The sequence below is a fragment of the Pseudopipra pipra genome, chromosome 1 (genome assembly GCF_036250125.1).
Source record: "Pseudopipra pipra isolate bDixPip1 chromosome 1, bDixPip1.hap1, whole genome shotgun sequence".
Classification (NCBI taxonomy): Eukaryota; Metazoa; Chordata; class Aves; order Passeriformes; family Pipridae; genus Pseudopipra; species Pseudopipra pipra.
Window position 1 is genome coordinate 89,814,077 of NC_087549.1, and position 1,153,433 is coordinate 90,967,509.

The 1,153,433-nt window shown below is 41.1% G+C and overlaps 13 protein-coding genes and 6 long non-coding RNA genes across 72 annotated transcripts in view; 7 read left to right on the forward strand and 12 right to left on the reverse strand.

Annotated features, from left to right (window-relative positions):
* Positions 1–54,167: 54,167 nt before the first annotated feature.
* LOC135418841 (uncharacterized) lies at positions 54,168–62,192 on the reverse strand. Its single transcript, XR_010432695.1, has 2 exons — positions 57,950–62,192; positions 54,168–55,028 (listed from the first exon to the last, which is right to left on the reverse strand). It is a non-coding gene; the product is annotated as an uncharacterized LOC135418841 (long non-coding RNA).
* A 6,942-nt stretch (positions 62,193–69,134) lies between these two features.
* Positions 69,135–101,141, reverse strand: LOC135418891 (uncharacterized). Its single transcript, XR_010432722.1, has 2 exons — positions 101,053–101,141; positions 69,135–71,378 (listed from the first exon to the last, which is right to left on the reverse strand). It is a non-coding gene; the product is annotated as an uncharacterized LOC135418891 (long non-coding RNA).
* PHACTR1 (phosphatase and actin regulator 1) lies at positions 85,261–391,936 on the forward strand. 9 transcript variants are annotated; one of them, XM_064664551.1, is made up of 16 exons: positions 85,261–85,593; positions 87,676–87,787; positions 99,026–99,172; positions 101,031–101,177; positions 266,869–267,033; positions 311,785–311,865; positions 319,384–319,569; positions 320,577–320,783; positions 331,331–331,661; positions 339,142–339,350; positions 340,685–340,841; positions 367,213–367,268; positions 372,206–372,267; positions 381,976–382,116; positions 385,129–385,205; positions 387,425–391,936. In XM_064664551.1, the coding sequence occupies exons 2-16, from the start codon at positions 87,727–87,729 to the stop codon at positions 387,438–387,440; spliced, it is 2,043 nt and encodes a 680-aa protein (XP_064520621.1). In that variant the 5' UTR covers positions 85,261–85,593; positions 87,676–87,726; the 3' UTR covers positions 387,441–391,936. The 9 variants fall into 9 exon arrangements, with proteins under 9 accessions (XP_064520621.1, XP_064520645.1, XP_064520662.1 ...); XM_064664575.1 differs by having other exon boundaries at positions 85,261–85,580; XM_064664556.1 differs by lacking the exon at positions 85,261–85,593 and adding an exon at positions 86,320–86,452.
* Positions 391,937–396,648: 4,712 nt separating this feature from the next.
* On the reverse strand, positions 396,649–416,888 carry TBC1D7 (TBC1 domain family member 7). 8 transcript variants are annotated; one of them, XM_064664683.1, is made up of 10 exons: positions 416,753–416,782; positions 415,377–415,428; positions 415,186–415,336; positions 414,617–414,737; positions 413,823–413,903; positions 410,326–410,558; positions 408,051–408,188; positions 406,206–406,351; positions 398,592–398,721; positions 396,649–397,747 (listed from the first exon to the last, which is right to left on the reverse strand). In XM_064664683.1, exons 4-10 carry the CDS (start codon positions 414,726–414,728, stop codon positions 397,661–397,663), a joined length of 927 nt encoding a protein of 308 aa, XP_064520753.1. In that variant the 5' UTR covers positions 414,729–414,737; positions 415,186–415,336; positions 415,377–415,428; positions 416,753–416,782; the 3' UTR covers positions 396,649–397,660. The 8 variants fall into 8 exon arrangements, with proteins under 8 accessions (XP_064520753.1, XP_064520725.1, XP_064520733.1 ...); XM_064664655.1 differs by lacking the exon at positions 415,377–415,428 and having other exon boundaries at positions 410,371–410,558; positions 415,186–415,339; positions 416,753–416,888; XM_064664663.1 differs by lacking the exon at positions 415,186–415,336 and having other exon boundaries at positions 416,753–416,881.
* Positions 416,889–428,084: 11,196 nt separating this feature from the next.
* On the reverse strand, positions 428,085–501,762 carry GFOD1 (Gfo/Idh/MocA-like oxidoreductase domain containing 1). Its single transcript, XM_064664711.1, has 2 exons — positions 501,187–501,762; positions 428,085–435,807 (listed from the first exon to the last, which is right to left on the reverse strand). Exons 1-2 carry the CDS (start codon positions 501,437–501,439, stop codon positions 434,888–434,890), a joined length of 1,173 nt encoding a protein of 390 aa, XP_064520781.1. The 5' UTR covers positions 501,440–501,762; the 3' UTR covers positions 428,085–434,887.
* A 27,838-nt stretch (positions 501,763–529,600) lies between these two features.
* Positions 529,601–535,355, reverse strand: LOC135418948 (transmembrane protein 14C-like). 2 transcript variants are annotated; one of them, XM_064664837.1, is made up of 5 exons: positions 535,287–535,355; positions 534,780–534,863; positions 532,362–532,457; positions 530,385–530,515; positions 529,601–530,198 (listed from the first exon to the last, which is right to left on the reverse strand). In XM_064664837.1, exons 2-5 carry the CDS (start codon positions 534,853–534,855, stop codon positions 530,145–530,147), a joined length of 357 nt encoding a protein of 118 aa, XP_064520907.1. In that variant the 5' UTR covers positions 534,856–534,863; positions 535,287–535,355; the 3' UTR covers positions 529,601–530,144. The 2 variants fall into 2 exon arrangements, with proteins under 2 accessions (XP_064520907.1, XP_064520915.1); XM_064664845.1 differs by lacking the exon at positions 535,287–535,355 and adding an exon at positions 535,057–535,156 and having other exon boundaries at positions 530,385–530,472; positions 532,356–532,457.
* Positions 535,356–535,750: 395 nt separating this feature from the next.
* On the forward strand, positions 535,751–539,077 carry LOC135418956 (uncharacterized). The gene is made up of 2 exons (XR_010432756.1): positions 535,751–536,547; positions 539,027–539,077. It is a non-coding gene; the product is annotated as an uncharacterized LOC135418956 (long non-coding RNA).
* PAK1IP1 (PAK1 interacting protein 1) lies at positions 538,224–547,362 on the reverse strand. The gene is made up of 10 exons (XM_064664776.1): positions 547,207–547,362; positions 545,625–545,787; positions 543,081–543,201; positions 542,908–542,982; positions 542,201–542,253; positions 541,592–541,737; positions 541,403–541,500; positions 540,587–540,686; positions 539,292–539,418; positions 538,224–538,736 (listed from the first exon to the last, which is right to left on the reverse strand). The coding sequence occupies exons 1-10, from the start codon at positions 547,267–547,269 to the stop codon at positions 538,576–538,578; spliced, it is 1,107 nt and encodes a 368-aa protein (XP_064520846.1). The 5' UTR covers positions 547,270–547,362; the 3' UTR covers positions 538,224–538,575.
* LOC135418932 (tRNA selenocysteine 1-associated protein 1-like) lies at positions 546,744–560,593 on the forward strand. Of its 5 annotated transcripts, none has more exons than XM_064664808.1 (10): positions 546,744–546,922; positions 548,431–548,600; positions 550,033–550,108; positions 551,117–551,193; positions 551,291–551,424; positions 551,987–552,118; positions 552,979–553,098; positions 555,263–555,458; positions 556,045–556,090; positions 556,888–560,593. In XM_064664808.1, exons 4-10 carry the CDS (start codon positions 551,164–551,166, stop codon positions 557,022–557,024), a joined length of 795 nt encoding a protein of 264 aa, XP_064520878.1. In that variant the 5' UTR covers positions 546,744–546,922; positions 548,431–548,600; positions 550,033–550,108; positions 551,117–551,163; the 3' UTR covers positions 557,025–560,593. The 5 variants fall into 5 exon arrangements, with proteins under 5 accessions (XP_064520878.1, XP_064520882.1, XP_064520894.1 ...); XM_064664812.1 differs by lacking the exon at positions 546,744–546,922 and adding an exon at positions 547,373–547,391; XM_064664800.1 differs by lacking the exon at positions 546,744–546,922 and adding an exon at positions 547,455–547,549.
* Positions 560,594–563,151: 2,558 nt separating this feature from the next.
* On the forward strand, positions 563,152–607,816 carry NUP153 (nucleoporin 153). 6 transcript variants are annotated; one of them, XM_064664742.1, is made up of 22 exons: positions 563,152–563,368; positions 580,761–580,977; positions 582,950–583,198; positions 584,414–584,553; positions 584,637–584,765; positions 586,553–586,669; positions 586,793–586,837; positions 586,935–586,988; positions 589,773–589,919; positions 590,675–590,727; positions 593,203–593,341; positions 594,940–595,077; positions 595,454–595,546; positions 595,777–595,864; positions 596,150–596,269; positions 597,882–598,496; positions 600,396–600,590; positions 601,020–601,859; positions 602,447–602,806; positions 604,454–604,726; positions 606,026–606,182; positions 606,650–607,816. In XM_064664742.1, the coding sequence occupies exons 1-22, from the start codon at positions 563,276–563,278 to the stop codon at positions 606,732–606,734; spliced, it is 4,347 nt and encodes a 1,448-aa protein (XP_064520812.1). In that variant the 5' UTR covers positions 563,152–563,275; the 3' UTR covers positions 606,735–607,816. The 6 variants fall into 6 exon arrangements, with proteins under 6 accessions (XP_064520812.1, XP_064520837.1, XP_064520795.1 ...); XM_064664767.1 differs by having other exon boundaries at positions 584,664–584,765; positions 595,774–595,864; XM_064664725.1 differs by having other exon boundaries at positions 563,153–563,368; positions 595,774–595,864.
* A 2,497-nt stretch (positions 607,817–610,313) lies between these two features.
* Positions 610,314–618,556, reverse strand: FAM8A1 (family with sequence similarity 8 member A1). The gene is made up of 5 exons (XM_064664788.1): positions 617,971–618,556; positions 614,484–614,604; positions 612,156–612,279; positions 611,794–611,933; positions 610,314–611,477 (listed from the first exon to the last, which is right to left on the reverse strand). The coding sequence occupies exons 1-5, from the start codon at positions 618,539–618,541 to the stop codon at positions 611,333–611,335; spliced, it is 1,101 nt and encodes a 366-aa protein (XP_064520858.1). The 5' UTR covers positions 618,542–618,556; the 3' UTR covers positions 610,314–611,332.
* Positions 618,557–626,204: 7,648 nt separating this feature from the next.
* On the reverse strand, positions 626,205–694,912 carry CAP2 (cyclase associated actin cytoskeleton regulatory protein 2). 2 transcript variants are annotated; one of them, XM_064665070.1, is made up of 14 exons: positions 694,796–694,884; positions 688,892–688,999; positions 682,963–683,087; positions 679,349–679,449; positions 662,290–662,367; positions 649,783–649,926; positions 649,472–649,557; positions 647,675–647,780; positions 634,607–634,799; positions 633,578–633,753; positions 632,322–632,445; positions 632,027–632,109; positions 629,305–629,445; positions 626,205–627,746 (listed from the first exon to the last, which is right to left on the reverse strand). In XM_064665070.1, the coding sequence occupies exons 3-14, from the start codon at positions 683,084–683,086 to the stop codon at positions 627,663–627,665; spliced, it is 1,440 nt and encodes a 479-aa protein (XP_064521140.1). In that variant the 5' UTR covers position 683,087; positions 688,892–688,999; positions 694,796–694,884; the 3' UTR covers positions 626,205–627,662. The 2 variants fall into 2 exon arrangements, with proteins under 2 accessions (XP_064521140.1, XP_064521130.1); XM_064665060.1 differs by lacking the exon at positions 688,892–688,999 and having other exon boundaries at positions 694,796–694,912.
* On the forward strand, positions 693,882–733,203 carry LOC135419057 (uncharacterized). Of its 2 annotated transcripts, XR_010432812.1 has the most exons (4): positions 693,882–694,416; positions 700,857–700,994; positions 730,660–730,746; positions 733,096–733,203. It is a non-coding gene; the product is annotated as an uncharacterized LOC135419057 (long non-coding RNA). The 2 variants fall into 2 exon arrangements; XR_010432811.1 differs by lacking the exon at positions 700,857–700,994 and having other exon boundaries at positions 693,894–694,416.
* LOC135419066 (uncharacterized) lies at positions 709,827–723,158 on the forward strand. Its single transcript, XR_010432814.1, has 2 exons — positions 709,827–713,649; positions 718,614–723,158. It is a non-coding gene; the product is annotated as an uncharacterized LOC135419066 (long non-coding RNA).
* On the reverse strand, positions 722,422–733,098 carry RBM24 (RNA binding motif protein 24). Its single transcript, XM_064665140.1, has 4 exons — positions 732,723–733,098; positions 732,071–732,194; positions 730,918–730,972; positions 722,422–724,536 (listed from the first exon to the last, which is right to left on the reverse strand). Exons 1-4 carry the CDS (start codon positions 732,888–732,890, stop codon positions 724,206–724,208), a joined length of 678 nt encoding a protein of 225 aa, XP_064521210.1. The 5' UTR covers positions 732,891–733,098; the 3' UTR covers positions 722,422–724,205.
* Positions 733,204–761,623: 28,420 nt separating the features above from the next.
* ATXN1 (ataxin 1) lies at positions 761,624–1,110,546 on the forward strand. Of its 22 annotated transcripts, XM_064664937.1 has the most exons (12): positions 761,624–761,708; positions 818,592–818,675; positions 826,944–827,046; positions 827,444–827,513; positions 867,152–867,278; positions 875,937–876,001; positions 883,380–883,509; positions 890,467–890,586; positions 946,140–946,261; positions 1,017,712–1,017,823; positions 1,092,521–1,094,561; positions 1,101,993–1,110,546. In XM_064664937.1, exons 11-12 carry the CDS (start codon positions 1,092,681–1,092,683, stop codon positions 1,102,521–1,102,523), a joined length of 2,412 nt encoding a protein of 803 aa, XP_064521007.1. In that variant the 5' UTR covers positions 761,624–761,708; positions 818,592–818,675; positions 826,944–827,046; positions 827,444–827,513; positions 867,152–867,278; positions 875,937–876,001; positions 883,380–883,509; positions 890,467–890,586; positions 946,140–946,261; positions 1,017,712–1,017,823; positions 1,092,521–1,092,680; the 3' UTR covers positions 1,102,524–1,110,546. The 22 variants fall into 22 exon arrangements, with proteins under 22 accessions (XP_064521007.1, XP_064521023.1, XP_064521038.1 ...); XM_064664953.1 differs by lacking the exon at positions 883,380–883,509; XM_064664968.1 differs by lacking the exons at positions 818,592–818,675; positions 826,944–827,046; positions 827,444–827,513 and having other exon boundaries at positions 761,630–761,708.
* Positions 762,630–774,198, reverse strand: STMND1 (stathmin domain containing 1). Its single transcript, XM_064673256.1, is given in 9 exon segments — positions 762,630–762,669; positions 762,671–762,773; positions 762,776–762,851; positions 762,853–762,906; positions 763,328–763,389; positions 763,392–763,437; positions 767,108–767,208; positions 767,211–767,342; positions 774,036–774,198. Coding segments are annotated over 9 exon segments (777 nt in total).
* On the reverse strand, positions 879,948–882,887 carry LOC135419076 (uncharacterized). The gene is made up of 2 exons (XR_010432817.1): positions 882,179–882,887; positions 879,948–881,900 (listed from the first exon to the last, which is right to left on the reverse strand). It is a non-coding gene; the product is annotated as an uncharacterized LOC135419076 (long non-coding RNA).
* Positions 1,110,547–1,110,733: 187 nt separating the features above from the next.
* GMPR (guanosine monophosphate reductase) overlaps positions 1,110,734–1,153,433 on the reverse strand; it is a 44,118-nt gene continuing 1,418 nt past the window's right edge. For 2 of the 6 annotated variants that reach the window (XM_064665093.1, XM_064665084.1), the window contains exons 2-9: positions 1,149,691–1,149,810; positions 1,148,986–1,149,069; positions 1,147,213–1,147,386; positions 1,138,467–1,138,548; positions 1,136,232–1,136,338; positions 1,130,990–1,131,032; positions 1,124,650–1,124,809; positions 1,110,734–1,115,718 (exon numbers count right to left, since the gene is read on the reverse strand). In XM_064665093.1, the coding sequence (XP_064521163.1) occupies positions 1,115,538–1,115,718; positions 1,124,650–1,124,809; positions 1,130,990–1,131,032; positions 1,136,232–1,136,338; positions 1,138,467–1,138,548; positions 1,147,213–1,147,386; positions 1,148,986–1,149,069; positions 1,149,691–1,149,810 (951 nt within the window). In that variant the 3' untranslated portion in view covers positions 1,110,734–1,115,537. Of the gene's footprint in view, positions 1,115,719–1,119,910; positions 1,119,954–1,123,632; positions 1,123,803–1,124,116; positions 1,124,345–1,124,649; positions 1,124,810–1,130,989; positions 1,131,033–1,136,231; positions 1,136,339–1,138,466; positions 1,138,549–1,147,212; positions 1,147,387–1,148,985; positions 1,149,070–1,149,690; positions 1,149,811–1,153,171; positions 1,153,208–1,153,433 lie in introns of those variants that run through there. The other 4 variants (XM_064665103.1, XR_010432796.1, XM_064665129.1 and 1 more) reach the window with 4 other exon arrangements.

Sequence of the window (1,153,433 nt, forward strand, 5' to 3'; positions counted from 1 at the left end):
TTGTGTCTGGAACTCAGAAAGGGGAAAAGCAGCCCATCTCAGGCAGAAGTTCTGCTAAATGAAGGATTTTAGATAAGTAATTTTTTTGAATGGAGGTCTGATGGGAAGAGCAAAATTTTCTTCTCTATAAGCATTTAAATTGTATATCACCAATACAAATATAGGGTTCATTTTCAGCCCCAGCATTATGTTGTTACCACACAAGCTACTCAACTGCGGCTTTTCTGAAATTACATTAAAAGCAAATGCTGCTTCCTTTAGAGTGTAAAGGCTGTGAAAATAATTTTCAGTTCTGTTCTCCTGTGTCTTTAGAGATTCAGAATTTAATTTCTCAAAGCGCCCAAGACAGTAGCCATCTTAGGAAGGTGTTTTCTTGGCTGGCCTAGAAATCAAATTATTGTAAAATAGCTGTTGAATATGGCACCAGGGCAGCTGCATGAGCTCCCCCCTTGCCCTCTGTTGCTGGCCCATGACATTGGCACAAGGAAGTGTGTAACTGTGCTTCCACCTCATTCAGTTCACATCCTCTGTTGTATTTTAAAGTCTTACATGACATCCAATATACAATCAGCAAGCCATAAGCTAGTGAAAGCAAGTGTCTGTTAATGTAGGCACAGATTTGTGGAGATTTATGATGTTATTTTGAAAGTCAATTGTAATAATGAAATATAAAATTATTCTTACATTTTCTACTATAAATGCTCTTTATTGCTGATAGGTGATGATATTTGAGGTAACATTTGCATACAAAATTATGCACCACTAAAATAAGATAACCCAGTATTATGATGCTATTTAATGTGCTTGTACAATATGATGATTCAGCTCCTGAACATTACTTTTCCTTAACCACTTATGTCTGTGTTTAAAAAAAAACCAATCGACAAAACACAGAAGCAAATTTTTTTTATTTGTCAATAAAACTATATGTTATCTGTCCTCCACAAAGCTTACATTTTAATTGACATTTCTTGTCTACAAGGACGTACTTTTCTACAACAAGGGCAGCATGCCATAAGCTACTTATGAAAGTCCTATCAGGACACAATTATGTTCATAATTTTATATATATATATTGAGATTAGAATACTGCTAAAAACATGCTATCCACTTCAGAAGTACGAGAAGAGACCTCTCTATCCTACTCCCAATTCTCCCAAGATGGCTTGCAATCCACAGAGACGAAGCCAGCAGGGAATAACTGAAGAAGGATGCAAGAGTTGGGAGATCAGTGTGGCTTTGAGAAAACAGTCAGGGTCTTGAATATAATTTATTGGGATCTATACAAAGAAATTATAGAATTATCCTATAGGTATTTTGTTCTTAAATTAGAGTAATGTAAGTGAAAAGGCAAACATTAGTTGCTGATTTGCTATCATCTCTTCCAGAAATGATGTCATTTTGACATAATTCTCTAAAAACCAGAAATAGCTTTATAGCTATTTGTATTCCTTTCTATAGAAAGAAGCTTTTTATAACTTCTTTCTTGAATTTTGTGTGTAGTAGTGGTGTATACTGTGCACAGTATATACACTAGACCCTGTAAAGATGGACTTTGTGTGCCACATTACAGATTTTTTTAGTAGTTTATTACCAAAGGTACCATCTCACATAAGTCTCTTTTTTCCACAGGGTTATTTGCAAGGATATTTGCAGTAGTAGGTTTTAGCATAAGATAGGCCAATACTTCAAGAAAAGCAAGGTGCTGCTGCACTTTAATGAAAGAGTCCAAACTCCACATGGAGAGGCCACAGAAATGCACTCCCCTCCATTTGTTATTTTGCTCCATTTTCCTCAGCAGCACCATCTCATACTTGTCCTTGCAGCACAGATGGGAATGACTCTATAAATCTCCACCTGGGGAATATCAAAACCTAGACAGAGCTGAAATATTGGTGACTCAGAGAGAGAGTGAGACATATGTAATATAAAATCAGGAAAATTAGTTCTGTTCTAGAATAGAGTATGCCAGTCCTCTTGCTTCTCCCTTGCCTTCCCCTGGGTCACCTGAAACCCATGTCAAGCATGGTTGCTCGCTTATTTCATACTCCTGGAATTTAAGTTCATGCATTGGAAAGTGAGAGTGGGTTTATGGAACCATGACTCATCCCAAGGCACAGAAGAAAACACTTTTACCAGCACTCTGGCCTCAGTCTAAGTCCATTTCTCAAGGGTGGTCTTGCAATCAGCAGCTTGGAGGAAAGACTTGGATCCCTGCTGCCAGACCCAGACAGGTGGACACTGACCCAACCAACCTCTTCTGGCAAAAAGCTCCATCCTGCAAGACCACTAAGACCTCAGCCTTGGTGCGGTAAATGGAGAGACAAAATCAAACACTACCCTTCCTAATGGCCTTTTGGATGCTGTCCTCAAGCATTAACAAAGGGCCCAAAACACTATCGGAGCAGGAGGCTACTCTGTGTCTGTTGCCAAACCAAATGTTCTTAGGAATCTGTTAAGATTTCTGGAAAGGATTATTCTCTTCACGGAAAGATCTTAACGCTTTGCAGAATGACTGTCAGGGAGGACACTGCTTTGATTTTCAGGTTTTTTGGCATTTCCTTCCTGTGTGCCTACCAGCATAGGGAGAAGGCAGATGGAGATGATCTGCTTAAATACCAGGTGCCACAAGACGAAAGAAAGAACTAGGGGGTAGGAAGCTTCACTCCTTCACTCCCTTTCAGCTGGGCTTTCTGTATGGCAGTGCACAAGTTAAATGAGCTGGGGAGAGCCAGTTGCTTGAGATTGCACAGTTGAGGAAGGGAAGCAAAACTGAAGCCCTGAGCCCAGCCTGCAGCTAGTGTTTTCCTCCTTATGTGCCAGCACTCAGCTTAGGAGCTGCTTAGTTGCATGGTTCAAGGCAAGAGTTATCTTTCGGTTGTGTGTTTGTACAGCACCTAACACAACGAAGCCCTTCTCCTTGACTGCAGCTTGGAGTCATTATCACAACACAAATAGTAAATAGTAATCAAGTTAAAGATAACACTGAATTAAACCAGAGCAATATGTCTATTGGAGGCCAAAAGGTACACAGTGCCAGTTCAGGCAACTGGCTCTCAAAACTGAAAGAGAACATTCCTCCACAGTAAAATAAACACTATTCTTTTTTTTCTTGAGCTAGATAAAGCATTGTGTGTTTCTGATAAATCCATATGGTTTGCTTGCTTACAGGGGAAAACATGAAGAACAACAATTCCCCAGATTTCTTCCTCAGAAGTTGCATTATCAATAAATGCCTGTGATATCAGTCTGGTTCTTTAGCCCACACATCCGGCCAGTATCTTAATTGCAATAACTTCACATCCCAAAAAGTCAATGCAGTGATATACAAGGGACCTGATTCCTACCCCTAACCTCTCAGAGCCCGGAAAGTCTTTCAGCATTCCTGCAAACTTACATAAGAGAGAAGGAGCAGATAACATTGTATGCTTGCAGTTAAACATGCAGGATGCTTGTGCCCTCTTGCAGAAAGGAGTGAAAGAATGGCCTGTTAGGAAGTTGTTCTGAATTAGAAAATGGCCTTACAACTCAAGAATTTGGAGTGCAAGACCAAGGACCCATGGGATTGTCTGACTTGTTTTTTCAAGTCTCCAAAATGACTTCATTGTACTTTTTTCTACAGTCTATGACAACCCAAAAACCTACTGAATAAACAGACAAAATACTGTTTGTGGTCTTTAACATACTGAGCTAGGCCTTAATGGCAGCATTATATGAATTGGACATAGGACAGACCTGACTTATTTTTAAGTGGGGAAGGAAATTCTCTTGTTTCCTTTTGTTTTATTTGCCTTCAGAATTCGAAACTACAGACTAGAATTAGGAAGCCAGGCAGGTCTGACTTCCATCCCTGGAAAGGTGGCAGATGGTACCACATACCGCTTGGGAAAGAGTCATCTGTGGGAAAGGGAACACCTCTCTCTGGGTCTCTAGGAGGGTGTTGGCAGCACAAGGGTGAAAGGAATCTTATCTGTGTAATTTTCAAAACATCCCAATTTTCAAAACATCTGTCTTTTACAAGACACCGCACTAAAGGCTACTGAAGAAACTAACTGGCCAGAGGATTACAGTCAGCAGTGGAGAGTCCCCAGGGGTGGGTGCTGTGTCTTTATCGGTAATGAAGAGAAGGGAATGAATGATAAAATGTGCAAGTTTGCAGATAATAGTAAGCATTTCTCCAAATGCAAATGCCATGCAAGGTTCAGAAAGACCATGTGAGTGTACAAAAAGGGGGCAGATGAGGTCCGGGTAGATAAATGAAATGTAATGCACCTTTGGAGGAATAGCCTAAACCATGCATTCCTGATGCTAAACTCCTGTAGTTCCAGTGCAGAAAAGAGACCTCGGCATCATCAGTGACAGCTCTTAGACATCATCTGCTCAGTGTGCAGTGGCATCCAGAAGAGCCAGCAAAACACTGGCCGTCACAAGGAAGGGTATGGATAATGAGGGAAAGAGTGTTATTTCCCTGCTACAGAAAGCTGATACCTGGAGAATGTTGTGGAGTTTTGCATCTCAAGGAGGATATAGCAGAGCTAGATAAGATCCAGAGAAGGGCAAGGAAAATAAGTTCAGATACCACTGATATAGCAGATCTATAATTCAAATGCTGAATGATAGCTTGTGAAGAGAGATTAAAAAGATGGGATTTCTTCAATCTGGAGAGAAGAAAAATGAACGGGATTAGAGAGGAGATGATGAAACCTTACAGAATCACAAACATGGTGACTGGGCAAAGGTAGAAGGGTTATTTACCAGTTTCCTTAATGCTGTGACTGGGGGGTGCTCAATGGAACTAGCAAGAAATCAGTTTAACGCAGATAAAAGAGCATAATTCTCTCACGTGAGTGGCAATGAAGTTCGGGATTTGCTGAACAGAAAGTTCCAGGCACACAGCTAAGGTTCAGAGAGAGATCAGACAAACTCAGTGACAGCAAATCCACAAGTGAAGGCCAAAGGAAACTGCCTCCTATCATCTCCAATACATTCGTTGTGGGTCTTGGAGGAGAACAAGCAGAAGAGACCACAAAAAGTGGCCAGGCCCATTTGCTGTCTTTGAACATATTTTTTATGGTTTGCTCCCTTTCTTCTTGTTCTTTTGCTTCCACTTAGTATTTAGTTGGCAAAAAGAGCTGCACAGCACTGTTTCTCTGTCAGCTTGCAGCTAGAATGGTTTCTTTGGGGGTTTAGTATGAAACAATTCAAAAATTCAAAAATTTTTATTGTTTTTCAGGAATAAGGGAGGCAGAAAGGCCTCATCAACATGCTGACACGCAGCAGCACAATTATATAATGGCCTTGTATCAAAGACTCTCTGTTTAGGAGCAATGGGAAAGAGTATTGCTGCACTTAAATCAGTTTTCTTCTAATTTACTTTTGCACATGTTAATACCATTGAATTTCATGAGTATACAAAAGAATGAAGAAGTGAGATGGCACTGTTGTACTTCAATTAGCAGTAAAAGTAGTTAATTACTACACAATTTAAGGACAGGCAATTGCTATTTGAGAAATTTTTGGAAGGGGTCAGGGTGAGGGTGATCTCACAGGTTTTTGCGAGCTAAGAGTCTAACGGTGCTTGAGTTTGGTAAGGACCAAATTGTCTTCTGGACCTAAAAGTTCACCTTGAACTTTTCTCTATGGCTGTAGCTTTGCTCTTTTCTTGTCATCCTTGAGAGTGTTATTATCACCCAGAGTGACTTCTGCATTCTGTGGCAGTCCTAAGATACTCTTCGGTTGTACCTTACAATGTAATTCCTCAATGTTTGCATGTTTCCTGTGAAAAGAAAGAGGGGCTGGGTTAAAATGCTCATTAGAGGCACAGAGGGAGGATACCTTGAGTGTTATTTCAGTGCAATGAAAAATGTATATCCAGCACTGATTGCTCTTTGTCTATTGCAAGTAAGTGAAAGTACTGCCGGCTTTAAAAGGCTGATCTTACCTACAGGACAACACTGTGGCTCACAAAGTCTCAGTCCACAGAAAGTGGTATCAGTGTGGTCAGATCTCATCCTGAAGTCAGAGTTTGATACTCAATTTCCAAGCAGAAAAAAATTTATTTGTTGTCTAAGCAAAGTAATTTTTACCATAGTGAAATATTGTTGTAGCAGAAGGAAGCAAGTTCTTGAACTTAAATATGCCAGAACTTTGCAATAATTTAGGTTTGATCTAAAGTTAATGTCGAGATATTCTTTCTAGTTACAGCATGTTGAAAATATATTGATGATCTCATATTTTATGTGACTTACTGTTGCTATTGTTAAGGGTTGGACTTGTTAGCACTGAGAGTTATGCAAGCCATAAAAAAAAAATTTAAAAACCAGAAAAATCCACCCAAAAAGCCACCACTTAAAAGATTGGGTTTTTTTTTTTGTTGCCCAAAATAATCCAACCCTTTGTCCAAAGCCATATGAGCAATGTATCTGGGCCATATATATAAATATGAGACAAAGTAGAAGATTAAACATGCTGACTATCAGGCCAGTTCTGAGTGTTTGTAGAAAATACAGGACAGGCAGATTTGTGAGCTTCGTTAAGTCTTTACACTTCTGAAATTCTACGCAATACTTCTAGTAGTTGTTAAGAAGGAATTTGCTTCTTCCTGGCAGTTACTCTGATCTACCAGGTGTGTGTGGTCTCTTCCCTTTCTGAGGTTGCCCTTTTGTTCTGACTTCTTTAGCCAAAAAAAAAATAAAAAGGCAGCTGGACAGCTTTAGTCTGTTAAATAGTCCACATTACTTACACAGCTACACTCCTCACTGACCCTTAACAGTTTAGTAGCTATGAGCTTTGAGAGGCTCAGTCTTAATCTTCTATCTTCAAAGGAGTCAGAGCTGCTGCAGAATGTGGCCTTTTGATTGTAGCTTTCCCTGAATTTTAGAAACCCACCTTTGTCAGCTGGTCACTTCCATTCTTTTATCTGGATGCCGACAACAGTAAAATTAACATAAATTGCATAGACCTGTCTAAGGGCTTTCATTGGTCCTTGATGTTTTGCTCTCCTCCTGGTATGAGCTCTCTCAAATAGCGTGTTAATAGCAGACTGCTATCAAAGAGACAAAATGCTCAGGATCCTTGGATGCGCAGCCCAGATTAAATATGCTGGCCCAGGAGTGCTCTGACTCAAAAGTATGTCTCTTGTATCCTTACTCTGACCTGAGAAAAGGTGTCACACAAAGTGATGTGAGGAAACTGTGTCTCAACATGTGGTTTCAGGGACTGTGTTTCTGTAATCTGCACAGATGTCAAGACTGGACCCAAAGGAAGTTCGTTATGTAGCCAAAACAGTAATTTTCAGCAAGACAAGGCTGTTGGGCTGGTGGCCTTTTTTTCCCAGGGATAGTACTGTTCTGCCATAGTTTCACACGAGTACCCATTTCTTACTCTCCTTGATTTCTTTGGATTGCTGTTCTCTGGGCTGTAAGTACTGAGAACACTGGACATGGTCATGAATCTGGACTGTTTCAAAGAACATGCACAATATTTAAGGATATTTAAGGATAGTGAATTTGACCCTTTTCTATGGTTCTGAGATGCACGTGAGTATCCCTGTGGCATACAGAGACCTTCATGCGTGCTGTAAAAGCTCAGTACCACAGAGAATATTTTTCTTCCTGGGCTTAAAATGTAAACTTCCTTTGGGCTTCCTTTGGAGGTTTTGTTGCTCTTTCCCACTTCTACTGAAAAGGGCAACTGCCACCAAGTGTGGGGTAAACACAAGAATGTTCACTCTATTCACTCTCTGGATAAGTGGCTAAGATGTCAGGTTACAAAAACTTTTTAAAATTTTAAATAACAAACAAACAAACAACAAACAAAGAAAAATAAGAAGAAGAAAAAAAAAGGGAAGAGGGAGAGTATCACATTGTAAATATAGTTTCCCCACTGTATCTAGGGTCCCAAAGTGTGGAACAAGGTGTAAACTATTTGTCATGCACTGCACTGGAATTGCGTATGGACATTACTGTGCTTTTGTCTACAGAAGCACCAGTGATGCACGTGAGCCTGCTGGCTTCCCTCAGGTGCTTGCACAAACACTGGTAGCTGTTGTTGAGGGAAGGCTTGCAGGATCAAGCTGTAAGGGCCTGTGTAGGGCTTCTGTACAGTCAAAACCCATGACTTTGTTGTGCGACATTCCTTCATATCCTGTCCTCTCGTCTTGACCTTTCTTCCGTGTTTTCCATGTGACTGACAGCCCTTAAAAACACAAAGCAACAGGATAGTGTCAGATGGTGGGAGGAAACTTTGTCATCAGTCTGGGATATCATTATTGAAACAGCTTCAAGTTATCAACAGCTTCAAGGGACAAAAATGCTGATATTTGTTTTTTGCCTTGCATACTATTCCCTATTCATTAATCCATTTCTGGACTCTTTGACCCACTTTCCTGCAATAATAGCTCTATGGAAAACCTAATATTTCTTATCCCCAGGTTGAATATTTTCAATTCTGCTTGCTGGCTAATCCTTCAAAGATGCTTCTGACTGTAATTAAACAAGACCTTTCCTTTCTAACAATTTGGAAACCATGTCCTCATCTTTTTTTTGACTGACTTTTATTCATTACTCATCACAGCTGCTAGAAGAACTAAAATGTAATTCTGGAGGAATTATTTGATTTTGCTGAAATCTTAGGGACTATAGGGGTGACATTGCATGAAATCCCTAGTCTCTGGGGTCATCACACTAATTGTCTGTATAAAACATCACCAAAAGCAGTTTGACTGCAGTAATTAGTGTTCCTAAGCCTGCCATTTATTTAATAATCACAGCGTTTTGTGAATACTCTTTAATTATATTCTCAGCAGCCTGGTCTCTTTAATTTTGCTTCTTCTAACTTGGTGCTACAAGAGCCACTCTTTTTAATAAGGTAATTAGTAGCCTCACTTTAGCATTGTATAAACTGATAGAGAGATTGCATTTGGTGGATGCCTGATTAAACTGCATATGTGGTAGAGAGAGAAATTAGGTCTGCATCTGACTCCTTCAATTCTATTTTGACAACTAGGGTAATCTTGCTTTTCGATTCTTTAAGTTCACCTGGGGTTTTCCCTAGTGCTTCCATATGGCACTAAGATAGAATATAACAAAATATCAGAACAAGAGGTTGGTAGGCAAACAAGAATTTCTTTTCCCCATCCCCCAAAGAGCCATGGCAGAATGCTAACTGATGACAAGTCTCTCCTTTAAGGGATGTTAGGAATTGAGCTGCCTTAAAATGTTGCCAAGATCATAGGGAGTAAGAAGTATTTGTGAGTCGACCTGATGTAGAAGAGAAACTAGCCTTAGGGGCACGGAGCAGTGGAGAGAACAGGTCATGCAGGAGCAGGGACCTTTACTATGTAATAAATGCAGTGGTTCATGTGAGTGTTATAATTGCAACAGCTATACTCATTGCTAGCTGGAGAACTACACTACAATTAATAAGCTTTGTGTACTTTGGAGATCAGAGAATACACCCATTTTAACCTGTGATTGACAACGTGAGCCATGGAGAGTCCTGTCCTGAGGCCTGTAACATGTGGTGCAGTTTCACAGTCACTGAGGTCCAGTCTGGGGCCAACACGCTCCTGCTTTACTCACTCCCTCCAGTGCCTCTCTGCACTTGTGTTTATGCTCCATTCCTTTCACTAGCGCTAGCGAATGTGAAGCCAATTTGAAAATACCAGAAGAAGTGTAGTTTTCTGTCTGCTCCACAGTGTTGAACGAGCTGGGATGACCTAGCCAGGGAATAAAAGGAGTCCCCTATGTTTGAGTGGGTGAACCACCTGATTACAGTCAGGATCATCTAAAGCATCTCTCCCGATGGTCCCATACGGCCCTGAATCAGAAATGTTGATGTTTGGAAACTCCCATCATAACTCCTTTATTTTGTACCTGGGATAAATTAGCTTTTTAGGAGCACAGTGATACCTTCAGTTATGTCACTAGAAGATCCTCCTCTTTGACAGAAAAGAGATTTTCCCCCACTTGTTGTATTGGATGCTGAAAATTATGGAGACATATACAACCTGCCCATCAGGTTCCAGCAGCTTGATACAAGGACAGGTGAGAGCATAGGCTTTCAAAAATAAAATGGCAATTACATACCTTGCCTTTCTGTGATAAAAGTCATGGTCTAAGTAACATTTATGATTTTTAAAACCTTTATGAGGGGCCCTTAGTGGTGACAGCAAGTGTTTCAATAACTACAGCATGCAGTGTCTTAAAAACAAGGCTCAGATTCCAATCACTGAGAGGCAACATACAAATGGCAGGGGCAAGGAAGGGAGAGAGTTAATTAGTAAGACATTATTTATATATTTGAAGACTAGAAGAAGGAAATAATATGGAAGTAACAATTTTATAAACAGATCTTTAGGTAAGAATCATTTACTATTTTTCCCTTTAAAAAATATAATGTGTTATCTCTACAGACTAAGGCACAAATGCATGAAATTGGCTGGCAAGGAACTGGCAAGTAGTAGGTCAGTTGTAAATCATCTAGTGAAAAGCAAAGTTAAGCCACAATAGGATATGCTGGAAAGGTGATGGTCCTTCTTGCAACAGTGAATTTTCAACTGTCCCCTTGTAAGCAGTTTTTTGGTTACACGTGAAATAGTCTAAATCCTACTGACACCAGTGAAAAAATTGGATTCTGATTTTTCTGTTATGCCACTGGGGGAAAAAGAAATCTTTCTTCTCCAAATGAAAAATCTTCTCACTGCTATTATTCCCAGCATCTGATATTTCTCTTGTTACGCAGTCTGTGTCAGGATCTTTAACTCTATTGTGACTGCAGCCTAGAAAGGATGCCTTAAACAGAGTAAGGCCCTGATTCCCCTTCAAGCTCATAAATTTGTGCAAGTATCAGGTATAAACTTGACCCGTACATTTTGTGATCTCATGTGAAGATGGTAAATGATGCTGAGAGCAAAGAGCACCTATAAAGGCCTAAAGGACTAACACAATGTCAATAGAGTGTGTAAATTTACTAGCCTTTAGTATTGACAAAATGTCAATTGCTAAATGGGAGCAGAAAACTATCCTTCCTAAATGGTGCATGGCAGCTGAAACTGTTGTAATGGTAGAAAAGCAGATTGGAAAGCCTTGGAGGAGTAGCTGAGTAGAGCACATGCGTACACTTGAACAGAGAGTGCATCAGCCAGAAACTCTTGGAAAAAGTTAGGCTAGGGAGTGATGACATGATGATAGCAGTATAAAGAAGTGAAAGGAAATTGCATGAAAGAAAGGAAGGGGGTTATCTGGATTATCTAGAAAGTGGCTGAACAGATTTTAGCTGAAAATTAAAAATGGAAAAAGAATCAGGCTAGACATAAGGAAAAAAATTCATAACCTTGGGCATGTTTAGAATAGACTGTCAAACTGTAGCAGAGGCAATGACATGGGTGGATGAGACTAGATAGGATAAGACAATAGCAAGAATAAAGTAAGGAAATAATCTTTTTTGTGCGGGCAACTGGAGTGGATGACCCAACTTGTGTTTTTCCAGGTCTGGCTTTCTATGTGTAGTTGAAGAGAGGCAGTAAATAAAGCTCGTGCACTCATCAGTGGTGGTTGGCTATGATAGCATACCATGATAAGTTTCCTGTGCCTCTGCCTGGTTTCATGGAGATGTGGATGTGAAGGAGGATCGCCAGCCCAACACTTGCCAGAGGTCAGGTTGCACAAGGCATCATGAAACAGAAAAGAGGTGAGCCATCAGCCATAGCTGTGGCTCTCAAATCTTCCAGGGTTTGGGATTTTCAAACTACAACTGGAATAGTTGTCTTGGATGCCTAAGTTACCTTGAACTGCCCAGGTCTGTTATTCACAGATTCATCATCCTTACACCAACTTCCTTATTTTTACGTCTGTTGCATATAAACAAATCCTTTCACCTCTCTCCATCTCCAGTGTGGTGACATGGACTGTGCACCTCAGCATATGTTATTAATGCAGTGTCTTCAGGCTAACTAGTATAATTTTAATACAAAAAAATCACATCTACACCCATTTCTGTTCTGTTTTACACTCCCTACGGTGGAATGAGAAAGAATAATATGAGAAAATGAAGGTTATGAGAAGTATGAATTTGCCATGCTTCTTTTTTGGTTTGCTCATGATGTCAGGGTTTGGGAATTTTTTATTTTTTCTTTTTCACTGAAGTATGCATTAATGTAATCTCAGTCTGCTTCAGAAGAAGGACACCAAAGGAAACTGTCCATTAGAAGACCTTTTGGCCCTTTCTGTTTTTTTCTGTGTGGGAATTTTTTTGTTTAATTTTGTAGTGATAGGCCAAACTTGGCTGAAATCAACCTTTAAAGAAAGTATCCCTAAATGTGCCTTCAGGTCTGTTCTCTCAGCCCAGACAGGAGCGGATCTTGAAATTCTCCTTCTTGCAAAGAAAGGGGTCTGCATTTTTAACCTAGCGAGTCACTTTTCCCATACTTGGCATTCAGTAAGCATTTGGAGAGTTGCAGTTACATGCCAGAGACATACCAAAAGGGAGAAAGGAAGATTTTGAAGTACTGCCAAATGCTGCTCATTGTTATACACCAAGGTGCTCCCTGCACACCCCTTGGGTGGTGACTATCAGTGTGCAAGTATTAGGGTGGTGATTACCTTGCATTTACATGCATGGGAAGTACTGGTCCTGTCCCCCTGTAAAGGCACTGATAGTTTTGTTTCTGATTGCTGCTCAAAAAGACATTGGATTTGGAGAAATTTTTCAGGACAGCAAAAAAAAAAAAAATAAAAAAAGAAAAAGGGGGCTGTCTGCAAACCCTGAGGAGGGAAGTTGAAAAGGTGGCAAATACGTCCTTAAAATCAGAAATTAAAAGAACTGAATGGCATGACACTGGGTCAAAAGCTGCTGGGTTTAGGTGATGGGGGAGGAAATGCTGCAGTCTTTGGTCAGGGGCCAGGGGCAGGGAAATATGTTTTGCAAATTCCTGGAAAATGGGAATTCCACAAAAATTTCAGAACTGAAACACATTGTCCAGGAAAATTTTAAACCTCCCTTGAACAGTGAGATCTGAACTCTTAAGATATCCAGAGGAGCCACAGTTCACAAGGCCTCTGGTCTTCTAGCTATGGCCAGCCCAGCAATGACCTGGCCTCTGCAGCCTTCAGCTTTCCAGTGCTATATCGGACACCCAGCAGGAAACACCTCTGGGACCCAGTCCTGTGTAGGCTTTATCAGAAATTTTTAAAACAGACCCATTTCCCAAAGACATTTTCACTTTGAATTGCCTTTTCCAATCTGTTTCACTGGAAAATTCCTAACATGCCCAAGCTCCTATCCAAAGACACTGGAGGAAACTAAAAGGTAGCAAGTTCAAAGCTGAAAAAGGAACTACTTTCCCCTGCGTGATACAACTCAACTATGAAACTCTTTCCTGCGGGCTGTCACTGAGGTCAGGAGTTTATCAAGATTCAGAAAGGGCTGGGAATGCATGCTGCTGATGAGCATATTTGTAATTCTATCATGTAATCCTACAAAAGTAGGTTTGGAGAGGGCTGATTAGAATGAGACCTTCATTGATACCTTGCGTTCTAACAGAAAGAAGTGTGATTGTGTAACATAAAGGTATATACTGCAAAGGCAGTTTCTTGTGGGTTTCCCATATACTCACCCAAAAAGTTTTGGTGGTGGTCATTACAACTATACTGTCTTACTGGAATCTCATCCTGATTTGATGGGAGAGGCTTAAATATTAAACTTCCATATTAAATGTTAACCCTCAGCTTTGATGCATTGAAGGTGTTAAATCTTGGAGTCTATCGCTTTGATGTTCTGGGTAGCTTTAGCTCCCATTAGAAATGCATAGAAAACAAGGACTGTGCTCTTCTTAGTGGTTTGGGCCCATTTTGTTGAGACAAAGGAGACAGGGAATGGTCAGCAAAGGTTTCTGCGGTGTCAAGTCTGCACAGGGAAATTGTGGATAAAATAGGTCCCAGGAAGGGAGAGGAGTGTGTAGGAGGAGTTGGATGTTTCAGAGATGACTCTTCAAATTCCTGAACTGCAAAGACATGGTCTGGGTTTATGCTGACAGGCATTGCTGCCTCACTTTTTTGCTGGATGGGTAATGTCTGCACTTCTAGCATAAAAAAAATCACCTTTGGGCATGATTCATTTAATCTAATTTTAGCTGCTTAAGACTAGGCCTAGTCATACAGAGTCCCTATATCCTCAACAGAGAGACCGAAACTTGACTATGGGGCAATTCATCCCTCTTGTCTCTGATAGCTGTCATAAAATGAGTTGAATCATCCCCAAAAGAGCTCATCCCTTTCCACTGACTGCAGTGGGAGCCCAGACACACCAGATCATACCAGTTGCCTAACCCTGAGACAGCTCATGTGAAGTGAGATAAATCTCCCTCCCTGGGTAGCTGTGCTCGTATCAGCAACAACAAAAGCACAAATAAACCCATATTTTATCAACAAAATAAATGGCATGTGTACCAGAGGGAGGAGGCTGCCTTCAGAAGTACATAGCTGAAGTCAGCAATGTCCTATAGCTGTATTCCTCTCCATTTCAGCTCTTAGACTTTTATCTGTACCTGTGAAGACCTTGTCTACTTCTCTCTTTAGAGAAGCAAGTAGCAGCAGACAGAGCATGCCCCAAAGTTTGCTTGCTTTTTTTCCTGCTTTATCTGTTAGTCCAACGAAAGAGATCAAATCTACCTATAAACTTTCCCTGCCTCCTATCCTCACACCATTGAGGCAGCTACAAAGGACTGTTACCTTGCTCCCAGATGATCTCGGGTGAAGAATGCATGCTGAGCCTGTAATGAGATAAACTTGTGGTTTTAACACAGGCACTTGTCTACTGGACCTTCAAGCCAGTAGGCCCGCTCCCATCTTGTAAAATTGGAACATGCTTAAGCACCTCATAGCAAATATCAATTTCATCTGAAATGACAGCTTGTGTGGCTTTTTCATTTAAAAGCTCAAGAGGTTATGTATCTGTGAAAGAAGCAATTTGTGTCCAAATAATTTTCCAGAACTCTGGAAGTTTCTCTGATAAGAAAATCATAGGAAGCAGAAATGAGTGACAACAAAAAAATCATGAGACAATGTCCATAGAATCATAGAAACAACCGGGTTGGAAAAGACCTCTGAGATCATAAAGTCCAACCCTTGATCCAACACTGCCGTGGTTACTAGACCATGGCACTAAGTCCCACATCCAGTCTCATCCTAAAAATCTCCAGGGACGGACAATCCACCACCTCCCTGCGAAGCCCATTCCAATGTCTGATTCCTCTCTCTGTAAAAAATTTCTTCCTAATATCCAACCTAAACCTCCCCTGGCAGAGCTTAAGACTGTGCCTTCTTGTCCTACTGCTGGTTGCCTGGGAGAAGAGACCGACGCCCACCTGGCTCATACAATGACTCTGTCGCTTAAAGCAAGAAAAAAAAAATCCCCACAAAAGCTCAGAGGAGAAGCACGCAGGGAATTCCTGTATTTCACAAATGCCTCATTTTGGGTGCGTATGTAACAACGTTTTCCATCCGGGACGCTTCTTACGCTTAGGTAAAAGCTCATTGTCCTTCTATGGAAATATACAGTAAGTTGTGCAAATATAGGGCACGAGGAGACATCTGTCTCCCACCAGCGAGGAATGTGGGTGTGAATCGTGTCAGGCTCCAGCCTGGCCCCTCTGGGGCGCTGCCCTTGCATGGCCTGAGAACAATAACCACCGGAACATGCTCAGAGACCTCCTTTGAGGAAGAAAAAAAGGAAAGAGGCGGAAAAATTAAATAAATTTCAGCACAGACTTTCATGTGCCAATGTTCAGTGCTATTTCTGGAGAACAATGACATGTGGGGATAGGGACACATGCGTGCAATATTTGCTCACCTGCTCTGGACATTTTTTGCATCAGACAGCTGATGCTAAGGCACAGAGATCGTGGTGGCTCAGGTGCCTCCCAAGGGCAAATAGTCCTCAGGTGAGCTGTGAGAGCCCCCCCTCTGATCTGTCCTTTGGTGAGGCATCCCTGTGCTGTGAGAAAATGGAGGGCTGGAAACACTGCATTTAGGGACCATGTGGTGGAGAGACTGAGAAATCAGTAGTGGCTGAAGCTGAATAATGTCTCAAAATAACTATATTCTTACTGCTCTCTCTCTGTTCTGCTAGCCCTCTCACTAAGCCTTCACACGTTCCAAAGCAATTAAGTGCTGTGGCTTGTTTTCTTGTTGTGTGTGGCGTGCACACATCCCACACACGTAGAGGTGCACATGTATTCCCCGCACTGTGTTTTGGAACAAACAGCTCCTGCGATAGCTTCTTGCATAACACCTTCTCCACACCGGCAATTTTTAAATCCAGACTGGATGTTTTATTAAAACATGGGCCTTCCTCATAAAAAAAACCCCAACAAATAATTCAGTGTCAGGCAGCCCTTGCAGAGAGACCACTGCACTAATCCACCCTTTGGCACCTGCAATGCATGAACCTGTGCTGTGTTCCACCTGGCACAGCTGCTGGGTACGGGCAATGTGCTCTGACAGCCAGGACTGCCAATTGCAGCTGTGGCAAGGAAACACCATCTGGTTTGATTGGTGGGGTCTTATCACAGCCAATAACAAGGAGGGAAACATAGGTAACCAGAACAGATCTGTTGGTGTCGGGGTTAGGCAATGACGCTTATCGTTATTTTAAGATGTGTTGCCTGTTGGGCCTCAAGGCACTGCTTGGTCATGGATGCAAATAGTGAGTTTGATATTTTCAGGCATTGGACACTTCCTGACTGCAGTGACTGCCGATGCTGCAGCTCTGGAAAAATCAGTGCAGTCATTTCGCTGTTGTTTTCTGGGAGATAACATTTGCCTGTGGGCACTCACGTCTGCAAACATTTGACTTTTGACAGATGTCTCTCAGCCACTACAAACAGATATTGCTCTACTTCTTTTACTCCAGTTTCCCCAGAAGCAAATGCAGTGGGAGTAAGCAAACTGATTTCCTTTAGCTCTGGGTCTGTTTGTCAGATCTCAGTAAACGCAGTGTGAGTAAAGCCATTTTCCAGTGCAGATTTTAACTACTAGTTCTTTATATGACCCAAAGCAAGCTAACATGGGAATGATTTTAAGGATTCTTTGTATACACTGTATTTAAAAAAACAAACAAACAAACCACAAATAAAGTAGAGCAAAGGTTGTTGTTAAGTGGCAAGTCTGAAAAATTATGTTTAAAGAAAGAAAAAATCATTGAGAAAATAGACTGGAATACAGGCAAAGCTGATGACTTGTTAGGTTACTTATAGCTGTTGTGCTGCTGTAAGCTGTTGTGCTGAGTAAGGAGTGACAGTTTATGAAATCTAGGATCGGCACATCCTCCTGCATGTTGAACCTCTGGCTGGTAGGTTGGTTTTGTGTGGGGAGTGGGGTAGGGGGGAATTGTTAGCTATGCCCAACACTGGTGTGCTTCACTCACCATGTCTGGAAACTGCTGCATAATGTAGAAATGAGCCAAAAACATTGCTCTCAGAGCATCAAGTCAGGTTACAAAGTCTGGGAACAGTACGTAGGAGGGATTTCTGGGGCACACCTTAAGTGCCAGCAACTGCTTTTCATATCAGGGACTACCTGAATCACCTTGGCAGAAGCAGAGCTCAGCTGTGGTGGAGTTTGTTTTAGTGGTTTGATTTTTTGTTGGGTTTTTTTTTTGGTTTGGTTTGGTTTTTTGTTGTGTTTTTCGTTTGTTTTTATTTTTTTTTTTTTGTTCCCCAACTGGAGGTTGAATTGCATGCCCAAAGATATCTTTGCAGGAAAAAAGATGAGATGGGCTACTCAGAAAGCACAAAGAAACAGTATTCAAAATTTTATCCCTTTAGAAGAAAAGTGGTCAGTTTCTGCCAGCTCCAGCTAGGAATCAGCTTTTTAATTTCTGGCTGCAATTCGGTTGTGGAAGTGGAGGAAGCAGGGGCTTAGTGGGGTCCCAGTAGCCAGTGGGGAGGTGATCTGCTTTAGCATCAGCACAGTTGTACTGAAAAAGTAGTTAGTCTCCATGGTTCTCCTATGGACTGCACCCTGCCTTCGTTCATTTTCCAGGTTTTGGAATTTGGTGTTTCATTTTACTCTGCTGGTTTTACCTGATGTCTGTCATTACCCGAGGCTCTGTCAGTCCTTCTTTTTCCAAACTCCTCAAACCATTAACTTGACAACCGCAGTGAGAGTTTTGGGAGAAAGAGTTAGGCAACAAAACATTGACCCCAGACCAGCATATTTATTTAACACTTGCTTTTGAGGGATGCAACCTGCTGACATCCTTCAAAGTGAGTGACTGCCTATCCCCCACGCTGGAAGCTGGGAATGAAGAAGTCGCCTTGCCTGGGGGAACACCCATGGCTCTGACTGACAGGCCTCCACATAGCAATTTATCTGCCAGCCAGCTTCGACAGCTGCACTGGAATTTGGGACAAACACATGGACACCTGCTCTTAGCAGGGATGGAGCGGTGGGGGTCCCATGTGGCTGGGTTATGAAAGCAGTGATCAGCCGTGGGAGCCAGCCACGGGAAGCCAGCAGCAGGCTGCCTAGCTTGAAAAACATGCAAAGTCCACCAGATCCTCACCAGTGGCTGGAGTTTAGCCTAGGCATGAAAAGGTAACCTCCAGCCAAATGCAAGCACAGCCCAGATGTAAAACAGCTATCATTGCCTGACTTCACCAATTAAACTGGGGCCATTCTCCTATTCATTTGATTGTTTGTTTATTTTGAGAGGGCGACTTCTTTGTTGTAGTCTGTAGCTGTAATTTGATTTGTCCTAGCTTTTCGTGTTCTGTTGAGACAAGCTGAGTGGAAATTCCAGTTACATGCTTTCATTTGTTCCCCCTTGGCATGCAGGTTACAGGAACAGGGCTGTGGGCCCATTGGCCTACGTGTCATTAATCTTCTGGGAACAATGAAAAGAGAGCATTTGAATGTGTCTTGGCTTTTCCGGCAGGCTCTTTCTGAAGGACTTCTCATTTATGTGGTGAGAATAACAAAACAAGAAAAAAAAAGGAGAAGAACAATAAAAGAAATCCTTCAGAGGAGAGTGCATGTGTCCCCCATCAGCCTCGCTGGATGGGGCTGCATGCCAATACTAGGAATGAAAGCCCATCATCACAGCAAGGGGCAGAGGAGAGGGCTCCCATTCAGGCATTCAGAACCTAAAAAGTTGAATAGATGTAGCTTTTGATGAAGAGTTCCTCTCCCTAAATTTTTCCTGAAGGCAAGGCAGAAGGCTAGTATCTGCAAACAGGTGGGTTGCAGCTCGTCATGGCTTTTGCTGGAGAACAAAAATTAACCTTAGTGGATGAGCGAAAAGCTGTGGAGTTTGTTTACCTGGAATTTAGTCTTTGACACAGTTTCTCACAACATTATCCTGGAGAAACTGGATGCTCATGGCTCGGATGGATGTAGTGTTTGCAGGGTAAGAAACTAAATGGATGGTAAAACTCAGAGATCCACGTGGATGGTGCCACATCCAGTTAGCAGCTAGTCACAAGCAGGGTTCCTCAGGTCTCAGTACTGGGGCCAGTCAGTCCTGTTTAATATCTTTAACAATGATCTGGACAAGCGGATTGAGGGCATCCTCAGTCTGTTCCCAGACGACATCAAGTTGGATGGGAGCACTGATCTGCTGCAGGGCAGGAAAATTCTACAGAGGGACCTGGACAGGCTGGATCAATGGGCCAAGGCCAGTGGTATGAGAATCAATAAGGTCACAACAACCCCCTGCAGCACTCAACTCTTGGGGCAGAGCAACTGGAAAGCTGCCCAGAGGAAAAGGACCTGAGGGTTCTGGTCAACAGTGGCTGAACATGAGCCAGCAGTGCGTCTGGGTAGCCAAGAAGGCCAGTGGCATCCTGGTCTATATCAACAATACTGTTGCCAGCAGGACCAGGGCAGTGATCATCCCCCAGACTCGGCACTTGGGCACCTCGAATCCTGTGTTCAGTTTTGGGCCCCTCACTACAAGAAAGATACTGAAGTGCTGGAGTATGTCCAAAGAAGGGCAACAGAACTGGTAAAGGGTCTGGAGCACTAATGTCATGAGGAGCAGCTGAGAGAGCTGAGGCTGTTTAGCCTGGAGAAAAGGAGGCTCATGGGGGACCTTATTGCTCTCTACAACTACCTGAAAGGAGGGTGTAGCAAAGTGGAGGTTCATCTCTTCTCCGAGCTAACAAGTGACAGAACAGGAAATGGCTTCAAGTTGCATCTGGAGAGGTTTAGATTAGATATTAGGAAAAATTACTTCACAGAAAGGATTGTCCAGCACTGGAACAGGCTGCCCAGGGAAGTGGTAGAGTCACCATCTCTGGAGATATTTAAAAGATATGTGGATGTTGCATTTGGGAACATAGTTTAGTGGTGGACTTAGTGCTAGGTTAATGATTGGACTCAATGAGGTCTTCTTCAATCTGACTGATTCTATGACTTTATAACTGTACATAGGATTTCCCTGTTCTCACTACCACTTACTTATCACACTTACCCAGTTACCTCTCCCATATGCTCTGTGGTGCAGGGTAGTGGTTTACTTAGTTACTGGACTGAATTCAAAGGGAGTCAACCAGGACAAGGCCTCTAGGACTAGGGATTCACCAGGGATTCATAGCTTCCCCACCTGAAGTATTGCTTCCCCACAAAACTGGGGTTTAAGGTGCTATGTGCCAGCTTTCCTCTGCAAGCATATGTATCTTAGCTCATCATTTAGCTAAGGATTTCCAGACTTTCTGGTAAGATAGGTGTCTGAGGAAACCTTGGGGTGTTGATTATAGGGCTGGGCGGGCAGCAAGAATTCCATTTTGCAAAGTATTTCAAGTTGTTGACACTTGTGTCAAAGTGCAATAAAACCAAGACTCTCCATTGTTTTTGCCAAAAATGAAACAAAAATAATAATATGGGGAAAGAAAGGGGAAAAAAATAGTACACAACTTAGACTTTACTTGAGAAGTGGTCTGTAATCTGGAAGAGGAAGATCACTCCTTCCACCAGCCCACTCACCACCCTGGGGTGTGCCTCCCTAGGCTAGAGGTCTTTTTCTGCACCCAAGAAAAAAATATGCTTTCTGTGTTCTTCATCAAAAGCAAACGAAAAACAATAGGTCCCTAAGGAAAGCTTTGGTTTTAATCTACTGCCTTTTCCAAGAAAACACCCCCTTCTTTTCTTAATCTCCCTTGCCATCTCCAGTTATAACATTCTTTTCGCCTGTTCTCCACCATGGAAAGAATCACAGTAGATCTGGAGCACTTGGAATTGCTTAACTTTTTCCAATAGGGGGAAAATTAATCAGAATTTCAAAGGTATGATAAGACTATTTTGGTGTTCAGCTTCTCTGTGAGCAATGTTGCCCCTGTGAATGTTAAATTCCTGCTAATTCTTCAGTTGATTAGTATTGAGCTCCCTACGAATGTCCTTACCTTTTCTGGAAAACTGATGTTCTCAGGCAAAAAGAGGAATGAGGGGAGAGAAGATGATTTACTGAGAAGAAGGAGAGGCAGTGTGAGAAAAATGGCCTCACATTCAGCTGGATGGGCCAGCTAGGAGGGACAAGTGACTGCATGTGGAAGAGCAGGTTTCTGCCCTGTAGGTCCTGCCCTGCCTCCATAGGCAAGTGCAGAAGGGCTCCCTTTGGGAGAAAGCCCCAGATGTCGTCAGCAGTTCTCTTCATTGCCCTGCCCAAGTGTTTCGGTTTATGAGACTAAACCAGCTATCTCAAACCTACCACCTCCTGCCCTCTTGATTTTTAGGCATAAAAAAGTGAACTCGCAGTGTTGCCCCATATCCATGTCCAGCTTTGGTTCACTTGTGTTTCTGCTCCAGGCTGCATGAGTCAGGGCAAGATGAGTCCTGAGACCCATCTGCAGAGACATGGCACGCAATTGTTCTCCATGTTGGGACTGGCAAATGCTGCTCACTGACATGACTGAAATTGGCCAAGAGACTTCATCTGACATCCTGGCGATTTTCTGGCCCTCTGTATGGACAAGCAGGGTTCATCAGGGTGATAATTTCAAGGTTTTCCCAAGGTTTTGGGGGAGACACAAAGTTAGCAAGTGGTCTAGAAGACAACCTTTAATGAGCTCGTGTATTGTAGTCTGGGTGCTCTGGGAGTGTATTTACTCTAGAATAAATAGTAAATATTACTGATAAGGAAATAATAACTAATATGTGCCAGAGATTTAATCGCATGTTATTGGAATTTTCATCAGTGAAACAATTAAAGGATTAGACCTTACAAACTGAAACTGCCTGACTGAATGGTACATAAGAAATTTTGTTCAGAGGGGAACTGCTGGGAAAATATCAATTTATGTGTCAGTAGGAAAGCTGGAAAACATAAGTATCTTTGAAATAAAAAATGAATTACTTGACAGAAATGTGTATTTTAAGAAAACAGTAATTCATATGCTCTGCACTTTTAAAATTAATGATGGGACTTTACCTTTATCAGAATTAAAACACTGCAGTTTCAAACAAAGAAATCTCATTAGTGAAGCTGCATATCTGAAAGTTCATTGTGAAAGGGCAACTGCTAAAAAGAAAAACTGAAGTATCTTTTAAAATCAGTTTGAAGTTTCTTAGAAAATTAACTCAAACCCAATATTTTAGTGTTATTGTTAAAATGTTCTCAAGGAAACTGGTAATTTTTGGTTCTATCAAGGAAAGAAAGTGAAGAGTCCCCAACTCATGGTCATCAAATCTTTTGCACTTGGAAAGGGAACCCTCTTTACCATAAATCTTTCCCTTCCCTTTCACCAGTTTCCCACTGAAAGAAGGAGAACCCACTGCCTTGCCCATCAAGGGGCTGGTGGCATCCACAATCATCTCCAGCCACAATAATTTAGAGCAGAAGCCTCTGATAGATCCGGCTCTGGAAGATACTTAGGAGCAATGAGTGTGGCTGAATTGAAAATCCATCCCAATCCACTACCTCCGTCTTATTTGTTGGGGTTTTCTGGGATTCAGCCAGACCCAGCTGAATCTTGTACTCTGTTGTAGCACCATATTCAAATCCTTCCACTGCCAGCTTTGCAGTGAGGGGTTGAAGCAAGGCTTCTGCTGGCAACACAAGCACCCAATTGCTTGACTTTCTGAGCTTCTCTTGGCGATTCTCTTCCCATCAAAATGTTAAGACAAAGATGACCATTTCTCAACCCATTCCACAAGCAGCCTCTGAAGAGCTAAAATTCACCTCCATAAGCAAAAGCATTTCTCACAGAATAGTGCAACCAGACTCAGGGTTTCCTTTTGTTCCTCCCTGCCTTCCTTTCATCCAACTCTAGTATTTCATCTTGCACTCAGATTGGAAAACTCTAGGCAGAACTCCTTCCTTTGTTGTATTTTTGCACACCTAGCAGAGAGTGGAAACACCTGAATCATGCCCAATATTCCTGGACAACACTGCATTACGTACACACACGCACACGTGCGCACACACAGACACACAGACACAGACACAGACACAGATACAGACACACACACACACACACAAAAACCAGCAACAGAAAGATGAGGATTTGCTGGTACTGGAGCTGTACTTGGCATCACCAACCTTCCCACGCAGTCACCAGCTGTGTGCTGATGAGTTCAGTCCCACATATGGGGAAGACGTTATTTAGCTTTGGGAAAGTCAATTAACACTTAGTATGTCTCAGCTCCTCAAAGATCTTATAATTGTCCTTTTTGAACTCTTTTGCCCTTCATGGTGGTGGAGGCCTCAGAGACAGGGCACAGGGAGGTTAAACACAGAGACATACTAGGAAGTAAGTGTAATGGTCCTGCTACTGTAAGACAAGAGATTTTCTAGCCATTGAAGGCTTAGGGGAGTGTGTGGGATGTCTGCATGTGTTATATATGTTTTTGAGTGAATTGTAAATACACTCTTATGTATATTTTGCATCCCTGATACTTTATTGATATAATTTATCTCATTGTTTCAGTGATTTGATGTTTCTCTTGTAGCTACAGCACATGAGGAAATAATTTTGTTTAGTAAGAAGGTTTCAAACAGAGAATCTTTTATTTCCTTAATATTATCAGAGGAGGACAGGATAGTTTGAAAGGAATGCAGCGGCTTGGAAACAGAAGAGTATGGTTTTTATTTTTTTGCATGTGTCAGTGTGCATATGGGAATAGTTGCTAGCAAGAATTTTTGGAATAAATTAACACCTACCAGAAATACCTTGGGCCTCAGACCAGCAAAGCAATTAAGCATGTGCTCAGGTTGGAACATTGCCTATTTTACAAGTCACTTATGTGCATAATGTTAAACAGAGGCTTAATTACTCTGCAAGATCATACAAAAGCAGAGCTGGAAAGGACCTCAAGAGATGACCTAGAGCAGCTCTGACAGCTGTTTCACTAGCAGTCCTCCAATGATAGGGTTTGTACAACCTCCTCGGGTAGCTTGTTCCAGCTCTCCTTCAAATGAGAAAGTTTTGGGTTTTATTTTGGGATTCTTCCTTTTTTTTTTCCCCCCAGGCTGCTAGCTCAAAACATCTTTGTGCAGAATAAAAAAACTCTCCTTAACACAGAGAACAACTAAGCTCTCTTATTCCTGTCCCTTGCATGCTGCAGGACTGACAGCATCTTCCCTTCTCTCTTATTCTCCCCCGACCCTGTTTCTGTACTGAACAAAGAGAGTTTCTCCAACCTTTGCTGGGATAATGTGTTTTTTACATCACATGTCATCCCCACTGCTCCTTTCTGAAATCACTAGGGCATTGATCTCATTTCAAGTGATGCTCCACCAGTGTCTTTATTTTTTCTCTTACTTTTTTTATACACACAGAGCAAGCTGTTTGCCTCATGTTTCACATCCAGCCCTCTTATTGATACACTTTGAAAAATAGATTCATCCTCTTTTCTATATGTACATTGAGCTTCTGGACCTCTGTATCCCCAAGGTCACTTGTTGGTGTGCTGTCACTTTTCTGCTCATTCAGTCTACTTTATTTGGCATTCAAAAACACCTCACTTTTGCTGGATTTCAAGCTGCAGATTTGAAACCTCTCCTCACTTTGAATCATTCTCTAGCTTTAGAGCTTGTGCTGTAAATACTGAGCTCATTGTGAGCCCCAGCCTCTAATGAATAATGTGAATAAAGCAGAGACTAGAATAAATGCATGAAGGACTTCCTTCAGTGTCATCCTGACCTGACAGTGGATGACTGATAACTGGTCTCCAAGTGCAGATTTTCACTCAGTAGCATGTTCAAGTGAATGTGATTTCACCAACCTCATATTTTCCTATTTTATTTCTCAAAATATTGTGAAGGAAAATGGCATCCTGCCTCTTACTTAATTACTAGGTCACTTACCAAGTAAATTGGTCTGACATGTCGTGTTGTTAAAAATAAAAAAAAAATCCAAAAACTCTGCTCTGGTTGATATTTGTTAATATATTGCTCTCTTGGGGTTATAACTTGGTTATTTAATTATTCATTCTATTATCTTTCCATTTATCAAAGTTAGGAAGATTAGTTTTGAATTCCCTGGCTCCTCCTTTTTCCTTTCTATACAGATAGGTCCTCTCTCTGCCATCTTCCAGCCCTCTGGGACATACCCTTTAAACCTTGAATTCTTGCAGATAATAGCTCAGTTTGCTCTAATTAGTCCCTTAATTACACTAGTGTAAATTTCATCAGGCCTCATGGACTGGAAAACATTTATCTTACCTAAAAATTGTTCAGGCAATTATTTTTTTTTTCTTTGGCATTTATATTTATCATTGGCTAAATCAATTTCACAGTTAACTTTTTTAGAAAGACTTGAACAGCTTTCTCTTTTTCAGCTATTATTTCTCCACTTCATTCAATAAGTAACTGGTTTTCCTGTGTTGTCCAGCTGCTCCTGGACATCTGGGAAGCCTTTCATACCCCTTGCTAGTTCCTGTTCATTTTGCATATACATGCTTTTGCTATTCCTCTATGTTCACTCATCAATACAAGTCCACGCTTCCACTTCTACATTAATTGTATGATCATGATAATATTCCAAAAGGTACTAGTGCTGTTCTGTTGCATTTCAGCTGTACTTGCTTTTTTCCTCTGCAATTCAGACTGCTCTGTAGCTGTGCAAATATAGGGTTGCACAGTTACTATTCTGTACTTCTTTCATCCAGAATTTCTTCCTGTGAGACTTGACTTACCATTTCTATGGTGCTGTTGAAGTTTGCTTTCCTGAAGTTTGTGTTTGTTTTGTGGTTTTTACTCTTTCCAAGAATGTGACCATTTTGTGACCATCATCATCCCCCTTGCCTTATATTTTAAAGCTTGCATTCAATTCCTGCCTGCTCAGTGGCACCAGGACTAAAGTATGTGCTCCTACCCCAGACAAGCACCCTTCTTTCTTGGAAACACAGTTGTTTTCTATAGTATTTGAAAAACATAGTGAACTATGTCCATCCCCCTTCGATTAATTACTCATCTAAAATTTCCCTATCATCAAGCCTTTACTTGCTTTGAGATTTGCAGTAACCTCTGCCTGGCTCTGTCTCTGCAGGTGCTGCCTTGTATGCCGAGGTCAGGCTCGGCGCTATTGGTTTCATTACGGGATGCAGGAGTCTGTAAATTAAACCTTTTATGGAGCAATTACCTCTGCAACATTTTGTTGATCAGGTACCTTCTAACGAAACAGGGTATTGCCCATGCTTTAGTTCCCAAATCTGGCAAAGACTGCAAAGCATTCAGGCGTCTGGTGATGGCCAGATGCCTGATGGTCAACCCATTACAGTTTTTTGTTTGTTAAATGTGTAATTACATGCACTTACGTGGATTTCTCTGTAAAAATATAATGCTTGGAACATTTGGCACTCCTGAATACACCAGGCAGGTACTGTCTTTGTGATGTCTGGAAACCTGACACCCCTAGAGAGACATTAAGTAAATCAGGGAGTCATTAATAATCTCATCCAGGGTATGAACCGATTATATCGCCAAGGGTCTACTTTCAGTTGCATTGTCTGTGGTAGTATTATGTTCAATGTTTTTTCTTTTCCCATATGCAAGGAAATGAAGAGGCAACTAAGGTGGAGGGGGGTGTGATCCTCCCTGATCTCTGCACCTCCTGCAAACCTGCTCTTGCATTGCACAGATGCTGCTGTGAGCATCTCCATGTTCTCAAAGGCATGTGGAACCTCAGGCAGAGGCTGTCCCCAAAGACAAACAGCGCTCCCATCGAGGGGGCAGGCACTCACTGTGCTCCCACCATCTTTGCTGGCTTAAGTCTGGGACCAACAGCAGTTTTACCAAGTAGCTATTCTTAAAGCACTTCTTTTTTGCATATGTTACTTGTTGGATCTTTTGAAGTGATGGCTGGCAATTCTGCCTTGTCCAGCCAAGGCTGCTGGCCCCATGCAAATCCTCAGAGTCTTGGATGGCTTTATCAGAAGTCTCCCCGCTCCTGTTTAACAAGTGCCATGGTTACGAGCACCACTAGACTGATGATATTCACATAAAGGAAACAATGCAGGGAAAACAGGATTTGCACGGCTCCGGCTGCACTGCCCCAAGAATTGCAGGAAGTGATTGTACTTTATGAAACCGTCTGTGCTCCACTAGATTGTCTATAGCTTTTAAGGTCAAGCCGTAGCACACCATGTTTGAAATGCCCTTTGTATAATGAGGACTGTTTATGAACCGTGGTACAGGCTGTATTGTTTACCCTGGGCTGTGGTTAAAAGGTGCTATATTTCAGCCTGTTTTGCAGGATGGCACAGGGAATCTATCATGGGCCTTTCTGGCATGGGCTTGGGCTGGGTTCAAAGGAAGAATGTCCATCATGTCATCTGAAGTATCCCCCAGCATGCAGAAAGTCACGCAGCACGCACGGCTGCCTGCCGCTATGCAAAGCCAACAAAAGAGCTGGGGGGAAATCAGGAGGGCCTGTCAGGGTCCTGGAGCGTTGCTCTGGGCACTTCCCACAGCAGCCCTTGAAGCAGCCAGAGGCACGAGCCATGCAATGGATGTCCTCAACCCAGAGAGAAGGACAGAGCAGTGATATAGGTCAGTCATGGCCCCTGCCAGCTAAGTAGGAAAGTTCTGGGAAGCACCCATAAATTCAGGGTCCATTCTCTGCTAATTACCTGTTCCTTTAAATTGCACAAGTACTAGCTGGTGCTGAGGCAGGTCCATGCAACAGGTTTGTGAACAATGTGTTTCTGCAAAGCGTGACTGGATTACAGGTGCTCATGTGCTATTTCTGGTGCTGTGGCTAGAGTTTAACAATATCAGGGTTAATAAGCAATCAAATTTGCATGGTTCAGACTTGCCCAAAAAAAGGGGGAGGTTTGCAGCTGATCTCTTAGTTTTTATTATGTTGAAGGCTTCAAACTAAAAACTTAGCTGCTAACCTGCTTTTGGGCAAGAACACAGCTTTTTATTCAAAAAAAAAAAAAAATTGCTTGTGCAACTTGCCAGTCCTCCAGAAAAGCTGTGTTTAAGATAAATTAGTGGTGCTTACATCTTGGAAGTGAAGAGGACCAGCCTGTGTGATCAGCTGCACTCCTGTTCTAAGGTGCGTAACAGGTTCAGGGGCTTTCTGTGTGGCCACAGTGAAAAGGTGGACATTTGAAAACCTCATAGGTAATTAGAGACTTGCGGAGGCCACAGTAGAGTCTGAAGGCTGAAAACTATCCTCCTTCAGACATCAGTTAGCCATCACACCAAATCACAGGTGGATAAATACAGGACAGAAGCCTAGAGGACTTGCTGGGACCTGTGACAGCTGACAGTATGCTATGCCTTAAATTCAGATTTAACTTCATCAATGTGGAGAGGTCTCTGAATCCAAATTGGACGTGTTCTTGAGAGGGAGGGAAGGAACATACAGGAGGTGTTGCAAGAGGAAGATGGGGAACATGACTGAAATCCTTCAAAGAACCATTTGATGTTGATGTTTTGCTGGCAGGAGCCTGGGGTGTGGGTGTACAGACTCCAGCAGCATTCCCTGTGGCAGGGCATTAAACCAGCCCCTGCAGCAGCTGATGAAAAGTCTCAGCATGCTGTTACCCTGGTTTACCCCCTCCTTCCCCCAGTCATGGTCAGGGGAAAGAATCTACCCCCTTTCCAAGATACAGCTGGGCCCTGGAGTAGGTAAATTCCTTGAACTGTTTTGTGTCCTAAACTAAGCAGTCTGCTCTTGGTCTTGTTAATTTTGATTTTTCTTCATCACAGAGGAAGATTTCCTGGCCTCAGAACAGGGGAAATACTTTGCTTAGGTAGGCAAAATCTCCTCTCTCCAAGCAGAGAGGAGTCAACCAGGCAGTCTGGGGTACAGTGTTGTTTTCTAATAATAAAGCTCAAGAAGAGGAGTCAAGGGAACATATAATTAACATTTGAATCAGATGCTGAGGGATGAAATGCTTGTCTTTGATAGACATCTTTCACATCCCCTCCTATTGCTCCTATGAGCACTCTCACTTGCTCATTTTATCCACCTGTTGAATCTTGACATGAAGCAAAACTTTGAGTCCAGAGTAGAAACTTGGTTTGGACAGAGTACTTGCACAGAAGTATGTTTGTAGGACTGCAACTGGGCCTCACTGTTATTGTAAGACCACTAATAGCTCCTGCCACTGAGAAAGATTAGTCAGAGGAAGGCACCTGTCCCAGGTACCACCAGTTCAGATACCAGTTTGGCAAAATCCTTTGGTGTGGGCAGTATTCCCTCAGCAGAGAAAGCCCTTGGCCTCTGCTGCTCACTTTGCACATGTCCTTCCATTCACCCTCTCCAAGATGTTCTTGTATTGGCCTTCATGTCCAGAAAAATTTATCTGGTTCTTTCCCCTCTGTCTTTATCCCAATTCTAGTACTTTGTGGCATGAAACTTTTAAGGACCCTCAGCAGCAGTCCATATACATTGAGAAGAAAGCGCCACAGATCTGGACACCGGTGGACTGTGATAATCCCTAAGTGCTGAGAGGTGGGAGCTTCTAAGAGGTCTAGAAATGGACACAAAAAGTTTGGGAAGGGGATTAAAGAGAGATGGCTCAGATTAAAAAAACCTGGAAACCAAAGATTCTTCTAAATATTAGTCACTTTTAAAAAATCTTGGCACACTTATATCCAGTGTGAGCAAGCATGAGGATCTGAGGTTATTTTTATTGTTTAACAGCTAGTTGTGGTTAAAGTGTTAGATGCTGTTTGGACACAGTACACCACACACTCTAGGGTATGTAAAGCAGAAAATGAAGAGGTGGACAAAGCAAATATTAAAAAAAAAAAAAACAAAGATAAAATGAAAAACATTAACTTTTCTGAGTTCATCATATGTCTAAGATTAGTAATGACTGGACTTTGCTGTATGAAGGACAAATGCTCAGCTCTGTGCTGGTAGAGCCCCATTCATACTAACCCACTGGCCATCTTTCGGCAGGCACTGAAGAGTTTTGACACCCTGGCATTGTTCATTACAGCAGCTCTCGGGTTTATCAGATACGATCACTTGCTCCATTTCCTATAGGTTTTCTTCCTGGAAAACTGGGAGCATGTACCCAGGAAGATGATGACTGCATTCCTAGAGCGAATACATGAAACTTCTGAGGTTGAGAAATGTTATTGAGCATGCTGAATATGCTGGTAACAAGGAGAATGACCTCCAGAAAGCAGCAGAGCAGCTGCCTTTATCTGAGACTTTGTTCTCAAGCGTTCTCTCTTTTTTTCATTTGATTGCTTTTGCATGTGTTTTAGGTCACACAGGCACATAGGACACACATATGCTAAAACATGGAACACTCCCACCCCAAGGGCAGAGTTCTGCCCCCTGCCCCCCTTTTTTTTTAGCCAAATGACAAGTTGGTTGTCTGGCTCAGATTTTGAATGAGAAATACTGAGGAGAAAGATCCAAAGTCATAGTCAACCAAAGGAGTAACCTAAACTTCTCATACAGGGGTAGCTTCTAAAATAACTGGAGCCTATCAGGGAAAAGACTACCGTGTCAGATGAGGAGAGCTGACTCAAGAGCATAGATATGTAATCCAATAAACTAGGAATTTGCATCTTAAGGGAGAAATACACTTAAAGACTAGTAATGAGTAAATGAGAAAATGATGAAAAACAACTAAGTATTAAAAACCACTTGTTTGTGGAAGACACGGAAAAACTGGGACTTCTAACTTCTGACCAAAATTCAACATCTCTATAGGGAAAAATACTTTCATCAGCCAGGAGACAGAGGTGATAAAGCTGGCAAGGAAGGGAGAAAAGGAGTAACAGGGTGTAGGACAGAGCCTGTGCAGATCATAAAGGAGTAGAGACCAGGTTGCATGGGGAGCTTCTACAAGACTTTCTGAAGTACCCATGAAAAGGGAGTAGAAAGGGAGTGGAGACAGTAAATGTTATTCTCATGATTAAAAGAAACATATTTTGTAGAGTAAATGTTATTCTCATGATTAAAAGAAACATATTTTGTAGAGTGTACAATAAAATAATCTGTCCCAGCATTCCGCAGCCAGGGTTTAAAAAATGCCTTCATTCTGTACAGGTGTTTGCAAACTGTGACAATAGGTGAAGACAGTGCTTGTATAATAAATCTTATGTCTCAAATTCAGGGACATAGTTGTGGATGCAGACTAGGGGCAAACAATCATGATAGGCATCATGGTTGCCTATCTGATTGTCTATTCATACACAGATCTGATCTTTTGCTCCATTCATCCCCTTTGTCCTGTTCACAAGGTGAGAAAATTTCAGGGCATACTCGTCATCGCACTTACCCATCACCATCTCCGGTATTCACTGTGGGGAAGCTACATCTGAAGATGTAGCTGTTGAGTAGATCTTGCCAGATCATCTGTACTTCCTACCAACCACCAGAGCATGGCCCTCTGGAGAACATAAAGTAAAAAAAACCAAACCCAACCTCAGAGCAACCTGACACAAATTACACAGGAAACTTTTGACCAGTTTGGCTCCCTGCTTATAACAACAGCTTTTAAGAACTCTGCTTTACTGGCAATCAAGACTAATTCCAAGGTCAGCAGATCATAATCCTTTATCAAACAATAAATATTTGCCTTCATAACCTCAGCACAGCTTGTGTGACTGAGGAAGGAAGTTAACTTCCACCAAAAGACTTTTGTTTGTTTGTTTGTTTATAACTAGCAGCTAACACTGGTACCAGAACCTACACAGACACTTAACTACAAGGCTCAGTTTTCTAGGGTAAAGCACTTTATTGCTGTCATGGATAGAACTGATTGCCTCTGAAAATCAGTCTGTGCTTATGAAACACTTATCTAATTCAAGAGCTTCACTCTTTCGAAGTTCTGGGTTTCTTTTCTTACAGTATTTAGAGTAATTCACACTATTCAATTTAAAAATGCAAAATTCAGAGTAGTATGTTTATGGTTTCAGTTTCTTGGCAAAAATTTCTTTTCTATTGCTTTTAAATTTTATTATCATTTCTTATTGTTAATTGTGTGATTTCAATCAACACATTAAACCTCTAGGGTGTTATGCAATCTCATTCTCACCAACACTGGCATTTCACAAATCTTCAGTGGTGTTGCCCTTATTTTAAATATTTTAAAAAATTTGAGATACTCTTTACTTATGTTCCGGCTTTCTGGCCTCTCGGGCGCATTCATGTGGTGCTTCCAAGCTTTTCCCTATATGTGTGCAGGCATCCTTTCTCTAAAAGGAAACTAAATAGTGCACAGTCCTAAGAGCCCAGAAGCTGGGCTTTTAATTAGGCCATGAACTATTTCCCAACTCACTGTTGAAGCTGGCAACATTACAGACAATCCAGATGAGATCAAATCAAGGTATAATTGAAAGAACATTCTGTAGAGTTGAGATATTTTTGCACTTAGACTGCTCTGCAAAGTTCCTGGGTCCTCAGCACAATGCTTAAAATAAATAAATAACTAGAAGAACAGTATTTTTAAAATTCAGCACGAGTGAAAGTGCTTTTCTCAGTCTTTTATGTGAAAAGTTTGCACAGCAGCCAAAAAGGAAAAAAAAACCCAAAACCAAACACCTGAAGAAAAACATAATCAAGCAAACAAATGGCTGCTAAAACAGGCATTTACCTAAGACTCCTGCAATTTGAAAGAAACCCATGGAAAGTTTTTTGTGTGCATTTTTAGTCAAAGTGTGTGGACAGCTTTAAATAAACATGAAAGGTTGAAATCCTCTGCCGTCACTATATATCCTTCTGGCTTAACAAGAAAATCCCTAAAGTATGTTTGTTGACAGACTAGTAACAATTGCAGAGTTTACACTGTTATTTACCACCAGTACCCTCTCCCCTTTTCTTTTCTTCCTTCTTTTCCCCTTGATGGGCTCAGAAGGTTTGACCATATGTATTTTATTTGCTCATTGATTCAGCTCAGCTCTTGTTTAATCCAGAACAACAAGAGTAAATGAAGCCAGAGTTTCTTTTTTATTATGATGACTCTTTTTTTTTTTTTCCAGGTACTGTTTGTTTGGAGATTAGGGGGGCCTGGGGAAAAGGAGCATTTGAAGCATGTCTCCTAGGACGCCTTATTAAAGGATGGTAGTTTCTTATCACTGCTCATCACACAGCTGTGGCCTCTTAATTCCTGTTGTTTCTCAATATGCATTCTTTAAGCATTTCCATGTTGACAGTGATATAATTTGTGGCATGCCCTCCCCCCTTTCCCTTTCTGTTTTCATCTTATCTGATTTTTTGTTGCAATATTATTTTTTGTTTGGGGTTTTTTCTCTGAACTTGCAGGGAGCTATTTTTAAGTTTCACAAAGTTTTAAAACGGAAGAGAAATAAAAATGAGGTCTGGGTGGAAGAATAAGCAGCAGATTTGGGGAATGCTGGCAGGCAAGAACAGTACGGACTCTGGCTGCTTTTCAAGGAGGACGGGCCTGGTCTTAAATGGCCACTTTTAAGACCAAAATGTGGTGCAATTGGCAGAGCAGTCCCAATATTCCTGAAAGCTGGAGGTGATGAGGTCACGTTAACTAACATATGAAGTGTAAAAAGCAGAGGCTCAGAGGGCAGGCAGCAGCAAGCAACTCCAGCACAGCAGGGTTCGGTGTTCCTTGGAAGGCAAAGCCTCATGGACAAAGGGTTGGTAAACTATGACAGAGAACAGGAGATGCATCAGGAGGGTTAACGAGCTCCCACTTGACACAAAACACAAAATTTCCTCTGGATGTGGCTAAGCCTGAGCTAGGTACTGGAGCAGCACACTCATTTAACTGGAAAGGGAGAATCTGAAGAAGTAGTAGTCATGGCTAATGCACATTGTTCTCATGGATTAGAGTGACCTTAGGATGTTCCCCGGTCTCCTTCGCCTGCATGCAAAATTGCCATTTTGATTAGCACACAAGGCTGAGAGATGAGCATTAGAGGTGCCTAGGCTAGTCATGGCAACTTTGAGTTAGGGAAAGGAAGCCACAGGAAGGACAGCAATACTACAAAACCTCTCAGAGCAAGGAGGAAGGACAGGACTGGGAGCTCTGGTAGCTGTTCACCCTTGGAGCTGGGGTCACACGCAATCCCTCAAGTTTCTCACCAGCACCACAGGGACCCTTTGGAGAATTCTGCAACATCATGGAAGGTTATTTTCCTTTTTTTTCAGTATCTGGGCATGGGTTTAGGAATAAGAAAAGCCTCACCCTGCCTATTTTTCAGCCTGTGTTCTCCCTCCACAGTTATATAGTACTCACCATGATGGTACAAACAGTGGGAGTAAGAAAATTAGAGAATGGGGATCACTAGGACTATAACAACTCACTGACAAATTAGTTACTGTTATCAAATTAGTGATTATAAAAAATAATAAAAATAATCCTCTCCTCACAAAATTACCTGATGTTCCTGCAAGCCAGCTCAATAACAATCTCTAATAGAGCCAATAAAGCTACTAAAGAAAGTACCTACAAAACATTTCAGACAAAATAAGGAAGAGTTTTCAATGGCCAAGACATTACAACACCATCTGAAATTCCCTAATGTGTCTGTCCTTAGAAGGTCAGGTGGAGAATTAATTGCACAACAGAAACAAACAGGCACACAGAGAAAGGGAGTGACTTGGTGCTTTAGCATTGTGTACTCACAGCGTGCCCATTTTCCTTGGCTTTGCCAATGTTTTCCTTCCTTCTAGGCATTGCTACTCAAAGTGTTCTCCTGACCACTGAGCAGAACTAGAGCAGTTGTTCCCTTCATAGTTTAGGTTTGCTTGTCTTACTGGAGTACGGAGTCTCAACTTTCCTTCTTGACCTTTGGTGAGATGCCTTCCCTCTTTCCTAAAGTTTACTGACTGAATTCTTTCTTTTTAACATCCCAGCATGACTCAACTATCACTGTAATAGGACTACTACAAACAGAAAGGATCCTGATAACCTGTGGGCCAGTCTGTGCATCTTGATGCTCAGGTTAATTTTGGTAATGCCTTTTAAGGGTAGCAAGGCAAGCTAAAGATCAGGCTGATGATTACTCTTACCCTGGGCCTTTGGTCTTGCTTTGACATATTTGCTCATGTCACTTGTTGAAGTGTCCTGCTGTTAGAGCCTGGGTTTGCACTGTGCAAACAGATCAGGGGCTGTAGTTGGATGACACAGGGATGGCACTAGAGGTGGGAAGAGGAAATTGCATCCCGTACATTGAGAAACCTGAGAGTGGCAACTCAAGTGTGTTTACTGGTACTCAGGTTAAAACACAACGTGCCTTTGTTCTGTGGAATTCTGTGTTGTTTTGTTTTAGGAGTTTGTGTCAGAATTTTCCGTCTGAAAACTGCAATACCTTCCCATTTCCTTGACTGTAAAAAACATACAAAACTATCAAGCTATTTTCCTCACTGTTTCTCTAGACTAATTTCTAAACCTGAGATTTCAGAGAAGTATACAACATTACCTTGGAAAGGGGAGCTAGGCAATCTTCTACAGCATCCCTTTGAAATGGCTATTTTTCTACACATTTCACAGAGTTTCTGGGTCTATTTTCAGTACTCCTCAGTGTTGGTTATTCAACAAGCAGCACTGAGGTTGCTCCTCACAGACTGTATTTCCCAGCCTTTTGTCATTCTTCTCGATCAGCTCTGCTCCCAGCTCACCTCATCTATCTCCCCCCTATAGCACAGCCTCCAGAACCAGAACCAATGTCCAAGCTGATGTCTCAGCAGCATTTGGTGGGGGTTAGGTTTGAGGGGAATAATATGAGTGCCATGAGAAGCTGGATCTGAGGAATTCCCTGGGAGGCTCTTACTGCCCCTTCCCCCCTTGGTACTGATGCTGTGGAGATGAGTCTTCCAGGCTTACTAAACATGCAGAGACTTAGGCATCAGGATACTTGCCTGTAAGACTGTGGCCAATCACTAGTACTCATAAAACGCCAACTAACCTCATAAGCATCTAGTTGGTTTGGGATTTTTTATGCCTGAGTTTTCATTGGGGAAGTCTGGTTTTTGTTCACATCCACCTGGGACTGACAACATAGGTCTCCTCCAAGCAGATCTTGCACCTCAGCCTTGCCAAGACTTGCAGAACAAGCACTGCCCTGTCTCATTTTACATGTTGAAAGGCTGTTTTCAGGTGTCCCCTCAGTTGTATCTTTTTTCTATATTTTTGGTCTTTTTCCTTCTATTTTTCAATCCTTATATTGTCCAGACATGCAGGCATAGTCAGATTCCTCTCTCTCAAAAGTACCTTTTAGACAAAAAGGAGGACAAAGCAGTGTAAAGGGTACTCAAACACACTGCCCCAGACGCAAGTTCAAGTTCTGTCCCTGCACAGTACTGGTTTCCCTACATGCCAACCGATATTTTAACCACCAGCTTGTTCAGTCCCTCACAGGCACCAGCCTCTTCAGTCAAGTCATGCGAGGATCAGCTTTTCTATGAATGTTTTAGAAAGCTGAAATCCAGGAGAAGGACTGTTGCTGCCAAGTCTGCTTAAAAAGAGATGTTTATGTCCTTGAGGGACAAAGCTGAGGCCACATATTTTTGGATGATTAAATGGCCTTGTTATCTTGCTGGCTTCAGGAAAGTCTGTTCTTAGGCACTCTGTTTTGAGTGGTGTTTTAGGGTAGTGCTGACTTTTTATGGCTTAGAGTCAAAATGAATGCCAAGAGGCTGGACCAGCAGTGAGTCCTAGATTGACCGGGCCAGGCTGGCTTGGGGCATGGCAGAGCTCACTGGAATATGCTGTGAAGGGGATATCATGGTGGTAGCCACAATCCATATTCCCACACTGCTAAATATCAAACCAGGAGGTACCAGGGTACCTGTGTGAGCCAAAGAACAGGTGCCAGTCATACCGTGTTGTGCAACTCCACAGTCACGGGGATGGGGTTGTGGGGTAGACTTGCCCATCACAGATGAAAAGTGTGAAAGTCATTTTTTTTCTAGACATTAAGGGAAGAAAGTTTCATAAGTTTGAGGATCAGAAAGCTGCACTATCCTTCTACATTCAAGCTGGTTGATCTGAGCTGATTCCATTCACTTCTAAAGTGCCCCAAACAACAGCAGTATTTTGTTAACTAATTGATCAGTACTGACTTCCCTTTTTCTGATGCATCAAGATGTGTATACTGAATTATAATTAGGTAATTTTATCTTTTGTTTTAATTTATTTGAGTTTGTTTATTTTATATGCTTCAATTTATTTTGCCAGGAGTGAGCCTTTGCCGTTGGAGCTAGCAAGGTGTGCAGTTTTTCTTGTTGAGCACAAACTTGGAAACCTAATCTTTGACCTGAATGTCCTTTCTTCTCAGCATAGCAACTTTGCTTACTGTTATTATTTACAGGTTTTATTTTCTTGCATATTAATCCCTAGCCGTGAATAGGGGGATTTTTTCCCAGGAACTCTTACTTTTCTGAACAAAGTTTGGCACTAAGCTGAAGTGCTGGTGCCCTCTAGTGAGGGACGCCGAATGTCAAGAAAAAAGTGCGTTTCAGCAGTTCGTTGCTGCTGTGACCATCGTCCTCTCGAGCTTGCAATCCCTTTTTACATTTTAATCAAGTTTGAAATATTAAGAAACAGGAGCCTGCACCTCTGCAATCCGAAGGACCACTGTCATTGAAGCAGAGCTAATAACTCAAGGTGTGTCATTTAGGAAACATAGCTGGGTGCATATTCTAAGTTTGCTTTACCTAAAAGCAAGCTGCTATATATTACTTGTATTTGTACTGTCACCTTGTTCCATATGCTCACCTATTGCCCCCCAGATACTCTTTCCCTGCCCTGTCTCACTGTGTGTGCAAACTTAGACAACATGCCTGTGCTTCCTCTTCCAGCAGCATCACCCCTTCCCAGCCTGTCCACTCTTCTCATCCATCAAGACTTTTAAGTACACTGAGGTCTGGATATGCACAGCCAGTCAGGCTTTGATCGTTCATACTATCCACCGTGATGTGGAGAGTGACAGGAAGGAGCACCGTGATACTTGGTATTTTTAACTGGACCGACTGGTTAATGGTGAATGGTCAACCAAGTCACGGTGTAATGTTTTTTCCATTTACTTTTTAGAAGAATGACACCTTTATGATCAGTACATCACAACTTTAAGCCTCTATGAGAAATCTACCTGCTAAGGACTGGATGTCTGCTTCATTTTCCTGAAGTTCTTCCTGGAGAATTTAAGGCGCTTATATTACATTAATTCAAATTAATAGCATGCACTATGAGCATTTATCTAGGAAAAAGCTGACTGCTTTTTCTCTAACTGAGGTTATTGTGGCCAGGGCCTAGAAGGATTTTGAGGAATTTGGCCCTCATGCTGCATCATGCAGTGGAAAGCCTAAAACATGCCAAAGAGCTTCACTGTCCTGCCAAACACAGGCAGGGAAACACTGATAGCAATAGGTTAGAGATGCAGTTTGCTGCAGTCTTGGCTGAAGGGTGGTGCTGTGGATAAGAGTGGTGCTGTGGATCCTGTGCATGGCACAGTTAGGTTCCCCAGAGGATTGCTGGTCCATTTGAGTGAGACGCTGGACAAGGGACCGAAGCTGTTCAACATCAAATTGGCTATTGGATATTGCTATTGGATAAGGTTATCACTAGACATCTCCTCTATCATCTGGACAAGTCATGTTTCCAGGTCACTCTGAGACTGGTAAAGCTGGTAGCGCAGTTCCCAGACCCTAGAAAATGAAAAAGTGCTGGAGAAATGAGAAGGGCCACATAGTTCATGGCATAACTACCTCCTAGTGACAGACTGTAGCCCATGAAGAAAGCGGCATTAGAGAGGCAGAGATTTGCTCCTGTGTTTCTTGTCTGTTTATATTTGTCACTTTCTAGTGCCTAAACACGTCAGACTCAATTTCGTGACAATATACAACTCTTATTCTTAAACACCCTGAAAAGATTCCTGGGATGACAAAAGTAACAAACATAATACAAATCTGCCTTCTGAATAAGAGCATGACCTATTTGTCTAAGAAAATACACAATTCCATCTATTCCGGATAATTATGTTATCTCTGTACTGTAATTACTGCAATGCCAGGATGTTTTTCTACACTGAGCTTGGCTGATGGTCATGTTTCCTTACTCACAGACACTGTTTGGATTTGACAGGGATTTCAAACTACAGCAAACCTAAATCAACCAGAGAGTTCTTAAGCGGTGACTGCTAAAGTGACATCCATGAAAAACAGCTGACAAAGTAAATGTATATAATGCATTTAACTAGCATGTTTTCTAGGATGCATTCAGGTTAACTGTGTGGTTGGGTTAAAAACTGCCTTCCATGAATATGGATCTCCCCAGCAAATTCAGTCATGATCCTCCCTGTCAAAACACAGGGGAAAGCAAGCAGAGACTGCAAGTGGAGGAAGAGAATTTTGGCAGAGCCTGGAAAAATTTCAAACCCAACACTAGGATCAGTGCAAAATCTCCAAGTCTGAGAATTACAAAATCACCTTTCATGCAGCAGTTGCAATGTTTTTCAAAAGGCAGTGCTTGGAGGCTATCTACCTACGCAGGTTCTTTCACAGGGAAAAGGTAGGATTTTGGACCCCTGTTAATCTGTGAAAAAGTGCAGTATATTCAGTTACATTCAGCTATATGCATGCTTGTTTGTGAGAAGCAATGAAAGCATTTTAGATATTTGAAAAAAGCAAGCCTATAAATAGCAGTACAATTCTGCTAGAGATGGGCAGAAACTCCAGCCCTTCATTTCAACATTTCATGCTTTGGGGCTCTTGAAATCCAAGTCTGACGTTTGCATCATTAAAATGTTTAGAGTCCACCTACACAAGATCGTAAAACATGTAATTTTCAGCAGACATTATTTAAGTCACATCTTCTCTCTCCCTGCTCCCCTACCTCTCCCCCTTTCTCCACACTTCTGATGTTAAATCCTATAGATTTTCACAGAAATTTCTTTTTATAGACTCTCTTTATTAGAGCACTATCCCTGCTAAACACTTCTATAAAATTCTCTATTAGACTGTAACCACCTACAGTCCCTGTGCTATCCTGTTAGATTTTCAAAGTTGATTTTATACAAGTTTCTCACTTAGTACATCTTAAATGTCAAATTATAACTTTAAGCCTGTGATAGTATAAATAGTAATTTCATCCCCTTCCTTCCAGCTTCTGGAGGAAATTTTTCCTTCCTTTTGCACACACAACCTCCACAAGCTGTCTGATGTTTCCTGTCATAGTTCACAGGGAAATTTGTCTTCTGAGAGATGCAAACCTTTTTAAAAACCAGCAATAAAAGGAGACTTCAGAAAGTTACTATTATATAAGGGAAGCCAAACTATTACATAAGGGAAAGAGTGCCATGGAAAGGGAGGAGTGCAAAGTGTTCTGCAAACTTAACTCCTCAAAGGCCTGACAAACCACTATATCTTTGAGAGCTTGTCTGCTTTTATAATAGTATCAGGTTGATTAAGAGTATCATCTCTGCCTGGAAACCTTCCTGCATTTGTTTACTCAGACCCTGGTGAGATACAGTGATGCTGCCACTGCAGCCATGACTCGTGTTATGACTGGAAGGTGTTATAGCTCTGTGGTGCTGTGGTGGTGAAGTCAATCTGAGCAGACAAGATTATGCATCCTCATATTTTTAAACAACAAGCCAGATCGATACCTGCCTCTATTCCTCTCTGTTCACACAGTCCTTTCCACTGTATGTGAGTGTGGTAACTTACAAAAACCCTTTTACAATCTGAAAGCATTGTCTAAGAGTCTTTCAACCAGGAGTCCTCCAGCTGCTCCGTCCCCCCCGGAACTGGATGTTCCACTTAGTCAAAACCAGCAGAAGCAGAACTCTTGGAGAACCATTCCGTTCCTGTGACATAGCCTTCTTATCTGTCTCCATGGGAGTAAGTAAAAGCACTATGCTGCAAAAGCCTACCTTAGTCACTGCTGCACTCTGACCCTGGTTTTTCTTGTTTGGCTTTTATGATGTATATATTTCACATGCAGTGTATATGCTAGATTTATAGATTGTATGTACAGAAAATGCAGAGTGAAAGAAGACTCCCTGTTCTGTTTCCAAAGATTCAGGCTAGAAAATCTTCCAGAATGTGAATCGCTGGAGATTTAACAGGCTGGATATGCTCTTGAATGAATTCTTCCCTAGTGTACTAACAGAAATATTCATTTAATGTTCAATGTTGTTGATGTGACCACAGAAGCATTCTTGTTACTACATGCAAAACACTGGGTTTATACTGCCCTCTTCTGTAGTGCCTTGAAAGTAAAAACATAATTAAGGCCAGAAATCAAGAAACTAAATCCTATTTAGTACTAAGGATCCTTCTATAGCATTTTTTCTCTCTGGGTCAGCTTTTCCTTCTGATTTTTACTTGTGAAAATATTTTCCTTAGACAGAACATAACATTCCATGTTACCTTTTTCCTTTTAAGTTGGCCTTTGCTAATAGCTCTTCAACAGAGTAGGTGTTACTTCTTAAAATACCACTGTTACGTAAAGCCTGATTGATATGAGCTAAGGTGGGCAGAAAAAAAGTTATCAAAGTCTGACTGTTTGAAAGACAAAATGTATTTTTGTTTAAAGCAGTGGGAGGGCATAATTACCTGCACTGAGGATAGGAAAGATTTGAGCTCACGTTGCTGACATGAAGGTCTGTAGAGAGCAGAACTCCCTCTTCATCTGCTCTCCTGCACACAGAGGTATCTACCATGCAGCACAAGGGATTTCTGAAATCCCATTACAGCCATAATGTATCAGCCCAACAACACCATGCTGTTTATCCAAAGACCATGAGCGGTCAGGGCCATTACACCACACCTATAAAGGTCTCTGGGTGTTTTGGCCTTGAAGGAGGGTACAGCATCTATCCAGTAGGGAAGGAGCAAGTCACTGTCTGGCTACTCTGTGCCCTGTTGTGCTCCCCCAACAGGGCCCCAAATTGTCCTGTCTGAGGAGTTGCCCCTGTGACTCTCATGCAATGGGGTCAGGCAAATCGGGTGAGGAGATCATGGATGTCTCCCAGCTCTGAAGTTGCTGAAGTGTAGGGTAAAACCAAAAAATGCTACAGTGAGGCCTCAACACCTAGAATTTATTTATGCTCAAGGCATGCTTCATGTCAAGGGAGCAGAGCGAGCTGGAAGGTTCATCTTGAATAAAGACAGGTGCAAATTTCTAGCATTTCTTTTTTAGGGGGTTTTGGTTGGATCTACCACTAAGTTTGAAGGGTAGCTCTTACAGCCCTTCCTTTAAATCCTTAAGCTAGCTATTTGCAACGTTTCATTCCTCCAAAAGCCTGGGAATCCTATTTTCTGCAGTGTCTCCACCAAGCTGTCATCCTTCCAGCAGCTCTACAGAGGTGGTTTGGTCCACAGAGGGCTCTGTTTTTAGGTCATCTGTCCTGTGATTAGGTCATTCCATGCAAGTTTCACTAAATTCAATCTATCAAGAAGCTGTTTTGCTCACTCAGTAAATTGTAGCAGAGCAGAAAGGACTTGCACATCTCAGCATATTGCAGCTCTGAGAAATATTGGAGCTGGTCTTCAGAGAAAGAAATCCAATAAAAGGGCCTCTTTGCTGAACAAGTTATTTTAAGACACATTTTCGCTTCTTAATGATCCTACAAGTACCAGCTTCCTGACCAATAATGAAAACTGCAGAAGCAATCCAATTTGCAGGGGCATTACTTTTTTTTTTGTAATTTTGCTTTATAATCAATATTCTCACACAGAAATAAAATAGTAATGATATTACAATACAGTTGTCATCACTGTTGATCTATATATCAAGTCTTTTAAAATAATTTGTCAAAGCATTTAGCTGGAGGAAGGGTACCTTTGAGCATTTCTTTAGTCTCTGGTACTCCAGTGGCTTTACTGCTACTAATATTTGTTCTGGTACTTTATTTCTGAGTTGAAAAGATGTGTAGCAATTTACCAGCAAAGTTTTTTTCTCGAGCATTAGCACATCTTTTGCTTCTCTCTTCTCTCTTGCAACGATCATCTTTCAAAAGTGTTACGAAAAACCGGAAAGTTCCATTAATGGTCTGCAATTATTTCCTTGATCTCCTCAGCTCTACTTTTAATGAATTCTTTAAAAAAAGAATCAGTATTAACAACCTGTTTTATACAGGGATTCCCTTGCTAATTGCTCATACACTGTCATCATATTTTTCAAGTTAAATTCAGGTTTCTCTACTGACATTCTCGTCACGTTTCCTAGAGAATGTAAATTCCCTTTCGGTCTACTCGGAAGCCAACAAAAATTCATTTAAAAACTAGAAGTTAGTTCTTCATTTAAAAACTAGAAGTTAGTTCAAGGGCAAAGTTCAGATCCAGGTACGAACTTTGTCATAGTCCAGGTCTGGTGCAGCTAGAAGTGGTGGAGGCTCATTACAATAGCTTTGGTGACAGAGACATTATACTGAGCGGATGCTGCTTGGGAACTGCAAGGCAGCTGCAACCAGACAGTCGGGATTTAACCAACGCTGAGGTGACAGGGAAGAGTCTTTGGTCTTTGTGGTCTACGGCCCACTTCTCTGTTCTGAGAGCTGGAGCTCTGCAGGCAATAAGGCTGAAGGGCTGGTAAGGACCCGCTGGTTACGTTCAAAGGGAGAATGTGGTCTCTCTTATGTCAGGGAGCCAATTTGCAAGCAAGGGAGCCTTCCCCAGTTCTTCCTCTCTCTCTCTCTGCAGAGCAAAGCCCCACTAAGCCAAACCCCCAATTAGGTGCAGCACTCCAGCAAATCCAAGGCATAAACAAGGTTTCACTGATATTGACCAACGCACAGTATTTTTCTCTCCTGGAAGCCAGAGCTCACTGAGAGCTCCCACTCTGTTTGCAGTGAAAGAAGGGCTTTCACAATAGAAAGGCTCAATAGAAGCAGTTGCTATGTGGGAGGATATTGAAAACAGTGATTGGCATCACACTTTCTTTCTTCTGTCTCCTCTATTGTTTGAACCCGGAGAATTGCAGGAACATGGCTGCTCCTGTGGCACAGCCTATTACCTTTTTCCCTTTCTCTTATTTCTCCACTTCAGTCACTAACATTTGAAGACTAACTTGAAGCAATCACATACCGATGGCAGAAGGGTTGCATTGCCCAGTCCTTTATGCTGTCACAAGCGTGTACCCACATTTTGGGCAGAAAACCTACAGCTGCATTGACCTCAGCCAGTGCCAAGGGTCATGTGCCTGCTCCACCTCAGGACAGGACAGAGGAAGTTGAGCTGTTCCTGCACTGGGAGCACATGGCTCACTGTGTGTGCCCTGTGGCTACCTGAGCACTGGGTGGAGTCCAAGCAACATCCCCAGCAGTGCCACTGCCAGGCCTCCTGGACTGATTCCAGCTGATTGTACAGATTTACTCCAATGTTTCCCTGCCTATAAAAGACAGTCAATGGGGTTGTGCTGGTACGGAGGGGAAGCAAACTTTGCTTTTTATTTGACTGGTACAGGATGAGTCCCCCATTTATTTTCTAGAGGAGCCAGTGACCATGACCCCTCTGTCATGGAGCTTAGGGCAAAGCCATGGGTATTGCTCTTAGAGGCTTCTCAGGATGAGACGTGTTCCTATTTTGTTCCACCATTGTGAAAACAGAATTAGAGTCCTTGTTAAAACCAAGCTGGCTTTGCTGGCACTTGCTGAAGATTTGTCTAAAACCTGGCAGTAGTCAAATCTGCTTACAGTGATAGCAAGAGAAAGTATGGCTGCAAAGCTGAGAGTCAAACAATTTCTCTTCTCTTTGACAAAGGAAGACTTGGGAATTTGTGTTCAACATCCTGTAGAGAATCACATTTTCTTGTGCCCTTGCAAGGGAAACAATTGCTAATGGATCTCGTGCTTCAGCAGCATCTCTCTCCCTGCTGTTTCCCAAGTGTGTAGGTAGAGCAGCAAGCCTGTGGAAACCTTTTGTCCTTTAGTAAATTGAAAGGAAACAACACTCAGAAAGATGAGAGCCAGAAAGTTATGAGAAAAGTACTATTAACCGCTGACTTCTGAAACCTTGAAGAATGAAATTGGATAATGAAAGCCATGGTAATGAAGGAGGCTGAAGGTATGATTTTCCTAGGCTGGGGAACTGCACTGGGCAGCAATAAACCTCTCAATGTATTTCTGCATGTCTGCGTGTATTTGGTGAAGTGAGAACGGCTTTGAAACATGTTCTGGGATTGTGCATTTTTCTTTGTTATAATTTGTTATAATTACTGCTACAGCAGTGCCTAGTAACTCTACTGAAGTATCAGGGTCTTATTGCAGAAGTCATTGTGTGAAGGAAGAATAAAAAAATAGAAGTAACTGTCCTAGGCATTTCATGCAGAAAAGAGTATGAAACAAGCACTCAGATTGGCACTATGTCAGGAAGTTTTAAAATACAGTGCTGTGAGAAATAAAATATGTGAAAACCAAAGGTCTCCTTTCATATATTTAACTAATAAAAAGAGTCGTGAGGAGATCCTAATCAAGGAGAAAGAATGAGAGGAAACATTAGACAGCGGCAAGGGAAAAGTCTGAGGATATTTTAAAAATACTTGAAGACATCTTTCAGAAGAAATAAGGCCAGTTTTACTGGGGGGAAAGATTCTAGTACTGAGCTCTCAAAATATTATTTTCACCTCCATTCCTCATATTCAAATATTTCTAGCAATCTGATGGTGGTGCTTCCATACCCTTTTCCTTCTACTTAATATCTAATGGTCACGGTACTGTCAGTCTTTTGCCCAGCTGTGTTTTCTAAGCACAGCATACAAATGATCTAGGGGACTTTACACTGAGTAGCAGGCTTCAGCTGTGTGGGATATTTCCTAATTTCTTTTTTTTTTAACCCGTGCTCTCAGTGGTTCACCGTCACTCCCCCCTCTGACTTATTTTTTCCATCTTACCAAAAGAACGTTCTGCTGTGAGCTGAAACCACATCATTCCTTTTAAAAGTCTGTAAAGCCTCCAGTCTCATAAAACTACACAGGGTTAATTAATGGACTTTACAGAAAGCAAGTGTCAGAGGAATGCTCTTCATCTTGACCATGAGTGACAGATGTTACTCAGTTCACAGCACAACATGAAAATCCATCCCTTGCAGACAAGGCTATGAGATAGAGGAGGTTGGTTCCAGTGACCAAATAACTGCTCAGGTGAAGCACAAGATTCACAGAAATCAAGCCTGGGAAAAGGTGAAGATTCAGTTGAGTGGTGCTATGTTCCTTTGGACAAGATATGGTACAAAGGGAGGAGACCTACCTGATATCTGGAAAACAGAATTATTCATGGTCACTTTTTCTCATACAAGAGAAGACTCAACAGTTATTCAACCCCTATATGTCTGCTCTCCAAGACTCATGATTTTTTTGTCTTAGCAAAATGACATGCCTGACAGGCTGCAGAAATCCTGCCCATCCATAGCCTAGCTCTAGCTCACTTCCCTTGTGCCCTTGGCAAGCTTACTGAATCATAATGCACAGGTCTCACTGTTTAATACAAATATTGCTGTCCTGTTCTCAGCCTAGTCAGCTTGGGTTGCAGCTCCTAGAAGGAGGGACAGTCCAAGGACATAGGTGGTGCTTTCAGTTCATATGGTTCACTGGCTTGTCTGATTTTAGTTCTTGGCAGCGAAGAACCCATGTCTGTGAAAAGTTATGCAGTCATGAAGGAATCCAACACCTCATAGCTGTAAAAAAGGCTGAACCCAAGAGTCAGGCAAAAGTTTTGTAGAGTGTATTGTGAAAGTGTCTCTCCTCACCCACCCCCACATCTGAGACAGAAGAGCTCAGACTGAGCCAGCAACGCCGCCATTCTCTAGCACTATAGAGAGATACCTCGAGCTATTTCACTGTGTCCCAAAATGGAAAAATACATATACACAGCTGACATCTAAACACTTACTGCCTCTGCATGCAGTGCATTCACCATAGTTCCATTCTGAACTAAACCTTCACTTTTTAAAAAGTTCATTATGTGGGTGACGATAAAAGCAGGGACAGCACAGCCTTATTCAACAGCATAAATGGGTTTCTCTGGCAACCATCATCAAGCTGCATTACATAGTAACTAAGTGTAGAAGCATCTATATTTAGGTTCTGGGTTTGTTATTGACCTATCTTTTTCAATGCAAAAAATTATCACGTATCTGTGCATCTAGATTGGGGGAAATCCACCCATCCACTGCTGGTGAGGTAGAGATGATGTCTTTGACATTTGAAACTGTCTGACTAACCTCATGCTCCTTCCCTTTTTATATTTGGGTTTTAGTGCATTTCCAGTTCTTCATAAATTTCTTATCCTACTCTAGACTTAATTTTTTTTTCCAGCTGCGTCTGCACTGGGCAGCAGACGCTGTCTGCCTGAAATGCAAGTGGGCAAGCAGAGATCACAGAATCACAGAATGGTTTGGAACCTTCAAGATCATCTTGTTCCACTCCCCATGCCATGGGCAGGGAGACCAGGTTGCTCAAAGCCCCATCCAACCCGGCCTTGAAGATGCAGTGTGCCACACTGGTCTTCCCAAACTGAGCAGTTTGGAGACTTCCACCATGGGGCCCTTCCAGGGCACAGTAAGCCTTAGAGAACCTGGAACTGTTTATTCTCTTCATAATCCATAGAGCCCAAGCACGCAAAGGCTGCCTCCTGATTCCCATTAAATGATCCTAAATGTCTCTGAGGTTTGGAGCCTGGCTTCTTCAGTGTCTGGAAACACTTCAAGCCAAAGAGTAAAGTCAGTTGAGTGTTTACTGAACATCCCCAGCACCACTGTAGGTGTTTAATGCATGGAGAAAGTGTAACAGGCCCAGCTATGATCTTGGTAGCTTGGACTCCACGAACCAGAGGGGATTTGTAACTACTATTTTCAAAATGTCCATGAAATCTGTGAGTGCAGATAGTTGCTAGACAGTGATAGGGATCACCTTGTCATGAGCAGCCTCCAACTGTCTTCAGTTTGAGCTCCCAAAACAGTGGCATCTAAAATCACAAGTCCTTTTTCTGAAGGTGTTGATCCTATATATATCTATATATCTACATCGATATACATATTCTATATATATCTATATATAATACCTTGACATCAGGAAGAGTAACATCCAAGGGAGTTAAAAGTAATTCTGAAGTATTCTGTAAGAAATTATTTATAAGGAACTTTTCTTGATGGTTTTGTTATTTTTAATTTTTAAATCTTTCCTTAGTATCACTTGATTTCTGTGGTCATCCTTTCTCCCGGCTTACCATGGAGAGATAATTACAGCAGGTAGTCTCAGAAAAGGAAAAATTAAACTAATTCCTACAAATCAGACTTAAAGAAAAAGATCTCACGTTTCCAGAAATTGAGAAGTAATCCACATGTGCTGTAGGACAATAACAAGGTTGTTTATACATATTTGGCAGGTGTATCTCAAATAATAGTGATAGTTTGACATCTAGAGATTAGCTCACAGACTCATTATCTTTTGAATGTGCTTAATGTTTTTAAAATTAATAGATCAGAGGTGTTACATAAGTTTTCTTCCAACAGACAGCCTATACGAGGTGCTCTCCATTTCCCAATATTATTTTTTTTCCATGATTTTTTTGGACAGATTTCTGGGGAAAATGGTAGTAATTTCACGAGCCACAAAACATGCTTTTGGCATAAATTGCTGCCACAATTTCTGTGCTTCCTTATTGCTTAAGCCAATAAAAATATTTTGTTCTAAATCCAAATGGTTATTTTAAATCCTAATTTATTTTGTACCTTCTTCTGGAAATCAAATTTAGAAAGAAATTACTGAGAGGTGGACTGAATGAGGGGACAATGGGTAGAAAATCCTCTGAACTGTCAGGCTCCAAAGGTAGTGATTATGAAGTCCAAATGGCAGCCACTTACTTGTAAAGCCCCTCAGAGATCCCTACCAGGGCCAGTATTGTTTAGTGTCTTTACTAAGGGACTGGATGAGCAGAATGAGTGTTCTCTCTGCAAATTTTCAGATGATGTCAAAGCAGGAAAGCAGGCAATACACTGGAGAGCACGCTGGAGAAATGGGCTAAAGTGAACCTCACGAAGTTCAACGATGTGAAGCACCAAGCCTTGCCCTGGTGAAAAAGAACACCATGCACAGGACAGGCTGAGGTCTGAAAGGAAAGCAGCTTTGCAGATAAGGCCTGGAGGTCCTGGTGAGTATCAAGTTGAATAGGAGCCAGCAATGCATCTTTGCAGCATCCCAGGCTGCATTAGCAGGAATGACAATGTGGTTATTTCCCTCTCCTCCACAACTATGAGACCACAGCTGTGGTGCTATATCCATTTTTTGCCTCTGCAGTACAAGAAAGAAGCTGACACTCTGGAGCCAGTCTAGCAGAGGGTCACCATGAGGCTGGAGCATGAGGAGAAGCTGAGAGATGGATATATTCAGCCAAAATGAGAAAAGGTGAGGGGATCTGCTGTCTGCAGACACTGAACAAGACCCTTCTTGTAACTGCATGCTGTAAGGGCAGGAGGCAACAGACATAAGGCAAAACATGGGAAATTTTGACTCAGTGTAAGGAAAATATTTTGTGACTGTGCAACTCTTCCTCTTTCCCCAGCCAGTCTGCTGGGAAAACAGTCCCTTCTACTAGGCACCAGCCAGCTGTAATAACACAAACTGTAAAATTTACTTACCAGCTATCTGTATTCAGAAAAAACAATAAAACTTCAGCACTGACCAGACAGTCATGACAAGGGTAAAATTTCCCCCCTGAGCCCTAAAGGGCCACCAGAATGGCATGAAATGTAATTTCTCTCTAATTACAAAGAGGAAGGACAAGAGCTCTTCATCCTACTGTAAAATGGTAGGATGATTTCAGAGGAAGACAGTGGCCTCCTCCAAATCTGTGTACTTTTCCTCCTTGGTGGGCTGGTCCAAAACCTCTATGATTATAGCTACATGTCCAGCCCACTGCAGCCACCAAAGGCTGAGTTCTCAAAGGAGGCAAGAGAAGTGCTTGACAAGACATGAGTTATTATTTTCTACTCTTTGTCCTGATAAAAATCGATGCTGATCTTCAGAGTTCTGTAGCCTTAAAGACAAAGTCAAGAGTAATTAGTAAATTTTTGGTTCCTTCAAGATGGCATTAACTAGATTGGAACCTTCTACCCCCAAAAAAATGCATGCAGGAAACTAAGGTTTTTGTTGGCTAAAAGTTTAAAATCAAAGTGAAAAAATCAGCCAGCTTTGTGTTTTCCAGTCTAGGACTAGGATGCATTACAAGTCTTTAGGGAACTGATGCTAGTGGGCAAGGGATTGCTGTGACTACTGCTTACAGCAGTGGGGGTTTGTAGCTTGTGAGAGACAAACAACTAAACAACTAGATGAAATATGTGGACTGTTGCTTACACAGCACCAACATCTTTATAAAAGAAACATATCTTTTTTAGGCTGTACATCAATTCTGCCACTGACTTCCAAGAATAAATAGTCACTCCCCTGCCTTGCTAACTTATCAGCCTGAGCATCAAGCTGTAGTTTTAACTCATTTAAAAATGCTGATTCCAAAAGTCTTATTAGTTTACCAAAACAAATACTGAAAAAGAGATTAAAAAAAGTTACATGTTTGCATTCTGTTTGAGAATATATGCTTCTGAGACTTGCCTCCATTTGGAGGGGGAAAAAAATATATCTCTCCTGAAGAAATACTCTCCAAAAGCAACCAGGTGAGGGCTAGCTAAAATATATTCTTACTTGAATTAAAACAGCCATCATATTTTTAAAAATAATGTGCACAATAAATTAAAGTGAAAATAAAAGACTTATACTTGATATTCTTCATATCATGCCACAAATATCCTGTGAGAGGCTTATACAAGGTTTTTAATTTGAGGGGTGAGGGGAAGGTGGGGAGTAATTCTGTGTAACATTGTAGCTTCTTTTTTGGTTTTTTCTTTACCTGAGATGGATGGGTGAACCTGGCAGTGGTGTAAAGAACTTAACTACATGTTTCCAATTATTACTGTCTCTTAATCAAAGTATGGAATTTTTATAGGTTTCTAATTAAGATCTAGTCAAGAAAAGTAAGGACATAGGAAATGCTAGTACTAGACTTAGCTATTTCAGCAGAGAAATCACTGGACCATTTTGCTGTAGCATCTTGCAGACCACTGGAGCAAGATCATTCAGCAATTACTACCACAGACATTGACTTGATAGGCTTAAGGTGTTAAGCCCTTTAATGCTCAGCTTACAGGGTAAATTTTTTGAGGAAATAGGGAGTAAAAGGAAGGGGTTTCCTTCTGAAGAAATTGTGGATTGATAGCAGGTAGATAGGAATTACTCAGAGCTTTGAGAAGAAAGCAAAGAAAAAATGCAGGGCACTTTTCTGGACCAAGCTGAACCCTCTCAACTGGTACATAATGCATTCCTGAGGGAGATTGCAGAAAGGTTTTATGCTATCTTGTAAAGACAGGTGTACAGAAGTGCCTGGAGGGGTTTTTTTCAGAGCCCAAATAACTTCTCTTATGTACTAAACTGCTGCTTTTGACAAGTTCCAAGTCCTTGAAAATGAAGTGAGAGTGATAAAACACAACCAGCACATGGTCACGACCCCAGTCACAGCCCCTGCTGCGGCGAGGCTGCAGCACATCGAGTCTCTCTGCCTGCTGCTTCACGCACAGCAGAGAGGAGCCAGAGACAGGTCAGCTTCACAGCTCCAACAGCCTTTGGAAAAACAGCCTGGTAAAAATCACGGCATTCCCATAGTATCCACTGCTTTCCCTGGTTAGAAAGGGCTGTAGTCTATGATTTTAATTAACTCATTAATAGTAAGGAATTAGTCATCTTTTATATTTGAGGCTGCCCTGCAGCCTGCTTGTCATCCTACACTGCTCCCAAGTAGTTTACCGTGGCTCTTCACTCTCTCCTCCCTTCCCTGGGGAAAGCGCAGTGATGAAGGCAATACCCTGGCATTACCCTAGGCACAGAGGGGAAGTTATGCTTGCTGTGCTTAATGGCTCTTACCAGGGCTGAGATGGACTGTGATTAGATTCACCTTGCACATAGATTGACTGTGAAAGGATTATTGGGTGCTGAGAAGCTGTTTTCCTCAATTCTTGCCACACCTCTAAACAAATACCATGTAGGATGAGGACTGCTCAACGGTCTATATGTAATGTACTAGCAGACAGTGTGCAAACTTTTTTTAAGTGGCTTGATACAGAGAAAACGCTCCTGTCTCTGTGCCCAGCTGCAACTGCTTTCCCCAGGACTTCTTCAACCTACGGGCTAATGCGGGTGTAGCTACCAGTGACCAGGAGTGGGCATCAGGAGACTGGAATACTGGGAAGGGCTGTGGGAGAGGGAGGGGAACTTGGAGAGGGTCCAAAGGCATGGGACAACAGGCTGGGCTTTTCCTCAATAGCATACCATCATGGTAGCGGTTGCTCTGGCTGTAGCTGCCTCTAGAGGGCTCATCGCCTTGCCAGAGAGGGAGCAGCCTTTGTTCTCGCCTCTGGAAAACACTTCAGGCGTCGCATTGTTTTTCAGTCTTCCTTTATTTTCATTCAAATCTCCAGTGGCTTGACCTCAAAAGCAGAGGGGCGGTGTGCGAGAGTTCCTGTACCCTCACTGGGTACAGAATGCACTGCCCATCAGGGAGACAATGGGGATTTGCTGTCTCTCCACCTCCTGCGCCATCATAGCCCCTTTTCATCCTTCAACTCTCCGTTTAAGGCCTTAAATGCTGCACTCCATTGCACTTAAACCGTGCCGAATATCTGCTCATACCAGCACTGCTGTTACAGAGCTGACATACATACGTGCTGTGGCTCTTTGTCCTTCTCCCTGAGATGGACTGACACAAAAGGATAGGAATCCAAAATCAGTGCCACAACCAGGTTTTGCATCTGAACAAAATTTCTGACCAGAAAAAGGGGAAGCCCAGACAGAATTTGTACTGATTAATCCCATGCTTTCTCATGGCTTCATCAGGTAGATGGACCTCTATTTCCAAACACATGCAAAGCTTTGAAAGATGTTAAAGAGTGGCTCACTTCTCCAGGATCAGTTGACAAGTACGTGCAGCACATTTTTGAAGCACCTTTTTTTTTTTTTTTTTTGTGGGCAGTAGTTATGCCTGCAAGGAAAATTGTGAATATGCAGTTTTAACGCTGTTAGCACTGTCTAGTCATTCTTCTGACCTTCCCTGTGAACTATATTGTATTTGTCAGTATTAGATTTCACCTGCAGTTGTGCTGCCCATTTTTTTAGCTTTATCCTACTGCAGGATAACCATTCAGGATTGCTTTGCAAAGCAAGCAACTTAAAATCTGAAGCCATTTATTCTGACTAGATATTATAAGCTTCAAAAACCTCTGGAGTTCATCTGCATTAGGTTTAGACTAGTCAAAATGATGAGATATCTCATTTGCTTTACATCAACTCCTTACATGGAGAATTCAGCCTTTATTCTTGCAGCTTTTGCCATCTGCCACCAAAGGCAAAGGGTCTTGTTGACAAGGTTAAAATGGGGACAAGCCATCAGTCCCCCAAAAGGCCACATGGTTTAGCAGTCATGCAGGAATCCTCAGCAAGTCCAGGCCATGAGTGTCAAATCTGTCTGATAGCACAAGGTTGCCAGCAAGTCCTTGCAGGGAACTGACCTTCTCCTTCCATGAGGAGGGATCTCCACCTGTCTTTCATCACAGTGTGTACATCCCTCTCCTTCAGTGATATCACTGGTTGGGCTCATTTTTCTCCCCTTGTTCTCCCCAGGGAATGGAAAGACCTTCTGGCAGGGAACCGTCCCTATGGTAAGGAATGAAGATGAAACCCTGCCTACTGAAGTTCAATCCTCTGGCATAAACCAGTGAACACTGTACACAATGACAGTATAATAAGTCTTTATTGAAGCAAGAGTGTGAGTCAAAGCAACAGGCAAAACACAAACACCAAGCATCAGAAAGGCAACAAACATTTGACTCGGCAGCGCTGTGTGCCAAATGCCCCAGCACACGACAGGAGACTGTCATGTTGTTGATGGTATTTTGTCATAATTATATGCAATTTGCTTACAATGTTGTTCAGCACAGATAAAATAATGATCAATCATTACTTGGCTTCTCACTGCGGAGTGATTGTCTCAGTCCTGAAACAGTCCTTTTAATCTGCATTCCTTAGTGCCTCCACATTGAGAGGGTGAATATTTGTATGGACATAAGCAACTGGACCGTATATTTCAGAGGGCACCAGATTGATTTCATGCATTCTGAAAGGACTTATTCTCTGGTGACTGCTCACAATTGCTTTGGTGCCCTTGACTGATATACTCTGTCTTGTGGCTCCATCCTTTGGGAAGCCAATTTGCATGTATATTGCCAATGATTATTCACTTATTTTTATTAGGGAATGTACATAGGACTCTTCTGAAAAGCTCTCCTATAGGTGCTACACGAACATTAGTCTTTGTGACAATTCTGCCACACAGGTTTTTCTGGAGCCTAAGAGGTGAACAAAATTGCTCTCGGCATTTTCAGCTACTGCATAGCTAAAAGGAAAATGATCCTTTCAGTAAACAGTGTTTTTTGTTTGCACAGAGCTCCTAGGCAGACACATCTCTTGAGGGAGAAGAAGGCAACATGATAAAGTCTTCATGAGCTAGAACACCTTCGTCCTCTGGGGCCATTTGGGATCAGTGTAGATATTTATCAGATAATCTGTGTCCTCTGCATCATTTCATCTCAGCATCTGTGGACACCATTGAATTGTCAGATATTTGCTGTGATTTCAGAACAGTGTGTTGACTGTCATTACTTGAAGAGCAAGCTCTAATCAGTCATGCTGAGTTTTCTTGTATAGATTTTAACTAATTAAAAAAATATACAAAATTGAAAGAACAGGGTTCTTTGGAGAAAAAGGGCCTGTTTTGGCTTCCACACACTATTTCCTAGGACAACTCACTGTAACTGCCTGGCACGAAGAAGGTACAAGGACAACTGAAGTCCTCCTGCTAAAACTCCTCTGCATGCTTTGTTCTCCATCACATCCTGCCCACAGGCTACAAGCAGTGATCGAGCCAGAGCATGGCTTTGTGTCTGTGATTTGAGGTCAGCTGGGACCCTGCAGAGTTTTTGCACCTTTTCAGTGGTGCACAGAGGACCAGAGGTGGGCTTCATCCTTCAGCTGCCCCAGAAGTTGTCTTCCTCTGTGCTGGAAGCCAAATTCAACAGAAAATAAGACAGAGAGCCTTGAACTGAGAAAGTGTATGCATCCCAGTCTGTGAAACCTGCTTAGCCAGCAGCCCATCAGCAGTCACTAAAGTTAAGTTTTACTCAAGCTAGGTGCTGTAGAATTCATTCCAGTATATGAAACCGCCTACCAGTTTGGCTTAGGGTTACCCAAACACCCCAGTGCTTATTCACAGTCACTTCCACTTTGACTTGCTTTAAGATTCAAACATTGTGACCACATCCCACAGCTTTCAATGGATTTGACTGCCCTTAGTCTTCTCACCTGGCTCAGGATGAAGTTTCTAATGAAGTCTTAGCAGAATTGGCCCATCCTGAACTGGTTTATTGTACAGCTGGCTATTTCATGTTAAAATGAATTATACAGCCATGAATATCATTCATGTGAGCATATTAAATAAAATAATTAAATAAAATAGTCAGATGTTTCCTCTATGTGTTTTTGTTTTTAAAATTAATTGAGCGTTTATCATTCTTTCCCCTTTGAATGACATCAGATAACTACTGTATAGCTCAAAAGAACTCCAGGTGGCAATGAGACTTGTGCTCTGTAATGTTCCCAGTTAGTGGTATGCTTTGAGACTATAACCACCAGCTAAGTTTTCATGGCTCTGTTTCATGATGGAAGACTTATGTACAGCAATTTATTTTGTTTCATACTCTTTATCATAAGAAGAATACATGAATCTATGTATGGACTGAAGTTTCCTATCAGTCGATGTGTACTGTCTTACCCCTTGCATTTCCACTTCTGGTCCAAAAGTTTGCAATTGTCTACAATACATCCCTTCTTTTTTATTAGCCTATCAAATCAAGAAGCAGAAGAGTGGCTTTCACAGAAATAGGACAGTTTACATGACTTCAGTATAATGTGAACTGCTTTAATAAAATACTACAGCAGTGATTGTATTCCTTCAGCCTGCATAATTCATTAGATCAGATTTTTAAGACCATATTAAAGTCACCCCTAAAACAGTGTTTTAGCTATTAAAATAGCAAAAAAACTTGTTCAAATCCCGTCCTTCCTAGGGCCCCACTTAATAAGTTCAATGTTATAGACTAACTAGATAAACCTGATTACTGTGAGTATAAATTCAAAAACCAAGTTAGTTGCCAAGTAGAATATAAACCACATTATTGGTACAGTTCATAAAATGGACAGCTTCCAGTAGTATACCAAAATCCTCTCCCCCCTTCTGGTGACTGAAATGTTAAAGCAGTAACAGTGAGCATTGGAGAGGTTCATTTCTGTCTCCACATTCATTCAGCATGCTGGAGCTAAGCTTTCTCTAGCAGGCCCAGTTCCGTTCTCCTGATGGAAATCATGTGTTTGGTGGAGAGAGGTTACTTCCTTCCACCTGAAAAAGGGGGTTGGGTAATTTCATCTCAGTAACTCAATGACACTAAGTTGGGATAAACACAAATTTACTGATTTTTTATAGAAATGTCTCAGCGTTAAACATATTCTATTGGTACCTAGGGTGACTGCAGCTAAAACTAGTTACACAGAGTTTTAGTGTGTTGATATGTATATACTATATATACAAAAATAAAACACATAGGCACACATTTAACTCTTAGATGCTCCTCTCTCAGATGTTCAGCTGCCATTTCTGTTGGATAAAAATGCTAGTAAATACTACATAGTAAGGAAACCAATATTCACCTGGAATTCTAGACATCATCCTAAAGCTTACGGATATGCTATATGCAGAATGCTAGGTAGTGTTCTGCTTACATCTTAGAAACCGAAGCTTTAATTTTTAATGTTGCAAAAATGCTCCCTATCACTGTGTTCCATATCTTTCAGCATATCAGCATTTCATAAGTGTTGCTAAAACAGTTACCCAAGATGCAGCTGAACATCTGGATCACTCTCTTTTTCCATTAGACTGAGTATCCAACATGGAAGGATTACATGTGCTCATCCCCCAAAATAACTGTTGAGATTGATGCTAAAAGGGGAGTGAAAGTTTCCTAAACACTTCAAACTTTTGCTTTGAATTTGTATAACAGGGCAGAATTTCCAATTGCTTCAGCCAGCGAGGCTGATGCTCCCTCCTAAAAGCTGCTGTGTGGATTGTCTTCAGAGGCCACCACTTTTCTTGCTGCCAAAACAAAGCACGAGCACTAGGACACAATTACTTCCACTTCAGGGAAGAAGTGTTTCACACAAGCTTTCTGCTTAGGACAAGATGAGTCACTGCTACTGTGTAAGCCCTACAGTGAGTCAATGATCCAATAATGGTTGGGTCAGAGGATCCAGATGACTTTAAAAAAATGCATAAAATCACTTAGATAAGGAAAAAAAAAAAGACAGAAAATGGACTGTGTGTATTTGTGTATTTGCACAAGTATACTTACAATAACACCATCATATACAAAAAAGTATGATCAAATGTATTTCACAGCTTCACTCACAGTTTAGCCTTAGCTCTGGATTTGAAAAGGTCTTGGAACCAGGCATTTCTTCTCCAAAAACATAGCTTGCCAAAAATATCTTCCCACTTTCCTTAGTTTTGCCATCCCTGAAAAAACAACCATGTGTCCAGTGCATACATATGTTACAAAAGAGTATGAGCACGATATAAACCACTCTCTTCCAAGTGTCAGACCTAAGACATCTCTATTTATGTATACAAAAGCTATCACAGACCACCTGCAAGGTATTTTTTTAGTTTCTCTAAGATTTCTAAATATTATTCAGGACTGACTTGATAAAATGTCTCTTTTCCACTGATTTTTGTTGCAAAGAGAAGCCAGCCATGTCAGAGGCAAAGCATTCTGCATACTGGGAAGACACATTCACATGTTCTGCGTGGTCCGGCCTGCCGGTGCCAGGTGGAGTGTCTTACCCATAGGAAGAAGACAAAAGTGAAGCAATGAAATCCATCAGGCTGAGGTGGCAGCCACATTTTGAAGATTTTTGTCTTTGTGTTTGATTTCCTGACTTTTCAGTACATTGTCTAATAGTAATAACTCTAGTTATTACTAGTGTGTAGTAATACCTGTGTGTAGAATAGTGTGTATTAGTAGAATTAATAGTGTGTAGAATACCTGTGATGCAGGAAAGAACAGGCTTCCTTGCACAGGGAACCTTTTCATAGCACTTTAATATTTCCATCACAAATTATTTGACTCAACACATCAAGACAGTTGACTTGGTCTTGGTAAATAATTTGACCCACAAACATGAATCAATGAAAAATGTCTGGTTTTCTCTGTATACTTTTACTCTGACCTCTTACACATATCAACAGGTGATAAACTATTTTACTCCTGTTTTCTCTTCAACAAATGTCCCTTTGAGCATCATTTTAGCTCTTTTAAAAGAAGTACTTGGAGTAGATACCCAAAAGTAATGTTCTCTATAACTATAAAAGCTTCATTACCTCAGGCTGGATTCACATCAGCATTTCAAAGGGGAGTCCCTTTTTCTTTTAAATGTTCTTCCAGTGTATCAACTTTTAAATCACTCTTAAAGGCTGGCTCTAAGTCAACAGCTTCATTTCCCAAATCAAGAAGCAGTATACTTCCTTGTGCTACTGTATGTGGGCAGTTAGCACAGGAAAGCCTTATATTTGAAAGAGTTTAGACAAAAATTCAGCAATAAATTGTCCCTGAATACCAAACATACACACGCACAGACAGAGGAAGAAAGCACTTTACAAATAATAGGATTGAAAGCAATAAACACTCAAAGCATTGGTGCCCATTTAAACGGACAGATGGAGCTGTTTGGGCCTATCAGGTCAATAATCCACAAACTAAGAAGGATTTATGTGATAGACCATAATGGCTTAAATCCACTTTAAAAAAGAGAGTTACAATAACTTCGAATAACACTCGGTATAGTCAGGTGCCTGATGAGGTAAATGAAGTTGAACCTTCTGGAATTAACACAGTTATTTAAAAATCAAATGTACTGGTGAAAGAATGGTTTTTTTAAATGCCTCTATTCTACTGATCTTCAAACTACCTAAGCTTTAATACCAGATGTCAAAACAGTGAGTCAGAGGTAGGCTGGCAGAGCAGCCTTTCCCTGGGGAGCAGTGCAGGGCCAAACCTCCCTTCTCTTTCCAACTTGAGAAAACCGAAAGTGCAGCCTTGGGATGTAATGGGCAAATGCTTGTTGCACACATTGCTTTTTCTTTCTTCCTTAGTTGACCTCTCAGCAATCCCTAACCTTTCAGAGGCTCGCACCTGCCATGAAGCAGGGTGACCCCAGCCTAAATGATGCTGCCCAGGTGATGATTTCCCAGAAGAGGCTATGGTCTGCACCAGGTCAGAGTGAATTGTCCCTAGCTAGTTTGTTACAGGAACAGGGTGGGTAGGGTTTCTGAACATTTTGCTGCTTCTGTTTGCTCATCAGTTCAGCAGCTTGATCCCTGGTTAAGCAAATAAATGTGTGACAGAGATTTCATGTGTTCTTTTCTGACCAACTGGGAGCAGAATTTCCTGGGTGCATCATGAAGTTGACTAAATGAGGCAGGTGTTTATTTTATTGCTACAACTGGGAGTGAGTATACAAACAGTAGCAAATATGAGTAAAAGCTCTTTTCCACCTTGCTGGGTAGTTGTCTGTTTCTGTATTGTCTTCTCTTCTACAGATCCTTTTCTATTTGCACATTCTTGACCGTGGCCTGCTTAGCTTTTCCTACTCCATCCCTCAAATTTAGTTTGTTCTCCAAACTATTTTTTTTTTCCTTCTAACTATCCAACATATTTGAAAACTTCTATACTGCGGTCACACCAACAGTAGTTTCTTTTTCTGGCCATGCAACAGCTTGGAAATATTTCATTATGACTGCATCTGTCAATATTGTTACAAGGCAGTAGAACAGCTTTTCACTAGCTGTAGAAGGTATGCCCTTCCAAGTTAACTGGAAGGGTATATTTAATGGTGTTTAAAAGCTAGGATAGGTTTGAGGAATACAAGCGACACCTCCTACAGAGGGGGATTTCCCCTCATGCAGAGTGGTGGGCGCATTATCCTGCACCCTTCTGGTCGTGCCAACTCATTTCAACTTTCAATCCAGAGAGCAAAGCTCAAAGTACTTCTCTTCCTCCTTCTGCCGAGGAAAGTCAGCTTAGTGATGTCTGAGGCACACAGTTACTCTGGATCCCATTGTGTCCCGCTGAAACTGATAAACAAATACAGAATAAACAAAGAAGCCCCAGGGAATGCTGTGAGCTGCTCAGCATATGTGCATGTTGCCCCTTCTTGAGTCAAGAGCTGTTCTGCAGGCAGCCCAGGAAAGCACATGGTTAAACACATTGATCTACAGTTTTCTCTTTGTTGCTTTCAAGAAGTTCAAAAGCCTTACACCCACCAGCAGCAGAAATTTGTGGGAGCTGAACAAAGGAAGGGTGCTAGGAGTTAACTTAACTGCTTGTGGTTGGTTCTGTGTGCTTGTTCCCCTGACGCGTGTATACATGTGTATGTATGAAATATAAGCAGCTTGAAATGTGTTTTTTTTTAATTGGAATCTGTTCTTTTTTTAATATATGTATATACAGAGGGATCCTAGTCTGTTCTGAAATATGTTTGAACTAGAGAAAAATGAAGAACTGGACTTCAATGTGAATTTGATTGCTTGTTCTATTTGTATACAGTAAGGCTGGAGGGGGAATAATGATAATTTAATTGGTCAGGTAAGGATGATATTCCTTTTATTAATGTTTGTTTTATTGTTTTTTATTCAGTCCTTGTTTCTGTGTCTTTTGATCAAAAAGTAATACCTGCTTAGGAAGACAGGAGAGGAAGAACCTTTCAGGTGTCCAAGAGAACTTATGTTATTTCCAAACACTGAAGCTTGGTAGATATTGCTTTATTATTTTCTCTCTCTGCTGAACAAAAGTTCAGCAACAGCATCTCTGAATGTATAAAACTTCTTCTCAATTTCTAACACATTGTCATTCTTTTTTCCATTAAGCAATAAAGAAAAATCCTATGTAGAAAAGACGAAGAAAATAAAGGTTTGGGGGTGTTTAGCAGTTCAGCATACCTGGCATTTGTAGTTATTCACTGGAGAACCTGAACAGGTATTTAACTTAGTCTCAGAATTAAGAGTATGTTTAAATATTCTTTTAAATTGGGTCAAGGATCACAGCTGAATGTGAAGAATGGTGTCATAGTTTTCTGACAGGCATAGGAAAAGAAAGAAGTAATTTTGATTTGAGTCGATGAATATTTAAACAGAGAATCACAGAATTAAGAAAAAGAGTCAGTTGTGGTAAAGAATTGTCTTGATTGCTCTGAAACGAAGTGATGTTTTCCATTTGAGGTTTCTGAATAATTTTAAAATACATTTTGAAAGTAATTTCAGATGGAAAATTGTTTTGTACTAGAAAAGCAAAATCACAGAATCACAAAATATTCTGAGTTGGAAGGGACCCACAAGGATCATTAAGTCCAACTCTTAAGCGAATGGCCCCTGTAATGATCAAACTCACAACCTTGGCACTATTAGCACCATGCTCTAACCAACTGAGCTACTTCAGGGACAAAATAGCATCACTATCAAAAATGTCACTTTTTTGCATGTTTGTCACACACCTCCAGCCCAATGACAGCTGGTTTTAAGAATAAACAGTTTGGTAAAATTGACCCAAATTCCAAAAACTATTACTGTAACTCTGTATAGAATCTTTCTCATTTGATGTTTTGTCCAGCTGTGGTCTTAATGCTGCAGAGAACATTAATAACACTTTACCTCTATAACCTACTGCCCTGTGGAATCCTTCAAATGTCAGGGTATATACTGGCTTAGAGAGGTTATCCTCAGCAAATGGATAACTTGTGAGTGAGCAGAGCAGCAAGACAGGCAGTGTCAGTGTCAGCAGTATCAGTCTGTGATGGTGGAGCAAGAAAATGTCTAACTGGAGCTATTTGTCATGTACTAACACGGTGATGAACACAGAAGTCTGGATAAGGCTGAAGGTCAATTTTCTGGTATGTACCAGGGGTCCATGTTCACTAACTGTGGGAGATTGAACATCACTACACGGGCAAAAGTATCTTATGATGAGGTCAGGTAGAAGAAGCAACAGCAGAAATATCAAGAGTTCTCAGGGATAATACTGACCCCATTGAACTGGCTGGGAACTTTGCCATATGATGTACTCCGCTGCCTTTCTCTTTGTTAGGGGACCCAGGGTACTTCTGGGTTTGTGTGTCAAAGTGTGCCTCCCAGTTGCATACCAAATAGGAACTTACCTGGGCACGTATTCCATTTTCTTCTTTGCCTCTGTTCACTCCCTTGTCCCGTGCACAGGCTGTTTCACATAGCAGCTCAGCTATGAGGGATCTCAAACCTCATTATATCCTACTAGGTCCCTGTCTGGATGACCAGGAGATTAAAATGTTATGACGTACCATAGCAGAATGTCCCCTCTCCGGTGGTTACAAGTGGATGCAACTGGAGGGACCACGAGTCCCTCCTTCCTGCCCTAGGCATGTTTCCCAGAGAGGTGTATTGGCAAATCTTCGACAATAACAGATCGACAGCAAAGAAATCATCTCCTGTTGATTATTTCACATTTCTGAATGCATTCAAAGTTTCCATATGTGAGGGGCAGATTATTTTAATCATGAAACTTTAAGCTGCTATTTATAACAACTAGAGCTAGCTACATCTGGTGCCTCTGAGCTCAGTCCCTTCATGCAAGGGGTAATGTCTTTACTTGCTGCAGAATATTATGATTTCCATACCCTCAGAGACAAGGGCAGTGATACCTTGTCATTCCTCAGATTGTGGGCACCTACAGATATATCCTGAGCATGCAAAGGTCTTAAAACACTATGAGCAGTAAGAGGAAAACAAGTAGGGAAAATTGACTTTGCATGTTTTACCTTACCAGAATATTTTTTTTTTCCCAAGGTGCCATGGTGACAGGGTGATACAAGTTCCCTTCCACAGTTAAAATTCTATGGCAATCCACTTGACATTTCAGCATATTGTTCAGGCCACAATATCCATATTGTGGATCCTTTGCATAGTTGTTTTAATCTCAGTCTCCAAACTGACCAAAAAAATTCTAGCAGCTTGGCTGAAGCCAGAAATAGGTTCTTCGCAGCTGAGAATTTGGGTTTTATTGAAAACTGACCCGAGTGTGTTTGTCAGTTGGTAGCTTCTACTTACCAAGTATTTTGGGCTTTGTCTGTGTCTTCTAATTAAATCAAACCAACATAATCATACAATCAACATAATAAAAACCAGGTCAGCATATACTATTCATAAATTATCACAAAGCATCTGTCGCATGCTTAATCTGCTTTTTAAAGTGGGGGGCTGACTTTGCTTAAGCCTGTGTCTTAAGCTACTGCTTTAGCCCCTGTTGTTTGACAGTGCATGAGTGGAGGGCAAGATTACTTATGCCTCTACTGTACAACATGCAGTGTAGAAGCAGCTGACTCATTATCAAACAGTATCTCTAAACAGTTGATTAAAGCTTTTAATGTTAGAACTGAAAAACTAGGATCCACGCTAGCAGCCCTTCACATTGAATAATATTTTTTTCTAAAATGGAGAGGGAACAGAACTGTTTATTTGTTTTGAGACGGGGGGAAGGTTACTTTGAGGTATGCAGAGAGTGTTAAATGAAAAAATAATTAAAGTTTTAAAGATAAAGCAGAGGTGGGGATTAAGGAATTGCCCACTCTTTGGTCTGCAATTGCCATGTAGCATTTCAGGGCATAGAATTCTGCATGTCACTGGACTCAGCACATCTCTCTCTATCTCTCAAAGTAAATCATAGAATTTCCCTCTTCACTTTGTCTGCTGCAAACATGGTAAAGATGAAATGCTGGAAAAAAAAGTGTGCTTTACTTTGCATGCACTGTGAAGGGGAGGAAGACATAGTAAAAACCAGGCGTCTGTTGACCTCTTGCCTCTGTACCTGTAGGAGCTCCCACAACCTTGGAGGTAGACAGCTGCAGAATATAGAACATCAGTGCTTTCTCCTCCTATGTAAAGTGAGGGAACAGAATAAAAAGTAAAGCTTTCACTCCATACTCAAAGTCACATGCAAACATGTGTGGCTCCTGAAACAGCTACAGGGAGAAGGTAATAAATGAGAAGGTTACTGTTGAAAAGAATACCTCCGGTAGTGCCTTTTGTTCTAAGCAGTCTAGCTCAGATCAATTAGACAGTAGAGAGTATTGCATTTCATTTAAGGAGCAGCATGATATCTACCTCAGTCAGGACTATACTGGTTGAGCCTTCATCACAAGCATCTGACCAGCACCATTAACAAGTAGCCAAGAAAACATCAGTTGGACCACACCAATTTGTCTTTTGCATACCTTCATGAGTATAAATGGAGAGTCAATTTTAATTAAGCGTGTCTTTTATGATCTGGTGTCCCAAAGAGTGTCTATCAAGTGGGCCTGTCCTTTCTGATGAATGGCAATATCACTTCCACTTGATATCACCTTCATCGTTCAGGCCTCATTCCCTTGAGGACATACATCACTGTTCTGCAATGAAACAGGATCAAGAAAATGTTACCAGAACTGGGAATTGCTATGTTAATTGTAATGCATCTTTCTACTCAAACAATGTTCTGTTTTAACAATGGAAAAAGCAGGCAACCAGCTTCCACAAGGGCTGTGACAATGGACCTGTCAGTCACCTCAAAATTTTTACTCTGATAAAAGTAAATGGGTTTGTTCAAATCTTCTAGGGACTTCTTTCACTGAAGTTGCATATATTTGCATAGTGATTCTCAGATAAGTGTGTGCCAATAGCCACTTCTGTGAACAGATGTTGACAGAAGTATCAACAGAAGAATCAGAGTTACGTGAACAAGTATGTCTCTCTGCATGCACAGAGAAATGTATAATCTAGTAGTATGCTAGAAATTTCGGTTAGTTCTGCCTTCCAACACGTCTATCAAGTCCCTGCATGCTAATCAGCCTTTGCAGAAGTATTGATGCTTCTCAGCAATATCAAGCAAGGATTTAGAATAAGAAAGGGAGAACCAGAAGAGTTGTGCTACAGTAATACTGGTAATAGAGACACTGTATGCATATTTTATGACATCTTATTTAAAAAAAAAAAAAGTAACATTCAATTTAAAATGGTGTATATGTCAAACAGTGTGGTGATGGAATATGTTCTTAGTCATTATCTTAACAATAATGTAGCAAATATTGAAATAATTACCTAAAACTTCAAACAGTTGGTATGGGCTGTTTTAATAATGGGTTTCAAGGAATCTATCTGGTTATCTAGATCTCCCTTGCATGTTGGTGTTATCAAGATAAGTCCTATGAAACAGGGACATTTAGTAAAGAGCTGTCGCAGCCCAGGATGATATAGTGGAAAAGAAAACAAGTTTTAAATTAAGTCTCAGCATTCTTTATGCATCAAAAAATACTTGTTATATAAAAAGTAGCAATAATCTACTTTGCTGATGACAGAAGCAAAGAGGACTTTAAAAATGGCAATATGTTTCCAGGTACTAATATATTTTTCAGGCCAAAATGAACTTATGCAGTATGTAGCCCAAAATCAGAGTCACGGAAACGAAATGAATTTAATTCTCTCTGGTTCTGTTCCTCCCCTGTTATTCCAAAACACATCAAGAGTGCTACTCCAGTAATAGATCCATTTCTATAACTAAATACAAAATCTGAGACACACAAACCACCGATCTTTTTTTCAGATTTCTATTGTGATTAACATGAACTCTATCTGCTTTTATTTTTATGTTCTCTTTGCTGTTTTCTTTCAGGTCATCCATGTCTAGCATTCTCTGAACTTTGTTTTTGTTTCATCAGAGCATGAGATACTGGAAATTTTGTTTCACCTTTTTTAATACTTGTTTTTGTTTTTGATTTGTGACCAAAAAAATCAAATTTTCTGTTACTAGAAGCAGTCTAGTAACACTTTCTTCTTCTTTTTAACATGTCAAATCATCTGAAACAGACCCTTGCTCATCTGTTTATTGCCAACAGAAAATGGGTGACTTAATGAGAGCATGCTAAAAAGGAAGCAGAAAGGCAAAAAGAAGAGGCAGGGTAAATTAGATACTCAATTCTTGAAGATTTGTGCTTTAAAAAGTCAGGTCCAGAAGTCCTGTCCTAAGGGTTAATTAACTATTCCAGATATATTGAGTTACCAGCAGAGGTAACCTTTTACTAATGGCTGTCAGGTATATTCTTCTTTTATTGCCAAAATGGGTTTTCATATGACACTGTGAATACTTGTCTGAAGTTTTGTCTCAGTTTGCCAGCCTTAGTATTTTGAGGCTAGGAAAGAAGGAGGCAAATACAGTCACACAAAATTCTCAGGTATAAAATCCCAGACTGTTTCTTTTTTCCCCTGTTACTAAAAATGGTAGGCCCATTTACAAATATGCTTGCTGTAGATGAACAACAAATTTCCCTACATGACATAGCTAAAGCTGAAAGGTAAAGTGAACTGCTACTTCATTAAAGTAGGTCTGCCCCTACTTCACTATGGGTCTGCCTAAAGAGGAGGATCAGCTCACAAGATTCACGTAGATAATTATGTATTTCTGAGAGCCTATATCTGAAAGGGCCTGTGAATTCCCTTGCAGCTCTACTAGCTTGGGAGCTCTCTTGCATTTTCTACTTACAGACACAAAAATTGGGCTAAAGGTCTTCCCTCTGGTTGTTTATTATGGGCATTTTTTATGATACAGGTACATTTTGTTGTCTCCAAATCTTACTAGAAGCCACACTTCATATGAAGTTAATCAACATAATTGTTTCACTGCGTGACTTTCTAATTCAGAAGATTTCAGCAGGAGTAATTTCTGTCACTCTTTATGCAGGAATTTCTCACAGGTTGAAATTTATCTTAGTGACTTTGAACTCTTTCACAGATGAAAGGTTCCCTTGACACTGCTGTGGAAATATAACTACTAACATTAAATTCCAGTCTGTGTTCTTTTTTAGCTACTTGGGGTTTCAACCTCCTTCCTTTATCTGAAAACAATAAAATTGAAATTAGCCATAGAGATTTTGAAAAATCCTCCTTTCAACATGATTGTTCATATTGGTGAATCTATTTTGCCACCATTTAGTGCAACACCTGAATATACCTTGAGAAACTTGATTTTCTTTAGTTCTCACTGTGGATTGCCCCCTCAGTAAGATGTTGACAGCTTTTGACAGCATTTATGAGCTTGTAGTTGTCACAACCACAAAAAAAATATTCAAGCTCTTGTAATTACATAGGTGCTACCTCATTATTTCCTAGGAATGTTATACCATGAATTGGCTTTTTTGTGAGATGCTCAGTGATGACTATGGCATAGGCTTAATGCAGAATCACAACAATTAAATTAGTGACCATCTCTGCTGCTGCCATTAGATTACTCAACCACAGTGATTCTGTTCTGTAATATAGTGCTTGTTCTACCAGGTTTTATTAGGACTGATTATCATACTCATCAACAAGTGCACTGATGGAGAGATATGCTAGGCTGATTAATCAAATCATAGCAAAACTTACTTGGACTGACAATGTAAGTTTTTATATCTCAAAGTTTATAGAGTTGCAACACCTTCCTTTGCCAGGACTCTTGTAAATATTCTGTATTTTATGCATCAGTCTGCATCATTACGGGCATTAAACTAACTTTATTTTTTGCATTTCATTTATGTGCACTGAGTACTGGTTCCATTTGTTTAGTCACTTTTCCAGTCTTTATAGCAGAGATCTGGGCCATAGAATTGTATCTAGCGGACTATTTATCTGACCCATCCACATACTAGATGAAGCAAGTTGCATTAAAATAAATGCTTGAGTCTCCATAATATAAGAAATAACTAGAAAGAAAACAAGACAGACTACAGAGGAAAACCTGTTTGAAGGAAACTGTGGGCCTTCTACCATAAACATAGTCCTGACTTTATCACGTATTTACGGAAAACACAATGACAGTAACTTACCTGTAGTTTTCTCCTCTGTTATTTCTGGTTACCATGTTTAGCAATTATGTTCTGATAAGAAGAGGACTAACAGTGAAGTATAACATTTTAACATTGCTGAAAATGTTAAAATAGGAAATGGTTACTTCGGACTACAGTGAGTGTGAGCTGGCTGATGTCAAGAAATGGTGGTTAGTAGATTCTACTAAAAATAAGTTGTGCGTAGTTATTCAGTATTTTTAACTGGTAAAAAAGCAGGGGTTTCAGAAGTCTGGTCTCTGGAACTATTTCACTGATGAACTTACTTGTCTTTATAATAAAAATAAAATCACTTTTTGGCAGGGTTCTCCATAACCAATTGACAAGTCTATTTAAGTCTGCTTCTCAAAGTTTTATTTTTGTATCCTATTTGTCCACAACTAATGAGCAGTGCAAAGTATCAGTTGCTAAAGTATGTGGTTTGAGTAGCACTGGACTCACTGGGCACTAATTACTAAAGTAGAAGTTAGTTCATAAAGCTTCAAGAAGCAACTAAAACTTGGGTTTCAGTGTTGCTAGAATCACTTCCAGGTGTTAGCCTATGAATCAGGTGAGGTATCATCACCGTCTCCTCAACTGTGTTTTAAAAAAAAAATATCCTTGGACCTTTACCAGATATTGTGCTTTATGGCAGTGAGAAAATAATAAGCCGATTAAAACTTTAATCTTTTATGCTCTATTTATTGGGCTTTTTCAACAGAGCACCTAAATGATCCATGTATGTTTGTAGGACTGTATATACACAGGAAAAAAGTGGCCCTGCCACAGAGCTGACAATTAAATGTAAGAGGCAAAAGGTGAAAATGAGAAAGCAGGAAACAATGACAGCATCACATAGGAATTGGTTCTTTTTTTTTTTTTGATTTGTTAAGACCACTGGTAAAGTAGGCATGTTATTATTTTCTTTCTTTTTTTTTTTTTTTTAATAAGAAAGCAAAAGAAAGCTGTGTGAAGATGGATAAACACCGTGACAATGAGCTAACTGAAGGGGCAGATTGGTGAAAGCAGAAAACTTCTTTGATTTGTTCTTACAAATCTTACAGTGCAATAATGGAAGAAGCTGTATGTTTGAAGGAAATAAACTAGTCAAGCATCTATTATTCTAAGCACCTAAATTCATCCTTGTTCTGCAGAAGAGTGGAAGTAGGTATGACTGAAGTATAGCCTTATACCTAAGTGAGTGCTGTAATGAATAAGAGTTCTGTTGAAATTTGTAAAGGTCTCATGAAATTACCACTCCATCCTATACATCCTCCTGCTCAAGCATGGAACTATTAAAGAATCCTCTATAACTAAAAGGAATAGCGTTTTGCCTATTACAATGCAAGAGTGCTTTAGACTAGGTAAATACTTCCTGGTTCTTAACATGATATTTAAGACTGTGATTCCCATTTCACACTTTATAATTTAGGTATTAATCTTTGACTCATCCTTGACATTCTCCTTTAACACCTACAAGTACTTTGGTGTACAGTACGTTTTGGAATTTAACAAAATTAGATATACTTCACTTTGCCAGAGAATGACTAGAGAAAAAGAGTATATTTTTCCTAAGTTGCTGGGTAAAAACCCACTTTTGCAGCTTTAGCAAGACCATGTGTGTCAGAGCAGCTATTTCACTGTTTCATAGGGGATCTAAATTTGATGAACAAACTGTGCAGACAGGAGAAACATTTTTAACCTATCACCTAAATTTGTTTTGCATACTCTTCTACATGTGTGTGCACCTCTGTGTATGTATTTTCTCCTTACTGAAGTTCTTTGTTACAAATATTTCAGATGGGAACACTTCTACTTTATTTCATGTATAAGCTCTCTGTATTTCAGGATCTCTCCTAATACTTCCTAACCTTATTCAGTGACCTATAAGACATAGATCAGACAGAGGACTATCTTGTTTCTAGTTTTCTTTTCCAAGTTCGATTGCGTATGTGCTAGTGGAAATCCATGAAATTTAAATGCTGTATAGAACATCAACAGCATCTGGTTTGGGAGCCAGAAACTGATGTTGGCTGCCTCCTAATCTCTCTCAGTGCCATTGCACTCACATTATAGCTGCCAATCCCTTCTCTAATGCAGAGGTGGATGTGTGGCAGAGATCAAGACTTCAAAGACATTGTCCTGCCTGTAATTGGGATTCCATTCTGTGTGCTGGAGCCAGAACAGCTATGTCCTGCGGGAAATAGCTCTCTGTGCTGTTTATGCCTCTTACCTTTAGCTTGATGGTTTTCGTTTGTTTGTTTTTTCCCCTAACCATCATCACAAGTTAGCATCCTGAATCTCATCTGGTTGGGCCTTTGTGCATGAAGGAGCAATAGAAACTGAAAAATTGCAAAAAGGATGAAATGTGAAAAAAATTAATCTCAGAAGAGCAGTGGCAATTGAAGGAAGTTTTGAGAAGGGGGTGAAATGACACATTGTGCTGGTTTAAAGGTAAACCAGCAGGGAAATGAACCCAATGCAAAAGAGATTATAAGTCAGAATAACAATTTAATAAAAATAATACAATAAATACAATTAAACTGACAAACAGTTGGTTTTAACCCACAAAACCCAGATGTATAACCCAGCACCGTAGGGCATGAACAGAGCGGTGTTCGTTGGGCCGCCCTCTCCCTGCTGAGCCCCATGTGGTCCCCCTGAGTCAAAAACGTAAAAGCAAAGGGAAAACTTGTTGGTGAGAGTGCTGGTTGCAGTCCAGTCGAGGGTGGTGATCGCAGTCCAGTTGGGAGTACTGTTGCAGTCTGGTCAAGAGTAGTGGTTGCAGTCTGGCTGAGAGTGGTAGTCGCAGTCCGGTCAAGAGTGGTGGTCTCAGAGCGGTGGTCTCAGTCTGGTTGAGAGTGGTGGTCACAGTCCAGTCCAAGTTCCGGTCTTTCTCTGTATCCCACGAGTGGTACAGAAGTCCTAAGACTCCAAGATTATATATCCTCAGGTTCAGGTAGGAACGCCCAGTACTTCCCTCAGGGCAGGGAGTTCCACAATGGGTGTGAGGACAGGAGCATCCTTCTATCTCACAGGCCTCTTAACACCCAGGTTATAGCCTGAGAGGTCAGGCATGCTCTGGGCAGCTGCTGTAAATGGTCTATTGTTAACAATTTCTGGGAAATGGCATGGAAGGCTATAGAATACACAGTTTTGGGTTACACCCACACAGTGATGAGCTGGTCCCAGCTGTTCTAATACACATGATCACCTAAGGAAGAAATATGGTATGGTTATCTTACTGAAATGTATGGAGCACTTGCGTATTGTGCCAGTGAGTTGAAACAATGGCAAGACACAGGAAGTCTGCCCTGGTGTCCCACTAATGGTAGTGGTCTGTCCTTTCCTCATGCTTTCTATTCCTCTGTTTTCTTCCATAGAGCAAGGAGGCTCTTCTCCCAGCACCTTTTGCTACTAATTGCAATGAGGAAATATTTAGATGGTAAATTCTTTCAGGTAGGGATTATTTCTTCATTGCCTGCTACAGTGGGACTTTTGAGTTATGACTACAGCCATTAGGGACTCAGAAAGGCAAATTACAACAAAGAATAGTAGTGGAATAGCACAAACTGTAAATTATTTATTTCCCGAAGATTGTTTAAAGCAGATGTACCAAGTACTTAGTGAAATCTCTCAGCAAAATCCAGATCTGCAAGGAATAGAACAAAATGCAGATCGGATGGAGCTGTCCCTTGTAATCACAGCAGAAGGAATCCATTCAGTTAATGACATCTAGGATATATGATTTTCTTGACCTCAGGTCATTACTGGGCTCCTTCACATAGTCAGCTCTAGGTTTAGGCAAGGCAGAGTTTCACAGTGAGGCAGACTGCTGGAGAGGAAGTGAGACTGTATAATGGCAGTGGTCACAGAGCTCTTTGACAGAGCTGTTTTGGTTGTTTGCTTTGCCAAGCAGTTACTGCCAGAGAGTTACAGTCCCTCCCAGAAGCAGCACTTCCTACCCCAGTCCCTCTAATTCCCCCAGTAGCAGCAGTGACACAAACCCAGCAGAAGACATGGGTGGCAGAAGACGACTTTGCGACTCCTGGGAGCAGCAGCATTTGCTGTTGCCTTGCAAGGGGGAAACTCAAGCCACTTTCTTTTTCACTTGCCAAGTTCTAGCTTTTAACCTGCTCAGAGTATTTATTAGCTAGTCCAATCTTAACAGATATTTCTGTGGTTACTCTTGAATAAATCAACTTTTTCTAGGGGGCAAAGGTGAATCTTTCTGCTGTGATAGCCTGTCCTCTCTGAGCCCTCCTGTCTTATCCCTTTGGAGTCAGCTGCTGAATCTTGGACTTACTATTGCTTCACTTGGTGAATATAACTTAAAGAGACAAATCCAAGTGATGATGACAGACACCATCAGAGAAAGAAGATGATAATGACTAGATGACAGGAATTTAATAGAAACATGTATGAGTAGTAAGAGTAAAGAAGTCATGGATGTGAAAATGGTAGGACACTTTATTGGCATAGTAATCACAATAGTGCTGTCCTGCACCCAGGGAGGAATAATCCCATTCACTAGTACAGGTAAAGGATTAATGATTGACCTGCTCAAAAGCAGCTCTGCAGAGAAAGACCTGGGAGGCCTGGTGGAAAACACAGTCCATGAGCCAGCAGTGTGCTCTTGAGGCTATGAAGACCAACGGTATCGTGGTATGCATTAGGAAGATTATAGCCAACAGGTGATCCTACCCATCTACTGCCCTTAGTGAGGCCATATCTGGAGTACTGTGCCCAGTTCTGGGTTCCCCAGGACAAGAAAGACATGGAACTCATGGATTGAGTCCAGTGGATGGCTATGAAGATGATTAGGGGACTGAAGCAGCTGTTCTATGAAGAAATGCTGAGAGAGATGGGTCTGTTTATCTGGGAGAAGAGATGAGTGAGGAGATCTTATCAATGCATACAAATATTTTAAGGACAGGTGTCAAGTGGATGGGGTCAGACTTTCTTCAGTGATGTGCAGTGACAGGACAAGGGGCAACAGGTATGACTGGAAACATGGGAAGTGTCACTTGAGTATGAGGAAAAATGTCTTGAAGGTGACAAAGCACTGGAACAGGCTGCCCAGACAGTCTGTGGAATCTCTTCCTCTGAAAATATTCAAAACCTGCCTGGACGCAATCCTGTGCAACCTGCTCTAGGCAAACCTGCTTTAGCAGGAAGGTTGGGCTAGATGGTTTCCAGAGGTCCTTTCCAACCCCAACCATTCTGTGATTCTGTGAGACAAGTAGGCCTTTTTTTAACCCATAATAGCAGTATCTGGCTTTGTCACAATTCTCCAGACAATTGGAGAGTCCAATGGATTATTACTTAGTGAAAAACCTTTGCAGAAGACAGACAGGGCTTGAAGAGCAGAATGCTTGAGAGGCTAGACAAATATTTATTTTGAGCATCTCAAATGTGTTTCTTCATTAAGGAGAAAATGGTCAAATGTGTTCTTAAAGGTTCTCACATATCAGAGTCTCGGGCTGGCTTTCTACTCACCCAGAGAGCACTATTATTCTCCCTTCGGCAGAGTAACTGAATACATTATTTCTACATGACACATTCTAGTTACACCATCTTGCTCAATTATTCATGATATGCACCAGAGGAAAAAAGAGGGAAAAAAAATACAATTTGCAGCAGCGCAACTGGGAGATTTTAAGAAAAGAAATTCTAATCCTAAGGGTCTTGTAATACTAGGAAGGCCTACCATGGAGGTTTTTCTGTCTTTCAAGGGAGGATTTAAGTTGTAGGTTAAAGAAACATCAGTGAAGAATGAGCCTGGCAAGGTTATTTTTGCCTTGGTGCGCAGCAATTAGAGAATTTCTCGAGGTCGCCTTCTGCCTTGTATTTCTGTGAATCTGTGCTTTTGTTGTTGTTTGCTGTCCATTTATTGATCTATCCCACTACGCTGTTCACCATTTAGACTGCAACTCTGCATTAAGTACTTCCTTCAAAGACTTTCTCCTTCTCCACTAATCTTTTTCCTGGAGAGCACGCTACATCTCTGTCTTATTAAACAGACACTGTTTAGGTATCCCAGGCCTCACTTCCTCAGACTTTTACAGTTTTTTCCAGCAAACTATATTTTCTCATAGGCTTCAGGCATTGGAAGGAAAATTACAGCCTAGAAATGAAAGTTCACATGACTAAAAAAATGTTAATGTCTCCCAATATGCACTATTCACATGGGGTCAAACAGAGGGCTTGCAGAAGATGGATGTAAAACACAGATTGATTTCAATAGTGCCAGAATTTGGCCAGAGAAACCTGTCATATAGAAAGACAGCTGCTATAGATACTGTTTAACTAGCCCCTTTCATAAGGATGCTTTAATTCCTTTATATACCTTATCCCATTTTCATGCTAAACCACATACAGAGCATTTTTACAAGGGCATGATAGGATAAGAGGCAAGGGCTTTTAATTTAGATTAGACGTTAGAAAAAAAGTCTTTACTGTGAGGGTGGTGAGGCACTGGAACAGTTTGTCCATAGAAGCTGTGGATGCCACATCCCTGGAAGTGTTCAAGGCCAGACTGGATGAGGCTGGATGGAGCACCTTGGTCTACTGGAAGGTGTCCCTGCCCATGGCAGGGGTTTAGGAACTAGACGATCTTTAAGGTTCCTTCTAACCCAAACCAGTCTATTTTTCTATGATTGATTCTCCCTTATTTCTACAGCCAAACAACTTGGTTTCATTTGTTATGACAGCCACTGAAGCCTCCCTGTGAGTTGCAGATGTTGAGCCCCTTTGGGCTTGCAGTGGGAAAAGGAGATTCTCATCAAGAGCTCATTTCTGCAGGCTCTTCCTAAAAGCAGTGAGGAATGAGAGGTGGGATTACTCTGAAGTATCCTCTGGGGTAACAGTTTTTTGTTGGCTGCTGACTTCATACAAAGCTCAGGGAGAATAGCTTCCCAGCTGAAATACCTCCTCAGGTGTGAGAACCTGGAGCAGAAGGTGTGGTGGCCCAATTCAAGCTCCACTTGTCTCCCTGGTCCAGTTCTGATAGGAAGTTTGTTGTTCAATGATTGTGTGGGAAGTTGTTAATGGAACTCTGTGACAAAGTGTGTTTCTTGAATGGTTTGCTGGCAGAAGCCCTTTTTATCCTAATACTAAAACATCTTGAATACCAAAACCTTGCCATAGTCAGTGAATTTCAATTTAGGACCTGTTTTAAAACAGAGATTGGTTTTATCTGCATGTGTTACATAGGTTGTACTCAACTGCTTATATTTCTGTACTTACACAAGTGAAAAACAAAAGCCAAGTAAGAAATACACGGAAAAAAACTCCATATCATAGGATTACAAAAAGCTGTTCAATAGCATGCCACAATATTCATTTCATACAGCAATTGTCTCCTCCTTTCTCTAGACTCTGTCCTACTCTTTCTGTCACATTGTTATTTCCACCTACCCATTACCTGTAGTTCCAGATACAATCATTCAAGGATGGACCTGGCAAAAGCATGGTCAATTCCTTTTAACTTTAGTTTTCTCAGTGGCTCCTTTGCTGGAAAAGTACCTGATTAGACCTTCATCTCATTGAACCATATTAGAAGGCTATAGGTATTTTTCAATGGTCTACGCCTGCTAAAGGGCTAGCAGAAGGAAGGTGAAAGAAAGATGATTTAGAGGAAGCAGCAAGCACTCTCTGGCTTCAGTCACAATCATATTGGTGTTGTGCCCATTTACCGCCTCCGCAGAAGCTTAGTTTCCTTTATACACTCTTTTTGAGGGAGCTGGGGTTGTTTAGCCTGCAGAAAAGGAAGCTTAGGGTAGACCTTACCACTCTCTACAACCACCTGAAATGTGGGGGTTGATCTCTTCTCCCTGGCAACCTGAGACAGAACAAGAGGAAATGGCCTCAAGCTTCACCAGGGGAGGTTCAGGTTGGACATGAGAAAGAATTTCTTCACTGAAAGGGTGGTTAAGCATTGAAATGGTCTGTAGAGGTAAGTGGTGGAGTCACCATCCCTGGAGGTGTTCCAGAAACAACTGGATGTGGCACTTAGTGCTATGGTTTAGTTGACACGGTGGTGTTTAGTCAAAGGTAGGACTGGATGATCTTGGAAGCCTTTTCCAACCTTAATGATTCTGTGATTCCAAAAGAAATACTGTATAAAACATTCATTATCATGGCTAGGCTTCGCGAATGAAGATTTGGGGGTATAAAACATTAAGTGAATTGGTATTTCTCCCTTTCTTTCCCATGCTGGGTATCTCGAAGTATCATAAAATTCTGCATAACAATGTTTTCTCCAAATCTACCATAAAGCTACTCAACCTAGTCTGTAGGTGATATCTGTCCTTGCCAGCTGGTAAACATTACAAGACCTCTTATTTGCAGAGCACCATACTCTAATAAAAAATAGAAGAACTCAGGCAATTAAACTCTTCTGTTTAATGAAGTGGACCACACTTCAAATCACTACTTGAGACACTTGAGAGACATTCTGAAAACCTGGAGTTTCTGTTATTGTTATAACAATGACAGAGGTGTTGTATTAGCACACAATAGCTCTCTTCTTATCTCATTTTATATATATATATGTATATATATATATACAGAAACATATATGTGAATCTATGTTTACATATTATAAAAATAGCTTTACATATTTCTTAAAATCTGGCCTACTTGAAACTGAGTTGCTTTTTGTGTATGTCTGACCACTTCAAAGGGGGTAACAGAAAGAAGAAGTTATTATCTAGTATTCTTGTATTTAATAATGATTTTACTGTATGGTGCTCAGTTCTGAAACAAGTATAGATAAAAGCTATAAGGAATAAAGAACAGCAAGGCAGATGATCTGGACAGCCAAATAATACCTGTGTGTTCTCTGTTACAGAAGGTTCATAACACAGAACTGTAAGCAATGGATATGTCTCTCCCTCCTGAAAAGGAGATTAAAGGAATCCATATTACTTTTATCTTTTCATTATTGTTATTTTAATATTTTAAGCCCCAAATTCAAGCTGACTTTAAGCAACTTCTAAAGCTATATGGGGCTGGGCAGAGGAAGGATTTTCAGAGACTGCTTCATAGCTTTTAAAGTTATTTCTATGACAGGGATTGCAGCCTGCAAAGATATTAAATACTGTCACCTTTTCTGGTTTGATAATCAGTGACTGATTTCTCCTCTTCCCCCTTCTTTTACAAAGACATTATAAGTTTTAATACCGGGTATTCCAAGACTACAAATATGACCATTCAGACAAGATATTTTTGGCCTTTGCTAATTTCCCCAATTGCTTTTTGAAAATCAATATTTTTTAATTGGTCACTTGAGCTTTTTTCAGTGACGTTGAACCTCTGATGCATGTCACTGAAGCATTTTCCAAACATTGTAGGCGTCATGCAGCAATTTTAGCATAAAAAGAAGAGTATAAGTAGAGATGGCGGGGGAGCAAATTACATTTTGTATATATAGTATTAAATGCTTCCATTAGTTGCCATAGGGATGGGCAGAAGTTGGTCTGAAATGACAGCTTTTCTGATGCTTGATGTGTTTAAAAAGAAAACACTGGGGGGAGGGGTTTTTATTGTTATTATTACCCTGGGATACTTTTATAGGGGAGGGGAAAATATTAAAGTCGTATTTCTCAAAAAAGATGCAGGGTGTCTACGTTAACAAACCAGGCATTACCTCTGAAGAGACACTGACCTCTACAAAACATGCATCTTTGTAGCTTCGGGGCTGTAATTCCACAGCTGCTCAGAGCTTCATTTCCCTTTTGTTGTGCAACACAGCAGCTATCACCACAACCTCTCCTCCTGAGCAGTGTCTGTAAATCTGCTGCACTAGTAACCCACGGAAAACCAGGTCTTGCAATTACTGCTGCACACACCCCAATTACAACAGAACTGGTAAAACCTGTTTGTCAGACCAGGCTTTTCGATTTGCTCACTTTAACATCCACTTGGCTCAAATATTGGAAATCAACAGAAAGCAAGCCCTGCTTTTATAGTTACCCAATGAGCTTCCACTTGATCATGTCAAAAAGCTAAGAGGAGCAAGTCAGTATCTCAGCATGTGAACTAAGCCTGTAGCCTTCAGATGTTAAAGCTGTCATTCATGGCAAGCCTGACTAGCAGTAGGATGCTGGCTGTGCCTTTGCCGGCATTCAGGTTCCTGGAAATTTTGTGTGGATGGTTATGTGTGTCATACAAGGGACACTTGCTGGTTTTGCTAACTGAAAAATATAAATGGTTCAGAAATTACTACTACACAATATGCAGATGAGAGTCAATAAGGAGGCTGAATGTAACAACCTTCAGTGTATCAGAAGGTAATCTGTAAGAGAAGGATCTACCTCGTAGGGAATGAAACTGAGGCGTTGTGCTTACTGAGTATAATCTAAATTCACTGGACTTTCGACTGATTTTTAGGGAGTTTTTAAACAAGCACCTGTAAAATTATTATTTTTCTTAATCTAACTTCTAGGCTGTGTCACAAGTACCTTTTTTCTTCATTTCCCCAAGGACAATGTTTTATTAAAATTACTCATCAGCCTGAGGGCCACTGAGGCCAAATATTTGAATGTTATTTTGTGAAGACTACCCATAGATCACCATGTCATTTGTCAGGGCAGTTATTTGCAGTCTACCTGTAGACACTGTTCTCTCAGTTCATGGGGATACACCTCACTTATATGGCTCTAGTGTCTCTAATAATTAGTGAAACTTGGGCAACAGAATAAATGCATAGTTGTTCTTCGCGATGGGGTTGGCTGAAAACAGGTGCAACCCGCATAAAACACTGGACCTGTCCTTGGCTGCTGGTTTTAGAAACCATTTCCAGTCTTCTGTTGAAACATCTGCTCTTCTGTCAAGCTGAAGAAACTGGAGGAGAGGATCTGCATTAGCTGTTCCGTAGCGGAGTGCAAATTTGGTGTTAGTCCTATGCATTCCTGCTGAAGGTGCAATGGTTTGCTCAAAGGCAAGAAGAAATTCTTTGAAGTCACGAACAACACGAAGTTTGAAGTAGTCTCCTGAGCCTGTAGTGTATAGTGAAGGAGGAGGAGGATGTGGGCAGAAAGGCATGTCTAAGGAGACAGGAGAACTTGTGTAGCTCCTATCATGCTACTGGAACATATAGCTGCAATACATATTCCTCTGTTAAGCCACACTCGGTACCAGGCAGAAGCAACTTGACAGCACTACAGTTTCACAGCCATTAAGAAAGAATTAGGTTTCTTCTGGCTTGTTATCTTGCTTGTCATTTTTGACCTTGCATAGACATGCATTATGTAGGATCAAATCCTTCAAAAAAGTATGGAGAACACAGCAGTATGTAGTTGCGTATACTTACACAATGAAGAAAAATACCCAACTTGTGCAGATAAAAAAGAATTTCATCCAAACTAAGTTAAAGGTACATGCAAACTTCAGAATAACTCTAATAGTGAGGTACAATAATATATGTCTGGGAATTCCCAAGGTATCTGGATGACTTTGTCAATTACATTCACCTGTTTCATTACAATTCCTATAAATGTTCCCATTGCAAAATATATGGTTCCTCAGTAGCTCCAGAGCAACACTGGGTTGGAAACATAAGACAAGTGGATGTTTCTTCCAAAGCTCTCATTGTTGATCAGTCATACCAGGGAAATTAATGTTAAAAACCTCAGGCCAAACCATAACAGAAATTGATGCAGTTTTTGGAACATAGCACAGTATGAAAACAGAAAAGAAGATTGGGAGCCCCCAACATAAGAAGGACACAGACTTGTTGGAGCAAGTCCAGAGCAGGCCCCAAAGATGCTGAAAGGGCTGGAGCACCTCCCCTGTGAAGACAGGCTGAGAAAGTTGGGTTGTTCAGCCTGGAGAAGAGAAGGTTCTGGGGAGACCTTATAACAGCCCTCCAGTACCTACAGGGGGCCTGCAAGAGGGATGGAGAGGGGCTTCTGACAAGGGCATGTAGTGATAGGACAAGAGGCAATGGCTTTTAACTTAAAGAGGGAAGGTTTAGATTAGGAAGAAATGCTTTACTATGAGGGTGGTGAGGCACTGAATCAGGTTCCCCAGAGAAGCTGTGGATGCCACATCCCTGGAAGTGTTTAGGGCCAGGTTGGATGGGGCTTCGAGCTGTCTGCTCTATGGGACAGGTGTCCCTACCCATGGCAGGAGGGTTGGAACTAGATGATCTTTAAGGTCCCTTCCAACCCAAACCATTATATGATTCTATGATTTTAATGTAAATTATTCAGAGACTGGCATTTGTATGTATTATTTATCTATGTACGAACAGTGCCCTATGAATATTAAAACAAATCATGTCATTGAGAACTACACCTTGTAGATTTATTAATAGTTATGTCTTTGCCTTATACAAAGTCAATTGGCAAGAAGTCATTTGATTTTGTTCTGGCTAGATTGCAAATCTTAGATTTTTATTGAATGTAATCATGTTTACTGTATTTATGTCCAGCTGTTCAGTTACTTTGGATTGTTTATCCCATTTAAACCACCAACCAACTGAAACCAGATTTATGAACGATCCCCTTCCAGCACAATTTCTCAAATGATATCAGGGGACATTAAACATACATTTGTTTTCAGTTTCCCTGTGCTGCTTTTCCCTTTCTTTCAATGAAGGTTAAGACTGACGTCATTAACACTTGTGTTAGTGCAAACTAAAGGCATTCCCTATTATGTGTTGGGCCAGGGATCCTGTCCTTTGCATGGGGAATAGCTCAAGCTTTGGTGACTGCTCAGTCCCAGGAGGGCACAGAGAATGGATGATTTTGTTGTCTGTCTTTGTTTCCAGCTGCCCATTTAGATCCTTTTAAAGTTCCTTTGCCAGAACTCCTAGAAAAGTGAGCAGGAAGTCCAAAGGGATGCCTCCACCTCCACAATTGCTGCATGCTCGTGGGGTAGTGGTGGAATGTTTATCCCAAAGATCCATTTTACTAGTTTCCTCCACTTTCCCTGCTACAGATAGCTTCTGTGTTTCTCTACTTACTTCCACCAAGTCACTCGTGGGACTGAATTAGGGAAATTTTCTTTTCTTCCATTTGTGTGTAGTTCGTTATAGAAAAAAATAATCTGGTCATGTAATTGAGGAAAATGACGAAGGTCTATTAATGCAGAAATATTTCTGCCTGTATAAGGACTGGAGGATTAGGTTTTAGCTTACGTGCACTCCCAAATTCTCTCTTCTCTGTTCTTCATATAATTATGACTTCAACCTTTCCTCCCTCAAATGAAGACATATCAAACTGCCACACGTCATCTTAGAACAGACTTTTACTATGCAGGATAGCTAACCTTTGTTCTCTATGACAACACTTTTAAGATTTTTTCAACTAGCAACTTCTTGAACTTCTTGTTCATGACACAGGATGCTGAAGCTGCCTCCTTTCAAGCTCATCTCTTCTGCGTTGGAATCTGTGCAGTTCTTGCTTTGGAGACAAATAACAAGAAGGTGACCATGATGCTACGAAAACACAAATCAAATCTTCCATTGATTTCAAGAGCCAGAGCTACCTTTATGTTCTCTTCAATGTTTCTGGATATTGATTTTTTTTTTGGCAGAAGTATTAAAAGTAAATACCATGGCACTGGAAAGATCTCTCCTACTGGACAGGTCTCTTAAAATTCCTTCTTAAAATTCTTTTGGTTTCAGCCTGAGGACCCCAAGATAGAGTTGAACAAAATTTGTAGAAACTTCTGAAAACATCAGTGTTAGTCTTTCTCTACTGTAAAGCGTCTGTAATTCTCATTTGAATATTTTTGTGTTTTATTTGTTGTGTGCATCATAATATCTATTTTGCCTTACAAATAAGAAATAGAGAACATATTTGTGTCTTAATTTTGCTAGCAATCCTCTCTTTTTAACATATCTAAGTACAAGACTAATAATTATAATTTTAAAAAACCGCATTCTTCACAGCTTAGGGGCTTAAACTTTTATATTCTTCCTTTATTCTGAATGTACCCCTCAGGAAACAACTCTGTAATAATCACCTTGCCTACACTTCTTCAGTCACACATTACATTCTCTCTCCCACTTTCTTTCAGGTTAATATTAGTGTTTGTCAGCAGCAGACTTTTTTTCCAAGGCTCTGAGTCATTACAGTAACAGTTATGTTCTCAATAGAGTTCAGGGTAGGAAAAAACCCCAACCCTATGCCTACATGTATCTGACTGTTAGAGAACCAGAAGGCTACTCACTCCTTCTAAATGCCAAGTGTTCAATTACTTTCCTCTTGAGATTTTTTTTTCAGTTGGTTTTCTTTTTTTAATTTGGGAAAAAGTCAAATGTGATGCAGTAGGTTACTAAAGCTCATGATGAGGAATTTTGGCTTCATATTTTTCCACAGTGTAACAGGTTTTTTCCAAGTATTCCTTTAGCAGAGGTTGGTTGGTATTCCAGTCTAGCTCACAAAGAGTTCAATCTCTCTCTAGTCCTATATAGGTATCTGTCTGTGTTATAAAACCACTGCACCCATTATCCCAAAGAGGGATTTGTGCTGATAAGAGGTCCGGTCAATAGCAGAGGTTTTGCAAGTTTGGCTTCAGGCCTTGACAGAACACAGGAAAGCATTCAGAGAGCTAGACAGTACAGTTTCTGGTTCTGACTACTGCCACCCTTCCCTTCCTGCCCCCTGAGGTGCTCTGCCATTCTTTGGAAACCAAGTCAGAGCACACATTGCAATGCACTGTGCATTGGCACAGGAGCACAGTGAGCCTCAAGCATATGTGAAGCCAGATCTGGGGATCATACTTAACTCAAAATAGATCTGTTTCACCTGCACATTTTTCTAGATGTGTAGGCTTTTCAACTGAACTGGAGGTAATCGATTTCCCTTTCTGTGGGTCATGTTTCTGGATTGTGGGTCAAATCTGAGCCCACACTACCATCCTGAAGACTTTCCAATCAGGCAGGCAAGGATTTCCCCTCATGGTGATGAATGCCACAGAAGCATATAAATATATAGGCACTGTTACCTTTCTTGTTGCTAAGTACTCCCTTGTCAGAGAGAGCTCTTAGCAGCTGTCAGAACTGCTGCACTGTAATTTAAAGTGAACTGTAAATCCCTGAGATGGATGAAGGTATCAAGATGGATGATCTTGCAATGGTCAGTAGAGAGGTTGCTGGTGATTTCGATGACTACATTTGCCAGTCACGGTGCAAGATGACAGTGCAGATTGAAAGGGTGATAGCAAAGGGAATCAGAAGGATACATCAAAGGCTAATGGACAGGTGCTATAAAATGTTGTCCAGCATGCAAGCTTGTATTTTTTTCAGTCTCCTCCTGAGCGGGAGATTCAGTGTCCTTAGGAAAAACAAAAAGTATTCCATATTGCACGTTAACAAGCAGGTACAATCCTTGGAGCAAGTGAGGTTCCTGTCTTCCATTTTTCCTTCTGCATCTCTGTGTTGCCAGCCTTTCTTCTTTTTTTCTGGTTTTCTGCTGAAAAAAATCAGCTGGGCTAAACAAGCAACTGGCCCCTGGTCCATAAGATAATGGATCCAATAATTATCAGAAGCCAGCTTGGAGGGACCTATTGTTCAGTAGTCACCATGGCAAATACAAGCTCTAAAAAATGCAAAGAGCAAGGTGCTAACAACGCTCCAAAATGCAAAGAAAGGAGTTTGCAGCGTTCTTGCTGTCTGATTTTCCTTTAAGTTGTGTTTAGGAATGAAAATGTTTGTCATATCTCTGAAAACAGGAACACATTTTGCATAAACCAGATCCACCACTAAGGTGGCACAGTGAGACACCTACTCAATCCAACCATACTTACTGTAATGCCAGTGCAGGAACAGCCATACCAGACTGTACCTGGAGTTCATATGGCTCACCCTTATCTTTGATACTGCCTGGGTGCTTTGAAGAAGAATATAAAAACTCTTCAGAGTGGGAAGCCATGAAGTAATGTGCTCACAGCGATTCTTACTTTCTAATCTTTTCCAAGAAAACTGTACTCAGATGGTTAATTTATCTTCTTGGGTTTCCTCTTAAAAGAAAAAAAAATCCTATGATATTTGATACAGAGTTTTCTGATATTGAACAGAAAATCTTATCTTTCAGAACCCATGGTTCTGAACACCTGTAACATTTGGTGGCAGTGGATTTCAGAGGGCATTTATATCTGATTTTTTGAGCAGAATATTTGCAAAAATGGGAAGACTAAGACTGATTGCTTCCTGATACTTGTTTTGCCAGAACTTCTGATTTTAAATTTATCAAAGGATCACTTTATCACTGCCTTCTTTAATTTCTGATTCACTTCCAAAATCAGGCTTTGGGGGACTACTCTAAGAACTTCTGGAAAAAGCAGGGTCCTGATCCTCTTGTGAGGGATGTCCATATAACTTAATAGCATGGCCCTTGTTAGCCATTCAATTCAGTTCATTCCAAACAATGTGCAGCTCCAGTAATGCTTAACTAGATGCACTGGAAGCCACCAAGAGATAGCTGTACTAATTTCAGTTTATTAGCCATCCAAGCTCCCTTTTAAATTCAGGAAAGGCAAATTATAATTGAAAAGATCTTGGTAGAAACATATTCTGCTTTCACGGTCTGTGGATATGCATGTTTAAGATATCATGCCATGACATTGTGCTATTTGATTTATTTTTTTTACTGATGCTTTGACTGAGTAGTTTGTTGCGATGTACTGCTAAATGAAGGAAAAATCAGAAACTGCATCAGACAACCACTCTGTATTTCATTTTAGAAAATAGCTGGCAATTATAATTACTCACCATGTTTCTGGCTCAGAATAAAAGTGCCATAGCACAAAAACCACACTGAACATTCATCGTGATTAGAAAATGCTCCATACCTTGGAGTGCAGTGGAGACATAAGAATAATTTTAAATGCAAATTAAATTGTGGGGGTAGCAAAGAGAACAGATAAAAGACAGTAAAACAAAGCCTTTCACTTTCCTCAAATTAGCAGGCTAATGTGGTATAAAAAAAAGCAGTTCTACTCAGATCTGTGCTAAGAGCTTTCATTTCATCATAATATAAGCAGATCCGTCACCTTTCTCTATTCAGTACTCTTGATTTCGAGGTTGAAGTGAAAATTAGAAGCTGTTCATTCTGGCTCACAGACTGGGTTGCATTTGCTTAGTCTTATTCCATGACAGTGGGATGGAAAGAGGTCAGTAACACTGGTAAGTACTTATCTTCTGCATACGATTTTATTTATTTATTTTTAAAACCTTTCACAGTGCTTTGGCTTTTTATCAATGTGCCTTTCCTGAAAAAAAACTACATTGTGTATTTTTTAAAAGGCTGTATGTTAAGCAAAAATGCAATGATTCCTTGAGAATGCTTATATCGAATGTTAGGGCTCCTTCAAGAATGAATGAATTACTTAAAGTATGAATTCTGTAACAGGAAAGGTTTCTCGATATTCTATATATTTCATAGCATCTCTGGAACATTTTGTATGTTGCTTTTTCTGCCTGCCTTGTCCAACAAGCAGTAGCAGATAAGAAATGAATCTATTCTCAAGATGTTATTTACATTATATTTATAGCAAAACAATCTCCTTACCTTTGTGGTAAATGGTGAAGAAAGTAGGTATTTTACTTACTGAAAGCAAATTATTAGACAAAACGCAATGTTACGGTTAATCATTATGAAACATTAAAAATATCTCAGAATATCAGATGCAACAAGGAAGATCAGAGTGAAAAACAAATTCTTAAGGAAACTTGATGTAGATTTTTTTTTTCTGTGGGAAAGTTTTTATCAAATCAAAACCAGGGGCTTAATTTTTCAGTATGAAGGGTGAGGGGGAGTGGGGGAGATGAACGTAGTGTCACCTCCTGTTGCTAAGTAACAACATCTCCTGGCCATTTTTATCTGATAAAGGAAGTCCAGTTGACGTTATGCATTATTCATCAGAGTTCCAATCAAACAATCAAAATTGTTTGCTTACACTGGGGACATTTAGTAAGATCAAAGAAACCCTCCTTGAAACTACTGGAGCTTACACCACTGCCAGGCAGCTCTTGATACTCTGCAGTAAGTATCGTTTCTGGTTTGGGAGTGCTACAGTAAAGTGAATTGCTCGGGAATTTAAAAGTTTTCTCATCAGGACAGACTTCCGAATTTTAGAAAGGACTGCATGTTGATCTATGAAAACTGAATCAAAGGAAAGAGGGAAAGCTTTGGAAACCTGGTTCCCTAATTTTTCCAGCGTAATTAAAGGAATTGCTTGAATCAAGAGTCAGACTCCCTGCTCCAAACCTTTCTGCTAAGTTTGCATGGAAAAGGACTAGAGGTATTTTTGTCTGTCTTTCTTAAAATAGACATTGTTCAGAGTTGTTTGTATGCTTATGATTATATGCCATGGTGAACTGAGATGTGGGTGAGAGAACTGGATTGTCTGTTTTCTGCAAATCCTGTTTTTTCTGTGACTTTTTCAGAGTATAATAAAATGCAGAAGGTAGCAATAAAGCTGGAAAAGGGTCACAATAATGTGCATCATTCCAGGAACTCTACCTGGCAAAGTTAGAGTGTACATCTTGGACAGCTGTAATCTAGGATTGTGTACATCTCGGACAGCTGTAATCTAGGATCTAGACAGATCTGATGTTCAGAAGAATGCAAAAAATATAAACCTTAGCTATGAAACGGTGCTACGGGTAGCCTACTGTTTCTTAATGACTGCTCCTAACACAACTTTTAGAACTGATGGTGGAACGTTCTGTTGCTGCCTTTGGTCAGCAAGAGGAGAGAGGAAAGGCAAGGTTGGCTTCTGGTCATTTAGGTGTAGTGAAATATCCATAATATTGTGTCTTTCTTTCTAGTGCAGTGTTTTGGCATAAGTGGCACAAATGCTATCTTTAATGTAGTCTGTTATAGCAGTGACTACTCAGAGATGCTGGGTGTGAATCTGGCTGAAAGAGGTCCCTGTCCCTTTTCTGATCTTCTTTTTAAGAGTAAATGTAACAGGCAGATGAATCCAAGTATATGTCTTAAGAAATAGAGACTGTGGCTAGAATACAGGTGATTGTACTAGAAAGCTAGGAATCTTGCTAATACTGCAGCAGGACTTCTGTTTTTGTCTTTAGAGAAGGATTTGAATCAAACATCCTAAAATAGAAAAGGATGCTTATGAAGTTCTATGAATAGTGACTTGAAAATACTTTGACCCTAATATGCCAAATGACTGCCTACACAATTCTTTCCACAAAGAAACTCACCAGCTTTTTTCTGTCTGACATCTCTGTAATCTTTCCTAGGAATCTGACTGATCATCCATGCTGGAGTATTGCACATAAAGTTCCTTCAAAATGGACTACTTTTTGGATGTCGAGTCTGCTCACAGACTGTTTTACAGTCAAGGAGCCCAAGGTAAGAAACTCTGGCACTGATTCAGAAAATGGCTATTTTAACTGTACAGTTAAATTGTATAGAGCCAGATAAGGGACAGTCACTGACCTACTTAAGTGCTGAGAGGGCACAGGGAAAGGCCTTCAAAACAGTTGGGGTTTTAAAGGGGTTACAAGAAGAGTAATGGTAGGGTTGATCTGCCTTATGAGAGGATAAGGAAAAGCTATGTGAGCTGTTGGGCGTACAGATGGAGCAAAAAGAACTGTGAAGACCCAGGCTCTGGTGTTGCAGCATCCAAATGGACAAGGCAGAGGGGAGAGCAATGGCACACAGCTTGCTGCATAAGCCTCTGGTGTCCTTCCCCTTCCTCCTTGCTTATCAGTGCTGTCAGGATCATAAGGTGCTGTTTTTCAGTGCTGCAGGAAAAACTGGTTTGGGAAAGCCCTGAGGCAGTCCCCCACACAGTGCAAACAGCAGGCTCTCACTGGTCTGCACCTGTCCCCTGCAAAATGCTGGCCCCCACAGAGCAGCAGCAGGGTGAGAGAGGGGAAGAGTAACCAAGCTTTGTTGCTTTAATGTAGCTGAGACTTGTTCACGACATAGATGATATTTTTGGTAAAGTCAGCTCACATTTTTCTCACCAGCGCTATTTTTGGAGAAAACTTGCAATTTCAGAGAGAAGGGGTTTTTTGTTCCTTAAACTTTAAACACCATATTAAATTGAAGAAGCCTATTGGACCCAAGTAGTTCTAACAACCATTTTTGGTTTTACATACTGCCTGTTCTCTGAAAATGGCATCCATCTTTCTTTCACCATTAATTTCATCAGTTGCTAATCAAATTCAAAGTCGAGCCAACAAAGTTTAGCCCTCCCTCTGGAGGCCATTCTCCCAGAGCAAGACCTAATCCATTCAGGAGGATGCCACCAACCCAGGATACATGAGGGTCAGTACCACCTTTAACCTTCGGCTCAGCTGAGATGCTGCTGCCTAACACGTACTGCATTGCCTAGCTGCTTCCCCAGTTGTTGTGACATGTTTTAATCTGTATGAGTTGCAGAAAACCTTTTTTATCACAGCACAGCCTCCTGCACTGAACAACAGAAACAAATACTAAGCACTTCAAATCAGGAGAAAAAATTGGCTGAGGGAAATGGCTCATTTTGATGCCTTTTTCTCCATCTAAAATGCAACAGACACCTGGGCATTGCTACAGAAGTAATATTGAAATCTTCAATGACCTCCTGTTGTCCCTTCCAACCCTAACCATTCTATGATATTTCTATGGGAACAAACCACTTCTATTCCACAGAACCTAAAATTCAGGAACCTACAACTTACTGCTTTACAAGCTATAGCAAATTATCAAAAGTTTCCCTGTGCACTGCAATGTACAGAGACAACTGTGGAAGAAGGAATATGTATTCATGCAATGAAAGTCTATTATAGTCATGTGCACAAGATGACTAGTAAGGATTGTGCAGGCAACCTTCACTGACTATACTTCCAAGCAGGCAAGGGAAAAAAACATTATCTTACCCAACTTGAAGAAATTATATTGCTGGCACATACAGAAATGCTTGTACTGATCAGTTAGGTGCATGACTATAATGTAACATTAGTATCTGGTTGATTCTTCATTTTAATGCAATTATTTTCCTTTTATTAAATGCAAAATGAGGGGAAAAAAATCCATTATGCAGAACTGTATTCCTTGATGCAAAAGTCATCAGCAGGGAGCTGACCTGTAGATCTGTCACATGGACTTCTATTCCTTGGCCAAAACAAACAAGAACCAGCACCAAAACTTGGAGATTTTTTTTGTCCCCCTGCTCCTGAATATTTTATGAAAGTCACCAATGACACACTTCCACCGTGCACCAGTGTCCCAAATCCTGATTATCTCCACAACTGGAAACAGTACATTGATAGAAAAGCCATGCTGCACTTATGCTCTGTCCCCTTCCATTTTTCACCCTTCTCTTTCCTCCTTTTACTGCATTTTCCTCAGCTCCTGTCCTTCACATCTGTTACCACACATGCTTGTGAGACCTCTTCCTTAAACTCTAGTAATGTCCCCTCTCTTCATCTCTCTGTGCTTGAGGTCAGCTGCTTTCCAACAACCTGGTTCCCTTCTAGGTGCCAGAAGGGAAATTGCTCTGAGCACAGAAGTGACGATGTTTCTGATCTACATTCTCAAATGCTGCAAGACAGCAGCCCTCTGGCAGGAGAGGTGCTTGAGGGGAAGAACGGATGAACAACCACTCTAGCAATAGGATGTGAGAGATGACATGTGGCCTGTGCAGAGAGAAGTTTCAGGAGGCCAAACAATAAGTCTCCAGAAGAATTCCATCATCAAGGTTTCCTGCAGCAAATACCTTTATTGCTATCCTTAGCCCCAAACTTCTTGATGGTAATATCCCCTTCCTCTCAATTATTTTACCCCCTGTACAGAACAAGGAACTCAATCCTATCGTGTGCATTGGTGCTGCCTCTACAGCTGTGGTAACTCCTGTCGTCCTTGTACCCTATGTGAAATTTTAAGGCTGTCTTCCAAAAAGCAGGCATTTCTCTATGAGATAATTGCACAATTTCTCCAAACATGGGCAAAAACAACATATTTCTTTCTTTATCCACCTTCTGAGAAACAGGCTAACTGCATTAGCTTTAACTTTCTGACACTTCCCGCCCCCCAACAAAAAAAATACACTGAATGTGAGGCACTCATCCACCATAAATAGCATAGCTCAAGTAGCTAGTATGGAACTGAATAAAAGGTCTGTAAGAAAGCGTTGTCATCAGATCTACCTAATGGGATCACAAGTAACTATTTGATGTTAATATAATAATATGATACCATTAGCAAATCACACTATCAAACACCATGTGTATATGCATTTAAACTGCATTACGACAGAATTGAGTGCAAGAAGACTACAGTATTCTGCCATTTAATTAAAAACAACATCAGAACATCTTCGTATGTACTATTATTACTTTACTTATATTATTAGTTATTGCATTCCAAAGTGCTCTGTTTACAAACTGTAGAATGGTGGTTCATGACCTACTTAACTCTTTCTGTGAAATTTGAAGATTTCTGCCTTTTAATTTTTCAGATCAAGAAAAAAACTCCAGTGTTTTCACATTAATGATATGACGATGTAACCAATAGCAGCTCTAAAGCACTCATTCGTATCTGTACCCACTCCTTGTGGATGGAAGAGAAAAGAAGGAATAGGACTGCAAAATGTTGGGAAGGAACTCAGAGAGCTATGATGGCATTGACAGCCAATGATATCAAATCCCACCTGACCTCAGGTCTTGTGTAGTTGAATGCAGGATACTCTGACCTCAGCAAACAGACTAAAACAGGGCTTTGTCCTCCAGCAACCAACCAACCCGTTCTCTATCCCTTGCTGCCTGCACTAACGCTCACACCTTGTCCCTACTCCTGAAGAAAGATGCAGAACTGCCTTTGGTGTTGTAGGGTAGGAGGAAAGAGGTGTTACCTTACCAGCTGCCACCTCTTCCATCCTTTCCTCTGAGGCAGCAGCCATCACCTCGCTTCGATGGGCTGAGCACAGAACAGAGAATGTTTGGCCATTCAGGCTGTATCTGCTCTTCCAACAGCTGTTCCCTGTTTCCTCCAAGGAAAGTGAAGCAGGAGGGATGGAAAAGTCACAAAAGCTGAATCTGACAGTAGGATTAGCTAGATTTAGAAAACTTGGTAAATGAAGCCAGCTGGCTCTAGGCTTTAAATACAAGCCAGAAATATCCTAAGCTCTGCAGCCCTCCCTAACTGTCTCTTCTGTAGCCGTATGTTGGAATATAGGAGCTGGTGGGGTGTCCCTGCCAAGTGTGTAATGCCTGGTGACGCATCTGCAAATCAGAAACAGGAAAGAAAGGACTGTGATCCCCTGGATCCAGCCCCTTGCCCTAGGAAAGCCTGAATCTGAAATCTAAGCATGAAGCCAGACTTTAATTTTCAGAAAAGCCTCCTCCCTTTGAAGCGTGTGGAAGATACTGGTTACTCTTGGCTGCAGATGTATTATAAATACAAATCTATCACAGCTTTCAGCTGCAGGGGCTGAAAGTATATAATGGGGCCTGGAATAGGATTTTCAGCTCACTTATCCTGTAGGCATCCTCAGTGAAGACATTTCCACCTAAGAGTTCTGACTAGTTTGGCATGTACCAGTGGAGAGAAACAATCATTTTAAGAGCAGGGTTCACTTTAGACATCTTCCTTGGTTTAATATAAATCTTGCCTCTCTACTGATTATGAAAGCCTAGATAGCAAACTTGAGTGAATGATGCCTGTGCTGATGGTATTTGTTTGCATTGAGGAATCACATGCTGACTGGCAAGATAGGACCTAATTCAGAAAAGGGAGTAACTTTCTCCAAACAGGTCAAGCTGTAATCCAAAGCTGTAAATGTGTAGATCACTTGGCTGCAGCGTACTTTGGGGAAACATCAGCTTTGATCTTGAAGTTCTACTTGAAAGTTATGCTTTGGGGCATGCAAAGAAAGACCTCATATTTGAAAGAGCTGAGCAGGCAGGCACTGAGGAACAGCAGAAGTGAGCTGGTCCATAAGGGAAAGTAAGCCCAAAGCCAGCAAAATAGGCAGAGGCAGCAGCCGTCACCTATGACAGGTAAAGCACCGCAGGGCATGAGCCGGGCAGGTTTGGTGACAGTCACCAGGTTCAGCCAAGAGTTCAGATTATCAGACAAGTTCATGGTGATGAGGCAGGTAGGAGACTAAGCGAGACAGAAAGTCAGCAGTCTGGATGTGGATCAGTGAGGAACGTAGCCAGCCACAGGCACACTTGCTTAGCAAATGGGCAATGGCCTCAGTGTAGGCGTATCTCCAATAGCGGGGAGGAAGCAGCTGCTGAGGATTCTTGCTGCTTTCTCAAAAACCTTTAAAGCTGGTCAGGGCTTCTCAAGTCGCTCACACAGCTATACCATGCCAGAGAGCCTGCCTTGAGCATAGCCAGCTAAACTGTGTGCAGGGATTGCACGCAGCACTCTAGCTGTTGGTACCTAGTTCTCACCTCGGTTTTTGAGGATTAAGAAAAGAGGAACCTCTCCCTCCCACTCTATATAAGGGGACTGAGCCCCTGGATGAACTATAAGAGAGCAGAACGACTTCTGCCCAGTACATTACAAGTGAAGACTTTAGGTGCTACCATAAAGGGAGAGTTGGCCATCGCAGACAGTGAGTAGCACTTTTCTGCAACCATGAGTCCGATGGAAGGGGTCCTAAGACTCATCCTCTCTCCTGGTGCCTGCAGCAAACCCACACAACAACCTGATGGGATGGGCTGGACATTGTGTTGTCAGGATGCCATTCTGGGTTGCAGGAGTCCACCTTTGCACCACAGTGAGACTCTCCGGTCCTTGCCTAGAGTCTGGGTTCAGCTGTCACGCGACTTCTGACTCAAGAAAAAATTGTTTCTAATTTCCTAGAGAGCTGTGCATCCACTTTTCCAGTCTTATATCCTTTTGCACTAGCAGGGCACACCAACTTAAAATTAACTGCATTAATTATTTTCAAGATGCTCCTACATAGCATGAAGTTGCTTGCCAGGCCATTTGGCAAGATACACTGTGCGTATTTAAAAAATTGAACAAACTCTCTTGAAGGCTTATCTTGAACAATCTTTTGTATCTATAAGTAGGTTAAAAATCCACTTACACGAGGTATGCTTCTACTGGTTGCAACATTTCTGCAATTTATTTGATGAATGTAAGGAGTGAATAAAAAATGTAAAGTATAAAAAAATACAGTACGTATGGCCAAGGGTAATAGATGCACAAGACTGTATAGACACATGGGGGATGATTGCTCAGAAGATTTCAGGAAATCATTTTTCTTGATCAGTTTTGCAGGTTTAATAAAATATTCCCAGGTATAGTTTTAATTTCACATTTTCTGGTCATTCTTTGTGTCCACGATATATTTATTTCACTGTGCTGCCTTGTTGCTCATTTATTTTAATTCAGACAGTGCTGATTTATTCTAGATGTTTGACTTTAATCACTGCTGACTCTTCAGTGCTACTTTCCTTTTGCTTTTACATATTACATTAAGTACAGTGTTTTATAAAAATATATTGCTGCAGTATCCCCAGATCCTAATCCAGAATGATTCCACTGCAGATGTTCCTCCATCCACCAAAATTTTATGATTAATCCATCCTATACATTAAGATATTTTCAAGGTTATGATATTTTCCAGGTCTTTTTTTATTTATGTGATGTCACTACTTCTTAGACTAATAGCTTCAGTATCAGAAGAATTAGTAACAGCAAATGTGCATTCCTGATAAAATTTCTCCCCCTTTAAATCCCATTAAGTAACTGATCAACATCAACCTTTTCCTCATCCTTTTTAAACTTTTTTAAGTCCCTTTTCCACTACCTATTCTGGCATATCTTCCTTACTGAGAATTTCCAAACACAATGGTAGAGGAACAAGCATGTTTTGTCTAAAATGCACAAAAAATGCCAGTGTGGTGGTTAGGCACATTGTGCACATTCCTACCCAAATATCACAAACCAGCAGAATGAGCACGTGACTAAATGTGGGTATCCTTTTGCATGGGTACCGTTGTTTGCAACCTTCAGGCCTGTTCTTGATATGATGTATCTAAGTACTTTCTTTCAGATTACTGATGCCCATCAAAAAAGATTTCAACAGCTTTTCTTTAGAGCCATGGAGAAATCCATATGCATGTGCTCCTGTGTTTATCTGGGAGACACAAGCCTATAAATCATTCTTCATAAATGACAATTTATGGTCTCTCCACATGTTCTGTCTCTGGCTCCCCTGCCAGTCATACCCAATTTTCCAAATCTAATCCTTCAAATGTTGTCCTTTTGTCTTGTTTTAAATGCAACCGATTAAGTGAACTGGCATGAAATCAGAGCAAAAAATTTTTTTCGTGGTAAACACCCAATTGGACCCATTTCCCAGTCTGTCTTTAAGGAAGAATATTCACAATCTAATATTTTATTTTTTTTTAGCTCACATGAGATATCATGTGCTAGATGCATCAAAATGTACCTGAACTCAAGTTTTTAAAGCTTCCTTTTAGCCAAAAATACATTTCTGCATGCATTATCTACATGTTACACCATGGTGAGCACTCTTAACAGAAGTGTGAAGGAGGAGAACTGAGTAAGAAGCTCATATGTTTCTCTGATGAAAAAAGTAGCAAGAAAGAAGAATCCTATTCAATCAGCAACAGCAGCACTGCAATTAAAATATTTTCATAGGTATTCTACGAAGTCGTTCAAAATTTGCCCTGAGAAATGAAACTTTCCTCAGGAAAGCCTTAAAGATTTCTGATGTAAAAAAGCATCCCCTTATGGCTATTTCAATGTCATTTGAAGTTGCTTATGATTATATGCATCAGAAACATACCCTTTCCAATGTATCTAGGTCTAGACATCTCCAAGAAGCAACATTTTAGCACTTTGCTTGTACTGAGACTAAAATCATCAAGTTTCAAAAGTTTTTGCCCTTTCGAGGTCAAAATCTACTATGCAAATAAGGGTTTCTATTGATCCTACTGATTAAAAAATGACAAGTGTACCTGTGTCACCAATGAGATATTTTAAAAACATTTTAAAAAAATCTGATTGATAAAAGTAGATGGAAAAATTAGATTAATATTTCTTGTTTTCTCCAATTAATTTTTAGGAAGATGCCATTTCACCTCTAAAATTTTTTAATTAAAAATATCCATCATTTTTCTAAATAACACTCTTAAAAAAATGAATAAATAACTCTTAAAAAGAAAAGCCAATATTATAACTCTTCAAAACATAAAGGTAGTTCTCGGCAAACAAAAATTAGTACTAATATTTTTATTAAAATCTGTGGGAAAGTATTTTAATGGAAAAAATGGAAGCCATCAAAAATTCTTTGCAAACAACCCCCCATGTTTTCAGTCATTTCGAACAGTGTTCAAAATTTGGACCACCTGCAGATTTAACCAAATATATTGAAGTTATATCTTCAAAATGTCTCTGAACATGCAACATAAAAATTTACATATTTTACATTCCCTTCTCCCAAACACATACTTGTGTTCTACTTCAGTAACATACAATATTTTGAGACAACAAATGGGAGATTATATACAGCAGTTCTAAGGTGTCATACAACGTACATTACAGCATTTATATTTTTAAGGTATTTTTCCCTCAAAAAGCAACTTTTTCACTTTCTAACAAATACCAGACAGGACACTGCCACGATGTGCCAGTTGTGGCATAACCCTATGAGGAATGATGCAAAGAGAATGAAAGAATTTAACAGAATGGCTGATTTGCCTTCTGTGTGCTGTTACAGTGGCTGCTTTAAATGAGGTTTTGGACACTGGTCTCAAATTCATTTGCAGTGTAAGTGGGCCTATTATTGTGTATTGTAATGTCACTCCATTGCTCCAAGACTTTCAAGAGGACACTTTCTAATTTTCCCAAAAAATTATCTCCTAAAAATGTGTCCCATAGACTGATCTGGTTTAAGGAGAACAGCTGAAGCAAGAGATACTGGTGGATTAGCTGTGATGAACCCTATGGTCTCATTGGGCAAACATCGACAGCTTTACTAAAAACTGTATGGCAAGTCATTCTCAAACTAAGGACTGCTATGGATTATGGTTAGGAAAGAGTGTGTATATTCATGGCAGGCATAAACATTCAGTGTTACTTTATCAATATCAGAATGTGATCAGCTGTACTTTCCAGTTCTGTGGCTCTGTAAGAATTGATCTTACGTTTTATTGCAAATCTTTTTTAATACTTATTAGCTTAGTCTGAAATTTTTTCAATATTTACCTAGAGTACCCAGTCATTCTTGAAAACTCCTTTTGGTAATATACACAAAGGGGAGATAATCACGGTTGTCAAAGTAATACATAATGATTACTCCAAGAAGCATTTTCTAGCATCCACCTACCTCCAGTGAAAATGAATACAAGCCAGATCCCAATATTTTGACCCAAAAGGGAAAAATGATTTATAAACAATTATATAGAAAAGCCTACCGTAACTCTCTGTTTATTATAAAAGTGTATGCAATTTGGTGCTGGGATTTTTTTTTCAAACAGATTCCTGTGCTGTGATCCTGTGCTAGCCCTGAAATGCATGGGAGCCCTTTCACTGACTTCAACTACAGCTAGATTACACTAGTTTTAAAAGACAAATCATTTACATCATTGCTTTATGAGATGATTTTTACAATGCTGACTTTGTATACAGATAAATCTTCCTGAAGTGTAAATCTGATGACACAAAATTTTCCGTAGCAGAAATTTTCCATTCTCTTTTATCTTCATTACTGTACTTCCCTATCATAAGGGAGTAACGGTTTACAGCCTAGTTGCAGTGTTTGCTTTAGCTTAATCTAAATAGTTGACCCCATTAAATCAATTTCAACTCTTGCCCTTTGTGTTTACTTCAAATGCAAATGCTAGGTTAGAAATGAGCAAAAACTTGAAAGAAACCTATTTCAAAATAGAAAACAAGTAAGTTAGACCAGAAATAACCACTGCCTTCAGCAGTGCAGATTTACTTGTTTAGTAAACTACATAATGCTGCAAATTGAAAAACAGAGTGTGACAGCTTCTGTTAACTCATAGTAATTATATGCTATCATACCTAACACCTAAGTCAGCTTTCAGGCATCTGAAGGCTTCTGATTGACAGGTTTTATTTGAAATTCTAAAAAACTTTTAAAAGAAGGAATCACAGTTAGTAGGTTGCAGAATATGCACTTAGTCACTATCAGTCATGCTCTCCAATCCCAGTGGGAAAATACAGTTCATTTTTAGTTATTTGAAATGTGGTGCTTTACAAAAGCCCCGAGATAAAGACTGTTATGCCAGATAATATCCAAGCAGCAAAAAGCATGCAGGGTTTAGGCTCCTAGGCTCATATAGGGTCCCCCATGAAAGTTTATGTAAATAGTCCTACACTAAGGGTACAGACGTTCTTTCCAGCTGAAATTCTCTTTCCAGTTATATATGAGGTGGAGGGGAAAGAAACGCACTGAGAAAGTACTTGTGCATGGTGCTCATGCTTTCAGTGATCAGCCAGATCCCATCTAGCATTTGTGATAGTCTTTATCTACTCAGAGAGGCAGTTGAGGTGGGTATATTTATAGAGGCTCTTCTGCTTGTGATTTGTAATTTATAGGCTCAGCGCCCAAAGCATTCAATAGCCACTCACAATTACATTCACATAAAAAACCCTACATTAAGGGGACATTATCAAGGCTGTAAGGTCCATTGCTAAATATTTGGGCAATGCCAAAATGAAGGTGGCCTCTGCAACATTAATTCAGTCTCCTAATACATACGTATTGTAGCATGGCTTCTAACTGCATGATGACACAGTAATTTTTTACTATCCTACCATTTGCTTCATCAGTACATGGAGTGGGCAGTGCTCACTTAATGAGCCAGTATTAAATATTTTGCTTTCTCCTCCTTCAATGCGTGGCCCCAAGCTATTTAAACCATGTTCAGAAGACAGAAATCTTAATTTCCTTATGAGCTTTTCATCGGTGCTCCACTGAAGTATATCAATACTTTACAATATTAATGGATTTATATCTTCTTGAAATTCCTACTGAAAGAAAAGAATGATTCTCCCTGATTCACAACTAAGAAAATAAGACATAAAGTGATCAAGAGCAAAAAGTAGCTCTTTATTTTGAGTGCCCAAGTCAAGACAAGAAGAAACTGAGTTTTAGAATAGTTGCTGTAGGCATCATGTCGTGTTCCAAGCACAGCTTCCACCGATTTTTGCAAATTAGGCAACCACTTAGATACTTCCACTACTTAGGCATCACAGCCTCAAAAACAGCATTCAGGAAAAGAGAGATTGCAGCTGTTGAGAAGTTGAGAAGCTGAGAAAAGAGTGATTTAAGCTGCAAAAGTAGGAACTTTGAAGGTGCAATCTGTGGCAGCAACAGAGCTATAACCTGTGCCTTTGGGGCACAGAAGACAGCAATCTTTTCTTGGCATTATTCAGTGCAGCCCTTAAATTCTGTAGTACGCGAGTCAAGGACCTGACAGCGAACTGCCTATTCTACTACCTGTTACAGATCCTCTGTTCCATTAAGTGATTTTCCTTCTCTTTTCTTTTCCTTTTTTTTTTCTTTTTCTCCCTCTTCTTCCCCCTTTTCATTTCTCCCTTCCCCTGACATTCTCCTCTTCATTTGTACTTTCTTACCAGCTCGTCGGGCAACTCTTCTCACTGTACCCACTCTGGTGACAGCAACCTCTGAGGATGACATAGACCGGAGACCCATCAGAAGACTCCGGTCTAAGAGTGACACCCCTTACTTGGAAGAAGCTAGGATCTGCTTCAACCTTGATAATGGTAAGACCACACCTTCCCCAAACATCATATGATGTTAATTAAAGACTTTTTTTTGAGATGCAGATGGACTAGATGGTATTTCCTCGTTCCCAAGTGATATGGTGGTTCAGCAGACATCCAAAGATGTCATGGGAGTCTAACTACAAGCACCTGCATATGTACGAACAGGGATTCTTTTCAAAATTCTCCTGCCAGTACTAACTAAATTTTTTCCCCTGTTTTAGCCACGGTAAGCCAGTGAGATCAGAGCAAAATAGAATATATCTTACCCACTTCAGGCACCCAGAAACATGAAAGTTCTTGTGAACATTTACGAAGGGATTAGAGCTAACAGCAGACTTAGCTAATATTACAACCATGGAAGAACACCCAGCATGCCCCAAAACCTCTATAGGATTAACTGGCAGAAGTGCAACAGAAAACTATTGGTTCTGCAGGAACAAGTAAGAGAGCTGTCCCTCAAAATTCAGACCAGCTAATGTTACTATTGCTGCCTTCAGAATTACTGAGGCCTGGTATTCTTTCCCTGGTCTTTTTTTCTCATTGAGGTTGACAAAACCAAAAGATTTTGGAAGTAATGACAACTTAGTGACTTTAAGCAGGCTGTTTTTTTTTTTTAATACTGAATTAAACAGGATAAACTATTACACTCCCATGCATGTATCAGGAAAAGGTTCTTCATCCAAAGGGTGGCTAGGCACTGGAACAGGCTCCCCAGGGAAGTGGTCATAGTACCAAGCCTGTCTGAGTTCAAGAAACATTTGGACAATGCTCTCAGGCACATGGTGTGACTCTTGGGGCGTCCTGCACAGGGCCAGGAGTTGCACTCTATGATCCTGATGGGTCCCTTCCAAATCAGCACATTCTGTAAGTATTTTAACTCTCTAGCTCTCAATTTATGTAGTCCTTTTGTGCTATCCCTGTATTTTATTTTGAAATAGCATTTTTAATTATTCACATTACACTAACATCTCAGCAGTCCCAACTGAAACTGGAGCCCTAATGTGGCAGGCAGCCTACAAACCACAGGGTAAGACCATCAACATAAAGAGCTGATTACTAAACAGAGAAACAGAGATGCCACAAAACGTTGCTCTCAGTGTGGAGATGGAGAACAGAGTCACTAATTTTTGCCTGTGGTCACATTTTTCTCAAAGACCTGCTGGAATATGAGTCCCAGGTTTTAAGGGATGGTCACTTTTAAACGCTGAGTTTGGGCTCCTCAGTCTCCTTGGCATTTTAAACTGCCAAGGCATGGTACACCATTCGGCTTTACATCATGGGGTTGCCCAAGGAAAGAGGGGAAGGAGATGAAAGGATGCACCGTTAGACATCGCACCAAGTCTTGAACCGGCTGTGCTCTGAGTTTTGGGATGCCCTAGGCTCGAAGAGAGCAATCCGGGTTGCCAGGCTCGCTGCGCGGTGGCACCTCGACCAGCCAGGCCCACTGGCGGAGTGTGGCACCTGCTTGGCGCGGGGGGGAGGGAACCACCTCCGCCGGGACCCTCCCCTGGGGGCGGGAAATCCCCTCCGCCGGGACCGTGCCCGGGGGCGGGGGGCAGGCAGGCAGGGTTGGGGACAGGGGTCACCGCTCCGTCCGCCTGGAGCGAAGGCGGGCGGGACACGGCGGGGGCAGCGGGCAGGGCCGCCGCGGCCGCTCCCGTCCGCAGATCCTTGACGGGTTTTCCCTGTCTCTCCCCCTCCCTCCCCGCGCTCCTTTCTCCCTTTCCCTCTCTCCCTCTCTCCTTCCCCGTCCTCCCCTCCCCCTCCCCGCGCCTCTCTCCCTCCTCCCCTCCCCTGTCTCCCCCTCCGCCCCCTCGTCGCCCGGCCGCCCCGCGCCGCCGCTCGCCCTCGCCAGCTCGCCGGGCCACGCTGCTCACCGTGCCCACATTAATGGCGGCATCTTCCGAGGAGGACATCGACCGCAGACCCATCCGCCGCGTCCGCTCCAAGAGCGACACCCCCTACCTCGCCGAGGCCCGCATCTCCTTCAACCTCGACACAGGTGAGAGGCGGCCCGGCCCGGCCAGCGGCGGGGGCAGCAGGGGGGGAAGGGGCCGCCCCCACCCTCCTCCCCCACCAGCGCCCACGGGCTCCCTGGGCTCTGCCTCCCGGCCCTGCCCAGGTGCCCGCGCCTTCGCACCTCGCCGGCCTCCCCCGGCCCTGCCCCGCTGGCCGGCTCCCCCTGCCCCGCGTCTCTCACCTGGGTGAGCCCGGTGCCGGCTGCCTTTCGCTGTTCAGCCCCTCGAAGCCTCCCCTCTCGCAGAGCGCCGCCCTCTCGCCCTGCAGAGCGTCGTGCCGCATCCCCACAAGGCTCCTGCTCTGCCCCTCCTCACCAGGTTCTTCTGGCGTCCCTCCTGGAGACGCTGACCTTGGCGTTTTACAGTTCTCTCCCTGTCTCACTCTTTGCTTTCTTCCTCTGGTGGGTTTGTGCCTCAAAAGTGCAAGGAAACTTGCACCTGCATTGTCCACTTTTTCTCAGTCTCCTGAGTTCCCCCGTTGTCTCAGGGTTGCCTTTTGTGACTCTCAATGGGTGTAGAACCTGATGCTTTCTACCAACACATCTCTAGCTCCCCACATTCACCTCCTCCTGCCTGTTATTGGGATGAACCTCCTGCAGTTCTCCAACTGACCTTCCCGTCCCCTTTCTCCACTGCTGCACCTTCCTCTGTGCCACCTCTTCCTCATGGCTCCCTTGAGATTTCAGCTGTCGCCTTCAGTTCATCCTGCACATGATGAAACTATCCTGTTTCTTTCCTACTAGGCCTGTGGTTTTCCCCTCCTTCCCTGACCTTTTCTTTCCTTATGGGCTCTGTCAACAGCAAACTACACCAGAGGTTACTTGCTTTCAAAAACAAAGAAAAAGAAAGTTCTTTCTTTAATTCTCTGCACCAAACACCAGAGTTCCCCTCTTTGGGAAGGGGGGAAGTGTGAGAAAGGATCTGTAGCTAGCAATACTGCAACCTCCCTCATGTCCCAGCAGTAGCACACAAAATGACCCAACTGTGTAACATTCTTTGATGCTGAGCCTGTCAGATCACTGCCTGCTGTAAAGGGAAAAGAGCTGCCTCAGAGTTGCTGCTTGCCATGCTGCGGTCTCCCCCATCCCTCCTCCCCTCTTTCAGCTGGCAGAAAGTTGGAGATAGCAGAGATGCGTTTTCTTCTCCATTTGGGTGTAGAACAGATTCCCCTCCCCTTCCTGTTATCCCTGCTGCAATTACACCCTTGGTAATGGCTGATATGCAGTTTGGTTTTATCATTGACCAAATGGTTGGTTACATTGTATGGCAGGTCGTTATTTCTCTCTGATCATGACTTTTAAAAATTACCAAACCATAGGTAAGTTGGGTGGCATTTCAGGGCACAGGCTGAAAGACCATGCCAGATGCCAGTTTTCAGCTCTGTAAAGAACTGGGAGTGAAAAGAGAAAGAGCATCACCATGCATAAGGCGTAAATAAAAAAAAGGCTGTGTATGATTATTTGACTGCTGAAATAACCCTGCGCTGACTTGTGTTCTCACAGGTAATGTTATGACATGTAGTTATAAATAGATAAACCAGTTAAGAGCAAGGCACCTTCAGATCACCTGGTGCCTCATATCTCTATGCTGAGCTAGACATGCTGTCTTTGCTACAAGTCCCAGAGCATGTGCAAGTCTCTAGGTACCTCTTTCCTGCAATCCACCAAAGAATTTGATAATTACACTTAGCTTCTTTCTGTTCCTCTCCTCCCCCTGGCTCTTTATAATTTGTGTCTTTACTTGCAAACCTGGGAATAGAATTCCTTAAAAAGAAATAATGAAAAGAAACAGTACTGGTATATCAAGAAATATAAATGAAAAATGTTTTAAGTAGTGCAAATGTGTGTTTTCATTAATTCATCTGGCAGTGAGTAGTTTGGAGCTCAAAAAAAAAAAAAAATTGCTTAGCAACCAGTATTGAGTGAGTGAGCCAAAAAGCAAGTGAAACGTGCCACTGATACCCACTTCATTTCTGAGCTGTTGGGTTTACGCTTCTGTTTGCTCAGAAAGCTCAAACTAAGAACTCTCCAGTCTGAGGAAAAAGCCATTAAAAAATGTGTTTAGCCCCTTTTGCTCGGATTTGATAATGCCGTGCGGCTCAGGGTTTCCTTTTGAATCTAATTGTTTGTGAGGTGCAGTGTTCTTGAATTTATTTTTTTAGCTCTATGCGTGGGGAAAAATACCACCCTGTTTCTAAACCGACCAGGTTTCCATTTGCAGTTTCGTTGCTGATGTCGTTGCTGCCGTGCCACGGAGGGTGCCAGGTCGCTCCCGGTGTCCCGGTGCCCTGCAGGCGGAGGGGCCGCCCGGGAGCCCGCGGGCGCTGTCCGCCGCCCCCGGTGCTGAAGCCGCTCCGCTGGGGGTGGAGGCAGCGTGTCCCGCCTTGCCTTGTTCTCCCTCGCAGTCCATGTGAGCACAGGGGTGTGTGTATTTCTTTGCCTGAGCAAGGGGAAGGCGGTAGGACGGAAGTAAAGCCGTTTCTTCAACCCACGGATGCAGTCGGAACTAAAGTGACGCTTGGGGCGCAGGAAAAAACCTCTTCCTTACATGCTTATCACTTGCTTTCCATTTGGTGCATTCCATATCTACAGCTGCTGCTCAACCACTGCTTACAGAGCTATTTTTCCTACAGCTGGTACAAGTCAAGCTGTGTTCCCCAGTCATTGTCTCCTGTGAGGACATGGTCAGAGCGTGGCTGTACACGCAGCTGCTTTGCTGTATTGGAAGTTAAAATCCACTTTTATTAATGAACCATAACCAGACGCAGTGAATACTGCTCTTCTCCACTCTTAATTACAACCACTAGTTAAGAACTATCAGGTTTTTATCTACTTCAACTGTAAGTCATAATTATACCATTAGTGCTGTTATCTGTATTGTTGAACAACTGAGAGATTGCATACACAGAGTCAATTACACAATTTGGGTATAGCACATATTTGGTCTGGGTTTTTAAAAAAACAGAATTCGTAAGTGATTAACAGTGCAGCTTCTACCCTGCCTTGTATTTTGATTATACCAACAATTCTGCTTTGTTTGATTTTTCTAAAACATTCCAGTTTATTATGTTTGTTTCTAATATTGATCAATTAACTCACAATTATTACCAAGCATGAGTTGACTAATGCTGTTCGATTAGTTTTTCCTGGTATGTTTTTTTTCTGCTGGTGTTCCCAGACTGATTAAAATACCAAGTTGTTTTCCAAACTCAGGGTTATTCTCCCTACTATTATACATATGCAAATCCTATTAATTTGAGTTATGTGCTTATATTAAGAGGATAAGTCTTCCCAAAGGATTCAAATTACCTCTTCTGAAAAAATTAATGTATCTACGTAGCATCGTAAAGCCATAGACCGGTATAAATTCTTTTTTGCATATTTGATACTAAATCAGTCTGCATACAGAAATTAATTTTTAATTTTCTGAACAACTTCCTACAGTGCAACGCTAGAGGAATGGGGAATGTGCTCTCACTTTCGGGTGGTTATCTTTTGTTTTCTTTATTGTGATTAGCAATCTGGCATTACTCCATCTCTTAACATCCATCTTTGGCTTTTCTTACATATCTTCTTAAAAGCAGTTTTCAGATTGTCTTTCTGACTTTCTGATTCAGGCATCTAAAAGGTAATCCAAAATTACTGCTGAACACTTGGGCCTCCATCTGTCCAATAGCGTAATCCCTTTCCTGGTCCTGTGCCAGCTGACAAGTTCAAGTGTTTTTTGTAGGTTTTGACCTATTACAGGTTTTGACTGATTTCTATTCATCCTCTTGCAAAACACTGTACTTTTAAAATGGCAATGCATGTTGGGTAGCTTTCAAGCTTGATAAATTGGCAAAGAATAGTTCCCAATAAGGAAATAGACCACTCAAAAACTCCCTAAATGTTCCAAAATGTGTGAGCTTTTCTTTTGCCTCCCCCTTCATGCAGCTGTTTGGGGAATCCCTGTCAGAATTTTTTTGATGTTTGTGTTAGGGGAGGAGGGACTATCACACTGAGTTGATCTGGTCAGGTTCTCTTTAGCCCTTCAAGTGTTAGTCATTATTGAAAGTATTTCTATATGTACGCAGATACTCTTACTCCTTCCTAGCCAAAAAAGATGAAGCTTTGTTACTGCAATCCTTTGCAAAGCTGATTCTAGCAGACTGGCCTCTTGTTAACTGGTGCAAGAAGTTGTCTTTGTCTCAGCTCCACAATCATTCGGGGAGGTCACCGAATGTCAACCTTTGTTTGAACAAGGGTGATTGTCTACTTATTTAACCTGGGAATGGAGACTCAGGGAGAAAGCAAGCCAATGCCTTGGAGAAGGTGTAAGCCCAGAATGACTGCAGAAGCTGTACCGAGGGGTCAGCAAAGAGGGGATGTTCCTTCAGAAATATATTTAGGTTCCATGCTGTGAAATGAGGGGAGAGGAGCTTTTGAATGTGAATAAATCCCTCCTACCCTGACTTAAAAGTGTGTACCAGTGGTGAACAGAAGCTAGAGGAGTGGCCAGCAGAGTGCAGGAGCTGGACTCTGCAGATAGAGGGGGGAGAGAGGTAGTGACAGATAGGACTCATTAGAGATAGTGCAGCCTGTGTTAGCTATGGAACCCAGCTGGCTCGCTTGGCCCTGAAGCGTAGCACAGAATTTTAGTGTACTGAAGTCACTCAGTAATCTCACTGAAGTGTCTGGATCCTCAAGTAATTTAAGTCATTTGTTGACTTCAGCCAGGGATCTAAGTCAGACTGTAGAAGTACACATCTCTGCTCCCCTTCAGTGATGAAAAATCTGTTTTATCTCTTTGTGGTATGGAGCCACATGTTCTCATGGAATGTGTTCTGGGAAAGAACTGAGTGGCTCTACATAATTTTGCCATGTGTACAGAAGAAAGGTCTAGAAAGGCAAGTGAACTTGGTACCATTTACTATTCTTAAGTGGTGATGAATAAATCACACTGAGGAGAGGAAAAAAATCTACATCAGCCTGTGTTAGTGCTGCTGCAAGCAGAATTAATTCACAGGGTGTAAAGAGGGAGGAGGATGCTGGCAGAAACTGCTGAATGGCTGAGGCAAATGTTCTTGAGCTGGGAAATGTTCATGGTCGGCTGTTTCTGTCATGCAGAGCTGGTGGGGGAAAGCCAGGACACAAAGGTTGACTGTTGGTTTTATATGCAGGAACTTTCCTGGTCTGAACAAGGCACAAAGTTGAAATCCAAAGCTTCTTACATTTTCACTGTCCTGGCACCTTCCACTCTGGGCCCTAGTGCTTCTTACAGCCGTCATGGTAGGCTGCCTTACTGTTACTGTTTGTATCGCTGTGTTTACTCCATCAGCTAGCTTTACACCTATGCAAAATACTTTTCAGAGAGTAAAATAATGTATAATTTTCCTTTCTAATGGAAAGATAACATTATTAGTGTATTAGCCTCATACATGTTGATTTGTTTGGAAGGATGTGATTTATTTTTCTGCAGTGATCAATGAGGACTTCTTGAACTTTCATATTGCCAGTGTAAAATAAGAATATTTATACGGCTCATGGAGGTGGGTAAATTGTAAATAGGTGAAAATAAAGTGAAATGACTTGACTGGATTTTCTGCAGGAAATCTCCATCACAATAATTATTAATTTTCTCCAAAACCCATCATTTGATTTAAAAGTCTGTTTTGAAGTTTCTGAGTTTGCCCCTGGTCATCCTTACATATGATTTAGTGCAGTAACCCAGTTAATTGTCTCTGCAGTCATTTGAAATGTTATCACATTTGGAGTTGTGTTGTTTCTTTCCTGTTTACCCAGTGTATGTGTGAATATATCCATAATAAAATACTCTGCATGGTTTCACGATATATGAATAAATGATCCCTAAAATTATATAAGAATTTCAACTACTTTGGATTTATGGACCTCAGAGATTAGAAATAATGTTAAAAGGGTAATCTGAAAGGCATATTTAAATTTTTTAAAATTCTTTCAAATTATGGTGGCTTTAAGATTTCAGGTAGAAAAGATTGGGCTCAGGAGAACAGGGAAGAGAAAAATATGCAGTCATTGGCCTTCTAATATGTGTAGGAGGTTTTATTTCTTTCTGGAGAAAGATTAGTAAAAATGCATGCATGGAAAATTTCCACTTTCTTGCTCTGCTCTAATCACTCCCTCAGATTATTGTCATGGAGATCCTGTCACACTTAGGAAGCCAAATCATGGGTTTTGGCAAAGCATGTTTAATGCCTTTATAAAAGGGCCTGAAGAACTGTCCTCCTTTGCCATCAAGCGTTACCTTACCAAACCTCGTGCCTGCACTTTAAGTGAGTGATGACTGTTAGTCTTAATGCTGCTTAATTTGGAGTACAGCTGGAGATCGGATGTGTGCCTGTCACTCATTTCCTGGCTGTTTTCCAGTCCTGGCAGCATGAGTATACACACCAGGAAAAATGAACATCCAAACTGAAAGCCACCCATCATGTGGCAGGGATAAGCCATTTGAGATAACCAGCCCTTCCCTGGGCTAAGTAAAGTGGCTGAAAGCACCTCTGTATCAACAGGGTAAACAGTGTGTTTTGAGAGAAGAGATCTTAACAGCAACTGAGGCTTTAACTCTTATACTTGACTTTGGAGATCTTTGATTTAAGACTATGACCTTCACTGAGAGCCAGACAGGTTATCCAAGTTCTTTTAAAGGGGAAAGATGCCCCTGCTTCACCAGCTGTCCTCCAAAACCAATTGTTTATGCAGCCCCTTTAGTTAACAAATATAACTGAAGGCAATTTGAAGGAAAAGCATAGTTAGTTAAAAAGATGGAACTGGCAAGAGAAAAATTATATAAGATCCATTTCTCTGAATGCTGAAAGTTTTGATGTTTTAACCATTCTAGTGGCACTGCACATATGCATCAACTTTCTGTGTAAGGGGGCAGCTGATGCCCGTGCAGTCAATGGCACCAACATTGCTGTAGAACAACTGTGTCAGGAGATAGAAGGAAGGAAGTTATCTCCTTGCTTTGGGATCAGAATATGCAGACCTGATGCCTCTTACAACTGCCTGCAGTATGTGTGATTTTAAGGCTGCTGTAGTGCTTTGTTGTTAACCTGGCTCTTCAAGAAAACTGATGCTGTGAAATTTGCCTGAGTAAGAAGTTATGTCTATGTTTGCATTTTGTTCAATGAGCTTGTTGGGTTAACACAGCCTAGTTTATTCCTGCAAGCTGGTACACTGAAAAATACTTTTATTTTTATTGTTTTATCAGGAACCATAGTTTTCTTCTTGGAACTAGATCCTTAAGGAAAATACATTTTTCCAAAACTTCAGATAAAATGTCAGAACTAGCAACCCAGTTCAGAATTGTTAGCTATAAAATTTAGTAAAAAGACAGACCTAATTCAAAGTAACAGGTATAATTAGCTTTAATTCTTAATTACTCTGAGTCAACTAATTGGTTTCATTGGGATTACTGACAGTAATACTCGGAGTTAGGCATGTAAGTGCCTTCAGAATCAGTCTTAAAGTTTGTAAGTTTTTGCAATATATGACAAAAGTCATTAGTGCAGAAAGAATGTCCTGGGCTGTCTGTTTTCAAATATAAAATGTCAGTGTTAATAAAATACAGTGTTATTAGTGGTTATTTCTTGTGTTTATACTTCAGACCATAGTATCAGTGTGAAATGTTACACTTCTGTAGCAAAATAAAACCTGTCTGCCTTCATGCTTTCTTGGTGATGAATATTCGTGACAATGTATCTCTTGTGGATAAGGTACAAAAAATGTCAGTTTTAACATTTTCATCATATTAATGTGATGTATTACATTGGTAATACAATTTGTTGATGTAGTCCACTAGAAATGTTTTCTTCTTTCAGAATACTGTTAGGGTAAAATTATTTATAATCATGCAATAACCATTTTTAATCATGCAATTCTGTTGCCTTCATTTAGAACGCATTGATGCTCTTGTTTTATATCGATATGCTGAGGCTACAGCTTGACCCTCAGTGTATGGCTGCCTTCCCTAGGTTTCATTGCAGAGCCAATGTTACTGAATATTTAAAAGAATAATTATTGCTTTACTGCAGACTTTATAATAATTTTCATATCTTGAAAATATAATCTATATAGTTCAATCTATATAAATGTGAATATGATGTTCAAAGAAGAATTTAATGAGTAACAAATTCAGCAAGAATATAGGGAGGCAGAATTGAAAAATTAAATGCCTATGTTTCTTGTGCACTCCAGATTCACTGTGGTTTCATTCTGATTATGAAGTACCTAAGATAGGGGGAGATTACGAGAGGTGTTTGCATATACTTGTGTTTTTATATACTATATGGACACATGCCATTTTAACTACGATGGATAATAACTGCAGTGCATATTTTAGTTAATCAAAAAATTCTTGCTATACATAATTTATGGTGCAATATCATTTTTACGATTGATGCTTACAGTACTTGGACAGACAGACATCTGGTTAATTGTTTATAAGCAAATTAAATACTTTATGTATTATTAAAATGAAATTTCATCAGGGCTAAATCTAATTCTTTGCTAGAATGTTGGAAAGTCTGTTAAGGTCTGACTCAAACTTGACGCCTCAAACTGGGGAAGACCTGTTTTGACTGTGGCACTTGCCTGCCTGTGTGTGCTTATTTGTGTTCTGTGGATAAAAGAGTAAGGAGCCTACTGACAGATTTGAGAACTGACTGGGGTGCATGCCCTTGGGAAAAATGTTCCTATTTTCTCTCAGTGGGTCAAGTGTTACAACAGTGTAAGCCATCAGAAACACTGTTAGGTTAAAAGAGTCTCTTTCAGGCTAGTCCCATTTTGCTACAGCTTTGCACTAAGTCTTAGGAATCTCTCTCAGAACAGAAAATATACCCCCAGTTAGGATGAAATGAGAAATTAAGAGTTATATTGCAATATTCCTTGAGAAAGAGATTACTCCCATCTGTAATGGTCCTTTGTTTTCATCGCTGAGATCACAATAGTACGGTTTTCATACATAACTTTTCCTTCTGCTTAATTCTCTGCTGTCTTGCACTAGGAAAGTGCTAGAAACAAATGCAGAGACCTTGACGTGGCTGTGCTTGATGCATGAGGCATCTATAACGTTTGGAAGAAAAGGGCTCTTCCCCATGCTCAGCCTCAGTTGCAGGAGCATATGTGCGTAAAGGTCATGTTGTGCAGTCTGCTGGTGAAGGGCTCTGTAGTTGACTATCTCTTATGTGCTCTCACCTTCTGCCTTCTGTGGGGTTTTGTTGTTGTTGGCATCTCTGTTTTCCTGTCACCCTTTCCATTCTCTGGTGTTTATCAGGGCTACAGCAATAGGCAGCAGCAATATGTTGGCCTGCAGTTCCTTGAAGTCTGCCCCTACTGTACTGGGAGAGTTGTCATACCAGCATTTGAAATTGCAAGTGGAAACTATGACTTTAAATGATCACCCTGCATCCTCAGGACCTCTAATAAAGAGCTAATAATCCACACAGTGCCTCCAGGAACCCATTTAAGGCAATCATTCCCCAAAGTGATCATCGCTCCTGCTCTCTGCCTAGAGAGTGCTCTTCTGGTTGTTGTGGATAAAGGTGGTTTATTGAAAATACTGAAGTGGAGAGTTAGGAATAAACTGCATTAAACTGCTAATGAGCAGTAATTGTTTATATTTAAAGCAATTTGGCATGTTCATCCATTCATGGACAATTTAATTTTGTCTTACCACTTTTTTTGTTCATCATTCCTTATGACTACACATCAAGGTTCTTTTTAGATTTCATTGGTGTGCTGAATGTTTTTACAAAAACCTCTAAAAGTGTGGTTTTTTCAAAAATTGGTTTTTTTAAAATTAATTTTTTTACATTTACTGACTGGGTTAAAATAGCCAAAAACAAATGAAAAGCAATTGATCATTTTAATTTTCTCTCTGTGGAAGCATGGCAAAATCTTGAAGCCTTTCAAAGCTAATAATAAAAAATTAACCAGGACTAACTTATTACATGTAAAATAATAGCCCATAATTATAAGGCAAGAAGAAATCAATAAGGCTCAATCTGTTTTTGAGTCTTATCTCAAGGCTTGGAAGAACAAACTGTTCTGTGAGATACATTTGATAAGATTGCTTCAAATAATATTTTACAGAACAAATGAGTTGATAAATTATATTTATTTAAAAAAAAAAAAAAACCACAAGATAAGCATCACTGAATAACCTTAGGGTCTAACCTTGTAAGCTTTCCCCTCTGCAAGCAGTGCATGTAACAACTCTGTCAGTGCTAAAGGAGACCCAAGGGGAGAGTGGCAAAAATGTTTGATTGGGAAGTATCATTACACGGATGGAACACAGCTTTTTCCTTACAGCCTTCGTGACGTAATAGTAGGAAGCCAGGAGAAAGAATCACCAAAATTAAGGCAACACAGGTTATGTGGTGTCATTAAAACATGGCAGGGCTTACTAAACTTAACTGCTCGCAGTTAATGCTCCCCTAAGTGCGGAAACATGATCTTAGCAGGTACCCACCTAAGTGGCTGTATATATATGTCTAGAGGTATGTGTCATCTCCCTGCCTGAGAAGCGTGCAGGGACCATCTGTTAACCAGCAGGATCTTAAAAGGCTTAAAGTGAGCAGCAGAGGGATCACTCTAGAAGATGTGCAACTTGTTCTTTCGATTATGCAAGTCAGTGGCAGGTAGACCAGTTGGGAGCAGTGATAAGTTCCTTCACGGTAGTTGTTTCAGGATGTGTTTCTTCTGTAACTTTTGGCAACAGTTACTAACATTTGCAGCCAGTTGTGATTTTAAATAGTGCCTCTTGTTGAGAGGGAGCAAAATCTGGGACCTGTTTGCTGAGATACATCCTGCTTTTAAACTTCTTTCTTCCCTCTGTTACTAAAATAGAACATTGTATCAGCTATGTATCACTGTGGTGAATAAGGAGCCAGTTAGCTTTCCTTAAAGTCACAACAGAAAGATTATTATCAGCAAGAGACAGAGGGATATCTTGAGAAAGTAACGTAGTGGCAATATTAGACAGTGAAATCCAGAGCTGTTTTAGCAAAATATTATTCAAAACATCTGACCTCCCATGTAGCTTTTTGTTACTACGGTAGAACACATTTGGTCTTTTAGGTTCACTTATGTGAAACTATGGGATTATGTTTATGTGTGCAATAGAGCTTTAGCGTACCACAGCCACTAGCGTACATCCAACTTCCCTTGTTGAATGGTACATTGGGTTTGCCTGTTTGCCTATGGGAACTGACTGTTTTATCCCTTTTAGAATTTTACACATGGATTTAAGGCAGAATTTTAAAGTGGATTAAGCAAGGAAATGTAGGTTGGATCCTGAAGAAGGTATTCTCAGTAGTTTAGACCAACTTTCATATTTTGATTTAGCTGGTTTGCTATCTTAGAAAAAGATCCAGGACTGTATATAAAGGAGCCCCTCATCTATTTGTTTTATTGGGTGGAAAGGGTAATAGTCCTGTTGTTCACAGTGTGACCTCTTAACTAATACATCATCCAAGGAACACAAGAAGATTTCCATTGTCCTTCCCCTGTCTTCAAATGTGCCCTAAGTCTCCAAGATAAGTGATCTCCAACAACCGTGTATGTCCTTTGCTTGAGGAGGAAGCTCAGAAGACATAGAAATGATATAGAAGGAAAGGATTAGAATGGTAGTGAAGAGGACCTGTATTGTGTCTTTCTTCAATCACTCTGGCCTTAACAAGTGAGCTTAATAATTGTATTTGCCAACAATTTTTCCTTTCCAAATTTTAAGAGAGATCAAAACATTTTCTGGAAAGAACTGGTATTTACAGAATAGTGGGGAGAATAGCTGAAGTGGTTTCAATCATTAAGATGTATTTCTTTCCCTGAAAAGAAGATTTTTGGACTGAAGAAAGATGTTCCGCTGTCCTAGAATTGAATGTACTGAGGTTTTTTTCTGCTTACTGGGATTTAGAGGACTGTATTTTGTAAATGCAGTATCTCACTTTGCTTCCCACAGAACATTACCAAACCAGATTCTATAAATGTCTATGCAAGTGTTTTATGTGAGCCAAAGATATTTTTTCTTGCTAGATCTTTTGCACCTTGCTGTACAACTGCACAGGTGTTTATGTGTATCCTTTAGAGTTTCTATTCTCATCCATAAATGAAAACCTAGAGTGCTAGTCTCTTTCTTCTGAAAAAGATCTCTGATGCTTTTCCCGTAGGTATCCCCTTCCTTAATTCTGTGCCATTCTGTGTGATAAGGGGACTGCTTTCTCTGAAGGACTTAGCCTACCTTCTGAAGTCTGCATCACAGTCATCTTTCTTTTGAGATTGGAGAACTGTGAAGAAATGAGTTATTTGTAACAGAGTTTCTCTGTACTGGTCTTCATACTGGCTAAAGAAGTGACTACAAAAGGCAATAAGGGTTCTTTTTCAACACTGTATGTACTGAGTCAACAGTACCCTGAAGCTACATTGGCCTCAGAGCAAAGGATTAAGCATACATCTAGTGCAGAGGACTTTTTTATGTCATTGTAATATCTCGTTCCTGCACTTACATAATTTATCCTGTGAGGATTACAATGATGTGTTTGCTTTTAGATGCACCTCACCTTTGAAACCTTTTCTGGTATCTTCAAAAATTCAGTAAAAGGGATGTCTTTGTAAATTCTTTCAGGCTTCTTTTTCTTCCCTGTCCCCCCCAGGAAAAGGATACAAAATATGAGCAGGTAAGTTTCCTTTTAATGAAGTTCTGTAATAGTTCACAGTGGCTTGGGAAAAAAAAACATTCAGAAAAATAGATCTGACTGATTTCCTGTTCATTTAAATAATGTGTCTATCCTACAGCCCTCTTATATAATACAATTTTTAGTCCCACATGGGTAAGGAGTAGTTATCTATAGCTCTGCTTACTTTTTACGCTTTATTATAATGAATCTCCCAAAACAACCCTTAAATGGTTGCAGGGTAATTAAGGTTCACTGGTACAATGGTAACTAGATTCTATATTTAGTTAGTTTCTCTGTAAAGTAGAATTGCTGCATCATATTTGAAATACTCTTCAATGATATTAATGAAGTCTGTCTTACAGGAACTTCAGTTGGATGATCAGTGTGGTTAGTATTTAAATTTTCTGCAAATCTAACTTCTATTACTCAGATAAACCAGCTTCTGATAGATCAACATTACAGCATCCTTATTCAGAGAAGTACATATTCTGTTACAGTTCTGTAATTAGCCATGGGAAAGAACTGCTACCTCATAAATGGCTTATTGTGACCGTGGAAGGACCCAGCTCAGGAAAGCACTGATGCATCAAGATTCATCATTAGCAAACATTAGAAGTGTGTTCCTGAATCAGTCTCTTAAGTTGCAAAGGAAAATCTGCTCTGTGGTAATCATCGTAGAATCTTAGAATGGTTTGGGTTGGAAGAGACCTTCAAATATCAGCTAGTTTAACCCCTCTGCAATGAGCAGAGGCATCTTCAACTAGGTCAGGTTGCTCAGAGCCTCATGCAATCTTACCTTGAATGTTTCCAGGGATAGTGCATCTACTACATCTCTGGGCAACCTGTTCCAGTGTTTCACCACACTCATTGTAAAGAATTTCTTCCTTATGTCTAGTCTAAATCAACCTTATTTTAATTTAAAACTGTTTCTCCTTGTCCTATCACAACATGCCCTGCTAAAATGTATGTACCCATCTTTGTAATAAGCCTCCTTTAAGTACTGAAAGGCCACAATAAGGTCTTCCCCAGAGCCTTCTCTTCTCCAAGCTGAAGAACCCCGACTCTCTCAGCCTTTCCTCATAGCAGAGGCATTCCATCCCTTTGACCATCTTTGTGGCCCTTCCCTGGACCTGCTCCAACAGGTCCCTGTCATTCCTGTGTTGAGGGCCCCAGAGCTGGACACATATTCCAGATGGAATCTCACCAGAGTGGAGTAGAGGGGCAGAATCACCTCCCTCAGCCTGGGGAGGGAGAGAGCTGGCCATGTTGCTGGTGGTGCAGTCCAGAAGGCTGTTGGCTTTCTGGGCTGTAAGTGCACATTGCCAGGTCATGTCCAGTTTTTCATCCACCTGTACCCCCAAGTCCTCCTGTATCCCCCAGCCTGTATTGATACTTGGGATTGCCCTGACCCAGGTCCAGCACCTTGCACTGGGCTTTGTTGAACTTCATGAAGTTCCCATGGGCCCACTTTTCAGGCTTGTCCGGGTCCCTAGTCATTTCAGCACCTTCTTGCTTTGTCTTTATGTTTCAGGAAACAGTAAACCAACACCAGTCTCTGTAAAAGTGTTGGTAGGATGTGGAGCAGATGATTCTCATACATTCCTCTTAGGACTTTTGCAGTGTCTTGGGAGGCACAACAAAGACCCTGAAGTGCTGGCACACCTCTTCAGAATGTTTTGTGATTCTACAAAGTATCATATTTAGAACCATGCTGTGTCCATGCATAGAAGTATGTAGGGAACAGACTTTGGAGAGAATGGGGAAGACTTCATCACATCAACTCAAATAGTGGTTCCTGCTGCTCTCACTCATTGCTGTTCTTTAGGGCCTCGTGCTTTCCCTGCTTGCACACTGAGTTACTGTTGGGTCAAATTAGGTTTGCTAGATCAGCCTCTTGGAAATCAAGGTCACGTATGTGTATGTCTGGCTTGTCTCAGTTTTGGGAGTGCAGGAATGTTCCCCAGGTCTCTCATCCCAGTATACTGTTGATTTTTGTATAGCCTCTTCCACCTGCCTTGAACTGCTGGCCCACACAGCCTCATGGCAGCTCTCAAGTTAGACAGGTTTATGGTTGCCAGATGTGTTGGGCTTCTTGTGGTTTCTGCGGTTTCTCTATGGGAAAGAACCATTTGCAGGTCTTTCCAGATCTGAAGCAACCCAGTATAAGCCTGTCTCTGGATACCTGTAAGTCTGCATACTTTTCTCTGCATTGAGAGAGCATCTTCACAGATGCATGGACAATCTGACACATCCAAGAAAAGTGTATATTTCTATCTAGAAAAAACTATATCCCAGGGAAAGCTACCCACCCCGGCCTTACTACTGTCCTCAGGATGCCTTCTGGGAAGTAATTTGCAGCTGACCTCATGGTGCATGCACCAAAAGGAGACTTTTTTGGTCTGATGAGAATGCTGATGTGCTATAAGCTTTGTTGTATTAGTACAACACTAATAGGTGCACTAACGAGGTGAAAAAAATCACTTTCTAGTGTTTCTAGTGTTTTTCATCCTAGAGGTGCTAGCAGATAAATATTGATTGACTATATTGAAATATTAGTAGACACTGGTGAATTAGATGGATCCTCAGTTGATATCGAGGGAGTGAATGAATTCTGAGGTCTTGTTCTGTGGCCCTGAGCTCTTGTTCTCTGTAGTGTTTAAGGGACAGTTGATTCAAGGGGTTGTTATTGTTACAGTTCTTTAATCGTTTCAGAACATATTGGTCATCCTCACTGAATGGTTAGCAAAATAATAGGCCAATGGAATCTCTCTGGGTCATGGAAACAGTTTCCTTTTTGGTCATTTGAAGTGCAGGGTGATTACTTCATTTCCTGATCCACATCTTTAAATATTTGGGTCTTTTGAATTTGTGGAAGGGAGCAAAAGAAACAGATGTAACAGCTAGCAGATGGGTCATTTCATTCGGCAAATGAAGAGCCTGGAAGCTTAAACCTGTACAGCAGTGAGAACAGGCTTTGGATTTTCCTAGACCAGGCTTACCAGTGAATGGTGGTAGTGATGGATTCTATTTTCGCCACTTCTGTATTTTTTAGAATAATGTGACCCACATGATGTCCAAAAATCAAAAAGCTCCTAGCAAGCAGCTTATTTGAAATAAGTGGAAAGGTGTGAATTGTTCTCCTGACAGGTGGTTGGTTGCTTCATTCTGGCCTTTGTACCCAATACTTAGAAACTCCATTGTAGCTTTCATGTGGCAGAAAGCTTACTTTGATGTGTGGCCTTTCAAAATCTTATGAAAGAGCCCAACCTACTCCCTAATTCAACAATGCCCTTCGCTGGGTGATCTCCATGTAGTTTTGTTAATTGCATGCTTTCATGGAAGCATCCTAATTTCTTGGGATTTTTGGCATGGCCTCTGTTGGTTTGTTTGGCTGAAATTGATAGAAAATGAGTGGAAATTATGACAGTCACACTTGTTCATTTAATTCTTGTCTGCTGGCTGCCATGGATCTACTGGGAAGTGGACTTCATGGGTAGAAGGACTTGGAGGGATGACGAAGGAATCTAGCACAAATGGTTTGTCACTGAAGGATTAAATAAAAAAGCTTAGCTGTGAAAAATGGACTATCTTCTCTCTTAAGCCTCTTCACTGTCAGAGACATATTTTCAAAGCTTCTAAGCTCCAAATATTAATGCACTTTCAAAACTATGTATATTATTAAAAAAAATAAATAGCAGAGGTCAGAATTCCAGCAGGTTTCCTTTAAAGTAATAATGACTGTCAGATTACACATTATCTGGCAGTTAATGGAGTAGCAGGGGGCCTAGTACTAGAATCTTAAATGCCAAGAAATGAAAAAGCCAAATGTTGTCACAAATACTCTGCACTCTGGAAAAAGATGAAGGTGAAACTGAAGTCTAAGCTTTGCCTTCATACTCAGGAACTCCTTTTTCACAGAGAGACTGCAGTTAGTGGAGAGATGTGAAGGATAAGGTAATATTCCATCTAAAGAAGTATGACAGATTCTAAACTTAAGTAATTATCAGTAATCAAGAAATCACAAGATTGCTTTTATTCTTTGTTTCTTTTTGTCTGCCCTTTAAATTTTTAAGGTACTCCTGTGCTCTGGTATTCATAGAACAAGTTAGCATCTAAAGACCCAGAACAGTAATGAAAAGAAGAAAAAAATAACCACCTGTAATCATCAGATTTGTAATTTACAGTTACCTTCATTTAATGCAATGTGAACACTTAAATAAAAAAAAATGCTTTTGGGGAGGAAAAGGATGAAAAAAAGGGAAGAAAACTCTCACCTAGAGCTGAGAACATACAGGTTTTTTGCTTGCTTTACTGCTGTTTTCATTAAAAAAAAAAGATAAAGGAGGAATTTTTGTATCAATACTGCACAAACTGTTTTGTTATGTGAATTATCACAAAACTGGTAATCCTCAAAATTTCATGCTTTATGCTGAGTCCAAAGGTAAGACACTCTCAGTAGCAGCTACTGGCTGGAGCAACCCTGTTTACTACACACTCGCTACAGTGAGACTTTACTACACACTCGCTACAGTGAGACTACACAGATGATAAGGGACTGCAGAACCAAACTCTGCCTTGAAACCCAGCTCTGATGTGCTGTTGTCCTGTCTTCAGGAAGATGGGAGGGAAAGGCACTCAGCAATGTGCCTCCCAGAGCAGAAGGCCACTGTTTCATCTTTCTGCTTCATGGGGTGAGAAGACCTGTTTTCCTGGCGTGGTCAGTCTGGATCCCACTGAGCAGTCATCTTTCTGCTGGGATTTGTGTCCAGCTAGGGTAGATGTCTAGCCCAAGGAGCATTAAAGTCATTTATGTGTCTCAGAGCCAGCAGTGCTCTACTCACATGTCAGGGAAGAAATCTGCCCTTCAGGGCTTCCCTGCTGGGATGCCATTCTCTGCTGCTGCCAATGTGGAGTTATCCCTTGAAGACACAAGAATATTTGTCCCTTAATATTTGTCTTAAAAGGACCAATGCTTCCTTTCTTGTTTAGATCTGTGTCAATGAGTAAGAACGCCTGTGAGCTAAGCTATTGTAAACCCAGTAAGAAGGACATGAAAATAATGCAAGCCCTCATGTTAAAATTATCAGCCTTTTTCTACCCTCTGCCTTGCTGATTTGTAGGTAAGATTCGTCAGTGGGTGAGGTGGTTGATGGATCTGTTTGGGCTTTTACTGGGTAATCTGGAATGGGGGAAAACAATGCATCAATTGTACTTGAAGCTGAAAGAGAATGAAGTTCATGCATTTTTCAGCCTGGTGTAAGTACTTTCCAGTGAATATCAGCGGTCCTTCTGAGCCCCATAGACTTTGGCATCAGCAGGATCCTGCTCTGGCTTTCTTCTGAGTGCAGTTCTTAAGCTGTCTCCATGGAGTTTTGTTTCTTGTTGGCAAGTAAAGTGACTGAAAATACAGTTAAGTGATCTTTATGAGCATCATTTAAATTCTCTGTATTGTATTTGAATACTGATCCCTGGCCAGCCCTGTGCAGCTCTTTCTAATTCCTAGTTCTCAGCTAGAGCATACATAGTTTCATGTTACTCTGCCACCTTTCAACTCCTTCATCTGGAGGCTAAGGAACAAAAGCTGAAGTGATGAAGACCCCAGACACATCCTTTCAGCTGCTGCTAGGCTGGAAGAGGTCAGTGTAACATGTTGATTCTCCTTACTGCAGAAATTAGTGACATTCTAGGAGAGCCCTAGTGTACATACATAGAGTTAAGTTTTTATGATTTAGTCAAGGGTAATCTGAAGTGAAGAGAGAGAAGATGGAGTTTCACCATCTCTCAGACCAGTACGGTTGCCAGTTAAGAGTGCTGCCTTTATCTATGGTTCAACAGCCTTGTGAATGAAATAGGAGTGTTTACCCTAAGGATAAGCTTAAAACATCCTTGAAGGGTTAGGGATATGCTGCATTCATTTGTAGGTGAAGTGCTGTTGGCTTTTGGGGTTTCCTTTGGTCTTGCTGATGTATGGTTCAGCTAAAACAAAAACATTGTGCTGTTTCCTATGTGTCTTTATTACTTGGTAAAGTATCATCTAACCATCCCTGTAGTTTATTAATTTCATGCTTTCTTTTGATGCTGCTTCATAAGATAGGTAATGTTGGATTCCACTCCATTGCCATGGGAAAGTGGTACTCGATCAGACAAAAGAAACACGGAAAGAATGTCTTAAAACTGGGATTTAATCTGCTGTTTTGCTGTACAAGTGTATCTTAAATATGTGAAAAAATATGCTCTCATTCATACATCCACCCACACCCCCAAATCCTTTCCAATTTATGACCCTATTCCTGAAATGGCATTTCTAGCCTTAATTGTAGCTTTTAAGAGAGACAGAGTTGTTGAGACATTGCCCCAGCTAGTCAGGGTTTCTACTGAAAAGCCTTTGCTAAATAAGAGTACATTTTAGCTTCATGCAGTGTTTCTACCCTGCATCACATCTGATGCTTGAGTCAACTGTGTGGAGGATTTTTTTGTTATTCTGGGGTTTCGTTTGTTATACTTACAGTACCATAGAGACATGAACTTTTAAGAAATTCTTTTTCTTTTTGAGGCCCAGATTCTGGGAATTAGTACTAAACCAAGTACCCTCTATTTCGTTATTTCACTTGTATAGACTTATTCAGACGTGGATATGTCTTCAATGGAAGAGAGTGTCATTTTGGAGAACTGTTCTGGAGATCAGAAGGGGAAACCTACTTCTCTTTACAAAACCTCTGTTTAGAAAAGAAATGCGTTCCTGTTACCAAATGCAAACAAGTTCAGTACCACCATCTGCTGTAGGTGTAGCAGATCCAGTATTAAGGAATGCCTGTGTGGCCATTCAATCAAATAAGATTAGTCATATATTTAGTGTAATTGGACATTTGTGGTAATGTGTATTGTTGATAATTCATACTGACAGTAAGCTCTGAAAATATCAACCTGAATGCTTTCTGACAAAACTTTCCATGTGGCAAAACACACATTTGCCTGTAGTTATTTAAATATTGTTGTGGTGTCCTTGTGTGACTTCCTGGAGCATAGTGCTGTTTTATAAGCTAGTGATCTAAAGAAAAAATAGATGCATCTCTTGTGAAATGAGTGTCGAATCCCTTACATATACTTACATTTCTTTATATAAGTATTTTGTAGTGCTTGTTGGACCTCCAAGGATGTCTTTGAATTCTTCCATTTATTTTTTTCTTAATCTGAAAGTGTATAGAATACAGCTGGTTTCCATGCATCTCTCACTTTTCTCCTTTCAGGTGTTTTTTAGAGTTGGGTTTTCAAGGTAGTTCCATCTATAGGTAATCTTGAGGTAGACAACAGAATCACAGAATTGTTAGGGCTGGAAGAGAGCTCTGGAGATCATCTAGTCCAACCTCCCCCCAAGGCAGGGTCACTTGTATCAGGTTACCCAGGAATGCATCCAGGTGGGTTTGGAATGTCTCCAGAGAGGAAGACTCCACAATGTCCCTGGGCAGCTGTTCCAGTGCTCTGCCACCCTCAGCATAAAGAAGTTCTTCCTCATGTTGAGGTGGAACTTTTTGTCGTTCAGTTTATGGCCATTGCTCCTTGTCCTGTCTCTGAGCACCACTGAAAAAAGTCTGGCACCATCCTCTTGGCACCCGCCTGTGAGATATTATATGCATTGATGAGGTCCCCCCTAAGTCCTCTCTTCTCCAGACTAAACAGGCCCAGCTCTTGCAGCCTCTCCTCATAAGAGAGATGCTCCACACCCCTAATCACATTTGTGGGCTTCCGCTGGATCCTCTCCAGTAGCTCCTTGTCTTTTTTCTACTGAGGGGCCCAGAACTAGATGTGGCACTCCAGATGTAGCCTCACCAGGGCCAAATAGAGGGTAATAGAGTTTGATAGAGGGGAAAGGAGATGATACCAACCAACATATAAAACAAAAAAATCCCACAACCACCAAAAAACCCCCCAAGAAATACTCACCACCCTTTCAATTCAAATTATTTCCATGTGGAAGCTCAAATATAAAGTGTTCAAATGCTGACTAGAGCTTACATTTTGCCTGATATTTAATTGCTACAAATCAGGTGTGCTTTATTTATACTTGAGTCTCTTCCTATCACATGGGTTCCCTCTTGCTTAAGAGAACACACTTAAATCTGTTCCTTTCTTTCTAAAACAATAAATTTTTAAACTATTTCATATACTATGCTGAAACTTTTAATTTAACCAGTTGGGTTTTTTTAAATCAAGATTTTATTTTCTGAACAAACCAAGGAGTTTGACTTGCATTTACAAGCAAATACAGCACACAGTTGCAATTTCAGTAGATTTCCAAGCATAAGCCAGAGGAGCAACCTGTGAACAAGATTTAATAGGATGGGCAGACATGCTCTGGGCAGAAAATTAGAACTGATTCACAAAAAGCTCCTATTTATTTATTTTTTTTATTTCCATAAGTTTGGATCTATCACCGTGTGCGTTCATGTGTTATCTGTCAGGAAGGACATTCTGGAATGGGGAAAAAGTCCCCAGGTATTGATTTACTCTAGTGCAAAAGTTAAATGAATTCTTTTTTAAATGGACAAATGTAAATAAAATAGTGTTCCTGATGTCTAAGGAAAAGATACAGCAATGGAAGCTAAAAAATAATGCTGAGGCTGCCTCCATGGTCAGCAGTGAGGTCACTTTTTCCCAAAATGTTCATTGGACTTCTTCTTGCAGAATCCCAGCCTTTGTGCAGAGAAACTCCTTAATCTTCTGTTGAAGTGGCAGGGATTTAGTGCTTTGGAAATGTACTTGATCAAGGAAATTTGCTTAGACAGTTAAAGCTGTTAAATCTCTTCAGTCAACTTGTGTTCTGCAGGCCTTGGGCAGCTCTGGATCCATCAAAACAAAATGCTTTGCGGTCCAATGTTATCAGTTTCTGGACAGGATCTCTTCTCCCTCAACCAAGTTTCTGAATTTCAGATATTTTGAAAGCTTCTCGGTGATGGAAGCGGCCACTCTTGCGATGTCTTTTTTCATTACGGTGTTACACAAGTACTTTGCTGCGTTCCATCACTGCGCATGAGACATCTGCTATTTTAGTTGACATGGAAAGCTCAAAATTGGCTAGCTTTAAAAATTATTTTTCTCTACTTGCAGAAAATTATCGTCTTTGAAGTTGGTTTCCCATACTGCTTCTAAATCTGGGAAAATACTGCTTTGCTCTTTCACAGCTTGATTAAAATTTATGAAAATTTTAGAGCTGTAAGACCTTCCAGAACTACATGGGGGGGGAAAGCAGAATGGGAAAAAGAACCCCAGAAAATAGCATGAGGCTGTAATGAAAAGCTTTTGACTTAGAGTGCCAAATGACTGAAAATGAATGCTGTTTGTGGTTTAAGATATACTCTGACTAAAAACTCGTATCTCATAAAAGCTGTTATTTGAGAGAGTACAATGGCTGTGGAACAGATCTTGCAGATTGTGGAAGGAAGCTTTCAGAAACATGATTGCCTTCTGTGGTCAGACACCATTTGTTTCAAGCATGGAGTCCATCTATTTCCTCATTTCGGCTGGAACTAGTGCTTGCCCAGAAAAACATCTAGTAAAAGAATAGGCCCCAACTGGTTTGCCACTTCAGTTTTCTGGACCAGCTAGGGAGGGCATAGATGTTTACAGCTTGGAGAGGAAAATCCTCAGCTTGGATTTAAATTGAATTGCCTTATTGTGGAACCACACCTAAAGCTACAACAAGGCCTATTTTCTCTTCAAGTTATCAGTTATTTGTTGTTAATGTACTTTCCTATATGAAGAAAAAGAGATAAGATTCTGCCTTTGGGGTAGGGTGGTGGTGTAGGGTGATTAAAACTAAATTAGTTGAACATAATACACTTTTACATTGGTGCAGCTAAAGGCAGAATCAGGCCTAGGATATGGACGAAGGACAGAAAATTAACTGCTGATTCCATAGCTATTGTTGACACCAGAAGTATTTAGAAATATTTATTCCTCTAATTTAACTAGGTCATATGCAGAATCATCTTCTCTTTGTCTGGCAGAATTGGAAGTAGGAGCTATATTAGGTATGTGTAGAAATTTAAATCTGTTGCAACATCACTGATTCTTTTTTCTTCCTGGCTGTGTTTTACCTGATTATTTGATGAGGACTGGGCAGTAGTAGCCAAATGTGTCCTTCTTGCAACAGTATTGTTTTGAAGAGAGTGAGTGTTAAATTACATTGTCATGGTAAGCCTTGCTGTGTAACTTTGTCAATTATTCCTGATCTATGTCTTATGTCTAATAATAGAAATATAACTGGTTTCAAATATTTGCTGTATGTTGTGGGTGTTACTTAGTGAGCGTCCTTCTTGTACTCTGCAAAAAGATCTCAAACTTACTCAAGAGTCTTCCATTTGTTTAAACCTGTGCTTGAGATTAAATTTCACACTTAAGTAAAGGATGCAGTAAGCAGTTGTAGTGTAGAAGCAGAAGAGAAATTGTTAAGTTTCTCATTGCTTTCTTAATGTACTTCCTCGAAGAAGGATGCAACATCTCTCACTTTCCTCGAATAGGTTATTGCCTTCTTTTTTTGGCTTTCATTGGTTGTGATGACTTGCTTATTATTAAACAGATGAAGGAAGAAGGCAAATGCCGTTGCCCGCTCTCCCTTCCTACCATTCAGGAAAGAGAATTAAGAACATAAAGATGGCTTCTCTGACATCTAATTTCAAAGAGTTGTCAGCATCAACAAAGTTCGTGTTTATGTGTAGTAACAAAGAATCATTGATCAGGAATAGGAAGAGCTTTGAAAGAGATCATTGTGTCCAACTCTCTGCTCATGTAGATTGTCTGAGCTTTGACCTGTGCATTCTCTCCCTGGTTCAAGAGCTTGAGCTCTTCTATAATTCAGAAGTGCTACTGGCAGCATTACATTGGATAAAGGTGTATGTTTTTCTTTGTTTGTATGCATTTGTTTTCCTAAACATATGTAAAAGCATGAATCATGTGGTGGGACACTGTTATTGCTGTACAAACATTGGTTGCCAAAACTGAAACAAGCTGTACTTGCAGCTTTTGTACATTTTTTGTACATCCATATCCTCACTCCAGAGAATTTTGCTACTTTTATCTACTGACTCTGTTCTAGTCAAACCAACAAAAGTCTTAAATGTAAGCTTAAAAGCTTGTCTGTACTTAAGTGTTTCAGTCAGCTGGGACCCAAGGAGTGCTCTTGCAACAGTCCTCACTTCAGTTAATTGTGGGTGTTCTGGCCTGTGAAAGCAACTTGGTTAACAATTTCAGCAGCACAGCAGGATTTCAACCATCATAGCAATTTCTCTTGCACAAGTACAAGTTAAAACAGTAACCATGCAATGGAAATCTGGAAAATCAGCTCTTAAAGCATTCAGCATTTCATTTGCTTGCTAAACTGTCACTTCCCTATGTTTTACAGTATCCATCCCCCCATAATTTTTGCTTCTGGGTATTCTTTATTGTAGCAATGTGCTGCTGAATGCATACTATTGCTTTTTTATTTTTTGTTATTACTTAAGGGATGGGTTTTCAAATTCACGGTTTTCAATGATAGGCATGAGTCTGAGACATAAAAGTTCTATTGACTTAGGTAGTATCAGCTAGGTCAATGATAAGTGCTTTAGAGAATCGTCAAAAGAAGGTGTAATAGGAACTATTTCTTAGTATATCAGAGTTATAGGTTAGAGGATTTAAAAAAAAAAATTCCAATTAGGTTTTTATAAAAGTAGTCTTTTTATTCATGTGCATTGGACTTGTATAATTAGCAAAGTTGACTTGATGTTGTTTAGAAAATGTGCTGCAGATGTGCTGTCCAGAATAGGAGTAATTGATCAGCCTAGCTCCTTTTCATGTGCTCCTAGTGCTTTTAAAAACTGTCTCTTGTGAGCATTGTTCTTCTGTTCCAGCCAAACAAGGTGCCTCCTGAAAACAGGTCACTTGCCTGAGTGAACTTTAAGGTTGTTCTGGTCTCTGTATCTATTCTCTGGCCTGCAAGGGTATTTACTTAGAAAACCTGTAGAAAAAAATATCATAGTATAAACTTTTCTAACTATTTAATAATTATTAACAAGACAGATGTTACTCAGCTTTCAGCTTCAGGAAGCGGAAGAGGAAGGGAGTTTGCTATTCTATCTTCCCATATGACTTGGCATGGAGAATTTAACTGGTATTGAAGCTTCAGTACTTAAAGGTGATGTAGGGCTTTTTGTGACTATCATGGTGTGGAAATTGAGCATAAGACCAAAGCTGGTGCTTGTGTGTGCAGAGGGGCCTCCAACAATGTTAGGTATCGCTTTCTCCTCTCTGTTGAGGGATGAAGTGATACAGGTGATTCTCCCCCTCTCCTCCACTCTTGTGAGACCCCACCTGGTGTACCCTGTCCAGATCTGGGGTCCTCAACAAAACAAGGACATGGACCTGTTGGAGTGAATCCAGAGGAGGACCATGAAGCTGATCAGAGGACTGCAGCACCTCTTCTATGACTGGCTGAGAGAGTTGAGGTTGTTCAGCCTGGAGAAGAGAGCGCTCTGGGGAGACCTTAGAGTAGCCTTCCAGTACCTAAAGGGGGCCTGCAGGAGGGCTGGAGAGGAACTTTTTTGCAAGGGTATGTAATGATAGGACAAGGGGGAATTGTAATGATAGGACAAGGGGGAACAGCTTTAAACTTATAGAGAGTGGGTTTAGATGCGATATAAGGAAGCAATTCTTTACTTTGGAGGTTGGTAATGCACTGGAACAGGTTGTCCAGAGAAGTGGTGGATACCCCATCCCTGGAAGTATTGAAGGCCAGGTTGGATAAGGCTTTGAGCAACCTGCCTTAGTGGAAGGTGTTCCTACCCATGGCAGGGGGGTTGGAACTGGATGATCTTCAAGGTTCCTTCCAACCCAAACAATTCTTAAAAAGAAAAAAAAAAATTAGGAAAGGATAAGATACATCCATTCATCCATTCCCTCTGCTCTTGGCAGAGTTCTCTGAACCCAGTTTGTCCAGATACTGCCAGTGAGGAGAGTAATGGCCTCTGACGAATATTGCACGAGGCAATATTCTGAAGTTTTAGAGCCACTGAAGCAGTCCAGTGAAGTAATAAGTGCTTTGCTAATGATATGGGAACTGCCAGTTTGAAAACTGCAGCTGTAAACTATCCCTCCTACTTCCACAACTCTGTCTTTTTCTTTCCCTGGGCCCATCTCTTCATTCTTACACATGCCCACAGGTATGTTCTAACAGAGGCATGCCAGTATTTGAAGGGGATAATGTCCCTCCAAGTCTGTTTTCAGGTCATAAAGCCAAACAAATGTCTGATAGCACGTTCTTCATTGCTCATACATGCAAATGCTAGCCTTGCATAATTGTCCATGTTGCACTTTTAAGACCATAGTGAAAACAACCATGAGAGGATTATGGGCAACTTTTGAAAGTTCTCACTGGATAATAAGGTTAACAGCTTAAAAATAGGAACCATTAGCTCCCCAGTCCCCAAACATCACCATCACTATTTAGATTTGAGCAGAAAGGAAAGCCTTTGAGAGAAAGGGAAAACTTAGGGTTACTGTGTTCTTATGACAATCTTAAGGTAAGGGAAGTATCCCTAGAAAGGACAAACTGTCCATTCAAATCAGTGCTTGTTGATTTTTGCATAGGAGACAAATCACAGGACCAAAGGCAAACACATTCTCCATCTACTGAAAGTCTCATCTTGCCACACTGTTTTTAAATATATCACAAAATATGCCCAGTAGTACTCAAATATAGTCTGTAGTGCCAGCTAACAGACCAAACCAAGTGATCCCTCAGTGTTTAATTTAAGTATTTGTGCATTTAGTTTTGAAATTTCAATAATCCTGAGTCAAACCATGAGATTGAAAAGCTGAAAATTATGATTTAGCGGGGACTCCCCAACTGGGGAGTGACACTGGCCATTTGTCAGGAGCTGAAAGACTCCTGCTGAGGAGCTGACAGCAGTTACTGATATCTTTGACAGCTAAGTACCACTTCTGAAGGCTATCTAATGCATTTGCATGATGTATTCTCCAGGCATTGTACACAGGGACAATGATCTACTTCTGTGTACTAAATAAGTTGTTCACAGAAATAGTTCAAGTGGGAAAGGCCCTCTGGAGATCATCTAACCTTGTTCAAAGGAGAGTTAACTACAGCAGGTTGCTCAGAGCTGTGTCCAGTTGGGTTTTGAATGTCTCTGTGGATAGGACTCCACAGGCTCTTGTGGATGTATATCGAGTGACCACAAAGATGCATGGCAGTAGGTTTCAGGGTACTAAAAGTACGTCCATCTCCTGAATGTTCATAGCTGCTCCTCCACCTAGTTCATTCACTGCTTGTTTCTGGGCAGCCACCTCGAGCCTGGCAGCTGGCTCCCCAAGCCAGCCCATCTGGGTGGATCTAAGCCCCCACTCCTGCCATTACACCAGGCATATGTACTTGTGCCTTCCTCATATGGAGGCAGAATGATGCCTGGCTCCACCTCTCAGCGTCTTTCTGCCTCTACTGATTAAAAAACCTCTCTGCCATTAGAGAAGGATTACTTAAGTTGCTTATTTTGGACTCAGATAGGAGTTTGTCACCAGAGACAAACCTTTGGTATGTGCTGAAATTTGGGAAGAGGCTACCATCTCCCTGACGTGAAAGCAAAGGAGCTTAGATGTCAGTTCCACATATTTACTTATTTCCCTCTTTTGCCCTGAAGATATCAAAAAAGGAGGCAGTAGGACTTGTCATAAGTGGAGTGCTCACAGTGCTCCTCTGCAATATTTAAAAGTGCCCCTGTAGAGCTTAGGTTGTTGTCAGTCTCTGAAAACTGATTGTAAGCATCAGCTTTATATCCCTTATGAAGACAATGAGAACTTTTCATGATAATATCTGCAGTACTTTGATAGAATCAGATGGAAATGTGGTTTTTTTTTTTTCTGTAAGCAGGTAGAGGATCTGTATTTTTTGTTATGTTAATAGAAATTACTTTTTTAAATTACATTTTTCTCAAAGTGAAGACATGTGAGCACTAAGAAGTGCTAAGAAGAGAAATGTAATGATGCAGAAGCCAGAAAATCATAGGGCTGCTGCTGGCTGTCACTCAGATGGTTTTGTGTGACTTAAAATTAAAGTGATGTATATCGAGTGGCAAGAGTGAGTCATCGGAATGAGGATGACTCAAGTTGTTGCTATGAATTCAGTGAGGAATGTTAAATAATGGGCTCCTACTGTGTCAGTGCTGCAAGTCTCTAGGTGACAAGAAAGGAGATTAAATATTAGCAGTAAAATGAAATTAAAGTTAAGATTAAATTAGGATACATTGGGAACAATAAAGCTTTTAGCAGTTGTCCAGTTTTACTGCCTTGGAACATCACCGAGGAATGTTACTAAATCTTCTCATGTAATGCTGTCAGTAAGGATAAGAGTAAGGAGAGTGATGTTTAATACAGTACTTCCGATTGTACTTAGTTGTTTATATAAATAATTTAACACTTTAAACATGAGCCTTTCTACAATGAAGACTTTTATGAATGGAGAATTAGTCTGGAACTCCGGGCATCCTGGGCGTGAAATGAGAGCTGCTCAGTGAAGCATCATGGTTCCTGCACCCAAAAATGATTTTATGTTTTAGGAGCTGAAGGTCTGAGCATTATCCATGGTACCATCATGCTTTCAAGTAACCACAGTTCAGAGCAAAAATATGGCTGAAAATCTACAAGCCTGTTGAGTTCTTGCAATGTTTTCTTTATCATGGACAGAGGAATCAGTTGTTTAAATAAAGGAAAGGTGAGGGCATGAAAGGGAAAAAAAATAGCCCTTCTGACTGAGCATTTTCAATAGAGTACCAGAAGGCAATTTGAGCTAGTGTATGAATGCAAAGCTGCAGAAAGCATTAGTGACCCAGAATGAAAAGAAAGTGAAATCCCAACCTACTCCAGCTTTTGTTGGTACTATCAGTCTAAAATAATAATCCCCACAAAATTACCTTTCTTGTGTTCTATTGACATTTCTGTACAGGTGAACAGGGTCTGTTCAGCAGTCAGCTGTATGGCAGGAAGGCTCTGGGTCCCTTAACATGGGATCAAGTGTCCTTTCATTCCTGGATTGTGTGAAACAGGATAAGGCAGAAAATGCACTCGTCTTCAGGATGGTGTTGATGTGTGACAGTCCTAAGGTCCTAAAGCTTCACAAATGTCTTCAAGTTGTAGCTATAATTTTATAACATATTTAACTTGAAGTGCAAATTTCAGCTATAGAAGAGGATATAAGAGGAGGATATCCTAGATGGAAAACAATTTTACTACTTTTCTAAAGTTATTGACTATTAAGTGATTACTCTCACTGATCTAAGAGCTGTTCAAGACCACAGTGTTAATACTGCTATGTAAACTGCCCTTTCAAGCTTATTTTTGCAGTTCGTGCATGTACAAATGTCTTTTTCTTCCAAAGAATAAGTGATTTCCTAGTATTCTTACCTAAGCCATTGCTGTGGTCCTTATGTCAAGTCCATTTTGCTTGTTTTCCTCCCAAACCTCCTGCCAACATAGAATCTCAGCTTCAAACAAGTCTTATGCACAGGTCAGGTAAAAATGTGGCTTCTCAAAGGAGAGCGAGGCACTGATCTTTAGGTAATGTCAGAGTCCTGGTGCCCACAGTGTTAGCACTGGCTTTCTTTGAAAAGGCCAAGAGTTTGAAGCTCTCATTTGGTTCTTTCTGATCTACTAAGTTCTTAGGGACAGTTCTAGATTTGTGTGTTACAGAGTTTCATGAAAAAGTTTATTGATGACTTTAATGTAAAGAATTTGACTGACTAGGCTAATGCAGTTTCTGAAATAGTATGCAAATTCTTCTGGAGAACAGGAGATTCAGCTTGAGCTGTGTCAGAAGAGTGTCTTATCTAGTCAGGTGTTCTTTTTTCACCTGCCTAGTAAAGGTTGAATGTTTGGGGGTTTTGTGGGTTTTTTTTAATCCTTCTGTTATGCACCTCTCTAACTGTGCATGGGAAGAGAGACATTTTACAGGTGTCTTTTAGCCTTTGCTCTAAAATGTCATCATGTCCTTTTGTTAAAATAATTAAGCCAGAGCAATGCTCTGTTGAAAATCCAAGACCCTTGTTGTTCTTACCAATGTTTTGGCTACTCCACTGAATGGTGTGCAAGCCAAAACTAGATGTTTCCCAACTACCTTTCAAGGCACTGAAGCTCCACTAAAGATATAACCTTATCACATAACAGGTAGCCTCATAAAGAGCTTCATGAAGAAATTGGCAATCGAAACACTTTAGAAACTTTTCAGCCTTGACTACTCCTACTCATTTGCTATTCTTAGCGCACTCTCTATTGCCGTCAAGAATCTAGCTCAAAGCTCTGAGATTCTTCTCACTTCATCAGTATCGTAAGATTCCTTTTTTGTGTCTTTATTTTTAGGCATACAGTTCCTGGCAATTAATGTGCAACCTCCTTTCCTGGGGAGAAGTGTATTTGTTAAGTACTGCGAAAGTAGACCGTGCTTTGCGGATGTTTGAGGGTAGAGAATGAACTCTCTCCCATTTCGTTCTTATTTTGCAGTGAGGGCAGATGTTGCTAGTGCAGCTGATTCTGCTTCAGTTCTTTCATTTGTATTATCCACACTCCTAAAATTCTGTCCCACACTTGCTTAAATGTTTTACTGGCCTGGAGCTTAGTCTGAAACAATGACTAGGAAGCCTGTTCTGAAGTAATGAAATATTCATCAATGAACATGTGAATAAACAGAGCAGATTGGAGAGTAAGAAACACGCTGTTTAAGGAAATGAACTTTGCTTATTTAATAAATGCTGTTTGTTTTTGTGTTATAATTTGTGATTATACTCATATAAGATACTCACACAGAGTGATTCTGCATAGGACAAAAAACGGGCTGCATATATGAGGATAAGATGAAAGAAGCCGAGAGTTGAACAAGGGAACCCCAAGGAACTTGATCCTGCCTGAATGAAAGAAGTGCTGCTGGCTGCCAAGTACCCTTTCCTTAAAATCCAGAGCAGAAGAGGGTACAATGACATTTATTATTGGTTATTATATGGACATTATTGAACAAGATATAAAGAGCTTGTGATTTGAATAGTAGCTACAGAATACCACAGACCTTGAAGAAGGAATCACTTAATATGCTTGTATTTTAGTTTTTGCAGCAGCAGAATATTTTTTGAACTCTTGAGAAGTAATAATGGTTACTCGGGAACACAAATCAGAGAGGAATTTTTGTATGGAGACAAATGGTGGCAGTTCAATGCATCATGTATGTCAAGGAGATGAATATTTCCAGAAGACATACAGTCTCTCCCTCTCTCTTTTTTCCTTCCTCCCTCCCACTAACGAATACTGGTATAACTATTATATATTAAAGAATCAGTTTATAAATATGTGCTGACCTTGTGCCTTTAAAGGTCCCTTCCAACTCAAACTATTCTGATTCAATGCCACTGGGATAGTGCAGAGAAGCAGCCAATCTTTGATTGCAATTGCTTAGTTAAAACTTTTACCTACAGAAAACACAATTTTGCTGTGCCAAGTCCCAGTTAGTGCATGTTTTGAAAGTATTTATGCTGATTCCCTCCCTGCAGTAGCAAAGCAGAGATTGCTAAAATGACTTCCAGATGGAGCGTGCATCCCCGATCATGCATGATACAAACAGACCAAGTCAGGGCAGTCCTGAGGCTGTGCTTGCTTGACTAAAGGGAGGAACAATCATCTTGGAACTCAAAGTGGAGGGAGAAAGCTAAGTGAGACTCACCTACTTTAATTGAAAAGTAAATAGGCAAGAACAGGAGCAGACTGTGGTGAGTAACTGAGAAGCTGTAGAACAAATTGTTGCTGTGGACTCGGTGGATCTTTCTGAGTTCCTTCCAACTCAGGATATTTTATGATACTATGAATTTTGAGGTTTTGCAAAGCATTGCACAGAAAACGCCAGGTACAAGTGTAACATCTGCTGTTGTTCTGACTATCTAAGTGTTTCCTCCTGGATTACTGTTTTACCTTCAAGTGTCAGTAAATATGATTAAAAATAGGAATGAGGAAATGTGGGTGTCATCCATCTGATGCTACAGAGTAAACACAGTCTGTGAAAATGAGATGACTGGTAGGACAATACCCCAGTTGATGATAAAAGGGTTCAGTCATGTGGGGAGCAGGGACCTTTCAACTGGATAACCACAGTCTGAGACTGTCAGTATGAAATGAGGGAAATGCAGGGGTAGAAGGGGAGGCATTCACCCTTCAGATTTATTCAACATACTGCTCTACTTTGGAGGGATAATTGAAAGTTTGGGATAAGTCTCTGTTCTTCTTAAAGTGGTATAAAGCTTAACTGAGGAGCCCTGTCTAGAGCTGTAGCCTGCATATTGCATGTAGGTCAGCTTGTCTGAAAAGCATCTTTGCATCTGTCTTTAGCTGATGTGCTGGGAAGCCATGCAGAAAAGCACAGACTGATTACAAAAATGCTAGAATTAAGCTGAGTGAAGAAAAGCCAGACTAACCTGCTGGAGTCCTTTGAAGATCTTACTACAAAGATACAGTGGGTGTCAATGTGCTTAGTGATTTGTCTCCAGCTGCTAAAATCAAAGCACTCAGTGCTTCAGTATAGAAACCAAATGATCACATCTGTACTCCATAAATATTTAGCATATCACCCACTAGATCATTCAGAACTCAAGCCTCTATGACTATAGCCAGGCATAAAAAACTATGGGTCAGCCTACTTTTTGTTGTTATTGCTATCATTATAATTATTATTATCATACTTTTAGTCTTTCCCACAGGAAATATGACTGTGATAGTTTACTTAAAAACACATCTGAGAGCCTTCCCCCTCGATATGTGACTCAACAAACATAGACTTCAGAGAATCAGGAATGCTTTTGTTGTCTGCTGCTACAGTCACCTGTGCTAGAAAATGTGAATGTAATTAAAATGAATATTCCAGTTGTGTTCTTCCCAGAAATTTTAATATACTTAAAATTACTGCATCTAATCCCACTGGACTGCTTATTATGCCTGGAAGAAATGAGGAAGTAACATACAGCATGTGTTTTATTTAAAATAAATAAAAAAACCAACCCAAATCAGAGTTGTTCAAAAACCCAGACCAATAAAAGGAGACTTTCTTTTTCGGTAGACCAGGGAAGTGACGGTATAATTCCTTGCTGGGGTGCCTCAGTTCCCACCAGAAGAAATTACCCGTAAGGTTGTTTCATTCCTTCGCTCGTTCAGTTTCTGACATCTCTCTTGTGGATTTCATGATGCAGTGTCCCTCAGGCAAAGTAATACCTTTTAGTCACCACCACCAAAGTGGCCTGTGTCTGATTTGGACACTCAGAGCTCAAAGGCTCCGTAGAGTGTTTCCACGTCACTGAACAAGCTGTTCATCTCTTCACAGAAGCTTGTCATTGAGAAACAGTCCAGCTAGATTATCAGTTTTAAAACTGAACAGTCTGCCTCTTTGCTCTGGGCTAGTCAGACATTCATAAGACACTGAGTTTTGTAAGTACGCTGAGAAAGCTGGAGGAGCTTTAATACAAGACGTGTGGCTTAAGTTGCATTTTGCCTGTGTACAAACACACACAAAAATGTCATATATTTGTGTGTAAAATGGCACCTTTCTTAGAAATTACATCTATCTGAGACATCAGGTGTGTGCAGGCCTGCACTTTAATGATCTAATAGTCAGAAACACACTGAATAGAAATATTTTCCCTGCTTTACTTGGCAGCAAGTAAAATAAGAGTGTGGAATAATTCAACTACCACCAGAAGGTGTAGTGCTGCCCCAGCAGTGTTATTTTTGGTTGACTGTAGCTGTGCGCTTGCTGGTTTTCCAAGTGCCACAGCAGCTGCTGACCTACCTGTGCTCCAGCCCTGCCTAAGCCAGAAGAGCTATTTTATGCAAAATTATTCTCTAATTAAGTTGCACAGTGGTAGAGCCAACACAAGCTGTATTGATAAGGGATGCCACTTTCCAGTAGGTACTAGAAGCTCAGCATGACATTAAGCAAATGGAATAACTGGCTCTTCACAGCCCAGTGCTCACTGTATCTGACCTTGCACTTGCTGTTTGTGGGCTAACAATACCCTGGCTGTACTATTAACAGGACTCTGATAGTGACCCCAGTTACAGTAGAGTTATGACCCAGCCATATTAAAAAGTGAGTTTTGATTCAAATGGTAGGCTGAGATGTACAATGATGTCTCGTAACCTCAAGCTGCTCTGCCATGGTGTTATTACCTGAAGAAACCTGAGGAGCTGGAGAGAAAATAAAGAAATAAGAAGTTTGTAGATATGTACATCCTGTTGCCTTCACTGTTACTAGTAGGTGTTATGCAATTTCCATTAGGAAAACATACTCTTTTGCTCCTAATCTTGACATTTACATGACTATTGCATGTAAATTGAAAGAACATTTTCTAAGAAGTTGTAAATGGAAAATGTATTAAATCTTCTGCTAAATGAAGTAAAAATTATATTAGAGACACAGATCATCCAACTGCAGAAACTATTCACCTTGAAGTGAAAGAGAGTGAAAGCCATTAATCTGGTAGCATTAGAAGACTTACGTTAATTATCTGGCCTGGTTACAAACCAAAATGTAATCAGATATGGTTGGTTGCTTGAGGTTGCTTTTGATATCAAAGATGAGGGATGGGGCGTTTTGGAAACGAGGAGTAATGAGGGGTTACTAAAGAAGGGGTAGGGAAGAGCTTTATCAGACTCAGTGCCTACATGACCATTGCTTGGCATTCTGTGCCCTGTGCTGCCAGCTGCTCTGCTGCAAACATATCCATTCCCAGCTGTTTCTGTGCACCTAGGAATCGTTATTTGTAATGCAAACTAAAAACTCTTGGAGTGTTTCTCTTGGGGAAAAAAGTAGTGAGACACTCACAGAAGATGAGGAAGTAGATCGAAAGATATTTATGCAAGTACAGAATATGTACTTGCAGACAAGTAATGGGTAACTTGGTGTTTTGCAGTGGAAGAAGGTGTAGTGATCATAAAGCTGCCATACAGCCATCCGTGGCTGTGGCAACTTCTCACACTGCTCCAACTAAGGATAGCATCCCACTGTGCTACATCAGAAGCAGAGGAATCTCCTACAACCATTGTTTCACATCCTCTGCCATTTGTTCAAGGATGGGATTAAGTAATATTTATTGTGTTTCATGGGGCTGGCACACAGGGTGTGGCTTTAGTCAGCCAGCATGGACATGGAGTTGGGACATTGCAATCTTCTCTTACATGTTTCACCTTGCCTGTTTACTTTTACCCATCCCTGGTGAGATACAGGGAGGGTAATAAATGTTCACAGATTTCCCATTCCTTTCTCATCCTATTGCCAGAATCTGAACATGAGAAGAGGTGGGGAATCCAACTCCTTCATAGGATTGCCCTGCTTTATACGGGAAATGGCCTGTGCTAACACAGTCCCAACTGTACTTTAAAGACTGACTTCTTTCTTTAAAGGCTCCAAGTCACAGCCTATCCATCATAGCTTTCTTGTAGGGAAGCAGAGATATTCATGAGCTCAGTGTTCTTGCCCAGAAAAATCCTTAGGTCTTGCTCATTCTCAAGGTTTCTCTTTTTTCCCCTTTACACTTGAAAGGAAGAGGGAGAAAGTGAGAGGGGATGTACCTGCAGCAGGTGCAGAGATTGAATCGAGATACTGTCTGTCATCATTTTGTTTAGGCTGCCAAATAAAATAATGATTGAAAATTAAGATTAAAATTGGATATATTCTTTCGTATCTAATGAAAATCAGTAATCTTGGCATAACATATGGTGCTGCATTCAACTCCTAGTGCCGTAGGAGTACTTTGCAGCTGACAGCGCATATGTCCATACAGTATGCTTCAGAATCCCCAAATTTAGATGTTTGATTGAATCAGTAATTTTTAAGCTCTAAATGTAAGCATATTCCTCGTCCCCCAAAAAGCATCTTGAAAAGTTAAGCATTTCCTAATGCTTTCGAATTATCTCCTGTGGTCATTGGGAGCAATCCTTGCTCTCATGCTTCCAGTATTCCTTTGCAAAAAAAAAGAAAAAAAACCCTCAAAAACATTACATTTCTGTTCAGGAGAACAAAAGTCTCCAGAGAATCTCAGGTGCCATCTCAGAGGTCAGGAAAGCCTATGGCTGCAAATACCAATATGGTTTTGAGAAAAAAGGGTGTTAATTATATGTACAGTGTGATACTGTGTGTGTCTTCCCTGACTGACATGGTAAAACTTTCAGGATCTCTAAGCTTTCCCTTTGCAGAGGATTTATTAATCCCATTTCCACGTTCGTTTCCATATTCACCATGCATTAACTCTTACTAATTCATCGAAGTGTGCAGAGAATTTTATTCTCCAAGAAGAAAGAATACAGAGTTCTCTCATTAAGGTCTTGCTTTTCTTGGATCCCTTCAGGGTAAAATGTCAGATATATTTTTCTTGTGGCATTGATTTTGTTTGTGTATCATTACCAGTAGCACTTGTAACAAAATTTTGATAAATTTGTATTCTGGCATTTGGATTCCAAAGCAGAAGACCTTGTGTACATCAATTAAAACTTATTAAAAAAAAAAAAAAGAAGTGATTTAATGAACACAGAAGTAACACCTCCTTAGTCTGAATCAGAAGCTGAGAATAGCATGCCTTTGCAAATTCATGTGCGTTAGCCCACTCTTCTTGAAGGCAAAATCTAATGAGTAATGGAGAAAAGAACTCTTCAGCATGAAGTCAAGCTTAGGGATGAGGTTTAATGACTTCTCAAGTAAGTTAGATACGGGAAAATATTTGAAGAAATATTTGGCTGCAAACATCTGCATCTTGAAACAGCCTGTATCAAGATACCTGACTGCAAATTTGAATGTATTTCAAAGGTACAACCTAGGTGCACTTTCCAACTTATGCATTTTGATACTTAAAAATGGAGTTTTTCTCTTTGGATATGCAATAAGACTGCAGGACGTTGGGATTCATTTGCTGTATTCATTTGCCTACACCCATCCTTTGCAGAGCTGTGGCACACAGGCTGTGTGCAGTTGTGTACCGGCATGTGAGATGATCCTCTTTCAACCTGTTTTATCCCTACTGAGGGCTTTTTTGCTCCCCTCACCCCGCCCTGTATATTTAACTCCCTTTACTTCCAGTCTCTCACTGTTAGCCATTTTCATTGTCCCTACATGTACCTAGCTTAAAATCCTCCACACCAGATCTGCAAGCCTTTCAGCAATGGTGCTTTTACTGAATTTTGTCAATTGGATCCTATCACAGCTCTTCTTCCTCAAAGAGGGATCCTGGGTGGTGACGGCCAAAGCACAGCTCGCAACTTTGGCTGCAGAGCTCATTGTTAATTCTCAATGTGCATCCACACCTATCCAAGCTTTTTCCATCACCTGTAGGACCAATGTGGTCATCCCCTGGGCTCTCATGTTTTCTGCCTTTGCTCTCAGAGCTCTCTAGTCATTCTTGTTCTAGTTATTCACACTAGTTGCACATCCAAAAAGAGATAAAAACATATTTTGGAAACTGTGTTTGCTTGATATTTCACAATTACAAAATATCTGTTCTTTTCTTAAAAGACCAAACAGACTATACAAATAGTTCTAATTATTTCAAGTAAATAACTTGAAGTATGTTATTGTATAAAATGTGAATTGATTATTGCCTTGAATAACCCAGACTTTCTGGAAATGAAAAAATTGCTTTCCAGCAGAGTTGTCTCTACATATATTAACTTTTTTTGAGAAAAAAATTATATATGTAAAACTGTATGAATCGCTACAAGTCAGAGAAGATTTTGGGAAACAGGGTTGAATCTGGAAAGGAACATGTAAAACACTGTCTTGAAAACAGGAGCCAGAACACTTTGATGGTATTCATGAACTCATTCATTCATTTTTCATGAGCAATGACAGAAGTGATGTTTTCTCAGTAAGAATGTTTGCAGAACTCCACTTCACTAGCAATTCTTCAGTAGTCTTTCCAATACAATAACAATTTATAATATAAATAAATCCTTAGATTTGCCATCTGATTTCATAAAAAGTTTCAGCAAGGGAGCAGAGAAAGACCACAAAAAACCAAATCACATAGGTAAGCAGCTTTTGGACAATTTATATGATGAAAGTTGTTTGCTCAGGATATTGGATAAACTTAAGTAAATTAGGATAAATCAGTGTAAAGTGAAAAAGTAGCCAGATACTTCTTGGCAATAGCTCCATGCTTTATTTCATGATGGGTTTATTTTTGGAGCTTAATATTTTCCTCTTCTGTTCCCTTACCTCCAAGAGTTAATGTTTTTGCTACCTGTGACAAAAATTACTTACTCTTTGTAGTGTGATGTTCTGAGAGAGCTGGCTGCTGTAATCTGTCTTCCTTTCAGCACTCATCTGCTCATCTTGGATTCTCATCCTGATCCACCGTATCAGGGTCTTAGTACAGTCCATCAACATATGGTGTATCATGAAGAAACAGTTTGTATTCCTGGTGCAATCTACAGCAAAGGTGATTAAATACTAAGTAAAGCTCAGATGATATTTAACAGTCAAAGTTTTTTTACCTTTTCCATGGCATTTTCTTGCCGGCTTTTAGGAGTGTGTGTATGTGCTGCCCTCTAGCAGGGCATCCTATCACACAGCTGCTGTTTCTGTCACTCAGAATTTCTAAAATACCTGTCCCCACTGCCTGTTTAGAAACACTGGCAGTCTCCACCTCTTCATTAGCATGGTGTTCTTTGATGGATGTTGCATATAGATAAGTAGTTGTGAGGAAATTTCCATGTTTTCTCTGGATGTCCTGACAATTATTTGTGCTGCCTTTTCTGAAGAGCTCAAGAGCTGCCGCAAGGGCTGTCCTTGTAGTGGAAGGTTGAGCTCTTTAAAAAAAAATAAATCAACCGCCTTTGGACACCAACATATCTCTGCTGGGACCAGTCCTTTACTACCCTGAGGTCTGCTACAAGTGTGGAAGGAATCATCTATAACATGAGAATTATCAAAAGGTAAATGATTGCTTGACCCAAACACCAGAACAGAAACACCAGCCTGGCTCTTCTCAGGGACTGAAGCATTCTCTGCATGTCTTAAATAATATTGGAGAAGTGAAACATCATGTGAATAACATTAAAAGTGCCAGAGAAATGATGCAATTGTCTCTATCAAGATTTAAGGATGATGTAATACAATTTTCATTAGGGAAAGGTTGGAGGCTCAAACACTGTCATTTTTTTCATATGGGAAGTTTTAATTTCATGCCAAATTTTAATTTATTTCTCCCTGGCATATGAAAAAAATGCTGTCTAATTACATCTAATTTTGATAGGGTACATCTTTGAAAATGAACCTTCACTTATGAAAACTTGTAATTTATGCCATTTATAATTACACAGATTGAAAACTTTGTTTAAAGTTGCATAAGGAGGAACCAATCACTAACTTTTTTTTCCTTTTTCTGAATTTGTATTAGATTTATAAGAGAGCTTTCAAGTGAAAGTGAAAAAAATCAGCCTCAAGTTGTTAGCAGTAGTACCCTCCCCATCTCCTTAACATTCTTTTCAGGCTTTCATAAAGATATGAAAGTAAATATTTCTATCCTTAGTTTTTTTGTTTGGTTGGTTTGGTTTTTGTAGAATGAGACCATCACCTATTTTCTTTGTTCGGTATCACACCGTGCAAATGGTACAGAGGTTTTGAAGAAAAAGAGGAAGAGGCAAGGATCATTCAGCCAAGAGGAGCCAAGTGACAGGTCACTCAGGCTTGTAGACAGGTGTAGGAGGACAGAATAACCCCCTTTTTTCTCTTAACTGCGTCTGCTCAGAGAGCGACTATCATCAGGTGCAGGGTACATAGCTAACACTGCAAGCCATCAAGTGAGTAGAGGATCCTCATGCTCCCTTCCTGGTACTACTTCTCTTCAGGGTGCCCCAGCTGGGCCTGTTGCTGTGGGTTTGGGCTTATCCCCCTATGATATTTAGGGAAGGGGAAGAGAGAGAGAGCACTTTAGTCTCTGCAGTTGCTATTCTCACATCTCTCAGCCTCTACAGAGACATAATGGCACACTAAGCCTTCAGAGGTACTGTAAAGCATAAGTGCAGTCTTTTGACAGACTATTTCTATTGCTGGCAGTTGTCTTCATTTATTCCTATTACTGTGTCAGTTACTTGGGAGTTTTTTTCCGTGTCTTAAAGTTTGGGGAATTTTTTCTTCTTTTTTTTTTTCCTTCCCTCTGATCTCACTTTATGTATGGAAAGGGAGGGTAAGGAGGCTGTTTACCAGGCAGGGCTTTTAGGATTTGCTACTGGGGGCCCTAACCAGGAGGGACAGTGTATTCCTGATGTCATTACCCTGCATGCACTTAGCAAGACTGGGGGGAAGCAAATGAGATAAGTGCTAACTCCTCATAAAACAAGCAAAACAAAATGGGAGTGCTGAATGCTGTGAAGGCATTGTGCTTGAGTAAGCCTTATTTGTTAGGAGAGAGGCTTAAAGGTGCATTTAGAGTGAGCTTTTAGGTAAATCACCCTGTGGCAGGACTTGGTAATGTTTTTCCAAGTATCCTTGAACATAATTAGGAAAACATTTTTTAATAATAGTATTGCTAAAATGAGTGTCTCCTGGATCAGCAAGAGTTGACAGATTCATCTTTGAACCTTCTTTCTCTTCTTCATCCTGAGTACCTTGCCACTACTTTGGAGCATGGGCAGAAGGACAACTGGCTCAACTCCTGAAGCAGTTCACAAGTTTCAAGTCCCACGATAAACTTGTATAGAGATTTAATTCAGAGTGAAATGGAAAGCATCTAGTCTTGGTCTACAAAAAGTTACAACAGCATGCTTCCAGATAAACTTTGAGGCCTTTAGTATGAAAGGCAAAAAGTTTTAGACTTCAACAATGTATAGGGGAAAGTTCACAAAGATAAAAGTGTAAAAATATGTATTAATAAAGCCATTTAGCACTGTGTAGGTATTGGAGCTCCTCTAATACCTTTGTAAATGGATGTTTCATACAATCTGCTTTGAAGAGGAGACCTCATACCTGAATCCTGGTGCATTGTATAGCTGAGTGGACAAGAATATTATTCCCACAGAGCTACTAACTGGCCTGGAGGCAGCCTAGGCAAAGCTGTGAGACGTGCAGGGGAAAGGGTTGGGGCCTCATGGTCTACATAGTCTCCTCTGCTGCAACTGTAAAAAACAGCAATACCTATGGGAACAATAAGAATGTGCATGAAATGGTAATTGGAATAATAATGTGAATAATTTGACACATTAATTTGATTACAGTAGCAACTGAATTCAGTGTAGATCTTTTTAGTTCCAGCAGTTTGTATCCAAGTCTAAATTTTAATGGGCAACTGTACTTAAACCCTAATATGATAAATGTTGCACAGTTCTTCCACTAATGTTAGAAAAGCTTAAATGTCCTTATCATGAAAACCGTTCTTGAACAATTCAAGGAACTTGAATTCTTGATAGCAGTGGTGCTTTGCTGTTGATTGAGATGCATGATTGTCAGTCACATAATAGCATTTTTGTGTGCCATTGCTATTGTTATGCAGAGACCTGACTGAGCTAAAGCTGAGATCAGCGGTCTCAGTTAAAATAACCAATTCTATGAATCTGGCATGAAGTGTTTTCCTGAAACACAATACATAATTAAACTTACTCTAAGATTTTAGTATGTCTGCATACCTTTTCCAAGATCATATTGTGATTTGACCACAATCCCTGTGAGTAGGGCAAAGGGAGGTGATTTTTACACTACAGTTTATTTCAGTGCTACTGCCTGAGATGATGCACAGCAAGAAGCAAATTGTCTTGCACTCAAGGTCATGTGTCAGAAGGATCCTTATGTGTGCTGCAGTGCAAGAGGAGATGTAGTTCTTCTGTCTCTGAAAATGCACCTTCTGGCAGGAAGACCCATCAGTGGTGGTGCTCTTGTTTCTTTTGCTGGAGGGGCCCCCCAGTGCCACATATAGTCAGAGTGGGAGAGAACTGTGAAGGTGTAGCATGTATGCGTGGGATACAGCCAAACAAGGGCCATGCAGAGGAACTGTCACACTCTGAGCAGAGAGCATGACATATTTTATGCTTGAAAAAGTTTGCGTCCCCTATTCTGTCTGGCATGTTAAAAAAGAAGGGAGAAAGAAAACAGTCTTCTGAGCTTGTCCCTGTGCTCCTGCCCAGGTAGCCAGTAAGGTGTGATGGCCTTCTGATTCTCCAGTAAAGTAAGAACAAGGCATCATTTAGCTCTGTAATTTCGCATTACAGCAATCAAATTAATACTTGGCTAAAAAGGAATAATTTTTATATTTGTAGTTTTCTGTCTTTCCTGGGAATCTCCTACAAATGTCTTCCAGTTCAGCCTAGTAATGTCACCTGCCTGTGGTCTTCAGGTAGGCATGTTTAGAAGGCAGAATTTAATATCTTAGAGCTGCTTTTCTTAATTTTTCTCCTTGTCAATGAATAGCATTGTTTTTCTTTATAGGGGAAGAAACAATAGGAATTAACATATTTTAGTTTGAGGAAGATTCTATGTTTTTTTCTGATATTTGGGGTCTTTCAGCATTTTTGTGAGCAGCTATTGCTTGGGGTTCATTCTCAGCCTGCCCAGGTGGGCTGTAATGAATGCTATGTTTAAATAAGAAAAGCTTTTCTCCCTAAATATCCCTTCTTTGGGAACATGTACTTTATGTTCAATTTTAGTTTGCTAGTTTAGTTGGTTTTTTTGCCAGTATGGATAACCAAAACATTGCTAAACTTAATGTGCAGTGGTGGAAAACTGCTCTGTAAGTCACCCACAGGGGAAGGACTGGCTTGAAATAGGGTTAGGGTTGTGTTATGTGTGTGCAAAAGTTGAGTCCTCTGCATGTCCACTTCTGAAAGCCTGTTGTTGCTCAACGAAAATAGCTTTTTTTGTTTGTTTTTAATGAGTAATAAACTTTCTTGTGCTTTAATTCCACCCCCCACAACTCTCCAACTCGTAAATATCCTTAAATGTGAAAAATCAGAACAGATTTATAAGCCTGTTTTCCAGCATTCAGTTATAGATGCTTTTGTATTAATACAACATCATTGCAAAAGCCCACACTGTAGTGCTCCCACAGCGGGTGTGGCCTGGGGCCAGAGGCTTTGCAGGCGAGAGCAAAGGGCTTGTTCTGTAGTTCAAAATATTTGCCATTAATATTTGCCATTAAACAACTGTTACAATTTTGAGCAAATAAACTTGAAATACCATATCAGCCTCTCTTTTACATTGTTTTTTGCTGCTACTTGATACTCCATAAACGAAACTGAAGTGCAGGTGTTATATACCAAGGAGCTTACCACTGATAACTGCACCCATGTTTCTTTACACTGAGACCTGAATGTGTTGGCCCACGTTTCAGACAGCTGTTGATGCTCTGCCTGGTTGTTCTTCTGCAGAAATGAGATCTATATGCAACTGAAATTTGACTGGAGTAGAGGGGACCTCCAGTTCTATGTGACTGTATAATCTGACTGGGAGCAAGCAGACTGTGTTTAGATTTTGTGATAAGCTGCAGATGCTCTGATAATATCAGAAATTGAATCAGATGCATTTTCCAGAGTGTTACTAATTCAAACATGCACATGTATTTTATTAAATCAGGAGAAAGCATGGCAAATTTAACTCCAAAAAGAGAAAGAAAAAAAAAAGCTGCCTGATTCTTAGATACCATTGTAAAAAGATGCCCTAGAAATTAGATACAGATACTGAATTTAATGTAATATGGTAGTTCGTAATATAATTACATAAGAATTGCTAGGGTTTGTTTTGTAAATGGAGCTATTGGGGAACTTTAAAAAAAAAAGTATTTGTCAGCATAAGATATAAAAGCAATTTCCTTTAAACTTGAAAAACAAGAAATCTCAGCACTGTGCATTCAGTCCACATAATAAATCACATCATATTGAATGCTTCAGATTTGAGAGGTGACATTGAGCACTGGAGACTTTCCAGGAATCAGCAGTAGCTAAATGGTGCAAATGGGCAAGATATCAGTCTTTTGTTTCTTGTCCAGTTTAAGGGTAGCCCCTTGGAAATAAAAAACAGGATTTCCCTGACCTGTGTTCAATCCAGTATTCATTTAAACACAAAGAAAACAGCGATATTTTTTTCAGTTAAACACCCCAAAAAGGAAAGAAAAATAGTCTCTGACAACTGTATTGCTCAAATTCTGCCAGTTTTAACTGTAGAAGGCCTGTTTTGAAGCCGTACAAATGTGAGGAAAAGCAATGAGCTCAGGGGATATGAGGGCACTGAGCCTGTGGTCTTTGAAGCACAAGGCTCTTACTGTTGTATTTCACCTTCTAACAGGTGCCACCTGTCCAGTTTGAATTTTGCACCTTTTATAAATTGATCAGTGTTTCCCGTTCCTTTCTCCAGTGCATGACTATGGTCCATGTAAAGCAGATGACTGCTTCTTCTTGGAGAAGCACAGGAGCAAGCTCTTACAACCACAGGAGAGGGTCTCAGAGCACTCTGCCAGTGTCAGGTGGAAGGCGTACATCAAGCCACACTTGATGGTGTTTTCATGTTTCCTTCAAAGGATAACCTCTTTTTGCTGGAGTGCTCTTTAAGTCACACAAAAAGGACGATATTTAAACCTGTTTAAAGGTTCCTGCGTGAATGTATCATCTTGTTTTAGAACAGACTGTGTCCTGTAAGTAGCAAGCATAGGCTAATCTGAAATATGTATATCTGAATTCAGCTGAGTATCCTTGCAGGATTTAGAACTAGTTTAATTCTACTGATATAAAATTGTACCATTTAATTCTTCCAATGTAATGTCTATACAGGTGTAAAATCACCCCCATAATTAGGCTATAAATTATCAGGTGTGCCAATGCTGGCGTAGATAACAAAGGCAGTTTTGAAACATATCTCCTTCTGGTCTCCATTCCTCATGAGTTGGCTGGTGTCATGTGGGAGCACTGGAAGCTCCAGAGTGGAGATTATTGAGAAGGCAGAGCCAGGCTCTGTGTGAAGGAGCACAGAGCCAGGACAACTGACAATGGTCTTGGACTGAAGCAAGGAAGGGCCTGATTTACCAAAGGGAAGAAAAAATAATAATAAAAATCACTCACCATGACTACAGTAAGGCCTGAACCAGGCTGTCCAGAAAAACTGTGCAGCCTCCATCACTGGTGTCTTTCAAGACCCAGTTGTACAAAGTCTGAGCACCCTGGTCTGTGTTCCTGAGTCCTGGGCTCATCTCAGATTAAACTAAACCAGAGGGTGTAGTCTAGGAGTAACTGACATACACTACCCATTGGGGGCTGTTCCTACTGGGGTCTTCAGAGGAGATTTGGAAGAGGCCATGGATGGAGTACAGGAGCATAGAAAGTATGTCTGGGTATGGAGAGCAGAACAGGAGAGAGTACTCACTTGTTTGTGAAAGGCAGACACTGAGATCACTTCTCAATGTACACTTCATGCCTGTGACACTACTTGGTTGCCAGAGTACATCGCTTTGCTAAACTGAACATTCGTTTTCAAACACAGATTAATAAAGCTCTTAAAACTGTTCCCTCATCACCTGCCTTCCCATGCCCATGTAATTATGTTGGGCATCTGTCTCCAAAATTAGAAAAGTCATCATCTTATATGATCTATCTTACTTGGAAACACTTGGGTATGCTGACTGCTTTCTCGGAAAGTAGTTCCTCACAACACAAGCAATTTACTCACGATTTAGCTGACCCTTCACTTCTGAGCCCCAATAGTAGTGTAATTTCTGTTTGTTTTCAGGAGCACATGCTGCAGCTGTCAGACTCCAGTGCCAGGTTTAGTCTGAATGGTTACAGGAAGAGCTGGTATGCACATTTCTGTGGTACAGACTTGTGTGGTGCTTGTTTCAGTGTTTCTGCATTGGTATCTTTTGTAGTCACATTAAGAAGATTCAGAGCGCAGAGCATCTTTACAAACCATGCTGACTCTGGCATCTGAGTGACATTTAGCACAAGTCACAGAAAAACTTCCAGTTATTATACTGAATGAGGTATCTCATCCGGTATTATCAGGCTTGTTCCCAGAATAATAGATACTTGAATTTCCAGTGGTGTGCTTCTTCCATTTTACTGACCAATAGTGTTCTTTGGTGGGGTTTTCCCCATAGTGTATCCACACTTCAGTATTTTCTGGAGCAAATAAATATTGAAAGCTAAATAAAATAATTACTGCTGTTTATGGAGGACCAGAATTAGATTTTACAACTACATTACAAATATTTTGAGAGGAACATGGTGGGATCTCTATTTTTCTCAAAATGGCTGCCCTATATACAAGGTTTCTAGTCCAAGAGACAGTTAACAAAATCTAGCTTTTAAGGTTCCCAAATTAAATTTAACAGGTACACATCATTACTTCTATGAAATGCTTTCAGATTGCCCTGATTACAAAATACTTCTTGTAATCAGATCAAGTTGAACAGGAAATCCCAAGTAAATGCAGTATCTCGTGAGTAATTGCTGTACAAATCCTTTAAATAAATTGTGAGCAATTTCTTATGCAGTGGCTTTAGATAATGTTATTAGGATGCTTAATTGACTTTTCTCTGTGTCAGGTTTAGCCATAATGATGAAATTTGAAGAGAAGTAAACATCTGAAATTGAGGTGGAGTACTTCATTTGCATTGAGGCATGAGTGACATTTTTCTTTTATGGATCTGTAAGCATTGATTAAAAATGAAAAAGAAAAAGCTTGGGGGAAAAAAAAAGCTGGAAGCAAAAATTTGAGGAATGTTTGGAAACACCTGTTTGGATATGTGGAGAAAAATATTCAGGGAATGGGGAGCATGTGCAAGAGGAGAGGATTATCTGTATATATGGAATTTATTTTTTTTTCACCTGCGTGGAGAAACTCGAGTGGCAAAACCAGACCTGAGATATGGAGATGAGCCTTCAAGCTGGTCCTGAGTGAGCAGTAATAAATTCATAGACTGTGGTCTCTGTCCTGGTGGGAAGTAGATACCATTATATGGTGAGGAGATTCTATTTTTTAAATTATTTTTCTTTTCCTCTGATAAAGCCTTTAAAAATTTTGACTTTGTCTCTGTGTGGCATAAGGAAATTTCATAGGTAGCTTCCACCCTACTTCCAAACATTTGTAGAACACAGGTTTGTTTCCTGCCAGGTTTTACCAAAGTGGCTTGAAGGTTTCTGTTGAGTTGGCTTTGGGTTGGAGGGGTAGAAGGATGGAGGGGATTGTGGGTTTTTTACTACACTCCAAGTTGAGTTCACTATGAGAATGCTTGATTGATAGGAAAGTCAACTCTTTTGGTTTGTGTTTAAGAGTTCTTGATGTAATGTCATTCTGCTTTCATTTGTCAAATTGATTTAGTTGTTGAATTTATATCTAATTCACCACTTCAATGTTTAGTTATGCAGACAAATTTGTATCAGTTATATATTTTGTTAACAAACTAGATTGCTTTGGTATAATACAGGAGTATTTGTCCAAAGATAAGGACAAAGACACAAGCCAGTACACATTGTTACAGCTATGCAAAGATGATGTACTTCTATGAAGTGAAAGTGAAATCAGTAATGTCATTCTGTAGTTTTTTAATGTCAGCATTAACGTATGTTCAAAGACTATCTTGATTTAAAACACTACGATATCCACATAAAAGGGACCCTCTTTGATTCAGCTATTGGTGTTCAGGGAGACAAAAGCTGTAGAATTTTGCAACCTCTTAACTGAATCAAGTCAGTTTAAAATAAACTTCAAATTACATGTTTTATTTCAATATCATTGCACTGTGAATCTTTCACATCATATTAATAAGCATTGCAACTTGTTCTACAAGATAGCACAGTAGTTATTTACATAAAGCAATAAGATGAAAAGATAAAACCAAGGGGCTTCTCTTACGTTTGCAGTTCTGTTTTAAATTATTTCCACTTTATAAAAAAAAGCAAAATACATGCTGGGAGTTGCTGTAAGTGGGGAAAAAAACTCTTTTAATATGCTACCCCTTCTCCCCTTGCTTCTCCCCCATTAAGACTATTGTTGATAAACTATTTGGAATATGCAAGAGTATTGCTGAGGAGCTGCAGTAGAGACAGATTTAATAATTAATGCACAGGAATTATTTATTTCCCTAATATATTTTAAAGCTTCATCATTTCAGCAATGATAAACAGTCTTGGTGCTGCTAGAGCTTTGAAAACACAAAGGAACATGAAAATAGTATCTGAGATTTGTTTTTCATTTGAGTATGTGGATTTAATATTTTTAAATGAAATACTAAAGCTTTTTCTATATATTCAATACCTATACATTGTTTTTTAGTGGTCATTTGATAGATTTCAGGAGAGATCTTACAGAAATAGTGATCAATGTGAGATTTTTCCTTCATCAGGAACTGGTTCCTTTCATTAAAAAAGAATCTGTTGGAAAATACTGTCCCTGATTTGGCATGCATTATTGTCTAGCTCATTATATATATATATGTATGTATTATTTCAAATGTCCATTAAATATTTATTTTTCACAATTAGTCAGTTATTCCAATGTTCATGTTCTGCTTTTGGTTTTCTCCTTCTGCAATGTAGTGTTTTTACTTGTCTTCATTTTGTTTTATTGATATGGGGCTGCTTTCATAAATTTCTTAGACTTATTTCTAATTCTAATCTCATTCTCTAAACTACTCGCAGCTCTTTCAATCCAAAGCAATCTACAAATTTCAGATGCCTTCTCCAATTCTGACATTAGAGTAACTGCTGAAAATATTGAATACACCCAAGCCCAGGAAACACTTCTCCCCAGGGAACCTACTTAAAACATGTTATTGGTTTATGCTACATGATTAGTAGATACTTATTTAGATGATGTTCTCAACAAATCGATCAATCCAATAGTGATTTAAGGGAACAGTGTCAAAAGGCTTAATGAAACGCAACACGATGTCACCTCTTCTGTTCCCATTCTTCTTTCATTCAGCCCTTCCCTCCAACTCATGAGGTCAAGAAGGAAATTAAATTGATTAGACTTAACCTTATTCTTGACAAATCTGTGACATTTGGGTGTTGGGATTAAGGAAGGTGGTATACAGATGTTTATTTAACAATTTAATATCATTCCAGACAATCAAGTTGACTTGCCTGGAACTGTGTTTCTTCCCCATGTTTTTGAAGACTAAACACTATTTGTTATTTACCCAGAAATGACCTTGCCGGTTTTTCCACATTTTTTCCAGCTTGTTCCTAAATAATATGGGGTAAATATTATCATCCTGTTGACGTGAATAAAACTAACTTAACTAAATATTTCTTGACCTTTTCTTTCTGTATTTTGACCTGTATTCCTCCTTCATTGTTCAAGGTAATTTAAGTACTTAGTTATAACTAACTTTTTTATGATTAGGAGGCTTTAAATACTTTAGGCTCTCCTTGCCCTTTGATTAATAGACCTGTTAATTAACTGAGATGATAGTCTTCCTCTTGTTCCTGGTGTACTTAGAGAATCTTCCTAGCTATAAGCTATTTTGTCTCTTTACCTTTCTGACTGTTTCTTTCCTTTATATGAGTGGCTAGCTATGTGGTGTTTACTCCATGTTTTCTATTAGTTACTTCTGGATTTTAAGTCTTTGAAGTGTCTTGTTGCTCCTTATTAGTGTTGTTGTTAGTTTGCTACAGCTTTTTAAAAAATGTATTTGTCCTTATTTTGTAATTATTTTCTTACTGATAAATACTGGAGCACCTGCTCAGGCTTTCTTTTAGGATGCTACCTGGTTTCTAGCTTTACAGACTTTACAGATTTTCCTCCTGGACAATGCATTAAAGGTAGGATGTGGTGGTGAACGACTACCAAAAAGACATGGACATACTGGAGAATGTCCAGTGAAGGGCCTTGCAAATGATTAAAGGACTAGAGCATCCATCCAGTGAGGAAAGGCTGGGAAAGCTCTCTCAAAACCTGAAAAAGAGGGCTCGGGGGGGTTTTAATCAGTGTATATAAATACCTGAATGGAGGGCGTAAAGAAGATGGAACCTGGCTGTTTTCAATGATGCCTGGTGACAGGACCAAAGGCAGTAGCACAAACTGAAACACAGGAAGTTTCCTCTGAACATCAGGAAACACTTTTTCTCTGTGCAGGTGACCAGAAGGGTTGTGGAGTCTCCATTCTTGGAGATATTCAAAACACTGCTGGACATGGTCCTAGGCAACCAGCTCTAGGTGGCCCTATTTGAGCAGGGGTGTTGGACCAGATGGCTTCCAGAGGTCTTTTATAACCTCAATCCTTCTGCAATTCAGTGGTGGCTTGATACGTCAAGATTGTGGCACATTCTTGTTCTCTTAGGGCTGCAACTGTCACTCACTTCTGAATACTTCTGAAGGGCTATGGTTTAGTATAATCCTTCAGGGATTAATATGCGATTAAACTACAGCAATTTTGGAGATTAACAGGCATATTTGGGGTAGAGATAGTATGATGGGGAGCACTGATACTGCCGTTGGAATGATTGTGTCTGGGTTTTCTTTCTTTAGCAAGTTTTGTTGTAGGACTTTAGGTGTTTTTTGGTTTTGGTTTTTGGTGGGTTTTATGTGTTCTTGTTTGTTCACTTTGGGGTTTTTAATTCTTTTAATATATTTTGAAAAATACCTGCATGGTTTGAGTCTAAACTCAGCAGATCTGGTCAGGCTTCTTTCAGGAACACAGGCTTAAAAGGACACTTTTGGTCATCAAATCCAACCACTATCATAGACATCACATCTAAGATCTCTCCTCATAAGCAGTCATCTTCCCTCTGTATCTCTTCAATTGGAGAGAGAGGTGGCAGGCAACTGTTTCATTGACAACTGTTAGCAACAAAAGCAGTGTTCCTGGCTTACTGTAACTTCAGTTATTTATAGAAGACTGAAATTAGTAATTTGGAGTGGCATTAAATGCGACTGTCATCAGCGAGAGTTTTTGTGTAGAGCTGTTCCAAGACCTATTTTCTCTCCTCTTTTGCTTGCTGTATGTGGCATCCCAATTATAATGACACTTTTTGCTGATGTCACTTCTAAGTGTAGTGTGCTGTCAAGTAAGTGTCCATCTCTCATCTCAGGAATCCTAGAATTCATTTGGTTTATCTTTTTTGGTCCATCCAATTGAGAGTCAATCAAAGCAACTTCATTCTAAATCCCAGAAAGCTCTTACGTGTCAGGACTTTAGACTAGCATTGCTCAGGGAACAGGTATTTTCTGTTTTCTGATAAGCAGGCAATAAGTTCACTTGGAAGGCTGACATTAGGCCAGTAGTTTCTTCCTTTGTAAGTCCATTTCAGCTGAACTGATTTTAAGGATGATGATACACTCTGGACATGGGGGTTTGTAGTAGCTTACATGACTTGTTGTGGTTTTCAAAGCACCACTCTATAGCGGTGGGGTTTTTATATTTTTATATGTTTTTTATAGTGCTGTTCATGTGTTTGTAGAAATGAAGCTCATGACTTCAAACAACTTGTATTTAATTCTCTCTTTAAACCTATGAATGTTCTCTCTTAGGCAATTCATGATGTTTTTGAAAACGCAGGCCATCATGATGAGGAAATGCCCTGTGGCATTCCAAGAATCTCCATGGTGTATTTACCATTATGTTAAGCTTGTTTTGGATGAAGCAGTGGATTGCTAGTTGGGCAATGACCAATGCTCACATGCCATCTACCTTTTCCGGATTGCACTGCAGTGCTTTGGGTCACCCAGTGAGAAGCTTTTTGTTGTGACCACAGTACATCTGTGCTCTTCTCCAAACTTTAAGATTCTCTTTGGTGTGAATACCAAAGCCCACACTTGCTGCCTTTTTTTTATTTGATCATTAGTTTTTGTCCTTCTGTATCCAGACCTTAAGGGGTTTATTTATTTATTTATTTTGTTCAAGGTGTGAAGGAGTTGTAAGGAGAGAGTGAGAAACATCTCCTTAACATGATATTAAGGTAACCTGTCATAAAACACAAGTTTAGGAAATGCAAATTATTCCTATTATAAAGTTGTTTGTCTACTATAATAGAAATGACTTAACTTTTCTTGATGAATTTTTAGCTTTCCTCATTTTATATGTAAAATCATTCAATACCCAGGGCAGAACATCCCCTGTACTGCAAAAAAGGTTGAAGTATTCCAATTGTGTGTATGCAAACTTAATTCAGTAGTTTATTTTTTAAATAAAGAAAATAATACATCTGCTGAGGGGAGGGAGAACCTGCATATGTCAAGCATTCCAATGAACAGACCCCTTAATAGACTTGGAAGACTACCTCTGCTATAGAGGAGAAAACTGAGGAAACGGTATTATTACTGCTCAACAGTAGCATAGTAGAAAGACTTTAGGATGAGTGGAGAAAGAGAGATAGCACAGGCTTGCACAGATTTTGCTCAACTTAATAACTTGAACAGTGCAAGTGTTTTTGTGCTCAATAATGCCTTTGTGCTGCTGTTGTATTTTTTGACCAAGATGTGCAAACATCTGTAACCACGGTTGGAGAACCACACCACAGGCCCCATCTTGCCACCTTCCCAGGGTGGGCAGTTCCCACTTTTGCCCTGAAACAGCAACTAGTTTTTTTCTCTTTCCTCTTCCTGTTGATGTTGTACCATGGTCCGGGGTTGGAATGGGATCATGACACCAATCAGGGTTCCTGGACAAGGTAGAAGGTATCCAGATATCACACTTTATTGAACAAGAACGCCGGCTTATATAAGGTCTGGAGGGAAGGTACCAGAAAGCTGGGTGGAGCATGGGACGAGCAGGTATAGGAACAAATCAGGAAATGAATTAGGGAAAGTAGGAGGGAAGATAGATAACTGAGACCAATGGTAACTAACTCCACACTGCAGCAAACTTGAACCAATTAGAGGAAGGAACATGAAAACAGGGGGTAAACAAGTCTAAACATGCCTAGGCAATAGAGGTATATGGGGTACATTGTCAGCTGCATGCATTAACAAATTTTAAATCATTTTAACACCTTCCATGGCAGTTCTGTGAAGTCTTCAGTTCCCATAGATTTGTCTCCACTTCTGAAATCTCTCCCAATCTGCTTTCTTGTCCTCCACAATGTTGCTGCTGAAGGACCTTTTTGCAGTCTGACACAGAGAGCAGGCAGACCCTGCTGGCTCCGTGGAGAGAAATAGGCATCTCATCTGCTGCATGGACAAGATCCAGGTTTCTGTAAGAGAGAGGTGAGGTATAAACTCCTCGCCTAGCATCAAGACAGAAGCATTTTCAGCTCAGCTGCACATGCTCCAAGGCACCTCAGAAAGGAGGAGGTGTTCAGCCATCCGAGTTGTGTTTCCTCCTTAGGCACAGTTGCCTGCTTCTGGGGCAAAGGCAATGGACTGGATGGAAGCAAGCTGCTGGCCAGATCTGGCTCCAGGCCTCCCACTGGACTGCACTAATACAGACTTGTTGGCTTATTTGAGAAGTAAATTTGCACATTTGAAGTTTGTGTGTTGTGTGCATGTGTGAGTGGCTTTATTTTCCACCGAGAGATATTTGTTGAGTTGCTTCTGCAGGTGGTTCCAAGTGTAGAACATATTAGCCCAGATAGGCACTTTAGGGACTATATTGCAGTGAAGTTTTAGGTCATCCTTCTTCCTCAGAAATAGCTTATTTTGGTTTTTAGACTGTATTTAAAGATTTTTCTTACTTTCAAAGTTTAACTGACAAGGTCTACAGCTCTAGTTATTGCATGGGTGAACAGCCCACGTCGCTTGCCACAGTAGGTGTTTTGGACCAACAGCATATCACATTAGCCTGAACTGCATGGTACTGCTTGAGGATTTATTGAAGAGTAAGCAAGCCTAAAACTTCACATTTCTCAGCCATCTATCCTGATAAGTTTACTCTCCCATTCCTTAGTAACTTTCAAACAAGTAATAGAATACTTCCAATTTTTAATCTATTTGTTAAGCTTCCTGTCAGCTGAAAACTGAGAGAAAATGTCTATTCTGAAGCAGATATTTTTTGAAAGGGCTTTAACATTTACGAGTTGATGATTCAAAAACCAATTGATTGATTGAATCATATATAATCATGTATACATATATAATCATGTATAATACATGTATACATATATAATCATGTATAATCCTACCTTGTCTCTCGTTGAGAAATTTTTATGCAACAGACAGTCATTAGTGTTTTCTCTCACATTGTGTATTTGCCAAATGATATTGTCTCTAATCTAGAGTGGCACTAAAATAAAATCTGCTCTTAAATGAGAGAATCCTCTATCAAAACTAATAGAAGAAATCCCTGCTTTAAGAAAAGGGTGGACTTCTCATCTAAATATTTAATGATAAAAATACCACTCTCTTAGCTTCAGTGGTGAGATAACTGAGGTCCAGAGAAGCAGCATGGCTTGCCAAGATGTCAGAGTGGGTTAATGGCGGGGCAAGAAGTAAACCCAAGTCTCTGACTCACAGCATGGCTATTTGATACTTTGAACCCTATTGTCTTGAGTGACTTCTTGGAGGCCATTGAGGAAGTATTTTGCAGAGCAAGAAATAGCTCCCATTTATGCATATTCTTAAGATCATTTCCTTAGGAGTGTTTTCTTATCCTCTCATATTCTACAGTCTCATTTGTTTTCCACTGGTTCTAACGAGCTTAATCTTTTCCTTAAATCATGTGCTTGACTGCTTTCCTGGCCAGCTAAGGTTTCTGACAACAGATTTTTTTTATTCCTTCTTTTCCTTCTTTACCTGAAAAAGTAATTGGAGTAAAAGTTGCCTTATTTTTCTCACTTAATGAAAGTGCAAACTGGTAGGACTCAAAGTTACTCTCTTAGGTCTATTAGCACAATTTGTGCAATGGAGGAGGGCTTCTTCAGGTTTGTAATGAAAGGTTTATTAAGCCTAAAGTTTGATATAGAGAACACACTGTCTTCATGAATCTAAATGGAAATATATGTATCCTCTATGGTGGAGTCTTAGCATTAAAAAAAAGCAAACACCCCCTCCCCCAAACAACCCCAAGTGTAGTTGTTTTTTACTTGACTCCTTTACAGTGTTCAGATTCTCATGTGTGATCAATATTAGCAGAATTGACTCTCTGTTCTGTGGTTTTTCAAGTTTATGGTGAGGGTAAAAACCATGTTTCATATGTCAAGTTTCCTGGTGTATCTATTAATATCCCCAGTCATTTACATTATACAAGTAAGGAGATGTTTAAAAAGTTACTTCTATGTTAGACACATCTATTTACACCCTCCTTGGCTCTGTAACAGAAAAAGCGTTATCCTGTTTCTCTGTGAGGTTATTCAAATTTAGTCTGTTATGAAAACAAGACAGCCACTAAGGTTTTCATGGTGAATAAATGTTTCATATAAAGGTATGAAAAATGTGCTTCATTGCTATTTGAGTTCTTAGTATTCCTGAAGCTTTATTATCCGTGTCTCTGTAATCTTCTGCTTTTAATTTAATAAAGTTGAAAAACTTAAATGCTCTAAGAGAAACTGTCCTTGTAAACAGACAGAGTTTGTAACAGTCAGCTTAATCCGGGGGGCTCAAGAACTTCCTCCTGTGTAAGGACGTCCTGCAACGTGTGGCTGTAGGAGGGTTAGCGCTGTTTGCATAGCGCCCTAGATAAAGCACCTAGATAAAGTTCTGGTTTGTGTTTGTAACAGCTGGACCGGAATGACAGGTTAAGTGTGTAAGCCCTATCATGAAAATTCCAAGCCTGGGCAAGAACAGCAAAAGTAGCTCTTTCCTTTGAAATGTGAAATACAAGTGGTCACTTGGAGTTTTACCTGTATTTCTACCCATGTGTATCACTTGTTCTAGGAAATTTCAGAGGGATAGAAGGGAATCTTTTGTATACTAAATTAATGCTTTCCAGTGACTTCTGTCTTGTATGAAGGAGAACCTAGACTTCTATTTTTTCAGGCACTTGAGGGAGCTTGCAAAGCTCTGACATTTGTCCAGTGACAGAGAGTTATTTAATCTGTTAAATGATAAATACGGTCACAAACAGAAGAGCTTTTGCTATTCACAAAGCTTCAAGAAAGGAAATTAAACAGCCGCAGGGAAGACACCCAATTAAAACTATCTGCCAGCTGTTCCTTTTTTCTAATTTAAAAATAGCTGTATTTAAAATGTAACAAGAAGAAATTTTGGGTCTGAGCACATACAGTCCAAGTGATTATTGGCCATGAGATTTTAGTGTATTTTATAACAGCATGTGGAAACTGCTTAACAGCTCCTTAATGGGCCAATATCTTGTTCTTATTCGTGTCTACAATGGTCTCAGTGTACTGTCTGTATTTTGTCATAGGTCTCTGTGCAAATAGCTTTCCCAGGTCTGAGACAGCCATAAAACACTGAGACTAGGTATATTCTCAAACAAAAGAATGAGGAATCAAGGAGTTTCTCTCTTTTAATTTGCTGTTTAGACCAAAACTCTTTACTGAATAAAGTAAAGAACAGGAGATGATTTTGCAGTGCAAATTATGAAAAAAAGAATGTGAGTGCCAAACTTTATGGTTTTGAAGTTCCATTTTCAGAACAGTAAAATGATTTGATAAATCAGAAGTACAAAACAGGGAGAAAGCACTGTAGTGAGTTCAAGCCCAGAAACAACCAATTTTGTGGAAAACCCTTCAGGGCCATGAAGAATTTAGGCTCACTTCCAGCAGGAACCCTGGAATCCAGCTGAAACACTGATGCTCAAGAGGATTTCTCTGCCACAGAGGAAACTTGCTCTTGCTCATCCCTCCTCTCTTTTGCCAGTCGTGACAAACTGACTCCTTGAGTGGCCTCTCTGACAGGTGGAAATCACTTAGGAAGGAAGAGGTTGAATTTTTAGTACACTTTTTCTTTTCCGAACTAAAAATCAGTTACGTTTCTAAAATACAATATTAATAACTCAAAATGATCAAGAAAAATATTAACATTAGCCAGTAACAGTTGTCTCTTACCACTTCTGGTAGCCATGGAAGTGTCTCCTATTAGTCTGGAGTCAGTACTACTTCTCTTCCCAGTGATGTTACTGGCTTGACCTGGATCTATAATGGATCCTGATACTGCTTTTCTTAATTTTACTAATTATCATTAAGAAAATGATATTTTAAAAAATTACTTCTTTTCTATTCAATGCCATCTTGGTGATTTATAAATGCCGCTTTTATTTTCTGAATATTTCCTGTGCTTTTGTATCCCTGTTACAGTTATGATGTTGAATTTCGGTTTTGTTACCCTATAGACTACAAACTTACATCCTACACTTAAAGTTCTTAAATAATACTTGAAAGAATTAGCTATATTGTATAAATCCTGCCCTCTCCCCTGATGGATCCCAGCTGATATCCTGGTCATATTAATGAGTCCCATTGCGGACTATATGTGACACCTGACTACTCTTCACACTAATATTTAACAGCTCTTTCCCTTTTTCAGTTAGGTATATCTTCTGCCTGCTCTATATTGCCACATTCTCAAATAATTGAGTGTCCCTTCTCAAGGTAATAAGAGATGGACTTACCTTGGTGCTTTTTTTTTTCATCGTTACTTCTTCAGAGCAAAATCACACTGTCCCATAATACCAAACCAAAAAAATCATTATTTGGGTTTTGACTTAACCTGAAAGTCAATGTTTGGATTTGATCTGTAAATAGCTTTGTTCAAGCAAGATGTGTATAATTGTTCCATTTAGAAAAAAATGCAAATAGTACAACGAATGAAAATTTTTCTCTCGTGTAACATTTGTGTCAATGCCATAGAATTGGCATTAATGTAAATAATTAGAAATGAACTTGTCTTGTGGGTTCTCAGTGCAGAAGATTACTTTTCTTAGATTAATACTTCTGTTGGAAAGGCTGAATATTCAAATTTCTGCATTTTTTTTTCAAAATCAGATGTCACTTTGTATAATAGAACTTCTGTGACAGGTATTTCTTAATAACATGTTTTTAGGTAACCACAATGAAACTGATACCTCTCTAAGTGCTATGTAATTTCAAGCTCTGTCATAAAACCAGTATATTTTAGAACTAAATCTAGGAATCTAAATACTGCAAGATTATCTTTCTTTTATTAATCCATAGCCATGTCTATTACAAACATGTTTTTATATTGAAATGTTATTTTCTCATTTTCCAAACACTACCAGTTTCTTTTTAAAAGCTATTTAGCACTAGCCTGCCTTTAAGGGCAGTAAAATAATACAATGTATAAATTGTTCTCACTATTTATCCAGGGCTTCTAAGCTTTCTTAAAAGAGCTGGGTTTTCCAGTCCAGTTAGAAGGTGTTATAGCCACTTGGGCATATAAAGTGAGTTATTGAAAAGCTGGTTGCCTGGATCAGGCCACATGTCACTGTGAGTGGAAGTCTTTCCCTCCTGGATGGGCTGTTCCAAGGCACCTAATCCCTCATGTGGAAACTGCAAATGCAAATCCAGCTCCAGACTTAAAGACGTTAAATTGAGAATTAATATCAGGGAAGAAAGGCTTTAAGGGGATTTTTTTCATTCATGCGAAATAAATCCTCTGTGGAATGGCTGATCCAGCTTGATACCCTTAGCAGAAGGGCTGTTGAACAAGCATGCTCGCTGCTGAGACATTTCTAAAGCTGTTTAATTTTATCACTAGGCTGCTGGAGTTAAAGGCCAGGAGACAACTGTTAACTGGTGCCTGTCTGAGTGTGAACATCATCGAGAATTATGTCCTGCCTGTAAAGATATGTCAGCTTACAGGTGAAAATAATTTTATCCTGAAGTATGATGGCGTGGGATTTGGTGACATTAATTTTTTTAATTCCTTCAGGACTGGGAAAGGAAGAAGGGTTGCTTTTTGGTGGCATCAGGGCACTGACAAGCAATCACTAGCGGGAACAATAGTTAGCACCTTTGCCATGCTTTTCAGCATTCAAGTACTTCATATGCATCAGTTAATGTTATTCACCTCTCTTGATTCAGCAGCCATTAATTTTCCTCCCTTTCTGAAATGGGAACAATTGCCGGATGTGATTGACGGTTTATTCAGAGCTAGAATTATCTGTACAAAGAGGGAGCTGTGGGTTGGGGTTACTTAACTAAACCTCTCCAATCGCGGCGGACTGAGTGGGTTGCTGGTGCCAAGGCGGCTCTCTGGCACCTGCATCCAGACGTGACAGCACTGCGGCAAAGGGACAGGCACAGGTTTATTTGTCGATGGTGGATGAAGAGAGATTTTAATGCTTTGCTTGGCTTTCAAAGTTCAAACAGAAATTAGCCCATGCAATTATATTTCAAGTAGGTAATATGGGGCTGGCCACATCTTTACATACTGAGTTCAATTCTGGTTATGAACTTATTTTGGATGTGGCACTCTTGAAGATAATTGTGGGCTTTAGCGGATTTAGCTGCTGTCTGGAGGCCAAGTGTGCATCCACCAATCTGTATGAGCAGGGAAAGGGGAGATTGCATTAGAATTGAAATGTCTGATGTTTGTTGTTAGTAAAAGTCTTGGAAAATTCAGGAGAGGGAAAACGTTTCTGTAGGGTTGTGCTGTTCTGATTTCTGTTGTTTAAACCATCCAGTACAGCTAAGTGCGGAACAGGAGTCCTTCTAACAAATGTGGGAAGTTCAGAACTGAATAAATCTTTTGCATTAAATTATATAAGTAGATAGCTGGTTGTTTGGTTGGGTTTGGGCTTGTTTTTTTTGGTGGGATGTTGTGGTTTTGTTTGTTTTCTTGGTCTTTTTTTAAGGTAAATAAATAAATTTACATTCACCTATACTGTTAAACCATCTTTTACCATTCAAACTAGTGAATTTTTAGAGTAATTTCTGTCCCTTCCCCTTCAGTAATTTCACTCTGTCCTTTTCTTTCATTTTTCCTTGTGGATCTTTTCCATAAAAGTACACGCAGGAAAAATTATAAACAGCGTGGCTAAAATGTTTCTTGGCAGCATTTTTCCCCCCGCAGTTTTGCAGGAGGCAGTATTTTTCTACTATGTCGTGAAAATTCAGGTCATCTAATTGATTACATCTCTTACACAGCTTGAATTCTGCTACATCAGCATGAAGAAGATGGTATAGCAGAGCATTTACTTGTGCATGCTCAAAGCTCCTAATAGAAACAGAAGTTAACTTGGGTTGACACAATTCTTTGCCACAATTCGTTGTAGTGAAAGTTTTTCTCCCTGAAAAACTCTTTTGTCCCTCTTGGCACAAAGATGGGACTTGGGTCTTGACTTTTATGGGTCCGGAGAGGAGAGAAGGAAATTCTTGCAGTATAAGAAAATATGTGCAGCATCTATGTAACTGTGCAAAATCGATTTTTGCTGTCAATATTTAATGCATAATTGGAAAGAAGTCTACCTCAGAGACTGGTTCCCAAGTGGGTAAACTGAATCAATGAAAACTAATCAGTTTATTCCAATAAGAAAATCAAGATATCTGTAGAAGCAGATGGAACATGCTTCCTGATATGGTGATAACTGATTCGTATTTCACACTTTACTTTCCCTTCACTTAATTTTTTCACTTAGTTCCATTCATTAAAAAGATTAGAAATCTATCTGAACCATGTAACTCCCTGAGTGGGATTACTAACCTAATTCTGTAAAAAGAAAATTTAGGTTCTCAGGAATATTCAGTTGCTAGCCAAAATCACAGTGACAGCTATGGTCACCCCAACAGTAATACTGTCATTTTCCTAGTTCACTTCTTTCTTGGCCTCCTTAAACCTGCTCAATAGTTTCCTGAAAAGCAAGCAGGTATGAGTGGAGTTCACTCTTTCAGGAATGTGCTGCACCTGTGTGTTTAATTTTACCTTCTAAAAATTTTACATTTAAACATATTCATCAGAAGGCTTTTTATCAAAAGATGCCCTGCATTTCACCATTTCCATCACTTTCCTTTTTGATACTAGTTTATATAATTGTGTGCTGCTTTCCTCTGTCCACTTAATTCAATTGATCTCTGTGCTTTATTTTGGAGCATTTTGGGATAAAGCCAATAAATACTGTGCCAATAAATTAGCCATGACACCTGTTAGTTTCAAACCTTTTATTGGCAGAAGTCCCTTGAAATTCAGGGAGGTAGGGATGAACTTGTTCCTTTCCGCTAGGTGCTTTCTTTTCCAATAAGATTTAACTGTACTAGGCCAAGATTTCTTCTCCCTGTGACCACTGAAGTCTGGGGTAAGTCCTGCCCAACTCCACCTGATATCCACTTTCCCTCTTGCAGCAGAACATCTGCTGACTTAGTGCTGCTTGCTCTGGCTTATTTCCAGTCTCTTTCTGTGTCCCTCTTAGGAACTGTCAGTCTGTGCCTGGCATCTGTCCCTTTTTCATTTGTGGAGTAGCAAAGCAAAATATGATTTTGTTTTTTTATTATTATTTCAACAGTGTCTGCCTTTTGTCATCAAATGGTCCTTACTGGGTTTTAAAGGCACTATTGTAGCCTTGAAATCATATAGTCACTTCTAAGGAAGGGAATATTTGCTTTACAGGTCCTAATACTCTTGAGTAAAATTCACCTACTGTGTAGCAATTGTACCTCTGGGCAGGAGTAATTGTTCTCACTGCAGGAAGTGTGCCCTCACTTTCAGCAGTTGTTCTTTATTGCTGTATCTGTTTGCAGTTCCTCTGATGGCTAGATGGGCATCTGAGCTTACAACTGCAAACCAGAAGTGGCTAACCAGTTAATACTTTCTAAGACAGAAGTCTGGCTTTGCCAAAAAGGTAACCTTGTGATCAGTCTAGATTTAGATTAGATAGGAAAAGCCTAGCAGGGAGGCCTCCTGCATTTCTTCCCATCATTACTTTGAACTCTTTGCTTAACTGGGTTTGACTTTGCACACATGGCTTCCTCTCACAATGCTTGAACCTTATCTTTTTTTACTCATGTTTTCTCGACTCTTCATCCTTTGAAGGTTGCCCATAACATATGACACAGTTGTGTGCTGGCTGGAATTTCTTTACATTGCCTGTTTGCAAAATTGAAAATTGACTTTGCTCTAGCACTTCTCTTTTCCAAAGCCAGGTTCTGGCACTGTACTGTTCCTCTACTCCTCCCTGAGGACTTTCTGCAGCCAAGCCCTCCCATCATTCTGTAGATGCTGAAAACATCAGTGTGCCTCTGATGTATGTTGCATGAATGCTCTTTGTGGTTCTGGTGGGCCTGTAGTGGAAGAAAGGAAATGTCACAGTGATGGTGAGGATGATCAGAGATAGGGAAATAATTTTGAGAAAAACTATGAGTTAGACTAGTAGTCTTTAGCCTGCAAAAGATACAGCTGAGAGGAGGATATAGAAGATGATGGGTGTGAGGGGAGGAGGCAATCAGTTGCCCAGCACCCTTTCCAATATGAGGGCTGGGAAGTCAAGGGAAGTTCAAGTGGTGCAGAATTAAAGCAAACAAAGGGAGATGGTTCTTCACACATTATGCTGTTAAGCTCTGAATTCCTCAATAGAGGATGTTGATGCTAAAAATATATGTGTTTTTAAAGACTAGAGATTTTCATGGAAAATCTACCAAAGGCTGTAACCACAGTAACATTTCTTTTTGGGTCAGTGTATTAGGGAGAGTTCATAGCATACTGAAGCTGAAAACCATAACACCATTGAAAGCTCAACAAAACTGATATTTATTACCAAGAGGTGGCCAACAAAACGAACAAACCCAAAAGAGAGGAAGGAGGAGAGAAACAAGCCCCCAGCACAACATCCCCAGTTACCCAGCTGTTACCCTTAAAGTTATCTTACCGACCTAGCATACCTATAATTACCCATAGCAGAAGCTGCATCCTTGGAGAGTCAGTAAGTTCACAAATTGGCAAGCGTCCCCGCCAAAAGGCAACATTGTCCTTGATGTGAAGCTTGCTAGCTTCCAAAAAAAGAGCTATCTGCTTTTATACAATTAACAGAGTGACCTCAACCTAGGCCTGTGTGGCCAGCACCGTCCAGCCAGAGGCCCTCAGTCCCACCCCCCGTTATGCAAGTAATATCTCTTCTGCGCACGCATGGCTTTCCCTACGCCTGCGTACTGCGCCCGGGGGGGGGTCTTTCTTAATTGAGTCGGTGGGTTTACTTCATCCTCTTCTTCCTCAATCTCTCCTTCAAGCGACTTTGAAAGGCGATTAGCCAATCATGGAACACCAATTAAATATATTTATACAAGATTCTCCCTTTCAAGGACGAAGTTCCCGTTTATCAGTGTTCATTTCTCATTACTTGGGAAAGAACAAAACTTTTACAGGTGGCTGGGCCAAACACAGACCGAAAGTATCAGCATAATTGAACCCTGATACAGTCAGGTAACCACTGAGCCTCTATGTATTCAAGTCTGGAAGAATAGACTGGGAAGGGATAATTTCTTTCTTACTCTTTTCTTGAGCTGTCGTGTAGGCCTCTATTTTTGTCTACTGACAAAACCAAGATACTGGTTGAGATTGCTTTTTGTCATTGGTATTGTCATTTTCATGTTCTTTAGCATCTCAGAAATATAAAAAAGAAGATAAGTGAGGCATCTGTCTACAGGATCATGGCAAATGCGCAGGTGGCGTAGTTAAGTTTATAGTATTAGTGTTTCAGTATTTAAAATAAAAATCCACTGGGTTGAGTGTTGTCCTGATAGACAGAAGCTGTGACACTGAAATCCTTACGACTGGCAAGGGGGCCAAGCCCAAATCTCGCAACAATCTTCCCACTTCTGTACTATGTGAAAGGTGGGCAGCACAACCTCCTTTTTATTTCTTTTAAGGGGTCAAATATTACAGTATTTGACTAGCTTGTTCAGCAAGAACCCACTAGATGGGACGCTTTGGTGGGAAGATGCTTATAATCAAGTGTCAGGTCAGTAAGTGTGGAGAACTGTGGTACGTCTGGGAGTGCAGTCCAACACATCAAAAGATTAAGGTTCAAAAACAAACACAAGTTGTTGTATAGTTTACCTGGCAGCTGAATCTACTCTCACTTTTTATTTTCTTCATATCATTCTATTAACATACTTAGTCCCCATCTATACTTAAATTGCATTTAGTTAAATTTTACCTACCTGTTAATTTCTCCTAACCCCATCTTACCTGTACCCTCGTACATATGTCATAAAATTGTTTTACCATAGTAGCAGTTTTGCAATGTTTGTAAAACTGGTTTGAAATCTGACAGAAAGGCTATAGATTTTTACTTACATTCAGAACACAATTTTTCAGTTAGTTCTATATGTTATGATATTATTTTTGAACATCATCCACTGTCCTGCTAGCCTAAGAGGTCAATATGAGCTACATATGGAGAAAAAAACCAAGAAAGAGTTGTCCCTTAAGACAAATCTGAACCATTGACTGTTAAAAATACTTTGATGTAGATGATATCCACTTAAAATCAATTTCAGATGATGGAAATAATGTTAACATGCTACCTGTCATTTTACAGTGTTCCTTATGACAAGTAAGAGAAACTGCTAGAGTTGTCTCAAATTATTATTTTATTGCTAACTATTTTACTGTTCATTAATAATCTGGGACTTCCTGCCATGAAGGAATACTTTAATTTTAGAAAATGTCAAAGGACTGAAATTTGAAGCAAATTCTTTTACAGGAGATGGCTTTCTACATGGCAGTTCACAAATGATACTATGGGGCAGTTTTTTAATATATATCATGGAAGTTATTCATTAATATCCTGGGAGATTGTTCTCAACGGTATTTAATTTCTTCAGTCAAATTCAGAGCGCTCTTTAAAAATGGTATTTGCTCCATAATATAGCTGAGGTTTTAAATATAGAATATGCATTTATGCACTTCATATGAATATGCTCTTCTGTGCCTTAACATTTAAAAACTGCAAGCATAGGAAAGGGTTGCAAAGGTCATTTACGTACAGTCTTGTCAGAATATACCTTACAACATGGTGTCAGTCTGGAATCCTGCCTCCACAAATTTCAGCTGGCACAGTTAAAAGGAGTCATTTGCCTACCACTGTCATAGGTGCTAAACAAATTGCAGCATGGTTGTGTTTGCTTCCATTTAAGCCTAGATAATAGGAAATGAGCTCTGCCTCAAAAAAAAAAAGAAATTTAAAAAATCAAAAATTGATTGTTATCATCTAAATGCCTTATGAAGCTTGTCGCTATACTAGGATTAAAACCAAGACTTATTGAATCCCTTTTTATTCCCTCCTTTGTGATGTCTCTAAAGCTGCCTGGTTTTGCAGAATCTCTGTTGCTGCACTGATACTGCTCTTTGTGTCTTTATAGACTGGTCCGTAGTTTCTGAAGTCAGCTACTTTCCAACAGCAAACAGTATGTTTTTAAACAGAAGTGGGCATTTAAATAAGATGGAAAATTTGTTGACTTATAACATAGTCTGAATTTATCAATTGAAAGGGCGAGAACAGCTTCTTTTGACATTAATGGCACAGATTATATTGCTTTAAGTAGAGCCTCCACTAGAGATGGTTAGTGAGGGGTTTTTTGTTTGTTTCATTTAATTGGAGCTGATCAGAAGACACCAATTCTCTTGTATGGCTATTGTAAGACTTAGGAATTTTACTTTTTTTCTGCAATGAGAAATCCATTTGAAGGATTCCTGCCTGTTTTGAAAATGTCTGTCAGTTTCCCTTCTTCCAAAAATTATCTGGAAAATTTGAACTATCCAATTTTAACAGTGCTGTATCTTCACTGTATGATCCAATGACAGAATCATTTCATCTATAGTTTCTGATGTTCTCTAGTCTATAATTCTAAAATACTTGCATGTGAAGAAAAGGAAATACACATCAGAAACAATGGAAAGAGTTGCAGTTTTGCTACTTGATTTTAGTACAACCCTGCTAAAGTGGGCACATTTTCCTTCTTTTCATGTGTATTTCATTAAATAACTCACTGACTTTAATTACTGTAATCCATTTCTGATAGACCGGGAGGTCTGAATGTAGTCTTTTTTTCTAAAAAAGAAATTCTTAAGATGAGTGCATAATTACTCTGGAAAATAAAGATGTACATCTGTAGAAAAGATGCAATGATGCAGCTGTGGTTTCATACTAAAATCTTGTAGATGTGGAATTGTTCTAAGATAAAAAATACAGACTCTATTGCAGAGAATTCTACTCAGGTGATTTCTTAAGTTCACTATCAGTATATCCTTCCCAATCATACTAAAGCTGAGAGCACAGATGTTTGTCCTAAAAGTGGGGGATTTTTATTCTTTTTACTGAGTGAAAGTGCATGAAGTGGAACTATTATGACAATGAATTTTGAATTCCTTTACTTCTGCAGTACTATCCAAAATAGATATATCTTTAATCACTGGAACCTAGCCTAAGCGTGTCATGGCAAATTGTAGCTTAGATATTTTGAGACATTAGTTGCAGGTATCATTCTGGAAATAATTGACCTCTTTTATACTGCTCTCTTATACCAAAATTTGCTGATACCCTCCTTTCTTTCTGCCTTGTAATGTTAAAATAAAAGCTAGAAGAGCAGAAGGTAAAAATTAATAGGTGTGTGTTGCTCAGTAAACAATTTTGTCCAAGTAAAAGACTTGTCCAAAGCCAAATAATCTTAGTTAGAAATATCTAGGAATCCGTGCAATGTCTCCTTAGAGTTGAACTAGTTCCAAACTGTATATTTGCAAAATGCCTGTAACTAATTTTCTGATTTCAAGCTCAAAAACAAACCAAGATGTAGCAGAAGAAATCAGTTAGCATGTTGACAAGAGTAGTAAACATACACCATACCTATTCAACTAGCCAGTGCTTAATTTGTCATTCTGTCAGAAGTTTCTCCAAGAGTTGTTTCTCCGGTGTAGATAGCCATATAACATGAGTAATTATTTGTGACATGTGCAGTCAAAATTTATGCCCACCTCTTTCCTATTTATTCTACATCTCTGTCCCATATTGATGGTCACAGCTAGAACATAAGAGGAGTTGAGGTTTCACTGGAGGAAATGGTTACACACTCATACAGTAGAACAGAGCTAATGCATCGTCTTTGCAGTGAATTTCATTCATAATCATTTTGTAATTTCATCCCATCAGTGCAATGAAAACAATAATTTTCCAATTTAGGGAATAACCCATAAACATTCAAAGCATCAAACAAGATGTTTCATGTGTTGCATTACTGTCTTCGCTCTTATAGATCAAAACCTTGTTCAGAGTTAAATTATGACATGGGAATGAGAGAAGATGCATATTCAGCGTAGAGCTGAGGATTAATGGTGTTTCAGCTAAACAATTCTACTTACCAAGAAAGTATTCTACACCTAAGAATATCATGTGAGGCTAATGGTTGCCTAGCATTGTTGAACACAGCTTTGTCTGAAACAGCAGAGGAATTGCAATAGCTGCAGTACTTTCTGAGCTTCAAACCAGGGCAGACTTCTTTTTTACCCATTACCTACTATGAGCAGAAGTGAGTATTATGCTTTCTCTTGGTTTTAGATGCCTATTCAGCAATAAGCTGACAACAAAGACAATTAACATACTGTCTTAGTTCCCTTGTTTGTTGACTGTCGTTGCAAAGAACTATCAGAGCCATGATGTCATGTCATCTTGAGTTGTGTACAGTGAAGGTGGGTACATTTTTTTAGATATTGAAAAGAAAATTGTTTCCTTTGCATTTAGGTTTTCATAATAATTATTGAAAATAATTATTTAAAGATGCTCTTTGTTTTAAATCATGCCAGCGTTGAAGTATGACCACCTCAAACGGAATATATTTCTGCTGTTTGTCTGGCCTGATATATATCAGAGCATATTCTGTCCATTCTTTGTGGCATTTAATTACAAACAAAACAAAAAAAGAAACACCTCAAAAAAAAAACACCAGACCAAACAGGCCTACTTGAACTTTTTGTCTGTGAAATCTAAAATCACAAGTGACAGAAAAACATCATAAAATATGAATTACAAAGTAACTCAAGAAGAATAAAGCATCTTCATACCTAGAATTACCTTCAAGTATCTGTCTTTATAAACAAATTAGTGGTATTTTTTTTTTTAAGCCTAAATTTTAAAGCCAGGATAATGGGGAATCCTGCCAGCATTTTCCATTTATGTTGTCTAAAGTAAATTTAAGAACTGTATCTAGTGGGCTGCTTTCTGGAAGTTCTGAGCTGTGCAACTCTCATCGGATGGGTCAAATGTAAAATTTCAGCCTTCTGTGCCATCCAAAACTTACTTTATTCAGAACTTGATTTGAAGAAACACATAGAATGTAGCTTGCAGATGCCAGTTATTGAGCACAGAAAACAGTCTAAGGATCTGCTACACAGTATTTAGAAATTACTGGCTCTGTTTCTCATACATCTGCTTTAATTATTATTATGAGGAGACCTTCAGAACCAAAGTTTGCATGTATATTCTCCCTGAAACTTAATATTATTTAAATGTCTTTCCAAATAGACCTATGATTAAACAAGCAATGAGATGCCAAATAAAGCAAATATTACTGTATAGACTTTGCTCAGTCATAGATTTACCTAGAAAGATATCCAATCTTTTAATTTTGCTTCCCTTTTCATTCCCCTGTATAGTTTTCTAGAAATTTTCCTGTAGTAATCAGAACTCAGTAAAATAAAATACTTGATCAAAAGATATGGTTTATTAGTGAGTTATGTTATTTTCAATTGAACAATTCTAACCTCAGTTAAGGCTTAGAGATGCAAAGTATCTGACAATAATGTAATATTGGAGCAGCAAGGCCTGTGTTTTAAATTAGTTCTGGTTAATGCTGCATTCACTAACTATTCCCGTCAACTTCCAGTTCCTCAGGGAAAGGAACCATACACCAAGTACAGGGCACAGCCCAAAAGCATTACATCAATCTGCAGCACTCCCATCAGAAATGGTGGATACAGAGACAAAGCCTGAAAACTGAAGAGAATTCAGATTCTGCACTTTTCTGCATAATTAGAACAAATTTTGCGTTCATATGTGCTTAATCTCATGAGTGCCATGTGCAGTCTTCCAAACCTTGGTCCTGCTTCCTGTGTTGCTTTCATGGCTTCTGTAATGTGGGCAAGGCGGTTGGTCTTGTTTGTATGGTCCTCATAGAACCTGGCCCAAAATAGCACAAGATTAAAGAACAGGCTCATCTGTTTTCTGTTTCAAAATATGTAATATCTACGCTTTTAGTGTTTATTTACACAGCTTTGTGATCTCAGACCAGGGCTCATTTGAGCTCTACTACTGTACAGGTACAGAACAGTTTAATGGGTGTAGCTGTTGTCTGCAAAAATTCCATTTCCTTTTAAACAACCCTTCTGCTGAATTTAGCTCCAGGTTGTTCCTCATCACTTACACTCAGCAGATGAGGAGCACTCCAAAACTGCACGGAAACTATTTATACAGAGGTGATGCACTGATTCAACTAGCTCACTTTAATGTAAGTTAATACAACTTTGCTGAGCCTTTAATTTCCCACTAAAAAAAAACCCCAAAACAACAAAAAACCCAAACAAATAAACAAAAAAACCCCAACACAACCAACCAAAAACCTCCCTACTTTGACAAACTGGATCCTTCTGGGATTTTGATAGCCAGGGCAGTAAGAGCCATTGAGTGCTGCCTTTGGGCGGGATAGAAACAAATTTATCTGGAATAAATCCAGATGTCAAGAGAATGCATGGTTTGCATTGATGTTTTGTTTGATAAAGGATCTGCCTTATCTCCCTATTCTTCTATTAGTAAGAAATCATTCTCTAATGTGAATGTATTTTTCTGCTTACATGGCTTAAGTAAGCTGGAATTCATTTCAGATAGCTTTGGCATTTATTGCCTTTTTTACATTAAAATATGCCCTGGTCATACTTGAAGAAATGGTTTTAAGCACTCTTGCTGCTTTTCTTTAGCGTATTTTTAGTTTTTGTGTCATTAGCATGCATGTGGGTCAAGTTTTAGACCATGGTTTCTGCCACCTGGGAATGCAGATCCAGCAGTCCAGCCAGGTCCTGAGTGAGGTATCACTTCTTGCACATGTGGAGTCAAATTTGGAGGCAAGTGATGCAAAGAAACTATTCCACCAGCCATCCCCCCATCCTGCTCCTCTTTCTGTATAACTCAAGTCCCTAGCAGGGGTTCTGCTGTTTCTCAGTTCTGCTAATTGCTTTTAGCAGAACTGTTTGGTTTTTTCCAGTCTCCACCACTGCATTTACTGACAAGTATTTCAGCACAGTCTGGCTGCTCAAAACAGAGTCCAAATATGCAAAGGATATTATCTTTGAAAACCTTCTTTCTATCAGCAAACCCATAGGGTCTTAGGTGAGCAGATGACTGGGGGTTTTTGTCAATATTCTGTCATGTGAATTCACTGCATGTGATGAAGGAAAATGGCAGCGTACACTCCACTTAGTTAAAATATCCAGATGCCCAGCATGCTGGCTCCATCTCTGTAAGAGAGTAATGTAATGACTGTCACAAGTAATAGAAGGTAAGAATGCTTTATCTGCTTCTGGTTAAAAAAAAAAATAAATTTAGAACATTATTAGAAATTACTTGAGGGTTGGGGAAAACTGGCAGGGAATAGTTAGTTGTGGAGAAGAAAAATAATCCCATTTTAATGTAGAAATAAGGTTATAAGTGGGCCCTAGAGTAGCACTGTCCATACAACTGGCTGCATAAGTTTTTGGGGTGAATGGGATCAACACAAAGCACCTAAAAGTCTCCTAGGCACGTGTAGTAAGCATGCTATCTGCATTTCAGTGGTTCTGCAGAAACTCATCTTAAGTGGTAAAAAAAAAAAAAGATAAAAAAACGAGGACACATCAGTCAGACCAAAAGAAGAAAACAGCATGACAGATTGGCTTAAATTTAATGAGTTATTGAGAAACTCCTGTGGTAGTTATCAGGGCTGCAAAATTGCTGAAATATAAATCCTATAGTGCTATTAATATTTCAGTCATTCTCACGGGGAACAGGTCCTTAGTTTTCAGTGGTGCACTGGTGAAATAGCAAAATCTATTAAACCCTCACTTTTGTCAAATCCTGCCAGAGAAAACCCAAAACATTGGAGAAATTGACCTCTTAAATTTATAGCAAAAACCAATCACAGGAAATTGGCCTCTTCAGTGACATACACATTAACTGTGTTATGAATCAAAGTCAGTTGTAGTTTCTTTTTGAAACATGAAGAATGCTGCTATAAAATTGTGCTTAGAAAAAAAAAATTAAGTTGTAAAGATTCCTCCCTATGGGAAAGTGGTGTTGAGGTGAATGTTTTGCTGAGACAGGTTTTACAAATTCTCACCAGGGCAGTAATGGATTGAAATGTACTCTTGAGGACTCTTTGGAGTTGTCCATACAATGCCATCAATTTTTAAAATAAATATTAGGAGTACTTCTTTCCCTGAGGTAGATAGACTTCACTTTCCTAGTTGTAGAGTGCTGGAGCATCCTTAGCAGAGGTTCCCTCCTTGAACTTCAGTCTTTGCAGAGTGGCTGTTTACCTTCAATGACTTTTGCTCAGGTACCACACATTGCAGTGGAAAATAGACCAGGAAACGAATCCTCTAGGTTTGTATGTACTGAGAATATCATAAAGTATGATGGCCTAAGCCACTTCTTACATTATGGTACTAATCCTAAAGGCTCAACACAATGAAAAAGCCGAAAGAAAGCAGTGCCAGGCTTCTCTTCCTCCCCAAAACCACGTATTTGTGCAGTACTTCACATGCCTGGTGCATAGTCAGCACCTTTGGGTGGGATTTTTGTATATTTCTCTCTATGTGGATATTTTGACTGCATAAACTAGGAAGAGCAAGAAGAGAGTTCAAGAGCTTTCTCATTATCATAAATCAGGTAGGCTATTTTTGAGACAGCCCATTAACACTCAGGATACCTGATTGTCTTTGTGCTGCAGTTTTTAGGCAAAGAAAGTTAATAGTAAATTTTTGTTTCCTGCTCTAAAAATACTTGGCAGTTACTGATGTCTCTCACCGATACAAACTCTATCATTCTTAAAATTTCTTTCTCTTTTTAGCTATGTGTCTTTCTCTACATTATTTTATCCCTGCACAGTTTATCCAAAACAAGAAATCCATAACTTAAGTAGATTTACCACCTCAGTGATGACTGGTTAAGGGTCTTCTATATGCTGGGGAAGAATGGGCTGGTTCTCCCCTTCAGGCTGTCGTGTACTGCAGGCAGGGGACCCGTGCTGCAACGACTGAAACATAACAAGCTTGTGGGGGTGAACCGTAAGAGCCAAGCATTCCTGCCTCCCAAAGCACCCGAGAAAAATGTAGGGAGGCTTTCTCATTGCTGAGAACAGCTGGAAAAGGCTCCTCTTCCCCTCAAACCAACAGCCAGGAAAATCAAAATCGGATAATGAAACCAGCATTGTTTTAGCTCAAATTGTTTTTACTCTAAAGCCTGTATAGTTTTTCCCCTTTCTTTCTTTAACACATTGTGTTTGCAGCCCCAGGAGTTACTCCTGATTTAATATTTCTGTAACAGGGGATAGGATGAAATCCTCGGGATCAAATATTTCTGTTAAATAGCCTAGCAAAGGTGCAGAGTTGTTGGTTCTGCTTATTAGGATTTGCATTTGTTTTGCAGCAGCTCAGGGGATAACAGGGGAAGGCCCAGGAGATCTAGATGCATAACAAAAGGACGGTTTGGATAGGATTCATGTCCCTTAACAAGGGGTATGTCCAAGGGAGATATCTAAATCTGAGCTAATCCTCTTAGGCCCCATTCACAGACAAAAGAACCAAAGTGACACTTCAAGGCCTTAGAGGAGCAATTCATTTTCCATATTATGATGCTTCCTTTAAGGGTAGATGAGCTACTGTCATCTTCCTCACTGACTTTAAAGGGAATTTAGAGCAACTACCTCAGATGTAGATGCTTATACTCTACAGTGCATTGCATAAATACATACAAAAGAATATTTTTTTTAATCTTGATAACTCTACTACTGTTGAGTTATTTGGGATTCATAGCACTTTAAGTGAGAGTACAGTGTGGTTTTCTAGCCAAATTCTTAGTTTAAGAATTCTCTGTCCTTACTGAATGTTCCAAGCCCCGTCCTAACCCGTGACTTGAACCCCTGCTCCTTCAGTGGTGTGACAACAGTGATAACAAAAAAAACCTCCAAAAATCTGACTAGCTTTATATGGAATATCTTCAGTGTTCTGGGGTTTGGACTTTTTTGAAACAGGCAAAACAGTATTTTTTTATAACACTTAGGAGACTACAGGATTAAACGGCTTTCTTTTTAAGTTCAAACTAGAGGCTTTCAAACATATCTCTTGGATTTTCTTAGCTCTTTGTTTTGAATCAAATGCTAACATTTCATTTTAAAAGTAAAAAAATAAAAAAATGTGGCTGTCAAGAGTTCAGGCTGCTAATGAAGTGCTTGATTAAAGTCTCATGTTATCTCAGTCTGACACCCACACAGCTGCATATGTCCCTCTGATGAAAAGATAGGCTAGCAGCCCTCAGCTGGATTCCCACCTTAAAGCCTTCAAAATGAGAAGAGAGGTTTTCTCATGCTTTTGCTTGTATTCTGGACTTTGGACTGTTTTTTCAGTGCTTGTAATGAGGAAAGACTTACTAGTCACTGTGTTTTTCTTCTGTTCTCCAGTGAATGCTTCCTATGTTGCATGCTTTAATTTAAGTAAAACGTGGATGTTAATTTGATATAATTTTTTAAAACAATTGTCTGTTTCGAGGTAGGAAATAAAATGCTATTTAATTGCAATCTTTAAAATATATTTCCAGAATAAAGTGTTGTTTTACTCTGATAGGTGCTAATACCCACATTTCAGATACTCCAGGAGGGGAACCTATGAAATATCATTGCAAATTCTTCTAAGTCAAAGCCTTCCTGAGTGAATGGGCAAGTGGTTTTAAGATCTCTAATGGTTGCTGCAGGGATGGAGCAAGATCCAGGTTCTGGATAGTCTTCCTGAATATCTGAAGGCATTCTTCTCATTTGATGAGTAGTTCACTAAAATTTGAGTAAATACACAGAGACAGCAAATGCTGAACACAGCCCTGTAGCTGTTTATATATGAAGAGATGATTTGCTGTGTGTAAATGGAGTGTGACAATTAAATGCATGCCGAACTGTGTGTGTTAGGGACAGATGTACATCAAAGATCACCTCTATTAGTTAGAAATTAGTGTACCTGTTTTTTCAAGTTTCACTTGCTTGTGCATTATGCTGGGTAAGGATTTGTTTTGGGATGTTCTACACATGTTTAGCCCAGTGTCCTAGTGAAGTGAGCAGATAATTATACTTGAAGGTGGATGAATATTGTTCCAATGTTTAATCATCTTTAAGCTAGGTGGATTAGCATAGAAGAGGTACTGCAATGATCTGGTACTCAGTACAGGTAGGTCCTTGCAGATGTGTGTGTACTGGGTATGTGCACAATGGTTTCTGGAGAACCTCTTCACTGTAGCCGCCTTAGTGCTTAAGATGTGGATTTATTCACATTATTATTGTATAGCATTGAAGTCAGACACTAAATAGCAATTATGCCTCCCATGCATCTCCTCCTCATGCTCTTTTTTCCACTTCATCAATACACTCAAGTAATGATATCTCAAGTAATCATTTCTTCAACATCTCCACCTGTTCAGCATGTCTAGATTCCATGTCTTGCATACAAAAATCTAGTGAGAGAATCTATTGCATTTTCATCTAAATTGCTTCATCTACCTTACTAAACGACAAGGTGCCTGCAAACCATAATTCACTGTAACGAAACTTCAGTTAAGTACAGTTCTTATAAGCAAACTACTGTCTTGGAGGACTATTTTAAACTGTCTGTTTATTCCTGTGAAAATCTGCTTGACCTTTACTTGGAGACAACCATAAGATCTGATGCAGGCAGGCAGAGTCCTGTGAGAAGTCGCACTCCTCAGAGCATCATCTGTGGTGAGCACTTAATTCACATCTTTTCCTCAGCAACAAATCAGTTGAATGTGCCAGACCAATCCAGAAATTTTGGGTGAATTTCTAGACATACGGAAATCAAAGGCTAAGTTTCTTCCACTAACTTCTGTAGGACCAGATTTTTATCCTTGCATGTTCTTGACAGAACACTTTTTTTAGGTACATGACAACAGTGACATTTAAACACCTGATCTTAAGATTTCCTTGTGAGTTCTTTAGCCCAACATTTTCCCCAGCCAAAAAAGCATGTCACAGAAGTTAATAAAATATTTAAAGAATAAATTACTGGAGCAACTTGTGAAGTAAGTTTCCAAGAGATTACGAATCCTAGTTCATAATCTGAGATGCTTCTGTTATTTCTGATTTTCTAATGGAAGACGATTAGCTTCTCTGGTTCTTGGCAGCACTGAGAAATCTCGAAGTGTCTGAATGAATAAATGATGGAGTAGTGCAGCATTACTCTATATTCATTACTCAACTGTAACTCAAAACCAGCTTGATTATTTATTTTCCTCTTTTCCTCAAGGAGGGGAGAATATGAAATTATTGATTATACCTTCAAAGTTACTAGTGGGTGAATGATCTTGTCTGATCAGAAGACTGTAAGGGGTTCTGAGATTCAGCTGTGTCATATCAGGCAAATATCTGGTTTTTCTGTGACTTTAACAAAACAAGGACTGCAACACATTCTACTATTTTTTCCACTATATTTTTTCTCCTGAAATTCATATGAAAGGAGAGCTGCAATTCTAAAGCAGTATTAAAACTGTCACTTGTCTTTGTTTACTTAAGCTATTATCAAACCCAGGATAATAGGAGAGGTCAATCAGAAAACTTCCAATTATAAGGTAGCCTTTGACTGTTCAGCTCAATGAGAATCTTATGTTAGTTTAAGGCACAATCTTTCAGCAGAATTGTTTCTTCTGTTGGCCTTTCCCTAGAAGTTGTTTATCAGTAGTAATCAGGGAAAGTAATTTTGTGACACATTGATATTTAAGTACACATTATCTGATGATTTCTCTTATCCAACAAGAAGAGTGTTGCTGCTGTCTAGTGTGAAACTGGCTGCATTGTGATCTGCTGAAGATGAAAGGTCAGATGCATCACTAGTTTAGACTGGCACAGCTATATTCATCCCAATCTGCACGAGCTGAATGTACTTCTGAAGTGACACTTCTTTCATCAAAATACACTCAAATAAGTTACTCTTAAATACTTTTCAATTATGAATACACAGAAAACAATAAACATTTCATGTTCTCCTGTAGTCTGTATTAGCCAACAGTAAAAGTAAGTGACTAGAATGACCCCGAACTGTGAATCCAAACAACAATAACGACAAAGGCAGAAGCATGAGTTGGCATTACTTGTTAGCTGATTGTCTCCTGAGGTGCTCTGGTCATGGGATGCTTTGGCGTAGAGTCCTTCTGATGCCAAGGGGGAATAGCTTATCCTGCAGGAACTTCTGTGACTGTAGTAAGCACAATATATGCCAGTCTAACAGCTTGCTTTATATGTTCATTAAATGTGCAGTTAGTGATTTACTAACAAGGCTTGATTTCCTCCTCCTCAGCATCCTCCCTCCATAAGCTTTGTAGATCACATCAGAAATCATTAGTTGCTGGCACAAAGGAGAATCAGTAGGGACAGACATAAAATCAGGAAACTTGGATCGTGCTAGTTTGGGAATTTTGATATTCTTCTGATGGCGTTTCAATGGAAAATTTAGGGATGAAGGAGATGCTGAAGATCCGTTTATTGCCACTAGTGTTGCTTTCTCCCCTTCCAACATTTTGCTGTTATGGGAAACAGTTAATTTCAGTGGTTTTATATAGTTCAAATAGACTTGCTCAGGGTGTTGTATTAACTTGATTTTGAAAGGTTGATTGACACCCTACTGAGAATAAAAGCCAGAATAAATGATATGAGTCTGTGGTGTAACCGGTTGAAATAGACTTTCAGAGTCCAGTTTCTGAGGAATTCTTCTGTTACTCAATCAAATGAGTTACCAAAGGAGAGCCCAGCTCTGATCCTAGTGATACAGGAGTGCTGGGCAGCCAGTCATGGGAGGAAAAGAACAGTTTGAGGAAATGAGGTCTGTGCTTGTACAAATTAGTATGCTTGCACTGAAGCAGACAGGCCTGTACTGATACCCATCAACATAAGAGGGCAAATGCATCCAAACCTATCAGGTGATTTTTACAGTGGCTTACTGCAAAGTATGTTTCCTCATCTGGTCAAAACACACTGGCACATCTCCCTGATAGCATGGAGGAGGCCCCCTCCAGATTAAAATGTATTATTTTGCAGAGCAGCTGAGGAAATAGATACTCTCTTGGAGACCTTTTGTCTCCTGGGCTGCTTATGACCAAATGTTTCACTCGCTTCTCCTAAGCACTGAAAAACCTCAGCCATTGGCCTCTATTTTAATATTCTGTCTGGATACTTTGTCACTTAGCGTTCAAGAAAATAGCTCATCTCACTTACATGTCCCTTTCTTCTTTCCACATCATATTACTTGACACCTGACTAACACCACTCTGAACTTTCTTCCTCACTTCTCTTCTCTGATTGAAAAAACTCCCACAGTGGAAGAAGAGTAATTTTTCTTTCTTTTTCTTCTTTTGAGTTAAAAATCTTTGTGACTATATTTATGCTTTCTTAGCTGTGTTCCCAGTTTGTCCAATGTTGCTGCCTGCAAGTGCATAGGCCACTGACTGCATCCCTGTTTGTGCCCAGTGATTAGAGCAGTCCCAAAATAGATTTCTTCATGCTGGTGCACGCAGACTGCTGGTTTGAAAAATTGGAGTTAACAGCACACATGGGAAAAGACAGTGGCACACTTGGCTCTATTTATGTGATCATGTGCAGACACTGTTCTAAATAATGGTGGTAATGAGACTAGGAGAAAAATAATGTTAATGACTGAAAATACAAGGCCAGTCCCTTGAGTCTTCCCCAGAGTAACACACTTTGTAAACACTCTCAGAGTGTCGGTCTCATTACTATACTGTCCCTTCAGAGAGGCAGCCTTACACCTCTTTGCTACAACACCAGTGGTCTATCATCATCGAGTCTTTATCTAGCAGGCATGCCAGTGTTTGCCTATTTTTTTTCAATAAATACTTTCCAGAGAGGAATTTACTACTATCTGTAATGGCGTGCAGGGGCTTGGTAGCTAATGGCTGGGTCACAGTCTCAAGTGAGATTTACATTCTCAGCTCCTGCTGAGCTCAGAGAGACCTGAGCACCAGCTACCTCTTTTGTTCTTGCAAATATTCCCTCTTGTTAAATTGTCTCCTCTTTATCCTTTTTGGTAGATTATAATTTTTACTGAATTTTCCTGCAGGCGATAGCAATTGAGCAGAGCAGGGAATAGGGACAGAATGGATCCAATGTTAATCATCACATGTGGTCCTACAGCAGAAAAAGGATGAAGTCAGGTTTTCTGCAGACTTCCTGTCACTGAAGTCTTTGCAGTTGAAGGAGGGCACAATATAAAGTGGAATCTTTCCTCACAGCTCTCCCACTCCTTGCACTCCCTCTGGCTGTGTCTATATCAGTAAGTTAAAAAGGATTTGTTTCTGAGCACTTGACCCCAATTGGAGGAATTCTCTTTTGTGTTTGTGACTGTGGCCAACAGAAGCTTTCCCAGACAACCTCTGAACCTTATTCAGGAGTCAGTGCAGTACAGGAATCATTCCCACGGGGCTATTCACTTGTGGATACCCCTTATAAGAATAAGGGAGCTGAAGAGAACAAATGAAGACTGTCCCATGCCCACTGTGACAGAGATGTGTCAGTGGTACCTGCGGAGGGTGGGCTGCTATCTTGCTCTGGGGAGCCCATTCATAGTGTCCCTGTACCAGAGTCAAAGCCTTGCTCACTTCACTGATGTTGCAGGAAGGGAAGGATTCTGGTTGGGTTAGGTGAGTTTCAGCCACTTGGGTCCACCTTGTCCAGTAGTACAGGTATGACAGCTGCTCGTAGTGATGCTTCAAGGCCCATCAAAAATTGGGGCCAAACAAATCATCCAAGTATTTTTTTCCTTCCCTCTAGAAGCACGAATGCTACTAAGATCGTTACACGGTGGCAGCTTTGGCCACCAGATTCTTTAGTTCCTGGGAACTTAAGGAGAAAGAAGCACATACAGAGTGTATCAAGTAAACTTCATTTCCTCAGGCCACTGATAAAACCAGCAAAGTTGATACTGCTGACTTATCTTTTAAAAACACCAACAACAGTTGCTGGTGAAAATGTGCTGACAACATTGTTTTTTTGTCTATAACTAATTAGTGCCTAAGAACTTTGTGTTATTTTTGACAGTCCACTGAAGTTCTTGAATTGATTCTTCTTGTAAATAGCTTCTAAACAAAAGGAATGTATTTACAGTCAGAGTTGATGGATTTGAAATCATGATTAAAATAGATTATTTAATCAGCCAGCAGAAATCCCTTACATAAGTCATTCAGTTTTGTTTTCTGTTTCATTTGTACTTGCAAGTTATTTTCCAGAAGCAGCATACATTCTTAGGGTACACATGACCATTCAAAACATGCTGATTTACAACATGATAAAGCTTTTGTACTAAAAGTCAGGGTTACTTTGCTAAACTGGCAAATGCACAATATATAATTGTCTACATACTTTAATTCCAAATGAATGCATACTAAGTATTCTTAACTTTCAGTATTTTTAATAGATGAGATTTACTGGAATTTTTTTGTGTTTTTTAACCTCTGTCTCATGTCAGGCAATCTTTGAATGTGAACTAATGAGTGCAATTGAGATTCATGGAAGCATTTTGAATTGGTTTTATTTTCTAAACTTAATAAAATGCATTTTGCTAGAGACAGAAAGTCCATTTAGCCTAGTCTCTTTTTAATACCACCTAATAGCTGATGCCTAGGAAAGAACACAATAATGAGGTAAGTATATAGTAATACTTCCCCAGTGCACTGTACTGGTCTCTGGAGATTTATAGCTTAGGGACTATATGAGCTAAATTAGCTTTTCTATGTTTAATAGCCCCTGATAGATACATTTCCCCCCCCTTTACATTTATTTTTCTGAATGCTTAATGAAGCTGGTAGGATTTTTAGCATGTCTTTCAATAGCATGCAGTTACACTGCTGAATAGTGTGCTGCATGAAAAAGGCTCCTTTTGCTGTTTTTATCCCATCACATGCTGATCTTATTGATTTAATTTTATTGATTTAATTTTATTTCTATTAGAAGAAACAGTGAACAGTTATTTCCTATTCACTTGGTGCAAGCTAATGAGGATTTTAGTCATCACACATTTCTCTAGATCCCGAAGAGTCCTGGTCTATTTAATTGATCATTATGTGCAATCTTCTCTGTGTCTTTGATTGTCTTTTTGTCTTTTTCTGTAGCTTTTCTGATTGTCCTGCATCTGTTAACATGTAGAGGGAACCAGTTTGGCCACTGTTCAAGATGGGAGTGTAGCATGCCTTCATACAGAAAGCAGTCTCCCTGGTTCTCTCTTCCTTGTTAAAGATAGCTTTATTTAATATTAGAGTGCTAGGAATTATTACAGTGCTTTACAGACAGAGGAGAGAAATAAGTTTGCCAAAATGGATTTTGTGTTCAAAGCTAACTGATCCATTCAAGAACACAACTATAGTTAGTGAATTGAACTAGCAGGTTTTGGTCATGCACTGCTTATATATTCAGAACTAAAAGTTCTAGAAAAGAAACTTCTGCTATGTTTTTTTTCATATGTTTTGGGTTTGTTTGGTTTTTTTAATTTCCTCAAATCCTAGTTGATTTTGTTCAAAGAAGAATGACTTAGCTTGGCATCTGTAAAGATGATTTTATTTGTGTCAAGGTTTTATTTGTCTCAGGATTTGTGTCAGGATGAACTTTTTTTCGCCTGATCTTTCTGGGAAACAAATGATGCCAAGTACCCTTGGAGAGAAGATACCGGGTAGTAAGAATCTTGCTATAAAATAAAATGGCACTTTCTTACTCCTGGTTTCTTATAGGCCTATTTGGACACATTTTTAATAAAGGTTAATAGTGTGACAATGTATTCTAGCTCAACCCTGATGAGTCTCTATAGTCTTTCTTAACAGAACATTGTTAATGTATCTTTATTAATTTAGCTCCTTTTAATGTATTCTTCAAACCATTACAATTTGATACACATCAGTATTCATAATGTCCCATGTCAGTATTTTTAACTTTTTTATTATTTTACAAAAGTCTTTATTGCCTGGACAATTTAAATATAACAGTAGACACGTGAAATGTTTTTTTTTCCTTAATATTCGACTTTACTAAAAAGAAAAAAAAAAGTGGAATAATGACATTTCCCTTGGCAATGAAGTTTGATTCATTTGTATTGCCATAAAATATTTTGCAGGGGCTCACAATACGTTCAGTCATCTTGTTTTCTTAAAATTTTTGGCTTAGCAATGCCATTAGTTTTGATAGGACTTTGGACTGACAGAGCTGTGGTAAATGTATGATCTGTCACTAACAGCACCTGATCTCTTGCATGCTGAGAAGTTCAGTTCTTATGAATCTGACACTTTCTGTTTGGATCCTTAAGGCTGCCTTTGCTCAAAGTGGTGCAATCAATGATGGTGTGATTGCCTCTACATCTAAGGAAACAAGAGTGCCAGCTATATTGCCTTTCAAGTTATTGCTGTGGTTAAGTAGTGATGGCCATGATAAAGCTATGGTAAAGATTTTGGTTTTTTGTACCATAACATTTCAATGATGCTTTTGTGTCATTAATAGCTGCCTAATGCTTAAGTGCCACCTAAGTCCTAGAAGTAATAGTTTATTTCAGTGAGACTGTGTAATTTACATTGTTTCTGGATTTTTTTCATTGTGAAGTGTTCCATCGTACACAGTTAACAAATCTCTGGTTTCTTAGGAATATGTCCATTCCTTTAAACACAACAATGAAAGTATGAATTTGCTACAGTCAGATGATAGAAAGCATAAAATCAATACTGAATTTTGACTATAAGCAAGTTGAGATTTTCACAGAGAGAAAATATTTTTATTAGATGAACAGAAATAATTGGAAGAAACAGGAAAGCTTTCAGGCCCACGAAGTCATTTCATCTCCTTTATCAATATGGGAACCTATTGTTCCATCCAGGAAGACATATTAAAAGCCATGTTACCAATAGGCATGTTTAAAATTAAAAACAAGTAATCAAGCAATCTTTTATGTTTTCTTAAAAAAATTTTAGTGATGCATTTCCTTTCCAAGGCAAAAACTTTGTAACGACGAATTTTTATCCCTGGACAAATTTGCACCATAGTGTATTTAACTAACAGTTTCTCTTTCAATGGTTGCCTGTCTTCCTATTTAGGCTGTATTGTGCATGTTAGCCTCAGCTGGGGATTTGAGCTTTGATTGTAACTGTGGAGTGAACTGGGATCTACATTTCCTCTGCTCTAGGTCACCCTGTGTAATGAGGGCATTTAGCTGGAGGGTGAATAGACAAGGGAAACAATGGAAAGTGACTTCACTAACCTATTCAATCAGGCTGCAAATAAATATCAAATATTTTACAGTTGTTTTCTTAAGAAATGTTAAAGAACATGCAGTGTTTTATATCCTGATGAAAAGAGTTTAAGGGCAAAGGCTGCCGATGCAAGATATAACGGATGAAATATGTGATTTTGTTTCAATCCTTTGCCATTCTGGTCTTTGTAATTACAACCCTGGGCATTGTGTAGAGAAGCTGCCGATTTTCAAAACAAGCTGGTGCATCTGTTTAAGCATATTAGAGAAACTTGGTATGGCATGAGAGCTGGGTATTATTAATAACATAGAGCTAGATATTATTAATAGTATGACTGTTTACAGTTGTCAAGAATGACTGGCAGGCAAAGGTACGTGACAAAAGCCATAAACACTTGCTTCCGAAATCTGTAGATACCTGTCTTGCTGGAGCATCTCAGACTTGTCAAACTTGCTATAATGAACCACATTTTAATGAACCACATTTCAAGACTACTCTGATGAAATAAGGGTCTGATCAATAAAGAGAGTAGGATGACTCCTATTGGTCCAAATAAATTTGTCTTATGGTATTGTACAGAACTGCCTGAAATGCAAATCTCTCTCCTTTCTATCTGTACTTCCTCCTTAGGTTTTTCCCATTCTTGTTCTCCCATAGCCTTGGGAGCATAATCAGCAGGATGCTAGAGAAAATTAATAACTCTTTAAGATTAGTTAGACTAGGTATCTGTGCTTCACCTTCCCACTCACACATTGAACACTGTTTCCCAAGCAGAGAGGACATTTCTGGCCACCTCGGGATCCTGTCCTACGATCATGATGTTGCTTTAGCCCGAGAGGTTAATCCATGCCTTACACAATATGGGAAATGAGCAGTGACGCACTCCATGCTATTCAGGGGGTCAGATTGATTCCAGCTGTTCCTCTGGGCTCAGAGGGAACGAATTCACCCGTTTGCTTGCATGTAAAGCCATCAGCTGTTGCATTGGGGTTGTCAGTGTATCTACACCTAGTCATTTCAGTGGTATTTTCTTCCCCTTACATCAGTCAAAGAACCACTGGCAGGTGCTGAAGAGACAGCCTGATCCTCTTGCCCACACAAAGGATGTCAGTAATTAACAAGCTTGTGCATTGAAAGTGAAAAGAAAAATGAGAGGGAAGGAACACATTCATTAACTACCTGAATGATCACTGTTGTCAGAAAGTTGAATGCTATGGATTTACAATTTTGGCTAGCACCTTCAAGGTTTTCAGAATAAAATGGTGATGCTAAATGAGAGAGACTGCCACAGGGTACAATTAAAGGGATGTAAAAGAGTTGTGTTAAGTTTGTGTGCACAGAATACAAAGGAGTTGTGATGCAGTAACAGGTCTAAGTGTCAATGTGGTTCTTTGCAGTAGGACTTCCCTTTCAGTGAAGTTTTTTAGGAAAAATCTGTAGTAGAAGTCTGGACTTGCTACTGTAGCTTTCATGTGCCATACTGCCAGGGAGAAATCACAGCCCTGACTTAGGTGTCTCTTCCATCTGCTCTGCATCAGGAGCTTCTTGGCACCTGAAAATGAGATGCAGTAAAGTTCTTGTTTTATTAAATCTTTCACATAATATGCTTAAAGGTTAGCTGCCTAAGGAGTGCTGTGGCTGCTGGGTGATCTGCTTGTTCTTCCATTTCTTCAACAAGTATCTAATGAGGCCATTGAAATGGAACAGTATCAACTGCAGTTCAGTAGTGCTATTGCAGAATAGTGTTTGTCCAAGACATCACGTGCTGTTATTTCCTACCCATATTTCTATCTGCTAAAAGTTCATTTGAAATGTTTCTTAATCATCCTTCCATTAAAGAAAAATATCAATTTGGCACTCTATACAACTTAAGTGATAGGTGCTTTCACTCCAGTTCGCAGACCATTATGAATGTGTTAACATGTTCCAGGTGACTTCACGCAGATCATGTCATTTGGATAGGAAAACTGTCAGTCTACTCATCTCAATGCAGCTCTATTAAATTTGGTATATAAAATCTGCATTTCCTGGTTTTTGTCCAGTTCAGTAGCGTTAACCCACAGGAGGCACTTGCAGGGGCCCACGGCAAATGGGCTTTGATTAAAGCTTGTTTTTTGCATATTCCTTTCACAAGAGTGTGTGAAGAAAAGGAGCCACCAGAGGTCTGAATCTAAGGATATGGGTTACCAGCTAGCAGCTTGTTGCCTACAAGAGGAAGGTTTAGTGAAATAATTGTGAGGTTATATTTCAATTCAGACTGCAATCTTTCTGAGTCTTTCATATAGTCTTAAAAACAATACCACAAAGATGTAATAAAATAAGAGTTAGGCCAGGAGATATGTACAACTTCCTACATCCTGGAAAAAACTACATCCATGGGTTTGTGGTTTTGGGTTTTTTCCCTCCCCAAGGCATGCATTTCTCATACATCCAAGGAGGAAAATTAGACCATTGAAAAACTCGAGAAAGTATGGGTGTAGCAGAACCAGACAAGTCGAGCAAATTGCAGACATAAAGAATTCACCTGAGAAACCCCATCACCAGCAGCTGATGGTGCTGCAGCTTAAGGCTTTCTCTCCCCTAACTCTGTTGTTGGCTACTGCGAACAGTAGTTGTTGTCATTTGTGCATGTGGCAGAAGGCCACTCGCAAAGTTAATTTATGGTCCCTTTCAACAGACCCATGTTAGCTCCTTACAGTTTTGTATTTTAATTATCACTCTTGCTAGTAGTTTTACCAGAGAAGTCAAACTAAGTGAACATGGACAGCAACTCTCCTCTTGGGAACATTTACTCATAAGACAGCTTATGACATTTTAGTCATAAGACAGCTTTAAATTTTGGGTTAAGATGTAAGCACAGGCTGGACAGATGTTTGCTTGTGAAAGATTTGGGGTATATAGCACACACTATTCTTGTGCATAGGTGTTGGATGTTTTATCATGACTCCTTAGGCTGTTGTGAACTGCACCAGATGTTGCATTAGTTACATTTCACTTTCCATATCTGTGTTCTGTGTGGTCTGTGTGCTGTGGCTAGTAGTGCAAAGTTCCTTTCCTGTTTGCCATATGATGACAAGCCCAGGCTTTCTACCAACCACTGTTAGGTGAAGTTCTCCAAGTACTTAATTTCTTCCCTTTCCTTTCAAGTTTCTGAGCTGGAGTGCAAATGCATGAACACGTCAAGAGAAAAAAAACCTATTTTTGCACTACTTCACACCTAAGTAAAACTAGGAAGAACTAGCAAATCTTTCTCTCATGCGCACACCCACATCCACGCTTTCCATTTCATCCCTGTGCGCACACTCCTTCTTCCTTCTTGCATAATGCTCTTGCACAGAGAAGAGTGGGTGGGCTGAAATAAACTGGCCTAAAGAGCTAATTCTTTCAAGATTTTACTTCTCCACTGCTTAATCACTCCACCATTGTCTGTACCACATTTGGTAATCATGTGTACACATCTGTCTTTTTCAAACTACTCTTTTCTGAATGGTTACATCCAATAACCAAGTCTTATCTGGTAAAGAATTGAAATAATCTTTCTATTGATCTGTTTTCTTTGTATTAGGAAGCCTTTCAAATTTCTCTTAAAACTGTTGAGGTTTGGAGATTATCTAGCTCTGGTTAGTATGTTTGTTCTCAGTCAATGCAGGCTTAGCAGCTACATTAAGTTTGGAATACAGCAAGGTAAGAGCTTTCTTTTACCTTATCAGAACTTTTCAGCACTCAGTAATATGGGCCTTTTTAAGACCATCAGCATAGGGCATGATTTCAGGGCTTAAATGCCTTGCTAGTACTTTTATCTCCTTGGTGCCATCGCAAGGAACTAGAGCAACGATGAAACATCAAACTAGTATTCTGTGTAACAGCTGCTTTTGTAGAACTTTAAGAATTTCTTCCTCAATGTTCCAGATCCATCTCCATCTAATCCACTGCTGGGCTGTGACCAGCATTGAGAGGTGTAAGGAGGTGCACAGAACACTTCAGGGTGTGTAATCAGAGGTTTATTCTTCTCACAATCAGTCTGTGAGTCTTTGAAAGAAACATCATCTCACTGTAGCCTCCTGCAGAGAAGCTGCTGCGTTCTTCCACTGTGTGCAAGTATCCATCATACTGATTGTCACAGCGGGAATTTGCTGCTTACCCTCAGCACGTTTTCCTGGCAATCTCAGGCACTTCTGTAAATGTAGGTATCCAGTTGTTAGAGAATGAAATCAACTCAACATATATTTGACTGTCAAGTCTTGTGCCGACCAAAGGAAAACATGAATGAGCAGTCTATGCATACATAAACAGCTTAGAAGGTAATATTTTCGCAGAACGCATAATTGTTAGACTTCTGTGGCCTCCTAGCTCTAAAAACACATTGGTAATGTTGCTGGGGTTTCCTTCTACTTGCTGCTATTTTCAGTCAGAAGTCTGTACGATACCTGTAACATCTCAGGTTTCACTTCATCTTCCTTATTATGCCCACTCTTTATCATTCCTGGGGACCTCAATCATTCTGTTCTGTAACTTACTAGCAAATACAGCGCAAATTTATGGATACTTGATTAAATAAAAACAGGAAATGTAGTGGGCTTGCACTGAGCCTTGACAAGCAAAATAGATGTGTTTCTTTCTAATAAGAAAATAAATATAGCCTGTACAGAAAAGTGTGGAAAGCTGTGGAACTTATCTTCTGTGTTAACAATGGAAAATGTTTTTATCAAAATCATTAATCATTTTTGAGTGAACATAGTGTGTGGAAAAGCTAGTGGCGTTTCAGCTCTGGAAATCAAAAGTCTCTCTCTCTCTGGGAAACAGGAACACCGACTTTGGCTGTTTTCCGAGGTGCTCAAATGAAGGATTTCCTGAAGTTAAAGGTTGATTCTCCCTGCTTCTTCTGAGTTTTAGCTTCCTACTGAAACTGCTACCAAATTATGATAATCAGCTTGTTGCGATGTTGTATTAGGGTTTTTGATCCATATGAAGAGAAAAGGAGTAGGAGAGGACTGGCATTTTTACAGCCATCAGGTATATAAGTGATTTAGATAAGTGTGTATTTGTATTTATAAATAAGGATGATGTGAAACCCAGAATTGAAATACTAGTAGAGTATATATAGGGAGTTCAAGATTACAGGCAAGGAAAGAAATACAAAAGCATAGTTAAAACGAATGTTGAAACCCACAACTACACAGTGACCGTGCTTCTGTGGTTTCAGAGCATTATCACCTTGCAAGATGATAGAATCTTATAAATTTTCCTGTTAAAATAATGTCTTTTCAACCATGGTATTTCTCAGTTTTATGTCTAACAAGATTATCAAGTGTCTTCTATGTGTGAAAAATTAAATTCTGAAGTTTAAAAGTGTAATGATTGGATCTTGTTTGTTTTCTTAGGAAGCCTGTATGGCAGAATGACTGTTCATGAGAGCTGGAACTGTGTAAAAATCAATCATATCTTGAAGTGTGAAACTCTGATATTTTTACCTCCCATGCCTGGCATTCAAAGCCCATTTGGTTTTCCTCCCTGCCAAGCCCTGCATGGTGATTGGCCTCACAGGAGCACTGGGACACTCTGGGTATAGGCATAAGCTTTTTGGACTTATGCACAAAGTCATTAGGATTTTTTTTGTCCTCTTTAAACATTACAGGTTTTTAGAAATGCCAGTTTATGGAAGAAGTTAAAGCACAGTGTGTGGTTTAAAGCTGGGACAATTGCAGAACTCTGTCTTACCAATTATCTTCTTTAATGACAACACTCATTTGTCCACCCTTCATGATGCAATAGTCATAGAAAGGGCTAAAAAGACAAAGTGTCCACTATTTTTTTCTGGATAATTGAATCAGAATTTTCCCCTAGTTGTTGTTTTGTTGTAGTCATTTTGGTTTTAAGTACATTTAATTAATTAGATCCCACAGAACATGTTTAGTCGTAGAAGTATATTCAGTGCAGACCAAATTGCAATAATCATGAAGAAATTCTGCAATGTTGACCAAAAAAACCCATCCTTAGAAAGGTATTTAAAAGGATTAAGTTGGCTCATGACAGGTGTAATGGCCTCTCATGGACCTGGGCAGCCTACCAGGCACTCATCGCAACAAATATGATGACAGGTCACCACGGTTTATGTCAAAAGATTAAAATTACTCAAACTTGTCTATCTCTTCTGATTAATTTTTTTCCCTCTATTATATTCTTCCCAGTCTGGAAACAGGGAACAAAACCGCAAATTTTACATGTAATTTAGTCAGTATACAGAGAGATTGCATTTTCTTGAAAGAAAAGAAAAAAGAGAAAAATTTGACTATTGAAAATAAATTCATTCCAGAGAATCATTTTTTACAGAGATGCACAGAAGGAATTTAATTATAAATTTCTTTGCCTGTATCATGATGAATATGACCCAAGAATACCTCTTCTATGGGGCTTTTAATTTTTACACCAATAAAATTCTGTTTTGTCTTCTCTCCTATCTTTGCTACTGCACCTTCATCCTTTAAAATGCTGTCTTGACCATCCACACTGTTTTCTTGTAACCAGGAAATGAAGCTGCTTTTCTAGATCAGGTTTCCAATGCTGCTAACTGTACTCTTTGGATCTTTTCTGCTCAGTATGTTATTTATCTCATTTTGGATCTACTTTTTATGTTCTATCAACTCATTGAACTCTCTCAGAACATTTTAATTCAGGTTTATAACATGTCCCCAGTAGCCACGGAAATGCAGTCTTGTGTATGGTCAGCACTTTCAACACAGAATAACCCAAAGAGCATCCAGTAAATGGGAATATGGATGCAGAGAGGAGGAATGGGCAAACACAGTGAACAGCATGATGGCTGTAATGGAAATGGTTTTGATATATTTTGTGTGAAGCTGCTTACGTTTAGTAGTCAGCTCCCCTGATTTGAAGAAGTGAGGAAAGGTGGGCAATGCAAGGAAGTGAAAGGAGAAGAACAAGGAGACAGGAGGGAAGGAGCCAGCACCCACCAGAGACAAGTGGGCTAACTCAGGAGAAGCACTTGCAATTTTCACCCTCCCTTCCTGGCTGCTTTTTCAACTGCGCTTCCCAAAGCTGCAGTCTGCAGCCAGACTCTCTCATCTCTCCCTGTCTTCTATCAAACGCCTCCACGTTTTCTCCTCTCTCCATTATGCATAGGAATTTGCCTTTCACAAAGCATTGCAAAACTATTGGTGCTCTTCTACCTCAGATTTCTCTCTCAAATGTAGCTTTTGCTTGGGGCCCACAAAATCCTTGCTGATTATCAGGCCTTTTTGGGTGGGCATGTGTGCACACATATTTGTACATTGAAGGAACAGGGTCTGTTCTTGGCATGAAATTTATAGTGTTTATTTTGGGTTGGTTATCTGCAATTGCTTTCTGTATCTGCATGTTGAACCTGAGCTTTACAGCTGTACTGTGAACACTTGTGTGCATGGACAGTGTTATAATGTGCCTCTGCAGTGTTCCTCAGAGAATCTTTCTAGGCAACAACATACTGTTGTGCCTCTAAGAGCTAAAAATTAATACATTTTTTGTCTCTAATAAAATAACTAAGATCTCCAATGCTTTCAGTGCAGTGTAGCTAATCCCTGTCTGCTGTGGATTGAGCTCATTGTTTATTCTCTGCAGAAGCAAATAATCCCTCATTTTCCTGTTTGTACTACACAGCTTTTTCTGTCTTCTCCTTATATTCTCTTCTATGTCTCCCATTTCACGCTTTGACTCTCTTTTCCCTCACTGCAGCCTTCTGGGTTTGAGGGAGAGATTTTTTTTTTTAGAGTAGTTGGAAAGTTTTTCTGAGATAAATCTGTTGTGCTTATCTTCATTTTAACTCTTCCATTCACACCAGCCCCCCTGTCTGCAGTTTCACAGGTCTCCCATCATCACCTTGGGACCCATTTTGGTGGTCCCTCTGTATAACTGATGCTATGGTGTCAGAGAGACTGTAGAGCTCTCTTCAGCCTGCAGTCATTAAATGGGGCTTTTCCATACCATCTCTTACATCCAGAGAAGGAGGATAACTGAATAATCTGCTCATCTCTCACTAGCAAGGCCTTTCAGATGTGTGTGTGTGTTGGATTTTGAAGGCTTTATATTAGAATTCCCCTGTGGTTTTATTTTCCTATCTATGAAAATCTCTTTCAAATCCCTCAATTGCTAATGAACATTATTTGCCATCATTCCGTGCTGTTTTCATCTTAACTAAATGCCTTCCTCATCATTAGTCCATATGTCTCTCCTTAATAATCATACCTGCATTATATGAAATCTTCCCATTAAATCACATTTTTTGCATTTGAAAGTTGATTCTTTAAATCTGTCCTCTCTGTCTGACAGATGTCACATTTTGCAAAAGTTAAGTAAACAAGTCCTCCCTACTTTTGACAAGAAGTAAGGAAAATCAGTGATTACTCAGAATTCCCCGATTCAGGCTCTGCTTTAATTTCATCACTATTGAATGGTGTTTGTTGTGCTTCTCAGGCTCATCTGCTCCATAGGGTTCTCTACTTTGCTTCTGCAATTACAGTGCAAGAATTGGAACCTTTTTTATAACTATAGGGTAGTATACAATGATAGGGGGTCAGTTATCTTGCTCACAGAGTACTCTCATGAAGTTTTTTTCAGAAACATCAGTAGCATGAAGAATTGACTAGATATCAGTCTTATTAACCCAAAATGTAGTTTAAGCCTTGACCAGCAAGCATGATTAGGCCAAACAAAATAGGGGCAAAATAAAAATGTTTGCGACAGAAAAAAGCATTTAATTTAGGAAGGCTTGTTTCAGATCACACGTGTTTATATGGCTTGACAGTGGAAGTTCCTAAAACATGTGGACAGTACATACTGCAAGCCTTTGTATGTGACTGAGTTCTCTATTCTTCATTAGTCCCACATTAAGCTGGATTTTCCCCATCTTGCAGTTTTATACCATGATAATTGTGATGTTTTCATGGGATGTGACCCAGTTTTTGGGAGAAGGGGCTAAATAATAACTACATCAATTAGACTGTGTTCTTAACCAAGTCAAATGGACCAGGAATTTCAGGTGATTGAGTCTATTCTTGATGCTTAAATCCTCCTCAGGTTGCTAATATTTAATAATGGCTTTGAGGACCGCTTTATTTTTATTTTGAATGCAACGTACAGCAGTTCTCAGTGTTGTTTTTTAACTGGGAAATAAAACCAGGTAAAACACTATTAAAATTGATAGATTCAGCATTGACTCTCCTGTATACAAATTCTATCTCTAGCTTCAGATACCCTCACAAAAGAAAAATATGAGTCCTTCCTGACACGAGGTCTTATACCAGGACTGAAATTGCAGCTCCAGGGATAGGCAGCCTATAAAGAAATAGACCCAGGGCACTAAGCTAAATATAATGAGCTATGACATCTGTATCTAATAAGTGCTCTGTATTTGTTCTATATTGGAAGAAATGGAAAGAAAGACAGTCAAGTCTAAATAATCAAGACTTGATTTATATTAATTTCTTTAGTACTCATGCAGTCACTGGGAGGTCACATCAAGCCACACTGTTCACCCTGTTACGGAGTTACAATAAATATTTCTAGGGGATTATGATAAATAAAAGGAGCATTAGCTTACGCTGCACAGGACTTTGATTTGCATATTTAAAAGTATACAGTACATCTTGATCAGATTAACTTTGTACTAAGTATTTTTCCATTAAGTGTTTTGTTTGGTTTTTTTTCTTGCAATGATCTGTCCTATGAAATTAAAGCTTTATTTCTAAGAATCAAAAATAAGAAACTACATTTGAAATTCTTGAAATTTGAAGATATTCACAGCTAAATGGAAACCTTCTAGCTCAGGCTCATTGCCCACCAAGTTAGATCTCAGTTTTGAAGTACTTTTAGTACCGAAAAGCTTATGTACTTTTATGTTGTTTGTAAAACCTGGACTACTGCATTTATGGTATCCAATATTCTGTCATTAACTACTTATAAAAACAAATAAATAAAAATCCACAAAAGTCTTGATGCTAATGTAATTTTATACATTGCACATATGCCTGGTTTGCTTGAAAAAGAGCTCATGTGCTTTTTTCCCCTAGTCTTTCAGTTCAGTAATGGCTCGATTTAACATCTTTTTCTTACACAACAGTATCCCTGTTGCCTGTTGCATGAGTGTGAGCTGGCCTCATCTCTCACAGAGAAACACAATTTCCGTGCAAAACGTGAGCTGTGCCCTGACAGGGAGATAAAACTGAATGCAAACAGACTTCTGAAGATTTTGATTCTCCGCAAAACTTGTAGATCAAATCCAGCATGATTTTCATAGTCCTGGATTTCAGACTCATCTTTTGGTTAAAAAAGGTTAAATTTGTCTTCTGCTTCCCTTCTCTCCTCCGCCCCCTTCTCCCTCTGTCGTCCCCCACCCCCGCCTCGCTTGTTGTCTGTATCAGCACCTGGCTCTTAAATGCAGTACATCAAACATCTTTTGAAGGGCTCAGAGATTAAAGATTGTAGGTTACAATTAGAACAGCTATAATGATGATCAGCTCTCAGTTCCTGCATAATGAATAGGAAAATGAGTTACAGAAGACTCAAAGCTTTAGCCAAGATTTTAAGATTGTGATTTGGGGTAAAAAAAAAAAAAAAAAAAAAAAAAAAAAAAAAGAGTAAAACAGCCTGTGGTATTATTTTTTGCACTCTGGAGATTCAGATGATTCAGGATCAGGCTTTCAGGTGCTTACTCAATGTGGAGCAGTTAAGAATTTTGCAGTTTATTGCCTGAGACACCTTCAAACTTAAAGCCTTGTGTCAAGGCATAGTTGTGTTTTCAAGTGACTGAAATGCATTAATTAGGCATTCTATTGGGGTCTAGGGTGAGGGGGAAAAGACATACTTTTCTTCACCTACGGTGAGTGATGGCTGATTCAGGCACGTCAAGTGAGGTGGTTATTGTGAAGTGTGATTGATGTGTCTTGGTTTGTGTGATTATCTGCACCTCTATGCAAAAAACATATATTTTTCTTTAAATAGCAAAGGAGAGCCTCACAATACGCATGATTTTAATCAAATGATTCATCTGTGTGAGCTTTTAAAGTAATTTTTCTGTCTGAAAAGGGAGCGCGCATTAGTGTTTTAGTGTCATATAGCAGACAAAAGACTCCTTTAGCAAGAACTTCAGTTGGTGGCAGTGCTATGGTGTACTTCTATCATAAGGAAGGCCATAAGACAAATAAGCCTACAAACAATTTGAGTGTAGCTCTGCACATGGGCAACAGTAGGTTGGTGTTTGCCAAAGTCTTGCAGAAGAGTCAGTGAGTCGGTGTGCCTGGCTGGAGGTGAGACAGCAGAAAGTGCTGAGGGAGGATTGAGGGCCAATTGTTCTGAGTTCAAAACTGATCCTCGAATCTGAGGCAAGACCCATCTGTAATAGAAGTAATAAGGGAGCTGTTGTCGTCTCTCACGAGTAAAAATGAGCACCCTTTGCTCTCTGAGATATAGTAGAGTGTATGTATCTAAGCCACCTGAGGGTTTGGTATCTGTTTTCCAATATTGGGACTCCTATTTCTTTTCTTTTTTAGGATTCACATACTTGGTTAGTGGCACCGTAAAATGGCACCTGCTTTCTGCCCTCAGGAACTAAAACTATTTCAGAGCATTCTGAATATGCTATTTCTTGTGCTGGTATCTATCTCAGCCCATGTATACTGGGGAAAAATGCAGACTGAGTATTTAATATGAGAAAGGATTGTCCTCCTTAATGACTGGCAGGCTATTTGCTCATTATGATTGTTTCCAGCTATAGCAAGAATGAAATTATGTGAGGAAATTATTTACCAACTCTGTTAGCATCCAGATCACCTGCCAGCTTAGAGAAGTGTTGAGGGTTACAATTCAGCAGTTCCGAACAGAAAAATTATGCAGGTCCAAAAGCAACTTTATCTGATCATTGTGCCACTCAGTTTCACCTACACTGAGGAAAACAATTCTCTGCATGGTTTCCAAAGCATATTCCAATTTTGGTCAGAGTTTTGATAAATGTAACTAGTTTATCGTGTATAGAGCTTTTTAAGCGTGAGCAGCAGGCTTCTTATGGGTCCCTGCTCTGGGTTGTGTCCAGCCTTGAATATTTATATGTGGTGAACCAGAATAATCTTGGACTTAGAAGGTGATTGTAAACATGTACCAGTCAAAGACACTCTTTATTATTGTGCAGGGAGAGTTTCCACTTTGTTTACTGCATCTCTATACTGCAGAAGGACTTGCCCAGTCCCCAAGAAGTTCCCTATTTCAGACCTTTCTCCATTACTGAGTCCACATTTCCATTCACACATCCTAGATCTTGTACATCTCAGTGATGGTTAGCAGGAATGGGAATGGATAAATGGTATACCTAGAAGGATATCTCTGAAAAGTAGTTTGGGCTCAGGCACAGAGTAGATCAGTATGTGGTTCTCCATCTGCAAAATCTTACAACTACATTGTTACTCTGTTTGAACACTCAAAACAGCTTAGGACTGCTTAATACTTTCCATACTTCTGCCCATTTATGCCCATATTATCTAGTCTGATAGCCCCAGTCTTCATTGCATATAATAAATATGAGTCAGCCTCACCTCTGAGCTGCATATAAAGAATACTATAGTAAAAAATAGAAATATTTTTCTTTCAGATTCAAGATACCACATTAGCACTTGTAATCACCAGGTGCTACAAAAGTAGGTCATGCCTAGGAAAGGCCTTGAAATCACTGCTTCTTAGTTCTTTGCTGCTGGCACTAAGCAGGATGGTAGGACCCACCATGCATAGTATGTGTCAGGCTCCCAACATGGAATTAGGATATGTGCAAGTATCATGGCTGGGCTTCGCGAACGAAGATTTGGGAAGGTTCTATCCACATTTGTTACAGGCACGCTGGTGGCTTATGAGGCCAATATGAGACAGACATATCCAATTGCAAAAGGCACAGCAGAAAGACTCCTTAGATGGTGTATTCTGCAATACACGGTTCTTTCTGCGTTGCTTTTTCTCCTCGAGGGTGATCCTGAGTGCATTCTCAAAGGAGACAGCTGCGTTATAGATGGTGTGTCTCCAGGCCTCCCGATTTGAGGCCAGAGTAGACCAGTTATGGTGATCAATATGGCCAAGGCTGAGATGTTGTTTCAGGGAGTCCTTGTATCTTTTCTTCGGGGCTCCTCTCATGCAGCAGCCAGTGGCAAGTTCACCATAAAGCAAGATCTTAGGGAGGCAGTGGTCCTTCATCCTTGAGACGTGCCCTGCCCAGCGCAGCTGTGTTCTCAGCAACATGACCTCTATAGTTGTGACTGCTGCTTGCTCTAGAACAGATGTGTTGGTCACAAAATCTGACCAGTGGATGTTTAAGATTGTACGGAGGCAGCGTTGATGGAAGTGTTCTAGGAGATGCAGGTGGTGGCAGTAAATGACCCATGATTCGGAACCATACAGGAGAGTAGAGAGCACAATGGCTCTGTAAACACTGATCTGGGTACTTTTCTTCAAGTGTTTATTACGCCATACTCTTTTGTGGAGTTTTCCAAAAGCACTATATGCCTTTGCTAACCTGTTGTCTATCTCTCTGTCAATCTTACCATATGAGGAGATGAGGCTGCCTAGGTAATTAAACTGCTGGACTGATTTGAGCTCTGATTGGCCAATGGTGATGTGGGGATGATGGGGGACTTCCTGAGGTGCAGGTTGATGGAGGACCTCTGTCTTCTTTAAGCTGACTTCCAGCCCAAAGAGCTCAGCAGCATCTGCAAAGCAGGATGTTAAACGCTGCAGGGCTGCTTCTGTGTGGGCAACATCAGCATAAAGCAGCTCCCAGACAAGGTGGTTTAAGGTCTTAGTGTGGGCCTTCAGTCGCCTGAGGTTGAATAGACTTCCATCAGTACGATATCGAATGTAGATACCGTCCTGATCATTGAGATCTGCCGTGGCCCTTTGGAGCATCATGCTGAAAAAGACTGTGAATAGGGTAGGAGCGAGAACGCAGCCTTGTTTCACATCATTCTTAATTAAAAAGGGCTCAGAAAGTGTGTTGCCATATCTGACATGTGCAAGTATAAACCTGATACTAAGGAACCACTTGCAGGGTATGTGATTTTAGGCATAGCCTGTACATCCTTGGAAAATCACTCCAATGCATTAAGGACCTGGGTCTGAATCCTTCTATACCTCAGTTTCCCCGCCTGTTCAGTGTGTGCACTAGCACCTCTTTCCTGTGTGTGAGGGAACCTCACTATTTAGATTGTGAAGTCCTTAGATCTTCACCTAAGAAGAAAATCTTATAATGATTCTGAAAGAACTACCCACAGCACTATGGGCTTTTCCTGCTCTAATATTAAGCTTTTATCTTGCACAAAAAGGTTAAAAAAAAGGGAAAACCTATTCCCCCTGCAGATCCTTTCTGTTTGCTAAAGGTGCATCAGCATCTGCAGCTCTGCGGGGTTGTGCACGGCAATAATCTTCATTGTGTTCAACTCCAGTTCTGTGCACAGCAACTTCTTGACTAATTACTTCTGAACTAGTTTGACATTTCTGTGTACAATTTAAAACATTCAGGAATAAGGAGATCTTTGCTTTTCTCGTCTACCAATTAATTATTTCAGGAATAATCATCCCCCAGAGCTGGGAGGAGAGAAACATAACCAATCACAGCTTACGGTGCTGTATCGGCCGAGAATCCAAGGCAAGAATCAAAGGCTGTGTTTTATTTCTCCCCAAATGAAATCCCACTGCGACATGTCAGTACAATATTTACTTTGTACTGATTGCATTCCAGGCTGCTGAGCAGAGAGCAAGGAGCTAAGAAATCCCCATGCTGATAATAACCCTTGCTTGTCAATTAGATGGCACTAGCAGTGTCTGCACGTCTGTCAGATTTTACTTTAATTTTTAAACTTCACTTCCATCTCGTGGTCAGGTCAGACATTGCATGCAAGAGGGATTGCTCACTGTCTTGGCAATTCTTAAGCCTCAATGTTTCAGGCCTTCTCACAAGGCAGCTTGTATCACGGTGCAACTGTATCTATTGTAAACGTGTTGTTTGGTTTGGTTTTTTCCATTTTTTTTTCTATGGGTGGCTCTGTGGGGCTTTTTTTAGCCAAAAGCTTGTCCCAGTATAGATACAGAGTCTTTCAGCAAAGCTGGTTTTTTGGTAGTTTTTGGTTGGTTGGTTGGTTGGTTTTGATTTTTTCAGATAAAGTGAGGCAGATCGTCCCACAGCAGAGGGAGGTTATTAACACACTAGACCAATAGTAGTGACTCTTTTCCACCCAAGCAGCATTCACACTCTTTCTTATTGACAACTCTAAGAGGAAAAAGTCCTGCTCTCTTCCTTTGCCATACCTTGGCTATTCATATTTGTAAGCTATTAATTTTTGTTATTGTAGCACTAATTTTTCCCAGATTAATGAGCCATGCAAGGGAAGCAGCACAAGTGAGCTGCCTTCAGAGAGAAGAAAGAGGAAGAGGGAGATGGATGCCTTTTGGCAGTAGAAAGACATTGTACTAGTTCAGCTATTAAGTGAGATCTCTATCATCATACCATATTTCCTTGGGTCACCACTGTCCAGTGTTTGTTTTCCTCCAGCACAGCTCTCCACTTCTTAGAAGCCAATCAGCCTTCTAAAGCTTCCTGCAGGCAGAGGGAAACTCACTTTCACTCGGGAATATTTATTCCTGTCCTTCAATATTTCATGAATATTAGCTATGGGTTAAGAAATAATGCAGGGGGAAAAAAGAGTTAAAAATTACATATATCTTGTGACTAGAGACCCTTCATTTTAAAGAACTATGTACATGGCAGCCATGTAAAGCTACAAAGTCATATATGTTTTCCATCAGCAGATGAGTTAGTGTCAATGAGAATCTAATTTCTGCTACCCTTCTGTTTGGATAAATGAAAAGTGTGCCTTTCCGTACAGTATGATGGTGTTGTTTAAAAAAACAATTTTATTTCTCACCAGAAGGCTTGATAATGTAGGAAGAGAAAGGATCAATTAGTTTCCTGATGCTTTAATGATCCAGAAAATGAAATTTAATCAGATCAACTTATCTTCTCCAAGGGCTCTGATCCTGCACCATTAAAATAAATAACAGTTTTATTATTAACTTAAAGACATGCCAGTTAAAACATAAATGCAAAAGAATGCCTTATGAAAGGTTATTAAAATTGTGGACAACTCACCAAAGGTCATTAATCAAGTCACAATTGTTAAACTTTTCTGTTTTGACTGTTTTCTTTCCTGGGAGATTGCGAGTCATGGCCCAGTAACTCAGTTTATATCCCAGAAAATAAACTCTCTTTAAGAAACAGTCAATGTGAAGATGTCTAAGAGGGGCTATACGGAACTTGAATTTATCTCTTCATTGCAGTCTGTGACTTTATCCTTCTTGTGTCATCTGTATGTGCTTTCTGCAGTACTTGTTCTGTGCTTTCACTTGTCATGGTTTTAAGTCCTTTTAGTCCTGTTTTATTGCAAATTTGAGGTGGTTGTCTCCCTTGTAAGAGGTATTTCTGAGAAAGGCAATGGAGTATTTGATTCATTCTTTGGATCTTTGTTACTGAAAGCCCAGCCTTTCTCTGTCAGTGTGGTAAAATGGACAAACTAAGAGGAAAGAATTTGAAATTACTTTCTGAAAATTATGATATGTAGTAGAGAGGCCACAAGTAATCACTTCATCAGTACTGTTCTGCACATCATTTTGTCATGGTATTTTTAACAATACATAAGGAAGAAAACACTGTTCAACATAATATGCTCAGCTTTTGAATTTGGTAGGGCTCCTTCACCTTAACTTATAAAAAGATTGCTCTAAAACTGAGCTCCAGTGCCCACATTATCGTTTAATTATCCTGAAATAACAGTTTTGTTACTAATTACATAATAACACCATCCACCCTTTACTGCAATTAAATTTGCAGTGCCTATTAGAAACTGTTGTCATAATAAGGGTAGTTTCCTTTATTTGCTTATGCTGAGTTGCAGAATCTATAATTATATGCATGGATCATCAATTTCAGACTTGTTTGTATAATTATAAGTAATTGAACATGAAAGCAATTTAGAAATATCAGACTATAAAGTACTCTGTCTATTGTGGAGTTGGAATAATCAGTAGATTAGAGGGATGATTATCAGTTAAGAAAGAGCTTCATAATTTCATAGTAATTTAAATATAAATAAAAAACCCCACTTCACAAATTCAGCAGCAGCTTGCCTTGCTTACAGTCAGGGATAGTCAGATTTTCAAAGTTATTCAGATATGGGCACATTCAGAATGATTTTGTATTGGTCTAGTGTGTTAATAAATTAGCACAGTAATTTCTGTCACTAGTATTTTTTGGACTGTGTTCATTGCTGTAAATACAGGCGTTATTAATAGCATTATTAAACTTATTGACAATGCATTTTATTGCTGAAAAAATGAGAGGCCTATTAAATATTAAGTAAGCATATGTAAATTTCTTAATATTCACTATGCTTAGAAAGAGCTTCTTAGTGATTGCAAACAAACTTGCTGAAAATCTGGGTGCAGGGGGAAACAACCATTTTTCAAAGGGGTATCACAAAAAATACAGATGCAAGAGAGTATATCCACTTAAATGGTCTCAGATCAGACCCCTGGTCTAGATTTTCTGTCTCACCAGAGAGCAAGTGCTCTGAACTTTGAGCCGGGCCAGAAGGGTTGGAGCCACAGGCTTAGCTGGGTGCATCAGAAACCTGTGATGGTGAATCTTGCTCCCCGTCAGGGGCTACCGTGCTGTAATCTCCAGGGTCCCACAGCTGCAAGCCATTGGTGCAAGCCTGGCTGCAGAAAGGAATTTTACCCAGGGCTGACTTCATCCTTCCCTGGCACTGAAGGCAGGAATGAAGGGAGAGGCAGTGTTCTCTTCTGAGCTGTGGGGGGCAGGCAGCAACTCTGCTGGTGCCACCCTGGGTGAGTTGTTTGAGTGTTCAGATGTTTCTATGCATTTCTTTAGAAGGATGCTTCTTGTCCCTCAGTGGTAGAGTGGTGATCAGCTCATTCCTCCTTGGCACCAGAGGAAAGAGACCTACCTGGACGCTCTGGGCCCAGAAGGGAAAATTAGCTCAACATTCAGGGACAGATCATCTCTTCTTTTTTCTCTTTACAGATATTTCTGTGGTTGCCAGTTGTGGTATTTGGGTATTTAAAATGCTTCCCCACCAAAGGGTAGTACTTGGAGTGCTGGTGCCTCTCTCCCTCATATTCAGTGAAGTCGGCTGGTTATTTTGGGGATCCCACAAATGTTTCTGATCACAGGAGACAAGTATTTGGGCCAGATTACAAAAATTTTTGGAAAAAGGATGGTTTCTGTAATTCCCACCTCCAAGGCATCGTAGCTGGAAATGAAGTACTTCATAGAATTTCTTTTTATTCTCTCCCAAAAGGAAACCATCCTCTATAAGCTTATGTCAGCTTTATTTTGCTTATGTTTTCTTTCTCTTATCTAAACATAAAAGCAATAAAGTTTAAAAGATAGGCAAATTTCCTTGGATCAGTAGCATTTTCTACCAACACTGAACTGAAAGTTGAAAGGAGCAAAGTGAGCCAAACTCAGCAAAACCCACAAAACATGGGCAAACATAGCACCACCTCCACAACACATGAAAGGAGATTTGCTTGCAGTGCGATCTATGGCTATTTTTTGTGTTGATGGTGAGATTTCAAGCCTAGATATGTTGTTGCCCAGCTCTGTGTGGTTTGGAAGTGCCACTGTGTGCCCGTGTGCCGCATGGATTTTGTAGCACTGACATCTGGTGGCAAGAGACAATATGAGCCCCAAGTGGCAGTCCGGCAAACAGAGCTGCAGCAGTCCGCACATGCTTCTCATCCCCAGAGTTTTCATGTATTTTCCAATAAATACAGCACTTTGTAAAATTAAATGACTGTGGAAGATTTGGATTGTCTTAATGCTGCCATAGGATAATGTTAAGTAATAATTAAAAGCTGATGATAATAAAAACCAAGTAGCAGCCATTAAGGGGTATTTAAAGTTGAGGGAATGGGGAAAAAAATGAAGATGAAAATGCAAATTCAAGATATTCCTTTAAATTTTGAGAAGAAATGTTTTGTATGGTCTAATAAAGTTATTCAACATTCACCAATACAAATTTTGAAAAGGCTGCAAGGGAGAATTCTCTTCTGCTCTCTCCTTCTTCTTGTTAGGATTCAAAAATATTAAGCAGTTTGTTGTCTTTCTTTCTTAACCATGTTTTTCCCCTCCTCTTTCCTGCAACTCTGCATCCAGTGAGTGTGTCAGGCTTGCAGCTGGCTGTTGTCAGAGCTTGGATGATTCCAAGAGCAGTGCCAAAACCAGGAGTTCAAACTCATGAGACATGCCCCCAAAGACACTATAACTTCTGGAGGTATTTTTAAATTACATTTGCAGTGCTTTCCATTTGCACTCTGGAGTTTGAGATATGAGCGATCACATATTCAGGACTGAGGCTTTGTTTTGTGTGCTTTCCTTTTAACCCCTCCTGGGAGAGTCACAGGAGGGCTGCAGCTTGGCTGCACTCAACATCTGTGGAAATGTAAGTCCGCACACACCCAAACCCTCTCCGTGTCTGTACCTCTGTGTTAAACCAGACCTTGTATCTTCTAAGAGACAGTCACATCACTCATGGCCCAAAATAGTAGTGACCCTTAATAGCATCCCACTTTTCTTGAGTATGCATTCAGATCTTTAGAGAAACTGTTCACAGGCTAATGTTTCATATTATTAGTCTCAATCAACAATAGCTTAAATTCTTTGTGAATTCACCATATTTTTATAAGGTAAAAGCTGTTTCCTGACAGGCAGTGCTTGTAATTCTTTGATATCTGCTAGGGGGCAATATATGTTAAATAATGTCATCCTTTTCTGTGTGATTAATGCCAAGACCTGTAACAGCAACACAGTGAGGAGGAAGCACCTAATGATTAAATAGAGAATTTCTGTGCTTTCGGGGGTTAAATAATAAATAACACTGAGATGGAAAGAAAGCAAAAGAACAGCAATGGCCAGAGATCCTGATTGTATTTGGATGAGAAGATGCTAGCTTATAGCTTCATGTAGACAAGTATTCCTTTGGTAGATATATGCACAGACAAGTGTTTAACTTCATCGTAGAAAGTGCAAAGAGTCCATACAGGTAAGTCACATTCTGCACAAATATAGTTTCCACACCACAGCCACTGCTGTGAACACTGATGTACTGCTGCTGCTTGGTGAAGTCTGGTGACTAGCTAAGGCTTTTGCAGAAATGTAGTCTCTTTGTACTGGATCTTGTAGTCATTTGAAGGCATAAAAATAATTCATTGTAAATGGTTCTAAGGATTTAAGCAGGACACCAGAAAATATCCATTATATGCAGGTAAAAAGATGTTTCCTGTTTATTGATAGAGCCATAGAGAGAAAGAGAATTTGTACTCAGATTTAACACAAATTGAAGATCAAAGAAATAAAAAAGATCACAATTCATAAACTCTATACACAGTAGAATGCAACAAATGCATTTTAGTTAGTGTACCTCTTTTCTGTGTTTATTAGCATCTTTGACCATTATACCAAGCCTATTCTCGTGTTTAGGTTATTGTAGCAGTTACAGTATGTCATATTGCCTTCCTACTCATGCTGAACTCCAGTGCATTTCACTTAAGAGAAACTCATAGATAAGAAATCTGTTTGAAGTTGTTAGATAGCATTGCTTTTATATTATTTGATTGTCTGTGAAATTCGGGAACACAGATTCACGTATTTGTTCTAGGACATGCCTACATGCTGGCAGATGGTTAGTAAACCCACCAGAAACATATATTTATGAGCAATAAACTGCATTTGCAAGAAAGAAAGAAATTCACCACAGAAATACTTCAAGAGCGAAATGGTAGAAATAATTCAGTTGCTTTTATTAAAAAACATTTATCACCTCTGTATCCTTTTGAAACTAAAATACAAGGGTGGGAGCAGTTGGAGTGTGAATTTTGTAAAACATAAAACTGACACAGACATAACCAAGTGAGTTCTTTTACTTACCCAAGTAGTCCGATTGAATTCTTTACAAGATACAGGCCCTGGGGAGTGTGATGAGTGGTTTAATTAGTTTTAAACCATCATATTTAATCAAGCACTGTGCATTTTTAAACTGCTACATTCATTCCACTTTTAGGAGAGCTGTTACAGAGCTTTTTATCATTACTAGTTTATGAGACTTTGGATCTCTATATTTAGTGTGAAGCAAATCTCTTTAATTGACATCACCATGCTGTAAAACTGAATGATTATCCTCAAAGTCAAACTGTTAACTTAGCTTACAAGAAGGAAGAGCTGTTAGACATTTCTAAGCTAAAATTTTAATTGGGATATCATTCATCTGCAAAGCAGCCAGAGTTCATTCTGTTTATCCCTATGATAAGATGCTCCAAAAGGTGTACATGAGAGGACAGTGGGACAAAAAAACCCTAAAAAATATACCCCTTACCAATTAATTTCATTTTGTTGAACAAATTTTTCAATCAGAGCTGCTATGGGACAACTGAAATGTTTGGTTTATGTTTTTATAATCTTCACTCATCAAGCAAGTATCAAAGCAAAATAGTGACATCTTAATCTCTCACTGTTTTACTAAATAAGGTTTCATCTATTTAAACGAAGAAAAAAGGAGGTTAAAGATTCTTGCTGTGTTGTGATTTTTGATTGAATACAAAGGAAGGTACATAAATTACATCTGTTTTGACTTTTCTGTATGGAAGTAGCATGCTTGCAAACAAGTCAATTTGCACCATATTCTTTGCTATGTCAAGCAGGATTGAGCTTTGCTGATGCTATAAAGCCAGTGGGGCAAAGTCGGATTCTTATTTGGACACAAGGACTCTGCTGGAAGGTCCCCACAAGATGCTAAGGGGATCTGGGTTGGGTTCTGTGTCCAAGATTTGACTGCAGCTGTGTGGGGAGAGGTAGCCCATTGCTCCTGCAGACCTGTTATCTTCCTTCATTAGGTGTGTACCTGTTCTTCAGCCCTCCTGTGCAGCTTTCTTGGGGCAGCTTTGAGTCCTGGAAATAAACTTTTATTGAAGTTATCTGGACATGTCACATCTCCTAGTGCCACTATTGCTTTCCATAGATTCAAGAAAATATACTGGATGTTTGAGGTCAATTTTGATATTCTTCTATGAAGCTGCATATTTTTTTAACAAGCATAGAGTTAATAATAAAAATCACTTAATCTGCCTTTTACACAAAAGTTTGTATAGTACTTTAGAATATGTTTGTCATCCTTCAGTCTTTATCAATTGCAGTGGTAATATTATTATAGAACATAGAAATTCTGGTAAATTGGAGCCTTGCCTTAAAATGTTTGCAATCTAAATAGAGAAGGTTGCCAAGGAGATGAAGGGGAGTGCTTGTTGAGGGAAAGGTGAAGTGACCCGCTCAAAGTCACCCAATTCATTTATAATAGAGCTGAAAATATGCTTCTAGGTGCCCTTGGAAATTAGGTGGAGTTTTTCTCACTGGTGACAGATTTAAGGTTTACTGTCTCACAGCCCTTCTGTCTAGTCTCAGGATTTACATCACAGTAAAATTTATAGTGATCATTCCTACCCCTGGAAGGACTTAAGTTTTCAGATCTGAAAACTGCAGCAGTCTTATACATTGGGAAATCTGTACTGGGTCACTTTTAGGTTCTTCTAAAATTGTATCAGTCAATTCTCTGCCTTGTACGTAATGTAGGATGAGTAATTTCCCCCAAAAAACCTCTTAAGCCATTTTGATTTTTCTGTATATGCGAAATACCCAATACATGATTTAGCCTGTGGGCAAAATGTTTTACTGACTTCAGTTGAAAGAAGTACCAAGTGAAAGCATGCCAGGTTCATGACCTCATGATTGACTAGGAAGAAACTCTCCAGCAAAATGTGCTTTTTTTCCTACCTGCGAATGCTGATTCATCAGGATTACAATGTTCTTTGGAAAGAAACCAAAACAGACAGGAATTACAATGTTCTTTGGACAGAATTCAAAACAGACAAGAAAACAAATGAACTTTTGCTGGAAATCTGTCTGGTTTTCTTTGCCTGGTTTCTCGGCATCCTGTGGTCTGCCTTTTAAAGGAGCTGAGAGGCGTGGAGCACTGGCAGTGCTGGTTCCCCAGCTCCTAGACAGGCACCTCCTCAGTTAGTAGTACCTCTTGCTCAGGGCGTGGGGTATCCTCTCAGGTTAGGGTAAGGCTGAAGAGCACATGGGATAGGGGTGGAACCCCTGGCCTGCCAAACTGGGGGAAGAGGGATGTCACTTTCCTTAAACATGTGTTTGTAGACAAGGAGATATAGATGTGTACAGAAAAATTTTGGCCCGTGATCTTTTTTTTTTTTCTGAATCACCTACATTCACTAATGCAAAACTCCTCTTCCTTTTTCTTTGCGGGGAATTGGTGTTGGGAAAATGAAATAGTGGGTTTTAGCTTCTGTGGCACAACAAAAAAATATATATGAAACCTCCACAAGTTGAAATTAGCTTCCTGTTCCCTTGCCTTCCTCCCCCTCCGCCCCCCAGGCTCTGCTCAGTCATGTATTTACACATTAGTAAGGGGAAGAGATGATTCTCCAACATTCCTCACTCAGATGCAATTCTGGTAAGTGCTGTCTGGGGGAAGACTTTCACTGTGGAAGATGCTCAGCAGTAGGAAGGTCTGGGAGTTGCCATCAACTACATAACAATGCAGACTTACAAAGAACCCAGTGTCTCTAGGATAGGGCCCAGATGTTTCATGCTAGCTGTAGAAGGAGGCTTTCCTGAAATACAGGCACTGTGGACTGCAGCTATAAAGCATTATGTCCTCATGAGCTTGTCTGAAGTCCTGACCAAAAGCCCACAGGCGATTGCTGAGACCAAGGCTACAGCTTACAGTGCTGTAGAGATTTCAAGATAAAAGAAATCAGGTTTCTACTGCTGTGAGCTTTCCATCCCCTACTATGGGGATACTTTAACTCCTTTCTAAACTGGACAATCCACCCTATGCTTCTTTGAGGCACAGTGCAGAACCTGAAACCTTTTTGATGTGGTTTTCTTTGTAGTCCCTTAATTTTATTTCTCTCTGAATGAAAAGGTAGAGGCATTTTTACTTCTTTTTTTTTCCTCCCCCAGATACTGTGGTATGATAATTTTCTCTTACAGTGTTTTGGCAAGCACCTTGGAATATGCGTCACTTCTGCTGTTAAAAAAAACCAACAAGTCTGTTTTATTAGAAACAAAGAGATCTTGTGGCAAGAAGAGGGGTACAGGAATTCATAAAGCTGATTTTTTGCTGCAAGGGAAGGGAGGTGACTCTTTGAGTTGACTTGTCTGCAGAAGCAATCTCATAGAGTACAGAGCTCTTGGTTCTCAGTAGTGAATGTATAGAAGAGGATGAAGGTTGGAAGCTGAGGCCATAAACTGATTCATGCTTTGCCAGAAGACCAAATAACTCACTACTCTTCTTTGAATTTTAAGTGTTCCTGAGGGCTTCTCTAAAAGATTTGAAAGCTCATTTATTTTCCTGTTGTGGCTGGATGTGTGAATGTGTGTCAAGGCTACCAGGCAAGATCCTTCTCTAAGAGAACACCTCCAAGGCCAAAGCCCTTGCTGTTACTGTTTTTTAAAACAGCAATTTGGTACATCAAAAATTCTTGTTTTATTTGATTTATCTGGTTCGTTTGTTGGTTGGTTTGGTTTGACTTCCCTCTTGCCCTTAATAATTGTGACTTCTTTCTTTCATCCCAAACTGGGATTTAACCTGGGAGGGTTGGTGCACAAGGAGGTTTGATCTGTTCTGTAGCAGATACTGGTTCATCGCACAGTTCTGCATTGTGTGAAAAACCCCTTCAGAGTAGAATCAAATCCTATGGAGATACCTGCAGGGAGGTTTCTACAGCATCTTCTTGCACCTCCTGTAGAGATCTGGCTTCTTTTCGTTGGCAGTTTAGGAATTGTTCCTATATGTTATCATTAAAATGGGATGTATTAGATGTCAGTTCTGCAGCTGAATTCAGCTGAGTGGCTTTTTTTTTTTTGTGTGAGTTGACTTTAAGTTTGGATTTTTTATTTGATTATTTGAATAAATTTAAGAAACAAAAAGCAAAAAGGCTGGTAACTGCCAGGATATAGAAGACAAGATAATCTCATTGCATTGCAAAGGTAGCTTTATGGACAAATTTATGAAGTCTGAGTATTGGTCAAGTTAGTCAGCTTTGACATATTCCAAAGTGGTGTGCTAATCATGAGAGGATCCTTGTTGTGATGAGCACAGGCCCACTGATGCTGGAGCAATAAATGCTTTTTGAAACAGTATTTCAAAAGAGTCTCAGCAGTAGGCTGTGGATTGTGCCCTATATGATTGTACATAGCAGATAAGGGAAGTTGGGTGGCTTTTAACACCCAAACAAGGGTCTGTGGAATCATAGGGTCATAGGATGGTTTGGGTTGGAAGTGACCTCCTTTAAACCTCCTCTAGTCCAACCCCTCTGCAATAAGCGGAGATATCTTCAACTAGATCAGGTTAGTCAGAGCTCCATCAAAACTGACCACAAAACCACAGAATCATTAGGATTGGAAGGGACCTCTGGAGATCATCTAGTCCAACTCCCTGGCAAGGCAGAGTGACCTAGAGCAGGTGACACAGGAATGTGTGCAGGTGAGTTTGGAATGTCTCCAGAGAAGGAAACTCCACAACCTCCCTGGGCAACCTATTCCAGTGCTGTGCCACTCTCACTGTAAACAAGTTCTTCCTCATGTTGAGGTGGAACTTCTTGTGTTTTAGTTTATGGCCATTAATCCTTATCCTGTCGCTGAGCACCACTGAAAAAAGTCTGGCACCATCCTCTCAGCACCTGCCTTTGAGATATTTATATGTATTGATATCCCCTCTCGGTCTTCTCTTCTCCAGACTAAATAGGCCCAGCTCCTGCAGTTTCTCCTCATAAGATGCTCCAGACCCCTAATCATCTTTGTAATTCCCTGTTGGATCCTCTCCAGCATCTCCTTGTCTTTATTTAAGACAATACTCCAGGTATGGCCTCACTAGACCCAAGTAGAGGGAGAGGATCACCTTCCTCAACTTGATGGCCACACTCTTCCCAATGCACGCCAGGATACCATTGGCCCTCCTGGCTTCAAGTGTGCCCTCCTGGCACACTGTGGGCTCATAGTCAACTTGTTATCCACCAAGACTCCCAGGCCCTTCTCTGCAGAGCTGCTCTCTAGTAGATCAGTCCCCAACCTCTACTGATACTTGGGATTATTCCTCCCCAGGTGCAGGACCCTACACTTGCCCTTGTTCAACTTCATTAGGTTTCTGTCTACCCAACTCTCCAACCTATCAAAGTCCCACTGAATGGCAGCACAGCCTTCAGGTTTATCAGCCACTCCTGCCAGTTTCTTATCGTCATCAAACTTGCTGAGGGTACATTCTATCCCTTTGTCTGGGTTGTTGATAAACAAGTTGAATAAAACTGGATCCAGTACAGATCCCTGGGGAACACCACTGACTACAGGCCTCTAACTGGATTCTACTCCACTGAGCTCTGCCATTCAGGCAATTCTCAATCCATGTCACTGTCCATTCATCTCACATTTCCTGAGCTTACCTACGAGAATGTTATGCAAGACAGCATCAAATGCCTTGCTGAATTCAAGGTACATAACATCCACTGCTCTCCTCATCAACCCATCCTGCTAAGTCATCATAGAAGACTATTGGATTGGTCAACCATGATTTCTCCTTGGTGAATCCATGCTGATTGCTTCCAATACCTTCTTTTCTTTTATGTGTTTGGTGATGACCTCCAGAATGATCTGTTTTATCACCTTTCCAGAGATGAATGACTGAATGGTAGTTTCCCAGGTTCTCCTCCTTGCTCTTTTTGGCTTTAAGGTAGAAAAGACCTCTAAGATCATTGAGTCTAATCGTTAACCTGACACTGCCAGGTTCACCACTAAACCATGTCTCCGAATGTTTCCAGGGATGGAGTATCAACAGCCTCTCAAGACAACCTATTTGAGTGTTTCATTAAAAAATTTTCTTATATCTAGTCTGAATCTACCCTTGTTTAGTTGAAGACCATCACTCATTGTCTTATCACTACAGGCCCTACCAAAAAGTCTGTCCCCATCTTCCTTTAGGTACTGGAGGGCTGCTATAGGGTCACCCCAGAGACTTCTCCGGGCTGAACAACCCTAGCTCTCTCAGCCTGTCTTCATAGGAAAGGTGTTCCAGCCCTCTGATCATCTTTAATGGCTCTCATCTGGCCTCACTCCAACAGGTCCGTCTTATTCTTGTGTTGAGGGCCCCAGAGGTAGATGCAGCCCCCCAGGTGGGGTCTCACCAGAGTGGAGTAGAGGGGCAGAATGACCTCCCTTGACCTGCTGGCCATGCTGCTTTTGATGCAGCCCAGGATATATTTGGCTTTCTGGACTGCAAGCACAAATTGCCAGCTATGCCCAGTATTTCCACCTGCACCCCCAAGTCCTTCTTTGCAGGGCTGCTCTCAATCCTTTCATCCCCCAGCCTGTATTGATCGCGGGACTTTGTGCAGCTTAAGAGTCTGTCTGCACATCTCAAAGGTGTACAGACCAAAGGAGAACGTGTTAGAGCAGGACAAAAGATATCTCATCTCCCATTAGTCAGTCCCAGACACAGTACTCTTGTGTCCTCGAGGTAGTCCACGAATACATGGGAGGAAGATATTTCTTTATAAAGTTGATACCTCCAGCATGAATTGCATCATCTACATTGCATTAATCTTAAGTGAGCTCTTGGTATTGTGACAGGTTTTTGTATTTACTGTGGAAAAAAATTGTGCAGGTTCTTTTGAAGCATACAAGTGTTGGATTTTTTTTTTAACTCTATGCAAGTACTGAGTCTGTGTGTTGAATAAGAGAAAGAAAGCATTTCTCTGAAAAAATAGAAAGCAGGGATGAATTAAAAATGCTGTAGTAAGAATTCAGTTTGAATCTTGATTCTAAAAGATCAAAATTTTCATTTTCTCCTCAGTAGTGGCAATTGCTAGTTCAGCCTCTTCCACCTATTGTCTCAAGGCTTACTCTCTTTTTTAACGTTTTTACATCTTCTTCACAACTCACAGCACACAGCTGGACAGGTTTTTTTCTAATGATTATTAGTCTTAATAGTTTTCTACTTCTTTGCTCATGCATACTTTATTATAAGTGGCAGTGTGATTATTCATTTCCTAGATGAGGCTTTCAGATGGCCTTTTGGTGGAATGATGAAAAGTATCTGCTTCATATTACACTGAATATACTGGAGATTACTTATGAGCATTTTATGAATATGTAAGATAGTTTAACCCAGTTTAAGAGGTACATACCCTGAAAATAGAAAGCAGTGTACCAGGAGAGAGATTGTGCTTGAAGGAGTTGAATCCAACTGAGCAAGATGGCTGCAAAGCCTGCAGGCTTATTTCAAAACACCACCTACATATGGATTTACAGGATCAGATGCAGGCTCTGAAACTAGTGTATTAGTCAAATCCACACCTCCTGAAGCTGGAGTTTGCATCCAGCCCTTTGGGTTTGTTTGTGACAACAGACTCAGTAAGTGCAGCGCTCAATTGTATTTCCACTGGTTATATCATTCCAAAGGCAGGACACTCCCATAGGCTGGCTTTCAAAAATCTCCCTTTTATATTGCTCAGATGTTTATTTTTGTCCAATTAATGATTGCCAGATTTTGGTAGCTTCTGTTCGTGAATTTGTTGAAAGGAATAAAAAATAATTGTTTGCATAAACATTTCTCATCAATAATCTAGATGTCCCTGGGTACTTTCCCTGTTTAAGAAGCTCAGAATGGTTGGGGTGAGGCATCTTCTGTGCATGTCTTCTGACAATCTTCTTAAATGTGTGGTCAGAAAAGATTATTCCTTTGGTCTCTTTCAGTTCTTAAAAAAAAACACAGAAGAATAGTAATTTCTAAGGCATTTTGCTGCTGCACCCATCTGATTCCAGCTTTGTGAAACACTGACCCTGTCAGTGCTCACAGTTCTTTATCAGGTTGCTCAGGCCACAGTTCACAAACAGTTCTCCCTGGGGCCATAAGATGTATGCAGGCACTGAATATTAAGGGTTTTCCTGGGTGCCCACAGAACTTAAAACTTTTGCTTGGAGCCTTACTTGTCTCTGCAGCTTCCTAAGCCTTCAGGATCAAGCTTTCTCTTGACACACGAGGCTGTGTGCTTTGCAGACGTGTTTTGTGCAGCTCTTCTACCAAATCTGGCCTGGAATAGAAGTTGCCCTGTATGCAATGAGGATGTGAGGAAAGACCCAGGCAACTACAGACCTGCTAGTCTAACCTCAGTTTATGGAATAGCTGTGGAAATTATTAAACTAGATACTATTGAAAGACATTTAAAGATGCAGTCAATATGGGTTCACAAAAGGAAAGTCCTGTTTCACTAATTTGATATCTTCCTACAATAAGGTCACCTGCCTAGCATGTGAAGGGAAGGTGGCAGATGTAGTTTTCTGGATTTTTGTAAGGCTTTTGATAGTTGTCCCTCACAGCATCCTTCTGGACAAGTTGTCCAACTGTGGGATGAGAGGGTACACAGTGGACTGGGTGAAGAACTGGCTGAACAGTAGGATTCAAAGGGTCGTGGTGAATGGGGTTACATCTGGCTGGTGACCGGTCACCAGCTCTGTTCCTCAGGGCTCAGTTCTAGGGCCAGTGTGGTTCAATATATCTGTCAGTGGTCTGCAGAGAGGAGTTGAATGCCCCATTATCAGGTTTGCTGATGATCTGAAATAGAGAGGTGCTGTTCACTCTGCTGAGGGACAAGAGGCCTTGCAGAGGGGCCTAGATAGATTGGAGCATTGGACAGTCATCAATGGGATGAAATTTAACAAGTCTAAATGCCGATCTGGCACCTTGTCTGGAGTATCGTGGGCACAAGTATGAACTGTGGGAGGAACGGCTGGAGAGCAGTCCTGCAGAAGGGGATCTGGGGGTGCTGGTCAGCAGTAGCTCAGTGTGAGCATTGTGTGCCCGGGCAGCCCAGAGGGCAAACCACATCCTGGGGTCCATCGAACATGGCACAACCAGTGGTCAGGAGAGGGGATTATCCCACTGCATTCAGCGTTAGTGCAGCCTCACCTTGAGCACTGTGGGCCCACAATTTAAGGATGTGAAGGTCTTTGAATGTGTCCAGAGGAGGGCAGCAAAGCTGGTTATAGGGGTGGAAGGCACCTCCTGTAAGGAGCAGCTGAGACTTTGGCCTTGTCTAGTTTGGAGAGCAGGTTGAAGGGTGACCTCAATTGATCTTTACAGCTTTCTGAGGAGGGGAAGAGAAGAGGAAGGTGCTGAGCTCTTTTCCCTGAGATTCAGTGATAGGATGTGTGGGAATGGTTCAAAGCTGTGCTAGGGGAGGTTTAGACTGGACATTAGGAAGCATTTCTTTGCAAGAGGGTGGTCAAACCCTGGAACAAGGCTTCCCAGAGAGGCAGACAATGCTCACAGCCTGTCAGTATTTAAGAGGTGTTTGGACTTTGCCCTTAATAACATCCTTTAACTTTTGGTCAACCCTGAAGTGGTCAGGCAGTTGGACTATACATGATTGTTGTAAGTTCCTTCCAAATAAAATAGTCTGTTCTATCACTAGGAATAGCATGAATTTCTATTCTATTTGAATTCAGGGGAGCTGTACTAAACAAAATGTGTGCCCTACTCCATATTGGCCATATCACTTTCTATTTTCATCTGTTCTCATTGCCTTCTGAAGTAGACCATTTTAATTGGTTTGGATTGCCACCATTCAAAAGCACGAGCACCTCTCTTCAGATGCTTTGTTTTACACTTGAACCCATTTAAAACCTTCCTTGTCTAACACACGGCAAGTTCTAAAAATACATATGCCTTGAAAGGATGCAAGAGATAGTCTATTTGTGAAAACCACCAGTACTGGTACTTAAGATGCTTCAGGTGAGCCCTTGGCATCCACCTCTGCGTTACTTTATCATGGTAGTCCTGCTTAGCCATTCTCTCTCTCTCTCACTGTCTTGACAGCCCAAAATTCAGTGGAACTACTTGCCAGCCTAGATGAGAAAATTTAACACAGGTTTTTGCATCGGCAGTTCCAGACGTTCAGTGAGATGAGAACAAATTAATTAGATTCACTGTTAGGGTAATGTGGATTTTCTTGAAATTCCTTTCATTACAAATAGCTTTAGGTAACCATCCCAGAGCTTTTTAAGAAATTTATTCACTGAAGATTCCATCCAAGTCAACAGATCTACAAAGGGTTAAATTTGACTCTCAGGTGCTGGCCAGAACTCCTAGCCAAGGTATGGAGATACTCATGGAGTAATGAATTCTCTTTGTGGCTTAAACTGCTTTTCTACCACTGCTTTTAGATTTGACCTTGAAGCCAGATCTCATCACATTTGCTTCTTCCTCGTGTTTTAAATGAATGCTGCTTACTCAGCCCTTGTGAGTGTACAGCCTATCTTTTTATAGCAGTCAACAGAGCTGTTGGTCAGATTTGATGCCCCTCTCTTAAGGGATACTGAGGACCAGCAATTTTCATTCTGTTTTTGTTATGGCTACAGCATCCAGATTGATTGGATGGGGGAGATCCGTACATTGTCAAGCCAAGCAAGCCTGACTGTATTTTTGATGTAGTACAGCTGTCTGTGTATTAAAAAGGATGTTATGCACATTTATGGCTGAACTATGTACTTATTCCTCACATAGATGCACAGTTATTTGGCTTCTCCCAGAATTATGTGGCCTTTCAATATAGAGAGAGCTACTGCCCTCCTCAGGGGGAAGAATTTGGTCTAAGCTTGCATTCTTAAGAACTACTGGAATATGTGAAAATGAAAGTAAATATTCTGAAAGTAAGGCTACTTGTGTAGAGGGTGTGTGCCATACAGAACTTACTCTTTGCTTGATCTGAAGCATGACACCCAAATGCCTTCTGTACAGTATCATGTCTCTAAGTGAAGAGCTGAAACAGAGTATTATGCAAGGCAGTGGAAAGTTCCATTTTGCATTCATTTATACTACCCATTGCATGAAGGTCTTTGCTAAACTACTTGTAGTGAAGTATTTTCTAATAGCCAAGTAGGAATGGGGCTGCAGTGTCATGGGTGCTGCACAGAGAACCAGAGAGAGCTCACCAAATCTGTTCCAGTCCATAGAACTGTAATAGGACTTCAATATGCTTTTTTTTTTTTTTAATTATGGGTTATTCATTAAGAAGAATTTAAGACATGGGTCTGGAAACATGTTAGCTGTCAATACTCCTCTGATTTTTAGCCTTAGCTTTCCCTTTGGCTTTAGCCAAGTAATTTTACTATCCTACCTCAGTGGGCCTATCTGTAAAAGAAGAGTTAGTAACCTATGAATTTCAAAGGAGTGTTGCAAGGATTAATCGGTTACTCCTTCTGTTGAATATTTTGGAAAATGAAAGATGCTAAGTAAGTATTACTATTGGTTCCAAAGCATTTTTGTTCTGTGAATTTTTCTAAAGTACAGCTTTTTTTAAAAAAAGCACATGCATTTAAGTCACTTGTGTGAAACACAACATAATATGAACTATGTTAGTAAATTGTTGCAAGTATTACAGACAAAAGACTGAATTCAGAAACTCCCTCAGTATCTTATAGTCCCCTGAATTGCCTCATTACTTAGCGATACTTACTCAAATTTAATCTGCAGTAAATCTCTCTGTCATTAAAATTCTGCTAGGCATTCACATTATTTCTAGGGATTTTGAAGTAGACAAGGTTTTGGATTTGTTGGGGTTGTTTTAGCGTGTTATACTGAGGAAAGGAAAAATAATTCAGTGGATCACAAAAACACAGCATTAAAAATAAGTCTGTCTAGCAAAACTAGAATAATATACTGCTGTCTATGTTTCTCATAGACATTCTGCTTGACACCAGATTGCTTTGTCCATTTTCCACTTTCATACGTCTTGAAATTTTTTACATTTTTGATGAAATGGGATTTTTTTCATATTTATCCCTACCATGCAAAAACGACAGTTGGTTTGGATTCAGTGTATTGAGTTCAGTGAATCTGGTGGAGATGCACCAAGGATTGATGGCTACACAGAATGTTCAGCCTTTCTGTGTGGAACACAGCACACAACTTCATTCCGTGCTGAGGTTTCTCATGGAATCCTACCTCCCCAAATCATGTGATCATGCCAGAATCACAACTGTTTCATGAGGTTTATTTTTAAAGCATAGAAAGTAAAAAATAGACCAACCACACATAGTAAATCAAAGAACAGTTGCACTCTTCTATATTTATTACTGTTTTTAAAACATTAAAATTTAAGATCTGGGGGCTGCACACAGTGAAAGTGGCAAGAGAAAACATCTGATTCTTCAGTAAATGTTGATCCCTTTAATGAGGGTATGCCTTGCATTTCTAAGCAGTTAGGATAAGAAACTAACCTGAGTCACAACCTAGATGAGGCTGGAAACTGAAAAATTCAACTGAGGGGAGAACTCTTTACTAGAGCAGACAAGCATAGGCCTTTTGAGATGAAACGGGGCAGTGCTGTGTGTCAGGCTACCAATGATGTTCATAAGATGACCGTCAGGTGTTGCTTTCCTAACTGTTCAGAGAGTAGTCAGTAGCATCAGTCCACTTGACTTGCTGCTTCTTGTTCACCTGGTGATTTATAGAGGGCAACTGTGGTAATAGATTTTGATGCAGATCCTCACTGTATGGATTTTACTCTTGATTTTAAGCTCCCCTTTTTCTCTTTATTGTAAAGGTTTCTGTTCCAAAGTAAGATAAAAATTTAAACAAGTACTGTATGTTTCCTCCAGAGGATAATAGTTTCAGAACAGTAATATCACAGAAATCAGTATATTCTCTCAGCTTTCTGCTTTAAGCCTTTTCATACATGCCAGTTTTCATTTAGATTAAAGTCCAACACCAAATCCATCCCATCAGCGAGTCCTCCCTGAGTTTGGGGACTCCCACACTAAAATAGTCAGCAACCCACTGTGGACTTCAACAACATTTTCTTTTTTCTGTTTTTATTCTGAATGTTAATTTCCTGTAGGTTTCCCTGCATGTGCTTTGCAGGGGATAAGTGGAATGGGTAAGGAAAGGGCAGCTTGCAGTACAGACAAGAGTGTCAGGGTGGTATCATACCCAAAGTGGAAAAACTTTCAGAGAGGAAAAAAGATGCAGCAATCCCAAGAGATAGCCAGGCCCTTGGTTCAATTGCTGTGTGCTAGGAGATCAGCCCACATTTATATCACTGTGACTACAGACATCACCAGCTCACAATAAGCAAAAAACTCACATAAATGGCAGGATCAGATACGCACGTTTCCCTCCAGTAGCACCTCTTTTTCCTGAGCTTATCTTCCTGTGCATGACTTCTGTGGTCACAGCTATCAGCCACCCCTCATCTCCCTCCTCAGTGGAGGACAGCAGTACATACTGATCGGGGAGACACTTTGGAAGGCTGAAAGATTTGTATTTGAAAGTTCTCCAGGCTGGATTGGATCATAAGGAAAGTTTCAGAGGGACATGTACAACAAATCAGAGGAGGGGCAAAGTGTTGAGGAGCTGCCATTCCCTCTGTGGGTCTGTGTGCCTCTGTTAGTGCCTCTTCGAGAAGATTCTCATCTTTAGCTGGCTCTTGGGTGCATTTTGGCAGCATCAGTAATAGCCTGACCATAAGGAGAATTACAAGCAAGAGCTGTGCTGTGCAGGAACTTGAATGCAGAGACAAGGCTGCTGGTAGCAATACATATTTGGTGTGGGGAATGGGGGAAGGGACATATTGGGAAAAGGGAACGAACAATTACATGAATTAATCTGAAAACCCAGTGAATTGGTAAAAATGAAACCGGCTACCTCATTACACAACTTAAATAGAAAGAAAACAAGTAATAAGCAAAGCTGTGATCAAGAAAGAAATATGTCAGGCAATTCATGAAAGAAGTTGTAACTCAGCTAGAAGCAGTCTATTAACTGAAGCAACAAAGCACATCTGTTCCTGAGGGTTTAGGGGACCCCAAGGAATATGCCTAACAAAATGTGGACAGGGAGGGCATGACAGCATCCACCAGAGATGGGGATCTTTTTATTGGGCCTCACTCACATCCTAACACCACGCCTGGCCACGGCATCCAACTCATAGTGGGAAAGTCTATTATTACACTCAGATGCACCACAGCAATGAAAAAAATGCTCTATATGTGCCCTTGGTCAGGTTGGATGAAGAACTGGCTTCTTGGGCTGGGTTTTAAATCAAGTGCAAACTCCATTGTTGATCCTACCATGACAAAGTCCAAGAGGTCTTTGTGCTACAGTTGCATTTATAAACAACACCATTCTAATTTTATTGCGTTCTGCACAATACTTTCCCAAGCATTATGATGGAGCTGATCCAGCTCAAAATCTCATATACAAATATTTTTGTCTAGACTTTATGGAACTCTGAAATGTTCTCCTTTTAACCTTGGAGAAGACTTGTATGGGACTTAAATCTGATCTTAAAAGTTTCAACTATTTTTGTACCATTGAAATTGTTGCCCCCCCAAATCTGATAAACTCATATTCATACATATCATCTTCTCCCAGTACCCTTTTCCTTCTTGAGGGTGTGTTGCAGCCTGTTTGCCTGCTTATTTCAAACTTCATGTACTGATGGGTTCCTCTCAAACTCAGGTGAGGTTTACACTACTCTACAACTCAGAGAGTTTTTCTGTGACAGCCCTGGGTGAGTGCAGACTGAGAGAGTTACAAGCCCCCACTTGCACAGAGATAGTAGTTCCTTGTCATCATTTGGTTTTATTTCTCTCCCCACCCCATGTGATTTCCAGATCAAAACCCTGACGAGCTTAGTGCAGTTTGAATCCTCTAATTGTGCTGCTGCAGCCATGTGACTGCCTGGCTGAGTAATTCCCTGCAGAAGGAGACAAACTGTATGTTACAAAGATCAATAAACAGTGTTTAAAATGTGAACGAGTTGCAGTAGTATATGATACCCATGCCAGTTTGCCTGAAATCTCCTTCTACTGCTGCAGCCCTGTGGAGGCTTGATTTACTGTAACAAGCTTAGTAATCTGCAGGGAAGCACATGGGTGAGGAGGGAAGGCTAGATGGACCTTTGGCTTGTTTCCTATCTCCTTCAACAACCTTCTGTTTCCAAAACTGGTTTCATCTGTCATTTGTCAGAGAAAATGGTTCCTCAGAACTCTCAGCAAGAAGGTAGGAATCCCTGCCTTGTGGAGGTAAGGAGCAGTCACCTTCCACACTGCCATGGAGCCCAAATCTGTTCTTGCTGTTCTGAAGTGGTGTAAGATAGAATGAGAAAGAAGAGAGCAGCTGGCATCAAATATGCGGGGATCTGCTGAAGACCTTCTTCATTTGTACGTAATGTATGGGAGGAGGGGAAGGGGCAGACAAAACACGATTGTTCCCTTTTTACAAAAAGCCTCGTGCTGTTTTCAGAACGGTTAATTGCATTGATTGTTCCAACCTCTGTATCTTTCTTTCATACGGGAGCTGGTTGTTGAATTGCAACTTGTTTTTCGGCTGGCTGACGGCAGAGAAGGGGCTGTCTGGCGCGACAAGGCTGGATGGGTGTGTGTAGAGCGTGTGTGTTTTCAGAGCACGACACTTAGGAAGGCTGTTGCTCAGTTGCCGAAAGCACAGCTGTTGCAGAGCGAGGGAGGGAGCCTGACAGCAACCCTGTAATCAGGTAGGCAAACATGCAAACCATATGCTTATTCCTGCCTAATTTTATTTCTCAAAGTGGAGGTATTATTAGCGGGTAGTGTCTGGGTTCACAAAGTCCTCTTTGCTGCTGGTGGCAGTGAGATGGGGTTGATGAGAGCAGCTGGATGTGTTTGCCCAGAAGCTGGTATCTATGAATGAGGAGATCAATAGCTGTGCTAAAAATCACTGAGCCATCTGGGATTTACAGATAGAGGATTGACTTGCAAATCCTACTGAAACTGAGATCTGCAGTAACTCCTGAATAACAGCACAAGCAATGGAGATGGTGTAGAAAGTTATCTAGAAGACCTGAAATGGCCTAGTGGTACTTTTGCCAGCCCTTGGTTGCAAAGAAGCTTAGGAAAGGGTGAGAAAATGCTGAGGTAAGGGGAAATTATGTTCTGCTGCTGTTTTGTTTTGTTTTTTTAACCCTATTGTTAACATGTGATTTTGAAGGTACTGCAAGATGATAGAAAATGCAGCTATATTTCAGCAGTACCTGGTGGCTACCAAAATCAGTCTCTACATCTGCATGCAAACAGGTCAGGCCTGTAAACAAGAGGGAGAGGGGGAGAACAAAGGTCAAGAGAGGAGAAAAGGCTTGTTCAGAAAGATGGGAGAGGATGCACTTGGAAATGGAATTTAGACTTTCAGTCAGTTTTATGCTTATTCTGTGCTCTGTGATTATGCAGAACTACAGAAGCTGTCTGGCTGCAGAGAGGAGCTGGGGACAAACCAAGATCTGAGACTAGAAAGAAAATATGCAGAAACAACCTTCTACTGTAGATGAAGGCGGCCATACATTCGTAGCAGAGACTGGTCATCTCTCTAGTACCTTTCAGTATGGAATCAGTCTTCCATTGATTAGCAGGGCTATTTGCCTGGCTTACTTTGCACAAAGAACCTGAAGTACCAGAAGTATCCTATGGGCTTCTGGTCAAGCTATTCTAAAACATTGCCAGGAATGGAGAGGTTGGTTGCTGGCACAGGATGCTGTAATTACAGACCTACATAGCAGGCAGGTAAATAGATAGGTGTTCATGGTATGGAGCAAAATGGATGTTCTGCTCTATGTACTTCTCCGCTGTCTTTCATCATGGTCATAAACAGATACTGAAACTTAGCTACCCATAATGATGCTAGACATCTAAGTAGGAAAATACTAACATTTTGAGACTACAAAGACTAAGCAACTTAACTGATGACGTAGAAGAAGTCTGGCAAGAACTGGAAATACAAACTGAATCCCCCAGCGTTTTATCCACTAACCCGTTCCAGTAAAGAAAAAAACCCCAGCTATTCTCTTTTTTTGTTTCTTTTTTTCCTGGCAGTGCATGACCTGACCTAATGTTAGCTTAGATGGTTGCACTGTAGTGTTTCTACTGTTTATTTTATTGTGTTGCTGCTGTAAACTTGCATCAGAGAGGGGAAGATTTTGGTGGTGGGTGCTGTCATCTCTCAACTATGTATAAGCCAGTTTGTAAAATGTGGTACGTATTTGTTAGTCCTCCGTAACACTACAATTGCTAATTGAGCTGCCTGTTCAGAGGTTTGTCATGTTAACAGTATTTGCCAAATCCTTTCCCTGAATTTATCTCTCAGCGGAGGTATCCACAGTGAAAAGGCTTCAGGTAAAACACTGAAAAGTAGAAGGCACCCTTCATATCTGTAGTTGTCACTGGCATCACACAACAGATGTAGTAGTGTGACTGAACTAGCTGTAACTTAACTCCACTGCCTTTGCTATGTGTTAGCAGAGCTACACTTACTTCACTGACCTTTCTAGGAAAGAGAGCTGGGCCTTTGTAAACTCATTTCTGTTATTGAGACTTCAACCCTGCTTGTTCTGCTCCCAAAATACAGACAAATGGTCAGCTGCAATTGAGAAGCAGTTGGTCTTGCCTTCACATGCAGCTACTGGAGAACATTTCCTCTTCTGTGACCTAAACCACTGAATGTCATCTCTCTGCAGGGCAATCTCCCCAGGTAGACACTTAGGGTATATTCATAATTTGTGTGATGTCATTGTTCAGTGATATTACAGGTGGCATCTCTGTAGTCAAATACATCCGCAGCTACCAAGGAAGCTCATTAGATAGTACTATAGGTAGATAACAGCATATCACTATAGTATCTTTCAAAGGTACTGAAGAAAAAATATAATTCAGCTGTCTTCTTACAAAATCTTTCTTCATGCTCCCCAGTCCAAGGAGATCAGAAGTTGAAACTTCTGTCAGCATAGTCACGCTTACTTCCATGTGTTACCTCCACTGAGGGCAGTAAGAGAGAGGGGTAGGAAAGCACAGACCTATTGATTTTCATAAGGGATGGTCAGTCTTACTGAAGATTGGACTGTTAATCTCTGAAGGAATCATCATGCTTTATTGGATAAACGAACTGCAAATGAGAACTGTTCCAAAACTGTATGTGATAGGTGACAGAGGAAGAAAATGGTCCAACACAATGTTTCATATGTTGATGAGAAGAAAAATTCTGGTTCAACAGTCAAGCTAGGATTTGATAAACCAAATTGAAAAACAATCTAGAACTTCGTTATCTTTGCCTTGATCTTCAAGCAGTAGGTGTGTGAGTCCAGATTCCTCAAACTTTCTAAGCCTACCACTCTCAGAGAGTGGAATAGAAGGTGTCTTCAGCGTTTTTAACAACCTGTCAAGCTAATAAAGGAGCAAATCTGTCTGTTTTAAAGTCTGTAGTTTAGTATTAACCTGAGAGGGTAAAACAAAAAAAAACCCCAAACAACAGACCAAACCAAGTACACAAAAAACCCCAAAGCAAAGCAAAAATAAACCAAAACCAAAACAAACACTAAAACAAACAACCAAACAAAAAAAACCCACCAAAACTGACCTGGAAAAATCTGTGCAAGGTTATATTTATGAAGTACACTGAGTAGAGGAAACACAAAATTCACTTACAGGTGAAGCGCAGAGCAAACTGTAGCTGTAGCTGTGACTTTGACCACCATTGCAGTATTTCTGCCTCTACATACTTCTTGTTTCACCCGGTCTTGGTCTGATAGAACCATGTAAAATCTCTTTAAGAAATGGCAAAATGTACTTGGGTTTTGTAGTTCTCTTAACCAGTTGTCAGATCCCCATAAGTTCATGATGTTGACAATTTAAGAGAATGCTGGGAACTGTTTTGAGTGCGGCTGTAGTGGAAAAAACTGTTCAGGAAGAGAGAGCATTTTTTTGAGAGGCAAGTGTAGTTTAATAGCTGTTTCCTCTCCCTCATGATAGATGCAAAGAACAAAAAAGGAAGCCCACACTATGGAATAAATAATATTCTTGCTTGAAAATAATTTTTGTCACACTGCGAGTTGTTTCAAAACAGGGAAATAGAAAAAAAATCTCATATAATTGTTCAGAATTTACTCAGTGCCAAAACAAATTGGAGCATTACTCTCAATTTTTCATGCTGCTTTTTGAAGTATAATTTTTTATGGATCTTGAATTTGAGTTAGACAATTTTTTTCCAAAATTATTTTCCAACTTACCAAAATTCTGTTTTGAATAAACCAGTGCTACTTAGCATCAGAAAATAATTTAAGTCAGAAGGGACTTTCAGGATCTTCGGTCACTCAGTTCAATGGTTTAACGTTAAAATGGTCCTCCATTCTGTAGCAGTTCAGCATAAAAGTAGGCAAGACTTAACTCTGGAAAATTTAGATTGCGAGCCTTTTTAGCTGAAGAAGAGATTTGGGAGATTCCGTGCAAAGAGGGACTTTATACAAAAACTTTGAGTTTCTGGGTTCGGGTATTTTTTTTAAACTTATGCGATGGGAAACTCAGTTTTGCTGAGCACTGCAAGGCCAGGCATTCCTAAAAAAAATTATGTATTTTATAAAACACTTCACCTTTTCTGGGTGTAACAGTAGTCTGGACTGCAAGCCATACTTTCCGTGGTGTGTTTTACCCTCAGGTCTGACTTTTCAACTGAGAATCCAACCCAAAATGTTTTGAAGCATGGAGCATTTGTCTTTTTCATTTTGTTAGTTTATATACACCTAGAAGTGTATTGGGAAAACACTTAAAAAGCAAAACCCCTTCAATATCCTGCTGGGAAATGATGATTGGAAGAAGACCTCAGTATGAATTTGATATCAAGTCAGAGCTTTTCAAAGAATGAAAGAGATGATCTTTTTTTGAAGTCAATGCAATTACACAGGGAATGAATCTGTCTCCCTTTGTACCTTTCCCACCTTTTGTTTAATGTGCTGCAATGAGCTAAAACTCGAAACATGTAGAGCACCATTTTCATTGATAGAAGTATCTACTGATTAATCAGGCTGCTGTACTTAACATTTAATCTTGCTTACTATAATTGACTGTTATGTCATGCTAGTGAGATTTCTTTCAGTTTTACTGCCTACATGCTGCAGATCCAGACAGTCAAGAATTTTGGTATTATTTTATGCTCACCTATGCCTTGCTGGCACTTTTTTTTTTTTTGGGGGGGGGGGAGTACCTAAGGAACAGTAGATTACTTCTCTGTTAAATATTTTGTCTATGTCTGAAACAAGTGAATAGGAAAGAAAAGTGTGTGTTTAAGGATATGAGGCTTCTGAGCCATCTAAATTTTAATTAAAAAAAACCCAACAAACAGAACCTGAAAATAGTGCTATATCTTTGTTAAATATCCAAAATAAAAAATTACTGAGAATAAGGATGGGGAGTAGAGTGGAGGAGGGTCACATTTTTAGGGAAGAAAGAAAATAAAGAAGAAATGGCTTTTCTCCTTTCATTTTTTCAACTCTAAGCAGTTACAGAGTAGAATGAAAAGATCTGAATGATGTAACGAGCCAAATGTACTTTCTCTGTTTCCCAATGGTGAAGCTAATCTACTCATTGGAGACCTGACCCAAATGAGACTTACATCTCCTGGGGAAAACTTCAGGTCTTGAAATGAGCACTGAAGGAAAGTTGGTGGGATCATTAGCATTGAGGGGCCAGTCCACTCTCTGCAAACTGTGACCATGTGACCACACATACTTTAAATTTACCTGTTCTGCTATAGTTTTTCATGAACATAGCGTAACTGCTTATACTGTATAAGGTGGTGAAGGGTCTAGAGAGTAGGTCATATGAGGAGCAGCTGAGGAAGCTGAGGTTGTTTATCCTGGAGAAAAGGAGGCTCAGGGGAGACCTTGTCACCCTCTACAACCACCTGAGAGGAGGTTGTAGCCAGGTGAGGGTCAGCCTCTTCTCCCAGGTGACAAGTGACAGGACAAGAGAACATTGTCTCAAGTTGTACTAGGGCAGGTTCAGGTTGGACACCATGAAGAATTTCTTCATTGAAAGGGTGGTTAAGCATGGGAGCGGACTGCCCAGGGAAGTGCTGGAGTCACCACCCCTGGAAGTGTTCAAGAAACAACTGGACATAACATAGTGATGTTCAGTCAAAGGTTGGACTCGATGATCTTGGAGGTCTTTTCCAGTCTTAATGGTTCTGTGATTCTATAGTCACCCCACAGCAAGAAAATGACATGGAGAGATTTCATAAGTACAGACACATTCGTGCTTAGGATGTGTAGTGAGTGTAGTTCTTTGAGGGGAGAGACAGGGCTTAGCATCTAGGTGACTATTATTTATTACTCCTATTTTTAAGTCACATCTCTAGTGAGAGTTGAACTCGATAGACTTATACTATCTTACATTAGCAATGTATTGAGCTAGTTAGTATCGTGTTCTGCATATTTATCTCAGTGGGAAAGAAGCTTTGTCCCATTCACAAGCCACGTAGCTCCGAGGCCTAAGCATGTAGTCATGAACAGCAGGAGTGACTAACCTCTGCTTAAGAAGCCTCCTTTAGGCCTGAGGTTTTCTCCCTTCTGCCAAAACAATAGGCCATCTGCAGAGATAAGTAAGTGCTGGCATCCTTATCAGTTATTTACAGATGCCTTAAATAGCAGAAGCTGGAGAGGCATTCAGTGTGGATGCCATGGTGCTGAACAGTATTTTGTTGGGATTTTTGTTTGAAGAAAAAGAAATTAAGAAAATGAAACCACCATCACTAATCTAGAGTGGGCACTAAGACATCTGGCCTTGGAGAGCTGGCCGGCTGAGGAGGGGGGGAGGAGCCATCTAATAAAAATCAAATTGGCAGTGCTAGCAGTAAAAGGGGCTGAACAGAGACATTTCTTGCAGGGACCAAACCAGTTTGAAGGAACTATGTTTTGAGTCTCTGCTGGCCTTCATTTTAGCCACCAAAGTTACTTACTAGGTCTGCAGACTGACCTGGACTGCTCTAAGGAGTGGACTGCAAATAAGAAGCAGAAAGGTCATGCTTGAATGGAGCACAGACTATGCTGTATGCCACTCTTTCCTAGTTAGATCGGGATTGTGTCCATCCATAGTGTAGGTTGCCCAGGAACTTGTTTTGTAGAAGTGATTAATTGGCAATCAGCCCTGCATGTGTTCATCCTTTTATTTCTGATGAGTAACTTCTCAGAAGAATAGCACTAGATTTTTTTACAGCCATTAAATCTCTTGTTTTCAGACTTTGAGACCTCTGAGTCATTTCGGAGTGGTTTTGACCTGTTTTGTACCTGAGCTTTCTTGCTTACAAGCTGTTTTTCCCTGAAGAAGTGCTGTTATAATTGCTGCGCTTGCAACCCCTCTTCTGTCACATGTGTTGACTCTGTGTCTCCAGGAGTCACACTCTGCTGAAACAGAGCTGTTTCTCTGCTCTCTGCTTGTAGAGTCCATGGTGTCATTTCAGAAGCTGTATTTAAAGATGGGATTAAAATCGGTGGTGTTTAGGCTTACAGTTTCCAAATAATTGTGCTTTTGTTTGTTTGCTAATATGGCCATCTGGACACATCTTGAAGGGGACTGCCTTTTAAAAATTCTGATTCCTTGCTTTTGAAAGTCTTAAGTGTACGTCAAGCTAGGCCCACATAGTCGCCAGTCATATTTGAAAACATGAACTTTGGATTGGCCTTTTTTATTTATTTTCTTTTTTAAATTATCTTTCTTTGAGACCTCAAGGGAGAGGCAAATTAATCATCGTCTAGTGACATTCTATTAGGGAAACAAAATTCTTTTTGAAGGCTCTATGCAGTTATTACAAGGAAACTTTCATTGTGTTATAACCTCAGAGATTAAATGTAATAAGGCAGTTAAAAACAATACCCATTTCAAGAATGCAACACAATATTAAGTTTGTGCTGTGAACTAGTTTGTGATATACTTTATTATCCTTAAAAGAGATGCAAATTATCTAGAATGGGGTACTGTGTCAGGTGTGTGTGTTTCTCAGGCAAACTTTTGGTATTACGTGAATGTCCGTGTTTGCATAAGAACATATGTATGGTGTCTTCCTTGTGCTCCCAGAATTTGTAAGGTGTAATTGGCAGAACAGTGGAGAAGATAACTCATTCCAACTAATGCTGGAAACTGAAACAGTAGCTCAGGGGAGTGAGATACAGTTTTGCTCTGAAGGTTGTCAAAGATGTAGTGAGTGTTTGAAGTGAGAGGACAGCTGGCTTGCTTTCATTTCATTCCCCCCAAGCATGTAGCAGCATACCTGATGGCAATCTCCAAAGGGGAGTGATGACATGCCTTTACTCAGCCTTATATGCAGGCTTGTCTTTTTTAGGGAGCCTGAGAGAATATATGTTCTCTGAGAAACACACTTGCTATTGGAGTACCAGAATAGGGTGCATTCCCTGCACCTGAATGAGGTGGCTCTTCCCTCAGTGAAGGCCCTTGCTTCTGGAAAAAGAGAGCCCAGAATGCATGTAAGCAGTTGCATTTTTATCAAAGCAGCAGTGGTTTTCTGACAACTGCAGGTTGACCCTTCTGCATGTGTCCCAGCAATGCAGATCTGTGTCACTTGTAATGAAATGCCCAGTTGTCAATGGAAGTTTCCTGTTGAAACTCAACAGGAATATTTTTGTTGGCTTTACTGGGTGGAATCTGGAAGTCTACAACCATTACGTGAAACTGAAATTGCATTCTGGAAGCATATAATTCAGTGCAGACCTGAGCACTCTTGAGATGATAATGAACTACAAAAGCTTGAGGTACTAGATTATGATGCCGGCTCTTATGCTAGGCATCAATTTATCAATTGCCTTGATGCAAATGAGTGTCCCATACCATGCTAAAATAGTGTTTGTACAGCAAATCAAAGCTAAACACTAGGATTTATAGATAGATAGATAAATCGTAGCTATGCTTAGTAGTGCTCCCCTCATTTTTCCCTGTTTCACAGGGACAGTGAAGTCATTAATCTTTGCTAGTAAGAAGCTTTTAAAAAAGACACAAAAAATCTAAGGAACGTATCACAATCAAGCATTCAAAGTTAAAAGTGGTTACTGACAGGAGTCCTATCTTATTTAAGCCACTTCAAATTGTGTCACCTAGAGTAAGAGAGCACTGGATGGCAGCTGCATTGTCAGATTGCATCTGCTGTACTGCTGAGTGTGCTTTTTGGGTACTTAGGTGAGATTCTGCATGCAGGAAAAGATGCACTTTGAGCCTGATTGTGGCTTCAGGTCTCATTTTGTGAGGAAAATGTTTACCAACAAAAGGGAAGCAGCCACTGGCCCGACAGGGAGGAGTGCTGCTGGGAAGTTTACTGGACTCAGGCATGCACTGCTTACCCGGGTATTCTTTCTGCTTGTCTTTTAAGTGAAAGCACTGCTCTACAGTTTCTAATGCACCCCACTACATTCCCTGTGAAATGCAATGGAAACTTACTGCTGTAATTAAGTCATTGATTGTTTAAAACAATTGCTAATTGTACATGATTGGAAAACTGGGAGGATCTCACTGTTACTAATGTGACTGGATAATTATAGATTTTTCTTTTTGTTTTTTTTTTTCCTGTTAAACACGTTTTCTTTGCAGGAGCTTTTATTTCAGGCTACATAACTTTCAGTTCCTGTGAATGGCAGATGCAGGCTAACAATCAGCCCCGGGGCAGCAAATGGGATGAAGATATTACAGACCTCAATAACTCAGCTCCCTTAGGGATACTCTAGACAAACAATGTGTAATGCACGGAGGCTACTGTAAACATGTAAAAAACCGAAGGTGTAGGCAATAGCAAAAAACGTCTCTATGCCACAGGAAACATCATCTTTGGGAGGCTTCTAAGTGCCAGAATATGGTTCAGTTGTTCTTTTTTAGAAAAGGAAAGAAATAAAGAAAAAATTAGCGTGGAAAGCCATCTCTGAGATGCTGCTTCTGCATCTTGGCATAAGAGCGTGTACACAGCCTGCCTCAACCCACGCACATTCGGCATTTTTCTTCAATGGGCAGCACATTTGCTAGCTTTTACCACAAATTCTGGGGAAGCTGGCAAATGCCAGCTCTTTCCTCTTTTGCTTCACATAGCTAGTTAACAGAATGTCTGCATGGCATGACATGTTGGCAGAGTGCTTATCTCAGATAAGATGTCATGCTCCATGCATCCTTGTGCAGCAGTACATGGGCTCTCTGTGGATATATCTCTTCTAAAGCAAATGCAGGTCCTAGGCGTAGGAGTAGTAGCATCTTGCAGACACTTCTTGCTAAGATATTGGGAGACTTTTTAGATGAGTGTGTCTACAAGGAGTGACTGAGCCACTATGGAAAGCAAGGTACTCTCTTCCGATGTGTCTTGCAACTCTACCTCAGACATTCAGTCAAATGGTGCAAAACATTGATGTATCTCAGTTCTTTATCCAAAGGATAAGTATTTTTGTCTGTAATTGGACAGGGACTCTTTCTGTGTCTTTGTTATAGTGACTAAACCTCGTATCTTTTCTGAGGCTTACGGATGCAATTACAAATACTATGGTACAATTATAAATAGTAGGATTTTCTTCTGGGTGCTCTCTGTGTTTGTTTATGCAGTTTAGCTACACTTTAGGTATTGTTGTATCTGGAGAGATCTTGCTGATTTAGTGATGCCCTAATAATCACCACTATAATGGGCTCATGCTACATAAGGACTGAATTCTGCTAGAATTACTATAACTGAGTAGTATATTTTCTCCACCCTGCGTCCATAACACAATATTGGTGTCTAAAGCAAGATATATAGGAGGCCTTCCTTTTCTGATATAAACTTCAGTCATTCTCTTTGAAGAAAACTTCCCATAGTGTTCCCAGAGAGGTTTTGAGTGTGGGGTTTTTTTCTTTGAAAATTACATCTGAAGTCATGGGTTCGCTTGTGTCATACTAAGCAATGCATAAGACATTTTACAGCAATATTTGCATGTATATGCATTCAGCTTAACATGGCTGGGGAGTTTAATTCCACATTAATCTGGGCATCATCTTTATAGTAGTTATTTCATAGCTTTATGGGGGAAGGTAAAGCTGCTTCCCACAGGACAAGGCCAAAGTGAAATTTCAGTGTATATACAGGAGGAGAGTTATCAAACAGAAGTTGGTCTAGAACTTTTGTTTTAGAAAAGGCCTCAAAGTATTGTGGTAAATAAAGGAAAACATTTCTGAGGCATGAAGGGTGCCCAGCTTGTTTTCTTTTCAGAGACATAGCCTCTTTTCTTTTCTGAGGCATAGCCTCGGAGACATAGATGTTCTCAAACCTTGAGGCTGAAAATGCAGCTGCATATCGGGCCTATTTGGCACAGGAAAAATATTATTTGGTTGCATTTTATCCATGAGATGAAGGGGGGGAAGGTGGGGGGGTTGGTGCATGGGTATGGGTGATTTGCTTGTGTAATATCCTATGACCAGAATCTGGTAGCATTATGTTTTTACTAAGAAAGTGTATTCTCTAAAGGTGCCAAATTTCACGTAGTCGAATATATATGTATAAAAGACAAAATCTGATATCAATTACTCCCTTTAAAAAGTCTAAGAAGCAATGAAGATTCATTTCCTTAGCTTAGATCTGTATCTAGCCTTAAATATTCCAAGTGTTTGTTTCAATCCATCTCTGAGAAGAAAAAGGCAGAGGAAGGTATGAATAAATTCTAAAACCTTCAGATCATATACCAACATTTAATTCTGTATTTGGATCAAAAATCAGTGCTAATGATCAGAAAATAAGATTTGAATGCTCTGCTCTGAGAAGCTATCCAGAGTAGAATGAGAGAAAATAATAATTTTAATTGTTATTGGGGAAAGTAGTGCAGGAAATGGTTTTGCAAAAAAACATTGATCAGGACTGTAATTAAATGGTATCTTAAAGAAATGAAGAGAAGCTCAGCATAGATTTAGTTTTTAAAGCAAGCTGGATTTAGAGTGCTCCAGATGTTTTGCTTAGAACAAGCTTCATTGACCTGGAATATCAAAGTGTGCCAGCGTACTCACTGGAGCATTGTTAATGCCTCTGGTTGGGTTTGTTTCAGAATCTTTGGTTTGCATTTCAGTGTATTTAATTTTGTGAGCACGGTGAACTACAGGCAATGATTAATCTACAGAGATTAAAATTATAAAGATATACCAAGCATCTAAACACAAAACTTTGCACTGTGTCTTCTCTCTATTCTGTTTTGGTTTTAACTAAGTCATCCCAAGTGTGTAGATCCATTGTTTCCTGGAAACTATTTTTGCAAGGCTTGCATTATCAAAAGTCTTTATCAGCACAACTGTGTTTGAAGAATATTTTCACATTTTTAAGAGGCCTGTGCCTTATCTGACCTGTCGTCCAGGCACCTTTTGTAGACAAGATATCAGCAGGTGATGCCTGAAACAATTGAAAAATTAACAAAACCCTCTGTAATCTTCATTAAAATGATAGCTAAACAATACCTTTTTTACTACCCGTCCTTCCAACAAGTAGAATATTGGAAGATATTAATTTACAGAATGTTGGCACACAGTTTTAGACCCTTAGGAATAAAAGATACTGATATTTTAGTGTCTCTTGTCTCAAAGACTGCCGTGCTTCTTGTCAACAGAGGCAAATGAGTCAGGCTTGCAGCACCTCTTGTGCCTGCTGACACATGGAAGAACTGCTTTAAACTTTACAAGTATCTATTATGCAGAGTCAAAGTGTGTTTTCTGAGTTGCTTCTGTGAAGCAGTTAAGTTCTGTGTTCTATATCTGAATGACCACACTCAATTTAAAAATGTGTGAACAAAAACAAAGGTCATGGACATTGTTCTTCATGCCTCAGGATCCTCAGGATCATGAGTCTTCCTTACTATTTTCCCAAAATAGTAAGGATCTCTTGATAATTGTCCCTGGATGATATGTCATTTTGTCAAATCTAACATCACCAGCTCTGAAATTGGACAGCTGTAAGACTTTGGATATTCAGGACTATGCATTGGAAATCTCAACGTTTGTAAAAGGGTCCCAATGTCACCATTACTATGCAGCAAAAATGCTATGTTACATGCTCGGAGTCAAATGAGTCAAGAGACAGATTTATTCAATCCACGGGCTTTTAACAAATGCAAGAAAACATCAAAAGAATAAGGCAAAAGAACACAGTAGTTTATGTGAGAGTAAAGAAGTTCCTCGACTGCTCTACCACCTCAGCTAGCTTCTAATTTTTTCTCTTGAATCAAGCTGCAATCCTTCCCCCTTCCTTTGTTGTCCAAAATGTCCACTTCTGTCTGTTCTGCTCAGAGAAGGCACAGGAAGAAATGAAGGAAAAGAGATCACCTCCTGTGCCATCCAAAGCTAGACTCCCTTTGTCTTTCCTTACAAAGCTGTGTTTCTTTCTTCCTAACCATGAAGACATTTCTTTCCACCTCCTCCCTCAGATGCTTTATTAACATTACTTGGTTGTACCTCAGTTAGCCTATTCCTGCCTTGGAGACATTCACAGCTCCTGAGTCCTAGTCCTAAACTCCACGCTTCAAACTTCATAAAATTGTAACTAATACAATTTAACTCTGGAACAACTGTCAAAATGTAAAATCTAATTATATGGACAGTGCAGCCTAGAATGGGGACCTGAAGACTGGTTAATCCCCCATCCACTGTCCTTCACACCATTGGTTTTGCGCCTTCTAAGTGCGTGAGGAAATTGATGTTTAAGAAGTTCGCAAAGTCCAGTTATTCACTGTGATTGTACTGCTGCAATATGGTCCCATTACACAGATTCAAAGTAGAACATGCAGCAGAGTAGCACTGGTTAATAGCGTGCTAGATGAAGCACACTTTATTCAGTGGTGCACAGAATTTTGAATCTGTGCTAGGTCAGTGACAATGACAAAGGACTGCATCAGTATAACCCCACTAACAGGTCAGGTCACTGCAGTTTCTCTGGGGTGTCTGTGTATTAGCTCCCTATCTCTTATCCTTGTTTTATTTCTTCTCCCAGGCTCAACTAAATTTCCTAGATTCCTTCTCTCCTCCAGCTTCCCTACCTCTTTTTGTCCCTTAATTAAGTTTCTTTCTCCACTACCTTTAACCTCTTCTCATGTACTTATATACTATTCCCAAAATGTAAAAAACAGAGGTTTCATAATCCTGAATTGCCAAAAATTTCTTGTAATAAAGATCTGAACTACAAATTGTGGCTTGCAAACACCAGTGGTCCTCTGACAGTAACCCAGTAGAAGAGGCAGTTGTCCATTATCTTTACACAATGTTGTTTATAGCTCCTGCCAGCGAGCCAAAAGCTGATGCCATTCCTTGGTACCAACTAACACGCCTTCTCCTTCTCACTAAGGGGATTTGTGAGAACAGAAGCAGACTCTTGAAAGATGCTGATGAACATGATGGCTAGTAAAGGGCACCTTATGTTCTTTGCTTCTTTATATAGACTGCAGTTTTGCCCAACAGGCACTGTGCAATTTCTAAATGCCCAGACAGGAAGAACTGGCTCATATTTGAACATAGATTCAAGTAAAGCTCCGGCACGTCATTTCTGTAAGACATTGGACAAACTAGACCATCTTTCTCTTTGTCATATTTAAATTATAATTTTGCAGTTCTATCTGCTTGAATTGTAATCTTTTTAAGGCTGGACTGTTTGAACAGTTCCTTGTTTAAAGCCCTGCCTCATGCAAGTTGAGGTGCTTATTACAGATTACTTATGAATAAGCCTTTGTCCCAAACAGCTTACAAGAGACCAAGCTCATTCCACACAACCTGATGAAATAAATCAAATGGCATTCACGTTCAGTTGGTACTGACTTGACCTGAATTCAACCTGTCTGATATGAAGATGAAAATCTTTCCATATCATTATAAAACGCCTTCAACCATTAATCATCTCTAATTGCTAACTTCATTATCCCCTAGCTAAGCAGCAAGCCAACTATTCATAATAGTTTTGTCATAAGCTGCTTTGTTCTCTACAACCCATATTCTTTGTTTTCTCATCTTCTTTCCTTTTAAGTCCTACTTTGGTCAGAAGAACAAAAGAAAGAGCAAAGCAAACACTTGTTCCCCATTAACAGTCCCTGCCTTTCCACTTGGAGGCCAAATTGGCCTCACAAAATTTCTGTTCCTCTCCCATGTGCAGCCGCAGCTAGTGCCCTGTTTTGTCAGGGCTGGTAGCCTTTCCATTTCCCCCTCAGCATGTTTCTGTGTAGACATCAACAGTGAAGCCTCAAGCAGGCAGAGCAGCTCTTTGTCATGTAATACATGTGTTTCCCAGGATAGTTGTCTTCTGGCAACCAGCATGTGGAGGTGACATTCCTTCAGATGGAGGTGGCTAGGAAGTGATGGAGGAACCTTTATCAGGAAAGGTTACAAGGCATAATTGCAAAATATGCATAGTTCTGGATTTCTTGAAAGGGCTAGAAAAATGGCAAAAGATGACCGGGGGGGTGGAAAAAGTAGTTTCTTGGTATGAAAGGCTTGTTTGCGGGTTACAGTGTATGAGATCTCTCAAGAAGGAAAGCTTCAGGTTCCAGGAGGAAGAAAGCCAAAAGGCTTCCCCGGAGAAAACTGAGAAGTTGTTTATATTCCCATGAGCAAAACTCACCACCTTTTTACCAAAGGGCTGTAGCATGGTCACATCCCACTCAGATAACTCCTCTGAGTGGCTGAAACCTGCTACCCTGACAAGCAAGCTTGGACACTTGCAGTTGCAGAGTGCAGAAGTACCCTCACACGCACACGCCTGTGAGCTAGTCTTTGGCCTTAGACTGCCTTTGATTGTTAGCTGAAAAGAGTACAAGTCAGAAGAAGATACTATTGATTGAATGTTTTAGAATCATAGAATAATTTAGGTCGGATGGAACCTCCAGAGCTCAAAGCAGGTCTAGTTAGATCACATTGCTTGGGGACTTACCCATTCCAGCCTTGAAAACCAACAGAGATGGAGATTTTATAACCTTCCTGGGAAACTTGGTCTTATGCTTGGCTGTAAGTAATCAGTAGTCTCACTTTAAGGCCTTAATCTGTTGTGGAAAGGGGAAAGTATCTTTTTATGCAAAAGTGCCTGCTTCAGTGCAAGCATCACAAGAGAATGTAAACTGTGTTCTTTTACAAATCTTCTTCCAGCATGATCTTTAAGTACTGTTTATGAACTCTAAGTTCTTAGTTGTTCATGGTGATGTAAGGAACATAGATATGTTTGACCTCTTAGTATACATTTTGTTGATATATTTCCAGCAATAACCCATAAAGTGATTGAAAGCTTCCATCTGCTGTTGGCCTCATGATGCACTTAGAGCTTTCCCAATGTTTTCAACCAACAAAGTCTTGAAGCTGGGATGCTTTCAGCTCAGAGGATTACTGTTCTAGAGAAAACATGAAGAAGATCATTAGGATAAAAAGTCTGTTAAAATGTCATAGTACATTGTATACTGCAGTCCTAAGCTCTGCTGAGGCCCCTTGGAATCTTTTTGTAATACAAAGTAATAAAAAAGGTCTGCAGTGGGTTTTACCACTATTTTGTTGCATGTCCTCCACTGTGAATGGAATGCGTATTGTACTGCATCCTTTCTAGTTCAGCCTTCAGTCACACATTCTTCTCTGGTTTAAACCTTTGAGAAAAGAAAAATCCAGCTCTTTATGCTACCTGTGTCCCCTGGAGACTTAGGTTTTGACAGGTAGGCATTATGGATCATGTAGGTGGAGCAGTTGAATCTTTAAAACCTCAAAAATTAGCAAATATTAAGAGTAAGTTTTTATTTCTTGTGAATAATTTATACACATGATGGCTAAGATTTTGAAGATTACTATAGGTATGTTGGTATACATTATGGCAATGCATCACTGAAAACGCTGAATTAGATTTTAGCTGTTAATATTCCCTCGTTTTATAAAAGGCCCTGAAAAATTACTAAAATCTAGCCTGGACCTTGAGGCATTACCAATGGGCAGGCGTTAAAGAGCTTGGCAAGGTTCCCATCATAATATGTTCCAGCAAAAACTGATTATACAGCTGTTTCTTCAGATCCTTTAGCACACCGCAGCTTCTTTGTGTTGAGCGCTATTCAAGGTTTTAAAGATGCAAACAATGCTTAATATGGCTTTTTGTCAGCAAGCTCTGTAGATGGTGCATGTATTGTCTGTTGGTGTTGTACAGACTAACCTGGTTATGTAAACTGTGGGAATGGTAGGCAAATGATGACGTGGGACTCATACAAAGCCAAACTTTTCCCTCCATACTTTGTGCTTCATACCAGTCCACAGTGAAAGTACAAGCAGTGACTAAGAGTCAGACTAAGAGTCTGATGATGAAAAATGGGACACAGTAGAGATAACAGGGGCTAATGAGAGGACAGTAAGAATCAGGTTTTTCTACTTTTTTTTTTTTCCTTGGAGAAAGTAAAAAGCTCCTCATGCAGATTTCTGTGCTGTTCAGAGGACCCTGTGTTTATGCTGAAGGAGGAAAGACTGAAAAAGAAGCTCATGATAATGTCAGAAGATTCTTGCTTCATTTCAGTTCTGCAAGCTGCTAGCTCACTAGGTGATATGTATAGAGACTGCATGCTATTCCTAGAGATTTGTGTTGTCTTAATTTCTAATTTGAGAAAAATGTGAGCACTTATTGAAGTGAGGTGATTGACAGTATGTGCTGCTGTCAGGCCCAGTGGAGGCAGATGCTTATGAAAGCTTCCCCCTACAGCTTTGCTAGCATATGTACCTTAATCATCCTTTGCAGCTGCCTTGGTACTCTTGTTTCCTGCACTGTTCATGTGTGATTACAAAGTGCTTTTCAGTGGTGGGGAGCCTCTGAAGGTTGAGAGGGTCTACTGTTTCAAAGGCAGCCTGAAAGTTTAAGTGTCTGTTCGCAGGTTTCCTCATCTTTTCTCCTTCCCTTTATCTTCTTTCTCTTCCTACTCAATGTTACTTCCCTTCGCCTCATGTTACCATTTGAATCTGTCTGCCTGCCTACTCATTTGTACCTCTGTTAGACCTCATGAACATTTAGCTTGCTCCTTCAGCTCAGCCTCTCATCATTCATCTGAGCTTGGTCAGGGTTTGACTTTAGTGGACTTGCTGTCTGGCTTTCCCCCCACATCCATCCTCCAAAGCCTTTTGCATTTTCTGACTTTCTCGCATTGCTTCAAACACAATGGTACTGAAAACCACGGGAATGGTAGTGAGCTGTAAAACTGAAATGAAAACTCGTCAGTTTTGTGTGGCTGTGACCCACTCGTGCACAAGAGACATGGCAAGTCCCAGGCCATTGACCTGGAAAGTTTGGGTAAGAGTCTATAATTGTGTTACTGCAAATGAGCTCTTTGGGGCCAAGTCTGTCAACCGTATTCTTCTTCATTTGCTGTTTCTTTTTTGTGTGTGAAAGTGTTCCCTAAATGAGTGTGCTTCATGCACCATCATACCCCTGACCTTCAAGTAAACTGTTCTGAAATACAAGCAACAGACTTAATATGAGTCATTTATAAAGGAAAAAAATCCAGTCATCCCTATTATGTGCTGATCGTAACTTTCTCTGCTGTAGGTTGGTGATCTCAGTATCCAGTAGAGAGTTTCTGAGATAATAACCATCTATTTAATTGCTTGGAAATAAATCTTTTGGTCTGCCTAGCAATTTCAAGCCACACTCTTACTTATTTTGAATGTATTACTTGAACAAAGATTCCTACAGTGTGATCCTTCTCCATAGTTTTGGCCTGAGAAGCAACAATAAAAGTAAGGATTAACAACAGGGAATGTTAGTCTGTATATTCTGAGGAAAGCCATGCTATTTGATATGATCAGGAATTAATTTGATTAGTTCTGTAGACAGAAGTGTGAGGGCAGTTTGTGCTGAGAGCAATGCTTGTGCAAGCTGATTGACTTCACTGTAATTGCCTGTGATGGCAAGTTCAGTTTGACCTATTTTCTTAAATTTTCCTTAAAGCCAGATGACTCAGACCTTTCTGGAGCCAGGGTAGACAGATCACTGTATATGGCTCAGTCCTTCAGTGCTGGTGATAGGGAATAGAAAGTCTTAAACTTATGGGATTTTGTGATATTCATGTCTATCCCGCACACTCTAAAAGGGATAGAGTTTCAGGATATCCCAAGTGGCAGGTCTAGAACGACTGAGGTTTTCTTGAGTGTTTCAAGTTAATCACCTAGGATTTCCAGGCACTAGCAATGACAAGTAGATTTTTTTCTCAGCATTGTTTCTTTTGTTCGCATCTTGAGACGTGCAATTTCTGAGAAAACAGCGAGAAAACCATAGTGGCATCCTGAAAGATGATGATCATGACCTGCTTTACTGAACTTTCTTTGCATGCAACAGTCTGCAGAAAAGGCTGTCCTAGGTTTATCACAGTAGAACCTTGATAGGTTCCATTCAGTTTCAGGTTTCTCTGTTGAATGTTGTAAATCCAGGACTTCTGCTGTATTTTCCTTGTTATTTTAAGTCAAACGTTTGGTTTTGTCCAAATTAAGGTTCTTGTTATTAAACAGTTGTAATGCACAGCTCTGGAATCCTCTTGTTGCCTTCTTTGCTTTGCTTTTCAAATGTAGTTTTACTTGGAGACAACAAAACACAAAACCATGAGTGCCTAGTTTCTGTATCTGTAGGAAACAGTATAAAACTAATCCATTATGTGGGAGCAGTTCTACCTGTTTGTCACCCAGAGGTGACCAGTACTTGACTTTATTTACTCTAGAGGCTTGGACTCCTCCTTTGAACCTTCCCTCTCCCTTTTTCATGTCTCAAAGCATTTTGGACAAGAATAAGTCATATTCAGTTTTTTCCTCCAGGGGCTTGTTGGGCTCACAGGTATGCACACAGGCACACTCTGCCTTCTCCCCTCAATAAGGCTTTTTTAGCAGGCTGTGGGGGAACAGAACCTTCTGCAGAATTATAGATGCAGCCTGATACCTGGCTGTGGGTTTGGTTTTGTGAGGCTTTTAAAAATATTTTTCTGCATCTATAAATAAGACAGCTCTGATTTTGATGAGAGGAAAGCAGAAGGTACAGAGCTGTTACTTTATTTATATGCAGTAAGAAAAAGGTATAGTGGGGCGGTGTGGGGTGTGAAAATCCAGTGTATATTGTACTTTATTCTCTCAGTGTCAAGCAGGGACTAACTAGCAAGGAAGATGCTGCAATATTGTGAGCCTTCCAAGTCACAAGCAAACACTATTGTGTTTTGGTATATGTTAAGATGTGCAGCCATCTGAATTACTAAATTGGCCAGGCAGAACTTAATTCAGATTCCTCCTCAGATTCAATCTTGTAATTGCACTGAGGTTTTTGGAATTGCTTTTTGTTAACTTCAAGATAGGAGCAATATCAAACTCTCAGTTTAGAACATGCAGAGGTGCTGCTGAGTCCCAGTTCATGTCTCAGCTCTATCCTGTGTGTATTGTCAAGGTAAAAATGGTGTAGGTTTCCATTCTTTTGGAAAGCCAGTTATGCAGGATGTACAAAGTCCTCCAAACAGATCATAAAACCGTAGGGCATGCCACATCAAAATTAGATACAAAAATTCAGAGTGGGTTTTCAAAGATGGGAGGTAACCACCTTCTTAGGACTGTAGTGACTGGTGGCTCTTGTGCTAGGACTTGCAGTAAGCTCTGCTTGAGCAAGAACTTCACCTATAATTTCAGCATAAAGATTGTCTCTTCCTTTCAGTGTCATCTAATGCTAATGGTTGCTTGCTCAGCTGTTTTACAAATCCAGACTCCACACTGGTTCATTGCTGATGCCCTTAGCTTCATCAGCCTTTGGGCATTAATTGCACATATATATTTGGGCGTTCAAATGGCAATGGCTCAGCAGCTTTCCATCTGTCCTGCTAGGTAGGATGACATCTTCCTTTTTATCCTTAGAAGGCCTTTGCCATTAGTAGTTCTTCACTCTTGCAGCAAACAGGTGTTTCTAAGCTTATGTGGTTTTTGTGTGTAACCTTTTCTGTTCATTTTCATCACACCATATGGCATCACATTGAAATAAAGCAGGGCTTCTCCTAAATAAGGAGAGAACTCCATCATAGCAAAAGCATGTGTAGAGGATGTGGAGAACCGTGCAGGTAGAGCAAGAATGAGACGTGTGATGCTTCAGAAGTGTTGCTGAATGTAGAAAAGCCAAGAAAGGGAATTTTATTTCCTTTCTTCTTCCTTCAGTTTGCCTTTGTTTGTGTGGCAGTCATCACCTGGCTCTCTTGGGCTTGTAACTGCAAGGAGTAGCTGGGATTGTTGCTTAAGAATATGTTTATAGCTGCAGAACTAAAATGGTCGTATTCTATTTTGGCCTGCAGGAGTCTCAGGCTGATTCTCCCTCCTCTTTGCGCTCTCAGTTTTGCTGATGTGCCATGTAGTAAGCAGAAATACTGTCAGCCTAGCACCCTGGAGCCCCTGCCATGGACTGGAGTCCTCCTGCTGCACTACTGCCTTGCAAATAGAAAATATTTGAGTATCTAGGTTTAAGTTGTGCCTTGCAACTAGAAAGATTCTCTACCTGGCAACAAATTACGTTGGCAAATGTCAGCTGTCCTGAAATGGCTTTAGGGGCATTTTTTTGATAGTGAATTAAAGATGCTACCAAAGGAGGTACTGTGTTAGTGGCTGATTCCTGTGTTGTAAATTGTACGTATTTTCCTTTTTACTCCAAGTTGACCAGTTTGTTTCAGTATGTGTAATACAACATCAATGTATGCATTAATCACCAGAGCAGCTGGCAATTAGTTAATTTATCTTTTATCTCTTTTTTTATTCTCACGGGGATGTGTAGTACAGTGGGCAGAGGAAATATGAAGAAAAGGAAAATATTTATAAAAAATTGCCAAGTACAGGGGCATCCCTGTAAAAACATCACTGCCTAAATAGACTGTAAAACATGAATCATGGTATTTTGGCTAGAAATACTAAACTGCTGAGAAGTGATGCTGCCTTGTTAGACTTGCATTTTTCTAGCATTTTCACATGGACAGTGCCATTCTGTTACCCACAGCTTCTTCAAGGGAACACTACAGCTCTCCAAGACATCATTTGATTAAAAGAAACAAGGATGAGAGGCTTCCGCATGGGTTTTGTTTTCCACCTATTTGTGCTGGAAGTAGGAGGGAGCCTGTCCTGCCCACACAGAAACCTCCGTGTTGTTCAGCTGAGGGCTGTAGGACAGACTTCAGGGGTGTCCCGACTGGCACTGGGCATTTGCACAGTGCCACAGCTTGTAGAAAGAAGAATAAATATTCTTTTCTTGTGGTGTGGAAAATGCAGCCAAAAGCTTGCCTGCTTTTTGAGGGCACAGTGTCCCAAAAGAGACTCTTAGCCAAGTGATCTGTGACATGGAGAGACGTGGTCCAGGGAAAAAAGGTGGTAAGACAGTGTCAGGCCTCAAAGATTTTGATGCAGGTATGACCCAATATCTCAGTAGTCTTCTGGTTAAAGGGGATGCTGATTTCACCTCTTCTTTATGGCACTCTCCTTAATGGCAAAGGCTGCAGGGGGGAGGCACTGAAGGCTTGGTTTCCCTAGCTTATAGAAGAAGCAAATGTGGGCTGGGAATAGAATGCAAGTTTGTTGATTCACTGTCAAATAACTGTTTGACATCCTGTTCATTGATTTTGTTGTCCACTGTGCAATAAAATTATGCCAAGGTTTGTAGCTGTGTATTGAGGCAGTGAAAGAGTTATTACACCTTTTTTTTTTTACTTATCTTTAAAAACAAGGCAAAACAAGTAATTTTCTACAGGAACACTGTAGTACCTTTGTTGTACATTATTTGTCCTGGAACTGATTAGCAGTGGCAGCTTTCACCATAATTACACAGATCATAATTAAACATATTTTTGTTTTATGAGCTGTGACAAATTCAGATTCTCTATAAGGCAGCTCTTAGGAATGAAGGCAATTTGCATGTTATAGCGAAGTGCATGTTACAAGAGACATACTAGCAGATGGCTTCAGGGCTTGTTTGCATTCAAAATACATGGCACCTGCAAGCAAAAATACACTGGGCTTTCTCCATAATAATTTGGGGTTCTTATCCACATGGAATCAGTGTTACTCGCTGGACCAGTTATTTAATTCCCAAATGTCCCCAAACATGTCAGAGCAACTGGGCTTCTGCAATCTCCTGGGATTTGCTTGCAAAAAATTCTGTCCGTTCACGTAGTATTTGGTGGTTCTTTCATAGAATGGAGTACATGTGAGGGTGGATTAAAACATAGGTGATAATCTTCCAGTTCCCTGAGAAAGGAGTTGCTCCTGTCCCTCCCTAAAAATTGTTTGGGGTGGGGCGATAATAACAGAGTCACTAAAAATGCAGTGTTTGAATACCAAGTCTATTGTCAAATCCAAGTTGAATTTTACAGTTTGAGAATAAAATGACTTGGAAGAGTAGAGATAAATACCATTGAAACAAAATGCAGTGAAACAAAACAGCTTGAGTTTAGAATGTGTGAACCATTTGGACTAAGCCTAATGGAATTTTTCCTCTTTCCCCTCTCATTTTGCTATAAACAGTAGATCTCTGTATTTGAAAGGTCTGTATTTCCCCTCCAAACACTTTCAGAGCACCTTGAAATATAATTTTATAAAATTTGTCTGAAAAACAGAAATGTCAACATCACTGTTCTTTAGCCAAGGAGCTGAGATATCAAGTTATTGTAAATAATTTGTCTGAGGTCACAGAGGGAGGCTGAAAAAGACTGATGGCCTGACCCAGATTTTCATATCCTAAGTCGTACCCAATTCCTGAACTACAAAACCATTTGCCTTACAGGACCAGCTCTGCTGGTCTTCAGCTCTGCTGAATGCATCACTCTAGTTTCCTTTCTTAAAACGGGTGAGACACAACACTCGAATACTGCCCTGAGACAACAGATATGATATTCCAGTTTTGAGTTCACCCTGCATTTCATTAACACTCATACTTCCCAAATTCAGGGAAGTTGACAAGCGAATGTGCTTTCCTCTCTTGACCCATTTCCATAATGCAGCAGTGCTGAGTACCAGTGACAGCTCTGAACTGTAGGCAAGTTCAGAAGGTGAATTATGGTCATATCTTCTGCTCACCTAATTATTTTCTGAATCACAACCAAACTGAAGGTGTTCTCAAAAGCAATGAATAAGCTAGAAGGAATTCCACTGCAAGTGTTTGAACTGCTGTGTGACTGGTGGGGCATCAAACTCTTCTCAGCCTTTGCTTTCCAAATGTGTAACATAACAAACAGTATCTCAGCATCATGCATTCGAAGGGATGGCTTCTCAGTGCATTAACTCATAACTACATGATGTGCACATTCGGGGAATTCACCTGCTTCTTCCTGAATAATTCTGCATTCCCTGTTCTCCTTCCACTTATATGAAATGGGTAAGAATTTTAGATGAGCAACACATGCAAACTCAAGTCCTTTGGGGCAATACATCACCTGAGGTGACCGACTCTTTTCGGCATAAACACATATACATAGCCCAGTGTGTAGGATGCTTGCGTGGCTTGGTGAACAGCATAATTCTGCTGAGACCATGCTTCAGCCCGTATTTCTATGAGATCTGATAGCACCTAGTCTGATTTGTGAACACTGCTGAGGAAAGTAAAGCCTTGCATTTTTTGCTGTATGTGACATCTCAAGGTTTCAACTCCCAGGAGCACCAGGTGAGAAGTCAGACCTGCATCAGAATGACGCAGAAGAAGTAGGTCAGCAGTTTCATTTCATGCATCTTCTGTGTGCCTCTGTGTGTGTGTGTGTGTGTGCAGGCGTGAACTTGAGAAAATGGAAAACTGTAGCACTGAATCCTTAAGTTTCTGCTCTGGCTTCTCTAGGCAAAAATCTCACTGACTGTTTCATGTGCAATTGAAGAGAATCAAGACTCTTTTGGCCTCTTGTTGCAGTAAAACATGTGGCAACAATATGTGGAAATGGTAAAGAATTGCAGAATGAGTGGATTTCTTCTCACAGCAAGCAAGAGCTTTGGCTAAAAATAAGGAGAATGGTGTTATTCTTTGCCATGTTTCGTCTGCCCCAATTGCACTCTCTCTGCTTAGTGCCTGCCAAACTGATAGCTTGCTGAAGATTTAAAGAAGCAGCACTCGCATTGCTGTAATAGCAGCCAGAATAGCTGAGGTTATCATCTCTTCTTCAGGCTTTCCTTCCCAAACCCTGCCAGAAGCAAGCATCCCACCTTTGCGCCCCTCGTTCTCTGTGTCACAGGCACTGTCCTGAGCTGCTGCTTTGGCCGGTTGGGCAGCTTGGGTTGCTAACTGTGCCATGAAAACAGCACATTTTGGGGGCAGCTGGGCAGCAAGGGATTGACAGCATGTCTGGCCAGGGATTATAATCCTTCTCAGGCTGGGGGAGTTTTGGAAGTGCACTGCCCAGGCTACCAGGAGCCGAGAACGATCGGGCTGTTCTCTGGAGCAGCTGCAATTTGAGCGGGAGCCAAGGGCGACAAAGAAGTTCATCCCCCAGATAAGCAGTCGAAAGGAAATCAAACTGCCAGTCAGGTCAGCCTTTTCCACTGAGGAGCAGTCCCGCTGCAGGGGGACCTGGGCTGAAGTCACTAGGCAATGCCAGCCACTGTCCAGTAAGCCCTGCACGGCCCAGGCCAGGAACCTTTTCTGTCTTTTATAAGAAGCAAAAGGGGAGAAAAGTCAAGAATAGAAAGCGGGTGGGGTCTGGTTTTGCTGGGGCACCTGAAGCAGAGTGGCCCCATACCCCCAGAGCCGCAGCTGCCTGCAGAGGCGCGGGGAGGAGGGTCTGCAGCCCGCAGTCAGCCTGCTGTCGGACAGTCCTTTGTGTGTAAAATATTAATTCATCGGGACAGGCTGCCGTGCCGACCCTCCAGGCCGAAGGATCGCGGCGCGCTGGCAGGGACGGCGGCGCTGGCAGAGCCTTGGCTGTGCCCGCCGTCCCGGAGGGCCGCGGCCGACGGGCGACGCGGGGCTCGGGGCTTGCGGGAACGGGGAAAGGCATGGGAGAAGCGGAGGGAGCGAGAGGGGGAGGCGAGGGGAGGCTCTGCCTCCTGTGTGTTCGCAGCCGGCATGGTATCCAAAGGTGTGCCAGGCTCCGCCGTGCCGCCAAACGCGTGTCCGGCGCCCGCGGCTTAGGGATAGGCTGGGAGCGGGCACACGCTGACCATCCTCCAGCCCAGCCCGGGGGATTGGTTAAGGATCGGGGTCGCGGAGGGCAGGCAGCAAGGCTCAGGCAGCGCTTCTGACTGCTCTGCCTCCCGCCTCCCCCCTCTCCCCCAGCCCTCCCCTTCATCCCCGTTGTGTGTGTGGCAGCTAAACACCGAGGCGAGCGGGAGCGGATGGCGGATTGCATGCACGCCAGGCAGCCTGGGATGCTGGCTCTTCCTTCTGCTGGCTGCAGGCAGGGCTCGGTCTCAGGCATGAGTGGAGAGAAACCTAAAAAGAAAGCTTTCTATCTAGTGAGGATGAAGCCACTGAAGGAGCCCACCAGCACCACTAACAACAATGTCTCGTTTGTGATACAGTACCACATAGGCAAGGAGATCAAACACATTTGCAGCAACTGCAGTCGCGGGGAGGAAGCCCGTGACGGTGAGTGCTGAGATGCTGTGGGTGTAGGACCGAGGCAGGGGAGCGCGTGTGCTTGCATGGGGGGTGCGCGGGCATGTGTGCGCTCCCGTCGGAGACGGGGATGCTCGGCTTGCTCCTCTACAGATCCCAGGGAAAGAGGAAAGGGAACGCGGGAGGAATGCACTGGGCACTGATTCAGGCTGTCGATCAGGGAGATGCCAAGAGGGACAGGTCCCTTCATTTGCCACAGAAGCTTTGTACTAACAGTTAAGGCAACAACTCTTTTTTTTTTCTTTCCCTTTTTCCCCCAGTTGTTCTAGAAATTGCTCTTTGTATTGATTGTGTTTTGTTCCCATTCCCATGAATTTTAGATCAGGGTTTTCTGCCTTGATATATCAACTTTTTTCTTATCGTGCTGCAATAGAGTTTGCTTGACTCAACTCAGTATCTGGAAGGACTGATTTACCTGGAATCTGACTAGTGTGATTTTCATGGTCCTGTCAAATGCATGGGGGAAATTGTATTTTTATTGGAATTAATATAGTGCTCTTCAGACAACTGTTCTCATCCCTTCCCCCTCTCCATTTGGGACTGAGCAAAACCTGCAGAGGGTATTCAGAGAGTGAAGGTATAATTGATCACAGGTGTTGCTACAGGTAAGTATATGCTTTTTATGTTTCTGGGAAGGCAGATATTTGAAGGCAACAATGAAAAATTCTTTGGATTTTGCCAAAGTCAGCAATTAGGAGAAGCTGAGAACTAAAAACAGCATTAAAGCATTCAGGAAAAAATAGCCTCACAGATGTTACCCCACATTCTTTTTCAATGTTGTATTACTTTGTTTTGCTTTGTGGATTTACATGTTACTTAGGACTGAAGGCACTCGACTTAGGACTCCCTATTAACAGATGTGGTAGACAGATCTCATTTTCTGAAGGTCAGGGAAAGGCTTTTTTTGGTGATAAATGTGAGTATGAAAGTGTTATTGTTTTCTGAGCTGAGGTTCTTAGTAGTCGTTGGCACTTCATTTTTCAGCTTTGTCATTGAGGCTGGTATTATTACTACTATTAATAATAATATTTTAATTAACCAAATCTGCTTTCATTTGCTCTATGCAAAAGAGCAAAATATTATTTGGGATCTCATGGTCCTTTGTCAACCACAGGTTTTCAGTTTAATGAAGTAACTGTGGTTTTGCTAGTGTCGCTTCAGAATTAGCATCCTGCTAGTGTGATTATAGTTTTCTTTGATTAAAAAGCAGCTAAAGCTGAATGGAATTGCTTTTGGTGGAGAGGGAGAAGATAGCCTGAGAACCCTGGAAACCCACAGTGGGTTAAGCACTCTTACTGCTTATGCCAATACAGCAGAGGGAAGAGTCTGATGAAGGCTATACAAAATGTTGAGTGTTTTCTTTCTTCTTATGTGCTGCTAGTGACAGCAAGCCTCACAGATATTAAATGAAGAGCTATATCCAGCAGTAGTAGTTACTTTGCAGCATTAGTGTGGTTTATTTATCCTTAAAAGCAAATGAAGCCATTTGTTAAAATGTGCTTTCATAGATTAATCAAAATGACCTAAAACTCGGTTGCATCAACATCTTTTGCTGAGGTTTTTTTGCAACCTTGTACTTGACATCTTAGCACAGTAAGAAAAGAACATGCTTTCCTCCCTTTTAAGGCATACATGTACACATGGATGCATATGAATGTATAACTCCAGTTACTTTTACCTCCTAGCAGACAAATAGGCATGTATTCAAGGAGTTTGCTTTTTTTCTATATTTCATTATTTAGCTTCAAGCTGCTAGGTACTCCAAGGGGAGGGTATGCCTCTTAACAGGAGATAATCTAGTAACCCTAGAGAAGCAAAGATTAGAGCAGAGAGGCTCCCAGCCAGCAGGCTTCCAGAGCATCTCATCGGTCCGTTTTCACCCCCTTCTTCTGTGGGGTAGGATTTCATTCCACCTCATGCAAATAACTTAAAAGATCATAATTTAAAAGGTATTTAATACCAGTACAGCCTTAATATTTTCTTTCCTACTAGCATGCACAGCTATGAGTTTCTTTCAGAAAGTAAAGGAACTGTAGTCCCAGCTGTGCTAGGTGGTCATGCTCAGTGGTTTGACTCTGTCACATTTTTCAGGACTAAAAGACACCAGTTTTTTCTCTGATGGATGAATACCTGTTCTGGACCTGTTGGGGCTTGAAGGGAAAGGATAATATAATGAACTAAAATTATGATGTGATGATAATATCCTCTGGAGAGATCAGGTAAAAATCTGTGAATAACTCAGATATGAAGAAACCTGTTGGGATCTCAAGATGTTTGTGCATCCTCACAGTTAGTGACCACTTAGTACTTTTTATAAGGGGAACCCACTGAACTTTGCAATGTGAACCCCCTCACCCTCCTATTCAAGCTATGTATGGTTTATATATGGTCTTGCAGGCCTAAAGCTGCACTAGTGTACCTAAAAGTCCTGTGTGAGTCCTGTGACCTGAACAACTATTTTATTTGTTGGAACTGTGTACAAAAACCAGGATTCAGTCCCTATAGCATAGGCAGATCAGTGGGATACATTGATTTAATGCTGAAATATCCTCCAAATCCAGTTATGAGTCCTGGATTCTAGTCATTGTCTTCCTCTGCATTTTCATTGTACTACTGCACTAGGAAAAGGAAAATTTATGCTGAAACATAGGGAAGTTCTTCAAAGACCACTAACCACTCTAGCAAAAATCATGACTAGGAGGATAGTAGAAGAGATAACCATGAAACTGAAGGAAAAGATGGAAGCAGGTGCTGCGTCATATATCTTGGGAGGGAGGTCATGTAATTTGGAGAGAAGTTGGTGAAAGAATTTGGAGATGCAGGTGGGCTCACTGAAGTAAGGGTAAAGGGAGTTGATGTGGATGCAGCATTTTGATGAGGTAAAAAATAAGAAGTGAGAAGCTCAAAGAGAAGCAGGAGGCTACAGTAATGAACACTGAAGTGGGAGATGCTTTAGCCATTGGACTTAAAGGAATGGATTTGTTTAATGCTAATTTAGTTAGAAAATAGAGATAGGGGTCTATAAAGCACCTATACTGAAAGTTTGGGTGACAGAATAACAGAAATGGTGTTGAAAATGGACTAGCGAAACTGTATGTGGGGGAAGAATGAGGTATGGCCAAGAGATATTCAGGACAGGATGCCATAGAGGCAATCAGACATGGTAGACTGAACCAAGAGAGAGAGGTCAAGCATAGAAAAAGATATGAGTCACCTCCAGGAATAAAAGAGCAATCAGGGCTGAGCTCTGAATGCTGCCAGAGGAGGGCTGTGAGGAAGATGTTGGGAGAATCAGGATGGTGAAGAGTTGAAAAAATTCTAAGGAAAAAACAGACAAGAATTGAGGAGACAACACAAGTGGAGGCACTTTGAAAGTTCCAGAAGCATGAAGGGGAATGAAAATACTTTCTGCTTGTGAACGTGGGGAAGTGATTGATAAGCTTGTAGAGCAAAAGGAGCTGGAACTACAAGAGATCAAAGTGCACTGGAATGCTAAACATTTCCTGGTATGTACAGAGCACTTCTCAGTGTGCTGATTTTGGTGGTCTCTGGGAGTGCTGTGACAGTGCTGGGTCATACCAGAGGACATGACTGATGAGCAAGAGAACAGTAGTTGGTGGAACAAGTGCAGGACAAAGAGATTTCGATGGGATTTTTCTAAGATGTTCATACACTGAAAATTTCTAATCTCAGTGTCCTGCTGAAGTCTGAGCCTTGATCTGGAACATGATTTAGACACATCTCTATTTTAGTGTGGCTAGAAAGAACTGTAGAGTCTTCAAAGACACCCAGAAATGACCTAACAGAAAGAGTGAGTGGAACAAATGAAGTGCAATACTTTAGATTTTTATGCAGAGAATCTGACAAGAAAACCTAAGTAGAAAGCAGTTACCTAAAAGTGTGTTGGAAGAGAGTGACTACACAGAGCAGAGCGATTTTTTTCACTGACAGACGAGGGTTATCAGCTCAAGCATTCTCTGCAGAGTATCTCTGGGCAACTTCAGACATGTCCATCTGTGTATTGCTCCATACCCAAGTTTCTTGTCTGTAAAATGGAGATAGTGGGATTTCCTTTCACCTACCTGCTGGTCTGTAAATAGACTATGAGTCCTTTGGTGGAGGGGGGGAGGAAAGTACTCTGTCTTGCCATTTGCATTCCTAGTGCCAAGGACTGTGAGGCTCCAGGTTTTTAGGGTCTTTAGGTGCAAGTGTAGTGGAAATACAAATAATATTAAGAATTAACATACCCAAAAGATTTCGTTCAGAGCTAAGACTCAGTCTGTTTATTATGTGTTCCTATACTTCAGGGTTTTGCTGTTTAGGCAGAAATTATTCTATGATCTTATATATGCCCGAAAATCAGCGTGGAGTGAGATACTGTTGCCGTAGGAATTCCAACACTTGTTTTTCTGCCACTGTGTTTCTTCTAGAGCTTCTAGATAAATATCTTTTCCAAATAGAAAGGGAGAGGGTTCTGTATGGGGGTTGTGCATGTGCGTACACGTCTGTTTGTGTGCATATGTGATTCCTACCTGGAATTAAAGACTGTTATTTCTTTCAACTGCAAACCTTGAGAACAATTACCTTAGCATCACTGAAGAGATTGTCTCTGAGGGTGTAAGCCCTGGAAGAGCTCTGTATAAAAATAAGTTTTACTTCACTTATGCTCACATTATTTCAAACAGGAACTGCTCTTCCATTACCATCTGTAGAGGGAGCACAGGATGTGGCTATGAGGCATTGCAGTCTTTTACAATTGTACCTGTCAAAAATACTAAAATATTTGGGAGTAAAAAAATTAGTCTACATAGAATGGATAAGTAGGCCAAAAAACAGTGTACCTGGTCCTGCTGTGAAGCGTGGGAAGCTGAAAAACATGTTTGAGGTTTCAACAGCTGATATAATTATGCGATGTGAGTCTTTAGTCTCTGAGGGATAGTTACCATAAAAAAAGAGGCAGGGAGGGTAAGGCATGGGCTTTCATTGTGATGTAAAATATGTCTCCTTTGCAGAGCAGGTCATAGAACAAAATTGGTTTGTTTTTGTCAGTTGAACTCTCTCATGGTTTATTTGGGTGAATACGATGCTATGCTGAAGTTGATGAGATCAAACAAAGATACTCCATGTCCCAACAGGCGGCCCGTTTTGCTTCCACCAGCATCACTTCCTGCTCCAAAAGATACAAACCCTTGGTGTTTTGCAGACTGAGAATAAATCACAGTTTCTAAGAGGAAAGTGTGATTTCTGCTCATGGTAACTTCCAGATGTTAAAATCCCAAGGCAGGCAGGACATGATCCTTTACCTTTCCTTTACCAGGGAGAGGGCAAAGTCCCAGTGCCCTGCTCTCGTCAGTGTGTCTTGCATGTTGGGGACTAACAGAAGCTTCTCAGTTACCTGTGATTTTGACCTGAGATCAGAGACTAACAGGGATGCTGTTAGTGCTGCTGTGGCTGGACATGGCCTGCAGGCATGGAGGACAGTGGAGAGGAAGAAAAGAGAAACAAAAGGGTCAATTTGGGCTAAATGAGGGAGATACCTCTGGCTTACATGCCAAGACTAGGAAATGCAAATGGCTGATCAGTGATATGTGAGGCTTTCCTTAAACACTAGCAATTATTTCAGTTGGCTAGTCTGCAGCAGAAGAAAAGAAAAGGGATGGGGAAAGAGAGGAGGGGACTTTTATGTCCCAAAATAAAGCTGAAGAAATATCACCAAGCCTGGGGCATGTCATTAACTGCTCACATGCATCTCTGTAGTGACTAACTCATATCCTGTTAAACTACCTGTAGCAAAAACTGCTGGCCACAAAATAAGACAATTGTGTACCATTCTGGATGACACCACACTGGCAATAGGAAGTTCACAGCCAGGTTTGCGTGGGCTGTCACCCAGCAAAGCTCCAGGCTTACTTTGAGGAGCCCTGGAAGATGTCTTGTCCAAAACTGCAATATAATTTTCATTATTGACAGAAACTGTAGAAAAAATACAAGTAGTAAGCAAGGTCTTCACTTTGGTAAATTAGATAGTATGGGGAGAAAAAGTGTACACAAGATTGGGTCAAGCTTATGCAAGAAGATGACTCAGTTCTTTGTTTTCCAGTGAAAACTTCTGTGTCCCTACCGAAGAAATGTAAGCCACCTTTTCTGGGAATTCTGTATATCTGTGTCATTGACTTGAGGAGCTTTAGGAATAAAACCGAAAAAAAAGATGGAATTGGTCATGATGGCTCAGTACCCTCTCATTTTTATTACACAGTGTTGACATGATGACACAGATAAGAGGACATCTCAATTCTTCGGGTCTTTAGAGAGCAGATGGCTTGCCTGTTTCAGTTCTGTCTCCTCTTATTGATTTCTCTCTTTTCCAATGCTGTAACTCCATTGTCAGTTTTTGATAGCATTTTATCATCCTGCTTTTTATTCTGAAAACCAAGTTTTAAGTCTTGAGACATGTAAGCCTCTTAAATGCAAAGATTGGGGCAACCAATGCAAGTTCCTTGCGGGAACTTCAGAAAAACGGATAAAATGCCTTCAAGTATGATGAAAGCGATACAGCGGTTTTTCTGTATTTGACAATGATCTGCTCTGAGTATTTGTTGCCATCTTGATTAGTATGCCTAGTTTTGCTTCTTCTGTACCAAGTTAGATACATCAGAAATATAATATAGAACTGTTCGATAAACCATAAAAGGCCACAAGTTTTCGATGTGTGAGGGGGGCAAGCAATTTGTAAAAAAGAGGCAATATGTGGATGGTGGTATAGATCACGGAGGGGCATGTTCTTGTCGCACTCTGCTACCACCAGAGCACTTCAAACTGTCTGATATCGACCTGGCTGAATAAGCTTGGCTTTCTGTGTCTTTTTTTTACATTCATCACCTGTATGTCCTATTCTATGCTTTGATACCTGCACCGGTAGGCAGTTGGTTTCCACTTCTGTGTTTTGTCTTTTACAAGTACCTCTCAGTTACTTAGAGATGTTTCTCTTAGAGGGTGATTTGCTCAGCTGGCTTCTTACATTTTTTTAAACTTGGGATTCTTTAGAAGAAAATGAGATAGATGGAAGTACTTCACTTTACAACCATTATTGGAGTTTTATTCATTGATGTTGTCACTGCCTGTCAGAGCTTAACATCAGAGAAATACTGGGTGTGTAGGGAAGAGATCAAAAGACTCAGTATTCTGCCATGTGATGTCCCTTTCTTCTCTTTTTTCTTCTCCTTTTCTTTTGTTTGTATGTTATGTCATTAAAAGCAGCAGAGTTCATTTATGGACTCCTTGACTGATGAGCAAAACCTATCCTTTGAGTATACCATTGTATTTATAACATTATCATTCATTGCTGCTCCCTCAGCAGAGGAGTAGGTTTTCTACATCAATTTTATATTGTAAGATTTTGTTTCTTGATCTATTTCAGTGACTGGTAGTAAATGTATAGCTATTCCTTTGTATGCCCTAAGATTGTCTTGTTTGTAATCTGCCCATACCAAATTTGGCTTCCTGTTGCTAACACCTTATTCAGACTGCAATTAGCCAGAATCTAATTTCTGGAGCACAGTATAAGTATATGCAGTACCATATTGCTAACGGTCTGCCAGGATGTCTAAGATTAATTGGATATATTTGTAGCCTGTTTAATGGATAACTCCAGGTCTCACGCGCCTTCCCAAATCCATTTGCCAAGCCCCAGCATCAGGGCACTGGTGTAACTGAGGGGGAGCGCCAGAGTGTAGAGTGGTTAAGCCAGCTTTGTCTGTGTGTTTCAGTAGCTTCCTTTGAAACTGAGCGGTACTGTGATGTTTGCCATTATCTAGATGAATGCAGCAAAGCTGCAGAGGGGTGAAGTTGGGACACACTTGGAGGCCCTGTTTTTCCTTTTTGACTTTGATTTGCACGCTTCTTGGAAAATAATGATGTTCTTGTCATCCCTATGAGGTGGAAAACTGTCCTCTTGCTGGTTTTTTGCTCTTGTGAAGTGACATGAATCTTCACTGGTCTGTTGCTTTTAGTCTCCTTGTCTCAGAAAGCATTAGGTGGAGAGGAGTAAGACGATGTTTGTTCATGTCACTGTCATCTCTCCCTGACTTTTCTGGCTTTGGGTCGAGCTTACTGAAGATAAGGCAAATCTAGCAGAGCCTTTGCCTTTGGATGAGACTCTTAAATTCAAAAGAAGATTAATTATTTCTGTTGCTCTGGAAAACAATGAGCACACAGTATAATTTAAATCAAAAATAAAATCTGTCATTGTAAAACCACCTGCTGTAGCTTCTTTGGAACTACTAGACGTAGCCTTCTGGCTTGGCAATGCACAGGCATTACCATGCCTAAAACATGCCCAAAATCACAGTGCCCATCAGCCATCATTAAGATGTGCTGTTGAGAGAGATCTCATGGACAAGCAGTGTTCCTCACCAAAGGAAAGCTCTGGATCCCAAGTGAGAAAAAACACAAATAAGAGATGACCAGACCTGACTGGCAGCCTCTGCATAGACAGTGGAAATTTTGAAAGTTTGAAAATATGATTCAGGAATAAAAGCTAGATATTTCCCCAGCCTTCCCCAATGCCCCTCCTTCCCATAAAATAAAATTGTGTCCAAAATGTCCAAAGAGAAGAGGAGGGCAGATTTCTGCATATTTATGATTTATAGTGTGCTAGTCAGGACACAGACTGGGGTGAGAGCCGTGCAGGCTCCAAGACCTTGGTTTGTGTCACTTGATTTGTGATTACTGTTGTACCCATTTCTTTGCCCCTAAATAGGAGAGGTATTCAGTCTCAGCGACTTACCGAATCTCTGAATTCCAAGGGGTGCAATTTAAGATGTGTAGGCTTTTGTACAGGGAGGGCCCAGTGTATCTGTTGATTTTGGAATCCTTTTGGAAAGGATACAAGATGTACTTCAAATCTTGTATTTCCTTCCTCCTGCCCTGAGCTATGCAGCCCCAGGCTAGGATGACAGGTTTAGTGCTGCAGTTCAGTAGACACCCTCCCCTATCAGTGCTTAAGCGAAGGATCTTGCCCTCTGTCATCTTTTGCATGACACTTTTCAGGCCATTAGTCTAATGGCTTTGTGCAATAGAAGTGCAGGGAATAAAACGAAAATGGATTGAATTATTTAATTTATCTTGGGAGATTTTGGTAGCAGAAAATGATTTTTATTTCACCTTGCCTCCTAAGAGAAGCTGATTATCTGTTTGAAAAAAACAGAGACTAATGGTATTTTAAATCTTTTGGAAGCACAGAAGTGTAATGCTAGTAATACTGAGAATATCAGGTCATTACAAGAAAGAAGTGTCTAAGTTTTGTTAGAAATTTTGATAACAATATTTTTTATCTTCAGCAGTAGGCTGAGGGGGGTTCAGCTGCAACACAACTAGTGTTGTCCTGAGTGTTAGTTTTCCTTTTAATACAGATTCAAGAATCAACAGATGGAAATGTTGGTAAGCAGACTTCTGTGCATTGGAGATGTTAAGATAAATAATTAAAATGCTAATTTACTGCATCGTGACAAATTAGCCAGGCCTGGAAATGTCACTGTGGTCTACTGCATCCATATATTAGCAAACTTCTCCAAAGTGTTGGTGATCCATATATTCACAACATCCACGCAGTCTGCAGACACGGTCCCTAATGTCAGCAGTCCATGTCATAAGGATTATGGCACCAGCTTTATCTCTCTTTACCCCATGCATGGGTGCAGCTGCTTTGACATTTCCAATATTCTGATACTATCTGACGCAGTATGTGTGCAGCTCCATTGTTATTTTTAACATGGAGACTCCATCAGCCTTGCTTTTGGTAAAGTAAGTAAATAAATAAAATAAATAGAAATGTTATTTCTTCTGTATCATCTGAAATTGAACTGATATAAGGAGTATGTTTGTCATGCTGCTATAGACCTTTGTAGAACCCTATCTTTCTCATTTTACTTTCCAAGCTTCTTAAAATGTCAACACTGATAAAAATTCAGATGCACGGGCTGAACAGTCAGCAGTGTAAGTACACAGACATGTGAAAGGATGAATGGATGGATGGACAGTGGAAGCTATTTGAACCAGAAGTGGAACCAGTATTAAAAGACCTCTTCCCTCTCGTCCCAGGCACCAGCCAAACAAGATGCTTTCCTTATGCTAGCACACTGGTTTTATTGGATAAATAGTTTTGAAATTTGGGTTCACCCTGAAGGGAAAGCCAAGTGCAGAGATTTGTGTGCCTGTTTGAATCTGAATTTTACCCTGTTGAGAAATAGAAGAGTGAGATGACTAAAGCTTTCATTAATATTCACAGCCTCAAAATTGTCTGCTGGTTTATGGCCATGAGGGTAAGAAGATGTCTTCTAGCAAACTGCCATGGCACTTAAGACAGAATTTGCTGCTTGCTCCAGCATCTGAATAGAGAAGAGCAATTTCTGACTGTCTGCTCTGCTCTCTATAGCTGACAAACCTGGGCTCCTCTAGCAGCCATTGAAGAGAATTAGACATGATATCTCAAGGGTAAAGTAAGGAGGGACTCGTTAGGCTCAGTTATGTAGCTTCCTTTCTTTCGAAGTCCACCCCCTAAGTCACATGTATAAACAAGATAGAATTCAGGAGGTGTTTTCTTTTCCCTTTCTTGTGTCTGTCATTAAAATAAGGACAGCATTTTGCCTGCATTGTTTGACTCTAGCTACTAATGTGGGTTTGGCTTTCTATGCATTTTTGTCATCGCAGTCAAATACCATTTTTGTTATGAACTCCATATGCTTATGCTGAGCATGGAAATCCATGAGCTTAAAAAAAAATTGGGAGATCCTGTAGTTCCAGTGAACTGATGCTCCTTTCTCTTATTCATCTCAAGTCGGCAGAACAGCCAGTTCACTAAACAGCAAGATAGGCATCAATTCACTAATACATTTTCTGGCATTGCACAGAGAGTCAAGAAGGGTGCTTTTTGGCAATATTTTTCTTTGGTATTGTTTTCATTTGTTTTTCTTTCTGGCCTTCTTTGGCCACTGGGTCATGTGAGAGAAATAATTTTTTAAAAATTGCAAACCTATATGAAGATGGGTTTTACTTTTAGAATTCAGCTGCTGGGAGCTAGTTGCAGCTATTCTCTGGGTTTAGTAAGCGAATGAAAGTGTTCTTCACCTGCTATGATTAATTTATTTCAGATTTTTGCATTATTATTGCATGTACATCAGGTTCCATTTCTATATGTTTGTGTATAAGTACCTGCAAGCATATACCTGTTTTCTTTCTTGTGTCCTCCCTTTGTAGCTAAATGCTTAGGAAATTTTTCATCCTGAACACTATCGCAAACTTTGTAAAGCTTGATGTACTCAGCCAGATGTTATGGTTCACATTAGTCTCTACTTAAACAGCATTTTTTTTGAATTCACAAGTCAAAGAGATTTTTGAACACTGGGTTTTGCATGGCAAAGGTTCTGGCTCAGTTGGAAGAGCATATGACATTTGACTTGACAGAAGGGGATCTGTGACACTTGGAGGATGTTGTGTGGATGCTTCTAAAAGAGAGCAGTACTTAAAATTGAGAACACTGTTCCCCATAGATTATATGGACAGAGTCAATTTATATTGTCAAAAAATGCTCAGAAAGTCTTATGTTGTAGTTGTTGTGGTTTGTTGGGGGTTTTGTTTGTTTGTTTTCTCTGCTTGGTAGCAGAATCTTGGTAACTTTGAAAGGAAACTTTCAGGATGTAAGCAAGTCAGATTTCATCGTTTTTTTGCTTTGTCCAGTGCCAGCAGTGAAGGGGTGAATCCTCCCCTTTGAGTATTCATCTCTGAAACTCAAGGCTCTACCATAAGGGCCAAAACACATATTTCACCACAGCTGAAGGTCTAAACTAACCATCATTTGAATAAACAAAATTCTCATTATAATGACAATCAGCAAAGACCATATGTAGCTACACTTAGGTACTTAAAGCAAAAGTATTTAGTACTTATTGTAAATTCCTGAACAGGGATACAGGCTGTCTCCTTTCAGAGTCCAATGAAACATATTTTTTTGCTAGGCTGTTACTGAGGGAGGTTTCTCAACTCATATTCATGCTCATTATCAATGTGCCATTTGGTATAATTACTCTTTTCCTCTTGGCCAACTTCCTTAAAGAACAGAAATAGAAGTTTCTTTTTCCCAAGAGAAGAAATAGAGTTTACAGGGGAATGGTTTGAACTTTCTAGCTCTTAAACGAAGGCACTTTGTTCCTTTTCTCGCAGCCATTAAAGTAATTAAATACTCAATTTTTTATCTTTGTGATGATAGTGGTGAGATGGTACCATTGTGTTTAGGAAGCTTAATGTTTGTAATGCCATTTTCTGAATAGGATTACTTTTAATAAGAGGGTATGCCTCTCTCAGGTTTCTGAAATATCTAAAAATGTGCCTTCTAAAGCTTACATTTGTAGTAAAATAAAGTAAAAAATTGGATATTCCTACTTATGAGAACTCAAAAAGATAGAGATAGAAATTGCTCAGTCCACGAAAAATCCCCCAAGAAATTAGAAGCATTTAAATATTTTTTCTAGGCTTTCTCAAAATAAACAGCTAGCCTTTTGCACTAGTGGTTTGTTTTTAAAAGGGTGGAGAACTTCCCCAGTTCCCAGTGAGGACTGGTAGAGCCAAGGTGCTCTTGAATGTGAGCAACTGTGTCTCTGTCCAAATGGCAATTAGGAAAATTATCACCCAGTAGCAGAAACATAGCAAAATGTGAGCAACAAACTTATGGGCTTCCATGGACTGGATCCTTTTCTTGGATTACTTCTATATTTTGCTGCTGAGTAGAATTTGCAGTACAGGCTGTTATAAGAGATAAATCCAACCATGAAAATGTAATCATTACCAGCTCCTTCAAGAAGACCCTTTCAATCACTAGCAAGTTGAAACAAGCACAGGAAAAAAATGTTATGCAGTTTCTTCTTCAGAATAAATTTAGGAGTTGGAGTTGGCAGTACATGGACTTCAGTTCTGATTTTTCTTGTTGAAGGGGTTGAAGACTTGCTGGGAGGAAGACAGATTCTCTGTTTTCCATAGCTTTGGCTTTCAGGAAGAACTTGACCCGTGATGGATGAGTCTTAACTCTAGTTGATGAGTTTGGGTCTGACTGAAGGACAAATCAGATTGCTTAACAACCCCTGTGTATGCATAGGTCCATCTAGGACCCCTGAGCCACAGTGCCTATTCCTGTCCACACGTATTGTGGTTTAACCCCAGCCAGCAACCAAGCCCCCCACAGCCGCTTGCTCACTCTTCCACAGTGGGATGAGGAGAGAGTTGGAAGAAGTAAAGTGAGAAAACTCGTGGGTTGAGATAAAGACAATTAAATAGGTAAAGCAAAAGCTGCATGCACAAGCAAAGCAAAATAAGGAATTCATTCACTACTTCCCATGGGCAAGCAGGTGTTCAGCCATCCTCAGAAAACGGAGCCCCATCATGCGTGACAGTGACCTGAAAAGACAAACGCCATCAAGTCCAAACATCTCCCCCTTCCTTCCTTTTCCCCCAGCTTTATGTGCTGGGCATGACAGCATGTGGTCCGGAACATCCCGTAGATCACTTGGGGTCAGCTGTCATAACTCTCTCCTCTTCCAGCTCCTTGTGTATCCCCAGTATCCTCGCTGGTGGAATGGTGTGAGGAGCAGAAAAGGCCTTGATGCTGAGTAAGCCCTGCTCAGCAGTAGCGAAAGCATCGCTCTGTGATCAACCCAGTTTACAGCGCAAGTCCAAATCATAGCTCCATGATGCCTACTGTGAAGAAAATTAATTCTATACCAGCCAAAACCAGCTCAACATGTATTTGAGGAGTTACTGGTGTTGCCAGTGGTTGGTGCCCACTTTTACAGTGATGGTCACAACCCCACTGCAACTGTTTTGCCTGGTAGCATTTCATTTGTTTCACATAATGTTAGAGCCTCCAATTGCAGTAGTCCTGTGGGTATGACTTCTGCCCAGCTTTCTCCTTTGAATTTTTTGGTGGTGTGAGATTTGATCTCCTTCTTTTAGGCTTGGCAAAATACCTTTTAAGGAGGTTATTTTTCTAATGTTCTGTGCTAGTGGACACATAACTGTGAGTAGAAATGTTGGTTCCATCTTACTGGTGGTTGTTTTCAGTCTCAGGAGCTGAATGAGCTGAATATGGGTTCATCCAGCTCCCAACATGTTTGCATTTAGAGGCTGCTCCCTTCCAGGCTCCATACAATGAATGGGCTGTGGCTTTCCAAGAGCCTGTTTCTGTAATGGTGACTTAGAAAAGTCCAGGTTTCTTCAGTAGATGAGTTTTTAGTGTGACAGTGTGATTACAGTATGAGGAGGATGCCTTGGAGTCAATGCCCTAGATGGGAAATTCTACTTGTATCTGACATTTACACCACAACATGAGGTGTTTATAGCAGTTCTTCACAGGCTGAAGCATGGATCCCTCTCACTGAGTGCCTGGCCAGCTCTGCTAATGGGTCTCCATATACCTATCTGTCCTCTCCTGCTTTTGCTTTCTGGAGGGAGACGATCTAGGAGACAGCACCTCACCTCTCTCCTCTCTCCCCTCATGCTTCAAACAGGAGATCCCCTACCAGAAGTGAAAGAAAGGGACAGTGAGAGGTAGTATCTTCACTCCCCTTTATTCTCCTTTGTACAGAACTGGACAGAATCGAGCTCTCAACAAATCACAGCTGTGAACAGCAGTTTCTTTCAATCCATGAGTAAAGCAGAAGAGGGTTTAGGTTATTTAACCAAGGGTAAAGCCCAGGAATAGTTTTGGGAGAAGGGTGTTTTTGCTGGCAGATGAGTGCCCTAATTATCACTAAAGCTTTCTTTCAGACCCAGTAGGTCTTGAATTCCTTAAAATAGCAGTTTTAGTAGGATAGATGTGCTCTTTCATCCATCATGGTATGAAGTGTGGTAGTGTTCCCAAGGAAAATGGGCTTGAGCCTTCTCAAGGGGAAGATGAAAGTGACCCCATGATTCTTCTTTTTGCGGAATAAGTTCTCTATCTGCTCTAATAGAAAAGTCCTTACATCTCATCTTACTTCCTCTGCTTTCTTAAAAGCGTAAACTGTGCATCTTCTCTCTGTTTGTCATTTAGGAAGGTTAAAATATCCCTTCTTTTCAAGCTGAAGTTTTTTGCTAGAGCAACTCCTGGTACTTGTGGAACTGTCTTCCTGTAGCCCCAAAAATACTGTGATACCGCTTTTGCTGGCCCTGTTTTTCTCTTGGTTGATTTTTGGATGTGTGTTACACTTGTAGTGACTTCTCTGAGTCCTGTTTTGGAGCTGCTGAGTCTCCAGATAGTGTGTGTGTGTTTGTGTGAACCCACAGGTCTGTCTCGACCACGACAGACCTGTGGGTTCTGCTCCAGTGTCTAGATGCACAATGGTGATGAGCTACAGTACTGTTTACTTGATTTAGCCTTGAATCTATATGTAGTAAATGTTTAAGAGATGGAAAATCTGGTGAGTTATAAGAGCAATAAGGGATACACGAAAGAGTTGATATCAACAAAATCTAACACTCCTTATTTTCTATAATTACAGCATTTATAGGAAGAGATTATGTAGCTATTGTTGACAAAACCTGATGAAGTGTTTTTGTTGCAAGTAAAAATCTTTTGGATTATCTTATAGTACAGAAAATAGTGTTTTGAGAGATTTCATATCAATAAAGATGTGTTTAGAGTGATGCATGTAGTGCAGTATAGTTTGCAGAGGTTAAAAAATGGCTTTCAGATTGCAATCAGCATGAATAATTAACGTTTTACGTCAAAATGTGGATAAGTCGAAAGCAGGGTCCTAAAGGGATTGGACTTCCTAAGCTATTCTTTGCACTTCTATTCCAACAAGAGAAATAAATAGACTGAGACAGAGAGATCTCAGCTGAGAGAAGAGCTGTGCCACAGTGTGATACTTGTTCTGAAACAGGCAAGTATAAAGGGTGAGAGACTTGGTTTATGGATACCATGCGAAGTGCTACACACCTGGGGAGCAGGAATAATTGGCAGGGGCTTGGAAAATATGAGTGCTGATTAGCATGCAAAGAAGAGCTACCGACAGCCTCTTCATGGCTCATAAACCCACTAAGCCAACTCAGTGCCACTGCAAATGCATACATCCAGTGGGAGCTGTTGTCAACCAATGAGGTAATCATCCTCGTTTGGCAAGACTGCATTTGGATTGCTGCGTGCTATGCCTTGTCTTTCACTGGAAAACAGACCTCTGAGAAGTAAGGAAAAGTTTAAACGGGCAATTCAAATAGTAAAGGCAGGGCTAATGAAAATTAATTCCAGGTACAAAGGGAAATTAAAGGGAAATAACTGAACAGAAGATAATAGAAGAGCAGAGAATAAACCATTTTCCTGAAAGAAAAACAAGGTGTTTTTTTAATTGAAAGTGTTTCCATTCAGGTAAAGAGTAGACATAACTGCTCAGCAATTAGTTGTTCAGGTTTCTTGTCATTTTGAAAAGACACATAATGCGTCTGCATGTTGTGTTGAACAAAGCTGCTAGAATAAGGTCCATGCTTTCCAAGTCTGAAATGAAGGGTATTTGGGATGCAGAGTTCAAAAGAAACCTTGCAACAGGAGTTTGTTGGAAACTAGTCTGCAGAATGGTTAGATGTTGATTGGCAATAAGGAGTATTCTGTTAGATTTGTTTTATTTATATAAAGTTTTTGTCATTAAATAAAATGGCACATTTAGTTAATTGCGTCTTTAGGGCCAAGATAATTTTCAGCCTGTTACTATAGATTTGTGCAAATATAACAGAAAGCACAAAGCAGCCGTTGGTGCTTCCTAGGAAGGATAAAAATCTAACTTTGTGAAGTAAACTGCCTATTAAGATAATAATGTGTCTGATTAAGAATAATAAGTGTTAAGGAAAGGTCTGAGAGAGAACTTAGTGTGATTACCAGTGAGGAAGGTAATACTGAAGATCACAGGTGGGATGGGTGGGCTTAAGCCTTCAGCAATGAAAATGCAGTAAGAGTGGGTTTTTTTCTAAAATGGGAGTTGAATGTACTATATATCAGCAACATTAATAGATGAAATGATTCCCAGTGGTGGGAATGAGAAAACTGGCTGTCGTTCTCCAGGGAAACTTAGTAAGTTATGTTGTCTTTGGGAGGGCCTGCTATGCTTTTTAAATATAAAAAGTAGGTGACCCCACATCTGATGTCCAGATGACTGGACATCTGAAAGATGTGGGAAAATCATAAGAACATATAGAACAGGCCCAAGATGGCCTGGTCTCTTTTTCCTTTATAGTGTGTTTCAAACATGTTTCTGAAATTTCTTTTATATTACTTGAATGCTTTTGCATTTGATTTGTGGTGGTTTTTTTCATTAAAACCCCAAGTCTTGCTTAAGCCCTATATGAAGTCTGTGTGAACTTCAAGAATATTAAGAACTAGAGCAACAATCTTGAGAGCTGTCTCATAGCCAAACAACCTGTGAAAAACTCTCAGGTTTAGTTTCCCCATTGCCAGTCCAGAATGACAGCTTGGACATAAGAAAGTGGGAGGGGGGGTGCATCACCCCCTTGCCTTAAGTTCATGTCCCAGTATTTCTCTGTGTCTCATCAAGATCTCTAAGATCCTGGAAAAAAATCGGAACAAGTTCTCAAAAGCACCAAGTATCAGCAGCAACCATGACCCATAAGCATCAGGTGGCCTCAAGATGAGATCTCAGCAGTGTGACTACAGGCACTAATGCACATGGCAGTTCCTTCTCCCAGTTCAGCAGACTAATCAGGCTGGGCCTGCTTTCCTCTTTGAAGGCAAAAAAAAAAAAGGCTTGGGTTACTTTCCATTCCTGCAAGTACCAGCTTTTTTGGGAACAGCAAAGGTGTGAAACCAGCCTACGGAGCCTGCTGTCAGCAGTGGGTGTCGCAGCCCACAGCCAGTCAATAGTCATTAGGAGCCAAAAAGGCAGAGAAACCCAGCCAACTCAAGCAAAAGATGCAGCAGCAAAGAAGAGCACAGAAATCTGGCATTTACTTCTTGCATCATGGTCTGCTTTTATTCTTGCTGTATTAAAACTGTCATGGTTTTATGCTAATGTGGTTTATTCCTAGCCAGTGATTATCATGCTTTGAATTAGCAGTGCTCTTAAGAGTATTTCTCATGAAAAAAAATCATGTCCTTCTGAGAAACGCGAATGAGAGGGGAAAAGAGCTCTTACTTGCGTTAGCTCGGAGCTGTCTGTGTGTGTTTGGAGAGGATGAAGGAGAAGGGCCACGTTCATGACTGATAGCAAGTACTGCAGGACTTCGAGGGCACAGATTTGTGTGAGGGACAATACTGAAATTCAGATAAGAGCAGTCAAAACATGGAAATGGTTTTACACTGCATTTGGCTTTCGATGAACCCACCCTTTGGGTAAATTCTTTTTGACTCCAGTGTTAGTTTTACCTGACTGCAAATCCATACTCATTTACCATAAGTGGGAAAAGCTTCCCTGGGGGTAGTGAGAGCTGAACTGGTGCGGGACAGAGGGGGTTGTATATTGGAAAAGGAGAGAATCTGTAAGGGATGTCAGTTCTCCGGGGAATGGCCTCAGCAGTACCAGTTAGGACCAGCTATCAAAGAGGAGTTGTTGCAGCTCTGAGATTTAGTAACTAAGGCACGTGGGTAGCACAAATCTTGGCTCAGTGATGGGGAAGAGGTGAGAGGGTGAGCAACGAGGAATTTCAATATGTTTCAGCTGTGGGTTTATTAGCAGGAAGCCTAACTGAGCAGCAGTAGTGCAGTTTGCTCAATGGGCCGCTTCCTGTATCCCCCAAGTAAGGCAGCAAAGACGATACCAGCTATTACTTTTGTCAGCATCTCTGAAAAATCACAGCAGTGGAACACAGTGGGATCTTACATGCTTTAACTAGAGGCATCTTAAAACTGGAGGAGGGAGAAAAGATGTGGTTCCTTTGGGTCTACACATAGAGGGCAGTGGTCTGTACCCCATGCTGGTCTTCAAAACCCAGAAGGTTCTAGTGAAATCAGAAAGCATAAGAAAATTTATGATTTCCTCTTCTTTTTACTCTCATGGCTTGTTCAGCATAACCAGGCAATTCCCAGCCTTAATGCAGCATGTCCCAGCCCCTGTACAGGACAGAGCCTTGTAATGGGTTCTTTGGATAAGAAGGTATTTCTCCAGGCAGTCTGGCACAAAGAGCTGGAACAGAATTAAATGCTTTGGCCGGATTATCTTTTATTCCCTCTGCTTTAAATTGGAAAAAGATGTTCTCAGAAATGTCTGTCTTCCTCTCCATTATCCCAAAGAATAGCAGTTTTTAACTGTTTCCACTGAAACAGCTGGGCTCTTTCCATCTTGCTGGCTAGCTTTTTTTAATCTAGAAAGTTACAGGCAGCTGTATCTAACATGATATTTTACAGGAAAAAGGATTGTGTTGTCAATGTTCAAAACAAACAAAAGAGCAATAACAAAATAACCAACCTTCTTACAAAAACCTGAGGGACTCGAATAGTATTTCAGTTGGAGTTCTGATAATGAAACCTCCTTTTGTTAGAAATGCATCTTTGACTGTTCCCACGAAAACCAACCTAAATTTGGCTCACTTAAAGTCTCAGAAAAATTTCCATTGAGATACGTAAGAATTTTCCAGCCAAAATCTCTGGTGATTCTGTCAGTGTCGAGTGGGTGTGCTCACCTCTTGAAAGCAGTGTTCTTGCTGATGTTCCTGAGCCCGTGCTCATGGCTGAGATTAATACTTAATATACTAGAGCTGAATAGAAACACTGGGCTGTTCTCTTCAGTGTGGGAGAGGTGACAATCTGTGTCCTGTCTTTATGAATCTGTGTGTGCAAACCACTAAAATCAGTTTTACTGGCAGTGTTGCATTACAACACAAGCCTGGGAAATGGTATCCCTTAAAAAAATCCAAAAAACAAATGCTAATAACTACTTTAAAAATCAAAAAAAACCCCAGCAACAACCCATACACAAAACCGCCTCCTATATGCTGACTGAATTAAACAGATGCTTTTTTTAGGGGGAGAGCATGCATCCTTCAGCTCAGGGCTGGGAGAGCTTATTGCATCCCTGACAGCTGTGGCACAGAGAGACTATTGATAGCTTCCCCCTGTTGGTGTTTTCTCTGTGGTCCTGGCTTACGTCTCTCTGTGCCTCTAATCACAGGGATGTTATTTCCCGAAACTATCAGCATAAATTTTTCCTTGCAACTGTGAGAGGAGAAAGGAGGTTGTAGCCAGGTGGGGATTGGTCTCTTCTCCCAGTTAACAAGTGACAGGACCAGAGGAAATGGCCTCAAGTGGCACCAGGGGAACTTTACATTGGATATTAGGACAAACATCTTCGTGAAAAGGGTTGTAAAGCATTGGAACAGGCTGCCAGGGAAGTGATGGAGTCACCATCTCTGGAGGGATTTAAAAGGTGTCTAGATGTGGCATGTGGGTGGACTTGGCAGTACTGGGTTAACGGTTGGACTCAACGATCTTAGAGGTCTTTTTCATCCTAAACAATTCTATGATTCTGTGAGTTTTTAGCACCCTTTCTCTCACTAGGAAGTTCCTAATGCAACCCCTTTTATAACCCAAGCTAATTTCAATGGACACAGTAATGATACCAAAGGGTCTTTACTTATCAGGGTCCTTGCTCATGATAAATATTAGTTGACAGAAATGGCTCTTTCCATTGCAAAAAAAACCCCAAACAAACAAACAACCTTGTAATTTTTTTTTAAGCAGTATTGCATCCTTTTGTTTGAGCTTTCTCTTCCTCAGTCTCTGTCACACTTCCCCAGGAATGGCTGATGGATGAACTGCCAGCTGTCTAGAGCAATGTAGAACAATTTGTTAAAGATTTGTAATAATCCATATTCCTGTTGAATCTAATTGTTAATACTGTTCTTTGCAGTAGATTAGGGATTCCACTGAAAGAAATGTAAAAATAATAAGGACTATGATTTTTTCCCTTTGTTACTGTCCTCTGTGACTATGGAAAACTTTAGCCATCTGTGTGGTTCTCTGATAATTTATTAAAGCAATTATTTAATTTTCCCCCTTTCATTTTCTTTTCTCTTTGTCTTGCTGAAACTACAGCTGAGGAAGTGGAAAGACTGGCTGCAATGCGTTCAGATTCTCTAGTACCTGGGACTCACACACCTCCGATCAGAAGAAGAAGCAAATTTGCCACTCTCGGGAGACTTTTTAAGCCATGGAAATGGAGGAAGAAGAAGAGCGAAAAATTTAAGCACACTTCAGCAGGTAATAGTTGCGTTGGGGTCGGTTTGTTAATCTGGAACTTCTTGCTCTACAAGACTAAAAATGTGTAATACAGCCTCAATTTATATATTTTTAAACTGTTGAAACTTGACTTGGAGAGATTTATCAGATTCTAAGAGAATTTTAACTTTGTTACAAACTATTTCTTTAAAAAACCCCCGAACAACACCTTGAGTGCACTACAATTAAAGCAGCAGCTCACCAAAGCTGTATATTCAGGTTCTGCTACTAGAGCTAGAGCATAACTCATAAGAAATCTTGTAACACTGATTTAGCCGATCATGAAGAAAGAAAATAGCAGTATGAAAAGATAATGCTAGTGGTCAATTTAACCACATTCAAACTCCTGTGGGTGCTAATAGAGGAGCGAGAAAAATACATGACAGAGAAGCTGACACTGTGTTGAGATACTTGCGTAACCAGAAATTATTTGTTCCATTGGCTAGGAAAGATATGCCACTTGTTTTCTGAGAGAAAGAAATCTCAATTCCTGCCACACCCTTCCTTTTGCCATCATTTTATGGCACTCCTTGTGCAAGACCCTTTTTAATAATAAAAAAATACAGAAAACTGCACAAACGTGGTTTTATACTGTAAAATGATCTAAGCAAGAATCCCAGATCTGGGCACTGGTGCACATTGTGGAAGCTTTGTAATCTATTTGGAAGGTTTCTTTTCTTCGTTCTTGCGCAATGACCAGTAATTACTACATGTGGTTTTGCAAGTCTTGAGCCTGGATTGTCTGTGAGAAAACATGATTTTTTTTCCTGATTTCTTATTGTTCTCACTAGGACTAGAAAGAAAGCACTAAGTATCTTGCTCCTTCAAGTGCCAGATGAAGCTTGAGTTACAGCCCAATTGCTTTGTGCCTGTGTATTGCACAGTGGAAGCTTTCAGGCAGGACTTGGCAGTACGTTCTGGCACCCCAAAGCCTGTACTCCTGAAAATGGGTCATAACTGGGCGAGAAGTCTCATTTAACTACGTGCGAATTCTTGCGTGAGGTTAAATGCAGAATAAGAGTTTTTAAGGTTTATATCCGAAGGTGTTCTTTACTGTGTACTGTTTAGGCTGCTTTCTGATTCATCAGCCAAAAACTCATGAACTGTAGTAGATGACTATATTACTCGTGAGTGATAATCGTATTTTTTGACTTGAGAGCTGAGAAGCTATTGTCACCAAAAATTACATGTTTCTGCAGAACAAAAGGCTTGTCTTTCATGTTCTGTCTCAATCATAACCGTAGTGCAGTGTAGCAGGATTTCCATGAAAACCGCATAGCTCTCAGGGGTATGTGGACACTGTGGTGACATTTACTTTGAATCTGGTTTCAGCATGCTGGGTTAGTTAGTTACAGCTGATAGAATAACCATGGCTGTTCAGGAGGTACTACGGGTTGCCAAAGCCTGCCTACTATTTATTTTTGTGGTTTATCCAGCTCCAGGAGGTGAGGCTGAGCTGTGGTTAGACTGATTAGTTTGAAGATGGATTGAATATGCCTATATAGTCTACTCTGGGCATCCCAAGAATTGTTGCGTACATTTACCCCATTACCAAAATATTTGGAAAGTACGTAGTGATTAAAACCCGAGTTAAAACATGAATTTTCTCTTCTCAGAGGAATAGTAAGCTTTACCAGACACGCCAGCGTATCTCCTCCCCTAGTAAGATGGACCTCAGTGTTTGAAAAACTAATTTAAAAGATGGATCTGCAGGAACATTTGTCAGTTGCAGTACTGGATTTGATCTTACTTGAATCCAAAACCTTTTTTTTTTTATTAGGAAAATTTCCATTTCTAGGAAGTTAACAGTATCCTGCAGCTGCTCTGCAAAATTGGTATTCCTGTCAGCTCCCCTGCTACTAACTGCAGCAAAATCGACAAGGATGTGAAATTTGCTGAGCACCCTGCAGAAGGCAGGGGTAGAGATTGACTTCTGGACTGTGCGAGAGCTGGGACCCCCCAGTTTCTGTCATCCCCAACCCTGGGGAACAGGAATCCACCAGCATCCCCCCAGCAATTAAGCAGCATTGGTTGAAACTTGGATATGTCATACAAAAGATTTTACACACACAAAACTAACATTTTTCTGTCAGCATTTCCATGACCTCTTGTCTAATTCCTCTGATATCACTGAGAAAATATATTTAATCTTTATAATAAATCAAAGGACAAGCTTGTGAGATGGCATAATGAGAGCCAGCATGAAACTTCATAATACAGGCTTATTTTCTTCTAGTGCACTGATAAATGTGACACTTGGAAAAAAAAATATTCCTATTAGTGTCCTACAGGCATGCACCCAAGCTTTACCACCTGCGTAGAACATCAGTAATTATCAAAAAATAATACTAATACAAATATTTTATTAGGCTCTTATTTGCTGCAACAATAGAGTCGATAATTTTTAATGCTGAAAGTGGTAAGGGACAAAACACATGGCCTTATCTGACAACTTCCTTTGAAATTAATGGGAGTTTTTCTCTGGGAGAGAACAGGAAGAAAGAGAGAGACAGGCTGATATTTAAGGTTGAAAGGTTGCCTTTTTCTTGGTATTTCCAAATGCTAACATTTTGTATCTATATCTTTATCAGACTAAAAGCTCTGATTATTTATTCAGAAATGAATGTTTTAAAATATAATTCAGCGGTCAATTGGCAAAAAAAACCCTTTAAGTTAATAGGAAAAGTTATTTTCTGACACTTGGTCATTGCATAAGGTGAGACAGAAAATACACAATTTGATCGATTGAGGACCTTAATGTTATGCTTATTATATATGGTTCCTTTCAGCACATCAATACTCCAAGTGTGATGTTTGAGTATAATAAGTCCCTCATCCTCCATCTTCATTATTGTATTGTCACTGACACTCAGAAGGTTAAAAGGATGCGTGTGTTTCATAGAATTTATATGTTTATAGGTTACGTCGGTTTTGATATCCCTGTAGTGACTATGCAGAAGGGTCCAAAGTCTGACATTGCCTTGGTGCTGACTTAGTCGTGAAGTTAAAAGTCACAGGTTTTGATGCAGACATCTGATGCTTTTGCCTTGCAGTTGGTCTGTCTGTGAGCATCATCATTAGGTATTTTGTAGAGCAGCCAGAGCAGGTAGAAAAGATTGCACTGTGGGGTGGTCTGTTGTTGCAGATGGTGAGCGCCAGATGAGCCTACATCTGGGGTTTGATCTGAGCGACCTCTTCTGCTGGAAGGTGGTGTGTTAAGGAGGTTGTAAAGGACATGCACTGTGAGTGACAGATGGGCCCAGCTGTGGACAGGCTCAATCTCAGAGCAAACGGGAAGGGAGATTACAGTCTGAGAGGGAAGCCAGCGTACCACAGCAGGAACAGAAACAAGTTAATTCTCACAGTAATTCTACTACTGGACAGAAGTTAAGGTCTCTGCAGCACAGAGTGTTTTTCACTGTCAGGATTGCAAATCATTTTATCACAGAAGGTCCCATTGAAAGTTCTTTGATGGATAAAGAAACTCCTACAGTACAATATAAACGTGTGAAGTGTGAAGTTCTATATACGCAGAGTTAGAAAAAGAAATCAAACTCAGCCACAGTTTTACTCATGCAGTCAAAAATATGGTCTATGTTTTTTTAACTCACCTGAAATTTCATCTTGCACAGAAAGTGTGGAAACCTTTATTTCCCTGGAGGGCTGAGGCCCCCTTGCCAAACTTCTAAATGGCAAGATTATAGGATGGTTTCTGATAAGGAGCAGTCTCACTTATGTTAGAAGAAGCCAGGAAGAAACAGAGAGAGGGGGTTTTTTTCAAGTACATTTCCATGGCTGGATGCAGCTGGGATGGCTCCAGCAGGCTCCATGAGGTTTTTAAAGCCACACTGAGCTCTCTGGGAATGAGCAAAGCAGATAGCAAGAGAGGAACCTTACTGTCTCCTCTGCCAGAGACCTTTGTCATTTTTTCTTTTAATACCTTGATCTTGTTCTGCTCACCTTGTTGTGAACTTGAAAAATATTCCTGGATGTGTTTTGCTGGAGTGCCATAGACACGCTGGTGAAATGTCATTTCCTGGCGATGTTTTGGAGAAGGAAGTGCTTCTGAAATAAAAAAGCTTGAGGGAAAATAAATTCCTCACTTACTTGAAATATGATCGTAGGTTTTTTTGTCACTGCTTCTATCAAAAGCCAACTGTTTGCAATCTTTCAGAAAAAATAAAGTATTTCAGCTGCTTGCAGGAGTTTGAATAGAGAAAAATGTCTTGTTTTGTCATTTCCCCTTTCTGGTGACCTTTATTTTAAAGAATTGGTGCATCCGTCTTCCCCCATCCTTGCTCACTGAATTGCAGTACTCTGGCAAAAAGGAGGAGGAAGCATTGTAGCTTGTACTTGAAGAAAACTGGTTGGAATGAGAAAGCAGGAGATGGTGAAAAATAAAGGGATGTGGAGAAAGTTCATCTGTAAGTACGAGAGGCAAGGCATTAATCTATGTTTGGGTAAGGTACATTGGCACCCTGTGTTATGAGCAAAGATAGACCTGTGTCAGAAGAAAGCTCCACAGCAGCTCTGTTGCCAAGTAAATGGTTGTCTGAGACAATCAGTAATACTAAAGAGAGAAAGGGGAATCTTTTGAATTCAACCCTTCCTCCTAGGTACTTTAAAACCTTTCATTTGTGTCGCAGATTCCCCTCCTATAAATACTTACAACTTGTTCCACAAGGCAGCGATCTCAGATCAGTCCTCTGGTGCCACAGCTCCCATCCCCAAAACCTATGGGTGAGCTAGTGAACCATGTCCTGTTCTGTGACCAAAGAAAGACATGACTCTTACTTCCTAGCCTCGTGCTTGGGGTGCTCTCCTGAGAATAGGGAAGACCTGTTCCTACCTAATTTAAAGTTTAATTTGCTTAATTGTAGAGGTTGGTGTCCTAGAACCTGTCTCAAGGTGTAGGACTGGGCAGTTGGAAGCAGTGAAGACTGGGGCTGAAGTAGACCCAGGATATCAAAAAAACCAAAAGGCAAACCAGGCATCATCAGTGGGGTTGGGAGACATTGGGTTGGGGGAGTAGGACTATCAGGGCAGATTCATGGGTTGATCAGCTGCCAAAGGGCCTTAAGACTCTTTTAATAGTTATACGTACAGGGGATGACAATCTTCTCTTGCTAGCAGTTAGTCTGTTAGACAGGAATGGCTGAGGTCTGTGTGCTGGATCTAAAGATTTAAGCCCAATAATATAGACAATGCCAAAAAAAAGGAGCATCTGAGTTTTTTTCAGTTTGCTTTTCAGGAAGGGTATAATATGCTCTTCCATTTGCTTTCACTCTCATTCAAGCCATTTGAAGATAATCGTGTACCAAAACAAAATCCACTCAGGCAACTTTTAGCTGCCTCACTCCCCTCACTCACTACATTAAAACAGACATTCATTTTGTGTTCAAATGCTATTTTTTTCCACTTGCTAAGTCTTGGTGCTTTGTTTTTTCCAACCAGAATTTTTTTAAAAAATGCTCTATAAAAAATCATATGTCAATGTGTTTATGTGAGTTAAGTTTCCCAGTCAGCAGAGGGATTGCTTAAATTGGAAACACTTACAGGCAAGGACTTTCAATGTTTTTGATGAATAAGAAGAAGAAAACAAAATGTGGTAAATCTGTTCAATTAGAAGAACTGCTATTCATAAACCATACCCAGATCATTTTATTCCTACTGCCTATTACTTCTAACTACAACAGGTAAATATTTTGAACTTTTCTTTCCAGAATATTCCAATCAGGAGAAATTCAATTATGTGTTGTCAGGGCTTCTCTTAAACCTTCTGCTTTGACAGTGACTGCCTCTTGTGTTTTCTCATGTAAAACTCTCAGGCAAAACTCTCAGGCTATTAAACTAGTCATGCTATTTTGGAAAGACCTCTGCCTGGGGAAACACAGGAGAAGCGCTGCCTGCAAACATGCCTGCCCTCACTTCCGCCTGTACTTCTGAGGAGATAGTCTATGGGTTGAGAGATTTTGGTTGGTTTTTCCAAGTACCAGGTTATTGAAATCTATCTGCAAAAGTCCTATTTTCAGTGAGAAAAGGGTGGTTTTGTTTGGATCGTTGGCTAACAAGGATAACCGTGTTTTAAAGCATTTTATGGTCCCGTTCTGTTCTTCTGAATTTTATTTAATATCTAATGAGATTCCATGTGAAAGGTATTAATATTTCAGTTATAATTCTTCTTATACTTTCAGACCAGACTGTCTCTAGGTTTAAGTATGGAGAACAGAACTGATTATGGGGTTTCTTCCTTCATACTCTTATTCTGATGACTTGGAAATGTAATTCTGAATCAGCTTTGAGAAAGAGAGTGGAGTCTCCCTTGCAGGCTGCCTGGGTCTGAAGTTACCCTGAAGCCTGGAAGACCCCAAAGTTTTTCACGTTCTCTTTCATGACAAAACCTGTTAATACTTCTGTGTTAAAACCCCAATGACCCTTTTGATGTGAGACAGTGAGCAGGTGATACAGACGCTGGTCCCAGCCAGGTATTTTTGCTGTGCTGAAGCAGCTCATAGAACATTAACACGTTGCCGAAAATCACTAATCATTTCCAAGATTTTAGGAGAACAGAGAAAAATGGCACTGGTGTAAAACTTAGTCCAAACTTGCAAAAAGGAGCTTTGGTTTTGTTAAAAACCAGCAGTACAACCACTTTTCAGAGTTAGTAAGGTTGTTCACAGTTTTCTGATTTTTTTGCAAGAAGTGCAAAATGTCATTCACTGAAGAAAAGTGCCATTTTGCAGGAACTTGGGCTGTTCACAAATGCACATTAAATGAAGCAAATATTTTTATCTGAAGGAAATTCCAAAAAATAAGTTTATTGTATTTCGGTGTTTTCTAGATGAATCTTAGAAGAGTTTTTATTCAAATCTAGATTTCTCTTTGAAATTTGAACTAGATATTATTAAGTATAGTTAAAAATTTTAATTTCAAATATAAAATGGCTCGATAGACAACAGAACATTTGTATTTTAGGCCTGCTGAAATATTACACTGCTTGCGTTCAAGGACTGAATGAAAATTAAAACCCATTTTCAGGTTGGGGTTTTTTGCGTTTTGGTCCAAAACTGCACACTTGATGTATTCTGAATTTTGGAAGTGAAAAAAAATATCCTAGGAGTGCACATAACTTTTCTTTGCATGCACTGACATTTTCTTAATGTCTTCTGAGAAACTGGCCAGAAAAATGTACCACAATTCATACAAAACTGTAGGCAACAGTTTTGCCATTCTGTAGAGGGAGCAAAACTGTCTGTCTGCCTACTGCTGTGGAACCAAAGATGCACAGAGATTCTTACAGTCAGTGGTTATTTTCAACTTCACAGTCAGATAAACAGCCCAAAGCTTAGGGTGGCAGAAGGCACTTCCTAGCAAGGGAAAGTGGTGGCAAAGAAAAATGTTTTCGTCTTTATAGCTGGAATCATAAATTATCAGTGTTTTGAGATTTGTCATTTTAAGGAGATTAAAAGAATTCAAATGCATTCGGAAGTTGCAGATCTGATTTGTACAAAGAAGGCAATGAAAGCAGTTGTCTATTTTTATTCTTAAATTGCCAACTGGAAGCTCCTAGTTCAAAAATGGGGGGTATAATCACTCTTCTGGGAGCATGTATTCTACTGTAGAGCAGTATTGTTGTGTCTTCCTGAGATCTGCTGCAGAACATTTCCAGTGTTTAAGAAGAGGGCTTTGCTTAGCTGGACTGAAAAATGCCTTTGGGGGTTGTTCCAGCCCTGTGCCAGCTGTAATGGAACGTGTGAAACGAGGCCTTTAAATGTGTCCCTTCTTACAGGAAAGGGATGTTTAATGAGGCTGTTTGGTTTTTATGCTAATTACATTTCCAGCTGCTGTGTGAAGATTATATGAGGCCACCCAAACTGTAATGCTGCAACATAATTCTAACAATGCATTCATGTTAAAATAATATAATAATACAGTTAATCTGTTAGAAAATGTAAAAATTTTGATGATTTAAAACAGATGCTGTTAATAGCATAAGCTTCTGCATGGTATATGGATTAGAGAACAACGTTCGTTGGAGATGTTTTAAGAACTGTTTTTAGCAACAGATCAGCAATAATGAAATATCTGGTTGTGAGAAGAGAGAACAAGTGTGTTTGGAAGAAGCTCATTCTTGTGTAAAAAGTTGTATAGCCTCAGCTGCTATTGCTGTGACTCATGAAGATAGTGTCTTCCTCAGACTGGGTCCTTACAGGTTATTTTAGGATGCTTTCGTTTAACAACAAAATGCACTGAAGCTGACTTATTTTTAGATTGCATGTGAAGGATGGAAATTAGTTAGTATTTCTCAGACTGTTGGCTTTTGTTCTTCCGATTTTCACTGCCCTTTTCAAAGGCACAGGAGAAAATAGCAGCGTTTCACAGTGACATGAAGCCATGAGGCAACTGATCTGTGATGAGAACAAAGACTGAGTGATAGTGGGCAGCTGTAGCACCAGGTTATCCTAGTGGCACGAAAAAGCTGCAGGTCCTTTCTGTTAGGGTGTTGGCTGGTCCCAGCATCCTGCTTTTAAGCAATTTGTAGAACCGTAGGATCGTTTACATTAGAAAAGACTTTTAATATTATCAAGTGTAACCATATTGTGGGTCATTTTGGTTATTCCACCAAAGCAACAGCCATTGAATAGAGACATACAAATTTGTCATGTTAGTAATATCTGTGGTGCACATGCAAGTCTTGAGACCCAGTGTAGTCCACTGGTGGCACCACAGAGACCCAGTGCTTCAGCTGGGGAAATTGCTCAGTTACTCCACTGGTTTCCCTGCACTTTGATCAGAGGTCAGGGTGGTCCTCTCCCTCTGAGAAAAATGGAGAGGAAAACCTCCTTTTAGATGCTGCTGCCACCAAATAGTTGCTGAAAGGGAAATTTGTTAGATGTCTTCATTCATAAGTGCTTTTGAGGAAGTTTTATTCCTGAAATACTGTTTTGTTCTCAGTGTTTCCCACAGGGGGGAAATGAAGCAGGAATCCCCAAGGCAAGCATGAAGGTACCTCAAATGAATCCTGCTGTGGCCTCTGACCCGTGTTGTGATTGGGAAATGGATTGTTACAGTAATGTGACCATGCAGCCCAATGAGTCTAATCTGATGGGATTTTTTATTCACAGTAGCTGCCCTTTATTTCCATGTCCATGAATTGCATTTAAAAGGCACATACAGCTAGATGTATAGGGTATTGGCAACTGAGATAAGAATTTCAGCTCCATGGGGATCTGAAACATGGATGGCAATCACCCAGACAAAACCATTAGCTTCATGAGCTCTTTCCAGGGATTCTGGGATATGCTGAGGAATAGTAAATAGTTGCTAGAAAGAGAAACTGAATTGCCCTGTGTACAGAGACGTAATAGGAAAAAACAGATTATGAATTGGAAAGCAAAGATAGCTTGATAAAGAACAGTTTCTTAGAAATCTTGGTCTAAGTCTCGTTTATTCTAGGGCTTGTTTATACATTGTAACTTGAATTATTTAAACCTTAAATATGAAGCAGATTAGTTATGATATCATAAACCCTTGAGTGGATGTTTATGAAGTTCATAAACTCACTCATTTTATTTTAACTCATTAAGGCAAACTCAGTTCTGAATTAAAGTGCCCACACAAGTGTTTAATGTGGCATTGGTGATCCTTCTTGAATTACTTAATTCAGATGGCTTTTCCTGAGCACCCGCGTAAGTAGATATGGGAGCTACTGTGCAGGAAAAGGTAGATCAGATAACTGCCTGAGCTGCCACAAGAGATGGGTTCTAGAGGCTCTGTTTGGTGAAAGCTGCACTTGGCTACTTGGACTGCCTGAGGAACTGGGTGGAAGGAAGTCCAAGGTGGTAATTAGAGCATTTATTGAAGAGAGAAAGCTGTTGTGCTCTCTTCCAGATTCTGGTGCTAACCCATCCCAGTCTTGTTGCAAAAAACACCTGTAGATTATTGGACTCCTAAGTATTTCAGGACCTAATTGCAATTTCACCAGGCCTTTTGATCTGTCCATGTGTGGGGTTTCTTCAGAACTGCAGCTCACCAAGTCAAGTATTTCAGAGAGAATCTTGGATTTCGGTAATAAAGAAGATTATTAAAACATAGAAGAAAGTCTTGAAAAACAAAAGCGTTGGGAAAAAATACACATCCTTGTTTAAAGTTAAACTCACGAGTGGAAGAAACTTATGGATTTTCTGAATATTCATAGTGTGCTTTATTGATACACTTTCAGATGAATGTTTCAGTTCTGTGGTATGGTCTGTATAAAGAAGTAGTTAAAAATAAAACTTATTTTCATTTCCGTTTCTTTGTATAAGCTGAAGACATAATACTATCTGTTGTTGACTGCATCTGAGTTGCTTATTATCTACAGGATATCTGATGCTTTTAGATAAAAGTAGTGGTGGAATAGATTCATGATGCTGACCATCACTCTCTATTTCTTTTTTCTTGCTGGAGTAGCAGGTGTATGTTTCTAGGTTGAAAAATGCAGTATCTTGGTGTCTTATTTTGCAGGTGAATATGTCCATGTAGATTTTTGAAGGATAGAGCTTAGTTCCTCTTAAAAAGATTTTAAGTTGGTAATTAACACTATTGGTCTTTTATATCCTCAGAGTTTTATATGCGCCTCTCCAAGTTAATCAGGCAATCACAAACAATTCTGTTTATCAAAACAGGCAGTAAAAGCCATCTTTTTGCTATGGTGAATTATACTTTTTCAACTTAACCAACAGTATTTTTTGCCCATTTTTAAAAGAAAAGTTATTGGGGAATTTATGTTTGCCACCAGCTACCACTTGAACCTGAAAACACCAACTGCTCACCTCCTTAATGTTTTGCAGGAAGCTTGTGATCTCCATGTGCTCTTCATTTATTCCTTAGTTAAAAGTAGCATGGGACCAACAGCTGTACTCTGAGGAAGGTCCAAAGAATGTCCAGGCATGTTTCTGCCTGAAGGCAATCACATACATTTGTGCTGAAAATGGTTGACAATGAATTTGATTTTCTTCCTGCTGTAGCTGATGAGCTCTCCCCTTGTCCTCACTGGGCACAGGGTGCCTGGCAGGCAGTTGCTGAATACCAAAAGCTCATATAGACTGGCCACAAAGGCTACTGCCAGCTACACAGTCTCCCTTCTGAGGTGCTTTGTTCCCAAAAGAAGACCATGGGACTAGGGGGGTGCTCAGCTCTTTGCAGTAATAAACAATAATTTATTGTTTAATAACGTTTCCAGAGTGTGCCCAAATACTCAAAACGCACCCTTGCAGCCTTTTATGGTTAAATTCTGTCTCAAGACACTTTGAAACCTATGAATTTTCTATCACTATCATGAAGAATCAGTACTGCATTTACACTTTCGTGCTGGCACTTCTGTTTTCAAAACTGTACATGTACTTCTAATAGACTATATGCTTTATGGACCTGATCAAAAGCCCCATAAAAATGATCATTTGATTCTCTCTGGTTTTTGTGGGCATGGAATCAAGTCTGTATTTAGTTATAGTAGCATTCCTCCCAATTTCATATCTAATAGGAAAATATGCTACAGGTAGATTAAACATCAATTAAAAAAAGATGTAATTGTCTGTGAGGGAAATATTCAGATGACATTTGGGCTACAGTTTACATGTGCCTGAGTGGTAGCATTTTTTATCACCAGCTAGTGGCTGTTCTGGTTTTAGACAGGGCAATGAGTTTGGAAGAGTGGCAACACACATGACATCCTTTTACAACCTCAGTGCTAACTCCAGAATGTCTGGAACATGTCTCATCAAATGTACTTCAAGGAGGTAGGGAAGGCAAGGATCAGGACAGGGAAATTCTGAGAAATTGCTTATGGAAATAATTTGGGGTTTTATGATTGGTGGAAAATCTTTGTGTGTCCTCACTCTTCCATTTGCTTTGAAAAGAGCCAGGTTGTGAATGCCACTCTCCAGGTATTTGTGGGGTTTGGATAAGACTCCTTGGAGAGATAGGGCACTTCTCTGCAGACAAACAAATGTAGAAATGTTGTGGGAAGATTATTACAGAAAATTCATGTATATTGATTTAAAAATTAAAATAATTAAATCAGTGACAGCTACTCTTAATTAGTAATAGATCTAAACTGACCCTACAGTCGGTCAGGAATCCACTGTTGATCTCCATAACATGGAACTGCTGTTGGCAGCACCAATGCAGGAGCTCTAGCACATGTACTCATCCTTTGTACTTACCAAGTCCATACTCTTATCTTTTATTTAGATGTGATGTTTACGCCCCAGAAAGCTTCCAGTTCGGAATGGCTACCTCTAAATATTGATGTTGACTTTTTGCATCTGAATCTGCAAAGGCATTGTGCTGAAATGAGAGGCCAGTGACGCTGTGGTATTTCTGGCAATAATGTGCAGACAACATTCCTGCAGGCTAAAATGCACTGCAAGAAGCTGACAAAACCAATCAAAATCCCTCCGTTTGTTAGTCTAGCAGATTAGTCCATTTTTTGATTTCACTGCAAGGGTTGTGAGACTGGCTTAACTCAGCTGCCCTCGTTTGAGTGACTGCGCTTAGATCAAGCCAAGTCTCAGCTGTGTCATTCATAATGTCGCACCTTCTGAATGCAGGCAGCTGAAGCATGAATTTCTGCCCCTGAATTAACAAAATTAATGCTTATTCACATTTTGGTCAGGACATTTTAGTTGGTATGCTTGCATCTGTTGAGAGAGAGTTAGGTGAGTTCTTCTTGCAGAGGGTTGTGAGTGAGCCCCCTGCCACTACCTCCCATCAGTCAGAAACAATTAACAGCATCCCATCTGTGATCCCATGTGCTGACACCTGAACACTGGTTTCCAGAGGACCGGAGCCCCTGCTGCTGGTGAAGACGTAGCTATTTTGCAATTTCTTCTTTGTCTTCTGGCACTGGTTCATTTGCTGAATTGAGCTGGCTCTGAGCTCTTCAGAATAGTCATGACATCTTTCTCCTCGGGTCCTGATCATCAAAATGACCACTGAGAGAAAGAAGTTGTACTTGACCAGGATCCTCAGAACGTATATGTGAAATTATATGCCCTGAGGGAGAGAGTGACTTTTATGTGTGATATCTGTTGTCTTGGCAACATGGTTTCATCCAGGAAATACTATGTATATTTGAGTGCCCTTGTTGCCCCACGCTGCAGTATGAGTTATATTCGTCTGTTTTCTTTCCTTGCATCCTTAGAAGACTATAAAACTGAACATTGCAAATACACAGGATAGAAAAGCCGCGGGGGAAGAGAGCTGAGACGCTCCCCTTCTGTGCTAATTGAAAATATGCGAAATCATAGTTCACTGCACAGATAAATGGGAGAAACAGAAGACAGGCTTTGAGGATTGCACTATCTAATAAACCCAGCAGTATCTGCAGAAGAGCAGGGCTTTCTCTTAGCCAGTGCCAGAGCAACCATGGTTCCAGTATGCATATTATGAATAAATTGGTGTGCATCCTTGGTCTGAAACTCCCTGTAGGTTAAGATGAACAAAGCAATAGCTATTTCAAGCACATGTGGCAAGGTATGGGCTAAGCAAAGTACTTCTGCTGCTGGTCTAATGATGCCTCTTGTGCTGCAGAGAAGCTGGATAAAAAGAGGGCTAATATTCAGGAGCCCTAGATCCATATTATAGTTGATTTGTAGCAAGTAGGGTAGAGTCTCCCTATTCATCTAACATCTGCTAGTTCTGTAGAACCTTTATGTATATATGCTCATGTCCTACTTTTTTTGCCTGGAATCTATACACGTGTTTGAGCTCACTACATTGCTTCCCTACAGCAGATGATGTAGGGCACTTTTTTGTCTTTTAAACTCAGTTGTAAATTCTCATCACCTTCAATGACAACAGGCCTGACCCTATATAAAAATGTACTGAAGGCAGGAGGCTTTTTACTGGATATCTAGGTCACTTTTGTTAGTGAGAAGACCATTTTAAGTAATGCTCTCAAGGAAAGAAGAACAGAAAAAATATCCATGCATTTATTAGAGGAGATAACTGTGAAACAAAATTATGTTGATGAATAACAAACAGGAAATTGTTTACAAAATGCTGATTTCTGGGTCATCATTTGCTTAATTTTTCCTGTTTTGTTTTGCTTGAATAATGTAAATGCATTGGTCCCATTAGTCTCCAGGATATCTTTAGTAATTTTCATTTGCTAGTTGCTCGTGCGAGCGTTTCCCAAAGTCTTTTGAAGTGGGACTACCCCTGTGTAAGAAGAGAGTCTCATGAGCCACCCTCTCATCCTGTTCCTGACTCCTTGGCATCCCCATGATAATTGAACCAACTGCTTATGTGGAAAAGTAATATGAGGAAACCACTGAGGCAATTTGAGTTGTCTCTTAATGAAATGTAACAGCTGGAAATCAGGAGGAGCATGATCACCATGGGACCAATCAGACCTCTGTGGAGAAGCAGCAACTGCTGGGTAAACCACAATCAGTATGTCTGTGATGAGAGCAGTGCTGTACTGAGTGGGTAGGTAATACTATGGCGGAATGCTTAAATCCAACCACCACTTTAATTAAATTTCACTAAGTATTAGGCTAGGAAATATAAATTAGGCAGTTGACAAGATTTTAAAAAATTGGAACTAATTCTGAGCTGACGTGAACACACTGACCTGTGCCTTCTTACCATTTGCCTGCGATCATTTTTGTGCCGTAGGATATCCTCTCCAGCCAATGGCCCACTGCATTTTACTAAAACCTGAGCTGCTTTCTATCTTTCAATGCTGTCTGCTTTGAGATTGCTCAGAGTGTACCTCTGGAGAATTTTGTTTCGTTTTTCCATATCATGGGAAAATCCTTAAGTCAGATGGCAGCTTCTTCGATACAATGCAAGCTGAGTCTCCAGTTCTTCCTGCCAGAGGTGTCCCAGATGTTGACAGTATCATATTCACTGCAGGAATTGACAGCAGAAGACAACCTTACCCATGGTAGGAACAGAGCATGCACAAGAGATTCACTACTCGCATTTCAGCCCTTTTGCATCAGGTAAAATGCCTACAGAAGTCCTGGGTCTGCCCAGAGAATAACTCCCACAGTGAAGAAACTGTAAGAGACAACCAGCAGGGCCTCATCCAAAGCTATGCTTGCCTTTGGGTATCTCAAGCAGGCATCTAGGCCAGATCCTTGGCTCACAGTATTTTCTCAGCTTGTCTTCTGTCCTGCAGCCCAGTGGGCAGGCAAGGAGAGGATAAACAAAGCACAGATTGCCTTAAAGTCATGCTAGCCACGGAGCAGTACTAGGCAAAGATTTCACTTCATTTTATTTTGCAGTGTGATCTTTCCCATTTTTTTTTAATTAGTTAGCACCAATGTCACCTGGATAACACAAAGCAGCAAATAGCAATTGACTTTTACTTACATAAGATCAAGTTGTACTTTGCTTTACATCTTTATTTCAAATATCTCAGGTCAAATTTTGCGTGTGGCTATGTCTAGGTATTTCCTATTAAATCCGTGAGGCTAGGTAACACTGGCATTGTAAATAAAAGCATAAATTTTGCCCCAAAGTGCATTGTTCTTCCAGTCTGTGTCTTTTAATTGTCAAACTGATTCCTAATTTGAAGTGAACCTGTGCTTAGTGCTTGAAGATAAAAAGTATGTGGCAGACAATATAAACGAGGAACAAAGAATCTAGATGGCAGGAAGAGAAACAAGCATGAATAGATGTGATTATTGTATACTTACACATACTTGCATGCATTCATTCTTACTTTCCTCTTTCTAGTTTTAAAAACTTAGTCAAAATCCATGAACTGATGATATGTAGCTCATAAATTATATTTTGGCAGCATGTGCTAGCTGTGGATTGATGTCAGCAACTGTTCTATGAGTTTAAGTGTATTAAGAAACATGTAAAGACTTAACTTAGGGAGTGAACCATCCAGAGCTGCTTATTCAAGTGTAATATATAGATAGAGATATACAGAGAGAGAACATAAATAAAAGTTACTGTGTAACTCAGTAAGCTGGAACAAGTTGGAGAGACATAAAATGGTATATGTTCTATTTCTTACTAACCATGTTTTATTTTAATTTGTTGGTTTTGCTATATAATTTAGAAACCATTCCCATGCTTGCCATTTGTAGAACATTTTTAGCCTTGGTTATGTAAACATATGCATATTTTATATTACTTTTGAATTGAATTTGTGGATTGAATGACCCTGAGTAGAAGTAAAAGCAAGGGAGCAGATGACAGTAGTAGGTTTCTGTTTTCAGCTTCTAGCTTTGAAATGGGACAATTTAGGGTCTTTTTTCTTATTTGATTAATGCTCCCCAAAAAAATATAGACAATGACAAGTCTCTAACAAGTAAAATGTTTTACTATATTTGCAGGGCTCTTAGTCTGGACCTATGTAAGAAGGTGCCTAATTCTTCCCATATCTTTATATTTCAGTATGTGACTCAGGAGGGATACTGTGTTTCCTCCAGATGTATATTAATGTGCACAGGCATATGCTCTTTCCTTCTGTCTAGGATTGTCAAAGTCCATCAAGAGTCTCAGATAAACAATTCCTATTGGAATTGGTTGCAACTGAAATGCTTAGTGGCTGGAAAGCTAAGGAGAAATTAAATTTTTCACCCTAATTCCTAGTATTTTGCACGTCTGCATGTTTTTCACATGTTCAGAGGAGCCCAGGATATTCTCAGGCATTTTTGAGTGTTACTGATTGAAGTGCCAGAACAATGGAGATGAGTTGGGTTGTTGAGTGACTTCAGACTTCCATGGGAACATTCAGGCAGGTGAAAATGCACAAACTGGATCTGACAGAATAGCTTGTCAGACTTGCACACGGTGCTGTAAGCTCAAGAAGGCTACATAACATGGAGTGGCATGGTAGAAATGGAGGAAATTCTTGGAAAACAGTCAGTATAAAAAAACAGGCACCATTTTCAGTGCTGCCAGCACCAATCTTTTAGAGAGACAGTAAAGAAACTCTCACACTGAATGATGGATTCCTGGGAAATGTAAATCCTGATAAATCTAGTTTAGTGCTCCTCAGATGTCTTGTTGATGTATTTGTGCTTACCTGTCCCACTTCTGCTGGCTACTATGTGCTGCTTACAGCAGTAGGTCAGTTTGAAGAGATTCTGTTTGTAGTGAAGTTGTGGCTATCTAAACCTGTTCCTGGTGATTCCAAGACAGAGGAATAAATTGACAGTCTGCCTTTGCCTCAGTAAGCATGAAGGTAGGATTTAAGGAGCTGCCAATCCTTTAGCAATTTTACTATTTGGACTGCCTTCCTGTTTGAGTATAGCAGGTCTTTAAAAATATGCCCCTAATTGTGGTTTTGTGGCATCAGTTTTTAGAGGTGTATATAATGTAGGTACAGTTAACTAGATCACTTCAGTGTTAATGAGGTGCTTTTGAAATTCTTGGAGAGCTTTACCTATGACAGTTCTCGTCAAAGCTATGTGTGCCAAGTGTACCCGTAATTCAGTCCAATGTATGAGGACGAAAATAGGTAAATTTGATGCTCCATCAAAAAATTCATAATGCTTATTCTAGGCCGGGTTTATCACAGTGCTAGCAAAACAATTTCAGGGTTTCAAACATTTTAACAGTAATCTTACAGTTGTCATGTTGTTTCCCTAACTCTGTTCTACTTAATTACAGGAGAGTAAGGTGGAAATACTGTCTTTGATTACATCTCCGTGCCCTGCTTGAAAATAAAAGGATTGCTCTGGTATACTGAGAGCAGTCTCTGACCGACAGTGGCAGTAATACCATCTGCTAATTAGACGATTTGGCAAAATAATTGCAATTTTCTACTTCAATTAGAAAAGTACTCAGTAGAATCCGTGATTATTCTTCAGTTTGGGGGATAGAAGGCTTGCATTAAGACAGGCAAATATCCGCTTATTAACAAAATAGGCTGGCACTAAAAAGACAAAAGCCACCATTCTTTAAAAAGAAAAATGCAACACTTCTCACCTGGACGACATGGTTCTCTCCACCTCGTTCTCTCTACCCATCTGTGTATCTGCACACCTCACAACTCTTGCCTGTTAGCTGTATTATTTTAATATTAGTCCACAGTATTCCACAGCACAGCAGCAATTGGGTTGTTTGAGAAAAGAACAAAACATATTATTGTAGCACTTTATGAGGAACAGCAGGAGATCACGAATCACTTAAGTTGCCCTGCCACAGAAAAATGATTATGTATTTATAAAGATTAATTTTTAATAATGCTGTTAGCTAAAAATGTGCCTAGATCCCATATTTGAGTACAAATATTCCTTGAACTCTGGTAAGGTTCACGTCTAAATTCACAGCAATGAAATATGTACAACATTTCAACTAGGTCTGGAATGTACAAAAAGGCTGAGTATTCAGTTACCATGAAGATTTCATACCTGATTGAATATTACTGGAAATTCTTGTGTTTGTGTTACAACTGTGGCTATCTTTCATTTACTTTGATGTATAGTCAGAATAATGCTGATATTGCAAAGAGAACTGCAGTTCTATTGTTCTCGTTAAGTGTGTAACTCATGACAGTGCAGAGGAGGTATTGAACAGACCAGAAAAACAAATACTCATAAATTCATACACTGAGCATTATCCATTTAGGCATATTTTCAGATAATAGCATTATAATCTGGGGACTGAAAACCCAGCAGCACTACCATGATTGCACTTTGTAATATCTTCATCTAAGCTTCTGGAGGCTGATGTGCATTTGCATATTAAAACTGCTCTGAATCTTGTGTGGAGAAACCTCCATAAAATTCAGAGCCAGGAAAACCAGCCCTGCGGAATTTGCCTTTCTCGAAGAATAAATTGATGGGGGGAAAAATGTGACAATCTGTGGACATTTCATCCCTCTTGCTTTTCACTTTCAAGTGTAAGTCCTCTGTGGGGACTTTTCATTAACGAAGTCTCTTGAGTTAGTTGGCTTTTCTCCATATAACTTCATGGTCTGGAATGGACAGCCTTGCTCAAATCACTGCTCTTTTCAGAGACTCCTGGTGGCAACTTGGACAAGCCATGTTCAGTAGCAGCTGTCCTGCACACAGCTGCTATGGTTGAAGCCATAAAGAAGGGTGTTAAGATGTTCTCTGTATACAGGTTAATCTTTTCCATATAATATTTTCATAGGTACAAAGTGTATACTGCATAATATTAGACATTTCTCAAAAGAGATACTTCAGAGCAAAGCTATTGGGAAATCTCAGAGACATAAATGGAACAAAGTTGGAGGGTGAGGAGAGAAACATTCTGCACTGAGGAAAAATTTTTTATCCAAAATTAGCAATGGGTTTGACATTATTTTGGTGTTACAAATGGCAATACTCCCCTGTATCTTTAAGTAATTTATAATGAACAAAAAGAGCACCTCATGTCATAGATTGCCCATCCCTTAGCATATTTTCCCAAAGAAGAACTATAGATATGTTACTTTAGCATTAAAATTTTGCATACCTAACTTTCATAAATATTAGTCTGGAAAAACATCTCTTCGTTTGATTTTTCATTAGTTTCAGTCAGGCATATCTGACTATTGGCATTTTCATAAACATTTGCACAGTCAAGTTTCAGTCACATGATTACCCATAAAAAGCAGTTTGCTGGCTGGATAATGTGTCCATAATTTTATATGAGAAGAGATGTTTGAAGCAAGATAAATGGACAGGATTTACCCAATCCTGTCACCAGAGCCTTAGCCTCATTGCATGCAGATCTGATTCTCACCTAATGTAATGCAGACCATTTGAAACAAAATGAAGTCTAAACTGTATATTACCAACGTAATTCATATCTCAGCCTCATTTTTGTAAAAACCCTTTTGCTAATGATCGTGTGACTGACCAGCATGTGGGTGATGGGACCAATCACAGCTGACTATACCAGGACAGACTCTCCAACATGCTCCGGGTGAACTTCTCCATAATTTACCTGAGTAGAGAATGAAGACAATAGTGGAAGGGGGAAGCTTGGTTGAGCTCTAGTCACACCAGTTCAAGGATGTTAGACTGCTTCAATAAGTTTATTAAAAAATAAGTGTGCATATTTGGTTTGCTCTGTTTGAATATATATGGGAAATATATAGGAAACATATGTAAATGGTAGAAATAACTTAACAGTGACAAGCGAGACTTTATAAATCACTGGAGATATTTTTATTTCCATTTTCCATATTCATTTTCTTTCGCAGGTTTTAGCTAGGCAGTACCTGATAAGTGTACAGCTTTCTGTGTTTAAGAAATGCTCAGCACAGAATATACCTCTTGAGAAACCATTCATCTTAACTGGATTTATTTCATGTCAGTGAAATTCAGCAAGGAAATCTCCCTCAGGTGGATACAGTAGTCATCAATATTGTTAGTTCAAAAGGGAGTGCAGGAGAGCAGTAGACAGAAGAGCAGTCAAAGCCAGTGTTGGGACCCTGCTAGTGGCAAACGGAGGGTGGTCAGGATGCCACAGGACACCACCTCTTATGTTGTCTGAGGGCTCTCCTTGCTCTTAAACTGGGCTCAGTTATTCTCACCCCTAAGTTAAAGGTGATGGTCTAAATTGTCCCAGGCTGGGCTCTGTCAGGAGGTGCTACCCACACTTACACAAAGCAGCAAGAGGGCTCTTTCAGCAGTCATTTCCCTCTCTTCCTGCAGGGTTTGCTACGCCAGAGGCTTTTTATCACAGTTACACAACTACTTAAGTTTGTAGCCGTTCATTTTTGGCATAAATTGTAGCAAGGGGTGGGACTTATTTCTGAATTTTTTCACCATTGTATTTTGAAGTTGATTAAAGTTGGAGTGATGACTAAGCAGCTGGGCTGGGCTCTGCTGCCAATCTGCTGTGCAGTGCGGGCTGCCTCTTCATTTCTGCAGATGTCCATGCATGCAGCCTGCTTGATGCAGGCAGCAGCTTGGCTGTATTGCTTATCAGTGGGGTATCATCCTGGGGCTGCATACTTACTGCTTCCTCTGTCATGTGCTGTATCTGGTTGGAGATCACCATGCCTCTCTGCAAAGCCAGGTCTTCATCCCTAGCATTCACCTTACCCTCTCTGACCTTTCAGGACGTTAAGTAAACCTTGCTCCTTAGCCTTGCTGCCCTGAACGTTAATGTAAGCCTTCACCCAGTGATTTCAACCTGCCCTAGGACTGAAAACAGCTGGGTTTTGACCTACTCTGTCAAAACTGCAAAACCTGGTCAGGGTCTGTTGGAGCTGGTTAAGGTCTGGTTAAGTTGCTTAGTCAGTGAGCAAGTCTTTGAGGGTCCAAGGTCCTCTCCATGATGGAATTAATATTGGTAAAGAAACTAGTTAGAGACAGCTGGGTGATAAAAAAATGTGGAGAACATGCATGTTAAATCAAAAGTTGTTTCTATTTGGTCCCATTTGTAACTAATTTAAATAGAGATTTTATTTTTTTAACTGAAAATTTATGTCGAAATATGAGTATAAAATGAGTTAAGACTAAAATATTTGGCATGATGATATTCGGTGTTTGAGGGCTAGACAGAAAGAGGGAAGAAGCATGCAGGCTCTGGGAACCTTGTCAGCAAAAACCTCAGTTAACATCTCCCAGCCTAGTTTTATTAGTAAGGCGTATGAAAGATCAAGCAGATTTTTCATAGCAGCCTAGTTACGCTATTTATCTAAGGAGTCTATTCTCTGTGGTTTAAGTAGCTTTAGTGCAATTAAATGCAGACAGACAGTTATCTATAACACACCTCTATCTTGTCGTATGCCTGCTAAGTCTTACAAAGAGAGGACTTTTATTTGCTGTGTTCCCATAAGAGCAAAATAAACTGACAAAGCATTCGCAGGTAGTCACAAAAGATAAATTAAAAACCGTGATCAAATAAAGCCCAGTGTTTGATATGTTCACCACATAAAATAGACTTGACTTTCAAATTCAGATTTTCAGACTCCATTCCTGACAAGAATTACACTTCAAATTCAATCCAGGCAATTGCCCGTCCCCTCCATCCTGAGGCTGCCAATGAGACATAGTCATAAAGAAGATGGCCAAGTCAAAGAGGAAAAGCACAAAAATAAATTGGAACTTGTTTTTTTGAAGTATTGATCTGAAATAGAGAAGTTATGTTTACTGTAGCTTGAGGCTTTCCTTTCTCTAAAAATAACATTAATATTATTGGCATTGCTTGTGACAGCAGGGACCAGAACACCTACAAGGATGTTACTTGTAGAAATACATGGTAAAAAAATAATGTTTTGAAATGCCTTACTTCTTCCACATTCCTTATCTGCCTGACTGGAGAACCAGGAAGGCACACGAATGATTTACTGTAGGCTTCTCACCAATTTCCATTGCTTTATTCATCACCTCTTCAGGAAATCCACAGCATGGCAGTGATGTGTGCTCTTCCTTAATGTAAAATGCAGGCATATTAGGATGAGAAATTGGTACACAAAAAGATAGGTTCATGTTAGTGAAACTAACCTGAGAAAGCTTTTTCTTCATTTCATACAGAACCTAGCTGGGCTTAAAAAATTACATTAAAAGCCTGTGCAAGCTTAGAGGTTTCCTGTGGAGCCTTTGTGTTAGCTTAGAGCAGAATACCATGTTGGGCAGCATCTTGTGCCAGCGAGTTAACTGCATATTGCCTCACCATTTCAAACTGGACCATCAATTTCCCTTTGGCTCTGGCTCTTTCTTGCTTTCTCCTCTTCATTTAGTCCTATGCATGTTTCCTCAGGTAGTTTCTCCCTCCCTTTCCTCCTTTGTCTACAAAAATGCCTGCAACCCTCCCCACTCCTATGCTGCAGAAGGCATTAAACCAGCAGGAGCAGGGGATCCAGCCCAGATCCGGGCATGCAGCTGGGTCATCCCTCTGTGCCTTGGAGGCACGTCCTGGATTGGTGTCTCTCACAGCTGAGCCCCCAGTACTCAGAAGTGTAGGCTAATAGGAGGATGATAATCTCCATGCGAGCTAAGTTTAGAGAGCAGGAAACTTGACTGCTTTAGGCGTGCTCTTAGCAGACAGTTTTTGCATTGCATCTATAGAGGGGCAAAGTGAATTCAAGAGGACAGTTGCATCGTCTTACAGCACTTTCACCCCCTTAAGGCCAGTAACTTTTGTATTTTGAATTCAAAGGGCTGGACACAGCCCCTGAAGCTACTTTTCTGGGCAGTAATGCACTCACCACAAGGGACAATAAAATTAGGCAAATAACCCCTCCTTACTCCCCGCTGCACCCCTCTTGAATATCTTCTATGATCCAAATTGGTTATCATTTACAGATTAATAACATGAAGCTTCCTCTGTGTACTTTTTTGGAACTCTTGTTCAGTTTATAAATAAAAAATTGGTATATTGGAAGAGAAATCATACATCTCCTGCTTCATTTCCCCTGGTACTATTCTGACCATGGTCTTAGATCATTGCAGGAGAAGAGCTAGTTCTTCCTGAGTGCCCTGAGGCATCTGTACGGGACTAAAGTGTTTCCCTGGCAGTTATAATAATTCTGTCACTCTTACCAAAATTGCTATTTCTGCAGCACCCCACAGGGAGAGTGTTGTGTTGAGAGCTAGGTTTGGATGAAATTCCATGACATTTTTCTTCACTTCCTAAAAATAAAACTGAAATGTATTTTCTCTGAAGTGCTGTGGTTTAGATTTTTTGAAAAAAGGTTTTTAAGCATTCGTATTTTGCAAGATGGTTTATCAGACAATGTTATAAGACTCTGTAGATAGTATTTTTCTGAAAATTAAGACCTTTTAAGTTGAACACTAGAACCAAGAAGCACAGGCTGCATGTTACATTGATGTATTTTAATGTACTGAAGACCACTGAAGTGGATTTGGTATTAAGTGGGATTTAACTGCAAGCACACAATGACAGCACTACAATAGAAAATATTAAAATGAGATTTCTCTGAGGGAATGCAGTTGTAGCTTATATATGGAAAACCACTAGCTAAAAATAAACCTTAAAAATAATTCTTAAATAGACCCGCAAGGACATTGTGTATATTTTTCTCTCATTAAAATTTTCTGTTGTCTAAAATTATCTTTAATTAGGATTGCATAACCTAACAATGAAACTGCTGAGGATTAGAACCAGCAGACACATTCAGCTCACGGCATTAATTAGATTAAACTCTTCATTGCCAGAAATAAGGGATGGAACATTAGACTTCTTTAACATTTAATCTGAAGAATGCTTAATAATTGTATTTAATATTATGAGGCAAAAGTTTGCAGGGAAAAAAAAGCAATCTGCCAACATCTTTTTTATGTAATGCTTTCTTAGCTGTTTGTCACATTTTAAAGACAGATTGTTTCAGGAAGACATACCAAGATAGGCGGGGAGGAGGTCTCACATGTAGGCACAGTATCATAAAAGTACAGATTGTCTCTAAAGTAGCTTTATCAGTAGCTACCTCCCTTTCATCCCCATTTAATCCTGTTTTCCTCAAGACCCGTGGAAAACATTTGAAAAAGAGTAAGTCTAGTAGCGTTTCTAGTAAATCCTCACATCCATGATCAGTCATCCCAATGGGTGGGATCACTAGTGCAATGTGCTTTATGTTGACATGTGTTCCTAATCAGTATATGGTTGCTAATAAGCAAATTTACTAGCCTTTTCAGGGCTGCAGAGTGCAAATTCCCAGTGGAAGCATTGGAGATTCAAAATTACATCTCCCCTGTCTCCCCTGCCAGGTATCAGGCCATCATGATCCAGTCAGTCAACACTGAGTCAACAGTATTTTACTGAGCTTTGTTGTTATCAGCACTTTTCATCTTCCAGCTACTTCTCTGAGACCCTCAAGGGTATGGGATGGAGCTTATCTCCACTTTCTTAGCAGCAGATTCCTGATGTGGGCCATGGAGAAGATTATTAGGGTTTATTTGCTTCGCCAAAGCAACCATGCAAGATTCAGTCACTTCTTTCCTCCCTGAGTCTCTACCGCAACAACGTCCTAGAGCAAAATCAGGTCTGTGACCTTCCTCCTGCAGGCAATGCATACATTGTTTCCTTCCTCCTACTCATAAAGCATAAATGTCTAGAGAAGAGGACACAGGTGGACAGATGTGCTAAAGCAGTCACCAGCTACCAGGGAAAAAGCAAAAGGAAATTCTTTGTAAAAAGGTAGTCTTAAATTTGCTGCTTAAAACAGGCTCAACCTGGCTGATAAAGTTTCAGGTTATTTTTGTTCTCTTAAGTACCCTTTCCCTGTTTTCCAAAGTTTAGTGCAGATATACACAGCTCAGTCCAGAAGATACATGCTATGTATTTAACTAAAAGATGCCATTTATAATTAAAATGTGAAACCAAGTTCCTGAGGCCTTAAACACCTCTGTCCCAGAGATGTTTTGCTAAGATTTTTGGGAAATGTTCTCTCTAGAATTTCAAACCATTCTGTTTTCCTGAATTCCTGTATTTCAACAGAAAAAGGGATTGCAACAGTTGTGTTGATGTGAATCGTGTGCCTCCACTCTATCAGGAAGGATAATAATAAAGTTATTCAAAATAGCATGGATTTTGAGTTGATAATAAGTTTCAAATATTTTTATGAATAGGTACTGCAGCTAATAATCAGCAAGTTCTGCTGTTTATAAGTGAACAGACTCATAGATGATGTCAGCTGAAAGCTGGGCTTAGTTATTTTTGACTTAGTGTACTTGGATCCTGGTCCAGTTGAACATGGTTATAATTCTTCAGTGAATTTCAGTTAACCACCCCAGTAATACCGCTACAGACAGGGAAATAATCAATACTTTCTTCACAGTGAAAGGAGGTTGCCTTTAAGGAGTTTGACCTTCTACCACTTAACAAAATGTCCTTGATGAACCAGAGTTCAGATGACTAAACCTGTCTAAAGGTTGTTCTGCTGGACTAATAAAATCTGTCACTATTTGGTTCCTTAAATTCAGTAGTAAATTACACTGTGGGAGTATTTGCCCTGAGCATTCATACTCAGACAGAGATACATGACATGGTCTTTCTAAATAAAAATGTTAGATGAAGGCAGTGTAATCTTAAAGGAAAGCAATTCATATTATCCCTTGTCTCATTTAAGCTGGGTTCTCCTAAGTGAACCTCTCATCACAAACATATCTGAGGGAATCACCATAATATGCATACTTATTTCCAAGCAGAAAGGTTAATATTTCTAATTAGAAAGAGGCTTGCTAAGGTATTTTTAAATCGACTGTCTTCGATGATAAGAGCTTCTTCGACATTTTAAACTTTTTATTTATTTATGTTGAAACCATTTCTTCCTCATTTAAATTCTATGGAGAAAGCAGAGTCATCACAAATGTTAGAGTCGATAGGAAAGATGATAGTTTTTAGCTAGCTGCAACAGAACTTATTAAGGTTAAAGGCTTATTTTCCTCCTCTAAATGAGTATTCATGTGAAAAACATCAAGTTTAAGGTTTTCCAGCAAGATTTGTGTTTTACTTGTACATTTAGAGATGGCATTTTTAATATTTTTAGAGTGATCCTGATATTTTTACTTATCAAAGTTGGATTAATTTCAAAAGAAACAGTACTTCCATTTCAAAAGAGTTACTCTTGCAAATCATAATTTTCCGGGATGTGTATGGAACTGGTTTTGTTGGAGATGTGGCTGCTATTGTTTTTCTAATTATTGGCCAACTTTATGGATACAACCAGCAAAGTGATCAGATAATGATGGCAACCACACAACCAGCACAAACAGTTCCTTCATCCACAGGAAATTATGGGAGTCACAACTAAAACTATCACCTGGGAGTAGTAGTAGAAATATGAGTTGTATTTCACACTTTCAAATGAATGGAATGCTTTGTGGGGGGCAAACATACTGCACAGTCATCCTGTTTCATATTACTACAAGAACTAAGGGGCAGAGAGCAGTGATGCTCCATCCTACAAGATCTGTGGGGCAGGAGGGCAATGGTGCTCCCTCCTCTGGCACTAGCTGCCCAAGGATCTGGGGGGAGCCTCATCTGCAGATCAAGCCCCAAACACAGATGTGGAGTTTGTCTTAGATTTCCAATAGGAATAGTACCAGAGAGAGAAGATGTTAAGACACTACTCTAATATTTGGGCTCTTTGATCTTCTTTGGCAGAAGCTGCTGTTGAAATGCAAATGATTTATTAATTACAGCACGGCACCTCACAGAGTAAAAGAATTGAGTTATGCTGTAATTTATGAGTCCAGTAAAACACCCTCATGAAACTCTACAAAAACTGGTGAATCTGGGAAAAAAATGAATACTCAAACGCAGATGTAGCAAAGCAATTAAGCAACTACTTTTATCAGCTGACAAAGCAATTGCCTCCCTACTTCTCCAGTCACACTCTGTCTGGTTATTGCATGTTTCCAGGGACTGAAGGAGAGGAAGAGAATGAAAGAATGAGAAAATAACATCTTCCTGACCAAAAAAAAAAAAAAAAAAAAATTGTCAAAGAGAGAAGAAACAATGATTCTTTTGGGGTGTGGTTGTCTCTCCTGTAAGAAGATCCTAGCTCCACTGAGATTTGATAATTTTGTTTGGATACAATCAGCCTTCAATCCAGACTCATCCCCTTGGCAGGTTCCGAAGCTTCAGGATTTTACAGTTTAAAGGAAGTATTTTATTGTATTCATAAAAACTGCCTTGAGAAAGTATTCTTCAGCGAAATGTTGAAAGAATTCTACTGTTTTTAAAAAACCACATCACTATTGTGATACTGTGGAAAACATCACCTTTCCATTCCAGGAAGCGTGGTTAAAAGTCTGCCAGTGCTGGTGGTATAAGAAAGGCTGGCCCTACACCATACCTTTGTGATTAATTATGTCAATATTTTTCATATTCTTTTTGCACCCCGTGTCTTTCTGCAAAATAAGCAGACTTCTGTTTCTCTTATAAAAAAGGTAGTCCACAGTCAATGAACACCCACTGATGCTGGTGCTCTTCACTCATTACTTCAAATAGTGCTGCAGTACATAGTTTCATGTGAATAGGAGGATACATTTAAAGGACTATAGCAGAGCACAAGGCAAAATAATGTTATTAGCAAAACTGACCAGAAGGAAAATTCCCATTTTTATGTATTTATCTATTCATATTTTCTAGAAAGCTGAACTCTTTCATATTTTTCTGCACACAAACTTTGGGAAAAGCTAAGAGAACTTTCTTGGATTATCAAGCTATTTACTTTGCAAACATGGTAAGCTGATGAATTCCATCAAGGGCAAACTCATAAATAATAAAAGATTTCACCAAAGAGGCTTCGCTCGTCTCTTTTCTCCATCAGAATTCATATACAGGTTTTATTTTAGAAAGCTCTTAAAAATATCTAAGCCAGATTTGGTCTTCTTTTCCCCCCGGCTTTTGGTATCTATTCTGTGCACTAGCCTTTGCACATCATGAAAGTTGCTGTAAAAAATACCTTTGCAGGTGCTGTGAGTGTACATGTCCAGTCCTAGAGCAGTTTCATTCAAGGCCAAGCCATATAGAAGAGAGGAGCATGGTCACCTACTTCATCACAGTGATATTATAATGCAGGGTCTGTACTTCTCTAAAAGGTTTTCCTTTTAGAAGGTTGGGTTCTTCATGTTTCTTTGTCCCTTATGGTTCATCCTTTCTAAGGAAACCAACAGAGCTCTGGGAAGTGTTAGTAATTGGCTACAGGATCCGCTATATTCTCTAAACTTACACTATGACTAAGGAAAGTCATTCTCCTAAGGATTATGTTTCAGAGGAAGGCAGGCTTTAACAACTACTTGCAGTCAATGAAGATAACTTAGAAATTTTCACAAATACAAGTACACTAACTTAGCCTTTGGATCAAGTTCCACCTTGTGCAATTATTTCAGCCTTCCCCTTTCATACTTTGCCTGTGCAATTTCAACTGATGATGGTTTTTTTGCACTCTCTCAAGAGTCGCTGTGCTGTGTTTGCTAGCACAGCACAATTATTGCTTCCCAGCCCTGTACTGGCTACACTTCAGGGGTGGCAGAGTCATCTGTTTATGTAGGCTCAGGATGTATTACTGTCTTACTGATGAAAGATGTAATACCAAAAGCAATTTTAATGTGTCGATTTTTTTTTAAAGTTTGATTTTGTTGTCGGAGCCGGTACCTAATGCTTAGGTTACTGTGATTGCTCTTCTTACAGCATGCCAGGCCAAAAGAAAAGGGTAGAGCAGAACACAATCAAAAAGTCACTTGAAAAAAAATTGCCTCTGCTTTATGAAGAATGCAGGAAATCAAATGCATCATAGATTTTTTTGTTCAACTCTGGTGTCTGATCTTTGGTAAAAGTGACCTTCAATGGGAAGAGGACTTCTGTTCCCAGTTTCTTACATTTACAAGGAAGGTGGAGGTTATTATACAGTTATATTTGCATTTTCTTATGCATATAAAAGATGCCAATTCTTATTTGCCCTGAAAGACAGTATCCTGAGTAGTTCAATTTATGTCCTCTCCAGAACAGAGTGGCAGAAAATGTTTACCAAAACTGCAAATTTTTTCTTCATAGCATCAATTAAACATGTAGGATTAACTCTTTGAGGAAAGAAAACAATTTTACAAAGTCTAGTTGCATTACACAACAAATGTAATTTCAATCTGTAAAAAGTTCATTAATAAAACCATATATAAACAAGCATTTTTTTGCTGATATTTCTGAGATTAAATGAAAACAGCAGTATGAAAATACTGATTACCTCTATCTCTTTTCAGGTCTTTTTATGTAACAAAAAAAAATCTAATAGGGTAAGCAACAGAAATTGATTTTTTTAAAAAAAAAGATATTCTTCTCCTTTATATTATTTTTTGAACTGTCAACTTACATTATTGTTTAGAGTAATTTAAGTAATGCAAATATATGGGCACTCTGCTGCACCAATTTACATCTCCAATGAGCACATGAACTCTAGTGAAATTTGATCTAAGATTTAAAAAGGTAATGAGATCAGGATTTGGTTCTGTGATTGTAGTAATTAGTTACTTAAGTTAGGCTTTTATTTTTACTCTTGAAAAAAAGTCAGAACTCACTATAATATGTTGAGATGGAGGGAAGCCAGCTGGCATGTCCATATCTATCCATTGATTAAATAAAGAGAGTGTCATTAAATAATTTTCTGCAAATATAAAATCATAATTATTTAATTATCCTCTGTTCTTTGCCAAGGCAGTAAGCCTTCTGAATATGTCTCATTCCACTCTGTATATAATACTAACTGACTATTTTCCTACAAAGATACGTGGGGATTTGAGCAACCTGGTCTGGTGGAAGATGTTCCTGCCCATGGCATGGGAGTTGGAACTACACGATCTTTAAGGCCCTTCCAACCCAAACCATTCTATGATTCTGTGACTAAGAGTCACACCTGCCTGACTCCTCCTTGGTGTCTAATAGACAAGGTAAAAAAGGCTATTTGAGCTCCAAAATATTCAAGACAATGCTAAGCAGATTTTAAGTCCTGCAGAGTTACACAAGAGATGCCTACACAAAGAGCGCACCCAGTAACTGCTCAGCGGTTTTCATACATTCATCTCCTCCACCATGTTTAGCCTGTGGCTTTTTCTCAGATACAGCCTTCAAAACCCTAATAATGTCATCTGAATCCCAGGGGGAAAAAAATTCTTTTTCTTGTTTTCTACTTTTCTCTGGATCTGTTGTTAAAATAGTAGTGGGAGTCTCATACTCAGAAACCAGGCTTAAACCTGGCTTGATTAAAATTTGCAATTATTGAGATTAAAGATATTTTCATTTACAAACATTATACGTATTCTGCTCAAAAGCTTATTTAATTGGACTTTTTATAAAACAGAGTGCACTGGATTTTGACTACCATGTTCAACAGGGCTGCTGAAAGGACAAGAGGGATCTGTGGTGTGATGCCTTTGGAGTGCATATGGCATGCCGCAGTGTCTCTGCAGTGCAAGAAACGGCTCAAACTTGAAAAGAAACATAACTTCAGTTGATTTCAGTTGGAGTAAAGTGGTGTGGTTTTGTTAGTATGCAAAGAAACATAAAACTAGCAGTGCAGCTTTTAAGGCTTTAACCCTTTTAGTACAAAAACAGTGGAACCCATTGGGTCATACTGTGTACAACAGCAGTTAGTGGTATCAGCATGATCCATCAGTGTGGCATGTCTCTGCATGCTCTAGCACTTTTAGTTCTTGTTAAATGGAAATGATGGACTAATATAGAATGGAGGTATCTGGAGCATATCTGGGCCAACCTCGATGAAAGCAGGGTTGTCTCTGGAGTTTCTGTAGGTTTCCCAGTCAGCTTTGAAGTATTTCAAGGGACAGAGATGAAGACTCTGGGAAACCGGTGGCTGATGAGAATTCCTCTCTGAACATCGGGGTGAGTCAGAATGGAGTGTGAGAGTTTACCTTCACAGGAACAATCCATTCCAGCCTCTTTGAACTGAGGTTTGGTTGCTCAATCAGTAAAAGTACATTGATATTCTGAGGCTCTACCATGCACAGGTCAGTCCACATAAATTATCTTTATCATCTTAATAAGGTGCCTGGATACTTGTTCAGTGTTCAAAAAGCTATCCAAATGATGGCATAGAAGTCTTGGGAGTATAATTCTGATACCAGTTACTCAGCCATGTTCAGAAAGGGTAAGAAATCTTGTTTTACAAAGAGCTGCTTCTCGTTTTCCTTTAATGCTTCTCACTTTCCCTTCACGTTTCAGAATGCAGCAACTTAGTGCTGAACAGCAATACATAAGAAAGTATTTAATTCAGTACTGAGCTCAGTCAACCTTAAAAAGTTTGTTTCTTCATAAAAGAATAATTTGGGAATTTTTTTTTTAAGGCAGGCAAATTGCTTCATGCTACTGAAGCAGAAAAGGCAAAGATTTAATAATGCTGTCATTTTGGAAGTGCACAGAGTGTCTCTATGAAGGCAGCATCATTACACACAGTTTTGCAGCTCTGAGGTGCAGATTGGACTGCCAGCCGGCCCTAGAGCAAAAGACAACATAATGCAAAGGACTTCTGTTGGAAAATAGTTGATCAGGAATTTTATTTTTGTCTACTTAGTCCTTTCTTCCTCCAGAAGAGGTTCATTGGTCTCCAGTGTAAGATGCAGTGTGATTCTTGTCTTTCAAAGAACTGTGTCAAAGGGATAATTCTAGCCACTTTTCATGCAGATACTTGAACACCTGTTTCTCCTTCATTTATCTGCCAAAGATTAGTTCAGTATAACACCTACTGATTTTATGGATTATTTCTATGGGGTTTTTTACCTCATAGTAATAAAGGTGAATACCACCAAAAGCTTTTCTATAGGCCTCAAGCAAAATTATATGTAACAAAATCATAAGATGTGTGGGTTGTATGATAATTTTGCTCTTACATTAAGCTAAATTTAAAATGCAATCATATGTAACTATCATGTTTCTTCACAGTGTATTCATTTGAAATGTACACCACCCCCATATTCTGTAAGCCTGCTCTTTACTGTGGCAAATTCAAATATCTTGTACTCAACTAGTTTCAAGGAACCTTGCTATATTTGCACATTATCAATGTCATCTTTTCCTGCTGGTAGTTCCTCATTTGCAATTATAATAACCCATGATATTTCAGCCATCTCCACAGCAACTAATTATGGTGGTAGAAATAGAGTGACATCTATTGCTATTATGCAACAGAAATAAATGATATTTCACAAAAACAGATCATCTAAATCTTATTGATGTAAAAAAAGACCAGGATAAAGTTGAAATAGAAGAATATTTAGGTAGAGTTAAAAATTGAATTGTTATTATTTCTTCATTTGTATCTGAACTATGAAGCTACATCATTAATATTTTAATTAATGCATTTATAACAATATAATGGCATTTTGATAATCTTGAGAAAAATATTTGAAGGTAGTGTCAACTTTCAGCACGCTTGTAATTGTCCATGGAGCAGTGAGTTGCAGCTGCTCTGTCGTTCTTTTGTGAAGCATTTGTCAAAATCTGCAGAACAACATGACTTTATTCTCTTTGTTCAAAAGCCATCTACAGTCAAGTCATTATCTGACAGTGGGCAGAATTTGAGATTTCAGGTCTGCATTCCACTGTCACTTCACGTACTACGTTGTCAGAAAGCAATCAATAATGATTAAGGTTTGTCCAACATCAAATACGGCACACACTCTTGTACTTCCTAGAACTGAGAGAAACAAAGTAAAATAAAAGAAGTCTTAGCATTCTCTGAAGTTAATGAGTGAAAAATCCTGAAGCCCATACTGAAAAAGGGTTCTAAGCCTGTATGCCACACTAGCTAGTAAGCTGCTTTTGCAACCAGCACTACACAGGCCATGAAACCTGAATACATTTTTGTAATTTTAGATGTCAGTATGTCTGTATTACTTAACAGGTCTGATTTAATCATGCAAGAAAAATTCCCTGACATGCATGGTAAGGAGATAAAATTCAAGTTCCTTTCAAAGGTAAATCAGATACCTTTGCACATTCCCTGACAATTAGATAATTAAATACTTTTGGGTGTTGGGATCGAGGGTGTTTTCTCCTGATTCATTAAACACATCCTTTAAAGATAAATATACTCAAGGACAGGCATAGTAGATCAAACAGAAGTCTGTGGTAGCCCAGTATGTTTTCTTGCAGTCAGTGGTTATGTTATATGCAAGAAGCAGGGTAAGTATCTATTTATCCAATTTCTAACTTAACAAATCAGATTGCAGCACTCAGAAATTCCTAAGTGAAGAGCTGCATCCAAATTAAGGAACCATGTGTGGATTCATCCTCCATCACTTTGTGGCATTAGAACCAAATTACACTTTTAGCCTTAATGGATATCTCTTGCAGTTAATTCCACAATGAAAAAGGACATTGTACACAAAAGCACCTTTTTGTATCATTTGCACCCTGATCATTTTGTTGGGTGCTCCTTATTTCTGTGTATTGTTAATGGCCCCAGATCTGGAGCAATGGGTGATGCCCACACTGCATGAGAGCAGGAGCTCACACTGCTGCCAAAGACCATCTCATGCATTCAAAAGGCAAAAGCCCTTACAGCATGAGTATCCACTCATCTCTGGATCTGGAAGAATGCAGGGACTGTGAGGATTCTTTGAAAGGCTATGCCAAGCTAAGAAAGCCCTGTCTGTTGCAGCTCCCACCAGAGGGTATATAGAATATGTGTACTGGTGTTGGCTATTCTGTTTTGTGCTTTGATTTTCCTTCAAGAAATGATCTGGTTCATGCAGAGTACAGCCTAGGTGGCAATTACTATGTATTTTTGTGAATATTCCAAATTTCTGTTTCCCTTTTTTACTGCTCCAAACATTAAGATGATATTTTCAGAGGATTCTGTGAAGAGTTTCCAAGCACTGTCTTCTGAATAGGAATTACTAATTTAGCTGTTAAGCATATAGAGTTAGGGCTATCTTTCCACAAATGTCTTTTTTGCTCTTATCAATGTTGAATTTTGTCACACATCATTTAATATCAAGATATCTTTTGTAGTTCTTTGCAGTTGGCCTTAGTTTTGACTGCAGTCAGCAAATTTTGTCAGCCTTTCTAGAATGTGTCTTTGTGAAGAAGACAACAGGTACTACATCCCTCTGCTTAGTTATGGAGCGTTCCTCTTTGATTTCTATATGTTATAGAATAACACTAGAGGATAATCACTCTTATATAATGCAATTTTAATTCTTCCACTGACCTTAACATAGGGGTTTTGGAATTCTGAAAATGCCAACATGGAACAAAACATCTTCAATCATTGACTTCTATGAACTTCCCACCTCAAACCCAGGATGATTCTTCTCTCATCTGTCTTTTATTCTAGGTCTCCTATTTATAGCTCTCTTCAATACAACTGTTCCTAGACTGGTGGTATGAAAACCAGGCTTACTGTTCTATAATTCCCAGTTGACTTTCAGACTCCTAAGAATAGCAACTTTCTATTTACCATCTCCCACTTTTCTATCCTATCTGGGTTATTTGTCACACTTACTAGTTCATCTTTGATTTCCTGGGAAACTCTGGGAAGAAAACTCTCTGGTCTTGGCAGTTTGCTGCTCTCTATTTTATTAATTTCTTTAAAAAGTTATCCAAGTGCCACTTCACTTAGAAAGATTACCACAGCTCCTTGTAAAGAAGAGTTTCACTCTGCTATTCTGCTGAAGCTCTTCAGCATTAGCACTGCTGTGAAAAATACTTGGTTTGTTTACCAGGGCCTTTTTCCTTCTGGGCCATTGCTTTTAACCTTAGATAATCTATGAATCTGCCCATTTTCTGTTTGGTTTTCTACACATTCGGCTATGAAGTTCTGAACAGTAGGGCCACTTACAATGGAATACTGAGATATGAGACTGCCGTTATACCTTTATTTTATACAATATTATCTAAATTTATAATTGTGATTACACTGTAAGAACTGTCCAGCCTATTACGTCTCTTTCATTTCACTGTCCTTCTTGCCTACTATTTTTCAAGTTTTCTTCTTATATCAGTACTGCAGTTCAAAACTGTTCCCATCTAAACGTGTTTAGTATCTTCATCTCTGTCTCCCCCTCCCAGACAAGCATCATAACACACAAAAACACACACAAAAAAGAGCACTAAAATAACATGTAATACTAAGTGTAAAAATGCCTTATTTTCTCAGATAACTGAAGCACTTGCTGGAGAGAAGCATAAAATCATTTCATCAGTGGTGGATTTTTTTTTTAAATACCTCCATTTAAAATAATGGAATAATTCATACTACAAGGCAGGATGGTGCATGCCAAAATCTCATGAAGCTGTTCTGCATTCATGTTACTGTAACTGAAATCACAGTCTGGTGTTTTTTGCAGTCTGTTGATTCCAGAGGACTGCCATGTATAGTGGAAAATTTCCCTCTGTTTGGGAAGGTTACCTTTTCACCCCAAAGAAGCAAAAAAGTCAGACTGAGACTCTAAATGTGTAAAACATGCTGAAATTGCATGTGGACATTTACTGTAGATTGGGCTGTTATCAGTTTCCAAGCCAGAAAGTAGATTGTGCTATTTGGGGAGATAAGACACTGGTGTTAAAGACACTTATTTTTTTCCAGCATCTTGTACCAACCAGCTAGTGCCATTGCACAAACTGCAAATATCATCCAGATATAATTGCTGGATGGTGTGACAGCTGCAATTCCAGAATCTTCTTATTTTGGAGGAAGTGTTTGTTTCTTTGTGATTCAGTCTTTCCTACAATCAAGTATTAAATGAATGATTTCCTGATTGGCTCCTAACAGAGGTCTGTGTTGAAAGGTTGATGCCAGTTCATTCCAATTACAAATGCATTTTTAATTTGTGTGTGCTTAGTCAAGGTTTTCTGGGTGTACAACAGTAATGACAGTTTCTGAGATGTATATTAAATATTCATAACATCTGTCTCAAAACAGTGCTAAGCCAACAGATTTAAGTAGGTATTTCTTAGTTGTGAGCTATGCTTTGTATCATTTATTTTCAAAAGGTATACATGTGAGCACAGATATACAACTCTCCATCATTTTTGTGTGTCAGTTTGGGAGGCTACAGTGTACTAATTATTCCAGTGTAAGTGGAAAATCATAATTTACTACAACATTGTAATGTGTGGATAATTTTTCAGTTGTCCCAAATCCCTATCTGGTGAAAAAGGAGCATCCAGCATACTAAGCTTTTTTCACTGTAGCCAGAATAGGTTTTTTTAGGGAGTAAAACACTGGATTTACACATCTGTCTGGCAGTGGGTACCAGGAAATATATGTTTGTAAAGTTACAACTGTAAGGTAAACTAAGGTGTAAAACTACACAGTAGGTGGCTGTTGCTGTAGAGAGACTTGTGCTACTTGTCTTACCGAGTGCAGCTCCCTTTTCTATAAGCTGGTGATCCTCCCAGCTGGCAAACAAGGGGACCAAATATTGTCCGGTAGCTTGGTTGTCATCTTCTGGTGGTCTGTCCAAGCATTCTTTCTCCCTCCTTATCATCAGTCTGCCACTGTTTGGTTTTATCTCAAAATTTCCCCCCCTTTTTCTGTCATAGGAAAGCTGACTCCTTCACCCTCAACAAGTTACACTGGAGAATCCAGTCTCCTGACATCTGCTAGACATCTTTATATAAACTGTGTTCTGTATTTTGCCGTCTGGATGTGTTGTCTGATGAAGAGCAAGTCCAAAAGCAGCAGCTTGCCTGGTTATTTATATCCCATGTGTAAACTCTATTATGGAGAGAACCCTCCAGAAAGTCGCAGGAGTCATTATCGTATTCTAGAGATGGCCACCATGGTTTTTGCTTTGAGAAAGGTCCCTTGAACTATTATGCTACAAAATATTTCAAATAAACATTTTTGCCATTACAGATAATGCTGCAGATCCCTACCATAGTATCATAGGTCTGGGTACCATCTTCTCAGGGTAAAGGAAACACCTTGTAGATATCTCACTCAGCTTGTCACTGCTTTTAGCATAGTTGTTGTCTGCTGTATGTACAGAAATCTGAGACTGCAAGGTGCCTAAAGCAGGTTGAGTCACTTGTAAAAAGCAGCCGTTCTTTGGGATGTACAACTGCTTCTCATGTTCCTACATATTTTTTTCAGATGGCATCACTCATCTTGTCTGGCTGCAAAGGCTTGATGAATAGAACCCATATTCTTACTGTTTCTTTGACACTACAATTTCTACAACTAACAACTCATGTTGTTATGCAGAAGCCTGTAGGAGAAACCATCATTCGTGAAAACGTAAATGGATCTCCTCTCGTAAGGACTGTGTCAGCTGCCTTTTGCTGGCACTTAGGACATGGCCTCATTGCAGTAAGAACTGTGGTGGTAATAGCTCAATTTATCTTTAATCTAGCTTTAGCTACTTTGGGTGCTGGTAGCAGTATGGACTTCAGCATAGGCTGTTCTAGCCTCCCAGGTTTCTTGCTTGGATGAAAACCTTCAAATAAGTCAGTACCACCCCCTCACTACCATTTTGATGCCTAAATTAGACAGTCTCAGAGTGTTCAGGGTATGACTTCCTACCCTGTAGTCTGTAATTGCAGAGCAAGTGTACCCTCAGATGTGCTATATTACCTTGTTGCAAATTTCTTTAGTTAAGCTACACAGCTTCATTTTTTATTAAGTTGTGGAAAGCGATACCTCTTAGTGTCTCAGCTTTACAGCTCTTGACCTAGTAACTACCTAGGAATTAATGAAAACGCTGTGTGGCAATTCAGGGAGAAAAACAGGAACGTATTTCTTCATTTTTTCAATATTCTGATCAGCTTTCTGAATATCTCCCCAACTTGCTGTACAGTACTTCTCAAGTGTGACTAGAGAAGCAATTACGTATAAAAGGTATGAAAATGCGAGTCTTTCCAAAATCCTATTGATAGATTATCACAGTTGCCTGACACAGTGGAGTTCTGTTTTGCTGTTTATTAGCTGGGCAGCTGAGGGTGGTAACATTTTTCTTAAGGTGTCTACAATCTTGTTTTCTTTTTAAATCCACTTTCTTTGTTTTCTTTTTCAAACACACACCTTTTGTTATATTTGCCAAGATTTCTTGTTTTATCTCCTGTTTTCATGTATTCATCTTCTGCCAGGCTCACTCTACTTGGCCTATGAAATCCATTATGTTGGATTTCTTTGGATCTAACTTGAAGTTTAGTTCTTTCCCTAGGAAGGCACCTTCTTTGATTGATTTTTTTTTCTTTAGCCCTTCTGTATGAAAAAAGATACAATCCATCTCTTCTTGGATTAGATTTCTGATTTCATTAGTTCAAAAAGAGCTAAGAATTATTATGGTAGAGTTGTTCAGATTTAATTTCTCTGCCTTTCCTTGCGTTTACCAAATTCTTGTTTGTATGCTGTGTTTCCGAGCCGTGTTAGTGTATTGTGATCTCACTTAGTGTGGTTTGCAGTATATTGATTAACTCCTGCAATTCTATGCTTACAGATTTGACTTTCCTCCCAGGTCTGTCCTCTGGGACTTTACATACAGTAATGATTAGTACAAGTCTAGAGTTTTCTAGGCTCATTTCAGCTTCTTTCCCAGTTTTACTTTCTTTCTCAATCAGTAAGGCAAAGATGATTGAATTTTTATCTGTAGTTACCAGGTGTGCCAACTGTCATACCTCCTAAACTCTTCTGGTTAGTAACTAGGAATTTTAGATTTGATCCTGCATTCTCAAAGGAATGTGTATATTTTTACTGTGTAATTTCAAAGGCTTGCCTGTTGCAGGATTTACCATGCTCCCAGTCCAGCACTTCTAACTGGAAAAGGACTGGTGTCTTGAGCTAATCTGAATTTGAATGGAAGCAAGATGCCCCAACATCATCTTCTCTGTGCTTTTACATAGTAGTAATCTAAAATAAATCCAGTTGTACTGGCAAGACTGGAAATAAAATTAATCGTTTGGTGGGGGGGGATAATTTAATTTTTGCCTCTTTTTCCTATTATTCTATTTGCCTTAATTATAGAGTAACAAATTTTAAGCCTAGAAAGGTCATTTCCTAGCCTAGAGTGTTGGGCCCAGGCCACAGAATAGGTGCTGTTAATGCTTTCCTAGTGATATATCAGGTGACAAGCCAAGTGATCTCAATTTGCTGTACCTCACTTTTCCACCTCTAGAATGATGATAGTGATTTGCTTAAAGAGTGTTTCGAGTTGCTCTTCAGTGTGGCATCAATGCTGGGGTTTCTTCCGGTTTTATTAGTTTTTCTTGTAGTTTTTTTTAATAATTAGTTTTCCAAATTATTCATGAACTGAAAGGGATTTATTTGGTTGGCTACTGTGGTGACACCTGACTTGAAGAGGTACGTGTAATACACTTTTTAAAATGAAGCTTAACTTTTAATACCAGCCCATCTTTCTCCTGATGTTCACTTATTTTGTCATCTCATAGAATGGGAGTGCTAGGCTAGAGAAATTTCATTGGCAGACTCACAGACAAAAAGAGGCTCCTAATCCTTTCTAGGCAGTAAACTGTCTGAATCAGATTTTGTAGATGATACTGCCAGAGGAAAAGCCAGGCTGATATTAGAGAGACTCAGAACTTCTACAAGAAATTTTAAATCTCAAAGATTGAGAAACCTGTTGGAATATTTTTATTTCCCTCAGGCTTCAAGAGACCTATGCATGTTTGAAGGCAAGCAAAATCCATATTTAATACCAAATTACTTAATACCAAATACCAGTTACTTCAACCAACCTATGTTTTGACACTGGTCAAACTCCAAGCTCACAGCAGCAGTGCTGGGTGTCATGCCACAGCTTTTAAAACATCCCAAAATTAATGGAACTCTGTGTGAGCTGACACATCTACGTTTTCATCAGCTGTCTGAGACTTTCATCTACAGCAGCGTTTCTTTTCTTAAAACTACTCTTGATTTCAGAAATGTAATCAACCTAATTTTTATGCATCTGCATCTCAGCTACTCACCCTTAGCTTCCTTTACAGTCAGTGAAGCCTAACAGTGCAGTTCAATCTTGCTTAGATGCTTATATTTGGCTAAGGTTAATCATGCCCAAGACTTGCTCTTAATATATAAGGAGGCCAACTCAGAGGCAGAAGCCCACACTGTTAAAATTTACATCAGATGAATCCTGCTCTATTTGATTGCCAAGAAAGTCTACATAGTTGGAAAAATTTCAAGATGATGTGACATGTTTTGATACATAATCTATCACATCTGAAAATCTCTCCTTTCTTATAAGTCTAAGGGAAATATTGATGGTTGTTTATCTAACCACTGTGCAAAGCAATTGATTTGCTTTTTTCTAATTATTCAGATCTGAATTATTAGCAAGGTAGATTCCTGTTGAACGCAAGTATAATGCATTAGAAAGCTTCTGCTCTAAGGTCCATCCTGTAACAACCTTTGCCTCCTAAAATAATCATGAAAATTATACTGGCCTTTGAAAGGAAGAATTCACAAAAAGCAGCCCCCAGTGCATTTTAAGACAAAGGCCAAGGGCAACCTCAGAAAAAAACAAGGTTAAGTTCCAACTGGTCAGCACGGACTGGGGTTTAGTTTCGGTTGTCACATGAGAAGGAAAAGGCAGAACTTGTTTATTTAGTTCTGCCCTTGGTTTAAGCAGCAACAGGGCAAGTTCTGCAAAGGAGACTGGTTTATTATTATCTTGAATAATAATATTTATTTCTTAATTTATCATTATGTCATACAGATGCAGGTCGAATACTTTATGTGACATGTTTTGGCCTTGGAGGGAAGGATGGGAGGGACAGAAAGGTTACATGTCCTGACTGCATAAATGCCTCTTTGGCTGGTTAATGGAGCAGCAGAAGCTCTTGGCATAGAGACAGCGGCGAGCTTCACCTTCTCAGCTGGAGGAGCAGCCCACAATCACTGCCATCACAGAGCACAGCAGCTTATTAAAGGAATAAAGACAAAACTGTACTTGATTTCCAGAATGGAGGGGCAGGAACTCCTCTCAACCCTGTCAAGGCTTTACTGATCTTAATGGGTCTGCCACAGAGAAAAACTCTGCTTGAACAGCAGAGGGGTTCTGCTCCTGAGGGACGAGTTCAAAACTAGCAGCTCAGAAACATTAATAAAAGCATTTCCCACTGTTTCTTCATCAAAGCTTAAAAGAAACAGCTACTGCAGAGTACACTGGCAACATCTGTACGCTTATACCATAAAATACATATAGGCTCATTGCTATAAACTAGTAACTGAGAGTTTCTTGGAGAGTGGATGAATTTGTTACGATAACTAGTTTCTGGCATAATTAGATCCCATAAAGAGGGCTTAATGCTTATTTCTAATCTCCTGAAAGGTTATACAAATGAAAAAAATGAGGTTAATCACCAAGAAAAATCACTAATGAAGTAATACATCTTTTGTTAAATATTAATTATATTGCATTTTTTCCCATCACAGAATTTACATGGTTCTCATGAATCAAGGATAAATTCTGAGGTTTTTATTTATCTGTTGCTGTGAATGGAACTCTTCTCAGTGGAGAATCACTGAATTTATTTTGTATCGGCTTTCTGCTTGAAAAGAAAATCCTTCATGAAAGAACTGGCAGTCTTTGCCAGAGAAATCCAGACTGAGTAAAGCATTTCGTTGTTCAGGCTGTTAGATACTAATGAGTTTTGCATCTAAGTGCTTGTATTTTTTTCCCATCTGATCCAGCGTTATCATAGCAGGTTATGCACTTAAACATACAACACTTGTTTGGGAGGAAGATTGTATTATAGAAAGGCAGCATGTCCTATAGTTTCAGTATAACATCTGTTATTATCATTCAGTGCTGCTCTTAGCCCAGCATGCCCTTCCTTTAAATATCTTATTAATTAAATTGGATTAGTAGGGAAAAAATTAATACTTTAAGTCCTGTACCTACTTAGAAAGGATTTAGAAACTGAAAAAATTGCTTTGTCTGAGCTTCAGCTGGAGGGTTGTGGGTTTTTTCATTCTTGAACACAAGCAGATTACAACTAAAAGGGAGTATCTGAAAAGCCTATGTATATATACAGTCTTCCAAATACATGTATTTTATCTTTGAAGTTCTGCTAAACTTTAAAAATAGTTTGCTACTTCAAGAAGTATTGGTCAATACTGCAGGGTCTTCCCCAGCAACTGTTTTGGAAGAGGTGCTTCTGCACTTCTTCAAAATATCCTGATAGCCCTTTTTAGCACTTAATTTCCCAAAAGCCTCAATTCTGGTCTGCAAAATTACTGTAATTTTTACTAGTACTATAATAATGTGGTGAGACCTCCCTGCCATGAAGTTGGTGGTAATGCTGCTACCTTGCATAGCCAGCTGTTGACAAGGCAGGAGGGTAAGACTGTGAACACAGGTGGGTGCCAATGAATTTGTGTGTAAAGGGTGGATCTATTACTTAGCTGTCTATGGTCAAGTATAGAAATAGCAGAATTTGCCCGTGTCTTTGTTCCATGGGCAGTGCTGCTTTCTATCTGAGAAACTGCTTCTTTGCTGATGATTCACCCAACTTGATTTCCCACTGAAGAGCAAGTTTGGACAGACTGGGTGCTGTTTGCTACTTACACTAACAGAAAATTACACTTTCTGAGACCTATTGAAAAAGTTGTTGGGTGCCACCAAGTTGCTCTTTAGATTCAGTCAGGGTCTTGACAACTTCTTGGTGGGAGAAAGCTCAGGAATCAGCTGTAGCCTGTTTTGGCTTTTTTTTGGATGGGCTGAGGGCAGCTATTCTTAAAGAGGAAGAGGAAAGAGCTTGAGGTGCTGTATCAGAACAAGGCCCCTTCTGCACAGGGAAAAGGCAGCTTGAGGAGCAGTCTGCAGGATGATTCCAAAGCCTGATTGTTGGATTTTTCTATTCAAAAGCATATTAGAAACTTAGAAGTCGGTGTTTCATTGAAAGTCAGTTGAGGTGCCTGAAGCACTTCTTCAAATGGGTCCTAGGCGCTCTGGAAAATGCTGTGGCAGTTATGTTAACAGCTTCTAAAATCAAACTGCACCATATGCTTGGCTAGTGGGTGTGGGGTCTTCTGCCTCAGCAAAAGGACCTGCCTTCAACTCTGATCCATGAGAAAGTTCAGAGGGAGTGTTTAGGGGAGACCAGGGTTTTTATTAGCTTCTGAGTGTGCCTACTGGTCTTCTTTGCCCTGAAGAATACGTGTTCAAAACTGATTTTAAAAATGGGAAAGCCTAAATTTATCCCATGTAGAAAAGCAAAGCAGAGCTGGCCTTGTTCATACCAAGTTCTAAGCCTCTGACAGCAAATAAGTTGCAATGAGCACAGTGTGTCAGTATAACCATAGCTAATTCACCAAAGTGTCCCTGTGGGAACAGTCAGCACACAGCAGTACCAGAAAAGGGTACACCCTCCTGTTTTCGGAAATAGGAGAGAGGATTTCCAAGCCTCTTTTGCTTTAATTCTGCCTTGGGCAGACTGGAGATGCTAAGTCCCAGTTCATTTGTGTGTGCATGCATCTGTGCTGGGTCTGATCGAGGAGCATATGGCAGAAGCAATTTGCCCTTGACTGTGCCTCTTTTTTGGCAGGCACAGGCTTGTTTCTCACAGAGCGGGTGCAGTCACAGCCTCTGCTGCACATCACTTCTTGAGCCCCTTGCTTGCTGGCTTTCAGGTCTTTGCCTGAGTGCGTGTCCTTTGTGGTGTTTTGGTTAATTGGACATTGTTTTAATTACTACTGAACTAAAGAAACATGTATTTTCTGTCTGTCGTTTTGCTGCCTCAGTGACCACAGTCTCCAAGCAGCCAATACAGAACTCAAGCTGTTCAGTTCTGGTGTAAATTGCAGTGGCTCTTTCGGATTTTCTGTCATTTACATCTCTTTAGGAAAAAACATCCCTCTAGGCAGGAGAAGGCTCTATTAAACAGCTTATGTTTTGCACTGCCCCACCTTGATCTGCTCTCACTGGAATTGGTGGCCAAGAAGCCTTGTCTTCTATCCTCTTTCATGATCTGGAGACAGTCCATGGCCACATTCTGTGGCCCCATCTTTCATTGGTGTGATATGTTGCCTTCTTTTTTACCTTTCACTCTGCAGCTTCTGCACTAATTTCCTTTTTCTCCCTTTGCTGTCTCTGATTCTCCACAGAAATGCTTGGGTCATATGTCAAAATCAAGCAATGGGAGTGGAGATGTCCTCAAATCAGCCAGTCTATAGCCATTTCTGTCAATAACAGCCTCACTACAGCGGCAGGCAGATTCTCTGGACTGCCAGTAGCCTTTGAGATGCTAAACTGCCATTGACTTGAAGAGGAAAAAGAACATTTTTTAAAATGCCTTAAAAGGCGTAGAGCCTTTTAAAACAATTATTTCCCTTCTTTTCTATTTATATTGACCCTTATTCTTTGCTTACAGCTTTGGAAAGAAAAATGTCCATGAGGCAAAGCAGAGAGGAGCTTATAAAACGAGGAGTGCTGAAAGAAATTTTTGATAAAGGTAAGTGTTCTTCCTTTCACAACATTAAATTGGCATCCCATATAGTTTTACAGCCAGACATTACATTATTATAACACTGGGAACTGGGAATGGAGTCCTGAATTGCAAGACTCTGCAGAAAAAGGTCTCCAAACACCTCTCTTGATTTTGCAATGGTCTAGCCCATTCTGTTGGATACATGTGATAGGTATTTAGCAAATAAAAATGAAAATTAATCAGAAATGTAAAGTAGTAGAAATAAAAGTCACAGCAACAGGCTCTAGTCATTCGCTGCAAAAGAGCAAAGCATCCAGACTGTGGAGAGATGAAGTGGGTCCATGCCTGCGTGTGTTACCATTGTCTGGTTGAGTCACTTCGGGATTAATTGTTGTGGAAAAGGGAAACATTGACAGGTTTTGGATCCTGACGAGCACAGAACAATGTACTTTCCCTTGAAATGGCTCAGAAGAGATAACAATTCCTTATTCAGGATAATTAATTTGTTGAGTTGGTAGTGTCTTATTTATGCAAAATGCCATTGTTTTACAAACATCATTGTTTTACACTGGTAATGCAATACATACTTGACATCTATTACGTGTCAGACTTTAACTGCAGCTTTTATTTGTTTTGCTGCTCCTCTTGTCAATAACTAAGGCAATTAATTCAGCAACTTATATAAAAACATGACAAAGTTGCCTCTTAATCTGAATAGAACTTATGTATATGCTTTAAAGCCTTATTAATTCAAAATCTAAGAGTCTTTAACAATACCAGTACAAAATCTATTAGAAGTTAATAGAAGTTATAAACTTTCACAGATATTAGAAACATGGTCTATTTTATAATTGGGAGTGTTTAAATCTGCTACCTACTTTTTAGTCTATCTTATAAGGAAATTAAAAATTACTAACCCAATCTTTTCAGTTTTTTAAGTGGGAAAAAATGCAAAACACTGCAAAACAAACAAAAAAATAGAGTGCTTTTCATTAAATTTTACAGGTTTTACCAGTTATGTATTGTGGATGCTTCTAATCCTTCAGATTTAACACTGTGCTGTCAGTACGATCCCGCTGGCCTAAAAATCATCCTAGGTGCAACTTCAGGGTAGAAGCAGCTCCTGGCAAAAGGTTTGCCCTTCTCACTGCTTTGTGTTGCCCATGTTTCAGAGTGTGACTCAGATCAAATCCACAGCCAGTGAGGCATGGTCCAGGCTGTCACACCATGTGACAGGGGAACAGCCCAGGGGAGGCCAGGGCTCAGCTCCCTATTCAATGCCTCAGCCAGCTCAGAAGGCAGCCTTAAATCACACCTGTGTCCAGGGTGTGACCTCCTTAATCCCTGCCTCACATCCCACATGTAGCTGCTTTCTGAACCATCCCTACATACACTTAAAGGTATCCCCAGGAAAAAGCTTTTCTGTGCAGCCTGACTCTGCCTTCTACATTGAAACTCAGAGAGATTCCCCTGCATTGCTACCAATGCACTACAGCTTTCTCTGTTGATCAAATAATGCTGTAGTTTGTGATCTTCTGTGTCATCTTGTGAGGCACAAACTAAGCTCTCTGGGGGTCATTGTCTGAAAGAAAGAAATTAATTCCTCTTTATAGTAATTTTTCACCTTTTCAAAACTGATATGAAACACGTGCCACTTCTTATTTCCAGTGCAAAAAGCAGGGACGTTGGACCTTTTCACTGTCAGGTGCCACTAAAAGGGAAACTACAATGCAAACCAGTTGGACTCCACAGTCAGTACCCTACTGACTATGGAGTTATTATTCCTGCTTGTTACAAACACAGGAAGCTAGGTATTAGTACCCCTCCCTGAAAGAAAGAGGTCAGGCAGAGAAGAAACCGGTAATACACAAGAATAGCAGCAGTGATCAGACAGCTTTTATGATACAAAGATATGAGCAGGGCAAGATGTATAGACCAAAAACATTATTTCCTTCAGTGGTGTAATAATCTGAGTAATTCTAATAAATGATGTCATATCTCACTGTGAACCTTAAGTGGAAGTAACATTTTCCTTGTAATTCCTACTAGATAATCTCTAATCCTTCAAGAAAACACAGCAGACTTTAAGCATTTCATTGCAGAAGGCGTTATTTGATTAGGGTAGCATACAGAGAGGCATCTTGCACAGACAATAGGTGTAGCCATAATGCTAAATCTCTTTGTCTCCTTTTCCTAAGCAGTGGACAAAGCAGACAGAAGCAGCCTCTGAGTAATTTTGGCTTTTTCTTTCTTAAAAAATCCATACAGATTAAAGTAAACTTAGTGTGGACAGAATGACCTAAGAACAAAAATTCCTGCTGTGTGCTTAGTGTTGGTTTTGTCATATCTTCTGTGTTGAAGAAAACCAGAATTAGCTAGTTTGTTTGCCTGCTGTTTAAAATGATGCTCTGACATGTTTGCTTCAGGATTTGCTGGTTTTCAAAGGAGTTTTTGTCATCCAGCAGGTGAAAGTTATCTGAGTGCAGTAAGTCATAGTATTCACACATGGGAGAGTCACTGCAGTCCAGCTGCTATATTTGAAAAACAAGAAATGCTGTTATCACTTCAGTGACCCCCACACTTAAACTAGTCAAGTGAAACTGCTCCAGACTGAACTGCGGGGAACTCTTTTCTTGCAAAGGGCCAGACTCATGACCAAATCAGTTTCTGTTATCTTCCATTTCCAGGGCTTTGTGACTTGAGTATTCTGAAAATGTAGGCAGAGGTTATAATTTTTTTCAAATACTCTGTACTTTTGGAAAATAGTAAGTTGAAGAAGTATCTGGTGAGACTCCTGCTGTTCTAATAGTTTGTGGTCAGGCAGTGCTGAGAGGTTAAAAATATCACTTCCACCTTCAACACAAAACACACATCAGCATTTAGAAGAACTCACATTTTTGCTGTACTGTTGCTCCTACACCTAGATATAAACACCTTTGATTTTCCCATGAAGGGGTAACCATCCCAAAAGCATCTGTCTTTAGGATTCCCCTCTGTTTCACAGTCCCCGTCAAAGAATTAAATCTACTTGTAGTATTTTGATACTTCTTCCTTTATCTGAACGTGGATGAGATTGCCTGCAGTGAGGAATTCCTGAACATGAGTGTGTATTTGTTTGCTCCAGAGGCAATGGTACAATGGTTTTTCAAGGAAGCATGGGCAGTCTTCATATTTTTATACTCTCTCTCTAATCAAAATGATGGATTTAGACTTAAATTTCAGGTAACCTATATCCTGACAAGATTTGGATGTATTGCACTTACGTGCTAAGGCATGTTTTGTGGCTGTATGTGAGGATAAGCTTGAAGAAGTGGCTTTGGTAATGCAGCAAGGAGGAACGATGGCAACCGCTTCAGTTGTGTTGCAGTGAAATTGAAAGGTTTTGAACTCCTCCAGAAGCAGCCTGTCTCAAACTCCATGAGATCCCAAAACATCAGGTCTGCTTAGAGACTGAAGTTGAGGAGGATCCCAGCCACTGGGCTAAGGTAGCCACCAATTCCAGGAAACAGCTCCAGGGACAGGTCTTGACCATGTGCAAGAACATTCAATTTTTCATCCCCTACGCATAGAGTTCATGGTAGAAAAGGACAATGAATTTTTCTCTACCCTTCCTAGCCTTTGCCATCAAGATTGCTTGCCTGGGCAGTCTTACTGGGGAGTAAGTACTGAAAGGGACAACCCAATTAAAAATACTCCCAGGATTTAAAACTCTCCATTTTGACTTCCATAGCCATTGGTCTGTAGAAGGAATGCACAAGCACAACACTTTTTAGATATGCAAGAAGTTCCACAGTCGAAGGTATTCAGAGTAAAAGACATAGTGAGAGGGTAAGCAGAGCTACAACATGAAAAACACAAAAGGACTGGTCTGTGTCAGTCAGCATAATGCTCTGTGGGCTGCCTCACACCAGGCAATTTTTTTAAAGTTCCTGAGAGTGGAAATAGCAGATGAGTTCAGGAGTACAAACCATGGTTAGGGGCCATACATTTTGAATACATCACCTATGCATCTCTGAGCCTTCACCCCATGCTGGTTTTTTCGCATGATAAGGTAAATTAAAGTGTCTGGGTAGAGTCCTTTGCATCAGAGTGTTTCCTCTGAGGTCCTGTTTCCTCAGTGATTTCAGGTGTGTAGAGTCTCCTGAGTAACAGAAGAGTAGCCTTCATGTGTTCCCATTGCTGCAGAGGTCAAGCTACTCTCTCATGGTCTTGTCCAGCTTCAACCCAGATTCAGCCGATGTTATCAAAGCTCATCCATTTAGAGGAAGTCATTCTCCACTAAGTAGCATCGGCCTCTGTGAAAATACACCAAAGGATTTAGCAAGTTTGAGAACAAAAGACTACATATGTTATCCCTGTGCAAAATTAACTTTAAACTCATAGCCGGTTTCTGAACATAATCGGTTCATCCATGTTTATATAATAATTGCATTACCATGATTCTTTTCATTTCTGTGTCATCTAACTGGAACAGCTTTAGTAGTTTAAAAATAATACATAATTTGTTTTTTATATCTGCTTGTCAAGAATGTCTCTGATCCAAGATTAATTCTAAGATACTCTTCATCTACAAATTATTTTATCCGCATCTTTGACCTGTTTGCTGTACTTGAGCAGCTCCCCATGTAGCTCTTCTTCAAGTGAGACCTGACTTAGGGTTTATATTTCAGTCATGATTCTGTGCCGTGTCTGATGATTTCATTCAAATCCAAGGACAAATTTTAGACTCTAAATAAAGACTAGAGATATTCAGAGGTAAGATTAAAAAAGGTTACTCTCTCAGTACAGAAAGCTGTCATGCTTATTATTATGACAAAAAGTAAAAGCCAAAATTTTACCTTATATTTTACTTTTTTGCGATCATAAATCCTCATGGATCATTTGAATGCTGTTTTCTTAAATCATGCTAATATACCTTGAGAAGCACGAAGTGCACTTAAGACAGTACGATCTCAAGATGCTCAGCATATTATGATAGGCATCTCACTTTGTGAAAAATATGTAGATATCCCTCCAAAAAACAAATGTTACTGGTTTCGTCATGCATATTTTTCTCTGCTCACAGTTACAGTTGAATTTAGTCTGAATTAATGCACTGAATTAATGAATATATTTCTGGACACAATCACTGCCTTTCATTCAAGAAGCAGTTGCTCTGCATAAGAAACAGTTACATTCTTTGATGAAACCAGGTAACTGACAGAACAGCAGCCCTTATCCCAAACACATGTAATCGTGTGTGTGTTTATAAAAGGGAGACAGAGCCAGTGCAGAATACATAGCATTACTACTCAGACAGCCAGGTCGAAAAACATTCAGCTTAAATACTGGCTGAACTGTTGTTTGATTTTTGCTGCCTAGGGAAATAAATGGGTTTGTATTGAATGACCACAGCAGTTAGAAAGGGGGCTGTGCTGCAAACGCTTGGCCAAAGCCTTCAGCTTTGATTCATGTTGCCACCTTTTAGCCAGCTCAGTAGATTGCTCTCAAAGCCATGGGTCAGGTTTCAGTCTAGTATGATGTGACTGTGTACCGCAGTAGCTCTCTGTGTCTTCAAAAAGCCTCCAACAAAACTAAGAAAGTCAAGACCTTGGTATTTATAATAATTCCAAAATAAACAGGAGACCATCTTCACTCACTATAGAGAAGCTTTAAATGGTGGAAGCATAATTCTGAATAGTTATCAGCTAATGTACTTTCAGACTTGTTGATTGCTGTGTCCTAACACCGAAATGAGACTTAACTTTTTTTTTCAGTATTGTTTTCCAAAGTGGTTTGCACTTTTTAGCCCTGTGAGGGTAAAACGTGCACTCACTTGAATGATGTACAGCTCCACATTGAGTAGTAATGTGGCTAATCAGAGGTGCCCAAAAATCAAAAACCAGATCCTGAAATCCTGAGTTTCCCTTTAAAAAGTAATTTAAATGCTTAGTAAAATTAGGCTCTGCTTATTTGCCTGCTGGGTTTTAGTATTACATGTCAAATTTTAGTTATATTTTCAGACTTCCATTCATAACCATAGGGGCTGAACACTTTCCTTTTTAAAACTGTAATTGAGATATCCATGTAGTCATAGCCTCCAGATACCATAGTGCTGTGCTTAACAAGTTCTGAGATAAAAATCATGCAGGTTGACACCATAGAGAGTTATCTGAATCCTTGCTTCTGTTCTTTATTATTTCTAATGTGAAGTGGTGTTTGATAGGAAAGAAAGTGCCAGCTTCTCTTGCAGAAATTTTGTTCAGATAGATGAGATATTATTTGTAACTATAAAAACAGGTTTTCTAAATGGAATCTGATATATCCCTGTACCAAGACATTATGTCAGGCAACTATAAAAGTTATTTTCTCCCTTACATAAACTGTGGTTATTTGTGTGTGAAATAGGGACATACTCCTGTGATTTTGCTTGTGTCCCTTATAGCATAAAAGTTGGTGTAAGGGAAGATAATAATTCTTGTTATTATTATTAAAATATTATAAATTAGATATATGTGAATATTAGTATTCTTTAAGAAAGCTTCATAGCTTCAGTTCCAGCCCACTCTCATTCCTGACTTCCCAGCTTCAACAGAGACAGAGGGAAAACAGATTTTTTGTCACTGGATGGAACTGCATGTTGAGGATGGTCAGGAACTAACCAGCTTAGACCACAGGTCATAACGACCATCCTAGGGTAAGCAAAAAATCAGCTGAGATATTTGACGGATCTTTCCCAAATCTTAATAACCCCTTAAGCAAGTGGAATGCTGTCAGACTTCTGTGAAACTGTTGTGGACAGAACATCTCAGACAGACATCTCCAAAAATTGCTCTGCACAAGTTGTATTTTGGAGATACAAGCCAAAGGCACCAGGTGCCTATCAAGTCGCTCTATCACCCCCCTCCTCAGCTGAGCAGGGGAGAGGAAACACAATAATAGGTCAAGAGAAGGACAGGGAGAGATCATTCACCGATTACCATCATGGGCAAAACAGACTCGACCTGGGGAAATTATTTAATTAATTGCCGATCAAATCGTAGTAGCATACCAAGAAATAAAACTATGGATCACTATGGGCTGCAGGCGGACATCCTGCCTCACCATGGTCTTCACCACAGGCTGCAGGGTAATATCTGTGCCTGAAGCATCTCCTTCCTCTTATTCTTCATAGACTTTGGTGTCTGCAGAGTTGTTCCTCTCAAGTAATCTCACTCCTCTCTCTGGATGGCTTTTTTCCCCCTTCTTAAATATGTTACCCCAGAGGTGCTACCACTGATGGGCTTGGCCTTGGCCAGTGGTGGGTCCATCTGGGAGCTGACTGGAGCTGGTTCCATCAGATATAGGGGAAAGTTTTGGCAGCTTCTCACAAAAGCCACCCCTGTAGCCCCCCTGCTACCAAAACCTTTCCATGCAAACCCAGTACATGTATACATACAAGACCTCAGTCCAGGTTCCTCATTTGAAGCAAGCTAGTGGAGATAGTGGATTTCATTTAAAAATATTTCTGCATCTTATTTATGGATCTTTTTTGTCATTCTGCTTTCTTCCAACTATGAACAGATGGGGAACTTTCCATACCAAATGAAGAAGGAGCTTTGGAGAATGGGCAGCCTCTGGGCTCCGGGCAAGTGCTGAGCTCCAGCCAGGTATCCCTGCCAGCCCTAACAGAACTGGAGTCAGTCCCAGCATCTGTGGAACCCTGCTCATACGAGGTGCTCCCAACCACAGAGATCATGGATGGGACAGGTAACATCTTCTTTACATTATCATGTAGACACTCTAAGCTATTTGAAAAAAGTTTTTGACTTTGGTGTTGAGCCCTGAGAATTCTTTGTCGAAGATGAAGGTCTTCTGATATAAAAGGTGACAACATAGAGATGTCACTGAGTGCTGCACAAGAAATTTTGACTGACTGGGCATAGAAGTAACCTCTACTTCTAAGCTGCTTTTGGAGTCAGACAAAGTTCCTGCACTTTGTGAACATGTAAGAGTAGATTTCCAACTCTCAGTCTACATCTCAGATGTGCCAATAAGCATTAGAGTGGAGAGCTGACAACATATTTGAACCCCGGGGTACGACATCGTGACCTGTAGCTGCCACGTGGTGTTGGGTGATGTTCACACCATGCATCTGTCAGTAACTAACACATCCAGTTGCCCTACCCTAGGTGAGTCTGGCTGCACTTCTTCCCCAGACCATGCAGAGAGACGGCAATGCTCTACATCAAGGTTAGCTCCTCTTTCTGCATCACTTTATGCTGCCAAGAGTTGTGGACAAAGGTCGAGTGAGAAAAAGTGAGCAGCAGAAGTAATTATCCATGATCTTGCACAGCTGTGCAGCCTCTTTGAAACAGAGTAGACCCTGTGAGGTGCTTTTACATTTACTGGATAAGTTTAGAGACCACCTGCTAACATATCTGGTCCTAAGCAAGCTGTGGTGACAGACTGTCAGAGATGTGACATTTTAAAGCTCAATTTGGGTTCAAGACGTGGGAATATATCCCAGCCTGACATAAGGGAGCTGGCTTCTCTCAGAGGTAATGGGAAATTTGGTTGTTGTGTAAATGTGTGTTACTCTTCCTCTTTCTTTCCTTCCTTCTTTCCTCCTTTCTATGTTATACAATGTTTGAGTGTAATCTATTAGTCATTCCTAATCTGCACTGCAGTGCTGCTTTTCTTGTCTTACATTGGCTGTATCCGCTGCTGCTTTGCTCGTAACGTTGTTGGGTCTATGATGTGGTTGTGTCCTCCAGTGTCTGAAGAGAGCCCCACATCCAATGAATCCGGCGTCCTCCTGTCCCAAGATCCTACAGCTAAGCCAGTCCTGCTACTTCCCCCCAAAAAATCTGCTGCTTTCCCTGGAGACCATGAGGACACCCCAGTGAAACAGTTGTCCCTCCTCAAACAGCCCCCTGCCCTGCCTCCTAAACCTATTGCCAGGATTGCCAGCCACTTAACTGGTAAGTAGGTATTCCTGGACCCTCAGCACCATTTCCCTTATAGGAAATACTGACATTATAGCAAGGTTCTCAATGTTCTTCCTCCTTCTGTAACACTGTTTGCATTTGTTTTTGTGTGTACTGGTAGTGTATGTGTTGTACCTAGGGCAGGGATCACGAAATCTTCAGAGTAAACCTTCATCAAGGTTGCTCCAGGGCACTTCCCCTCTCAGCTGTAATTACCTAAGATTGCTGTGGCATTTCCTAACCCTCCTCACTCCTATTCATCAAAATTTACCATCACCACTGAAATTTCAGGATGTGCTTTGATGGGAAAGGAAGTATCAAGAAAATATTAGGATATCTTTAAATGGCCTTAATGAGGAAAGGCACGGGAGTTGAGAGGAAAGGAAGAGTTTTGATTTCTCCTTTTGCCCTTTGTTGCTTGTACGCTCAACTGCTATATGGGCGGGTCCCCCTCCACACACCCTTTATCTTTCCATATCTTTGTCATTTACTTGTCCCCCTGATCCTGACACAGGAAGTTCTGTCCCATAACTTCTTGCCATTTTGCTTTACCTGCCTACACTGTCTGCCCAACTGCTCCCCCTTTCCACCCCTGCTCTGACTACTCCTCTCCCACTGGTGAGTCCAGCTCCAGTTCTCAATGACCAGGATTTTGTTGTCCTATGGGTTTATGCTGCAATTGATCTCTTACTGCTTGGAAACTAGCAACAGTAGACAACACAGGCTTCTTTTTGTGTTCCCCATGTTTTCACAAATGTCCAAGCTTTTTGAGATTCAAAGTTCTAGGTACATGTGGAAGGAAGACTGGTGGGTCTCCTCTCTCCACTCTCTCATTTAAACTGCTTAAGCAAAGATGTCTACATTTACACAGACTAAAGAAGGTTCCCTTAATACTTGCCTGCACCTTTTGAACAGTGTGCTCATAATTGCAGCTGCTGCACAGGAGGCAGCACCTCAGAATCCTGAGTCCAACACAAGGTGTGATGCATCTCTGTACTGGGGCAGCTACCAGTCTTGCCCTGGGTTGATCTTGTTTTATCGCTGCCCCAATATATTCAGGGCTGATGTGAGAAATGCTCAGCCCACATTAATACATTGTAGTTTGGGGTTTTTTCCTGAACAGTTAGTACCTGTTTTATTCAGGTTAATAGCTATATCAGGAAAGAGCTCATTATGAAAGAGGATGTTCTGGTTTTCTCTGACATCTCTATGTAGTCTCTTCATGTTTCTGTTTGGATGACCACACCTTTTTGTTCTGTATAGTTCTGTACATTTTATGTGAAACCTCTTTACTTTCTTGCCTGTCAAAATCTGTACATAATGATTAATATTTTGCCTTATACTACAAACTGAAAGGGCAGTCCTGCAGCCTGCAAAGCCAGGCAGTAGTATTAATGGCTTCACGTGAGGACAAAACCAGCTTCCTATGATTTCCCATAACACTCTGTCCCAGTTATAAGAAGGTGCTCAGAAATTAGGCCAACACGGAACAAATAAAAAAATAGGAATAGCATAGGAAAAAACTCAGGTACTAAATGTCCTTCATTCATAAGCCTTTCTTCTGTAAGCAAAAGCAAAAGAATCAAAGGATGAGAGCTTCTGGTGTAGTTTTTTTTATTTTCTGCAGCTGCAAATTTTGTGTGAAGTAGAATCAGGCTCAAACTATAAGTGAGTTGCTTGATGGTGATGACTTTCCAATGAAAGTGAAACAGAACTGTGAATTCTCTTAATTTGTGGTGTCTCATCCAGTCTTAAATAAAGTCTTGTATGGGCATATAGACAGTGTCTTGTGCATGCATATACAGAACCTTCAAGGAAAAGGAACAGAGATGCAAATTTAGTCATAGAGCCCTAATTTAATTGACAGTTATTCCTGGTGGAACTGAAACCCTCATTTATACCTTCCTTATAAATAAAAGTATTGAGCTTGTTCTTAAGGGTCCATTTACTTTGGTGGTCTAAAGGAGATACATGTTGCTCAGTGCCTTGTGTTCCCCACTGGAAATTATATTAGCCATTTACAATCTCTGGAAATGAGCAATCAATCCTAATGAAGCATCCTCATCAGTGAGAAGCAGAATTAATGCTATTCTTTTACTAATTACTCCAGAGACATCCTCAGCTTGTATGTGAGAAAACAAGCAAAATCTGGATTCTGGCATTCGAGGTGCAGATTCTTTTCTGTTCTTGTTGCATACATATTTTTCTACTGAAGAATTTGTGAAAAGGTTGAAGGACAAATTAAGACATCCTAAGCATGGCTAGTGCAGAGTGACAGTGGTTTAATGGTCTGGTAGGTCTGTTCAAGAAGAATGTGAGAGATGTGATCCTGTGAAGGGTTCAGGTACACAGTGAAAACACAGAAGCAACTCCACTTCTCTTTAAATATATAGATGTGTATGTGTACATAAGTGTATTTATTTCAGGAAAACATGCTTTATACAGGCCAATAAATTACTACAGGCATGGTCAGAAGTGGAAAAAAAAAAAGGAGAAATATTTTAAATAGAAATATTGAGGAAAGAAAAGTTTGCTTTGAGTCTGACCACCTCTTGCTGTGAACTTATCCCAAAGTTCTTCAATAAAGTCATGAAAACTGACTTGCAGAGTTTGACAAAGGGCTTAATACATGTTTTAGAAATTGAAAAGAAACATTCCTTACCTCTGAATGCATTTTGAACTGGCTCAAATATCTATCCACCTGTGCCAAGACAAAGATTGGCCTTTCAATTGATAATAAATGCACATAAAAGAGCAGGCCTAAATAAACACGTAAGAGCATGTTTAATCATGGGGAAAATGAAAAGAAAAAATCCCTTTTAAAGGTGAAAGGAAAAGAGATTTGCCTCTAGCAAATATAAATCACACAACCTTGGCATGCTTCTTCTCAAGGCTGAGGTACTGTGGGGATGGGACAATATAGAAACAGAGCCAGAGCCAAGAGCAGACTGCAGAGCAGCCACTGGGAGTGGTGCCACCACTGCTGCAGAAGATGCTCAGTGCTTTGCCTCACGCCATCTCCTGTGGTCGTGATGGTGCTGCCTCCACTGGGAATGACCCTGTCACAGCACAGGGTGTGGAAGTGCCCACACAGCCTTAGAAGATAGGCAACCCTAGGAGAAAAACATGAACCTTAACTGTTTTGATATTTGTTTCACTGCTCTGCATTTCCTGCTGGCCAGTCACCTCCCGGTGAGCCCTATACTGGTTTTTAGATATGATTATTATTATTATTAGACAATGTTCATGGACAGAATTTCTTTCGCTGGTTTATTTCTCCGATATCCACATGCAGAACCCAGGCATTTAGAACAACACTTACAGTTTCCTTTACTGAAAATGTAGGACAAGCTGAAATAATCACCTGGGACCAAATTTAATTGGGGTGCTGGGATAAGGTCCCAATATTATCGTAAAATCTTTAATGGCCAAAAGTGATAAGACTCGTCACGTCTGATTTGATAGACCCTGGTGATGTAAAGCTGCCTTTGATCTTGATTCATTAAGCTGTTGATGCTCACCAGCATAGATAATGTTTTCTGAAATTAGTTTTATTTTCCAACTGAGTTGCCAGTAACCCATAAAGTCCCCTAAAACTTCAGAAAACAAAATATATACCACTAACATGGAACCTCAGCAACATCTGAGTGTCTTTGAGCCCAAGTTTAGTCTAATATTTGGGTAAGGTGTAGCTTTGGTTGTATCTGGCGACTTTACTATTGCATTTAAGCTTTGAAAAGTCTTTTGCATTCTCTTGCTTTCTTCATTCAAGATTTTGAAGAGACACATTGCGCATTTTTAGTTCTGAGATTGTGCTTTCTAGTTATGTCTATGTAGAGTCAAAACTAATTCATAGTTAGAGGCAAACATTTAGCAGAGTAGGAAATATTAGGTCCTCAAAAGTTACTTTTGATAGTGCAGAGAAGCCAAGAATGAGGTTTGAGAACGTGAATGCTTGGGGTTCTGCTGCATTGCCACAACACAACTGGTTGTTAGTGACAACTTTATAAAAGTATTTGCAAATAAAATTTATCCTGTAAATACTCTCTGCAGTATCTTATAGCGCAATAGTCACGTGTGTCAGAAGACTCCTCTGTAAATGAGCCCTTGTAAATAATCTACAAGCTTCCTCCACTGTGGCGTTACCTCCAGCTGCCTGCTCTGACAGGCTATGTTCATAAAGAGAGGTTACAATTCTCTCACTGTGTGCTTGAAGGAGAAGGAACTGAGCAAAAGCAGCTCTCCTTCACCAGGTTCTCATGAGAAACTGGACTCTGATGCAGTTGCTCTCTCCATACTTCCTCTCTGTGCTGCTACCTGGAGTGGAGTACGTAGCACATACCAGCATCAGGAAACCTTCTCGTCTTTGAAACCCTCTTCAAGGCCTTGCACAGGAATTCACACAGAGCTATACTTTTCAACCCTTTAGGCTAAGCATGCCATGCTTTTGTTCTCCAAATTCAACTTGAACCCTGGATACATAAGTGATACAGAAGAACAGTAAAGAATTTCTGTCTCAAATCTTCTCTGAAGACATGCTGCAGATCTTGCTGTAGTCAGCAAGAGATGCATGGCAAATCTTTGAGAACAGTTTTTAACTTGTCCTTATGAATCTGCTCAAAAACTCATTGAAATAAGAAAAGTGACTCCCGCTGTTTAGACACAAGTGTTTACTGGGGAGAAGACCTGAAAAAGTAAAGCTGCTTGTCCAAATGCTGCCAGCAAATATCAGGGACATCACTCCATGTCCACTGTAGAGCTCCCTCAATAGGCCACACTGGTTTTTGCACTGGTTTTCTTTTCTTGCGTGTTGCTTTACAGAATTAATAATTTGGATGGAATTTAAAGAGTAACTCATTAGCGTTATGACAAATTGTATTACTTGTAGTTGTATATAGTCCAGCAAAGGTCACAGTATAAGGTCATTCAGCTGGGAAGGAACCTCAGCAGGTCTTTAATCCAACCTCCTGCTCAAAGCAGGGCCAGCTATGGGATCAGACCAGGTTGCTCAGGCTATGTCAAGCTGGATCTTGAAAACTCCAAAGGATGCCAGCTGCACAACCTATCTGAGCAAACCTGCTCCACTATTTGGCTCTTCTCGTGGTGGGGAAACATTTTCCTTATAATCCAGTCTTGAACCTCTTTTGTTTCACTTTTTGTCCACTGCGTCTCCTCCTCCCACCATGCACCACTGTGAAAAGTCTGGCTCCACTTTACTGATAACCTCCTCATAGGGACTGGAAAGCTGCTGGTAGGTGTTCCCCCTGCAAGCTGTCTTTTCTCCAAGCTGAGCAAGGCCCAGTCCCTCAGGTGCTCTAGCCCTCAACCATTGCAGTGGCCCTGTGCCCAGCTCATTTTGGGTTTTTGATATCTTTCCTGGGGCGTCCTAAGCTTGCAGAGTAGTCTAGATACAGTCTAAGGAGTGCTGAATAGAGGGAGAATAATCCTTTGATCTCCTGGCTGTGTTTCTACTTGTACCACCTAGGAGTCTTTTGCCTTTCCTTGCTCTCAGGGTACAATGCTGGCTTATATTTGGCAAGGAGTCAAGAAAGAGCTTTTGTGCCTCTGGCAGTATAGCAAACACAGCCAGCTCTGCCACAAGCCCAGGATTCTCAGGCATGTCCTCTTTCTCCATGCCGTAGTTGAGCTGGGGCAGAATTTGAAGATTTTAATGAGCTTTTCTACCAGCCCTGCTAGAGCACCATTTGCTGCCACACATCCAGAACTTCCTAGAACCTTGTCTGCAGCAGTTGTATCTGCAGCATGTGCCAACCAACTCTCCAGCCATCTTCAGTGACTAGAAGCATCTGACTCAGTGTGCTTGGTGTTCAGCTCAAGTGTACCACAAACACATCAGAAGAACCATACATGAGCACACCTGTACAACAAATAAACGTGTGTTTATCTATCTCCTGAAAACCCCAAAGGAAATGCAGCAACTGTAGCTGTTAGAAAAATGATCTGTGAGGAAGAGGTAAGAGCTGCTTGTCAAAGGTCTGATGTGTAGCAAATATTGTGACATCCACAACTATCTTTTAAGTAATTTATTGTCATCAAGAGTGGGGAAGTTGATGTCTATCATCTTTTTGATCAATTCTAGCATACAAGTTATTACACAGTGCTGAGTGGTCACAACCCCACTGGGAACCAACATCTTACAAAATTGCTCATTATTCTCTTGAGTATGGAGAACCTCAGCTGAAAGAGACTAATCAGACTTGCACATCTGGCTTCACACAATTTTCTTCTTTTCTGTTAAGAGTGCTTTGTTCAATGATTTAAGCCTCTGGTATTGTTCTGCTGAGAAGACACTTATCAAGATTCCTTGTTCATATTTTCCCTGTCCAGCTTCTTATTCATCTACAGATGACCATGGATATTCCATGCTGGAGACAATAACTGTTTCCACCCCTCACTTGTTCACTGATCTGTCCACATAGTAAAACTTGCAGTGCCAAAGTCTGCATTACTCATGTTGGTGAAGATACACTGTTACGTTTCCAAGGGAATGGATTGAACTCTCCTCCCATTGTGGTCATCCTCCTTTTAACCATTTTTTTAAAACAGATAGAATTCTCCTGAAGGTGAAGGGCAGACAAGTAGATTTAATGACTCTGGTTCATTTTCAAGGATCTGTTTTGGTATTAGGACCATATTCAGGCTCAAGAACCTGGGTGTAAAACAGTCTGAATAAAGACATTAAAAATAATGTACAGGATTTTTGTCAGGTGTCCAGTGGAGTCACTCAGCACTGATAACCACTGAAAACATGTTGATGTGAAGTATTTATTTAATTTTAAGTGGAAACCAAAGGTCCATACCTTTGTTATGAAGAGTGGAAACCAGAGTGTGCACATCTGATTCATGATGGAATGTGTGGCTACTTGGGATAATTAAGCTAGACTTGTTCTCCCATACAACTCCAGAGCTGCAGTGCCTGTGTCACAACTCTACTAAATGAATGATTGTGTGAGAAAATAAATTTTCATTATATTTTAGAAGGAAGAAGGAAGGATTTCTGTTTGGTTTATACTTGAACTATTTGACATGTCATGCTCACTCTCAACATAAAATATTGCTCTGATCTTCAAGATCAAAAAAGGCAGCAAACCCAGAATACTTTCAGTTATTCTTTTGTCAAAAGCAAGAGATGCCTGCAGTTGGGATCTTTTTGAATCCACCGTTAAGTATGACTGCCACAGAGTAATGGGGCGTCCAGGCACAGGCACTGTCAAATGAAGACTTTAATTGAGATACTGCAAAAAAGGATCTTAAACCAACCATCAAAGCTGCGTTTGTCAAAATGGAAGTGCAGATCTCAGTGTAGTCTTTGTAATTCAGTAAGAGCTCTAGAAGTAAAATTGCCTGAAGCACAAATATAAGAAGAAGTCCACTTTGTTACTACAAATCCCATAGGAACCTTATTCTCAGGGCTCTATACAATTTACTCTTTTATCTTTCTGTTAATTACATTTTATTGAAGAGGTGTGTTCTTTTATGCAGGATACCAAGAGGTAGTATATACAAAGAACATATATGTAAGAAGAGCTTTGTGTGCTTGAATAGAAAATCCTGAAAGTGTTTTCTTTGTACTGCTTTGGCAAATCCATGAGTTATATTTCAGCCTTGATGGAACCATCAGAAGAATTTTTGCCTGCAAGAGACAGCATGCCAAGTGGATTTGATATTACCTTGAAGGCAAAGACTTGGATTCTACTCTCTGTAACTCTCCCATTCTGCAATGTGGAAAGGCCACTTTTTCTCCATGCTTCTATGTCATGGTTTAACCCCAGCCAGCAGCCAAGCCCCACGCAGCTGCTTGCTCAGTCACCCACCAGTGGGATCAGGGAGAGAATCGGAAGGGTAAAAGCCAGAAAACTCATGGGTTGAGATAAAGATAGTTTAACAGCAAAAGCAAAAGCCATGCATGCAAGCAGAGTAAAACAAGGAATTCATTCACTGCTTCCCATAGGCAGGCAAGTTTTCAGCCATCTCCAGGAGAGCAAGGCCCCTGTCACATGTAACGGTTGCTTGGGAAGACAAACGTGATCACTCCAGACATTCAGCCTTCATCCTTCTTCTCCCCATTTTATGCACTGAGCATGTCATATGGAATATCCCTTTGGTCAGTTAGAGTCACTTGTCCTGCCTGTGTTTCCTCCTAACTTACCATGCAACCACAGTCTCCTTGCCAGCGTGGCAGTAAAGCAGAAAAACTCTGTGCCAAGACTGACCAGCAACAACAAAAAGGTCTCTGTATTATCAAGCCTGTGTTCAGCACAAATCCAAAATCCAGCCCTATCCATCCTAAGGTTAATTAAGAAAATTAACTCTACCCCAGCCAAAACCAGCACCGGGTATTTCATCTTTGCACTCCCTTTGACTCCTCTATGTTGTTAGCCTATAAACACTCTTGTTGCCATGGGATTTAGGTGCTGAAAAATCTCCCGGAGCAGTTAATTAGAGGTGAGATAAGAAAGGGTTTATTTCGCCAAGGCTAAAGATGTTACAAGACGTGCGCCTGTGCCCGAGAGGTTACATTTTTATAATACCCTCCATCCAATCCCAAATGTGTCCACCCTGTGGCCTTTACTCTGGTCCGCCCCGGGTCCACCCCCTGAAAATGGGTCTGGGGTGCATTTCGGGACCCCCTGTTCATCCCATCTTCATCTCCCTCAGAGCACAAAGGGTACATAGTTACCCAGTTTTTGACCGTGTTCTGTGGTTTAGGCCCTGATATGCTGTTCTGCTAACAATTTAGGCCTTGCCTTGACAAAAGACTAAACATTTCTACTGGATTCGGGAGTAGGATTGATATAGGGAGCATAGAATGGGGTAAGAGGGTTAAGGAATGTGTAAACAAGGGTGCTACAGAGAAAGGGATGTAAGGGAGGCTGCTTTTAGAGTCTACTTCCACTACTTATAAAACTTATAAGTCTTACAAATATTAGAAAAATAAAAAAACATTAGGGGCTTAAGGCATCACTCTGAAGAAAGGGAAAACTTACTCTCAATGTGTTGTTCCTAGTCCAGCAAAAACACTAGTATTAAGTGGATACTGTGGATGCAATGAAGCTGTGACTAGCACTAAAATAAATCAAAAGGTGTATCTGAACTTGGCTCTATGCATGGTCTTTTTCCACCTTATGATCCTCAATCATTTTCTAGAAGTGTTAGTGGTTGGAAGTCCTCCTATTCACCCTTGTGCACCCTGGCTATTAGATATGGATGGTAGTACAGGCAATATCCAGAATAGGGTGTGAAGGAGGAAAGAATAAAGGGGGCGAGGGCAAGGATAGTTAATACTAAGAAGAACCATCTGGAAAAGGACTTTTGAAATCTGATTGCACTGAAGAGGGTGATAACTTTTGGAACCTGGAGAGCAGCAGGCTTTCTTGGGTCAAAAGAAGATTCTGGCCCTGCAATTCATTGACCGTGTTACAGCAAGAAGAGTGGACTGAAGCAGCAAGAGACCAAAAATCATGCAAACTTTGCCCACAGAATTACATTGCAGAGCCAAATGTCTGCACTATTACAGGCTGGAAAGGGTCTGGTCTTGCTCCAAAGAGATAAACTTACAGTTGCAGCTCAAGGTGTATATATATGCTCTCTCCTTTGCTCTTAGCATGTGTTGTGAGCATTTCCCCCTCCCGTCTTGGCAACTACAAGCCCTCATGTTGCTTCTTTTCCCTTCTCAAAATATTTCACAATGCAACTCCAAAAATCTCCATCCTGCAGTTGAGTTCTGGAAGAGAGGTTTTTAGGTGGACCTCTCATTGATTTCTCAGGGAAGTCTTTGCCCGGCTGGTCAACTATGGGGTTTAGTGAACATGCCTAGACTTAAAAAGGTAAAATTCAGTGAATGAGTCCAGAGAAAAGTGCCTACCAAGTCTTCTGTAAAAAAAATACGAGTCCTAAAAATCTGCTGCCCTTTATATCTTTTTCCTCATATACCCTTCATTTTTCCAAACCTCTCTTGTTTAGTATTCGAACCTTATTTCTCACTTTCCCTGTAATGTAATTTTTAACACCAGATGTTTTGCACATTACAAAGCTGTAGGAAGCGTGACTTGTAGTAATTGCACTGCAATGCCTGAGAAGGATCATGAATCCCTGAGCTTTTCCTCTGTCAGTGACGGTGGTGAGTCATGCTGTAACTTCAGGCACCAAATTGCTCTCTCCCTGTTTGTGGGTCTGTTGAGTGGAAGATATGCTTACCTCGCAGGGCTATTTTGGAGGATTTGGGCTTTAAAGCGTCAAAGCGCGCCGCAAGCCTTGTTAAGCATTGCTTAACATGTTTGCTGAGGGGCGCGCACAGCCCTGGGATGTTTTTTGTGAGACTGAAGCACTGCAAAACAACAATATTTTTTCTGAAGACCACACTGAGTGTACGGTGTGCAGAGTCATCTGTTGCAACAGGGGAGGGGTGCACACTCCTGTGTTGACTAGCAACCTCAGTAGCTGCTCACCCAGGCTGATACTCTGATCTCCATCTTACTGACATGAAAATTAACACCAGGGCTCTCTTTCTTTTGTTTTAGATCCTGGCGCTCCTGTGAAACTGCCTTGTATGCCAGTTAAACTGTCACCTCCACTACCTCCAAAGAAAGTCATGATTTGCATGCCTTTAGGGGGGCCAGACCTCTCTCTCTCATCCTACTCCACGCAGAAGAGCTCCCAGCAGCCTTTGACCCAACAGCATCACACTGTCCTGCCATCCCAGTTAGCAGCTCACCAGCACCAGCTCCAGTACGGCAGCCACAGCCAGCACCTTCCTTCTGGGTCCAGCACGTTGCCCATTCACCCTTCAGGGTGCCGGATGATAGAGGAACTGAACAAAACGCTAGCCATGACCATGCACAGGCTAGAAAGGTAATGGATCAACTTTTAAAATTACACCTTGATGTGCACCGTTTTCTGCTAACCCTGGTATCTATATCATCACTTGAGTTACGTTCATAGTACTTGAATGAGGTGTATCCTCTGAGGTCTAACAACTTCAGGGCAGAGGCATTCCTGGAGAAAGAGAAACAGGGGAAGAGCCTTTCCAGGCTTGTTTGACAAGTTTGTGGCAAAAAGGAGATAAAGACCAAATTTCCTGAACCCCAATGTCCTGTTCAAGGAAGCAGATAATACAGTCAGTGCTGAAGTTTTAATAGGACATGCCTGGCTTCCAATATATACTATGGAGTGCATAACTGCGGAGCTCCAGTTGTGTGTAGGATTGCTATATGCAAGGAAAGGAAGTGGAAGATTCATAAAAGAGCAGTAATAATCCAATGTGCCACTCAAGCAGAGCACCTGATTAGTATTACCAATTAGCTCGAAACAATCTCTGTGGACTTCCTACAAGTCACTCAGAGGGGTTTTAATACAGTATTTAAATTATTTCAATTCATTTAAATTAAATTATATGTTTGATCTTAAAATAACCATTTAACCCATTCCACAGCAGCTACCTTCTTAGCCATTTGCATCTGAAGGAGAGTAGCGCATTTGATCAGCCCCCACTTTGGGGCTGTTTTTTTTTACTGTCACTTGTGAGTATCTCTGAATGCTGCTCCAAATAGTCTGACTAAGTGAAGCATGTTGTATAAATACAAGCCGTCCTCATAGACTGAAAGATCAGCAAGCTTTGGAAAATTTATTTCGTCTCATAGTGGAAAACTGAGGAAGTCCCAGAAGAGGAAAGGTAGTAAAAAAAAAATGACATGTTTTATTTAGTACCAAGGGCAGCTTTGTAGCCAGCTTGTTCTAGGAGCATCAGATCATCCTGCTCATACACAGGAAGATAAAATATTTGGTCTAAAAGGCAAAATGCTTAATTATTTACCCCAATACCTCTTTGTGATAATGTTACCTTCATTATATTGCATAGTTTAAAATAATTGGATTATTGAGGGCAAATTTTCCTTACTGCCTGAAAAGCTGTCAGGAGACCAGAGCCTGTCCCACACTGCCATCTTATTTCAGTACTGGAATAGTGATTACATCATGAGGTAAGGGGTGCAGGTTTAGTTTCTACAGCATGGGGGAATTCCCAGCTGGGGAAAAACTGCTGGGACTATAAAGGAGATTCCTATTCCCATCAGTAAAAGAACTGTAGAGGTAGAGTTAGAAAGAGCATCCACATTGCCTCTCCACACCATACCCAGTGACTACCCATTTACCTCTCGCATTGCCAGCGTGGCTAATCAGGTGCATCTGCATCTCCCCAAAGCTCAATGCACCAGGCACAGAGGGGTAGCTGTTGTATCCCAAAGGCTCCTTTGGGGCTACGCTGCCCAGGCCATCCCCCATTTAGGTTGGATATCTTACTGTCTGGCTCACACTGTGCACAGAAGGCACTTTGTTATCCTGAGCTCAGGGACATCTCTCAGAGTATGACTTCATTGTGGCATCTGTTGCCCCTCAGCAATGAATGCTCCAATTTCTAGTCATCCATCATGCTTATGTCTAAAAATACATTTAACTGATTTAAAGAAGGTGATGCTGTTTGTACATAACTATTAATTTGAAGCTGAAGCTCTGCTGCTTGTTAAAAACTGAATAAGGTAGGATTCATTTCCCAATGTGAAGCAATTGCCTTCCATTGCAGAAGAAAATAAGAAAAGGGTTATGGCACTGATATTTCATATTTAAAATTAATAGGAATCCTAGTTCATGGTATTGCAGGCAGTTGATTTTTCATAGCCTTTTTGTGTTGATGAACTGTTATTTCAATCATGGATTAATTTATTGAGTACTTCAGTTGTGCTCCTTGTCAAAACAAATCAATAACTTCTGCATTCAAAAGGGAGAAAATAGGGGATGACCGTTTCCTCTGCAAGACCAATTGTTCTTTTTATAGTACTTAGAGGTAAAAGTATTTCAAACAATATACATGTCTGTGGAGCTAACACTTGCTGTTAAATTCTTAAATTGCTTTTTCAAGACACATTGTGATCTAGGTAAATTTGCTACATTTTCTGCAATATTTGTGCAGATTTTTAAAATATATTTATTTAACTTGGGAGGGGATTATTTGTACCAAATGCCAATGTTTTCCACTATTTTTACAGTAGTTATTTTCCCTTAATTGTACAAAATCTGCATTAAACCCAAGAGAAATTACACTGCAATATTTATCATTGTACACTTCAGCCCAGAACTCTTGAGGACCTGTTAAAACTGCAAAGATCCTAGATCTACTTCCCTCTGTTTAAAATTTGGGAGTGTGCTAACATCTGTTGCATGCATAGGATATGCAATGACACCCTAGTTTCCTGTATGAACTTTACAGTTGCTTCCAAGATAACAATGTACTGGGTCACTGCTGTTGGGTCAATAATCTTGAGGAGATAAGAGAGCCTGTCAAGTCTCTGAGGCACCTTCTGGGGAATGCTAAGGTTCATTAGCAGCTATTTTTTTTTTTTTTTGCTAATCTCAGACATTATCTCAAAAGAATCCTACAATTTTACAGAATAATTGCCATGCTGCCAAAGCTCGTAATTTGGGGGATTATTTAGACTAGTGGTTTTTTTTTTAATAAGGAAGGATTATCTAGACAAGTACAGGTTTCTGCTTTAAATTTTTTCTTTTCCTTCAGGAATTTTTCCTTTTCTTCCTTGTGTCTAGTTTCTTTGGTCCTGCTGCAGTGAAAGCTCTTCAAGGCCATTTAAGCTCCATTGATACACACTGAATCCATAACCAGTTTGTGTCAAATCCACATTTTGCCCAGTAAACTTTTATTAGACCTCACAACTCTTCTCTCCACCAGATCTGTAAGTGTGGACAGGAACAAAGAATGAAAGGCTGAAATATCCCCTTCCTCTAGCAATCTGGATTTTTTCCTTACACAGATAAGGTCTCTATAATTCAGATAGTCTAACACTGATAGTTGAAATCACTACTTTGCCAATGAGCCACAAGCTTGCCAGAGAAAAATGAGCTCTCCCTCAGTAAGGGTCTGGAAGCCAGAAGTTATTTTGTTGTCTTTGACCTTGAGAAAACCACTGAGCCTCTCTACCTCTATTTTCCCCTCTGCAGGAGTGATTGCAGGTTACTGCCTCACCTAGATCTAGTGCATATTAATAAGTTAATGTCTTGAGGTACATTAAAAGCATGTAATAGCTATTCAAGTCCCAGTTGCTCTTATGACTTAAAATGGCAGTTAATTCCTGGAATTTTTTTTATTCAGTTTTATTACAGACATTATAGAACATTAAGTTCATTTGCACACTTAACACTTTTGATTGCAAACATTTTGTGGGACTCATAATGTCTATTCATAATCTATTCTCAGAAGGGCAATCTGTCCCTTGTCATAGTATGACTATTATGACATGTCATTTGTGCTACCAGTTTGTCTCTATTTTCCCTGATAAATTACCGGTTTTATTATAGATTAAGTTGAAGCAGAAAAATGTGTAATTTCCACATAACCTTTTTTCTGCAACCTCTGTTGCCAATTTGTGCCCTACTGCAAACGACTTTTCCCTTCAGCCCAAAGGGTACATGTCAAGCATTAGTAAAATCTAGATTTGGGCACTGTTTTTTACCATTTCAGAATGCATTTTAAGAGTTGGTGAAAATCTGATAAGCCCTGACACCAAAATATCCTCCTGACTGAAACGAACTTGAGAAGAAAGACTGTGCCCCAAAGCTGTGAGTCACAAACAGCGGCAAAGGAAGCTTTAGCAACTCTCTGGTGCCGCTGGAACGTGTCTTTAATTTTGACTTAGCGAGGCATTTCCTTGATCTGAAGTAGCCTTATTTTCTGCCTTGCCCTTATAGTTCTCAGTCTGTCTGGAAAGGTGGCAATTAATTTCAATTACTCTGTGGGCTCACGTACAGGAGCAGCTGAATCAAGGCCTCTTATTTGTTCAACATAGGTACTAAAGAACTGTTAAGTGGCAATATCTCACTCCGGGCTAGAATTGCCTATGTGGCAGAGCAGTGAAAAAGACAGTGTGTGAGACCAGTTCCTCTGGGACACCCAGCCCAGCTTCAGACTGTAGATTTACGAAATGAAATGCATTAGACATTACTGTCAGTGTCTTGTAAATATTATAAAACGTATTTGAGTCAGAAAGCATTTATCTTCCATAAAACTTGTCAAGAGAATTACCTCTTGTCTAAACTTCAGCATTGCCTAAGGATAGAAACACTTAATATTTATAACTCTGCCTTCTCTCTCTGTCTCTGACACACATGCCTGTAGTAGAAACATATATACAGTGGTTTAAAGTTTTTTCAGATTTTTGTTTTAACTGGTAAGTACAGAAAAGTGTACTGTGGATCTGAAAACATGCTGATAAGAATGTAACCCTTTATTCCAAAATCAAAGGGCTTGGGATAACAGATGAGAAGCATGGGGGTTTTTTCCACTAGATTTTACAGGAGGGATTTCACTTTTTTTCTTTTTGATTTTTTCTGTACCATGAGTCCCTCATAAGCTTCAAATGAGACTTTTCATTAAAATATTTTCCCATAAGAAATGTTGCAAGCTATAGTGATGTAACTTTTTTGCTGTTTTGATCATGTAAAGATGATGCAGCAATAATTGCAAGTGCTTGTACTAGTGAGCTATGAATTATTCAAATCCATGTGTTAAGATGCATTTATCGTCTTGAAACAAGTTCTTGCTTCACTGTAGCTTTGTTCTCTAATTTTGTTGCAAAACACAAAACTGATTTAAAAAGAGCTGTTTCAAACAATAGTGTGTTTTTTGGTGAATAATGCTGAAAAATTTTGTTGTGTAGACTACCTAACTATGTGAGAGCTTTGCTAATGATCCAGAGGAATTTATACACAATGGACATATCCACTGACCTTGATTTGTCTTTCTTAAGTATACTGCAGTACTGCATGTATTTCATAAGTGCTTTGCTTAGACAGCTGACTTAGCCAAAATGCCGTGGAAAAGGCTGATTTTAATCAAGAACAACACAAAACACCAGGAAAAATGAGGGGCTTAAAATAGAAAGTAGTATTATCAAGAAAGTGGATGATTCAGAAAAATGACAATGAGATGGGAAGCTGTCTATTTCTAGATCACTAGTTCAAATAAAGATCCTCTGTGGTAACTTGTAACTCTTGTTGCCATCTGATACTTGCTTGATAACCTAAACTGATGAATCACTGATATCTGTTACCCTATGTACTCACCCATAAGGAAGCATCTGTAACCTACATCCATCCTACACAGAACAGAAAAGAACCAAGTTGTCCTGGATGCTGACTACTTTTTGCTCCTTTCATTTGTACTTCCAGAAAGGGCTTAGTGAACTTGTACTTACTCTCTGTGTATGTACTGTTTTAGAATTAACTTGATAATCCAGTGGTTATGTGTTCACTGTTGGAAGTGGGGTTTTGGGGGTTTTTTAACAATGTTAATGGAATTCAACAGTATTATAATTTCTTTCTGAAATTTGATTTCCTGCCTTTCCTCATAAAAAGACTTATTCAAAAATTAGGTTACAGGGAAAACGGATTTAATGAAGTTCATAAGATTAAAATTCTTAAAGTTTTTCAATAAATTAAAAGTTAGCTGAAAGTTTTTAAATATTCTAGTGTGTTGATGTGTCATTTATGAGAATTCAGCTGATGAATTTTAAAACTACATCAGACTTTTGGGTCAAAGTCATTGAAGTTTAATACAAAAATTCACAAGCCAGTTATTCATGAATCTCTCTTACTTTGTGATACAAAACGTGGACTATCACTAAGAAAATGGATTTTCTCTTAAAGACATCCAGTAAAGCTCTGCATCGTATTGTTGGTTAGTCTGTAATAGTAAATGCTGGAATTAACAAAATTATTTCTTTGAAGCTGAATATGATAATAACAGCATGGAATGGTTTGCTCATAGGATCCAAAGCTTTTTCTTCCCCTTAATCCCTAATCATATTGTGGACTAGCATTATATCCCGAGATCTACATTTTTAGAAGTCTTTCTGTGATTTTATCTGGCAGCCATTTAAGAGTCCATGTTAACTTTAGGGCTGGAAAAAAGCAAAATGTTTCACTTGACTCAGTAGAAAATAATTTAAATCATTTCAAGATGCAGAATGGCTCTGGTATTCAGAGCAGGCTAAAATGTTCAAGGGAATTGAGGCTACTCGGTACTCGTTAAGGAGAGACCCAAATTTGTATGCCTCCAGGTCAACTTGGCCAGCACATCTGCTTTCACACCTATGTTCTTCTGGAAAGTAAAATGGGAGTTTGACATATAGAGGATGTCCAACAGGCAAATGTTCCCCGTTTTTCATATAGCTGTTGCCTCAGCTGGAAATTGAGAGGATGGTTTCTGCTGTCTCACAAATAAACCTAAGATGCCATAATTTTTGCCTGCCAGTCTCTCATTGTGATTTCACATTGGAAAAGCAACATGAGCTATTTAGATAAAAATTGGCTGGGAAACAGGGTTCTGTCTCTGACTTTTCCTTTCACCTTTTGTTTGACTTTGGTCTTCACCTCCTCATGTTCCTGTTTCCCTATTTGTATTGATATGTTCCTAGGTAAAGGGCTTTGAAATCAACACATAAACAGAGTAGGTGGTAACAGTACTGAACACAAGCCTTAATTTAGTGAACTGCAGAAAATAATCTATCACACTGTGACAAAAAAATATGTTAGCTCCTATTCTTATTGCTCTTCAGCACCTGGTTGGATAAGGAGCCCAGGCAGGAAAAGGGATATCATCATGGCAGAGCCCCCAATATATGTGTGCCATTAGCAAACAAACCTCCCAGGTTTTAGCTATTTCCCTGGTTACTCTCACCTGCTCCCAGACTCTCTTTTCTCCAAGCCCAGTTCCAAATGCTCAGCCCCCTGCACTTCAGAGAATTGTGCCCTTGCTTTCCCCTCAAGCCAACATCATCTTGCCTGAGGAGTTTTTCCTCTGTTTTCCATCATGTTTTCCCTCTGCCTTTCTACAATTATCCCCTACAGTGTGTATGTTTCCTTCTTCCCAGTCTTATTCCACCTTTTGCATTCAGGTGAGACACTGTCTCCTTACTGCCTGCACACCAGTGAAGAAGTCACACAGACACTGAGTTGAAGGCAAGCTTACCACCCTGAGTAGCTGGTCATGAAGTATTTGTTACAGATCTTTAATACTTCATCCTGGCTGCAAGTATTTCTGCCTGCATGCTGTCCTACCTCTCCCTAATAAGTGCCGTACCCTAAATCTAAGGTGTACTCAGTTTAAACCCATTAGATGTCTTGCTGGTCTTGAAGATCTTTCTGTTCTTGTTTCTTCTCAAAAAGGGATGAAAGACCACTACTTTCCTAAATACAGGGAGAGAAGTAACTGTCTTTCATTGAGCTGTTTCCTTTAGTTTATTTATTTGTTTTTCTTTCCCAACAGCTCTGGTTTACACACAGGTGACAGTGTTACAAAAACAGGACCTGGGGGCCTTCCAGACATGAGACAAGTGCCAACTGTTGTGATCGAATGCGATGACAATAAAGAAAATGTGCCTCATGAAACTGACTATGAAGATTCTTCTTGCCTCTATCCAAGACAGGAGGAGGAGGAAGAGGAAGATGAAGAGGAGGACAACTCATTATTTACAAGTAAGATTCATTCCATCTTTCCTTTCTCACTTATTTAATTTTCAGCCTGAACTTACAATGCACAAGGGAAACAAAAGGCCTGTGTACTCTCTTTCTTGACTGTGGCTTTTGCATCTCTCAGGGCTTGACTATGTGGAGATGTAATCCAAAATAACAAGGAGTATGAATTTATAGTGATTTCCCTAATCCACATGAATCCCTGTCTGGGTAGCTCTCAGACTAAATTCAAATGACTGGTATTGGCTTATATTAGTTCACATAGAAATTTTGGATTCACTTTCCCAAGTGTGCACGTACTTTGAAAGGGGTCACAATCAGAGGATTGGGCTCAAACAGAAGAGGTTAATTGATAGCCATATCACAATTACAGTCTGGGAAGGGACCTGTGGCCCCTTCCTGACCTCTCTAAGAAACCCCACCTCCTGACTCAGTGTGGCATCACAGGACTCTCCCATATTGTACTTTGCATACAATAACTATTTGTCATCCTACACATTGACCTGAAGTTTCAGGCCCTTGGATTTCTTTTTTTCTGAAAACTGGAAGCAGTACAATCAAACAACACCCTTTTTAAAACACACAAAGATTCTAATACAGGCATATTTCATCTTCTCAGGACCCTCCCTTACCCTGTAAGTGAAATTAAGCAGTGTTTGCTCCTAAACCTAAAAACAGAGCAGAACTGCACTATCTCACACTCTCCTGCCAAAGGCCAAAACCTCTCATGGGTTTGTCTCTCTCTGTCTGTTTGTGTCTGTCTTCCTTGCTCAAACTGCTTTGGACACAAGCCTCGGAAAGCAAGCTTGAGCCAGGAAACGCCACTTGTTTTCACAGTGTCTTTGTCACTGTCTGGGAAGCGGTGTCAGTTAATGTACATGAAGTTCTGTGCTGCTTCTGATTGACTTTTGGTTTCTTCTAGTGCTAGCTTAGAAGTTTTGATATTATATTGCAGGAGGCACTCAGATACCTCTCTCTTCTAACATGCTGTAACTCTGATGCCTGCCCAGAACCTGAGGTCAAATTATTCATTACATTATGTGGTTCAGAAACTGTGCTAGAGAAAGCTACAGAAGCAATACTTCTTCTCCACTTCCCTCTATGGAGCAATATATTAATTTCTTTTTCATGTATACCTACCAATTTCAGCTTTTCCTTATTATGATATGAACTGAGGTTAATTGAGCAGATGAAGTTAATGACATCTCTTTTCCCATAGTCCATCCCAGTGTAAATGAGAGCCTTGTATCCTCTCTTGGCTAGTACTTCTTTGCCAGATGCATGCTGTAATGAAATGATGACACCTCTTTTGGCAGAGCCTCTCATCTCTCCCACAGGCTCCCTGGCAAGGAAAATCTGCAGGAAGGACTCTTTAGCTATCAAACTAAGCAACAGGCCTTCTAAGCGAGAGCTGGAGGAAAAGAACATCCTTCCCATGCAGACTGATGAAGAGAGGCTCGAACTTAGGCAGCAGATTGGGACAAAGTTAACAAGGTAAGAGGCAAACATTTTTCTTAACTCTTGCTTTTGGAAATATGTGGTGGGATGCAGTTTTTATCCTTAGTCTTTAAACATTTGTGATCTGTCACAATATTCAAGAGGAAAAGCCATGAGGAGGAAAAAAAAGGCTGTAGACATGATTTCTGCTCCAATAAAACTTCCCTTATAACTCCCTAGTTCATTTTCCTGGCATATGCTATGAGAACTTTGATTATGTTAAGTATCAATATGAGCTGTGTGGATTTGGTCCTTTTTGGTGCATCACTGGGAAATATTCAGCTTTGATAACATTTTGGACTGTTGCTGCAGGTGCCATTTTATAAGCTATTAGTTTGGCCAATGGGCGGAGGTATAACTTTCACTTCTGACTGCATCTCCATGAGTAGCTGAGACTTTTCCTGGTCCAAAATACTTAAGTCCTTTAGTACTTGCCTTGTTGGGTCAGGTTGGACAGATTTACCCTGTCTAGACACTTTCTTATTCTTCATAGCAGTGTTATTCACCAGCTGTAATGGTTTTCCATATTGCATGGCATATAGAGGGGTGGCCATTAAATGTGGAAGATTTCTGAAAAAAATTAGTAAATTGAGGTCAGATAGAAATGTCTAAGAACCTCCTATGCTCTAGCCATGATTTCTGTAATCAATTTTAACACTGTTAAGCTGTAAGCTTGGTGGTATGTGGAGCTGGGGAATGCTGTTAGTGACCCTTGAGTGTGACTCTAAGAAAACCACAAGGACACGACTAGCCAGCTTTTGGGAATTTTCTTGTAGGTTTTGGTTTTTTAATTTTTAGGGTGGATAAGTAGGGAACACTGCTACCATGCTGTGGAGACAGGATGAATAGGAGCTCCTGGTAAATACCACTTTCAGCATTTTATTTACTTTTTTCCATGGCTTTACTCTTTTTCATTTATCACCTATTTGGAAAAAAAGTTACCACATCTTTCCAATCTCTCTTTGAAAGTCTTTGTGCTGGATCATGCTTAGCCTACTCCAAGACCTGTCTAATTTTTCAGTATTCTTGTTGAGGGGTCTCAGCAATCATGCCCAAAATATGTTAGATGGTACTACACTGTTGCTGGTAGTGTGATTTTTTGGTTCAGTCTTTATTCAGCCTACTACCTTGTTAGACTGTAGCTGCACGTGAAACTCTGGATCCCAAAGAACAGCGCAGGACAACAGTGTCTCAGTGTATATATGATTCATTTTGAACCCTTTTGAAGCATGCGAAGAGTTGAAATATTTATCTCTTAGCGTATCGCACTGCTTGACCTTGCAATGACATTGGACAGCATTTCCACTGTGTTGCCCATTTGCCTAAATTACCTAGGTCTCTCCAAAATTTTCCAGCTCTGGCTGATGAAGGAAAGTAGTGTCATTTACAAGTATTGATTCTGCACAACTTACTGTGCCCCAGGTCTTTTTCATTTTAAGTATTTTATTTCTCACCTCTCCAAAACCTGCTTTTTCCCCAGTTAAGAATGTTTCTTCAGCATACGCCTTTTTAACGAGGGAAGCTAATTTTGGCAATACCCAAACCCCTTCCTGCCTAAGACCCACATTCTCATAATGTTGTTTGTTTCCCCAATTGCAGCTCTGCTAATTCAGTCTGAGCTGTAATGCTTGATCTTGCCTTCTAATATTGCCCCTAGGACTTAGGGGCAATCACAAATAGTTCAAATAATTAAAATTGAGTATATATGAGTTAAAAAAACAGCTGAGCTGAATGAAACTGTTTCATTCCCACTTTTTCTAAGTGTAAAATCACTGAAACTAGTAGAATTTCACAAGCCTTAACTGGAATGGTACAGTTGCCATTTAATTGACCTTTTAATTACTAGTATTTACAACTTAGCATCTCATCCTTTTGAGCAGTTGAAAACAATGAAGTATGAGGACAGAACAATTCTGTTCATCTCTAATATGCAAAAAGCCATGGGCATTTCAGCAGCAAAAAGGGAGGTGCCTGTCTTAACCACTGCTTTGTATCTAAATGTAATGTATCCATGTGCACAGTTGAATATTACATTAAAATTGAATTTTTCATTTTGAACAGTATTTCTTTACTGTCCAGACTTCATTACTGAATCCGTCCTTTGCTGTTGCTTGGTAATTGTCACACAGTGATGCTCACACAGTGATGCAAATGCCAAGCAAAATTAAAGTAATGAAGCATTTATAGTCCTTAGAGAAGATGCTAGATGCAGACTATAATTGCAGCTGGCAATTTTGGATTTCAGAGGGATTTGTACTGTTCCACCAATAGTTCCCTAGAGTTTAAAATAGCCAGCCAATCAAATCACATATGCTACTTACAGAAGTAAAAAATGCAGAATAAAAACTTCAGCATATAGTTATTGTCTGTAATGGATCAATTAATTTTCACCAAGAGGCTGATTAGGATACTTCAGTATTTATGCATAATCCTCACAGTATTTAGTTTGGAAGAGCTCATTGGCTGCCACATTTGGCAGATCAGAATTTAGTACTATAAAGAGGATGTAATTTTTAAAGATGCTTATAGCCAAGCATATTGAGATTGGCCATTGACATACTGTGTGGGACCAAAATCACCCCAAGTGTAGTTCCTCCAGCCTTATTAGAGTCTCACTGGGAATCAGTTTGGCAGAGAACGGTCTGTTCAGATCCTGTTTAAAGGTAGCTTGGAACCTCTGAACCTCCTGTTAGTCCCAGGAAATTGTTATGACTCTATTATTGTATCCACCAACTGGAAGAGAGACTCCAGAGCAGATTTCACTGTGTTGCCTGTTTCCCATGCTGGGAGCATGGTGCCTTGACTTACACCAGACCAGCTGTAAGGTGAGGCTGCAGGGACTGTATCCTATAGCAGGATCTGGCCCATTACACACCTAAAGGTTAGCTTAACCATGAGATAAAGTCTTTGTGTCTATCATAGAAACACTTCATATGTTCACAAACCTTTGCTGGTTTGTATCCTATATCATGGCTCAGCACATGTAGACCCAAGCAAAAATGGAGCTTCTTGACCAAGGTGGGAAAATATGTCCTAGCAAAGGCAGGAGATCCAACATGATATGAATTCCAGCCACATGAATGGGCCACTGCACCATGAGCAGTCTTTAACAGTAATTATGGCAACTAGTTACAGCAACTAATTAGAAGGCCTCCTCCTCTAAACAAACTGTAACAGATTACTCCAAAATGTGATATGCACTATGAAGCAAGGAGCAAAAATAGTGAATTAAGATGCAGAACTTCCAGCTCATAGCCACATGTGACTTGGGGATATGAAATGGATGCTGGAGGTCATGTTCTTGTCTGCTAAAAACCTTTACAGCTCCATTAACTTCTACTTTGAAATGCAAACCTTCTGTGCTAAATAAATCTTTAAGTGAGTATCGGGTTTGGGGATTTTTTCAGGGGTGGTTTGGCTTTTTGGTTGGTTGGGTTGGGGTTTTTTTGCCTGTTCAGCTTCTCCCAAACTCCTCCTCCATTTTATCCCTCTGGTGCCTGCACAGCTTCACAGCTGCTCAAGAAGTGTGTATATGTGACTGTAAGACAGAAAGGAGAAAAACAGAGGTATGGAAGTTAACAGGGGTCTGGAAGGCAGAGGGAAAAGACAGTTATACCCCTTCTGCCAGTCTCTCTGGCTGTGAGGGACTTGCTGGGAAGCACGGGTCCCCTGGTTATGCAGGGGCCAGCAGGACCTGCGTTTAGCTTTCAGTGGCTATCAGTGTGAGAGGAATGGGGCATATCTGGGCTATGACTGTGACACTTGGAGGTTCTCCCAGGGTGATGATAAAGGCATTGCCTGCCAGGAACCCCCAGTGAGGAGGAGGGCCTGCATTGATGGCTGATGTACAGCAGAGCCACATGTCTCCCAGAGACTGCAGGACTGTCCCTGGTACTGAGACAGGTGCTTCAGTGCCAGTCCTGGCATTTCTGTTTCACCCAGGAATCACAGTGGTGGTCAAAAGAGACCACACAGACTTTCAATCAACATATTATTTAGTAAGCACAAGAGCTCTTTAGAAAAACACCAGACTTTGCTGAGGACTTTGCACTCCCTTAAATTCGAAAGACCTGATTTCTTTGTGTGTCTTTCACAAAGTCTCTCCCATACCCTGAGATAACATGTCTTTAGACTATGGCTGATATGCCATGTATCCTACAAGAGAGGCTTTCTAAAGCACTCAAGTCTTTTTGTGTCTTTTAACCCCCCAACTCTTGTGAAGATGCTCATTAGGAATTAGATACAGGAGTATTAAAGCTGAGATTTTGGTCCCCTGCTTTTCAAGAACACATGACAGTGTCTTTGTTTTCCATGAATTGTTTCCATCCTGTCTTTTCCTACCTGCTGGAATAGGATAATAATGCAAAAAAATCTGATAATCCAGTGGTTATGATCATATTGCTAATAAACAGTGTTAAGGAAACTTCTTGGTATGTACAGTATTATTACTGGTCAGCATCATGTCTGTCTCATTAGCATACTCCTACCCACCTTGGGGCAGAGGGCACGCTGACTGTAGGTCAGGAGTCAGAGGAGGCACATAAAAGCTGTCCACAGGCAAGCAGTGCTTGTCAAGGACTGCTACCCTTCACTGGCAGGTGCCACAGGCAGCCCAGTAAGATTTTGCAAGCCAGTAAGAGTTTGTGCTGTGCTGCTGCCAAAAGCTGTTAGTTGTAGGGATCATGTTTAACCCAAGGCCATGCCCAGTGTGAAAGCAAAGAGACATGAGATCCGGGAGCAGCCCTCTGCACGTTAACTAAATATAAAATGAGAAACAAATAAGGAAGAAAGTAACAAACTACCTATTGCCACCCTTGTGACTTTGAGGGGTGCTTTTTCTGTTATCAACTGAATCCTGTGAGTGTGTCACTATATATATTCCGCTGGCTTTAAATGTTCTGCTTGCCTTAAAGCAGTGAATCAGTGGCAAGCTCCTCTGTCAGATCTACAGTAGAGATCTGCATTGGTTTTTGTATAGCCCTAGATTTATTCACTACAATACAGAGTGCTCTCCTCGCACTAGCAAGTGGAAAATATTGATCTGAAGCAATATAAATAATGTATTGCAAGTATCATGAGACAATAGATCACAGAGACACTGTGTATGTGCATATGGCTGTAAATAAGCACACTTGAGATATGGACATGCACACCTGCTGGATGTGTTTATAGTCCCATTGATGCTTTGGAAATAGTACCAAGATGTCTGTGACTGAGAAATGTAGCATGAGAAGTCATAAAACTTTATGGAGTGGCAGGTTTGACAGATGATGGTCACCTACTACCTTGTTCAGAAAAGTAATCTGCTCTATGCATTCCCTGATCAATATTCAGCTGTACTGAAAAAAAAGCTGCTTAGAAACAGAAATCCTGTAATGAAATGAACTTGGTGAATTCCCACAAGCACCTTTTTTTTTTTTTTTAAATGTCATGAGGCTGCCTAAAAGGTTTTTGGACTTGTTCAGATCAGGTACTAGAAAGAATAAAAAAGAAGAGCAGAAAAATAGGACAGTTTGGGAAAAGGATTGCACCTTGAGCATCACCAAGAAGGTGACAGATATTACCAGTGCTGAGAAAGGGTCAGTCTCAGAGGCTTGCACAGTTGTTGGGATGCACAGCAGTTCTGAAGTCCGAAGTTCTGAATAGTCCAAAGTGATCATTTTTATTTACTAAAATTTAGGCTGTGAAGAGATTAAGCTTTTTGAAATGGTTAATTATTTAAACAGTGTTTCAGTTCTCTTAAGGGGAGGGTTTATTCAGCCAGAGGATGGCAGCATGATGGCCCCCGTTGAGTGTGGCTGAATCTCCTCGTGGCTGTTCCCTATCTGGTGCTGTGGAGGGCATTTTGTGCCCTCCCCATCTCCGAGTCATTTAGGGATAAAAAGAATGGGCAGACAGCAGGATTAGGCTTTATTCATAGACCTCATTTTGTTGGGTAACGTGAAATAATTTCTTCCTAATTACGTTTGACGTCTGCAATTCTCACACTTATTGTTAGCTTCCACTAATGAGAGAAAAGCAAGTGCCTAAAGCAAGAGCTCATCCCTGACGGCAGCACGCACATGTACGTGTGTGCCACTTGCCTCCTCACATGTCGAGTGCTGGGAATAAATCACACGGAAAATGGGATTGTGGTAAACAAGCTCATCTAAATCCTGGATTAGAGGGGACAATGCGACAGCACTAGATACATGAATGGGGGTGACCGAGAAAAGCTGCAAAGGGCTGAGACTAGGTTTTAACTGTGATGGTACCTAGGGAAAACCACATTTTTTCCCTTTTAGTTTAGCTTTATGAGGAAGCTCTTCATCTGTGGAAACCCCGAGGGAGCTATCTAAATTGCCCTTAGCATCTGGAGGAAGGCAGAAAAAGCAGGTGATTATTTATGGGTGACAAGCTGAAACTGAGCTATCACTACACATCTGGGCTCAACCACTGGGAATAAATACTCTGAGCAGAACTAGTCTGGGTTCTGCACATGGGTACAGATGGGAGATGGGCTCTTTCCTGTGATCTATGTCCTGGTGAGCTCTATTATGCAGAAAAGAAAAGTGGCTTTGTAGTTAAAGTATTCTGAGAAGTTGGCATCTTCCAGGAGCTTTCCAAACCTCAGGCAAGCCACTGAAAGAGACACATGCACACATATACATATTTAAGGTAGCTTGGGGGATCTCAAAATATACATATGTGTCTATGAACTTTGGAAAATTCCACTACTTGACCAACTGTCATAACAGCAAAGTTTGTGCGCTTTAGAATAAAAACACCCACATACCGAGCTCTCTTTAGACATCTAACTCTGTGTTTCAGTAGGACAAGTATCCTAATTTCTGAGCACAGTTTGCGCTTGTCTCTTTATATTAGGAATTTATATTTATTTCCATGGCTAACATCATCATTCATCACAGAAAAAGGCATGTCTAACATCATGAATGATGCTACTACTATTGTTTTGATAGTTGATAGTTGTTTTGCATTTCATAACTAGCGGCATGAGTTTGCTTCCTCTGAGTAATTTGTTGTGGCAAAAGGTCAATGGAGCAATCAAGGGAAAGGGGAGGTGACGGTGCCACTGCAAAACACATCACCTCTACATGCTTTCTCGTATGGGGAATGGTCAGTCTCCTTAACCTTTGCAGCTCCACCTTGGAATGGGATGAAACCCTGCCCCCATCAGCTTTGCTCAACCAGGACCAGGAGATGTTTTGTTATTTATGAAAGCAAAGCCTCACAGAGGCTTGGGCAGATGTGTCTCTCCATGTTAGAAGGTGGAGCTTCAAATGTAAAGAGACATTTCATTTATATTACTGTAAAGGGGGGGGAATGTTGTGCTGAGGGGGGGGATGATTTTAATGGCAGGCAACAGGCAGCAGGAAGCAACATTTGAGGGCAAGGTCTCCCCAGAGGCACCCATGTGACCACTGATGAAACAGAAAGTGTTTTCTCCATGTCAGAAGTTCATTTCAATAAGAGATGTCACCAGCCCAGAAAGGAATTTCTTATTCCTGGAGTCTGTCACTGCTCCCCGTTGCCTGCTCTCATGGAATCAGTTCAAGTCACGCCACACTGTCATTGCAGCATCTGTTTCTCCCATCCTTTCTGTACAGAAGTCAAGGCAGAATATATTATGGGGTCACAATTTCACCTTCAAGCTTCCTATACTCTTCAGCCCCCTGACACAGTCTGCATTTGAGGTCTAATTCAGGCTGTCAACACAGCTGAGATAAATATATTAAGTCTACCTTAATTTCCTTTGTAGTTTCAGTGAGGTGTGGTATCCTTCATTTTCTGCCCTAAATTGATTGCAATGTTGCTTTTAGTTGTCAAACTACTGTCAGCTTTTATCTAAGAGGAAGCCACACTTCTCTCCTCGGCAAAATAATTCACGATGATATAATGCAAGCTTGTGGCAGTAGCAAAATAATGTATTTTGGTAATAGAAATAGTCTTATGTCTCCAGTAAGCAAGAGGCCACATGGAGTCCGTGCAGTACTCCCTTTTGAGTAAAAGAATGGCATTAATAAAAACAGGTGAAACAAACACAAGCAAGGAAGTAGCTACTTCAAAATATTATATTCTGGCTTTAAAAGTGAAGGTGGTTTGTTGGTTTTGGTTTTTTATCTTGCTGGTTAATACTGACAATTTTAGGGCAGCTCCATAAAGAACTAGCTCATAAATTTCCACCTTGAAAGAAATCTAACTATAAATCTTCATATTTTCTGTCTGCTGATTGTGGGGAGTTAATCAAAAACACAACAGTTGCTTAGCTTGGATGACTTTGTAATTTCTGTAAAGGAAAAAAATCACATATCAGTACAGGTAAATAAAAGAAGCAAACTGGCAGGAATGAATTTCATTTTATAGGCTGATGATTGTAAAATGGAGAAATTGCTCTTTAAGCAAAATATTTAACCTCTCTCAGAAGTTACAGTTTGCACTTCCCCCCCCAGCCCCTTTAGTGTATTGTGGCCTATTTGGCAACACGTGCAGGAGATTTAATACAGGCAATCCTTGTAAAGCAGTCAAACACATAAACACAATTTTTTATCCTGACTCCAATCGGCTTTTAAATATATGGGTGCTCATATATGTGCACCGTGGCTATTACTGGGAGTAGAAACAGGACTGCTAGAGAAGTAAGTCTAACTTATGTGCATGGTCATCTGTCTATGTCCAGAAACCCAAGAGTTTCACATGCAGGCTATTGTATGTGAGTAAACAGAGATGACTTTTTGAAAAATAGCAAATAAGATTTAATGTTTTATAGATTTGTTTTATATGGGACTAAATGTCTTTTGGACAAATATACTTACCATTACACCCGGTACCATTATGTAAGGTTGGGATTTTGCATATTTTCTGTAAGACAGAGCATTAACACAAAGATCACTTACAGATGAATAAGGACTTTTTTTGCATACATACAGAAAAATTACAACCAGTCTTTTAGAGGCAAGTCTGGATGGGAATTATGCTCCCGTTTCAGTGCACTGAGATTCATAAGCACTGCACAGACCATATGTGGGAATTAACCAAAGTCCTTAGCCTCAGACCTGACTGTGTAAAATTAGCATTTGTGTTAATAACTTTAGTGAAGAGAACATGTTCTCCTCTGTGGTAGGCCACATCAATGTGTTTCCAAGTGTACAGCCTGTAATATTCATTGCTTACCTTTCTGATAATAAATAACTTTCAAACCAGCAAACTACAGGGAAAGCACATTAGCACCAAGATAAATTCAGTAACTTGCTTCTTCACTGACATCGCTGAATTCAGGAGGCAGCAACACTACTGGTTAATGAATAATTAATAAAACAAGCATTCAATGTATTGTATTTGCTAAATGAGCAAGCATCTCTAATGTCATCTATAATCAGCTTTATGCTAAAGAATATTGGAGTTTTTCAGCATGCTGGAAAAGTCTTCACAATTTCCTTTATTGCAGTAATCAAGATAGACATGGTCTTCCTGCCTCCCTGCAATCAGCTGGCTTTGATTTAAAAGGTAGCCTTGCAAGCAGGAGACCCTGATCTCAGACATCTGGGGCTACAGAGGTGCCAGCCTGCTTCTCCAGTGGGGAACAGGAATGGTTCCTGGACTGGGGTCTCTTCTCCTCTACAAGCTCGAGGACATCAGTTACCTGGTGGGAAGGCATACAGCAGCTTGGTTGCACCCAGGCCCTGCAGGGAGGAGTGGGCAGGGAGATCGTAGATTTGTATTGTCATAGAATGATTTGGGTTGGAGGGGACCTTAAAAGATCATCTGGTTTCAACCCCCGTGCCATGGGCAGCAACACCTTTCACTAGACCAGGCTGCTCAAAACCCCATTTAACCTGGCCCTGAACACTTCCAGGGATGGGATATCCACCACCTCACTGGCAACCTGTTCCAGTGTCTCACCACCTCCTCAGTAAAGAATTTCTTCCTAATATCTAATCTAAACCCACCTTCTGTTAGTTTAAAGCCATTCCCCCTTGTCCTATCACTACTTGCCCTTGTCAAAAGTCCCTTTCCATCTCTCTTGTTGGCTCTCTTAAGGTACTGGAAGGCTGCTGTATGTAAACTGTCAGTAAATGCTATCCTGGGGAGGCCCTCATAGAAGTTACAGGGAAAGGTCCCTACTCATCTGCCATGAAGGTCTCTTCATGGCCCAACAGCTTGCCCACCTCCAGCTAGGCAGGCAAGCAGCGTGGACAACAAGCTCCTTTGGCCTATTGGGCTGCGCTGGGAAGTTGGAGCACCTGATCCATGATCCCAGGCTTTTCTAGAGCATCCTCTGCTGCTCTGCAAGGGGGCAGCTTCTTCTGGGCAGCTTCCCTGCCCCGGGGAAGCTATAAAATCCAGGATTCAGTTATAAAAGAAAGAGGGCAAGCAGCCCCTCTGACTGGAACTGGATTGTTTGGAGTCAGGTTTACAGAGGCACTGCAGCTGCACATCACTCTTGAAGTGGGGAGCAACTTCTCTGATGGGAGTTTGGTGCCTTCTTGAATCTCCCTATCATGGGATTCTCCAGTTGATCCCAAAACCTCCCTGTACTCCTTTCAGGAAAAGGAGTGGGTGATGTTCCAGAGGTAGAACATCCCCTGAAACTCTTTCCTTTTTCCCGGTTACCAGCTGCATGTAAATGCCTGGTATCCTTCACCCTCAGGTTAGGCCAGGACCATTCGCCATTCCTTTGTTTGGGCAGACATAAATGATGAGATAGAGAGACCTGGGCAATTGCAAGCATCACAGAGCTATGTGATACTCCACCATTTCATCTTCCCCCTCAGAGTAGACTAGCAAAGAAAATCTAATACTCTGCTGCAGTCAAGAGCTGCCAAGATTTTGCATTGCACTGTTTAATACCAGCGAAGGGCTCCATCATGGTTTCTAATGTAACATGATAGATTAAAAAAGACTCAACAGCAGTGAAAAGATATGATATTTGTCTCTGAAACCCATCACATATGACACATTTTTGGGAGGTACTTTTATTTGCCCTTGTCTTGACTAATTCTTCTCTTCAGAGTCTTTATTCTGTCCTTTTTCATCCTGTATTTTGGTGGTGCCAGTATCCCCCCTCCACTCTACCTTGATTTGAGATACTGTGCAGCAGTATAAAGAGCAGATATAAAGACAGTGATGGGGAAATGCAGGGCATCAGTGAGGGAATAGCAGGCATGACAACTCACTTGTCTCAACATCTTCCCTGATTGCTGCACACTCGACTGCTTCAGATTTGATTTTCCCAGCTGCCCATCACTGTACCTTGCCTCACTCTCGGCTCTGTGCACTTGTCACTAAACAGGTCGTGTTTTAACAACTGGGGCATGTGTTAAAATCTTCCAGAGAACAATGCTCCCTCACTATTCAGCATAAAGGTATATCTGAAAGGATGAATTTGACCCAGCATTACTAAAAATTCAGTGCCATCCTTATTTTCTTTAATATTTCTTTAGTTGGTTGTGGCAACTGGGAGAAGTCCTCCCAGACAAGGAGGAAAGCAAATGTCACTCCTATGTTCAAGAAGGAGGAGTCGGGGAATTATAAGTCAGCCAACCTCACCTTGATCTTTGGGAAGGTGATGGAGCAGCTAATTCTAGAGGATTAGGTACGTAAAGGACAAAAAAGTCATAGTAGTAGTCAACATGGATTCACAAGGGGAAGTCATGCTTGATCAGTGTGAACTTCTACAATGAAATGACTGATCTGGTAGACGAGGGGGGAGCAGTAGATAATGTCTGTGTAATCTTCAGTGAGCCTTTCAACGTCGTCTCCCATAAGATTCCTCACTTGCCCAAGTATGGGCTGGATGGGTAAATGGATTGAAAACTCTGAATGGCTGGTCCCAGAGGCTGATGTTGAATGGCACAAAGTCTAGTTGGACTCCAGTAATTAGCAGTGTACCCCACGGGGTCAGTACTGGGTCCATTCCTCTTTAACATCATCTGAGTGATGGGCAGAGTGTATCTTCAGCAAACTTGCTGATGACACCAAGCTGGGAGGAGTGGGTGATGCACCAGAAGATTGTGCTGCCATCCAGAGGGACCTTGACAAGCTGGAAAAATGGGCTAACAGAAGTCTCATGAAGTTCAGCAAAGGCAAGTGCTAAGTCCTGCACCTAGAAGGGAACAACCCCATGAACCAGTGTATGCTGGAGGCCAACCAGCTGTAGAGCATCTTGAGAGAAAAGGATCTGGGGGTCCTGATGGACATGAGCCAGCAACTTGGCCTGGTGGGGGAAAAAACAGGGCTAATGGTATCCTGGTCTGCATTAGAAAATGTATTGCCAGCAGGTCAAGGGATGTAATCTTTTCCCTCTACTGGGCATGGGTGAGGCCACATCTGGAGTGCTGTGTCCACTTCTGGCTACTCTGTAGAAAAGAGATATGTGCATATGTGAGAAAGTCCAACGAAGGGCCTCTTCTATGGGGAAAGGCTGACAGAGCTGGGACTGTTGAGCCTAGATAAGAAAAGGCTCAGGGGATCTTATCAATGTGCATAAATACCTGAAGGAAGGGTACAAAAGGGACAGAGCCAGGCTCTCCTCAGGATCAGAGGCAACAGGCACAAACTGAAACACAGAAACATGATGTTTCCTGAACATCAGGAAACATTGTTCCCTGGGAGGGTGACCAAGCACTGCCACAGGTTGCCCAGGGAGGTTGTGGAGTTTCTCTCCTTGGACATATTCAAAAAGTCTTTTGTACATGGTCTTGGCTCTAGGTGGCCCTGCTTGAGCAGGGGGGTTGGACCAGATGACCTCCAGAGATCCCTGCCAACCTCCACCAGTCTGTGATAGCGCAAATTATCAAAAGAGCTGACAAAGTCAATATGTATTAGCTTTTTGAAGTGTATGACTGATTTTTTTTGTGTGTGTGCCTTTGGCACTGCAGAGAGGCCAAGTTCTGTCTCAGATTTCCCAGATCATGAACTCCCTTCACTCCCCCCAGTCTAAGGTGAATATTCTCATAAAGCTATTCTGATGCAATGTTTGACGAATGTCTCCTACTTTGGGTTATTGCACAATGGCTGTGCCAGCACAGACAATTTAGCCAGGTCACAAGCTTTGACAAATGCCTGTCTATGACATGTAGGCCATAAAAATCTCTAGCTTACTTCAGTCCCAAGAGAATATGGGATTAGCCCTTGAGACCAAACTCCTTCTATGGTACTCTATGGAAAAAATTACCAGGACTCAGTTTCTAAACAAGAACATCTCGCAGACATTCTGCATTCACATGGAAATCAACTCCAGACACCCAGCTTCCCTCAACATGCATTTCTCTCAGCCGTGCACCTCTGCATCGCCTCAGTCCACCTCTGCCTTAGCAAAAAACAAACCGGAGTCCCAGTTTCACTTCTGAGAGTTTTCAGTTTCCTTGCACCCTTGTATAGCTCTTTTCTCCCTTTCTAGCTATCTGAAGCAGAACCTTAAGATCTACCTTCAAAACTTTCTATCTGTGGGTGAATCCAGAAACAGCAATTTATTATTTTTTCTCAGTTTGGGGAATTGGGATCTTGGTCCTCTCACAAACATCCCAGACAACTTGCAGTGGTGCTGTCTGGTATCTATACAGCAGCAATGATCTCCAGTAGTGCATTGTACAGCAATTATTCTGATGGCTCTAAGGAAGAAAATGGGGTGGAAGCATGTATTTGATGCGCATTTTGCTAAAAACACTGCTTATTGGAGTTTGAAAAGCTGCCAGAGTGTAGCAGTTGTGAGACATTTTGCCCCCACCCCCCTTCCTTAGCAGCTGGAGTTCATTAGCTGGTCTCAGCAGAGCAAAGTTGTTATTAGCACCAGATAATTTCCAGTCATGAGAGTAGGCTTAACACCCAATAAACTATAAGGTACCGATGTAAATTCAGTATGCCTGTAAAGCAAAACACAAGTCGACATGTCTGTGGCCAGTGGGGGCTAGGAGGGACTGAAAGGGTGTATTCTTTTGCTTCAGCTCAGTGTGAATACATGAGAAATTAGTTTTAAACCAGAAATGAAGTTGAGCAGGCACTGTGTCTGTTTGCCCAGGCCATCCTAGCCAGCCTGTTTTACTACTAATCTGCAGCTTCTCATTGCAGTAGGTGCAGTTCCCAGTTTTATGAACACTTTGTACATCATCAATAAATGCTTAGAAGGGATTTTTGACAGGATGACTCTGCTGATTCTCTTTGCTGCCATTTTCTAAGCCCTGTATCCTTGCCATCATTGCAGCTGGATATGCAAAAAGCAAGTGTATGCCACAAAATCAGGGCACTGAATGCCCAGGACAGAGGTATTTCACAGTCTTGGCATTTGAGTGCCCTGCAGGGAAATCCAGGCTTCTCCTATGGTATGTCAGCAGCCATGAACAAAAATACTTTGCTCATCTTGAGAGCAAAGTATTTTAAATATTAATTCTCTTCAGCCTTTCTGTCTGAATGCCAGCTGCATCAACTATTCAGACCAGTAAGGAGCTCAAAAAAAAAGTCACCAGTGTAAGGCAGTGTTTCTTTAGGGGGGAAACAATTGCAAAAATATGGATTTTGATAGCACCTTCATGTGAAATGTCACAGGGAAGACATCTACAACACTTTCCAATGATGTTTAAGAAGTGAAGTGTCTGAAGTGTAAAGGAGAAATCATTCTTTAGTTCAACAGGGCCAGGAAGAGTTTTCTTTCCTGTTTTTTGTAAGGAAGATGGAAGATGACATCAAGCATTCCCTCCCCCGATGATGTAGTTCAACATCACCTCTAGTTAAGAAATAATATAATGAAAAGAATACTGATTTCACCCCAGCAACTAGAATGTGGTAATGAAGCAGGTTTTCACATTGGTAAAGTGTCAGGTGGAACTGTGGATTTGTTTGTGCAGGTACCTGGTGCCTAATAATAGTCGGAAAACTAAGAGTGGAGGAACTTCAGTAGTAGGTTAACTGAGCCCCCAAAACTTCAGGGAGAAAATGTAAAAAGCCGATGTCACACTGTGCAGAAGACAAAGAGAAAGGCTGCAGCCTGATCAGCATAGCACAGGGTTTGTATGTCCCCCTGGAAGTATTTTGTTTCATGAGGAGAGTTTTGTTTATTTTGAAGTTAAGAGTATTTGCCTGGAAATAGGATCTTTGTTACCTTGGAGGTTATTGATTCCTGCTGCTAATTTCCTATTTGGTGTGATAAGCCTCTTTGTAGCATTCCATTTGTTTTGCTGTGGAAATATATACAAAGCAACAAGGAAAAAAAAAAAAGATTAACACTTTATAGTCCAAATTTAGCCTACAGGTAATTATATGCATCTCAGTATCTTCAACTGAAGAAAAGGCAGATGGGACAAGAATTCTCCTGAATAAAAAATATTTTGTCGTGCTTTTAGGCCACTAGATTTCAGCCTAAAGGTGATGATATAACTGTGAGCAAATCATATCTAATATCTTGTCAAAATAACAAGTGTGCAGTTTCTTGAGGCGTAAGGGCTTTTTAATTTTAACCAGGGATTTTTTTTTTTTTTTTTTAGCTAGACACTTTTAGTATTTTCTGTGTCTGGTGCAGCATGTTTCCATTGATGTTCCATGAGATGCTAAGATTTCAAAAAAAACTATTTCTGAACTTTGTTAATGCATAGAGGCTCTGGCAATGAAGGTGTTAAATACACACTGGCTGGGAATTTATATGAGGAGCAAATCTCTGGACAGGGTGGTGAAACATGACATTCTCTATAAAGGTAAGAATATGCAGTCAGTGATGCACATACAAAAGAATCAACATTGTAAGACAAATACCTGGTATGATCAGCAGTTATAACAGATGCAGATGTGACCATTAAATGGCAAGGAATGAGCGAAGTATCTGCACTGAATCTTGCAACACTGGGGTAGAATTCTCCTTGTAACTCACCTCAGTAAATTTCTGCTGGTAATTACCATGGCAGTTACTGCAAGGGGAGTTGTGTTTACTGGAGTTGGTGGAATAAGGGATTTTTTGCATTTGGTACTCAAATGGAACAAAATAATTAACAAGTGGAGTAGGGAAAACTGAATAAAAATAGCAAGTAGAGGCATTAATTTTTTATTACACACTGAAAGCTAGAATTTCAGGTCAGAATTAAATATTGTCTAATCCATTTTTTAATGCTTTCCAAATATCCTTATTTTTAAGTAAAGTATGTCTAGTGAGTTGTTTTTTCAGCTGAAACTGCTCACTAAGTTTGACCTCACCTTGCAGATAGTTTCTGACCTTCTGGAACTCAATTTTCCAGCAATTTTAGTGCTTGTCACAAATGTTTCAGACAGTGCTAATTCTTAATCTTCAAGTGAAAATTTTAGGCACAGCCCTTTGCAGAAAGTCACTGCTATTTATCACCTGCCTTTCATGAAGTCTGGGGATCTGATATCCCACAGTCTGGGGGGTCTGAAATCCCTCTGGCACGAAATAGTTAAACACTCTTAAAGCTCTCATATTTGTTCACTTCCAGGAATTTTCCACTTTAGTAACAAGACAAAGTATGGGAACCATGCTATTCCCTATGCATCTTTTCTCTTAGAAAACAAACTGTCGTGGTTTTGAATTGCTAACACTGCCAACTTCTGTTATAAAAGCTTTTATTTGGAGTTCCTATATTGTGGCTGTTCCGAGTCACTGAGTATTTTAGCTTTTGATTCATTTCTCAGAAAGTGGATAAGTTGATTTTTTTTTTTACATTACCAATGTAAAGTGCCTATTTGGAGATGAATGTTATTTCTGCAGTATTGTTCGTTTGCCTTTCTTCATGCTGGCACTGGTAAAATGGTCTATAACAAAGTAACATGGTCAAGGGATATATGTAATACAGGCTGAGAGAGCTGGGATTGTTCATACTGGAGAAGCAAAGGCTCTGGGGAGTCCTTGTAGCAGCCTTCCAGTACCTTAAGAGGGCCTGCAAGGGAGATGAAGAGGGACTTTTGACAAGGGCAAATAGTGACAGGACAAGGGGGAATGGCTTCAAACTTGACAGAAGGTGGGTTTAGATTAGATATTAGGAAGAAATTCTTTGCTGAGGAGGTGGTGAGACACTGGAACAGGTTGCCCAGAGAAGTGGTGGATATCCCATCCCTGGAAGTGTTCAGGGCCAGGTTGAATGGGGTTTTGACCAGCCTGGTCTAGTGAAAGGTGTTGCTGCCCATGGCAGGGTGGTTGGAAGCAGATGATTTTTAAGGTCCCCTCCAACCCAAACCATTCAATGGTAATTCCTCTCTCTGTTCTTTGAGTGGTCTGTAGCAACAAAAGAGACTTTATCAAGCTGGCCATGTATGTGTTGAGATTGACATAAGCAAGCTGGTGAAGCACCCTGCCCAGGTCTCCTTCCCCGAAACCAACCACTTTTTGCATTTTAGATTGACATTTTCCACGATGGTCACAGATTATTTGGACTGCCAAGCAAAGTTGGTTTATTTGCTTTAAATGTCTCTGGCTTGATATTTTAGTACTACAGTTGTGTTAATGCATATATATCTGTATAAGAAAATAAGGTACTGCTTTTCTTTTCATTAAATAGATTGTATTCTGTCTGTGCTAGAAGTGTCAGCACTTCACCAGTCACCATGGTCCATATAAGCACCATGTAGTCACTGTGGTCCACAAAGACCCATCAGGAGGTTTGATCTTCATGCTAAATAAATATAGGGAAGATAGTTCTTCTATTATGTGCTTTAACTCTCAACCCTTCCCCAGAGCTAGCGATTGCTTCTCAGCATAGGTAACATTTAAGTTTGTGGCAGCAGATTTCTCAGAAGAGGATCTTTAGAGGAGAGTGGTTCTGGGAAAGATCACTGGGGCTTTGGAGGGTTGTAGGCGGTCTAGGGAGTGGGGCCATGCTCCCATTGTCATCCCTCAACCTCCCTTCGTGTCTTCTTCCCTGGTTGCACAGAACTTCTTTCTCCCTGAAGCATCATTTCCTCTCTCCATCCCAGGGCCACACCATATACACAGAGGAAGTAACTGCTTTATTCCAATATCAAACTAGGCTCAACCACAAAAACTTCCCTGAGCACCTGGAGTTGGAGCGAGCAAAATGCTAAGAGGGAAGAGACTCCTGTCTCTTGCTTGGAGATGGCTCTGCTTTTAAGAGTGTAACTTTTATGGTAAGAAGCACCTGGAAACTAGAGAAATGTCCCAGATTTGTTTAATCCAAGTTGCTAAAAACACCAGGGAGTGATGTCACAACTCCAGTCACAGCTGGCTTGGTTGGGTGACAGAGAGAGGAAGGGGTCTGGGCCCCTGCCTCAGGTCTGATGTTTGGCAGAACAGTCCATAGGGATGGTCCATGATGCCCTTCAGCAGCAGAAAACCAAGGACACCTTTTTAAATATATTGATGGCGATCTGGTCTCCTACAGATCTTCCGAATACAAGGTTACACCTTAAAACTGAGTTAGTGCAGAAGTTGGTAGAAGAAGCCTTCAAAAACTAGTGTTTGGAGAAAAAGAATGTTGTACTTAACCAGAAAAAAGTAAGTTAATATAAGGTGTAAGGCAAACAATGTTCCTAAGATTTAGCATCTAGATCTTTCCTTCAAAAATACATCTTTAAAGACTCATTGCTGGAAGTATGTTTGTTCACAGAGATAAAACTACATTACTATAGAGAGATTTTAAAACAAACCAGACACAATAATGCCTGTAGATAGCAAGCATATCTGTTCAGCTTAGATTGATTTTTGTGGTGCCATTTTATTCAAGTCATTTGTGGATTGACCTTGAACTGTGAATTATGATCCCTTTAGCTTTGTAAATTCAGCTTTTGATTCAATATTATTGCATTTGGAGAAGCAAGTGTCTTCTCACAATGCTGTATAGACAACAGAAGGACAATCGCTAACATTTTAGAACTTTTTTTTCCTTATTACAATGGGTCCTAACATCCATCTGTTTTTTCTGGCATGCTTTAGAATTTCAACCAGCATTTAGTACATTTTTCCCTCTGGATTTCTAGTACTCAAAAATATCCCATTTTTATTGTTCCAAAAATACATTCTTGAATTAGATACATAGTAAATTCCCTCTTCTAAAAAGGATTGTTCTTTGTTTCCTACTGCAGTTGTTGGATATTTTGCTCTTGGGACTAGGGATAAGAGATTTGAGAAGTAATGCTGCAAGGCTTATGTGGTGTAACTATCTCTATTCAACCTTTTTTTTTTTTAAATCCTTTAAACTAGCATGACCATATTTTATGTGAGCATCCAGCATTTGGCTGAGAGGTTTGATGTTAATAGAACAGTACAGTAATGAAACAGGGGAGGCTCCATTTTAAAGCTCGGGGTGTGAGACATGAACTTTATGATCTTGCAATGTTCCACATATCAGTAGGCATTTCGCAGTTAGTATTGCTTAAAAGGGGGCCAAAATCTGAATTTGTGTGTCTATCACTGCTTGGCATTATCTTTAGAAAAGAAATTAACTAATTCCTTGGGAAAATGCAGGCGTCTGCATTGTGATAGTGGTCTAATGAAAGATTGATGACTTGGATATGTCATTATTCACACTGTTTCTGCTCAGACTTATAGGGCTATCTAGTCATTCCTTTATTTCTTTTAATGAAATACAGAGCTCACGGTCCAAGATGATTCTGTTTTATTTTGGTATTTTAAAGAAATATATTCTGTATGTGACAGGCAAGATTTTGACTTCATGCAGACATAATGAATTGTCAAAATCTACATTTTGAATACGACTCTCTTTTCTCAGAAGACCTAATCTGAACAGATAGTTCTTTCTTGGGGAGCTTGTAACTTTCCCAGGAATAAGTCAAAACCATAATAAATCAATCCTTCAGTCAGCTGGAACAGAAAAGGTGGCATCATTTGAGTCATAACTCAAAAATGGACTCACGTGGGTTAAAGAATGGGAAAACTAATTGGTCAGTTTTAGGGTTTTAAACAAAGGGCCAGCTTGGTTATGTTTTTCACTATCCACAGATGCTTAAGCAAGCAGAAAATTTGCTGATTAGTTTTCCCAAAAATCCTCACTGCAATCTAGACTAATCAGAGCTTTAAAGTCTATATTGAAGCTGTTTCTCAACACAAAATCAAGTCTGGGATAAGCATAATTTTGGGGGGTAGTAAAAGACTGCTTAGAGCCTAAATTAAAGTCTGAATAATTTTAGTTGTAAATCTGATTTTCCTGTAGAGCCCAGCTGGAAACATGACTGCAGATGTGTTACGGGAACTGTAATTTGGTTGGCTCACATTCCAGACTGTTCTGTATTTCTTGCAGTGCACTAGTGCTGAGCAAAAACATTGCTTCTCTCCTTCAGGATAAGGGGCTGATGTAGCTATCCTGGATCAGACAGTCCGGTCCAGGGAACAAAATGGGATACCAAAGCAGAAGAAGTACCTTGCCAGTAAGGCACCATCAGAAGGTACTTAGATCTTCAACTGATACTTAGCAGTTTTTTAGATTTTCACCAAAAGCAAGTACTTCCTACCAAAACTGTCTACCTACTTCTCCTCTAAACTCTGCCTCAGTGGTGCTTCACCCATTTTCCCAGGGATGAACAGAGGTCTCTGCCCACTTTGGTCTGCTCTAGTCATTACCACAGGCTTCTTTATAACTGCAGAAGCACCACCATCTCCCAGGGGCTGAATATTTAAAGTCAACAGGGAAGTGGAGAGCAGTCATTACATGATTACTGAATCATGGCAAACATTCCTTATGGTTTTATTGCCCTAATTTCTCAGGAAAATGAGTTATAAATCATGTTATCATGACTGATACCAGGAGACTTGTCACACAGGAAAGAGAGCTTAAAGGAAGAGATATATTCTTCAGATTAGCAAACATCTTAATGGAGACTAGTACAGGAATTTTATTGGCGTGAAAGTCTTACACTCGCTTTTTTGGGTACGGATTTTCTATTTAATATGCCTTCAGTTCATTCATTCATTGATAAAACTGTGTTTAATCCCATTTTATAAATCCTGTTTAGGAGAATGATAGTTCTCTGTAGACTTTACAGTCTGGCTGGCAATATCTGGGCTGATACTTCAGAGAAAGTGAACCTCCAGGTTTACAATGATGTTTTGCTCATTGCGCAGTGATGTAAGAAAAAGAGGTAGGTAGTTCATTTCTACTTTCTGATAACAATTAACTGGCAGAAGCAAATACAAAATTTTCTTCTCCTCCATTTTTCTCTTTAAATATTCCATACTTCGCATGGGAGTGCAAAGAGCCCCTGCTAGCCTATACTTCATCAAAACTGCTTTGCTATCAGCATTATTATTGGGGAAGGCAAGGTAAATTAGACAACACTAAGACTCTTTACTCCAATTGAATTTTCCTCATGTTTAATTATACAGTTGATGTAAATCAGCGCAGTTCTACTGGGTTCAGTCATGCTCATTTATGCCAACTAAAGAGCAATGTGACAAGTAGTTCTTTGTAGCAGCTGGGATTCTCACATGCCCATCTCAGATTTACTCCTCTCTTATAGCAATCTCTAGGATAGTATGAGCCCAGTTGCAGCTGATTAAAAGAGATTTGCATCCAAAGAACAAATTCAGGAGTTGCTCAAGAGGTTATGCCTCGCTGTGCTCAGAAGTTATTTTTCATCAGGGTCACTTAAGTCATGAGGAACAGCTGTGGCATCATGGCTTGGCTCACAGATGTCTTGGGGATATTCTGCACACCTCACCATGCTGCTGCGTGCTCTGTTGTGACCACCGGTGACCTGTTTGCCCATCAGTCCTGTTCCTGGGTCATACACACCAGATGTCACCATTCAAGTGCAGGAGAGCTGCTAGGTTCTTCCTTTTGTATCTGCAAACACTCAGAGTTAATAAGCCTGGTAAGTATATAGGGAATCATTTTCCAGCAAGCCCAGTATTATATCCAGCCATTATACTTGCAGATGACCCCACACTAGGCTCTTAAATTTTCTTGTTCTCTGGGCAGAAGATTTGTTTTCTGGTACCCAGAAAACACACATCCAGAATTATCTTGTTCACAGGATATCAATGAGGTGGATGGCATTAACCAGCTCTTTCTTAGAGCTCATCCACAGGAAAACAAGAGATCGGGGAGAGAAAATCCATGACTTCTGGTAGGGAACAGCCTAGGCAGCCAGGAGCATCTTGCTTCAAAGGTGCTTCCAGACAAAAGGGCTGCAAAACTGTGACCTGAAGGCCTACAACTGGTTGGCTGCTGTCCTGAGAGCCCCCTGGGAATGGCCACAATGCAGAGCAGGGTAAGCGTCACTGAGTACTTCATTTAACTGTTTTGTAGTGCCCAGGGAAATGTACAGCCAGTTTTTCTTTAATTGCTCCTGCAGGACACTGCCACATGGACCAGAAACTTTTCATTCTGAGTTCTCAGTTTTCTGGCCAGGCTCCAAACAGTAGCATCCGTCAGTGAAAATGTTGCCTTCCTTTCCTCTTGCTCCCTGAAGAGATTACACCCCCATCAGCCAACATTTTAGGTCTACAGCAATTGATTTTGCAAAATCGTCCCTCCTGCCCCTAAACTCCTACTCATCCACCATAATATGAACAACCTAGCCCAGAGCAAATTCATAAGAACAAACAAACAAAAAAATAAAAACACCCAGCAAAATAAACCCCAACACACATTGTCCTTGTGAAGAGCTGCTCAGCTCCTCTTGTCTAGTACAGGGAGTGTGATGCATTTGATCATGCGGAGCATTAATTCAGAAAATTGGTTTGCTGTCAAGTTTGTAAATGTGAGCAAACTGTTTTATTTTTCACTGACAATCTCATTTGTATATTATTTTTTCAGTGAAAGCCTAGCAAGGCTTTCTTTATGTCACCATAAATCTTGGGAAGGTTTTCTTTGTAGTAAAACCTTTGTCAGTGTATTTGCAAAACAGTTGTTATCAATATTGCAAAAACATATAAAGTCTTAACCAGGCAATACATTGCAAAGCACAAATTGTAAAAAGCTTTCCTGTCCCTTTGAATGCCTGATGCAAATTGCAAAACTGCAGAAGTGGGCCAGTGGGGGTCAGGCATGTCCACACGAGATTTTGAATACAGAAAGTGCTGTTAAAGGTTACTTGTTAAGGCCTGTCTTGCCTGTTTCTTGGTTAGACCCCTGCACTCAGCTTGATGAAACAGCCAGAGTTACCTTTCTGATCAACAGCAGCACCGCCTCCCATTTGATTCTTAGTTTTCATGAGCAGATTCATTCTTTTCCAGGCAACCTTCATGGCACCAGGATCCTTCCTCACATTCCATTTTCTCCTCTTTATTCTGATTGTGCTGCTAATGAGACACTTTTTTTCTGACCTGTGGCCTCTTGACAGACTTGTGCAGCCCCTGTGATGTTAAATGAAAAAAGGCACAGCAGCGATTCAGCAATCAAACTGCTGAAATCAACCTCTGCAAGCTAGGTGGGCTTCATTAACAATTTTTTATTCTGGGCAGCACAGGAGGGAAGGCAGAAAAGGGAAGCTCTCACACCTGGTGTTTGCCAAGGTCAGAGCGGTGCACTGGAGATGGTGTACTGAAATTTGGTGTGAAATAAATATGTCTTTGCAGCCATAGTAATAAAGCAATAGCTGCCTACTTTCCTTAATTTAAGGTATCTGTAACAAATATCAAGATTTTCAAAGATTAACTGAGAAGTTAGCAGCAGTTCAGTATCTGGCAAACCTAGAAATTAAGAGGCAAAATAAGAACTAAAATGGCACTGTTCTGAAGAGCTGGTGGAATTGTTTGTAAAGCCCCAAGGTGGTTTAGGGGCAGAAGTCACTGTAACAGCATGAGAAGAAATCAAATTAAATGAGCAAGAGACCAAGAAAAGAGTTAATTGTGAGAGCTTGGAAGGGAAGGGCTGGAGAAGGGGTTGGGTTTGTTTGAGAAGCTTATCAAGGGGGGACTTAAAACAAGGGAATCAGGAGCAGGCTGTCGGACCACAAGGATGATGGAAATGAGGATGTAACAGCAGTTCATGGACATGAAAGCAGACACCAGTACTGGAGGCCAGGAACCTCCACAGCTTCTGTTTGTTACCTTGTTCATCCTCCAGCAGTGCTTCGCTGCTTGCACTGTAAGGACTAGTTATGATTTTGTTCCACTACAAGGGTACCTTATCTTTTCCTACTGCCTAAGTCTTGCTATTAAAAGTTCTTGGGATTATAAGAGCCCAAAAGTGATTGACAACCCATGAATGCAGATAGCTTCAGATCTCCAGAATTAATCTATCCAAACTGTCATGGCTTTTTCTGCTGTGTAAGTGCATCTCTTAAAAATGGAGGTCATCCTTTAGGCAGGACCACTCTGCAGCCTGAAAAGGGTGGATAATAGATTCTGTACAGTAATTCGACTATTGATGGAGAACGCAGGTATTCTTGGCTGGCTTTCACTAGGGGCCCTACCAGGCAGTGTGGGGAAGAATCCCATGATCTATAGGTCCTGAGCAGCACAGGAGTAGAGGGTGCTTATAACAACAAGTTATATAACAACAACTTGGAGGAAATCTCTGTCTGCTTGTGTGAAAGCCATGACACATTGGAATGAAAGCTTAGTTTAAATGCATCTACTGCATGGCAGGTACCCCACTAAACACGCGGAAGACTTGGTCCTTTTTGCAAATCACCTGTGTAGGTAGATAAAACTTCTGCCTTCTGTTAAAAACGTTCCAGTGTGAACTGTTCATGACAGAACTGTTAGCTGAGTCCTTCAATCCCTGTATTCTTGGAAAGAGGAGGACCTTTTTGGTAGCATTTTCTTCAGACCGATTTCTCTTTTTACCTGTTGTGCGATGTTTGTTTCTATAGAAGCCTCCCACACACTGGATAGCTGGAGTCCATCCCTTACATCCCTCCGAAATTTCAAAAGCATCAAGGTGCAGGGGATTAAAAACTTAACACAGTTCCTGCAGACACACATGCTGAGGATAAAAGTAGCAACTTTTTCTCTTTGGTTCTCATCTGCTGCTAGAAATAAAGTCGTTTTAATTGCTTCAAAGTCCTAAGGTGAAGTCTCCGATTAGCAGCAGCTACTGTATCTTAAAGATAGTAAAAGAGACAAAAGGTGGGAAAGAGACAAAACTCCTGACTTTGAATTCTGCACTGGAATAGGACCGTGTTCTACGGCTTTGTTTTTGTCGTGTAATGTGCTCCCAAAGGATGTATGGCTGGTATCACTTCTACTGGTTGAAATCTTCAGACTGTGTAAAATCAGCTGCCTGTGGCGCTTTTGCCTTCAAACAGCTGGTTTAGCGGATGGGTTCCTAACCACTGCTTGTGCTTCATTCAGCCCTGTGCAACCTGCAGGATGTGAAGGCAGGGATATTGAACTGGCACACGTGAGCTCGTGGCTCTGGAGAAGGTTGGGGATGTGTGTGCATCAGCAGCTCAGCCCCTGTGTTGTGAGGAGCCAATGTCAAATATCTCTCATCCAGCCTTGCAGAGACAGCTCCATTTCAGTGAGCTGCTGCGCCCTGGGTTGGAGGAAGCATTCGCTGCAGAAGATAAAGCCATGCAGCCAGCGTTCTTATCACGTTTCCTATCAGTACCCAGTAACTGACAGGGAAACTGATGGTCCAGCTGGCAGAGACCGGGGCCCTCAAGTTGGGAATGTCTCTGAATGAGCATGTCTGAAGGAAGAGGAGGCTCTGTACTGTCACTGACATCATTGACAAAAATCCCATTGACTCGGATAAGAGTATGAGGATGCCCAACAGTGCTGACTTCTGATGTCATCTCCCTGATTTACTTTGTTTTCCAAAGACCCTTTTGTGCTTGCTTTATATTCTGAATATTCAGATCATTCCTATGTACAGAGTCTGCATTTGTAATTAGATTGTGGGTTTAGTGACCTTATAATATACAGGTTGATTAGCAAGACACATTGATTCTTCAAAATAAGATTTAATAAAAGCCACAAGAGGAGGAGGCAGAGGAGGAGGGAAGTGAGTGCGCGGAGGAGGAGGAGGACTGCTATTGTTCTGCCCTCAGCACTGCCAAACCGTCCCTTGTTTTTTCTGTGGACTGTCTGTGTGTTGAAATGCTGTTTGAACAAATGGGGCACAGTCAGGAGGCTGGTGAGAGGGCAGCGAGAGGGTTAGCTGGATCTTAGCTAGAAAAACTTGCCTGAGTCAGGAAGCAGGCATGGAAGGAAGGAAATTAAGTGAAGACATCTGTGTGGCTTAGCTTTCAGCAGCTCTGCCTGGGGTAGGGGTGGGAGAGTCATGCCTAAGATGACATAACGTATTTTGTCTTTCGTGAGTTGAAAACAGAGGAAAATGCGAAAGCGAAGCATGGTCTGTGTCACGCATGGTTGGGGCATACCAACTACATAATGGAGCAGTGTCCGTGCTTTCTGCTCTGCCTTTCACGCCCCAAAATAACTCTTCAAGAAAGAGAACTGAGGAGAATGTGATATGGTCCAAAAACTGATCTTGGACTTTTTTCGCAGACGACTGAGCCAGAGGCCAACTGCTGAAGAATTGGAGCAGAGGAACATACTGAAACGTAAGTCCTGATTCTGCTGACGTTTAACCTGAAGCCAGCTAATTTGGGTTAGTTTTGATGTACATTTGGTGTTTTTTATAAACATTCAACTATTCTGTGTATGCATCATTAATAATAATTAAAAATAATAAAGGGCATCATAAATGCAAATAAGCATGGAAGTCTGTAAGAACATCTAGAGCCGCAGAAACAGTTCTTTAAAATCAGAATCAGTAAATCTGCAAGAATGAAAAACCTATGGGGAAAAAAGACCCAGATGCTGAACGATGTTCCAAACAGAGAGTCAGTCATCCCAAAAAGTCTATTTTACGTGGCACTTACATAGATGAGCATCCCACTGTAAGTTAGTAAGGGCATAGCTTGATTAGCTTTCCTAAAAATCTTCACAGCAATCTACACTAGCTGGAGCCTTTATTTAATTTAAAAAAGAATGCAGTGTGACTCAGGGTTATTTCCTGAAATGTTCTCCTGAAACTCTTCCTTTAAATCAGCCAAAAACTTGCTGGTAGATCCTCAACATGTAATATTTTAAAGGGACAAAATACCATTTAGAGACTCTGATCCAAGTTAGGTTAGTAGATATGTTGCCACCAGCTTCAAGGGAAGCTAGGCTGAGTCCAAATTTCATAGCCTCATGAATGAACAGGAAAAAAATGGCAGTTTCTTTACTCACATTGAAGTGGTTTGAATATTAAAAAACAAAAAAGTGTTCAACTAATTGTTGTTACTCTGGAAACAGAAAGCAAAATAAACAAGTTCTTGCCTTTTTAAGTTAGCAAATGCATAATTCCAGGAAAATTTTAAAAAATCAATGCAGAAAAAAAGTATTTCTTAATGATACTTTATACATAATGTCTCCTTCTCTTGTTCAAGTAACTGCATTGTATAGAATCATAAAAATGTGTTAGCAGAAGATTAATTCCCTGAAAATTAGCAGAATTCATTGATTAAATACTTCAAAAACAAATTCTTAGCAGATTAATGATAAATGATAGTGTTAATGCCCAGCATCTTTTTTTTTCTGTTCATGTTATGACATGTGGCAGACAAAGAGAATGTGGCACTGTTGATGCAAAGAGGAGAAAAGACTAAACAGCAGAGTGGTGTGGGCAACCTCGAGTCTGCCAGAAAAAGCCCTCTCTTATTAGCTGTGCTTGTGCTGTCTACCCCTAACTCCCATAACCTACTGCTGAAGGAAGTCAGGGGCAGAACCCAGGGAAATAGTTGGCACATCCAGATATGATTGTCTCACAGGCAGGTAGCAGAACAGCTGGAGGAGGGGGGACGTGCAACGTGACTGGTGCCAGGCTCAGGCGAGGAGGGACAGAGGCCAATTCTCCGGGCAGCTCATGTTGTCATCCTGGGACCTGTGAACAAACACGTGTCATGCACCACCTGGCACTGGTACGTGCCCAGTAAACGCTACCCTGGCACTAGTGAAGGTGGCTGGGGGGCGATGGGGGTCTTGGGCAGCTGCTTTGGCAGCAGTGTTTGAACCAGCGTCAGCAGAGAGGCCAACACTGGGTGCCTTGCAGACATTTCTAAGGGTCATGTTGCCAAGCACAGCAGTCACACAGTGCCCTGAAGATCTCTTACATTTCAGAGGAATTATCCTCTGAGCAGCATTAGTTTCTTTTTATAATTGAATAAAGGCTCTTAAATGACATGGATGTTTGAAAATACTACCCTGAATCCAGAATCATATTGTATTTCCTAAATGGAATTTTTGTAGTTTGATTCCTTAGCCCAGATCTGCCCCAAAACATGTGTGTCTTGGTAGACAAACAGCTTCCTAATTACAGGAAAGAGTAATGTGGTATTTCCAAGGCATTCCAATTTTTGGTGTACCACAGCAAGAAAGGAAAAAATTAAAATAGTTACATAATTTAAAAAAGGGAGCACAAACATGTTCTATCCTTAAACAAGTAAATATAAATAGTGTCTGGTTTGTACATCACTTTCTATCCTTCCTCTAGACTTCTGAGGAGAATTATAATAAATATAATGGAGCGTAGACAAAGAGAGACTTAGGAAGCGATAATAAAAAGAGTGTGAAGTCTCTGCATAAGCAGGTCAAGCAATTTGCAATAGCCCAGTTCAGAGCATGCACACACACACACAAAGGAAAACCTAGCAAGCTCTCAAGTAGACTAAATAGGATTTCCTCCGCAGTTAAAGCTGAAATCTCCCTGATTCAAGTGTCATGTCTGGTACCATGATGTTCCTATTACACGTGTAACTGCATTATTGCCCATCCTGATGGGAAGAAATGAGGCAAAATGTGGTTGGACAGCCAGTCTTAATACATGAATTGAACACTTCCTCCCTCTGTGCTGCTGCAATAATTATGAGTTATCCTTATCGAACTACTAGGGCAAAGCATCCATTGCACAGGTTTCACTACTTGCTGATGGCAACAGTAAGATTACAGCAGTCACAGCAAGGTAACAGAGAGCAGGGACAACTGGTTCTTCAGGAGTCCTTCACTGAAGTATACCTAATTCACTGACTCGTATTTAAGTCAAAGGCATGTAGTGAGAGAAGTCCAGGCCTGCAGGGTTAGTTTGAAGACTAAAGAACACTTTTTCCAGTTAATACTTGCTGTCCAAGTTTATGAGGAAGGATGTCTCAATCCCCTCCATGCACCATCCCTGTGCCACTTCGCAGATGGATACAAGTCCAGTTGTCAGCCCGGCACAGTCAGGGTTGCATAAATTTGTCACAGAAATGATGGTTGGGTAGACTCTGAGAGCCTCAGACTGTATTGGAGACATTTCACACTGGAACAGAAATCAGGCCTGGAAACTGTATACCTGCACCCACCCACCCTGACATACAGGTCTAGAGAAACACCATCTCCTGAACACATAAGATAAAATGAAGCATCAGTTTTATAGCTTCACAAGATTGGCATGACTTAACTTCAAAGTAGTAGCTAAAACAAAGTCACTTTCGAGTTTTGGAAAAGAATGTGTTCATAATTTCCAGCTTTTACCTAACCAATGTCTTCAGCCTGCCTGGCTGTCTCTGAAGGTGGGTGGCTGAGCTAAGAGTGAGGAGAAAAGAAAGACATCGGATGCCAGGGACAAAAGCAAAAGGCCATAACTAAGTTTTATCCTCTGCTGCTTGCAGTTCTACCTTGACTCTCTGTGGGCTCTATTTAGTGCTGTGTCTCTCTGGCTTAATCTTACATGGATTTATTAGTGGCCCTGTTTCTGAAAGTAGGCATTTGCAGGATCAACTCCTTCAAATTTGAGACACAAAGGGAAGAAAAATATTGCTAGAGGATCAATTGCTTGAAGTGAATCCAGCCCAGTAGGGACAGGCACCATTGAAAGAGGAAAATTACATTTATCAGTGTAGGTATTCTGGTGATCACTTAAAAAGCCATCTGTGACTCCCTGCTGACTTGTGTTCTTTTTACTCCAGTATCAGTTTCCTTCTTTCTGAAAATGTAAGCAGTATTTTTTGTAAAATGGTACTTAAAGATCAGAAGTGTAGTATGAAACATCATAACATTGAATGGCTCTTTGTCTACTTTGCTGGAGGTTTCCCAGTCCTGCTGAAGGCAGTGAGCAGTTGTCATAGACCCATCAGCCTGTCCTGAGCAGCAAGAAACCTGGCTTCCAGCCGAGCACTTCTCACCTGCTCAGAGGCCTCTGTGGTCTCTAAACTTGAGGACTCATTTCTGTGTGGGGAAAGCCCCAGTATTGTATGCATTGGTTTGAAGCATTGCATCCCCTCCACTGTGAGCAGACTTCTGTTAAGTTCAGAGCTCCATATATTATTTCTGGCTTGTTGCAGTTGGTTAGTGGGAGTGCTGACTGGTGCTCTCACAGCTGAAGAAGCTACAACTGGTGGTTTGTTACTGCCACTCTGCCAGAGGTGTCTGCTCTTTCCACAGGTTCAGCAGAGAGGAACTAATCTCCCCCTTGAGTTTAATTCAGTCCAGAGTTGAATAATTTACATCAAGGCACCTATCCTAAACTGGCCTTTGAGGTCCATAATCTCCCCTGCAGAGTTATTCCTGCCTGAACTAGTCCTGTCTGAGTGAAAAGCAGATCACGGCAGGGGCACAGAGTACTTACTGGAAAAACTGATGAGCTGTGTTTGCTCTTACCTGTTATGTGCTGGGATGAATGGAGTAAGGAACATTTCAGTCATCAATGAAGCAGTGGAAACAGATCCTAACTGGGATTTTAGTGACTTTTGGTAAAGTTCAATATAAAGACACGCATGACAGCCTGCTCCTAAGCTGAATAAGAGTTGGCGTATTCAAATGTTATTGTCCTCTTGAGGGAGAATAATTGAGGTGTGTCCTGGTAAGAACTTGTAGCATGGGATCTTTTGGCTTAATGTTGAAAGTGAATTGCCCTAGGATATGCTTTTATGCTCCAGTGTGGTGCTGTGAAGGCTCATGATGGAAGGACACGCTCTCCTTAACTCTGCTCAGGTCATGGGAAGTAACACAATTTGCCTGGCACCTCTATTCTCAAGTTTTTTTCTATTATCTCCAAAAAGTAGCTGCAAGAAATTATTCTGTGGATGGGAAAAAAAAGGATGTGTTTCTTTTCCAGCCATTGACCTTGCAGCCTTGCAGAATCCGACCATATCGTAGCTGAACCCCTTGAGGCTACCAGGCCTGTGGGCAGGGAGATAACATTTTCTGAAGAGCTGGCTCACTGCCCAGCCCTTCTAGAAAGTGACACACATGAAGAGGTGCCAACATAGGGAAAGGAAGGAAGCTGTAGCTGTTTTATGAAGCGTGTGAAGAAGCACAGTGGCTACAGATCGAGGACGTTCACCAGACCCAGAGGGATATACTGTGCATCAGAAAGGTCCTGAAACATTAATATACTGATGGAAAGGCTTATTTTGTTGCATACTGTGCATGCCTGATGAGTTCACAGTCTGAGATCCTTGTAAATCTTTTACAGCCCGGAATGAGCAAGAGGAGCAGGAGGAAAAACGAGAGATTAAGAGAAGATTAACACGTAAGGTGAGAAGCAACTTGGATCCTATTATGACACTACTGTAACTTTCTCCCTACTGCACAGTTGTTTACCTTTTTCCTTTTCCTCATCACCATTTTCAAAAGTAGAGTGTGAAAGAAGTCTTAAAAGAAATCTTTAAAAGAAATCAGCAGTGTTACAGGGTATAAGTCCACAGAAAGTGAAGGGAACCACTTTGCAGGCTATTGCTGGTAACATTTCAAACAGGACAAAAGAAGATCTAGTCTTCATCACTGAAGGAGCTTTGAATAGTGAAGGATAGAGAGACCAGCATTTACAAGGACCAATTCTCCTTGTAAATGTAATGGCTTCTGCAGACATTACAGAGAGCAAAGTTAAAACAATGCTGATTGCATTTTAAAATTCCATCCCAAAACCCCCCATAAACTGGGAACTAAACATTTTCTGGAAAGGGAGATTGTCAATTGAGGTATTTAAACTAAATAGAGACAAACATTTGCAAAATTGTTTTCTGCACTATACACTATCTTGTATTGGCAGGGAAGGACAAACAAAACACCATCATTTGGGTTTGGTTTTCCTACCATTTGAAAGTCATTTACTCTTCAAACTGAAGAAGTCATTTCAGATACACACATTCAGTTTCGCAGCTGGTGTAAATGTCAACAGATGCCCCAATTTACATGGTGAACAATCCATCCTGTTGTTGCAGATAAACTTTATTTTACCACTGACGTATTTCCTATCTCCAGAGGTGGAGAAAGCCCCCTAAAAACTCACATGCTTGTGAAGCAGCACCATTCCCTTCCTGTACAATTTTAGGTGGTTTAGTCTTTTTGACGTATGTGATCACAACTTTGATGGTATAAATAATAACAAGGAAAGGGCTCTAAATATGCATGGAAAGGTTACATTCAGAGAACTGGATTGCCTTCTTTCGTGGTTAAAAATCTCATGCCTTAGAGTTCAAGTAAATAGGCAGAATTATTGGTCACCGGTGGGGGGATACTGCTGTGTCTGCAGGAGCTAAGATTGCGGCCCAGAGAGCTGTAATATTATTTTTAAAACACTTAAATTCCTGACCACAATGACAGGGATGGTTTTGCATTCCCTCATAGCACAGCCTGAAAGAAAAGATCCTAACTGCATTGCAGATGTTTCGTGGGACGTAGGCTCTGCACAAAGGCTAGGAATACGGTTCTTATCAGGCTTTAAATTTCCCTGTACATTGAAGGGTGAACATCTGCAGGAATCCAATCCAAGGCTTGATGCCATTTGAGGAACTGCTGTAAAAGATAAAAACCAAAGCTACCCATACCCAATCTGCTGCCTAAGAACAGAGGGCTTGCTACCTGAGCTGGCATCATCACCATATGGTTCCCATCCTCCGCTACTTTGTAGAAAAGGTAGAAAGCACATGAACTGTCTGCTGCAGGCAGAAGCCACAGCCACATGCTCAACTAAAATGCCCAGGCTGCCACAGTATTGCAGCATTGTCCGCTCTCTGAAACCTCAGCAGTTTTCTGTAAGATTTCTTGCTTTGTCTTGTTTGCACTTCTAAGCAGAAACAACAGGAAGAGCAGCATCAGTTCAAGCCCCTGGCAGTCAGCCCTTTAATGTACATACCCCTGTTCCCAGTCACATTCGTTTTAGCCTTTTTTTTGGCCTCCTCCCTAGTAAAGATTTTTCTCCCCAACCTTTGTAAGGTTGGTAGCAACCTGACTTAGTATTGTTTGATTTGGATCATCTTTTTAAACCGTCGTAAATTGTTCTAGTGACACATGTAATTTTAATGAAAGAACCACAGGCCTGATCTAACAACAGATTTTGTTCTCACCTACCAAACCTACCATCATAAAAGCTCAGAAATCACTAGAGAAAATAAGTGAATAAACTGTGCAAGTGTTTTAGACAACAACTAGAAATGCCAACCACCTAGTGAATCCTGCAAAAATAGTTGTTATTCCCCAGCTGGATCTTTCATGAGCATGTCCCAGATGTGCCGTTGTGTTTACAGCAGAATGGCAGGCACGTTCTGTCGGTTTGTGCTGAAGTCTTATTACCAAAGGATTTTAAACCTCAGATCAAGCAGAAGTTTAATTGAGCACAGCAAGTCTGTTGCCCAGCAGCCCTTTCTGTTTGCACTGAGTTTTAAAGCACACACATACCCACAGGGTAAATTCAACATAAGCAAGGTGTGCCATGTTGCCTCTTTTGTATCTGTGTATAGTTGGTCATAAGAAGGGAAGGGGGTTCTGTAGGAGCCACTGATGCGACTTTTGACCTTGCAGGATAGAAATGCTACTGTCCTCAGTTTTTTTGGTGGCAACATTCCAACTCCAAGGAAACAATACGCTCCATCCATTAAAAAGCTGTTCTTAAAATTCCTTCAGCACTGACATTTTGTTAGAGTATTATGATGATAAGTTGTAACATGACATACTGTAATAAGTAAGATTACCTTGCTAGGTCTAGATGCCTTATTAAAGTCAGCAATAAATATCCAGCTGAATTCATCATGTGGACAGGCAATTTCTAAAGAAAAAAAAAGAATTAAAAAGAAATCAGGTGACCTATAGCAAGCTGCCCCTTTAAGCACTTTTCATCCTCTCAGACTCATCTAACTCCACATTAACTGGGGATGGGGAATAGCTACCATTCAAAGAACAAAATGGAGGCAAATGCTGCTGGGTAAGTTTCTCAGTAGTTTGTGTCCCTCCTGCCCGAGGAAGGAGAGGTGAAGCATATTTGCCTGTCACCTGAGATGCTTATGGCTGGGTTCTGCCATCCAACCACCCCTGTCCTCTCCCTCTCTGCACCTCAGGGCCCACTGAGCAGCTTCAGGCACAATGACTTGGAACATTTGAGTGGAAGGATATGTAGATTAGGAAGGTTTTTCTCTGAGCACTGGTCTTGACCCCAAGCTCATTCCACGAATATTAATGTGCAGAGGCCCTCTGGGAGAAGTGTCGCAGATGGGTCATGGCCACAGGGAATTCTGGGCCCCCAGGAATGTATCCTCTCTGAATTTGGCTGAGCTCCAAGGCAATTAACACAAGCCTGAATGCCCCTTGAGGACTTCCATTACAGAGAGAGAATCGTAGCCTGGATTACCAGAAGACATTACAAATCACTTGCAAAGAGGAATAAAACTCTTCCTACCTTCTCTTCCCTTAAATGGCATCATGCTGCCCAATCCCCAGAGCTGTTTACTGCTTCCTATCACCCCACTGCCAATAGCGTGTATTTCTCCGAGGTCTAGCTCCAAAATGAAATATCTCAGAGTTGTAATATCGACAAGCAAAGTGGTGAGGTGTGGCTGTTTCTTAAAATCCATACAATAATCTGAAATCTTTGCTCCCATTAAATTCCTGCCCTGATACAATTTAAACTATCTGTTCACTGTGCCTCACTGGGAAATGCTTTGCTTGGTTGAAGATCTTCAATCTTTTCCTTGACCTCCACCGGCTTGCATCAGCACAGGCTGTTGAAAATAATGAACTCTTGTGAGAAGTGGGACTCATCAGAGAGAGGTGAGAGGGAGGCAGGAGGGAGGGGAAAGGTCAGAGAAGAAAAAAAGGTTAGCAGCTAATTTGGATAAACTGCATCTGTAGTCAGAGGGAAAGGTCTTCGGGGCGTTTTAATCACATGCTGCTCCTATGTCTTTACCACAAAAAGTGGGGAGCAAAGGAGAGAGGGGGTTGTGTGTGCTGCTGCCTAGGGTCTGTAATTTTTCACCTTAGTTTCTTCCCTAAATAACAACCATAACATTTTAACGAGGCAACAGAGCAGGCAATGATGAAGTGCCAAGACAACAAGCTTCCTTGTGACCGAAGTGGAGCAAACTCAGCATTCTGCATTTGACTAAATCCCAAGACCAACCTGGCAATAGTACGTCCCTCTCCTCTTTACCTGGTGTCAGTGCTTGGGCTTGCTTCATTTCCCATGCCGAGGACAAAGGGATTTGTGTTAAACCTTCCCTTCCAAATTGCCTTAGTATCAAAGCTTGAAAAGTGTCCATTTGTATCTATAGGTGATACAGGATATACAGAGGAAAACTTGACTTCCTATGACAAGACATGAGAAGACTTGTCCTAATTTACTGCTTTTGCATTAGTACAAATCCATTCACTTCGTAAGGGATTTTTACCCTGGTTCACTGTGGTGGTTTGAGGCACCACAAAAATCCAAAATCCAATTTCCAGGCTTCTCCCACCCCTTCCCACAATTTATCTCAACACTAAGAGAAACTTTCAGGCAAGAGGCTTCTATAGGGGAAAGGGGAAGTATATATACATTTATTTTACACAAATAAATACTATACCAGCTAAAAGCAACTATATATATAATATTATACACTTCTATCGGTCCTTTTAAGCTTCTCCTTCAATTCAGTCCAGGAAAAGCCCTTCAGGTCTGATAGGTACCCAGTCTCTCTCTCATGGGAGTGTTCAGAGAACCTGAACAACCTCCAGCTGTTTGCTGAAGTCCTTTCTTCCTCATGAAGTCCAAGAAGATAGCTCTGAGTCCTTTCTCCTTGGTTCTGTGCCATCTCTGCTGTGTAATTCTCTCTCATACCTCGGTTCTGTGCTGCTGTAGTTCAGCTTATCACACATACACGTCTTGGAATCTTCATTCCTCATCCATGTTTTCGGCTGCCCTGTGTTTAAATCACTGCACGGATGTCCTCCGGGCCTGTCTCTGGTCCATCTCCAATTTCGCCTGGGGTTATCTCCCTGGCACCGGGCTGCGTTTAGCCCATCCACTTTGGCTTCAATGCCGAGCCTCCCCTCCACTTTACAGTGAGAGGGAAAGGAGAAGCCCCCTTCCACAGCCTAACTGCAAAAGGGGGGGGGGAGAAGAGGGCCTGGCTCCTCTCTCCCTCTTACCTTCAGGTGTCGTGAATCCCTTCCTTCACAACACACACACTCACTCCAATGCTGCCTCCAACCCTGGATTAGGTAGAGTTGTGGGGCCACACGGTCCCCCTTTCCCCCCGCAAGGGGGAAGAAGGAGGCCCTGCCACCCCTGGCCTTCTACACCCACACACAGCAGCAGGCAGACTGCCAACAATTTCCGCAGGTTGTGTATATATAATTTTTCACAGGAGCAAACAAAACAGGCAGTGATTTGCTCTCCAGGGGAGACTGCCCTGGCACCCAATCACCTCTCGGCCCCCGACTTCCAGTGGGGCAATTTGAAACTATGACATTCACACTCAAATAATGAGTCACTTGCGATAAAATAATCCTGCTCCCTCGGCTCACAAATCTTCACAAATAGGTAAATAGAAAAGTAAATGCCCAGTGGTGCACACAGAAAAAGTGCAGACACACACAATAAATCCCTTTGACGTTAACAGAAGTAAGTAAAAAAGGCTCCAGCTCAGTAAGAACCCTTTCTCCCTGCTTGGAGCACCACTGCCTTGTTCAGACAATTGCATCATGTCCTTGGCCATGTCCTTTTACTGTAAGTTTTGAATGTGCCTGTTAGAAGAGCTCATTCTCAGGTGTTGTTCAAGAAGGACTCTGTAGCACTAAGCAATTTTGACCCGAGAGATCACAGCACACAGGTCATAAAAATGAACTCCAAGGTGAGATCTCAGGCGAGCTGTGCCCTCAACGTGGACACAGATTGAACTGAAACCTACAGTGGGGCTGCTTAGAGTCTGTTCTGCAAAGCTGTTTCCCCAGCTGTTCAAGAGTTAAGGGACCTCTGGAAGCCCATACATACTGCAAGACCCTCGCACCTAGCAGCTCACAAGAAATCTCTGCAATGGCATGAGAGAGGCAGGAAAGTTTGTTAACCATTCAAATAATGTAACTTTAATTAATGGCTTTTAGGAAATCACTCAGTGTGGTTGTCCATCTCTTCAAATTTAGCATGATCAGATTGGCATTTTGGTTTAATGTACTGAATGTATTTTGTGTGCATGTCTTTATATATGGAAATATATGTAGATTTATGGCTACACATGAACTACGTGATATCAGCTATGGATTTCAGGACTCTTTCACAGCCAGAGCACTGGCACGAGAGTCAGGGCATCTTTTTTCCTGTTCATAGCTCTGCCCCAGGCCTCCTGGGTCACCTTGAGCCAGTTGCTTGGTCTCTGTGCTTTACTTGCTTTCCCCACTCTATGGAGATGGAGACACTGCTTACCACTCTGATAGGGTGTAGAACTACCTGAAATTGCACTGGCTGTAGGTTTCTGAAGCAAAGGCATAGCATCTAAAAATAATATGCAGCAATGGTTTTATGTCTTCAGATGAAGAAGCAGATTTTAGTCTGTCTTACATTCAGGTGTCACCTGAGAATGAAAAACGTACATTAACACCAGTTTCATAATGTCCTTATGCCCTTGACATTTTTTCACATCTATTTCACTGCACTGCTCTTCACACACACCGAAGTTTCCCAGTGAGTTTCAGTGCAGGTGATGCACCTGATTTGATTTTCTGCATTTGCAAATATGAGAACTTAGATATGTCTTACTTCATCACGTGACCCTTAACATTTAGTATTATTTCTTTGATTTTACCCACACTCAGTGTACAAAGGAAACCAGATTAGCTGTTTAGGAACCAGTGAGGCACTGAAGTAAATACCAACAATGAATTTACATTGCCAGCAGAAGCATCACCATCTCTGTGGCCCTTGATGCTCCTGCCTTCCTCACACCTCCTAGACAGCAGCCTGGCATGGCATGTTTCACTGTATCAGCAGCCACCTGCCTTCTCCTTTTTACAAACTTGGATTAGCACAAACCTGAGAGCCAGCTAATGTCAGGAGCTGACAGAAGCTGTGAAATAGAGTTGATAATTTTTGAAAGTCCTCTTCCAGCTTAGAAAGCTTGTAGGAATTCTCGCTTCCCTTGTAGCCATTTAGAAACACAGAGTTTAATTCACAGGATTTTGTATTTTGTTGGTGTTGTCATACTCTGTGCAGTAAGACATTTTGGTTTTGGTTTCTTTTTTAATTCCATTCCAATCTGAAGCAACATCTGGGCTATGTGCTAAGATGATAAAAGCTGAGAAGTGTACAGATAATATTAGTGATCCATCCTTAATTCATGCTGTTTTGGGAAAAGAAGCAGTTGATGCAAGTAAAGATGAAGTGTCACCCTTATCTTTGAAATTTTTGGGTGTAGTCATAATATTATTTCAGCATAAAGATTCCCTATTCCCATAGTCAGAGGTTAGATTTTCAATAACCGAAAGCAGATCTGTGCTGTTCTATCCGAATAATAATGTATTAGTGCTAACAAACCTGCAGCTCCTAGTAAGGGCTCTAGTAAGGGCTGCTAGAAAAACCTGCCAGTTCGAGACGACATTTAAGATGAGTTGTAGGACAGAGAGAACCCTCACTCAGCATAACTGTGATTATAATCCAAGTGTGGTATAGCACTTAGCTTTTCTTGGTTTTGTTTGCAGTGTGTATTTGGCTTGCAGGTGGCATAGGTGTAGGTATCAGAACTCGAGGCTGAAGAACCAATTCTAGTTAGAATTTCATTCTGTTAGAATGAAAAATAACATTTTTAAATCTAGATGTGCTTTGATCTACTTTATTGTGCCCTCTGGCTTTTCTGACACAGTACTCTAGTTCAGAGATATGTTTATCTTGTCTAAAAAAAGGCAAAAAAAGTTATGCCTGCTGTTTATACATTTTGATTTTTTTAAAAAGAAGTCCCCAAAACGTGTAGCCTGAGTTAAGAAGGGAATGTTTTTTGCTCACCTCATTGTGTACATGCTTTTCAGTGACCTGAGCATGGCTGGCCTGAGCATGGGTATAGGAAATAGGGCTTTTCTTGGGAAGCTTTTGAGTGAAAGAGGAGGAATCTTGTGTGGCAGCCACATGCAGAGCAGCTCGCCCCAGGAAACATCATGCTTCCCATAGAAGAAGATGGGTGTGAAAAACTGTTTAGTTTTAAGATCTTTGCAATATTCAGAAGTTTCAAAGTTGTTTTTCAAACCAGCAATGAGTTTTCCCCCACTATTAAGTGTCATAATTTATCCTAAAATGGCTTTGGAGACAACACATGAACTGCTGAGCTGTGACTTGACTGATGCCAGCTGTCCTAGACAAGGGCAACATGTAACAGAGTGTAGAGTTGTGCCCCTCTGCTAGAGTTGTTACACTCTCTTTCCCTGATTTCTCTGGTTTTTGTGTGTGCAAAATGGCTGGGCTGAAGCCAGGAAGGATAGAATTTCCATCCTCATTTCCATTCTCCTGAGCATCTCACAGACAGGGCATTAGTGCAGCTCTGCAGGCTCTCCACTTGAGATGTTTGAACCTGGTTTGTGGGTGCATGCTCAGGGCTGTTGTTGTAAGGAGAGCAGCCCACTGTCACCTGCCATCACAAGAGAAGAGGAAGACAACCATTCATGCCAAGAACAAACACACAGGCTCAAAGCCAGAAACAGGATGGGCCAGTGGAGCTTTCTTGCATTGGCACCCAGATGCTAGAGAAAGATGGGATTTTTCACCCTCCACTTAGTATCCTGGCTGTTTTGAATCTTAATTCTTCCTGGAAGATGAAATGCCGGGAACTGAGAGACTTAATTTGGGAGGAAGGTGGATTCAGGAACATAAATGATGTTGCAAAATAATCTCAAACATTTTATGAAATATTTAGACCTTTCGCTCTTCACAAGGGTGAAGTACTGCAAAACACACCTACTTCTAGTGAGTGGATAGGTACTTGTTATCAGGATATTATTTCTTCTGATGTATCCTGGTTATAAATGTTTCAGTCTAACAGTGAAACTTATTCAGTTAAGCTGCAGCCACATGCACATATCTGTGTAGCACCTTCTTCAGAAACGGTTCCGTAATTGCTTTTGACATTAAGCAGCATGCTGTGCATCCAAGGAGAATTGATCCCTGAAAGCTAATGCCTGTCCCTATCCATATAACTGGCTGTGCAATACATGGACTATGAGCATACTACTCTTCTACTCTTTCTAATTTGAGAGGAGTTTTGACTGTGGCTGCCTATTCTGCTGTAGAATTTGAAAGAAACGCTTTGGAATAATGAAGATGCTTTCCTGACATGATAGAATCCACCCTTGACTTTTCCCCCTCCCCCTTTTTTTTTTGCTTATAGCATGCAACATAAACTGTTAAAAGCCAAATATGCTGTGACACAAAATAGAGCAGTCAATAGTGAAAAGTTCAGTGAGCACTAGTCATCCTGCCTGCCTTTTCTAGAGGTAAACACAAATCTGCAGGATATCAGAATCATAAAGTAATTCGTTTGTCACCGTTTGCACATAATTCAGGGCAGGAGCCACTCCATGCCTTGCCCTGACTCTGGCTAGGCAGCACAGGACCACACACAGAGAGCAGCAGAAGGCTGGGGAGTGAACACCCTGTGCAGGTAAAGTTGCATTGTGGTCTTTGTCTCTTGCTGGGACATCATTGCACTAGGAGACTTTCTTGCATTACATCTTATTTCTGCCAGCGGTGATCAGCCTCAGCCAGGGATTGGAATCTCTAGCTGCAGCTGCTTCCCAAAGAACAGTGGACTGCTCTGGCAGCAAGATAGGATGATATTTACGGTGCTATAACAAGAGGGCAATTCTGTGAAAGGTTGATAAAACAAAAGTACTGGGAATGTGTGAACCCTCTTATTAACATAACGATGGTTGTAGTAAAATAAATCCCCAAGCAGCACTCTGCAGGGAAAAAGAGAAGTCCTGATGCCTTTTTCCACTCCTTCCTCAAACCTGCAGCTGAGTCAAAGGCCCACAGTAGAAGAGCTACGTGAGAGGAAGATCCTCATCCGCTTCAGTGACTACGTGGAAGTGGCAGATGCGCAGGACTACGACCGGAGGGCAGACAAACCCTGGACACGACTCACAGCCGCCGACAAAGTAAGTGGAGCAACTTTGGAAGAACCATGACCTGAATAGTCAGAGCAAGTAGCAGAAAGTGGCATCCCTCAGGTCCCACAGGTCCCATGGCTGTCAAGGAATAAACCTCCACCTGACTTCCCTTCCCAACACACCTGTGTTTTTTTCCCATTCACAAGGTTTGTTTGTTTGAATCATAACTCTTTGGTAAGAAGGTTTCTATATGCATGGAAACGAGGAGAGGGAAGGAATCCCAAGCCCTTTGAGAAAGGTCCTAATGACAGCCCTGATACGTTTTACGTTGATTTTGGTCTTAACGCTGCCAGCTGAGAGCTCCAGCAAGACCTAGCAGAGCAGTGTGACAGGAGCAGGTGCCAGAATTTCTGCACCAGGACAGGACAGAACAGATTAGATTTGGGTGTGAAAATGCCAGCAGGTCAGTTTGGCAAAGGTATCTCCGTCCCTCCAAAGCCAGGTAACTTCTCTCTGGTGTGTTACAATAGGGGCCTTTGCTTGGGATTTCTACCACGGAGTATTTTAAGCACTGAACTGAAATTGCATGAGAGCTGCAGATGAAGAAAAGGCACACATTTGATACTGATGGCATTGCCCTCTCAGCACCAGAGAGACTTCCACTAAATGGTGTCTCTGTTGTCAATATTGGTGGCGGAGAGGTTAAATTGATGGCAAATTATATCAATAACATTCTGAAGGTCTTAATGGTGCCTCAGGAAAAAGATTTAAATGTTCTATGGATGCTTTTAAGGACTCTGAGGCTGATCAGTGATTCCCATGCTTACAGTTGCTATGTGATGCCCTTGTAATTTTAAAGACTTTCAGGTGCCTGAATTCAAGCCTTGACTATTTCTTTGCAATGGAACTCACTCATGCAGCAATGGAGACTTATGATGTCCAATGTTTAGAGACTGAGCAGGCTTTCTGGCCATGCCACTCATCTATGGTGCTCTTAGTTTTATTCACAAAGAACAAGCTCTTATACTTGTATAATTGAGCCAAAAGATTTGTATAGTTTTGTGACCATTGGTCTCCTCCTTGACAGAGTGCTTTTTTCAATTAGCTGTGGATAATTTAATAAAGCATAAACTGATCTGAAAACATGAAAAACTTCCTCTGGACTGTCCACAGACCATAATATACTGGGTTAAATTAGCTTTTCCCATTTTATCTCACCATGTTTGACAAGATCTTAGTCAACTGACTTAGTTTTATTATCTTAATTGGTAAATGAGGAAGGGAATAAATCTCCCAACTGGATCTTTGATTATTTATGGATGACAAGCTGAAACTGAGGCTTGTCTGGGATGAAAGACATGGAGAAACTTCATCTGGGCATGGAGAAGATTTGGTTTCCAGAGAAGTTCTACCTCATCCTGTGTCTCTGAAAAGAACAAGCATGAAATACCACTATTAAGTGTAACCTGGTAAAAAGTTTAGTATTAAGGCAAAGTACTTTGACATCACTTTTTTTATAACGCATGTGCAAATTCAATAGTTAGAGCAAAGGGTTAAGTTCTCCAAATGAACCTTTTCTCAGCAAAGCATCATCAGATGAAGAGAGTTTGTCATGCTAATATTAATGCCCCTTATGGCATAAGGAAGCAAATAGATTGTTTTTTGGGGTTGGGTCCTGTGGGCAGTATTCTGATTTCTACCATTCAGATGATCTGCTCTTCCCCACCACTATGTCCACTGTTGGAAAAAATAGCCAGGCAAATTGAAATAAACTCTAAAATGCCTGACAAAGCCACACCATCCTATAAAAGATTATTTTCTTCCAGAGCTTTGATTCAATAGCCGTCTTCATTGGTCAGCACAGGCTAGATTTATTGCAAAAACAGATTTTAGCAATGGGCTTTTCTGTTTGTCAGAAAATCTTGCTCTGTGTGCTTGGTGGAGGGAATTGCCTTCAATCAGAGTTCATTTTTATCAGGTCTGACTCTTAGGGGAAGGAAAAGGGCACTTTTGCATCTCTCCAGTAGATGAGGGATGGAGGGGGAAACAGATCTCAGACCCCGTGGGAGTCAGCAGCCCCTGTGGCCTCCTTCACAGTCACTTCAGTTGCAGATTGGTCTGCTGAATGTAGGCCCTTGAGCTGCTGCATAGCCATCGCTCTGTCCTGATGGATGGAGGCAGAGCCTGACAGGCACTTCTAAGGGAAATAAAAACCCAAAGCTGTGCAGAAAGAGCACAAGGGGCCTTTTCTTTAGAAAAACACTTGCAAAATCTATCACTTAGGGCTTATCAAGGCAAAAGTAATTGGTGACTGGGTCAGTGGCTGTTGCAAAAGCCCTCTTATGGGCTCATGCTACTCATACTAGTTTAGATTTCCTTCACTGAGAAAAATTCCTGGCAGACACGAGTTTTCAGCATCCCACAGAAATGCAATGGCACACACCTTGCACCCATGGGAGAGTTTGGCCACAGGAACCACCTTGCATGTCCCTTCCAAACACTCACGGTGAAACCCAGTTATGAGCTACAAATATCACAGGTCTGTCAGAGGTCTTGACTTTGGGCTTGGGACTTGAGCCAGTTCTGCTGAGTGCCACCTCTTCCATGCAGCTGAGTTCCTCCAAATCACCCCCTCTGTTTTTTTATTCTTCAGTATCTCTCTTCCTGCCAGTGCCCCTGGTTTTCTTTTCCCTCATGGGCAAGCCACAGAGGGTGAATACCACCGCACCATGGCTATTTTTCTGCTGGATTAGTGCGTTGAATCGGTTTAACAAACGATACAGCTGGGTCAGAAGGGAGGAGGAGGGCAGAGGAGCACAGCCTTAGGCAATGTAGAGGGCAGGAAGCCAGGCATCCCTCTTTTCTTCCCAAGTGAGATCAGTCACTTTAGGGGAAACATTTATCTCTGTTACTTTTCATATTTTAAGTCTTTATGTTGGTCTTTCTCTCTCTGATAATGTTATCTATTTGCTTCACTTTTAATATACTGTTTTGAGAACAAAATGAACTTATTTTAATCTCTCTCATTTATACATTTATGAGTTTATTTGTCCTTTGCAGGCAGCCATTCGAAAAGAGCTTAATGAATTTAAAAGCTCTGAAATGGAAGTTCATGAATTAAGTAGGCATCTAACAAGGTAAGCTGAGATTAATTTTTTAAGACTATAAATGAATACTGTTGTTTTCAAAGAAACAACCAGCAACTGTTTCTCCAACACACACTGAACACACCATGAGGTCTAGACAACATTTAGAATTACAGGCTGTAAAAGAAACACACAGATGAATACATGCTACCCCATTATGTGGCATTATGCAGGCGCGTGCCGTCTGTTTAACAAAGTGTCACCTCCTTTTATTTGTGGAATCATCATGCTCTAGCTGTGTATCTGTTCTTCTGAGATCAAAAGTAAGTAGTGTTGGTGTCTGAAGCAGGACAAAGGACTCTTGTAGAGCACATAGGAAAGTATGAATGAGCACACACTAAACCCTGCTGAGTGTAGAGCTGTTCCACACCGCACACATCCCTCCCACAGATCTCTCAGTCCTGTCCATGTCCAGCCATAGGCAATGCAGTGGGGAAATATCAAGATCCACATTATAAGAGAAGCACTATTTGTTACACTTTTGGCTTTTTTTAGTTATAAAGGTAGAGAGTGAATGAAATATCCATGAGCCCAAACCAACCACCTTCCTCTCCGACAGGCTGGGGCTGAGGAACGCTGGGAGGACAGGGCACATGCCCCACACAGCCTGTGCTGAGTCTGCTCTGGCTTTGGTGCCAAAATGAGCCAACTCCTGGTATTTCAGCTTCAGTCAGGCCTTTGCAAATCAACCTTTCAGACTTTAAAGACAAGTGCTAGGTACTGCAGACAAGGGACAGTGAGATCTGGTGCAAAACCGGATCTGCCCTTGTATTAATGTGTTCATCAGCTCGGTGCTCATGAAAAATGCAGGCAATACTTTTAGGAAAAATACAGAAAAGCTTAAGGCAAAATTAATTTTGTATTAGGCGATTTTTAGGTGTATGAATTAATAATTATATTAAAATTCACCACATGTATTATGCATATATTCCCTAGCAGAAACTATTCCCCTTCTCCTTCCTAGCATGTGCTAGACTGGTTGCACTAAGGTCTGTAGTAATGGAGTGCTGCTAGAGACAAGCCAGCTGCTTCTGAGCCATGAGGTCTGGAAGAAGCTTTAGGGTGTACAATTGGCCTAGATCCATTGACCCCAGTGACTGAGCCTTTGAGGGACATTTGGCTCACTCCTCCAGGGGAGAGGTGACAAATGTAGAAAGGATGAAGGGGGTATTGCTACAAGGAGTCGAGCACCATTGAGAGCTCCATTGAATTCCATGAGGCCTTTAGCATCCCACAACATACAGACTTGGTTTAGTTTTCCAGAAGTATCTCCAGCTGCTTGGTTTTCACAGGCTTCTGGGCAATATTTTCTTTGTCTTACAGCGTTGGGCTGAGCAGTGACCCTTTAAGGTGACTCAGTTTGTATCTGAAAGCCACCAACTTGGACTCACTAAGTCTGGGCCAGGCATACACAAAGCTATAACTAATATAACAGAAATTGGAATAAAGGTTTGCCTGAAATTGAGTAGGACTTAGAGGTTAGACAAGTGGCTTTGGGAAATACACACTTGAAGGAAGCATGCTTAAACAAAAGAAAGTAATTCCCTTAAACAAACTTAGATAAATCAGCATTATAAAGTCATTAGCAAGGTAATGAGCTATTCATGTCATTAAGCAGTTGCATGAGCTGAGCATAGAATGTGTCACTTTACTAGTGGGACACATTAATTAATTCATAACAGAGTAAAAAATCAAAGCTTAAAAAAAATATATTTGCAGATCTGACAAACCCAGGCCTCCTGACATGCGGTGTCCCTGCAGAAAGGGTGGCCATTTTAGCTCCATTTGTCTCTTTAGCCTCCAACATTTATGAATAATTATACTTAAGCTGTATGTAAATTTTTCTGGCTGAAGAGCACAAGGTTTGTCTGAACCAGGCAATTTTTGTGGAATGGTCTGAAAGATAACTAGATGATCTGCAATCACCCACTCAGGAATCCCATAGGATGGACCCAAAGAGTATGAATGTCTTTGGTAGATTTTGGTGCAAACAGCTTATACCTATGAACTGTGAGTCTGGCAAGGACCAAGGAAGTGTGAGTGTCTGTTCTGGGTCCTCAATGCCAGCATAGCTGATGCCAGTGCTGCAAGAATCGAGCTGCCTAATGGTGTCACTGTAGCAATTAGTTTTCCTATATTTTTTATGTACAATAAACATGTGAGGATATTATCTTACTGTTTCTCTCTTTTTTTTTTCCCTTGGGTTTCAGGTTTCATAGACCGTAGCAGATCAATTCTACCTTACTACTATGCCATCTTCAAAACATAACTAAAAGGAACCATAAGTGCTGGTATTATTCACTTCCCTGTTACGTACAATGTAAATCTTCCGAACTGCCTTTTTAAAAAAAAAATAAATAAAAAGAGTAGAAAAAGAAATATAAAAAAAAAGGAAAATTGTATTTACATGTGATGAGTACTGCGGCATCATCAGACCTGCTGGTTCAAGCTTCAGTAACAGAAAATACCCCTGGTGGGAATCGTGCCAAGACTTGGCATCTATGTATAGGACTTTCCCGGCATGTGGATTTGCCATATATGTTCAGGCCCAGCTGGTGGTGCAACCATTTTGTCTTCAGGCAGCCCTCATCCTGACAAGCCTCTGTCATCAACTCCAGAGAGCCCTGAGATGGTGTTCAGGGAATCACTTGGCCTGGATGAAGTCTCCAAAAGATGAGCACTTATGGAGTTAAAGCACTTACACCAAACACTCCTTTCAGGCTGCGAGCACCTTATAAGAATGGTGAAGGAGCGAAACTACTCTATGGGCCAGCTCATCTGTGAATATCATCTGACTAGAAAGGCATTTCTTTCCCTGGAGAAGTTTATGTCCAGTCAGAAGACGTTGTTTGGCTTCCAAGCAGAAACAGGTATCACCTCTAAAGAACAGGACTCCCTGCTGAAGGCTGCTTCAGTCTCAGCAACTGTTTGTTTTTCATCTCTTTCAAGTATAATTTTCTAAACCCAGTTGTGAACCAATTGGCAGTAAGTGACAAGAATGTTGAGGACAAGCAAGCAAAAACCCATCTCTTCATGGTCACTGCATGGCATTCGCTCCTTTTGTAGTTTGTCTTTACACTCAGGCCTTGTGACTGAGTGAGAGCCAATGTGCACTCAGGCAGCAAGAAAGGCCAGGATTCCCCACCGGCTCTGCAGAGGGACACGTGACAGGAGGAACTGGGGGTTCGATGAGGGATAGCTATCCTCTCTGTATCAGGTGTTTCAAGAACTGATCCTAAACTCATTCTGAGCAAAGCATGACCGATTGTGTTACCTGGCCTAACAAAAGGAGTCTGGTGCATTCTTATGGATGGTGGGACTTGTTACCAGTACCCACAGCTGAGGCATAAGGACAGCAATTCAGAGGTTTCTGAATTTATTGGTTCTAATTTTGGTTTTAATTTATTTTTATTATAGTGGTTTAACACACAAACTGACCAAGTAAAGCTCAGAGAGCTGGTCACTCTGGGCCTGGTTTACTTGCCAACTTAAGCGTGTGCTCTACAGTAAGTAAGCATGCACACAGCCTCACTGCATTCAAGGATATGTTTGACAGGCTTAACTGAAGCTGAACACATTAAAGTGCTTTTCTGAACTTAGGCCATCACCTTCCAGAATCAAGTCCTTAACTAGTATAATGCCAGCAAGCTGGGGTAAACATTGTCAGGATTCCTTTCCAGCTCTTACATGAAACTATTATGCCATTGTTTTGGGACAGTGGCCCAAAGCACTGTAGCAACATTACTGTAAGAAGTTCCGGATTATTACTTCAGGACACCTTTTTTCTTCTGTAATAGCAATTTGCTTTGACAGTTTGAACCAAAAGGCCAAAGTTTTTTACTACAGTATTGTTATTTCTATTATTTTACTAATTTTTTCTTTCTCACTGTCTTCCACATATCTGTCCTCTCTTCTGTGCTCCCTGTCCACCTCCCCAGTGCCATGCTAACATTGCCCTTCACGGATCACGGGCTGAGAAGCCTCTTGCACATGAGCATTTAATGGCCAATGCAACACAGTGCCAACACTCCTGCCTCTTCTCAGGCCTTGTCTCATTCTTCTGGTTGCAGGAGTACAGCAATAGGACCTGTGTAGCCCATGGAGTGGTTCTAGCATCCAGGCTGCCCAACAACCCTGGCAGCAAGGCTAATGCACTCCATCTACGCTTAGTGGTGGTACTCAGTGCCTAGTGGTGGTACTCAATGCCTCACAGATTTGCTCTCTATCTGAGACAAGGGAAAGCTTTTCTTTTTCATCCATGGCCATCCTTGCAATGCTATGGATGATAAGCTATTAAATAAAAATTGGCTGTTGTAGGATAGAAGATCAAAGGAAAGTAAAAACCAGCTGGTTTCTGGTGCCTCATTTTTGAGGCATCGTGCCTCAGACACTTCCCAGATTGGGTGATGATTTGTGAAGAAATACACAGTGATCCCTATATCACCAGCTCACGGTTGCTTGAGATACAAGTGCATCAGTGGTGAAAGCCTTTAGTGTGCAGTGTTATCAGCTCAGGGCAGCAAAGACAGAGCACTTAACGTACTAGCCAGGAATACACTGCTTTGGGGTAATTTTCATTAAAACCTCGGGTTCATGTTTTTAAGTTCATTCACATACACATGCACACAAGACTGCATCACAGCTTTAAAAAAGGGAAAAAAGCCTCTGTGCTTTTGACTACACATACACTGTATTAGGAATGGGCTCTGCAGCACAGCTGTTCTGAAGAGCAACAAGTCCATATGTTCCCAGTATAGATCTCACACCTGGCCTGGCATCATTAGCTTAGAAGTTCACTGTGAAAGGGAAAGGACACCATTTAAGCAGCAGTGGTGGCAGAAATCCCAGGACTCAGTAGGCTAGTGAGAGGGAAGTTGTCACACTCAGCCTTGCCCCATGATTTATGCTGTCCCCAGGGCAGCCTCACGCAGCCATGCTTTTTTTCTATTCTTTTACCTTTTTTCTTTTTCTTTTTTTTTTTAATAACTATGTTAGCTCCTGGCTGAGCAGACACCAGGACACAAGCGGAAGAACTGCCATATTCTCCCCATTTGCAAATGGAGCTCATTACTGAAAAGGTGGAAGGGGAGGAGAAAGAAGCCATACAAAGTGTTTGGCACTGCCATAAGCGTCGCAGAACTGACACTTCATCTGCTTTTAGCTTCATTGGGTCTGGGTAGTTTGTGAAGGTAACCTTTGTCAAGGCATCCTTCAACAGCCTTTCAGGGCCTGACCATGGCAGTGCATCCTCAGTTTGCACACCCACCTCTCTGGCATCAATGGGAATTTGCACACAGACTGGGGAACTGCTAGTCCCTGTTTTTTAAATCTGTTTTTTTGAGCACTTGTCTTCTCATCTGTGAAAGCCAACTCTATCATGGTAAAGTAGCTGTGATTCTGTTGAGGGTAAAGAAAAAGAAAACAAAACAAACAGTCATGGTATCTCTCCCTTTGACCTGGATGATGTGTAGGATGTAAAGATGATGGCATTCCTGCTAAGGCTCTGTTACCACCAGTCATCCTCATTCATATGAGGAGGAGATTAACAGTGATAATAAAGAAATTACATCAGGTTTAGAGAAAAATCAACATGGAACAAAAATGGCTATTCCTATCATCCATCTCCAAGGCTTATAATGGAGATAATAATCCAGAGCCAAGGAAGAAAAATGTTTTGGTTATAATCCACTGAATCCTGAATTCTTAAAATGTGCAGCTATTGTGACATCTGTTCTATATTCTAAGGAAGGATGAAGTAGAAACAGGGAGTATGGGGGCCTGGGGAGATAGTGGGTATTGGAAAAGCAATTCCAAAACATCTAGGCAAAAAAGTTTTGATTGTTTGGATGTGATGGTGAGGAAGCCCAATAAGTGGCATTACCAGGAACCTGGTGACGTAATTCTGACTCAGAGGGAAGGTGAGTGTTGTGGCTTTTGCCCACCCTACACCCCACTGTGTAGGTACTTGCAAGCTGAAGAAGTTCGAGGCTGCAAGTTTGCTGGGATGAGGCTCAGGCCAACTTTTATGTCTAGGCAATTCCTAGTGAGCACTCTGGGCATTATCAGAAGAGAAGGAAGGGGGGAAAAGAACATAATAGACTTTCAGCAATTTTATGTTAACTGAAACCATTCAGTGAGTCCATTACACAAATGTATTTTGTCCTAATCCACGTATAACCTGTCAGCACTTTGCCATCACTGCAGCTACTCACCAAACTCACCCTTCATTACTTCTGTAGTGCCACTTGTGCAGTGCAAACACTATAAACCAAGAGGGGGGGAGCACTTCCAACATGCACTCATAAAAATAGATGGGCAAGGTGGAAACCCACAGTTAGACAGACATGGGCTCCCTAACGTGCCTGCAAATAAAATCACTTTGTATAAATAGCCATGGGAGATGACTAGGCTAATAAAAAATCAGGAAAGAGAAAGGGGACAAATTATTTTTCCTAGGTGTTCAGTCTGCTCAAGCTTGGAACAACTTCTGTAAACAAAGAGGAGGTGACGGGCACATTACCTGCCTTCCCGTGTGTCCCAGTTACTCCTGCACCAGTTGCATTTTCCAGTTGATATCCAAGTGTATATATATAGTTTGTCTTTGTATAGGAGTGAGTGTGGTGGCTGTCAATCGTGCTCTTCCAGTATTGTAATTTAACAGATTATGGCTGTATGAAAATGATGTAAATAACTAGAAAAAATTAAACTGGATCTCTAATGTCCTAGTTTTTGTACATACTGAAACTGCATGGTATTTAAATTATTGTTTGTCTCTGATGTATGCAGTTTCTTAAAAAAATTCATTTAAAAAAAAGCATTTTCGTGCTTGTGTATTTTATCACCCTCTATTCCAGTGACTGATAGTGTAACACATGGATGCAGTCAAGGATACAGCCCTCCTGCTGCCAGGCAGGCTTGCCCACCTCTGTGGGGAGCAAAGCAGAAGAGTGAGACTTAGCAGAGATGATCAGTGGAACGTACTGAATGGGCCACAAGCGCCATTGCTGAGCTGGATCAACAAAGGTGTGCAAAGGAGGATGATGGTACCTCTGCTGCTAAAGTTGTACCCAACACTGTGCTAATAAAGAGCAAATCCAACAGTCTGCACAAGACACACACACACACACATCCACACACACATCCACAAAGACAACCAAACCCCACCTGTCACCACAATGTTGTTGGCACAGGGAATGCTGTGCCAGCTGCCAGCATCAACATGCAGCATTTGCCAGCTCTGCTCTCCCTTCCCTGTTCACAAGCCTTTGTCCAATAGGCAATATCTGGTGGTTAAAGAAAATGCCAAGTAGCACTAGCAAGTACTGTTGCTGTTTAGCAGAGGAGCCTTTCCTGCACATCTATATCGCCTTTTCATCTTTTTCTTTTTTTTTCTCTCTTTCCCCTGAGTAGCTTCAGTAGTTGCACAGCATTTCAGGCTGTGACAAGCTGAAGCCTCTGTGAAGTGAAGAAAAAACCTACCCATGAGTAAGTACATACCTTCAAACAGGCTCACTGGCCTCCAGCAGAAAGTATTTAAGGTAACAGCTCTGCTTAGGCTCTTCAGTTTTTGTAACTGATGGTGCAAAAATTCTGACCCTAAAGAAACAACTGACACCCAGCATCCTCACAGTAACTGGCAGATGGGAGCAGTTCCCCTTCCCTGACACACACGTAGGCTTCCAATTACACAAAAATTGAAGCTCTGTGTATTTCGACTGACCAAATTTTGTTCCTTTCCTTTGCTGATAGGGAGACACAACATCATCAAAACTCTGGTATGGGCCTTATTTGTTTGTTTTCATTTGGGTAAGTTTTCACTGAACTCCTTAAAATCCTTGTTTGTATGCATTTCCATTCTCACAGCCAACAAGTTTGTAGCTATCCAGTGAGGCTTGGATAAATAAAGTAAACAAAATCATAGTTTTTGACAAAGTTTTGATCTTTTAGTCAAAAACTTTTCCCGCAACTAGATATGGCTTCCACAGCAGCAGTACAATGTGGTTTGGTTACATACAGTAATTTCTGTGATTTAACAAGAAAAATATTGGTGAGAATACATTGTACAGGGAATATGAGAACACAGCCCAATCTCTTGTGCTGAGACCTCTACGAAAGTGATGGGGTTTTAGGTTTTAACGGAAGTTTTTCATAAAACCAGTCTGAGTGAAGAGATGTGTGTGCCTTCAGTGAAGTCTATGTAATTACTAGCAATCAAATTGCAATCCAATGCCATCTTCAGGCAGGAAACAGAGAAGGCTGAAAAACCCAATTCTCCATTTAACAGACACACCTGGCTTGCTACCATGCTCCTCCTGGACGACATAAAGGTTAACAGACAACGAATAGCAAAGATAACCCCTTCCTCATATTAAGTACTTAGCCAAGGATTTCAGTGTGAGGCTCAACTATATGCAATTTCAAAACAATCTGTGTCTAGGAGTCCGTAGTAGATAAAAGAGCAAACTTTAGTGGGATTCCCCACTAAAAGAAGTGCCAAGCTGGACACCACAATTATTGAGCTGGTTCAGTTCAAGAGGTCAACTGCAGGCTGATGACAATTGCTGGAGGCACAGACCCAGGCTTCCCAAACAGTGGACTCTGCTCCAGGCTGGGACTTTAAAAGTACCTTGTCTCATGTTCCCCCTGATTGTCACATGCTGGAGACAGTAAAAGCTCCCACTGTGCTCTTCTGCTCTCTTGGTAAGCAGGTCTCTGAGCTGAAGCATTTTGCTCCACTGAGCATACGAGTAACTGAGCAATCACCAAAAATTAACTGAGTAAGTTAGCCAGATTCATACTTCCAGTCTTTTGGGAATTCAGCACATTTTCTACATAAACTGATTCCCTCATAAATCCACAGTGAAAGTCTGCAAATGGATCCATTAAGAGACACACAAATGTCTCTTACCTGATTGGTGAAGGAAAAATGGACTTAAACCACAATATCTTCTCTAGAGAACTCCCCCCCTTCAGGATAGCCCACAATAAATAATGCACTCTGCATTAGTCACGTTCCTGCTCCCCCTTTATAAATAGAAATGAAAAAGCTGCACAAGCTGCACACAAACTTCAGCTGGACATTACAGGGGAGCAGCATTTGAGGATCCATCCCACATACAATGAGATGTTTAAGTAAAATTGCTGTTAGTCATGGAAACACGAAGATTTTTTACTGTGAGGGTGACCAAGCACTGGCACAGGCTGCCCAAAGAGGTGGTAGAGTCTCCATCCTCGGAGACAGTCTCCATCTTGGAGACATCCCTGGAGCCACACGGACATGGTTCTGGGCAACTGGCTCTAGGCAGTCCTGCTTGGGCAGGGAGGTTAGATCAGATGGACTCCAGAGGTCCCTGCTGGCCTCAGCCTTTCTGTGATTCCGTAAAGGTTGATCTTTCTCTTCTGTGCAACTCCAGGGCCTGCCTATTGATAGAGAAAGGCTTCTTTAAATTAAAAAAGCCTTTGGAGCCTTCAGTCAACTAGTAATTGGAGGAACACTCACTGGCAAGTCTGGAAGCAGTAACGCTGACTGGCATTTCTAATCCTGATTCAATTCACCTCTCTTCACAGAATATGAGTTATTGATTCCCCTTCAGGACTGAAATTGCTGAACACCTTCAGTGTCATCGGTGTTTGTTTTTTCAATGACCAAGTAATCCGCTGTGTAAAAGCCTGGATAATGCACCTGTACCTTTGGGGCTGTGTGAATTAGTAGTGCAGCCTGGGGGGGCGGAAATCTTCAAACAGGCAATCTCTCAGGCTACATCTGTGGCCATTATTTGAGAAACTTGTGCACTGCACGTTACAGTGCTACTGTTCACAGAACGTGTGTGCTCTTTCCTGTGAAGGAGCAAGATTCAGGATGGGAGCGGTTCCAGGCGTGGAGAAAGACATACAGCAATTGACAGGACTTTATTATACGGACTTTACCGTTTCAGGTATGTGTATCGCATTGTACCCACACTACACAGTGCACGGCCTGGGCACACCCGGGCTTGCCACGAGTTTTGCCTGCTCCCTGCTTCCCCGCTCCCCTCTCTGATAGGCTGAAGAAGCTGCAGAGAGGAGACAGTTCCCATTCGCCCTTTCCTTCCCCGGTTCCTCCCATGTTCCTCCCCCTTTGCCTGCGTCTCTACCCCGATTTGTTCCCCCGTTTGTCTGTCTCATGCTCCACTCCATATTCTAGCCCTTTCCCAGCCTGAACGCACAAAACCCAGGGCACATTTCAATTAAGTATTCCATTTGCACCTCTACCTTGTCTTCGGCCCTGTTCCCCCTCAGACCGTGGCACTTTCCCATCCCCCTTACCCAGCTCTCATGCCTACGCTGGGAAAATAGGCTCCCATCTGAAGTGAACTCACTGGATAACACTACAATGGATTCCAAAGCAGACATGAACATGCTTTTTCTGAACTGGCAAAACTTGGACATTCCAGAAACACTAACCACAGCATCTCAGCCTCCGGCATAGGTCATGTTCCCAGGGTTTTGGGGGTAACCTGAGCCGCATCCTAAGCTTCCCCAATCAGTGTGCTTGAAGGTAAACATGATATAGTCTAAAACAAGTTTCTGAAGCATTTCAAGTTTGCCCTATGCCAAGTACAAGGTAAACACACTCTTTCAATTGCAATGAGCATACTCGGCATACTGAACATCAATTTGAGTCAACTAACAGCTAAGCAACACATTTTTATATACAATTCCCTGGGCTATACAAGAAGTAGAAACAGAATTTTACCCTTTTACAAGAAAAAGATCAGTTCTCCAGTAAACCTCTGTCTGTGGCTTCTACTTAAATCATGAATTACATTTCTGTATTAAATTTGTTTTGAAATCTAAGCCAAACAAGAATCAAATTACAACTTCGAGCCAAGCACTCAACAGAGTTGAGTTATTACTGGGCTGTAATTCTGAATTTTACTGACTCATCCCAATTGATTTTCTCCACACCCGCACAGATCTACCTCTCTAGAATATCTTCATGAAGAACAAAGACAGAGATACAGCCATAGAGAGCTGGTTGACAGATAAAAAGAAAGTATTTTAAAACACTTCAGAAAAGGATGCCACCCCAATCATTGTGACATCCTGTACCTCAGCCTTGTGAAGCCTCATTTACCTGAAAATTTACAGTATTAATGGAGTACAATTACATCTCTAGAAAGGCATGCTTGTCCACAATCCAGCAGACTAACATTCAGTACATTCACCTTACAAACATCTCCAAATAATAAATAGTTATGTCAAGTATAAGCTGGCATACAGAAACATTTTTAAATTACAAGTAAGTCTATTTACCTTGCTTCAGGAGTTAGATTTACTGCTTCAAGAGTTAGATTTACTTCTTCATGAGCAACAGAGCACACTGCACAATCAAAATACTGTAGCTGGCTGACCATCAAACACTTTGGACATGATCACACCACTGCTAGATATCTTCATTCCACCAGTATTTATTGAAAAATATTTACATATTGGTGTTGTGACCCACCTCAGAAAGGACGGGGGGGGGGGGTTACCCAGGTTCTTATTAATAAATCCCTTGGGGTGGATTAGAGTGAAAATGACACTGAATAATTGGTGTTTGAAAACATATATATGTAGGGTTTATTTTAGAATAATTTGTTTCAAAGGTAAACAGGTATGGTGCCATTTTGGGTGTTACCCTCTATATCTATCATCTATAGCAATACAGCAATCATTAGGATAACACTTAAGGAAATGCATAAGGGAGAGAAAGGGAGAGAAGGGGAAAGAAAGGATAAAGGTGGAAAGATATATATAGTCAATGCACACAGGGTCCAGCGATGAAACTTGGTAGTTGCGGCTTCCACGTCTGTTAGTTGAAGTGGTGGTCTTGATCCATTGGGGGTGGGGGAGGAAGGCCCACACACTCAAGGAAGTTATGAGTTATTATATACTTCCAGAACACCTTGTACCTCCCCGAGGCGGGGAGTTTTACCACAGAATAGTGTCGTGGGCCGTGCCACGAGCCTCCAACGTCTCCTGGGCATGCGCAGAGCTCCTGTGAGGGACATGGTAAAAGGGTTTTTCCCACCTTTCAGGACTGGTGCGGGGATGGGCTTTGACTGGCGTGCCACAAGCCTCCAACATCTCTGACAGCCCAGGCCAGACACGCAGAGTTCATGAGAAGGGCATGGCGAATATGGCACTTCCTGCCTTTTCAGGACTCGACCCCTCAGTAGCACTGGTGGGGGAATGGGCTCTGCTGGGTGAGCAGCCGCCTCTTCCCAGCCTGGAAAAGTCCCCTGGAGATTCTAGAATGTGCAAATCATTAACCTTTTCAGTCTCTGCCAATTGGTCACCATGCTTTAATAGCATTTTTACATAGGTTAATGAAGAACATCACACTAGGATGGGGAAAGAGTGGTATAATGTCTTTTCAAATGTCTTTTTTTTTCCCAAGCTGTCACAAGCTAAGAGAGTTCTCAGACTGAGTGTGCTGGAGTCCCACAGTGTGTGCGCCACAGATCAACAGCTTTGCTGACAATGGCATCAGTGTTGTCTTGAGGAATCTACAAAAGATCAGGGCAAGATGCCTTGTCAGAGTACTTCATTTGGACTGCTTCGTTTAAAATAAAGATTTTGAATTTCCAGTTCATATTTTCTCTCTTTAGAAAAAAGAAAACAAAACTAGAATCCCACCTTCCTTCCCCACCATCTCACCACCCCTCAGTCCTACACACACCATATTACCTCCAGGTTTTGGACAAAAAGCTTTTATTTACAAAATGGTAAGGTTACCACCCAGACATCTCACACTTCACACATCCCTGAGTTGACAGCAGGCAGAACTCACACTGGCTATCCATGACCACAAACATATCTCATCTAACTAACCTGGGTTACACTGGAACCCTACAGCCCTGCTGTGATGCTCATTACTATTCAAGGTCAGGAAAGTTCAGGCTCAGGTTCATGACCCTGTCCTCACATCAACAGAAAACACACCTTGAGTCTGTAGGCGCACACTCAGGCAAGAAGCAAAGAAAAAAAGCAGCCAGAAACCAACCCCTCTAAAGAGCTTCCAGAAAAATTAACCTAACCTCACCTGCACTTACTTTCACAGAAAAACCCTTTAGTATCACAAGGAATATTGTCAGTTCTGTACAAACGTAGATAATACATTCCCCAAGCCTAAAAATAACTTCAGTCTATGAAAGCCTTACCTCCTCATAGAAAAAATCATTATTCTCATTCCTGTGCATTTTTCCTTCACTTTTGTACTACTCCACTATTCTCAGGAAGGAGTGTAATAATATCTCATGGTACATCTGTAATAATATCAATGGTACATCTGCAACAGGCAAATGACTAAGGCTGAAACACACTTTTATAAAAGCAGAATAGAGTACTTACATTTTCCAAAAACTGTGTGATCTTTTCTGCAGTATTTAGCGCTATTATCTTCATTTTAAAGGTTAATAATATCTCCAAAGCAACAAAAACGAGAATCTTGCAGGACCCACTAATAACTTTGTCCCAAACCCTACAAGAAAACGAAAACGAATCACTAAACATTATTGCAGTGCTTATCTGCTTATTTATCTGCTGGAACAGCCTTCGTACAATCACCTCTTCCCAGATTATTCTTCTGAGTAACAGCAATGTATTGAATTATTTGGGTTAGGGTAAATAAAAGACATTTTATCAACTCCTAAATCTGTTCAGAGCAGAGGGATGGCAAGCAGTAATTGGTATGTACTGATATGGTGTGTTGCTGTTTAGAAATTGAACTGTTTACAAGCTCAAGTACAAAAAGCAAATCTTGTTTTAATAGCCTGAACTGTAACAACTACTCTACCGTGTAGGGTAAAGGTTAGAATTTTTCCTAGTGCAAAAAAGAAGAAATTAACTTCATTAGCATGCCTAATATACTCTTTCAAACAGTTAAGTAGCTGAAAATTCAAAGGGATGTAATACTGAACTACTACATCTTAAGCAGCTAAATATTCCAGGTCATTGCTGTATATGATACAAATATGACCTATCTACAGGATGTAATCCACTATGTTTAAATCAGGCACAAGGAACAACTATTAAGTCTTCCAATCCATCCCACTGTGCAGACCCTCTCAGAATTACCTAAGCACTTCTACCACTTGTATGAAGCTGTATCTGGACCTCAGTCTTAAGAAAACCTGAAGGGCAGGGCTCCAAAGGCTGCATGCACTTCAGTAACAGAACCTGGATGAATACTAAAATGGATCCTTACTACCAAAACTACCAACAATTTGAAATCATCCTTCATCCAGCAGCTCTCTCTCAGGCCCTGCTCAACATACTCGCGACAAAAGATTATCCAAAACCAGTGTGAAACCATCTGTCAGATGGCAGCTTTTATGGGCTTGCATTATTTTTAGTTCTTGAATTTTAAGAGCTGTGTCAGAAAGACTTTCTGAGGATTACAGATCTTGCTCCTTCTGGGCACTTGTTCAAAGTACTTCTCCTTCCAAATAAAATCATGGGGGACAAAGATCACATACCATCCTCCATAATTTCTGAATACAGTCACACTAATTGAAAATCATCTTCTGCAGCCCACCTATAAATCTGGATCTGTGGATGTGCTTCTTCCAAAGGCAACTCGATTCTTGTATGACCTCTCCTAGACAAATTTGCCCTTCAGCCCAGAGTGCCAGCAGAGTACAATGCAGGCACAATATGAACTTTGACAGCTGAATTGAAGTGTAGGTATCACACTTTTAAACAGTGAGAGCCAAGCCAAGAGCCATTAAGATGATGAAGGGACTGCAGCACCTCTCCTGTGAGGAAAGGTTGAGAGAGCTGGGATTGCTCAGCCTGAAAAAGAGAAGGATCTGGGGAATCTCATCAATGCACATAATTACCTGAAGAGAGAGTGCAAAAAGGATGGAGCCAGGCTCTTTCCAGTCATGCCCGGTGAAGGGATCTGAGGGAACAGGCACAAACTGAAACACAGGAGGTTCCCTCTGAACATCAGGAAACACTTTTTCAACTGTGAGGGTGACTGAGCACTGGCACAGGTTGCCCAGATAGGAGAAGTTGTCTCTCTCCTTGGAGACATTCAAAAGCCGTCTGGACATGATACTGGGCAATTGGCTCTAGGCAGGCCTGCCTGAGCAGAGGGACTGGTTGGACCAGTGCCCTCCACAGGTCCCTGCCAACCTCAAACTTTCTTTGGCTTTCTGGTGAAAAGCTTTATAACTTGCTGGAAGGCTTGCTGCTGCTACACAGTGCTTATTTTTCACACTGTGACTCAACTCTTTATCAGTTTCTTAACTTCCTATTCACATAAATTTTTGACACTATTTTCACCACCTCTCCATTCATCAAAAAATTTAGACTAGATTTTAACTTACAGTGGAGAAAGAAGGAAAAGAATATGTTAAATCCTCAGGATTACTCTTAAAAAGAAGGAAACAAAAACCCCCACATGGACAGATGGGGGGAAAAAAGGCACAGCCTTCCCCCTTTGCAATTTAGTTTTAATTCCCTGTCTTGTTATGACAAAAAACTGAGCATAATTCCCATATTGAGAGGAATAACACATAATCCAAGATCAAAATCTTACTGCTTCCTTTGCGGTTTGAGAATCCCAGGACAAATTATCACTGCAAATATTACACTGATGTTGAAGTCAGGTCTAGGAGCTTTGAGCAAGGCTATGAGAAAACTGAGACAACAGCCCTGTTCCATACTGTACAAGTCATCCCTGTTTATTTCTAACGCATTTTCCTTACAAAACACATCTGTTTAGAACCCAAGAACAGCTTCCCCATGTGTTTTATGCGCATCAGAATTATGTAATTATGAATGACAATTACAAAGAGCAGCAAACCTCAAAAACAGGAAATAATTTTTAAAGTTAACATTAAAGCGCATGTTAATTCAAAAACAAACTTACTAATCCTAGTATAAAACACCTAGTCTCCTCTCATTATTTTGCTTCCAACTGCATTAGGTTACATGCTATGCTCAGAAAACACTCTATTGTTTTCCTGCATTATTTAGTCTGATTCCAGAACAAATCTTTTAACAATGGCAAAACAGATGCAGCACCTAAATCACCAGTGTCTTCACAAATTTTGGAAGATGGTGCATAGAGAAGTGGGTGAGATGTCAGCACTAACCAGCTGTTCTGCTGCAATATTTTTGCCTTTAACATTTCCAGCTATTGTTACTCCCAATGCAATGCCACCAGCAACACTGTGTCAAGAGTCAGCACCTCCTCTGTACCAGCAGAGCCAAGAAGAACAACATAAACTGTGTCAAAAATGGAAAAAACCCACAGCAGATTAATAGTAGAACAGAAACATCATGCCACTGTGCCTATAACCCTACTCAGAAACGCTGAAAAAGAAGGTATATGCTAAATTCCCTACATTTGTGTGGTTGTCTTCCTCTATGAAATATAACCATTTGACTAACTACAGGAGCACTCTTGTAGGTATTTGTCTAACAGTGAAACAGTAGTGACAACCACAAGGAAAAATAAGAAGAAGCAGGAAGCACTTAAAGCAAAGAGCATGTCCAGGATTATGCAAATAAAACCATTTACTTTTCACTGAGCTTTTTCCATAGACAAGATACCACTTACTCTCTCTTTTTCTGAAATATTACCATTAATCTCACAGTTTTTCCCCTAGGCTGCACAGTAAACACACTTAGCCTTTTTCCCTGGTTCTGGTCCTCCAGTTGTTCAGGCTAGAAATATCTAAAAAGAGCCAATGCTTTCTCCTCTGCCTGTACTTCTGGGTGTCCTTCTAATGGTAACCGGGCATGGAAGGATGTGATGAGGCTCACACAAATCTCATCCTGATGTCACGTCATGATCTTGTGCCCACCCATCTACAGAGCTGAGAAGCAGCTCAGTTACTTAGGCAAAGGCAAATCAAATTAAGTTTTTCCACAGTAGTAGCCCACACATGCACATTTTTATGCCCTCCCACTTCACAGTAAATTTAAGGCATTTTTTATCATATTTCTGTTGTTTCTACTAACTAATTACTTACATTTTTACAACTAGATGTAAATTATGCAGGACATGGAGATCACAGATGTAAAACTACAGAAGCCATATATTAATACATGAGGCAGTGTCAGCTGGAAAGTCGTAAATTTCAGGAGAATGACCAAATACTTTGCCACTACCAAGCTGCCAGAGACTAATAACCTAACACCACCCTGCTAATGCCAAGCCTTCAGTGCAGAATACAAACAACATTACTCAGGGGCATGTTACATGACTGGCACCATTAGGCCATAAAAAAATGCCTGGCTCATTCACAATTACAACTGCAAAGCTGCACTACTTCTGTTGTGGCTGGATCATCTGGGATGATAGTGCTGGATTAAACTGGCAGCCAACATGCCATTTTGCCTGTAGAGCTGAAGCCACGAATGGAACACCAAGCTCTAAGAGCAGGGATTTCTAGCTGAGGGCCAATACAGCACCATTGGAAAGCTTTCCAGGCATGGCTTCCCAAACAGATGACCAGATATGCTACTGCAGAAATCAAGCAAACAGGGTAATGATGAGTATGAAAACAATGGCGTGATCCAGTTCTCTCCCTGTTTCAGAGACAAGTACACCTTTCTGTCCCTCTTAAACCTGTGCTACAGGCTGGTTCATATTCCAGAAAGCACCCTGTCTGTATTCCAGGTGGGACAGAGATTCTTTGAAATGGCCAGTTTGCTCCTCTCTTTTATCAATATGGCACCTTTAAGAAGTTTTAAGAAGCTTGTTGAATAATATGTCAAGTGTATTAGGGCACACAAAGACACTGCATAAGCTCAAAGGAAATGTTTCTACCTGAAATCTGTCTATATACATTTTCCAAGCCCATTTCAATTAAACTGATGCATAAATTTTACCTATGGTGTGACTGGAAGTGTGCTATAAAAGAGTATTTATATTGAATGGCAATGCCCGCCAGAAGTTTAAGTTGGTATTGTGCAAAGTCATCCCACCACTATCAGAAAAAATTTCTGCACAGCATATACAAGCCTTGTACACCTCAGAGGAAAAAAAAAAGAAAAGAAAGAAAACCATGAAATCTAGATTTAGCTGCCTGGCAGAGAAGATTACAATTTATAGAAAGCAATCAACCTCTCCAAGAAATACAGTGCTAAATCATAAGATAAATTAAATCATAAAAGACTGTGTTCACATCATCTCTCACTTGACAAAAAAGTAAGTAAAATTCACAGGAGAACTGGAGTCCTGTTTTCAAATCTCAGCAGTTGGATACATTTCAGATAAGCATTCAGGCTTCTAGATACTAATCCAAAGTGAATCTCCAAGCATTAATTAAGTTCATTTGTCACATGCTACCCATGAAGTATGTTATTTCCTTAGTGAATAAGGCCATTATGATTACAACTGAATAATTCAGAAACCTAAAAAAGAAAAAGTGCATTTGTATCATGTTCCCACAAGAACTGTTGGCAAAAGGGATTGCTCTGCCATTAGAAGTATCAACATGAAAATTTGTTTTTACTCCATAGTGATACTGAAAGCCAATATTTTGACCTTTTCCATGGGAGGAGGTGGGGGAAGTATTAAAAAAATTCCAGGTAATCAAAATATTCTATTTCAGTACGGTCAAACAGCATATATGAATGCTAAACATGCACACTGACTAGACAAAATATTTTACATAAATAAACTGATTCAAAATGGTAGAAGTTTGAAACTAAAGGTCCTGACAAGATGAAATATGAAATCGAAATTCTTCATCTAGATTTTTTCTTTTACACTATCAAGATTACACAGCTCCATAGAATGTTCTATTTTCAACAGAAATTTTAAAAAACTCTTCTTCTTCCAAGAGCAAAACTGCTCTGATGCAAATTCCTCTTTCAGCAACAGTTCTCGGCCATAAGACTAAGTAGCAAAATTGAATCAGATAAGCTCTAAATAAAAATATTTCCTAGGAGACATGCAAAGAGGTTTCCAACGCAGTAGATTGCCAAGGCCATTTCAGATCACAAAAGCCTATGGAAAAGAAGGTCTGAAGAGACTGACGAGTCCTAGCTAGGGCAGTCACTTCAGACTGATGTTAGTTTACATTTTAAGGCATTAAGTTGCACAAAGAGAAAGCACAATGAAACAAGAGCAATCATTACCTGCTGAAAATAACCTAAAAAAGCAAATGTGAAAGAGATGTAGGTAAACCAGAGGTGATCAATTGCTTCTAAGGCTGTAACAAACACACTATGTACTTAAATAATTTCTGTAGCCATAATAGGAGTAAAAGCTTTCCACCATCACATCACACACAACCAGTACACAGAGATGACTATTTTGGGGACTTATAGGTGCTGGATGAGAAGAACCTGGCATGTAACAATTACAGTGCTGCACCTAAAAGTTCAAAATGGTTTTTTCTCTCAAATATATTCCTTGCCAACAGTAAAACATCCAGAACCTCAAGGGCCATGGTTCACCAAGACCAGAGAGCATGATTTCTAATCTTACAGCTTGTTCTCTAAAACTTTGTTTTTATAAGGGCCAATAAAATTTTTAAAAGCAGCCATTTCTCACTTTTCTTCATGAAACATGAAGTTCCAGATAAACAAACAACATTGCATTCACTATTTAGATTATGACCAACTTTATGACCATAAAAGCATTTTATACAGAGCAATTTACAAAGCATTTCGTTTCCACACTAGGTTCCTATACTAACTGAAGCCCTGGAATTGATTTCCTTGAAATAAAAATTCCCTTGAACCTTATTACTCCTCAAAGTTTTCAGGCTGCTGAAGATGAAACCATTGTTTTTTTTGTGCCACATCCTGTTCAGCTATTAGCAATTCTTATTAATGCAGAAAGAATGTGTTTCTCTACATCCAGCTTGAATTTCCTGCTTTCCAAGAGCTCTCAGGCAGCAGAACTAGAGAAATAATACAAGTTTCGTTTCAAAAGCCCTTCAGTGAAATGCTATGCACAAGAATTTTGCCCTATTTAAAGCTCAACAACCTATTTCTAGCTGTAGAATCCTGATGCAATCCATCATTTCATTAACTTTGTAATACTCAACCTGCCCTAGGACTTTTTAAAACAAACATTGTCATGGTTTAACCCCAGCCAGCAACTGAGCATCACACAGCCAACTCAGTCACTACTCCTGCCATTGGGATGGGAGAAGAATTGGAAGGGTAGAAGTAAGAAACAAACTTCTGGGTTGAGAAAAAAAGAGTTTCATAATTTAAAAGAAATAATAATTTCAAAAAACTGTAAGGAAGAGAAGAAACAAATAACAAAGAGAGGAAAATAAAACTTGAGACAAGTGATGCAAATGGAAACAGTTGCCCACCACCAACCGATCAACAGGCAGCAAGTCCCCAAGGGAGCACTCTCCTCCGCCAATTTTCACCCCAGCTTTATTGCTGAGCATGACTCCATACGGAATGGGATATCCCTGAAGTCAGCTGGGGTCAGCTGTCCTGGCTGTGTCCCCCTCCCAGCTCCTTAAGCAGCCCCAGCCTCCTTGCTGGTGAGCAGAATGATGCCACTCAGAAGTAACTAAAACATCCCTGTGTTATCAACACTGTTTTCAGCACAAATGCAAAACATAGCCCTATATGAGCTACTCTGAAGAAATTTAACTCTATCCCAGCCAAAATTACTACACATTCCCAAAATCTTTTTCATCTAATGATGATGATGTTACAGTCACTCCCTACAAAATTATTTCGGTTAAAAAGCCTGAAAAGGACTACCATTCAGCCATCTATCACTAAGACAGGACTTTGAGTTTTAAATCCCAGGAGTGTCTAACAGAATCAGCTGGTACACTTAACTCCATTCTTTTTTAATTTCAATGGGTGAAATGATCACACAGATTGATTATCCTGCATCAGTAAAGTCAGCAATAAAGTTAACACCATAATCTTACAGATAAAGTACAGAAGGCTCTTTGCGTGCTACTGACGACAAAAAGCTAAAAGTACTATGAAGTTACAAACTGGAAGAAGAGAACTTGCCTCTGTAAACTGGACTCAGGTAAACATCCTGCAAAACACTTTTTAAACCAAAGATCATAAGGGAGCTTGCTCATTGCAGCACATGCTTTCAGATGCATCAGGAGTCTGTTATCTTCAATGTTCAAATACTGCTCCAGAACTTTTGGCTGAGAAAGAATTGGAAAATTTTAGGTCACTCACATCAGAAAACCTTCATAGTTAATGCACACCATAAGACATGGAATGTCTTAGAAATTCAATTGGCGTAAAACAACATGTTAAAATACTGAACTCGCACTGTTTTAACTGTTCCAAAATATGAGTGTTGCTGACTTTTGCAATTAACTAATTAAGTACTTAACTAAATAAACAAACTCAGCTTCCTTAAATTGCTGACCACTAGCAGAACTTCCAATATATGCAGTATTCCCTAATGCAAGGAGGTGTTTCAGAGCTTAAGGCAACGCAGAGATTAAACATCCACTAATTACTGTTACCTCCACAAGTAAAATTGAGTTTCATTCACCTCAAACCTAATTGCCTTAGCACACATCAAAAAAAATCTACACACAATACAGCAAAACCCAGAAAATCAATTCTGAGAGTAAATCTCTGTGCAACCCATTAAAAGCTGGACACTGATTTATTGCTTAAAAACCCGAAGTATTTAGAAGGATAAACATGTGGATAATTTTCTCATCTTGCTTAAATTTTAATGTAACACAATACACATTTTCATAGATTCAGGAGTACCTTTATGCTTTTTGTCATAATTAAGTAAACAGCTAATGACTTCAGCTGTCAAAGAAAACAAGTCCTTTTTCCATATTCTCACCTGCAGAGTCTTGGTACTTGGTACCTGGTAATTGCTTATATTACAAAAAAAAAATTAGGGAGGGAGACACTTGGCACTCTTTATGTAGTGAGAGTACACACTTTCTTTAAAAATACTCCTTTTTCCTTTGAAAGGAATTAAAGAAATCTGTATAGTTTAATGTATCACCCCCAGAAACAGGAGGTAGGTTTAAAAATTATTTCTTGTTCCAAAAGACTAACAAACAAAGGGCAGGCATCATTTTCTGCAAAACAAATTTTCATTCAGTGCTTGCCAGTGCACAGGTGCCACCTCAGTGGATACTGTTAACTAAAGAACTTTTATCTGTTAAGGCTATTTGAAGAATTACAAAAACTTTTGTGATTTTGATAAGTACGCATTTTCTTTACAATCAAATTTTAATTTTATAAATCAGTAAGACAGAAATTCAAAATTAACATTCTATGACAGCGCTTAAATGATCAGTGCTAAAAGAAAACTATTCCACTTTTTATTATAACTTAATTTTCAACATACTGTTTTTCTGAAGATGTAGTACTCTGGTTCATTTAAAAAGCAAAGACAATTGTGCTTTGTCTATCATACAGTGAGCCACACATGGATGCTAGAGATGCAGCCTTAAAAGTAGCAGACATACATCAAGATGTTCTTAACTCTGTAATTTAAATTTAATTGTTTAAAATAAAAAAAAATTCTTAAGTGACCGATTTGTGAGAAATATAATTCACCTAGATACAAGCAACCTTTAGACAACCTAAAAAGGAAATATAATTCAACTAGATACGATGCAACCTTCAAGCAAGCTAAAAAGAAAATAAGATGTAACTAAAAATCACCACGCAGCAAACAAAACCAGTTGTGCAGGACAGCACAATCAAAACCCAAAAGGTAGTCCTCCCATTTTCTCAAAACAGCTGATGGAACAGAACCCAAGGGTGTCACCTCTGACGCTCCAGCCGTCTCCATGTATTAATGCTTTCCACAACTGCCTCTCCCCACAAAAGGAAAAAAAAAAAGTGTTTTTTCCTTACCAGTTGTTGTAATGAATCTTTGTGCTTGCTGTTCAGCTGATTCACAAAGCAACTGACAAGCCAATAGCATTCTACAGGATCCTCCACCATTTCCTCCATTGCTTTAGCAATAACAAGAAACACTTCATCTTCAGGTTCCTGGAAAACAAAGCCAAAAAAAAGTGAACTACACAGAAGTATTGGACTATTCTGATTTAAATTATTCTTATATTCCTTTTCTCTGCTATTTGGGAGAATAAATGGAAATCGACGTACACAAAGAGCTGTTCTAACATTCATAAATAAGACATTGGGCAGCAGCTGCACTATGATGACAAATACTAAAGCAGAGCAAATAAGACTTGTTTTAATTTTAAAACCAAAACACACAATAGGAGCTTGGGAAAAACTGTTTCAAAGTTTCAAATTTTCTCAGATGAGAAAATACTACATTCTAACAAGGTAGTGATAATCCCACTTATGTGGACCACATATTTATACTGCACAGCAGCAGAATTTTTCATGCTGTTGATTGCTAAGGGCCAAACGGGCCCCTCAAACACTTCTGTCGTGGATGTTACAGATACCGAAAACAATGCGGCCGTGAGCTGTGCACCTACCTCCAACACACAGAAAACCATTTGGTTTGAGATAAGCTTCCTAGAGACAAATACCTTTTCCAGGTTATGAGTATCTTACTCCCTGCAATCCACAACTAGAAGCATGAGATGGACACACCATCACCTTCTCTCATGACGATATACTTTCCCAACAGAATTAACAGCCTAAACCACAGGTAATGGTATGACTGCACACAGGGCAGATGTAGGTGAACTAATGCTAAAATCAGCTAGATCTCATGCCAACAGCTGACTCAAGAACTGTCTAAACTGGGAAGATGCACAAGGAACGGTTCTCTATTTGCCTCATTTCTCAGTCTTCCTTACACAGGCAGTACTGACTACATTAGGAGGCAGGGTAAGAAGCCAGGTATGTGTCCACAGTTTGATGTACTGTAACCCTCAGCAGCAGTAAGCTATAGGATCACAGGGCTTGATGCATGGAGAGTCTTAAATACTACTGATATGTCTCTGCCACACAGACTGCTGCAATGCACACATACCCCTACTTAAACTCTCTGCTTTCAGATTGCACAAAACATTTACCAGACTTCTCTCTGGTACTCAAACATTTCAAAATATTTATATCAATCCAACATCATCTTTATATTCCCCCTGCCTCCACAATAAAACTGAGCTACTATCAAGCAGTAACCTCTTATTTGAGGGGACATTACTGCACAGAAAGCAGACTGGCATAAAGAGAACAAATGCTTTCTGCAGCAAAACAAATCTAAGTTACAGGACTAATAACTAGTGCTCTGCTGAACACCACCTCTATGAAACCCCATCACATTACTGAGAGCAGCCAGTGCTCTGGTATGCACTGACAAAACATGTGCTCAGAAGGCAATACTGCTCTAGAAGGGAGGAATTTCTCGCCCACTGGGTCACAGGTCAAGATCAAGGAAATTTCTCTACAGGGAACTTGCAGGGTAGGACAGCCACATTCCTAGACAATGGTAAGGGCACGAAAATGTTCTCCCTCCTTTAACAACAGAATGCTGTATGTAATCCTCCAGATCAAAATATTACTGAACTTTCTATATTAACTTTAAGCTCTCTTTTTTTATTTTTTTTTTTAGTTTTTATGTCAAATTTTGTGATGGATAAATTAATATTAAATAAGGGACAAAATCCACTGCAGAAAGCCCTGTGGTTCCTTTCATCACATCCTCTTTGACAGAGGGCTTATACATAAGATCCACACATTGTTTTTCTCATCGCTCTACTGGCTTACCATCGCATCAAGATCCGTTTGTGAGTACACTGTAAACTGCAGAGTACATGCATGACCTGACAGAAGCCCTGATTAGTTCAGACTAACGTCAAAAGGAGATCAGTACATTAAAGTCTAGATTTAAAAACAAATAATTTAAATATATGATGCAATTTGCATTAAATCATGGCTTGTACGGCCTCTGAATTATCCTTGTTCCAGGACATGTAAGAATCTATGAGTTCCAATAGGATTATGTCATTTTCACTTCAGTGCTACAAAGAAACTGAAGCGCATTAGAGTACAAAATGCTTGAAAAGCTAGCAGGCAAAATACACAAAAGGGATTCTAAGGCATAAAATCTTACATAAGTACTTAGGGGAAGAAAAAGAGAAAAGCACTTTGACTAAAATTTCTTATTTTGTACTAGTACTCCTCTGTTTTCCATTCACCTTACTTGTCTATCTACATGCATTTGTGAGGTGACTTGCAGTTCACTGACCAATGCGAAAGCCAAGTTTCGAGGCAATTTTCCTGATTCCAGTTGATGGATGCGCAGGAAAACATCCACCTGTGGGGTAGAATCATTAATAAAGCGAATTACACGAAGAGCATGGTGTATATCCCAGTACTGCTCCTTTCGGCACTTCATCACCAAAGCATGAGATTCATGGTGAGGAGGAATAATTCCTGACAAAAATTTAAAAAAAAAAAATAATTAAAATAAAGAGAAATCTTACTTGTTACTTGTTTATACTTATCTAGTTTTTAGTATAGTTATAGTTGTGCATTTGTGCCCACCTTCCACTTACTTTGAAAACATAGTGGGTGCAGAATGATTTTTATCTACATTAGCTGTTCATTTTCTCAAATCCTACACTTTGTCTGAGATGACAGAGAATATAGAGATTCAATTAACCAATGCAAAGATACTGTACAACTCAGTATTAATTACTTTACTCTCTGTATCATAGATTAAATCTCTCTTAAAACAACATTCAGAAGCAAAATCAATCACATGGGTTGAATCAGTTATAGATTAAAACTTAAGAATACCACATAGGCACTTTGCAAGGTAACATTTTTTACATTCTTAGCACAACACGAATATTTGTTCTAGTTTTCTAGGAGAAAAAAAAATTTAAAAAGAAATAAAAGTAGAAAGGTAGACAAAATTAAACTGCATCTCCAGAAGAGATGCTCAACAGTTCACTAGTGAAGCAGAATATTTCTCAGTGCAGAAACCCGCGAGAACAAAGTATTCTTCAAAAATCAGTTTGAAACAAGCTACCTGCTGCTTTTATCTCTCACTTTAAAAAAAAAATATTCCTGTCAAGTGTTAAACCATGAAATGACTGAGTTTAGTAACAAGCACATCAGACAGAAAATTATCTTTTCATTTCCAACTGCAAACCTGTCTGCATTTCAAAAGCTGGGACAGAGCAAGACATTTTTCATGTTATGCCAAAAGAGAGTCAACATCATGACTTTGTATATACATATTGCCAACTGCTCTCCTCAAATACAGAAGATAACCTTAGGTAGAAAGAAAAGCTTAAAAAAAGCTTAAACAACACAGGGATGTCCAGAAACCATAATGAATCACACCTGAACAGGAAATTAATGGAGACACTGCTGACATACCATGCAACCTGGGACAGCATCAAGTCTTGGCACATGTCTGAGATAAGGAAGCCTATCCTGCCAGCAAAATTTTCTTAAACTATTAACACTGTTTAGAGGACATGTAACACTTCCCACCAGAAATGGACTGGGTTGTCGTTCCAATTACTTAAGGAGAGATATTTTGCATTCCTTTTCAATACCAGCTTTTCTAACAAGTGTTAACACTGAGATACAGCACAAGAGAAGTCCTTGTTCACCTCTGTTCACCCAAGAAGTATACAGAATGACAGTATGGATGCCTGAAATTAGAATATCTCAAGTTGGAAGGGACCCACAAGCATCGAGTCCAACTCCTGACCCTGCAGAGCACCACTCCAAAAAATTACATGTCTGAGAGCACTGTTCAAACACTTCTTGAACTCTGGGCAGGCTTGGTGCCATGACCACTTCCCTGAGGAGCCTGTTCCAGTGCCCAGCCACCCTCTGGGTGAAGAACCTTTTCCAAATATCTAACTTAAACCTCCCCGACACAGCTTCATGTCGTGAAATGAATCACTCTGAGTTTAAAATACAAAATCTTTCTAAAAATCAATATAATTTTCCATGCAGTTAACGCAGAAAGTGTTTTGTGTTATCATATGATTCATAGATCATCTAACTAAAACAGTCAAAGACTGACCACTAGCTCTGCAGTGAGCCACAATTTTGCAGACTATATTTTGCTACTATAATTTTGGCTGAAGGATCTTTTATTGAGTCACTTGTCTAAACATTCGACGCTATATTTCCTACAACTAATATTTTAAAGGATGCAGACTACTTCACTAGGGCCCAGGATGCAATCACCTTTTTTATGGCAAAGGCTTTTATCAAGTAGAATTACTCTGTCAGTTCAACGATCAATGCCAAGAACTTCCAAGTTTTATAATTAGATCTTGCACCTTCTGTGCACTGTTCCTTTATTACCTTTGCCAGAAACAGGCTCACAAATCCAAATAATCAGGGATATGAAGCCACAACTTTTAAACTGTAGAAAATTAAAAGCGGGAAAAAAAACAAGAAAAAATTAAAAATCATTTTTAAAACTCACCTAAAACTTTCTAATACACTATTTCAAACTTCAGACACTGTAGTGGAATATGGAAACAAGGAAGATATTTACTTGAACATTGTTCAAGATTATGGCACGGCCTAAGATTAATAAACATCCCAAAACAGACAAAAACTGTTTTGGAAAATAACCATTCTGAGGTAGGAATCACCAACCTTACTGACTCTGAATCACACATCAAGAATCTTCGTATGAAATATATGTGGGATATGTATCATGTACTCTGGAGAGCCAAATGACAAAGAATATGCGGGATAGTTCACAGGCAGTATAAGACAGCAGCTTCCAAGCCAATCTGCAGACTGATGCTGCTGGTCATGAAACATTTTGGCTCTCAGCTCCTTTCCTGCCACCACAGCTCTGCTAGTACAAGACTGAGCATGGGAGCCACACTCAAGCTTTACAAAAGTGGTACAAGGTTCCCCCCCCAACAGTATGGTAAATCACATTTCTCTTCCACAGATTCAGTCTGACGATGTACCTTCACACTCAACCTGTCGGTGTTTCTCTACGTGCAGCAACTCTAAGGAAAACAAACTCTCCAGGTACCTTGTAAGGGTTAGAACTCCTGGGCCTTGCACAACCCCTCCTGTCTCCAAGTGACACAAGTAAACCAATACACTTGACCAGTTAGTGCAAAGACATTAGTACTTTTGAACTAGTCATCAACTAATGCACTTCAACGAAAATATAATCTATTTATGGGGTTTTATGGTTTCTGAGGATACCATAACTTGTCTTTGGCCTCATAACTTCTTCAATGGCAAATACAATTCAAAACCAGAAGCAAAACCAGAAGAAACCAAGATTTTGTGGAACACAAAGATTTTCTTTAGAATAAACATGAGTTCCATAACTTGCCCAGTTTAAAATTAATCACAGCCTTACTTCAACCTAACTGTATGTTATTTCAGAAACAGCACTGAATATCTTATCAGGTATTGGTGACTTGCTATAACCCACCTTTCAAATCCATTTTATAACTGTAACTGCATAGTGTTACAAAGTTAAATACAGAAACACACTTTTCTAGGTACACTTCAGCAAAGTTCTCAAAAACTATCCATGGAACATTGTTTTATAATTGCCATTGTGCATTCGAGGTGGATACAAAAGTAGGCTAAATATGCAGCAGTAGGCAAGGTAGTACAGAATAATCCATGTCATTACCTCTTTAAAAAAATACACCTTCCTACATTCTATGTTATATTTCATACCTAGAAGCACTTTCCACACCAGTATACGATACATGGATGGGAGTGGAAACCTTTGACTAAATGTGCAAAGCTTCTCAATATCTGTAGAGAAATAAAAAGAAAAAAATTATGATAAATTTAAATATAAATAATTTTGCGTCTCTGATCTACCTAACTATGACAAATCTCCAGCTGCTCGTTGAAATTCTCACTTTCATCACATATTATCCATAAGATCTTTCACCACTTCAATTGTGAATAGAATGTGCCCTGTAAACTGCAACAATTTTGAAAAATATATACATTGGCTTGATCTACGGTAAAACTACTTTAAGTTTCATCAGGAAGAAACTGGATCATTTTTATAGGTACTTTGTAAATCGTGCCACTGTCAAAACAATTAAGGGCTTTTTTAAAGGGACGACATTTATCTTTCTGTTCTGTTAGAGATGTGGCACTCCTCAGGGACCAACAGCAATAACAAAATCTTCATTGTTTTGAAGTTATATGGAATAAACAGCATGAAATGATGTGTTCTCCGATTAAAATTGCTTTCATTAAAAAACTTTTCGTTTCTTCAGCACAAAGAACAAGAGAAGAAAAAAAAAGGAAGCAAACTGACAAATCTTTGATAGTTTTAAAAACAGATTTTCAGATCTTCAAAAGTCAAAGGTCTGCTAGCAATAACTGAGACATTAGTGGTAAAACATGAAAAACTCAAATGAGTATTAAGCACAGCAGCTTAACATTTTCTATTACTCCCTCCCCAGCTCCTTATCACCAAAGTAACGGAGGAAAGAGTGAAATCAACTTGCCCAAACGGTCATCTTTTAACAGAATTTCCAGTGACTTCTTTTCTTCAACTCCACGAAACCCCACTTTTTCATAATACACTGAGCGAAAATTCCTCTGAGAGTCGTCAGCCATGACTGATTCCTTTTGGAGAAACAGTAATTCTCTTAAGACTTACAAGAATATTTTCCTTTAATGCTAAACTCAAGTACTTTTGCACACCAATAGAAGTTAACTGCCTATGTCTCTATAGTAGTATTACACCCTACAGAACATTAAATCTTCCAAGATTTTTTTCATCATATGCTAACAGAGAAAAATCATTACAATAATTTAATCTAAACTAGGTCTAAAGAAATCAACTTTCCAAACGAAACACAGGAAGTTTTTATTTTTTAAGTTATTCCCATAGCAAATTATGGTACTTTTCAAAACGTTTAAAAAAAAGTCTGCTGGTCTTTTACACCATACTGCGTATTTCAAAACCAATATAAAAAACACAGTTAAGAGTCTGACAAAATTTTGGGTACAGAAACCCTACTCAAGTACAACTGTTACCTAGGTAAGTAAAATAATTAGGTTTCATACTCACCAGATGAGGCAGCGAGAAGCAAGGACGAGCCAATTTTGGCCTCAGTGGCACAGGAAAGAATAAAGCTAGGGATGTAGGTTTCTTCTTACGTTGCAGATATGAATTAAATGTTCGTGTTGTTACCTGAGGTGTCAGGTGTGCCCCTGGGCAGCTGCTGCAAACAATCCATACTCAGTTTTGGTTATACCCACATAGTGATAAACTGGTTCCAGCCCCTGTAACCAGGACAATGTAGTGGAATCCCTGTAGTGGAAACAATGGTAAATTCCAGTGAGTACTTTGTGTTTCATAACAACTGTAAATGATATTTCAATTCAGTTCAACTTTCTAAATATCAAATCTCTCTCCTCTGCAGGCTTGCAAATGTTAGAAAGCTCAGTTTCCTAACTCAAAGGACTAAAACCAATATTAACTTTTATGTGCTGTGACAGCAGCAAAACTTGAAGAAAAATAATTTATTTTGAGTGAGAGGCAATGGGTGAATGATGCACTGTGAAGCTTTTCTAGATAAATTCTTCTTTTCTTTGCAGAACCAAAGTACACATCAGGAGCAAAGCACCCGTGGATATTAGAAAAGGCCATAATTTTGCAAAGAATATACATGTTTAAATTTGTATATCCACCAGGCCTATTTGTGTTTCAAACTGTAACTGTTTTTAGAGCTTTGCAGCATCAGGGCCAAGACCAGCCAGAAAAATATAAACCAGGAAACAACTGAATTAATGCTTTCTGAGACAGGTCAAATATTATTTCAAAACCAGAGGAAAAAAAACATTACTTGCAAGACATGCCAGTCCTGCACTAGCCTATGAAAATGACTCTGACGTTCATGTATTGTGCATTTAAGGGTCCGGTGGTCACAGTGTTCACTGTTTACACTGCAGCCATGTCTAATGGTGACTTATGGAGCTACAGATACTCAATTACTTTTAAAAATGCTTAGATTTTCATTTACATTTTCAAATTTTTAAAATCTGAATTTAATGTGTGCTATTTAGAAAAATTAAAAAAAAAAAAAGCACGTGTTTAGCCCGTACCACTTTGTGGAAAGCTGACGAGAGAATCACAGAACAGGAATAATAAATATAATTTGAAAAACGACAGCACTATCTATTAGAAAGGAATGCTATTTTAATAATTTTAAACTACCACTGTAACAGCAATACATTTTATTTACTCAGTGGAAAAAAGCAAGAATATAGTTTCCTCCTCACTCATAATTTAGCATATGCATTTTTCATGTCAGGCAAGCGACCAGAGTTCCAACCTTCACATGAATCTACAATATAATGGAAAAGGGAAGGGGGGGAAACAAACCCCCAGCCAGCTCACTGGAAACGTCTTGTACAAAACCGTGCAATTAACTCGCCCTGTCTTCAACTAAAGCATTTTCGGCCCTAACAGCGGATTTCACGGTACCCCTGCGTTTCACGCCGGGCGATGCAGCAGCGGCGGCAGTGCCGCGCAGACCCCGGGTAAGGAGCCACACGCGATCCAGCGCACTCCGCCCGCCACAGAACACCCTCCCTCGCAGGCCCTGTCGGAGGCTCCCCACACCCGCCCGTACCTCGGGGCTAGACTCCCGGCCTCCGACACATTCCCAAAGGAAAATACGGGCACACTTGGGCATGGGATCAATGTCCCCCCCACTTCCCGGGAGACCGAACGGCACCGGGACGCCACTTCCGGCGCCTCAGCAGGCGGGCGCATGCGCAATAGCCGTGCCGGCCCGGCGGCGGGCGTGGCTCCCGGCCGGTGGTGACCGGGGCGGTTGGGGGTGTCTTCCTTGTGTGGGGTCGTTGCAGCCTCTCGGGCTCACCCGGTCTCTCGCGCACCCTGGCTGTGCCCCCCATCACCTCTCAGTTCGAGCCCTCTGCCACCCCCATCCATCCCTCAGAGCCGGCTCCCGCTCCGTGCTGCTGCCCGCATGGCGTGGGGTGCGCTGAGGGCTGCACCGCGTTGTTTGCTATAATTGATGTGCTTGGCGTTTTGGCCCCATCCCCAGTGAATCCTGGGGACACTTTACTTAGAGCAGTCCCTAGGAACCGGAGTGCGGTTTCCAAGTCCCAAGATTTACTCTGGTGGATGTGACCAAAGCACCGGGTGCTAAATATCCTGCCCCTCAAAACAGATAAAGGACCACTGTTCAAAGCCTCAAATATCAACCTGTGCTGCTAAAACTGTGAGACATTAAACAAATAATATGATTTTTATTTTGTGTTCGAGCTTTTTTGTAGTTGGTGGTGATGTTTTTATTCAGATCTTTGAGACCTTGCCAGCCTCTAGCTGTGCAATTGCAAGGACTAGGCAGCTGCTTTTAGCAGGAGCTGAGTTTTCAGCTCGTGGCCCCTTCCCAGGAGCAGAAACTTGAACGAGACCATCAAACGCCCAAGTTAGCCGCCCCAAGATTTGGAAGTACTAGAACCACAGAATCAGGGAATCAGTTAGGTTGGAAAAGACCCCTGAGATCATTTGAGTCCAAGCTATGACTGAACATCAGCATGTCAACTAGACCAACTAAGTGCCACATCAAGTCTTTCCTTAAAAACCTCCAGGGACAGTGACTCCACCACCTCCCTGGGCAGTCCATTCCAATGTTTAACAACCCTTTCCATGAAGAAATTCCTCCTGATGTCCAGCCTGAACCTCCCCTGCCTCAGCTATGTCCTCTTGTCCTGTCACTTGTTACCTGGAAGAAGGGGCTGATCCCTACCTGGCTACAACTTCCTTTCAGGTAGATGTAGAGAGCAGTAAGGTCATCCCCGAGCCTCCTTTTCTCCAGGCTAAACAACTCCAGCTCCCTCAGCCACCCCTCATAGGACTTACCCTCCAGACCCTCATAGGACTTACCCTCCAGACCCTTCACCAGCTTCATCGCCCTTCTCTGGACCTGCTCCAGCACCTCAATGTCCTTTCTGAATTGAGGGGCCCAGAACTGGACACAGCATTAGAGGTGAAGCCCCACCAGTGCCAAGTACAGCAGGAAAGAAGATAAGACAGCTGCTTAGATTACGTGGCCTATTTTCAAATGCACGGAGCATCCTGTTATTTTAACGTTAACCAACACTTTTGGAACTGCCCAGGGGAAAGCTCACTGTTGCAGAATAGGCAGGCTTTTGTCGGACCCAGCTCACACATGAGCGTTTCTTGGTCAGTACAAGGCCTAGAAAATATGTTTGTTGAAGTAATTCCACACAGCAGCAGGTGGCAGGCTGGTTCCATTTTTGGTCTGTTCTAGCTTCTTCAACTCAATACATCTTTTATCGATAGATGGCACTTGTCTCTGGATGAGATCTGTTTGGTGGTGTTGGGAGCTAACCAGTATCACAAGGTTTAGGAAACAGCTACTGAAATTAAATCTCTACAGTTTTCAGTCGTTCATTTCTGGCCTGATCAAAATGTATTACATTGCTATAGTAATATATACCTGTCATGAAAAACAATAAAACAATAAAACTAATGCGCCCCACACAGTAAAGTTTCTAAATCCAATATATAGAAAGCTTCTTAATGGTATTACTTATACACAGAGATTTTCTTAATGGTGCCTGTAAACAGTTTGTAACGTAATAGGTTATAGTGGGATCAGTTGTATATATATTGTTGAAATAAATATTTAGGTCAAGGGGAAATGAATTAGTTTAATATGAGATTTTTCAAAACACAAGTGAAATTAAAGGCATGAACTGTTAATGACTACAATGATTATTATGTGGTGACACAGTCACAGTGAAAAAAAGATGACTAACCTATTTTTCAGAAAGACAGCAATGCACAGAGTTGGACTTTCTTACTTTAACAGCCTTTTTATCTTTTACCTGCCCTTCTACATCCAACTGGACTAGCTACATGACTCTGTATGCTGTAAATCATTGTTGTAAAGCACACAAGTGACTCATTACTTAAATATTTAATTTAAAACATTTTATATTTTCATAAACCAAATAAAGACCTTATTTTCCTTTGTCTAGGGACATAAAGTATCTTCATTCCTATTGACAGGATCTCTTTCTTGCCACTGTAAATGAAAGCAGAAATTAATCATTAATAGCTGTTAGTGTAAATCAGCCAAGTGGAGGTCTGTGTTTATAATAAAATTGATTAATACATCATTAATCAATAGTACTTTCCTAGGTATTTGTCCAATGATAATCTAAAGAGTGATTTTTATTTTTTTTTTAACTGCAATAACATCAGAAAAGGTAGCACACATAAAAGATAAAAGGGAAACAGGTTTGGAATTGGCTTGAGATTATCTGAGATAGCAGAGCCAAACTTATTAGTACCCTGCTAGCATACTGCATCTCTGGTTTTTATCCATGACTTTGAGTACTACTGTGTTTGCATTTTGTAGTGATATCTTTATATTGCACTACTGAATTACTCACTGACATACAAAGTCACATGAGAAGGAAGCCAAGCAGTCAGTGCTGATGTCTTTTTTTACAAAATACAAACTGCACTGTGTCCCTGGTTCTCCATGACGTCCTACTAAAGCTGGAATAATTTTATGGGAGCCATGTGCTGCTCTTGAAAAGTCAGTTTTGTCTCTCCTATATGACTGATTTATCAGTGGAATTACAGAAGGTTATCAGAAGCACACGTTATTATGTGAATTTATCAAAAGAAGTGGAAAATAGAAAGCAATGGAATGCCAATTTTATGCAGCATGGAGGTCCATATTTACATGACATTATAACATATGATGTAACATTCAAAAAGTAAGTGAAGTTTTCATGTGGGTTTCATTTGCTTTAAACTAACAGAAGATGTACTTTAAAAAAAAAAAAAGACACTTGTCTGATAATATCTTCACAGTGATTCAGAAGCAGAGTGTACTTTCAGCTTGGTAATGCACCATCCCGCGTTCCTGTTGTAATAGGAAATAATTGATGTTTAGGGAAGAAGTTACAAGTTTGGACATTTCAGCTTTTCTAAGATATCATCTCCTCCTTCTTGACAAGCATGAATAGTTCCAGATGCAGAGTAGGGCTGTGTTAATGGAAAGGACAATTTACTTATACATTCATATAACCTTTTCATTATGAAAATCAGCAGACCTAGAAGAGCTTGGCCCCATTTCCTGGCCAAAACAGCATTGCTCTGCTGTTTACATTCTACCTGAGAGAAGAATGCAAATGTTGTCACTATTAACGTTCACAGTTTAATTCCTTGTTGAAGTCAGACGGCAAAAATATAACACTCTGGGGTAAAAAAGTTATAAAGCTGTTTGGCAGTAGAGGGGAATTCAGCCTTTCATTTTAGCATGGTAGGACAACAGACAGGTCTGTCTCCAAACAGAGCAAACACTGTCTTTGTAATCATGAATACCCATCTCCAAATGACAAGGAAAAGGCTTCTGGGGCTGAAAATAGCATAAGGAGCAGCTGAACTTGGAAATCTGAGTTCAAATATGTCCTACCTCTCTGTTTTCTTATCCTGCTAGAGAATGAGAGTACTTCAGAGATGACATGCTTTTGTCTGCAAAGGTATACAGAAAATGCAAGACAATTATGAAGAAAATAACCAATTGCAGTTGCTTGCTCCATACATAACAGAAATAGGGGAGTTTTTGAGATTATGTTAGTGATTTTTTTAGGATATATTCTGGATTCTAGTCATAACTTTGATTTGTTGCGTAACCTCAGACCAGCTGTGCCTGCCCTAATTATTCTTCTACCACCTTGATTAGTAGCTGTGTTAAGATCAATGTTTTTGTCTGAAAAAGGGTTGCAAGTTTTTAAATAGCATCAAACACATGCTCTGTACTGTCACTGAGCATGGCATTTTTGGGGCAGTACACAATAAATAATAAATAGTCCCAAATAATATTATCACAGGTATGTTACTCTTTGAGAAATGGCAGTGAGATGACAATGAGACAAAGATTGTTCAGTTTAGGGACTATGGGAAAATTAGATAATACACCTTGAGAAGCCTTATCAAGGGTTCTGGTATATGGATGAGGTATAGTTATTATGATCACTGTGCATGGTTAGAGGCAAGGCAAAAATATGCAGCTATCTGTCACAAAGTGAGAAAGCAAGTAGGAATCAGTCTGTGCAATATTTTTCCTTGTATCAGAGCTATAAAGATGCCTAAATGCCAATTCAAGGTCACAAGCTGGATATGGTAGTTAGATTCTGTGTTCCTCACTCAACCAAGTATCCCTGATTACAGAGGTGGTGGATGCCCCATCCCTGAAAACATTCATGGTCAGGTTGGACAGGGCTCTGAGTGTAACCTGATCTAGCTGGAGCTGTCCTTGATCGTTGCAGAGGACTTGGTCTAGATGAGTTGTACAGGTCCCTTCCAACCCAAAGTATCCTATGATTCTGTGATTGCAGAGGCAGATCAAGCTTTGCACCCCATTTCTACTCTCCTCAGCCAGGACCTGAGCTGAGAATGGCACTCAACTTGCTGCTGGCACTTTTGGCCACAGAGACAAGTCTGTATCTCCAACCTGCTGCCTAGGCTCAAAAGCAAGAGCCTAACCCAGTGGCTTCACTGGGACCACTAATGTAAGTGTGAAAGGATCGAATCCAACCACAGCAACCCAGCAGACACAGCACTTGTACCTCCAAAGAATAATTTGTCACTTAATCACTTTCTTTTAGAAAGACTGTCTACCAAGGGGGAGGGGAGCCTTGTGCACAAGCAGGCTTTTGATCTCGGTGAAGCTCAGAGGGCTTCGCTAGTGCATTCATTTAAAGGATCGAGCAGCAACTAATTAATGACTCTAAATTGTATCAGTCATGGTTTAGAGGCTTGTTTTAATATGTGAAGACATGCTGTTAAGCCGGAGTGATGAACTGACGTTTATTTTGTGACAGGACAAAGAAGTCCCCACCTCTCTCCTGATGCTGATTTTTTTTGTCAGCCTCCTAGGTCTGCATTCCTGCAATTGTTACAGATACTGTCAGTGTCCTCCTTTCAGGTTGTTGTACAGAATAATGCAAAGCTGTAAAAACCACAGAACAGTTTACCCCATCAATTTCTGAATGGATCTGGTGCTAATTTTATCAGCTTGGTTTTAAAATCAATGCATGCAGAACACAGTGTCTCTCACCTTTCCCCCCACAGATGGAATTGTGCAAAATGTATTCACGTAGATATAAAGTTAGTAGATATGGCTTTGGTGCTGCAGAGGCACTGTTCTAAACAGATGGATTTGAACACAGCCTGTGCAGCCAACTCCAGCTTATTTGGTATTCACAAACCACAACAGCATATTAGGCATTAATTATATATGACTAATTGTATTAATTATAGTGAATGAGAATTGTATTAGGTTTAAGAACTATTTAAAGGGAACTAGAAATTAAAGCAGCGGGATGTAGTATCTGGCTGACATGGACTTGCTCTGCACAGCCTTGGGCAGCATGGCTTACCATTCATCTCTAAATTTTCAAAAGACAACGTGAAGGTAATGGTATGTACCTTCTCTGTAAAGCCAAAGAGATTCCATTAGAAATAACAATTGTAATTTCAAATATTCCAGCACTACGGTTTTAAAATCATAAATACATAGAACAATTTGGGTTGGAAGGGACCAATCATCTAGTTCCAACCCCCTGCCATGGGCACGGACACCTTCCACTAGACCAGGTTCCTCGATGCCCCATCCAACCTGGCCTTGAATACTGCCAGGGACAGGACATCCACAACTTCTCTGGACAACCTGTTCCAGTGCCTCATCACTCTCACAGTGAAGAATATAAAAATCCTTTTTATAAAGCTAAATAGTTCTGACTACTTAGTCCCTAAAAGGAGGAAAATCCTACCAAAAACTTCCTTAAAATAGGTTAGAAGCTACAAGTAAGTAAATATATATTTATATGAAAAAATGTTTTTAAGAGTATTTCCAAGTAAGCTGAAATTCCATAAAGACCTAAGCTGGTACCTGGTCTGGAATAAGACATTTCTGTCATCTTAGACATTTGGAAGGCCCTCTGAGAGTGACATTTTGAGTGATGGGTTCAGACACTGGGAGAGGGCAAACCTAATAATCCAAGTAAGAAACTCAGAGAACGGAAAAATTCATTAGAGAGTCATCTCACTGACTTCACCTCTTCCTCCACCTTGCCAGCTGCAAAATGGGAATAATCACAACAGCTCATTTGGAGTGGATTTGTTAATCTTCATAAGACACTTCATTGATGTGAAGCAGTACAGACAAAGTTTGCCAAATGTGGATGGATAGCTGGGCATTTTGTCAATTCAGGAAGTGACTTGGTCCCCTCTTCTCCTCAGAGGCCCTGGTCCTGCAGTAGGCCTAAACAGGAATTATTCCCAGCTAGCAAGGTCTGTAGCCAAAAGGGCAGAACATCTCCCAGAAAGTTATTTCTGCTGTCATGGAACTGCACACAAAAGGCATAGAAAAGTGAGTGGAAAAATAGTCCACTTGAAGAAAAAATGTTGTGCTGAAAGAACTTGGCACAGTTTATACCTGCATTTCCTCACACTGTGACACAGACTCATTTCTTAATGCACAAGTTTTGTAATACCAACCTTTACCCCATGTGGCGCTACAGGCTGGGGACAGAGTGGCTGGAGAGCAGCCAGGCAGAAAGGGACCTGGGAGTTTGGATTGACAGGAAGCTGAACATGAGCCAGCAGTGTGCCCAGGTGGCCAAGAAGGCCAATGGCATCCTGGCCTGCATCAGGAACAGTGTGGCCAACAGGTCCAGGGAAGTGATTCTTCCCCTGTACTCAGCACTGGTGAGGCCACACCTTGAGTACTGTGTCCAGTTCTGGGTCCCTCAGTTCAGGAAGGACATTGAGGTGCTGGAGCAGGTCCAGAGAAGAGCAACAAGGCTGGTGAAGGGACTTGAGCACAAGTCCTATGAGGAGAGGCTGAGGGAGCTGGGGTTGTTCAGCCTGGAGAAGAGGAAGCTCAGGAGAGACCTCATCACTCTCTACAACTACCTGAAAGGAGGTCATAGCCAGGTGGGGGTTGGTCTCTTCTCTCAGGCAACTATCAGTAAGACAAGAGGGCATGGTCTCAAGCTCTGCCAGGTGAGGCTTAGGTTGGATATTAGGAAGAAATTCTTTACAGAGAGGGTAATGAGGCATTGGAATGGGCTGCCCAGGGAAGTGGTGGATTCTCCATCTCTGGAGGTTTTTAAGAAGAGACTGGATGTGGCACTTAGTGCCGTGGTCTAGTAACCACGGCGGTAGTGGATCAAGGGTTGGACTTGATGATCTCAGAGGTCTTTTGCAACCCAGATGATTCTATGATTCCATTCTATGATCCTTCCATTCTACCGATCAGTCCCCAACACTGAACTGTATCCACAACAGCAGATCAAGCACCCAGGCCCACCATCTGGCCATAGGGTCTATTGGCACAGAATGCCAGTGGCCCTATTATTGATTTCATAATCACCCAAAAGAGGGTGGTTTCAAGCAATTTGCTTAGTGGGAATCATGTCTGCTGCGTGCTAACTTCCTAATGGTGCCACAGAAAGGATCTAGAAAAATACAAGTTGATCTAAGCCAGAAACCATGCTTGGGATGTTTCTAACAATTTAACAGGACAGAAAGTCAATCTTCCAAGCCCAGGAACATTCTTGTTTCTTCTTAATCTGCTTTTTATGCCAGTTCTGACTTTCACTGTCTTTGTGATTACCTTCCTTCTTGAGATGAAGAGCTTGTCACAGCTCCCCAGCTGTAAGGCTTCTTTCATAACAGAAACTTCCATAAGGTATCATAACTAGCACCACTGAAAAGGAATGTTAAAATATAAAATCTAGCAATTTAGCACTGGGAAAATAAAGAAGTCTGTCAAGCACCATTTCCATTTCCAACAGTCTCTGCCTTCTCAAAGTCTGAAAAGTGGGTCTCAGCTTTTCCAGGTTTGGCTGAAACACCATGTAAAACTTACTTGCACAAGTGACAATGCCTGTTCTCATTGCCTGAATGGAATATGATAATCACTGCAAAAGCCTTTAGTCTGTAAGATGTGATTAACTGCAAAAGGCAGAGTTATTAAAACAGATTGGAGCACACTCTGAAAGGGTTATCTAGAATCTGTATATACACCACTTCCATGTCTGGAGGAGGAGGCCTCCAGTTCCTTAAGAAACATTTGCTTACATGTATATCCTTTTGTAAGGACAGAAATTGTTTTCCTCCGCTCATTCATTTTTCTTTTGGTCCTGTTTATTAGTCTGTAGTTACTTTACTTTGATCTGATGACAAAGGTGCATTTCTGGCAGTCAGCAGACCTGGTTTCTATTTACATTCTGCTATTAGAGTGATCTCGCATCAATTGCTGTCGACAATGACTCAAATCGGGGAATTGCTCTGCCTGAAAAGTAATCTAGTAAAACCCTCACATGTTTAGTTTTCAGCTAAATCCATGATCACATTAACCAGGTGGCTGCACACATGCTCCCCATGTGCCCATACTCGGGGAAGGCAGGAACAAGCAGTTGAGAACAAGAGTAAGAAGTGTCAGCACTGCTTGTCAGCAGCCCTGCCTCATCCCTCAGGAACTGCTTCTGGATCTGCAATTATTCATTTTAAAGTAAAGAGATGGTGCACGCCAAGGTTCACGGTGCTAAAGTCACTAGCTGGAGCACTCCCAAGTGCAAAGCAGATTAGAAAAGGCAATATATGCAGGACACAAGTGTTAGCTTGTACTAGGATACTGCTGTGAGACCGGTGACAGGTCTGGTGACTCCAAGTGTTGCCGGCTGGGGACACCCGATGGAAATTTCTTCTTTCTATGCTGAACATGATGACTGCAGAAGTGACCAGCACAGGCACATGGGCCTGAGCAGACTGAGCAAGAGGCACCTGGGTGAGCAGGGCTGCACCAGCCATTCCCCCCAGCCTCCAGCCCCAGGAAAGGCTGCTCTAGGAAGAGCTATGCTGTCTCACCCCCATTTGAGCTGTGCTGGTGCATTACATGTGGCAAATTGTCCTATTGTTTTGGGCTTCACATATGTCAAATCTGAAACATGAGCTTTCCACTGGCATCACAAAAGTGCTCCGAGGCTTTCCACCACCCAACAGGAGTAAGTAGCAAAGGCATTAAGTGCATCTTCTCTTTGGCACAGCAGCATGTTTTAATAACCCCTGCCCCAGCAAACTCTTCAATCCTGAAGAGAACAATGCAATGCATTTAACATTCTTCTTGATTAATATTTATGGCTACAAGCCACCCATTGTTTTTACTACATAGCTGCTAATCAATAAAGACTCCAGAAAACAGCAGGACAAGCCGGGGTAAACTGTAGAAGCCTTGGTTCTTCAAAAACTAGGGAAAATGGCAGGAAGTTTTCCCCTTTACTTACATTTCTGCAGTTTGTTTTAAAAGCAGAACTCTTACATGGGTTCATAAATCTACACCTAAGTGTCTCACTCTGCTGACACAGGTTTGGAAATGTTTACCTTAGCATTTGTGTAGCCTCATTAGCATGGAATGTTTATACTCACTCTTGCATTTGCACTTACCTATACAGTTACATATTGTGCACTGAAATGCTGTACTAATAATCCCACTGCATCTCCAACACTGTCTCACAGTTCCCCTAGGTGCTGTTTTCCAAAGATTTCTATGTTTTAGCCTCTGAAGGGAAGTAGGCCTTGTTTTATGATGAAATTGATGGGAAAGGATATACCATGAAATTTGGCCCTATTTTAATTCAGTGCCTAATTGATTAGCTGGAGACAGTGATCCAGAAATCTGAGCAAGGGTATACTACATTTACTCACCAGGACAAGACAAACATTAAACAATAATTGCTGGAGACCTGCAGACTGAAGCTTCCTTGTCTTGTACTTTTCTCCTCTTGAGCCTAAGAAAATCATGTGTATTAAAACCGATTAAAAAAATTTTATGTGTATATAAACATCAGTACATCTTTAAAGTATGATAGCTGCGATGGAAGTAATAGAAGTTGCTAACACGTTACATTTCTGTGATGAAGTAAATGCTATACCCACTCTGTGAATTTTTATATATAGGAAAAGTATTCACAGGATTGTATGATTTGAGGGGAGTGTGCATTGTAAGTGACAATGATTTCCCATCCCATCACATGGATTTGTGCCTCAGATTTGTGTACTTTCGTAGTGCCTGGAAAATGAGTGAGCACTGACAGGAGTAGAATCCAACATCCTTATGTGTGCTCTGCCGTAAAATAGGAAAAGCAACATAGAAAATACTCTAGCCTTTTTATACATCAATCACAGAGGCAATCAAGCTTTCCTCAGAGCCTAGAATTTACAATTGCTTCATATTATCTTCTGCTTCAAACCTGAGTGAGGTTTTCTTAAGCATCAGAGGGGCTGGACTAACAAGATCCTTACTAGACTTTTGATACTCTGACACACAGGGGAGAAGAGAACAGTGGGTAAGCAGAAAGACTTGACAGCTCCTGGCAGATGGGAGCAAGGATCGGGTAGGCCTGGGGAAGTCACTGGAGGGAGCTCAGGACAGGGAAGGCAAAAACATTCCAGGACACCAGTGGGGAGGTAGGATTTGGATCTCCAGGCTGTGCTGGAGAAAGGAGGAGAGAAAGGATCCAGGAGAAAGAGAAAATTCAGGAGAAAGGATCTCCAGGCTGTGCTCAGTGGGGATGTCCAATGCCCCCGTTTTGTTATGCCACTGGACACACTCGCATCCTTTGACAACAAAACCAGCTGATTCCTCAGGACACATCCCTCCAATAGGTGTTAGTTTGGTCCTTGCTATAACATAATACCTTCAATGGCATAGTGTTAAACCTTCTTCTTCCTCTCCCTCCATCACAATCCCCAAGCACAAAAGCCCATGTATTTCACTCTGATATGCTGAACTTAACAGGCAGGCTAGAAACCAGGCAAAGGTGATGGTTATTACACCCCCTCAAAACAGAAGTGTGGGGAAAAACCACAGACAGCTGAGATCACATCCTTTTACGTCTTTATTTGCCAGTTAAGATCCTTTTATTCCATCAATGCAAATACGCAGAACAGCAGGAAACCATGTTTTAAGCAGCACATACCAGTTGGCTGAGAATAAACTAACTACATTCCCCAAGCAATGTAAAAGTAACAATGCACATCATCTTCCAGAAGAAGAAACAAACAGATATTGCAGCCGAGAGGCACAGCAGGCAGCTTCCGTACAAAGTAGTTTGGCTATTTAAAATGCTAGAACCAGTCCTTGCCCATTTCTCCAACCCCATCCCCAAAAGTCCTACTATAATTTAACCACTTTTTTTTTTTTTGCTATCTACATAATATATAAAATATAAACTCTGTTTACTTATAACACTTACTTTTCTTGATAAATAGCTCTTTAAAATATCTACTGTACATATGTCCATGCGTTGACATTATATATATATAGCATTTATATATATGTATGTATGTCTGAAAAAAACAATAAATATATACTTAATATCGACACAGCAACAAACTGAACATACTCTCATCTTCAAAATCAAATAAAAGCAAACCAGTGGGAGAGGAACAGTGCGTGTTGCTTGTGAAGGACAGCGTAGCAGGGAGTTTGGATTCCTGCCCTGGCTAGGCATTCAGTTGTGGTGTTCACACATCCTGTACTGGACCTGTGTTAAAAGCTACTTCAAGTTGTAGGTTAGCCACCCTGTACGCCACGTGTAACACAGACTGAGCATGAGCTCAGTGGGAAACAAGGGAGACTCGCCTCCAGGTTTGCAATGGAATGAGAAATAGAGGGGAGAGAAGTGAGTCTGAAGGCTAGTATAAAAAGGAAAGGAAATAATGGACAGCACATAGCTGGAAAGTCATAAATAACCATGGTAAACAAGTCAATAGAGTTAAGTGCTTTTAAAGACAATGGCTGTCACTGCTGCAAAAAGTATCTTGATTATCTGTAGCCAGCTCCATGTAATGAACCAGTTTTCCCACTGCCACAAGAAGACACAAATGAAACCCAGATGGCCAAATTCAGATGTTAGAAATGGGGTCACTGTAAGACACTGTGAAGCTACAGGTTCAGAGCTGAACCTGCCAAGGGCAGCTGAATTCACTGAATGTTCTTAAACCAAACAGATGGAATTTTTTAAGGTATGAACTTAAATAAAAGCCCAACAAAAATCAATCAAAAAAAAAAAACCCACCAACGAAAAACCCCAAAGCCAAACCCCAAACTCAACCCCAAACAGTTAATTTCACACATGCCAAAACATAATAAAAGACAGATTTTTAAAACCTTTAATTTCAAAACATCATTCTTTAAAAATAGAACTTAATCCCCCCCAAAAAATTTAAATAACCTTATACAAACATGTTTTGTGTTGCCTTCAATTTTGGATTGACCATAGGCATTCTGTTTATTCATTTAACTCAAAATGCTGAATAAAAGCTATTTCAGTTTGACCTATGTTGATACCCTTCATTTCCCAACCCCAAGGCCTCAATCTGGCAGCTTCGAGAAAGTCATTACTTGTCTGGTCTCTGGCTTCATACACTCATTAAGTCATGAGGTTTTGACATCAGTTCATGAATGCAGCATTATGTGTAGTCCCATTTACTTAAAATTTCTTCTTTTCATGAGCAAATGGAAGTGGGCAGTTAAGGGAAATTATTTTTATTGGACAGACTTCACCCAGTAGCTCAAGAGAGAGGAAATTTTAAAGCAGATAAGACTGCCAAATATTATTCAGTCATACTTCATCTCTAAAATTTACAAACTTTGCTCCCCACAAGTAACAACTTCAACAACAACAAAAAGAAACTGCTGTCCTGAATAATCCTGCCATTTCACAAGTAGCTCTAGATACCCAAAGAGCACTGCAGAGGTCAAAAGTCCAGTGTTAAGTTTCATACATACTTAACAGTACATCACTGGGCCACTGGAACACCACACCAGTGCTCAGTATCTGCACAAAGCCAAAACTCTGCTGCGTACTTTTAAACCCTTGTAAATACAGAACTTCATAATGTGTGATATTTTACATTGAAGGCCTTAGATAAAAGTCAAATATAAAAATTCCCAGCAACAAGAAATTCTGTCATCACTAATTTCTAAATCTCTGCAAAGGCAAAATCAAGTCACTATGTTTACCTTTACCCATTAAATCAAATAAGCCTTTTCTTTTTTTCTTGGTAGCTCCATGAGTCATTTTAAATTGTCTGGGTCTTTTCCACATTTGTATGGATACGGAAACAAACAAGGCAACAGAGAAATTGAATTGTCCTTGTGCTGTGACCGCACACAGCAGAAAAGCCTCCTTTTTTGAATGGCTGAACTTCCAGGACAGCTGTTCACTTGTACAGTCACTTTTTTTGAAAACTATTGCAAAAGAGGGAACACTAAGTACAAAGTGGGTAGTGCCTCTGATTGCCCGATGCTGGCTGGGCAGGAATTTCTCATGCTTTCAGCCAAAGCAAAGGGTGAACTCCACAGCAGCCCATCCTAAGCCTAAACTCATCTACGCATGCCCCGATTCTCTGCCACACTGGCTGGCATGGGTAAGTATCATCTCTACTTGGTATTTTCTAACTACACAGCTAAAGTACTACTAATTTAACACATGCACGATACTAGGTATAGGAAATCCCAAGCTCCTGAAGAGTTCTTATGCTTCCATGTAGGGCTTCACTGAGATCAGCACTGATGATGTGCATGTATCTAGGAGGAGTATAAGACGGATGCTGCTTCCCCAAGGGCAGGGTCCCTTCTTGAGCTCCCAAACACAGAGGTAGAGCAAGGCTGCTGCTGTCACCCTCAGGAGGTACAGCCCTCACCCTCCATGTGACCAGTATATTCTCCCTGTTGGCATGAGGTACCAGCCTGCAGACACACCTTCCTGTTGCTCCCTGCTGCAGTCACCACTCTCCCTTTGGGCACATTTAAGGTTGTTTGGGCACATTTAAGTTGTGCCCTGCTGTCACACAGAGTAGGGTTGCTCTACCCCTGATGTGAACACCAATGTAATTCCCATGGGAAATAAGACACCATCTCTCAACTGACTGTCACAGCACTGGAACAGAGCCCTGCAGAGCCACAAAGCATTTCACCTGGGCTCACCCTTTGACTCTTTTTGTCTTTGGCAATAGACCATAATGTTCGGGATCCTATGTGCACAGGTTAAAGGCAAAGGAAAGAGCCTCTCCAATAGCAGCCCTGGTAAAGAGGAGTGAACACACCTAGTGTATAAAAAAGTTCGTTTGGGGGCTACTGTGAATTCCAGCAGTAGCCACAGTTTGGCTCTTCAGCCTGCACCAATTTAGCAGCATTCATCTCAAAACTTGTGGCACAGCATTAAAGAACAGCTTTAGAAGTGCAATTCCAAATACATGTTTTCTGAGGTGGTACCGCTTTTGAGTTCAATCCAATACATCTCTGTATCTCCTGCCCAAATTCTTAAATCCAGTACAAACTCCAGAGGCTACTTAGGGCAAATTCAGTGTGCTTTCAACTGTACCAAAAGAACAGAGGGCTGGATGCTGCCAAGAAAGATCCCAGACTTTAGAAGAATGATTTATCAGAATAACAATACACATTCAATAAATAAACCAATTCTTTCCTCCTCTAAGCCAGGTGGAAGTTTAGTATGTTTATACTTGACACTACAGCCCCTTCACTTCCTAGAGAATGGAATAACTGCTGTAAAATCCTGAATATATGCAGCTACTGCCGCCATTTCAGTTAGGTAACAACTTCACCTAAATCTAGCGTAAGATCCCTGTTGCCATCAGAAGAGGTCCCACCCTGCCCCTGCTCATTCTGGTTGTCTCTCTGGGGCGAGCACTGCAGTCACACAATGAGCTGTACAGGGTTCAACCCACTTGCAAGCCAGCACTAAAACCAGCATCAGATGGCTGTGTACCCAAAGCATTAGATTTTCTTTCTGCTAAGCAGCACTAGCTGCATCACTAAGTCTTGCACAGAGGTGGATGATGCCTGTCAACTAAACCTTTGGATCTGGGACAGAAAGTTTGAGCTCAGTAGTTATATCCCTATACACTGTGCCTCACCTGAGGACTGTTCATTGCAGGCGCTGCTTCCAACTGGCATCACAAAACTCAGAAAGACAGAGAAAAGAAGAAAACATAGATAGGAAAAATGGTCAACATTTGTAAACCAAAATGAAGTGCAAAGACATGAACAGCAATTCCAGAACAGTGGCTAAACCACTGAGAAGCAAGATCCACAAATGTTTTGGTCCATGTTTCGTTCCACTTTTGAATGATGTTTAACTGTACATGGTTAATTATCCACCAGACTTGCATTCATGACTTGAACTAGACCACTATGTTCAGTAAATGGCTTTAGCTTTACTTTACGAAAACTCTTGTGATCCCCTTGGGTCTAATTCCATTTTTCAGGAAAGATATAGGTGATTTCTTGGTCAAATTCTCTCTTCTTGTTACTCTTTGTACTTTTGAGGCAAGGAACTGGATAGCATGGTATACCATGACAATTACAATAGGAAATTCCTCTTGGCACAGATAGTACCTCAGGAATTCTCGAAGAAATCCATTTTTACGAAAAACAACCAAACTTGTCAAGAACTGCTTTCAAGAAGGAAAAATGAAAGCTTGCCTGAGGGTCTTAGCAGAAACAGTCAGGCCCGGAAAGAGTTGCTGAAACCAGCAGAACAACATGGATAGAAACAATTGTCCCTTAGGGTGTGGTTTTGCAGTATTACATTATTCCTTCATCAGTCACACTGTTACACTTTGGGGACTATTTAATGAAAGGTCACACATACGCTCTTGAAAAATTAATCACACATGAATAATTTCACACTGGGAGTCACCTAAAAATTTAGAAGCCAAAATTCTATGCAAAGGAGGAGGAGACGGGCATTTCCAATGGACGCTTCCTTCTACATTAATCTTAGGATGAACTGAGTCAGCCTTTGGAGACCTCTCTCTGTATTGACCACTGTGTCCTTGCTGATCAGGGCAAGACACATGACTTTCTGCTGGTTAAAGTCAGATGAGATAAACCACACTATTGATGTCCTCCTTTTCAAAACCACGAAACTCTAAAACTGGGCATAGGACAGGCAAGAGCATAGAGCAATCAGAGTCATTTGTAGGAAAAACCCTAGAGAAGTCCTTAGTGCTCATAAAACCAGCAAAACTGTAAGTGGTTTTAAAAAATCTAAATTACTCTGACAGTTCTCCTTCTAACCTATAAGGGCCACACTAATGGGATGGCCTTGAGAAAGAGGGGTCATATTTTCTCTTTTCATTTACTGTTCATCCAAATGCTTTCTTCTTTCCCCTCATCAAAGTTAACAAAACAAACCCTGAAAAGGTTTTTCTCAAGTTTAATATAATTTAGTGCTATATGCTTGTGTTCTACTTTTTTACTGTCTGAAGACCTAGCACTGTAAACACATCAGCAGTGGAGCAGCTTTATGCAGAAAAACAGTATCCCTGTTTAGTGGGATAATTTATGTGCCTCTCACTATATTCATTCAAGAAGGTATTCTCAAAAGAATATATTATTTCAAGACTGCAACTAAAATATTAAAAAGAAGAACAGGACAAACATACCAAAAGAGTTTGTTCACCCCTGCACTGATGACAGGGAATGATTACTACAGTACCAGTAGTTGGCCACTTTAAGGAGATGAGGAGAGTGGGAGTCCTATGTCAATTTTTTTCCTTGGAAATGGACGGGAAATTTTCTCAACCCTGTTGTTTTTCAGTCACAATCACCACTTGATGGAGGTGAGAACTTCTGGGTTGAGGGATGTGAAATTACTTGGTGTGCATCTCTCAAGTGTGAGTTCACAAAGGTTTAAAAGAACACAGCTCATCTAAACATTGTATGGTTTCGGGTTGTGTTTCTATTGTTTTCCACCTAGAACCAAAATCATGATGAATTCACTCAAAAGTCAGTCCCAGACACAGGAAACCTTTGTAAGACTAGCCTGAGTTTGGCTGTGTAATAAAACGCACTATCACTACTGTGTCATGCCACTTGTCATCTGTTAAAGGTTTTCCACAACCCATTCAATCAGCAAATACGTAATACTGAAGCTTACAGGGAGCTCATAGAAGACCCTCCCTCCCTCCCCAAATACTGGGGCATATGCACTGTGGTTGAGGACTGCTTTGTTTTAAAAGCCACACATTTTCCTACTTAATTGTGCTTTAAAAAAAATCAAACCAAACAAAAACCAACTAGCTAAACCAACAGAGAGAAGCTCCTAACAGGTTGTATGAAAAGCGAGCTGCCAAGATTTTCCCTGTCACGCAACACTTTCACACCAAGTCCTGTTATTCTGTGTGTTGGTTAGAGGTGTAGTACTACAGCATGGTGGTGTCAGCTGTCATGGTAGGAACCATTCATGTCAGACACTACAGAAAATTTAACGACATGACAGTACCTTCACAGCCCTCTGGTAGGTAAGGAAAATCTAAAAGGATCTTCCCAACCTTTCACAGTAAACACAATTGGATAATCTAAAGCACCTGCAAGCAGGAGATGAGTCCGTGATATATCTTTCCAATCACCCAGCTAATACTGTTATTAAAACAGCTAAGTTATATCAGCTCTTACGTCTCCTATCTGTTTTGGGCATTTTGAAGGACCATATCGCTTTGGCATTTAGCTGCCAACAGACTTAATTGATCCAGACACTGTATTTCCTTCTCTTCAGCTGTTTCTAAGACATCCAAGCCCTTCACAGGGGCTGAATTACCATCTCCTTCGAGAGTTGTCTGGTTCCTATTCTTTCCTAGGAGCCAAGAGGAGCTAGCAGTACAGAGACATCCTGCTCTTCCGCATGGCTTCGCTGATTAAGTATGCTGGGCTCAGTTCTGGCTCCTCAGTCATGATTGAAATGTTCTGCCACTCCCCCAACTGGTTTGACTTTTTAATGGTGTCCACCACACACAGGGCATACAGGCAGTCATCAAAAGTGGCAGCCATCGTAAGGGGCCTCCCGTCCCAGGTCCTCCTGTCGTCCTGGTCCTCAAATGCTTGCCGGACAGCTTGGACCATCTTAATGGTGCCCCGGAGGTAGGGCGATGGGATGTCGCTGAAGGCTTTCTCTGGAAGTAAGGAGTTGCTGACTGGCGTGGAGTCCTTTAGCAGGAGCTCCCGCTGAGGAGAGCTGTTGCTCTGTCCATAGAGGTCAGTGCCTATTACAATCAGCCGTCCTGCCGAACCCACCACAATAATGTCTTGTTTGAACTCCCCCGGGATGTTGAAGTTGAGCGTCACCGTGCAGCACACGCCTCCTTCCAGGACCATCTGAAAGGTACAGAAGTCATCGCTGGTGATCTGCCGTATCCCCTTGATGTGGTCCGTCTGCTTCACGAAGGTCTTGAGCAACCCGTGCACTTTCACGGCCTTCTGGCTGGTGAGGAAGGTCAGGAGGTCGATGATGTAGGTGCCAACCGAGTGCAAGCCCCCACCTCCCATCAGGTCATCACAGCTCCAGTTGTACTTCTTGCCTAGCAGGCTTCCACTGTGAACCTGCACCTCGCACACCAGCAGCTCCCCTACGTAACCCTCCTGGATCAGCTGTTTCATCTTCACAAAAGCAGGCAGGAAGCGTAAAACGTTCCCCATGATGCTCATGAGCTTTGGGTAGTAATGAGCCGCAGTCATCATCCTAAAGGCATCCAGGGGAGTCGCCGTTCGGTCACAGATGACATTTTTTCCAATGCCTGAAAAACAGTTGGGAAAAAAAAAATCATGAACAAAAATATACTGACTGAGTAAACTGAAAGCCTCGAGGCTATTCTTAAAGACTAAGCCAAGGAGAAAGATCCTTGAAAGAAGAAAACATTTCAATATGGTGTTAAAGGCACAAAGACCCATTCTGGCGTGCTTCCAAAATGCATGTTAAAGTGTTTCTTGAGCACCACAGTGAAAATGTATTCCTTTTTGTTTTCAAAATGCACTCATGTCTAAAAATAGCTCAAAGGCGAGGGCCTGGACAGATAAGAAAGTAAGGTACCTTCTGGGAGCAGGTATGAAACCAACCACCCCCCCTCAACCATCTCACAGACGTCTCTTCTGTGATAACCTGCCTGTGTGTGGGCTTCCGTCAGCTGAATCTGAGCTTCAGATTCAAATCCCTGAAGCATATGAGTGACATATTCAGTAACTTAATGTAGGTACACTGAAAAGTCTGACTTCATCTTCTCAACAGTCTTGTCCCTTCATCTCTCCCGCTCAGACTGTTTTAAGGGGCTCTGAGGAGAGAAGGAGAGGTACTGGGCTTGCTGTTGGATTTAAAAAGCAGAAATTGCTTCTCACTCATAAAATGCCACGCTATTCTGACAATGGCACTCCGTTTTTTTGAAGCAGCTCTGCTGAAATGTCAGCAGCACATCCACTGTGCCAAGGGAGAGTCACGATTGCTCTAAAACAGGTCAAATGTAGCTGTGACAATCTGTTCCCTCATGGAATTGTCCATATGGACACATTGTTTACTGAAGCTTGTATGACAGTCCTCTTTTATCTGGTCATCAAGGTGTGCAACTAAATGCAGTGCAGGCTAAATAATGCATTTATTATTGATTTCTCCTCCTCAAATAGTTTCACTCTGTACCCATACACATATATAGTGATGGAATCTCCATTTTCCTTTCTAATCGCAAACAAAGATTTTTTTACATTTAATGAGCAACATTAGGCGAATTATGGAACACCTTAGAGCACCAAATATGATTTCTGCCTTGAGGACCTTTGGCTATAGCTGGGCCTGGCACTTAAAGGAGCTGAATTTGGATTCTCCCTGATGGAGTCCAGATAAATAAATCTGGCTACTTGCTAAATCACATTGTCTTTTCATTCCTCTTCCCTTCAGATAGGTAAAATATCCCTTTTGCTTTAAAGAGCCGTTGTGGGAATAAAATTGTACATGTTTTGGAGTTGTTTGGATGAAGTCATATAAATACAGACAGATGGCATTGATCTATCTGAGCCCACTTACATGAATATTCAACAGTCTGACTGGAAGAAGAAGGGGGTCACAGTCCAAACATTCAATAACCAGCTTATCCACACTGCCTATTCCCAGTCTTTGTCTGCTGCTGTTTGAGTAGCTGAAACTGGAGGGAGGGCTGTCATCACTGAAGTGGCAGTCACATCTAGTTAACAGACAAGAAGGGAAAACCTTTCTGCAACTCGTTCCTACTTACCTTCTACTTAACCACATAAGTAGACACATACTCATTTTCCTCTTAAATTAGGCAAGAATCCTCTATTTAGTGGCCATGGTCTTCTTACTTTTCTTCTTACTTTTCTCCCTCATCTTTACAGATGGCTATTGGTGACTGAGCTGACATCTTCAACCTAATAACACTTCTCTTCCTGCTCCTGAATAATTTTCTGCTGAATCTGTTTGATACTGGAGAAAGCATTCATCCACCTGCCCTATATTCCTCTGCTGGCTCAGCTGTGCCACTTGATACAGATCACTAATATAATCATCCTTGAGTTACACAGTCTTTGCAGAGAGATTTTAGTCTGGCAAATTAGTTATCAAAATAAGGGAAATCATAGTGAGACAAAGCTTCCCTACAGTCAAACCTTCCCAAAATAGCCATTTTCCCCTCAGAGAATCCATATGTACTACATCATTATCTGACCTGCTCACCACTGAGCCACGAGCATCCTTTCTGCTCCAGTTCAGCTTGCATCATTCTGCCTCACAGATACCTGCCACATTTTATCTGAGGTCTGTCCAGGCACAGGTATGTCTGTATCTCAAGATACTCAGCTCTACACGTGCTCACTAGGAAAAGGATCTGCTTTCATGAGGAATTGCAGCCCAGGGACAATCTTTTTGCTGTGTGTTCGCTGCTGTGCATGATGGGGGTCCGTCCTTCAGTGTATTGGGTGGGGAATACTTGGGATTGTCAATATCTGAGGATCGGATTATGATTATTAATATGAAAGAGAAGCCTGTGGCTTTTTACATCCCTTACATTCAAGAAAAATTGCCATTGGGATCAGTGTAACTCAGGGACACAGGTGGAGAAAAGGGAAGAGCCCTAAATATTTGTATGGGGATGGAAAAAAGCTGAAGTTTTACATTTACTCCTTCCACCATTTCAACCTTTTTGGAAAGGTTGAAACCTTCTAATTATAGCAAATCCAAAATGCAAATGTTCTGAGAGCCTTTCTGTCTCTGTGCATGTGCTGATAATACGTGCTGTGCTCTCTCATCCCTGTCAGGGATTTAAACAGATTTTTGCTTGATGCCCAGAAAGCTTTTATATGCTATTAGAGCTCGTGCAGTTCTTTCAGCATGACACTGCTCGGTACTCGAGTCTGTGCACACTACAAATTTTTGTCTCCTCTGTGCACACTACAAATTTTTGTCTCCTCTGTGCACACTACAAATTTTTGTCTCCTCTGTAGCTGCAAATCTGCAAGCAGCCATGCTAGCTTTCTGGAAGCAGGGAGAGAACATGAAAGCTTTGCTTAATTTAATTTAGAGAAATACTCTGGTGTGTTTATGCAACCAGAATGAGAAACAGGAGGATCAAAACACCCGTTTTCTGCTCTCTTTCCTCTGCTCCCTTCTCAAAAGGAGAAGGAAAAAAGGCACCTTCCCTTTGAGCCATTCTCTAAAGCAGCGTCAGACAGAGCAGAGGGCAATGCGTGAGGAAAACCTCCCTTCCCAACACTGACAGTCTCATGAAAAGGGGTGCTCTGACTGCAGGTGCTGCAGGAGTCTTCTCTGGGAACAGGCCTTCTTCTCCTCTAGTCTGGGGTTATGGTCTAATCCTCTCCACTTTTCGACAAGACTCTAAGAAAGGATGAATTGTTACCACTTGTCACTCTGTCAGCGTGTTTTGTTGTTTCACACATCTCTGAAAATCACACCACAACAGACAGCAAAAACTTCATTAATTACATAAGAGCAGGGAAGTACAGTCAGCTTGCTTCAGCAAGAAAGTGCAATATATTCGTCCATGCTGATAAACAACAGAGTTAAATACATCTCATCCCATGAAAGAATACACACCCCTTTCCACATGCTTTCCACATGCATCAAGAAATCTGGTACACAGTGCTACAGTTCTCAGTCGGGCAATTTCTGAGCACTCATTTCTTGACTTCTTAGATAAAATTAAGAAGAAAAATATTTTAAATTCATGTAATTCTTTCTGAGGGCTCTGCACAGCCTTCACCCCAGTCTCCTTGCTTGGCTGTGCTTCAGAAAGAGAGACAGTGGTGCCGACCAGGTAGTAAGTGACACGGCGTGGGATTTCTCCAACCTGGCACAGCATGGTGGAGGGGCTCACTCCTGGCCAGCCTACCAAAGCTCATAAAGTGCATCCCCCAAGCCAAACCTCAATGACTTTGGTACCAATCTGCATTTATTTTAAGAAGGTTATTTAAGAACAACTGACTTTGTCTGAAGAAGGAGATGCCTAACCACCTCTCGAGAAGCTGCTGAGCAAATAGAAAAAAATTGTCTATGCTGTCATTGGTGCTACCATTTGAACAAAGATTCCTCTGGGAGCTTATGTTGAAAAGTCAAATTGTAACCATGATCTAATGGCTTGTCACCTGCCTCACAGTAATTATTTTTGTGAGGAAGTATGTGATTTGTTTGCAAACCTCAGCTTTCATTTAAAAAATATGAAGTCCTTGTGAATTGGAGGTCAGCCCAGAAGTCAGTGGCAGGTAGATACAGTCCAGGGCAGTAGTACTTACATTTTTTTTCCATATAAATGCAGGGAAATAGTAAGAAGCTACAGTAAGAATTTAAGTCTTGATTTTGAAATGCCTGGCATTTGCAGCCCTTCATTTTACAGATGACTCCAGCTCCTCAACTATCAGCAGTCCAAGTTTCTTTGTCCCTGTATCATCCCTGTGCTGCACAGCCTGAGCAGAACTCCTGGACTTACAGCACAGGGAAGGTAGAGCAGCTGTAACTAGCACAGGCTTCATCAATTTTGAAACCTGCAATGTCAGCTTTTTTCCCCTCATCTGCTCTGATTGTTTTTCCATAAAAACCTCCAACTAATTAAGAAAACAAGTGTCCATCACTGAATGAAGTAAGACTAGTCCTCTATCTGTTCAGCTCAAGACATGAGGCCTCAGTACAGTATTTTCTCCTCCTCCTATTCACCAGAAAATCAAAAAGGGCTCTATTTGGAGTCTGGGCAGGCATATAATCAAAACCTTCACTGGCACCAGAAAGATTCATTAGTTAGCAGTCGCTACGTATTGGTCTCTGTCAGGATGAGGGAGAGAAAAAGGAAAAATAAGGTTTTGGTGGACTAAGCTACATTGGTCAGCAGAAAAATAAATTTCTGAGAATAAAGAGGAACTGTCAACATTCAAGGGACAACCTGAGTTTCAGAAAACACAGGAATGGTGGAAGAGCAAGCTTATCAGGTTATTTCAAGTGAGTGATTTATAATACTTATATCTGATTACAGTACCTCTTTCAAACACATTTTTTTTAAAAAGCTAATACAAAATTACATTTCAAATGGTGATAATTCATATCATTAATACCGACACAATAAATAAATAAGGGCGACTTTTTCTTTTCCTATTTGACCATTGTTGCATTGCTGCCTTTGGATCCTATGTGGAATCAGAGGGGAAATCGTCCTTGGTACTCAGTCCTGTTCACAGCTTGAAAAACATATTGCAATGCTATCCTGTATTATTAGTTGCAATCAGATCACGGTTTTCATCCTAATGCAGTTTTGCATGGTTTGCAAATGCAAAAAAGTATCATTTAATACATTAATGAGAAGTATCTCGTTCATATTTTCCCAGCATTATAACACTGAAAAAATAAGCAGAGATATTCAGCTACCTTTATAAATGTGCCCAAGTCAAAAAACAAAAAATAGCAAGTTTAGTTACTCTGCTGCAAATCAGTCCTTTCAGCCATACTGACAAAAGACCTTTCCCTAGGAGTATATAAAAAATAACAAATGGCCTAAATCAAAACTCATTACCTCTCATGTAAATAGCTGATATTCAGCAGTTTGTTCTTCTGCATATACATTAACTCTCTGGTTTGGCACAGAAACCATCTCAGAAACTACATAAGGCACCAGAAGCCAGCCCATGATTCCCTGCAGTTAAATTGATGTTTGATATAAGCTGCGTATCAGTAGAACTGTGTATTTTGCACACTCCCATACTGGGCAGGGAGATCTGTTTGCAACACTAATCACATTAGCTGATGGTACTACTACAGCCCCTTTGGATTTTCAGAAAATGTTTTTCCGTTTCTATCTTGTACAAAATTTACAGTTAATTCTGGTGTGTATCTGTGTACCCATATGCAAATCCATACAGAATCATTTTCTTTCCTCAATAATAATGACCTTAGAAATCCTCACAGCTATTTGAACTACCCTCTTCTATCACTTTCTTTTGAATTTGCAGAAGATACAACATTATCTTGTTGTATCTAGCCCATAGTCCTACTTCCCTCCTGGGGCTCCCCAAGGAAACCAAGGCAGCCATAGGGGTGTTTTTGGAGCCACTCCAGATGAGCAAGCAGCAGCAGGGGTCCAGCAGAAAAAAGCAGGAAGGCAGCTGAGTAGATGAAGAAGGAGAGAGGAGAGGCAACAGAAAGGAACTGGAAAGGGCTGGTGCAAAAATGTAGAGAAGCTCCTGCCACTCCAGGAGCTGCAACAGCCCCCTAATGGTATCAGCAACATTCCCAATATTTGGAGGTCCATCCTGAAAGGCTCTCCTTCAGTTCAATTTTTTGTGAGCCCTGCTAGCATCTTTTCTGCAAAAGAAAGTAACAATGGAGGAAAAAGAAATAAATTTGAGAGAAAAGTAGCACCCTTCTGTACCCAGACACTGGACAGGAGGGAGGGAATATTAAGAAAAAGCATCTGTGTTAAAATGTGTGTGAATTAAGCTGTTGCCCAATAGGCACATTAGGCAATACCAGGACAGGGCTATTCTACGGGGCTGATAATATTTTCTGGTGCATTACATGTGGGGATGTGTGAATCACATACTGCAGAGTGATTAAAAGCTTTTGAATCTCTCAGAATATTGTCTAAATAGATATGGATATGTATTTCTAGCAGGAAGAGTAGAAAACCTGATAGAAAGTTGCTCTGCTCTGGGAAATGAGAACTGAAGGACTGAGGACTGAAGCCTAGGCCATCTCATAAAAGCAATCACTCAGGTGATTTGAAAACCTTTTCACACAGGATGAGATTCTTTTATTAGTATGCAGAGATGTCTCTGCTATTAGGAGATGCTGCTGCTGTCAGTGTTGTCATACAGTAATGATTACAGTAACAATAAAAACAATGGTTGTATTTATTGTATTCAGTGCATAATGTGTCAGTTCCTTGAATGGCATGAAAAAAACATTTATTTCAATCAATACATCTGCGGGGGAAAATTGATGGCATGACAATGTTTCTTTGAGGAAATCTTATTTAACAAAACTTTTGACAAGGAAATAAATCTGGATGATGAATGCCTAACAAGATTGGCTTTAGTCACAGCTCTAACATTGGCCAAGACAATCTCTGTTAATCACAGATATGCATAGCTGTTGCAAAAAATCAAGTTACTATAGCATAGTGAGTCATAGCTCACGATCTGATTCATATTAACAGGCCATGTGTGTATTCCTAGTCTGCTGTAAGTGTGAAGGAAAATAACAGTGACTGAAGGAACATGTTTTCCTTTGCAACTGAAACAGACAGCAAATGCACACCGGGAGTAATACACTGCCCTGCTGGCAAGTGACAGCTCATCTGGCCACAGCAAATCAATGGCTTATACAGATTTTAGAAACCCTACATCTCTTCCTCTGCATCTAAATGTTATGTAGTAAAAGACCACACGTACTCTTACATTTTACAGTCAACTGAGATGAGCTGCACTTCACAAATATTAAATGAAAAATCCTATACAGTAAACACACACATGCTCAAACTGTACACGCCACCTCCAGAGCCAGGCTCTTGGTTCACACACCTTTTTCTGGCTCTGGTGCAAAACACCAGTTTTTAGGCTGGTTTATCCTCATTGACGTAACCTTTTTTTCACACAAATCCTTTGAAAACAAAACTCTAAGCATTCAAATACACTGAAAAAAAAAAAGCTGTTTTTGAGTGCCTCTGTCTTGGCTGCCCTGTAATCATAGGCTAAACCAAACTTCACTCAAGTGACTACCTGCATGATGAGAAGAAACCCTGCAAAGACACCTTACTGCTGGTGGCATATGAGCACCATCTCCACCGACAGTTTAGGTGTCACTTACCCACAGAGACACGTGTAGCTCAGGCAAACAGTGCCAGAACTGCAATCAGGCTAAACAGGTAAGAAGGTTAACCAAGCTGTGAGCTCACAGCAGTGATTTCAGCTGGGTTAGCAGTTTGTAAAATCACTCAAACGGAAAAACAAGGAACCAGTTTGTCTTGGAATAAAAAAAGATGCTGGGTTCTTTGCAGATAGCTCCTGAGGTGTGGTACCTAGGCTGGGAAAATACCCCTGCTGACTCCAAAGAGATTACAATGATGCCTGCAGGAAAGTAAGTGCTACCTAAGCAGAGCCAGGAGGGTTCACCAGAATGAGAGAAGACTCTAATGATGATATCAATTTTCATTATGTATTAATATTGTTGCTAACTTCTATTTGCATGGAGGTAATTGTTAGGGTTATGGACTGGGGCCATGTCCGTGCATATATTACAGTAGGTGTTAAGTGTTGCTGTAGCAGTATTCATGGCATCTGGAATAGATCCAGTCCTTTTCTGCTTGACATTGGACTCACAGGTGCTTCACAGAAAAGTTTTAGGTAGTCCTGCAGTGAGCAGGGAGTTGGACTCGATGATCCTTATGGGTCCCTTTCAACTTGAGATATTCAATGATTCTCTGATATATGACCTCATTTGCAAAGACTGTATGTGCTGACTTGAAGGTAACTTTTCTAGTAAGTCCATATAAAATTTTGATTGCTTATTCTGTTAGTCTGGCTAGCTGAGGCCTTTGATTTGGCAGTGTAAAGTTTCTGCATCACTGAATCCATGGGCAATGTGCTTGAGAGCAAGGAAAGCAATCAAGATTTGTGTTACTCCGTATGCCAGCATTTTGCAAGGCAAAGCAAAATTCTCTAGCCCTTTCCTAACATGGGTTAGAGCTTGATGCTTGGTTTATAGCCCACCTGGCATGTCATTCTCACCTCTTCTCCATAGGCACTTACACAAATAACAGCACTGGAGACTGAAATAAATGAAGCACTTAGTAATTTTTTAACTACTTAAAAATATTTAACTTCTGGGAAATCTAGAGAAGGTGCAAATACACCCTGACAAACCAGCTACTTGCACACAAGGAAATGCTTCAGAGGTCTCAGCTTGAGATTATCTGGTCAGGCATCTGAAACATGTTCAGACTTACATTCCCTGATCCCTACTTGGATGCTTTCCATGCTCTCATATGTGCTTGGGAAAAAGTAAATGGGACACACCCATTTTTCCAAATTTCTATTAAATGTTTATATCTTCAAATTCCCATCAAAACCGTATGATCACATCCCTGCTGAGTACTTCCCCATACAAGAAAAAAAAATCAAAATACTAGTTCTATGTAGACAAATAAACCGAAAAAAGAAAAACAGTCTACTTAGACCTTATTCAAGCAAACATTAATTTCAAGGGGATTTTAATTGCTTTAGAACTAAATAAAAAACTCAGTGAAAATCTGTGTTTGGCTCTTTATTTGTTCCTATTACTCTCATTCCCTTTATTCAACTTCAGGAGCAAAATGCATGCCATCAATCCAGTATATTATAATACCTTTCTTTTCCTCAGTAAAAAAATCACAGGACAATCACAGCCTAGGGTCAATCTCTATTCCCTGGAGGTATTATTATCTGTATTTAAATATGTTTCTTTTTGTGTTACCTGACAACAACTAAATGCCTAGATATAGTAAAGGCTTTGGGAGGATTAGGAAATCAGGCAGTTCAATTTTCTTTCAGCTTGCTTTTCCATCACGGACTTGTTTACACTTACTGAGCCAGAGAAATTTATGACTGATAATTAGAGTTAATTTTCTTTATGTTTCTCTTGCCTACCCTTTCTACCCCATTAAAACTAGCAAGATGTAATCTGATAGTAAATAAAAACCTGACAAAAGATAAACATCAGACTACTGCTGGTGAGTAATTAATGCAGCCATTATTTTGGCTTATTGGTACAGGATTCATGAAGCTTTATAAACATTGAAAAATTACATCTCACCAGTCAAGTGACAGGGAATTGAAGTCTTAAAAAAAACCCCTACTGACACTACAAGTAGCAGTGTCAGATCCCTATCTATATCTCACATGGCATCATCCTGCAGAGCAGCAAACCCTGTACTCTCCCTGCACTTTATAGTTCAGGATTGTTATTATTCAGCAAACATTCAGCGATGCTATCTGTTTGCAGGAGAAGCACTGCAGTTTCTAGTACGATCCTTTATATGTGATGAATAAATGAAGCATCAGCTTCGCTACCTACTTAACCTTGCAAACACTTTTCCTAACCTTATTTCTCTGCAATATTTTCAGCTGGGGTATTTCTACTTCCTTTCCTGCCCAGTGAAGTCTGAAGGATCGTAGTGCTGAAGAAAATGTGTGTCAGCCCTGCAGTGCTGGATGAATGGAGAATGCATTTGACCTAATTCTCTGATACAAGTGGTTAAAATAAATTCTAAGATCATTACTCATATTCCCAAATACTGTACTGACTACGGACACCAAAGCACCCAACTGTAGACTGGGATGCACTAACATAACTGGACTCATTTGAAGACTGCTACCACACACACACACTTCTGATTTTAGTATATAAGCACGAAGACAGACACACACGTGCAAAGGAACGTGAAAGAGAGTCCCTTTCACATACACAAGCACAAGTACATGGCAGATAGTGGCGAGCAGTGCCATTCCTTTCATTAAGCAGTGAGTGTATGCACACTCCAGGTGTCCCCTGCATGCACCTGTACGTACAGGCTCACACCGTAAATCACGTCTTCTCTTTCACATATACACCTGCAAAAGTTGGAAATGTCAATTTATAATTACTAGGCAAACCCTAGTAGAGCCCATAAGGCTGCGCCTAGCAGTGGGACCAGATCTTCCAGCGTGTTGTCCAGGGATACACAAACACCGAGTTGCACAATGCATCTTGGAGAGAACATTCTCTCAGTGGTTTCATGTTCAGTGTGTCATCAGGTCCTCTCTCTGATCACTGAGCAGCATCAGCAGCACAGCTAGAGAGGCTGGCATGCGTGCTCTGCTCTCAGGAAAGGCTGCAGCAGAGAGGAGAAGTTGTGATGCAAAAGGTGTCACGATGAAACAGGGCAGTTGGACCAACCTTCCAACCTCACCTAAGGGGCTCAAGGATGCCTTTTCTATCTGTTCATTTCTGTTGTGCCATTTCACCAGGATATGGGAAACTACAAAACCACATACACAACAGTGAATCTGCAGGACAGTATTCTTCCACCTGCCTAGGTCATCAAAGTTTGCCTAAGGCTATTTACAGATGAGATCATGGCTTGGATTCTTCATGGCTTCTCATTTCCTTTTCACAATCTAAGTCCTCTGCTCAGACCAGGGATAGTTTTTACTTCTTGCCAAGAACATCAAGGATCAGGACTGCAGAACACAGAGGTGAATAAAATAAGTTAGCTTGGCCCATATAAGAAAAATAAAGCCAGCTGAATTAAAACCCTATCATAATGAAATCCCTTTGTTGGGATTCTGTCAACCCAAAATACGTCCTTATAGAGGACCTCCACTTCTTAAGTTGATGTTGAGTAGCACAACTCTATCCTAGGCATAATTGGGTCTGGTTCCTTCAGTCCAGCCCCAGTCCCATTTTTAAGTTAATAAGAATTTTCATAAAGGAGTTTTCCAGGGAGTTGGCATCAGGTCTTAGCAGGCTTCAAGTAAAATTTACCTCGCCTGTAATCCTATGAATTAAAGTAGTCACACTGTCCATTTGTCTGGCTCTTCAAGCCACACAGTCAATGGAACAAGAGTGAATAGATGACAAGCAAACTGTGGTTTAAACTAACTGTACTTTCGTTAACTTCTCATCCAACAGTACTTCATAATTCTCAGGTTCTTAGAGAAACTTCTAAATAAATTATAACCCCCCCTCAAGGCAGTAGTCTTAGAATCAGTGTACTTTCCTGGGTAGTATTTTATATTCCTGTCAGTGAGAGCTAAGTGCCGCTAAAGAGGAGCCATAAACCCATTCTGAAAAGCAGCAGCAAGCATGAATGAAGTGAATCAGCAATTCTAACTATGTGAGACGCTGACATCGCGCTTCCCTGGCTCCAACTCTTGCTCCATAAGAAAGATGGAAGTTTGATTAATTACTCCCCAGACTGCAGAGCTTACACAAGAGCCAACGACTCAGCAGCAGCCCAACCAGCTGACTCAGATGGCCATAACTCCTCAGGTGCAATCTGCCTGGATGCCAGATTGTCCTGTCTGCAGTCAATCTGCAAACTAATCCTCCCTGAAGGGTTTCTTGGAAAATGTCATTCACAATCATGCTGGCTAAGTGTGCACCAGATAAGACACAGCTACAGCACAGTAGCAGCTGAATCGGTATTTCACTATGCTTTTCCACTTGCTCTAAGGGAGACTTTTACCCACCATTGAAAATTTGCTGGAAAGCAGATCAACATTGAAATGTTTCCCTGTTCTGTTCATTAGGCTGGATATAGTCAATTATGGTAGCCAAAACTGCTGTGTTCTTAATCAACCTCAAAACCTGATTTTGATGCATTTATATTGCAAACCCACGACCCCCTTGTGCTAGATACTCCATAAGCATGCAATGAAAAATGAGCATCTACTCACAACAGGCTTTGTTTTACCATGTACATACTGGATACCTGGATGGGAAAGACGGGTTAACACAGGTAGTTCCTCTCACTGTGCCCACCTTCTGCTGTGGGAGAAGTGAAGCCCAGGTTACCTTACCTTATGCTGTTCTGAGTTCACTGCAAAGCTATGTTTGGACCTCATCCCTTTGAAGCCCCAGGAGAATCTGAAGTATTATTCCAGGGGTAGAGACTTAAAGAGTAGAGCTCTCCTGCACTTGACCTGTGCCATAGTGGGTGAAGGAAATGTAGTTTTTATCCACCTACACTCTTGCAGGTACATCTGATTCAATGAAGAATAAAATACCTGTAAAGTAGGTCAGTAATTCTTAGACAGCACTTGCACTTGTGTTTCCTTTCAGAAGCTGCATAATACAATGATCTCCAAGGAAAAGGAGGGCAAAAAGGACAAGACATTTCAAGGGAATAAGAATTGCTTTATTTCTGAACAACAGTATGCAGCTAGAAGCCCAAAGCCCTCAAACACTGCATTTTTCAGTCACAGATTTGGCTCAGGTTCCTAGGCAAAACAGCCCTAGAAAGGTTTTTTTTTTCAACTCAATAACACCATTTTCCCCAAATACACACTATTTTCTACATGTAGCCCCTAGAAAAGAAGAATGAGCAAGAACTTGTGAAGAGAAATATAACAGCGGGCACAGACAGCTTTCACTGTAAGTCCTATTGAGATGCTAACTCTGATTGATCTTCTCACAGAGCACCTCTTCACACAAACATGGCAACTCAGGAGGCCCTGAGTTGGGATGCTAGAAAGCAGCTTAGGCTAATTAAATGCATTTCTTTTTCTGACTGCAGTGTTTTCCTGCTCTGCTGGATACTCAGAGGCCAGCACTGGTTTCTCTGATTAACAGTACCTCATCATGAAATCAAAAGAAAAGCTGCAGGCTAAAGAAAACTGGATTTTTGTTAGCAAGGATTTGCTCATGGCAAATAATTATAATTGCTAATGTTAAAAGGAGATAGTGAATTAACTACAGCAGACATAAAAAAGAAATTTGGAAAAAAAGCTTTCAATAATTACAGTGCATATGTCAAATGGAAATTATGCCAATTTGCATACATCTGCAGTCACATTGTACAGTATCTCAAGTGGCTTCATAATAACAAGCTTGTATATTTAAAATCATTTAATATAGCCTAGGGTTTTAATAACCCAAAAGACACTTCAGTAAGTACAGACAAAAAGTTAGTCTGCAATTCTTCTTTTTTTTTAAGCCATGTCTACACAGAGTCCATTATTATTTCATAATGATACATTAAGAAGCATACCATCCCCATCCCCAAGTACACACATGGTTTTACTGATAAAAAGTATGTTATAGTTTTTTTGGTTCATTTCAATAGGTCATCTTTATTCCAGCATAACCAGCCATAGCAGAAGCCACACCACTACAATTCTGTATGTAAAACATCACATCCCACATCTTACACCAGGATTAATTTCCATGCAGGACAGACAGTTCCTTGGGAGGTCCGTATTATTTGAGATGTGCTTTAGTCTGGATGAAGTTTCCCGTTAGAAACCTGAACATGACTTTGTGTGGATGGATTTGGACAAGAGCTTTGCTGTGGACTCCAGCCAATGATCACATGCTCATGGGCCATCAGAGAGGACTCCGCTTGGCCAGCCACAGAAGGGTGCCACTCAGGACTTGTGTGCTATTTTCCCTTTCATTTATGACTGCAGCCTATCTAAACTTGAACTGGGAATCCCCATATGCCAAACAGAAGGCTCCCTAGGACATATCGAAGTCGAGCTTTTTGACCCATCACTGTCATCACCTACTTCGAATTTAACTTTGAGTTTGTACCTGCACCCAGCACAGAAGACATTGGGAGTCAGATTATCCATTTCCAGGAACAAGGATAAACAGGTAACCATGGTATTATTGAAAGCTACCACAAGTCACTTATAAGCCACAGTTCACTCACAGCACTTGACAAAGCCAAGCCAATACCACCTTCCCATTACAAAGACAGAGGAAAGAGGAGTCAAGAAGTTTGATGATTTCTCCTGGTACACGTATTATCAAAGTGGCAAAAGCAGGAAACATATCTAACCTCTTCCTCCCTAGTAACCTTGCTGCATTTGCAGGAATTATGTCATTCTTTCAGCTTTTCCATCCTATTTTACCATGATTTACTCTTTTCTTTTTAAAAAAGTGCCATATCTGTACTTTGTAGATTGTTGGAATATCTCAACTTTCTCTGTTAAAAGCCACTGCCATTTAGCTGGAAGTGTAACCTCAGCACTAGGAGTGTAGGTCTGACTGCCTAAGGGCAGACATTTTCCAGAGATTTTGTGAGTAGCAAAACCACCAGGCTCTTGTTCTCCCGTATTCACACACTTGACTGTGGGTGCCTTGCAGGCAGGTGGAAATACCAGCTTTAGGCTAGATTTAATCCCTGAACATCTTCCTGTAGGCCAGCAGGTAGAGAAAAATGAGGAGGGTCCTGAGACAAAAGCACTCCTTAAAATCATGGCAGGAACCCCCCCTGGCTGTGGTTATACCCATCAGCAGCAACAGGTCCCTGTGGAGAGACGCCAGCCAGTCATGCAAGCCCAGCAGAGGGCTAAACTAAGGGTTACTATTTACCCCACCTACCTAGAAATGAACAGAGTGCCAAATGCAGGAAAGGCCAGTTTCTCCACGGGCAACTCACTGCTGGCTGAGGTCACCCCTATGACTCAGTGCAAAACAACCACTTGTGATTTCTTGTGAGGTAAACCTGATCTGAACACAACAACGCAGGGCACTCGGCTGCTCAGGGTAACTGCTGCAGTAATGTGCTCCTCCTCCAAGCGCAAATTCATCTTAATAATGGCCAACTGCATGTTGTTTGGCTTGACAAAAACGTGGTGGCCTTGGTGAAATGAGAGGCTCACCTTACCACCAGATGCCATGAAGCATGACTGTCATCACAACCACTCTTGACAAGATCAGTGACTCCCCTGGGGGCTCTCCCAGAAAGACTGACAGGGCAAAAGCAGAGTCCAGCAGCCAGCCTCAAAATCAAGGCACATGCTGGATGTTCACATTACCATAACCTGCATCAGAGGCTGTCCTGACCATGAGCATTTTGGTTTCCCAGGTTTATTCAACCTATAAGCAAACGTTTTACAAGTAGTAGCACGTGCTGAAGAGGTGTTTCTATTGCAGCAGTAAGTACGTGGTACCAAATACTCCATTGCCCCACAAACCAGTATGTTTCTGTCAGGGACATTACAATAGCTGGCTTTGCCCCTCAGGGCAGAAGTCAAGGGAAGCGCTCAAACAAGGCAAAGTTAGTTTTCCATGACAGGGACACCTGAGCTATTTCACCAAACACATCCTCACCTTCCAAGGGCACATCAACACAAAACAGTTAGTACGTGTCCCTTCACTCCCCTTCTGAGGAAGTATCTGCACATAGGTCTCCCATTTTCTTTAAAATGATCTGGGAATGTACGGGCAAGGTCAGATAGACCTTGCAGTCTGTCTGCAGATGGATGAGCCTTTGCCACAGGGAAGTACAGCTGGTGTACCTTGGCACAGCACTACCTGTGTACTGAGCGCTGCTTGCATCATCTGCACTGCACTTGGAAGAGACATGACTTAGTGGATCTGAAATGAGAAACTGCCCTGCTGCCAGGGTTGGGGGGGGTGCTACAGCAGAGGCTGTAGCAAGCTGCTCACATCTCCAGAAACTCGCATTACCGAGAGACAACATACTGCTTGATCTTTAGGGATTTCTTTACATGTGCTGCAAAAATCCTGCATGCATTTTGTATGCTGCCTGCATATTTAGATTCCTTAAATGAGTTTTTGTTCACTGCAAAAGTGTTTAGTTTCAAAAATGCTTTTTCTAAACTGTGCAGCTTGTATTTGTCCTTGAGGCCTGTCAGGACATAACATGTGGCAAACACACTGGAACAGCCTCCCTGCTGCAAGCTCCATTTTGCACTATAGCAGCACATTTAACAGTGGAGTTTTCCAATTCTGTAGGATGTCATCACAGCAATGCAAATTTCTTTACCTTGGACAAGCCTTAACTTTACCGATATATTAGAGGTGTGGCTTTCCTTTAATAAAACCATTTTTAACTCTACAATATTCAAGGGTGAACAAAGCACATGCATGTGCTCATGCCAGTGTTTTTAAAATATAGCAGGTTTCAGTTGGCTCAGTGACACTAAAAGGAAGCTGGGCTTCACAGAAATTTGGATGGTTCCCCTCTGAGTCACATCCAGTCGGGCTATCCTTTGGAAAAAATGTGTGTTGTTTGTTTGCAACAAAACTGGCCACCTAAGCCTCTAGAGAGTATTTTGTTCTCTAACTCTATGGTTCAAAGCTTCTGTTGTTGTCATCTTTGGTTTGGCTCATCTAAAACTGTCCCCTCCACAGTGAGAATTGACAAAACCACAGAAATCTGGTCACCTGGTCAATATCGTGCCTAGGGAAAGCGATCCAGCTCATCTCGTTGCTCTTTTGCTTCTATTTCAGAAAAGACTAATACATCCCTTCATTTACAGAAAGCAAACATTTCCAGTGTGCATGTTCACTGCATTACTGAAGAGTTTTCACTGCCACACAAACAACCCTGCAAAGCACAAACACATCCAGACAAAATATCAGGCTGCAGCATGCCTTTATTCATCCACGTCTGGTCCCTAGTTGAGTCACTTGCCCAGAAAATCTGAGGGCAGGCAATGAAACATCAGTTTTGGAGAGGGGAAGAAGGCAAGAAAGAAGCTGGTTCTCTGACTTTCAGCATTATTGTAAAAAGACAGGAAAAAGGTGACAGTATTACACAGAATATAGAAAATTAAGAAAGGATCTATGAAGGAAAATAGAAGTTTAATTTAATATCATCTATAACTTAAGCAGGACTTTTTTTTCTTCCAAAAAGCCTCTGACCATTTCACTAATCACTGAAAAAAGCTAAAAGGATGCAAGCAAAACTTGTCATTCACAGCAAGTACCTACTACAGGCTTAGCTTTCCAGCACATCCTTTCCCCAGTGACAAGAACAGAGCAGCAAACCTCCAGCTCTTTCAGGGAAGCAACTATTAGTGTGAAAACAGCCCTTCCTCAGAGAAAACAAATGAACTTCATGCACAGTCTGATTAATGACTACTCCCATTCAGATATGTAAACAGCCACACTGCTGCTACCTTAACAAAATTTTCAAGTTATGTGATTTTTTTATTCACTTGTTTATGCTGTTCTGCCAAGCACATGGCTTTTGGAGGGGATCCCATTCAGAGCACAGAGTGTGGCTGCAGAAATGAAGACCACAGAGCTCTGCTGTCCAGTTCTCCTCTCTCACTGTAAGAAAACACAGTATCTTTCAGCTTTCTTTTCTAACTGCTAGACATACTGGTTTATTCCCTCCAGCTTATATAGTATTTAAGAAGAATGTTACTGCCTTCTCTACAGTGAATATTCCAGAAAATATTGGTGGCTCCTGCCTCAATCTTGCCTCAAAATATCCCAAGTGCACTTACCAAAAAAAAATTATTTCTTTATTCACTATGGTTACAGGAAAGATCTCTGCAAAGATTATGTCCTGCTCACCCCTGGCCAGCTTTATTTAGAGAAACTCTTGTGCACAGCTGGAGGTACCGCAATCTTTGCTCTCCAGAAGTATGACAGGAAAAGCCTTCTGATCAGGTACCTAATAGGTATGAATCGAGTTACTCCTAGCAGATGTTGAGGCTTCAGAATACAGGGCATCCCTTTGTCCAAGGGGGCAGCTACCGGTACCGCCATTCCATAGTGCAAGGAGTTTTGGTCTCAGACCTCTCCCCCTCTATCCCAAGAAAAAGCTGTTCACCGGGGTGTGGAAAAACAGTGGGACATTCAGCTGGTGACACTGGTTAAAGTCTCAACTCCACTGTCCTCTGAGCCAAAACAAGGACATCAAACCAACCTCCAACACTCTTTTGTGAAGGGCCTACGCAGGACACAAATTGACCCCCAGCTGCCGTAACTGGCTGCAAAAGATCTTGGCATGTAGCAGCAGGAAAAGCACGGGGTACGCCTGGACTACAAAAGAGGTGATCACATTAGTAAAGCAGGCACAGGCAGCCTGGCATGGCTTTGCTGCAGGAATGTTTCCACACAGACTGACACTGGAGTCTGAGTGCCAGATATGTGTGTCGGTCACAAAACACTGACACAAACAGCCTACAAGTGCAGGAGCCCTCAGTGCTGGTTATGAAAGGAAAGGAAAAGCAATGCCATATCCAATTAAAACTGAAACAACTTTGACTGTCTCCTTGAATGACCAGAGATGACTTCCCAACGATTGAGTTCAGCTAAGGCTTCTCAGCCATTAATCTGCAGTCCCTTTAGGGGAATGGACCTGCATTGGAAGCACTTTTTATTTCTCCCAAAGGAATTATGCAATTAAGTCCTGTCTACTGTACTGGGCTTTGTCTCCCTATAAAACATTTCAATAGGATCCGGCAATTTTAGCAAAGGGAGGCTAGGCAGCCCCTCTCTCCTCTGTGGCTATTCATTTCCCATTGCAACTCATCTGATATTTCCACTGAAGCTCACAAGGAAGATCACCTCTGCATGACACACTTAAAATGTCCTTGGGAGAGAACATGAGTCCCTAGTGTCAGAGGCAGGGTAGTAGGAGGGGTTGCCTTCCTCCTCCTCGGACAAGACCCCGCTCCAATAACCTCACTAGGGTTTAATTTAATTTTCCACACAAAATCACTCACAGCTTCTTCTCTTCTCTCTGCAAGAACTGCTTGTCCCCATTTGCCCCTCTCTACTGTCACTTCACAGTGGCATCAAAAGTAGTGACAGTAAGGAGAAAGCCGACACATACAAATGTGAATTTTGGCTGTGCAGCCAGTCCAGACAGGCTAAACCCTTCACTCACCACTCCAGTGCATACATATGTATGTGGCTGTATAAAGGGGACAAAGCTTTCCCCCTGCATTAGTGAGCAGAGCACAGAGGGACTGCAGCTGATTCTGCCACCTGAATGCCTCGGAGAGGCCTAGAGGAGTGTGTGGGAGATTCCTGAAGAAGGCCTAGGTGTGCCTTGCCCACCATGAGAAGGTGCTTCAAACACTGGTTTGTCTTGGAAGCCAGATCCTATTAATGCATACAAGCTCTTTGGCATACAATTAAATATCACTGATGTAATGCTCAGCTTCTAGGCAGATTTTAACTAGATGAAACCCAAATGTCATAATAAATCGTTACACTGGGCTATTTTTCATGTTGGACCATTAAGACCACTGAAGTTGGTTGCTCTACTGCAAAAGCTGTATTCCACTTCACTTCCATGACTGACACTGGAGATAGGATGTAGCATCTTGAAACCACAGATCCTAGAAACTGTTTTAACTTACAATTAAATAATTTTTACAGTATCTGATATAAGATTTTGGGGAGTTTTTTTAATTTGTTTTGTTGGGAGGGTTTGTTTGGTTTGGGGTGTTGTGTTGGTTTTTGTTGTTTTTCTTTTTCTTTTTTTTAAAAACTTGCAAATCCTATTGAGAACATTTAGGATAAAATATTTCTATATCTATTATTGAGTTAGATGACAGATTTTAAAGTTTTACTCAAATCCTTAAGGTTTAGCCAGTGGAAATATGAATCACAGACTAAAGAAACTAACAGAATAACAGAGGAGAGGGGATAAAGTTCCCATTTCATAACAGCTTGTGAAAAAGCTGCAAACTGGCTTGAGCACGAGAAAGCTTCAGAGGTTCAAGTCTCCGTATTTTTTTTTCCTAAGACAGATTGAGATGACACTGGCTAGACTCATTTTTAGACTAATTTCATAAGGAAACAAATCTCATGGCATCACACTTTGTGTACATTTGTGCGCAGACAAATGTTTGTCCATCTGACTCCTGATGATTTTTTTACATGTTCAGTAATTCCACATAGGAAAAAAAAGTGCAAATCAGGTTTCATTAGTTCTGCTTTTCACAGAACTGTTTGAATCCAGCTCAAGGATATATCAAAACTGCTCATGACTAAAAAGGCTATGACTTCAGCAGCACATGTCTTCACCTCTGCAGATGTAATGTGTTACAAACAGAATGAGCCATGATGATAAAGTGGACATCTCAGGACACAAAAAAAGGGAGCAGGGGCACATGACACAACAGGACAGGGACACATGACTGATCTTCCACTCTTTTCTAGATGCAGTTGTTCTGACTAGGAAGGGATTTAAAGTCAGGAAAACAAAAACTATGCTAACACATGGCCTTTCGCTGACCTATCCCGAACAATGCAAGAAGGGCTTAAGAGTATCCCAGCCAGCAAAGCTTGTTAGAGGAAGTCAGTGAGCAGTGTCTAGCTGCAGGGAGCTGGACCATCATCTGGATACAATAGTCAAGCACTGCTCACAGACATGGTGGAAAGCCAAGGCTGGTAAGATGAAAAGAAACAATTGGCAACCTCTGTATGCTGGCACAGGAACCCACACCATTGGCCAGTACGAGACACTGACCCTTGAGTTAAAGAGGAAAAAGGGTCACTAAATATTTAAAGAAGGACTTCAAAAAGAGTCCTAGTTATATAAAACAAAATCAATGTTATTTAACAGCAATTTCTTTTCAGCTTGACCTAAATTATCTTTCAGAAACTCTTGTCTCCTTATACATCACTGCATTAGGAATACAATACACAATAACACAAAAAATTATGATCAGAAGCCAAATTCTAGGGCTGATTTATGCAATTACGGGGTCATGGCAGGCCACAGAGGGTTTCAATCTGTGGCCAGATGCCAAAATGTGAGATCTCTGAGCATTCAGTCAGAGAAACAGGAGGCTATCTCAGGGCTCAGAGTTCACATTTACCAGCTCTCTGCCCCAGATAAAGACTCAGCACTGTTATAACAAAACAGAGTGAAACAGGTAAACATAGTGGGGGTACAGGTACACTGTCTGAGATCAGACCAGGTCATAATCTACAAATTTAATGACAAAAGGTGGCTGTTAATGTACATTAGTGTGTGATTTTGACTGAGGTGCAAAGGGGAAGGAGTGAAAAAACACAGGGCTTTCTTCAACACACACCAGATTGCCAACTCACCTGGTGTGCCATAGGGTTTTGTTTTGTAAGGGGGAGTTCTCTAGGGGAAAATGAAGTGCAAAACATCTAACAGAAAGACACCCGAAAGAGGTCTCACGTGCACTACACACAGCTTCAAAACAACCCCAGCTGTGCGAGTGCCTCAACATCTGCCAGCCTCTTTAAAGGCAGCTCTTGAAACACAAGCGTAATGTGCACCTCGTAGGGAAAAAAGCTCTTCCCTTCTCATCACACAGCACATGGTGGAGATGTGCCACCAGGAACGTACTTCAGAGTAAATGAGAAGTGTCACATCTCCTGTTCACAGTGAGGAAGGCAGGCAGTACCGCTATAAGGGATCAAGGACAGCACAATGTGCAAACTGCCTGGTGGGAAGGGACATGTTTGCATCCCAACTGAAAGTCAGCGTAGCAGGTTTCTGTGGAAAAGCACTTGAGTCTTAACTTCGTTCCCCAGTTTCTTCAATAAGCATAGGCACAAAGGAGTGGGAAAATATTTTCAGTATTTTTTATTATCTTGAATCATGTTTTGCTGGGGTTAGAGCTGTGCAAATACAGAAGTCTGAATCCTCGGGTGGCTTCTACAACCGATCAGGAAATTTTTAACAAAATAATTTTTGTGATGAAAGCAGAGCAGGATAAGGCAAGCAAAAACCCATTCATCGTTCCACACTGGATCTCACACTAAAAGAAACAGAGGTTTTCTCCAGACTAGTAATTTGTTGTCAAATAGTGCCTCAGAGGTGTGAGTGAATATAGCATCTGACTCTGGTGGGTCAGTTGCTGCTAAACCAACATGAATCTGATCTAGTGAAAAACCAACTCATTATGACTAAGCAGGTCTTACCTGGCATTCAAGGCATCGTGCACTGCAACTTCCTTGAAGCCTTTCCAGGTTGTCAAGTACCATGAAACACACAGTCAGAACCCATCAGGCAATGCTGTAATGCTTTCATACTCCTCTCAGCGGTGGGCACTGAGCTAAACAACCTGGTGGTATGTTGTCATCTTTACCACAATGGGCTGAAAGAGACGAAGCCCAAGAGCCTCACAACTCCCATCGCTGTGCAGAATGTGCTCAGTGGCCCACGTGGCAACTCACCCTCTGCTCACATGGCCAGCTCCAGCCAGGCAGATGTCCAGCTCGCTGATGGCTGGGCCCAATGAACTTGACCATGTTTCCCCAAGAAAGACAGACAACAGTGTCTTTTTCATGAACTGCAGAAGATCAGGCTGTGAGATCGCAAAAGGTTTGGAAGCATGTGACACTTTTGCCTAGTAGTCTATTCTATTGATAAACAATGACTCCTCCAACCATAAAAACAATTGCTACCTTCTTTCTGCCTAAAAGACGACCCAAAGGCCCAAAAAACAGCTAGAGGTCCTGGGCAAAGCAATCCAAAAATGTGCGTAGAGCTCCTCAGAGCCTTCCACATGCCTGTGCAGAAGAACAGAAAGAAAATGAGAAATGAAAGAAAGTGGTAGCTAGAGTCTGTCTGCACCTTAAACACCCATCAGAGAATCAAGAGACTATGCTGTTGAAATTTACCCTCTTAGTCCCCCAAACCAGCATTCAAATCAAAAAAGAAGAGAAACAGAAGAAAAAAAGAAAAAAAAGGAATTAATCCACACCTAGTACGTGAGGCACAGCATTTGTGATCAGACAGTGCACACACAGAAATACGTACATCTATGAAAGATTCCAAGTGTAGAGAAGCAGAAAATGGAGCCAAGATTGCCAAAAAAACTGCTTATGCTTTTGGTTTTCTAAATTTTATAAAGGTAGCTGTTTAGGAAGAGGATAGAAGTTCTCTTTTTTTTTTATTTACCATCAAAAGAAGCCACTGTCACTTCATTTAGGTCACCTCTGCCTACACAGGGTCACATTTCCCTTTTGCATAACTTAGTTACTTATAAAATCTCTGGGCACTTTCATCTTTACCAACCACAACATCCTGTGAAACAGCAGATAATCATTAATGACTTGTACAGTCTGTGAAAAGAGGCACAGAGAGACTACAAGCCCTGGATTCATTTCTGCTCCTTTCTACCATCACGAAGTTAAGAGTCTAGTCTAAAATAATAATCTGGTATTTCTCAACAAACATAAACACATACCACCAGAAAGCCTATTTATCTTACCTAATTTAGGCACACATTTTAGGATGGTGCCTATCTTTCCACCACCTTCAGAGCATCTTGGTAACCAGTCAAAACTAGATACATAACTTTTAGACCAGATGTCTAAACAGAGATCGTCTAAAGTTAATTGAGACAGACCTCCACTACAAAGAAGGCAGAAAATCACTAGCAGGACTGAATAGTTAATTTGCATCTCCCAGAACTCAGGGTAATGGGCAAACTATTGGAATGACCCTTCCTATGCTGCATTATTTCATAATGCCTCATTTGGCACATTTGTGCCTGGTAACAGAGGTTACTTGTAAGAGAAGAACTGTTCCAAGTCACTCATATTGGGCTTGTTTTTAAAAACACAAGTGCTTCACTCAGGCTGAACAGCCGACAAGATGCCTGTGTCCCAAAGCACACAGCATTAGCAACAGTCCCTCAGGCCCTGTGAGAGTCACTGCAGGGCTCAATAGTGCTGGAGTGCTACAAACTGGACAGCTCAGATTTGCAGGGGTTCTGTAGGATGCTCACTTAGACAGCTGGAAGGCAGATGCCTGGCAAGTCTAAGAATAAAGAGAGATTATCAGTTCAAGCTCAAGCCTAAAAAAAGAACTTAAAAATGCTAATCCATGTGAAAAAGCAAAGTCCTGTATCTTTGCCAATGTTTTAATTTGAGTTAGCCAAGCCAAGCTAAAAGCACAACTCAGCAGGCGCAGAAAGATGCTCACTGCAAGTGGAGGCCATGGAACAGGCATCTGGTCTGAGCTACCACATGACTTGCCTCTCTGGCTGGAGACGGTTCAAGAAGAAATCTGAAGGATGGATCAGGCAGAGCACGTAATGGAGATTCATTAATTGGGGAAATGATGTTCTGGCAGAATGAGCTGAAGGCAATGACAGCATTAGAGTGAGGCTCCACTGTTCTCCTCTGCAACGTCCCCACATCTGACTTATTATCAATGGGCAGCTGCTGCAGAAACTGAAGCGATGCTGAAATGACAACTCTATTAAAAGGGGCAGATGGTCCTATGAGCAAATGTTTCACCAAGGACTGGGTAGATATCATCAAACACATTTTTCAATGACTCAAAAATGACAGCTGATGTCCCAAGAGATGAAATTTCAAAGTGTTACTATACTGTGTAGCCAGGGGCCAGGAATATTCTTGAATATGACCTGACTTAAAAATACAATGAAACTGATCCAAACACATCAGTATGGTTAGAATCCTTACTAGCAGGTTTTATGGCAGTCATGGTTGAAATGTGCCATTTTGGGAAGGCAGCCAAACTGCTTATACATGGAGTACAGCTGCACCATAAAGCCATTCTTGCTTTTTGGATGGATTATCATCCATAATGAAGTGGGAAAAGGAAGAAAAATGAAGGAATGAGATGCCAAAGTAAACCATATTTATCCTAGAAAATGTGTTGCTCTTTTTAAAACACTGGAAATCAGATTCATAAGACAAAGTTTAGTGGACAAACACTGACTGTAAATCAGTTTTCCCGTTCCCTTCATACAAAATGAAATTAAAGTTGATTATATTGTCACTTTGCCCAATGTACAAAGGACTATGAAAGCCAACAAGTAATGCTTCTTTCAATTTTTTCCCTGCCTGTTAGTAAATCCAACTTGATATACTCATGGATATCCTTGGAGCATGGGTCAACAAGGTAAAACTTCACAGCTGATCTCTAGTAAGAGCGGTGGTCTCTAAGGCTTTCAAGAAACCATCTACCGAAACCAAGACACAACTAACCAGGTACAAAGCATAAAAACAACTTTTAGAGGATGTAGGGGTTAAAATTCACATGAAGCTCATAACACAGCAAGAACATGGGATATTTTCCTTCGCTGTCGCAGTGGGCAATGCCAAAAAAGCATTAGTCCTTACCACACATAGTCACCCCTTCAAGGTTAACCCTCCATCTGCAAAGCTTGGCGAAAATAATTCTCACTACAAAACAGATCACCAGACTTAAGCTTGACCATATGGGTAAGGATTTTTAGGGTTCTTCAGATCCATTCCTAATCTTAGACTGTGTAAAATATTACCTCAGTCTAGCTACCAGTTATGTCCACAAAGGGGTAATTCCTGTAGTCATTCCATACAATTAAGCCAGCCTTTACTCTGCCTTTTTAAGGCACCAACATTTACATTGGAAAAATGGCTTTAAAAGGCTTAAAAAAAAGCCCTTGCCTATATATGCGTGTATGTATGTACACACCTAAGCATCCTGAGTTCAGAGACCGCAGTGCTGCTTACTGACATGAACAGTCCCTGAAAATTCATGTGATTGTTCCTGGCAACACTACAGCTGGAAATGCTTGCAGGGCTGGGACCATGTGGTAAACCATTTTGTTCACAAAGCATGACGTAGTGTTGTTTTATTTCGACCCACCCTACCTCCGTAATGTGCTTTCTGTAATGTGCCATGCATATTTACAGTACTAAATATCAAATATAAAATAGTAACAGCAGTTTGTAATAGTGATTTCAAACATATTTCCATCTCTGTGCTTAGTGAATATTCAAACTGGCATTTGTGATAGTTTCTCTGTGCGGTGAATTCTGCAGGTCTCTGGTTCCATCTTCCAAGTTCAATCCGCTCAAAGCCCACAGGCCTCCCAAGCCCTGGGGGTATTTCTGGCTTCTGCATTTAAAGAAGGACAGAGTGGACACAGAAAAGGTACACAGACGGGCAACAGCAATGCTTAAGGGGACAGAGGAGTTGCTTTACCAAGAGAGACTGAAAAGTCCAAGAGTCTTCAACTTAGAAAGAAAAAAATCTCATGGGGGATGTGATCAACATCTACAAAATTATGAAGTCTATGGACAAAGTACTCATAGCACTGTTTTTATCTAAATTCTGTATTATTAGATGTGGGAGGCATTCACCGAAACTAGCAGGAAATCGTTTAAAATTAATGAATGGAGATACATTTCTACTGAGACAGTAGTGAATTTCTGGAATTTGTTGCCACAGTGATGATTTGTAACGTCTGCCACAGGCAGACAGTATCAGCAGGTTCAAAAAGGGATTAGACAAATCCAGGGACAATAAGTTCATAAACAAACAGTACACAATGCTTCTCCTAACATTCCCAATACAAGAGTAGTGGATGCAGGAGAGTGCAAGGGAGCAGGGGCCGGGTTCCTCTGCTCTTCCTGATCAGCACATCTTTTGAGCACCATTGGAAAAGAATCCAGGGCCAGATATGCACATTGGTGTGACCCGGTGGGTATTTATCTCATCTTTTTATGCCTGATTGTTAGGTTACTGCTAGTTTCAGGGACTTAATTTGGGACTGATTTCCACAGTGTTCACTACCTCACTTGCAGCTCTGAGTGCTCTAACAGTCTCTAGTAATGGGCATCCAAAAAAGGCAGCAGCCAATACTCATAAAGCCTAGTGAACAGGAAGGCTATACGCATTTTCTTCCTTTACCCTGTCCCAGGGGAATTAACTCCCCGGCACATAAGCACTCCTTTATACAACCACAAATTTGTAGTTATTTCACATTCACAGCATTAAGAATCCTGGTGAACTCTGTTCACAGATCTCCCTGACAGGCTGACACCTTTCCCTCTTCAAACATGCTTCTACCCTAAGAAGCCCAGCTCACCTATTTCTCCAGCAAGGCATGCTTTTGTTATTCTGCACAGAGACTGGCTTATAATGCAGTAACCTGATTAAAGTTCAGCACTACTCCTGAGCAGTCCACATGACATCCTGGCTTCATGGGAACACATGTTCTCCGTGGCATAGCAAGAAGCATCAGGAAGACGTTGGAAATATTAATTACAAACATGTCTGCCAGGCCTAGAGCTCACAAGCTCCAAACAGAAAGAGCAAACATTGAGATGGGACTTCAGCAGATGCCACAGGACGTGGAGGGATAGTTACCTTGCTGGCTCCTTCACTTGTTTTTCTGTTGTAATAATTATCTGGCACGCAAAGCCTTTGTACATGCACTGTATGAACCTAGCATTTTCCAACCTATAAAGGAGCTACTTTATGTTTAGTGACCATCTAGTGATGATTGACACCAGTGGCAGAAGAATTTAGTTGGCTCTTCTCACTCTTCTTTTAACTATCTTTCACCTGCACCTAAACTTTTAGCATACTGTATAGGTTAGAGGGACTCCAGTTGACTGTAGAAGACCAAGTTAAATACGGGGGGGGGGGGACGACACAGAAATCAGTTTTGAGTCTTACTTCTTGGGTTTTTGTCTATGTCATGAAATAGGATCTTGAAACTTCAGCTTCATGAGTCATTTAGTCATATGAACATTGATGTGAAATACTGTTCATGATGACAAACTTTACTGGCAAATCCGGTAAGATCCTAAGCCTCAGGGAAGAACGAGATGGACTTCTGAGTCACCAGTGAAAAGTGCATGACCTACGAAACTTGAAAAGTCTGATTCATTCGAGCCTGGGGTATCTTAAACCTCCATGGATTATTGGTTTGCAGTTCTGTTTCATGTGTTATGGTAAAAACGAATAAAGAAACCTCTCATTATTTTGGGGAATAGAGGAAGTTATTTAGAGTGGTGCCGGCAGCTGTTGTGTGGGAACATTCCTAAAATCAGGACAGTCCTGCCCTGAAGTCAGGATACACAGCTAAAACACCCTTGATGCAGCTCAAGTCCAATTGCAAGGCCAGTAAGATTTTTCATAAAGCAACTGATGTTTCATGAAGTTCGGCACTTGCAGTACCAAAACCATGGTCAAATCCATTTCTCTACTGTCTCCTTGGCCACACCACTGTACCTTCCCTGGTATTACACTGGCGAAGGTGACAAGAATTAAGCCATTCCCTTCAAGAGCAAGTTAAAATACATACAATATTTGTTAATAGCCCCTTAGGATCCCCCAGCTCCTTAGGCATCAGGAAAACACTAATGCCTTCCTTAGGATTTCTCCTGACTTACACAAAAGTGTCAAGGCCTACTCTAGCTTCATATTGTCATTAAAAACTTAGCCAACTATTACAAGAGAATAAAATGAAGAGAGGGGACAGGGCATATTTTTACTACAAGGCAGAAAAACATCAGGGTTTCCACATACCACCACACCTGGTGTGTCTACACAGCAAGACAAAGTGTAATTGGACTTCAGAGAGCCACCTCCACACAGACTTTGAACTTGCCAGTTGAAGAAGTTATAGCAGGTTTCATCACAGGGTACAAGCCTACTTAGGGGTCTGGGCATTTATCTACTACCTGCTACCCCGAGCTGAATAAGCCCACTCTACTATGTCTTTATTGGTGTTACTACCTGCCCTGACTACATCAGGGTTAGCACAGATGCACGCACCAGTCACGCAGCCATCAGCCCATCCTGTCCAGGGAACCAGCATTGCATGTGCCCATGGCTTGCCTAAAAAATCCTGCCCCAACTGGCAGCTTCCTCCACCAGCAGGCCCCTGGCAGGACTCCTGCTTTTAGAAATTCTGTCATATGGAAAGTTTCCACATCTGCCTGAAGAAGTGGTGACTCACTACTGTCTTCATCATTGATAGCTGAAACCTTCTGTGCTATGCTTGGGAGGGGGGGGAAAAGAAAACAAGAAAGACTAAACAAAATTCCCTCCCCCCATCTTCATTCCTCCGACTTGCTGTTTCTGCATCTCAGCACATTGCATGTATTATCAGCCTGTCTTCCAAAAGTTTAAACAGGGTTTTCACACAGCAACATTGGCAAGAAAACCATTTTAAAAACAACAAAGAAATATGACAAATAAAACTGTGAGCCAGCTGCCAAGGGGGCTACTTTCTTGCTCCACGTTCACAGGGTGCACTGAGTTCACACTGGACTCCCATGTGCTCACACAGTGCACATATAATATTTGGTAACCCAAAAACACCAGCCAAGAGCAAGGTTTATAACTTGTTTCTTCCAACTTGAGTCAATTGCATGGAGATCATGCCCCTTTGGTAACCAGATGAGAAACTTCTCCATTCCTTTTGGGTGTATACAAAGCCACCACCGTGTAAAGGTTGTTACCAACCACTTTTCCCACCTCACAGCTCCTCCAGTCACTCACTTCTGTTCCCAGAATACATCTTCCAGACAGAATCAAAAGTGATTTACATCTCAGCAGGAAGCCTGCATCCTTCCAGGCACTACTGGCTCTGTTCCCTTTGTTTAAACAAAAGATTTTCCCCAAAAGCTGCAAGGAGAAAGGGGCTCTTTAGCTGTTTTCTTCTGTGGTTTGCTCACAGCAGTCTCTTGCTGGAAGCATGCAGGGCTCGCACTGATGCTGCTCTAGTTGGAAATACAGGCAGAAGATATTTCCTGATGATTTAGCACATACTGTCTGCATAGATGTGAGGTGATAAGTAGTTTAGTAGTGCTTTGCTCTGCTGAATGCGCTGCCCCAAAAATGCTCTAATGATAAAGCTATGCCCCAACAATGGCTGGAAAGTTTCCTGGTATTTCTTTCTTCCAGCATCGGGATATATGTTACTGTGCTAAAATTTAAGCAATTTTGTTTAACTTAAAATTTCCTCCTGGCCTGTCTTTGCGCCCAATAAGGTCATAAGCTCTCAGAGGAAGGGATATATATATTTACACCCTTCAAATACCCTTGTATTGGTCTTGAAAGGTGCCTCAGATGCTACAGGAAAATAAATAACAAACTTGTTTAGATCACTGACCTGAATCTGGCCTGCTCTGTGGCAAATCTCCCTACTCCTTACAGCCAGGGGAGGCAAAAGAATTAATGTCACTCAAGGCTAAAACGCTTTACAAAATAAACCGTAATCCAGGGCTGACCGCATCATATGCTTCCACATCCTGCCAGTCCCTGCATCCTACAAAAGCTTCCTAAGAACAAACAAACACCAAGAGACACAGGGCTAACTGTGAGAGTCCTAAATACTCGAGTTCCCTGAGCTTACGCCAGATGCTGTCTCCTTTTATAAGGGATATCTACTGGAGACAGAGAAGGGATGTACCGGGGAATGCCACATGCTAAAATGCAAGAGCTGTAAGCGCAGCCCAATTTAGCTTAACAGGATAGAAGAAATTAACACCATTCTCCCTCCTCAAATCCCTTCTGAATACAGATCAGATAGGAGCGTACAGCAGCCATTGGTTACAGCATTACCTGGGTCAGAGGGCAGGGCACGGGCACGGAAACAATAAAAATTTCTTCCCTGTGAGACAGAGCTGAACACATCAATGCTGAATTTACACTAACCTTGATTTTCTTGTGTAGTTACTACAGCAGAATATTTCTTGGCAATTCACAAGAATCTCTTCCAGTCTCTCTGCACCTGATGCCTCACACACAGACCTTTTCAGGTAGCACAAAGACTGCTTACTGCTAGAGTGGGTAACCTGAAGGCTGAGAAGGATGACATTCTCACTGCAATACCCAGAAACACACAAATAGTGGTAAGGCTTCTGCAAGCGAGATGTGGGAACTGCAAGCAGACACTGCTGTTTGCTTTTTCCCAATTTGTTTCCTGCTGGATCTCAGAGAGATCAAATCACTATGCCTAGTAACAATTCTACAGTCTTTTTGTTTCAGGGGAAGAATATATTAGTTTTACTGTGCCAAATTCTGGTTTGGAAAATTACCATTTACCTACAAACTTCCCCATAATGACAGCAAGCACGCGACTCCCTCCCTTTGCTTGGGCAGCACTTCTTTGTGCTGCTTGACAAGAGGCACCTTTCAGCACTGAAAAGCCAGCATTTCAGAAATTGGTGATTGAGCCCCCACTGTCTGTGGGAAAAAAAAAATGATCATAGACCAGAAATGCCCTCATAAATCACAATATATGCTTTACAAAATATGTATTTGCCAGATCCAAATGAATTATGAGAGGGATTCAAACTGAATGCAATTCACCAGAATTTTATCTGCAGGATGCATTTGGTCCTTGCTAGAAAGGACAAGAGGAAATGGCCTCAAGTTGCACCAGGGTAGGTTTAGACTGGAAGCTAGGATAAAATTTCATCACCAATAGGTGAAGTACTGGTACAGGTGGCCCGGGGAAATGGTTGAGTCACCACCCTGTCAGGTATTTAAAAGGTGTGCACATGTGGCACTTAGGGACACAGTTTAGTGGTGGACTTGGCAGTGCTGAGATAATGGTTAGACTCAATGATCTTAAACATCTTTTCCAACCTAAATGATTCTATAATTCTGGAGACTTGAGCAGCACCTGCCAGTCGTCTTTCCTACAAATATTTGTCCTTACATCTGCAAGCTAAGGTGCAAAACTTCAGAAGCAGTCTTCCATTTCTCTATATACAGACTATCTGAACATGTAATTAGAAGAGTACAACCCTCTGGTATAGAGAAAAGCCTTTGGGCAGTGGTTTTCTCCAATTCTTCTGATTAGAAAACTTGCATTTGATGGTATATCTTACTCTACCCAGTTCACTATCCCAAACTTAGCTCATCAGGTAGACTCACAGCACCCCTCCTCCCAGGCACAAGTTGTTTGGAGCCCTCTGCCTTCATTTGGAATCCACTGCCTGAGAGGACTGCAAGGCATGCTGGAGTGAAAAGGTGCTCCCTTTGAAGTTTCCAGGTGGATTGAGAGCTCTATTTTTTCCACCAAGTTTTCTTCTTGAAAGTCTTCTTTGGACTTCTTTAGGGCTTTTTTTAGAGGAAGATTTAATTCTCTCAAAATACCAGCCAAAAATCTTGTAGTTAAGTGCTATTTAGAAAACTGTGGAAAGGCAGATATAAAGAGAGGTCTTGGCATTCCTATTAAGAAAGCATATGACAAGAAAACATGCTCTCTGGTCACCTGGCATCCTTTTTTTTTTTCCCTAGTGGCTCAAACACCAGTATTTCTGTGAAAAGGCAGCAGAGTAGAAAAGCATTCCGGATATCAACAGGCAAACAAGCATGCTGATTAGTTTAGCCTGATGATTTTGTGCCAGAATGGGAAGTCCTTTTTAACCTTCTCCTTTTACGAGTGAAAAACTGTCCTTGCAACCTTCCTTGATTAGAAGTCCAGTGTGGAGCAAGGCATTCCTCCCCAGGCTTTGGGCAGTAGTGCTGTGCGCCTTGCAGAGCTCTGATCTCTCCATATTATCAGCTCCCCTGGCCATCTGGCAAATTACAGGCCTGAACAGTGATGTTCTTTCTGTATTTCTACATCCAAAAACTGGAATGGAACTATCCCTTCAGTTTGACGTGATGTCAATATACAGAGACTCCACCGTGGTTGGTAACATCAGAAGAATTAAGGTAGGGGAATGAGCAGTTATAACCCTGGAAGGGTTAGGTGTTAGGAGATTTGCTCATTGGCATGACACTTCATTAGTTCTTTTGATCTAATGAATGCTACTGACTTTTGTACAGGGCCCAAACACTTGATTGCATCTTATTTTATTCTATCTGTAATACTATTTATCCAATGTCTTTTTTAAGTGAAAGGGAGACTATAATGTTAGAATTCAACACTTTCAGGAGTGACCACCAATTTTTGATATTCTGAATCTAAGAGTCGACCACAGAAGCCTGCAGCAAAGTTGCTTCAGGAGTTCTGAGTGATAAGACTGTGCATGCTCAGCAATCATCAAAATCAGGCCCAAAGGATGCCTTTCCTCTTCACCATTCCCTTCAAAGGGAATGCTTCTGCCAGTGGAGCTTAGCATGTAAAAGTGGATATTACCAGAAATGCCACAAAGCTGCCTGGGGGCTGCAACTTCCTCCAAGTGAAAGGTACTCAGATGTCCCATTGATGGGCAGCATTTTCTAAGTCTACGGATCAAACAGACAGACAAACAGACAGAATCATCTGTGCAAGGCCAGTCTGTACATAACAAGTTAGTGACCTCCAAACTTACACTTTAACTCAGGACCACACCTCCCTTTTTTACTAATGACAACAAAGCCACCCTGTATTACAAGGTGTAATGCAATTGTATGTACAACACAGCATATCCTCTCTCATTCTCCAGGGTCCTAAATGATTCAACCACTTCAGTTTGTAAGTGCAGAGACACTTTCTATGACTATATTTAGTTTTAGAGAGGGTCTGGAAAAGTGATGTCACCACTGGAATGAGGAAGTATTTATCCCCCTACTGGAAACACATGATGATGATGTAAAGGTACTGTTTGGAGAGCTCTATTTATATGGTTGTTTCCTGAATCTTAACGTGACTCAGAGAATCTCAGGATGTAAAATGGTGCCACCGCCATAGTCTGTGGGAGTCGCTGCCAAAGTTTTGCAGAAGTTTGACTAACAGCAGGTCACTATGGCTCTGTAAAGCAGATGATGAAATTTAATGACTTGATCAGTTTGTTACCAATGGATTTAAAACTGCACTATTAGTGATAGCCCAGTGATAGAATTACACGGGAAGTAGCCAACTGCAGTATAATAAATATGCAAGGGCAGTTAGTGTAGAGTGAAATTTGATTTCAGTAATTGCTGCTTGTTGTAATTATTCTGCTTTTACGGATCAGTAACTGCTTTCCCAAAGCCAATTACTACTGCTTCTTGACAGGTTGGGAATTTCTGTGATAACCAGTTGTTTAGAAATACTTTCTGTAAGGTTTACAAAGGCAGAGGAGATCCAGCTGCTGAACAAGCTCCCAGGAGCAAATCTTGTGAACTCAGCCTGAATGTTTCCCAAAAGGGAAACTTTTTGCTCACACAAGAACAGGTTTCCAGTAAAGGGTATGGCATTCAATCATTTCCCTTTCTTTTTACCTTTAAAAAACAAACTAAAACACAACTCTCTGTAGTCTAAGAGAAAATAGCCAGAAGCCCTGTGACTACAATCTATCTGATACGTAGCAGGCTGAGGAAGAACAGGGCAAAGGTTATCAGAAGGAGGAAGGAAAATAAGAATCAAAATGTCATACCTACAAGTGCCGGTGATCACACCGAAATGACACTAAGCCCTTTAGAAACAGCAGTAAGCATTAGCCTTCCTCATTTGGTAGCACCTAACAGATCTTGACTTCTCTGCTTGCAAAGACAAGGCAAAATCCAGCCTAAACTGCAGGATCAGCTAAGATGAGAGGCTCCTTGTGCAGAATATCCTTGTGCATGATCCTCTGTTTCTGCCCCAGCCTTGTTTCTGGTACTTAACCATACCCGTAACAGCTGGACTGTACTATATATTGCATTACTCTGTGTACTAGAACAGGAAACAAGCAGAGCACAAACTGTTATCACATCAAAATGGCAGTAGCTTTACACTTGCTTTGCATGATACAGACAAACAGAATAGTGAATTCAAGCCATGTTATAGTTTATGTTTGACTAAACAGATATTCATTTCTTGGAAAGTTTAATAATTAATGATAGCACAGGGTAATGAAACAGTTACATTGCACTACATTGCTTGGTTCTTAAGGGCAGAAATTCCCATTGATACAGTTGAAATCTTTCACAGAATTAGAAAAAGAAAATTGCACTCTTCCCTAATGGAGCGGTAGTGCTGGCACTGAGCAATTAATCATAGTATAAGGTTTTGTCTGGTTACTCACCCACAATGTTAATTCAATTGTTGGTACCAACATTAGAGTGCTAGTATAACCATTGATTGCTTATATTCTGTATCACACAAACAATATAAAGTATTCATCATATAGCATTCAACATCATTAATGTGACCTTATAATACTACAACAGTACTAAAATACAATTGCTCAGGTTGTCTCTCAGGACACATAAAAGCCATAATTTTATGACTCTGTCCAAATCTGATTTCTCCTGCTTTACTTGTGCTCTCAACATCCTCCCCACGTTCTGTGGTCCTGTTACATACAATACTCTCATCAGCTTTTTTTGCCTCCTCTACATTTTATGTCTGGCTAATTTTATCTGATGTTTCAACTGTATCTGAACTGTTGATGCTCAAAAATGTACAACTATTTCCAGGCTTCTCACTTTCAGTCCTCAAGTAAATGTTTGGCCTGTCTTTTGGACAGCATATCCACAACATCTAGCCTTCAAGCTGAAGTAGAACATAGTAGGGGATTGTTTCACTTTGAATCAAATTTCACCTCCTCTTGCTTTTCATCTTGAGGACAACACAGCTCATCAGTGCACCATTAGCTGTCATCTTGGATATGCCAAGACCATTTAGGTCTACAAATCCGGAGTAGACTGGAGGTCTTGCTGAGACAGAGCTTATCCTAATAACATCTCCCGATTACCTCAACTCCACAGGAGGACACTCTTCTTCTGGATCAGAAATATGCCTCTGCAGTTTCACTTGAAAAGGCTAAAGCAAAATAGAAAAATGGGTTGTTCCCAAGCAGAGCTACCTGCAAGCAGTGTAGTTAGAAAACTCACTTTAAATTCCTCATCTCATTTTAGCCTATGTTAACGCAGAGGGGTGGACAGCACATTCTGAATATATTTTTTGCATGGTGTTTGTACAGTTCTTCCTTTCTCAAGCGTGCGGTACCAAACATCTCGGTGACTCCAACATTATTTCCTTCAGTCCCGATAAAGAGAATCTTGTTCTCTTCCACCCAAAGGGCTTTGGCAAAGATCACAGTTCAAGCCTGTCACTATCAGCAGCTCTTTCTGAGACACATTCTTGCATCAAACTTATCTTTGGTTTCAAGCCTTCCATCTCTTACTCTCATCCTTATTGTTCCTCATTCACTACTGAGGCATCAATTCCTGCTTCTGATCACCCTGCGAAGCCTTCCACTATCACCCAACTATCATATTTTCCAACAAGTGTTTCCATGCTTCATCCTGCCTTTTCTGCTGCTACTGCTTGTCTCCTCCTTTTATTCATGTCAACTTTTCAGTGCCACCTACATCAGAACTGACATCTGGCTTGGGAAAAACATTATGCCCTTGTCTTCTCTGCGCTCCCCTATGTGCCATCTATATCCATCTGTTATATATTGATTTCTGTTAAGATGGAAAGCTCATCAGACAGAATCAGCTTTCTGCTCTGTGCTGATACAGTGCCTAGCACAGTACAGTCCTGCTTGTGTGCCAGATATGGTCTATGGTATTATAACACATAACACAACAACACGTGTTGTATATATGTTCCATTAATTAATGGTAATACAGTGCAGAACTAACGTTTATCTCAACACTGAAGAGAAACTTTCAGGCAAGAGGCTTCTGTAGGGGAAAAGGGGAAGTATATACATTTTATTTTACACAAATAAATATACTGTACAAGCTAAAAGCAACTATATATATAATATTATACACTTCTATCAGTCCCTTTAAGCTTTCCCCTTAATTCAGTCCAGGAAAAGCCCTTCAGGTTGATAGGTAACCAGTCTTTCTCTTGTAAGAGTGTTCAGGGGAAAGGGTTCACTCCTCCACCAACCTCCAGCTGTTTACTGAAGTCTTTTCTTCCTTACGAAGTCCAAGAAGATAGCTCTGAGTCCGTCCTCCTTGGTTCCATGTCAGTCTCTGCTGTGTGATTCTCTCATACCTCAGTTCCGTGCTGTTCAGCTTCTCACACATACGCATCTTGGAATCTTCATGCCTCCTCCGAGTTTTCAGCTGTCCTCCGTTTAAATCACGGCAAGGACATCCTCCAGGCCTTTCTCTGGTCCATCTCCAATTTCACCTGGGGTTATCTCCCTGGCACCGGGCTGCATTTAGCCTGTCCACTTTGGCTCCAATGCCGAGCCGAGCCTCCACTTTACAGTGAGAGGGAAAAGAAGCAGTTCCCTCTGCAATCTAGCTGCAAAGGGTGGGGGGAGAAAGGGCTTGGCTCCTCTCTCCCTCTTACCTTCAGATGCTGTGAGTCCCTTCCCTCACAACACACACTCACTCCAGTGCTGCCTCCAACCCTGGCTTAGCCAGGGCTGTGGGCCGCAGGACCCCCCTTCCCCCCGGAGGGGAAAAAAAGGGGGCCCTGCCACCCCTGGGCCTTCTCACACCCACGCACTCACACAGCAGCAGATACAGCAGCAGCCAGACAGACCGATTGCCAACAACTTCCACCAGTTGTGTATATATGATTATTCACAGGAGCGAACAAAACGAGCAGTGAGTGGCCCTCCAGGGGAGACTGCTCTGGCACCCAATCACTTCTAGGCCCCCCGGCTCCTAGGGGGGGGGCAATTTTCAAACCATGACACCTGTGTACCAAAACAGCCAACAGGTATAAGCGAGCAAGCAAAATATACCACTACTTCTGCTATTTGAATGTAAATCTGAAATTTTAAAGTAAGATAAATATTTCAGAGTAGAAGTATTCTAATCTAGTTTAGTAGCCACCCACAGAATCAGGAAACAATTAGTCTAAACTCTTAAATAATTCTTAAAACATTTCCCAAGTATTCACAGATTCCTCTGTTGTGGAAAGAGTTTTATCTGTATCATGCTTTATTTTAGCACAGCTTATTCCACTCGTCTTAAAGCAAGAAACTACACTGGTGTAAACCACCTTTATAACTATACAGCTGCAGCAGCAGTGCTTCTGATAGTATAATTATTTCAGGTTTTATAACCACTCAACAAGTAGAAGCCAAGCCTGAGTTTAGCCTATTGAGTCAATGTCACATACAATACTACCATATGAAATCACCACTCTGCATGTGAATAATCAAGAAAAAGTCTACATGGGGATTCCCACCTGTATTCTACCTTACGTTTTGTCCCCATTTTAAAGGTGAGCATTTATGACACATTCTGGAGTCACAGAATGGTTTGAGTTGGAAGGGACCTTAAAGACCATCTAGTTCAACCCCCCTGCCATTAGCAGGGGCACCTCTCACTAGACCAGGTTGCTCAAAGCCCCATCCAACCTGGCCTTGAACACTCCCAGGGATGGGATATCCATCACTTCTCTGAGCAACCTGTTACAGTGCCTCACCACCCTCACAGTAAAGAATTTCTTCCCAATATCTAACCTAAACCCACCCTCTTTCAGTTTAAAGCCATTCCCCCCATCCTATCACTTGTCAAAAGTCCCCCTCCAAACCATGGGAGTCAATGGAGACAGCATTTTACCAGTGCTCTCCAAGGTTATGTCTACACTGCAAGCCACAATATGACAGCCACACATGCTGACGTGCTTGAGTGAGTTTTACTCTAGCAGCAATAGCAATGAAATCACAGCAGCATGGACTCTCACAGACTAAAGGATACCTGGTGACTTTGCACAGGGTGTGCTGATGTCTGTACTGCAGCTTCACTGTTGCTGACTGTCAGCCTGGCTAGGTTAGGCCATGCAGGGCACCAACTAAACATGTTTGTATTTGGGGCCAGTTTTGAGTGCCAGGGCAGAAAAAATGTGACGCTCACCCTGGTTTTGTTCTTGAGCTCCCACCTTCTTGACTTGAGAGCCTGGGCCTTCTGCTGCTATGGTCCAGAATGCTTGAGATGCGAGAGCCATTTCTCCTGCCTGAAGAAAGTCTTTGTCTTCTGTGTGTGTTGAAAGGATGGAACACATTCAAATGTGGTCAAATCTACAGTACAAGAAGGTCCTAAAACAAGTCAATGGCAAGAGTCAAAAGCATATCCAGTCATCAATGAGAACTTTTTGCTTGTTCAGACATATAAACCAAGCACAGATTAACCAGCTCTGTCTGACTGTGCAAGATATTTTTAATCCAGCCTTTTAGGTGAATTGGCAGCATTGGCAAAAGCCTGAATGGCAAAAAGTGTCAGAAGGGAGTTTTGTTGCAGTGTCTGCTTGAACTACATCAGCTCTCAGTTACACTTTTCCGGCATGCACCAGTGAAGTGGAAAGAGCTTTAGCATGGTTCACTGCCCAGGATGCAAAATTAAACTAAAGAACAGAAAGTCTGATGAAGTTTAGAATGTCTGTCTCACTCATTAAGGCTCAAAACACTCAAAAAACCCTCAAAACACAAAACCAACAACAGCAAAAAACCCAACCCACAACACAAAGGTTTGTGGGCTTGAAAGCTTGGGCTTTTTCCCCAGCTTCATCAGATATTAGATATTGTGCTTTTCTATACACCTTAGATCACCTTTAAGCACCATGACTGCACACTGCCAATAAAACAAAGCATTTGCAGTAAAGCAGTTTAAATTTACTCAAAAGGTGCATGCAATTCTTAAAAGGGCAGTGGTCTTCCTTTTTGTATACACATACACACGCTTATTTGTTTTTTCTAAAGAAAGATCACAAAGTTACTACTTTATTATAAAAATGGTTTTTTCTTAGACAAATTAGCCATATTGTAGTTTAGATTCAGCATAAAGCCCTTAAGGAACCTATATCTGAAATGAAACTGCCAATATACATATTATTAAGCATCTAATTCCTTGCATTCAGGAAAGAATAAGCATTTATTTGCTGAAGTTCATTAGAACTTAGGGAACACCAGGAGTGTGACAGAAGCCTATCCACTGTATGGAGACAAGCTGGATTGCATAATGCCACTTGAACTAAGCAATAGCAGGAAGGACAATAAATGCTGAAATGATCTAAAATTGAACTAAAAAAAAATTGGGCTCTGCCAGAGTCTTTCATGTGTCTCCTGGAAGGCAAAGACAGCAGCAGAAGTGGGAAGGCTTCACTATTCAACAAGCACCAAATGATAACCTTGTCCCTATACTAAAAGTTCAGCCAGTTGACAGAGTTAAGCTTGCAGTGCTCACCAAAAAAAAAAAAAAAAACAACAACAGATTCCCTATAAATTGGAACATATGATCAGATGCCAGTAGAACAATCCCCTTCAGAGATATTATGAGCCTGATTCTTAAAAACCCAGAGGTCAATTCACTACAGTCCCCGAAGTCTTAAACAGCTTTAAAATATTTATATACCTACTACAGGAGCATTTTAAAGTAACTTTACAATAGGAGGAACTGCAGTAGCATAAATGAGATTCATACCCTCATATTCTAACAGTGAAATCATTGGGCATTTTATGCAAAAACAGCTAATAAGAAGTCTGAGAACAAAACATTCGCCCTCAATACTGGTACTGGTGGAGACTTCAGCTTCAAACAGTGATCACAAATTTCAATTTATATCATTTGATAGGGTTTGTGTACCCCAGGAGAGGACCAACAAAAGGCAATGATAACATGTCTGTCTGCCTCTGACAAGAAAAACATCTGGAGTTCTCCACAAGAAGAAAGCATCCATGGGCATCAAAAGGTAGCCTAGGGTTTCATAAAATGCAAAGGGCTTAAAATTGCAAACCTAAATTGCCAAAGCCAAAGGTACAGCCATACCATTTTATCAAATGCATATAAAACCTGGATTACTGTGATTATCTCCACTTTTGTAGCATTTTCACAGAAGTTTTTTGACAAGTCACTTGCCTACAAAGAACCATCAAACACAGGTTCAAAACTCTTGCCTTTTTCTCACAGTTTTGGTCTTGCTGGGTTATTTCTCTGCTTGCCATTGCACAGTTTGTTATTAGTATTTCTTCCTTAGGTTTACATACAACTAATTGTGATTATTTCACAGCAATCATCATGAACAGCAGCAGGATCCTGTCATCCAAAGTTTCTGCCATGCACATCTGTACCTCTGACAAGCACCCTGTCAGGACCCCTTCTGAAAGGCCAAACACTTTTTCAGCTGAATTTGCAGCGGCGCTTACTCCCAGTCTGCAAGTCAGGAGTAAATCTCAGACTACATACCCTGAGAAATAAATCCATATAAATGCCAAAATCGCTTACAACAGAGCAATAGTCACTGTTTCAGCCCATGCTGTAGGTAACACATCTTCCAAGCTCCAGAGGCACAGAGGATGGAAGGACTATCAGAGGATTTGGAAGTAAAATAATTCTGCTATCCCACCACTACTACCTTCAGCTTGTAATTCAATCCAGTGCACACAGCAAATCCAGCAGTATCCCTTATTTTACAATAATATGCTAATTAGCACAGTAACACCCTCTCCATTACCCTTGCCTACACAGGTCCCAGCACATTTTAATTACACTGTAACCGAAGTAGACACGACTAAACACCTAAATGTGGATGTCCCATCACTGAAGTGTTCAAGGCCAGGTAGGATGGCACTTTAAGCAAACCAATATAGTGGAATGTCCCCCTGCCATGGCAGGAGGGTTGGAGTAGGTGATCTTTAAAGGTTCATTCCAACACAAACCATTCTGTGATTCTACAAAATAGGAGCAGTTTCCCACATATTGATGAATACATGGCACAATCCTACTGCAGACAGAGCAAATCGATATGTCTAACATATACAAGGTGAAAACAGGAAAACCTAGCAAGCTGTCAGGTAAATTTGAGAACTTATAAGGTTTTAAATTCTGTGCTCATTACTTTAAATGCTAGATTTGTTTTCTAGCCTGACATTTGCATGCTTGGGTCCACATCAATCCTCAAGTTTAAAAAAAAAAACAAACAAAAAACCATTGTGATTAATCCCAGAACAAAAGGTCACGTTTTACCACCTCACTTCCATCCCAAAACTCTGCTAGTTTGCTCCAAGGCAAGAGGCTTCTGAAAATTAGGCTATTTTTTGTGGTTCATCAAGTCCATTGTTTCCAAAAGTAAATAGCCATTATGCTTAATGATTCAGTAATCACTCCCCTTCCTTAAATCAAGGGCTTTGAAGGTGGTAGGGGAAAGGCTGCTTCTTTCAGATAGCCTCAGTGGGAAAGAGCAGCCAGCTTTTGTGCTGCTGTATTTGCAGGAAGACTTGCACTTGTTTTTATTATAGATAGGTTTTGTTTTGTTTCCCAAAGAAAGGAATTATAGGAATTCAATAGAGAATAAAGAATTACCATGACACCCTACAACAAAGTAGGAAGGTTGCAACACAACTTTCACTGGCTGTTAAAATGTGATAAATGGCAGCCTGATGATTGCAAAAGAAAACAGAGCTCAGGAACACAAGTAGAGTTTAAGGAGATGTGCCCTGGGAGGGCTTCCAGATATTAAAATCTCTTGCTCTAGCTCTAGCTCCCTTCACATCAAATTTTCGCAAGAGGAGTCCCAGCTGCAGGCAAAAAGCTGCATTTAGCAGTGCAGACTCACCTTTCCCTGCCCCTGGTTTGACACATGTGTGTGCAGGAAAATAATTCATATAGGCCATGTGGTAAAGAGAGCTTTGTAACTTGTAAAATCAGTTGTAAAATCAGCTCTTGAGAGAATATATACTGCATCTGACTTAAAAATGCAATTATTTTTCCTCCCCTCAATGCCTTTGAGTCACTCAAAGATGATGTTAAATCCAGCAGATTTAACATCAGGAAAACTCAGCATTAGGTTCTCCACTTCCACTGAAGTTAGGGTCAATGGAGTTGAGCACTGCTGACTGCTTCTGAAAATCTCATCCAAAGGACCCAGTCCAAAGCAGGCTAATTCCCTGGACACCTAACTCAGATTTCTACAGACTTTGGCTTCAGCCCAGGCTACATTAGCATCCCGCAGAGCAGTGTTTTTTAACAATTTACCATCCAACAGCTCTCAACAGTTCTCAGCATCTCTTACTGAGCCACAGTAAAACACGTTGTTATTTAACATTATTATCATAGTGCCTATTATACATTTGGGACTTGATTTTTTTCAGAGGAGTAGGGACTAAACCAAGCTGCTGCTTACTGTGGACTACTTAAAAGACCAGTGTTGTCACTTTAAAGGAGCAAGCACCAAACACATAAGTTCATGCGCTCTCACAGGCTTTGTGTAAGTACAGCTCAATTTGTCCACAGAATAGAGGCAATTCATTCAATAAAAAGTAGGCACCCATCACACCAGTCACCAAGAGCCTTATGGCATGGAACATTTCTGTCACAGTTTAGCAAGTGACTCTTATTCAGGAGCTACAGTCTATGGGAAAATATTGTACATATTAGTTAAACTACAAATAAATGCCTGAAAGAACTATCAGATGACCAAGAACTTCATTACACTTCTTGATGTTGGTGGAATGTGTTGCAGACAAGAATAACCAAAGCTTGGTTGGTGCCAGTACAATCCTGCTCTACTAAAAAAGTAAGGGTTTTTCCATCATAACAAGGATTAAGATTTAAAATTGTCCCAAGGATACAATGAAGAACTTCAATAAAATGGCTTTGACTGTAAGAATTCTTTTTTCTGAATTCAAAACTAGTTATTATTCAGTAGTGTTCAGAGTTCAGCACCATTTGTCGCACAATTCAAGGTCTAGTTTCAAAAGCTGTCAGGTCTGACTAACCCAAGGGAGACATAGCTTTGCTGATAGGTGCCAGAAAGGCATTAAGCTGACATATTTACAAAGACTATGAATTATACATGAGTTTCTGTATGAACCAGACAGGTTTAATGTGCCATACATTCTTCATGTACTACATTTGGGTCTCATAATACAATTGCATTTTACCATTCTGTGAATTTAAAGCTGATGGAAGCATGAGACTGACATCCCCAGAGACTTACATCTGCTCCCGAACAAAACAGCAGCTACAATTTCTTCCATAGCATTCACATCACTGCATCCAACCCTGAAGGCTTGAAATACCCAAAAGTATGGAGGTTTCAACTTCCATACTCATGCAGCCCTCAACCAGCCCTCGGAGAGGAAGACTGAGAGCACTGACACAGGATGGGTACCTAACCTGATTACATTAAGAGACTGGTGCCCCACAGCACGTTACAGAAACAGGAGACACTGACCCATGAAACTTAGCAGAGCAACCAAGGGGGGGTTCTTTTGAGGGAATCTCTCCCACCATGAGGTATCACCTCAGCTACAACCTTACATATATTTTGTAATGTGCTGATACAACCTGGGGAGTACACCTACACATCCCCAGGGTGCAATACTACCATACTAAAGTTTAACATGATCCCATCTACTCTAGCTGTATTTCTGTAACACACATAACACGTTCACTAACAAGTCCTCTATGTTCAGTAGGCTGTATCCACCTCTGGGTTTCCTGACATAGCAAAACCCTCGAGCTTCTAAATGCAGAGCTGACATGCCCTCTCAGTGCACCTAGTATTTAAGTAAGCCTTCCAAAAGGCCACTATCTCCCTCACAAGACTGTTCTTCCTTGACGCTGTGAAATTTCATCTTCAGCTCAGGGATACAGAACAAATGTTCCTGTAAAGCATATGCTTTTTTTTTTTTTTTTTAACTGGCTGCATCTGATCATCACCCTTTTCTGCCAGCTCTCAAATCCTGCTAGAACATTACTCAATTGAATGGCAAGAGCTGCTGGCAGGCTTGCAACAAATAGACGAAGCTGAAGAGATGAAAAGGAAAAAATCACAGCTACTGTCTACCTATCTGACATGGCTGTGATCAACAAGCATGTCAGATCCAGCATCGTCGTGCAGGCTGCCTTCATCCGGCATCAACGCACACCACATCCTGCACACCACTTGTAACAGTACAGAGTGAAAATACAGTCCCTTGTTAGCAGTCATTCCAAAAAGTCTGGGAAAACACACTACAATTTCCTTGTGCATACTTCTCTGATCCATACTCCAAAACAGTGACTGCTTACATAATCAGCATTGATTTTGCAGGCCTTAAATGGTTTGGATCCTCTCGTGGGTCATCTGATCACACACTAGAAGATGAACTGCAACCACAGCATCACGAAAGCAGCTTTTTTTGCTTTTTACTACACCTCTGGGATATGGCTTAAATTGGAAACCAATCTGGAGGTTTATCCAGCTTGAAGGTTTCCTGTCACAGTGGTCTAACCCCCAACCCACTTTAATGGCATCTGAATGCAGTTCAAAAGATTATGCAAGACATTAGTAAACTGAGATAATTTCCTTAATCGCACTGAAAGACAGGTATGACACATTAATGTAGAAATCTCTGATACACATAGATGTGAATTCAAAGAATGAGACATCAAGGATTGACGGGAACTCATTAAGGTATTAAAAACTGGAGTTACATGGAAATTATGCAACTGAATTAATAAAGGACAATATAGCCTGACTACAAAGGTTCCTCTTCCAGCAGGGAGATGGAATATCTCTCAGGGAAAATATTTAAAATTAGATATATGACAAAAATATGCTTTGGAGAAAACTCTGTTCTGTCCAGCAGATTGGTTAGGTGACCTCAACAACTTTGTCTGTCTCAAATGGCTATGAACATATGACACAATAAGAGAGCTTGTCTGTCAGAGATAAACTCAAACCTGAACAGTTGTTTTCATGATGAATCCACAGCAGCTTATTGCAAGGATGTAACATGACCTGTTCTTCCAGTATGCCATGATTATGCCAGCTCTCTCTGTGTACACTTATTTCTTCCTAATGAACTGTGACTATTACAAGAAAGGGCAGTCCTGGGACTAAGAACATCATCACACATCTGTACCAGCTAAAATACCCACTGCTACACATGTAACACTAAATAAAACTCAGTAGAACACATTCAAGTGACAACATTAATCTGGTCTCTGTCTGATCACACTATTTTAGTAGGTTTTGCTGATGGTACATGAACTTACAACTGTTGTAGCTCAGTGCTTAGATGGTAAAGTAAGCAGTGGAGGATGGGAGAGGAAGTAAATGTAATTTTATCATTGTTGCTGGATTAAAATCAGAGAGAAGAGCAGCTACCAAAGAAGTAGTCAGATGTGGAGCTTGCAAGACTGACAAACACAGCATGAAGGAAATGGCGCATCCCACACAAGCATCACAGCTATGGGAGCAAACAAGGGCAGTCCCCTCTGCTCTCTGGTTAGGTTATGGTCAGCTGAACTGAAACATCTCACAACAAATCCAGCGTCATAAGCCTGTTAATGGATTTGCTGAATTCCTGCTGGGAGAGGTATGCTTTCTACAAGGTTATGATTCAGAAACACACTGAAGGAGGGCACATTCACCAGCTTCTAATGAAAATTACTGTTATTTTTGTTTTCTGCAAGTGAGATGCAGGAGGAACAAGGATGAGATGATGTGAGCCCGTGGGGGTGACACACAGGTACTCTGGTGCCTAGGCAGTCTTTGCCTTTTGCACTGCTTTTGTGTACCTCAGGCTTCTGATCCCCATTGACTGCTGTCTCACAAACACAGCATTAACAAGTCATAAGTGAATTCATATGGGCTTCCCGTAACTGCTCCTAAGTCACAGTGCAAATCAGCCTAATGGTATCAGCAGCCTTCTCTGCTCTTTCCACTCCACTCTGCAAAGAGTAGACCCTTCCCAGAGGGCCAGTCAACCAGGTGAAGGAAGCAAGCACATTTCTGCAGGTCCCAGTCTGCTTAAGGAGGTAAGAGGCTCAGTTAGCTCATGAATAATGCACCATCTGTTTATGCAACTCCAGGGACACACTTCAAATCAGCTTGTGGTCTCTGGAATTACTTTCACTATACTTGGCCAGTCTCTTTAGTAGGGAAATCAAAAACCTGCTTTCAAAATTTTTTCTGCTCACTTGAAGCTTTCACTCCTCTCTGCTATACATAATCCAGAAGAAAGGAGACATGATTTTCTGGTCACTCCAGTTTCACGCTGGTACTACTTGACTGACTTTAGTAGATTTACTCCTCATGTATACTGCTGTGACACAGTGAGGTTCAAAGATGCCTTAACAGCATACAGGGATGTACCAGCAATTCAGAAATGAGTCAGGAGGAAATCAAGCTGCATGTAGTATCATCAATGCCTTCTAAGCAGATGGTTAAGCATGAAGTATCACAATAAGGGCTAAAACAGTCTTCTCTTACATGTTGTAGAAGTAGAATCTGAAATAATGAACAAGCAGCACAAGAGGGAGAGGTTGAACTCATAGGGGGTGAAATTACATGATATTCCTCCACCCTGAAAAAGTCTTTTTAAATACTGGCTCTCAACCCAGAGGTTTGACCCCAGGGGATATGATGTCAGTAAGCCAATGCAATTGCAGAAGGAAACCTTGAAATGTAATGTTAACTCCTCCTTGTAAATCTCATCTAATCCAAAATACTTCACTTGAGAAAAACTTTGCATAAAAAGAAGCCAGGAGGAGAAAAACATAGCTCAACTAAACAAAGTCATGCAAACTGTAGACATACCCATGTTTGGGAAAAGCTAAGCTGTTCACTTGGCCAAGTCAAGCAAGTCATAGTGACAGCTCCCTTAGCTCTCCCTTTCAAGCCCAGTGTTTAAAAATGTGCCAGTGTAGGCTGCAAACAGGGTGAGAGATGGACAACAATTAGCTACAACTTACAAGCAAAACATTCTGAACAATTTTTAATCCAAGAACCACTAAGATTTTCTCAAGGAGAAACAAAACAAAACAAAAAAAACCACCAAACAAACAATCAACTCACCCAGCCCCCCATCCCAAAAATTAAAAAAAAAAAAAAAAAAAGGAGCTGTCTTTTATCTTGGTCCTGCATTTGTGTCATCTGCAACCATATAAGCATTAAGTTAAGCCTGAAATACTAATTTATTGCATTTTTCCCCCTTGCAAATTGATTGCCTGCAGCTGCAGAAAGGTATGTATCTGCAGACTCTTATCTCACAGACTTCAGATTGAGTAGTACTGCTGCACTGTTCCCTTAACTCTTCTTAAGATGAAGCATCACTCACATCCTCACAGCTGTGTTTCTGTTGCTGTTTTTTGGTTGAAGCCATACCCTTTAATTCTCAAGGCAGAAATACTGCCTCAGGAAAGGAGAAAGCTGAGAATTTCTGTCATGCATTCCCACTCTGGAGACTGATAATAAACAAGAGCTTCAAGAAGGATTCATTAGGCCCTAATATCCTCCTTCCTCCGCTGTCCTCCCTCTGTAGATACCAGCCCTGCTCTGACAAAGCCAAGGAATAATCTTAAACCTTGTCTGACCCAGAAGAAACAGCACTAAATAGATAAAAGTACCACTTACTTTGCTCTCCTTCTCCACCTGGGCCTGGCAGAGCCACAGATTATGCTGAAAACACCCACAAGCAATTTGTTGCCTAAAAGCCACTGGCTGGGGGCTCCTGTGGCAGTCCAGAGTTTACTCAAGTACTGCATGCACTAGGAAAGTGTCTCAACAACGAAGAAGGCTGCAGGGATGCCGTTAACAGCATCACTGGGGTATTTAACTACATTCAAACACAACAGCAAATAAGTTTGAGCCCACCTGGCCTTAATGCTTGCTGCACAACTGAAACACACTGCAGGTGAACCACTGCCAGACCAGGCAGCGTGGTAGCACAAGTCAGGCTAATGCTAAGAGGAGCTGGGGGGCCTCAGCAAAACAAGGCAGATGGCAAGGTTGTGACACAGAGTAGCAACCAAGAGCAAGCGTTGATGGAGCTTTGACCACTGCCATTCCCTTCCCAGAGCATGGGAGAAAAGCTTTGTTCTAGAGGCCCTCCTCACAAAAAACCAAAAAAACCCCACAAAACAAAACAAACAAACAAACAAATGCCCCAAACAAAGTCCAGATTTTTAAACAGATCTTCTTACCCATTTTCTACACAGAGGTTGAATTCAGGCTAGGTAACACTGGCTGTCTGCCTACAGCATTTTTCAGAGACCCAGCTGGGAAGAAGACAGCTCATATGTACAAGGCTATGCCACACACACACCTCCCCCACAGGTCACTTCAAACAGACTTTACTATGTTTGGGAAAAACTTCTAAGTTAACAAGGCTCTTATCAAATGTCTCAGGGCTTACTGATGCTGAAACACCTATTCATCACCTCTGTTTAATAAACAAAACCCTCTAACTGTGCTTAACTTCTCTCTGCCTTCCTGTTCTTCTAAAGGAAGGCTAACTTTCCATCCTTCACCACCACAGTGATTTTACCAGTAAGTTATTACATTTGGTGCCCAAAGCATTATCTGCCTGACCCAAATAATCCTTGGTAACTGAGTGTGGAGTCAGTGGTGCCAGGCAGGTTACTTTATTTCTCCACTCAGTAATCTTGATCTTTGAAGTTCACCTCCACAGGGAGAGAGCCTTTACAGAGTCTTTCTCTGGAAAGTTCAAGACAGCTTGAAGAAAAGACAGTAAAAGTAACAGACTGCTTTGTTTAACCCTTTTCATCACCAAAGCATACAGCTAGCATTCCAGGAAGGGTTCATTAATTCACTTAGTGTTGGAGATGTGACAGTTCCCATTGAAGTCAATAATATCTTCCTCCCTCCCAACATCCCTCCTAGTTCACCCTTTCCCACTGCAACTCAAATCTCACTTCGGGTCCTGCCAGAGCCCTCTCCTCCCAGCTGCATCTCACTGCCAGGGATGCCCCACAGCACATCCTAGGGCCCTTTCCAGGGAAGCAGCCCACAGCCCAGTAGCAGGAAGGAGATGGGGAACACAGCCTGTGACTGGCAAGAGGGAGTACAGACAAGGGATTTTGAAAGTCACAGCCACAACCACCACCTACACCCTCTTTCCCCTTCATTTTTTGCAAGCCTGGTCCCAGAAGCACAGCCTGATACATTAAATACTTGCTCCCTCATGCTCTGGCTCTCTCCCATTCCCTCCCCCTGCCAGCATTTACTCGGCTGGCTTCCTCAGGCCAAATTTGTCAGCATGACGGGTGCCTTTCCATTTTCTGTTTTCATCTATTTTTCCCGTTTCTAACAAGGGAGGCGTCTCGCACTGAGTCCTGAGAGCAGCCCCTCCCCTCTTATCATTTGACTGAAACACATCCTCCTCTTCCAGGCATGTATTACGTGATGTTTTGGAGCAGTGTGTTTTCAAAGACAAGAAATGCCAAAGAATGCTGCTACGCCTTTTCAGCACTTCACACAAAGCTGGGCATGGCTTGCCACATTGCTGTGACATTCAGGGAACCTGCAGCAAGTGTCTGTGTCTTGTGAAAGGGGCAGAAGGAAGACTTAAGTGGTTTATACCTCTAATCCAGGACTTCAACCTCAACAGCCTATGCTGCTCCCAACTCCTCTGTAAGTCTCCATTTTTTTGCCCCTGTTTCCAAACAAAGGTAACAAGCTAAACACAAGCCACCAAATGTAAGCAAGTCAGCCATGCAGAAAGAAATACAATATTCTCCGATCTGACTAAAGTTTACTGTCTTGCAGACAGCAGTGGCAGCAATGCCCCAATTATGGCCCACTGCACATTTTCATCACAAATTTCATTCTCTTTATCCCATTCCCAGTATTCACAGCGTTTTACTGCTCTGAGATTAAACCTGGCAAAAAGGCATCAGCCATAAAACAAGCACTACACTAAAACAAAAGAAGTATTTGTTTAAAAAAAAAAAAAAACCAACTTGGTCTGGCCCCCTTCTTTCAATATCACAGAAATGCCAAGACAATGCAAGCAAGTGGATTTGGCTTTCCATTTCTTGCCATGCTGCTTTCAGTAGAAGATAGTTTCTTTGGAGTTTTAGACAGCACTGAGATTAGCTCAGTTGGTTACACCAAGGTTGTGAGTCTGATTCCTGTATGGGCATTTAAATAATAGCTGGACTTAATAATCCTTATGGGTCCCTTCCAACTTAGAATACTCAGGGAAAACAATTGTGAGACAGAAAACAACTTCAAACAGATGACTTTTTGCCAACAGCAGATCAGAAGGCTTTCAAGTCTTTAGGTTTCAGGCATGTGGAAGTACAACGACGATCACGCCTGACACGCTCCTAATACTGATCAACATCTTGTGGGCCAAAGCTGGAAGACCAAAAATTTCAACAGAGACAGTGATGTGAATCTTTGTTTAGGGGTCCTACCCTGCCCAGGCAGATAATCCTCTTCCCACACTTTAACCCAAAACACTCCCTGCTGTACTGAGGCAGACCATAAGAACAACAGCAGCCAATATGTCTGAGGTGAGGACTGGCAGGACCTCACCACACACCCACTTCCCTTCTTCTCCTCCCCTAATCCAAACCATGTCTCACTTTCTGGAAGAGATGCGCAACCTCTGATCACTCAGTGCTGTTGATATGCCTCAAATCAATGGGTTCCAACACCTGTAGCTATCAGAGGTGTTGAGAGTTTTCCCATCATTGTAAAACTTCTCATGGGAGATGTAAAAAGCACAGGAGAAAAGGATTTTCACAGCTGCGTTAAAGGCTATAGGACCTGTGAAACTGGGAACCCATCACCAGCTGCTCAAAGTGTTCTTCACCTTCTCCACCTCTATATAATTTAATCCCAAGGAGGAGTACAGACTGATTGCATCCATATTTTTGTGGGAAAGACTCTGAGTTATGTGAGCACAGGGAAATACTGACATGAAAACAAAAGATGACATTCTGCTAGGAAATTTAGAGGTAAATCTCAGATTGCTCTACACAGGCCTTTTTCTCTCGATTGTATGTCTGAAAAGCAACAGGCCATTTGAAAGCACTTTAATCCTACTAGAATGAACATTTGTCTATAAATACCTTGTTTTGACTTAGAACCCCAAATTTCCACTATCTCGCACTCCGTGAAGCAATTTACAATTGCTTGAGCTTTCAAAAGAAGAAACAAGATCCAAGACTGACAATTCATGGCATTTTGAATGATATATTCTCAAATTTCTCTATTTAAAGCACATAAGGCATACTGTTCCGCTCATCATCCATGGCATTTTAATTAATATCCTAACTACTGTCCACATCAATCCATCTCTCAGAGTCTTTTAATTACAGGTTTAGAGCCTGGGACAGCACAGCTGCATTAAATCAGAACTTGTGGTACACAGTTCTCCAACCAGAGCCTCAAAGTCTATCCTGGTCTGAAGCTAATTTTCTGATTTCTCTTCCTCTCTGGCCATATTTTTTATTTTTTCCCTCAGTCAAGAAACTACACCCAGTACTTGTTACAAGAAAATTGAAGCAGCACAATTACCCACACTAGTTTCCCTAATATTAGTTTCAGGCCCTAACAGGTTTTACAGTGCCAAGTGAGCCTGGGAATAAAAGAATAAATAGCGAGAAAAAAAACATAGAGACTGACAAAGTAATCTAATCACCAGAGATGTGTATTCTGTGAACAATACTAAATTAAAAATTAATATATTTTTATTTACTGGCATGACTGGAAAGATACCCTCAGTTTTTCCTGCATTAACAGTTGCAGCAACTTTACAAGCCTATTGCCCCAGCACAAGCCCATCTGAAGTTTAGTCTAGAGATTTTTGATCCACAGACAAAGAATATATAATATATTTACACTCATTACAATCACAAGAGTATAATCCATATGATCTGCTTGCTTCCTCCAGACTTCCCAGCTGTAAGCACCACATAATCCACATGGAACTCAGGCTAGCGTACTAAGACCAGACAGTTATAAAAACCTAGATGCTTCCATCATCCTGGTCCAGAGCTGCAGTGCAAACATTTGACACTTGCAACCAAGATACTTTATCAGCCTGGATATTCTAGGAGGACTCCAAAAGCACTCTCAAACAGAGGGACAAAGCCATGTTCTGTCAGTGCCTTGGTAAAATAAATACTTTTTAGGAGTAAAAAAACAGTTTCCCATACTTCTGTGATGTTAATTCTTCGGTGCATCCTTTCTAGTAAAGAGAGATGTGAGAGTAATTCCTCCCCAAAAGAAGCAAAAGCCTCAAAATCCGGTCCTTGTTCATTACATCAAAGAGCTCACAAGACCAATTAATATCACACTTGTTGCATTACATTTAAGACTCTTCAAGGGAACCTTAAATGATTTGCCAAAACCCGAGTCAGTGGTTAGAGCATCATCCCACAATTTTCTTTTGAGCACCAAGGAAAAGAAATGTTTTCAAATGCTCTGCCTATTTATTTACCAACTTGGTGAAATGCACTAAAACACAGATGTACCCAGAGAGGGAAAGACATCATTCATGGCTCTGTACAGCGCAATTCCATCTAGTGCAAATTCCCTGTAAGCACAACATCACGATGGTACATGCAGCTCCAGCAACTACCAGCACCCTACTCTCTTTCACCCAGCACTATCAGATGATTCTGCCTGATGCAAGAGGCCATAGGCAAGCACTCTACAGACTGAAAAAATGCCCAGACATGAAATTACCTATCTTCTTTGATACTTAATTTGAGCACCTTCTAACAGCAGCTGCAAATCTGAACTTGCTCACACCAGCTTACACTGGTGCTCAAGGTTGTACTTGCAATCAACATTACACACATGTATGCTATTGTCTGTCTTCCAAAACAGCAGTTGTTCCAATCAGCCCTGAAAAGGCCCTGCCCGTTTGCTAAAGAAAGGGGTTTCCCAGTGTCTAGAGGGCCATAAAGAATACTAAAGAGAAACCCCACACTTCATTAAAAATAAATACACAAGTCTCCCAGCTGCTGAGCCATCACTGCTCAGAGCAAGCCATCTTATTAAGATTTTTTTTTTGGTGGTATCTGTTAAATAAAGCTCCAACACTGGAAAGATGATTACTGACGTTAATAACACGCAAAATATTCAGTGCCAGATACAATCATCAAACTCAACATAGATCACTCAATCCCAGCCATGAATCTTTCCTGGTGAAGGGAGTCCCTACACTAGTCCTTGCAATTCCTTTACAAGCTGCTGCATACACATTAAAAAGTGACACCAACAAGAGGAGAGGTAGAGCTTATTTTCAATGTGAATCAGGTTTCCCTGCACTGTCCCCACTCCTCTCTTCCCACCCTGGTTTTAGATCACCTGCACAACCATTCAGGGAAAAGCCCCAACCAGAGTGACAGCAACTGGTCCTCTTTGAGCAGCTCAGATGCACCTCTCATGATCATCATCCACTCAACAGCATTCAGCCACAGCAAATCCCACAGTGAGAGAGAAGAGCAGGTATCAAAGGGCTCAGCTTCTGTCCCTGCCACCAGTTTCCCACAAAACCTTCAGCAAGTCTCTTAAACCCTCTGTGCTTCCTCACCCTCAGTTTGTAGTTTTGGGAATCCTGAAAGATGAACCGAGCTTCAGGAAGGCAGGTAAATGCAATCTAATTAGACATCAACAACCTAAATTACAAAGAATGAAAGCTCAGGACAGAAATCCTCAAGCTTATTCTCATCGTGCCACTCTTGCTTAGAGGAAATAGGAATCTCATCAAACACACACCAAGGGTAGAGTGGAATAATTTTACCTGACATGTAAAGGGTCAGGTCCCTCTGCACACAGATGGCTGCAGGTGTGGTCTCAGCAGCTGCCAAAACATCTGTGCACATCAGGCCTTGTGAAGGATCGCCTTCACCAATGTGAACAAATCTGCAATTTCAAACAACCACCACCACATTACCATCACAATTAAATTTATATGAAGAGCTGCAAGACAGCACTATAATCAAAGGCATAAATAAATCTGCTAGCTAGCATCAAATCTCTGAAGCAAACATATCAGCATTTATGAGACAGAAGTGAGATGGCTTGTGAACACAGACTTTCCTCATTTTAGGCATACAGTGCATCAAAGTATTTTCTCCTAATGGGTAGGTGGTGGAGTCCAGTAAAAATTATATCCAGAATTACATTTCAAGTTCATGGTTCTTTCAAGCTATGCCAAAAGTCATAGACCATGTCCACATGCGCTCTGGCTAGTTTAGCAAAGGTGTCACTCCTGCAAACCAGGCATCTCATGACACAGATTTTGAAACAGAATTATTCAGTAACATGAATAATGCCTGTTAACCGAGGATTTAAAATTCAGGACACCTTCTCCTGTATTTGGATAACACTGTATCTACAAACTAGCCTCAGAGAGTAATGCTTAGCACTTAGCCTGAGAAATAAGTCTTTATGTCTTTATCAATGCATCTCATACTGTTTAACCACAAAGCATCTTTCCCAGCACAAAACCGTCAAGTACCTTAAAGGCAAGTAGCAAGTCACAAGAGTTCTGCAAGCTCTGTCATGCTCATTTAGTGATACATTTTTGTAGGCTATGGCTAAGGTTTCTAAGCATCTGTACTCCCAATATTTTCCATCTTATTTTTTATTCCTGCAGACATGCTGCCATAACATGTTATAGAAGCACAACTATATCAAGCTTCAACCTGCACCTCAGGAAGTCTTCCATCATCCCCATATCACCATTGGCGAATCAGAGCTCAAATCAGTCCAGCAGTTTAACAACCTAGGTAGCATCATCTCCTCGGACGATAAGATTGACAGAGAGATAGACAACAGGTTAGCAAAGGCATATACAGCTTTCAGAAAACTCCATAAAAGAGTTTGGCGAAATAAACACCTGAAGAAAAGCACAAAGATCAGTGTTTACAGAGCCATTGTGCTGTCTACTCTTTTATATGGATCCAAATCATGGGTCATTTACCGCTACCATCTGTGACTCCTAGAACGCTTCCATCAACGCTGCCTCCGTACAATCCTAAGCATCCACTGGTCAGATTATGTGACCAATACATCTGTTCTAGAACAAGCAGCACTTACGAGTATTGAGGCCATGTTACTGAGAACACAGCTGCACTGGGCAGGACACATCTCAAGGATGAAGGACCACTGCCTCCCTAAGATCTTGCTTTATGGTCAACTTGCCAGTGGCTGCCGCAAGAGAGGAGCCCCAAAGAGGAGATTACAAGGACTCCCTGAAACATCATCTCAGCTTTGGCCATATTGATCTTCATCATTGGTCTACTCTGGCCTCCAATCAGGAGGTCTGGAGACACACCATCTATAATGCTGCTGCTTCTTTTGAGAACACACGCAGGATCACTCTTGAGGAGAAAAGACAACGCAGAAAGAACCGTGTCTTGTCGATACCACCTAAGGAGTCTTTCTGCTGTGCCTTTTGCAACCGGATTTGTCTACCGCACACTGGCCTCTTTGCTTGTAGCAAATGTGGGTAGAGTCCTTCCCAAATCTTTGTTTGTGAAGCCTAGCCATGATGATGATATCGAGCTACAGAATTGCACAGATGTAGCTATAGCTTCGGGTTTTTTTATGAAGTGATACAAAAGCAATTTGCAAGCAAATTCCTACTTACGTGAATTACTGTGCCTGACAGATATTCTCTGAAAAGAATCAGTGATTTTTGTCTTCAAGGAGACTACTGAAGTAAGCAAAGGTTTGCAGAACTGTGTCCCAAGACTCCCACTAATCATTCCCTAAATTGACAGAGATGCTTTTGCTGAGAGGACAAAGATTTGCAAGGCCAGGCTCCTCTCCCAGAGGCGCAGTTAGTTTTTCTTTTGGGCCACAACATGTTTTCAGTAGTATCATCATAAATTTCAACTACTTCCTTTGATCCAGTAAAGCTTTATTTGCATTTACAGTGGTGCAAGCAGAATCAGAATCCAAGCTTTTACATACAACTTTTCAGGCACATTTCTGGAATTCATTTTAGCACACACAAGCTATGTTTCAGATGTTCTCCCAGTTATTCTCTCTCTCCTTTCATATCCCCACATGAAACAGTAATAGTTGCATTGTCTTTTATGGGCTGAGGAAGTGAAGGAAGGGGAGGGACTTCCAGGAATTTTTAATTTATGTATTTTTCACTGTAATGCTGTTTTTTATTTTTTTATACATACATGAAACTATATGTATGGACACTAAGAAAAAGAATTTGGAGGGCTCAGCCTAGCCCTTGGTTCCACATTTTTAAGCAACAGCACTCCAGCACAGCACGGATAATTACTATTTTATAGTTCTCTCTCCTTGCTTGACTCTATTTGAATTTTGAAAAGCTCTCTATATTAAGGCTTCTCATTAGCCATGTGAAGCCCAGTACCCTAGAAACAGTATTTAATTCAACCATGACCTCCCTTCTGGGCATTTCCTGGCAAAAAATGGCCAGATGGAAGAGCTGAAGACTGCCAAACATTCACTGCAAGGAAATGCCAAAGCAAGGGTCTTTATTGCTGATAAAAGCCATGGAAACATCAGAATGTAAAACAGAGTTGCTACCTTTTTTTCACCTCCATCTGCTTCACTAAAGCTGTGATTGCTGTTGTGATGGAATTGAAGGCACTGATTTTTACCCTGAGATTAAACTCTAGCACAGTAGCAAATGATAAAAGCAATTTTACTCCCTGTGTTACATCATTATGTTTATTCTTACATTACTATCAAGCAAGTTCCTCACACAGTGCTTTTATTTTCAGTGCCCTTCACCATGCTCATACTTAGAAGTTAGCCCTGATAAAAAGTAGCTTTCCTCACTAGCCCTGGCTGGACTGAAACAAAGGATGCTATGATCTCTTTCCAAAGGAGAAAAGGAGGAAAACTCTTGCCCTCCACGATTCCCTACGACTCCTACTTCCCTATTTCCCTACAGGTTTGAGTGTCAAACCTGTGTATTAATAAGATGTGGTGTTTATGCTATCCTGGATGCCAGTTCCACCATCTGGAAGTTCTCTATAAGGCATCCACAGTGCTCAAGGACAATTCTGCTTACACTTGCCAGGTGTATGAGTCTTGTCTGCCACAGGTGGTCAGCGCTGGCTGTGCACTGCACCAAGGCTCATCCTCCTCTGCTCTTCACCACCACATTTTTAGCGCAGCCAGCTCCTGAAGAAGTCTTCAGACCTTTTGGAGACTTTTGCTGAAAGGCCTCCAAACTCATGGTGCCTCAAAAGGATTCCTCATAGTGTCCACAACAATTAACCACCTAAATGAGTATATCGCGCACCTTTACACAGAGCACAGCTGTACCAACACATCTAGAGCTGGACTACACCAGCAACACAGATACATTTATACCAGCTGAACACTCTAAAGAGACATGCAACTGACAACTTATGCCTGCATGGGAGCAGGAATAACCTGTACCAAATAGAGATGCCATTGTGCTGGCAGAACAGCATTCATGCCAGGAGTCACACCAGCTGGACTTCTAATGGCCACACAGCAATTATTGCATTAAAGAAATCATACCCCTTGCTGTCATAATTATACTGGTACAAAAATCTATGCACAGACCAGGCCTTAAATCAATTTAGGAAACCTACACAAGGGATTGTTTCTCTTTAATAAGATAGCCATTTAAATAAGTTTGTTTAAATCAAGACTTAGGACCTGAAATATTTTTTTTGTAAGGAGTGTGGGTTTGTTACCTGCATTCATGCTGACCTTGCAAATTAAGTCACTGACTTTGACAGCTCAGTCTTACCAATTCAAAGTTTGTTACGTGAATAATAAACAAAAAGCAGTAGGATAAAGGCTTCTGCTTCAGTGGTTTGAGGAAACCAGAACAATTCTAAGCAACTCCAGATAACATTGTGGCAAACATTTATTAACACTGGAAGGGTGCTGTTGCATTGCAGCGGCCTGTGAAAAACACCCATCTTGGCCATCCTAGAAATTTAAATCCATTTTCATCCTCAGTGCTTTGCCACCATTGTTGCAATAGGCAAAATTTACTCCACGTACAAAGAAAAGGACACAATTTACCTGGTTCTCAAACAAAAGCTGACAGAACAACGTATTTAAATGTCTTGCAGAGTTTTTACCCTGTCTCCATCAGGGGCTGTGTTCAACTATCCATATCAGGAGTCATACAGCAAACCTCTGTCACATACTGTCAACCGCAGGCATGAGAGGACTTTAAGAAGAAAAAGAAAAAAAGAAACAAAAGAGAGACAGAAAAGAGGCAACAGTGGAAAGCTTGAAAATCTAGTCGTTTTACTTGTCCAACACATTTTCCCTTCTCTGCATTTATCTACGTATTCTTCCCTAATTTATTATTTAATAATCTTCCAAAATACGGAATAACAGAAGCAGGATGCAATTCCCTTCTTCACCTACACCACTGAGCACTCAGCAACACAAGTCCCTAAAAACAAACAACAAGACAGAAAGTCACAGAGGAAAGGTCTGTTCAAGATGGATCAGACAGCTCAGTACCACAGCAGGTGTCACAGTGGCCACTGCCTGTCAAGAATGAAGGCACAAAGCTATGCAAGAAAGAATACTAATAAAACATCTGTCTTCTGCTGTTTCCCATGTTATAAGAGTGCAATAATTTACTCCAGAAGTTAAATAATTAAAATACCTAGCCTGGGCACAGCTCTAACAGTATAAACACACATTTTAGCAAGACCTTCTCTCATTTTCTCATAGAATAAAGCTATGCTACACATTTTCTGTTTGTGTAACAGTACTATAGCACTGTTGAGCCATTCTATAAAAAAAAATAGTTGCACAAGATGTTATCTATGTGATATCCACTCTACCAACTGTGCCAGCAAGAGAAATACAAAAGGTGATCCTCACTAGCACCCCTGACTCATGTATTAAAAGAAAGTCAGATTTCTTTTCAAAGTATCATCTCTGACTATGGGCTCTGCCTAACAAAGCATGACAGATCAAATCAAACACTGGCAGAGGTCAGCACTGCTCTCATTTCCTTCACTACCACTGTGCCAAAGGTCCAAGCCCCTGGCAGCCAAGCAGATGGATGGAGAGTGTCTGTGCTACAGCATCACATTTTGTCATTTAATTCACAGGGAGAAGTGGGCCTGCTGAGGGCGTGGGCAGACATTTTTTTCAGCCAACTCACCTACAGGACACGTCCTCTGACAGAGGATGGTAACTTCCTAAACTTGAGAGATGCTGCTTTCCACATCTCTACAGCCTCCACTTGACTGGGCAGAAGACTAGACCTGCAGCCATCCTGAGGAGGTTCAGAGTGTCCCACTTCAACTGCCCACACTGCTCTGGAGACAGCAGTTTGGGATCCCAGAGGCCAAGCACATTGTTTAAAAGCAATACAGAGGAAACTGCAGCAACACAAACTGACTTGACTGGACACAGGATCACAGTGGTGATCTTCATGCCTAACACTGTTTGATACAACCACTCCAATTGCAACTAGTTGTTCCTTAACGTAGGCAAATTTGGGTACGCCATCATGGCATAAGCTCAGTGCCCCAGTATCCTAACTCTGGTCCATACTAGGCTCTCAACAGGCCCTACCACTGCAATAGGAGAACTGGTGGTTACTTTCAGACAGAAGAGGAAAACTGGGAAAAATTAATACACATCTTTGATTTGAAGGCCAGAAAGGTCTGTTGATTTTTTTATCATTATTTGTTTGTTTTTAAACTTGAACAGTGGTCTTTAACTGTCTTAGAGAGCACATCCACTATATCTCTCTATAAGTTTTACAGGAATAATACCAGAATTAAAGGTCTGCAGAACTGAAAGAAAAAGGTCAATGGAAGAGCTAGGTGCCATTTTCTGTGGTACCGTCATCACTCAAGTAGGAGGACAAAATGCAGCCGATTGCCAGCAGAGTCTTTGGACTGACTTTCTAATAAATGTAAAAAAAAGGCATCATAGCCTTTGCTAGCTCTGCTGATTAAAGACAGACAGCACTTCATCTGACTTCTTTTGCAATAAGATGACCATAATTCACATTTAATATGCTGCAAAGTCATCTGCCTTCCAAGTGAAGGAGTATGTTCTGCTGAAAGTCACTGCTGTTAGGTCAAATTTAAACTCAATATTACAGGACAGAAATTACATTGTTATTAATAATTTATAATCATGATAATGTCTTTCTTTAATAGAGCATCTCTTCCCAAAGGATTCTAATGTTTTATAAACTCTGGACCAAGTTTTACCCACTGCTACAACCCTAACCTCTGCCTGATTTGCATGGGCGCAGAGGTATGTAGAAATTAATTAGAGATTGCATCAGATCTGTGAATTACTTCACTGCAGCTTGATGTTCCTCCCACTTCAGGGGTAGATCCAGCAATAACATTGCCAGTACTTTAATAAGAAGTTCTCACAAACATATTCTGGACAGCAGGCCTATAATGCATGCCTGTGTGTTGCCAGTGCTTCCTGGGAAGGGGTGGGAAGGTAAGCATCTGAGCAGTACTATTTATGTTCATCTCTAAATAAAGATGCTCCCTCGTGACCATGATCAAGTATAGAATAAACACCAATGAGCAAAAAAATTTAAGTGCTCCGTAAGAGGAGCAACTTCTGGAGGGCTGCAAAAGTCGTACTCTGTATAGTCCTCAGGCAGAACAGACTCCTACCATGCACTACCACAACACAAACATTTTAAAAAGTAGTATTATCTAGACATGGCTGCAAACACATGCAGTGAATATTCAGCACACAGCTCAGTGTTGCTGCCCTTAACTTAGGATGAAAGAGTAAGTAAAACCACTGTAAACAGAATTAAGGGTAACATCTCCAGATACGCTTTAAAAACATCTGGTACTTGACTCTTCCCTAAAGCACTTCCCCAGAAACACTTATCTGAACCTCAGGAGTAAGTTCTCTTTAGCCAAGTTGATCTGACCCAAGAACCAACAGGACCAGACATGTAGAAATATCTGTACCTTCAAGATGAAATGCCACCAAGGCCTTCTCAGCACCACATGCAGTAAATCACTTCACCTGACGTGGCAGCTGTCTAGTCACACAGGGCAACAGTTTCAGTCAGGATCTGAAGAATGTCATACTTAATTGACTAAGGAGGAGGGATTACACTGGGAACAGTCATATGTTGACAGTTTTGAACTGGATGGAGGGTCATATCATATTGTCTGTACTAGCAACCCTTCTGATGCTGAGCACAAGTAGGCACTCTGGTGACATATTTGACCCTATGTGCAAACACATCTCCCATGTCTGATCAGGCTTGGGATATGACCGAATTGCCAATGCACGCGGGCAGGGGAAAAGTGGACTACTTCTAGCGAATGTCCCAAATTTTTCAGTTCACTGAGAAGGGAAAACAACCATTTTTAACAGTAGGACTGTTCTCTATGCTTACCTAAACATTCAGCCGTTGATCTTTCTTGACCACCAAACAAGCAAGTCAGTCAGGACATGAGTTTTGTATTATTCTACAGGGAACAAATACAAAGCAATAAAAAAAAAAAAGAGCTCCTAAGTGAGCAGGACAGACCAGAGGCAGGAACGGACAGAGTCAATCAGAGCCATTTTGTATATGCAAACAAGGAATTTGTTTCCTTTCATACAGAAGTGACAGAGGCCATCAGCGTATTTCACATAAAATGGCACTGGTTTTATTCGTGCTTTTGGTCATTGTTCAAACCAGCCTGACTTCCAACTCTCTCTTGAACTCAGTCTGTTCTAGAGACTTGCCCAACACTGGTCTCACTCCTAACAAAGCTACCATACAGAGTCAGACCCAGCTCAGGAACCTGTTTCTAACAGAGACGAGCAGCAGAGGCTTAGAGGAAAAGTTAACAGAGCAGGCTTATAGCTTTATTTCTCCCATTTTCTCCCCTCAACAGCTGCCAGGAAGCCACAGTTTGGGGACTTCCTCAGCTGGGGCATGTATTCACACATCTGTTTCAACAGTGGTTGTTGGGCCACCTTGCCAAAAACACATTTCAAGCAGCAATACATCCACATGTCAGGCGTATCAGTGAAAACAAAACGACCAAGTCCTTCCCACTGAGTGGCCCAAGTTAAACACAGCTGCAGAGACACCTGTTTCACTCCACCCTTACCTCCAGAGTCCGCATCAGAAATAGGCCAGAGTGGACTTAACATGCTGCAAATTCACAGTGTAAGCAGCGCTAGATGGGTGATGGAAACACCACCAACTGCTTCCTCGGGCTTTTACTTTTTAGTAATTGAAACCTCACCAAATGAGCGCACAGCTTTGGGCAACAAGACAATTTAAATTAAAACACAGGTACAAAAGACAAGTTGGTCCCTGTCTCTTCCCAGGCAAGATATGCATCCTGTCATAGGGAAGCCAGACGTGCATGTATTAACAAGTAACTCGAGTCTTCCTCAACCTTTTCTACTGCAATGCAGGGCATCATGTATAGACCTCCTGAAGCCTCTATCTATGGGTAAAACGTCTGGAATCACCATTTATGTCCCATCACTAGCTGGTACATAATATTTCTCACGTGAAATTTCAGGAGTAAGTAATGCTTTTCCATCTTCCGCTTTGCTCAGTCTATACAACATTGTCCCTGCTTACCAGAGGCTTCTGAACCCCCCACTTGATGAACTGCACTCCCTCCTTCAAATCAAAAAATAAAGCAAAATAAACACTCCCGGGCACAGCAGTTCCCAAGCCATGAACCACAAGCAGGATCAGGAGATGGAGCTGCCAGCAGGGAGATATTCCTCTCAACAGTTTGGGAACCACTGCTCTAGGTCCCTGTTTGCACCTCTATGCAAGAACTTTCTAAGTTACAGATACAATACATATATTTAAAAAAATTACCTCTGAAATGACTGGGAGAAGAGTTATTTATTTTCTAAGATATATTTCTGTAAATAATCCTTTAAGTAATACACTAAAAAAAAATTATCACATGTTGCACATTATCACCTTGTAACCTGTTCAATCCCTGTTTAATGACCATGCCATGCATTTTTACACAAACTTTGTTATCCCTGCAAGATAAAAATAATGACCACTGAGGAAGGGAATAAAACTCTATTGACTAGAGGTGAAAGAGAATCGAGAATGGTGCTGTACCAATAAACAGTGAGAAAATACCTTTTTTCCTGCTCCAGTCTGTTGCTAGCAAATTACATCAGCAAGTTATCAGTAACATCTCAGCTACATAGATTCATAAAATCATTCATAAATTCAGCTCATGTTTGGGAACAGATTTTTTTTTCTTCTTTAGCTGTAAATATTCAGAGAAGGACAAAACATATTATTACTTTATTATGCTAGCCGTGTGTGTCTGGCCCTCTGAGAAAAAGCACACTAATTGTATTTCTTTATTATTTCAGAAATTTTGTTCTACCAGATGCCTTTGTTCTGTCTGAAACCTCATGGGACTCTACCTCTGAGAGCACAGGCAAGCTGGGTCACTTCCATGAGCAACACCTGCAGGAAAGAGTGTCACAGGAAAACTGACACAATTGTCACCAAATTATTGTGTGTCAAACATGAAACCTTGTTACTGTCCTTTACATAAGTTTTTTGGTATATGTATTTCTACATTACAAATTCATCTCCACATCATTCTGGCAAGCAAGTCAGGCTTCTGATGCAAGTGCTGTATCTTCAGGAAAAAGTCTAAAGTACAATATAAAAGAAAAGCAAATGTTCTGACTCAAAGACAAGCATTTCCGAGTACAGAAAGTAACACTGAGTAAAGCTTCCAGACAAATGCCTACACTGTACTTGAGGCAGGATTTTTTCTTTAGGCACTGCCTTAATTTCCCTAATTGCTTAATTTTAAAGGTTGAAAACACTAGCTGGCTGCGATATTAGCAGCATTTGAATAGTGACTAATTCTAATGAGTATGCTAGTAGCAATGTAACACTACGACAGGCTACACACATTTATGAGGCCGAAAGCGATAGCAATCAGCCCACATAGCTGCAGCCCCAGAGCCGAACCAGCCACCCTGGCTCGTTAACCTCCACGCTCTCTGCAGCGACGACGACTCGCAGCATTTTCCTCTCATTCTCACCCCTTCCCACCTATAATTCTAGGGACAAAATAAGACTTCTTTAATCCGAAGGGTGCTCCCACTAAAACCCATGGCAGAGCCAGCGTCCGAGGAGCATGGATCACGAAGCTGGCTGGAAGAGTAAAGCCAGGACTTGCGCTCACACAAGAGAAAGCGAGATGCGGCCCGCTTTGGCACGCCTGAAACCAGAGACGCTCACCACAGTGCATGCCTACTTTTTCAGTCCCTCCTTCCCTTTGTACGTGAGCTTCGCTAAGCCTCGGCTGTAACAGCGTTTCCTCTGCTGTCACCGCTTCCTGCCTCCCCCCAGGTTCCCAGCTGGGGTCCCGGGGCCGGGGGCAGCGCCGGCACTCCCGACCCCCCCAGCAGCGCGGGTGTCCCCACGGCGGGAGCGATGCTCGGCTCCCCGCTCCCCTGCCAGGGGCGGATGGAAACCGCCGGCCAAACGCGGGCGGGATGGTTATTTTCTGCCTTTTTTACCGCGACTTTCTCCACGACACGGATGACACCTGCTCCCTCCTCCCGCTGCCCTGGGTGTCAGGCCCGGCCCTGCCCCGGCTTGCCCGAGCATCCTGGAAGGGCGGGTGCCCGCTGCCAGGGACCACGCCGGCGGGGACCGGGGATGCGGGATGTCACACCGAGCTGCCGCAGCGCCATCGCCCGCGCCCCGCCGGTCCTCGGCCTGCCCCTCTCCAGAGACACGGGGAAGGAAGAAGGGAAAGGAGAGCAAAGCAAAGGGAAAACTCCCAGCTGAGGTGGGGCGCAATTCCATTCAGCCCGAGGCGAGCGAGAACCCCGAGCCCGAGGCGGGGTCGCCCCTCCGGTCCCCCCGCACTCACCCAGGGTCTTGACGGCGACCTGCCGGGTGAGCGGCGGCGGCAGGTTGACGCAGACCAAGTCGACGTCCTGGTGCAGCAGCACCTCGTCGATGCGGCTGGTGTAGAAGGGGACGCTCATCTCCTTGGCCAGCTCCTCCGCCTCCTCGGGCGTGCGGCCCCACAGCGCCTTCACGGCGAAGCCCTCCGCCTTCAGCAGCGGCACGATCACCCGCGCCGTCAGCCCGGTGCCGAACACCCCCACCCCGGGCAGCATGGCGGCGGCGAGGCGGGCGGCACGGCACGGCGAGGCGAGCCGCTCTCTCCTTCTCTCAGCAGGGAGAGGGAGGCAGCCCCCGCTGGATATCGCCGCCGCTGCCGCCGCCGGGGCCAGGACCGGCCGCCCCCCGCCTCAGCAGCGCCTCGGCCGCCGGCTGCCCCGCCATGCCCGCACCATCACACACACGCCCCCGCGGAGGCGCCGGCGCTGCCCTCCCCTCAGCGGACGCGGGGGCGACCGCCCTTCCCCGGGCGGCGGCGCGGGCTCAGCGCCTCTCCTCTGCCATGTTCGCCGGCGCCCGCTCGCCGCCGGGAGGGCGGCGCGTCGCTGTCACCTCCCGGGTGTTCCTGCACCGCCCGCACCGCCCCCGCCGCACCATTGGCGGCCGCTCGCCCCGGCACCGCCCCGACGGCGGCACCGGCGCCGCGGGGCGCCCCCTGGGAGCCGCCGGCCCGCCCGCCCCGCAGCGCTGGGGTGCAGGAGGGGCGCGGTGCAGGTGCGGTCCCGAGGCACCGTGGGGTTGGCCGTCCGCCTGGCGGGTGGGTGTCAGGGCACCTCCGGAGACATATCCCGCCCAGCCTGTTCACCCACGGCACAACCGCTGAAGGGCCGTGGTGATGGGGAGCCAGGGAGTCACGCCCTGGTAAAGGCACGGGAGAGCTGGGAGAGCCACGGCGGCAGACCGGCGTAAGCTGATCGTGTGCGTCGCCCCGCGGTCCGTCTCCCTCTGAGACAGTTCTCCGGAGCGGAGATGTCCCAGAGCACCGAGGGGAGCTGCACCGAGCCCTGGCACCTGCCGGGCGCGGGGTCGGACTCCGGCTCCTCCCATGCCCATGCCACTCGCCTGGGACTCCCAACCGATATGTCCACCACCCATCCCATCCCAGACTGTTGATCATTCATTTCCCTCACAAATATCACGCCTCTGCAGCTTTACATTGGTTCTTTTTTTTTTTCTTTCTTTTTTTTTTTTTCCCCAGCAAAGCATCAGTATGAGAATCCCCTTCTCCATGGGTCTACTTACACAGTCCAAAAAACCGTGGATTTGCTAAGGCGGCTTAGGAAGTTTTAGCTACTGCTGCCCAGCCCATGGCATTTGTCCACGGTGTCTGGAAGCCTGGCAGAAGCCCAGACAGAGCACCAAACAGCCCAGGCACAGAAAGTTACATTTACTGTGGGCAGGAATCCTGCCTCCTTTGCAGACCTGGTGCTGTGCTCTAGGTCTGTCTCAGGAATGCCTGGTTTGCTGAAGGCACGTCAGGGATTTCATCAGCAGGTGCGTAGCATGCAACTTATAGAATCAGAATGGCTTTTGTTGGAAAGGATCTTAAAGATCACCTAGTTCCAACCCCTCTGCCGTCATCAGGGACACCTTCCACTAGACCAGTTTGCTCAAAGCCCCATTCAACCTAGCCTTGAACACTTCCAGGGATGGGACATCCACAGCTTCTCTGGGCAACTTGTTCCAGTGCCTCACCACCCTCACAGTAAAGAATTTCTTCCTAATATCTAATCTAAGCCCACCTATCACCATATGCCCTTGTAAAAACTCCCTTTCCAGAAGAGCAAACCTTCCAGAACCACTGCAGTGCCCCGTGCCAGATCCTGCTCATCCCACCTTTGCCTTGTCTGAGCTGAATGCTGGTCCTCCAGAGCTGCGCTCCTGCCAACCTGGAGGCTGCCAGATGGGCCCAAGAGTGGCCAAGGACTGCAGTGCCCATTGGTCCCACACAGGTCTGTGCAGAGCTGGTTCCTACAGAGGTTAAACTCTCTGCACTGGCTTTGTGCACAGATCAGCTGGTCTGAGAGCACAGTATCTCCTGTGAGTGCCACACGGTCACACCACAGCCTAACTCACTCTTTGGTAGAAAAATTATGAAACTTCCTGCTTCTGATTAAAAGATAAGGATAAAGACGATTTTCCACATGTTGTCTTTTTTACCAGCTCCTAAGAGAAAGGAAGACAAGGGTAAGGAAGGAAAGGGAGGGAGGAATGAGAAGAGAATGAAGGGAAAAGGAAAGAAAAGACAAAAGAAATTAAAAACCTTTCCTTTATGAGACTCCTGGAAATGTGCCAAGCACAATGTTGCAAAAGTAATCCACCAGTGTTCAAAAAATTAGGCTTGGAAGCCAGCAGTCTTTTCCCATACTCTGTAAAGAGGTGGAGTGGGTTTTTTTTCTTGCCACCATCTCACAGCAAACACTTCTTCATTACAAAATGCAGAGTCACTGAAAGGATTGCTGTAGTTAAACATGTTTTGCTTTCCATGTGCTATTAATGCTGAAGTGAAGGAGATGGATGCTCTTTGGCTTCTGTTAATTGAAACACAATCTAGATCCATTTGTCAAAGAACTGCAGGAGTATTACCTTTCTTTAAAATACAAAGATTGCTTTGGGACTCTCTATCAGACATTCAAACCTCTTCATACATGGTGTTCCCAGGATAAGCAATTTGGAATATCTGTCTTGTCTTGTTTGCTTGTCTGTGCATAATAAAAAAAACCAAGAAAGTAGCCAGGTTACATGAACAGGGTAAATACGTTTGAATAGGTTGAAGAAAAATAGATACTATGTAACTATTTAGTCATTATATAGCTTTTGTTACTTTAGTAGGCACAAGCCACTTTATGAAGATCTGTGTAAGGTCACTGTTTAGAGAAATACTCAGTAAGGCATTCAAACTGGGAATTAAGGACTAGGGAATGAAATTATGCATTCTGCTATGTCCATCGTTTCCATAAAAAGAATTTTTCGTTGCATTACTTTTAATTTTTTTTTTCCTCAGTTAGGTTTCCAGAGTTAAACTCGGCAAATGGCACCTGGCCCTCAACACTGCAGTAGCCAAGTCAACCTCTGAGCAAGCCTGAATTACTGCATCTGCAGAAGCTCTGTGTTCCCCCTCATTTGCTGCTGGGACTTTGGGGGCCACCCCCCATACTGCTGTACTGGAGCGGGGTCAAATCTTTCTCAGTTAATTGTGTGAAATAGGGTCACCATGTTGCACCTACCTATCTTCATGAGCACCCAGAAGGACTGAGGGAAGCCAGTGAAGGACCATTGGCCTTTCGGGAATCCAGGCTATGTCCTCACCATGATGTAGGTGACTGAAAACATGAATGAAAGCAGAATCTTTGCTCAAACACACATCACTAGTGCTTCCAGTTATCAGTTACTTCTAATTTGAAGTATTATCATATCTAGGCAAGATTCTTTCGTGCAAAACAAAAAAGATTAAGACAACAAAGAAGTCCCTCACTTTGAAGGATGTGTCTAACCAGGACCAAGGTTCTTTGAGTTGAGTGTATTGAACTAAGAAGCCTCAGGTACTCTGTATATTAGACCTCTACACTTCTAAGCCTGTCAGTCTTGTCAAGAGAGCCAGCATTTTGTTCTGAAGGTTGCTAAAGCTTCCTTCAACAAAGACACTCACACAGAGATTTCTCTCACAGAGACAGTAATTTTGTTCTTTCTTGATTTTTTTTTTTCAAGAACAAAGTTGCACATAGGAAAACAAAACAAAGAAACCCATGAAAGTCTCATACATCCTTTTTCTGTATCTAAATTCTGTAAAGAAACTGGCAGGAAACTAATAAAAGTGTTGCAGTCACAATTCTGATCCTTTTATATATTTCAGTTGAGTTTTGTGGCTCCAGGTCATTATACCGTACAATGTACATATTAAGTATATTACCAACTTCATGTGAGAAATCTCAACTCGATAGCACTTCTACAGAATTCTGATACAGTTGTTTGCAAAGATTTGAAACTGTCTTCTCAGTTGAATTTCATATATTGCATGAAATTCTTTCTGTACAACTGTATTGGTTTCTTCTTAAATAAGTGTTGAAAATATAAGTCAGAAATCCTGGAGTTCTTAATGTTATTTAATTATTTTTAATAATTAATAATGTAAAATATATTTTCTTTAAATTAATTTTATTTAATTACTTTAAAAGCTTTTATTTATCTTTTGTATTTAGTTTTATTATTATTAAGGTAGCTATTGAGTTGAAAGTACTAGATATAAAAGGCATAAAAGAATCAATCAAGCACATATGACATGAAAATATGCATTATCTGTTGACATAAGTAAAATGCAGAAAGTTGGTGGTTTCCCAGAGACAGATAGCACTTAGTCAATAAACATTCTCAATTTACTTTCTGAATCTGTTTGAAGGCATCTTCCCACTTATTGCAGAGCTTTCTCTTGTACAGCCTGCTCAACTCAACACAAAGATAAGATCCACCTGATAAGAGTAGCAGGGTCTCACACTGTTTCTTTCTTACTTCTCTGTACTTAAAAGAAAATCTGGTCTTTTTCAGATTTTTTAAACATTTATCCAGTCAGACTCCACAGCTGAGTTCCTCAAACCTCTCATACGTCTGTCTGAACAACAAGGGAAAGAGCTGAATAATATATAGCTTCAGTGAAATCCTGAAATGAAGCTTGCTGTCTCTCCAGATACTTCTCAATTTCCAGAATTTTAAGATTAATTAGCTCATTTCCTTTTACATAGATCAGTGTCTTTAAACATGAAACAGCTGTGGATTTTCATTAACCAGTCGATTTCTTCTGGGGTATGAGGTTAGTGAACACCACTACTGGGGTTCTTCTGTAACTTTGAGCCTTGAAATTATTTGCATGGAAATAATAGTGCTTCAGAGATGAGGAAAAAGTGGTGAATCAGACCTGTCTGGTTCTCCCACTCAGCTGTACTGACTCATCCTCAGCTTTAATGTGCAGCACGAGAAAGGATGTGTGAGCTGAGTTGCTCAAGTCCTTTTTTACATCTTATGACACACAACTGGCAGTTTCTTAGGCTGTCAGGAATTTGTTCTTGAGAAGAGCTGGTTTGTTTAAGCGTCTCTTTGAATGCATTTCCACTGAGACAATCCACAGAAGTTCTTGCTCTGAGATCTGAAGGCAGGAATTGCATTGCCTGTTATAGTATTAAATGGTCCAACATGCAACAGAGAGAACTAGAGTAGACCATATGGCTAGCAAAGGGGTCATAATACATTCAGCCTTCCTCTATTCTGATCAGTGGGAATTGTGACCATGCCTGGGGTCTCTGAGCCTGCTCAGTACGATTTCAACATTTTTCCTTCACAGTTTCCAGAGCCTTTGTTTAGAGGATACATATGCCAAGTGTGGATGGGCTGTGAGGAAGATACTGAGGCTTCAAGAAACTACATCATTAACAAGATACTTCTGAAGGCATTGCTGGTCTTTTCACTAAGGTACAGATGAGGACCTAAATAATTACAATTTCCACTCTTTGACAATCTATGACATCCTATGAAGACAAGTGCATGTATTCTCACTTTACATGTGGAGAAATTAAGGCTCAGAGAAAATGAGTGCAATGTTCTCTGTTGTTCTCTGTTGGGTCTTTTTGGGTGTTTGAGGGCAACTAGACACGCAAAACAGGATGTTCAGCTGGCGTACACTTATAGTTTTGGTCTGGCTGGCTTTCTTAAGCTCCTGTTGGTCACAGTTTTAATAACATGAAAAAGCAGATAGAGAACCTGTTAGCAACGATGTACATGGGATCACCTAATGAAAGTAGGGAATAGGCGTACAGCATGGGTGCAACCAGGACTCATGATGGTGTAATATGTACCTAAAGCTCACATCAGTCATTCCCTCCTGACAGAAACAGTATGCAGCAGACAGCAAACATGCAAGCACTGGATCGTCAGATGTTGCATGCTACGCACCTGCTGATGAAATCCCTGACATGCCTTCAGCAAACCAGGCGTTCCTGAGACAGACCTAGAGCACAGCACCAGGTCTGCAAAGGAGGCAGGATTCCTGCCCACAGTAAATGTAACTTTCTGTGCCTGGGCTGTTTGGTGCTCTGTCTGGGCTTCTGCCGGGCTTCCAGAGACCGTGGACAAATGCCATGGGCTGGGCAGCAGTAGCTAAAGCTTCCTAAGCCGCCTTAGCAAATCTGTGGTTTTTGAACTATGTAAGTAGACCCATGGAGAAGGGGATTCTCATACTGATGCTTTGCTGGGGAAAAAAACCAACAGCGTGAATGAGCCATATAGAAATTCTTAATTCTGAAAAATGGATTTGAGCCTAAGTGTTAGTTTGTGTCATATCACACTTGTTAAGTGCTGTGCAAATAGCTGCAATATGCTGCCGAAGTGCTTATTATTTTAGCAATATTACATTGCACATTGCTTGCAGGGCAGCTGAGATGTGTTACTTTGGGATGAAAATAGAAAAGAATCATCACTTTATTAGTCATGCAGGAGTTCATGAGAGCAAGCACGTGTGATTTCTAGACTTCTAAGCCTGCCCAGGAAGGGTGGAATTTGCAAGGGTTTAGTTTGGTAGAAACCCTCCTTTTGTCATGGAATCATAGGATCATAGAATGGTTTGGGTTGGAAGGGACCTTGAAGATCATTTAGTTCCAACCCCCCTGCCAGGGATACCATCCACTAGATCAGGTTGCTCAGGACCCCATCTAACCTGACCTTGAACACTTCCCAGGGTTAGGGCAGCCAGTAACTTCTCTGAGCAACATGTTCCAGTGCTGCACCACCCTCTGAGTAAAGAATTTATTCCTAATATCTGATCTAAACCTGCTGTCTTTCAATTTAAAACCATTGCCCCTTGTCCTATCACTATTTGCCCGTATAAAAAATCCCTCTCCCTCCTTTTCATAAGCCCCCTTAAGATATGGAAGGCCACAATGAAGTCTCCTGGAGCTTCCTCTTCTCCAGGCTGAAGAACCCCAGCTCTCTCAATGTGACTTCCTAGTAGGAGAGGTGCTCCAGTCAGTCCTCTGATTATCTTCATGGCCCTCCTTTGGACCCATTCCAGCGGATCCACATCTTTCTTGTGTTGAGGACCCCAGAGCTGGATGCAGCAGTCCAGGTCCAACATGTGAGTCCAGGTGAGGTCTCACAAGGGCAAAGTAGAGGGAGAGAATCACCTCCCTTGACCTGTTGGCCATTTCTCTTTTAATGTAGCCTGGGAGGTAGTTGGGTTCCTGGGCTGCAAGTGCACACTGTTGGCTCACGTTCAGCTTTTCATTAATGAGAACCTTCAAGGTGTTCTCTTCAGGGCTTCTCTCAATGATTTCTTCTCCGAATCTGTACTCATGTCTTGGATTGTCCCAGTCCAGGTGCAGCATTTTGCACTTGGACTTGTTGAACTTCACGAGGTTCTTGTGGGCCACTCAAGCTTGTCCAAATCCCTCTGGATGGCATCCTGTCCTTCTGTTGTGTCAATGTCACTGTTCGGCTTCATGTCATCTGCAAACTTGCTGGGAGCGCACTCCATCCCATGTCTGTGTCATTGATGAAGATATTGAAGAGCATCAGTCCCAAAACAGAGCCCCCAGGGACACCACTCATCACTGGCCTCCACCTGGACATAGAGCCATTGACCACAACTCTCTGGCTGTCCCCATCCAGACAATTTTGGACAATACTCTCAGGCACATGGTGTGACTCTTGGGGATGGTCCTGTGCAGGGCCAGTTGCTAGACTCCATGATCCTTGTGTGTCCCTTCCAACTCATCATATTCTGTGATTCTGTGATAATTCCTTATCCACTGAAGAGTCCCTCCATCACATCCATGCCTCTCCAATTTGGAGATTAGGATGTCACGTGGGACCATGTTGAAGGCCTTATAGAACTCTAGATAGATGACAATTGTAGGTCTTCCCTTGTTGATCGTTGCTGTCACTCTATCATAGATTGGTCAGGCACAATTTGCCTTTAGTAAAGCTGAGCTAGCTGCCTTGGATCACCTCCTTGTCTTTTATGTGCCCTAGCTTAACTTTAGGAGGATGTGGTCCACGATCTTCCAAAGCACAAAGGGAAGGCTCCCCAGTCTGTAGTTTTCCAGATATTCCTTTCTCACCTTTATAAAAATGGGACCAATGTTTTCCTTTATCCAGGAACTTCACCTGACTGCCATGATTTTTCAGATATGGTGGAGAGTGGCTTGGCAACAACAGCAGCCACTTCCCTAAGGACTCTAGAATGCCTGTCATCCCACAGGCTATTCCACTTTGTCAAGTGATCCCAAACCTGCTCTTTGCTTTTAGTGTGAGGATTTCACTCCCCCCACACCCACCCTGAGGATCAGGGACTTGAGAGGAGTGGGAAGCCTGACTGCCAGTGGAGACTGAGATGAAGAACTCATTGAGTACCTCAGCCTTCGCCATATCAGTCGACATCAGTTCACCCTTCTTTCTTATAAGGGGGGGTACACTCTCCTTCACTTTTTTTTCTGACCTAAGTGCTTACAGAATCCCTTCTTGTTATTCTTCACATCCCTTGCCAAGTCCTGTTCCAGCTTTGCCTTGGCTTTCCTGATACCATCCCTGCACATGCAAACCCTATACTCTCCCCAAGTCACCTGTCCCTGCTTCCACTGGCTATGCATTTCTTTCTTACTCCTCAGTTTGACAAGCAGATCCTTGCTCAGCCATGCTGTTTTATGGCCTGCTTTGCTTGATTTCCTACACACCAGGATAGAGATCTCTTGTGCTCTAGGGAAAGTGGCTTGGGAATATAACTCAAGGCTGCTCCACACTGGAGTCAACCACCTCCCTCCTCAACTGTCCTCTCTCTGAAAGCAGCTGGGATTTTAACATGACTTGAAAGAAATTTTAATGGAGACAGTTATGGAATAGATGTTAGAGGAAAATACATCTATTGCATGAATAAGTTTTAATTGTCAGATGTGTTAAATGCTGTAGACTTGGACAGCCTTTCAGGGTACTGAAATCAGTTTAATTTCACAATGGAAAACCTGCTGCTGTTTAACAAAGGCTCAGTGATTCAGGCAGAGTAGGCAGGAATTTCTGTCTACCTGTTGAAACAAGCCCATGTCCTGTGTACACTAAAAAGATATTGAATCCCAGGAGTGTCTGTTTCTTAGGAATAGATAACCCAGCTAACTGCCTCTGGAGAGTGCTCTCTTCTAATGCAGGCTTGTGTCCTGATGCTGGTCTTTATACATATATTTTTTTCATTATGTTCAGTACAGAAACTTGCACTTTTCCTATAATCTGTTCAAAGATCCAGATTTGTTAGTTTCCTGGACACACTGAAATGCCAGCCTTCTCTTTCCCTGCTAGGCTACTGAAGGGAAACATACTGAGGCAGTGGTATTTACTGCATTACCTACTGAGCGCCCTGCTGGCCTGAAGTACAATCCTATGATCCTAAGCAGCCTAAGCAGTTTTCATTTCAATTTTCAATTAATGGCACATGCAATTGGAGCTCTGGATTGGTACTGTGATTATTTTTAATCTGAACAAATAAATGCAAGTTAGTGAGTCTTTCATTTTTATGCATTGAGAGAAAAAAAAAGGAGAAAACCCATTATTTAGGTCTACACTAGCACCACAGCACAATCTGGGTGAGTGCAGTTTGCTTTCAGACATCTTCAGACGTTGGCCTGCCTCTGCACAGCTATTGCTCCCTTAAAATCATGCTCTTTAACACTGTTAAATCTCAGGTCTTAGGGTTGCCAGATGTACTGATGTGATCATGTGGAAGTCTGGCCTGCATTACCTGCTCTGTGACCTTGCTTCATTAAATCAATAACGGTGAATCGTGTGTTCTTTATTTGCACAAAGGGTGAATTCAGTCCAGTCCAGTTTCTAGGCTACTGGCTCTTTGCAATTTCTGCTTTATCTGCAATGGTAAATCCATTATTTTTTGTTATTTCTGGAGATTCTTACTTCAATCCAGGCAAGTATTGAACCTGTGCAATGTCTATAGTGAAGAAGGTGAGTGTTGTCATCCTCAGGAAGGCAATAGTGTCTCCTGGTCAGAGCAGGGAGGCCAGTCCATTCCTAGGGTCCCTTGGGTCCCCATTCACACAGGATGAGGAAGAGTATGCTGTCAAGTGCTTCAGAGGATTGGAAACTTGCAGCACTGGTGTCCTTATAACAAAGAAACTACCAGATGTTTTCTTAATTCTCTCTCTCCTACGAGCTAAAGGTGTTTCTCGGCTTTTTTGAAGCTGGAGGCTTCCTTTTCAAAATCAGGTTTAATGGCTTCTCCTTCCTCTTCTTCCTTGCCCTGTGTCTGCCGTCATTCAGAACAGGTCCTGCCCTGGTGTGCCCAAAGGAACATGGTAAAAGTCAACGATTTCTGGTATCCAGGCCTGAAGCATCACCATCAAAATGAATAGGAGGGAGTGGCTCTCTCAGGAAATCTGCAAACTGAGGCAGGCAAACAGGCACCAATTTAAATGAGGTTATATTTTTGAGATGATCTTTGAAATCATAACTGCTAGAGACTGACTCCCAACTCAAAATAAACAGACAATATCCGCACCAGATATTGTGTGGATTCCTTTTTATTTTTTTCCTTTTTTCCCTTTCAATTCCTTTTTAATTCATAAAATAATTTAATATTTAAGCAAGGCTTAATCTTTCTCTTGAAATTAAAATAAGTCTTTCAAAGGAACTTTATTTAAGAGGAGAATGTTTATTCAAAAATATTTTAATAGCTCTGATACTATATATATTATCAGGCTTCAGGCATTAATCACTAGGAATAAAATGGATACTTAGCATTTTAGTAACTGGTGCAGCAACTGTGGTTTATTAAATAAACCCTCATGAAAGGACTTCCTGATTTCTCATCAGAGTGAGGCTACAGCAGGGAGCTTCCAGTTGCCACACATTTTACCTATAATGCACAGGATAATGTTCCAGCTGTGCACCTGCCTTTCTGATGCTTAAGAACCCATCACCTTTCAGTGTAGGGCACATGACCAAAAGTGGCTGAATGAGGATTGCTCAGTAGTAGGAGAATGTTTTTTTTAATATTAATAAGGCTACACAATAGCGCTCAGCGCTCCTAATATTAGAAAATCATAGCGACAAAGAAAGTAGGGCAGCTTTATTAAGGACAGTATGGAATCACAAATCTAATGCAGTACACATTGGGCTGTGTCCCACATATACCCTATGTGGGACACTGTCAAATGTATGCCTGTGCTCCTGTTATTCTAACAAAAGACAAAGGAGGGTGTTGAATACAGCAATGCAATCAGTGGCAGTGTTCAGGTTGACATCTCTGTCAGATGCATGATTTTTATAATTTACCATGAAAAGCTAGGCTGGCTTTAATCACATTTCCAAACCATTTTACAAATCCAGGTTAGGGCGTTTACCCTCAGACTTTAGACTTAAGCAGATTTGATTACACAATGTAGTGAACTCTGTAATTGGGCAAGGCTCAGAGGCAAGTCAAAAATAAGCAAGAAGCACTTGCCATGAAATGATGCACATCTTGAGAGGAGAGATGCTTGCATTTTCTTCCATTCATTTCACACTTAAAAAAATGCAGGCATTTCAGATCCCAGTTGAGAGAAAGAGAATCTCTTGATTTCAGTGTTGGAATTTGATGTTCTCATCCTTGCATTGTTTTTATCATTTCAGATATGTGAACAAAGAATTGTTGTACTGTTCATCTGGCATAGAAAATGGCCCAGAATTAAGTTGTGACTCATTTTCATGACAATTAAGGAGGAGGAAATATCAACTCCTTTCTCACAGAAAATGCCCTAAGCCTAGATTCAAAGCAGTCTCACGTGGGTGCAAATCCTGCTCTTCTCTGCATTGAACTCCCCAAATGAGCACAGCCACAAGGCTTTACAATTCTGCAGTTATGCCTTGCAGTCAAGGCAGACCAACCTGCCTTGCATCAGTTCCCCCCCATCAGATTTGCAGCGGAGATAGCCAGTAGATAACAAGTTTTAGCAGCACCCAATGTCATCTCCTCTTTCTCTTTATCCCCTGGCAGCACAGTGGTATTTGATCTGAATATTGATGGCTGCCAGAGTGCTACACTCAGCAAATTTATTTTGGGGAAAAAAAAACCAAAACACAAAACCAAAACAAAACAACAGGATCCAAATGCAATGGCAAACAGTCTTGGAATAATTCAGAGACAACAGCTGGCATCAGGGAATTTGGCAACCTGCATGTACAGTGATGTGGCAGAAGGACTGGGCTGCCCTTGGAAATGCCCCAGAGCTCAAGTCCTTCCTATTCCTGGGAGAAGGTGTAATTGGTGGTTTGGTGGGATTTGGAAACTCTCCCACAAGCATCCAGGGGAGTTATGCTGCATTTGTCTGGCCTGGTTTAGTACAAAATGTGGTTAGGACCTGGGTTGCTGGAGCAACTGAGAGTCAGACAGAAAGGAGGGAAGAAGCGGACGAGCCCCACGCATAAAGCACCACAGGAAATAGCATCTCTTTTCCTGGGCTGAACCAATGCATCAAGGCTGCTTCACTTTTCGTCTCCTGACTTCCCAGGATGCCAGACCCAAGTTCTCTGCTTTTCTTCCTTCAGACACATTAGGTCCCAGTTTCCTGCACGCCCTAGAAGTCTCACCTAATGTGACTTGCCGCTCCACGGAAATCTCAGGCTCCTCCAAGCATCTCTGGTCAGACCTATCTGGTGGTTTCAGAGGTATCTCTTCATCACCAAAGATCTGCGGGGATCACAAATGGGACAAGGGTAGAGAGATGCATGTTTGGAGAGGTGAAAGGCCAGGTGGCAAACACAAGAGCCTTGCTCCTCAGACAGGCAATAGAGAGAAATGTGAGACAAGTCCATTTGCTGGAAGCCATTTGCAAGGCAGGGCTGGGACTGAACAGAGGTGAACTGAAAGGGCTGCCAGCAGTGACAGAGTTAGCAGGGTGCCTCCTTCCTCCTCTCTTTCGACCGCAAAGGTAAAAACTCACTACCTCCTGTTGTGAAAAATAAGCTGGGTGGAGTGATTCATATGCGTGGGATTTTAGCGAACTATTTTAATTGTCACTTAAAGGAGAAAGCAAGTGACCTTGGCTAAAGTTATCAGGTTTTATTCCTGTTTTGCATTTGTATTTAATCATTTTTCCCAAGAGCAGTTGATGCTTAGTAGTTGGTAACCACTGAGATTTCTCTTCTGAAGTCTTGTGCTATATTTCATACTTTCTTGTTTTGCTAACTCAGAATGTGATATGTATATGTTCAAATACTTAACCAATCTGAATTTTTATTCAAATGCCTAATGTTTACCTTTTATTATATTAGGAAAGGGCAAATTATATTTTGTACTTACTAGGTAATTCAATTTTTTTTCTTAGGAGTTATGTTGAATTGCCTTGGGATAGAAATTATGCTGTAATAACATACAAAAAGGTGGCATTGATTTCCATTATCAAATAAAGCAATATCAAAATGATTTGGATATGAAAGAAGAAAGTGTCAAAACAAGTTTTTTATTTAATGTTGACTGTATTATTGTAGAAAGAAAAACTGATGCTCATGAAATAATTGTTAACCAGTGCTTAAACAGCCTGGAATGAGCAGATCTTAGTCCTGATGTCTCAGTTGATTCATAGACTGGTGGGTAGGAAAAAGAAATTTACAGCTTTTTTAACCTGTAAATAATTTCTCAGTTCTAATGAACAACTGGTTGACCAAGCTAAAATGAAGACACTGAAATGAAGGAAATACACTTTCTTCACTTGCAATAAAGGCTCCAAGTGAAAAAACTTGTTTATCACTTCAATAAGCGATTGTCTCAGGAGTTTACATAATGCCTTAGCTCCCATTTCAGTGCTCTGCCTTTCTTTAGAACCTTGTTAGCAAACACATTACTAAAACACTGAGCTTTTAACTTGAGCAAGGACTGGACCTCAGGTCTCCCCACCTCCTCACAAGCAAGAGCATTCTCTTGTCAGCTGCGAGATCTTAGCTGTCTTAGGAAAGATAAAAATACCCCATAGAGAGTGGGAGGGCTCTACTGGGAGGGAGAGACTGAGAGCTGCTGAGACCCTGAATGCAAGGACAACCTCCCAGAAGCTCAGAGGTAGGATTTCACATTCCCTCAGGGCAGATGGTTTTGAATTTGATTCTTCTACAATTTGAACTAATGCCTTAACTACAGAGTTCATGCATAAGAGGGAAAATACCATCGCCTTCAGATTTGCTGTCAAGGAGGCGAGATGAACTTTGACTTTCAACGCAGAACAGGTTGGGAAGCACCAGTTTGGGCACCATGGTGACAAAGCCATGCATTGAAAGTGATGCTCCTCAAATCCAGAGCATTTTACATATTTTGGGTAACAAATCAAAAGACTATTCTGTGCAGACTCCACAGCAGCTGTTCTTTGCAGCCAAATACAGTTAGGGATGTTCAGTACTTGCACTTTCCACATTCTGTCTCTTCGTGCTGCCTTTGGCAATAATTTAAGTTTGTTTTTTAGTTGTGGCACTTCCCACAGATCACCTTCTGATATCTTACAGACAGTTAGTAGCTTCCAAACTGGAGGTTAAAAAGCTTTGACCCTGGGGACTCAACAACTGGAAAGCTAACTGTGCAGAAAGGTTGGGAGCACAGAAGGATAAAACTGGATTTTGTGACTGCCAGAAATACTAAACGCTCCTAAATCTAGCATAGAGTATTTTCTCATGTCACAATCAGCACATCCCAAAACAGAAACTGGATCTTTCAAGTTCCAGCCCAAAACCTCTCCTCTGGGCCATGGTTACTGCATCTGCATTAATTTTGCATTCTCACACCTGATAGAAAGGCAATTTTAAAGTCTTAAATTCCCACTTAAACATTCATTAACACCAAGAAGCTTCAAAGGCAACCTTAACGCTGCTGACTGCTTCCCAAGTTTACTCCTCCTGAATTAGATTTGTCTCACAGACAGCATATGTTGATCATTTGCCGGAAAGAGGTTTCTCTGTTTTTTTGTAACACATTGATTAGAACCACTCTGTTTCCACCAGGGGAAGGAGATGATTCATGCCACGAGACCTTCTCTTCCACATAGTTCATACACATTGGCTACCTGCCTCTGCTGGAGGGAACTAAAATTCATTCTGGCCAGCCAGTCCAACCTACTGGGAGATCCCTCTGAGGTCAAGGAGATTTCCAGGGCTGTCAGTCAGGCCATGTTCAGTGCTTGACACTGTGAAGTGCTCCTAAATTAGACCTCAGCACTGGATAAAGTGAGACACATGATTGAGGATTTGGACTATGCAAACCAGGATGCTGAGGACTAGATCTCCAGAAACCAAGTTTTCTGGTCTGTTATCGTATGACGATTGAGCCCCACTGCCCCTGGAAAACATTTTCAGTCTTTCTACTGTGCTTGCTTTCTTTATTAAATACAGAAGTTGCTGCATGCTCATAAACCTCCAGGGAAGGAGGAGTACCACTGAGTTTTAAAGAGCTTTAAAAGCATAAAATGGCCTAATTTCCTCTCATGACTCTCAAAACTCTCTCCTAATTTCCCATCAAGCAGCTGCCACATTAATCAAATTGCAGCTTGCATGGCAAAGCTGTGATCCTGCCAGTTTCTTGACTGTAACTTTTTAGTGCTCCTTCAACTGACTTCTGAAAGCCTGGTTCAAAGGCGTGATTCTTTTACACTCATATTCGAGGCTGAGAGAACTTTGCCTTGCCCCATATACTGGTATAGAAAAATCTTCTCATTAGGACAAGAGATATAAGCCATATACAGACATTAAATTTAATCACACAAGCCTGATAGATTGTCTGAGACAAAACAGAAATTACTGGTGCAGGAATGCCTGCTCAATATGTGGAAGAGATTTTTATGCTCTTCACAGAAGACACCAAGGAAGGGGAATGACAAAAGAGAACAGAGAAGCAGAATTTGTTGCCTTACAAAAGGAAGATGATGATGTTCAAAAGAAATGTCAAGTTAGACAGAAAAAGAAGGGAACTTGAAAAAAACTCTGTTTAGAAGAGGTCCCTGAAAAAGACAGCATAAAACAAGCACTGAACTGTACAGTTACTTGGATGACTGGCTTGGCATTTGCTCACTTTTTGTTTGTAGGGAGCAAAACTTAGAACAGTTTTTGTCAGAAACAAAGTGTTTGGAGCATCTTGTCTCTCTCCAGGAATTTACTGTTGCTTCAGAATTTCACATGTAGCTCTTCCAGTTACCCAAATAGTAATGGAAAAATGCTAAAAGAGTCTGCCCCTCCTTCCCACTTTTTAATTGCTCCCTGGAAACTTTTCACACTATCCATCACACAAATCCTGTCAAACCTCCCTTCCAAACAAAGCTTCCCTGCAACTCCCTGAGGAAAGAGTCGAGCATAATGTTTGCTGCCAGTGAGATGGACTGTAGAGTATTTTGGTAACCTCCCCTCCCTGAAGTATCCATTCCTCTTCCTTTGATCTGCAATGAGCTCCCCTCAGCAGCTACATGCAAAGAAGCTGGAGGTAAACTCACACTTGGTAATCAGTGCCATCCCTTCCCCCTGAAATCAAAACCAACTCTTTGCCATAACAGAGGCTCCTGAGAGGCACTGAGGGGACTGAGGTTCATGCCTTTCATGAGCAGGCCGGGCAGCAGTGCCTGAGGGCCGTGCAAGAGCTGCATCACCTGCCATGGGGTAACCGTGAGCCCACACAACCATGGCCTTTCCACGCTTTCTGCCCACCCTTCTGAGGAAAACCTCATCTTGTTGGTCATCTGGCAGACCAGCCGGTGTTTCTGCAAGGGAGCCATATCTGGAAATTTTGGGCTTCCCTGGAAGGTAGAAGCTGCTCAGGCATTCACTGGATGCTCAGTAAGCACAGCCTTTCCCTTGCGTGGGCGCGGCATCACCATGTGGCCGTGCCATAGGTCCAATGCTCGCTGGTGGCACTGCACATTCCCAGCACACAAACACCATCTGTACGACACATGCTCATGGCTTTCCAGAACTGTGGGGGCTACCGAGGAGGCATTATCTCACACATGTGGCTGTCTTTGTACCCAAAATCTTCTAGGGAGAAACATGACAGCCCTCAGCATGAGAGGTTCATCTGTAGAAGGGCTTTGTCCGTCCCTACTGAATGACCCCTCTGCACAACACCCTATCCATAACTTCATCTGGTGTGTAGGCTGCACTCCATGCATATGATGCCTCTTTACAGCCAAGCTAGTGGGAGCTCTGTTGGTCTTTACTTAACTCTTCTTCACCTATTTGTTACATATATATTAGTGCCTTTTCATTCCACAGAAATAATTTTTAAGTGCCCATAGGGCACATCATGACAAATGATGCTTTTCCTCAGCAGGTTTCAAAGCACTTAATAAAGGAGTCTGGAATTTTTATCTCTGATTCACATATGGGGACACTGATGCACAGGAAAGTGGACAGTCTACGCTAAGTCTCAGCTCAGCAATGAATCCAGGGATAGAAACAATTTCTACTCCATTCAAGTCCAATATTGCATAAACAGGGGCCCCTGGGTTTGATTATTGGGGTTTTAAGGTCCTATTTAACACTTACTTTCATATACTTAGTGTATCTTATACCTTTTGTCTCCCTAGTTGCAGAAGCCCTGTGTTGTGCTCTTCACCCTTTCCTCCATGGCAAAACAGACGGGAGCCAGCTGACAGCAATTCACTGCTTCTTTCTAGCACACATGTGATTTCTGATCAAAAGCCAGCAGCTTGGTTGGCAGGAAAAGACTGAAAAATATCATTGCAATTAGTGTGGAGAAACTTGAAGCTACAACATTATCAGCAGTTCTGCAGAATGAAACATAAGAGTGCAAAAAGACTAAGTGATGCTTTGCAAGCCATATGGGTGGTTTCTTCAGGGAACACTGGCTAATTTTTAGTAGATGGGCTGGATGAGCAAATTCTTGAGTTTTTATGGCAGGATATGGAATGACAGAAAGTCTGTTGGATGGGCATCTCTGGTGAAAAGAGGAAAGGTGTTTCAGAAGGTGGGTATCAGAACCACAGTGCGTTTAATACTGCTGGTTTAATGCAGAAAAAAACTCTTTAATGGCAGCCTGCCTGGATTGGGGTTGCGGACTCTCACTCAAATTCAGAAGCAGAAGAGTGAGATCAATACAGAGCAGAGTACCAATTTTCAAGGGCATCCTTCATTTGTCCTCTAAAATTTCTTTTGTCTGTGTCACAGCTCAACAGATAGCACTGAAATTTCCCTTATAAGTTATGAAGCGGATTGCAGATAGCTGGCGAAGTGACATCATGTACATTAGAAATCTGTGTTAATCATACATAGAAAAACAACTTCCAAGTCTAAATATGTATGATTCCTAGATCAGAGATTTACTTAAGAAACAAACATGATTTGTTAAGTAAATGCTTTTTAAATTCTACTCAGTGATATGTTTCCTTAAAATATAGTGCATATCCTTGTATGCATATATAATATGGTCACATTAGGGAAAATACAAACAAACTGCATTGAAAATGCTAAGATAAGTGTCTTTTTCTGAGAGCCAGGCAGCAGCAGCTCCAGCATCTCTTCATTCCCCTTCTCCCCAAACCCCCCAGCAAACACAGAAAAAGCAAAGGCTCAGTATGAACATAGCCTTTCACAGTTTTAGCTGTTTGAGTTTAGCTTGTTCCTTTTTCAGGGCAGGTCTCAAATGCAGGGCCAGCCAGGGTAGGTTTTATCATCTTGCTCCCTTACCTCCCTCCCTTCCATTTTTATGAAATTGCATTTTTGCTCTTTCACTGGAGAGAAACACTTCAACCAACAAGTGGAGCTGGCAGCGGCTGGTCCACAAGCAAGGCAGGAAGCACAGCTGCACCAAAAACAGGTGCTGCACACTGGTGGTCACTGAGGTCCACTTGCTGTTTCATCATGGGGTGAGTCTCCCATAGCAGCTGTAGCCACAATCTGGAGGGTGTGACACAGCCAGCCCCAGACTCAGCAAGCCATCAGCCCCTTCCTACCTGTGTACAACACTCTCCTACCTCACCCTGCTCGTGGGGGGGGGCCTGCAGTTTGTGTGGTTCTTTTTTTTTTTTTTTATCTTCTGTAATGGAGCACTTTGGAGGAGCAAAGTGTGATTACCTTGAACTGCACGAGTATTCGTGGTGATGGCAAAAATGATGAGGGATAATGGCTGGGAGTGTTTTGCAACCTGTTCACTGCCAGAAGCACTGCAGGAAATTCACTTTGCTTCAGGACTGGCTGCTTTAGGGTTCTTTAAGTAGCCTACCAGCGAGATTTCTCCTAAGTACTGGCCTCCTCTAAAGAACCATCTTTCTCTTCCTCTCACCTAATAAGCACATCAGGTCACTCTGGCAGAGGAAATGCACTCCCAGGTACTATTTTCCCAAGAGAAATGAGGAACTTCCCAACCATGGATGGGTCACACGATAGAAAGCTTCAGGAAGGTGGTAATGCTAATTGATGTGTATTCATGTAATTAATATTAGTTAATTACTCTGTGAGAGCAGCCTGCTGTCAGCTGTACCTCCTCCCTGTGAGGGGCTGAATCTGCAGCGTTTACTCTGAGTAGGGATGAAAAAATCAATTGTCCTGAGCAGGGGTGGCCGAGGTGACCACGGTGACACCAGAGGCTGTGGTACACTCCAAGAAGCAGCACAGTGCAGCTGGCCAGGAGTACCCATCCATTTGGTTCCCACATTTCTCTTCCCTGGGAATGTTTTAGGGCTGACATTTCATCTGGGGGAGTAACTGCCCATACTTGAGGGTTTTCAGCCAATGTGTGGCCCACGAGACGTGCATTCAAGGAGCGAGCCTTGCCTCAGCAACTCCTCCTCCCCATCACTCAGTGCCCTGCACCAAACCCAGGTGTTTGACCACAAGCTCACCTGGCCACCTCCCACGTTCTTGTGAAAGGATGTCCTTTGCCTTGTTGTTTACTTGGCAGGCCTCCAGCTGTGCACAACCTTACAGAGATGTGTAGTCCCAGTTAAGCATCTGACCAAAGTCACCAAACTACAGACACAAGAGGATAAATAAGAAAAGCATAAGTGTTCAAAGAGCACGAGACTGATTTTTCTGCAAGCTACCACTTTGTGGCTTCTTTGGGAAAAAGGCCTGTCTACATAAAGAAGGGCAACAATTGATTAAAAACAGCGGAAAGGAGTGAAGATAAATGAGTTACAATCTCCATTTCTAATTCTCAGTTCCCATGCAGGGGGAACTTCGGGGGACTAGGAAACTTTCCTGATGGAGAGGAAAAGGGACATTGACTCCAAGATCTCAAGATCCCAGCCTGCTCCAGTTTGCACTCCTTCACTTGGGGTGCTTGGGTGAAGGGTGCCTTGGACCACTTTGTCTTCAAGGAGAGGATTCCACAAGTCCGTTTCCTTTAAAAAACAATTTTGAGCAAATTAGAGAATATCAATTTACCCCAGCATGTTGATTAAACTAAGCCTGAATCAGTATTGCCTCCAGAAGTGCCTAAAGGAAAGCTTATTGCTTCCATTTGCTCTGCTTCCAAAAATTTCAGAGCAACTTCAGAAGAAATTAACACAAAAATGCCTTCTCCTTATGTTGGGAATGTTCCTATGTCGGGACATACTTAGATTTCCAAGAGGTCTTTTGACAAGCTCTGTAAATAGATTTGCTACTGACCACAGTCATGTCTCTCTGTTGAAAAATGAGAAACTAAAGGGTGGAAGGACAGAAACTCTTGTGGGTGAGTTGGCACAGCATGTCTCAGGTCAGCAACACTTGGCTCTGCCACTCCTCAGAGTAATATCTGAAACTTTCTTCCAGGGCATCTTTACAACACTTCGGATATTTCACTCTTCCTTTTTTTTAGTTAACCATCTGTCTTATTTTTTTGCCCTTGGCCCTAAGGGTGCTGCAGCTATTTCCCCTCAGATTCCATGGAAACAGGGGCATGCCTCATCTTCACATTTTCTAGACGAAGTAGGAGTGCAGCACCCAACACTAGGCAGGACATGGCAATACAGAATTCACTGTACCTTTGGGCAATGCCACAACTGAATTTAAATGTTCATCTGCATATGAAATAAATGTTTGATAAAGAATGAGAGACTAATGAAGACAGCATGACTCTTGAGTATGCACAAATCTTGCACGGTGTTGCCATCTTGGATTTTAAACGTGCCATTTAAAGATTTTGTATTGGGTTTGTGTGGCAAGGTTTTGGTAGCTGAGAGACTACAGGGATGGCTTCTGTGATAAGCTGCCAGAAGCTTCTCCCATGTCCAATAGAGACAATGCCAGTCAGTTCCAAGACAGACCCACCACTGGTTAAAGTTGAGCCCATCGGCAACAGCAGTAGCACCTCTGGGATAAGGTATTTAAGAAGGGTAAAGAAGTTACTGCACAAGAGCAACTCCAGCTGGAGAGAGGAGTGAGAATATGTGAGAGAAACAGCCCTGCAGACACTCTCAGTAAAGAAGGAGAGGAGGGAGGTGCTGCAGATGCCAGAGCAGAAATTCCCCTGCAGCCTGTGGTGAAGACCATGGTGAGGCAGGATGTACCCCTGCACCCTCTGCAGCCCATGAACGTTCATGGTGGAGCAGAGATCCACCTGCAGCCTATGGAGGACCAGGTGGGTGCACCTGAAGAAGGCTGGGACCCCGTACAAACCCATGCTGGAGCAGGCTCCCAGCAGGACCTGTGGAGCTGTGGAGAGAGGAGCCCACACTGGAGCAGGTTTACTGGCTGGAACTGTGTCCCCGTGGAGGACCCACTCTGTAGCAGTCTGTTCCTAAAGGATTGCACCCCATGGAAGGGACCCACACGAGAGCAGTTCGTGAAGAACTGCAGACCATGTGAAGGACTTGCCTTGCAGAAATTCACGGAGGTCTTTCTCCTGTGGGAGGGACCCCAGGCTGGAGCAGGGGATGAGCATGAGGAGACCTACCCTTGAAGAGCAAGGAGTGGTAGACACAGCATGTGATAAACTGACCTCAACCACCATTCCACATCACCCTGTGCCACTGCAGGGAGGAGGTGGAGAAAACTGGGAGTGAAGTTGAGCCCTGGAAGAAGGGATGAGTGGGGAGAAGGTGTTTTTAAGATTTGGTTTTACTTCTCATTATTCTACTCTGATTTGATTGGTAATAGATCACATTCATTTTCCCCATGTCAAATCTGTTTTGCTCATAACATTAATTGGTGAGTGATCTCTCCCTGTCCTTATCTCCTTTCATTATATTTTCTCTCCCCTGTCCAGCTGAGGAGAGGAGTGGTAAGAGTGGCTTCAGTGGGCACCTGCCATACAGCCAGGTTTGAATGAGGTCATTTGCAGTGACCCAGCTAAACAAGATGCAATTAATAGTAGGCTGACCTCTCTTACCCTTCCTCCCCCCAAACATCCTCTTCTGTACACTTACTGCTCCTGGGGAAAAAAAAAAAAAAAAGAAAAACTTGAGATTAGCACTAATTAGGTCTCACTGAACACGGTTATTTAAATAGTTAACTCTTCTCTTTCCTGCTGTTTGTTAAACATATGCACCACACCCTGTTTATGGTTGTTAAGGGAGGATTTGAATGCATTTAACATCTTCTTTTAGTGTCTTTTGGTGCATTGTTATAGAAAGGGCTAAAGCAAGCAGAGTGTCTGTAGGTGACATCAGACAGTTAATGCTTACATGCAAGGAATACTCTTGAGGGAAGACCTGACTCTGAAGGGCATCCTGTGGGATATATTCTATAAATCAAGCGTGTCTAACAAAATCTATAGATCTTTTCTGCCTCTCTGCAACACACCACCCTCTATAGAAGTTGGTACTCTGATCATTGACAGAGAAGAGGAACAGGAATAATTGCATACTGCTGCCATCTCTGTCACAGTGCCTTTTAGCATTGGGAATATTTGCTTGCTTGATAGTATGGGAATGAGATACACAAAAGCAAATGTTATTTGTTATTTGGTTTTTATCACTGTTATATCAGTTTTTATCACTGTTATTTGGTATTTGTCACTGACAAATACAAAAAAACATACATAAGCAAACAAAATGCTTTAAAAAGTGTAAATAAAACTCCTGTGCAATCATGGTACTGTCTGTTGCTGTGCACAAGCATGAGTGTATGTGTTGATTGCACACCTGGCTGTGAGAAGGATGTAGCTGAACCTGGGTCCCTGTGTTGATCAGGGACTCTCTGTGCTGCCTGAGACACTGGCTGCTAAACTACCTACTGTCCTTCACATAAACAAATGAATTTACATAAAAAAATAAATTTATATAGATGATATTTATAGGAGTAAGCTGAACAGAGTGTCCTTATTTTTTTTTGGCAGGGATGAGACAATAGTGGCATATGGAGGAGAAAACCTGGCTACAGGCTGTAAGCTGATGTAAATGCTGCAGGGCTGCCAGGTGAGGTAGTGTCTGGGAACTGAAGATGTGGCTGAGTATAGGACAAACAATGAAGAGTGGAGCATCTAGCGTGCTGTTAAACAGGAGGGATATGTAACTACAGAGAACCAGAATGACCATTTTCCCAACAGCTTTATGGATTAGAATATTTTCAGAAGATTTTAGGACTGTCACTCTGTGTCTGTTGTCATGATTTTTGGGTTCTCACTCCCATCACAAAAAATTTTCCCTACCTCCTAGTTTAGGCTTCATTTTTAATAGAAACAGAACTTGAGTCAATGGACCAACCTTCCTCATCTCAGAATATTTTAGGTCTTGTCATGACACCTCAGACCAGCAGGAACCTCAGCGTAGGGAAATTTCAGTACAGAATTTAAAAGCGTTTACTTTGATCCTGCTACTTTTCATCTATTTTCTCTCCTCCTGGTGTGTATTTTTCTGCCCTGCTGACTGTGGTGCTGCATACTAATGGAGCAATACTTGGCCCGTCCCCAGAGGAAGTTGCACACAGGTTTATTGAGGAACAGAGGGGTCAGAAGGAATTTCAGCGCATCCAATAACTCTCCTACTGATGGGATGCCTTCAGGTAACAGCACATAATTTGATCCCAGCCATTTCCTATTGTTATACCACTGCTGAAAGAGCACTGCCTCCAAAGAAATGCATTCAACATCCTCTCCCTCATTATACATACACCTCAACAGCTTACAAAACTATAACGTTTATGTATTTCTTAAAAGTGCTTAGAGAAGAAGGCCTGTCCTGCCAAATCCCCTCTGCTTGTGAGTCAGGGTGACAACCTGCTGATGTTGTTTCTTCCTGTAGATAGGTGAGAAAGTCTGGGCTGATCTTCCAATACGGGTAAGTGATTTCCTCCAGGGGGTGTAAGAAGAATGGTAAAAGGGTTTTATTTTTCATTCTTCACGCGATTATTATCAGATCCTTAGCAGCACTAGCCAGGGATTGCACAGAACACACGGTGAAAAAAGCCTTTTGCCCCAGGATCATTTCCTTTCATTCCTCAGGCCAGCGCAAAGAAGAGACACTCCTTTTCGGCTGAGAGAACCAAGCATTTGTGTTCCAGTATTTGGTGTTCCAGGTCACATAATTACAAGTGGACAAACCCTAGATTAGAAGCAGGTTGATTATTATTTATCCTTGTCTCCACCTCTCGGGCTGGGGTGCCTTTCTCCCCCGGCTGACAGCTGACCGGGCGGAGCGGCAGCCGCATCGGAGCACCGCTGCCGCCCCCTCTCGGCTCTCCACGCTGGAGAGCCTTCCAGAACCTCTGCATTCTCAGCACAGGCAGACACTGAATAAAAAATAAACAAGGAAAAAAACAAAAACAAAACCAAAAAAACCCCAAAAAACAAACAAACAAACAAAAAACCCAAAAAAACCCCAAACCAACCAACCAAACAAAAAAACCCCCAAAAACAAAAAAACAAAACCAAAAAAAACCAAAAACAAAACCAAAAAAACCCAACAACAACAACAACAACAACAACAACAAAAAAAAAAAAAAAAAAAAAAAAAAAAGAGAAAGAAACCAAGAAAGAAAGAGGGGAAAAAAAAAACCCCACACCAACGGAAAAAACGAAAAGGACAAAAAGGGGAAAAAAGGAAAAAAGGGGAAATGAAGGATAAAAGGGGGAGGGAAAGGAAAAAAGGAGGGGGGGAATAAAAAAGGAACAAAAGAGAGAAAGGGAAAAAAGAAACAGGAAAAAGAAGAAGGAAAAGGACAAAAAGAAAAAAGAGAAAGGAAAAAAGTAAAAGAAAAAACATATAAGAAATTAAAAAAAAAAAGGAAGAAAAAAAATGAGGTAAAAAAGGAAAAGAGAGGGGAAGACGGTGATCTTCACTATGTGGGTAGTCAAGCTCCCAGGGAAGTGGTCATAATTCCAAAGCTTATGGAGTTCAATAAGCATTTGGACAATGCTCTTAGATATATGGTTTCACTTTTAGGTTGCCCTGTGTGGAGTCAGGAGTAGGACTTGATCCTCATGGCTCACTTCCAACTCAGGATATTTTAAGTATGCCTCCCAGTATTAGTACTAAAACTCAATTCCACTTAGTTATGGTACTTGCAGGACAGGATCTCAAATATGATAGCAATATATTAGAAAACACTAACATTTAATTAAATGAAAGAACAGGATCAGACTTTTGCTGTACCCTTTTTTTTCTCATTAGGTATTTTCTAAAAGAGTATTAACTTAAAACAAGGACAGACTGTATTAACTATCAGCAATAAAACAGTATCAATTCCAACCACCAATTCTTGCTTCTGGGGCAGGGAACATGTTATGCCACACACTCTGTAAGACAGCAATGTAAAACACAAACAGGGAAGGGATACAGAAAACGTTATCTCTATTTCACAGTTCAGAGGAGAAGTACAGAAAAACTAAAGGGAACACCCAAAGTCACTTGTGCACTGGACTGAGCTGGGGACAGGGCACAAAACCGTAAGCGCTTTGATCTGTCCCAGCGTGGCAGCATTTCAAGGAAGCAGGAAAACAGATGTAGGCAGCCTCCGTGCCATTATAAACACAACATTTTCCCATTTTTACTTGTAGGGATTCTTGAGGAACAAAGACTTTCTCCCTCCTGTCATGAGTGCCTGGAGGTTCTCCTGACCTTTTTTCCCCCTCCCATTTTTCCAGGTGATTAAACTGTGCAGTCAGAAAGCATAACTATAATGCCAAGAAGCCAGCAATTTTAACACCACGAAGGGATAATTGTGTAATACTTCAGGCCATATTAGTTTCACCACAGAACCAACCCTCAGCCTGTGATGACGAAGTGCCAACAGCTCCCAGCACAATGACTGACAGAACTGGGACATGGCAAATTGCACTTTCGAAGCCTGAAGCAGAACAAGAGTTAGGGGATTCGCTCTGCATTATAAACAGCCTCATACCATATTCTTAGAACACGGGATAAAGTAGGACAGCACATGACTACTTCCTTTCTAAACCGTTTCAGTTGAAACATTTTCCATCCTTTTATCGTTCTCCTTCACTAGTTTGTAAAAGTCAGTTGTCTGCACTACTGGTGTAACATTACTTACATTCTTACGTTATAGTACAGATCTGTACTAAATTAAAGAGATTTTGCTACCTGCAAATGTCACATTAATTGGAAGCACAGCTTAGGGTGTGACATTTATCAATGGGTGAGTAAAAAGTCTGTTTCTCCTCCCCTCAACTCAGTGATGCAATTCAGCCTCAGTACATTATTGCTGTCTCAGTGGTTATACCTGTAAACCTAGAGGTCTCAGTGTTATACCTGTAAAGACTAAGGCACATTTGAGGCACTCAAGTGTCCCAGATTTTGGCTCACCCCAACATATTTGCTCAGCTTTCCACTAACTGTGTTATTTTGCAACATTCCAAGCCTGTACGTGCCTGACGCTGCCCCAGTGTCAGCAGTTGGAACGCCACAGGTAAGAGCCTGAATGGCAGAGAACTTAGGGTTAGCCAGAAGTAAACATAGCATAGGCAAAATTTAGGTGGTCCCACTGGATTTTCCACCCGGGCAGAGAGGAATCTGAGTTCCATCTCTCAGCCTCAGGACGTTTCTGTATTTTTACCAGTTACTATTGAGCTTTAAAAGAAGACTTAAAAAAAATAATTGCTTCTTTTGCCAGAGGTCCCAAGAACTTTGTGGTCTTTTCTCACTTGTGGTGTGGCTTCCCCAGGTAATATTCTCCATGTGGGACATCCCGTGCCTGAAGCAAAGAGCCCTCTCCTGGGAAGGGAACTTGAACCTCTCCAGAGCAGGAGGTGAAGGTAGTGCAACATCTCTCACTTTCCAGGACTTAAGGACTTGCTATTACAAAAACAGCCTTATACACCCCCCTTACAAAGTTTAAGGCAAACTCCTAATTTCAAGAGATCATTTACCTACCAAAGCAAATAGGGAATTCCCTCCTCTAGTCCTGAGTGAGCTCCTCAAGAGAGGGGTGAAATACCTGACATTTCCTCCTGCCACCCTACCTGGCATGTAGATGTGCAATAGAGGGCCTGGCTCTTCAACCTGGGAAATGAGGATTTGATAACCATAACTCTCTTCTTCTCACATTTCTATAATGTATTTAAGTTCTGGAGGCATGATTGAACTCCCAGTTGTTGAATTCTGGTCACCCAGTCTGTGTATTGTACAACCAGTTTCCTGTTACTGAACCTTGTTGAAAAACCTGTACTCATTTAAGCTTGTGCTGATAGCTGATATTGTAAGAAATATTAAAGTAACACTTTTATTTTCAGAGTGTGCTTTAAACAGAGTAGCCTTAATTTAAGAATTAACAACTGATTTCCTAAAAATAACTAAATCATTTTCCAAAATTTACATCTATATAAAAGCTGACTCACAGCACGAAGTTCCACTGAAGTCATGGCATAGCCACAGTGAATTTAATGCAAAAGTAATTATCTCAATTTAGATAGAGACAACTGTCAGTGGAGAAAAAACAAAAACCAAAACACTGAAACCTACACAATAAAAATAGGAAAGAAAACTTTTAGAATTAGCTAACAATCATTCTAAAAACATGAGCACTCTGCAGAAAGGATACTAATGTCTTTAGTTCTTGAATGGCTCTAGAAAATTCTGTATGAGGGATGGAATTTTCTATTCAATTACATGGGGAGATTTAGAAACATAAAAATGTAATTACAAAACTTCTGCTGGGTTTTGCTTACAGCATAGTCAAAAGAGACTACGATTTAACTGGGACTAGAATTTCAGACACACTTTTACATGTTTTTAGTGTTGCTCCCTGCAGATTCACCTTGTACAGTCAGGTTATTTACAGATTAAGTGTCTGGAAACAAGAGAGGTTACAATATGAAATACATTAAAATGTTAATGAAGGCCCCTAATTTAATCTTTTGCCCCCACATTTATAAAGCGATTTTGAAAGACGGCGCTTGGATACTAACAGTTCACTGCAAAGACTTCCACTGAGAAGAAAACAAAGTAAAAATACCCTCGATGCCCAAAACACAGAAATTATAAAAAAACCACACCAAATAAAGGTTTGTAATAGAATTTACTTGTAGAAAAGCAGCATTTTAGCATCATTTCACAACAAAAATGTAAGATCTGTTTGGTGTTATACAGACGTGGTGTATCAACTCAGAATGCAACAGGTAAAGCATGCTGTAATACTTAAGTACAAAAGGTTTGAGATACACTGTTGTATTTAGCAAATTACTCCTGGTGCCTCTTTGTGGTTATTTTCTTAATTACAGGTTCGCTCTGCTTCATATATGTCAGCAGAATATTTTGAAATATAAAAATTGGAAGTGTTAAAATACACTGATTCACATCTGGAAAAATCAAACCCAGGACCCATTTCTCTCTATACACAAATAGGTCTACCTGATCATTGAAACAAATGTATATAAACAAATGTTTATAAACTATCTGTCCCATCATTCTACTCCCTTTTATGTAAAAAAGGGGAAAAAATGTCTTGAAATAGAAAATTGTTCCATCTTCTTGCTTCTGAATTTATGCAACATCATTATCAGGTTTCCTTATCGAAATATTAGGTGGTAAAATGAACAGCTACTTATCCTGGGGCTTTTCTAACATCTTCAGTGCTAATCTTCCAACCATTAGCAAACTGCATAAGGAGGAAAAACACATAATTAAACAATAATAACAACAATTTGTTAATACATTTTCAAATACTTCCCATGTAACTGGTGCACAGGAACAAAAAAGATACATAAAATATGACTCATTCCATTTCAGTTTAATTAAGAAATCACACACAAGAGGTTAAAAAAAAAAGTATATTGTGTTGTACCTGACACCAGCAATCAGCCCCGCGGGCATGAGTTTTCTGGAGTTGTAAAATCTTGTTCCCATGATGGCAGACAGTGTTCCAGATGTAACTTAAATGAGAGATTGTACAGTCCAGGCAGCAGATACATGTGTGTAAGAGACATAATAGAATTAAAAACTAACAGAACAGTGAGAAGCAGTAGCATCAAGTAAAAAGTGAAACAGTTATTTCACTTGATGGACTAAGAGAGTCAATAAATTGTGTAAATTTTGGAATGCCTCAGTATGTAAAAAGTATTCTACATCAAGTTCTAGCAGACAGTGTGCTCCATATGGTTCTGCACACACTCCTCAGATTTCTTTTTCAAAATGTGCTCTTTTTGAGGCTGGAAATAATTTATGCCACACTGCTCACTCCTTCCCCATGCACAGGCAAATCACTAAACTTGTGCACGTAATTCCCCCACTTCTCATAAAAAGGAGAGAGCATTTTCATGTGTAACTTGTAGTAATGTTCTGAGAATGAACTAATTTATGCTTCAAAAGACTTCAAAAGGGAAGTGTGCTATGTAAGTGCTATGCATTACCAAGCCATTTCAGTCCTGCACCTCCTTCCACTAAGATGAGAGTTAAATCTATTGTCCCTGACTTAGAGACAGGAGCCATGTACTTTCACCGAGCCAGTAAAATAGAAAGAGCAGTCCCTGGAACACTGCATATCAAAGACAGACTGAATACTAAGAAAACTGTAAGAAAAACATATCGATGAAATCCTTAGCATTAGCATGCATCTGCTACCCAGTGGTAACAGCTACGCACAGTATGTTCCAACTCATTTATCTTCTACCATTGTTTCCATGTGATGAGCAGGACCCAGCTCATCTTCAGTCCTAGCCATGGCATGCCCCTTCCCTGACACCACTCCAGGTATTGTCACTGATGTCTAGTGATCGCATGTAAGGAGATATATGAGAGTCTGGGATCACAGTCTGACACACAGTAAAACTAAAATATTTTAGTATTCAAATGCTTCAAGCTCTAATTAGTAGGCACTCTTCAAAATATGCACAACTCACAATGTAATTTTGTCCAAAGCAGCAGTAGAACACCCCTTCTCCAAAAACTTTAAAGGAAAAGACTTCATATGCTACTGAGGTAGAGAAATGTATCTGACTGCCTCTGACATTCAGGAAAACACTTGGTATCACTCTTCTTAAGCTTGCTGTATTTGCAGTTTATTCCAGTTACTTAGGCTTGACCATGCACAGCTTTTGGCCTGTCCAATAGATGTGGAAGCCTGTAAACAGGACTGCCTGTAAACAAAACTGAAGTGGAGAGAAATGCTGGGCCTTCCCCTTTCACTTCTGGCTTTCATATACCAAAGAGCCAGATGCTATGTCACTGCTTCAGTGAAAAAGTGCTATAGTCAGTGTCAGCTCTTTAAACACTGACTAAGCAGTAACTCTCCACAGTCAGCTTCTACAATCAGGAGGAAGGGAAGCTCCAGTTCTGAGAAGGTAGAATAAGCTGCACTACCGAACCTTACTTTTCTGCCCCCCAGGCATGCAACACCTTTGTCATTCCACATATTTGTCATATATAAAAATAAGCCAATCACAATTACTGCCATTTTCAGTGGTAATAAAATAACCAGCTAGTGGTACAGGCAGTCTACAGGGGAATCCCACTTCCCCAAATGCTCCAGCTTACTGTGGGATGCTTAAAGTAGGATTCAGTCAGATAGAGGACACAGAGAGGTCAGACATCAATTTACTAACACTTTCCTAGAACTAGGATCCCTCAAACACATCAGTACCAGACATATGAGTGTTGGCAGCCACCAGTGCAGTGAAGTTCAAAGATTGGACTGAAATTAGATATATAACACCATCCATTTAACTCTTCTGCAAAGACTTTTAGGAACTAATTTTAAATATCCAGCTATTTTAGGGTAAGTATAATCTCTTCTAAGTAAAATTTTAAAATTACTTACTCAAAGAAAGCCAAATATTATTTGGATTCTGTGAGAGCTGATAAGCACCCAGTCCAGCCAAACCCCCAAAGAACAGGCCAGCAGCTAGTGATGGAACACTACCTGAATAAGTAAAAGATAATGCATTTATTAGAAACTTAAAAATGAACTTGCTCATCAGCTTATGTTTTGCAAAATACCAGCAACAACAAAAAACCCAAAAAAGATAGGCATTCATCATTCATTGTTATAAAGAAGATTAGAGAAGGTTTTTTTTCTTTTAAAATATTGAGACCATGTTGATCAGCACCAAAAACCAGCTGAAATACTCTTGCATAAGATACAAATAGCATTAGTATTTAGTTCTGTAACAGCAAAGTCATTAATATATTTATGGTGGAAAGAATTACGAGAAAAAAAAAGAATCGGTGTTTTCCTTGTGCAAACTGAAGCATGTTGTTTCAAAACAGTAATATCAAAATTTCTTGAGAGGCAATAAAGTAGATGGATTAAATAGTAAGGATTTAAGAGTGGGGAAAAAAGGACATGTGGACTGAATTGGGCAGGAGGGCATTCAGATAAATAAAGAGTTGCCAAAGAGGAAGGTGAAGTTGAATAATGGAGATCATATCTCTTAAATACACCTGAGATCTGATCCAAAGGTAACTGCAGACTTTGGAAGAAGGTTCCCTGGACTCACCTAAACTTTGAATCAGATCCTTGGTATAAAGCTACCAGAAAATAAAGGATACTACATTTAAGTTGATTTATAGAATACACCAAGTAATGAAGTGGCATGATCACTGTGAGTGGTGAATATCCTCAATAAGGCTAATGGAGAATTAAGGACTTAATGTTACTGAGGGTAGTTCTTTTTATATTCCATTTTTCAGGTCACCTTTAAAAGACTTGAGACTAAAAAACTAAGCTGATAAAGATCTCTCAATGTTACAGGAGGATTGCATATTGCTGCCAGAAAGTAATTACTTTTCAGTCATCAACAAGGTTGCTGTAATATTGCTTTAGATCCTGCTTTCGGTATAAAAAAGCAAGAGCTAAAAACTGATAGAAAGCACCTGATATTCTTGCCCATGTGCAAGGAAAAAGATGCACACTATAATAACCAGCTGCTTTGTACAGAATACAGTTTAGCAACCAACATGTGGTAGCTACAATTCTTTCCACAAGCCTGGGAGCCAAGAAACATCCACCATATCCATATCCATGAATTTTACCTTGAGGCGTCGTTTAAGCAACTATGACACATACACTTACTAGGACAAACACATCACCTCTGGCTCAAGAAGTTCCTGAGTCTCAACACACAAGGACTCAGAGAACTTACTAAATGAAGACAGAAAAACTATCAGTCAATCAATCAATCAATCAATCAACCACTCTCTCTTTGATTGCTCTGTTCTCATACTCTTCCCAAGGCACCTACTGCTGTCCACTATCTGTGTGGGTAAATAGACCTGGTTGTAAAAGAACAGATCAGATCATCAAATTAGATCTACAGATGAAAGTTCCATTTTCTTTTGGTTTCTCCAAGTTATTAGTAATGATACAATATGTTTTTTTTCTCTCCAGAAGTCACCATATGAGTTTCTATTCCCCCTTCAAAAATCCTGTGACCTGGATTCCCTTGCCTCAGCATGACTGTGTCCTCTCATCTGGGACCAGAGGACATGAAAGACTCCTACCATTTCATAATGCCCTCAGAGAAATACAGATGCAATTAGTTACTGGTAAGATTCTTACTGACTTCAGAAATGCCCCTTCCTATCACAAAAGCTAGGACAGCTTAGGGATTTTCAAAGCTGAAAGAGACTGTTGCAGGAATTAAGCTTCAGTTCTGTCTGGAGGAGGGTAACTCAGGAAGAGGCCAGAAAATGAAAACAGTAGGTCAGAGGGTAAGCTTATGATGAAGAGCCCAGAAAAGGAACAAGTTTAAGGACTGATTTGCATTGTTCAGCTCTACTTGGAGAAAGGATCCTTCAGAAAACTCTCTGCAGCTTGCAGTACACCGTTATTGTCAAAGATTAAGATGGGAATAAATCTCTAAGGGGAAAAAAAATGGTGATTTATGTCATTTGAAGATGCAGAACACTTATAGAATGCTTGTATTTTAAACAGGAGGGGAAAAGCCTCTCTGAAGGAAACTTATGTCAGTTCACTCAAAGCGCACAATGCAGAAGTAGCATATCAGCATCCACCAGAAAGCCGATTGTGGGCTTATCTGCCCAAAGCACCAGCTCAGCCCAAAATCCACCACTCCCCAACAGCAGCAAGTTATCAGCACATGGCACAAACTGATAAATTTTACATCTGCACCAACTTCGAGCTAGAAGCCTTCTGTAAAAAGCCGCCCAGCTCACACCAAGTAAATGGGGGGAGGGAGGATGAAGACAGAATGGGAGATAGAAGCATCTTTGAGCTCCGTACCTGCTTTTACATAGCCAATAAGCCCTCCTGATGTCACCAGGGCGGCGTAGCTAAAGCCGAACCAGTCCACCGCCATGCCGAAAACTGTAACGAAAATTGGGTTGAGGATCAGCATCTCTTAACCTTTTTTTATAGTTGGGGGGCGGGGGGGGAGGGGAAGAAGCATTTTGCCGTGGCAGACTTTGCTATGAGCAAAGCCTAAGCCCTGAAGCCAGGAGAGAAAACCCGACTTGTTGGGAAGGCAGCCCTGGAGGTGACAGGGATGCTGCGGTCTCACCTGCCCGATGGGCCCGCTCCGCAGCAACTGGGGGCGGAGCAGGCGGCGGAAGGGGAGGTGAAGGAGCCACGCACCGCCCAAAACTTCCCTTTTCCGGCTGTTCTGGGAGAAGGGGGAAAAAAACCCCAACGCAAAAGCCAACCAACCAAAAACCTACCGAAGAGGCAGGGTGGGGTGCGTCCCGCAGCCCGGGGTTGCGGAGGAGAAGGCGGTGGTGTCTTCCCACTTACCTGCGGAGCTCCCAGGAACTGCCCCGGCACGATGGGAGGGGGATATGGAGCATGCCCGAGCAAGCCCTGGTGCCTATAAATGAGGAGAGACTTCAGTGCAGACCGGGTTTTGTGCTCTTGTTCAGTGAGGGGCATAGCAGCAGTCCTGTGCTCCCAGTCCCTCCCGGCCCTATTCCAGAAATAGGGTTATGTGGTACAGCTGAGAATTTGGGGTCGGGTTTTGTTGTGGCATGAGCCACAACTTCGGGCAGCCTACATACTGCTGCTTGCTTTGATCAGTACAGCTCTTTTATGGAAGATGTAGAGGATTTCCATAACCTTTGAATTGCAAGCTAGTGCAACAAGATGAATCTTCTGCTTTAGAAGCTATGCAACAGTGGGAGATGGAAAACATCTTGTAAAGAAAATGTTTTGCATTTTTTTTTTAATCTGGAAAAAATGTAGAGATGTTTATAACTGCCTACAAAGATAAACCCTTTCTCTTTTCCAAGTGCTGAAACTGGGTTTCTTCACATAAGTGGTGCTGCATGATTTATTCCAGTTCTCCATACACTTACCTCCCATGGACATTTAACCATATAGAGAGAAAAAGCACTCCTCTAGCCAGGTCCCTGAGCTGAGGAGCTTCAGTTCCTCTTCATAATAGAAGACACAAAACATAAGAGGCCTGTACTTTCTGCAAAATGCAGCTTTCTTCAGCTGCATTTCAAACTTCTCCATCTTTATGAATTAGACTAATGTTCATAAATGGAGGAGCAGTTTAATTCCTTTGTCGGCTTAAGTGGTTTAAATAGGAACCTCCTCTCTCCCTGGAAAGTGCCACAACCAACACATATCTAAGCTACACAGGATGGGGCTCCCTTTTTAATTCAAGCTGTGTGATAGATATGAGGTTCAAGCTTCGCTGGGCTCTGCTTTGTAATCCAGAACAGGGGTTCCCCAAGAGGAGGAAGCAGGAAAACTGGAAGAAATCCACAGCTGCTGGAGCTACTGAACTCACCTGGGGTTCATCTCAGATGCTGCTTGCTAGGCTGTTGTTTCTTGCGGCTATGGCTCCATCTACTCTACCAGTGTCATGCACATCCACCCTTTCTGACAGGGACAGATTTCTCACTGCTGACATCTCTCTCTGCACTGCTGCCTCTACCATTCTAAGCAGTTCCCTAGAATGAAAAATGTGCTGAAAAGGAAGATGTTCACAGGGAAACAACAATGACAAAAAATTGCCAAGTACTAGTTAGTGGGAGAGCATTCACTCAAGGTACAGAAAAAACGAGTTCTCCCCTAAGGACTGTTTGTGTATTTCACTTTAAAAGCTGTTAGGACTGTTCTTCACTGTCTCCAGTTCCCAAATTGTTCAAGTCTCATGAGATGCATAATTCTTTGTTACTACACAGGGAGTTTGCATTTTTACAGATGTCTGATATTTACTTGTAAGTCTAAACTTTAGGACCAAAATTCTGTTGAATTTTTGCTTTTTAATTCTTAAAACTATGTGCAGACTGGATTTTTTCTGATGCTTATGCAAGCTTGCTTCTGTAATTGTGATGTCTGTGGCCATGAGCTCATGTATTTAAAAATTCAAACAATAAAAACTGGTTTAGTAGTGGCAGCCGTTTTGTCAAGGGCATAAGATAAGCACTGTGAAATAGACATAACACTTTACAAGGGAAAGCACTTTACACAGTTCTCTTATTTAAGCTTATACTTTTTAAGTTGTATATTTACTATAGAGGCCTTATGAATTAAAAATCTGTTTTGGTACTTTTCTATCAAGTCTACAAACCCTTCAAAGTCCTATATTATTTGCCTGTGTTTGTGAGCACAAACATTTCAGGTATCATTAAAATTAAAAGCTGTGTAAGCTCAAACTAAATACGTTTAATGCTGAATTTAATTGAGCTCACATAAATCACCTATATTGAATTTCCAAAGAAGAGGCTACGATCATTTATCTAAATAAGGAAAACAGTTACAGAAGGTAAATATGGATGCCTACTTCCAAGAATACTGCCATTGCCACAGGAACAATTCCATAACAGCACTGATGATGCTCACTTTGTTTCAGTGTCAGAGCATACATGGAGCTGAACTGCAGTATTCTATTTACATCCCTAAACCAGCCTGCATTCCTATCTCCAGATTTGGCTCAATCTTTTTTCTGATTTTCTCTACTTCTCTTGCTACACAAATAAGGAGGAAGAGATTATTACTGAAGTGAATCAGAATAAAGCATAATTCCAATTACTCTTTGAAAGCAGAAGAAATAATGACTACTCTAGTAGTGCAGAAAACAACATTATCATGCCTTACACTTTATAAAATAAACAACGGGAACATTTAGCACAGCTATTTGAGCTTGTTCACTCCAGCTCAACTTTGTTTTTCCCACTGTGTATTTGTAATAAGGCTTAGGATAAAATCCTGTTCCCACTGACTGAGAAGGTCAGGAATTCACTTTTTGTTTAAGTGCAAACAAACCAGATAGGTGACATTTTATCAGCATGGCAAAAATTTCAAATGTTATATAATTCTTTTTTAACAATACGACTCAGATCAAGGACTTGAAAAAATACAATGGGAAGGGGTAAGAAAAAGGTAAAACCGTATTGATGTAAACTCTTCTACCTAAAAATATGTATCATATTCTAAGCAAAAGGTTTCAATCATGTGAACCATGAGTGACAAGACTTAAAAAAAACTTAAATACATGAAGTATGGACATGGTAAAAAAGCCAAACATTTTGCTTATAAACTCCATGTATAAGCCCATGTCAAGAACTACAAAGTATGGTTTTCTCTGAATGTATGAATGGAATGTGATCATCATATTTTAAGTAATTTTAACGTGTTCCTTCTTACAGTAGGAAAAGTAATGCAAGACAAAGGCAGATCATATTTTGAGTCAAATAAAGAGAAACTTTTCCAACACCAAAATGAAAAGTGTACATGTTTTTAATATTCATGGAAGTGAAGACAAAAATGTATCTGAGACAGATGCAGCTATTTTTATTATTTTAGCTGCCTTTTTCAGAGCCAGTTAAAAAGGTATATGTTATTTTTAAGAGAAAAATATAAACATTACATATTATAAATTTATTTTTGCCTCCTTCACCTAATTCTTTTGATACTTCTCAGAATGATCAGTCAATTTCTTAGGGTAAGAACATTAATTACTTTTAAACAACTCATCAGTTCGGAGGTATATGCCCTGTTAGAGGTTTACATTCTTATAAAAACTAGAGCAACACCAGCATTTACTTTTATACAGGAGAGAAAGAAGCTGCCTTCATGCCGAGCTATTCTGTTTCCTTTTCTTCTTTTGCAATGGAGCTTCCAATTTTTTTTTCTCTGGAATAATTTTTCTCTTTTTTTTTGCTGCTTTATCACTTGTATCAGTCCAACAAGCTTTGTTTTTCCTGACTGTTGATGATTTTTCATCTTCTTTTGCTGAAAAAAAGCAAGAAATTATTCACACTGATCTTTATGTAGTCTTATAGTTTTTTATGTTACAATGGAAAGTGCCATTTATGCTAGTTTTGCCTGTGAAATTAAAATATCTGAAGATCAAGTATGTAAATAGATAACAATACACTAAAACAACTGCACAAAACCCAAACAAATCGGAGCCAGACCTCCTAAGTTTGCCCAACTACAATGGCCTCAGACCTAATTTTGTTTATAGGAAAACAAGACATGCAGTCCAATCAATCTGTTTATTTTCTTATCTGTCTCAAAAGCTTCACAGTGACTTCCTCAGTATGTTATTCAAGTAAAGAGAAAGAAAACTTTAATAAAAGTGAAAAGAGGCTTATGTCATCCAACAAACATATAGGCCTGAGACACCATCAGATTGGTAAGTATATCTCTATCACTTGCCAGTGTCATCTCCCCAGTTCTTCAAAATACCAAAACTTTTTCCAGTGCATACAGTAGAAACCTCCTACGTAGTATATTCCATTTCACTGTCACATTAACAATTGAAAATACACACAGTTCTGTTACCTTGAGATGATGTTGCAGCTTTATCAGAGTTTTCTTTCATTTCTGAAGCTCGGTCAAGCCACACTGCAAGACACGTCAGCCTAGCTTTGGTATTGACTTCACACAGTAAAGATGGCACATTTTTAATCTGAAGAAAACATAAAAAAAATATTATTTACACATTATTTCTGTTTAAATTTACTGAAGTGAGAAATTTGAAGTGAGAAAGTAACTTCCACTTCATTGTTAGGCAATTGTATCACTCAGCTCTGGGAGTACTTGAGCAAATATCCTATTACAGATATCAGGATAAAGTGTCACAACGTTAACAGCATTAACACACCAGAAATTACTGTATTAGGATATTGTACCTCACAGAGCTGGACAGAGCAGCCCACACAGCTATACAAAACTCTGCCTGGACAGAAAGCAAATTACCACAGATTTGATCAAAATAAATATAGTGTTACAGAGAAAGGTAAAGAATTCCCTGATCACTACGTCAATTACAGGGAATAGAAACAAGGGGAACAGAAATTTGAGGAAGGGAAAAGAGGGATTTCACTATTGCACTTAGAAGTATAAAAATAACCAGAGGGAGTAAAATTAAAAATGGGCAAATTGACATATGAAGTGTATAAATGTTGAGAAATAATTATTTGAACTATTCAAGATACTTAGAGTGAAATATAGTAGATCCTTTATTATTAGGCATTAAATGTTAAAAAATCTATTTCTGATTTTAAGAGCAAACCATAAAAATGGTAAACTTAAAAGATAAAACATGATTCCTTGTTGAACTGTGCTACTGGGAACTCCTTGAAAACACAGGAAATACAAGTACCCAGTACAGTAATGTGTTTGAATTTTTCTGAAGGATAAGTTCTTCCTCTGACATGAACGACCACTTTCCTCCCCCCCCCGCCCCAAACCACAGAGTCTGTGTTTTTAAAAGAGTAGCAACAGTCATCAACATTACAAAAATTCACAGCAGTCCTTAGGACATATATAACTGATTAGATAGTCAAAGACCTGCTCAGGTCAGTCTGATGGGAAGCATGACTTTACATATAAAGAGGAGATGAGATCTCGTAATATCATCAGATTTTATAGTTTGTTTAAAAAAAACCTACAAAGATAAAAAATATAGCAGTGCATAAATATATGTGTATATGTATCTACTGAACATAACATGGAAGAAGATCAAGACATCCAGATTTCAAGTAAAATTTCCTCAGTGATTTGCAAATTGGTTGTCTGCAAATTTGGTTGTCTGGTATGTTTCATAAATGTAACAAGCAGTTTAATAGACCAACCTTATCAAGATCCAGATTCCACATTTTAATGTAACCATCACTGGATGCAGTAACAATAAGATGCTGTCCTTCTCTTTCAAAAGTATAAATATCTTTTATTCTGTGAAAAGAAAAGTAATATGTTTCTATTTTATAGCATGGCAGTTCACATCAGAACAGTAAGCTGACAAAAATTAAAGATGAATAGGCAAGAGTTTAAAAAAATCAGTTTGAACAGAAAATCCACAAGTGACAGGCAGGAACTTTAGCAGTGATCTGGTTTGGGTGCTGTCATTTATATTAGGAACATTTGCCTTTGCTAGGCTCATTAAGATTCAATTCAGAACGCTTTAATACTTTAAAGCATCTGCTATCAGACACACCAATGACATTACTGCTAATGCTTTTGTGTTTTGATGAATTAAAAGCAATATTTGGATAAATATTTGGTATTCAACAACAACAGAGAATATGTGATTACACTCCTCTTTGAATTGAATAAAACTGGTTTGTTGTTTTAAAGCATTCTGAAGAGTCAGAATCAGTAAAGACTGGTTAAATACACACACACTCACCCACTCACTCACTCATAAACTTAGAACAGTAATAATTCTAAGTATATACCTTGTTTCTGTAACACGCATGGACAGCACAATACTGGTGCTCATACTAAAAGCAAACAAGTCTCTCCAGTTTGAAATTTAGCACATAAATAAATTTACTCTCTATACTAAAACAAAAACAATAGTAAAATATGCTGAACGTTACAAGCCATTGAACTTTACTGAGGACTCAGCATTGCCATAAGTATCTAAATAGTAAACAAATACAGAATACCTGTTTTCATGAGCTTTAAATTCACACAGGCATTTTTGAGAGTCACAGCTGTAGAACCTTATAATTTCATCATCTCCAGCTATGGCAAGGATAGAATCCTTGGAATGGGAAAAAGAGAAATGCAACTGTGATTAATTTCATGCGTTTTAAACCAGTTAATTTCCCAACACCTTTCTTTTTTGTACTTACTGTAATAAACCTAAGTGAAGAAATTCTCTTCTCTGTTGTAATGGTGCCAGTGATTGAAGCTGTGTCAAGTCTGTAGATATCCACTTTGTTTGTTACCACAGTCACATACCTCTCTCCATCAGGGGACCACTTAATTATGTGCGCATCTGTATACACATAGACACTGAATTTTTGCACTCTGTATTGCATGAAAATCTAAAAGTAAGAATCTTTAGAAGCTGTTAGACAGTTTTCTACCTTGATCTGAGAAAATATTGTGAAAAATCAAATAATCTAGAATAAACAAGTCAAACTATGCTCTTAAATGTTTCTTTGTGATGATCAGATTTGTGTAAAGAAAAACAAACCAAAACATATTTATTTAAATGTCCTGACCTCAAATTTCAAGGGGAAAAAAAGGATTTACTTTAGTGATACCTCATTTTCCTTTTGGTAAGCTATTATTACTAAGGATATAAACTTATATATGCTTGTCTGCATGTGTAAAAAAGACATTGTGAAAGTTGTTTCCAATTAACTGACTTGTTGATTAATTCAATCAACTTTTCTTTACACAAAAAATAAAATTATTTAATTCCACCTTATTTGGATTTAGACTGATAAACTCACTTTGCTTCAGGTTTTTGATGAAGGCTGATCGTCCTTCAACAAGATTCCAAGTTCTGAAAGACAACAAGAGATAATATGCATTCTGGTTAAAAACAGCACAGCAAAACTGAAGTCTGAAATGCTGACATAAGGCACCCAAAGGAAGCTTTTAAGCATCTCTGTGCATTTTTCTGCCTTCTTATTGCAAGAGAAAATGATGAGTTCATATATCGCTTGCAAAGTATAAAGTGGAATTTGTGTTATTTATTTTCTAAACCACCATTTGCAATACAGAGCCTAAAAGGAGCCCAATAGCAATTTGTGGTGTTAAAATAGAATTTTATGTCTTTAAAAAAGATATCTACAGCAACATGGACACATTCCTAGTGAAAAATTAGTTTTCTCACACTAAACAAAACCCTGACAGTTTCCAGAAGGTTAAGCAAATTGTGTTCCAAAATGCAAATATATTTATACATCTGCAAGTGACTTGTAAAGAGTCAGAGCTCACAAAAAGAAGGTATGAACAGCAGGAAGTATTCTTAAAAGACTTTAAAATATTGCTGGTACTTCATAAGACAAACCAATGGATCTTTGAACTGTTTGATGACAAATATGTTTTGCCAGTGTTTCATGGTTGAGTCCCAACATGGAATTGTTGCTTATAATACCTTACTAAGAGTTACTGAATTATGATTCTCCACATTCCTTCATTAGTTTTGACTCACCTTAATGTTTTATCTGTTCCAACTGATAAAGCTAATTTCCCAGAAGGATGAATAGAAAGAGATGTCACCTGTCCCCTGATAAAAACAAAACATTAGCCAAATGTATTATTGAATTATTTACAAGGAAAATAAACATGAAAATGTACGTGAATATGCAGATTTAAGAAACTCACTTATGTGCCTTAATGGATTTCAGACATTCCCATCTCTTTGTATTCCAGATACAAATGAGTCCATCTTCACCCCCACTCAATAGATGTGCAGTACCATAGAACTCCAAACAAGTTATTGTCCCTAGAAATACAAACCAGAGCTATTAACAATGTTGTACACACCAAACAGTTATTGCACAGAGAACATAGTGTCCTAGTTAGAACAGCTGGGACCAGTTCATCACCGGATGGATGTAACCCAAAACTATGTATTCTATAGCCTTCCATGCCATTTCCCAGAAACTGTTGTCAATAGACTATTTGCACCCTCTGCCCAGAGCAGCCTGACTCCTCAGGCTATAAACTAGGTGTTAAGAGGCCTTTGAGATAGGAGCGTGCCTGCCTGAACTGGAGAATATATAATCTTGGAGTCTTGGAACTTTTTTAACCACTCATAGGATCCAGAGGAAGACTGCAGACCACTGCTCTCAACCAAACTGCAGACCACCACTCTCGACTGGACTGCAATCACCACTTTTCAACCAGACTGCAACCACCACTCTCGACCGGACTGCAATCACCACTCTTGACCAGACTGCAGCAGCCTCTCACCAACAGGTTTTCCCCTCTCCTTTTGCTTTAGACTCAGGGGGCCCAACAAACACCACTCTGTTCATGCCCCAGGATGCTGGGTTATACATTTGGGTTTTGTGGGTTAAAACCAATTGCTTGTCTGTATAATCATAGTTATTGTATTATTTTATTAAATTGTTATTCTGACTATAATCTCTCTTTTGAGTTGAGTTCATTTCCCCTGCCCGTTTACCTTTAAACCAGTACACATAGGAATTAACAGAAAAGCATCTTCCATCAAAACATGCCAGCTACTACCCTATCCTTGGGAAAATCTAAATTATTTCCTAAGTATTTCTTCACAAAACTCTGAAATTTTCTTGTTATATTCACATATAACACATATATTATGTGCTCTATCAGCCACCCTTTAGCCATACATGTCTGAACTCCGCCTGGTCTTTTCTCTGACACAGCAGTACTCAAACATTGTGGCACGGATGACAGAGGGCTCCTATCAGCGATAAGGAATGCTCCCATGTCACAGCCCTGCTGCTACTGACACACAGCTGAATCTACTGCACATACTGTGTCCCATAAGCACCAGATTCATCATACAGGAGTTAAATGCAGGTACTGTGCTGAGTTGAACTCCAGGTTCTTCTTAGCTCATCAGGACTAAGCTACAAATGACCCAAACAGGTTTATTTGGACAGCCATTAACTGGTGACTGTACCAATTATATAGACAAAGGATGCACCTTCAGCAAGTTTGCAGATGACAGCAAGCTGAGCAGGGAAGGATGGGATGCCATCCAGAGGAACCTGGACAAGCTCAAGAAGTGGGCCCATGGGAATCTCATGAGATTCCACGAAGCACAGGGAAAGCCCTGGTATCAATACAAGCTGGGGGATGAACAGATCGTAGAGCAGCCCTGCCGAGAGATACTTGGGCGTGCTGGTGGATGAGAGGCGGGACATGAGCCAGCAATGTGCGCTTCCAACCCAGAAAGCCAATTGTATCCTGGGCTGCATCAAAAGCAGCATGGCCAGCAGGTTGAGGGAGGGGATTCTGTCTCCCTCTACTCTGCTCGGGTAAGACCCCACCTGAAGTGCTGCATTCAGCTCTGGGATCCCAACAAGCAAGTCCAGAGGAGGGTCATGAAGATGACTAGAGAGATGGAACACCTCTCCTGTGAGGGAAGGCTGAGAGAATGGGATTGTTCCGCTGGGAGAAGAGAAGGCTGCAGGAAGACTTTATTTAGGCCTTCCAGCACTTGAAGGGGACTTGAAAAAAAACAGGGACAAACTTTTTAGCAGGGCCTGTTGTGACAGGACAAGGAGTAACAGTTTTAAATTGAAGAGGGTCAGTTCAGATTAGATATAATGAAAAAGTGTTTTTACAAGGAGGGCAGTGATACACTGAAGCAGTTTGCCCAGAGAGATGATCCATGCTCCAGCCCTGGAAACCTTCAAGGCCAAGTTGGTCGGGGCTCTGAGTGACTGGATCTGGTTGAAGATGTCCCTGCTCAATGCAAGGGGGTTGGACTAGATGACCTTTAAAAGGTACCTTCCAATCCAACCTATTCCATGATTTTATGATGTACTTTTACAGCTGTAATTCAGCCAGCACAGACGGTGGGAAATGTACCACATTAACTCATCTGGCAGCAGCAGCCTGCTCTCACATATGTAACTTTCCTGATAGAAGAAAAATGGCATGAGCCATTTGTGGGTCATAACTTTTTAAACAGTTAAAACTAAAAACACTTGTAAAAGCAACTATATTTGTGGCAGCACTAATATCCAAAATAATTTTTTTACATTTATGCTCAGAAGTTTACTTTGTATCATCACACCATCATGGCTGCAGCACCACCACTATTAGAGTCTTATTAAAAAAAAAAAATCAGTTTTCTTCTTCTGGTGAGGGCTGGCTTTTCAGCTACAATTTTATACCATTAATGCTTTTTACAAAGAAATGCTCCCTTACCATTGTGCTGTAGCAGTGCCCCATGCTCTATCTTCTTTTTCATGTCATAGATTTGGATTGTCTCATCTCTGCTCCCAGTGACCACATATCTGTTATTCACTGCTACTGCTGACAACGAGGCAGAGTGGGCATGATGTGTAAAATCAGGGACGATTGTCCAGGACTGTAAATGAAATGCAAAACAAACAGGTATTTATGAAGCTTACCATCATAAGCTTCCACTTCATTGTCCTGTAATTTTATTTTGTAAAAGAAAAACCTGAAAAAGTATATGTGTAAAAATCAGAATCAGAGAATCAATTAGGTTGGAAAACACCACTGAGATCATAGAGCCCAACCTATGACCAATAGACCATGGCACTAAGTGCCACATCCAGTCTTTCTTTAAACACCTCCAGGGATGGTGACTCTACCACCTCCTTGGCAGTCCATTCCAACGTCTAATCACCCTTCCTGTGAAGAAATTCTTCCTGATGTCCAACCTAAACTTCCCCTAGTGCAGCTTAAGACTGTGTTCTCTCATCCTGCCTGGGAGTAGAAGACGGACCCCACCCGACTACAACCTCCTTTCAGGTAGTTGTAGAGAGTGATAACATCACCCCCGAGCCTCCTTTTCTCCAGGCTAAACAATCCCAGCTCCCTCAGCTACTCATGATCAGACCTGTGCTCCGGACCCTTCACCAGCTCCTTGCCCATCTGTGGACTTGCTCCAGCACCTCGGTGTATTTCCTGAACTGAGGGGCCCAGAACTGGACACAGTACTCGAGGTGTGGCTGTGTACTTGTACACCAGTGCCAAGTACAGGGGGAGGAATTACACATAAGCATAATGGGATCTTATTGAGTTAATGTGCTGTTAGGAGATTAGCCTAAAGGACTTAAGCGTGCAAGCCACCCCTTGTAATCAGGGCCGTGCTTAGACGAAGCCGCCGGTGAAAAATCGTCTGCACAGAGACAAATCTCATGGCCGAGGGAGGCGGATCCTTTCGTTTTCCATCACGGCAGGCTGGAGACACGCCTTCCACCTGGCACCAGCCCCCAGACCACGTCCCATCCATCCCCTGCGCAGCTCTTCCTCCTCACCCCCGCGCAGAGAGAAGCGGCCCCGCACCGCGGCCCCCCTCACCCACGCGGCTTCCCGCAGCCCGGGGGAGGCTTCACGCAGCTCCTGGGAACCCTCTGGGGCAGCGAGGGGGCCGAGCCTGGCGGGAGAGGCCGCGGGACAGGCCGCCCCGCCCCCGCAGGGCGCTTTAAGAGCCCCGGCGGCGCCGAGAACCGCGGCCGCGGCCGGGCGAGACGGTGAGTGCAGGGGAGCGCTCTCGGGGGCGGGCGCGGCCATTTCCCCCCATTCCCCCTCCATATTTCCCCATATATTTCCTCCCCCCCCTTCTTCCCTGTATTTCTCTGGAGGTGTTCCAAGCCAGGCTGGATGGGGCTCTGAGCAACCTGGTCTCGTGGAAGGTGTCCCGGCCCATGGCAGGGGGGTTTGGAACCAGACGGTCCCTTCCAACGCAAACCATTCCGTGATTCTATGCGCCATCCTCCTCTCTCTTCCCACCCCCCTCCCCATTTCCCCCGTTTACCTGCCCGGGCTGCGTGGCGAACCCCAGCAGCACCTGCTCGTAGCACCCCGCCACCAGCTCCATCCGCCGCCGCTCGGCGCCGCCCCGGGGTTCCTACTGGCTCTTCCGCCCGCCCGCCGCGCTGCCTGCGCCGCTCCGCGCTTGGCTCCGCGTGTGGCGTCCCCGGCGGCGCTCGCTCCCTTCGGGTGAGGAGGAGAATCCCGCGGGAGCTGGCGCGGAGCGGGAAGCGCCGCAGGGAAGGGCGCGGGGTCAGGCTGCGCGCGGGGCAGCCCGCGCGGGGGGGCCTCGCGGGGCGGAAGCGGCGCTGGCGCGGGCGGTGATGGCGGCGGGGAGGACGAGAGGCGTTAGTGCCGGGATCGGGAGGGGAGGGCGGGAGCGGTGACCGGCACCGGGGGCTGGTGGGGAGGAAAAGGGGCGCGAACCGATCTACGGGGACCGAAGGAGGAGGGGAGGGGCGGTCGGATCTTTCCCTTCCCCCGGGGCCGCAGGGCCGCCGCCTCCTCCCTCAGGGCGTGTGGGGCGGGGAGGCCCCGGCGGCGCTTGGGCCGAGGCACCAGAGAACCGGCTCCCCCACCATCTTCCTAGTGCTGGGCCCGCTGGCTTTTATTTTTGTATCGTCGGGTGATTTTACGGTTGTGGTGTTTTGTTTTTTTTTTTTTTTTTCAATTCGATTTCTTACCGCGTAGCACAATGAGCGGGAAGCGCGGCCGCGGCGCCAGTGTGGCCGCTTGCGGAGGGCCGCGGCCGGGCGGGGCGCACTTGTGGTCGGGCTCTTCCCGTCGTGCCGAGTGGCTCTGTTAGAGAAATGCGTCACGGCTCGGGCCTGGGCCCGGCCGGGGTCACCGCGCCGGCCCTAGGGGCTACGGGGGCTTCCCCCATCCCCCTGCCCTGACCCAGCGCCTCGCGTGAGCGAAATTAGTGCCGTAGGAAGGGGGCGGCTTGGCCGCTGCCCGGGTGAGCGGTGTTCGCACCGATACTGCCCGTTGGTAGCTTCTCCCGCTTTTTTGCATGTACAAACACAATAATGAAAAGAACCTTTGGAATACAATAAAAAACCGCTATGATGTGTGTGTAATCCAGTTGAGGATCTGTTTGAATTCTGCAGGTTGAAGCTGCCCAACTGCCTAAATGAAAGCTAGCTACAGTTAAGACAAACGTAAAAAAAAAAAATAAAATGTTTATACAAGCTGTTTTAACTGCTTTTAAAATGTTTTTATTTCATAGTGAAGAGATCAAGAGGTGACAGTCAAGATTGGATGAGGAAGAGGACAAACACAGTGTTGCTTAAAAGTTGGTGAGAACAGTTGCATCACTTGCCTCCTGACAGCCTTTTACAACAAGACTGCTTTATTGTGTGTGCCCGTCTTCTGCCAGATCTGCATGAGTGAAAAGCAGTAAGTTTAAAAGAAGTTACTGTGCAGCCGAGAATTTGAAAATTAATTATTTCAGTGTTAGATTGTGGAGAAGTTCATAGTTCCTCTTAATAGAAAGTACTGTTTCAGTTAGAGGAACACTGTTCTGTGGAAATTTGTATTAATAATGACCATCTTTAACAGAAAGACGTTGCTGCTGATAATTATAATGAACACAGTTACTTTTAGTAAGTGTATTCTCAATTTACCATATGCTAACCTTACTGGGACTAGACCATATTTTAAGGGCTTGTTTGTACTTGACAGTTTCATTGCCTCCAGAATGGCTGTGGGGATAAAGTCCATAGTTATTTTGAATAGCACCATGCATGGATGGTCTAATTATGGTTTATGGCTATCCTGTGTCAGGTTAGCCTAGTCCACTTTCAGAAGAAGTGCTCTGAACTGGCCCCCTCTGTGGGCAAGCCTTTAAGGCATTATGGACGTTCCCTGTTTATTGCATTATGTGAATGTCGATTTGATCAGCTAGGATGTAAAACATTGCATAAGTTCTTGCATGGAAATAGAAATTAGAACTTCAGCAATCAAGCATCTGCATAGAAGGAGCAACACTGGATATAAAAAAAATCAGCAGTGGTGAATAAACAGCTGTGTGTGGAAGTAAATGTAGAATATTTTACAAATGAAGCTTGGTTTTGCACTGATTTATTTTTGTTAGATGACTAGGGGAAAAAGCTTAAAGAAAGGATATTGGAATCAACAAAGATTCATACCTTTTCAGGAAAGTGTGTCCACTGGTGTAATGGTAGCAGTAAAAGGTTATTTATTGGCTATCTCGCTGGTAGTGAGTGAAATGTGTAAATGAAAAAGGCAAAAGAGAGAAAACAGTCCTAAGGAAAGGTGCAGAGGAAGATCACGTTTATCTGTACTGTGCCCTCATCCCGCTTTTATTTCTATTATTTAGCACACAGGAAGTATCACTGCTTGTTTCCAGCTGTGTAGTTTGTGGTACAAGTAAATCAACTCTTAATTTGGCTGAAAGGGGAAGAAACCCTGGGGGCTTTTGCAAAACGTACTGAAGCCTTGTATCTTGTTGCCTTGTTTTAACTATTTTAGAATCTTCTGAATTACTAGGTTATTGTGTGTAGGTATTTCAGAATTAAGGGTAAGGTATAGGTGACTTAGAAGTTCTCTGTAACTTTCTAATGCTTTGGACAGTGGGAAGGCTTTGTGGTGTATTGCAGTTTAAGACAGTGAAGATTACTTCTAATCATAATCCCATTGGTCATATATCCTTTTCACACCCATTGCTTTAGCAGTGACAAGTCAGAACTTAAAAAATTAAGTTCCGACTTAATATCATTCAAAGGATGCAGAGGGGTGAACATATTTGGAAGTAATTAATCTCAAGGATAAAATTCTTCATCTTTTTCATCCCCTGTTCTTTTTCCAGCTGAAGGAGTGAACTGAATCTGTGCAGCCATACTGTTTGAGAAAGACAGAAGACAGTTTGAACCATGGCAAGCCAGGTAAGATCATGTGGTCAGAAATACAGGCTTGCAGTGCCTAAATGGATTCCAGAACCATACTCAGAATTCCTAGTAAATGTAAAGCTGAAATAGCTAGCTTGCTCTGAGTTGGGTGTTCTTTTAGTCCTGTGATTTCTTCCGGCAACGTGGTAATTGGTGGCTGTCCTCTGGACACTTAATTGTGTCAACTGAAGCAGATTGGGGGCATAACATTAAGTTTCGCAGTTTGGATTATTTGAGTGTGAGTTCTTCTGAAGGACCTCGCGTGTAACACTCTCTATATAAGATACGTGTAGAGGTGTTATAGAGGAAGAACGATAAAGCCTGCGTAAGTAAAAGCTGTGGAACATCATTCTCATTTTTGGAAGTCCTTGTTCTTCAGAATCCTGAGAGGGAGGCAACCTGTCTTAATATGGCTGTTTCCTCTCCTTTTTTTTGTGCAGTTACCCCACTCACTTCCTTTTTGAAATGTGGTTTTTGGGGTTTTAGTTTTTTCTTTTTTTTCCTTTTTTTTCCTTTTTTTTTGGTAAGAGGCACTTTTTTATGCCTCTTCCTTCCTGGCCTTGCGTCTGGGTTCACGTTTTCCCTCAGCCAAGCTGGTGCCTGTTCCTGGTCTGCTTTCTCCTTACATTCCATTCATTGGCCTCTTGTCATTGTTCCTGGCCTGGGAGAGTGACTCACTGCTGGGTAGTAAGGAGAGGCATCTCACAGAAGAAGAATTCCTAGGTGAGGGGAAGATAGGGACAGCGGAGATCCCTTTTGGAAGAGTGACGATTTCCCTGCCTCCTCATCAGTCAGACTGTGCTGCAGCAGGATTTTTTGCGTCCTGGAGCTCAAGTGGAACACAGTCCAGTCCTGAAGCTAATTAACATTTAGGATTGGCCAGCATCAAAGGGCTATCTGCTTTTTCCCTAATTCCCAGAGGAAGCCGTCAATCCTTTAGCCAGCTTGACAAGTCAGGGGAATATGGCTGTTCATACAATCCTTTGGCTCTGTTATTTTTGCCAGGCGTTTTCCCCAGAGGCTGCTTTCCCTCATGGGAGGCGGAGGGAGAAATGGGACCCCAGGCTTCTTTCAAGGGCAAGGTGAATATGGGGAAATCACCTGTGGTGATGGGGAGTGGGAGGGAGGAATGTAAATGAGGCTAAAAACTATAAAGGTGATTTTTTTTTCTCCCTGCAGGACTTGATGGCGAAAAAAAGAGAATGTCTCCAGGCATACAGCTGGTGGAGAACACCACAGAAGAAACGGAAGAAAAAGAACAAAATAAAACCAGGAAGAATAGAGTTTGTCCCTAGTAGTACTAATACGACCAGGTAAAGACCTTTAGAATGGAGAAGCCTTCCCTGTTTAAATTGATGATGACTAGTGAATGCCATCACTTATTTTTAAAATCCTGAAATGGCACACCTAGTGCCTATACTATAAATATTTCTTATGGAATTGTATTGACAGTAGAATATTCAGGATTTTTTTCTAGTTTGTCTCTCTCATAATCACTTAAAGTGGTGGCAAAATAGTCATAGCTCTTTTGAATCATGGCTGTAACTTAATAGTTTTTCGTGGTGTTTTTGGGTGCCCTGCCCTTCAGACAGCAAATATTACTTTTTAAAACCCACTTCTAAAAAGTTTTTTTTAATAAATATGGGTCTTTGTTAAAATGCTTTCTCTTGCAAAAGTGGTAGAATGGACATTCTACTGTAGTAGTGATGGCATTGCAGTTCTGTACATTGCTCAGCAGAGTTTTGCAGTCTGTTCGTATTTTTGTCTCTGTATTTGTTCAGTGATAACTGCCTGCTTGTATGTTGGGTACTTTAATACTGCAGTGAGCTATGTTAGTCTCAAACTTGACCGTGGTTCTCTTTTACCTTTTTAAAGACCAGATTATTCAATATTTGTTGGGGAGCTTACTCCAGAAGTGGATGATTTCCAGCTTTATGACTATTTCCTAAAGAGGTACCCCTCATGTATTGACTGCAAAATAGCAACAGACCTGCTGGGATATTCCAGGTAACATCTGAAAACGTTTAAATGGTGTCACTATGTTTGCTTCTATAAGTAATATATAAGAACCTGCATCAGAACTGTTTCTCCATTTTCTTTGGAGGCAGGAAGAGAGAGATTAGCCTTTGGCATTTTTTTTTTAACAGCATAGATCCGTGTATTTTTCAAACTTTATGGTTAGTTTAAGCAGTTAATGTGATAAGCTTCTGTTCAGCCATATGAATATCTACATGAAGCTAGACAGTGGGAGAAGGGGGCCCTCTGCATGGACATGTGCACTGCTGTGCCTATCTACAGCAGTGTGTCCACTTAATCATCTGCAGTACTGAAGACAAGCTAATTCCCTTTTTACGTGTAAAGAAAACTGTAAGGCCTGGCAAATCTTAGGGGGTTGGGAGACCAAACTTCCAATATTAGTAAATAAAGCTTAGTGGAAGTTACACTGGCCAGACAGTGAGTCAAGCAGGGATGAGCAAGTTTGCTGTTCAGACAACTCTGGCTGTAATGGACTAATTCAAAACAACTTGAAAAAAAGGAAAAAGAAATCTGAGAAAGCTAATTTAAAAAGAATGTTAGAGATGTACAGCAGTAGGAGTGGTTTTAATACTAAGAGATAAATGACCTGCTGTAAATGCAGAAATATAGAATCTGGTTACTTAACTATTTAAAACTTATTGTTTTGCTGGCTTTCAGCAAGGGACATCTTAATGCTGTCAACAAGCTTTTTGCTTCTGGCCCAAGTTTTTAATTTTATAAAAGCTATAGTAGCTACTATTTTCTGTTTTCATGAAGACAGAAATTGCATTCATTAGCTTTGTAACTGTTATGAATACTAGAATTTGTTTTCTCCCTTTTGAAAATTGTAGAGGGTATGCCTTTGTCAGATTTGGTGAGCAAGGTGATCAGATGAGGGCACTGCAAGACTGCCAGAATGCACCAGGTCTGGGGGGAAAACGAATCCGGCTGAGCATAGGAATTTCTAAAAGGTAACAAATGAGTTGTGCATTGATACAGTAATTCTGAATAATCAGATTCTTTTAGCTCTGCCTTTGTAAAGACTGTGGCCCATGCTATAATGGCTGTACACACAATGCAGTCCACAAAACCAAAATCACAGAAGCATTATGTTTGGACTACCTGGATTCATCAACCTCTTTCAGTATTTCTGGGGGAATCCAACTCCTAAGTCTAGCCAGATTGTATAACTTGGGCTTAGCTGTTGTAACCAGCCTTAATTCTTACACTAGTGAAGCTGAATGCATTTGTAAATATTTTTCGGGTTTGGGTCTGAAGAAGGTAGAAGGGACAACAAGTGTTTGGTTTTTATGCTAGGAAGCTTTTCTTCTAGATGTTTCCCCCTAGTTTAGGCAAGCTCGTATGTTGCTAGTTTTAAAGTAGGCTGGCAGAGGAAGGAACTCCTTAGTGGAAAAATACAGAATATAGAGGGGAAGAAGCCAAAGGAGATGTTACTTGAACAATTTATTTAGGATACTGTTCTTTACTTTTCAAGTAATCAGAGCAGTAGGAAATTCTAAAGTTGATTGGTTTTGAGAGGGTTTTTTATTCTGCCAGCACAGTTCTCTCAGTTATTTAAGACAATTCAGTTGGAGTCTTGATACCAAATTTGATAAACTTTGACCCAGAATACAGACAAATATATAGAACTTCATATAAAACAATTTCAGTATATATTCATGAGGGTAGTTTGTGTGTTCTGTTGGAAGACTAAAAGTAACAGCTTCTGTTTCTTTTTACCCTGGATAATTTTGCTAATGTTGCCTTGTTGCTTTGGAACAGAAATGCTCTTAACCAAGAGAGCATTGTCCAGAATTGCATTGACTAAATTGCTTTGAAAATAAGAAGAGGTCCCAAAGAAACAGGTTTTCTCACATTTGCTATCCAGATAAATATTAGCAGCATTTTCAGATTTTTCTTTCCTACAGAGATGGATGTAGGAGAGAAGTTGAAAGCAGAAGACTTGGAGACATTATGTAATCATTTGTTTACCACAGTAGTAACACAGTAGAATACCTATTTATTAGAATGTATGTGTAGCTTCACAGTAATGAAAAAATGTGGGTATTAAAATAAACATCACTAATCTATACCTGTTTCTAAATGGCTGAGTACTGAGCTCTCCTAGCATCAAAATATCTAGCCATCAGAGTAGTTCGTCACTAAGTCACTTACATTGGAAACTCTTATTTCTGAACTCCTTCAGTTTGTGTTCTTGGCAAAAAACCTTGATCTGAATTTTCTGTAGCGAAGTGGAGATACAGAGAAATTGGACTCTGCAAACAGGAGTTTTGCTTGCACTTAAACAGTGAAGAAATGTCTGAGCATAGGGGATTTCTTGGAGTGTGCAGCTGGCTTATCTGAATGTTCTTTATGTAGCGTATCTGTGTTAGTACAGACAGTACTTTTGCAGTGATACTTGTTAGTGTGTGAAGTTTTCCCTGAGGAAAAATCTGCTTAGGAAAGAGAAAGTAGTGAAAACTAATTGCCTGGCCCTTTGGTCTTGAGAACCAATGAGTTTTGTCATATTCCTGCTGCTGCAGCTTCATTCTGGATAATGGCAGTGCTGACTTGACCTGACGGCTATGCTTTGTCAACTGCCCTTGGACCAAAAATTGAGTAGGTGAAGGGTAGGCATGGTAAATTGGCAGGCAGTGTCAGATGCTCCTCTGAAACAGATAATCTGACTTCACCTCTTGTTTCTGGAAATAACAAGATTTAGTATTAACCAAATAAAAGATAGAAGGGTTAATTAAGATTTTTAAATCTTTAAAGCATCTTTAAAAGTGTCTTTAAAGCAGTGGTACGTTATAAAGGTCTGTGGTCTTAATAAATGATTTTTTTATCAGCAGCTTGCTTAAATGGATACTAAAAGTACTCAAACTGATTACAGATAAATGTAATTGAGTTAATCCATGGAAATAATTACTTTTGGCATTGCTGACGGTGAGAATATTTGCTTCTGTATAAACATGAGACACTGTGCTGTGACTTAAAACTGTTGCTTAGGCAACTATTTAGAAAAGCTTCCTTTTAAACTTGGAAGCCAGTAAATTATGGCAAATTGTTTAACTTCAGCAGTGGGTTTACAGTTTGTTCTCAAACTCTAACTGTATATAACTTCTCATGTTTCAGACTGAAAGCAGAATTCCAGCGGTACCAGTCATACAACTATAATGATTATTACCAAGATTATCAGAACTACTACTCACAGTGGAATTATGATCCTTATGCTGACTACAACTACAGCTCCTATACTCCCTATGATAGCATGCAAGCTGTTGGAGAATGCTCTTTAGGAGATGCTGTTATGGCTCCAGCTGTGTTTGAGGTAAAGATACTACACACTTGATTAAAAAATGACAAATAACAAGTTGTATGAATTCTGTAAGTCAGAGAAAAAAAGTTCTAAAAATTAAATTGTGTTCAGCTTAGTGTGGAGGTTATATTAGCAGACATTATTGAGTGCTATATTTAAGTGCTTCAGTAGTGCATCTATGGAATTAGATATTTATACACCACTATTTGTTCATGTATGCCAGATAACAGTTCTGAAGCATAATTGTGTAGGCTTTCGTCCTATTTTTGATATACTTTCCTTGAAGAAAATTAAAGAATTACTGTAGCATGATCTTATCTGAATTAGTTTATCAATTGCAACTTCTGAAAGTCCTTTCCAAGCTGAACTTACACGGTTTTCTAAACAAAGAAGCAAACCCCCAAACCTAAACAAACCAACAAAACCCCCCAAACCACTAAAAAACAACAAACACCCTGCAAAAAAACCCTCCCCAACAAACACCACCTCCCCCTGCTTATTCTGTAGTTGTGGGAGGAGGAAATGGTTTGGAAGTACAAAATTATTTTGGATTTGTGATGCTTTCTGAAATGGATTGAATAAATTTTTTTTTTTTTAGGAAGCTTCAGCTATGACTGAAATCAATGATGACCTAATAACTGAAGGTAATGATAATTCTATCACTGCAAATCAAATTTAGCCATGCTTCTGCCTTTTAACAATACAAGCCAATGACTATTGGATGAAGGATGTTTTTGAATTTCAGCTGATGTAGTAGGATCCTCTATGGGTTATAGTGTAGAGGAGGTAGGATTTTAAAGCAAATAGTGTACACCATGTCAAGTAGAATGGGACATTGTCAACAATAATTCACAGTAGGTGTCTTTAACTTTTGCCTTCATTCTCCTTCCAAAATGACCTATTAGAGGATTTACCGTATCTTTGTATAAATTCTGCTAAAATCATTGTATGTTAAAGTCATTAATAGGCAAAAGCTTGATTTCCCAAAACCTGAGATAAAAGCTTATGTTGCAGATCTTAAATGGAGGATTCAACTTGCACTTAAGTTCTGTAGAAGATCTTTGTTTGGCCTGGAAGGTTTGTAGACAGTTCCTCACAGAGAGACATCTTGTGTTAGCATTCAGAAATTTTATCCTGCCTAACATATATTGTGGTAGAAATTATTTAAATGGATTTTGGTAGATTATCAGGCTTAATTATCCTTAAATCTGCACTTTATATTGAAATAGCAGTATGGTCCTAGCATTCTAATAACACATATTCCAAAGGAAGCTGGACTTGTCAGGTTTGTTGAAATTCTAGGTGAATAAACATCTTATTACATTTACTATTAAATGTATTAGATTTGGCTAAAATACATTTTATGAGGCATTTACTTCAGGTTTTTGTGTGCAACCTTTCCAAGATCTGACACTTGTACTTACCAGGCTTTTATTTTCAGATCCACAGCTGTACTTGGATGTTGATGAAATGAACAGACAATTCATGGAGACAAGTGAAGAACTCTATGATGCCCTCATGAATTGTCACTGGCAACCTCTGGATACGGTCACTTCTGACATCCCCTCTGCTATTTAAGTGTCTTATATAGCATGACCAAGGTGCTAAAACTACATTTCTTCTACATTACTCTAGATCATAAGTTTTAAAGCACAATGATAGATTGGGGTTTTTTTTGCTATGCTTTTAACAGTTTCTGTAATCTTTTTTTTTTTTTTTTTTGTTCATCACTTGGAGCATCTTGAAATCATGTAAATATTCTAGAAATGTAAAGAGTTCAATGGGGTCTAAAGATAGACTTGCCTGTGTAAATAAAATTTTGTTTCTGCAAACCTGCCAGCAAGGGATTTTACTTACATGTGTGAAACACATTCTCTTCTGGCTTGTTGAATTTAGCTGGAGGCAGTAGGGGTATTTCACCTGTCTTTGGTATGGTCAGCAGGACTAGCAAGAACTAGCTCTCACATACTTCCAAGTTACCTAGGCAATCTTTTACAAGCTCTTAACACACTTTATCTGTACAGTTTTAACATACAGAAGGGCAAACTTTCAGCTGCCATAGCTGCAAACATTCCAAAGACTAAGGATGATACCTACTGATAATTCTATTTCTGCCATTCTTGTTAGTCTTCTCAACTGATGCTGTACAGCAAAGAAACTGGTGTAACATAATATGTGTTCTTAAACCTGAAAATCCTTGGAGAAGACTTTGGTTTAAAGGAGGAAGAATAACCCATCAGGAGTTATAGTATCCTAGCTAGTAACAACTCTTCAACTAAGTTTCATCCTATCCTAAACATCTGTTACTTGTTCAGTCTTCATGCTCGAAGGTTTCATAGTGATGAGGTTATAAATCTTAGTAGGATGACAGTGTTCAGTATTCAAATGAGATTAGGGGAGATGGCAATGAAGAATGTTCTGCTTTAAGATAGCAACTTCTGAGTGGCTTCCTCTAAACTTAATATCCGGCAGGGTATAAAGTGTTTTCCAGGCATAGGGACAACTTAAGCTCCTGTGTATGCAAAAGTATTTACGACTTAATGTATGCAATAAAATAAATTTAGCCTGAAAACAGAAGAATACTCTTTGAAGAGAAAAAGGTAGAAATCATCAGATAGCTAATAGCCATGAAAGCTACTAAAGCTAGTCAAGTAGGTAATGATACCTCCTTTAGGGTACTACCATGTGTGTTTTGGGAGCAATCTAAACCAGAATTGCTAGAATGGCAGATAAGAATGAAGTCCTCTGGCTTTTTTTTTTTTTTTTTTTTTTAATGACTTAAATACATTAAAGTGGTCACAACCTATATGCTGTTCTTAAATGTGAAACTAATTCTGCATTGCAGAGTGATGACTTGGCACAGGAAGTCCCTTCTAGCTGCTCACCAGAATCTCCATATTTTCTCTTCACAGTTTAATTTCAGCTACATTTCTTTTTCAAAGTTCTGCCCATGAAACGCAGATGCTCTAAACTAGAAAAGGGTTTTAGAGTGCTATAGGAAGTTCATTCTTCCTGGATTTTGTCCAGATGTGTATGTAGAGAGAAAACAAAAAAATTCATTTAGACAGGGAGTGTACTATCACAGTTTTAGCAACTGTTTCCCTGGTTTGAAGAGAACTAGTTATGTTGTGGCTGTAAAGTGGGCTTTCTTAGGTGAAGGCTTCCCTTGTGTGAACTGGTCAGTTCTTGGAGGATGATAGTAGGGAGATTATTGATGGGAATGTGACAGAAAGTGGAATAAATGAAGCGAAGAGAATCTGGATGGGAAAGGGAGTACTTGTGTGCATATGTAGAATTGTTTCAGGGGACTGCAGAAGCTGGGGGGGACTTAAGATAGTAGATGCAGGCCCCTTGAATTTGGATAGGAGCATTAAAGCTTCACAACTACACTGGATTTGATACCACTTCAGTTGTAGTGCATAGCTGTGGTACTTGAGCTTGGTACTAAAAAGATGTTGCTAAGCAAAGGATTTTGTATCTAGCAAGCGCTATCATCACAAGCAACAAGACAGCTTCCGGGTCTGTGCCTGGGTTATATCCTGCTTTGAAGTGCATATCCTGCTTTGCATAGCATTACATAACACCATAATGGAGTTGCAGCAAGTAATTTGTGGAAACCTTTTATTGTGTTTCCAGTTAAAAATGTGATGCTAAAGATGTATGTCGGCTTGGCAGAACTACTATGGAGTATCTGCTGATTTTTAGTGTTTGGGAGGTTGACCTGTGTGTGAACTATGTAATGAGGGGCCCATGTAGTGGTGTGATTTCACTTAGCATATAAACCTCAAAGTCAGTCTGTAGCCACCACATTTATGCAGATTTTACATGTTAACAAGGTCTTTATGCTTTGCATTAGAGACTGTTTTCAGATATGCATGCACCTTCTGTTCTGGCCCGTAAAGTATCCATATAGGAAAAATATTGTTATGAAATGTACTGAAAGAGGTTGTTTGGGCCATTAGTTCTGCACACTTGAGAAATGTTGGGAAATATATTTTCTTCCAGTCAACATACAAGAAGAGAGAGGTGAGGAAGGGAGTCTGCTGGTTGCAGCCCATGGGATACCTGTTCTAAAGTAGCTCTCTGACTTTGTTTTCTGTCTCCCATGCTTTACTAGCCTATCCTGCTTTCCAGTTAGGAGTGCATATACGGGATCAAGCACGTGTAGAGCATGTTCTTTACTGTAAAGGCATACTGAAAAAACTTCTTTCTGCATGGGTGTAAGCCCAAATTCAGGAAAAAGTTAGCACACTGGAATTGTTGGAGTGCATTGCTGAGACTTTTAAGTGAGGAAACTTACAGCTCTGGTACTGCCTGCATTAGCTAGCTTACACGAAGACCTGAATGTGTACATAATACAGATGCCTGATATCAGTTCTACAAAGATCTGATTGCTGTAGAAACATAAAAAAAAATATTGGAAGCAGTGTTTTCAACACCACACTATTTCACTTTGTCCAGTTGTGTTTTGTCTGTTTTACCTAGCTGAAATGTTGTGTGTTGGTTTTTTTTTAAAAAAAAGTCTGATGAAGGTTTTTTTTCTTTTGGAAGGATATTTAGTGTTGGTTTTATGAACTCTTTATTGTACCTGGCTGTGATAGATAGTGCCTTTACCTAAAACCTGCTAATTTCTTGAAGAAGAGTAATGCTTTTGTTTTCTATCACTTCTCTGAACAGAAAAGCTTTAGTACCATGGTTTGAGGGGCTATTGATCCTGCAGTCAGTGAACAGGGAGGAAAAACAGGCTAAAAAAAGGCAAAGAGTACTTAGAAGGCTACAAAAAGGTTCAATGGTACTTAAGCCGTGAATGTTTCTTTTTGCAGGGATGCTCTTGGACCAACAGCTTCTTTCTAGCGCTACCTCAAATTAACTTGCAGATATAACTCACAGGGAAGATTGATCATAAGGTGATGATCACTATCATTCTGCTGGAGATATATATATATTTGCCTTTTGTTTTGTCTCATTTTTAATGACATTTATTTAATTTCAGTCACTCATGTCAATAGACTTTGTTTGACTACATCGACAAGTATTTCCAAGTCATGAATTTCATTAAAGGCATGTCACCATACGAAAATTGTTCTAAATAAGTAAAATGGAAGTAAAATAAGTAAATAAAGAAGCACTTGAATTTACAGAGCAAATGTAGTGTAGCTGCCTTTGACATACTTGGAAGAGAATATCACGATTACAGCTTACCTTATATACTTAGCATGCATCAGAAAGAGAGAAACTTGTTTCAGTTTTGCCCAGCTCCTACATGTCCAGCACAGGAGGGAGTTTAGTCAGTTCCCCACACAGGTACCACTTTAGAAGCCGGTATTGTTACTAATGAGTGTCTGTTACCAAAGGGCACTGTTTATAAATCCTTTGTAAATCCTGCTCTTCCCATAATGGAAATGCATTATGATACCCTTCCTTCCTCTCCCTAAAGTTCAAAGTTACCATGCTGCTTGGTTCCTGGAGAGAGCTACAAATCCAGGCTACAATACTTTTTATTTATTTAGATGATTATATTGATGATTGAGATATGTATTGTAGAAACAGTGTCATCCTAAAGCTAGTCATCAGATGTCGCACATGGGCAGTTTACACAAGATGAGGTGGTTCTTGCAGGTGACTTCTAAACCCACATGTTCCACGTTCTGGAAAGGATCCTCTGTAATTGTGAGTCATCCCATGCACGTAAAATTGTATTTACAAGGGTGGGGCAGGAGGGGAGGGGTCTGGAGTTCCAAAGGTGTAGTTCATGAGAAGAAATATCTGGAAAGTAACTCCACCCTGGCTGGGGTTTTTGGAAATGGCTATCTCCTTTAGATGATTATGAACATGGAACTAAGAAATTGAGGAGCTAAGTTAGGTAGGAGAGCTGGGAAGGCACGATGAGGTTAAAAAATCCTTGGGCAGCACAGAATTCCCCAGTAAAATTTCTTCTAAAAGCTGTTCCTCTGCTGTTGCTGCTGGTTTACATTTCTGCAGGCCTTCAGAATTGCCCTTGCTGTTTTGATACTCCCTTAATTCCCCCCAGCACAGCCAGTTCTGCATTCTTTCTTTAGGTGTGTGCTGGACCAAATATTTTTATTTTTGGTGTAAGGAGTGTGTGGTACATCACAGCTCTTCCACAGTTAAGTACCTGGGCCTCACTCTATATTAGTAAATTTTTAGTACATTCTGGTTTGGGTTGGGTTTTTTTGTGAACATTTTTATTGACTTGTATGTAGGGAAGGTGCTTGTGATTTTCTGCTCTGCTCCGTGATTCCCAAGGCAGGTGAATGGTATAAATAAGATGCAGAGCCATAGATTTTTCTCAACTGTAGTCTCAGTAGAATTAAAAAACAAAACAAAACACATTTTTACATATTTTAATTTTGTAATAGGAATGCTTTTTCTCTTCCTCATGTTTTGAGGAGGAAAAAAGCTGTGCCACAGCTTTTCCCCCCCACCTGCTCCCAACCTGCTAAAAACGGGCGAGGACAAACCTGCACCATCGCAGTTCCCATTGCTTACACAGACGCAATGGATAACGGCATCCCAGGGGAGCACCGCGTACCTCCTGGTGCTCTTTTTCCTGCCGCCTTCCCCACGCTGACCTTCGCCGGCTCCCCAGCAGGAACAAGGGAACATCTGCCCCGCCGCCGTCCCTCGGGGGAGGCACAGGGTAGGCAAGTTGTGTCCCCTGGGCGGGAACAGCGTCTGGGCCGCCAGAGCATTCAAATATCCGAAGGGTGGGTGCCAAGAGGACGGACCCAAGCTACTCTTGGGGGTGCCCTGCAATAGGACGAGAGGCAATGGGCAGAAACTGAAGCACAAGAAGTTCCACCCGAATATGAGGAAGAACTTCTTTACTATGCTCGTGACTGCGCATGGAACTGACTGCTCAGAGACATTGTAGAGTCCCCCCCACTAGGGATATTCAAAAATCGTCTGAATGCAATCCTGTGCCATGGGCTCTAGGACGACCCTGCTTGAGCAGGGAGGTTAGACTTGGATGACCAACCGTGGTCTCTTCCAACCTGGCCCATTCCCTGCGAAGCGCCGTGGGAAGAAGGGAGAAGGCGGAGGAGCCGCCAGCGCCACCGCCTCCGGGGCTCACCCCGGCACAAACCTCCGCTCCCAGACTTCGAGTCGTCCCTGAGCCGCGCCCAGGGGTGGGCTTTCCCCTCTCTCCACCACGTTCCTCAGCGGGTCGCGGCAGAGCTCAGCGCGCAGTTTTCCCGCGCAGCCGGCCCGTCCCGGCCCGTCCCCTCCCTCTTTCCCGCTTCCCCGGGAGCGGGGCCGGCGCGCGCGGGGGCTGCCGGGCCCGCCCGGCGCCGCTGGTGTGACGCGCCCGCGCGGGCTAGTGACGCGCGTGCGCGGCCCGGGGCGGCCGCCGTGTGGTTGGTCGGCGGGAGGCCGGGCCGCGGGGGAGGTGCTGCGACGGCGGCGGCGGCGGCGGCTCGGGCCACGGGCGGGCGGGCGGACAGCGCACAGGGCCCCGCCGCCGGGCGGGAGAGCGCGAGCGAGGAGCGGCGGGAGCGCTGAGGGGCAGGAGAGACGTGAGAGAGGGAGAGGCGGAGAGGCGCGCGAGCGCGCGCGGGGAGGGGCGGGGCGGAGGCCGCGGAGGAGCCCCCCGCGCGCGCGCGCCAGAGGCCGCGCGCGGCGCGTGGCGGGCGGGAGCGGCGCGGGGGGAGCGAGGCCGGGCCGCGCCGGGCGCGTCCCCGCGGGGCCCGTGACGGTGACAGCGCGGCCGGGCCGCGGCGGGGCTGCGCGGCCGCACCACCAGCAGGAGCAGGAGGAGGAGGAGGAGGCCGCCGGCGGCGGCGGCGGGGGGGAGGCCGGATCGCATCATGGCCTCGGGTGGCAGCGGCGGCGGCAAGATCCGGATCCGGCGGCACCACCTGGGAGCCGGGAAGCCACCCTACGCGAGGGGCAAGCAGCAGGTGAGGCCGCACGTCAGCCCGGTGAACCCCTTCCCCTGCACCCGCTCCTCTCCCCCAGCGCTCCCTCAGCGGCGGGAGGAGGCGCCCGGGAGGCCCGGCCCGGCCCGGCCCGGCCCGGCGGAGCCGCCTCTTCCCTGCGCCACCCCTCTGCCCTCCACACAGCCCCACGTGCGCGGCTGCGGGCCGGCATTTCCCGGTGGAGTGGCCCCCGGGGAGGGAGGAGGGAAGGGTTTCCCGCCGGGGCCGCGGGGATTGTGGGATTTCCGGGCGCTCGCTCCGCTCCGGCCCCGCCGGCCCGCGAGGGGCTCCTCACCTCCCCTTTGTCTCCCGCCTGTCCCCGCTCGGAAGGAGCAAAGGCGGGAGGAAGAGGTGGCGGCTGGGAAGGGGTAGGTACGCATTCCCTCGACTGGCGAATGGAGCGGGCTGGCTCCCGCTCTGCGGGATGCTCGTTTTGTCTCCGGGCTGCCTGGTTAAATCCTGGTTAAATTGGTTTAGATTGCGTTACCAAGTGTAGTTACTCCTCAGATTTAAGTGCATCGCTTCCAATATGTGCTTTCTTGGCGAATTCCATATTGTGGATTAGTTTGTAAGGGTGCTGAGTAGGTAGGCATCTTTCATTGTTTTCTCTTTTTCTTTGTAGGATTCTGCCTGCAGAACCCTTAGGTCTGCATTTGGTCGTTTTTTCAGTGTCTTGCCTGTGCTTAAACGTGCAGTGCAACTGAAATGTAGCTCTTAATCATAAGGCATTTTTTCCTCCTTTGTATTGTAGGACAGAGTTAGATGGATTCAAAAAACCTCGCTTTTTGTAAATTGTGATACAAAGGTCCTACACCATCTAGAGTGACTGCAGAGGGAAGAAGCAAAGATCCTTCCCATCTGCTGTTTGCCAAGAAATTTCAAGATGCCCAGAAACTGTGCTCTGGAAATGCCTTCCACGTGTATTTATGAACCTGAAATTGATTGTTCAGCTAAAACGTTTACATTATTAAATCGGTAATATAAGCTAGGGGATTGAATATTATATGCAAAATTGAGGGGGTGTTACACACGAGTTGTTGCTCAATTAGTCTTTATTCTTTGGGAAGTACTATACTTAGTCTTTTATATAGTAAACTGCTCAGCAATGTCCTTGTAAAGCTGTCAAGGGGATGCTTCATGCAAAGAATCACTGCACTTACAGAGCAAATGTTGAAAGTTCTTATGTGAATGATATAAGGATAACATTTAAATTGTGATCTCTTATATGTGTTGATACTATGTAGATAGCTGATAAACCTTACACATGAATTTAAAATAATTAATGTAGATGGTTTCCTGACTCTTCTATTGTTTGTTGTCTCTATGTGCTTTCCAGTAGGTTTATTTAAACAATGTGCCAAAGCAAACACGTGCTTGGGGATATCTGTGGGATTCTGCCCAGAGAATGGGTGCTGCAAATCGAATACACAGACCAAATTAACAAGTAATATGTTGGGGGAAATATGGTAAATAGGAAATGTAAATGTACAGATATGTACATTTGTTACAATGGGTAGCTTTTTTAACCCTGTGCAGGTTGCTAACTTGCATTGCGTAAAAAGACGAACTCTAGGTAGATAAGTGACTTAAATTGAAATTAATCGAAGTGTTCCTATTTTCAATACAACATCTACTCTGCAGAAGTATTCCACGGTTTGGTGTTGTCTCTCAGTAATGAGTTTGGGAAGACATGAAAGTGCTCGACGCAGTTTTGATGTGAGGTTATACCCCTGATTCTGAACCCCTGATCCCCTAATTATTATCAATAAAGTAAGTTCGTAGAAATACTTTGTTAGAGCTTTTCTGGGTGCTTGCAGTCAAGACTGCAGTCCTGAAAACTCTCTCATCAAGCTCTGAAGGTGCCTAAGCACTGTACACAGTATAGCTAATAGCTTTAAAGTTCCTAGGGTATCTAATTTTTTTTCCACTTGAATGAGAGGTGAGTAGCACAATATCAGGCTCACAATTGTAAGCCTGGTGTCATGTTTTTTTGGTGTCTTGTTATGCTTTCTCGATGTTGTTATTTTGCCATAGTCTCCCAGGGAGCTCAGTCAGGTGAGAGTTCTCCAATCATGTCCAACGTGTGCTGCAGAATCAGTCTTATATTAAGTGCAGTGATGGCTTTAGAAGACAATTGGAAGAGGAGATGCTGCTGCTTTTCAGAGATGCTTAGCTAAAGCATTTGTTCAGAATGTGGTAGACCCTGCTTCAGATTCCTTTTTTGCCTGCAGGCATCAACCTACATCTTCCACTTTCTGGGCAAATATCCCAGTCCTCAAGCTGTGTGTTGTCTTCAGTTCTTCTGACTGAAACTGTGTTATTATCCAGAAAAAGAATTTGTGATTCACTGAGCCAGGAAGAGGAGGTATAAGAAGATGTTGCCTTCCAAGACTAGAGACATACAGGATCTGATCCTTTATTTCAGAGGTTATTTTATATGTTCGTGGAATAAACATGTGCAAAGCACAGTATTTCCTGCCCTTTGCTCCCCAAGTCCCTGATAGGCAGCCATGCTTCTTTATGTTTGTATGTATGTTTTTTTAAGTCTAGAGCATTTTTTAAGCCAACCTCAAAGAGGTGAGGTGAACAGATGATGGCTGGTAGATGTGATTTGCTGCTTATGTATTCTCCTGGAAGATGGAGATGTGGGTACAGATTCCCCCACAAGTGAAGGAACTAAACCTCGTTATTTTCCTTTCTGAGCCAGCACCCTGCCTTATAGGAAGTGCACTGTCAGCAGCTGTATTACTAAACCAACAATAAAAAAAGTAGCAGCACTGCTAAGTAAAGATGGTATTGACTCATCCACCATGAATATCTGTGGTGGGGGAATTGCTTCTCAGAAAGAAAAGATCCTTTTGTATCTTCATGTTGGGTGTTCTTGGAGTAGAATTGCAGAGGTCTCTCCATTGACTGTGCTTTCCTAGTGGCAAAATGTTGACAGCTACACGCTGAGTGCATTGACTTTAGGTTACACCATGCTTAGCATGCTACCTGTTTACTTAGCCATCTCATGCTGAAATATCCAGCCTCTTCCTGCACCGTTTAAGAAGCTTAGGCACTTGAGTTAAAATTATGGCTTCTTCGAGAGCTAAGCACATGCAGGCGAGGGAGCTCTTGTGTCCGGAACCTGGGTTTCGTCTTCTGGATGTGGCCCTAGTGTTTCTAAATGCCAGTTTGTCCTGGTCATTTAGGTAAACTGATGATTGGAATTACTAGTGCAGATGTGTAAATGGGAGGAATGTTTACATTGGTGACTTATTAAGCTTCTAGAATAGTATCTGTATGTTTCTATTGTCATTTTTATGTGTGCGCTGGTTTAGCTTGAAACAGGGCCATTCTCATCCAGTAATACAGATTTCAAAGATTTTAAACGTGTCTTACAGGAGAAGAGACTAAAATAACTTTTTTTGCTAATCTTTTCTTATTAGATAATTGACCATTGAAAGTGTCAGTGAACTTTGATTCTCCTGGACTTTTAAACTCATACAAGCAGATTTAAGTATGAGAAAAAAACAGTTACCTGAACAGTGTTTAACCTTCCCATAAACTTGTATATATATGTGTTAAGCTTCATCTTAGGGCTGTTTAATATCAGAGATAGTACTTGTAGATTAAAACTTCTGCTAGGGAGCGATATGTTTTTGTTTTTTCTTATGTGTGTACGTGCCAGTGCATATTTATAAAGTAGATGTGCTACACTGATAACACAAGAAAATCCAAAGATGTTTTCCTTGATGAAACCAGCTTAAGTTTCTGCATGTTTGTAGTTGGTCTTGTGCTGATTAGTTCGGACATTACCTGACAAAGGGGAGGAGAAGGCCACTGAAAGTCACTTTCACTGGTCCTGAAAGCCCCTCTGGATTGGTGAGTTTCGTAAAGTCATTTAAGTCATTCTGTAAGGTTCTTTCCAGAGGGAATAGCTACAGGATCAGGAACTTTAAGTATGTAATGACTAAATCATTGCGTGCCACCTGCTGTTGTCCTGAAGGTAGGCCTTGCTGGACAGTGACTACAGACAGTGGGCAGGTGGGATTTCATAAACCAACCGCCAGGTTTCTTTTGTGAGGAAATTTGGAAACTCTGATGCTAAAAGGTTCCTGGAGTATCGTATTTAATAATGTTTCATAAACCTTGGGCAGGAAAATATTAATTTAAAAAGATCTTTATTAATAATTTCCCTAGGGACCTACACAAGTACAATTGTATTGGTTTAACTCTATCAACAGGATTGCACCTTGAAACATGCTTAGGTATTTGTATTTGTATGCAACTCTCTGCTTGATTTGGTTTTGTAGCAGGCCAGCACATTGTGCTAAAACAAATAGATTGAAAGAAATGTTTAATATGTATTTAAAGATTTGTTTTAAAAGGATGGGCTAATAGTCAGCTTCAGAGGCTTTATCTCTGCCCCAGCAATATCAAATTATATTAGAAAAAGAGATGTTTAAATTTGATACTTGGCTTTCTACTGCTGCCGTAAACAAAAATGTATCATGATTGGGAAGAACTTGTAAAACTGAGGTACTGACAGTTTTCTCTCGTTTAGGCTAACAGTACTGTCAGTGGTACAACAAATTGTAGATGATGATTATTATAGCATTTTATTAATATTCTGGGGTTTGTCTTGCAAAGTGTTGTCGTGACAGGCTTGGAGGCTGTGAAGTACTGGGGAAGAATATTAGTGGGCGCTATCTTAGGAGGAAAAAAAAAGCAGATGAAATAATTGACTGTGTTAGCTGGGACACTGCAAATTGTCTTTGGTTGCTGGCAGCACATCACTTCCTCTGAGTTATTTATTCCTCCAGTCAGTAATTAGAACCAGTTCTTGCTCCCCTGCCACAGACAAACTGAGCTGCTGTTGATTCTAAGGACTGCGGGAGGAGAGACTTCAAAATCTTGCATGCCCAAAAATGTTTGAGCAGAAGTATTTCACATTGGTGCAGATGGTGGGCTACCATACCATTGTGTAACAAATTCATAACACAGGGGGATGACTGGCTCAGTGGGCATGGGGTGAGTGGTGGATGTTGTTTACTTAGACTTTAGCAGTGCCCTCGGCATGGTCTCCCATGCGATGATCCCTGTTGTCCATTTGGTGAAATATGGACCTGTCAGGTGTACCGTAAAGTGATTAGAAAATTAGCGGGACTGTTGACCTCAAAGGGTTTTGATCAGCAGTATAAAGTTACAGTGGCAGCCAATGGCTAATAAAGGCTGTCAGGAATTGCTATTGAGACTGATGCTGCTATATGTCTTTACTAAAACCTGGAATGAAGGAATGGTATGGATCCTCAGGAGATTCCCTGATAGTACCAAATCTGGGGGAACTTCAGTCCTACTGTATGAAGAAGGTTAGGGCTGGCATTGAGGGATCTTGGCAGAAACAGGCTGTCAAGAACCTCATGCATTTTAGTAAAGGCAGATGTTAAGTTCTTCATCTGGGATGAAACAACCCCATCTACCTGCTGGACAGCAAGCTGAACCTGAGTCAACAGCATGCCCTTGAGCTGAAGGCGACCAACTGCATACTGGGAGGTATTGGTAAAGATGTGGGGAGGATGTTCAGGGAGTTGTTTTTTCCCCTGTATTCAGCACTTCTGGGACTGCATCTGGAGCATTGTGTTCAATTTTGGCCTCTCCCGTACACAAAAAAAAAAAGTCAACATACTGGAGTGAGTCTGGTTGAGGGCCACCAAAATGGTTAGAGGGGCAAAGGCCCATGGCTGAGAGAACTGGGTGTGTTCAGTGTAAGAGCAGCAAACACCTAATGAGACTATAGAGAAGGTGTAGCAAGGCTCTTCTAGAAGGTTCATAGCAATAGAAAAAGAGACAATGGACTCAAGATGCAAAAATGGAAATTCCAATTTCATATCAGGAAAAATCTTTTAACTATGAGGAAAACCAATGTGTTGGAAGAACTGTGTAGGGAAGTGTCTGTCCCTGGAGGTGCTCGAAGCCCAGGTGGGCACAGCTGTGTATGACCTGCTGTTCTTGGCCCTTCTCTTAGCAGGAGGTTGCAGCAGGTGACCTCTGGACAGCCATGCAGCCCCTGTGGATGCGTGTTTCTGTCAAAGCCGCAGTCGGACCACAGAGCACAGACAGACGTGGTTTCAGCATAAATGTTGCTGTTCCTCTATCTTGGTAATCCTGTTGTTGGTCCATTCTTTAATTGTGTCTTCAGGTTTGTGTTGCTTTTTGAGGGAGGAAATAATGCCTCCATCTCACTGTTGCAGTTTTTCTGGAAAAAGTTGGAAGCTTGCCCTGAAGAAGAGAATAGCTAAGGGGCTCTTTTTCTAGGGTTGCTGTTTTGCAGAGTAATTTTTGAAAATGTTTTTTAGTGGTAGGTCATGTGATGCTTTTCCATTTTTCTGCTATTAAGTTGTAAGTACTTTGGGTTTTTTGCTTTTTATTGTTCTGTGTAATCAATTCAGTATTTATTGTGTATATTTTTTACATCTACGATGTATTGAATAGTGGTATTTATACTGTCATGAGAGAAGGGAAAGGTGTTCCTCAGTATGTGTGTGTGCGCTATTAAGACAGTATAATGAAAACTCTCTTCTGTGCTTTTTGTAACATGCAATAATATAAGTTCTCAATGCTGCAGAATTATGAAGTGCCCACAGTATTTTTCTGAGAAAGAATTCTAGCCATTAGGCAGGATTTTTTATTACTTGTATTAAATCACTGTCTATGCAGTTTCACTAACAACTGCCCTAAAGTTAGACGTATTTCTTGTTTTCCCTTGTACAAATCTCTTGTGCCAAGTATTATTCCCTTCTTGACGCTACATTTTAAATTTTATTTTACTGCTTTAAAGTCTTGCTTTGTCCTTATGTTTGAACACTACAAGTCTTATCTGCCTGTTAAAACTTTTTAATTGGAGCTACAGAATGACATTTAGAGAGGCCCAGACAAGCTCAAGAAGTGGACCCATGAGAGCCTCATGAGGTTTAGCAAGGCCACATGCAAGGTGCTGCACCTGGCTTGGGGCAACCCTGCTATCAATACAGGCTGGAGGATGAATGGATTGAGAGCAGCATGGCCAAGAAGGACTTGTGCAAGCTGACGGATGAGAGGCTGGACATGAGCCATCAATGTGCACTTCCAGCAAGCCAGTTGTATCCCGGGCTGCATCAATAGAAAAGTGGCCAGCAGTTTGAGGGAGGTGATTCTGCCCCTGTACTCTGCTCTGGTGAGACCCCACCTGGAGTACTGTGTCCAGCTCTGGGGTCCTCAGCACAGGAAGGACATTGGCCTGTTAGAGTGAGTCCAGAGAAGGGGTTCAAGAATTATCAGGGCCTGGAGCACCTCTCCTGTGAAGACAGACTGAGAGAGTTGAGACTGTTCAGCCTGTAGAAGAGAAGGCTCTGGGGAGACCCTATTGTCACCTTTCAGTACCTAAAGGGGACTCAAAAGAAAGATAGAGACAGACTCTTTAGAGGGCCTGTTTAGCAGAACAAGGGATAACAGTTTTAAACTGAAGGAGGGTCGATTTAGATTAGATATAAGGAAGATGTTTTTTACAAAGAGGGTGGTGATACTTTGGAACAGGTTGCCCAGAGAGGTGGTCGATGCTCTGTCCCTGTAAACATTCAAGCTCAGGTTGCGTGGAGCTCTGAGCAACCTGATCTGGTTGAAGATGTTCCCTGCTCATTACAGAGGGGTTGGATTAGGTGACCTCTAAAGGTCCCTTCCAACCCAAACTATTCTATGAATCTATACATGTTGCACGTAAGTACAGGGACTTTGGGAGGGTTTGGCTTAGTTGTGACTACCATGTTTTTTCACCTAAGCGTAAGTTCAACTTAACATTCACATTGCTGGGGTGAAATGTGTGTGCTAACACATGGACACCAACATGCACCAAGTCCTACAGTTAAGCACACATGAACTTTGCAAATACCTGTGCCAATTGAAAATTTTCTTTCTCCTTTCTGAGGCTGTTTATTATTGTCTCTATAGCTCTGCTCCTGTAAAGGGTTGTGTGAGCGTTCTGGGGAGCTGACTGACTTTGCGGTTAGTTATGATTGTATATGAATGAAACTTTTTTGAAGCACATGTGCCTCACAACTCCTTCCCCTATTAGAGTTCGAGGTCTGGTGACCTGCAGGACAGAAGTAAACAAGCAAAGACTTAAACTGTTTAACTGATGTTTTCTTTGAGACTGGATTACAGGTCTAGTGAGGCACTGAAATATCTAACAAAATATTAAATTGATAAGGAAAAACTATACCAATATGTGCTAGACTCTAATTTGTGCATTTGTAATTAAAGTCATCCTGTGCTAAGCAGATGAGAACAAGATTTAAACTGGTTTAAATGTAGCTGTGTTAGGGAATTACTGTGGTGCAACTAAATAAATATTAAATTTAGCTATAACAGTGCACATGTTCTAATGTCAGACCTTAGTATTTGTTAATAAACTTACTTTACAGAGTTGTGGAATATATACAGATTTGTAGATACCATTACTTTCAGTCACTACAGAAATAATCTCTATGTGCAATGGCAATTTTTCATGTTGCTGGTAAGAAAACAGTGTTTGGAGATACTAGTTAAAATATGTCCAGAAAGACACTGCTGCCCCATACAACTGAAGATTACTGCCCTGCAGCAGAGGTGAGCCTACCTGGACTTTACAGTTTCAGGATATTACTTTAAAATGTCAAAAAAATATAACAATAACCACTGCTGCTGCAGCTAAAGTGACCAAAAGTCATTGGTTTGGTTTCTCTTAGACATCAGTTCTTTCTTTTTAAAATCTGGTCAGGCAGTGCATGCACCAGGGATAAATGTGTCCTATTTAAAGTAATTGCAGGTTCTGGTGGGTTAGATGAGTTGTGTGTATGCTATACAATGTCTGTGTGTGATATTCAAAAGTAGGGAAGCTTCGAGTTTTGGTAAAATACCAAATTATCAGCAAGAATAACTAAATGTGATTATTTGGTTGCTTCATTTTAACTTACCGGTTCAAAATTGGGAATAAATTAACATTAAATGTGCAGCAGGGTTGGCTGTACATTTTGCAAAAAGATTAGCTTGTAATGTTGTCAACTCAGTTTGTAGATCACCATGGTCAGAAAAGATATTTCAGAGAGAGCATGTGAATACTAACAGTGCATTTTATTTAAAAAATTAATTCTAGTCTTCCTGTTTAAAGATCGTGTTTTACTTTGCAGGGCCACTCCAAAGTGTCAGGAATGAGATTTTGTAGTTATTCAATGGCCTTTAACTGTCGTTTCAGGAGTTGTTGCAGAATTTGGACTGCCTTTGTGTTTTACATACACAGTGTGTCCTCACTGCTATGTGCCATAGATTGGCCTGTGATACCTCGTTCGTTTGTGAGTTCTCTTAGGCAAAGTGGCATTGAAAATGTTTAATGTGGGAGTCTAGTATATTATAGAAGGTAGCAGATTTGTAGTGTGGGGTGTGATGCATTGATAGCCCTTTTGTGCATAAACTGTGCTGTAAATGCAGGAAAGAGGAAGAGCTTGCCATTTTCTATTATCAGTTATGTTTGGTGATGTTGAAATACTGTAATGAATTAGATCTTACTACATAGAGAATATCTATAAATAAGACAATTTTATGCCTAAAGAGTGTATTTAAACCCTAAATATAAAATGTATGTTTTACATTGCTAAATCTGATACGTGTACTAATGACTTTTAAAGACCATCTGGTGCTATGGGAAATGTATTTCTTGATCATTCTGACTTTGAAAACTTTAAACTTCTTCTCTGTGTGGTTATGTCAGAAATAAAGAAAAACAATCAGCTTGGACTATAGGGTTCCCTTATAGAAACAGAAAGATAACCTGAGCAGCATTTAAATTAATGTAGTTCTACATACTGTCTATGAAACTTGGCTGCAGTCACACTGTGGCAACTAAGTTGTGGCAGTCTTTCAATTAAAAAGTATTAACTACTTAGAGTTCCTTCTTAGATTGGGAAAGAAAGAATTTTAAAACTGCTTGCAAAGTTGTAAGTGTCCTGAATCTTAACTGTCCTGAAGGCAGTGTCCTGAATCTTAACTTTTTCATTTTTGATGCTGATAGATTTCCATCCAGACAGTAATACTGAATGTAATTTACAGCTCCCATTGCTGATCACTGCTGAGGGTTGACTAGAGCCTAATGTAGGCTTGTGTGCCTTGTGTGCCAAGAAAGGTGCCTTGTACTTTGTGCTCCTTTTTGTAATGTTGTCACTGTGTCAACTGAAGGTGTGGACAAAACTTGAGATAAAACCATTCAGTGTCACAAGGATTTAACCTAGTGGGCTAGGCACCAATTTATCTGTCAGAACACACACTCTGTGTTTTGCACTCAGTTCAGCTGATAATGATATGTACAGATGTGCAAACAGTGCCAAAAAGTACCTGAGTTTCCCTGGAATGTTTATTCTAAAGCTAATTAGACTAAGGAAAATAAGGTTCACTTCAAGCAAGGAGAAAGAAAGTCACTGGCATCTGGTAACACAATCCCTTCTTCATGACTTTTAGAAATAAATCTGAATTAGTCCACTTGCCTTAAATAAAATTGTTGTTTTTCAAATGTTACATAATTAATGTCATTCCTGAAACATATTGTTCATATTAACTCATAAGTTTTATTGTCTTTTTTCTAAATGAAATATCAAACTGCTGTCCTACATCCCAATTGAAGCCACTCCCTAAATCGCAAAAGCAGAGTTAGTATAAGCCAGTCTAAGTCTGCTGTTGCAAGATACAGTCATGTCACATTTTCATTTCTGTTCCTGCTTTTTGCATGATCACCCATGCAGCCACATGGTAAGCTGCACCAGCGACCTGACACCCCTGATGGGTAGTCTATAGTCACAGTTTATAGACAAATTTTTGGCTGGACCTGTTTATTAGAGCCCTGATGCAGTTTGTCACTTGGTTGCATGTATGTGCTAGAGGCAGCATAAGGGAAGGGCGAGTTGAAAAGGAGAAAGGGACAGTGTCTTAATGGCAGTATGGACACAGGATGGTTAAAAGAAGGGAGAAGTTTTGTTTCATGTTCCTCTGGTCCTGGCTTCCTGATCGTACTGTCTCTCGTGCCAGTTCTGGTGCACTGAGCCAGTTTAACTCATTAGCCCAGAAGAGAAACATGTACTTTTTGCCAGATTAATGAATTCAGCTAGCATGGAGAGTAGTATGCTATGTGCCAGAGCTGACATGAGGTAACTGGGAGGGATGGAGAGGACATGAAAATTCTTTATTGGTGGTTTTAAGTGGTTAGATTAATCTGCTCTCTCTCAATGAACTTCACCATTAGGAGCAGGTTTTCTTCTTCAGGACTTACTGATTCATATGTTTTAATAACTTGAACTTTGAAATAGGAAGCAGAGCAGTCTCTGAGAGGCAAAAACTTGATGCTTTTCAGAAGTGTGCATGCAGTGAAGTGAAAAGTAGCTCTTTTATCTGCTTTTATCATTGCTGAGTACTCCTGCCAGCACTTTCCTCACCCTATACTATATGAAAGACCCTTACAAGCTGGAAAAACTGTCCTATTCTGTAAATATTTTTGGTCAAGAAATAGCCTGCTTTCGAGTTTGGAATTCAAAACCATGACCATAAACTATCGATTTTTCTTTTTTTATATAAATCCTTTGAAGAAACGGTATTTTAAAGTAATAAATTATGACACCTGTTTGTTTACTGGTGTTTCTGTCTACATATCTTTTACTCAGTGTTGCAGCCAGCATCAGTTTATGAAAGACAAGTCCTGCTTGACCAACCTGATCTCATTCTGTGTCATTCTGTGACAAAGTGACCCACTTGGATGAGGGAAAGGCTGTGGATGTTGAATGTCCTCTACCTAGACTTTAGTAAAGCCTTTGACACCGTTTCCCACAGCATTTGCCTAGAGAGAATTCACCTGTCTTCCCATGGTGTGAACAGGAGTAGTCTTCGCTGGGTGAAAAACTGGCTGGATGGCCGGGCCCAGAGAGTGGTGGTGAATGGAGTCACATCCAGCTGGTGACTGGTCAACAGTGGTGTTCCCCAGGGCTCAGTACTGGGGCCAGTCCTGTTTAACATCTTCATCAATTACATGGACAAGGGGATCGAGCACACCCTAAGGAAGCTTGCACATGACACCAGGTTGGGTGAGAGTGTTGATCCTGAGAGGGCAGGAAAGGTCTACAGAGGGATCTGGAAAGGGTGGATTGATGGGCCAAGACAAACTGTATGAGGTTCAATAAGGGGAAGTGCTGAGACCTGCACTTGGGTCACAGTAACCCCGTATAACACTACAGGTGTGGGGCAGAGTGGCTGGGAAGATATCTGGCAGAAAAGGGCCTGGTTGACAGCTGGCTGAATATGAGCCAGCAGTAAGCCCAGGTGGCCAAGAAGGCCAATGGCATCCTGGCCTGTATCAGCAAATAGTGTAGCCACAGGACCAGGGCAGGGATCATGCCCCTATACTCAGCACTGGTGAGGCTGCAACTCGAATCCTGTGTTCAGTTTTGGGCCCCTCACTACAAGAAAGTCATTGAGGTGCTGGAGCATGTCCAGAGAAGGGCAATAAATCTGGCACTTGAGGACATGGTTTAATGGTGAACATGATGGTGGTACTGGGTTAACAGTTGGACTTGATAATATTAAAGGTGTTTTTCAGCCTTTATGATTCTATGAAAACAGGGCTTTGGACCCTCAAAGGGGGGATTTGGGTCTTCAAGACAGGGCTTTGGGCCCTGGAAATGGGCTTTTGGAGGTGAGAAGGAGGGTTTGAACCACGAGTTGGGTATTGTGCCCTAAAATACCACAAAATAAAGCCTTGCCCCTAGAAATGAGTCTCTGGAGGGTTGGAGGAAGGCTTTGAGACCACTAGATTGAAGGCTGAATCCTGAAGAGGAGGCTTTCATCCCTGACATGGAGGCTTTGGACGCTAGAGTTTGGACCTGAAGTTGTGCCTTTGGACTCTATAAAGAAGCCCTTGAACTCTACAAATGAGTCTTTGGACCTTCCAAATTAGACTTGAGGCCTTCAAAGTAATGCTCTAGGCCCTTCAGATGAGTCTTGAGACCTCAAGAGCAGGATCGGAACTTAGAAATGAGAGTTTGTGCCCAAACAAGGAGGGTTTGGACTCTTGGGTAACAGTTGGACACAGTGATCCAAGAGGTCTTTTCCAGCCACTGTGGTTCAGTGATTCCATGATGTCAAACCAATGTGACTTGAAGTAGCTGTTACTGTAGTTACTGTTGCTATGATGTTTGTATACATAGACTTAGATCCAGCAGAGCTGCAGACGCTTCGAACGATGCACAGATTTTGAAAAACTGTTGTAAATATCTATTCATAAGCTGCTGTGTCTTTCCAGTGGATTTTCATTTTGTTCAGCTTTCATGCTTATATTTTTTAGGATGAGTATGAGTTTGTTTGAGGTGAATAGACAGTAGTTGGTACTGACAGTAGCTCAGACTTCTGAAATCAGCTAAGGAGTAAACTGTGTTCACTGACTAAAGTGGTGCTCCACTCAGTCAGGATTGTCCCATTACATCTCCTGCCCTTTTGTGATGTTAGTTTGGTACCCCTGGGGCCTGTAGAAATTAGGATTTATGAGCATTAAAGCTGTGTGCCAACACTGCTTCTTCCACTTCCAATCTGAAGTTGAGAACTAGAAAAATTTTTGTGCAGTAGCACATTCAGAATAGCCCTAGTGAATGAAGTTGTTCAGGAAGGGACTGGTACATAATCGTGGCTTGAGGAGATGTGCTGGTTTAAAGGTAAACCAGCAGGGGAAATGAACTCAACTCAAAAGAGAGATTATAAATCAGAATAACAATTTAATAAAATAATACAATAAGTATGATTATACAGACAAACAATTGGTTTTAACCCACAAAACCCAAATGTATAACCCAGCACCCTGGGGCATGAACAGAGTGGTGTTTGTTGGGCCCCCTGAGTCCAAAGCAAAAGGAGAGGGGAAAACCTGTTGGTGAGAGTGCTGTTGCAGTCTGGTCGAGAGTGGTGGTCTGCAGTCTTCCTCTGGATCCCACGAGTGGTTCCAAAAGTTCCAAGACTCCAAGACTATATATTCTCCAGTTCAGGCAGGAATGCTCAGTACTTCCCTCAGGGTGGGGAGTTCCACAAAAGAGTGTGAGGACAGGGGGCACCCTCCTATCTCACAGGCCTCTTAACACCCAGTTTATAGCCTGAGGAGTCAGGCTGCTCTGGGCAGAGGGTGTAAATGGTCTATTGATACCAGTTTTTGGGAAATGGCATGGAAAGCTATAGAATACACAGTATTGGGTTACACCCATCCAGTGATGAACTGGTCCCAGCTGTTCTAACTAGGACAGGAGATTGGGATCTGAGCAGTTTGCTCTGATTTTGCTGGAGGAATAAGTCTGCTAGACTTATTTTTTGCTATGTCTTTTGTATTTCACCTCAGAAGATCTGTTTGCATCACTGAGATGTGCGGTATCCTTGTCAGCCTTCTAGAAGGATTAATGATTCCTGTGTGGGGAGATGGTAGTGCCAGGGAACCTGGGATGGAGAAAATGCAGAGCTGGTGGCACAGGAGTAGTAGAGGGGGAGTGCTCTACTGCTGACAAGGTAGGTTTGTGTTGCATGTGCAGGCAGAGGGAAAGGGTTCTCAAACACATATGCTGAAATTGAAGAATAAGAAAATCACAAGTTAGGATAGGATTAGAATGCCAGCTTTAAAGACAGTGTAAGGCATGATCCTTTGCTGAAATGTCCTGGCAAGAACAAGGAAGCGTGCATGTTCAAAAGTGTAGTTGGTCAGTGGTGCGTTACCTGCCTGACGTGGTCAGGAATCCAAACACAGTGCCTTTGAGCTCTGATAGGCAGGTAGGATATTTTGTCTTTTTTCCTTTTTTTTGGTCTGTGTGTATGTCAATAGGCATACCTGGGGTGTATGTCTTACTTTGTGGGGGGAAGGTATTTGGTTGTTTTAGCAGGATCTGCATTTGATGGTAGCTCGTTCATAATGCCTGCATAACTCTTTCACAGTGCCTTTAATCAGTATATTTTGCAGACAGAAAACAGAGGTGCATTTCCATGTATTCTGCTTTCTCTTGCTTTGTCACTAAACCTGCATTATTCTGGAGCATGAAACTATGCTACGTCTTCCACTGTGCCTAAGCTAGATGGAACAGGCCATTAGTACTTGCTACAGTACGGCTGCACCGAGCGAGTTCCAGCTTCTGGTTTGGTTTGGGAAGTTACCCTGTGTTACCTAGCTTGAAGTGCTGATGATGTGGAGAACAGTAGCAAGGCTGCCCTTTGCAAGAAAGGGTCAAACCAGTCTGGTTTTAGATATGGATGGTAAAATTACCTTGGTTAATTATTAGTCTATCTGGGTTCTCCAGTTACTCATTGAGATTACTAATGATTGGGTGTTTACTCTTCTGGATGCCTATGACATCTGCCATCTTGAGTCTTAGGTAGCTTTCAGTCCTGGGAGGATTTCTTCAGCAAGAGAATGATACAGGCCTGTTTTATGTTTTTATTCTCTTGATGAAGAAACTCTCTAGCGATAGTGAATATAGCACTGCTTAGCTTTTTGGAAAGAGCATTGCCTTGGATGCAGTTTGTGTCCTGACCATTTGCTTATTTTGGCAAATTTTGACTCCTCTGGGTTCCTGATATGCTTTTATTCATATAGGAGCAAAATACTCCCCAAAAGGGGGACAGTGTGTCATAAGGAAAGGTGAAAATGAGGGGCTGGGAAGAGAGTAGGAACTGCCTCTTTGCTGGTACCATGCACTGAACTGCTGTGAGTTCTGGTATGGCATGCAGTTAGTTTTTTGTTGTTGGGAAGCTGAGGCTTAGTATATATGTAGAGTAGTATCAACACCCTGAACGTGGCATACTGACCTGTATCTTAGTGTCATAATTGTGATGGATGTGCTTATTATGCTGTATTCTGTCTGGTTTGAGCTGTCTCTGGATGTTTATTCTGTCTTTATGCAAGTACAAGATTAAATTACCAATCATTATGAAAAATGTCTAATTAAGATGACCTTCCTTCTGTGAAAGGGCTTTTATTTTCTACCTTCCCTTTATCCTCTTTCCCTGCCCCCCCTCTTAACTCCAGATTCAAGGGTGTCTAATTTGTTTATAACTCCCGTAAGTAACCATGTATGAAAGACTTGAATGAGGAATATGGGCTTCTTTTTTCATTTGTGTGCTGTTTGTTTAGGAAAGTTGAATACAGCAGAGTTCTTGTTTCACAGTTGTTTACTAGACTAACTAATACATGTTCAAAGACTATTCTTCATTTTCTACACATGAATAATAATTTTTAGAAAATTTTGTTACCTAAACCCAGAAGAAAACCAAAGTAGCTTGCCAGAGCCTTTGATACGTGTGTTAGCAAATGATGATGGAGTTCAACAAAAATCCGTTTAACTCTTGTTACTTTTTAGTTTCCAAAGTGTTGAAATCATGGAGATAGATTTCACTTTTGCTTCCAGCTTGCAGAGGTTGGCAGCTGTTTCTGTGGCTGCAGTCAGTGTAAGAGAGGGGGAACTCCACGCTGCAAGCAATCTGCTGCAGGGGTTTGAGATTTGACAGGAAGGTGTTTTGAAATTTTGAGGACATGATGGGGATCAAGTGACTGCCTAAAACAAAATAGTAAATAAATGTTTCCTAAATGTAGAATGTAAGCATTGCAAATAGTTTCTAAATGTCATAATGGAAATGGCTTTTATGTATACCTTAATGGCAGAATATTAAGGTTTGAAGATAGAAAACTTTAACATACCACAAAATGAAATTTGATCAAATTGGATCTATTGAACAGTCCTGTAGTGAGGAATCTGTTGTTCAGCTATAGCTGTTTCTTCCAGGATTCTTTCAGGATACTCTTGATTGTTCAGAGCATAATAGTGGGTTTATGGATAGACTTTGTTACTGCAGTTCAGCATTAGAAAGAGAAATATTTAAATTCACTGATTTTAGCAGCTGTTATGGTCATCAGTATTGCTGTAGATAATTGCTGAGCTTCTGGGTTTAATGCTTTTTCAAGTGAAGGCATTACAAGGAGGAGTCCTCAGAAAAAGTGTGTAAATCAGGAGTTATTTAGAAGTAGAATTTCCCAATGACCTTGTGACTTGACAAGCCTCTGGTGAATTTTGGCTGTAGTTTCAGAATTTTGAACATTGCCAAGGTCACTGGGAAGTGCAGAAATTGATAGGTCAGTACTAAGTAAATCAGAGATAGGTGAATTTTTGTCATGCGTGTTCCAGACGTACAGCAACTCTGTGTCAACAACCCACCCACCTCTATTTTATTCATCTGAATATTGCTGTCTAATATCTGTCTTCGAGGTCTGAGCAAGGTTGCATCCCACAGTATGCTGCTGACTGTGTTTCTGTATTTTTCTTTTAAGCTGGGACTCATTAGCAGAGTGACTGAATCAGTGAAAAACATTGTACCAGGATGGTTACAGAAGTATTTCAATAAAAGGGAAGATAAATGTGTAGATACAAATGAATCTCCAAACCAGGAAGAGAATCCAGTAAACTATCACGATGATTATGCAAATGAAGATGCTACGGTAATTGATGGGAGAGTCACGCCTGAATCAGCAAGAATTAATTTGGAAGGTATGTGAAATATCATTTAGTATTCTGACCATCTGTATTTATTCACAGATTTCTAGTTCTGAATCTAGATTTCTAAGAGAAGCTGGAAGGAGCATTTTCACAAAATTAGAAAGACGTCACAAAATAAACCAAAAAAACCCAAAACAAAATCCAGCCAACAAAACAAAAACCCAAACCAAAAAAAACCACAAAACCCCACAGAAAGCAAACACATAGAAAAAAATCAAAAAGTGTTTTTGAAACTGTCTTAGCTTCACACTACAATGTTTAAATTGCAAAACGTATTAGAGGTTGACTTGGAGCTCTTGGAAGTCATCAGTTAACTTCAGGTAGTCAACTAGCCACATGCAAAATATCAATAATATTCATTCACTAGGGTGCTGATTTGCATTTTTTTTTAAAGGATCTGGAATGAAAGTTTATCTAATTGCCTACTGTAACAGAAACATTAATTCATTTTGTTGTCCTCAAAGCAAAAGGCCAGATGCTAGAATGCCAGAGGAAAATAACTTCTCATGTCCTGAATTTTTTTTTTCCCTTTGGGCTTCTTCAATCAGTTTATTCAATTTCCTTATTGGTTTAATGGAGATCTGGAGAACTTTGTTTGTGACATTGTTCTTTTTAAAATATTTTGTAACATTAAGGAGTTGCCTGGCTAACATGGAGTCTTTGATAACTATTTGGCTCCTTGGCAAAGAAGTTAGCAGCCCCTTTACTATATGAAAGATTATTCTGTATTTTATATCTCTGCCTCTCACTGTTTCTGTAGGACTCTAAAAATTTGCGTATGCTCCCATTTGAGTTTCTATTAAATTAGCACTTTTGTGGAACTCAGTTTTTGATAAGGAGTCAAGTTTTGTCTGACCACTTGTACATAACCATCTGTGTGGAACGTCAGTTGTTTCTGTTGTTGGCAGAACAAAAAGTAATGAGGAAATATCTATGTCACCAATGTCATCTAACTGTAAATAAGGAACGTTACTGCTCTCTGTGTAGCTGTAGCTTGAGAATAAGTTTGTGTAAAGGAATAGAGAAGGTCTTCATGAAGGAGGAACATGTGTTGGCTTTCCTGAAGAACTGTGTGAAAGGACCTTTCAGTAAGAACAGCTGCACAGCAAACATTCTAGCTCCAGAAAATCAGGAGCAGATGGGACACCCTAGAACTCTTAGTGGCTGGTGTTGCAGTCTGTGGATGTCGTAGCCTAATCTTTCTTTCTATAGTTAATAGAAAGTTTTTTTATTATTACTGGTATTTTTATTTTAGAGAGCCTGTTTCTTCAGCTCTGAGATACCAGTGTGCTAGAGCTTGTATTCCTTTGCTTGACCAGCCTTCAGTCTGATAACACACTTTCTTTATCTCAAACAAGACCATCCTGAAAATCTATCAGTCCTTTGGAGAATTACCCACTGCGGTGGTTATGTAGATTAAAGTTGCTAGTTTGAGCTTCAGTGCAAATACCAAGAGGGTAGTGACTCAAAATCCTGTTCATACCCAGAATTCCTGGGAAAAACTGTAGATTTACATAGCCATCAGGCAAGATAGCCATTAATAGCTGTTCTGTTCATGTGGCAAGTGGGAGCTGTGAGACTACTTTTTGCAGGACACTGGCAGTGTTTACTGACTCCTTTCGTGAGGAAAAAATGCCCATCTTTTAACCAGGGCCATGTTGCTTACTTGTCCTTTGTGCCAAAATCTCAAAAATCAATGGAGAGGAGAAATGTTTTTGTCTGTAGCGTGACCTGATAGGGTAGAATTTGGAAGGGGTGATGATGACACCAGAACACTAGTATTTCAAGCAGTATTGCTGTTGCTGTCAGATAGATGAAACCCTATCTGGGTGAAGAAGTTAAATTCGGCTTCTCTATTTTTGTGCTTAGAACTTGGCAATAACATTGCTGTTGATAGAAAACAGGTTTTGGCTTCTGTGAGCTTGTCTATAGGAAAGCTGATTGTCTCGCTGTTCTTGTTTAGAACCATCCACGAGTAGGTCTGCACTGAACTTCTCAGATGTGTTAACAAGGCCCTCTCTCCATCGGAGCCATTTGAACTGTACTGCGTTGGATCCCACAGTACCACACTGTCAGCCCTCTACATCTTCCACACTTGGCATTGGCAGTCCTGGGCTGTCTCTGGTAAAAGAAATAAAAGATTCTACCTCTCAGCATGATGATGATAACATCTCAACAACCAGTGGCTTCTCCTCTAGAGCATCTGATAAAGGTAACTTTTGTGTTCTCTAATTGAGTTGTTTGGTAACATGAAGTAGTTTGTATTCTTTAATATTTCATATTACCTTAGTAAATAAAGTAGGTGAATGTCAGCTTTGGATGTTAAAATTAAATTTTATTTTTAATATATTAGAAGCATGTAATCCTGTCATCTTTTAAATAAAACTGCTTTGGAATACAGTTATAAGTCCCTGATGTTCTAAAGAGTTGGTGCTGATAAATACACTTTTAGCTGGATTATCTGTAAATCTTGAACTGGGATAGTAGGAGCTGAAGATGATTTGCTGTAGCTTGACAGCTAGGTTGACCTAGAGGAGGAGTTACCTTGAATATCTAACTCGCAGCTGGTTAAATGTGAGTAAATATAGGTGACAGATGAAAACACAGGATGTTTTCATGTGGTTTTTTTGGGTTTTTTTTACCAGGAGTCAGTAATGGAACTATTCTGATTGAAAAAGTCTGGGCAGCTTTTTTTGCTTTTCTTGGTAGAAGGCATCAATTGTCAATACTGCCATGTCTTTTACTGAATTCAGTAAGGAATGTACACAATTTTAAAGTTAAAAAAAACCCCTAAACATTGTATTGAAAAAGATGGGGACCTAGGTGTCTCACTGAGAAAGGGCAAACAGCAGGTTTGCAAGTTTTTCTAATCCCCTGTATAAGTGGGAATAGAGTCATGCTCAACCAGTTCTCTGGAGACCATAGTTTTACAGTTCAGTTTGTATTGCCTGGTCTTAGCAATATAACCCGTTTACTAGGATACAGTTCTGTCCTATGGTGGCCTCCAGGCCTTTACCAACATAGGAAGAACTTTGTACCACTATATATGCACCAGTGTTTATGCCATTCCATTTTATTTTACCATGAAAGAAATAAAAATGGAATTGCTCTGCCCTGGAAGCGTGCTATTAACTTGTGCGTGCTTCTGAAAGATTACTGAAAGGTAATGTATTTGCAGTTCTCTGAACAGAACTCAGGTTCAGAGTTGATACTTGGTTTTCATACCATATGTGAAACTAATCTCTTTGAAGAACTCTGAAGCTTAGAGTGCTGGAGAAGTAAGTATAAAGGGACTTTTTCATTCTGTAAGACTTACTTTTTCATATTAAAGAACTCTGATAAAATATCAGAGATAATAAAGTATCTTTAATATTACAATTCTCTATGTATATGAGGCATTTACATAAACCATGTATTATTTTGGCAGATATCACAGTTTCAAAAAATACTTCAGCACCACTGCTCTGGTCCCCAGAGGCTGAAAGATCTCATTCCCTCTCACAGCATCCTGCATCTAGCTCTAAAAAACCTGCATTCAATTTATCTGCTTTTGGATCTCCCTCTCCTGTAAGTACTGCACAGTGTTAAGTTTAGTCAGTTTGAATGTGTAGCCATTTTTACTAACAACTTACCATAACACCTTTCTGTAGTCACTTGGAAACACTTCTGTCTTTAAGACAAGGCAGCTTGGGGATTCTCCATTTTACCCTGGAAAGACCTCGTATGGTGGTGCCGCTGCAGCAGCAAGGCAGACAAAAGTGCAGATTTCTGCTTATCAGGTATGAAAATAGTAGTGTGGTGTGGGGGAAAATGTAATCAAAGTACAGAAGGGGTAGCTCTCCCTAAAAAGCTCTGAGTGGGGAACTGAACACTGAAAATACGGAAACAGTTCCTCTTTTGCCCTCTCAGCCTACAAGAGTGAAAAAGAGGCATCTTTGTTTAAATTCTCAGTTCGTGTAGAAATATTTACCATAGTGCACAAGAATGACAGTAGCATCTTAGTTGCTGGGTAGTTGTTTGTTGTAGGGATTTCCTCTGTTGTTACCTCTTTCAAAAATTTCTGTTTTCTGCCATTGTCTGCCTTTGACTGTATTATGTTAATGTGTAAATAAATACTACGATGGCATAACTTTGAAAACTGACATTTATAGTAGCAAAAGTTGATGCTTGTTGGTAGATCCTACGCTCTTAACTATGAATATACTTTGTAAAGCCGTGCATTCTTTAATATAGTAATATCCAAAGGGCAAATTTGCTCATCTTTTGCTCTTTTGTTACTTAGTCATGCAGTCCTCAATGCAATCTCAAGATAAACAATAAGTCCCCTCTATTTTACTATCATTTTCTATATCTTAGCTCTTGAGAAGAGCTGCTTGCCCTGAAGTATTCTTTGTGTTCTAAAATGAACCAGCAATTAAAAATCCTTACTACCTTCAGTAGCTACAATTGAATCTAAAAAGAAGTAAAATCTGATTTGATTGGAATGTGTTGTGTTTAAGTCAAAAAGATCTTTATTACAAAAAGAAATAAAAAGCCAAAAGAAACTTTATTTAAGAAACTGGCAATTAGAGTTTGCTGGACCTATTCTGGCAGTCTGTTTCTTTTCTGCCATGGAACAAGGGGACTTACAAGTTCCTGACTTAGGGGAAACCTTGACAATTTGCGGTTTGTCCGGATTTGGTGTTGAGTCAAACTTCAGAACACTTAAAACTTCTAGGAGTGTAAGCTAGGAGCCCTCTTTGATCAGCTATTTTTATTTTTACAAAAATAAATGTGGATTGTACTGAAACGAGGAAGCAAATACCAGGCTTTTAAGGGAGAGACTAGCTTGCTTGTTGCTGCATGCTGTAGGGTAGAGCAAGTCTCACTTGTGTTTTTTATGTGCTGTGATCTGCTTCCTGTCTTCACATAGCAGTGTGGTAAGCGTGATGTGGTTACATGAGAGGCTTAACATAATTTTAAGGAAACCGAAAAGGGTAACACTGAAGTTTTTTTAACTTATGTTCAAAGTCATGTGGTACAAATAAAACATTTGTTTTTTCAGTGTATCATGCTGAGATCTGTTACAGTTCAAATCAGATCTTTGTCTGTTTAAGCAGAGTAAAAAGATCTTCAGTCAGTTGTAATCTTGGGGGAAGGGAGGAAATGAGAGAAATAAAACTAGAAATTTCTGATGATGATTGTATGCAGTGATTTTAAGATGGCACATTTACACCATCATGAAACCCCGAGATCTGTTTTGTTACTGAAAGTACTTTCTGCAGCACAAGCTTGCTTCAGTTCTGTTTTCCTAATCACTGCTTCAGAGACTCTACAGGCCTAACATCTTCCATTTTATGACCTTTTAAATTTAAGTATTTCTTTCGTTGCTTTATCCTGCCCTACTTAAACTTCTGTAAAGTCAGTAGTGTGTATTTTCTTCTTCATGGCTTGAATGCTCTGCGAGTACATTTTTCTTTGTCATTACAAGTGTTGGTTATGTCATCATTGTATCCATAGGGCATAAAATACCCGTATGTTTAACTCAAAATCCAGCATCATAACATTGGCAATGCTAATTTTTCAGCCACCGTTAAAAAGACAAATGAAAGCTAAACAGGCAAATGTGCAATCCTACGGTGTGACAAGTTCCACAGCACGGCGCATCTTGCAGACATTGGAGAAGATGTCAAGCCCTTTAGCGGTAAATGGCACTCCTTTTCATGTTTTATTTCATGTGCTTGAAAAACATAGTAAATATGTGCAAGTATAGGATGAAGATTGTGCTCGTGTCATTGTTTAATTTACTGCACTGCTTTCTCAACAGGATGCTAAAAGGATTCCATCTTCTGTTTCTAGTCCATTGTCTTCTGTAAGTTGATCGCAAAACCCTCGTGTTTTTGTTAGATGGAACCCACTTATGGGGAAAAAACGTTCACTAATATTTAGGCCTTTTTTTCCCCCCATAGCCTGTGGACAGGAGTGTGCTGAATATGACTAGCTTCCAATCCAGACAAAACCAGGTAAGAACCAGTAACATCTTAAGCTGAGATAGATAACTTTCTATACATTATAGCTATCAGAAGAAATGTCACAAATCTCAGTGAGAAGCATACACATGAATTGAAGTTAATATTAGCGTTGTGTGAATTATAGCGGTCTTGCCTATGGGGTAATAGCTAAAAACGTCTTTTCTACCCACACCAGATGAAGGACTGTGAAGATTACTCAGGTTGAAAATTCTGTTATATTTTGTGGTGGTGTATTGATATGTCAGTCAAGAACACCTTCTCTAGAACACACAAAGTAGTTTTATTTGGGGGCAACTTGGGGTTAAGTTCCATGTTAATATTCCTGTTTACAAAAGCTTTTTATTGCAGAAATGATCAGAAGTAGAAAAATATTGATTGAATCAGACCTTGTACAGGTTTCCATGTTCATTTTGAGAAAAAAATAATACTTATGTTTTTTATAACTGCTCAGAGGAAGGAGAAGGAAAATGGTTAAATGTTGTCGCTTCTGTAAATTTATGTTCCTAAATTCCTATTTGGAGGTAGCACTGAGTTGGTGATAACGCTGTGGTAAATCATTATTTCCTTGTTTTTGTTAAAAAAAAAGTTGAAGTATCAAGTTTGTTAATTGTAAAACCCACAAAAGGTCACTTTAAGATCAGGCAACCAAAGGAACAAAAGTGTAGTTTTTCTTCCATGCAAACTTTTTGTCTGTTGTTGTAATGAGAAAGTGGATAGAATGTCTCAAGAAGTTTCTCTGCTAATAGCTTAATTAGGAGTATAATTAATTATGCGGTCACTTTGGAATTTATAAACATCTCATAGTTCTTGTAGTTTCTTTGGCCATGTGCTAAATTACAAGAGCATTCATTGAAAAGTAGAGCATGTAATTTCTTTACCAAAAATATTATCCAAATAATTGAAAACAAAGCCGATACAGATTCTCAGTTAAAATGCAGAACCACACCTGTGACAAGGCATTAAGAAAGATCTGCTGGATTTGCAGCATAGCCCCTGACATCAGTCAGAAAGCGAATGTTGCACACAGCTGCCACTGGGTAAAAATAGAGAAATTGTCTATTCATAATGCTAGAATTCACAGTTTGGCAGGGAAAGGGTAGCCTTTGATGAGAAGGGAGGAGAGGATTGTGTGCACCAAGGAGAGGGTTGTGTGTTTTCCTGCTAAAGCAGACAAGTGGTTGACATGGCACTTGAACACTCAGGCAAAACTTTTGCAGGTATTCTTTTATTATGGTGTTTTTCTTATTTTGAGGGTCTGCACCAGAGAGAATAACTCTTAGCGTATTGAACATGTAACTGGGTGACGTTGTTGTTGTTGTACATACTTGTCTAACTAATTTGATATCCTTCTACAACATCACCTGCCTGGCATGTGAAGGGAAGGCGGTGGATGTAGATTTTGAACTTTTTAAGGCTTATGATACTGTCTCTCACAGTATCCTTCTGGACAAGTTGTCCAAATGTGGGACGCGCTGGTGAAGAACTGGCTGAACAGCAGGATGCAAAGGATTGCTGTGAATGGGGTTACATCTGGCTGGTGACCGGTCACCATCTCTGTTCCTCAGGGCTCAGTTCTAGGGCCAGTGTGGTTCATTATATCTGTCAGTGATCTGGAGGGAGTAGTTGAATGCCCTATTATCAGGTTTGCTGATGATATGAAACAGGGAAGTGCTATTGACTCTCTTTAGGGAGAGGAGGCTATGCAGGAGGATCTAGGTAGATTGGAGCATTGGACAGTGATCAGTCAGATGAAATTTAGCGAGTCCAAATGCCAGATCTTCATCAATAACATAGTGGGATTGAGTGCACCCTCAGCAAGTTTGCTTTATATTTAATACCAACAGTGGACCATTCTTCACTCAAAATGGTTTTGTGAACTTAAATAAAGTACATTTTACTCAAGATTTTGAAATTAGTTTAATAATTTTTAAAATGAAGTAGCTTTATACATAGAGCAACATGAATTTCATTAGCAAGAGTTTTGAGATACTGTGAAATTAAATTTGCATTGTAAACACAGTTTTCTGTTGATATTAATTTAAATAATAGCATGTATCGTAAATCTGATTATCCTGATCATCAAGACTGCAGATGATTTGTTAAATAGTGTAGCCTTTTGGGGTCTTTATTCTTTCTCAATTCAGTTAAGCCAGTTTTGTAGAAGGTACAGTGCTTTCTGTCAAAAATCAGCTTTTGTCTGTGAAAATGCTTTGACAAGGAAAGTCAGGCCAGTACTTTTAACAGCATCAAATGCAAGTCATTAATATACATGTTATTGGAACATGTATTAATGAATGAGACTATTTTAAAGTTATTTTACAACTTTTTTTTTTTTCACAGTGTTAACTTCAAAGGAGGAAAATGTAGAAAAGATGAAACCCAGAACCTGGTTTAACACTGCTTTACATTTTGCATGTTAAAATAATGGATTTAGCCAGTAAAAAAACCCAAAAAAACAACAAGAGCAGAGGAGAGGAAAGGATGGGAGCATATTATACAAACAAGTTATTTTGCTAATAGTAATATGATTTATTTTGCCAAATTTTGACATAGGGTTCAGCCACACTGCAACTACTTCTGTAGCTTTTTGGATTTTATAACTGATATTCTGGTGATTTCATTCTGCAAGCTAAATGTTTTCAACACTTCCAAATAGTTTTCACTGGGCACTGAGGCTGATGGGAGGTTTATGGTTCTGTAACTTTTTTTATCAGTAAATGCTGTGGTGATTTGGGTGGGTGCAAGGATAAATTGACTGCTCCTTTCCTTTCAAAGATGGATTCACAGCATCCGCCTGTCCAGAAACTTGTGACACCAAAGCCACTCTCCCTGTCAGGGGGTCGGATCACGTATTTTAAACCATCTCTGAAACCAGCTACTAATTCCAGAAAAATTCACCAAAGGGGAGATAGAGAGCATCAAGTAAGTAAATTTTCTGGTCTTTGTTTGCCTGCTTTTTACAAGCTTGGAATGTCTCTAACCAGTTATTTTACTAAGTTATTCTGCTCTTCCTTGACAGAGTACTGATAGTATGTCTGAGGTAAGGATTAAGACAGTGGGAACCACTGTGAAGGAGATACTTAGAGGTTTTATGAACATAATTGTATATTTGGCACACTGTGTGGCTGGTGCTTCTTTTCGGAATGTGGTGATGTGCTGTTGGGCCAGGCTGTTCTCAGTGAAAGAATATTAAAACACAAAACTTTTCCTTTTCATATGCTCCTGTATACAAAGCTGTCACTGATCGAACATGCTGATGTTGTGTACAGGGTCTTTCTGGTGAGCTGTGGGCTCCAAGTGAGATTTCTGACAATTACCCATTCGGATTACTTTCTTAATTACATATTCTGATCACTTTGGTGTAAATGAAGTCCCCAATAAACTATCCTTAAAACAATATTGGTATCTCTTTCAGAAAAAAAAGCCACCCATGGTTCCAGTATCAACCTGGATGTAAAAATGACCAGGTATTAAATACATGGGCTGGAAATTAGGTGGATAGGCATAGTAGTTAGGGAACAAGCTTAAGCAGATCAGGTGTATTCAGTGGTGTTAAAACAAACAAACCAAAACCCAAAACACCACCACCAAACATCTGCATTTGGTTGTCTTCTCTTTGTGTTTTGTTTATAAATATATTTAGATAAATCTTGAAATAAATCAAACCTATTTTGCAGGACATGACACAGGAGAGTTTTCCTGCAGAAAAACCTGTAAAACCATCTGAAAGGTATGACAAATCTATTAATTTTAAAACACTTGAGAGAAGAGCACCCTCTCCCTTTGTCACTGCAGTCTGCATGCTTGCCTTCTTTTGGAAGGGCAGTAACAGTTCTCAGTAAAAGGGAATAGAAAAAGTGAAAAAATTGTATTATGAGAGAGTTTAACCATTTGTGCATCTTGATTTTCATCAGGGGTACAGCTGTTAGTCTCAGCTAACTAAATAATTGCTTGGAGTCTGAAAGCTTTGTCCTACAGGAATTTCTTTCTGAAAATTTTTCATAATGTGAAGTGCTTTACAGTTCTAGAGTATATTCAATATTTAGGAACTTTTTTAAGCAAAAAAGTGGGGGAACGTATTTTCTAATGCTTCTTACATGACAAAAGTCACTTGTCTGCTCTGTGAGTTGGCATGAAAAACAGAAGCCCTTTAGAATCATCTCGGGAATGAATGCTAGCTTGTGTCTGAAACACAAAATTCCAGGGGAGTTAATAATTGTATTTCTTCTTGAGGAGATTATCTTACATTACACTGTTCGCTTGTCTTAGATAGAATGACTTCACCTCCAGATAATACTGATAGCTCTCCGTTCGTGGCAACTAATCTTTTGGGTTATGCTTGAATTAAGACACTGTTAGATCAAAAGATATGCTTTTTTTGAGGATTCCTCCCTTTCAAAGAACAGTAGTATGGAATCTGCTAACATGTTGGCTCTATGTTCATCTTCCAAACAATTCTTATGTTGTCTTGGGCGTTCTTTGGCTTGCAAAAAACCCCAAAGCCAGCTCTTTGTTTTATCATCAGGTAGTTTGACTTTACAAGAACCATCTTTGCAGAGGTGGTTTTGGCAGAGGTGCAAACAGATGTTAGATTTTAATTGTGGGTTTTCAAATTATTCTAAATTTTCTTTGGTAAAATTCCTTTCTCCATGTAGAAGGGAGATCTAGAAAACTGATACTGCTTTTTATTAGTTCACAAGGTTTACTGCTGTGTTCTACTTTTGACTTTAGAGTAGATGGTTCTGGTTTTTTTTAATTCTTTTACAAGGCAGACTTTGTTGTGTGTCATGTTCTGGAGCAGGGATGCAACACTGATAAAGGCCAGAGTCCCTTTGTGCAGCTAACCTGCAGTACTTCGGTACACCTCTGTCCAGTCTACCAAAGGCTGTTTAGTATTTAAACCTGTGTCAGAATTGTAGATTGGACTTACTTGCTTGAAGACAGAACACTGTCTTTCCCCCTTGGAAGCTGACAGGTGTTAACAGAAAAGAGGAATATGGGCTATCGTAGACATGCTATAATTGTCTGAATAAAGATGTATTTTGACATAAGATTTTTTTTCAGAATTCAAATTGATTGTCAGTTTGGATTAGATAAAAGTTTGAGCATATGGCCTTAAGGATCTGGCTTCCTCTCAGTGGTTACAGTGCTAAGCAGACTGTTTGCAAGTATCTGACAGATTTAGACCAGTTGTTTTCCTCAGTCCTCTGGAAACTTGACCTGGTGTCTTTCAGTGTCATCAAATGTACTTTTGTAATAACTGACTGCTTAGCTGCAGGATAAGCTTAATATGGTAATTTTTCCAGGGATACTTCATTTTGATGCCATACTACTTTTTACCGTTGTTTTTCCCTAGTTCACTTCTATTTTGGGATGTCGCATGGGTTTGTTATTTTTTTGGGGGGGGGGGGGGATGTGTGTGTTTTTTGGGGGGGGGGTTGTTTGTTTTCTTCTTTTCCCTTCCCATTTGGATTAGGAAGTCTTCTGGCTTGGATCTAGGCTTTTGTAATGAACAGAGAAATGCCTTTGTATGCCTTACAAAAGGGATCTGTATTCATGTCTGAAAAGACTTCTGGAATGTTGGCGCACCCAAACACCTCTGCTGCTTCTGCTGATGGCCTCAGGAAAGCCAGAGCTGCTTGTGAAGCTTTTGTCATATTATCTGGCAACAAAAGTTTAAGCCTCTTCTATTCCATAAGAGCTGTTGGCAGCATTCATGTGTGCATGCGCACACACACACACACACGCTCTTTCCCGTCCCCCCTTTCCATATATTTTTAGTTATTCTTTTATAACCCTTCAAAGATACATGCTCATCACAGAATCAGAGAACTGACAGTCAAAATTTCCAATGTCTGGACTATTTAAAGCAAACATCAGAAAATAACAAGCCAAATCAGTTCTTCTATATCGGGTCTTCTGGCTTAGTCATCATTCCTTTATGGATGTTGTGACTGTTTCTTATGTATGTCGTTGTCATTGCTGCTCTTATTCAGCTTTTGCTGTTCAGAACACCATCTATTTACCAGCATTTAGCAAATTGTGGGACAATTTTTTTATTCCAATTAGAAGGCGACAGTTCTAGGATTAATAGTGGCTATAATAGCTTGAAACAATTAGTTGACAAATTGATTTTTTTCCTTTTTTTTCCTTTTTTTTTTTCTTTCTGTCCCCCTTCCTCAACCTATGTATTGTTCTGTGCCATCAGTTTGACCTACCCCAAACCCGATACTCCTGCGTCCAATGGTCTGTCTTCAGGAGGAAGAATGGATAGTGCCTGTGGCAAGATGAGGAGGGAAAGGGAGCGATACTCGGCATCAAAATCTGGACAAAAACAACAGCCGGTAAGGGTCTCTGAGGTTAACTGATCTCTCTGAGATTACTGAAGTAATTAGCTGAGTATGCCAGTTTTGTTGCCTCATAGTAATTTATAACAATGTCACTTGGGTTGTGTGGGTGTTTTGCTGTGGCTTTCAGAGCAGGCTCCAGTTCAGTTATCTGTTTGAAGTGCCTGAGCTTTGGTTTTATGTTTTTTAAATCTATAGATGTATCATGGATATGCTTCATACTACAAAGTTTCTAATTAGTAGTTGAATGAATAAATTTGGTGGAAGTTTGTAGAGTTTTTATAAAGGAACGATGTTTGAAACAAGTGCCAAGATAAAAAAGAAAGTTTGCTTATTTTGTTATTTCATATTTAAGTTGTGTAAGGGGCCAAGAACCTGAAGCAGAAGACAGTGTTCTGCATGCCTGCTAATGATCATTCACAATTTTTGGCACTTAGTCAAAGTTGTTGTGGAGGCATTTTTTTTCCTGTTTTAATGGCAGAAGTCCATTTAATGAAACAATGGTTGTTGCTATCCCAAAGTTTATTTTCCTGACTGAATTGTTATGTAAGCTGCCTGCTACTGGATCTTAAATATAAAAAGTTTAAATCAGTCTTCTGGCTGATGCAAAATGAAGAAGTAGTAGATAGTGGAGAATGTTTTTATAATAGAAATGGTCTCAATATCAAGGTTGTGATAGACTCCTAAGATGAAATCTCTGAAATATGTGAGTTGTAGGGTACATTAAATTTCTGTAGTAGCGATGTACATCTCTGCTTAGTCGCTTCTGGGAAGATCTTGGTACTACTGTGCAAATTGTGATTAGATTGGCTATTCCCATTTAAACCCTAACTATAATCTAGTCTTGGTAATCAAACTGCTTAAAAGACAAGGGTAAGACCAGAAGTTCTCAAGGTACACTGATTTCTGAGTTTTAAATTTTGCTTCCTGATACATGATATAGATTAGATTTACCAGAGTATGATCTTCTGTGCTGTTTGTCAGGCTTTCTTTTTTGGCATTCTGTGCTATGGTTTGGTTTGAGTTTTTTCATACTCAAAGGAGCACACATGTTTCTTTAAACATTATCTTTTTCCAAGTTCACTGCAGTATTGACTTCAGAAACTTTGGCAGCTGTCCTACCTAATTTTGCAAGAGGAACACTTTCTTACTTGCCATGAAGTTGTACTCTTAATTTGAAGAGATAAGGGCATCATAGAATGGTTATGTCTCTATATTAACTAGAGTACAGAAAACAAATCTGATCTGTGCTCCTCTCTGTTCTGCACAGGTAACAATTTTGAGCTAACTTTCAGTCTTCTTACTGGACAGGTGATGAATGTAGTATTGCATGGAAACAGGGCTGCCATAAATAAAAATGATGTGGCAGATTTATGTGGGGAAGTTAGGATTCCTTTTAAAAATTTGCTCTGCCTATAAATCTCTCTGTTATATTTAACTTTGTTAAGAAATTAAGGGTGGGATAGGGTAGGAAGGTAGTATGTGTTGTGAAAGAAGAAAATTAAAATCTACAGCTTTTCTAAAGAAGTGAAAAATTGAAATTTGCAACTTTTAAAGAAAAATTGAAATTTACAACAATTAAAATGTACACCTAGGAGGTGGAGCAAGCAGCACTACCCGAAGTACCCCTACCTATCAGTACTGCATCGCTGCCGACGTTCAACTTCAGTTTCCCTGCCAGTAGTGCCGTCTCATCATCACCAAGCACTGTTTCAAAAGCTGCGATGAACAAGGTAAATCTTTCTTTGTATATCGTGGACACTTTTTCAGGATGAGTATACATCTGCTTTGCTGAATGTTAACTTTTTCTATGGTGCTCATAAAACTAACCAGCATGAGTTTATAACCTGTTGAATGAATCGCGGTTGTGTTCCGTTTGGGACCTGGGGAGGGAGGCATAAAGTTCTTGATTTGGCTTCTGTTCATCTTATACACTCACTTGCAAGCTTCATTTTCTTATAACTCTTAGCTGTGGATTAGAAATATCAAAGATCAGATTTCCCAACTTCACTGCAGAATGTCTGTTAGATAGTGAATTCACGTAGCTGCTGTTGTTTCACCTGGATGTTTTTCTTTTAGATACAAACCTTAATTCTTTTGAAAATACAGGTACAACCAGCAAGTAATGTTGGCAGTCCCGTGTTTGTATTTTCATCTCCAATTGTGAAGTCTACTGAGGTGGAAGTGCTACCTCCATTGTCTGTAAGTAAAATAAATAAAGATCAATGTTTTCTCAAGGCTTTAGTAAAATACTGCAGAACAATAAAGCAGAATTGGCCCTGGTAAGGGGAAAAACTAATATATAGATTTCTGACTTGTAATTTGTTATCCAGCATCCACCACAAGTTTGAAGACTGGATTTCAGGTTATTATTTGTGTGAAATTTGATTAAAATTACTTAGAATCTAAAAAATCTCTCTTTTTCGTAGCAGATTAAGTTTACATTTAGTGTTCCTGTTGCAAAGTCGGCAGAGCTTTCTGGATCCATTGATACACCAGTGACATCCTTATTTAGTCCAGGTAACAGAAATTTTAACATTTAAAATCTAGTGCTGATTCTCTTTTTATGTATATGAAATAGGTAATCTGTCATTTCTGAGCATGTTACAAATTCCAGGCAAAAGGTGTTTTCAGTGACAGGTCTGCTTTTAACCAAATTGTAACTACAAACTGTTGTAAACAAGGTAGAATTTTGAAGATTCTTATATAAGAGGAATGAAACGTGGAAATTCTTGTTTCTAGCAAATGTGAATATATACTAAGTGGATTTCTTTGTAAAAGGTGGGTTTTGTTTTACTTTTACAGGTAGCACCACTGTAAACAGCACCAGCAATAAGAAGGAAGAGGAAGAAGAATACGATGGCCTCTGCAAACCTGCTAAGTTCTTAAAGCAAGGAAGTGTGTTAGACATCCTAAAAAGCCCTGGTGAGATAATGAACTCTTTAAAAAATATATTGCAAAAAATATACTTGTATATCATTGCATTGATTTTTAAAAAACCCACGACAACAGCAACAAAAAAGCCCCTCATTTGTCACAGTTAAGGCAGTGTTAGCTATAAATACAAACACAGGAGAACATTACATTAAATGCTGCACCTGTTAGGGTTGATTCTATTGTAAGTGGCTTTCATTGCTGAAAGGAAAACTGCAACTTCAAACCAAATGCATTGTTTCTCCTTATGTATTAGGTTGTAATTGAAAATTAAATATAAAAGAATTAGTCAAATAATCAATGTTTTGTTTTAAATAAATGACGTTTATGTAATTGGAAAGGAAATGTTTGTAAAATGCTTTATGAACATTCCTTTCCCACTTTCACCATCTCCAGAAATGAAGAATGATAATGTCATTCCTAAAGATGTTTCAAAAGCTGCAAATCTTTCGGCCCTAAATTATAACAGTTACTATCGATTCAAATGTAAATTTTAATTAGTAATGGGCTGTTCCACTTAAAAATATTTTAATTGCAGTTGTTTTCAACTGTTCAGTAAAGTGCGTGTGCATGTGTGTGTAGATGATGGTTTTTGTTTCAAGAAGGACTATATTGAATTTGATCTTTTCCCATAAGCCTTGAGTTGTAGCAGGTCTTTTTATTATGAAATGACAAATCTATATACTACTTAAGTAGGCAGTGGCTTTTTATATTGGAAAGAGCTAAATGAGAGAAATTATGCTGTGTGTTTAAGGAAAGACTTACCAGTGAAGTGACATTAGTTTTCTTTATCAGTTTAAGAGAGGCGGGTTCTGAATCTACACTACTCAAAGATTCTACTTCTGATATTAAAAAAACAAAACAAAACAAAACAAAGCAACAACAACATAATAATAAAAAAAGAAATGCTTCATTTTACCTTTACAAGTAATTTGTGCTGATATTTAAGATGTATTACCGTAGCATTTTCATTAGTGCTTCCATATTGGTGGTACTTGTTTCTGGAAAGTTGTCACCTTTAAATAAGGAGTTGGCTTGTGTCCAGTGCATTTTGAACAAAGATAAAAATTATTTGGTTGTCCTAATTTTTATTAATTATTACTGCTCCAGGTACCAACTGCTGTACAGCTGTCAAAGTAAATGTGAGTCATCTACTACGACAGAAATAGCTTTAGAAATTTGATTCGATTGGACATGGTGTCTTAAAATGAAATTGGATTATTTCTAGTCCATGACAGTCAGCTTTCAGTATTGTTTGTTCACACTTGTATCTACCACTGTAGTGGCATATACTAAGGAGATTTGTATTTAAAACTTTCTTGGAAATGAAGAGTTAAATCAAACTTTAAAGAAATGTTATGTTGTGTCTCAGTGCAGCATATGAAATTTCATCCCTTTAGATAAGATTTCCAGGGACTTCCTCTTGTGGTTGGTTGGAATGTATAGTTGTGACAATTGACAGTTTGTTTAAATTTATGCTGTCTAGTATTAAAAGTAACTTACATGCAGCAGGGTACTGCTTTATCACTAAGATCTCTCCTCTTTTTTTTTTCAATTTTTTAATTTTTGATTTTTTAACTATTTTAATTTTTAATTAATTTAGGCTTTATGTCTGGGAAAACACCCTCCTGTTCATCTGCCCAGCCTGTTACAAGCACAGTCGTCTATACAAGGCCTGCAATAAGTAGTTTTTCTGCAGGTAAAGACACCTCTAAACAAGCATCCTCGTTTTGGCAGTCTGACACATATGACCCATGTCTGCAGAACAAAACCACAGATGGAAAATGTGTAACATGTGAAGCTGCTAAACTGTCAACTGTTGAGAGTACGAAACAGACGATAAGTGTAAGTCAGTGTGTCTCCTCTAAGACAACAGTCCCTACAGCAGGGACATTGGGCTTTGAAGACAAGTTTAAACCAGCACCCAACACATGGGATTGTGATACCTGTCTGGTCCAGAACAAACCTGAAGCTACAAAATGTATAGCATGTGAGACACCAAAGCCTGGAACAGGAGTGATGCCTGCTCTGACAATGCCAATGGTCACAGACAACTCAGTGACAGTGACATCCTCCTCCAGCAGCGCCGGCACAACAGTCACTCTGGGATTTGGAGACAAATTTAAACAGCCAAAAGGCTCTTGGAACTGTTCAGTGTGCCTTGTATCAAATAAGGCAGAAGACACCAAATGTGTAGCTTGTCAGTCCGACAAAGCAGGTTTGTCCTTTTCTTCTCAGTTGTTTCAATCTCAGTCTCTGTGCATTCTATACAGAACAAAATACGTTGCATCTAAAAAATATTTTCAGCAGCATGGCTGTACGCCAGACAGGATGGGTTAGTGGCTCTCTGCAGGAATGGTTGCAGGCACTTTGGAGGTCTCAGCCCAGATTCCAGCCTGTCACATGAGTTGAACTGATTGTGAAATGTATTAGTGCAGAGCTGAATTGAAGCAAATATACCCTGCTTTACAGCTGGTGAGGAAAGATGACTAAAATGGATGCCTTAATTAACTTAAAACCAGTTGACTCCCTTTCATTGGGGAAAAATGTGAACTCCGTAGAGTTAAAAACTACTGGATTTCTTGGGCTTTTTTTTTTCTCTTTCAAAACGTAAGTAGAAACAGTATTTATACAACATGGCTAAAAATGTCTCCAGTCAGCATTTGAGTGTAACTGAGCAGAGGTATGAAGCCAGATTCCAAGACAGTGTAGTTTTTAACTAGTTGTCTTAAGCTAGAACAAAACCATGTGTTCAGCTATGCCTGTGAAGGCTATGGTAGTCTTCCAGAGCATGTGTGACCTTGTTTGGGGAAGTCAGGGTCCTTACAGACTTTGGGGATGCCGGTGCCTTCTTTAGTTGAGTTCTGGTTTTTTTCCTATTATATGTGATTGTAACTGTATTGAGTGAATTTATTCTTTTTTAAACAACAGATAATTATTTTACCACTAATTTTCATTGGCTCTTAACATCATTTAATGTCAAAAACATCCTTGCAAATACATCTGGGGGGGGCAATTAATATAAGATGGACTAGATCGTGCTTTTGTGCAGTAAGAGTGGAATTTCTTCAGCTAAGAGTAATGCATTTTAGAGCTTGTTCTCATGGACTTCCAGCATCAGAGTGGTCAGCTGGCACTATTGGCCAGTTGTCCAAGACTCTGGCCATTGCAAGGAAGAATTTTAGAACTGAGGGGTTTGCCATGACTGCCGTGGCACAGAGAATTGCACAGTTATGTCTGTCAAGGGGATGAGTGAGGCAGGTAAGATGCATGAATATAAATTCTCTGGGTGTGCTGTGGAACAGAAGACCCATTCCTGTCTTTAATGTTTTGAACTTGAGATACTATCTTCTGCCTCTCTCTTAAATGCCACCCTCAGTGGTTTAAAGTTGTAGCTGATGATTATGTGATGCTTTTATGCCTTCTGGGTGTCGGCTTCACTGCTCACACTGTGGAGCTGAAGTTTGCTGTTGGGGTGCAGCAACAAGTGACATCTCATAGGGGGATAAAAATCAGAAACAAAAAATCTGAAGGCAAGATTGTCTTCTGTGCCTCGGCAACCTGTTTCTGCTGCTCTTGAAGACAGTGTAGCTTCTGTAGTGAACAGAGTTGTGGCTTGGGAAACTTTGAGTTCCTTTTTTTTTTTTTCTTTTGTCACTGTGTAGTTTTGAATGTTTCCTGTCTTTGTGACTTGCTAATGAATCATTCTAGTAAATTGTCAGCCTTTCATCACTAGACAGTGATCATTAACTTGAGTGATGCTAACTTTGACTACCAGTTACTTGTGTCACCAGAAATTCTTTTAGCAGCTCTGATGCAATACCTGTAATTTACATCTGAAATAGGCCATGTTGCTGTATTTTATGAACTGCAGTTGCTGTTTCAATGTCACTGGTTCAATTTGTGCTTAAAATCATATATAAATTGCAACAAAGAATGCAGATGTTTCTATTGTTTACATTCTCAGAATGTGTTTGAAATTAACTTGTAGCTTGATGGTTTTTTACTGTTATGCTTGTGTGCTTTACAATTTAGTGAGCATTGGAGAGTTTCTTAAAAAATTCATGTTCACTTTATAGTTTAAGTAGGATGATTAACTATTTCGCTTCTTTCTCAGGGAGTTCAGTGCCTGTGACTAGTGGCAGTGTTTCTGCTTTTTCTGCTTCTTCTGGAGGTTTTCTGGATTTAGACAAATTCAAGAGGCCTGAAGGAAGCTGGGAATGTGAGGTCTGCTCGGTCCAAAACAAAGCAGAAGCCACAAAATGCATAGCCTGTCAAAATGCAAAGCCAGGCACCAAAGCAGAGCTCAAAGGTAATACTTCATGAGGAAAAACAAGGGTGTGCAATTTGCAATTTATTTTTCTAAGTAGAGTGATTTTTCCTTTGAGGTATGACAAAATTGTCTGTTTTTTCGTCTAGGAATATTGCTTAAATAAGGTACAGTGCCTATGTTTCCACACCCATTCCCCAGAAAAACGTTACGTTTTTTCAGAGAAAAGCTTATATCAGTGACATAGTTGTCCTTTACGAGCCTTACATGTTGTTCATTTGGAGTTTAGACTAAAACCATGGTCTTCCAAAGAAGTTAGCAGAGTGCTTTTCTAAGCCAGGTGCTGGACAGAAGAGCACCATTGAGAAAAGATCTGTGCAGAGAGGGAGTGTGGAGTTTCCTTATTTGTTTTTTGTGTGTGTGTGTGGGTGGATCATATATTGCAAACTTGATATTGTTTTATTTCTGCAGGTTTTGATACTGCTGCTGTGTCTACAAATGCCGCAACGCCATCATTTACGTTCGGTGTCCCATCATCATCCTCTGAATCTTCTCAAACTTTGGGTAGCAAAGGAAATTTTAAATTTGGAGAACAAAGTAGCTTTAAGTTTGGGATTGCATCTGAATCTGCATCGTCCAACACTGTGACTGGGGGATTTAAGTTTCCTACTGGTTCAGGAAACTTCAAATTTGGAGTTTCTTCCTCAGACTCTAAGTCAGAAGACAGTAAAAAAGAAAGTAAAAGTAACAATTTTACCTTTGGACTTCCATCTACAACCAGTCAGGCCCCTTCAACATTTCAGTTCGGAACAACGAGCCTGGGACAACAGGAAAGGAAAGAGGAACCAGTTTTGGGAGGTTTTGGTTTTGGCACAAGTTCTACTTCCGTAGCTACCAATGAGAATAAGACCGGAGTCAGTGGCTTCACTTTTGGAACTGTGGCAGAAAAGGAGGTAGCATCATCTGCTTTGCCATTTAAGAAGTCAGATGAGAAAAAGGATGAAACTGTTTCAACGAAGGGAGGCTTCTCTTTTGGCAGTGTGGAGTCTGCACCTGCCTCACAGTTTGTTTTGGGAAGGGCAGAAGAGAAACAGGACTCTGTCACTTCTGCTGGTCCATTAGCCTTTGGAAAGAAATCTGACAAAGAAGAGTTAAAGGCACAACCTATCTTTTCATCTGGGACAGCTGAGCATACCAAAGAGGAGAGCACAGCAAAACCTGTATTCAATTTTAGTTTCGGTAAACCATCGGAAAAGGAAAGTGAGCAGACAAAGCCACCTTTTGCATTTGGGGCACAAACCAGTACTTGCGGTAAACAGAACATCTTTTGCCTTCACTTGTCTGATCGTGTCTATCAAATAATAGCTCTGAGGCTGTACTGGACAAAATCTGTGGGATTTATATACTACCTGCAGCCTGTCTTTAGTTCCGGTTGTTGATGCATAGACAATATGTGGCAATTCCTTTATTGATTTCAATGAGTTTCAACACTATGTTTAGACAAAAGAATTGCCACACCTTAGGGAACCTTATTGTATAAGGTATAAGCACAGAAGTTGTATTGTCTCAGTAACAGCAGCTCAGCTGGTGATAAAATCTATAACATGGTGCAGTATAGAGGCCTCATACTAATGTTGTTTTTTATAGTAAAAGGGAAGGAGAGAGGGAATATCTTAGTTCCATGTACTTGCAGCTGTGCTACAGGGAATACTGGAGTTTCTCTACTCCTACAAAGGTACAAAAATCACTTCATAGATACTACACAGTTTTGTATTCCTCTGATTTATTGAAAGTCTGCAGTGGAGGATTAAAGTTCTTCATTGATAATCACTGTGTGAAAAATTCTTGGTTGTTAAATTCCATTTGTGTGACTTATTAACTGTGTTTCTTCCTTTCAGAACAAGGAGCATCTTTCAGCTTCTTGAGCTCTAGTTCCTCCAGCACGGTCGTACCCACCACTTCAGCCAACAGCAGCGGCGTGTTTGGCAGCACCCTCTCTTCCTCAAACCCTCAGCCAGTTCCCACTCCCTTTGTGTTTGGACAACCCAGCAACACTGTGACCAGCTCTGTTTTTGGCAATCCTGCAGAATCTACAACATCTCAGTCATTTGGCTTCTCTCAAGAAAACAAACCAGCAACCACATCTTCCAGCACTGGCTCGACTCTTACTCCATTTCTGTTTAGTTCGGGAGAGAGCAGCACCAATGCAGCAAATTCAGGCTTTACTTTTGGAGCCACAACTACATCGAGTTCAACAGGTACATTTTCAATAGATGCTCTTCTACTTTTCTCATTTTTGCCATTACATAGTGGACCAAGGACATCCTGTTTCATGAATATTTTACTTTGGAAAATGTGCAGGCCAAATGCATGGAAGTAGGGAAATCTAGTAGTATTTATATTCAGCAATATAAATTTGGGCTCATTCTTCTCTAGCCTGAGAAATACAGCTTGTATAGGAGCTTTTCCCCATGAAAATGAATGATAGTTTCTTTCTTCTTGCTATCAGTCCAGTGCTTACAGTTAGGAATCAGTGTATCAGCGTCCCTGATTTTTCTCTCCCATACCTAAAACTCTCAACTGTTGTAAATAATGTCAAGATTTGCAAAGTCCTTCCCCCTCACAAGTATATGTAAATGCATTTCCTCTAAATGCAATCACTGCTGCTTAAAGGTTGGGTTTTACTAAGGATCATGGCTGGTGTTTGTTAATTATCTAGCAATAATATCTTAGAAAAGAGAGCAATAAGAAATACAGAGTTTCTTCATGTTTTATGTTCATTACGCCACTGCGTGATTTAAATGAATAAATGCATGAAGCAGTATGACACAAGACAAAATCCACTAAATTTTCCATATTCCTGTGAGCCACAGAGTATGCTGGAAATAAGATTGAACCTGTGAGGGAAAGACTTAATCTAGTTTGATCTGATGGCTTAACTTTGTCAGTCACAGAAGTTTAATTTGCACACTTTTTCATGTTTCAGAAACAGAGAAAACAGTCTAAAATTATAACACCCAACAGATTGATTTAACCTCACAAATCAGTAACTTTTAGTGTCATTTCATTAGTAGGTGACACCATATTTCAAACATCTTCACAAATGCAGAAGCCTTTATTTTACTGTGTATCTGTTCATCTTGGAAATAAAGCCATTCCGAGTTATGGTGCAACAGAGGGTATTTCCTGTTGTATGAGAGCTGCTCAGATTGCACTAATAGTGCTGATAAAATGTCCTTTTTGCATAGCACATCCACCACGTACATTCAGAGTCACTGCTCAGTTGAGTTTCATTTTTGTTCCATTATTTCTGCTGGCCATGCAGAACTGAAGCAGCTGAACAGTTGGGCTGGTTGTTGATGATAGGTAGAGAAGTTACTCTGGTCAACCAAATTTTTGAGTACAGAGATCATCACTGCAAGCATCATTTGACCTCCGGAAGTTGATAATGGTAAACACTTGGACAGGGGAGAGGTGCAGTTGCTGACAAGAAGAGAGATGCATGTTGTTGTTCTAATAAATCAGGAGCTGTATTTTGCATGTTTGAAAAATACAGTTTGAGTGAATATTCTCTGTGTGTGGTAGAAACAGTTTTTAGTAAATACAGATTAAATCATACCATTTGTGGGAATTCATTTGGAGAACATAAAGAGGCAACCAGTGTGTTTGAGATTTAATTTTGTCTAATTCTGATAAACATAGTGTTTCTCATATTACTTAAAAGGTGCAATTCCTCTTGTGGCTGATGTACTATTTGCTTTATATATCCATACAATTAGTTTGAGATTAAAATGAGGATTGAGCTACCAGACTTGGGGTTTTAGAACCCTTTGTTTCTAGATTCATTCTTGAGGATGGGAGGGAAATGGCACGTACTGACTGACATCCTTCTTCTGTTCCCCAAGGGTCGTCGTCTTTGTTTCTGTTTGGCTCTGGGCCCCCAGCGCCTGCTGCCGGCCCACCATTTGGTGCCAGTCAGCCACCAGCATTTGGCCCGAGCCAAGGGTCCAGCCAGCCAAGCGCTCCAAGCTTTGGATCGCTGTCGTCACCGTTGTTTTCAGCTGGCGCTCAGCCTGCTCCTTCTGCCTTCGGCTCAGTGACAAGCAGTACTCAGCCCTCTGTGTTCGGACAGCAGGCAACCCAACAGCCAGGTTTTGGTTCTGGTACCCCCAGTGCTGGTGAGTGCCCACCATCCTCCTCTTCCCTTTTGGTCTCAAAGATGATACATTTTATTTTCTTTTTCATGAAGCGCACCTTAAATTATACGCAGAAAGAAGACTTTGGCATTACGCTCGTATTTAAATGTAGGAATTGTCCTCCATGAAAATAATGGGTATAGGGGTGTGATTTGTGTCTCAGTCCTGACTGTGGAGACATGATGTACCCATAGGTATCCAGCTTCACAGTAAGCCTTCTCCACAAGAGACTTAGCAGATAGGAGATTGCAACCCTACCACAAATTCTGGGCTTTATTTTCTTGAGAAACCTAGTGATTAAAAGGAAGTGTTGAAAGCCATGGAGTAATCACTGGTAAGTTTGTGCAAAACAGAAGGGCAGAAGCACTGCAAAATTGTTATTTTTTGATTTGTTAGAGTAGTTCTTAGTTATCTGACTTTAATAGGCTTCATTGTTTAAAATATGGTCAGAATTGTTTTGGGTTTTTTAAGAATTTATGAGTTAAGACATATTAGAAGATCTTTTTACTAATGAAGTATAAAATACCATGGGAAGGTATTTAAGTGTAAGAAGGACCTGTTCCACACACTAGTAACAATTCAAAAAGAAAAACACAGCCAGAACGTCTGTATTTGATATCACATCAAGTATTTAAAGGGAAAAGCCTCCCTTTTTTCCTCTCAGAAGTTTTACAAAATAGCCTCCATTGTAACTAACTGATATTTTTGTACTAATCAGTAGATTAGTTGGCACACCACATTACTCAGTCAGCCTTTCATAAATTAGGTAGCAGTTCAAAGGTAAAATTCTCCCTGGATTGTCTGTGTTGCTTATCAGTTACTTTGATGGTAGGAATGTTTGGGGTTTTTAAAGGTGGGGTGCTGTGCTAGGACATTAAAGGAAAGGGAGAGTCCCCAGATCAGCTGCAGGAACACAAGAAAGTTTACTTGAATATAAATCTACGTGATTCCAGGCTACAGTTTAAGACTTTATTAATAAACTTCAGTTTGCATAGGTATAAACTTTATGATGGCACACAAGTTAGAGAACAATTCATTATCAGTGTGCCAGCAGTATAAGAATTCCTCAATCTCTGTTAAAGTGAATGGATTCATTCCATACATACTGTTCCTGTAGTGATCTGGCACTTCAGGTGCCACTCCCAAAACTTTGTCATCTTGAGCAACCTGTAAAAAAATTTTTTATAAAGATAGTGGGGAAGAACATGAGGATTTTGCTGGAAAGGATGAACTCAAATTTCAACTTTCTTACTTGCTTCTGCTTCCACCCCATCTTCCCAGGTTCTGTATTCCAGTTTGGAGGTAATACTGCTAATTTCAGCTTTCCAAATAGCCCAGGAGTATTCACTTTTAGTGCAAATCCTTCTGCACCAGCAGCTCCTGCACAGCCTTCTGGCACTTCAGGATTTTCGTTCAACCAGCCTGCATTTACATTGGGGTAAGAGACCGTATCAGAATTTCACTTGAGCTTCGGGTAATATCAGTGGACAGTGTTCAGCCTCTACTGCTGTTAAATCTTGAGGTGTTCAGATGAACCTTGGAGTTTGAAACTAAATTTGGCACCCTTCCTTGTATTAGCCTGACTGGCTAACTAAGCAACGGTATCTTTAAAGGAGCCTAGCTGTCAGGAATATCACACATCAACACATGTGAGATTGTCTTGTTCTTGAAAGGTAAAATCCGTATCCAGCCATTATGCTGCTGCTTACCTTCTGAATAAGAGAGATTTAATTGGTTTTGGTTTCTGGAACTCTCTTCCTCCTGTTCATCATTTGCCGTTTGTTGCCAGCTGGTAACTAGTGAGACAAGACTATGAAACAGTTGTTCTGGAATATCTTCTCAGTGCTGCTACTGAATTTTCAGCTACACTGTCCTAAATTCTGAACTACTAATTTCTTTTGATAGGACTAATGGGAAAAATGTTTTCTCTGCCTCTGGACCTTCAGTTCCTGGTCGGAAGATAAAGCATGCAGTTAGACGTAGAAAGTAAACGCCTGATTGGTAAAACATCAAAAACATTGGAAGCAGCTACTACTCTGAATTGTTCAGCTTCTACCCTGACTGAATTGTTCAGCTGCTACCCTGAATTGTTCAGCTGCTATCCTGAATTGTTCAGTTATTGGGATTGTACCTCATGCTGGCTTATCGGAAGTCAGATCTGCCTAAAGGAATATAAAACCTAGCTTTCCTGTCCTTCCCTTCCCTCTCCCTGTTACGTTTTTCGGTAGCAAGTAAAGTTGGCAACAAGGCTGTTCTCAAGCAAAAGTCTCAAGTTACTTCTTTCACTGACTTGGCATGGTCTGGCTGTAGCCCTGAGTAGAGCCTGCACAGTGAATGGCTTGTACAATACCTCTTCATCCGCACCACTACGTGCGCTCATTCGCGTTTACTGACGCCTCGAAATTGTAATTATATCAGCGAGGGATGCTGTATAGAGTAGAGAATGTTGATAACGAATGATTTCTATGCTGAGTTTGTGCTGGTGTATGTGTGAAGTGAGTGAGTTTGGGTGTATCGTGCACTAAAATTTTCTGATAGAGGAAGACTGATTTAAGGATGATCCATGCTAAGGACTTGTTAGATCTGTAGTTCTTCATTTAATAATTATATGCTATTTCTATATTTTCATTCTTACAGCCCTTTATCACCTGTCTCGCCTTGTTATTTTATTATGAAACATGTGTAAATACAATTTTGTTTCTCTATGTACTTTTTTGGCATAACAAATCTGTGAAATTGAAATTTTAATTTTGTGTGTTACGGCCATTTTTGTTTAGTATTGTCTCAGATTTTATGTAAATCTCATTATTCAAAGTTGCCTAAATCCATTTAGAAAATCTTTAAAATTGGGAATTCTTAAAGTAAGTTTATTGGCTTTTCTGATCCATTTTTGTTTGGACCAAAAACCAGTATTGTACAAAGTATTAAGTATATATTTTTATATTTACTGAAATGGACTGTGGTGACTTTGGATAATAAGGAAAAGTTTAATATTAAAGCCATGTTTATTACAGTATAATTAACATGTTAAACCATGGGATAAATGCCATCAATAAAAACTGCGAAATATGATCTGGCAATTTTAACTCTCCATAAAGGCACCTGGAGCTGTAACTGTATGAGATGGTTACGTCAACCTGAGCAATGTAACATGCTTTCTTCAACCTCTGCTTTTTCACAGTGTCACTGATTTTAGAGGATCTTAAATAAGTTAAAGGTCTCCTGTTACAAAGGAGAGTTTTATTGGAGACTGAAGCTTAGAGCAGCTTATCAGTGTGTCAGCTGACTGCAGTTCATTTTTTTATAACGCTATTAAAAAAAACAGTTAATGTTACATTCACCACTGTTCTAACTGAAGAGGAAAAGGTACCCCCAATTACAAATGAGTAATTAGGGGTCTCCACTTCTGTAGCAGTTAAAGGAACTTCTTGGAGAACAAACATTATTCTAGTAAAATCAAAGGAAATGCTTGTTCATCTGGGGACCCACAGCTGAACTTTGTACCAAGTCACAACATTCAGTGTATGACTGAGATACAGTTTCTTCCTTTAGCTAGAACAGAAGAGATCTGCATAAGTGTCTGTGCTGTAAATGTCTTCAGAGGCAGGGCTGAGGCCTTTGCTGGCACTGCTGCCCTTCACCAGAACACGGCTCACCCCTTGTACGGCTGCAGGTGCCGAGGGTACAAAGTGAGATGAGTTTCTAAGCACGAGCTGGACTTGACAGCAGGACAAAGGCCAACTGCCCTTTTCATGTGTAAAGCTCTAGTCACTGTTTCTAGAAACAGAAGATACTCAGCAACTAGACTTCAAAACCACACACAAACACTGCTATTCAGAGAGTCATATTGTGCCACTGGAGCTGCGAAAGGATTATATGCAGTTACATATTTCCAGTTGTCTAAACCTTAAAATGTCACAGATTTCACTTTTCCCCCTTAGCAATGAATCACTGGCCCAGCACTCATCCTACAAACAGAAAAAGGTGGCATCTTCACTGCAGCTTGCATAAGAGACAAACTAAAAGCATTTCCAACAGCACAATATACATATTTCCATGGACAGGCTCTGTCTTCTTGCATTAATTGTTTTCTGTACCTGCTGTGGAAGGGGTGGTATTTTTCTGCAGGGTAAGATAAACCTTCCATTATATCTGAGTTGGTAGTAATGAAGTTAGCCAATGGTATTGCTTTTTCCTTCCCTCCCCCCACATCTTGAATCCTAGTTTCTAGGTCACTGCTACAATAAGTAGAACAAAAAACTTCTTTTTGTGAATAGGTAACATTCACCCTAGAAGAGACTTTGGCTATTTCTGACAGCTTTAGTTTTCATCAGGCTGATTGCCATGCCTGACATCAGTGCTTAAGTCAACATTTTTTGAAAGAATGGAGCACAGGTCCTGTGAGGAGCAGCTGAGGAAGCTGGGGTGTTTAGCCTGGAGAAAAGGAGGCTCAGTGGTGACCTTATTGCTCTCTGTAACTACCTGAAAGGAGGGTGTATCCCGATGGGGGTCTGTCTCTTTTCCCAGAAGTGACCGGACAAGAGGAAACAGCCTCAGGTTGGCCCCAGAAGGTTTAGACAGGACATTAGGAAAAATGTTTTAATGGAAAGGGTTGACAAGCATTGAAACAGACTGCCCATGGAGGTGGTGGAGTCACCATCCCTGGCAGCGCTCAAAAAACATGTGAATGCCACTCGAGTACATGGTTTAATGGTGAACGTGGTGGTGGTGCTGCTTGACAGTTGGACTTGATGATCTGAGAGGTCTTTTCCACCCTTAACGATTTTATGATTCTAGGAACAGTTAAGTGGTATCTCTGAAATTCTGTTTCAGCTCAACATGTTCAAGTGGTCTAGCAACAAGGGGGCGCTTTCCTGAGGCCTGCTTATTGCCATTTAGTACTTAGACATTTTTGTTTCAGTGATGGATGTCATGATCCTTAATGCTAATGGTACACTTCAGATGCCAAAGTTTTTTTGGTAATAAATCATTAGTGTAAAACAGTAGTAACCCTCAAAAGTATGAGGTATTTTGATACTGATACCCTGTCTGATTGAGCAAAGACACAAAACTTTTCTAGCCAAGACAACTTTTTTTTCACTTCAAAAATATTTAAAAGTTGTTATCTAAATAGTTAGCGGCTTCATTCTGGAGAGGTGAAAATTTCATTCTCCCATTATTCAGCACTGGATCCAGTCCTGATTCATCATTCCAAATGAAAACTGAAATGCATACACAGTACATTCATACACAGAACAACATGACTTGTCAAACAAAAGTATTGCAGAATATGAACACATTTTTAAGTTATTTCACCTGAAGACAAGAGAGAATCAAGCTCTCAAACATGTCTGTTGTTAATGAAACCATTGTCCAAAACTGAAGGCACGGCAAGAACTTCAGCCACTGAGTGGCAAGTTAGGCCTATGGGAGGAACACACAAAAACTGGCATCTAGAAGCATTCCAAACACTTGCTCAAATTTTACTAAAACATCAACATTGCTGGTTAATACTCATTTCCCAAGATACTAATAGGATGAGAACAAACCAACTATCCAAGCTATGTAGTCATGCAAAATATTAGGCTTCTTTATTCAGTATTTAAGTTATTCTGAATATACAAACAATTAGCCAGAATGATAAAGTGAGAATAACCAGTATTTGTACTTCTGCAGATTTACACCCATAACACATTTCAGTTAATGTTTTCTGCATGCTTCTGGAACATATTCAGTTGTTTTGCTCTGCATTATATGCAAGAAATAGATAAGTGCTTTCACTCCAAACAGAAGCAAAAAAAGTTACCTTTCATTAGCATGATCTGTACTGTTCATGGCTGCAAAATTATTTACACACGCTGGTTCACTAACACTGCAGTGTAACATACCCTTCCCGGAGGAAAAAAGTAGCTATTGTTTCACCTCTTCCTTAGCGTGGACAACTGAAGTAAGTGACAATGCTTGAGACAGTCATGCAAAAAACTTTTCACATTAACATTGTGATAAAATACTTAAAAGGTGAGGAAATATGATCTGTGAAGCAATTATAAAAGACATGATAACCACTGCTGATCTCTCTTTCTGCACACACGGCAATTTAATTAACATGATTTGCCTTGCTGTCTAATACTGCAGTTCTCTTCCTCCTTTATCCTTTGACAGGCAATGGCCTGGAAAACAACTTGATTTTCTAGTTACCTGCCAACATCCAAAACTGTAGGAGCAACATCTCTTTTAAGGTGGAATATTTCTAGATATCGGCTTTCCACAGACTGACGAACACAACAGCTCCTTTCTGCAGTTAAAGCAGCCACTTTCTGTGTCATCAATCAGAAGTTAATACTCCCAGATTTAATACATATTTTCTCTCCCAAACTTCTTTGGCATCTATGAAAACTCCAGTATTTTGAAGGTAGCTGCTGGCATCATACAGGAGCCATACATTTTCTTTAGCTTCTGAATCAGTTCCCATTTAATTAGGGCAAAAGATTCCAATAGACACCTCAATTTCAGTTCTGGGGTAGGTCTTTATTCTCTGGGGGTGGGAGGGGATCTTCAGAACCAGTCTGGAAATCTCATCTTTTGGTATCATCTGACTCCATTTCTTCTGACCACAATAGTTCCTGCTACAATATCATAGGCTGTTCTGTTGTGCTGGAAAAACAGCAGTGTAATAAATGCAGGAAAAAATGATGCAATAGAAAAATTCTTGATCAAAGCTCGTACTGTGGACCTGAAATGAGAATAGAACATTCAGTGCCTTATTTTCACTTTTCTGCTTATGTTAGTAATTAACTTCCAAGTTTAGTGTCTCAGTTTTACATGGTACAAAGATCAGTCTCTAGAGGAGATTGTACCACCTAAACTGAAAAACATTCAATGTGACTGAATAATTACCATTTTATTCTTAGATCCCATAATCTGACAATAACTCTTGCAATCTAATTATTGCAAAGGTCAACAATAAAGCAATGGTGTATTTCCTCCCAAATCACATGCTTTCAACACTATTAGTCTGAGTGCAACGTGACCGAGCCAAGAGCACTTACGTTGTCATACTGACATTAGAGGATGGAATGACTAACACTCGGCTGGGCGCAATAAGTACAGATGTGTCACACGTCACAACTCGCAGTCCAAGTAAGAATTTCCCTGGGGTTGCTCCACCTGCTCCCCAAATACAGATTATCTGTAAAAGAAAGGTTATTTCAATTCCACACCACCATGCGGTTGATAGGTCTAGCAAACTTGGTTATCCTCAAAACTACATGGATGTCATAAGCTTCAACATAATCCAAAATACTGTAAAGAGGATTTACTTTATAGGTCTATGGTGACAGAATTTTTTAAACCATTTCTTCAACAACTGAAAACTACTAATTATAAGAGTTAGTGTTTTATGAGTACTTACCTCATAGAAGCAGACTAATAACCTGTAGATGAGAGCTACTATCATCATCTTCTGCAAATCTTCCATGGATGTATCTTCATCTATTTCCTCTATGATGTAATGCATGGCAAATTTAGAGATGTCCCTGTGCAAAATAAAACTGAACTTCAAAACCGTCCTCTCAATACCAATGTTACCCCTTTAATACTACAATTCACTCCTTCAGTTCTGGTATCAGTAGAAGAAAAAAATCTCCTTGGCTCTCAGATACTAAACAAGCCATTAAAATTCAGAACACTATGTTTCCTTCCAAGTTGCTGCCCAGATTGTTTTGTCTTTTTCATTATGAAAAGATCATTCTTTATTACCACTTTTGCACAATGGTATCCCTGGGTAGTGAGCTGCAGAATTGTTCTGAAAATTCTCACACTTCTTGGGAGATAAACAGATTCTGCAGGTGATCATCTAACTTTGTATAAATAGAAGGTATCCAAGTCTCCAAGTCTCTTCCTTACAGAAACTCTCAACAAAAAAGAACACCTCTACAAACACAAGGGAGAAGTTGCAAGTCTCCCTAAGCAAGCAGGGAAGCCCTATATCATCCTTTGCATGATCTGTGTTCCTCATTCTCAGCAGTCTTTACTGCTCACCATACTCTACTGGAGGAAGGCACCTTGGTATGCAACAGGAAGATTTTACCTTAAAGCAATCAAAACCTTCTGGTTTTTATCCTAAGAGAGCTATGTGAAGCATCCATTTTGAGTTAATAGCATATTTTCGCAAGATAAAGTCCACATATTTAACCTTCTTATCTGACACCTGGAATGTATATACTTGCAACATGTATTTAGGCAAGAGCTTTCCACTCATGCATCTGAGACTCACATAAAAACGTGTCGTCCCACTTCCAAACAGTCCATCTTATATTTGTGCCACTTACCCTCCTCTTTATTCAGACTTAAGGATTGAAAAGCAATTAAGAAAACAGTGAAGCACAACCTGCATTTCCCTTCAATACAGCCTTGACCTGAAGTGTCTTTCTTGAGCCTGAGAGGAGGTATTTTTTTCATGACAACTCAGCCTAACCTCAACCTCACATCTCATAAGCAGAACCATCCCCCCCACCAATGTTTCTCTGAAGTTCCTTGTAAGCAACTTCCTGGCTCTCACAAAACCAGTAATATTGAATGTGCTGTAAATCACCTTCACCACTTTACAGAAGCAATTACACATAGTTGTTCCCCATCTTTCCAGTACTTCAGCCTACTAAAACCAAAATGGAAACACAAGCTGTCAGCTTACAGTTGGAGGTTTTGGCTACTAAAGAGAACTGAGATTTTGGCATTTTAATTGCTGCTTATCTGAACAAAAACCACTAATAGTTTACACTGACATATTTATTGTTTTGGATTTGACTCTCCTTCACACACCTTTCAAGCTGCAATTAAAGGTTCCTGGAAAATGTTACCTGTATAGTATCACTTTATGGTCAATGTGTGTTTGGATGGCTCTTGAGCAGAAAGCTTGGGTTCTGAAATGTGTTTGCACAGGAATGCAATTACTGACTACACCAACTACTGACTACTCATCTCTTAATCAGACCAAAATATTTGATTACCCCAACCCAAAGCAGAATAACCGAGCTGAGGAATAAGACAGCTACAGTTAAAGAAGCAGATAAAAAAAAAAGTTTTTGAGGAAAAGTATTAAGTCTGTGTACAAAAATGTAAAATGAAGAATCTTTCAGTCTAGTGCACACACAGTGTTTAATTATACTTTTTAAGAACCCAAATTTACACCCAGTAAAGCCCGCAGTGCAGTAGCATTCCTAGCAATGAGGCTGCATTTTCAAAGTACATACATATCTGATGCATGATCAGATTTTTTTTTTGTGTGTGGGTTAGCATTGTTTAGCTCAGAAATCTAAAAACACAGCACCTTAGAAGATGCTGTGAAGGAAATTAATTCCATCGTAGCCAGATCCAGTACATTTTTTAAAAGCTGTTTAAAAAGACAAGTTTATTTGTCAACGTTTTTTCTTTGAAAAATATAAAGGACTTTTTAACAATCTTGCTATTGCCCACCCCTAAGTAAGTATACAAGTCTACTCTGTCCTTAGTAAGGAGTTTGTGAGCCTATACACCTGTACAAGTTTTTTGTTTCCATCAGCTGACCCAAAAATCAGGATGTATTTAAAAGGAGGTTAACCCAGTGGTGCTTTTTCCTCAACTTCTGTCAGTTATTCAATGCCATCATATGCCCAAACGTACCATAAATACAACCTGACACCTCAAAGAGCATGAAAAGCTTAAAGCTGTATACAACAAAGCTTTAAACTGTTAAACTTACTTTATTCCACTGAGGTGCATAATACTTAAAATGATGGTTGCCTTTATAAAGAACAGAATAAAAAAATCCACCATCTCTGCTATGAACCTGTGTGCCAACGAAGGGATAAGGAACTCCCGACCTGTAACAGAAATAGTTAATATTACCCAGATTTTACTGTACTAACACAGTTAACACTATCAGCCAAAGAACACTCCACATTAACCTTTCTGCAAGTATATAATCAAGATCTTGATCTTAGCTCACATCTTCTTCAAGAAAATTTTTTTAAACATACATTTTTAGAAGTTAACTGAATTGTTTAAATTGAGTTAAAAGAGCCTTCTTAAATTCTTTCAAATTCTGAGTCCCCTCATGATAAGGATTACAGGCAAAATCATACTCTGCTAAAGAACTGAAGTACATTGAAGAAGCATCAATTTTTGTGTTCTTTTGTTTAGAACAGCCTCGTTGAGAAGTAAGTCTGAGAGGTCAGATAAAAGAAAAATTAGATCTTAGATCTACCACAATTTTTCTATTGCTCAACAGCAAGGCTTCCATGTGCACCAAGTACCAGCTCTAAGAGTAAACCACAGCATATTGTCCCTACTCAGACAGGAGTGGATGAGTGGATGAAAATATTAGTCATACTTGACATAAACATTCCTATAGACTACTTATGAAAAAGCACAGCGTGCTGCTCTACACCCAGCCGGAAAATGTAACACGTTTCTCCTGTGTTAATTGGTAGAGTGCAAATGGGCACAAAGTAAGTAGTAGCAGTTACAAGCTCTTGTTGCTAATGCTACTTCAGGTGATTAAAGCAGAGAAAACATTAAAGAGCATCTTAGAAAGTTTCCAAGGAATTCTACTGCAAAACAATTTCATCTGGACCCAGCTACCACCCCTCTATTTCCCAAAGGACAAACACGACTCCCACATGGAATCTGCAAGGACTCACGTCAAACTTTACTTAGAAATACCCAAGTACTACTAGACTTAACCTACAGGAAATAGTGACTGGGTTTGGTACTGTTTCTGAGAACACCTACTCCCACACGCAGGGAAACAAGAAAAGAGGAAAGAAAATCATTCCAATTTCAAAAAACATCATCAAATTTCACTTGGAATAAGCCTCCACAGTCCAGCTGCTAAGACTGATCCTGCCAATCATGGCCCTGTGAGCTATTAGAGCCAAGACAAAAGCCCACAGTGCTCAGGCGCTAAGTGGGGTAAGTAGAATCAAGCAGAGATTAGGTAAGAGCCAGCTCTTATTTAACATACCTTGGTTTATATATCTTCGTTTCATATCTGCTGCACCAATAATACCTCTGCATCTATAGTATCCAAGTAGCATGACTCATATATAATACTAAAATTCCATTCTCATTGTCAAAGCCTGCCCAGGTTGTCCATTAAATTCTAAGATTCTTCAACTAAGGCAAGTGGGAGCATAGCCAGTCTCCCAGTTCTGGCCTAAGCACACAGCAACAGGCAAAAGCCTTCATTTGCTCTGTTAAAAGCAGCACCTTTGAGACTCACTTGAATAAATTAAATTCAATGACTGCATAAGGAAGAAGCTACGTGGGGCTAAGAAGATAAATATTCAAATTTTGTTAAACTGCATTACATTAAGAAACCTTGGCAACCCTTAGGACTCTGGCAGATCTATACTGCAGTGCTTCAAGATGTTCCTCGTATTAGAAATACACTATTTTGCCAAGAGTTGCTGTTTGTGCGGCAAGGACAGCCAAATGCAACATCCATCCAGCTCAAATATAGGATTTTACATCAAGATTAGTACTAAAAATGTGCTTGCACCAGTCAGCCACAGGGCAGCTGGGGCTTGGATGCACTTTTTGCCCTACTGTTCCCAGCAGATGAGCAGTAAATCTCCTGCAGTAAGGCAGGGAGGGGCAAGGCGAGGATGTGTCTGAAATCCTGACCGTGCTGTTAATACTGGTGCTCTGACACACACCTGCAGGCAGACCGAAATGGAAGAGGGAGTTAACAATCCCACTTTTTGACATCCCAGTTTAAAATCTGCAACATTAACATAAGCTGTCACTTGTTTCAGCTTATGTAAGCACATTGGGCTGTAAACTGCAGTGGCACAGGGACGGATACACGGCCTGCCCTGCTGAGCCTGCTGTGTGGGCAATAATCTACAGCAGGAAAGAAGGAGCGGTAATCACTTTAGCTGTTCTAGATATATCCAGCTGCAATCTGAAGCCAAAGCATGGGCACAACAGTCGTTGTTTATAATTGTATTGTACCACTATATCCCACACAGAGTTCCCTTAAGAAGGCCAGGTGTTGCAACAGTATGTAGTATTCCAAATAACCATGTTCAGCAGCATGAAATGCTACTGAAGCCCTAAATTACCTTTAACACATGGAATTAGCCCCTGAAAAACTAGGTAAAAATCCAAGAATAATCAGTCTAGCCTTTGTCTATCTCCTCTTTTCTAAGGACTGGCAATATGTGTTTATAAGCAATCTGTAACTCAGAATCAGAGCACAATTACAGAAAATACTACTTTGTGTTATAACTGTGTTTAAGCAACATCTGCTCAAAAACATAAGAAAGAAGCCAGTTCAGAAGCTAGATCCCCTTCCCCTCAAAACAAGGGAAAAGGAACTAAAAACATTTTTCAAACACACACAGCCACTGAGCTTATAAATAATTTTACAGATCAGTAATGTCGTACTTTGCCCTGCAGAGAGAAAGGAGATCCAGCTTTTCTCCAAAGTCCTTCAGCAGTGTTCTGTTCCACAGCCTCCTACCATTAATTGAGGTGTTATGGAACATTCAGGGAATGTCACTTATATGTTCCTTGACTTGTGAGAAAATGTTGGGGCTCCAGGTTTTACCTCTGACGTGATCAGAGCAAGTTTGCCTTACTCTTGAACAAATATAAACAGAAGGCCTGCTGTGCACTGCCTTCAATATTTACAGCTGTAACAGGCTTCTGTTTATCTCCTGCCGCCAGCTTGTTCACTGCAACCGTGTTTTCACATCTCTGCTTCGATTTCATTAAATGATTTTATTTGGGCCCCAAGAGCCTGCTAAAACCGGTAAAGTTAGTTTAGATTTCATCATCTAAACAGGCTGCTTATAAATCTTAGATGCATTACAAGCCCGTGACGGCAAGTTTCATTAGAAATTAAAAAAAACTCCTTCGTATCCACACGAACATCTTTCAATCACTGAAGCTGTTGTACACGCAAGTCAACCTTCCCAAACTTGGTTCAAGTTACGGATCAAGTTCTGGATGTACCACCTCGATATTAGGGCTGTCACCCGTGTGTCCCAAACCCGCTCACGGGCCAAGTTCTGGCTCCACCACCTCGGCTTCAGGGCTGTCACCCCGTGTCACAGGCACACGCCCGGGCCCGCCGCACACGGCGGCGCAGCGACCCCCAACGTCGCACACCCCCGGCTCCCCTCTCCAGACCCCGATTCCTGGGGCTGCTCACCTTTCTCCCTAGCCCCTGCCCTACTCACCTGCCGGCCGCCCCGTGTCCCTGGGGGCAGCGCTGCCGCTGCTGCCGGCGGCGCTACCGGAGCCCGCCCTGGGCACGGGGGACACCGCGCCCGCCGCCCCCGGCCAGGCTGGGGCGGCCGCACCGGGGGCGCGGGGCCCCGTCCCGGCGGGGGCCGCGTGTGCGGGCGGCGGAGCGAAGAGGTAGAAGGGGCTGTAGTAGTAGGCGGCGGCGCTGGCGTTGGGTGGGGGCGGCTGCGCGGCGGCGGCGGCGGCGGCAATCAGGGCGGGCGGGCAGCCCTGCCAGCCCAGGTACCCGCAGTACGAGTCCCACAGCCACTGGTGTACGCGTCGCGCGTACTCCGCCGCGCTCAGCGGCTTCGCCCCGCCGCCCTCCGGAGGGGAACGCGGCGGCGCTGAGGACGCGGCGGCGGTGGCGGCGGCAGTGGTGCTGGCGTTGTCGTTGTCGCTGGCGTTGTCCTCCCCCCCGGCGGTGCTGCCGCCCTCCGCCATCGCCGCCGCCCCAGCGCCGGCCCGGCCGCGCTCCGCCGCCGCCTCCTCCATCGCGGCGGGCGCCGAGCGCTCACCGCGCATGCGCGGGGGAGGTGCGGCGCCTCTCCCACTTGGAGGGGCGAAGGGGGGGGGGGAGCAGCACACAGCCTGGCGCGGAGCCCGCCACGCCCGGAAAGAAACAGCCTTTCCTCCCCTCCTCCCCCCGACCTGCGTGTGAAATGGTATGGCCGGGCGCTGTGGCGGACGCGGCTGCCCGGGGTCAGGCGCCCCTGAGGCGGCAGCGAAGCGGCGCCCGCTCCGGCCCGCCCCGCAAGGGGACTGCGCAATCGAGAGATTCTTATACATTTTTATTTTCCTGTCTAAATGTTGCTTATTTTTATTTTCTTTCCCCCCCTTCATCTCCCTTTTTTCATCGTTCTCCTTATCACATAATCATATTCTTTCTCTGCAAAAAAAAAAAAAAAAAAATCACAGAATCAGTTTAGGTTGGAAAAAACCTCTGAGGTCATCGAGTCCAACCTATGATCAAAAACATCGCCGTGTCAGCTAGACCATGGCACTGAGTGCCACGTCCACTCTTTCCTTAAGAACCTTCACCTCCCTGGGCAGCCCATTCCAATGTCTAATCATCCTCTCTGTAAAGAAATACCTTCTAATGTCCCACCTAAACCTCCCCCTGGTGCAGCTGAAGACTCTGTCTTCTCGTCGTGTCACTTGTTATTTGGAAGAACAGACCGACACCCATCTAGCCACACCCTCCTTTCAGGTAGTTGTAGGGAGCAATAAGGTCATCACTGAGCCTCCTTTTCTCCAGGCTAAACAACCCCAGCTCCCTCAGCCGCTCCTCATAGGATATACGCTCATCAAATGCTGGACAAAGAACAAGCTGCAAGTTTAAACACAGTTCTTCAAACTAATTTATAATCTTTAAGGTTTCTGTGTACTATTAAGCATCTCAACCAGACCCCAGGTGCCGTAGAACACTGATGTAAACACAGCTCCATAGTGAAGTAACGAGTAATGTATACTGCGAATACAGAGTGTTTCCCATGTTGAACACAGCAAATATCACAGCTGAACAAAACCAGAAGTTTCTCCCTCTCCCTGTTAAACTACTTTCCCGTGTAACCTTAACTCATTTTAAAAAATGAAGTAATTTCATAGAATCAAAAAATGGCCTGGTTTGGAAGGGACCTTAAAGAACATCTAATTCCAACCTCCCTGCCAGGGGCATGGATGCCTTCCACTAGACCAGGTGGCTCCGAAGCCCATGCAACATGACCTTGAACAATTCCAGGGATAGGACATCCACAACTTCTCTGGGCAACCTGTTCCAGTGCCTCACCACTCTCACAGTAAAGACTTTCCTCCCTATATCTAACCTAAATTTCACCTCTTTGAGTTTGAATCCAGAAGTTCCTGTGGAGTGAGTCTCTTCATACAAGCAAGCTGAGAAGAATTGCCAAAGTTCTTAGCAAATGACCCATACCACCTTGATTAAATGCAGTAACATAAGGTACTGCATTATAAGGAACCATTATGTAGCTATGGTTCTAATTACACTGGCATATGTTTTTTGTAACATAGACCTTGGTGAAATCAATATGGATAAATGATTTGGGAAACATAGCAAGTTTTAGCATCATTATGATGAAAGAAAGGAGGGAAGATAGACAAGTGTATAGAAGAAAACATGGCTTTAAACCATCTATTAATCTAATAGAAAAACTATTGCAGAAAACTGACAGTAAATGTAGTGTAACAGGGCTTCTTTCTTTATAATATTTCATTTCTTCCTTTGTCAGTTACAGTCTATTTAATTTTTCTAAATTTTCTTTTTACCACAGACCCATCAGGATCAAAGAGTATCAGGCCCTTTTTCTAAATTTTGTGTGTGTGTGTGTGCTACAGGTTTTGAAAGCCAGATCAGATCTTAAGGTACAATTACAAGATCTCACAGACTTCATATAATGCTGCCAGTCACATGTAAATTTTAATCTCACCAGCAGCAGCATTACACAGGCATAACCAGTTAGAACTCACCATGTGATTATACGGGATACTCAAGGTGAAACTGATTCACTGACAGCAGAGATCAGGGGACTAACAGGTAACAATGCGGTATTTCCTCAGACCTAAATTTTTCATTTATCAGTTTTTCATTCTTCTGCCTTAAAAAAACCCAAACCCACATATGACCCACAAATTCTGCTAGCATTCAGATTATTCTGTTCTGTGATGCATCTGACAGAGATGCTGTAACAATAGGACTTGCCAGTAGTGAGAAACTCACAGCTTAGGCTTTTGATGACAAAGGGTCTTGTTCCATTGCTGTGTCAGATTGCCACACATGGCAGTATTTATAGCCTTCTGCAGCACTGATTTCTCACAACTTAACTTTGCTTCCTCCCGTGGGCAGAGTCAGAAAGGCAGATAAGCTTGGGCAGTTCATTGTACCAGTTGATGAGAATAAGTGGTTCAATGCCTCAGCAGTTAAATATCCTCTTGTCTAGAAATGAGACTTAGGCAAGAGGAAATGTTTTGAACTAGATCAAAAGAGGGAGGTAAGCACCTAAAAGCTATTATTGCAATAGTTAAGGTTTAAGGGGAATCTGGAATCCCATCTTAAGCTCTTTAAGTATAGGTAATGCTGAAAAGCCTCATCAGTCACACTTGAGCAGGCAATCTTTTATAGTCAATAGGAAGTAATAGAACACTGGTCTGCTGTAAATCTAGCTGTTGTTCAGAGCTACAGACATGCATCTTTGCTCATTTTTGATATGCATTTTATCATCTTGTTTTTCAAGGATTTTAAACCATTTTTAAAACCAAGGAATTGCTGAAGCATTAAAGTTCAGTTCCTTCCTTTGCTTGGGGCATACAGATCACACCTTCTGCATCATGCTGAAGTGTTCTAATGATAGGAGTTCTTCTGAAAAGTCCTTGGATGAGAGTTGTTGGACATTAGTCAACAATAAGCTCTTGTCATTCCAAAGTGGTTAATTATTGTTGTGCCCAGCAGCCTACATATATTCATGCTATTTAGACATTTGTATCAAGTATATATATGTTCACGTATGGAGTGAAATTATATGTAAATGTTGGTTAAAGAGTTTCTTCATTACTGAAACATATAGAGTGAGTCACCAAAGAGGAAGAACTTTACTCCTTGTTGGAGCAAGCAGCCAGATACAGAACAGGACACTTGAGCCAAAAAACCCAAATGCATGCATTTACAGAACTCTAAAGTAAAACATTACACATTAAGTGTGGAAAATGGCACAACTGTCTCCTAAATGAAATCTATTTAGCCTGTCACTCTTACAACTGATCTGTCTCATTCATCTAAGGAATTTGAAGGAGAGATTGGCTCTAAAAACTTACAGTCCACTGAGAGGCATTTTCTTTCTAATAGATGCAACTTCAAGTGTAATATGGAAAAAACAGAATCCTAGTGGTCAGAGTTGATAGAAAGGCCATAGCAAATCAGCTGGAGATAAAAAAAAAGAAAGTTTTCCACTTTCATATTAGGTTACACAAGTTTTTATTGTGAACACCTGTTTACTAGTAGAGTCTGTTTTAGGAGTTGTGTGTAAACACTTATATTTGCCTTTTACCTTGACCTTGTTTGAATGAAGAGTAACCAGAGAAAACAGTTTTACTTAGGAGTGTGGCACTCAGACACTTTACCAATTACCTGATTCCCTATCTCATTCTTTTCTGTTCCCAGGGAGGACATATGATTGTGCCTCTGCTGAAGCAGCAGTGGAATTAGGGCTTTGGAGAATAAGAATCTTCAGTGGTCAGTAGTGATCAGGTAGGGACCTCAGTGTGCAGCAAGGCTTAGGGAAGCGGGGTCATGCCTAGGAAATCACCACTGAGTTTTGGGTGGTGGAGTAGGAAATGTCCTCTGTTCTTCTACAAAAATTTTGGCACACAAAAAGATTTTTCAGGATTTTTTCAACCATAAAAAAGGAGCAGGTTCTTGTTTTCTAGTAGTCAGAACATTCCTTGGGGAGCTTTATTTATTTTATCTAATTATGGGGGCCTTTTCATAGGCATCTTCTAAGGGCAGTAGTTACTTTTGGGCAATATTTTCACATCAGGTGGGCCCTGATCACCTCCAGCAGGGGAACTGAATCTGCTTTGTATGGTCTTGATAACTTCTGTGCTTGCTGGCATATCATGTAATTGAGTGAACATGACCTGCATTTGTCTGGAAGCAGCTGCTTCCACATTTTAGAAGGAGCCTAGTTGAACAGCACATCAGGAGAATGCACTAAGGGTGTGTACTGAATTGAGCCCCTGAAGGATTCCAAATGGATAAAGGAAAGACGTAATGCACGGATTGATGAACATATAGTACAGTAACATTGAATTCCCTAGGACATTGAAATATTTCTATTTTTCAAATGCAGACTTGAAATTACTTACTTCTATATTTTCAGTAGCTCTGCTAAATATTACTTTTAAGATTAATCAGGGGGTTTTTTTAAATGTGCTTTTAATGGAGATGTGCTTATCAGTGTTAAAAAAAAAAGAAAACACAAAAGATCAATTTAGTAACAAGTAGTTGCTTTTTATTCTTCCTTATTCATCCCACTCAAACCTCCTCGTTTTACCAAGATGATAATTTCAAGATCAAAGAAATATTAAACGTTTTTACAGTGACTTTTAGAGGGCAGAATTTCCCAATTCTTTGGCAAACAGCATTCGTCCAAACAAGCAAACGTCCTCTGTAAGTGGTGCAGACCAGCGGTTTTTCATTCAAAGCTTGCGAGGGCCTCGGCTGGTTCCTGCCATCTGGTGGGTACTTGGAGTCACTACCTCGATACTTCTAATTTCCACTAATTCTTAGTAACCAATATTCTGAACAACTAAGCAAGTGTCACAGAATCACAGAAGGACTGAGGCTGGTAGGGACCTCTGGAGTCCATCTGGCCCAACCCCCCTACCCACACAGAGCCCCCAAAGCCATTCGCGGAGGACTGTGTTCATGTGGCTTTTGAATGTCTCCAAGGTTGGAGACTCTGCCACCTCTCTGGGCAATGTGTGCCAGTGCTCAGTCACTACCACAGGAAAACAGTGCTTCCTGATGTTCAGAGGGAGCCTTCTGTGCTTCAGTTTGTGCCCCTTGCCTCTGGTCCTATCACTAGGCACCACTGAAAAGAGTCTGCCTCCATCCCCTTTGCACCCTCCCTGCGGCTATTTATACACATTAACAGATCTCCCCTGAGCCTTCTCTTCTCTAGTCCCTGCTTCTCAGCTTTTCCTCTTGGGAGAGATGCACCAGTCCCATCATCATCTTCATGGCCCTTCAATGGACTCTCTCCAGTATGTCCCTATACTCTCTTTGTCCAGCCCAGAACTGGACACAGCACTCTAGCTGCGGCCTCACCAGTGCTGAGCAGGGAGGGAAGGATCACCTCCCTCCACCTGCTGTCAGCTCTCTTCCTTATGCAGGCCGGGATGGCATCAACCTGCAGAGGCGCATAACCGGCTCAGGTCTAACTTGATGTCCATCAGGACTCCCAGGTCCTTTTCTGCCAAGCTGCTCTCCAGTTGGGCAGCCCCCAGCATATACTGATGCATGGGGTGGTTGTTACTCAGGTGCAGGACTTTGCAGTTGCCCTTGTTGAACTTCATGATTACTCTTACAGAAGTTCTATTTCAGAAAGCATAACATCCATTGAAGCTTTTCATAGGAAAGGAACTTTTTACATTTAGGCACTTTGATAAAAAATCTCCTTCTCTTTTATACATATTTTACTGGCTGATTGATGGCATCTGTAGTGGTGAGTATTTGACCCTTGCAGATTTATAGAAATGAACTGGCTAATTACACCATACACATTTGTTCCATGTCAATATATGAATCAAATTCACTGTTTTCTGTTTCGACAGTTGCACTGATTTAGGGCATGACCACAATTTTAGTGCAGTGTGGAGCTGAAATCAAGGGGCATAATTGGTGTGATAACATGCGGTAAAAAGAAACGATCCGTGGGAACTTAGGGATGTTCAGCATTTAGAAGTTCATTCCTTGCTGGAGTCAACCATTAAACACAGATCAAACTTACTGCTGAAGACTTGGTGGATGCAACTGGCCATGGTTGGGATGATCCATCAACTCACAGCTCTGCAGCATGTTGATTATTTCTATCTCAAGATAAACTTGATCTTCCACAAAACGAGTTTTTAACCTTTAATTGTACACAAATTCATGTAAGCTAGAATCAGAATTTTGTCCATTTAGCACTCCTTTTTAATCACAGAATCAATTTAGTTTGGAAAAGACCTCTGAGATTAACGAGTCCAACCTATGACCTAACACCACCTTGTCAACTAAACTATGGCACTAAGTGCCATGTCCAATCTTTCCTTAAACACCTCCAGGGTTGGTGACTCCACCACCTCCCTGGGCAGCCCATTCCAATGCCCAATCACTCTTTCTGTGAAGAACTTCTTCCTAATATCTAACCTAAACCTCCTCTGGTGCAGCTTAAGACTGCGTCATTAAATTTTGAATTTAATGACAGTTTGCAGGGGGAGAACAGTCCAACCTATTGGAAATGTATTACAGGTATTTTTTATGATGACCAGAAGTGACAAAAAGTGGTTATAGATTTTTTTTCTGTTGTTATGTGGTTGACTAAGGATGCTGGATAAAAGCTATTTACATATTTAAAAAGTTTCTCTCCTATTTTTCTGGTGTCCAATAACACATTGACTTGTTAGCCTTTTCTCCAGCTGAAGCAATTACCTTGGGTCTGTCCGAGCAAGGCCTTCTTCCTTTTCTTTTAAACTTCTGCCCTCTGACAAGGTTCTCAGGTGTGCTCAGACTGTCAGGCACACGCTGCTACTGCACAGATCCTCTTCCTGTTAAGAAACCAATCAAAGCAATGTACTTGGGTCTTGCAAGTTGTAGGAACATGAGTGTTAGGGAGGAGGTCTACACATGGGGGAGTTTGCCTTCAAATGTTTTAAAGAAGAATCAGATCAGCCTTCACAGAATTTGTTTTTGATGGGGGAGTTAAATCCCTTGGAGGAAATATAGGAATTTTCCTCTGTGATGATTCGGGGCTGTTTCGCTGCTTTCTTTTTATCATCAAGCATTCAATCCTTGGTTTGTTCTTACCTCCAGAGTATTAAGTGGTGTCCTGTTGCTGCATAATGACTTGTTTCCTACTTGATGCTGTCTGAAAGAAGGAGTCAGTATTTCAGGGCAGAATGTTCCAGAACGAGATTGCTTTGTGAAAAAAATTATGATTTAAGGACTAAACAATCCTTCAGCGATCCTTTTATCATGACAAGTATGCGACGACATTTTTCAGAGATGAGGTACATCCAAGTGACACATGGAGGGGACAGCCTGTGCTTTGGTAACACAGGAGGGACATAGCCAAAGCCATATAGAGAAACAATGGGGAAAGCTAAAAATAGAAGGCAAAGCTTATCAACTTGCACCAGATCATGATCATCTCCCTGGACATAATCACTGGAAGATACGGGTGTATCTAGAAGTGAGAATCATGAAAAGCTCAATTTTCTGGCTGTCATCAAAGTTATGTGCATGACACTTGAGGTTTATCTGCTGGCATACAGGTGGATTATGTCAGGAAAAGTGATAATGTTTATTAAAATGGTAGGAGAAGTTACTTTTTTCACTCAAGCTTTTTAAACAGTGTTTAGGGAAGAGAAAGCATATAGGACAAACACTGCAATGGAGCAAGCTCTGAACAACTTTGTTTTTAAACAAGTACATTTTCCTTTTTATTTCATAAGAAGTTTACTGTTGAAAAAATGGTATATATTAAAGCAAACACATTATACACATAGATTAAACATCAGATAGCAAAACTGTATGGAATGAGCGCTACTGGTTGTATTGTATAGGGTTTACAATCAAAGATATACTTAAAAACCCTCAAGAGTTAATGTACTTTCAAGGTAAATTAGGCACAAAATTTAGCTTGTAACTAGCTCTGCAAACATCTCACTGTGATTTCACTGATACAAAGTATTACAAGTGATCAAAAACATAAGCCGACTTTTTAAATTTTTAAAATTTTATTTGTACTATGTGCTGAAATAGTACAAATGTATACAACATTCCACCTTCGTTAAAAAAGCATGTACAGTAGGGACTATAAAGTACAGTCAAAGGTCTAAACGGGAAATTGCCCTTTTATTTGGGCTCAGAATTAGTATGGCATAATCTATGGCTTTGCTTTGTGGACGTATTTGAAACTGAGTAAGTCCTAAAAATATGGGGGGGAAAAAAGGAAGATATTTTCAATGACTTTGAGCTACAACAGAAATATTTTAAAGGAAATTTATTAGTAAGCAAACTAGCTGGTATCAGATGTATATGCCTCCCTCAGTTTTCTGTATAGTATGCAAGATACAATGTGAAATTTTAAAAAGTGAGAGACTATGTTGCCAAAAAAAAAAAAAAGAAAAAGAAATCTAAGGAAAAAAAATACCTTCAAGCAAAGGAACAAAATACCTTCAAATAATTTGGTGCAAGGTCTTAGCTTAGTCTGTGAATCATAATAAAATCTTTCCTCACAGAAAACTGTGGGATCTTCTAAATACACATATTAGAAAAGTGTTTGATTAAAATATCAGATTTTTTTTTTTAATCTTCGGTTAGCAAAATGTATTGCTGTGCTGAAAGTTGTCCTTTTTTGCTCATTTAAGACAAAACCCATTATGATTGCCACAGAACTATGAGGAACAGCATACTTTCTCGGGGTAATTTTTACTGCATCATACAGGAATTGCTTAATAGGTAAAAATAAACATCTTAAAGTCTTAATGCTGTTTTTTGATTAGCAGAAACACAAAAAGGAATGCACTGAAACAAGATGATAAAAAAAGTGTATCATGCAGTATTTTGGTTTCGTGTATACAGTATCTCAAACCAATGATGTGACTGAGGGGTGGGGAGTTTTAATGTATTACATTCACATTTAGAATTAAAACTGTACGTGAAGGCAAACTGTGGAAACGTGAAAAGCACCGGGATGCTTAACAGAAGGGTGCCAGATGTGTTATTGTTTCTAGCATGCAGAGCTAATGCTTGAAGGCCTATCACAGCAGTGTGAACTCCTGCTACTTCTAGTTCTTTACATTACTGCTTTGTACGTGCTGGCTGCGGTCTGGCCGCGGTCAGCAAGTGCTGTATGGCGCTAGGAAATCAACCCACAATCTCTGCAGGTTCAGTGACCAACTTAGAGCCATCCCATGCTGTCTTGAACTGTTCAGGAACCGGAAATTCTTTCTGGTAGGAAACAAAAGCAACAATGATGATTAAATAAACAGCGGATACCTCATGAAAACTGGTGGAATACTATTAGTGCTACATGACTGAGAAAGCATTGATAGCTCAGACATGCTGGGATTAGAGAAAAGCCTTCTTCATTACCCTAGGAAGCTATTTTACAATGCCACACAGGAAAAAGCCCGATTGCTACCCGGTTTCAAATAGCCTTGGTATGGTACTTACTTTGCAATAATCCCTCTCACACCATTATCTGCATCAACTAAGTAAATAAGCCTCATGTCAGAAATGACTTTAGATTCCATCAGTGTCTGGGTTGGAAGACAGTGGAAAGGATTTAGATGTGGAGATTTAGCCAGAAGTCTAATTCTAAGGACAAAAGCAATGCTATAACATGGAAGAATAAAATAAAAAAAACCCCTATCATTTTAAGTGTGATGCACTTCAAAAGACTCGGCACCCTTTGTAGGGTATGCAAAATGAAGCAGAACATCAAATAAAGTCTCCTTCCATTCTATGAATTCAGTGAAATGATGGGAGATGTCATTGGCTATTTCTTTATACCCAGTAAACAAAAAATTATGTGAAGAGAAGGGGTGTTTTTTTCAAACCTCAAAGAAGTGTTTTGATAGCCAGTAATTTCAGATGCTACGGTGATTTTGAGGCGAGACTGACCAAAAGGGCTTTTTTAAAAAAAAGAAATAGGTGAATATGTGCCCACTGAAAATTATTCCCTTTTTAGTTATCTGAAGCTAGGCATCCAGCAGTCACTTTTGGAAATGTGGAGCACGAGAATTCTCATTACACATTTTATTTTATAAAGCTTAAAGTGCTCTATCCAAAAGAATTCCAGCCCAAAAGACTAACAAGAAGTTTAAGTTCAATGCACTGCAATTTCAACACTGGTCTGTTGAGGAAACTATGAAACTATTATAAGCATGCTTTGCCTGCATGATCCCTTGCTTGTCTGTGAAGTGGCAGAGCTTGTGTGTAAAGTGACTACTGGAAATGCTACTGGGCATAGTTTGAAAATCTTACTAGAACAGGAAAGGAACTGGGGAAATGCACCTATTTGAATGGCTTTTAAGGACATATGTTGAAAACAGTAGAAAGTACTACAGTTCCAACCCATGCAACAATAGCTTTAGAAAAGCCATGTATAGTATACTGTATTATTTCATCTGTAGAAGTATTTTATTTATCTTAGTTTTAGTGTCATCGTCTTCAGACTTAAGTGCTTTTCAGTGAAGTGAATTTCTTTCAAGAGATTACGTTTAGATAACAGAAAAGAAGATCAAATGGACAGGAGATGAAGCCACTATCTATCAGAATGGAAAAACAGAACATCATGTCTGATCTTCGAAATTACTTTGTGCCCCAGAAAATAAAGAGTTCTTCCTCCTGAGATACAGGCACATAGAAAACTCAATTATTTTGGATCATTTTTTGGGGACATAATATGTGTGGTGTGTCAGTTTCTTTCCTAGCAGCTTAAGTGCTATTAGATACCAAGACTATTATGGAATGGGGAGGAAAGCTTTAAAAATATCTCACTCACATAATCACCATCTTGGGGGATGAGAATGTTCATCTCGGATGACTTGGCACTCACAATCTCACAATCTAATGATTCCTCACTGAGGTAGATGTGGCAGCCTTCTGTTTTGTTAATAGAAATGGTTGGCACTTTCCCCATCACCTGCAAAATAAAATCTACTTAGCATCAAATCTTAAAGTGCACACAGAGATACTGTTAATAAAATCCTCATTGCCTTCCAGGTGTAATTTTGGCCACTAATATCTGATCTATGTGTTGGCTGCCTGTGTGATGCTTATATTTGACTTGTTAGACACTGTGAAAATTTTTGGTGGTGGTAACGAAGACCTGTACACAACAGCAAACTTGTAATATACAGCAAGCTTTTAATATAGTTTGATGAAAGTGTTTCCCTGATTCTCTCTAATTTCAGTGACACTTTTGTGCTGATATTTAGGCAGTGTTCACCTTGTTCATCAGTGAGAACTGGCTAAGAAATCAAACATGTAAACTCCAACCCAATAAGGGCAAATGAAAGACCCCAGCATACAGTAGTACTTAACAAGGGATTTGTAATATGTTCTGAAGACTTCAAAGCTTTTCCAGCATACGATAGGAAAGGGTTTCTATCCCCTTCAAGCAAGCTACAGTTCTAAAAAAGCACTAAGATCAATTTAATTAAATCTCCAAAGATATTTCTTATGTCACTTTAAAAGCAAGCACAAGATTTACTTGAGGGGAGAAAGGGAAATCTCTTGTTTACAATTGTACAGATTAAAAGATTTCTTCATGGCTAACAGGCTGACTCACTGGTTGTCAATAAAAATTCCTCCTTCTCCTGCCCTCTCTAGCAAGGACAGCAATGTACTCTGGACAATGCATGAAAACGGCAAAGATTATTCTGAGCCATAAAACAGTAACAGCATGTGACAGATATGTACTTGTTAATGACAGTGTATCCCATCATTCAGGTTAAGAATATCTTTTCAGCTTCAGTTCCTTAACTGTGACAGTAAACAAAGAACAAGTGGTCTGTCTTCTTGCATCCCACCCTGATACTGAAGTCTGATCTATGTAATGGATCAATGCATCTTAAACTTTCTTTTCTTAAAGGGGTTCTCATGCAATGGAAGACAAAAGGAAGGTGTGTTTAATAAATTTTGCAAACATCTGGCAAGAAAAAAATACCACTGAGATAAAAGAGTGCCAGGCAGTACGGCACTGAAGCAACTATTTATAGCCAAATCTGTAGGATGAATATACTGAAATTTGTTGCATTAACATATCATGTGTTTGGAAATTATAAGATCAGGTCTTCAAAGTACTGAGAAAATGGAGGTGCTTAGCACTTGTCATACACAAACCCTGTGGAAGCTGCCTGATTCAAGCAGCATACAGCATATGACCAGACTGTGCCTTCTTAAGTGGATCCCCACTCTGCTCCACTGCATGCATAGAAACCTTATGCAATATTCATAGAGCATGATCAATTTTGATTCTAAGAATTTTGATTCTTAGGAAAGATATTTCCTCTTTATTTGAGTATTAACAAGCTGTGGTTTTGCTATGCATGACATATGAATTTTTCAGCTTTCACAGATAGTTTTAGAGGTAACGATAAAAATAGTCGAATTATTTAAGAACTGCTCAAATAAATGCCTGGGGTCTTTAACTGACCAGCTCTGCCATAAGAAGACGTAGTGATCATGAATAAACTGCTTGTTACAGTTCGGAAGATGATGCACAGTTGGTAGCAACGTCAGTCACTTGCACAAGGTTCAAAACATAAAAACCCATCTTGCTATAACTCCCTGTGGTGGCTGTGCCCAGCAATTCTGAAGCATGGGGCGGGACTGCCTATATTTAATGTCATGCAGCAGGCACAGCCATTTACTCAAAAGACCTCACTTTGAAGACTGGCAGTTTGGTATAATTAATAAACATTTAATTTCTTTTTCACTTAAAATAATACATCCTGAAGTCCCTTCCTGAGACTAGGTCATGTGTGTTGGACACAACCCAGTATTACAGCCGGGAGTCAGACCTCTTTGGAATGGGATGAATGAAGTGCTGTAAATGTCAGGCAGACTGTCTGTATTTTGAACCAGACAAGTGTCCACCATAGAGAGGGCAATGTATAGATTTAAAGTACATCTATTTTCTTTTCATGAGAACCACAAGGAAGATGATCTCTGATTAATCTTTCTGCAGGCAAGTAAGTCCATTACTTGGTCATATAATGTGTCACGTTGCTGGCTGGGGAGATTTTTCATAATCCTGTCACCTACTTTCACTTTGTATCATTTAGTTTACCTTGACAATCTATTTGAACATTTCCATTGAGAGGATAAGAAAAGAAAAAAATCTTCTGCGCTTAGAAATCAATTAGCTAACTCCCAGAATTTGTTCTCTAAGCACCACTGAACTTTCAAGTGCTAGGAGCTATTTAGCACGAAAGCAAGCAGATTAGGGACAAAAGTAACAATTCTTACAGTGTGTATATCTCTCAGCTTCACCAGAACCAGAAGGCAGTGGGCTATGGGGTGTTTGTTCAATGACAGTTGATAGTTTTCATAGGCATTTTCTAAATACGTCAGCAGAATTTAGTGCATATAAAGATACATTTGGATGCATCTATTTCTTATTTTTGTTGTGCTCTGTGAGTTTTTAAAATCTCTTGTAGCTACATGGTTTTTTTCCCTCTTGTTCTCTGTCTATCTTTGTGTCGCAAATAGATATTTACCTGAATCTGAATATCCCTGGAGTTGATCACTTCCACGATTCCCACAACATTGTCAAACACAAGGCCAAACTTTTTACAGTTGTCTAAAATAAAAGCAATCATAAATAAGAAAGGCAAGACAAAAGCAAATACTTGCACACCTGCTACATTAAGTATGAAAATTCCCAGTCTGGCACTGCATAGCTCAGTGTAATCAATCCATTAAAATGAATGGAATGATTCAGATGCATTATTAATCACATAAGTCATTATTTTCAAGATTGGCATTTAAAGCCCAGCTGAGCTATCCACTCACCAATAGTAATTGAGTTGATTTTTCCTTTTATCTGAAGTGTAGATTTGTTACACTTGAAAATGTAGGCCACTTGCTTGAGTTCAGTGTTGTTAATGACCAGGTCATTCTTATCCTCTTGATATTCCTATTTCAAAAGAAAGTTTATTTAATTGGTTGTTTTTAACCAGCTAACAGTCAGACAGAGTTGAGTACAACTTATCCTCGAGTCATTGCATCTTCTGATACAACAGAGCAATATCCTTCCTGTGGCTTAAAATCCTAATCTGCTTGGTGATCAGATAACTCACCTAATTCACCCTTAGATGACACATGTATATTTTAGAGCTGCAGAACTGGAGAACTTAGCACAGACCACAACCAAAACCATTAATTTTGTAGCGAAGACATTGTGCTCACAACAACTTAAAAGGCACTCACAAAACTGTAGTTTGGTTCCCATCTAATTTAGACTGTCACCTTGAAGAACAGAGCAAGTTTTTCTTTCCCAAACGTTATATAGTGTTCAGTACAGCGTATTATGAACAAGTACAGGCATTACCACATACAATAAAGGAGCAATAGGTAAAGAGATTTCCTTTCATTATGAAATATGAAAGGATAATTTCACTCCATGGATGTCCAGGAAAGGCTAGGGATCCACAAGGAAAGTTCCAGGCATTAGAAGAGTAAGGCAACATGACACAGGTAAATGGTGACTTCACCTTATGCAAACTCAGCTCCACAGTAGTGACTGTCTATATAACCTTCTGTATGACTATGCATATTCTTTCCTCCCTCTGTTAACCAACACAGCCAAATCAATTTTCATTCATAGATTCTTTGGTATATGCCTACATAAATTAACACCCAAACTTTAAGCAAATCTCTCTTTTCCATCTACAGATGGAAACTACTTTTAAGCATGGGAAACATGCTTGCATGGAAAGAGCAATGAAAAATAAATATGTAATTCCATCAGATAAGGTATCTGGAAAAAGTGGTCTGTGGTAACACTGTTCTCCCTTGCTTGCAAAAATGTCCTGCAAGAAGAGATTTTAATTGGAGTTCTCTACTGGACTTGTTTCCCTGATTTTGCAAGGAGTTTATATACTGTTTCTGACATTCTCCAGTGGGACGAAATAATAAGTGATTCTCAGAGAAAAATGAATTAATTAAAGATGCTACAGAATAGTAGAAGTTAATCTGTAGCAAAGCAGAGAAGCTCAACATGGTTTGCAGTGTGCCAGGGTGCAATTCAGAGGTGTAACTGAACTCACCACTCTCCACTTCTTTCCCTCTAGCTCCAAGACAGGGGCATGGCTCTGCTGTGGGGAATTTTTGGGAGAGGTGGGACTTGGAGTATGGCTTTTTGTTGGAGAACGAACAGATGGACCTTGGGCACGTAGGCTGGGGTTCTTGTGAGTCTTCTGGTCATCAGAGACATGTCGAAGCCCTAAAGAAAAACAAAAAACAAGAGTGATTGTGAAAGAGAGTCTATTTTCCAGTCCTAAGAGTGTTCATATTTAAGCATGAAAGGTTTATTTGTAATTGTGTTAAATGATTCTGTGAATTTGCATGCTTTATTTTCTCAAGGTTTACCTGGGTAATGACCTAAAGTGTAACTACCAACACACTTTTAGCAATTCATATAAAACCTACTGTGGACGGACTATCTTAGCATCTTACAACAGGAAAGCATACAATGTCTTCTAGTCTCTCTCTGTCTGTAGCAAGCCCTGAGAGCTTGTTCTGTCATGTTTTTCCATCCACAGAATGAAGGGGTTTTTTTCTAATTTATGACAGTATTTGACCTATCCCTGTATATCTATCATATGTATTTAAACTAATAGGCATTCACTTTAATTACAGCTGTCCAGTATTAATATAAGAAGCTTTACTATTGCACTCCACGCTGATCTGTGAGCCGTACCTTTCACATAACGCATTTTGACACAGGTTGGTACACTCAATGTGAATCAGAAAGAGGGATAAATCTTTATTCCAATTGCACCTTAGAGGTTAACAGCTACTGGGGATTGAAGATATACAGCTTGGCTGCCTTAAAATAAAAAAGGATACCTCTAAATAAATTGTGTGAATTTGAGGTGTGCCGAACTTATTTGGGTGCTGTTGCTTCTAAAGGAGGTTTTGATGTGCAGTCTTCTCCATCAGACCACTGCAAGCCTCAGAAAGATCTGAGTTACTTGAATGTGACTTAAAAATGCAGTGAGAGTTAGGTTAATACATATAATAGCTCTTGATGTAGTTTGACTCATGGGTCACAATTCAGTTTCTTTTCTCCTGACCTTTGGTGATTGCCTCTCCCTGGTTAAGCTGTGCAAACAGGGCTGAGCGAGCCGCAGTTCCTTCATCCTTTGCGGTTTCTGTATCAAAGACGGGGGGCGGTCCCGGGGGCGGTGGCGGCGGCGGCGGGGGTTGGGAAAGGCACGACCCGCTTGTTAGAACAGATCGCATAGACATGGGTGATGCGACAGGACCCTGTGTGAGATAGATGGAAATTATTTACATACTGAGTTTCAAGGAACACTGTATCATGATAACTTTTTTTTATTGGCGTCCTTGGATGCTGTGAGTTCGGGTGGCTCTGGGCAGCCACAGGCTCAGAAGAATTTCTAGCCCCATAATCGAACGTAATCCTATGAATCCTTCCCTGTAACAGAGCTGGCAAGGCTGGAAAGACTGACGGTCCACACTGCTACCTTAGTGCAGAACTACTCCATCTGAAATATTTGTCTCAAGACTGATGTTAAAAATCTTTAATAGTAAAGATTCCATAATTTATTCCAGTGTTTACTTACATAAAAGGGAAAATGTCTCCTTTTTTTTTTTCAGATACCAAGTTCAGTTACACGTATCTTGGTGTGCATTCAGAAATGTACAGAAAATGTTTTGATCTAACACAAGCAACTGGGAGGGTCATGAACTGTCAGTTATGCATATGGAACACACTGAATTGTATGCAAGATGTAAAATGTTATTCTTTGGACTGTTCAAGTCATCTGCAAAGACTGAAATACCACAGAATGTAAAAGTGACTCAAGTCTCTTGATTCTGAAATTCAATATTTGAGTTTTTAGTTCGATTTATCAAGTTCTTTTTTCTATTTTTTTTCAGTTGCAGGAGATCACAGCACACAAGTTATGAGTGAAGGGGGCCTTGGCAAAGTAACTAATACAATCTTTCAGCTTGCATAATCAAAAGTACATGTTTTGGTCTGAATTATAATGCCTAAATAGAATATGATCAAAAAGACAAAAAATACTAGTAATGATCTGACTAAAATTTTATGATAATATCCCAACATCCTAATTATAAGTGTTAGACAGAATCTAAGAATCACTTTTGCTGTCTTGCCACTGAGTGTCACTCTGATCCCAGCTCTCTGCAGCACAGAAGGGACTTTTAAAAGAACCATTGAGAAAATTAGATTGGTTCTGATGAATTTAGCTGGCTATACAGACATTGTACATTGCACCAGCAGATATTTATAAGGTGGGCAGATACAATGAGAAAAGTACAGTGACTTACAAAGTCACAGCTTCTCTAACTGGCTACCTTTGTTAGGAGATACAGGTTGTTAAAAGTGCAACCCTGGTAATCCATACTAGAAATAGATATTGCTTAGCTGGCCTCAGAGGATATTTTTAACAATTTATGATACTACTACTCCTGCTTTCCACTAAACTGAAACAGCAAAGTGTCTGTCTGGTTTATGCATCTCACAAGAGTAAAAACTGTAGCTATTTTTTAAAAAGTAAACTTGTTCTGGCCTGTAATACCAAACTGATAATGGAAAAAGGACTGAGGTGCATATGCTCCTTTTTTATTTACTCTTCAGACATACTTAAAATAAAAAAAAGGATCCAAGATCTCCTAAGGGAATAAGCTCTCTTCTATGCTATTAAATCTTTTGATCAAGCGTAAACAAACGAGAAGAATCTCCTTTTGGCATTGATTATAATTTGTTGTCAAGATATACTGGAATTGAAGTGGACTGCTTTTAGAGACATTCCATTTTTGCATGGAAGCATTTAACTCAGCGTTTCTGCTTACATAATTCCTAATTACAGGTTATTGTTTTAGGCTGGGGACAACTTCTTCACTGGGCCCCCAACTTATAGTGTCTGTCTCCCTGCCTCTGCTAATACCAGTAATGTTATCTGCAGCAGAGTCAGCAGAACAGTGAATTATTATAATTTAAAAAAAAAAGAGTGTAAGTGGATTTAATGGCACAATCAGTTGTTGCTGCCTGAGGTGCAATACAGATCTTCCCTTTCTGTTGCCTGCAACCATAGCAACTGAATCCACTATGTCCTGGTTATCCAGAATTATGAACATTGCATTTGTGGGGCTTTTTAAAATACTTAGATACCCAGGAACGGCACTCACCGTGCACAGTGTGAACATGTAGTTATGAATTATGTATGCTTTATGGGAGGAGATTAATAGCAGTGGTTAATAACTTTAAGTCTGAGATAAAAATCTGCTTGCCTAAACTCCAGACTGACATCTCATTTCTCAAACATACCTCATTGCTTCCACCTGCACAAATACAGTGCTGTGGTTTTCCAGAAACTTGTGTCCGTAAGACTCACATGTTGATTTGGAATTAACACCAACTAAATTGTGCAAAGGCTGCAAAGATGCATTAGAGAAAAAAAAAAATCTGGAAGTTATCTGGGTATTCTGGACACAACAGAGAGTGGTGGGTCACTGCCAGTCTCTCTGCTTAAAGTGTCAAACTGAAGGCCATCACAGATCATGCAGAAGACTCCAGGCTCAAATGATGCTGCTGAGTAGTGCATCAAAGGCAGTTTCCCAAATGGCAACTGAAGTATGGGAATATCTATGTAACTGAGACGGAAGCAAAACTCAGAGGGATTTATCTGTGGAAGTGGATAATCTCTCTCCCTGAACTCTGAAAGAACTATCTTGTGAAAGTACAGACAAAAGGAAGGATTTTAAATACAACAATTCGGTTTGGATGTGGTTTTGTATGACTGGAGAATGTCTTATTTACTTTTAAGAAAGAGAAGAGTTAGGAAAGGATCTGGGAAAGCATCTTTCCCATATAGAGCAGTACTGATGAAAAAACAAGTCTAGTCAAAAATCTCAATGCTTGACCTGAAGAGTGAAGACCTTCTAGTCCTTTAAGTGGGTTTCAAGAGTAAGAAAAAAATTTACTCATTGAACTCATGCTGCCCATCTGCCTCCTCTTTTCTTTACAATCCTGGTCCCTCCACCAACATCAGTGGTTATCTCCCCTGAGCTCAAAAGATTTGACAGGAATCTGAAACATGAAACATTTGACAGGAAGCTGAACACGAGCCAGCAGTGTGCCCAGGTGGCCAAGAAGGCCAATGGCATCCTGGCCTGGATCAGGAACAGTGTGGCCAACAGGTCCAGGGAAGTGATCCTTCCCCTGTACTCAGCACTAGTGAGGCCAGACCTGGAGTGCTGTGTCCAGTTCTGGGCCCCTCAGTTCAGGAAGGATATTGAGGTGCTGGAGCAGGTCCAGAGAAGAGCAACGAGGCTGGTGAAGGGACTCAAGCACAAGTCCTGTGAGGAGAGGCTGAGGGAGCTGGGGTTGTTCAGCCTGGAGAGGAGGAGGCTCAGGGGAGACCTCATCACTCTCTACAACTACCTGAAAGGAGGTTGTAGCCAGGTGGGGGTTGGTCTCTTCTCCCAGGCAACTATCAGTAAGACAAGAGGGGATGGTCTTAAGCTCTGCCAGGGGAGGCTTAGGTTGGATATTAGGAAGAAATTCTTTACAGAGAGGATAATCAGGCATTGGAATGGGCTGCCCAGGGAGGTGGTGGATTCTCCATCCCTGGAGGTTTTTAAGATGAGACTGGATGTGGCACTTAGTGCCATGGTCTAGTAACCATGGCAGTAATGGATCAAGGGTTGGACTTGATGATCTCGGAGGTCCCTTCTAACCCAATTGATTCTATGATTCTATGATTCTATGATTCTACGATTTTAGGTTAGATCTAATTAAGAACACAGAAGCTGTCACAAGGTCTTGGAAGACACCTGAGTTTCAGACACCCTTCCCACTTTTCCTCTTAATTTTGTGCAGTTGCAGAAATAGAGAGATGGACCAAAACTTGGTTGTTAACTTTTCTCCTGCATGATAAATTCCTGTCTAGATTATGACCTCAGTTATAGCTGCAGAAGCTAACAGATATTGTATCATGATATTTTTAATTATGTCTGAACATCTATGGCCATTCTGGAAACTGCAAACAATTTAAATCATAAATTAGGCCAGGCAAAATTGAAGGACAAATCAAAGGAAAAAAGACCACTAAAATACAGGGTGGAACTAACTGCTCCACTGTAAATCCACCATCTTATAGCACGGACACATCCAGTAGGACCATCCCCCATTGAAATAGAACAGCATGAAAAAGACAGACAAGTCTCACTAATGAGGAACCATACAGAGACTTGCTGTAAAGAGGGGTTCAGTCTTACTCTGGCTTTCGTCTTCTTTTCTTTGCCATTTTGATTTACGTAACTGAAATCAAACAAACATTCAAGTGAGGTGAAATTCTTTGTGAGAAAAGGGGGCAGAAAGCACAAAGGGAACTAGAAAGGCAGAAAACACGTTTCACTTCTTGCATTCCCTGCATGCCAGGAAGATGGGACCTGTGCTGCACTTAAACACACTGATGTAAAGAGCAGATTTAAAATCAGTCTAGTGAAGTGGTTCCAGGGACTTTCTTTTTTGATTAGTTTTGACCTCTATTAATACATAAACCTCCAAGTTACCAACCTAAGTCACTGGCAACTACTTTGCTTTCCTTAGTCACCTTTCTAAGACTGCTTAGACCCTCAGATTCTAGAATATTTCTGAACCAGGCTCTTAAACTGTTCTGGTATCTGGTAATATGTGTGTATAATCCTATCCAATTTCAACTAAAGTGCCCTTCACAAAGTCCATTCATTTCTGTTCTGTACAGGGCAGTGTTTGTGAGAGCTGCCTGGAATAAAATAGCGTGTTACGTGCCCACAAAAGTTCATCTAGCCTAAAGCAGCAGGTGCTTACCAGCTTTGCTATTTGCAAACAACTCTTCAGATTAACTTCAAGCAGATGTTAACGACAGTGTGTCTTTACACAAAGAGTATTAAGAGCCATTTGGACCGCAAAGGCGGTTATTTGCAAGCCGCCTTTCTTCCTCTTTTATTTCAGCTGTTTGCCTCAGTAACAGCTGCTGTTCTCAGTGCCATGGTGTCTGTAGACACCACGTGGAGTTATACTGATAGCCCACTGTTCCCATTAATATGTTGGTGTGGTCATTTTTCCATAATTTACAAATACGCCCCTTGTAAGACCTATCAGGAACAGATAGTGTCAGCCTTACTTTCTGAAAAGGTAACACAAAAATAACCCATAACTTTTAACCTGCTAGCTTTGCATCACAGTGAACTTGGTGTGCTTTAAAACTTACTCTCAGAGCTTTCTGAAATGGGGAAACACCTAATTCTCGGAGTAAGGTCCTATCAAGAAAAGGAGATGTGGGCCCTGTGACCATAGAGTAAGAGTTCTGTAGGGCATGAAACATTCCAGAAATTTCCTCCCAGGGAAAAAGAAGTGTCTTCGGCTTCAACTAAACCACACTCTGAATCAGGTGGCAGGAATTGGTCAGGGATTGATCCTTGCTGGATAGTTTTGAGCCATCTGCAGAGAGACCCAAGGGCCTCCCACTGACTGTGGCACAGTAACTTCCTCTAGGGACAGTGTCTGATGCTGCTCATGGAGCTGGGTCTGATAAATGCATTGTTATCACTGTGCAAGGGTTTGCAGAATTCCAGTACAGCCTCAAAGTAGGTTGTATTTCTACCTTTATCTTGTACTACTGGCAGATGGGTGATGTACTCCCCTTTTACCTCCATGCTGGCTACCTATCTTGCTCACTGGAAGAAAGAAAGACTGTTTATGTCGAGGCAGCTGGCTGGTTGAAATTCATCTATCTCAAATCTCATTAATTCCCTTGAAATTACAGTAGAGCTGAGCAAAGCCCTTTGCTTGTGAGAAGCTAGGCCTTGTTGAACACATTTTTCCTAAAGGCTTCCTTACCCCAGAGCACAGGGCAACAGCCAGTCTTGTTAGAGAAATGAAATGCTGCTCATACATAACACAAGTGCTCTGGATGCCATACTGTCACTAATTTTTGGTGGCAGCTTGACGTGTCTTTAGGTCTAAACCCAGCTACCGAGAGACTAAGAATTTCTTTTTATGTCTTATCGCAGATGTTACTATTTCCTGAGCTATTCTTGCTGAACAGCTCCCTGGGTTAGCCTTCCATGTCACTGTTACTATATTTGTAGTATCGTAGCAGCAAGGAGCCCTAGTAAGAGGCTGGTATCTCTGGGGATATGAGGGGCTTACGTGCCAGACCCTGTACAAACACCCGTGATGTTCCTCTGTGTTTATCCAGCTTTCGGCTGACACAGTGCAGTGCGGAAACCGGAGGGAATAAAGTTCTTGTGGTGGGAACCTGCTGTGGAGCGTTTGAATGAACATGTATTTCTTGCAGCTGCAGTGGTTGATTTTACTCAGAAGGTTATAAACATCTACCTAATGCATATAAATAAACGATATATGCATTTATATGTGTGTATAGTATATAGTACCTATTTTATTAGCCATTCCTATTAAGAGGTAAGTACCTATTTGCAGCTGAGGCAACAGGTGGCTTATATAGAGGTCATGAAATCCCTTCCTTAATTTATTGCAAAGCCTTCTTTTCATGGCAGCAGATAAACAGGAGTCCTAATGGGGAATACATTCTTCTAAAAAAAAAAAAAAGGATATCCCTGTTTTCTCCCCCTTCCTAGTAATCACACCTAAAATGATTACAGCATTCTGTATTGTTCTTTCCATACATATGCACAGACAAAGACAAGAATCATGAAGCTCAAAATATCACATATCAACCTCTGGGAACAGGTGGACTGTGACTCAGGGGCACAGAGCTCTTGTTAAGGTGTTTTTTTGTGTAAAAGTAGCTTAGCACAACAGTTCTATTACCTACTGTATTTAAGCCACCTGTCTGCAAGGGGTTATGCTGCCCTGAGATCTGCAATTCACTGGATGAAACAGCTGACTTACAGGGCCTGTAATCTTTGTGAGTTAAAACACAAAACAACAAAAACAAGGCCAGGTCCTTTTCTCGTTACCAGATCTCAACAGAGTTATTTATCTGTAGAGTTTTCAAACTTTGAAGGCTCCTGTAATACACTTGTGCCATTTATCACCTGCTCAGGACTTTAAAATGATGTTTACATCTTCAGAGGTACCCAACCAGAAATGCTTTACACAGCCATAGTCTTCTAAATCATTTGAGAACTGTATAATACTGTAATTGCCAACAAGTAATGTGCTCCAATGGGCAGATTCAACCATCTTTTACTTACATAAAAATTCAGTTAAAAAGAAGACCAATCCCTTTAGAAAGATAGTAAAAGTTTTAGTAGATGTACCTTTCCCTTTTTCATCCAGCTTGCATACTTTCAGTTTTCTTTTTCCTTTCCCTTTTCCACTGGAACTAGGTTGCATTATGTTACAGGTCATGTGGCATTTGACAGCTGTTGTCAAACAAGCCTCTCCCAGGTTCTCCCTTAACATGTCTCAATGGTGTTTGGTCACTAATGTTAAGAGAACACCACTGACACACAGTAAAGACAAATATTTTCAGCCATTATTGGAATAAGAGAGTAAAACCACTTTCTTTCAAAGGGGCGGGGATGTGATTGAGCAAGTCTCCACCAAAGAGGCAACTATTATGGAGTTGCCAGGATGGCTGGTTTTTTAACTGTGTACCAAAAACCAGAACACTGCCTATTCTCTGGGAAAGTAACACTTGCAATTAAAGGATGAATTTTTTTTCAACAAAAAAGTATAAGAAAATAGGAAAAGGGAAGGGTAGAAAAAGAAATGGAAGGGATATAGAAAAGGAGAGAAAAGGCTATGACTGAGAAAAATTGAGCACTCCAAAAATATCTCCATCTCATCCAAGATACAGGCATATAAATCGGGACATCTGTGCTGCCCTTACTTCTATCAGAATGAGGCCCCTGGGATTGCAGTTGTGGCTGTGGCTGGAATTTGGCACAACAGTTTTGACCTTTAGCTTTAGTGAAGTGGCTCAGACGATGGCTGCTTGATAAGTAGGTCAAACTAAACACAGCATAGAAGAGATACTGGACAGACATTAGGAGGCTTTCGCCTGCAGAAGTTGGTCTTGTGCAGCTTGTTCACCTCAGTTTTGGTAGAACAGGAGAGAGGCAGAGCCATTTTATAAGAAAATGTCTGGAGGTGATTATTTTAAACAAGAACGAAATGGTCTGCACTGAGACTACTGTAATTGCACTCAATCAGGAATTATGTAGGAATTATGACAGTACTTCTTGGTGTGGAGAATTCCAGCTTTTAAAGAATGTCCTTAGACTACTACGTAATGATTAATAAATATTTTTTAAAATGATATTTCAGGAAAAAAAAGACTTGAAAATACTCTATTGGCTTCAATGGAAACAGGATTTAAATAAATATTGATTGCTTGTAAAGATGTGCAGACTTCCTTGTAAGTTGTTTTGATTTGTAAAGGGGGGGGGAGGATTTCACTCATCACTTGAGTGAAATTCTATATTAGAAACTAAACACTGTAACAAAATTCACTGCTAATTTGTAAATATTTCCTGTTTGTAAATAAACTGCTGGTAAAATTTGCCCTAAATGACTACTGCATACAAAGAAGGAAAAGTTAACTACGGATCCACCTGCAACTGAAAGATCCAAGACAATTATCCTTGAGCAAGATTCGTTTCTTAACGCACATTTGATGTATGGAAAACTGCAGCAATCTCTGATTATTGCTGGTTGTTTTCTTGCTGCAAAGTTAACCTGCAGAAATAGGAGCAGAAGTTTCACTTCCCCCAGATTATTTATGCAGTCCTTGTCACAAACAAACTTTTTATTATTCTAAGAGCTGTTCATTTCTTTGCACCACCAAAAAAGAAATGGAGGGTCGAAGGAGGCATGCTTCAACAGCACCCATTCCTTAGGCAAAAAAAAAGGAAAAAAAAGGGACTTGTTGTTTATCAGTAAGAACTGAAAAAAGACAGGTCACTGTTACAGCTGTGGTGTACGTTGGTAAAGCAAAAACGACAATTGCTGCATAGGTAAAATGCTACCCTGGGCACTTAAAACGTTTCATTGTAACAACAGCTTTTTCATAAGACTCACTGACATCTGAGAATGTCACATCTGGTAGCAAATTAAAACAAATCTCCATTAGGTTGGTAATTGCTATTGTTCCCATTGTCAAGATGGCTAAACTGAGATGCAGTGAGTATAGTGAGCAGCCACTCACCCCACAGGGCGTATAAGGCAGAAGGCCACTTTACATTCAAAATAATGAACTACAGAATTACACTTTCAAGGAAATACTGTAGATTCATCTGATTTCCACTGACAAGCAGACTTTCTCTGATATATGCACAATCAATTAACGAAAATTACTATTTCATGGTGAAATTACATGGAACATTTTGCTCTCTGGGACAATCCTGCTCACAAACAAACATACTTTAAATATGTACTTTTCTTCTGTGAGCACAGTACCAACAAATATCCTAACCACATCCATCATGCCTTTAAATGTCTACAATTTACATAGGGCCCAGCTTTGTACCACCACTCCACATAAGTAGTAAAACAGGCTCAGATACAAAAGGTCTAAAGGTCCTTAACTACACTATTTCTTGGCTTTCGCCTTACACAGTCCCACACATTTCAATAGGATGTGCTTAAGAAGTAAAATATTGTCACACATGTTGGCAGAACCAGAGCCAAAGTGAATAAGGAGAGAGAACTGTGTTAGATCCCAAAATCTGTAAACATCTGGTTTTATCGCAAAATTCTTATAGAGCAGATAGAGGTAGCTGCTGCTGTCAGAGCTGACTGCTTGGCCAATATTTCAACCTTTTGCACCTGTTTTAGTGTCTGTTGTGTAATTTGTTAAGACATTTCTTTGTCTTTCCTTTATAGTATCTGCCTGTGTGCTTGCTGCCAGAGCCAGGAACACTTCACTCTATACACTAGTGATCTGTTCCAAGGTTGGCTGCAGCTGCCCTGTGCAGCTTGATGGAAGGGTACATGGGGGCTGGAAATGGCACAGCTTTGTGATAGTGCCATGGACCATGGCCAGAAATGTACACACCACAGACTACAGCACATATAGGTTAAGGGGCCAACTGCCCACTAAAATATCCTGTCCCCTTTTCTTTGGAAACCCAAGCATAGTCTGATTTAGGACGATGTTCCTGGGGTTTTCTTGCAGCTCAAGCTATGAGAATACAGCTCTGAGAGAAGCAGTAGTTAATATTCTTCTTGACTCTTTAGTCTCTTTAGAAATATCCAGATATGCTACTTAAGAGCTTTTTATAGAAACTTCAAGCATTGCTTTGTTGACTTCTGCAGATATGAAGAGTAAATGATCAGTATAATATACTTTTAAATCTGTACTTATGCAGAAGTTTCTCTTTCTCTCTCCATCTATAATAAAATACCATTTCTGCATCAATGTCTCCCTTTCAAAAATGTTCCATTTTGTTAACGCCTTGCCAAACTACTGCTTTTTCCTTTTTTTCTTTTTATGCATATACTGGGGAAGCTGCTGTGTGCAATGATTAACAACTGTGTCTGGAGTATATCTACAGCTTTTATGTATATCGTATTTCTGTCTAGACCCTGATTCTGCAGACCTTTATGCTTAACTTCACACGGCGTGAATCTGTGACTTTCATTCTCACTTCAAAATGTGTAACAAAAATGAAATTATCACTTGAGTAACTCATTGCTTTCTTGAATGTATTTGTTACCAAGCTTCATAGAAATATTTAAACCACATTTCAACAAGCTCTTTAAACAACATGCTAACTTACTGGATTCTAATTTCCTTATACTCACATTAAGTAAAACTTTAAAAAATATATACATCCATAACAATGTGCTTGTAATTTAATCTTTCGGACTGACATCACATGAATGATAATTTAAATAAGCCATACTGCCAAGAAAACTTCCAGATATGAGTAATATCCAAAGTGAAGTGATATTAGTACTTTAAATGCAGTGATACTATGCTTAATATGAATAAACAAGTCACACTTAGATTTGCATTCAGCAATTTCTTGCACAACTAAAGAGAGGAAAATATAAATACATGATGGCTGAGATACTGGTTTTAAGACCAGTCAAATATAATCTGTAACAGCTACACTTCTGAATAAGATTACCAGTACTCAACAGCACTGAGAGCTTCTCCTGTTTGATCAAATGGCTGTAATCAGCCCCTATCTTATAACACTACTTCCATGCTTGTAAAGTTCTATTAAAGATTAAAATTATTCTTTCCCTGTTTTAATAAAACTAAATTTGTCCCAGGTTCCTCAGATTAATTCAGCTAACAGGGCATGACAATTTCTTTTCCTTATCTAATAATAATTTAAAAATCATTAGCTCTTCTCACATTCACTGTTTGTAATAGAGTAAGATGTAGTAAGACATTTAGTACTAAATAAAGAATAATATTTTATATTTTAAATTTTTACTACAGAAACCTACAAAGGAGCAAGTAATTCCAGTCTTCTAATTTATCATGTTTGAACATTTCTGCATTGCTTCAGACTAGGAAGTGCACACAGATCATGGTGTCTCCTGTATTTGAACGAGCACTTGAAAACTTGAGTACTGTAAGGACTTGTACAATGTCTAATGAAGGGTATGAAGAGAAAGCTGCATATTCTGTTGCTGAGCACAAGTATTCTCTTACATGGTTATCACCTCCATAGAGGGACAGATAAAGCAACTTTTCCAGGTACCACAGAATCACAGAAAGGTTTGGGTTGGAAAGGACCTCAAAGATTATCTAGCCCTGCCAGGGGCTGGGACACCTTCCATTAGATCAGGTTGCTCAAAGACCCATCCAACCTAGCCTTGAACACTTCCAGGGATGGAGCATCCACAGCTTCTCTGGGAAACCTGTCCTAGTGTCTCATCATCCTTGTAATAAAAAATTTCTTTCTTATATTCAGTCTTTCAGTTTAAAACTATTGGCCCTTGTCCTGTCATTACAGGCCTTGGTAATGTCTTTCTCAGTCTTTCTTATAAGCCCACTTGATATATTGAAATGTTGCAAAAAGGTCTCTATGAAGTTTTCTCTTCTCCAGGTGAAAAAACCCCAACTGTCTCAGCCTGTCTTTATAGGAGAGGTGTTCCAGGCCTTATTCCATAGAACCATACAATAGCTGGGGTTGGAAGCGACATTAAAGATAATCTGAAAGCCCTATTTTGCTTCCCTGTGTTCCTGAGTTCTTAAAATTGTTTGGTGTGGGAATTAAAATGATGGCCTACATCAATCCTCTGAACAATCATTCAATCAAAAAAAAATAATATTTCCATACACAGAAGAAATTATAAATCTGGTGTGAAAGACTGCATGTGCAAGTATGTGGTAAGTTTAGGAGATGATATCAGCAAAGAGTTGGCTGATTACATTTTTAATATACTTCAGAAACTCTCCTATCCTGATAATAAACATGAGTACATTATTAGAACAATATAGAACACTGCATCAATGTAGACAGTGGACATAAACTCTTACACTTATACCCAACAGAAAATTAATTTTTCATGTTTATACTTCTCTTAGAGAAAAATAGTAATTGCTATCATCTCTCTATGCATCTCAGATGCAACACACAGAGGAATAAGTAATTAGACATTGTTACATTTACTCTCTCTCTTTGTATTTCAGGAATTATTTCTGTATGTCTAATATAACAGTTGTATAAAGCTATCTTTCTATGAAGTAATAAATTGTTATGCATCTCTTGTGTTTCTTTTTCCTGTTATTAAATCTTTCTGTTCAGATTCTTTCCACCTCTTTCCATTCTTCTCCTTTCCTTGCCATGTTCCCCCAGTTCTCCTTTAGTTTAACATGTCCTTCAATTTTTTGTGGCTTGTTTTTGTTCCTACCTTCTACTGTAGCAGGCATGGAGAATTATGTCGGCCTCGCCTCACCATGTGCAGCTGAGGGTTATGACTATAATCACCCCAAATAATTCTTCCCTCTTCCTCCAAACCTGTACCATAATGGCCTGACACATCTTCACCCATCTTTTAAACTTTTACTGGCTTGGTTGGGACGTCCATGGACCATGACTTCTGTTCCTGGCCTAGATATTTATTTTTCCTGAGCTAATGACCTGCATTAAAAGTCAAACTGGTTACTTGCATTTTACAGTTGTTCTTGAAGAAAGAAAGAAAGAGTACTTACAGTTTTACTCCAGGTGAGACCTGTGGTATGATGCTCTTTGATATAAGCTTGAAGCTCAGACCAGATGTTCAGATATGACTTCACCCAATCAACATGGCGTGTGTCACTGTAAAAACAGAGATAATATTTATATTTGTAAGTGTACGTAAAAACAGAAAGCATTGCTATTCTTGCTTACAGCAGGTAAACCCCAACAAATCAGCAGGCAGCCATCCAGCCCAATGCTGCAAATACTAAGGCCTACTACACTGGAAAGCTTGTAGGTCCTTCCAGAGGACAAACAAGGCCAATGGATGTCTGTAGCAGAGAGTGCTTCCTGCTAGAAGGGTGTGTCATTATTCTGCTCAGGCACAAAATCAACTGAAGAAGGACCTGAGCTGTGCAGCAGGTACCCAGCCTCAGTTTCAGGGTGCTGAACTTTAGAAAACTAAATATCCATGGGTTCTTTAAAATATTCTAGCTTCCGAGTTCAAATGTTTAATACTGGACCATAGTATAGTCATCAGACTAAAGTATTTATAGATCAAAAATTTTTAAAGTACAAGTCACAAGTTGGCTCTAGAATCATTATCATTAGTCTTCCAATGGGACTGTAAATGAAAACAAGAAGTATGTAGAGAGAGAGAAACTGTTGGAGTCCTTACTTATGACAAATTATTACTGAATAGTGATGGCTGTGGACTGGATGCTTACAAGGATTTGTGTGTCTACCTTCTATTTATTTCCTTTGGAGTTTGATCCTCAATAATGCAGAGGATCTGGGTCAGCAGGCTTAATCCAAAGCCTACTGAAGTCAAGGGAGAGCCTTCCACACTTTGGAAGACACTGTGGTCTGATTCAGTGGAAAATAGGAAAATATCTCCTTATTGAAGAAAGAACTAAATACCTAAATAATGTACTCTATTTATACATGAGACATTTTTTTCTCCAGTATGAGTACTAAGGCTATACTGTAAAAATCTTCAGTTACTCTAGTAGTCAATACCTTCAGTAGGTGAACTAAGGCTTTAGGTATAATATATAACACATATAAAGTGACATATTCTATGTAGTATGTACTATATAATTATACGTAGACAAGAAATATAAATAGACACAAAAGGTTTTAATATTTATAAAGTTTTCCTCACTAAAGAGGAAAAACTCAATAGCAAATACTGCTCTTCACTGTGACATAAAAATCAGGAGCTAATATCTGGCCTTCAAAAGTACCAAATCAACAAGATTTATACATGGCTTTTTTAAGAGGGCACAGGAAAGACCTGTATTTTTTCTTTTTGTCCATCAGCTTACAGATATCATTCATGCAATTTTTTCTGTTAACTCCTTGTGCTTTTTAATAACAGTGCAGTGGTATAGAGAAAAATTAAATTGAGAGCTATGGAGTTTGATGTGCAGCTGTACATACCTACCACCTAAATATGCATTTTCAAGTGAAGAGCAAGAACAGCAACAGTATGAGTGCACAAATAAGACAAGGAAAAATAGCAGCTAGCCAGCCACGTGTTGCTATGCAAATATGCATTTGCACATAAGCTTATGATGCTGGAATGCCAGAAAATTAAATATAATCTTAAAATGTGCAGATAGTGAAAACCAGCACTGCTAGTGCTGCTGCCATTCTCGCTGCAACATGCTGCAGGTCAAAGATGAGGAGGGGAAACTATACTACTGCAAGCAGGTTTTATCAAACTCTTTTTAGTTTACAAAATACTTTCTATGATAGCATCGTGAACCCTACTGGTATGAGTAATGCTCTGTTCTCTGGCTAGTGGATACTGGGGCTTGGCAACATACCTGTTCTTGTAGTCCTTTAATACCCTGTTAGTATAAAAGGTAGCAGCATCATTCATCTCCTTGACATAAGGGCCTGGTTTAGGAGACTAGGACCATCAACCCATGGTAGCAGGAAACAACAGAAGGAGAAAGGAAGTAAAACATTAGTCAGACACCTTCCCTGACACATTAGGTTTATAACCTTCTTGGATGTAGCAGACTGAGGAACTATACAGATGAGACTACAGAGCTCTGCAAGACTTGGAACTGTTCTGGGCTGCACCATCCAGGAGAACACTTACACCCTTCCCAGCCCTCCCAGTGTCACTCACCACCGCTATCCACCCAAGGGCAGGTATGCTCTCACTGACAGCTGAGAGGTGGTTGAACATTTTGCTTCCTCTGTTCCTTTCTCTGAAGTTCTGGATTTCCTGAATCTTCTCTGATATTGGCTTGAGAAGCATTGCCACCTCATTCTGGGGGAAAAAAATAAAAAAGAAATAAAAGAAGACACTGCCATTAACAGTGGGGGGGTGTCCAAAAACACTCTGTGGTTTAATATTGTCCTCCCTGCCCACTGATTTAGGAGTTGGAAAGAAAGGTCAAAAATTTCTGCATTACAGTAACAAATTAATTATCTTCCTCTGGTTGCAGCAATAAAATGCACAGATATTAAGTATTAATAATGCGTTGCAGCAAAAATGTTCTCAGTGCTTGCAGCGTTTTCACATGCTGCCCGGGCTAAGAACCATATAGACCCCATAGCTCAGAGTTAGCAGAATGTTTGTATTTTGCATGTCATATCCCTTGAACTTCTTGAGACTCTTTCCACTGGCTTGAGTTTTTCAGTTTTTCATGTTATTAATTGAGTTGTTCTTTCTAGAAGAAACACAAACTACTTGTTAGCAGCCTCTTATCATCTGGCAACAAGATTGAGAAAGTAATACACAGAAGGCAATATCAATTTCAGCTTTCCCTATCAGTATGTTTTAATGTTTTAATTTCCTTTGGCTGCAAGTAATGTGAGAGGATTTCATGGGAAACATACTGCCTGCAAGCCATGGTTTGGGGAAATTCTCCTGTGTTAATCAGAAACGAATGGTGTCCAGGAGAATGACTGCTGAACGGAAGGAATAGTGTCTGGAGTGAAGAGAAAAACCGAATGAATGTAGAAGCTATCCAAGCTCTTTCCTGTGTAAAGTGAATGCTAATCACACTGGCCCCATGTCTCAGAAAAACTAATTTAGAGCACTAACTCACTGGGAAAAATTCTTCCACTCAGAAAACAGACGACTGAGGGACATGGAGTCATCAGCTCATCAGCAAAACAACTGCTACACCTTGCAACCCTATAACATTGCAAAAGTATGCTCACAGAACCCATACGATGTCCCACCAAAGACAGTGCACCATTCTGATTCTCCCAGGCACTTCACTTGAAAATCACTCAGGATGTAGCAGAACTCTGCATTTTTTCTCAGTTTTTCTAGGGCTACTTCTTTAATGGAATAGTGTGCTTGCTGGAGACAATTAATCCTTATGTTCTTGAGGACTAATGCTGTTATGACACACATAAGATGATGTGTGCATGTCTTGCATCTGATCTCTGTCATCTGTCAGGTCTTTCTTTTCACCCCTCCACAAGACCTCAGCCTTACAGAATTTTATTCCATCTTAAAATAAGCATGTCTGCTTTGGACTGACACAGGTCAAAAGACACTTCAAAAACATGAAAAAAGGGGTTCTGCATTTTGAAAAGAATTTTGATCCACCTATGGAGCCTTAATATTTTAGTGGTAGTGTAATTGGCCTATGAATCTGAAATACACAGGGATATTTGATCTTCTCCTGCAACAAAGTGGGTTGGGAGAAAACAAATATTTACAGTATTACTGGGAAATGAAAAGATTTTTTGCTGATGACTTAATGACCAGCATAAGTCATTAAGTCTGAAAAAGCCCTGAAACCTCCATGATTTGTAGTTCTTAAAATCTGATTTTGTTGCCATAACATGATAACGCCTGCAGAAATTCTTCTTTCTAATTTTTGCTTGTTTACAACATGCTGCAGCTGGTTGGTTCTTTCTTATTTTCCAGGGAAATCTTTCAAGTATGACAGTAGCTAACAAAACTGAAATTTAAGAAAATGCTTCTTCTGCTTTGATATTATGCCAGTTTTCCTCCCATAAAGTCTAAGGGATATTTACAGTCCTTAGCTTACTGTGAATCTTCATGGCCCAGTTCCAGCCAAAGAGAATATCGGGTCTAAAAATAAAGCTCCACAGATGCCTGGTATATCTAGACAGCACTGGGAGGCAGTACATTTCTGTGGATAGGGCACAGAAGTGGGAATCCATAAATGGGGGTTCTCTTTGCAGCTCTCCCATCAAATTGCCATCAGGTTGCAGAAAAGCTGTGTTAGCTTTCTTCAATTTCCCAGATATGAAATAATGTTAATATAGCTGTTTTACTTTGTAGAATACTTTGATATCTACAGATAAGAAGGCAAAATCAGGGTCAAATATTTTTCTGAATGACCCACAATGTCCCACACCTCCTCCTATTCCTCCTAGAAAAAATCCCAGACACTTTTCGGAGGATTTTCTATCAGTGGTATAGACAGAATTTCTGTCTCTCAGAACACGGGACTTAATCTGTCCAGTGAACCAACTGTTTATAAAAATGTAGTGGATTTATTTAATTTCACAGAAAATGTCCCCTGTGTAAGTTTTAAAGGTGAAATATGTATTGCTAAGGAAAGTAGCTTGAAGTAATCATTCCCTTGGCACTGCAGTGACACCAGAAAGAGCCACAAAGGACCTGAGGCTTTGCTCAGCTCATCTCATGTGAGATGAACTGGTAGAGCAGGACAGCCTGCCGCCCTTTCACTCTGCACTCCTCCTGTTCTGCAATGGCTGCACAAAGTGTGTGTCTGTTTGTGCCAGCTTCTTGTCATGTAAGTTTCTGTGTAAGGGTTGGACACAGGAACACAGACAGGCCTGCAAGGAATCGCTTAATTGAGTTCTGCCTCAGTTCTAAATTTTTAGTTAGTGATTAAACTGCAGATGAATTACAGTGTATATGGCATATGGGTATAGAAAGGCTCATTAATTCTGGCAGTAATCAGTATTGTTTGGCTTTACAACGCAGAAACAGTTGTGTTGAGGGTTCTAGAAGAATAATCTCTTTATTGCAATGAATATTAAAACAGCTGACTGTTAATAAAATGTTTGTCTATACTGTATGTCTAAGAAAAAATGAATTCAAGGAGATGGATCAGAGCTGTTGGAAAAATCTCCAGCATGCCTTTGGCATGTGCTAGATAAAATTTCTTGTCATTTAAGACGCAGCACAGTTGTTTAGCAGAAATTTAAGAGTCTCTGTATAAACATCATTCCTATTATAATATCCATTTTGCGGAAATGTTTAAAAATGCAACATGGGCACAACTTAGAACCATCAGAAGTAATTCCCAGTATGGTTTTTTCCTTTTTTAAATAATGATTAAAACCAGATCGTCTTTTTAAATACGAATACCTAAACAACCAGCCAGCTTTGTTCCATGTCTTATAATTCTTATTAGCAATTCAAGAGCAGTAAGACTACTGCTGTGATTAGCCAAAACACTCCAAAAAACATACAGCATGCAACAAGAACTGCCTTCAGAGACTTAACACTCGCAGCCCAGTCTCATGAAATGGCCTGGAATACCAGTATTCCAACAGACCACACCTCACAGACTTTTTTCTCCTCTATGTTTCTGCAATAACCACATGAGAAGTCCCCCATGTTTAACAGGACTGGGGCACATGGACACTTCTTCAGGAGAATGACTAAACTTTCAGGTTTTGTGATTTTTGTGATCTGCCTGTGAAGTCACACTAAACTCAGTATCATGATTAAACTTTGACTGCTTGAGCCAGTGATTACTTGAAAATTTCAGCTTTAATTTGAGAAAATGGGTATTTTCTCAGGACCATTACTGTCCAGAAACCTACCAGCATGAATCACAAAGGCATGAAACCCTGCAGGTAAATAAAAATACAGTTTTTAAAGATCTTATGTATTTTTAAGCTAATGGTTTTGAAGGATGAGATTGTTTACTGGAGATTTTTTATGTTAAGAGGTGGCAACACAGTTCAGACCTCACTATTATAGTATTTAAATCAACCTTATTATGAAAAAAACATGGTGAGAGAACAAATACCCTTTTAAGTTATGCTAACAGAGGGGTTGGCAGCCTTTGGCATAGAAGCAGTAAAAAAAAGCTGAGAGCATTTGGGATCAGCAGCCCCTTTATTTTACTCAGCTGCAACCCAAACATCACGACTACAACCTTTATTCCATGGTGTACAGTTGTTACCTTCTCCCGTCAGTTCAAAATCTCCATCATACTTCATTGTATTTTTCAGGGGCTTGTTTGAAACATGGAGTTGATTTGAATCAAGCGTCTCTGTATGTGTTGGCAGATATTGCAGCCTAATAGAATGATTCTGCAAAACAGTTGGTACTGAGGCCTTGACATTCACACTATACATGTTTGGGGGGGGCTATTATGGACTAGCTGTAAATTGTGGTTTAGATGCTGTCTGGGAGCCTATCTTCCATTTAACTTCATCAGAAATAAACCCACTTTGTATACCCTAGAACTGCTCTATAATGTGAATCATGACATAGTAAATGGGGCTGATTTAAAGGAGAAATATAGTCCCACTGTGAGCTGAAACACTAACGTTGACACAGCCATTATCTCTGCAAACAACCTCGTACAGTCCCATCCCACATTTCATCCTTTTCAGGGATGAAAGATATCATGGATAGACTCTGCCGCAATCGGATCTAACAATTTAAAAGGTGAGCATCTGCTCGCAGCTGAGACTTGATTCCCTCTACTGTAAATGAAGTAAGAGATTTCCCTGAGGAATTCCTTCCACATATTAATAGATATTAGAATACTATATGTTAGAAGACATTAAAAGATGTGAAGAAATGGACTCTAGAGGTGCTGCCCATTACTGTAAACAGAGCTTAGAAAGACACCTGACACAACATTCCTACCTTGACAGTTAAAGCTCATGAGCAGAATTCCATCCTATGTCTATAGGAATAAGATACCGGTAGCTTCAGTGATCACAGTGATATGCATTTCTGCTATGAGTGGCTAAGATTCTAGAACTGAAATAGTTTTTGATTAACTGTAATTTCCCATATTTTGTATTTTTTAAATCTGTAAAGAAGACTTTAAAATTTAAGTATGTTCTTTTTTTACATATATGTGGTTTAAGAAAGTCTTTTTTCTTGTAGCTGAGTATTCAGTGTCTGGATGGAATCAGTGTTCAGATTAGGCTGAGGAACAGCCTCTTTATTAGAGTATATAGAAAATGTATTTTTTTTTTCAGAGGTGAATCCAAGCTAGTTGGTAACTTTGAATGTCTCAATACTGCATCTGGATTCCTCAAATTATTACTTTTTTTCTGTAATTATTATTTCCACAGAAAAATACCATCAGCTTTTGTTGGCAGCAGTCAGACTTTTCTTTTAGCACTTCCTATCTTCATCTCTCTTTACAGAGTGTTTCACATTTGATACCACAGTTCCGCTCTTCAAATTGCAGTATAACCTACTACACCTTAATCCAGTGTTTCCTCTGCAAGCATCTTCTGATTGACAGTAGAGACCATCAGTGAGATTTTTCTCTGAGAACACTACATTTATGTCCCTCTAGTATTCTGATATTTTCAAGGTTCAAAGCTCTCCTCCTACCTAACTACAGAGAGACTTTAATTTATTACGGTCTAGTTTTCTCTCACTGTAAATCTTCAACATAGTGGTATAACAAGTGTGTGATTTGTTGGTCAACAGTACAGGTTTTGCCACTTCAACTCACTGCTGTGCAACAGCAGGACTATGACACAGAGAGACAAATCTGCAGAACTGTCTGGTCAGCTTCATCAGCACAGAAGCTTAGACACATTTGTGTGCTTCCAAAGTGACATAATTGGTATTTGGCTTTTATTCCTCTTAGATAGCACAAAAATTCTCAATCTAACAGCCAATATCAGCTGTAGCAATTTTGTCCTTTGTGGGAAAAAAACAGGGAAGACCAAACCATAACCCCACATGACAAATTACTACTTTAGTCATTTGTGGGTTTATTTTGAAATGTAAACTCTGAGGCAGGGCAAATGGAGAGGAATGCGAAAGACAAATAGCTTCTAACCAGTGGAGATATCCAGGGCCTCATACAAACTGCATGCATCTGTTTACAGCAGCATGGAACCACACCAATGCTTTTAGCCAGGACTTTGTCTGGTTTTTAAATGGACTCGAGTGCTCTCTATGTTGTTTTCTTGTCCACTACAGCTCTCTGTGGGCAGTATTTTCAACAAGGAAGTGTCCTCCTGCTGCAGGCACACAGGCAACATCCCACAACTAATGAACAAGAACAATTACAGCAATGAACTGCCTTCAACTTTTTGATTGACTGCTCCTCAATCCTGCTGCTGTGATCATAGCCCATGTCAGTGGGGCCCAAGGCATTCCAGGTAGCAAGGTTCTGTTCAGCCACAGTTGCTTTGTTCGCAGAATCTGAGATTTGCCTTTCACGTGGGGCACATCTCGAGACAGGGATGTTAGATGATGCAGGTTTCCATCCTTGGACATGCATAGTGTTCACTTGAGATTTCCCTAGGGAAAACAGTAAGACTGCCAGGTTCATTAAGCAGTCCTGGAATCTGCATAACTTTCAGAAATCAGAAATAATTGGTTGTGGTCTGATTTAGACCAAAGTAAAATTAGAAAAAAAAAACCCAAAACAAACCTGTGAACTGAAAAGCCCTGCTGTTCAGTCACCTGTACCCTCAGTGCTTTCCCTTTTAGAAGGCTATGTGCAATCCATAAATCTGCGGAAACAACTGTGTAGCAGAGAGAAAGGAGAGTACTAGTTTGGATTTGTGTTTAGCAGAAATAAAGAATATGAAATAAAGAATATGATACTTAATGAGAAAGGAAGTGTGCTATCAGCTTAGCTCAGTAGGATCTCACATGGCACAGTTTGAATATGAACATTGCTACAGGGACTGAAAACCAGCCTGGTGATTTAGGACATTATTTTAGGAACAGCAGAATTCCAACAGAGGCCTGTAAGATCCCCAGAATTGCTTAGCAGGTATGTCAAACGAGGAGCTGGAGTACACAAGTACACTGAAGTACACAAGCACAAGGGGCCTTTGGTTACTGGAGCCTGACTCTTGCACAAAATGTGAACTGCTGGCAAGTCTGTGCCTGGGGGTGTTGGCACGAGTCAGTCTAGAGGTGTGCACTGATGTGAATCTCTGCTTCTGTTTCCATTCTGTGCAGGCTGGGAGATGTTGCACTGAGCCTTTCTGTATTCCCCGGATCCCTAGGCATCTCTGGGCCTTTCTATGGCTGAGTGTACTGTCCCAGGATAGAACTGAATTTCAAATGCACTCACCTTTTATTGATCTGGGAGTTTTGGCAAACAAGAGTGAAGGAAGAGAAATGCTACAAGGATACTTACAGAAGTTAACTACAAAAAAGGTACCGAGCTTCTGGAGCAGGTCCAGAGAAGGGCAATGAAGCTGGTGAAGGGTCTAGAGGGTAAGTCCTATGAGGACTGGCTGAGGGAGCTGGGGTTGTTCAGCTTGGAAAGAAGGAAACTTGGGGTGGTACCTTATCGCTCTCTACAACTACCTGAAAGGAGGCTGTGGTGAGGTGGGGGTTGGTTTCTACTCCCAGGTAACAACTGACAGGAGAAAAGAAAACGGCCTCAAGTCACACCAGGGGAGGTTTAGATTGGATCCTAGCAAAGATTTATTCACTGAAAGGGTTGTCAAGCACTGGAACACACTGCCCAGGGAAGTGGTTGAGTCATCATCCCTCGATTAAAAGACACTTAGATGTGTCCACACGTAGGGGTAGAGTTGGCAGTGTTAAGTTTATGATTGGACTTGATGATCTTACAGATCTTTTCCAACCTAAACGATTCTGTGATCTGAATATACAATGAGCTTGAGGCTGATTAAACACGGATGAGTGATTTTGAGACAAAATTATGAGATAACAGGTGCCAGAGGCTATCTGGACCTGACACTGAGTAAGAGTTTGCAACAATATCCAAAAATGAGCCTGTGAACACTGTAAGGTGACTGGAAACTGTTGGTCCACCACTGGGGCTGTGACCACATGCAGTTGTAGGCTTGCTGATAACAGAAATATGTCAACAGTTTGGCAAGATTTCAGAGAACAGGAGCAGGGTAAGGGGTTCCCTTGCAAGCTCTGGACTCTCAGGCTCTGTCCATGTCACTCTTGGCACTTTCTGTGAGTTTGGGACCTGAGGACCTTAAAAGGACTGAAGCAAATTCTTCCTTAGGCTATTTCTAGATACAGAGGAGCAGGTTTGCAGCAGTCAACCAGCTGACAGAAAGGCAGCAAAACTCAGCTCAAGCTCTTTTGCGTAAGAAAGTAATAAATTAACAGGTGAGGAGTACCCTGCTGTTCACACTTTTGGAAAACAGCAAGGGTCATCCCCATAAGTATGATAAAAAGTAGAGGGAAATGCAATAACATAAGACAGACAAGGTAATTAGAAAATAAATCCTGCTAGGATGCAGCATAAGAAGTCCCAGGAGTCCTGTTATTGAAGTACTTTAAAATAGAAGAGAGAAGAAAATGAGCAATCCTACACTGACAGAGTAGGGAACTGTAAATCTTCATCTTTGATTTCTACATAAAAATTCTGAACATGAGTCCTTTATTCAAGGATTTTTGCCACAACTATTCTAATGCTACAATATGTTTTTTTTTTGGTTGGCTATAAAAAGTAAAAGCTGAAGGATTTGTTCTGATGGGTCTCAGTTTAACTTCAAATACAGTTTCTTGGGTTTCTGTGGGGTGGAGTGTCCCTTTTCTAGGAAAAAAAGGGAAAGCTGTCCTTTATCTCTTACTTTTTTCCACCCCTCTGCTCCCACCTGTGTTCAGAATCTGGCTATTTAAGCTAGGTATTTAATTGGAATGTTTGTCTGCACAATGTTAGTAATTAAATCCATGAGCTTTGGCAGTCATATGAACTCAGCATTTTTTTTAATGAGAAATTACGTAATCATTTATAGTCCTAACTGCATCTGCCATTTAAATCTGTTTGTAGTACTTCTTACCGTGGGTATGTTCATCCTGTATATATTTATATTGAATCACAAAAATATTTACCCCATTAACTTGTTCCCAGCACAGGAATAATGGATCCCTCATTCCCTCAAAGCAACTCTTAAAATTGTTTGAACTTTTAAAGTGGAATGAAACAACTCTTGAAGAGAAGACAGTATTTGAGTCACCATTCACAAAGAATTCAGTGCAGTGACTTTAAGCACTAATCTCATACATTAGTATTCGTGAATTAAAAAACATTGTTAAACAGATAAACTTGCTCAAGAGCACTAAAAACTTTTAAAATTATTATACAATGAAATAAAAAAATGTTTTCATTAGAATTGTGTTTCGCTTAGACTATGGGGAATAGAAAATTCAGATCCAAACTATTTCAGAATGTTTTGTGAAGGTTTATGTTAAAACCTGTCTTCTGAATTGCCCAAGCAACATGTAAGCATATCGTCTCAAAATAGCTTTTTAAACAGCTTCTTACAGATTATAGCAATATTCTAATTTATTTTTCCTTCTCCATCTTCTTTGTACTCTCTATACTCTCTTTCCCTATTTATAATAGACATGTTCTTGTTTTAATGTTTGAAGTTTGGCACCAGATAATATTTTTTCTAATAAGTGGATGAACTGAAAAAACCCATCTTGCTGAATGAGCCTGTATCCAGCAGCCATTAGCTGGGACATACACAAACAGGAATATCAACTGGTGATTTTGTCATGTGATCTCTTCCACTGCACATACAAATATAGAACATGACCATAAAAAGTAACAGAACATGCTCTCTACGAAGTAATTTATTGCAGTTGATGCTAGATTGGTATGCCAGCTGGAATTACCTTCCCAGCTCCTACTATTTTCACATATACAGATAATAAAGGCTGTGCACTGCAACAGATTCCAAATGAAAAAATATCAACGTTAATAACAAGATGCAAAACTCTGCAAAAGCAACTTTTAACAAGCTTAACTGTTTGAAAATGCTTGCTAGTGACTCATAGCAGGAGTCAGCTAAATGAATTCTAGGGCTTCTTAGGAAAAAGTACTGCTTTTTGTGTGATATACATTTCTCTCTTTGCTGAGCACAAAAAAAATCAAGGATTATTATACATATAGGAGCTTTGTTTTTGTTTGAATTCCTTATTCATTAGTTTGTAAGCTGCAAGAGCTGAGCTAATTTATTTTTCCAGTGCATTCTCCCCTCCCTCTTTTTTTTTTAAAGGCACCATGTATGATATCCCAACATGACAGGAACTCAGTAAATCCCCTCAGTCTCCACACCGCTGTCTCTGAATGTCTACAAAGCTACTATGCCATAATCGCAACTCGCTGGCTCATTCACAGCTTTACATTATAAAGCAAACAGTCTAGACAGCTGAATGACAGAATTACTCTCTTTTCTCTTGCATTTATAGATATGCTGTCATCTTCATTTGCTTTTCTCTACTCTGTGCATTCTGATACACTAATGATTAGCTTTCCTGTTTGGATTCCACACTGACTCCGTGGCTCTAGGCTATAAATACAACTAGAGCCCAGATGACATCATGTCAATAAAGGTCCTGGGGAGCAGGGGGGAAGGACCCCTGCTTCTTTCCTTCTCCTGGTTAGCTGGTGGTAACCAGCTTTTTCAAAATGGTTAACCAATCTGGCTTTACAATGGGATATTTTTCCTCATTGACATGGACATATAAAAAGCCTAATGCCGGGAACCATCACTCTCTGCAGTGGGAAAAAAATGTTCAATTTGTGTAGAATAGGCAGCCTTCAATTATTTTCAGGTCTGTCCACAGTGTAATTGAATGTATCTGTGCAAGAAATATATGCAAAAACAGAGAAAAAGAATGAACAGCAATATGTGTTCAAATGCCGATAAAAGACATGTACCTAATAGTTTTAAAAAAAAACCCTCGGGTAACTGGACTGGGTTTGTTCTCACCGAGAAAGAAACTTTAGTCTGTACTATTCCTGGTATTTTAAAATTGGAACGATGTGTACACACATATCATGTGGCATTTCCTCAATGCTAAAAGATAGTTAAATGACAGAAGTGCACTTTCTTGACTTCAATAAGTTGCAGAAACCTACGCAAGACTGATAATGTGCAACTAAGACTTACGGATACACATGGCAAGCTCTGGTGATGTTTATGACAAGGTTTTTATTATTTGGTGCTTTTCTTAATGTTTCTGTAACTGTCATTCTGGATTGCTGCAGAATCTCTTTTTACATCTATTCTTTTTTTTTTTTTTTTTTTTAGCTTGTTTTGTTGCCATTTTTAAATGAAATTTCTAAACTTTACAGCTGAAAAAATCTCAAAGCCTTGACTTGAGGTCAGAAATTTGTAAAGGTAAGAGAGAATCCATTGCCATTCTTACTGGAAAAGCTGAGAAAATAACACTGATAGCACATCAGCTCAGTAGGCCAAACCATGACCTACAGCCTTTACTCGAACCAGAGCTGGGACAATCCCAACCCTTCAGAACATTGCATTACATTATGGGCCATTGGAAACTGTTCACTGGGGAATATTTTACCTATGAGCATGGAGAGTTTTGTGGGCCACTGGGTCCAGTTGTATTCACAGCCAATATAAATGACTGCTTGAGGCCTGTACCAATGGGAATTTTGCCTGTTCTCTGTGAATCATGACCCACTTTTACTCTCTCAGATCAGGGACAGCTGGAAAAACAACTGATCCCTTCCTGCTTGGAACTCTAAATCTACGGTCTTGCCTGAAATATCTGTGCTTTTTTTCTTTTCCTTGAGTACCCTTGCCACTGAGACATACTGATTAGAAGAACTTTTAATTTGTACCTCTAAGAACAATAGTGACATCAAAAAATCAATAATTTATATTATGTGAGGAGAGTTCTGATTTGAAAATAGGGAGTTTAATGCATTTTGTAGTGGGGAGCTAATGCAAAAAGGCTGAACTGAAGGCCATGGAGAGACTGCAAGTGAAGACTTCATTCTCTGCATACTCCAAGAAGGAAGGCTTGAGGGTGGTCCCACAGAAGGGGCTACATGATTGCTATTCCCAGGAATGATGCAGTGCTATTGTCCCTGTGCCCTCTAGAAACTACAAACAAGATTTCATAACAACTCCACAGCTTCCCTGAGCTTTCTAGTTGTGAGGGGAGGATTTAAATAGTTGTCACTAAAATAAGTATATAAATCAACTCGATAAAAGTGGTTTTTTTCATTTTCTTGACAAAACGCTTTGTCTTCCTTCCAGAATTGGCCTAACCTGGACCTCAGCTTGGAGAATACTGAGTCTACAGGCCAGTATTGATTTTTCTCTCACTAGCTTATACCCATGACTTTAATGTCTGTCATAGAGCATCCCTGGGGGGCTAGCAAAAAGCCATTCTCTTCCACGGCATTTCCAGTTTCCAGAGAAACACTGATCCCACTTACAGCCATGAAGTGGAAACCTCTTTTGCTTTCTTTAACGATCTTATATGTGTTAGTACAGAAAAGGTTCTTAACCCTGAACCGTGGCTTTCTGATTATTACCATGCTTATAAAAGTGAAAGCAAGCCTCTAAGTGCACTGTATAAATAACGTAACAAATAAAAGCAAATGCAGAACTCGATGACATATAGGAATACAGGCTTTTAAATACGCTGCCTCTTGAAACTCTAGGTTACTTTCCTTACCTCTTGAGGCTCTTGACACTGAGATGCTAACACCAGGAAAGATCTCTGCGCTTGGAAAGCAGCACGTACCATCTCTGCCTGTAACAAAAGGAGGAATACAGATTAAACCTTAGCCTGTAACCTCCAATGCTTCTTCTTGGCAGCTCAGAGTCAAGCGTGACAGCTCAAATCTTTCTTGCCGCTTCTCATCAAAATCACAGCAGAGTTGACTGGAAGTAATGTATTGCAGTACTGACTTAGCTATAAATTTTTTTTTACATCTAAGATTAAGTTCCCTATATTTCTCAGATAGGAAATACAGTAAGTTGATATGCAGGCTTTTGGTTATAATTTCTAAGATTAGTCACAGGAGAACTTAATTTTAACACTTCAGAGGATGTCTAGGCATTTTAATGGTGATGCTTATACCCAAGTGCAGGGTAAGAACTTATTACCACTGCGAACAGCAACCTGCAAACTTTCTGTTGAACTGGAACTTAGGCTGTAGTGCTGTGTAAGAAGAGTTGAGCTTGGCACATTTGCTGAGGGACTATACTCTAATTAATTCCTTGCCTGTCATCTGTAGGCAGACTCTAAGATTGATGGCTACAAGAGATTGTGGCTGAGGGTTTCTGGGCAATTTTCCCTCGCAGAACTCTAGAATTTGGGTACAGCATGTTTACGTGCTACCAGTGGGGATGGGAGGTAAATCTCTATACTCCTGGGTGTTCCCTACTCATCAAATTTCTGGTCCTTTTTGTTCATTTGAACCCTATGCATTTTCTGTACATTCTGAATGATGTACATTCTGATTAGAATCAGAATTTCAGCATCCCTATACCTCATCCAGGTAGATCAGCAGTGACTACGAGAAAGCATTACTGGTATAGAAAAGAACGATTCATAGCTAGTGTATATTGCTAAATAAAGATCAAACCAAACCAAATGCTGTTAAGTTAATCTAATATGAATAGGTACATTTATAATCACTTTGTGAAAGGGTGGGGAAGCTCATGCTGTTTTTCCTTGGGGTTTTTTCAATCTAAAAAGAAAACAAGGAAATTTTATATACAAGCCTATATGGATGCAACTTAAAATACATAAAAGTCAGGAAATTTGAAGTTGTAGAAAAGTAAAACAGCCAAATTGTGTTTATTCATCTTAAAATGTAATGACATGAATAAAACATGATCTGTTAGGATGAAAATCAGTACATGGAAGATGGTAAAAGAGACCCAACTTGGACAGTATTTGAGAGAAGGGGATGATATGGTCTGACAGGCTGAGATTTGGAAGGGTCTAATCATCTCTATAAATAGATAGAGAAATAAATAATAAGGGAACTTGTATGAGCATAGGAGACTTAAATTTTCCAGAGAGAGACATAAATACCATCAATAATAGCAAGGTTTAGATATTCTTAGACATTTCAGATGACTGACTATTTGGTACAGAAATTCATAAAACAACAAGGTGTGGGTTATTTTAAGCTTGGGGGGGGTTGTGAGTATGTGAGGAGAACCTTGTAGAACAGCTGAGCAAAAACTGATGCTCCTGGGGAGGAAGTGATTATGAATGAATTCAGAGCTTCTTAATTTGCAAGATGGACAAAAATAAATCTATAGTTAAGGCCTGGTACAAGGCAAAATTTTAGAAAATAGAAAAATCAGTGAAAGAACATGATTGCTCTGAGGACCTTAATGATTTGAAGGTGATGATGCAGGAAAGGATGGATTTACATTAAGAATGAAAATAATCTCTGTGCGCTAGGCAGGAGGGAGAAATTGTAGGAAAGAGCTAGAGTCTCTGAATGAATAAATAACTAAAGCAACATACTAAGAATAGATACAAAACCTCCAAAGAGTGAGAAGAAGCCTTGATTATAAAGGAGAGTTCTTCTGCATGCATTATAATATGTATAAGCAAAGGAATGGTGGATAAAGGTCTTATTGAACTGTACCTTGCACAGAAAAGTAAAACAAAGGCATATTATTTTTAACTACTGGAACAATAAAGAAATAAAGCAATGAAGTAGGGCCATGACACTGATCTGAAGGGTAAGCTGGGCATGCCTACATTATTTTTAATGTACAGCTTACCTGTTGTGGAATGAATGCTTTTCTCTAATTTCAAGGAACTGAGGTACACAAAGATATTGAAAGGATAGCCAAGGAGAATGGTGATAAATCAATGGGAATTAGATCACTTGAAAGAGAAGTCAAATATATGTAGCTTAGTGTGACAAAATCATTGGGTCCGTATTTTTTTTTTCTAGAGTACTGAAGACACTGACAGATGGAAGAACAAGTAGAAAAGATTTTAAAGATATATCATTTGGAGATGGTACTAGATGACAGAAGTATGCAATGACGAATTGGGCAAATATGCCCAAGAAGAAGGGGGGAAAAGTATGTCAAGTGATATCATTGCTGTTAGTTTGACCTTAGCACCATGAACATTTAAACCAGATTTGAAACAAGTCATTAAAAACACATATGAATATTAAAAATGGGAGAAATTATGACATCATCTGTGTTTAAAATCATTACTTTGTTTCTTAGAAAAGGATAATGTGTCAGATCTTGTATATTTAGATATCATATAAAATGCTTATTGTACTCATAGGAAACTCATACTTTGAGTGGCAGTGATGCAAACTGGTATTAAAATTATTCCGTTGGATAAGAAGCTGGATAAACAGAGGCAATAATAGTGTATATTAGAGGTGGTGTTATTTGAGAGGAGGAAAGTTGCTAGTTGTGTTTCTCAGAGATTAGCTTTAGGAGCGATCAATATGGTTATTAGTGTCCTAACAGGAAGAATTAGGTGTGCACTCATAAAATTCATAGGAAACACAAAGTTAGGAGGTTTTAACATGGTCAAGAAGGACTAACTCATCACTTGAGAAGGGTAAGACGATTTTGTTGGCACAGGTAATATGAATTGGATAGAATTTAGCAGTCCTCCCTTGCTGCCCCTTCTAGGTATAAACATGGAACTGATTAATTGGAAATACTGAAGACTGGAAAACACAAGTGTAAAAGCCAGGAGGGTTGCTTTGTGAAAAGAGCTTATGCAGTTCTACAGTGGATGTAGCAAAGTATTTTCAGTAAAGCTACAGAAGTGTTAGTACTATTGGAGAGAACCTCCTCTGGAATTCTGTGCAAAGCATTATTCACCTGCATTAAAAATAATGAGCTTAAATCAGAATTGACACAGAGACAACCTACTTGTTTAGAGCAATAAGTATCTGTCATACAAAGATAAATTTTCAGTTTCACTTGTTTTGCTTAGCAACAGAGTGGCTGAGGAATATGAGGATTCTTTCTCATAGACAAGGTAAATAATAGAGAATGAAGAAAAGGTCTGAAAACTGGGTCATAAGTAAACATAGCCTCAAATTTAGAAGCTTTCCAACAATCCAAAAAGTGAAGTTCAGAAGAGACCTTTCAAATTCCTATAAAGAGGTAGAATTATTTTAAGAGAGAGCTTTAGATGTTGATCGAACAGATAATAAACATGAGTAAAGAGTCCTTAGATATCGAAAGTTAAGATTGTTTATTGAGTTCTTGAACATATACTGAGCTGTAACATCAATGAGGTTTGAAAAATGTGCCTGGCACTTTGTTTGCACTACATTAAACACATGCATTTGGGATCCCAGTGGTCGCTCAAGGAGGCCAAGCAGGAATGTTTTCTCCACTCAGAGCATACAGTAACAATTAGTTTCTTGTCTGATTGTTCATCTCTTTCTGATGAAGTACTGGAATTTAGTCAGAGCTGGAGACAAGACTGTTGGATGACACACACTGATGTTCCTAAAAGACTGGCATTCCTTGAGTATGCCTTATACATGTTTCTTGCTTGTCTGACAAATGTGAAAATTGTCAGGATGCACTTTTCCTCCAGACTTGTATTACTCCTTCTCCACTACTGCAAAGTGTGGCCAAGGCCACTTTCTCAAAATGTCTAGGAGTTGTCTTTAAGAAATATTCTGCTATTGAAGACACCCAAGCCAATGGTAACATTCTTTTGAGTTACATGTGGTACATTTAAAGGGTGGCTTTTTGCATTTTTTTTTGTTATCCAAAATTTATTACAAGATGTTGGAAACATTCAGCGGTCAGCGGACTAGATAATGATCACAAGGCTTGTGCTGTATGCCCAAAATCTATCCAGTCCAAAAAGCTTATAACTGTGTAGGGATCAGAGCAGTTACATCTCTCACCTCTGAATTTAAATCTTAATCAAAGGATCATGCTAACACAGTATTTGCATTTTACAAGAAGAATTTTATGAGACTTCTGCCACAGTTACTTCCTTCTTTCTGCAACAGCTTTAAAAATAGCTTTCAGAGTTTCACTGTTTCTGAGCATGAAGTACTTCTTTCCATGCATCCCATCAAAGTACTAGAAGAGCTTCTTCTCATTAAGAATGCATTAGTTCAGTCCATCACCATTCCAGTTCTTTCTTATAGTCTTTGAAACGTGACACTTCATTGCTACCTCCTTCTGCTTAGTAGGCAGGCTGTGTAACTAAGCAGAGAGCACTACACTTTTAGAGGGAGATGACACTTTCATTAGACCCCCATACCCATACTCACTAATGAGTGAAAATGGAGCAGGGAGGATTTTTCTCAACAACTTGTGCAGCTCTGCCAAAAGACTGCCACAGAACAAATCAGCTGAAACTCATTCAGTTATACTGATTTACAGTAATGAAGCCTGAGTGTCAAAAATGCATAGGAATCATGAGCAAATTTATCACCGTAGAGTAGACCACAAACTCGCACACATCTCTCTGCAGACAAAAATGCGCATATTTTGGAGGAACAGATAACTAACATCTGAAAACTCTAGGTAATCCTTTTGGCATTCTTGGTATTATGCATGGACACATCAATCATCAAACAGATTCCTCAGATGAGGAAGGAAGCAAGTTCATTAAAGCATTTCCTACTCTGCTTTTAGCAGTTTGTTCCAGAGGCTGGAGGAGATCGCTCTGACCTGAATGCCAGGACCATGTGGCGTTCCATACACCACCTCAATTTCCCCACCAGTAAATTGTGGAATAAGGCATCTTAATCCTTTACTTCAAGTGTATTTGACAGCTGACTTAGGTGACTGATATGGCTGGAAGAGCTGAAGTCTGACATGTATGCCACGAGAGCCCAGTTCCATGCCTGTGGAAACCTGTGGCAGTGACCTCTCTGTCACCATTGCAGTAGCAGCACAGACAGGCCTCTTCCCAGTTAAGCCTCTAGAAGTTAATGGAGGAATCATACCTACTTACAAATCACCTTTTCAATAGCAACTGGTTTAACCTTCTCTGCCACAATATAATGCCAACTTCTGATATTTCCCAGAAGCCACTGCTTGAAAAATTGCCAGAGGCTCTGTGAGAGATGTTTAATGAAGACAATGCTTCTGACCTGTTTGAAGGAGCATGAGTACAGATTTCATCCAGACTTGCACTTTCAGATTGAGTAGATGTAGATGCACTGAACTTGAAGCTTAAACTACCAGTTTGCTTTGGAAAACTGCAGTTCTCCAGAACAGATGTGATTTTAGGATCTGTCTCTCATTTTCAATGTTCTATTCAATCTAAGTTGACCATCACTATGGTATCCAAGCAACAAAAAATATAAATATTATTTATGTGACAACAGCTTGGCAAACTACAAGAACAAACAGGCACATGCATTCAGATCTCAAGTTACATGTAAATTCAGTATTTGAAAAAATAATAAAACTAAATAGAAGTAAGAGAAACAAACATAGGATTTCCTAATAACATTCAGTCATGAAAATTACCCTATTGACCTCATAATATTGAATTTGTCAAATGCTATTGTATTTAATACCATATTTCCTCAGTCATAGCACTGAAAAGCACAATGTAAATATCAGAATCCCCTGGACTTCTGTTGTTGGAGAATACTACACATCTGTATATATATATATATATATACATGCTAACTTTAACAGTGATAATTTGCAAATCAAAATACAGTTCTATATATTTTTGATTTCCAAAATATACTTAATGTCTTTATTCTGAAACCAAATAGTAAAGAGGATATGAGGGAATAGATCTGGGATTTAGTGATCCAGAGTTCTAAACGTAGTTTCCACATAAATAATTTTGAGTCCTTTTCGTCTAGCAAAATACACAATGACTGACAGCAAATGACAACTACAGATCGAGCTTCCCTGTTTTGAGCAAAGACCCCAGCATTTCTCTAAAAGGGACAGCACTGCCAGAGGAAGAGAAACAGTTTATCTTTTACATTCTGCTTTCAAAAGCCTCTCCAAAGCAAAGTGGTGAAGTGGCTGGTGGCTTGAAGGGAGAGGAAAGAAATGGAAATAGAATGGAGTTTCAATTAAATAAGGGGCTGCCATAGAAACTATCCAGGCCTGCTAAAGAGACAGTATTTATTTTGTACAGCTCATTGGCTGATACAGTTTTGTTAAAAAGTGGACCAAGAGCTGAAGAGTTAGTGGCAGTTCTCCAAACAGAGAACTTTTTATACTGGAAAAGGAAAGAAAGAAAAAAACCTGTCACCTTTCTCTTAACAGTCCATGCAGAAAACAGGGTTGAAATTCAAGTTAAAACTGAAGTCAGAGGGAGATTTGCCACTGATTTGGTAGAGCCAGAAGCCACCCAAGATATTTTCTATTTTCAGACAGATACATTTGACTACTGCCAATCAGCTGTCCTCTGTTACTGGGGGATTTTTAGTGTTCTTTTAGCCTTCATGGCTATGTCTATATTGGGGAATTTTTGTTAAAATTTCTCAGCATTGCTACTGCCTTTACAGTACCAGTCAGTGCTATCAATTGTATCAGTGTTGGTCTCTCTAGATGTTTATATCTGCCACTGTATTAAACACTGTGTCATGTAACTGTGCACAGTGCTAGTAAATATTACTTATTTGTTATTTAAGAGTAGCATCTGTATCTAGGTTCATTACCTTTTAGTAAGTTTGACTTTGACTTAAACCACTCAGAGTTCTTATCTGGTGGAGCTCAAACCATACTGGTCATAAAGATCTTTCAGTGCTAATGACATAAGACAGGTGGATAGAATTGTTTGTGGTAAATTGTTACTGCTATTTTACTTCTCCACATGAAACATGAACTGGACAGATGTACTGGAGTAAAGGGATATCTAAAGCCACAACAGTTGGTTTTACATTGATTACAATATTATTGCCTTGGGTAAACGGGTTCTGCATCTTTTGCACCAATAAAATTTGCCAGTGTTCCAGAATTGCCTCTGAATTCTCTCAGTTTTAAATGATGTGAATTTTTCTGATTGATCTCAAGGGACTGTTAACTTTGAAACCTAATGAATACTGTTAAAAATGTCAGCTTTGTTAAATAATTAATTATTAATATTGGTAGCAGAAGCAGTCAATTCATCTGTCACTGTTTCAAACAGATATAAATATTTGGCTTTAGGGCCATTGTGGCTACTGATTATTGCCAAGTGAAGCAATAGGAGATTGTATTCACCAAAAATGTCTCAAATAACCTTTGCTATCCATTAGAGAAGAAGAACAAGTCCAGACCAAAGTTGTTGACCAGCTGATGCTCTCCTAAAGCTCAGGCTGCTTTTTTGTCTTCCAGATTCACAAACTCTTCATGAATATGTTTTTCAACAGCCAAAAATCTGCAACTCTCTTGACCTCTGTTCATTTCAAATTTTACATGGAAGTTCCAAAACCAGATGTAATGTACTGATAGTTAGGGATTCCAGAAAATTCAGCATAGAAAAATACTGAGAACTCTACGTAAAAATAAATAGTCCACACATTAATGAAGATGCCTATTTACAGACTAAAGTAGTGGGGCTTTTTTTCAATACCTTTCTGAACAGTTTTGAAAATGTTCAAGAATTCAAGTTTGCCATTTACATTGCAGACTGCTGTCTTCTGCAAAGAGTCAGTAGCCTGCTAAGAGATTTCAAAGCTGTCTCACTGCACAGCACACATTTAAAAGCCTCAACATCAGCAGAAGTAAAAGATGCTATTGGCACATTGCAACATCTGATCTAGGTTTAAGCACCTAGTCCCTGGTGCTTATCTATAGACTGGACATGCCCAAAATGCTTTGTCAGCTGTGTGGGGATTTGTGATAACATTTTCTGCCTTATAATGTGTAATTAGTGATAATCATAGAAACAAATGACTGACAAAAAGAGCCAAACATTTTAAAAACAAACATAAAAACATCATAAGAAGGAATTGCTTTTATACAGTGCAGAGGAAGCATCACTAAAATCTTTATTAGGCCACTATTGTTGGCTTTTTTCCAGTGGAAATAAATGTAACTAACATCATTATGTGAATATTCTTTGTATCACGTGTCAAAGATTATGCAATAACAAAATGTAACTTTTTTTGTAAACAGTATTAGGGAGAGTAGTGGCACCCCAACCTGCACAGGCATTCGTGGAAGCTTACCACAGTCTTCCTGAGAGAGCTCTTTTAGCTCTTTATGCTGACTAGCCTACAAAAGCTAACAGATTTCTCAAAGAGAGGTGAGAAAGGAAATCCATCCCAGTTCAGGATTTCACTGAAGAACAGAAAGTGCAGTTCATTAAAGTTTCGCACACTTTCAAATTTTCTAGTTTCTACTATTACTTGGAGCTACAGTCTGTATCTCTGAAAGTGTGCATTACTTCTTTAAATAAACAGGAGCCACATACCATATACTGAAGAATGAAGTCCAAGCTTTGGTTATTATTAAGATCAACAGTTTTAAAATTCAGGTTCCTTTTTTTTTTTCCTCATGGACATCTGAGCTCAGAATCCTTTGGAGGACCTGGTTGCCTGTGTTAAGGAACTATTTGTGGAAAGACCTCATTTCCCTGAGGAAAAGCAAACCTACATTTCCTCCACAGAACATATCCTGTAAACCAGCACATTGGACAACCACAGAGATCTTGAGGACCCACAGGTCTCACTGTGATCTGTACAAACAACCTATTGCTGCACTGGCTGCAGGCACTCTGGTTATTTCTCTGATGGGCTGTTTTGCCCCTGAGGCCTGTTATTAAGCAGCCCCACTCCCTATCCTCAGCTATTCTGTCAGAAGCCCTTCTCAGTGAAGACCCAAATCCATGCTGAGGAAATTTCAGAAAAGACCTTATGATTTCACAGGCTTTAGGATGTCATTCGTGTGTCCCCAGTTTAATACATACAAGTTCTAAGCAGTTCAGATGCGTATCTCTGTAAATTAAAAAGATTACAGCACTTGTCCTAAATATTCTTCTAGCACTGTTCACTGAGCGCTTGACTGAGGAACAGATTTCTTGACTTTGTGTGACAAATACCAAATTGCCTGATACAAAGACTGGAGACCCATTCATTTCTAAGAAATTGTAGTAACTTTAGAGAGAAAGTTTGGACAAACAAGTTCTTATATTGAAAAGACTGTTCTGCCTCTCATGCGCTTCAAGACAACTGGTGACATTGCCCACGCACCTCATTCTTCATGTAGTTCCACTGAACTCCCCAAAAGTAACTCAAAGGCTCACAGTGCCAAACCTGTCTCCTTGTAAATTCACTTCCACTTTTATCACCTTAGAAGAATCCCAGGCCCCAATCGAAATTTGCTAACATGGAAATAATTTCAAAACTTAAACCTCAGACATCTATAATAATATTTAATATTTCTTCCCACCTGAACTATGTTTCTCTTTTCAGAGGTGTTAAATATCAAAAGCTTGTGTGTACTTGTAGAGGGAGCCTCAGCCCCTCTGAAAGGCAAGGTGCTTACCTATGGTACACAGTGATATGACTGAAAATCAGATCTGAACTAAGGTGGTTTTTTAAACAGGACATGTATTAAAGCAACGAGGAAGAAATATGTCAGCCTCAAAGATCTATCTAAAAATCCTTAATGAATCTTTTCATTATATCTCTGGGATTTAGAATAAAACATACAATTAAACTTATGAAACTATGTAGCAATACTTAAACTCCTTTGTAGTTCAGATTAATTGTGGGAAATATATAGTTCAATTTATGGATGTCAATAGACTAAAAGAAGTTAGCAGTGACAGTCTTATGGTTTAATCTAGTCTAATGGACACTTCAGTATTCACAGATGTGAATATATTGATCATGCAATTTATACAGGATAAAAAGAGGCAATGCACATTTGTGGCCACATTATACCCTCATCACTCCTGACAGCACTCCCAGCTTATTTAAAACAACATTCAAACCGCACATTGGTTTCCCTTGTGGCTTAATTCTCATTATTCACTGAACTCCTTTTTACTAGAAACTGACTGAAGAGCCAGATTCTGAGCTCATTGTTTGGTTTTTTGCTGACTACAATGAACAGCCTTCTCAGTTTCCAAGCCCAGCATTTCTATACACTCAAAACTGTTGCAACCTCCAACTAGCAAAATAAAATCAGGTCAGGGATGGGGAGGCAGATGAGTGAAAAGAGTGTGCACGTGCTCTTCAGAAGGAACGAGACTGAAAATTAATAAATGACTTGCTCAGAGCCTGTAGCAACAAATGACATCAATCCAAGCATGTGAGATGTGTGTCCCAAAACAGAAAAAAAAATGGGGTGGGGGAAGCATTCATGGGTGTATATTTCTCAGCTTGAAACAAATGGATTTATACAATTTTACTACTCCAACTTGAAAAATCATAATTCTTCACAAGAAAAATAAGAACCATGAGCACCAGTAAAAAGAATTTTCAGTCACAAGACATTCATGCTGATGATAATTGTAAGGATACTGTCTTGATTTTTCTAATGGATCTTTTCTTGGTTTTATAACTCCTCTGTCTTGTTTTTTCTGGTGGATGAAGATAGTGTAATTTGCCAGTGGTTCATTGAAAATTACTGTTGTCAGAACAACAGCCTCACAACTTGGCCTCACTGTTCTGAGGCCAAGTGCCTGATATGACTGGACCTAAGCCCTCTAAATCCTAGCTGTTTTGAATCAGAGGGAAAAGTAAAGGTCCCTTTACCTTATCAAGGCTTCCTTGTGGACCTTGCCAACTCCACGTCTCCAATCCTCCCTACCAAGTTTCTCCTGACTTTACGCTAGCAAGTGTCCTACACGATGGCTTTGCAACAGGCTCGTGGAGACCCTCTCGCACTGTACTTAAGGCTGTGAGTGCAGCTGGTCCACATATTAAAGCTATCTGTCATTTAGCTAGCTTATTTAGCCATGTAATTTTATCACTTTATGATTTTTGGTTAAGGTGATGCAGTGGCTTTCAACTTGTGGAACAATTATGCCTCTAGTCTACACCTACTTCTCCTGGAAAACCACCAAGAAAAAGTGGTTTCCTGCCAGTTGACTTGCATTTGCTCTTAAAGGTCTTCAAGGAAAAAATTTTAGAGGACAGCAAAACTAGCATGAGTTAAGCATATAATCAGTTCTGATTTTGACTTCAAATGGCTGAAAATATAATGTATACCTTGATTAATTGCTGCAATCATTAGTTAAATTAATTGGTAAAACATGGACCTTAAATCTATTATGCTGAATTCATCTGGTCAATTAAAGAGCCCTTCACAATCAGAATTTTTTTCCATATGAGCAAGTTATCTAACATTTTCTTGGACAAACATGATGGATTTTTCTTTGGTTTCTCACTGCATATAAGGTTTCCCACACAAATCATTTGGATACTTTTTCTTGCATCCTTGGGAGATCAGAAAACGCCATTGTACTGGGTAAACACACACAGATATAATCCCTGCTTTTAGGGGGCAACCTTGGTCTAAAATGGTCCCTGATCAACTGCAGTACTTTGAAATCAACTACTCATGGGTTTAGTCAGGAACTACTCCATATGCAAAGAAGCCCCATCAAAACAGGTTATGAAGAACTCTTGACAGCATTGAGCATTTGTGTTTCTGATTTCTTATGTTTCTGACTGAGAAAATGCCATATGGAATGTTCTCATTATATATTCCCACCACCACCTCCCTAAATTTATAGGTGTATGTTTTTCATGCCAGCAATACACAACTAAATGCCCAAAACTGGCCACCACGGTGTTGTGTTTTTCAATACTGTCTGTTTGACTTTTGTCTCCTCCTTGCCTTTTTAAATAATAGGAAAAGCAAGTGGTACGCAATGCAATGTCATCGTCAAGAAACTGATCCAGCTCCCATCAAAATGAATGGAAAAACTCCCACTCTTTCAGGGGGTGTTGTTCTAGACTCACACTGGACAGGTTCCTCATGATAAGGAACCATCTTTATTCCCAACCAGGTGTCTTACAGTCAGACAGATGCAACCATGTCTGCACACCCATTACACCTGACCCAATAAATCCCGCCTGTTTTGAAAGCCAGATTCAATCCCTAGACCACACCAGTAGTAGTCCTTCGGAAGAGAGCAATCAAAGGTTGTAAAACTCCTAAAAATGTTACTTTTTTCTGCATTAGGCACCTGGCTACATTGTGTATAATGCATTTCCACCTTTCTTATCCTATTCAAGTAAACATTCTTTATTGCTTGTTATGAAGGATCTCGTAGTACATATACAAGGTGAGAAATACAGCTGAATTAGCATTACAAAATCAACTTTAACACTGATAGATTTCCAAGGTTGCTTTTTTTGGTCGATGATGTCATTTTATTTTCACTTTTATTGGACAGCACTACCGTTTTCTACGCTTAGTCTCTTTCTTTCAGCTGACTGCACTTTATATGCTGTAAAAAATGTTTGTCTTCTTATTCTTTTTTTATGTATTGTCATATGTTTTTCCCAGTCCTGCAGCAGCTACTTGGTTTGGTGTTTATTTCATGTAGCAGAAAATACCTATCACAGAAATGCAAAGGCAGCCTGACAACAAGCTTCTCTCTGGGCATGTTGACATCATCCTCCTCTCTGAGCTCTAATTCAACTTTCAACACAATGCCTAAAACCACACAGCCTCTGAGCACAAAGGATGAACACGAGAGTACACTTGTGCATTCTGTTGCCCTGTAAGCAAATTGCCTTGTTAATGAGGAATCAGTCAAATAATGGCTTTGATAGTCTGCATTTAGATTAGCTAAGATAAAGTGCAAAAGTGGGTTTTTTTGGTGTAGCACAGACAGCAGCACATCCTGTTCAAAGTTTGGGGCTATGAACGTCATTGACTAATTCTTTGACATCTGTCATATGAAAAGGCACCGTGCAGCTATTTCATGTGTCATAAATACTCTTTGGAAAAAAAGAGGCAGCTAGGATTTTTTAACTTCACTGATAGGCCAAACTGGAGCAGCACTTTGCAAAGTGTATATATACCTCATAAAAGACATCTCCTCATTTCAGCTGTCTGTTTGTATTTACATGGACTATACCCGGAAGAAGAAGAGAAGAATGTCATTGCTTTCACGTAATAGATAAGGAAAAGAAATTCTGTGGTTATGTGCATAAGACCAACGTCTGTGGGGTGAATGAATATTGCTTTCTCTGCTCATCATGAAAAGAAATCAGTGCACGCACAGAAAGAACCCCTGTAGATTGGATAATGTGCTATGAATTGCTTCTCTGTGCTACCTTGTTCGTGTAGTCATACATGTAATGAATTGCATCTCAACTCTCTCCCAGTAAAGTGAGCAAGCGAACCAACAGCCATTTCATTTCTGAATGTTCCAAGGTGGTTGCTTCTCTGAGCTCTGCATTTCAGCAGCTGCAAGCTGATGGAAGAGAGGAGGGAAAAGACATCCATATTTTTTAAAGTTTTCCATTCCAAGCTAAATAGCTTGGATGAGAGAAGAGGGAACATAACTGAATCACACAGACAATCTGTTCTTTCAACTGGTGGGGTTGGTAGGTTAAAAGGTTTTTACAAATAAACAAGTAAAAGAAAGGCAAGTATTAGCTTATGTTTTTGACAGAAGGCTGTAATTATGTTCTGCTCTGTCCCACATAAAATACTAAAATATGGAAATGTTACATTATCTATCTTTCTTTTATGGAACTAGTACATTCTCTTCTTATCGTGATGTCTGATCTGGTACATTATTCAAACTCAAGCCAAAGTATTCCACCACTTGAGTTATCACTTAAACAAAAACAACGTGAAGAAGCTCATAATAAACACATTACAAAAACCTGCTCCTTGGCCTTCTAAAAGTTTTGCTTTGACAAGGAGAAGAGCCCATCAAACCTGCTTGACCAGCTTCCTCACTGGGACACAATCTGAAGGTAGACCATGTCTTCCACAAGCAGCTCTTTGTCATCCTTGGCACATTTTCTGCAGTGCTGGATGCAGGTGGGCAAAGCAATGGGACTGTACTCTCAGCTGGGCAGAAGAGAACTGTTTTATACTGATTTTGAATTTCCCTCATTCTGACAGAAGAACGGTTTGGTGTTGGCACATATGGTGAGTCAGATTCAGGGCTGTTATAACCTTAATAGTTGGTGACAGCTTCCTCTCACTGGTATGTCAGGCCAAAGACACCTGCTTGGTAGCAGTCCTGCCACACTAACTGTTAGTCACTGACTTCACATTCTCTATTAGTTACGACATGGACAGCAGAAAGTGGTTCCATAAAATTTGTGCCTGTAGGGGACTTCGTATTTCATAGAAATATCCATATAATCACTGGATCTTTATTCCCCAGTGACAGGACAGGGAAAGCATCTCAGCTGTTTAGGGTAATTTGTTCTAAATAGACTATGTAAAAACCCTAGCCATTCTCTCTGTCTTTTAAAAAGTGGTTCATTTCTTCAATGCAGTTGACCTCAGAGATTCACCACTGCAGGTACTGTAATTTGAATGAGAAATATGCTGCTCTCAAGATTGAGTCTAAGCAGAACTCTGATAAACTGATCTTCGTAAAATTCACTATGCTGCTGTGTTTAACAAAGCCAGGAGCTAGCTATTAGTTCTTTTTTTATTATTTCATTTTTTTCTCTTTCAATAGACTATTTAGAGTACAGCATGCTGAAAAAATTGGAATGAGGCTCCCCAACAGATATTAGTTGCGTCTGTATTCTTCCTTCTGCCAGGAACACAGACCACACAATCATTACGGCAATCAGCACAAAACACAACACGTTAAATCCCTCATTTCTTTAGCATAATATGAAGTCTCTCTTTCTCTCATATTACCATTCTGGTCTGTCAGGTATGTGAGGTTTTTCAAGGCAACAGGTGTTTTTTGAAATAAAATACAACCTTCCCTTCAGCTCATTAAGTGAAAGAGACAGCAGCTGCAAGTATAATGCTGAGGGACACATGGTCTATAAGACACCCAGAAGAAAAATACTCCTTGTTCCACTTGTTAAGGTAAAGCACAGATGTTGCTTCAGTGATAAGCATGAGCATAAGGCAACCACAGTCTGCTCCATGTTGTAAATTCAGAATCTAAGATTTCAGAATATTTAGTAGGCTGCAATCAGAATCACCGGTTTCTTTATGTAAGGAAAGCTAACGCAATGTCTAAGCTCATAGTCCTAACAAATACTCCTTTATCACAGCTTGCATTACACTATCATCAACAATATGCTAGGGACTATTCACAGACATGGCAGATAAATTATTAATAATCTTTTATGTGGACTCAATTACGAGTATCAAATAGTGACAAATGCATAAATTAATACATTTACTGATTTAAACATTTACAGATAGTGTATATTAAAAAGGTTTTAGTCATTTAGAATGTTAAATGCAATACTTTCCCCTGCTTAGTGTTGGTACTAAGGCTATTTCTGGATCACTCAGATCTAAACTGTTGAAAAATCAACTTCAAAATAATGATGTCTAATGAATGCAATAACCAAGTCAGAACTGATCCTTTCCAGGGAGCAATCCTCTGCTTAGTCAGGTTGATAATTCCTCCTCTTCCCCTCCCAGCCCCATTTATTAATTTTCCCTAATTTCTCTGAAGAACAAAGTACATACATTGTAGCTTATAGTATGATTGTTCAGGCTTTTTCAAACAAAAAGGAAGTGCAGCATTTCCTTAGAAACACAAAGATCCTCTAGAATTCCCTGATCTCCTTACTTCCTCCTGTTTCCTAGGCCTAACTAGGTCAGCAACTCTGCCCTACAAACAAGAACATATAACACCGTAGAAAAAAACACAGTTCAAAGAATAATTCAGTCATCCTGCTCTGTGAGTAGGCTGGTTGCTTTGGCTGTCTTGAAGAATATTTATGTTGGCCTTGCAACATGAATCCCAGTAGGCTGTAGGACTGCATGTTTTTCTCGTGTTTGTTACGTGGAGCAGCAGCTGCAATCCACTGAGAATTGTACAGAGAAAGGCCGGGTGGCAAGGACCTACTAGGAGTCAAAAGTTTCACACTCCTTCAGATTCAGCTCAAACTGATGCTGGCTCTTTTGTGTGTGGGGTGGGGTTTTTTTCCAAAATCTATATCGGCAAGCTGCTTGTAAGATGAGTCCATTCCTTGTCATTCTATCACCACCAGTTTTAGAGAAGACTAGCTTAAAAAACAAAATGAAAAACACAAGTTCTGACCACAAGAGGTTCATAAAGTTAGGAAGTATTTTCGTCATGAAAATGACAGCATAGTACTTCCTTACCGTAACATATGTAGTAAAAAATGGGTCATTTAAATGGATGACATACTAATTTTTTAGTTTGCTATATGGTTCCAAATGAAAGAGATGTAAGTATTAAAAACAAACAGTCAAAAGAACAAAATCTCTACTTTAACTGTAATGATGATACACATGACTAGAAAACAACCACAGGAAGCTACCATTGCTTGGGCTCACCTAGTGTTTGCTACTCATTTGCTGACATATGTTCTCAGTTGTGTCCCTGTCATGCAAAGATCTTAGCAGCCAATGTGACAATTCAGACTGCTTGTGACTGAGAAGTCTTCAACTTTTGGTGCTTTAACAGGCAAGCAATCTCTTCTTATCAATCCATAGAACCTTTTGTCCTTCCTGAACCAACTGTACTCAGTGTGTTATGCCAGACTATTACTACTAGAAGAATTAATAATTCAGAGGTAATTCTGCTATTAAGATTCTACTCTACTCGGAAATCAAGGCTGATCACACAGATTCCAAGACTTGTGTACTTCTATCATCAGAAGAAAATCTGAGTAAATACTCACATGTGTCTTCACATCACCTTCAAGAATCTTGCTGTACCTGAGAAATTCTGCAACACTTCCATTCAGCAGCCTATCAAAGGCTTCAACATATGGTGCTATGCCTAGAAAAGAAAAGAATTACATTATAATGGGTTCATAAAGTACATAATGCATAGGACATTCCTGTGTAATAGGTGGAAGAAATATACCATAGAAACAGAGGAGATTGCTGTAACTTCATTTCTGATTGGTGAAGTCACTGAAAATGGATGTATAATTATTTTTTCTTGCTCTTGGTAGAACTTGAATAGAAACATGATGAGAATTTACTGTGTACAATGTAGTGTTTGTCTTAAAATGACAAGTGCTAAAATAAACACTTCTCAGCCCTTCAAAGGTCTAGTGACCTGAGAAGTATTATTGTCTTAACAAAATTCTCCTGTTAAAGTATTATCCCTTAAAATGAATCTGCACCACAATCAACAACTATTTTTATACTACCCACCCATTCCTGAAGGTCTTTGTATTGTTTGTTGGCTCTGAATAGCAATCCATTCCATTTCCAGGAAGAAAGTCTTTAGAATGGGTTGACATAAGACTTGTGCAGTGAGATGTGGCTTTGTAATCTCTTATTTTGTCATCTCACCTTATGAAACCGTCACTGGACAAAGAAAGGTCAAACAAGCCTTCTAGATGACATATCTCATTGACTACATATATGTTATACAGTCTAACATTACAGAAACAAAACTGCTATTTTCTATATGGTGTACAGAGCAGTTTCCTGATAAATTGGACACTCAGAAAATGCAGACGAGGCTCAATATCTTATGCTCCTAGCTTCTACATGACTCTATGTACCTGTTGAGATAGCAAAAATAATCTTTCCTTGGATGCCTCCCAGCCCTCTCTTTACTCCCTGACATATCCTCATGTCTTGTCTATGCCTCAGAACCTTTGCCAGATACAGCATGAGTGACACACAGGTGAATTTATGGCATATGTAGGATCTGAGAGATCAAGGTTAAAATTCTTCCCAGTCTCTCTCCCTTATTAATGAAGCCTGAAGATTGGTCTGAAGAGGTACCAGGCTTTACTCAAAAAATCTGCTTTAACCTTCTGGCACTATATGACAATTGTGTCCAAATTCATAATCTTTGAAAGCCCTCTTTATTCCACAAGAGTCATCTGGCTCCTTGACAGAAAAAAAGACAGGCTCTGGCAACTGGAGTTTGCAGTGGTCTGTCTGAAAAAGAAAACGTACTTAGCTAGGTGGAATTTCGAGGCTCCTTTTGTTCTCTTGATGTCATTCACCTATAATTCTAGGAATTTCTGGGCGTTCTTCCATATTAAGTGTTTGTATGTAAACCCCTCAAATGACCCAGTATACAAAAGGTTTTAGTGGTGAAGATGCTTCTGAAAGCCCATTTATGTTCTTTGTCAAAATCTGTGTATGTTTTCAAAAGAATCACTGTAACCTTTTACTTTATAGCAGAGTTTTACATCGCAGTTCACCAAATGGCAATTGTCCTATGCAAAACTAGAAAGCAACCACGCTATTTTTTACTATTCAATACAGCTAACTCTCAGGAGCATTTACTAGAATTTGCTGCAGGCTGTGCAGAGCAATTGAATGATTTATTTGCAATCCTGCTGTTGTAATGCCATTTAGGAAAACAGTAAACGTACAGGTCTCCCGTCCTCCTCGTTATTTTGTTGTTTCTGAAAACATATTAACTGAAAAGTCAAGTTGTTTTTTTTTCTAAATAATTCTAACTATGGATTGGTCTTTTAGGGCAGGGGGGGCATGGTAGAAGAAAGCAATATATCTCCATTTCCACTAGAGATTTAAAAAAGGTCATGCTCTGGCTGAGTGTCAGTTTTAATGGAGGAAGAGAAAAGAGACCTGTAAGATTGTTTACTCTGCAGTGGCTGTGGAGGGCATGTGAACCTCCACAGAGGCACAGTAACATGGGCATACAGAACAGTGTTCATGGCGCTGCAGGCGTATCAGTCACACAAGCTGAAGACTTTCCTAACTGCACAAGCAAAAGCTTATTCCTGAGTCCCCGTGTGAGACAGCTCTGCCTGAAGATGCGGTGCAGGCTGGCAAGCACCCCACGGTGCTGCTCATCTCAGCTTCTTACCACAGTCTCCCAGTGGGTGTGTTTTATAATCTCACTCCAACAAGGTTTGTCAGTTCGTGTCTTTTAGGGATCTGTTGGGATTTTAAGCCTCTGCTTCCCCGGGGAGTAAATCTTTTCACCTGCCTGAGCTCTTAGGTTAGGTCAAGAATATAAACAGTTTTCATGGAAGTACCTCACATGGCAAGTTATCTCCTGTTCTGAAGCAGACCTGGTTTGCAATACTGAGCTCTGGATAAATAGAGAGATACACCTAAATAGACTCACTATAGAATTGAAGTCTGTATTTTTGAGAAATGTACATCTCCTAGTAGTGATTGATTTATTTGTCAGTTTGCACATGGATCATATTTCTCCATGACTTTGCTTTGGTTTACTAGCTGTCTAGGTTTTCTCTGGACTTTAAGCATTTCATTACTCCAGCTTCCTGTGACTGGCTAACTCCTCTGCTATGGAAGCCTGCTGGAAGATGCTCCCCTCCTGCCACAGGAACATGCTGCTCTCTGTCAGCTGCTCCACAGCAGCTGCCAGTGTGTAGGCCCATGGTACACGTAAGTGTGGGGAAGGTCTCTCGCATATGTTGTTGGGTCAGGGCTGGCAGAGAGGACAGTGAAGCAGCTCACACACTGACTTGCTGCTGTGTCAGTAAAGGAAGCTGCCTGCAACTTTCTTTGCATTCTGCAGCTTCTGTACAGCAGCTGAGTCTGTGCTGGGATGCACTCTTCTCTGGAGAATGCACAAAAGGGCCAAGGAATATAGAAAGCAAAGGACATGAAGCTAATAAAGAGATATATGCTGGGGTTCTAGATGAAAAAACAAGCTCTGGAGAAAGGAAAGGGCACCTCTATTCAATCGAATTTGGAGCTGCTATGTTTATAGGGTTATTTATCCAATAAATTTCAGAAACAACAAAAAATTAAGGAGTGAAAAAATATGACTTGGTGATATGATGTGAATAAACAGACTTTTTTTGGTATATTCTTCAATGTAGTGCTTTGGAGATCCACTTGAGAAAAGAGAGTTCGAGAGACAGCAACGTAAGGCCATGGATGTGTAGCAGTCCTTAGCAAGCAAATGCTTATGAACAAACTCATATTTGATTAAGGGTATTAAACAATTAAATGAAGTGGGTCTGCACCTTGAAATTTAGAGAGAGCTGGCAAATAAACACCGTGTTTATATTGGTGACCTCTACAGAAATATTTCTGCTGTAAATTTTGGGGATGTCTCATTTCTTCTGCTAATTGGGCTCAAGCAGACATTTTCATTTGGTGAGTTATTTACAGCAATATAAATGCCAAGATGGAAAGAGTAATAAAGCTTGAGATATGGACAGTATATTTCAGAAACAGTCAAATCTTGAATTCTCTAGGCTGTATTAATTTAGAATTTGTAACGAGTGGGATTGCACTCCCTCTTAGAAGACAAACACATGCTCTACTTGCAATTTTTAAATAACAGAGAGATGGTACTTCAAAAAAACAGACTTACTTCCATTGACTCCATTGATGCCATCACACTCCATTCCACCAGACCTATGTGAATTGGAAAATAATGATTCGAGTCGAGTCACTGCTTTCTCCAATCTCTCCATCAAACCGTGAGTCTCTGCCATTCTGAAAAAATCATAAAGCATAGAAACAGTGTTAGACCCCTGTAAATAAAGTCCACACTTCATGCTACAGTTCTGTTCACCTTCTGGCTTTTTCTTTTATAAACTTCTTTGGTAAAACTCATATTTTTTAAGTACTGTCTTTCTGACAGATAAGCATTTGCAGTGATGAAGCTGACACAGGGTACCTTGCCTCTTTGTCAACAGAGAATATGACCAAAACCGAGCTCTGTTTTTTCATTGTAAATAGTAGATTCAAACCATTGCTAGTGTAGCTTTGGAAAGTCTGCCTGTGGATAATTTATGACAAATGTATGTGTATGCTCCCAGTCAGATACTGAGATGACTGAAACAGTTATAGAAGTAACTGGTTAAAAGTTATGTCTACAATGATTTGCATCAACCATTTACAGAGGTGAAAAGTACAGACCCAATTAATACTTGACAGAAAGGAAGACTTTAAATGTATACTCCCTGATTCTTGAAAAGGTACATTTGAAATTTGTCTCAGTCTTTCATGCTTTGCAGTAAGCCTCAGTCACTTGACTGAAGTGTTTATTCTGCTGGTAAGTATACAAATCAGTGTTTTTCCAAGTTTTTTGAATCAAGCATTAATTAACCTTTGGAAAGAAAAAAAAATCCAGAGGCCTGCTTGTGCAGTACTGCTACAGTGCTGTTGATTTAAAATTAAATAGAAATTAGGTTAAATTTTTAACAACTCACACATTATTTCTATCCCTACAATGTGATTATCTGCTCTCTTACATGTGAAGCAGTGTAGGCATTGACATTTTTGAATACTGGCCAATCTCTCAGGGAAAAAAGTGCTATATACAATCCAGAGTGAGAACGAGTTATATAAGCAAAGATAAAGCTATGTTTAAATCCCCTATCATTTAATTAACGTGATCCTTGAGAACAGTTCCAAGCCAGCTCCCACACTAGGCTGCACCCCCTGCCCAGCACTGGGGCGTGCAGAAGTAGGAGCAGCAGCAGAACTTGCATCCCCAGCTGGGGCAAGCAGGTAGTCAGAGGCTCTCTGGTACCACTACCTTGTGGTTGATTCCTGTTTGGCTTGTAGACTAGAAATCTTAGGCATAACCAGAATATATGTGTAAACGTACCAGTTCCTAAAGAAGAGCCTGCTAAAAGTGCTAGTACTTTTAAGATATTAAAGCATAATAGTAGATTCCAATAGACTGCAACACTATGAAACACTTAGCAACCAAAACAAACATTGCTGCTACAGTGTCCCCAGAGCCAGTGGAAAATGCCTAAATGTTACAATTAAAAAGTAAAGTAGCATGGAAAGAAATGGTTTTACTTACAAACTAGTATTAATAATTCTTATTAATAAAAAATAATAGTATTTTTATTTTTAAAACTTAAACGTGAGAGGAGATTAGTTACTAGGACTGTAGAAACACATGCAGAGCTCTTGTGCTGAGTCATGCTGCCTGTCAAACAAGGCGGGACTTTCAGACTTTAGCCTATAAATATAATGAGGTTTGACCTAAAAGTGAAGCAGGAGATTTTACAGCGACAAACCCGTTGGGAGAACCCCCTTCATGAGAATTTTGTCTGAAATTTACGGGTTTTTCCTATTTAAATGAAATGAAAAACCAAAACCCCAAAAGAGGATGACACTAGACAGCATGCAGACAAACACTGTCAAAATTCAGAGAGGCTCTCTTTGCTTATCACAGAATCACAAAATGGGCCAGGTTGGAAGGGACCACAGTGGGTCACCTGGTCCAAGCTCCCTGCTCAGGCAGGGTCATCCTAGAGCACATGGCACAGGATTGTGTCCAGATAGTTCTTGAATATCCCCAGTGAGGGAGACTCCACAACGTCTCTGGGCAATCTGTTCCAGTGTGTGGTCACTCACACAGTAAAAAAGTTCTTCCTCATGTTCAGGTGGAACTTCCTATGCATCAGTTTCTGCCTGTTGCTTCTTGTTCTATCACTTGGCATCACAAGAAGAGCCTGGGTCCATCCTCTTGGCATCTTCCCTTCAGATGCTTATGGACATTGATGAGGTCCCCTCTCAGTCATCTCTTCTCAAGGCTGAACAGGCTCAACTCCCTCAGCCTTTCCTCATAAGGGAGATGCTCCAGTCCCTTAATCATCTTTGTGGCCCTCAGCTAGACCTGCTTAAGTAGCTCCATGTATCTCTTGTACAGAGGAGCCAAGAACTGGACACAGAACTCCAGGCGCAGCCTCACCAGGGCTGAGGAGAGGGGCAGGATCACCTCCCTTGACCTGTTGGTAATGTTCTTCCTTTATACTGAAAATGTATACTATTCCGTTTGAAAAATCAATACATTAAAAAAAAAAAAACAAAAACAAAAAAAACCAAACACAAAACTGCAAGGGTAAAAATATCTTGGCATGAATGAGATGAATATATCAGGGGAGCTTCCGTGATGCTCAAACTTCCATGAGAATATTAAACCTTTTCTTAAAACAAAGCACTGTTAATTCTCAAAAATATTACGAACACATTCTTTTCACATTCTTTTAGGCTACATAAAAGCCTAAAATGGTGTCTATTTCAAAAGTTATGTTTTCAGCCAGTCTAAAGTCAGGCTAGTCTAACATAGCATACTAACAGTCAACTCATTTCATCAGCATGTTAGAATACATTTCCAGTACAGTTCTTGTTTGTCTGTATTTAAAGATACAGTCGGGTAGGTTGGTTTTTTTTTTTTAATCTGCCTTAAAATGTTCCTGGATGATGTCGCCAAAGTGCACTAAAATAATATAAAAATTTCTATGGCAGACCTGTTACTTTTTGGCCTATTTAGCCTGATTTTGCCTGATTTTGCCCATTGTTTGATTACAAACTCAGTATGTTTGACTGCACGCACCTGGAGGTCTGGGGAATCTCACAAATGAGCAGACTTGTAATGTTCTACCCAACAAACTTCCCTCTTTAACATGCTAAGAAAATACATTACAGTGTCAGAAGATCAGAGGAATAACCCAGTTCAATAACCCTATGGACATCTTTATGCAACGCTTTCCCGCTGCAACACAGTCTTTTGTTCACTATATTCTTCACAGCTTTATTCTATTCCCATTAGCTGGAGAATCACAGAATATTACGAGTTGGAAGGGACCCACAAGGATCATCAAGCTCTTAAGCAAATGGCCCATACTGGGATTGAACCTTCAACCTTGGTATTAATAGCACCATGCTCTAACCAATGGAGCTTATCTCAGGGTCAGAATTACCACATGTTCTTCCAAAAACAGATATCACCAGTGAGGCCAATCACAAAATAATATAGTGTTATAGTCTTTTAAAACAGAAGTAGAAACTATTTTTTACCCTAAAATTAGGGATGCCAGGTTTCTATTGTTTTTATACAGAATGTTACGCTTAATAACTCAATCATCATGTTTACAGTGCACCTACCTTTTTGTCTGTGTACTTATATATTCATGAGTACATGGTATTTGCATCTATACTTACACATATGCATGAACGTAAGAATACACACAGGTATTCCTGTCATGTATGAATAAAGTGCAAGTACACTTCTGTGATTACTGTATAAAACACTAAGAGAGCAAATCAGTTGTACCTACAATAACCTCACATTTACACCCTGCTTTACCATCAACTAACTAGGCATCTATCTTACAAACAACACTGGAATTAACGTTACTGTTCTGAAGTGAAGACTCCACTGAGCAATAGCATGAAAACTCTCTTCATCCATTCTCAATCTAAACATTGACACCTTTGTCTATATTTAGGGATTTGCGTATTTGGTTAATGTTACAACAACCTTCAGCATTTTCTTGGCCTATATTCAGCTGTTCGTCCAATTACTTATTCTGCTCTGTGTGGTCAAACAGATACCACAAAGCCGCAGCTCAGAAGGAGTCAGAACACAAACGGTACAGCTCAATCCTGTGAAGATGCTGTCTGTGTGATATACCATCAGAGCTTATATTATAAATAAATAATAAGACTGGTCTACTCACAGTGTCAAATAAAATCCTGGCATGTTAATGAAAATAAAGAGGATGTAAACATGTCTGTAGGATGCATACACTTCCATAAAGTATATTTTTACATCAAGACAGATTCTCTATCTCATCTCTACTAGGATTTTAATTAAAGTTTTGATCTTGAAGTTGATGATCAGGTTAATCATATATATCTTTTCTTGGATTTGATGCTGACCACCTATAAAGAGCTAAAAATGCTTCAACTCCCATGTATCCAGTTGTTCTCTTGGTGTAGAAATACAGTATCCTTCACTGAAAATAAGGTCACCTAAGAGCCAGGAAAGGTGTTAACACACATCTACTGACAAATTATTTAATATTTGACATTGTTAACTGTCTCTTGTGCACAAAAATTAAGACAGAGGATCCACAACGCTGCCCTGTTTACTGCTAATGATATCTTTTCTGGGAGTGCTAAATGCATGTGGTAATACTACCATCTGTCATTTCTTCCCCAAAAGAAGTAAAGCCAAAACCAGGTAGAAGGCGGCATATTGAAGCCCAAGAAGCAGATTTCTTTTTACGGGCAGGCCTTGGGAGATTATTGCTTCTCTCCCCATCTGTCTCAAAGCACCATTTATCTATTATCAAGGGAAAAAAACTTGGCTGCAGACTGAAATTCTCTGACATACTAATCCCAAACAGCAGTCAAACTGTAAGTCAAAACACACAGGTACTATTCCTGTTACCACTGTATGTGACTTATGGCAGAGGACCATATTGCTCTATCTCAAGAAGAAACAAGCTGTAACGAACGCACAGGGAAAAGCAGTATAGTAGCATAAGGGGAAAAATAAACATACGACGATTTATAAGGCATGTAAAAATGGTGATTTGGAACACAAGAATGGTGCCACCTTGTAAAGTATGATATTACTCTGACAAACATCAGCAAGAGATAGTTCCACAGATTGTTTTACTTCCTAGGATTCTTTTAATTTGAAAGAAAAAGAAACAACTGCTTAATTTATTTGGGGTTTTTTTCCCCCTAGGTACCAGTTCTTTCAAATACATCTAGCACCTGAAAAATTACACCAGGTCTCACTCACACTCATCATCTGAGATGCTACAAGTCAGATTTGGTTCTCCTCTCTATGTCAAAAAAGGGCAGACGCCTAAAACAGAGCATAGCCAGCAATGTGGCATTTCAGCTGTATCTACCATTCCTACACCATTTGGAAAATCACAGTGTTATTGGAAGTACAGCAGCCTATACATGTGCTTTCTCTTTTAAGTCTTTTAATGAATTGCTACTGAGATAGGAAATAAAATATACAGAAACCCATACTGCCAGCTGGTACTATCAGAGAGCCAGTCATGAACATTTTATAGATCCAAAGCAGTGCCCTCTGAGAGTTCTTCTGTACAATATATGTCAACATGCATCAAGGGAGTGGAAATGCATACATGTTCCTGAGCATTCCCCCAACTTACAAAAGCATCTTATGGCACTTCATTTCTGAAAAAAACACAGGCAGCCTGGGGTTGTAATAGCTGGCTTTCCTATACCATCATTCAAACACGTACCCACTCCAACCCTGTGTTGAGCAGGTAGTCTTTTTGCCACCTTTGGCATGAGACCCAAATTCCTGCTGCACCCCACCCTGGTTCAGAGAGTGAAAACTCACTGGCTTGGGGCCTCTGGAGTTGTTAATTTCCAGGCAGAGCTCAGAAGCAGCTTGGTACTGGCTGAGAGGTAAGGAGGAGCACCTGAAGCTATTTGGGTTACTACCATAAAAGACTCTACCAACAAAGTATGTGTTGGTAGACCAATAGGAACATTACCTTGTATGGTTTGTGTTTTGTCTCTCATTAGCTGTACGGGAGGAATGTAAACAGGCTTCTCAAACTGATGTCAAAGTGGATTAAACCAGAAGACCTCTCCGTAAAGCCCTGTGTGAGGAGAATGATTCGGGTTTCCAATCAGAGTCTTTTTTGTTGTTGAGCCCCTAGATCTGCTACAAGCTCACTTGGAAGCAATGTAGTTTTAAGTATAGAGAAAAAAAAAATCTTTTTTTTAAACCCAGTTAAAATATATAGGGGGTTTTTTTGTTAGAATGGACAAGGGTTTTATCTGGGATAGCAAAAAGACAAAAAGAAGTCTGTGTGACTTCTGCTTTTTGTGAATGGATGGGCCATTTTGACTAATAAGTTGGTTTGAAGTCTTGCCTGGCTCTAGTATACTCATCATAAAATATTTCTGTCTATAGCTCAACTTGTGTTAAACCATTGATATGCTATGAATGAATCCCTTATTGCTGTGCATAACAGTGTGCTACCTCAATTATCTTGTCTGTGGACTTGTTTCTTCGGCATACCCTCTGTGTTTTTCAAGGGCTATTTTTTATAAGCAAAAATACTTTTGTGTAGAAGAGGAACTTCTTCCATTTAACCCAAGTTTTTTCCTTTGTCTGGCTTTATGTTGTTGGTACCACCAAGCATACTTTTCTGTTTGCATTCTGGATCTTCCTCTGCTTCTCTCCCTCTCCTAGTGACCAGGCTGCTGTCCACAAAAACATGCAGGAAAGGAGTAGAAGCATTTTTGTATCCCACTGTTGAAAAAAATTACAAAATCACTTGTAAAACAATCTCTATTTCGACAAGTACCCCTAAGACTGTTGATATATTTTCGTTCTTATCATATCCAGTTTAGTCCCATAATTATGGGTGAGCAACTGCACACATCAAGCTGTGTGTCTACAAGTCAATGTAATAATAGCATGGACTGTGGTTAGGCCTCTGATAACTTAATATGAATTCTTTAAAATATGTCCTGTGTTTATGTATGTGCTTAGTATCTCCTGGAATATCAGTTCACTTTCTAATTATACATAAGTTCTGCAAAGAGCTTCTATTCCTTGCTGAATAATTTTGACTGTCATCAATTTTGTGATCACAAAGAACGAGTTCATTATTTAATGATATACTGAAGCAGTCAAGGCTTGACAGTCTGTGTAAGCATGATTGACTTAAAATAACCAAGGCAACCCAGTTTCTAACTACATTCTCCTATTCTTTTTATGCTCCCTTTTCATGTCACCACTGCTCATAGTCTTTTGTCTTGGTTTCATTTTCTTCTCTCCCTCCAATGAAGTGTAAGAGTTTTAGTATCTCTCCAATCAACAGAAACGCAGTGTCCTTAGCCACCTCATTTACTATGTATTAGTGTGGGGCTCTTCATGTAACCAAGCATCTTAAAGGCCTTACAAGCCATTTAATTACCTGTCACAAGTCCAATTACTGTATGTAAGCAGACTGCCTTGCTCAACCAAGAAACTATTGCACGCAGGCATTGATTTTATTAAAGTGCTTCAGTTCAGCTCATAATAACTGAACAGTAAGATCCTTTATGCTACAGTTCCAAACAAATTGAATTTAAACTCTCCAAAAGCGTAAGTTCCACACAGTACAAACCCCTATGGAGTGTTCCAGTGCTTCCAGGATGTGGAAGGAAAAAAGCAAAGGAGGAAGTCACAATTAAGCAAATGGTACTGCAAACTCTAAAAGTGCAAACTATGTAATTATTTCTGCAGGAAAGAGGAGACTAGAGCTATTCAGTACCAAGGTTAGTAACGAGTTTGTTTGCTGTGCTGGTGGCCTTTCACAATGCTTCCACACCCTACTTCTCATGCATATCCATATTATGCTGAAGCCTGAATAGTTGGGCTTGATTTCAGCCAATTTAGCTGGTGTTCTTGTTATTACCAGAACATCCTGCTGCAATTATGATCTCAGCACTCTGTATCTGATGTTCTCAGGCTCATCATGGCTGCCCTGCTCAGCCTCCAGCCTGTGTAACCCTTCCTCCAGCATAGCAGCAAACAGGAGGGCTGAAGCCAACTTTCTGCCATATGAGTACTCCTCTGCTCTGCAGCTCAGCTGGGGTCTTTATTGATCACAAAAACTCAAGGCCTTTGCCCATCTCCCATTTTAAAATCCATCCAACTGACTCTGCAATACGGTTAGCATTGCAATGGGTTGTGCCTTTCCTGCTGATTCAGGATGAAATGGGCCACCTGCTACTAAAAAAGACCTTTCCATTTCCTGCTATAACCTGGTTACCACCAGATCCTGAGTTTTAATGATAATCCATGCAATTTACTGGATCTGAGACATTTGGCTATTTTTCCATTGTGAGACCCAGAAAGATCAAACTGGACCCATCCTAGATACTTATAAAGTTACCCTTTTTGATGATGGCTGCTTTACAGGACCTAGAGCTGTTAGGCGAATTATTCTGCTGTTTCTTCTATCTAAACAATGACAGATTACACACAGAAATGTAAATAATTATTTGCATTCCTTCCAAAAATCAATTAATTAAATATTTAAACTAATACAAAACATAGCTTTAATGCATAGGATCTAAGCATGTCTTTTTGGAAAAATATGGCACTATTCAATAATGTAATTGAGTATTTCCCTGGTTTTTGTGGGTTTTTTTAAAATATATGCTACAAAAGTATTGAGCCTTTAATTCCAAACATACTACTACTGGTATATTGGATTTTACAAGCAACTTCTTTAGCCTGCTGTTCTCTTAAAAATTGTGGGTCAGACAGAGCAATTCCATTAGCATGTACTCAGGAAAGTAGTCTCAATGGGACCTTTTCAGTAACAAGAAGTCCCTGAAATTTGAAGTCAGAATACCTTTTGTGCACAGGTAAAATAAAGACAACAGTAGCCAGTACATGTATGAACTGTGGTAGTGTCTATGCCATAAAGCCTTGCTAACATGGTGACAAAGGTCACAGAGATTTAAGAAACCCCAAATTCCATAGTCTTGATGAACTATCTGAATCAGCATAATCTCTGCCACAGATGCTGCTGTGCATGTATGCTTTTGTCACTTCAGTGGACACTGCTTAGGAAAGGTGTCGCCATTCTGCCATGGTTCTAGCAGTGACATTCTGAAGAATGGCTGAGCCTTTAGAGTTCAAAGCATTTAATATCTGAAGAGTCAGTAAACCTTATCTAACCAAAATTACTTGTTTTTCAAAAATATGCGAGCAACTGGAACAGAATCTGTACTACATGAAAATGACATGTTCCCAGTTGTTCCCCCTATTGCAAATCAAGCATATTAAGTTATAGAGACAGGAATTAAAATTATTTATATATATTAGGTGTGCTTTATCAAGCAAAATTTTTTACCAGTTCACAATAAAATAGCTGTCTGAATAACTGCAATAATGTATGCCTGATTTATTGTAGGTGTTTCTTTGATTTTGCCCCACTAAGCATGATAAGTAAAGAATGATCTCTTTCATGTAGTCAGATGTTCTAGTAGGCAACAACTGCAGCTATTGAGTTGGCTGCTGTTGCACATGATGTTAAGACTCATGCAGAACCACAAAGAATATTCTTTAACAAATCTGGCAGTTCACCATTTCTCTCTCTAGAGTTCAAACCAATCCCAAATTTATTGTTAGTGACAGGCCACAGACTGAAACACGCAAAGATTATCTGACTTGCTCCAGGTACTGCTGCAAGTCAATGTCAAGGCTGAGAGCTGGTTTTCAGCCCTCCTTGCTGCACTCTACTACCTTTTTCAGTACCAGCTAATTCAAATTCCCATGAATTTCAGACCTGGGGGAATTTTCACTCTTTTTAATTTTTTTTTTCTCTAACTTAGGATGCCCAATGTATTTTGCATGGTGAATAAAAATTATACAGTGGATTCAGAAAATCTAATGATGGGAGGGGATTTCATACATGTAATCTTAGTACTCTTGCTCCTTATGGTATACCAAGAAACCCTTTTCTCCACTAAAGTGAAAGCCACAGCTGAAAAAGAATAATGAAAACATCATAGGTCAGTTCTTCTGTAATAGTAAATAATGCACATCCTCTTAATTTTTATTTAATTGAGAAAACATACTTTATTCATTACATTTGGAGTTGTGCCTGTCCACCTTCCACATTTGAGCAGCATTCATTTGAGGGGAAAGACACAAGTCAATCACAGGAGTATTCTGAAGACTAGCGTTTTTGTTATGCCCAAGATCAAAAAGACCATATTGTTGTATGTGCCTGGCTTTGTTATAGAAGGTGGCTTGCCTTTGTTCTTGTGCAAACTTGCTCAAAATAGAACCAATGTTATGAAATCCTTGTGCTGCAAATGCATAGAACCAGAAAAAAGTTTATTATCATTTGCATAATAAGTAATTAAAAGGAAATGCTGGGATAAAAAATTGCATAAAAATTAGGATATCTGACTCGCAGGAATGTCTTAAAAGGCCAGTTTCGAGAGTACTGTATTGAGTTTTAATTCATTTTATCTACCACTTTGGTATTTTAAATAATTTTTAAAGTTACATTTCTGAAGCAGGATGAGTTTTCTGATTACAATTTCACAGAGCAATGAAACATGGTAGTCCATAAACCATTGCCACTTTTGCCTGGCTTAGAAATAACTTGATAAATATTTGCTGCTTTATCCCACCCTGCCCCCCTGCTAAACAGATCCCTTCCAACTATTTCCTAATGGACAGTCCTCTGTGCAGATTTTTTTCTGGCAACATTTTTCCATCACTAGAAAACAAACACATTTAGGTAAGGCATATAAAAAAAGCTTTCTTCCTTGGATGGTCTTTGTTTTTAAGATTGCTCCTGCACATTATGAAATCTGAATTCTACTTGATAAAAATCCTCACTGTTGATCCTGTAATGCTAAGATACAAATCTACAACAACCCCCAAAACAAAGGACAGATTGCACATTTTTAGGTGGGGTCATAAGTTCTCCTCGTCTTTGTGCTGGCTGTGTCTCCGGGGTAGTTCTCCTTCAGATGTCAAGTCCCTGCAAAATGCAGGATCTCGGCTTCCCGGTCCTTCATTTCTGCCTTCCTCCTGCTCGCTCTGAACTCCGCCTTGTATTTCAAGTATCCTTCATATATTTCTATGTAAAGGTACATATTATGCCTTCCCATCTCTCACCCTAAGATGCTATTTAACCCTCTCCTCTGGGCTAAACCTGTAGGCTCCTCTGCCACCTCCACCACACGCACACCCCTAGCTCCAAGGGCGGGGGGATCCAAGGACTCGGCGCCTAGCTACCCACGGGCACTACAGCCACCTCCCTCAGAATTAGATCATCTTACGCTGATTAAGAGAGTTCAAGACCAGCACGGCTTGACAGCCAGGTCTGCATAAACAAGCCGAGGGAATTTTTAATAGCCCGTCGGAAAGCCGGCTTGCCGGGACCCGGGGCGGGGGCCCAAAGCACCCCGGAGTCGTTCACGGCGCTGACCAGGGGCTCGGCGGAGGAAGTCTGACTTCAGCCCCAAAGAGGATCCCTCATCTGCCGTGGTATTTCGCTCGGGTCTCCCCGCTCCCCGGCCAGATTACTTCCTCCCCAGTTATCACCCTGGGGATCGGAGGGAGGGAGGGGGACGCTTTCCGTGCGCAGCCCGGCGCAGGTGACAGGAGGGAAGTCGAAGGGCAGCGCGGGTCCCTGACCCACATAGCGCCCGGGGCACTGCCCTCCCAAGGAATTACGCTGCAGCTCTGCAGCCCCTGGCCGAGCCCGGAGCCGTCCCCTCATTACTGTCCCCCATCCCCAAGATGTCCGCTGCTGCTGCCGCCGGCGGGAGCGCAGACACGGCCCCGGCCGCGCCTGCCCGGGGCCGGAGAGGTCGGGCCGCTCCCCGCATCCCGCCCCTCCCGCCGCCGCCTGCTCTTGAGTTACCTGTTTTGATGACCCGCGTGGCCTTTTTTTCCCCCCTCCTCTCTGCAATGAAAATCCGCGGCCGGTCACTCGCTCCCCCCCCTCCCTCGCCACGCCGCTGCTCTCCCTCCTCCTCCTCCTCCTCCTCCTCCTCCTCCTCCTTCTCCTTCTTTTCCTCCTCCTCCTCCTCCTCAGCGGGAGCCGGTGTCAGTCAGTCACATCAGCTGCCCGGGCAGGCAGGGAGAGCAATGCCCTGCAGCTTCCGGGAGTGCCAAATAAAGACAAGTCCAGAAGGGGAGAGAGACGGTGACAGAGATGGAGAAAGCAAGCAAAAAGTGGGTGGAGTGTGAAAATGGAGAGAGAGAGAGAGAGGTGTCTCACGGCAGCGGCTGGGAGTCTGGGGAAATGGTAGCGGTGGAGCATCATGCAAGGAGCAGGGGAGAGCACTGGTACCCAGGGCAGGGGCACCCACAGCTGCTGGCATGGTGGCCCTGCTTGCCCATCGGGCACAGCTTGGGAGAGTGGGAAGTCAGCATCCCACACCACACTGCTCCGGTCGACACTGGGAAAGGAGAGCGAGGCCCGTGCGGAAACCATCAGACTCCTCACCTCACATGGCAGGGGAGGCTGAGGGCAGCCTCATGTACACCAGGATGTTGCCTACTCTGGGCCGGACTAACTGTGCCAGCCTGACCACTGCTGTAGCTGGGCCCATGGTGGGGCTGATGCCTTCATTCAATACGGCCATGAAATCAGGACTTCTCCCAGCAGGCAAACCTTCATGCCTAGGCCTCGTTTGTTAGACCCTGTGGGCTTCACACCAGTCGGTACCCCTGGCCAACGGGGAGCACACATGTTTTGCACTTGTGCAGTGCTTGTCACCACATGGTCCCACAGGGCGTCTGATCATCCTCCTGAAACCTGCTTCACCTCCTCGTATCAAATGAGCTGGCTTTCTGCACGGAAGTCTTGGGAGAAGACCATGAATTCCCAGTCTCTAAAGGAACAGTTTGTTCTTGAATGGAAGAAGAATTCATTAGTTAGTGATAATAAAAAAACCCACATACATTTTTCAAGTCAACCATGTGGCTGCGCAAAAATTGGTAGCACATTTCTCTATCAAATATATAGCTTATTTTAGAAGACTTTGTGTTTCATATCTGATGGTTTGACAACACCACTATACAATATGGAACATAAGGATTTGTTTTAATTGTGCAGCAGTTACATGTGGGCTGAGAAAAGTCATATTTTAACAAGAATGCCATAGTTAACAGGAGCTCACAGACCTCACATGCCTAAAGTCAGCATTAAGCAAAAGCAAGCGGACTCCAAGGATCTGTCTAGGATTCAAACTCACTAGTGCAGACAATGTAATTGGCATTGGAAATTGCAAAAGAATTATGGGTGCAGTGTCCTGTATGCAGTGAAATGAACTGCTTCTCCTTGGCATGTATAAACAGCCAGATGAAATCAACAGAACAGCACAAGTTTTAAACCAGAGGGTCTTGTCAAAACTTCCAAGAGGGAAAAGGTAGTATGGAATTGAAAACCTGACTGAAAAAATGCACAGAACATAGACACTACTTAAGAGAAGCAAGAAACAAGCCCAGAAGATCTCATTCTGGGAAAAAAAAAACCCCAAAGGCTTAAGAACTGGCGAATCTAGTACGCTTAGATTAAAGCCCAAATTCCATATTCCTTACAACTCAGAAGAAAAAAATCCCAACACCTGTGGAGTGTCAGCGTGATAGGCTGAAAGTTTAGGCTGATAAATGCAGTAGACTTTCTGTAGAATATCAATTTAATTTGAAAAAATGTAATGTAGTTAAGTGAGGAAAAGTTTCATAAGCTCTTGGTGTAAGAGCTCAGTCAAGCACTTCACATCATCCTTTTACATAATAGGCATGTGGAAAAGAAGGAGAAACTACTGGGTAATTCCTTTCCATGGAAAGTCCTATGAGGCTACCAAACCAGCAGATGCCCTACATGTCTAAAACATGTCTGTAATCCATCTTCTCTCTTGTATTCTAGTCCTTTCTTCACAAAAACAAGTGAGTTCTTTTTTCTTGTCCCCAGGAGAATTTTGGCAAACTTGAAAGGCTAAGACTAAGGTAAAGGGAACAAAAAGAACTAATAAATTTAATCAGAAGGAAAAAAGGGGAGATTCAGTAATTGTAAAGTGATCTTATAATATGGAGGAAACCCAGTGGCAAGCAAAGATATAAGATGTAGTGCCTGAAAACATTAGAGAAGAAAGCCTTGCAGTTTCTATAATAAAGAAAGGTAATCTGAAAGGCCAGTTCTAGAAGGAACTTAGTAGTTATTAATACAGGCTGAGCAACATCCCCCCAAAGAGAAGAAACAAACAAAAGATATACAAATTTTGGACTTTGCAAAATATTGTATGTGCAAAAATGTGGACTAGATGATATGCTATTCTTTCATCCCATCAAGGAAAAAGGCTTGAACAGCAATAAAGAATAAGTTTTGGAAGTGGCATTGGAATTGGCATCAAGTGAAACACTGAGCAAGGAATGGCTGGAAGATCAGAGTTTAGGGCTGAGCATTTTGCCCTCAGTCTAACAACATATTCGTGTATTGGCTTAGATTTATATGCAGAAAGTAGGTAGTGATTATCTGTATACTTTTTCTAGTGGGGACAGGATTGAAACACTGAAAAAAACCCTTAAAATTCTAATTTATGCTCTAGTCCTCCTGAAATTGTGAGGAGCTCTTCTTAAGCAAGAGGTGCAGTAATAACCCTCTTGCAGTGGGCTACATTAAAATGAAGCCTAGTGTATTGCATTTAATATAACTATGATTTTTTTTTCATTTTACTTACTGACTTTGCTGCTGCAGACAATCTGTGCCAAGGCTGGCATGTTTTATTCCCTTTTATAGAAGACTGTATTTCTAAAGTTGTGCAGTGATCCCAAAGTACAGATCAGAGGCTGTAGAGATAGGCTATCAAAATCTCTGTAGAGTGACAACATTGTAACCTACTTAGAAGAAAATACTCTGGTGCATCTTTTATTTGCATACATGGGTTTTTTCACAGGCAAAAACTTGAAAATGTTAATTCCTACTTTCCTAGTTATGTTGAAAATGGACTTTCAATGTATATGACTGTAAAATTTCCCTGCTGAAGAAAGTTGCATCTAAATACTTCATAGACGAGTCCGGAGAAAACCACAAATATTTTTGCTCATTTCCTTGGTTTCATTAAGTCTGTCTTTGCTGGGACAATGCAGAAAATATTAATACAAATTAAAATTGCAGAAGCAGTTACTGATGTGAAAATAAATTGGAATATCGTGAAAATCTTGTAGTGTGACTTGCTACATCTGCTTAAATAATATTGGAGTGCATTCAGGACATGTCAAGATGCCTTTTGCATACCAAATCTGCTGTTTAGTCTACAGATTTTGAAAAACAGCATATAGCTAATTAACAAAATGCATCTGTGAAGAGCACTTTGTGGATATCTTGTACAGATCAAGTGTCAAAACACACAGGGGAAAAAAAAGGGAAGACTATGCCAAAAAAGTGGACTATTTTTCCTCTTTCAAGCTAGTGTGAAATAAGGCTGAATCTGTCATCATTCAAACTGATCACCTGTAAAATATTCAGGCAGATTCGATTTACATTTCATTTCAAAGATGTCACTCTACTGCTTTTTTATCTCTTCTCTGTATTCTCTTCTCTTTTATGCAGTAAGATCTGGGGGTGTGGACTCTCATAATTGTACATTAATTAGTTGTATGCTTCTTTTTAGGCATGGCAACATAAAACGTTAAGTAATAAGCACGTGCTTATCATTAAGTATGTGAGTAATGGCATCCCTGTGTAGCAGAACACTTAAGCATTCCCGTTGTATTTAAGCAGCTTGTCGCATAGGGATGGTATTACTCACTTGTTTATAATTCAGGATATGTTTAAGGGCTTTGCTGGGTCCAAGGGGAAATTGTTCTGATCTCACAAATACTAATCTTTGTGACTACTTTTACTAATGTTAGTTTTGTGGTTTAATTCAGTTCTGTAGATGTTTTGGGAAAGCCACTCAGTGAATATTGGCCCTCAGTTCTGCTATGTATTTACATGGCATTATCTATTGATTATCATGGGATACAGGCTTATGTTGTATTTTTGCTAAATATCCTGTTTTGTACAGTACTGCATTTTGATACGGATTTCAAATGGAGTTTTGTGTTTTTCATTTAATTATAGGCAGAAATTTGCAAGGAACTTTCAGTGAGGATGATTTGACTGAGAGAGCAAGGAAAGCAAATTTTCCAAGTGTGTGACTGTAGAGTTGTTGTGCACCTTAAACTCCTCTTTTGCTGTGTATGAAACCTATGGAAACAGTAGTCAAAAGGAATGACAAAGTCTTACTCATTGGTCAATGTTGGTTTTCCTGTTTTAGAATCTTTAGCATTCCTGTCTCTGTTTTCACCTTTCTTTCAATCGAGGCTGCAGGGATCCTTTAAGAGAGACTGGCAGTGTTCTCTAATGATGCACCGGTACAGCTAAACAATGTGAGGTACTGCTTCCAGCTTAGTAGTTGAGTACACAGTTCTGCTTTGACAGAGTTTCAGGACAGCATTACCATGATGCTAGGTCACTGTTCCAGCTCCAGATGTGAGCTGTGAAGCATCTTAGTAGGATAATTGCAGCTGGTTAAATGTCCATGCTCTCGACCTTGTCATTGTCGGTGCTTTGTAACCCATCTGTGTCTGAGGAAAATGCAAGAGTACCCAAATACTGCCACAAGTCAAAACCAACTAAAAATGTTTTGAGGTCTTCTTCATGCCACAGCTTCTTTGACTCATTCAAAATGTTCTGCCATCCTTAGCACCAGCTCCAGTCATTTTCAGAATGTGTGGATGGGTCAGACATGGAAGTCTGGTGTTTTAATCTGTGTTTTCTTGTGGCTGCAGTTTTCTCTTATTAGATGGCATTCTTCTCCTTGTTGTCTGCTGCTGTGTTTCTTTCATCACTATGTGTGTGGTGGCATCACTGTCATGATCAGAGCTTGTCAAGACTTGCTGTGTCTACATCATCAGTAAAATGCATCAGTCCTCTCCATGTACTACTTGCAGTTAAAATCCCTCATTTAGTTGCCGAGGAGGTTCTGCCATGGCTTCTTTTTTTCCCAGTAAATCCAGATTGCAATTTTTTTTTCACCTCCTAGAGATAGAAAGCATAGAGCCAGCTCTAAACTTTTTCCTGGGAAGACTTACAGATGATTCTCTGAGATCAATATCCTTGTTGCACAGGAAAGCCCAGACAGCTGGTACAGCAGAAGTATGGAAAAATCCAGACACACAGAAAATTAGATTTTTTTCCTAAAATCTGGGGATATTTGAGATTCTTTTAGTTAATAAATGAAAGGTTTACTATGCAAACCACTGGGCTAGAAACTTTTTCTTTTTTAAATAATTACAGAATCATCTGATTCTAGGAAATGGTGCTATAAAGAAAACACCAAATTGTGCAAAATTTGTGGTAAAATGACATTAATTGATAAAATAGTAATGTGGGCAGATAACCAATATGTATTCTGACAACACTTAGTGTTGTTTCAAGCCTTTAAATAGACTGTGCCCTTGTTCAAACAGTGGTTCATAAGGTAGTGTAACCCCAATTGTGGTCATCGCAGGCCGAATAAGTCAAAGAAAAACTGCCTTAGAGACACTATTCCTCTGTTCTTTCACGACAGTTAATTAGCTACTGGGTGACATTTGCTACCCCCTTCTGCCAATGCAGTACCTAGCTGGTTTTGTCCACCTCCAAGCTCCTTTGTGCTGTATGGGTGAGGGGAAAGCAAGGAAAGCACTCAGTCCCTGTTAGATCAGTTCATTCAGGCAGAAAATAAAGACCTTTACCTCAGCTTAGTCACTGTGCTTGGTCTGGTCCTGTAAGGACCCGTTTAGCTCTTGACAGCTATCTTCTGTAAATACACTTAATAGCCTAATATGGAGTAGAGCGAGCAAAACCACAAGTTTTGAATGTGAGTGTTTGAAATATTTTACCTAGTTCTTGAAAAAAATCTGAGATGATTTATGATTTTCCAATATAGAACTGGAATGCCAGGGGCGACAGAGATGTGAATTTTCTTCTGCTTCTTCAACCTCTCCCTCAACCAAGGACTTGAAGAGCAAGGATATCTCAGTTTTATATCCTCCTGCTAAATGAGACTGCTGGCAAGGATCCTTAGGTACAGTACATTACTTATATTAATATGCAGTTTTGTCAGCCTGAATTATTATTTTACAATTTATGGTTATCTAGATTAGATGCAAGGAGCTGACCAGGCACAGCAGCCCAGAGCCTAGCACAGTCATTTACTCTAGCTTTTATATTCTCCATGGCAAATGGAGTGGCACCTTTTTATTTTGTAATATTCTGAGAGCTTTTGAAGACCAGACCCCTTCTCTGAAATCTATCCTTCTTAACACATGATTTTCCCATGCATCTGTGGCAAAAGGAATTCCTCTGTTGAGTGCAGAAGAGTTTGTTCTTTCATAAGAATTTTGAAAGTATAAAGCCAAAACAGGTTTTAGGATAAATAAACTCAAGGAATAGAATAGAATAGAATAGAATAGAATAGAATAGAATAGAATAGAATAGAATAGAATGGAATAGAATAGAATAGAATAGAATAGAATAGAATAGAGTAGAATAGAAAGTAGAATTATTTCAGTTGGAAGGGACCTACAACGATCATCTGGTCCAAATAGCCACCTTATGTTCCTATTTTTTTCCCAAAAAGAAGGAGCAAAGAAAAGTAACAAAACATAAAGAAAAGTAACAAAATTTTTTCAATTTAATGCCTAAAATGGATTAGAAGTAACTATAAATATTTTACACTGATGGGGTGAAATCCTGGTCCCCCTCAAGTCAGTAAGTGTTTTGTCACTAACAGGGGCAGCATTTCACCCTACGTGTCTGAATTCATGTTTCACTTGAGTAAATATAGGCAAATCATTTTGGTATCAGAAATAATATTTTTGTTTCAAAACTAGTCATTTATTTCATTCTTATTTCCTTGCTTTCCTGTTTTTACACAGGCTCTGCACATACTGCATTGTATTTCTAAAAGCTGTAATTTTTCTTTAGAAAAGAATATTGTTTGCTCTCCTGAATAATTCATCTTGGAGTTCTCTTTTAATCCCCCATCGAATGTGCCAGTCTTGTAACTTCATAAAGGAAAAGAAAGGAAAACAACACTCTAAGGCTGATTTATGAATTAGACCATGAACATTAAAAATACATAAAGCCTTGGTATAAATAAGAACTTCCGTTTTTGCTCTAGTTCTGTTACATCAGTACCTCTGAAACAATACTATTGGTTGTATACAGATTTCCACTATTACAATTGATGTATCTCAGAGTATGAAAAAAAGGAGTATAAAAGATAAATATGCTGAAGATTTGCTATTTGGCCTTGAGTTAATAAGGCTAGCAATTTATGTAGGATTTGAAGGGAAAAATAAGTGCTTACAACAGTACAATATAAATTCAACTGTAAATACTATGCAATTTATAATATTTGGGAAACAAATAGATGATAAAAGAGCTTTTAATATAAGTTCCTATATATCCTATTAGGTTAAAATAAAAAGATTTTAGGTGCAAAGGAAAGAGCCTAAAAGAACTTTCATAGACAATCTGTAGCCTACAAATGATTGTAAGGTCTTTCATTAGATTACTGTTATTTATTTGATGTACAGGTCAGATTAGTGAGAGACCTTTCAGCATCCCAGTGAGGTTCAGCTCCATCTTGTCCCTCTGATCTGTAGAGGTTATCTACCTCTACTGCCCAGCTTCTGAGCTGGGATATCTCCAAATCATTGTTGTAGGCAGTTCCATTTCCCTAGAATAAGATACACTCAGGCATTGCAGCTTGTATAAAGTGTGTATAAAGTATCAAAGCTGTGTGTCTTGTGGTATTTATAAAATGCCAAATGGTAATAACCCCAATAGTTGTGTATTGCCATGAAGGATGTATTTACAGAGTCAGACCAGTATTGAGGGCACTTACCTGTGCCACAGCATATAAAAGGTTGTTCCGTGTATATGTGCTGACCAATCCTGAAATGTCAGCCACTCCCAGCCACCAGCTTCATTAGGCCCATGATAATCAGCCAAACCAGTTTTGCTTCCCTGTGGTTGGCTGCATAATTGTGTGGTTTTTGTCCATGGCTTCTGTCACCTCCTGCGAGGTAATTTAGAGATCAGCAAAGTTGGGGGCCTTCAGGGGTTGCATTTCAGCAGTAGCAAGGAATGAAACGTTGTAAGTTCTTTTGCGTAGCGCTTAATGAAAGGGAAATAAACTGTGTTAGAGGAACGATGGAGTAAAGTCTTTTGGGGAAGCAAAACATAAAATGGTCCCCACATTAATGTTCTTGGAACCATAGGCCGATCTACATCACCAGTTGTGGTGAGCAACACATATAATCCCCTAGTCATTCATAAGTATTTATAATGATTCACCAGTGTTAATGTCATAATGTTTAAGAAATTTAAATATTTCTGAAGTGCATATTTCCCAGGAATCTTCACAGTATTCATATCAGATCTTCCTGAAACCCTTTTTTTTAGTGTTTTTTAACAAATTTACTAGAGAACTGATGTGCTTCACATATGGGAGTTGGTTGAGGTTGATTTGTTCATTGACTGCCCTGATTTTTGTGAGACACAGATCCCCAGTCAAAAGGTTGTATGTCTTCTGTAGTAATTTACTGTTCAATTAAGAAAAGCATAACAGAAGGGACTATTATTGTTTTGATTTTATTAGTTATTTTGATGTTTGTTACTACATTTTTCCTCTTTCCTGTTGTACAAAAATACAAGCAAAACCTAGATTAAAAGTTACCATGTCACGTTTCTGACTGTTGGCTGGGTGCCAACAAATAACAAGGTTTAGAACAATTAGTTTCATGTGCAGGGGAAAATACACATATATCTTCATGTTTCCTGATACTCTCCAGGAGGAAGATGATGAGCAAAAGCTCAGCTCCTCAGAGGTGTTTAGATCCTTTTCAAAACCACATGTCAGTACAGACACTGGATAGATGATGGGCAGCGCCAATATGCATCTGTGTGTGTCATGGGGCTGTTTTTAGCAATTGGAAGTTCATACAGGAGCCTTTACGAGCAAAACAGCTGCTGATTTGAGTCCATTTTTGTTTGAGGGAAAGCCTCAGGTTTAAAGGTCTGTTTGTTCTAGGGTGATTGAAGTCAGCACAAGTTTAGTCATTGATTCAAGAGAGCAGGTGGCAGTTCTTAGGAGTCCACTCCTGTTCCAGCTGAAGGCAGCTGAGTTGCTGCCATTATTTAATAGAAGATATCTGTAATTCAGCAAATAATTAGTAAAACTGCCCTTAAACCTTTGTGCAGCTGAATCAGCTCACCTTTGTAGGAAGCCTTTCTCATTCAGAGGGTAGGGCTATTGACAGGAGCAGCAGTAGCAGCTGCGGCGTGGGAGTGTGTGTGTGTGTGTGTGCGCGCGCGTGTGTCTTGCCCAGCAACCTCATTCACTGACTGTGGATTTCACCTCCCACGCTCCACCTGCGAAGGGCGTGTGATTACTCAGTTTCTGTCCAGCCTGGACAGCCTGGTGTTAATACTTGATTGGAAAACAGTTGCAGTCTCTCTTTCCAAAATCTTTGAATGCCCCCCTTATGCAGTGTTCATGACCTTCCGAATAGGTAGAAAGGTGTGGTTGCATGCAGAATGATAAATACAAATGAACCAGTATTATATTAGGATTGGTTTGTCATATATAGACACAGATATAGACACATATGAGTGATCTATTTTGCATAAGGAATTGCAGTACTAAGAGTCATAGTAGTTACTTCTCTGTCGTCACTATGCACATTGAATTGCAGAGTGTGCTGTAAAAATAATCAAGAACACAGAAACATCTATTTTTCTCTCTTACTCTTTTTCTTTGCTAGCACATTTTTAAGTTTGTAACTTTATTTAAAGAGAAAGGACCACATTGTCTGTTCTTTAATTTTATTTGATTTGCATGATACATAGAATATAGAATATATAAATACAATGTATAATAATTACACAATACTTAATAAAATACTGTATGTTTAATAGAAATAAATATATTTAATATGTATAAATAAAATATTGTGTCTATAATATATAAGGTATATAACATATAATATATAAAAATAACTCTCAGGGAATCACAGAATTGTTCATGTTGGAAGGTACCTCTTGAGTTCGTCTAATCCACCTGCCCCTAAATGATTTTTTTCCCTCAAAACTGAGCAACTTTTTCATTTCAGAAAGGGAGTCCTTTCATGCAGTTTCTTCTGCCTTATTTAAACCATTAAAAAGATGTATCTTTAAAAAAAAGAAACCAAAGATAAGAAGATAAGTTATATAAAGTACATAATATAAATGCACTTTTTAGAAAATTTGAAATAATTTAAACCAAAGGAATGATGATGCAGTTCAGCAGTGTAAGCAGCTATCGCTCCTTTGGAATGAATAATAATGTGATTATTTTCTTACAGCATCTACAACTCTGTATCTGAGTTATTCTATGATTCTTTAAAATAATCGTTCTAATTGTGGGTGTTTTACCTCTTTAAAAACTGGTTTGTTCATTCCACGTGTGAGCCACACCCTGAAAAAAAGAAAAGCTTTGCACACCTAATTTAAGATTTAACCTAGTATCAGTGTTAAACCTGTTTCAGTCAGTCATTCTCGTACTTAAAATGCTGTGTAACTCAAGGGTTTCTATTTATTCATTTAGCAAATCAATTTATTTGAATCTGCCATGGCTTAGAACTTAATTCCTGCAGTCCAAGGTGTGTAGTGTGCTATTTTTACACTAAAAATCATTGGGGAAAAAATTCACTGCCTTTTTTGTTTGTTTGTTTTTCACTGCATTGAATGTAACAAAAAGAAGGCAGCTTGGTAGCACCGTAGGCTAAATTCCCATAATTGTGCTCAGAGCAGACATCAGACAATCAGACCTCCTCACACAGACACAGGAACCTTCAGCCTTTCACCTACGTGCAGATGGTTTTGTGTGTTCTTACAGTGCTTTTCAGCAATGTCTCAGTTGCTGATCACCAAGAACTGGACTGGTATCACTCCTGATTGCTCCTAAACTTCTGAAAAGGTTTTGTGGGAATTTAAAAAAAGGCTTATTAATTCATGTTGCTTTAGGCTATCATGATGCCATAGTCTAAAAGATCCTAGCTTTAGAGCTACAGAATCCCTGGGAAGTTCAGGAACCTGACTCCACTGTGACCTTTTCTGAAAGAAAGGTCAGCATGCCACAGACAGACTTGCCAAGTCAACTGCTTTTCCCTGTAGACTAAAGCTTTGTGGTCTTATCCCCAGATCTGTTAGGAAACTTGGCCAAGCTACTGCTTTTTGTTGTTTCAGGCACAATATGCGTGTTGAAAGAAGTTTCATACTAAGTGAGAGTGATTTCAGCAAACGGAAGTAAACTTAGGATTGAAAGTGCTTAAAATCCACCCTGTGGCTCTGTATACATAATTTCCAATTTTTTACGGTTTTTATGATTTTCTGGATTCATTCATGGGATTTGGTTCTGTGCAAATCTCACACCTCAATTTTCATGCTTGTTCTCCTTTTGTTCTCTCAAAGTTGAGAGAGGTGGGACTTATTTGGCACATTAGGGACTGATCTTCCAGCAGTTTGGATTAGCTTGGGATCAAAAAATAACCTAATTACTGACACCTCATTATTGTCAATTCATTATTTCCTATGCCAAAGAGTTTTAGGCAGAGGGGGTTAATTGCTTTATTTTAGGGGAACATTTTTGGGGTACAAAATCTGGGCAGGCCATTACCAGTTACTTTAAACACAATCACAGAAATGTTTTGACAGTTGGAAGTGGCTTGGGGTGACAGCTTTGCTTTGACAGTGGCTTGAGGCTTTTTGGTTTTGACTCAAGATTAAATTTTGGCCAGAACAAATGCGTGATCTTCCCATCCTCTTTATTCAAACTTCTCTTAGCGAGAAGTTGCCACTAATACTGAAAAGACTGCAAAACTTGAAGATTTTATTTTATTAAATTTATCCAGTACAATATTTTCCCGTATTTTCCTTTATCTCTGTTCATTTGCATCTTAGATTAGAATACCTGTTTAGGGCAAGAACTGTGTCTTCAGATAGTATTAATCAGGCAATATATCTTTGGAGACAATTATGTAAATTTCTCCTTTAATATTTTAGAAGTGGATTCTTACCTGTAACAGCTGCTTTTACCTATTACATGTTTCAAGTCAGATTGTCAGTTCTTCTAGATCTCCAAACCTGTTCAGAAAGCTGCAGAGATCTGCTGATTTATAGTCACTGTACATCTGACCCAGCATTCATGCAGTTACTTCACTGATATATAATCTGAAACCAGGAATGTGTGTGCTGCTAAGGATTTAATACTTTATTTATGTGACTACCTTAGCATAAATATATGCCAATCAACTGTGGCTTCTATATTGAATATCGTCAGGTCATTGTCCAGTCATGCCCACATAGACTCCCTAATAGACACTGAACACAGATATGGCATTGGGAAGTGGGAGTTCTGAGGTGCTGACAGGGATGAGTGAATCATGGACTAATGCCAGTCAAATATGTCACTCTCCTAATTTTTTTTTTTAACCTCAGAAACCTCAATCAAGGTACTTACAGCAAAGTAAAATATGAATATGTCAAATTCCTATGTGAGTCACAGACCAGATCCTGTGGATCAAAAGCTCTATGGCTGAACGTTGCACTGGGCTTTATAAGGACAACGGGCACTTGCAAGTGACACTTGTCGTTCTGGGTTCAGATTGCTCTACAGTGTTGCAGTTTAGCACAAATATATTCACCTAGAATTTGCTATGTGCTCTAAGGAATAGCTTGTCATCAAACCCTCACACCAGTAACTATATATGCAGTGAATAAAGATAGATTGTTCCTGTCTATGACAAAAAGGCAGGGGAATATACGTCAATTGGCCGTTTAGGTTTGTTATGATTCAGTTGGTTCAACTGACTCAAATCAAATTTTGTGATAATTTCCCCGTCAATTTCCATCTGTTTCAGAAGGATCACAGATCTGAATTTGTGGGACTCCTGTCCTTTTGTATTATCAGAAGGACATAGTGACGTATTTTGAGTCTGGCAGCACCACTGGCTATTTTGGCTGATGGTATGCAGGATCAAGTGGTATTGGCCATTACCAGCTCCACACGTGTTGTAGCAGCAAACATTTGGTTGGCTCTGTGAGTTGTATCTACTGACGGTACATTTGTTGTGCTGTCCAAAAAAGAGAGGGATACTAGTGGTAATGCATAACATAATGCTCAAATTTATACAATCGCTGTGTTTCAGTAATTGAGGGAATGTTGGATTTTATAGCATAATCCCAGATCAGCTCTGAAATTCTGGTGCAGTTTAGTGAAGAAATGAAGCTTTCTAGCACAATTTTGCTTATATGCCACAAGTTTTTACACTTTTTCACAACTTCCTAAATAACCCATCCTTTTTCTAAAAAAATGCCTGCTATCTTCTTTTATCTGAGGTCTTTTAACAAACAGACATACTGTATTGATCTGCTGTCTTGCCTAGGTAAAAATGGCCATAAAAACCAGAGTAATTCCAGCTCAAGTAGTTTGAAATAACTTGTAATAATCTGCTCTTCTTTTGAATGTGAAAAATGTCTGTATTCTAGCAGGGTTTGTGTTTTGTTTTTTTTTGAATAACAGCCACAACAGAATGTCACAAACTCGGTGGAACCTACAGAGGGATAAAACCCCCACAGTTACAGAGTTTATTTGAAACTCCCCTCCTGCACACAGTCATGTGAGGCGTTTGCATTTGCAGCTCTGTGTTACCCCACCTGTGTGTTAGTTACCTGGTGAGCACATCTTTTATGTTCCACAAGTTGTCTGGCTCCCAATCCACACATAGATGCGTGCATGTATATTGACTCCGCAGTGAGCAAAAATGATCAGAGAACTGGCAGACTGAGCAGCAAAACACAGTAGAAATGTTGAAGAAAAGGCTACGTAGAAAAAAGAGTTTTAGATAACTATGTTCAGCTATGTGTGTTAGTGAAAACAGGCAACTTTGTCTCGACACTGAATTTGTTGATTAAAAGAAGATAACCAGTATCTAAGAAATACATGTTGTATGCATAAAATGAATGCGTTACATACATGTTTGGTATCCCACAGCATATGTGAGATAAATTCAATATGCAATTATGTGATATTTTTTACTATATTTGGTTAATTCTTTCATACCTTAGTACTCGATGGTAGGGATTCAAGTCTGTGACATCTGTTCTTGACTTACAGTCTGTGGCTTTTAGAAAATTACAAATGTTCATTTGCAAAAGCTACACGGCAAATGTATCGCATGTAATGTAAACATTGTGCAGCATCCTCGCTCTGTCAGCTCTGTTAACTAAATGCTGACACTAGATTTACAGAAAGCCTTGAAAATTACCCAAATCAAAGATACAGTTCTCTCCAAGCACTTACATTGTGCACTTCCATTCACCCTCATAAAAGAACATTTATTTGGACTACATACTTACAGAACTTTGATATAACAATTTTTTTCCAGAGAAAATGTTTCAAACAATGAAAAGTGTGGTGGTATCTATTCCTTCCCTTTTTTAATTTCTTCTTAGACATTTCTTTTTCTTCTTTCAAGAACTAATTATTGGAGACACCAGCTTTTACAACTGGCATTTTCATAATTTTGAATAAAAATTTTCACAAAATAATCTTGATTTTTCTGAAATGGAAATTAGGTGACATATATTGTGAATATATTCCAGTGGTTTCAAATGGCCTAACTGAACACAGACTATGCTGACGATTATTCCTTACTGCCAATATTCAATATCATAGTTAAGGGTGTATCTTTCAAGCTGATAGTGATTGTCCTGTGAGTTAGCAGCAGAGTATCATTACTGTTGATACAAGATATTAATAATTTCTTGTGTTGCTATATTGCTTTTATGATTGTCTCTATGAACTTGTCTCTTTAGGATTTAGTTCAGTGTTAATCAGAGAGGCAAAGCTAGGCAATTTCTGTCTTATACTTCTATTTGAAGAACAAGAAAAACTAGGAGAAAATCTTTTATATAGAAGCAAATAACACTACAGAAGCAAACTTTACCTTAGGTGAGCTAGTCCCCCTTGCATCCCTCTACAAGCAGCAGAAAGGCTCCTCTTGACAGTAATTCAGAGGATCTATGTGTCTCTTGACCACAGAGCAGGACTAGGGAGATTTCTCCCTAGAGTAAAGTTAAGCCTGTGGAAATGTCTCTCAAGTTTCTCTATTAGAAACAAATTCTGCTTTACGCCAGACTACAGTATTCAGTGCTGGTAAAATGTACGATGGACAATTACAGCATTGGCATTATCTGCCAGGGCTTGTCTAATTAATTGCAGGAATGAGAGGACATGTTGTCTTTTAAATTATTTTTTAAGAAGGAAAGTACTTAATCCCATTTTTGCCATTTGACTTGACGCAACACTAGATATAGGAAGTGATTCTATATTTTGTATACTGAATATATAATCCCATTCTCATTTCTCACTGTCAAAGATATCTAGTGATCTCATGTGGAAAGTTCAGAGTGCTGTGTCACGGTCAGTATATTTGGTTTCTTTGGAACTAGGCAACCCCAACTTAGTCTATTCCAAATAACAACATTTCTTATTAATAGGGTTCTTTTTACAGTATTGATAGTACTTGGCAGCAACGGAGAATTACGTGTGCTAGATGATGGCCTAGTTAATTGCGGAATTTGATTCTCCTTTATCTCCTGAGCTGACTTTCAAATTCTTACTCTTTTTACCTGAGAAACATTTTGCAAACATTAGAAACCAAACTGTGAAGGAACCCAGGATTTTTGTTCTCAGGTCTGGTAACAATCTCATGTCTTGCAAAGATCCTGAAGCTGTTCTGACTTTAGGGGCTTTTGAAAACATCTGTTAATGCACCTTATTAAAATAATCTCATCTGAAGACAAGACTGTAAGACCCAGTACAGATCTCTGAAGGTATCTGGAGAGCTCTCCATAATTTCACTGTGCTGTGGAGAAGACCACTAGACCCTTTAAGAGGGAAACTGTTTTCAGTCAGTATGAAAGTGTCTGTGATTCTGTTAAAAATGTCTCTTCCAGCCTCTCCTCTACTTTTTAAACTGCCAATTCTATGCTTGCTTCTCTCCTGATCACTGTGGTGACTTAATTTGTTCTTAAATTCAAACTGCAAGCTCCTCTAAGCATTTTTCAAAGCCTTTTGATATAGTTCCTTTCTCCCTCTAACGACTTCAGAATGAGCAGACAGATTTAGAAGTCCTTTTTCCTCTTCCCATGTGTCCTGGTTTCATCTAGTTAGTTGTCATCTGGGATTAAACCATGACACTGCTAGGAGTTTCAGAGAGAATGGAAGAAGGCAAGCAGAGGATCCTTCCTCCACAGTGCTAGAAGAGGGTTCCTTTCTCAGGCACTTCCAAACATGTGCCTTGTTGAACAGCCTGGCACAATGTTTATAAATGGATTTTCTGGGTTCATGACCTATTTCAAAAGAAGTGCTGGAAGCCAACACATTTTGTTCTGTCTTATCTGGGTACACTGGGCACCTGTTACAGAGAAGATTCTTCACCCAGGCCTCTCCACTGGGTAAATTTAAGCTTCTGTCCAGGTAAGAAAAGGTCTTGAATAAAAAGGAACAGCCCTGGGTGAATCCCATAGAAAGTAAGATGATATGCAGATAAGATCTTTGGTGTTTTCAAAATTATTATTCTTTTCTGAACATTCAAGCATGTTTATTCATATGACACTGTTAGTATTCCATAACTTTTAAGTGCCTCACATGACCAGATTGAAATTTAATTTTGAGTACATTTAAATAGATACCAATTATATTTTCCTATAACCATACAAGTTTGGGACAAAATTTTACCAACCATTTTACATGAAAGCATTATCTGCTTTTTAAAGTGCAAGAGAATGCATGAGAATCACCACCAGGTGTGTCTAAACTGTCAGCTATGCAGTTAAGAGGAATTAGTGTATAAATTTTTTTTCTTGACCATGAAAGTCAAACGATTCATATGTACCAAAGTATGTTTCTTAAACATACATAGAGCATTTTCCATGTCAGTTCCAGAGGCTGCAGTCTGCAAGAGTAGTGTAAGGACTGGGGATGCTGTTGGGCTGAAACTAGCTGAAATTCCTTCTACATTTCAGAGGTTTTGCATACACTGTAGGAGATTGGGCAGTGCTCTAAGAGAACAGAGAACAAGATACGTAAGATCTGTGAAACAGTAAGAGGTGAGATTTGATTATGTGGTTGTAGATAATTGTATTTTTACCACCTTGGAAACTTAGCACCATGCTCTCCTCCTCCTCCTCCCCTCAGCTTCCTAGCATTCACCAATAGCAAAAAAATCCCCATTCAGTTTGGCGCATGAAAATCTTGAAAGGACGCGGATGAGATTCCTATTAGGGTTTTGGAAATCTGCTGTCATCCCATCAGCCCACAGAAACACTCCAAAATACCATATTCTGGGGGAGAGAATGGAAAGTATCTAAAGCACCAAATGTGGCAGCTGGAAGCAATTTAAAAAAATACATAAGAGGGGTAGGCCAGTGTTATGAGGAGTAAGAGAGGCAGCTGGGAGATTTAAAATGGAAGGCCTGGGAGCAGCTGAAAGATGCCAACAGGCTGCTAGTGAGAACATCTGAGAGAAAACATGCCAAAATGATAAGAAAAACAGCTGGAGAAAAACAGTATTTCAAAGCCTCTGAAACAGAGATGGATATGCAAATTCTGCTAACTATTGAATGAGTAAATTAATTACAGTTTGGTTTTTTTCTGCTTTCATAAATTCCTCTTGTTTTCTCAAATGACCTCCTTCTGTAGAACCTGAAAGTGACCTTTTCTGCTGTGTCTTCCTCCTCTTGACCTTTTGGTTTTTGGTTTTTCCTCCACAGAAAATAGGTGTCTCTGAACAATCCTGTTCACTTGTTGATAGTATATTAAGCTAATGTTTTAACTGTTGATTTTTCTATTTCCTGACCTTATTAAGACTTTCCCTGCTTATCATTCTGAATGTGAAAACCTCTTGGTGGAACACCATTCTCTGTGAAGGAAATGCACAGGTAGCAGCTGATTCTAATAACTCCAAGTCTCACTCTGGGTAGGGCCTGTAAGATTTAGATGGCTTTGTATTGCAGAGGTCTAGCTGGAGGAGCTGACAGGCTTGAAGAGTCTGATGAACTGCCTCTAGAATTTGACAGGCTCTAAAACAAGTTTGTAATAAGAACGTGGTGACTTTGGGAAGTTAGCTATAAAAATACACAGTGGAGCAGATTTTCAAGATTTTATGCATTACAGTTGCAAATGTAATTTCTTATGTATTTTATTATACACGCAGCTCATCATTTACATCTGATTACATATTTGAATCTAGTCTAGGTGTGTGCATCAGTGATGTAAAGACATATGCCAATATCTGATAGAGTAGCATGTTCTCTACCTTTGAAATTGTATCTCTGCTGTTTTTCATCTGTGAAAGCAAGAGACAGTATATATGTACTTTTTCCCCCCATAGATCATAAGGAACAAAGAGCTTATGTGAAAAGAAGAGTACCGGAGAAGATCTTAATAGATTCTGTCCCATCAAAGATAGAAATACAGCAACATGAAAAGAGCAAACATGCTGTCTAGCTTCTCTGAAGCTGTTTGCTAATGACCTCCAATGAACTGGAAACTGCTAGAAAGCATAGTCTCAGCTTGAAACCTGAGAGAAGGAACAATAGCAGACTGAGAGAAGGATGCAAAGCAGGTGAGAGTGGAGATAGTCAATAATTATTTTACAACAACATAGCTGTAATTGGGCATCAAATTCTTGATACCTTTCATGCTACCTGACATACACTGTAGTGTCCAGGAAGAACAGCAGCAGTTTTGGAGGACATGAAAATAGATTCACAGAATAATAAAATAATAGAGAAAATTGAAAGGAAGAGAGGGTATAAAAATGCATAATAAAATATATGGATCATTTTTTGAAAGACGTCCGAATGATTACCACTTATGATTGCTAAAATATAATTCAATATGTAGCCTATAATAAATATTTTAAACAAGGAAAATAATAAGGTCAGGTCAAAATATTTACAATCTAGTCTGATAAAATACTAAATGAGACAGAAAGCACAGGTAGCACTTTCCCTTTTCCAGGGAAAGTTTTGCTTATCTGGGGTAGAGAAAAATACTTGGACTGAGTGAGAAGAAATGTTCATGGTGCAAATGAATTGTTTCTGAAGAAAGCATTTAAGTGAAATTTTCAGTCACCTGAAAGCCTGTATCTTTTAAAATAAGATCTATTGTTTTGGAAGCCTCTGATATGATATACCCCAAACAGGAACAATTAAACAAAAGCATAAACTTGCAAGAAATTCTACAAATAAGATGTAGTGTTGCACTTTTTATGCTTATGTAAATTTCATCTTCCCTTTTTCATTTTGTCCATGATTAGCAGTAGACAAAGCAATTTATTATTCTACATTCTGGTGTAAATACAGATGGCCTCTGCTTTAAAAAAAACCACAGCTTTATGAGAAATGAGTGCAGGTGCACTTATCTGAAAAGAAGTGAGATAGTGGATTTGAGAAATAATGGAGGAGGCACTGTCCAATTGTTTTTTTTTCAATGCATTGCCTTTGATAGTTGAAATAACTCTGCCTTCTACACATCCTGCTTTTCAGCCTGTAGCCTGAGAAGGTCTTTGTCAGTGGCTTTGCACCACCTTGTGACTCAGGAGAATTCCCCCCCAAGAAAGCTGCCCAGGTTCATGTAACTGTAAACCTTGAGAAAGAAGGAGGATTTCAGTTGCAGAAAGAAGAATGCCTTGGTCTGTGATATTTTTAGTTAAAATGAGGCAGTGGTGGAGAGACTGAAGCATGCACCTATAAATACAGAAGAGCTGCTACGAAATCTACAAACTAGAGATGTGCTTAGGCAGCTCCATTTAAATGGAGTGTGATAATTCCATTTGTAGTTGGCATGGGTCCCCAGTGTGATGCTCTTTGAGTGACCTTATTCAAAACTTACTGTTTCTCAAACAGTCCTGAGGAGGAGCGCTTTCTACCCCTCCTCAAGAATGAGAACAACATGAGAAATTTCACCACTGATAGTTGGTTCAAACTCTGGGAAATCAACTGAACATCGCTTGAATATTTCTTTTCCCCCTCCTCTTCTCTACACTAAGTCATTATCAGAAGATGACCCAAAGTTCATCACACACATGAACATGTTCCTGCCCCTTTCTTCCTTCTAGCATGTCACATTGAACAGCACAATTGTCCTTCCACTAAACCCACAAAGATGTTCGAGCAAGCCAATGCCTGGTAGGACACAGTGCTGCTCGGAGGGTTTATGTGCAGCTTGCTCTGCTCAACAACAAGGCTTTAATGAGTTGTACTCTGGGGTAGCCAAATGGTGTTCCAAATACAGGTAATCCTCTGAGTACCAGGATCAGGGAACAGTGCAGTAAAATAGTTCTTTTCTTGAGCTCATTGCTGAATTAGGAATTAAAAGTCAATTACTATCACTTAATCTTTTACCTGTATGACTGATGGAACCTGAGACTTTGCAGGTAACAATGCTTAGACTGAAAAACATCCCATTGAGAAACAATTTGTTTTCATGTTTGCATATATATATTTTGTCCTTAGGAGTCACCAAATGGGCAATAACTACCGTCGTTCTCGGCCAGTTAAGACCTGGAATATCTCCTCTTAGCATTTAAACTCCAGACAATTGTACCATCCTGATAATCACATTAAATAGCACAATAAATATTGAGAATCCATTGAAATATTTTGATGTTTGCAAGTAGTGGCACTTCCAGTACCACCGAGCAAACTGTACTTCTTACCCCTTTGGAGCAAACCTCTCTGGCCTCCAGCAGTTCTCTCAGGAAATATTCATGCAGATCTATTTACAGTCTGGGCCCTGGCTGGATATCAAGCTCATCTTGATTGTGTCCAAAGCTTGCTATTCTGTTCTCTCTGCAGTTAGCAACCAAGCTGTCCTGCTGAAACAAAGATCATTAATACAGTGTGGCTGCATTTCAAATAAACTATATCTAAAATCCAGTAGAGACAGTGCCTACTTCTCCCTAATACTACCATTCCCTGCTTTTAGGAAAGCCAGATTCCTTGAGGTTCCTCCACACACTGTTTGTATCTCTGCCAACCTATATTCTTAGAGAACTGCTGGCAAGCACTAGTCCCACTGTCGGGATCAGGCCAAGGCACTCCATACGGTTTGCATTATATTGATGACAAGACACAGGATCTTTGAAAACAGCTTCATGTGTTGAAATTCCAGTGGCCACCAAGGCCTTTTTTCCCCGGAAGACGCTACATTACTGTTTTGTTTGCCCTTTGACTAGCCTTTATTAAGCCAAATCAATGCATTTGCACAAAGAAAGCCTTTCAATTGTGGTGTGCCCTTCTCAGGTGCCCGCTTACCTGAGCTCCTGCAGCCATGTCAGGGGCAGCTCCATCTGACACCAGCCCTCTGAAGGCTGGTGGGCACACTTCTGTTTCCACACTCAGGCACAGTTCTCAGAGCTTTACATTAGATTCTGATTTCTTTTGGCAAGATCCCAGGTGTCGTTAGAATAGACAAGAGAATTGCTATTCTTGATAAGGTCAGAGGAAAACCAGTTTCAAGACACAAGAGTGTACATGAAACTGGTGACATTTGCAGAAGAGTAAAGCCCGGAGATCTCTTTACTCCCTCTTACATGAAAACCAGTATAAATGATGATGGCACTCAGGTTAGTGAAAGCATTCAGCTTACAGAAAATGAGAAAAGAGTTTCCTTGATAAAGTAGTTCTCTAATGGAAAAAAAAGCCAATATTGATGAAAATCAAGAAAGAATAATGCATGAACTTGCATTCTGTGATACATAAAACTTGGTTTATGAAGAACAGTTTTTCCTTAAACAATGTTCATAACATAAATTCATATAAAGGAATGCACACTACTCTGTAACTGTAATTGAAAAAGAAATTGTGAACATTCCTTATTGCACTAATGTATGACTTCCCATCTTCCAAGGCTAGGAAGAGAACATACTGGATAAAGAGAGCAGACCACTTTTAAGGTTCTTCGTTGCTAGTATGATGAAGAAATTACCTCATAATTGGGACTGTCCATCACTTGAAAAAGCTTTGGCCATACCTTGAAACAAAGCTAGTGCTTCAGCTTGGTTATGCTTGGGCTGTTCTTGCCCATTTACTTGTCCGCATAAAACACTATGGCTAAACTTGATGACTTTAAGATCTTTTCCTAACCTAAACAATTCTATGATTCCTAAATTGTCTGACTACCTTCGGTGGAAATAAGATTTTCCTCTAGACTTTCATTATTTCTATCTCCATTCAGAAATATTACCAGTGAACAAATTAGCAGATGAATTCCAGCGGTTTGAACAAACAGTCAGGGAATCCCAATTTTTGGCAACATCATGGTATCCACAGCCTTGAGCAAGTAATCAGTCCTTCCTTTGAAGCAGATGGAAAATGCACTGACGTGTTTCTGTTGAAAGCCATTCAGTTGTAATGGTTCTTGTCAGGAAAAAATAAGAACAATCTGCTCTGGTACTTGTAAATGCAGCGATATTTTGGTTTTAAACAATTTATGATTTCTTTAAAATAGTTTTTTTAAAAATAATTAAACCACAAAATGTTTTAAAAATTACCCTTTTTTTTTTTTTTCTGGGAGACAATTTCGTTTACTGCAGGGTTTTAAATTTTAGCTTATTTTTGTCATCACTACAAATCCCGACAACACCAACAACAAAAAGTACAAGTTTTTCACAGGGTGGCAAAATCCCTTGCCTGCATTTCTGGATAGAAATGTGTTTTGTTCTTCAAGTATGTGGTAAAGATCAATTCATGTCCTTGCAAGTGCAGTGACAAAACATTTTTAACAGCCTAATAACAGGTGATGGATTCACTGAGCTTTGCTTGTGACCTACCTCTGTCAGTTTTGGTATTTTGACATCTTTTTCTCTGGTTCAAATGGAGTCGACGTACTCTGAAGAAGGCGAGCTGCAGATGGAAAGAGCTCTTTTGTAAAGACTTTTCCAGATTTCATAAATTTTTTGGTGAAAGACTATGGGGTTTTCTTATCTTACCCAGTTTAAATCTTAAGTAGGAAGTGAGTTGGCACCTGCAAGAGTCTTTGCCCTGTAGAGAAGTGGGGGCACGTCACCCCCAATAGCCACCTCTAGAGAAGGGAGAAGAAGCAGCAGGCACAGTGAAGTCTAGTCCAAAGATTAACACAAGGGTACTGAGCTAAAGATTATATATTAATCTTAGAGACCTCTCACCAATTAATTTGGATAGGATCTTTTGACTTTCAGATGCTTGATGATGAAACAGTCATATTTATTTTCTCCTTATTCTTTGACAGTATGTCAAGCTTATTTTTTCTCATAATTTTACTCTGATCTTTGGAGGAAAAAAAAGTAACTGCAAACAAGCCCCCAAAGCCCAACTATTAGTCATAATAAATATTTTGTAAATTCACACATAAGCCTGCTATTTTCAAAGTCCTCAAAAATCTTTAGTTGCTGCTACTGTCTGGTGTTTTCTTGGTTTTCTTGGTTTTCCTAAATGAAGTATATGATAGTATCTTGAATCTGTTGCTTAGGATCATTATGCCCAGTAACATGGTGGCATGAATGTAATAAACCAGCTTAAAAGAGTATTTCACCATTGTTTTCAGGGATGAACAAAAAATGGCTGGATGTAAACTTATTGCATGGCTCCTGCAAGGTAATCTTACTAGTCAATAAGCTGTAATATTAAATGTATTGTAAGGCTGAGTGGTGTTCCTTTTCTGGCATTTTTCCATTCTTCCCATTCACATTTTGGTGATAATTACAAGGTCAAATTCTGTTATAATCCTCAGTTTTTACTTGCTCATAATATTTTCATTAAAAATTTCCTAAGTGCCTTAGATTTTTACAGTCAGATTTTGCCCAGAGACTGCTTTATTGCTAGTTTGAGGGAGTGTAACCTAATAGTTTGAAGTTCAAACACAAAAGTTAATGGCAATCTGAATACACTTATTACATGTTTATTTATAACAAAAACTTGGAAAATAAATTGAAATTGTACAGAAGACAATTCAATAACACGTGCAGGCTCTTGGTTCAGAATGGAATGCTTTTTCTCATAAGGTTTTGAGCATAACTAGGGAATTGCTCAGTTTAAAATGGCTCAGCATCTGCTGAAAAAGACTAAGAGGTGCTTTGAGTGGTTGCATCATTATTTTAATCCTACAATAGTCCTTTTACATGTTTGAAAAATCCAAGAAAAATTAGAATCAATGAACTCTAGTGCTGCCAAATTATGTTCTGTAGTTAATAGGAAAATACAAATATTATGAAAAATTACAATTCTGGCATACAAGTCATCAATGTAACCTTTTAAGGTATTACATCCTTTTTAGTCTACACATTCCTTAGCAATGGTTCCTTGTTTTGGCTTCTCCCTCCCTCTGTAAGGAACTCAGCATTGGTCACTTTTCAGTATAAAATCTCTTCTGAAGGTTTTGGAAACAGAACTGGAAATCGTATTGTGGGTATTTTCTTGCTGCTTGCATATATGCCATCTCTCAAGTAAAATGATAACATTTTCGCTGAGTATTCAGGTATATCACAATTGGATGCTGATATTTCTCAGTTGTTTTATTTTGGTCCTGATAATATGAATTATTGGTATTTCATGTATGTGACACGTTACCTAAGGTGTATTTTATGTACGAAGGTCTGTTCAGCTACTCATTTGTCAAAAAGAAGAGTCAGTGTTCACGTTGTATGCCTAAAGCTAGGTTTGCTAGCGGAGCTTGCACATTCACATTTTTGCTGATGTTACTCATTCTGTCAAGTTATAGAACCAGCATGCAACTGACCTTTATAAACTGAGTCATAAACTTTTATTCTGTTCCCATTGTGGCTTACCACAACACAGACCCCTCCAGGGCAGCAAGCATTCCCCTTCATGCCCTCCCCTGCGGTGTCTGTTACCTCCAGATGGAGGTAAGAGAAGGCCCAAGGACATTGTCAGGGGTGCATATCAGTAGGGAGAAGATGCTTTCTTCATCCTATATCAAATAAAAGGTTAGTGTACCATCACTGTGCTCTGCCTTCCTCTCAAAGGGACTTTTGGTTTTAATTCCTTCTTGATACCATGTCTTGTAGGCAAACCCCTTGGAGCAAGACCAGAGTAGGGAAATAGGAGAACAGAGCAGAAAATGGCGTTTGTTGTTTTCTACTCACCTCCCTGCTGGCTGTTTACACACTTCTTAGCAGAGAGCACTACAGTGCTCTCTGCAAGGTCACAGATCTTAAGGTCAGGTTGCAAAAGGCAGTTCAGCAACACTTCTCAGCAGCCAGGCTTTAAGCACTCATTAAGAACAGAACATGACAGCATCAGCCCAGGATGTTAGTGAGTGTACCAGTTCTGGGCAACTGAGTTTCATAATTGTCCACAGTGAAATGAAGTGAGACCCTAAGACCAGGAAAAATCTTTTCTATAATTTCAATTTCCCTGCTGCCTCTTTTGCAGATGAAAAAAGGACCCTTTTTGAGGATGAAAGAACAGCTCGAATTCTGCAGTCAAGCCTGTGCTTCTGCTGAAGTCACTGTAAGAGTGACAGCTGCAGTAATGAATTTCAGTATGAAGATTATATAAACATCCTCCCATTCCTCAAAGAACTGGCCAAGACTGTCATGTATTTCACACAGGCTTCTTTCAGACATCAGGTAGCAATTGCTTTTGGTCATTAGTGGCCTGGACTGATACTGAAATGTTAATTAGTCCTAAAGGTTACAAAACCATCATCAGCTGGATCTGAGCAGCTACTTCAATGCTTCCCAGTTCAAGTACTACATGCAGGAAGGTTTTGTGACCGTTAGGTTTTTAGTAACACTACTTTATGATTGTAGGAAGGGTTCAAGGACAAAAAAACTGTCAGGTGTGGAAGGGGATTGATTCAGGCACCTCTTGAAGAAGCTCAATCCACATACAGACCTGGTGGGCTGCACCCAAAGGTGTTGTCATTCTGAGGCTGCTCACTATCATCTCTGAAAGGTCATGGAGACTGGGGAGGTCTTCCGTGACTGCAGAAAGGCAGATGATGCACCCACCTTCAGAAAGTGTGTGAAGGACAATCTAGCAACCTATCAAACAATGATAGTGTGAGCAATCTTGGCAGAAATTTCTGGCCATGTGAAGGAGATGGTGGCGATTGGGAACAGCCAGCATGGATTTACAAAGGTAAATAATGCCAGACCAACTTAATTGCCTCTTGTGATGAGGTGACTTCATCTCTCAAGGAGGGGAAAGCAGACACTGTTGTCTACCTTGAGTTTAGCCAGGCTTTCCATGTAGTCTCTCACAGAATCCTTGTATCCAGCTTCAGATGGTCCAGTCTAGCTTGGCAAAAAACTAACTGAATCATTGGTCCAAAGGGCTTATGCTCTGTCCAGAGGCTGGTTACAGTGTTCCCTGTGGGTCTGTCTGGTCTTTATCAATGACTTAGAGGAAGAGATAGGATGCAGTACTGTCATTATACTTAATGGAGGGTAGGCTTGATATACTTGAGACCAGACCTGCCATTCAGAGGGATTTACACTTGCCAGAGGACTAGGTCAACAGGAACATCATGAAATTCAGTCAGGACAAATAGAGAGCTCTTTATCTCAGATGGACTGACCCCCAGGGCTTGGTTAGCAAGCTAAAAAGGACATGGGAGGCTTGGGGCAGGCTGAACAGGAGTCCATGGTAAACTCTGGCACCAGTGAAAGTGCATCAGACTGGATCAACAGGAGAACAGATGGCAGATCAAGGGAATTGATTATTCTGTTTTACTCAGCACTCATTAGACCACAGCTGGCATAGTGGGTTCTGTCTTGAGTCTCCCAGTACATGAAAGCTGCTGATAAATGTGAACAATTCCATTGGAGGGTCAGCAGGATGGCTGGAGGTTGAAGCATGAGAATTGTGAGGAGAGGCTGAGACACTGGGGTTTATTCAGCCTATGGAAGAGAACAGCAATTTTCCAGTTCCTAAGAGTAGGTTACTGAGAAGACAGGGCTGGGCTCTCTGCCAAAGAATGAGAGACGAAGGCTATAAATGAATAGGGGAGGTGCTGGCTAGATAGAAGGAGGAAAAAAAATGACACTTCGGGAATAATTAGCTAGTGGAACAGATTACCCAGAGGGGTTGTGCGGTCCCCACAAGGGGGATTTTAAGACCTGACTGGATAATGACATAAGCAACCTGGGACACCCCCAAAATCCCTTCCATTCTGAATTATTTTATGGTAACTCTCAGGATGGATCTTCTCCATCTTCTTTGTAGAATTTCCTCCATGTAACATAGTTCCTATCAGTCTATGTATTTGAAGTCCGTGTATATGCTGCCATTTGTCCCACAGACCAGGAAAACTATATAAAAGGTTGCCCCCCCGAGTTTTAACTAAACAAGATCTAAGACTATTTGAGCAAGAACAACACTAGACAAGATGAGACAATTTTTTTTATTGTTTTAGTATGAGTGAATAGATTAAGAGATCTGAAATGTTGTAAAGCAATATACATACTGAATAAATAATATGCACAGGAGAGTCATGTCTACATTATAACACTGGCTAGTATTCAGAATACTTCAAATAAATCCAGTGACATTGGATAAAGTCCATAAAAATGCTATCCTGTCTTCCCTTGTATGAAATTGTTCAAGTATAAAAAAAATCCAATACAGTGTAAAATATTAAATTCCATTTCAGTCAAGAATAAAAATTGCAAGTATTGTAGTTTCACAGGACAATGTAAAGCAGCATTTTCTAGCAAAGGGAAAAATAGTCAGTCTACATACAGATGAGTGAGAAAACGGCACTAATGTATTTGAGAGGTCTACATGAATTAACTAGTAGAGGGAAAAAGAATGAACTAGCAATGTTTTATGTAAAAACCTAAAAAAGTGTTAATTTAAGAGTACCCTCATACAGTGCACATACTAAAATTAAATAAATCCAAGTCAACATCCTTAGTTAATTAGGTTAATATTTAATATGCTACATCTAAGCCTACTAAATAATTTATACCATGAGATGAATACATAATTTTACAGTGTCACATCTAAAGTCGCTTTCTTCAGAGCGCAGCATAGTAAAACTTTCAAAATAAATATTTCTTTTTAAATAGCATAACAATTAAGGCACAGTATAAATCACATACCATTAACCCTTCAAGAACTGCAATCTTGGTAACAAAAAGTCGCCTTGTGTACTGTATGTTTGCTAATAAATACTTTAAATAGAATCCTGAAATAGATATTAAAATTGTACAAATGGTTTCAGAAAAGGAAATTCCCTTACAACAGTTCTTAAAGGTTTTAATTCTTTAGGCTTCTTCCTGCCTTTATTCACAAGTTACGAATAGATGCAATAAACAGAAAGAGAAGGCTGTTGTAGTAAAAGGGCTGATCCTATTTTAGAATCAGAATAGCTGACACCAGCAGTTAAAGTTTCCCAAAAGTGAAACGGGATGGGGCGAGGGATTAGGATGTGACAAGCTCATCACATGAGCACGAGTGATGTGTTCTGTCCAGAACTGTCTGTGTTATTGATTGTCTCTACAGCTGTTGCACCCCTTACTTCCACATCACTTGCTCCATAGTTCCACTCATCCAGAGGACAGAGAAGAAAATAACTTTGGTGCCTGTCCGCCATCTTACTATCCGGCCATCTTCCTTGGGTTGTTTGATGCCTGTGAGTGAGACAGTGAGAAGGTACTATCTCACGAAGACAACTTTTGAAAGCTAGAAAGGACAATCAATGCTTTAAGTTCATTTCCTCTTAAAATGGATAGAGATTACATATTGCTGACTCAGTTTTTTTCCCTGGTTCAAACTTTTCAAACACCATTTTCTTACTTATAAAAGGCAGTTTTGCTTCCCTGATACTGTAAAGAGTACACCTTTGCTTTTTTTGGTTCTTGTTTGTTTGTTTGAAAATATGAAGTCCCATTGCTACTCCTGCCACTCTTCCATGACAGTACAGTATTTTCCCCCCCATTTTCTTCTGCCTTGATACTTGAAACTAGACATGCCGCACTACCCCTCCCTTCTAACAACACGATTTGGATGCATACTGTATGAAAACAGTGGAATAAAAGTCTTTAGTTTCGCAATAGCATCGCTTTCCTTAAAGCTCCTTTAGTTAATATCAATTGTCTCTGTTAACTACTTATACTGGAAGGCTGAAGAGAGGAAGAGAAAGAGCGAGCTTCCTTCAGGAGTCCATCTGCTATTGCATGCGGTCTGTCTGCAGCTGTTGGGGCTGGTACTGGCCAAAAGCCGCAGCGGCTGCCGCGGCGGTCCCGGGCGCTGCCGCGGTGATGGGCTGCTGCACCGCGTAGCCATAGCCCCCCGCTGCCACGTATCCAGCAGCGGCAGCCGGAGAGGCGGCGTACGGGTACTGCTCATAGGCGGCTGCGGCGGCCGAGTACTGGGCATACGCAGCTCCGGTGTAATCGATGTAGGGCGTAGTGGAAGCAGCGGCTGCTGCAGGCTGGACGTGGGGAATTACCACTCCGGGCTGCACAAAAGCCTGTGGATAGACATAGTGAGCGGGTATCCTGTTGAAAGATGGGAGAGGGAGTTGAAGTTGGTACGCGAGTCAGCGCCTAAGCGTCACATCCATACTCCGAACTAAAACAAACTCAATTTAGTTGTTGTTATGTGCATAGGGTTGCCACAATAACTAGACTCAATGGGCCAACTGTCAGCTCACTGGCCCGAAGAGATGCATCGCTCCAAAGCACAGCGTTATAGCTGAGTTGAATCAGAGTGTTCAGTGTTGCTTCAGGATAGTGTCTTTAATGCCATGAAAGTCTTCAGAAGAGCCAGCATTACTGATGTCGGTTTTAGGACAACTCTGAAGAACTAAGCTTGATTATTTCATCTGGAAAATTGCAGTACTGGTTTTTCAAATCACCTGTAAGTCATCTTTATTACCCTGCTTCTCTCTTAACTACTTGAGTCTTAGTAAAATTATTTCCTGCAATGCTTTTATTAGTAGTAACTGAGCAGTTTGACAGTATCACTATAATGAATTTGACAATAGCCAGTAAGGCAACAAAATGGTTGAACCCTGACTTTATGTAAAGACTTTCCAGGGAGCAGGGGAGTGTATTGTGGCAACCCTACTTAAGTTGCTATGCAGACTCAGCACACATTAATTTCTCTGCAACCTCAGTCACCCTTATTAAAAATAAGAAAAAAAAACCAACACAGGCGACAAAGGAGTTTAAATAGAGTTCACAAGTGTGGTAAACACAGCAAGAATCACACTTTCCAAACGAACGATAGTGCAGCTCACTCCGTCACAAGAGGGAAGCTACCATTGAGGGGAAGCTACATAGATGCTATTAAAATCCATAACAGTGACTCCTAAGTACATGTGCATCACACTTTTATAAAAATTTGTAAGGACACAAGGGTCAAACCTGTTTGATTATCAGGTCACTGATGTCCTGTTTTGTGCCAGCTTGTTTATTTCTATGCAAGACATACAGCATAGAGTTTTTTGGGAGGTGGGCATAAGATTAAGTCTAAATAGATCTGGTGCTTAACAAAAGCAAAAAACCCATAAATTTACAGCTTAAGAAACAGCCATTCTGAACAGACCAATACACAATTTCCCATCTTCTTCACAAAACTTGCTTCCTTGTCTTATTTATTTAGCCCTTCAGTTTTGAAAATTGGTCATATCATTGTCTTAGCACACAAATCTACATACAAGTTAATCTCATAGCTGTATTTTATCATATAATATGATTTAAAAATATATATATATATACTCAATATAAATCTCATTTTACATTCATAACTCTGTCTTGCATCTGGATTTCCGGAGAAGTCCTACATATATGTATCTCCTTTCCAGTCAATGAATCTTTATAAATCCATGAAAAACCACTTGTGCAGATTTACTACTATTTCATACTGAACTTTTGAGACAACTCTAAACACTGCACCAACCTTTTAGCATACTTTAAGCACAGATGCAAATCGTGATGCTAAAAACTGTCCTCTTTTCTCCAAATTCCAGATCTAATTGAAAGGGTTTATTGAGGGTTTTTTTGTTTGATTTTTAAAATAACTTTAAGACGTACTTAAATGGTCAACAAGGAAACGTTTCAATCAGAAGGGACACTGTCAACTGGAATCATAGCAAAACATAGTTTAAAATAAGTGATAAGCTTTAGAACAGCTTAGTTTTCTTTTTAAGAAAAAAAGAGCTCAGTTGATTGTATAAGGAATATTAGCAGATAGAAATGTTCAGCTGTCGTGTTTAAGACACGAACACCACAATCATAAAAACCCAACATGTCAATGAAATTATTTTTCTACTGTGTGGAAAAAGGAAAAATAATTAAAAAAAAAAGAGCGATAAATAGGGAGGGATTGGGAAGGGAAAGAAAACAGAAAACAAAACCATAAGTTGGGTTTTTAACACTCACCTAATTTATGAAGTGATTAGCCAGAAGTGCATTTGAAGCATACTTAAGCTGGCTCTGTGCATTTAAATATACATCATTACCTGAGCTCTCCATAGAAAATGGATGAGCATACACAAGCCTTTTGTATTGGTCACCAACCAAGTACAATCCTAATAAAAATAACACCATGGTTTTTAAGTATTAAGGAAAGAGATATAAAACCAAATTTGAAGTCACCAAGAACAACTTCTGCAGCACATCGAAGGAATCTTTACATACAATACTTATGAAAGAGAGTAATTCTAACAGAAGAGACAGTAAGTAAGCTTATCAGACTGTTTGTGTTGACTTGAAACGACATTACTAAGATTTTCTGAAGACATTAGGACACTGCCACCTCCATGAACAAGACAGAAAGATACATGTGCTTCCACTTAAACTCTTGTGACTTGTTTTATTTAAGCCAAGAAACTAACAGGTGGTGAAGTTATGAAACATTATCTGTTTGCCACATCTTACTCTACAATAAACATAAACCCTGTGCAGGCTCCTCTCCACCATGCCATTTCACACATGATGACTGACAGCATAAGCTGCAGTGGGGCTATTTTTGATCATCTGTCATGCTACAACTGTTTTGAGTCGAGTAAAATGGCTTTATATGGCCAAAGTAAATTTCTACCTACTGCAGAGGCCAGGACATGAAGATCTCAGCCATTCAGAACCCAACTGCTTTTCAAAAGCTGAAAAAGCAATTCCCAGTTACACTGGAAATCCTTAGTATCCTTAATTTTAAATAAAAAGCTGCTGCTTTACTTTTGAGAGTACTAGTGTGAGAAATGCACATGATTTAAGCTCTCTTTCCTAGCAGTAGATCTTATTTTGGAATGTCTATTTACTGTTTTACATTTCTGCAATAAAAAAAGGGGGAAGGTGTGCTTAACTTTAGCAGTAACTGCAGCTTTGAGATATTCAAAATTCAATGACATATACCCCTGCCACATGCCTTAAGACCTTCATTGTTGTTATAACAGAAGATTTGTGTTTAACTAAGACCTCCAAAATAATCCTATAAGCAATAATAAAGTGAATGCTAATTGTTTCAAAGGAAAGAAGGGACTTTTTAGACTAATGCAGAGAGCTGTGAAATATAGAAATTCAGCAGTAGTAGCACATCTTTGACTCACAGCATTACATTCTTGTGAAAGTATATATTTAACTTGGAACAAAATGTTTTGCTTTGGCCATGGTATGGCATTGTCTGGTTTTGAAGGCATAATTAAAGAGTAGATTTTCAGCAACAAACAGCTTTCCTTTTAACAAAAATAGGTTACCTAAATATTAAGACATACAAGACCCTTACTGTGCTTCCTTTTCTCTGATAACCATAAGGAGGACATAGCAGGCTAACTTTTGACTGTTTTGGCTTCATTCCCTCTTTTCAGATTATCCAAAGTCTAGTATTATACAAGTCATTTGATCACAAACTTGAGAGGGGGCTTTTCCTTCTCTCTTTAAAAAGGCAGAATTGCCTAACTCTTGGAATATCAGGCAGGTAGTATCAGCTAACCATTTGATCATTAACTAGTAATTTTGGATTTAACTCTGGTCTTACTGAAAACAGTGGGAATGTTTTCATTTTGATTGAAGCACAAGTTTTAGACAGGAAGGAAAGGAATAGAAAATCTCTGCAACAGTTATGTCCTACACCAATACCTCTGTATAATCCCAAATTTTCCCACCAATATGAAAATAGAAATTCCATAAGCAAACCAAGAAAAGTTATCTTAGGAAGCAAAGTCATCTTCCCCCTCCATAAATTCCTGTTGAATTCAGAGATAATATTTTAATAAACAATCCTGAAAACAAAGCTTTATAAATAACCAGTCCTGTGATCAAACAGCTTTATGAAACACACCAACAGTAAGATAGATGCTGAATGCAAAAAGTAGGAAGAAATGTTATTTGGTGGATGAACTGATCTCCTCAGCACTGAATAAAGAAAAGTTCCCTGACTTTTCAAAGTGCATCATGCATTGAAGCTAATCTAGTTTCTGTCTCCTTCCACCACAATAATGTTGTACTTAAGTCAGAATATTGAACTTCTGCATTTTCTCAGTAAAAGCAATGTAATGTAATCCAATTATTTTCAGTTTTTTATTTGATAGCTGGGAAAGCATATGTTGTGGATGCCCCAGCCCTGGATGTATTCAAGGCCGGGCCAGATGGAGCAACAAGGTCTAATGAAAGGTGTCCCTGTCCACAGCAACGGGGTTGGAACTAAACAATCTTTAAAGTCCCTTCCAACCCAGGCCATTCTATGATTCTACAACACTGCTGACCATACCAAAATGCAGCAGTACCTTGCTAATTTGCACTCTGTTAGGAAAAGAGCCAACAAAACAAAACACAACCACAAAACATTTGAAGCTTTTGTGTATGGATTAGCAGAGTATTTATAGTGAATCACCACTACAACCGATTTTACGCAGCGTATTAGTAAAGTGTACTTAAAAAGTGAAAGCTCTAAGAGTGAACTCCTAACAGAAGTAGATTCGAGTAAGCACTGAAACATCCCCTCTTACTGTCGTGGAATATTGTGAATGAAGATGTTCATTCATCCTAGTGAATGCTGTTCTTAATCTCAACTACATACTTTAGAAAAGGTACAGGTCACTGGAAATTCTGAGAAGGAAGCAGGATTAGTAATCTCCGTTGTTTGCACATCATAAAAGAAAGGCAAGACCCAAGGATCAAAAATGACCAATTTCATATATACATGACCCTACGACCAACACTTCTCCAGACTTATGTCCAGTGCATTAGAAATAAAACCCTATTCGTTCTGCTGGAAGGATTTCCCTGGCCTACACGTGGTTTACATGATCTGGGTAAGTAAAGCAAGAAAAGAGCCCTACATTTGCACAGTCCTTTAAGCAAGGGATTGCCACAGGTCCTCCTTTTCTGTTGTGCTCAGCAAATACTCAGTCTCTCCACAGCTGATCCCTGTGCAATCCACTTGTTCCTCTTTGCAACAAGTACTTGAACTGCTCTGGAGACAAGGCGTTCTGCCTCCTGCCTACCTTAGCACAGGCATCATAAACTGATCATGGCATACGCATTGTCATCTCCTCACACTTCAAAGAAGTGAGCAAAATATAGTAGAGGATAATCATGAGAAGGAAAAAAAACTACAAAGTTTGTTAGAGTCTCCCCACTCTCAGAAGAATCAACACTCTCTTTTAAAATTACATGAAATTTCTAAGAAAACTTTTTCCTGTGGTTTTCAGGATAGGAACTAGTTCTTACCATTTTGACAAATCAAACTATTGATAAGCTATTGGTGCTTAATAATGGATAGGTAAGATAATCTCAAGCTATTCTAATCAAATAAACATTTGTGACACAGTTTCCCTACTTTATTGTTAGCTTAGCAAAATGCACTATTTTGCAATGGGTTTCTCAGTCAGTGTGCATTAGTGAAGTGACACTCTGGAAAACTTAATGCAGACTTCACCTCCTAATTATATGCCTATAGGAAGCAAGAGTTAGATCTACTTAGGAATAGTACACTCAAGTACAGGAGAAATGCGCTAGATATTAAAGAAGGATTGAAGGAAAAACTCTTCAAATTAGAAAGCCCAAATGGACGCACATCGTTAATAGGGAGCTCCACACCCCTCCCGAGAACAAAGCCCCCCAAAAATTATGAACATGCAAGCAATACGTTGATTTACTTAAAAATCAAGAAGTCACACAATTTAGCACTCACTACAAAATATGGTTAAAAAAAGTCACAGGCTACAGCTTGAAAGCAAGGAAAAAAAAAAAGGCCCTTTGCTCCCCATGGCAAAGTCACTCCTCAACAACAAAACCAAAATTAAAAAGACCCCCCCAAAAAACTTTCACTACAGCTCTTTGAAATAAATAAAAGCACACAGTTTAGCTATCAACACCACTTCATTACTGTAATAAATAAAAAAAAGCACACGGAGGTCTATTGACTATATGAAGAAAAACATACATGCATCGTTAATCACCATTTTAGCTTGTTTGTGTTTGAGTCTACTGGTTACAGAGTTTAATTCCAAACAGAACTATTCCACCTCTTATCATCATATCCTTCTGATCAGTTATCTTAACTGTAAACGATCCCTGTCAGATTAGAAAGAGATAAATAACATTGAGTCAAGCTGAAAAAAGAGAAATGGGGCACAGCAATCTTGCATCAAGTCATACCTCCTTGTTTTTTTATAGAGTCATATGGGACTGGACTGCTTAGTCGGAAGGGCCACGTCCCACACAACTTGACTCAGCTGCGGCATTTAGAACATGACCGACAAGGTGAGTGCATTTACGGGTATATATTTATAAATCTGAGAACTTCAGCACTGCTGGCCAGTTTTAAGGATGCTACTGCAAGAGGCCTTCAACGATCATACTTTTTCTTTCCTTTTAAAAAAAAAAAAAGAGATTTTTTTCTCCCCTGTTTGAGGTCCCATTGAACAGACTTACCCGAAAGGTCTCTGTATGAGAGCTGGATGAAGCTGCTGGACACCAAAGGCAAAACCTACCAACAAAAACACATCACATTCTCTGTATGGGTGTTCTTTTGGCCATTTATTTATGCTATGTACATATACACACGCACACAAATGCAGAGCAAGAGCCTTCACCAACAGCCTCCAGGAACAACGTCTGAAAGGCTGTAGAACCAAAAATTAGAAAGCAAAATGTATCAGTCCACACGCACGCACGCACACACACACACACACACAGAACTTAAACCAGTAAAGTGCACACTTTCCTAGAGATGTTTAGGAGAACAACTTTTTCTAAACAAGCACAGGTTTTCATTCACATTTCACTCTGTGCCCCATTCCGGTCCCTAACTTTTACCTCCGAAGGCTTATATGGTATTTCCTATTCATCAGTGTATTTGTGTACTTTCTAGAGACTTAAAATTTGAGCCATCTCTGCTCATGAGGTCTTAGCATTGGGGGGTCAAATCCCGACTTCAGTTCTTCAAACACCCAAACATAAACCCTGTCTTTCCTTGGCAGGCACTTAATTACTCAGACAAGTGTTCCTTGAGCTAAACATGGGGGAACTCAGAGCAGCTTCCTTTAGAGCACAAATTGCTCACACTCCACACTCCTCTCGCTCTTACTGCAAAGCAGCAGTTTAGGAAGAGCTAGGACATCAGATTGGCTCAGATGTGGTCTTAGGAAGAGCCATTTCATTTTAAAGTCTGCATAATAGCTCCCATCTGTTTGAAGAGTTTGCATTAAGATACTGTTTGTATTAATAAGACCGCACACATTGGAAGCAATTCATTCCTAGGCCAATCTTACCCTGCAACGATACTGTAAATGGTCAGCGCCACCACATTCCCAGCAGCAGGAATAACCAATGAAGTGTTTGAGCTGTGGAAGTCTTCCTGGGGAACTGCAGATACTTTATCTCTGATTGCTTTTGGTTTTTAAATAAGGCACACGTATAAAATAGCCAAAAAGTTACTACACGCTGCATTTAAAAGTCCAAACCAAAGCACGCCCAACTGTGCATGTACTTCAGAAACGTGGAGGGCGGCACTACCTTTCGTAAAGTTTTGCTCTTCAGAAACCTGAGGTACGGAGAGAAAAGCCATTCGGGGTCGCTTCCTCACCTGGCTGCATTATCCGCGGCTTGGCACCCAGGTACGCCAGGTTCACGTTGGCTTTCCTGCCATCGATGATGGGGTTGGGGTCCTTACAAGCCCTTTCGGCAGCAGCTCTGTCAGCCATGGTGACCTTAAGGGGCGATGCTGCGCATTAGATCCCTTTCCGCGGGGAAGGAGAAGCCTCTCGCCCACAGCAGCAGCGACTCGGTTGCCCCCCGGGGCGGCCAGGGGGGTCCCCATCCGGACCCCGGCCCCGGCCCGCCCGCCTTGCGGAGCGGGGCTCCGGGCGCCGCGGCGGGCGCAGGGCGGAGGGCGCGGGCCGAGCTCCGCCGCCGGCAGATAAACCCCGGCGCGGCCGTATCAGCGAGCAACAGGCGCGCTGGCGGCGCTGCGAGGAATTGGGCAATTCCCCCCCTCAATCTCCTTTTTCAGTAATACCCCCCTCCCGCCTCTATCCAAACTCTCCAGCAGGGAGAGGGGGAAAAAAAAAAAAAAGAAAAGAAAAAAAACCAGAAAAGCAAAAAGCCGGACGCCCGGCACCCCCCCTCCCGCCCCCCGAGCTCTTACAGCGTCCCCCGCGGAAGATTCCCCGCGATGCCCCCGCCACCGCCCACCTGCCCCCGCCGCCCCCCGCCCTGCCCCGCGCCCCGGCACTTACAAAGCCGTATCCCCGGGACTTGCCCGTCTGCCGGTCGGTGATGACCACCGCCTCCTCGATGTCCCCGAAGACCTCGAAGTACTTGCGCAGGCTGGAGTCGGTGGTGTGGTAGGGCAAGCCCCCGACGAAGATCTTGGTGTAAGTGGTGTCCTTCTGCGTCGTGTGCATCTTCCGCCCGGCCCTGCGCGCCGCGCCGCGATCTGCACCCACGCGTGGCCGCCGGGGCGTGCGGGTGCTGGGCGGCGAGACCCGCTTCCAGACTCAGCCCCGCTCTTTTTTTGCCTTTTTATTATTTTTTTTCTCCTCTCTTCCCCCGCCCCCCCGTTTTCCCCCCGCCACCCAGCTACAATGCAATTCCCTTTTGCCTTTGCAGACCCAGCTTCTTCCTCCTCTTTCACGAGCGGAGCCCCGCAGCCTCCGGCGGTTTTGAGGTAGGTATCGGCGAAAGGAGAAGGGGAGGCCGGGCAGCAGCCAGCCTGGCGGCCGTAGCGCTGAAAACGAGCAGAAGCAGCAGCTGGAAGAGGAGCGCAGGGCCTGGGCTCTAGCAACTGAGTGGCCTTCCCCCCTAAAAGCCACCGGGTCGGGCACTCTCGGTTCCTCCTCCTCCTCCTCGCAGGGGCGGGGACGGCGGCGGGGCGGACCCCGCGCTCGGCCGCGGCGCTGCCGGGGCTGACACACAGCTGTTGGGAACAGCTGGATGCCCCCCGTGCGGCGGCAGCCGGCCCTCGGGGCCGCCGGGCGAAGGGGCTGCCTCAGGGGTGCCTCGCGGGGAGGCTCGGTGCCTCCCAGGCAGGTTTCCTGCAAATAGCAAGTGTCAGCAGACGGAGTCCGGTGGGGTCAGCGCTGCCCGGCCGGCCGGGGAGCCCGCGGGCAGAGCCGGCTCACTGGTGGCTGGCGGTCCTCTAATGCTTCGATTAGAGCCCGAAGGCTTGTGGTCAAGCCCCTGCCACTCTCACTTACCTGTCTATCCAGGCTAACAAAGCTACGGTGCTGCAACACTTCCACGACTGTTGTGGTCGAGGTGGTGCTGGTGGTGCTGGTGGTTGTGGGACTTGCTGTTGGTTTGGTCGCAAGGTGAAAAAAGAAATGGTAAAGCTGTTTCCCTTGTTTTTCTCTTCTCTTGCTGCCTCTGCCCAATGCTGGGACTGGGAAGGACAAAGGGGAACAAAAAGAAAGGAATGTCTGTGTGACATGAAGAGGCAGAGGACTGTGGGAGTTGGGGGGAAGGGAGACTCACAAGGAGACAGGAACGATGGGAGGAAGGTTAAAGACTGGGGAACACAGATGTGCGTATGTGTATAGACTTTTAAACCACTCCCTTTTGGTCCCAAAGTCTTGATAAGTACTGGTATCTCTTTTTCCTCTGTCTCCTTCTTCCTATGTCTGTTAGGCTTTTCCCTGTGAAGTCCCTTTCTCCCTCAGGAGAAAGAGAAATGCATCAGTTGCAGAAGGGACTTTTACAAAGTTCCTCAGCCCTTCCAGTGCCATTGTCCTAGTCCTAATGGCCTGTACAATACTGGGCCATGCTGTTACTAAACCTTACTTGATCCTTCAGACTCTCCAGGTTAAATTTGGTTTAATATGTTAGGACTAACTCAGGTGAAGTCTAGCAATCCTAGCAGGATGAGACATATGTTGCTTTTCAGCTGAAATTATGACAAGCCCTTAACCTTGACCTGAATCCAGTTAGGTCAGCTAACTCTGTCCCTAAAGTTCTCCCATCATGGTTCTCATGTTGGTCTGGAACATTGTGTTAAACCTGACACTCCAGCCACTTCTGTTCCAAGGGCTAATCGTAATTGTAAACTCTGGCCCAGTGACCTGACTTAAATACGAGCCCAACTAAAGGTGTCAGTGCTCAGCAGAGCCCTGCAGCACACAACCTGCTAAGGAGTGCACTTAACCTCTCAGACCCTTGTGGACCTGAAAGATGAACTTCACCTAAAACCAAACATAGTCCATCCCATCATGTTTCTGTTCCCTTGGTGTACCCAGAACTCCTATGTTTCCTGTGGCATCTGCAGAAAGGGTGAGTTAGCCTGGTTTTGCAGGCATTACACAAACTCCTGTATTAAGGCCAGAAAAGAAACACTTGGCTATCCCAGGACTAATTGCAGGTGTATTTAGGAGTTCATCTTTTTCAGCCCAAGTGGAAGACTGATGACTTTGACAGACCTAAACCCTAGTCTTTTGGTCTAACAGCAACAGCAGGTCTTCCAGGATCCAGAAACAAAACCTAACTTTCCACATCTATGTCCCAACAAAGGACAAACTTCTTGCATTTAGGCAGGGTTCGTCATGCAGCCCTTGCATTTACTGCTATGATTCAAAGTATCTACAGTACTTTTCAAGCTACTCTGACAGGCTAACATGTCCTCCTGTGTAAAACCAGAAGTGACCCTGGCCATTAACAGATCAAAATATATCCTGTAAGCTATTCTACTACTGTATTAGCATTCTAAGTTTAAGAAGAAATTCAGGAATAAATACAGTTCTCCAGTTCATTCATTCCTCTAACCCAGCTGTATCTCTAGCACTATCACAGGAAGAGAACCCCTACTAACCTACTAACCCCCCCAAAACTCAGTTTTACCTGTCATCCCTGCTAGCATCAGACGTTCTTCTGCTTTGATAGTCCTGACAGAATCTAGGGTACAATTTTCCAACCTTAAGATTCCTAGGAATTCTGATCTAAATCCCAGAGAAGTGATACCTCGCTATTCTGTTATACCATGTAATCCACTGTCAACACAAGCCTTTTTTTTTGCATAGTATAACCTATGAAAACCAAACACAGGTCTCCAGCTCTTGGATGGATGATCTATATCTAATGACCAAATTGGGGCAGATTTGTTACTACCAGCACTAGCCTATATATTACTTCAGCAACCCGCAGAAATAAAAATATTTTCCAACTGTATCTCAATCTTAATCATCACTTTAGGTTTACCCAAGGAGAGGTGACCTCTATCATATGGAAATTAATTAAAGACCATTTGAACACTTCAGTGTTCAGGAATATATTGTATACTTCTCTTGTATACTGTATGTTAATGCCAGATCTTGGCCTAGTCTTAGCCCAAAAGAGGTGATCACAAATACCCCAGGGGAGTGGTTCTTTCAGATGACACCCATTTTGGATATGTTCTGACCTCATTAGGGCTTGTGTCTTTGTGCTAGGGATGTCAGTGGACAACTTCACCAATGTCATTTTCCCAATTGCTTGAGATAATATGTATTTTGTGTTTGGAGATGGATCAGCAAGATTACTTACTGCTAGGGATCTGGTTGTGGCTTTGGAATGCGAGTGTGGAAGAAAGAAATGTATTCCTGTATGCTGCAAATTTTGCAGTAGTGATGCCACTGGCAAGAGCGTGACAGTTCGGGAAAGCAGTGAGAACATGTGGAAAGAGGAGTGTAGAGGTAGGGCATTCCTGGGAGAGATGTGAAACTGAGGTTCCTAAATCCATGGAAATTTGGAAATTGAACCGTGTCACCCAGGTTCTGGTAAGTAACACAAAGAGTAGACCACTGTAAAACCTGAGAGCAGTATTGGTCCTGTAGGCAGCTGTTTTGGCATTTTTAGGATCTTAGTTTTGAATCAAGGTAGAATGTAGGTCCTACTAAACTCTTTTTTATTGCTGTGAGTCTCTCCTAGGTATGGAGGTATTGTTGCTGAAGGCTATTGTAGCTGACAATTACCTTCTATGTAATTTTAATGGTTTTAAAATATATATCTGAAGCCATACATTAAGAAGTGGTCTAATGTTTCTTTTGGAACCTTGTAACCTGGCTTAATGGGAGGAAATCCCAAAAACTATCAGTTACAATTAATTGTCTTTTACTCAGAGATTTTGTGTTTTTGCTGTTGAGGTAAGATAGAATAGACAGCTCTCCAGTTTACCAAATGTTACCACTGACTGGTATCAGAGTAACTGTAATATCATGCTTTTTATTTATTTATGAGCACCATATGCCAGTCATGTCGGAAACCAATGGATGGTATGTGTTCATTCATTAGGTTTCTGAAAACAACAAAGACCCGTGATTGTATTGCACACCAGTCGTTCTTGCTAATGCTTTATTTCAGTAAATAATAGTCATCTTCAGAACATTCAGTACACCATCAGTTATACACGGTTGGAATTCCTCTCTATGTATACATACACATATACCTACACACACATTTTATTTGCTAACATGGTTACTAGAATGCCCGGGGCCTAAAACTCCATGATTCTTTAGGTAGGGCTAAAGATAAAAGTAATTATTTTTCTGTTAACCTTAGTAAGACCATCATTTTGGTCAGTGAGACATTTCTGCTGAAATTCCATAATGCCATAGCTCTGTGAAAGCATTTGGCTAATAACATTAGGCATGGCTTTGTCTGCTAATCTGTGCACTTCCACCAACCACATCCCATTACAGAGAGGAGCAGAATGTCTAACCTCTGCTCTGCTCAGTGTATATTACATGGGCAATAGTTTGACTTTGTCTAGGGAAGCATAAAATACAGTAGTAGGTAGTGCACTCACGTTCCAACAGATCATAGCACGAGAAACTTGGAAATCTCATCATCTTCTCGCTGTTCTTGTTGATGTACAATCTTTATCTATGATTAGTTCCTGAATTGTGAATTTCTGCTAAAAGTTTCCTAACTGGGGAAGCTTCCACCACCTCTCTCCTGATAGTGTCCCCATTATAACAGATTTCGTCATAGGATTCTTTTTTGCCCTGAAACCTATTAATATTACTGTATTCCAAAGTCCCTTTTCTTATAGTATCTGAGCTCCAAGCTGCATGATCTTCAAGTATGGTAACCTCCTTATTACCAATTAAATCACCAAATGTAGACCATCAAGAGTGGTTTCTGAGGGGAATATTCTTCCCTCTAAAGGGCAGTGGAAGAGGTGATGCAGAATTTCAGTGATTCAGCAAACTAAATTCAAAGCTTGTGAAACTTTAGATTTTGAACACATTGCCTATATATAGGAAAATAACAGACATGTCAGGTGAAGCAGGGGTGAACGGTAAGTGTACCCAGAAGGCTGAATGTGTCCATAAAGGTTACAATGAGCACATGATGTTTGTAGGGGAACACGTGAAAAAGGTGTGGTAGGAAAAAAAAAAGCCGAGGGAAAGGGTTTATGAATACCAATCATGAGTGCTATACTGAATAGTGCTGCCCAGTGCTAGAACAGGTCAGAAAGTAGAATGAGGCTAATGCCTGGCATGAACTGAAGTTGTCCTATGATGCCATAGCAGAGAAAACGCTGATGCCAAAGGCTGAACCTGCCAAATCACAAAGCTCCCACACCCACCACGTGACACACTCAGAGTCAGAACAATGATTCTTAATGTTGACAGCAAGCAAGGCAGTTGTGCAGGGGAAGGAAAATATGTGGATTTGCACACTGGCTGAAGTTGTAGTGTGAAACACCAGACTCTCATACTTACCTGTCCTGGTCACAAGCAACTGAGACAGAGATCTAACAAATTTGCAAAATCCCATTGGTGTTGTTCTGTGTGGCATAACAGCTGAATAACTGCCTGCTGAGCACGCTCCTGTGCATCTTTAAAATGTTGTACACCCACCCCCACTGTGATACCTGATGGGAAAACCAGTGCTCAGAGCTGTCTGCTGAGGCATACGCACGTAGCCTGGGCTGATACAACCACGTAATTCATTGCTTGCTTGTATTTTGTATGGAAAACAAGAAGTCTTAGTATGAAGAATATTGTTGAGAAAAAATTCTCAACCAGTTTAAACTGGTGGAGCACTGCTAAAAGCAAAGAAACTAAACCAAGTTGAATGAGGGTACATCTGGCCTGCAGTCAAATAAGCAGGGGGAAAAAAAAGGAAACAGAAATATGGGTATGCTGGTGAAAGAGCCACTAAAACCTAGTCAGTTATTATTACAAGAGATTAAAGTGACAGTCGACAAGCTGTATGCTAGACATTAGCCTTATAGAACAGTGCACATCTGTTAGTGGAAGTAGGTTAGTAGAAAAGAAAGGAAAAGAAATGTAGATAGGTGGATAGAAATGCAGAGAAGAGCTCATTCAAACACACTTCAGCCCCTTAGTCCCTAGTGAGAAACTGACTGCCTCTCAGATGAATACCGTAGTATTGCAGCTCTGGATTCAGGAATTGCCTTCTCAGTGGCCTCGTGCACTCTCAGCCCTCCAGAGGAGTGACTTGTGCTTTCCTGTCAGAGAGCTGGAAGGTTCTAATTTATGGCCAGAAGACACCACATTGTCATTTGTCAAATTCAACCCAACCCGATACTTTTTTTTTTTTTTTAAAGACTTAGCTCTTGTATTATTCTGGGGAAACTGAGTTTGCAAGAAAATTTGCTTTCATCTCATTGCTGAAGCAATTAAAGCAGAGTCCAAAACATTCTCTTGACTACTTTTTCATTAAGAGAAAAAGGGAGCTTTCCATGTTCCTCAGCCCTCACCCGGGGATATGTCTGCTAATCACAGTGTGAGCAGAGAAGATGGAGAACTGCTCCACAGGACTGTCCCCTCCTTTCTCTTGAAGGTATCAGGGGAACAATGGTATGCAGAGGAAGAGTGGATGAACTAAATTCATGCTCCATCTTTTTCACACAGTGTCTTTTGCTAGGGATGTGGAGGAGTTCTTCATGCTGTGACTTAGACAATCCAGACTTCCTTTGCAAGGGCTGAAGAGAGCATTTAGGAGGGAAGATGGACTTTAGCCAGAGGTCATCCCATTTATGTGCTGTCCTCTCTCTGGATAGACAGTATATTGCCAGTCTTATCCGTAACGTGCTCGTGAGTTGTGTTGTAGGAGTATGTGTCTTGTTTACTAGTTCAACTGTTTTCTGATCCAAAGATATCATATGTTGCTGTCAAGTATTTTTAGTCTGAGCTTCTTAATATCCAGTTTACTTTGCAGTCTTGGTTTCTTCGACTAAAAATAGCTCCAAGACAACAGTAACTTTCAGGTGGTTCCATTTGTTGGATTAGACATGATTTGTTAAAAAAAGTAGCAGCATGTGATTGTTGTACCGTGCTTTCATTCCAGAAGGATCTTGGAGAGATTTACTAGCCTGCACTGAGTCTTACCACCTGCTGCTGTGGTACAGCAAGTGCTCCTCTGTGACACAGCATTCCTCTTCTTCAAGGACTGTCAGAGGACATTATCTTTGCTGGTTCAGAGAGTTTTTCTTGTGTTGTTTTTTTTGTTTTGTTTTGTTTGTTTGGTTGGTTTTTGTTTTGTTGTTTTTGAGTTTTGTGTTTGGTTGGGGTTTTTTTTTGTAGGTAGAATGAGGTAAATTAGAATTTGGCCCAAACAGTAAAGTGGAATAAACCTCCATTTGAGAAAGATCATGGAGGCTTTCTTCACGCCCCTCCAAAAGGTCAGAATCTCTGTAGTATGATCGCTTGGTAAGGTGACACCTACAGGTATACAGCACTTCTCCCATCTTCCTGTGATATCCGAACAGAAGTGACTCAGAAGGGAGGAGCTCTGTCTGCACTGAATCACCATTGCTTTCTATATTTGTCCTACAAATTTAAAAGCCAAATTCTGTTAAAAATTGTGTTTAACCTTTAAGATCCTAGCCCTGAAGGCTACTGCTTCAAAACTATGCAGCAGGTCATTTTTTTGTTTTTGTTTTGCAGTACAAGTGGAAGTTTGAGCATGTTACCACTTGAGCAGTGGGAGTTTCATCAATCTAGCATCTACATACTCATTGCTGCAGCCCAGTGAGGTTTCTAAGCATTCTTATGGCCTTTATTGTCCTCAGTTGGAAAAGGCGTGACTTTTGCCTTTAAAAAGGAGTAAAAAAACTCAACCAACCAAACTTAGGCTTTGTCATGAGAATAAAAATAGTACTGTTTGGCTGGTTCGTCATGTTTGTCCCTTAGTCTTAAGTTTCACGGTTCATATAAGGTGTGAGTTTATGAAGTAGGACACAGAAGACGTGTCGTGCTCTAATGCCTCCATTTTCACCTCTGGAAAGGACCTTTGCTAAGAAACTACAGCTGTGAGCGTGTTAACAGTGCTGTAGAAAACATATCACATTGTCCTTTAGTTAGCCATGTAAAAGGATGAAATCAGATTTAACTCTACTGAAGAATTCTCATGGCTTTGAAAAACAGACCCTGTCAACATGAAACAGCCAAAATTTTATACTAATTGCACATAAGGATCAGGTACAGTGCTTGGATTTCCTAAGTAACAAAATGTAGACTATATTTTCAGACATAAGATAAGCATCCTGCCTACCCAATTAGCATTTATCAGGGTCTGTTAATTTTCACTGAGGTTTATTAATTCTTTTTAAAATTGGAGTCCAAGCAGCAATTTCTCTGAGATTTGTTCATTTTACCAAGATCTGTTATGGAGTACAGCAAAGTGAGGCAAGCAAGAATCAGCCCACTTGCTGAACTGATCTTGCACATTGCCTTTCCACTAGGAACTGCAAGTAGGTTGCCATGCACTGTTTCCCTAGGGGATTTGAAAAAAGGTAAGAATATTAGATCTGCTGCAGGAGGGTGTCTGGGACATTAGTGAGGTCTACACAAAAATGGTTTGCTGTCTGATTTGTACATATTCTGCCATTTGAATAAACCTGGACTAAGCAGGATTGCCTCACTTCAAAGCACAATAGTCATTTAGGGGGCATAAAATGTGATATCATTAAATCAAAATTAGGAGAAGAAATTGGGTTCCTGGACATTGATGAACAGGATTTTGCTATACTGGCTTGCTGTTTACTGTAATACAGAGAATGTCATGCATTCCATATTAAAAGCAGGTGTACAAAATGAAATAATGACACACCAAAATCTTCGTATTAAAGTGTTTTTTTTTTTAACCTCCCTGGGAAAATCCTTGGTTATTTCAGCCTATCAGCTATTTCCTTGGTACTTATTTTTCTCCTTTCATCTTTGAAACTCAATAAGGAAATAAAATACCAACATAAATAAATGAAGAAGAAGGTTTCTCAACACCAATAAGCTAGACAAAAGAAACAGAACACTAGAGAATGTTTACTTATTCATGACATCTTCATGAATGCCATTCTTTGGAGGGAATGGGAGATTTTTGTTCATGTTTGACTCTCAAGAGTGTTAACGGGTTTTATTAAAATGGGGTAAGGGGGCAGTTAGCTTGAGAAAAATAGACACCCTAAATGCAACCAGGTTAGAAGTTCATGTGAAATACTAGTGAGTAAGGAGAATCATTTAAAGTTTATATTATATGAAGGGGGATGGAAATATATTTTCATAGTCTTATTTAAGGGGAGGAAAGGCTGCATAGTTGTGTGGATGTACATTTTGTTCTGGGGGATTTGTTCTGTTCTCTTACCTATTCTGTAACAGAGTCCTGTGTAAGTTTAGTAGTTTGGTCTGTGCTGTCATCCTAATAGGCATCTTCTTAAACATGTGAAAAGGCTCCTTGAAAATAACAAAATTCCTTCTAATGAATTCAGTACATGCATGAGTGTTTTCAAGATCTCAGAGTATCTCTGTGGTTCAGATACATACCGCCTGTCTCTCTTTGGGACTGTTTTGAGTTAGCATGTAGTACAGGCAGTTTTGGCTTGGGCTTTCTTTGTACTGCTGTGACCCTGGATGTGTCAGGAAAACAGTCCTAAAAGTGAAATTCAGTCATTATGCAAGACTTTTCTCATCTGACTTACTGAGAAGTGACAGAGAAGTATGAGAAGACAGAAGCAGGGAAAAACAACCCCCTGGATGGGCAAGGTTATAAATTAAAATTTTAGATCAGCTCTCAACACATGAAATTTCTCAGAGCCCCATTTTTGCAATATGTTGTGTAACTTCTCTTACCACAGAAGTTTAGGGACTCAGCTTGTGTCTAGCCATCTTAAAGTCTGCATGTAGCAAAAACACCATTCCTCAAATCGGACTGAAGAATACAGTCACTAGAGCCTGTTTGCTGTTTGTATGGTCTGTCTAATGTAATTTCAAGTTATTTGATAACAGTTCTTAAAATGCTGACAGTTTCCAAGCTGTTAGGCAAATGAGGCTTAGAAGAATTAACACACACATATATATATATGTAGGTATATATATATATATATATATATACCTACATATACATATACCTACATATATATATATATGTGTTAATTCTTCTAAGCCTCATATGGAACAATACAGAGCAATATATGGGCTTTTTGTTAAGTGTTTTTTTGACAGAAATTTTTCTATCCCCAGGGCTCCTTTGCATTTATTTACATTTTCATTATTCTTTTTGAAACAGTATGTGCATTAGAAAACAAATGTCAGATAACTCTGCACTGCAGAGTTGTTACCCCATTTAACAAACAGCCACGTTGGGAATGGGTGTACCCTCCCAATGTAACCATAAAACAACTCAGGTTTTATTAACTCCTTACTCATGCACGAGGGGGATGTGAAATTATTCTTTAATATGGGACAAGTCTGGTAGCATTTAATTTTACCAGGAATATTTGCTTTAAAACACTGTATTAATAAAGAAGATAATATTATGCCAAAAATCCATCTGTAGGCTCCCAGAGCAGCCTGGGCTAATGGGCTGCTACTGCTGCTGCTGTGAGTGCCGATGTGGGTGAGAGGTCCTTAGTTTCTTTTGCTCTCTTTGCTGTCCCCAGAAGGTGACTTGTGCCAGGACGGTCTTGAAAGCTAAAGATCAGAGGGATAATAGTCATGTCATCTCCAAGTACTTTGTTACTGATTTCCTAACTTACCTTATTTCAGCTATAGCTCCTTTGCTAGTGTGAATTTCTTGCGTCGAAATAGAGAAGAAAAAAAACCCCAAAGCTTGCACATCAGAGGCTGCCCGAGCATTTCCTTTGGTTTTGGTTGTGTGCCTGTCTTGCATAAACAGAGCTCTCTTCTCCAAAATATCACATGAAAATTATAATCAATCAATCAATCAATCAATCAATCAATCAATCTGGAGAGGAACCTCAGACTAAAACCTCACATCTAAATTGTCACAGGTAACTGTGAAGAGACAACTTAATTGTTAATATTAACAATTTAATAGTTGATGGAAGACTGGCAAGATCAGGCACACTGGGAGTTACAAAGGCTGATTTCATGCAGAGCCCTGATTTTTCCATCAGTGTCTAAAAAAGGTGGCAGCTCCCACCGAAGCATCTCTCTTGACTGGGGCAATCGTAAATGTGTGCTTTTTTGCCTCTTGCCCCAGTGCTAACACAGATTCTCGCACAGCTGACGAGACAATGAACTAACTTTTCTGACAGTCATGGCATGGAAAGGATTGCTTCTCTGTGCCGAATAACTGTTTTCATGAAACTTGTACAGTCTTAACTATCTCTGCTGCATTTGGTTGACATTGCCAATGGATTTGTTAGTCTTTAAGGAAGGGAAAGAAATATCTGAACTGACAACATACCTTTGAAGCCACTGTTTAAAAAAAAAAAAAAAGAGGGAAGTAAAAACAGAGGGGAAATGTAGTAGACCTGTCCTGGAAATGCCCTCATTTGGCAATGGACAAGACTGGTGTTTGAAACTATTTTTAAAATGTTGGTTTACCTACTTAAGGAAAAAAAAAAAAACAACTGAAAAAGAAAGCAAGCTCAGACAACCCCTTAGTATCTTTGAGTCCATAAAATGCAAACAAGCTCATGATACCCTCTGAGATATCTACAACCCATCAAAGACTCAATCCACAAAGCATAGCATTTGCAAAACTCCAAGGAGGGTGATGTGGTCATGTTTGGCAAGTCCAGTGCTTATACATAGACATGACTTGGACATTTCCACCATGTACCACATGTAGGGCCTAATTTCTGTGATTGACATGGCCAGGAGTGTATTTTGCAGGTGCGGTCTGGCAAAGTGTCAGCACCTTTTATTTTCTATTTTTGCTTAGTGTGGACACGAGGATCAGCCAGAACTGCCTGTTGAAAACAACAGGGGTTTTTGTGGCATCATTTTTTTCTAGCCTTGCTTTCAGCTGATGTTGGTGGTGAAGAGATCAGTTTAATATTTGATTCAGAGTTGGAGCCCATGAAATTTCTCAGGGTAGCAGAAGTTCTCTCTGTACTCAGGAGGCAGGAGAGCAGTAAGAAGATGGGAAAACAATGGACTCGCATTTCAAGTTCTTAATAGTTTTTTAACTGGTGTAAAATACTATTGAAAAAGGAACTTAGTCTAAAATACTTGGACGTTACTTTTATTGTCTTACACTTTGTACGTAGGAACATGTTTAATACAAACAAGCAAACAAGAAAAGCCTGACAACTTTTTGCCATTGTTGGGAACATGGGAAGGCCATTACTGATTAGAAGCAAAACTACATCCAGGGAATATTTGTTGCCATAGTGACCATATTTCATTGATTCCTTTTTCTGCTGTACAATCTTATTTAATTAATTCAGCTATTTATAAATAGCTTCCTGTGGGGCCAAAACTAGTGGCTGCAAAGTAAAGTTGCAAAGACTTTGGATGTGCAGCTCAGTATGGACAGATGGAGACCCACTTCAGCAAAGCAGTTAATGTGAGCACTTGGTTTTAAGCATTAAATCTCATTCTGCAGAATCGTGCGTGTGCTTAAACTCACACATGTGCTGAAATAGTATGCTGCAGCTGACAGCAGATAAAGAACATTTCTATTTTAAACTGTGTGTTTTGTTTTGATCTAACTTTCATAAACTTCAGTAGAAATAAGTCCTTAAGTAGTTACACCATTAGTCATACTAAGGAGTGGCCATTTGCTTACTTGGCTGTTGCTGTGAGCATTAGAGAAAATACGAGCATATACACCTTTCATGGTTTCATGTTCCTTCCACTAATCCCCAGCCTCTGTGAGTCCTCCTCTGCAGTCCTCTTCTCCTTATTTTTGTTTATACTAGTGCTAGGGAAATGGTTGAAACACATGCATTTTACAATTGCCTAAGTGTGCAGATTAAGTATGCTGCATGTGTAATCTCCAATAGTTTGGATCACTTCAGAAGGAAATTCTCTTGAAAGCTTTATCATAGTCAGGTGCCAAAACTCTTGTAGCTACTCTTCATTGTTTGCTTAGAATATTCCTCATCCTTTGACTCTGTGTTGTCCCAAGTATTAATTCTGCTTATAAATGCAATCACATGGTCAGTTTGGAGGAGAAAGAGGAAAGAAGAAAAGGTTAAAAATTGACCATCTCTGCTGCTTTTCAGATGTTTTATCCCCTCCAGTAAAGCATGGCATTATGCAACTGGTTCTCTCCACATGTGGCACATCGAGGGGCATTAGCATGTAGAACAGCAACAGGATAGCAAGGGAGAAGTTAAACTGGAGGAACAGAAAGGAAAAAGTCCAGAAGCAGCTTAAAAATTACACTGACACAAATTGCCATCTGTAAAGACAAATAATTAGAATTCAGACCATAGTTTGTATCAGGCATTTGACACCTTTCCTAGCCTTCTGCACACAGACTGTCCTAAAATATGGCATTTGCATTGTAAATCTGTTTTTGTCTGCCTCAGAATCCAGGTGACATCTCTGCAGGAAAAGTTGAGGTTTGGGGTTTTTTTAATGCTCAGCTTCCCTGGGGTGCCAGTCTCACTTTTCCCCCCAGAAATTACATGGTCTTTGCTGTTTTCTTAGACTTAGCCCTTGGACTCCAGGTACCTCAGACTGCATATAAAGAGAGGACAAGGTCTTCAGAATTCACTCTTTCACGTGCTCTGTGAATCCACAGGAAACAGTCAAGACATCCTGAGGCTATATCTGAAAGCATCCCATGGGAACACCTGTATCTGCAAGCATCCCTCTTGAAGCTGTGCCACTGGACAGGAGCAAGGTCTCTTCCTGGAACACTTATTTTGGAATATTCATGAGCTAAGGAGGCCTGATATCTACTTTCCTTACTTTGCAATGCGTGTTTGTGGGCAGCTTGCCCTCCACTGTACCCTGCTGGAGTATTCTAGGATGTGTTGCTATAGTACTCTTCCATGGAGGGGCTTTTCAGTGAGGAACAGCAGTCTTCTCAGAGCTGGGGTTAAAGCTAGGCAAGGAGGAGTGCCAAAGGTCTCTGTGTCCTGGTCCTCCTGTCTTATGGGAACAGGGGCAACAGTGTCTCCCACAGCAGTAAGCTTTCTGGAATAATTATTTGGTAATTGTGAGCTTTTCTGTTCAGCAGTCCCCACTGTAGTTTCCTCTCAGTACAGTTGCTTTTTGGGAGATTGTTCAAATAAATAAGAAGTGTCTCAGATTTTAACCCTGTAAGTTCATGTCTTAGAGCAGTGATGTCACCTCAAACAAAGGCTTTTGTTCTGATGCTGTATTTATCAGAGATTTGGAACTTTAACATCCCAAAACAATGCAATTAGTGAAAGGAAAAGCCCTCTTCTATGCATTTCATGACACCTCTGGGTAAGGAGGGCCATTTGTCAGGAGCTGAAACAGGCAAAATGAGATCAAGGAGTCAGGGACAGGCATTCCTCTGCCTTGTCAAAACTAGAAAAGGATATGCAGGAGAACCCCTCGGAGGAGGACCCAGACAATCACAGAGGGATTAATCTGTGATATACTGTACAAGGTAACCAGAGCTGAACGTGGCAACACGCAGGCCCATGAAGCTCCAGCGCTCTGTGTGCAAGGGGCTGTTGTCCATCAGCTCCAGCATGACCCTGCGCAAGCTGTTATCACAGCTGTTGGAAACTGTTATGTCAGTGTACCCTTTCGATCTCTTCAGGAATAGAAGATGCTGTGCTCTTTTGGATTTTTTAATGCCCTGCTTAGTCTGGATTACAACTTAGTGAGATGTTGATAATTTTAACTGTGTACTGTACAGGTCTATTTGTTTGTATTCCTGGGACATGCTTTTTTGTTTCTGGCAAACACTTCCAGAGGAAGTCTGTGCAGAAAAGAGCTGGAATAACTTCTCTTTCCTTGCACCTTTATCTTATTCTTCTGCTAAACATTGCCATGTTTTCACTGTACTCTTTTAAAAGAAACTTCTCTGTATAAAATTTCCTTTTGGTACTGTGTCATTTTTTTTCCCACTAATTTTGTAAGAGACAGTGTCAGGTTGGATTTTACCTTCATAACAAGTGCACTACAACTTGTTTCTGCTTTCAAACTTTCACAAATCCACTGTAATGCCAATTCTACAATTGTATCCCCTGCTTTTCTACCCCTGCTGTTGTTTGATTTTCAGAGAGAAAGGGAGAAGCTAAATATTTATACAAGGGAAACTGCATTTACATAATAAATAAACAGAAAAAGCGGAGAAATAATCCCCTCTCTGCTCTTTGAGTTTCAGTAACACTGCATGTAGGCTGTTTCAAAGAGAAGTTCTACCCTCGTGCCAGCTTTGGCAGACATCCCTTTAACTGCTTGTACTCCTTTTAGACTCCTTTGCATAAAAGAAAAAATCCCATTGTGTCTCCGAAATTCAATATGATATGGAAACCAGATAGGTTGGTTTGGTTTTTTATTTTTAATAAATGTCTTCTGCCTAACTTTAGTATGGCAAGGGAATTTGATTATCACTTGTTGACAGGTATGCAGGTCATGTCAAGTGTTTCTGACATGTCTATTTTAAGTTAAGCTACAATTTGTATTTTGATTATGGCAGAGTAAAAATACTTGGACAACAGATAGTCTTTGCCTGTGAATGAAAATTGGAATATGCAAGTAATGGTCAGACAGCCTTCTATTAGGGAGATGAAGCTTTGATTGGGTCACTGCCCAGATGTGCTAATTAAAAATAAAGAAAGAAACAAAACTCCATACCACCCTCCCTCGTGTTACTTCGAAAGAGAAAACCATGATCACAGCAACATAGGAGAAATAACATGAAATCACTTGCGAAAGACAACTGGGGATTTTCCTCTTGCCCATTTTAGTCAAGTGATAAAGTATCCATCTCCTTCTGCTTAACCGTCTGTTTTATTCCACAAGCCTGCATTTCTGCAGCATTGCAAGATGTTTGAAGTGTTAAATACCCTGTGGGTCCTGGCTCCTTTGGCTCGCAGCAGTAACTAACTCGGTGACAGCCAGCAGCTGAGACCCAGACCGAAGCTGGGGTGTGGTCAGGAGCAGGGATCCCCACTGGGTTGCCGGCATGCTGAAATCAGTTGGCCTCCTTCACGCCTCTGGGACTTGGCAGTGACAGCATCACTGCACAGCCCTCTGCAAGCCCCCAGGTCTGAAATAGGGATTGTGTCTCTCTGTGTGGGGTCTGTAATGTTAGGAGCGAAATAGAGGGCCCAGTTAGAGGCCATTTATCTGTGCCAGTATTTGGGGTCACGGGCTCACCAGAAGTAGAGTCACAATTTGGCGAACAAGGGCACTAGGTTTAAGAGTAGACCTCAGTAGAACAGAAGTGTTGCTTTCCAAGCAGTTGTCATGTCAAGTCTGGAAGCAAAGAGTGTGTTGGTCACTATTCAGCTCTCTCTTTTTGGAAGCAGACTGGTTCTTGGAAGAAAAAAGTTGTCAGAGGATGTGAATGTTTCTGAAGACAGCGATGCTGAAATTTTGCTGGATTCAGTGTCTGTTTGGTCTTTATCCAGCTCTGAGCTCAAAGGCAACACTTGTGATAATACATTTTCTTCACCATAGAGACAAATGCACCTCCTGAGGGAAAAACAGTTGCTTTGACATTTCAGGCTGGGAAACCTGTCCTTGACACATGCGCAGGCCCTGATACATGGTGTCTTGGCTTCGCATGCTTATGGCTGTCTGAGAGGTTGGCACTGTCCCTGTTCAAAGGCAGTGGCATGCCAGCACCACAGTGGTGAGGTCCCCAGCGGAGATGTTTGCACTGGGAAGGCAGCGGAGCATGGCAAATATCATCTCTGTCATGGGAGATGATGTTCTCTGCATTAGCCATGGCGTTGTGCACTTGCTCACATGTGGTAACGTATTTACATTAGCAAAAGCTCCAATGAGATGAGGAAAAAAGAAATGGAGCTTATGTTATGTTGTGGCTGCCAGCAGTCACAAACTGCACTGTGGCAGGAAGCTGAGTGTAAGAATCAACTGTGTTTTCAGACTTTGTCTAGGAGCTGCAGTCTTGATTTGCAGAGCTGCCAAAGTCCCGCAGTACTCATACTTTCAGCTGGATGGGGGACTAGTCATTCTGGAAATCTGTCCAAGGGATTTAAAATCAAGCCCCTGGCTAATAACAGTACTGTATCACTAAATATTGGTGAGGAAGAGATAGAACAGAAAAAGCAGAGAAAAAGTGACTGGGCAGAGAGGTGACTATGCTGGAGCATAAATCATTAATATAAGTGATAAAGTGAAGCACCAATATGAGGAACATTCCTATTCTACAGTATTACTACTGTGGTTCTGCAGCCATAGTCGCCGTCTCATAACACTGGCTGGCCAAGACTATGTAAAAACTCAACTCAAACAAACGTCCTCTTGGCTCAGTGAAGGTGATGAGGCTCTGATAGTTATGGAGAATTCAATATAGTCAGCTTTACTGCCTGTTTGTGCTTCATCACCACTATAATTCTCCTTCAGCAGAATAAGGGCTTACTGACTAGCTGATTACAAAGCTGAGGTTATAGGCCCATAAAAACAGAGGACACTGAGAGATAATCTCTACATGTGACAGTAAGATGAGCAATCACGTCCAAACACAAACCATGCCATTAGTATTACTTACTTTTAAAGTGCCATTATCCCTGCATTGTTCTCTCTCATTAACAATTAGTCATTCAGGCCCTTAAGAACTTTAATACGATAATCCCTACAAGCTCATCAGGCAAATCTCACACGGTTGTGATGTTCCATGCAAGATTTATAAGGCGGAACTGGCTGGATGTGAATGTGGGAGTAACGGTCCATAAGCAAATGTAACATAAAAAGAAGTCAGCCAGGAAAGCAGCCTACTGAACTCAGAAAGCCTGCCTGTAGTGGAAGATGCTGTTATTTCAAAAGGGCTCACATCTTTTTAGGGTGGAAGGGAGTAATTTTGTCATAGGAGAAGAAGCAACTGCATAACGTCCATGGTATTTACACACTGGTCAATGAAAGACAGTCCCTGGTTTTGAAATCATGTAGCTGTGTGCATTTTCTATTTGAATGCTGTATTAGGAGAGCCTGTGCTCCTCCACTCCCTCCCCCTTCTTTTCCTTCTTTTCAGCAAAAAGAGACCTCACCAACAAAGAGAAAATAGATTGAAAGCTCTTGCATCCAGGCTCTTTCAAGCAAAGCTTGAGAGAGACTTTGGCACATAATGTCTCTAACATTATGTTCACTGCCCTTAGAAAGCAATAACCAAATGCATTCTGCTGGCAGTGAGCAAGTGCAGTGATTTCAACACAGATGAGAGAAGAGAGGACAAAGAAAGAATATGCTTAGAGCATCCCTTTCACTATGAACCTAGGGGCCAACTGGAGTGTTTACAAAACTCTAAGGCCAGCCAGCAGGGAGTTGCAATAATCTAATTTTAATTATGTGACAAAAGCATGAAGAATCATTTCAAGGGCTAACAGAAGAAAATGGTTGCAGCCTGCCAATATTCCTTAGATGGTAAAAGAAGACAAGTTAACTCACAGAATTTAGTTGTTTCTCAAAAGACTAAATGGGATCTATCACAACTCCCAGCCTGTTGTTGTTAGAGAACAAATTTGTTGCCAGAAAAAGGCTTTAGAAGTTAAAGAAAGGTCCCAAGAGACATCTAGGCAGAACAACAATACCTATGCTCCTCTCTTATTAAATAAAAGATACATTCTACCAGCAAGAAAAAAAGTCCTGTAATCATGTTAAACTGCCTAATACGGAATGCTGTGTATGCACGTCACTAGGTATAAACTGATACACCTTCAGTATGAGTGCTCCAGGATCACACTAATAAAAAAGCTGTTTTGTTGTCCCAAAGCAAAGCACAGTTAATAAAAGAAAAGGGAAGGAGAGGGAAAGGGAAAAAGGAAGGAAAGAGAAAGGGAAAGAGAAAGGGGAAGGGGAAGGGAAAGGAAAGAGAAAGGGCCCAAATCTTCCTGCTTTGCACACATCCCAGCCCTTTGGCAGAAAAGGAGTGTTGCCTCCTGACAATAACAGAACAGAGAGTTCACAGCAATGAGCCAAATAATTCTGATTCCACTGAGTTGATGGTCATAGTGAAAATGGGGGAAAACAAGTGACATTTCATGCTATCAGATGAACCCATAGGTACTTATTTTAGGATTTTCTTCTTCTTTCTGGATGAAGACTGAATCCCAACACTTAATACAAGATTATCCTTAATTTTATTTTTCAGTAATACTTTATGCTCTCCTGACTCTCCTAATCTGCTGTTGCATAGGGATTTCATGCTTTGGTTTTATTATTGCTTGAGACATCTCATAGTGAACAAAATTTCAGTCTTTTGCAAAGGAATTACTGGAAATACTGCATTTTTCAAGCAATTCACATTCAATAATTTAACAGTCACTGGGGCTTCATGGGAACTTTCACATAATGGCATAGCTTGTTTCAGAGCTTAGTGACACGCTTGAGATATTCTCCTTGCCACAGCATCACTTCGATGATAGTGCTACATAGGATGCCAAAAAGTGCAGGTTGCCTGGTTTTGCTTCTACTCTTCATTATTCCATTAAGTGAAGTAAGATGCTGATAAATAAGTGCATGGCTTTCAAGTTCAAGAAATGTTTTTAAACGTTAAAATCTGTAGTTAAAGTACCTTATCATAATTCAGAGCAATTGCTGCTTGAAATAGGAGCATACTGCAATAATATGTATATGTAAGTAAATGCACAGTATGTGTGTGTTGTCACTATTTTAGCACAGTTTTGATAACATCTGGGTCTACAGTTCTGCAAGAGAGAGTGTATCATGGAAATAGGATTTGTCTCCTGAATAGCCAGTGGAAAAGCAGGTGAAAGTGATATAATATTGATTGTGCATGTCCTCAAAATTAGTGTGTTTCTCTCCATAGAATCAATTAGATCTCTCTGTAGAGTAACCTTTTAATGAAAGCCTCTACACAAATAAAAATGATGACTAATAAGGTATGATACAAATCATTATTAATAAAGTAACAAACTTAAAACTTTTCTCTGCTAATATCCTATGCTCTTCTCTTTTTTAAAATGGTCTCAGTGATACTCATTATTAAATTGAACCTCAGAGTAATTATTCACAGCAATACTGCCAGTAGATATTGTCATGTGCAAATTACTTTTTCCCATTATGTGACGGTGATGTTCTCGTTCTTGATCAATATTGTCATTCAGATTTGCATAACTTGCATAACTTTTCTGTCAATTTAGCCACTCTTCCTTGGGATTTCCCACCAACAGTAAGTGCCTTTGGCTGAGGTTAATAGTGCTATTTTGCATTTCTCTGGAGTAAAATTTAAGGTGTGATATCAGCATTCCTTTGCTTATTTTCAGCCTTTCCCTGGCAGACATCTTGCATACACTTTGAAAAAAAGGCTGCTGTCTGTCACATGTTAACATGTACTGCCATCACACCTTGAATCAGGACCAGCTTCAGGCACAGATAAAGAAGGCAATCTCCTGTGCCCAGTACTCTGTCCTCCTCAGTGACTGCCTACAGTACCTGTGCTGGAGGAGGTGAGAATGAGCTATTTGCCACTCTGTGCTGTGTCAGCATCAATTCTTGTTACTGGTGACTGAAGGTGTCAGGGCAGGAAAGGGTACAAGGTGAACAAAGCAATAATTACTGTTGTGAGGGCTGGGAATGGCTCTTCCTTGCAGCCCAAGTCACTGATGCCTCTCTTGAGAGGTGCTGCTGGGGCTATTGAGAGATGTAGCATGATGCTACATTGAGTTTTAAAATGTAAGTTAAATTGTTTTTGAAGCTGGATGACAACCATTAGCCTGCTGATATTTGAGTTCAGCTAAGTGCCAGCTTTACATGAGTAAATGAAACCATTTTTTGAGTCTCTATAACCAAGCTGTTCCTGCCTCCTTGGAGCATACGCTAGGCATAAAGTCAGACTGATGAATACTGGGCAAATCATTGGATGAACTTAGAAAGCATGTTAGAAAAGGGAAGAGTGGGGGGAAAATTCAGAGAAGAATTTGGGGTTGTCGTCAGCTTTCTGGTGATATAGATGTTTGCATAAAGGTTTATGACTAACTGCTGACATGAATAATTCTTCAAATATCTCTTGTGCAAACATTATATGCTCTACAGTTATTTTCTTAGTAATCTGGTGAGGGAAATCTGCAGTTTCTGGAAAACTGAAGCCATTTGCTATGAAACTAGCAAAATAGGGTAGGTCTTGATAAATAGACCAGACAGGGAAAAACAAGGAAGGGTGAGGCCTTAGAACAACTGTCATTTTCGAAACAATACGGTTTAACTTTTCATTTTAGAAGTGACTCTCTTTCATTTTTACAATTAAGTTTAAAATGTAGGTTCTTGAAGCTAGATTAAATAACTCCGTATGCAACCCATAGGATTTTTTTCCTCTTATTTGATGCAGAGCCTGAAGTGAAAAGTCCATTATTCAATCAGTTCCAAAGGGTGTGAGTTTCAGAAGCCAGAGCAGGTTACTGAGATGGGAGAGCAGGGCAGAGTGAAGGGAGTGATAAGCTCAGCACTAGCTGTTCGTTGACATTACAAAGATTGTTTTTGTCAAGGGAAGAGGTAAAAATATTCCCTCTCCTTTTCTATTTTTGTTCTTTAAAGAAAGCTGAAGTTCACACTGGCATTCCCAAATTCTTAAAAGCTATACTTCAGCATTCCCCTCTCCCTCCAAGTTACCCTAAGAATCATGAGGCTGTTTCCTAACAATATGATTTTGTCCCTCCAACAAGGTAACTTTTTCTCCAACTGGAAAAAATGCCTGGAACCCAAACCAGCTGCCTTAAGAAAATTTCTCCCCTTTGGACACATTGTGAGTTTTCTAAAGTTAGGGATCATTTACATCATTGGAAATCTTCAACGACCAAGGAAGCCCAGAGGCTCTGTGGACTGTCAGCTGTGACAAAGCTGTGGTGTTTCTGTAAGACAGACAAGGTGCAATGCATTATCCATAGTTAACAAGAAAGGTCTTATTTTGACTAGTGAGATACTGTGGACTTAAGAGATTCCTAGTAAAAATCTTCAAAAAGAATATGTATTGTTTTAAACCATTAGACAAAGAAGTATGTACGAACATCTAAGAATGTATCTAAGAAAGTGGCCATTGTTATCATTATTATCAGCATTAATTGCACTGAATCTAAAATGTCATGTAATAAAGCCTAATGTTTCTGCCCTACATAAGGCACACCCGCATCTTCACAAAGCACTGACCTGGCATCAGCTTGTCAGCTCGGATTCCAAGAGGGCTATCTGGTAACTTCATGGATTGAATATAAGCACAGAAAGAGTCAAGAAGTTTGCCCGCTGCTCCATCTAGTGCTTGTGTTCAGTATCCTATAGGACCATGAAATATCTTTTTCTTTTGAAGGCTGATATCCTAGGAGAGGCGCAAATATGCGAAGGAGCAGCTTAATTGCTCGAGAGTACTTGTAGTCCACTGACTTCCTAGCTCATGAGGGCTATCTATCAGAAAGTTTTCTCTTCACTGGCCTCTTTCTTTTTTTTTTTTGTCTGTCAGCCTGCTGTAGTGAACAAGTCTTGTCAAAGAACGGCTCAATTGCCTTTGCAAAGGGGTGATCTTCCAGGAACTCTTATGGGAAAAGGAATATCATAAAGCATGAGGCTTATTGATTGCTAGAGCTCATGATAAAAACACGCTATTTTTGTCAAGCAGCCTGGGTACAGTTTAATGAATTTGGTATTTAATATGACTGTTTGTTAACTAAAGTAGCTCATTTCTAGCAGGTAAGTATCAAATAATGGGAAAATTTTAAGTATTTTGGTAGTATATGAAAATGCATATAATATAAAGGATAGAGGATGGAATATTACATTGGTCAGAAATGTGAGAAAAACATAGTTTCAGAAAGACTGTGTCCACTTTAGTAATTTAAAGTGTCAAGGAAGATTTCTGAGTGTAAACAAACTTGTCATGAGTTCACTTGTCAGAACAGCCTCGGGTAGTTGTTACATTGGCCAGCTAGCACTTTCCCAACAGCTCCCAGGCACAATTCAGAAGATACTCTGGATTTAATAGGATGTATGTTGGCGTTGCATACCACTTGACCGCAGGCATGTTTAATTTCCTATTGTAGAGGAAGTCACAGTGTAAGACAGTGTGCTACTGAGAATCTTGATCCTGTGTAGTCCTAGCCTGAGACCTTTGGCTCTGTAATTCCAACTGTAATAGCTAATGTTTCTAGCTCTAGGCATCCAGGGAGTGTAACAGGAAAGGTAATGGCTCTCACAATTAAGTGAGAGTACAACTTCAGAAGGAAGTTTTTAGTGTCGGCAGGACTTTCTACAGTTTGCAGTTCTGCAGCAGGACCTTACTCATTTGATTTTTTTTAAATATGACTCCGGTCTAAGCAGCTCTCAGAGATGCCATCACCAATATCACTAGCTGGTTTTAGTGTCTTCCAGAATATAAATAGACTCAAAATAATGGAAGCAGTCTTATCAGTATACTATAGTTGCCAGGCGCTACGTAGTGCCACAGCACACTGAATATTCTCATGTGGAGGAGAGAGAATTTTCCCAGTGCTGTCTTTGCAAATATTTTTCTGAAATAGTTTATGTTTACCTTATTCATTTTCTGTCCCCCCCCTTCCTCTCCTCTAAACCAAAACAATTCTTATGCTAAAACTGCCAGACAGGAAGAATGGATCTAGCACCTGCCAGAGGTGTTCAAATATTAAAAATAAGAGATTGCCTGTTAAACATAAAACCCAGAAAGAATGAGAGAAAACAGAATATAAGAGGAGTGGAAAAGTGCTGGTAGAGGGCAAGTTTATTCTCTTCTTTACATGTCAGTCAGGTCTTTATTTCAGAACAAATCACTCCACAGAATAAAATCTCAGACAGAAGGGTTAATGGGGTAGCTGTGAGTGAGGGCACACAGGGGTCACACACCCGAGTAGGACATTCTAACTTAGCTCTGTCCTCACCCTCTCCAAGATAGTGTCAATCAGCTGGAAACACATCTCCAGAGCTGGCTGCTTCATGGTAAGGAGAGCCTGGGACCAGAGCTTATATATGGTATCTTTGCAGAAGAGCTCCGTTAGTATCCCTGACAAGATGTCTTTATCCTGTGCCTTCCTAATCTGGACGCTGACAGGAAAACACAAGGAATTCACTGTGCACTGAGTTCCTGCTGTGTGTGATTGATACTGGTTTTGCTTTGTAAAAGTTGCCTCTTTGTTTTATCAAATGCTTCATGTTTTGTTTTGGTTTGTTTTGTTTTGTTTTTCAAAAGGAGGAGGGAAATATTTCTGTTACTACCATTCTGGGAGGGGTTGCACAGCAGAAACTTTTTTATCCTAAAGCATCCTGGTATCTAGCCCTCTCTCCTCAATAATCCTGCCCTTTCCCTATGCCCTCTGCCCCCAAACCTTCCCCTGTGCATTAGACCTGGGAGTCTTACACCAATTGGGATATCTTCAGTAGTTGCTTCTACAGTCACAGAAGTCACATTTCAGAACTTACTGACTCTGCACTGGGAAAACATGGTTTCTCTTGATGTGCTGCCTGAAATAAGAACTTATTGGCTCCTCAAAGGAAACCAGCACTTCTAACAGCAGTTGAAAAGCAACGGAGTTGTTGTGAAATGTAAAATTAACATTGAAAAACAAAGGCAGGTTGAAGGCTCCTGGTTCAGTTTTTTCATTTACAGTCCCTCTATACCCTTAATACTAGAGTTGGTAATTAAATATAATGTTCTTTATATACAGGAGGTCAGATGACACTATTTATTGACCCTTCCTGGCATTAAGCTTCCTTAACTCATGCCAAAGCATCACATTGTGTAGCACAATTGCATCCCCACCATTCAGTAATTTGGCTTGTTCAGAGGTACACAGACAGAGGCAGGCAGCTAAAGCAAAGCTTAAATAAAGCTCTAATTTAGTTCCATCATTCTGGATAATATTAAAAGTAAGCACAGAGCAAGTTAGGAAACAGTGCAGATTCACAAGAGAGAGCTCCCAAGAGCTGCTGCAGTGAACTGGCTCAGCACTACAGGCTGTTTATAAAACAGACTTATGCAACATATAACCATTTGGATATTGAGTTCAAACAACTCAAAATCAGAGACATCTCAATTACTTCCAGGTACTCCTGTCTATTGAATATTAGGGGCTTATTTGAGAATGCTGCTCTTGGTCTAGATGCGTATTTTGTTTCTCCCCAAAGATGTAGGGCATAGTGATTAACATGTCTTGCTTTTTGTAAGGAAAAATGTTTGTCCCAGAGACATTCTGGTGGTCCAGCAGCAAGGGCTGATATTTTAAGTGGATCATTCTTCTTTGGTGGATAGAGAACTGCAGTGCAGCAAGGACAGGGAAAAGACTAGTGACTCCCCTGCATACTGGAGAGAAGGCAAACTGGGTCAGAAAGAACAACGTCAGAGGAACAGATGAATAAAATGAGGAAGGGAAGAGAAAGACACAAAATCAAATGTGAAAGGAGAAGAAACACAGAGTCATGAAGGGAGGAACTCCGACCACGTCCCACAGGGACCTCCAGCAGCACTTGCACTTGCACTTGTGCAGGAACAAGCTTGATGGACCAACATCGGCGTCAGCCCCAGGCAAAGGGAGAGAACCCTGCGCATTCTCATCATCATAGGATCCTTGCTATTACTTCTCCTTCAGACAGAGGCAAACATCCATCAGAGCAAAATCTGCCCCTGTTTCACGGATTGAATATTTCTGGCCCTTCCCTTGAACTTTTCATCTCACCATCACATGGAGCATTTCCCTTCAATAGAGAAAAAGCTGGGAGAGGGGTGGCTGGTATTGCTTCCTGTGGCAGAGTTGCCTTTGGAGTAAGAGAAAAAGCAAACTCATAGTACATGCATAATTTTACTTCCCTTGAACTTGTCTTTCTGTATTCTCGGAACTCTATTTTTTCCCCCTCTTTTTTCTTCCTAGTGACAGCATGAACGAATAGTTATTCACATCTTTCTTTTAGCTGAGTATCTTAGGAAACTGTGACTGAAAGGCACGGTGGTATAAATACTGTGCACACGGTATATTCTCCCCTTCCAGTTCAAAAACTCATAGGAAAAAAAATAAAAGCAAGAACAAACAAACACCTCCCCACTGGCAGTGCCGGGGTGGAGAGCGCGTCCGGGGCCAGGAGGGAGTTCCGTGGGGCAGGGTGACCTCTGCTGGGGCACCTTGTACTGGTATTCCAGAGAAAATCCCTGTGCAGGAGCAGCAGGCAAGTTGCACCGAACCCTCTGCTCAGAGGAGCTTGACTACGTGTTACATCATCATGCACCGACCATTTCTTCATCATGTGAGCAGGAGGCTCCAAAAGGCCTCCCCACACACAGTACCTGAAGTAAGGGTTGGATGACTCTCACAAGGCATCTGTGGTTTAGAGCAGAGACTGAAAAGTCATCTTCAAACAGCAAGGGCAGGAATCCTCTGGTCTGCATGTAAGCTGAGCACTGGTGATGCTGATACTTGTCACAAATGTCTGTAGCTCTTTCAGTTTGAGTTCAGTTTCAGAAAGGGGCTGCCCTCTGGCGAAGCTCAAGGGAGCAAATTCAGGCAAATCACTCCTATGGAAACAGGTTGTGTCTGAGGAGGGCAAGTCCTGGCTGGTCTGACCTACTGAGATGCTTCTGCCTCCCCATATCTCAATCCTAGCATGGGAGAAAAGGCATCTTTGCTCAAGTCACCCTTGCCTAGACTTGTGTGTCTCTCTCCATTCATGACTAGCAGTGAGCCATCAGCACTGACAGGGAGATTAGTGCTTTCTTGCTCAGTTGCTATGGTGCTGTGGGCTCCTACTGCCTACCTGTTGGCTTTTTGACCCGTCAAGTGACAGGGATTAGTGCAAACGTGGTGTGACTTAAGTCCATGGTGCTTAGTCATGGGTGCTGTTGAACTGTGCCCTAAGGTCTTTGGTAAGAGACCTATCAGTCAAACAGTAGAAAATTTAATACCTGAAGGAATTTTAAAAGCAGGCACCTGGCACCTATTTGCTGTCCTGCTTTTTTTGTGCAAGCAGTTAGCCATGGCTAGGAGCCCTGCAGTTGTCAGCTATATCTCAGTGTAATTTTATACCCAGGAATATACACAATGTGCTGTTCCTTTGAACTCAGTTGAAACAGCAAGCTGTTTCTTTGCTCAGAAATGTAGCTTTGTTCTCCCTGCTTAGCTATTCTCTTAAGCATCAAGAGACAAGTACAACATCCACTGAAGGTAATGGAAAGACGTGGTTGGTTTTCAGTGGGAGTCAGATCAGTGTTCAGTTAAATACACAATTCAGTAAGGCAGGCTTTAACTGCTTTTCTTATTAATAACACAAAAATTAGTTTACTCAACAGAGAGATTTGGTCTTTATTTTTAAATGATTTCCAAATTCAGAAAATATTTAAGCTGTGTGCCCAGCCAAGAGTTTGTATCTTCTATTGTAGGAAAAGGCTCAGAAACTTACTGTGCCAAAAAGTACAAAATAGTGGGTTTCAGCAGATCCTCCTAACAGAGGCAATAATTAAAGTTGTTATGAATATTGTATAATGAGAAATCCATGCTTTTTTTTTTTCTGAGATTGCCTTCTGCTGCTTGTACACAGTTTCAGCCTCTTCCAACAAACATCCTAGAAAGACTCAGAATGTTCCTCCCACTGGTCTAATGGTGTCAGGCAGGCAACAAAACAACGAAGCATACATCAGGCTACCTACCTTTCATACCCACCCTGCCAAAAGTTACTACCTGCTCTGGGCTTAAGCTCTTGGAGGTGCACAGGAGGAAGAATTGTGTGTTTCACTTCTGAAACAAGTCTATGCTCTCCCCAAGTAAAGCTGACAAGCTAGGAAGCTTGTCTTCTTAGTGACTTAGCCTACCAGTTGAACTACACTGTGCCACAGCTTCATCTCAAATCTTTGGTTCCCGGAAGTTTTTCTGAGGTAGACTGCTATTAGTCTTACACTTGCAGAGGAGCTTTTGTTTCTTGTTGCTTTTTTCAGAGTATCTTTGCTGCCTAGTTGATTTCAGAGACTAACAATCACACGTGACACACAGATGAGCCAGGCAGAACCGCATGAATGGTCCTGTTACAGAAAGGCACCTTTCCTGATGCTGGGCATCTCTCTCTGTATCACAGGGTTTATTGGGCTTTGAGCTGCAGGGAGCTGAGATTCTCACCCAAAAAAACAGTGGAAGAAATGACACTGGCTGCAGACAGACCATCGTTTGTCCTTCTGAAACTATGGGAAGGTGCTGGGAGACTATTAGCACTTGAGTAACTTCACTGCAAGGGGAGGCAAATTACGCTAACTTGGTGGAACAGTCTGTATGGAGACATGTATAGATGCATACATACACCAGTTTTTATTCCACACCTGGCCAGGTAGCCTTAGCTGTAAGTACCTAAGAAACAAAATTCAGGGAATAGCTTGGGTTAGCTGTGTGGTGAGAATGTACCTGCAGATCTTCTACTTCTCCTATTTGTCAGTTTGTTGGATAATTTTGAACTGAGTAAAGTTTCTCTATTTCCTAAGATTTTTTTTCTCTTCTCCCTGTTTCTCCATTGTTCTTTCCCAGCAACAACAGGGTGATTTTTACGTTTTCTTCTCTATTGCTAATAGAATTTTTTCACAAAACCTGCCAATTGCTGCAGGCCTGGAGGTAGGCCTGAAAAAAATAGGCTCTTTCTGATGGGCTGCCTTTCTCGGCTTCTCAGGTGGGATCCCAGCTGCTCAGGAAATGACGAGCTCTTACTCCTCCCCTTAGTGATTTAGTGCAAGTCTGTCAAGAGAAGAGACAGCAGGAAAGCTTTTTTTATTCCTAAGAGTGATAGTAGAACTGCCATGAGACTGTAAAAACAGGGGCTACCTTTTCATCTATTCTGCAGTGCCTGGTCTATGATTTGAGAGAAGAGCAGTCCTGTGCTGCAGCTGAAATTCCTTGGCTTGGAAAGTGGAAAGGAAGAATGTGTCATCTGTGGCTGAAGGTAAGAAAGTAAAATGCCTGGGTAGGAGCAGAGGTGAGCACGGTGTGGGATTGATGAGAGAGGGAGGTGGGCAGAGCCAGTGACTCAAATGGAAGGGGGGATGAAAGTGTTTAGAGCTGGATCAGAAGGCGGTGGCAGGGCTGATAGCAGGGAGACTGTGAATGGCACAATTGCTTTACTTGTTTTTTGGAAGAGCTGGCTGTAGTAAATGTTTTGTGCCCAATGGAGGTAGGGCTTGGAGGACTCCAAAATCAAGAAACTTACTGACCAAACAGATAACTCTATAATAGAAACAGTCATCTCCTTCCAACTGACACGCACTTTGTATATCTCCATTGTTTTCTCCACTGTAATTTTGGTACTTGTTCTGTCTTTCCCTCGTATGCTCAATGCTTGTCAAAGAGATGTTCTTGGGGCTGTTGTCACCTTACTGTCTGAAGGTATCACCTCTTTGCCAGTCTCTCTGTGCAATAAGTTAAAATTCTTAGGGTCCCACCATGTTCTTCTACTGCCCCAAATCCCTGCTGGTCACAGCTTTCTCCCTTCGTGCTCCTGCTTTTGTGTCTTCCTGTGTGTATACAAGGTCTTTCCAACCTTCTGCTCCCTAGGGAAAGGGAATCTTTTCCTGGAGCCATTAAAGAAGTCAGCTAGATTTAATAATACAATAAATTAAATTTGATAGAATCATGGTAATATGTGTGTGCTTGAACATAGTGACTGGCTTGTTACTAATTTGCCTCTTCCTGGTTCTTCTCATTTTTTACTTCCAATTAGTGTGTAACAATTAAGATTAGATACCATTTTCCCAGATGAGATAAATAGCCCCAAGACTCAGCTGTGGCCCATGATAGACCACTTACTTATGCTGTCAAAAAAGACAGTTGTGGGGTACAGAGGGGTTGTTCATTTTTGCAAGAGAGCTTAGATCCATATTGATTCATTGACACAGCTTTAAGTTACCAGACTCAATGACAGAGTCCTCAGTATAATTGTTTGTGGCTTCTACTGCACTTACTTCCTTCAGCAGTAGCCCTGGCTCACCATCTGAAGGTGAGGACTGAGGGTGCTTGTACCTCCTTGACTTTCAAAACTTAGACAGTCCTTTTCAGTCTGTTTCCTTGTGGTTTGGTGAGCAGTTGCCGGGGGGAAAAAATTATCTAATGTGTTGTGGCATTTTGTTCAGTTCTTTTTCCTTAACCTAGAACAAAACCAGCAATGCTCTCTAATGAGGGATGAAGTAGATATGTGTCAAGAACATGCAGCAGTTCTTTCTTTCTACCCAAATGTGATCAGAAGGTTATTCCAGTTAGCACAGAATTTAGTTAATTTATTCTAGTGTCTGTGGAAGATGCATCTTTTGCTATAGGAACTAAAAAAGACTGGTCCAGAAGTTTCCTCTCTTGTGAATATTTTTAGAGTAATCTTCCAGGCTTTCAGCAAAAATAAACCTGGACTTGCAACATCTATGAGATGAATATAGGACCCACTGTACTGCAGTTAATCAGGTTTTGGTAGCAGGTTGTACATAAACTGTCTGTGTTACCTTGATTTATAAAAAAATAGAGGGTTTCAAGTGATAAAGCAAACACTGGAAAAAATACACAGCAGAATTAGATGACCTGTTTCTTTGCTGCAACAGAAGTCTTCATGTCCTTCACTGTAAAATCACCTGCCTCCTTGTTTCCAGCCTAGCTGGGGGTTTCCTCAGTGTCTTTTCCAGGGCATCTCCCTGTAGAGACATTAAAAGCTTTCAGCAGAGTATATTTTGTTGTTGGGGTGACACTTTCCTGCTTGCCTTCTGCTTTTTTTTTTCATGCATGGAGCCCATGGACTCCTATACCCCTGAAAGCCTAGAAATAATGATGTGCTAATAACCTTATTGCTCACTCACGAGGGAGTGCTGTCTGCAGTGAGAATTCCCCTTTGCTGCTGAATGATGTGTCTGCGAAACTTGCAATGTTGCTGTACACCCAGCAGATGTGGGGATTTGGTAACGAGGTCCTAAGGATTTAGGGAAGTTACTTTTTTACTGCTGAAGAGATTTAAGAATGATTTTGTTAGAGCTTGGTAATCATAATACTGCTGGCCTCTGCTGCATTCAAATGAGCAGCCCAGTCCTAAAGCTCTGCTGCTGAGGGTAGCACTTAGTCCTGGAAAGATGCAGTGATTATGTGATTAGCCAGGAGGCTGAATTCTACCATTTTCTGTGTGCGGTTTAGCAGTGTTAAACCCTCACCGAGGACCTAGAGTTGAAATAATCACTATCCTGTTACAAGTTTCCTGAGTTATCTGCTCCTCAGACTTTTATTGCCATAAATAACTCTGGAAGTCAGGCCTCTATGCTAGAAGTGTTAAGTGCTGCAAATAGTATAGAAGATGACTCATGTAGTGAGATGAAGGTGGAGCATGAATCAGTAGGAAGAAAACTGATATACAACGGAGACATCCTGAATGCAGATGACACAAAAAATCTGAACAAAGCAATCTTCAATCATCATAAAAATGAATCAAAAGGTTGTTTTTTTTTTTCAAAAGAAAAAACCTCAAACTTCTGTTTAATGAGAAAGGCCATTGTAGTGAAAGCCCAAAGCGAGAAGGTATTGCATACTGACCATGTTATTCCTTACCCAAGATAAACTGTGGACTGCTTGGGAAGAGAGGGATGGAAAATTCTTCCCAAAATGTCCAAACAAAGCAGAGTATTCAGCAAGCAGGTTGCTTTCCAGATTGTTCTGGGTCTACATAAGGTAAGAAAAGAACTTATCTTTGAGCTAAACAGTTTTTGGAGATCAATAGTCCTCATAGCATCAGTGAACCCACAGTGAAAGCTAACAGCACTGGAAACACTAAAATAACCTATCCATGTTCCTTGTAAATGATAAGTCATGATAAGGAGATAAAATTCCCAGAGACCGTTCCATTTGAAAAGACAGCTTTTGGTCCTTTTGCTTACCCTCTGGCTCACACAAACAGGAGTGCCTTTAAAGGTAGACTTGGAAAAAAGGTACCCGATAGATGACATCCTACAGCTGTTGGTGCACTAATGAACTAAAGTGTTCAGTTCTGCCTATAATTCCAGTCCTGCCACTTCTTGGGAGAAGGAATGTTTAAGAGCTTAATGTAACTCTTCAGGGGTGAGAATGAAACATTTTCACATTTGCCATCAGCTATGATTCTTTGGATATTAGGAAAGGGTTCCTCGTTGAGGGGGTGGTCAGGCACTGGAACAGGCACCCCAGGGAAGTGGGCACGGCATTAAGCCTGTCAGAGTTCAAGAAGCATCTGAATGACACTTAGTCATATGGTTTAGTTTTAGGTAGTCCTGTGAGGAGCAAGTGCTGAAATGTAATAATGCAGAGAAGCCTAGATACCTGTGTCTTAGATGAAAGCTCTGTCTCTGCTAGCATTTTTATTAGAGCCACTATTAAAATTGTAGAGGCTGGTTTATCCCATGGTGTGTGTGTGTCTCTTCCTTGGCTTTGTTATGCTAGACCCTCACAATGTTGCTCTCAAAAATGTTACACTTGCTTAGAAACAAGTGTAACAAGGCATCCTAACCTGTACTGCTTAGAGTTCCTTTGTTCCCAGTAAAGTAAGAGATGGTCAAAAGACTGAAGACTTCTAGCACAGCTGTTTCACAGGTAATGCTGTCAAGGCTTAAGGGATGCAGATACTTACAGGGAGCAGAATTATGGACATGAAGCTCTAGCAAGGTTATCTTTATCTCCAGTATGACTGTAAAAATAATCTAAAACCTGGTTGTACTTGTCTTTTATGGTGTTATAAGGGCTATGAGTTCATTTCTTCATTGAAACTAGTGCTGGATTGAAACTTGGCATAAAGATATTCATGCTTATTCATGGTCAATTGCAATATTTCAGATGTGAATTTACCTGTGTGTTAATGCACAAAATCCAGAGCTGCACATTGTAACTTGCAATATGTCTTTTCTACTGCATCTGTGTTCAGAGCATTTAGTCCATTTATTCATAGATAATCTGCTGGATTTGAGCTTTAATGGAATAAGTTGTTCTTATGGGAGGTAGCACAGGCTGAGTTTTCTATTGCTGCTAAGGGAGAGCTAATAGTTAACAGCTAGTGACAGATTTATGTTTTCACTTGTAGGCTACCCAGCAGTGGGCCCAGCTTAAATGTAAAAGATCACTTGGAAAAGTTGGCTTTGTTAGCAAAAAGTATGAAGTTCATTTTTAAAAGCTGTACTGATTTTAAGACCAGAAAAAAGTGCCTTTCTCCTGTTCAGAGGATAGAAATTCTCTAAGGAGAAACAGCACAGGCTGAGTTTCTGTCAATAAAAGAATCTGTGTAATTTAATACCAGACAGTTTTTTAATACAATAGGCAAGTGTCTGCTCTTTTTTTTTCCTATCTTATGAAGGGGAAAAATACAAAAACCTGCCTGCAGTATGTTACCTAAATTTATCCACAGAGGGAATAATCCTCTTGGATACTCAAAAATCTGTCTGAAGGAAGTAAGTAAAAGCTATAGGGAAGCTGGAGACCCTCCATCCCCATTTTCTAAAGTGCTGACAACAGGAAATGTGTTAGGCAGCACCAGTGACCATACTGTAAGGTGGCACTTGCTTTAGTCCTTCTTATCACAAAATATGAAAGTTTCTGTTTGATTTTTCAATAATGTGAGGCTGAGGTTAGAGATGTGTGAATGGCTTGCCTCAGATGAAAAAGCTATTCAGAATCATCCTTGGTTTGAGTTTGAATTGTTCCTGTGTTCAGGCAGTGGTGGGATCATGCTTTGGACAACACATATTCATAAATATGTTAAACTTCCTACAGATGTCCTGCAAACCTTCTCCCTCCTGCAATCTGTACTCGAAACCCTATCTGGAAGAAGCATCTGATTCTTAACGAAAAAGAATAAAATTGAGTTCAGAAGCCAAAATAAATCTCGGGTTATTATTCAAAATGAAAAGAAAATGGACACTAGCTTCTTAGTCAAATATCAGGTTTATAATTTTTTTAAAATCAATTTTTTAACAGTTCTTTAGTCTGAGATCAAATATGAATTGTAGATTTCTCAGAAGTGTGACTTCTGACATCTTAATTTAAGTGTAATTATAAGCCCTGACAGCAGTATTTCTTCTAGTTTCATGGACCTGAGAACCAAGTTTGTGGTATGTAACTGCTGGTGAGTTTTTCAAAGAGCAAGTTCTTAGTACTGTTATCTCCTTTGCTGCTATTTGAAACAAGCCCAGAAGCTGTAAGCAACTGGAAACTACTGCCAGGGTCTGTTGTATTAACACCCCTACAATGCAGTTCTCCATTGTTTAACAACTTGCTTCGTGTGCGTAGAAACTGAATCTCAAGGTGCTCACAGCATGGTCAGAGCTGTAGCAGGGTCCTGTTTCATATAATAACACTTACCTTGTTCTCATATGCTTCTCCAATTCTGGCAGTGGTATTTTGGCTCTTAATTATTCCCTGCATCCTCAGCTGTTCAAGAAGGTTTGATGATTTTTGCCTGTTTCCTCTACGGGTGATTTACTGATGAACTTGCTGATGAACAGTGTGCCTTCAAAAGATGAAAATGTTAAAACTTTACACTTGTAGAGCACTTGGCATTCAAACAAAGCTTCATGGTGTATTTCCAATGCCAGAGCTTTTATTTAAGAGGTTGCATGCTGAGACTGTCCAGTGGAAAAGCCCTGCTGGAGGCTCTATTCCCTGCTTAAACTTTGCAGTAAGCTTTTTAGTTGCTTGGAAAATGGTGCAGGCACCTAGTCCAGTTTCTCACCGTAGTCAGTTATGTGCAGAGGGAACATTCAGGAAAGCATGGAAGCATACGCTGAAGACGTTTGAAGCCCTTTTTTGAGCAAGTTCCAAAAGAAGGTCCATAGGGAACTCTTGATAATTTGAGTTCTTAAGGGTTCTGTGATCTGGTTGAAGAAATCCAGGCTGGGATGGGATAGCACAAGCCTACTAATGAACCATATTGTAAAGATCACCATGTTCTTCTGTTAAACAACCCAAACTTTCATGTGCTTTTGTGGTCTATGATTTTTGTTGTAACAGCGTTGATACGTTTGTGTCGGATCATAAGCATTCCAACAATTATATGTTTATAATCAGCAATTAGAACTAAAACCCAAATTATTTTGATAACCCTTCTTAGTGGCTGTTTAGTTTCCACATATTAGACATGAATAAACAACGAGCAACTTTATTGCCAAGAGCCATCAGGTTTTTCAGCCCTCAGCTGACAGTTCTACCATCTGCTCAACCTCTATTGGCAGAAGTGAGAGCTTTTGTATGAAAAATGCTTGGACCAAATCAAAATTGCAGTGATTTGACATCTTCCAGTCTTTATAAGCGGAGTGATTATGACAACATCGTCTTATTTTTCAGTTGTAAAACAAAAATACAGAACATCTACCACCTTGTAGAAGCTGACTCCATACCTCTCCTAAAATAACCGAACCAAAAAGCACTGGGGTTCAGCTGTCAGTCAGAACATGTAAATGTCAGAAGCCAGTATACAGCAAAACACATCTTGGCAAAAAATAAAAGCAGGATGAGTGGGCAACACTGACAAGTGATATCAATTTGTATTGGTTCTACTAATCCATTCAGGAGAAAAATGTAGTTGAAGTATCTTGGTATGGTATGGGTTGGTTTTTTTTTTTGGTCTGGAAAAGAAGATTGAAGCATGATTTCAAAAACTTTCTGTTTAGAAATTTCCTGTGAAGTTATCTTTTAGCAAGTGGGAGGAAGAGGAGCTTAAAATTAGATGAAACCATTTCAGAGCAAGCAAATAATTTCGTTCAATATGAAATGAAATCCTTTCATCAAATCCTTCTGTCACATTGGGAGTTAAGTCCTCTTTAATGAATAGCAAACACCACTAATTATTCCTTTTGTGTTCAATCTGAAATATTTTATTACAACTTGTTTATAATAAAGAGTAAACAACAACTGTAGATTCTCCATTTAGCATGTTTGTGAAATGTAAGCTTCATAGCACTTGAAAAATAGAAGAGTTAAACTGCAAAATTAGGGTGGTTAAATGCACCAAAAAAATAGTGCTGATTTTCCATTAGTAACTCTTATTGCAATGGTACCCTAAGATTATAGAAAAGTTTGGGTTTAAGTGTTCGCTTGCACTTAAAAGAAAAAAAAGTTTTAGCACACCTTTGCTTATTGTCATGATGATTTCTGGAATTTTTATAGTTTTTTTCCACATCATAACTGGCCCTGCAACTTTTAGTTGCAAACTTTAAGAAATAACAGGGTATCTACTTACTGTCTTTACCTGCTGATAGTTGGGGCATTTGTATTGACCATTCTTTTGTAAAAACAAGCTCATTGTAACACCAGACTGACAGTTAGAGAGGGTTACCCCTGGGGACAAGGCTGAATTTGTTCTCTTGGTCTGTTCCAGGCATCTGCCAAGAAAAGTATCTACCCTGCTGTCTGTTCTGGTAGTGAGGGTTGAGTCATGCTGCAGAACATAATCATCAGCTACTCTCTGCTACTATTGCATGGTTTTAAACCAGTGCTAAGAGCTCAATCTGTGTGGTGTCACAGCATGAATGTTTTTGGGTACAGAAGTTGGCTTTAACAATAGACCTTCAAGATTATTTCCTCCTAGGTCTCTGTGGGGCTGGTATGAACTTCAGTTACTGTTTACCTGTGCTTTGGGAATCTCTTTATCTGAAAAAATGTAAATCTTTCTGGTGGTTCCTTGGGGAAGTTTTCCTCACTAATCTCATCTTCAGGTTTGGCACGATCCTTTGAAGCGCCTGTTGGCTAAGCTGCCCCAACCTGTGAGGGAACTGTCTCTGTTCCATCAGTGCTGTCATTTTTAGTCTACACGAAAATGAAGAAACAAATGGGAAAAGCTCCTCAGGCTTCTAAACATTTAAAGGGCTATCTAGAGTAGTCCCATAGAATTGGCAGGTTCAGAGTGCAGTGGAAAACAGAGGCATTCCTGATATACTTATCCATGTTCTGTCACAGGTGGATGTTGATGGTGAGTGAAGGTCTCTTGGACTATTTTCAAAAGGAATCAATAACCTTAAGCCTAAATGTGTCCATAATCTAACTGACTCTGTTGGAGTATTGTTTCAGTACTTTAAGTGCCTTCTGTATGTGGAACATTAGTTAGAAATTTAAATCTCAGTTTTAAATTAGCACTTCAAAAGGTGTTAACATTTGCCCCTTCTAAACAACAGCTTTGAACCTCCAAATAATGCAGGATTAGAGCCTAGATGTATTCTTGTCTTCTCTGTATGTTTGGACTTGAGCCAACTCAACTCTCTAAGCTTCACAAAGTGGCTATATATATATCTACATCTATATATATCTTGCATATATAGTATTTGCATGTATACAAGCTCCCTGCCTTAAAATAACTTTTTGAGGCAAAATCCACCTTGCTGCAGTGTTGTAATTCATCACTCGTGTGGGACAGAAGTGCCTATAATTGTATCTTTAATGAGACAAGCAGGACAGACTGTGAAAAGCAACTTTTCAGGTGCTCTAAAATCAGATCGTGCTCGTGGGCAAATGGTGAGTCTGCTTCCACTGTAGCATAAGGATTGTATTAAGCTGAGTGAGTGATGGCCCTTCTCTTAAAGAGCTCCCTGAGAGAGTCAGAGCTACCACTAACATCAGCAAAACCATTGCTCTGTATGCATATGTCCTTGCACACTTGCGTGCTGAGACATCTCCTAACATACTTTATACAGAGTCTGTGGAAAAGAAGTCACTACCTGGCTTTTGACTTCCTGGTTTTTCTGTGGCTCCTCAGAAGACAGCTCTGTGACTGTGACCTGGTTAGAAACATTGCAGCTCGTGGTGAAACTGTGACCATCTGCTTCTCCTTGCTGCAAGTCCAGGGAGTAGGAATGCCCTACTATCTTCCTTGAGTTTGGTTATTTATTATCACCATGGAGCCTACCTGTTGCCAGGGCTTGTTACTACAATAAATAACACCACAGAAGGCTTTCTTGTTATGTCCTGGCATACAGACCTCATTGTCCTTGTCCAGGCACCCTGCTCAGAAGCTGAGAGGGAACATGTTTCTTCTGCACAGCTGGGATGTTGGTCTGGGAGCAGCAAATCTGTTCAGGTCATTCAGGGTGTTAGTGAACCTCCTGTGGGAACTCAAGCTATTAAATGAACAGGATACTGTCATGTAAAATACACACATATTTCAGCCTCTGGTTGCATTTTTTAAGTACTCTTCAAAACCATTAGCCATTGGAAAAGATCAGTTCCAAATCTGGAATTCCAAGCAGCAAGGCAAGCTTTTAAATGGGAGAAAATGTCATCAGGAGACAGGGACAGGCTGTAACTAGGGAAAATGTTTTAAGCATCCTTTGAGATCATTGTACAATTTTTTGATTACTGTTTGAGTCTGTTCACATCCTTAGAACTAGATGTCTGTGGCAGATTTAAAAGAAGAAAAAAGCACCCATGGCTTATACTTTCAAGAGGTTGTTATAAAAGATAGCACAGAAATGTTAAGTCAGTGCTGTCAGCTGAAGATCATATCTTGGGTCACTTGCGCTGAGATCATCAGCTGTTATAAGAAATAGACATATTTTTCCACAAATATTTACATGAAACAGACTCTTTGTATGAAATAAGGATTCGAAACCCTCAAATAATTGCTAATAACTATGAGGAACTTTTTTTTTTAATTTTTTTTTTAACTTCCTGAGACCATGGTAACAAATAAATGTCAGCTTGTGACCTTACTCTGTTTCGTAGTGGAAAACTTTATTTAAAACTTGTGATTTTTTTTTTTCTGTATATCAGAAATGGAGATATTTACATGACTAATGCCTCTTTTAAGTAGTAAAGCCAGTGGACTTTCAGGATCAAATGAACCCCAATACTGTGTGACTCCAGCCTCAGAGATCACTCTGGATGGCTGGCTGCAGGCAGCCTTATGTGTTCCCCTTGTCTTCAGTCCAAACCCTCAGCTGGTCGGGTTGGAAAGCTGAATAAACTCATTTGCATGGCAGTGAGCCTAAAGTGATCTTCCCTGCCCCAGTGTGCCTTACTTGACTGTGCAAAGCACTGCCCTAAGGTTCGGTAGGGTTTCCAGGTTCTCTCCAGCTTGTGTCTCTACCCAGCTCGGAGCACATGCATGTGGCTGTACCTGCCTGTGCAAGGAACTCTGAAATGTGCATCTACCATCTCTTGAGAAAAAAATGTCTTCCAAGAAATCTTGTTCTTGGAAGGGGACCTGATTCTTGTGTCCAGCTTGAATTCACGCAGAATGCAAGTCAAATAACCTTTTGGTGTGTGGGTGTTTTGTTGTTGTTGCTGTTCTGCTTTTTCTCTCTTTAGCAGATGTTTGCAGGTTGCATGTGATAATGCTGAAATGTGATTGCTGCTTGATGTATGGCAGAACATGATGTACAGGCTCAGCTTCTTGTTTGCATTTCTGGTTAAATGCCTGCTGTGATGGTGCAGTTCTTACACTAGCTTTTAAGTAAATAATAGGTGAAATTTTAATCCTTTTCAAAAAGGTGATTTTTATTTGCTGCTTCAAACACAGATAAGGTGATAAAACGGAAACAATGTCAGTTATAAAAGTAAGAAAATTGATTAAATGTAAAATCATAGGCTGTAGCATAATCAAAAACTAGGTAAGCTTTATGATTTATGCTTTACAAATTGATTACTGGCACATAAAAGTCAAGACAAGTGATAGTTTGAAGAAATAAGAGTACATGGCATATAACAAGTGGCATGAATTTTGCGCCCTCATTCATATTTATGGAAAAGAACTTTCTCAGATCTCAACAGGATTTGTACACTTAGAGCCTGATCTTTTCATATCTGACACACATGATCAAATTGACATGGTGAATAGTATGGTTTGGAACAATTGGAGCTACAGGCTTTCAAGAGCAGACTGCTCTCATGCTGCTGATGACTGACGACAGAAAAATCTTTCATTTTAGCAGCTTTCCATTAAAATGTAAAATTAAAAATAAGCAAGTTTCAGTACAGTCAAGGCACCAGGATGTGGGGAAAAAAGTGCAGGTCTCTATATGCCTTGTCTTGTGAGAATGAAAACAAAAGCCAGTCACAGGGATGTGCATGCTGGAGAATAATCAGTACACAATCAGAAACAGCTGTTTCTATAATTGCTGGTGTTATGTGGAGGAAATTGAAATGTATGTATATTTTAAAATGAGGAGAGTTGCTTTTTTCAAAACTATCAAATCTGAAGCTGTTTGGTGGCTTGCAAGGAAAACTGAATGAGAGGCAGTACATCTTGGTGTCAGCAACCTTATCAGCTGTCTTTGATTTATGCACCTAAATTAATGTGCTACTGCAGAGAGGCAAGAAAATTACTATCCATGGAATGGCATTCCTGATACACAGCAAGGCTTTGCTGGTCCTGCTAAGTGAAAGATTCCCATGTAGTATCACTAGCTTGACATGTATATAGATAAAAAGCACTCTCCTAGTCTTGGAGGCTGGCTGAAGTTATTAACAAGGCAAAGCTTGGCTGATTTGGAGGGGAGAGGCAAATTTCTGGCATTTTTTAGTCTGACAACAGTCCTGCTGACTTCAAACGATAGAAAGCAACAGGTTGGATTTTTCAGGGACTCTGAGCAGCCATATTTCTCTTTGAAATTAGGACTGAATAGTCAGGTGGCTAAAGAGGAAGTGCCCTGACTACTAGTGAGCACAAGTAGCCATCTGGGGGAGAGTGTGAGGCCAAAGGGACTGAAAAACTGCAGCCCATACTGTGCCTGAAGAGGGAAAAGGGTGCCTGTGCTCTGATGACTCGCTGCAGCCCCAAGGAGGAATGTGTCCACTAGAGACATGGGTGATGGAGTAGAGGGGGAAAAGGCACTCTAGGAAATGGGGGCTGCAGCTGGGATTGAGTCTAGAGGCTGGTGTGGGCAGAAGGCAAAAAAAATGAGCTGGGTTGTGGAATAGGAAGAAGGAAAGGATAGGAAGAGAGATGAGGAGGTGAGCTTGGAGGCATAAGGTGACTGGAAACCAAAGAGGTTGGACATAGACTGAAACTGAGAATTTTTGCAATTGAAGTCAAAGCCTCTACAGTTTGTACAAGAACTGCTGCACTTCAATGACTGGCTGCTTAGCTAAATCCAAGTTAGATTTCACACACAGACGCACTATATGATGTTTCTTTCCCTGCAGTTTTCTTCAATTCCCAACTCAAAATCTTACCTGGGTGGTAGTAGATGGATTTGTCAGTACTTCCATCTCTGTTTCTTTCATGTCAGGCCCCAGATGGACTAAACAGCTTCCTGAGCTGGCCTTCAATACGGAGCCTGAGTTTTGACATACAGCTTACTATTTGTAAAACTGGGAAGCGGATGATGGCTAAAGTGCTGGCTGTAGTCAGTGGACTGGCTGTTGGTTGTGCTTTGCTGAACCAGCTCCATGGCTGGCTCTTCTCTATGTGTGTTGTATTTCAGTGCTGTATGTGATCCAAATGCTGTACGTAATCTCTCCATGGTGACTGCAATGTATTTGTTTCTATTTAAGGAGAGAAAGAGGTTTGGGTTTTCTGCCAGAATTCCCACTCAGGTAATTACACTTCTGCCTGCAGAAATTCCCTGTAGCTTCAATTGTAGTAGTCGTTCTTCACTCCCACTACTAAAAAGTGCAAACATGGACCTGCTGCTGTGTTTTGGGAACACAGCAGTGGTTGCTCTGCTGAGGCAAGAGAAGTGACCCTGCTAGGCATCCTTTATGGCAGATTTGCCCCTAGTAAAGATTGCTGCATCCAGTCATGCTACTTTGCAGCTCTCATCTTTCTGAGGCTGACTTTGGCATAACAAGTTGGTCTTGCCAGTGATACTGCTAGATGATAGTGAGACAGCCAGCTGGAAGCCAATGCAAAGATGATTAAGAGCCAAGAGAAAACCATATGGAGAGAGAGAGGGATTTCTCTTCGCGGAGTTATAAGTAAAAGTGTTTATGTCTTTGGATCCCACTAGCTGTTTTTTTTCCCCTCTTTGCATCAGTTTTATGGGTGGGAAGAGGTTGCAGCTGATTAGCAAATTCTACCAAATCTCTTTAGCTAGAACAAATGTTGTAAACAGTAGATATTTCAGGCAGCTCTGTCAATACTAAAAATTAACATGCCAACATTGTAATGGTAATAGCACATATGTCATCATTATTATGCTAATGTTAATTAACTACAGTACTATATAGGATACCAACATTATGTAAATAGTATTGTTTTGCAAAATATGAAAAATACTGAATGAAGGGCCTCTTGCCTCAAATTTAAGTGATGTAGAGATTTATTTTTTTCTGAACTTATGACAGCAGAGCTAATAAAGTCTAGCTCAGTCTGGAAAACACTTCTGCAGATGCTTAATTACCTTTGAAGTCAAAGTAAACACAGGCCTTGTTCACTCAGAGCCTTATACAGGGATTTAAAACAGAAGATGTCCAATATTAATAACTTAAGACTCATCCTACATAGTGTAGATAGTAAACAGAACCAAGACAATTGAACCAAATTACTGATTCATGGAATTCAGTCTTTCTGTTCACAGAATGTTCACACGCAGATTGTGTTGCTATTGAATGCATTTCTTATTCAGATTTACTAAATGAATGTTATGGTGAGTGTGTGGGTTTAAAGAAAAAAATTTTGTTAACTAATTCTGTATAGATCATATCCTCAAGATTCAAGCTGTTTCACATATGTTATTGTTTCAGTTTCCTTGACTGACTGAATGCTATTCAAGTAAATAGCACTGAAACCCTGCTTGAATTAGTTTTAGGAGTAGGGGTGCTTATACTCTCTCTTTGGGGTTGCAGGTTTCTCATGAGCATGGCATAGTTTAAGGAATGTCTGACAAATAGGAAATGGGAATTTCTGTTAAAACTTGGTGTCTTCCTTCTTCTCCAGTAAGAACAAGTCAATTCTGCCAATTACTAGTAGAGTCAAGTACTGTGCTACTTAGTTGAGAGCAGGGTGTGCCAGTATGTTCTCTTACTGTAATGTTCAAAGCAGCTTTTGCATGGTGCTCTCTTGAACAAGGATTCAGGCTGGCTTTTCATAATTTTAGTTGCAATATGGTGAAGTACTAATTGTCTGTGTGTAGGTGGGGGGGCACAGGTATTTGATTGTAGGAGAGTTTTTTGAAGGACAGATCTTCACGGTGTTCAGAACCTCTCCATTGTATCCCACCTCTACATCCAATTCTGTGCAGAACATAGCTTGCCTAGGAGATATAAGAGCTTTTTCTTCTCTATCCAACGAGGAAAACTTCATGAAGCTGAAGGATGGTGCTTATCTGAAGTATGTCTTTTGTCTGTATCCCTCTTTGTTCTTTTTTCCCCTTCCCAAGCAACAGCAAAAACCTCCTGCTCCTTACTTAAGTTGCTCTCTATGAAAGCTTCTCATGTCTACCTTAGGTGCTTTTGCTCTCAGCCAAAACATACCAGCCTTTTCTGTCTTGCTGAAACTGCTTATGAATGTTTTGAGTGTATCTCTTGGTCTCAGTGGGATCCTATTTGAATTGATAGATGTTTTGGTCTTCTGAGAACTTGTATTTCTGCCACTAAAGTGTCTTTGAAGACTTGCATACCAAGTAGATATGAAATAACTCGTAGTGACATTTGTTCGTCCAAAATATTTAATGCAGATGAATCGGATGGTTTGGGAATAGTTCAGAAGTCTCGCATCAGTTTGGGCTGAGTTTACCTTTTCCTCAGGCCTTTTCAAACCCATACCATTTTACCATACCATACAGTGGAAATTGCTAGGCTTCTCCTCCTAAGTTGTTGACCTAAGCTGAACTACACTTTCCTAAGGGAATAAAGGAACATGGAAATGCAAACCCATGCACAGGGGCAAACCAAAGCCCTATCAGAATAGAGAGCACTCATAGAATCATAGAAAGTTAAGGGTTGGAAGGGACCTTAAAGATCATCTAGCCCCAACCCTCCTCTGCCATGGGCAGGGACACCTCCCACTAGACCAGGTTGCCCAAGGCCTTATCCAACCTGGCCTTGAACACTGCCAGGATTGGGGCATCCACAACCTCCCTGGGCAACCTGTTGAAGTGCCTCACCACCCTCACAGTAAAGAATTTCTTCCCAATATCTAACCCAAGTTTCCCCTCTTTCAATTTGTGCTCATTAATCCTTGTCTATTGCTACAGTTCCTGATAAAGAGACCCTCTTTGGCTTCCTTGTAGGCCCTCTTCAGGTATTGAAAGGTTGCTATGAGGTTTCCATGCAACCTTCTCCAGGCTGAACTGCTCCAACTTCCTCAGCCCATCTTCATAGGGGAGGTGCTTCAGTCCTCTTATCAAATTTGTGGATTTGTTACAACAGTTCCATGTCCTTCTTATGTTGGGGACACCAGAACTGTATACAGTATTCCAGGCGGGTCTCACCAGAGCGGAGTAGAGGGGCAGAATCCCTTCCCTTCACCTGCTGGCCTCGTTCCTTTTGATGCAGCCCAGGATTCCATTGGCTTTCTGGGCTCTGAGCTCAAATGTTGAGTTTTTCATCAACCATCACCCTCAAGACTTTCTCCACAGGGCTGCTCCCAATCACTTCTCCACTCAACTGGCAGAAGTGCCTACAGGTATGGATGGTCAGAAGGATAAGCATCAATAAGGATCTCTTGTCAATATTTCTCCAGCCCTGGGTACAAGCTATGTGAGATGCTGTGCTACCAGAGAAGGAAGTGTGCATGTACAGATAGTCTCACCTTGAGATTCTGTGCATCACTGGGATAAGACTGTGGTTAGGGGCAAGTTACTCTACAGGGAATGAAATAGGCCTGTGATCCCATGCACTTCTAGTTGGGGGCAGACTGGGAATATTCTAGGCATCAGCCTTCCTTTGTTGTGAAGTGATGCTAGAGGTCCTTTTGTGGTACAGGACAGCTCTGCCTCTGGAAAAGTGCTGTCCCAAGAGCACCATCTGGCTCTGAAGTGACCCAGGATAGTGGACAGCACTCAAGCCTGGGTAAACTGCTGTCCTTGCTTGTTCCTGCCTGCAGTTTGGGCTTTGTGGAAGGGCTCAGGAGAAATGCCATTGTCTGGAATCTACATATCCGGCAAAAATACAAAGGGAGACTGTCTGACTTGACTGCAGCTTTCCTATACTAGGAGTGAAGGAGATTTGTGAAGTTAATTAGACTCCAGATTTGAACTTTCCTCATGGGTGTTAGAAACCGGCATTCTCCTTTCAGCTTATATGTATATAGAGCTGCTACACATTGAACTTGGGATGCTCCTGGAATGAGAAACGGAGTGTATGACATATCTATCTGCTTTCCAGGGACTGCCTTGTCAGAGTCTGTGATTCAGCTCTTTGCCTTATGGATTAGCTTGCAGCATTCATGTACTTTTAAAATTTCTTTTAAAACAGTTTGCTGAGATGAAGTCTGTGTGGTTAATTAGATCTCTGCCACTGTTCACAGAATGCTGTCTCTGCTGTGCAAAGCTCTTCAAATACCTTTTTCCTCAATTTGAACAGGCAAAGCACTGGGCTCTCACGCTTCCTTGGCAGGCAGAAGGGTTGATGTAAGGAGCTACTTGTTCCTGGTGGCATTTCTGTGCTGCTAGGAGAGTGACTGTGCAATGAGGTGGAGGAGCCAGCACTCATTTCCTGGGTCTGGTAGGAGCATGGGGCTTACTGCGTTGCCAAATGCAGTCCATCCTTACTGGGAGCAACACATCATAGATGTACTTTTTGCACAGTGATCAAATACCATTTTAGCAGATGTTTAATGCAAAATTGTCAGAGCTTCTAAGGAAGCTGTACCACAGCTTTGCTCCTCTGCTCAGAAACAAATTCCTTCAGATTCCCAGCCTCTTTTATCTGTGACTGGTTCATAGTTCTGTGTATTTTAACCTTTTGTGATCCCTTCTTCCATCCCTCGTTTCAGTGTGTCCCTTCCCTTTGTCAGGGAACATTCCTCCAGCTTCTGCCCTCTTCTGAGTGAGGGACCTTCATGCTTTGCCTATCCTTGCCCAGAGCCAGTTCTGTTCAGCAATAGATTGATTTCATTTTTCTGTCTAAATGTGGAATAATCCAGATTTGTAAGTGAAAGCTGAGATCAAAAACTTGTTGTTTGCTTCTATTTAAACAAAATATGTTTTTTTAAAAAATAATCTGAAGAGGTTCCAAAATTTCTCCTGAAACATTTTTCACTCTCTTCTATTTCAAAAAAGATTAGCAGAAACATGGAACTGCTTTGGCAGTTGTGGAGATAAAATTAAAAAAACATGAGCTAAAATGCTACTGCTCAAGCTTGGGGGGGCGGAGGCCGAAGAATGTTTCCTAGAAACATACTTGCTGTGTGGCTAGGACAGCTTTTTGGTTGGGGAAATACTGCAAATCTATTCACTTCACATAGGGACAAGTGGTGATATATCAGTGTGCTGTGTATCATGCATATACTCTTACTATAGAAAAATCTTGCTTTCAGGAAGCTTCCATCTCTGGAGTGGAAGGCAGCAGCTATTTTTAGTAGTGTGCTGCTGCATTGCACAGGAGAGCACAGGATGATGTTGTTTCCCCAACTCACTTCATGGATGACTTTGCTAATTTACTAAGGGAGGACTGATGACAAACCAGTACGACCCGATGAGCACAGACACAGCTTCATGCTTTTTTGAAAGAAGTCAGCAAGGCTCTGCTGGTGAGCAGTGTAAAACAAAACAACCAAAGTTATTTCATTAGAGAAGAGCTCATAATGCTATGCCCTGTAACTGTAAACACTTGCGATATCAGCTTTAGAAAACAACATTACAGTACAAAGCCTGGGATGTTTCTGTCAGGTGCCCAAAACAGTGGGCACTGAATTGTAAGAAGCTGGTTGTCAGGATGCAAAATGTCCCCTGTGAAAAGAGACAGCAAGACACTTGCATCTTAACTCCTGCTCAAACCCCTTTTCTGAAGATTTAACTGATTCTTAGACCAGGTACTGCCTCTATGTATGCCTGAGATGTATGCTGCATTCCTTAGAGGTAACAACACTCCCATGCTTTTCTGACATATGTGGTCAATTGGAGATGAAATCCTAACATGAAACCTTACAATAAAAGGTTGCAGTGGGCTTATGGAGCCTTTTCAGGCTGGAGTTTCAAAGTCAGCATTTTACTTGGGCAATGATACTAGCACCGTTACATTCACTCTTCTGCTGACAGCTGCTCTGTTGATTTTCCTGTGCAAATGACTTTTGGTTTTGCAAGTGGTACTGGTGAAAAGCCGTTTAAGTGCAACAGAACAGTCTGTAACTGCAGTAAATGAAAAATGCAAAATGCAAACACACAGTCAAAAGCCTGCCTCTTGTATTCTGATTGGTCATTTTTTTAAAACTGGTGTGGCTGATGTTTGGTGGAATGATTTTATACCTTTTCCTAGTGTGCATTTGGGTATTCCTTCCACTCCAGACTAGCTTCATTATTGCGTAAAAGAAGGTAATGTGCCCAAGAACCTACTGTTGTTGAAGGTGGTAACATTTGGAAGTTGGTGAGTTAGTTACTAAAGGACATTATTTCAGCAGTTTTCAGAGAAGAGATATGTAAAATGTAAAACTGTAGAACTGTCTAAACCTGGCAAGCACATCCATGATCTGCATTTTCCTGCCAGAGTTATTGTAAAAACAAAGCATAATTGCAGGTTATTCTGTTTACCTGTTTTTCTTCATGGAAACTGAAATATACACACAAAAACATGTTCAAAAATTAGGGATTTCAATGCAGTTTGAATACCTGTAAAGAAGTAGCCTTTATAACTTTTATAAAGCCTTGGGGTAATGTTTTAGCAGTTTGTCCTGGTGCATTTATAACAAGACATAGTGGCGATATTGGGAATGGGAATCATGTTTCATTGTGCATTTGTGAGCAAGGAGTTTCAGTTGTAATTACTTTATAAAGATGAAAAATACACTGATAAAGTCAGTCATATTTCAAGCTCTGAAATTTTCATTCCTATAAAGGAAGACTACAAATGGATTTCAGACTATTTGGGACTGTGATTTGGTTTATATACCTGTCATCATAGATCTTCAATGCTGTATATAGTTTAATATATGACTAACATAGTGGTACTAGTAATGCTTCTCTTCAGTGTAAATTAAGCAAATGTTCAGCCTTTAAATATCCACGATAATTTCTCCTGTTGTTTACACGGGACTCCCATTGTGGCCATTAAAGCAGAACATATGGCTTACTGATACAATGTCTGCTTCTCAAAGTATTTCACACTGTGCCTATTCTAGAACTGACAGGTATCTGACATGCACTCTGGAGCACTGAGAAAGAAAAATATCTTTAGATGCCAAAAACAGTTCCCAGGTGAGAGCTTCACAGCCAGAAAGGAGTAAAAAGTGCCCTCTGGCCTTCCACTGTCAATTACCTCCCCTACCCTCATGGTCTTCTTCTAAGATATATTGACTTATATTTAGCTTCCTAAGAAAGGAATTTCAAGTTTTTAATGCAGTTTGTTGTTTTATGCATACCTTTTCAACACAGTTTGCCCTTAGTTAAAGGGTGTCCACGCTGGGTGGTGAAAGAGCAGGCACTCTGTCCTTCATAAAGTTTACAAGAGCCTTTAAAATATTAGTGCTAGAATAAATTTCAAAGTGTGGCCTTAGTAGTTTTCTCTGAGAGCTCTGACAAGTAAGATGTGGCAGGTTTGGCTGTGATCTTTTATAGCCTTATATTCTTGCATACAGCCAACATCTTGTCACATAAGCTGCATGTGAAGACTACATAAAAGAGCAGTATTTTGCCATTCCTGTTACAGGAGCAGTAACCTCTTGCTGAAAGCAAGGCGGAGAAGGAAGATGGTGCAGTTTGGATTTACCATGGCTGAATTCTGCACTGCCTGTTTAAGGGATTTGTAAGCTTTTTGTCGGGTCATTCTGGATGTGGATGAATTTTTTGATTTGTTTCTGTAACAGCTGCTGTTTCCAAATTCTCAGCATAATTCCGCTTTTGCTTACCTAAAGTGGAATCTTGCTTCTGAAGTCTGGGAAGTCATTGCAGTGTAAGACTGGCCTGAATCCGGAATCCATATTGGCATGCATAATGGAAAATATCTCAGGGCTTAAATAACTAAGCTGTAAAAGGTCTTCCTTCTTGTTATTCATCCTAATTAAAAACAACATAAAAGAGAGATAAAAAAGAAAAAGAGAAGAGCAAGAGATTGGGAAGGTTGTGCTGTATTTTATTTACATGGGTATTCTGGTGTCAAAGCTGCTGTTTTATGTGATGAAGGACCTCCGTTGTATGGCTGGATCAAACCCTTAAAAGTAGACTTGCCTGGCAGGGGTGCAGGCATTCAGACACAGGTGATACAAGCTAGATGAATCAGCAGCTTCAACTCCAGCTCAATCACAGAACTGAGATCAAGTCAGCAAATCAACCACCTGTTTGACACAGGGCACAAGGCATGGCACAGCCTTGCAGAAGGGCAGTGTTTTGTATCAGAGGGGCCCTAGCCCAGTGGTGTAGGGGTAACCTTGCTTATCCTTTTGGGCTAAATGATCAACAAAATCAGCCCCTGAGACAGGATTCAGATGTTTGACCGATGGAAAGGGGTTGGGTTTTTTGTTGTTGCTTTGTTTGTTTGTTTTGTTTTGTTTTGTTTTGTTTTTTTGATACTGTGGTTTTTTGTTTGATTGGTTTTTTAAATTGGGAAATCAAACCAGGTTGGCCTTTGTGAATCTTTGTCCTGATTTATAAACAGTCAGGTCAACATGTGAGACTTGGAATGGCACAAAGGTACAGGGTTGCTGGCAAGTAGTCTGCACCTTGCAGAAATGGTGTTTTTCAGAAGCACTGGTGCTTCCATGACCCAATCAAACTTTACTTTTGTTGTAGAGCACCTGCAGTATAGCTTTCTGGGGGCTGGTCCTTTAAAACTGTTTGACTCGGCTGAGCTTAGCATAATGCAAACTTTTGTCTGCATTCCTGTTCCCTGACTCAAGTCTGCTCTGCAATGACCATACTGAGGGCTAGGCTTGTCCTGTTTTCAGTACATTGATCCTTGGAATTCCCCTGTAGGTAATTCCAGGCAACTGGTGAATCTAGAACAGAGCCGCAATTAATCACAAAAGAAACTTGTGATAGAGGTAAGCCTCAAGGCCAAATATAAGCCCATAGATGTGGAGGTGGCCTTCCTCTCTTTGCCAGTCCTTGCTGTCCTTGCCAAACCTGCCTGTGGCAGCTGTGAGTTAAAAATGCTCACTTCTGGAAAGCCCCACTCACAGCCCCGCTGAACAGCAGTTCAAAGATTGTTTTCATGCTTAGCATGTTTCTCTCCTGCCTCTTCAGAGATCATGTACAGATTGATGTTTGATGAGAGGTGATAATATTAACATCATTTGCCAGTTGAAGCATGAGTAGGTTGCACAGATTTTTTTTATTCAGCAAGCGACAGTTGCTGCCTAGACTCTGTGGTCTAATTTTTAACAGCTGGCTGTTTGGGTTGTGTTTTTGTTAAGTGGAGAGCCTATTTATAGGTGGCAGAACACATGCACATCCTTGTCTGTGCTACTGCAGATCCTGGTTAATCTCCCCTGATACAAAAGCCTAGTCTACCAGTTAGCATAATGTGTATTAAATCAGTGTGGGAGACTTAGAGGTGGGGTTTTTTTTTCCCTCTCTCTATCGCTATCTTGAAGCTCTGGAGAGACTGTGATAGCACTGGGACAGGCTGCTTGTCTGAAAACTAGGGGCAAATGTTTCTTATAGCTGATCTCTTCCAGGAAGTAGTCTATGGTGGTGGTGTCTGACACAAAATGTCATTAAGAGAAACATTCTTGTGGCAAAGGATCTGATTTTACACAAGGTATTTAATGTGTGTGTGCATCACATCCCATTTTTTACCCAGAGGAAGGCAGAGTTAGCCTTTGTTTGCTTCCTGAAAATTAGATGGCAGGCAGAGTATCTGTGATGATGGGAGGCTGGGAGCAGTGTCATTCCTGCTCAAGGGCTGGGGGAGAAGAGGGTGTTGGCTAACACCCAGCAGAGGAAAATCTATCAGTATTTGCACACTTGACACCATCAGTGTGAGCAGGAGTGTGGCCTTTAAGTACCCAAGGAGTTTGTCTATGGCACTCTGCTATTTAGAGGTGCTGCTTGCCTGGGTCACTGCTAACGCTGTTCAGGCTGAAAGTGAAAACACTGTGATTCTAGCATAGCACACAGTGAAGTGCTAATTACAAAACTGAAAACAAAGTTAAAAGAAAAATGAGTACAGCTCAGATAATTTCAGATTACAGTTTATAATTTCATATCATGTTAAATAGCATTTTTTTTATTGGTTGCTTTACTATCCCTTCTATGAGGTATTATGGAGGAGAGTGAGAAAGTAGGTTTCTCCCTGACACATGCTTCTTCCAGAGTTCACACACCTGTGGGCTGCTCTTCTTTCAATTTGTTTAAGAAGGAAGTCCCCTGATCTCATACATCTTTCTACACTGCACTCTTCCTAACTCAGGCTTGCTTGTTTCACATGTAGGACATGATATTTTAATTCCATCACAGGAGTTATTCTATCTGTCTGGGGAAAAAAAAATCCACCAGTTGCTGTTCTGTATTATGAAGACCGTAGAACCAGCCTGGTTTGTCTGTCCCTTCCTTCTCTGCCAGTCCCTTGTCACATGAGTCCCTGCAATAGAGAGTTTGGAAACAGTTCCAATATGTGCCTGTGAAGCAGGAGAACGAACAAGTTCTGCAGGGCACTGGAGTGAGCACAAGTACAGGCTGAACTCCAGTTAAAATGATGAGGTGTGCACTTCAGTCTGCATAATCGCTTCTCACAACATCGTCCTTAAGTGAGCAGCGTGAGAGATATAGGTGAACTTTTAAAATTTTAAATTGTTTCAGTCACTTTTCTGTTTATATCTCTCCTAAAGGGGTAGGTACTTCATTAAGTATTACATTCATCTCTCTGCATTTCGTATTCAGGCACGCAAGCATAAATACTGATGCACTAATAGCATGCATGACATCACAAGAGTGTTTTTATAGGATCATAGTACAGCATCCCCTGAGCATCACCTGCGAGGCTCACATTAATATCCTGAGGATATATTCCGCACTGACTGGCAATCCACTGCTAGCCAAGGATGGAAATGGATAGGCTCTGGTGCTTTCTGCAAGGGCACTGTGCCAGCATGATACAGATGATGGGGAAGAGCTGAGCAGATACTTGACATCTCTCTGTAAATCCTTCCTGTTCTGTCACAAGAGTATCTCATATAAATAAATAAAAGGGATGCAGTTAAGTCATGCCAGTCAAAAAAAATCTGAAGACGGACTCTGGCTGCCTGCCCAGCTGTGCTAGGTTTTCCAGGCTATGAAGCATATACTAGTGTCTGAGAAAGTATTTAACTTGTGATCCGTGGACTTCTGGAGACCTAGGATGACTTCTGAAGGAAATGTAAATGTAAATAAGAGGAGAAAGACTCTTGTCCTGGGATTTAAATCTATTCTGCAGGAGTCAGCACCACTGTTAAAAAATGCTGAGGTCTGTAAATTGTAAAAAGTTGATAGCTATGTTTTCTTGTTTATTGAAAAGTTCAGGAATGCTGTAGGGTCTCTGGCACTTGATGCCAAGATAGCTCTGCTTTTTCTATGTCACATGGACACTGGTGGGACTTTGATTAGTAAAAAAAAGATCTGTTGGTGATTCATGTGCCATCATTTGTTTTCCCATCAAAGTCTTGATGGAGTTGCTCCTGTGTGGGTGCTGAGCAGGCTGCCATCATTCAGTTTCATGTATCATGCCATTGTATTTTTTAACTTCCCACATCTGAGCAGGCTACTAGTCTAGTTTTTCCCTGGATGGATAGTTCTTCAGGCTTTTTAGGTTCCCAAGGGTAGTGCTGATGTAGTCGCTTAAGTGCAAGTTCCCTCAGAGCTACAAGGAGGTGGCAACACTGTATTTACAGTACTTGGTAGACAAACAGTAGTGAAAGCAAGTAAATCTATAGACTAGAACCAGTCTCTTGGAAGCATAAGAAATACACAGATCCAGGCTGTGCAATACAACATCAGAATTTTTTCCCTGCATCTTATTACTTATATATGTTAAAATTATATGTCAAAGTTATTACCACTTTTTGGCGTATCTATCTAACTTGCCCAAAAGTTTTGTCTGTAAACAGCCTTTGGCTGGCTTCGTGGCAGGCAGCATGAAATGCAGGCTGAAATCTCTGACCTCACAGCTCCTTCGTTCTCGTGGGATCCTCCTGAGGTGAAGCAGGACCACCCTGTGCCCCTTCAGAATGGGTTGCAAAGGGGTTGTGAGGGCAGCTCTGGTATGGTTGTGACCATGAAAAGGGACTGTTTTAACTAAAAAAATGAAACTGGAAATACGAGCTGTTTCAAAGAATCGTTCTCCTTTCTAAACTAAATAAATACAGCCAGATATTCCAGATACGTTTTCTTGAATCCTAGACCTATGGGAGTGAGAATGATGAGGGGAACTTGACTTGCTTCGATCCTTCCAGAGCAGGAAGCTGAAACTATTTGGTTCTTGAAGTTCCCTCTGCCAGTTGGAGTAGACTCAGGGGTTTTTTTGGGGAGGAGGTAAAGTGTGTGTGCCTTTCTCCTCATGTAGGGCTGGTAACAAGTAACTATTTCTTCAGGTAAGCGATCTCCTGAGGGGTTGGAATTTGGAAATCAATAGAACTTCTTGTATTGCTTTATTTGTCCTCAAATCTGTTTTAGGAATTTGGTTTCACTGAACCACCTCTAGGGTAATCAGAGGGCAAACATTCTGTGAGGTTTGTGCTCATTTAAACTGCTAAATTAAATTGTGGGGAAGCTGTAGTTGCTCATGTATATGATGGTCACGTTAGGATGGTAGTGGTGGGCTCACGTCTCCAGCCCCACAGGAGTCTTTAATGGAAGACATGGAGCTGTAAGATCATAGACTGGTGTGCAAAGTGACCTCAGGGTAGGAAGAGGGAACACCAACCTGACCAAACTTCCCCCCTTCCACAGTTCCACATGGAGGCTTTCAATGAAGAAGTCAAGCAGCGCTAGTTCTTACTGAGGAGAAGCACAGGGAGGTGTGGGAATGTTTCCAGAGCAGAATCAAGCACCTGATGGATTTCAAATGTGTGTAACTCTTAAATGAAAATTAAAAACCAGTTTGAGCTGAATTTCAATTATCACAAGATATAACTTAAAATAGCATTGAAGCTTAAGATTGAAATATTCATTTTGACTACCTGGTTTCGTCTGTGATACATGAGTTTTCCTTGTGTTTTGATATTGTCAAAATCACTTTACAGCAACAGGTCCCAGTAGATTATAATAACATCTTGTAATATTTAGTCTGTTAAATTAAAGGTTTACAGTAGCAGGATACGGTTTGAAAATCACTCTTCCAGGAGCCTGGAAGTGGGGAAGATGAGCTGTTGGTTCCCAATGGAAAAGACTGGCAAGTACCTCATAGCCGTGGCACGTGGTGGGCAGTGGAGGCACGGGTTTGTGGTGTGTCTTACTGCCAGTCTGTGACTTGGAGTGGCAGCAAAAACTCAGGACAGCGCAAACCCTGCTGGGGCTACAGCTGCAACCTCAAAAAACACATGAATCCCCCCTTCCTGGGTGTGAGTTGGAGCCATCGCAGACTTGCCTTCTCTGCTCTGCGCTCACAGCCCGTTCTGCTTCCCTTCCCTCCTGACCAACCCCGCCAACCCCCACCCCTGTTCGTCTTTGTCGAGGTTCGGACTCGGGAGAGAGCCGAAAAGCTCCAAGGAGGTTTCCATGGTTTTTGGGAGGGGTTCACACCACCGTCTGCTCTTTGACCTACTCCTCTCCCTTGACTGCCCTTGGGCAGTGCGGGCTCTCTGGCGTTCGCCGGGCGGTCGGTGTTCCCCGATGCTGGGAGGCACAGCGGGATCTCCCCCCGCGAGCGGGGCTTTGGCTGCGCTGGGGCCGCGACGGCGTTTCGGTGCTACCGCCTGGGCTCGCGCACTGCCGCGTGCCCCAATATCGCGCGCCCTCTCGCGTGCCGTGTCGCGCGGCCGAATCTCGCGCCGGTGCTCGCGCCCTGTCGCGTGCTCGAGTCTCGCGCATTGTCTCGTGGCCGGTCGCGCGGCGGTGCTCGCGCCCTGTCGCGCGCATTGTCTCGCGCATTGTCTCGCGGCCGGTCGCGCGCCGAGTCTCGCGCCCTGTCGCGCGCATTGTCTCGCGGAGGTTCGCGCGTGCCCTGTCTCGCGCTCGGGTCGCGCGCTGGTGCTCGCGCGCTGGGTCGCGTGCCGTGTCTCGCGGAGGTTCGCGCGTGCCCTGTCTCGCGCATTGTCTCGCGGCCGGTCGCGCGCTGGTGCTCGCGCCCTGTCACGCGCTGAGGGTCGCGTGCCGGGTCGCGTGCCGTGTCTCGCGGAGGTTCGCGCGTGCCCTGTCTCGCGCATTGTCGCGCGCTGGTGCTCGCGCCCTGTCACGCGCTGAGGGTCGCGTGCCGGGTCGCGTGCCGTGTCTCGCGGAGGTTCGCGCGTGCCTTGTCTCGCGGAGGTTCGCGCGTGCCCTGTCTCGCGCATTGTCGCGCGCTGGTGCTCGCGCCCTGTCGCGCGCTGTATCGCGTGCCGGGTCGCGTGCCGTGTCTCGCGGAGGTTCGCGCGTGCCCTGTCTCGCGCCCTGTCGCGTGCTCGGGTCTCGCGTGCTGTCGCGTGCCCGGTCGCGCGACGGAATCTCGCGCACCGTCTCGCGCCGGGTCTCGTGACGGCTCGCGCGCCGGGTATCGCGTGCTATGTCTCGTGCCGATGCTCGCGCCCCGTCGCGCGGCTGGATCTCGCGCACTGTCGCGCAGCGAGCCTCGCGCGCGGTGCTGGCGGTAATGGTGTCGGCCGCCAGGGGGCGCGGTGCCCTCGCCACCCACCCGCGGCTCCCCGCGGGGTCTCGGGGCTGTGAGAGGCTCCCGGCCCGGCAGCGGTCACGTCCCGCGCGTCATGTCCCGCCAGTAATTCTAGAGAGACTCTGGGATTTGGGCTTTTTTTGGTTTTATTTCCCCAATTTTTGTGTTTGTTTTTTCTAAACTATCATTTACCCTTCTCTTAGCGCCCCGACGGTGCAGCGCAGCCCACGCAGCCCCAGTGCCGGATTGCTGAAGAGCAGAAATGAGAACCCGGGTGGTAATTGCCTGTTTGACGTCTGAAGCACAGCTGAAAGGCAAGACTGGAGTGCCCCTCAGAAATTCATCTTGTATGTGTGCAGGGTCTGCACTCAAACTCTCATGACAAATGAGTTTCTAACTTCAGCCCCTCCAACAAGGAGGATACCACGACCCCCGGGTTCTACTGTGTAATTATACCTACGTGGTATAGCTGGAAAGCCTCTAACTCTGTCTTCTGTGCTGAGAATTGTGTTCAAAATAATAGGTGCGCAAAGGGTCATGTAAAGTCTTTTATTGTCTAAAAGCTTGACCTTTTACGTCTTGGAAACCTGTTATCATCTCTCATCTCTTCTTTCTCTGACTAAACAAACAATTACTTTAGCCTTTCCTCTTCATTAATGTTTTCTGAACCCTTTCACTGTTACTGCCCCTCTCTGTATTCACTCGCATCCAGCTCCAGGTCCCACAGTGTGCCACACCAAAGCGAATGGAAGTACCACAGAGTTGCCAACGTGACATACAGTGATCACGTCTCCTCTGAGTGCCTGCAGCATGCAGTTATGAAATCATTGAGAGCATTTCTACATTTATTATAGCGTAGGGGTTTTTTTCAGGCTGGCATGCTTACAGCAACGTTTTATACTGGAGGAAAAATAGCTGAGCTTTTATCCCTAGATAAAGCCTCTTCCTCAATCACCTTATTTCAAGTAACTACCTAATAAAATTAAAGTGATTCTGTATCCTTCATGTGCTGTGAAGTGTTGCTTAGGGCTTGAACGAGGATGTCTCTGTTCAATTAGACTCTAGCATGTTAAAAAGGAAATACTATATTTTTTTTTCCTTCTGCATTAATATAAGTTTCACAAAGATTTCTCATAGCGAAGGTTACTACAGCATGTATCTTTAAGGTGCCTCTTTCTTTACAATTCACTTCCCTTGTGAAGTGTGAGCCATGTGAGCCTTGGGTCCTAGTGGGTTGCTCCAGGTTGTTCCCCCACTCTCCAGGCTGAGTATTCCAAATGCCATTTACAGATCCTTCAGTTGCTTCCATTGATCATGTCTCTCATAAAGTGGAAGCATCCACGTGCTGTGAGGGTGTGACCTCGGTCAGGGGCTGTGGGCACCACCAGTGTGAATTGGTGGGTCTGCCTCGAAGGTCTGCCTTGTGTTGCACAGCGGCAGCACTGGAATGTTAATTGGGTTGTAAATGGGCTTAGAGAACTCGGACAAGTCACTCCTGCTCTTTTGGACAAGAAGTCTGTGTAAACCTGTAAGTTACTGGTGCTGAGAAGGGGAGGCTGACAGCTACAGATGATAATCTGTCACTTCTTGGTTTCTCCTGCTCTTGGCTGCCCTGCAGTGCTCCGTCTCTGTGGGAGGGTGGACCTCATTTGCTAGCTGCTCCCTTCAGCTCAGCTCAGGCAGAGTCCCTTGATCCCTGGGGAGCTCTTAAGGATGTGCAATATGGAAGTATATTTGCATTAGACTGTTGCTGAAGCCAGAGGAGGTGGGAAGATATGAAGCAGCCCCAGGCTGGGTTAAACGTTTCATGGGGTAATGGAAAATGTGCTGCCTGGTCTGTCACCTCAGTTCTGTGGCTGTGAGAGCCTTATGGCAGGATGGGGATGAAGCAATGTGCACAGTCAGCCTCCACGTGTGCTTAAGGGATCACGCAGGAACATGCACACAGACCGTAACTGTGCTTTTCCTGTGGGTCCCCTGCTGGCACTTAGTGCTGCTTCAGCCACCTCTGCCATTCCTCTGCCACAGGGCCTGAGCTGATCCTGCTAGAGGGTGCAGGCAGCACCTCTGATCACTCTGTACTCAAAGGAGCCAAGATCCTCTTTGGACTGCTGGTGATTCATGTACAGAGCTGAGATTCTTTCTCTGAAGTGGATTGGATGTGTCTCTATACGTTTTTCTGGGAATTTTGGTTAGCATATCCTCTTGCCACATGCTAAGCCCTGCACTGATGTTTGTAGCATCCCAGACATTTGGATAATGGTTTATTTTTCCTGTAGCATGTTGCTGTGTAACCCAGCAGGCACAACACTTCATCTTTCTCTGAAGCTTGAAAACCTTCTTTTGTCTGTGTAGACATTGAGAGTAGCGACACATCTGCCTGTTATATTCTCTCTCTGTTACCGCTTTTACCTTTGCTTTGAATGGATTTTAGTAACTTATTTTAGCAAATGCAGACGGTGAATTGGGGAAATGGCTTGCTAGTATCCTTGGATTTTATTCAGACACTGCAACTGCTTGGGTTTTTTTGCTTTATCTCTAAGAAAAACGTTGGAACTTGCCCGTAAAGGTGCTGCTTCAGAGCTGCAGTGTAGTGCAGGGGAAGAGGGGGGAGGACGGCACAGAAAGAAATGGGTGCTTGATAGTTCCCAAATAGAACTGTTTCCTCATAACATCACTTTTTTACCTGGTCATGTTCCTCAGCCACAGTGTAAGTACTCAAGAGGGGTAAGAAAGGTACGAATGTATATATGTATGTGCGTGTGTCTATTAGTCTGTTGTCGTTATACAAAGAAGAGGGTGGGGATTTTTCCCCTTTACTCTTTAAGGTTTCTCTCACGCTTTGCAGACTCATGCAGGGATGGACACACACATGCACACACTGTCTGGTAGGGCAGGACACAGCTCAGTGTCAGGGACAGGTGCTAATGTGACACAGGCAGCCCTGCTACCCACAGGTCGTGACATGGAAGGGAAACAAAAGAGTCGGAACAATTTATAGAGGAGTCAGGAGCCATCTCAAATATCAGACTTGTGTCCTGGCTGCTTGTTTTTCTTTATTTAATCAGGAATATTTTTTAAGTTATTGTAATCCATGCGAACAGCCTGTGAGTGATTTTTGTTCTGACGAAGGGAGCATTTGCCTCTGAAAAGAATAAATAGTGATGCTGGAGTGTGGATGGTGTGTTTGGTGGGGGTATTTTTAATGCAACCTAATTTGGCTTTTGTTTTTATTTATCTCAATGTATACTCCTCTGAAAATGCTCCCGTATTCTGGCTGTGGTCTTGACATGGACCTCATGGCTTTGATGTTAAATCTATTTCAAACTGTTTTGGTTTTGCAGGATCTTGGTACCTAATTCATAAACAGCAATAAATTTGACAGAACTCTCAACAGTTTAACTTATAACTTCAAGTAAAATTAGCATAAACTTGTAGTTTCCAGTTAAGAAAGATTATTTCTTTGATTCTTTTCTGTTTTCCACTTCTGAGGCAATAGCAGATTTACTAGTTGGTATTTTAAAGGTATACTTAACCCTCAGACACTTAACTTGCTGTGTGACTACCTGCACAGGGCAGCTGCAGATATCTCAAGCTGAATGCCTTTCAGCACTGTGGTTATAAATTGCTTTGGTGTTTGCCCCTAAAGGTGAGCCCTAAGGGAATTTCATCATTCCTGAAAACTGTGTTTCAGCTTTAGGCTTAGTAGGCTTCAATTCTGCAGCCAATGCAGTTGAGCATGCTGAACTTCCTTTTGTCAGCATGAATGTTTTTAGTGGTACTTCCAGTTAGGGACAATTTAGAATTAAAATAATAGTATAATTGCCCCCCTGATATTTTTTTCCCACTTTCCAGAATTTTGAAGAGAAATTATACCAGTTTCTAAATGTGTTGGTGAAAGCTTTAAATAAGATAGAGATTTGCCCTGAAGAATGGTTTTGTTAAGTCTCTATTTATTGTTTTTTTAATACTACCCCAATACAAGACCACAAACAGCAGAGAGGGTGACAGCAGAGCTTTCCTACTTAGTTTTGAGCATTGGGGAAGGGAAAAAAACTGTTTTCTTCTGAGGCTCTAACTTTTTAGTTTTCCTGTTAGCTCTCTGAAGCATATACTCTAAAACTCAGTTTGTTCAAATTCATGGAAATCTGCAATCCACATTGGATACGAGACTGTACAGTTATTAAGCCAAGCAGTTATATAAAATACAGGGTTGAGATTAATATAGTGTGAATTGAGCAATAAAATCTCTGTGAGTTGTTTCAGGGAAAATCCTCAACATTACAGATCCTGTACAGAATGAACTGTGTAATATGCCTTTTTTTCCCTAATGTGCAACTTGCCCCTCTCATCTGTGCAAAAGACTATGTGAACCACATGACAGAATAAAGGTAGTGCCTTACGTGATCTTCTAGTTCAAATGACCATGAAAAATATACTTTCTGCTTGTTTCACCAAAGTATGCATTCAAAGCACAGAGATGCTTAGTAAATGACAGACTGAAAGATGTCTACTGAGGAGAGATTATTTGACTGTGTGTATGTTTATGTGCATTGCTAATTTTAAGATAAAACTGCAGGGTTTCTGTGATGATGAAGGATTGTCAGCTACAATCGTATGTGCTCAGCTTAGGATTTTTGCACAAAAATGTGGACAGTGCATGAAATGTGTTCTGTTGTTATTTAGAGGTAATGTCTAATTAGCAGACTTAATTGTTTTGCCTCTATTGAAAGCAACAGTAAGGCTTCCAAGGTATTGCCTTCATTTTTTTTTTTAGTACTCATTATGATGTTTCCCGGCGTTCATCAACGCTTCTAAATTACTGGGAAGAATGTAATTAATCATTCACTTCCTTATGCTTCCTACTAGGCAGACGCAGATCATTGCAGGCAAGTTGAAGTAAGCCATTTCAGATTTTCAAAACATGCTGCAGCTAGTGGAAATTTGGGGTAAGCACCAGTTTACACATTCTGTCAACAGATCACAGCACAAAAGGTAACTCAGTGTCTGACTGTAAGAGGATTTGATGATAAACAGTTTATGAGTCGTCTTTGAGGAAGGATTTCTCTGTCACTAAGTCAATAAAAATCCAGAGAAGTTTGTGGAACTAATTTTCAGTCCAGCCCAAGTGCATTTCAAAGCAAATTGAGAAAATAGAGTTCCAGTGTCAGAAGCCCCAAATTCTGAGCCAAACCTCGATAGCTGACAGTCCCATGTTTGCACTGAGTTTTATTTAGGTTTGCTGGATTAAATCAAGATTCATATACATGAAAGTTATGTTCAGGCCAAAAAGGAACAGCAAACCAAGTAGACAAGTTCAGACTACAAAGATCAGAGTTTTCATCTTTATTCTGCAAATATGGAACATTTGGAAAGCATTGCGTAAACGGAACTTTTGCCAAGTTTTCTGAAGTAGTTACCATCTGATTTGTCTGCATGATATTTACTTGGTAAAAACGCATATTGCTCTGTTTTTGGAAGTGAGAGCTTACCCGCGAACTGCAACCTGGAGGGACAGAAAGTATGTTCTTAAATGGCTTGTCAGCAAAAGTTAAACTCGGCTCCTGTCCCTATCCACCCATGCTACTTCACAAACTCACATCACTACCGGAATGAAAGTACTCCCAGCAGTCGGAGAACAGCAGCCAAATGTGTTTAACGTGCTGCCCCACGAGGAGGGGAGGGAACAAGCTGGCCAAGAACTGAGTACAAATATGTAGCCCAATTTCTTCTGAAAGAATGAAACGATCCTTTTATGTCCTTGTAGGAAAGTAACAGCTTTCTGTTCTTGCTCTGCAGCCTCCTTTTCTATAAAACTGTTGTTTAGAAGAGCATGGTGCAGCAGTGTGCTTCAGCCTCCAAGATTCACTTTTGGGTTATTGCCTCAGATAAACAATAATAATAAAAGCCCATGACCTTAGAAAAAAAAAAGGTACCTTCAAGCATTGTCACATAACTACTAATAGTGACGTTTATTGTGTTTATTTTGCTAGTTTTAACCTGGTAATCAACTACCACGTTTCACCCTGGATTCCGGACTCTTAAGAAATCCATGCTAAAATGAACATTTGCTTCAGCAACGGCTTCAAGCTGAATGTAAGCCACAAAGGGTTTCTCTTAAGTTGGATATGAGCAGAGTTTTTTGCTGGGTTTTTTTTTTGCCTCCTCCCTTCCTCTGAAGGACAGAAAACGAGTTCTGGAAGACTGGTTGCTGGTTTAAAACCCTAATAATGTGAAATCTCTTCAGTGTTTCTGTGTTAAACACTGCTTTAGAGCCACTGCTACTCAAATGAAGGGATTTAGTTGCTGAATACTTACCTAAGACCTGTTTTCATACTTAAACATGAGTTAACCTTATCACATGTGGACTATATCAACAACTTCCTTTTTTTTCCTTTGTCTTAGTAATCTCTTCTTACTAGTGCCTTATTATACAATGTCTTTAGGCTTTGAAGGGGTAAAACCTGCCATGGTAGTGGAAGTAAAAGCAACCAGACAAGGGAGAGTGTCTGTCCTCACCTTGTGGCTGACTGACGTGGGAAGTATTTGAGCCTGCTTCAGGCTATGGTGCTTGGGCTCAGCTTGTTGAAGGCATTTGGCCAAAGACAATCTCACACCTGCGGTGTGAAGGCTGGCCACAAAGGCTTGCTAGGGGAATGACAAGACATGTAGGTTCCTTGTTTAGTCCTGTTATAGCCTAAGTACATTATTTTTCTTAACCTGCACCCTTTAGAGTTAAATCTTGTTCCTTTATATACCTAGTAATAAAGGAACTTAAGTGTTTTAAGTACCACAGGAGTCCTAGAAGTAGGTCCAAGTGAATCTCCATATCAGAGAATTACGAGGAATTGGGTCCCGTGGGCTCTTAAAATGGGAAGAAAAAAAAAAGGGAGGTTGTAATTGCCGTGTTGGCCATGATTCCTGTCCGTGGAGGAATGGCTATTGCGGGAGGGCTGCCTATCAGACAGAGTGAGTTTGTAATCTGTTTGTAGTGGCAAATTCCATGCTTGGCTCCTTGTGATATCTCAGTCTGAGTTAATTATAGAGTTTGGGGGGGTGGAGGGGAGGGAAGACAGAAATGAAAGCCTCTCTCAGAAAACTCAATTCAAAGGAAAGCAGAGTTCAATTCAGTACCTTTTCTTCTGTCTGATGCTTCAGCTGCTGAGTGCGCCGCACCCTTTTTCACACAGACAGTGCAGTCTGCAGAAGGTCCTGTTGTAAGAACCGAGTGAAGTAACCTATTGTTGGGTGCAGCTCTGAGCCAGGTACTCTTCAGGGTTATAAACGCTACTGAAGCGTTCCAGTGGTACTTGTTTTTAGATCACTCTGATATTGATGCATTCCCTTGCATGTTTTCTGTTTGTGACCTATTTTTGATGCGTTTTACATCTGCTTTAGCAGCTCTTTGACAACCAGAAAACAGGGCTGTTTACTGAGTTCACAGCTGCTGCTAATATCCGTGCAACCAGCCAGAACTGACTGTTTTCTTGGTTAGCTCATCCTGTTGAATGAACCTCTCCACAGGGTTTGTTACAAGTTTGTTTCAACTGGAGTGCTATCAAAAGTTTCCACACATTTGTGAAGTTCTCATACTTCAGCCTTCCTAGAAATCCAGAAACATATGCACCCTTGCTAATTCCAGTAACTTTCTTCTATTTCCCATGGCTTAACTACATCAGCTTTTCACAGATAATGAAAACATAACAGCCTGTTATAAATGGGACAAAATTCCTGCTGTCATTAGTTAATACTAATGCAACTGACAGCTTTGCACTTGAACGGAGTCTTTAAGGAAATGAATCTTCAAGTCTAGTTTAAGGGCACCATTACCTATCGTTTCACATTGTAGTGTTTTATGATGGTAATTGAATTATCTTATTTTTCACTTTTTTTTTTGTATACAGACGAGGTTTGAAGGGGTGGGAATGTAAATTGATCTTGCAGTAATATGCATTTCCTTGCATCACCTTCAGTGCTCCCTGGGACTGGTTTGCATAGTGCATCATCTCTCAGTGAGGCTGCATCCTGAGAGTGACTTCTTACTTATGTTGTTGTCTGAGTGTTTGTGGGCAGTTTGGTACTCTTGCAGTTTATTACTCTATGGATTAGTTACTCCCAGAACACTTGTTCCCACCAAAGAAAGGTATTATTGGACCTTTGTGGTTTAGGTGCAGGAAGTCGCAGCTGTGTAAAGTCCAGGCACAGTTTGGTTTTGTTTGTTTTTGGATTGTGCTCAGGCATTGATTAATAGCACAACATTGCGGGCAGTCAGTGTGTGTGCTTCTGGAAGTGAACAGAGATCCCAGGCTCTGGGAAGCGATTAACCTGTGAACACACTGCTTCAGTTCCAGCTCTTTGAGCTCCTGCCTGCAGACTGCCCTTCCTGATTTTTAAATACTGTTCAGAGGTGTTATTGATCATCTCCCAAATGCTCATGTTTTTAGTAATTGTGTTTCCTAAGCCACATCTTGGATCTCAGAAAACCTCCAAGCCTTTCTATGTCCTTGTCAGGTAAACATTATACGCTAGCTGTGACTGGAATTACAGATATGGAAGCAAAGGCACAAAGGGTATAAAATATCTGCTGGCGTCATTTCAGTGCATCAGAGACAAAATTAGGCAAAAAGATTTCTGACTCCCACCTGTGTCCTACTCTTCCAGCAATTTTCACGCTTCATTCAATTTTGGAACTTTTGTTGTCTCTGTATCTTGCAGGTAGCTTTCATTCCTTAATGGTTTTGAAGATCGATTTTCACCACTCCCACTCCCAGTTAATTTTCAGTTGTTAATGAAGTATATCTTGAATTTTCTTTGGTCCGCTGTGAAGCTTATGATGGTGACTCTAAAGTACTTTCTGACCCCTACCTGCTTGTTCTTAGGGAATGACAGAGAATGTCAGTAGAAACTGACCAGCTTTTACTCTTGTTTTACCAGATACAGCCAACAGGAGATATCAGAACATTTGTTTGGGCTCTTCTTAGATGGACTTAAATATTTATTTGCTAGTAGGCTTTTCAGTTTGCATTATTCTAGTCCAGATGACCAGTGTTGTGGGGTAGCTTTATTGTGGTAGTTAACTAAACTTGGAGCACCTTGTTTGTTTGTGCTGTGATGACACTAAGGTGAGTGCCCATCATAGGAAGCTCATGAACCTATTTTTGGTACCTAAAAGTTGTTCTCCACTGATGTTAAAGGAAACCTAGGTGCACAATAACCTTCTCTGCACCCCTATTTTTTTCACCTGTCTCAGATAGTTATTCTGGGAAGTGAAATCTTGGTTTTCTGCTTTTTTTTTATTTGTTCTAAGGGGAACCTGGGTGATGAGTAGCTGACACTAAGCACCTAAATTTGAGACAGCTAAATCTGTCCAACCAAAATCTCACCTCACTTAAAGAAAAAATGTTACAGTGGTAGAATAAATACATTGAGAATGGGCATCGTGCAGTTGAAAGGGGGCAACAAAATGCCTTGTGCTATTTTACACAAGCATCTGCCTTGCTTTGCCATACTGAGTGGTAGGAAGAACTAGAAAGTAATGCAATCAACACAGCTGTTTGTGGAGGTCATGGTATGCTATCAACACAACTTGTTGACTCAAAACCTTGTCGAAACATCACTGTTCATACATCTGCGAGTCTCCTCTAATCTTTTTGCACCATCTTTGTTCCTTTAGTTTTTTCCTCTCTGCGAATTCATTCAGCTGGAGAGATGGCAGGTATTCATCAAGGCAGCTCTCTGTCTCCTACCCAGACAATTCTGCTGAACCCTGAGCACCTTTCCATACAGACAGGAACATTTCTTTCATGGTTTCCTAGGGCTTTGCTGCTGTATCATTTTCCAGCTCCAGTAGGGCAGAGCATCGATTTGTAAGCTGACACCTGTGGTCTCAGCCTGTGTACGCTCATTAGGTCTCTGGATGGTTGCTGGAGAGGACTGTGGAATAGTGCAGACAGAACAAATGCTAAAATACCACAAACGTCTTCCTCTGTGAAGAAATTCACCCAGTTGCAAAAGGGCTGAGGGGAGAAGAGACCACTGGAAATAGCCTATACCTGCTGCTCAAAGCAGGGACAACTCTGCCCAGGTAGCTTGAGCAGTCATGGTCTGTGTACCTGCAAGGATGGAGACTCCACACCCTTGCTGGTCAACCTGTGCCAGTGTCCAATCATACTGGCCGTAAAAGTTCCATCTTAAAAGGGCATTTAAATGGAGTTCACCATATTTCAATTTGTGCCCACTGCAACTAGAAAAGAAGAGGATGTTGTGTAGGTGGATTTTAGCAAAGTTGGGAGAAAGGAAACAAACCATTAGACTGCTGTAAAACAGGGAATTCAGTAGCAAAAATGCCGAATGACTGTGGCACAGTACAAGTCAGCAGATTCTACAGACTAGAAGAGGGAAATCCTTCCAGCTCCAACTGAAATAGATGAGGTAGTTCACATCTTTCAGAATTGCAGATTAAGGCAGCCTGAAACATGATGGAGAGTGAGCTATGTCAGCATATGCTCAGTGCATGTTCTCAGCTTTATCTGTACATGTGAATGCAAGAAAATTCTCTCATTTTTGAGAGGCGAGCTGGGTTTCTCCAGTGCAGTTCTGTGGCAATGCGCGAATTCCGCAGGAAAGCTTTACAGCCGCAAAGCATATAAAGTCTGGAACATGGATAAACTGGTTAGGATAAAATAGAAACCAGCAAAACTCTCTGCCAAAATCTGAAGTGAAATGAATAGAGGTTCAAAAAAAGTTCATTCAGTACGCCTGGCTCCTTGTTTCCATCATTTAGGAATAATTACATTTTTGTCACTAACATTGTTTTTAAATGTCAATAGAAACCAGACAAGTAGATTTGTAAACCCAGCCCTGTCACATTGAATATATTAGGTTTCCAGTACCAGGCTCTTTTAAGTAAGGTTGAGGAAGCTTTAAAAGCTCAGTAACTCTCGAGTGTTAGGAAGCTATTGAAAGAGCTTGTTAGGCTTTATGACAAGCAGGTTGAAATATAATAGGCCTGGAGCTTTGTGAAGGAGCCAGAAAGCTGTGGTTGGAGAGAGGACAGTGCCCAAGAGTTTGAAGGCCAGATGATTTGTGCAAAGGGGATGCTGGAAGGTTCAAGGCAAAATAAACAAATGGAGCTAGCCACAGGGATGGTGTTAAGCTGAGACCAAAATGCTTCCTTAGCTTGGTTTCTAAACATCAGTTAGCCTGTCTAACCAAAGAAGGCGTTTAAAGTTAATGTTTCTTCCTTTCCACACTCGGGACAAGGAACCATTTTCTGTTACCTAATTGACCACATTTGTTTTGACCCAAACTTTCCTTAGCCTTTTACCTAGTGAGACTGTGGTCTTCCTCCTAATCATGAATAGCATGTGATTCTCTTCTGGTAATCCTAGATGGGTTTTATTAACTCTATCCTGCCCTGCTGGCTCAGTTCTTATCCCCTTGCTTTGATATCCTACTTAAATAGGCACTTTGCACCTATCATTTGTTTTCTGGTAGAGGAGTTTTGGATATGATGTTGTCTACTAGACCAGCTTCGGTACCTGGGAAACGTAGTTAGCTTCTGGCAACATAGGTCCTTCTAACAAAATAAGCAGTTTTCCCTGTTCTTAGATCCACTGCCATGCCTTGAGCAACAAGAAAAATACATGAATAAAAGGTTGTTCTTAGCATTTATGGTTTTGAATGCAAATTTGAAGATGTGAGCTAAGTGCAGTAATAACTTCTGTGACTTGCAGGCCTCTTTAAGCTATAACTCGGAGGTGTGTACCTAGTCTTGTTCATATCAGCAGGGGATTGAGAGCTCCACAGGAATATTCCTTTAAAAAAAATCCCTTGATCTTCAATGGAGATGCACACTAAAGAAAATGTAACTCTACAGGGACAGCTTGGTCTTGTAGTAATCGCTGCATCCAGTTACTGGGGTCTAATTGTATGAAATAGTCCTGTCAGAGCTTAAGTTATCTACCACTTTAAAACTAGGTCCTAGAGGCCCTGAGCATAGGTATTGTCATTAGAATATGTCAGCTCAAGAATGAGTTCCTCAAAAAGTAGATCAGGAAGCTGTTACAGCTAAGCAGTTGTTATGGCTGTTGACGGTGAGCTAGAGAATATTACATTACACTAAATCAATTTTTCCCAAAGGATAGGAATTTTTTATGCTCACTTCCTTTTTTACTGATATAGCAGATCTGGGATATGTACAACAGAAGAGAACAGGGAAGCAAGGACATTTAAAAAAAACCAAAACAGTGGTTTGAAATCCTAACTTTCTAATACCTTCTTAAATTATATATATGTTCTCTCTCTTTTACATAACATAGCTGGTTGGCAAAAAAAAAAAAAATCCTTCCTGTTAAGGTTGTAAGCTGCCAGTGTTCATTACTGAACTTTCCAGATAATCCCTTGTCAACCTAAGATTATTTTCCCTAATCCCTGCTGCACCTTAAACACATCACTAGGCATTCACCGAAGAAAGGTTAGTCCCAACTCCCTTTGCAAGCACAGCATCTCTGAATCACTACAGATATTCTTCATGTAATCTTGCGGTCCCTGAGCAGCTCCAAATACGGCCGACTCATTCCAGTCCTACCAACATATTCCTAGCTGAGTCAGGAAGGACACAGAGCCTTTGCATAAACCCACTATCATACAGATATGTCACTGTCTAGGAACGATACCAGATTAGACGAGGTAAAGCCCAGTTTGAAGAATGAGGGTAATTTCATAATTCAAAACCAGAATAAAACTAAATGATAACATGCTCTATCCAGAATACCTGACAGATAACTGGGTATATAAACCTACATTCCTCCAAAGTCACATACTTTGCGGTATATGGAACCATCGGGCACAGCAGTGCATGGCCACACCACAAAACAAGGACAAATTTCTTTACTCCGTGTCTATATATAGCACATCTCTTTGGATGCTCTCCTCTTGCAGTAGATGGAACCTGTTGTTCCAGATTCATTATGCGAAGGTGAAAGTCTCAGCTTTAGAAACCAGCATCGCTGAACTTGAAAAGCATCGTCTTCCCCCATCTCATGGCTCAGGAGTTCATACTCTTACTGACCAGCTCACTGACTTTCCTCTAACTGAAGTTTTGTTATGGTGAGTTGAAGAATGCTGTGAAAATCTAGAATTATCTTTCCTTTTTCACATTATGTATTTTCTGGGGCTTCTTTGAGAATTGTACTGGAGAGATAATGAAGTAATCTCAGAAGAGCATCTGATTTGCTGTGTGCGTTGTAATCATCATAGGCCTATTACAAAGTATATATTCCTCATCTTAATAATATTATCCTGGAGTGTAGGTTGGGAGTCAGGGAAAACTCCCATTTAGCTAACCTTGGCAGTATCTAGCATGTCTAGCAGGTGCCAAGTACAATGTTCTGGAATAAATCATCTCCAGCTAAATCTTTGCTAATATAGCAAGTAAAATATATGAATGTGTTATTTTAGCAAATGCATATTGTCAGATCCTTATTCTGGGTTTCCAGCCTCTAAAAATGCAGGTGGTGCATATTAGTGATTAAGTGAACAGTTGGAGGAGGAAGGAACTTATAGTATCCTGAATCTGAATTCTTACTTGATGTAGATACTTGAAATGCTGATATACATTGGGAAAAGTTTCCTTTTTCCTTTTTTTTTTTTTTTAATCATTCTAATGCAGACATATTTATTCCTTTTTTACTACCATTTGTTTGTGGAGAGCATGAGGTTTTGGAAATTTGAGAAAGTAACTTGTAGTTCTGTAGAATTTTCACTTAGATCTGTTTGGGCTATAATTTGCAGCCTGAAAGATATAGATATAAAGAAAACACTTCCAGGAAATAAGATGGCTTAGATTAATCAATGTTACTGTATGTGTTCAAATCAATTACTCAGAGGAAACACAAAACTTCTTAACTGTTTATAGTACCTAAATGCAATATAAATTAAGTACTGCTCTCCAAAGCTTGGAGAAGTTTTTATCTTAACAGGATTAAGTGAGTTCACTTGGTTTTTTTAAATAGAAAACAAACCTACTGTTCTGTCCCTTTTCTAATCTTTTTCAAGGTGAAATTTGTCCTATATAAAGAGAAAGACAATGAATGAACACTAATGATACGAAAGATCAAGTAACTTTCTACATTTGCTGGGCAGCAATTTGTTTATTTTTCACACTGATCGATTTTTGAGGTAAAAGTATTAATCTGTGTCCACTTTCTCTTTTTAGGTATATTCAACAGTGAAAAATGAATTGGGAAGGACTTAAGAAAGGCTGGGGAGGGGGGAGGATGGGAGAGAAAATTAGGTGAACTTTAAGGTCAGTGTCATAGAGATACCAACCTAACCTGATTATTGCCTGCCCTCTGGAGAGGGGAAAATCTTACACAACTGCATTAAAGTTGAGAAAAATGAGAAGCTGAAGAGGAAATTGTATTACTCCCTGAGGTAGATTATGTTGTACCATTAACAAATTAGAGTCACTTACATTCCTTAAAAAAAAAAAATTGCTGAAGTCATGTAACTGAACAATAAAAATCTTCCACTGTATCCAAGAAAGTGAGGACAATATCACTTAGTATACAATTGGTTTCTCTTTTGTAGGAAACCAGAGGCTCTCCACTAACAGGAATATGTTATTTACAGGTTTAGAAAGGTCTGTTCCATATCCTAACAGTAATCCTTTTATGTTGATGGCACGACAAAATCTAAATAGTGCCCCATTGTTTTCTCTGACTTGCAGCTTCACTTTTCTGAGCATCCAAGGTTATTTCTAGGTGGATGTGCATTTCAGAAAAGAGAAATTGTTAGGGAACTGGAAGAGCAAGTCTCTTTTTCTCTACCATGCTACTTGTACCCACATAGGCTGCAGGGCTGCATCACCCAGGGGAGAAGGCACTGCATTGATGCAAGATCTATGTCTGCCTTGCTGGCTGGTGGCCTGGTGGCTCAGACTGTGCCTTCCCTACTGTTGGGCAGCACCTGGACTTTTTCTCTTGGAGGATGGGTGACAGTGATACTGAGAAGCAAATGCTGGAAAATGGAAAAGTCAAGGGAGTGCGCCTCCACCTGATCTTTGTCATGGTGGCTAAGGACAAAGGGACCTTTGATTCTTATGTAGTGATGGGCTTTTTAAACTTGAGTGGCCCACCTCTAGGTAAAGCCTCTATCCTCTCGCTTAATTCAGAAAGCATAAGACATTTTTTGATTGATTCTCACTGAAGTGCTCACACTGAAAACATTTCCAGAGTTACACAGCATGGACGAAGTACAAAATTTAAGTCCTTCAGTGTAAAAGTATGCATGAAATGATGGATATTTCTGCAACTTTGGAAACCAGATTGCCCTTCAACTCCATCTACTTCAAATCCACTCTGGGAAACTTTTTCAGTGAGTGAACACTGTTAGATCTCTCAGTCTCTTTTCTAGGTAGAAGGGTCAGCAACATTTTTACAAGTTCCTATCTCACAGGTGAAATGTGCTAACTAACACCAGCACTTTAACTGCTTGTCTCTTGCAAAGTAAAATAGGTACATTTAAATGAATGAATGTTCATTTAGTAGGGTACTAAATGCCCTATTTTGACTTTCACCTATGCTTGGATTTGAAATGAAGAACTGTACAACAGGCTAATTTTGACACATTTATTTGTGAGGTAGCATGTACATTTCTGGTATTTACATTAAATTTTATGTCCAATATATAGTGCATCTGTTTATCTCAATTATTAGAGGGGCAGTACAAGAGATGGTTGCTAATGCTTTGATTGGGTGCATTGATGGGGTAACAATACTACTGGATTTCTTGAAAGTGTTTTCGGAGAAGAATGCTTGAAAATTAATAAGTAGAAATACTACTGTACAAGATACCATCATCTTTTAGCTGAGCCTGATATGAAGTGAAATTAGTTATTTGCTGCACTGCCTTGAAATGCAAGAAGTTGAAATACAGGCATTGGTTTATTCTGCCCTTTGTTAGACTGAGAGCTTTAGAAATGTGCAGAGCAGAGAACACAGAGTCTTTTTTCCCCCCTTTTTTCCTTTTAACAACGGAGGGTTTAGAGCGGCTGCCGGCGCAGGAGGAAATACCATTAGATAGATACAAGAAAAGCCAATATTCTGTGTTATTCGTGCAGACAACTAACATTTGAAACTTGCACGAACTGCTTCCACTTAAAAGCTGTCAGTCACGTTGGTTATAAAAAGCCCAGAGCACTCAGGGACTGTCAATCACTTCCTAGGAGAGAGAGCTGACATCTTAACATTTACTTTTCCAGTATTTACCAGATGCAGAAAACCAAAGGATGAAAATGCAAATGAAAACACACATTCTCATATAATATAATTCTCATATGATCATATAATACAAGGGACACATTTGGATCGGTTACTGTAGCTGCTCACCTAGGAGCCTCCAATCCCGAGAAGGTTTTTCTCTCTTGCTCTATGAATAGAACTGTTGCAGGCTGGCTCTGCCGTGTTGCAGGAAAAAGGCTTTTGCAGACAGTGTCTTCAGAGAGCTGTCATGGAGTTGTCAGGTGATGAAACAGGTTGACTCTGGCCCCTTATGTCTAGGGAAGCAGCAAGAAATGTGCAGAAGACTTCAGAAGGGCACATAAAGGGCATCTACCTTGCTTTTTTTCTTATGGTAATAGAGATGTGGGTGTTGTAATTATCAGGCTGATGACATGTTCTCGTGTAAGAAGGGGATTGGCAAGGAAAGGAATAGGAGGAACCAGTTAATTCAAATACATCTTCAGATCTTTTTCTCTACATTTCTAGGTCTAGTCTCTGGATTGCCCTGAGAACCTATGCTTTAGATATTGGTCCTGGTGCTTCAGTGAGACTGCATCTGTGGGTAGCACTATGAATTCAGCAGCTGGGACCTCTGGTCAGGACCGCTGTTATTGTCACATAGCAGGAGGTGTGGATGCAGCTGTGAGCAAGGTGCAGAGCTGGTGTGTTCACACATCGCAGGCCTATACACATTGTGCTGCTCTATTGTTGGGAAGGTCAAAAGGATGTTGTCCTTGAGGCTGCCTCCAGCAGTTCACTGGACCTGATACCAAGTTAACGTTCCCACAGCTGTGTGTGTCCAAGGGGGTTCATGTGACTGTTGATCCTTTTTCTAACCAGACTGTCAGTCTAAGTCAGCATGGCCAAACACAGCAAATACAGCAATGTTGCAGAACTCTGCTTTAAATGAAGTCAGTCGTGAGCTCCTCTTTACTGGAGTCTTCTGGAAGGTCTGTTCAATAGTGAGCAGCTTCCAATGTCTATGTCCCTTGGAGTGGTGCAGCCAACATCTACAGCAAGTTGTTCACTAGTGATCCCAGTGAACATGTAACATGTATGCACAGGTACACGTTACTATGTGCATGCAAATGTTAAGTCTTACAATCCAAACACAGCCTTTGGTTCCACAAGTCATCTTCCATGCAGAGTTCCTCCCGCCTTTTAGAGCAGAATTTGGCTCCAGATCAAACCACTAAATGAGATTTTTGGAGAACTAGTGTAACTGTAGATACTTAAGAGTAAATTTGTAGAACCAAATTCATGCTCCCATTCGGTTCCTGTTGTAATCAGTGGAAGCTGACTGCAGTTTATGGAACCAAGTGATTTAGTTTACCTTGGAGTAGACACCTCTCATCTGTCAGCAGAATGATTCTATAAGCTTCATTGACTGTATTAAGTAGGTTTCCTTTGACCGTAATAGGAATTCAGGCACTTACTGCATATTAAGTGCCTTAATCTTGAACCAAATCCCACCCTTGCAGTCAGCTGCTTAAGTGACTCTACCCATTTGGAGGACTTGCCCACTGGGATTATAGCCTTTCCTGAAACTCATGTTCCCATATATATGAAGCTACCGTATTTTCTTTCATAGCAGGGCTGTCTGACATGGTATATATACATACTTTAACCTTTCAGGCATCTTTAACTTGGATACAGACAGTCCTACAGCTGTGGCAGCCCAGAGCTCACTGTGGATAAGTAGACCAAGTATTTACCAATTATTTCAGATCATTCTCGGTGTATTTGTGTGTAAGGTTTATATATTAGCCAGTGGTATGAAGAATACCAATTTAGGTTACATGACACTCAAGAAGTTCTTGCTGCTGAGTGTGTATAAATGCATGAAAACTGTATTATGTGTCGTAAGCAAATTGCAGTAGGGTTCAGGTAGTACAATAAGATCAAAGGGTATGTTTGGGGACTTGACTGCACCGTATAAGCTTCCTCTGTTTTCCCCTTGGAAATGGGGGAAAAAATGGACTATTAGACTCCACTGTTGGTGACCTTTACTTAACAAGTGGAAAAGCATTTTTCCATTGTTTCTTACATGTCATGTCTATCTGTCTATACATGGGCCAGGCCTGTATTCTCTAGTACTTTATTTTTGTATTAGAAAGTTCTTTCTTCCCTTAGGGAGACTCTTCATCTTCCTTTCAAGGGTAAATAAAGAATGCTATTCACCATAACAATAAGTCTAGAAAAAGTAACAGAAAACAAAATGTCCCTGTATACATTTTGAATAGCTGAAAGTTGATTACATCAATGCTCTGCTAATCATCCTCACATTTTGATGCCAAAACCCATAAGGCTGTGGTTAGTATGAACCAGAGGTTGGGACTAGGAGGAAGACCAATAGCTCAATGTAAGAAAATGTAGACTGAATGTGTGTTGAGTAATTTCCTATAAGAAATATCCACTGCTATGCAGAACAGACTCCTGTGGTGCACAGAGGATGTCAAATAAAATAGCTATTTCTTTTTATTTCTCAAAATACTATGGAAGTTATATGTGAAGAGTACAGAGCAGAAGAGAGAGCTTGTATTATATAATCATCTCCTCCATGTTCTGTGGTCCATGCCCTTTGGTCCTTTCCTGTATGACGGTTAAGATACATAACACATGGGGTCAGGAAAACAGGTAATGAACACCTATAAGTACTGATTATCCCTTTGTTCCCCTCCTCTGATGATACAGAAAGTTAGAAAACTCTCGATGTTGTAACCTGAAGCTCTACCAAACAAAGAGGAGACTGTAGCTGAGAGAGTCTAGGGCTTGCCTGCCTGGGCAAAGTATGGCATTCCCTGAAGTGCTGATTCCTTGTCTGCAGATCGTGAGCTGGAGACTTGTCCACATGCTGTGCAAGTTACTGCTACTGGTTGAAAGCCAGTGTGTAGTATGGGTGATCCCCTTGTGAAGTTTCTTCTGAGAACTAAATATAAATTCCATTAATTCATTCTTACTAGAGAACACGGGGTTTAACTAGTTATGTTTCTTAATTTTTAAAAATCCAGTCTCAAGCAGTTAAAAGAACTCTAACACAAATAAAATAAAGTCTTCTTCACCTGAGATTTAGTGGTTTTAGGGTAAACTTCAGGTATTGAATCATCAATTCATGTGGAAAAGTGAATTATTCTAAATTGTTGGAGCATCTCCCCTATTTTCAACTAATGATCATAACCAGAACACAAGAGGAATTCCATGAGTATTATCCAGGTGAAGGGGAATAGGAACTGACCTAAAATATTCATGTAATGCTGGATAAATCATCAACTAACAAGGCAGCTTGTACTTAAGATTGCTTTTTCTCTGAACAACATCCAGACTTTTAGACATGGCCTTAAAGATATTGAAATGGCTTCTGAAATGGTCATTTTACTGGATAGTTGTTGAGAATGAACATATTTTTACACTTTTTGGAAGTCCCTTTTACTTAAAGCGACTGTGACTGTCAGTCATAAGCAATGCTTATGATGTTTTAGGAAATCTGATTACAATTCTTATGTGTTGGATATTAAAAAGAGGCAAAGTTTTTCCTAATTTGCTGTAAAAAGCTAATTTTGTCTTAAGATGGCAAATAGAATGGAATTCTAATATATGTGGGAATTTGAGAAAACCAAACATTGCACATAATATAAAAAAAAAAAAACAAACTTGGAAAAAGACACAAGACAAATGTAGGTATTTCTTTTTGCAAATTTCAAGTGACTTCTTAGACTACTGCAATAAGACAAGAGTTGAGTATTGCTAGTGTCAAGGCATGACATGTCACACCTTTTGACTTTAAAAAAGGTGTGGTAATTTCTGATTCCCTTTTTTTTTCCCTTTTGATTTCTCCGCCTTTTTTTTTTTTAAATCTCTGGATTTCACACTTTCAAGTTTTCTCCTCCACAGCAAGGCATATGTTTTTTATAATAATTACATATGTATGTATATATTTGGCAAAAGGTAAGATACTGTAAAACTAAATGACTTCAGAAAAAGGGCCTTCAAGAGAAACATCAAATACTATGAGATTCACAATAAAGTCTTAGGAATTGGCAGCATAAAATAAGGGAATATTTGCAAAGGCTCCTTAGCAGTGAACAGAGAGAAGGCCACCGGAACAGCTGGGTGGGGCTTTTGTTCTGGATAACCTTGTTCTCCATTAGGGTCATTTCTCCCCTGATTGTAGAAAGAAACATGGTCTCACCAGGCTGAAGTTAGCTTTTGTGAATAGCTCTTCAAGTGAACATGAAGAGAGGCTTTTAATGTAACGAGCTGCACTTCTAATCCCACGTGTCTGAAGTGATCTCAGAATACATAAGGGCTGTAATTCTGCTCTGAATTAGATGCACTGGCCCAGTCTGCTAGAGAGTTAACACTTGATGTGTGCATATATCCATACTGAATAGCTGCTGCTGGATACCTGCCTGAGTTTGGGAAAGGGTGATAAACAGGTTTGTGACAGCTCGTTGGATATACTGTGACGCTAATAGCTGGGAAAAGTGCTCAGTAGGTAGGGAACCGCTGTGCAGAATTAGTCAGTCACCAATATGCTCACAGTGCTGCACTGGTAGTAGGCTGTGAATTTGAGCCAGACGGTTGGTGCTCTCCTGTAGGCATCCAGACAAGCCCGTTCCGAGTTGACATTTGCTACGCTACAGATATGTCACGGATCATTTTTCACAGCCCTGTTGAAGTGGCTTATTTATTATCATCTGTTCTGGTGTTATATCCTGGACATGGGAGAACTGTTTACTGTACCACAGTGCCAGGAATTCCTTGTTACTGTGCAATCTGATTCCAGGAGAAGGCTTAGGATAAGCCTCATCACTTTCCTTGAGGCTACCACTGCTACAGCAGTGCACCCCAGATTGAACCACCAAGTCAAAACCTAGGAGTTAGAGCAGAAGTTAGTGGTTTGATATTTAAGCAAGTGACCTCTAAGTGAAGAGGTACTGGATTTGTCACCATTCCACACTTGCCTCATCTTTAGAAATCAAATACCAAAACTTTTGCCAGCAGAACAACTCAACCTTGGATGTGGGCAGCTCTGTCATTAGTTCACTTGAGATTTGTTGAAGTCACATTATCACGAGCAGTGATTCTCGGTTATGCTTCACAGATCGCTAGCGGTCTGCAAAGCCATGCTACCTTAAAAGGTTGGTGTTACAAGGGAGTGTGCGTAGCCCAGAGTGCATTCAGAAAGTTGACAGTGACCCATGAACAAGATGCCAAGGAATTGCTGCCATTACTGCCCTAGAGCGTGAAGAGAGGGAGAGGAGCTAATGAGTTTAAGGAATGGTAACAGGGCACAGTTGTTGTGTTTTCTAGACTTAGTGTATAATTCTTACAATTTCCTTTCCTTGTGCTGTATCAGAGTAACATTCACTACTCTTAAATGTTATAAAAACACATTTCTGGGAAAGTCACTCACTTTTCTCTGGGTCTGCTTGTCCAGTTTGATTTATGTTGCTATCCTAGAACAGTATTTCCCAAAATCTCTATCAGTATGATCCATTAAGTTATCGGCTAATATCTGTCATCCAAGATGACTGACTGTTGTTATTAGGAAGGAATCAGATTGATCTTCATGGAAACCAGACTAGTGCAAGTGCCAGTTACCATGGGTAAAAGCTCACTGCTGTGTGTGCTGCAGGAAATCATGCTGAATCTACTGGAGAACACGCATTCTGTGCACAGATTTTAAAGTGACCCAGCATAAGAATGGCTTTGTTTCCAGTTGTTATCTCTGTCTGTAGGAGGATGGGGGGGAAGACTCCAAACAATAGCATGGCTCCATTGTGCCAGGTCTTGCAGACCACTGGAAGAGTTTTGTCATTGAAACAGCAGATAAAAGCAGTCATCTTTTCTCTAGTCTGCAGCTGGAAGGTAGGATAGATGGTTTGCCTGAGATTACCTGCAGGGGAACCCATCCCTGGTTTTCCTTAGTTTCAGAGTTTCAGCCATTTCCCTCTTCCTGCTACAGCCATCTAGGACTGGAACAACACAAACTGGGACCTGCTGGGGAGGAAACTTCCCGTGACTTACCTGCTGGCTTCCAGCTGGTGGAATGAAAGGCCAGCAGTCCACTTGGCTAAGGACAGAAGATGAGCAGGCAGCCTGGGGGAGCTTTGTGTTCTTAGGAGCCCTTGGGTCAGACAAGGAGAGGGTGCTGGCTTGCCCCAGCAGCTGAGCCCTGCCTCACAGAGAGGGGACCTGCTGGGGTGAGTTCCTTCAGTTCACAGCTGGGAGAAGCTGCATGTCTGGGACTGGCTTCCCTGCTTTCACAGCAAGGTGGCTTTCAGGGCAAGTGGAGGTGCAATCTGATGTGTGAGGGCAGGGCTTGTAAGGCTTTTTTTTAAACATTAAGCCACATTTTGTTTTTCCATTGGCAATAACAGAGATTTTCCTGCCAAAGCAGTCAATGCTGAGGTAAAAGCACGAATTCTGCTAGCTAGCTAAAATAAATGATCTGGGGCCTGAAGCAAAGCAGTGGTATAAAGTGTTAAAAAATGGGCTGAAGACAACTATCTGAAGAAGTGTTGTCACTTACTGAGAAATTTACTTTGCCAGCTAGTATAAGTCCAAATATTAAAATTGTTAAGACTTTTCTTTTTTCTTAAGCAACTGTAGCACGAAGGAAAAAATTAGATGATGTTGAGACTTTGTTCTTTTTTAAGAATGGAGCCTTGTTACTGAGCCAGGACATGAAAAGTGTCTAGAAAGAAAACTCAAACACATTAATCTGTTCTAATCCAATAGAATACAAAAGTAGGCATAAAACAATGGCAGAACAAAACGAACTCAGATTTATAATTCTTTTATTATAAGGTAGCAGTAGTCAGTAACAAAGGAAATTAATTTTGCTTTGTTTACTTTGAGATGTTTGCTGGATTAGCAACATCCTGCGAAAATACTGTACCTCAGACAGCAAAGTACAGCTTTTTCCAGGATGTGTTTAAATATTCTTATTTCTTGTGTGCTGCTAAAAAGGAAAAATTAAAACATGCCATACAATACTCCTAATTCTAACCTGCTTTTTCAGATGTTTTAATTTGCCAAACACAAGCAAGGAAGTCTTCAAAGACATACATGCTGCCCCCACCCCCATTGTTTCTGATAAACATGCACTATTACCTGATAGTCAGAGAACTGCAGTAGTTAGGTGGTGTGTATATGTCAGTCTGGTTAAGTGCTTTGGGTTATTCTTCACTGTCACTAAAGTTAGCTGGTGAATCAGAGTGATTCTGGGCTTATAGCTATAAACCCAGAAGTAAAAGGTGACCTGTAAGTGGTTCTTAATAGAGCAGGAACATGTTTATATCTTTTTCTTAGACATGCTTCCTAATGAAAAAAGTCATTATGCATCAGGACACACTGTATGAATTATTAATCTCTCCTTGCACATGATGAAACCAATCTTTTATGAATTCATAGTCTGTTTCAACCAAATTTGACAGTGGCCTAGAGTATATTAAGTGTCTGGAGTTCTCAAAAGCAAGTGGTCAGGTTGAAGCAAGAAGTCAGCGAGGTTTCCAGGGCTATCAGATATCAGAGTGCCTGTGGTGGAAGGAAGCCCTGAGATGCAGGTGCTCATGGAATCTCCTGCTCGCAGAGCTATTTTTCTCTAAGGAAGACAAAAAGTGCTTACCAGTCTGGATAAATTCTACTTCTGCTCATGGTTCTAAATACTTTCACATTTCAAAAATATCTGCTGCTTTCTGTGTATGTATGTGTGTGTGTGTGTGAGAGAGAGAGAGAATGCCTAGGACTTCGCACACACCAGTGCTACAGTTTTCTAAATGTCAGAGCTGACCTTAACATTGTGTTATCCATAATGGGAACTCTCCCAGTCTTCCCTCTGCTTCTTTCCCATCCCCATCCTCACTCCACCAAGCTATTTTCTTGTGAGCCCTAGCCCTCAACACCTTTCCAACCTCTTCTTTTTAGCTGGGCTCATTTTTCTGCAGGCTAGTGAGTTGAACCAGCATACAGAGATAGGAGTCAATGTGACCACGGCACACTTCGAGTTTCCTGGAGTCTGTCTCCAATCCTTAGCATGATAAAACACTTGGACACTAGCTCAGGCCCCTCTGCTGGCCTAGGAATGGGAAGCATAAACAACCTATTGGGATATAGTAGGGTCTGGTTCTGCAGCTGTGTCTCACGGTTGTTTGAACAGAATCCAACTGAGCAGGAGCTCTGAGGGCATTTTCTTTGCTACCTGCTCATCCTTTTACAATTGCTAGAGTCTGCTGCGCTGTGGGGAACAAGGGAAAACCTGAGGTCATGGAAATTCCTTAGCTCCTCCACTGGCCTCAGAAATGTTGCAGGGATTTACTGAAGTACTAACAGCAGAAATGGCTATTCTACCAGTAGTAGCATAAGAGACGCAGAAAGTGACCTGGGTTTCCATGTGCTCTGTGCTTGGCTTAAAAAGCATCTCAACACTGGTTGTAAGAAATAAGCAACAGTAGTATCTGCAGTGACCTCTCAGAGGTTCTCATTTGATCAAACAAAACTGAAACGTACACATTTTGCTATTTGTGTGATGTTTGTGTGCATAGTGGTTGTCTTGGCAAACCACAGAACACTCTGTTTAAATCTGTTACTTTTGTGTTAATTTTTTAACTAATTTCCTTTGTGCAGGAAATTGCAGTACCTTTCTCTTGTATTTAGAAAGCGATGTAATGCTTGTGGCTAATTTTAACATCTCTGTTCCTGTGCGCAGAAAGCTAGAAGATTCTGCTTTCTTGGCAGAAAACAGCAGCGAGTTCAAATCCTATTAACTTGAGTCAGTAGGCTGATTTCTAAATACAATAGGAGAAGCATTCAGACGTACCAGTCGTACCAAGCTCACACCTAAGACAAAGATTGTCTACTAAAAGATCCCGATTGAGAGACCACTATCTTGTTTTCAAAAGTGCCTTAACCTCCTGGGTTTCCAGCAAACCTTGGACTCCTTCAAGTGAGGCCTTGATATGTGGAGCTTGTTATAGCTTTGGGATGGGATAGAGTCTAAAGCTGCCATTCAGCTCTTCTGCTCTACATGTAGGGATGCTGAATCCATGATCTGGATGTCAGATCTGCTATCTGTACCCTCCTGTGGTGTTTTTTGAGAGTCCCACAGGTTTTCCAGTGTCACTTGATGAGGACCTCTCTTGGTCCTTGCGACCCAGATACAGCAAGTAGCTTGTTTTGCAGCACCAGCCTTACCACCCAGTTTCCCACCCTCCTGCCACCTTTCGAAGAGGTGTCTACCAAGTAGCTCACAGGCAAAAAAGCTGCAATATCATATGCAAGGACATTTTAAGTGAACACTGGACTTCACTAACACAGATATTTGAACGAGGTGCCCTGACAGTGCCAAGATCAGCCACTAACTCGTGTACTTTGTCTTTTATCACTTTCTGACATTGATTCGATGCGAGGTTGTTGTCCTACTTCAAAGCTTGTGTTTACTTCACAGGCCATAGAAGCATGTCACAAATTCATTTTGATGGAAATAAGGGGACAAAAAAGTATAAATTCTCATGTCATATTTCTTTACTCTGTCATTATGCTAATTTAATCTCACTTTTCCCTGTTACTGTTATGTAATGTTATTCCCTGTCCTCTTACTCAGTTTTCCTGGTTGATCTGCCTTTGTTAAACATCCATATTAATTCAATCAACAAGTAAACCATTAAATGAGAAATCTTGGAGTTTAAATGTGAAACTCTGATTCATATGGGAAGTGAGTTTTTTCCTTTGTTTTAATGAAAACAGTCTCAGCAGCTCATAGACACAAAAAAAAATCACACATGGAAAATGTGCGTAAGCTGTTTGTGCTTCAGCTTTGAGGAAAGGTTTATGTTGTGCCATGGTTAATACGCATTAAATTATTGTTAAATCTCTAAATTATTTTTGTTGTTGTTGTTTGAAAATGGGATAGGCCCTCTTTATTTGTAGGAACAAGCAGAAGACAGAAAATGATCTTATTGAAATGATTTATTGTTTTGCTTTACAACCATGAAAGGGAATGGCATTTTCTGGGCTGTATATGTGCCTGGCTGTTGGCAGCTCGCATTTCTATGGTTAGAGTATAAGATTATTAATAGAAAAAACTATTGATTTATCTCCTATCACACTTTAAATGCTCATCAGAAGTTTGCTCCCAGCACTAACCAGTCAGGCTTTGTGGTCTTGTGGGTATGAAAGTAAGTGGCTCGTGTTTGCACGCAATAAACTTCTTTCTTCCAAAACCTGATGGTCATAAGCATCCTTCAGCACATTTCTGCTCTCTTTTCCCTAAAGTTTCTAACATTTACTTTGAATTTCTGAGTGAACAGAATATGAATCATACAGAATTTAGTTGAAGTACACTCTACCTGTATTGCTTCCAGAACTACTAGTCTTGCTTAAAAGAATAGCAGTTTCCAGACTGAAAACATTGAGAGAGGTTAGAATATTAACATACCATTTTTTCCCTTCTGCTTTGTGAATTCCAAATTCAATTATGCTTTCTGGGAGACTGAGTACAGTTACATTTTAAATTCAAAAGTACAAGTGCAATTTATATGGGCTGAGTGGTTTCTGATCAAGAGAGTTAAATACTATTTCTAAGTGCTGTTTTCATCTTACTCTTTGTAGCTACTAGCTTCACCTGTGGCTCTGGAAACAAAATGTTAGCAGCAGTATGAAGTAAAAAATTGAGGAAATACTATTATTATTATTATACTGTTATTGGGAACAGAGCAATCTACTCTTCTTATTTCTTTCTACCTTGACTATCCATTCCATCTGCAGTGGGCTAGAAGAAATTATTCGTGATAAAGGAGAATTATACCAAGAGAAACTAAAGTGCCTTTTTCATTTCTGGGGCATATAGAAGTCAAGACAAGGGTCCACGTCTCTTTTAAATAAACAAAAATTGAAAAAAAAAATGCGGTACTTAAACAGCAACAGGAACAAGCTGTGTCATTATCCTTACTTTTTGCCAGAGACCCATAAGCATGTATGAGTCAGGGCAACTAGGTAAACTTTGTAGCATGACCTACAGGGTTTTTGGGGCCAGCATAGAATATTAATTCTAAAACCATGAAAGAATCTCTGTGCAGACACTTCTTCGTCTTTCATTTTGTAGCAGTTTACCAAACAAAATCGTGATATTTTCCGCAGTCTACTAAATTTCTCAGATTCTCGTGTGTGTCTGTGTGTCTGTGTGTCTGTGTGTCTGTGTTATAAAGTTACTTGTTTTATTGTTCAATACATCTGGCTCTCAGTTTTCTCTGCAAACATAAACAATCAAAATTTCTTTTTCAGTAAGGTCACTTAATTTTTTCCATGAGCACGGTAACTTATGATCTTGAAAAAATTTAGACTTGTTTAAAATTTCAGTTTTGCAAGAAACAGACTCCTTAAACTTTGGGTCTTAATGTTGTCAGAAAAAAAATCTAAAATTCAATTAGTGTTTTGGAAATACGTTTGATCCGAATTGGTTTTCTTTTAAATTTCATTGTTAAAATATACCATACCTTCCTGGTCATACATGATTTTATGGTTTAATAACTTGAGAAATTAACTTGGTCTTCCTTCCAATGATGTTTAAAATCAGCAACTAAGGGATGAGCATAAAGCCTAAGAAACACTATGGAAAATATGGAAAGCTTACAATTTCAGTTCTGTATTAGCTACTGCACATGTGGAACTAGGAGACTGCAGATCACAAAGGGTAGTGAATCCAGTTGTTGCTTCTAAAGAGGACTTCTGATTCTCAGAAGAGATGTGCTTTTGTCTGAGAAAATCCCTGGCATCTGCATGATGTACTGGAATGTATCGCCTTACTTGCAAAGCTGTAACTGTGTGTTATGTTCAAGGTTTTATTTCATAATTTTTTTCTATTCTAGGTTTCTAGAAGTTTCAACTTTGCCTTTACATAGTTATTTACAGATGAATTGAAAATAGCCTTTTATACTTTTTACCCATGTATCATCTCCTTTAGCATTTTAAGGGAACTTCAGTGTTCTTGTTGGGTGTGATTCTTTTTTTCTTTTTTGTTCTTTTTCTGGGTTTGGGTAGTCACTTATTAAATGAGAAGAAAGTTGTTTTGATTTCTTCTGTTTTCTTTCCTTTCTTTCTCTGTCTCTATACCCCTCCATGGATTTGACTAGCAGAACCAAGATTTTTGTCCATAATCATACATTGTCAGCAATGACGAGGGGTGTAATTAGCTTCATAACCAGATTATATCATAGAATCACAATCTCTCAGATGTTTAATTCCATTGGCTGTGAGTCCAGACAGCTGCCCGTAATTGCCAAGTACATAAAAGTTTGCAGGTCTATTACTGGTTTTCATAAACTTAAGTAAGCCTGATTTGTAAAAAAGTTAGTCTCCTGTTTAGATTTTAAACAGACATCTTTCTATGGCAAAGATTCAGTCTATCTAAAATTGTCACGCGTGCAAGTATCAACCTCATATTTCAAGCTGAAGGATTTTTAATTTTTAAACTTGTTTGGGGTAAGTTCTTTCTCTGTGCAAAGTTAAAAGTGCTACCACTTAAAAGGCGAGAGAGCACAAGGGAACACAGCTTACTGGATTCATCTAAACAAGGCTAAGTGGACTGGATAAAGCCTAATGAATTAAACAGGCTTTTGAAAAATCACTGGTATTTTAAATAGCAACTTTGGACTGGGTCATTTGCTCCAGAGACTTAAAGTGGTGCGGTAGGCCACTGTTGGAGGCTGTAGTAGTTAAGAATAAGGGTAAAATCCTGGTGCCATGGAAATGAACAACAAAAGTCCCACAGATCTTAAAAAGAGGTCACGATTTAACCCAGCATCCAGCTTTTTCCATTTGCCAAAGCAGACACTAAAACACAAAGCAATTGCAGGAGAGAGCAAAGGAGAGGAGAGAATTTTCCATGCAAACAGGCTTTAATCAAACAGGCTATTTTATAATGAAAGACATAATAATGAGGGCTTACTCACAGTTAAGGGAATTTTTATGTCCCAAGGTTTTTCCAGTTTTGCCAGATGCTAAGTCAAAAACAAGGCAGGAGGAGGAAAGAGAAGGCTAGAGAAAGAAACATTTTGGCTACTTCTAGACTCTGAAGAGAATCAAGTTCTTGTGCTAGTTTTTAAATATTATATGTCCAGAGGGGAATAGCAGAAAAAAGCACAGAATTGTGATGGAAGTATAAGTAGACCCAGACCAACAGGAAACTCACTGTGATTCTGACAGGCTTTACTTTGCCAAAACCTTGCTTGTGCTGCAGTAGTTTCCCTGTATCCGCACAGTACAGATGTCTTTAGGAGTAGGAGGCATGCTCCTCCCATTCCAGTTTCCTAGAAATGGATGAAAGCTTGAAGATTTCTACATGCAGATGTTTGTTTATTTATTTATTTATTTCCTCACCAGCAACAGACCTGTTTCTCAATCCAAAAATTTTCATTTCTCTCTTTGCCAAAGCCTTTTACAGTTCCTTGCCACTGGGGGCAATCCAACACAGGTATTGTGGTGGTCAACGCTGCCTGTGCTTTGCAGCCACAGTCCTGGGGAGCTCATGACAGCTCAACCAGCTACCTTGAAAGAAAGAAGTGAATACAGTTAAGGTCAGATGAAAACAGCATCTACTGTGTTTCACTAGAAAACGAGGAGATATTTATCTCTGAGTAAGAAGGAAAGATGATAGCAACTTTAAGATTTAAATTGATCCAAGTATATGATGCTAAAGATCCTAAATGGTTTCAAATTGCGGAAGATTATCTTGTAATTTGTATATATTGCTTCTGTAGGCTGCTGAGGAAGCTAATTGCGGTACATCCTGTGGTTAAGTTATCATCTTTCTCAATGACTGAAGATCATAATTTTATCTTTAGGTGAGTTTATTGCTACATGTCTGTTATGTTCATTTGTATGCTGGAGCAGTGTTGACAAGCCTCCTGTTGTTCCCTGTACAATTTGTGTCAACCAACCAGGTTAGTGGAAGATTCACCTCTGTTAAACTACTATGTAGGAAACAAGCTCAGTCCCCAGGGAGAGCAGGGGTTTTTTTGTTTAGTTGTTTTTTTCCCTCTTTTCTTTTTTATCCCTTGTGTGGCCAGTGAATAGGGGCTGCAGCTGGAAACAGGCTCTTGGGCTGCATTCATGTGCATTCCAGCTGACCTGACTGCACGTTTACAAACAGCAAAGTATGCAGTATCAAAGCAAGTGCACAGGTGTAAGTGGGAATCAGATATCCTCATGGTGCTGGGGGAAACGGATTGTTTTGTTGAGCAGCGTTTGCCTTGATGCACAGTGATTCCCTGATAAGAGCATTTTCCTACACAGGAAAACTGCTGAGAAAATGGGATCACTGCTTGCCTCCATTTGCCCTCACCTCAGCCACCAGAGTGCTGACACCTGGGGGAGCAGTCACACACCACCAGCTTTGTTCAGTCTTATATTTTATTCTTTAACTGGTGTACTGAATACAGATTGGAGAGACTGCCAAGGAAACTTTTTTTTTCCTTAAGCAGAAGGGTAAGTGAAACAATGAAAGGATTTATTAATTGTCAAATTAACTTATTCTTTTGATATAAGCCGATGTGAAAGACCATGCCAATTCTGCATATGTGACATCCTGTCATATAGTTGGGGACTGATGGTGGAGAGCAATAGGGTCTTTTGCTATCCTGTCTACTTTTCCTTTTGAAATGTTCTTGTCGTCTTTTTCTAGCATAAGTTTGGATCTCTTGCATATAAGACTCTTTTCTTAGCTTGCTGAAATGAAAAGCGTGTTGGGAATGACAAAAGGAAGATGCACGTAACTACAAAGAAAGGGCAGGAGCAGGTGAATCCCAGCTATGTTAAAAAGACATGTAAGTTTTAAAAAAACCCCAGAAACCTAACCAACAAACCACAACCAAACCCTAACACAAACAAAAGAATAATGTAGATGTGTATGTTTGGTTTTTTTGTGTTTTTGACTGACAATTCTGCAGAGAGTGTTCTGTAAGGAGTGAAATCTGAGGCAGAAATTGCTAGAATAAAAAGAAAAACATATCTTAGCACTCTTGTGTGCAGAATCAGTTTAGACAGGAAGTGAAACCAAACCCCAAGTACAGCCTCCAAAAATGCTGAGGAGTATTTAGTTTAGGTTTAGGCTTAACATCAAATTGGATGAAACTCCAGGTTGTCTCCCAAAGTTTACCATTTTTCATACTAATTAAAGGTAGATGTCAGGACTTGTTGTCTGTATTCATCAACAGAAGATGAAGTGAAGGAAACTCTTCTCGATGCTCTCCTTAAAGTCAATAATGAGAGCTGATGTCAACACACTCAAGCAAATGCTGCATATAGAGACTAGGGCAGGAACATTGCTGGACATCAGGCTGTGGCAATTAGGCTGCATAAGAGGCAGTTTCTAGTGAAGGTGGCCAGGTGTTTGGGCTGGGTGATGAGGTGTGGGCCGGAGATGGATGTGGGATAAGAAGAGGGGAGGCAACTAAGAGGTGTTAATTATTGGCACAGATAGTGGTTAGACATGGCACCACTGTTGGGACAACTTGTTGATGGGAGTTATGAAGCATGTTGGGAGAAAAGATGTCAGGTAAAAAACTGCCCACATGTTTCTGAGCTCTAAATAGGTTTGGGGGTTTTATAAATGTTGATGGTGACTTGGCTGTACAACAGTTCTTGCTTTTGGAAAACTGAAATGTAAGACTGTGTCACTTTCTGCTAATACATTCTGTTAAGTAATCTTTACGAATAAATAAGTATGCTAATATGCGTGGTCAGAGCACTGACTAGCTCTCTGGTTAGGGAGAGGGAAGCATGGGAGAAACTGTTGGTTCTCACGCATCGGATTTGGTTAATGTATGCGGGTGACCCTGACAGAGGTACCTTAGTTTGGTGAAAACTTTGGAAGCTACCTCTGAAATCCAAGTGTCAAGGTTAATCCTGTGAAATATGAGGTATCTGTAAAAACAGAAGTGAGCTATTTCTCAGCTGAGTTCTAGCAGTGTTCACAACCTGAGCTGGATGAAATGGCTGCAGACAGATTTCTAACTGGTTGAAAAGGCTGGACAAACTCATGCATGCCCTGCTTGCCCTGCTCTGCTTACCCTGGGAGGCTGTACAGCGTTTTCCTACACATGCAGGCAGCATGGTAGCTGCCTCAAGGAGTGACTGGAAGCTTCTGTGTTGATTAAGCCAAAGGGTCCAATGGCTTGCAAAGGCTTTAAGCGAAGCCTTGTTGTATAATTTATCAGGATGGCAAAAACTGGGAGCATTTTGGCTTTAGAATAAAAATGCTTCTGATATTGCTGTCTTGCTCGCTGACCATAGTGAGGAGTGGGTTATGAGCTGCCCTCCTTTCTGCACTCTGCCGTTTGGGTTGCAACATCCCTGGGCGGTGGTTGGAGGGGAAGGAAGCCGAGCGCCCTGTCTCTGACTTTGCACCACATGTTTCAGAGCGCGGTCGTTCACTCTCACATTTTACAAAATCAATTTCCATTCTGTCATGGTATTTCACACATTCGCATTCTGAATAAGTTACAGAATATTCTACAACTTACAAAAATAACTTTAGTTTTAATTTTTCCTGTTACATGAAGAAACCTATCCATACTTTATCTGTTACAGATGGAAAAACTACATATGGAGAAGTCAGATCTATTAATTAGTTTATAGGCACAAAGTCCCCTAAAGAGTGCCACAGATCCATGTGTTATTCGTAAGAGCTGTCTGAAGTACTTGCACTGAATAATTTATTTCAATTTAGCCCTGTTTCTGCTGTTAATTATCCAAGATCAGATTTTGCTTTTTGGAATTTTATTGTTTTGGGCTTTTTTTTAAACAACTTTTCCCATTTACCTAAATTCACTGAAGTGCTCTCTGAATATATTTCAGCCTACAGAAGTATTCAAACCATCAACACTCATTGAGTGTGTTCTGTTGTTTCTAAGGCATGATAGGATGATTACTAACTTCTGTTGTTTTTAATCTTTCAGTCATTATTTAAATCCTAGGAGAAGGAAGAAAGTGGGAGGAAACCAGGAGAATAGGAAAATCAACCACATGAGAACTCCAAACTGTATTATTGTTTATTTCACCTTTGAGGACTGCTTCAGGACCCTAGCTAAGAATGTGGCTCTATTGCTCCAGGAAAAGAGGGCCAAATAGCATCTTCCCAGTGCTGCGTAACTCTTTGGTACAGGAGGGGGTTAGGGTCAGTTAAGAAGCAGCACGTGGGGGACCAGGGAGCACTCATTTCCATGCTCAGCCCTAGTGACTTTTCCCTGGATTGTGCAACTTTAGACTCCACCGTGGAATCCTTTCAGCAGGAGAGACAAAAAGGGCCGGGGCAATAGATGGGAAAGAGTTGGGCAAACAAGGGTGAGGTAGAAGAGTGGCAGTAGTCTGAGAGTTGTATTTTTGGTTGTAGATTATTTTATGTGTGAGGCTTTAGTTGGCCTGTTTATAAAATAAACCCAGGAAAATGTACGATCTATTTAAACCTTTGTACAACAACATAGCAGGGTAATGTAATCTGCGCCCTCATTGAATTACTGTGAATTTTGCCTGCTAAATTAGAATTATTCACCCTCTCTATGCAAAAATGCTTTTTCAGCATTTTTGATGCATCTACTATTGTGTGGTGTAGCTGTAGTAGTAGTTATGGAAAAGCTATCCAGAAAAACTAAATTAAACTCTACTGAAATCTGTGTCTACTTAACACTGTATGTTTTATTCTTCTAACATTGTCCTGTGAAATACCAACACTCCTGTATTAGGTAACACACACACTGGTGGGCACTCACCATCCCAGAGCACAGGGACAGATCTGATGAGGATCTGTGGGCACTTGGGGATAGAAGATATTTGCTGTTGTTCTCAAGGGTAAAATGAAGTGACTGATGGGATTTGCAAGAGCACTGGTTGCAGCTTTAGCAATCATAATACCTTTTAAAACCTGTCCCTGGTCCTAGATAGACGAGAAAAGCAAAGAGGACTGGAGAAAAATATCTGTAACTGTGTCCTTCCCAAAGGGCCTCAAAGGAGAAAGTCACTTTTCCAGAATTAGCTAGAGAATCTGAAGTAGCATTGGACTTTGAACCCCGATCTTGCAGTATGCTGCCATAAACACAGAACACAGAAATGCTTTTGGGCAATGAATGGGAGAAAGGGTCAAAAATGTAAAATAGTTCACAGCTTGCAGACGCATTCTCTTACTCATTCCTCTCTGTTAGTGCTAAGTGTTGCATTTGGGACTCTGTGAGAGCTGAAAGATTTATTTAGCTGGATATGATTTATTTATTCAGGTAACTCCCTCTGGTACTATTTATGTAGTTGTGCATTTTCATATTCCAGTAAGTCAGTAAAATGCAATGTGTTGATGTACAACGGGAATGTTAAGCAATTAAACAGTGTGTTGGGCCCCACTATTGTTGGTTAGGTCATGCCTTAATTAAGTTTTCTGTATGTCTTCATATCTCTCTCTGGACATTTGGGCAGGCAGCAGGCTCTTAATGCTGCCACGATTTGGCACTGGGACTCCTGGGTTACCGCCAGTCCTTGTACACAAAGACTGTGTTGATAGAATTGCGATAAGGGCTCAGGGGGAGATAAGGGCTATGTTTTGGCCCAATGGCTTGACCTTGCTCTTGTTGATCCAACAGCAAGAGCCCTATCAATTTCAAAGTGATTGGGACACATTAATGCATTTTCATTCTGGAGAGCTGCATGCATGCAGATGGGAGGGACTGCTGGTGCTGACGCTGAGTGCAGTTTGTTGATACGCAGGTGCCTGTTCTTGCGCGAATCAGTCCTTCTTTTGGCACGGCAGCTTTATGTATCCGTATTTTGTGTGCGAACACAATGTTTGTCAGGCACTTGTTTGGCAGTTCCGGAGACAGAAGTTCTTTGTGCACTGGGTGTCTGTCTTGGTGGTGCTAATTTGCAACCTATGTTGCAATGCTTGCCTGGGTATCAGAAGACAGGTCTCAGACACTGGTGAGTGCTCACCAAGCCTGTTAATCATGTCAGGCTGTAGCCACACAGTTGAGTTTGGTATTCTCATCACCTAAATTCCTAAATGTACTTCTAAGGCACACTCCCTTCTAACGCAAGCTGCCCAAACATCTGTGGCGAGACTAAGGAAAACATGGAGAAAAAGACCCGAAGATGAATATTTCAGCACAAACGTGGGAAGGAATGCAATGTAGCTCACGCAAAACCTTCTGTAGTGTATGCCATAAATTAACACAATATAAATTTATACATATTTACACCACATAGACTAAAATATATAAATCCTCAATACTGAGCCTTCTGTAGTAGGTGTAAGCAAGCAGTCCATATGTTTAGCTGATTTCTGAGGAGCTCTAGGGAACAAAATGTATCTTTGTGGAACTTTTGATATTAAGGAGATTATAAACTAGGGTAATGAGTGCAGTTCTCAAAAAGGGTTGGCTTTTCTGCGGGCTGAAAACAAGCAGCCATCTCCTGATTTGCTATCTGAGGCTTTAATTCAGCCAGGTGCTAAAATACACATGTAACATTTAAGTGCATGAATAGTCCTATTGATGTTGAAGGCCTAAAGATCAATCCATTGCTCATTGGATTTTCCTGACTTCAGGCTGCATGAGTCCATTTTCCTCTTGAATTTGTATACTTTCACTGCAAATACAAGCTTGTAACATCTCATTAGGTACCAGGTGTTTCCTTTTCCACAATTTCACACTGACTATTCCTGACCAGTTACTTGATAGCCCACGCTTGTACAGCTGTGCAGCAGAGAATTGGATCTCTAATATTTTTTCTGTCTCTGCTTTTTTAAATAAGGAGAGAAATTTTTTTTGTATATTTAAGGTATGAGATCTGAAGTCCAAATGTCAGGATTCTCTTCCCAACTATACAATAGTTTCGAAGAATTAAGGGAAATCACATGATTCATGAGTAATCTTTCATGATTTCTATGTCTGAAATGTTGGCAAACCCTCCATTTCACAGGGGTGTGATGGGAAGGAGAATGAAGGAAAATGGGGAGGAGAAAATGGAGAAATTGTTTCTAAGTTTTAGGATAAATTGTCCTGACACATGTTCTTTAGCACTGAGACAGTGAGGTTATTTGGAGCCTCTCATTTTGGTCACCTCTTCATACAAGTGCCTATGATAGCTTAGATAGTCTCTGGAAATGGAAAGGAACCCTTCCAAAGTAGAGTTTTCTGGTGCTGTTCTACCAGTACATCCTCCACCTCACAGTGAGGTTCTACTTCCCAGCCATTAAAAAATGCCTCCAAAAGTATCTTATCAGGCCTGACGTGTCCAAGCCACACCACCAAGGCAGTGCTCTAGAAACACATACTTAGTGTGCAAGGTATCAGCACAGAGGGGTGCAGGCAGGGCTTAGCTGGGGACAAAGGTCTTCATGTACTTGTGATGACTGTGTCCTGCTCTGTGGCTTTACTACTGGGAGAAATTCCTAGTAGAAATATGAGCAGATAACAGCAAAACTTGAAGAGGCTGGGTTTATGCCAGCTGCTATATGATGCTAGTTTAAACTTCTAAAAATATCAAAAGCTGTGTACATTAAAGAGACAGAACTGGCCTGCTGGGCCATCTCAAAAGGCACGTCAGTGTTTCCTGCAGCTGTATAACTCCTTCGGCAGGGTTGCAAACAGCAAGCTTCTCATCACCTGTGACTCTGCAGTCAGGGATGAGGACCCAAGACCCAGATGTCCTTCTCCATCACTTCAGTGATAGAGGAAGACAAGGACCCAGTGGATGGGATACTTTTCATAGGTCAGAGCATCCTGCCCTACCTTTCCTTCCAGGCCATGGAGAAGCCATGAAATGAGTGAGCAACAAAGACTGTCTTTCTAGCATACTACAGTGCTTGTGGGTGTCCTAAAGTTTCATCTCCTCCTCATGGAAGGGTGACTGGAGAGAAGCAAAGGCAAGTGGACTTTGATGTGAATGATATTGTAAGGAGTACCGGGCAGCCAGAATTAAGCAATTAAATATTGGGCCTTAAGGGAAAGAAGTAGTCATGGAAACTCCCTATTTCATTGCAGAAAGTGAACCATGGCCAATATACTGAAAGAGAGTCACAAGCCTTTTTGTTTGCAAAGCACTAGGAGCCAGTGTCACTTCACATTACAATAAATCTAACTGTCTGTGTTGCTGATGGCCAATCATAACATATGTGATTGCAGCACTCAGCACTGCCCCATAATCTCTCAAAATACCTTTTTTTTTCTTTTCCACTTGCCTGTAAGAACATAGTTACTCTCATCCCTTGGCATATGTACATGTACAGACCAATTATTATGGCTGCACTGTCTGCACAAGCTGAGATGACAAAATGCACTCTCCTAACTTAGGGGGCTTGCACCTTGTTGGGACAAGGCTGGTGAAACAGCAGAAGTGAGTAACTGCCTTGGCACGAGCCTCTCTCCTCTTCCTTGTTTATATCCATTAGCTCAGTGAAGGACACGACATTTCAATGGGGCTGGGAAAAATAAGGCTTCCAGTTGCTCTCTCCCTTTGTCAGTGTTGAGGAAAGACACAAACCATTTACTCTTTCATAAACATATGGGCACAAGACCTTTAGCTGAACGCTATTTGTCCTGACTCTTTGCGTGGACATAAGTGCTTTGCTTTAACTGAGAAGGAATCAACTAGAGGGTCAGAAGACAGTTCAGTCTTTTGTTTACTTTACTTCATCCTATCTGCAAATTTATACTTGGCCAGCTTCTTGCTATCTGAACAGTCCTAGTCTAGTGTCATCAGCCTTTGACCTCCAGTGGAATGACTAGCAAAGATAGTCACAGACTAGGTAGTTGTGAGGCAGAGATTTTATCCCTGCCAGTTGGACTAACAAGCTTGCTTTAATGTCAGCACTTGAATGAGACATGTCTGGTAACCTCTTTTGGTAAGAGACTGGCCAAGAGAGATCAATAAAGAATGCTTATTTACGTATCTTACGAATCAGTGATAGGAGTGGATGAGTTTTACACATTGTGTCTAACTGGATGCAAGCTCCTTGAAGAAAAGAAAGCAGCACACAATGAAAATGCAGAAGAGAAAGCTAATGTGGTATGTCTTTTAAGGATATTAAGGCAAACCAGTTAACTCTTTTTTCTTTTTTTTTTTTCCATAAGAAATATCTTTGGTGTCACTCCAGGGGTACTAATGGAATCTCAGAGGAATGAATTTCAACCCTGCAGTCTCAAGAGTTGGTCTTCCAGCTGGCTATGTACAGAGGTACTTGGTCTAAGCATTGTTCTTACTGGAACAAAAATCCCCTTGGAGTGATTCCCATCTAGTCCATAGGGAGAACCCAACATGCAAGTGCATTCCCACAAATGACCCAGCATTAATTGTCAAAGGGTAAGACTCAGCAGCATTCAGAAACTGTCCCACACACATTTCCCTTCTGCTGCCCATCCCTTGCCAAAACCCGGTCACAAGTGCTTTGGCATGACTCTGTTACCTGTGTTTTGTTACAATTTGCTGTTCTGTTCTGAGGGAAATTCAGCATGAGTTTACATGGAAAAAATGTTTTTTACGTTTTTTCCTTTAGTTGCGTTTCTCCGCTTTGTTTTGCTCTGTACAATTATTACTCTATTGTTTGACTACATTGCCCTTTTTTATCCCTCAGTGCAGACCAAGCATGCTGAAAATGAAAGGCAGCATGTAACCTTCTGAAGTCACTAATTGTAGTACTGCAGGTGAGTTGAATAACAGACTATTGTAAATTTTGGTCTGAAGTTCTTTGCTGTATAAATTGGACAACAGCAGGAGAGAGAACAAAAGCTATTTCCTACCTGATGTTCTTGGAAACCTGTTCCCAGTTCTTTGTGGAGGACTGCTGCTATACTCAAATATATTAAACTAGGGACACATGAATGACATTGATACTCTGCAGTGGAAATAGCTGAGCCTTTTGTATTTATCACCACTGCATGAGGCTTATAATAATCTGCTTCTTTCTCTAAATGGAAACCCTCCAGGGAAGTTTTGTGTACTCTAAATAGCATATGATCAGAGACTTGGCTTCATGTGCACGTAATGCATAATAGATAAAGATACAAGAATATAAATGCAGATGAGAGTTATTCAATCAAGGCAAGCATGTTTTGAGGGTGGAGAAGGCATGGGGACAAGGCAAATTATAAAAATGCCAAACAATACAGTATTGCTGCTACCCTTTCTGGCAAATCTCCATATTTTGCCAAAACGTTTTCTGAGCAGCAAACAGGATCTGTCTCATAAAGTACCTATCTGTAAACACTTATTGTCCTTATGTGTATACTCAGCAGATAATCACTTTTCTCTAGCCTTGTTGCATTGAATGTTGTATAGCTACTTTGTAGGGATCTCAGTGATGAAAATAGTCTGCAAGGAGAGATGGATACAAACTTTCAGAAGAATACTAATATCCTCAAAACAATGCGTGAACAGTAATTGATCAAACCCATTAGCAGCACTGGGATGTGCACAAAGTAGCATTAATCTGTTTTCTGTAGTCACTTACACAGAGAAAAGACCCCCAGCTTAATCTCAGCACAAAGAGATAAGTTTCAGCTTTAACTTCAGTAGAGCCAGTGGCTTCTTATTTGAGTAAATAAACTTCATTTCTCTGTTTGTTCAAGGGATGGTCAGAGAATTGTCTTTGCAGTGGTGTTGTCTACATAAAAAAGCTAGTGTGCATGACGCTCAGGTGGAAACTGATAGCACATTAGCTGTATGGATACTTCTTTGTGTAAGTGTTCTGACAACTCCCTTTTTAGTGGTAAGAAGGTGATCCTGAACTAATGCTCTTAGAGAAGCATCTCTATCATCTTACTGCTACTTCTATCTTTTTGTGAAGTTGAGTTTTCTTTTTGTCTCTGTAAACTGTATGATGGAAGAACCATGAGCATTCATGGCCATTTCTGTATGACCATGAACATATTGCTGTGAGTATGGAGGAGCAAAGGTAATTTCCTCTCCTTAGGTGAAAATTGTGGTACAGTTATTCAAGAAAAAGGTGAGGGGGAGAAACTTGCTTGTTACACTTCCCTTTTTGACCCAGTTGATGTTTCAGAGGGAATCGGTGGTTACAGCAAGAAACCACTTCCTATTTCTGGATGAAAGGCTCTGTAATAGGAAAATAAGTTCTTTTATGGCCAATTGCAAAGGAACACATATCCATTTCTGCAGCAACAGCAGATGGACACGTTTTGTTTGACCCTAACTACATGATACAGATTCAGGCAAGCAGTGAATTTAACAGTGTTGTCTAGTGATACCTCACACCAAGCTCCAGTCCTAGGCCTGGAAAAGCGCAAGTCCCAGCATTAAGTGTAACTAAGGACCTGTGTGTATGTGCACAGTGGGCTGGCTATGGGGAGATATATAAGTTGCTTTGAATTTTCTCTGTTTATAAAACTTCTGTAGTTTGTAATCTCAAAAAATACGTCTTATTTTTTTCAGTTGAAATTCTTTTGGGCTTTGTTGGGGATCTTGCTGCCGGAGAAGACCTAGGCACATCCACCTCAAAGCTTTTTCCAAATCAGGATCTCATCACAGACTGAATTTCAGATTTTCCTCGATTCTGTGTGAAAGGCTTAGAATTCATACCTTTTTATGTATTCTACTATGCTATTAGGCATTGCTAGATGAAATGGTACATTCGTTATCTTTTTCAAATTTCATAAACAACCTTTAGTGGAGCAAAACCAGGAACTTAAATGCACATACTCTGGCTACTGGCTAAGCTGTCATTCTCTGTGTGCACTCTAGCCCGGGAAGACGTTAAATGTTTACAAGCACTAGAGCTCCAGGTTCTGCTATTTAGAGCAGAGGCAGAAAATTGAACTGGTGAGAGACTAAACCAACCTGATGGTTGGGGCTCTTCTCTGCAAGTGGAAGCTCCCTGCTAGTGAATGCATATTTGTGCTAAGTAGAGAGGAGAGTTTGAGGGTGGCCCAGCACAGTGGCAAAGGGATGCTACCCAGCTGGTAGCATAGTGGCAAAGGGATGCTCCCAAACAAGGAGTCTGTTGTCCTTAGGCAGAAAAATGAATTATCCTGATTGCTTTTTTATAAATGGGGTAATTGTAAGTAACAGTTTTGTGAACAGTTTTCTGAAATAGGATACCCATTGCTAGATGAAACTAGTGGGTGAGCTCAGCATACGTTTGCATATACTTAGGAATAATCCAAGCTGCGTTCATCAGTGAATTTGCTACTTGCTGAATTCCCTGCCTAATTCAGGTCCCATCTCACTTTGTGCCAATTTTGTGCACGGTAGCATTTTGCTCTTTTCTGTCAAAGCAGTTTAAAAATGAAAGCAAGAATCCAGAATGGCCTTTAAAGCCCTTCATACATGGAGAGCCTATTGCCAGTGCATCTTGGAAGCCAAGTTCTGCCTTTAACCAGCTTTTTATTGACCTCTAAAGGAGTCTTGGACTTGTATCTTGGAATAGAATTTACCAGTGAATAACCACCTCAGTCATGCCCCCTCAGGTGGCAACAGGTATTGGCACCACAAATTATGTCTTCACAGACACCCAGGAGCAGACAGATGAATGCTAGCTGGGTTTGCCACCCTGAGGAGCCAGACAAGAGTAGGGTAAGTTTGAGTTAAGAGGCTCTTAGCACCAGAGCAGTCTTGAATGATGAAATCAATTACAGAAGCAGGGTTTATTCATGCGGATGTAATTGCAGCGGGCTTAAATCAGTTTTGAAGGTGGAACTTCAGCTTCTAGGTCTCGTCAGAAATTTTCAAAAGAACCTACCTCTCAGAGCTACTGCCAGTTTTCCTATTGTGTGCATATACAAAAATCTCATTTTGAATCTTGATAAGTTCTTAGCTTTAATAATGTCTCAAAACTGCAGGTTTCCTAGCTTATTTATCATGCACTGAATAAAAAAATTCCTTTTGTTGTTGGTAAATTCACTGCCTTTCAGTTTCCTTGAGTATCAACTTGCTTTGTATTGTCTGAGGAGATAAAGGGGAACACCCCATTTAACCTCTCAACATCATTCTCTGCTCCCTTTTCAAGTAATTTTCGTGTGCCTGTAATACTGTATAACTTGTATAAATGCTACCTTTTAAGAGAAAATAATGCAATCTCTCAGTATCCATATAATGAAATCTCTCTGTTACATTCCACTGCCTAATAACATTGTGGTTTTTTCCATTGAGAGATGCCTTATTCGGTTGTTCTGACAAACTGCTGTTTTCTTGTAGCAAAATTGTTCGACGTAGTGTTTTTACTGTTTTGTCAATAAGCAAAGGAAATAAAAACCTTATGGGATTTGAACAAGAACATTCACACTCCGTATGTGAGCTGCGTTTGAACTGGAATGTGGTGGGGAAGCAGAGTATAGTATGCAACCTGTTTACTGAAGTACATGCCAGCAAGTGAGATTTCATTCCCATTTGCTAGGATCTCACTTTGAACCCATTTTCTCTCTCCTTTCCTTTGCACTGCTCCCTCACAATGCCTGATGCTGGTAGCTTTTTTTGTTTTAATTACTGGGTTTGGACAGAACTCTTTTTTTTTAAGTGTTCATCCTAACAGTGGACTTACAAGATGAAATTATGCAGTATCTGCTGTAACAAAATGATCTAGTAAGACCTGCCATTCCTTGAGGCAGTATCAGTCAATTGGGAGTTCAGTAGAAGGGAAGAGGTGGATCTACCTCTGAGCCGAGTACTTGGAGTCTCTCTGAATTTAGGCCATGTCTACAACTAAATTTCAGCTTTTGGATGATGAATTAATGAATGATATGAAATTGTGAATTGGAACTATTCATTTTTTTTCTAATCACATGAGGAAAAGATTGAATGCAGGAAACCTGAAGTTGATTCAAGTGACGCAGTGTTGTATAATACCTATTAAGCCTGTGGAAGGCATTGCCATGAGCTATCTACAAATGCTTCTGAGGAGATAGAGATCATCCAGAATTGCCTTAGATAAGATTTAAACTGTTCAGGGAGTTCAAAATGGAGTAAGCCCTTCATTGATTAGCTGCTGTTCTTATGCACCAATTATTCATTAACTGACCATGTCAGATAATACTACATACTTGTTTCTGGCCACTCATTGGAAGCACACCAAATGGAATGGATTTTATGCCAGTTGTCTGCTATGATGCTGCATTTTCCGTGTTTGCTATCAATTGTGAACTTGGACAGTTTCAAATTATGTTTAGTCTATTTTGATGTCAGTGTTCCCTGTCTGTAGAGACTGACACAGCTCCACCTACCTATTAATGAATATGTTAATTAACTCCTATTAGGCACCTAAATATGGCTCCAGAGCCAGGGAAATAGTGACAGCTGATGCCCTTTGGGGCACAAATGGTTTCTCACTATGATCAATATTCTCCACTGCTGAAAACGCTTCTTACTTTTTTGGACTTCCACTCACTCAACTCTCCCTCCGGCAGTTGTTTACAATACTGAAGTGCAACAGAGAGTTAAAGAAAGATAGCCTTAAAAGCTGCCTTAATGACATCTATAGAAAAATCGCCTAACTCAGCTTTCATCTTCAGACAGAAGGTCAGAGCTCACAGATTTTGTTCTTAGGCAGCTTGTATTTTGATCCCTTTGCCCCCCCCCCCCCCCCCCCCGTCCCATCTAGCCAGTGGGTTAAAAGCGCACTTAAAATACCCAGTATATTTTTGATGCATCAGAAGTCACAGCTACTCTGGACATCAAGAAAGTACAAAACCAATGTTTCAGGATTCTCAGTTCCAGATGGACCTGTTTTGTAATGCTGTTCGTTTCAATTTCACGGGTGGAAAAAGCCCTGTTTAGAACTAGTATTTATGCTTGGCTCAGAGAGGGACAGGCAGAGTTTGTTCCATCAAGAGACTTCTGGGTGGGCTCTGGATTAGCACACCACAGGCGTGAGCGCAGCCAGAAGGTGGTCTGTGCTTTGGGTTGCTGTCTCTCCAAGCATGTGGTCCTGTTTCTGGTGGGTACAGTGGTATTCTTTCTCACTGAAAGAAACTTGCAAAAGGTGGTGAGGTGGCAGGAAAGGAGGCCATAGCACACATTTTGTTCCCTTTCACCCAAGTGACAAAAGCACAGGAAAGGAAATATAACCAGGGCAAGGTGGGCATCATTTTGGCCTGAATCCGTGTGTGGGAATCTTAAATCATTCCGTCTAACTCTGGTGATCTCATGGAAAAGTTTTCTGACATATTCATGTGCCCTGGATTCCAAATTGTTTTCTTCAGAGAAGTCTTAGGCATGCTGGAGCTCAAGACCTGCTGACAGAGAGACATAGACTAAATCTTTATCCCTGTTGTTATAACAGATCTGATTTTTAAAGAATGGTGCACACACAATACATAGCTCCAATAACTTTAGCTGTAGGGATCCCTATGGAAAGTCATACACATACCATGTGCAACAAATCAGCTATAGCTCCCTCACCTCTGGATCCCAGACTCTTTCTCTTTGATTTGTGCTTCACACGGTCAGTTCTTAGTTTGTATTAAGACACTAAATTCAGCTACCCTTCATGTAGCTGTGAAAAGGTCTGTGGAGCAGCAGGACTTGTTGCTGTACGACTAGGATATCCTGGCACAACTGTGATACAAATACCATGTGAAGGTATGCAGGAGGTAAACAACAGTTTTCCTGGATGTTCCTATATAGGCAAGTTATAGGACTGGCAGCACTGAAGTTATTTACGCTTTACAAGCTACACTACTGTGTTAGTGTAGCCTGAAGCAACCACTCTGTCATGGGAGAAGAGGTGTTAATTCCCTTTCTGTGCCACAGCAGCCCAGGCTTTGAACAAAGACACTGTGTACACTGTACTGTGGAAATTTACAGGCTTGTAATTAGATGTTATACTATAGACAGTGATTTTTTTTTTAATTATTATCTAGTTTAGATAATACAGACTTGTAAAGGCAAAAGTTAATTGGTGACTGAGAAAAGGACCCAGATATGTGAGGTTTTTAAAGTATTTCAGTGAACCTGATGGACACAGGAGTTTTGGTCATTTTGTGCAGGGCTGACCATATGTCTGAAGTGACAGCTAAAGGTGTAGGAGCTGCAGACCCATAAGATGTGAAATAAAAAAAGGTGATTCATTCAGGACACTTGGAAGCCCTGGAGTGCCAGTGAAAGGAGCCAGGCTTTCTTGGCTGATACAGGTGCATTAATTGAAGAAGATGTGTTTGCTTTAGGGCATGACCAGTCAAACTTCAAGTAACACATGATTTCTCATTTGGAGGAGGAAGGGATAGCATTAAATATTTTTCACAGAGGACAATGGAAACCCTTGTACCTCTGTCAGACCACTGTGGTATTGTTTAGAGCAGGGAAACATAAAGACCTTGTTGTATCTATATACTCTTGACGTTAATCTCTGGGACGTTCTGTGTGGGAGATGCTTTTAGTGCCAAGGAGCAGGCAGTGATTTCAAGATTTTGGCTAAGTAGAGCTATCTGGGCAAAGAGACTGAAAAAGGACGTAGGATGAGATGATTGCAGAACTAGGAAGAAGAGAGAGCCTGAGAGTCCTGTGTGGATTACAGCAGAGGTAGGGCTTTCATAGTCCAGCAAATGTGTGGGCTGAGTATTTCCAGCAGCAATTGTTTCTTCTTCGGTGCTTCCAGCAAAAATTATAATACCTTGTGGTTAAAACAGCAAAGCAGAATGGAAGAAACCTGTATGCTACTCTTTGGAGAAACTGATGCCATAGTTTCCTTATGTAGTGATCCGTTCCTGTCCAGGTTTTGTCTTAAAATGCCAGCACTTAGAGTAGAGGGCTGCAGCATTAAGTCAAGAAAGATGCACCAGTCTGAATACCTGATCAAGGACACTATCGTTTGACCTTTCCTACCAGAGAGGAGTCAATATAGATCAGGTGGCCAAGCAGTACCCAAGCTTTGTCAAAGCCAAATTACATACACCAGGGATCTACCTGATAAAGACTCTAGAGCACTATTTGTACACAGCAGAGAATCTTTCTAAGGCAAATATTAATTCACTTAGTTATTTTTTTTTTATTATGACTAAGAAGTTCCAGACTAGCTGACGGCTTTGTTCACAGAGAGAGTTTTACAATACCTCTGACCACATTTAAAGTTTTTGTAAAAGAATGCACATAAAATCGTAGAGACATGATGTCCAGTCATTACATTATCCATGTGGGGTATGTTGTAAAGCCAGAAGAGGGTGACATTTTCAAGACATTCCAAAATAAATAAAGAGCCTAGGTATAAAAATATTCTGGAAAAGGATCCGTGTTAACAGAATGCAAGAACTTTCATTTCCATCTATAAGGATGTGTACATTATTCTTGATATCCAGTTCTGTATGTCCTGTTGAATCTGCTATGTAGGCAGTTATAACTTGGAGAAGTTTTTTGTAAAGAACTCTTTACAAAACTCTTTGCAACCAATCTTATATCCTTAATGAAGGCATCTAAAGGGAAAAGGAGAATTTGTGATGAAGTCAAAGTGCTACTCAGACTAAAAGTATATAACAGCCTTTTTTGTATAAGAACAGATATATAATATACTCTCAGTGTGTGGCTCATCCTGTAAAATAGAACTGTGGTAAAAACTGTTTGCATCAGATAATTTGGTAATCTACTTATTCTGAAATGAGTTACTGTGAGATTTTTAACAGAGATATTGGTATGAGTCTTGAAGAGAAAATTCAGGCAAAAGGTCATCAGATGCTGAGAGCACTCATGTTGAAAACAAAACCTATATTTTTTATCTATTTCAGATTTGACCAAAAGTTTGGATGCATGCAAAACTGAAGATTTTTCATAAGTTTATCATCTTGAGTCTTGCAGCTTCTGTCCAACACAATGTCAGATTGATACGTGCGTGGAGTAGGTCAGAATCATTTTTCTGACTTCTTTGGAGTGTCTCTGGGAATCAGGGTGATGAGATTCTCCAAAGTGCTTAAAGAAGCATTTGTTAGAAAGGAAAGCAGCAATTCCAAATGGAATGAATTATGCTTCATTTTTTTTTTGTCTCCAGAAACCACTTCCTTTCCTGAAAGCATCAAAACAGCCAAAAGGCAATAGTGACCAAACAGCATAATTACAAGTAGAACTAATTACACGAATTAATCTTCTGAGACCTATTGTAGACATGGGGAATATATATGAAGTTAAAGTCTATATTCCCAAAGTTCAGATATGTTTGAGTCTCTGGTTTTGGCATAGGCCTGTCCTACTTCCAACTAAGTAGTTTGCTCATGTTTTCTTTGGATATTTTTCCCGAGTGGGCTTTTTCACTGTGACTCATGCAGGATAAAGCAAACAAGTTTAGAGTGTGTGAAAGCAAGCTTCCGGAAGAGTACCAAGTCCAACTATGTAAATCCTAGACATACGAAAAGCCTGTTGTCTTTGAAAACCCATAGAGACATTCTCTGGATGGAGCAATGCCTACAACTTAAAATTGATTTTTTTTTTCTTTCGGGGTCCCATTAAAGAGTGTATTGAGCATTGCAGAGAAGAGCTGCTTGGAAAAGAACTGAGAGAAATACAGTTCAGTATTTAAACAATAAATGAATCAGGAAGGTGGGAAAACTGGAAATTCTTTAATAACCCCATTGAAATTATTTTGTTGGGGTTTTTTTCAGCTAGTAGGGGAAATTTATGGTGGCATGCAAAATGAGCCCGTAACTGAACATTTTAATGCTGGACAAAATGGAGAATTGAGTCATTCCATTAGCTTCTAATGCCTTGTCTTGATTTTGTGTTATTCTAAATGGTGACTGCCATATAAAAATGTTTCTTGGATCTTATAATTGTTAGGTAGTGATCAGTTCCATCTCTCAATTGTTTCATCAAGAAAATATTGGTGATATTTTAAATTTTCGTTTACAATTTAAGTAGCTGCAAGGCTCTAATCCTGATATAAGCATCTCTTAAATGTCATTAATGACACCTTAAAACACGGTATCAAATTACATTTAGGTAATGGGGTTTTGGGGAGGAAAAATGTGTCTATTTTTATTTTAAAATATATTGATGTAGGGTTTGTAGGCAAGTAAAGGCTGTAAAAAACATTGGTGCTTTTATCCTATTCTACTGTACCAAACCCACCAATGACACAGCCATTAGACTATGAAATTTCCCCTTTATTTTGAAAATACATCATGCCCCCCCCCCCCCCCCGTGGGATAACTAGGTGCCATAGCTTCTGCATTTGTTGGTATTCCTATAATTTTGGGAGTGTCCTCACAGTTACTTGAATGTCTTCTAGCAGTGCATGTTCACTGGATGAAGACAACAAATGGGTTAGAAGGAATTCTTGGAGTCTTTGTTGCATTTTCCTTAAAGCTTGTACCATCTGGGATATGTTACTGAGGGAGAAAAGCAATGATTTAAAAACTGGGGGGGGGGGGGGAAGGCATTTTTTAGGCCTCATGATTCTGGTGAAAAATCCCTGAAACATAATGACCCTAACGCTTTAAAATGCGGGGGGGGGGGGGGAATTAAGAACTCGAAAAAAGCCCCAAATCTCTTTTGATTTATACCAGTCTTGTTATTTGAGGAAGAATGTAACTCATGCTTATTGAGTGCTTCAGGTTACTGGTTCTGAGGTTTTCTAGATTGTATTTTTTGGTTGTATTTATGCTACGAATTACTTCATAGCTTGTTGGGGTTTTTAGAGGTGGGAGAGTTGTGTTGTTTACATGCTGTGGATTGATTGCGAACAGTTTCCCAGAGAATATTCAATATCCGAAATTTCAGCTGGGTTGATTAGCTGTGAATGCTTGCATATGCTGTGTGGCTTTGTTCCAGTTCCTGGATTCAATGAGCATAACAACTTTGGCAGTCCAAATTTTGAAAAGTACTTACGGTGTCTGGAAGGCACCAGCTTTCTTGAAATCCCATTGGCAAAGACAGAGAGAGTGATAGGTCCCATTCAGGGACCTGGATGGAACAGGACATAAGGATACCAATGACACTTCCCTCTACTTTCTCAGGTAGCTGTAAAACTCTCCTAAATATAGGTTCTTTTATGGCTGGAGGAATACCTTGAGCCGCAGAAGGGATTGGTGCTGCCAGTCATTGCTTTTTTTCCAGAGCTTACTCAGCTGTGAGAGATGAAGCTCTGTGACTGAATTTAAGCAGAAGCAATGGTGGAATGCAGTGGAACTAGGGAGAAACACTACCATGAACACAGTACATTTCTGCAGATAAAGATTAGACTTCAAACCCTTTAAGCACATATTATTCTTTGAACATAGAGGGCTGCATTTGTTAATTTTTTTCCTTTGACATGATTGGCAGCATATCTATTGAGGCAAGACAGAATAACGGCCAGGGAGGGTCTTGGTGGGTCAGAAGAGCAGGCAAGCAAGTCTGTCCAGCATAACGAAGTCTGAATGTTGCAGCACACAGCCTGGGACAGGCACTGCTCTCTTAACTTCCCAGAAATCCAAAAATCAGTGCCATTCCTTCAGTCCAAAGTAACAATTAGCCTAAATGGGTGGAACCTAACAATTGTAATCAGACTATTTGTGGATGTATTTTCTTTTCTGGGGCTTACAAGCATATGTGTTGATAAAGGGTCTAAGTGGCAAGTAAATGTGTTCTAGGAGAGGGCAACCAAGAGCTTCTTATTAGAATCAGCACTGTTCTCCTTATTTTAGTGCAGAGCTAGTTGCATTTTCTTTTGTTCTTTCAACAGGTTAGTAATTACGGTTGAGGTAATTAGGCTTGATGGAGAGTATATAAGACGATAAATGGTTATTCTGTGCAGTAGTGGGGGATATTTGGTGCCAAGCTCATTATTTTCAGTCAAAGCTAATTATCTCTATTATAATACATGACTCTCTTCCTTGAATTATGAGTGGGAAACTGCTGAATAGATTTTATTTTTTTTTTTTCAAAGTGCCCTGAACCATGGAGAGAAATGAAAATTAAAAACAATGAAAAGCTTGTTAGACAATGAGAAGACTCATCTATAAAGCTATTTCTGACAGATTTTTTTCCCCCCTCTCTCATCTCTGGTTATATAAATATCAAACACTTATCGTGAAATAAATTGTTGCATTACAGATGATACGGATGTAAAAGTTGAGTTCGGACATCAGAAATGCCCCTTGGGATTCAGTGAATGACAGGCTTTGAGCTGCGTGGCCAGTCAGGTGTGATGGTGCAGGCTGAAGGGAGCAGTGAGGTTGCCCTTGACACCCAGCTGTGCTGCCCACAGCCCGGTCGACCTCCGAGTTGATGAGGTGATCAAGGGATTTGCAGATGTTCCTATCAAGCGCCTTTGAAAAATACCAGCTGCCCAGAATAGGCATCTGTTTTGCTTGTATTTAGGGCCTGCCCTGGTAATCTGAGCAGGGAAGCAATGTCAGAAGGGATTATACACTCTGGCTGTTTTACTCGAGCGATAAGGCCAGCAGAGACAGCGTGACTTTGACTGGTAGGATTTTTCTGCTCGGCAGATGCTACCCTGTCATTGATTAATAATGCAGTCATCCCCTCCTCCTGTTACATCATGGTTTCAATTTGTAGCAGTGACAGGGCTGATCACCTTTCCAGTCTTAGCTGGCTTAGAACATATCCTGGGTTTGCTTTGTCCCACATGTCTGAATCATGCTGTTACTTGACACACTGACTGGTGAAACCTGTAGTAGAGCTACAGCTGACTGCCAGTGGTAGCGGCCGCAGCTCAGCTGTGCTCACTGCACTCCTCGTCCCAGTCTTTCTGACCTCACACCTGAATTGCCTTCCTGTGGGGATCAGGCAGTGAGGCTGAGTAGGAGGACATGGTACACAACCATGCTTTGTCTTAACACACTGACAGCCACCACTAGTGTGTACAGCTGGACCCCAGAGCTGGGAAGCGCTCCTGGGTTCTGTGTTCGTGAAGCAGTCACTGAAATATCCTCATCAGGCCTTGTTGGGTGATTGATGGGCCAATGGAAAAGGCAGCTCTTTGCTATTATTCTTGTGTGAAGAAGGCATGGGGCGGTGTGCGTGTGTGCGCACAAAGCTTCTGCCATTTCTTGTTTTCCACATATACTTTTCCTAATTTTAAAAAATTTTGGTTTAAATTGAATTTAGTTCCTTACAGAAGAGAATCAGTAAAGCTTTGCTGCGTATTTACAAGACAGCTTTCCTTAGAAATTCTGTAGCGTGCTTTTCCATGTGTGCTACACAACAGATGTTTGAAGCTGATTGGTGTCATGTGTTGCATTTTGCGGTACTTTAATACGTGCTTTTGAGAGACAAGCAGTACAAAGAGGAACTGAGACTCTAAGATGGATAAAATTTTCACAGCGCTGTCTTTGGTTACTGCCAACAAAACCACATCAAACTATCATTGTGCTGTTCATCTGCAGTCTGCACTAAAAGCTGCTTGACTTCCATTAGAAATTTCATCCTTTACCTGCACAGTAATTTTTCCAGCAGTCCCTTGTGCCACACAAAAGCTCTGTTTATTGACCTTATAGATTTTTGTGCTACTCATAGGCTGAAAATCAGACTTTTTCAGTTTGCTCTAGTAGTGCCATTGTTAAACAGTGGTGGTGTAAGTGGACTGCTGTTTTGATGGCATAGGTATTATTTATTTAAATTTATGGTGCAATACAAATTGTCTTTCCCAAATTAGGCATGATCTTGTGAACTCTCTTACAGGAAACTTACCCAGGAGATTTCTGTGCCTGATGTTCATCGTTGTACTATCTCAAATCTTAGTTCAAATTAGTAATGGCTTTTTGACAGCTGCCTAGGAGTGGCTAAGCAGAGCCACAGCAAAGATACCTTACTAATTCACTTTCTTGGTGCCACTGAAAGTCCAGTCTGATGAAAACTAAAAAGGTACTTTCCACCAAACTGCTTATAGATCCTATAAGGCCGTAGCCATATATTTAATAAGAGTGGCAGAGAATTAAAAAATAAAAATACAAGCAGACACTATTCAAAGGTGGTGTTTCAGATTTTTTCATAATGTCTCTGTCAATTAAGGTAATCACAGAATCATAGAATCAATCGGGTTGGAAAAGACCTCAGAGATCATCAAGTCCAACCCTTGATCCAACACTGCTGTGGTTACTGGTTACTAATCACCGAGTGAGGAAGAATTCACATGTATTAGCATTTGATCGTGGTTATTTGCATGAAAGATGGTTGAAAGATAGGGCCTTGGAGTGGCTATAGGCTAATAGAAGCTGTGTAAGGGCTACTAAGAAAGCATTAGTATGTAAAATTCAGACAACACAGTCAGCTATACTTTAAATTAAATCTAAATAGGGATATAAAATATTTATCTGAGATGCAGGAGAAACATAAGCCTCTTGACTTTCACAAGGCAAATACATCGCAAACCCCGAACAGATGAAAATAGAGACAGTTTTTGCATAATCGAATGTATAGCACTCAGTCCGTCATTCCCTGGCCTGAGAATCCAAAATTTAGTAGCTAATAAGTAAATATTGTAAAACATAGTACTAGCTGATTAGATCTGGCAAGAGGCAAAACTTCAGACTAGGAACCTGCAGTACCAGAGAGTGGGAAAATCCATTAAACATACACAACAGTAACTCATAACAATAATCTTGTAGAGATGTGTTTGCAAACTGTAACTCAAAAAGCCAAACTAGCCCATTTACAGCTGCCGACATCTCAACAGAATACCTTTAGATGCTGTTAGCCTATTTTTGTTTTATGTCTCTTTTTGTAGCGGCAACTTAACTGTTTTAAAGTGTATCTCTGTGGGAATTGATGGGATTTATTATGTACGTTTCTGTACTATAAGAAAGAGAATGATCGATTTTGTTTATGCTGGTTGTTGTTTGTTTGGCTGGGTGACAAGGTTGCTATCAACAGAAGGGATGAAGTGCGAGGTAATGACTACTACTTAAATGAGAACACTTGTCATACCTGCTTTTTGCTTGGACTAATCAACAAGTATCAGGACATAGTCAAATGCAGTGTGTGTTTCCTTTCATGTTTACAAACTGGCAAGCTTAATGGAAGGTAAACTTTGACATTTCTTAACAGTTTCCTTTGCCCTTGAAATTAAAGCTACTAGTATTGTAAAATTACTCGGAATCTACTGAAAGTTTGAGGAAAATACTCTGTGAACTAAGCACAGAAGCCATTTCTTACAAAGGCATTTAATTTTTTTTTCCTACTCATTTGTAATCTGGAAGAAATTAAAGTTCAGCCTTCTACATATCCCCCTCGGTGAAGTCATGCTGACTACTGATGATTTTCTTGTCCTTAATGTACCTGGAAATGATTTGCAGGATTAGCTGCTCCAACATCTTCCGTGGCACAAGTAGTTCCTTGTATCCTTCTTCTTGAAGACAGGAATGACATTTGCTTTCCCCCAGTCTTCAGGCACATCTCCCAGTGGCTGTGATTGATCAAAGATGGTTATTGAAAGTGACCTTGCAATGACACCTGCCAGCTCCCTCAGCACTCGTGTGCATCCTGTCATGGTCAATGGAACAGTTTTTATGTCCAGTTTCCTTACGTATTCCCTGACCTGATCTTCCTCTGCTAAGAGTGTATTTTTGTTTTTCCAGCCTTTCTCCACAGTCTCCAGGACCCGGGATTCCTAAAGGCCAGTCTTGCTATGAGGCAAAAAAGGCATTCTGTACTTTGGCCTTTTCCATGTCCTGTGTCACCAGGTCCCCAGTCTTGTTCAACAATAGGCTTACATTTTCCCTAGCCTTCCTTTTGTCACCCATGTACTCACAGAAGCCCTTCTTGTTGTCTTTGACATCCTTCACCAGATTCAGTTACATTTGAGCTTTGGCTTTCCTTATTTTGTCTCTGGGTGCTCAGACAATGTCTCCACATTCTTCCCAGGTTATCAATCCTTACCTCCACCCCCTGTATGCTTCATTTTTGTGTTTGAGTTTGTCTAGTCTAGTGTTAAGAGCTTGCTTTTCATCCTCTTCCCTGACCTCAGGATCCTGAACTCCATCATTTCATAGTCTCTTCAGCCAAGGCTGACTTTGATCTTCACATCCACAGTGAACCTTTCCTTCTTGGTGGGTATGAGGTCCAGCAGAGCATTTCTCCTCATTGTCATTCATGCTCTCCAAGAACCTCCTGGATTGCTGTGAGGGACTGTGTCATCCCTCCAGCAGACATCGTGGTGGTTGTAGTTCCCTTGTGAGGATCAGGGCCTGCAAATGTGATGATACTGTGTGAAGTTGCTTATACTGCTAGGGCAATCCAATGAGGGAATGGAAGAAAATGATGACAGGGAATATTTAAGTTATTTAAGTTAGTCCAGAACTGTGTAAATATGTTCTGTCTTGCATCCTCCCCTGCCAGCTGAAAAGGTTACTACTAATATCCCTCTCCTACCTGGAAACGTTTTACCCACACTAGAGATTACTGTCCCCTCTGACCTGTGGCTCAGTGTAATGGGCACCACTCATAAACCAGCAGAAGTCTCATAAACCTGTTCACATCAGAAAAAAAAAAGAGTGAACAAAGACTAAATATTTAAGCATTTTCAGTCAACTTCACTCATTTTGCCTGAAGCACACTTGCACACTAGGAGGTCAGCTTGCTGTAACCTCTGGCGAGAGTGGGAGGCAGCTGGGAAGATCATCATCTTCAGTTGGCATAGCTAGGTCTGTAAAAGGACTTCTGTCTTTGGCTTTTGTCCACTCTAGACATACTCTGCATATGACTAATTTGTTTTTTAAAAGAAACCCACAGAATGCTTACCGAAAGAATTCTACTGCCACAGCATTCCTGCTAAGAGGAAGACTGAGCTATGGTCTTGTCTTGGTCTGGGAGGTGAGAAATCTGATGGTGTTTGCAATTATTGGTCTAACCTGGAGCAGAATGACCAGTCAAGAATTGTTCAGAGCATGAGAGAAATGCTGCTCAGAAATGAGACCTTCAACACTCACTTGTACCCCTGAACTTGCCTGAATGTTGAACAGTGGAATCATGAGGAAGAGACACCATTTGAAGAAGACACAAAATAAAAAAGAGAGAGGAAATACTGAATAATCTAGAGTGAGTCAAATGCAAGCATGAGAAGACAAATGCTTTGTGAAAAGGTGTTAAGCTGTTACTCTTTTCTATGACTGACGAGGTGCCATCATGACTTGAAAACTTTATTCTTGGACTCACATGGACCAGAAGTGCTAGTTTCTTATTCTTTCTCCTTGACTAGCTGCAATTTGCTGAGTGTTGCCTAAAGTTCTTATAATTTATATAAATTTTAATTTAGGAAAGATTTGGACTCCATTGGTGGGACCACATCCCAAGCAAGGTTGATAAAAATAGGCTCAGCTATAGGAGAACAATTCCTCATGTTAGGGCAACACCTGGCACTGCTGTACCAATGGCTGAATGGACAGGGGCTACCCGAGGAGCCTGCAAAATCTAGTGTAAAGAGCTGAACTCCTTTGGTAGAAGTCCGTGATAAATTGCCAGAGATGAGAAGAGAACTACCCAGGTATGTTTAAGCTCTCCACTCTATGCAACTGAGCACAGTGCTCATGCTTCCAAAATGTACTGTTGGAGAGGAAAATTATCCTTCAGCCTCCAATGTCTGTGACAATCTGAGCACATTCTGACATTCTAGCAGCTTGCTTTGCTTCATTTTTTGTGGATCATGAATGCCACAGATCTCAGAAGTTCACTTGCAGGTTTTCCATTGTACTCCCACCTCTGTCACCCTTACATCTCACAGAGCTGAGTGTTTTTTCAAGATTTCCTGAAATTCTATAAAGTAAGTCAGATAATGGTATGCTTTTTTCATAATCAAGCAACTGGGTCTTAATTCCGCACTGTAAATCCAACATACAGAATGGTAACAGCAGGGAAAGAGGTGCCTTAGCACACCCATTAGATGCAGAAATCAGATATTTCAGAGTTGGAGGTTGCTTTTCAGTAGATTAATGTGTTAGCACTAATGACGGATGTTGTTGCAGTTATTAAAAACACACATTCTAGAATAATGGAAAATAAATATAAAAGGGGTTTCATGTGAACCCAAGAGCCAATGCTGTTATAAGAGTGAGAAAAAAGGGGAGAAGCAATAAGTATTAAGAACTCCTAATAACTACAGCAACTGAGTTGTGCATTTCTGGATGTGTTGGAGATTTTCCACAGATATTTCCTATGGAAAGAATTTATGAATCAAGGCATAAGGGTTGTCCAGGGAAGATTGGTCCCACATGGATACTGTTGCTGTTTTAACTCATCCAAATCTTCAAAACTATTCACTATGAACAGATTGTATTCATAAGTACAGGAAGCATTTGCATTTAGCATAACTAAATTAGCTGAAGCAGAAGTGAACGCACTCCATGTAATGTTTAACCAGAAAATAGAATGGTTGTATGGTCAGAATGAGACATTTAGAGGGAAAAGATAGAGCAAGCCAAATTTTATTCCCAATTGGGGTTATCATAGGAGTGCAGCAGCATTGTTCAGAGCAAACCATGGCTAGATTCATTTGCTTTCTACTTACGTTGGCATTCTTGTCAGTTATATTTCCTATCTATACAGAAGGAAGAGCTGAAACCTACACTTTTTAGCATCATTGAAAATGGTTTAGACTATTTACCCTGAAGGGACCTATTTATTATACATTTGAGGGAGGAGGCACGCCGCTTGTCATATTTGATTTTAAATAATGCTACCTCTATATTAGTATATTTCCCTTCTCTCTTTCCTCTTTTCAAAAAGTCCAAAGCAATACTATTCTTAGAACAATTTTCGACTCGAGACTATGAGGTTACAACGAACATCAACTTTTCTAGAAGTAAATAGGGTTAGAAAGGTTTGTGGATACCTTTGCATTCTTAGGCACATTTAGCAATTCACATCACTGAAACGCCAGATTAAAAAAAAAGACCAGGAGTTCTCTTTTAATTATCTTTCCTGGAATAAAAATTTTGCAACCAGTTGATCTGTATTAGAGAGGTTGTACATCTTTAAATTTATTAGATAACACACCTACACTTGCAAGAAGATTAGGGAGGGGCAGAAATCCTACCAGAATTTCATAATGCTTATGTAAATACTTTTCATCCAGAAATATCCTGAGCACTAGGATCCCTGTTGCTTCACAGCATCATCCTGGACAGATTTAGTAAAGCACATCATACTTAAGACCCAAACTTTGAAAATGCAATTGTGCCTCAGGTTAGAATTTTAGGAGTTAAACTTTTTGTTTCAACTGGTGTTCCCATCATCACAAAGTATACTGCTTGGAGTTGTCAAGTGATGCAGAGAATTCTGCTGGAAAGTTTGAATGATAAAGAGATGGGATATGCTGAAGTTGTTTTACCCTTGCTGAAGCTGGGAAGTTCAACTCTGATGAACTTCGTTCCTCAAACACTATGGAGCTGATCCCAAATGGCCTTTTCGCTGATCTTTCCAGTGCAGCCATTTTTTAATGTGCTGTCTGAAGGGCTGCATCCTTTTGTATCAGTGGAAGATCCAAGAACTTCTTGTGGTGGTAGGAATGATTACCAAAGCCTGAATATTTTTTCCATTGACATTAGTGGCAATACTTGGCAGAGGCTGGATATGATGTCTCTAGTTTGAAGTCTTGCTGGGGTAGAAACAAATGCTTTTCTCTGGTGAGTGTGTCTGTCAAATTTTTAATACATCACTTGTCCAACTAAACATTTCACTCAGGACTGAATATACCCAGATTTTTACTTCAGATCTAAACTGGGACATCTAGAACACTCTGGAGCTATATGGATCCAAGTATATGCTAACTTCCCATTAAGGGGAGTCAAGGGGTATATCCCTGCCCTGGTTCCTCCTTTCCTACATCCCTTTTGCACGTTGATTTTCACACCCACCATGTGAGCCACAAGAGACTGGCAGCGCCGAGTTTCCCCTGATCTGGAAAACAGGGTGACTGGGCCTGAAGGGAACACTGCAGCATGTGCTCCCACAGTCCTCCACCTCATATTCAGTCTGGCTTTTCACAATGAGGTTCTTGCATGTTGACGCAGCATCATAAAGTGTTTACTGCTGCTGCAATATGTTCTCTGAGGTTTCTCAGGTTTCTCACTTCAGCATCTCTTCAAGAGGAAAAAGTGAAAGCCTGATATGGCAGTATTCAGTTATGGTACAGGCAAAACATCAACCATTAATCATGGATGTTTTAAAACCATAAACTTGTTGTCCATATTCTCTAACAGTTGGGGAAGAAAGTTGATCTTTCCTGAAAATGCTGAAGCAGATGGGAGCTGTGTGAATGCCAGAATATCCCTACAAATTCTCGTAACATGAAACAGTTTTGGACAGTTCAGGACATCTGGAGTGAATATGGGAGAGGGAAATGAAAAATTTCTTGAATGTACTTAAAGGCTGAAATAGAATCACAGTGGCACAGACATGCAGAAACTCTGAATGAAATACACACATGGATATGGCAGAAGGCTTAAAAGGAAGTCAGCCTGCTAGGAGCAAAACTATTTTTAGTCTCCTAATGAAGAAAGCAGCTGTATTTGAGAAAGCCAGTCACTCACTGCTTGGAAAATCAGCTGGAACTCTTTCTGGGTCCTGGTGTTCTTGGTTGTGAGAGGAAAATCTTATGTATAAGCTCTTTCAGCTCTTGAGAACCTTAAATGGCAGTCATCCTGGATTTTGAAGCACAGTTGGGAGCTTCTTGGGAACAGATTCACAGACTTCTATTGGAGCCCATGGTCACTCTGTAGTGTTCAACCACTCTTAGAATGAATGTTTCTTCATGAGACAGTGAGGATCTGGCAAACTCCTCTGAGATGTGCATTGAATATAACATGGAATTCTGCCTTTTTTTTGTTCTGTGTTGTGCAGCTTGTTATACAATGTTTATTTCCGTTCTTAATTTCCCTGGAGCTTTGCTGAGGTGCAGCAGGCTGTCCAGTTCATTGTAAAAGCTCTGTTTTCTTGTCTGTGTAGTGCTTGTGTTAAGTATGAGAATGGAAGAGAGCCATTTTTTTACTCCAGTGAAACTTGAATTGTGAAAACTCGCTGGTCTTAATGTACCATCTTTGTATAGAATAAGCCCTTTTGTAAGGTTTCTATGGTATAAAAGAGAGAGATGTCTTTTTCTGTCATATTGCTGAGTTAAACAAATGATCAAAGTGAGTTATGTGTATCCTGGCTGTGACAAGAATGGACAATAGTTATCACAAGGTCAAAAACATTGAATGTGCTTGCTGGAAGTAAAAGAGACAGCTTGATTTTTCCGCTGGCTTGAGAAACCATTTCTGAACTAGTTAAAGTAGACGCATCTTAAAAGGCTGAATTGAGAGAAAAGGATTTTAGCTTCAAGCCAGTGTCTGGGAAGCCTGACCACAGCCATCTGCCTGAGATGGCCTGGCATTTTTCAGCGAGAGGATGAGATTAGTGAGGACGGTTGCTTGGTTTTGGAAACCTTCTTCTGCAAACGATGTGTCAATTTCCATCAATGGTCACCTGCCCAAATCATCAGGAATTGGACAAGGTCTTAAAGGTGAGAGGAAGACAGGATATTCAAGAAGAAATGCCATGGAGAGGGAGCTGGGACCTGGGCTTCATGGGTATCCCTGCCCCTGGGTAGCTTTGCCAGGCTCCTTCAGTCACTTCCAGCTCCCAGCCTTGCATTTGGTCTCTTTAGAAATACTTTTTTTCTTGTCTGTCACATGCTTTAATATATGAAGTGTCTTACACAGTGGGGAACTATCTTTTATGTAGGTACTTAAATACTCAAAAATTGGAAGGAAGGAAGGAGAGAAGGAGAATTGTATACACCTGATCTCTCCTTTTTTACTAACACTATGGCTTGGGAAAGAAGTTGATGCTCTCAGATTCTTCCTATTTGCTTGTTGCCTGCCATGTATTTGCAGAAGACTATCCTTATGATCTCCTGGCTGTTTCTTGTCCATAAATCTGTTTCTGCTTGAGCAATATAGTTTTAAAAAAATAACCCCAAAGTACTGAAAGGAGGGAAGATCATTGACTGAATTGCATAAGGGGCAATTACATGAGTATTTGTTCTGGCATCAGTTAGGCAGGTTGGGGACAGTGACCAGCAGCTATAGAGGGCTCAGAGAGCAGGAGCCTCTTTGCCCAACTCAAGGGCACCCAGAGCAGCCCATCTGACCACAGCCTTTGCTTTCTGACACAAATATCTGAAGTTCTTAGCTGGTTTCAGTAGAGCCTGTTTTGCGTAAACCATGTCTATTTTCCCATTACTCATATGTCCCTTTCTTAATAACATAATGTAAATAATTCTGTACTGGATTTGGCATTCATTTAAACAGGTGTAACACTAAAGCAGTCATAATTGGTTTCAGTGTTCCCAGCCTTCTCTCTGGCTGCAGTTTCCAAAGGAGTTTGCTTGGTTTTGCTTTTGAAGTTTTGTTATTACCATAATTCACCCATCAATTGGCTGCTTTTCATGTTAATTCACTTTTATAACTTGGTAGGAGGCAAGATGAAATGTTTTAGACTGTATCCTAAGGTTATTCTTTGAGTGGCCTGTGTTTTAAATGGATGGGATGGGCATTGGCGAGAAGAGCTTTGTGATATTTATAGTCTTCAGGAATATGTGTAAAAGTGAAAAAATGCTTATCCTGGTTCTGTATAAATACCACATCCAAAGCACACCTGTCTTCTGCCATGTGGGCCAGCTAATTGGTTTTTGATCTATTTTTACTGTTCTTAGCTGAAAGGCAATTTTTTTGTTAAGTTTAACAGAAAGCTCTAGAGCTGTTTTAGGGTTTGTAGCTGTGAAAAATAGCCACAGTTCTGTTTTTTAAAAAGCATTCTCAAGGAATAATTACAATGATTGAGAATGCTTCTTAAAAAAACCAAAAGCATGTACATTTTTCATAGCTACACGTCTCTAAAATGGCTTTGTGGGTTTCTTCACATATTCAGGAAACTTTTAAAAATAAAAAGGAGCAAATGTATCTCTGAGCTTGGCAACAGATTAAGTTTATATTTCACAAGTATCTGAAAATGGGTTCCTCCCCATTTGCAGACACGGATGCCAAAGTTTTAAACTGACGGTGCAAAGTTTATATTGCAAGTGGCAAAGCAGCGTCTTTCTGCTCTGTGCCAATCCTGCACTTATGCATGGTGAGATGAGGCCTTGTTGGACAGTTATTATTATTATTGTTTATGAATTCCTTGCCTTGCGGTCGTGCAGAACAGCAAGTCGGCATTGTTGAGTTGGGAACTGTAGACATGAAAATAGCCAAAAGGTTGCCCCTGCTGCTAAACTTTTGGCAATATTTTTGTATTCCATTCTTGTCTGTATTAAAACACAGAATGTAGTGAATGGGCCAAACCCTGAAATCCTTATTTGGTTATTATGAAAAGACAGAGAAAAGGCTGTGATTCATTAGGAGGGGGATGAATAAGAGGCTGCAGAGGTCTGTGCAAGGTAGCTCAAAAGCTTCAGTTCCCTTGTCTCATAACCCAGAAACGAAAGGGTTGTCTGAGCACAGCGAATGATGGCTCTGTCAGAAGTAATGCATTAAATAGTCCCTATGCTGGGACAAACAGAGGAGCGATGTAAGGAGATGCCTGCTGCTGATGTGATATGTATGTGCAGGGTTAAAGGGAAAGGGAGGCCATGGAGACCCGTGGGTAAATGCATGCCCCTGCAAAGATAACTTGGGTGGAAATCATTGCACGGAATGGTCCTGAAACCAACTGTTTCAAAAGATTAATTGGGAGATTTAATTTTTTAATGAGAGCACAAAATACCTGGGGTTACCTATTATCTCAAACAAAAGGGGTACAGGAGAGGGAACAAAACCTGTTGTTCCAGCATCAGAGCAGTCCCTAAGTGGCGGGTCACTAATCCTGCTTCAGTATTTTGCCGGGAGCAGCAGGAGTTACAGATGTTTGATTGCATCATGACAATATAGTCTCTGATGATGGTGGTTTTTGTTTTTGTAATCCCACAGAAATTATACTTTGGCTTCAATACTTTGGCCTGTCTGGGCATGACTGATCATTATCTGCTCTTCAAGATTAGCTGAAAGTGCTTAGCTAAATGCTCTGAACTTAGTGGCAGAAGAGAATGAGTCTGCGGGCCAGGTCTGTGAAAATGCTGCACAAAAAAAGGCTGCTGTGTTTGTCTCCCTGTTCTCCCCAGCATAAATGCAAGAAGAGGAGAGCAGTGCTTTTATCCCAAGCCTGTCTGCTTGGGATATATTCAGTTACTTAACTCATGGCACAGGCCACTACAACCACAGTAGGCAGGCAGCACTTCAGCAAAGGCCAGAGTGTTGCAAATAATATTGGGAGGAGAGTTTTTGTTCCCTTCTCCCCACTTTTTATGTTACATGCTGAATGAGTTGCACATGCAGGTTTGTGCAGGCAGCGGTTCAGCTGCTGTGCCTTGCACTCCCCAGCCCTCCCTGATCTCGTGTCCCAGAGAATCTCAAAGATAATTTTAGTAAAAGGCTGTTCTGGATGCCCTTTGGCTCATCTGTTTACAAAGTCACAAAGTCTCTTCTCATTATTTTTCAGGGATCAGAGGGGACAAAAGTTTAAATATTAGCTCAGTTATTTAAACCCTGTGGCAATGCCAGTCTGCTTGGCACATAGCGTTGAACCCAGTGATAAGATATTTGGTCAACTGATGACCCACGCAGCATTGTAAGAATTATGCTGATTAATTCTGTGTGAGGGATAAGAGGGACAAAGTGTCTTCTACCTTTTATAACAATTACTAATCAAAAAATCTGCCAAAAACCTGGGCTTAGAGATCTATACTGTTGCCCTCCAGCAAACCCCGATTTCCTGGAGTCTTCTAGAGTATTCCTAGATAAGCGGTACTGCAGATGAATAACGAAATAAGAAAAGAGTTCTCCAGTAAAACCTTCGTGCCTGAAGATATTTTCTGGTATCTAATTACATTTTTGTCCACTAGATGGCTTTTCTCCCCCCGCCTGCGACTTGATTAGAGCAGTTGAAATCAACCGAATGTAACCTATCTAAAATGATATAACTTACAGATGAATTCAGATATTTGTAGCACTTCAGTCATAATTTTCTATTTACATACAGCATGCAGGGCATATATATCCTGTGATGTAAATTTTCCTATGTGGAGCAAATCTATCATATGTTGGCACAGAGAGAAAAACTCAAGTTAAGATGTTTTAGCAAATTGTTTGCCAGCAAACAATGTTTGCTCATGATATGAAATTATTAAAGACCATGGAGCACATTCTGTGGTTATTAAAATAATAACTGACACTGAAAATGTAATGTAAAATCTTCCAGACCTTGTTTTGGTTTGACTAGGGGTTTTTAGGAATCAGAAATAGGAGTTCCTCCCCTTACCCACCCAATCTGTAGTATAACATTAATTAAGGATGCTTGGAAGCAAATTTAGGTTCTGCAATCATTATAATTAAGTGGCACCATTGGACATAACTCTGCATTATGTAGCTTAAGCCAAATCAAACGGAGTGCAAAAAAAAAATTGTGTTATTTGCATTGAGAAGAGTCTCAGTTTTAGTGATTGTGTGAGTCCCACTGACCACTGATGAGATACTACCAGGGCTGTGCCTTTACTGTTGACTTGACCACATGAATAAGATAACAGTCAAGAGAAGAGTACCCAGGATTAGTAAAATGTGTGGTATTCAGATTATGATAACAAAAATATAAAAATGCATCCCAACAGACATTTTATTATTATTTTATAATATTTACTCTCTTAAGAAAACATAACATGGTAGAATTAAAAATAATCACCAAGCTGACGTTCACATTTCACTGAAGAAAATAAAAGGGAATTGGTACAATTTTAGATCAGTAAAATGTTCTCAAGAAACCAACAAGTCTGATGTGAGTAAACACACTAGGTGAAGGTGAGCGAACCTCTATCATAAGCTGCTCTTGGTGTCTTCCTGAGAAGCTCAGTCCCTTGCTTCCACCAGCAGATGGGATTTGGGGGATTTCTGCAAGGAAGTTACTGCAGGAGCCTGCTTGAAGATGCAATTTTTCCTTTAGAGCTAGTAAGTATTTGTTCAGTGGGAAGCTCTCCTTTCTATCTGTTGAACCAGAGCAGGTCTTTTTTTTCCTGACAACTTCCTGATATTCAGTCATGTGAGGAAAAAAGAAGTTGTGTTCTCATTTCAGCATCCCTCACCCTCCTCCTTGCTTCTCTGGAAGATGGAGCAAGCAAGCTATTTCTTTACTCATCTTTTTCTTTAGCATCCTTTCTTCAGGATCTTTCTTTCTTGTGAATCATTCCAGTGCCCATTCCTGCTCCTAACTCTAGCTTTTGCAAGCTTCAGCTTAGGGAGCTGTTGGGTTTCGCTGCACAGCATGGGGCCCTGCTGGAGGGTAGGTTGAGATTGCCCTCCGTGGCTGCTGGCTAGCAGCACTTGGATGGAGGAGCAGCATAAGCACTGAAGCTCTTTCTCTGCAGATTCAGGAAGCCAGTGTTGCTACAGTTCGTGGTCAGTTTGAGCTTGGAAAGGTGGTTTTTGCTGCCATGAAGTTTTTTTTTATTTTATTTTTCTTAACAAAAGCTTAGATCCTGTGGGAAGTTGTGACTGAGACTTGCCAGGGAAGTCTTGCAACTGCAAAGCATATGAGTGGATTTTTAAGCCCCATTTGACTAATACCAGAAGAATTAGCATCCTATTTTGTTTGATGCCAACACAAGAAAACCTCATGCACTTTAAACTGAAGGGTTACATTTGCTTGGGTGGTGCTAAGCTGAAGTGATGCCAGTCACTGTGTTAAAAGCCCCGGTATGCTCATGGCCCTGGGTCATGGAGCACTTCAGGCCTAGCCAGCTATTGTGCTACCTGTCAGGAATGAATAGGGTGGAGGAGCAGGCTCTTTCAGCTCACAAGAGAGCTGACATTCTGAGTGCAGGAGGTGTGAAACACTAAATCAAGATTGTTAATCCAGTGGTGGTCAGCTAAGCAGTTTGGTCAGAAACTTATCAGGAGTAACACACAAGCACATACATTTGAGCCTCTAAGCTACCTTCTGCTTTCAGTTGCATCATGAATACAGTTACATAAAAATGCATTGACTTGCCTAGATTCCTATACCAGTGCTCCCAAGAGCAGAGTTGAGGTGACAGAAGGAAGGAGGAAGAGGTGAATGGAACAAAATTGTGCTCTGCGATTTTACTATCCACACTTTAAACCATTTGGCCTAGTAGACTATGTTCTTTCTGGCCACTAAGAGCTATGAAGCCACAATGAACAATCAGTAGCACTTCTGCAGGAGCATGAGTGCAATAGAGATGCTGACATGGAAAACCTTCTCTAGTATGCAACTATGTGCATGCTGCTGAACAGGCAATAGTAGCAATCCCATTTTTTATCTCCACCCTTCTCTTATCTAGCTATCTGCTGATCATAGCCAGAAGAGACCATGTGAAATCCTCCAAGCCTAACTAGACTGTTCTAGAGACCATAGCACTGGGGAAAAAAAAAAAAAAAAAAAGAAAAAAGAAAAAAAGAAGTAGTAAAATGGGAGAAAAACTTCAGCTCAGTTTAAGAATTGTCTGGGAGGTGATGTGTGGGGTTCCTGTCCCTGACACAGTGGCTATCTGGCATGCTGTGAGGCCAGAGCTTTTACCAAGTGCAAAGGTAGTTGGAAAGAGCAGATCATGCTACTCTTCAAAGTTATTGCAGCAACAGATGCAAAAGGCAATATATAATAGCTTAGCACTCAGTCTTACCTGTGCTGATCTTGGGGAACTTGGGATAAGGAAGCAAAGGTTGACCAAAGTCACCTTTAATCCATCTTCAGTCTTAGCATTGGCCAAAGATCTCCTTCAGTCAGTCCCAGTTTATTAGACTTCTGCAGTGCTTGGTCCAAAAAATCTGAAACTGAGTCACAGCAAGTGCTCAGCTGAAGGCAGGTAGGTAGTGTACAAACCAGTTATGTTAATTCACAGTTCTGATGTGCCACTGTGCACTTGTGTGAAAGCCATGCTGAGGTCCTTTCAGCTTCTTCACTGGGCCTTTGATCTCTGCCAACACTGCGCATTTCTCTCTCCAGGTCAAAGAAAAATGTTTTTACCACAAAGGAAATCTATAAGAGAGATTTTACTAACTCAAACACCTCCACTCTATGAAGGAAATGTAGATTCAATTCCTTTTGTGCATTTGAAATGCTGCTACCAAACCTGGGCTATGAAAGGTCAGGGAAAACATAGGAAGCCAGTAAAAAATAATTGATAACACCAGAGCAAGAAGATGCGCGTGTCCCAGATAATAAATTTGGCTCTGCACTGAACATAAAAGGGGTTGCCTAAGTTTTTGTCTGCCTTTTCAGTTGAGACACAAGTGTACAACATTGACAGTAGCTGTCCAGATTTGATCTCAGGTTGGCCCAAACAAGGAGTGACTCTGCTGACCTGCCCAAGCAGAGAAGCTTGGCCAGGCCTCAGGATTGACTTTTCTCTCAGTAAACCCAGAGACACCTCCAACCTTGACACTAGGATTTCAGACACACAGGACTTGCTGCAGCTGCCCTGCAGTATCAGATCAGCTTCATCAACACTATTACCTTGCTGTCTCTATTTCCTTTTAACCCTGCAGAAAGATTACAGCATTTCTTCTCTGGGTTTGATGTGATCTGGTTTTGCTTACACCCTAATGATCAACCACAAAAAAGATGAGTGACATATAACTGTTAAGAATTAGCATATGCTGTTAGTTAAGCCTTTGAATGTGTGTTTAATTTTCAGGTAGATGCATAATTACTCTGTGACCTGTTTAGCATTTGAGACTCCTTCCTTTAAAAGACTAGAGGAAAAAAGAGGTTACATCCAAGCTGAAATTAAAAACACAAAAGATTTTTTTTTCTGTATCACTTTCGAAAGATTTCTGAACAAATTTGTTTTCCAAGTCGTTTGCTCTCTATCCTAAAATGACAACTGCCAGCAGCTGGCTGGGAAAAAGCAAAAGTTAGCCTAAAAAGTAATAAAACTCACATGATCTGAAATTTACAATACTGAGACCATTTGTAACCAAGGCTAGAATTATTTGTCATTCTGGAAAAAATAGTGAAGTGTCTGGGGGTTTTCTTTGTTACAAAGAAAGAGGTTTTCTTTTCAGGAGGCAGCGGCAGAAGGGATTTTTGTTGGTTACTTTTTTTCCAAAGCTTAGTGATAACAAACAAGCAATGTGAATTTGGCAAGAAAGTATCACATGCACGTTAGAGAATAAATTGTTCCCTTGATGATGTACTGAGGGATAACCCTTTTTGGATCTATGGATTTTTCTGTATATTTGCATAGAAAGTCATTACAGCACCCTTTCAGCTGATAACAGTTACACACTGCTGCATGTTTCTGCGTGTCCTACAACTGCCTGGACAAGCTATTGATCTGGTAGGTCACTTCCAATGAAGCAGACAGTCATTCTGTGAGCTCTTTCTTGGATGGGAGATATGCCTTTTCACTAGTCTACAAGGTGTCATCTCCCCTCTCTCTTGGCATAGAGCATGGTAACTTCAGAAATCACTTACTTCTTTCTGATTAAGATTTCTAGTCTGACACGTCACAGGGAAAGAAAGAAAAGGAGGAAAAAGCACAGCTTTTCAAATGGAGGAAAGTCAGTCCTCTTACTTGTCAGATTAAAAAAAAAAAAAAAAAAGCAATGCTTTCCCAGCTTTGCTCTTTCAGTGTCGGTTTCAGTGCTAAAAATGATGCCTGCCCGTTGTATTGAAGTAGATTTCTCCAGAGAGCATATTTTCATTCAGATTCATGTAACTATTGACCAGAAACAAGGTTAAATTGAGCCTGTTTAAAAATTAACCCATTTAAAGAAAAAATTGCATAACGCAGTAGCACTCTTCAGGCAATCCTTCAGCTTTCTAGCATCAAGTCATCTCTGATGGTGTGCAGGCTGCATTTAAAGGCAACATAGTCCCAACAGTTCCTATGCCTGTGAAGTTCTGTGCTGTTGCTTTAAACTGGTAATTCTCTGATGATCTCTCTATTGTTGTAGTGCAGAAACAAGTATGTGCACTCATTTCTGCATTTATTTTCCTGGACACCATTTTTCAAAAACATAGCTTTAAATGTGCCTGTTTTGAATTCCGTGCCCCTAAAACAGCCCAAGCAAGGGATACAGGAAAATGCAGGAAACTGTAAGTGCTTTAGAAATCCTCTCTGCCAGAAACACAGCTACCTTCAAGGCTGTGTTTTGTCTGTCAGAGCAGGGGCAGGTAAGGGAAGCACGTTAGGAAGCAGTAATCTGAAGTTCGTAGTAAATTTAAATCCCATGGTTCAAAATTAGCTGTGATTCCTGCTGTCAGGACCACACAGCTAAGTAAAGGTTAGATTTCTTCTCCTACTCTATTTTCATTCAGGTTAATATTTAAGCTGTGCTGGTGTTGTGTCCAGGAGAACAGTGGGCGCTTTTTACAGCTATAAATGGTAACAGGCTGGGTCTGTACGAGCTCGCCTGTCAGCTGTTTGAGCCCGGCGAGCACCTTGGATGCAGCTGGACCCATCCCGAGCGCTTTCCTAGCGCTCAGCTCCTCGCTTGCACCAGCTCCCTCATTGGTCGTAGCTATCGCCCTCCTCGCAGCGACTGCTGCTGCTGACAGTGTATCTCTCCTCGGCTGAGATTACTGCGTATGACCTACTTTGAAAATAGTGTGAACCAAGGTTCACAAATTGACTTGGAAGGGTGCCATGAGGTTGGTGTGCAAACATGCGCGGTCTGGGGAGGCTTCTGGCAGAGCAGAACTGGCTGTCTCCATGTCCTTCCAGATGCAGCACGCGTTCCTTTGCCAGCCCCGGCTTCACAATCCATCTTTGTGCTCTTGAGTGCGGCATATTGATTTCCCATGCAGACCTGCTAGGTTAGAGAGCCTCTAGCCAATAAGTCCTCCATGCCTTTTTGCTCTCAAAGCAGCTGAAGTAGTAATAAAGATGAATAAAGGGTTTCAGGCTGAGCTGTCAGCTGAAGCCTAGCAGTAGTAGTAGTAGTAGTTGTAGTAAAAGCAGTAGTAGTGGTATCAGAATACAAGTCACAAAGGAGAGCTAAGCAGTGACATTTTATTTACACAGTTCATCTGTTTACTCTAATCCACTCGTTTATAGTGTAATGTAAACTTGCAATTACCAAAGCTGCTTTCCCTGCCAGATGAACAGTTTAACCTGTATGTCATTCCAAAGTACTGATAGAGGAGAAAATTCAACAGAAAGGAACAGCCTGGAGAATTGCAGTGTGAGCGCTGTATGGGTCTGTGATTTTTTTTTTTCCTTTTCCTTTTTTTTTCTTCTTTGTCTTCCTTATATAAGCTCTTTGCTGCAGAGGAAAGTTTCCACAGACTCAGAAAGATCATATGCAGTTTCAAATCTTCTTGAAAGATAAGGCTTTTTTTTTTTTTTCCCTCCCCAAGGCTAATATATTACATACCTACTCAGCACAGGGCTGCCTGTTATCTGATAAGATAATTAGCATCAGACACCAGAAGAAGCACATGTACTTTTAAAAGGAGCATTACTGAATGTTCACAGAGAGAGTTAGAGCGTGCTTGTCGCAGCTTTTCTGTGCAGAAGACTTGCACTAGTATTTGACTTTGGGTCAAGAAGTCCTTTAATAAATTAGCAATGCAAATGTGTTTCACTTTATACATGTGGAATTTAAGTATTTCGGACAGCCATACTAGAGCACTTTGGGGCTTTTTACAGATTTAATGTGGGCCAAGAGTTCTAACTCTGGCTCTGAGTATATTTTTTTTTGTTTGTTTTATCCTCTGTAAAGACATCTGTTCTACATGGCTCTCCACCTTGGCTGCAGTTCAATTTCCACTGACTTCCATGAACTCCATTATGAAACCCAAGTACAATCCTCTCTTTGCACCGGGACCAGCCTGTGACTCCTGAACACAGACCTACAGCTTATGGATGCCCTCAGCCACCTCGGCTGAGGCACATGGCTATGGGGAGCAGCCACCACCTTGAGGAAAGTACACCTCATCCTCCAGCTTGTCCCTCCCCTGCTGATTGAGTCATGAGTCCTTAAAGCCATGCTATAGTAGTTTAAAAATAGGGAAAGCTGAGACAAAGGCCTCTATCAGCTCTAAAAGCAGGATAGCACTGATGCTTACGCTACCTGATGTGGTCTTTGCCAGTTGCTAAACAGCTAAAATGATCCATTATTCCACAGCAGTTCCAGAACTTAACATCTGACATTAGTTGTTCCTGTTTGTGAAGCAGCTGGCCCAAAGGCAGGAGCTCCTGCCTGAGCATGCCTGATGGATCTGCTGCATCAAACCCTTCTGGCCTAACAGTTGTAATAATAAATCCTATAACTGAGCTGACATTTTGGCCTGGCAGGGTCTTTCATAAGACTCAGCGGGGAGCAATTATTTAATGAAAAATGTTAATAGATTAATAGTTTGCCCATGAATTGTTACTTCTACCATAGAAAGCACTGGGTTGTTTTTAGTGATGGTTGTTTTCTTTTAATAGAATACGTGGAGCTTTTGGGGGGATGTGGCGGTGCTCCTCACCTAAAAAGTGGGGACAGGACTCTGAAAAATGTGTAGTGTCCTCGTCATTTTCATCATTCTGTGTGCTGTGCAATGTACAATGGAAATAGTGGAAACTGGAGCCAAAGTGGGGGGTTTGTTTCTGGTCCCTGTGATAGGGCTGCTGGCAAAGAAGAGTTTTCAGCCTACCCCAAGGGGACCCAGGTTATTGCAGATGGGAGCATCAAATGAACAGGAAAAATTTCTCCTCAAGATGTTTTCACAATTAATTGTAAAGGAAGAAATGGTCACTGATGCAGGGAAGAGGAGAATCCTTCCCACCCCAATAAGTCTTGTTACTCTGATGGAAATATCTGATGCGTCAACTCGGCAGGCTTTGCTCTCTAAGCAATCAGCCATTCTGTTGAAGGAGCAGATAGTAAAAGGAACATAGCTGGAACAGTACAAAGCAGGCCAACCCAATGTTTCTTTTGTGTGGCCTATGGTTCTAGAAAATGTTTCAGAGTAACTGAACAGATCAGGGAGACAGAGATGCAACCACTGCCAGGCATGCTCAGCCTTCAGCTCCTGCTCTTTTGTCTGCCCCCATTCTCTCCCAGAAATGGAGACTTGAGCAGAAGAACCAAAAGAGCCTGTGAGTACCAGTGACAGAAATATTGCCTGATACAACAGTACTACACAAAGTACTACAACATACCTTGCCACTGCCAGATGCCTACTCCTCTGACGTTACAGAAGGAGCCTAATGTTGCTTTATAAACCTCAGTTGACACTACTCACCTTGTCACATATCTTGTATGAGGTATCTTATTTCACAGCCACTGCAGAAACACCCCAGGCACTCAAGCTAAATCAGGAGAAGAAATGTAGCACTATTTTCAAGGTTTGAACAAATGGGCATGGAAACAGAGTATTTTGGGCTTAAGTAAATGGAGGGTATGATCTCCCCCTTTGACCTGAATCTTCCATCACAGCTAATGTTTGGTCTGGTGAGATTTGTTCATGGATTGGTCTTTCGAAGAGCGAGATCCTACAGGCTTCCACCCAAATTTTAACTGTCCTCTGCTAATCAGGTTGACAAAAATTAATCTCTAACGTCAGCTATTAGGCAGCCAGTAACTTGATCCCTGTAAGTGAGGGGTAGCACAGGGTACTGAAGCTGCCCTTGTAACTTCGGCCAGTGAAAAATGGTAGTGATATTTGATACTGTTGATTGTCAAATGCTTCTAACCTGTGTGGAGAAGCTGTGCATTTCATTGGAAGCTCCTTGAAAGCATTCTGTTCCTTCTCCTAAGATGGAGCCAGAGGAGTCATAAGCAGCAGTTGTTTTCGTGTTTCCAAGCTCCTCATCTCTGGAAGCTGACAAGGCTTCTTCCATACACATGTGAAACCACTATGGGATTGAGGAGATCACATAGTGAGCTACAGTGCCTGCTTTTCTGTAGATGTTATCTGGGTTTTCATATTCCTTATTGCAAGTGTAGTTACTGTCTTCCCCTAATTATCTTAGTGACTACCTAAAATTGACATTGCACTGCAGAGCAAGTGGCCAGAAGTGAACCAGACAAGTCCAAGTTATCAGTTGTGTTAAACAACTGTTTCAGTGTATCAGCTCAAAAATCACATATAAACCCAATTGACTGTGCTAGCTTAAGACCATCCTATTTGCAAATACAAAATTGGCTCCTAAATAGATTTAAGCTTAAACCAAAACAGACATGGTTTAACACTGAAATATGAGGATGCCCACTCTGTCTTCTACACCAGTTTGACCAAAATGGATTTTAAATTATGCCTTTAGAAAAACCAGTGTACTTTTTCCTAGCAGTTTAGACCTAGATGATGACTGTAGAAGCAGAGGAGTGCTTTGAAATTCTTCCTTTTATAACTATTCCAAGTGCTAAGGGCATTTGTTTGACGTTTGTTGCACCTCTGTTAACTTTTGAGCTTTAGTACTTGCCCACAGAACATGCACAGAAATAGGAAAGCTCCATCTCCATTTCACAAGGACCAGACTGTTGTCTTCGCTGTGATGGGTGCAGTGCAGCTGCGATGGTCCACATAAAAAGATAACTGCGTTTGCAATCACATGCTTGGAAAACTGGAACAAAAGGGAGCAGTCTATCATTTTACCACGCACACACTGCCATAGGTCTGTTGTTCATAAATATCTCCCCATTTTTTTTCTCCCTGCTATACATGGAAGTTCTGCTTCATTGCATGGAGTCCTGGGTAGGTTTTCAAATTTGACCCTGGAAGGCTTCCAAGGAAATGGCCTTCACATTTCTGAGATTGGGCTGTCCTTTACTATCATGATAGTAGGTGAGTGCATTTCACAGAAACATTGAAACTGTCAAGCAAAAGAGGGAAGCTTCTGGATACAGGACTTTCCTAGAAGTTGTATCTAGACTGAGGAATTTCTGCAGTGAATAAGATGTCTGTAGACATCATCTCTTTCAGAAAATGTCAAACTCTCTCTGTAAGTTACAAAAAAACACAAGTGCATGTGTAACCCCTACAGGATTAATCAAGCTTTCTCCTATGGGGTGCTAAGGAAGGAAAAGTGGGAGAGATTATTGTTGCTATTTTTACATGCTTGGGAGCTGCTAAGCGATTATAATAATGGGAGTCATAAATTACTTCACCAGTGCATTTGGAGATGAGACAGTGAACTGATTCTTGGAGGAATACAGGATATGTATCCTGAATGGCAGACGCTGCAGAGATGAGGGCTCAGGCAGTAGGAAATGGAAACTGTGTGGATGAAACTGGATTTCTGTTCTGCTCCCCCGCTTTAATTTGTTTGTGGTACAAGCAAAGCAGACACCCCATTTGCAATCTGCAAGTTTAGTGAAAGCCTTCACACCTGCTACCTGAAGGACAGTTCAGCAAAAGAAATTCAAAAGTTTATTCAGTGGATTCTTTTTTTCTTTTGCTGTTCCCAAAAAAGAAGCTCATTCATATGCACTTGACAGTGAGAGGTAAATTTTCTGTGCAGCGCAAGGTGACTTAACCACATGATTCTCAGGAACAGTAGCAGGAATGCTGCAGCAAAATCCTCATGCCAAGGCATGTGAAAACATCTGTAGACGAATCCACTGCCCTATGGCAATGGGAATCCTGGTCAATGATTTTTGTTCTGAGTGCTGAGACAAATAAAATCCATGCCACAAATCTCCTGTCTGCAGCATTGTAATTCTCTCTCTTTGAGATTCTGTGCAGAGTTTTTCCTGGTGCATTGCATTAATATTAAATTAACAACACACTACTCACATGGAACTTACATTCTAAAAAAAGCTCACATTATGCTGTAAGCCTTTTATTACAAAATAATAGCAGTCGTGAGGTTAAAGTTTGTTCATACAGTTTTCTATAGAACATCTGTACATTTTTTATGGAGGATAAAAGCTACGTTCCACGTGTAGCTTAGTCATATGAATATAGATAATGAGTAGTTTATTGAATTTCTTTTTAGATTTTTACCATTCACTTATATTCATATAAAGCATGCAAAACATACCAGTTTTTTGTAAGTGGTGCTTGCTTTTCAGAAACTCTAATTTTTCTGTCAGTGTTCTGCAGAGGATGTGACCTGGTATGAAAAGGACCTATTCCTCTAGGATTTAGCTTGTAGCTAGAGGCATAAATCAAAGATTCTCTGAAGTGGATTGTAATCCACACTGGAGAGAATAAAGAGAAATCACTAGGTCCATATGGAGCAGGACCTTGAAAAGCTTTATGAGGACCACATTCACTGGAACAGTTACCCAGCATCCAAACCATGGAAGCCCACACAGGCTTCAAAACCAAAATATTTCAGGGCTTTTGTGGCCTTCCATGATGCGGAAGCTGGACAGAATTTTTATTGAATCTGGCCCTAAATAAGCAAAAGAATTTTGTAATCAGTGCATGGTTTAACAGGAAGCCAGAAAAATTCTTTCAATATTGGAATGATATGGTGGGAGCGCTTAGCCCTAGATACAGTCCTGGCTGCTGAGCTCAAAAAAATTTGCCTGCAAGCAAAACTAGCAGGGAGTAAAGCAAACTCCTAATTAACTCAAACTGGAAAAGGTATGTCTCAGGTTTTTACTGCATGTGTATATAAGCCATACCTTACTTTTCAAATGCTGACCCTTCACTCGACAAAAATATTTTCAAAACCTTAAACAGACCCAATCCTTGAATGCTGAAGCCCCCTTTCTTTTTCTCATATTGTAGAAGCACTTGCAATTATTGGTAGAGAACTCTGGATGCAGTGCCAGAGCTCCTTAATGCCATTCCAGGTGTCAAACAGCAGGGACTGTTAGAAAGCAATATGTAGCAATCCTCAGCCCTGATGGTATTTCAGCATTAAGCCTTAGTCCCAGAACAGTTGCTTACTGTATTGCAGAATGTCTTAAAGTTTTGGTAGAATGGATGTGGAACAGGCAAATGAGTGATTACTGCATGATGGTCTAGATTTGAAAGTTACTACTACATTACCTATGCTGTGAACTTGAAATTATCTCAGTTCTCTCTGGTGAGACACGTGCCATGGCAGAGCCAGCAGGAGGGGCAGATATTCTAACTGCAAGTGTGTTTTCTCACCTTGAAATTTTATGTTCATGTTTTAGATGCAGAGATTTGGGTAGCATTCAAAAACGTCCAAAGAGACATTAGCCAACCTCTGAGAGCATTATGGAGATCCAGATAAGTGGACTGGGCTCATTTTCAGTCTAGATGAGTGGATCTGAGTTCATTCCTTTAGCGTCAGAATATACCTGTAAGTCATCATGATTTCACCCACAGCAGCATGTAAGCATTTCAATAAACAGGGTATGCACTGTGTAGCAAAATCAAAGCTATGCAGTAATAACTACCCTGCAGCTAAATGGATGCTTTTTCCTCAGCTGAATCCTTAGAGGGATGATGTAGTTTTTAGTCATTCATTGCCACGTGACTTATTAAGACAATTAACAGGCAAGAAAAGTGGTTATTTTGAGTGGTTTGACAAAGGCTATGCAGAGTGAAATTCAAGCAGAGTGAGTTTCTGCCTCTGTTGGTAGGAAAGTGTGTGAAGTGGCCAGGGCTGCAGTCCTCTTCTTAGCTCCCCTTCTAATTCACTGTTTGACCTTGGAAAAGTCTCCTGGCCACTTTGGGTTTTCAAGTCATTATGAACTCAAAACTCATATCAGCTTCTCTAAAAGATTTGTGGGCTCTCCAGGCAAACCTGCATCCAGCTCTGGGGTTATGCCTGATGGGTTTATAATTTGAGCCCTGTGTACACAAGGTTTGAGGTTTTGACACGTAACCAGATGAAACATAATGGTTTCAGCTGAGTTTTGCTTTGAATTTTTAGGTTCAGCTGCACTCCTCACTTAAAAGGAAGGACTGAAGGTGGTGGAGCTAAGTGAAGAAACTGTCCACTGAGGGCTTCTAGGAAAAAAAACCAGATAGTTTCACTTAGTCTGATTTAGAATTAAAGCTCTAGGTGTATAGTTTACTGAGGTTTTTATATTCAGTGCAATTGCCTGTACCCTGTTCCAGGAGGAGAATATGAGACACAGGTGCATGCACGTTTAAAACCTGCATGATGAAAGAGCTCTGCAGACAAACCTGGAAACCTTGTGAGTGACATCACAGATGCCTTGCCTTGCCTCTGTATCCTCCCTGCCAACCATCCGAACAGCACTGTGCAAATGTAACTTGTGATTTTAACAGTGAGCTACCACCCCAGGACTTGCAGGACAGGTCTTTTAGATTTCCTGCAGGGTGGTAAATAGATACTTCTTCAGTCTGATCACAGCTTCGCTCAAAATGCACCTCATGTCCATTGTCAATGTTGCTGTGTTTGGGTCCTACTTTGCTAGACCTATGCATCTCTCTCTGGCCTTGTAGCTGTGCTCTGGACCTGTAGATCTTTTTGAGCATCTGTAAAGCCAGTGGAGCCTGAAATCAGCTATAGTTTGTCAGTGATTTAAACTAATTTCTGAGCTCTAGTGCTGTGGACGCTCCAGCTTATAGCCCATGCCTTGGCACATAGTTAATGTAGATAGCTGAATAACGCAGGCTTAGCGGAAGAGGTTTCAGCAAACAATTTTTATTTTCTTAGGCAACAGACTTCAAGGACATGAATGCTGAGTGAGCTCTGGGTCACAATTTGCTCAGGCTATGTTTGCACCACAAGCATGGAAGCAATTGCCAGTGCTAGATTTAGCTGGCCACCATGGGCAGTGCCCTAGCTCATATGAGACCCAGGTATGTCCCCCTAGGCTCCCATGCTGGAGGAACCCTCAGGGGCTGGACTGGCTCAAGCCAGTGTCACCACCCTGATTTGCACAGTCATTGTGCAGGGGAAAGGAGCACGGGACCTTCAGGACCAGCCAGCTCATAAGGATGTAGACAGCTGCTCCCCAGCACTCAGGGGGAAACTTCAGAGGGCAGAATCTGGCACCGTGTAGTGTAACTTTATTTCAAAGAACTAACTGTGATTTTTATATGGAGCATTTGTGTGCCAAAAATGCAGCTCTTTTTATTTAGTGAAATATCCTTTGAAAAACTGTAAAATCATGACAGGTTTTCATATTTATTTTACATTCAGCTCAGGATTATACACGATCAGCTTTAGGGCCTTGTAGGAGCCAAGAGACTATAAAGGTTGTCAGAAAATTGGAGGCTTTATACCAGGCTGTTCTGATTTAACTGGCAGACCATTTAAAGTTACTGAGATTTGGGGAGAAGCAGAGCTTTTTAGAAATGTCAGTCTTCTGAGTGCTGCAGTTTCTGACTGGCACCCACTCTCCAAAGTACTGACCTCAGCACCGACAGGAGAACGGCAGCAGCATCTTTAAGCTAGATTTCGTTATTATTGTTCAGAAGTTTTGCTATTTCTGAGTAGATAAGTTTCCCCTGGAGATGTAGTAGCATCTGGGCTTTCTTGCAGCTGAGTTTAAAGCCTCCTGGTTCCCTGAAATGAAGTGACAGCTTTTAGTCTTCCACATGAACGTGTGAATGTATTCAGGTTCATTTATAACACACAGAGAAGAAATTGATATTAGGGGGGAAAGGAAAAAAAAAAAGAGGAAAGAGAAAAAAATCTTTGAGGGCTTCATCTGCTCAGGGAAGTAGTATAATGCATCCACACACTTCAGTCCACGTGAGCAGAGTAGTAATGGGATACACACTCACACACACACGCACACAAGCTGGGATCCTTTTCAATCTGTTGAATTATTCCTTTGGTCAAGGGTATTTTTCTTAGTTCTAATAATAAATGCTGAAATCTTGGGTTAGTGAAAGATACAAAGATAGACTTTAATACACACAATGTGTGTTACCTCCAACTGTATCCAGTACACAATGGACACATTGTTTCTCTGGGTTTTTTGTTGTTTTTTTTTTTGTTTCCACAAAAGTATAAAAGAGCGTCATGCAACAGACAGCACATTTTAGTCTGCAGTGGAACTGGCAGAGGATTTCAATGGAAAGTTGATTTATTTCAAGGGATTATGGGAGTCCAGGGATAAAGCTGGCACCCGGCCACAGGGAGAGCCCTTGACCTAGAAGCAGGAACAGTTTTCAAAGCTGTACATGTACATAACTGAGCAGAACACTTTAATTTAGTGCAGAGCATAACCTGAATTCCTTCTCTAAGGGAAGATGAAAGAAAGAAATTTTACTTCTTAGTAGGACGTTGGAAGCTGTATCCAAAGCTCTTTGCCTATTTTACATCTTATTCTGCAGCATTGCAGGAAGCAATTGTTTGTGACAAAAGGCCACTTTCTTCCTTGGTTAACTGGGAAAGCAAATTGAGCTGCCACTTATAAAACCGACTTGATATAGAATTAATTTGCTTTTCTTGATAGATGAAACAAGTTAACAGACCACTGCAGGTTACTCTCTGAATCAACATATGAAACATAATTTCATTGTCTTTCCTCCCCCTTTCTTCTAGGCCTTGAGCGGTAATTATAAAGACTTCAAATCTCCCTAGTGACATCAGCTGGTTAAAAAACTTTGGATCACTGGATTAATGTAACCCAGAGCCTGCTTTTGGCAGTGTTATTCACACTCCAGACAAGGTAATTCTATACAAAATACTCTTCCGTAACTGTGCTCTATTAATTTTAGTAGTAGTTTTCAGTAAGCTTCACATTGGGATTCACATTATCTGGCCTATTCCTTAGTCAGAAGGTACAAAGCATAACAGCAACAAAAGGAGTCTTCAAAATGATATTTTGGAGCATTTCATGAAGACTGTGTATTATATCAAGCATGCCATAATAATTACATTTACTAAACCTTCCTGAGCGATAATAGGCTTCTAGCTCAGCTGCCCGTAGAATCAGTCATAAACTTCAGCCACCTAATTAAGTGCTTTATTCTGCAGCTTCTAGTCCAGCCAAATGACCACAGGCATCTGTAGGTATCTGACCTGAATCAAGGACTCTGGGTTTGAGCCCTGTGTTTCCAGACAGTGTGTCTGACTGATACTGCAAAACCACAAAATGCCAGATGGTTTCAACATATTACACAGCTCCCTGTATGGGCATCCAGCGACAGTGTGTGCCTTCCTGCAAAATTTCACAAGCTGAAACAATTTCTTGCAGTGTGGAGACAACACTCTGCCTGAAAACAAAGATTTAACGACATTGGCGTTGCTCAGCCTCTTGTCAACTTCTGGTCTGGGAAAAATTGTCAGCTGTTCTAAAATTAGAAGATAACGTAACACTGGCCAGAATAGGGCATAGTCTGGGCAGGCTTCTTCATTATCAGCTTCCTTGTTGAACTTTAATCCTTATTTTATGACCCTTCCACTGGTTTGGGTATAGCTTGCATCATGGGCACAAACTGCCCGTCATGGCATATTTGCACAGTGATGTTGTTGTGTGCATTACAATGAGACTAATGGATTAATTTCACTTGTCAGCTATAGCAAGTGGAGACTGAGGGGCTTTCCCACCACCCAAACTGCGGCTGGGTTGGGTCCCACGTTAGGACATCCTTTTGCTACGTTACCTAAAGCAATCTTCACTGAGACCACCAAGTCCCCTTGCACACCAACTAGTCTACTAGCTTCCTTCTAACTTGTAGACAAATACCTTGGATATCTGGGGAAATAGGAAAGAGCAATGGAGCCAGCTCTGTGCAACAGAGGGAGCCTCCTTCCTCAGTATATGCATAGACTCTTTTGTCAGGCTCTGGAGGTCAGGCCCTGACCCTTTGCATTTCCTGAGCTAAGTCTTTCAACTCTGTAAAGTTCTTTAAGCACAAAATATATGCCTCTGGGTGTGTCCTGAGCTGGTATCGGCAAAACTGTTGGGGTTCTCTGCTTAATCTGGGAAGGAGAAAGAAGGCAAATTTGGCTCTCAGAGGAGAACCATTCAGCTAGTCCTGTTTTTTAACAAGTGCGGTCAAGACCTAGATAAGGCAGCTTTACCCATGTGTACCTTTATTTAGTGGCATTTGGAGTCTGGTGCCAGGTATTGAAGGAGATGCAGGCAGTGCAAATGCATGAGATAAAACCTGGCTGCATTTGTCATGCAGAGGAGTTTGAGACTTCTGCCCAGGAGCCCCATGAAAGGCAAGGGTATTAAATCCTGCCTGCAGACAGCTGCCAAGGTCTTTTCTTGAGCATACCTGTTTCTTCCAGAGTCATAATAATCAGGCCTTGTCAAGCCTGATCCTGAACTGAGGGACACAACGATGTCTCCCAGTGCATGCTGAAGAAAATGATGAATGGCTAGCTCATTTTACCCCTCATGCAGGTCATGGGCAGTTGCATGCATTTGGTAAGGCCAGCTTTGTGCTCGCCATCCTTGCCATCATGTTCAGGAATTCCTGAAAGGCTGCCACTATGGGGCAGGAACCACTGTGCTGTGTCCATCCCTTTACTATGCTCCCTCTAAGTTCTCCATGTCCTTTCTGAAGAAGTTTTAGATTTGAGATGTCACGAGGACTCCAGATGTAGCTGCAAACCTTGTAATCTAGGGTATTTGCCCTGAGCATATCCTTCTGGTGAACTCAGCATCAGGATTTCATGAAGAGATGGGTTAAAAAAAAAAAAAGGTTAAAAAAAAAAATCATCTTTGTGCACTGAATGCTTTTTGCAGCCAGGTTACCAGGGACATTCTGCGCAGAAAGCTATGCTTCAACCATTTTCATCTTCTGTTGTAACTCCCCTCCTTGGCATTACTATCAGTAAATTTGTAATCAAGTACATGGCAGCTGCACCACTGGGCCCTGTCTGTGGTTTGATGTGGAAAAAATAATTATAAAATCTTTGGGAAAGGTCTGTCTTGATGTGTCCAGACACATGCCAGTAATAAGTATTTATATAACATCTTTTCTACTGATAGAAATTAATAAAAAGAAAGAACAGAAACATTTTCTGTCGCTTTAACATAGCAAGGAAACACATAACTGATTTTCTGTGTATTGCTTATAATTACTCTCTTTCGTATCTACCAGTTATGGCAAAGAACAGGAGAACTCTAATGACAGTAACATTAACTGAATAAAATTTTAGTTACTTAGCTTTAGTGAATAATTTGTCTTCCTCAACCTGATTTACTAATATCTTAGTTGACAAGGCTCCCCATTCAGCATATTCATTTTGTAGTTAGAGAGAGATTGTTTGTAATTTACAGTTTAAGTCTGAGTGCTGTTATTTTGCACTATGAAAGAGCATCTGTTACAGTAGATAGCTCTTTATATGTTAGTGCCACTAAAACTAAAGAACACCAGCCATGTTAGCAGCCAGTTTATGAGCACCCAGTAATGTTGAGCTGTGTAAAGGTGAATTTCTTTGGAAAGGGCAGAAAATAGAATTGCATAAGTGAACTCTGTGCAACTGTCACCTACAGATGAACTTGAGTAGAACTCATTAACATCAGCTGTAGGATCCAGGTTCAACACTCTGAATTTCTGGGTGAGGTAAAATCCAGGCTAAAATCTGTAGGTATTTGATTGTTACCTGATTATCAATACAGGCTTCCCAAGGTTTTAACCACAAGTTTTCCAGAAGATAGTCTACATACTTTCTGATTCTACAAGGCAATTTATAAGTAGACTGTCACTAGAAGATCTGATTTAGCTATAACCGTATGCAGGCAAGTTCTAGCATAATTTTCATGGTTGTCTTTGCCAGTATAGAGAGGACCAAGTAGTTTCATAGCACATTGGAATTAATGTTGTTTGCCTTTTGACAAAACTCCAAACCTCTTCAATGAACCCTAGCAAGAGACCTGTCATATTTAGTGCTGGTTATGGAGCTTTGCTTCTTTTATATTTGATTATAAGTCTTTATTTCTGTCTGTTTGTTAGCCTGCAGAGAACAGTAAAAGCAGTAGTTTATGAGTCTTCTTTTCACTGTACCTCGGTGAAGGCAAGCAAGGGTTCTCGACAATGCAGCTGGCACTAGGCATTTCTCATCCCATTTGTCCAGATGGTATTGTACAAGGTTTTACCACTACTGATAAGATCATAAACCTTGTTCAGTCATGCTACAGCTTTGAACTCATAGATCTTACCATCACCACCAGTATTATGCCTCTTTCTAAAGAAATATTAATTGCTTCGTCATAGATCAAATCAAATCATGTATTATAAGTGCATAACTGTGTGCACTATAGGCTGCCTGTGCACCTGAAGTTGTAGCCTAGCCAGCCTTAAGGAGCTTTTTTTTTTTGAGTAAAGCTGATCATTTAAAGCCCAGAATACTTGTAGCCCATGTTGATCTCAGCTGTGGTTGTGGATCCTCATAATTTTAAGAAATCAGGCCTAACGTTACCTGTTAGAGACCACAGAGCTAGTCAGTGATGCTTGTTGTACTTTTTCCAGCTACTCATAGACTCAAAAAAGTATGAGGTTTAAAAGAACATGAAAAAGTGTCTTCAAATGTAATAAAGTTTAAATAACAAAGAGTTCACATTGCTGGTTACATCAAGCATTTATTGTTCCATTCTACCTTGCATTTCCCTTGATGTACTTTTAAGTCATTGCAAACTTCGTTAAAATCCAAATTCCATAATCTTCCCTCCCCCTCACAAAAGTGTCCTTTTGCCTTGGACTCACATTTTGAGAAGCCTATTTCTTTTGTGTTACTAAAATGCCAAGATTTTAATGGAATGCTTTATTAGGTTTCCAAGTGCTTCTGGCCAATAACAAGCAAAGTTCAGCTCAGTAGTTTTAATCTCAGAAACATCAAATCTGTTTTCCCCACATGTGAGAAGAGCCATGCAGCTTTTAAGAAGATTAAAGCTATAAATTCTAACATTACAGGAGCCAATGCTTTCCCAGTCCAGATCAGGAAGGGTTATTTTATGCAAGTTTTAACTCGTGTGAATTTACAACACTATCGATAGCCTTGAGTTTTGACTGGACTTCTCCCCCCCCCCCCCCATCCCACTGTGAAGTAAGATATGCTATTTGTAGAAGGTGAATATATTGCTTTTTCTTTTATTCTGCCTCTCTGCTTTATTTTACTAAGAGGCAAATTACATAATTTTCATTATCAGTGCAGCTCAGAAAACCATCTGTTACTCAAAGACATCAGGATCAGCAGTCAGCCACCCTCAGAATAAGCAGCTGTAAATCTAGAATGCCTATACTTTCTAAATGCAGAGAGGCTTTTACATTAATCTCCTGGACTTGCTGAGTAGCTGGTACAGTGCCCAAACACAAGTAAACTCAATTAGTAAAAATAGACATGATGTGGCAGTTCAATATGTGGCATTTAAGCATGTGTGCTACAAACCAGAAGGGCTCAGTTCAAGTCCCAGATAACTCTGTTCTGTTTCACACATATGATTCAGTTCTTTTCCTGTTTGCCAAATACCTTGTTAAAAGCAGTAGTAGTATTTTATTTTCACAAAGATGCAGTACTGCTGGCATTTACACAGGTGTAAATCTGGAGGAACTCAGCTGACTTGTTAGGACTCCAGATGTTCAGCATCTCTGAAAAATTACATTTTACAACTGTCACTTGAAAGCTAGTATGCAAACCAGCTTTAATGTTCCTGTGTTTTATATGTGCAGAATTACATAGAAAATACTGCTATAGGCAGATAAGAAACATTTACAAGAAACATACTTTTTGGAGCTTTGCTCTGCATAACAGGGCAGGCCTGGGTATGTTAATTTGCAGCTTAAGACTTACAGGGAAATTTCCTTCTTTACCTCCTTTAGCAATATGGCAGACTACACCTCTTTTTTTATGGCAAGCTGATCAAAGTCAATTTATTCAAGCGCAAGTTCTCTAAGATTCTTCTGCTCTGCTGTGTAACAGAAGGGCTTAGGTCTGGGTGTGGTGTTCTTGACCTTCTAGTCTTTTGTCTTTTCAGCCTGTTTTGCTTCCTCTGTCTGCCCAGTTTTAGCCAGGAGAGTGATCTAAAGAGACCCTGTTTGTTTTCCGTGCACCTTATGATAGGCTGCCATTGTGTAACGACATACAGTATGCAGGATAAAACACCCTGCTTATTATAGCGTAGTTAAAAGGCCTGTCACTATTTCCATTTCAAATTCCTATTTTCAGGAGTTTACTACTGAGCCGTAACAAATTGCAGACAGGAAACTTGGCAGTCACATTCCCAGCCTAAGAGCAAATTCTTTTACCAACTTTAAATAAATAAATTAATTAATATTAATGGCATATGCTTCCAGCATGCAAAATAAAGGAGGTTTTGTTATCGTTTTGTTTGTTTTATCCTTGAAACAAAAGATGAAAATTAAGGAGAGTATTTACATACCAAGTGTCCCTATACAAGAGTTATAAAACAGACCAGGAGCAGTGTTACTAAGTGATGGAGATGATTATGTGGTGGACATTCCTAACTCTCCTAAAAGGAATATCAATACAGAAGGGCTATTAATCAACGCATACAAGGTATTAATTCCCCAAAGCTGGGAAGAGCAGAAGAGAGTTGTATATCATAAATACTGACAATGCTGACAAACCACAGCTTGATAACCACGATGGGTGAGAGTGAAATTCTTCAGTGTTAGCTTAAAAGGAACAAACATCAAAGAAAAGAAAATAGTAACACTGCAAAGTTACAGAGTTTGAAGCAGAACAACTAACAGGTGATACATTTTAATGGTAAATGTATTTTCAGTATATTTTACCAATCCCAATTTTAATCATCTAGCCACTCATTCAGAGTTTAGAATCTTGAAATAATTAAAAGCTAATTTTCAGTCTGTTGTCCAGATAGCAGGGATTTCAAGCTGGCAAATGCTTCATGCTCATCTTTCTGTTCATTGAAGATTTGAGTACTACAGGGAATTTAGGAATTGATGACCATAAACTGCATGAATTCAATGTGCTATTAAGGGAAATACAAGAGTAGCAGGTTCAAAGGAAGCAATATACCGGAACTTAAGTCACACAATTAGCATTTTGGCTAGTAAGAAGCATTACAAATGCTAACGTAAAACATAGGCAAATTCTTACACAGCAAAGTAAGTGGGGAATGGCGGGTTCTTCAGGAATAAAAAGGGCTTGGTGGTTGTTGGAATTTTTTCTTTCATTTTGTTTTTGGGAAATTATAATTTTTGTAGGCTAAAATAAGAAAACAATATTATTTCACCTTTGGTGAAATCTACCCTTTTGCTCCACTGATGGTTTGCTATTTCTGAAAAATCAGCTGGCCTCAAAAATGCAGTTTTTTCTCAGAGGGTAACTGTTCTGAGAGATATGTCAAATAATGGAGTAATTCACTGCATCAGTTACTGCAGACAACATAACCTGTGTGCTGACATTATAAACTGCCTGGGGAGGAAACTTGGCCTCATATAACTGACTTGAGCCTCTAGTTCGAACAGGAAAGGGGTGCTGATCATCATTTAGGGATCTGAGGGATTATTAGAATATAAAAAAAGATTTTAGGAAATCACCAAAGGAAAAACTTCCATGAGAAGTCTTTCATTTCCAGCTACATGCAGATTTTGCAATCTCATTGGAGAGACCTTAAATGTGTGCAAGGTTGAGATAAATGTGTCTTCATTTGCATAAATGTTTTTAGAGGCCAGACAATGACTCCTGTACAAGTTCAGCCTTTTAGGGACTGTTGTAGAGCCTGCAAGCTCCTCTTCTGCAGTTTTCAGGAGGATTGCTACAAGGGACTCGAAGAAACTGCTCAACTTGGCAGTGACTCATGCTGAGCTAAAAGCTTCTGGGAATGTTCCTGGGAACCTCTGATACTCCAAAGAGACTCTAGCAAGAGACAACACTGGCACTGGGATGCTTGCCCAGATGATAAAGCATGCAGGAATTTCTGTACAGCTGATAAACTCTTCTCAGGACCCTATGAAGTATATACATGGTGTAACAATACCTATAGGCTCTCCGAAATGTATTTAATTTTATTTTATATATAATAATATGTATAAATATATTATTTAAATATTATATATTATACATTTTATATATATAAAAATTTATATATATATACTAGGGCAGCAACCACTGGTATACAGTACTTGTTATGTCTGTCCCCTCTGCCCCCTCCTCCCACACTGGGTACCTGATTTGACTCTGAGAATTATTTGAGGAATTTCCTGCCCTTTCCCACCCTCCCTGCTCCCCACAGCTACACATTTTTAACCAGCAGAGGGAAACAGAGGGGTTCAAGAATTAGAGGACTTATATATGCGTGATACATAACAAAGACTCGGCAAAGAATATGTCCTATTATATAAACGTTTAAAAAAAAACCAGCTGAAGCTGTAATGCAACAAGGGAGAGAAAGTCTCTTTAATATGACTTCTGTTTGCAAGATTTTGGGGTGTATTAAAAAAAAAAGTACACTTTGAACTGTGTTTGGCGGTGAATCACGTTGGAGGTGAGGGAGGTGGCGACGCCTCTATGTGCAACTATCATGTTTATTTCTGGGCATAGTGTTGCTGTTGGGGACAGACTGTTAATAGGACAAGTGTTCAGGGAATAGCAGCAGAAGCAATTGTAGTGGGGGGCAGAGGTGATCTTGGCTGAGACTCTCTCTGGGCTAACCTGCTTTGCATTTACCAGCAAGCAAAGGGTGTTTATCTGTGCAGTTATTGCAGAGTAGCTGGTGTCCTATAAATCCACACCCTTGAATGCCTCACTGTAACATGTTCACAAGGCCATACCCTCAAGCACAAAGCTAACTTTAAATGTATGATTCAGAATCATTAAGACAATGGGACAACTTGTACACCTTATATCAGACACCGAGTTTACACACCTAGCTGAAGATGGGCCAAGTAAGGGAGAGAAATGACTTAATATATATCCTAAGAAATGAGATGTATCATGGAAAGGGGAGAGACAGATTAAAAGGCGGGAAAGACATGTGGCAATCTCACCTTTGTAGCATGTCATATTTTCCAGACCTGTTATGCATACAAGTGTATGAAATAATTTCCTGAAATTGGTGGGAGATGTCCCATCACTTCTGATTTTTAACACCAGAGTGGACTGATTGACAGAGGTAGTTTGTGAAATATGAAGGGTTTTAGTCAGTTTGTGTTGCTAAACAAGTATGAAAAAAATGTAGATAGAACCATGGGTTTATTTTTGTTTACATTAATACTGTTCTGTCTTGTCCTTGATATATGGAATTGTTGCTTTTCTGAGTCCTTGACTAAGCCTTGGGAAAAGAGAGCATTCTGTATTGCTTTCATAGTAATAATACTTGTACTTCACTGTGTCACCACTGTTCCATGAAAGCAAAGGATAATTTTTACTGTCTTTTCTTCAGGCAGAAGAACAGAGGGAGTGAAGATGTCAAAGGAGTAAGACCAAGACAAAGGGACTTAAAACCAGGTAAGAATTGAGGCAGAAGCAGTGAAGTCTTTAACAGACTGGTTTGTGTAACAACCTTTCCAGCCTGGAAGAATGATAATTTAGAGGCAATATGATAGATGGCTGTAAAGATCTGGATCGCTTGGAGAGTTTGGGTAGGAACTGGCCATTCTCTGTCAAGCAAGAGCTAGGAACACTGAATGAAGCAGGAAGGATGAGGTGATTCTTCTTGCATCAGGGACTCAATCTGTGCAGTGTGACACAGCACATATCTACAGTTTACACGTGCTGATGGAGGAGACAGCACAAGTCTTGGGACATAATCCATTGAGGATCACTAAATAGCCAGAAACCACATCCTGATCAGAAAGTCCCTTAAGCTGAAAACAGTGAGAGGATGGAGAGTATGTAGAGGAAGTAGTATACAATGCCCATGTCTCCTTAAGCATCTGCGTATGACCACTGTTGTCCTACAGCCACTGTGTGGCCATTTTTTGTCCTCATGCACAAAGAAGATAAGAGGACTTTCAAGACAAGAGGAAATGGCCTCAAGTTGCACCAGGGGAGGTTTAGACTAGATATTAGGAAAGAAACTTTCATGGAAAGGATTGTAAAGCATTGGAACAGACTTCGCAGTGAAGTGGTACAATCACTGTCCTTGGCAGTGTTCAAGAACCATGTGGCTAATGACACTTGAAGACATGGTTTAATGGTGAACATAGTGGTGGTACTGGATTGACAGTTTGGACTTGATGATCTTAAAGGTCTTTTCCAACCTTAACAATTCTATGATTCTATGAGAATATAAACTGTGAAAAATCTATAGTTAGAAACCTTTCCGAACTAGCTTCTCTTGAGTAGGAACAGCCGGTAGTGAGATGGTCCTGCCCTCAGGTGTCCACTCCACTCTATTGGCTATACTTGACTCCATGACAGAACAATCCACACATGAGCAAGTCTATCCATGTGATAGAACCTACACTTCACAAGAGTTTGAATTTTATGATTTTTGAAGAGGCCCTGAGGGTGCTTTGGGAGAAGGTTAAAAATAGGCTTTCAGAAGGCAAGTCTCTTTGGTGTACCTGTTGCCCAGCTAAGTTCCTTTTAATAAAACTTCTTTCACACTGTTGTGTTTTGCTTGTAATATCTGTGTCAGGGCTTCTAGAGCTTTGAATAAGTATCTTTCATTACCTTAAGTATAAATAAATGAATAAAATCATATGAGGATAATATGAGAGCAGGTCAAGGACAGATCAAGCAGAGGTAGGCAAGTATAAATGGAAGCTCTCATGCGGAAAAAGTGGACAGGGTGAAAGAGAGAGACATAATATGACAGTCAATATGAGAACAATTATTGCCTAGTAGTAGAAAGGCCTCTGCTGAAGGGTAAAGAGAGAACATGAGGATCTGGCAAATCTCTGAGGGAAAGATGCTGCCTTTGTCCAGTAAGAAGTCAAAGTGATACCAGTGTAGTTACAATATGGTCTGCGCAAGCAGAAATAACTCTGATTTAACGTAATATCCTACCTCACGCCTCCTGTCACTTTTCCCAGGACTTTTTTTTTTTTTTAAACTACAGAGTTTCAGGGTTCTTTGAGCATATCCCTGTGACCTTGCAGAATAAATGGGAAAAATGCCCACTCAGCTTGTAATTGGATAAATTGAAGGTAAATGTTTACCATGCTCACCTAGGTTATTGGTCAAAGCCTTGCAGGCTGAGGACTTCTTACCCTCCAGGCAATACACTGTCATGCCTGTGGTCTATCTCTGCCTGGGGATTTTCCAGCCGACTGACTATGAATCAAATCGAAGGGGATATAGCAATTCCTTCATACCAAAATTATTAAATTTAAATTTTTGCTTGATGTTTATGAACCATTCCAAGTCACCATTCCTGTGCATCAGGTGACTGCTGTTTTGTGCTATATGATACCTTTTGAAAACAAAGAAATACAGCTCTTTTCTGTGTAAAAGATACCTACATTCAGAACTGTTACTGACTTTCTGGTTAATACTGTGCTAGTTATTAATTTTCTTTTTGAAGAAAATATAGATACAAAAAAATTCTGTCTTGGACATAAAGCAACTTGCACTTGTCTCTGTCTTGAAACCAAGGCATGAGCCCAGATTTACCCATATTGAATGAATTTGGTAAACCTGAGTTCTGAATTTGCATGACACCTTTGGGGCCAAGGCCCATGTATATCATATTTTGTGAGGAAGTAGAGACAGGGAGAGTAGAAAATAGCTGTTATTCATAAGATGTGCTTTTTCTCAACAAAACATAATGATGTTTAGAGTGTGAACAAAATGAGCAGACTTAGCAGTAGGATTGAGCACATTGGCTCTGGAGGTCTGGTAGGTCAGTGATCCATGAGGTAGGAAGGATTTGTTCAATAGACCAGAACAGCTCAGTTGGGGCCATTAAAGGACTTAGGAGTCAAAAATCCATGTTTTCAATCCCTATGTCTGTTCAAACAGGTAACCAGTCCATTCTAGCCCATTCCCCTTCTCCCCTTAAAACTCATTGCACTTATCAAAGTATGTATAGCATTGATCAGAGAGACTGTGGCAGGTTTTGGAAACCACACTGCCTTATATGTGGGTAAGAAGCTTTAAGAAAGGTCAAGAGTTATTTCCCAACCCTAAGTGTTTACACGATAGATGCTAATCTAATCTGTCTAGACCATAACGCCCTTAACAGACAGAAAAAAAACTGGTGTAAGTGAACTCCCAGATAAGTCTCTGTACCAGGTATGATTTAAAGGGACAACACATGTCTCTTACAAGGACTTGTGGCCCCTTGTCTGCTCCCTGCTAGCATCTGAGGGCCCCCTCCCAGAAAGTGGCCGGTGAATTCTCCTGAGGTCTGCACCGTTGGTTGAATGTTAATCCTCGTTAACAGCACTGCCTTGACATCCCTGGAAACCTAGCATTTTCCACAGAGTACAGCTTCCCTTCTGTGCCCTGCTGGTGTACTTTGACCCCAAGATGAAGTGATCACTTCTAGGAATAAGATAGCTGTTTAGTGTCCATCTGTGCTTGGTCCTTCTTCTCACACCAGCCATAGGGGTAACTGCAGGGGAGATATGTGGAGACCAGGACATGGGTGGAAACCTCAGACCACTAGCCATAAAGCACATGACAGGCCATATTAGTTATTACTTGAGAGGTGCCTAGACCAGTTAAGCACCTCTAGAGAAGGGCCAAGCACTTTTATTTCCCACTGGTCACTGTTGGAACAGCTTATGGGGCTGACTGTGGCTGTGGTCCATCCTGGGGTGGTCACTAGTAGGTTAGCTGTTCTTCCTTCCAGATCAGAGACCTATAACTGACTGAAAACTTATTCAGAAGACTAAATCAGACTTGATTTTAAGACTTCAGAGGATTTCTCAGTTTTCTTAATTCCCCAGTGAATCGCTTTGCCTGTTTTAGAAAAAGGAAAAGATCTGCATCTAAGGACCAATTGTTATTTTAAAGCTATTGAAGCTATTGTTATTAGAAGAGGAACTTGATTGCTCCTTTTAAAAAATCAAGACAATGATAAGGTAAATATTTCTGTACCTAAATATCCCATTACCTATACTCAAAGGCATGACAAATAATGATTTGTTCAGTACCCTACAATCCCTACCTAGCCACAATGTGGTAAAATAAAGCATTTAAGGGCAGCCTTTCCTTTGAATTCACTTGCAAAGGACCACAGCATTTTAGATCATAAGATTTTTCTCTTTGAGTCACAGTGTAGTACTACATACTTGCTTAGTCTTCACGAATGCTTTGCTCTCATTTCACTAAATGTTAATTTGCATGAGATAGTTGTGGCTTTAAAGAGACAGCAGTAGCTCTCTGTGTCTACCAATCTAATTTCCTTGCATCTGAAAACAATCACGGCGTTCTGGAGAACATCCTCGACATCTCTGTTTTGACAGGAGGTACACTCATTTCTAAGTGAATACACAAAAAATAAAGATGTTAGTCATATTTTATTATGTTCACACAAGTGGCACTTAAAGAATGCAGTCCAAATACATTATTCTTCAGATCGTGTACATTTTTAACTTTCCTGAGGAAAGCATACCTTAATTAGCCAGCTGCAATCCAAATTATAGTTTCTCATTTGTTAAAGCTGTTAAAATACCTTAAATCAGCTGCATATGTCTGAAATAATAATGAAAATAACTGCATTAGCAAAACTTATCTGAATGCAAGAGGGCTATAAATAGATAGGAGGTGAATTGGACAGTCGGCAGATTCTGAGTTGGAATAAAAACATCTTACTTAAGCCAAAAACATGGCAACCAATATTTTCTGTTATAAAAATATTTGAGATGAATTTAGTTTTTATGAAAGCTGTCAAAAGCTGAAATGAATAGCAGAAGTTCCCTGTTTATTTACAAGCCAATGCTAATACCTGAAGAGTAAAGCAAGGCACCTTACGAGCAATGACATCAAACCTTTGATTGTATTCAAAAATCCTCTTTGCCAGGGGATGAGAATGACTTGTATGTTCATGCTCTCTTGGAGTAACCTCTGCCTTGATAACGCTTGTCATTTGAGCAAATGGTATGACAGGTCTGTGAAGTGGATTACTACTGTCCACTAGAGGCTGTAATGAGACCAACAATGTCATTTTATGACAGATTGGAGACTTGGACTGTAACGATCAATAATTGTGAAATTACTTTTCATGCTCAATACATTGTCAATCCCTGGATTTCCCTGAATATGAATGTTTAACAAAAAAATAATTCCAACCTCTTATTCTTTCATTTTCCGTAAGTACTATTAATGGTATAAAGTGTGCAGTGTAGATGACACACTACAACTAGTCAATTGAAACATAGTTTCTTCTAGACAGTGTGCATCTTGCATGTAAAATTGTTTAATATCTTTTGGTCAATACCGTATTCCACTGGGGGTCATATCAGTTTCAGCATATCACCAGCAGTAAATAAAAATGCTCGAGTTGATGTGGGTTCTTGTGTCCCACTCACTGCTTTCATCAGCACCTCCACATTTTGTGGAATTCTCTGTGGAGGGAATATATTGAGGCCCAGTGTAGGCCCTCAGCAGGGGAGATGCAGAGGCACAAGGACGTCTTATGACACAGTTTTATGTCCCATAGGTCAGTCAATGTTTGCAGGGGCATAGTACCCTCATCCCTCACCTGTTATGTATCAAGTCAAAAAGGAGCTGAGAATGGCTTATTCACCTGATGTGGCTGGTGGCAGTTGTGGCACTTTCCAGAGCCAATGGGCTAAGGCTGCCTGCTGGCTCAGGAAAACTATTGCTTTGACTTACAATGGACCTACATTTTGGGAATCTCTTTACTACTCTGAAGCAGAAACACAGACAAAGATGTAAAAGCCTAGAGCCTGGAGTATGGCAAAAAATGAGGGTCCTGAGGCAAACACCATGACCACAGAGTGGAGGAACACACAAGCCTCTTACATGAGCCTGCTGCAGAAGGGAAAGTTGCCCAAAGCTTGCTTCAGCATGAATGTGGCTTCTCTTTCTCTGCGTGTGCCACACCTCTTGGCAAGGTGAACGTTTGAGAAGGAAAGATTCCTTTCTCCTGAGGTAACACTCTGTACTACTGGAATAAAAAAGGTGGCAGACAGGAGAATGCCATGTACTCAGAACTGAACCTTGATGATAGGTTTGAATTTCTCCAGGGCTTTCACTTGATTTTCAGTAATCTCCAGTCTTTGTCTCTCTCCCTTGGTTCCTTTTATTAAATCAATGAACCTTACATTAGCTGGGTGAATATAATTTTGCCGTCTGCTTTGCTGCTGTAGATTCACTGTCTTGTAGTGCTGAGTGGCACGTTTGTCCAGACATCTTAGCCTGTTGCTTCTTCTGTCCCCAGACCACTCCTAGAGCAGAATATCCTGCTGGTTTTCATAGTGAACCTGAACTAAAGATGCAGAAGGTGCTGTAGTAAAAGATCCTTACATTTCATAAAGCTAGTCTCTATTACAATATCAACTCTAAAGCAAGAGCACTGCAGTTTACAATGTTATTACTATGTTCTTTAGCAATTACGGTGACTAGTACAGTCATTTATAGAAAGGACTACTTTGCTGATCTGCACAATGACAGGCTGAGTCCTAGAGTACTTTGCATCTAGACTCTAATGATAGATTTAATGCTAAAACCTAATGCTAGTAGATAATGGACACATAGGAGGTATACCTGCACTAGAAACCAGGTAGCTTGGAGCATACTGTTGTGGCAAATTCATACAAGCTGCAATAAATGGCCTGGTCGGGATGGCCATGTCACATGAAGTGCACATCTCAGGCCTTTCTGAGGCCTGTGACCCCACAGCATCCAGCTCCATGGAAGCTGAACAGCCTTTGGTAGTTATACAACACTTTTTGCAATGTCCTTGGGGTGGGGAGAGGCCTTCTCTGTGCTCTACTACTTTTCCTGTTGCCAAATCAGTGACTGGCTTCTTATGTACCACTGTCAGGTTGCATGCAAGCATAGCAGCCTGCTGTCCTTTCCTTACTCTGGGCTGCATTCATTGCTTCCATAAGTTGTTTTTTTTCTCTAAGTTGTACCTCCCTTAATAAGTTGAGTTTGTTTTTTTTTTCCACTTGAATAGCAGACTGAGATAGTCCAGAAGGAGGGTATTTTCTCTGGTCTCTGTTATGCATCTGTGCTTGTTACTTGCCCATCACTGCAATTTATGGCACTTGCAGAGCAGAGACCTGTGTTGAGAGAAGTAAGAGAGTAACAAGCTGCGCTGGAGTGCCAGGGAAGTGTAAGTTGCCATAGTGGGCGGGGGGAGAGGCTCCTAGTGGTCTGCATACAGCTGGGAGAGATGCGAAGAGATCTTTGATAAAACCAGTGCTGAGGAATCCAGAGGGAGTCAGTACCCAAACATGCGTGGTTCAGCCCTGCCTGTCTTGTAGTTCAGTGACGGTATGAGTCAGAGCCTCTTTGGTCTGAATGAAGTGGAAGGTACTTTCTACAAAGCAACTCAAGCATATGCCAAGGATCCAGATAAATAAAACTAATTCAGAAAAAGGGAGTGGGATGCAGGCTCTTGCTCTAAATCACTTCACAGTTCTCCACAGTGAAATGCAATATGGCATCTTAAATAAAATCACCCTCTTCTGACTCTCGCAGAGGCTGCTTCAGAGCATTCCCTGGCTTCCAGCACAGTTTTATTTCCTCCCTTAGAGAGACAGACCAGCCTTGACTGAGCAACCGATTTTCATGCATCCTTTAAAACAGCATTCCCTGCCATTTCTGAAGGACAGCACGCGTCGCTAGCTGCCTGTTTCTTCCCCCTTAAACAATATAGGTTTGGGGTTGGTTTTTTTTTTGGTGTGGTTTTTTTTTTTTTTTTTTCCCCTCCCCATCTCATTTCTTTCCGCCTGCAAAGTGGTTTGAGATCCGCGCAACGCAGCCTGCCACAGGAGCGGGGACTTCTCGGGAACACTGGTGTACGCAGGGTTTAAGCCCACCGTAGAGAGCCAGCCTGGCCTTTGAAGTGTTACAAGGGGAAGGAGGAGGTAAGTGTCGAGACGAGCCCCCCAGCCCCCTTCCCCGCCCCCGGGCAGCGTGCGGCGGCCCCGCAAAGGGTTAAGGCCGCCTTGGCCCGGCGGTGCCGTGCGTATGCAATAATCTGTGTGGCTCTCTTGGCCGCCTGCCAGAGTGTTGCCTTGCCTCCTCCTCCTCCTCCTCCACCTCCTCCTCCCTTCTCCCCCCTCCCCCCCCCCCGCCTTTTGCATGAAGTAGGATCCTTGAGCTGTTGCAGAGGCAGCCAACTGCTCCATATTTGGCTTCTATTACCCATTTACATGCTGGAGAGAGGAGAGGGAGCGAGCGCTGTACCGCAGACATCATTTCTACTACAGTGGTGGAGACATCCCGGACCTGTGTCACTGCAGGGGGAAGAAAAAAAGCCAAACAAACAAAAAAGCAGACCCACCCCCCGTGATCAGCTAGGAAGACATTTGTGTGCGAGTCTCTCTCTGACCCCCCCACCCCCGCCAACCCCACCTCCACTGACACTTTACAGTAAGTGGCTTTTTCTTCCTCCTCTGCTTTCTGCCTCCCTCCCCCACCCCCTACCCCCGGCTTCTTCCCTTGTTTAGGCTGCAAACCTCCGTCGATTTCCAGCTGGAAAAACACGGGGCTGGGGTGGGGGGGGAAGGGGAGCGCAGTGTCCACCCTGCCGCGGGGCTGCAGCCGCCTCACTGCGGCCGCCCCCGGCCTGGCCCGCAGGCGCTGCCGCCGCGGGCCCGGCCTTGGGGAGAGAGGGAGGGAGCGAGGGAGAGGGGGCGGCCGTGAAATGACCGAGGGTGCCGCGGAGGAAGCGGAGTGGGGATGCGGGAACACGGGAGGGAGCGAGGGGACGGGGCGGCCCCGTAGCGGGAGCCGCTCGTACAGCCCTGCCCCCCCCCCCCCCGCGCCGGCTCCTTCCTTCTTCCTCACCCCCCCTCTCCCTCCCTCCCTCCCTCCCGCTTCCCCCCGGCCCGGGCGGGGTGTGGGTGGCCGCGGGAACGGTGGACATTTTGCGAGCCGCGGCTGCCCCCGGTGCGGCGGCGGACTCGGGGTGTGTGAGACTGCGCTGTGAGACTGTGTGTGCGGGGGGGGGGGGGGTGCTGTGCGTGAGTGTGAGTGTGTGTGTGTGTATATATATATATATAAAAATATATACGCGCGGGATGCGGTGCATGTGTGCGGTGCCCGTATGCGGGGGTTGCGGTGCGGTGTGTGTGTGCGGTGCCGTGCGTGTATTTGTGTGTATGTGTTTGCGGGGGGTGCGATGCGTGTGTGTGTGTGTGTGTGTGTGTGCGCGGAGGGTGCCGGTACGTGCGGTGCGGTGCGGTGCCGTGTGTGTGAGAGTGCGGGGGGTGCCGTGCCGGTGCGGTGCCGTGGATGTGTGTGCGCGCGTGTGTGTCAGCGCGGTGCGGGGGGGCCGTGCGGGGCGCGTACGCCGGGCGGACCCGGCGGGGCGCAGCGCGGGGCCGGTCGCCGGCAGGGCCGGTCGCCGCCGCCGCACGGCGTATGTAGTACGGGGCTGGGCGGCTGCCGGAGGGTGAATGAAGCGAGGAGGAGGCGGTGGAGGAGGCGGCGCTGGCGCTGGGATGTGCCCGGCAGCAGCCCCGCTCCGCTTCACTCAGGGCCCAGGCCGGCTGCAGACGCCACCCGGTACTGCCGGGAGGGACGGGGCGGGAGGGATGGGGGAAGGGGAGCGCCGGAGGGCCGCCGCCCCGCTGCCCGTCTGCGGCCAGGGGATCCGGCCGGCGGAGCCCCGAGGGGGAGCGGGACCGGGGCTCCCCCCACCGCCGCCGCCCCGGGGCTCAGCTCGGCGCCAGCGGCGGCCGCTGCCCTCCTGCCGCTCACCGATGCCCCGCCACCTCCGGGTTTGCTTGGGTCGGGTGGGGGTGGTTCGGTTGCGGGAGTTTGGGGTTGCTTGGTGGTGGTTCGGCTTTTTTTTTTTATTATTATTTTTTTTTAGTGTCATTTTTTTTTATTCCTGAGGCATCCTAATTTACTGGCAGAAAAACAAATAAATGACCCCGTGTACGGTTGTGGGTGCTGAATCCGTCAATGCGATTCCTGAGAATATTGAAGTCTAAATTAAAGCGTGCTGGAAAAGCATTAGCTCCTACTGTAATAGTAATAGCTGTAATAATAAAATGACAGAATTGGGAGCGATTTACATATTATTGAAGAGGAGGAATTACTGAAGAGTAATAATAGAAAAGAAAACAAGTCGGAAGCCCGTTATATAATGCACTGTGTAGACAACGAGAGCGACAGGCTATTTTTATTTTGTTTACCGTATGCTGTGTAATAGGGACTCCTCCGAGCAGCATCTCTCCCCCGTGAGCCCAAACTTCAGATAGAATTGGGGAAAAATTTTAAGCATTCCTATTATGCTCAGACAAAGAAATCCGTGTTTGTAAAACCTTCCTCTTTACAAATGATTTCTGTGTACAGATTGGCGGGGGTGTGCAGGTAGATGACCTTTGCTGGAGACCTTTTCCCTTTCATATGGTAAAGAAATTCATATTTTGTAACACAGCTTACACTTTAACCTTTAACACTCATGGTTATGTATTTCATGCAGTAATGGTTACTTTACGCGTCGGATATTGTCAGGAATAGTGAGTTACTGTGCTGACACACCGAGAAGTCAAGGACTTTTAATTTCAGTTTCGAATGAAGCCTTCCCCTAAAGGAAAATCCCGGCTTCGTGTTAATCTATTTTTGTTCTGGGTGATGGAGACGGTGCAATTTTATCATAAGGAGCAAGGGTTATGAATGGGGGAGAGGGAAATTGAGAATGGCCAGTGAAAATATTATGCTGTAGTTATTTTTGTGATGTGAGATAATAGTAGTAACTGTACGTTATTGCACCTAATTTGTTCATAAAACCGACCCGGTATTTTACAGACAGCAGTTATTTTGAAAGGGTGGCTGTAATCTCACTTTTTACATAAGGCAGAGGTCGATAGGTTTTCCTTCGTGTTCGGCTGTCTGTCTGTCTGTCTCTCTCATCATGTAGCGACATGTCAGCGGTGCAGGCTTTCAGTGTGCTTACTCCAGCCCTGATCAGTCATGTAATTAGATCAGGCTGCCATGGTAACAGACGGGATTCACCGTATTCACCGTCCAGCCAGGTGTGTGTGTGTGTGGCTGGCAGGCGACCCAGAGGGCTACCGCCAGCTCTGTGTGTGCCGTGGGCACCGCTTCGGGCTTGCTGAAAATTGAAGGATGCCAGCGGTGGGTTCCTAATGGCTGAACTTCTTGGGAAGAGTGTTCTTTGCCTGCGGTAGTGTCAGGCAGATGGGACCGTACATGGCACGCTTAGCAGGTTAGCCAAATCGTCAGCTCCACTTGCGTGTATTACTAGCAAATTAACGAAGGTGGGGTACTTTGTAAAAATGCTTTTGGCTTATAAAAGCTTGCATAAAAGTTTCTTCAGAGTTTTCCTTTTTTTTTTTTTTTTTTCCCTCCTGTTTGTCTGGATTAACTGTTTGGTGGCTGTCATGTTGTTTGGAACAGTTCCCATTCCAGCATTCACATTTTAGGCCACAGGTTTGTTATTCTTCACTCGTGTACTGTACTTTACACCCTCTGCCTGGTAAAATGAAAATCAGTGATACTTGATATCACTGTTGTCACTCTAGGTTTGCTAAGCCTTGTCATAGTTCTTAGCAAGGTTTTGTGTTCTAGGTTAAAGCTGACTGCAGTTTCTCTTGAAAAAATCCTAAGTATATGCTACTAAAAACAATTTTCTCCTCAGCAAACACTTCATTTCCAGTAGTAGTATTTCTTTCATTTTAATTTTTTTGTGTTTGTGCTCATCAAAATATTATAGCCACAGAGCAGGAGACTTTTTGCCACAGTTTATAATACCTTGAAAGAATATGCAAAGAATTAGCTTCGAACTGCATGCTGCTCTTAAAAACGTGTTTCATCAAGCAATGTATATTTGTCTTCATTCTCAGTGTTTAAACATTGCTCTTTTAAGCCACTTTTCCACAAATGTAGGTATAATTTTTTAAAAGCACCAAATTTGGCACTGTGTTCTAATGTCATAAATCTGGAGCGACTCCAGGGGACGGGATTGTGAGCCACTTACATGGGTGTATATCTAGAATAACTCCATTTATTGGACTTAATCCAGGCATGTAGTAGAGTAACCAAGCTCAGAAAGTGATCTGGTGCGTCTCACTGTTATTTTCTCTATATTACTTTTCATGGCAAAAAGCACTGTGGGCTTAAATAGGATTTTTGCCTGATTAAGAAGCTGCATTAAGTGTCTGTAGAAGTGGGTAACACCCCTATTCCAGTCACTAATCTTGTGTGGACTTACACTAATATTGAACTTGGCCTGGAGGATTTCGTGTCTCAGTGATGAGAAATCATCAGCACCCACAGCTCCTGAGCATTTGTAAGTACCAGGCTGGAGCATAAAGCAATCTAGAAATAGCTCTAAAATAGATATTTTAATCTCTCTGGTGCTAAAACATTGGAGCTGAAGGAGGAGGTAATGAGAAATGCCTGTTGGTGGTTCAGCTTTGTGGTAACAGGCAGCTGGTGGTCTTGGGTTTGGTGTGATGAGTTTGCAGGTCGCAGCCTGTTTGCTGAACAGAGGTGTTTCTTCTCAGAGGGACAAGGGGAAAGGGCGTTTGCGGGCAGTTTTCTGCACCCAAAGTGCAGCTTTTCAGTGCCTCAGCTAACTTGCCCTTCTGGTTAGGAGAGAATATCCTCTGCTCGGTGTGTCCGCTTCTGTTTGGGCTTCCATACTGAGGAGGTGGCTTGAAATAGAAGAGCTTGTTAGGAGGACTGGCTGGAGAAAGTGGAATAGTCGCGCGCAGGATGACTCCTGTAGTGTGAGCCTTTGTGTGCCGCATGCTGCTTATACATATTTTATTGTAAGACAAATTACCTGTGTGACTAAGAGTGTTAGAAAGTAATTGCTTTCAAAAAGGCCATATATACATAGTTAAAAGACTTTTTGAAAATAAACAGTGCAACTTTTCTTCTTTACCTTTCTGGCCTGCTTGAATTTATTTCGAAAAGTTGAGAAAAATAGGTTTGTTTTAAAAGACATTTACAAGAGGCCTGGAATTTCACTTAACAACATTTTTTATATAATAGATCCAGTGGCCTAGTTTCCCATTAATTAAGAAAATAGACACTTGGATGCAGTCACCTGAAAATCAACTAAGGATTTCAACGTTAGAATTTAAAAACAATTGTTTTAGTAACATAGCTAGTAAAACAAAATCAAGCCCTAATTTTCCCCTTGCTGAGGCTTAGCAGCACATCTTAGTAAGTTGCAGTCAGGATTATCATCGTCATTGTTCATACAATGCACTTCTTTTGTTTTGGTGTACTAATTGAAGGAGAAATGCAATAAAGAAGTATGGCAGGCTGTAAAGGAAATGCGTGTCAGAATTGCATAGGTGGTCTGAAAGCACTGGTTGGCTGCAAACCTACTCCAGCATGTGAGGCAGCTCACTCTGATGCTGCTTGAGAGAAGTCAGGCTGTGTGACAGCCTCAGCTATAAGCATGCAGGCTGTGAATGATCTGCCTGTTTTGGAGAACCGTACGGGTACGGTGTGTACAATGCAGGGAGTGCAGATAACAGATTTAGTTGTAGTTATCTTCTGAGACTGCTGTAACCAACTCTGCGTTAACAGATAAAAACATGATTAGCACAAGAAACAAAAGTATGGCAGGCTTGGTACAGGTAAATATTTCATTGCGAAGAACTGACATGCTATATTCTGATGACTTCAATAACCTAAGCTTTGCAAAGTGAAAATCCTGACCTCATCCTTTCGTTTTACTTTTATACAAGTGTGATAAATAAATAAATAGGCATTTGGATGAAGGCACTGTATTTTGGAGTTTTATTCAGTGGTTCACATTCTTTATATAAGGAAGTTTAAGATTTTTACTCTGTTTTGACTGAGGTGATGCATGACTAATATTTTAAAATGTAAGAAACTTTGTAGACTCCTGACTTTTGCAAAAAGACAAAAACCAGATTGATGACCATAATTCCTTTCTGATCTCAGTGCACGTATTGAGAATGTAATTCTTCGTGGGTTTTTTTCCTCATAAAGCTGTAGTCTGAGGTGGTTGTACAACATGTGCAGATCTGTATGCATTCATTGGTCCCAGTCTGCAAAGTTACTTTAGTACGTGTCCCAGTAAGGGTTTTGCTGAATAAGAATTGATTGAAGAACCCATCTAGAGTTAAATATGCATGTAAATCCTTCCATAAATAGGAACTAGTAAGTATGCTCATAACTGAAACAACAGAAATGCTTCTCAGTGAGGGAGAAATGGTCCCACTAAATCCTTTTATTGTACCAAGAGTGATAAAAATATTTGGTGAGATTCCAAGTGAAAAACCCAAATGTATTTTGTTTAATACATGATGTCAGCAGAAATTCAGTGCTGGCTCTTTATAATTTTACTGAGCAAAATTACAGAAATTTTTTAAAAAATCACATTGGTAGAGTTTTGCTTTGTTTATATTACTTGGGACTTCGCAGTAGTAGGCATCGACTCTAGCATGCCACCATTAATGACAAAATAGTGTACAAGATAAAGTCACGGTCCAAAAGGTGATTATTTTTCACCTAATAGTAGTAGTTGCAGCAGTGTGTTTTCAGGATGCGGCTGCTTCTCAAATAAAATATGTTCTCTTGGCAGTGAAGGCAGTCATCTCAACTCGCTTATGATTCTTCACCTCATTAAGATCACATTTAGGAAAAGAGCACTCGGTTTGAATAAATGGGCTCTACTCTCTACTGTATGTGCTCTGTCTGCAGGATTAAATCTATAGTTTATTGGTGCTTGAGTAATAGCAAATGCAGCCTCTCTCTGTCTTCACTGGAATGTCTTAGCATGTTGTAAATTGCTTGACTCTTAACTGTGCTTTTGTTTCTTCTTATTTTGGTTTCCATCTCTTCAACTCCTGGATCAACAGTCACATCGTGGGCCAAACCAGATGGGCAAGCAATACAAGCTGTGAATTTATTCTTGACCCTGTAGGACAGTGACCACCTTCATTTTTGTCTTCACCATAAAGTTATGCACTGCCAATAAGGTGAGAATGCAATGCTTTTATTTTCCTATGACAAGTATACACTGTCTGCTCTGGGCTTTAAGAAGCGTGCACACCTTCCTGCTGTCTGTGTGATTACCTACCCTTGATACATTTGTACTTCCCTTGCCTGGCAGTAGAGGTCCTTGAGAAACTCTACTCAGAAAAATTCCATTAACTCTAGTGACTCAGTTCAGTGACTTACAGGACAAGTGGGTTCCAGATGAGTGGTTTTATGCTCACCTCAGATCAGAGCACATTGGGTTACTAAAAGATGATAGTATGAACGGAAAAGTTGACCGACTTCGATTTTTGTTGTAAAATGCCATGTGTAAAATGATATAAATCCTTCCTGCACTTTTATGAACATTTTCAGTGGTTCCTGTTGCTTGCCACCTGCTTGCCTTTTCCACTGTCCCAAGTTCCTCCTGTGCATTAAACTTTATCTGGCATAAAAATACTTCCTAGGATGACTAGTCACTGCTGATGTGTCTAGGTGTCTTTTATTCTGGTTTGAGGAATCTTTTAAATTCTTCTGATTTTGTTCCCTGAAATATCATAGTCAGACATATATAATAGTGCACATATATCAGTCTGCTCACCCTTTCCTCTCTCTCTTCTTCCCATGTGGTTGTGGAGAATACTTTTAAAAAACCAAGTCCCAAGACTCAACAATCGTACTGCCAATAAAAAGAACATAAATTTTTATTTTATTTCTTTAATCTGATTGTCATTAAGCCAGCCTGGTTTTTTGGACCTGTTCTATGATTTTTAAGTGCTTGGGATTGGCAATACTGCTAATGCTTTAAAAAAAAAAAGATAAAGGGTCATAATAAAATTGCTTGTGTCTTTAAATGAAAGAAAATTAAATATAGTGATTACTTGCAGAAAATCAAAGTTGTTGTTTTTTTTTTAATTTACTACCAGAAAACTTAATTACTGTAGCATTTTATGTATGTGAGGCTGATCAGAAAGTCCATTGCAGAATAACTTTTTAATGTATACAGCATGTCATAGCAAAGTATGCAGCCCATAATTTACATTTTATTGTGGCTGTGGGGAAGGGTGCTGTGTTTTAAAGGGAAGTTGCCTAAGCAAGTACTTATGTGCAAAGACATGTCTGTTATGGTTTACAAATGATCTTGAATGGTGAGGGTAGATTTTAACCACTGTATCTCTTCAGATCAATAAGAATTTCTTGAGAGTGAAAAACCACACAAAGTGCCCTGTGCACTGACACACTTCGTCTTTCTATTTTGGAAGAAAACTGGCTTGGTAGCAGCTATAGTAGTGACTAGCTATTGGCTTGGGAGATAGAAGGAAGCTTTTTGTTAAGACATTATCATTTCCACAAAGCTTTTCATTTTTTTTCAGGGTAAACTTGGGTTGTATGAAAATGTATTTATTTGAGGAAGTGATTACTCAAGGAAAGGCTTGTATTTCTTAATTAGAAAAAATAATAGTTTATAGCGTATTGGTCAAATCCTATGAATAATCAGATTGTGTTACCCACAATGTATTGCTAAGTCACCTTGAATATTTTAGCATCTGGCATTTTCTGCAATTGCAGAAGAGAGAATATATTAGATGTTAAGCAAACATTTTGGATAAAAAATGTAACCCAGTGAAGTCTGGTGCAGAGGCACGACAGGAATATAGTTATAAACTGCTGTTTTTTCTGTACCAGCTCAACTTGAAGTATAGTGTTGTATTTGGGGGTCTTAGATTAGATTTAGTTTAGCTTCTTTTCTTGTTGGACTTTTTAGTCACTGAATTTGGGGTATTTCTGTTGACCTCATTATTTAGTTCTCGTCATCTCTATGGAGCAATCAAAATCAGGCCCACTGTATAACTAAATAAGTGAGATAAAAGTTGTTGAGATAGACACTGCCTGCTTACAAGTGTTCTGTCTCTACTGGGAGAACCAGGCAGGAGCTCACAGTAGTAACACATGAAAGAAACGTGACCTGGCACCATGCAGTGAGCAGCCACAGGTAAGATTCACAGCTTAAGACAGAATATCTCATACTCAGGCCCATTGTCTTTGTGGCAATTGCATTTATTTTGGGGTGAAGGTAGTGACAGCTCTGCTCTTGTTTCAGGCAGACCTGAGTTATTACCATGGTGTCTGTCAGAGAGACTGAACATTGGATGCATTTGAACACATCCAAAAATGAGATCTCAGAAACTGTTCTTGAGACCTAATATCCCTACATGTGCGTTCATGGCTTTACTCACCTGAGGATTTGTGTGGCTTCAGGGAGTAATGTCGCTGCCGTGTGTGAGCTCCAGTGTGCTTACCCTTCCAAATCAAGCAGCAGCATTTTTTCCAGAGCCTGCTAAGCATCTTGCCTGGATAAGAAAATGGGGTTTAGTAAAAATAAAATGAAATAAAAATAAATAGATACAGCTTTGCTTTTTTTTTTAGTTAATTTTAGCCTTCTCTACTGTTATTTGTTTTGTTATTCTCTCTATTGTTATTTGTTCACAGTATGCACTGCCTCCTTCCACGTAGGCAAATGACTCAATGCTTTCTTTTAAACAGTTGTCTTGAGTGGATTTTGCATGATACACTGGACATTTTAACAATTAAAGAGTTCTTTTTAATCTTTTCCACTGTCAAGTCACTTGATATTTATGAATCATATTATAGTGCTGGGTTGAATTTACAGCTGCAGCCCATTTGTAAAAAAATTTTTGGGGCGGAATTTTCAATAAGTATGTCTGTACACTATCTATTGTAGCTTATTTTGTACATAAGACATAATTTCTGTTTTACGCAGGCTTCTGGCTACTGCTCTCTGTAAACAGACAACAATCTGCCCTTTTAAAATACTTAATAGGGACCACAAAAAGAGCCAATCTGTCTCTATATTACTGTGTGCAATGGTAGCTTTTTGGTTATCATTTCAGTGTCCTTTTATCATAGCTGGTTTTATTTCTTCCCTCTCATGCTGTTTATGAAGGTCTACAGTAGCTGTAGGGTTAAAAGAAGATAGGCAGTGGAGATTTTTAGCATGTTAAGAGCACAGGTGAAATGGAGCTGTGAACTAGGTATAATAGGATAGTAATTAGAAATAATTTTATTTTTTTAAATTGTTTGTTTTGTGCGTGGGTAACTCAAAGGTAAATTAAATGAAATGCTGTGAGTGCAGGCATTGAGATGTGAGGCTTTGTGGTCTCCTCACCTCAGCTGTAACCTTTCATGTTTTTGCTCTGTTGTTCCTTCAGCAGATACTGAAGGTCTGGTGTCTGACTGATAGAAAGTTTCATACACAGTCCGAAGTGTAAATGCAGTTGTGTGTAGTGGTCTGTCTACATAAAAATACAAGACACATGTTCATAATGTGATACAAGCCACAATCTGAGGTTTGATTCACCTTCCACTTTGGTGTTTTAAGAAGGTGTATCAAATGGAATAAGAAACTTGCTGTCCCATGCTCTGCAACTTGTTAGCATTACTTTCAAAGTGTAGGCTTTTGGATGTTAGTGTAAGTATGAGAGAGTTGGAGAGCTTCTGTGTCCTGGGGGCCGAAAAGTGGTGAGGTGACTAGATGTGACATGAAGTTGTGTATACGCCTGAGTCTGTGTGTGTGCCCCCCTCCTGGGCATGGTTTTGGGTATGGTTTTGGGTGAAAGTTAGCCTTCTGTACCAGCGGGTATAGTTTTGGTCAAAAGTTAGCCCAGGTGGCAGCATCTGGATTTAAATGTGTTGACTAAGGGGTTTCTCATAGTGATAGTGATAGAGGCAAACCCTAAATTTGATAATTACTTCTTTATTTTCTCATCAATTACTTATTTAGAACTAGCTATAAACCTGACTTCAGGATTTTTTGTGTCACTCCTTGAACTGTAAAAAAGTACAAATGTTAAAGTGTTTCTCACTCATATTGGAGTGTGGTTGTGACAGTTACCATATTTTTGTTTGTCAGATACCCAAAGGCATGAAGGCCATTGCAGTTTTGTATGTTTAACATTTCTGTGAGGCTAGCTACTTAAAAGAAAGTCTTAACAGGCCTAATCCCTTACTGTGCTCAGATATTTCGTACTTGTGAATATTTTCTTCTTCGTGCAGTTCCTTTTCAGTGCCATGTGTAGTAGTTGAATAGAAAGTGATATTTTCAAATGTATATGATAGTAAAGGCATTTCTCCTTTTCCGTAGGCCCTGAGCACATTCCCTACTTGATACTGTGCTGTATTCATAGCTTTTCCAAAGTAGTCTGACAACAAGCAGATCCAGAATGGTTTGAAAATTCACTGTATACAAGAGAAAAAAAAATCCTAGTAGGTTATTACAGTACAAGAAGTTGTAACTTTATTCTCCATGTACCACTAGCTGTTAGAAACCCCTTGGCACTAATCATATGTACTGCATTTTTATTTACAGATTAATAGGCTCTACTCTGACATATGACTAACAGGGAAGCCCCTCCCTTTAACAGTTGTATGTCATCTGCTTCAGAGAACTAATTACTTGGCAATTCCCATTTGATAATTCCCTCTTTATTTTCTGATGAGTTACTTAACAGTGATGAGCTTGTTGGGCAGAATACTGTGCTTAATCTGTGCTTCAGAAACTACAGTGCAGGCCTGGGGATATCATTGTTTTAGAAATGCTGTTTAGCCTTGCCATAGGAACAATGAAACAACACTAAGACGTGAACAGTTCACGGTTAACAGCTGAATGTGAGTGATGCGCAGCTTTTGCCAAAAAATAAAGGAAGGGTTTAGATTACTGTTACACTGCGAACAGAATCTTAAATACATAATTTCTCAAAAAAAGACAAAACTAAACCTAATGTAATTTAGACATCAAGAAGCAAAAGCTTATATCTTCTGTGTATCTCCACTGAAATAATCAATTTAATGGAAATTTTTTTCTTTTAAAAACCCTACTGTTTCTTATAATACTTATCTGACAGTTCAGCTGATTCCTGGTGATTATTGCGTTCTTTTAATATGAGACAGATAAGATTTTACCGTGTTTTCTCTGCTGTTACCTGTCTTTTTCATTCTTCCCCAATCCCTTTTCACATTCTTTTACTCTAGTGGCCACAGCAACTGTTGTATCTGGCTGGGGAATGCATTGGAAGTCTCACTGCTAATTACAACATCGCAGTGTTTCTAGAGGGTACCTGAGTTCAGCAGTGCTTAGCTACAGCGCCAGGCGAGGGGATTTATGGGGTGAAGTGACATCAGCCTGCTCATGGCAGTCATGGTAAGGTCAAAGTGAGTCTCTTTTGCAGATCAGGAATCAGATGGGTCCTGTTTATTACAGTGTCTCTGAAATTCAGCCATGCAAAACCATACTGTTTAATTTGAATAAGACTTTGTTACTGATTTCAGTAGAGAAAGGTTTATGGATCAGCTACAGTCACTTTGACTAGCTGGTGGCATTATTTCACAGATACTGATGCCTGTAGATTTCCATTGTAGCTGAGTTGGTGCTATAAGCTGAGAATTGGGCTATTTTTTTTTTCCACGAATAAAAAGTGCAGTAGTTTGTGTATTAGCTCACATGACATTGCATCATCGGGCTTGCTGATTTGTTAGATATTCACAATGCTGTTGCTTGGCCAGTACTGGAAGCTGTGTCACAAGCTTGTTTTATCAATGAGAAAAATGGTAGATAGTTACATGTGTTTTTTAGCAAAATTAATCAGAGGAACAGTAATTTTATGAAACACATAATGCAGAACAGATTAATCTACTTTAATTGTGTTCTTGAAGTACACCAGCTATAAAATCTTTTTGAAAGGATTACTAATCAAGTTGATCAAAGGTGGCTTGAAGTACAAAATTCAAATATGAACACGTTTACTTTCTATCTGTCTGTATGTTTGCTGTAGCTTGGGTTTGGTTTTTTTTTTTAATTTTTAATACAAAAAAGTGTCCCATTTTCCTTTTTGGACTTTTTTTTTTTTTTTAAGAGAGTGTGTCGTGTTTTAAAAGCAAAGATACAAGAGGGCAAAACATATAAAATTTCAGATTTTGTAAAATGCAGTAAGTAGGGAGCATAACAACACAAGCAATTGAAGCCCCACAGAAGGTCATTGAACCATTTTTAAATTTTTTTTGACACATTTTATCCTATTTAATTTTTTAATGAGTCAGGGTGTCTCAGGTAGTGCTGTATAGGCATTGCTGAAAACAGAAATCCTCTGTAAGAATCAGAAAAGAAATATGACAGTGAGCAAAATGCCCCACCTGTGATATGAAGGTTTGCTTACACTGCTGGGAGTTGTTCCTTGACAAATCCTTCTACGAACCATTATAACTGTTGTGAAGGGCCCTACATCCCGAGCTGTGATGTCATATTCATTTCCCAGAGGCAGCCAAAGAGTTATTAGATGGTGATTCAGGCCAATCTTTGACTGCCTACTCAGAGATGGTCTCTGTCCACCTGTGAAACACTCTCTCCAGGCTTAGCAGCATTTCCCCAAAGGCTGAGACTCCGCTTGGACAGCACTGCCTATGATTTCAGAAGAGGTTGTACTAAAAGACCACATATTTGGACCAGGGTATTTTCTTCCCTCAGCAAGGGGAGGCAGTGTTGCTTGTTACTGAGATTGAATTTTAGACTAAAATGTTCAGCCCTAGAAACACCAATACACAGAATCACAGAATATTCCGAGTTGGAAAGGACTCACAAGGATCATCAACTCAAACTCTGAAGTGAATGCATCAATACTATTTCTATTAATAAAACAGTAACATATGAATATTGTGAACGTGATCTTCATTTAACACAAGATTTTAATTACATACTAATGTCTTAAGATTTGGGCGTCTGGTTGAAAACAAAGAAAACCCAACAATTAACATACGAAGAAGGTTTTTCTGTTGACAGCTGCTGTTCTCTTCCCTGGCACTCAATGGTACCTTCCTCTTACTTTATTACATATGAGAGTGATACATCCTAGATACTGCGTTTCTTTCATCTGGATTCTCTTTCCCTTTTTCCACAGCTGCCCTGGGCCATGCTATAATGAGTCCTCTGTGAGCAACACTGGCTGATGGACTAGCCAAAGATGACCTGGTACATCTGGTCAAATTATTTGCCTTTGCATCTCCTTGTTTGCAGAACTGAGGAGCTGGTTCACCTCTTTACATTGGACTTGCCTGTGTCCTCTTTGAATTAGGGTTAGAGTTTCAGGTTTCCTACTTAGCAGGCTTGCTAAACTTTCTTGGATCTCTGCTGTGATCTGGCCTGATATTTCTGTTGTTAATGACAGTCTCAAAAATCCCTTGTGATTTCCTTTGTGAACTTGACAGTTGCTTAATTAAATTGTGGGGAGATAAGTGACATGTCAGTATGTGTAGCACATCTGTGTTCTATTTTATGGGGAAAGAGGATGATGGTGAAGTTTATAGACCTCTACCATAGATCTGTAGTTTAAAATTGCACTGGGTATGTGTTTGGATAGCTCGCAAGTATGTTACATACTGTCTTAAAATACATGTGATACTGCAATAATGAAAGGACTGAATATTTGTACTAGATGACAGAATAACTAAGTCTTGTTGCCTGGTCTTCAGCTGTGAGAGTGATACAAACCAGCATGTGTGCATCCTACCATTTTTTGATCACCACTAGTTTGTTTTGGTTGCTTCACAAACTAGTTTGTTTTGGTTGCAGATTCAGAGGAAATATGGTGTGTAGTGACTGAGGAAATTAAAGTAATTCCTGAGTGAAAATATGACATTACGTGATGGTATTGTCCAGATGTTGTTATCTGTTAGTTTACAGCCAGAAGGAGCCCTAAGGAAAATTGAAGTGGGTAGAAGGTTTATAGTAAGCATCTGAACTGCATTAAACATCAGCAATCAAGTACACCCGTTACCTAAGGAGTCAAACTTGTTGAATGTCATGTTGGCTGTATGGAATGGGAGAAATGCAAACTAAGACACACTTCTGCTATGTGTGCAGCTCTGCTATGAAGAGCGTTTATCTGAGCTGTCAGCTGGCTGGCTGCAGTGTTTGGTGCTGTTCACACAGCTCAGCCAGAGTGTCTCTATGAAACCTGTAATGCTGCAGCAGCCGGGGGTTTTAATGCTCCTCATCTTATTAAACGTGAACTGCATGTGTTCCACATTGCACTGAGGTGCTCAGCCAAAGGCTAGGTGAAAAAAGAGGTCAGGTTTCCACCTCTGTTAGTTACTTGGATGGTTTAAAAGGAGCCATGAGGGTGTAAATGCCGTGTGATGGAGCCTAGGGTCTCCGGGGTGTGTCAGGGCCCTCTGGACTCAGAGCTGTTGCTGGCAGGTCAGCATTTCTGATCAGACACTGCTTGTTTGGCAGCAGTAGAGCATTCGCTTGGCTTTTCCTCCAAGTGGAAAGGGAGTGAAAGCTGTTTCTTAGTCAAGTGCCATCAGTCTTCTTTCCTTGTCATGGTTCAGGTGGATGTGTTGGTGAATTAGACTAATTTTTCTTTATATAGCTCAAGCAGTGTTTTGCCTTTTTATGTTTCTGTCCTGTTTTAACCATTTCCAGACTTCATTCTCTTATTGCTGGCCAATTAATTTTTCTCCTTACTGCCTTCTCTACCAAGATTCTCCCATGCTCAGCAATTCTTGCTGCTGCATATCTGACCTACTTGTACAGCTCCGTTGCTGGGTGTGTTACCTGCATGATACTTAGACTGTGTGTTGGCCTTTTCTTTAGTTTGATTTTTTGTGTGTGTGTTTGTGTCTAAAATGTATTTCTGCTTAGAGTGTTTCAATACCTCAGTAGTTTTCTTCAGAAACACAAATTTGAGCGTTATTTCATTTACTTCCATTCCTAGTTAGTAATTGCTGGATTTTGAGCTTTGCAACCCCAATGACCTGCGTGAACAAGCCTTTCACTCCATGCAGCCTTCCTCTTCTCCTCATGGGTAAAGACCCTTTATTTCTTCTCTGAAGCTTCTCTGTGGGTGCCTGTTTCCCTGGCTGAACATTGGATTTTCAGTCCGTATGCCCCTGCCAGTCTTCCCTGGCTTCTGCTGCAGTGTCTCTTCAGCAGACATCTTGCTTATACAGCTTTTCTGCTGATCTCTAACAAATCAGTAGCATATATTTGTTTGTATAGTATTACATGCTGGCATTGTAAAAAAAAAAAACCCAAAACCAAAACAAACAAAAACCCACAACCCCAAAACTCATTCAGTTATTTTCTCTGTACCTGAGCATGAGACAGGAGCCACTCCCTTTGGGTCATTTGTTCATAAAATAATGGGGTCACTATTACTTTGTTATCATGTGATCTGCTAATTGAAGGATTCTTTTACTGTGTAATAGCAATAATTCAAACTGTTAATGTAAATTTAAAAAAAATATGATACCCTTTTCATGTATCATACTGATGGGACAAAAGTAGCAGCTTGGACACTCTTCTTTGGGCTTCCATTTCTATTCATATGATGACTCTGATCCAGTGGTAAAGTTCTGTAGTAATGTGTAAGGAAACTTCCAAGATAAAATGTAAGTTAAATAAAAAAAAGAATTTTTGAAAAGCACTTCATTCAGAAAAAGAAAATAAATTTGACATAGTATGCATTTTGAGTGAGGTTCTTCAGAGAAGGAAAAATTCCTGGGCTGCTATGGAGAAGTACTGGAATGAAGCAACCACTGAATGAGTGAGGTTCACTTAAGGTGTGAAGTGAAAATATGTGAGGGTTTTTTGCTTTTTGTGTGTGGGTGTATCAGTGTGCTTTTGGCACGAACTGACTGTTGGAATAATATTGTGGCTATGGCAGATTTAGAAAAAACCCAGTGGTAAGTATTTGGTTGATAATTCTCGAATTGATACGTTTTCTCAAAAAAGTAGGCTTTTGACAAAACAGAAAACCATCAAAAATAATGCTTTTATCTGGAAATTGATAACCCTTCTTATTATAAGTAACAATAAAAAGATACAGACTAAGGAATATTAGAGGAAAATACACATTTTCTAAGTTGTTTTACTCAGTGAATATAACAGTAACTTGAATATAGTTAGTTTCACTTTTTCTTTATATAGGCAGTTTCCCAAGGTGAGAGAAACATCTGAAAAAAACCCCAACCACATGCTTGTAAGATTATAAAAACTGGTGCAGGGAGCTCGGAGGCATGAGTTACTACTTTTAAAGTCCTCTGTTAAAAACAAGGCTAGACTCCATATTGATGGAGTCCTTTTAAAGGCAGTGCCCTTTTAATCAGCAAACAGGTCCTCTGTGCATCAAATAATTAAAAATAGAGCAAAGTTTCTGAACAAGGCGTCTGGCAGAAGCGTCTGTACTTCCATCTGTGCATGATTAGCAGAATGTTTCATGATATTTAAATAGCACAAGCTTTGCTCTCTTTTTTATTATTTGTTGTGCTGAAGACCTGTTTGCTTGTTAAGTGGTCTTTTTTGAATAGTTACTGGCAAGGAATCAGCTTGAACACACTGCAAATGCCAAATTGTCCCTTTTTTCAGAGAGACGCTGCCCTTACTGTTTTGTTTTGTTTTTTTTTTTTTTTTTGATGGGAGTTTTACCACAACTCTCACTTGGTGTTAAAATTTTCTTAAGGACCAGTTCGTTTCAGAGGGAGTTTAGCGTGTATTTATGGTCCCTGCCCGTGGGCTACAGTTTCAGTGATAATGGCAGTTATTTTCATAGCAGTGTCGCTCGGAGGCGCGTTACAGTGCGAGTACGCACCGGGGTGTACTTGCAGAGTACGTGTGTCGGCTCAGCTCTGCAGCTTCTGTTGGCGGTGATGGGAGCCATGCGTCTAATCTGCTGCGCACACTGGTCCGAAGCCTTACCCTTTCAGTGGGGATGTAATCAGCCGGGCAACAGCTTTCCAAGCGGTTTCGAGGCCTTAAGCTGGGACTCCTCCTTGCTGGCAGTCATTCAGCGTCAAATTGTGTGCTCCTTGTCTCTGGCTAGCAACACGGCGCTTTGCAGATGTAGGCACTGATTTCCCTCCGTACTAGTAAAGTTTCTGTGTGTGTGTTTTACAAAGGCCCGTACAAGAAGGTATGGAATGAAAAGAAGCCACTGTCTGGATGCTAAGTGCATTGCTGTAGCTGGCTGAGGGCAGTTCTGTTATGTGCAAGTGCCTGGTTGTTAGGAGCAGGCAGGTTGGCAGGGAGCTGAGACACTCATATGGGCTCAGAGGTCCTTTGTGGAAAGCCAGTATTCAGTCTTTGGACAATCTGTGTTCTTGGATGGGCATGGAAAATAAGAGCTTTTGTGGTGTGTGTAAGTGGTGTTTACTCTGTAGCTAGGCTTTTTGTTGCTGGTTTGTTTTTTTTTTTTTCTTGTGTTTGAGAAACACTGTGGTGTGTGATGTATGAATACTGACCTGGGTCATCTCTTAACTTCAGTTGAAGACTTCAAAAGAAGTTGTGGTTACTACTGAGAGCAAAGCTGCTAACTTGACAACGTAAGTGCATAAACTCTGTGTGTTTGTACCTCAGAAAAAATACTGAGAAGCCTTGGCCATGGAGAAGGCCTGTCATGAGCCTCCACACAGGGTTCACCTCACCTCACTTAGCTAGTCCTCTGTTACCTCCTGGTGTCTGTAATGCTGTTTCTGGCCCAGCTTCTACAGAGCAGAGTGCTCTGTGGTCTCAAAGCAAGTTCTCCTCAGCAGGGTTGTATCTTATGTGGGCAAATTGTTGGAAATTCAGGGGGGTAGTGGTAGGACCATTTTGCAAGTGCCTGTACATTGCATGGTCCAGTTTCCAGGCACCCAGCGGGGCTAAAGATAAATTAGCAGGTACAGAGGAATCCTGGAAGGGCAAGAGAAGGAACAGTCATATTTCATTGTAAAAGCTAAGGGTAACATGTATGCCCATTCTTTTGGCTAGACTGCTCAAGTAGTGCATGAAGCAGTTCCACTCACATCACATTGCTCTTAAAAACTGTTGCTAATGGACCCCTAACAATTGATTTCTGCAGAAATAAGAATTACTTCTAGAGCTGATTCTTGATCCGTGTAGTTTGGTGGACCTAATATTAGCATCATTCCAAGAGCAGAAGGGAGAAGGAAGACTTGGGATCATTTTAGAAAGATACATGAAGTTGTCTTGGTAGGTTGATTAAACTAAGTCAAGCTTTATGTTTTGCTCCCAGTATTTTTTCTCAAAATATACCATTTTTGGTTTTTGGAACAGCTTCAGTTTATGTTGTGGATGTGAATTAAATAACATTACTATGAATTGCATATTGTCTAATGGAATTTGTTTTTCTGTGTCTTCTGTTATGCTCAAGGTACTTCAAACACTTTAAAATAATGAGTTCAGCTATAATAGTGCTGAGGCTCTGTAGACAAACATAACTGTCTTTCCGAGTGCAACAGGAGATCAAATTCAGGGATGGTTTTGCTGATAGGAGTGGGAAGGATACCTGTTGTGATGTTAGTATTACCCCATCTGTTTTTTCTAAAAGCATTTGTGAGAGGCTCCTTATTTTGGCAGACTAGGTTTTGCTGTTTATTACTTCATTTATAACTCTCAATGCAGTGTAAACAGAATGAAGAAGAATTGCAGGACACATTATTCACAAGCTGTTGTTTAAACTTCATTGTTGCATTTCTAGCCCTGATGATTTCACGTGATGACATACTACGTGAAAAATCTGGTAGCCCTTGATTTCCTGAAACAAACCCAAAGCTTCCTTTTATGGCCCTGCAAAAGCACATTGTAACAAAGCAGGTAAACTGGAATTCAGCCGAAGATGGTAGTATCTTATTAATTTGTGTGAAAAATGAGGGTTCTGTTAGTTGTCTGCAGGTCTCCAGAGGAGAGGGAGTGCCTTGTATCACTCAAAAATAATTCAGCTTGCTGGCGAGAAGCATGGATAGCATCCAACATACAGACATCCCTAAGTACAAGGATTATAATGGAAATGTTGATGACCAGTCAATATAGATATATTAGCAAGTATTTATATAACTCAGAGTTGTTGACTACTGTAGACATGTTGTTTTAGGCCCCATTCCCACTGGCTTCCTCCTGTTGACTTTTGGAGTGTTAGAATCAGACCCCTTTGGCTCAAATTTGGAGTGAATTAAGACTGAGTGTACATGTTCTGAAATCACCCTCTAGTTTTGGAGGGGAGAACAGTGGAAATAACTGACCTGTACAGTGATACTGAAGTACTTTATGACATCATCAGGCCATACACTGAAAATAAAGCTTTCCTTAAGATATTTTGGATATTTCATTTTGATCTACACTTTATAGTGTTCCCTGTTAGTTTTTATGCTTTCCTCATAAAGCTGTTCTCTGTCACAGAGAAAAAGGCCTTAACATGTGCCTTTCTGTGTATGTATTATTATTAATTCATTATTTTAAGTTTGTACTATTATATAGAAGCTTCTCCAAAACTTTGGCAACTTGACAGAAAGGAGTGACAGTTCGGTGCATTCTCAGCTGTGCAGCTCTAACATATGTTGCTTTTAAAGACACCTACATGTTACAATAAAAATACCCCTTATAGCCAAAGATGCGTGACCACAGTCTAGGTAATGACAAAAGACAGAGACTCAACTAAGTACTGAAACAGGAAAAAAAAAAAAAGCCAAAATATTTTTAAGAGCAGTAGAATCTACAAAGGACAGAATTACTATTCTATAAATATTAAAAACAAACAAACAAAAAAGCTCAGTGGTTTACTATATGTAAAAGTTGCTATCAGATAGGGAATATATTTGGAACAAAAGTCTGAAATACTAGATGCTATAAATTTGATAGATATTCAGAAAATATCTATTTGCGCTGGTGCACTTCAGAAAAAGAATAAATGTGTAGCTTTGCTAGAAAGAACAAAATCAAATTTGGGGAAATGCATGAGTACTGCTGGAAAAGCTGAACAATACATTTCTATGTAAAATGGCATGTGACTGGTGTAAGTGCTGTTCTGCCCCAGTTAGGGCTGCTGAAATTGCAAGCAGGTAGCAAAAATTTACTGTTTCATATTTCATGGATAATAATTGTTCTGACTGTTCTAAATAGCACAGGAAATGTAGTGTCACAAACTTGACATTTGAATATTGATACTGATACTGAAACAGTTTCACCGCAAAGAATGCCAGGACTGCAGGAGGTAGGACAGCATTTTGATCAGGTAAAGACAGAAGAATTTTAAAGCTCTTCTGATAGGTTGAAAAAAGACCTTTTGAAAACTGGGGCAAAATTACCTGTCAAGATTGGATATTTTATATCCAGTTTTGGGAATATCTGTGCAGGTATTGTTGGAAGCGAAGAGATGTCTCTGTCATTTTTGTCTTCCCCCTTCCTCCCCCGCTTGCAGTTTGATGAAGACTGTTTCAAAAAAGGCTGATAGCGCTGGGCTACAAAGTGTTTTGGATTCACTTGTACAAATGCATGAGTGGATGTGGGTTCAAGAAAAGAGCATGGGAGTCTTTGATATCCATTTGCCAACTTGCTTGAGGTGCACTGTAAGTTATCTTCTGTAAGGTTGTGATTTGGCTATGGGCTGCTTTATTAAAGGGAGACCTTTCTTTTCTAAACATAAAGTAGGGCTAACTTTCTTTTTAACAAGCAAGCTTGCTCTCTCCATGTCTGTGTGCATATGAGTGTGTGCACAATCCCTTACTATTAGTTTGTTAAGACTTTCTTGGTTCTTACAGCAATGTGTGGTGAAATCAGAATACATCACTTCACATACAAATACACAGAAAGTTTCAGCCTACCTACGTGATGGAGTCCAAGGACTGTGTCCTCTTTGTATTCATACTGTAACAAACTTCCTTCAAAATAAAGATAGAGATTGGTGAAAATTACTGATGATACTTTGCAAGTAGAAGAGGCCAGCCCAAGCCAAGCCCATGCAAAGAAACAGGAAAGTTTCTGTTCTGTGAGTCACTGCAGTGCAGTGCTGATGTGGATGGTCCCCCCTGTTGAGAAATCTCTTGGTGGCTTTTGGCAGTCATGTTGTTATGTAGATGATTAGGTAAGTCATTCAGCTGGTGGTAGCGCTGATAGGTACGTTTCTTTCCAAAATTCCTTGTCAATGGAGTACATAGAGCACATTTTTGACTTTGTACTGGTAATATAGGTTGCACCAGTTTGGTTTTAGCTGTTTAGCTGTGTGCAAGCTAGTTAAAGGAGTTTTATTTTTTTGAGGACAGGAAGGAAAAATTTGTCAGCCTCCTTTCTGAAAGTGTTTTGGTAGTTGTGACCGCTTTTTCCCTTCAAAAATATATCTTGTGCTTTCAGACTCTCTTATTTTCAGATGTGATTAATGGTAATTTTTATCTTTAGAATGCAAATGCAATTTTAGCATACTTTTGCACTGTATAATGCTTCTCTCTGCACAAACTGCTTACCAGACAAATTAAAAAGATAGGTATTTTAAAAAACCAACCAACCAAAACCAAAGTGCAGTTTACCTTCTGAAATATTTGTATACTCATAGCTGCAACATATTTATGCCAGAGTGACGCTATTCTGCTTTACCAAGTGTGAGCAGCTCCCTTTAGCTGTGTGTTGCTGCTGTAGGTAGAAAAAGTCAGGCATTTCACTGGAACCATGGCAAAGCCTTTGTGTCTCAGTGGTGGTAACCTACACGGGAACAACCCCTCTGAGGTACATTTTGCAGGGGGATTATGGGGAATCACACGTCCCTGGCAGTCGTTGGCATTCCTGTACAAAGGGTGAAACAACAGCACTTATATTAAGAAATGCAAATCCCCTGCTGCCATGTAAAAACTGGGCAGACTCCTGACCCTGGGGTGATGCCAATGGCATTTTAGCCTGCCCCAATGAGTTCTTAAATTTGTTAGGCACGATCTCATTTTCACAAAGGAGACCTGGATAAGATAGTAACTCATTGGAGATCTTATTCTCTGGGGCTGTGCTGTTTGTAAGGTGATTCACAGCATGTACAGAGGGAATGGAAAATGTTGTCTTGGAAGCTTTCCAGTATGTTGTTATTTTGAAGTAATTTTCCTCATGTACAAATGCTGGTGATTGTACGGGGAGCCTCTAGAGCTACAAAGAGTGGAAGGTGAACCTCCTACATCCTAGGTTAGGCTGTAGCTAGTAAATAACGTTTTATTTTGTGGCCAGCTGTTCACCCAACAATCTAGACCTCTGTTCTAAATAAAAACCAAGAAAATAAAATACTTGTGAGACTTTGGCCTGTTACAAGATGGGTTGCTTCTGCAGATGATTATATAGATCTATTTTACTGCCTGTTCCTAATGCCAAGATTTAGAAAAGTGTCTTGATTTTTTAACTGCCCAGAAACACAGCCCAAACTGGGAGTAATCATACTGAAACAAATTGCTTTTTTTTTATATCCTGTACTTCCTCTATCTCTACAACTGTTTCCCAGAGTATCAGCGACATCTACTATCAGTGGTAGGATAATAGGTTAAATAAATATATATTTTTTCAAAATTCCATACTATAGGTTCTCAAAGGAACATAGAAGTAGATTGTTAATCTTCTGATTTAGTGTCTGAACCTGCTTCCTTGATGTTAGTGCAAATTAGTGGAATTAGGATCAGACCTTAAAGGAATTAAGAATTACAGAAAAAAACTCTAAACTCCAACAGTAGTGTCTTAGAGCTGACCAAGTTAAAAACGTGAATGAAAAATTGTGACATATGCCTAAACCTCAGCTAATTGTCGTGGTGAATGGAATAATCTTCCATGGAGCTCTGAGTGGCCAATGTGTTATTGTGCATCAGGGCCCTATTAATCCATAGATTATTGACAGACCATATGGTAACTGCTCCAAAGCATGCCATATACAACATGCTTTTATCTTTGTATTATTGTTTAAAACTACATTCTAATGTGTCACTGGGGATATATGTAGTCTTGAAAAAATTGTTTGCACTGTGGTATTTGCAATATAGTATATATGGCCAGGATGTACACTAGATATTCAAATTATATATGCTGCAGAATTTGTGAATTTGCCTTTTAAAATATTTGTCATTTCTGGAAATACCCTGAGGTGTAACTGTCCACAGCCTTCCTCTTCTAAATAGTTATTAGTATTTGCTTTCAAAGTTGAATCTTTAGCCAGCTTGGGAGTGAGTTTGACAGCTAGTGATTTTAAAACCTTATAGTCAGAACTGTGACCCAGAAATCGTTTTTTTGACATTACAGCGGTACTGTTCATTAATATGTGTGAAGTACTGAAGCCTCTCAGAAAAATGGAGAAACAGCTAGGAAGAGGTGCATGCAAGGCCAGAGAACCTCTTGCAATTCGATCTGGAAATGTTTTACCTGACATCACTTGGCTGAGGAGAGATAACTTGCTCATGACTCTGGTCAGAGCTGCCTGATTATATGTGAACCCTAGGGAGTAGGGGATTCAAACTATGGGAGATGTCCTTCCTGGGGGTACATTTTGGAGACTCTGAGGGTGCGTTATGGGAGTATTAAGGCTCTTTCACGTTACACTGTGAAAACTGGGGCCTCGTGCCTGTTTGCTGCTCAGAGGCTAGAAACTGCCTGGGTGCAGATGACCAGATTTTAATTTTTCCCACCTGCTCCTGCCTGCCCTTTGCTGTTGCGTTTGATGAGTCTGTTTTGTATGTGGTATTTTGGGGAATTTTTATGTGAGAAAGAGTATAGCGATGTATTCATTGCACCTGTATCTTCCTCCTGCAGGAATTCCAGTAGCTTCTGTGATAAATTCATTCCTCAACTTCAGCCAATCCACTGCATTTTGGGCATTTGACTCCCCTGGGGGTGGTGGTGCAGGGGTATCTCCTGCCCTCGCTGTACTCTTCCATGAGCTGCTGGTGACGGGGCCTATTGAGTCTTTCCTGAAGCCCCTGGGGTCAGAGAAGGCCCTGGGGTTGCCCCTGGCTGCAGAGCTTCTGGAGGAACTCCACCACCCATGTCTTCCCAAGCATCCATGGGCTCAAGGCTGGCTGCTTGCCCCTGCCCTGCCCTATCTGCCCTTCTGAGTCCCAGCCACGCCTCGGTGTGCCACTCCTGGAGTGATGGCACATGGACATGCGGTGGGCAAGGTGTTGCCTGTTTGTGGGACCACCGTGATCCTACTGTGCTGGAGCAGCAGCTGCTCCTCACGGGGATTTTTCTGCTGCTCTGTGCTGCTGCAGGGTCAGGTTTTTCTTGAGAGCTTGTTGGTTCTCAATGCCAGTGGTGCAGCTGGGATGTGGTTGAAAGAGGAACGAGCGATGTCAAGGCTGCCTGTGAGCCTGCTCACCTTATGCATGGTTTCAGGATACCTGGAAAATTTTAAGGCAATTAATTGCTAAGACTGGAGTTTGTTTAAATACACCCCAAATGTTGCATAATATCTATTAACTAAATTTTTCTACCCTTTAGGAATGCTGCCCCTTTAGGCTAACTGGATACAACAGTGTTCCACCACATGTGCATAACAGCTCTCGCTTGAGGTTGTGAGCAGCAGAGTGTTCCTGGCTGCATGGGTTAATTGGTTTGCAGGATAATGGTGATTTTTAGTTTGTGGTGGCAATAGGGACCAGTGACTCTGGTCTGTGAACCTGTTGGTTTGGAGCCTGCCTCTGAAGAGCAGGGACTCAAGAAACAAAGCTAGCTGTCAGCTGGTGCAGTTGCTCTGTGGTGTGCTTCACTTTTATCGGGGAAATTACCTTAGGGAGCTTGCAAATGGAAAAAGATTGAAAGCCTGCTCAGCCTTTCTGCAGGTGAAAAGAGATCATGAAAGTTATCTTTTTGGTATGCTCATTTTTTTTTGAATATTAATTAAACATTTTCATTTTCATGTAATTTTTTCTGCTTTTCTCCCATCCATTTTGAGTCAATTAACATCTCTGTCCTTCTTTTTGACTATATGTGCAATTTTTCTTATCCAAAATTCTTTATTGATCTAATATAGTAGTTAAATGGGGTGACTTCTAAAACACAGTAGGGTAGCTTAGTGAATCTATTTAAAAACTAATGTTTAACATACAGCATCTTCTGTAAAGTTACCAAACATTCTGTGAGTAGTGTTGTAGTTATGGCTGTTTTCACAGAACTTGAGAGTTTGCTGGAGAAATCATCCTTTGGAATAAAATATTTCCTGCCTTTTTTCGTTATGAAAGAGAATAAACTGTTAGTGTTAGTATTTGTGGGAATCCATCCATTTGTCATACCTTGTAGTAAATGATAATACTCTCCTGGCCATTTTTGAGATACTGAAGCATGGAAGTGAAAAACACCTCATTTCATTATTTAGATACATGCAAATAATCCTTTTTTTTGCACTATCTCTGACTGTTCTTTAAAAATTCCACTGCAGTGCTAGTACATGGCCCTGAAACAGGAGAAACCATTCCTGAAGGTTCAGCCTGGTTCATATCTGAGTGTGCTGCCTCTCTTGCTTCGTTGCAAATCCACATCAACCCACTGGCATGATAACGTGGAATGAGCTGCAGAGTCATCCATACCTTTGCTTAACCTTGAGCAGTCAGTCTGGCAAGGGAGTGGAGAATGCTCTTCAGCATAAGGTTTGATGCTTAGAAATCTGCTGAGATGGGAGTAAATTCTTGCTCAGATGAGGACGGCCTTGCTCCTGTCCTGTGCTCATTGGTGCTGCGGTGCAGGGTGATGGAGGAGGAGCAGTGGGCTGTGTCCATGGGGCAGGCAGGAAAGCTGCCTGCCCTTCCTAGCTGTGTACCCCTGACATGGGCCTTGCTCGCCTGTGGTGGCAGGGAGGTGCATGCCAGGGGGTTTGCTCAGGCAGTGCTCTTCATGCTAGGACTCATGCAGCCTTGCTAGAATTCAAATGAACTGTATAATTAGTATCACTTTAGCTTCCAGTTGGCTGTAATAGGTACCAGGAAGCTGTTTCTGCTTAGCTAATACTAATACTAAAAAAAGTATTTTACTTTCCTACATGTACACCTTACACAGAAGAACATGCGGTGTGGTGTTTTGTCAGGAGACAGCATAAACTCTGTTTTCCAGTGCCACAACCAGCAACTGTGAAATCTGCATCAAAATGTTTTTCCCAAGCATCCTTTAGGCCACCTAGGGAAAAATACAGATTGGTGTGCAGGCTACTCATACCTGAGCTCAGGGCCTGCTCTGGTCCTCACTGACAGCAAGAGAGTTAGTAGTTGAACTAGGGAAACTGATCTGAGCCATCTTCCAACCTGAAGGATGTGAGGTAGAAATGGATGAGAGGAACTGTAAGGGATATGAGAGAATCAGTGGGCTAGGAGAAGGAGGATCCAGTAAAATCAAGTAATAAAACACATCTGCAGGACCTGAAGTTTGAAACAGTAGCTCTATGCTTGCATGCTTGGCACAAATTCCATTTCTAATTTGTCTGCTTCCTTCAGGCTTCCTCTTGCCAGAGAGGTGGTCTGTGTGCCTGCTCTCTGCAGCTGGAGAGTCCTTGGTCTGTTCATGCAAGTGGTGGCAGAGGGCCATAGCCAAGGGAGACAAGAGTCTTCCCTGTAGCATTGCTCTTAGGTGGGTGTGCTTGGCTGGTTTTCCAGATCATAGACTTCATGCAGTAGGGCATTAGAAATATTATAGGCTATTAAACCTACTGTTGGAACATTTCACTGCACTAACTGCTGCTTTTAATAGAGTTCAGATCTGACATTTTTGGGACTGAGAGGGCTTGGATGTAAACTTTGTTAAATCAGTTTTGAAAAAGGAAGTTCTTTCATGCTTTGAAGGAGGAAAAAAATCAAGACAGAGCTGCAAGTCTCTTCCTTAAATCAAAGTTTTCTGCCTGAAATGGGAACAGCTCAGCAGAACAGTTTAAGTAAACATGGCCATAACTGCTTATCTGAGACATTGGCATCCTCTGTTTTTACTGTGTTACTTTTTTGTGGTATCCTGGCGTCTCTCAGTCACTGATGTGTTTGTTCTCACAGCACCTCTTTCACAGGCATATACTTTCGTGTCCATTTGATAGTTGCCACCATGATTTAGGGCTTTATCTTGCTCCGGAAGTGTATGTTTTCTATACCTTTATAGATGAGAGTTGAACTGCTGTCTGAAGAGTCTTTCCTGCTTCCCGCCCCAACTTTGTCTCTCTTGCGGCTTCTTTATAGGGGGGGAAAAATCAGAGGCAACTGTTCCTGAGTCATCCCAAGTTAGTGTTGAGGACAGACCAGGATAAAATCTAGGACAGAGACAGCAAGTGATGGATGATATGCACTTGTACCTGTGTAGGGGGCCAGTGAGTGTAGTATAAACACTGGGAGACTTGCTGAAAATCCTATATGTACATGAGAGTGCTAAGAGTTAGGTACTATTCTCTAAAGCTAGTGCCTGAGCATGGAATCGTGGTTCTTCTCCTAGGCAGGAAAAGTGCACTGTATTGTGAGAATGGTTTATTGATACCTAACAGTACACCTTGGGTAGGTTTTGCCTGTGTGTGTTAAAAAAATGTAGACTCACACTGGGTCTTGTATCCAGGGAGCATTGCCACATGCAAATAACTTTTGTGCACTTTAAGTGCTTCCACTGTACCATTGTTTGGAACTTCATTATTAAAAATAATTTTTATTGCAGTTAATATTTTGCTCTTACATCCAGCCTCTAAAGGACCAATTTGTTTTAATTTATACATTAACAACAACAAAAATGTTTTAGTTAAGAGACTGTACAGTAGTAATTTATTCAATAGGTCTTGTAAAGCAGTAAAAAATTAAGTGATGTTTGATAGAGTATTTCTGTATGTTCTGTAACATTCTTCAAAGTAATGGAAGAATAAGAAATGAGAAGTGAGAGAACCCTTTTGTTTTTCCATGGGAATGAATGTGTTTGTATATTTCTGAGGCTCTAGTATATGTTCTTCCTCTTTTTGCCTATGTTACGAGGAATAAAATTGATTAAAGGAAGAAAAAGAGAAAAAGAAGACTGTGCCTCTTGCTCAGTTTTGTTGTGATTCAGAGAATAGTGCATCAGGACATAGGAAGTGATCTCAGCCATATTTTTAGTCATATTTTTAGAGTGATATTTCATGATGAAATAGTGTCCAAAATTTTAAAGCTAGTATACAAGCAGATGTAAGTATATCGCACTGCCTGTGCCTATCTAGTACATAAAGAGCTTCACAACTGTTTGGATCTGCTCTTCTTTCATAATGGGCTGCAACTTGTTTACTAATGCTTGAAAGCATGTACACATCAAATAAATCTCTGGTATTTGGGCCATAGTGTACCAGCATTATGCAAAGGGAAGATTAACCACACTCTATATTAAGCTATGATCCACTTCACTCTTGATTCCTAGCTATACTAAATCAACCAAACCATCAAAGAACAGAATTAGTGGAAGGATTCTTTAGACAATAGATTTATTTCAATGTTTATTTGTGTTATTGTTAAGAAAAGGGCAATCAGCAGAGCGAATCTGCTTGGGACTCAGGGCATTATAAATTAATCATAAGACATGCAGTGAGCTTTTGGGTGTGGAAAGCCAGCAACAAATGCAAATGCTACATAGCTGAATTGTATGGTGTGTATGGTGTTGCTGCAACAGCTGAGAGGCAATACGCTTGCTTTAACTGGGGCTCCTGTTAATCGATAGTCTTTAGCAAGCATTATATTGGCAAATCTGACACAGAATGAATTTGCAAGAGTGACTCAAAAGACTTTCCTAACATGAAGCATCTTTAATGCATATCATTTTAGCTGTTTCCTGTTTTTACTCTGCTCTCTTTCAGCAAAAAGGTCAAGAAAAGCACTAACTCAGTGGCTGAATTTTTCTGAAGTGCTTTACAGTAGGGAAAGTGGAGAAACCTCTTAAAGTGCTGTCTTATTCAGTAAGTTAAGCCTTTTGTTCTTCAGTTAATTTATTTATTTTCCTGATTTCGGTATTTTTTAAAAAATATCTTATATATCAGATTAATTAAAATTACTTTTAAGGTATCTCCAGGCAGGTACAAAACTCCTCATCCTCACCTTTGCTTTCCTTTTCCCCAGAGGTAGTTTTTGCTATATGAAACCTGTTACCCCACCTTGCTAGATACGGAATTAACACAGTTGACTCCACACTACTGTAACATGACTGTCTATCTGCCCTAAATGTGGCTGGTTGCTGCATTCATGTTCAGAGAATTACAGTATATATTGTCTGGCTCTTTCTTTGTCACTTTCCTGGCCCATGTGTACCCACACACTTGAACAATGCTCTCCCTTTGTTGATGCACTCTGAAAGCCACCAGCTGCATTAATGATTTTCAGAGCCTAGAATGGGAGCTTTTGGGCTTTTCCTACAGCAGTAAGATAGGTGTGTTTGATACTGCTATCACTATCACTGTAAGCAAGAGAAAAAGAGAGAACTGTATCCGTTTCTTTATGATAACTGATGGAAACAGAGGCACACAGGAAGATTTTCTTAATGTAACTAGAGGTTCAGCTGGTGCTGGTGCCTTTCTGCTGATTCCAGTAGAAGGTCATAGGCTTAAAAAGTTAAGTGCAGAACATTCAAATGTAATTTATAGCATTAAATTATGATGGCTTTTAAGTTTAACTAGCCTTAAGAGTGCTAAATATTTCCAGATAAGGCCAAAAGGACTTTCAGCTGGTCAGCAGTTCTTGTGAATTGGCCTGATACTACTTACTATCATTTTCTTGCACACCTGATATTCCTGCATTTTTAGCAGGTGTGAGTTTCTTTGCTCACATCTTTTTATGCCTCATTTGCTAACTCTTCTGTTCTGAAAAACTGGCAGGATGACAGCAAGCAACTCCCTCATCCTTTTGTGTTAGGACTAATCCTCAGGGTTCTTTCTGATGTGTCTCCAGAAATATGTATTCAGCTTAGGCTGAATGCTGATTTGATTTGTAAAACTAAAATGTGAACAGTGCAGATCACTTTCTGTGTCTTAAGAAGAAATCACTGTACATGATCAGTTTCGTAGTTTTGAACTCAGTCATATAAAATATGTTTCTAAAATACACATGTATTTTATGTGTAAAAAAAGTACTATATGCTGAAGTTCTTTGCTGAATCTCTATGTTTGTCTTCATTTTGCAAACTTGTAGCTTTACAATTAACAATTAGATGACTGATTGCATAACAGGGTATGGTATTTTAGTGCTCTGAATTGTGCTTTGGCATGATAGACAGATTTTTGTTTTGATCTCAGATTATATGGCTTGTTTTTACTTCAGTCTTTTTTTGTTTAACACATGATTTAATTAAAGTTTTGTTGCAGTGATTGATAGTTGCTTTATTTTACACCTGTTTATAGGCATTTATTCATTACTTTTTCAGTGTACTGATATTTGTCAGAAGAGAATGATATTATTTCTTTTGTCAATGAAAATGAGGCTATAAATTACTGTAATTTTGGGATACATTTCTGGTATGAGCAAACAGTATTCCCTTGGCGAGTTTTCTGCTGTGGAAAACTAGGTTATGCATAATATAATTTAGAAAAGACCTGTATGCCTCTAAAGAGGAATGGCACTGTGCAACTCCTGAAAACTAAGAAGAATCTAAATGTATGTATATTCTTATTCAAAGTATGCCTCAGCATCTGCAGTGTTCACGTAGGGGACTGAAAGTGATTGGTTGCAGGTTCTGTTTATGATTTTATTTATTTATTTATTTTTTTAACCCTCTTTTGTAGCATGTGGGGTGAAGGATTCAGCTCTCTGGACCTTGGTGTAGTCACCTGTCAGGTTCTTCCCAGAGCTGCCTTGCTTCTGCCACTGGTGTGGCTGTGTTATGTCCTGAGGTTATGATACCTGAAGTCACCAAGAATCAAAATGAAAGTCACGTAGACTTTGTATTTTACTGACAAGTACAAAAGGATCTTGCAAAATTACGACTGGAGTAACCTGTGGGAGGAGGAGGATATGATGTATTCTTCCCTGCTAAAATCATAGCGTTAACATTCTTGGCAGCTCACTGAGCTCCACAGTAACTTGTGGTTTACATTTTAAAAATGCACCAAATAGCATATACTGTTTAATTCTGTGTTGCATTACACAACATAGTGCGATTGCCTCAGTGAAGCACATCTGCATTGCAAGAGTAAACTCTCTTGGGAAGCAAGCGCATCTTCCACAGAAGTAGGAGTGAGGCGTGGGCAGGGCATTGCTATTTTGGCAAGCAGAGGGAGCCAGCATTGGAAAGCTGCCTCACCTTTCACTTTCCATGGAACTTACCCTTTCTCCCTCTTTCAGGCACCAGCCACTGCCACTTGCTTCTCCTAGTGGTGATGTGGGGCTGGGGGTGTTTTCAGTGATTGATTAAAGCATTTTTCAGGGTTTTGGGAGCCGTGGTCTTTGCTATCTGTCTGGTTTGTTTGTGATCCCTGAGCAGAACTGGCTGTTAGTAAGGAAACCAATTCAAAAAACATCTAGAAGAGCTAAGAAAATATTTTGATTTTATTAAAAAAAGCCAAACAAACCCACACCTGTGTGATAGTATCTTCTTTAACTGCTAAGTCAGCAGCAGTTGATGGAAAGTATAAAATTCCTGTAATTTTTATACTGTGTTTCAGTTTGCTTCTTCCAAGGCTCTCTTTTGCTAGAAGCAAAGTCAGACTCCTGCTGTCTCAGTTCAGCTAAAGTTCTTCCTGTCATCCTAAAGCTTGGTTATCAACCCTCCTGTTCCTCTTATCAGCATGCATTACATTTTTATGGCAGTGTTTAGCAAAGACTTTCCAACAGCGCCTATGACAGTGTAATTGGACCTCCCTATCTGACAGAAATTACTCCCTCTGTAAAGGAGGAGTTTTGGATGCTTTCTAACACAGCTTTCTTTGAAGCAGGCTGGGTGTCTAGTCAGCTGGTCTGTAAATGTGGGTGCACAGAATTTCACCAAGCACTAGTCAAAGTAGTTATTCATGATTTGCTGTTAAAGCTGCAAGACTGGAGTGAGTGAGATTCCCCAGGGGTCTGCCCTTGCTTTGGTAATACTCATTGTTTTCATTATTGAAATGATTGATGGAGCAGAGAGAGCAGCAGTTAAATTTACATAGGATAAGAAGCATGGAGGGGGGCAGCAGGCTTCTTGGAGGGCAGGATTAAAGTTCAGAGCTGCCTTGGCTAACTGGAGGAATGGTTTGGGGGAAAAAAAAAAGCCAAAAAACCCAACCAACCAGGACAGAAGCTTAGAAGCACTGTACAGGGATAGAAATACTCAGTTACATGGGACAGGATGGGGAATGATTGATTCGATAGTGGTCCTCCTGTGACCTGGAGTTGGGCTGTGTTGGAGGCAATTTGGCCTGGTTTAGTTGAATAAAATGGTAAAAAATAACAGCTGGTTCCCAGACCACCAGAGAAAACCAGTCTATGTTGTGTCCATCTCTTTTCTTCCCTGGGACCTGGGCTGCCAGTGCTCTGCTGAGTGGGCCTGCTTTGGTTCTGACCCTGGAGCTGGTGACCATGTAGCTCCATCATGAGTGCCTGCAGGGAAGTGTCCCAGCCCAACTCCTCCCAGGCCTGATCCGTGTGCTCAGGATAGCGCATCTGAGAGGGAGGGGGAGCGATCACAGACCTGAGACTGTGGGTGTGTCATACAGTCATACAAGGAACAAGGTTTTGCCATCCATTTCCCTCAAAAAAGCACTGTTTTGGGGGTGTGTAAAGAAAAGACATAACCCATCCACTCCATTCAGTGTTCAAAATGGCTTAACATCTACTTTGGGGCATAATATAGTCATGTGCCAGCTGGATGGTGTCCAGGGAGGATGCAGGGAAAATGATCAAAGATCTGGAAAACACGACCTGGGAAAGAAGATGAAAGAATGGGGATTGTTTAGTCTACAGCGCAGAAGGCCAGTAATAGACATGATAGCAGTGTTCAAGTATGTGGAAGGTTCCTACAGGGAGGAAGGTAGTAAACTGTACTGCATGACTGCTTGGGGTTAGAACTAAAAGAAATGGACTCAATATGAAGGTGGCAAGACTTAGATAAACATTTAAGAAAGCTTTCAAGTGGTGAGGGTGTTTTGGTGCTGCAGTTATTTGCCTTTGAGAAAGCTGTTGGAAGCATCATTACTGGAGGTTTTTATAAAACAGACAAACTTCCTACAGGAATATTTTGGGCATTGCTTTGGGGAAGGAGGTGGAATACATGCATCTGAAGGTTGTTTCCCAGGAAATAATGAAGAATTTTTTTTTTTTTAATCCCGTGAATTTAGATAATCTAATAACCCAGCAAATAACTCAGGAGATAGTGGCAATTCATTATTGCAACATACCAGTGGTAAATAGACAGCTGATTTATGCACAGTGATGATATTATCCTTCTGCTCTCTGTTCTAGTTAAAAAAAAATCTGAGTAAGCTAATTTTACTGGAACATTTCAAAAAGCTGTTCCTGTAAATATCTTACTCTATACTGAAATAGAGGAAGTGATTTGGTTGGCTTTGCTTATTGAAATATTGTGCAGACACTATCAGTACCCATTACTGATTGTACATAGTGTGGCCGTAGTAAAGCCAGCAGTACTCCATGAGGCATGGGAGCATGATGTTGTATTTTCAGCCTAAATGTTTGTGCACTTGTGTGCTTCTTTTATGTGGAGACAGGGAGCAGGCTGAGAAGAACTAAGCTTCAATTACCTCATTGCTATCTATATACATGAGTTATTCTTTTCCATTGTCTTGCTACATTAAGTGCATGAGGCAGCAATTGAAGAACAAACCTCAAACTTGTCCTTTGCTTCTTAAATCAAGAAGCTCTTCGGCATCTCCTACAGCCACTGATTGCAGCTCCCCATGCATTTGCTGTTCAGTGTATGGGGGCAGCACAGAGGAAGGGGAGAAGTACTTCCCAGTAGAGTAACCTGATGCCTTGAGAAATGTCTTGCGGTGTCCCTATGGATACTTTCTTCCTTTTTTTTCTCACTGGAGGATCACCTCCATGACTTTGCGAGTTTCTGCAGGTCCCTTGAAGCCTTTTAACTAAGTTTCTGTTATAAAACAAAAAAGTACTTTTCGAAACAGCTTCTCCTGTTCTTGTTGCTGTGCATGCCAGGGAAGAGGAGGTCTGTGTTGCTATATAGCCCATGAGAAGAAGCTGGGTGGTGGAGGTGCTACAGGACACCCATAGGAGAGGCCCCTGAGTAGATAGGGCCAGGCAGTTTGGGTCCAGGTGAGAGCAGCCAGGCTCCTTGTGTCCTGCTTAGCTCAGCCTCTGGCTTGACAGCCCTGAGGGATGTTTTGTCACCCTCATCCTGAGACTAGGAGCACTGGGGAAGGATGGTGCAGAGTCACCATGTGCCCAGCACAGATTTAGCAAGGCTTATCGTAATCCTGGCCGTATCCACACTAACCCCCTAGCAGTCACACATCATCATGTGTTCATGTCCCCGGCCCTGCACCTCTCGCCTCCCAGTGCTGTGCTTACGTCAAGAAACCTACTGCTGAGCCAGTCCTGGTGCTTCTGCATCTGAAGGAGATGCCCTGAGTGCTCAAGAGTTGATGGCCATTACCTTTTTGCAGGAGCTTCCTCTTCCTGATCTGCTGCTATACAGGTCAGTGTCCAGATTGAGTGTGATAACAAAATGAGGACACAAAGTCACACGTGTACATATGTGCATATGTTTTTGTCTGTTGCCTTTTTAAAATTTGGAATAGTTGCATGCACTTGTCTCTGTCCCAGTGTATCTGCTATGCATCAGAAAACTGGCATTCTTCATGATCTTGAGTGTCCCATGTCATGAGAAATAAATCAGCACTGCTCCTCCTGTGGAGGTTCTTCAGGAGATTTAAATGGCTGACTTCAATTGACTAAAATCAGCAAGCAGAAAAACTTTATTGAAATAATTAGCTTCTAAATATTGTTTAACATTTACTCGTTTTAGATATAGTCCTTAGAGAAGAGAATGCTTTCAGTATTTGAAATAATTTCATATATCTTTTCTTAAACTTAGACTACATTATATTTCTGCAGATGTTCTGTCAATAATCTGGTCCAACACAGACTTCAGTGGGTCTCCAGTTTTTGTATCTTTTATTTTAATCAGTGGTGTCTTTTCTGTTCACTGTTTACTAGATTACAGTTTTGCATGTGACTTGTTTCGGGCTATATTCACATGAAAATAAACATTCAGCAAAAATGCCCAAAAAGGAGATTCTGAAACACTTCTGTCACGTAACTAAATGCTTCCTTAAAATAGGAGCTGAAAAATAGGCGGGGAGAAAAGGAAAAAAAAATCAGCTTGTTTTGCATTAAAATTAAGCCATTTTTAAAAGGAACAGTTAATTGTAGTTATTAAGTCAAATTTGAGTTTTGGTCACAGTATCTTAGATTAGAGTATGGGAATAATACATCCTGAACTCTTGCACATCACTTCTGTTAAGAAGTTATTTTAACTCCTATTTTCTTACTTCTACAACTTCCAGTTTGTTTTTTCTGTTTGAGCCAAGTATTAACTCAGCCTGCTAAATGCACTGGCATGAAAGATACCCTCTCTGGCCTGGAAGAAGGATCTGCTGCTGCAAGCTGGTGTAGATTGTCAGTCAGTCCTGGTTTGAGAATTGTAGTTAGTAACTGCTAGCAGTTTTGAGGTTTAATTTTCTTCATGACTACAGCAGCAAACACAACCTTCCCTAAATGTTGCTCAAACAAAAACCCTGAATTTGGGTGGTTTCACTAGATAAAGCATTTGAATGTAATATGAATTGTCACAACCTACTTTAAAATATGTCTTAATTTGCATATATAGATGCATGAGAAAGAAGTCACTTATATATTAGCCTGTATGCAAAAGGTGGTGATCCATCTCTACCCAGAGGGAGAGAAGCGGGTTGTGTGAGGATAGGAGTAGGGTTTGGAGCTTTGCTGTTGTGTTCCCAGTCACGTTCTTGGATCTTGCAGAAGTGACTCTGTCTTTCAGATTCATCCAGCTGTAAATGAGGAACTGAGACAGAGGACTGTTGAGAGATTTTAGGAATAAAGTTAGCAATTTTGATTTCTGATACGCTACATAATCTCTCCCAGGAAAAGGCAGTGATGGCTGTTGGTCCCATGGGGGCCAGCAAGCTCAAGGCACATACAGATCGAGTGCAATAACACTGATCACTTGTGGAGTCTGGCAGTTTTCTTCTCTGAGAGCTTTGCAAACATGAGCTGGAAGTAAAGATACTGGACAAACTAATTTTCTTTACTGAGTCTATGAAGGCTAGTTCTTGGAAACTGGGAAAGGAATTAAGGATGTGGTGCTGAGATAAATCTTCAGAGAAGGGCATGAATGGAGGATCAGATGATTCCCCATCTTCCATCTCTCTTAGCCATGACTTTTTTTGCACACCCTTGCTGGCATTGCTCCTGGTCAGAGTTCACAGATGGGAAGGAGTTATTGCTCCTGGCATGTACTGTGCTGGTTAACTCTTTGCAACATGAGCTCTGTGCTTCATCACTTGCTCCTTTCTCTTCTCCTAGCTTGATACCCATCCTCAGCCACTTTTGATGCAGGATGTCACTCTTGTCTAGCTGTGTCTTCCATCTTGGGTTGGATGGATGAGTGCATCTGATGGGTCCTTTTGAAAGGTGATGCTCAGAAGTGTGTGTATTGCCAGGGGACTGTGACTGAGAGATGTAGGAACCTTTCTGCAGAACTATCAGTCATGTTTTGTCATCCATTTGTCACTGTTTAGTGGTTTCCATGCTGAAGGCCTGAGAGCCCTGTAGTGGGAGTTATGTAGGTGCAGCACTGTCTCCAGGCTGAGGACAAGAGAGTCCTCACTGAGCTTGTGTCTGAGTTCTGATCACAGTTTGTCATTAACTGTGTTCAGGTTAGTCGACGCTGTATGTCCATATGCAAATTGCGCAGTGATTTCAGGAATCATCTGCAGAATAAATAGACACACTTGCATCTTGAGTTCAAAGAAAATCAGAAAGTGTGAAACTAAGCAGTAAAATGGGTATAAGGGTATTTCTGCATGGCCAAGACCCTTCAAGGAGTAATGGAAAGATTAGACTGGGGAAAAATAAAATGGTGCATCAGCGTCCATGAATCTTGTGCATTAATTTATTTATTTATTTTTAATAACTTGCCAGTGGACACTATAATCAGGAGTATGTTTGTTTGTAGAATTACAAGGGAGCAGCCAACACAGCGATTTGTGGTTGCAGACTGATTGACTGCTGCTGTAGCCCACAAATGGTGGGCAGGGGGGGGGGGGGATTCCAGGAGCATGAGAGACACTAACTGCAGGCAGCTAAGGGGGACCTTCTGTGAGTGCGTAAAGAAAGGAGTTCCACTGCACGCAGGCCAGAAAATATCAGCTAGTGAAGCCTTTAGACAAGATTAAAACTGACAGGAAATGAAAACTAGCTTCACTGTTTTTCATACAGGCTGACCGCCTCCCCCTTCACTTATGCTCCTGATAACTGTAGGATAGCAGTTCCTCTACCTACTTCTTGGAACACACACACTTGGGTTAGAAAAGTGCATGACCAAAGTGCAAAGCGCTGCTGTCAGTGCGGCTGCATGAGCCTTGGCTCTCAGTCCAGCTTTGTTTTAGACACGCTGTTGCTGTCGTTATTTCCATAAAGCTGCATTTGAAAGCAAGGACATGTGTAAAGAAGGAAAGTACATCACTTTCTTGTCTCTCTCTCTCCCTGTAATCTGTTACAACAGATCTGTTGCTGTGCAGAGTGTGTTAGGCTCAGCAACTGCTCTTCCTTGGCATACCTGCCAACTTTTGAAATCTATAAATAAGGATGTTTGGAGCAGGGGGAATAGACACACCTAACTCCATTGAAATGCTTGGACATAATGTGCTTTGCTAAAATATAGGGACTGTCTGTCCCAAATAAAACAGCTGGCGTGTATATAGGGCTAAAGCAGGTTTCCTTAGATTTATGCTAGTCATGCTATGATTTACACTAAAAGAAAATGAAATAAGTCATCTTTCATCCCCTTCTGCTGCAGACCTTTGCCAAAGTTTGTTTCTTAGAAATTAGATGAACCTGATGAAGCAGGATCTTGTGTCTAAAAATAGAGCATTTTACTTTCCATCTTGCCCCTCGCAGGCAGGGTATAATTTTACCTCATCCAAGAAGTGAGATGAAAGGTGATTTGAGATTTGTCTTATGTCTCTATCCTCTCTTGAGCTTATGACAGAGGACCTTCGTCTTTCCTGACCTGGTCCAGAAGTGCAGAGAGTAGGGATTCTGACAGTGAGGAACCACCATTGCAGGTGGTTTATGCGGTCAGGGCTGCAGTTGCATTTTGCAGGTAATGTGGCCTTGCTTATGACTGTGTGGCTTCTGCTACCCAAGAACGTGCTTCTTGGTCTCTTGGGGGTAAATGCTCTGCTCTTGCAGCAAAACAGGGTTTGCAACCCTGAACAAAAAGATGGAGCTTTAAACCTGAGTTTTCCAAAGCCACCTGAGCTGCAGGTGTACTGGAGCATAGCTCCACAAATAGCCCCAGCTTCCCTTTTGGCTTCTGGAGACACGTACGAGCTGTGCGGCTGCAGCTGCCCCCAGGCTCTGCAGGTGCACGCTGGGGAGCCAGAAGGGGGCTGGGGGAACTGCAGCCGCCTGCCCTCAGCACCCACCAGGAAGGCAGAGTCTGACTAGCTGGAACGGAAGAGCTGGCTGTCGCCCAGATTGAATGCCATGATCCCAGTGACAGCTTCCTTCCCTTCTTCTCTTCCTCCCCACCCCGCTGCCTGAGTGGTTTGGAGGGTGGTGTCCCAGAGCACTTGACAGGGTGTGTGAGTGTTGGGGTGGTGCTGTTGCTTTGCTTTTCTGTGCTTTTTTTTTTTTTTGCATGTGGATCTGTCTGCAGCTGTTTGCCTTGTTGCTTTTCTAACCATGCGTGGTGTTCTTTGATTCACAGGATTGCAAGTGTACGAGCCAGCGCACGGCAGCTTGGCAAAACTGTTTCATTAGAGCAAAGGAGGCCTGTGTCCTGCAGGGTTGTTTCAGTAAAGACATGTCCCATCTGCTGCTTCTTATCACCCTTTTTATCTGTGCTGCTGACTCATGCAGTGTGGTCTGCTCAGCTCTCCATTGCAGTCACATCACACTTTGAGTTACCTTTACTATGACTCACGCTTGCTTTTTCACTTGGCAAGTGTTAAGCCAAAAACAACCCGGTCTTGCCCCCTTCTCATGTGTTGTGTCCTGTTCCTACCCTTTCCCTCCAAGTTTTGTCCCTCTGTCATAATCTACTCTTTCCCCCAAGTAAAACATCTGTAATTAGATTTTAAACTGTATAATTTCTTCTTTCATAGCATCTCTGCACTGTGTACCTCAGGCTAGTGAGATTGGCAGTCTGTGCTAAAATATCTTAGTTCCTCTTACTTGCCTTCACAGATACGTTTTGTGCGGAATATTTTTTAATTATTTCCTCTATTTAAAGAAAAAGTGTATTTTTTAATGTTTTGGTGTGAAATTTTGCATGGGGACAACATGTGCATTTTTCGTGTCTTGATATGTAATGTATGCACACAGATACAAAAACACTTGACTTCAAATTTTGTGTGCACTTTCAAGCCCTTGTGTTGGACTAGAGAGACCGTAGCTTCAGACAACTTTTACTGAGGTTTCCCTTGCTTGCTTTTGGCCTGTACTTTCAGAAACAGCTTGTAGACCAAGGTGTGCATCCTGTGTGGCAGTCAGTAACTTGTTACAGCAAGCTTGAAATCCCCACTTGAAGTGCTAGTGCATTGTTTCCAGGTTGAAGAGGACAACTGAGTTGTGCTACTGAGGGCTTGGTATTTCCTTGCCTCGGGTGAGGGGAATTTTGCCAGTGATTTCTTTATGGACAGGTTTGTGTCCATTTGGCCCTTTTCAGTCCTGAGATCCCTAAATATTTTTCAATGGAGAGCCTGGTACATCCTTCATTGAGGACAGATGATTGGCAGAGGTTGCTGTACAGTTTAACTGATGCTGGGTACTGTATCTTACTGTCCTGAGTTCTTGGTCACACCAAACTTCTGCTAAAACTGGCAGTCTGGTTGAGGTCTATTTGCCTTGAATAAACCTTGAAGAGTTGGGCTTTTATATTGCTGTTGTGATAACTAAAATATCATAAAAACTAGCCTAGAAATGAAGGAGATAAATTCTTGGAAAAAGTTTTAAAACGGAAAGGGAGTGTAATGCAAGATTTTTTTCATGTAAAAGAAAAAAAGTTGCCCTCATATTTTTCTAGCAAACATTAGGCAGCTTTAGACTACTGTGTCAATTTTCTTTTCTAGGAACAAAGTTAGACTTCTTTTTTTTTCATCGCACAACAGATGAGAACTCACGGCTGTCTCTTTTAGACTTGTGTGTAGAAAATACCTTTTAGTGTTAAACATGTAACATTTGTTTTAGACCAAGCTGTTTAAAACTTTTCTAAAGGCTATGTGATTTATCTTTGTCCTTGGACATAGCCTTTGAAGCAGCACCACTTGATCAGGCAGACTCTCCAGTCCCATCTCATCCCTCTGCAATCTGCAGGGTAGCTGACTTGGTAGCTCCTTCCCCTGGAAGGCACCAGACCATGTTTCAGCATTTCCCTCATGACGTGTGTACTAAACAATGCCTTGGATAGATTGGAGCCTTTACTGCTAGCCATTTGCCCTGAAAATATCAGGGGATATGTGGTAAGGGCAGAAACTTTACCTTTCCAAGCTTGTGGGACTGGCTTCTGTCTCTGGGCAGGTATGTCATGTCCTCTCCTCTTCCCATCTCTCCTTCCTGTTTAGCTTGAAAACTTCATGATTCTGTGAATTTGCTGTTGCTGGGTGTCTCTGGGCATGTGCTGCCAAGCTTTGTTGGTCTCTGGTGTGAATAAATGAGGCTAATCATGGTCACAAGCAAAAATATTCCATTGTTTCTGAGAAGCATCTTTTTCTCTTGTAAACCTAAACTAATACACTCCATAACTCCAAACCACAAATGTAGGGCCCTCCTGCTCAGACTGTGATGTCTGACTATGAGCATTTCTCGTTTGAGTTCTCGACACTTGGAGATTTTGCCTTTGTGAGAACATGACCACAGATGGTACATACACATGGTGCTGTCCCTGACTTGCTGCTAATGGCACTGAGGTATGTCATGGGCACACAGTGTGGAGCAAAGCAGATCAGTATTTATTGACAGGGAATTCTTGTGCCTCACAGTCACGCCCTGTGGCTGCACCCTTGGGAAGGTGGTGGCATGTAGAAATGTCTCTGCTTTCTGGTTTCACTTGTGGTGTGAGGGAGGAAGCGTGGTTCTGCAGGTGGCCAGTGCCCTCCTGCCTGCTAGTGCAGAGTGGCTCTCACTCAACAAAAGCAAGGTAGTGTACCTCCTGCCTCGGGGGACAGGCTTAGGTTTACTTTGTGGCTCGTTTTACCCCTATGCAAAATAAGTCTGTAATGATACCTGCCTTTGTTGTGGAATTGAGTCTTAATTAATTAAGTAATTGATGTTCCCTAAATGCCTTGAGATCCAAGAATCACTGCATATGCCTCAGAGCGGTAACAACACTTGGAGGTTGGAGAACCATCTTTCCTCCCATGATGAGGTTTCCCAAAAGCCACACCCTCCACAGCTCCTCCTGCTTTTTTTTGGATGAAGCGATACTGTGCTATGTGTTAAATGTATGACTTGCTCCCTCTGACTTCTGCCTAAATAAATAAATAAACTGATGTGCTTAATGCAGTCAGCACGTGGGGTACTTGCCAAAGAATTTCACAAAGCAGCAGAGCTGGGTTGCCAAATGTCATGTCTTTTACATAAAGCATTCTTCAGGAAGCAAAGTTGCACAGGGGAAAAAAAAAGAAGAAAATGTTATAAAAACTTATTGCAGTAAATACATTTTCTTCACCCACAGAGAGAATGTCTGGGCCATGTCATGGTGGGATCAAGGGATCCTATTTTTATTTCCTCTCAAAGGCCCCTCTCTTGTTTCTTTTCTGCACTCCACTTCCCAAAGAGTAGCTCTTTACTGTGCTGGCTGGGGGAACTTAGTTTTGATTAGCATTCAAAAGCAGGGTTGTGGGATGGTCAGCTTATTTATGACAATATTTGCCAGTGGATTTTGGATGAAGAGAAGATTGTTTGAACAGTGTCACTGTCAGATTATTTATTAGTGGAATATGATTAATGACTGAAGAAAGCCAAAGGGACTTTTATTTATTTATTTATTTATTTATTTATTTATTTATTTATTTATTTATTTTGGGGAGTTTGGGGGAGGTAACAACACTTCAACATCAAGACATAAGAGTGTATGTTGGAAATAGACGCAAATCTGTCTTTACTAAGAAAGCTTGTACTTAGGGTTGATATATTTGGTTGTGTCTGTGTTTAGGTGTGCATTGTGTCAGCTGCAGTGATTTGGTACTGACTCTCCTCTGACAGGTGGAGTTTGCCAGGAGGTCTGCTGTGTTCAGAGAGGATCAGTATCAAACACCTCTTAAACCGCACCCCACAATTTGCTGTGGGTTTGCATGAATTGAAGTAGAGGTGCCCTTGGGGTGAGGCAGCACCTGCCATGTTTTCCCAGGGGCAAAGGATGTTGGAGGGTGGGTGGGTGTGAGCAGGTGGCAGGCTGGACTGGGCATTTTGGGAGTCAGCGTTGTGGCCCATGGGCTGTAGGCTGAGCATGGGTGTCCTGGGTATCTGGGCTGAGCAGGGAATGGGGATTTGCCTAGTTTCAGGGCCACATAGGGGTCCCCAATAACAACTGGCTACTGCTGCTCAGGTTACCTGGCTGCTTTTTGGTAAAGCTGTGGGAGAGTGAGTTTTGGAATTGCTCTGTGTAGACTCATAGCATTGCTTCTGCTTATCTGTGTACTCCCAGTTCCTATCTCTGCATGATTCTTACAGCTCCAGAGGCCGGTATTTTTTCCTCAAAATTAAAGCTTTGTTTTGGCAATGTGTTGTCTGTAAGTGTCTACGTTCCTAAGGTGCAGTAACTAGTTGACTTTTTAAGCCTGGTGTGCACTTGCAATGTAAATGTGGTCCATTGAATTGGTATCAATAACAGAGACTTGGAGCTATACTGAAGTTTACAAAATAGCGTTGAAATTGATTTTCTGAACTTCAGCCCTCTACAGTATTTTAGCTCACAGGATTATTTAACCTGGTAGCATAGTGTGAGATCATTTAGGCAATAGTGCAGCTTTGCAACTCAATTCTCCTGTGCTATAGCTGCAAACTTGACTGAATGCAAATTTAAACTATATATAATACTGTTCCTATCTGTATCTGTCACAACTTCTTTGAACTTCCATCAGGGTTGCTACATGGCAGCACAGAATAATTAACACAGTGTGCATTAGCAGTATGTTCATTTGTCCTATATTTTGTCAGGAACAAATCAGCACCAATAATTGTATGGACAGCAAGAGCTTCTGCTTTTGGATTCTTAATGCCTGTATTGCAACAACTCAGTAACTCATTGCTAATGAGTCTTTTTCAGTTAGTAGCTTTAAGTAATTTATAAATGTTGTGAAAAAATACTTAATTCCTTCTTCTCCTTTCTTTTTACCAGTAGCAAAATTGGAATTCTCTGTGATGAAAAGTCCACATCTCTGGTTATGGTGTTGGGGGGGAAGTCTTAGCCGCATGCTTTATTGTGACAAGTGCTGCTGTTTCTTCTGAGATGTGCTGTGTCAGAAATAGAGACTCTTTCAACTGTGCTTTTTCTTAGTTCTTTTAATTACACTGTTCTGAAGTCCTGCTCCTCTCCTTGGGTTGCAAGCACTGAAATCTTCACTGTTGCTGAGTCCTCACCCATGCATCTTGTGTGTTGATCTAATGACCAAGGAAAGAAAACCAATTAACAGACTAGTGCTCAGACTTTAGTGTACAAATGCCTTTAAATTTAGAGTGGAAGTGCTGTAATTCCCAGAAAGGAGAAAAATGTTCTGAACAAAAATTTCTAGTATGTGTTTGCATGACCAGTGCAGTGAGATTGTGAATCAATATGATGTGCATTATATAGGCAACATTTTAGATTAATTTCTTAATTAATAAGTCATATAGTCCTCAGAATTTATAAAAGTGAAAATGATATTTGCACAAGGAAAGCAAACATGATAGGTAACCCTTTTATACTTAAGCACGGATGGTGTGGTGATGAGAATGGGAAGAACCTGCATTGGTGAGAGTTCTAATAACCTAAGTTTGCCATGTGCCCTTCCGTCTCACATTCCCTCTTGCTTACTTCTAGGGGTTTTTTCCTTCTTTCATTTTTCATTGGGGATTTATATCTCTTCTCTGCATTTTGTTTACATTATCAATATCGCTGTGCTTATTCAGGATAGGTATTTTATTTTGCAGCTGGCATTTATTTACAGGGTCACCTTTTAGTGTTGGATTGCCATGCCATATTAACAATATTTCATAAGCAACATAACCTACTAGCTAAGAGATCCCATAGAAAGCCATTTCTTTCTCTGAGTCCCCTGTAAAAAACAGATTTATGCATGCTTTGGGCATTATGTTAACACTTCTGTGAGAGCTTATATTGTTATTTGAGACATAATAAGCCTCCAAGATCACACCAGGTTGAAGGTTTTCTGGTAGCGTACTACTGTTGCTGAAGCATGTAGCTTAGTTTGCATGGATGATTTTTGAATGGTTGGCTTTCAGCAACATAGTCCAGTGAAAGATGTCTATGCACATAGCAGGGGAGGGGTTGGCATAGATCTTTAGATGTCCCTTCCAACCCAAACCATTCATCGATCTCTGAGATTTTTGTCCGTGCAAGGATCTACTTTGCATATTCTCAGTACTCCTTTACTACTAGGAGCAGAGGGTACTGTGTCTTTTAATGTTTTGACACTCACTGCTTTAGTTCTTGACTCATGACTTACGTAAGTCTCTTGAGTGTTTCAGGTTACTATTTAGAGGTGATGAAATGCTTCTTGTGGAGATACCTTGGAGGCAAGGAGCTTTAGACATTGATTGTCTTGCTTTCATTGTCCTTTTCTCATTATTTTTGGTACTTTTTGTTGTCTGAATAGTCATGAAAGGCTTGGTTCTTGGAAAACATATGTCCTTAAATGCAAATGTAGGCACATAAGTAGTTATATTTAGATTTTAAGTTTTGCTGGTTATCAGAATGATTGATTAAAAGAGAACAGGAAAATCAGTAGGCTTCTCCAGATGAGTGGCCCCTTGAATATGAGACCATTATTGTTAAGGTGCTCAAATATGAGTGTAGAAAATATAAGTTCAGGTGTTCAAGTTTGAAGACTTTAACATTATAAAAAGGGGAAGTGGAAAGAGGAAGGGTTGGGAGGCAAGGAACAAATAATGCAGTGGCGTGTGGGAAAACATCAGATATTCAAAAACAGTTGCTCTAAGCTTAAAGATTTTCAGCTTTTAAAAATATCAACTTCCTGCACCAGTTTATTTGACTTTTTGTCATAATCTCCAGATTTCCCCATCTTTAGTTCTCTTTACAGCTCTGTAAGCTAGAAACCTTAGTCAGGGAAGGGGGAGAGAGAGCACAAGAGAGTGAGTGTGACAGGAGTCTCACATTATCAAGAATGTGGTGACAGGGAGGGGAGATAAATCTGTGAATAATACCATGCAAAAAAGTTCAGAACATGGAACCACTCCAGGCCATGGGTGATCCTGTAAAGTTTCATGCCTTGTTTGTGGAAGATGGTCAGAAAGTTATTTTCTTCTTGTCTCTGAAAGACAGCTGGCTCCAGACCTCCTTGAAATCTTGTGGGATTTGCAAAAAATCATGGGAATTGGTAACAAAAGTCAGGGTGAATATAGCAGTTAACTCTAGATACATGATTGTTTTGGCTCTCAGTCTTCATACTTCTAACTTTATTTCCATCAAAATGCTTCTTGTTAGACTTGTAAAATGTCTTTAGAGTCTTTGTAAGATTTCTTGAAGTTATCTGCAAGAAGAATATTAGGACCATGTTCTTAATGAAAATTTTTTAGATCCTTTACAGTGTGTAAACTGTGTGTATATATATATTCACCAGAATATGTATACTTCTCGTCATGAGTATTTTGCTTTTCTCAGTAGCTTTCTTGTCAGATAGGAATGTGGTTTTGAGACATACTGTGACTTTATCCTGATATTTTATGCCTGTCGTGCACCTGTACAATACTTGTGTGACTTCTGAATTAAATACTGTGTGTGGTTGTAGGAGGACTTATATTCAGCATTTTAAGGACTCTGTAACGTATAAACCTGATTTTCAACGTGTAGTTTCTTACTGTTCACTGTGATGAAGGCATTGCCCTGTGGTAGTAGAACAACTTTCAGTTTTTTGACAGTAGTAGTGATCTTTTCTTGCCTTGCTACAAATACGCTGAGTGGGCTTTTGAGGGATGAGATTTGCCGCTTATTTTAGGAAGTTCTGCAAACAATATCTGACTTAATAGTTTTGCTTTCTGCTTGTAATTACACATCCTTCTTTTTTTGGTAATGCCTTCTCAGTTCATCATCAACTCTCAGAACATAATTTTAGGAATAATGTGTATCCTGACTATTCATAATGAGGCTGAAATTCCATCTTGGGCTTCTGGTGTCATCACAGTATGGGGATGGAATTACAGCTTTAATTTATGTACTATGGGGGATACATTATTTATTACTGTGCATTAGAAAATGATTAATCTCTGCTTGTGTTGCAAGGCTATCCTACTGCTCCAAGTCCCCGGGAAATGCTGAGACATTGTAGAACTTCTCGTGCGGATTACGTACAGCTTTATGAAGCTGCCAGAAAGACCATTGAATTATTCAAAAACTGCTAGAGGTGATGAACATTTAGGAAGCCACTCTTATTTTTTTCCTAACCAGAAGAATTCCTACAAACCTTTATTTGCTAAACCTGATTGTTTCCTTACCTTTAGTCCCTTTCAAATGTTTTGCCTCATGTAAAGCCATGATCAGATAAATGGATTGAGGAGCACTGTGTTTTTGAGACCCTCATTCATCAAAGCACTGTAACTGTAGTCAAGCTCCACTGAAGATAACGGAAATGAATCACGTGCTTTATTGGTCTACTGAATCAGTTCTTTAATTTCTACTTCTTTGGTTGTTCATCAAATCTATTTCTTTCTTTGCCCTCCACTTCCCAAAATTGTGTGTGCATATGTGTGAATGCATGCCCATGCACATTTCCATGAATACAGTGAAGCTGCCGTGGAGCAATATGAGCTAATAGAAAATTGCCATAAAATTAAGTGATTCTTCCAGATTTCATTGCAGTGACTTTTTTTTCTTAATGTGTTTTGCTTCCAGTTTTTGTTTGTTTCCATTTTTATAAGCATTTTCAATACTAGGAAAGTCAATAATGAAGTTCTGATATGTAATTCTTAGTACTGTGTAAGTAGTTATAACGTCCACAACGATGGCTGTGATGAATTTGAGCCACAGCATTCTTTCACAGCCAGTTTTCATTTTGGTTTAGCCTTTCTACAGTAGCTGAGAATTTGGCTCGTGGTGTTTTCTAGCCTGTGGGTATGTGTTCATGCAAACCTAGTACCAGCCATTATACCAGGCAGAAGTTATGAGACATAACTAATCTGCCACTTCAAAAATCTGCCACTTGGTGTTTGGGGAAGGGGATTTGCAATTTTGCATTTGCAATGCTATTCTCTAGTTTGGAGGAAAAATAAAAAGCAAAACAAAAACGCAAAAAAGCCCAAAACAACAACCCTCACCAAACCCAAATCCTAAAGGTTTGTAGGAATTATAATTAATAAGCGTTAGCAAATTGTCTTCGAAGTACTCAGCATTATTAGATCTGAAAAAAAGAACTAGATATTTGGAAAAGATCAAACAGATAAAATTCCTTAAGAAAAGAAGTCACTGATTTAAATTAAGTGAATGCGTTATACTAGTACAAAAGTATTATAAAAAATTAAATACTCCCACTTTCTAAAGTGGCATTTTTATCTAAGGCTCTGATGACATGTGTAAGCCACTCAAGTTTCAGTCTTGTGGGTTATATTGTCACCCGAAGCTCTGACTAATGATACAGTAAAGTCTTACAAATGACAGTTGGGTATAGTATGACTCTAAATTACTTTTTTCGGGGGGTTGTTTTATTACTGTTTAAGGAAAGAAAAAGAAAGTTGCAGTGCCTACTGATTAGGTGAACATAGAGGGGAAGTGTTACCCTCAATTTAATTTGGGTGGCCATATTATAAATCACAGATGTGGAATCTAAAACCCAGTGACAAAGCTGATAATCCTTGAGATGTAAGAATCTTGAAGCTGGTGTAGGGAAAGACGTACAGAACATGCCAGCAGCTCTCCCCCACGCTAAATTAAAATGATTGTCATTTTTGCAGGGAACACCATGGAAATCAGAGTTAGAGACATCCACCCCTCTTCAGTTTGAAAGCTGAAGAGATGGCTGCAGTTTCTATGCAGAGTTTCAGCCTGCTAGAGCTGTATAAATAGATCGCTGGTGCTGTGCAGATCTGTGCGGGACCAAGCGCTGTTCCCTTCTACATCTCAAGGAGATGCAGAGAGCAATCCTCTGTGGCTACCTGTGTCATGCCACTCATACTGACCAGTTAGGTTGGGCCTTCCGAGGGCAGAAAGGCTTGCTCGGATGATGCTCTCTGCTCTGAAGGAGTCAGGGATGAGGCTTATGTAGATTTAGGCTGATGTTTTAAAGCCTCATTTGGATTTTAAATGGGACATGGCATTTGTGCTGGCTTTCTGAATGAGTTGCAGCCTTGGGCGAATCCAGTATCCTGTGAATCAAGATAGTGTATCACATCAACAGAGAGGAAACCAGCTGTTTAGTGTTGGGGGAGTTTAATTGTGCTATGATAGATACATGAGAGGGGAAATAAATACAGCAGCATGAATTTTGTACATACACTATAATTTCTTACTTTTTGGCTTGCTAGTTCACCATAAATATTATTGCCAGTTTTGTGTAGGGAGAGGCTTTATTCTAAGTGTGCTAGGACACGTAGAGAGGAGGATGAATATAAAAGTCGAAGGGTAGATTTCTCAAAGTCCTTAATCTAGCTGTCAATCCAGGTGGCTGTAGAGCATATTCTGTTGAGCCATCACAGTCCAAAAGAGTTGGATCCTTCTCGTGGAAGCCGCAGGTGACTCCCTGGATGTAAAGTTCTGCACACATGGAAAGGACTGAATCCTCACATGGAGGACCATAAAAACTCAGAAGAAAACTGGAGGAGAGGGAGAAGAAAGAATGTCAGTAGGTTTTGACATAGGATTGAGGTCCATTAAATTCTTGGCATAAACGTCCAACTCTGAGAAATGAGTCTTAGATAGGGTTGTTATACATCTAGGAAAGTGTGCCAGCCAATCCTTCCTCTGCAAGCACTTCCCTCTCACCTTGCCTGCAGAGGTGAACTGGAAAAACATGACTCTGCTTACTCTGGCTCAGGGTCAGAGCCGGTCCAAGCTTTGTTCTTCAGAGTGTAGGCTGTTTTATTGCCCAAGTTTTCTTCAAAGATCAATAAAGACTGGGTAGCCTAGTTGTGCTATGCTGACACTTGGGGCTGGGTTGTGCCTTGGTGCTCTGCATGAGCTCGCAGAGTTGTGTAATTGCAAGTTTACTGTCATACAACAAATGACTGATGGCATAATTTGTATTTTCAAAATACATAAGCAGCTCAGTCTAATCAGGTATGTGGTAAATATTTCCAGGAGATAAAAACAAAGTATTAGGGCAGGGAACAGAGTTACAAACTTCCTTTAATGAGGTGCATATTGTTTGATCATGTTTTATCATATACGTGAACTTCTATGTGCCAGATTCTAGTAATCACTGGCAGCTGCTTCACAGTCCTGGAGAAATAATACTGTAAATACTGGAAACAGTAAAAACGACTGGATGTGTCAGTTTACCTTTCAGACTCCTATGACTAATGGGTGATTAGTACAAATACCCTTCATCTTGCTCCTGGAAATAAAAAGAAGGGAAAAGCTGGGGGAGCAGAGGGAACAAGTTCAACTGCTCCAGACAGTTAACAGCGGTACCACTGATGGCTTGGATTACAATTCTGGCTAGGTGGGCGTTTAACTTGCAAATCTGAGTAGTCCTGCTCACTTTCTGGAGCCCCTAAAGTTATTCACCTAAATGTTTTGGGACTTGAACAAGTCTCCTTGGCTCATTCTGGAGAGTTTGCTTCAAAACCATATGATGCAGGATGACCCCCAAATCACAGGTCTTTTCCTGCTTCAGTGAGTGGCTCATGATGTTGGTGGGATATGAAGTGGAGGGAATGCATGTCCATTTGTTCATGTATGCCAATAATCTTCAATGCTCCAAAAAGATGCAACAAATGAAAATATTATGGTTTTGTGTGCTGATCAGCTGCTGTTATTTTTCAAAGACATGGATTTTAAATAGCAACTGTTAATTTAAGGAAGTTTTTAACATATGTGGAAAACAGTCCTGAAAAAATACTCAAATGAGAGTGAAGGATTTTTTTTTTTTTAATGAAACATTTTTCTATAGTACGAATGTGTCAATGCTTGTAGAAAATCCTACTCGCTGGAACTTGGGAGAGCAGGGGAAACAGTTCACTCTTTCTCAATGAAGAACAGTTTGTTTTTAATAATAATGAGAAGATTCTCTGTGAAAAGGCCTAGGAAAATAGTACATTCATAGGTAGATGAAATATTTCTGTAGAGTTTGGATGTCCTTTTGAAAATACTACGCAGCAAATTTCTGAGCTTGGATTTCATGCAAGTTTTCTCACTTGCATGAAATGGAAGGATGATTGCCACTGTGGAGGGGATTCTAAGCTGAAATTGTCGTATGTCATATGGTTAGCATAACCCTAAAGGAACAAAATGGTCCTTGCTGACTTTCAAAATCTCATGATTTTTTCTATAAGCCTTAAATTGATTAATGTAGTGTAGATTACATTGAAATATATACCTATATGTCGAGGCATGTATATTTTAGCATAAAATATGAGTCAGGAGACTAGTACAAAGAGGTGTGTTTGTAGATTTTTGAAGCAATTATGTAATGATTACTGGCTTTTTTAGTAATATTACCAGTTACTGAAAGCGAAATGTTGTCTATTTTGCTAATTTGAAAGAAAATTTAGCAGTTGGTTTCCTTGCAAATGTTAGTCATCCTGCAGAGACTGGCTGAAGGGTTGCTTTCATTTTCTCCAGGACTGGGGTGATAGGAAAGTTATGTAGTGGTGTAGTTACTAACTGTAAAAGAGAAGCCCTAGATGTAAGATCAAGGAATGGTGGCAGAGACAGTATAATGTTAAAATTGATGCAGGTTGATGCCGGAAAACAAAACTCTTAAGTGCTAGCTTTGTCATGATGAATATTTGTGGGTTGAAAGCAGTTTTGTCCTCGGTCTAGATAAATGCTGGAGATATTAGACTGCACTGCAGCCCTTATTAGTACATGTGTATGTATGTAAAGAGGTACAATATCCAAACTAAATTAGACTGTAAGTAATTTTTTTCTGCTTATGAAGTCTGTTCACCAAAATTAATAAGGCATATGTAGCCATATGCAACACTGTGAATGTTCCATAAACTTATTTTTCTTCCTGAAGATGTCATTATCTGTCTTATATTATGAATCATGTTAAGGAAAAATACTTTGTTTTGATCCTCCAGGGGAAAAACCCTTTTTCTATCTCACCTCTCCCCCAAAACCCCAGACACCTACTTGTCCTCTGTCATCTGAAGCAGATTTGAATCTGTTATCTGTACCAAAATCTACAGATGCACTTTTCCTGTCTTGCATAGGAACAAAATGTTGTCCTATTTTCTGTAATTGCAATTTAGTAAATCACAAATAAGTTACAGTAGTAAACTGAATGTGTTAAAGAAATGGAACAGAGGAAAGATTGCAATTTAATTCCCCAGAAGATAGATTTAATATTGTTCATAAATGCAATTCGCAATAAGTAAAAGGAAAGCTGTGTTTCAAACCAGCATAAGTAAAATAAACCTCCCTGGGCAAGGCTATGCCTGGTTTTGTACCTGATGAATCTTGCAGAACTGGCACTGCAATTCTAAGTTTTAACATCAGATCCATTTGTTTACCATTCTTACCAATTCATCGTCATTTTTCATGGGCCAAGATGGATATTTTAGTTTGTTTTCTTTCTGGAGTACACTGTCTTGCTGTCTCTCTGAGTCTCTGCAATGAGGCTGGAATCCACTGGGCACCTCCAGCTAAATTTAAAAGACAGGTTGAGATCACAAAGTCCTTGAGCTCTAGCAGTTTGATGAAACAATCAGTTGGGTATAGGACAATGGCAGAAATTGGTGACCTTTCTGAAGGAAAGGATCACTTGTGTTATCGTAAATATGAGAGTGCAGTGGTGTGAGAGCCGTTGCTGGTGCTCCCAGCACAGGGCTAGCTTTCCTCGGAACATGTGTCTTACTGTGCATGGGGTCATGTGCCCATGAGAGGCAAAGCCACAAGAAACCAGCCTTCACGGACTCCACTGCTTGTGGGACTGCTTGATCTTTTAAAGAGGGAGAATATCTTAAATCCTTTTAATTCTCCCACGTTTTATTTAGTAAATGTTGTATTTTAAGTTTCCAGCTTTCCTCTAAATCAACAGCACCTTCATTCTTGTTTCACGTGTTCTGTGGGAGACAAATGGAGCCTGAGGCAGAGAGACAGAGTGCTGTGACCAGGGCTATGTGGGTGATGTAACACAGCACTGGCCTGCGCAGCTGAGCTGGGAGGTTAGAGCCCAACCTCTCACCTTTTCTGTCCTGTGCATAGAGTCACTACTGAATATGGTTTAAACACACGGATCAGTTATTAAATGTCCCAAACTTTCTCAGGCTGCTCTCGAAAAAGCAAGATGAGGAGTAAGGCACAAAGCTGCTCTGCTCTGTGTTAAAAATTAACCATATTAGAAACAGTGTCTCTGGCTGGTTTAATATATAGAAACATTTATTTTTGAAGGAAACTAATATGGATACATGTGGTGGTTTGAGACTCCCAAAAATCCAATTCCCAAGTCCAAGCCCCCCTCCCACAACTCACCCCAGTGTGAGAGGGGTTTTCCAGACACAACACAAGACTCAATATGGGGGGAAGGGAATTATATTACAATTATTACACAAATAAATATTATAATACATTATATACACAATCTTAACTATCTCTCCTATGATAAAGCAGTATTTACATTGGATCAAATCTCCTCTCCCTCCAATAAAAGTCCAGAAGGGAAGAAGGAAAGATCCTTTCCACGTTTAGGGCAGCAGTGTCTCACTCTTCAATGCAGCAGTTGTAGCTGGATTGTTGTAGCTGGATCTCTCTCCCTTACACACAAGGGGGTCTTCTCTCACCCCTCTCAGCCCTTCGGCTCCAACTGAAGGTCTCTCTCCTGTGGACTGCGAAGCAGGGACAAAGCTTGCCTCACCACATCATATCACGAAGTGCAGGGGTCTTTGTGACAGTCCCTTCCTCAGGGGATTTACCCCCTGAGTCAGAACGTTTAGGGCAGCTTTCAGTTTAGTCTTTGCCCTAAGTGTTCTATCAGAGCTCCTCTGCTCTGTCTCAAAACTGCCAGTGTGGCAGCAGCGGGGGCGGACAAGGCCACTTCCCCCACATTCCGTCCAGCCGTCCCGGTCCAGCTTCCAGGATGTCTATGAGCTTTTCAGCTCCTCTTTCTCTGCTCCATGCTGCATTTCAGGACTTCCATCCAGTAGGAGTCCACCTCGTCCTCCTAGAAGGGGTTTCTAAGGGGTTCTGGGGAGAGTTGATTCACTTCTTACTCCAGAACTGTCTTTGTTGAGCTTAGTCCTCTCTCTCTTTCTCCATCAGACCTCTCTGTGTCTCTTTGCTTAGCTGCATGCCGTCTTTGCTGCTTGTTTCTTATCTTCTTGGCTTTCTGCCACAGTTCTCCGTTCACTGCTGCTCCGCCACCGCTTTCAGTATCTCTGGCTGTCCACTCACAGCAAAGAAACTTCCCCCAGCTCTTAGCTACAGATGCTTGGCCCAGTCTAACACTGTTCCAGGTTCCTGCAGCTCCCAGCTGGGGGCTGGGGGGGTCCAGCCCCTAGTGGGGCTCCTGGCTCTTCTCCCCTCATGACCTAAAACATGACCACTTCTCTCCAACAACTACCTCATCATCCCTTCTTTTCCGGTCTGGTGTGATATGTTTAAATTTTGTAGAGGCACTGATTGGGTCAACACCAAGAGAGAAACCACCCCCTTGGGGGTTACCATTTTTTTAACTCCAGGGGGAAAACCACTTTTTTCCCCACCACAACACACAATGCTTTGAAGGGAGAGGACAAACAGCATGGTAGCAGTCATGGCAGGGCACAGCTTCCCCTACTAACACTGCCTCTTTCAGTCATGAAAATGGACAGTGGTGGTGAAGTGAGACTGTGGATTTTACACATACTTCCTCCATGCTTGGGCTTCCAAGCTCAGACCTGTCTCCTGTGTGAAAGGCATGTGAAGGAAGAAAGAAGCTTTCAAGAAGTATTTGAGTACTAGGAGAGCATTTCACTTCGCCTCAACCAGGGCCTCAGCACAGCGTTGCTCTTGCTTACAAATTTGCTGCAAGGTCCAGAACTGTTTAAGGAAAGTTAAGCAAGTGGATCAGTGAGGTTTAGTTGGTTTCCTGCACCAGGAGTGAAAGGAGGTTTCCATCACAAGGTGTTTCTTAGTATCTTCCAGTGAAACTCTGCGATGTTATGCTCTTGTTACTGCTAGGAACTAACAGCTTATGAGGACAGGATCCTTTTCTCTTTCCTGATAATGTTTTCAACAAATGTGGTGGATTGTGTAGACAGGTGGCTTTTAGCCAGTGGCCTGCAGACCTCCATGTGGCCTGCATATCTCTCTCCACAGACTTTGTAATAGGTACTTTTTAACAGGGGGCAAAAAGTAACTGAGAAAGTTAGTCATCATGTCAGAGGATTCTTAGCCTTGCATGCACTGAAAGTGTGATGACTGCCTTATTAATTGAATTAGTTATGATAAATTTCAAGATTTTGAGGGTCTATTTAATGACATTTTGAAAGAGAACATAAGATTGACTGTGAGTAAAAAATACCAGAGGACATTTGACATAAGCTCAGATGAGAATACAGTCACTTTAAAAAAGCACTGCTGCCTAAAATTTTCTGCTAGCTGCTTTTACAACTAGTGCCTAAAGTTTATTATCATGACTAAAGTTTATTATTTTTATGAGATTTAGGTAGTACTTTTTTTTTGGTCTTGTTATCTAGTTTGTTTTACTTTTTAGCTTCCATAATAATTCTTTACTATTTTGTTGCAAGATTCATTTTACTTTTTCTGTTCTGTTATTGTTCTTTACTATTTTGGTGCAGGACGAAGAGAAAATATTTTAAAGAATGGAAGAACTTATTGTAAAACTACAGAAATTAAGTTAGTTATTGTAGCTGAAACTACTTTGATCTATTCTTTATATTGTTCACTTCAAGATGCTCTTGCTGCTGTCAGTATTACACTATTCCATTATTATAACAGAAAATAATATCTTCTTTTTTGGTGGCATAAAGATGAACGACAACAGAATATTTGGGTTTTATGATTATGCCTACATTAGTAAGTAGTGTGGACTGACTGGAGATATTATCTGTAAAAACTTCTGGGATCCTGAGGTTCACACCAGGCATGTCTCAGGGTTGCTTTTTCTTCTGAGCAGTCTGGTGCTGCTGGCTGCCTGCTCTGGGGAACATGATGCTTCCAGTTCAGTTCCTCCCAAGAACTGGGTTTTGTTCACGGAATCCAGGACCACCTCACAATGCAACCAAAAGCCCAGGCCGGATAGATTATCTGGAGATCTAACAAAAGCAGAGGGTATCTATCTTTGCCCTATAGGGACGTAGCGTGATGAAAGCATGGAAAGAAAGATGCATTTCAGTTATCTGATCGTTATAGTTATAACAGTAAAACTCAATCATTTTTCCTTCTTAGTATTCTTTCTTCCCTTTTCTTTGTAATTATTACTGAAAAGGGAAGGTTGACGTGAGTAGGCCTCTGAGAAGGAAGGCTGTCTTGAGAAGTTAGAAAGAAGAGATCTTCTACTGAAAGAAGGATCATATCTTCTTTAAGGAGCTTATACAATGCTGAGTGCACGTTAGATGCTTAACCAGTAATGACCCATGTCTAGCGGTTTGTACTTGACCTACTGATGTGAGTGTGTGCTCACATGGGGACAGTGCTGACACTCTTAAATTAAAAAGGGTGCTTAGATACTGCTCTGAACTGAGGCTGTCAGTCATCATAAGACACTGGCTGGGCATCCTTTATTTAAAGGTGTATAGGTTCTTTTTGATGTGTCCTGAGGCAGAGAAGGTGAAATGTCATATTATTGCTAGCATGACTTGGGAAAATATATGATGTTCTCTGAAGGAGTAGCTGTGAGAGCCAGTCTGGCAGATGTGACAGTCCTGCTTTCTGGATCTGACAGTTGGCAGCCCAGAGAGCCTACGACCAAACCTGATATTTCCTAAAATACTGTTGTTACACTTTGTGCTGAAGAAAAAGAAGAAGTAGAGATGACAGAAGTAGTTGTACAATGTTTGAGATTTTTTTAAAAGAAAATACAAGTTTGGACAAGTAGATTTACTGAAAACTTTATCTTTCTCAATGTCCTGTCTCTTCTTGATTAAAAGAGTAGGTTTGACTACAAAAACCAACCAATTTTTGTAGCCAAACAACTCACTGAATCCAGGCAGAGGACAACATTTCTTCCTCTGCCTGGAAGATTTTAGTTGCCAAGCTGCTGGCATAGTCCTGCTACTCTCAAAAAGTAAGACCAAACTACTGTGGTGCTGAGCTGGTTGTAGCTTAGTCAAATTTCTGTTCTAAAAACAGCTTATAGTCAGGCCTCCAAAGTTTCCTGCAACAAAGGTCACCACAGGTTTCTTCTGAGGTGTCCTGTACTCTGTGTCATTGGAGATACATAAATGTATAAGGAATATTGATTGTTCAGATCTTTCTATACAGCAGCGAACAACTAGATCTCAAAAACCAACCTCATATAGCTAGAAGGTAGGTGAGATGAGTAAGTAAAGCAGAAGGCAATAGGAAGAAGGTACCAGACTCATCTGTCCCAAACAACATGTAATTTCCACTGTTTTTCTAGAGAATTTTTCTTCATTTGAAGAACCCAGAATGTATGTGGACATTGAAAATCATGCCATGAGTATTCAGCTCTTCATCCACTGGTACTCCTGGTTTTCAGAGGTTGTGAGCCAGGGAGGGCTGCTCCTTGGTGCAGGCAGTTGTATGGCAGGGCCGCTTGCCATGGGATGAAGCCATTGACTTGTGATGCAGTCCGTCTCTGTCAGACCTTCATGCTGTGCTAAGGTGCTGGGATAAGGAGGCACTTAAGAGGGTGCCAGGCAGAGCCTGACGTCAGTATCTGGTGAGGCTGGAGGGTTTATGATTTGGAAAGACATGACACCCCTCTGAGTAAGTGGGAGAGCATGTCTCTGTGTCAGCTTGTAGTAATCAACAGGTGGCATTAGGACATGGCAGCAGTGAACGTGGGCTGGTAGTCCTTGCTCCAAAAATCATGCAATAAAGTCACTCTCAGCTGTTAAGGAAAGAGCAGAGTTTATGGTGTTTGTGCTTACGAGCAGAAGGCAAGAGAAAGAGTAAATACCATGTAGAACATGTGCCTGACCCTGATAGATCTTCAGCAGAAGCAAGGGAGGGCAAGTAGGCCCGTTCCTGTGAAATCTGGGGAAAAGAGGTGTGCAGAGAGCTTAGTGATGCCATATCTCTGCCCTCATAGCTAATCCCAAAATGGAATCGTATTTTGGGAATCCACTTTATTATTAACTGCCCTTGGCTCTGTCCTGTCACATGCAATAAGTACCACAGTGGTTTTGCCCAGACCCACCCCAGAACTGTTTCCCCTGAGAATGGCAAGGAAGGCTGGCAGTCCTGTCTGCTGCCCAGCCTTTGGGGTAGGCAAGCTTGCCCAAATCCAAAAATAAGAGCTGAGTCTTTCTCTGTAGGTTGTCCTGGGGTTTCATTTCTCTCTTCACTTGAGTCTTTGTTTCCACTGCTGTGGTTTTTCATCAGTTTTGATCAGAGTCAAGTCATGCCAACATAGCAAACGTGCAAGTTACCTAGAATGGAAAATCGTCTCAGTCCGTTCAGCTCCATTGGCCTTTTGAGAGAGGCACCACTGTGAAATGAAGGAAGGCTGGGGAAAAATGCCACTGCTGGCATTTTATCAGGCTGCTACTCTTGATATTTGATGTTTTCTTAAGATTCCAAGCAGCCAAAGCAAGCGGTAGTGCCTGTCTCAGCTTTCAGTGAAAAGCAAAATATTTCTGCCTTCTGAGTGCAGAGCAGCACAGCACCTGTTGCATTCATGTGACTCTGAAGCCAGAAGGTAGAAAAAAAGACCCTGTCATTTTTGTCCAATCTCGTTGCTTTTGAGGGAAGTACTACATTTTGGGGAGATGAGTGCTGATTGACCATCATTAAATTCTTGGGGGTTAGCAGAACAACATGCTGCAGGTGTGATAGGCTGCTGAATGGCCCTGGTTGAATTCAGCTTCTTTGCAGCTGGCAGGGTCAATGCTTTGTATATGGGAGGAGAAAGGAGGAGTTTTACCTCAGAACGAGCCTTCATTTGCCTCTGCTGGGGGCCAGAGAAGCCGAGCGCTGCCTCATTTAGTGCACCAGGAAAAATGAAAGAGCTGACATAATACTCCTTTAATTTGTTTGAAGCTGCATTCATTTCTCCAGAAGGGGGAGAGTGGAGTATTTGAATGCTGGGAGGAATGTGCCTAATTCAGGACTGTCCTTCCTCCCTAACTCGGCAGACACTACAGAGAAAAATCAAGACATTCAGAAAAGACTGTCAAATCTACTCACATGTTTGGCAAAGTCCAGCGTTATCTGACTGTCGAGTGAGTCTTCGTATGTGTGACCCAATAGTTATGTATTAAGAGTTCACTGTGGGTTTTGATACCATTTCAGTTACTGAGCAAATATCAATGTGTAGAGGTGCAAGCCGTGAGCAGACTGACTGCAGGAAGAGCACACGTGTATGGCAGGTCTGCTGCTTCTTTCTGATGGTGGAGCTTGAAGTTGGCTCATAGTATTATGACGTAGCAAAAAAGGGAAGGCAGAATGAATTAAAGTATTTTTGTTACACTGAATTTTTAGTGTTTTATCATCTGCTATATAAATTGTTACTTTTTTTTGAAAACCAGACATTTCCTCCATCACAGTTAAATCTATTTTCTTTTGACAAGCCCTGATTTGTTTCTCCTGTTTCTGAAAGGATCAGATGGGTAATGGAAGCTGTACAGCAACTTTATGTATGCTACTCAAGATAGTAAAATGCAGGCCTACAATAGGCCTTTTTTCAGCAGCTGTAAAGCTGTTGTGTGACTACAGTGAATCCATTCAGTGTCCCCCACGCTTTCTGGGAGCACCCTGGAGAAGCGAGTTGTATACTGAAATGACTGTCCAGCAAAACAGTTTCAGAGGGACAGGCTGATGACTCACTCCTCATTTTGGTCTTTTTCTGTGTATGTGAAGATTCATCCTGATGCAAGTTAAGACATCTATAACTTTGCCCATATTACCCAGTAAATCAGCATGGATGTTGTGTTCCTTGCATCAGCCTTCTGAGATGGGAAAATACTGTTATCTTTGTTGTAAAGGAAGGGGAAACTGAGGCACGGAAAAATTGGGGTTAAGTGACAGTGTGCATTAGGAGCCAAACTCTAATACTTCAGTTACACTGTAAGAGCTCAAGTGTCATTCAGAGCTATTTCAGCCCTTCAGGAAGTGTCACATAGCATGTGCCCATAGGTCACGCAGAAAAGTCTGGAGGATAGCTGGGAATCTGTCCATCAAACAACTTTTTTGACTCTTTAAACAGAGCATTAAAAATGTAAGTATGTAAGTGAGAACAGGAGGATTTTATGCTGATTTTGATCTTAAAATAGAATCCCTAGCCATCTTGTATATGAATCAGGGAAAAAATTGAGAGGCAGAGCCTAGTTGATTCGGCAGGGTGACACTCTGTAAGATAAACCCTTTAACACTTTTTCTTAAATTAAGAATGGTTTCTAGGTGGCATAAGTCATGGACAAACTGTCCTCATTTCGCTTTGAACTTCCAGTCTTCTCTGGATTTGTGTCACAGCTTTAGAGGGCTTTGTCTGCTTCCTGCAAGTCTTTAGGCTTGGCTGTTGCAGCCTTTACTTGTGTTGAGTGCGAGCAGGCTCCTTGAAGAAAGAGATAACACCACGTAAGCAAGAATAAGCACAACAGAGTAGGGGAGCAGAGAAATTTAAACAGAGTATTTTGTGGTTTTTTGTGCCATGAGCAGTTTTTGGGGAATGGTGACAGATATAGAGCCTCTGTCAAGGGAAGCCCACCTTCCCCCTTGTTTGTGTGTTGATCTGCTTGGAGTTTTGGGTTGTTTTCCTCCAGGGTATGTAGGGGAATAAACTGGTGTATAAAGCTGTACTTTTTGAATTTTTGACCACTTTTGGAAAAGTTGTATTTTCTGAAGTATATTCAGCCACAGAAAGCATGTGGATAATGTCTTTGTTTCTTAATTAAAGGCAAGAGAAAAAGTTATTCGGGCTGCCTGTCTGTCCTAGCTGAGGAAGAAAATCAAAGTGGTCTGGCTTACAAGCACACAAGGTCAAATCCTCCTTGTTGTTGTGTTGTATGAGTTCGTTGGCTTCAATGGGGATTGCTACAGGTGTAACCCTGGGAACAGTTTGCCTTTCAGGCTTTTTACAGAGCAAAGATGAATGTGGTTGTTGGTCCTAAAAATTGTTTGTAGAGAAATAACTGGGATGCCTGTAATCCAGAGGGACCATGCAAATGCAAGAGCATGCTCTCAGAAGGAAAGTGAACTCTGCACTGGCTGGCAGCGTTTGCTCCTTGTAGCCAGGGGATTTTCCTGCTGACAGAGCCTGCTTTGGACTCTTACGTACCCAGCTGGCTCCTGGCCAAGCCTTGCTCTGCAGGTATGAGAGAGGAAGCGGGGTGAAACGGGGGGGGGGGGGGGTGGTGGTGGTGGTGGTGAGACAGTGCTCTGGTAACAGCACTTACTGAAAATTCAAAGCCCTTCAGACCTTTTTTGGTGATGGCAGAGAATATCAAAATTGATTGTATTAGGGACCTGCCAGTTACTCTTACTCATTTGCTTTGTCGTTCCTCCTCCCTTCCTTCCTCTCTCGTCAGCTGGGCTGGGTTTTGTAGTGCTAATGCTGCATTACTTCTCCAGCAGGGCTACTACTTCCCCCATGCTGCTACTACAGAAATACTACAGTAACTCAGTGAAGGTTTAGGGAGTTGGCCATATATGTATTATTAGTGATAATAACAGTGGTAGTAATAATAAAACTGTGTAGCACTTGAATACTTTACATAATGATTTTTCTTCTGGTTTACATTCTGGGCTTTCTTCCTTTTTCTCTGTCATAAATTTATGGAGTCTGATATGTACTGGATTGTGCTTTAAATCAATATTTTGTAGTGTACTATCTTCTAGATTTTAAAAATGGCATGGTTTTGAGTGGTCTAAAAGAGTGTGAGGGGGTTGTGTTTGGTGTTCTTTTATTTGAGTTTTTTTTAAAGTTCAGCCCATAGAAGAGCTGCTGCTGGGGGAAGTTACCACACTTGCTTTAGATAATGAAATATACATAGAAAAAAGGTCAGGGATTTCCCCTGAGCCATCCACCAGTCACTTGAAATGACATTTTCATTCTGAGTGGGTATTTTTGTTTTGTTTTTATTTAAGATCCTGGAGCACAGGGAAGGAGTTTTGATGCAAAACACAGAAAAAAAAGTCTGCAACATCTCCTGTGATAGGAGGAAAGAAAGAATATTTACAATTGCATCTTGAAACACTCATGATTTGAGGTAAGTGCTTGGAGGGTCTTGTCATAAGTTAGTTAGTTTGTAATTAAATTAATCATTATTTGCCTCAGAGTGTTGTGATATTTCTGTCTAAGGCAATAAAAACAGCCAGGAGAGGGAGGGAGAGAACTGTAATGTCAAACCCAGAAACAGCAGTAAAAATATGTAATGCATTTATCTTTTTAAAAATGGGCCCCATGAGGTCCAGTCTCACAAACAGGCAATCATTCTGACATTTATAAGGGTTAAACTCTGTTTAAATCAATGAGACTATTCTCCCTGAAAGTTAGGCATGTGCCTAAATATTTCCTAGTTTGGAATCTATGTCATATGGGAACTCGGCGGAAGAAGCTATTGAAAAACATACAACACACAGCCAGAAAAAATGCATATACAATTCTCTTACTGTTTCAGATAATGTCATGAGTAATCTGATTTTACAGCATTAAGTGATATTTTTGTATTAAGTACATATTTCTCATTTTTATGTTTAAACACCTCATTGAAATATCAAACTTCTTAGCAGAGCCCGTGAATTCTACACCAGCTTTAATAATGCGTCTGCCTTAATTGCTTCATCAGTGTGTCTTTGAACAAGTAGAGATAAATGTATAAAGAAAATAATGTCCCCTTTCATAACTAGAGTTGCAAATTGCACTTGGATATTTGAATAGCAGCTGAACTAAGAGTTCCCTGACTGAGGCTGAATTGTGTTGTCCAGATTGAATGATTTTTTTGATAAGGACAATGATGAGGTGCAGGAAAAAGCTCACCTTTTCCCTCTGGTCATCTTTTTTTTTTTTTTTTTTTTTTTTATTTCTCATTGGCATAGAATCATATCTGAGTCTAGTAAAGAGAAAATATTACAGTTGTAAAACTTTCAACCACTGATAATGTTGCATAAATGAACACTAAAAACCATCTTTCTTTAATAAAAATTTCAAGTTATTTGAACTTGAATATATATTTGAACTTTCAAGAACTCTGTTCTGCCCCACAAGTGTGCTGAAAGGGACAAACTTCCTGTAAGAAACCTGCAGAACCAAAAAGACACACATAACATGGAAGAAACAGGGTATACATTCCCACAAATGTGCAGAATATCAAAACCCTTTGGCAAGTGGCATTTGCAGACATATGTTGCTTACCAGATTTCAGAAAAGAGGAGAGCATAGCTGACCCCTGGAGATCGCTCTGTATTTGCTTTGTAGGAATTGAGCTATTAAGGTTCTTTTGAAATCAACAGGCCCACTGCAGGGAGCTAAACATTTCCTTTCTGGTCAGTAGACAAGAGCTATTGCTTGGGAAATTGTAATAGTCCTGTAGGTATTTGTACTGATTTATCCAAAAAGTTCAAATTTTTGCAAATTGGTCTAGCCAACTCCTTTTTACTTGCAGGTCTCGAGCTATGGACTGTGAGCCCAAACAGCAATACAGCACTCTTTCATTAGGAGTCTGAGGAGATTTTTGTAGTGGTGAAATGAGATATTAATGCAAATCTGTTTGAAGGCTCAGGTGGGGAAATGCCTTGCTCTCTTTGAGGTGTAGGGTGACAGTCCTGGTGAAATCGGTGAGAGGGAAGTGCACTGCAGTGACGTTCATGTGATCACTCTCAGCCAATCTTTCTCTCTCTCCCACTCTCCCAAAGGCAAGCATTACTTCTTGGCTGGGCAGAGCATAAATCACAATGCTTTTATTGCTGTTTTTCTTTCATTGACATCAGGCCAGGACAACATGCATGATTTTTCTTTCACAACTGCCTTCTTGTTGCTCTCTGAGGAAGCGTGCATTCAAGTTCAGGAAAAGGTATCTTCCTAGCATCTGTGTGGCCTTTATAACCATTTAATCAGCCCTATGTTGCACTCAGAAAATCACTGAAGTCGTTTTTAGCTTTCTTTGTATCAGAGAGTGCAGGAGCTCATTGTCAGAGTATTGGAGGGAAGTTCTTTGGTGCCAAAAGATGTATTTTAGGATATTTTAAATTGTACCGCTACTCTTGTCCTTTCTTGATTATTTTTGTCAGCATGTGAAGAAATAATACCCCCATTTGTGTGCCTAGAGAAGGTCCTGTGGTGTGTGCCAGAGAGTTACATGGGTGCTGAGCTGAGCGGGCAGATAGACCGGCTCTCTCCTGCTTTGTATTTTTCACTGGGAGTGAACACAGGGGACCGAGCCTGCCCAGATTAAACACATGGCTGTTTTGTTTTGCCTTTCTCTGCTCTTCATTCAGCTGTCACCATGCCATGTTCAGATGGCAGTGATCAGTCACAAATTGTCCCCTGTCCATGTTCCTTAGCTCTTCTAAATGATTAGTTTTGTGGAGCTCTTCAACAAAGATGGCACTAGTTTGATTTCCCCACCCCCTGCCCCAGCTAATGGAAGAAGACTTTGTTTGTTTGTTTGTATTTTCCTCTCAAATCAGCTGTATTAGATCCCAAAGTAACTTGTGTTAAGTGGAAATGAGGCTTTGACAATATGTGTGCTTGTTGGAGACTTCTTTAGATTATTTTTTTTCACACCCTATATATAGATCTTTTCAATAGGGCACTGCTCTTATGAATCAGAAGGAAAGTGCATGCTGCCAGGCACATAGTGGAATTATTCATTTGTTTCAATATGTGTTTGTGAGCCTTTGTAAAGAGGAGGTGGTAGGAACAGAGAATAGAGACCTTCACTGCAAGGCAACCAGGAGAGCATAGTGGCACCACTGTGGTGAGATGTGGCCGTGCCTGTGTCACTGCTCCCATGTGTGTTCTGCTGAGCTCTGGTGGGTATTACCCGGTACTCACACCACATAGGATGTCACATGGAAATGGGTGAAGCTTATGCAGCCATTGACTGTGCTCACTGTAAACCACATAAGGCAAAATATTCAGAAGCTGTAATGTTTTCAGTACTTTCCTTAAACTTTCAAGAGAGTGATGTAAAAGTGAACCATGCCAATGCTCCTCACTGTGAGGCTATTTATTGTAAAGGATGTATGGAATAAGTCATTTTAGTATGGAGTACCTGAGAGCTTGAACCAAAGCCTTGGATCCAAGCCCACCAGCAGCTTTGCAAAAGGCAGGATCCAGATCTGAAGTCAGTGGTTCACATACTTTATAGTAGAGAGTTGTTTTAACTTATTTCATGAAATGAGAGTAGCCAGAAATTTGAAGCTGGCGCTTTTAAACAAGTTTTTGACTTTCTCACCCAATGTTCTCCTCTGCCTTATAAGCTCATTGTGAAAGCACACCAGCTGTTTTCTCCAGGCCACTGTGGCCAGGACACACCAACTCAGGGAATGGAGAAAGGCCTCTGTGGTGTTTACCATTATACAGCCGTATGCTATTTTTCCAGAGGATTTTTTTCTTCTAAAGAAGTTAGACTTCTCTTCTGGATGAATGTCTTTGAAGTCACAGTGGAGGCTTTGGAGGTAGGACACTGGAATTTCAAAGACATCCAGAAACAGTTGATCAACCTGACATGGTACAAACCAGGCCACAATGGCTGGACTCCCACCTCCTAAAAAGTCCTCTCTTGTGATACCATAGCTGAATTACAGACATGAAAAATTACAGCATTGTAGACAAGAAATCCATAAAGCCTAAATTTTTCTTTCCTTGCTATATATGTGACTGTTCTTGTTCTTCCCCTTCTCCCTTGCCCTTGGACACAACATTTTTAGTCTGCCCAGTCTGTAACTGTGCATTTACTAGAGAGGCATCTGGTTATGTGTTACTTTACACATCTGTTACATACATCAGAGAGTCAAATCCAGCACCCAGAGACTTTATGTGTATTTGCAATATTCCCTGTGGGACTTCGAATCCTTAAGCCAATGAATTGGCTATGAGGATACAAAAATGCAGTATTTCAATCCACTGCATATATTACTGCAGTTTGTTGCATATATATTACAAATATATACTACAGTCCCTTTTGTGTTTGGCAGAGAAAATCTGGTGTGGGAAAGATGAAAAGTGTGGGTGAACTGGCAGGTATTTAGGTATGGCAGTTAATTTGCTCTCTCCTAAAAACAGCATATCTCTGGTTGGCAGCATGAGAAACAGTTTTCATCATGATTTGAATATCTCTAAAAGGTACTGTCCCAACAGTGTTTGTGTATTTCAAACTAAACTTCAGAGTTCTTGGTCTGTGGGGAGAGGCCAAATACCTGAGGCAGCATTGGTAGCTAAGGCAAAGCTCAGGCTTTGCAGTTTTGTACTGTTTTTGTACTGGATAATCTGTACTGTTTGCAGCCTACATAGGAAGCATGAGTGTTGTGGTTTAACCACAAATGACAACCAAGTACTATGCAGCCACTCGCTCCCTGCACTCCTGCAGTGGAGTGGGGAAGAGAACTGGAAAAAAGTAGGTAAAACCCTTGTGTTGGGATAAGAGGTGTTTAATAAAATGTAATAATAATAATGATGATGATAATGATGATGAAGCTGTAACAAAAAGGGAGATAACCAGAAGAGAAATAAAATCCAAGAAAAACAAGTAGTGCATAACACAGTTGCTCACCACCTGCTGACCAATACCCAGCCTGTTCTCGAGTGATCAGCCCCTCCTGGGCAACTCACTCACTTTATATATTGAGTAGGATGTTCTAGTGTATAGAATATCCCTTTGACCAGTTTGGCTCAGCTGTCCTGGCCATGCTCCAGCCCAGCTTCTTGTGCACCTCCTTGCTAGCAGAGCATGGGAAACAGGAAAGTCCTTGACTTAGGGTAAGTCCTTGACTACTGAGCAACAACTAAAACATCAGTGTATTATCAACATTATTCGCATACTAAATCAAAACCCCACAACATTTACCAGCTACTAGGAAGAAAATGAACTGTATCCCAGCTGAAACCAGGATAGTGCATTACAAATAAGTAACATTCATTTGAACAGTGTTTCCTTCTCTGCTAACCTCATTGTTCGGGTTTCTGCTTTTCTTTTCCTCTTGCTAGTTCTGCAAGTGCATGAAGTTTGCAGAAAACATGTGACTGAGACATGATGAGGGAGCTGGCAGAAGAGCTCACCAAGCCACTCTCCATCATTTACCAACAGTCCTGGCTCATTGGGGAGGTCCCAGATGATTGGACGTTGGCGAATGTCACAGCAATCCACAAAAAGGGCTGTAGGGAGGACCTGGGAAACGACAGGTCAGCCTGACCTCAGTGCCTGGCAAGGTTATGGAGCAAATCATCCTAAGTGCAATCACACAGCACCTACAGGACGGACAAGGAATCAGACCCAGCCAGCACGGGTTTAGGAAGGGCAGGTCCTGTCTGACCAACCTGATCTCCTTTTATGATCAGGTCACCTACCTGGTGGATGAGGGGAAGGCTGTGGATGTGGTCTATCTGGGCTTCAGCAAAGCCTTTGGCACCATCTCCCATAGCATTCTCCTGAAAAAGCTGGCATCCCATGGCTTGGACAGGGCCACTCTGTGCTGGGTGAGGAACTGGCTGGCTGACCGAGCCCAGAGAGTGGTGGTGAATGGGGCTGCATCCAGTTGGCGCCCAGTCATTAGTGGTGTCCCCCGGGGATCAGTGTAGGGCTCAGTTCTGGTTAATATCTTTACTGATGATTTAGATGAGGGGATTGAGTCCACCGTTAGCAAATCTGCAGATGACACCAAGTTGGGGGGGGAGTGTGGATCAGCTGGAAGGCAGGTGGGCTCTTCAGAGGGCCCGGGGCAAGCTGAAGAGATGGTTTGATTCCAACGGGATGAGGTTCAACAAGGCCAAGTGCACTTTGGCCACAACAACCCCCTGCAGCGCTACAGGCTGGGGACAGAGTGGCTGGAGAGCAGCCAGGCAGAAAGGGACCTGGGAGTTTGGACTGACAGGAAGCTGAACATGAGCCAGCAGTGTGCCCAGGTGGCCAAGAAGGCCAGTGGCATCCTGGCCTGTCTCAGGAACAGTGTGACCAACAGGACCAGGGAAGTGATTCTTCCCCTGTACTCAGCACTGGTGAGGCCACACCTTGAGTACTGTATTCAGTTCTGGGCCCCTCAGCTCAGGAAGTGTATTGAGGTGCTGGAGCAGGTCCAGAGAAGAGCAACAAGGCTGGTGAAGGGACTTGAGCACAAGTCCTATGAGAAGAGGCTGAGGGAGCTGGGGTTGTTTAGCCTGGATAAGAGAAGGCTCGGGGGAGACCTCATCACTCTCTACAACTACCTGAAAGGAGATTGTAGCCAGGTGGGGGTCAGTCTATTCTCCCAGGCAATCAGCAGTAGGACAAAAGGGCATAGTCTAAAGCTGTGGCAGGGGAGGTTTAGGTTGGATATTAGGAAGAAATTTTTTGCAGAGAAAGTAATCAGACATTGGAATGAGTTGCCCAGGGAGGTGGTGAATTCACTGTCCCTGGAGGTTTTTAAGATGAGACTGGATGTGGCACTTAGTGCCGTGGTCTAGTAACCACAGCAGTGTTGGATCAAGGGTTGGACTTGATGATCTTGGAGGTCTTTTCTAAACTGGTTGATTCTATGATTCTTAGATGGTCTTTTTTTATGATCCATGTAGAGACTAAATGTGATAGATGTTATTTCTACAAATGCTGAGCTAGGACTATTCATTTGTATGCAGTGCATGCCAGTGAGCAGACGGACTTAATTGTAGCTTTTTGGGTTTTTCTGTTTGCCATGGTGGGACTGCAATCTGCGCTGGTAGTCCTTGAGTAGAGCAGTTGAGAAGAGCGTGGCTGATGAACTTGTGGGCATGTTGTCTCCCATTTTGCTGATATATGGCGGAGCAACTGAGCCATCTGGGGAGGCGAATGATAGCCATCATAATGGCAGCATATGCCAACCCATGCTTTGGGAACCTCTTGCTAGGCCACTGATAAAACCTCTTGGCTGGGTGTTAGAGGGGGCTGGGTAACACAGGGGTTAGTTAGTGCAGGGGAGCTGGAATGGTGGAAGATTTTATTGAATCCAACACAATGTGAAAATGCAAATTTGGCAGAGGGCACACTATAGCAAGAGGCAGAACGCAGAGTGACCATCATGCTTCCCCTCTGCTAGAGGGCTCGGCAGCTGGAGCCCATGTGAGAGCCCTTTGCTGCCGAGCAGTGGCCCTTTGTGCCCTGATGGAGTGGAGCCATGGGTGCGAGGAGAAGCTGTCCTGAGGCCACCAACCCTGTGGCCTGCTCACCCTCTGCAGTGGGGATCCTTTGGCAGCTGGCCGCCCTTTCCTCCCCTGGCTCTCTGCTCTCTGGTTGCTGTGGTCAGGGTGCTGCAGCTGCTGGTTTGAAATGATAATATTTTATGCTGTTACCGTGGAATACTGCAGTATTTTTTGTAATTATGGGCTGCATGCCAGTAATGTACAATAACATTCTGCTCTTCCTGTACTGTTGCTACTGTAGGCATTCGTTCCAATTTGGGCTGCATTTGCAGTACATTTTTTTTTTCTGTTTTGTTTCTAGACACTGCTCATTATCTATTGTGGATATTTTTGGAGTATTCATTTCTACCCACGTCTGTCCGTACAAGTCTATCTCAGAAAGCACTTCAGAGAGTAGCAGTCTCTGTTGAACAAGCAATTGTTGTGGCTTTCACAGAATTACGTTTTTGTGAAAGTATGAGGCAAGAGTGAGATGAAAATTGCTTTGTAAGTTTAAAAATGGTTATGGTTTTAAAAATGTTTAAGGCAGATACAAGGCTAAGCCTTTCTTTGACTGATGTTGAGCATATTTAGCACTGAAGTCCTGGTCTGCTCTGAGCTGTAGGTGACTGAAACCTCTGGGATGACAGAATCTGGAAGGCAGAGCCTGTAATGATTCTCTGTAGTTTTGGTTTTAACTATTAATGTAAAAAAAAAAAATATTTCCAGAGGAAAGTAATCATAACTTGGAAGATGGTCAGTAGTGTTCATGCCAGTGATTGTTTATTAATATTTCATGGTCTGGAGATGAAACTTTTGTGAAAGGAAAATTCAAGTCCTAGACATCAGAATTCACTAGTTAGCCTGTATGCAGTTTGTTTCTGGAAGATAGAGGTTGAATGCAAAGGAAACGAAAGAGGTTCAACATAGAAGAGACAATTAATTTGTTTTCTGGTAAATTTGGAATAAAATACAGCATTTTATACAAAAAGAATTGCACTTTTCTCGAATGTAATTTTGGTGTCCTTTTACTGTGCTGACTCACTAAACGACTTCAGTTTCAATCTACATTTGGTTTAAATTACCTCAGAGGCCTGTATTTGTATGCTGCTCTGTAAAGTACTTCTTATCTGGAATCCAGATTTTTTTTCTTTTTGGTTGGCATTTCAACTGACTTGTCTCTTCATTTTCCCAGTCTCTGTTTTACTAGCATTTGAAACCAATCTCTCTGTGTGCCTGCTTGGGCTCTGCAGTTGGCAAAAGTCATGTTTCAGCAACAGATAGAACAAGGAATGAATCATTGCTTTCTGCCTTTCCATTAAATTACCTAAACCACTACTCATAAATATTGCTTTATGTATGATACAGCAGCACGATTATCTCACTACATTGACGGAACAGTGCTGGAAGTGAATATAATTTTTCTTCTATTAAATTTTTAATGAGCTGCAATTAAAAATAGTGTGTTGAAATGCCAGAGTAGATATGTAATTCTCAGAACTTTCTTGAAGCCATTTTGCCAGTTAGACTTGGTTGACATCATGTTGTTCTGAAAACCTTAAGAATTAAACAGCAGAAAAGTCTGCTTCACTAGATGAAAGTTAACAGGACAGTAAAATCTGTCGACTGAAAAGATTCAAGTCTGTGCTGAGTGGAAAAACCTGCTTTTGTCTGTCTTTGAGGGTAATATTTTTAATATATAGTTAAAAAAATAATCACAAAGCAGCAGGTTTCTGCAGAGCTCCAGTTATGTCCCCTGTCTCTTGACACCTGTGGAAGCAAGTCTGAGTCACAGATAGCACAAAACTGTGAAGCCTAATGCTCTCAGTATTCAAAAGCACACCTACGTAGGAGTTTAATTTCAATTGCCTCTTTTAGCTCTGGGTTCCCCCCCTCCCCAATCTAACAAAATTTAAGAGTCATTCTTAGAATTTTGCAGAGCACTTGTGGCTTTGTGAAGTATTGACATCACTTAGAGATCAGAAAATAGCTCTGTCAGTTTTAGCTTGACGGCATTCCATTCTCTGCTCCAAAAACCTGATGAATTACAATGGATGAGTCAAAGATTTCTTGGAATTTTCTTCCCTCCGCCCCTTTTGCAATTCCATTGCCATTTTTAGCATTGAGGGCAGCTCTCCAAAGAATGTCTGTGTGCTTGAACTTTGATTTCTTGAAAGTTCAGAGCAAAATCTAGTTGTGTCAGCTGACAAAAATCATTAAACATTTCTATGCATTTTTGTAGCATTATGTTAGCTTTACTGAAGAATCCACAGTAACAGGCAGGAGATGTTTGATAGCATCTTTGCTTCAGCGGCATGGAGATCTCACTATCATGCTGCTTTGTTATGTTGTGATGAGTTTTTGCTTAATTATTTCTGTGTTTTATCAGCTGTTCTCAGAGAAACTGCCTGACAAAACAAATTATCAGTGGATTTGGGAGACTTGGACCATCTTGAAACACTTGTCGAATCACAGCATCCTTCTGTCTTTGCCTCAGTTTTCTGTGTGAAAAGCAAGGTTTATGTATTTAATGTATTTCAGCAGGACGTTGAGACTAGAAATACCAAGAAATACTAAGAGAATTGTGTGGGTACTACTGTTACCTAAGCGATGTGGTATGTTTATGATAAGCAGTGTTGTCAGCTGTTCTTGGCAAAGTCAGTGGGGTTATGATGAGTGAAATTTTAACTCTGAGCAGGTTTGGTTTTGTTTTAACTTGTGGAAGTGGCCTGTATCACGCATATTCTAATGTGTCAGAACGAATGTGTGAAGTATGAAGCCTTATGAAGCTGCAGAAAAGAAATGTGAGGGGGAACACAGGTTAAAGTGGTTGTAAATGGAGGATCTGTACATTTTTCTTCTGCAATAGGTAACTTGTATTTTACTTAAAATTGCTCCCCCCAAAAAAGGGAAAATAAAAAAAATAAAAATAAAAAAAAATTCAAGTGTCCCCTTAAGAGCTGCTGTGTCAAATTTGGAAGAATGATTTGAATTCAGTCATTAAAGTGTGAAATGGAGGGATTTTAGTTCTGCATTAAATTATGCATCTCAAATTAACCTTAGCTGTGGAGTCTCTACTGACGCCCCCATAATGACACATTATTGGTACTAATGGCTTCTTTGTGACTTGAGATACAAACAGACATCCTAGACAGAAACATTTCGACTTTGAACTAAATAAGACACAGCGTGCATTTCCACCTTGGGTTTCAGTTGCAGAGCCCTGCTCTCATGGTGCCTGGTGATCATGAGCTCTTCCTTCCAGCTTCCATGTGCTACTCCCCGACCTGGAAGGTGAGGGCAGCTGAGTGAAAACCTGCTTCACCAGCTTTGAAGACCAGAAGAGCAATAGATTTGGAGTGAATGTGAAGCCCATCGAGACACAGAGCACTGTAGGGAGCCAGAACAAAGACTGGGATGTGGGCAGTGGTCAGGGAGGGGGAACTTCCAGCAGATGATAATCTGAGGAGGAAAAGGACCCAAGATTGTGGGGGAAATGAAGAAGAGATGCCAGGGCTTAAAGAGGAAATTGCTAAATAAGGGAGGGGTGAGATTAATACTTAATATAAGCAGTAGAGGTTAGTTAACGCTTTATGTGCCCTGCTGAGATAAAAAGGGGCTGTATTTGTGGGGCTGTGTGCACTAAAGTCTCTCCTTTGAAGCTCATTGTCATCATTTGAAAATGCAGAATTTCACTCATGGGTTTTGTAGCTTTCTTTGTGCTGTTGGGGTCTCTCCGGGGACAAGAATGTTAGTTACTGGTTGAACATAGCTGCTGGGTGGGCGGAGTGAACGTGGCTGTGATGAGTGAGAATGGCATTGCCTGGGGTGCTTGTGCACAGAAGATGCACAGTTTCACATGTCGAGGAAAAGGGAGGAGGAGCTTGGCCAGGCAGACCCTGACTTCTCTTCCCTAAGATATTCACTAGCTCGTTGTTTTATCCTCATTTTTTCAGTGGGATGTCAAGATATAGGATATTGGTTGCCTCCCCTTTCAAGCTGCAGTCCTAGCAGCTGCTTGTTGGAGCTAAGGAAGGAGTGGTGGAGAGGTGCTTCTGCCCCGTGGTTGTGTTGTGTGGTCTGTTACAAGGCTGTGTGACATTACATGACTTTCTCTATGGGTCTGCTCTCAGCAGAGTGCTGTGGAGTACTCTTGTGGTGTTCCAGATCCAAAGCAGGGCAGCATCTGACTAGGTAGAATCAAATACAAAAAAAGTATTCAGATGCCTTCTCTGTATTCCTGAAAGGAACCATGTTCCTGAACTAGGACCCAATACTAATACTAATACTACTACTAATAACAACAACAACAACAACAATAATAATGATAATAGGATATGTGATACATCACATTTACTAATGCATTAAAGATATTTAAATGAGTAATTAAAACACCATAAAGAATTGCCACAGTAATAGAACAGAATGTGTTTTGTCACTTTTCTCTTCCTTTTTGTTGATTGATTACTTTATTGATTTCTTCCATAAATTTAGAGTAGGTATCCTAAACATTACTGCAAATTAGTAGGGCTCTGCTTTGTGTTAATAGACTGTTGAAAGTGATAATGGAACGAAAAGAATTCAGAATTTGGCAATAAAGGTCTGAAAAACAGAGACCTAGAACACATATCTACTATTTTGCATCAAATATTTGTAAAATATTAGAGCCTTTGTTTGTCCTAATTGTTAATTCAAATATTCATTTTATATTCATTATGCACATCAGAAAAAATGGAAAAATTAGGCAACAAGCTACCTCAGATTTTCCATTGTATTTATAGTTAACCTTAAGCTGGTTGGAGTCAGTGGGAACATGTATGTATTGGAGGACAGAACTTCACTGTGAAAGAGACTGCAGTCCTTCTGAAACCATGCAGAAAAAAAGGTAGTAAGCTTCTGAAACCGAGGTCTGGAAAACATAGACAGGTGTGATCCAAGATACCGGGAATTGTATTGAATTTCACACAAATGTGCACACAAAATATTTTCATAGTTCTTAACTCATATTTCTTCTGATTTATATCTTTGATTTTTCCTTATTTTTTACATTTAATTCATTAATTAAATGTTTTTGTTACATTTTTTCCTACCTTCAAAAATCCCAGTTTTATGAATATACTTTAATGCATGCTAAACATGATCATGTAACAATTTTTGGGTCAGTATCGTTCCAGTCCTTTTTCAGGGCTGTGTTTCTCTGTTTTCCAGCTACAATGGACAATTTGTAAAATTGTCTTGAATTACAAATACGTGAATTAGTATCATATATTTTGTTTGGTACTGTTGTTCTAGCCATGTTTGGAATATGTGTTTTCATATGTATTTTTGGGCCCAGTTTTGGATGCAATAATATGATGATTATAATATAATATGATACTGAATAAAACTTAATCCACCGGGTTGTGTTATCTTTCATGTGTGACATGTTGTGTCTGATGGTATGGATTGACCTTCTGCTCCTTATGCATCTTCCTGTGTACTCTGAGTTTACTTGTCATTGTATACATTATTGACATCACAGGAATTGTAATCCATTACAAAAAGAACATAAAATACAGTGAATGCTCAGGATGCATTTATTTTTTGTCCCTTTGTTTAGTTTGGATATGGTGTGAGTTGGGCGTGTTTCCCAGGGTTTTTTTCAGCAATTTTCCCATTGATGAACAATGGAGGGGGGGAGCAGTGCTGTCAATCAAGGCCTCTGCTTATCCACATGAGCCTTGTGCTAATAGCAATATGCACTTACTTCTTATTTAGCATTTTTGCAAGGCTTTGCAAACAGGAACTCAGCCCTTGTATTGTCTGGAAGCTCTCCTGCATCTGTACTGTCCCAAACCAAGGTTTTGTTTGGGGCCGGAGGTGGCCCCATGCGTTGCTCATGCTGTTGGCTGCTGGTGTTGAGAGGCAAGGGGTGGGCCATCAGAGGCTTGTGCTTCTGCCTGCCATCCACTGGCAATGTCCAGACTTCACTGAGGAGAAACACTTGCTCTGGCTGTAGACATGGCCAGTTGTTAGACTAGGTTTCAGCCCTGATTCTAGGGAATGGTTACCTCTTCAGGCTTAATTTGAGGTGCCTTCCTCTGTTGCCATAATAAAAAGCAAACTACAGAAACTGTCTGCTGCACAAGGGGATGTAGAATAACTGTCTCAATATGGAAAGCATTGCGTGAAATCATTCTACTTACTGTTATTAGATATAACACCAACAGTGACTATAAATGAAGGATATTAGAGAGGAAAAAATGATATTATTTCAGTTAGTTTACTTTGTGCATGCATATCTGACAGCTCTCTGTGTATAGTCAGTTGTGTGATTTCCTGGGAAAGCCAGGTTTTTCATTATTTGTGTGGCTCTTTCAGCAATAGGGGAAAGAAAATACATTAAGGATCAGAAAATGTGGCTGTAAAGCCAGGAAAAATTGTCAGCAACCTCAAGAAGAGATTTAAGTACGTGGAACTTCTTTTGACTCATCTTTCAAAAGCAGCTCAGTTCCGGAATAACAGTGCCCTTTTGGGCTACATTTCAAGATGGTATGATTGTACTCAGACAGAAATTACAAGGATCGATAGCAAACCCGACACATCCTTTCTTTTCATGACAGGTTCTCTGATTGCCACCACAGCAATAATAGTGCACTGGTCAGCATAAATACCAGAAGCAGTTATCATGGATTTCTGTCTCCATCTTAGCATGTATTTAAGATTACACTTTTTGTTTTGATGGGTTTGCACCTGTAGTTCATGAGGAAGGAGAGTTGTTGTCCCTGTTCACCTTCCTCTCTCTTTTGCTCTTAGGCTTCCAGCTTGAGTTGGAGGCTGGGCTGTTTGTTGTCTTTCCAGGGATAGAGCAGGGCAGGGAGAGCATGCTTAGCCAAAAAGATAAGAGAATAGGTCATTTCGAATACCAGTGGTTTGCAAGGTGTGGACTTTTTTCTGCATATCCTGCCTAAGAAGTAGTAAAGAGCAAGATTTTCCCTGGGTGTGTGTCAGGAACCGACAGTGTGGTGGAGCTGAACTCAAGAGTTGCTTTTCCTGTGGAAGGCCGGTGGAAGGTAGAAGGCCCTGTGCTTTTGCTGTGTTTTGGCAACTTGAGGTGGCAGTGGCTTGGTAACCTGTGTGTATGTGGTTTTGTTTGTTTTTTGTTTGTTTCTTTTTTTAATCTGCCATCCTCAATTTACTGAAGCTCTGTGACTTTTTAACCTGCTGTCTGTAGGCCGTTGTTTTACAAGCTCATTAAGGTGACCAGGATAGCGATGGCAGCGATCCTGCCCCCCCCCCCCCCAAGGGTGCTCATTAGATGGCTTCCTTGTGCTGACATAAGTGTTGTGTAGTCATGCTCTGAGCCAGGTCTGGGAAAGGATCCAAGTCAAAAATAATCCCTAAAAAAAAAAAAAGGTATGTTTTCAGCAGGATCTGTTCCTGGATCTAGCTTGCCATCATTCTCACACTGGTTTGGAAAGCATGAGGGTTTGTACTGGCACAGGGGAAAGTGAGGATGAGCAGCTGGGGCAAGGTGGTCAGGAGTACTGCTGACAGCAGGGATGCTGCCTGCTTCTATGAAGTCAGCCTGAGGAAATGGGGCTCTCGTGAGTGTGCTGCCTATTTTGCCTTAACTGTATTGGCCCAGCCACGTTTCCAGTAACTTCTGAAGTTGTGATGCAGTTTAGCCATATTTGCCTGAAAAGCAGCGTTGAAAGGTATGAAAGCCCCCTGAGCTCAGCACCGCTTGGTGGCTGGTAGATTGAGCCAGATCAACTCTCTCCAGTGATTGAAAGTTGTCAGCTGGGTCCCAGCTAGTTGACCTCACCAGGCCTCCTCTTGAGTCACAGTCCTACTGTGCCAGTTTGGGTTGAATTGCACTGATTTTGCAGTGGGGTCAACTGTTAACAGCTGATGGGAGAAGAGCACAAAGTGCTCTCTGGGAATGACTGTTCATTTCAGGGGACATGGACAGTTTACCTCCTGGGTCCTGACTGCCTGGGGAGCTGCACTTCCAGTTGTGGGGTGTTTTTTTGATTGGTTTTCTGTGTTGCTTTTTTTTTTTTTCAGTTCCCACTAGGAATTGAAATTTCTGAAGCTGGGAGAGTTGGGAGGCAACACTCCCTTCAGGTTTTGTTTGGGTGGCCAACTGCTAAACCCTGAAGCCAAGCAGGTCTTTCTAGCCCCACCTGTACATAGCTTCGCTTGAATATCTGGTGGCATCTTTGTGTCTTGCTCAGTCCAGCTTCCATCCCCATGGGGCTGTGCTCCTCTCTGGTGGGCATACCTGGGTTTCACCTGCCCAGCTTGCACTGCTGCAACGACAGCCCTGTCCTGCACCACTGCTGAGGAGCTAATATGAAGACACACATTGTGGTTTCCTGCTGTTTTGCTTTGTAACCAGTCCACTGGTAAATATAGCTTGTGTGTGGTTATAAATTCATTCCCTCATTATGGGTGGTTATTGTGCAATAATTATGTAGAAATTACAACCAAGGATTGTTGTAGATTTTTTTTGTGTGTGTGTATTTATTTATTTTTGTGCATGACATGTCCTGCAATGGGAAGAACAGGCTTTGGTTTCTGCCCTAACAAAAGACAAGGCCACAAGCAGGTGTCAGGATTTGGTATGGGCACAGGCACCATCTAGCAGGCTGCTGACTTTTATGTGGCTCTCTTTTCATGGCAAGATGAGTACTGCAGGGGAAATCAGAACCTGTGCTATTCGAACACCTTTTTATTTGTTCTTGCCTTCCTCTATGGGCAGATATGCTGTCCCTCCCTGCAGGTTTGGTACCATACATGTGTTTATTTTGAAATAAACCCTTCCTGTCTCTTTGGAGGTGTTGGCAGTACATTTCCTGAAGCCCTTGTACCTCTGGCAGCTTCCTGAGTCCTGCTTTCTGGGCAGTCCTCTGGGTCCTGCTGCCTAGCCAAGGCACCAGGGTTGGGGTCTCGGTCCCTAGCAGGAGTGCTCAGGTCTTACTTCCCAGAGGTCTTCCCTTCAAATGGCAGGCCCTCCTGTGATCCCTCCTTCTGTTCAGATGTGGAATTAAAATAAGTGTGGGGGTTTTGTTGATTCCCCGCCCCCCCGTTCCTTTATTTAAAATTCCAGTCAAGCAGATCCAGAACACTGCTTGTCCCTGCTGTGTTCTCATTTTCCTCTCATCCCTCCTTTAATTTTACATTATTCCCTGCACTGTGTTTGCAGGCCATATGTGTCCTTTGAACTCTGAACAAACTGTGCCAAAAGGAAGCCTTCTTCTCCACCCCTCCTCCCATCATGGAGCCGCTCTTAGATAATTGCAATTAAACACAATGCAGAGCACAAACCCAAAAGTGAAGTTCATGGGTGAGTGTCTGCACGTTTCTGGAGAGCTTCAGAAACTCTTGCAATTGGTCTCCGCTTTTGCCCTTTAACCCTGCACCAGTTCCTTGAGTCTGAAACAGCCGCTTCTGCTCTGGGAGGTGTTCCGTGAGTAATTCTAGGTTGCCTACTGTGCCCCTGGTGAGACACAGTGACTGCTGAAGCCTCTGGCAGGGTGCCAGGGCTCAGCCAGGGATTCTGTGTGAAGGAAGGTGGAGCTGCCTGTCATTGTGTTACAACGCTCACTTGTCAGAAGCGGCGTGGGGAATAAGTGGCTTCAGGAGCTTGCTGTAGTAGGACAAGCCCTTCAGCTGTGTTCCCAGGGAGAGGTGGGCAGGTTGCCTGCTGCAAGCAGCTAACAGGAGTGGGAAAAGTAAAATTCACCCTATTAAAACAAAAAACTGGGAGAATTACTTCTTGTCATTCCTGAGGTGTGGAGAAGAGGGATGTACTGCTGGGTCAGCAAGCCCCCATGGCTCAGCCACAGGGATCGCCGTCATGTTGGACTTGAGTGTTCGAAAGGGATGTCTTCCATGGAGAAGGGTGTCAAGTGCCTTTTGTGTCCCTTCCCCATTAGCCTCTGAGAAGTGTCTTGTGTGTTAAACCAGGTTTCTGACCTCATTTCTCAAAGGATTTTTAAATGGGGAGAAATAGGAGTATTAATTAGCGCCTCATTAAGTACTTGTAGTCAAGTATGATAATTTTCTTGAAAGGATAATGTATTAGATGAATAAAAATATTCTCCATTAAAAAATGAATGCAAAGTAATTTTAAACCACAAAGATTATTGTACATTTCTGAAAAATTAATGTGATTAAAGCAAAATATATTTAATAAATTAAAAAGACCCCGTTAGGCTGTTTAACTTATTGGTCTTGTATTAATTATTCTCCAGTTTAGTGCTATAGAACTCCAACCTTATCTTACCTGTAGGGACAGGAAATTATTTCTTCCCCCACTTCATTTTTTGGCTTGTAATTATTAAGTCTGAGTTGAGGGTGTGGTGATTTTCCTTTGGGTTTTTTAGTGTTGTGGGTTTTTTGTTGTTTTCTAGGTTTTTTTTGTTTTGTTTTGTAATGTCTTTCTTAGAGATTGGCCACAGTGAAAGATCAGACCGTAGACAGTGATGAGAAATGATATGGAGATTTTCTTGATGGATCTAATTAATATGGCCTTCTCATGTGCTGGTGTCTAGAGTTGGAGCTGAGAATATATATTTTTAAGTACATTTCCTCCTGTTCCATTTGTCTGTGACATAGTATAGGTTGTGTCTGCTAGGATCACACAGACTTCCTTCAGTTACTTTGTGTGATTTCACACAAGTTAAATTAACTTTCTCTACACATGGTTTTCCCCTTAGATTAATTTTGCATTAGGCATTTCCTTAACTTTCTACTGAGCTGCTTGACATTCAGATACTTAATGAGAATTGCTCTGTATGTTGTGAAAGACAAAGTAAATGATTGGAGCTGGAGACATAACCCAGATCCATGGGTTATGCATTTATTTAGGAAGGACATAACCAATAATAAGAAAGTTCAGTGTAAAACAGAGCTGGTACTGGGCTTAAATAGTAGCCTGTTTAAAAAAAACTTTGCATTTTGTGGCATTAGGAAGGCAGGCCCTTCCTCAGCAGTCTCATCAAAATATTGCAAATGTTTTATCCTCTCTTGCTTGGTCTGCTCCCTTGATAGGGGTATCTACGTGGCAGGTATCTGGTAATTGATTACCCCTAACTCTTGTTCCTTGTAATAGGTCTGCAGTACAGATTCAGAGAATGCTATCAGTCAAGTTCTCAAGGTTTACTAGTTTACTATTTGTTATGATTTATGTGTCTGATACCCATGTGACCTTTTGAAAATATTAAGTTTTCCAACAGGCATAAAAAAAATATACTATAGGGGAGTTGGGGTGCCCTACCATGCTCTCTCAGATGCCTTCTGAACTTCGGGCCTATTTGATGATGGTGACTGCCAGTTTTCTTTCATCATGAGACACATCTTTAATTTTTTTCTCTCTCTAGGCAGATAGCCTTTGCATCTGATTCTCCACCCATGTATTTCCCTTTCAACTTTGCTGCTCTTGTCTTATTGCAGCTTTACCAAGCTTATGCAATTAAGGTGATAGCTGCCTTGATTTCTATTATATATAAAGGTGCTTCTCTCAGCAGAGCCATTACAGCCACATTGCCCCAAATGTGTGTGAGAAAGAGATTTTACTTGTCTTTGGGACACTTGCAGAGCCTGCAATGGCTGGATAATTGACTAAGAAAGGCCTTGAGGCATCTGTCCTTTTGTTTGAGAAGGTGGTAGCCAGGGCTCCTTGGTGGTGTATGAAAATAGCTCCAGAGTTCAGGGAGCTTGTTGTCCATGTTGAGCAGTGCTCCTGTAAATGTATGGCAGTTGTTACTCTGTTGTTACTATATGAGGTGTCTCCCGAGATGAATGGTCTGTACTGCGATAATGTTTCAAAGTACGATTATTAGCCTTTTCTACTCTTAAATGAGACCACATCTGTCAATTGAAAATTATCTTGGAAATCCCCTTAGTGTAAAAGATCTCATTTTCAAAACCACCTCCTCCGGTTACAACTAAAGTAAGCACCAAACTGGCTGTGGTTGTGCCTACACCATGGCAGCTATAGTGACACCCCCAGGTGTAGCCATGTAGATGTCCCTGTGCAAAACCCCTTTTGCAAGGCTCCCAGAGTGATGGTTACCTTCTGTTGTTGTTTGTGTGTATTTTCCCCACCACTAGCAGAAGAGACAATCAGGCTATTTTATTTCTTTTTAAATTGTGAAATTGCAGCTGTAAGTCTGTCAAAATTGCAAGGGCATAACAAAGAGTAGGTCTGACGACTGGCACTGTTAACTTTTTCTTAGCGTTTCTCTGGAATTCTGGCTGACATCGGGCCTTAATATAAATTCATTACTTGCAAGGAGCTCTGTTTAAGTTAGCAAATTATTGTGCTGATGTGTGACACTAACAATACTGGAGAATAAAGAGCGATGCAGCATTTACGGTGGTAAAATAATTTCAGGTCGTCTTTTTTTTCATTGTGTAGTTTTGCTTTTATTACCAGTGCTAAAATGGCTCTTGCAGCGCAAGTGAGAAAATCAGACTGAACCTCCTGTTTTTTTGTTGAGCTCCCAGCTGGAAATCCCTCCCTCGATTTTCCATTGATAAAAGTGTCACAAAGGGAATCTAGAGCAGAGGAATAGGCGGAAATTGAACAATGCAAAGTCTTGGACTTGAATCACAAAGGGAGTTAACTAATGTAGATACAGTACTGGACAAGCTGTTGCTTTTTTCATGGCCAGATTCATTTACCTGTGGTCTTAGCGTTTGTGCCATGTAACAAATCAGCTATTTATTGTCTCTTTGCTGTGGAGTCTCTTTAAAAGGATATTGCAGAACATTTTCTTCTCTCTCTTCCTATTTGACCTTCAAGAATTCAGAGTCTCAACAGGGGCTAGAAAACTCACATACAAGAATGCTTTTATTGTTAATTTATAATATACGTCTTTCACTAATAAAATAAAGACGTGACATTTATAGACCTCTGATAAGGAACATGGCAGTGGAAAAGGCCCAGGTCTCCTACTGTTCAAATTAAGGGCATCTGATTTCAGTGAGACAAGAAGCAGGCTTATTAGATGTGCAGTTTTACATGTGCATTCAGGTGTTCCCATGAAGCTTGAAAAACTTCAGGAATATTTTACAAGAACTGGGAAATAAATTCATAGAGAACTTCTTTCATTTAAGTGACTGAGGGTACTTAGTGCTCATTCGGAGTGTTTGGAGAGGAAAGATTACTCGAGTTTTGTTTCATTAGGTGATTAAGTTTATACTTTCTCTAGACTTTCTTAGCATTGTAGCACTAAACCAATGGTTCTGTATTGCTGCTGTGTTTGACCTTTGTGTCAGGGTCAAAGAGTGACATCATGATGTTTTCCCAGTGTCTCTGTGGTCACTTCCCCATCATGTGCTGAGGTGGGTGTCTGCATACAATGGTGGTGACGAAAGGGCTTGGAAGCACCTGTGGAAGACAACCAGTGCATGTCTTGCGCTGGGTGCTGCAGGGAGTGCGATGGTCTGTGACCCAGAAGGCTCAATCCTGAGTGAGGCAGTGGTCTGCTTTCTGTAGCTGCAGTGGTAACAGCAGGCACCCAGCACTCCAGACCAGTGCAGAGCAGACTGCTCTTTGCAGACCTTCTGGATCACTTTGAGCTTTACTGTGAAGCACTGTGGTTGTCATCTTGGCATATCTTCTCATGGAAAAGAGTAAGTGCTGCTCTTAGTCTTTCCCTCCTGTTCTCCATTCTTTCTTCCCCATCTTTCTCTTTTACTGTCTTTCTTCAACTTGCCAAAATGCTGCAGAGCCACATACTGAAGTCTGTTTCCTTGTTCTGACAGTTTATTGTGATGGGGTAACAAGAACACACGCAGCTATTGAAGTATGGAATGATAATATAGCAGGAATCTGTTATGTAAAGAGCAAGTGACAGTGATATGGTTGGCCTATCCATATGTTATTCAAGGGTATAAAGGAAAATTATGCAAAATAGTAAGCAATGAAGAAGGAAGATTGGAAGTAGTGTTTGGATTTAATGGACATTTCAAATCTCTTTATCTGAACCTATAAATCAGAGCGGTTGTATTTTGTGCTGGTTTGGGGTTTTTTTTAATTAAATTATTATTAGGCCATCCTTCCTTTAAGCAAGAAAAGAAAATGCAAGAGGCAAAAATACTTTTAGCTGAAAACCAACTAAGAATAAATCATGGTATGCTACCTTAATAATGCTATTAAAAAATTGCTTTCCAGTGAAGCACACTGAAACCCAGGAGTAGTAACTGCTTTAAATGATACCATTTGTCTAGCATTTTGACTCTGCAGAGTTTTTTCTTCTTGTCAGATAAGAGTCAGTAAAGTTGGGTTTCTTATTGCTGCTGCTCTGCCCAACATGCTATTTCCCTGCAAAGAGACAGATTCTTCATGCCTCTGCCTTATTTGTCATAATGAGAGTACACAAGAGGCAAAATGTGTCCTTGCCAAAGATATGAACTCTGTGTATGAGTAAAAACAACAACAAAGGGCATTTATTTTGATCACTATTTTGTATAATTTGCAGTAACTGCGTGGAAATACCACATACAGCAGAGGAAGATGCTCAAAGCCAATTCTTAGTAGATACTAAATGGAATACTAGTTGGTGAATGATTGCAAATAAAGCTACCCCTCATTGTCCTTAGGATACTCATTTTTGGAAAAGCCATGTTATCTGTAATAATGGGCAGAGCATCCACTGAATCAGAGTGTTTTGGTTTAAGAAACAGCTGCCAGACATCAAAGACAGGGAAAGCAGTACTGTTTTTTCATGCTCTTGGCGCCAAAGAAGCAGAATAAGGTAACAGAGGAAAGGGGTAACATTTTGAAGGTGTTAGTTCTTTTTTGTTTGTTACAAATAAAAAATTGGATGTTTATCAGAAATTAAGGCAATTTACTTGAGTGTTCTTCTTCCGACGATTGCAACACTAACAGGATGGAAGCAGTATAAGCAGTTACTACAATTATAGCTGCAGTTACTAAGAGAAATCTGTGTTCTGTTATCTGAATGATGCATTCACTGTCTGACTGAAAGGCATCAGTATCTTAAAGAGTCAGGGAAGGGAAGTTGTCCTCCTTTTTTTGTTTGTTTGTTTATTTTGTTATCCACATGGGTTTTTTGAGAAAGTTTAAAAAAAGAGTCAATATGCATTAAAAAAGTATGTATATATAAAAGTATGTATATATATAAAAGTATGTATATATAAAAATGATATATAGATGATAGTATCTGTATGAGAGCAAAATGGAACTGTTGAGTTCATATTTCCTATAGCCCAGTAAAACTTATGGGTCATGCACAAATTATTCAAATGGTACTTTCTCTTCCATTTTCATCAGGTTTCTTAGTAGTTTGAGCCATTATTTTCTTCCTTTCAGTGATATGTCAACAAACAGATTATTTTTTTTGTGGATGTGATTGAATTTTGTTCATTAGAGAGATTACAACACATGAACAGTTGTGCCTTTAAAGTACTGGCATTTAACAAGTTTATAAGGAATATGTTTATCCTTTGGATAGAGATCACTTGGTGCTGGTGTTAGTCAAATTAGGGCTGAAGTCATAGAAATCTTGACTTTTCACTCAGTTCATGCATCTTGACAGTTTAGCATGTATGGAGGGTACCTTGGTCACTGCAGTTTCCACATGTAAACAGATGGTGTGCTCCTGAACACCAAGACATAGGAAATATTACTAATACTGGTTTTGTCTCTTTATAAATGGTATAAATTAGCATATTCCAATCAAGTAAAGTTATACCAACAAAGATGGAGTGGGAATCTGTTCTCTTGGCCACTATTTTTGAACAAATGTTTGTGTAGTTTTCTCTGTATGTGTGTTTCTTTTATTCTCTTACCCCATCTCTGTGGCAAAAGGTGTTCTCTAGTCATCTTTTGGGGTTTTTTTCCCATGACCAAACAATTTTCCAGCAGATTCACCTTCTTCCCCTTCTTTAATCTCCTTTTATTTCTGTTTTTTCCATTTTCCAATTTTGAATATGAAAATAACTTCTTGCATACCTGTGTTTCCAGTTGTAGCAGCAGAATAGGATGTCTTCTCTCCTATCCTGCTTTTTTGCATCCATTACTCTGGATTCACACATCCTGAGGAACTGCTTGAACTCAAGCTTGTCTTGTAAAAAGCCCAGCAAAACAGTATGGCTCTGTGAGTTGAAAAGTGTTAGTCACATTTCTATAGTGCAGAGTGATTGACAAAGTTAGCACAGGTTGTGCTAGGGTGTGCTGTGTGACTGCATGGATGTTTGGCAAATCCTGCTGTGCTGGCTCACAGCTGGCTCTGGACTTCCCAGTAGATAACACTGTACCAAACTGGGTCAGCTATCCCATTCAAAATGTCAAATTTGTGCTCTTAATTTCCAATGAGGATGTAATGTGATAGTAAAATTGTTCTGTAAAGGGTCATATGCTGTTTTACTGTCAGTTTTTTGAGGCTCAGACAGAAGGAAATGATCAAAACCACTCGATGCTCGTTATTTATTAATTGAGTTCTGGCAGAGCCTTGCTACATTCTGGCTTTTTGTTTGTTTCCTTGTTTACAAACAAAAAAGGAAAAGCACAGTTCACAAAATAAATGAAAAGGGAAAATTTGTTAACAAAGATTTCTGACAGGGAAGAAATGACATTTGGGGGCATTTGAGTAGAGATGCCTTGGAATATAGAGGAGAGTGACTTGGCATTGCACTGTCACTCTCTCTGAATATGGCTCCTAGAGAAGGATAGTTCAAAGGACACCAGACCATGATTCTTCTATGCAGGCATGCTGGGCTACCAGAAAACATTTACTTTGGTAAGTTCTGTGGTGAGGATATTTTAAGTGCTTGTACTTTACTGCTTGTATGGATTTACTTTCTAAAAAGAAAAAAAAAATCAAATAACAAGACGTGCCAAGTGTTTCTTTGCTTTTCTGTACCTCTTCCTTGTTTCTGTACATATGCAGGTAAGGAATAATACATTGAAATAATGATGTCTTTCTTTACTATCTGTAATATCTTCAAAAGTCCCAAAGCTGCTTAGAGCTCAGTCTTTTGTTCTGCAGTGAACCCTATGCAGATAGATATGCACCCTTTCATAGATGCTGTGGACTGTAGGGAGCTATGTCAAAGTCTGAGGTGTGAAGTTTACATTGATTAAGGGTCTTACTTAGCTGCTGATCTTCCCACATTCCCCTCCCCATGTTTAAAATTAACCAAATATAGGTGATTTTTCACAGGAATAGCTAAGAACACCTGTCTGATCAGCATAATCCTTCTGCCACATTTTCAGACTTGCTCCAGAGCCTGAAGCCATTTTTATATTTCAATAAATTAGTAAAAACAACAGAAGCAGCAAAAGTAAATTTAACACAGTCAATGATGCATATTTATTTACGTGCTCTCTTTCTCCAAACTGACTGAAATTTTTTTCTGAAACTTTCCCTCAAAAGATCAGTCTGTGGCAGATATTAGAAGATTTTAATTAAAATATTTTTAAATATATTTTATATTTATATTAAGTATTTTTAATGAAATTATTTCCCAGAGTTGCAAGAAGCTAAAACCAAGGCTCTTGAGGGACAGGGTTGACTAGTCTTCAGTGTCATGGTTGCTGTGAGAATTGCCTTCTTTTGGCTGCTGGTCTAAAGGTGTTGTGTTCAGCTGCAACACTATATACCCTGTCCTTGAGATACTCATTTCTCTGCCTTTCACTTTCCTCTGCTGCTGTTCAGTGGAATGGTAAAAAGAAAATGGTCCAGGAGATCATTCTTTTCAGGTCACTTAGATCTGCATTGTTTCAGCTCTCCTTTTCTTGTCTGCTTCTTTGACTTCACAAATGTTTCTTTCCTCCCTTTGGATTAGTGGTGGAACTTGAAAAAGGTGAAATACACAGCGAGACCTGCTAGACTCATCATTTGAGCCCCAGGGGTTCTGCAACATTGTCCTTACTCAGTAAACAAGAAGCCACTGTCAGCTGCTGAAGTTCCTGCTGCATTTCTCTGCTTTTACCATATCGGTGCTTTTTGGACAGTTGTAGAAGTAGCTATACCCAACAGGGGTCTGTTTGCAGTCCCTCTTGCTAGGCTAAGTGGCTGTGGTGGCTTTTCTTGTACCATGTCAAAAACACCAAGCCTCTTGCTTTCAGATTGAGGGTCAAGGTCCTGTGTGGGTAGGGAGCTCCAGCATAGGGATGGGGAAAGAATGGTAGTATGCCTCGAGATTGGGGCAGTCTGGACCTGGGAGGGTGCACCCATGTCTGCACAACTGCCTTGTTGAATTTGGCAGCATAACCAGTCAGGATACAGAAAATGTGTGCTCACCTGGGTCTTCTGAACAGAACAAGCAGGTCTAGAAAGTCGATCAGGGCAGGGCTATTGAAAGCACTTGCAGGCATGCAAGATTCCAGCTTTCCCTGACTGTGAGCTGGCTCCTTGAAGCAGTGCTGAAAATACCCCTTGCTGTTCCTCTGTGCTCAAATCAATCCCAGTTGAAGCTGGGAGTAATATTTGCATACCTCACTGGTTGTTCAGGCTAAATTAATATTTGTATAGCACACTGTGTTCCACATATTGAAAGGACTACATGAACACTGCTGTTTCTAGGCAGTTACATCCTATTCTTGAATGTTGTAAATGTACTTAATCAGGACAGACAAGACTCACTGCCTTTGTTTAGAAAAACCCTGTCAGTCCCTTGGTATATGTGTGAATGCATTTTTTTACATAGGTGGTGTGTCTACTGTAAAGCTGAAATTCTTCTCCATTGGCATAGTCCTGTTTCAAAGGTTGAGTTTTGTGTTCATTTGCCATCTGTTATTCTAGTTTCCACAGCATTGCATGCTGAGGGGGGAGTATTATGTAGTTTTTCAGGGTCTTTCCCTGCTTATAGAAACCTTCCGGTGCATGTATAAATCCTCTAGCAATGCTTTTTCTTCAGCTGAGAAAATAAATAGAGTAGATTATTGTCTGGTAAAGCTGATTGGTATTCCTTAAATCTTGATCTCATCCCTTGCTTATTCACACATCATCTGCACAGAAGATATTTCTGTTGCCTTCTGAACTCTGTTTCACACAGTCCAGTGAGATGTTAAAAAATAATAATTTATATATCTTTGCAAGACCAAATTAGAGCATTAAATGAAATCTGGGGGAAAAAAATGAAATCTGAAAAAATAATTAATTCAAGCTAATAAATGTTATTCTGGTCATAGATTGTCAAAATTCTCCTGCAGTGTGTGAAAGAGGACCTTCTCCAAAGGTCCTGCTTGCAGAGCATCTGCTGGAGATGACAGCAACAGGAAAGAAAGGAGCTGTGGCATCAGTTCTGTTGCACGGTTAGAATCACGGCCTGCAAGAGCAAAGCAGCATGGTCTCCTGCAGGAAAACCTGGGCTTGTAACTCTTAGCAGCCGGCCGGGATTCTGCTTGTTGTGTCACGCTGCCGTAAATACTGTTTCGGTGAAAAGAGGCTTTCTGCTGAATGGATTGGGGCAGCCACTCGCCAGGTGGAAGGGAAAGAAGTGACTCAGCGTTCGGCAGTTGTTGCTGATCACTGGCTTTTGCCAAGCGTGGAGTCACAGATTTCCTTTTTTTTTTCCTTCTTCTTCTCCCTGCCCCCTCTTTTTTTTTTTTTTTCCTGGGCTAGCCAGTGCTTTGTGCACCTCGCAGAAAAGAGGACTTAATTGCTGATGGAAAAGAGGTCGCAGGGGGAATGAACCAGCCTGAGTCCTTGCTGTGAGCAAGGAGCTTGTGGAGGGGCAGATCACCCTTGCTAGAAAGCAATCAGCCCCTCATTTCAGAGTGTGAAATACTGGCTTCTGCTTCTCACCCTTGGGAAACAAAAGTTTGTAAGTGGGAGTTCACTGTATAGCTGGCCTCGTGTTTCTGCCTGCACAGCAATTAGCCGGCTAAGGCCAGTAATGGCAGCTTCTCCCGTGGATGCACCCAAGGGAGCAAAGCCTACAGCAGAGCAGAGGGCATTGCAGCTGGGTCCTGCCTTGTACTTCCCCCTCGTTCAAAACCACCCACTCTGCCTCCCCAACAAGTTCACCTTCTCCGAGCCAGCAGCGGTGGCTGTTACCTGCACCCCCCCCCCCCAAAAAAAGCCAAGGAAAGGGGAGAAAACTTGGTAGCTAGGGCCATGTGCCAGTTGAGTAAATATTGGTGTTTATTTTGGGCTACCCAATAAAGGTACTCCAAGTTTAGAAATGCTGTTAAATTACTTCAATGAAAAATGGGATTTAAAAACTTAAAATAGGGAAGACAATAGTGTACTGTAGATCTCTGAAAAACATGGGTTGTTGAACTGAAGCTCTCTGAATGTTTCAGCCCATCTGTCTTGATAGTTGCTGTGTCTTAATCACGGATTTCATGAAGTGTCTAATTTTCTTTTTTTAGCTTTCTGTCTTCCTCTTATACAAAAGTTAAGGCAGGGAAATCATCCGAGCTGGATTTACTTTTGCGTTTGAGAGAAAGGCAGTCTATAAAAAGAAGTGAGTGGTGTGTTTGCTGGGAAACCAAGTTTGTCTGCTTTGGATTTGGGGAGCAAGATTTTCCCACCCTCACTTCTGCTACTGTGATGGTTATGGGGACAGCTGGGGAGTGCAAGTATAGGTGCATACCCGGTAACTGCCAGTGTTTTTAATTGTCTGGCTCTGGTCCATGATTGTATAAACAGTGTGGACTGGCTCTGCTGAAATCACCAGCAAAATTCCTTTGCTGTCCCTCCCACTGCTGCCACTGTTCCTGGCAGCTGTCAAGATGTACTGGCCCTCTGGCACCTCAGGAAGTCTGCAACAGCTCTTCTGAACTGGAGAATTGCTTCTTATTCATAGCTGTGGGGGGAAAAGCACAAACAAAACAACAGAAATGTCCCCCAAAAAGTCAGAGCATTTTAGTTGACTCCTCAGGAGAGTCATTAAAGGAGGGTTGTGCATCTCTAGATTCTTCCTGTGTGAACCCATCACGTGGCGCCTACTCAGTTTTTAGCCACAGTGGAAATTTTTGCCCCCACCCTGCACAGAGCAGAGATAAGGCCATGTATATTTGCAGTGTGTACTATGTAGAAGACACTGATTGACATTAATTAGGAGTGGGTGGTGTGAAAGTGTAAAAATAAAATTCCTTTCTGTCAGGTTTACTATTAGAAGTGAAGTACATGGTGTGACACTTGAGTGCGTGTGAGCGTGCATGTGTGTCCGTGTGTGAGTGCGTGTGGAGTGGAGGGTGTGTACTCAGCATTTAGAACAATAGTGGGAGTGAAGCATTGCAGATTTAAACATCTGTAAAAGTCTGGGATTGCAGCCTTTTTCTTGTGAGTGGCTCAGTGAAATGTGCTTAAAAATTGTTTCTTTTCAGTTGCTACTTCCAAAAGTGGTGCTAAAAAGCACACAGTGCCACAGTTTGTGTCAGTGGCACAAACTGTGTGCTAAAAAGCACACAGTGCCCGGCTTTGTGGTGCTACCGTGACTCTTTTGAGAAGCAATCAGGAGGGACAATATTTTTGGTCAATTGGACAATTTTAGCAAGAGCAGTATTTTGAAATTAAATGGATCGCTGTTTAGCAAGCTGGTATTGCTCCGATCAATAATACTTATTAATTCCTTTTCTCTGTGTATACTGAGAATAAGAAGCAAAAAATGAATTCCGCTATGTTAACGTTCAAGAAGTGTGTTGTTGAATGAGGCTGGCCTTCTCTTATAAAATAAACGGACAATCATCTATGTGACTTAAAAAACATATTATTTGGATCTTAACTGTGTTACAGTATCTGAGCTTGAGAACTATTGCATATGAAATTTCTTCAGTATCTGTGTTTTGTGTGGGTGATACTGCCAGAGGGTTATCTGTGGAGCTTATAATAGCTGTCTGACTGTCCATCTGCTCTATGTGACTGTTTATATTTATCCTTTATACAAAGAAGTTCAAAATGTGGACACTCTGTCAGCCTAATTCATCTGTTATTGAACTGGGCAACACTAACTAAAGACCTCTCCCCCAGTGATTGAGGCCTTTTCATGCCTAACTGCAGATTTATGTTTGATCTTCATTGATTATAGTTAAAGGACAAATCTCCTTTTTCTATTACACCTCTGAAATTATGGATGTTACCCTAATTCGTGCTTATATAGGTAAGCTGTTTTAAAACGAACCCCTTTTTATTATTATTGTGCAGTGATTTGATGGAATGAGATTGCTAATCCCTTTGTTTCCTAGCAGAATTTTCCTCTGTTGACAAACTGAAATTTGACAGGGGAGTGGGTGAGAATGACACCTTAGCTCTCCTCTCCAAGCCTGCAAGGTACTGGTAGCACATAATACAGGCACTGTGAGCTGTGGCTGTTTGTGCTGTGCCTGTAATTGAGATAAAGAGCTGTTACTTAGGCCTTCTGCTTAAAAGTAATTTTCTGCTCATTACTTAAAGTAGATTTAATGTTTTGGATATTAAGTTAAGAGATTCTCATCCTCCTAGAAGGAAAGCACCAAAGCTGACAACACTGTTTTGCACTGGCCTCGCTAATGTTGGTGATGTTGCTTTAGCATCGTAATATGGCTGAACTCAACATCACACCTGCCCCCACCCCCCCAAAACCGAACCAACCTAACAAAACAACACCCAACCAAAAAACCTCAACCTTGTCTTGCTGATGCTGATCCTTCCCCTTGCAGGCAGATACTTTGGGTGATGTGTCACGTGCTTCTGAGGAGGAACACATGGCTTTAGCTACAAGAGGTTGCTGACCATCGAAACATGGAGTTAAGGGCAGTGCTGACAGTTATTTTCCAGCCAGCTTTAGTGTCAGGTGTACAGAGTGCATGTGGTACAGCACTTGATATACTGTGTCACGGAGACAGGAATTTAGAGGTTCCTCCTATAGGTGTACTAAAGGACCCTCTTAATTAACTGAACTGCACGTCATTTGTGTAGGGATGCATAGGCTTGTAGAGAAGATGCTTATTATGCTGTCCCTGTGTGAGCCATTGGCATGTCTGGTCTGCAACACCTTGATTGATGTGAATGGGGAAAATGCTCAAATTAACTGCAGAAGTATAAAAATCAGTTCACAGGTACACAAACACTGAGGTTTCCCCTGGAAGAGAACGGTGCTGTAGTTAAGTTAGGGAAACCACAAGGAGGTTCATTTCTGGGTTTTGGTTTTCGTTTATTTGTTAGTATAACAGCTTACCTGTGTTTGAAAGGGTTAAGCAGAGATAAGTTTGTGTTTGAAAGGGTTAAGCAAAGATAAGTTCATGGTTGAAGCTGCAGTGGTGGGCACAGAATGTATGGCATATCTGATGTCAAAAAAGTTGTTTGTAATCACATATGTGTAGATAAAAATATACTGAGTTTTCAGCAGTGTGGTTTTTTTTTTTTTTCTTTTTCCTGGCTATAATTGTGATGTTACTACCAGTTAATCACAACTGGGTTTAATGACTGTGTTTTCTTGCTGCAAACTTCGATTCAGTGAAATGTAAACTGTGAAGGAAAAAGAGAGGCAAAAAAAAAGGGCAGAGAGCAGAACAGAAAGACCATGTTTGAAATCATCCTCAGACTGTTTCTGTGTTTAAGGCCCAGTCAAGTAGTGTTCTTGGGAGAGTTATTCAGGGCTTAGAGAGTTCAATGCATATTTAGTGTCTTCTAGAATGAGATCTCTAATGATTGAAGAACTGTGCGGTCTTTGGGACTAGTTCTTGGGGACTGCAATTGCCAAAGTCAAACCCACCAATATAGCACAGGGTTTGATCTTCATAGACATAAAGGCCACTTTACACTCTTGAGGCAAGTAAAAAGGTCTTGAACCAGATATAAATCATACAATTAATATTGTCTTCTTCCTCTTTTCATACTGATTAATATATTAGGCTGTCTAAACATAAAATACACAAGTAAAATGTGTGTGGGAAAACACTGTGTAGGTACATAGCCTTCAATGATTGGGTAGCTATTTGTAAGCTTGAATTAATTAGTTGGGTTGACGTGCAATCCCTTCAGTTTTGTGGGGGCTGGACAGTTTGTGGGCAAGCAACAGGGAAATCCTTTGAGGGATGTGTCAACTGTAGAACATTCTCATGCTAAAATTTTTTTGAGGGGGGTAAGAAAAGTACTACTAGAATATCTGCTCATGATCCTCCACACCATGAACATATTTTAAAATCAGAGCTTGTGTTTCATATGGTTCTTCAGTTGTCTTCATATTTTTTCAGTTCCCTGTTATAAAACAGAGCATTAAATTGTTTTTAACACAATGTATAGAGACAAGGCTTGAAAGAGTTTGTAATCAGCTAGACCAAGTCATGAATAGTGCTTTCCTGTTAGTGTTTATAGAAGAAAATAGTGTTTGCACAGTTCAAATGCTTTTCATGTCAGCGCTGATCACATTTGTTTGCAGCCTAAGAAAACAGAACATTGGATTTCACCTCAAAACTATTTTAAGAAAACTTTTTAATAATCATTGATTGTATTTCAGAAACATAGTGGTACTGAAAATGTTACTATAACTACAACCGTAAAGTTAGAACAGAGCTGCTATTATTTTTGGAGTGTGTTTAAACCAGTAATTATTCAAGTGGAAAGGCTGGCAGAATTTCATTGTGCATGTCAAAATCAGAGTTACTTGCTTCTTTCTTCCAATTCCTCCAGTTCTACTTACCTGTTTGGTGAAATGCAGAACACAGAAACACAGAATACGCTTTCCAGAAACCATCTAGGGAGTCTGCGTGCAGCACATCAGTAAATACCTGAGCATCTCAGGCTTCCCTGTGTCTGTCTCGATTGTGCTCCCCTCAAATGGGGAAGCTGTGGTGCCCTCTCTGCTCAGATCGCAGAATCAAGCCCAGAGGTAGGCTTGTGGGCCTGGAGGGTGGCGTGGCAGAGAGCTGAGTCTGTGTCTCCCAAGTGCCATCCAAGGACTCTTGGAGCCGCATCATCCTTCCTCTGTTCTGCAGTTTAAAGACCTGTTTAATACTGAGCGAAGGTTGTAAATGTGCTTTTCAACACCGTCAACTTGCATGAGTGAAGCTTATGAGAGGATGCTGTGGAGCTGCTGACACAACTTGTCCAGGAAGTTTTCTTTAAGTGGTGATAATGTTTTCCCTTTGCTGGGGTGTTTTTCTTTTTTTTGCTGTGTGAATCAGTGATGCTTTGGTGGGTGTGTTCCTTTTTTCAGGCTGGTATTCAGAGCTGTGCTTTTCACTGTTCACTTGCACTTAAATAGTAAATGTTTCATAACACCAGCATTTTCAAATCCTGTGATCACCGAAGTTGCCAAACGATTATTTATTGGGAATAGAAGTTTTTCATTGTATTATCTTTGTGTTAAATTGGAAGGATAGTGCTTCAGGAATTTTTTTAATATAAAAAAAATGATGGTAATAACTCGGCGTTCCACGGCATACATAAATTGTTGAAAGTCAGAAGACCGTTTGCTTCGAGGCTGCGCATAATGATCTCATTTGTTATTATGTGGTCTGCACAGGCTACTTTCAAGACATGTAGGATTTCTTCCTCTCTAATATCTCTGCATCAGGATGATAGATATGAATACTCCGTAGATACATGGCCATCTGGTTCTCCTAATTCCACTAAATTTACCAGAAAAAGTAACGTATTATGTCTTTCTAAATATAGTTATTTTTCCATGTTTTAAAATTGAATTACTTATTCTGTGGAAGACTCTGATATTCTGTAATTTCCCTTGATGCAATTTAAATATTCTTGGGAAAAGTAAACCTTGATTTCTTATGAGATTTTGTATAAGCATTGTGGGAATTTTTTAAATTTCTCTTCTTTTCTGTCATTTTGGGATCCAGATGTTCTCCAACTCTACGAAACAAGTAAAGGTATTAGTGACCTCTTTTATTATCCAGATTATAGTAAAAGTAAAGATATTCCTTAGAAGGGAAGGAAAGCAGTGTAAAAAGAAAGTTAGCCTGCTGGGAAGAATAATTTAAAAAAGAAATTTGAAGCACTAATGTAATAAATCTCAAACTTAATAAAACTCATTGTGATTGGGGTTTGGTCTTGAAATTCCATATCTAGTTTGGAGCATTCCACTAGCATGATGTCTTCTAAGAGGTTTCGGTGTGTATTTCAGGGTTACTATGGGTGGTTTCAATTGCTGAATCAGTTGCAAGAGGCATGTTAGAATCATTCAGACCTTCTCTGTGAAGCTGTATGGCAATTTCAGGGAGTGAATATGAATGCAGCGATCTCCTTGGTGCCACTAGGCAAAAGAGTGGTATTAGTAACAGTGAGAAGAGAGACCAGTGCTTGATGTGATGACAGTTTCTGTTTGCCAGCCAAATAAATGTGTCAGAAGGTCACCAAGAAGTATCTATGGCAACTGAGGGACGGAGGATTGCTTGTTGGGTAAGACCCCAGGCAGTGAACTGTGATATGACCTGATTAGGACTAAGCTACTAACTGAAATTGATAGTATTTATCACCCAGAGTCTTTAAAAATCAGTGAAAAGCAAAAAAGAAATCCATAGAAAGCAAAAAAAAAAAAAAAAAAAAAAGGACCAAGAAGGTTTGTCTGATATCTTTCCAATTAAAACCACCCAACAATTCAGTATACAGAAAAGCATGGTAGACCTGATCACTGGAGAAAGGAAAGTTACTTCTCATCTCTGCTAGGTATGTTTCTAGTCTGCAATGTCTTAATTTTTCTTTATTTTTTTCAAAGAAGTCAGGTTGGCAGGAAACTTACATACCAGCCCCAGGCTGGCCATTGGGCTAGTCATAAATTTTATAAAGTGGAATTTCTTGTGTGGCTTTAAAAAGAAAAAACACCAAGTCTCTCAAACTTAAATATCATTGGAATCCAATCTGTGGGGTGAGTTAACTAAATTCCCGGCGTAGCGCTATTAAAGCAACTATCTTAGATAATAAATGGTGATATGCTGTATGACTCACTGGAGGGATCGTTACTTTTGGTGGGCCTGAATGTCAGTGTTGGTTGCTGTGCCGTGTGTGTGCAAAGTGGTGAAGCAGAAAAGTGAGGGCAAGTTTCCTCGGTGACCCTCTGGCAGCAGGTTGAGGAGAGGAGTTGAATTGCCAATTTCTTTGGCCTGTAACCCACAGTATTAAAATCTGCTATGAAAGCGTTGGATGTTCCTTTCCATTCACCACCCTCCATTTTGCACTGTAACGTGGAAGCTTAAGTAGCAGTACTGCATGTAGTACTTCAGGGTCCGAAGGGCTATGGAATTACACTGCATCGTTGAGGGGATTAATAATGCCCTAGGCACATCATTATTTGTGCTTTATATTAATGAACACACACATAAATAATGTAAAAATCTGCACATAAATACCCTGGTAAAAATCTGCAGTTTGCCTGGGTGTTCTTTTTTTTCACAGGAATCTGCTGTACCCTTTATAACCCAAAGCGTTGCATCTGAAGCACTTCTTGCTGCTGAGATGGTGTTCTCTAGCATGACCCCATGCTCTGATCCTTAGTTTGCCCAGAGCCAACCTCAGACCAGCTGCTTTGTGAGCACTGCATGTTCTTCTCAAACCCTCATTTTGATTTTTCATGTTCCTACATTTTGTCAGGTGCCAGCTGGCACTGCAGCTGCTCCAGTGGCACTTGGAGGAGCCTGGGGTCACTGTGAGCTCAGGGGGGCACTGGCAGCTGCAGGGGTGGCACCATCAACCACAGGGATCTGGGAGGGGTATGTTGTGTTGTTCTTGAGGTGATTCCTCGGCATACGCATGGAACAACAACAAAAGACTTCTTCTTGTATCTGCCAAGCAGAACTTACTACAGAGCACTGTCATTCAGCTGGAATAAAGGGAAATAAAAGGCAAAAACGTTTGCAGGATTGCAGAACTGTTGACTCTTTCAAACCCCTACAAAAGTAAATGATTGTGCAAGTCTACTGCTGCTTCAGCAGGGATGTGCAGCTCAAGTTGTAATTTCCTGTTCTGACATAAAATCTAGTTATTGTTTAATGAAATAGAAAGCCAAGACTTTAAATTGCAAACAATTCAGATGTTTTTCTTCCACAAGATGGTGCCGCATTTTTTGTTTTCTTTTCTGTCTTCTTGTGTCAGTATCCAAAAGTTTACTGTGGTAAGTCCAAGTGGCAGAGAACACGGTTTGTTGTTCTGGCATGAAGAGAACAGCCAGGCAGTGTTTCTCCAGGTTCAGAAAGCCTGGAAGGAGGAAAGAAGTAAGTTAAACTTGCTGCTGCAAAATGTTCATAAACCCTTTTCCAAGTGTCCATGAACCCCAAAAGCTTTTCTGTGGTGCTGCATGTAGTGTGCTAAGCTTATATGTGCTGGAACTGGGCATTGTAGCAGCGCTGGAACAGAGTGCTTCTCCATAACTGTAAAATGACCTTGTTCATACAGTCAAGTCCAACTTGCTTTATAAACCTGTCATGACATCATTGTATTGTGATACAATACTGTCTGTAGTGCAGGCAGGAGCTGAAGCTGAACCTTACTGGAAAAATCTCCTGTCTGGGTGGCACTGAATTTGAAATAATTTCTGACTGATGCTTGTAGTGCTGTTTGCATCTGTACTTTCTGTGTCTGTGAAACGTGTTACAATGGTGATTCTGAAAAACCCAACAAATTCTATTCCTCATAGTACACAGAAATTGCCCTAGAATTTTCCTTGTTATCTGTTTTTGGATCCTATTTTGCTGGCAGTATGGTAGAAGTTATAGCTGGCACCCGCATCATGCAGTGTGCTAGGCTTTGTGTAAAAATACACTAGAGTGAATGTGGGCAGGGCCGTAGCCTCTGCAGTTGCTCTATTTGTAGCACAGCTCCTTCATCTTTCGCATGTTTTTTATGTGATATTTGGACAGATTTTAACAAACCTGGCTTAGGGTCTGAAGTAGCAACCAGCATCGTATCAAAGCACTTAAATATTATGAAAGGAACATGCTTATACAACACAAGTTATGTATATATATGTTTTGTTTGACTGACATAAGGAAAAGGTATTTGGAAAGTGTTTCAAATATCTACAGATTTTTATTCCATGTCAAATTACAGTGCTTAGAAATCTCACCATGAAAGCCTATATTGATAAAACCAGCTTCCCTCTCAGTTTTTGGGGATACCTGTGGCCTGAAGGCCATTATGATCAGTTACTTTCGCTCTGTGTTGATGTTGGACTACAAAGGACAGTCCATGAGTATGGTCTGTTCACCAGGATTTGGTGCAGAAGGTCCACCCTTAGTAATGGTATGAAGTTCCTCAGGGAAGACAGATTTCAGCAGGTGAGATACGATGGGTGAAAGCCATGTATCTCCAGCCCCATCTTCTGCTAAATCAAACAAAAATATTTTAAGAAATAACCTGAGTTTTCTCATACCTAAGCACTTGAAATATTACAGAAAATAAAAGTGGATTTTCTTTCTTCTAAGTGCAAAAAAAACCATTGGAAATATATTTAGACAGGCAAACTATAGATTCAAAAATATGTGTAGCAAATTTATCACAAACAAGGCATGTTTATTTCCTGACTAATTTGCTTCAGAGACACCGTAACTTAGCTTGTTTTCTGAGACCATAACATGCAGATATTGAAAAAATAGAAAGCAGAGAACTAACAGCCGTGATAGCAGAAACACCACTTAGCTGCTTATTAAATAAAAACCGTTTCGCTTCCAAATTCTTAAATTGCTATAGTTATTTAATCTGGCTTGCCCAACCTCTCTTTTTCAGACGTTTTTTCTGCTCAAAGATGCAAAGAACTTTTTGCCAGAACACTTTGCTTGTTTAGGTAATAACACTTTTTTTCCCATCACTTTTGTTCAACACAGGAGAGAAAACATTTTTAGACTGAGGCTTAGCCCTCATTATTTGGAGTTTCAGGAAGCAGAAAATGGGAGTGCTAACAGAGTATATTCAAATAAATCATGATTAATTGCATGTAGAAATATTCTGTCTTCATTTATGTGTGCTTAGCAAGCCTTTACTGACTACCACCAGTTTCTGCTGTTCAAGAGTAAAACTGAGAGTATGTAGCATCGGTACCTATTTGAATATACTCCTGGTCCTGCTTTCAATGCTAGAAAGCACAAGTACTTGTTCTGCTGCAGTGTGCTGTTGGCAGCTAGAAAGAGCTGTTGATGAGAGCAGGCTGGATCCCAAAACTGGGCATCCTGTGTGTACAACACAGGTACAGATCTTGTTCTCTGGCAACAGTGAGCATCAAAGTCTTTTTTGAAAGAGGATTCTGCTTTGCTCATCTTCATTTCCCTGCTGAGGGCTCTTTCGCCTGCTCTTTCTTTAAAAAAAAGGCTTTTTCCAGACCCCTACCCATTGCACGAAGGCTTTCACGGCGTTATTTGACCATATGTGAGTTCTCCATTGCCATTAGAGCAGCCTGCATGATGCACCTTTCTGTGCTGTTGAACCTGGTTGTAGTATTTCTGTCTGTGCTCTGCCACGCTTGGGATGTTGGAGGCCCAGCCATTTTGCAAGGCAAATTTCTTTTCTGCTCACTTCTGCCAGTGTGAAGTTCTGCTTTGTCCAAGGTCCTTCCCTTTGAAAGTCACTCTTGCCATGTTGGAAGGTGCTCATTTGGCAGGGAGGGAGGGTGAAAAAAGCAATTTTCATGCTCTAAGCTGCTATCATTGAAGTGATGCAACACGCTGTATCAGCCATTGGTTAAGCTGTTATACCACTTTACTGTGCATCAGCTTCATCAGTGTGTTCAGCATTTGGTGATGAAGGTTATCTGGGGAGAGGAGATTGCAATTTGTCAAGATGCACTGATTTAAAAGTGGTGGTCAGAGTAGCCCAACTCCCCAGCCTCAATAGGAAACACATACACAGAGAACAGTTCCTTTGGCTCTGGTGTGATGTGTTTTTGGTTTTTCTTTAACCAAGGTTAAGTCAGAAAGAAGAGCTGCCTTCTACAGCTTTGTCATACTTCACAACCAAGGAAGGAGAAAAGCTTTCCTCTTTTAGGCAACACAGCTTGACATAGAGATCCAAGAAGCCCTGAATTCTCCATAGTTGTGTTATTGCTGTCACTTGCCATCTCATTTGGGGGCATTATACTTGGTGTGTCTGTAGCTCTTTTCCTTATGCTGTGGGGTTTAAATCTCTTCCCCTTACATATGGAGAAGCTGCTTGCAAGACTCAGCTGGGTGCCGTTTTCCATGCTTCATTCTGAGCATCACAGGTGAAGATCTCCCAGTTTTATGCTGATGAAGATGCCTTGTTTGTGAAATCATGTAATATAATGAGGTTCTGTGAACCCAACACTGAGCTGGGTGAGATGGAGTATCAAGACATCTGTCCTGAAAACTGATTCCGGTTGATCTGTGCCTTTTGTTATATTTTCATGTCCTGCCTTCTAAAGGAAGTAAAGGCAAAGGCTGTGCTTTGATCTGATATCAGTTCCATAGATTCCTGTTAGGGTTTTTTGAGGTTTCGGTTGCGTTTATTAAAAAAAACACAACGAAGGCCCATTATTAAAAACAGAGCAGAGGGATAGTAACAAGTGTCTGGAAGAGAAATGGAAAAGCTGAATAACATGGGAAGGAGCTACAGGCTGAGGGCTGGCTTGGGAAGATACTTGAGATGGGAGCTGGAGAATTAGTAAAGTGTGTACAGGATAGCTGAAAATGTCAGATAGGAAAGAGTGAAAGGGGAGAGGGTGGAAAGCAAGTGTGTTGGAAAGTGCTGGCACTGAATTTGTGAAGCATTATATATTCATTGTGTATAATACTTCAGCAGTGTAAAAGGCTGGAGTTTATTCTTGTTGATGGGCTAATAAGAGCTCGGGCTTTTATATCTTGCCTCTCTGGAAACCGAGTCGCTGCACAGTGAACAGATCTGCCGCAGCAGACATAAACCAGCCGTTGGAAAGGTCTCGTCTTCTGTCCTTCTTATGCAGTCAAGAGACTTGTAAAGCAATGTGAACACTCAGAGATGTATGCAATTCCTGTCCTAACCCTTGTCCCACCCGTCCTTTTGAGTTTTCTTAAGTGTAGCTAGCTAATGCTCCAGTGGCAAAATACAAATACTATCATCAGTGCTGTTAGGAAAAGTGATGGTATTTTTAAGAGTGTTGAAGGGACTCTGGTGGAAAGGTGCTTCAGGGTAAAGGTTTAGTTCTTAGTTTGGTTGTTCAGGTTTTCAGTTTATTCCTCCTCAGTTGTGCTTGTGCAGATTGTCTTTCAGTAACACAGAAGAAATAATGACAGTTCTTTTGCTCTTTCCTACTTTATTTCTTAAATTAACAAACTGGCTCACTCAAAACACATTTTGAGAGGAAAAGGTTATTTTTTTTGGATTTTTTTTGTGATAGCTGAAACTAAGGCATCTCACTAGTAATTGAGAAATAGCTTTACTTTTCGTAACCATATTGAACTTCTTTTTGTGCCATACGTCCATCTCCTTCCAGCCTTTATCATCTATCATCTCTTCATGATTTCAAGCTTAATTTAATATTAGTTGCGTGCTTTTGCATAGTTATTCTAATCTTAGTTCTTTCCAAAATAAGGGCAAATTACAGAAACAACCCTTGCAAGATAGAAACTCCTAGATGATGATATCAATTTACTTTTCACAGTTAGGCACAATAAATTACTTTTCATTGCAGGTGAAATTTGCTGCACTGACATGTTTCCTCCTCCACAGAACACAGTTGGATTCTGAGACAGGGATAAAGATCTAGCAGTCATGAAACTGAAACAGCATTTAACTTTTTATTTAATTTCATATTTATCTGCTTGGTAAGATACATGGTAAGCTGTACGGGCAGGTTATTTTCCTATTGTCTTTTAATTTCCTGTTACCTGTGAGGAATTTGCACTTAACTTTGTGATGAGTGCAGAATCCTACAGGCATTACTTTTTCAAAATTTCTTATGTGAAAAAAAAAAAAGTGTTTCTGTGTAGGGAACAAGGAAAAAGAATCTCTTGAGTCAACTACATTTCTGACAAAGCAGATTTTATTTTTTATGGCCAGATTCAGTATTAGATTATTGCAGTCTCATTCCATCCTAATTTCACCCATCAGTGGAGTTATTTCAGCATAAACCTGGCACAAGGGATGGCAGAGTGTGTAATTATTCTCTAGTCTGCAAGGGTAAGAAGTACCTTCTGGAGGCAAGCAGTACTGCCCTATTAAATCTACTGCAAATGGGATATGAGGCTTTGAACACTGAACTTTAAGTACTTTAAACAAAACTTTGAAAGTAATTTTTTTTTTACTGCAAATGCACTAAGGATGTACTACAAGAAAAAGAGTCTAATGGCCTTACCCTGTAATGACCCCAGAGGGGCAAATCTTGCCTCGCTATTTACTCCAGAGCCAGTGAGTTTGCCTGCCTCTTGGTGAGAGATATACAGGAGTAGGCCCTGTCAGAAAAACGCAGTTATTAACTACCTTGACCTAACCTGAAATAAAAAAACTCTTCTTTAAGGTGAGTTCATTGTGGTCTCTTCTTTGATTTGTTGCTTTTATTGACTTCTTGTGTTAAGCCACACTGTGTCTCTGTGTTTATAGGGAGAAGACGGAGTGAAAGTCACTAAATATCCACTGTGTGTATCTGGCAGTAGAAGACAGAGAAGGTTGCCTGTCCTTCAGGCAACCTTCTACACCCTGCAAAATCAAGCATTTAAAAGCCAACATTTTAAATGGCCAAATCAGTTTTTGCCCTTAGAGGCATTTTAGGACGTGTAGCTGCTGTGTATGTATTTGCAAGATTCAATATTTAATTTGTGTTTTAGAAACCTCATATAATTTTCCTGCTGGTGCTAATTTTGTCTGCATTTCACAACTATATCTATTAAGGTCAGAGCTATCAAATCTGGTTAGGCCTGGCCTGATTTCCAGAGCAGGCAAGTTGCCTGCAACCCTCGAGTTCACTTTAGTGAGCCTCTGGGTGTGCACAGTGTACTGTGAAGGAGGCCAGCTATGTAGGTCCCGAAATATGGATTGGTACCTAATTCAGTGTATTCAGGGGTGAAAATGCTGGTTTAGTATTCTCTCTCCCTAGGACTGCTATTCCATTTATTGCTCTTTGTATTTGAGACAGAAGCTGTCATTCACTGTATGCCTGTACTGAAGCCAAGTAGGTCAGTGCCTCTAGGTACTGCTATGTAATATATTTCCCTCCCCCCCCATAGGTGAGTTACCACCCTCTGTTGAATTTTACTGTAGGTGCTTTTGCTGAAACATTTTAGTGGGGCTCTGCTCAGGTTACCCTGGTCCTGAGGGCTGCTCGAGCCCTGGACAAATACAGGTGAGCAAAGCAAGCTTGATCTCCTCAACAGGTTCCTGTAAGGGGGATCGAGGGAGTTGCCCCTTCCTGAAGACTTCAGCCAGAAGACAAACTGTGGATCCAAACTGTGTATAAGTTTCCTCTATTCTAAGCTAATTTTTTGTTTGGTCCAGCTTCTCTCTCTTCCCTGAGCCTCTTTTTTTCAGCTTCACTCTTCTGTATACTCTTTTGCCTGAACCTTCCTTCACTCTCCTTTTATTCACCTGATCTCTTCCTCACTGAATGCACAACCTCATGTTTCACTTCTAAACCAGCTGCAGGGGAGCAGAAGACCTAAGGGCTGCCCGTTTGCTCATCTTCCACTGAGAAAGGGTAGCTTGCTGCTTGCTAACTCCATGTCTGTTTCAAGGCAGAGGAAACTAAAATAGCTTAAAGCACTTATTGCTGTTGAAGGTGAACATGTGACTGCCTCAAACTGCATCGCCACCAAAGGCTTACAAAAATAACATGGTCTGCTGCCATCTGCTTACACCTCTTCCCTCCACCCTCCATTGCTCTTGTCACTTCAGGCTGATCTAAGCTCTTCAAAGCAAAGACCATCTTCTCTGTCTTTACAAAAGGCATACCACTGTGGCATCTTCCCGACCCCATCTTCGCTTAGCTCTGTTTGCACTGTACTACAAATAATAGTAGTACAGTTCATAGTTTTATAATTTAGTCTTAATAGGGATGTGGGCTGAACCAAACAGGAGTTTCACTTTGTGGTATCAGCCCGGTTTTAACTCATCCCTAATATGAATCTGTTGGTCACACTAAGATGTCAAGTATTGATCAATGATGTAATTGCCATCCTATAGTAGGACAGATGATGTAATTCTTCCCCAGTTACTGAAGACAGTGACCTTGAGACAGATCAGATGGTTGAGCAGCATAGATGGGTCACTGATTATAAAACACCCTTGTTTTAAAACTAAACTGTCATCTGTTAATTATTGGGGAGGAATAACTACAACCAAATGGCAGCATGTCACAAAAGATACGGCATCTATTGACTTTTAGCAGCAGTTGCATATTCCTGTTTTGACAGGTGACTTTTGATGGTTTTGCTGTTTTGGCCATCATTTCAATTAACATTGGGATAGAATAAAACCTGACTTTCATGAGTCTGAGGAAAACATTTGTTTCTGATAACCAGTCACACATTTAAAAAAAAGAAAAAGTACGAGAAATTCTGGTAGATGGGAGGAAAATACATGGCAGAGTTTTGCCAGTGGGAAAGCCTAGTTCCTCCCTGTGCAAGTTGAGATGGCTTGAATATACATTTGAATAAGAAGTAACATCCCTTTTCATTTGAATACTTAATAAAAGAGAAAAGTGATAAGCATTGATCAGCAGCTTTTGCATTTAGATAAACAGTAGGCAAAACCTGAGAAAGGTCATGGAGAAAAAAAGAAATGAAACCACTTGCCATGATTGCTAATAACATGGTTGAGAAAAGGACATATTTTTATCTTGAGGAGCTGTTTTTTGTTTTACTGTTGGTATTTTCTTCTTAACAGTCAATGCGCTCTGGCCTAACATTTACTGTTTCATGTCAGAATTTTTTTTTATTTTTTGTTCCACTCTTCATGATAAACTGACATGTTTTTAAGGTAAGTATTAAAACTGAAGAACTTACCAAAGATGACTTCTCAATCAGATCATTATTGAAAGTAGTGGAAGAAAAGAATAATTTGCAGGATTTGTGACCTAATGAAGAAGATTACAAAAGAGTGATCTGACTAATTAATTGCTGCAGTGAATTGATCTTAGGAAATCATAGAGACATAGCTCAGTCAGATTCGGAATTTTCCAATTTTCTTTCAGCCAGACGTTTCTCTGGTAGCTTGTGTTTGAAACTAATGAAAATTATGGGCAAAAATTTATTTTTCTGAGTTCTCTGAGCATGTACTTTCTATTGTTGAAATACACTTCCCTGTTTTATGAACTTTTCAGGTCTTCTCTTTTCCTGCAGTATTTGCTTATGGATAATATTGCCTAATGTCTAGGGAACTCCTAATGTGTAAGATCTCACAATCTGTTAAAAGCAGTTAAGATGTTAAAGTCTGTTGAGTTCTTTATGTGCAAAGGACCTTGTGCTTAGAAACCATTAATGGTGTGTCTTAGTAAGAATTTCAGGTTTCAGAGTGATGAAATAAGAACTTTGATGGATGTGGTCCCTTCAATAGTATTTCTTTTCTAAGTGGGCAATAAATCTAGATGTGGATAGTTGAAATTGTGAGAAAGTCATGAAAAGAAGGAAATTACTTTAATCCTGTAATGTCAAAAGAACCAGAAAACCTCTCACACACACTCTCTACCCAGGGATTAAGTATGGGTCTTAATTTTTAGGCAAGTTTCTGTAGAGAGATGCAAGCACTTCAAAAATTAAGTTTCTTTGGCAGGCAGAGGTTCTACTTGTGTAGGGAACCACTCTTCACTGATCTGTGAGACCAGCTTCCGAGTGCTCTCCTCTCCCTTGTGGTTTCATTCCCACAGCTTTGCATGAGCTAGGCAACTGTTCTTACTCCTGTTTCAGGACTATAGAGTCCTTAAGGTTGGAAAGGACCTTTAAGATCTTTGAGTCCAAATACTGCCAAGTCCACCACTAGACCATGACCTTAAGTGCCACATCTATGTGTTTTTAAATACCTCCAGGGATAGTGACTCAGCCACTTCCCTAGGCAATCGGTTCCAATGCTTGACAACCATTTCCATGAAGAAAGTTTTCCTAATATCCAATCTAAACCTCCTCTGGCACAGCTTGAGTCCATTTCCTCTTGTCCCATTGCTTGTTACCTGGGAGAAGAGACTGGTCTCCACCTGGCTACAACCTCCTATCAGATAGTTGTAGAAACCGATAATGTCCCCATGAGCCTCCTTTTTTCCAGGCTAAATGCTCCCAGCTCACTTCGAATCTCCTCATCAGACTTGTGCTCCAGACCCTTCACCAGCTCTGTTTCCCTTCTCTGGACATGCTTCAGCACCTCAATGTCTTTCCTGTAGTGAGGGGGCAAAACTGAACACAGAATTCGAGTTGCGGCCTCACCAGTGCTGAGTCTGGGGGGATGATCACTGCCCTGGTCCTGCTGGCCGCAGTATTGCTGATCCAGGCCAGGATGCCATTGGCCTTCTTGGTCACCTGGGCACACTGCTGGCTCATGTTCATCCAGCTGCCAACCAGCACCCACAGGTCCTTTTCTGCTGGGCAGCTTTCCAGGCGCTCTGCCCCAAGCCTGCAGTTTTGCGTAGGGTTGTTGTGGCCCAAGTGCAGGACCTGGCATTTCGCTTGTTGAACCTCATAAACTGACCTCAGCCAGTTGTCCAGCTCTCTCTGTAGAGCCTTCCTACCGTCCAGCAGATTAACATTCCCACCCAACTTGGTGTCATTTTCAAACTGATGGAGAGTGCACTCGGTTGCCTTGTCCAGATCGTCAATAAATATATTAAACAGAACTGGCCTCCAAAGATGAACCATTATTATCCTTGTTGTTGTTCAGTTTCACTTGCTTAGGCTCATACCTTTTATGCCAGGGCATGTGGGGAGGTGAAGCAGTGACATAGGAAATGCATTGTGCAGGAACTTGTCACCATTGCCCCCTATCTCTTCTGTCACTGTGTTCAGCCAGGCAGAGAGAAGACAGCATATCCTGTATCATGTCTGCCTGTTGGGCCTGTCCCAGGGAAGGTAGGGTGCAGTTTTCCAGTATTCTATCTCTCTCTCTCGCTGAAGCTCCTCAACCTACTCACCTCCTCCTTGAGCTTTCTCACAAAGTGGAGGAGTTGCTTTACTTGGGCACACCTCCTACAGCTGTTCTCAGTTCTGCTGGCTGGTAGTGGAATAATTTTGCAGACAAGGTACAGAAAGGCTGAAGGACAGGCTTATAGGAGCTTAGTGATTCTGAGGGCTGACTTCATAAATTTGCCAAATCCTTTGCAACTATCCTATCCTTCTGCTTGAATCCTTCTCCGTTGTTTTTTGTTTGGTGCTGGTGTCATTCAGTTGCTCTCTGCTCTCGTTTTTCCAGTGTGTTCACAGCTCAGTTACCTCAGCTAACTCACATCCTTGACTTAGAGCCTTTACACACTCTGAGACAATAACATGTCACTGAACAGTTTCTACCTCTATGGTACTGCTTCAGAGAGTGAAATGTGCCTTGGGGCTGTGGAGCAGACTTCAGACTGTGTATCAGCTCCTAAAGTCCAACTGTCTAACTTGCAATGCACCCTCTGCATTTTACTTCTGCACTTAGTTGAATTGCTGTGTTGTTTCAAAACAAAGTGACAGTGCTTGTCGATGAAGCTTCCACTTGACACAAATTCCTTTTATTTTCTCATTTCTCTGTCAACTGCTGCCTTGCCTTCCAAGTTTAGATAACAGTTGTCAGGAGATTCAGGCCTTCAGATGACCCTTTAACTATTTTACTCTCTTTTTCTCTGTCTTTGCTGGCTAGGATGTCTGAAAACCCCCAAATCTCTAGCAAAAATATGGCTAATAAATCAAACCATTTGTCCCCAAATTCTCTCTTGTCTCCACAGCTTTTAAAAGCTCTTTTACAGCATGGAAGCAGAGGTTAAACCCTGGGCTGTTTTTCCTGACCAGGGATTTGTACATGGCTCTTCTCACCTGTGTTCCATGTATGAGCAGCAGCCCTGTTCTCCTTGTTCAAGGTTGCTCTGAGTTACCTCGGAGAGCAGAAGAGCCCAGACCTGTACTGTATCACATCCAGTGCGATCTCAAGCTCAAGGATGCTTTTTCCAGATACTCGCTCGTGCTCCAGGAACCCTCTCTTCAGAGCCCTGTGCTTCCCTGCCCTGTGCCTGCCTCACATATGCTGGGTAGGCTGTCCCCTGAGATTTCCTGTTCCAAACTCGCTAATGCTTTAGAATGTCTGTTGTGGCAAGTCCATAACCATCAGAACCTTAAATAATTGTGTTACTTAAGATACAGGGAGGCACTTTCTTATCTGACATAATTTGTTATAGCTCTTCAACCTAGAAAAACTCATGTAGGTTTGTACCAAAGCACTATCAGGTGAGTTATAGGGATGGAAGTCTTCCTCACACCCCTTGGTAGACCACATTTTTCATGTTGCAGTTGGGAAACTGGGTCTCTTAAATCAAAGCATGTATCCTCTGCTTCCTAACATTCTTTTTCATAAAACTGTAAAGAGACCTGGACACAGTCCAGGTAATTCGGGGTTATTTTCTTGCCCTGAATTTCTTCACTAGTCAGTGTATTTTTTTCCACTGCTGTTCCCTGCCAAAGTGGAACATTATGGGAACTTGTTACGTAGTCTAGAGACTGATGAATTGTGAGCATGAGAGATCTGTATATCTGATTTTCCTGGAAGACTCAAAGGAAAATCAGGATGATTTTTAGGACATGAAGAGTGAGTTGTTATTGCTTACCTGCCTCAACCTCTTGATTTAAGTGCCTGACACTAAGGGATGTAGATGTTATTAGGTTGGATATCCAAAACTCATGTGAATCAGAATTAACTCCTGTATACCCCATGAAATAAAAGTCAGGCCATACACATTTATGTCTTCTCTTGTGATCTGAGCAGTTACTCTTTTTCAGAAAATAATATATATTTGGACTTGATTTGTTCTTTCTTGCAGCAGTTCAGCTTGGAAATGAGAGAATTTGGCTGAACCCGTTGCTCAGCCTGGCACTCACACCAGGTTGCAGCTACATTCCCTTGTACTGTGTTACTCTTTCTGTAGTCAAGATACATTCACCAGATGGAGGAATGGAGCTCTCCAGCCAGAGTGCTCACCATGAGAGTGATAGCACACTTGGTTTGGCTTAGTTTCATTTCATCTCCACTTGGAGGAAGGTTTCAATTTTCCTTTCTGTGTCTTTGGTCTTGGCTAACTCTTTAGGATTGCCATGAAAGCCTGATAACCTGTTCTACATGCATTTTGGTTCTTCTCACATATATTTTCCTGTCCAGTGGAAAAAAAATTCAACTTGGTTCACATATAAGACCTGTGTAACATGAATGCAGAAGACAAGACAAGACAATAATGTTGGCAGAGTTTGTTTGTTTGATTCAGATAGCTGAGAGCCAGGAAGTCCAACTTAATACAGTAGTCAGCAACTTAGAGCTCTATATGGGCTAAAAAAAAAAATACACAGGCTTGCTTTATATTACAGCTCTCATCATGGTTACAAAGATACAAGAGTATTGCTTCGTATTCTTCCAGTGTAGATGTAGTCTATGATGGGCAGTAAAAGTCAAGTGTTTCTATATTTACTGCTAGAAATATGTGGGTTTTGCGATGTTTGAAGACACCTGAACAGGACAAAGTTTGTGTCATACAGTACGATGGGGCTTAGATCCCTGACCTTTATCTTATGAGGCTTTCAGAAAGTCTCAGCAGTGTCATAAGACCCTTTGAAGACCTGTTCCCAGCTCCCTGGTTTCCAGTGGTGCACCTGAGAGATCAGCCCATCTGTAGTTTCACTCCACCCCTGCATTTTGGAGGCTGCCCACCTGCTGCTCTGTGAGACTCTTCTGTTTTTTAAATCACTCCTGCAAACACATGCTTAGCCTCTAGCTTTGTGGGGGAGAGTAAGTAGTAAGCAAGTAGTAAGCACCAAGGCCTGCAAGTGAAGTTTATCCTTACAGGAAGGATCCAGCCAACAAAGGGAAATATCCCGTGTAAGTGAGACTCATTTTGCAGTTTTTTTCCTTCCCCTGCTTATACATCTTTCTTAAAATCTGAGAGGTTTAGCATCGGTCTTGAAAGGATGCTCTGCAAAGCACAAATTTGGAATTTTCCATGGAAGAATCTGCCTGCCTCTTTCAATAAATTTAGAAAGTTAGACCTTTTGCCTCTGTTTCAAAAGTGTGACTTTACAACTCCTCTCTGTCATGCTATAAAACTGGGTGGTAGTCATCTTTGAGGAAAAAACGTTTCATACCCCGTTGCTCTTTTCTTGTGAGGCTCAGCAGCAGTGGTGGTTCCCTTTGCAGAGGGTTCAGGAGTGCAACTGGCATCCTAGAAAATGAAAAACACTTGAGTCATTTGCATAGTGGATCAGAATCCAGCCTGCACGGCTGCCGGAGCAAAGACCACAAACTTTCACATTTGAGTCATCTGCTGAAAAGCTACATATTTTCGTGAAGAAAGAACTAAATGTTTACTTTAAAGTAATTTTATTTGCTTTCTTGTAGCCGAGTCATCTTAGTTGGTGAAGGTTATGTATCCACAAGATTTTATTGCCGTGTTTCTGTGTCTGCTGCACTACAGTGATCAGAGTTTGATGTTGCTTGCAGTCATAAGAACAATTGTTCGACTGGAATGTGAATATCAATGTTTGTGTCTATAGAAACTAATCAACATTTCCTCCTAATTTTTGTAAATAGGCTGTGACTGTGGCACTTGGATTTCCTGTCTCTTGCATATCTGAATCAAAAAATCTCTGCAGACAATGATATCTTGTCTTCTGTGTTAGCCATCTATTGCCTCACTAATGGGCATCATCTTTATTATACTCTGTATTTCTTCTGTTGAGATATATCCAGGCATCACTGGAGACTACAGTCTTTCATTTTTATTCTACATCGTGGATTTGTTTGGGGGACTTTCTCAGTAATAACTGTAGAAAATAGCAAGTAATGTAAGAAAAGCAGGTTGAACAGCCTACAATCCGCATTGCACAGCATTCAGTATTTTTCCAGGATAACCTTTCAAAGTTACTTTTTTTCAAACGCAGCGGCAGTTTAGTGTTGATTTTTCTTCCTTTTTACATTTCAGCATGAATGATTCAGGTTGTCTTGAGAACAAGGTACAAAACCCTGCATTATTGTACCTTTTTTAGAAATAGGCCAGCTGTTTCATTGAGTAGCTGTGTAGCACCTTCACATTTGGGGGTGGATATTTGAAATTTGGATGTAGACTTGCCCCAGTACTAGGAATTTGCCTTTTCATTTGCAGGAAAACTTGTCCATAATCAATCAATATATAAACTCTTGACATCTCTCATTTTGTACCCACACAGCAGGAGCTTGTTAGGTAGCACTGAGTATGCTGTATTTTAAAGCTGAAGGACTTGCTCTGATATTTCTGCGTCTGTCTCCTGAGGAGTGCTGTGGTCCTAGGCATATAGGAGGCAGAAGAAGGAGATTGTCCTCCCTTGTTTCCAGCAAAGCTATTGGTTGCCCAGGCAGGGTGGAGCAGAAGGAGGGGATGGAGAGAGAACACAAGCTATGGAGGATGTGCTCAGGGGAAGTGGTGGGGAATGTGGTACTGTCTGAACCAGGAGACTCAGGGGCGGTTATGGCTACAAGCACCAAGTGTGGGGACAGCATTCTGGAGTTGGTGTGACTCTCAGGAGTGGATTGTGTGATGCAATTGGGATTAAGATGAGGAACCGTGAGGAAACTGGTGTTGAGTCTGAGGAGGGAAGCAGCAGGACTAAAGCCATAGAAGAGATGGGAATTCTCTGTTCTGCACATTGGTATGGAGTTTCTGATTCCTGGGGCTGCACTTGGATGCTGCTTGTCCTGTCTGGTGTGAAGATACAAGACGATTCCACTTATGGTTGTTTGTTTGAGTCCAAGCGCTTGATACAGCCTTGTAACCCTACTGAGACAGCAGACTGAATTATGTGGATGCTGTCCCTCTGCACCAGTGCAAAAACCCTGGTGTGGAAACACACAATTTAGCTTAAACTGCTGCTGAGTCTGTTCACACTTGAAGTGGATGAACATTCATACAGTTTGTTTGTGCAGCTCAGTGGTGGAGAAACAATCTCCAAAAAGAGGATGCAACAAGTGTCTTGCTGGCAGTAGTACCTTGTGTGAATGCATCTCTTTCCACCTGTTTGTACACCTTAATCTTGCTGTCCCTGTGCTGTCAGCATGAATCTGGGAATGCAAATTGGGTGTCTTAACGCTACAGCTTTTTTCTCATACATGAGATCCTTGATAGCTTGCAGTTATCTCAGTTCCTCAAATAGAATAAATCTGTCTGCATTTAAAAGTTTCAGCCCTGATAATGACTTTGACCTGTAACTACGTGCAGATGTTCTCTTTTGGGTCTGCCTGTGTCAGCACAAGCTTCCCATGTGCTCACTGTACCTCTCCTTGGAAAGGACCTTCTTAGGTGAGTGTTCCCCAGCTGGTTGGAGGCAAAACTGGGTTAGCATGAAAGAGTGTAAAGAGTAGTTTGTAGCTGCTCCAGTTTATTTTCACCATAATGGATTACAAAACACTTTTACACCAGACTGCTAGCACTTCTGAAGGGAGACAGTCAGCACAGGAAGAGGGGCAGCTGGTGCTGAGCACATGTGTGGGAGGAAAACCTCATCAAGCAGTGTAGCTGGGTTTGGAAAGGACCTTTGTCCACAGTCTCAGTCTCTCTGAGTCTCAGTTCTGTCTCTGCAATGGGGAAAAAAACCTTCTCCCAGGGGCGTTGTGAAAATGTGCTAATTTTAGTAAATCAGGCAGTTAGGTAATATGGTGACAGCCAGAAAATAAACTACAAGGAAAATAGTTGTTCTGTCTTCAAAGCGTAGTGTTTAGGGCCATTTTTAATAGTGAAAATGAAGCAAACTACTGAGTTTTGCTTGTTCAGTAATACCAGCTCTACTACACCATGAATGGCGCCATTTCCTGTGGAAAAACCCCCTGTGTGATCACAAAATTAAAAACTAAGATGAAATATTGTGCAATTGGCCATATTTCTGATATTTCCTTGCCTTTTAGTTCTTGGCTTAACATTTTTGACATGTCTGTATGTGTTTGTATGTGTAATGAACTATTTGTGACCAAGTTCATAGTTGCTTAGTACTTTCTGTCCCAAGGTGTTAAGCACTTTAAGAGGGCTTAAAGGACATTCAAGCATCTTACACTTCTGCCATTATGTGTCTTTAAGCACATTTCTCTCTCCAAAAGTGCTTACTTTTGGTTTTTAAAAATGATTATAGCTTTAAGTGAAGGAGGTGAGAGGGGAAATGTTCTTCTAAATCTGATAAAAAATCATGATTGGTTATTTTTTGCAAATCTCCCTGATAAACCATTTCCATGTATTTATAAGTCCTTGCATTGTAACAGGTGAGTGGGAGGTACCAAAAAATATTGCTATGAATCCACAGATGTTGTCAGCAAGAAAACAGCTGGATTAACTCTCATAACTAGGCTTAAATTATTTTGAAAATTACACTATTTGAAATTAACATAATTGCACAGTGTTCAAGGAGTTGGGTGTCTTACTGTATAACAGAGGAAACAGGTACACTGATAAGTAAAAAAATAAAATTAGCAGAGTACTGGGTGCTGAGTATGCATCTCTCCAGCAGATTTCATTTGGAGTTACGAGGATTCAGCAACCTTGAAAACCAAGCACGCAGATTCTAAGGCACAAAAATAAGTTGACGTGAAACAATTTTGGTCTTGGCAAGTTTGTTTGCCACAGAGTAAATGCCATGTGAACCCCATGTGTAAGAGCAACCCCTTAGTAACTCCCCTTGGCCATGCTCTTAGGACAGGGTGCCTTGTGGTAAACAAGAGGTGCCTCACCACCCTGCCCTTCTGTGTTTACTTGGGCTGCCTGTTGGCATACACCCTTCTGTGCACCCAACTGCCTCCTTTGTCAGACCGTCTTGCCACTCTTGCTGTAGCTTCACAAGATCATTTCTCTCTGTAGTATGGGTAGAATAAGCACAATGATGGAAAATGGCTTTGGATTTTTATTTTCTTGAGGAGGTAAAAGATGTTGTGCCTTGTCCAGGCACTGTTGTTTGAACAGTGTTAGGGCTTTTGTTGCAGAGGTTGGAATGTTTAGTCGTTTGACTTTGCTGCTATTCTGTTTGTTTTATGCAGCTAGCAACATATCACAGATCTATTTTTTGATTAGGCAGCATTCCTGTACTATAATAATTCAGAAGCAGCACTCACCCACTAGTTGTGTGAAACACCTGTTGCTTAACTTCTCTACATGTGCTTCTTGCCCTTGTCTTCCCTTAGGTACAGTTTACTCTGTGCAAGTTGTAAACTCCATGGAGCAAATGTTTGCACAGTGCATAGCACAGCAGGACCTAGGTTTCATCGTGGTTTCTGGACATGCTGTTATGTAAGTAAGAGTACTCCGTCTTACTGAGCAATTAGAACAGTTCACATTAGCTGAACTTGTAGAGTTTCCTATGTGCAGGCCAGTGAGAAAAGGGATTTCTTTTTTTTTCCAGGCTGAGAGGGGCTTTTGAAATGTTCTCCAAATCACAGCAGCAGCTGGCTGTTTGGGCACTGGACAAAGACATGATTTGGAAATAGCTTCAAAGTTTTAGAGATGGCCCTTCACATACTAATGCTCCCAGATGAGTTAAATGGGGGAAGTTCACACCCCTCTTGGTGCTGTTGTTTCAGTTTGCCAAGCTGCAGACTCAGCGTGAGTGCAGCGTGCAGGTTTTCATAGTGAGAGCTTTTGTTGCTCCCAGAAACTTAATTGCTCTCAAAGGCAAACCCAGAATCTGGAGGACCCAGTACAACCTGCTGAGAGAACATAAATGAGATACTATCATGTTTCTGTGCTTGGGCTTGCATGGAGTGAGTTTGCTTTGTGAGCGAATGCCTTTGGAATACACTGGTGGTTTTTTTGTCAATTCTTAGACGTAAGAGTAATTGTTGTTATTAGGCATCTATGTTCTGCATCTAGTTACTGTTCATGTTTTCTAGAAAGTGTGCAGACAAAAAGAAAAATTTGTTGTGCCTTGAAATCATAAAAGTATTTCTGCATTTAAATGAATTGATAGCCTTGATCCAGCCATCATCCAGCCATCATCCCTTCAAACAGACACAGAGGGAGAGCTGGCCAGTTGTCATTTGACCACTGCTGTCTATCTTTGCTTATAGACAGTGCTTAAAATGCCAGTATTTAATTGTTCCTTTTTTTTTTTATGCTAGTTTGCTAGCCACTTTCGTCCTTAAACAAATGAACCATGATGGCAACTGAGAAGAAACTGCCTTTTTTAGATAAGGAATAGAATTTTCAAATGTCCTTATATAGCATGATTCCATAAGTTTTATTTTCCTAAGTAACTCTTGTAAAAATTTGTGGAGAAAGTCTATAAGTTGTTCTGAGAGATTTCTGTCATTTTTATCCATAACCCAGTTTTCCTCATCTCCTTCAATGGTTAGTTTGTAGGCTCTCCATTCATAGGAATACTGTTTTGATATATTTTGCATGGAAACTGAAGCAGGAAAAGGTTTTAAGGTAAGCCAGCCAAATAAATAATCCAGGGTCTTTTGATCAGCTTCCATTAGTATTAAAACAGTAATCTGCCCTATTAGATGTTATTTGAAAGGAAGTTCAGTGTTTAAAGAAGATAAACATACCAGTTGATATTCAATATGTCTTCTCAAGTCACCAGCAGAAACCTCACTGAACCTTGTTGGCAGAGGTGCCTTCTGCATAGGGTTCCTGAAAACACCTCCCCAGCTATTGGCTTAGTTTCTAAAATGTTCTGGCACTGCAGTGGGTCTGGTGCCAGCACTGAACGCTTGGTCCAGCTCCAGTTGGAGCTGAAGAAAGGCTGAATTTTAAGACCTCTAGGATGCCTTCAGGTCCAGAAGAAACCGAGCACTGGAATAATGTGTCATCCAAACTGTGGTGTATTCCTAGAAATTGATGAATATGCTATTTTAACTTGTGGATTTTATATAGCTGCAGGTACTGAGATATTAGCGCTTAGAAGAGAGAGATCTGCAGGTCTTTAAGATTGCCTGGCACACAAACAAGTGAAGATCTAAATTGCTTTGAGCTGCTGATAGTTTTCACAGCTTTGTGCAGACACACCTTTGCTGGTACTGACAAAACGCAAATACCAGTTTCACATCACTGTGCTCTCCTTGGCTGGTGTACATCTTAAAACAGTACTATACCTTCACAACTTTGGCAGAGAAAATGGAAAGAAGGGGTCAGCAGCAACAGTAGCCTCTTACCAAATGGTTGGTTTAAAACGCTTCGAGTAATGACAGAAATGAATTTTAAAATAACGTTTTATCTGTTGTTTGAAAACTGGACATTTAGTGCATTACATCACCCTGACCCCAGGCCACTGTGCTGAAGTCACACTGGGTGCAAGAACAGACTGTGGTCCATGATGAGGACAGTAGCAAATGAAGAAAAGACATTATTTTCTTTCTGCAACAGTGAGTTCCTTCAAACGTCATAGACAACTGAAAAGTCTGTTTTCAAAACATCTCTGACCCTATATGCAAATAAAATTTTTATAATTTCAGCTTTTGCTAGAAATCATATCTGTTATGCCTCTTTATGACAAAACACTGGCATATTAGTACCAAATGCTTCTTAAAGAAACTCATTTGAAATCCAGGGTGGAAAGTAAAAGGGTGTAGAGAATCCACCTAATCCATCTCATGGACCACTATATATTTCAGCTGTCAATAACAGCCTACCTGTTGTTGTCAGCCACTTCTGTGAGCCCTTGCCTGCAACTATGGAGTTAGAAATGAACAGGCAAACTCTGGCCAGTATCACTGGCATGGCAGTTGGGGTATATTAGCTTTACTAATTTGTTGGAAAAGAAGTCACTATTTGACCCTCCAATGGCAAAACTATCAGTGTTCTCAGCTGCTGTTAGCACTGGATTTAATCTCAGTACTTTTGCCATCTGCTATAAAAGCATTGCAGACTACTAGAGGAGTGGAAAATTGCATTGGCTTTGGGAAGCTTTCAGCAGAGCTGAGCAGATTCTTTGATTTGCCGTGATCAAACATCCTGATTGACAGAGCGGAACTTGAGTTCCCTTTTTGACTCGGCAACTGAAGTTTGCTGTGAATTCTTCTAATGATATGGCATGCAACCTTCTTGAATTAAAAATTACAGTGGCTGTGCTCCCTGAGTGCTGCAGTGGTGGCACAACAGCAACACTGACTGAAGTCTCTGCTGTGGGTGCATGTCTGCTGCCTTTATCTGCTCTGCTGGGTGTTACTCCTGCCTCTCCTCTAAGGGCAGCAAGGCAGGCCTCACAGCAGGCACGCAGCACATTCAACACCTTTGTCAGCTGAAATATTTTCTCTTATTCTTCTACTAGGTTTCTGTCACAATGTACAAGATGCTGTGACAATTTAGGTTGCTTTTTTTAGCCTACGACCTGCATTTCTACCATTGTAGGCTCTGAACACTTTTGTCAGTTCTGGATTGCTTTGTGGCTCACCTGGTTTTCTCCGGTATCTTCATCAAGCGCTAAACTTACCAGTATTGCTCAGTAAATAACTCCAATGCAAGGTAAAGCGCTTTCCCACTGTTACAATTCTCAGTCTTCCAAAAAGCCAGTAGATGGGGTGTGTGCAATTCCTGTGCAAAATCACTGTACTTCGCAGCCCAAAGATCCAGCTTTAGTTTTTACATTTTTGCTGCAGAGCATCTTTTTTTATTGTTGTGGTTGTTGTTGTTAGAGGTGGCCCTCCACATGAATCACAAAATTAAGCAACCCTAAGCATAAGCACACAAAATTCTTGATTGATACTTCTGCATGAAGTACTCTGAGCATGGTGTGCTGTGCAAGTTGCAACACTGTTAGGTCTTTGAAATCTGAGTATGAATTTTTATCATAAGCTTTTTTTTTTAATTAGACTATTAATGAACTAGAAATATATCTATATCTATATCTATCTATCTATATATATATCTGGGTTACCACAGACTTCTGCTAAACTTGAGGTTACAGTATTAAGTGTAGAAGTCATGGGGACGACTATGAAATACATTTCATATTTTGTGTCTCCAAGCCCAGCATGTAAATGTCTATTTGTAGGCATAATTCTGTTGATCATACATGTCATAATTGAATTTGCTGGCAGTGTAAATTAAAATATTTTGTTCTTACTAATAATGTTAATAATGATTACGTAAATAATAATGTTAATACAAACTGTAGGAAGGGTCACTAGTCACATCCCTGGGTGGATTTCATGCCTGTAGGTCAGTTGTGGTAGACTTGAAATGAGAAGGTATCTAAAACAGGAGACAAGTGGGTTTGGGACAGGTGAATCCCTGAGTTGTGTTACTCAAGGGAGGTCACAGCAGAGCAGATCATGCATGAACCAACATGTAAATAAGCTGGCCCAAGGTCATTTATGCCATTCAAAATGAAACTTTCTAGGGATGGAGTCCTGTTAGGTAGGTCCTAGCTGCTTGTACCTGATTCAAGTGATTTGGTAATAGTTAACCAAGGGAACTCTACTAAAACACAATCCATGTCTGACAAGTACGCACATAAGGTAGGAATATCTTGCCAATAAATAACTTAGAGTCAGAACACTATATCAGAATTCAGTTATTTTCTGAGAAGAAGAGTAAATGCTGATCGTAAAGATCTACAGCTAAAGTTTGACAAGAGATTTTTGGAAAGAAATTATGTGCATACACACATCACTCTGCTCCAAGCTTTAATGCAATTGCGGAAGGGTAAAAATCTTCAAATAGCAGACTAGCCTCAATTAATTAAAAATGAAAATTTAATGGTAGACTGTGACAGAGTCATGAAGGCATTGGTTTTGTTTGTGCCTGTAATGAAAGGGACAAATAAAACGAACCTGTTACTTAGCCCTGCCTTTCAGAAGAGAACCACAATAGACATGTTTTAATCTGGTGCGGTAAAGCGTGCCCAAAACACTCTGAGCATTTAACAGTTGCACAAATGATTTACTTTCCTAGCAGTCTGATTTTGTATTATAGCATATTCTGTTTTCCTTCTGTCTTTAATGTACAGTTCTGCTGACCATGCAGTTCACACTGGCTGCCTCAGGCAGAAGTACAGGTCAGCTTTTGAATGCAGGAGAATTCATGAAATTTAAGTATTTTGTGTACAGCTAATGGCAGTTGTGCAAGTACAAAGACTTTGCTTTATCAGCAGATGAGGTCTAAGTTTACATTTATGTCCACATTCAATCCTTACGTTTATTGAAGTTGAGGGAAAAAAATTAGGAGCTCGGTGCAGTCTTTAACAATCTGCTTTGGTAGCTGGCCAGTCCACTTACACTTGCATGAAGCATATGCTAGGGTGGTTCTTTCTTCCATTAACTCTTTGATGCTTGGAAACAGGAATGATTCACATGACGTGGCAGGGGAAATTAATATAAATGCAAGATTAGCAGAAACTTTGTAATCACCTTGTATCAAGCCAGGAAAGGATTTATGTACTGTGAGAATGATTAGATGGCAATGTTTGCTGGACTGCTGTGGCAGAAAAGGGATATTTGAGAAGGTGATCCAGCTCTGCTGGAGTCTGCATGGTAAGCGGAGGGCAGCCTTTCCACTTGGAAACTAGAATTGGGTTGGGCACTTTCTGGTCAGTCAAAAGGGTTGCTGGGTGTTGTTTGTGGTAGCTCAGCTGTTTCGCATGTGACATGGCTGTGTTTTCTCACTTCTTGCCCCAGCTGGAGTAGAAGGCTCTTTGCCAGCATTGCTCTTGTCTGGTTAAGGCTTTTTATGTTGATCTGGGAAGAGATGAAGAGGAATCATATCCATGCATGGAGAAATGCTTATGAGCAGAGTGCAGAGGGAAGGCCACATACCCCTGATTCCCAAGTGCAAAAGTAACCAGTGCCGACTTGGGAGCTAGTTTGTGGCACCTCAGCTTGTCCCAGCCAAGCGTCCATCCTGCAGTGAGCAAAGAGTGGGGTGGGACTTCCATGCAAGGTGATTATTGCCGTCTCCAAATGCTATGGAGGAGAGTCATTCGAGAGCAACAGTAGGAGCTTTTTCTCAGGGTTAAATAGTGTGCTCCTCCTTTAAACCAGGGAGATGAGAGTCTGGGAGAAGGATATGAAAAAACGATTAGCTTAAATTGAAACCTGGCACCTGGAACACCTCAAGCTTTGGCAGACCTCGAGATAATACTTCAAAGTTGTTCAGCCCCACAAGGTACAGTATAATTTTCTGTTTGGTGAAAGTATTACTCGGAAACTGGAGTCATTCTCGGGGCTTCCTTGTGCACTGTCACACTAGGTAGAAAATAGCTCCTGGCTGAGCTGACTCTGAGCCTGCACATTCTGAGCTGCTTACTTGCCTATTCTCTATCTCCCTAAGTATTTAGCAGTAAACCTTTACCCAGAATTGGTTTTACCACACTGAGCAACCAACGTAAATATACCCGAACTACTGAATCTGCCTTTACCAAAATGAACTTCTATATTTTAAAATCATTAAAGCTGAAGCAACATAAATATTCTTTGTTTCATGACAGCATAAAAGGAGCATGGCCTCCTAATTACTCTGAAATTCAAATGTGTACAGGGAAAGTGCAAGGCCCCCTCTCCCTGCAATTTGCCAGCTATCTGTCTCCTTACTTGATTAGGTTTGTTTGGGCACTGAAGAGAAATTTAGCACATTGGCTTATCTGTGAATTTACCTTTCTGACACTGATGGGGTGATTCCCAGAGGTACTCAGAGGCAGAGAATGTCTTTCCACAGTCACTGACTGAGTGCCTCTAATTCTCACTGTAGTTTGTGGACCTGGCTTCTCTTTTGGTAGGTTTACAGGGGAGAAAGCAAGTCATCCCAGTTCAGTTTTTTTTAGCCACGTGCGTTTGAAGCTCATTTGGAAATATAATTAATACATGCCTGCATGTAAGTAGGATTTTAGGTTGTAAGGTTAATAATTGGTTTTGATGCTGTTTGCTGCTTGAATGTTGGAGGGTTTTTATCTAAGGTAAAAAGAACGTAATTATTTTTAACTTATAGCAAAACCCACATTTTCTCTTAAATGTCTTAGTATGAAGTATATTTAAACTAAATTTCTGCACAAATATTTTCCTAGAGATTAGCTGTCAAGTACAATAAAAAAAATTGCACTTTTGCAGGGACCCAATGAGACTTTGCAAATTCAGATTTATTCTCAGTGTTAAATGTGGTTGAAGATGTCATTTCTTAAACAGCACTTTTAGAAGTAGTTAGCTTAAAAGTATAGCAATTCAAAGCACAGAGGGAATGATTTTGAAGTGTAAAGTCTTGAAACAATGCAGAGGTTGACAGTTTCACTACAATTAGAAGCAAGGCAGGCACAACTCCCACTTCTGAAAACTTTCCTATCGCACTGCTTCCTCTCTTGGCCTAGAAAACCTCAAAAAAAACCCCCTTTGAGTGGCTTTGCTTATTGACTTAGCATAGTTATACTCAATACCATTAGGAGACAGAGCAGAAACGGCTGCCAAATGTGTCTGTAAAGAATAATCTTTACAGAAAGCTTCACAGAAGTATTTTTTTCATATGCTTTCAATCTCCTGAGAATGCTGCTTTTTTGAGGAAAGCGAGTTTTAGAGTGGTTTGGTTTTTTCTTTTCCTTTTTTTTTTTTTTCTTTTAACAAGACTTGTTTTGTTAGGAAACCACTCCCTTCTACTGCTGCATTTAGACTCTCTGCTAATTGCATTTTGGTCGATGGCATTTTTTGTGAATTGCCACATTCCCCCACACTGTTACAACTTCACACTGATTGTGTTATGTGGCGCTTCTGCCTGCTGCCTTTGGGAGGAGTGGCTGAGAGAAGGATATAGTGTACCTGGGAAATTGTGAAGTTTACTGGAATCAAGGTTTGTAGCTGCTAAGACACGGCAGAGGCTGTTTCTCCCAGACTAAGAGAGGTGGTATCTGGAGGGCATCCTATTACTGCAGTAGTTTGTGCACTGCTCTGCTGTGTGCCACTGCTGAGGATTTTGCACAAGAAGTCATGGCAAGGTGGTGTGTGGTTTGTTAGCTTGATATTTTTCATTCTAGTTGCACACTGTAGTGGAAAGCCAACCCTAAGCTCTGGTGCCAGAGAGGGTGTGGGAGGGGGTGATCTTCACAAACACTGCTGGCTCTCTGAGCATCTTGGGATGCTCACTGAGGCCAAGCTGCAAGCTTGTCTTTCTCCCAGAGCCTAGGGACAGCACAGGTTTGTCCTTAGCCCAGCTCTGTCCTCTGCAGCAAAACCTCCTGGAGCAGCTGAATACAAGATCATTGCTGACTGAAGCTCAAGTACTGCCGACATGAGAACTGGATGTAGCAGAGTTTTTCAGCATGGCTAATCCACTTAAACTGTGGAGCTCATCTGCTGATCTGCAGGGGGAACAGTGCTCTTAGGTGTGATAGCTAAAGAGGCTTTGGCAGGAGCCAGTGCTTCAAGGCAGTCAAAACCTGCAGCTAGGGCTGAGGATCGGGTTACACTAAGTTGGCCATGACCCAACCAAACGTGGTTAAAAGTGAGCAGTTGGGTGAGATAAACCCCTCTACTTAAGCCTTGTCTTAGCTTGGGAACTGATCAACTTGTTCAAGTGCTTCTCCAATCTAACTGCTTTAATCAAAGATAGGGCTTACTTCGTCTGTGAACTGGGATGAGCTGTGCCAGTAAAAGCCCTCTTTTTAACTAGGATAATTGCATCTGCAATGCTTTAATCGTGTTACTACACATAAAGGTACAGATCTTTTAAAGGTAGAAGAACTTCTGTTGTAGTAAGCGTGGTTGGATCCCACTTACACTGTGGCTATTGGCGGTGGTGCAGGATAAACAGCTGGTGTTGTAATAGGATCTCTGACTACATTACTCTGTTGTCCAACCTGTGACATGAGTGTTTTCACCTCAAAGATGTGGTTGAAAAGTTTAGGTCCGTCTGACGCTCCTGTGCTGGCTGCAGGCAAGCCCAGTGTGGCCTTTTCTGACACGTGACAATCAGCAGGGGTGGCTGCAGCCCATAGGAGCAGGCAGTGAGCACTGCTCCTGCTCTACCAGCATTTATCTTGCATGAAACCTTTATTTGTTCAGTCCTACCCTTTTTTGTGGTGAAGGGGAGTGGAGGGGTAGTATGAGGAGTAATGTGGTGCAGCACATACACTACCAAGTCCTCTACTGTCCTCCTTGCATGACTAGAAGTCATTCGCAGAAACTAAAACTTGGTTGTCTTTTGTGAAAAAGACTTGTAATGTTCCCGCAGAACAAATTTTTCTCTGCGGCTAATCCTCACTTACCACAAGAAGGTGGAAATGGGGGTGCTGTGGGTCCAGTTGATTCTGGTCCCACCGCAGGCAATGCAGCCAGGGACCACTCTCATACCACTGATGTACCACTCATAACCCTGGGTACAGAGACCTGCTCCCTCCTTTCCTTCAGCAGCTGAAAGAGGCAGAAATGAAGACAGAACTCTAACTCTTTCTGAATTTCAGGAAAGGCTGCAACTGGTCTATTGGCATAAGGAGAGAACCAGGAAACAGGAGCACCTGTGTTGCATAGCTTTGGGCAGGTCAATTATCCCATCTCCAGTGAAATTCCCCTTTGCATAAGGTATGAATAATAATAGTCAACTTACCTTGCAGGGGTGTTACAGAGTGCGGAGTTTTGGTTTTTTTTTCCCACAGTGTTTATGGTATGTAAAACTCTAAATGAGTGCAAAGCATTATTGTGATTTAATTTTGTTGAGGGTTAAATATTGGTGACGTGCCCAGCTGAGCCCTTGCTGGGAGTGAGCTAGGCAAGTGACCAGCAGCAAGCATGCTTGGTAGCAAGAAATGGACAAAAAAAGGAAAACGGTGGTAACTTATTCCAGTCCTACATATATTTTTTTTCTCTCTTACCTCTGTACATTTCCCATTAAGCAGATGGAGGTGATCAAAATATGAAATTGGAACTCTGTATTTTAATAGACTTACATTTACCGTATAAAAGGCAAATAAAGATTAATGACAGGAAAATTTGTCTTGTAGGAGAGTGAGAGAGTCAAAGTGCCTCCAAGCATGCCCTGAATGGTCCTTAAATAATAGCTTTCAGAAACAGACCATACCTGAATAGTTAGGTGGCTGATTTTGCACTGGGTGGGTAGCATGCTGTTCCTCAGTGTTTCCTGCTACTGCTGCTGAGGGTTTTGCATTGGACTAAAAGCATGGATGGAAATCACTTCGACAAGATCGGTACCTCATGTCAGCAGCATAAGACAGGGGATGAGCAGGGTGTGTGAGTGCAGGGGGTTTGTGTGCACACGTGTGTTGGGGGATGCTCCCCAGTTTGAAACGTGAGTCAGTGCCAGACTCCAGTGTGTTAGAGCTACCGAGCATAAGAGAGGGAGAGAGCATGTGTGATTTCTCTAGCTTGCTCTAATTTTGTGTGAAATGGAGGCTTTCCAGTGGTGGGGTTACTCCCAGGTGTGATCACACCAGCAGGTTTCACACCTCGGTGTGCGTGTGCCTCCCGTGCATTATGTTACTGCCTGCTCATTCTAGTTAATTTTTATTAGGTGTGAAATGCGAGCGCTTGTTCTAATTACCACTGGTAGATGATAGCACAATTGAATAACAATCTTCTCGTAATCGCGGCTAACTTCTGCCCTCGGATAATTACACTCCAGGTTTGGAGAAGGTGTATTCCTGGTAGGGAGGAAAGATTTGACCTACACTTTCTCTGTATGTGCTAACACAACATCTTTGCTCTGTGAGTTTCCTGAGAGACAGGTCCAAAGGTCAGCAAAGCAGAAAAGGATCTTTCCATTGCCTTTTTTTAAGCTTTGGGTCGAAGTCTGCATCCTACCCCTGTTCTTGTTGCATTTGGAAACATTGCTTGGCCCTGGATTTTCTCGAGGTTTGCTTTCTTCCCCGGGTCTAAAAACTGTCATTGTCACTTACCCAAATATAGTGATAGCCTCAGCTCTATAGTTAACTTCTCATTTAGTGATGTTTCTGAAAATAACAATTGCTGCAAGAAAACAAATAGTAGAGATGCAGCATATGTTGCACATAATGTTAATTTAGTGCCTTTTTTTGGAAAAAAAAGCAGTATAAAATTTAGGGGGAAAACCTCAAATCTTGTGAAATTCATGGCACAATGCCAGTTTATTTGAAAGAACCATACATTTGCCCCTAAATCATACAAGTCCTTAACTACAATTTGCTTTCTCACATGCCCCTCACCTCTAAGATGATACTCCTTTTTTGGCATTATTAATTATCATTATTGTTGTTGCTGTTATTATTCCAGGAAATCTGTATGGGAGGAACGCTGAAATCTGGTTTAAAAATAGCATTTTCATGTCCTCCCACTCACTGTACTTCGTGCACAGAATGCCTTTTATAAATGCAGACTTGCTGCTTGGCTAGATAAAAGAAACTGTCACTTCATTTCCATAACGAAGTTGTTCCCAGGAGAATTTCATTGTTTTAGCAATAACATTTTTCTAAAAGACCTTTTATTTTGCTTGAGAAAGATAACAGAAATGAACTTCTGAGTGGTTATTCCCCAAAACAATTAGGAGAAAGCAAGACTGTCTTGATTTGATGTAAGAAGGTTTGTATGTGTATGAATTCCCTTTCATGTAAGATGAGAATAAATTCCCAACTGAAAATCAAGTTAGAAACTCCGCCCCACAACATTACACAAACCACTCTTCCCCCCTTGCTCACAGGGACATCACACATCTTTTTCAGCACTCTCCTGAATAAATTTGGTCATATCCTTGAGTTCAGCCCTGTTTCAAAAGACACTTGCATAACTTCTGATTCAGATGCTTTCCTGAATTAGAGGCAGTCATGGGTAATCATTGCCAATTATTACAGTGCATTAATTTTGTTACCAGGTATGTTCGTATTCCTGGGGAGAAACGATCACTGCAAGCTGTACTGAGGCTGAGCGCTCCGTGAGGCAGGGATGGTGCTTTTGCTGTGTGTGCATATGCTGTCGAGCATGGTGCAGGCCCAGTCCCTCCTTGCTCACATGCAGCATGTTGCCCTGGCCTCTCTCTCACCAGTTCTCTGGCATTTCTCACCCCTTTTCTCAGCTGGTCTGTGTCCCGTACCAGCATGACCTTCCTTTGAATGCTAAACACCCTAAAACTTGTCAGAATTACAGCATCAAAGAAGTGCTGATTTAGAAAGCATATACAGCAAGTGGAAGGTCCTACTGCTTGTATTTAGTTCTCTCCCTTTTTTTTTTTTCTTTTGAGCCATGCCTGCATTTTCCTAAGTATGAATCAATGCAATTACCACTTCAGGCACTGTAGACGACCTACTAGTGTAGGTAGATATACATAATCAGAAACAAAAGGGAAGAGATGGAAAAACATTTTCTTTGTAGTCAGGAAAGCCATTATGGATTTGGCATCATACTTAAAATTGCATTGTATTTAAGAAATACAACACTTTTGGAAATTATTATTTATAGCAAGGTTTGTGAATTCAGGATGTGATATTCTGACTCACCCGACAGCAAACATGTTTGCACTCCGTCTGGTATGACTCACGCTGACATTTGTCTTAAGTGTGGCAATTGTTTTAGCCCTCTGCTTGATGCACGATGAATGAAAGGGTTGAGCTCCCCTGTTGCAGATTTACTACGTGCAGCTACCCTGGTAAATCGCAGGCTCAGCTGTAGAGTATTTCCTGTGACACGCGCGCGCACACACACACATGCACAAACATACACGTGCGCATGCCCCCAGTAATACTTTACTTTTAAATACTAGAATCATAGAAAGGAAATGCATAATTACAGTGCTGGCTTTTGCACCACATAAAGCAGCCCACATCAAAAGATGTTTGCCATTAATGTTTCAACAGGTAATCTCTGGATTTACTGCCAAGCCGTGTTCCTGTTACTTAGTGCTTGGTGTAGAAATCATTGAAATCTTTGTTGCAAGCCAGCATAGTCATCTTAATCCTGCAAAAAAGTTAGTCAATAGTGCCTTTGTTTTCCAGCACTGTTTCATGTTGCATCAGCAGCGCAGAAGACGTGGCCGCACTGGAAGCGGGGAGAAGGTTAAGGGTGGGTTCTGGGCTGGTTTCCTAAGGAAGCGAAGCTCACATGGTGCATTGTTTGTGCCTGCACCTGCGTGTGCCCCCCCAGCCTGGCAGCTCGTGTTATCTGGGTCCTTCTCAACCCAATGTGCTGCACAGGTAGAGGATACAGGGAAGCTGCTCCCTGAAAACTTTGTGTAAGCCGGCAGACAAATAGCTGTGAGAACCTGTGGCTGAACCCACTGAGGCAAAGGCTGTGGCCCAAACTCAAATCTTACTAGCACCAGGGAGTCGATATGGTGAGAATCTGCTGGGATTGCTGCTCCCACCAGAGATCAAACTTTTTTGCTGGTATTAGTTCTGTGGTTTTATCTCCGACTAGTTAAAATACTGCAAATAAACAGAATCTCAGCCATTCGTTTTGGTGTTGCTACGCTTTGCAACTCACAGCATTTGGATTCTCCTTTCCACACTGTCTGTTTGCAGGAGAGATGTGGTCATCATATGAGAGGTGTCTGTATGTTTAATGAAGGCTGAGCCCTTGAGATTGTTCTCATCTGTGACAAGTTAATAGGTGCTGCAGTTCTTCAAATATGCAGGAAGCTCATTGTCTCCACTCAGGGCTGAGCTGCATTTTTTTGCAAAATAGCTTCCATAAAAGAAAAAGAGAAATATTTATGTCATGTAGCAGAAGTATTCAGAGTGGTTATTTTTATTGCTTGTATCTGTTCAACATTACTGGCTCTGAACCTGAATTATTATGGACCATTTATATTCTTTTCCCAATCTCTTTCACTCAGAAGACCTGTAGGAATGAATGTGTTACAAACATGCAGGCAGAAGAGTTGTTTTTACATTAAACCTCTGCGTGAGAATGAAGAAAGCTGGTATCCTAAGAGAAATGTAAAGAGAAGTGTATATCTGTGTTGAAATTCCCCCTCTTTCCTCCCAGTATTTCATGGCTTTGATAGCCATGAAAAAGTGGCAAATATGGGGTGGTGATGTAAATGGGGTGATGGATTTTTATTAAAAAATACATCATTGACATCTGGTAGGAGGTATTTGTGAGCTATTTTTCTTCTTCTGGATGTACTGTTGCTTCTTAGGCAAAACAACCTGGACATGCTGCTGTTAGTTTTCTTTTCACCTGGTGGCACTGTGTGTTGCACCCACTGCCTAACTCTTTACTTACTCTTTTAATACCTTATGCTGCACTGTTTTTCTGGGGAAAATCATGTAGAACTTGGAAAGCAAGCACGGTAAGTGAAGCACAAGGCTAACCACAGTCTAACCTCAAGTCTTTTTTGGAAAATTGGGTACTACTGAAGTAAAATGGTTGTGATTGCTGTTATTTGTGTAAAGGTGATGTCTCAGAGGTTCTAGTCATATTTGTGCTTGTATTGTTATTAGACATCATGTAAATGGAGAATGTGAGTTTGAGCTGCCATGTGTTTTTTCACATGTACAACTGCCCCTGTGGTGATGAACTTTCATCTGTTTTCTGATCACTTTTTCAAAGGTATTGGGGTCAGGGAATGGGTAACAAGAGCAGTGGGCACTACTCTGGGAACAAAGTTGCTTTCATGGTTTCCTGATAAGGATCTGGAAGGACGGATGTCCAGTGAGTAGGACTGAAAAATCCCATAGGTTGATCCTCAAATGAAGGGTGGTTTACCTGAGCCTTAATTTGTGAAAAATACCTACTGTGGATGAAACAATGGTGAATAATGGTTTTTAGATTAAATCTTGGGATGCTGATTTCTAGATGATATTAGTGTTGCAAGATCAGTGGTCATCTTCAGTAGTGGCTCATGCGCTGGAGGGTATGAGCTGCAGACTTACCGTTTCAGGCCCATGTGCTGGTCCTGTCTGTGTACAGTTTACAGATAGATGTTCCCATCCTGCAGCAGTTCATTTTCCTGCTGAGTAAGCCCTCATGTTGGAAATGCTTTTCACACAGGAAAGATGTTCTGGGCTGAGATGTCCCATGGATGTGTTCATAGAGCTGAGAAAGATACCTTCTTCCCTTCGGTACAAATTTCAGGGCAGGATGTATTGCTTCCTTGCCTGAGCCCCAAGATCTGCATGCTGTTTTTCTGGTTTAGGACCTGCAGGATATGCAAACTGCTGACAACTTGATTTACTGTTCCCTTGCACCCAGATACAGTTATTTGCCCTGCACAAAGTGGGTGTAACACCTTGTGAAGTTGGGCATTTCACTGTGGACCACATTGCAAACCCATGGGAAATGCTTGTTTACGTTATAAAGCTGTGGAGCATCAAGCTTCACATGAGGAATGGATGCTAAACAGAAATCAGTTATGCCTGCCTGTTTTATGCAAATGAAACCTCTTTTGTCATAAGGTGATGTTGCTTCACCAGAGCATTAAAGTAGGCATAATTGGAATTTAAGTAATTTTTACACTAGCAGAACAATTAGTGTAGGGATGACTCGGCCCCATCAGGAGCAGCCTTTGTACACTACACAAAATGTCACAAGCTTTTCAGATGGGTAAAGCTTGTTATGGCTGCTGTAGAGAAGCTTTTATTAAAGTGCAGTCTAAAAGATAGTAAATTATTGGGTTTTTTGTGGTTTGATTGAATTGATTTGGTTTGGGTTTTTGTTTGGTTTGTTTGTTTGGTCGGTTGGTTTTCAATTTCCATTAGAATCTTTTCTGTCTGTGTAAAGTAGCTAAAACTTTTGAAAATCATTTAGAAGTTTTTTTCCTGACATCATAGATGATATACACATTAGGTAATTGAAATCACGCATGCTTCAGGAAGATAAAATCTCGCCTTTCCCATTTGTGGTGAGGCAGGATTGAACCTGTCTAAGAGGGAGAATAAAGGAGGAAATGAGTTATGGTTTTATTTGAGTTGAAGGATTAGTTGTGGGATAATAGAGAACAACGAAACAACTTGGGCACAACGCTGCCATCTCTTAAACAGTTTTATTAGCTTATGCTGATTTGTGAATTAGGAAAACCAAATTATGTCATGCAAGAGAGCAAGAAATGACAAAAACATGCAGGAAAGGACTAGTAAAACGGTAATCTCTCACTGCCTGATCTTCAAAGCAAGATGGAGAGCATGACCTTCTCTTGGAATAAATACAGGATATGGCACATAGCCAACTTCTGGGTTTCAGTTTTTGCCAATTTGCAATTGCTCACTTGTATTATAGTCCTTATTTGCTGATTACCCTGGGGTCCAGTTTTAGTTTTCAAATATTCCTTTGATTTGAGGTCTGTTCACATCTCAGTTACACTTCTAATCTGTCTACTCAAAGTCCTTAGCACTCAAAGACAGGTCTATGCAGTGATATTTGAGTAACTATAATGCAGTGGGACCATCAAAACCAGCTTCCTTGGTAACGCTTCCCATTTATAGCAGAGATGTGATCAGTAACTGTGTATGTGATAATGGTTTGTTGATCATATTGGAACTTCAGTTGCAAAGCCTGGTTAAAACCTAATTGTACTGCAAACCAGCCTTCCTTGATGGTCCCTCCAAGTTGTGAGTGTTTCACATGTTCCAAGAGGAGCATGTTGTGGCAGCCCATCAGATCTGCATAGCGGAAAGATTATCCCAATTAGGGACTGAGTGCTTTGGTCTTCAGGTAAGGACTGTGCTTCAAGAAGCAGCATATTTGTCTGTTTATCCTGAATTTTGTGCTATGCCATCTTAATCATAAAGCTGCCTGGGAACATTTGCAGGCAAACATGCCTTGCCCCTCACAGAATGAAGTGCCTATGGGTAAGGTGAAGTGAGCAAGTTGTGGCAGATTAAACTAGTTTGTGAATTTATAGCATGCTCCATAATAACTGGCTGTGTCCATGGTACAAAGGCACTCTGTGGTAAATACAAGGTCTCTTGCCCCTTTTTTTGCCTGAGGTGTAGGGTACCTTGCTTCATGTCATCTTTCCTGTGAAATCAGAGTATATGGAGAAGGGTATCTGCCCCAGAGCACCACCACTTCTCTGTATCTCACAGATGCTGCTTGTGACCTGTTCCCGTGTCCACGCCATGTCAGGGCTCTGCAAGACAAATTCCAGGCTGACAGCAAGAGAGCTGCATAGCTAGCAAGCAGCACTAGCTCTGGTTTCAGTGATCAAAACCCTGGTACAGGCAATCGGAGCCTTGTTTAACTTGAACCAGAATCAAAATTCTAATCCTGCTTGTTGAAGTTAGTGGAAGGACTTTCCATGAGTGGGGTACATGTCCTCCCAGCACTTACATGCAGTTGACTCTCCTGGGAGTCCATGCAAGCAGGAGCTTGCAACTTCCCTGCTTTTACTAAAAATAATTGGAAGCCATATGTTTTTGGCAGAAATGTTAAATATTTTCTCATAGTCCTTTGGACTCCATTTTCAGGTTTCCCTGAATGTTGAATGACATGACATAAAGATTAAGAAATGCCATTTTTAGGATATTTTGGGGTTGGCAAATTATTGGGGAAAAAACTCAGAAATTATTTTTAAAACGCTGAAATGCTTTATTTTAACACTTAGAAACAAAGTGGTTTAAGTATTTTGAGCTTGGGTGGAGTTTTTTCAGTCATGAGGTTCACATAATTTGAAGAAAAAATAAATGCCTTGAAAATAAATTGGCTTGGGTTTAAGTAAAATTTCTAGGGTTTTCTTAAAAATAGGTCTGGGTTATTTTTCTCTCTTTGGTCTGCTTTCTAAAGTTAAAAATCTTGTGAGATCATGTCTGATAGTGTGCTTCTCTATTAGATAAGCAGTGAAATTCCAATTTAGCAGAGGAGAGATGCTGTTGTCCAAAGCCTTGGAAGTGTAGCCAGCGCCTGGATATCTAAAGGCTCTTGAGGTAGCAGTGCCTCTGTCACAGGAGCTGCAGTTCTTAAGTGGGAAGATTTTTGTAACAGCTATCTTGCATTGCTACAATCGGTCAGGGAGGGGACAAAGACACATGTAACTGAGACTAGTGGTTGTCATGATCGTAATCATCATCATCATCATCATTGCCAGGTGCCTTGGAGAGTCCCAACCAGCTGGATGCTGGTTTACAGACACTGCTCCATGAGGGCTTAGCCTCAGCCAGTAAATCCGGGAGTAGTCTTACGCCAAAGCTGAATCAGCTGGACAGATATTGGTTTGGGCTTTGGAAGGTTTTATTGTTGTTGCTTTGTATGTTAAATGAAAACAAACTGTCTCAGAGGTGTAAACTTTTTTTGAAGAATAACTTTTTTATCATTGCATTGCCTTCCCTCTGCTCTTCACCCATGAACTGCATTTGTCCATCTGTCTGACTTGTTTCCTGCCTTCACATAGGGTGAGATTCATCTGTATTCATCTGTAGCCATCTAATCTGAGCTCAGTGTCTAGACTCACTTTATGGAGAGAGCCAGACCTTTCTAGAGAGTGATTCATTCTGTCCTAAAGCAAATGCTTAAGATAGGTCAAATTAATAATTTTCTAGTTTGCCTAGTTTTCTCCACTGAAAGTGAAGAGAGCTTGCACTGTCTAAGGTGAAGGCTTTTGTCCTGCACATGTTTTTTGTTCGAGGACATGGATTCCACTATAAGGCTGATAGGATGGGATTCATGTGCATGAATCCTGAAATTACATGTGAAGTGTTTGAGGAACCTTAGGTTGAGGAGATAGGAAAGGTTTGTGGCACAAAGTGGAACTAAGAATTTAGGAAGCACAAGTAGACCATGGGAACCTGGCTGAAGGAAAAAATGTTCAATTTGGGGCTTGTGGAAATACACGCTCTATTTTAAGTATTCTGTATTGGGTTCACAAAAAAATTAAGCCCAGCAGTTTTCCCAGATCCCAGTAAAAAGGCTGAGGATAGTCTGATACCTTGTATAGTAGATAAAAAAAAATGAAGAGTTGGTCCACAAAGAAATTCTGTCAAAAAAAAAAAAAAAAGAACCACGCAATATTAAAAATCTCAGATATGAAAAATACTTCCTATCGAGGAACAGCAAGTGTGTGTGTGTATTTTTGGTTTCAGTACTCCTCTGTTGCAATATTACAGATAACCACAGAAATAGATAGGTGTTTGCATTCCTTTAGAGGAGTTCACTGAGAACAAAAATCTTCATGGATCTCTCTGCACACCGCAGACTTTGTTTGCAGACTCTTTTCTAAACAGCCACAGCTCCAAGTAGTTTTTTTCGTCCTCTTGTTATAGCAACAGAAGTATCCAAGAATTATTTTAATTATGTATCTGCTTTAGCAACTCTGAACTGGGTTTTAATTGTTGGTAATAAGAAGTACAATGCAAATGACTCTTCCTATCCTAGATCAGTGTTTGCTACACACTCACTCTGTACTGGAATCTCTGTCCTGGGAGCTCATTAAAAATGCATTTGCTTTAAGGAGATGTAGGAATCAATTGTTCATTTGCTAAACAGTTCTATGGATTTTCCTCTTTGTATTCCTTGCTTTCCTTTCTCACTTGGTTTTGCTTTTGTTTTACAGCTCTATCTTACTTTATTTGAAAGAGAAAAGCCAGTGAGGATCTGTGATTTCTGAAAAATCTTCATGCAAAAGGATAATCCAGAATTCCCTGAAGAAGAACATAGTGAATGTTGTGAGTTCCCACTAATGATAACAAATACTTCCAATTGTGTCTTTTGGGAGGTGGTATCTGCCCTCGTGTTTGCTCCCTTTCCTGTGGTGCACTGAGCATCTTTTTTCTCTGCTGAAACAAAAGGCAGGTGTGTTTTGGTTGGGCTGCAAAGCCGGACTTGAATTTTTCTCCCTCTTACTTTTTTTTTTCTTTTAATGTGTTCAAGGGCAGACTAGTGTTGTCTATGGAAAGATGCTGGGTTTCTTTTGCTTGGACTGCTAGAGTTATTGAACACATTACTGGCACTTTTTATTTAAATATGTAAGTCTGCATTGAAAGGCCATGTGACTCTGTAGCCTAACAAGAATGAAAAATATTATGGGTAACAGTTCAGCAATCTACAGGTCCGATTCAGGAGTTTTATACATGCTTATACAATAGTTGAAATTAATTTGACCACTTTCAGATTAGAGGAATGCAAATGTAGTTATTTGCATCTGCTATTCATCAGTTTGTCATATTAGTTTGAGTATTTTCAGTAAAAATGCTCCTCTCAGAGGTTTGTGTTCATGGGAATTGGAGTAGCACACCTTTCAGAAGGAAACACAGTCACTCAACTAAGATCTTGATCCAGCTGTGGTATTTAATAAAAGAAAATGTTCCCGTGAGGGATGGCTAAAGAGAAGGCATAAATATTTTTTATGTTCATTGTTTTTCTCTTGAAGCCCACTGCTTTTCTGGGTGGAAATGGACAAACGTGCAGCTCAAATGTAAACATCCTCAAAAAAGAGAAAGATAAGAATTCTCTGCCTACCAGGTTTTACAATAATCCTCGTTTTTGTCTTAAGAAGGAACTGGGGATTTCAAAGTTAGTATTTAAATCCTCATGCCCTAGTATTTAAAGTATGAAGTGGTCCTTCAAGATGTTAGTAGTGATAAAACAAGCTGCAGATTCTTCTAGTTTTAACAAATTAGGTTTTGCACTTTTCATAAATGCAGTAGATATAAATATATTTTCTTACTGTTGGGCATGCCTTCCAGCTCCCTGAAAGTTGGATGCCCCCCTTTGCTCTGCTTTTCCCTCTGGGTTCAGGCTTTGGGAAGCAGATTGAGACAGAGTCTAGGTGGTGCTGCTGTCCCAAGAACCACTTGCAAAATAAATATTAGAGAAGACACTGAAAAATTTTCATCATCTTTTGCCTTTCCTGCATGCTTTGATCTACAGTGAAATAGTTAACAAGGCTGACATTTGAAATTGTTACTTACTAGTACCACTAAGCTGCCAAGTTGGTAGCTCATTAAGATGAATAAGGGGCCTCTGAGACCTGGAGCTTCTCACTGTCTATGTATCCAAGCAGACATAGCCATATCAGCCTATTCCCACACTTTGAAAGACTTCTTTGAAACCACAAGAGCTTACTTTGCATGCTGGCATCCTAGAACAGAGGAGGACAGCCTTAAATAATAATAATAATAATAAACTGTCCTAGCATGCAGAGCTGTTGGGATAACAGGAGATGTTTGTTCAAGATGTTGCAATCACCTCCACTGATTGCAACAGCATCACCACCTCATGTGGAGAAGAGCATTCCCCAGGTCCTCTAAGGTATGTGGTGTGCCAGATCAGCCAGACAAACTGCATGAGAGAAGGAGGCAATCATCAGCCATTACAGGGGATGGAATATCTATTGAAGATGCTGTCAGTGTGATCATTACATTCTGCCCTGTCCTAAGTGGTTTAAAATAATCCCACTTAAAGCACAGCATGATGTTCTGCTATTGCCATGCCAAAACCCCAAATTACACAAGGCCTGGGTCTGTGCTGCAAAAGCAGCACTCTTCTCGCCAGGTATGGATGGGAAAAAGTGTTCTTGAGAGTGGCTCTTACCCTGGCATCCAAGACTGGTTCCTTTTTGGGGAGTCATTTGTAGGTGATGGAGATCTTTATAGAAGTTCCTTGAGAGTGTATTCTGTCACCTGGCTTCTGCTCGGAGGACACTGCTGCAAGAAGGAGGCACTTGGCCAGGCTCCTCCTCTCCCCTCTCCTCTTTCCTTTATCCTTTCAGGGAGACAAGAATACCAGAGAGGAGGAGGGATGGTGTTTTTCCTGAAAGGAAATGCCAGTATATAGTGATTTTACTGAAAAATACTGCTCTCTCTTCCCAGTTTGCAGGATGTTGTCATGTTAAGATGTGCAGAAAGCAATCAAACCTTTCCCACTGCAAGTGGTAGCTGTTCTCTTCCCTTCTGCTGCCTCCTTCTTCCACCCAGGCAAATTTCAGAGAAAGTGGGGTGTGAGAAGGGAGGGGTGCAGTAAATTGGGACCAGTGTGTTGTATCCACCTAGAAACTGCCTGTTTACTAAACAGTACTAATTTCTCGCTTCCTTTTTACTACTCTCTTCATTTGGATGAAGCGCATTTCTGGAATAGCAGAGCTTGTACAAATCAAGTCCATATTCCACTTCTTAAGAGAGAAGAAGGGATGTCAGAAGGGCTTGTTAAGGAGGAACATTTATTTCGCTTAGCAAGGGGTGAAAATGAAGCAAGGCAAGGCTCCTTTGCTCTCGCAGGAGGGGACCTTGTGAATTCCAAAATACAGTTTTGTAATTTTCTGGTAGGATTTAGGTATCCTGAGGTTGTTTTTTTTTCTATCCTGAAAACATATGGCACAGCTTTTTTGGAGTGCTAGCCGCACAAGCACAAACACATTTTAACAGGAGCAATGAATAAACTCTTCGCGTTCCTCACTCTCAGACATTTCTTCGCAATATTTTTTTTTTTGCACTTATGCGGAAACCTCTGGCATGGTTTGTGGGAAATGGAAAATAAATCTCTAAATCCAGAATGTGTCAAAAAAAGAAATGTGGTTAGTTGATCTCATATCTATAATTTATTTTGGGCAAACTGCAGATGGTAGGATAGTAAACATCCCTGCTTCTCACTGGGACAGGATTTCTATGCCCCACCTTCAATGGGAAGCTGCTGCTGTAAGGGATGATCCCAGAGAGGATCCTGGAGGCTGTGGCTGCACATGGCTTAGCCCAGGTTCCATCCCATTTTTGAGCTGCTGCCTCTTTTCTCCACTCTTTGGCCCTCCTTGCTCCCTTTCCCCTGATCCTATCTCATCCATACTCCCGCTCTGGCTGCGGACTGTTTTTCCTGGCACGTGGACCTATGGCGGGTCTGGGAGCGACACAGCTCCTGGAGCTGATGTCAGTGCTGCTTCCTGAGCTGCCTGGCCAGGCTGGCGGCAGCCCAGGCACACCCTCTCCCCAGAGCATCACCTTCTGCTGCCTGTGCTGCTGCTGCTGCGGCAGTCCCTCAGGGAGGAGGCATGTACAAGTGATGAAAATTGAAGGTTGGTGAGCATTTTACAGTGGTTTTCTGAGAGTGGCCATCTCGCACGCCTGGAGCCTCAATGCCAGGTTTGTGGCATGATTGGAAGTGATGGCCAATGTCTGTTCTGAGCTGTACACACCTTGGAAGAGTGATGGGAAGCTTTGACATATGCAGACTTAATGTTTCTGGATGTCTTTGTTTTTGTGTCACTTCGGTATCCGTATGCTAAACCACTTCATGGATTTCTATGGAAATTACGAGGCTGCTGATAAAAGAGCAGAGCTGCGTGTGTCCGTTCTTTCAAACAACTGCCCAGTACATGCCACTTGGTATTTATAGTGAGAGGGAAGAAGGGAAGAATCGCTTTAATTTGAGAAATGTCTCTCAGAAATGGCAGTAATTTATTCCTAGGCATTATTCTTCATTAAGAGCTACAGACAGCTGCAGCTTCCCTTTAAATAGAAATTGCTCTCTGCAGGCATGCTATACATAGGGCTTCAGGTTTCTGCCATTTCTCTGCCAAAAAATCAGAAGTATTTCTCACCAAATAAATGTTTATTCAGAAAGTCATATTTCCTGGCTTTTATTTCATGTCACAGGCTTCCGCCAGCCAGGCAAGAATGGCTCAAGGCTGATGTTTGGGAGAGGAAGCTGAGAGTCTCTTGCGGGATTTCAAAAAAAAGTCTCTGACCGTAACTCTGGGCCTTCAGTTTGACAGTTTGTTTTCACTGATGAACACTGGATTAAAATGGATGTTGCAGAAATACAGCAGACCAGCTGTGTCTGTGGAGATGTGAAGTGGGTGGTGGTACGTGTTTCTGCGCATCAGGTCGGCTCACCTCTTCTCCTGGCCCCGAAGCCACCATCCTCAGACTGCATGGGTGGCAAACTTGCCTTGGCAGTGTGCAACAGCCAAGCTGTTTTGGCAGTGGGGGATCACCTGTACAGTCAGTGTACGGGTGCCTAGGGACAGCAGGTGAGAGCTGGACTGTGCCTGCTTGCACCTGTCACCCAGCAGAGAGGTGGCCAGGATGGCTTCAAGTCCTGCAGAAGGATGTGCAGCAATGAAGCTGTAAGCCTCCAGCATTCAGGGACTGCCACAGGGCCAAATGCCTTTTTATTCACATCTGTTCAGCTTCTTTGGATTTACCTCTCTCTTCTCCACATTCCTGCTGCCTGGCTCCTCAACTCATGACTTCCTAAGCTGTCTTTCCCCCACTGTCTTTTCCAGCCTGAACTGCTGAACTTCCTCCTTTGTCTCCAGGGCTTATCTTTGGATTCATGGACCCATACTTTGTATTCAGTGTGCCAGCCCCTACCCCTCCAGTAGATGACATTCCTATCATAGCAGCCCTAGCTGATTGTCTTTGTCATCTGTGGCTGTGGTGTTCCTGTCAATACAAATATTTTTTCTTCCTCCACATCTTCTCCCAGTTCTCCCTGTACTTCTAAGTTTATGGCTTAGAGTTTGCAATCCGTGTATTAAAATAATTTTTAGTTAGGTCATTCATTACTTACTTGCTTTCTTCTCGGACAGTAGAGCTTCCAGAGTACTGAGAGGCTGTAATTTCTCCAGGGCTAAAATCCAAGTCTTTGATAGGCAGGCATGATGCCTGGGGCCACTACATGTTGCTACCGGTTGTCAGCTTTGTAAAACTTACCCTGCAGAGCAAAGAAATCTGGGCACAAAGATTGTTCTCTTCTCTACCGTGGCAAGCTGTAGTTTCCCAGTCTGTTCTGCCTTCCCTTCATTGTCTTCCAAGCAAATGGCTGTAAGATTATGACTCCCATGTTTGGACTGAGAACAGCTTTTGCCTGAGCAAACAGATTTCTCTTTGGCAGTCACTTTAACTGCTGCCCCAGCTTTTTGCTGTCAGCTTTGTTTCATGATTTGGCATTAGAGAAGTCCAGGCGGTACTAGTGCATTGGAGCGAGTAAACACAGCAAGGCAGGCAGGTGAATGCGCTTGTTAATGATTACAATACCAGTGTGGTTGCGGTGTGGTCCATGAGAGCAAAGCATCTCCTATAGTTCAGCAGTGTAGCTCATGGCTGCTCTTATTTTTAACTTGGTGCTGTCGACTGGAGAAATTTCTGGTCCTTGCTTGCAGCACTGCTTGGTCCAAGAGACTTCCAGTGAAACCAAGAAGAAGCATTGGGAACCAAGCCCAGCCATCACAGGTTTATAGCATGGCGTGAAAGCTGCTCTGCTATTTGTAGGTTGTGTCTGGGGTGAAGCTGATCAAAACACAGGTGTCTCATGCCTGCGAGAACGTTTCTTCTGCTTTTTTTATGCTCTCCTGTGTTTCACTGCTGCTTTCTTGTGCTGCTGTGATAGTTAGCATCACTGGTGAGCTGGTTTGCTGCGCCCACAATGACCCTAACAGTATCTCGTAGCCTGCCAATGCTTCTCTCAAAGCTGATAATGTCTGTGGCAGCAGCAGCAGGAAGAGAATATAAATTAAGCTCTCCTAGAGAGGAGGTTTTTTTCCATTTTCTGTTTGGGATGTACATTCAAAAGGAAATGCTGCTGATACCGGTAGGTTAGTTAAAAGGGATCATTAGCCCTTTGTAGCAAAGTACTGTTCTTAACAACTTGTTCATTCATATTTATTCCAAGTTTGCTTGTAGTCTGCCAGACATGTTGACCCTGGATGCATATGTTGGGAACGAATATTAGATACTCTAGTTGAAACTGGCAGTATTGATGCTATCAGTGTTCCTTCTCAGTGAGTTTTGTGTTTCTGATTGTTAATCAGCTTTGGTGTTTCCAGCTACAGACACTGATGAGTGTTTCAGAGGCACCTGATAGCACAAAGGTCAAGAGGAAGAAGATAAGCAAGTTGCCAGGATTGCTCTTAGCTTCTTTTCCTGTTGAAGTGTCAGAACTAGAGACAGACTAAGGACACCTGAAATGCTGGGGTTTTTTTTTTCTTTCTAATTGGTTTTCCCAGCAGCTCTTTAAATAATAGAAAAACCCTCCCCACTATGGCAAATAAAGTTTATGGCACTATTGCAACTTATTACCAAGTTATTGCCCTAGTAATAGAAGAAATCTGTTTGGGAAGTGAGGGCTGCATTAGATGAGGGGAGGAAGGTTATTTGTGGTTTTCTGTGCCAGGCAACCTTCAGTCAGAATCAGGGTAGTGATTTATAAATTGCCTTGGTCTCACTTCCAGTGTTTGGGCTGCAGTGAATCCTGCTGAAGTGTTACTAAAGCTGCGCCAGTTGAAGGAACCCAGGCAAAATGTGAGTTGGCTTCCTGGATGGGTGGGCATTTGTGAACAGAGCTATGGAAATTCCTTGCAACAGAGGTGTCCTTAATGGAGACAGTGGGCAAATTTAACCCTTCAGCTGCCAGGAGTTTGTCTCTCTGGAAGATAAAACATGTCTTCTCAACAGCTTGATTTAGCATTTCGGATGCAAATAGTTGACAAAAAGAAACTTCAGGTAACATGAACCTCTGGTGAAGTAAAAGGGAGTTTGACACTCAGGGTGGAGCAACAGGGAGAGCACTGGAGGAGCTAACACTTTTCGTGTTCACAGTTAATGTGTTTTGGGTCTATTCTACATTTTTTGAAAGGCGTGGTTTTTTGTTTTCTTGTAAAGCTGTGCTCTGCAAGTGACTTTGTTAAAGAATCAGCTTCTTATGGGGAAAAGAGGCAAAATAATGTCTCTTTGTCATTCAGTCATGTACTGCTGCTGTTTGAAGTGGGAAGGTCCTCAGAACATATTTCTGAGTTAAGACATGTCCGTTAATTCCACAGTGCAAATTACCAGAACCCTTTTTACTTTTACCAGAACCATTAAAATGTTTGTATAACTGTCTTTATTCAACCTGAGGGATAGCCTGCAGAGCAATCAAGGAAATGTAAGTACGAGCACTTCCTTCTTGTTATCGTTGACCAGTTAAACCAGTTCAGCTGAAGGGATTTGGCTTAGTGAGCAGTCCTGCTGCTCCTGATGACATTGGTAGAAAGGGTGAGTGAGCTGTAGAGCTTTATATGTCTTCATTATAGGATGAAGTCTCTTCTTAAATTAAATGAAGCAGACAGTCTTCATTAGCTTTGGGTTTTCTTGTTGTTATTATTATTCTAATTTAATTATCACTTTTCTTCAGTCAGCCTTCTGCTTGCCTACTTACAAATAAACTCTTTCCATCTGGAGAGTATTTTGAGATGGGGAAGGTACAGTGAAGTAGCAAAACTATTCTCAGCATTGTTTTCTTCCTCTCCTCTTCAACTACCTAGAATACTATACAAGGGAATAGGAAAAAAAACAAATACATGATAAACAATAGGATCCTCATCCCTCAAAAAAGATTATGCAAAGGAAGACTGTTGAGTATCTGTCTAAGCACATGCAATGGGAGAAAGCATCATACATTGATATGTAAGACCCCTGCAGCTCTTTGCTTCAAAAAAGCAGCATTAAGAACTAAGGAATCACCCCACTCTGCTGTCACATGACAAGACACGTTGCTTCAGCAGTAAGTAGTTCTTGGGCATAATGAAATACCTGCTGACTGCAGGGAGTAAGAAAGGCTCAGTCGTGATGGCTACATCTATTTGTGCATCTGAGCCCCTTGCAGAGATTCCCCAGCTGACAAGGTGCTTTGCTCAGGCTAATTAGCCCTGCTTCTCTTCTTACATCTTTGATTATGCTAATCAGACTGAGCAGGGTGCTGCCTGACACTGGTTGGTAAGAGTCAAACAAGTGTGTCTGTGCAGCCCTGCCCTGCAGTGTACCTATAAATGTCTAAGCCCGCTCGGCACAAGCCCCCAAGTCTGTGCCATGTGGCTCTGTTACCAGCCCAGGTATTGCCTGGAGTTCTATTGCACATGTTATCAAGAGTCATCCAGCCTTGGGTGGCTTGCTGGGACTGCAGGAAAGGTACTAAGTGTTAGGGAAGATCTTGAACAACTAACTGCCTGTAGCCTCCTTGCTTGCAGAAAAACACATGCTGCTAGGTGTCTTCTGTCTTGTTTGCTTTGTTGGATGTGAATGACTTCCCTGGTTCTGGAGGTAGTGGTCTGGAGTCCCGAGGGGGTTGAAGGCGGTGTGTTAGGGGACAGAGGTACTCAGGCAGACAATCAGAAATGGTGAAACTGAAGAATAGAAGTGTGAAAAACTTGGACTTTCTGCTTTTCGTCCTATTTATGTGTGCAGGACTGGCAGAAAAATAGGTTGGCAGGTTGAATAAGATTGTGAAACCTTACTAATTAGCTGTGCATTCCCCACTCCACGTCTCCCTTCTTCCTTCCCAGATGGGATTGTTGCAGAATAAAAAGAGTGCAGGGATAGATGACTTTCATAATTTAGTATTTTAACATTCAATTCTAACTGTAGCTCTTGCAATATAGCTAGTTTTGCTATCAAATATTGTTTCAAAGACACTGAGTGAGCTTACGGAAGACAGGTTTTAGAAGAAAGAATCAAAAAAGCCCTTGACAACCCCAAAATGACAACAAATAAAACTATTTTTGCTTGTTGTAGTAGAAATGGCTTTTTACTCTCCTCACTGTTCTTCCTTCAACTGGCACCTTCCTGGGAAATGCAGTTGAGAACAAATGCATATGTATACACACATACACACATGCCTATCTATCTGTATATATTGATCTTAGTGAGCCTGGGAATGTAAAAACAAGTGCACAAACATGTGCTGGTTTTGGCAAGTTGGTCATTTTAGTTGCAGTTTCCTGATTTTCGTCATTTAGAAGGTGCATTAATGTTCTGTATATGATGTTCTGAAGTGTGATACTTAGACCTCTTGTCAAAAGATGGATGTTCATGTTTCATTACATATTTTGAAATAGTAGTCCTCAAAATAACATGCCAAGCCAGTACCATGAATAAATAACCATGCTGTTTTTGGGAGTAGCAGTTTTCAAGACAGTCAGTATGATCACAACCATTAAGTAAGTAGAAAGTGTTTTGAAAGAGTAGAAAGAGCTTTGTTGACTGAAATGGCTGGGTCAGAGCTGAAAAGGAAGAGCTTGCTGTTCTAAAACATAGCAGACATTTTAGACATTCTTATCAGGATGCTTCAGTAACGCAGTTGTGTGAAAGACTGATAAGGGAATGTGCAATAGCAGCCCTCATAATTTAAAGTGCCCGAACTTGGCACGTTCTACGGTAATGTAAAATAGCAATAAATATAAATCTTGTGTTCTGGAATTCCCGGGTCTCCTTATTAGCAGATCAGTGTGTAAACACTGGCTCAGTGTGTCTAGTGCCAGAGGGATGTGTTTTGTTCTTGCAAGCAGATGTGTGCTGGCTCTGCACCTCCTGGAGCATGTGTAAGACAGCCTAGATGCAGAACGAGCCACATTTTCTAGAGGAAGTCTGTTTTGTATAAACCATACATGAAAACAATAAGTAGACAATTTTTCACTGTAATGCAGGTATTTCACCAGCTTTAAATCATGACTTAGTTATTGGTTTCAGTCAAGCTGCCTAGTAAGATCTTTCTGGGAGCATCATAACGGGAGAACTGAATCACAATTGCAGATTTAATGCTGCTCCTTGGTCAGATTGGGACTGGCAGTTCCTGTTTTGCTCCCAGATCTGCACCAATTAAATGCGTAAAAGTGGTTTGAAAGAGCAGGAAAAGCTTTATTCACTGACATGACTGCATTTGAAAGTGGGGAGTGGCAGGTGAAAGAGCACTGGACCTCTAGTGGCAGGGTGCAAATCCCAGTGTTTGCACCCCAAGGCCCCCATAGGCCAGTAGTAGCTGTTTTTTCTCTTATGAACTTGAGCCCTGAGACTGCTTGTTGAACACGTGCAAGCTCTGAAGGCTGTCTGATATGTCAGGGCTGGAGCCTCGAAGCAGTAGGGAATGGTGTTTATCCGTGGTCAAAGAGGGAAACCACCATGCTAACACAAAGCCTATTGTCTGATGAGACCAGTGCTAACGGTAACATGTAAAGTAGTGGTGACTGCTTATTCAGGAAAGCAAATGGAAGTAGGATAAATGGTCCTTAATTAAGTTATGATTGGCATTTTAAGGCTTATGACATAATGCATTTAAGCTCAGTGAAGGCATTTCCATTTACATGTTCCTTCAGGACTACAAAATGCTGCAAAGAGCACAGCAAACTATTTGATTGTGGTTGTGCAAAGCTGGTATGGTATCGGTGTAGCTGAAACTGAAATTGCATTCAGATGAGTTCAGTCTCAGAGTGTGTATTGTGCTGGAAAGCCCAAGTGATTTGGTTCAGAAAAGATTTACAATATTAAAGCATCTCTTTTTGGTTCTGTGGGGGGTTTTTTTTGTACTTTCCGTTTCTGTTTTGGCGAAGATGGTGTGGGGGACGAGGAGCTGCAGATTGATGATTGTTTGTCTGTAAACCGTCTTACTGGAACAGAGACTGTAGGAGGCTTTCTTGTGGCTCTTAGTCAGACCAGTGCCTTATCTAAACAGTATGTGACCCTTGAAGATGCTACTGCTCTAATCCCAGTCTACCTGCCTGGTCAGAGCAGATGACATGGACATGCTTGTAGCAGAGTGAAAGGAGCACCCATCTGGGGAACTGTTCCCGTGTATCAAACTATTGTGTTCTTAAAAGCCTTTCCTTTCTGATAGCATCCTTTCACTTGGTTTATTTTAATGTAGTTCAAAGGTAGTCCAGGAAAGAAGATTTGATACTTTGATGAAGGAGATCACAAAATGAGGTCAAGGCTCTGTCCTGACATCACCGCATGGTACTTTTTTGACATTGCATTAAAATGCAATAACTTGTATATTGAGTAGCAATGCAGCAACTCAAAACAAATATTAGTCCTTGTCACTAGAAATATAGTTACCTGTGCTGGCCATCAGTTTTAAGGCTAGTAATAATAGCAGCAGTGTGAGACGGCTTATGGTATCCAGTTAGAGGCATTTCCACCCTGCTGATGTCAAAGAGGCTGACAGCAGGTAGGAGCTGATGGCAGAGGTCAGGACTTGCTGGGCTCATTACTTAGTTTCTGTTTTATGGTGGAGTAGGGAAGAAATTGTATCCTTGATCTTTACCTGAAAACAATAAGAAAGGAGGAGATACAGAGGAAGATATGCAATTAGAGGCATAAAAAACCAATTCACGCTGCACTTTCATGCCATTTCTTGCATTAAAAAATAAATTCAATAATTCCTGTCTTCTTATTTTCTAATTTTTTTATATTCAATTTATAATGATAAGAACATTCTTCCCTTATAAGAAATAATTGTGATGTGAAGAATTTGAAACCTAAGGAATAATATAAGGGAAATTGCATTTTTTAATAAACAAGGAATCGTTTAAATGATTCGTGACCAATTACCAATTACTTTATCCTTTCACATGCAAAGGGAACAAAGGAAAATGCTTAAAATTCAGCCTTGGTAAGGTTTGGCTGAATAATGCTAGCATGGCTGGATTTGAAGTGCAGTGGAAACATTATGGGTTTCTTAGAGTGGGTCCCCCCGGAGTTTGAATCAGAAAACTGGAGCTCATATCTTCTCTCTTGCTCAGTCACTGGATTTCTGCTTTGGTTCTTAATTTAAGCAAACACCCAGTCAGTCCTGTCCTGTGTTGCCTTTTCATTGAATGCATCTGCAATGCTGAGTGCACTGAACCTGTTAGAGGCAGGTCTTGCCCTTTGAAAGGAGAATTACATTTCTTGGTTTTTATCATAACTTTATAATTCTTCCTTCTCCGTTCTCTCTGCAAAGGGAATAGCTAGTGTTTAGATATTCACATATTAACTCCAGCAACCCTTTCCTCTCATGCAGCCTGTGGTTTGGGATGACTCCATTAGTAGGGCACTGACTTGCAGTCGGGAGGCACAGTGGCAGAGTCAGAAGGAATGGCTATCTGATGAGTGACTTGAGGCATGTCATGACCAGTCAGTGCTGCAGCCATAAAATGCAGATAATGATACTGATATCACTCTTTGGTAAAGCATTATGAAATGCTTTCATGATTATTTGTGCTCCAGAGCCTGGGTGTTTTTAGCCTGGATTCCAAGGATATGAGGTATGTGTGGTGGTGATGATGTCTGTCTGTTTGTCCATCCCCATTTCCCCCTTCCCATAACACCGTCTTGGCTAATTCCCACCAGATCCTGCAGGAAGTAGAAGTCTCAAAGACAATTAAATTCCTACAATTTTTTTGATTCTTGCTAAATTCAGAAGTCAAGAGAGGTGAGAGGCATGAGCTGGCGCTGACATTGAGGGGAAAGAGGCAGCCAAGCTCCACCCTTGCTAATTCTCTTTAGCAGTGTCTGGCAGTGAGCATCCAGTGGGCTCTGGCAGCCCTTGCCCAAGTGCCAGGCCAGCGTGGCAGGATGTGAAGCTAGGCTGGGCTGTTGGAGGATACCAGAGGAAAGATGATGCAGACATAGGTGAATGCAGAGGGATGGCAGAGCACAAATCCTGCTGTCTCTGTTCTTTGGTAGAATGGGACATGTTAGTAGAAGGGCCCTGGCTGAATTTGTTGTTTGAAGCCCTGGTAGTGGTGTTCTTGTTTCTGGCTGCTCTAAACATGCCTTTCTCATGTTCCTGGCATGTTTTTACTCCTCTTCTGTGCAGACCTGGGTTCCTCTGCCGCAAGGAGTTCTGAATCTTCCCTGGCATGTTTAGCAAAGCTCTTGTGTTCCTTCCCCTTCATGGTGCTCACATTTTATTTCTGCAGTGCATGCAGATTTAGAGCTGCCTTCTTTCCCTGTAACTCTGGGGCTTCTCCCCATACACACCAAGTGGAAGAGCCTTCCTGTTTTCATGAAGAAATTCTGTCTTTGTCCTCATTATACCCATTTAATGTCTGACAGGCCCTGTTTTCAGTGACTGCTGAATTTCTCCCTTGCACAGCTCCGTTTGTGCCTCCAGAGCACTGGCGTTTTTCTGCACAAGGCCTCTCACTCACTTGGCACAGCGGTCTGGTTTTGTACATTGCAGTTCTGTACATTGCAGACAGCTACCATGGTAGTAGTAAATTCACCGGGATGCAAATTTATTATCTGGTATTTAGTAACTCAGTGGGGCACATGTTTATCTTGTACGCTCGAGTGCTGTTTTTAAATAGTACTGTATATACAATAGATAGATTTAAAGTTGACTAACCAAGAAAGCATCCTTGAGGCTGAAAGAATAAGCATGAAAGATATGCAAGAGTTGCAGCCTGGCTTTTAGTGCTGCTTTGTGTCTGGTGGGCTGACGTACATGGCTGTAGCAGTTATATGTCTCATTTACACACCCAGATAAAGCCAAGATAGTTTAAAGCAATCAGATTAATCTTGTGTTCTGGAAGAACAAGTTTATTCTTTGCAAGAGAGAAGAGATTTTCAGGTTGGTTTTTTTCTGCTTTTGTTTTGGTTTTGGTTTTTAAGGAATATTTACATAAGCATCCTTTCACTGGGAAGAAGGGACAGGTAAACAAGTATCCAGCTGACCACAGGCTCTATAGCTTCTGCAAAGGCAATTATATGAAGAGCAAGATTCTTAAGCTACCTTCAGGTCAGTTGTTTTTTACTATGTTAGTTTAGGTAGGTTAAAAGTTCAGTTGCTTTGAAATGGAGAAGCCGTGGCCAGGAAGGAATATGACTGCAAAAGCATCAGTCATGGAAAAATACTGTAGCCTAAAGTCAGCTTTGAAGACTCCAAGTCTTTTTATTGAGTTGATAGACTTCAGGTTAGGCTTTCAGTACAGAAAGTCAAGACCAGACATGTCTCTGAAATAATTTTCAGGGATTATTTATATGTGTGATATGTACTTCTCTGCCATTTTAATAGGAATTTCTCATATTGAACTTATTAGTATTTTGGCATCAGGTTCACAGTCAAAGCCCAGTTTGGCTGGGCATTTAAATACATAAATGGTAACAAAAGGACTCTCCAAACCGTAGAAGTCATGATGTGCCTGTGTATATGTACGTGGAGAAGGGAGGTTTTAGACAGTGTGTTCCTTGGCTTTCAAATCCACCTACCTTTGCAGTCATTTTGTGGATGATATCATTGGTTGTTGTACAGTGAATGGACTAACTAGTCCAGGAAGATCTCCTCTAGCTTCTGGCTGAAAATCTCATCTTAGAAACAAACGGAATTTGCAGCCTGCAAATAGCGTCTGAATCTGTTTCAGATCTTTTGTCTTTAGCTTGTACTTTATTATTATTTTTGTTTTATTTTCATGTACCTCCTTTTTGCACTGAAGTAAGATGTGCAGAAGAGACCTGTGTATGTAGATCATGCGTGTCTGTTTTCCTGACAGGATGGGACAGGTCTTTGCAATGCATTTTTAAGTGGTTTGCCCTATTAAGTTCCCAGTGTCCAGATCTCATGGCTTCCCGCACTTCCCTTAAGGAGTTGTTAATAAGTCTTGTATCATATTCAGCCTAAGTTTTCACTTTTAAAAAATTCCCATTAGTCTTAAGTAGCCCAAGACAGCACCTGATATAATTCTGTCTAACTCATTTATGATGTTGGATATAACACCAGGGGTGGAATCAGCAGTAAAGGGATACTGCAAATCGACTGTCCCTTCAATACATGCTCAGAGATGCTTCTGCGATGCTGTCCACATGATATGTCAAACGCCAAAGGAAAGGAAATGTGCTCTGGACAGGCACCGAAACAGGTTTATCTGAAGCACTATGACTGAGGCTTTTTAGTACTGGTTGATTGAAGTGGTGTTGCTGCACTTCAAAATTTCTGAAGGCCTCATTTCATCACTCTGCCTTTAATTTCCTTCTACTGCTCTCAGTTCTTTCTGCCAGTCCTATATGCTCTCGCAACACTTAAATTTTCATTTCTTCCTTTTTATTTCCACAGTAGATGGTGAAGTCACATCCCACATGGCTCTGCCATCTGGAACAACTTCCCTGACTCATATTCCTTTCAAGTTTCAACTTTATCCTTGGCCTCTATGTGATAATCTTCCTTCTAATAAAACAATCACATCTTATGCCCAGAGGCTTTCAGTTCTTCTCTGTTCAGTCTTCCTCCTCAAGACATGTAGCTTTTGTTACCCTTTGATACACAAGGTATATTGTGATCTGTACTTATTATTAGACATGAAAGACCTATTTTAGAGACACCTAATACATACTTGTGTCTAATTCTTGTTCAGGACAACACTTCAAGGCACACTTAACTTTTTAGCACCCCCTTATCCTTTTGATTGCAGTTGTCTTCACTGATTTAAAGTTAGATATGTGTCTAAGTACTGTGAATATGATAAAGCCTCAACTGTGAAACATGTTTTTTTAATTTTAATTTTTTTAAATACAACTAAAACATATTGTTCAGTCTGAAAATAATAAATGATTCAACAGAGATTTCAAATCTTAAGTCTTACCTTGAAAACATCAAACATGCTGTACAATCAAACAAAAATCCACTTTTCAGTCTGTTGACTCAAAACATTTTCTGCTACACACCAAGGTTTTCAGTGGTTGACATAGTATGTAGTTGTTCTCAATTAAAAAAGTCTCATACTTTCTGGAATTCCATAGTACAACTGCTGAGTTGCAATACTTGCATAAAAAATGGATGTTAGTTTATTGAGTGGGTGGACAGAACTTGCAGTGCTACTGCTTTTCTCCTAGTGGCTCCATTAAAGCTTCCATGAGATGAGGGGAAAATACAGCTAATAGCAGCTGTGCCTGGGCACCACACAGTCCTGGCTTTGTGCAGAGCACAGCTTTGGCTTCTGGAGTGGGAGCACAGTGCATATTAGCAGCAGTACATTCATTGACATAAATCACTGTCAGAGCAATGGAGGAGTGCGGCTGTGTATTTTGTGAGTGCTGGATGTGGCCTATTTCAGACTCACCGTAAGATCATGGAAGATCTGCTCAAATTTGTGTCTCAGACTGTAAGCCTTGGGTGTTGGGTGCACTGCGGATGGATAACCACTCACTCACTCCTGAAATAAATGCAAGCTCACTTGCAGGGTCCTACACGTTTTTCCCCATCCTTGGCCCTTTCTTGCTGTTTCTTTCTTCCTTCCAGGCAGAAGGTCTATCCATATGGGATACATAGGAACACACATCCTTCCTAATTAGTAAAAAGTGAGGAGTGGGGAACAATGGCTGACTTAAGAGTGGCCCATTAAAGGAGTCTCATTTAGGGTCCAGCTGGTATTGAAATCATCAGTTCTTGGGGAGAATGCCTCACCTTTCATGTGTCTCCCACCAAAATCAAGAAGGGGAAATGCACTCCCGTTCATCCCCAGGAGTAAAACTGCCCTGGTGTGTCTAAGCTGTACTGTAGGAAGTCAAAGTGCTGCTGACGAGAAGGAGCAGGGAAGGTACAAATCAAAGTGGCTCAGACTGCTCTTGCAACCCACAAAAGCAAAGCTACCAATTAATATATTACAGAAACCTGCATGGTGCTGCTGTGGCCCAACTCTGGGCAAATCAGTACAAAGAAGAGAGTAATACCATAGCCTGCAGAGTGTTTTCATAGGCTTCTCAAGGTTTTTTTGTTTGTTTTCATTTGGTTTAGGTTTTTTTTACTTGGTTTGCTGTCCCTACCTAAGCATAGTTAAAGTTCTTACTGTCAAGACAATCCTCTCCTTGCTCTGGATCACTGGGAAGTTATGCAGTGACTTCTCATTTGCTTCTGGAGTGATGACACAGGCAGTGTTGTAGCATGAGGATATTTTTGAAGCCTGAGTGTGGGCATATGATTGTTGGAGTCAAGGGGTTTTTATTATAGAATTTGAGCCATACTGCTTCATTAACAAGAGATTTGCCTTTGTTCCCCTTAAAATGAGGACAGTAACCAAAGGCTGTGTAATGCTTGGTGCCTTGTGAATAATGGGGATTGCACAGCTAAAAGTGTATTTGCTGAAGTCTTTTTAAAATGCATTGCTTTTGTGCCGTTCATATAGTTCCCTGTCCAGACTCGCATGAATCTGTACCTTCTTTACCTCTCTTAAATTTTCAGTGGGTGTGAAAAACCTTCTTCTGTGTGGCAGTGGAGATGCCAATGCAAGCAAAAAAGATTCATGTGTTTCTTTTCCCATTCATCACAGTTCTTGGAGGTTTTTGTGGAAAATTCACCCCTGAGAACTAAATTAAACCTCCTTCTTCATAACCTACTATGACTAGACTGTGGGATTAAGCCAACCTGAAGTACTGTTTTGGGGAATTTCTGAGAAGTCTGTTGTCCCGAGTGAAACATCTTTTTTACTCTGCTTCCCGTTCTGTAGAAAGCATATTCCTCACACCAGCGCTGCCACGCTCGTCAGTTCAGCAAATGTTTCCTTGGCATTACACTTGCTGTTTTTGAACCACAAAATACTTTTAGGTAAAGTTATCATAATATAAACTGAAAATTGACAGGCTGAATAGCTGTGGTTAGTATGTGCTATAGTGGTGATGACATGGGAAAATATGTTGTTTTTCTCCAGATGACTGTTTGAGGTTAGTTCTAGACCATTTTGTTTGTGATGTGCCAGCTAAAATTATGAGAGCATGGCTTTGAAGTAAGCAGGTTAATTTGATATTTTTTTTTCAAACCTGATAAAGGCTCATTGTCAAAGAATGGCCGTTATTGTTGTTTTGGGAATTAAAAAGTACAGAACCAACCATTAAAAGGAGTAAAAGGTTAAAAGGACTAAATTCCCACTTTCAAGAAGTTCGTCTCGCTGCATAATCTAACCAAAGGTGTCTCACTCACAATTCTAGCAAGGGCACAGCATGGACTGCAGGGCAATAACCGACAGAGTTCAGAAGCCTCTTCTTCAGCAGAAAATGGTAGTATGAAAAGGGGATGGGTAGCAGCAAGAAAAGCCAGTACTTTCTGCTGGTGGCAGAAACAATATTTCATAGAACTATTCCTTATGTACCTTTCTGATATGAGCAGAGTGGTACAGCATCCTGCCAGGATGGCAGCTCAGCAGAGCCATGGGTGCCATCTCACACATTTCATCAGTATGGGGCAATGTTCATGCACCACAAAGTGTCACAGTGCTAAGTCAAACAGACAGTGCTCTAAAGGACCACAGAAATATGTGCCCTTATAGAAGTAAGAAAAGGAGGCATTAGGTAGGAGGTGATGTTTGATGTCTTCATATCTAATGAGAAAAACAAAGGTGACTCAAATGTCACTTTCTTCCCAAACAGAACTCTTTTTGGTGTGGGCTGCCAGTCAGTTTCAGGAGTGATATGCAAAATATCCAGAATTTGTGTGTGGCTAAATCATAGATTCTTTTTCTTTCATCTGCCTCCATGTTGCTTTGTGCTGCAAGATTGCAGTTGCATGTGAAAAGCTTGACATATTTAATTGAATCTTGAAGCAGCTCCAGTGAACTGCAGCAGAAAGAGAAGGAGAGGAAGGTAGAAGGATAGCATAAGATACATTAACCAAACTTACGCTCTGAAGTGAACCACTGCATTTCTGGAGAAGGCCTAACTCTACTCGCTACACCAGTGTATGAGTTTGGTTTAAATTTGCTCCAAGGTCTTTGTAGTGTTTGGACATGGAGAGACCAGTTAGCTGTGGAAGAGCAGCCTTAAAGGTCAGTGTGCTTGCTTTCATCCCATCTGAAATGCTGGCTGAAATAAGGCTGTTAGGACAGTCCACTCAAGTGAATATTTTTCTGATGTTTCTATTTTTTCTTTGCTTGTACAGACTAATCTCGACTCTTTTTGGGGTGTAAGGAAGATCGGGGAGTGGAAGATCGGGGAGTGGAAAATCAGGGAGTGGATCGTGTTTGCTGACATCTCCCCTGCCCCTGAGTTGAGGAGCCTCTGAAGCTTCTTGAAAGTTAGACCATGCTGACTTCTGTGTGGTCCCCTTTAGCCCCAGCAAACACTAAGGGTGTACAGTATGGATGGCTTGTTTCTAAAACACTGTCAAAGAGCCAGAGGAAGAGACAATCTTCTAATGCCAATATTCTCCTAATTCTGATGGTCTTCTAATGACTCCTGAAGGCACCATTCCCTTTCTCAGCAATTCTTTTTTCACTCCTTTGTGTACCTCATGTCAGTACAGCCAGTACTCTTGAGTAGTTTAATTTTAATGCCCTAACCCAGAAAAGCTCCCATTTTCCCTACTTCTGATGAAAATACTTGAACCTGTTTCAATTAAAATAATGATACCATATTGATTAATATTGTAATATTGTCTAACCAGTACAGTTGTTTAATAAGGTTAAGAATATTGAATATAAATAAAGGACAGTCAGTGGTTATGATCATCCAAATGGTGACCTTTTGGGCTTGGCATTTGTACATCCACATATAAAGGCAGGTGGAACAGCTAGCTACTTTTCTCAGGCAGATATGCTTCAAAGGGTATTTTGAAGTTCACTGCAAGGAAAAAATGCGTTGTAACACATTGTGTATCTGAAATAAAAGGTGATATTTTGGTAGTTCCCTGGATCAGTTTCTGACATGTATCTTTTTTATGAGGCCTTTCCCCCCACATGTGATTTTTTTCATTCACTGAAAAAAGTAAACACTGGTCCTGTTTATAAGATAGAAGCAAGAAAACAGAGCAGTAGGTAAGAGGGGATGTTTGTGTCTATGTGTTAAATAGTAAAAACCAAAGTGACTCACCTGTCACTTCCGAAATAGGAATGTTTTTGGTGTAGGCTGCCAGTGCATGGTAGGATGTGGTGGGTTAATGCATTTACTTCACTTGTGCCTTTTATTTCTGTGGCCTCATGGCCTCGCTCCCAGTCTTCAGGGCAAGCACTTGCATAACAATTTGCATGGATGGGGCCTTTGCCTTGAAATTATGCTGTGAGGACATGAACGCACACACAGTGGGATGCTGAGCACAGTGGGATTCCGATCCGGACTGGGGCCTCTGGGCACAATGCTGTCATAAATTTTAAGTAATAATAATACTGTAAAAAGTTAAATAAATGTGCCAAGTTAATTTTATGCTCCCCTCCCCTCAGGCAAATCAGCATAAATTGAATTTTCTAATAATTAGTCCAAGCGGTTATCACCGAATAGATATACCTGATTTCTATGAATTGTGGTAATACATGGGGGACAGATCCTGCAAGGAGCTCAGGGGCTCCCAGACTGACCTGGCAGGATCAGTTCCAGTTGTACAGTTACTGTATGACTGCATTTGCCATTAATTGGGTTAGTTGTAAGTTATGTGTGTATTGCCATACAGTTCAGATTTTGGTCACTTACATTTACAGCCTTACAAAATAAGGCACTGAACTCCGTGCACTGGGCTTATTAAACTGTCATAATAAACCATTTTGCAATTCCAGGCAGCCCTTCCCAAACGTATTGTAGAGCCTATTAACAAACACCTGTCAAGTTCAATTGAAATGTCTAAGTGGTCTGATCTACAGTGTCTGCTGCTGTGCCAGAGAAAGCAGCGCTTGCACAGCGCGCCAGTCGCGTCAAATAGCGCACTCAGAGATGGGGTGTTTGGGAGCTCAAAAGGGGGGCTCCAAGGAGCTCTTGGCTTGCCTTTTGACCTAGTGGATTTTGGTAGTAAGTAGTGAGGAAAAAAGAAGGAAAAAATAGGTACATGTAAGGCAAAGAACCTTTCCTTTCCCTGTCACTTGGCTGTGACATCTCTCTCAGAACATTTCAAGCTTTTAATTCTCTTTTTTTTTCCTCCAGTTTTTCAAGTGAAGATACGGAAGCATAAACAGATCTTTTTCTCTGCTGCTGACTTTAATGAGGGCTGGCCCCTGGCACACGTGTGAAAATTGCTTGGCTAGGAAGAATCTAATGCTCTTTGTATCATAGCTTTGGAGATAAAGTCTAAACTCCCAAGTTGCTTCTTTTGACAGGGAGCTACTTGTATGTGCTTGCTTCCAGAGACTGAGCTTACAAAAGAGGAGAGGGGGAAAATTAGCCGAGTAGCATCCCAGAAATGTTTGTGGAGTGTTATTTATTTCGTGGTCAGGGATTTTTTTCCTTCTTTTTGGTTGTTTTTTTTTTTTTTTTAAATCATGAACTGGGAATCCAAGGAGGCTCAGCAATCAACGTGTTTGAATGCCAGCCAAGACACTAAACTGGCAGCCATCCATTCTGATATCGGTATGAGTGAAATGTGTACTCAGTAACTGGATTCAGGCCCTTCATAGTTTGCAAGCAAATATTTCTGCTTATGCGGATCAGATAAAAAACCGAAAAAGCTGTGCAGCTTCTCGATCACGTTAGAGAGGAGGATCTGCACCTTTAAAAGGGGACATTAACCTTTCTGTGTCCCAGTCAAAGTCCTGTGCCTCATGTCATCATGTTGAAGGCTATGTTCTATTTCCAAAAGGCATTTGATTATCTCTTTTAATGTTTTAAGTACTAAATCTGCCATACATAAAAGCTGTAAGTACCTCACACTGGTAATAAGCTGTAGGAAAGTGGAGTAAATTGGCATTTTGCAGAAGGGTTGTACAAACCCAATGCAAATCAGCTATGATACAGCCAAATTTGCATTTTGTCTTGGGTTTAGTGATGATATGCACAGCATGGCTTTTGCAGGCTTGCCTCTTAGGATGATGCATGCACTGGTGGTATGGCCCTGTAGGGTCAATTTAACAAGCATGATGTTGTGATTTTCCATGCAGTTTCTCAGAACCACCAAGCAATGTGCAGCAATAAATACTGTCAAGGAAATCGATTTTTAAGAGTAAATACATTCAGTAGGAGGAAAAAGTGTTATACAAATCTCTTGCTTTGCCAAAAGAACATTAACAGTTTTGTTTGGTGCTGCTCAGCTTTCCAAAGTAACTCCCTTCTGCTGTAGTACTTTTTTCTTTGTTACTCTTTGCTTTAGGAAATGTCAGGACCTGGAGGTGATACAGAGTTCTTGCTGGCTGAGCGCTCAGATCATTAAAGGAATATTCAGAGTGGGGCGACATGTTGCAAGCAGCTGACGGTGCAGTTTCACAGCCTTTGAGTTCATGGAACTAATAGTAGCTCTTAAGACCTGTTGTTTTGCCCAGCTGAGAAGGAAGGTGGGAGCATACTTGAGGTTTTTGATGATACTAATGCTATTCTAGGGAGGACAGCATGCAAGTGGACTCTCAGAGCCCTTTGCAGTCTGTTTTATGCTGAAGAGACATGCATGCTTTTTAAGTGTTGCTATAAGGTACCTCTGAAATTACCTTACCTGCCTTTTTCCTCATGTAAGTTTTGTTTCATTTCAGGAATTCATTTCATATGTTAAACTGGAGGGGGAGGAAAAGCCCAACCAAAGTCTTAAATCAAATTAATTGGAATTTTTTGGCACCTGCCTTCACGTGCTGTGTGTTCTCTCCAGCCAGCTATTTGAACACAATTTTTTTATCTTCTCTGCTGTGAAAATAGACCAAATAAAAAATTCTGTACCTGCTTTACTTGTCACAAGAGTGAATTTGCTGCAGCATCCCTTCCCAGTTAATCGGAGCTGTGTGACAGCTCCATCCTGTGGGGTGCTGGGCACCCAGAAGAAGTTCCTGTGCCATGACCCTGCATCCCTTGAAGTGAATGAAATGTCAGCTGCTAACCTGCAGTAGGTTTTGGGCTGGAGTACTACAAGGGCTGCTCAAGAGCAGCCTGAGGGAAGTATCTCTCTTTAAGGCAATAGTTAAGCAACATCTCTCCTCAAGGCAGGGTTTAAGCAGGAGTTCAGTACGTTTTGGACAAAGCACCTGGTAGAAGGCTGTCCCGAATTCAAGCACAACCTTAAGTACTCTCTTCCTGTGACCTCAGTGCTCAGTTAGTTTGCCTTACAGAAGCAGAAAGGAGTTTGGCTGCTTTCAAATGAAGTCTGCCAAAAAAAAAAGCACAACCAAAAAAACCCAACAGCCCAGCAATCATCTTTTTTTTTTTTTTCCCTTGCCTTCTCTATAAATAGTCAAAACGTTTTTCAGAGCAAGTTTAGTTAATGTTTTGCAGTGGTGAGTGAACATTGTGATGCGCCACTATGTTTCGTGCTCCTGAATCTCCTAAGATTCTTGAGTGTAATTTAATTTGGGTTTTTAAATTAGAGGAAAAAAGAGTGCTGTGAAGTCTTTTCTGAATTTTGTCATTGACTTCATGAAGAGTCCTTTGAGTGCGTTTGGGAACAGTTTGGCTTCACTGAATACATGTTAAAAGTTTTCCTTTCTTATCCTTACCACACAAACAATCACGTCATTCTTGAAATTAATGCTCCTTTTGCTGTCCACATGCAAGAAATTATGCGAACATCTGTGTAAGTTGCAACATTCAAGAGACGAATTCTTGGTAGCAGGCTGCAGAGCCTGTCTTTCATCCCCTTGTCTGCAGAGGGTCTGTGCATAGCCATCAGCTTTGTTCTCGCACCACACACTGTCAGTTGCATGTTCCACCACTTCACTACTAATTACAACTAGTAGGGTTTTGTCTTTTTGTTTTTTTTTTCCCCCCTCCTCTTTTTCAAGCACCAAATGCATAGTTTCATTTTGGCATCTGGTTTTATCAAGCAAATGGTATCAGACTCATGTGGGATTTTGTGAGTCATTACCAGAAATGCTGCAGTGGGTGGACTAACCCTTCAAAGAGTATTTCCGGGGTGGTAAGGTGCAGAGAAAATAGGGTCGTGCCTTTGATTTTTTTTGCATACACCCTTGAGAATACCCTCCACAAGGGTGATACCCTTGTTCTGTCGGCAGCTCTCTGCTGTTTTCTACTGACACCAGAAGGAAGATGAGTGATGCTCCTCAGTCTCCCTGCAAACAGAGTATTTCTCACGGCTGTCCCTGTGTGACAGGATACTGTAACACAAAACACACGTGTTTTGATTGCAGGGCTGTGTGACACAAGCCTGTGGTGTGAGAAACCAGGGCAGCAGCACTTGCAGAGGCTCCCAGAAGAGCACATTTAGTTGTCTGTGCTTTAGGTGTCAAGGCTTTCAAATTAGCATCGCCAGCTTGTAGCTGGGTTTATTTCAGTTTCAGATATCAACGCTTCTTCCTAAAGTGTTACCGCCTCTCCACCTACAAAATGCAGTCCTGTTTCCACCTCAAACCTTGTTGGAGAACACCTTCTCTAAAGTAAATCAAACCCAAATGCTGTCTCCTCACTTTTAATGGCGTGGCCCAGCCCCATATATCTGGGCTCTTGCCATCAACCTGGTCTCACAGGAGCAACACATCTTCCCAGTAACAGCCCATTAGTGGGACACTTGTAGGGATGTTTGTTGGTCTCATCACATATGCAGACTTCTCGTCAAGGAAACCATTCAGGAATAACATGCAAGACTTTCTTAGAGTGCTGCTGCCTTCCTGACAGAATTACAGGTCTTCAGAGGCCAGCACTAGGAGATGCAGCTCTGAGCCTTTGCTGCCGGGACCCAAAGCACATGGGTTTGCATTTGCACATCCCACTGCCAATGTGTTTTCTCTCTGACGAGAGACTGAGGAGGTATACACGTTTGATATCCTGTGTGCTTCATCCAAGATTTAGCAGGGAAGTTTCTTACCAGAAACACATTTGTCTTGGGTAGAGACTTTCTTGTTAAGTCCTATAGTGTCATACTGTCCTGTGTAGTAAAAAAAATATTTTCCGTTCCAAGAAATAACCGAATCAATGTGAGGAGAATGTTTTGATGAAATTGGAGTGGGGGTGAAGAGTAGGTGCAGCAGAGACCCCTCTCTTGCCACTGTCCAGTTAATGTTTCTAATGAAGTGTAGTGCAGTGCTCTGATCGCAGCAGAAACCTGCTTCGATGAGTGATGATTTATTTGGTCTAATGCTCTCTTAAGCATAATTTATGACAAATAAATATGCAATGACTTTTCCTAGTTATTCCTATTTTTTGACTGCTTTTTCTGTTTCCTCAGTTTGGGAATGTCAAAGAAAAACAAATAGTGTTGTCGTTTCTGGCCAGCTCACAGAGCCTATGGTGGGAGCAGGGTATGTGGCTGCTCTCCAGCCTTCCTACATGTATCCAGAGTGCAGCTTCCTCACCTAAAAGTCACTCAGGTGGGTACAGCCCCTCGGCTAGTCTCTCTAGAGAGAGCTGCACTGAAGGCTGCAGAGCTGTGTGTAAGGAGTGACTTGGCTCTCAGTGGTGGAGATGAGCCAGGGCAGAGCAGCTGTCCAGCATCTCAGCTACCTCCTCCTGAGCAAAGTGGGCAATCTGCAGCCCTTTGCCTGGCACATGTGCATGCCCATAGAGAGATTATTTAGTAAGGTTACAGAGTATGTAATTTTGCTATATTGCAGTCCCCATGAAGCATCAAGAGCTGTAGCTGTAGGTCCAAACCAAAGTAAGAGAAGGAGGCATCCCTTGTGGTGAGGTGGATTCCCTCCTCCGTGCATGGGCAGACATCATCCCACGCACAACCCTCGTGTGTGCACCATGTCAAGCAGTTTCTTGGTGTATCAAGGAAAGACCAGTCTCTCTTACCACTAAACCACCTCTCTAGCTCCTTTATGCTTTAGACAGGTCCCTTGTGCTGTGGGAAGGGTGGGACGGGACAGCAGAGCAGATCCTGTTGCAGCGTGCAGAGGAAGCACGGAAAATACGCTTTGTACCTGGCTCCCGGTCCTGCATGCACCACAAGAAGAACCAAGATGTGGCATGAGGTACAGAAGGAGCATCTGCTCATTGTGCTGCTGGAGCTTGATGGCTTTGGCTGCCTCACCAAGTCAGGTTTCTGTGCAGCTGCACCCAGTGGCAGTGTCTAGGCAGCAGCTCTGGCATTTCTTCCCTGCCTTGATGCGAGTGGCAGCAAGATGTGACTGAAGCCTGCTGGAGCTCCTGTGGGTGAGGAGGTGGTGGTGATCCCCTGCATGCCTGTGGGTGGGCTGTGCATAAGATTTGAGAATGGTGCTTGTAAACTGAAGACTGATGGGATGAGTTCTCCAGTGTCATCCTGACTGTGGAGAGCGCGCACACCAAGTCCTGTGAGCACCAGCACTGAGAATGCGGTGTGGCAGAGAAGTGGTGGCACACGTGGTCACTGTGCCAGTGGGGCTTGCAACAGGAGAAGTTTTGAAATTACAGCAATTGGTAACAGCTCACCTGATGTAGCAAATTGCGGTTTCTTCAGGATGCTGTAGGTAGGGCAGGGCCAGGTGTCATCCTGGTCCTGGAGGAAACTAGACCTTTGTGAAGGAGTGTGCTATACCTTGTTGTTATATAAGGCTTATGTAGAACTTCCATAAATATATTTCTGGATTTCCCTGGGCATACTTTCCTTCCCCCTCCCTTTCCTACCTAGAGGTTGAACCTACTTGGAATCTGAGACTTTTTTTTAGAAAATAAAGTACTAACAGTAATTTTTTTTTCTTTGTTCTGAGAATTTAGTGCCTCTGGTGGCTCAGTTCAGGACATAGTACAGTGTCTGAAATCGTGTGAATTCAGATGTGGCAGTACCAGCCTTTCCCCCTCACAGGTACAGACTAACTGCATGTTGTGTATATACTCTAGGCCTGGTTTGTTCCATTTTTTTTAATCCAAAGCATAGACGTGCTCCTGCATGCTCACAAGGAAAGCACATACATGCGTACACTTACTTGGCATGTCCCGATTAGAAACAGGGAAGCCCCAGAGCAGTGAACCTCTTCATTGACTCCAACAGCACTCCTTTCCAGAGCCAGGAGCTTCTTTGGTCGGCTCCAAGGAGAACATCTCTGGGTCTTGCAGCATGACATTCCAGGTCCCTGATGCAGAACAGCATTTTAAGTACAGGCAGACATGTGTTGTCATGTTGCCTTTTGAGTCGGTGCCCTGTTGTAGGGTGGAATATTGCCGCTGTGTTTGAATATTATTCTTAACAGGGTAGTCAGTTGCTTCGTGCTCAGATGCTCAAATGCACATGCGAAAGATTTGCAGAGGCAGGTGGTAGCCTGTATTTTTCTTCCGTTTGCAGTTTTTAAATAAAAAAAAATCTTTTCAAGTTCTACACTGTCAAGAATGTGGGTGTCTGGCTGAATGAAAGAAAAATAAACTAAACTTGCATAATAAATACACTAGTAAATTTGCAATTTCCCTAAACTCTTAGCGTAAATACAACCACTTTGGGGGGTTGGTTTACTTGGTTGCTTATCCAAGGAAGAAGAGCAGCTTTTGAAGATTGTTTCCCAGAATGTCTTTCCTTACTATAATTATGTTAATTACTAACACTGTACATACTCCAGTCACAGTGTAAAGTGCTACTTTCTGACTAAGTCAGATCTGCTTTCTTTTACATCACATCATATGTCAACTATGGAACAAGACTCCAAAGGTCTTGGGAATGTCTGTGTGTGAGGTTTTTTAAGAATTTATTATTTATTTAATAATGCTATCTTTTTTGCTTTTTCAGCATTTTACAAGTTGACTGCCTAGAGGTAGGCACCTGGGTTTGTATTTAGGGACTGAAGTAAGTGGGATGGCTTTCAAAGGTCCTGCGTACCTGCAGCTCTCAGAATAAATTAAAGGCAGATGTTCTTTTTGGCAAGTTTGACAGAAACAAGTAGGAGATGCTGGGTGCCCAGCACCTTTGAAAAACTAGCAGCTTATTCGGATGCCTAAAGATGGAGTTAGGCATTTATATTTAGACACCCAAGTTGGAAAGGTCTTGGCCCTGTAATTGTAACAACCACTGTCCCCTCTGTCCTGAAGTGCTGTAGCAGAGATTGATCCGAGAAGCCGGAGGTTAGCATGTGGGAGTGAGCAGGGATGAAGTATGTGTCTCACTGCAGTGGAAGCAAGCTCGGCTGCCTGCCTTATAGCACATGCAAATGAGGGTCAGATGGCTTGACAGTTGGTTATGAAACTAAATAGAAATTATGCAAAATGAGATTGATTTTGCACATATTTTTAGGTTTTGTCTTTTAGGAGCTTGAATCTTTAATTAAAATACCGAAGAGGAAAGAAGTACAGGCGGCAACTGTTATGTTTCACATATATACTGGATGTAAAGTAATAGCCTGCTATGCTCTTTTTAGGGATCATTTTTATCCCATTGCAACTGAGAATATAAAGCCATCTTACAACTTGCCAGAAGTGACACCTGCTTTCATACTTCCTAATAATTACTTTAGCTTTGACAGAAAGTACTTGGCAGGGTACATACAAATTATGACTTACTGCAGGGTACAAATAATGTCATAATGACTTTAGGAGTTTCTTTTTATGCTCAGGATATTTGCATGTACATGTTTTGTTGGTATGAAGTGAGTGAGTAGAGCAGAGTTTTGGGTGTTGTCTTTAACTTCTAAATAAAAATGCGTATTGAATAGTGTAAGCCTACCAATAGACTAGAAGAGGGAAATAGGTTTTCAGTGGCTATTTCAGCAATTTTTTTTTCTTTTTCAACTCTCTGTTGTGAAAATGGCCTAGATATTTGCAGGAAATAAAATTACTTCTATGCTAAATAGTCACAGTTGTGTTGCTAGAGGAAAGAACTTGCCTGCGGGTTAAGTGGCATCAATGCGGAAAGACTTCTCTCCCCTCTTCCCTGCCTTGCAGTAGATGAATGTTCATTTTTTAAAGTGTGTTTGGATGTTGTATGCACTCTTACCCAGTTTATTTGAATTCTTATGCAATTAAGTAGAACTTGAAGTCATGTGAAGTCACGTGAAGTCATGTCTGTCTGAAAAAATTGAAGTCTTTATTGTATATCTGATCCCAAACTGTAGATAGATAATCTTCTGCAATGGTTGGTAGTTACTGAATAGCCTTTAAAGTATTTGGGGTTAAATGCATTAAAGTGTATATTCTATATAAAAGCCTATTTTGGGAGAAGGTAACAGATGCACAGAAGTCAGTGGTATATTTACCCAAATCAGTCCCGGAGCTCTGACGGAGCAAAGATGCACTTCCGCATCAGGATGGCAGGTGTTTTACCCTGGGCCCCAAAGGAAATTCTTCCTTCTCTGCATTGTTTTGGCCTTCATAAGCAAGATGAAGTTCTAAAATCATAAGAAATGGTTAATTGGATTTCACTGTTCATATCTGCAATCTCTCTCCCTGAATAGTTCTTATAGCAAAAAGGAGGCAAAGGAGAGAGCAAGGCACAGGTTACTTTTCAGCAGCTCACTGAACTGTTCCTTGAAGGCGAGACAAACAATTTTTGAAAACCAGAACATGACATTTTAATGTGAGCTTCCTTAAAGGACTGGAAGAGGAAGGCATCGATAAATACACTGCTTTTGCAAAGCAGAATGAGCAATTGTAGAAAGCAGTTGGGAGTCAGGCAGTTTCTTATCTGAAAAAAAAATTACAGTGTGTTACTTTTCCACCTCTGTTAGGCCTTTTGCATCCTGCCTGAAAAAAGTTAAGCTCTTTCCGTAAAAAGAATGAATTTGGAAAATGCCATATGTGTTTCTGTGTGTGTGTGTATTAGTCCGTGTCTTTTATCAGGCAGCGCTTTAAGAGATACAAAGTTCATATGTATGTGGGTCTTTCATTACCAGAAAGACTTTGGCAAATTGCAGGGGATTCAGACAGCTGCAACAAAAGTGATTAATGGACTAGACAGAAGAAGAAAGATTAAGAACTAAATACATAGAGTTTGTCTGAAGGAGAGACAAAGAGGGTGAAGGAACAGGGTGATGTTAGAACTACTAGTGTTGCACCTGAGGGGTTATAAATAGCCGAATTTGAGGAATTGTTTTGGGTGGTCCAAGCAGTATGGCTAGGAGTAACAGGATAAATTTTAGTGCAGAAAATGTAGGCTGAAATCCAGAAACACTTCCAGCTAGTAAGATCTATTAGACTGTGGAATAGTCCCCAGTGGGAAGGGGTGGAAGCCACATCACTCTAGTCATTTGATGTACACCGAACAAAGGCAGAGCTCTCTAATATGGCACAGGAGGGGTTCTGTGTTGGGCAGGGGTCTGAGTATCACCTTTGAGACATGTCTTCTTCTTCCCTGTGCTATCTGGGGGCGGTGCCATCAGTGACCATGTCTGGAAATCACAGGGGGATTTCTAAGAACTCTGTATTTTAGCATATATTTGAATAGGGATTTCCATGCAGAAACACAAAAATCCCTCTCTGTTCAGCTTTCTGCCCTGCAGCTGTCTCTGCTTGTTGTACTAAACCCCAAAAAACTAAAGAAAGAGAACAGAAGTTGCTTTACTGTAAAACTACCTAGTGATAAACTTTTTTAAACTTCACTTGGAACAGGCTCATCAGGCTGTTCTCCAAGGCTGAGGAAGAGCTGTTGGCAAGCTGCATAGAGCCATTACAAGTGAGAATGACTGAGCAGAACAGGCCTGTTTTACTCATTCACTTTTCTGCTGTATCCAAGCAAGTCATAAGTTCTTAAATTCCATTTTTCATGTAGGGGCTTGGTCTCCATAGTTATGTCTCTTGTTTTTTTGATCACAAAGTTAATTTTCCAGTGCATGGCCAGAAAGCTACAATGTGTATGATGAAAACTAGGTGTTGGGGTTTTTTTTTTAATAAGCCTACGGAATTTTTTCTGTCACTTATGCTTGCAGCACCATATCCTCCACAGTTTTTACTTGCTCCTCCCCAGACTGCTGTGACAGTGGGACTTTGTATTGCTGATTCTTTACTCTCTTTGCCACTCCATGGATAATCTAAGGAGAAAAACCTTTCACTTCCTTCAGATCAAGTCCCTGCTATGAAATTTTAGAGAGAGAGAGAAGTCTACTGCTGAAATGGCTGTTCATCTGAAGCTTGCACAGACTGCATCTTCAGATGCTCTGTGTTGAGCAGGTAGGGGAACGGGTGCACACTCCTGCATGGTGTTCCCGATGCAGAGCTCTGCTGCGGCATGCGGACCAGGCTCTCAGCACCCTGCATCTGTAGCTGCCTGGTGCTTCGGTACTGCGTGTTCTCTTTCTGAGAGCTCCTCGAGAGAGGAAGAGGAATTATGTGGCTTCATGCAGGCTTATATGTTACAGCTGGCTTTTGTACTTTTCTGAGTCTCAGAAAAGCAAGGTTAATGATTTCCCACTGCCACCTAAGTTCCAGAACACGGATGGGGTTCAAGAGAGAAATATGTATCAAGGTGTTGTCAAAATATTTATTTCCTTGGCAGGAAGCATTGATCCTGCAAACTATATTCTATTACGATGGCTTTATTTCTCCTATACTAAGTGACTGATACAGACTATATTTAATCAATTTGTGTGATGGATGTTGGCGAACCACCGTAACAGTTGGTCACTGTGCACATCATCTGCTGCTGCTGGCTGGTTGGCTGCTTTCAACAACCCAAAAATAGGGTTTAGCTTGCAAATCAAGGTTTTAAAGGTTTATTTTGTCACTTAGTAATACACTGGGCTTTGGTTGCCTGACTTACTCATTTTTTTGTCAGCGTTTATCAACACTGAGTAATGCCTACAAATAATGAACCATGCTTCTGCTTGTTAATGTGCTTTTGTTGTTTTCATTGTTTGTAAGCCTGTTTCAAAGGAGCAGTCGGGGTCATCTCCCAGACAGCATTGTATCTTCCTAAATGTGTGCTTGTAGAAAACAAAGATGGTTCAAAAATGGTTGTGAACCTTTTGAATTAAAGCCCATGTTCCCGATCTGCGAGGAAAGTAGTGATTTTTTTTGCCATGTTTGTGAAGTGTTCTTTGCTTCTTGTTTATTTTTTTAATTTCATAGTATGGTCAAGAAGCAGCTGAATCACAGCAGTGGTAAAGAAGGATAGAAACAGGAGCTATGTTTTTGCTAAGTCCTGTAGAATTCAACAAAAACTCTGATCCTCCTTATATTATCTTGAGTTTTTCTGTAAACAGACCTGCTAGACTCAGATTGTGAAATATTTTTTAAGTGGACCTGTCTGTCATTACAGTTAGATCTCAAAAGAATTCTGCTGGTTTTGGCTGGAATAGAGTTAATTTTCTTCACAGTACCTCATATGGAGTTATGTTTCAGATTTGTCCTGAAAACAGGGTTGATAACACAGGGATGTTTTCATTACTGCTGAGCAGGGCTTACACAGCGTCAAGGCCTTTTCTGCTCCTCACACCATCCCACTAGTGAGTGGGCTAGGGTTGCCCAAGTAGCTGGGAGGTGACACAGCCAGGAGAGCTGTCCCCAACTTACTCAAGGGGTATTCCAGATGATGTGGTGTCATAGTCAGCAATAAAGCTAGGGGAAGAAGAAGGAAGGGGAGGACATTCAGAGTGTGGTAGCTTTTGTCTTTCCAAGTCACTGTTACGTGTGATGAAGCCCTGCTTTCCTGGCTGAACACCTGCATGCTGATGGTGGTGAATGAGTTCTTTTTTTTACTTTGCTTGCGTGTGTGGCTTTTGTTTTAGCTATTAAACTGTCTTTATCTCAATCCACAAATTTCTCACTTTTATCCTTCCAATTTTCTTTCCTATCCATGGAGGGGGGTAAGTGAGTGAGCGGCTGCATGGTGCTTAGTTGCCAGCTGGGGTTAAACCATGACAGAGTAGTCTTCTCCATCCTTTGGTGAACTAATTTTAACCTAATGACTCAATTGCAGTGCTGCCTTCCTCAGCAGCCATTTCTGTGGCACATGCCTAACTTTCTCTTTGGAAACCAGCCTGTTTGTTTCTTAAAAAGTGAATTTTTTAGGGTATGGCAATATTTTATTTGCTCAGTGAAACTAATTCCTCGGGTGGAGAAATTAGTTAACTGGAAAGAGTGGTTCTGGAAGGTTGTAGGGTAGTAGCTACCTGCTAGTGCTGCTCTTCTCGCTCCTTTAGTGCCACTTTCTTCTTTCTAAGGAATTAGATCAGGATTTTGGCATTCAGCATTGCTGACAGCAGAACTGGAAGGCCAAATCCTGATTTTTTCCCATTTCATGGCTAAACAGAGAGTCTTGTCCTCCTCCAGAGAGGGAGTGAGAAGTGAAATGCTCATTCCCACCAGCTGTCTTGGCTGTGTGGGCACAGTTCAACCAGGGATCTTCTGCTGGTGTGACTGCTTGGACTGGCAGCTGGGAAGGCTCCACTTGGCCCTGGCCAGGACCAGAAGACTTTGTATTTCCAGGCTCCCTATGGCTCTCTGCTGAAGCCTTCCTATGCATGCACATTGCCTGGGACTGCCTCTGTCTATCGTCTGTGGAGGTATGGGACTGTATAGAAGTAGAGAGTAACTCCTTCACCAGTATAACTCATCCTGTTTAGTTTAGGGATTTGAATCCTGGTCCATCCAAGGGATTTGTGTGGACAGGTTTGGTCTTGCGCCTGCCCAACAGTACAACATCATTTTGGTGAACGGGGACTTTTCAGAAGCTAAGGCAGACTGAAAGAGGATGCAATTTCTTACGGAACAGTGAAGAGGAGAGAGAGTTTACCTTTAAATTTTGATAGAGGAACGGGGTTGTGCTTGGCTCCTCTCCCTGAAATACCTTGGTCTCCAGAGTTGTCAATGTGACATAGTTCTCAGCGGAAAGTTACTTAAAATAGAGAGGAATAAAGGAGCGAGAAAGATGCTTGGAGAAAAATTGCTTATGTTTTGCTAACAAACCATAATATGCAAAGTATTGTTTTAGAGATCAGGGTAAGCACCAGAAAAATTGCAGCAGGTCAGCAGAATATTCAGAGATTCCCTTGCAGATCTAAGAGGCAGAGGAAGTGAGCAACAGACAACTCAGAGCTCAGCCTGACATTTGCAGACCGTGTATCGGTGGGTCTGGGTTGTAACTGTAAAGGTAAATGGGACACCGATACGGATGAGGTGGCACTAAGTGTGGAGCGAATCAGCTTCTCACGGCAGCAGCTCCCTTTAGGGCTCATCAGGTGTGCCAAGTGTGAGACAAGCATCTTGGATGAGATATAAATGATTCAGCAGTAACTGTATTTCAAGAGTAAAGAGCAGGCACCAAAAGGTTATAGAAGAATCGGGCAGAAATGTAAGAAGCTGAGGGATGATCATGAGGGATAGAATCATGCAGCAGGGGGAGAACCCACTCACCAGTCTTGAAATGAATAAAAACACGTTTCTGTGTATCATAAACAATCTTTGCCTTTTACACTTTCTTTTCATCTTTTTCACTGAGTTTCAGAATTAATTTCTAAAGCTTCAGTGCACATTGGAAAGTTGTTCAAATAAGAAGTTTAAAAATTGTGGATTTCAGATGTGGTTTTCCTTTTTTTTTTTCTTTTTGCCTTAAAACAATTGAAAAAACAACTGCATCGTATTTTTCTGTAGGAAACAGAATAATTCAGTTCCTGTATTTACTTCCAGGAAAGAAACAAATGCTTTTGAACATGGCACATGCAGTTCCTTTTTTCATAGTGAGAGGGGGCTTTTTCAAGCATTTAAAAAGCCAGAGGTGAAATGATTAATGTAGGCACTATCTTGTAGCTGTGGCATCAGCAGATCTCCACTCCCCTTTTAGTATCACTAGGAGATTGTTTGATGCAATATGAAGAGAAAAGTAAAATTGTGCTAGTGATTTTCATAAGAAAGTAGATGTTCTTTGTGGTTCATCCCAGCTCAGTCCTGCCTGAGTTCAGCAGCAGCAGAAATCAGCAGTTTGATGTCTGTTCCTTTCTGGGCTTGGTCCTGGGTCTGTTTCCAGATGATTTATGCTGGTCTGAGTATTACTGGAGTTACTTCTCAATATGGAAGGGGAAGGATGAGGAGCATGCCCACCTTCATATGTGCTGTCAAAATGAGGAGGAATGTCAGGCTTTTGGTATATTGTGATAGACTAAGCCAGACCAGCATCTCTGGTTTCCCACCCGTGACAGCACAGCAAAAAAGAGTAATAAAAAATCTGTCCCGATCTATTCTCTCATAGGAGCACAGTCCGCAGCCTTCAGATAGAAAAAGAAAAAAAAATTACCTGGTTGAACAGAGCCAGTGCCAGCGTGACCTATCCACGTGGTTGGGAAAAGCGCCTCAGGATTGAGAGGAGGGAGCATGACTGGAGTTTAAAATCTTTTATCTTTGGCTCAAATGCAAACTGAGTAATCCTCATGGTTTGGCCGCCTGTGCATGTGTGTTGGAGCAGGGAGGGTGGAAATTTCTGTGTTTAATGGAGCTGCTTGGGAGACATCTATTTGCTTGCTGCACAACAGAGGGTTGGTGCCTGGTGCTGTGTGTGCAGCCCTGCATGGTGATATTGAGCTGGCGCCACTGCCCTGTGCACCCCTCTGTTGCATGGCCTTTTGTGGTAGACTGGGAAAGGGAGCAGGGAGAAGCTGTGTGCAAATCCACATCTGTTTCAAAACAAACCCCACTATTCGATTGCATTTCCTGACAGGTTGTATTCTGAGCAGTTTCATATATTGCATGATGTGGAGATAGTGTTCCCTTCAGGCGTGTTGGACTGAGTTGCACTCTTCCCCTTTGTTCAGTGTTGCTGGTTTGTTAGCTGCAGATTAGAGACAAAAGCTTTTACAATTAGTTTTTTAATGGGAGAGAAGAGGAGTGACATTGTGACCCGCTAACAAATGTGGCTGAGATCGTCTGGATTTCAGCCCACACTGGGGAGAGTGAGGTCCTGTTTCCTGGGGATTAGTCCAGAAAACCACTCCTTGTTATCAGTTCTCACCATTTCACAAGCCCAAGTGAGAATATTCTGGTGTTTCCAGGTATTCAAGAAGCATATGCCTTCCAGTTGTCCAACTAAAAAAAATTCCAGATAGTGCGGGGATCGTTTCAGAGTCTGCTGAAGCTGAGATTTCCTAAGCGCGGTATTTACAAGCCCTCCTGCTAGGGAAGTGGAGGAAGGAGCTTCTTTCCAAGAAAAATGTAGGCTGGGTAATCTGACATCACTCAGAGTCACATCACCCTACACCCACCAGAATTCAAAGATAGAATGGAAATGGCATAATCTGTTCTCACGGTAACACTAATAGTACTGCTCCCGCAGTTCATTGTGCGTTGTCCCCACCCGCCATGGCCACAATTAACATTTCTTGCAGTGACTTTGAAAAGTGTTGCCATAACAAGGTTGCTGATCAGCAACTACAAAAATCTTAACAAGGTACCTAATGGAGCTTTTTGTTTCCATTATTTCTGCTTAATATATTCTGAAAAAGTCAGGAGGTTTTAACCTTGCCTTCAGCTGCAGTACCCTGGCATGTTTAATAGAATACCACTTCATTTGTACTGAAACTAGTGTTCTTTAAAAGGGTTTGGAGACCCCTCTAATGTAGTCAGTCAAATTGGTGCCTGGAGCCAAAGAAAACGTATACCCGAACACATGTTTTTGGTCTTGAGCTAAAAAAAATGCACTTCATGTTGAATAGTCTCCTCCAAGTGCCGCAGTTAATAAGCCATGTTGTGTTTTTACTGGAAAAGTATGCTTCTAGCCAAGCATTCTTTGCATTTTTCCCAGGATTTAGTCATAAAATCACTTTAGACATATTGCAAGTATGAAATGTGTGCGCATCAGATAAAGGGCAGCAATTCTTGTTTTGCTGTAAAGCTCCATAGAAACATTTTTATCACCATCAAATGCATTATCCCAAGAAGTCTGGCCCCTTTCTTTACTGTTAACATTTAGCTGTATAAGAATGCTGAACGACAGAGACCATGCTAACAAACTGCTTGGTGATCGAACCGACAGCACCATCGCTATGAGTTTGATGCCATCAGAATCCAACTGCTTTTACAGAGCCTTAGACACAGACATCCAGTGCTAATAGCTGGCCAGCGTGCAGATCTGCATCTTCAATCCTAGCTGCCTAATTCTGCATGCATAAAAAAGCAAGAAACCTGAAGACTTTCTGCACTATTTTAAGCATTATTATTTCAAGAAATGGTTTACGCAAGCGAGAAAAGCCTCTAGCACAGTCAGCAGCCTCAGCCCTTCGAGGCTGTTGCATCTCACAACACACTCTCGCAGCCCCCTCTGGCTGATGCTCGCAGCATCGTTGCTCTGCTCTGGAGCCAGTCCCCAAGTCCTACTGATGGCTGGAGGAAAACATTCCCGGGGGCGAGTGGGGCAGAGGGGAGTGAGATTCCTGGAGGGAACCTCTGCGAAAGTCAGCAGCAGCAACGTTTTAAAAGAACAAGTGTATGCGCGGTTTTATGTATTGGAATAGAGTGATCTAGCTATCAAACATATGTTCACACATACAGAGTATACAGAGTAATGTGTATATACCACCTCAACGAGCCAATCTGTGTTCTGAAGAGAAGAGATATTTAAAGCAGCTCTGCAAACTTTATAGCTCTGGGAGAGACTAGCTGGGCTTGTCTCTGCAGGGACTTGCAGTAAAGCTGGTCTGATCTTCATTTCTTTGTGTATGCAATTTGAGTATCTCTTCATGGGTAGCTATATATATGCTAAGAAACAGGCACGTGGATTAGGAGTACAGATAAAGGGGAAAAGTCCAAGGGACAAAAGAGGGTTACCCAGCCCAAAATCTGACTTGAACCCTATGAAGGTGTCATGGAGCAATGAAATGTGGAAGGAGGTCATCTAAAAGCCATCATACAGGCTAAGAGAGCACTGGGGGCACTGAATTGTCACCATCTCATATCTTCCTTGGGACCAGCATCTTTTTCCTCACTTCCTGTGGCAGGCACCTACCTGCCCAGTTTGAAGAGCAGGCAGGAGCCAGGAGAAAGGCAGGACTTGACTATGCTTGGCCTTTGCACAGAGACGTAGAGTGGAAGTAGCAGAGTGACATGTGCTTGTTTGGAGTTAGAAAGCCCTGCTGTGCACCAGTTGTGGTTACGGTGCTCACCACCTGCCCAAGGTGAGTCATACTTTTTGACAGATGATTAAAACTTCAGTGCTGTGTTATTCGTTCTTAATCATCTTGGGAAAAGATTAGCTGATAGGTTTGGGGCCTTTTGCAACTAGCACATTTGTGGGTGAAATTTTTACTACAGTGTAATATGTCAGGGTAAATTTTACAGACGTCTGTGGATCCAGGTTAGATATCACCTGGTGCAGAAGTCAGTGATGGGAAAGTCCACAAAATGTTTTTGAGTGTGCAGTATTCCCATATACAGTGTACAACAGAAATGTTGATCCTAACCCATTCCTTCTGCCATGGGAGCACTCTGTGAAGGAGCTGTCTCTGTGGTTTTCAGTTGGCCAACAAGACTGCTCCCTTCTACTCCTGTCTTCCTGGAAAAAAGCTGTATCCTAGATGCCCTGAAGGGGAAGAGATGGGACACAGGATCATCAGAGAGGAAGCTGGTTCACTGCAGTCATCTCTGCTCCCTGGCATCCTAGCCAGGATGTGTCTGTTGCAGCCTTCTGAAGGAGGGCAGCTCTCCAGGGAACATCTCTTTCTGCTGGCCAGCCTCCACCGACTGGAGCGAAGTACTAGCAGAAGTCAGAATAAGATCTTGAAGGCAAATGTCTCAACAACAGTGAGAGTAGTTGGATTTTCCTTCACGGGGTGATGCATTGGAGATTCAGTTGCAGGTTTGTGTGTGGTTCACCAGAGATATCACACTGCATTCATTCTGGATCAGACAGGGCTGAGTTTTCTCCATTATAAACAAACTTCTGAATCTCCTTACTAGTTGAGTACCTGAAATATTTGAGCACTTTGCCTTTTTTTTTACTACTTGGCATTTTTTGCTTGCATGCACTGTAGCAGCTTTCATAGAGGAGGAACTTTATTTCACCACTATCTTTCTAAATACCCTTTTCTTTTTTTTACTGTACTTAATCAATCTTGCTGTGTTACTAAGAGCAACATCCCTGTTGGCCAGTCAAAAAGCTGGAAGTCTTACATGGCCTGGTGTGTAGCCGGGCACAAAGCTCCCTTTCATGGCTTCGGCTGGCTGCATTATCAGCTGTACCGAGATCACAGTCCTGATAAAATGGTGTTGAAAGCACTGAGAGTTTCAGGCTTTGTGCTCTCTGCTGAAGGGATAATTTTAGAATGTTCTTCCCCTTGATAATAGTAATTTTACAGCAATGTAACTGTTGAATTTTAGAGTTAGATCAGTGTAAATGAAGGCAGAATCAGATCATTTTTTCCGAGGCAAAGAAAACTCTTCATATCAGCAGATATAAATGTATTAAAAAATCCAAATGTGCATACACACACAAAAATCTACATCTTCTTAAGGCAAGACTGTAAATAATTAATATAATAACCTCCTTACAAATTCAATCTAGATATATTAAGTTAGTCAAGACATTTCAGATTAGTCCTCTTCTTTTTTATCTTGTTTTGCTTTCTGTAGCTACATGAATGCAGGTAACTTCCACCTGCCTGAGGAACAAGAAAGCATTTTTCCTTCTGGTTTGAGGGCTGAGTTTTCAAAAGGATCTTATAACTCTCTTCCAGCTTTCCAAGCATGTTTTTCTATGGTTTTTTTTGTTCATATTTTTCAGTGTTTCCAAAAAGAAAAATGCGACACCTTATATACACATTCTTAGGGGCAATTTTTGCAGCTCTTTGCAAATAAAGCATTTTGAGGCTTCTTGCAAGGTGATTGTACTAAACAAATGTAGTAAATAATCCTGAAATTGCAATGTGCCTCATTTACACTTGAATGGAATTACTTAGATGTGGGATGTTGCTGGTACAAGTGGCTCCAAGTACACTGTTCAGTTTTGTGTTCACTAATACAGGCAGCTTTATCTCTTGCTTATATAAAAAACATGACACTTTCAAAAAGATTCAAATCTCACTTGACTCTGCTCTTCTATGGACAATTGAAGTTAGGGACCTAAATAAAGCTGGTCCAATACTCAAAGGTGCTGAACAACTGCATCTTCTGTTTAAGTAACAAGTAGATGCAGCTGCTTGGCACAGATAAAAATCAAGTTTTTTTCAGGTTCCTAAAAATGGATTTAGAAGCCTAATTAAAGTATACGAGGTTCAAAAATGCTGGTCCACACAAAGACTGTGTTTGGCAATGAACTGAGTGGGGACACAGATGTGCTCTGATGTTTGTGCAGAGCTACCTGCAGGCCCTTCATGGAGTAGTGCAGGACCTAGAAAAGGCCTTCAAAATGCTGAATGCACAGAGTTATGAAAATTCATCAGGGAATTTGAGGACCTGCAGTACCCAAAATCATTTCGCCTCTTGCAAACAGAGATCATGAGTTAGAATCCACAAGTTTGGTCATGGAAGACTAAAAAAGTGAGTTTTGCTTCTCCAGAACGTACTGACTGCCTCTTACAAACACCCTTTTGCATTTTGGCTTACTTGTGGGTACTGTGGGTCATCTTATCAGAGGTGTACAGAAAGAACATAGCTAGTTCAGCTGTGGTTCAGGTGAAGAAATCAGGTTAAAATTTGACCTTCTGTTTCAAATGGCCATCCTACCTGGATGCCAGATCTAAAAAATCCTTGCCACAGTTTCTCTATTTGTAAAGGCTTAGCAATTTTGCAATAGCTGATTTTTTTTCTTTTCCTTCTTTTTTTTTTTTTCAGTAGATGAAGGTACAGTGATACAGTACCCTAAAACTTCCCTCGCATGGGCAATTCAATGAGTGTCTCAGAAGGCACTATATGTATTTGCATATGAGCTGTGGAAGTAACACGTTTGCCAGAAACAAGGTGAGCCAGCTGTTGTTCTGTCTTCATGATCTAGAAATGTGTTGTTAGATCTGGTAGTGCAATGGCAAAACCTTCTGCTGTATTGGTGATGTCCACCTAGTTCCCTGCTACTGCCAGAGGCTTGCCCTGGGCTGGGGACTGTTCCATACGCATTAAGGCAAGATCACTGAGTCCTCCAAAAAGTAAGTTTACATTTATATTTAAAGGGAATAGAACAGTGATTCCTGTATGCAGCTTGTCAGCCAACCCTCTGAACTTGTGTTAGATTTATTGCACTTATCTAATCTCTGAGCAAACCCTATGCACCAGTGACAGCAGCATTTAGATGCCATTTGCACAGCAGTGAAGTCTGAGACAACATGACATTTAAATTAGCGTTCTGCTCATTGATAGGTAAGGACAGATGCTGTAGAATGTAGTAAACCCTTCCTGCATCTGCTGCATTGTAGGATTCTGTGTGTAGTGTTGTGTTATGGCTAAGGGACCTGTTAAGTCATACCAGATAAATTTGGTTAATAAGCAGTGGCTTAGCCCACCATTCCTTTGGGTGTGTGTCATGTTAGTATTTCCAGAGGCAGGTCAGCAGGCAGACATCTGGTGAGTGCAGAGATGGACTTTGGGGATGAGTGTATGACACTGATTGATTTCAGGGGAAAGGTCCTCTGAGGATTGTACAACTCATCATGTGCTTAAGAGACTACTGCTATCACCTGTGTGTTTCTGAATAATGGAAGAGAAGTGCTCTTGGTCACGCAGCTGAACAGGTTCTTGAGCACCTACTGCCAGTGTGTTGACATGGGTAAGTTATTCTGGTGGGACTGACATTGACTTATGACCTTGTATTATGACAGAAGTCTTTTTCCCTCAGTGTTACCAGAGATAGTGCATATCTCCCTTGGTTTTGCCCTTATTATGTCCTTTTTTGAAATTTGTGCCTGCTCACACAGCTGGGTTTAGACAGGGTATAATGTCCTCAGATCATAGATTATGAGGAAAAAATAAACACAAAGTTGCATACACAGCTTCATTTTAATTTTAGGAGAAGAGTTTGGAAGATCTGAGAGTAAAATTTAGCACAGAATTTTTAGATTAAAAAAAAGTATATATTCTTCGCTTGGCTTGCCTTTGAGCATTTTGTTAAAAGTACTAAAAGAACTCTTTTAATGAAGCATAAAAATTGATTGTTTCTTGCCAGGAGGGATCGTCTTCAATCTTCAGATACTAAAGACTTCGTGAGAACCACAAGAAGAATATCTTCTTGAATCATTTACATTTTTCCCCTTTTGCAGGCTTATGTAACCATGCAGAAAATCTAATAATAAGTGTGCTATTAGTATCCAGTGTGGCACCTTCTGCAAAGTGAGGTGTCATGTTATTACAAATAATGGTGCAGAAATGTTGTAGATGTGGAGAACTTCCGTATGTGACTTATTTGAGTAATCTTTATCAAAAAAGATCTTGCGCTAATTGAATCCATCTTTGCCTCTGTTTTACAATTCTGTTTTATTGTTCGAGGGAGGAAGAACCTGGCTGCTTGCTTTTGTTTCTGTGAAGTCTGGCATGCTATTAATGGTGTTGGAAGGAATAGGCTAGTAGCAGTACTGAGAAACCAGGTGTCTTGTGGTCTTTTATTTTTACGTACATGCCCACCCCTTCTTTGTTCACCCACCCACAGTCTCTTGAGGTTTAAAGCTGACCTACAAGCATCCCTTTTTGTTCTGATCTCAAGTGCTTTCAGCAGAGATTGTCAGCCTTGTGATGAACACTGTCACAGGCAAGGCTACCAGGCTGATCTGCATGTATAACCTTAATGCCAATGAGTTCAAACTCAACTTGGCTGCACAGTCCTCACTGGTGGGACTGCAGGCTTAGCTTTATTATGGGCAGACTACTGAGCAGCAGCAAGCAACCTGCAGGGTCTTTTCTTCTATTGAGACTTTGTCTTTTTTTTTAAATTTTTTCTTTCCTTTTTTTTTTCCTGTTCCTGTCACCCTCATATTCTGCCAACAGCAATACCCACACCTAAAGCATCGCTCCGCTTTGCAGTGACTACAGCGTGATCACTCCATAGGCAGTTCCCTACATCCTGGCATCTCTTCCACTGATTTTGTGCAAGTTGTGCACTCAGTTGTTTCTCCAGGTGAATATTTGGAGCATGAGTCCTTTCCCTTGTGGTTACTACTGTGTGCCTTGAAGACACCATTAAAAAACTATAGTAATGAAAAATGTTATGCTAGTTTTGTGTAAATCACCTCTCTAACCTGACCCCTGAAAGAAGGGAGAGCATGATAATGCCATTGATGGCATCTCCCTGCTCCTAGAGTGTCAGTGTGCTTTTCTTACCAAAGTGATTGAAATGCTGTTCCCCCGGTTGAGTTTTGCCAGTGAATGAGCCCTGCTGTGGTCATACCACAGCCTCTCTCACTCAGTGACAAACATTTATTCTTAAGAAGCTGACAGTCCCAAGTTTAACAATGAGTTTAAATCTGAATGTGGCCCAAGAAACAAAGAATGTAACCATAACCTTGCCAGTCTCATCCCCCAGCAGTTTGGAGTAACCTACACTTTGGACTTGAAGGCTTTACAAGGTGGTGATTGATAAAGAATGGTTTAGGATAGGAGGTAACCTAACTGTTGCCATCAATTGCTTTCATAAGCAATAAGTCACTGAAAAAAAGAGTAATACCCCCACCCCAAAGCACACAAGAAAGAACCTGGTGGTTTGCTGTAATCTAGCATGAAACAGATAAGGAAAACAGTGCATTTTGCAAAAGTGTTCAGTACCCTGCATAGGAGTTCCAGCTTGGGATAAAGAATGTGTCTGTTATTGTAACAGCTGATATCATTCAGTAACGTGTAAAAGATTGTGCACAGTGGTTGTGCTCTGGGTTGTTTTACTGTTGTTTCCTCCTGTGTGTTTTCCTAGACAATTTAGCACTTTGTGGTAGGGACATAATCCTGCAAGTTACTGAGACCATGAAATCCCATTAAAGCCAGTGCATTCAGCTCCTTGACAAATTGTAGCTTTATTTGATGCAGGTTGTGGAGGTGCTTTGGCAATAGAAATAAAGCTATTTTTAAAGGTCGCTGTGTTGTAAGCTTTTATAAAGCTGTACTCGCACAATGGATCTTTCTTAAATCTGTACTTCTCCCTGCTAATCCTAGAGACTTATTTCTTTCCCCTTTGGTGTTCTTGCTTTGATTTTTTTTCCCCTTTTTCCTTAATAATGTATTTTCTTTCATGACTTCTCCTATTTCCTTAGCTTTACAGCCCTTCTCCTACTTGGGTGGGTCTTTTTATGTCTTTGTTAGCTGGGAATTGTTTCCCAGCAGTGGTAACTATGGAACTCCTGAGGTCTCTGCCACTTGAAATGCTCATTCAGAACCATATTGGATAATTTCCTGGCCCATTTCCCTTCTGTTTTACTTTTAAACAGGCGATAAGTTTGTTTACAGAAGCTAGGGCGGTTGATGCCAACCTGAAGGAGGGTTGTATTCACAGGCCAGTAACACGGTGGGAGGGCTGAGCTGAGTGACCGTGATGCTCTGTGCTTACACTAATGAAGAGGGAAGCTATTACAGTCTTCAGATCTAGAGCCCAGTACAATCTTGAGCTCTTTTTGGGAAAGCTTGGATTTTTCTGCTTTGGAGGCATTTAGCATAAGGTATTTGTACTGTTGTCATATGTTTCCTTTCAATTTGTTTTTATAATAAGGATAGCAGTTTACCTCAAAACTATTATTCAGGAGTCATTTAGAGGTTTTCCAGGCCCCTTCTTTGAGGTGAAAACTGATTGTGAAACCTAGGCAATAGAAATTGTTCAGCTGAACTGGCAAAGCCATTCTCCAGTGTCCAGTTCTTGTAAAACTGTCTTTTTGGAAGAACCTCTAGGGACAGCAGTGCAGCTCTTCCCTGTAGTTATAAGGTACAGACCTTTATATTGCAGATGTGTGGCTGTGCATCTGTTTGTGTCATGGAAAGCTTGTGTTGGAAGTGTACAGTAGCATTTCTGCAGGGGAAGAGCCAGCCCCTTGAATGCTGGAAGGAGAAGATTGCACTCTGATACATTTCTTCTGTGCTTGGGTTTTTGTCCTTTTTGCTCCCTGGTTAGGCTTTATTGGCAAGAGGAGTGTGAGGTCAAGACTGTGCTGTTTATTTTGCTTCTCAGCGAACTGAAAGATACAGCCTTGCCTCGCTGCAGCCTGCCAGGGACCAAACTTAATGGTCAATGTTTTAATTTAAGCGACACCAGCCGGGAGGCAACCGGCGTAAAGGGTACGCGGTCGGTCAGCCCTTCCTTCCAGCGGTTTGCTGTACATCCAAGGCTATCGACCCCGTGCTCGCAGACGGCACATGTTTGGCCGGTGGCCAGAGGGGAGCTGCTGTGCCAGGAGACCTCAGACTTGGCTGAGCACCCACGCCCGCTGCAGAATCCTCTCGTTGTGGGAGATGTGCTGCTCTGTGGTGGTGCGGGGACCATATTTTGTGTTTTCTGAGGATATGAAAGCTTGTCTGTGTGGCTCTGAGGAAGGCTGGTGGCACTGGTTTAGATTCAAGGCTGCTTTTCAGAAGACAAAAGCATAAGGACTGGTCATACATCAGAAACAGAGGCATCTGAAAGAAAAGACTATCAGAAAGCTTCTGTCTTTTAACCTAATTGTGTTTCTGCATTGAGAAGATGGCGTGAGACTTGCCATGTGATGGTGAGATGAGCGACATTGTGCGCCAGGAGCTCACGATCACCGCTAGGAAGCTGTGGGGAGGAGCAGCAGGCTCCTTCCCTTCATGGGTTTCACAAATGAGAGCTTTTTTGGTACTTGGTGATCATCACATTCCCTCTCCCGTGACAGGGAAGGAGGCTGCTCCCCTTTCAGCCTCTCCCACTCGTAAGCTGTTTATTCACATTAAGTGGTGAGGAGGCTGCATCAGCCATACTTCTCTGGTGTCCTTAGTTAACACAAGGCTCTGACAATTGTATCTCTGATTATTCTCTCACCATCCGTACCTTTTAGAAATATTTCTCTTTATTTGCTGCTTTGTCAGCTATGTAATACTGTACTGGGATCCAAAGGTGCGTGTTAAATAAGGGATTTAAGGCTGCAGGGGATTGAGCTGATCATTATGAGTCTGAGAATGGGACCTGTGAAGCATGTTATCTGAGGCCTCTGTGGATAGTTAAATTAAATGAATGCTTTTGTGATAAACTTTTTTTCAAATTAATCGATTGTGTGAAAGCAGGGAGTAAGCTATAGAAGCTGGATGGTGAGGGCTGGAGAAACACAGCTGTTGCCTCTTTCCATTGCAATGCCATTAATGAACAGTTAATGACTGACTATATCTCAGTCCAGTGCTTCTAGATTCTTTCCTTTTTTTTATTGTCCTTGTTTAAAGGTGGCTCAGAAAAGAGGCTAATAGGCAGAAGGCATCAGGAAAATGCAGCAGGGAAGCAGTGCTGTGCAGCCATCGCAAGATGTCTTGGGACTACCATCAGCCCATTGCTTGCTTAGTGGAGGTGGTCTGTGAGAGAAAGGAGCTGCAAGAAAGGGGTGGAGAGTGACAAGGCTGCAGTATGAACTGCAGCTCGTGCCAAAAAGTGGTGTAACAGCTGTTGTGCCTGCAAAAGACCGTTTGCTTTGACTTTTCTTTCCTCTTCTGTAGGGGATGGATCGATTGATAGGCATCGATACTGTGCTCTAGCATATTGTTCGGGCCCATCGGATCTTGCCTTCCCTGCAAATTACACTCTGGATCTTCTTGTGGGAAGCAGGTACAGCTCATGGTTGTGAATCAACATGCCAATGGATACCACACAGAGTCAAATGGTAACTCTGGGGCTTGTAGACCACACTGTTTCCATGGGAGACCCAGCTAAGAAGGCACGTAGAGAGGCAGGGAGCCCTACCCCCACAACGTCAAGTCCCTGCCTTGTTTGATCTAATAGTTACTTTTCCAAATACATATTAAAAATTGAGTTCTGTTTTATTTTTGCTTGATCATTATCTGTGCTTTAGAAAAGAAAAAATTGATTTTGTGCCACCAATTTAGGTGAGGAGCAGCTTGAGCTGTGACCTCCTAGGCTCGTCTTGGCCTGTACAGCCACAAGAGGGATGGCGTTAGGCAATTGTAGCTCCAAGCAGCAGGGTGGGCACATCCATAGATCTGCCTTCTGCTGGGCTTTGGAAGGTAAGTTTTTGATAGGAAACATGTGAGAGGGAGGCAAATCTGGAAGAGGTCTGGTGCAGCAGAAGATAGCAGAGGTTTTCCCTGATCTGCTTCACAGATATCAGGTGCAGTCTGCATGAGCCAAAGAGGAAGGGATCTAGCCAGGGGACACAGAAGGTGAGATGGGATATATAGTACTGCCTTGAGAGTATGAAGGTGGTCTCTTCAGCCAAGGGCCAGTTGGCTGCACAGAGAACTAATTTCACTGACTCCTTACATCAGGGTCAATAGTATTTGCATCATCTCACTGGTGGGAGGTTATGGTCAAGGCCGATTCTTGCCTTGTTTTCCTGAAGTGGTGTGAACTATCCCTTTGCAAAGGGAGGGGGAAGAATGGGCAGGGGTGTGGGAATGCTTTCCTCAGCAGTGCACTTTGCAGAAAAAAATGTTACTCCTTTGTGAGGTCTGGACTCCCCAGTGTCTGCAAAGGATGTCATGGGTGGTAACACTACTTACATCTGCCCTCTGTTGCTAATGGCCACGGTTTCATCATTCACAGGCAATAAAAACCTAGTCTTCCATCCCTTTAGCTGTCAGCAGTGGGGTTAGCTTTTTCTTTGTTTGCTTTATCATTGTTTTCTTCATGAATGTAGAGGATGCAGGCTTTCTCCAGTCTCTGTACACTTGGTGTGTGGGGTGCGTGTGTAAGTTGTCTGGTTCTCTTTCTCTTGCATCAGTAATTTAGAGCAGGGACAGGTTTGTAGCACAGCTATGTGAATTCAGGGGGGAAAAAATAGTGCTACCTTCCTCATGTTGTCCATTTTCATTCTGCACTGCTCAGTCAAGGCTTTCATGTGGACGGAGTGGTGGAGTTTGATCAATGAAAATATGTGTGGATAAGATCTCAGCAAAGTTTGAGTCAATGCCTTTCTCACCATCTAAAGATCTTCCAACCATAAGGGAAAAGTTTCAGGGGTACCGTTTCCTCTATCTGTACATAAAACTGGGAGATCCTGAGATAAATGGGCATAGAGCATTTTACTTCCATCATCTCTCCCCTTTTCTCGCTTTGTATGACTTGGAAGTGGCAGCTGTGGTCAGGCTATGAGATGAAAGGTTTTGTGCCTTGTGCATATAGCCTTGATTCTGCCCATGAGTTCATGATCTGTGCTCCTTTTAACTTGCTACAAAAGTAGACCTTATTTTTCTGCTATGTGTGGCTCCAGAGCTATCCAGAGGAAAAATACAATTGTTGGGACATGTCACCCCACGGCTGTTATCTCTACAGGATATGTGTTTTCTACTCATCACTTGATGAGGAGTAGAGGGACTATTTGACAGTACTTCTCCTCACTTCCCAGGAAATCAATTTGACTTGCCATTTTGAATCCTTAAATCTGAAACAATAAACAGCTCCTGCCTTGTACTTAACAGTGCGGGGAGCGAGCAGCTTGTCTGTGTGGTGATGAGGGAGGCTATCGACAGAGGGATGACTTCAGCCAGGCAGTCTGGAGGCAGAGTGATTAATTTATTTTCTTCCCTGATCTGTGAACCCTCTCAGTCACCAGAGCATTGAGACCTTCAGCTGTACAGCGTTCTGGGTCTGCCCTTGCACACTCCCCATGACTGCCTGACCTGTGGGGCTTCGCTCCGCGCTTAGCTGTGGTCCTGTGCCTAGGCTGTTCCCAGGAGCAGCTCTGTAGATTCAAAAGGTGATGGCTTCAAACCTGGAATCTCCATAATTTATGCTCCCCACGCAAACAAACATGCATATGCCTTTCACACTGCCTGTGTATTAATAGTGACAGAGCAACATGTGTTTTCCACAAGAGCAAGGCACCTGTTGAGGTTGTTCAGGGTCACCAAGCACTGCAGTGATGCTTTACTCCTTTTCTGCAGGCTCCAGCATGTGTTAAAGGAGGAGGGGATTGGTTTTTATTAGGCTGAAAGGGGCTGTAGGTGGGGAACCATCCAGACGTTGCAAGTCCTCTCACTAGATTCATATGCCCAGCCCAAGAAGGAGGTCAAATCAAGGAGCTGAGGTTGTTACCTGTTTTATTCTAAATCTGGCATTTGTGATAAGGTAAATGGAAAGTCTCCTAGCAACTGAGGTCAGCATTTGTCCTGTGGTGTGTATGGCACTCCCCTGCGAGATGCACTGATAAATAGGTTTTGTTCCATAGGTCCCTGTATCTGCAAGTCTGAAGCCACTGTTGTAGTCACTCTTACCCATTTTAAAGGCTAGAAATGGATTTTAATTAAAGCTCCTCTGATATCACTTAAAAATTATCAGATCCTCAGTCACTGGACAAGTAGCTCAAGGGCACGAAGGCTGCCTTTGCTTTACATCATGTACATGAAACAAACTTCGCCCAATATTAAGAGGTACTGGAAGAAACCCTTAGTACATCTAAGCAATTTACATGTCCCCTATGGCATTTGGGCCATAGGGTCCCTTGGATCTCAGGTGCTCTTAGATGCAGGTTTCACATACAGTATCTTTCACAGATTCCCTTTTTGCAGAGCAGAATCTAGAGCCCTTAGAGAAACAGCTGTGGGTTGACCTTGCAGAAGAGAAGAGGAGCAATGTCCTGAGTGTTTAACCTGGGCACCTTAGAGAAACAGTAGCTGTAAATTGGAAAGCCATTTCTATCTGAAACATGATAACTAAGAAGGAACCTCATACATGCTTCCTGAATGTGATGCATCCTCTAAAGAGGCCAAAGCAATTGTAAAGGGCTAGATAGAAAAGGGAGAACAGGATATGTAGCCAACCTCTTTCCACAGAACAGCAATATTTGGAGCTCTGTCTATTTAGGGTACTAGGTAAGTTGTGAAGAAACAGAACAAGTTGTTTGATGTGCTCCACCTGCTAATGCATACAGAGTTTTGGAGAATTTAACACTGAAATTTATGGTAATCCTATTGGCAGTGTCATCACTGGTACCCTGGTCTTTGCAGGTGTGCACAGAGGGAAAGGCATGGCCAGTGGAGGGAAGGTGACAGGCTGAGAGAGTGGAAATTTTCTTCAGGATCTGCAGATTTACTGAGAAACCCAAGCTTACACTTGTACTTAGGGGCTTCTCCTGAAGGGCTGAGAGCTCTCAGGTTCCCGAATAATCTCTCCTATCTGTTTGTTTGTTTTTCCTTAATTTTATTTTACTGGGAGGGACAAGATTTGACCTACAGGAATTCCATTGTTTTAAGGTAATCATCCAAGCTCTGCAGAAAATTTTGATGATAATGTTTAGCAATTTATAAATGCAGGTCATCTTTTAGTTCTCCACAGACCAGATTATACAGATTAAAACTTTGCTGCTGAACAAAAGGGAAACTAACCAGGTAAACCCAAGAGAAAGCATTAAGAAATCAGATTACAAGAATTACATTCTTTGTAATTTCTATTCTTAACTCACTTAGAATGGACACAAAATGCATCCTTTATATCCCAAAATGTTCAGCCTGGAGTAACTTTGAAAGAATAGCTGTGGGCACAATATATGCCCTGTATTCCTCATTGTAGTTACCATTGTGAAAATCCCTGCTGGTGTTTTCTATTCCCGAGTTTCATCAATCTGAGCAAGTCTGTTCCTGAGGCTCAGCTCAAAGTCAAAAGGGTGAAAAAGCGTTATGTCTACAGAAGAGTCAGAAGGATTTCCAACGTGCTGTGGATCATTAATTTGGCTTCAAAGACGTGTTTTATACTTTGGGATTTTTACAAAGCAGCTACATGGAGGATTTTTTGCTATTGGATAGGGCATGTTCCCCACAAGGTAGCCTTGTAAAGCATTTTCTCTGCTAACAGGATTGCAGACAAATAGTTTCTTGCCTTTATCCTCTGCTTTTATCTCTGCCCTCTCCAAGAATTCCTCTTAATTCTTTGCTTGCTCTTTTGGGTGACACAAGGACAGTGAACCTGAAGTGGAAGATGAGAAAAACACGGCGTTAAAACAAGCCAAAGCTGGAATGATTTGCCAGGACTAGGGAGATAACCCTTGCAATTGGGGTAATTTCACAAACATCAGGGGACAAGGTTCAGGAGTAAATCTGTTGTTAACAAATCTGAAAGACAGATTTGCCCTGAAAGTACTGAGTCAGTCAGAAACTGCTAGAGTTTTCTACTGAGTGACATCATCACCAGTATTATTATGAGAAAACAGAATATCAAAAAATATTCTTCAATTTGAGGGGTTTAAAATACCTCATTTCCCTGTTAAAAGTCCATTGAAAAATGACATAGAATGATGTGCAAAAGGACACTTTCTTTCTAAAATAAATTATGATTTTTGATGATGGATGAAACTTAGCTCTTTCTGTTACTTGGCTTGAAGGTGAGTTTTGGGTCTTTTGCAGTTTGGAGGTGGTTCTGTTTCTTTTTTTTCTGGATGGGTCATGCCAGTGCACTGAAAAGCTTGCAAGAGTAGTGATAAGGGTATTGACTTCAGTGCTGGTAACTGAAATGGTAGCAGCTGCCAGCTGTCCACACCCGACCTCCTTGCCATTCCCTCAGCCCATTTTGCTGGTGTTTCAAAGAGGATACATGTCTTTTCCTCAACACCACAGTTTTCATCATGACCTCTTAATGCACGTGCCAGTGCTGCTAGTGCCAGTTTGCAGCATCCCCTCAAGAACTCAACACATTTCCCATATGTGAAGGGAAAGTCATAAAAAGAGTTCTTACTCTGCTGGGATGCAACGAGGTTACATCATTAAAATTTGGAATAGGTTCCTTGTGATTTAAAGATAACTATACATGTTGTTACCCTGTGAGCAAATGGAGGGTTAGAAACAGGATTTGAGAGTCCAGAGTCTAACCACTGAGTCATTCCTTCCAAAGAGAAATTATTTCAAGTGCGATTAAATTAAAGAAAAACCGACACGTGGGTGATCAGATAAATATCAATAGCAAATACTAGCAAATAAAGTAAAAACTATCCCCTAGATCTACCAAGATTCTGTAAACTTTTGTTAATTTCTGCCCTTTCTCTGGAAAAGTTGGTTTTCTCTTAAAACCCAATCTGCAGTACTGCATTGTATGAAGTAGTGTTAAGGAAAAGAAGCATTTGTTATGTATGTTTGTTCACATTAAAAAACCTAACCAAAGTGTACTCTTTCCAGCAAGTTTACAGCATGTATCAGTCACAATCTCACTTGCTTCCCAGGAAGTGGGCCTGTCGTTTTGTTGCTGTAGTAATGCACAGTGAGCCTAACTTGGGCTCCAGCTTAAATAAAGTTGCTCGGTTGCACGAAGATCAGTTAGCACAGTTCATTGCATTCAACCTACTCACCGTGCAAAGCACTGGATTCACAGTCTCTGTCCGTTTAAATGCAATTTATGCCTCTACTCTCCCTCAGATAGCTGTGGCTTGGCACAGCGGCAAATACGTCTGGAGTCTCAGTGGCCCAGTTCAGCAGAGAATGTAAGCCTGCCTTTCCAGCAAAGTCACTAAATGTTCTCAGTGACTGGACTTTAAGCAGACTGGTTCCCCATCGTTTCACATTAAAAGACACTCAAGTGGATTTTTAGGTCCGGACCTAAAGAAACACTGGCTTTGATCACTAGTCAGTGAGTTAAAGTCACTTGGTCAGTTACTTTGTGCATGGAGATATCCAGTGACTGGATCTGTATTAGAAACGTCATGTTTAGGCATGGGCAAAGGTTTCTACTAGGGAAAAAAAATCATTACTAGGTAAGGAAAATATGTAAAAATTAAAATTGAGTGTTTATACACTTAAGTCTGCTATTTACTTTTATAGATTTGTTTATACAAGTTTTGAGGACAACTGCATATGAATCTACCCAACTCTTGACGAACTCCCCTAGAAAAATTCCTAGCAGTTTTTCTTAGGGCTGTTAAAAAGAGAAATAATAATTTTAAAAAAGGACAGGGTGGAGCAGTTTAAGAGGTGGCATAGCTGTGGAAAATTGTGTGTGCTTTTCCACCAAAGTTTAAGTAGTGGTAAGTTATGCCATATATAGGGAACAAGCATAACCAGTGCTAAGAAACCATGTTTTGAACAGTTTTAAAGATGCACAGAATTACTGTCCCCTGCATGTGCTATTAACACCCAGACTTTCCTCCTTGTACAGTTGTTTCTGAAACAGAAGTTAAAGTTTCTCTCTGTAAGATACTGTATTCCACGCAGTTTCCTCTTGGGTTTCCATCTGTTATATTATTCCTAGGATTAACATAAATGGCATCCTGATCATAAGATAGAGAGATGTAGTTTATGTGTAAAAACTGTTACACTCTTCTGGAAAACCACGTTAGTGGCCTGGCACTGGTAATGTCTTAATACGGTGCCTAAACAAGCTTTTTCTGAGGGGAGAACCTCCCAGGATACCAGCAGATGACTTCCAGTTGCATAGCAGTATTGGTGGCAGTAGCCAGATGGCATGTAGTAAAATCCTGAACCAGACAAATTTCACAGAGATTTTACCTTTCCTTCCTCTGGGGACAGGATTTCATATATGTTTCCAAATCCCACAAAGCTGTGCAGCCCTGGGGAGGATAGGAGCTTGCTTATGGAAGGTGACTGACTGCAACTTCTGGTTTTCCAGTGTGTGTCTCCCCTAACTGCAAACAGGGATAACTGTAAAAAGAGTTTAAACTTGGTTCTCCATCCCACTGCTCACAAGTGTTTTGCATTCAGTACCATAAGTCAAATGATTCCACAAAAACAACAGACATATAAAGAAGGTCGTAAGCAAGAATGAGTTCCTTTCCCTCAGCAAGAGTAGTGTGTACATTATACACCTCAGCCCCACTGTGTTCATGCATGGATCTTAAGTGGTGCTGATCAGCTATCACTCATGTCAGCAGTGCAACTCAGCAGTCACGAGTAGAAACTGCAGAGGTCAGATGGAGTCTGCTTTTCTGTTGCTTTACACTGTTTTTGGGTACCTAGTTGCATTATTATGACTGCTTTCATAGTTTTTGGCTTTCTGTGAGGTACTGGATGTTGCCCACTGCCAGCAGCCTGGGAAGCTAGATGTGGTATCATTGAGGGAGCACTTAATGAAGTGACCAAGAATTCATTCACTTGGTTTTGCTAGAGGTGTTGTGCAGAGTGACTGCCAGATCATTTCACCAAATGCTTATGGTCTGAAGGGATAGAACAATAAAAGGAAGCCAAACCTGATACACATAAACATGCAGGGAAAATATGCTGGGTTCATAAACTTGTGGCCCAGTGTCTCCTTCCGTCTTCAAAGAAAACTATTTATAGAATCAGCAAAAAAGCTGTTTGTCTCAGTAGTTCTTCATTTAAAATCAGGAAGTAGAAATAGATACATGACAGGTAGTAAGGATTTCTTCACTGCATGCATCAGTATTCCTTCATTTGTTTCTTACCACATCTCTTTGTGTTTAAAAATTTAGACAAAAAAGGGTAGTTAATGCTACTATCTCATGATTGCAGCAAGTATTTAATCATGTTTCTGCGATTGCTGAAGAACTGAATTAATCTCTGCAAAGATGTTTTGGGAAAGAAAGTGGTTGGTCAACGGTACATTGTCAGGACATGTTTAAACAGTAACTACAGTGAGATCATGATGATCTGAAAAGAAATATCCTTAGGAATCCAAATATACTGTCTAAATCAATTGTAGGTAGAATTGGCAAGAAAAGATAGAATTGGCTTATCTAGTTGTATTGTTTCTAATGCTCTCCTAACTCATGAGAGAGAGGGAAGCGTAAATGTGAGTGCATTGTGCTCAACCAGCTGTGGCAACAGGACCTGTTAAAGCCTGGAGGCCTAGGACAAGGCCAGCCTGAGCTCTTTTTTTCTAGATCAGTCTTTGATCTTGACTGCCCTGGAAGAAGACACACCCCTGGGAGAGGACAATGAGACTTCTGCAACTCCCACACAGTCAGGCTTAGTGAAGACCTAGAGAGCTTTTAACACAACTAAATAAACAACCTTTTACCGTAGGAGGCTGTTTTGAAACAGTCTTATGGTGGATGTGTTCAGGCCATTAAAGTGGCCAGTTGTATGGGAGTATGGCTTATTTTCCTGCATTAATTAGATGAGGAAGTTTGTGGTGGGATGTATGCTACGTCTGTAGAAGGTAACTATAATTTTTAATCATAATGGTTTACTCTTCCAGTTCCCAGTGGCACACATCCAGGGTCTGATGGCTGGGAAGCACAGTTGTAGCCAAGGACTCCTCTTCAGCATGTTGGAAAGGCTGCTTGCTCTGCTCTCTGTTTCTCCAAACTGGTTATGTGAGTGATCAGTGTGTGTAATGCAGTGACAAAAGTGAGGAGAGGACTTGATGAGGGTGGGGCTGGGAGGATGCTGAGTATCAGGATTGCTTGGAGATACCAGATTATTCCCACATAGGGTAAGGAGCTAGGTTAACATCCTGATGCTGTGTTTAGATCAGGCTTCGGGCCCTGGGCAGGAAGGTAAGTTCCAGCTGGAGGTCACTGTACTTATCTGCAGTTAAATCTTTGTGATGTTTGAAGCAGTCCTGGAAAGCGCTGGGGTAACATCTGGTCAACAGGAGATGATGCAAATTGCAAAGACTGGTTGGACTGGCCTGGACCTCCTCTAGCTTCCGGGTGCAGGAGTGCGTCTGAGTGTGAGGTCCCTGCATGCTTATCAGCATCCACCATTTGTACATGAAAGAAGGAAGCAAGAAGTGATTCAGTTTGCATCAGGGCCCCACACATGGCCTGAGCAACTGTGTGGTCTCCCCTCCTCCTGGTTCCTGCATTTCCCCAGCTCTGCCTACCATAGTCGTCCCCTGCCACTGGGGAGGCACCCGGTCTTCATTTTGTTTTGCAAAATGTTTAGTCCAGCCTAGGAAGCGGAGCATGTTTAAGGAAAACCAAACTGCACATACAACCCCCAGCAGTCTTTTCCTGCCTGCCTGCCAGGCATGAGGGAGAGTCACTGATGGGGTGTGGACAGAGCCACAAGTACTGTCAGCTGGTGACAAGAACACCCTCACCTCTGGAGGCCAGGGACTGGGGGAGATGCTGGGGAAGGGAGCGCTCCAGTGTCATGGCGTAAGGATGGTGGGGCTGTGAGCAAGGACTGTTGGCTCCATCTCGCCAGCTGGCTCGCTCAGCAGTTTTTGCAGGAAGTGTGAAGAGAACACATTTCATGGGAGATATTTATCATTACCCTGTACTGCTTAAATATAGCCTGTGTAGCAGGTTAGAGCTTGTTAGGCTTTTATCTTCTCAAGTTGGAGGGTGATGTATTAATCTATGAGTGTTGGAGCCTCAAGTGAATTACAGAAAGTCATCCCCAGTGCGTAAAGATAAATGACATTTGGAAATTAACCCATTACATAGTCTTTTCCAATAAAGTGCTTACTGAAATATTAAATTGTAAATGAAGATGCTTCACGTCTCATTTGAAAGTCAGAAAGACACCTATTTGTAATTCCACTACTGGTTTTCTTTTTTTTTTCCCTCTCAGAAATTTCATTTCTCCTGAAAGGTTTGGGGCTGACAGCCCCAGAGGACAAAGTCTTCATTAATCCACCAAGCCGTCACAGCAGTTACAATGCAAGCTGCTCTGCACTGTTTATGTGCTACAGCTTTTGCTGAGAAAGGAGCAGTCCAGAGGGATGCAGCATTAGCTTACACTTTGCAGCATCCAGCTTCCAAAAAAAAAGAGTTGTTCAGCTCTTTATTGACCTGCACCTGCATTAATTTAACTGGGTTTAACTGTTCGTTTAACTGTTTGTGGATTTAAGGTGGCCTGGTGGGCAACACAGACTCACTATAAGGTTTTCAGACAGTATAGGTCCTCCAGGCTCAGCCTGACCCAGGATGCACCTTGAAGCTGAGCCTTGCTCAGATAATTAAAAAGTGAGCAGTAATACTACAGAGATGCACACTCAGCCACAAGTGTTATTAGGGGCTTGGCAGACCTTGTGGTCCCTAGGTTTGCCACCCCACACCAAATTAATGCGGTTGCACAGGGGTAAAAACACTCCTGTTATTGCAGGGCAAGTCGTTCTAGTTTTAAAGCAATATAAAATGCATGCAAGTTTCATAAAGTCACTGTTGGTGAGATTTGGTTTGGAGTAAATATTCCTATATAAATATCCTCATTGCAGGCTAGGATCTATTTCCATGCTAACAAGAAGGCAGAGACAAAATGTTTTCAAAAATTCTCATCTCCAACACAGCCATTGCTGTGATGACGGTTTTTATTCTATGAATGTGGAACTGGACCAAGCCTAACAACATCAGCTCACTTCAGAGAGGTGCCCAGCAGGAATGACTTTCACTTCCAACCTGAGCTGGCTCAAAACCAAGGACCCAGAGGGCAGAACCTCCCCTTCTCATTATCAATTGGTATCAGAGCCAGTTTCCCATTTTCTTTTAGTGCTAGCACCTTGATGATAACAGAATTATTAAAGCCATATAATGTTAAATATTATGGTAATTAGATAATCTCCTATAACTGTGATTTTTAAAGACTGTTGTTCTTCACTGGCTTATTCCTTTTGATGTCACAGGACAGACTTTGTCTTATATATATGTTTTGCAAGCACTGCCACTGCATGAATATAGCCTATGCTCATGGATGGAGTTTGTTTCTGCTAATTTAATTGTGATTTGGCTTATTAATAAATTCCTAGTATACGAAAGGCCTGATCTTGTTCTCATTACCATAAACAAATCCTAGCAGTAAAGGAGCAAAACTTTTGGTATTAACTATCAAAACATGTTCTATTAGTTTTATTATCTGACCAGAATGATCCTGATTGTGTTACCTCCTCTGCATCCAATGTCTTCAGGCCACATTCTGCAGGTAGGAAATGAGGAAAACAGAGAGGTTTTCTTACATCAGCTCTTCTCTCTAAAGATTATAGTCTTTGCCATTAAATCCTAAACAAATGGCAATTCATGTGCATGTTTAACATTGTTTAACTCCTGTTTGAGATCAGTAGTTTGAGTTTTTACAGAAATTTTGTACCCACCTGCCTATGAAGTCTGGATTCTCTGCAATGAATGTGAACAGAATAAACCCTCCTTGCAAGGGTACCAGAAAGCCCCTTCAGGAAGGCTTCTGCACCACTGGTTTATGTTGTTAAAATGGGAGTGATGAAAAAAACCCCAGCCTTAAGAACATGCTGAAGGTACAAATTAATGCCCATATGAACCTGCCAAACTTCTCAGTGTTTTTTTTCTTAGGCTTAAAGTTGGGGGGTGGGAATAGACAGGACAGAGCAAAACCTTTTTATAGAGACTGACACAATAAATGCTTCATAGCAGTCATATACATTTATAATGACATACTGTACTAGTGCAATTCTTCTGTTCTGGGCATCAGTGAGAGGGGATGTAATTCACAGTACTTTTTTTGGCTTTTAGTAATTATTTCCTAGAGTCAGAAATGAGTGACTGCGCAGTCTCAATTCTGACTCAGTCTCATGCTGTTAGTGATAGTGGCATTTTAACTGATATTGAAGCAAGGACAGAAAATAACATTTAAGAGCAAGAAGAATGACAGAAATGCTAAGATGAGGAGAATAAAGAAGAAAAATGCTAAAATGGTAGTTCAGAAAAGAACAGAGTGTGGGGAGAAATAATTTTATGCCAGAACTGAAGAAAGAGCACTTGACCCCAGACTGAAAAATGGGAAAGATGCTATTTCTTGTCAGACCAGCTTGATTTTCAGTCTAGGCTGCTGAACGACAGTTTTCCTCTAGTCTGATCCTGTGTCTTTTAATTAACCGGGGTTGTCATCCATATCTTTGAGATTTTGATGTGAGCGGGTGCTCATCTCTGTTGATTTGCTCAACACTCTGCATGCAGAAAGCAGCAGCTGCTGCTGGTGATCCCAGGGCTGATTTGTCAGTGTTCCACTGGAAATATTTGCCTAAATGAAGTGAGCTGTGCGAGGAGGCACCTAGTCTAATTGGAGCATTAGGTCTGTGCAGTAGGTGGTATGCAGGTGGTTTTTTGCTGTTTTTCTGTCAGCTGGTAATTTATCTGTGGCACTTATGGGGTTTTGATGGATGTAGGTAGTGCAGTTGCATGGAAGAGCCATTATACACTGGTACAGTGTGGCCATGCTGTGACTTACAGCATTTTCAGAGTGCTTTGCTACCCCTGGGCTCTCACACATTGTGCACTTTGAGTAGCAGCTACCATGGACCTCAGTGGGGATCCTGGGCAAGGTCTCGACCTAAGTGATACAGATGACTCAATTATGTTGCCCCCACCTTTGCAGCTCCTCACTGGAATGGTTTCAGCACAATTGTGCTGAGTGATGACACAAAGCATAGCTGTCAAAATCACCTGCTAAAATCTTTAAGTTTCGAGAGTCTTCCGATGTGGCGCTCCTGCTCCTACATTCCAACATTTTCAGTGGATAGGTGTAACAAGCATATTCCCATCCTTGCCAAGGGCCCACTAGTGAACTGAAATCATACAAGGTTTCACTGATAGAGCTGTAGCAATGCAGCCCATGGGAGATTATTATCTCTCATTATTATAAGATTATTATTTAGAGATTATTATAAGCTCATTCTGCGATGCCCCTTGTGTTAGCTGTGCAGGCATCTTTCAACAGCAGCTCAGGCAACATATGTATAAGAGACGTCTCCTCTCTCCTTCCTTCCCCCCAGCAACTCTAGCTTCTGCTGAGATGCTGCAGCTCCTTCAGCCCCAATTCACCAGACAGGCCAGCAGTTCCCTTCTCTCTCTTCTTTTCCCTGTCATTAATCCAGTGTGGTAGCTGTCACCTTAACCCAGCTGTACATCAGAGAAGAAGATACTGTGCTGTTCTGGCAGCAATTTGAGCTGAAAGGAAAGATTTTGCAGGGAGAGTTGGACCTTTGGATAGTGAATTGAGTGATGGCACCACAGAAGAGGAAAGACTCTTTTTCCAGTGTAGCTCGTAGTTTTTACTAGGCAAGAGCAACCATGTGAATTACCCATACAATTTTCATATGTATGGGTAATCAACCTGGCAATGTTTCAAAATGCTTGGGTAGGTCTTGTCCTAGCTAGGAAAGATTTAAATATAATTAGAAATCAATGCTAAGAGGAAATTATATTTCTGCCCATGAAAATTTCAAAGATCTCCAAAAAACTTTTCATGCTGTAATGGGAGGAAAATTTAAAAAGCTAAGATACGGTGAAAACCAGGTAATAGGTAAAAATAGTTCACAAAACTGTACAGCAAAGCCTATAGCTCTGTATTCTGTCTAGAGGATGGTTTCATTTCAAACCAAATTTCTCCTGTAGTTACAGCATTTTTTAACTACACCTTCATTAAATGTTTAAAACATTTTATTTTGGGACCAGCGAATAGGCTTTATTTTTTTTAATATTACTGGGAAAATATTTACAAAGAAGTTCCAGAAGTTTTCCCCAAATGTAAACATTTTTACCTCCAACAGATTCAGTTTTCAAAACAAATGTTTCCCAATGAAATTTTTCCTTGAAGAATTAATGATATGTCTATTAGACACCATTAGTTCTTACTTAATTTTAGCCCAAGGGCAACAGTGACTGTGCACCTTATTTCAGTTTTAGTTTCACTAGCCTTATAGCAGTGTTGTCAAGGTTTTTCTTCCTTAGGAGTTGAATAAATTCTGACCAATTATGTTGTTGTTTTAGTCATCCTGGTTGTATGATCTCATGATTATTCCATATTTTTCTAACATATCCATTGTACCAAAGTGATTATGTATCATCCGTTGCAGCAGTTATTTCATGTTTCTAAGAAAATGTAACATTCATTCATAAACACAAGAACAAAAGGCAGAAGAAACATTTTATTTCAGATTTACCGTAAGGAGTGTGCAAATTACTAACCACGTATGAAAAAGAAACTAAACCAGATTAACAGATGTAAAATCATTATACATTCAGGAAAAAAACTCAGAGTAGGCAGAGAGAGAGAAAGTGGTAAACAGATTAGTTGCTGGAGAATCACTTGGTCCAGAACTAAACAAGTATAAATAAAACTAGGAAAAAATCCCTTTTCTTTTTTGCTGTGTGAATGGTGGTGGTGGGTGATGCCACTGCAGCTGTAGGGGAAGCTGTGGAGCGGTGGGATGCATCACACCTATAACACAACTACTGCCTCTGAAGTTCACAAATCAGACACAGGGGGTGCCTCTGCGAGCAGACCTGACTCACTGTTGGTGTTCCTTGTTTGACCTGGTTGGAGTGGACGTCTTGGTGAGATGAGGCGTTCTCTCACTCAGGTGCGAGGGACTCCCCTGGGAGCTTTCTTCTCCCAGGAAAGTTTCCCTGTTGGGTTCTGCTTTGCAATGGGAGGACCTGAGCCTATTTTAACTACTTTCTTCTCTGGGAGAACAGCACTTAAATATTGGCTTGAGGAGGAACACACGAAGGTTTTGAGTGCTCAAATCCCAGGCTGAGTTTCTTTCCCTTTCCCTAATTCAGTTAGAGAGCTTCTGAAAGGTCCTTAGCTGACGTGGAAACTGAAATCCTATCATTAGTGAGGCATCCTTGGTTAGAGAACAAGCTTTCATGATGGTCTGGGTTTAGCCCCACTTTGGGGGGAGCACTTCAAAGCCCCACAGATAGTACCCACTGAAACTCATTGGCCAACCGCAATGGGACGCGTGTGTTTCACTACAAAAGGGCTAACACAGTTTTGCTGGGTGCTGTGCAAGAGACTACCATAGTTGCTAGGAGAGCTTTGTCAGTAGAGGACACATAGTCCTGAGCTGGATTCACTGGCGCTGGTCCAAGGAGTGCCAATAAAATCTGGAACTGCACTGTCATTTATTTGTGTATGAAAGGAGCTGTACAGCAAGATGTACCAACCGTATATAATGTGAAATAATGCATTTAAAAGGTCAACATTGCAGTCCACTAGTGTTTAAAATAAAACTCCAGAAAGGTGAATTTCTGTGCTTAGAAAGTTGTGAAGTCTCCCTTTGTAGCTGAGTTGCAAGATAATAGATTTTAAATGAACCCCTAACTTTTGATTGCCTTTGCAAGTGGATACAGCTAAAGCCACCAGCTTTTGATGAAAAGGAGAATCAACATTTCTCTTTAGGCTGTGTTTATATAAACAGGCAGCTACTTGAATATGTTGAGGTGAGAGGAATGTGAGCAGAGAAACAGAAAAAGTGAGTGGAAATCTCTAAGAAATACCACTAATACATTTGACTTCAGTTCAGCATTTTGTTGTGGGCATCATTTGTATTTATATACTGTCAACAGAGGGTGAATGAATGGAACTACAGTAAATGATATGTACAATTTGAATTTCTTAGTGTGCTCGAGACGTGATTCAGTTTCTCTAGCAAAAAAGATGATTTCTTTTCCTGCCCTTTCAGGGATTAGGTAAATCCCCATGAGTGATGACAACAGACAGAACTGGGGCTTGCAGAAATACAGAATGGAAAATATACTTGACACTTATGAGAAGTGAACTCTGAGCTGGTAGTGTGGTTAGACATGCAAGCCTCATTTCACAGTACTGAAATATTGCCTTCTCATTCTCCTATCTTGAATCATGAAACCCCACATTCTTCTAATGATTCTTTCAGGGAGGGAAATTAAATTATTCATATAAAGAACCAGAATTGCTCAAACCACATCCCTTTTTTTAACTAGACCAAACTAGAACTTCTGCCCAAGTTTGGATCATTTGGGATAAAATTCTCATAGTGTTCCCTGGCTGGTTTTCTTCTCCTGTACCTTTGTGTTCTTCACCTTCTTCCAATAGCCTGCTTTAAAACTCCTGTAGCTACTTCTGGTATCAGAAATCACATCTTGCTGGGTGTTCCCATGTATGGAGCATGATGTATGGAGGAGGAGGAATTTCAGGGTGATTTGTTGCCCTAATGCCCAGAAAGGAGTTTGCTGCCATGAAGAAGGCCTGAGCAGCTGTTCAAGCAGGAGAGGGGAAGTTAGGCACAGGCAGAGAAGAAGGGGTTTTGCATTGTGTCCTGAATGAAGTAAGTGTGTTAGGGATGCAAGAGAGGGGAGGTGGAGCAAAAACTAAGCGCTTCCAAGCTTTGGACATCATTTAGAGAAGGGTTAGAGATGAAGACAAAGGTAATGAAAGAGGCACAGTGCTTAAGTGCTTGGATAACTGAAAGGCCCTTAACTCGAGACTGAACTTCTGGTGAAGGAAGCTGACTTCAGTGTAAAGTTCTTAGAGACTGCTTGTCTGATGTCCTATGCACTTTAGAGTACAGGCAGCCAAGGACTTAGAAACGTTGCCTTCAGACACCTTTGCATCTGTTTTTAAATTCTGTTAATGCAGTAAAAGCATCTTGAGTAGTTTTTCTTTTCTCAACAAATCCTATGTGCTGTCATGTAACAAAGGAGCAATGTTCAGTCACTGCAATGTGTAATTTTCACTTGTAGCCTTAGATGTGGCAACAGCTGGTTCCCCAGAAGCTGTGTGTTTGCTTGTCTGCTAGGTACTTGGGTGCTTTTCAGTACCATTCACCTACACAGAACTTCAAGAGGGGATCCAGGACTAAACCATGGGCCTCTGTGGTATGGTCAGAGGAACAGCTGGGATCAGAGTAACAGGTGTTTATTTGGGGTATTTTAAATGCTTTTGCTAAGTGCATCTGAACTGCAGACCTTTCGTTAAGTATTGGCTTTATATTAATTCTCTGTCTGATTTACGATTTGTATCATGGTTTGTGGCAGTGGCTGTAGAAGATTTCAGGGTAGTTTTTTTTTGTCTGAAGAGAAATAGTGACTTGTAGGCTGTCTGGAGAAGAGGCAGTTGAAGTTCCTACAGAAAATATTTGCGTTCTCCATGATAACAGAAGATCTGATTTGCATCACTGGAGAAAGGTAGGGTGTGACATGCTCTTGAGGCATGTCAGCCATGTCTTTGGCTGAGGATTTGCACCAAGGTGTATAATTTTCATTATAGAACCATAAACAGTATATTGAAAAAATCTTAAATGCTTTGTATTTCCATGTTACTTTTATGGACTTGCTCTGAGTAACCTGCCATCTGGTATTTTTTTCGCGCAGGGCAGAATGAGGTAACGGGGGAGAAATGCTGACTGGTTCCATGCTGTTGCTCAGCTTCCTCTGTGGGAAATGTGACACCTGTCCCCTTTCCTTAATGCCCAGCCTGGCTCACCGCATGAAATTCTGCACAGTAAAATCAGAGCTGACTCTCAAGGCCTGCTTTTTGGAATAGTCATAAAGCAGCTTTCTTGTAGCGTGCTGGAAAAAAAAATGCAGTGAAAGTCATTCTGATGACAGCTAGAGGGAAGTAATAATGTTCTTTGCAAACTTACATGTAAAGACCAAGAAAAATAAGTGCAAGAACTGTGTAAGGGAGGAGACTCTGATGCCTGAGTGCTACATGCCTGTAGAAAGTCTTATGTTTATAGATACAGGGGTCAAACAGATTTCCATTACCAATTGCTTTTAACATTGGCTGTGTAGTGCTTCCCTTCTTTTTTCTTTTTTTTTTTTGTTTTCCCCCCTTCCTGTTCTGCTCTGGTCCCTTCTGGTGTGGAATAAGCTGGGCAACGTATGTGGTATGTGCAAAAGAAAGCGTAGCAATCTTGCAGCAAAATGAGTTGAGTTGATCCTGCCACAAGTCCTTCCCCCCTCCCCCCCCCCCATAATCAACTAATTAATTAGTCATTGCTCTGGGGAAGTTCTCTACTCTGCTTCCTGCTGGCTGTGCTCTCTTACAAGGCTGCTCTGGATTCCATGGTCCGACCAGCTCCAGCGTCCAACCTCACCACAGTTCCCAAGCCTTTTGTGGTTTTCAGGAGGCTGCGGCAAAGATGCATTTGTGCCCGAGCTGCTTGCAAAACTAAAGCCCCTCTCAAAGCTTGAGGATTGCTAGATTATGCTTTTTCTTCCAGCCCCAGTGACTGATGTGAGCATGCTCCGTGCATGCATGGCACTGGCTATTTGCCAGGTTTAGTGTAATTTTTTTTTTTTTTTGAATGAGTGAGTGAATGAATGAATGACTACCTGATTAAGTTAATGAAGCTGAGCCAATGGTGGGAGGGAGCAACTTGGCTGCTGCCTGCTCTGAGAGATCTGGCAGCACATGAGACTTGCATAACGCTTTATAGCTCCATGCTGTGCTCCATATGAGCCACAGGAGAGGGCTGCAATTATTACTCGGCTTTTCGATTGAAACCAGCTGCAGGTAGCTAGTCATCCTTTTGTCCTTTTCACTGGTGTTGGGGAGTCACTTATCTTGCATCGTGGATTTCCAGTGGCAGATGGGTAAGATGCTTTCACAGAAGTGATCGCAGCGGTGAGAAAGCATGTTCGTGGCTCAGTGGCTTTTACAGAAGGTCCATTCAGATTTCCAAGCTGTGACTCACTGGACCCACAGGTTCAATGCAGGAATGTTTTTAGTTCCCGAGTTCAAAAATCCTGTATAAATAACTTTGATGGGAGCTGCGTGATTTTTTTGTTTTCATGTTCTTTCTTCACTTGGCTGGGAGAAGGGGAGAAAAAGGTTTTCTCGTATCTGTTTTTTGTAAGGAAAGTAATTTTTAAATCCTCAGAGTTCTTTTTGGTTGTTGTTTAAAGCAGGTTCTTTCTGACAGTCTTGGATGGTACATACCTTTGTTTCTCACATACTTAAATTAAGAGTATTGGCACTGCCTGTTAGCATACCGCCTTCATTTGTCAACATTCCCTGTTTGAGAACAATAATGATGCTTTGCTTTCTTAGTTGGAACGGGTGGTTTTTTTAATTAAAACTGGAACCTGTGACTGGGGAGCCTTCTATGTTGTTATAATCCTGCATTATTTAATTTTCTTTTGATTGCTTTTTGTGTTGTCTAGTCAGGTAGAACAGTCAGGACAATCTCACCCTTGCTGTCCTGGCCTCAGTCAAGTGACACTGGTGATGGATTTGGGCTCTGTGCCCATCTTATCTGCCTGCCATGCTTTCCATTAAGCAGGAGGGAGGCTCCCTACAACGCTGAGTCAGAAGGAGTAACTAGTCACTTGGTTTTGTGGGCTGCAGGTCCAGGGCAGGCATTTCACTGGGAGAAGGGGTGCAGAAGAGTTGGTCTTTCTTTTTTCTTGCCCATGTGTGTTCATACCTGCATTGACCCAAAATGTTGCCTGTGTTGAGGTTGTCAGTTTGAGGGTCTGTGCAGGCCAAGTGGACAGTGCTGCAGGGCACACCCAAATGTAGCTAATAGTAGACAGCTAATAGACCCTGAACGAAGAAGAAAAAATTAAAGAATTAGAGGAAAAAGGTGGCTGAGGAGGATGTTGAACTTTCTCTTGGCCCTCTGCAGTGCTGGAGGAATGTGCTACATGCCTCGAGACCAAGGTTAGCTGCTGGTGTTTTGGTTTTGTGACTGGTGATGGTCAGTGATCCTGATTTGGGAGGGCACTGAGTGTGTGCTGAGGCTATGAGCCAGGGCTTGTGCAAAATTGCTTCAGGTTAAAGCTTTGCTGAATGAAGCCTCAGAGAAGGCAAGGTGTTGGAATCCATTTCAAGGGGAATTTAACAGCAGTTCACGTTTCACATTTACAGGTGGACTAATTATAGTCTAATTTGCTAGCATGTGGAATCTACCAGAGAAGCAGTCAGTGGGGAGGACTTCCAAGGAAAGGCACTGAGCATGCAGCTGACCTTTCCAAATGTGCCCCTAAAGCTGTACTCTTACACTGTCCCCTTATCAGCCAGGCTTAAAGGCACACTCCTCCTCGTGAGCACCCGTGCTTATCTCTAAAATGGCTGCTCCGAGTTGGCTGCTGCTTGCTGGTGTTACTGGCTGGATCTTCAAAGGGCTGAAACACCCCCGGTTTCTGTAATTTTTCGTGGGGGTCTTATTCATATCTCCTGGCATCAGAGCCAGGCGTCTGTCTGATTTGTTTTGCAGAAGGAGGGAATGTTAGCGAGCGTTTTCAGACACATGGAAGGAGACCTGTGTGACATATCTGCAGTACAAATGTGTTCATACAGGCATGACAGTTTCTGTCACAAGTTAAAATGAGTGGCGAGTGGGTGTCGCTACGTTTATAGTCACTCGTGTGAAATTTTCAATGGAAAATTGTGTAGGCAGCTCCCATTGTAGCCAGGCACATTTTAGATAAATGAAAAACATCAACAAAGTAATTTCGGTATTAGACTTGTTTATAAATGAACTCTATTCACTCATTTAAGCTGCAGAAGCGCCTCTAGGGGATGGATAGAGGAGTAAAGGATGTCTCTGAGCACTGTCAGACAAACTGGTCTTGTCAACCTGACCTCCTGCTCTGGCAGCAGTTGGTGCAGAGCAGGAGATAAAAGGTTAGATGCTGCACTGGCCACTTGTGAAGTGGCACAGGTGGGATCCGTCTTTCTATCCTGGTGTCAGTGGGGTTGGAGGAGCACTATAACACACGTGGTTTTGCTCCACAACTTCCACACTGCCACTGCAGACTCTGGGTATGTGTGAAGGGAGTTGCTGACTTCCTTAGCACCTTGTGTCGGTGGTCCTCATGCTCCTGGCACAGCTGCCTCTGAGGTTTTGGAAGCAGGACTTTGGAGGGGTTTGGCAGACATCTGTCAGGTTGTAAAAGCTTCAGTGCAGCATGGTGGTAAATTATCGTGCTGATGGAACGTGCTCCAGCATCACAGCTGGGTCAGCTCTGCGTTTGGGACTACGCACCTTGCAGTCAGCCTGAGCTGAAACCCCAGACCTGAGCACTCCCAGGATTTTCCTTTGTGGCTTCAGATAGAGGTACTTCTCATAAGGTTAGCTGAGGTGCACTTTCTGCTGTGCAACTGAGAGAGAAAGCCATGCATCAAGCTGTGCATGCTTACATGGCTTTGCCCCAGGGCTTGGGCCCTTACTTAGCAGTTACATCCTTCCCCTTCTTCCATAGAGGCGGAAGGCTCTGGAGTCCAGTGCTTCACCCTCAAAAACACTGTAATCAGCACTGTCAGCTCTTGCATTTTTATCACTGGTCTGTAGACATCCAATGCTATTTCACAAAACTCCGGTTCCTGCTGTCAAACGGTGAGATGGGAAATTCCACTCTTGGCTAAACTAATAAGTTTCTGATCTTGTGGGTTGCAGGGAAAACTAGACACCTCAAGCCTGAAAGGCCTCATGCAGCAGAAGGACAAGTTAAAGGAAGCAAGAATAATAATAAAAAAAACTCTTTGCCTTTATCATTTTAGTGAATCTTGTATTTGTAAACCAGTATCATGTGTTTCAGAGGCAAGAAGCAAGGTCTGACTCATGATGTTTGAGCACCCATGTTTGGCACTGCAAGGCAGAACATTTCTGTACCTGGGAGTGAGGATTCTGCCAACGGGGAGAACTGGGAGGGTGGCAGGATGGCCAATGCACCCTGCACTCTAGTGGCAGCCCTGACCTGGGGTCAGCTTGTGGCTCTCAGAGGAAATGCTTCCTTGCTTCCAGCCTGCCTGACATCTTGTAGAGCTTCTGTGGTACCACCTCTCTGCAAAGCATGCTGGAAGAGGAGGGATCGCCTTTGCTAATAGGTTTTTGTGTGTGTGTAAACAAAGGATGTAGGCAGCTGTGAATCTGTTTAGATCATCCATGATGCAGTCCTGCAAGGCTTACTTGTAGCTGCACTGCTATATGCGCACACAGAAAGGTTTACTGCACATCCAGAGCACGGCATGACTTCTTCAGATGCTGAAAATCATAGAATCGTAGAATCAGCCAGGTTGGAAGGGACCTCTGAGATCATCAAGTCCAACCCTTGATCCACTGCCGCCATGGTTACTAGACCATGGCACTAAGTGCCACATCCAGTCTCATCTTAAAAACCTCCAGAGACGGAGAATCCACCACTTCCCTGAGCACCCCATTCCAATGCCTGATTACCCTCTCTGCAAAGAATTTCTTCCTAATATCTAAACTAAACCTCCCCTGGCAGAGCTTAAGACCATGCCCTCTTGTCTTACTGACAGCTGTCTGGGAGAAGAGACCAACCCCCACCTGGCTACAGCCTCCTTTCAGGGAGTTGTAGAGAGTAATGAGGTCTCCCCTGAGCCTCCTCTTCTTCAGGCTGAACAACCCCAGCTCCCTCAGCCTCTCGTCATAGGACTTGTGCTTGAGTCCCTCCACCAGCCTTGTTGTTCTTCTCTGGACCTGCTCCAGCACCTCAATATCCTTCCTGAACTGAGGGGCCCAGAACTGGACGCAGTACTCAAGGTGTGGCCTCACCAGAGCTGAGTACAGGGGAAGAATCGCTTTCCTGAACCTGTTGGCCACACTGTTCCTGAGACAGGCCAGGATGCCATTGGCCTTCTTGGCCACCTGGGCACACTGCTGGATCATGTTCAGGGCAAATATGGGCATCTATCCTGTTGCAGAACAAGGTGATGGCACCCAGGTGAACTTATGGCAGAAACCTGCAAACCTGAGAGTTAATTCCAACTCTTCATTCAGCAGTTACCTTAACTAAAATGGAAGCTAATTCTAATGCCATATTCCTGTGCAGTTCAGGAGCACCTACCACACATAATGTGTCCCTAACCACAGTGTAAACATAGTAAAACAGGAGGCATGTGCCCTGCTTAGGACATGCACATCTCCCCTTATCCTCAAAATTCGGGAGATAAGTAGCAGAAACAGACAGTTAACCACTGGAGTAGCTTTCTAGTAATCAGTTTGTATCATATGCATTTGTGAATGGCTGTATTGGAACTCCATCATCTGTCTGTCCTTTCGGGAATGTGTCTTACTCTATTTTTTCCTCCTAAATCTTCCTCTCTCAGCTCTGATACCTACATACTTGCACCATAAAATTCCATGGGAAAGTCAAGCCTTTGGGCATCTCATCCCCAGTGATGTGCTTGCTGAGGTTTGCTCGTGTCACTTGCTTTTTATATTGCTTGGAGTTTGTCTGATCTGACCAGGGAGAGGAAGGATGTGCAGAATAGCTGCTCACTGTGCCGAAACCTGTAGCAATTTGCTGTGGCAGATTCCCAAAAGTATAATAAGAGCTAACACTGCAGTGGACAATCTATCTTGCAGGCGTAGTGCTGATCAGGAATCCTTTCATTTTGGCAGGAGAATTTCAAATTTTATTAGAGGTTTTCATGTTTCTTATTAATGGATCTCTGCAGTTGGCCCTCCTGGGAATTCTGCCAGAGAGCTGTGAAATTGGTCAGATTGGACAATAAACTCCTATAGCTATTGTTGGCGTGCACTGAGCTGCACATGGCAAGGGTAGTGGAATCTGTAGCAGTTACAACAATGAATATGTAGCTGGCAGCGGGCAGGGTGTAGAGCAGGGGGAGAAAGCTGGCATATAGATCTGAGAGCCAGAATGCGGCTGTGGAGCCCTCTGCAATGTGTCTGTCTTTTCACCTCTCTGAATCTGATCCTGCAAGATGCCAGCCTCCTTGGAGGGGAGGAGAGAAGTGGGCTGAAGTGCCCTCCCCTCTCACTGATTTCCAGTGCTGCTGAAATTACTCAGTCCTCCTATCATGATAGGATGGGCGGATGATTTGAGGCGGGATCATCAGACTGTGCTGCTGCTTCTGCCCGGTAACTTCTGCCCAGACATAAAGAGCTGTGTATCAGGCTCAACTCTTTGAATACTGCATTAACAGCTACATGCCGGGCAGGGCAGCAGTGTCCGAAGGAGGGGGAGACACAATTTTTTTACCACGCAGATAAATGTGAGAATTTACTGGTAATACCTGGAGCTGGAAGGTGAAAGTTGAGAAGTCTTAGTAATCTGTGTGTTATTAGAACTTGGGATCAAAGGAGCCTTTTGACAGTAAGTGACTGGTTTGATTTGAATATCCTCGAAGTTGGAGACTGACAGCTGCCCCTCCTTGCAATAAGGCAAGCAGGCAGATGGCCCCAACCCTTCTCCTGGTGGCACATGTTGGTGTGAGCTTGCTGGCAACTGCAGGAAAGTCAGGGACCAGAGAGGATGGGGGACCAGATTTTTTAAGGAGTTTTAGAGACACAAAAAATTATGTTAGCTGCATCACGGGACTGCAAAAAGCGCCTGAGTTTTGGTGGCAAAGTCCCACTGTTTGCATAGCCGGGTGCTGCTGTGGTTTGCAAGCCTAGCCCAAACTTCTCTGCACCCCAAGACTCAGTCCTGGGTGCACATCACTGTGTGTTTGGAGGCTTGCATTGCTGGTTTTACCTTTGCTGCAGTGAACTCCAGATAAATAAAGAAGGTCAACTCCTCAAGCTGTAACCCAGTATCCTCTCCAGAGTTTTAAATTTATTTGATGAAATACATAGAAAAACACTGTTTGTGGAAACATAGTAAGATTTAAAGTGCCTTACAGAGAGACGCTGGAGTTTTGCATGAAAATGCACATCCTGAGCTCCAGTGAGCAATCCCTCTGGGACCAGAGCAAGCCCAGATGGTGACTCCTCCAAGTCATTATTTTTCTGCCTTAAGCCTTTCCAGGAATTGGAGTGTGGGCAGGCTGCCAGCGGACACTGGCTGTCCAGACACTTTAGCAATGTTCCGTGTGTACTCACTGCCAGAGATACCAAAGTCCAGCTGCTCTCCCTGATCTCTTTGTCCCCTTTACCTTCCCAGCCATAATTACACATGCCTGCACGCACGCACACACTTGTGTGACACACACACATACAAAGCAGAAGCAAAAAATCACCTGGTGTTTGCTGCTTGTTTGCATATCTTGCAAATCGTGATTGACAGCTCTGAAGTTAAAGAGAAGGGATATCTCCAGAGTTGGAAAAATGACTTGAATCCAAAAAAAAGAGCATACAAATAACAAACCCTGCGGCACACCACAGAAGGCAGGCGTTTGTCTTTCTAGGACAGCCAGCAAAAAATTGTTTTACCAGGTCTTGTACCTCTTGCCTTTGAGACACTCTTGTTTGGGTTGTCTCCCTTTCATGCTTCCCTAGCAAAATCAGTCCTGTCTTATCTTTACTGTTGCTGGAACTTGAATTATGCTGAAAAGTTATCATTTTACTTTTAAGTCTTGAAGAAGAAGTAGGCTGTTTTATGCTGCACATTTGCATTTTTTGCAAATCCAGTCCTGTGTCTGTTAGGAGTTCAAAGTCTCACTGTGAAGTGCTTGGGCTTGGAAAAGTGGGGCAGTATTCACTGCTCTATGGCTGTCTCATCCTTTGTCTCTGTTAAATTTGTTTATTCCTCCTGTGTTCTCCAGGAGGTTTTGGGCAGCCCTTTTGTTACCGGTGATGATGAAGTCAGTCATATGAAAGACTTATGCTGAAAAAAAAAAAAAAAAGACCCAAAAGATTTAGTATTTGGTATTTTTGAAGGATGCTAGTTTTGACACTGGAGGCCACCCAAAACTCAGTGGTTCAATACTATTTAGCAGAACAAAACCTTTGCTTCAGCTCCTGCAGAATGAAACTTTGCCACATTTCATTGAGCTTCATTGTAGTACTTTTGATGCGGAGAAGCTGAACCCAGATGCATCGGACTTTTGGAACCACTAGCTTTGGGGAGCTTGGTTTATCCATCACAGTAAAAGAGACTGGCCCTATTTGGTTCCATATACAAGCTCCTTCCTCTGTTGCAGGCAGAGAAGCCAGCCCTCTGCTCCCAGCTTTTCCCCGTGGGAGTGTATTTAAATGCTGGGTGTGCAGCTCATGTCCATATCCAGGAGAGACTGGATGATGGTCCAAGCCCAGCATGAGCTCCCAGTGGCAAGGGGAGCAGGACGAGCACCCCATGTTAAGGGCAGCGTCCTGAGCAGCCGCCCTGGTCAGGATCTGCTGACTTACCTACCAAAGCTGACTGCCCAGGGCAGAAGGCTACAGTGAGCTAAAGTTAACCAAGGATGACTGCGCAAATGTGAGCTCGGTGATTTTATTTTTAGTCAAACTTAAAAAGAAAAATCCGTAAGTCATATGTAATATAATAATTTTAGCTGTTGCCAAGACACGCTGAGCAACTGCTAGGAGGAGGGGGAAGACCCATGCTGATCTAGCGGGGACCCTGTCTCCTGGCTGCCCTCATCTGGCCGCGGTCGCAGTGCTGAGGTGGCGGTGCTGACAGATGGGGCAGGTCAGGACAGCGGTGCCCAGCCATGGCTCAGCGGGCACCGCTGCCGCCGGGCTACCATGCTCAAGGAAGGCATCACTGGCCTTTGCTCATCTGAAGCTGCCCCAAGTCCTTTCATCCTCCCTATTGCCTCAAAGCCAGGGAATCCACCCTGAAACAGTGCTTTACTCCCCTCCCCTGGCTCTGGCTATTGGTGTTTCATTACTGTTTATCAATATTTAAAGACTGGGATAATTAACTTAAGACTGATTGTATCAAACCATTAGAACGTTTGGACTTCTCCTGCAGGCTTACAGCAGCTTGGAGGACCATAAATGTAAAGAGTGCTCTTAAAGATAGGTTTAATCTTAGTCTAGTGTGTCTTCAAAGTACTTCATACACATATAAACATTAGCCTTATTGTTCATTAGAAGCGAGGCAGCAGGGAAAGAAATCTCCCAAAGGAATATTACTTGCCATAAGATAAGTATCGTTACTGCTGCTCAGCATTCCCTTTAAAGTGGGCTGTATCCTACTTCCATCTTCTTTCACATCCGCTCTTAATTCTTTCTCCATTTTTCCTACGTGTAATGCATGCTTTTCTTGTTAAGCTGCCGGTCATGCGAGGTTTCTCAGCACTCATTCTTGCATAACTTTCAAAACAGCCAGAAATGCAGATGACAGGTGGTGGCTGGACAGGGGCTGGGGAGAAGTTTCAGTCTCCATGACGTTTGTTGTGGGACAAGGCAAGGTAGGTTTCAGGAAGACAGAGGGACACTGACAGCTCCTTTTGCCTTTTTTCAAAGCATGATGTGTTTTAGATACGGTATGTTCTTTAGCAGATAGTAGAAGAGTTAGGAAGACTTGCTTTTGGGTGAATTAGGGGATGCAGAGCAGAGAAAGCAACTGTTTTGCTCCAATAGCAAAATCAGCTGAATATAAAACTGTGAGCTTTTACAGTGGTGGGGGCTTCTGGTTTGGATCTGGAAACCCAAATATGCTTTTGAGGCAGCCCCAGGGCTGAGTTTGCTCAGCGTTTGGAGCTGTGGACGTGGCTGTGAGTGTGGTACCCACAGACTCTCTGGTCCGGCAGTCACTACAAAAAAGGATGGATTGGATCCTGCCAGAGATGGAGATGATGCCAGCACCTGGCTCTGGCCAACCTGTGGGTGGCAGGAAGCATCTCCTAACACAGAGTCCTGCCTGGATACCTGGATGTGCAGTGTCAGTAGCAGAGGGAGTTCAAAGCGCTGGGTCAAAAAAAAGCCCCACACATCAAAAACCTGGCTCAGAGCCATATCTGGCTCTGTGCTGCTGCTGTAAATAGATCGCAGGGCTGAGGTTCATTGCCAGACTGGTGTATGAAGGGCACGTGTGCCTGTAATGAGCTGTGGTATGGCAGGGGGGCAGGGAGGCAGCTGCTGCCTCCACAGCCCTACGGGGTGTGATGTGAAGTCACCCTGTGGGTGACTCTGGCATTCAAGTGTTTAGAAGTGACCCGCCACCTTCCCTCTGCACCACTAATAGCTACTTGTTGCTAACGTAAATATTTTGTGTGTGGCTGTTCCTCAGGGCTCCCTGCCTCACTCCTGTGTTTTTTAGGACACGGTAGGGTGAAGGCATTGTGCTCATTGCAGGGGAAGGAGAGTCTGGAAGAACAAACCAGGCACCACAGACAGATGGAGGGTTTTCCCAGAGGAAGGAGAAAGGGCCTTGGGAAATAAACGACTGCTGCTGAATGTGGCAGTTATGGCCAGGGAGTTTCTGATCTGCCTAAAGTTTTAAACGTTTTCTTGATGCATTAGCAGACATGCCCAGGATTTTTGCTGCTTCTTACCGAGCAGCTGTCAACTGCCCCTTGACGTAAGAGTGGCAATGCCTGACCATTTGATTCTTTTTTTCCGGAGGTTTTTTTCCCTCGTTTGCTCTTTCGGAGTGTCTGCTCATTTGTTTTCATTTCTCAGTGCTGACAATGTGACTCCCCCCTCCCTTGCCCACCCTCTCATTGCAGAATCCAGAGGAGCTGTCGGAGGATCGTGCTCACAGGGAGATGATTCCTCATGAAGTCACTGGATCCCTTGCAGAAATCAAATGTGACTTTCCATTTATCAGACTGAAATCAGAGCCAGACAGACAGTGAAGCAAGCACAGTGGAGGGGAGACGGCGAAAGATGAAATCCAACCAAGAGCGGAGCAATGAATGCCTGCCACCTAAGAAGCGAGAAATCCCTGCCACCAGCCTGCCTTCAGAGGTGAAGCCGGTCCTGCCAAACGAAAACCACCGTGCAGATAACCTAGCATGGCTCCCCACAACACCCAGTGGCCAGGGCAGCCTGGGGAGCCGGCATCGGCCCGGGGGGACGTCATCAGTGGAGGCAGGCTTGCCGCAGGGTTTGCACAAGTCACTGTCTGCAGGGCTGGACTATTCCCCGCCGAGTGCGCCCAGGTCCGTTCCAGTCTCCACCACTCTTCCCACGGTGTACTCGCCCGCCCTCTCCCAGTCAGGGACCCCTGTTTCCCCCGTGCAGTACACACACCTGCAACATACCTTCCAATTCGTCGGGCCCCAGTACAGTGGATCGTATACCGGATTCATCCCCTCACAGCTGATTTCCCCAACAGCCAATTCTGCGACTGGCGCCGTGGCAGCAGCCACAGCCGTTGCAACCACTCCATCCCAGCGGTCCCAGCTGGAGGCTTATTCCACTTTGCTGGCCAGCATGAGCGGCTTAAGCCAGCAGGGGCACAAAGTTGAGCCGCACCTGGTCAGGACACCTGGACTGATTGCTGCTGGGTCTCCTCCACCCACCCAGCAGAACCAGTATGTCCACATTTCCAGCTCTTCCCAGAGCACTGTCAGAAATGTCTCTCCTCCAACCATCCCAGTCCCCCTGCACCCACATCAGACAGTGATCCCGCACACCCTCACCCTCGGCCCTTCCTCTCAAGTGGTGGTGCAGTACACAGACTCGGGGGGCCACTTTGTCACCAGGGATACCCCCAAGAAACCCGAGAGCAGCCGGCTGCAGGCAATGCAGGCCAAGGAGGTACTGAACGGCGAGATAGAGAAGAGCCGAAGGTATGGCATTTCGCCTTCTGCCGACCTGGGTCTAGTCAAAGCAGGCAATAAACCAGCTCCCCATCATTACGAGACCAGGCACGTGGTGGTCCACTCGAGCCCCGCTGAGTATGGTGCGCGGGATTCCTCAGGTGTCCGAGCCTCTGTCATGGTGGTCCCCAACAGCAGCACGCCCACGGCAGACATGGAGGTGCAGCAGACCACCAACCGTGAGACCTCTCCTTCAACCCTCAATGACAAGGGAAGCTTGCACTTAGGAAAGCCAACCCACCGGTCCTATGCCTTGTCTCCACAGCAGGCTCTGGGCCATGAGGGGGTGAAGGCAGTGGCCACACTGTCCCCTCACACTGTCATTCAGACCACCCACAGCGCCTCTGAGCAACTCCCTGTTGGGCTGCCAGCGACAGCTTTCTACGCCGGGACCCAGCCGCCGGTGATTGGCTACCTGAGCGGTCAGCAGCAAGCCATTGGGTACCCCAGCAGCCTGCCGCAGCACCTGGTGATCCCTGGCACCCAGTCCCTGCTGATACCGGTTGGTAGTGCGGACGTCGAGCCGTCAGGAGTCACGCCCGCGATCGTCACGTCGTCTCCTCAGTTTGCAGCAGTGCCTCACACGTTCGTCACCACCGCCGTCCCCAAGAGCGAGAACTTCAGCGCAGAGCCCCTCACCACCCAGCCTGCCTACCAGGCCACCATGGTGCAGGCGCAGATCCACCTGCCTGTGGTGCAGTCCATCGCCTCCCCTGCTGCCGCACCTCCCACGCTGCCCCCTTACTTCATGAAGGGGTCGATCATTCAGCTGGCCAACGGGGAGCTGAAGAAAGTAGAGGACTTGAAAACAGAAGACTTCATACAGAGCGCGGAAATTAGCAACGACCTGAAAATAGACTCCAGCACTGTGGAGAGGATTGAAGAGAGCCATAACCCAGGCATTGCCGTGATACAGTTTGCAGTTGGGGAGCATCGAGCACAGGTAATGGCAGCACACGGTGGGGTGGGGGCATTGGACTGGGATGCATGCTGTGGCCCCCTGGGCAACAACACATCTCATTTGCTTTGGATCCACTTGGGGTTGGTTCTTATCCATCCCTGAGACAAACTGTGAACCAAAAATCATCCCACTCACCATGCTGGGAGAGCCATCGGAGTCACACTGATGATAAATGTAGTCTTTTGGATATAAAATAGGTCTTTTTTTTATAGCTGGAGAACTCACAGGAAGACTTACATGGTTATCATGGGTTTTGATTAAATACAAAATGGTATAAGCAGTATAAGAGGTTACATTTTTCATTTTGGTAGGTGATTTTTACTGTCCAGGTTAGATTCACCTCAAAACCTACCCTAGAGTGATAGGTAGGCCACAAGGCAGTGAATTTCCATGGCTTGAAAACTTGGAGATGCCTGGGAATGGCTCTCATACATAAGTTATTGAAATGCACTGCAGAGCATTACTGAGGCTTTGGTTGCAGGTGGTTTTAACACTGCGTGGCTCACGTAAGTTCTGTGATCAAGGGAAATTTGGAAAGAAAAACCATCTATGTGTCTGGGTACGCTGTGCTTCTGACCTTTATATCTCGGTTTGCAATGCAGGAAGAAAACTTGTAACTTTCCAGAGGTTAAGAATGAGTACATATTGATCTTAAGGCATTATCCCAATGCTGTCTTTTTTCTAAGCAATTTAGGCACTGGAAAGTTCAGATATACTGTGTGTAGTTTGCTTCCTAGAGGTACTCTGTTCGAATAATACTGTTGCAAGTCTTTTTGGTTGGTCGGAGTGCTGGGAACTGCAGCATCTGCACCACTGATGCTGCACCCTCAGCACGGGAGAACCAGAACAAGAGATGGGGAGAGAGGAACTGGACACGAACATGTAGTAACACACATCAGGCTGACAGTTTGGAGAAGAAAAACAAACAGCAATGGTACCACAGAGCAGATCACACAGAAGATTTCTTACAGTCACAGCAGTCTCCAGCCTGTCCTTCCCCAGTTTCATAGACATGGTAAATTACTACATATGGCAGGTCCTCTTTCTTCTGTCAAACATACAGATTCCCTCTGTGGGTTTGTTCTTGCATCTGCGCAGCTGATAGAAGTTGGGCCTCTGGTGCTTCAGTATAAAGACACTCGATTTTTTTTCCTCACTGCTTGACTGTATTTTGGCTCTTCTCAGGCTTTAGGATTTGAGGAACTGTCCTTGGATCAGGACCAGTTACTATAATTTGTCCGGTGCCTTGAATAATGAGATTTCAAAAGAAGCAGTCTCTCTTCTACAATTTTCATCTTGCTAACATTTCTCTCCCTGCAGCCAGGCCATGGGTCTCTGCACCAGCAGAAGAGGTACAAATTAGCAGGTAGCATTTATGTCATGTGTCATTCACAGATCTGTCAATGCAGGTGATGTGCTGTAGTCCTGGGCACCAGGAAGAGCTGCGCCTTTGCAGGGAGTGGAGTGCCATCCTCTGGCAGAAAGCAAGCGAGTCTGAGGCTGTACAAATCCAGGGCCTGGCACACAGGTCTCACTCAGCAAAGTGTCACCTTACAGAGAAGCCTATCAGGAGCAGGCTGACATCAATGCAGCCAAAATACTCCCCAGCTGTATTTCCCACTGGGGATGCTTCCAGAATGGAGGGCGAGTCACGTAGAGATATGATTAGAAACGGGGGTTTAATTTAGGTTTCCTGCTGATTCCAGGACTTGGGTCTCTTCCCAGATCAGCTGTGTCCCTGCATAGCAGGGATGGCTCTGCTCGTTTTCCCTTGCCTGGGTTGAGAGAGGTGGAGAGAGAGAGAGAGAGAGAGAGAGAGAGAGAGAGAGAGAGTTTCTCTGTGCTTGAAGTCTCTGTGACCTCACCCTCAGCCTGTTGTGGCTCTGTGAAAGCATTCAGACTTATTTGCAGGTGTGCAGCAGTCATTACTTGTAGAAAATTGCCTTGAGTGAAGAAGGCTTAGTCTGCTCACTGAAAGAACAGTATTTAGTCACGCTGCTCTGAGCAGTGGCACTGTGGTGCTGCTGCACTGAATATATGTCTTGACTCCAGAGTGCTAGGGAGATATATCTGCGTGTGTAGCGTAGCTTCACAAAGTATTTTATTACAATTAAGTTTCAGTTGCATACATGCTTTTGGAAGAAGAGAGCTTTTCAAGTGGTATTATCAAGGGAGTGTAAGTTGTAAAGAGTAAGTGCCATACAAAAATAGTGTTGTTATCATTAGCTTTGGCTCACTTACTCCTCCCAGGGATCTCTGGGAAGTCATTATAATATTGATGAATCCGTATTTTCAGACTCTGAGCAAACATTAGCTAATTTTCTCACCAATTGAAGGACAGAGGTAGGAGGTTATTTTCAGCTGAGCATATACAACTGTAATGTAAACAGGGAGGCACCATGCAGCTGCTGTTGTATGGTATCAGTGCAAGCCCGCAGCTGCCCCTGCCCAGCACGGCACTGAGGCAGAAAGAGGTCGTTCTCCCTCCTTTCCCAGTCCTCCAATCACCTGGCAAATCCAACCCTTTCCTGGGTATGAAAACCTAGAGGAAAATTAACCCACCTAAAGGCCTTAATAAATGAACTAACTGGCCCTAGAGGGATGGTAGGTTTCCATTTCACAGCATCCCGGCTCTGGATTAGGAAGAAGTCAAGTAAGTATCAGCTGGCCAGAACCTAAAGTTCAGCTGTTACTCCTCTGCATTTAAGCTGCCTGAAAGAGAAGACCAGTGGATATGCATGTCTTTGCAATTCCACATATTATTATAATAAGACTTTCATCGTTATTACCTGTCCTTTCTTTGTCTGCCAGGAGCAAGCAGAAGCTGGAAATTCACCCCCATTGATATTAAGGTCAAAACACACAGGCAAAGAAAAATAAGTTCTCTGAAATGCTGCATTTCAGTTCCTAATCATTCCTAAAATATAGTTTAAAAAGAAAATACGAACATGCAGTTTTTAATTTTCCTTTTTTAAAAAAAACAGAATCATAACCTCTAGAGATCAAAAACTCCTATTAGAGCATGTAGTTAGTAGCTCTAACTAGTCTGGTTTACTTTAGTGTATATTTTTTTAGACTGTCATAGTTTAGTTATCCCCTTACATCCCCGCATGCCCACAAACCAATTACTTTTTCTTTGAGCTCTTTTTTTCATTATCTTTGGCACTGTAACAGCACAGAAAGAGAGATGTTGACTCAGTTCTCTGCTGCAGATGGACATCTTTCCCAGCCTTCTCATCATGTGATCTCTGTGTCCCCTGGTCATGGGACAGTAAATCCTTGTGTCTCCAAGTGACGGGGTGGCTGTGGTCTGTCTTCAGATGCATGTTACTGAATTCTGGGTGTGCAGCAGATGATAAAGCTCATGTGATAAAGTTGACAGCCCGTGGCCTTCTGGACAAGAGGTGGCTTCTCTTGAGAAATGATGGGATTGCGTGACTGTGGAGGGCAGTAGCCCCCAACACTGAAGCCCTGACTGCCTTTGTTACAGTAACAGTGTACTGAAGCAGGGCTAGGTGCAGCTCTGGGGGGATGCTCAGTCAGACCAGGTGTCATGGCGAGTGGTTCCTGTGGCACGAGGTGCTGCCCACAGCCCCATAAATCTCTCACAGGAAATCCACTCTTGTGAAGGCAGTGGAAGTTTTTTTGGGGATGGGGGGAACATTAGCAGTCCCACAGTTACTGAACAGGGGAGGCCGTGTGGGAGCATGGCACTGCAGAGACTTCTCTCTATGAGAAGGCGAGCTTCTATTCCATGGAACTGCCCAGTTGTTTTTTGGGCCCGAGGAGTCTTTCAGCACCCGCAGCAAAGCCTTCAGCAGAGAGCTCTGCTGCTTAATTGCACATTGTTTCCAGAACCACTTCCTTCTCTTTGTTTCCAGCCTGCCACTCCTAGTTTCATCACATTTTAATAATATTATGGAGAAAAACACTTAATTGGAAAATGTATGTTTACATTTATTAAAATACAGTTCACATGAAACACTTTCATTAGGCACTTTTTGCTTTAGTGCTTGTTATTTTGATTGCATCAGTGAGGCCCAAGACTAAAGTTGTTGGTGTTTCTAAATGATGAGAAGGGTATTTTCTGGGCATTAGATCTTACAGCTCCTAGCTGTCTGAATTGCCTGCCTTGCCTACTGAGTTTGGCTGAGAAATAAAATTATAAAGGGTTATAGAAAGTTTCAGATATTCAGTGGCTGCTGTAGAAGAGTTTTGGGTGTTTTCACTAGTCAGTGTTAAAACTAGAAATATAAATGTAGCTTGCAGTAGAGTCTCAGTGTACTTCAAGAAAGACCGACATGTTGGTTTCTTGCTTTATCATCTTAGTAGTGGGTAAACAAGTTCCAAATTTCTTTCTCTCCTACAATAACCATGACAAGATATTAGGGGAGGAAGCTTTTAAAATTATTTTTTTGTGTTTTAATGCAGTGGTCAGAAAAAAATTATGTGGGGGTGTTTTTACTGAAATGTCACACTTAAAAGGTCCTTGACTACTCTAGCTTGTAGAGAATGGTTACCTCAAATCCCTCATTAGCTGAATCCAGAAGCAGCTAGATAAAACAGGACTTGATAATCCATGAGGGAGCCCATTTCAAATCAGTCGTGGTACATGCACACCGTGACCAGATCATGGAGATTCTGGCATTTCATTTTTATTTTTATTGTGTTATTCATGATCACCACCAATTTATTTCAGTGATTGACAGTTCAGCCAAGTGTTTTGGATGTTACATTAAAAAAACCCCAAAGCATGATGTTGCGGTGCGGTGGAAGTGTGTTCACATCAAGAGGAACTTGGGTGTCGATGAGGAACATCAAGAGGAACTTGTGTGTTGGTGAGGGTGATGCACACAAGCATGTATGATTCCCAGATATACAAATAGCTTTTAACAAGGACAGGAAAGTAGAAAAAGAAAGAAAAAACAATGCAGCAGGTAGGAGGGAAGGAAGAAAGAAAGAGGAGAGAAATAGCAATATAAAGGAGAAAGCTGTGTCCACCAGATAAACCATGCCTGGAGAAAAGCCTACAGCTCTTGTGCAGACAGAAGTTTCCATTTAAGTCCACGTGAGATGCTGGATACTCACTACTTCTCCAAGTTAGACCCCAGCCAGACTGAGATGCATATATATATGAAACAGGATCCCAAACCCTGGCCAAATATTTCTGCAAAAACTGGTGCTCGTGTGTTTCTATCCAGCATCACAAAGAGATGGGGTTTTCAGGGTTACCTCTCCCACTTTCTCCATAATTCAAAGTTTAAACCAGGCCTATAGTCAGGTCCCTTTTCACTGTTGCCACATGCATAGCTGGTTGTTGTCAAACAGGTCTGGTCAAAAAAGGTTTAATATGCTTAAATTTGATGCAGTGTGGGGTATCTTAGACCTCTAAACTGCTCCTTTTGAAATTCCTTCTACATTGGCTTACTATTTTGGGCAGGTGGAGTGGTAGGATAATAGATGCACTGTTGTTTGTTGGCCTAGTTGCAGAAGTACATAGCATATATTTATAGACTTGATAAGGTTTTTTCCAACAGAATCAACCATCTCATAAACTGCAGTTGGCTGCTGGTGCATGCATGGCATGGGCTTAACCAATCAAAGGCACCATCAACATCCAATGGGAATCATTGATTTCCTGTTTCTGCAGCCTCTGTCTCTGAGCTGTAGGACACTCCTGATCAAGATTTCCTGCCCCAAAGGGCTGTGGAGCTGGTGGGCTGTGAGGGGGCCTACCTTGGGCCCTGATTGGAGGGCACCTCCGAGGGTAGCAGCACTAGCAGGGAAGTGGCAGGGCTGCTGGGTGATGTACTGTCAGAGTTCAACCTCTTCTGTGAGACAGGCCATGCAACTTCATCCCAAGGTTCACACTTAATATTATGAACAGATGTGTTGGGACACTGGAGTGCAGTGTGCATCTCCGGCTGCTTCTATTCCTTAATGTTGAAAAGTATTTTTAACGATACAAAGCCATGCTGGGTATGACAGCATTACTCATTTCCAAAGGTGAGAGGTGGTTTCGCAAGCCTTGTGTGATGTTCCTTTCAAGTGAGTCCACGATCCTGGAGAGGGAAGGGTCTCCAGGCAGCTGGTATACTACACTCCTCCTGAATGGCTCAGAAATGGGGTGAGCACATGTATTCAGGTGTTTTTCTGCCCTTTCGCCCCTACCAAATAAGGGTTATCGAATCCAAGTGGCATCCTGCCCCCATGCCTGAGAAGAGCTCCAGAGGACATGAGGCCCTTGGGAGCAGAGCAGGGGATATCTGTTGTCAGCATAAGCCACCCTCTTACAGTTGCAGACCTCACTGGTGTTACACACAGCAGTTAAAAATGTGCCAAATTTTAAAGAAGTATTAGTCAGAATTTCCTGCCCTCTTTGTGGTGTGCTGAGGGTGCGGGTTCAGCCCTGTGGGTTGTGAATCACATGAGCCCACATGAAGTGTTTGAGCCTATAGATGCAGCACCACACGTGAGTGCTGGACTGCTGCCATATGCAAAGATAAGTCAGTATTTAGGTGTTTCATCACATTGGGACCTCAAGGCCCAGCACTTGCAAGGTCAGGGAGGAGTGGGCACCTGTTGTTGGTCTGTTTTGGCTATGGCAGCTCCTTGTAAGATGGTTAGATAGGATTCCTAACTGGATGTGTTTTTTAAAGTGGGGAAAAGGGGACACAGTGCAGAAAAGGAGACACAGTGCAGGAACTGGAGGAGGAGGAGAGATGATCCTCTCCCTGAGGGAGTGCAGGAGGTGAACTCAGCTGCAGAGTAGAAGACCAGATGTGAGAAGGGAAGAAACTGGACTGGTAACAGGACTGCTCAGGGAAGGCAGGTTCATGCTGGCTGCTCTTATGGCTACAACTCTGTCCATACTCACAGCCTTCCCCTGGAACTCAGCGTGTCTTCAGCTGTTTCACACTGGTAAGTGTATGCTTTCTCGGGCAGAGGTGAGGATGAAACTCCTGTGATCATTTAGGAAATCATGTGTCAGAACTAAGAGCTTCCCTTGAGCCATCCTCTGGTTGGAAAGGATCTTTAGATTTGGATTACAGGCTCTAGGTACCACAAAGGGATGGTGGGGAACAGTTTGCCAGACACCAAAGCTGTTTTGCCTCTTACACCTCTCTGAGTGTCTGGATAAATGTAAAGCTTGATTCCCACTGAGGTCTTGTGTTAAGAAACGCTGAGCTCAGAGAAACCATTAACACTCGTGTGACAAGGAGAGGCCTGAAGTCTGGTGGCCAATGTACTGATTTTGGAGAACTGAGCAGCACCTTTGCAATTCCAGCTTTATCCCTCTCCCCTGTGGCAAGCGCTGCCTGCTGTGCACATGTGTGAGGGCACATGGGTTGATCTCACGCTTTCCCGTCTTTCTCCCTCTATCTCCCTCTGTTGTCCCCTCTTTTTCTGCAGGTCAGCGTGGAAGTCTTGGTAGAATACCCTTTTTTTGTATTTGGACAAGGCTGGTCATCCTGCTGCCCTGAGAGAACCAGCCAGCTCTTTGATTTGCCATGCTCCAAACTCTCGGTGGGGGACGTCTGCATATCGCTCACGCTCAAGAACCTGAAGAATGGCTCTATTAAAAAGGGCCAGCCCATGGACTCAGCTAGTATCTTGCTGAAGCATTCAAAGAATGACAGTCTAGCTGGAAGTAGACACAGGTATGCGGAGCAGGAAAACGGGATTAATCAGGGAAGCGCACAGATGTTAGCTGAGAATGGTGAACTGAAGTTTCCGGACAAAATAGGATTGCCTGCAGCACCTTTGCTCACCAAAACAGAACCCAGCAAGCCCCCGGCAACGAGGAAGAGGAGGTGGTCAGCCCCCGAAACACGAAAACTAGAGAAATCAGAAGAGGAGCCACCTTTGACTCTTCCCAAGCCTTCTTTTATTCCTCAGGAGGTTAAGATTTGCATTGAAGGTCGATCCAACGTAGGAAAGTAAAAGTTGTTTGGGGAAAGGAAATTAGGCTATCCCTTGTCATTTTTATCCAGATTACTGTACTGTAGACTAAATAACCCAGTATTTACATGTTATCATCTTATTTTAGGTTTATGTTATAACCTTGTTGTTATAGTTGCAGCTGGTATTATGCAGGAGACTGGTGCATATGTTTTTCCACAAGTGTTTGTCAGTGACTAGGTTTATCGAAAGCTACGGAAGGGGCAGTATCTGCTTCACACACCCTTAGTGGAAATGAATGTGTTGTCATGGCTCCTGTTTTCTAACACCTCGTGTAGGACAGGGTCCAGCTGTGATTTTGTTTTCTTTTTGTCGCTGTTTTTTTGTGTTTGGTTTTTTTTTGTTTGTTTGTTTTGTTGTTTTGGTTCCTGTTCTAGTCTTTTTTGGGGGGGGGGTGGGAGGTGAGGAGAAGGGAACTGTAGCAGAGGTGTATGTCACACGTGGGGTGCACGCGTGCGTGCGTGTATGTGTGTGTGTGTGGGTGCATGCTAACCTCGAGGCGGGACAGCCGCTCTATGGAGAGTTGGTGAAGAGATTTCCTCACCCCAGGTGGTGAACACAACCCATGGGTGTTAGTGAAAAGGATCGGACAGTCTCTGATGTTTTCAACAACAAGCCAACTCTTACTCAAGGCTCTACTATATATATATATATATATATATTTGTGTGTGTGTATATGTATATATATATTTTTCCCCCCATGGGGTCTGACTGCACTGATTTTTATTCCTAAAGCAACTGCCACACCACATTTCCTTTCTGCTTGCTAGTGCAGTTCCATTGCCCAGAGTCAGCAGACGGGGAGGCTGTACGGACTCTTGCACCGGTCGCCCTGCAAGTTTTTCCTTCATGGCGGTGGGGGTGGTGGGTGGGTGCGTGCGTGTGTCGTGGGTGTGTGTGTGGGTGTGCACGAGGAGGCCTCTGGCTCTGTGGATGTGCCTGGCTCAGGCTCACTTCTGTTTCTGTGCAGTGTTAGACAAATCGACCGGGTTACGCCATTGACATTTGCTTCCACAAGGTAGACGCATACTGCCCCTTTGAGATCACAGGCATCCATTGTTTGCAGTTAGGTTGCAAATCTTTGTCTTTAACTCTAGTACTGGTTTTAGTTCATGGTTATGGACAACTGGTGCCACTTTTTTCAAATTGCGGTGTGACACAGGAATCCGCTGTTGAAGATGAACCTAGAATGTCTTTAAGCACTTAAAATGCTGTTCACACTTTATTGCTGAGCATCCTGGTCTAACACTCAGTATGTACTGTATATCACTTTAATCTGCTCGGAAAGCAACAACAACAAACAAACAAATCTCTTCAACACTGTAACTACATGCAACTATGTAAAGTTTTCTCACAGGCAAGATGCTGAAAGTTTTAATGTGGTTTCAAAGGGATGAATGTGAATTATTGAATTAGTATGTGACAGTCATTGTCCACAAAGGACTACTTAATAGGAGGCACTTTTTAAACTTTAATGCTTGAGAAAGAGTTAAAGGCATATGCGAGCTGACATAATAAAAAAAAAAAATAAGAGAAAGGAAAAAGGAAAGAGGAAAAAAAATCATTGTCCAGTGTTTTTGAAAAAGATGGACTTTAAAGAATCTTGCAATTTGCACATCTTGAGTTTATCATTTGTGTGGTATTCCTGCAGTTTTTACCTAATAATGTTGTGGGGAGGGGGGGTCTGAAAGAGCATAAACAAATGTAGCAATTACTCACTAACCTGCCTACGCTTTAGGCCATTTCATAGGGTTATGTTCCTTTCAGAGTTCATTTTTGATCTTTCTACCGTATCTGCCACACAGAACCAGGTCCTACCGGGACACCTCTGAGAATTTTTCTTCAGACTTGCTGAGAGAGTTTTCCACAAAAAACATTTCTATAAGTAAGCAAGGTGTTTGTTTGTTTTGAAAACAAACCTATTGTTATTTTATTATTATTTGTTATTTTAATTGCATCATTTTCCATTGGAAAGGCGACATTTCAAGAGTTTGGTACAAACCAAGTAGGAGGGGGGGATTCATGCTGTTCAGTCTTTTCTTTCCCCAGGTAGGGCCGGATCCTTTGAGGTGCTGTGCACCCAACCTCCTGCACGAGCCTCGGGGAGGTGCAAGTATGAAGTACATTGGGGCTGAGCGCTAAAGCCTGTTGCTGCCTCTAGAAAGATCCCATTGATTTCACTGGGATTGCGCTTGGGCCCTCCGTGAGCAAGCATTTGTGTCGTCGTTTTTGGTTGGCGAGTTCGCATCCTTCAGGTAGTTTTGAAGAAGCTGTACTCATAGGGAGAAAAGGAAATAAAAGTGCAGTAACCTAAACTGAAAAAAAAAATTATTTAATATCTTGTTTTCCCTCTCCCCTAAAATACAGTGCTTTTCTTTAAGAGAAGAAATGTTAACCCCATACCCCAGCTTTGACTCTTGTTACTTGTTACTTGAAATTTAGCTCACACCAGACCTAATTGTTTTTATACCATATTCTGGGGTGCACCAAAAAGTTGAAATACTTTTAAAATAGCTTGAAACGTTTTTTGAATTTCCTTGAATTTTATTAACCTCTCGGCGGGCTACCAAATAGCTGAGTGGGTTTCTTCTCACAATCACACAGCTTAGTTAGTGCTTATTTGTTAATATTTCTGCTCAGAGAAGTTGCTTAATCTTCCATATACTCTGCTCAGGGCACTTGCAATTTATTGTTTCGTTTTGTTTCCTGTTTTGTTTTTAAGCTTTGGTGGTAAAGGAAGAAAAAGAATTACAGATTTTAGTTCACAGTTGTACCACTATTTCTGTACTTCACGTGTACTTGGAAAAAAAGAAATCTCAAGAAAACCATACGCATACACATTTGTGTTTAATAAGGAAGCAGGGGCTATTAAACTGACTGGATCTATTCAACTAACACTAAAAAAAAAAAATAAATACATTTGGAGCAATAGGAATGTATTAGTTCTGTGCTTGTATTTCAGACTGAGGAATTCTGAAATAACTGGTTCTTTCCAAACAATTGTCCCTTTCCATGCTTTGGCTTTTTAGGATGTGCAATACTTTACGTGCCAACTTAGACTCACCCGTGTGGTGTTAGCTAGATCTCATACCAACTTCTGATTTCCCCTGGTTTTTTTCTCTTTTGAATTCTTTTTCTATCTTTTTTCCCCCCTATTAATAACTCCCTGTCCTCCCCCCTCAGAAAGACCCCTAAACATACTAAGGGTAAAAGATCCCTTGCCCCAAGAAACACAAACCCTTTCTGTGTTTGATGTTTAAAAAGATCCAGGAAGAAAAAAAAAAGTAAAAAAAAAAAGATATATTCATGTCTACATGACATCCAGGCAGAGAGTAGCACTAAACCATACGGCCGAGTGCCACCCTCTGCCTGGACAACACGCAGACAAGAGCTGGCTCCCACCAGGGACAGAAAAGTCCTCCTGGGGCCCAAGTTCTTTGCAAGGCGGGGCTTTGCCTCTCCCTCCGGCACTGAGCATCCTTTGCAACAAGTCCCCAGGCCCAGGAAGCGCCATTGATCCTTGGGGCAACTGCAAAATACCACCGGCAAGCAAAGGAATGCTGAGGGGAAGCCAAAGGAGGAAGCTCAGCCTCTGCTTCTGCGTGGCAGCCGCTTTGCAATAGTAACTAACAGTAGTTTTCTTTTTGTCTGTTTTTTTTCTATCTTTTTGTAGCAGGCCTGTTTAGTTTACAACAAAACGCATACAATCACCAAGAAATTAGTCAGGGCAAAGAAAAATAAAACAAGAACCTCTTTATAGGGATTTCTAAAAAAATTATCTATCTGTCTTATCTATCTATCTAATCTATCTATATATCTATATATATAAAGTGACTGTTCCTTATAGCGTTTAACTTAGGCATTGTTTCAGTTTGTCTAGGCCACATTGTGGGGAATTTGAGTTTGATGTCACTTACCTCGAGTCCTCTGGTCAAGACCCGAATTGGAGTCGCTGTTGACCTGTTTTACCATTTTGTATGTTGCCCTCAGGCTTGCTTTCCCTCGAAGACACAGACGTTGGGAGGAGGGGAGGGACACATGTTCCTTTTTTCATTCCTTTAATTCCTTTGTCCCACTGTCGCTTCGTTCAACCTGTCGTTCCTGTCATTTTCTCGGCATGGGGAAGTGACATCACTACTCTTTGTTTCCCTTCAATCAAGGAACATTTAGAAACTTTTCACACCTTTTACTCAGGGATGGGGCTGGCGTATGTGTGGTACACTGATGTGACCAGAAGCAGCACTTTTACTGCTCTGGAGTAGGGATGTACAATGTTACAGACAAGTTTGGATTTCCTTCATCTCATGGTTTAAACTTTGTAGATCTCACTTAGATTGCAATACAAAAGCAGCAGGCTCAGCATGAACTGTAGCTGTTGGTTATCGTGAAAATACACTCTCTGCAGAGATTTATATCACTTTACAGTGTGTTGCCAGTAGTAAAAAGGAAATGCTGAAATTCTCTTAATTCTTGCAACTGCTAAAAAAAAAGGAAAAAAAAGCCTGTATTGTCAATATTTTTAAACACTAATAGTGTTATTTCAAAGAAGGGGGCTCTTGGTGCAATGCTCTGCGTGACCTGGGACCCAGTTCTGCAAACACTTACACATGTGCTCGTGGGAGGTCTGGGCTGGCCAGCAAAGGCTGCTCAGGACTTGCTGTAAAGCAGATGTATAAATCTTTGTGAAATTGAAGCGTGGTTCAGTCAGGGCCAGATCCTGACCTTAATCAGGCAGCTGGAAAAATCTCGGGGTTCACCAGGGCAGAAGCCGCGGGCGGGTGGAGAGGATTTGGCCTGTTGAAACACTTCTGCTGTCCCAAAAACTCGACAAATGGCAAAATGGGGCATGCACTTGTACAAACAGCTTCCATTTCTTCCCTCCCCATCATCACAGGTAGCAGCAGAGTCCACTAGGGGCTCTGGCCAGTGCTGATGTGAAAAGCAAGGGGAATGCACCATCGGAGTGGAGGCAGTAATTTCCTTTCCTCTGGTTTGTCCAACCCTCCCACTCCCCCAAATCCTGTAATACATAGCAAAATGAGAATTTATTGATGCAGATATGCATACATGCACACAAACCCCAGGCAGAAGTGTTTCTCTGCACACAAATAGAGTATGTGTGCATTTTTTTTATGTGTATGCCTACATGTTCACTTGATTCCCTGTCCTGAGGACAGCCTTGCTTTGTGTCCATAGGGAAATTCCAAACACGTTGCACACCTCTACTCCAGAGTTCAATTTCTTTTACATAGACGACCTCGCTTCAGATGTGTTACCTTTACTGATAGGATCTTTTCTTGTAGCACTATACCTTGTGGGAATATTTTTTGATGTAAACCTAATTTGAGAAGCTTATTAAAAATAGAAACTTTTTTTGAAGCACTCACATTGAGGAGTACAGGTAATGTTTTAAAAAATTGCACAAAAGAAAAATGAATGTTGGAATGATTCATTCAGTGTTTGAAAAAGAGATGGCTCTGTTTGAACAGTGAGTTTCATACCTTGTTTGTAAAAAAAAAAAGTTTTTAAATACAAAAGCAGAGAAAGGTTGAAAGTTACATGTTTTTTGTATATAGCAAATGTCATGTCTAGATGATCTGATTTGTATTGGCTCTGGCCAGGAAGAATTATTACTTCAAAGGCTCTTAAAGAACAACTGTGTTTAATTTTCTGTTCGTATTACATGGGTCCCATTTCTGGGGAATGGAGTCAATGCTTCACACTGTTTATTCCTGTGCTGAAAATACACCTTGGAGCAGCAGTTCTTGAGTGCAGCTACCAGGCACTTCAAAGGGTGGCTACTGTGCAAAACTAGAGTCTCACTCTCCAGTTGTATTTTGGCTTTAAGTCTCTTTCACCTGTGCCAAGGGAGCCCTTGGCAGCCCAGAGGTCAAGGCTGGTTTTGAGGGAGGCCTTGGCTGTGCCCGTAGCAGGCATGGCCAGGCCAGCCCTTGGGTGGAGAGCTGTTGCTAGCTGAGCACGACCTGTGTAGTTTCCACCTGGAGCCTTTTGGTCCCGTTTTTTTTCCTCTTTCTGGGGATGCTGTTCCACGTTTTTTTCAGCACTTCCTGTTCCAGATGAAATCCAAAGAGTATAACCCTGAACGAGAAGTGCTTGTAACAAGGGATCCTAGCCCAGCGCTAGCAGCAGAGTGGTACCCGAGGCGACCTGGCCTTCCAGCCCCTGTCACTGCCCCTCTCCCCCACCACTGCTGGCAGAGCCGCCGGGAGCAGTTGGTCACACAGAGCATGTTTCCAGTGATGGTCTTGACTGATGGCAAGACTGATGTTTTTCAGAAGCCAAAAGGAAAGGATTCTGAAGCAGTTTCTGAGAAGGGGGTCCTTTTCCTGTCCAAAGAATGAGCTGGGTATCTGGGAGCCGGTGGCAGGGCGGAGTGGGCAAAGTTTCAGGCTGCTCTCATCCCCCTCCCTGGAGGGAACCCAAGCTTCAGCTCCTGCAGGCACATGGGGCAGAAATGCTCGCCCTGTACAAGTGACTGCTGGGTGCTCAGAAACCAGCCCCAGCTGTGTTATGGTGAAGTGCATTCAGCCAACAGGTAGTATTTATACAATAACAGTCTCTAAGGTTTCTGTAGTTTTTTTTCTTGTTGTTAGATGAAAGGACTCAAGTCTTCCACTGAGGATTTTATGGAGGCTTCATCCAAGGTTGTTAATTTTCTGTTAGTTTCTATTTTGAGCAATTAAAGCTCCTGTGCCCTTTCCCTTGACCACGCAGTAGGTATGCATTGGAAGTGTTGTTTGCAGCGAGTGCAAGTCACTCGTTGAAGCTGTCGTTGATGTACTGTGGGATTGCTGATGGGCAGAAACTTCAGGGCCCAGATCCTCAGCCAGGGTGGAGCTGGGTTGGGACCACCAGCTTCTTTGGGCAGCACTGCTTCTGCCCCTTCCCACCTGGTGGTGAGGGGATTCCACCCTGGTGTTTGCTTTAAAAATCCAGGACCCAGGTACTCTCCTTTGAACACGCTCTGCAGAATTCTTGTCCCAGTCCATCGGGTTTGGATCTGGGCAGCTGAGGGAAAAACGGGCCAGGGGCAGCTGTGAGTGGCTCAGTCTGTGTCTTCAGCCTGGCCACTGGGCTGGATGCTTCGCAAAATTACTAATCTATTAAGGCATAGATACAATTCTTCACGACAGTCAGCTAATGTTGAAACTCACTAATGTATGTATTTGCTCCTTTTTTTTTTTTTTTAAATATATTAACTTGTTGAACACTGTTCTTTTCACAGTGTTACAAAAGTGGGGGAGGGGGAATTTCCCAACCTTTTTCAGTTCGGGTGAGCTACTGAAAATCATTTTGTACTAGCTATGTCACCGCTCCCGGCAGCAGCTGGTGGTGGCACTTGGCCGTGCCGGAGTCAGGTCCAGCCGTTCTACAGCAGTAGTTTTTAAAGTAATTTTTTTTTTTTTAAATTGTCTGGTATTACTAATGAGGGTTGTTGCAAATCACACTTCCAGTGTAGTTCCTAACGTAGGCCCAGTAAAAGGGATATTGCAGCTTTGTGTTGGGGAGAAATTGAGCTGACATGGCCAGTACAAAGGAGAAATAGGGAGGGAATAACGTTTTGCACCTTATTGAAAAGAGGAGAAGATTTTAAGTGCATACAGACATAGATAAGAGCTTTTATCGTGACAGGAGAACTTTTTTCCATATGCGTGCATACTCTCTGTAATTCCAGTGTAAAATATTGTACTTGCACTAGCTTTTTTAAAACAAATATTAAAAAAAATGGAAGAATTCATATTCTATTTTCTAATGGTGGTGTGTCTATTTGTAGGATACACTCGCGTCTGTTTATTGAATTTTATGGTCCCTTTCTTTGATGGTGCTTGCAGGTTTTCTAGGTAGAAATTATTTCATTATTATAATAAAACAATGTTTGATTCAAAATTTGAACAAAATTGTTTTAAAGAAATTGTCTGTATACCAGTACAAGTTTATTGTTTCAGTATACTCGTACTAATAAAATAACAGTGCCAATTGCAAACGTGTGTTTTGTCTTTATGAGTTATGACTAAATGGGAGAGAGCTTTCCTAGGGACATAATTTGCCCAGTTTAATTTCCCTCCCTCACCCTGTGCCCTGGCAATGCATCTGAGAGTGTTTATTCACGACAATGCCAAAACATGCAGGTACCCACCCATCCATGGCCATAAAACCCTCTGCAGACCATCAGAGTGAAGCTCTTTATTGCATAACAAAAACTTTCCATTTACAACTTCTGAACGGTTTGAATGATTGCGCAGTGCACGCAGGGGTGTCGCAGCAGAGGGGTGGGAGGCAGTGCTCTCCCTGCCATCCCAGCAGGGCCAAGCAGGGCAGGGGAACACTGAATGCTCATCAGCTCTTTTTGGGAGATTATACAGAAGCATTTCACAGTTATCGCAGGCAACGCCAAGGACTTTTGGACTCTGATTTACTTATTTATGTATGAAGACTTCAACCAGTAAACATTGTGTCAAAGAAATGCTGGGGAGGGCTCGCTTAAACATCTGGGTGACCACAAGTGAAGCCAAGGCTGCAGGGGGGTGGTCCATGGTCTGTTTAGGGGTATGGAGCTGTGCCAGCATCTAGCAGAGACATGCTTTGGCCCCTCTGTCCCCATCAGCTCCCATTCCACAGGGAAAGGCCAACCCTCTCCCACCTGCTGGATCTGGCTGCTGTGGACAGCAAACTGCTGTTCTGGGGCCTTGGCATTTTTTTTTTACTTTTTGCCCCCTTCCCTCTCTTCATCACAAGACCAAACCTGGCACTGGTTGCAAAAGCACTCCTGCCTTCAACAAAGAATTTCTGGTATAAAACTGGTATTAGCAACTAAACAGCACCATCCCCTAGGTGATGGATAAGACACTGTACATACACTGGCAGCAAGCTGTGGCAGCAAGCTGTAGCAGCAAGTCTGTCAAGTGAGTGGAGTTCAATAGGTATAAAGTAGGAGTGCTTCATTCAGAAAAGGTTTCAAACTCTTATTGTGTCCTTGACTGAGAACCGCCAGCCCCTGTCCTGACACAGTGGGGCTTGGCTAATAGCTGCTGTTTCTTCCTTATCCCCATTCTTTCTAGCCCCACTACTGACTAGCTGAAAGAAAGATACAGGCACATTTTGTATGAGAAAAGCTCCCCCAAATGCAAACAGAGGCATCTTCTGACCCTGCTTACAACACTCCATATTTACAGGGTGTTCCCATCCTACATTCAAACCCCACCATGCCCTAGGGGAGAAGAAAGCTGCACTAAGCTACAATCAAAGCCCCTGTCTCATGGTCGATGGGGGCTGGCTGTTCCAATGAGCAGATGGGCATGTGTTTCTTTCACAGAATGGAGACCTGTGTGGTTTGTTTTGCACCTGTCAGGATGCTGGCTCAAGGCCCACTTGTCTAACAGCTGGCCCCACACCTACAAGGAGGGTTACATGTGCACTCCTCACAGCCATTACACAGTCACTCAGGTGTGAGCAAGGCTGCTGCTGTGTCAAGCCCCTCCTCCTAAGCCCTTCCTCCCCAAGGACAGTCGTGGTTAGCCAGGTTGTGTTCGCAGGAGCCCACCCTGTGAAAGATGCTGCAGCAAGGCAGCTCCAGAGTAGGACTGGGAGCAGCAGAGGTGTTATAGGTCTCTTTATATTTCAAGACGCCAGAGATGGGCATACTCAGCAGGCATTGCTTTAATGATGCCCTTTTCAGCACCCCTGCTTGTAGGTCTTTGGTGTGTTAAACTAAATCATTGTGGAGCCAGTGGGCCATACCTCAACACTGCTCTTGGGTGCTCAACCATTGCCTGGCTGGGGGAAGCAGGTATGACCTTGGCCTACAGCACAGGCTGTCACACTCACAGCATTCCTCTAGACAAGATGGGTTCGGGGTGGTAGGGTTAGAGAGGACCTGGTTATGCAGAATCACTCAACATTAAGCATTATTAAGTGCTTACAAATTTCATTTCCCACAGAAGGACACCAAGTAACAAAGAACCCGGTTAGATGGGCAGGTGAGGTAGATCCACAAATGGCACAGGGCATTTGTCAGTGATCGTGGTCTTGGCTCAGACCATCCTGCCAGGCATAGTGTGCTCCCAGATCCCTCTGCCTCAGTTCCTTGTGGGAGTGGCAGTGGGCTTGAGCAGGGTACAGGACCTAGGTCTAAATGAAGATAAGGGCAACTACTGCAGCACAAAACTGGGTGTTAAAGGAGGACACTTTTTTTTTTTTCCCCATTTTCCAGCCTGAGAGCTGAACATGTACAGAGTCAATGGTGAGCACTGACATAGTCGAGGGTTATCCCTGAACAAAACTCATACAATTGGGCAAGATGCAGACATGCCACCAGCTCAGCCATTCTGCAGCCCATTTCTCTCTCCTGCTCACTGTGGAGAGAGGAGAAAATGAAAGAAAATGTGCTGCTTATCAAAAGGATGGTAAGAGCTGCTACTCAGAAAACCAAATACTTTTATCAGTCACTATTCGTGGCATCAATGTTGTTCACAGCCTGAAGAATTTGGGGGACAACATAAAATTAGCCTGTCCCTCTCCTTTCCTATTAGTCACTGATCAGAGGTATGTGCCGGAAGGGAAGGAAAGCAGGTGTAAGAGTGGCCCCAGGGCAGGGGCTCCACATCTACCACATCCATGGAGAGGCAGCCTCCCCTTGCCCCCATCACCTGCCCTTTGGAAAAGAAACTGTTCTGAAGACACGTCATGAACCTGCTCAGTTTGGCGTGCATATGATCTTTTAAAAAAATGTTTACAAATATATATATATATTTATATGCATATGTATTTCTTAAATCCACTTAGAAATGTAGCTAAAAAAAGTAGAAAAGCGCTAGTGAGAGTGGGCATGAGACCAGCAGAATGCTGCACTTCCCACATATGAAGGCACAAGTGTGGAGACCCACCTGTGGTCAGGCCTGCACCGTGATGGTCTAACCCCACTCCTGAAGGAGGTGTCTGCTGTCTTTTGTACCCTCTACCCTTTACATCACATCAATAAAGGAAGAGTGATGTCTTACAGCCGTACTGATGCAGAGAGGTCATACTGCCTGTACTCTGGGCTTAGTGCAGGTAAGAGCAGTATGTGGCTCATGGCGGCGTTTATGGTAAAGAGGCCTGGCATCTTCTTAACATGATGCTTCCAGGCTGGAGGGAAGAGAGATCAGGGCCTGTATTCATAAGGCCTGCTTCTCTTCTGCATTCACATTTCTTTATGATATGTGAGCAGGACAAACAGTCCTTAAAGCCAGCACAAGCATAACCTGTGCTCACATCAAGGCCCTTATTCACCTCCAAAGCAGAGGAAGGGGTCATCCCACAACTAAGAAGTATGTCCTACATGTTAAATGGAAGACATTTAAAATACCAGGCAATTTAGAAGATATTCTGTGCTTTTTCTAATGTGCAGAACACAGTTCAAAATCACCAGGGATCGGCTTGTGGCCTAGATTTGCTCCTTGACATGGTCAATTGTACCAATCCTTGTGCATGGCTTTTTGAGCAGTCCAGTGTATGAGTTTAATTCTAGAGTTTCTCTTTGCTATTCCTTTTTCTACAGATCACTTTTTTGCTTTTCAAAAGAAGCCTGCCACTTTCCACAGATGTCTACAGGAGGGGAAAGTAAGACTCTGAAGTACTGAAGTAACATCAGCCACATTATGATCTCAGCAGCAGTTTAAGGTAAGTGGCCAAGCATTATGAATTCATTGGTGCTCACTTTTACATCACTTACCATAACGAGATACTGTAGTATTCATGTGGATGCAACATGTATTTCCAAAGAAATTTCATTGTGATTTATCAATTAATGAGCAGGCCATTACACTTTACTGAAGTGTTACCCAGAGTCTTAAACATTCTTTACTGCCTTTGGAGCAAATGCTTTAACTCCATTTCAGCCTGCCAGTGTCCTGCAATCAATCAAGCTGTTCTGCCAAAAGCTCTTTTGCTTTCCATGGTGTCAAGGACTGCAAAGGAGTGGTACCAAATGACCAAGAGTCAATTTGCTCTCTCTGGCCTCTTTCACCTGGCCACAGGCAATGCACAGCACAGCATTTGTACATCTTTGCTAAATGGATGTGAACAGGCAAGGAAACAGGGAGGGCTGCAAGAAAACCCCCCCTGGTGGGTTACAGTTGCCAAGTTTTAATGTCTTAAAAATCTGTCCACAGAGAGCAGGTAAAAGCAGAAACCCAGGTAATTCAGTAACTGCACTCACGAAAAAGCAGGCAAGCTCTGAAAAGTGTTCTCCTGAATGATCTCCGTAGATGGGGACAGGGGGCCAGCACGGGTTTGCTACATTCAGTGCCAGCTTCTCTGAAGAGGCAAGTCCATTGAATAGGGAGATTTAAGTAAGAATAGCAATGCTAGCCCTGTGAACTGAGAAGGAAAAGAGATCTGGCATTTTTACCATCACATTAAGAAGCCACCAGTAGCCAGGCCTCATCCACCTCTGACACTCTGCAGGCTGGCAGCTGTGCCACTAACACCCACTCTTTGGGCAGAACAAAGATTAACAGAATGTAATTCTTTATTTCTCCATGCAATTACTTGCATCTTTTTCTTTCTCAGCCTGCAGTTTTTAGAGGGTGCACTGCCAGAAGTGGTGGTAGCTGACAGGTCAGTCTTAAAAAAGGGAATGTGTGAATGTCTGCGAGCATTAACAGCCACGTTTGTACAAGCCAATTCCTTGTTAATTGAGGTTTCATCAGCTATTTATCAGAGAGGGAAAAAACAGGTAAAGAAATGTTGATTAAAAAATAAGATAGGCACAACAATAAAAGATGAGGCTATTGCATTTTAAACCAATGGCACTGTGTTAATAGCATGCCCTTCCCCTTCCAAATCCCAGCCATAGCCTCTCCAATGGCTATGACACTGTCATTCTGAGAGAGAGGAAAGTTTGCCACTAACACAACATGGAGGAGAAAGCAAAGGAAAACAGCAGCCCTTCCTGCTCCTTTCCCTCACCCCTCTCTCCAGCCCTGTAGTCCTAGGCTAAGAGAAGACCTGGCTGTGCTGCTGGGTGACCCGGATAAACGTTGTTCTCCTGCTCAGTTCCTTGAGTTTGGCAGCTCCCACGTAGGTGCAGGTGGAGCGCAGTCCCCCGAGGATGTCCAGGATGGTGTTTTCCACATCCCCTCTGTATGGTACCTCCACAGTTCTGCCCTCCGAAGCCCTGGAGAAGAGATCGGTTACTGCATTTATATCTGGATGCAAAACACAACACTGTGTTTACTGGAGCAATGTGGAGATTAATACTCTGCAAGCTACAGTTTACAAACGTGCCCCCAGCTTTACTGCTTGTTTGCCTGTTGCTGCTTGGTGCTCTCAAGCACTGAAATGCCTCAGCTCCACTCATCACCAACACTGGGAACAAGAAGCAGACAGATCTTGTAGATGCTCCAACATCCCAAGAGTTTATTTACAGATCTGCCCCTTCCTCACCTCTACCATCTGCCTACAAGCAAGTGAAACTTCCAGCTTTATTTAAAGATAAATTTGACTGCAAGCTTGAGAGCTGCAAGCTTTAAAGTGTAAGGAATGGCCAGGCTCAGGCCACTTAGGGACATGCTGGAGCTGGTTCTCAGCAGGCACCACTCAGCATGGCTCTACAGAGGCTTCACAGCCCCTGGGCTCTGTCCCACATCACTTATTAGACACAGATGGAAATGCTCTGGCTGTCTTCTATCAGTCCTGTTCTCCAGGGCCCAGAGATGGAATGGGAAACCTGTTACAGAAACCTGCTGCAGAGTTGTCCCCTGAAGCTAAACGGTGATCTAGCATAATTCAGAGCCAGGCAAAAAGGCCAGAAAAATAGCAGTGCTGTGAATACTGTCAAGTACTGGTGCATGCCAGCACTGACTGAACTGTTCCCAAAAGGCACATCTGAAGAGTTACACGATGGAAGAATCAGGCAAATAACTTTGACTCCTTCTCCTCCAGCTTTCTCCAGCCTCATGCTCAGCAATTCCTCCTCCAGCAGAGACTCCCAATCAGCAGCTTATCTCACTAGGCTTTAAAGCAAGCTTGTTCTGCATGGCACACCAGCTCCTCTGGAGATGTAGGCTTTGGAAAGGGAGGGTCTAAGACAAATGCGGAGAAAAAAGGGGACGCTCTCCTTCTGCCCTACAAATTGGAGGCAGAAATCATGGCAGGGATCTGTCATTGTTGTAAATGTGCCTTTATTTACTTCTTCCTTAAACAAGTTGTCTAGGGGATAGTGCAAGAGAGAAAGGGCAAGCCTGTTTGGAGGTTCTATTTGTGAATCATTAACAATAGCAACAGTGGCTATGTGGAGGTACTTCAGTGTGAGCCTGGCTATATTTCATCCTGTTAGTTTAAATGTGAGGTCGCAGCCCTAGGGAGGCAATAAAAGAGAAGTGTTGATATGCCATGTGAATAAAGAACCATGATTAATCTCCTTACATCTGATGAGTAATTGACTTCTCCTTGAAAACTCTTAAATAAACACTGCAGTAAGCAGCCAGTGGAAGACGGACATACTGCTGCCTTCTCACAGACTGCACAGGGCTCAGGGACGTGTTGTAGGGCCTACGCTGCTGGGAGTTCCCAGGCTTTTATTTTCAGCTCCAAGCCAGAAAAGGCCTGACCCACAAAATGACACAAAAGTAGTCATGCCACCATTCTTGCGTTTTGGCCATGCCCACCTCTTCAGTTGAATTTGGGAGGTTCAGCTCAGGCTACAGGGAGCTTCCTGTGAGATTCTGAGAGACAGTGTGCATGTCTGGGATTTGGGGAAACCAGTGCGAATCCTACCTACCAGATCCTGCCATTTGAAGAGCTCTGCATGCTGTACTGGGCAAGAAGTGCAGGGTCTACTGCATTCATGCATGACTGCCCATTCATTTCACACAAGAGAGGCCAATTAACTGATGTATGAATGCCCCATAAGTTCAAACATGAGGGCCCTGTTAATTCATGCTTGACCATCCTGTGGGGCATAAGTTGCAGGGTTTTGGTAGCAGAGAGCTGATGGCAAACAAAGGCAGCCTCAGTTACTGCAGAGGTGGGAACATTGCTCCCAACTGTGAGAACACTTGGCAATCCTCTTCTCAGTGCAAAATTACAGAAATGCAGGACATTTACAGCCACTACTCCTGAGAGATGTCCCTGCAGTAGCTATGGTGGTGTTAGGAAGATGGAGCTTGTGGGATGCCACTTTTGGCTTTGGAGACTAAAACCTACAAAAGTGGTGAACACCTAACGATACAGCCCCAAAGCTCTGACGGCTAAACACTTGCTACCGCTCCTCTAGCATCAGCTGATGAGTTGGTGGGATGTCCTGTTGATCAAGGAGCAACCTACAGATACTGTACTGGGGGAAGCATGCTAGAAGAGAGATGTGAGATTAGTTCCACAGGAAATGCTCAGAGTCCAGTTTTATGTTCATCCTTGAAAAAAAAAGTGTCATAGAGGACTGAAAAATCTCAGTGCTCCCACCCTACATGCTGGGAATAACAGATGTTCCAGCAAGAAAAGGTGTATAGGATAGAAGTGGGGCAGAAATCCAGAGCTGTGAGTTAAGCAACTGCAAGCGCAGCAAAAAGGTCATAACTCAGTGAATGTTGTTACAGCTGTGGAGGAAAGCAACTGAGAGCAAAGCCGTTTGGTGTGTTACCTTTCTCCCCAAATGGGGAAATGCCTATGCTGCTTGCATATCAACACTGTTCACTCCCCCTCCCCATTCTGAATGTAAATGAAGCCCTATAGCTACTGAGCTCAGGACCCTATTGGTACTTTCAACAGTGATGGTAATTTTTGCTTGTACACTCTTAATTGTCTGCTTCTCTATGCTAAGCACAGTAAATAACCTGAACACCCATTATGTTCTTGATTGGCTGTTTTGAAGAGTTAAGTCCTAACACTTGTTAGCAAGTATTCAGATTATGATGAAACACTAACCCTGATAGAGCTCCGCAGGGGTGATGGGTGGAGTTTACAATCGGTATATATTAGAACTATTGGAGTTTGCTGGATAATGTATTTTGCAGAAAAAAAGTGAGAAGGTTGGAATCAGCATGTGCCATATTAACCTCCATAGTCTTGTCCACAGGGATGAGCGGGTGAAGTTTGTGATGAATATATATTCAAACTGTGTTAGCATTAACAGAATTACTGTTAATTACTCTAGTCCCCAGAGGAAAGGGCTTTGTAACACATAACATGTTGCCCAGACCGAGCTGATGAGTCCCTCATCTGGTTCCCAGGAAAGAGTGGGTGGAATTTTACCATGCATATGCACACACTGTTGCACTATTAACTGCTGAAGTCTGGTCCAGGGATGTGGTCTGTATATATACAGATATATAACCAAACTGTGATGTTAATCTCTCTAGCACACTGGTCAGGACGGAGGAGAGACATTTTAGTAAGTGTGCTGCTACAGTATTATTCCCTACTATCTGATCCAAAGGAAGGAAGAGTGGAGTTTATAACTGATGTACAATAAGACTGTGATGATGTTGAAAGAGTTCATATTGGATTAACATTCTAAGAGTTCTTTGATATGTGCCTTGCAGAGGTGGGGAGTGATGTGTAGGCCATAAATTGCCGGGCTTGCTATGTTCTTGTGTGAGTGCTAAATTAGTTCACGCATGAGCACTGAATAAATTAATGCATGAGTGCCCAATTAATTTATGCATGAATGCCCAATAATTTTTGCATAAGCATCCAAGTAGTTCATGCATGCATGCCCAAATTATTTATACTCAAACACCCTGTTAGTACATGCATGAGTGCCCAGTATGCACGAGCACTCCGTTAATTTACACTAGCATCCACATGGGTGTTGTGTTGGCCATACACAGTTCAGACAACAAGGGCTGCTGGTGCGGGAGAAGGCCATGGCCTCCATCATGCCAGTCACTGAGATGGTGCCACCTGGCTCCGAAAATGGTGCGCGCCATTAAACTTTCTGCCAGTCAGGGGAGGACATGAGACATGACATCTCTGCTCAAGTGTATTTAAGAAACGCGAGCAGCCACTGGGGGAGGAGACACAGCTGGACACACCTGAGGAGACATGCAGCTGGAGATGCACTCTCAAAAGGAGGTGCTCCATTCCAAAGGTGTGCAGTCCCGATGGGACTGTGGTCCCTGGGTGACCCATGCCAAAGGACTGTGGCCTGCGGACAACTCGCAGTGGAGCAGGTACAAAAAAGGGGAGTAGCGGATAGAAACCATTACACACAGGACCACAATGTCCTGTGCCACCCCTTTTCTCACTGAAGGAGCTGAGACTGAGTGTGGCCTGTGGCAAAAGTAAGGGGAGGTGAGACATGGCAGGGCGAAGAGACAAGTCTGGCCTAAATGAAGTCTGAAAAAGGGGAAGGAAAGTCGTTTACTTACCAGTTCGGTTAATTACTCATCAGCGATTAGAAATTTGAGTTAGCTGGGATTAAATGAAAAAAAAAGTAGAAAATCCCAAATTAAAACTATTTTGCCAGCAACAAATGCCTACATACAGGCCATGCGTGGATGTCCTGGCTTCTGCTGTGATAGAGATTATTTTCTTTCTAGTAGTTGGTACAGTGCTGTGTTCTGGATTGAGGATGACAATATAGTGATAACACACTGACGTTTTAGTTGTTGCTAAGCAGTGCTTATTCTAAGTCAAGGACTTTTCCTCACCCCACCAGCAAATAGGCTGGGAGCCACAAGAAGCTGGGAGGAGACACAGCTGAGATAGTTCATCCAAGCTGGCCAAGGGGATATTCCATACAATATGGCAATATGCTTAGTGTATGAACTAGGGAGAAAGCTGGCTGGGGCCACTGCTCAGGAACTGGCTGGGCATTGGTTGGCAAGTGGTGAGCAATTGCGTATCGCTTGTTTTGTATGTTATTATTGTTTTTGTTATTATTATGCCTTCCTTCTTCTGTCCTACTAAACTGTCTTTATCTCAACTCATGAAAAAATGGGGTTTTTTCCCAGCTCTCACTCCCATCCCACTGGGGGGTGGAGTGAGCAAGTGGCTCTGTAGTATTTACTGCCTGCCAGGTTAAACCAATGACAATGGGTTACATCAATTGTCACAAAAGCTGGCACACTTGGCAGAGAGCTGCAAAAGAAAGTAAGCAGGAACTACTGAGGGTTTTGCAGCTTTGACATGTCTCCCAGAGTTATGACCCAAAACTAACCCCTTCTCAGAAAGCAAGGAGGAGACAGAGCAATTGAGGCTCCCAGTGGCTGGGAAAGGTGTGCTCAGATGCTCTCAGCAGAGACTGTCCTGTCAGCCACTGAATAGTGAATAGAAAGGGAGAACTATTTGCTTCAGACTTTTTCCACAGGGTCCAGTCTGTGGTGCACCTCCTGGCCAGCTCAAGGCTGCTGCTGGCATGGAGGGATGTGCGTGGTGGGTGGGAATCCTGGCAGGGTGGATGGGATAAAGCACATGTGATGGTGCCCACTCAGCCCAGCAAAACATGTCAGAATAAAGGGGTCAGGCAGCCCAGCAACCTTATGAGTGGGGCATTAAATAAATGCAGGAACTGGGGGCAGGTCTTCCAGGCTATCATTCACGATACAGAATAAGACGGTAAGTAGTAGCCAGCTGCTGGTGCTGTTCTGTCTCTGTGGCCCAAGTTTCACCCTGCAGTTAATATAAAGTGCCCAAACCCAGCTTAGTAGCAGCTGTAAATTGCTGAGTGACCACCATAAAACTGCATCATTCACAGAAAACCTGTGAAATCTCAAAAGGGTTAACAAAAGCAAATTGGCTCTAACTGAACAATACTGCATGCAGTCTCAGTCCCTGCCTGCCTTCCTTCTCTTCTCCCATAAAAGAAATATTGTCTTTCAGAAATCCCCAGCTCTGATCCATATTCCTCAGGGAAGGAGGCAAATATGTAAAAATAAACCAAGAGGTAAATGACATAAAAGTAATGAAACTGGGTACACAGATTTCATACAAAATTATATAGGGTCAGCTGACATATTCATTACAAAAACAATTACTCTCATGACTTCATTCTCTGTTACACTCACCTCACCCTATCTGTCAATTTTAATGTAACAGTGTGCTGCGGGCTCAGGTTCTCCAGTCAGCATGTGTAATTTTGAGAAGATTAAGTTAAGTGACAGGTAGTCTGATTCTGCAGGGGGCTGAGCACACTGAGCTCCCCACTGCTTGAATCAAACACTATGAGTGCTCAGGCTCTTTAAAAGACAAAACAGCTTATCTGGGTCACTGATACAGATTTACAGCTGGGCTTTTTAAATGCATATAAAGAAGCATCACTGACTTGACCTGTTTGGGTCAAGTCTGGGGTATCCAGCATTTAAAATGCTGACTTAAGAACCCTTCTGGTTTGGGTTTTCCACAAGTTAAACTAGTAAGTGACTAAACTTCCTGTAACTTTTACTGTAAGAGCAATTCAAAGGAAAGCATTGCACTGTTTCAAATCACCCCTTCAATGCCCAGCACATTTACAATGCTGGATAACTAACAGCTGCTATTTTTAAACCACGGTGACACTCATGCTGGGAACAAGCCAAGTAAGACCGAAACCAAGGCTAGTATGGGTAGCCAGCTCTGTGTGGTGGCTACAACACGAAGAAAAGAATTGTCACCTTCACAGTTAACAGGGGTTACAGGGTTTACAGATTTAGTGTTTGGAGCTGCTGCTGCTAGCAGTAGACTCTGAGACTCTTTCTATGTTATCTAGTGCTGGCACAAAAATGCAGTTAAAAAAAACAAACAACCAACCAAAAAAAACCAGGGACTAAACATTTCAGATTGTGCTCCTTCTCCATTGTTGCTGAGAAGGTTTGAAGGTTTCAGAACTTGACCCCCAGGGACTGTCAAATCAAGGATGCAAATCAAAATACAGCTGTGGATCAAGCAGAATCTGTATAGTACTGCCTATAATGAATTCAAAGGGTCTGTCTAGACTGAGCTAAATACAGTGCATTTCTGTACATCCCTTACTCCTATAAGACAGAATACTTGCACTTTATCTCATTTTTAAGGAGGACCAGTGTCAATAAGTTCTTCTACTGGCAATGAATTTTGTTGTGGGATCACATACACACCCAACTAGGGGGAGCCTTAGTCCTTTGGCCCCATGGTACAGCCAGCTTTCTCAAACCTTTCCTGCAACTTTCACCAGCTCTGTGGAGGTCAGGCCTTACATGACTGTGCAGCATGCTTGGGCTGCTCTGTGACCTCTCAGAGAGCTGCTGTTAACTACATGCCTGACCAGCATCAGGCCTTTCCTGCATCAGGCCTTTCCCCACATTCCAGCTGACTGAAGCGCAGGGTAGCAAAGGACAGGAAATTATCATTCAGATAAAAGGCTGCCAGTATCACTGTGTAACTGCCGCTGCCACTTTTAAATTATGAGATACTTACTAGTGCTGTTCACTCAGACCATTTGTTCAGAAGCTGTGATGACAAGCTGATTTGCTGGGGGACAAAAAAAAAATAAAGAGCCCCAAAACTCTACACTGTTTCTGGGAAGTGGCATATGAACCCAGAGAGAATCAAAGCTCAGAGGTATGCAAGCACATCTTTCTGGTGCATAATTTCAGCTTGTCTCAGATGCAGAGGGCCTCTTGTGCAGTTCTTCTGCAAATAAACAGCTGTGCTTGAAAGCAAAAACACTGAACAGGTTGCCCAGAGACATGGTGGATGCCCTATCCCTGAAAACATTCAAAGCCAAGTTGGACAGGGTTCTGAGCAACCTGATCTAGCTGAACATGTCCTTGCTCATTGCAGGGTGGTTGGACTGGATGACCTTTAAAGGTGCTTTCTAACCCAAATGATTCTATGACTGTGATTTAGGCCAAAGGAGACAGGTGTAAATGCTCTGAAGGAGGCTGTGTCTTACCACTTTGCAAAGTGCTAGGTGAACTAGTGTACAATTTTATTGTAAAAAAACCACTACAGGAGCCGATGTCAGGGCGGAGAACAGGAGGTGGGATCAAAGAGCTTTCTATCTAGCGTGGTATCTGGGATTGCTGTGGTCCTATCAGCTTGTCTCTCTGACAGCATGAATTCTGTTTTGTTTTGTGGATCTCATTCTGCTTTGTTTTCTGTGCTGTCACCTTCACAGTGCTGCAACTCTTACCCGTAGTAGCAGCTGGACACGTTGGGAAAAACCTGTATGCTGGAGTAGTTGTAGCAGACGAGGCCAACAAAACCCATCAATCCTGAGTGTCTGGCTGGAACAGCAGGTAAGGTCACTGTCTCTGAGACTCTTGCAAACAGCAGCTTACCAGATGGGACCACAGCCTGAATCTACGCCAGCAGAGAAGAATCAAAAGGGACCCCTCAATAAACCAGTGTATGCAGTAAGACAGGAAACATTCTCTAACGAAGTATGTAAGAACCATGTTGTCTGAGGGCAGTGACTAAAGCTGCCACTCATAAGAGAAAAGACACAGAGGTTTTCTGGTGTCATTTAGTTTTTCAAAGACTCAAAACTCTCAGTGCTTTCCAGAGTCAAATAGCAATGGACAACAGATTCCTTTGCAAAGCCTGTCTTCCTTTCCTCTCCCCTGAGGATTTAAACTCAAAACCCAAGCTCCTGCACATTGCATGACTTGAGGCTACTCTGGTGCTCTCTTACCCAAAAAGGGGTGGGAAAACTGTACAGCAGGCTTGTGCTGCCTAAGATCGACAATTCACCAGGCACCCACTTTCTGTTCACCAAAGGGAGCATGTGGGCTAGCTGGGAACTCATACACCAACAGGACACCCAACCTGGACAAGCAGAGGGGTAGAAACTGCAGCCTGGTATGCCATGTTCCAGCATTTAGTTCATACACATGCCGAGAGACCTGTAAGTCAGAACAGTGCCTAATGAGTTCCCCAAGCACGCAGGTAGTGCTGAAGTGACAGAACAGCACACTGGCTGCAAAGGAGTGAACATCGCTGCTCTCAGCTAGCCACCCCCAGCTCTTTCTCCCTGTGTCCCTCTTGATGGCATCCCTCCCTCAGATCTACTGTCATAAGTGTAGGCAATAGCTTCTTGAATGGGAGTAGAGGTATGGGCCTGTTTCCAACAGTTGCCCAATGCACAATTCTGCTCCAGAAGTTCCTGCATGGATGGCTCACTGCAATTGCTCCTGTGTGGAATTCATACCTGTATTCAGCAACCCCTCCTGCATGCTTCTTCATGGCTGTATCAGAGCTCATTCCATAGAACAGTTTCACCTTCTTGCCATTCCTTTCCATAATCTCTCCAGCACATTGGTCATGGCCTGCAAACATTCCTCCAAGCATGACAAAGTCAGCACCGGCTCCTGTGATCAGCAAAGCAACACGTAAGAAAGCAGGGAAAAAAGAGGGTGAAAGACATAGTGATCTCCAAACTGAGAGTGATCTCCAAACTGAACACAGTGATCTCCAAAAACAATAGCCAGCACTAAGTAGCTTGGTACAGAGTCCCCTCCTGTAACAGACACAGGGAACTTGGAAGAAAAGCTTTACTGAAGAACTGACACATGGTGAATTGAATTTTTCTGGTATTTTAAATGAAAAAGTCCTTTTCTGTTGTGATGACAAAGATACAGATAATTCTACTCCACCTCACACTCTGTATTTTCAAATTCAGTTTTAAGTCTTTACTTCATTATAGTGTCTGAGCACAGTTCCTTACTAAATATTACTGTGGCTGCAGTTGCAGAAGTCCTAAACACAGGGCTGGGATTTGTTGAGCTCAACGCTGTACAGAGAAGAGGATGGTTCCTACTTCAAGAACCTTTGAGGCCACAAGCTGTGAGTGGGAATGTACCCTGAAGGAAGGCATATTCATGAATGTAATGTACTCCTCCCAATAATGACATAAAACAAGCAGATTTTTTTTTACTGAAATTATGGATTTTTCAAGTCCACCAGCCATATGTGTTCAGTGTAGTTCTGGACGATCCCTTGTCAAAGAGATCTGAATGGGTCTTCATTTGGTTCCTGTTTAAAAACTCTAGGCCATGGACCACCACCTCTGGTTCTGTGGTTCTCAGCATGCACCACAAAGGAGGTCTAACCCATTGCTAAATATGTTCCAGATACTGAATAACAACTCTGAATACTCAATCATAACTGTTCAGTCTGTCTATCTCCTCTGGCTTTGTAAATCATTAAATTGGTTCCACTGGGAATAAGATCAGGAAGAAGGTTTTCGGAATCACTCTTGGTTTTCTACTGTGACTTCCAATATTTCCAGCTGGGCTGGAACTATTCCACCAGCAGTGCCTCCTGTGATACTCAGGCATATCTAGTCTTGCTTGGATAAGTTTGTCTTTTAGTCTTTTATGAGCCTGTGGTGACCCATCCCTGAAACAAAGCATTTTCCTGTTTGTAACCTCTGCTTCTTCAGCATGTATGTGTCAGAACAGGTCTCCCCTCTGCTCAGCTTCTTCCCAGAACTGGCAAAAGAACAGAGCTATAAACCTCACTTCATAGAAAGCAGATGAGCCTGAACTAAACCCACCCCGTTAAGAACTCTGGGGAGATCCCAGGCTAGATAAGTCTGGCATTAGGATGTGCTCTGATCTCTGTTACCATCCAACCAATAGCACCAGACCTTGAAACCTGAAAAGTAGGTGAAATCACAAGAAAATTTGCTCAGCTTCTGCCAAACCTGAATTTAGGAATATTTTCATCTTAGAACACATGACAACTGTGAAGTGTGCCAGCTCCCCACCCTTGACCCTCTTGCCAAAGAGCAGACCTGGGAGCAATGCCTGGGAGGGGAGCATCCAGCTGCTCTGCTGACCTCACCTCCCTTTGCCTGGCTGTTGCTTGAAAGGAACACTGTGTCCATGGTAAAGGGATATTAAAAATGAGGGTTGTACAAAACTGCTGAGCACATCACAAGTAATATTTATAGCTAGGCACCCATTCAGGTGTCCCATCATGCCAGCTACCTGGCAGATTTCTCCTGAGTTCTCTTATTTCAGATGGCTGAGTTTTAAAGCCTCAGTTTGACTCGTGTCTGATAGTACTATCAACCTGCCAAAACCAAAGGGAACACTCATCCTTTAAGACATTCTTAATTACTGGGGGCAAATTCCTGTTTCTACCTGGCACAACCTTGCTTCATCTTTATAAAAAAATCTAGTTTATGTCTTCTTCGTGGGTGGAACAAAACAACATCAGGAAGGAGGGACAGATTTGACGTCAGGGTTTCAAAGAGGGCGTTTAAAGAAGTCAAGAGCCTGCCAAAGGACATTCTGGACTCTGCCTTGTCAGTACTATCCCTGATCCCCAATTCTAGTGCCATCTCTGGATGTGGGTCTCACAGCCTCCAAATTATTAATGCAAAAGTCACGTGAAATCTACACTTCAGAATTACAGAATTTTGGTTCCTGTGCACTTCAGTATCTATTTATTATTTTTCTTTTGACTGCATATTTTGGGAGGAAAGCAAATATGTTTGAATTACAGGATTGAAACTCATCCAACTTGAGTAACTTTTGCAAACTACAACATAATTCATCAAGCTCTTCCAGAAGAGAGGAGCTGTGTTACAGCAGATGCAGCACGTCTAAACAAACAACACATGCTTGCTGCCCTGCCACTCCAGAAATGACAAGCCCATACTAAATATACTTTTCCAATGCTCTCCAGAACCTTCCATTATGCTTCAGTGTTGCAAAGATGTCTGAAATTTTCAAGTCTGTTCCACTACTTTTCTACCAGCTAATATCCCACCAGGACGCTGTAGTAGTTTCTAGCATGGTCTTTCTTAGTTTATGCATGTTTTTTTGTATAACCAGCAGAAGCGCTGGTGATATTTGCAATATCCATCTGCATTCTTTTGCTTTCAAGGAGAGATTGACAATGTGTTATTATTTTAGGTTGTGGGGGACTGGGAATACACCTGGCAACAACCTCCTAGATAATACAGGATGTGACAGAGTACATTGCACACAAGCATCCCACTAGCTCACCCAGAGTTTGCTAGACTCGTCCTGTTTCTACACAATGCCACTTTATTGCATGAGTTCCCCCTTGAGGCCTGTGCTGTATCTGGGCTGATTTTGCTCATTCATGTTTCACCGTGCCTCCTATTTCAAGCCATTACGGAATACAAGTGCTGATGCCAGCCCAAACTTGCAGCACTGACACAGTTCTGCTGGATCCAGAGAGAGTCCCTCGGATGTCTTTTTTATGCCTGATTATAAAAGTTACTGATAACCAGATTGGCTCTGCATGAATTCAACTGGAGTCAGCCTGGATTTGTAGGCTGGGCAGCCCTCCAGGCAGATGCAGTGCAAGTTTTCCTAGACCAGAGCTGGCCCTGGAATCAACATTCACCTGTGCTCCAACTGAGCCAGCAAGCCTTTGCAACAGCAGGTATACACACACAGCTACCGTAAACAGGAAAAAAAGCCAGTCAGTGGTGATCTGCATAATTTGCAACTAGCATGACCCCAGCTGACTTTTCCACATGAGTTTTTCTTCCTTTTCCCTCCCTGCTCCTGCATCTCTTCTCACCACTTCTGTAAGGAACAGCAGTAATGTGTTAAAGATGCTGGCATAGGATTCAAAAGGCACATTCTTTCCTGGCTCTGTCACAAAAATATATGTGACCTCAGGCAACTGAACTTAGTAGTTCTGTGCCTTGACTTCTCATGATTAAAAAAGGAGACAGTAGTGCCTCCCTGGGGCATTCTGAGAAATGTATTCATGTTATCAGCCTTTCCAAGGGTAGTTATATGAACCATCTGAGAGCCCAACATAAAGTTCTTTCATGCTTTTTCTCATTCCTGCATCAAAACAGCTCTTTTCTTTCCTATTAACCTATATCTTTTCCATTATCATCTCTAATACCCTGAAGGCACGGACATCTTCAGTTTACCTAATCCATACCATGTTCCCATTCAGAAGTCCAGAATTCCAGCAGTCTCCCTAAAAGCATCTGTTACTCCCAGAAACTCTGTCCCTCACCTTCAGTGCTTCCCTGGGCCTTGCCTTTTTAAACAGGCTTCTACCTTGTTTTCCCTCTTTCAAAATGTCCAATTTGCCTCTGATTCCTGACACCAGTCAATGGTATCACCTTCCACTTGTAAAGCTTCTCAACACCCGCTTCATGGTTCTTCACAATTCTCCACTTGCACTCAGTCCACTCTATTCCTCCTGTTTCCATGAACTTGCCTCCTCCAGACACATTTTTAGCCATTTGTCAATGCTAGTCTTCACATTTGGGACCCCATCACACTTCCCATGATGCAAATGGTTGCTTTGTCGCTGCTTTATAGTGAATCGCCCTGTTTCATGAAGATTTTACAACAATCCACCAGAAAGAGATAGCATAATCACTTTAACCAAAAGTCCTCTTCGGGTCTCTTGCCCATGCTTTGTCCAGGCCCTTGTCCCTAGGTGAAACAGTGCCTCTCTGTGCTTTATCTCCCTGTCTTTGTTATCCAATATATTTATGCAACTCCTCCCCCGGGAGGCTCTTGGCAAGCGCAGGCATCTCTGCTAGACAATTCACTATCAAGGCTTTGGCTTGTAAATGCTGGGCATGGCAGCTACCTTCTACGAGACTCACATAGCCAATCGCCTCAACAGCATTCAATAAACACTGACAGTAATAATGTTTTCTCAAAGCTTATTTTGCCACACACCTTTGACAATTGCACACCTGGCTCCAGCTAGTAACATGTCCACAGTATGTCTACTTCAGCTGTATATAACCAGATACAGTCAGTTAATTGCCTCAGGGTCATCTCAATCAGTTCCAACCCTGCACCTGTGATAAACAGTCAGACTGATCTCTCTGGTCTACTATCAAAAGCACAACAACTGCCTGTATAATCTTAGCTTTCTGATGCTCCTCTGTCCAAGGGACAATCCATGGTAGCCTTCAAACATGCACCACTGTGAATCCCCAGCACCTCCTGAAAATCAGTAAAGCCAGAATCTGCCCTTTCACAGGTTTCAAGCAGGTTTACGTTCAGTTAGCCCAAAGAGATTACATGGATCCTTCGGACTTGTTATAAACATCACAAAGAAAAACATTTGAAACACCTCCAAGTTGCTTCCTGTTGTTCTAACTTCTGGAAATGCTCTTATTGAAGAAAGACCTTTTCCATAGGCCAGGTTTCTGTGCAGGCAGCTAGGAATGGAGCAAGGTCACAGCCTCAGTTCACAAGCTCCCAGCACCAACACACCAGGAAGAACCTGGCGAGCTGTGGAGCCAGAGAAAGCCAGGCAGAACAAAGACCTCACTGTAGCATGTCAGAGTGGGCTGGACTGAGGAGAGGTTGGGGTGGATGCTGCTGTTCAGCTCTGCTGGAATCACCCAACTGGAAGTATCTGCTCCCCACATCACATCACCACTGGGTAACACAAGGGTGATGTCAAATCCTCTGACCAAGCACATTCCTTGCCGGTAGCTATCACTCCACAGCTGTGCTTAAAATTCTCCAATTAAGTCTCGCCTGTCATCTGACCTGTCTCAAAACAGGAGCTGTCTGCAAACTTAGAAGACAGATTTTGGTTTCAACCTTTCCAGGAGGTCCAGAGTTTTTCTTGGCAGGTCTGTAATCTGCGTTTAGGCCTGCCTCTACTTTCCATACTTGCAAAGCTTCCTGCAAAGCAGACATGCTGTATCAGAAGGTGCTATCATACCACCCTGAAATCCCAGTGAGGGACTCTGCTGTCCCACTGTATTCCAGGTATTACCCCACTGTGATGTCTCCAAAGAGTCTGGCATTTTGGGGCAGTGCCTTTAAATGTTCTGTTGACTATGTGTTTAGCGCCTGGTTCCCACATGTTGCTGTAACAAGGTTATGGCTAAGTGACAATCACGAGTTTGACCCCCCCAAACAATATAACTTTCATGCCCAGCAAACAACACTCACATATTAAATTCTCTATTCTATCACCAAGATTCACCAGTGCAATTCACTGAAACTACTGGCATGAAAGCAAAATCTGTTAATTATTAACTTAGATGTTTTAGACATCTGCCTAGCTCTAGGGGATACAGTATAAATAAAATCTCATCTCTTCAAGTGGACAGCTGATCCCAAGAACATCTCCAGGGATCTGGCCTGCCTTTTTGTTTTGTTCTTCTGTCCAACATGCATTCCACCAGCTCTTCCTCTACTCAAGGCTCAAGTCAGCCAGATCTGGCAATGTTACAGGCATCTTTGAACCCTACTCAGAAGCAGCCCTTATCAGTTTTCTTTGTATTACTGTCCCAGTGGCTGTATCTCGTACAGACCTTGCAGATAATTTCTAAACAGCGCTTCGCCCACTCTTCCGTTTTGCACTGCAGAAGTTGGACTGTCTGGTCTAAAGACCAAATTCAAATCTGATACATTAATTTCAACCGAGTCACCTGCAGGGACGAATGTAACCTACTGCTAATGGAAATACACATTCAGGGCCAAACTGACTCCTGCATCCCTGCTGACAGAGGTGCTGGAGATACACGGGGTGAAGTGGGTGTTACAACACACAGTCCTTACCAAACGCTTTGGCGACATCTCCTGGGCAGCTGCATCCTCCGTCCTGCACAAAGAAAAGAGACAGTGAGTGGCAGCGAGCGAGCTCAGGGACCCAGAGACCACTAGAGCTCTGCGACCTGCGCCACAATGGCCCCTGCTCCGGAACAGCGTGTTAAGAGCTGACGTGCACTTGGTATATATCATGGCTAAGTTTTTAGGGAATCTATATGATACTTTCCACTGCTTTCCTCCTTTAGGCTCACTTACTCTACCGTATAGTCCACTGATTATACCACTGGTAACAGCAGCAATATAAATTCCTGACTGCAACTTCCTAAATCCCAGAAACCAGAAAACAAAACCTCCTCTGATCTGAATCATCTCCTGCCATTTTCATGAAAGGCTGGGGGATACAGATGTACCACAACTTTCTATCTTAAACCACCAAAGACATTTAAAATAACTTTCTCAGCAGTTTACAACACACTAAAAGGTCACAGGGGGAGGGGTGAGGGAACTTACCATCAACTGTGTTGGATTTTTATCTGATAGTATCTAAGAAAACTGGTTAATCTAATCTTTGGTAAGTGAAAATGAATCTCTCATCCTACTCCTCACTGTTTGCCATGGGTTTGGTAAGGAAACAGAAGCACTTTAGATCTTTAGCATTTTATACCTACGCATTTCAGTTTCAGTGCAGAGCAAAGAAATGGCTGATTTAGGGGTTTCGGTTGAGGGGAGGGAAGCTATGTATGTGTGACAGAGCTGTAAAAAAGGAATGGCACACAGCAGAGCTCATCGTGTGCCATGGTTCTTTAGGCTTTGTAAAGGCCTGAGCACCAGATGAAAGATCCTTCTACTCCACAGAGTCATTGTACCAGGAGGGCTTCCCACTCCTTTGATGATCAGGATCCATTACAGACTGCCGACAGCTTTCCTGATTTTGAAGCTACACTCCAGACTGTATAGTTACTTTATTTTATTTCACCTCCCTGTTGGCAGAAATGCATGCCTATGTAAGACCTGCAGCTGAGCACAGCCAGACACCCCCACCATCAGCCATATTAGGGCTGTCTTTTGTGGGTAGCTGGCAGCAGGGCTGCAGGTTAGACACTCTGCCCAGAAAAGGATTCAGACACAAACTGAGCAGGTGGATCCAAAAGGGAGTGGCTTTTCAAAGGGCATCCCACTGCAAACAGCACCTGGTAGAATTCTGAAGGCTTTTATTCCATTTGCTGATAACCTCTAGCACATTATGCCTTTTGTTGAGCTTAGACACCCTTGCTGTCAGCTCCAGAAAGAAATGCTGGGCTGACAGCTGAATCTCTCTCTCCTGTTAAGGGCTCTGCTTGTGCAATTCTTTCCCTCTGACAAGTCTGTCAGAGCCTGGAGGAGGGTGTGAGTGCATGTGCATGTGTCAGGGGAAGAAAAGCCGAGGTAGAAAGAAGAGTCTAATAATCTTCAAAGAGTAGTGTCAGGAATCTGCCTGACTTACTGTCTGAGAGATGCTGGCTATGAACGCTCTCTGGTAGATGGGTTTCAGTCTGTTGTTGTTGGGTGGCTCAGTGTCTGACTTTTATAATTAACCCAGAAGTGGCAGTGGTGGAGGTTTTACGCTTTACGCTAAGGGATGGAGGCCTTAATGTGTAATCATTAATCATCAGCTTCAAAAAATATCACTTTGAATGTTGCCAAATTACAAAATGCTGAGCAGCTTAAGAGACTTGGCCAAAAGCTCACGAATTACCATTTAAGATAAAAGGAACTGACAATGATGATTCATACCACTTCTTTATCTATAGATGTCTCCACTTATTTCACATAACCAGGTAAATTTAGTGATTCACAGAAAGGGAAACAAAAAGGGAACATACTAAGCAGTTATGTCAGAAGATGCTGTTTAATATAGCTGCATGCATTAAAACACTTCATTCTGAGTGAGAAATCAGGCACTCTGTTTAGAAAGTAAGACTGTTCTGCTGCTGCATTGCCTGGGAAGCCTCCTCCTGCAATTCACCCTGTCCCAATAGGGGCCTGGGTCTGGATTCAAAATGACTTGCAAACTGCTGGGCTTCAGTTATGGAGCTTATTGCAGGTTCAGCCTCTACCTCAGAACCCTGGGGAAATTTATCTGTACAAATCCACTTCTGAATTCAGGAGAACTGGTAAAATTCTGAAGAAAGTCTACTGGAAAGGGTGATCATGGAGCCAGTAGAGGGCATGATTCTGAGGTAACTGGGTGCCAGGAAGAAGGAAAGGTGAAAGCACCTTTCCAGTCAACAAAACTATTTTAATATGACTAAAATAATGTTATAGTCCCCAGACTTGTTCTCCAGGCAAGCAAGCAAGCCATTTTACAGCAAGAACATTTAGGCTGAGCGAACAAAACATACTGGGCATATTTCTGTGTGGAAAGTGTTCTGTGTGGAAGAAGAGATGGTATGGCCGGGTGAGTCATTCTTTTCACTGAGTGCTGGTGACCCATCGCCCTGGCAGCGTGAAAGGGAAACAGGGATCTCTATCAAATGATAGCTAAATGAGAGAGGACACATGTAAGGCTGCTTTCCATTGCCCAGATTACTGTCTTACTGGAACATGTGACTACCTCTCTGTCCAGCAGAGTTCTCTGACCTACAAGAAACAGAAACTTTATCTCAAGCAGGGCGTTGCTGAAGGAGCTTTCCTGCTACGTGGCCCCTCCACTGTAACTCACTGCTGCACTTTCTCAAGGCCGACAGATTAGTGAGAATGAAAATTGAGACTACTGGCACCCAGACAAACAGCATGGGACAGAAACAGTGCCTGTATCTTAGACAGGGTTTCCTCTCTGCTTTCAGCGAGTCATGAAACATTCATTTCTGAGGTGAGCTTTGAGTCTTACAGATAATTTAGCATGAGGAAAGTAACTGGTGCAATTTTACCTCCCCTTTTTCTGTGTAAGTGACTAGAGAGACACCAGGCGTTCACTTGGACTATCATGTTTGCCTGAAAATTGTCACCTTTTTTGTCAACGTATCAGTTCCAAAAATCACACATGATCACTTCAGTAATATGACTGTTTAAAATCCCAGTTTGTGCTCCCATCCTAGCAGAGTTACTGAAGAACAGGGTTCAGTCATGTCATTTTCCTTGCAGTGCCTGTACTGTGCTCAGCACCATGACTTTCTCATTCCAAGAGTGAGACTTCTTTTCCTTCATATGGAAGTTGAGCCAACACAACAAGAAAGAGGAGCAATTCAGCAAAGGTACTGGACAAGACAGAAGTGGATACAAGAAAGTGCCCCAAGGGCATCATTAGCTATAATCTACATGAAGCTAGCTTCACATCCTTCCTGCTACTTCTGTATCAATGTAAAAAAACCTGCTGGACACATTTTCTCTTGACAAACTGACATAGATAGCTGCCTGCAGTGATCTCTTTTGGCTCAGGTAGGGTATGCCCCTTCCTGAATCCCCAGAAAGACAAAAGTGAGACATTTTGAGGGATGCCATGTATACTTGTTGCAACTAGACCCAATTCTATACTTAGGATTTCTGCCATATGGTGTTTTTCCCTCATGAGGATACCTCTCTTCCATGATATTCTTGCCAGAGCTCTGGCAACAAACATGCAGTCCAGCCTTTTCTTTCCAGCTGAAGGTACTTCTCTTGGCCCAGATGTTGTAGGAGACAGGTATTAAATTTCCCTCCTATATTGCCCCACAATGTCTAGGGGGTTGATAGGTGTGAGCTCACAGAAGCCAACATGACCTAAGCAGGTCAGGAACTGATCCATCCCCAAAGCTGGAAAGGAGAAGTAGTACAGAACCATCTATTTTTTCAACAGTCTAAATACACACTCCATTTTTTTGTAAAATCAGGATAGCATTCTTCTGAGGGCTGCTAGCAGAAAATGATTATTGCAAAACTAGGATGGGTCTCTGAGCACCACTGCTAGGATGACACCTGTACTTATCCAGCCTTCATAGAAACGAGTCAGTCTTTCATGCTCTGTTGCACACATGTTCTGCTCTCTGCTTTAGACATAAACATTTGTAATACTGCCCAAGTCATAAAAATCACAGACTTCTTTTCTTTTTTTTCTACAAAATTCATATAGAGGATCATGGAGAGGAGGGAATATACATGCATTAACAATAAAGAGCAAGAGAGATCTAACTGTAACATGTGTTCCTGCTCCATTATACCCACAGCTCCAAGAGATACAGGCAAATCCCCAGTCAGTATGTTCTCCTTTCCCCTCCTCCCTCAACACCACCACACCTCTTTCCTCACATGGATACTAGTCCCAACTGGGTCAAACAAACCAGGGCCTTTCAGTGAATTCACCTGGCAGCAGATCTAAAATTCAGTGTGGTCTGTTCTAGGGCCACAGAGGGAGGCTGCTGACTATGAGGGCAGCTGTGAGCACAGCACACAGGTTAGCCTCTGTGCCTTCCTGATGACCAGCTACCTTACAGCCAGCCTGCAGATTCCATGCAAGCCTCACACGGTCAGGGACACACTGACTGGCTGGGGCTGCCTAAGCACACACGGACTCTTGAGTGCTGCAGACTGCAGTCCAGCTCAGTATGCTTACATACTCAGACATGCTTACAGATTTACTTTTTCTCTGTGAGGTGAATCTGGTCTTGCTGGTAGAGTGGGAACTGCCATTAGCAGGCAGTACAGACAAGTGCTCTATTTTCTCCACAGGCTTGTTATTTCCCCAGAGCTTATGCGAGAACGTAAGAGGCTCACGTGCCAGCTGTGCTCAAAAGAGCCACGTCAAACACTCCTGTACCTGTACAGAGAGCTCTGTGAGGATGCCATCTGAATCAATCCAACTAGGGCACAGATGGGCTCGTATCATTTTACCTTGTAATTCCCTCTATTGCCTGCCTGCCCCTCAGTCCCACTCTCTGGGGAAAGCCATGTTTACATTCCACTCCTTTTTTCAGAAATCTTTCATAGGAATTAGTTTGCTTCAATGTGAAAACACTATCAAGCGTTCTATTTTGTTCCAATAACAGTTTACTCTGTTCAGAGAGCAGGAAGCAGATTTCCAAAGGCACCAACAGGAGTGAGGTGACCATGTCTTTTTAGCATTAAAGGGAGTCAGTTTCTTTACATCTAGACCACCACTGACTATCCTAGGAGCTACTGCAGGGATCAACTGGACAGAAGGATAGCCTTTTAACATGCAAGGTACTAGACTGTCTGATTCTCCTATTCCACAACGATTTGCACTGTGGGAATCTGAGAGTAGATGATAGTTACTTACAGAGATGATATGTCCTTTCAAGCCATGTGCTGAGTCTGCACACTCAATAACAGCACTTAGCTGTGGATAGCCCACCCCTGTTTTAATCCGAGTGGTACATACAGAACCTAGACAAGAGAATGAGAGGAATAAACACAGCCCGTTAGGATGACAGAAGAGATACAGAAAAAATGTGTTTCTACCGGTATTGTTTTTCTCTCAAGAAGTCACTATTGCCAATGCTGGTTTCTCAGAGATAAAAGGAACACACAGAGGAACTTGAATTTTGAAATGCTATCAATACCACTTCATGGGAGCTGTGATTGAGGAGACCAATATCCCCCTTTCCTCTGCAGGGCAAGTCCCAGTTTAGGTCTCATCGGTAATGCTTCTCAGTGAGGGAATTAGTGCATCACAAGAAAGTAAATCTGACAGATTTACTTCCCTGTAGGGAAGGGGGCAAAAGGACCAGAGTCACAACCCATGAGACTCAGCAGCAACATTTAATACTTGAGTATTTCTTCCAACAAACATTTCTATCTCTTTTCTACATGTTTGTAAAAATAATTCTCAAGGAAAATCTGTACTTCTCTTTTTTTTTATGATGATTTTCCTCAAGGGAGAGAAACTCCTCTTTTGGCTAATACTTAAAGCAGAAATATTTGGTTGATTGCAGTATTTGGGAATATAAAAAAACCTCAGCATATAGCATTTATAAAGTGAGATAAGTAGTCATCAGAAAGCAGTAACATGGCTATAGATCTTTTGGAATACCTTCTCTATTTTTCTCCTCAAATTAAAAGTCAAAATGAGGACTGCTTTTTGCCAGCCTAGGTCCTATAATTTAGAGTAACAAGAATTTAAAATCAGATTCTAAACCAAATGCAGTAAATCTGGATCCCTTCACCCAGCTGATATCCAGGTATACTCAAGCCACCAGTAAAGTAAAAGTTCCCAAAGATCCTGCAAAGAACTGACAAAGTGAAAACAGCGAGAAGAATTCCTGCAAAGTAGGAAGAAAATTAGTTTCACTATAGTCTTCACAGGGCATGTACTTTATAGTGTATGTAATGCTTTATGACAAATCACTGCCATTTTCAACAGGATGGACCATTATCTGGAAAAGAGCCTCAAGACCTGAGGGGGGAACATTTGTTACTTGTGGGTTTGGGTAGTCAACTTGTAGAGACCCGTTCAGGAAGATCTCCAGGGAGGATTATACGCCGTTTACTCATATTGCCGTGTTTGAGGCTACAAACTATAATTATGCTTCTTTTAAATCTAAATTTGCCTGTGACAATTACACCATGACATCTCCATTGTTTATTCATCATGTATTTTGCAGCACTTATTGTTTGCTGTCTTCCCAGGCAAAACTGCAACCTTTATTACATGATTTTCTCTGCTCAAGTTATCCATTCATAGACCAGAACTATTTGGCATTGCAGAGTAAACAATCTGTCTGCACTGCACTGGCTATACTGTCAGTGGCATTTCTGTTAGCCACTTTAAAATCTAGCCCACATATGGTGACTCCAGCTGCAGTCTATGAAGAAACACATGAAGAAAGGCATGGGAAAGGGAAAAAAAACAAAGGAAAGAATATGGCAGTGTATGCCAGAAAACAATATTAGGGAAGAGAAGATAGGAAAAACACTATAAGAAGTTTAGGGTCCCCTCATTTATCCAGGAGAATGTTAGAGTGATACATAGCATTTAAGTGCATTAATGTGAATTTTAGCTCCCAGGCAATAATAACATGTAGAGGCAATGTTATCCATACTTTACAATTAATGCCATTTCATCTTTGAAGACACTGACAAGATGGACAACCTCAGCTTCACAGAACACAAATCATAAAACTATTTAGAAACCCATCTTTCCTTAACAGAAGTGGATACCTGAACATAGTATCCTTTGAACTTTAGGTGGGATGACAGCCTCTTTTCAACAGGCTAGAAAAGTGTTCCTAAACACAACGCGTGTTATCAGTGATAGCGTCAGGAGCTCAGACAGCTCAGTGCTTCCAATAATAAGCATCTTCACTGACTGAAGGTGCAATATGTAACACTTTGCAGTACAAAACACTAGCACCCCATCCATGTATTTCTTAAATATATTCTGTGCAAGGGCACTGGTGTTTTATTGACCTGAGTGGATCTAGGCATTCTAACAAGTAAGAAAACAGTATTATACATTGGTTCCATCCAGAAAACTCCTCCAATTGTTACCAAAAATCACCCTTATTTGACTTACCTGGTCCAATACCCACTTTAATAATATCTGCTCCGGAAAGAATAAGTTCTTCTACCATCTCTCCTGTCACTACATTGCCTGCCTAGACAGAAGGAACAAGATCACAGGTATAGGAGATTTCAGGACTGCTGCAGTGAAGATTAATGACAATAATGTAAAGTTTTATTCAAGTTTAACTGTACAGAGTAAGGAAGACTATAGTTCACCATACTGCTCATTGCACACACCACAGAGATTAAACCAATCATACAGGTAAATTCTCAAGTCAAACAAATTTAATGATTGCTCCAGTAAACCCTGATTCTTAGGATCCCATTAGGACATCCACTTTGTCGTCCATCCCTCTAGTCCTCACACAGAGGCTCTCAGCCACATCATCCCTAACCATACAGGCTATACTTCTCCCTTATATACAGTGCAACCAGTCCACCTCTCTTGCCCTGCTTATCTCTCCTAAACAGCCTGTAGCCCTCTATGCTGTTTGCCTACCTCACTTTGTGGGAAGATGTTCAGATCTTGTTTAAAATCCTGGAAAATCTCTTTTTCCTTTAGGATTGAGTATTTTGTGTACTGGAAGAGCAAGTAAGATACTATTCCTGTAATTTTGTACATTAGTGCCAAAATTGGTATGCATATGTAGAGTAGGTAAATAACACCATTTTTACCACATATATTCATTTGGTTGTGGTGATGCCAGAAGTGATAAAAGGGGTTTGGCTCTCTGTGCATGAACTTTGCAGAGATACAGAAAGCATCCTGTCTGGGCTGACATCTTCTTCTTTGAAAGAAGTTCTGAATTGGTTTGTGTTCTTTACCATATTTTTCCTTGCACTTCAATAGCTCTTTTCCTCCTTTGGCCTGCATCCTTGATACATTTGTTGAAAGAGATGGCAGCCCTCTCAGCCTTTGTCTTGCTTCTTCTACTAATCTTCTTCTTCTTTAGGCTCTCCCTGTACCTAATCAACTGCTTAGTCTTTGTTTGCCTTCATACCAGACTGACCTGAGGAATGAGAACTGTCCACAGGGGTACAGGTGAGATCTCACCAGAGCTTTGCACAACACTTGCCTTTTCTATGGAAGTATCTTGCCTGACACACAGGAACACATTTGCCCGTGTCACACTGGTGGGTCATAGTCACCTTGTGATCTACTCGTGCTTCCAGGAACATTGACCTACTCCAGTGTTTCCAAACTGTAGCAGAAACTCATGGCACTGACATTGTGTTACCTGTTATGTAGTAATATATCATGAGATATAGATCTTCCTGGTCCATGGATGCTGTGAAATCCAGAATATGAAGTGGACGAGTGGGATGTCACAACAAAGAAACCTACATTTCTTGAACAATGGTCTAAATTCAAAAGACCTGACTGTGAATGCCACTCTTTCATACATTTGCTGACATCAAAGCATGAATGGTCAAGCCTGAGAGATGTGTTAATGAGGCTTTCACCCATCAGAAGACTGCTGGAGTCCAGCTCCACACAGTCACAACCAGCAGATCTACCCCTTCACTGGCTGGATAAGCTGGATGAACATGAAGCTAATGGTGTCAACCTGGTCACTTTAGAAATGGGTGTTTCCTCCTAGGAAAGGAAATAACCACAACTGGCATTAACTGAGCTTCCACTTGGGATGTTTCCTTGATGAAAATGCCAAATCAGCCCAGATATTGAAAAAGCTTCAAAAGCTGAAACACTGGTGGGTCAGTGCAATGCAGTTCATGGCACTGCTGCCTGTGGGGCTGTCTTACTCTCCAGCAGTGTGAATGTAGGTCACTGGGATTTTAAATTAATTCTGCAAGTATTTAGTAAAGAGGAAGGCTACTAATCGTGCTGTCAGTAAGGAGCTGGCTGGCCAGGTAGCCAATACTAAAAGGCAACTTTCTCTTTTACAGAGTCCCTACCTATATGCCTGTAGGGACTGAGGATTTTGCTTTTTATACATCCATCTGAAAACACCTGAGAATGTCAATGCAATAAAATTACTGATGACATTATTCACATACAAAGGAACTTTTTTTCCTTGAAACAACCTTTTAGCACACACTTATTAATTAGCTTGCAAAACTGGTGTAATAAGTGCAGAAAGCTACCAGTCTATGTCTATTCAGTTAAAGAAACATTTTGATGCAAGCACAGTGAGACAACACAGGCCCTTTCATGTGTCCAAATGTGGATCTGATGGATCAGCAGTCAGAGTGAAGCTAGAGATTAATTCCCTTGCCAGGAGTGTCCTCCGTCCAAAAGACTTTCAGGAAAAAGACAGTCTTCAAGGAGCAAAGATTTCAAATGACATTTGAATCCTATTCAAAGAGGATTTATGAGCTAAAACCTATGCTTTGAGTTATGCTTGAAAACATACCGTTAGCCAGTACATTTTCAGACCATGCTCTCCTCTCTGCAAAGGGCTGCATAAAGCAAATGAATGCTGACATAGCACATCCTGAAATGACTCACTCTAGCTGTACTAATTGCATTCCCATACTCTGAGGGAACACTGTATGGGAATGCAATCCTGTAAATTGCACCCCACAATTTAAGAAGGATGTGAAAGGCTTTAAATGTGCCAGAGGAGGGTAACAAAACTGGCGACAAGGTGACAGGGCTGGAAGGTACATCCTGTGAGGAGTGGATGAGGACACTGGGTTTCTCTAGCTTGCAGAGAAGGTGCCTAAGGGGTGACCTCATTGCTCACTACAGCTTCCTGAGGAGGGGAAGTGCAGAGGGAGATGCTGACTTCTCCCTGGGATCCAGTGACAGGATAGATGTGAATGGCTCAAAACTGTGTTCCTCAGGGGAGGTTCAGACTTGACATGAGGAATCAGTTCTTAACTGAAAGGGTGGACAAACACCGGAATAGGCTTCCTAGGGAGATGGCCAATGCCCCACACCTCTCAGTGTTTGGCTTCCTGGGTCCTGCCTCATACCCTTCTTGTAAACTGGAAGAATGTTGGCTAGCTTTTGGTCAGCAGAAATCTCCCCAGACTCCCAAGACCTTTGGTAGGTGATTGAGAGGGGTCCTGCTCAAATATCTCCTAGCTCCTTCAGTACTCTGGGATGAATCCCATGAGGCCCATCATCCCATCAGCCATGTGTAAAACAAGTTTGGTTTCAATTTCAGCTCTGTGGCTTGTCTCATGTCTACAGCATGTTCCTAACTAGAAAAACTGCACAAAATAAATCTCCCTGAAACAGGAGTCTGGATGCTCACAACTCCTGTTTTGCACTTGTACCAAAATGGGCTATTCATTTGTGGAGATCTGAATTTAGGACCTAGAGACGTTACTACTGGACTTAGCAAGTGTTTGTAGAAGCAGTGATATGGGCAGAGTAGGAGGCAAATCCTAAAATCCTTACTTAGTATTTTCTTAGTTTTATTGAAACAAAACTCCTGCTGAAGTCAACAGGAGCTACCCAGGAAATGCTGGGTGAGGCTTATTCTCCACTTACTGATTTTTTGCTCCTATTTCACCACTTATTTATTTTTACTGAATTTTACTTCCCCCTTTTATTAGCCTGAAACAGCTGACAAGCTACCACCTGAAGCACTTAAAAAAACAATGATACCGTAAGGCAGCAATTTGTGGTCTATGACACAGGAACACTTAACTTTGCTCAAACCAGCATGGTATTGATTAAAAATAAAATAAAATAGAAGAGTCAGGAAATAAAAAATATAAAATAGGTACAGTGTCTCTAGCTAAGTGTTGCTTCCTTTCTGCTCAGTGGTAATTTGTTATACTAAGTGCTGTACCCTCCAAGGTGGGGTGATGGAGAGCATGCTGCCTACAGCATTAAGGAAGCAGTTTACATCTGGAAGGCAGATGACTCCCTGTGCTGTACCACAAACAGCACATTAAAACTCGGTGAAATACTGGAGTACGTGGAAAAGTGATGCATAAACAGGAATGAGTATGTATTCCATGAGATTTGGGATCAAATATGTATTTAACTTAAACAGCAGTGTCTTCTTATTAGCAGAGCGTAGAGGGCTGTCAAACTGTCTCTTTAGAAATGCTAACCAGACGTTTACTGTTAAGTTACTGCTAGAGAATGTTGGAACTGCATATGTTGATTCAAAATGCTCATCCTAGCAGGGAAAAAGCACTTACGTCCCCAGCATACATTTTTTCCTGGAATGCATGTACACACATTAGTGATTTCTGTCTTTCTGAATCTGCAGATCCTTAACAAATTTTCAAGGAAGACATGGAGCTCTACATAGCAGACTTCAACCTGCCAGTTACAGGCTTGCTTCTTTTAGTACCTTTTGCAGACCTCAAAGAGCACAAAAAGACCACTATGACAGAGGGACGGCTATCTGTGAAGAGGCCCTGGTATCACAGCTGAAGAACAGTGAAAGCTGTTTTTTCACATCCAGCTGAACTCTGCTTTCACTGAAACCAGTGCTCGGTTTACCACTCATGCTAGTACGACAGAGAATAAAGGCAAAAGGGCTTTTGCCCTTTTACATCTTCAAGGTAAGGCCAGAATACTTGAACTGAAAAAAGATCTGAAAAGGTCAATATAAAAAGACTAGACTACAGAGATGAAACCCTCTTAAAATTAATTAAGAATATAAAGCAAGTAAAGCAATTGGAACTTGTACAAAGAAGTCACTACAGACAATGTATTTTGTAGTATATTTGCACAAGCAGTCAGGGAACATAGCAATTGGTGCAACCACTGTATATATATTTTGTGTATACTGAAAACCATGCTCATCTTAGTGATGAGTCCATGTACCAATGCATTTCTAATCTGCTGCAGAACTGGCTTTCTTGAAAGAGATATAACCCAGTAACTACCTCACTACTAATCTAACTTTACTACCCTGTCAGTAAAATAACAGCACCAGTAACAACCAAAAGTCAGGTAAAGCACCATGCCCTCAAGTGGGGTCACTTGTTAGGGGCTACAAGAAATTACCCTGGCTGTGGGCCTGTTCCTATACAATCAGGGTGACATTCAGATGTACCATCACTCAGTGTGAGGTTTCATGTGAGTGCCACCCTAGATCATTCCAGCACTATCCAGGATGACTGAACTGTGGGTCAGTCCTGAGGGAAATCCTGGCCTCAGAAAAGTCATAAGGAGTTTCCCTACTGACTTTAATGAGATCAAGATTTCACCTAACAGGATTATAAAGACTACGGCTTCTCTGACAGGGATACAAAATCAGTGAACATAGTAGGGCAGAGCTTCTGAATTTCAGTCAGGCATTTGATACTGTGCCTCATAAAAGCCTGCTATAAATATCGACTCATACTGACTAAGACAGGAACACTGCTGCACTGATTGAAAGCTGCTGGCAAATGGCAATGGATCAAGCTGGGGAGAAGTGTCTGTGACAACAGTTCTCAAACTTTCTTCTTGTATCCTAGAGGAAAGCACAGTCTGTGCCTCGACGCTATCAGGAAGACGGCCAAAGGACACTTACCACCCACCAAAGCAAGGGGTGCTTTACCATCAGATGGAGGGATGATGCCCTTTGTGAGGCTGAGCCATACTTGGTGGGTGTTTGCACGCAGTATTGTAACAGACCCAAGACAGGCTCAGCAGCATCATTGTCTCCTACCCTGGGATCCCACCTGGCCCCTGTTCTGAGACTCCAGCCCTGGTGGACATGCCGTGACTGGATTTACTCTGCTACATGTTCCGGAGATAAACTGGGAGCAGCCTCCATGGCTTTCTCTGACTGAATTCTGTCTCCACTAAGGCCCTGAAAAGTTCTTCTACTGACTCCAAGGGGGAGCAACAGTTTCTGGCTCCTGCTGTTTCCCTCTGCTGCTGCTTTTGCCGTTCTGCTTTCATCCTTCTCTGGCCCATATTTTGTTGGTGCTACTGTATCTGCAAGTGTGCTCCTGCCCCAGCCTTCTTCTTCCTGCCACACTCCCTGCTCCCCTCGGGCTTTCTTCTGTATAAAGAACAAAAAACACTACAAAAAGAAAACTTCTGGAAAAAAACTTGGCAAACCTTGCTGGCAAAAAACTCTTAGCTTTCTAAACCGAATTTCAGTGAGATGGAATAACCCTAACGTCTACAATTACACTACTAAATAAGGACTCTGTTTCCTGTAATATAAAGGCTCTGGCTCTGATTCTCCATCATGAATGTTGAATGAAATTTTTCTTTAGACTTCAGCAAGTGGGCACAATTGATGCACATGACAATGTGCAACAGCAAAACTCCCCAATGGACCATTACTCCTGATTCTTGGAGGCAGTCCTGCATTTGGGAGACAGTCAGAAGACTTGCTTCTTCCCCCATTCTCAATCTAATGAGTGACTTAAGGCAAGTCATGTTGTACCTTTGTGCCCGTCTGTCTTCCCTTCCCTTTCTGTTCCACGGAGAAACTGATCTTCTTTGTAAATTAGTACAAAAAGCAGGAATGAAAAAACTTTGTGTCAGAGCCAGGTAGAAGAAAATAAGGCAATGTGATTAGCAAAACCAGTGTTTAAAAAGACAAAAACATGCATTTGAAAGGTTGTTACACAAGAGACATCCTCCATCTGCACTGGAGTATTGGCCACATTAACCACAGCTGCTTTGCACATCACCTTTCAACCTCAGAGCTGAACCCATTACATGGCCCCTGGGAACACACATTCCGTGAGACCCAGGATTGAGTTACTGTTATGTATTGCATTGCAGCTGACTGTGGAATGAATGGTCATGCTGAGGAAAGCAAACAAGACAGCCTACAAGGTCTTGGAGATCACTTTCAGCTATGAGAAAGCTTCTTTATTTTTATACCTCCTATTTAACTGCTAATCCTTTTGTTTGAAAGCCACAACAGCAGAGAACATACTGCAGGCATAGCAGAGAGACATCAGTCAGAACAGGTAGCAGCAGGACACGTCTTCCAGAGTATCATAAAAAGGAGCCTAGACTAGCTCCTGTATTTCAGCCAGGAATAGCTTTTAAAGTCAAGTCATTTGAAGGCAAGGTAGAGATGTCCATCCTTAGTTGAATCACAGGCTTTCAGGGACTGCACAGACTCTGGTGGCTTTGGAAAATTGAAGATTTTTGAACACCTCAAGTTGGTTAGTATGCTTTTAGGAATGGAAATTATTGCTATGCAGATGAAAAACATAAGCCATATTAAACCATGTTCAGAGAAAGGAACTACAATCAGACAAAGCAACTGAACAGGTCAGGGCTGTGTATGTGTTCAAGCAGGTGGTGCTCTCAGGACAATGAGACCCGAAGTATCAATAACCTTAGTCGCAGAAGCAGAGACATTAGGAAAGTAGTTGAACAGACATGGGGGGTGGATGAGACTGGCTTAAGAACTCTGGTCTAAAACCTGGGCTTGATACCTGACTTTGACATTGACCTCCTGTGTCTTCTGGACAATTCATCTTGGTGGAGTTCCATCCTCAGTCAGCAGAGTCAGCAGTCCGTGGGGAGGTGGAGGAGGGCATGACACACAATTTTCTTTCCACTGCTCATAGCGAAGATCTTTTTTTTTAACTATGTGGTTTAAGCTCCCTCCCACAACTCTTCAAGTCAAAGACTCTGGAGTGATCATGTCACAGAGGAAAATACTTTAGATCCAAAGCAAGGAAACAGCCTCTTGCCTCACTGCAGTGAACATGAAGCAGGAAGCTCAAAAAGCCCACATCTATCACTTCGTAGTTCCAAAATCTCTCTCCAAAGACATGGGAAATGGACGTCCAAAGCTATGAGTGCATACCAAAATGTGTCTCTTGGTAACTTTGAAGGATGTCTATTCATTAGCCTATGATAACCCAGAATCCAACAGGTATTCTAGCCTACGTCCATTTTCCAATGCCACCATCATTCAGTGGCAAGAACATTGCCTTCCTTCAATATGGGAGAAAGAACGTGGTCTCCCCTAAGCTGCTGGAGCATGTCATTCCCTATTAACCCCAGGCAGAATGTGCATTTATGACGATTTTTACTTCAATTTACTTTACATGCAGCTTTGTGTCTGGCATGGAAAAGTGAGAAAATGTTGCCTAAACACAGGATTTTTTTGCTGTGCTGGCTTGAAGAAAGGCTGGTAGCCTCATTACGAATCTGCTGCTTGTTTGAGAATTTCTGCTATTCTCAAGGAACCAAATTCAGGCACATTTCTTTAAGGGCCCTGGGAAAGAAGCAGTAGCACTCTGCTGCAAGGAGTTCCATGTCAATGCAAACACTCTACTCCTAGTGCAAAAGGGCTGAAGGAAGCATGGCATTAGCACTGAGATGGGATATAATGTCACAGAAAGCACATGAAAAGTCCCAGCACTGACCATTTTACTCTTTGATAATCCCATTCACAACTGCACAACACCCCTACGATTCTTATCATGGGCAAGGATCGGTCTACATTCAGCTGTCTTCATAGTGATATAACAAACAAAACCAATCATTGACCTCAATTGGCCAGAACCATTGGCATATTCCCACAGCAAACCTCTGCTTGGAATCACCAAAATAAACCTACACAGTTTATGATTAGAGGTCTCATCTGGTGTGGAAAGGAGGACACGAGCAGGGAAAAAACTGGATCCACACAGCCTGCGATGTCAACATCAGACTGAGCACACACCGATAATTCCCACAGAAATTATCAGCAATGGAAGATGGACAATGCCAACTCATTATGAAACATCCTTCCTTCCTTCCCTTCCTCTTCTAGCTTCTGATGCCTACCAATCAAACTCTGGGTCCTGTTCCTGGACAGAATTCACAAACACACACACCCCTTCCACCCCTTCTACACACTTACCATAATGGTGTGATGTGGGAACAGGGCACGGACACACTTCACAAACTCCACAAAGTGCTCTGAATAGCCATTTGCCACATCCAGGCAGATGTATCTGATAAGTGGAATGGCCTCTAGAATACTTTTTAACTTGTCCAAATCAGCTTTTCCACTACCTGAGCTTGCTGCTACATGCTAGAAAAAGACAGGGAAAACAAAATGGAGTAGTAGATTGCAAAAACTGGGATAAACAGACACAATTCATATGCCTTTTTCTGCATAGTCATAGAAACTAGTGAAACTCACAACATATAATATGAAATAAATATCTTTCTGGGAATATCAATGTGTTATTTTTCTTTTGTTTAAAGTATATACAATAAAGGGAAATTAGCATTTTATCAGCTTTTCATTAACAAGTTGACTGTTATATAATCAGCTGAGGTGAACAAAGGTTCAGCCATGCTCATATTAAACACGGAAGAAGTCCTAACTTGGTATATTTACAGAAAATCAGAGTGGCAAAATTTGGGGCACTGTCGAGAGAGTAAAATCTGTGTCTTTAAGTTCACCAAGCACTCCTTTGATCTACAGAATCACAGCATAGTTTTGTTTGGAAGGGACTTCTGGAGACTGTACAGTCCAATCCCCTTTCTCAAGCAGGGTCAGCTACCACTGAAAACAAGCAGATTGCTTCTTCCTTTGTCTTCCTATGAGTCCTTTCCAAAAGAAGAATAGTTTCCACAGCTGTTGGCCCACAAAGCCTCAGCAGAAATCCAAGGTCACAGAGCAAGTCAGTCTTTAATCACTAGGAGATCCTACTCCAGTCATTATGAACCACAAATAAGTTAAGTTAGACAGCATTCCGACACATGACATTCGTGGGACCACTTTCTACCCTATAGTGGTATGTAAGTAATCCAGACTCAGCTAAGTGGTAGGCTTGCTTTCAGACAATCCTGTAATCAATAGCCTCTATAATATAATTCTAAAATGTGCCACAGGTAAAGACAGAATACAGCTGTGTGATATTCTTTTCAGTACAGAAAAGGATTCAAAACTGCACTGAACTCTGAGGAGAAGGAGAGACAGCCAGGCATACTCTTATACTGCCTCTTCTGGTACAGAAAAACACAGAAGAAATCGGGATATGAAGAAGTCATATGTTTAAATATAGTAAATAAATTTACCTGTTCTCTCTAATAGCTTAGGCTAGGACCCTGTGAACAAGTGGGGTAACACAGCCAGTAGTAGCACAGAGTGAACTCTGGCACAAGGAGGTAAGTGGAAGACACATATGTTCTGGCAACTTTCAATGCTCATCCCAGCTTGGCCCCAGCACATGGGCCTCTCCAGTCGACAGGCTCCAGGTTCACTTGCACACCTGATAGCAAAGACTCTGCCCAGCACAAGGGTTTGCAGGGCCAGCTTGTGGCTGGGTTACTCAAACTTGTTCACATTTGTGCAGTACCACACTCCAAACAGCAACAGAAGCACAGCAGTTAGACCTACTCCCAAGTATTTCCTTCTTCTTTGTTCAGGATACTTCTCTGTTTCCATTCCAGGCATACATAAACTTTGCTTTTTCACATCTTAATATAAGCACTTTCATAATGGACTCACATAGCTATTCTTTTTAAATCAGGACAAGCCACTTCCCTTCATGAATTTAAGAACAGCAAATATCTTCATTCCCCAAAACCTCACTTGACAACAGTATTCCCAAGAGACTCCAGTGTATGTGAGTTCAGAACAAAGCAATAAACCATAATAATTTACAGTACAAAAATGTACCTCAAGGCATTCTGGGTGATTGGCAGCAAACAGTTTCCATTCTTCCAGAGAATAATGCTTGTGAATTGCAGTGAACATTGCATGCTAGCAAAAAACAAGAAAACTGATATTAATGTCCAAGTTAGTCATCTTTCCCTCAGCTGCAAAATAAGGCATTAGAAATTCCCCCTTTAAGTACAGGCTCATCCTGCTTGAAAGAAACAGTAAGAGTGAATAACAGATCATGCAACTCCAAACACCTTCTCAAAGGCAACTTGGCACACTTGACCAACCTTTCAGAATCAGGTTTACGATATGTTTCATGAAGCTATCATCAGTATTTTGAACGTGCCAGAGGCTAATTAACTTAGAAACTGCTACAGCTTTATCCAATAAACTACAGTTTCAAAACCTGTCAACTATTTTTTTTTCCTGGCAGGGAGCACAAATAGACCTCAGACACTAAGCTCTAGAAGATCCACCTGAAGCTGAGCTACATCCAAGATGGAAGTTTCCCAGCATGGAAGCATCTCCACTGAAACTATCTTATAGCAGGAGCCCTGTTTGTGGTAACTGTGTTGCTGTAAAAGCACAGCTGCCTTTTCCCATTCTGAATTTTAAACTCATGCCCCCATTTTCCAACAAACTTAGCTAAAAATTAAAAAAGGCTGCTCACTGTCACCCAGCTGCTTCCCAACTGTTGCAGAAATGAGAGTCAAGACTTACTTTTGCCATAACCACGGCCATTTCAAATGTCCCCACAGTGTCCATGTTTGCCACTATAATGGGAATTCCTGTGTACGTCTGCTTGGAGTTGCGGAAGGTGAAGGTGCGCGTGAGGTCAACCTGCAATGAACAGATACACATTCTTTTAAGAAACTGATTGCAATCTAATGGGAATTTTGTCACAAATTTCAGATACAGCAAGTTTAGACACAGTTTTTTGATTTTCCTCACATCTCCTGTTCCTTCCATTCCACTATTACATCACTTAATTTATTTTCTTACAAATTCTGCCTTCCAAATATGAAGGAAAATATAAAATGTTTTCTCTGTTAAACAAGAGTTCTTTCTTATGAAAAAGAGAATCAAAATAAAAATAATAATAAAAAAAGAAACAAGGCAGAAGTGTTTGGAAATGAAAGAAAGGACAATGAGGACTGTGGATTGTTGTATCCAGAAGTAAAATCAGCTGTTTGTTTGGCTGCCTGAGAAACCCAAGTTGAAGTTCTAACTCCACACAAGTCAGAACTACAACTCCCTCTCTCACGGAGGACTTTGTCCCAGTCTTGAATGTAAATGACAATATAATAAAGCATGCTCTTACTTTTGGTCAGGGTTACCAGCACTCTGGTCACACAATATGAACAATCATACCTTGTCTTACTAAATCACAACGTTGCTAGTTTCTAAGTTAATGTTTTACAACTACATCCTTTCACCTTCAAAGTTATTTCTTCTTCAGCATCTCCAAATTGTCATGATAACATCAGGTATTTTGTTTCTTACATTTGCAAGAGGTATTATCAGATTAGATCAGTTCCCACTGGTCTACCTCACATCTTGCAAAAGGGGGAAAAATATGTAAAGGAGGGGGGAAGGAAAAAAAAAACGGAAAAGAAAAGAAATGCACAACTCTAAGATTTTATTTTAGTCTCTTTAGTAACAGTGAAAATAAAGGCTCTTTCACAGTTTTCAATACTCTTCACTGCAGCTTTAACCCAGGACCATTCGGAGACTTGAACCAAACTGAAATCCATCACCAGAAAGAAAGCAATATAAAAATTATAGGATTCTGATTATTTATTTACAACACATTTTGAGCATTGTCATATTGCAGACTACATTCTGATTAATATAGTCCAGGATCTATTACTGATTTGTTTAAGACAGAGTACGTGGTGCCTCAGTGATACACTGTAAATCAGGTTATCGTTTTATATAAGCTCATAAGGGAAGGGTCACTTTGGTGAAAAAGCTAAGATATATAATGGAGATTCTCTCTTCTTCCCATTTACTATCAGAGAGGCCGAATTCTCCAGCCCTCATGGATGACATAACACTCATATGGGAATTTCAGCTATAGCTAACATTAGAAAATAGTACAAAGAAGGTAGGTATGAAATAAGTATGAAAATTTAATTTATCTTACTCCTTTTCAATGCAATTTATTAACTAGAACCAAGGGGGGGAAAAAAGAGTATCTCACAACCAGTTCCACACAGATACCAGTACCAGAAGCACTGCATTACAGTTTTGCAAAGGAAAAACATCTTTTTCAAAGGAACTTTAGAGAGGAGTATGTTTAAAGAGAGTATGTTTTAAAAGTATACTTGTTTAAGGAAAGAAATAAGAGTATGTTTTAAAAAAAGACATCAAAATAGACAGCAAAATAGACACTCACAAGATGAGGTAAGAACATGCCTTGTAATTTTTTTAGTCTTTTACACCTTTAGCCTCTTCAATACCCCATAGCAATAAATACCAATGATGAGTTATATGTTGTATAAAAACTATGACCTTTGCTTGATGATTACATTTAGTGCTTCTTTTTGTTTTATGAGAGACAATATACAACCACTGCTCAGTTTCACCTTTTCCATTCCATTCCTCACTTCATGGCCTTCTAGTATATCCTCCACAACTGCTTCTTCTCCATACTGAATAATCCTAGTATGGTTAGGTTTTTCTGCAAAAGCTAACAAGTCTAACAGGTTTTCTTTAGTACAACTAATAGCACTTCTGATGGTCTTTTTGTCTCCTTCCTCAGTGGTAACAACTAATCCACAGCTTACTGTTCTATACGTTACAATAAAATAACTTCTGACTCTGTGATTGCTCAAAAACAGTAAAAGTTTCTTTAGAAAGAAAATAATTAAATGTATTTTATAACTTCTACCTAGACCTTTGACAGACAAAAGTACAAGGATCTTGACTGTTCTGTTAAAGCTCCCTGGACTTATTTGAATTGACAAATTTAAATTAATGACTTCCTACAGGACACTTGTCTAGTGAAGTTGTAATGGACAGCTCGCAGAAGTAAGCCCAGCAAAGAGAAGAATAGCAGGCTCCATGAGTACCAAGACCCCACAGACAGATAATGCTTCTCCCGCTCCAATCATTGTTTTAACCAATTTTGACACTTGAATCCAAGCATCAAATTTTCTGGTACCTTTTCAAAAAGAGAAAGCAACCATGGAAAATGAAGACTGTGCAAGGAATCAAAAATAAGTACCAACACAGCAAACCTACAAGATCGCCTCTCTAAGAAGCTGACTTAATCCTACTCCTTAAAAAGCTATCCTTGCGCAAAATGAGGCATTCACACCAGAGAAGCAGACACTTGCTGATATAAGCTTCAAAGCAGCAGCTTGCTGGGCAACAGGCACTGTTGTGTGCTGCCTCTGTTCCTCTGCCAGAACTATTTATTTATATTCTTGTTTTGAAGCAGACTGGGGCTGTCCATTTCGGATCTGGCTCTCACAGACTGTTTATCCCTGTTGCCACAGCCTCAGTGATGGTGTCCAATTTCTTAACCTTCATCAGTTTTCACTGACCCCCTCATGACACACACTTTTTCTCATCTGAAATGTTTTAACAGTTCATCATAGCCACCCGTTACAACCCTGCCATATCAGCTCATGTTCCTCCTATCGTTTTCCCTTCCCAGCAGTCCTTCTTTCCACAGCCTGCACACAGCTAAATATACAAAACACAGCACTTGAAGGAGCCATGTGCCACAAACTCGGTGGAGCATAGCTCCACCTGTTTGCCAGGCCAGCACAGTGAATTTTAAGGAGACACCCACAGGTCCCCAAACAAATGGCTGGAAGGTACCCACAGGCCTTATAAGCAGTAATTGCACACGATAAGGAGTCAGTTACTCAGCCAGGACACCGTTCTTTGTAAACTAAAAATTACTCACCAGAGATTACCTTTCTACTTAAAGAGCCTCTCTGATCTTATACCTCATAACGGCAAAAAAGTTTTGCTTAGTTGTTGTCCTCAAAATCCCTGGCCATAGTCCTCTAATAATCACAGTCTCCCCGATTCCCTTTCCCTTTCTACCTCAGTCTCTCTTACAACTCCGCGTCCCCTAGAGAAAACCTTAATCCTCTTTTCATCCCCCAACACAACATAATTCCTTCTTTAGTCGAAGTAAATCCTTTGTTAACCTTGGGGTTATGTGGGGTAAACGAGAAGGGACCTTCGATCCTGAGACAGCCATCTTTTTTTGTGGAGGCAATCGATCCTCATGGAATTGATTTCCTGGGGTCTTTCTTGATCCCTGCTGAGAAATAATTACAGCACTGTTCTGGCTAACAGTGACCCCGGGCTAGCAGGAACAGAGACCCGGGCAGCCTCAGCAGCGGGGGGACCTTCGGGCTCTGCCCACGCAGATCCCTCGGGGCTTAAGCCCAAGCGAGGGTGAAATGCACCCACCGCCCCAGGTTTGATGGGGTTTTCCT

Coding starts and splice junctions, on each gene's coding strand:
- FAM8A1 (XM_064664788.1), bottom strand. CDS start 618,541: ATGCGCGGTGAGCGCTCGGCGCCCGCCGCGATGGAGGAGGCGGCGGCG. Junction 611,934..612,155: donor TATTAGTCTGCTTCTATGAG/GTAAGTACTCAT, acceptor TTTCTTTTACAG/ATAATCTGTATTTGGGGAGC. Junction 611,478..611,793: donor TCTAATGTCAGTATGACAAC/GTAAGTGCTCTT, acceptor TTCTCATTTCAG/GTCCACAGTACGAGCTTTGA.
- PAK1IP1 (XM_064664776.1), bottom strand. CDS start 547,269: ATGGAGCTGGTGGCGGGGTGCTACGAGCAGGTGCTGCTGGGGTTCGCC. Junction 542,254..542,907: donor GGAACAGATAAAACATTAAG/GTGAGTCAAAAC, acceptor GTTGTCTTTCAG/AACTTGGAATCTTGTTGAAG. Junction 538,737..539,291: donor AGCTGCAACATCATCTCAAG/GTAACAGAACTG, acceptor GCTTTTTTTCAG/CAAAAGAAGATGAAAAATCA.
- RBM24 (XM_064665140.1), bottom strand. CDS start 732,890: ATGCACACGACGCAGAAGGACACCACTTACACCAAGATCTTCGTCGGG. Junction 732,195..732,722: donor AGTCCCGGGGATACGGCTTT/GTAAGTGCCGGG, acceptor TCGCCCCTTAAG/GTCACCATGGCTGACAGAGC. Junction 730,973..732,070: donor GCCGCGGATAATGCAGCCAG/GTGAGGAAGCGA, acceptor TTTTGTTGGTAG/GTTTTGCCTTTGGTGTCCAG.
- LOC135418932 (XM_064664808.1), top strand. CDS start 551,164: ATGGGACCCCAGGCTTCTTTCAAGGGCAAG. Junction 553,099..555,262: donor AGCATAGGAATTTCTAAAAG/GTAACAAATGAG, acceptor CTCATGTTTCAG/ACTGAAAGCAGAATTCCAGC. Junction 556,091..556,887: donor TGATGACCTAATAACTGAAG/GTAATGATAATT, acceptor TTTTATTTTCAG/ATCCACAGCTGTACTTGGAT.
- TBC1D7 (XM_064664663.1), bottom strand. CDS start 414,728: ATGGCTGACGACTCTCAGAGGAATTTTCGCTCAGTGTATTATGAAAAA. Junction 408,189..410,325: donor AAATGCATGTAGATAGACAA/GTAAGGTGAATG, acceptor TTTGTTTTCCAG/GAACCTGAAGATGAAGTGTT. Junction 398,722..406,205: donor CCTGAGTCCAGTTTACAGAG/GCAAGTTCTCTT, acceptor GTTTTCTTGTAG/GGTTTGGGACAAAGTTATTA.
- PHACTR1 (XM_064664551.1), top strand. CDS start 87,727: ATGGACTACTTTTTGGATGTCGAGTCTGCTCACAGACTGTTTTACAGT. Junction 267,034..311,784: donor ATTTAAGCACACTTCAGCAG/GTAATAGTTGCG, acceptor CTTTGCTTACAG/CTTTGGAAAGAAAAATGTCC. Junction 331,662..339,141: donor ACCATGCACAGGCTAGAAAG/GTAATGGATCAA, acceptor CTTTCCCAACAG/CTCTGGTTTACACACAGGTG.
- ATXN1 (XM_064664937.1), top strand. CDS start 1,092,681: ATGAAATCCAACCAAGAGCGGAGCAATGAATGCCTGCCACCTAAGAAG. Junction 1,094,562..1,101,992: donor TTGGGGAGCATCGAGCACAG/GTAATGGCAGCA, acceptor CTTTTTCTGCAG/GTCAGCGTGGAAGTCTTGGT.
- CAP2 (XM_064665060.1), bottom strand. CDS start 683,086: ATGGCAGAGACTCACGGTTTGATGGAGAGATTGGAGAAAGCAGTGACT. Junction 679,450..682,962: donor CATCAATGGAGTCAATGGAA/GTAAGTCTGTTT, acceptor TTTCTTTTCTAG/GCATAGCACCATATGTTGAA. Junction 649,558..649,782: donor CCCTTGGGTGGATAGCGGTG/GTGAGTGACACT, acceptor TGATGGTCCTAG/TCTCCTAAACCAGGCCCTTA.
- GFOD1 (XM_064664711.1), bottom strand. CDS start 501,439: ATGCTGCCCGGGGTGGGGGTGTTCGGCACCGGGCTGACGGCGCGGGTG. Junction 435,808..501,186: donor GGTCGCCGTCAAGACCCTGG/GTGAGTGCGGGG, acceptor ACTGTTTTTCAG/GCATTGGAAAAAATGTCATC.
- LOC135418948 (XM_064664837.1), bottom strand. CDS start 534,855: ATGGCGGTGGACTGGTTCGGCTTTAGCTACGCCGCCCTGGTGACATCA. Junction 530,516..532,361: donor TCCAAATAATATTTGGCTTT/CTTTGAGTAAGT, acceptor TATGTCTCTTAC/ACACATGTATCTGCTGCCTG. Junction 530,199..530,384: donor GGGCTGATTGCTGGTGTCAG/GTACAACACAAT, acceptor CTCCTTATGCAG/TTTGCTAATGGTTGGAAGAT.
- NUP153 (XM_064664725.1), top strand. CDS start 563,276: ATGGCCTCGGGTGGCAGCGGCGGCGGCAAGATCCGGATCCGGCGGCAC. Junction 563,369..580,760: donor ACGCGAGGGGCAAGCAGCAG/GTGAGGCCGCAC, acceptor TTTTCTTTTAAG/CTGGGACTCATTAGCAGAGT. Junction 600,591..601,019: donor CACCAAAGCAGAGCTCAAAG/GTAATACTTCAT, acceptor TTATTTCTGCAG/GTTTTGATACTGCTGCTGTG.